Genomic DNA, 975,175 nt, shown 5'->3' on the forward strand with positions numbered 1-975,175 from the left:
TTCACATTTTTACTATGGTAAACTTAAAATTCAATTCATAGCTTTGTTTGCTCATGTTTCATAAAGTAGCCTGCAACAATTTTAAGTTAAATATAGTGTATCCACTTGCTAAATTTGGAATAGAAAAGGATGGGAAAGTTCCCAAAAAAGCCACATTAAAAATACAAATAGAATTTGTAATTTTTCTATTCATCGCCCAAGAATTTACAATAATATTATTCTTCCATGAAAAAATATATATTACACTGCCAAAAAGCAGTGCATCTTGCTTAACTATAGGAAATTAAAACTAAAAAACAAAGAATATTTCCTGTGGGAAAAATATTCAACACTATTCATATAATCATGAATCTATGTCATTTCTATGTGTATTAAGAAATAGATAATAACATCATGTCACTTACAGCATTGTCTGGAAAATTTTTTGTGACATCTGTGTGTCCAGAAATCTGCTTGGCATTTGAGAATCATTAACACACAATAAAGAAGTCTGACAAATTGAATCTTGCTTCCCTTACAGCCTGAAGGTATGAGTTCAACCCAGAGAACAACTGAGTTCATACTAAGCCATCATGCTGGAAGAAGGCATGCTAAATCATCTCACTTCCAAGGGGATATTCCTCTGCAGGTAAAATTCAAAGTAGTCCTTAAAATTCACTAGGCCCTTGTTTTTCTCTAAATCAAGAATTTCATGATGCAATTCTTCCCATAACCTATCCTGAGATAAGCCATAGAATATAAAGTTTAAGACATGACAAGTCTTTTGATCACAGTTTGAGCCTTACTCCCAACAGTCATCTGCGGAAGGAGGAAAGTCCTACATTAAAACTACTGACCAAGAGGATTTTAACATTCCTCTCAGCTTGATTAAACTTTAGACCTCAATTTTCCTGACTATAGGCTCCTGACTTCCCTTTTTTGGAATATTCACTTCAGAACATTTGCCATTATAAATTCATTCTCTGCCGCTTTTACATGTAAATCTTCTACAATCCAGAAATATCTCTCTCAAGGTCCTTGAAGACATCTCTTTGAAATGGGATCATAAAGGAGAGACCCAGTTTCTGTGGCAGGGTAGGAGCCTAACTTCAAGAAGCAAAAGTTAGTAAATACAGATGGCCTAAGCATACACATTAGCCCACTCTGAACATCCTCCAGGACTTTTCCATTAGCTTGGCTCAGAATGTAAAAATCCTCCTGCTATCTGTTTCAGCACTGTTGAGTCCATTCCCTCTCCCCTACTGCAATAGTTTGTCTCCTAAACTGAAACATTCTTGAACAAAATCTTCTCTGACTGTGAAACTCATCTGATGCAATTTTTCTTTCATAGTGCTTTTTTTTTCTCTCAACAAGACAGATGCTCAACCTAAATTATTAGCAACTAGTCTTTACTGCATGAATGGAAAAAAAAAAAGAAACCTTTACAAAATGAAAAAGTTCTGGCTATTACTGAAATTCCTTTTGTGGGAGATGAATTTATAAAGATTGTAGCTTACGTACGTTCTAATGGCTTTAATATGAGTAAGTCAGCTCAGTACTGTTCCAACCTCTTTAACTAGAACACATCCACTTGAAATAGTCCTATTTCTTCCTGACATACTGGATCTGAGTCTACTTGCTCCCAAGTTTTTTGGTTTTTTTGTTTGTTTCTTTTACCTCCTCCTCCCCTCTTCACTCCCAGGACACTATTCTATCCTCAGCTCTTAATAACTAATTCTGATTGATGCTTACTGAGGATGAGCACACCAGTGAGAAAGAAGTCTGAATAAAGATATGAGAAATAATTTCTCCATTATCTCTTTAATGATTCCCTAGTGGTGCCAATTCCCTCCAGTCCTGTAAAACCAGGCAACAAAGATAAAAGTATATTCCTGCTGATGAGTCTACTGTGATATGAAGAATGAATCTCATTGTGGCTGACGGCAAAAGGTTAACAAGGAAATGATTAACTTGCATACAGAGGCTCCTTCCTCTTCCTGTGCTTTCAAAGTGTTCAATAGAGAAGGAAAAGACCGTGCCAGGGAAGAAGACACTATTTATGACTTTCTGGCAGAAATTCCAATATTTTTCTTTAATTTACTAATGCCGAGTTCTTTTTCATTTTTATGAACTTGTAAAGTCAACTATATTAGGAGCAAAAATGTATAACTAAGGTAATTGCTTCTATAAATCAAGGGAATGAAAAGTAGCAGTAATAAATTAAAATAAATATACTCTAAAAGTACTTTCCTATTAAACATGATATGTAAAAAATTTGAAGTTTATACTAGTCTCATTCCCTATGAACTCAAGATCTCAGGAAACTTGCACTTGAATAATGAATGAAGTGTATATCACACGCATCCCTCAAATATTTTATATCATGTTGTGTGTGTGGATATACACATGGTGTCAGTGAAGCCATGAGATGAATGAGTCAATGCCATGAAATATTATCTAGTGTCAAGAGAAGAGCTAGTATTGACGGAAATTTATTTGTATGGCACAAGAGAAATTCCACATGAGTCAAATACTTCAGTATTAAAGAAAAATATACTAAATAACGTGCACAAAAATAATGATTTATGTTCCTTTCAGGAACAATAAAATAAATATGTATATTATTTATTTAATTTTAAAGCAGAATTATTTCATTGTAAAAACATTGTCTCAATCAGATGTGTTAGCAACTGAAGAGACAAAAATCTCTAATAATATAAGAGGATGGTACAAATGTAACATAAATGGGTGAAGCTATATATGTCAGTAAGAAGCAGGATTGAGTAAGGAGTAGTATTCCAGTTGTAAGCTAGAAAGAATGCACACGACCCATCTCAGAGCATTAAAAGTCATTTTAAAAACTATCTCCTGACCCTCACAGGAGGGTCTGTCTGCCGCCTAGATATGTTCCCCAAATTTCTAAGTATACAATCCCTTAAGTTTTGGGTGAACCTGTTAGAGGGGTCTGAAATGTATATTTGCATAACTTAAGCATACCTAGGATATAAAAGTCCATTCTAGTTGTAATAGTCATAAGTCAGGTCAATGAGTTGTATTTGAAGTGGTAGGTGGTTTGCAAAAAGAAGCATAAACAGAGAGAACATAAACTATTTTGATTATCCTCTCTTTGCCCCCCTCTCTCTCTCATTCTTGATGCACAGACCTGGTTATACTAACTAATGCCAATATACTTATTTTCCCCTATTGCTTCTGCATTTTTTCACTTGGATGTATTTTCTAGGGTGTAATTATCACACACTCTCTTAATGAATACATGATGGATATTTTAGAAATATATTTTATTTCTAGGTCCTGTCACTTGAAATGTTTGATATTAGATGATTAGTTTGATCTTTGGTATGTTTCAGAAACTTTCACCCAAGTTCAAATCATTATTTGCAAAAGTGCTCTAAGCACTAGGGCTGAGAAATGGAAAGGAAGCAAGCCTAATGAGTTCTTTTGGGGTTTCTAAAAGCAATCAAAAACTTGGAAGGACCAAGAGGCAGTAAACTGATTGATGGTCCCTGTGTACTGCGGCTTATAACAAACCCTTTTGGTGCTCACAAGTGTGCATTCTTTCAAATCTGTAGGAGGCTTTCAATGACAATTTAAGTTTTATCTCATGTGCTGTAGTAAACAGTCCAGGAAGAGTAATTAATAAACAGCAACAATTAAATGTAAACTGAGTTTGTAGAAAAGTAGATATCTTGCAGTGCTATGAAAATAAAGACTGATTTAGTTACTACTTAAATCTAATTATAGAACAGATTTTGTTCTCATTAAAACTAGCTTTTCTTCCTCTAGATAACATTTGATATATTTTGCCACACGCCAACCTGTATCTCCCAAAGCAGTTATGTCAGATCCTCCCCAAAGTCCTCCTAAACAAGAATTAAGTTAAAAATCTAAAAGTCCCAGGGTAGTATATATATCAGGGAACAGCAGCCACATTCCCAGTGAATAGACAGCTCAATGAAAAGCAGCTACTATTTTCACAATGTGTTTTGATCAATTTAAGACTTCAGGTCCTGGGAGCCCAGATTCATGCCCATCTGGCAGTGCTGAGAGACACACACTTAAATATCTGATGTGTAGCAGAGCTAACATTATAACATGGGAACCAGGCAGTCACTCACTCCTGATTTTCACTACTCACCAAGTGCAACATATTTCCCGATTCTGCTGTCCAAAATGCAGGAAGAGCAGCAAGGAAGAAAGAGACAAGATGGTAATGTAAGAAAGAGCTAATAAAAGAAACAAATGATTCACAAGCAATCTGGCAAGCAGTGATCAGGCCTATTGTGCCTCCAGTGCACTACGCTAAAGACAAAAAGGCCATTATCTTTCCCTAAACAGAAAATGCTCCAATTAGGTTTCTCCTCCTGAAAGCTTGCAGATATTACCATAAAATGCCCCTTACCTATCCTTGGAGGGTAATGGGAGGAAGTCGGTGTCTTCTTGTATGATCTCAACAGACTTTATTCATACAAATGTTCTGTATTCTTATACATACTTATAGAGATATATATAGATTTCTTTTAGACAATTAATTATACTAGTGGTCTCAGGTGCATAATTTTATTTTCAAATAATATTGAAATATTATTAAAATAATAGTTCCAATCCATAATTTATAATATGAAACATTCATATTTTGCATTTTATGGTAACACATGCTTAAGAAAAAATAGATATTGCTTTCATTTCCTTACTGTTTGTGGATATGACATTTGGTAGCAGCTCTCTAGCATTTACTTTAAGTGTAAGCAGTGTGGGTTGTTACCAGGGTGGGAAGAATGAAAATAAAAGCCCCTTTCCTTGCAATTCTTTAGTAAAAGTTTTGATAAAGTTTTAAAGTTCCTTATCTTTGAGTCCCCTATATAAGCATAAAAATACATACAGGGCAAAATCCAACAATTATTCAGTAAAGACGGACAGAACCAGTCACCACAAAATAACAAACTGAGATTGAAAATGAAATGTGGATTTAAATGTTTTATCACCTAAATTATATGCTTTTCTGAGATAAATCAAAATACTTTCCATTTTTCAGTTACTTATTTAAAAACAGGTAAATATTTCATACCCATCGAAAGTGTTTTCTTGATATATGCAATAAAGTTAATAGAAGGAGAAGAGGGCAACAGAGAATGAGGTGGTTGGGTGGCATCACTGATTCAATGGATATGAACTTGGCAAACTCCAGGAGACAGTGAAGGACAGGGAAGCCTGGCATGCTGCAGTCCATGGGGTAGCAAAGAGTCTAACACAACTTGGCAACTGAACAACAACACAATAAAGACAATAGAAGAAAACATTAAATCATAACTAATTCCTATAAATTTAAACCTCATCTGTACACTTTATTAAACACAAAGTATTTTCTTTCTTCTCTTTTTTTCTTTCAAAAATATTTACTAAGTTCCTATGAGTGATAGACATTATTCCAGGCACCGGAAAGACATCACTGAACAAAAAAATAATTCTTGCCCTTGTGAAGCTTACAATCTAGACAGTAAATATACATCTAATGAAGGAAGAAGTAAAGCTGTCATTATTTGCAGATGACTTTATATTATAACATAAAAAATCCCAAAGATGCCACCAGAACTACTCATTAATGAATTTGGTAAAGCTGTAGGATAAAAAAATTAATATACAGAAATCTATTATATTTCTATATTACTAACAACAATATATCAGAAAGAGAAATGAAACAAGCCCATTTTCTATCACATCAAAAAGAGTAAAATACCCAAAAATAAGCTTACTTAAAGGGTTTCCCTGGTCGCTCAGTAGTAAGAAGCTGTCTGCAATGCAGGAGACTTCGGTTCGATCCCTGAGACAGGAAGATTTCCTGGAGGAGGGCATGGCAACCCACTCCAGTATTCTTGCCTGGAGAATTCCATGGACAGAGGAGCCCAGTGGGCTACAGTCCATGGGGTGGCAAAGAGTCAGAAAGAACTGAGTGACTAAGCACACACACACACACAAGGAGACAAAAAATCTGTACTCTGAAATCTATAAGACTGATAAAGAAAACTAAAGAGGACACAAAGAGATGGAAAGATAAACTGTGTTTTGAATTGATTGTTGTTTCTATTCAGTTGCTAAGTCATGTCCGATTCTTTGGGACCTTATGGCTTACAGCATGCCAGTCTTCCCTGTCTTTCACTATTTCCCAGCGTTTGCTCAAATTCATGTCCATTGGGTCAGTGCAGCTATTAAACCATCTCATCCTCTGCCGCCCACTTCTCCTTTTGCTTTCAGTCTCTCCCCACATCAGGGTCTTTTCCAATGAGTTGGCTTTTCACATCAGGCGGCCAAAGTACTGGAGCTTCAGCTTCAGCATCAGTCCTTCCATTGAATTTTCCAATGAAAATTCAGGGTTGATCTCCTTTAAGATTGACTGGCTGGATCTCCTAGAAGTCCAAGGGATTCTCAACAGTCGTATTCAGCACCACAATTCAAAAGCATCAGTTCTCTAGTGCTCAGCCTTCTTTATGGTCCATCTCTCACATCTGTATATAACTGTTGGAAAAACAATAGTTTTGACTATACAGATGTTTGCCGGCAAAGTGATGTCTTTGCTTTTTAATATGCTGTCTAGGTTTGTCAGAGCTTTTCTTCCAAGGAGCAAGCCTCTTTTAATTTCATGGCTGAAGTCACTCTCCACAGTGATTTTACAGCCCAAGAAAAGAAAATCTGACTGCTTCCACTTTTTCCCTTCAATTTGCCATGAAGTGATGGGATTAGATGCCATGATCTTTGTTTTTTGAATGTTGAGTTTCAAGTCAGCTTTTTCACTCTCCTCTTTCACACTCATCAAGAGACTCCTTAGTTCCACTTCACTTTCTGCCATTAGAATAGTATCATCTACATATCTGAGGTAATTGACATTTCTCCCGGCATTTGATTCCAGCTTTTGATTCATCCAGCCCAGCATTTTGCATGACGAACTCTGCATATAAGTTAAATAAGCAAGGTAACAATATACAGCCTTGATATAAACTGCCCCATTTTGGACCAGTCATTTGTTCCATGCCTGGTTCTAACTATTGCTTCTTGACCCACATACAGGTTTTTCAGGAGACAGGTATGGTGGACTGGTATTCCCATCTCTTTAAGAATTTTCCACAGTTTGTTCTGATCCACATAGTCAAAGGCTTTAGCATAGTCAATGAAGCAGAAGTAGATGGTTTTCTGGAATTCCTTTGCTTTTTCTATGATCTAATGAATGTTCATAGTAGTCTTCTTAGATTGAAAGATTTAATATTGTTAAGATATTTCCCAAGCCAATCTACAGGTTTAATGAAATCTCTATCAAATTACCAATGGCATTTTTCAGAGAACTAGAACAAAAAATTTTAAAGTTTATAAGGAAATACAAAAGACCCTGAATAGCAAAAACAATCTTAAGAAAGAATAGAGCTAGAGGAATCACACTCCCTGACTTCAGACTATAATACAAAGCTATAGGAATCAAAACAGTATGGCATTTGCACAAAAATAGACACATAGATCCATAGAATAAAGAGTCTAGAAATAAACCGACACACTTATGGCCAAATAATCTATGACAAAAAAAGCAAGAATATATGGTGTAGAAAAGATATTCTCTTCAATAAGCAGTGCTAGAAAAACTGAACAGCTACACATAAAAGAATAAAATTAAAATATTCTCTAATATGATATACAAAAATAAACTCAAAATGGATTAAAGACCTAAATTTAAGAATGGATACTCCAAAACTCCTCAATGAAAATATAGGTAGGACACTCTGACAGAAATCACACCTATATTTTTTTGGATCTGTCTCCTCACGTATAAGAAGTAAATGTAAACACAAACTAACTGAACCTAATTAAACTTGAAACTAAATTAAACTTAAACTTCCTTTGCATAGCAAAGGAAACCATAGACAAAACAAAAAGACAACCTATTGAATGGGAGAAAATATCTGCAAATGATATGATTGATAATAAATTAACATGCAATGTATATAAATAGTTCATACAACTCAACATCAAAAAAACAAACAACTTGATTTGAAAATGTGCATTAGTACTGAATTTTCAAAAGAGGAAATGCAGATGATCAACAGGCATATAAAAAGATGCTCAAAATCACTAATCATCAGAAAAATGCAAATCAAAACCACAATGAGATTTCACTTCATGCCTGTCAGAATGGCTATTATCAAAAAGAACATAAACAACAAATGTTGGTGAAAATGTGGAGAAAAGGGAAACCTTGAACTCTGTTGATTGGAATGTAAATTGGTGAAGTCACTGTGGAAAACAGAACAGAAGTTTCTCTAAAACTAGAAATATAAGTACTATAAGACCCAGCAATTCGACTCCTGGGTATATATCCAAAAAAAGCAAAAGTACTAATTCAAAAAGATACATGTACCCCAATGTTCCTAGAAGCACTATTTACAATTACCAGGGTATGGTAGCAACCTGAATGCCCATCAGTAGATGAATGGATAATGAAGATGTGGTATATATTAATGGAACACTACTGAGACAAAAAAAAGAATGAAATTTTGCCATTTGTAGCAACATGGATGGAATTGGAGGGCATTATTATAAGTGAAATAAGTCAGACAGAGAAAGACAAATACTGTATAATATCAAGTATATGTGAATATAAAAAATACAGCAAACTCATGAATATAACAAAAAAGAAGCAGATTCACAGTCACATAAAAGTAAAATTGCCTTATCATAGGAAGGCATATTCACTTGGGTGTGCCCTGGGTAATGACTGCCTCTATTGGAAAACATAGCTACTTTGGTTTTGCTCCTGTCCTATCTCTAACTGATACTCAGATGTGGTCCAGAGCATAGGATTTGGGTAGTCAGTTTTGAGAAATGTTCGTGGGAAAAAAAATTTAAGAAGAAAATATTTTTGATCTACATTCTCCTGTCACTGTAGCAGAATATGAGTAAATATTGATAGATTCACAAGTAAATAGGCTTTAAAAGTATTTAATAGGAAACAAAATATATTTAAGCTTTTACTAAGATTTTTCTGTGCACAAATATCAAAGTATAAAATAGAAAATTGCATATTTTCAAACTTCTACTCTTGAGAAACAAAATAGTTTTGCTATAATCCAAAAATTTTTGTAGTACAAGATCAAAATCTACCAGTTCATGAGAAACAGTTTGAAACTGGCTATTTCAAAGTGTATTGAATTTCCTAATGGAAATGTGTTTTTTAAAGTATAATGGGTTATTTTAAGAAAATTTTTATAATGTAAACCGTCCATTCATCAATAATAGAAAATCTTTATTTGAGCTATGTAATGATTGAATCAACCTAGGAAAAGATATTTCATTAACTCAGTCCTTAGTTTTGTACTCTTCAACATTTTTAACATGAAGATACAATTTTCTTAAAGTAAGCTTATAAAATCTGTGAAAGAGTAGGCAATTTTGGAAAGAACATAGTTTGTTTGATAGAATGAAGATCCAAATAGATATTGACAGATGTGAGTAAGAGGCCACATCTAAGAGGATGAAATGAAATAATAGTTGCTCATCTGATCTCTTTAGTTGGGCTAAAAGCCTAATCTTTACACTCATATAGCACCTTGTGCATATCTGAGTCCCAGACATCACATTAAAATAATATATTATGTGATAAAATCCCACAGTATTTTGCAATTATATGTTTACCTGCTATTTCCCTAGAACAATATATGCCTATTCATCTCTACACTTTATCTAGCAGAGTGCCTAGTACATTGATAATTTTTTACAGGGCTGAACAGAAATATAACTTAATATACTACTACAACAATAACAAATAACAAAACAAACAGATGGCATGAGAATCAGGGTGTAAATGGACATGTGGAAGAGATATGAACTGCCTTCAAATATTAGAGATAGTGTCATAGAGAAGCACGCAGAGAACCATTGTTTGTGATTACAAGGTAGTAGAATTAGCAAATATGTAGTATTTACAAGGACACATATAAGCACCTTACATCAAGAGAAATTTTTAAAATCTTTAAAATGGAAATTATGGTCATGCATTATTTTCAGTTTTCTAGCCATGATGTTTTAAAATATATATTGGTGACCACTTCTGGTATTAATAGAAGAAAATCAGATATCCACTTAGTCAATTATGTTCTATATGTTCTGGGTAGAGGTCTGTGCTCTAAGGACACAGAATCCACAGTTCTGTACGCAAGAAATGTATGATTTAATGGAAGATACAAACAAGTAAATAGCCAATAATGATCATTCAGTGACAAATACTAGAAAGTGCAACAATGAGAACACAGAGAAAAGACAACCTCCTCTTGGAAGATCAGGGAAAAATTCCTTTCTCTGGCTCTACAATTTGGAAAGTTGAGGGAGGTGATCTTCAATTTCTTTGAAATCCTGATTAGATATAGTTTCCCACCTCCCACCCCTTAGAGTATATATATTGAAAAAGTTAGACTATTTACCTTGAAAGTCAGTGGGAAGTCTGAAGATGCTTCTGGTCTGAATGATAGCCCTTCATGACACATAAGTGTCACTCCTCCCTCTGTTGTGACAGCATTACAATTTCTATTATACAGACACACATACAAGAAATTTGGCTATTTCTATTGTCTTTAATTGTATTGATTGGCATGAGACAGACAATATTCTGAGGATATAGTAACTTTTTGCTTTCATTTTCTATCACTGCTATCTCCTAAAATAGCAATAATTAGAATCTCACAATTATGTTAAAATAAATCAATACTTAGAATTATACAAGTAAATAACCCAACCCAATCTAATGATAATTCTTGCATGAGACAGTGACAAAAACATCATATATATACCCTATTTTTTATTCTTGAATGTTTTTTTATTGGTGATCTAAAGATTAGGCTTTTAGCCCAGATAAAGAGATCAGATGAGCAACTATTATTTCATTTCATCCTCTTAGATGTGGCCTCTTATTCACATCTGTCAAGATGTATTTGGATCTTCATTCTATCAAACAAAATAAAAAATATTCCTTATTCTGATTTTTATTTCTAAAGTACTGAAATAGAAAACAATGTGTCTTAGAACTTTTATTTAAAAAAATGAGAAGCGCTAAGAAATATCTTCTGTGTCCGTCATATAATTCTAAACTACAAAATATTCTAAAAATTAAAATTTTTAAAGCTAAGGCTTTCTTTGATATTTAACAAAAAAGTAAATGGATAAATGAACATATAGAGACTGTTGAGGTGAAATTGAAATTGTCTAAATTTAGAAGAACTTCAAAAAAGGCTGCACAATCTACTGAATCAACATATACTGAAGATATATTTCTCTTTAAATTTGGTTAAATAAAATAATTAAAATATTGTACCTTCTGTATTCTGAAGTTGATTTTTATACAAGCTCAGACAATTATTCCTATATTAGTTTTTAAGGCTGCATAGATTTTTATAACACAAAAACTAGCTCCTTGAGATTTGTCACGTTGAAAATTGCATCAAAAATTTTAGGACACTGGATCTGAAGCACAGATACTCTGAAGGAGTAATTAACAGTACTTTCAGATATGTTTGACACACTTCTCCAAAAATACTGCAGCATGAGAAATCTGGCAGTTCTTTAAAACATCCAGAATAATCTTGAGAACAAGATGTGAATACTTTAAGGTGTGCTAAATAATTCATTTGCATTTACCTGTTGTTAATTGAGGTTTAACTTTCCTCAGAAACATGGAAATTGCTGTCGTAAACTCTCCTCCTCATGGTGCATATGAATTTTTAACACCTGTCATTTTATTTTTTTCAGATCTGTATTCTGACTCCGAGCATTTTCCTGCTTTTTATAAGCAATTACTATGTGTCTGGGGGCAATGTGGCCACTGCCTCAGGAAAGGGAGAAAAAAAAAAAATCCACAAAACATCACTAAAATCCAGCAAAAAGTTAGGAGACTTAAGCATAAAAAACATCAAACATATTCAATACTACACTGCAAGATACATTTTAAAAGAAAAGAAAAAGAAAGACTTTTAAAAATTAAAACTGCAGTTTTAAAGAATGTAGGAATAAGAGTAAGGTAGAAGATGAGATTAGAAATGAGAAAACTGAAAAAACAGAGACTCTGAATACGTTAAATTGAAGATGAATAATTAAAAGTACTAGTAGGACAAAGTATATTTCATGATAAATAATCAGAATTTAAAAATTAATAATTATATGTAAGCTTTACAATTAGACATATTACATAATTCTAGCTCTGTAGTCCTATGCTTTTGTTAATGCCTAATTATCATGTAAAAATAAATTAATAATAGAGTATTGAATACCCAGGAAGATGTACATGTAAGTAATAAACGGAGATATATATGTTAACCATGTTGAGTTACCATCTAATGAATCCTCTAGAGTATCCAAGTAATTAAGAAAAAGCAAAATTTACTTGCATAAATTAGCAATGCCTCTAAGATATTATGTGACGAAAACAGTAAAACCAGCTTTCTTTCAGCATCACTCATAGTGATAAAGGAAGGAGAATTATAGGGTCACATAAATACTGAACACCAAAGTTAAACTCCAATATGGATGTATTAGTAAAGTAATGTCACTCTGCAAAATGCTTTAGGATATATACATTGAGTCTATTCAGCAAAAACTTGGGAATTTTCAATTATCTAATTAAATTGGGCCATAAAGTTTGACAGATAAGAAATAATGATCTTAAAATATATTTGTTCAGTCACTCAGTCATGTCCAACTCTGCAACCCCATGGACTGCAGCATGCCAGGCTTCCCTGTCCAACACCAACTCCCAGTGTTTACTCAAACTCATGTCGATTAAGCGGGTGATGCCATCCAGTCATCTCATCCTCTGTTATCCCCTTCTCCTCCTGCCTTCAATCTTTCCCAGCATCAGGGTCTTTTACAATGAGAAACAGACACGACTGAGAGACTTCACTTTCACTTTTCACTTTCATGCATTGGAGAAGGAAATGGCAACCCACTCCAATGTTCTTGCCTGGAGAACCCCAGGGACGGGGGAGCCTGGTGGGCTGCCGTTTATGTGGTTGCACAGAGTCGGCCACGACTGAAACGACTTAGCAGCAGCAGCAGCAGCAGTTCTTCGCATCAAGTGGCCAAAGTATTGGAGCTTAAGCTTCAGCATCGGTCCCTCCAATGAATATTCAGGATTGATTTCCTTTTGGACTGACTGGTTTGAGCTCCTTGCAGTCAAGGGACTCTCCAAGAGTCTTCTCCAACTGCTGCTGCTGCTGCTAAGTCGCTTCAGTCGTGTCTGACTCTGTGCGACCCCATAGACGGCAGCCCACCAGGCTCCGCCATCCCTGGGATTCTCCAGGCAAGAATACTGGAGTGGGTTGCCATTTCCTTCTCCAGTGCATGAAAGAGAAAAGTGAAAGTGAAGTCGCTCAGTCGTGTCCGACTCTTAGCGACCCCACAGACTGTGGCCTACCAGGCTCCTCCATCCATGGGATTTTCCAGGCAAGAGTACTGGGGTGGGGTGCCATTGCCTTCTCCAGTCTTCTCCAATACCACAGTTCAAAAGCATCAATTCTTCAGTGCTCAGCCTTCTTTGCTGGAGCAGATGTGAAGAGAAACCCAAGTAATACGGTAGGCGTGGAAAGAGGGTATCTGAGGGCAGACAGACTGAAATCACAATCACAGAAAACTAGCCAATCTGATCACATGGACCACAGCCTTGTCTAACTCAATGAAACTAAGCCATGCCGTGTGGGGCAACCTAAGATGGATGGGACATGGTGGAAAGTTCTGATAAAATGTGGTCCACTGGAGAAGGGAATGGCAAACCACTTCAGTCTTCTTGCCTTGAGAACCCCATGAACAGTATGAAAAGGCAAAAAGATAGGATACTGAAAGATGAACTCCCGAGGTCGGTAGGTGCCCAATATGCTACTGGAGATTAGTGGAGAAATAACTCTAGAAAGAATGAAGGGATGGAGCCAAAGCTAAAACAAAACCCACTTGTGGATGTGACTGGTGATAGAAGCAAGGTCAGATGCTTTAAAGAGCAATATTGCATAGGAACCTGGAATGTAAGGTCCATCAGTTCAGTTCAGTTCAGTCGTTCAGTCATGTCCAACTCTTGGCGACCCCATGAACCTCAGCATGCCAAGCCTCTCTGTCCATCACCAACACCTGGAGTCTACCCAAACCCATGTCCATCGAGTCAGTGATGACATCCAACCATCTCATCCTCTGTCATCCCCTTCTCCTCCTGCCCCCAATCCTACTCAGCATTAGGGTCTTTTCCAATGAGTCAACTCTTTGCATGAGGTGGCCAAAGTATTGGAGTTTCAGCTTCAACATCATTCCTTCCAATGAATACCCAGGATTGATCTCTTTTAGGATGGATTGATTGGATCTCCTTGCAGTCCAAGGGACTCTCAAGAGTCTTCTCCAACACCACATTTCAAAAGCATCAATTCTGCAGTGCTCAGCTTTCTTCACCGTCCAACTCTCACATCCATACATGACCACTGGAAAAACCATAGCCTTGACTAGACGGACTTTTGTCGGCAAAGTAATGTCTCTGCTTTTAACTATGCTATCTAGGTTGGCCATAACCTTCCTTCCAAGGAGTAAGCGTCTTTTAATTTCATGGCTGCAATCACCATCAGCAGTGATTTTGGAGCCCCAAAAAATAAAGTCTGACACTGTTTCCACTGTTTCCCCATCTATTTCCCATGAAGTGATGGGACCAGAGCCATGATCTTAGTTTTCTGAACGTTGAGCTTTAAACCAACTTTTTCACTCTCCTCTTTCACTTTCATCAAGAGGCTCTTTAGTAAGGTCCATGAATCAAGGCAAATAGGAAGTGGTCAAACAGGAGATAGCAAGAGTGAACATTCTAGGAATGCTGAAGTAGACATTCTAGGAATCAGCGAACTAAAATGGACTGAAATGGGTGAATTTAACTCAGATGATCATTATATCCACTACTGTGGGCAGGAATCCCTTAGAAGAAATGGAGCAGGCCATAATAGTCAACAAAAGAGTCCGAAATGCAGTACTTGGATGCAATCTCAAAAACGACAGAATGATCTCTGTTCATTTCCAAGGCAAACCATTCAATATCACAGTAATCCAAGTCTATGCCCCGACCAGCAATGCTGAAGAAGCTGAAGTTGAACAGTTCTATGAAGACCTTTTAGAACTAACAACCAAAGAAGATGTCTTTTTCATTATAGGGGGCTGCAATGCAAAAGTAGGAAGAAAAGAAACACCTGGAGTAACAGGCAAATTTGGCATTGGAGTACAGAATGAAGAAGGGCAAAGGCTAACAGAGTTTTGACAAGAGAACACACTGGTCATAGCAAACACCCTCTTTCAACAAAACAAGAGAAGACTCGACACATGGACATAACCAGATGGTCAACATCGAAATCAGATTGATTATATTCTTTGCAGCCAAAGATGGAGAAGCTCTATATAGTCAGCAAAAACAAGACCGGGAGCAGACTGTGGCTCAGATCATGAACTCCTTATTGCCAAATTCAGACTTAAATTGAAGAAAGTGGGGAAAACCACCAGACCATTCAGGTATGACCTAAATCAAATCCCTTATGATTATAGATTAGAAGTAAGAAACAGATTTAAGGGACTAGATCTGATAGACAGAGTGCCTGATGAACTATGGATGGAGGTTCATGACATTATTCAGGAGACAGGGATTAAGACCATACCCAGGAAAAAGAAATGCAAAAAAGCAAAATGGCTGTCTGAGGAGGCCTTACAAATAGCTGTGAAAAGAAGAGAAGCAAAAGGCAAAGGAGAAAAGAAAAGATATATCCATTAGAATGCAGAGTTCCAAAGAATAGCAAGGAGAGATAAGAAAGCCTTCCTCAGTGATCAATGCAAAGAAATACAGGAAAATAATAGAATGGGAAAGACTAGAGATCTCTTCAAGAAAATTAGAGATACCAAAGGAACATTTCATGCAAAGATGAGCTCAATAAAGGCCAGAAATTGTATGGCCCTAAGGGAAGCAGAAAATATTAAGAAGAGGTGACAAGAATACACAGAAGAACTGTACAAAAAAGATCTTCATGACCCAGATAATCACGATGGTGTGATCACTCACCTAGAGCCAGACATCCTGGAATGTGAAGTCAAGTGGGCCTTAGGAAGCATCACTAGGAACAAAGCTAGTGGAGGTGATGGAATTCCAGTTGAGCTATTTCAAATCCTCAAAGATGATGCCTTGAAAGAGCTGGGAAATATGGCAGCAAATTTGGAAAACTCAGCAGTGGCCACAGGACTGGAAAAGGTCAGTACTCATTTGAATCCTTAAGAAAGGCAATGCCAAAGAATGCTCAAACTACGACACAATTGCACTCATCTCACACGCTAGTAAAGCAATGCTCAAATTTCTCCAAACTAGGCTTCAACAATATGTGAACCATGAACTTCCAGATGTTCAAGTTGATTTTAGAAAAGGCAGAGGAACCAGAGATCAAATTGCCAACATCTGCTGGATCATAAAAAAGCAAGAGAGTTCCAGAAAAACATCTATTTCTGCTTTATTGACTATGTCAAAGCCTTTGACTGTGTGGATCACAATAAACTGTGGAAAATTCTGAAAGAGATGGGAATACCAGACCACCTGACCTGCCTCTTGAGAAACCTGTGTGCAGGTCAGGAAGCAATAGTTAGAACTGGACATGGAACAACAGACTGGTTCTAAATCGGGAAAGGAGTACATCAAGGCTGTATATTGCCACCCTGTTTTTTTAATTTATATGCAGACTATATCATGAGAGACCCCATGATCTAGATATAGATCAATAGATCAACACCTATGGATCAATATAACATCAATAATTACTAGTTTCTTGTCTGTACTAGCCTTGTTCTTGTTGAGCTTATGGTCTATTGGAGGAGTCAATCTAATTATTCCATCAAATATTCAATTATGCTAATGATAACTGTTATGAAGGGAAAATCCAGGCTATAGTAAGTACAGCTACAAAGGGACCTAGTCATGACTCTAAGGAAGGTTTCCTATGTAAATAATTTTAGAGCTGATTAACAAAGGGTAGGGATTATGCTGATAATGGGAAATGCTGCAGAGAAAACAGCTTGTGCTGACACCCTGAGATGGGAAGAGCATGACACGATGACTTGATAGAACAGAGAGCAATTGAAATAATCGTGCTGAGAGTGGTGAGAAGACAGTACAATTAACGCAAGGCTTTGTAGGCCTTAATTCTAATGTCAGTACGATGTCAGGAAGTTTTAAGCAGTAAAAGTTGCCTGTTAGATTTGGATGCTACAAACATCACATTTGGGGTCAAGGAGATCTCTCAAGAATATTACTAGTTTAGACACATTGTAGTTTCTTGAGTGTGATCAACATCAAAGAAGGGAATGGCACAGAGCTGATACAAAGAAGACAAAATGTAAAAAACAGTTATTGTTTTGGAAGAGAGAAATATCTAAATAACCCTAAATTTTCATGTTTGTGTAATATGAATAATGGTGGTACTACTCACTGGAGGTTTAAAAATATTGTTAAGAAATAAGGACTGGGGAGTGAGATGAACCAAACATCTATATGAGAACATGTTGAGACTGCTTGCTGTTGTGATCTCCAAGATTTGGAGTGAAACAAAGCTGAAGTTAGAGAAAAAGTTTGGGATGGAAATATAAATGTGGGAACCATCAGGATATAGATTGTATAAAACCCTGCTTGTTCATCTGTGGGGAGAATGTAAAGCACCAATACCTAAAAACCAGTCACAAGATGAGCCAGCAAAGCAAACTCAGAAGGCACTATTAACAGAGGTTAAAAGAAATACGGAAGAGTATTTTAGCATTGCAAACCAAGGCAAGAAATTGTTTTGGAATAAGGAAATTCTCAGCATCTATTATGTAATGCCAAATAGGTAATTGGAATCATCTCTTTATATTCAGCACACATTTTGCCAAAGAAGGAAAAAAAAAAAAATCACAGACGATTCACACAAGAGGAATACAAATAGAAGCAGAGTGTACAAAAGAATGCTCAACTACACCAACTGTATCTATACAATATTTTTAAAATTCTATTAAATGCTATTTTGTAACTATAATAACAAAAAGCTAAAGCTGGCAATGTTGCAGGAAAACTAGTAAATTTATTAACAGTTGTTAAAATAAGTAATACAATAATTTAAAAAGACAATTTAGTAATAAATATGAAAAGCCTGGAAATGTGTTGATGCTCATTGGCACAACACTCCCACTGCTGCATGGAAATAATTTAGAAATCCCCAAATAGCAATAACTATAAATAATTTTGTTGGAGATTAATTCACATAATGCTAACAACAAAGTAGTAATGTACAGAGTGCTAATATCCTCATTTTTAGATGAGTAAACTGAGGCACAGAAAGGTTAAGCAACTTCTTTAAGTTTGCATGTTAGTGAATGATAGGGGAAGGATTAGAAAGCAGGCATTTGAACTAAGAGGCTGTTCTCTACTTGATTCTGCCCTGTCTTTATCAACACTTTTCCCTCTGTGCCTTGCACTTACAAGGGAGTTGTACACCTTCTACTTGCCTCTGTAAGTCCTATATCAGATTTATTTTTCTGCCACAGTGCCTGGAACATATAAGTGTTGGACAATTATTTTAGAATAAGTAAACAAATGGAGTTGCAAATCTTAAAAAAAAAAAAAATAGTAATAATGAACAACAAAGAACCTGATAGATTATAATATGAGCGTCACATGAAAGTGAGAGTGTGAGTCATTCAGTCGTGTCTGACCCTTTGTGACACTATGGACTGTAGCCCACCAGGCTCCTCTGTCCATGTAATTCTCCAGGCAAGAATACTAAAATGGGTAGCTATTCCCTTCTCCAGGGGATCTTCCTAATTCAAAGATTGAACCTGGGACTCCTGCATTGCAGGCAAATTCTTAACCATCTGAGCCACCAGGGAAGTCATATATTTACTGCTAAATTTCCTCCTACACAGTCACTACTAATACATCACATCTTCCAAAAGCCCACCAAGTAGTTTTCTTTTTCACTGTTCAGTTCTCTAAAAACCTCGTACTCAGTTGACTCTGAATATTTGTTGGTATTTTTTATATATGAGACATTGTGCTAGGTCCAATGGAAATAAAAATTAATTTCATATGATCCTGTAGTCAGAGAGCTCATAGTCGTTAGAGAAAGCCAAACATGTAAGTACATAGTGTGTGTATGTTAAGTAATATTATCTATAATTTTGTAATAGAGTCAGCATCATGATAAAGTCATGCACAGAATACATAAGAACCAAAAACAGCCCACTATGGGGGCCTGGAAAAGTGGAGGTGATACCTAAGCTGAGTCTTGGAGCATCATTATACATTATCCAAATGAAGTTCTGAAGAGGCAGAAATATTCCAGGACAGGGAAGACAGCATTTATATGGAAATGGTATATGTGTGTGTTTATCTTGAGGGTTGAAAAGGGACCAATGGAGGGGAGATGTTCTTCTAAGAATTACTTTGAAAAGAGCCCTCCATTTTCCTATGATACTGAATGTACAGTCCTAGTTGTGGGTGGGTGTGCTCAGTCACTCAGTCATGTCTGACTCTTTGAGACCATATGGACTATAGCCCACCAGGCTCTTCTATCCATGAGATTTTCCATGCAAGAATACTGGAGTGGGTTGCTATTTCCTTCTCCAGGAGATTTTCCCAACTCGGGGACTGACTGAACTCAGGTCTCCTGCATTTCAGGTGGATTCTTTACTGACTGAGCTATCAGGGAAGCCTTATTTTTATTTCTTAGTAGGAAAAATTTTATCCCAGTCACCCTCCACTTAAAAATAGGACCAATGATTTTGATATTGGAGCAAGCTAAATGTGTAGATATATATCTGAGAGTCCTTTTATACTTCACATTATACCGAATAGGTGCCCTTCTATTCTCACTATGCTAATTGAACCTATGTTCACTCCCATTTTCAAAAAACATAACATACTTTTGACTGCATCAGTGGCCCTATTAGTTTTGTTTAAGGACTAAAGTCATGGGAGTATTTTTGCAAGACTTCTCCTCTTAAATCACTTTGTCCTTGTCTTTCACTAACAGTGATTGAAAGAAAATTTTGACAGGTAGACAGAACCCTGTGAGGCAAAACCATGAAAAATGTCAGAGTGGGCACTAGTCAGTCAACAAGAAAAGAGTGTGAGGCATGTGGCCCACTGGCAATAAGTGGGCACTGCAAGATGCCTAGAGAGAACCTCTCACTGCCTCTTTCTCCCTTAGGCAACTCTAGCAAGTATGGTTGCATTTAAGATAGCTTCTTCTCATTACTCACCTATGCCCAAAATCAAACTCATTACCCCTGGCCCTCTGTCCTCGCAGCCTTTTCTTCCTTCTTCTTTGTTTCAGTTAATTACATTATCATTGTCAACCGAAGCTAGAAAACTGAGCCATTGTGGCACATTACTTTCCCCTACTTTCTTCTGCTAAATCTTCCTAAGTAAGTGTTTCTCAATTCCTTTCCATACTTGTGATCCCGGATCAGGACCTCAACATTCCCACTGGGTTTACTGTAACAACCTAAAACCAGCTGCCTGAGTCATGGTCTCCTACCCCCTCCACCTCTATCTTGTCACTCCAACTACCTTTGACAACACAGATCTTTTCATGCACCTTCTCCTTAAAAGATTTTGATGGCTCTCCAGTATGGATATGATATACCTAGGACTTCCTAAAAGTTTACTTTGTTTTGTTTTTATGAACTGTCCCCAATCACCTCTCTAAAAATGGACTTGTCTGTATCAGATGCACATACCTCCATGCTGGAGAAAAGTTTTCTGACCTAGGCATGAGTCTGTGAGAGCTTCACTTAAAAAGAAGCAGAAGACTACCTATATACTGATATTTTCCTTTTAATTTATCTCTCCTTCTTGACAAAAGTTAGCCCAGCTTAAGCTGTTGTTAAGAAATAGAGCTATTTAGGGATAGTAATAGATACAGCCAGATTGGTCTTCCGTTTAGCAAATGAGTTGGCTTGTTTAACTGTAAAGCAAAATTAAATATGTTTCTTGTTTCACTTTCAGAAACTTTCATATATTAACTTGCGTTTTGAAATTCCAAGGGAAGGATTTAAAATGCCTATACCCAGGGCATTTGGTGGTATGGAACACCATGTTCCCCAAACACTGCTTCCTTAACATCACTCAACCCATGACCAAGATTGACAAATGCTGATATATATTCTATTCATGTTAAGAATCAAATTATGCTTCAGAAAATAGGATTGGATGGGGGAAATAAACAGAAGTGGTAACGCAGAAAACACAAAAATCTGGAATCTTGAGGCATGTGTGTTGAGGGGTGGGGTACAGCAGGTTAGGAAGTGTCTGGGGCACCTGACTCCAAGTGCAGGAAATAAGAAGCAGACTCAGGCACCTAAATTCAAATTTCATCCGCTTCTAGCATACTCCTTTCCTTAAATTAATCCAAAATATGCTAAATACTGATGAAACATTATTTAGAATAGATAAATATCATGTATGTAAGTAAAAGTCAAGGATTGACTTTTCCTCATAAATTGGGTAACAGTCTTTTGATGCTATCACAAAAATACATTAAGTATGGATACAAGAACTATAGTCCTAAAATATTTTATGGTCTATAAAGATCACAGCAGCTCTTATAAAAATGACACATTAATAGTTAAAGGTATATATACACTTATTATGTAAACTATCAAACTTCTCTGTATGGGTTACTGTGAACATTTTGCTTATTAATATCAATATTATTTACAATAATAAATATGCCTAGCATTTTCAAAATAAGCAGGTCTGAGAAATTAGGTTAGACATTTCAGCACTACAGAAACCAACATCATTCTAACTTCTAGCATTTGTAAGTTAACTCCAGGGAGAAAGCTTACACATTATGCACTTGATTTCTTAAAAACAGACAAAAAATAAAAACTAAAACAAAACTTGGAGCACACAATTTAATTTAGGAGTCAGTGGGAACAGGTGTGGATCTAATGGGAAAGCAGAGTAAATTAAAGGACAGAGGATCATCATTGTTAGGGAACAGTTCAACAGAAAATGCTCTCAACTCTCTACCTTCAAGAAACTTGAGTAAATTCTGGCAATTTCAGGTTTTACATTTCAGAAATATCTCAGCCTTCATTATTTTCTACTTCACTGCATCTAAGCAGGAAGAATTTAGGTCAGAGTTGAGACTGAGTTAGTTGTGGTAAACTGTCAACAAATAAATCTCTGCCCCATATTTCATCCTTCATGAAAAATAAATGCGCGTGGGGCAAGAAAATTGACAATCTTATGGAGACAAGAATCTGTCAGCACCTGTATTTGCATTTTAAAATTACTTTTGAAGAAACGATAATGGACTCTCTACATTCTTCCCAAGACACTAAAGACAGCATTACAGGGTGGCCCATATTTACTTTGCTATGTCCAAAATAACTACAACTATATGTGCATTTTCTTCTTGACTCTGATGTAGGTGAAACCACCCCTTAGGATAGCAAACAAACTCTAATAGAAAATAATTCCAATTAAGCAGCACTCTGAAAATGACCCTGTAATTTTGCATTGTCTTCTGCTGTCAAAAAAATGTGTTTAAAACAGCCTTAAATTACTGTAACAACAAGGATTTTTATGTTTACATCACTCCTGGCATTACAGTCAAAGTAAGCATCTGAAATAATGCTTCATTTTCTGCTCCTACTGGTTTTCTTTTTCTTTGCAAGGCTTATGAAAATTTTCCTAATTTGGTTAAAGCCACATTTACTTGCATCAGAAAAAGAAATCTATGGAAGATTTTTTAAAATGTTCTGTGAAAATCTCAGGACACAAATACAGAAGCTTCCTCTTAGGCAGCACCTTGAACTTCAGGGCATAAATAATGTTGAATTTGTCTTAGGTTCAGTGTAAGTCTCTACCTCTTGGTGGGAAAGAATATGACTCAGAGCTCACACGATTCTATCATGAGACGTTTGAAAATGGTTTTTTGCAGCCCTGTTCATTGTTCCCTTTATGCTTCGGCTAGGCTCCCCTCTTTTCTCCTCTAACTGCCCATAAAAGATTGTTGGTCACATTCAGATGGTTGCTGTCCCTGGTGCCTTCCATAGACACAAAGCTTGAGGAGGACCATGCCCTCAGCAGGCATTCTGAGTTTCCCTGGGGCCAGTGAATTATATATCACTTTCAAAGTAGATTCCTTAGGTTTCTAGGGATGAACCTATGATGTGATGAGACCTTCCAAATTATTTCTCTACTATGTCGGATCCCAATTCTGCATCCCTTTTTTCTATGTGTAGAGTGGGAGGTCATAAAAGAAAGTTGCCAGTGGGCTTGTTTTTTGGCATCAAGAGAGAGATTCCATTTATGAAATGATGGCGTCACTCTCAAGTGGTGATTGGTGTATTGGTCACAATTTTTTCCACTGAAAGTTTCTTTTTTTTAACTTTTTATTTTGTATTGGGGTATAGCCAATTAACAAAGTTGTGATAGTTTCAGGGGAACAGAGAAGGGACTCAGCCATATACACACATGTATCCATTCTCCCCCTAAACCTCCTCCCATCCAGGCTGGCACATAACATTAAGTAGACTTTCATGTGCTGTATAGTGAGTCCTTGCTGGTTATCCATTTTAAATACTGCAATGTATATATGTCCATCCCCAAATCCCTAACTATCCCAACCCCTCACCTTTCCCCCAGCAACAGTAAGCTCCTTCTCTAAGTCTGTGGATCTCTTTCTGTTTTGTAAGTAAGTTCATTTGTATCATTTCCTTTTAGATTCCACATATAAGGGATGTCATATGATACTTCTCCTTCTCTATCTGACTTACTTCATTTGGTATGAGAATCTCTAGGTCCATCCATGTTGCTTCAGATGGCATTATTTCATTCTCTTTAATGGCTAAGTAATATTCTATTGTATATATGTGTCATATCTTCTTTATCCACTCCACTGTAGATGAACATTTAGGTTGCTTCCATGCCTTGGCTATTGTAAACAGTGCTACAAGAACACTGGGGTGCACGTATCCTTTCAGATCCTGTTTTTCTCCAGATACATGCCCAAGAGTAGGACTGCAGGATCATATGACAGCTCTATTTCAAGTTTTTTAAGGAACCTACATACTATGTTCCATGGTGGCTGTGCCAATTACATTCCCACCAACGGTTTAGGAGGGTGCCTCTCTCTCCACATCCTTTCCAGTATTTATTATTTGCGGATTTTTTGATGAAAGCCATTCTGACTGATGTGAGGTGATATCTCATTGTAGTTTTGATTCTCTAATAATTAACAATGTTGAACAACTTTCCATGTGCCTCTTGGCCATTTGTATGTCTTCTTCTGAGAAATGTCTATTTAGGTCTTCTGCCCATTGTTAACTCAAAATCAAATGAGCAATTTATTGGCTAGAATACCAAGGAGAAAAAAAGATGCTGGAAGCAGATTTTAAAGATAAGAATAATGAACTCATTGTCAACAAGGCTCTTCCTCTCTTTCCACCCTCATAGCCCATCTCACCTTGCCTGTTTCCCTTTACATGGTATTTGCATCCTCTGCTTTTATTCAGGTGGTGGTAACATGCCTCCCAGGAGTCCCTGTGTGGCCACAACAGCAGTTCATGTATCTTTTTCCCAACATACAAATATATTCAAAAGAGATGTACTGAGTTCCTGGTATGGGTCAAACATTGCCTTACTTGTTAGTGATACAGAGTCAAAATTTAAAACAATCTCTCTGTGTTCATGAAACTTCCATCTAGTGGAGGGAAGAAATTTATTTAAAAAATAAAAATACAATGTCATACAGATGGCTAATAAACACATGAAAAGATGCTCAATATCGCTCATTATTAAAGAAATGGAAATCAAAACTACAATGAGATGTCACCTCACACCAGTCAGAATGGCCATCATCAAAAAGTCTACAGACAATAAATGCTGGAGAGGGTGTGGAGAAAAGGGAATCCCCTTATACTGTTGGTGGGAATGTACATTGATACAGCTTCTATAGAAAACAGTATGGAGATTCCTGAAAATACTAGGAATAAAACCACCATATAACCCAGCAATCCCACTCCTAGGCATATACCTTGAGGAAAACAAAACTGAAAAAAACACATGTCCCCAGTGTTCATTCAGCACTATTTACAATAGCTAGGACATGGAAGCAACCTAGATGTGCATTGACAGATGAATGGATAAAGAAGCTGTGGCACATATATACAATAGAATATTACTCAGCCATAAAAAGAAATGCATTTGAGTGAGTTCTAATGAGGTAGAGGAATCTAGAGGCTATTATACAGAGTGAGGTAAGTCAGAAAGGAAAAAATAAATACTGTTTACTTACACATATAGATGATACTGATGAAATTAATTGCAGGACAGCAATGGAGATGCAGACATAGAGAACAGACTTATGGACATGGTTGGGGGGAGGTGAGGAAGGAGAGGGTGGGATATACAGAGGGAGTAACATGAAAACATACATTTCTATAGCTAGCCAATGGGAATGTGCTATAGGACTCAGGGAACTCAACCTCGGGCTCTGTAACAACCTAGAGGGGGTGGGATGGGGAGGGAGGTGGGAGGGAAGTTCAAGAGGGAGGGGACATATATATACCTATGACTCATGCTGATGTTTGGCAGAAACGAACACAATACTGTAAAGCAACTATCCTTCAATTAAAAATAAATAAATAACAACAAACAAACAAAAATACAACATGTCAGATGGTGATGAGAACTGTGGAGAGAAAAAGGAACCTAAGTGATCTTATTTTGGAAATAAGGTCTTTGTAGATGTAACTAGTTAACGTAAGATCATAGTAGGTTAGAATGTGCCTTAAATCCACTGACTGGTGTCCTTAAAAGAAAGCTATGTAAAGACATAGAGACATACAGGGGAGAAGTCTATGTGACAATGAAAGGAAAGATTGGCGTGATGCATCTACAAGCCAAGGAATGTCAAGGCTTGCTGGCAACCACCAGAGACTAAGGAAGAGACAAGGAAGCCAATTCAAAGGGAGCACAGCCCGCTGATATCTTAATTTCAGACTTCCAGCCCATAGGAATCTGAGAGAATATATTTCTGTTGCTTAAATCACCCAATTTGTGATACTCTCTTATAGCATATAGAGGGCTTCTTACTTCACAAAAGATACTAAGATATGCACATTCCAGGTTTCCACTTCATGCTATTTAGCAGATAATGCCAGTCAACCACCAGAGTCACCTCTCCAAATGTCCTGCCACTTCAGCAGAGAGTACTGCTGAGACAGCACTGGCCTCAGTTCAAGGGCACCCAGGGCTGCATCTAACCTGCACTATATCCTACTGTGCACCTCGGTCTGGGCTTTCTGACCACAGATTCATCCAGTGCTGTCACTGAGTAATCACTGCAGTGCTGGCTGGACATGCCAAACTGGTGGCCCTTTTCCTTAAAGGAGCAGGGCTCAGCCACCACGTCACCAAGAAAGTTGCCCAGCCTTCCATTAGGTGGTTGATCAGAGATAAGATGTTTTCACATTCTCAAGAAGCACCCATATGTTCAATGTTCCTCAGCCCCGAGATGGTCAGCAGGAAAGCCTTCATTCTCCACTCTCCAAATGCTGGGACAGTTTTGCCCTCAGGTGTACTTTGTTTGCACAATCTTCACACTAAATCTTCCCCTACTCCAGCACTTCAGTTGTGTTGTCCAATTCATCACCTTCTATGGGGAGAGGTCGTGAGAATGCTTTAGTTTCCACGAGCTGATGCTCCATCCTCCGAAAAGGAGGGCCGCTGCCTACGGGGAGCCATTCTCCCCTCAGTGTGGAGGTCTGCTCCATCAGACCATCTGTGGAGAGATTTTTTTATGGGAGGAAAACCCAAAGTTTGTTTTCACCAAGTCCATTTTTAACAGGAGACAGAGGTAGCAATCCCAGCTCTGCTGCTTATGTGAAGAGCTTGAGAAAGATTCTATCATCAATCTCTCCATGAAGACTGTCATCTCCAAAATATCATCCTCCACAATGTGATGAAAGTACCCCAATCTCTGTTTCCCAAAGTCCCAAAGGAAGTCAAGACAGAGCATAGCCAGGATGAGCAGGCTATGAGGGGAGAGAAGCATCAACGGATTCAGACAAGGGATTCCAGCAAATTGGGACAAGGGATTCTAGCAGCTCAAGACCCTGATTTACTGAAGGAATTTCACTACTGGGAACTCAAACTTCCTCATCTGAGCCCAAAAGAAAGTGAAAGTGTTAGTCACTCAGTCATGTCTGACTCTTTGTGACCCTATGGACTGTAGCCGCCTCTATTCACAAAATTCTCCAGGCAAGAATACTGCAGTGGGCTGCCATGCCCTCCTCCAGGGGATCTTCCTGACCCAGGGATTGAATCCAGGTCTCCTGAATTGCAGGCAGATTCTTTACTGTCTGAGCCACAAGAGAAGCCCCCAAGGCCAAAAGAACTTCTAAAGACTAAGAGCTGTAGCCTACAGTTCAAGTGTACTTCACACCTGGCTGTGGCTATAGTTAGGCTAGGGGCCTTTAGCTCATGATGGACATCAGGAGGAAAGGGAAGTAAAGATGTAGACTCTGAAACTAAAATGAATTAGTCACATTTGGGCCTATGCTAAGTGTCAATCCCATGCAGAAAATCATGGCACAGCATCAAGGAAAATCTAAATTAACATTCTAACACTCACATGGGTCACTCAGACATGACAAAGTCAATTTTTTGGTAGCTTCCAGATTTTCTAGGGAGTTCAGTCACTCAGTTGTGTCCGACTCTTTGTGACCCCATGAACCACAGCACGCTAGGCCTCCCTGTCCATTACCAACTGCCAGAGTCTACCCAAACCCATGTCCAATGAGTCAGTGATACCATCCAACCATCTCATCCTCTGTCGTCCCTTTCTCCTCCTACCCTCAATCTTTCCCAGCATCAGGGTCTTCTCAAATGAGTCAGCTCTTCTCATCAGGTGGCCAAAGTATTGGAGTTTCAGCTTCATCAACCCTTCCAATGAACACCCAGGACTGATCTCCTTTAGGATGGATTGGCTGGATCTCCTTGCAGTCAAAGGGACTCTCAAGAGTCTTCTCCAACACTACAGTCCAAAAGCATCAATTCTTCGGCACTCTTAATAGTCTGGTTTTGGCTATTAATAGTTCAACCCTCACATCCATACATGACTAATGGAAAAACCATAGCCTTGACTAGACGGACCTTTGTTGGCAAAGTAATATCTCTGCTTTTTAATATGTTGTCTAAGTTGGTCATAACTTTCCTTCCAAGGAGTAAATGTCTTTTAATTTCATGGCTGCAGTCACCATCTGCAGTGATTTTGGAGCCCAAAAAAGTAAAGTCTGACACTGTTTTCACTGTTTCCCCCACTATTTGCCATGAAGTGATGGGACCAGATGCCATGATCTTAGTTTTCTGAATGTTGACCTTTAAGCCAACTTTTTCACTCTGCTCTTTCACTTTCATCAAGAGGCTCTTTAGTTCTTCTTCACTTTCTGCCATAAGGGTGGTGTCATCCGCATATATGAGGTTATTGATATTTCTCCCGGCAATCTTGATTCCAGCTTGTGCTTCTTCCAGCCCAGCGTTTTTCAAGATGTACTCTGCATAGAAGTTAAATAAGCAGGGTGACAATATATAGCCTTGACGTGCTCCTTTCCTGATTTGGAACCAGTCTGTTGTTCCATGTCCAGTTCTAACTGTTGCTTCCTGATCTGCATACAGGTTTCTCAAGAGGCAGGTCAGGTGGTCTGGTATTCCCATCTCTTTCAGAAGTTTCCACAGTTTATTGTGATCCAAACAAAGGCTTTGGCATAGTCAATAAAGCAGAAATAGATGTTTTTCCGGAACTCTCTTGCTTTTTAGATAATCCAGTAGGTCTTGGCAATTTGATCTCTTGTTCCTCTGCCTTTTCTAAAACCAGCTTGAACATCTAAGTTCACGGTTCACGTATTGCTGAAGCCTGGCTTGGAGAATTTTGAGTATTACTTTACTAGCGTGTCAGATGAGTGCAATTGTGCAGTAGTTTGAGCATTCTTCTAGGGAGAGAAAAACTGAAACATCATTTCAACTTTGTTTAGTTATAACCAGAAAAGGAAGGTGATCTCTCAAATATACATAGCAGAGCAGATGGATCACATTTTGTCTCCAGAGTTACTCAAGTGTAACAGGTAAAATATTTTTGAAATACCTATGCCCCAACTGCCATTATTGAATCCAGGAAAAGGGAGATGCCACCCTAGGAAGTATGACTTAAAGAGATTTTTCTGAACAGATAGAAAGAGGGAGGGGAAACCCTGATCTTTCTTTCACTAGTGACTATGGAATGAAGATAAGAAAGGAAAGGAGAAATATATAAAAAGGCAAGTCATCCCCAATCACCCTTCTCTGCAGTGAAGTCATGGAGAGGACGGTCTGTTGGAGTGTTAGATGGGTAAAGAAAAAAGCCATTGAATACAGGGGTTTTGTGCTGTTTTCCACTTGGAATTACAAGGATATTACCAAAGCAACCCAGGGGACCCCCAGGGTTAGGGAGGTGAAGTCCAGACCTATCCTCACCTGGTCATCCTAGAATCCCTTTGCACAGAAAAATATAGACAGGTTCCCATAGGAAGAGATCACTTCTGAGACAGACAATTGACTATTTAAAGTCCACAGAGGATACCTAAGGTTAAGGAACAAAGAGAAGGTACAACTAGACCTCAGAGGGGGCTGATGTGAAGCCAAATCAGTAGCAAAGACCTCGCAACCAACGTGAGAAAAAACTACACAGAAGGTCCTGCTACAGTCAGACCACCAGGTAAGGCCGTCACTGCAAAGATCTGAGAAGCAGAAAACCAAGCAAAGTCATATAGACATAAACATTGAGATGTGTACTGTCTTCCTTGCTGCCAGATTACATAGCTCCCCAGGACACACATATCACCTTGGAAAGAAGCAGGGAAGAGAAGAAAATCTACAATACTTTATTATTCAAAAAGACAAATACCTGAAGAGACTGAATTTATGAGACTGAATTTTCAGATGGATCAAATTTAGTTTCATGAGTTTCTTTGATCTTTTCCCCTTGCTGCACTGCAAGATCACATCAGAGGGAGAAAACAAAGCATCCACATTGAGACTGCACATGAGAGCGCACTTCAAGTTAGTTGAGATCTAAGTACACGATAATCCAAGAGCAAATCACCAGCATTTCTTACGTTACTACAGGAGCTCTTGAGTTTTTCAAGAAAACACTGTCACCATGACCATTTGCAGATTTAATTCCATGCTTTCAGGAAACTAACAAACCAAAAATAAAGGTGAGACAAAGAAGTTTTTGGAGGCATAAATTCAATTTTCAATCGACAGAAGGATAGAGCAGAAGAAAGACAAGGAATTATCTCCAGATTTCTCTCTAAATGTTACTCTTAATTGCTGCATGATTAAAACTATATTAAACACATTTTACATAAAAGTAGCTGTTCACAATGAGGAGCTGTCAGTTAGGACTCAAATAGACAGGTCAGTTTTCTAAGGTCTCACCTTCCAGAGGGTAAACAGTTGCTAAATACAATGCCAGCTTTAAACAGTTGGTCTGATCTAAGAAAAGAGATCCTCTGAGCTTGAAAGGAGCATGAGGTAACCTATTTGGAAGATTCAGCAATACATTCTAAAGAAATATTTTCACAAATGTCAACTGGTAGAAGTAAAAAGTGATCAGTTGAACCTTAGGTGGAGTGGATGTGTCTCCTATATGTAAAATTTTTATGACTTTAATCAAATGATTTCTGTAAAAAAAAATTGCTCTAATATAAACTTCACAAGGACACTAAAGCACATGATAATCTGCAATTTCAATCAGCTTTTTATTCTGTAACTAGAATGTGATGGAAAATAAAACAGCCTAATTTAGTGTGAGCTGCTAGTAATTTTCTCTAGAGGTACTTTACTACTCCATCTCTTTCCCCTTAAGGCAATACAAATCATTGTGCTAAAAAATTATAAATTTCAAATTAAATGTCAATATTTAAAAATAGCATAGAAATATGAAATACAAGTGGAATAACTTTTACGGAAGAGAAATATGCTTCTTGAATATGTCTAGGAATGTAAGCCACTCTAGACTTCTAGACATTATTTTTACAAACTAAATTAGAAACAGTTGACATTACTATTAAGACTTTTAATGAACTGAATAGTGTCTTGTTCTTGTTGGGAACTCAAAATATAGCATCAAATTTCACCCTGATTAAATGCAAAACAAATACATGCTGACATAATTCTATTTGTCTTGAAGGAAAATACTTCCTCTTTATCAAATGTATATGTGTACATATATTTCAAAATTAGAAACTCTTTCCCAAAACTAAATGTTTAAGTTGGAGTTATTTAATCGGGAGTCTATTTTCACTCCAGTTTATTTTCCCTCAGTAGATAAATAATAGATCATTTTGGGAGAATTCTAAAAATATCCTCATTGTAAGTCATACTTAGGATTTACAAGAGGTTAGGGGAATGGCTTTTTAATCTGGTAACTGTTTTTATGTATATTCACTGCCTGTAACCCCAGGAGCTTAGTGAAATGCTACTTGTTCCCTGGGTAAATTATCTGATCTCTATTACTGATAAGATACCACATATATCCAGTTTTTATCTATTTAACATTAATTCCAGAGAAACACAAGAACAAAGCTCATGAGCTTTCTTTAAAACTTGGCTTTATTGCCAGTTTCCTTGGTTAGCAGAGGACCTGAGAGATGGCCTTCTCTAGTCCTGCCTCTACCTTGTGTAGTATCTGAACAATTAAAAAATGAAGACTTCTAGCTTTCCAAAATCTCTATTAACTTTTTTGGCTTATTCAAACAAGATGAATAGGACGTTCTTAGAAGTAAAGATTTTTCAGTGTAGACCCTAATTGCACTATCAGCTGGATTTCACAAATTAATAAATAACAAAAATTAAACTACATTAAAACAGATTGCAGAGGTTTTATTTATAAAGCATCCTTGCCCTTTGGAATTTTCACTTTTTAAACATGAGTTATTCACAGGCACGGCTCTGTGTCTGTACTGAGCTAATTTCAGGAACAATCAGCTACTTGTAGCCCCTCCATGTGCTTACAAATATCTGCAGGTGTGAAAATGTCATAAACAAAACAAAAAGTTCCTATATTAAGCCCATACCTTACTGTGAAATGAATTAGATCAGAAGATGAAAATCAAAATTTCCATTAAGTATTTTCAGCAGCCAGGTTATTGAAGCATTTATTGTTTCTGAAGCAAAGAATTTCAGATAAACAAAAGAGGCCCTATTTCTGTTGTCAGTTCTGTTTTTGTTTGGAACAACAAAAGCCCACCAGCCTGCTTCTTCACTAACTGAGAAGTGGGAGAAAGAAAGAAAAGGGAAAATTCACACTTTAGAAAGGAACTCCCTTCCCCCATTACACTGAAAATTAAAATAACTGACAGCAGAAAATCAGTATATGCTTATTTTTCTCCTCAGCTTTGCCCTTATCACACCCACTGATGCTGAGGATTATGGTAACTTCAGTTACTTATCCTCAGCAAGGAAATTCTCAGGACCAAGGAAATCTAGGATATTCTTCTCTGACTTGCTAATTTATCTTTATATGAAAATTATTAGAAAAAAAATCATTCCAGTCATTTGATAACAGAAAGTGAAACTGAAGATTTATATCCTGTAATACATAAACTGAGCATTACTATGAAAAATGAAGAGAGGGAAACAACCAAGCAAGGAGACTATTTACAATTAAACAAAAAAGATCACCTTAAGAAATGAGTCTTGACCAGGGAATTTGGAGAACTCAGTTTCAAGTTATCAGCAAGAAAAAGAAAGCAAAATTTCTTGAAACTTCTAGAAGAACAAAATTTTAATGCTTTTCAGGTTGCCTCCCATTAAGTTGCTGAATGTCAATGTACAAAAAGGAACTGTGGTACAAGAGAGACTGACAGTCACCTTGGCATCTGCTACGCTAGTCTCTGTAGTAAATGCTTATGGATTATATTTTTGAAGAAACTCAAAATCTAGAGAGTATTGGGGAAAATGTATATGCACTTGGTAGAATGATGCAATTCTACCACATTGTCTCTGCTTGCTCCAAATATTAAATAATTTAATTAATTTGAAAAAATTCAATCTGAGGTTTATATAAATTCTATCCTTCATGGGAAATGAAAATAAAAATAATATTTGTTAGTAAAGTATGTCCTCCGAAGGAGAGAGATGACAACTTCCTAGTCAAAAAACTTGTTATAAACTTGGATATTGATATTCACAAACCTCAATTCAAGTACAGCTTCCTACATTCATAGCTGTAAAATGGGGAAGGTTACCAAAGTGTTCTAAATTGGAGTTAATGTTTATGATTTTTTAAAATAGCACTTTCCTCTTAGAGTTGTGTTATGGACTAAAAGTTTGTATCCCCCTCTAATTCACATGTTGAAATCCTATCAATGTGATAATATAAAGAGGTAGGACTTTTGAGAGGTAAATAGGACATGAGGGTAGGACCCTCATAAATGGCATTAGTGCCCTTTAAGAGACTGCAGAGAGCTCTCTCTCATCCTTTCCACCCTAGGGGAGACACAGCAAGAAGACAGTCATCTGTGAACCATAAAGTGGGCTCTCACTAGACATTGAATCTGCTAACTCCTTAATCTGGAACTTCCCAGACTCCAGAACTATAAGAAATAAATCTCTGTTGTTTGTAAACTACCTAGTCTACAGTATTCTGTTGCAGCAGTCTTACCAGAATTAGAAAAGTTGTTACGAGCATGATATTAATTTGCTTATGTAAAATGTGTTGCACATAATATGTGTGCCTTTATTTCTGGTATTGAGATAAACATAATTTCCAAAAGAATAACTTAGGTCACAATCACTATCTTGTGAAAATGGCTTCCATCAAAGGTTACTATGAATTTTTAAAAAATATATCTGTCATATGTTTCTGTTATAATTCTCTTAGGACATGGTAACAACAATAGCATCAATCATTATATAAGACTGTAGCCCATTTTAGCTTTTCATAGAATCAGGAGAGCCCAAAACTTATATACTAAAAATCCTATCTAAAATAATTCTTGGTATGCCATTTCTCAGGTGAAATCTATCTCCTTGCTTTTCCCATTTAGTCAAATGCTTATTCAATGAAAATAAATATAAAAACTTACAAATCTGAGAACACAACTATATAGGAAATAGAATGCCAGAATATTCAGTTTTTAAGATATATACAGCATAGTTATTATCTGTTCCTCCCTTTCTCCTTTTGTCCTTATTTCTGACTCCTGCTTTATCTTGTGAGACCATTCTGTTATGTGTAAGGGAAGATTAATAGACAATTTTTACCACTTTCAGGCCAATGGAGGAAATTTTAGGTGTTAAAAAAAAAATTAGACTGCCTGTTAAAGTAATGTAGAAATTTCTTAGAAAATAATTTGAACTCACTCTGTGAATCATGTTCTTTAAAACTTTCTGAAACTCCTTTGCAGCTCATGAGTTAATATTTCATCACAAACTTTTAATACAATTTCAAGGCAATGTCACACAATAGTTAAAAACCACTGAGTTTAGACTGGACAGAATAAATGAGATTCCTAGTTCTAATGTATCTTAGCTTGCTAATTTGGGCAACTTATTTAATCATCTGTAAAATGGGAGATTTTTATGTTAAAAATCTAACATAAAAGGACTACTATGTGGATGAAATGAAATGATATATTATGAAAATAGTACAATATAAGCCATATATAAATTCTGAACAACTATAAGTTGCTGGTGGTACTAACTTCTATAGTCTTTTGACTATATATTTTAAAAATGCTATTAAGCTATAAGCAAATGTGCTTTATTTTCTTTAAAATCTATATGCAACAGGTAGAAAAGTATTTCATTTATACTGGTTACCCTGCTTTACATTTTCTCCATTCTTTGTCAAAAAATCAGAAATTCATTTTTCTTCTAAAGCTACTACTACAGAATTTTTGTTTGCTTGAGGCTATTAATGACGGTCATCGGCAAAGAGCTTTTTTTCTCAAAGGACCTCATGCTGAAAGTAGGAGATGAAAAAAATGTCTATTCATAAGTATATGATTACCATATTGGGCAGTGTATATTTTCATTCCTGTGAATTTATGTTGCACAGCTTTTTTGAAATTAATGTCTCTTTTATTTTCCATTGTTCTCAATATATAGAAAGATTCTATTGTTTTATAATCTATTGTTTATTCAACTTCCAGAAAATAGGTAGCTGATATACATTTGTTTTGAAAAAATTACATAGCTATATTTAGTACCACTACCTACATGATCTGAGTTTAGATCAATACAGGAGTCCACATGTTAAAGCAGTACATCTCAGAAATCATGCATAAATCTGAACATTAAATTTCACAATGGAGTTCTAGGTATTTTTTTTTACTTTATTTTATCTTTTCTTATTTTACCTATTCCATCTAACTTTAGATCGGTCACTAGAGTTCTCTCCACATCTTATTATACCACTGACTTGACAGTATAATAGATGTACCAAGAATACTAAAATAAATTAAATAGGCTACCCATATAAATAATAAACAACTGAAGAAGTATTACAAAGTGACATATCCAAGAATATAAATGAACAAAGTATTAGTTATACATCTGACTAAATCTGGCCACAGAAATGATCAAAAGAGACCAATCAGAAAAGCTTCCGGAAAAAAATGCATTTTTGAAGTTGGAAAGGTAAGTACAAGAAAAGGCCTGGAGGCAGAAACAACAACATGAAACTCAGAATGATGAGCATGAATAGGGAAGAAGATTCTACCAGAGATTAACCAGATGAAAACTTGATGAACAAATGTAGATAAAAATGAACCCCTGGGATGCATTTTTAACAAGTAGTTTCCATGGAAAGATCAGAAAATTAGCCTTTACCTCAGCTAGTGTTAATTGCAAATGCCAAGGTCTTTCATGAGCTGTTGCAGGTTTCTGAACCATGTGTATTTTTGTTATTTTTTTTTTTCTGAGTGGTGGTTATAGTATTGCAAAAGACACATGGCATTAGATCACTGGAGATATCCAGTTAAAAAGCAATCAGCAAACCATGTAGCTGCAGCGGTTTCTTGCACCTCACCCCTAAGAGAAGCCATTTCTGAATACTATCTGTTACCTGAATGATTTTACAATGTTGATGAAATTGTTTTGTCAATGCTTGCAAACTTTATGCCATCAACTAGGTTTTCAGCTGAAAAGGAACTGGTTATATGTTCTTTTGGGCTTCCCAGGTGGCTCAGTGGTACAGAATCCATCTAGAACACAAGAGATGCAGGGGACGCAGGTTATATCCCTCCATAGGGTTGCACAGAGTTGAACACAAATGAAGCGACTTAGCATGCACATATGCATATGTTCTTTTATGTGCTAAAGCATCAGGCACCCTGCTTTAGCACATAAAATAAAGCTTCATTGATTAAAAAAAAAAATGTAATCATCCTGTAACTTTCAGAAGTTAAGCATGCACTGTTGCCTACATTAGGAGAGCAAATGAAGAGACAAACATTATTTTCATTACATTTTTGACCTGCAGTGGTAAAATATATCATAACTTACCTCAAAAACAACAAAACATTCTCAGATCAGTCATAAAACTTGTACTCCTCAGCTTCCTCAGGTAGAGTTTCGATTTGCCCAGGAGAGAAATTTCTCTCAGCTAGGTGAGCTGACAGATATGAATCAAATGACTCCAATTTGGGGGTCTTGGGAGAAATAAAGGCTTCAGGATGAGAAGTCAGACTGGCACTTACGATTTTTATCAGAGATATCCTTTTGTGCCAATATAATGTGTAATTTCATTCAGAAAGATATCTGTGTGGTGATAGTAAGACAGATTATTCAAGAATTACAATACCTGAAGGAGGTGTTTTTACCTTAGAATTTAGGAGGACAGCAAAAGGATTTGCTGAGAGTGACTAAATCACAGGTCTAGATAAGAATTATAAATAACTGATTATAAAACACTGCATAGAAGTGTATGAAGCAACAATGGATCTACATTGGCCTGTGATGTATGTGTGCATGTTTATGTGTGTGTACGCACATACTTCTAGTTTCTCTTCAATAAAGAACCAATAGAGACTTTTGGCAAGTATTTTTATTCATCCTATTCTTCTCCTTTTACATTTTTAGATCCATTGCTCTTCCTATAACACACAATTTACTGTAAGAGTAGTTATTTCCCTACTTTAGGATGCTTCCTTTCTATTTGCAGAAGTCTTCAGTCATTCTATTTGCAAAAGCTCATTTCCCATACAGACTCCATCAATGTATTGCATAAAAGCTTTCCTTATCTCCAATGTACTTTACAAAATGTGAACTGCCTCCTTTCTTAATGAAGCATTGGACCCTTCAGATCCTTATAATTCTGAGCACATGATGCTACATGGCTTCTCTGTCACAAGCATAATTCTCTCTAGATATCTCACTGCTAGAATAATTATATCCAACCCAACTATGGCAGGAATAAACCTGACTGCGGTCCACACTAAAAACAAATCTTTCCTTCCTCATTGTTGTCAATATCATCAATCACCTTAGTCAATATTAAAGAAACTCAGTGACTTTCAAATTTAATGACTTCAAACATGTCAAGATATGGGCTAACAGGATAATTCCAATTTTTTAAATATTTAGAATTTCAATCTTAAGAATAAAATATTTAGGAGGAAATATAACTTATAGGGCTTCCTTGGTACCTCAGCTGGTAAAGAATCCACTTGCAATCAGGAGACCTTGGTTCAGTTCCTGGGCTGGGAAGATCCTCTGGAGAAGGGATAGGCTACCCAGTCCAGTATTCTTGGGCTTCCCTGATGGATCAGATGGTAAAGAATCTGCCTGCAATGCAAGAAATCTGGGTTCTATCCCTGAGTTGGGAAGATCCCCTGGAGGAGGGCATGGCTAGCCACCCCAGTATTCTTGCCTGGAGAATCCCCATGGACAGAGGAGCCTGGCGGGCTACAGTCTATGGGGTCACAAAGAGTTGGATGCAACTAAGCACAGCACATATAACTTAAAACTTAATATTTTGTCCACAGAAGTGTCATCTTATAATGGAAGAAGATAAAGATGAGGAAAAATAATATATCAAACACATTAGTACAAGACCTCAGAAGAACACCTACAGGTTCATTATAGAATTATGGGCTCCTTTTCTTAATATCCCATCATAAATTAGATATATTTGTCATATACTATAAAAGAGAGTTGAAAGAAAGGGTTACATATAAGATTATATCAACATACTATAAAAACCAGTCAAAATGGCTGATTCTAGAAAATACATTATCAGAGTTGAATGAAAGCTGAACTGTAACTGCCTACAAGGTATGCAGGAAGGGACAATGGAAAATAAGCAAATTTTCATCATAAAATGTGTCAGGTACAGAATGTAAGATGGAGTTAACAGAAGCATTCTTTCAAAGCCTGCTGAATGCGCAGCTGTACACCCAAGAGTGCTCTCCTCCCCAACCCACTGTCCCCTAACATAGCAGAAGGTGAAAGGTTTTCTTCCTGCACTTGAAGGAGAGATGGTATGATTTGAAGCTTTGAGGCTGATTGGATAACATTCTGAAACCAGGCACATTAGGTAATAGTTTTCACATTAAATATTGATACCTCTTCCAAGTCTCTGTACATTTCCCAGAATACTGGTGGGGGATGGTTTACAGCATCATGGGCAGAAGAAAGAGAAAATGTCCTACAGAAAGACTTATGTGCTGTGCTGAGTCACATAGTACTGTCTGACTGTTTGTGAGCCCATGGACTATAGCCTGCCAAGCTCCTCTGTCCATGGAATTTTCCAGGAAAGAATACTGGAGCGGGTTGCCATGCCCTCCTCCAGGGGATCTTTCCAACCAAAGGCTCGAACCCAGGTCTCCCACATTGCAGGCAGATTCTTTACCAGCTGAGCTACGAGGAAAGTCCATAAAAGACTTATACTGTTATTTCAGGATTCCCCATCAAAAAGACCAGGTCCTCTATAGATGACCTTACTGTGACCTATACCAACTGAAAAGCTACTTTTTAGAACAGAAAATTTCCAGTTTTTCAGCCATATTATTTACATTTTCAAAAAATCAGTTCAGTTCAGTTGCTCAGTCGTGTCTGACTCTTTGCGACCCCATGAATTGCAGCACGCCAGGCCTCTCTGTCCATCACCAACTCCTGGAGTCTACCCAAACCCATGTCCATCGAGTCGGTGATGCCATCCAACCATCTCATCCTCTGTCGTCCCCTTCTCCTCCCGCCCCCAATCCTACCCAGCATTAGGGTCTTTTCCAATGAGTCAGCTCTTCGCATGAGGTGGCCAAAGTATTGGAGTTTCAGCTTCAACATCAGTCCTTCCAATGAACACCCAGGATTGATCTCTCTTCGGATGGATTGATTGGATCTCCTTGCAGTCCAAGGGACTCTCAAGAGTCTTCTCCAACACCACAGTTCAAAAGCATCAATTCTGCGGCGCTCAGCTTTCTTCACCGTCCAACTCTCACATCCATACATGACCACTGGAAAAACCATAGCCTTGACTAGACGGACTTTTGTTGGCAAAGTAATGTCTGCTTTTAAATATGCTATCTAGGTTGGCCATAAACTTCCTTCCAAGGAGTAAGCGTCTTTTAATTTCATGGCTGCAGTCACCATCAGCAGTGATTCTGGAGCCCCAGAAAATAAAGTCTGACACTGTTTCCACTGTTTCCCCATATATCTCCCATGAAGTGATGGGACCAGATGCCATGATCTTAGTTTTCTGAATGTTGACCTTTAAGCCAACTTTTTCACTCTCCTCTTTCACCTTCATCAAGAGGCTCTTTAGTTCTTCTTCACTTTCTGCCATAAGGATGGTATCATCCACATATCTGAGGTTACTGATATTTCTCCCAGCAATCTTCATTCCAGCTTGTGTTTCTTCCAGCCCAGCGTTTCTCATGATGTACTCTGCATATAAGTTAAATAAGCAGGGTGACAATATAAAGCCTTGACGTACTCCTTGTCCTATTTGGAACCAGTCTGTTGTTCCATGTCCAGTTCTAACTGTTGCTTCCTGACCTGCATACAGGTTTCTCAAGAGACAGGTCAGGTGGTCTGGTATGCCCATCTCTTTCAGAATTTTCCACAGTTTATTGTGATACACACAGTCAAAGGCTTTGGCATAGTCAATAAAGCAGAAATAGATGTTTTTCTGGAACTCTCTTGCTTTTTTGATGATCCAGCGGATATTGGCAATTTGATCTCTGGTTCCTCTGCCTTTTCTAAAACCAGCTTGAACATCTGGAAGTTCACGGTTCACGTATTGCTGAAGCCTGGCTTGAAGAATTTTGAGCATTACTTTACTAGCATGTGAGATGAGTGCAATTGTGCGATAGTTTGAGCATTCTTTGGCATTGCCTTTCTTTGGGATTGGAATGAAAACTGACCTTTTCCAGTCCTGTGGCCACTGCTGAGTTTTCCAAAGTTGCTGCCATATTGAGTGCAGCACTCTCACAGCATCGTCTTTGAGGATTTGAAGTAGCTCAACTGGAATTCCATCACCTCCACTAGCTTTGTTCGTAGTGATGCTTTCTAAGGCCCACTTGACTTCACATTCCAGGATGTCTGGCTCTAGGTGAGTGATCACACCATCATGATTATCTGGGTCATGAAGATCTTTTTTGTACAGTTCTTCTGTGTATTCTTGCCACCTCTATACTATGATACAATATTATGTTATAATTATTGTAACAATTTAATGAGACTTAAGTTGTCAAGACATTTAGGAACTGTTATTGTTTAAATTGTTTAGGAGAACTTAGTTTTGTGATGGATCCTTAACATATTCAAGAGAATTCAACTTAAAGCTATTTGTGGTTTATTAGTCACATAAATAGTATTCAAATGCTTGAGAAAGTGTTTAAAATAAGTTGTTTTAAAAATTCGGCATTGCATATAAACCATAGCTGTATTCTTCACAAATGTAAAGCAAGGCCTCTTGAACAACACCAACCCAAGCAACAATTAACAAAACATCAACAAAAGCGTATGAGACAGACTGAGTTCTCAAGTAGCTGGGAATCAACTGCTTCTGAGATCAATGCATATAGAACATACAGGGAGAAATTTCCAGTGGTTAGCTGAACATACAGATAATTGGCATCTGGAGTTTATATGTGATGTTAAGGTTGAAGTATCAGTGCCAAGACAGTGGTCATAGTCAAAAGAGTTGCTGAGATAAATGTTCTGGAAAGGGGGCATTTGAAAGCCCCAGGATTTTAGTTCAATCTTAAGTTTTTCTGAAACTACCTTCATGGCACTGTCCTCAAACCTGGTACCACACAGAATGAACTATTTCAAAAATTCTAAAAAAATTAAGATGAACTCAGGCAATTTAAGATATACTTACTAGTAATAAACTTGCTCTATGATTTTGAACAGGTATTTTCCATCTATTAGATTCAGTCACATTATGCTAATTAAATAATTAGGTTTGAGTAGGCAGTTTCTCCCTTGGACAGCAAGGAGATCAAACCAGTCAATCTTAAGGAAGATCAACGCTGAATACTCACTGGAAGGACTGATGCTGAAGCTGAAGCTCCAGTATTTTGGTCATCTGACGTGAACAGACAATTCACGGGAAAAGTCCCTGATGCTGGGAAAGATTGAGAGCAGAAAGAGAAGAGGAGATTGAAAGCAGAAGCAGAAGATGAGATGGCTGGACGGCATCACTGATGTGATGGACATGAACTTTGGCAAACTCCAGGAGATTATGATGGGCAGGGTAGCCTGGTGTGCTGCAGTCCATGGGGTCACAAAGAGTCAGACACGACTAGGACTGAAGAACAACAACAAGGTAGTTTCTAGGCTTTGCAAGTAGTGGTAGTGGTAAAGAACTCCACCTGCTAATTCAGGGGACTTAAGAGAAGCAAGTTCAGTCCCTTGGTTTGGAAGATCCCTTGCAGGAGGGTGTGGCAACTCACTCCAGTATTTTTGCCTGGAAAATCCCATGGCAAGAGGCACCTGGTGGGCCACTGTCCACAGGGTCGCAAAGAGTTGGACACAACTGAAGCAATGAATTGATGCTTTTGAACTGTGGTGTTGGATAAGACTCTTGAGAGTCCCTTGGACTGCAAGGAGATCCAACCAGTCCATCCTAAAGGAGATCAGTCCTGGGTGTTTGTTGGAAGGACTGATGTTGAAGCTGAAACTCTGATACTTTGGCCACCTGATGCGAAGAGCTGACTCATTTGAAAAGACCCTGATGCCGGGAAAGAGTGAGGGCAGGAGGAGAAGGGAACGACGGAGGATGAGATGGTTGGATGGCATCATCGACTCAATGGACATGGGTTTGGGTAGATTCCGGGAGTTGGTGATGGACAGGGAGGCCTGGCGTGCTGCGGTTTACCGGCTCGCAAAGAGTCAGACACGACTGAGCGACTGAACTGAACTGAAGTGACTTAGCATGCACGCAGGTAGTTTCTAAGAGAACTCTTCTGTTCAATGATTCTATGAAGTCCTATGACATAAACAGCATAGAATATCTAGGTTGAAAGTGAAATTCACTCATTGTGTGCGACTCTTTGCCTGCCAGGCTCCTCTGTCCATGGAATTCTCCAGGCCAGAATACTAGAATGGGTAGCCATTCTCCTTTTCAGAGGATCTTCCCAACCCAGTGATCGAATCCAGGTCTCCTGTATTGCAGGCAGATTCTTTACTATCTGAGCCACCAGGGAAGCCCAGGAATACTGGAGTGGGTAGCCTATCCCTTCACCAGCGATCTTCCCAACCCAGGAATCAAATCGGGTCTCCTACATTGCAGGCAGATTCTTTACCAGCTGAGCTACCAGTTAGCCGATCACAATTCAGAAATTAACTGTCACAGGTTTCATATTTCCATATCAAAATATGTTTTAAAACTGAGTTGGGCTTCTTGGTATTGAAATAATGCTGATGCATGATTTTAGTGGATCTTATTTTAGTGATACTATTATTAGTAACCTATATTAACAAAATCTTTTCTCTACAAAATTTAATGTGTTTTCACTTGGAAAAATCTTTATATAATATTAAAAAGGTTAAGAACTCTTGATTAGAGATACAACTATTTCATCTCTATTCATAATTTCTACAACCTATAGTCATATATACAGTTTCTGACAGAGTCATTATCTAATAAACCAACCTCTCTTAGAAAATATTCAGGTTTAATTTATTACTACTAAATTCAAACCACAAAGATAATCATGTAGCTTCAGTTTTAAATATTTTTTTTTAATTTTTGGTTATTGTAATGCTTAAACCTTTGGAATACCAGAGCCAAAATCCTTAGTTTTAGTTATTCATTATTTTATGGCCAAAAATAAGAAAATTAATATATGCTATCAGATCATAAAAATTATAGACTTGTATCTATTATTTAGATTATATTTTTGTTCATCTGAATGTAAAAGACCTTAAGCAACAAGATTTTTCTATTTGATTAACTCCCTAGAGAACATGCAAGCCTGAAAATCTTTTTCTGCACTACTGTAGAAAGCTGGGTGTTTAAAATGAAGAGCATGATTTGGTATAAAAGATTTCTGAAATTACTCATTAAAAGAATAAGATAAGGTATATTTTAAAATGTCTTTCTTCAGTTGAAAATTTTCACCTAATTTATTCAGCTATATTTCTGAAGACCAAATATTATTGTATTCCTCCATCCTTTATTTAAATAAACAAGTGCATTAATGTCTATTATTCATAATCATCCTTCTAGTTTTGAAAACATATGCAATGCATACTGACAAATTGAATGATGTATTAATTAGCTTGACAGTGGTAATCATTTCACAGTATATGTGTATATCAAAACATCATGCTGTTCATTGTCACCAAGTGTCCCCTAGGATTTTGAGGTAATGCTTAAGGATGTCTTTCAACATAACAACATTAGGTGTTACACTTCTTTTGTGACCATCTTCATTCTCTAATTCATTTGACATATTAACAGATTACTTTTAAGGGGTTATACATGGTTTTTAATATATCTAAAGCACTTGGACTATACTATTTTTTATCTCAGTTGATTTGAATTGATTAAAAACTGAATGTCTATAAAAGGATGGAGATAGTCTTACTGCCATCTATGCAATGTGAGGTAACCTCAAATTCAATTTGAGTAATGAAAACTGAACTTAAGAACCCAAGAAATATAAATTTGCCAAACTGCAAAACAAGTATAAATTGGTTCCATTGCCATAACTGTTCTGGAAATATAAGAACATGAAGTTTCAGTAGACAGTTTGCTTAAAGGTCCTGCTCAACAGTCTCCAGATTGTTAAAAGTGACTTCAGTCTGCCCATGTTATCCAATCTCTATGCATTCCTTGCTTTAGAAACTCCACCTCAAAAATTATACAGGTACCAGTTCCAATTCTATAAAACTTTCTTTGTTGCTTTCCTTTTCAAGACTTTATTTATTTGTGGGCAAGATTATTAATGAAGTCAACTTGTTTTTTAATAATTGTTTACCTGGTGATTTGGGGGATTTCACAGTTTCATGAGGCTCCACTGTGATCTATCTATCTTAATGGCTTAAGACTTTTGATTTAGGACTCCCTTGCACTTCCAGCACCCACCTGACCTACTTTTACCAGGAGCATATCCTAGGCTACTGTGGTAAATAAATTTCTAACAATAAGTATGATTCTGATATTTATGAAAAAAGTCCTCTGCTCCATCCTGAAGTTGGTCCTTCAGTAATATTTGAAGACCTAATAATAATTAAAATGAATACTTAATTTCCTTGGTGAAAACTGCCTAATTTGTCAGGTCTAAAGAATATCACTTTCTGTTGTGCATTTACATAAGGAAACTCATAAAAGGATAGAAGACAGACATACTCCCTACTAAGTTTGCTCTCCAGACCTTCCCTGAAGACTAACATGCAAAAGTTCTGGTTGGCTGTAATATCTCCTAGAAAAATCAATGGCTTGAGACACTGTCAAAACTATTAAAACCCACCTCCATGTTGACTCCTGTCGAGGAACTTCTTTTGGAGAGATTTGTTGACGTTGTTGTTCAGTCGCTAGGTCATGTCCAATTCTTTGTGACCTTATGGACTGTAGCACGCCAAGCTCCTGTGTCCTCCATTACCTCCTGGAGTTGCTCAAATCCATGTCCATTAAGTTGGTGATACTATATAACCATCTCATCTTCTGCCGCCCTCTTCTCCTTTCTCCTTCAATCTTTTCCAGCATCAGGAAGAGTCAGCTCTTGGCCTCAGGTGGTTAAAGTATTGTAGCGTCAGCTTCAGCATCAGTCCTTCCAATACATATTCAGGGTTGATTTTCTTTATGATTGACTGCTTTGCTCTCCTTGCTGTCCAAAGGACTCTCGAGAGTGTTTTCCAGCACTACAATTCAAAAACATCAGGACTTTGGCGCTCAGCTTTCTTTATAGTCCAACTCTCACATCCATACATGACTACTGGAAAAACCATAGCTTTGACTAGACAGACCTTTGTTGGCAAAGTGATGTCTCTGCTTTTTAATATACTGTCGAGGTTTGTCACCCTTTCCAAGGAGTAAATATCTTAATTTCATGGCTTCAGTAACCATCCGTAGTCATTTTGGAGCCAAAGAAAATAAAACTGGTCACTGTTTTCACTTTTTCCACTTCAATTTGCTATGAAGTGATTGGACTGGATGCCATTACCTTCATTTTTTGAATGTTGAATTTTAAGCCAGGTTTTTCACTCTCCTCTTTCACCCTCATCAAGAGGTTCTTTAGTTCCTCTTCACTTTCTGCCATTAGAGTGGTATCATCTGCACATGTGAGGTTGTTGATATTTCTCCTGGCAATCTTGATTCCAGCTGTGATTCATCTAGATTATTTCCCCATAAATTCTTCCTATTAGAGGTCACTAATTGGTTGGTGTCTAGAGATGTCCTGATCATCAGGATGGGGTGGGGGAGACTCAGGACATGGAATGATTATAAGCAGAAACTTTTAACTAACTGTATTTGTTAGTTAGTATAGTATATTATACTACTATAGTATATATACTAGTATAATATAGTGTATTTGTTAGTATGTATAACAGTAAATATAAACTATTTCCTAAAATCATCTGCTGGCTCTTATAAGTGTTCATATCCCAATCTCACTTCATGCACATATCCTTCCAAAGGGCATAATTTTTTATCAAGGACAATTTAGAATTACACTAGCCATTCTGGATGGAACATTTGACATATATAATATTGTATGTCTTTGAGGTGGACAATAAGGGAAAGTATTAAGTCTCTAAGCATCCAATAATCATTTTCACAACTTTATTAAGGATTTAATAACAAATATAATTGTATAAGTTTAAAGTGTGATGATTTGATATATGTATGCATTGTGGAATGATTATCAAGATCAAGATAATTAACCCATCCATAACCTCATATAGGTAACTCTTTGCATGTTTGCGTATGTGATGAGAATGCTTAAGATCTACACTCAATAACTTTCAAGTATACAATACTATATTATTAACTACCAATAACCATTTTTCAGTTGGTATGCAACAATCTTCAAAAGAAAAACAGAGCTCAAATTGGCACCTTCAAAGCTCTATTTGGCAAAGATTAAAGAGAAAGTCATTTCAGTCTTGGATATACTTCTTTCCACAGGCCTCTCTCTTTCTCTTTAGGACTACCTTCTCCTTATCTTTCTACCACTCCTTCAGCCTCTGCAAGAATGATCCTCTACAAAAGGAGCCTTTATTAGAATGTTCTTTTCCTCAGAAAGTTCCTTGGAAGAAAACTTTCTAATTTCCCTTCAGGTTTAATAATTCTGAAACCGGAATTATTATGCAGGTAGAAATATAATATTTGCAGATGGAACTTCAATATTTGTTCAGACTGAACTTCATGTCATTATCAAAGAATTTTGTAAACTGAAAGAGAAAACTAAATATCACACGTCAGTTTTACCATGAGATACTTATTGTACAATAAGATGGACTTTCAAAGGCTCTTTTTAGAAGCCCCAGAAAACGTGTCTATCTATTTACAATTTATTGCTGAGCTGATAATCTTTGTATCTGTACCATGTGAGACTCAAAGCAAAATGGAATACTTGGCTTTGGGCAAAACTACATATGGACTAAAAACAACAGATAATCCATAAAATGTTCATATTGATATACACAAACTTAGCCTAAATTACTGATTTCCTTAAGGTAGGAGCCAAAGAAGGCAATGAGAAGAATAAAAAGCATATTTATTAGAAACAAGAGGCAAAACATTTAATTTTATAATTATATAATCATTTATGTAGAATATTTAATGCCATCTACCAAAAATGCTACTAGAACTAATAAGCAAGTTTAGCAGTGTTGTAGAATAAAAGGGCAATACAAAAATAAGTGGACAAAAATAAGTGTACTTCAATACCTCAAGAATCATTGAGAACTGAAATAAAACCCGTATTATTTTAAAGTAGCATTAAAAACATAAAATATCCTGGGATAATTTAATAATATATGTGCTAGACCTATATAATAAAAACTATAAAATAATATAGAGAGAAATTTAAAAAAACAAAAAAATGAATAACTTTATGATGTTCATGATTGGAAGATTAAATATGACTATACTGGAATTTCTCTCAAATTTGATCTAAGGATGCAACTCAAATTCCATCAAAATACAAGGTTTTAAATAAACTGGCCAATTTCTTTCTTGATAGAATTCAAAGAACCTATAAAAGCCAAAATAATTTTCAAAAGTGAGTAAAACTGGAGGACACTGCTACTTTAAGACTTACTGTAAACCTACAGCAATCACATTAGTGTGATACTGGTGTAAGGGATAGACATAAAAAATCAATGGAAGTAAACAAAAACTCAAGAAATAAACAACATATAATATGCTTAATTGATCTTCATGACCAAATTTACTAAGACAATTCAGTGGAAAAATAATAGTCTTTTCAATGAGTATCCTTTGACTAGAATAATTGGATATCTATGGAGAAAATAGACTTGGATTTTTCTTCACATTTTATATGAAAATTAACTCAAAATTAGTCATAGACATAAAAAGTGGAAACTCTAAGATGTCCAAAATTAAATGTAGTATAAATTCTTCTGCCATCATAGCATAGACAAAGATGTCTTAAATAGGACAAAGCAGCCCAAATACTAAAGAAAAATAATTGATAATTTGTACTTTATCAAATATAAGACTTCTGTTCTTTGAAAAACACTGTTAAGGAAATGAAAAGGCAAAACAAAGGCTAGTATTAAATCACAGCAGGATCCTCCATGACCCACCTCCCAGAATATTGGAAATAAAAGCAAAAATAAACAAATGGGACCTAATTAAAATTAAAAGCTTTTGCACAACAAAGGAAACTGTAAAGAAGGTGAAAAGACAGCCTTCAGAATGGGAGAAAATAATAGCAAATGAAGCAACAGACAAACAATTAATCTCAAAAATATACAAGCAACTTCTGCAGCTGAATTCCCGAAAAATAAACGACCCAATCAAAAAATGGGCCAAAGAACTAAACAGACATTTCTCCAAAGAAGACATACAGATGGCTAACAAACACATGAAAAGATGCTCAACATCACTCATTATTAGAGAAATGCAAATCAAAACCACAATGAGGTATCATTTCACACCAGTCAGAATGGCTGCTATCCAAAAGTCTACAAGCAATAAATGCTGGAGAGGGTGTGGAGAAAAGGGAACCCCCTTACACTGTTGGTGGGAATGCAAACTAGTACAGCCACTATGGAGAACAGTGTGGAGATTCCTTAAAAAACTGGGAATAGAACTGCCATATGACCCAGCAATCCCACTGCTGGGCATATACACCGAGGAAACCAGAATTGAAAGAGACGCGTGTACCCCAATGTTCATCGCAGCACTGTTTACAATAGCCAGGACATGGAAGCAACCTAGATGTCCATCCGCAGACGAATGGATAAGGAAGCTGTGGTACATATACACAATGGAATATTACTCAGCCATTAAAAAAAATACATTTGAATCGGTTCTACTGAGATGGATGAAACTGGAGCCCATTATACAGAGTGAAGTAAGCCAGAAAGAAAAACAACAATACAGTATACTAATGCATATATAAGGAATTTGAAAGATGGTAACGATAACCCTATATGCGAGACAGAATAAGAGACACAGATGCATGGAACAATTTTATGGACTCTGAGGGAGAAGGTGAGGGTGGGACGTTCTGGGAGAATAGCACTGAAACATGTATATTATCATATGTGAAACAGAACACCATTCCATGTTCGATGCATGTGACAAGGGCTCAGGGCCGGGGCAATGGGATGATCCAGAAGGATGGGATGGGGAGGGAGGTGGGTGGGGGTTCCAGGAAGGGGAACACATGTAAACCCATGGCTGATTCATGTCAATGTATGGCAAAAACTATTACAATATTGTAAAGTAATTAGCCCCCAACTAAAATAAATAAATTTATAAAAAAAAAAAAAAAGATTTGTAAAACATTTATCTGATAAAGGACTGATAAAAGAATACATATTTTTGAAAGTTGAATTCAATAATAAGATGACAACCAACCCAATAAAAATGAGCATAAGAGTTAAACAGTCACTTCATGAAAGAAGATATAAGCGTGACAGTTAAGCACATGTAAAGATGTGAACCTAGGTCTTTAGGGAAATGCACATTAAACCTACAGTAAGGTACCACCACGTATCCATTAGAATAACAGTTTTAAAGATTGAAAATGTCAAAATTTTGGCAAGCAACTGGAGCAACTGGCATTCTTCTGTGTGTGCGTGCATGTATGTGTGCGTGCGTGTGTGTGTGTGTGTGTGTGTGTGTGTGTGTGTGTGTGAGAGAGAGTCATTCAGTAGTGCCTGACTCTCCAATCCCGCAGACTGTAGCCTGCAAGGCTTCTCTGTCCATGGAATTCTCCAGGCAAGAATACTGGAGTGGGTAGCCATGTCCTCCTTCAGAGGATCTTCATAACCCAGGGGTCGAACCCAGGTATCCTGCATTGTAGGCAGATTCTTTACCATCTGAGCCACCAAGGAAGCCAGCACTACCCTATATTGCCACTGAAAATGTGTAACAGTGTAGCCATATGGGGAAAGACTTTGTTAATTTCTTATAAAGATAAACACACATCTGCCGAATGACCAAGCAATCTCACTCTACATATTTTTTTCATAAGATATGGAAACTCACTTACCTCAAAGATTTGTACACAACTATTCACAGACTTGATTCCTGACTTAGTTTTATAGACAGCATTTACTTAAAGATTGAACAAAGAAAATACCAGGTTAAGTATAAGTAACCATCTTTGTTTAACCTTTACAATTCAATCCTTTACCAGAGGAGTAGCAAAAATTCCAAGAGGAAGCTTTAGCTTTGTCTAGAAATTGCCAAACTGCCAAAGAAAACAGCCAGTATCCATATTGATAGAAGATATGGGTCATACATGACTTTGGCTTGCTGTGGAAAAGGGAAAATTCCTTATATCTGATGCCCTCAATTCAAACATACAGGGGAGCCTGATGGATTGCTGTCTATGGGGTCGCACAGAGTCGGACACGACTGAAGCGCCTTAGCAGCAGCAGCAGCAATTCAAACATGCAGTAAACACTAGAATTATTAGAATCTCTTCAATTGTTGAAATAAATAAAGTGAAAGTGAAGTCGCTCAGTTGTGTCCGACTCTTTGCGACCCTGTGGACTGTAGCCTACCAGGCTCCTCCGTCCATGGAATTCTCCAGGCAAGAATACTGGAGTGGGTTGCCATTTCCTTCTTCAGGGGATCCTCCTGACCCAGGGATCGAACCCAGGTCTCCTGCATCGCAGGCAGACGCTTTAACCTCTGAGCCACCAGGTAAGCCCCTGAAATGAATAGGTATCATTTAAATAGAAGTCACAATGTAAACTACAAACTCTGGAAATATGGCTGTTCAGTAAAATATAATCAAGCCACAAATATTAGTCAAATTCATATTTTTTAATTTTATAGATTCTTCCTTCATGGCTCAGTTGGTAATGAATCCACCTGCAATGCCTAAGACCACCTGCAATGCAGGAGACCCAGCTTTGATCTCTAGGTAGAGAAGACCCCCTGGAGAAGGAGATGGCAACCCACTCCAGTATTCTTGCCTGGGAAATCCCATGCACAGAGGAGCCTGGCAGGCTACAGTCCATGGCGTTGCAAAACAGTCAGACATGACTTAGTGACTAAACCACCACCACTTCCAAAAAATTAAAAACAAATGTGTAGTTAATTTGAATACTATATGTTAAACAAATGTGACCAAAATATTGTTTTAATATGTAACCAATACAATAATATTAATTCTATATTTTATGTGTTTTATTTTTATTAAGCATTGAAAGCCCAATGTGTATTTCATACTTATAGAACATCTCCCTCCAGACTATCCAAAATTCAAGTGTTTATAGTTACATATGGTTAATATCTACTGTATTAGCCAGTCAAGCTCTAGACACTGATATTAGATATGCCCTGGCTCATCACCATTCCAAATAAGCTCCTTTAACATAGATTGGCATAAAACAACCATTCAATAATTGACAGGTAAATCTATGAATTCTTTCAAAGAATCCATTACAAAAGCGAACCTTAGATTCTGAGAAAAAACACTGCGAATGATCTGGTTGAACAATGTCTAAAGTTAAATTTTGTGAAATCAAAACAGCTGAGTGTTGGCATCTGATAGCCTCAAATGGATATTCAAGAGAATTATTCATAAAAATCCCCATTATAAAAGACAAAAGCTGCTTGCTATGAAGAACTAATATTGGTGAGTAATGATGTGGCTGGCTCACAACTCATAATCAGCATAATGCTGGGAAAAAAATATGAGTCACTTGGAGATAACGTCACCTATTTGGCCTTGAATCTTCTTTAAGCTGAGTTAGTTAAATATTATAAGGGGTTAATTTAGTATATTGTCCAAATTGTCTTATTATCAAGAAATTAAAGCTGCCTTTTCACAACATCTCTCTTCTTCACCATTATACAACCTTCAACCTGAATGTTTGTTATTTGTAAAAAGTTAACAAAGAAAGGCTACACTTGAACCTGTTGGAAAGAATCTTATCAAGTACTATTGATTAAACACAGTAATCAAACTTCAGTGAATACTGAAGTGATTACACACACAACATGTGTGTCCATGTTTCCACAATATAACAGTGCCAATTCCATTTGGCAATCCAAACTCCTGGCTGACCTCAAGACAAGGCATCCAGAAAGTCCCTAAACATAGATGAAATCATAAAGCAGACAATTTCGACCATGATTTTGGATCAGGTACCTGACTTTAATGTTAACACTTTATGTTCAAAAGCCATTTGCCATAATCCAGATGACCAGAAACACAAATAATCATGTTTTATCTGCACAATCATGTTCTTTATTTTCCTAGATATTTTATTTTCTCTCTGTTGGCTTAAGGTTCTGCTGCTGCTGCTGCTGCTGCTAAGTTGCTTCAGTCATGTCTGACTCTGTGTGACCACATAGACGGCAGCCCACCAGGCTCCCCCATTCCTGGGATTCTCCAGGCAAGAATACTGGAGTGGGTTGCCATTTCCTTCTCCAATACATGAGAGTGAAAAGTGAAAGTGAAGTCGCTCAGTCGTGTCCGACTCCCAACGACCCCATGGACTGCAGCCTACCGGGTTCCTCCGTCCGTGGGATTTTCCAGGCAAGACTACTGGAGTGGGTTGCCATTGCCCTCTCCTAACACTTGTAGCTCCTTCACTATAGCTCCCTAAATGTCCTTGTTCTTATTACTGTTCTTATCATCCTTCATCCAATGGCTGGCTATGATTTACTCATGATTTGGCTAAAAGATACAATCAAATCAAAAGTCAAGTTGTTCCCAATTTTCTTTGGGTGCCATCCAGCTTCCTTTAGTACCAGTCCCCTCGAGACAATCAATTGGTTTCACAAGTATTTTCTTTCAACCACTAGATGGCAAACACAACACTGAATCAGACAGGCAAAAGCCTAAAGCTCCTTCAGTTCAGTTCAGTTCAGTCGTTCAGTTGGGGCTGACTCTGTGACCCCGTGGACTGCAGCACGCCAGGCTTGCCTATCCTTCACCAACTCCCAGAGCCTACTCAAACTCATGTCCATAGCGTCAGTGATGCTATACAACCATCTCATCCTCGGTCGTCCCTTTCTCCTCCCGCCTTCAATCTTTCCCAGCATCAGGGTCTTTACAAATGAGTCAGCTCTTCGCATTAGGGGGCCAAAGTATTGGAGTTTCAGCTTCAGCATCAGTTCTTCCAAAATATATTTGGGATTGATTTCCTTTAGGAGTAACTGGTTTGACTTCCTTGCAGTCCAAAGGAATTCTCAAGAGTCTTCTCCAGCACCACAGTTCAAAAGCATCAATTCTTCAGTGCTCAGCTTTCTTTATAGTCCAACTCTCACACCCATATATGACTACTGGAAAAACCATAGCTTTGACTAGACAGACCTTTGTTTGCCAAGTAATGTCTCTGCTTTTTAATATGCTTTCTAGTTTTGTCATAGCTTTTCTTCCAAGGAGTAAGCGTCTTTTAATTTCATGGTTGCAGTCACCATCTGCAGTGATTTTGGAGCCTAAGAAAAATAAAGTCTCTCACTGTTTCCATTGTTTCCCCATCTATTTGCCATTAAGTGATGGGACTGGATGCCATGACCTTAGGTTTCCGAATGCTGAGTTTTAAGCCAACTTTTTCACTCTCCTCTTTCACGTTCATCAAGAGGCTCTTTAGTTCTTGGCTTTCTTCCATAAAGGTGGTGTCTTCTGCAAATCTGAGGTTATTGATATTTCTCCCAGCAATCTTGATTCCAGCTTATGCTTCATCCAGCCCAGCATTTCGCATGATGTACTCTGCATATAAGTTAAATAAGCAGGGTGACAATATACAGCCTTGACGTACTCTTTTCCCAATTTGGAACCAGTCCATTGTTCCATATATAGTTCTAACTGTTGCTTCTTGACCTGCATACAGATTTCTCAGGAGGCACATCAGGTGGTCTGGTATTCCCATCTCTTTAAGAACTACATTATGTCCTAAAACTTCTTAGGAAATAATATCTAGCATTGGCAGTTTCCATCTCCATCAAAACAAACCTGAAGCTTTTCACAGGAAGTGAACTTTGTAACTGAACATTCAAGAAGTAGAACTTGGTGAAGAACTAAGAAATGAGCTATACGTATACACATGCCTCCCTGTTTTAGTTATTATTGAAATTGGTCTTAAAAGCTTTTTCCATTGCTAGAAAAGTCATTAATAAATCCAGCTTATTTTTTGATGTAGCTTTGATGATGATCTTTATGGAAAATTAGGCAAAGTATTCTTTTGATTTTAGTTTATTTATCTGATTGTGCCTGTTATTGGCAGTTTTTAGATAGAAGAGTAGCTTTTAGAGGAAAAAAATAAATTTACTGGTGTTGATTGTCCTTTGACCCAAGCTACATATAATACCATGGTCTCATTTGTTATACACACACACACACATACACACACTTATAAACACACACACGCACATACACTTATAAACACACACACATAATATATGGATACACATGCAGTATTTTCCAAATTAGCAAATCATTCATCTGAATAGTTAACCTAATTGTCACTAAAAATAATAATCATAAGGAAAAGAAACATTAAGAACTCTCAATAGTAAAAACCCTTCTGAAAACACAGAAATTGAGTAAATAGAATCCTTAAAGACACAAAAACACAAGAAAACAGTAAAGATGGGAGAAGTGATGTTCAAGAAATGTGTGTATATCTGACTTTTTTGTTAGAGAAGTCCTCCTAGCTCTTCTGAGGCTATGCAGTTTATGAAATCTGCCACCATTTATAAATAAATCAAACAGAAGCTCCAATAAAAAGCCAAATTATCCATCATGACTTTAGAGGCTTACTCTATCTAAAAACAAATATCATTTAATTTCAGTTTACTGTAGCAGAAAGTAGAAATAACATAGTCTTTATAAGTCTGGCACTGCCTCCTGACACAGAGATCTGGTGCCAAGTTGCTGAGTGATTTCAGTATTAGGGTTGACTAACCATTTTCATCATTCATTTTAAATGAACAGTGACATATCATTAATTAATATTAATCAGGAAATTACCACATAAGCACAAAAAGAATGGTGGTACACACATGGCTCATTAGACTTATGTAGCTGAAGACATAAACTGGAGTTTTAGACTCACTGTTTATAGAATTTTATGGAAACAACTCACTTCAAATATTTCTAACATAATATGAAAGATAAAATGTACATTTTAAGAAAATAGTAAAGAAATGAAATGCTACTTTTGGCCCATAACTTTGACTAAAGGAGAAAGAAAAATACTTTTCACAGCAAAAGAAGTGCTACAGATCAAAGAATAAATGTCACATGTAAAGAAGAAATCCTATCAATGAATGAATGTCTCTACATGTTATTTTATAAATTATACTTTCCGTATTTATAGGAGAAGGCAGAGCAGGATAATATGTAATAAATAGTTAATTCAAACTGCAATTGAACCATTAATTTGATCCTTTTTGCTGATTTTAAAAAGATATATCAGGACTTTGCTGGCGGTCCAGTAATTAAGAATCAGCCTTACACTGCAGGGGACATGGGTTCAATCACTGATTGGGGAACTAAGATCCCACATGCTGCAGACCAACTAAGGCCTCATACCACAACTACTGAACCTGCATGCCACAACTAGACAACCCACGTGCCACAATGAAAGATCTCACTCTCACATGACACAATGAAGATGCTGTGAGCCACAACTAAGAACAAATGCAGCCAAATAAATAATTTTTTTTAAAAAAAAGACATGTTACCAAGTAAAATAAGAAAATCACTCTTACTTTTGTATTTCCTGTACATCTGAGGCCTTTGGCAGACATTTTCTTGAAGATTAGTGAAATAAGCTTGTCACTTGAAAGAAAACAGCTGATATTTGTTGCAAAAATTTCAGCATGATGCATGGCAATAATCATGTGTAGGTAAAAGATCCATTTAAAAAACAAGAAAGGTCAGTGGATTTTAATGTCACAGAGTACACAAAGTTTGATGTCTGATGTGGTTTCTGGTTGCACACAGCAACTAATCTCTAAGAAATTAACAGTTCTAAGTGGGTGGTTGCAGTATTAAGAAAAAGTGTTGAAAAAAATCCCATCTTTTTCAACTGTGAGACCAAATTTTCCTCAAACATTTCAGTTAAAACAACATATTGCCAACAAATTATTGAGACTCAAGGTGTCTTATATTTCACCAACTATTAAATAAACTGTAAAACAATGGTATTCTCCTTGCAGTAGGCCAAATTCTCAGATGGCTTCCAAGATTCTTTTCCACTGGGGTACACATCAATATAATCACCTCTCCTTGAGTGTGGGTAGGACCTGTGAGTAAAATGGCATAGTCATGCCCTTGATTATGTTACATTATACAACAAAGGTGATGTCCTTTCTCTAAATTTCAACGAAGACTGAAAATAGATTTTCTGTTGGCTTTGTAAAAGTAAGCTGTCATGGGGCTTCCCTGGTAAAGAACACAGTGGTAAAGAATCTGCCTGCCAATGTAGGGGACAGTTTCGATCCCTGGTCTGGGAAGATAACACATGACATGGGGCAACTAAGCCTGTGCACTACAGCTACTGAGCTAGTACTCTACAGTCCAGGAGTTGCAGCTACTAAAGCTTACAGCCCACACTCCACAGCAAGAGAGATCACAGCAATGAGAAGCCCATGCACTGCCGCTAAAGAGTAGACCCCACTCGCTGCAACTAGAGAAAGCCTGCATGCAGCAAGGAAGACCAAGCATAGCCATAAATAAATAAATCTTAAAAAAATAAGCTGATATGTTGTGAGAGAGCATACATACAGTATACTTTCATTTCCATAAGCTCCAAAATAGGTGAAACCAATCAATGGTGCTGGAAATCACAATAAAAAAAATGGTTACCCTTGCAGGGGGAATGGAAAATAGTGACTGAAAGGGGACACAGAAAGAAAATCTGGGGTGCTAATAATGTTCTAGTCTTCTACCGGATGCTGGTTACAGCAGTTTGTTTCATTTATAAAACTTCAAGTAGCTGTACTATTATGATTAGTGCCATTTGATGTATGTATGTTATACATCGATAAGCAGTTCCAACTTAGTCCTTATACTGAACAAGCATATTATACCACCCTCTTCTATAACCAACAATACATGAGACAAAGTATATTGGGGTTCAATTACTGTGTAACAAATCACCACACATTTAGCACTTGAAAATAACAGGCATTTTCACTTCACAGTTTCAATGGGTCAGGAGTCTGGACACAGCTTAGCTGGGTCCCCTGTTCAAGGCTGTCATCAAAATGTCAGGAAGTGTAGGATTTTCACGGAGCTCACAGTCGTCTTCCAAACTCAAGAGGTTGTTTGTAGAACTCACTTTCCCTGTGGATGTATGCCCAGTGTTCTTCACTCCTAGAGGCTACTCTCAGTTCCCTGCTCTGCAGCCTTCACCATAGGCAGCTCACATCACAGTAGTGACTTTCTTCAAGACCATCAAAAGACTCTCTCCTTCTAAGACTACATCTTACATACTGTAAGCAAATCAAGGGAATGCCACCCCATTCAACTTTGTCATATTCAATTGTTAGAAACAAATCACAGTTCCATCTGTTCCCAGTTCAGTTCAGTCACTCAGCTGTGTCCAACTCTTTGTGACCCCATGAACCGCAGGATACCAGGCCTCCCTGTCCATCACCAACACCCAGAGTTTACCCAAACTCATGTCCATTGAGTCGGTGATGCCATCCAGTCATCTCATCCTGTCATCCCCTTCTCTTCCTGCCCCCAATCCTTCCCAGCATCAGGGTCTTTTCAAATGAGTCAACTCTTCACATGAGGTGGCCAAAGTATTGGAGTTTCAGCTTCAACATCAGTCCTTCCAATGAACACCCAGGACTGATCTCCTTTGGGATGGACTGGTTGGATCTCCTTGCAGTCCAAGGGACTCTCGAGTTTTCTCCAACACCACAGTTCAAAAGCATCAATTCTTCAGTGCTCAGCTTTCACAGTCCAACTCTCACATCCATCTGTACTCAAGAGGAGGAGATTATACAAAGGAAGAGAAAGGAATTATTGGAATTTACTCTAGCATTTATCCACTGGGCAGAGTATCAGTGACTGCTATTTTTTAGAAAATGACCATTCTTTAGGTAGCATTTCTTCAAGCTCAGAAAATATCACTTTGGAGATTTCCAAAATTAGTTTCTCTCTTGAGAAGCTTTAGGAAGCCCTTTAGAAAATGTCATTATAGCTGAGCATGCAGCAAATGATGACTAGTTTTTGGAATAAAAATTATTAAAATCAGCATGCCCTGCTGTGTTAATCAGAGACTTCAGGGTTGTTAAATTAGTATAAATTATGACTAAGTATTTTCCCAGTCTTTCCAATTCTCAACTTCAGAAATCTGTAATGTTTTCTTTAGTATAATGTTTACTTGTGCTATAAGGTAGAGTATGAGTAATGCTTCTGCATGTGATATCACAGATAATAAAATATACCAATGAGACCATTAACTAAAGGATTTCTTATAAGTTTCTATTAAGTGTTAGAAAAGTAATTTAATAATAAATTATTTTTCAATGTCTGATTCAGTTAACTGAATGATGAAATCAGTTCAATTTCAATGTTAAATATATTTAAATGAATCACATCCAGACTTAATTTCAAAGAAGCACTTGCCTTGCAAAATATAAAGCACAGATATGTAAGGCAATCATTCTGCACAATAATATGATATTTCCTGGGAATATATAGGCCTCAAGATTAAAAAAAATAAAAGAAGGGTAAAAATGTATGACAGTAAGTAATTAATGGAAGAGAAAATTCAGTTATTGAACAGAAAGATATAAAAAGTTTATTTTTTTTTTTATCATTACCCCTCTCTGTTCTTATATCTCACTTTCTCCGTCACTGCCTCATTAGTTTTACAATATACTGTTTATTGTCATATCTTTGAAGCCTAGAATAGTCAGTGTTTATATATATTAGGCACTCAAAATTATTTGTTGAATTAATGAACACATGAATAGATATATCCTATTTCTAGTACCTTTTACTGCCTACTTTTTTTCCAATATTTTATTTTTTGTGCCCTTGCATGAGCTATATCATTTCAAAAATCTGAAGAATAACTATGAAAAATGAAAAGAACTTGCTATTGATTTAATTTAGAAGGTGAAGAATTAAGATATTGATGTAGACAGAAAGATCTCCTGGTTCAGGTTACAGGAAAAGCAGGCCCTGCATAAAGAATAAAGACCCCAAAGCATCAGGGAGAAATGAAATTCAATCCTATTTTAGGTGGAATAGAAGGTTTGAAAGAGCCTCTGCTCTTACTCTGTGCTACTGATTCGGTTGCCCCCACTAATGCCGCCTGGCAGGTGTGCGAGCCCCACTTTCAAGTCTGATATTTCACGAGATCAACTGGTATTTAAGCTCCTCAGGCTCTCCTCAGGAGTCATTCAATTAATACACCAAAGAGCTTTTGGTTTGCTATGATTCCTCAAAGGTCAAGTCGTAAACATTTAAGAGCTATGTGATGATTAAAAGGACTATTCACTATAGATGGTTTAGCTTAAAAAACTTTTCTAATTTTGACTACAAATTCTTAAGAACAAAACAAGATAATGCCTCAACAATCTGCCCAGACAATATTATTTTGGAGTTTTGTGATAATCAGTTCAGTTCACAGGTCTTTATTTTAAATGCCTCTGGTAATATGACACAACAGCTGCTTTTGTATAAATTAAATATATTTGTCAAAGTCCATATTTTCACCATTATATTTTGAGTATATGAAGGGCTTTTTATAGACTTATTTTTATAATGGTTTAGTTTTTGTATCAGCACTTTCATTAGTAAATATTTTCTGAGATATTTTACTTTAACCACCTGATCTAATAAGTTTGAAGGTTTATTGAGTTCAGGAGGATTCTTAGAAGGAAAAGGTCCTCTGCTTATTAGAGACTAAGTACTGGTTAAAGGTTGATGTCAACAGTAAAGGGATAAAAAGACATGACAGTGTTGGAGTTCTCAGGCAAAAACGTCACTCATACTAAGGATTCAACAATTAGGAGAGTTTAGCCCCAGAGCAAAGGCGCTAATGGTCACTGGCAGGCAGGGCCTGTCAACAATGTCTGAGATGAGTGTCAGCTATTTAGAAAGCATCATCTCGGTTGTCCTAGATGAGCCCAGATGAAAATAAAGGCTGCTGAATCACATGTAAAGTTAGGAAACAGCTTCTGCTGTTGACTTTTGTTTTCAGTCCTAAGCAATTTTGAGAAAAAGGAGCTTTGACAGGATGATTGTTTCTTGGCTAGATCATTAGCACTCATTCATTCAACATTTATTCACCACAACTGCATACCAGGAACTGAGAAAAAAATTGAAGAAACTATTTCAGAACTCCCAAAGAGCTGTACATAAAAGAAAAGAATCAGTATTAGAAGGAAAAGTGTGTATGCTGCTGCTGCTGCTAAGTTGCTTCAGTCACGTCCAACTCTGTGAGACCCCATCAATGGCAGCCCATCAGGCTCCTCTATCTCTGGGATTCTGCAGACAAGAATACTGGAGTGGGTTGCCATTTCTATACTAAAATCACACAAAAATAAAATTAAATGAGAAGATATCAAAGAATAGAGAATAAGGAACTTTAAGTAAGAGGACTGAACAAGGGAAAACAAAACAGAAAGTATGTCTGAACAGGAAAGTATTCAGAAATGCTAAGTCACTTCAGTCATGTCTGACTCTTTACGACCCTATGGACTGTAGCCCGCCAGGCTCCACTGTCCATGGGATTCTCCAGGCAAGAATACTGGAGTGGGTGGCCATTTCCTCCCCCAGAGGATCTTCCTGACCCAGGGATCCAACATGTGTCTTTTACCTCTCCTGCGTTGGCAGGCAGGTTTTTTACCACCACACCACCTGGGAGTTCTTACAAAAAGAGGAAAGCCTGTAAAAAGAAGAAATAAAATCCCTGAATAATACATCATCTGACCACCTTCCCTATCTCCGAAGAAACCTATATGTAGGTCAAGAAGCAACAGCTAGAACCATACATGGAACAACTGACTGGTTCATTTAAGGAGTACAACAAAGCTGTATATTGTCACCCTGTTTATTTAACTCAAATGCACAGTACATCATGAGAAATGCCAGGCTGGATGACTCACAAGCTGAAATCAAGATTTCTGGGACAACCTCAGATATGAAGATGATACCACTTCTAATGGCAGAAAGCAAAGAGGAACTAAAGAGCCTCTTGATGAAGGTGAAAGAGAAGAGTGAAAAAGCTGGTTTAAAATTCAACATTCAAAAAACGAAGATCGTGGCATACGGTTCCATCAGTTCATGGTAAATAGAAGTGGAAAAAGTGGAAGCAGTGATAGATTTTATTTTCTTGGGCTCCAAAATCACTGCAGATGGTGACTGCAGCCATGAAATTAAAAGACACTTGCTCCTTGGAAGGAAAGCTATGACAAACTTAGACAGTATATTAAAAAGCAAAGACATCAGTTTGCCAACAAAAGTCTGTACAGTCAAAGTTATGGTTTTTCCAGTAGTCATGTATGAATGTGAGAGTTGGACTGTAAGAAGGCAAAGCACAAAGAATCAACACTTTCTATTTGTGGTGCTGGAGAATACTCTTGAGAATCCCTTGAATAGCAAGGAGATCAAACCAGTCAATCCTAAAGGAAATCAACCCTGAATATTCATAGGAAGGACTGATGCTGAAGCTGAGGCTCCAACACTTCGGCCATCTGATGGGAAGAGCCAACTCACTGGAAAGACCCTGATGCTGGCAAAGATTGAGGGCAAGAGGAGAAGAGGGTGGCAGAGGATGAGATGGTTTGATAGCATCACTGACTCTATGGATTCAATGACTTAATCTGAGAAAACTCTGGGAGATAGTGAAGGATAGGGAAGTCTGGCATGCTGCAGTCCCTGTGGTCACAAAGAGTCGGACACAACTTGGTAACTGAACAACAACTCTAGTATAGAAATATTAGATTATCCAACTAAATAGTTCAACTGCACAGGTATAACATGGAAAAGAGTATAGAAATATTAAATTATCCAAGTAAACATTTCAACTTTACACGTATACCATGGAAAAGAGTAATAAATGATAATTTGAGAATATGACCCTTCTTAGCTATTTAAGACTACCTCACATTTTGACAGTATATTCAGTCCAGTAGATAACTAGCTACATTAAATAACTAACTTTATTAGTTTCAACAACTGTTTTTCAAAGAGTTAGTGGATTAGGCCATATTAAACCAGCCATAGGAAAAATTGCATCATCTTTATATAACAGAGATTTATTTTATAGTAAGTATGTTTATATATAATCAGAATATCTAAACAATTATAAAACATAAATTATTTGTCACTCTTTGAATAAAAATAAGCAAGTTAGAATTAAAAATATTAAGTTAGAATTAAAAATATACAATTAAGTTAGAATTTAAAATATACATATATAAAATATGTTTATTGGTGTGCCTTGTAGGTTTAAGTTTAAGAAAAAAAGTATGTATTGATTCTTTCTATGTAAAAAACAAAACAAAACAAAACAACATCTCAGTAGCAACACCAATATCCATTTTCATGTTCCATTTTCATGTTCATGCGAATTCATGTGCATGTTCATGCAAATTCATGTTCATGTTCATGCGAATTCAAGTCACCTGCAGTTCCAGTGATCTAGGTTGGTCTCAGCTGGAGCAGGCTGGACTCTAGGCAGCTTGATGGGTTGCAGTCTACTCTACATGTTTCACATCCTGAGTCCCAGACTGATGATACAGCAGCTGCCTGGAGCATGAAATGTTTATGGCAATCACAGAAAAGAAATGGATTAATAGAAAGAAGTAATGCCTCTAATGATCTCAACTAAAATCCAACACTGTGTTGCTGCTACGCACATTCCATTGGCCAGGCAAACTGCATGGCCAAGAAAACACAGGGCCAGTAGTGCAAGGAACTATACTCTGTCCCTAGTTGAAGTCACTGCAGACCACATGAGAAAGGACATACATAATTTTATTAAGGGATGAAGTAAGAGGCTAGGAAACTCTAAGCCAACCTATTATAAGGTGAATCTGTCAACTTCATTTGCTTGTCATTCTTTTGCTTCTTTATTGGACTTGTAGGAAAATAAGATTTGAGATGGTTACACTTGGACCAATCTTAGAACAAGAAGCATTCATGATCAAGACTGTTAGGTGAATTTCAAGAATATAAGCCCTTTGGGACATAGAAACACTCTGGCATTTATATCATTCAAGAATACTGAGTAGAATCACTCCTTTATCCTCCAAATACATTTACTGGTACAGAAATTAGCTCAAATATCATGTCAGTTTCTCTCTATATAATAGGAAATGAATTATTCCAACTACTGATGGGGCTAAGTTTTGCTAAAAAAGGTATGAATAAAAACACATATACTGTTCTGGATTACGTTATGACCTATAAATTTTGCTGTGGTGTTTAGTCCCTAAGTTGTGTCTGCCTCTTTGTGACGAGTCCATCAGACTCTATCAGTCCATCAGACTCATCTGTCCATGGGATTTCCCAAGCAAGCATACTGGAGAAAGTTGCCATTTCCTTCTCCAGGGGATCTTCCCAACCCAGGAATCAAGTCTGTGTCTTCTGCACTGGCAGGCAGATTCTTTACCACTGAGGCACCAGGGAAGCCCCATAAATTTCTTACTGGCTGCTCATAAGTGTGAAATATAAATTTATAACTAATCTTAGTCCACCTTCAAATGACACTGTATTGCTTCACGTCTAATGCACTACTTGATAACAGACCAGTCCCAGTCCTTCTCTCATGCCCCTTGCAACATTGCTATCATTCATTTCACTTATTCACATGTCATAATCTCTCAAAACATTGTTACTATTATTGCTTAAACAGTTACTTTTTAGATCAATTAAGAATAAGAAAAATACAGGATTTCACTTTGCCTTTATTCCTTCTCCAAATTCTAACTTTCTTTATGTAGATCTGAGTTTCTAACCTATATTATGTTCTTTTCCAAAAATAACTTTTTAAAAGTCCTTTTGGATAGGTCTGCTGGTGATGAATTCCCTCAGTTTTGGTTTTTCTGAGAAACTTTTTTATTTTTCTTTTACTTCTGAAGTATAATTTTCTAGATATAGAATTCTAATTTTTTTCCTTTCAATATTTTATTTCATTCCACTCTCTTATTGCTTGCATGCTTCTGATGATAAGCCTGCTATAATCATTCCCTTGTTCTACAGATAAGGTGATTTGTTTGGGGATTTTTTTCCCCCTCCTCTGGCTGCTTTCAAAATTTCTTCTTTGTCTTTGATTTTCCACAATTTGAATATGACATGCCTCTGAGCCGATGTTTTGTCTTTTATCCTACCTGAGCTTCTTAGAACTGTGATGTGGTATTTGGACCTAATTTTAGAAAATTCTCAGTCACATTTTTGGCCATGCTGTGTGGCATGTGGGATCTTAGTTCCCCAACAAGAGATCGAACCCATGCCCACTGAATTGGGAGCATAGAGTCTTAACCACTGGACAGCCAGGGAAGCTCCTCAAAGTCATCATTATTTCAACTATTTTTTCCACTCTGTTTTCTCTTTCTTCTCTTACTGGTATTCCAATTATTTATATGTTGCACTTCTTGAAACTGTCCTAGAATTCTTAGATGTTCTAGACTTTGTCTTGTTTTTAATTCTGATTTATCCTTGCATTTAGTTTGAGAACTCTATTGACCTGTCTTCAAGTTCACTGGTTTTTCTTCTGGCCACATCCAATTCACAGATTAGCTCATTAAAAGCATTCTTCATTCTGTACTTTTTTTTAATTCTGAATTTTTAAATTTCTAGCCATTCCTTTTGATTCTTTCTTAGAGTTTTCTTCTTTCTGCTTATAGTTCACACTTGTTCTTATATTTGTTTACTTTCTCCATTTGAGCCTTTAACATAGCAATCATGGCTACTTTATATTCCCTCTTTGTTAATTTCAAAAGTTATGTTATACCCTGAGTCTTCTCTGGTGTATACACTGCCTCTTCAGAATGTAAGTTTTTTTTCCTTATCTTTTCACATGCCTTGTAATTACTGGTTGAAAGCCAAATATGATGTATAAGGTCATAGGAACTGAGGTTTTATGTTTATCCCCCTAGGAGGACTGTTTAATGTTGGCTTTAGCTATAGGTGTCAGAGACTTCAAATTACAGCTGACCTTGAGCAACATGTGTTTGAACTTCATGAGACAACTTATACATGAATTTTTTCAATAAATATACACTACAATACTTCACTATCTGTTGTTGGTTTAATCCATAGCTGGGAAACCACAGTTGTAAATGGTCAACTATGAAGTTACACGGGGATTTTCAACCACACAGTCAGCATCCCTAACTCTCATATTGCTCAAGGGTCATCTGGACCCTAGGGTCCTTGTTTTGTCACTCTTGTTTTCTTTGGGCTTTTATAAGAATTCCTCTACTGTTAAGAGTTTGTATTTTACAGCTCTCTCAGCTGTAATCCACGATATTTATACTACAACCCTATTGATGTGGTAGTAAAGTGTGGGAAAGGCAAGCATTTTATAATCCTATGATTAAATCTCAGGCTTTTAGTTATTCTGTGTCCCTCAGCTGTGACCTTAAATATGTTTCTTAGCTGCCTCTCATCCTTCCCTTTGGTGAGACAGAAGGCTAGAGGGAGTTAGAATCTATAAAATACCCTTCTCTCAGGAGGAATAAGGTTCTGGTAAGGTCACTTCCTTGGAATAACAGGCTTTTGTTACAGAGAAATCTTTGTGTTTCACAAGGTTTCTGTCTCCTCTCCCCCTGTGAGATCTCCCCCAAGGAGACATTTCTTGACTCTCCACTAGGAGAAACTGGCAGGGCTCCCAGAGGGACAATCCACAAAAGCATGGGCTCCCACACTAAAGACCGTGGCCCCCAGAAGTTTCTCATCCTCAACCTAGTCAATACTCAACCTAAAGAAATTTATCAAAATCACCATTTAAACATTCCTAAGAACCTATGGCTCCAGCATCTTCTGCTCCAGGTAAGCAAACCTCAGATGTCACTGTTGAGATTTGCCTGTCTCTCCAGATTTCAGGATGGTAGTTTGCCCTGTGACATCAGTTCTTTGATGGACCCAAGAAAAGTTGTTGGTTTTCAGTTTGTTCAGCTTGTCTCTCATAAGGTTGGCAATGATGGATTCCAAACTCTTTACGTAACAGAGCTGAAACTGGATGGATTCATAACCTTAAAATATGTAAATATTTCTTTAAATAGAAGCTTATTACTCAAATTCTCCCTTAATGAAAATCAGTTCTGAGTATAAAAAAAAAAGCAGAAACAAAAATCTCTGTTATTTTTATAAATCTGTGGGATCTGCTTTAGCTAAGCAAAATCCAAGAGAAATTCATTTCAGTATAGATATAGTTTGCTCCTATTCTGTGATGTCATCTCATTTCCTTTAAGTGTCTGAACCTGATGCTAATGAGATCTATAATAGACGTATGCAGTACCTTATTCATGACTCAGATAATCACGATGGTGTGATCACTGACCTAGAGCCAGACATCCTAGAATGTGAAGTCAAGTGGGCCTTAGAAAGCATCACTACGAATAAAGCTAGTGGAGGTGATGAATTCCAGTTGAGCTATTTCAAACCCTAAAAGATGATGCTGTGAAAGTGCTGCACTCAGTATGCCAGCAAATTTGGAAAACTCAGCAGTGGCCACAGGACTGGAAAACGTCAGCTTTCATTCCAATCTCTAAGGCAGGCAATGCCAAAGAATGCTCAAACTCCACACAATTGCACTCATCTCACATGCTATCAAAGTAATGCTCAAAATTCTCCAATCCAGGCTTCAACAATATGTGAACTGTGAACTCCCAGATGTTCAAGCTGGTTTTAGAAAAGACAGAGGTCAAATTGCCAACATCCGCTGGATCATCGAAAAAGCAAGAGAGTTCCAGAAAAACATCTATTTCTGCTTTATTGACTATGCCAAAGCCTTTGACTGTGTGTATCACAATAAATTGTGGAAAATTCTGAAAGAGATGGACATACCAGACCACCTGACCTGTTTCTTAAGAAACCTGTATGCAGGTCAGGAAGCAACAGTTAGAAGTGGACATGGAAAAACAGACTGGTCCAAAATCGGGAAAGGAGTACATCAAGGCTGGATATTGTCACCCTGCTTATTTAACTTATATGAAGAGTATATCATGAGAAATCCTGGGCTGGATGAAGCACAAGCTGGAATGAAGATTGCTGGGAGAAATATCAATAACCACAGATATGCAGATTACACCTCCCTTAAGCAGAAAGCGAAGAACTAAAGAGCCTCTTGATGAAAGTGAAAGAGGAGAGTGAAAAAGTTGACTTAAAGCTCAACATTCCGAAAACAAAGATCATGGCATCCAGTTCCATCAGTTCAGTTCAGTTCAGTCGCTCAGTCGTGTCCGACTCTTTGCGACCCCATGAATAGCAGCATGCCAGGCCTCCCTGTCCATCACCAATTCCCGGAGTTCACCCAAACTCATGTCCATCAAGTCGGTGATGCCATCCATCACTTCATGGCAAATAGATGAAAACAGTGGAAACAGTGGCTGACTTTATTTTTGGGGGGCTCCAAAATCACTGCAGATGGTGATTGTAGCCATGAAATAAAAAGACGCTTACTCCTTGGAAGAAAAATTTGATCAACCTAGACAGCATATTATAAAGTACAGACATTACTTTGCTGACAAAGGTCCATCTAGTCAAGGCTATGGTTTTCCAGTAGTTATGTATGGATGTGACAGTTGGACTATAAAGAAAGCTGAGCACTGAAGTACTGTTGCTTTTGAACCGTGGTGTTGGAGGACTCTTGAGAGTCTCTTGCACTGCAAGGAGATCCAACCAATCCATCCTAAAGGAAATCAGTTCTGGCTGTTCATTGCAAGGACTGATGTTGAAGCTGAAACTCCAATACTTTGGCCACCTGATGAGAAGAACTGACTCATTTGAAAAGACCCTGATGCTGGGAAAGATTGAAGGCAGGAGGAAAAAGTGATGACAGAGGATGAGATGGTTGGATGGCATCATCAACTCAATGGGACATGAGTTTGAGCAAGCTCCAGGCGTTGGTGACGGACAGGGAAGCCTGGTGTGCTGCAGTCCGTGGGGTTGCCAAGAGTCAGATACGACTGAGCGACTGAACTGATATGGAACTTCATATATTTTAAGTAGTTAGATGTCATTTCTAATACTTTTTTCCATATAAGGCTATTTATACCTTATAGCCCTTTATAGTATTATATAATGGGGGACTTCCCCAGTGCATCAGTGGTAAAGAATCCTCTTGCAATGCAGGAGACTCGGGTTTGATCCCTGGGTTGGGAAGATCCCCTGGAGGAGGGCACAGCAACCCACTCCAGTATTCTTGCCTGGAGAATCCCCTGGACAGAGGAGCCTGGTGGGCTACAGGCCATAGGACTGCAAAGAGTCAGACACAACTAAAGCAACTGAGCACACAACCACTATATAATGGAGAAATAGAATGTAGTGTTTCATCCAGTAAGTTGTCCATATATTTAGTTTATTGTGAGGAGCGAATGTCTTAAAGCTCTTTTTGCAGTTATATTCCCTCTAAATGTTACTTGCTACTCTACTGAAAAGGTCATAGTATAGTTAAATCTTATTCGCTAGCATCTGGGAGTAGTGTTTCTCAAATAGGAAAAGTGTGCATGGGAAGAAAAAAAGTTAAAGAAATCAAACTTTATCCTCCATATGAAGGGGAAAAAAAACATTTTATAAGCTCAAAAATTTTCTACAGAGTCCCTAAAATGACTTCCAAAGAAACACAAGTCCTTTTTCATAAGTTAGTTTGAAGCTAAGACAGATTTCTCTGAAGTTGTGAAAAATTAACCACTACCTACAGGAGCTATTTCACCCTGAATAAAATTGTCCAAATCTCAGCTAGTTTATGTGTAAAATCTCTGTCAATGGCTTGTGATTAGTTGTGTAGCCTACAACAAGGCTTTTAGCAAGCACAACTGAACAAGAAGTAGAAATGTTAAAAAATGAAATGCAGAAGTTCTTTATATTAGAACCAAAGGGGAAAAGAAAGCTTCTAGGGAAAAGAAAAAAAGACACAGTTGTAGAAAATATGAATGGCAACAAATAAATTGTCTTAAAAGTGTTCAAAACAGATTTTCTACCTTCACATTGACACTAAATTCTAAAACACTTCCTAGTTCTTAAGGAAAATGCCATCAAGCCTCACTCAATTTTCTGTACAGAATAAGAGATAAGGAGAGAAAAGACTGAGGTGAAGTTCAATTGAATAAGCAGCTTTATACAGTTTTGTTTTTCATTTACCATGTTATATATACTGTTCTTTGGGAATTTACATTTTCACACTACATTATGTTTAATACAAGTACGTTTCTCCCTGGGTTTTCTGGATTGATGTGCTTGAAGAAAGCAATGAGAACCCAATTGTGTTAAATAAATACGTTTCATGTATGTTTATGGATCTAAGTAGGGAAACAAAGTGACTCAGCTAGCACAAAAGAGATAACATTTAGTCACTAGTCTGTAGCTCAACATGTCCAGTTAAAGGGATTATCATTCAAGCAAAGCAGCTAGCATTTTGTTTAACCAGCGTTAAGGGAGCTCCTGTTCCACAGGATGTTCTGGAACATTGTGTCCCTCAGAGGAAAACAACCACGAATTTCACAGCCATAGCTGCCTTTTGTGGAGAAGGAAATGGCAACCCACTCCAGTATTCTTGCCTAGAGAATCCTGTGGACAGAGGAGCCTGGTGGGCTGCTGTCCATAGGATCGCATAGAGTCGAACACGACTGAAGCGACTTAGCATGCATGCATGTGTTGGAGAAGGAAATGGCCACCCACTCCAGTATTCTTGCCTGGAGAATCCCAGGGACAGAGGAGTCTGGTGGGCTGCCGTCTATGGGGTCGCACAGAGTCGGACACGACTAAAGCAACTTAGCAGCAGCAGCAGCAGCAGCTGCTGCCTTTTGAATTTTACAGTTAACAAGCTAATGCATGTCCCATCTCTTGGAGGTTATTCTAGAAGTTACCCACTTTATCTTCCCTACATTTTAAAAAAATTCGTGCAGAGTATTTTCCAGTACCCAGTTGCCTAACTAGGCTGTGTTTCATTCATATAGTTTAGCATGGGATTCAGTTGGTGTTAGTTAGTTCTAAAAATATAAAATACCAAAAATTGCCAAACTATATATAGTGATAGTGATAATGAGTGATAGTTGCTCAATCCTGTCCATCTCTTTGCAAATCCACGGACTGTAGCCTGCCAGGCTGCTCTGTCCATGGGATTCTTCAGGCCAGAATACTGCAGTAGGTAGCCATTCCCTTCTCCAGGGGATCTTCCTGACCCAGGGATAAAACCCGGGTCTCCTGCATTTCAGGCAGATTCTTCACTGTTTGAGCCATCTATAATTTTGGTTAAATAGCAATTTTAAGGAAAAAAAGTGACAAAATGAAGAAACCATAAATATGCATTGAATTACATATTCTGCCTTTCATATATTTCAACTTTTATCTATCATTACTTAATTTAGATCAGATAATCTCCTAATAAGGTGCAAAATGAAAATTTACCCCAAATCTTTAACTAGGCTTCAACAATTCTGTGCTCCAGTCTTTCACCTCAACACCTCACCTGTCTAGGTAGAAAAGCTGAAAACCTAAACATTCCAGTTTAATTATTTGCTCTCCTGAACTGACCTGCTGATGAAGCCTTATGTAAAATAAGGCATTTATCTGTGACCTTATCATTTCCATTTAGCTGTAAAGTGGTTAAGGTTTCCTTATCTTTTTAATGAAGGGTTGTTGCTTCTCCTTTACAAAGTTCCTGCTACTACCAACAGAAGAAGGCAAGAGATACTTACAAGTTACCTGTAATTTAGGAGAGATTTATTCCCTTAGCCATCTTCTAGTCATTCACACCTCCCTCATTTGGAGCTCATTGCTCACAGCCTTTACTAATTACTTTGTACAAAACTGCTAAAGGGAATACCTTAATGAACCCAGCCACTCTTAGCTGCTTAAAAGGAGCTTTGCCTTTATCTTTTTACACATATCTGAACACAATAGTTCAGAAGAATTTACATAAAATGATAAAGTATGTTACCTTGCCAATTTGTCAAATTAAAAATCTACTTTGAGTATTTAAATTGTGTAAAACTAATTTATCTTTTCATAATTATTTATAGGCCATAGGAAATACTTAATGCATTTTTTAATTGCCTGCCTGAAATTCAATCTCTCAAGTAGCCTCTCTCTGGCCCTAAATATTATTAACCCATTCTCCCGTATCTATCAAATCTTCTGACTCTCCAACTCTTATTCTGACTCACTGTGGCACCACCTGTAGCAGTGTATGTTGACTGTCAGATGAAGTCAGTACAAGAATTTCTACTGGGGAGTTCCACTTCTTGCCAGTAAACTGCATAGCATTCTAACAGTCCTTTATTGCAAAAAGGTTCCAAAAGATCTATCTAGGTGCCTTTTCTGTTTTCAAGGTTGGACCCTGCTTTCACTCAGGTGGCAGATTACACTCATATTCTGCATGTAATAACTCCCACTAGACTAAGGACACTAGTTCTTACCTTCCAAAGAGAGTGTCTGCCATCCAGAATTAGAAAAAACTTTCACCAGTAAACACAGTCTCTTAAGTAGTAGATGAAAGGAATATCCTATCATCTCCCTGAAGATACCTTCTTAGTTTGATTCATTTATATGTCTCTCATAGTATCTAATGTAATACTTTATATGCAGAAGACACTCAAATATATGCTGAGGATATAGACAAGAATTAAAGAGTCACAGCAAACATTTTAACACTCAGAGTCCGCAATGGTGATACTTTCCATGATTTTTTTTTTAAAGTATGGTAAATAAAGATTGTCAACAGGTTCATGAAAATCATCAGGGAAACACAAATACAATGAAGTATTGCCTCGTATCTGTCAGAACGATTATCATCAAAAAAAAAAAACACAAATAACAATTATTGGTGAGGATGTAAACAATAGGGAACACTTGTACACTGTTAGTAGGAATGTAAATTGGTGCACTCACTGTGGAACAGTATGAAGGTCTCTCAAAAAATGGAAACTAGAACTACTGTATCACCTAGCAATTCTACTCTTGGATATCTATTTGAAAACAAACAAAAGCACTAGTTACTTAAGATAAATGCAGCCCAATGTTTATAGCAGCATTATTGACAACTGGCAAGATATGGAAGCAACCAAAGTGTCCATCAATACAGTTCAGTTACTCAGTCGTGTCTGACTCTTTATGACCCCATGGACTGAAGCATGCCAGGCTTCCCTGTCAATCACCAACTCCGGGAGCTTACTCAGACTCAAGTCCATTGAGTTGGTGATGCAACCCAAACATCTCATCCACTGTCGTCCTCTTCTCCTGCCTTCAATCTTTCCCGGCATCAGGGTCTTTTCCAATGAGTTGGTTCTTCCCATCAGGTGGCCAAAGTATTGGAGTTTCAGTTTCAGTATCAGTCCTTCCAATGAATATGAAGGACTGATTTCCTTTAGGATGGACTGGTTTATCTCCTTGCAGCCCAAGGGACTTTCAACAGTCTTCTCCAACACCACAGTTCAAAAGCATCAATTCTTCAGCATTCAGATTTCTTTATAGTCCAAGTCTCACATCCATACATGAATACTGGAAAGGCCATAACTTTGACTAGATGGACATTTGTTGGCAAAGTAATGCCTCTGCTTTTTAATATGCTGTCTAGATTGGTCATAGCTTTTCTTCCAAGGAGCAAGCATCTTTTAATTTCATGGCTGTAGTCATCTTCTGCAGTGATTTTGGAGCCCCCCAAAATAAAGTGTCTTACTGTTTTCATTGTTTCCCCATCTATTTGCCATGAAGTGATAGGACCAGATGCCATGATCTTAGTTTTTGGAAAGTTGAGTTTTAAGTCAGCTTCCTCACTCTCCTCTTTCACTTTGATTAAAAGGCTCCTTAGTTCTTCTTCACTTTCTGCCACGAGGGTGGTGTCATCTGCATATCTGAGGTTATTGATATTTCTCCCAGCAATCTTGATTCCAGCTTGTGCTTCATCCAATCCGGCATTCCACATGATGTACTCTGCATATAAGTTAAATAAGCAGGGTGATTATATACAGTCATGACATACTCTTTTCCCTATTTGGAACCAGTCTGCGGTTTCATGTCCAGTTCTCATTGTTGCGTCTTGACGTGCATACAGATCTCTCAGGAGGCAGGTCAGGTGGTCTGGTATTCTCATCTCTTGAGGAATTTTCCACAGTTTGTTGTGATCCACACAATCAAAGAGTTTGCCGTAGCTGATAAAGCAGAAATAGATGTTTTTCTGAACTCTCTTGCTTTTTCGATAACCCAGTGAATGTTGGCAATTTGATCTCTGGTTCCTCTGCCTTTTCTAAATCTAGCCTGAACATCTGGAAGTTCACGGTTCATGTACTGTTGAAGCCTGGCTTGCAGAATTTTGAGCATTAGTTTGCTAGTGTGTGAGATGAGTGCAATTGTGCAGTACTTTGAACATTCTTTGGGATTGGAATGAAAACTGACCTTTTCCAGTTCTGTGGCCACTGCTGAGTTTTCAAAATTTGCTGGCATATTGAGTGCAGCACTTTTCCAACATTATTTTTGAGGATTTGAAATAGCGCAAAAGGAATTCCATCACCTCCACTAGTTTGTTCGTAGTGATGCTTTCTAAGGCCCACTGGACTTCACATTCCAGAATGTCTGGCTCTAGGTGAGTGATCACACCACTGTGGTTATCTGGATCATGAAGATGGTTTTTGTGTAGTTCTTCTGTGTATTCTTGCCACCTCTCCTTAATACCTTCTGCTTCTGTTAGGTTCATACAATTTCTGTCCTTTATTGTGCCCATCTTTGCATGTAATGTTCCCTTGGTATCTCTAAGTTTCTTGAAGAGATCTTTCACATTCTATTTTTTTCCGCTATTTCTTTGCACTGATCACTGAGGAAGGCTTTCTTATCTCTCCTTGTTATTGTTTGGAAGTCTGCGTTCGAATGGATATATCTTGCCTTTTTCCTTTGCCTTTCATGTCTATTCTTTTCTCAGCTATTTGTAAGGACTCCTCAGACAATCATTTTGCCTTTTTGCATGTCTTTTTCTTGGGGATGGTCTTGATTACTGCCTCCTGTACAATGTCACGAACCTCCATCCATAGTTCTTCAGGCACTCTGTCTATCAGATCTAATCCCTTGAATCTATTTGTCACTTCCACTGTATAATCAAAAGGGATTTGATTTAGGTCATACCTGAATGATCTAGTGGTTTTCCCTAGTTTCTTCAATTTAAGTCTGAATTTGGCAATAAAGAGTTCATGATCTGAGCCACAGTCAACTCCCAGTCTTGTTTTTGCTGACTGTATAGAGCTTCTCCATCTTCGGCTGCAAAGAATATAATCAATCTGATTTCAGTATTGGCCATCTGTTGATTATGGTATTGACCATCTGGTGAGAACCTCATGAACACTATGAAAAGGCAAAATGATAGGACACTGAAAGATGAACTCCTCAGCTCAGTAGGTGCCCAATATGCTACCAGAGAAGAGTGGAGAAATAACTCCAGAAAGAATGAAGAGACGAAGCCAAAGCAAAAACAACACCCAGCTGTGGATGTGACTGGTGATGGTAGTAAAATTCAATGCTGTAAAGAACAATATTGAATAGAAATCTGTAATGTTAGGTCCATGAATCAAGGTAAACTGGAAGTGGTCAAACAGGAGATGGCAAGAGTGAACATTGACATTTTAGGAATTAGTGAACTAAAATGGACTGGAATGGGTCAATTTAACTCAGATGACCATTATATCTACTACTGTGGGCAAGAATCTCTTAGAATAAATGGAGTAGCCATAATAGTCAACAAAAGAGTCCAAAATGCAGTACTTGGATGCAATCTCAAAAACAACAGAATGATCTCTGTTCGTTTCCAAGGAAACCATTCAATATCACAGTAATCCAAGTGTATGTCCCAACCAGTAATGCTGAAGAAGCTGAAGTTGAATGGTTCTATGAAGACCTACAAGACCCTTTAGAACTAACTCCCCCAAAATATGTCCTTTTCATTATAGGGGACTGGAATGCAAAAGTAGGAAGTCAAGAGATACCTGGAGTAACAGGCAAGTTTGGCCTTGGAGTACAAAATGAAGCAGGGAAAAGGCTAACAGAATTTTGCCAAGAGAATGCACTGGTCATAGGAAACACCTTCTTCCAACAACACAAGAGAAGACTCCACTCATGGACATCAGCAGATGATCCATCAATAGATGAATGGGTAAAAAAAGATGTGCAATATATGTATGCTCAGTTGTTAAGTCATGTCAGACTTTTTCTGACCCATGGGCTATAGCCTGCCAGGCTCCTCTATCCATGGGATTTTCCAGGCAACAATACTGAAATGCATTGCTATTTCCCTCTCCAGGGTATCTTCTTACCCAGGGACGGAATTGGCAACTCCTGCATTAGCAGGTGGATTCTTTCCACTGAGCACCTGGAAAGCCCATATATGTATGTGTGTATAGCCATACACCATACACACACACACACACACACACACACACACACCTACCTATATAAATATAATGGGATACTACTCAGTCATTAAAAAGAATGAAAATTTGCCATTTGCAGTTAACATGTATGAATCTGGCAGGAATTATGCTAAGTGAAGTAAGTTAGATAGAGAAAGACATATTGCATAATATAGCTTATATATATGTAGAATTTAAAAAATACAACAAACTAGTGAACATAACAAAAAACAAAGCAGACTCCCAGATATAGAGGACAAACTAGTTGTTACCAGTTGTGGGACGTGGGGGGATCAAAATAATGGTGGGTGAGGGGGTGGTACAAATTATTGGGTATAAGATAGGCTCAAGGTTGTATTGTACAATGCAAGGGATGTAACCAATATTTTGTGATAACTGTAAATTGAAAGTAATCTATAAAAATTGCCTAAAATTTTGTTTTAATTTTTAAAACATATGATAAAAAAGTAAAAGAGAAAAATTCAATAGGTGAAAAAACTATAATTATTTTGATGAAAAAAGTGTGAAAGTGAAATCTTATATTTATTGAATTATTTTATAAAGTTTCTTGTTATTTTCAAAACATATGCACATGTAGAACAAGTATCCTTCAGGGAAAAAAAGTTTTATGCACTACTTCTATTGACCTGTGTGTCCTGCTTGTTCTTGAAAACACACACACACACACACACACACACACACACATTCATGCATGCTCATAAGTTAAAGCCCATAGATCACAAATGCCATTGAGGTCACCATAGATTAAAGATGCAGCCAGAATTTCTGGCTCCTTTGCTGCCTTATCATGAAGAAAAATAGTGTTTTTAAATTTTCTTAATGAAGTTACATTTATCATTTTTCTGGTCCCTTTCTTTCTGTTCTCAATACAATCCTGTCATCTTTAGAGTTGATGTCAATGAACTTGAATTTTTCTTAAGTCAGACTCCCAACTAAGTGAGATGAATGAAATCAATATTCTTTCCTTTACAGGTGAAATGAGTTTAGTAACATATGTAGTGCTGTACCTTCCTCTCCTTTTTTCCCCTTTGTACGGTAATCCATCAACCTATCGCTCTTGGCACCTAAATGAACACATCTTAACATGAGATTTCAAGCAACAATTCTTTCAAAATGTAATGAAATATCTCAGTCTTTGTTCTTAAAAATCCACCCTTAGATCTGTGTTCTTTGCTCCTTCACAAGAATTTATTTCTATTATTTTTACAGGATTCTCAGTATTCACAAGCAATTAGACAGGTCCTTGAGTTCCTGAAATATCTGATCTCTACACACAAAAGCCTACGTGCTGTTCAATTCCAAGGGCTGACTGAAAACCCAGAAGCACTTTCAGAAAGGAAATTTCATATTCAAGGCCACTATGAAGCATGGTTTCATTCTGTTTCATGAAGCATCTGTTTGCCATTATTCATGAGGCTTCTGTTAATTCAAGAATTCCCTTTGCAGTAGTCCTTCTTATAAGAAAAAAAGTAACTTTATCAAATTGCTTGATGATACATTTGTAAATTATAAAATACTGTGTGATTTTTAAAATTTTCAGTTCTTTAAATCATTATTATTGACCTATTCTAATTCTGCATCCTAATTACATCATGTTTCATCAAATAATGATTTAAGCAGGTGATAAAAGAAGAAATAAGTAAAGAAAATATTAATTCATGCTGATTAAGGAATAAAAATCTTTTTTTCATGTATTTATATTTTTCACAGTTTTGAATACTAATAAGAAAGTTAAGTTATATTATTTAGCATTTGTCATAAAGATAATATGAAAACAATTATAAGCTAGAAATTAATTACACACTAAATAGATATATTTGGACTAAGGAATAAAAAGATGTATTTGAACTAAAGAGTGGGAATGTTTTGGATCTTAGTAAATTTGCAAAGACATTAAGGACATCAAACTAGACAAGGAGACAGCAACTACAAAGTCTCTAAATTACTGTTACCATATAGATGGGATGGGGCAGGAACACAAGTGACTTTCAGTCAAATAGAGGGGAGGTCCTGGCTGAGACAGAACTTAACTGGCACCATTACCAGTTACAATTCACTCCCCTAACCCCATGCCTACCCTGCTTCTAATAATCATATTATATGTAAAAAGCAACAAGCAAAGGAAGTAAACAGTAAATGGCAAGTATCTAGTGAAGTTCTTACTAGCTTAGAGAGAAGTGTGGGGAATGACTTCAGCAGAGGTTATACAGTGAACAAAGATGCAACTGAAATGGGGCAGATGTGTGAATGCTAAAGAATTTATGAAGCCCATAATTTAGGGAATTCTTGAGTATCTCAGGCCTTTGGTATCTCTCAATGTAGTCAATGAAGACAAATCTTTGTCACTTCATGTTGCTTCATCAGTTATCTACTACTGAGTGGGAGGGAAAAAAAAAAGAACTGCGAGATGGCTAGCTCATTTTCCAGGTTTGGTGGTTCCTGTAAACTGACCCAGCTGAGTGGATTACACGCATACCATGGAGATATTGTAGGTTTAGTCCAGAGCCCCACAATCAAGTGACTATCACAATAAAGCAGGTAACACTTTTTTGGGTTTTAGCTCATATTAAAGATATGTTTATACTGCACTGCAGTCTGTTAGGTGTACAATAACATTATGCTTAAAAAAAAAAAACTCACATGCCTTAATAAAATCTGTTATATTGCTAAAAATTTCTAACCATCATCTGTGCCTTTAGCAGATCATAGTAGTAACACCAAAGATGACTCATAACAGATCATCATAACAAATACAATTGTAATGAAAAGGTTAGAAATACTGTGAGAATTTCCAAAATGTGATGCAGAGACATGAGAGGAGCAAATGCTATTGGAAAAAGTGGCACCAATAGACTTGCTCAATACAGGGTTGTTACAAATCTTCTATTTGTAAAAGACACAGCATGTGTGAAGCACAATAAAGTGAAAAGAGATAAAATGAGGTTTGCCTATTTGTTCCCTGGCACTCACACCACCCATAAAGATTGAAGGCACCTAGGGGACAGAGTGGCACAGCAGAAGGACCGTATTGAGATTCAAAGACCTTCTCTCGAAAACGTAGTGAAAGGAAGCAAAAATAATCAACGGTAATAAAACCAACAGTAAAGCAAGCAAAGAACCCATCACTACTTCTGGTAAGAAAAGGGCACAGTTTTTTACTTGGAAAATCATAATCCTGAGATGAGAGAAGACTCAAGGAATTAATTCTATGCAAACAAATGTTAAAACCTGATAGAAACAGGTTAAGAAATTACAAGCTTTGTCAACTGTTTATAAATATCAGTGTTTCTAGACGTTGTTTGCTGGCTGCAACAGCAGTAGGAAGTTGGCGTCTTCCTCTCTTTTGCCTTCTAAACCTCTCACAGGTGTATCTGTTTTCCAGAGAATAACTGAAATCCAAAGTCCAAACTACAAGGGAATCTACAACAAATTTTTTAAATTGAGCATTTTCAGTCTCTTTATCTGAAAGAGAAAGTGGAGGCCAAGCAACGTGACTGAAGTCCCTCCAATGCTTTGGGGCTGCTATTCACATTTAAAGAAAGCAAATATTTTTACTTTTCACCTTTAGCCACATACACATGATATCAATTATCTACATCAAAAATGAGATACTTTACAAACTTTAATTTTCAAATGTATGAAATACAGGGAACAATATACACAAAAATATAATTAATATTTATTCATTTTCTTGAGTATATTAATAGTGGAAATAGGCATGAAGTAAATATTTTAGGTGATTAATTATCTGACATCATTTCATGGTTTCTTTGGGGAGAAATGAGCTCAGATACCTAAAGTCTGGAGCTACAGAGAGATGCTACTGGGAAACAACATCTTCACTCTATCATGCAGTAAACAGAATTTTTTCAATCATTTCCTGTATCTTGTAAGGTCATAGATGCAGGACTAGATCTCCGCAACAGTCAAGTGGCTCAGGTTGCATCACAGAGTTCTAGAGAATGGTATAGACTCCTGAGCACATGCACTGTTATCTTCTCACCAACTGTTCCCATGTGGAACTTGGAGATACCTGAGAACTCATAGCTCCATGAAAAGTTATCTCTCACTTCTCATTTTATTTAAACAACTTCTTAAAGTTTTATATCATACACCCCCCCCGAAAAAAAAAAGCCACCATAGTCTCTTACTATGATTATTGGTATCTTCTTGTTATACATCTAAATGTATAACATTTGGGACAATGATGCAATTAGCAAATTAAGAATTGAGATCTTCTCAGACTGTGAATCCTGCAATGCAGGATCCCTGGGTTGGGAAGATCCCCTGGAGGAGGAAATGGCAACCCACTCCAGTAATCTTGCCTGGGGAATTCCATGGACAGAGAAGCCTGGCAGGCTACAGTCCGTGGGGTTGCAAACAGTCAGGCATGCCCGAGCAACTATCAGACTGTGAAAAGCCTTATATTAAATCCAGAATACAACTGGATTGACTTTATTATAATAGAGTTTGGAGGGGTGTTAAACACAATACTTTTGAACTAATGACATTTTCATGAAGAAAATTCTACTTTTATTAAAATAGTAGAGATAAAAACCAATGAATTAAATTTACATTCCATTCTAGCAATCTGAAATATTCTACAATATTTATTTGTCACTTTCCCCAGTCTAATAGAATCCTCCTTACCTTTAGCTCAGCTTTCTACCAGATATAATTAGATTCTAATTCTTGCTCATTTTTTCTATAGACCAGATATAATAAAGACCAGTGTGGGTTAGATCTTATTAATGATTTCACAGCAATTGTTAAACGAAGTCTATCTTTTTGGGGGGATTTAATAATTCAACAATTATTTCTCTAAATTATCAACCTGAGGGTACCAACAAATTGTGCAGGACAGAAACAAGAATCTATATTAGTTCTCTGAATTAAGCCTTCCAGCTACTCCAGGATCAAAATGGAAGAAAGAGAACCTGAATTTTTCCCACTACTGACTTCATCCTGCTGCCTTGTTACATTAATATCTCTGCTTGGCTCATCCAAAGAATTCTTGCAACAGTTGGACAACTTGTTCACTCTTTCTGCTATCAACCAATTACAACTGCACCCACTCATGCTTACTCAACCTAAAGACCTCCTACAACCTGTGGCAGGAAGCAGGGTACCAATGAAAGCTATGAATATCAGATAAATCCTCAGGGCAGGTATAAAATAGGAAGCACAACAGAAGCACTTTCTGTTGGTCTACTGTTTACCCAAATGAAAAGAGAACAGATCAGAAAATGAGGACCTCTCTAGATGCTAGAAAATTACTTACATGAATAAAGGAAGCACTCCATCCATCCTTATATAGTTTTGATTCTTCTCCAAAATGAGGTATATATAGGAAGAGATTTTTAGCCTTTTAGGGAGAAAAAATGAACTTTGTTATAAGTTATTTATTATGTAGCATCCATTAACCTTAATTTTATGAGCTATTTATGAAGAATATAGAATGGCTATTTTTTTTATCAGCATCCATGTCCCTTGACTCTTATTTTCTCTCTTCTCTAGCTATTTCACCTCAGTCCCCATCATGATATCTTTGTCTGCTACCTGAATTCTAAATCCCAGATTGCATCTATGACTATTTTCTCATAATATACTCTTTCCCTAGGTAACCTCATCTACTCCTTTCTTAAAGTTTTATTACCTTCTAAAATACCATAACCAATTAATAAATATCCCCTACTCTGAATCTTGTCTAAACTCCCAACTCACATATCCACCTGTCTACTTAGCATCTTTGTTTGGCTGTCTCAAAGATTTAGCAAAAATTTAGCAGAAGAATGGTTATTTGGGAGTATCTCCCTCAGCCTACCTCAGAGGTGAACTGTCTATAGAGACACTGTATATGTCGACAACTTCCTGCATCTCTGTGCCTAAGGAATTGTTTTTCTTTTCTTACAAAGGGTTTAACCACCAACTTTTAACTATTTTCTCCAAACTATCAAGATAAATATTTCTGGATCATTCTTTTGATCCTTTCTTTCAATCTAGACACCAAGTTTAAAAACTGGTTTCTGTTTTGATCTGTACGTTTGACTTTGACACATGCCTCCTATCTATCTGCTCATTCCTTAAAACAACTCTGGCTTTCATGTATATCCTCCCCTGAAGAGAAAAGTTCTTAACCACATGGTAATATTCACTAAAAAACCTATCAAAATTTTGAGAGCTCAAGTCTAATGGTAGTGTTTAAAGTTCAATCAGATACACTAAGACTGTAAAGAATACTATGGTATAAAAATTGCCAAATATTTTGACCATGACTATCAGAAGTTTGTTCTTACCAATATTACCACATATTTATATATTTATATTTATTTATTGGTAACATACCCAAAGAAATAGAGGAAAACAATAGAATGGGAAAGACTAGAGATCTCTTCGGAGAAGGCAATGGCACCCCACTCCAGTACTCTTGCCTGGAAAATCCCATGGACGGAGGAGCCTGGTGGGCTGTAGTTCATGGGGTCGTGAAGAGTCAGACACGACTGAGCAACTTAACTTTCACTTTTCACTTTCAAGCATTGGAGAAGGAAATGGCAACCCACTCCAGTGTTCTTGCCTGGAGAATCCCAGTGATGGAGGAGCCTGGTAGGCTGCCATCTATGGGGTCGCACAGAGTCGGACACGACTGAAGCGACTTAGCAGCAGCAGCAACAGAGATCTCTTCAAGAAAAAGACAGGCACCAAGGGAAAATTTCATGCAAAGATGGGCTCAATAAAGGATAGAAATGATATGGACCTAACAGAAGCAGAAGATATTAAGAAAAGGTGGCAAGAATACACAGAAAAACTATACAAAAAAGATCTTCATGACCCAGATAAACATGATGGTGTGATCACTCACCTAGAGCCAGACATTCTGGAATGTGAAGTCAAGTGGGCCTTAGGAAGAATCACTACAAACAAAGCTAGTGGAGGTGATGGAATTCCAGTTGAGCTATTTCAAATCCTAAAGATGATGCTGTGAAAGTGCTACACTCAATATGCCAGCAAATTTTGAAAACTCAGCAGTGGCCAAAGAACTGGAAAAGGTCAGTTTTCATTCCAGTCCCAAAGAAAGGCAGTGTCAAAGAATGTTCAAATTACTGCACAATTGCACTCATCTCACACACTAGCAAAGTAATGCTCAAAATTCTGCAAGCCAGGCTTCAACAGTACATGAACTGTGAACTTCCAGATGTTCAAGCTAGATTTAGAAAAGGCAGAGGAACCAGAAATCAAATTGCCAACATCCATTGGGTTATCAAAAAAGCAAGAGAGTTCCAGAAAAACATCTACTTCTGCTTTATCAGCTACGGCAAACTCTTTGATTGTGTGGATCACAACAAACTGTGGAAAATTCCTCAAGAGATGAGAATACCAGACCACCTGACCTTCCTCTTGAGATATCTGTATGCAGGTCAAGAAGCAACAGTTAGAACTGGACATAGAACAACAGACTGGTTCCAAATTGGGAAAGGAGTATGTCACCCTGTATATTGTCACCCTGTATATTGTCACCCTGCTTATTTAACTTATATGCAGAGTACATAATGCAAAATGCAGGGCTGAATGAAGCACAAGCTGGAATCAAGATTGCCAGGAGAAATATCAATAGCCTCAGACAAGCGGATGACACCACCCTTATGGCAGAAAGTGAAGAAGAACTAAGGAGCTTCTTAATCAAAGTGAAAGAGGAGAGTGAAAAAGTTGGCTTAAAACTCAACATTCAAAAAACTAAGATCACGGCATCCAGTCCCATCACTTAATGGCAAATAGATAAGGAAACAATGGAAACAGTGGTGGACTATTTTGGGGGGCTCCAAAATCACTGCAGATGATGACTGCAACCATGAAATTAAAAGACACTTGCTCCTAGGAAGAAAAGCTATGAACCTAGACAGCATATTAAAAAGCAGAGACATTACTTTGCCAACACAGGTCCATCTAGTCAAAGCTATGGTTTTTCCAGTAGTCATGTATGGATGTGAGTTGGGCTATAAAGAAAGCTGAGTGCCGAAGAATTGATGCTTTTGAACTGTGGTGTTGGAGAAGACTCTTGAGAGTCCCTTGGACTGCAAGGAGATCCAACCAGTCTAAAGGAAAGCAGTCTTCAATATTCATTGGAAGGACTTATGCTGAAGCTGAAACTCCAATATTTTGGCCACCTGATGGGAAGAACCGACTGATTGGAAAAGACCCTGATGCTGGGAAGATTGAAGCCGGGAGGAGAAGGGGACAACAGAGGATGAGATGGTTGGATGGCATCACTGCCACGAAAGACATGAGTTTGAGTAAGCTCCAGGAGTTGGTGATGGACTTGGAAGCCTGGCATGCTACAGTTCATCAGGTCACAAGAGTCAGACACGACTGAGCAACTGAACTGAATATATCCATGCATTAACATATTTTATTCAGGAGATAAAAGCAAAAAATAAACATTTAAAGATAATTAAGAATAAATAACAATATTTTCAAATAATTTTGTGTTTTTTAAGTTTCTTTACAATATAAAAGAACTTTGCTCTCAGTAGAATTTTATCTTTGAGAATTTTCACTGATGCAATGCTATTGACTCTCTGCTTAATTATTTTTGAAAATTTAACATTTAATGACAGAGTGATATGAATAACTGTTTCTATGCTCACATTATTTTCATAACTGATTTTAACAGCTTCCATAGATGATAAATATATCTTACAAATATACATAACATCAAATGGGAGAAGCTCTTCACATGCTTAGTTTATTGAATTATGGCATTTATTTTTCAAATGCATTTACAAATAATGCAATAGGGTTTTTTGTCTAGTATTTATTCTATATTAACAAAAAACAAAACCCTGAAACAAAACATCAGTTCCCACTGAGAGAAGAAAGAAAACAAAGCAATATCACCTATCTCATTTAACATTATATTAGGGATCATAATCAGTACAATAATATGAGAACAGCAACAACAGCAAATAGATGATGATTGGAAAGGAAAAAACACAATTGTCACTATTCCTAAGTGATGTGATACTTACACAGAAAATTTAAGGTTATATCTTCAGTTTCCATCCTCCTAACTACCATGCTATCTATGTGGTGGTGGTTTAGCCACTAAATTGGGTCCAACTCCATAGGGTCATGGACCCCATGGACTGTAGGCTCCTCTGTCCATGGGATTTTACAAGCAAGAATACTGGAGTGGGTTACCATTTCCTTCTCCAGGGTATCTTCCCAACCCACATATCAAACCCACATCTTCTATATTGGCAGGTGGATTCTTTATGGCTGAGCCACCAGGGAAGCCCCCATCAGTCTATGTTGTTTAATTGCTAAGTCACGTGGGACTCTTTACAACCCCTGGAATGTAACATGCCAGGCTTCCCTGTCCATGGATCTATATGTGTGTGTGTGCTAAGTCACTTCAGTTATATCTGACTCTTTGCAACCCCATGGACTTCAGCCTGCCAGTCTCCTCTGTCTGTGGGTTTCTCCAGGCAAGAATACTGGTGTGGGTTTCTGTGCCCTCCTCCAGGGGATGTTCCCAACCCAGGGATCAAACCCATGTCTCTATATTTCCTGAATTGGCAGGTGGGCTCTTTACCACTGGTGCCACCTGGGAAGCCTGTCCATGGATCTATCCTCCCTTCCTAATCATGAGGGAAGGGAAAAGGAAACCTAATATACCATTCAGCATTCTCCAGAGAAACTGAACCAACTGAAACCAATGGTTCAGAGACTACGGGGGTTGAGTAAGTTTCAATCTATGAGACAGAAGATTCTGCTGGGAACTCAGGCAAGTGTTCGGAGTTTGCTGCAATTTTGAGACAGAATTCCTTCCTTCTCAGGAAACCTCAGATTTTGTTCTTTAATTGGTTAGATGAGGTGTCCCCTATTATTATTAATAGTAATCGCCTTTACTGAGAATTAACTGATAGTCAATGTTGATGGCACCTACAAAATATTTTTATAGTAAGATCTAAAGTAGTATTTGTCAAACAACTGGGTAGCACAGCCTACTCAAGTTGACAAACACGATTAACCATCAGACTCACCATTGCTTTCCAACACAGTCAACTTGACATTGACACCAAAATCTGACCGAGGTATCACAATAAAAACAAGACCATGAGTTTAAATATTATGCAAAGGTTTTAAATAGGCTTTGAGCAAACTGAATCCACAAATCCATCAGAAGAACACATGACCAGAAGTGATGTTAACTCTAAAATATATGGATGTTTAGAGCACGTAGAAATGTAATAAATAATAGTAACTGCTACACCATTACAACCTAACACTGCTCTAAGCTGTCCAATGCAACTAGATAATAGAATAAATAAATAAAAATTGAAAGATAGAAGCAGCCACTAGCAGTAGATGATATACATGTATTGGTAAATACCAAGAGAATCAAATCTTATAAGGTATTAGAAACAATAAAAGCTCTACTGTAGCCAATTACAAAAATCAAATATAATGAAAGAAAAGTTACCATTTACAGAGCAACAAAAAGAAAATTCTCAGAAATTTACAAAACTAATAAAAACAGACAAAATCTACATAAAATTTAAATTCTACAGAGGGACATAAAACAAGTCTGAGTAAATGAAGCAAAAATGTTACATTTGTTTTTATTTAAAATGACTTTCTAGGTACTTCCCCGGCAGTCCAGAGCTTAAGACTTTGCTTTCCAAAGCAGGGGTTGTGGGCTGGATCCCTGGTTGGGGAGCAAAGATCCCAGATGACTCTCAGCCAAAAAACCAAAACATAAAACCGAAGCAATATTGTAACAAATTCAATAAAACTTTAGAAAAAAAAAGTAAAAGTAAAATGCCGTTCTTCCTTCAATACCTAACATTATCTGAAATTAATTCTGTATTCATAGGTAAGAACTGGAAGTGGGAACACCATGTTGTTCTGATAGAGCAAGGTACGTACATGGTAGTCCATATAAACACATTATATCACCAGAAAGATTTGAGCTTCACAGTTTATAGGTAGTTTTCTTAACAAAAATACTAAATTTTGTCACAATTAAAATCCAAATTATTTCTTTAACCTTTTAAATTCAAACATATTATCACAACCCATGATTCAAAAGCGTTGGGATTGCTTTTTTAAATATTATTTTAAACTTAACATTACATACTTTAAAATAAACCTGGAAATACGGTTGCTTGTTATTTCTAGAAAAATCAAAGAATATAGGGAAAAGATGAATAGCAGTTGAAAAGTTCTAGATGTAACAAGTATAACCACTATAAGAAAGGTCAGTCAGTTCAGTTCAGTCGCTCAGTAGTGTCCGACTCTTTGTGACCCCATGAATCACAGCACACCAAGCCTCCCTGTCCATCACCAAATCCTGGAGTTTACCCAAACTGATGTCCATCAAGTCGGTGATGCCATCCAACCATCACATCCTCTGTCACCCTCTTCTCCTCCTGCCCCCAATCCTTCCCAGCATCACGGTATTTTCCAATGAGTCAACTCTTCGCATAAAGTGGCCAAAGTATTGGAGTTTCAGCTTCAACATCAGTCCTTTCAATGAACACCCAGGACTGATCTCCTTTAGGATGGACTGGTTGGATCTCCTTGCAGTCCAAGAGACTCTCAAGAGTCTTCTCCAACACCACAGTTCAAAAGCATCAATTCTTCGGCACTCAGCTTTCTTCATAGTCCAACTCTCACATCCATACATGACTACTGGAAAAACCATAGCCTTGACTAGACGGATTTTTGTTGGCAAAGCAATGTCTCTGCTTTTTAATATGCAGTCTAGGTTGGTCATAACTTTCCTTCCAAGGAGTAAACATCTTTTCATTTCATGGCTGCAATCACCATCTGCAGTGATTTTGGAGCCCAAAAAAATAAAGTCTGACACTGTTTCCCCATCTATTTCCCATGAAGTGATGGGACCAAATGCCATGATCTTAGTTTACTGAATGTTGAGTTTAAGCCAACTTTTTCACTCTCCTCTTTCACTTTCATCAAGAGGCTCTTTAGTTCCTCTTCACTTTCTACCATAAGGGTGGTGTCATCTGCATAGCTGAGGTTATTGATATTTCTCCTGGCAATCTTGATTCCACCTTGTGCTTCTTCCAGCCCAGCGTTTTTCATGATGTACTGTACATATAAGTTAAATAAGCAGGGTGACAATATACAGCCTTGACGTACTCCTTGTCCTATTTGGAACCAGTCTGTTGTTCCATGTCCAGTTCTAACTGTTGCTTCCTGACCTGCATACAGGTTTCTCAAGAGACAGGTCAGGTGGTCTGATATGTCCATCTCTTTCAGAATTTTCCACAGTTTATTGTGATCCGCACAGTCAAAGGCTTTGGCATAGTCAATAAAGCAGAGGTAGATGTTTTTCTGGAACTCTCTTGCTTTTCTGATGATCCAGTGAATGTTGGCAATTTGATCTCTGGTTCCTCTGCCTTTTCTAAAACCAGCTTGAACATCTGCAAGTTCACGGTTCATGTATTGCTGAAGCCTGGCTGGAGAATTTTGAGCATTACTTTGCTAGCGTGTGAGATGAATACAATTGTGTGGTAGTTTGAGCATTCTTTGGCATTGCCTTTCTTTGGGATTGGAATAAAAACTGACCTTTTCCAGTCCTGTGGCCACTGCTGAGTTTTCCAGATTTGCTGGCATATCGAGTGCAGCACTTTCACAGCATCATCTTTCACAATTTGAAATAGCTCAACTGGAATTCCATCACCTCCAGAAAGGTCAAGGGGTCATGAAAAATATAGCCTATGGGTGTTCAATGACAAACTTTGGAGAAATTAGAGATTATATTTCCTACCAATTCAAGAAAGGAGAAAGAAATTCAGTTGAGGAAAATGAGATACATGACTCTCCTTCATGACTATAAGTATAATGGAAATCTATTCTTATTATATGATAAAAATATACAAGTGGAAATATTCGAACAGCCCTTTATTCAGTCTGTGGAAGACGAACCCGTGGATTGAGAGGAGCAACAGCAAGGGACTTGAACCCACAGACCTTGTCATCCACAGAGAGGTTCCTGGGACTAATCCCCAGAGGATACTTAGGAACAGTGTGTATGAAAGATTACAGAAGAAAATTATAGGTTTTCTTTATAGAAATTAAGATTATAGAAAAGAATAGCTAATTAGGTGGTAAGATTACAGGAAATATTTTTTTCTCTTTGAGCTTTTCATTTAAATGTTCTATCTTAAGTAAAGTATCTCTTTGAAATTTAATCAATATATCATTTAATGCACAACATTTTTAACGAACTGTCCCTGATAGCTCAGTTGGTAAAGAATCTGCCTACAATCCAGGAGACCCCAGTTCAATTCCTGGGTCAGGAAGATCCACTGGAGAAGGGATAGGCTAGCCACTCCAGTAGTCTTGGGCTTCCCTTGTGGCTCAGCTGGTAAAGAATCCGCCTGCAATGTGGGAGACCTGGGTTCGATCCCTGGGTTAGGAAGATCCCCTAGAGAAGGTAAAGGCTACCCACTCCAGTGTTCTGGCCTGGAGAATTCCATGGACTATATAGTCTATGGGGTCACAAAGATCGGACACGACTAAGCCACTTTCACTTCACTTCAAGTAACTGATTACAGAGATTATTGTATAGCCCATGCTGTTGCAAAGAGTCAGACACAACTGAATGACTTTTACTTCACTTCACTTCACTTGATATATAATATTATATAAATTTCAGGTGTATAATAATAGTGATTCACGGTTTTTAAAGGTTCCACTCTATTTACAGTTATTATAAAACATTTTGTTATATTCCACATGTTGTACTATATATCCTTGTAGCTTATTTTATACCTAGTAGTTTTTATTTCTAAATCCCCCACCTCTGTCTTCCCCCCCTTTCCCTCTCCCCACTAGTAATCATGAGTCTGTTCTCTGTGTCTGTGAGTCTGCTGCTTTTTTGTGTGTTACATTCACTAGTTTGTTGTATTTTTAGATTCTACATATAAGTGATATCATACAGTATTTATCCTTCTCTGTCTGATTTTATTGTACTTAGCAGAATTTTAAGCAGCAATTCTGAAATTCATGTTAAAGCTCAATGTAAAGTTCCTAGCAACCAGATTGTATTTTCATTGTACCTGCCCTCCAACTTAATATGTCAACAATGTTAAGATTTATTCAATTACAACTAATGAGATAAATTTCAATGGTAAAGTTCACACATGTTTACTTCTTTGAGAAGAGATTATTAAGCCACAGCATTCAGTTTTAGCCTGAATAGATGGGGCTAAGTTACATGGGAAATTTTTCCTAAATACTCAACCTAAATTATGTGGGACAATTTGTGTCATTTTCTTGAGAATATTTTTAACTGGCAAGAGAAACTATATTGAAGGACAATTCCACCAGTGCAATGACTGTGACAAACATAATTCTGGAAAAGTATGATTTGTGGTTTTTCTTTGATAAAGATTAATCTTTTGAGAATTGTTTTTCCTCCTTTGTTTCGAATGACTTCACATAATCTCCTACATTAGCTTTCGTAGTTATAACTAACCTCCTGATAGCAAAATATGTAATGTACAATCAAACTCACTCAACAGTTAACAAAATATATTAATGTGAGTGTAGTGGGGATCTCAATTATTCTCTTGTTAAATATTAAAATGAAAAAATTTTGTAAAAGTATTCAAAGGCTTATTGAAGTTCTGTAAATATCAGAAGACTGTCTTACAACAAGCTACATTATTAAATTCATCACAATTCAGCAGTGTTTTATAAATTATTCTTAATAAATGTTCACAGTACATAAATTTGAGAATAGTAAAAGTGAATGCATTTTTAAAAGTTCAGAAAAATCTCAGTGAATGTTAAAAGCATTCATCTCTGAAGCATTTATTATGGTAAACTGTGAGCCAAGATGAATTGGGAAAGTTTAATTTCATCTTCCAGTGAAATGACAATCCCAGATTTTCTGAGACCTAACTATTTACTTTATCTACAGCAACTGGACTCATAAAAAACACTGAATTCACATATGATCCAGATCCTCTTGAGAGTACAGTAAGAAAGTTCTCAGAAGGCCAGGCCATTAATAAAGCCTACTTTAAAAAAAAAAATTATGAGCATGGAAACAGGTTTGGGTTGATAAGAAAACTTACATTCTGAAACGGAAGATTGACAGCAGTATTACAGAGATAAAGATATGCAATTAGAGGAGAAACTTGCAATATTACAGATGAGAGATGGAAGGAGCAGAAAATTCAAAGGAGAGAAGAACTAGTTTCTGAAGATCTGGGGGCAACAATAATGGCAGGATTTTAGAATAGATGAGACTGAGTAAGATGCTTTCTTTATAAGCTGCTAAAATGTTATAAAGAAAGCTGAGTGCCAAAGAATTGATGCTTTTGAACTGTGGTGGTGGAGAAGACTGTTGAGAGTCCCTTGGACTGCAAGGAGATCCAACCAGTCCATCCTAAAGGAGATCAGCCCTGGGTGTTCATTGGAAGGACTGATGTTGAAGCTGAAACTCCAATACTTTGGCCACTTGATGTGAAGAGCTGACTCATCTGAAAAGACCCTGATGCTGGGACAGATAAGGGCAGGAGGAGAAGGGGATGACAGAGGATGAGATGGCTGCATGGCATTACCGACTCAATGGACATGGGTTTGGGTGGACTCCGAGAGTTGGTGATGGACAGGGAGGCCTGGCGTGCTGCAGTTCATGGAGTCACAAAGAGTCGGACACGACTGAGCAACTGAACTGAACTGAACTGAAAACATTAGTGTCCACCAGACAGTGAAGTTTGAGGAAGGAGGATGATAAAAACTATGTATTTATTTCATTGATAAACATTGTCTCTGATTGCCAGCATGGCAAATAAGCATTTATTAAAGGTATATTGGGCTTCCCAGGTGGTGCAGATGGTAAATAACCTGCCTGCCAATGCAGAAGATTTAAGAGACTTGGGTTCGATCCCTGGGTCAGAAAGATCCCCTGGAGGAGGGCATGGCAACACACTCCAGTATTCTTGCCTAGAGAATCCCAAGGACAGAAGAGCCTAGGTGGTTACAGTCCATGGGGTCACAAAGAGACGGGCAGGACTGAAGCAGTTTAACACACACACACACAAAAGTATATTACATGTTTCCAGGAAGGCCACATGAAAATGTCATCAACAATATTAAACCTTATAGTTCACATAAAGAAACAAAAGCACTTCATTTGGTTTAGTCTGATATGACTCAGGATTATCATTAATTCATTCTAAACCATGTAAATAATAAACATCCTTTAGTCACTTTGCTAGGAACTAGGGACACAATGAGGAATAAGATCGTTCCAACCACATACAAGGTGTTGAAGAGAATGGTAAGTAAACAGGCAGTTACACTAAAGTGAAATGAGTGTCAATCGTAATTAAGCACAGTGTTCCCTAAGACACAAAACAAGGTACCAAACCCACGGAGGAGATGTTAGGAAAGTCAGACTTAAAAACCACTGAGACATAATGAAAACAAAGAGGGATAAAGATGTGTTCCAAGCAGAGGAATAGGATGTACAAAGACCAAAGGGGAAAAGAGACAGTTTGGCTAGCATGATTAAAGTAAATGGTCTGCTTGAAGGAGATGAAGACTTGATAGAAATGAAGACAGAGATTTACGTTGGGGACAGATCCTAAAGAACCTTTAAATGCCCTCCTAGAGAAGTTTGGGTTTCATTTGAACTAGTTAATAAAACCAGGGAGGAAAATGATGCCAGTGCTGAGAAAGAGAAAGCAGCAAAGGACATTGGGAGATGGTGGAAGCAAAGTCAAGAGAGTCGAGAATCATGGAATCCAAAGCAAGACAAATTTTTTAGATGAGAGAAGGATATTTTAAAATGCTTCCATTTTGGGGTAGTGACTGATATTTGGGTTTCTCTGGTGGCTCAGTGGTAAAGAATCTGCCTGCAGAGCGGGAGATGCAGGTTTTATCCCTCGGTTGTGAAGATCCCCTGGAAGAGGGTATGGCAACCCACTCCCATATCCTGCCTGGAGAATCCCATGAACAGAGGAGCCTAGTGGACTACAGTCCATAGGGTCACAAAGGGTCAAACACTACTGATGCGAGTTAGCACATACGCATGCAAGCCTGATATCTGGGATAGGTATTTGAGGCAAAAAGTCTGACCCCTATGAACTTTCCCCAAAAAAAGTCAGTCTCAACTTCTTCATCGAGGAAGAAATCATATTCATCAAAATTAAACTTCCAAGAAAATCCAGTGAATGTCAGCAAGCACACACTAGAATTTGTCCCTAGGGCTCCTATGGTTTTGGCATCCATAATCATCCTGGCTGGATCAGAACTGACTTAAGATTATAGAAAAGCTTCTTTCAAAATTTTCTTACTAATGCCAAGCACATGAAAAGTTGCTTTTTCAAAAATTTTACAGGTCTAATACAAGACATTTGGAATTATATTTGACCTATAAAAACAATAATCTTTAGAGGAAAATAAGATTATATCTGAATATTAGTGTTCTATCTGGTCACATCTAAAAGCCGCACATTTATGACCTTAAAAACTAGTAATTTATTTCTTACAGTTTTGAATCAACTTTGCATAATATCAAGGTCAGTAAATTATGTATATCTGTAGTGAAAGGACAAAAAATGCTTTTAATATTCTACTAAATAATATAATCCTAAAACTAATATCACCATGATATATTTAATGAAATGAATGTATATTTTTAGCTCTACTTACCTAATGTATTTAACTCACACCTTCAAATAAAATCAATATATATCATCAAAGATGTTTTAACTAACTCTCCAGCTCCCTGGAGGGACAAAAAGATCATCTACATATTATTTCAGACGTAACATAGCGGATATCAATTTAAATTAAGAATAATATGCATTTATTTACTTTAAAAGTATAAAAAATACTGATGAAAACTAATTGCATTCTAAATACATCTGAAGTAATCCTCTCTTTTTAACTTGAAACAAAAATACAAAATATTCATTTTATGTTCTAATGAGCACAGTTTTACACCCAGCTATTTGATGTTCAGTTCAGTTCAGTTCAGTCGCTCCATCGTGTCTGACTCTTTGCGACCCCATGAATTGGAGCACGCCAGGCCTCCCTGTCCATCACCAACTCCCGGAGTTTACCCAAACCCATGTCCATCGAGTCTGTGATGCCATCCAACCATCTCATCCTCTGTCGTCCCCTTCTCTTCCTGCCCACAATCCTTCCCAGCATTAGGGTCTTTTCCAATGAGTCAACTCTTCGCATGAAGTGGCCAGAGTATTGGAGTTTGAGCTTCAACATCAGTCCTTCCAATGAACACCCAGAGCTGATCTCCTTTAGGATGGACTGGTTGGATCTCCTTGCAGTCCAAGGGACTCTCAAGAGTCTTTTCCAACACCACAGTTCAAAAGCATCAATTCTTCGGTGCTCAGCTTTCTTCACCATCCAACTCTCACATCCATACATGACCACTGGAAAAACCATAGCCTTAACTAGACGGACCTTTATTGGCAAAGTAGTGTCTCTGCTTTTAAATATGCTATCTAGGTTGGTCATAACTTTCCTTCCAAGGAGTAAGCATCTTTTAATTTCATGGCTGCAGTCACCATCTGCAGTGATTTTGGAGCCCAGAAAAATAAAGCCAGCCACTGTTTCCCCATATATCTGCCATGAAGTGATTGGACAGGATGCCATGATCTTAGTTTTCTGAATGTTGAGCTTTAAGCCAACTTTTTCACTCTCCTCTTTCACTTTCATCAAGAGGCTCTTTAGTTCTTCTTCGCTTTCTGCCATAAGGGTAGTGTCATCTGCATATCTGAGGTTATTGATATTTCTCCCAGCAATCTTGATTCCAGCTTGTGCTTCTTCCAGCCCAGCGTTTCTCATGATGTACTCTGCATATAAGTTAAGTAAGCAGGCTGACGTACTCCTTTTTCTATTTGGAACCAGTCTGTTGTTCCATGTCCAGTTCTAACTGTTGCTTCCTGACCTGCATACAGGTTTCTCAAGAGACAGGTCAGATGGTCTGGTATTCCCACCTCTTTATCCCAAACAAGTAGATTTTCTGTGGTCCTACTTCAAAGAAAGAAAAATAAATGCTCTTCTCCCACCTTTAGAAAAGAATAAAACAGAGACCCCCTACCATAATCAAGTCTCCAACTTGGTGTTAACTGACAGATTTCAGGCCACCGTGGCAGACAAAACAGTTGTACATTCTATTCTTTCACCTCATCTTAGGTAAACAGAAACCTAGAATGAAGGTTGTGATTTTCAGTTATGTGTGGCTGATTAGGTAGGGCTAGGTAAAGAATCCACCTGCCAATGCAGGAGATGTAAGAGATGCAGGTTCAGTCTCTGGGTCTGGAAGATGCCCTGGAGAAGGACATGGCAACCTACTCCAGTACTCTTCCCTGGAGAATCCCATGGACAGAGGAGTCCCACAGTCTACAGTCCATAGGATCGCAAAGAGGCAGACACGACTGAAGTGACTTAACACACAGGGTGAAAAGGCCTCGCCCCTCCCTTGCCTGTTCGGCGAACTGAAAGGTGCTCTCAGAACTATATTTCGCCCTCTCCAGTAATATCACGAAACAAAAACATCTCGTGGGTGGGCTGTACATCCCTCTTCCACTGTAGGATGTATTGTGATGACAAATATTTTTCACTGACCTCCCTGGGGTATTATTACATTACCACACCGTGTAAGTCAGGACTGGCCATATTATTTGCTTAGGAAAACAAAATGTGACCAGAGTGGTGGGTAATATTTCTGAGCAGAAGCTGTAAGAGCCAATGTACTTTATTCTTTTTCTCTATGCCATGAGAATTAGCAAAGTTCCAGGTAGTGTCTGCTTCCTTCATTCTTGAGTCCAGAGTTAAGGCAAGGTGGAACAGAGTGAGAACCAATTTGCAATGATCACACAGCGCAAAAATAAGTAAATAAATACTTATACCATATGCCCCTGGTGGCTCCATGGGAAAGAATCCACCTGCCAATGCAGGAAATGCAGGTTTGATCCCTGGGTCAGAAGATCCCCTGAAGAAGGAAATGGCAACCAAGTCCAGTATTCTTGCCTGGGAAATCCCATGGACAGAGGAGCCTGGAGGGCTACAGTCCACAGGGTCACAAAAGAGTCAGGCACAGCTTAGCAACTAAACAACAACAGGAAGCCCGTGAAATCTTAGAGTAGCTTATTACTACAGCAAAACTTATCTGATGATTGGAGATTTTAGAGAGAAAGGCTCAAACTTAGATTGAAAAATCAATAAATCAATCAAAGACACCACACAAAACCAAAGGAAAAGATTTAACCTTCACCTTGTGTCACAAGGAAAACCCCAACCTGTCCCAGCAGTGTTCCTGACTTTGTACCAAGTTAGCACTGCAGATTTAAAATATATCAAAGTCACTAAAGGTAGGCGATTAGAACTCTAATATCTTTCTCTTTCTCTCCTTCTCTCTCAGGAAGCATTATTTGATAATGCTTCTTCATCAGGGTTTCCAGTACCATCTGTTTCAAACTAAAAGACATATAAAATCTCGTTAATACAAAACACATTATGGATTGCAACAGAAGATAAATGCTTCAATGTTCCACCTGTGTTTTCAAGGCAACAAATTATGACCATGCTATTTATGGTCATAATCAGAGTAATCATGTAAATAATATTAATAATACTTCATCAAATTTTTTAAAAAGAACAAAGAAAACATGTAGTTTTCCCATACACCCCTTGCGATTTCTCTCACACATACAGATAAACATATATATATATATATACATGCACATACATATATATGTAAAAGAGTACACATATATATGGGACTTCTCAGGTAGTTCAGTGATAAAAAAAAAAATCTGCCTGTCAAGCAGGCGATCTGGGTTCAATTTCTAGGTGGGGAAGATCCCTTGGGGAAGGAAATGGCAACCCACTCCAGTATCCTTGCCTGGGAAATCCCATGGACAGAGGAGAGAGGTGGGCTACAGTTCATGGGATCGCAAAAGAATTGGACATGTATGTAAGTCTACAAAACTTAACTCTAATTTTGCATGTCAGAAATGGAGAAATAGATATTACTAGATAAACAGATATAGTTATAAAATACCATCGGTTGTGGATAGACACTACATATTTTTCTCAGGCCTGGAATGTCAAGCTTTTCCTTGTATAGTTCACATGAAGAAGTTGAGATGGGGATTGAAAAACTGAGAGACAGTAAAGAGGAGAATATACTAAGAATACTAAAAGACATACAGATATGTCAAAAGTAGATCCTTATAAGGGAAACTGCAAAGGGGGTTGTCAAGCAGGTAAATTCATTTCATGAGAACTTTTTCTTTTTTAAACCAAAATAACTGGAAATGATTGGCATTAAACATCAGTCAAGATTATAGTGGACATCAGTTATAACTGATAGCTGCCAGAAATCAACATAATCATCCATACCATAAAAAGCTCTCTTTCCTCAGTTGAAATTTATTCATTTATACCAAAATAGCAACAGTGACTTTAAGTTGTTTTTATAATTTCTTTACTCTTACCTTATGGTTCTTGCTTAAATCTCTATTTTACATTTCTTCAAAATGGGAAAAGAATTATGAAAGTAACCAGCGAACTTTAAGATAATCTATATTCCTGCAATGTGGCTTCCTAGGTGGCACTAGTGGTAAAGAACCCTGGTAAAGAAAGAGACATAAGAGACACAGATTCGATTCCTGTGTCCAGAAGGTCCCCTAAAGGAGAGCATGGCAACCCACTCCAGAATGCTTGCCTAGAGAATCCCCACGGGCAGAGAAGCCTGGCAGGCTATAGTCCATAAGGTCACAAAGAGTTGGACACAACTGTAGTGACTTAGCACTACACACATACATGCATATTCCTACAATACACATCAGTGTCATTTTTCACAGCATGAAGTAATGGGTGAATTCTGCATTATTCCTCTTTTCACCACAAGTTTTGTAATTGTTTCTTCTGCAAACAATAGCATAACTCATATATTGACACAACTGCTATAAATATACGGAATGACTAAAATAAATGTTTTGGTAAAAAATAAAGTTGTGGCATCCATGTATTCAACCAATATGTAAACAGTGTGGGGGACAAAGGTTTGTGTGGATCAGTTCAGTTCGGTTCGGTTCAGTTGCTCAGTCATCTCCAACTATTTGCGACTCCATGGACTGCACCACGCCAGGCCTCCCTGTCCATCACCAACTCCCAGAGTTTACTCAAACTCATGTCATTTAGTCAGTGATGCCATCCAACCATCTCATTCTCTGTCGTCCCATTCTCCTCCTGCCTTCAATCTTTCCTAGTAGCCGGGTCTTTTCAAATGAGTCAGTTCTTCGCAACAGGTGGCCAAAAGTTTGGAGTTTCAGCTTTAGCATCAGTCCTTCCAATGAATATTCAGGACTGATTTCCTTTAGGGTTGACTGGTTGGATCTTCTTGCAGTCCAAGGGACTCTCAAGAGTCTTCTCCAACACCACAGTTCAAAAGCATCAATTCTTCAGTGCTCAGCTTTCTTTATAGTCCAACTCTCACATCTATACATGACTAATGGAAAAACTATAGCCTTAACTAGATGGACCTTTGCTGGCAAAGTAATGTCTCTGCTTTTTAATATGCCGTCTAGGTTGGTCATAACTTTTCTTCCAAGTAGTAAGTGTCTTTTAATTTCATGGCTGCATGTGTGGATAAACACTTCTATATGCTGTACATGTCTGATCCAATGTTTCTGACAAGCAGAACTCTTAATGAACTGTGAGTCCCAGGGGAGCAGAATGAGTTGTTAAAACTGGGTGCTTAAACTTAAGTGATGTATTTATAACCATATAAATTGTTTTTATAAGGAACAGCTCCAACGGGGCTTACTCAAAGTAATCATATTTCATACAAGAAAATATCGAGTGTTGGAAAGGAGTTTGGAATGAAAGCTGAGCCAAAGAAAGTCTTTTTGAATTGTCCATAGGAAAAGCAGAAGAATAGGAAAATACAGAAGTAAATAGGGATAAAAATTAAACAAAAATGAAAACGAAAAGGAGAAAAGGTCTTATATCCAACAGGAATGAAATAGGTATAGGGTTAATTAACAAGTTGATAATTTAGGAGGAAAGCAAGAAAGAAAGAAAAAAACTCCCTCACTATTTAGGTGGAATCATAATAATACTCCTCTACTGACAGGATTCTTCTTATCTACCCTGTGCACAAATCTTTAATCATATTTTGAGTGAGGGTGCAAATATTAAGCATTTTTCTTTTGACCTCCCATCATAGTCCATACCTGATTCTGGAACACCAGAGACAAGGATATAAAATATTTCCATTACCTTAAGTCTCATTTTTCCCTTAGGTGCATTTTCCTCACCCTGTGGTAACCATCACACAGTATGTACTATTTGTGCCTATCTTCTCCTCTCTCAGTATCAAGTTTTTGAGGATCATCCATGTAACAGTATCTTTTAAATAGGCTACTGCTGGGCTACTTGCCATAGGGTAAGGCTGCTATTGATAATAACTGCTCTGTTACTCTAGAGAATTGCATTGACTGATGGTACCATCTCACACACTAGCAAAGTAGTGCTCAAAATTCTTGAAGCCAGGCTTCAACAGAACATGAATCAAGAACTTCCAGATGTTCAAGCTGGTTAGAAAAGACAAAGGAACCAGAGATCAAACTGCCAACATCCACTGGATCATAGAAAAAGCAAGAGAATTCCAGAAAAACATCTACTTCTGCTTTATTGACTATGCTAAAGCCTTTGACTGTGTGGATCACAACAAACTGTGGAAAATTCTGAGAGATGGGAATATCAGACCACCTTACCTGCCTCCTGAGAAATCTGTATGCAGATTAAGAAGCAACAGTTAGAACCAGACATGGAACATTTAGAACCAGACATGGAACAATGGGCTGGTTCCAAATTGGGAAAGGGGTATGTCAAGGCTGTATATAGTCATGCTGCTTACTTAACTTAGTGAAAGTGAAGTCGCTCAGTCGTGTCCAACTCCTTGCAACCACAAGGACTGTAGCCTACAGGCTCTTCCATCCATGGGATTTTCCAGGCAAGAATACTGGAGTGAGTTGCCATTTCCTTCTCCATATATGCAGAGTACATCATGCGAAATGCTGGGCTAGATGAATCACAAGCTGGTCAAGATGGCAGGGAGAAATATCAAAAGCAGAGTAAAGTAAAGCAAAGTTAGCCACTTAACCGTGTCCAACTCTTTGTGATCCCATGGACTGTAGCCCACCAGGCTCGTCCATGGAATTCTCCAGGCAAGAATACTGGAGTGAGTTGCCATTTCCTTCTCCATATATGCAGAGTACATCATGTGAAATGCCGGGCTATATGAATCACAAGCTGGTCAAAATTGCAGGGAGAAATATCAATAACCTCAGATATGCAGATGACACTACCCTTATAGCAGAAAGTGAAGAGGAATGAAAGCGCCTCTTGATGAAAGTGAAAGAGGAGACTAAAAAAGCTGGCTTAAAACTCAACATTCAAAAGAAACAAAGATTATGGCATCTGGTCCCATCACTTCATGGCAAATAGATATGGAAACAGTGAGAGACTTTATTTTCTTGGGCTCCAAAATCACTGCAGATGGTGACTGCAGCCATGGAATTAAAAGATGCTTGCTCCTTGGAAGAAAAGCTATGACCAACCTAGACAGCATATTAAAAAGCAGAGACATTACTTTGCAACGAAGTTCTGTCTTATCAAAGCTATGGTTTTTTCAGTGGTCATGTGGATGTGACAGTTGGACCACAAAGAAAGGTGAGCATTGAAAAATTGATGCTTTTGAACGGTGGTGTTGGAGAAGACTGTTGAGAGTCCCTTGGACTGCAAGGAGATCCAACCAGTCAATCCTAAAGGAAATCAATCCTGAATATTCATTGGAAGGACTGATGCTGAAACTGAAGCTCCAATACTTTGGCCACCTGATGCGAAGAGTTGACTCATTAGAAAAGAACCTGATGCTGGGAAAGATTGAGGGCAGGAGAAGAAGGGGAGGACAGAGGATGAGATGTTTGGATGGCATCACCAACTCAATGGATATGGGTTTGAGCACTGGGAGATGGTGAAGGACAGGGAAGCTAGGCGTGCTGCAGTCCATGGGATTGCAGAGTCAGACACGACTGAGTGACTGAACAACAACAACAGACTTTATCCAAGCTCAGTCTTTTCCCCTTTGCAATTTTGCTTTTCTCACTTCCCATTCATACTGTTTAAAAAATAAAACACTCTCTCAGAAAATCATGTACAACTGAATCTGTCTCATATCCTGTTTTTAAGGTTGAGTAGAAAATTGGTAGTGAGATTATCCTAAACAGCTTACTCTATGGGATTCTAAGTTGGATTACCCACCAGTCAGCTGGTAATGGATCCAGAATCACCAGTGATGAACATAAGATGGATAATCTCTGACATGCTGTAGGGATGTAACTGTTTGTACTTTTAGCTGGAGTGAATGGAACAGGACACATTTGAAGGGTATGTACTGTCTTGTACAGTATCTCTGGCATTTGAAAAGTGTGAGGAAGATAGTAGTTGTAAGGACTCTGGAATGGAACAGCTGCTTCTGAGTACCAGTGATTCTTTGAAGAAAGAAAATAACTTATTTAGACACTCAATCAACCACTGAAAGTAAAGTACTGAAATCCAGAAACTTCTTTGTCAGATTTTAAAGAATTACTCAGTTTCTCTAACTGGAGAGCTGACTAAGAACCACTCTCAGGACCTAATCTTCAGAGCAGCAGAACTTCATGAAAGGTTGAACTCTCAGCCCTGGTGAGACATCAATGCTATAATTTCAAAAAGGTTGTAGGTCGTGGAAACTTTAGCTGGGATGATGTAAGTAGATGTACTAAAGAATCTTGAATCTACAGGGGCTACAGCAGGGTGCCCTCTCCATATGAGAGTAGAGCTGATCATATTTTAAAGGGAAGGATTCTATAAAATGGTAGAATTCGAAGTTACAGAAGAGAAACAAGATAATTAGTAGATATGCCCATAAAGTGATAAGACTAGATTTTCAATAGTCACAGTTAAGAAAGGAAGATTGCAACTAGGCGTGCCTGGAGCTGAAGAGAATGTAGATGAAGTTGAAGACCATGAATTTATAGGAGGAATCATCTTTTCACCTCTGCCTTCAGCATGAGATTAAGAACAAATGGACATGGATTTACCAAGTTCAGGGATTTTGTTAGGTTGGCAAAATAGAAAGAAGGACAGTGAGAAAATGTTGTGAACCTATTCATAGATATCATGAACCATGGGATCTAAACAACTTAGGGAAGGAAGAAGATAGGGTAAGAAGAAAGCTAGGAAGCTGTGATCCAAAGCAAACATCTGAATTTATCAGATTAGCAATAATGAAGTTTTGCAAAAATGAAGAACTAGGGCATAGCCCATCAGAGTAGTGGCTGATGCTCTATCCTGTCAGTGGACAAAGTCATTAAAGCCTGGATAAGCAGACAAGTCAAGGGATACAGAAATCATTATTTCTAGAAATTTTGAGACCATTAGGTTGTACATTCCTAGTCTTATTGGAATTACACAAAAGAAACAAGTAACAGAAGTCCTCACTGATATGTACCCCTCATTTGCTAAAAAATTTAAACACCTGGTTCACAGATTTCTCTTCAGCACAAATCTTTCTAGCAATGTCCTTGGATATTTAGTAACAAGCAAGATTTCTGGAAATTATTCTCAAGTACTTCAGAGTAAAACAAAGGTAATGGGACTTCCTTGGTGGTCCAGTGGTTAATCCATGCTGTCACTGCAGGGGGCACAGGTTTGATCCCTGATCAGGGAACTAAGATTCCTGCATACCCCATGATGTGGACACACAATAAAAAGGTACAAAATTTTAAGAAATAGTGAATCTGGCTAAAGGTATATGAAAGTTTTTTTATGGTAGCCTTATAACTTCTCTGCAAGTTTGAAATTAAAATAGTTCAAAAATAAATCTCATAGAATTGAAATAAAAGAGGTCTTACAGATAATTCTATGATATATACTAATCAAAATTTAAAGACCAATTTAATCTGATAAAACAAACAACAATAGTCATAGCCTTATTTTAGTCAGCATCTATGCATTATGAAAATGCAATTAATCAATTTTTGGAAGCATTTTAGTACAAAAAAGCAATTTTTTTCATCTGATGCTGCTGTGATTTTTGTGTGATTATAATATGCACTTTTATCTTTGAATTGGATATTTGGTATCTCTCTTTCATATGACATACTCTCAGAAAATCTTTCAAACTCTACCAGAAACCTCAGTTAAGAAACTGTCTCCAGATGCTCATTCAAATTTCTACAGGCAGTAAAATAATGTAATAGGACATTGAATTCAATCTAAACAGATCTGGATTTCAATTTTGGGCCTGCCACATGAAAGTTGTGTGACTTTGAGAAAGTTATATAGTAATATGAGCTTCCATTGCCTCATCTAAAACTTGAGGATCATAACAAATCTTTCATCATTATAACTGAGATTAGAACTATTTTATACAAAGCATTTTCCTAAGTTATTTTTCAATAAATGACAAATCCTTTACCATTGTAAAGAAAATGGGGAAGAATGGTTGAAAATACAATTCAGTAATTTGAAATGACTGAGAAATGGGGCATATGAGTAATCAAATATTTTGACTTATGAAGCATTATCACATATATATTACATGCCTTCCAGTTTTCAAAGAATGACAATGATAAACATTGAAAACTCAAAACCTACCGAAGTAAATTTTATACTACTACCACTTTAGTAGGAAAACTTCACATCAGTTCCCCTGTGATTCAGTGCAGATTACACATACCAGCTGTCACATAAAAAGAGGAGTCATGAATTTTCCTACTCATGAATGGAGTTAGTATGTGTCACTGCTAGAAATGGATAAGAATGCAAGTAAATCAGTTTTTACTATCACTATGGAAACAAAGACTCTGAATAATTTTAAAAACAAATATATTTTGGTGAATAAAATAAACTTTGAAAGAAAACAATTTAGGGGAAAAAACTTGTCAGAGTCCAGCAAACATGTACTGATCTTATAAACTCCTCCAGAACAGGTACTGCTTTAAACCATACTTGATATACAGTAGGTACTTGATAAATACTTATTGGACAAATGATTAATGGAATGAGTGTACTAATGTCTTAGCATATATTCATACCTTTGTCTCATCATACACAAGAGTAAACTTTGCTAAAAATATATCTCTTCTAGTCCTGGTTGGTGTACTTGCTTCTAGCATGTTTTGTATTTATGTATGTTTACATAAGCTACAATACTTGTTATCTCAAATTAGCTATTGTTTCACAGTCTGTAACAGTATGAAATAGAAGATGATCTCTTTTATAAATTTCTGGATGTGTTCCAAGAAAATGCTTAGAAAATTACAGCAGACAAATTAACAAGCTCATAATAGGAGGTAATTCTGATCATCTTCATGACATCCCTCTTTATCACAACAGAATGAAAATGAAATACCTACAATCCTGAAAACAGACAGCTTTGGGAGATTGCCATCTTGAGTTAATTAGAAAAATCTACTTCAACATCCCACGTTCACAAGAAGCAGTCAGGTCTTGCTTTTGAATCCTAAGTCTACAGAGCAATGTTTTTGAGGATCAAAATGTAGCTCAATTAGAAAACAATTTGTCAGATTCTTCACCCAAAAGGCTTAGGTATGGACTATATAATTTCAATAATGTAATCTTTCATAAAAAAAGTCACAACTCCAAAAGATATGTATTCTTATCCCCATTTTCAGAATAAAGAAACTGAGTCTGAGAAAGATAAAATAAATCGCCTAAGACCATACAGATAGCAAGTGTAGATCTAGAAGCCAAAATAGGCCTGCTGCATCTGAAGCCCACACACCTAACCAAATACAATTCTGCTTCCTATTTCAGAATTCAATAAAATACGATTTGCATTTCCATATTCTGATTGTGTGTTCCAACCCATCCTAAGTGCTTTCTATGAGCATTTCCATAAAGCAGCAGTAATTCCCACTCCTTGCTACTGCTAAGTCGCTTCAGTCGTGTCCGACTCTGTGCGACCCCATAGACGGCAGCCCGCCAGGCTCCCTCGTCCCTGGGATTCTCCAGGCAAGAATACTGGAGTGGGTTGCCATTTCCTTCTCCAGTGCATGAAAGGGAAAAGTGAAAGTGAAGTCACTCAGTCGTGTCCGACTCTTAGCGACCCCATGGACTGTAGCCTACCAGGCTCCTCCATCCATGGGATTTTCCAGGCAAGAGTACTGGAGTGGGGTGCCTTTGCCTTCTCCATCCCACTCCTTAGGAAAGTGCTATCCATCCCATTATAGATGGAGAAGCTCTATATAGTCAGCAAAAACAAGACTGGGAGCAGACTGTGGCTCAGATCATGAACTGCTTATTGTCAAATTCAGACTTAAATTGAAGAAAGTAGGGAAAACCACTAGTCCATTCAGGTATGACCTAGATCAAATCCCTTATGAGTATACAGTAGAAGTGACAAATAGATTTAAGGGACTAGATCTGATAGACAGAGTGCCTGATGAACTATGGATAGAGGTTCATGACATTGTACAGGAGACAGGGATCAAAACCATCCCCATGGAAAAGAAATGCAAAAAAGCAAAATGGCTGTCTGAGGAGGCCTTACAGATAGCTGGGAAGAGGAGAGAAGCAAAAAGCAAAGGAAAAAAGGAAAGATATTCCCATCTGAATGCAGAGTTCCAAAGAATAGCAAGGAGAGATAAGAAAACCTTCCTCAGCAATCAATGAAAAGAAATATAGGAAAACAACAGATTGGAAAAGACTAGAGATCTCTACAAGAAAATTAGAGATACCAAAGGAATATTTCATGCAAAGATAGGCTCAAATAAAGGACAGAAATGGTATGGACCTAACAGAAGCAGAAGATATTAAGAAGAGGTGGCAAGAATACACAGAAGAACTGTACAAAAAAGATCTTCATGACCCAGATAATCACGATGGTGTGATCACTCACCTAGAGCTAGACATCCTGGAATGTGAAGTCAAGTGGGCCTTAGAAAGCATGACTATGAACAAAGATAGTGGAGGTGATGGAATTCTAGTTGAGCTATTTCAAATCCTGAAAGATGATGCTGTGAAAGTGCTGCACTCGATATGCCAGCAAATCTGGAAAACTCAGCAGTGACCACAGGACTGGAAAAGGTCAGTTTTTGTTCCAACCCCAAAGAAAGGCAATGCCAAAGAATGCTCAAACTACCACACAATTGCACTCATCTCACATGCTAGTAAAGTAATGCTCAAAATTCTCCAAGCCAGGCTTCAGCAATACATGAACCGTGAACTTCCAGATGTCCAAGCTGGTTTTAGAAAAGGCAGAGGAACCAGAGATCAAATTGCCAATATCCGCTGGATCATCGAAAAAGCAAGAGAGTTCCAGAAAAACATCTATTTCTGCTTTATTGACTATGCCAAAGCCTTTGACTGTGTGGATCACAATAAACTGTGGAAAATTCTGAAAGAGATGGGAATACCAGACCATCTGACCTGTCTCTTGAGAAACCTGTATGCAGGTCAGGAAGCAATAGTCAGAACTGGACATGGAACAACAGACTGGTTCCAAATAGGAAAAGGAGTACGTCAAGGCTGTATATTGTCACCCTGCTTATTTAACTTATATGCAGAGTACATCATGAGAAACGCTGGGCTGAAAGAAACACAAGCTGGAATCAAGATTGCCGGGAGAAATATCAATAACCTCAGATATGCAGATGACACCACCCTTATAGAAGAAAGTGAAGAAGAACTAAAGAGCCTCTTGATGAAAGTGCAATAGGAGAGTGAAAAAGTTGGCTTAAAGCTCAACTTTCAGAAAACTAAGATCATGGCATCTGGTCCCATCACTTCATGGGAAATAGATGGGGAAACAGTGGAAACAGTGTCAGACTTTATTTTTGGGGGCTCCAAAATCACTGCTGATGGCGATTGCAGCCATGAAATTAAAAGATGCTTACTCCTTGGAAGGAAAGTTATGACCAACCTAGATAGCATATTTAAAAGCAGAGACATTACTTTGCCAACAAAAGTCCATCTAGTCAAGTCTATGGTTTTTCCAGTGGTCATGTATGGATGTGAGAGTTGGACGGTGAAGAAAGCTGAGCGCCGAAGAATTGATTCTTTTGAGTTGTGGTGTTGGAGAAGACTCTTGAGAGCCCCTTGGACTGCAAGGAGATCCAATCAATCCATCCTAAAGGAGATCAATTCTGGGTGTTCATTGGAAGGACTGATGTTGAAGCTGAAACTCCAATACTTTGGCCACCTCATGCGAAGAGTTGACTCATTGGAAAAGACCCTGATGCTGGGTAGGATTGGGGGCAGGAGGAGAAGAGGATGAGATGGTTGGATGGCATCACTGACTCGATGGACATGGGTTTGGGTAGATTCCGGGAGTCGGTGATGGACAGAGAAGCATGGCGTGCTGCAATTCATGGGGTCGCAAAGATTCGGACATGACTGAGCGACTGAACTGAACTGAACTGATGGACGAAAATACTACCTCTGTGTGGGGTCTTAAGTGATTAGGGATTGGGTAAGTCCTTAATGAAGAACTCTGAATACCCAGTTGCTATTTGTGTGGTTAGGATAGGCTGAAGTGTCAGAGACAGGATAATGAGCCTGAAGGATGTAGGGACACTAACAATATAAATACGTACCTTCCACAATTCTTTCTGAGATGGACCTTAGTAATAAGACTGTGAAATCTAAACCTACACATTCTACTTAACTCACTATATCCTAGCTCTTATAGGATAAATCTCAACTGGAAATCCTTAAAAGATACAAATAATAGTTTAAAGAGAAATAATTGTTTTAATCTATATTGAATAAGCCTATTTTAATTGAGTTTAAATTTTTAGGTAATTATTACATCTTGTCTTGAACAAGAAAGGTAACATCTGCTCAGCTAACCGCATCAGCTGAATAAGCCCTGGCCCACAACAGGATAGCAAATATTTCCTTTAGTTTAAGATGTCAAACTAAGAAAAAGAAAACACGCTGCACCCATAGGTTTCTCTGGTGGCTCAGTGGGTAAACAATCCACCCGCAATGCATGAGACCTGCCTGAGTGCAGGAGACCTGGATTTGATCCCTGTGGGTAAGATCCCTAGAGAAATAAATGGCAACCCACTCCAGCATTCTTGCATGGGAAACTCCATGGACAGAGGAGCCTGGTGGACTACAGTCCATGGGGTTGCAAGAGTCAGATATGACTTAGGGACTAAACCAACACTATAGACACATTACACTCTTTTCCCCAAACCAGGGCAAAGAGCTCAGGCCCAGGCTATAGAATTTGTTCCTCTTCCAAATGTACATGGCATACAGAGGAGGATGACACTCTCAGAAGAAGTGAAGCAGCTCACACAGCCACAAAACCTGAGACGTTCACAGTATTTACCATTATGAAATAAGGACAATATGTAGAAAAACTGCACCAAAGGAAATAGAACTAATGAAACAGAAAGAACCAGAATTTAAAACAGAATTATTATTCTCTGAGAGAATTTAGAGAATCTTGTAAATATGAAGCAAGGGCATATGTTTTTAATAAAAAATCATTTGATGATATTAGATATGAATAATGTATTAAATGAAATACAGAATCATTGGATGGGTTGACCAGCAGAATGAAAACAGATATAACAACCATTACATTGAAATCCCTCTTGGATATCCCACCATTATCTGAAATGCAATCTGAAGTTATTTCATGGCTTGAATTATATCGAACACTCTTTGGGGAACATATTCATTTTACTTCTTTTGCAGCTCTCTACTCTCCAGCAGTATATACTATGTCCTGCATCAATACTTTTACAATTAACCATAATTGTATCTCATATTGAGGTATATTAAACAAAAGCTCAGATTTGGAATATCTTTTAGAACCAGGAAGCAATTAAAAAAAATAACAAATTTGCCAATAGTATCAATATGTCAATTATTCATCCTCTTAAACTTGTTTGGAATTAAAATGATACCCAAACCAAATTTCACTACAAAGCAGTGTTTGTTATTAGAGAAACTACTTTGCAAACTTTGACTTAGAGAAACTACTTTGCAAACTTTGATATACATTTACCCTACTGTCCAATGCTAATACTGATACTGCAATTCAGCATGATGGTAAAGAATGAACTAGACTTTGACAGTGAGTTATCACTGCATATTCTAAATACTCACTTCTTAATGCTCAAATTTTCCTCACCCATGAAAATGTGATTTGGGGAGTATTATTTCATTTCCTTTGTATCCTAAATGTTAGTGTCAGCTCAAAATGTATAAAAGAGAGCCCACAGAGAATAAATCCATCCATTATAATTACTGAAATAGAACTGCAGCTGTTTTGCACCTGTTGCTAAAATCTTTTTAGACATTCTCAGTTGAGATGCTAATAGTTCTGCGGTTATACAGTTCTGGACCCCTGTGTGAACAGAACCATATAAATATTATACACAGTTGCAAATAAACAGCTTTATAAGTTTTTTTTTTAATAAAAGCTTACATTGAAGTCCTTATATTGAAATCAAACACTTTACCTTTCTTCAATGGACTATATGGCTAATAACAGAAACATTTGGAATTGAGAGTTAGATAATTAGCCTATTATATCTCCTGCCATGATGGATGAGGAAATGTCATCCATGATTTTCATAACAATAACAAATATTTACTAAATAGTTGAGCATATAGTTATCTGGTCTCATTTCACAAATACATAAACTGAGGCTTTAAGAAAGTCAAGTAACTTGACTAAGACCATGGAGCTGGAAAGTGGCTGACCCTAAATCTAATTTTTTAGTCATTATGGAGATTTCCTTCATTTTGTGATAACCTGCAATTCATCACCACCCTATTTTATACAAGAGGCACATATGTAAAGGCTCCTCTAAGACGTAAAGCATAAACTTATGTAAAGCTATTACAGCTTTCAGAAGAATAGCCCATAATTCAGAAAATTACAAAGGATATTGTTCTATTTCAGGGAAAACAATGTATATTAATATAATATAGACTTTAGATTACTTCTGTGTATTGCCTAGCACTTTTCAATCAAGTAACTTATTAGTTAATAAGTATACCACCTTCAAAAGAGACTTTTAAGTGCATACAACAAAAAAGGCTTAATGGAACTCCATCTGGGACCAAATACAAAGAGACATAACTTCAGGATGTTGTGTTTTCTAGTCTCTATTAAGTCCTGACAGAAATACCTGTTGATCATATTAGAAAAAATTGCTTAAGGGAAATACTTTAGTGTTTCCTTAGAATATTATGCTATGAGTGATCTATTGAATACTATAGCTATATCTCAGACCACCACAATAAAACAAATATCACAACAAAGTAAGTCACATGAAATGTTTTGGTTTCCCAGTGCATATAAAAGTTATGTTTACACAATTCTATAGTCTACTAATAGTCTGTGCAATAGTGTTATGTCTAAAAAACAATGCACTTACATTAATCAAAAAATACTTTATTGCTAAAAATGTTAACCACCATCTGAGCTTCAGCATGTTGTAGCAATAATATCAAAGATCACTGGTTACAGATCACAATAACGAACATAATGATAATGAAAACAGTTTGAAACATTGAGAGAATTACCAAAATATGACACAAAAACACAAAGTGAGCAAACATTGCTGTAAAAATGGAGCCACTATAAGTGTTCAATGCAGGGTTGCCACAAACCTTCAACTTGTAAAAAAAAAAAAAAATGCAATATATACAAAGTGAAATGAAGCCAAACAAAATAAAATGAAGTACACTTGAACAGACATGAGCCAGTAACTTCACCAGTTAGATCTCCTAGATTAGATCTAGGGACAGAAACTTGATTTAGGGATAGAAACACACTTGAAGGCATGGGGTCATATTTTAGAAATAGTTTAGGTCAAATCTTTTATTTTTAGCCCACAAAACTGAAAACACATTAACATTAATAAACTGTTCCTTAGTAACAAATATTTCATGTAGAATAGCCTATTTCCTCTTCATCAGATACTGACACACTGTTCAAGCATTCCTAAATGATCTAATGTACTCAATCCCTGTAATTTGGATTTAAAATATAGTGCAGCTAGTAAACACTGACTCAGAAAACTAATAACCTCAGCTAGATTGTTAATAAATAATAAAACACTTGTATGTGTGCATGCTTCAGTCATGTCCAACTCTTTGAGACCCAAGCACTGCAGCCTGCCAGGCTCCTCTGTCCATGGCATTTCCCAGGCAAGAATACTAGAGTGGGTTGCCATTTCCTCCTCCAGGGGATCTTCCCAATGCAGTGATCAAACCCACTTCTTATGCACTGGCAGGAAGATTCATTACCACTGAGCCACCTGGGAAGAAGATAAACTTACCTAAAATAAATGCTATTTTCCTTACATATAGGGGGCTTCCCAGGTGGCTCAGTGGTAAAGAATCTGCCTGCCAGTGGATGAGAAGCAGGTTTGATCCCTGGGCTGGGAAGATCTCCTGGAGGAAAAAATGGCAACCCACTCTAGTATTCTTGCCTGGGAAATCCCACGGACAGAGGAGCCTGGCAAACTACAATCCATGGGGTGGCAAAAGAGTCGGACACAACTTAGCGACTAAACACCAACAAACAAATATAACCCATAATTAATAACAAATACTATAGAGTACCAACTATAGGTCAAGTAATGTTCTATGTCCTTAACAAATAAAATAATTGCAATCCTATCAGATAGGATTGTATCATAATACATCATAAGGGGCAGATTAGTCTAACTGCAAGGTTCACACTCCTATCCACTACTCCTCTACAATAAATGTGAAAAACAAATTTTTTTCTTAAGTATGTTCTTTGAAAACATAGTATCTTACAATGTTGATTACATTATTATGTTGCTTAGTCAAAACTAATTCTTTATGAAGTCCACCCTGTGCCACTTGTAATTAGCCAACTGTAAATTACTATAGTCTGAATAGATTCATCTCTGTTGATCATTTTTAAGCAAGAAGAGAACACTGAAAACAAATTTCATCAATTGAATTTGGATCGTGCAGTGAATATTTCATACCAAATAATCATTAGCTATAATTCAAACTATACATTAGTTCCAAAATTTGCTTAATAAGGTATAATTGGGAGAATTGAATCTTGTCTATTTTTTCATTCTCATATGAAAAGAGAAGTTAAAATATTAAATTTCTTTGGGAAGTTCCTAAAAAATAAAAGCTAATTTTAATTCAATGAGATTTAGAATAAAATAAACCTTTGGGCTTCCCAGGTGGCCCTAGCAGTAAAGAACCTACCTGTCAATGCAGGAGACATAAGAGACGCAGGTTTGATTCCTAGGTCGAGAAGATCCTCTGGAGGAAGAAATGGCAACCCACTCCAGTATTCTTGCCTAGAGAATCCCATGGCCAGAAAAGCCTGGCAGGCCACAGTACATGGCTCACAAGGAGTCGATATGACTGAAACGACTTAGCATGCAAACCTTTGGTTACACCCTTGATTTTTCATTTCTCAATCCTAAGAAGGGGTTCACACTTAACTAGCTCATCTTTAACATTCTTTCAATAATCTCAAAAGTAAATTTAGAAATTAGAAGGTAGCAGGTGAGAATAGATCTAAATTACACCAGAATAAATTATTTCTGAACGTAAGGCTTATGAAAAAAGAAAAACAGTTATTTTGAAAGTCTGTATAATTTGATTTGATGTTAAGGTTTTTGCCAAAGCATGCCTACAATATTTCTGTACTGTTGTGCTTTGCTTTGAGTGAGGTACAGATCTAAATGAACTCATTTCCTTTACAAGGTATAAGTTCATAAATCTATAACTCTGTGTTAGGATATACATGATGGAAGAGTTACACAATTTTGCCTCTGAGATTCATTTTATATTTCTCAGTTCCCTAGTCAATACCCATTTGAGAATATCTAATATGAATGGTAAAATTAAGAAATATTCTTATATAACAGTAAGAGTAAACAAAATTTGGAGAAAGGTCTGTAAACATTTGACTATAATGAGTGAAAATAAATCTCAAAGTTTCTAGAAACAAGTGATTTCTATGCAAATGCTTGATCTCTAGAGACAATTAAAATTGTTTTAATTTGGGTCAAACCAATTAAAGTATTAATGTTTGTTTGTTGAGTTCAAAGAATATAAAAATAATTTGTGGCCCATTGACACTTCTGAAATAAAGTAAATTAGCCCTCTGAAACTGTCAACACTTTAGTAGAGTTTTTAAATTTTTCAAGGAAGCAAAAATTCAGCATCACATTACAAAATTAATTTGACTGGCAAAATGCTAAGATTAGTAATATTAATTACTTAGAAGGGTATGTGATATAACATTTTTGTACACTTGTGAAAAGAAAATTATTGTTTCTTTTTGAGTCAGAGACTCCCATCATATAAAAATGCTTAACCCTTTCATTTAATTCAGAAAATATAATGTATTTGATGCCACGTTACATAGGGTTAATCCATTCTCCACAGTGAAGTGCACAAATTTTAGCAATAACATATTCCGTTCCACTGTCATCCATATAAAATATTGTTTACACTCCAGAACTATTGCTTCAGGAAATTATTGATGAGAGCAGCTGCTCCTTCAGAGGAGAAGTAGAAAAGTCCTTTCTGTCCAACCAGGGGCACTTTCAGTCCCTTGCTTTATCTCTATGGCACAGAAGCAAGCAAGATTGGATTTCAGACTTTGAATGTAAAAAAAATAATAATGATAATGAAATGAAATAAAAATCTTTAGAAAGAAACTCTTTAAAAACTTCACTTGGGAACTTTTGTCAAGCTCTGAGCCATCTCCGTTTACTCAGAATCCTTTGTTAAAAATGAAATGAAAAGCAGAGCTTAAGCTATACAGAATGATCGGCATCCAACTTCAAATGCAACTCACTGCTACTGAACTGAACATTGTAATTGCAATTATAACTCTACACTGGTTCATGTATAAATTATTCAAATTCTGGCAATAGATTATTCAAACATTATCTCCAAGAAATGCTTCTGAAAGCTCACTAACAATTTTACCACAACCCTTTACTAACAAATGCCCTGAAACTAAAAGTTTAATGTATTTTTTAGACCCTGAAGTGGTCAATAAAATTGTTTTAACACAAATCTATTGTTAGCTGTAATACACTACTAAAAACTTCTTTCTTGTCCAATCTCAAAATATTCAACACTCTGAAAAGAAAAGGTTGAGAGTTTATCTACATTGTTCAAATTGAGTATATGTACTTCAAAAGACTAACATCTTTTGTAAAAATATGAAAAAAACAAGATTCTCGATTACTGTTAAAATGTCAGTACAATGCCAATTTCATGTAACCTAACTGGCTTTCCCATCATGAGGCATAAAACCATATTTTCATAAAAATAGTTGAATCAACCACTAGAATAAGTTGCAGCTGAGTTCTAAAATTAATCATTTAGACCTGGCTTTTGTGCAGGTCATAAAATTCATAAATCCTGACATATGTTGTTGTTCATGCTATTGACTATATGAATTGCCTAAGGACTATTTAATCTATAATTTACACAAACATACCTAGGATCCCTGATTGCTTTCCCTGAGCATTGCATCAAGTCAGTAGCATAGAATTCTTTCTCAACTATTGTTGTCTGATCCATCATGAGTGTCACTTACAGTAATCTTAAATTAGTGCATTCTTTAAAAATAAAGAGGAGACTTAATAAATGTTTACTGCTTAACCTCTGAACAAAGAACTGATTACTTATCTTCTGAAAAGTTCCGAAAGAACTGATTACTTATCTTCTGAAAAGTTCCGAGTCTAATCTTATTTCTCCCATGACTGGGTCTTTTAAACTGACTGCTTCTCATTGATCTGAGTGAGTCTTAGCCCTGTTGCTGAGCCAAGCACTGGGGCAGCTGAAACATCTAGATTGGCTTCGCCTATGCCATATGATCAGGGAATATTTATGTAAGAGTTAAAAATCACGATATGATCTCTTCTTATTATGTGTGCATGTGTGCTAAGTCGCTTCAGTTGTGTGCAACTTTTTGAGACCCTATGGACTGCAACCCACCAGGCTCCTCTGTCCATGAAAGTCTCCAGGCAACAATATTAGTGTGGGTTGCCAGGCCCTCCTCCAGGGGAACTTCCCAACTCTGGGGTCAAACCCAAGTCTGCATTGGCAGGCAGGTTTGTTTGTTTGTTTTTTAACTACTAGCACTACCTGGGAAACGCCTTTCCATAACTGAATAATATATGCCTATCCTCTCTGGGTGAAAAGCAGAGGATTGTGCTTTGTCTTACAATGTCTTCCTATTGAAGAGAAGAATATACCTGATGGTCCTACTAGCTGTCATTCTGCCAGCACAGCAGAGATGCACAGTACATACAACATAAATTTCTGTCTATATGTCTGTATTTATACTACACATCATAGATTCCAGTATGGTTTACAGGAAAATATGCTTTACTCTAAGATGAAATAAAATGTATTTTGACATTATATCTAAATAAAAACAAGAGTATTAAGAGAGCAGGAATACAATTTCAAAAAAGAATAATCATAATAACTACCATTAATTTGTGTATAATTTAAGGTTCAGACCGAGAAGAACAAGGTGAACATGATCAGCTTCCTTAAAGACTCAATAATTTCTATAAGACTTAAAAACACACAAAGAGACATTGCTTTACCTAGTTAAAACCATGACCAATATCTGATTTTTCTTTCCCAGTGAAAGGAGCCAAGAACACAAAAAGGTAGCACTGGCCAGAAGGTAACCTTGAAGAAAGTGCCTTGAGATGGTAGTTATGATTCTACAGTAATAAGGAGAAGCTTGCAGCCTTATTTTTATCCTGTTTATGAAGCCCTGTGGCAGGGAAGGAGGGGAGATGCAGATTAAGGATATGCCATAAACTAGTCAATGCACAAGTGTGAAATGGATATGAAACTATTAGCAGAATTTTTGCTGCCAGCAAAAAGAAATTCATGTGTATAGGAAAAGCAGTTTATTAGTTAGGACTCTATGAGAAATAAAAGAAACCCGTAAAATCCTGTCTTCATCATTCTTTTGTTATTCAAGAAATTAAATTGCCACGGAGACCTTGCATATCAAAATCATATTTATCATTATTCAAACACATTAAGAGCAAAAGAACTAGAAAGCATATTTCAAAGAAATAAATAGCATTAATTTTCTCCTTTCAACTTTGCTGGAGAATAAAGTGATTAGATTTTGGATTTGCATTAATGAATAATTTAGGAGTTATGAAGAAGACACTAATTGTTGATGGAGCAACCTTTGCTGAAGAACACTATTTAAATAAGCCAGAGTGCCTCAGGGTATTTTTGTCAGTCTAAAGAGAGCCGTTTTATTTCACTCTAGGAACTTCTACAGTTCAGTGTTGCATTAACTGAAAGAAATACTTTTAGGCAGCACAGTTGCTTGTGCATATCAATGGAAAATCTCAATAGAAATATTATTTTTGATTTTTACATTAAAAATAAGAGGATAACAGGCCACATGGGACAGTTATAAACAAAAATAGAGGAAAACCATAAATAATTTTACAAAAAAGCCATTGCCCCAACAGTATTACATACTCAGCTAATCTGTATAACATAGTCTGTAGTTACATCAATTGATAATAAACTCATTGTCTGTAAAAAACAACAGTCACTTTACCTATAATCCAACAAGGAGATGCCCTCAGTCCTCATAGTTATTGAGGGCCTACTGTATATGAGATGCTTTTCTAGACACAGAAGACAAAGAAGCCTCTAGATTTTTACAAATCAAAACACTTCACCAATACTGAATGTACTTCAAGAAATGAGCACCAAACTGGAAAGGAACATTGTTTTGAATCTTTGTTTTTCTAGGATTTAGGTTTTGCAATCCTGCAATTTTTAATAAAGAAAAATAAATGTGTTTTTAGACAACAAAATAGAAAATAACTATAATATTATCATTTCTATGAAAGATTTATTTACATGGAAGAACATGGAATGAGAGATGAGGAAAATGGAGATTGGTAAAGGACCAGTTTCCTATGAAGGAAAACTAACTCCTTGTATTATATGGGTAGTAGAAAAATAAAATTTTGAAGAGTTTTGTCTAGATTCAACTCTGATCAAGCATACTTCTGTACTGAAAGCCATTAAGAAATACAGCAAATAGCTGTATCATGAAATTATGGTTATTTGCATCTTATACCTGTCTTCATGCTCCAGTTTTTCTAAAATAAATACCAGTTACTTTCAAAACCAGAAAAAAATATCAATGAAGTATATTTTTAAATTAAGTACAATATAATGTTAAAACTAATAAAAAATAAACCTAGATTTCCTTTTATACTTTCAAACTACATCTAAATGGTATTTCATATTTATGTAAATAAATATACACTCGAATACTTGTGTGTGTATATACATATATATATCATATATTACACTGTCAGCACAGAGTTACTGGTTTCCACTTCATTGTGAAGTCAAGGTTCCATTAGCATAGGAACATACTGTGAAAACTATCAACTATTAAGAATGATGAAGATATCAATTTTCACATCTCCAGTCAATATTGTAGAATGCTTAAAATAATCATGTATTTCCAAATGTAATACTAAAATGTACATTCAAATCTTTCATTAACTCTGACGTTTTTGGTATTTTTAATATACAACTATGGGGACAGGCTAACATGCCTTCCTCAGTTGTTAAATACTAACCAAAAATTTCTGTTAATTTGCTATATATTATTTTAATTAATTGATTTATTTACAATATTGTAGTGATTTTTGCCATACATGGACATGAATCAGCCATGGGTGCACATGTGTACCCCATAGAGATACCCCCTCCCACCTGCCTCCCCATCCCATCCCCCAGGGTAATCCCAGTGCACCAACCCTGAGCACCCTGTCTCATACATCAAACCTGGACAGGCGATCTGCTTCACATATGATAATATACACGTTTCACCGCTACCATCTCAAACCATCCAACCCTCACCTTCTCCCACAGAGTCCAAAAGACTGTTATTCACATCTGTGTCTCTTTTGCTGTCTCGCATATAGGGTCATCATTAACATCTTTCTAAATTCTATATTTATGTGTTATTATACTGTATTGGTGTTTTTCCTTCTGACTTATTTCACTCTGTATAATAGGAACCAGTTTCATCCACCTCATTAGAAATGATTCAAATGCATTCTTTTTAACGGTTGAGTAACATTCCATTGTGTATGTGTACCACAGCATTCTTAACCATTTGTCTGCTGATGGGCATCTAGGTTGCTTCCATGTCTTGACTAGTATAAACAGTGCTGTGATGAACATTGGGGTACACATGTCTCTTTCAATTCTGGTTTCCTCAGTGTGTATGCTCAGCAGTGGGATTGTTGGGTTGTATGGCATTCTCTTTCCAGTTTTTTAAGGAATCTCCACACTGTTTTCCATAGTGACTGTACTAGTTTGCATTTCCACCAACAGTGTAAGAGGGTTCCCTTTTCTTCACACCTTCTCCAGCATTTATTGTTTGCACACTTTTTGATAGCGGTCATTCTGAGTGGCATGAGATGGTACCTCATTGTGGTTTTGAATTGCATTTTTCTGATAATGAGTGAGGTTGAGCATCTTTTCATGTGTTTGTTAGCCATTTGTGTGTGTCTTCCTTGGAGAAATGTCTGTTGAGTTCTTTGGCCCATTATTTGATAGGGTCATTTATTTTTCTGGAATTGAGCTGCAGGAGTCGCTTGTATATATATATTTTTTAATTCAAATTTTACTTTATTTTTTTTAACACATTTATTTATTTTAGTTGGGGGCTAATTACTTTACAAATTGTAGTGGTTTTGCCATACATTGACATGAATCAGCCATGGGTTTACATGTGTTCCCCATCCTGAACCCCGCTCCCACCTCCCTCCCCATCCCATCCCTCTGGGTCATCCCACCGTCCCAGCCCTGAGCGTTTGTCTCATGCATCGAACATGGAATGGTGTTCTGTTTCACATATGATAATATACATGTTTCAATGCTATCCTCTCAGAACGTCCCACCCTCACCTTCTCCCTCAGAGTCCATAAGACTGTTCTATGCATCTGTGTCTCTTATTTTGTTTTGCATATAGGGTTATCGTTACCATCTTTCAAATTCCATATATATGCATTAGTATACTGTATTGGTGCTTTTCTTTCTGGCTTACTTCACTCTGTATAATGGGCTCCAGTTTCATCCATCTCAATAGAACTGATCCAAATGTATTCTTTTTAATGGATGAGTAATATTCCATTGTGTATATGTACCACAGCTTCCTTATCCATTCGTCTGCTGAGGGACATCTAGGTTGCCTCCATGTCCTGGCTATTGTAAACAGTGCTGCGATGAACATTGGGGTACATGTGTCTCTTTCAATTCTGGTTTCCTCGGTGTGTATGCCCATCAGTGGGACTGCTGGGTCATATGGCAGTTCTATCCCCCGTTTTTTAAGGAATCTCCACACTGTTATCCATAGTGGCTGTACTAGTTTGCATTCCCACCAACAGTGTAAGAGAGTTCCCTTTTCTCCACCCCCTCTCCAGCATTTATTGCTTGTAGACTTTTGGATAGCAGCCATTCTGACGGGCGTGAAATGGAACCTCATTGTGGTTTTGATTTGCGTTTCTCTGATAATGAGTGATGCTGAGCATCTTTTCATGTGTTTGTTAGCCATCTGTATGTCTTCTTTGGAGAAATGTCTGTTTAGTTCTTTGGCCCATTTTTTGATTGGGTCGTTTATTTTTCTGGAATTCAGCTGGAGTTGCTTGTATATTTTTGAGATTAATTGTTTGTTGCTTCGTTTGCTATTATTTTCTCCCATTCTGAAGGCTGTCTTTTCACCTTGCTTATAGTTTCCTTTGTTGTGCAAAAGCTTTTAATTTTAATTAGGTCCCATTTGTTTATTTTTGCTTTTATTTCCAATATTCTGGGAGGTGGGTCATGGAGTATCCTGCTGTGATTTACGTCGGAGAGTGTTTTGTCTATGTTTTCCTCTAGGAGTTTTATAGCTTCTGGTCTTACGTTTAGATCTTTAATCCACTTTGAGTTTATTTTTGTGTATGGTGTTAGGAAGTGTTCTAGTTTCATTCTTTTACAAGTGGTTGACCAGTTTTCCCAGCACCACTTGTTAAAGAGATTGTCTTTTCTCCATTGTATATTCTTGCCGACTTTGTCGAAGATAAGGTATCCATAGGTGCGTGGATTTATCTCTGGGCTTTCTATTTTGTTCCATTGATCTATATTTCTATCTTTGTGCCAGTACCATACTGTCTTGATGACTGTGGCTTTGTAGTGGAGCCTGAAGTCAGGCAGGTTGATTCCTCTGGTTCCATTCTTCTTTCTCAAGATTGCTTTGGCTATTCGAGGTTTCTGATATTTCCATACAAATTGTGAAATGATTTGTTCTAGTTCTGTGAAAAATACCATTGGTAGCTTGATAGGGATTGCATTGAATCTATAGATTGCTTTGGGTAGTATACTCATTTTGACTATATTAATTCTTCCAATCCATGAACACGGTATATTTCTCCATCCGTTTGTGTCCTCTTTGATTTCTTTCATCAGTGTTTTATACTTTTCTATATATAAATCTTTTGTTTCTTTAGGTAGATATATTCCTAAGTATTTTATTCTTTTTGTTGCAATGGTGAATGGTATTGTTTCCTTAATTTCTCTTTCTGTTTTCTCATTATTGGTGTATAGGAATGCAAGGGATTTCTGTGTGTTAATTTTATATCCTGCAAATTTGCTATATTCATTGATTAGCTCTAGTAATTTTCTGGTAGAATCTTTAGGGTTTTCTATGTAGAGGATCATGTCATCTGCAAACAGTGAGTTTTACTTCTTCTTTTCCAGCTCTGATTGCTGTGTCCTGCTTGTATATTTTTGAGATTAATTCTTTGTCAGTTGCTCCGTTTGCTATTATTTTCTCCCATTCTGAAGGCTGTCTTTTCACCTTGCTTATAATTTCCTTTGTTGTGCAAAACTTTTAAGTTTAATTAGGTTCCATTTGTTTATTTTTATTTTATTTCCATTACTCTGGGAGGTGGGTCATAGAGGATCCTACTGTGATTTATGTCAGAGAGTGTTTTGCCTATGTTTTCCTCTAGGTGTTTTATAGTTTCTGGTCTCATGTGTAGATCTTTAATCCATTTTGAGTTTATTTTTGTGTATGGTGTTAGAAAGTGTTCTAGTTTCCTTCTTTTACAAGTGGTTGACCAATTTCCCCAGCACCACTTGTTAAAGAGATTGTCTTTTCTCCATTGTATATTTTTATCCCCTTTGTCAAAGATAAGGTGTCCATAGGTGTGTGGATTTATCTCTGAGCTTTCTAGTTTGTTCCATTGATCTATATTTCTGTCTTTGTGCCAGTACCATACTGTCTTGATGACTGTAGCTTTGTAGTCTAGTCTGAAGTCAGGCAGGTTGATTCCTCTGGTTCCCTTCTTCTTTCTCAAGATTGCTTTGGTTATTCGAGGTTTTTTGTATTTCCATACAAATTGTGAAATTATTTGTTCTAGTTCTCTGAAAAATACCATTGGTAGCTTGATAGGGATTGCATTGAATCTATAGATTTCTTTGGGTAGTGTATTCATTTTCACTATATTGATTCTTCCAAACCATGAACACGATATATTTCCCCATCTATTTGTGTCCTCTTTGATTTCTTTGATCAGTGTGTTATAGTTTTCTATCTATAGGTCTTTTGTTTCTTTAGGTAGCTTTATTCCTAATTATTTTATTCTTTTCATTGAAATGGTGAATGGAGTTGTTTCCTTAATTTCTCTTTCTTTTTTCTCATTGTTAGTGTATAGGAATGCAAGGGATTTCTGTGTGTTAATTTTATATCCTGCAAATTTGCTATATTCATTGATTAGCTCTAGTAATTTTCTGGTAGAATCTTTAGGGTTTTCTATGTAGAGGATCATGTCATCTGCAAATAGTGAAAGTTTTATTTCTTCTTTTCCAATATGGATTCTTTTCATTTCTTTTTCTGCTCTGATTGCTGTGGCCAAAACTATGTTGAATAGTAGTGGTGAGAGTGGGCACCCTTGTCTTGTTCCTGATTTTAGGGGAAATGCTTTCAGTTTTTCACCACTGAGGATAATATTTGCTGTGGGTTTATCATATATGGCTTTTATTATGTTGAGGTATGTTCCTCTATGCCTGCTTTCTGGAATGTTTTTATCATAAATGGATGTTGAATTTTGTCAAAAGCTTTCTCTGCATCTATTGAGATAATTATATGGTTTTTATCTTTCAATTTGTTAATGTGGTGTATCACATTGACTGATTTGCAGATATTAAAGAATCCTTGCATCCCTGGGATAAAGCCCACTAAAGCCCACTTGATCATGATGCATGATCTTTTTAATATGTTGTTGGATTCTGTTTGCAAGAATTTTGTTAAGGATTTTTGCATCTATGTTCATTAGTGATATTGGTCTGTAGTTTTCTTTTTTTTGTGGCATCTTTGTCTGGTTTTGGAATTAGGGTGATGGTGGCCTCATAGAATGAGTTTGGAAGTTTACCCTCCTCTGCAGTTTTCTGGAAGAGTTTGAGTAGGATAGGTGTTCAGTTCAGTTCAGTCGCTCATTCCTGTCCAACTCTTTGCCACCCCATGAATCGCAGCACGCCAGGCCTCCCTCTCCATCATCAACTCCCGGAGTTTACCGAAATCCACATCCATCGAGTCAGTGATGCCATCCAGCCATCTCATCCTCTGTCGTCCCCTTCTCCTCCTGCCCACAATCTTTCCCAGCATCACGGTCTTTTCCAATGAGTCAACTCTTCGCATGAGGTGGCCAAAGTATTGGAGTTTCAGCTTCAACATCAGTCCTTCCAATGAACACCCAGGACTGATCTCCTTTAGGATGGACTATTTGGATCTCCTTGCAGTCCAAGGGACTCTCAAAAGTCTTCTCCAACACCACAGCTCAAAAGCATCAATTCTTCAGCACTCAACTTTCTTCACCGTCCAACTCTCACATCCATACATGACCACTGGAAAAACCATAGCCTTGACTAGACGGACCTTTGATGGGAAAGTAATGTCTCTGCTTTTAAATATGCTATCTAGGTTGGTCATAACCTTCCTTCCAAGGAGTAAGCGTCTTTTAATTTCATTGCTGCAATCGCCATCAGCAGTGATTTTGGAGCCCCAAAAAATAAAGTCTGACACTGTTTCCAATTTTTCCCCATCTACTTCCCAGGAAGTGATGGGACCAGTTGCCATGATCTTAGTTTTCTGAACGTTGAGCTTTAAGTCAACTTCTTCACTCTCCTCTTTCACTTTCATCAAGAGGCTCTTTAGTTCTTCTTCACTTTCTGCCATAAGGGTGGTGTCATCTGCATATCTGAGGTTATTGATATTTCTCCTGGCAATCTTGATTCCAGCTTGTGTTTCTTCCAGCCCAGCGTTTCTCATGATGTACTCTGCATATAAGTTAAATAAGCAGGGTGACAATATACAGCCTTGATGTACTCCTTTTCCTATTTGGAACCAGTCTGTTGTTCCATGTCCACTTCTAACTGTTGCTTCCTGACCTGCATACAGGTTTCTCAAGAGACAGGTCAGATGATCTGGTATTCCCATCTCTTTCAGAATTTTCCACAGTAAGGATTGGTGTTAGCTCTTCTCTAAATTTTTGGTAGAATTCAGCTGTGAAGCCGTCTGGTCCTGGGCTTTTGTTTGCTGGAAAATTTCTGATTACAGTTCCAATTTCCGTGCTTGTGATGGGTCTGTTAAGATTTTCTATTTCTTCCTGGTTCATTTTTGGAAAGGTATACTTTTTAAGAATTTGTCCATTTCTTCCAAGTTGTCCATTTTATTGGCATATAGTTGCTGATAGTAGTCTCTTACGATCCTTTGTATTTCTGTGTTGTTTGTTGTGATTTCTCCATTTTCATTTCCAATTTTGTTGACTTGATTCTTCTCGCTGTTTTCTTGATGAGTCTAGCTAATGGTTTGTCTATTTTATTTATCTCCTCAAAGAACCAGCTTTTAGCTTTGTTGATTTTTGCTGTGGTCTCCTTTGTTTCTTTTCCATTAATTTCTGCCCAATTTTTATGATTTCTTTCCTTCTACTAACCCTGGGGCTCTTCATTTCTTCTTTTTCTAGCTGCTCTAGTTGTAAAGTTAGGTTATTTATTTGACTTTTCTCTTGTTTCTTCAGGTAGGCTTGTATTGCTATGAATCTTCCCCTTAGCACTGCTTTTACTGAGTCCTATATGTTTTGGGTTGTTGTGTTTTCATTGTCATCCATTTCTATGCATTTTTTTTATTTCTTCTGTAATTTAGTGGTTATTCAGAAGCATGTATTTAGCCTCCATATGTTTGTATTTTTAATAGTTTTTTTTCCTGTAGTTGACTTCTAATCTTACCACATTGTGATCAGAAAAGATGCTTGGAATGATTTCAATTTTTTTGAATTTACCAGCGCTAGATTTATGGCCCAGGATGTGATCTATCCTGGAGAAGCTTCCATGTGCACTTGAGTAAAAGGTGAAAATCATTGTTTTGGGGTGAAATGTCCTATAGATATCAATTAGGTCTAACTGATCCATTGTATCATTTAAGTTTGTTGTTTCCTTGCTAATTTTCTGTTTAGTTGATCTACCCATAGGTCTGAGTAGGGTATTAAAGTCTTCCAATATTATTCTGTTACTGTTAATTTCACCTTTCATATTTGTTAGCATTTGCCTTACATATTGTGGTGCTCCTATGTTGGGTGCATATATAAGTGTTATATCTTCTTGGATTGATCCTTTGATCCTTATATAGTGTCCTTGTCTCTTTTCACAGTCTTTATTTCAAAGTGTATTTTATCTGATATGAGTATTGCTATTCCTACTTTCTTTTGGTCTCCATTTGCATGAAATATCTTTTTCCAGCCCTTCACTTTCAGTCTGTATGTGTCCCTTATTTTGAGGTGGGTTTCTTGTAGACAGCATATATAGAGGTCTTGTTTTTGTAGCCATTCAGCTAGTCTTTGTCTTTTGGTTGGGGCATTCAACCCACTTACATTTAAGGTAATTATTGATAAGTATGATCCCGATGCCATTTACTTTGTTGTTTTGGGTTCTAGTCTATACACCCTTTCTTTGTTTCCTGTCTAGAGAAGATCCTTTAGCATTTGTTGTAGAGCTGGTTTGGTGGTGCTGAATTCTCTCAGCTTTTGCTTGTCTGTAAAGCTTTTGATTTCTCCTTCATATTTGAATGAGATCCTTGCTGGGTACAGTAATCTGGGTTGTAGGTTTTTCTCTTTCATCACTTTAAGTATGTCTTGCCATTCCCTTCTGGCCTGAACAGTTTCTATTGAAAGATCAGCTGTTATCCTTATGGGAATCCCCTTGTGTGTTATTTGTTGTATTTGGGTTTTGTTGCCCTCTAAGATTCCAAAACTCCCCAGAGACCTGCTGGTGAGAGGGTTTCCTGGTGCTTGGAAACTTCTCTTTCACGACTCCCTCCCTGGGACGGGTCTCTGTCCCTAACTCTTTTGTCTCTCTTTTTATCTTTTATATTTTGTCCTACCTCCTTTCGAAGACAATGGGCTGCCTTTCTGGGTGCCTGGTGTCCTCTGCCAGTGTTCAGAAGTTGATTTGTGGAATTTGCTCAGCATTCAAATGATCTTTTGATGAATTTGTGGGGGAGAAAGTGGTCTCCCCATCCTATTCCTCTGCCACCTTAGGACCACCCCCTGTTAATTTGCTATATTTAAGAAATCTCTATTTTTGTACCTTGAATAAACTCCAAATAACTGTAGTGTTTGAAGTCAGCAGGATTTTCAAGGGGAATTATGCCAAAAAATATAGGCCTGAAGGAAGAATGTAAGTTTAGGAAAGACATAAAGCAGAATAAAAAAGATCTACACTCCCAGTTAAATTTAGGGATTTTATAATTTTCCACTATTTTTAGGAAATATGGTTGTCTAAAGGGAATGTCAGAGAATACATGATCTCATCCAATTCAATCAATAATTCTATTTAATTGACAAGTATTTATTGAGAACTTATTACCTACCCCAAAGAAGGTGCCAGAACTTATAATCAGTCAGCTATATTTACAGGGAGTAAATACTAGTTAACCTTTGTTTTTCCATTATAACCATCCTTATATTTTGAACATGTTCCCATTCTTACAGATATATAATTTGGTCTCACATCTTTCCACCTCTTACATCATACACACACACACACACACACACACACACAATTTGTTGGATTTACACACAAGTTGAAGAAAATGTGTGCAACCAAGGTGTAAGAGATAGGGAACTCCCATCTGGTCCCTGATCATCACCTATCATTGAAGAGCTCACACCTCATGTCTTGTGGTAATTGATCATCAGTACATTCCTGTCACTCATGCCTTTTAACAAGTCAGAACTCCCTCCCAGGCTCTGGATTCTCATAGCTAATTCCTTGCCACTCTGAGAATATAAAAATGTATTCTCTTACTTCAAACCAAGCATAAATGAAATGAAACTAACTATGACCCTTATCTACCTAGACATACCATATAGTTATTTATTCTTTGTAGTCCTCCCTGGAAGATATTTTCCAAGGAAGTAAGTCCCAGGTAACTTCTATTCTCATACTCCAGAAACCTATTTACTGTATACTGTGCTCAGTCGCTTCAGTCAGTCTGACTCTGTGACCCTATGGACTGTAGCCTGCCAGGCTCCTCTGTCCACAGGATTCTCCAGGTAAGAATACTGGAGTGGGTTGCCCTGCCCTTCTCCAGGGGATCTTCCCCCTTAGGGAACAAACCCATGCCACTTGTGTCTCCTCCACTGCAGGTGGATTCTTTACCCATTGAGCCACCTGGGAAGCCCATTTACTGTATATTAGCACTATGGAAAAGAAACTTGGCTCAAGAAAATGGCACAAAGCCCCTTCCACAGGATAATTTAATGGAACTCTTTTTACTTGCCCTCCTAATTTTGACTTTTTTACAGCCCAAATAACCTTTCCGTGTCTTGAGAAAATTTCCTTTTATAGTATACATTCTTATAGTTTGCGTCTGTGCTTTTGTAAGGTGTGTGATCCCATCTTCCATATCTCATGTTTCCAATAGCTTCCATAATATCCTAATGCTCAAGTTATTACTCACTGATACCCAGTACCTTCTTGTTGCCTCTTAAAATAAATCCATCTTTGGGACTTCTCTGGTAATCCATTGGTTAAAAGTCTACCTTTCAATGCAGGGACAAGAGTTTGATCCCTGGTCAGGAAGCAAAGATCTCACCTGCCTCATGGGCAACTATGCCCATGCCACAACTAGAGAAGCCCATGCACCACAACAAAAGATCCCATGCTGCAACTTAGACCTGACACAACCAAAGAAATGAATAAATAAATTTTAAAAATATTTTTTAAAAAAAGAAATCCATCATCTATATTTTGCTACACAGATCTTCTGAGAAATCTGAATTCATCATAACTTTTATCTCCCTATAGCCCTCCAAGATCTATCACTCTAGTGAGATTACTCTCATCATATACACTGTCCCAGCTTCAGTCTTGTTAATGGAGCTCACCAAGCTTCACACACATTTGATTTCCATCCAAATCTGTAAACTTGCAAGATTCAACCCTCGACATTTGTCCTCCATAAAATTATCCATCTTCATCATTCTTTGGTCAAGCAAGTCTTAACTATGCGTACATCATCTTTAGTTTTTGTAGTACTTTCTATTCTTACTATACTCTAGTTTAAATGCTCATATATTACTGCATTAGAAGATTGTGACAGATAAACTCATGGTAGGCAGTTTTCAGCTGGATAAAATGCTATAAATAAATACTTAGCAAAATGAATTAAACATGTTTGTGGAGTTCTAAAGAGAGAATGAGAGTATGACTGTTTCAGAAATTTGTCTCTCTATCTTGACATGATAGATCCAAGTAAATTCAAATTTACCAATAAGCAAATATTAAATTTCTTTCTTTCTGCCATGTAGGCATTATAGAGAATTTTAATACTTCAAAAACTCAGTATGTTAATATAAAACATATGTTCTGCCAACATCACTTGATTTTTAATACTCTCATAATTCTTGACCCAACTGCCTTCTTTGGTGCAATGCTCTAATCCAGTCTCTTGATAAGATGTATTTATTCCACAGTCTTTTATAAATAATTTCAGTTTGCTCTGGTTGTTTCTTCATAGGTGCTTTCTATTTTAATGCATTATTTAAAGTAAAAACATGTGTATCAGCCTATTTCTATTGGTAATGTTATGTTCATTTGTTTGCAAACAGAGAAAAACAAGGATACAAACATCACTTTTGTATATTTAAATAATCCACATTGTCAGAGGTCCCTTATGCTTACTAAAAAGGGTGTCTTTCAATCATCTGTTAGAGAGTATATTAAACAATGGATCACTAGATACAATTTTCTTCAATTATATATACTACACTTCCCTTTCTGATATTTGATATTTAAAGCATTCATGACCATGAAACTTCAGTGGTACATTATTTTATTGGGAAGTTTTTATTTCCCCTGGGGTAATATCCTTTCTGGAAGCACATTCAATATTATTTCTAAGGGTTGTTTTCATTCTTCCCTGGGGAGATCTCAACTAGGAAGTAAGCTCTAGAGGCATTTTCTCTTCAACTGCAGCTGAATCTATAGCACCTGGAAGAGTCCCTAGAATTCAATAAATATTTGTTAAAGAAATGAATGGCTACATTAAAAAAGAAAAAGATTATTTTCTCTTTGTACTTTCTCTTTTCCTTCTTGGGCCTTTCTTAAAAGTACCTAAACTTCTCCCTTTTCACTCCCTGACTGCACATCCCATTGATATCTTTAGGAATTAACTGACAGAAACAGTTTTAAACTGAACTTAGCGATGGTAGAATACTAGTTGATGTAGACTGAGCAAGTATTTATAGATATCAAGGAAATATTTATAAGTATTATGTAAACTTACTTCCCCTCCCCCTAACAACATAGCTTTTCTCTAGGTTTAGCAAGTTTGCAAAAACATAATAAAAATTAAGTTTTGAAAGCTATTTTCCTTTAAGAACCTAGGAGGAAAACAAATGCCCTCTCTTCTTAGTCTATGTCTATAGAACATTTAATGGTAGAAGAAGAAGAAATGAAAAAGAGAGGAAGAAAAGAAAGAAAGAAGGGAGGAAAAGGAGGAAGGAAGGAAAGGAGAAGGAAGGAAGAATGGGAAAAAGGTGAGAAGAAAGGAAGGAGGGAGGAAAGGAGAAGGGAGGAAGAAATAAAGCCTAATATCCACTGTATCAAATTATGCTATTTATTTTTTAAAAAATCAGTTCTGTTTTAAATCATATTGATTTAAACAGCTAATGAGCTTATAGATATAAATATTTCAATTTAAACAGACTTTCACTCTCCATATAAACACTTGTTCAGAAGGACTGTCATCACATAAAGATGACAGCCTCTGAGTAACTCTCCAAGAAAATCTCAAACTCTTAGAGCTCTGACTTTTTTAATTACACTGTACATTACTAAACCTCTTCTTCCATATGATTGGATTATTAACATTTAAGAAGCAAAGCCAATTCATATTTAACTTTCGTCACAGGAGCTCACCATGTAGTAGTAATTCCTTTATAAGGACAAGGAAACTATGCACTTCCAGCTGTGATAGAAATGGGATTGGAGGAGAGTCCCTCCCTCTGCTCACTTTTCCATCATCCCCTCATCTTTTACTATAATAAATCATTTTAAAAGGCATGTTTTACACTATCACTTCTTATTTTACTTGATCTTCAATTTTGGATACATGTTAGTATTTTGAGATATAGTTTGCATTTTTACAGAAAGCTTTATTCAAAGTTAAATTTGTTTTTTAATGTTGAATCACATAACTTAAATTCTATCTCAAAGTACTAAAACTGTTCATGTTTTGAATCTTGGGACATGAAGGCATAAAATAGTAATATGAATGGTTTTGGAATTTTTGCTATTTAATTAATATTCTAAAGGCCAGGGCTCTTTAGGCTTTGTATTTACTGGTTTTTCTGTTTGTTTTTTTGGAGGGGAACTGTGCTGTGCAGCATGTCAGATCTTAGTTCCCTAACCAGGGATTGAACCCATGCCCTGGCATTGGCGGTGTAAAGTCTTAACCACTGGACCAACAGAGAAATTCCTGTGTTTACTTTTTAAGATCACTTATGCAGAAGAATGGGCTTCCCTTGTGGCTCAGCTGGTAAAGAATCCGCCTGCAATGCAGGAGACCCCGGCTCGATTCCTGGGTTGGGAAGATCCCTTGGAGAATGGAAAGACTACCCACTCCAGTGTTCTGGCCTGGAGAATTCCATGGGCTGTAATCCATGGGGTCGCAAAGAGTAAGATACAACTGAGCGACTTTTACTCACTCACTCATACAGAAGAATATGGACACTAGGCACATTAAAAATTATTGTATATTTTCAGATAAAATAACTGGATTTTGTATCCACATGGAGAGAAACCATTATACTTGAATATACAAGAAGAAAACAATGTTTTATAGTAAAGAAAGATTTTAAATAATTTTTCATACAATATGTAAGATATATAAAATATAACATATAATAGGTGCATATAACCAGACACAAATTTTGCTCTTGTTTTCATAATAATTGAGATCATACCCATAACCTTTCTGACCTTATTTTTCTCACTCCAAAATGCATCATGAAACTCTCTGCAGTTAACTAGGAGAAAGCTAAATAATATTTTTAATGGCAGGATAATGTTCCATGGTGTGGATCCTCCTAGTTTATAAAACCATTCCCCTATTGATAGGCATTATCTTTGTTTCCACTATATTTCTTTCCTTTTCTATTATTCAAGATATTTTCACATACTTCATTAAGCAGTGATGCTTTTATTTATCTATATAACATATTCCTGTGAATAAAATCAACAAAGGTATGTGTATGTTTATTTTAATACTGACAAATTATCTCTCAAGCAGCAGCATTAACACTCACTATTCCTAGTGTGCAAAAGAATTAATTCTTCTTCACATCACTCACCAGTGATGAAAAATACAGGATTTTTTTGGACAGGCATATGAATATAACATAATATCTTGTTTTCTGTGTTTGGTTGTGTGTGTGTGTATATGAGTATTTCTTACCACATTTGAACCTTTTTTCCTCACATCTGTTGATCATTCGGGTCAAGATCTTTGCTACTTTTTTAAAGACATTATCTTTCTCATCAGTATAAAAGTAAGGTATGTAACATGATGCACTACATAATAATAAAAGAAAAATATATGATATCACTAAATGGTTAAATTGTGCTAAGTCACTTCAGTCATGTCTGACTCTTTACAGCCCTATGGACTGCAGCCCACTAGGCTCCTGTGTCCTTGGGATTCTCCAGACATGAGACCTCAAGTGGGCTGCCATGACCTTCTCCAGAGGATCTTCTCCACCTAGGGATCGAATCTGCATCTTTCATGTCTCCTGCTTTGGCAGGCAGGTTCTTTCCCACTAGCACCACTGAGGAAGCCCCAAATGATTAAATGATACTTGACAAAATTCAGCAATCATTTCCAATAAAACCTAAATAAAATTTTAACAGAAACAAAATTTGTAATTACAATAAAGACTATCTTACCACTTCCCAATAGGACCCATTATAATAAACAAATAAACTCTAAAATCTTTCCAGTTAGACAGGGATGAATGCCATCATAATAGTAAATGCTGCCTTGAAAGCTTTAACAAAAACAAATATCCAATAGAATTAAATAACTAGCATAAGCACCAGAAGAGACATTATCTTGTTTGGGTAGTAGAAAATTCAAGATATGAAATGTTCAAACAAAATTAATAAAATACTTTGCTAAGGTAAAAAGATACAAAATAAACATGCAAAACCAAACAGCTTTCTCTATTTTAGCAATAAATACCAATAAATGAAAACACAGGGAAAATCTCTTTTTGATAACAAAATCAAAAAAAAATATTTAATAACAAACATGTCAAGGAAGAACAATATAAGGAAAACTATAAAATGTTATTAAAAGAAATAAAAGAAGATCTGAACAAATGGAAACTCATACCATATTCCTGGTGAGAAAGAGAAAAGCAGTCCTGTGACACCTGGGAGCTGACCTAGCCTTCACATGTACTCTTGTCAAAGATGCCCACTTTCAAAGAGTAACACCATCAAACAAGGCTACTTTATCACCAGAATGAATACAAAAATAAGAGTACTACCTAATCATGTCTGAACACAGACAAAAATGTGAATATTATCCAAATAACAAAACTAATTCCACACCCTATATCCTGGTTAAAATGAGTGCCTACTTCTTCTTCACCAATTACAGCTCTAGCCTCACGACATTCTTCCTGCCTTCTGGATGATATTATTACCTCCCCTCCTCCCCCCACCAACTTCAGAGTCACCTCTGCTTTCTTACAGGATCCAACCCAGAACAAAGCCCAAGAGACTCCCTTGAATCCTCTCCAAAATCATTTAACAAAACCTAAACCCTATCTTCCCTCGTGGCTCAGATGGTAAAGGGTCTGCCTACAATGCAGGAGACTTGGGTTCAATCCCTGGGTCAGGAGGATCCTCTGGAGAAGGAAATGGCCACCCACTTCAGTACTCTTGCCTGGAAAATTCTATGGATGGAGGAGCATGGTAGGCTACAGTCCATGGGGTCACAAAGAGTCGGACACGACTGAGCGACTTCACTTCATTAAACCCTATCTTGGCTTCCCAAGTGGCACTAGTGGTAAAGAACCCACCTGTTAAGGCAGAAGAAGTAAGAGACATGGGTTCAATCCCTGGGTCAGGAAGATTCCCTGGAGAAGAGCATGGCAACCCACTCCAATATTCCTGCCTGGAGAATCCCATGGACAGAGGAGCCTGGTGGGTTGCAGTCCATAGGGTTACTGTCAGACATGACTGAAGCGACTTAAGACACAAACTCCATAATAGGTCCTTTTTAATACTCTGAGACACCCTATGGTTCCCCATGATGTGTGTTCTCCTTCATCTCAAAAAACAATAAAGCCAACCGGCTCAACAACAGGCTGTTTGTTTCCAGTGGCCCTGGGCTGGGTGGGCATTGACATTGAATGGAATGATTCAGAGCTGCTGCTGCTGCTGCTAAGTGGCTTCAGTCGTGTCCGACTCTGTACAACCCCATAGACGGCAGCCCACCAGGCTCTGCCGTCCCTGGGATTCTCCAGGCAAGAACACTGGAGTGGATTGCCAGTTTCTTCTCCAATGCACGAAAGTGAAAAGTGAAAGTGAAGTCGCTCAGTCGTGTTTGACTCCCAGCAACCCCATGGACTGCAGCCTACCAGGCTCCTCTATCCATGGGATTTTCCAGGCAAGTGTACTGGAGTGGGTTGCCATTGCCTTCTCCGATGATTCAGAGCACAACCTATCAATTCTCTTAAAATTAATGCTTATTTTAATGTTTAAATCAATTACAATCAGTCCCGACTTTGTGTGTGTTGTGGGTTGGGATTTGCTCAAAATGATCTCCAACTTCATATAGATATATTAATGACAGAATAATACTGGGGTGGTTTGCCATGCCCTCTTCCAGGGGATCTTCCCAACCCAGGGATCAAACCCAGGTCTCCTGCATTGCAGGTGGATTCTTTACCAGCTGAGCCACCAGGGAAGCCCATCAGAATGCATAGTTTACTCTAAAATTATTTCATACCAATAGGTATTGGTATGAAAATAGATTAGTCAATGGACTAAAGTGTAAAATCAAGAAATACACTCATTATTATTCATAAATATTGATTTCCAGAGATTATTGTTTACATCAGAGAAAATTACTTTAAACTTCTGGAAAGCAATATATAGCACTTTGTAAGTTGTTATCATCTTATATATTTTAATGAAGTTATTTGATATATTAAATGTTTCACTCAATGTAAATACTGTTGCTCTATCAAAATGATGCAAATTCTATTTTTTCAGTTGCATATTACATATAAATCATGCTTTATGCATGGAAAATTACAATCCTGGTGTATTCACTAGAAGTGCTAGCAATGTTTTTAGTTAAACACTGGAAAATAGTGTCCAGCATGAAAATACACACTCACTGTTATCGTACAAGCAAAGCAGAATCTTTTGATCCAGGTAACACACAAACTTCCCAAGAAAGATTTCATCTATGAAATTTTCTCTGTAAGGCCAAAGTGTCATGCTTTTAAACTCCATTACAGATTTCCAGATAAATCTAATACCTAATGTCTCTTTCTTAAGCCTGCCTTATCTCTGGGAAGTAAGTTTCTTGCCCCTGTTCTGTTATAATTTATCTTGAATTCTTTAATTCTTTTTCAGCTGGTCTCCTTAATCCTCTTAATTACAGCTTTTTAAAAACTCATCCTTATGTACTCTACTTGCACTATTATCAGATCATTTCATTATCAATTATCTGTAAAATTCGTTCTTAAATTATTCTTGGTTTTTAATAACTTATTGTTCTCACCCATCAACCTTTCTAATTCTAAGGTAGTATTTTTAGAAACGTTTTTTATTCTCTTTCTCAGAGCCATTAATCAAAGACCACACTGATTTTCTTTTCTTACAAATAATGTGAAATGCCCTGCCTCTTCTCAGAGTGCAAGACCAAAAACAGTGTTTCTCAAAGTTAGTGGGCCTGGGAATCACCTGAGATGTTTGTCATAGATGTAAATTTCCACTTCTGTTTCTATAAATTCTAACTGGAAAGCCTATGGTGGGACTCAAGAATTGTAAATTTTTATTCTGAAACCTATGTTTTTTTCTTAACTTTTTCCTAGTTTCACTGAGATATAACTACATATAACAAGAAATTTATATTTTAAATAAGGATTTACTTGATTCTGATATGGGACATATATAGAAAATTCTTAAGAAATCCAAAAGGAAAGGAAGATGGTTTCCATTGAGGAGTCCTTAAGTCCACATTCTGACAGACTCTACAATATTATCCCTGGAAGCATTTCAGTGTTTCAGTCAATAGTTGAAAAAATCTAGAGCTGCTTTTAAGCAAGACATTGACCTAGTACAGTTAGTGATAAGCAGACATGGAGGTCACATGAGCTCAAACAATTGTTTTCATATCACTAAGCCTCAGTTTCTTCCTCTGTAATATGAAGATATTATCTATCCCATAGGGAAATTGTGAGGATTAAATGAGATGACATATAAAATGTTTATCTCAGAGTCTAATACAGCACAAGTGTAGAGTAAATATTAGCTCATATTTTTCTACTGGGAACTTTTCACACTTTTCTTGGATGTTTTCATTCTTAATAACTGTTTACATTTCTAAAAGAGCATGTCTTGAGTGGAATATCTTGCATAGTGTTGGAATTCTGCAGGTGCTTAAATGATTATTAGATCAGAATCTTAACAACAACAACAAAAAAACCTTTGTTTTCCTCATGTGTTTCATTTTTCCTTTGTTTGAGGTGATGAAAATTCTCAGAGAGCTGAGAGGAAAATATTAAAAGCACAGTGTCCGTTGAGAAAGAAGACATCTCTCTCAGGTCACTATATTACACTGACCCTTCCCTATTTCCTAATATGGTACCCCAAAGTCCCAGAGAAGAACATTTTCTTCTGTTGGAAACATAATAGCGTCACAAGAAATAGCCATGGATCTGTTTGTTCTGAGTAACATAAATATGTCACATTTCCCATAAAGTTTGAAAAGGGAACCAAAAAAAGAGCTGCAAAATGTTATCTCATTGAAAGTCTTATTAGAGAAGATTGCCTTGGTACCCTCAACAAGGTCCCTGAAAAAAATCACTGGTTGATTGTAGCCCTAAAAAAGAGAGCAAGGACAATCTCTTAATTTCAATTAGCATCCCACCAAAGGAATTTTACAATTCACTTTCTAACTAGGGAGCAAAGAATTAAATACTCATGTTTAAAGAGACCAGTTGTTGGTGTTCAGTCACTAAGTCATGTCTAACTCTTTGCAACCCCAAGGACTGCAGCATGCCAGGCTCCTCTGTCCTCCACTACCTCCTAGAGTTTGTTCAAATTCATGTCGATTAGTCAGCCATGCTATTTAACCATCTCATCCTCTGTCACCCTCTTCTCCTTCTGCCTTCAATCTTTCCCAACCTAGGGTCTTTTCCAATGAGTCAGCTCTTCACATCAGGTGGCCAAAGTATTGGAGCTTAACTTACAGAGGAAGCTCCACTGGCAGTGGGAAGGGCTGAGGGAAGAATATCTATTCTAATCTTAGTTGTAAAGAAAATCCAATATGGCTGGTTTCCATTCTAAAAAAAAAAAAAAAAATCTATTTATTAAAGGACATTAGGTAGCGCATAGAATCTCTGAGCTGGTGAACATATCTCTGAAATTATCCCCACACGTGTGACACACAATGGCCATACCAATGTACAACATCTTACCTAAAACATCCCTGCCTCAGTCAGAAATCCTCACATCTAAACTCCAAAACATTTGCTACTGCCACCCAGGGAACTGTGTACCTTCACCATTATGCTTGTCAGAACACTATCACCCTAGGTTAATCCATGTCTCTATAAATTACCCAATTTTGTTTTTTTTTACAGTTGAATAATATTCCATATAAGTCAATAAGAGAAAAATCAATTCATATACTAACACATACATGTGGAATCTAGAAAAATGGTATAGATGATCTTATTTGCAAAACAGAAACAGAGATCCAGACATAGAGAACAAATGTATAGACTTCAAGGGGAAGAAGGGGTGGGATGAACTAGGAGATTGGGATTGACGGTTGGCCTCAGTGGCTTTCCTGTGGCTCAGAAGGTAAAGAATCTGCCTGTAATGCAGGTGACCTGGGTTTGATCCTGGGGTCAGGAAGATCCCCTGGAGAAGGAATGGCAACCCACTCCAGTATCCTTGCCTGAGAAGTTCATTGACAGAGAAGCCTGGCAGACTATAGTTCATGGAGTTGCAAAGAGTTGGACACAACTGAGTGACTAACACTATATACCCTACTATGTACCAAATAGATAACTAATGAGAACCTGCTGTATAGCTCAAAGAACTCTACTCAGTGTTCTGTGATGACCTAAATGGGAAGGAAATCCAAAAAAGAGGAGATACATATATATGTAATGGCTGATTTGATTTGCTGTACAGCAGAAACTAACACAACATTGTAAAGCAACTGTACTCCAATAAAAATTAACTTAAAAAAAAAAAAACACACTATCTCCCCCTGCGAGGCTACCTTGCAATGTTGCTAATCTGAGTCCACATCTGATTGTAAAACAACTGTCAGCTACCTACACCCGAGCCACAAGGGCATCTAAGAATGTGCATTTTCAGAAGATAGGTGTCACATGCGAGAGTAACAAGATAAAGAAGAATGTTCAATGATGGTGACTGGTTGTAAACAACCATCCACTATAGGAGGATTAATTGTATTTTCCTCTTCGTATAGCAGGGAGTCTGTGTAGTCTTTCTGGGCTATATAGAGTTCCATAGCAATTGAAATAGAAAATTAATAGTCAATCTCCCTTTCTTAACCAAACGTTTACTGCTTTTATTCCTCTACCTGCCCACAGAAAGTAGTATCAGATGAATTATGTATATTTATCATGTTTTGAAAGCATTTTGCTAGTCCTCTTAACTTGTTCATCCATTTTTAATGGTTTCAATTAATCCTTATATTTTGAATTAATGGTAGATTGTATCTTGTACAACATCATGAATCAAAAGCAATTATTAAACAAAATCTCCTATTTGGAAAGTAACTATTCAAATGGTTTCCAAAAAGAATTGTAGAATTGTGGTATACATTTCCATATTTTACTCATAATCACAATATAATTCTGTACTTCCTAAGATCAGGTCCATGCTGTGTTATTTCATTTTTACATATAATTTTATTTATTTATGGCTGCACTAGGTCTTTGTTGATGTGCAGGTTTTTCTCTGGTTGCAGTGAGCGAGGGCTACTCTGTAGTTGTGGTGCTTGGGCTTCTCATTGTGATGGCTTCTCCTGCTGCAGAGCATGGGCTCTAGAGCTTCAGCAGTTGCGGCATGTGGGCTCAGTAGTTGCAGTTCCCAGGCTCTAGAGCCCAGGCTCGGTAGTTGTGGCACACAGGCTTAGCTGCTCTGCAGAATGTGGAATTTTCCTGGATCAGGGATTGAATGCATGTCTCTTGCATTGGCAGGTGGACTCTTTACCACTGAGCCACCAAAGAAGCTCCATTCTGTGTTATTTCTGATTTAAATCAAACTACCTTAGTTGCAAAGAACATTTACCATAATTATTATTAGTCAGTTTATAATAAACCAATCTCTGCTGTCATTTTACAAGTTATAATTTAGTCTCATATACTTATTACTCTTCTAAACTGACTAGTTAAAAATCTTCAAATTCTAATATTCCCTCAATATAACTCTGGTTTTGTCAAATGTAGGGGTGATTTGCAAAACTATGGTCTCAGGTACAGGATCATAATGAGGGTTAGTATTTCATCTCATCAAGTCAGCTTGCTTTTCGGGGCCTTTTGCCTTTTAACTGTCCTGGGTTAATCACTGTTTTGTCAAAAAATTTCCACACATTCACACACACATTTAATTTAAAAGGACTTTGAGGGAATATTTTATGGAACTGTTGGCTGAGTTAAAAGCTGTCATACATTAGGTTTGCATCAATGCTTAGCACCTGTTTACCATTTGATCTTTTGGGGGTCCAACTCAAAACCAAGATTACATATGTTTAGGGCTTCCCTGGTGGCTCAGTGTTAAGGAATCTACCTGCCAATACAGGACACACAGGTTCAATCCCTAATCTGGGAAGACCCCACACGCCACAGAGCAACTAAGCCCGTGTGCCACAACTATTGAGCCTGTCCTCTAGAGCCCAGAAGCTACAACTACTGAAGCCTGTGCACCCTACAGCCCCTGCTCCACAAGAGAAGCCACTGCAATGAGAAGCGTTTGTGCACCAATAAGAGTAGCCCCTGCTCTCTGCAACTAGAGAAAAGCTTGCGCAGCAATGAAGACCCAGCACAGCCAAAAATAAATAAATACAATTATTTTTAAAAATTATATGTTTAGCATTAATAGTATTTATACTGAGAATAGAAAGAAAAACAAGCCGATTTCATGAGTTTCCAAAATCCTACTTATAAAAAAATTTTAATGTGTAGGGCATTTGCCTAAAGAGGTGAGATAAAATCTTTGTAGCTGTCTTCTGAGCCTGAACTTTTCCTTAGATGTGAAATACTGATGTGTTTGTTAGGACTCAAAGGGATTAAATGTAATTTGCATCCGATAACTTTGTTTCTCATGGTAATTACGTATCTAGAAAAATGAAAGAATGCAGTTTCTGACAAGCTAGGCATTGGCTTCAAAAAAGAAAGAATCATTTTTTAATTAATAAGTGATGTTAAAAGGAAAACAATATTTGACTATTGAACTGCTTATATAAAGAAAAATCAACAAATAGTTTAATTGGAAAAGTCACTCCAACCAGTTTGGGGACCTGGGTTGGGGAACAAAAATAAAAAGACATGATTGACATTTTAGCTCTTAGTTACTTGTTTTGGCACAGTATTCACACACCATGGCTCCATTGTTTTTCTGGCACTGGTCAAGAGCAATTCTTTACCACCACATTACCCAGGTGAAAAACAATGCAAAATAAACAAAGAAATAATGAAAAGTCTTTTCATATCATTATAATAAATTTGTAAGTATACTTGATGTCAGGTTTGTTTATATGCCAATTTCCTCTAACAGTTCTGAGCAATTGGAAATTGAAACCAAACAGATAAATTGAAAACCTCAAAGCTTAGTGGAAATGGAGCTGGACAGAAGCAAGATCAGATGACAACAAAGATTAAATACAAAGCAAAGACCTGCCGTGTTTAATATGTAAGAAGAAAAGTGTTAGTCCCTCAGTTGTATGTGACTCTTTGCGACCCCATGGACTGTAGTCTCCCAGGATCCTCTGTCCATGGAATTCTCCAGGCAAGAAAACTGGAGTGGATAGCTATCCCCTTCTCCAGAGGATCTTCCCAACCCACGATGGAACTCCAGTCTCCTCCATTGCAGGCAGATTCTTTCCCTGGCCTGAGCCACCAGAGCAGCTCCATAGGAAGAAGGATTGATAGCTAATCCTTTATTTGAAATAAGATACAGGAAGATTTTGGCAAAAAAAAAAAAAAAATCATAATTGTTAGTAAACAATAGGACATAAGTTGGTCAGACAAGGGGCTTGAATCCTGTCTCTACCACTTCCCAGCTAGGAGACTCTGAGAAAACTGCATTAACTTAGCTTCCATTTCTTCATCAGTAAAATGAGGTAAATCCTAACATCGACTTCACAGATAGGTGTTAGGATTAAATCTCCTTCAGTAGAAAATGTCCGATTTTTTTTTTTCTGAGATAAGCATAATTCATCCTAATACTGAATTCATGTGAAAGAAAAGAAAAATGAAGATAAAGAGTCAAAGAATAGTACTGACCAATTAATTGAACTTGAAGGTGCACATAATGCATGGAGCACTCCCTAACAGAAATAGCATATTTAAAAGATATTTCTATAGGGACCCTAACTTCTCTGATTTTATCTACTCTAATGTAACCATTGAACCATATTCCCCAAATCCAAGTATCCATATGCTATGAGACCTAACTGATTTCCAATTCTGATTTTTAGAGAACAAAGATTTTTGTTTTTACTTTCTTAAGAATAAAATGATAATAATGTAGTTGTTTAGTTGCTAAGTCATGTCCAACTCTTTTGTGACCCATGGACTAGAGCCCAGCAGGCTCCTCTGTGCATGGGATTTTCCCAAATCCCATCTCTTTCCGAGAATACCGGAGTGGGTAGCCATTTCCTTCTCCAGGGAATCATCCCCACCCAGGGATCAAACCTGCATCTCCTGCATTAGCAGGCCGATTTTTTACCACTGAGCCACCAGGGAAGCCCCAATAATGTAGTAAACATATACCTTTTATTGTATAGTGATAAAAAATATATTTTATTTAAAGTATTAGAGATACTAAGAGTTCTAATGACTATGTTTAGCTTCTAATGATGTCCAGTAATCTTGGGTTAAGGTGTAGTTTAACAATAAGCCCATGTGAAGTCATATCCAAACAGGTCTATTTTCCATTTATCTCACATGCAGCCAGCCACCTTCCTGGTAATCGTTTGGAAACAGCCTAGCAATTAATCCTGCTATTTTATGTTAAGGACTCAGATTTTAGAAACTACATTCCAGGCAAAGGTCCTGGGACCGGGAATGGCAAAACACAAGATGGGTGATTACCTAAAACATCATTTCACCTAAGAAAGGATCTTAAAGAGTTCCCTGTGAGCTCTACTTTGAGTGAGCACCCAGATAATTTAGTTTGGTAAATCATGGCATTTACGACTATATCAATACATAGTAAATCCTTCCCTTTCATATCCTCTTAAAAATGGTAGCTGTTATCTTTGTCACCTTGTTTGTATTCTGCTGAGCTCTGTCCAATTCGATTCTTATCTGTATGCTCTCCCACACAATAGAATGATCGGAATGGAGATATTCAGCTCCCTTTGTCTGAAAGAATCTCTATCAGTTTGGAACAGGAGCAAAAAAACAGATTTACAATTGGACCGAAGTATTTTTGGCATAATGTTTCATGGTAACACTATAAAATATCAGCTTCTGTGACAACACTCACAGATATTCCTGTTTCAATCCCAATAGAGAGAAGACTTTACAAACACACTGAGATGTCAGTGTTTTCATAGGAAAATATTGATATTCTGCACTTCTACACAAAATATTCCGCACTTTCCCCAAAAAACAATGCATGCTCCTATTCTCAATAACACTGTTTATATTCCTGCTAGGTGGTTATTCATAATAACAAACAATTATAATTATTTAGAGATCTGTGGGGAAAAACATATGTACTAGACATCAAATTTAAGTTGTGATTTTTAGACTTGAGAGTCTTAAAATTTTCCAATTTAGCATAATATCTATGTGTAATAGAATGGCTCCTACTATAACCTCTATATGGATAACTACCTGTACATGTATGTATGTATATACACTTGTATCTCTATGTCCAGCCTTGATGGATACAGAGTATCCATAGGTATCCCAATTTCTTAACTGAACTTCTCCAGCAACACCCCAAAGTTAAGTCCAAAACTACTATTAGTTCTTTCTCCTCTGCTCCTTATCCTTCTGATTGGAATGATTATTAATTTACCTTCCTTTTTCAAAGCTGCAATTCATTATTTCACAAATACTTCTCTCTCTATGCTGAATGGATAGCAAAGCTCCATAGATTTTTTTCCTCAATGTCTCCTATATTTTTCCTTTTTTTTTTCATTCTTCAACATACTTTTTTATCATCTCACACATAAACAATAGCACAGTCCTTTAAAAAGCCCTTGCTTTCTAATCTATCTGGAACACAATGCTTCATCCATCTTCCCACTGATGATGTCATGTCAGTCACTCTACTCAAAAGCTTTTCATAGCTTCCTATTGCCAATTAGATAAAGTTCAAACACCTTGATTAACCAGTTAATCATAGTCCTCTATGATCAAATCATAATCTATCTTTCTAATCTTTTCAATTTATGCACACTTCATGCCAACCTATCAAAATTGTTTACCAAACTCATTTTCACTGCTTTAGCTGTTTAAACATTGTTGAGGACATTGTTTAAGTCTTTTCTAAATGACTTTATTTAAATTTTGTTTTACACTTTGTGTTAAAGTATTGCCTCCCTTTCTAGGTTTCTTTTGTTCTAACTGAAGAATTACACAAATGATCATATTCTTCTTAATTATTATTATGACTGTTATGTTGCTTAGACAAACTTTGTAGATCAATTATATCAATACAAGTTTTCCCCGTGCTCTAAATATTTCCTTTTTTCTATTCATTTAAAAAATTCTACTTTCTATCGGGATCTTCATTATCTGTAACTTACTATTTGTTTACTCTATACAATTCCCCCGAAAAGATATTTCCAGAATGAGGTAGGGCAACAAACTTCTTCTCTCATAAGCCCTCTATAATGTTTTATCCAAGCTAAACTTTTATTTTCTTGGCCCCATAGAAAAGCACATGCTATGTTTTTGGTTATACAGTTTATGCCTGTCCTGCCTCGGCACCTTGAAACAGAGCTGACACGTTAACATGTCCCCAGGAGATCTCCCAGTTCTTAATCTCTTGTTTATGCTTCTCTACTTCCTTTTCCCAGCTAATATCTTTCAGGTGGTTTCATAGGGAACCTGGACCCTGATGTCACTCTCAGAGGCTTTGCTCTGAGGCTTCTCTAGCTTATCCTCACAACACTTCCCCTTAGCCTTGGAACTGATAGTTTTCCTCTACCCAGTTGGCTCTGCTGAAGGAGGAAACAGACAGAACAGGCTCCATCTTGGGCCAGACTGTGGACTTTGAGCTATATGCCCAGTATCTATGGAAACGACATACCAACTGGAAAACCAGACTCCCCGGATGGAAGAGCCCCAGGGCTCATACCTAGACTCTCTGTAGCCTAAAAGAATACCCTAATTATCTGTGTAACTGAATAGAATCATAAATTCTATTATGCTTATTGGGGTATGACCACAGGTCTATTGATGATTCTCCACTGTTAATTACCTACGCTTAAGGCATATGAATCACGGGTTAACTTTTATTGTATCTTTCTTTTCCTTTGTTCAGACTAGTTTCAGGGAATTTGGGGAGGTGGGTTTGGGCGCGTACACTTAAGGTATAAAAGGTTTTCACAAAAACGGGTCGGGGTCCTTGGCTAAGAGGAGACTCTGCCTTGGGCCCGCTGGTATAATAAACTGCACTCCACTATCTGCATTGTCCTTCTGAGTGAGTTTGTTTCCCAGAACATGTGGCTACTACACTGCCACAGCTAAAAACACTAGGAACCTGAGTCATCCACTCTAGACACATCAACTTCTCCCAGAATGAAAGCATGGTCAGCTGTATTCATCATCATTTACTTTAATTTACATATTTCTAAATTCTAACTAATCTTCAGTTCCTTGCATCTACCTCCCCCATGTAGTCGTGAATAAGCCTCATTCCTCGTGTAACCAAACAGCCTTCTTATGAAATATGTAGAACTTAACTGCCTTTCAAATAAAGTCCTATCTCGTTCTATTTGTAAACTACAAATGAAAAATAAGAGGCTTAATTCCTTCTGTTGAAAATAAGGGAAGCAGATTTTCCTCCCCTCCTTTTTCTTTGAGCATTTATTTACTTATACTTTCAAGTACTTTTTTCCTTTTTTTTATCCTTTTGAAGACAAAATCGGTCTTTTGTCAGCTTTAAGACCCAGTAATATCTTTCTCAAGGGCCTGGGAGCCATCTTTTTGAAATGTAAATGTCAGGAGAGATAGCACTCCTATCTCCCCTTTCTGTGAGAGGGTAGGAGTTTAACTTCTGTAGACATCTTGCTCCGAGTTGCAAAATTCTTTCCTGTCATAAGAAATATGTTTGCTTTGCCTCAACAAAGCCAATTAGCTAACACCCCGGTTAATCACCAGGTAAAGTTGGAAAGAACTATATGTGACAAACGATGCCATGAACACTTCTTCCTTGAAGACTGGTTATTGCTTATCTTGAGATGTGTGTAATGGGTTATATCTACTTAACTACAGAAGAGGGTGAGATTCTTTCCTGTCTTTGCCAATTGCCTGTGATACACATCACCTTCTGGTTTAACTGCTTATTCAATAATAAAAGTGTTTTCTTTCCCTACTATCTATGTGGAAGAGATTTCTGGGTTAGAAGATTTTGTTTTAATTACATTTCTTTATCTCTATATACTGTATACATTTTGGGTGTTTCATTCCCCTTATAAACTGCTATAATAGGTTTTAATCACTCTATCACACTAGATGCTCAAGTAATGTCATATTTCAAACTAATAATTATATACTGTTACCACAATTAGTAAGTTCTTTTGATAGAAATCAGTATAGTCTCCAATAGTCTAAGGTGGTTGAGGGCACATATGCATGCACATGCACACACACATATAAACACACACACACACACACAAGCACACACAGACACACACTCCTTGCTACTATGTCACACATAATAACAAAAGTCAGTATCTGACAAAAGATAGTATCTAACTATATTCTGCCACCTACACAAATATTTCTTATCAAGCATACACAAAATGTTAAACTGAATAACTTGATGCAGTCTCAATTCTCTGTCCTTTTAAGCACTCTACAAAGTACCTATCTGAAAATTTGGTCAAGGCAGGTGCAATAATTCTAGCAGCAAGTTTCAACAAAACTACTGGTCAGAAAACAGAATCCTCCAGAAATCTCTGAACACAGTTCAGATGGAAATCTTAAGTCCAGGGTACATCCCTAAAGGATGGAGGCTATTGGACTCATTAGATTATTTTATCTGATTCATAAAGAGCGGGATTGTTTGTAAACTTCTAGTGAATCCACATATCTTGAATCCACTCATTCCACTAACAAAACTTCAGTAATGGTAAAATTCTATTCTCCATTAGTTACCTGGCACACCCTGTGGGATTGATGGAAAATTCAGATAGCTGAATTATTTTGTAGAACAAAGTTTCCATAAGTCTTTCAAATTCCTGATCACTGCAGTCCAAAAGTAACTAACCATCCTTGAGTGATGATCAAAACTAAATAACTGAGGCATACTTTACCATGGTTGTGCCAACATGTCAAAATAGATTATAGATAATATAACATTATGCTTTCCAATTTAATTCAATTGGCCTTGAGACCTCAAAGAATGTCACTAGTATAACTGTCCCCCCCTTGGACAATGAAAGAATATTGTACCCTAACATTGTAGCATCTGAGAATTTAGGTCTGGATGGTTTTTATTTGTAATTTAGACTCCCTTCACTGGTGAGTTCATCAAAACTGAATGTCATCTGTAAGTCAGCACTTCTAAACTTTTGTTCTAAGCCTGGAACTTTCACATGATCTGTGGGCTTGTTGATCTAACTGCCCACTCAACATCTTCCATCTACACTTGCATGTTTAAAGAATAACTTAAAACTTATTATGCCAACAGTTGGGCCACATGCTGTCTTTTTTTATTCCAGTAATGTTCAGTTTGGTGTCTAACATACAGTAAATAGTCATTTAACATTTTTCACTGATGGAACGTGTAAATTTCTAACTTCTCATAAAACCAAATATTCCCAAAAAGTTAAGTTCATCCCAACTACCTTTAGTATCACAGACTACTGTGTACACACTCTGGGAGTATAAGTGCTATTGTTAATAATTTCACCGAAATATTTAGCTTAAGCTCACTCAATTGCTGACAAAAGAAATATGAAGCCAGCATACAAAGATAACTGGCATTAATTTTGCTAACAATACACTGCCACAGGTCACGGGAAACTGTCAACAACATCAAAATCATCATTATATGATTACAAACCATGTAATTATCTCTAGTCAAAGGAAAATACTGTGGAATTTGTCAGGCATATTTCTAAAATAGATTTAACAAAGTTTAAAAAAGCTGTTTAATTCAACAGATATATGCTGAATACCTACAATGCACCAGGTGTTGCTGTTGGCCCTGCAGCAAGCACAGTGACCCTGTTTTCTTTCTCTTTTGTGTCCCTTAAGAAGAATGAAAAGAAAGGTGATATGACCATCAGCTACAGAGACAGATAGCAGGTCACTCTGATGAATCTGGGTGTTTTCTTGCTGGCTTCTCTAAGGTTGTACTGTTTGTGAAGGTAAGCCAAGGGGAAGTCAATAAGCAACACATCCCAACAATAACAAACCTAGAGAAGGCAATGGCAACCCAATCCAGTACTCTTGCCTGAAAACTCCCATGGACCGAGGAGCCTGGTAGGCTGCAGTCCATGGGGTCGCTAAGAGTCAGACACGACTGAGCGACTTCACTTTCACTTTTCACTTTCATGCATTGGAGAAGGAAATGGCAACCCACTCCAGTGTTCTTGCCTGGAGAATCCCAGGAATGGGGGAGCCTGGTGGGCTGCTGTCTATGGGATCGCACAGAGTCGGACACGACTGAAGCGACTTAGCAGCAGCAGTGTGGAAAAAAAATGGTATATTCAATCAAGTGTGACCAAAACTAAGAAAAACTGGAAAAACTGAAAAAAATGAAGATATGAACAAATATACATAATATACAGATAACTTCTCCTAAGTAGGTCTCTTGAAAGAACACAGCATCTAGAACCATGAGTGAGGCAATGAGAAACTGAATAAGAATAACCATCTTACATAATGGTTTTGTACATGATAGACACTGTTCAAAGTTCAATATACTTAAATACTAATAAACATTATAATAGATCTAAGATCAATACTACTATCATTCAATTTCACAGACAAATAAATTAAGTCAGAGAGAGTTAAGCAATTTGCCCAAAGTAAGAATTCTTTGTATTTATATGCAATACATGCATATTATATCTGCATAACTCCCATTTTCAGAAATATCAACAGCAACCTTTATAAACAGACAAAAAAGCAGATACAGACAAGGTCTACTCATCTAAATAATAAAGTCACCATAGAAAAGAAATAAGTCACCATAGCAAAGTTACCAAAATTTGAGAAATCAGCAAACATTTTTAGGAAAGGCACGGATACAAGCATTTGTGCCCTGAAATGTTCACAAGTAAGCATACAGCCTAGAAGGATACGTGTGAGTGAGTGAATGAGTGTTGTATCTGAGTCTAGAACAACTGGATATTGCATTTCAAGACAGTCCTTTTTTATACCTACTATTCCTGCATAATCGTTACCAGTGACTCCCTTGTCTCTCAAAAATATCCTGCTTGAACAATGTATTACATGATCACTCTAAAAATGAGTTTTCTGAAAACTTAACTGTTCCTCTGAGTACGCATAATGAGACCAAATGCATGTGCTATCTGAACCCTGCTCATCTAGGCCAGGTGATCCTCATTAATCTCGAGGATCCAGTATACTACAGGATACTGGAGAACAAAGAATACATAAGACTAGGAAATAAGCACATTCCTCCACTAGATTTTCTTTGCTGACAAAGGATCTTTCTGCATTTAACAATGAGACTAGAAAGCAAAGTTCACTTTCCTAGACATCTCTGAGAGTCAGGCTGAGACTCCTTGGTCAGTTAAAGGAATATTATAAAATATCGCTTGTTTGGTTGATTGCCTTCTTAATATGACTTTATACCAAGTACTGTTTAAAAAATGGCCTTTGCCCTAAACTATTATAACATTGTTCATTGGCTACACTCCAATATAAAAAAAAAAAGTTTAAAAAATTTTAAATAAATAAAAATGGCCCTTGGAGGAAAAGTCAAAATAAAAAGCAAAATACAAATGCATACATACACATACATGCACACACATACACTAGCATATTAATATTGCTGAAAGGAACATGCACCAAAGAAATAGTCTTTAAAATTCATAATCGATCTTTTGTTGTTGTTCTTTAGTCGCTAAGTCATGTCCGACTCTCTGCAACTCCATGGACTGTAGCCCACAGGCTCCTCTGTCCATGGGGATTTTCCAGGCAAGAATACAGAGGAGTGGGTTGTCATTTCCTTCTCCAGGGGATCTTCCTGACCCAGGGATCAAACCTGTGTCTCCTGAATTGCAGGCGTATTCTCTTACCACTTAGCCACCAGGGAAGCCCCATCATTAAGCCATTATGGGGCAGTGAAATGTAGGAAAGAAGCTATTACGTCTGCTAGATCCTTTATTGCCTGATTGAAGCTCAGAAACTCAGACAAGTAACACATCAGTTTATCAAGTTCTTATTAGAGTGAAATACTATAGAAATAAATGTTAAAATATGCAAATAAAACATTGTATTTAAATAAACAGATACATGCATGCTTCAGGAAGTGAATAATGGAAACATGGTAGCAGTTACATGTTATGATAAACCATAGCTCAACTACGCCTGCTTCTTATATTTACAGATTTCAAGGAAAATTCATTTCACTGAGCCAATAACTAAGCTGTGGACAATCCTCAGACACCAAAAGAAATAGACAATTTACAATGTGTTCCTGAAGCCTGTATATTTAATGTATTATTTTGATGGTGTCAGATTCAATTATAAACATCTTAATTAGAAATTTTTTTTCATATTTCACTTTTCTCTTGGAAAATTAAACACGGTCTACAGTTACAAGTAAATGCATTGCTTTGAGAAGAGACAAAGACAAAGGTTTTGAAAGGGGGAAAAAATGAAGATTGCATGAACCCATGCTTTTGTCTTTCAAATCTCTTACCATGTGTGCAAGACTCCTCCAATGTGCTTGTCTTCCTGGCCCTACCTTACGTTTCAACCATCACCACCATCTTAGGGGCTTAAGCTTTTCTGGAACTTTGACCCTATCCCCCAAAGTACCTTACCAAAAATAAACCGTTACAGAAAACACAACTTGCAAGCAATCTGAAGACAGAGAATATGCTTCCACATCTCTATCCTCAGCACAGAGCATATTACAGAGCACACAGCAGTTGTTTAATGAATATTTGTAGCAAGACTAACTGAAAAGTTATGCTCAGTGTTTTCATTTAAAATGCAGTATTTAGTCATCTTAATATAGTCAGATAAGTTTGAGAGATTTTTTTAAACCTCCGGTCTGAATTGCTAACACCATGTTTTGCACATAACAACAGCAGTACTGTGCTTCAAAAAAAAAAAAAAAGAATTACTTTTTTTAACTATTAAGTAATTCAAAAGAATCAAAAAACTCCAGACACAATCTCATAATCTCTTTTTAATAGAGGCCATTCCTTATTTTTCAAAACTATCCTTTGAATCTTTTAATGCAGAAGCAGGCAGGAGCATGTGCGGGCGTGCATGCACAAACACGCACACACACACACACACAGAGTCACACTTACATTCTCCTTTTTCCCCTTCATTCTCCCCCCTATAGAGTAAGATGTGGCTATTAGTCAGTCAATCAGTCAACCTGTGAAATGCAAATAGCAGCTCACAGTGATTTTTCTTCCAGGCTTCCTTAATCCAGGCAGTGAAAATAAAATATATTTCTCAGAGAAAATCAAATGAACCTCATGTGAATGAATTGTTTTCTTTACCATTTTCATTTTTTAGAAAAAGCAGAAATGCTTTTACCTGGAAAGTACTTTCTTTGACTAAGTTAGTATCATGCCGACTGACCTTTACTTTATTGTTCCACCAGCTCTCTGGCATTTTAATGTTTTGGTCTGTAATAATAGTCTTGAAGAATGGAATAGGCTTTTTGAAGCAATTTTCTCCCTAAGGATTTAAAAATCAGTCTTTATTTTTCACATGCTCAAAACAAAGCACTTAAAAAAATAAAATGGGAATGCAGCTAGTGCAGAAGTACACTCATTTATGCTTTAATATTTTTAAATGTTGGACAGAAGAGAATACTGCATGTAGATATTTTAAAATGTCTTTTTAAGCTTGAATAACTTCTGGGTTCAGGATCAAATGCAATATATTGTAAGACAATGATCCCTGATTCACAGAGCTTCCTGGGATGAAGAATCTTAGGACAGCCGAATGACAGATCAGAATTCTCCATGTGTGTACACAGCTTGCTCTTTTGGAAACATCCTTGTGCCTCGGTCCAACCTGGTTCAGTTTCTACTCGGTCTTTAAAAACTTGACTTTCTCTGGTTCCACAATTTCTGCAAGTACAGGCTTTCAGCAGTTTCCCAAATAAAAAAAAAAACAAATAAAAAGAAAATCAAAGGCTTTTTCAAGTTGCAAAACAACCTTCGCCTGCTGAGCTAACAGATTTCTCTCCCTTTTGTCTCAGAGAGGAAACAGAATATACTCTTAAAGTTTCCCTCCATCCCCCAACATCTGCAGCTGTTTCCTTCTCAAAGACTCATGACTATCACAGACAAAAAATTCTCATCAACATTTTAATAGAAATTCAAACAAAAGCTATGAATGTAAAATGTAAGACTTCTGTCAATTATCTTAATTCAAAATAGGTACCAATTAGTATATATTTAATTCACAATAGGTACCAATGAATCAATTACCTGAGAAAGATTTAGTTTAATTAGTATAATGATAAAAGTGATATAAATTTGTTTAACAAAGAAGTCAGTGCTCCTAGGTAAATGCTACTGCTGCTGCTAAGTCGCTTCAGTCGTGTCCAACTCTGTGCGACCCTATAGACGGCAGCCCACCAGGCTCTGCCGTCCCTAGGATTCTCCAGGCAAGAATACTGGAGTGGGTTGCCATTTCCTCCTCCAGTGCATGAAAGGGAAAAGTGAAAGTGAAGTTGCTCAGTCGTGTCCGACTCTTAGCGACCCCATGGACTATAGCCTATCAGGCTCCTCCATCCATGCGATTTTCCAGGCAAGAGTACTGGAGTGGGGTGCCATTGCCTTCTCCGCCTAGGTAAATAGTTTGTCATAAATATATTTTCTAAATAATCAAGAATATACTCAGTTCAGTTCAGTTGCTCAGTCGTGTCCGACTCTTTGCGACTCTTTGCAACTTCATGAAATGCAGCACGCCAGGCCTTCCTGTCCATCACCAACTCCTAGAGCTTACTCAACTCATGTCCATTTAATCGGTGATGCCATCCATCCATCTCATCCTCTGTCTTGCCCTTCTCCTTCTGTCTTCAATTTTCCCAGCATCAGGGTATTTTCAAATGAGTCAGTTCTTCGCATCAAGTGGCCAAAGTATTGGAGTTTCAGCTTCAGCATCAGTCCTTCCAATTAATATTCAGGACTGATTTCCTTTACAATAGACTGGATGGATCTCCTTGCTGTCCAAGGGACTCTCAAGAGTCTCCTCCAACATAATTCAAAAGCATCAATTCTTCAGCGCTCAGCTTTCTTAATAGTCCAACTCTCACATCCATACACGACTACAGGAAAAACCATAGCTTTGACTAGACAGACCTTTGTTAGCAAAGTAATATCTCTACTTTTTAATATGCTGTCTAGGTTGGTCATAACTTTTCTCCCAAGGAGCAAGTGTCTTTTAATTTCATGGCTGCAGTCACCATCTGCAGTGGTTTTGGAGCCCCAAAATATAAAGTCTCTCACTGTTTCCATTATTTCCCCATATATTTGCCATGAAGTGATGGGACCATATGCCATGATCTTAGTTTTCTGAATGTTGAGTTTTAAGCCAACTTTTTCAGTCTCCTCTTTCACTTTCATCAAGAGGCTCTTTAGTTCCTCTTCACTTTCTGCTATAAGTATGGTGTCATCTGCAAATCTGAGGTTATTGATATTTATCCCAGCAATCTTGATTCCAGCTTGTGCTTCCTCCAGCCCAGCATTTCTCATGATGTACTCTGCATATAAGTTAAATAAGCAGGGTGACAATATACAGCCTTGACGTACTCCTTTTCCTATTTGGAACCAGTCTGTTGTTCCATGTCCAGTTCTAACTGTTGCTTCCTGACCTGCATACAGATTTCTCAGGAGGCATGTCAGGTGATCTGGTATTCCCACCACTTTCAGAATTTTCCACATGTGTTATGAACCACACAGTCAAAGGCTTTGGCATAGTCAATAAAGCAGAAATAGATGTTTTTCTGGAACTCTCTTGCTTTTTCGATGATCCAATGGATGATGGCAATTTGATCTTTGCTTCCTCTGCCTTTTCCAAATCCAGCTTGAACATCTGGAAATTCACGGTTCACGTACTGTTGAAGCCTGGCTTGGAGAATTTTGAGCATTACTTTTCTAGCATGTGAGATGAGTGCAACTGTGCAGTAGTTTGATCGTTCTTTGGCATTGCCTTTCTTTGGGATTGGAATGTAAACCCTGTGGTCACTGCTCAGTTTTCCAAATTTCCTGGCATATTGAGTGCTGCATCACTCTCACAGCATCATCTTTGAAGATTTGAAGTAGCTCAACTGGAATTCCATCATCTCCATTAGCTTTGTTCATAGTGATGCTTCCTAAGGCCCACTTGACTTCGCATTCCAGGATGTCTAGCAGTAGGTGAGTGATCACACCATCGTGATTAACTGGGTCAGGAAGATCTTTTTTGTATAGTTCTTCTGCATATTCTTGCCAACTCTTCTTAATATCTTCTGCTTCTGGTAAGTCCATATCATTTCTGCCCTTTATTGTGCCCATCTTTGCATGAAATGTTCCCCTGGCAACTCTAAGTTTCTTGAAGAGATCTCTAGTCTTTCCCATTCTATTGTTTTCCTCTATTTCTTTGCACTGATCACTAAGGTAGAGAGTTTTGACAAAACGTGGTCCACTGGAGAAGGGAATGGCAAACCACTTCAGTATTCTTGCCTTGAGAACCCCATGAACAGTATGAAAAGGCAAAATGATAGGACACCGAAAGACAAACTCCCCAGGTCAGTAGGTGCCCGATATGCTACTGGAGATCAGAGGAGAAATAACTCTGGAAAGAATGGAGAGACAGAGCCAAAGTAAAAACAACACCCAGTTGTGGATGTGCCTGGTGATGGAAGTAAAGTCTGAAGCTGCAAAGAGCAATATTGCATAGGAACCTGGAATGTTAGGTCCACGAATCAAGGCAAATTGGAAGTGGTCAAGCAGGAGGTGGCAAGTGTGAACATCAACATTTTAGGAATCAGCAAACTAAAATGGACTGGAATGGGTGAATTTAACTCAGATGACCATTATATCTACCACTGTGGGCAAGAATCTCTTAGAAGAAATGGAGTAGCCATCATAGTCAACAAAAGGGTCCAAAATGCAGTACTTGGATGCAATCTCAAAAACGACGGAATGATCTCTGTTCGTTTCCAAGGCAAACTATTCAATATCGTAGTAATCCAAGTCTATGTCCTGACTAGTAATCCTGAAGAAGCTGAAATTGAATGGTTCTTTGAAGACCTACAAGACCTTCTAGAACTAACACCCAAAAAAGATGTCCTTTTCATTATAGGGGACTGGAATGCAAAAGTAGGAAGTCAGAAATACCTGGAGTAACAGGCAAATTTGGCCTTGGAGTACAAAATCAAGAAGGGCAAAGAGTAATAGAGTTTTGCCAAGAGAACGCACTGGCCATAGCAAACACCATCTTCCAACAACACAAAAGAAGACTCTATACATGGACATCACCAGATGGTCAATACTGAAATCAGATTGATTATATTCTTTGCAGCCAAAAATGGAGAAGCTCTACACAGTCAGGAAAAACAAGACCAGGAGCTGACTGTGGCTCAGATCATGAACTCCTTATTGCCAAATTCAGACTTAAATTGAAGAAAGTGGGGAAAACCACTAGACCATTCTGGTATGACCTAAATCAAATCCCTTACGATTATACAGTGGAAGTGACACATAGATTCAAGGGATTAGATCTGATAGACAGAGTGCCTGAAGAACTATGGATGGAGGTTTGTGACATTGTACAGGAGGCAGGGATCAAGACCATCCCCAAGAAAAAGAAATGCAAAAAGGCAAAATTCTTGTCTGAGGAGTCCTTACAAATAGCTGTGAAAAAAAGAGAAACGATAGGCAAAGGAGAAAAGGAAAGATATACCCATTTGAATGCAGAGTTCCAAAGAATAGCAAGGAGAGAAAAGAAAGCCTTTGTCACTGATCAACACAAAGAATATATTACTCAAAGATAAGCTTTTGTGTTGCATAAGCTATTTAAGAATATGAACAAGTCATATTCTTTAATGAATTAGTCAACAGTTATTTAAAGAAAAACAGTGATCAAGATACTGTCCTAGGCATATACTTAAGAGTTAAGAAAGTCATAATATACATATTTTCCACCCAAATAAATGACTACAATCTATTTTAAGATTAAATAATAAGCATACATGAAATAAACTGCAAATGAGAGAATACTGTTTACAGCTTTTAACCAGGCTATGTAAGACATCTACATAAAAGAACTGTATAACAATAAATGTAGGTAAAAAAGGAATTAAGAATGGAGAGACAGTTGTGAATTGGTTACAAGTAAGATGGTTCATCATCCCTCAACTTTTGTCAAATTATTCCCTTCCACCTGTGTTTTTGTCAAACAAAACATTTGGATCGTAGTTGCTCAATTTTTCTCATCGTTGTTTCTCTTATCACCCAAGACTAATATTTCATGGTATTGCCAAAGCCTTCACGTTCCAATCATTCAGTACACAAACACATAATCTCACAATTTTTCAGTATTTCAAGCTGAAATCTCCATCAAATCACTTGATGGTCTAGAATTTACCATCACCCAGAATTGCTTCCTGATAAACACATAAACCTATAACACCCATCTCTAGTACCAGTTTTCTATGTCAACACATCACTGGCACACACTCTTTGACCAGATCCAGACCGATTCCTCACTCTCCTTCTCACAAAACCTGCTTTCTTCAATTTTTTCAGTGCCCCCTGTTCTCCCCTCCTTCCCTAGCCAGCCTGAACCCCAGGGCTGATAAGGTTAACTGTCTTTCCATCAGCAGCTTCAACTCCCCACAGCCTCTTTCTTTTTCATGCCTCCTCTACAAACTGTCATCTCTCTGTTTACCAGTCCAACATTTAGATACCAAAGTGCTATTACAGAAACCCCCAAATTCTTAGGTATTCTTGAAATTAAAAATGTTGTTTAATGAAACAAGTTAGGCTACTAAGAAAAGGAGAGTAAGCCTTACTCAAGTAAGGCTGCTTGAGTAGCCTTGTTTACTACTCAAGGCCTTGGGTAGAGTGTCATGAGAATGATGTGCTGGTAAAGTCACAGACCATAATTCAGTCATGACTTCCAACAGAACATATTTGGTGGAGTAACTGTTGCCAAATCAGGACAGATGTGGGGATGAATCTGAGGTGACAAATGGGAAACAATGAACATAACTTTTCAAGAAGATTGGCAGTAGAGGAAATGAAAGATAAAATGATAGCTAAAGAAAGAGAAGGGATCTGCAAAATCTTTTTTAATATGGATGATATTTAAACACAGTTATTGCCTTGTGGCTCAACTGGTAAAAGAATCTGCCTGCAAGGCAGGAGACCTGGGTTCAGTCCCTGGGTTGGGAAGATCCCCTGGAGAAGGGAAAGGCTACCCACTCCAGTATGCTGGCCTGGAGAATTCCATGGACTGTATAGACCATGGGGTCGCAAAGAGTCAGACATGACTGAGTGACTTTCACTTCACTTCACTTCATAGGCTAGAAAGAAGCTAATAGGAAGGGAAATATTGATGATAATAAAGGAGAGGAAAAGTCATCAATTTGTTGATCAAAATATCAGAAAAAGAGGTAATAAATGACATCAGAGGTGCTTATGAAGGAAAGAACAGAATAGAGAATAGAGGAGAAAAATAAAAGAAAAGATTTAGGGAAGGGGAGGGAGGTCCATGAGGGAGGGAATATATATATATAATTACGACTGATTTGTGTTGTTGTATGGCAAAAACCAACACAACATTGTAAAGCAGTTTACCTATAATTAAAACAAATTTTTAAAAAAGAAAAGATTTAGATGAGCTTTGAGGTAAAAGAGACAGAGTTGAATAAATCCTAAGTTGAGAGTCTGCTTTGTTTCACATCACTTCAACCTGCTTACATTCTCTGTTCCCTATTTTCTATTTCTGCTTTGTTTCCCAAGAGAAGATTCACAATGTCCCCTCTTATCTAATGCTTTATAGTACTTCTATAATCACGACTGCTGGCTTCATTCATGTGTGTCCTTCTATTCAATCTTGTTAAACCAACATTTATACCAATTCCTTGAATCATATGTGACAACAGCTCACCAGATGATCTATAACCCCATGGACAGGAAACATGAATAAGAAAAACTCTCTAGACTTTATTTGGCTTGATTCTTTATAGCATTTGATGCTCTAATACATTCTATCTCCAGGTTTCATTCATCTGTCTAAAGCATCACCCTAATGCTGGTGAGTCCCAAGAATTCATCATCATTACTAGAGACCTAGACAGAGGAAACCAGATAGGTATTCTTGGAAGTCACCATCCAAGATTGTTTCTGAAAAGTATGATTTGTCTCCCTTCAGTAATAAACCAACAAAACATTAGTAAAATTAAGGAAACTCAGAAAGGAAACTGATCTGGGAATGAGAATGAATTCGGTTTTAGACTTTAGGCTGACATTCTCCATCTGTGCCTCCAGACCTACTCTCTGCTCTTCTCTGTTCTACTCTGTACTTCCAGGAGGAGACTGATCTCTATCAGTAAGTTCAATTCAGTTGCTCAGTCGTGTCTGACTTCTTGTTATCCCATGGACTGCAGAACACCAGGCCTCCCTGTCCATCACCAACTACCAGAGTTTACTCAAACTCATGTCCATTGAATCGGTGATGCTATCCAACCATCTCATTCTCTGTTGTCCCCTTGTCCTCCTGCCTTCAATCTTTCCCAGCAAAAGGGTCTTTTCCAATGAGTTAGTTCTTCGCATCAGGTGGCCAAAGTATTGGAGTTTCAGCTTCAACATCAGTCCTCCCAAAGAATATTGAGGACTGATCTCCCTTAGGATGGACTGGTTGGATCTCCTTGCAGTCCAAGGGACTCTCAAGTGTCTTCTCTAACACCACAGTTCAAAAGTATCAATTCTTCGGCGCTCAACTTTCTTCACAGTCCAACTCTCACATCCATACGTGACTACTGGAAAAACCATAGCCTTGACTAGACAGACCTTTGTTGGCAAAGTAATGTTTCTGCTTCTTAATATGCTGTCTAGTTTGGTCATAACTTTCCTCCCAAGGAGCAAGTATCTTTTATTTCATGGCTGCATTCACCATCTGCAGTGATTTTGGAACCCAAAAAATAAAGTCTTTCACTGTTTCCATTATTTCCCCATATATTTGCCATGAAGTCATGGGACCAGATGCCATGATCTTAGTTTTTTGAATGTTGAGCTTTAAGCCAACTTTTTCACTCTCCTCTTTCACTTTCATCAAGAGGCTCTTTAGTTCTTCTTCACTTTCTGCCATAAGGGTGGTGTCATCTGCATATCTGAGGTTATTGATATTTCTCCCAGCAATCTTGATTCCAGCTTGTGCTTCCTCCAGCCCAGCGTTTCTCATGATGTACTCTGCATATAAGTTAAATAAGCAGGCTGACGTACTCCTTTTTCTATTTGGAACCAGTCTGTTGTTCCATGTCCAGTTCTAACTGTTGCTTCCTGACCTGCATACAGATTTCTCAGGAGGCAGGTCAGATGGTCTGGTATTCCCATCTCTTTAAGGATCTTCCACAGTTTGTTGTGCCTCCAGACCTACTCTCTTCTCTTCTCTGGTCCACTCTGTACTCCCATGAGGAGACTGATTGGCATTGTGTGCATCATTTATGTTTCCTCATCCTCTGGATTCCTTTTAGGTTAGCCCAATGAGAAATCCAGGAAATAGGAGGTTGGGAGGAAAAAGAGGTCAGGTATTTTCTCTCCATGATTCTTCCAAATCGGATTATAGTTGTAACATGGACTGCATTCCTCTACCCATGGTCACAGCTTTTCTCAGGAAGATTTCTTTCATAGCATCAGTTCTCTCTGGGTTCTAGTCACTACTCTCTTACCTAGATATTCCCAGTTTCTTAATACTGCTAGTCCTTGGATGTATTATCATCCTTAGCTGATTCTCTTATTCTAAGTACATTCTCTGTAAACAGTTTACACTTAAATCTCTCCCATTAACCCTTTGAATAAACACTCTGTTTCCTTTCTGGACCCTTACTGACACTGAAATGTTTCGTTTGAAATGACAGAACATGCAAGCAGTGAGGTGTCAGCACTTAACTGGAGAAACGAATGAATTCAGAACTAAAAATGTATGTTTGGAAAAATACCTGCACAAATGTAACAATGGGATCCACAGCAGAGGATGGAATCTCTAAAGAATGGCATGGGCAGGAAGTAGAAAGTAACAGCTAAATACAAACCATGGGATGTATCCACATTTAGAACAAATAGAAAAGAATGAAAGGAAGAGCAAAAGTAGAAAATTAAATATCAAACAGATCTTATGGTTTGCTGGACCTCAGATTCACTTAACATTTTTATTGTGCAATAACATCATAAATTTTAGGAAACTTGGCAACTCTGGCCTCCCAAAACTATTAAATCTTGTTGTTCTATCACCTAAGTGTAGAGTGTTCATATTTAGGTATGTATTGGGTATGTATGTGACTATCTTTTCTAAAAATACTTTAACAAGTTGTTTATAGACTCAACTATCTTTGTAAGTATTAATACAGCTTTACATTGTATAATTTAGCATGTTCTTTACTATAAAAATATAATAGCCCTATATAACTTGCCGAAGCATGGAGAGGTATGAATTACCCATGATCAACTCTGGGTTTTTTGGTTTATGTGTGTGTGTGTGTGGTTGCTTTTTTTTACAATTTTCCTTTTGTTCTGAACAGAAGCAGTCCTTGACATTACAAACCCTTTGCCAGCTCAAAGAAACTGCAGGGATGTGGGAGGTGCTTAAGGCATTTCTTTGTCTTCTTCTATTTTAAGCAACGGACTAGAACTAAAGGTGGGGAAGATACCTGCATGTAGGAATAGAGACTAAATTTGCAAACTAAATTCATTACAATAATTGATATCTATTATCAAAATCTGTCTTTCCCATGCAACAGAAATTGTTCAGTCAGTGCATTTGATGATGCAGTTCAGATAAAGCCAGTTTTGGCATGTGAGAAGAACTCTGAATTCTCAGCTATGCCCACGTGGTACCTTCTTCAGTAGCACTCACTACCAGGCCTGGGTTGTTTCTTCAGATCCATTCCTTGCCCTTCTCCTGCTCTCCTAGTGTCCTAATGGGGGTTGATCCTTGCACCCTGGCAACCATACAAAAGATGCTCAGCTGGTGTTGACCAGCTTAAAGCACTGGTGAGAGACTGGGGCTCAGGAAGAAGACAGAAGTCAAATGCTCGCCCACTCCTCTGATGCTACAGGTGTCTCTGACAGATGCTGTGTCCTTTCTGCCATTTTAGCACTAGCCAGACAAGCTCTCCATGATTCCATTTTGCACTCAGTGACCCAAGGACCTGAATCCCTGGGCTCCAGCAACACTGCCTCTTACTTCTGCCTCTGTAGCCCAGAACTGGTAGCATCTTTTGTCCTTGCAGATCTCCAGGATGCTTCACTGTTATCTGGTTTACTTCTTACTCTCCTCTATCAACCAGATAACCAGTTCCCTGCATGAAATTCTCTCCATCATAGATACACGGAGTGTTTTCTATTTTCCTCGTCCATCCCTGACTGATGAATACCCTGTATTCTGTTCTGTGTTATGCTGATTTACATATTCATTTCATTCTCTCCATTACTCTTTGAAATCATTGCCTGTAATACCTGGCACAGTGCCCAGAACAAAGTAAGTGTTTCACGAATATGTGGAATTGCATTTCTAAAGGGAGTTTTGTGAGATTTAATATTTAATAGAAAATTAAAACACAATCAGGGACCTTAATTAGGGACACAGTCATTCACAGTAAACTTAAAAGCAGCTATTAAAACTATCCACTAATAACTTATTTCATTGTGACACTGACTGAGGAGAAGACCACAGTGCTCCTGACCTCCTCCCACAACAAACCACTGCAAATCCTCTTAGAATTAATAGCAGTCATAACCCTTTTCATAGGTGAAAATGCAGCACTCTTACCAGAACAATAATGTAACAACTGTAATGGCCTGTAATTTATACCACAATTTGTAAAACGCAGGCATTCTGTGATGGTTTCCATGGCTACATGCATAGAAAGAAGAGTGAGATTACAGATGAAAATAAGCTATGACTGAACTGTGAGAAGTATAAAGACTAACTCAGAATGAGGGGGGAAATTTTTTTTAAAAAAAGAAGTGTTATGATTGAAACCACATAATAAAATATGTGGTTGTTATTATAACCTGACAGTGATGTGATTCAGTGAGAAATACTATCAAGGTGAAAAGAAATGGGTTACTTTAATGCAGATAAAAGATAACTCGACATTACACAGAAAGCCACCAGAACTGATATTCACCAGCACTCCCAGGTGGAAAGGCAAGCTTCCCTGCTCTCAAGACCCCACAAAAGCCTTCAGATACTAATGATACTGTCCTCTCAACCATCCTGGAGTCTTGACTCAGCAAGTCACAACCCAGTAAATTCTACATGATTGCTGTAAGGTGGAAGAACTAAAGGTTCATTTCACTGGGTCAGTTTTCTAGGATTTATTTCTACCAACTTCCTCCCAACAGCCTAGATTGCAGGGCTGCCTGACGTCTCATACTGCATAAATAAAGGACAAATTGGAAGATATAGTCATTATATAAATTAAATCATACTTCATTATTTAGAGTTTGCTTGCTTTAGTACATTAGTACTAAAACAAGTTTAGCAATAGATAACAATAACCACAGTAAATGAGCATCTATAAAAAAATTAGAATACAAACAGGAAATAGATGAGATAACTCTCATTTATTGTTTGGTTATTAGTACAAAGCTATTTAAAATTCAGCTCTTCATCACTAAACTCTAATCTCTATTTTTCAATAGATTTTGCCTTATAAAAACAGCTGAGGTGGTAACAAGAGAATCTAAATCTATTACAAATATGTGAAATGATCTCACTGAAGGAAGAGGGTAAATGTCACTGACCAAAGTAATTTAGGAAATGAGTGAAGTCTGCTAAGAGAAAAGTAAAAGGAGCTATATATAAGCACTGAAATTTAGTTAATAAAGCTCCTTTTCATGAGAGTACACATTAATAATCTAAATACAATTATACATGTACACTGGAACTGAATAGTATATATATATATGAATGGTGAAACCCATTATTAAAGCAGGAAATAACAGATAAACAAGAGGAGGAGCCTAGAATGACCCACTTGGTTGTTGAGGAGGAAGAAATTTGCCTCTACTCTTCTAAGCTCTTCTGACTGGTCTAAGAATTATAGTGACAAGAGACAGATTAACAGGAAAAAATGGAGAAGCAAATGGCAACCCAGTCCAGTATTCTTGCCTGGAGAATCCCGTGGACAGAGGAGCCTGGTGGGGTGCTGTCCATGGGGTCACACAGAGTCGGGCACAACTGAAGTGACTTCGAATGCATGCATGCATTGGAAAAGGAAATGGCAACACACTCCAGTATTCCTGCCTGGAGAATCCCAGGAACAGAGGAGCCTGGTGGGCTGCCATCTATGGGATCGCACACAGTTGGACACAACTGAAGTGACTTAGCAGCAGCAGCAACAGGAGAAAAGATCAAACAAAAGTTTAATGACATGTATACATGGGAAAGACCCAGATAAACTGAGTAACTTGCCAAAAGGGCCAAAACCCTTACTTTAAATACCATCTTCACCTAGAGACAAAAGAAGATATTGGGATAGTGGCCTGGGAACTCAAAATAGAAGAAGTCAGTTCATATGGAGATGGAAATGACATGTTTGGTACAAAAATGTTTGCTGGGCCATGCAGAATGGACTCTGGTCTCTAGGCCTTGTCCACATTCTTTGCAGATATCTCCAGTGATAGCTTTCTCAGAAATAGGCCCTTTATCTAAATTCAACAATAACTTTCTGCAACTTCTATTTCTTAAAAAATAAGAGCCTAAATTAACCCTTATGCCCAAAAGACACATTTTGATATGGCAAATTTTGCTCCCCTAAACGATACTGCATTAGAATTGGAAACATCAGTATGAACTTCTGTTTAACTTAATAAGATGATTTTATATATATATACATATATGCATATAATATATATTATGCACATACATATATGTAAATAAATACAAGATAAATATTATATATTCATATTCATAATATAAATATATCTCATTTGTATTAAATAATATATATTATTTATGTATACAAATGAGATAGATATTATATAAATGATAATATAAAATATATATTATATATTTATATAAGACAGTACATATGCATTTATTTCCTAGCTCTGTCAACTGAGATGGCCTAAATGGAATAATACCCCAGTAGAAACAAGCACACTCAGCACCTGAATCTTGGTTTCGTCTACAATTCTCCAACAAAAGGAGCCAGTGTTTCTTGGAGAAATAGCTGATTTTAGGACTGACCTAGGAAATATACAAGATAAGTGTGGAGCTAACTGTAGTGCCAGAAAGTAAGAAAGTGCTCAACACAAAACAAAAACAAAAACAATGAAAAAAAACCCCACATTGATGAGAATATATCAAAGAAACACACACAAATAAATAAATTAGCATTGATTTATATAGGGCCTAAATGATAAAACAAATATCCATGAGCCTATATTGATATAAATAAAATACTGAATAAACAAATAAATGAGAAGAAAGGACAAACTTCCTGTGCAGAATTTCAAGTAGTGTATATTGATGCTCCATTCTCAAGAAGAGGGAGCATAATTCCCCACTCTGTAAGTATAGACTGTGCATAGTGACCTTCATCCAAAGAGTACTGTGGGGAAAGGGTATAAGGAGTGGAAAGGGGGAAAGAAACTTGGAGAAGCCTGGCAAACTCTGCTTATCCAGGTAATCCAGGTCAACCACAGCAGGATAAAGTCATGATGGTATTACCACTAGGTACCCTTAATATATGCCGATGAAAATGGTACTTTACTTTGTGATCTTCTACCCTCAAACCCTAACCCATAATCACGAGGGGAAAAAAAATCATACAAATTCCAGTCAAGAGGAATCCTACAATCCTGACTAATATTCTTCAAAACTGTCAAGGCCATCCAAAACAAGGCAAGTCTGAAAAACTGTCACAGCCAAGAGGAGCCTAAAAAGATATAATAACTAAATGTAGGATAGAAAACTGGATGGGATCCTCAAATAGAAAAAAAATACATTAGGTTAAAAACTAGTAAAATCTGTATATAAACTATTGTTGTGGTTTAGTCGCTAAGTCGTCTAACTCTTTTGTGACCCCATGGACTGTAGCCCATCAGGCTCCTCCATCCATGGGATTTCCTAGGCAAGAATACTGGAGTGGGTTGCCATTTCCTTCCCAAAGGCATCTTCCTGACCCAGGGATCAAACCCACATCTCCTGTATTGGCAGGTGGATTCTTTACCACTGAGCCATTAGGGGAGTCATATGTGAACTTCAGTTAATAAGAACATATCAGTACTGGGCTTCCCTGGTGGCTCAGACAGTAAAGAATCTGCCTGCAATGAGGGAGACCTGGGCTCAATTTCTGGGATGGGAAGATCCCCTGGATTCCTCCATGGAATGGCATGGCAACCCAATCCGGTATTCTTGCCTGGAGAATCCCATGGACAGAGGAGCCTGGGGGGCAATAGTCCATGGGGTTGCAAAGAGTTGGACACAACTGAGAGACTAAGCACAACACATCAATATTGGTTCACTAATCAGAATAAACATGCCATACTAAAGTATTGATACAACATTAATAACAGGGAAAACAGTATACAACTGTACATGGGAACTTTCTATATTAACACCCCAATTCTTGTAAATATCTGAAATTGTTCTAAAAAGTAAAGTCTACATAAAAAGTGGTAACTACAAATATATAAAACATGCTTAGAGTTAAGAAGTATTCCACAGTAGATTTTTTTTAATTCTAAAAAAAGCATTCAAATATCTTAATCCATTACACTGAAAATAACAGCGTCTTCTAATGCTACAAGTTGAAGTGAAATCTTCAATATTACAATCAATTCCTTAATTCCATCAAGAAGAAAACTAAAAACCATGTAATGACCTTAGAATGACAGTCCATCTGGACTTACTTACAGCCATGGCTTTCCTTCAAAATTATCATCAAAATCAATTCATGTATTGTCATGGTCATACTATTGAGTTTAAGAGTGAGGCTATGAAAACACCCTAGATTTGAATTCTGAGTGTATTACTTACTAAACAAATGACGTTGGCCAAATTACTTAACTCTTATATACTTGATATTTCTTCCACATACGGTTGCATGGGACTGATGTGATGCTTACATGAGTTAACATATGAAGATCACTTAAAAGAGTGCCTTTCATGTAGTAAATGTTCAATAAATGTTAGTAGTTTACCTTTTTACCAAACCTCCCACATAGTAAGATTTAAGTTCCATGAAGTCAGAGATTTTTGTCTGTTAGAGACACATGCCCAGAACAATGCCTATCCCATGGCACATCCTCAACAAGCAACTTTTGAATTATCATCATCATCATAGATCCAAATCAATGGAACCAATTACTCAACTGCATAAATAACCTAGGCTGACCAGTGTATCCATAATATTTCTGAAAAGAAATATTCTGGTGTAGTGGGCATAGAAACAGTCAAGAAGTTAAAACAAAGCCTCAGTCATGCCAAACTTTCCCTCAGAAACTCTGCTAGTCATTGATAAGTGGCTACCCTTAAATTTCTGTAGAACAAACTTCCAAATAAAGAATATGAAGTAACGTCTTTTTACTCTATTTCCTTGAAACTCAAAAAACTCACACTTAAAAAAAAAAACTCACAAAAATTATATTTAAAAAAAAAACAAAACAGAAATATCATCATTATCAACACAACAAGCAAATGGCTCTTAACTCTAAACAAAGATCTAGTGATGGTGTGAAGAAGTGAGTTGATAAAGGTAGAATTTAGCCACTTTTCTCCTTTTTCACCAACAACCCATAATTCACACAACATAAAATTCATTCGCATCTAAATATAACCCTTTCAATAAAATGAAGCTTCAGGGAGTTTCCTACCTCACTTCCCTCCCCATTTTCTAAGTAATTTGACATGAAACTTTAGTATAATAATTCTGGGGCTTTTGTTGCCTTAAAACGCAAAGCATATCTGTCAAATGTCATTGCAAATGATATTAAATTTGATGTTTCACCTGAGGAACCAAGATTTATTCATAATGACATTCCAAGGTGAGGTACCTGACCAACTCTTTAGAATCTGTTAAATGATTTTTAAATTCTTCATCTACTTCCAGGTTGTGGCAGATCGGGAAAAAAAAATTGTGAAAGAAACTCTAACCTACAAGCTAATGGAGGGTAAATGGAATCATAGAAAATATTAGATTAATCCAAAAACAACAAAAAGAAAAGAATAAAAAAGAATACACGAAATGAAGAGAAAATGAACATGACTAATGAAAATTCAAATATAAGCAGCTTACAAAAGAATCATCTCAAATGTAACAACATAGAAAGACTGAAAATAAGAGAAGGGAAAAAGGTATACCATACAAACATTAAGTAAATGATAGCTAGTATTCACATGTTAATTTGTCAAGGGGCTTCCCTGGTGGCTCAGTGGTAAAGAATCTGCCTGCCAATGCAGGAGACACAGGTTCGATCCCTGATCCGGGAAGATCCCACATGCCTCAGAGCAAATTAAGTCCTGTGTACCACAACTACTAAACCAGTGCTCTAGAGCCCGGGAGCCGCAACAACTGAGCCCACACGCTGCAACTATTGAAGCCCATGTGCCCTAGGGCCAGTGTTCCACAACAAGAGGCCACTGCAATGAGAAGTTCATGCAATGCAACTAGAGAATCACAACTAAAAACTAGTTGCAACTAGAGAAAAACCTATGCAGCAATGAAGACCCAGCACAGCCAAAAGTAAATAAATATTTTTTAATGTCAAACAAAATAGACAGGAGGCATGGTTAGAGATTTAGAAAGGACATGTCATAATGATAAAGCTGTCAGCTTACAAGTAATTAAACAATTTTGAATCTGAATATACCTTATAATATTATCTCAAAATATATGAAGTCTATAGGTGGTGCTAGTGGTAAAGAACTTGCTTGACAATGCAGGAAACATAAGAGAAACAGGTTCAATCCCTGGGTCAGGAAGATCCCCTGGAGGAGGGTACGGCAATCAACTCCAGTATTCTTGCCTGGAGAATCCCATGGACAGAGGAGCCTGGTGGGCTGTGGTCTATGGGGTCACACAGAGTCAGACATCACTAAAGCAACTTAGCACACACATATTGACAAAATACAAGGAGAAATGTAAAAAACAATCATGTTAGAAGACCTCAACTCATTTCTCTCAGTAACTGATAGAACCAGCAAACAAAATATCAGAAGAAACATCAGTTCAGTTCAGTCGCTCAGTTGTGTCCGATTCTTTCTGACCCCATGAATTGCAGCACGCCAGGCCTCTCTGTCCGTCACCAACTCCCGGAGTCTACCCAAACCCATGTCCATTGAGTCAGTGATGCCATCCAACCATCTCATCCTCTGTCATCCCCTTCTCCTCCTGCCCCCAATGCTACCCAGCATTAGGGTCTTTTCCAATGAGTCAGCTCTTTGCATGAGGTGGCCAAAGTATTGGAGTTTCAGCTTCAGCATCAGTCCTTCCAATGAACACCCAGGATTGATCTCCTTTAGGATGGATTGATTGGATCTCCTTGCAGTCCAAGGGACTCTCAAGGGTCTTCTCCAACACCACAGTGCAAAAGCATAGATGATTTTAATAACTTCTGAAAAATTGACTAAAGAGCACTAAAATAACATTGCAGAATATATATTCCTTTCAGATGCTCATGGAAGATTTAGAAAACTGGACATTATGCTAGGCCATAAAGGCAGTCTCAACAAATTTCATGAATTGAAAACACACTCTGTGTGCTGACACGAAAACCTAACAAGGACATTAAAAGAAAGGAAAATTATAAGATAATCTCATTATGATCTCAAATCTGTTTAACACTGTCTTCAAATGCTTTGAAGGACAGGCTGGGATATTCCCTTCAGCAGGGCTTGAGAGGTCTGAACAGTACTGAGATTGAAGAGATCTCTTGTTGCATTACATTTAAGCACTAACTTCCAAATTAGGATATCTTCTTTATCAGCTATCACCCCACTTTTTGGGTCAGTATTTTTCTGTTTGCTCTACGTTCCCATCCTTGGTTTTCTGCATTTTGAATGAGTGCTCTCTCTGGTCTGCTGTCCTACTCCTAGCTTTGGGAATGTGGATGTCTTACATTCAGTGAACATTCAGACCTCCTCAAGGGGATTCTCTCACTTCTCCTTCCTCAATTTCAGTCTTTTTTGTAGCTGAAATTCTAGAGCACTTCGCATGGATTTCTCTTACCTCTCTTGCTTTCAGTCCAAGAGTCCAGAGTTCCTTTGATAAGTTTCTCTCAAGATTCCTATTACACCCCTACTTTCAGAGGGAAGCTACTTTGAACTTCAGAGAATCTGTGAGATGAGAGTGGGTATCCCATCTCTCCTGCTTTGCACCCAGTCTTTGGCATATTACTCCCAAGTCTTTGGGAGAGTTTATGGTAAACAGTTGGAAGATGGGTGCAGGTTTGATCTTTGGCTGGATCTCCCCATAACTGTAATCTATCCCAAAGCCTACATGCGGCCTTTAAAAAGTCTTTTAAAATTTGGCTGGTTTCCGTTTAACCCTGTTGATGATAGATTTTCTCCATGTATCATTTTCACCTGGAATGAGAACAGTGTGGATTTCTTCTCCCTAATGTAGTTCCATTCTTACTGTTTTCTGGAATTCTATTCAGTTAAGTTTCTCTGTGTTTTCAACTCATGTATTTTTAAAATAACTTTATTGTTCATCTGACTTGTTCAGTTCTTAAGCTTAAGAGTAACAGAATCTTGATACTTTTGAAAACTCAACCAGAATTGGAAGTGAGTGATATTTTTTTTCATCTTTCAATTTAAACTATTTTCAAATTTCTTTTTATTTCTTCTTTGATAAATTTGATATTTAGAAGTATATAACTTAACTTCCAAAATTGAGTAGATTATCTAGTATGAAAACATACAGAATACATATGCATATAGAATATATACATTTCAGAAAGTGCCAAGGAAGTTGAAGGAGAGAAATAATGAAGACAAAAGCAGAAATTATAACGTGAGAGACAAATACAATAAAAGAATAAAAAGACAAAACTTGGTTCTTTGAAGACTAATAGACTATCCAGTGAAACCACAAAAAGAGAAAAAAGCAGGGATATAAGGGATGAGGAAGAAAATCATTATAAAGCCAAGAAACAGTAAAAAGGTCATAATAAAACATTTGAAGGACCTGCACCAAAAATTAGAAAATACAGATGAACTGGACAAGTTTTGGAAAACCAAAACTGACACAAGAAAAAAAAAAAATCTGAATAGTTTTCTATCTATTCAGGAAATCATATATAAAATTATTCCACAAAACCATCACATATGGTTTCAGTGATTGTTTTTAAATGACTGAAGGAAAAATATCAATTTAATATAAATATTCCAAAGAATAAAAAATAAAAACAAATATCGTAAGTCGTTAGATGAATCTAGAATAACTTCAACATCCAAACTTGAAAAGAGCATTAAAAGAAAGAAAAATTATAGGACAATATCTCTCACAAATGTAAAGAAAAAACTCCTAACTTAGCAAATAAATAATAGACCCCAAGATCATGGTATCAGAATGTTGTCAGCCAGACATACACATCTATCTTCATTTACTCTGAGGCTAGAGAGGACAGGATTCTTCTTTGAAAAAGCACAAACCACAATATGCCAAGAACCTAATCTTCCCACACAAAAAGGCTGATTCCATCACATAATCATACAGTGAAACCCACTAGCAGATACACACAAAACTTCCAGGAAGTCTTTTATATGTCACTTTTAAATTTAAACACACAACAAAGAAATCACTAGGTAGAACGGGAAAGCCACTGTAAACAGAGACAAAACACAAATAAATAGAAATAAAACGAAACAGAGAAAATGCAGGGAGCAGGATAAAACCAAATGAGGAAATACACCTAATATTCTTGAGGAAATGAGAACTGTGTTTATAAAATAAGAACATTTTTAATATGCAAAAGGAAAAAAGAGGAACAATAAAGAATTTGGAAACTGAAAATATGACAATTGAAATTTTAACATCAATTACAATTTTGGAAGAGTCAGGAAAGTCTCCAAAAAATAAAACAAAATGATAAAAATATTGAGAAAAAAATGATAAAGTTAAAGTGTCCATACAAAAATCTAATTAACAAGACTTTTAAGTCAACTTACCAATAATTCAGTAGTCATTAATAAGACAAGGTAGAAAGCAAGAAATTATGTAAGAAAACAATAGGAAAAAGAAAAACATCTCCTAGACCAATCTTCAAGCATAATAAATATTTTTTTAACCAAGAGCAACACTTATAATCATGGAAATGTAGAGCAAAAGGATAAAGAGAAAATATTCAAGGGTTAGAAAAAAAAATAGCTCCCTTTGCTCATTCTTAGGAAATTCACTGAAGGATATGCTCCAACGAAATGAATATGTAAACAATTAAACAGGAGACATGGGATTCTGAAAATATAAATGATGATGAAGAAAAGACTCAGAATGATAAATATGCAACAGGCCTAGACAGCATAGAGTTGGTGTAAGCAATAAGGTATTCTGGGGAGGAAAAGATAAATCATATGGCAGTTGGCCTTGTAAAAAATAATAGTGAGTGATTACAAATCTCTGGATTTACTTGAGAAGAATTAGAAAAATTAAAAGATTAGGCAATTATTAACTCAGACAAAGTTCTATAAGAAAAAAGTTAGAATACACCACTTGACTAAACTGTAAGCACCATTTTCTTAGTTAAAATATGTACTCTTAGATTTAATTCAGAGTTCTGGTATAGCAGTTTGGGAGAGGAAAAGAAATTATAAAAATGGGGCAAGCAGATTCTGTGGTACAAGAGTTAAATGTTTCTGAATCACAGTTGAAAGTCAATATATAATATCTAGAACATTGTTATTGTATTGTTTAGTTACTAAGTCATGTCCAACTCTTTTGCGACACTATAGAATGTAGCCCCCAAGGCTCCTCTGTATATGGGATTTCCCAGGCAAGAAGACTGAAGGAAGTTACCATTTCCTTCTCTAGGAGATCTTCCCCATCCAGGGATCAAACCCTCTTCTCCAGCAGCAGCAAGCAGATTCTTTACCATTGAGCCCACCACAGTAGCCCCAGTAGAAGTAAATAAACACCAATAATGTAAGTTGAGTTCCCTGGGAAGACAACTTTGAGATGTAAATTAGCTTACAGCTTATTAAGGAGTGCTCTTGGGCTCAGTGTCTTGGGAGGAAAGGAAAGACAGTAGGAATAGACAAAGGTGAAAAATTAAGCAGCATTGCACTTTCAATGAATCTTCAGCCAACCCTGCTCTGAAGATAGGATGATCATTTAGAGCAGTCTGGAGTAAAGTGACTTTTTGGAAAAGTCTTGAAGTATGTGTGTGGAAACAGTGAGGCTGGCAAATGACTTTATACCCATTCATCCATCATTCCTGTTATGCCCTGTATCAGGGAGGACACAGATTAACCAAGGAAAGGGCAAGATTTTAGGGGAGGTAGCTGTCTTAACTAAGATGATTCCTGGAAGAGGTTGGTAACTGGAGGCTATCTGCCAGTGTCTTGTCCAGCATCTGAGTAGTAATTCCTTTATTCATGAAGAGGAGTCTGCACAGCACATCACAGCCTCTATCACACAGTATAAGTGTATTATTTGAAAACATTAAGGTAAGTATCTGAAGAAACAGTTAAAAGAACTGAAAGTTGTCTCTGAGAAGCTGGTCTTATGATATGGGGAATTGTTAATGAGGAACACCATATCTCATTTTAAGTCCACTGGTATTATCTGATTGCTTTTATTCTGTGCTCATTAGTTGACAAAGATAAAAATGACAATTTTTAAGAGCAGGACACACACAAAAAACATGTAAGTATATACATTTAAGGAATGATAAGAGGAAATACTTCAAATTTCATTGTTAAGGTGGTGGGAACAGTTAGATAGATATATTTACATGTAGGAATATAGGTACAATATAGAAAGATTCCCAATGTCCAAGATTTCTATAAAGCTGTTTATTATATTTTTAATTTAAAAAGATAATGAATAAGCTTATATAAATCAACACATTTTTGAAATTTTCTATTTAAGGGAAATATTTAATTATTTAATTCTTCATTAAAGGAGGTCCATCTACATTTGTTGTATCATCTTGGAGTTTCAGATATGACTTTAAAAAATATACAATAAAGTCTATCTATACACAGACTCCCAATTATGAGAGATTAAGTGGGATGTATATGTATTGTATATGTCTATCTGTCTACCTCTCTACAGTTTATCACAATGAATTAGAAATCAGATAACCCAAGAAGACAGGAAATCTATTTTCCCTTTACCAACATCAAGCTGTAAAAGATTTCTCTGAATAAAGTCATTATCAAAAGTTCTCCCTTCACTGCTTAGCAAATTCCTATTCACCTATCAAGGTCAAACATAAAAACCATTTCCCTTCCAAAGTATTCATATATATTCCTCCCGCCTCCACCCAGATGTGATCTTTTTGTCCTTCATAACAATAGAAGGTAGCAAATGTATTTGGCTGATAATCCAAGATTATAAAATTTGATTTGAAACAAACATACATAAAAGCTTTCAGAGGTGCTTACTAAAGATAGATTCTCCACCTTCTGCCCTAGAGTGTCTGATTTAGTACCTGTGGTATTTGGGCTATGAAGCTGTACTTTAAGAAATACCCCAGCTGATTTATTATGATCAGGCTAGTTTTATAAACACTGCTAATAGTATAAAAGGCAAGTGCTTTGGAAAATAAGACATTTGCATTCTAATCAGAGTTAGAATCACTAGCTGTGTGACACCCAACTGACTCAGCTTCTCGGTTTTCTCATCTATACAATGGAGATAAGCTCAACCTCATTAATTAAATAACATATATCAAGACCTAGCACAGTGACCAAACACTGTGACTAAATAGTATATAGCAAATATTTTTGTCCTTCTTTTTAATCTCCTCCTCCACATACTCCCCCATTAAAACACTTACCACCTTATTTTATACTCAATTATTTATATCTGGGTCAATTGCTAGATAATGAAATCCACAAGGACAGAACCACGTTTTTGAGTCCTTAGTACCTATCATTGTACTTAGCATATGACTGATGCCCAAAAACTATGTATGGAATGAAATGACTGGGAAAATATCCCAATCACCAGTTCCAGTTCTTTGGCCAGATTTACCATTTTGACAAATCTTCTTCTCTTCCTCTCACTCCCAACAGATTGCATATAATAGTGTGTTCCCTATGATGAAAAGAGAAAAATAACCGAGAAACCAATAGTCTTGACACATAAAAATTAATTGGTTAGAATTATAGGAAAATTAGAATAAAATTCAAAGGGATGAAAAGAGTTAGAAATAGTTCTCCATAATTGTTTCTTTGTGCCACGCAAATGTGTGGATTTCGTTGTTTTAATCTGCCATATTTCTGGGTAACAAGTAGGCATTTAGACTTTTCCTAGAATAGAAATGATCATTAGTGTGAGCCTAATTTAGTTCCCTGCTGAAGGTGATAAAGACAGCTCATTAATCTTTACTAGTATAGAGTCCCTTTACTCTTTCAAAGTCTTCTCATGATCTGGAAGGTACAGTGATATGATGGGATTCAAATGATAACATCAAGACAGGTAAAATATAATAAAAACTATTTTTCAAATAACATGTAATCCATTCTTTGGGAGAAAAATTTTTTTTTTTAGTGAAGTAAAAATGAACTGGTTCATTACTTGTTAGTAGCCAACGGATGTAGGAGGATTACTTGACAATTTGATTCTTTCTATCTGAAGATGAAAACTTAGTGTGGTGCTAATAATGTTGTGCTCACAAATATATTTCATTTCTTCCTATTCAAGGTACTGTTATTTCTGGAAGCTCTTAAAGGAAAATCAGGAAGGCCAAGAGTGCAGCTTCACACTCAGAAACACTATGCAAATGTTCCTGTCATTTGCTAACTCATTTTACCTATTGCCTTCTTGCCAATCTTCGCTGAGGACTCATCTTTCCTGGTACTTTTCTCAGATTTGGAAGTTGCATAGCACAGAACTTAAGTTCTAGATCTCTAAGAATACATAAATTTGAAGCCCAATCTGTCTATTTAAGCTTAATGAGTTTGGATAAGTGTATAGTATCTCTCCAATTCTCAGTTTTTTACTTGTGGAAGAAAGATACAATACTGTCATAGGACTCATTTAAGAAGTTAGATAATGAATTTAAATCCCCTCCATTGCCCTCTTTATTATTATTAATTATGTTCAGTTAAAAGTTACAGGAAGTTAGCAGATCAAACTTAATTTTTTTGATATGCATTTCCAGTTGTCTAAATTTCCATGTGCAAACTCTTGTGTGCTGCTTACTACTTTCCAAGCACTGAATTAAATCTCTGTGTTTAGTTTTCATGACAGATCATGAGATAGATAATCACCATCATATAAGTGAGAAACCTGAAGCACAGAGAAGTATCCTGTCCAGCAGCAGCAGCTAGCAGGTGGCAAGCTGTGATTCCAATGCAGATATTCTGTTCCAGAGGGTTTTCCCTAAACCGTAGCTTCCACTGTACCCTACCTGGTACAACCTGACTGAAAGTGAGTAGAGCACCAATATAAACTAAATTTATCTCAAGTTAGAATTCGAGGGAAAAAAGTCATACTGAGATGAAATAACTTCCAAACGGCTTCAAAGAAATGCTGCATCAAACACTTGGTTAAACCCTGATGTATCAGCTCCTTGAGCATCTTGCACTTCCTTGGAAAGCTTGCCCTTGATTTGTAACTAAGAAATATGAACTGACTTCTCTGAAAACCCAAATCACAAGGAGCTAGCTGAATTTCCAGAGACTTTTCCTTCTTTTGTTTTTGCTTTTCCTGAAAACAAATTCCAATAGCAATAATTTGCTAAATATTTTTTAAACATAGACTTTCAGTTTCACAGCAGAATGCTGTTGTGACGGAAGATTTTGCCTCAAAAATTTTAAGTCTAATTATGAGTGTAAGTTGAACATTATCCCATGACTCAGAAATTTGTGTCTTATTTGACCTCTTCATGAGTTGTTGTTGTTGTTGTTTTTGTTGTTGTTGTTGTTTAGTCACTAAGTCATGATCAGCCATCTTGTCTTCTGTCTCCCCCTTCTACTTTTGCCCTCAATCTTTCCCAGCATCAGGGTCTTTTCCAGTGAGTTAGCTCATCGCATCAGGTAGCCAAAGTATCAGAGCTTCACCTTCAGCATCAGTCCTTCCAATAAATATTCAGAGTTGATTTCCTTTAGGATTGACTGGTTTGATCTCCTTGCTGTCCAAGGGACTCTCAAGAATAGCTGTGATAAACCTAGACAGCATATTAAAAACCAGAGACATCACTTTGCCAACAAAGGTCCATATAGTCAAAGCTATGATGTTTCCAGTAGTCATGTATGGATCTGAGAGTTGGACCATAAAGAAGGCTGAGCACCAAATAATTGAGGCTTTGGAACTGTGGTGCTGGAGAAGACTCTTGAGAGTCCCTTGGACAGCAAGGAGATCAAACCAGTCAATCCTAAAGGAAATCAACTCTGAATATTCATGAATTACAGGCATTTTTATTACTGCCTCACAGATAACAAAAGCAATCCAGCAAGGTATTGATGAAATATTCATTTAATATTACCAGCCCTGACATTTCTGCACCCCCAAAAAAGATGACAACAATAGTCCCTGTGCCTTGGTTTTAGACCCTCAGGTATCTCAAAGAGCACTTGGGAATGTCTGCTTAATCTACCTTCATTCTGATATTAAAATCTATCTTCTGGAATTAACCACTAGTAATAGTGTTACAAGTAGTCTGAGTCCAAATATATCCTCAAGAGTAAATGCCTTTTTATTAGATTTAATGAAATATAGTGTCCTCAGTCATATACTTTTACAACCAAAAGATGTATATCACACTGATATATATTGGATAATATATTTCCCCAAAACTCAAAAACATGTCATAAAATATTCACTCAAGACAAATTTTACTCCATAATCATAAAAAATGAATCAATAAACCTTGAGTTTTAATAATATCTCAGTGTGACTTTAACAAAAATATTATTAAATGCATTTAGAATTGGTACACAGTAAATGTAATTGTATGGTAAGCATTATCTTTGCTTATGATATTTTAGCCAACAATAAAACATAGATTTTTTTTTAATTAACTGATCAGAAAAGCATCATCAAACAAATAAACAAGAAAAATCATTCACATTACTAGCACATTTAAAACCGTACTTAAATGCTGAGAGGAATATTTCAGTAACCACAAAAGCAATAGAAAACTAAGAATGGACTATTGCCCAGAAAGAACTCTGAGGCTAACCTAAGACGTCCACTGCTAGACACAACAAACATAAGCCTCAAAAACAACAGCGTTAAAAGGTACTACAGAAGCCAGTCTTTTAGTGCTCAGATTTACCTGCTGTTCTCTAAAATAGGCTTCAGGTTTAATTCCTCCTCTTCAGTTGGTTCAACCCCACAGTCAATCCATCTTATAGATTCTCTCTCTTAAAAAGTATGTATCTTCCTTTTTTTTTTTTTTCCTTTCAGTTGTTAACAACCTAAGTTAAGATCTTTCACCTGATTCCTGAATCTTAGAATACTCTCCCAGCTGGTTTCATTTCCATTTCCTCCCTGCAAAATCACAGTGCTGCTTTCCCAACATTTCACTGATTTGCTCAAAAATGCCTCACTGATTGTTAGTTCGAAAACTCTGGGGTAAGCCTTGGGTGAAATACCAAACTGGTCCCCCAAACACAGAGGGCAAGGAGAACCGAAAGAACACTGCCCGCAGCTCCAGACTGGTAGATGCCGGGTTGCACAAGCAAGGGGGCTTACCTGCCAGGCCGTCTCCAGCCGGCGGCTGAAAGAGTAGGTCTCCGCAGGCGCTGGAAGAATCTGAAACGTTTATATAGAGGTCTTCCCTGGGTTCAGCCGTGCATTTGGTACAGACGGTCTCAGAAACACCTTACTCTCTCAAGTTTATGTGCTTGAAAACAGCTTCTAGCGTGGAGAGGTGGTAGAAACGTACATTACAAGGACAGAGGAACCTATGGGAAGCCGCCAATTTCCTGCAACCAGCTCCGGGTCAAACGGCGGTCACATCCTCTGTATGACCCCCTCCAACGCTGATCGACAGAGTGTTTTTTTCCCTGAAGTCAACATCCTTCACAAGTATCTCCAACCTACACTTTGTCTTCTGCTACTTAAATGCTTGTACTTTATACTTCAAAATAATGGATTACTACTTATTTCCCAAATATTCTATTCTCATTCTCGTTCATACAAACACCCTCTGTTGGCTTGCCTATTAAAATCTGCCAACTTTCACATTTTGTACCGTCATTTTATGTTACTCTTCAGTTCAGTCGCTTAGTCGTGTCCGACTCTTTGTGACCCCATGAATCGCAGTACCCAGGCCTCCCTGTCCATCACCAACTCCTGGAGTTTACCCATACCCGTGTCCATCGAGTCGGTGATGCCATCCAGCCGTCTCATCCTCTGTCATCCCCTTCTCCTCCTGCCCTCAATCCTTCCCAGCATCAGGGTCTTTTCCAATGAGTCAACTCTTCGCATGAGGTGGCCAAAGTATTGGAGTTTCAGCTTCAACATCAGTCCTTCCAATGAACACCAAGGACTGATCTCCTTGCAGTCCAAGGGACTCTCAACAGTCTTCTCCAACACCACACTTCAAAAGCATCAATTCTTCGGTGCTCAGCTTTCTTCACTGTCCAACTCTCACATCCATACATGACCACTGGAAAAACCATAGCCTTGACTAGACAGACCTTTGTTGGCAAAGTAATGTCTCTGCTTTTTAATGTGTTATCTAGGTTGGTCATAACACTCCTTCCAAGGAGTAAGCATCTTTTAATTTCATGGCTGCAATCACCATCTGCAGTGATTTTGGAGCCCGAAAAAATAAAGTCAGCCACTGTTTCCACTGTTTCCCCATCTATTTCCCATGAAGTGATGGGACCAGTTGCCATGATCTTAGTTTTCTGAATGTTGAGCTTTAAGCCAACTTTTTCACTCTCCTCTCTCACTTTCATCAAGAGGCTTTTTAGTTCTTATTCACTTTCTCCCATAAGGGTGGTGTCTTCTGCATATCTGAGGTTATTGATATTACTCCCAGCAATCTTGATTCCAGCTTGTGCTTCTTCCAGCCCAGAGTTTCTCATGATGTACTCTGCATAGAAGTTAAACAAGCAGGGTGACAGTATACAGCCTTGACGTACTCCTTTTCCTATTTGGAACCAGTCTGTTGTTCCATGTCCAGTTCTAACTGTTGCTTCCTGACCTGAGTAATAAAAATATAAGTATGTTTTCGACTATTTCAAGCACCATCTTAGAAATATGGGATTTTAGTGCCTAGGTTTGCATTTTTGACTAAGATTTCTTTGGTCTCAGGTAGCAAAAATGTTATTGTCAAGGATTACAAAAGATGATACAAAGCAGGTTTATTCTGTGGAAAATGCATTCTATATCAGCTTGAGGCCAGATGATGTCAAGACACAGTCGTAAGAGGAAAGTTTTAACACTCGTTGCAAGAGAGAAGAGGGGAGACCAAATTCAGCTATCACTAAAATCTCAGGGGTAAAATGTGGAAGTGAAAACCCAGTGCCTTACTCACATTGCTGACTGCATTGAGTTCCTCCAAAGTAATATCAACATCCATCCCATCAAATCAAGGTAGATTATTTGGGCTTCACTGGTTTTGAAGTTTTGTTAGCACTTAATTCACAAAATTAATTTTGTAGTCTGTAAGGATAATAAGCATAAATTGATATTAATTTTACTTTATATATTTGCTGTTGTTCAGTTCTAAGTCATGTCTGACTCTTTGCAACCCCATGGACTGCAGCACGCCAGGCTTCCCTGTCTTTAACTATCCCCAGAGTCTGCTCAAACTCACGTCGATTGAGTTGATGATGCCATCCAACCATCTCATCCTCTGTCGCCCCCTTCTCCTCTTACCCTCAATCTTTCCCAGCAACAGGGTCATATAGATTTAAATTAACATTATATTAAAAAAATTTATTCATCAAGGAGAGAAGGAGGTTGGGCAAAATTACTAACAATTTTGAACTTTGGGTTATTATGCATAGGAGCTTCCAACTACATCAAGCACCCTGAAATGGAGAAACAAAAGATGAGTTTAAAATGCAACAGTCAGAAGACAAGGAAGTGTCACAGTAATAAGGGGGACACGGACTCTGAGACTGTTAATGATGACTGTGATTCTCTGGAGACAGTAGGGAATGGACAAGGCCAAGAGTTACTAATGCAGGCTGACAATACAACATATGGGAAAATACTTTGCCTGTTGGATTTCTGAAATAAAATGAGTGCTTCCTGGGTTGTTTCTTTACCTCCCTTCAACTTCTTCATCCACTTCACTTTATGAGCCCTAGCATCCTAAAATTCGTATCATAACTTCCTTTACTACTTCCTAATCCTTGAAAGCTATATATTATTTTCTTTAATTTCAAATTGTTTCAAAAAATAGAAATTTTATAGAGATGGATGCAGATACCCTTTCATCCAATATTGGGAATTCAGTTCAGTTCAGTCACTCAGTCGTGTCCAACTCTTTGCGACCCCATGACCCACAGTACACCAGGCCTCCCTGTCCATCACCAACTCCTGGAGTCCACCCAAACCCATGTCCGTTGAGTCAGTGATGCCATCCAACCATCTCATCCTCTGTCGTCCCCTTCTCCTCCTGCCCCCAATCTTCCCAGCATCAGGGTCTTTTCCAGTGAGTCAGCTCTTCACATCAGGTGGCCAAAGTACTGGAGTTTCAGCTTCAGCATCAGTCCTTCCAATGAACACCCAGGACTGATCTCCTTTAGGATGGACTGGTTGGATATCCTTGCAGTCCAAGGAGTATACTGCTACTGCTAAGTCACCTCAGTCTTGTCCGACTCTGTGCGACCCCATAGATGGCAGCCCAGCAGGCTCCGCCGTCCCTGGGATTCTCCAGGCAAGAACACTGGAATGGGTTGCCATTTCCTTCTCCAATGCATGATGTATGTTGGAGTAATATTGGGAGTGAATGTTACTTAATCCTATTTGAGTTGTGTAGTTTTATCTCTCACAGAGTTTTTCAAGAAATTCTATTTCCTAAAAATACTTATGGGAGCCTTGAAGAAGGCTTTAAATACCAAACTATGCTAATAATAAATTTTTAATGTGTCAGATGTTTTACATTTTATAAACTTACCTAAAATTTGCAGCAGATATTTTTATGTTACCTTTAGCCAAACAAAAAGTCATAATAATTGAAATCTCTTACTAAATTTCCAAATGACATAAGGCAAAGGCCTTTGTCATCATGGACTTAACATAATTAAAGTGCTTATATTTCTCCTATGAAACAAAATCTAAACATCATAAACATGCGAGACAGATTAAGAGACACAGATGCATAGAACAATTTTATGGACTCTGAGGGAGAAGGTGAGGGTGGGACGTTCTGGGAGAATAGCATTGAAACATGTATATTATCATATGTGAAACAGAACACCATTCCATGTTCGATGCATGAGACAAGGGCTCAGGGCCGGGGCAATGGGATGACCCAGAGGGATGGGATGGGGAGGGAGGTGGGTGGAGGGTCCAGGAAGGGGAACACATGTAAACCCATGGCTGATTCATGTCAATGTATGGCAAAAACTATTACAATATTGTAAAGTAATTAGCCCCCAACTAAAATAAATAAATTTATAAAAAAACAAACAAAAAAAACAAACAAAAAATAAACATCATAAAATATACAACTTCAGGAGTATATGAAACTTATCTCCCCTCAACCTTGTGCTTTTAGAACAATATTGCTCCTTGAAAAAACAAAATACTTAAATATCTCTAGGATGGCCAGATCCACTATTGTTTATTTCATTAACTTTCTTTAAAAGCTTCCATAAGAATGTTTGAATTTGAATTTGATTTTCAGTTGAAGCCAAACGTATATGACTTGAAATATTTGTCTGCTCAGTATGCATTGTCATATTTACTTTTTAAAAATTTATGTATAATTGCAATGTAACATTAGTTTTGGGTGTACAACAGAAAAATTATATTTGCATATATTTCAAAGTGATTGCTAGAATTAGTCTAGCTATTATCCATCATCATACATAGCTACAATTTTTTTCTTGTGATGAAATGTCATACCTACTCTTTAACTTATAAAAACTGTGCTTCAATGAATAAAATTGGATAAAAAAAATAACAATTTCAGTCAACTTGAATGGGGTTGTCAGTTAGAATGTTTTCCTATGCCATCTAATTTGATAATGTGAAAAAAATTTAAAGAACAATTTTGACTGAGGAAAAATTTTTATTTTACAGATTATATGAAAATAATAAGTAAAAAGGTGATGCACACTAAATACTTATAAAGATATGTCACAAGAAAGGAGCTGCATGATATTTTTGAGAAATTTTGCAAAATTGTTTTATTACGTTGAGAATTGTTTTACTGCTTAAATATTATCAGGATATGAATGCAGGGAGTGTATTTTCTGAAAGGCAAAGTATTTTTAAACTAGATCACTTGGAAAAACTAACAAACTTGCACACTAGCACTTGAGATGATTTTGGTGAAATTTATTTACATGTACAATGTAAATTTTAGTAAGAAAATACCTTTGTTTTCAACTATTCTAAATGAATTTTAATTACCTTATTCTTTTAAATTTTATTTATAAAATATATTAAGAAAAATGTCATTTAAACCAGATGACAAAGGTGCTATCTTTTTAAAGCCACAACTGATGAATACAGTACTTATTTTAGGCATATCTTGTGGAAAACAAAGATAGAAATATTATCATGACAGCTTATCTACCTGCAAAATATTTGTTGACACTATTCTTCATGCTAACATAATAACCCTTCCTGCCATTATATTTATGTAAAATATATGCTATGTATGTAATACAACATTATATTTTCTTCTCTTTCATTTTGTAGAATGCATAGCTAATGGCTGTTGTTGGGATATTTCTAACTTTATTATTTTATTATTCTGATTATTTTATAATATCAAGGCACATAATGCCTTTTCATGTTAGCTATATCTCACACGATATTAGTAAGTTGAGATAATAGTATTATTCAGGTGGACTTTCTCATATATGTCACACATAAACATATTTTAAATGAAGCAGTGTCTTTCTTTTCCAAATGTAACACTGTTTACCCATTTTGATGTGTTTTAAACTGCTTCCCAGAAATGCAGCCAATAACAGGTTGCTGCATTGAAAGTATTTCATTAGATTCTAATTTTGATTAAGGGGTATATTTGCAGCTCACCTTATGGGCATAGTTTAAAGATGTAAAGTAGCCCAAAAGGGACCTCATTAGCACGGTGATTACAAGTTAATCAGTAATACCTAAAACAGGGAAATAATGAAACAAAAAGAAAAAAAAATTTTAATGCATTCATTATTAGATTTTCTTGGCTTTTAAAAGTTTAAAAACTATCAGGCTAATGTTTGGTGCTTTCATTCTTCTAAATTGTGCTATCCTAAGGGAATAATTTTGTGCTTTCAGGTGAAACTACTGAGAGACAGTCATCATTGGGCCATTTATTTTCTCGAGTTTTTTTTTTTCAACTAAAAAACGTTTAGAAGATGACTACTAAAAAACAAGGCACACTACTAAGCACTATGATGAATACAAATGCAAGCAAGAATGAGCCTTACAAATAAAACATATGAAACCAACCAAAGAAGAAGTTTCATATGGAGAGAGAGAGGTTTGATCAGATCAGAGAAGAATATGAAAATACTGGAATTAATCTAATTCTGTTCCTGAGGAACAGAATACTAAAAGGTAGACACCGTAAACTGGCACTCAAGGAAGAAGAAACACAATGGAGAGGTAAAAATTGTTTAGCTGTGTTTAAAAAACATAGAGTAGAACAAAATTTTTTAGAGAGCAAGTTTCATATAGAAGAATGAGAGGAGATAATTCATAAAGAAAAACTGGGCCCAGATTTTAGAACACCCAAATATTGAGAAGTTTGAACTTTCTAGGTAGCAAGGTTCCATTGGAGGGTGTTGTTTTTAAATAAACCAGTTTTATTATATATCAATATTTTTTAAAACAAGAGTATTCTCATTTTCAAGAATGTATAATGAGAAGGATATATAAATCATCTTAACTACCACACAATTGCACTCATCTCTCATGCTAGTAAAGTAATGCTCAAAATTCTCCAAGAAAGGCTTCAACAATATATGAACCATGAACTTCCAGATGTTCAACCTGGATTTAGGAAAGGCAGAGGAACCAGAGATCAAATTGCCAACAACCGTTGGATCATCAAAAAAGCAAGAGAGTTCCAGAAAAACTTCTATTTCTGCTTTATTGACTATGCCAAAGCCTTTGACTGTGTGGATCACAATAAACTGTGGAAAATTGTGAGAGATGGGAATACCAAACCACCTGACCTGCCTCCTGAGAAATCTGTATGCAGGTCAAGAAGCAAAACTTAAAACTGAACATGGAACAACAGATTAGTTCCAAATAGGAAAAGGAGTACATCAAGGCTGTATATTGTCACCCTGCTTATTTAACTTATATGCAGAGTACATCATGAGAAATGCTGGGCTGAATGAAGCACAAGCTGGAATCAAGATTGCCAGGAGAAATATCAATAACCTCAGATATGCAGATGACACCACACTTATGGCAGAAAGCAAAGAAGAACTAAAGAGCCTCTTGATGAAAGTGAAAGAGGAGAGTGAAAAAGTTGGCTTAAAACTCAACATTCAGAAAACTAAGATCTTGGCATCTGGTCCCATCACTTCATGGCAAATAGATGGGGAAGCAATGGAAACAGTGAGAGACTTTATTTTGGTGGGCTCCAAAATCACTGCAGATGGTGACTGCAGCCATGAAATTAAAAGGTGCTTGCTCCTTGGAAGAAAAGCTATGACCAACCTAGACAACAACATTAAAAAGCAGAGACATTGCTTTGCCGACAAAGGTCCCGTCTAGTCAAAGCTATGGTTTTTCCAGTAGTCATGTATGGACGTGAGAGTTGGACTATAAAGAAAGCTGAGCACGGAAGAATTGATGTTTTTAAACTGTGGTGTTGGAGAAGACTGTTGAGAGTCCCTTGGACTGCAAGGAGATATAACCAGTCCATCCTAAAGGAAATCAGTCCTGAATATTCATTGGAAGGACTGATGTTGAAGCTGAAACTCCAATACTTTGGCCACCTAATGCGAAGAACTGACTCATTGTACAAGACCCTGATGCTGGGAAAGATTGAAGGCGGGAGGCAAAGGGGACGACAGAGGATGAGATGGTTGGATGGCATCTCCGACTCAACAGACATGAGTTTGAGTAAACTCCAGGAGTTGGTGATGGACAGGGAGGCCTGCCATGCTGCAGTCCATGAGGTCACAAAGAGTCGGACACAACTGAGCAACTGAACTGAACTGTTCCCTGAAGAGGAAGTCTATAGTTATTCAAGTGTGCCAGTGATTAGATGAGTAAGTTTGACTCAGAGGTGATATATTGGTAAACACAGCTGGTTGTAGATCTAAAGTCATGTCCTCCAACTAAGGTTCTTAGTAATACTACTGATATCTTTATTTCCTTCTGTCTGATTACTTCTATTTCATTTGGATCTACATTCAGTATAGGAAGAGAACCATTATGTAATGACCATGTAAACATTGTGTCTCATAGCATTACTAAGAGCCATAGAGAACAGACAGTAGTGTTATTATTCTTCCCAGTGACAAAACAGATGCTTAAAAGAATTTACCCATGGTAACACAGCTCATTGGTGGCAGAGCAGAACCATGACTGAATCTCTGTGCTTGACCACATTCCAGACCATAATACAAGGTAAACGAATGCCTTGAGAAAGGCACATCACATTGTTATGTGTTTGATTTCATAAACAAAAAGAATAGCTTGTTTTCCATTAGTAGGAAGTCTCCAAGAGCAAAATACCTTTTGAAAACAATGGCATTCATTATAAGCAACTTTTAAAAACATGGAGAAAAAATCATCTGATCTTACTTATGATTCAGATATCATAATTTACCCAATTCTGTTCTACGACTCTTAGCTCCCATTCCACTTTCTGCATGTGTGTGTGTGTGCTATGTCGCTTCAGTCATGTCTGACTCTTTGTGACCCTGTGGACTGTAGCCTGCCAGGATCCTCTATCTATGGGATTCTCCAGGCAAGAATAATAGAGTGGGTTTTCATGACCTAAAACATTGCAAACTTGGTACTGATATCAATAAACAGAGAAACAAAATCCAGGGGATCTTCCCAACCCAGGGATCGAACCCACATCTCTTTACATGTGCTTGTATCTCCTGCATTGGCAGGCAGGTTCTTTACTACTAGAGCCTCCTGGGAAGTTCTGTTCCACTTCCTAGATGTCTCTATAATAAATTTCAGTTAAGAAAATAAAAGGACATAGTTTCGCATGGGGTATCACCAATACCTAAATTGTACTCCAACAAGAACATGGTTTTTCAACTCATTCCAGGATTCAGCCCAGTCAGATTCAGGGGTGTCTGTACTTTTTGTTTGTTTGTTTGAGTCTGATTATACTTAGAGATTCACCCTGTGAGAATGAGTTTGGTACAATATAGCACCATGCAGAGGGGGTATGCTGTGGATTCTTTATATCATATTGTAAAGGAGAAATCCTGTAAGTTAATCATAGTATAGCTAACACAAACATATAGAAGATGGGCTGGAGATCCTACTCTGTGAATTGGCTTCTGTGCCAGAGGCTCTGTATGACTACCAACCACAGCCAGATTCAATAACTTACTAGCAGGACTCACAGGACTAGCATAGAGTTGTACTCAGGGTTATGATTTATTACATCAAAAAACAAATGTAAAACAAAATCAGCAAAGGAAAAAGGCAGATGGAGTGAAGTCTAGGTGAAACCAGGCATAAGTTTGCGAGGGTCTTCACCTAGTGGAGTAACACCAGCAGCCCTTCATTCCTAAGAAATGGGTTGTAACAATGTGTATGAAATTTGTCTAACCAAGGAAGCTCAGAGAGTGCCCAGAGTTTTTACTGGGGTTGTCAAGTAGGCAGCCTCTGCCTGGTACATACCAAAATTCCAGACACTCAAAAAGGAAGTAGAAGCTCAGCGTTAAACCATATTGTATATAAAAACAGTTTGGTCAGAGTAAACCCTCTTATCAGTTAATGGTGGAAAATCAAAATTTCCAGATGTCAGCCAAGGGCCAACTTGTACACAGGCCTTGTAGGATAAGCCATCTCAGCAGTCACAGATCTGCTATGTTAACACTTATACATGGCTTCCAATGGAAAAAAAAATGCATAAAAATAGAGCTCAGTGGTGCTTCATTGGGAATCATAAATAGAATACCATTCAGTTCAGTTCAGTCACTCAGTCGTGTCCAACTCTTTGCGAACCCATGGACTGCAGCAGGCCAGGCCTCCCTGTCCATCACCAACTCCCGGAGTTTACCCAAACTCTTGTCCACTGAGTCAGTGATGCCATCTAGCCATCTCATCCCCTGTCGTTCTCTTCTCCTCCCACCTTCAATCTTTTGCAGCATCAGGGTCTTTTCAAATGAGTCAGTTCTTCCTATCAGGTGGCGAAAGTATTGAAGCTTCACCTTCAGCATCAGTCCTTCCAATGAATATTCAGGACTTATTTCCTTTAGGATTGACTGGTTTGATTTCCTTGCAGTCCAAGGGACTCTCAAGAGTCTTCTCCAACACCACAGTTCAAAGGCATCAATTCTTTGGTGCTCAGCTTTCTTTATAGTCCGACTCTCACATCTACACATGACCACTGGAAAAACCATAGCCTTGACTAGACGGACTTTTGTTGGCAAAGTAATATCTCTGCTTTTTAATATGCTGTCTAGGTTGGTCATTACTTTCCTTCCAAAGAGTAAGTGTCTTTTAATTTCATGGCTGCAGTCACCATCTGCAGTGATTTTGGAGCCCAGAAAAATAAAGTATCTCACTCTTTCCATTGCTTCCCCATCTATTTGCCATGAAGTGATGGGACCGGATGCCATGAACTTAATTTTCTGAATGTTGAGAATACCATTAAGCCTTTTAAAATTTTAATGAAAATAAGTTTAAAAGATTCATTTACTTTTGGATTCTATTTACAGTATAAGATATCATGTCATCAAGGAATTATACACATTAATTTTTATATTGTTATGAGTTAAAATTCTTCACCTATGATTTGGCTAGTGCTCAAAAACAAAACTGATTTCAAAAGTCTGTTTTCTACTTCTTATATCAACCGCTTTTTCTCTAGTAAAAGAATTTAGTCATAAGAATTTAATTGAATTGAAAAAAAGGAAAAGAATCACCAGCATATTTCTATCATGATATCTTATTTTAATACTTCTGTGTGTATATTTCAGTTTTTTGTATGCATATGTAAACTTGTTTTTTCCTTTTCAAATAGAAATCATGCTTTTTTGATTTCATAATGCATCTCATTATTAAACATTTTTCTATATTACTGTACATTCCTTTGTACAGATGTACTGCAGTATATTTAGTCAAGCATCATTTCTACCTGCTAGACGGTAAAGCATCTGCCTACAATTCGGGAGGCTTGGGTTCAAATGGAGAAGGAAATGGCAACCCACTCCAATATTCTTGCCTGGAAAATCCCATGGACAGAGAAGCCTGGTGGGTTACAGTCCATGGGGTCGCAAAGAGTCGGACACGACTGAGCGACTTCACTTTCTTTCACTTTCTTTCAGACTGTTAAATGGGCAGAGAGTAATCTCTTCTCAAGGATTTAGCATTCTAGTGGGAAGAGAATTTTAACAAACAAACAAACAACAACAACAACAAAAACACAAAGAAAGGAAGTAGCAAGTACTACAAAAAAAATTCACCATGTGCTAGGGAAGGAAGGAAAAACTGTTTCAGCTCAGGTGGCAAGTGAATATCTCTTGAGGAAGAAACATGTGGTTTGAGATCTGAATAATGAGAATTAATCAAGGGAAGATCTGCAGGAACAGTTCTAAGAAGATGAAAAGTCAATGCGAAAGACCTGAGCCAAGAATAATACTGGGTATGGGCAGGGGATTATTTTCTTACATGCAAGGAAAAACCTCTGGAGATTTCTAAATGAGAGAATGATGAGTCAGGCTTTTAAACAGTCACTCTGGGCTCAAAGGGGTATCAACTGTCAGAAGAGAAGAGTGCGGTCAGAAGTCTGTTGTAAGAATTCAAGAAAGAGGGAATGATGCTTGACCTGAGCTACAATAGTAGAGATGAAACAAACTAGTCCTAGTACAGGAGTACTTTGGAGATAGTGATATTCTTGTTGATGGGTTGGATATGAAGTGTTAGGATGAGATATGAAGTTGGATCCCTGATTTTTAGCTTGACCATTCATTTGAAAAAACATTTTTATAAATTTGGAATTATAGTCTTTTGTCATATCTAATGAAAACTTTCCCCTCTCTTTTAGTTTGTCCTATAATTTTCTTTGTGTTATTTTTGAAACAGAGCTATTTAACTTGAAGGTGTTAAATAAATCAATCTTTTCCTTTATCATTGTCATGCTAATAAGCTTATAAAGTAATTCTCTAGTTTCAGATTTAGCTAAATATTCAGCTTATTTTCTTTTGAATCTAGGGTTCCGTTTTCACCTGTCTACGGTCCCATATTACTTGTCTGTAATATGTCTGAAATTTGTAAAGAAGATACAAATAATGGATATTCCCTCCCTTTTGCACAGTGGCTGCCTAGTTATTAGATAATCCATCCTTTATGTACTGACTGAGATGCCGCTTTTATAAAATAGTCTTATTTAACTTGGGCCTATTTCTGGAATTTTCATTTTGCTCCTTTTATTTGCCTGAACTTGATCCAGTACCAAATTATTCTCTCAATTATTGAACTTTTGTTATATATTTTAATATCTAATAAGAAGAATCTATCCACATTAGTCATATTTTTTCAAAGTAATCCAAGATACCCTTTCACATGCCTTCTTTCAAATAAGTGGAAAATCATGTTGTCTTTCAAGGAAAAAAAATTTAATACTTGATAAATCACCAAGATTTTAGCTGTATACATGATTGAAGTTAATGTTTTTGGAATATAGTATATTGAATCAAAGTGACATATATGCATAATGAAGAAGAGAAATTATCATTTTTGCCTTTATGGTAAGTTCAGTTTCCTGTCTTAAAAAAAAAGATACTTCAGATATCTGATGTGTTTGTAGAAGAAATGATATTGCAATAGTTTCTTAAATTATAAAAATTTACATTTTACAGTGCCAAATGGTTTGTGATAAAGGACCTTTATATAATTAGCCCAAACTAATTATTTGGGAGTATTTTTAAACTCCCAAAATACATTTCTATTTTCTTCAATGGAAGGAAATAATTTAGAGTTGTTTCCTTTATCCAAGGACTTCCCTGGTGGCTCAGAGGTTAAAGCGTCTGCCTCCAATGCAGGAGACCTGGGTTCGATCCCTGGGTGGGGAAGATCCCCTGGAGAAGGAAATGGCAAACCACTCCAGTATTCTTGCCTGGAGAATCCCATGGACGAAGGAGCCTGGTAGGCTACAGTCCACGGGGTCGCAAAGAGTCGGACACGACTGAGCGATTTCCCTTTCCCTTTCCTTTATCCTGTATTTTAAGCCTGATACAGAACTCAACATGTAAATACTTTTTCATTGTCAGGTATTCATATATGCTTCTTGAGTTTTCCATGCAAGATCCTTTCTGAAAATTCAATTTTATGACTTCATGTTTTCATAACTTAATCTTATATTAAGTTCATATCTTAATCTTATAATCTTATATTCTTACAAATCACATCCCCTCTTCTTTCCAAGAAAACTCTGAATGTCTTAGTACTTCTTACATTTGACCGATATGACTTAGGAAACAAAGAATGAATTTCAAAAGTCTTGCTTAGATCCATTGGAGGAAATTGTAGTATCATATTCAAATGCATAATTCTGGTTGTGTAAGAGCACTTAAACCAGCCTGAAGGAGAGAGAAGTCCAAATGGCAATGCCAAAGGATGCATGAAAATCTTAGGTTAAGTTCAGATGTAATAATATCCAAGGAGTTGAAATGGACTAGTGAAACTTACAATCAGGTATTATCATCATAGGGCTCGCCCTCCTTTATGCTATGTTTTTATATAAGTCTACTGGTTTGACACATCCACAGATCCTGTACTTACCCATTAAAGCAAGTCAAAGGTGTGAAATTGTATTTAGATAAATTGTCCGAGATTCCTCCTGCTTTCCCCGCTTTAGCCCATGATTGTCTTCTATGAGACTCAATTGCATCTCTATAATTTATTTTAAAATTCAGCTCCTCCTTTTGGGAATGTTTCAGCGTTAAGTTCCCCCAACTTCTCATTTTTGTCTTCCAATTTCTCGCTCACTTCAGGTAACCTCAGGATTCTCTGTCTTTATTGGTGCCTCAGAACTCCCAGAGCAATTACTAGCCCCAATCACTCACCCAGTGGTTATTATGAAGATTAAATAATACAATAATAAATATGAAGCATTTATCACCATTTAAAGCACATCACAAATGCTCAGTTAATGACAACTCTTACTAGCAGCTTTCTGCAACAACCAGTTGTATCATACAAACAAACCAAATCAAATGATTGCTTTGTCTACTGATAGCTAAAAATTAGTGTGGCTAATTTTTATCTTTGTTTAATTGGCTAAATATTTAGTGTCACAAATAGCCTCGATGTAGGAGTATGTCAGCTAGTTGTTGTTAACGTTCATCATGTTTTGATATAGGAACAACATTTGCACTTGCACACAGAAAAGAAGGAGCCAGTAGAGAGAAAAGCTGAAGATAAGTGGGGTGAACATATGTCCTGGTTTGCTGGTGACAGTGCCCAGTTTATACCTGCTATCCATTGTTATTAATAGTTCCCAACTTCACTCTCCACCATGGTTATTGTTCAATCACAAAGTCGTGTCTGGCTTTTTGTGACCCCAGGGACTGAAGAATGCCAGGCTTCCCCGTCCTTCACCATCCTTCACTGTCCACCATGGCACTGTTCAGTTGAACTTTCAGTGCTGATGGAAATGTTCTATATCCACACTATTCAACGTGGTATTATAGTTACCAGCCAATGGGGCTATTGAGCACTCGAATGTGACTTGTGTGATTCAATAATTTCATTTAACTTAAATTTCATGTGGCTAGTGGCTAGTATATTGAATAGTGCAGCTCTAAAGTGCTGTATTTAGGGTGATACATTATGTTCACTCTAATGATAAGGTTTATCTGGTAGACTGAAATCCTTAGGGTGATCACAGGAGAAACAATTCAGGTGGAAGATTAGTCCTAGAAAAGTAAAGTGACCTTCCCCCTTCACTAGCAGGAAGAATTAGGATAGGTGACCATACATGGAACTTTTCCAGGTGGATGACTGGATAGTTTAGAAAGCTCAGGTCGAATGATCTTATTAAAGCAATAAAAAGATACATCTGAAATTGAACAAGAGGTGATTTGGAACCACAAACTGCCACACATCCTAGGAAAGAATTAAGGTTTCAAGTAGTAGCTAAACTTTCCGAGCTGTGATAATAGGCTCTCATGTTCTTCCCATGTTTCTCACTTCATCTATATTTTTTATCATTTATTATCTACCACAGTTCAAATATTCTATCACCTCACAAGTTGTTCCTAATTAGCATACAACTGGTAAAGAAAGAAAGTGACCTTTTCTTGACTAATTTTCCTTCTTCAATTCAACAAGTGCCTGTGAAGTACTATGTAATTAATAAGCATGTAGAGAGAAGTAAAGGTCTTATTTTACGATCTTAAAAAAGGATTGATTTCACAAAGAGCAAACTAGTTATAATTCCAATAGTAGTTAAAATGCATCCTTTAGCACCCAATTGAGTCATTTTCTGTATTTAGGAGAATAAAAGAGCAAATAACTGTTTATTTTCTTTTTTGAATTATGTTTGAATGTAATGATTCATCAAATTATAATGAGGAGTGACATACCGAACAGACTTTATTACCATAGCACTTACTGGCACTCAAGTTTGACTTGTTTACGTTTTTTATTTAAGAGCAAATGGAATTATTTGCTCTGAAATAATTTTAGATATGAAAGATGAAAGTTATTTTTAAAGACTTCAACTTACTGAGGTTGTTCTATTTTAACTTAAATTGACTTTCCTTAAATATGCTAACCTAAATATTCATAGAATTTTAGTATGATTCACAGACATATTAATATAGCTTTATTTTCTGTTTATATGGCATTCCCATGAGAATCAGTGATATATATTTTACTATTGTCTCTAGAAAATATTATTTTGCAGCAGAAGGGGAAAAATGCTTTTGGTTTGTTTGTTTTTTCACTTTTGTAAATCTCTAGACAAGCTGGAAAAAATGACATTGCTTTCTGTGTCATAAAAAAAAAAAAAGAAAACAACACTGGACCTAAAAACCACACAGCTGGTCTTTTCAATTTTCTTAACTACTGAATTGGATTAACTGCATGATCCGAGTCAATTGATTGTGCAGAAATCAATGGCTGAGAAGGCCAGATCTTCTCTCCTGGTTGGCCTCTTTCTTAAGCCTCTGAGTATGTGACGTTCATTCAGTGCACCATCAAATTTTAAAATAAATTACTTTTTAAATGCTCAAGTTATAAACTTCAATGGATGATATTTGTCTAAAAAATATCCAGTAAATGAGTAGCAAAATATAATTTAGAGGCTTGCAGTAAAAAAGTAATAGCATTTATTAGACTTTTTGTATTTGTATTTACTACAGAAAATCTAAATACCAGAAATATAGAGAACAAAATACCACAACACAGCCACCTACTATTAATGATATGATATGTATCTTTAGAATTTCTGTGTGTGTGAGTGTGTGTGTGTGTGTATGTGCATGGTGGGGAAAATAATGACCCCCAAAGATTTCCACATCCTAAGCCCTGGAATTTGTAAATCTAACAGGTAGCATGGCAAAGGGGAATTGGGTAGCAGATGGAACTAAGGTTGCTAGCCAGCTGCCCTTAAAATAGGGAGAGTATCCTGGATTGTTCAGGCTTCCCAGGTGGCTCAGTGGTAAAGAATCCATCTGTCTTGACTAGATTAAGCCCACATTCACCTCCAAGAACACCTCACAAAGCAGCCAGCCTACAGGTGGAAACTGCCACAGGACAAACTGCACATGAAGTTGAGGGGATGTTGATAATGCAAGTTGGATCAAAAGAGGAAGGCTTTCCTGAGGAACATTCAGCTTGAACTGGCAAAAGACAGAAGAAAATGGACAAGTGTTTGAGGAAAGGCTCTGGAGGAGAAGGAAGAGAGAGCATGCCCTGCTCTCATGCTTCCATGGATTTATACCCTCCCCTGATTAGCTTGGGTGGCATCACCAGGTCATGAGTAAACTATGTTAAATTGTATTGGAGGAAAAAAAAAAAAGAATCCACCTGCCAATGCAGAAGACGCGGGAGATGGGGGTTCAATCCCTGGGTCAGGAAGATCCCCTGGAGTAGTGGCAACCCACTCCAGTATTCCTGCCATGGGAAACCCCATGGACAGTAGAGCTTGGTGGGTTACAGTTCATGGGCTTGCAAAGAGTCAGATACAACTGAGCAATTGAGCATGCAAGCATGCATTCTGGACTGTTTAGGTGGGGCCAGTGTAAGGGCAAGAGTCCTTAAAAGTAGAAGGTGGAGGCAGAAAAGGAGGGAAGAGTGATATGATATGAGAAGGATTCAACACATTTTTCAGCTTTGAACATGGATGAAAGGGGCCAAAAACCAACCAGTACAGGTGGCCCCTCAAAGTTAGAAAATGCAAGGAAACAGATTCTTCCTTAGGACTTCCAGAAAGCAACACAGGCTAACTAACACTTTGGACTTTTAACTTACAGAACTGTAAGATAATAAATGTATGTTATTTCAAGTCATCAAGATTGTGGTAATTTGTTACAGCAGAAATGGAAAGCTGATACTGTATGTGTATATGTGTGCATGTATAAGTATAGGGGTGTGTATGTGTGTATATGCACATATAATTATATCTATCTACATACATGTACATATGGGGCTTCTGTGGTGGCTCAGTGGTAAAGACTCTGCCTGCAATGCAGGAGACACAGGAGACATGGGTTTGAGCTCTGGGCTGGGAAGATCCCCTTGAGAAGAAAATGGCAACCCACTCCAGTATTCTTGCCTGGAAAATTCCATATACAGAGGAACTGACAACCTACAGTCCACAGGGTCACAAAGAGTCAGGCATGACTTAGCGACTAAACAACAACAATGTGTGCATATATGCACATATATGCTGAAGTAGGAAAATCATCTATATGTCATTTATCTTGCTTTTATTTTTAAACTATCATTTGCATTTTTGTATTATCAAATATTCTGTAGTTCAGTTATTGTGGCAGCATACTATTTCATTGTGTTGATGTGACTAATTTTTTACTCTTCCCAAATAGAGAATGAGATTCTTTTATTTTTTCTATAATTATGAATGATATTGCCCTAAATAATGTGAACCAATATCTTATAGTTTTCTAAGATGCATTGAAACTTTTTAAAACTGTTTAATAATATATATAAAATTGTATCTTATACATTATATATAATTATATTTTATTTTTTATTATATTTTAAGTATCTTTACAATTAACAATTTGATTATTTTAGATTTATTACACAAAAATGGAAGAAACTTTGTCATCTAATTAAAATTAGTTTTTTGAACTGTAAGGTCTTAAATGTAACACTAAGATCCAATTCTACATGTTGACATGGCATAGTTTTTGCTTGAGACTCAATGTAGGCAAGAGGGATTTTTATATTCCCTTGTCATCATGCTTCCATAAAGGACTTTCATGTTAAATGCCAGAATAAAACTATTTTCAAGTAACAAAACTATCCTCTTTCCACTCCATTCATTTTCTTTACTGCTTGGGAGAAGTGACTGACCTGACTGAGACTGCTGGGAAACAAACATCGTCCAATAAACCATATGGCTGAAGGCACAACTTCTACAGAAAAATTTTGTCAAATAATCTTATCTTTTGTTGGCTCTTCTGAGACTCCTTCTGTCATGCAGTAAGCACACTTGGTTATGTACTTTCTTATGTGTTGGAAAAGGGCTCTTGTGCTTTTAGCTATTGATACAATCTGGTTAGCTGCTAGAAGAAAGGGGGTTCTGGCTAGCAGAGTCCAGTGTATTCAGTAAAATAGCCATTCCTTCATTTTTAAGAGTATTAAAATGTACTACTTATGCTGGGACATTTGGAGAAGGTCTAGGATGAAACTATTCCTTTCTCTTCTTATTCTTATAGTTAGCAGTTCTTGAACATAGCTGCAAATTAAAATGATTGTGGAGCTTTAAAAAAATAGTGAAGCAACCTGGAGATTATGATTTCATGGATCTCAGGTGAACCCTAATTATTTTCTTTAAAGCACTTACAAGAGACTCCAAGATGGGCCCAATATGATACCATATCAAGCAGCTGGCTGATATAGCTTAATGTCAAAAGCAGAAAGGAAGGAAATCATATGATTTGTCCTTACTAATAGGTTTGGTAATATTTTAAATTCTTCACAAAGCAGTATCAATCTTGCATGGTAGTGGAATTTGGCAGCATTGTTTCCAACATACATAGTTTTCGTAGCATAGCATTATCATAAGTAATCCTAAAGATTCGAGTCCTTACATTAGAGCCCATTGAATTAGGAAGAGGATTTGCTTTTGTTTTTGCTTTCCCTTTCCTATATCATCCTTGCTTAGAGGATGTAGTAGGCAATGGCTATCTCTACTTCTGTTCTGAAATTGACTTTACTTCTATTTCCTTGTTCCTGAGTCCTTCTTTTCACCTTGCTTCAAAATCTCAACAAAAGTAAATTGAATGAAAAAAGTAAGGATAGGAAGGAGCTAGAAGAAAAAACCTATAATGGAAAAAAGGCAACAAAGTGGTGGAGAGAAAAGACAGAGTGGGGAGAAAATGGTGGCACTATGCTATAATCTAGGTTTACCCTGGCTTCAAGTGTGTTAAAATGTCCAAAGTAATTTACTTTCCCCATGTGTATTACTCCAATAGGAATGAGAAGTGATAGAATGGGTTCGACAGTATAGAACTGCATGAAACCAAAAACTAGTTTATTATTTCTTATCTGTTAAATCACAATGAATAGTCAGGATGAGCTATGTTAAAAATCTAGCTGCTGATTAAAAGAAGTGTTGCCTTCATCTATATGTAACTCCCATCGCCTATAAAAACACCTCTATACATTTCCCTCTTCATGCGTGTCTATAGAGAAAATGGGTGGTGGTGGTTTAGTCACTAAGTTATGTCCTAGTCTTGCAACCTCATGGACTGTAGCCCACCAGGCTCCTCTCTCCATGGGATTTTCCAGGCAAGAATACTGGAATGGGTTACCTTTGCCTTCTCCGGGGTATCTTCCCAGACCCAGGGGTTGAACCCGGGTCTCCTGCACTGCAGTCTGATTCTTTATTGACTGAGAGGAAATGGGAGTTACATACAAATGAAAGGAACACTCTTTTTCTCCCTATGCATTTTTAATATAGCTGTAGATCAACCAATGGATAGACAAATGGATAGATAGATAGATAGAGGCTCCATCTTACTGGTGTATACCTGATAGACTTTATATTAGATTCTTTTAAAAAATATTTTCATTTATTTGGTTGTGCCAAGTCTGAGCTGCCACACATGGAATCTTTGAGCTTCATAGTGGCATGTGGCATCTAGTTCCCTGATCAGGAATTGAACCTTGGCCCCCTACATTGGGAACTGTAGAGTCTTAGGCATTGGACCACCAGGAAAGTCCCCATATTAGATTCCTAAATGCCTATTCTCTACTGGAAACCCTAATATAATCAAAGAATGTTTACACTATGCAAATTTCACTGATGGCTAGGCTAATCTTGTTTTACACATAATTAAAGTCAGGAACTTTACCTGATATCAGGCTTCCCTGATAGCTCAGTTAGTAAAGAACCCACCTGCAATTCAGGAGACCCCAGTTCAATTCCTGGGTCAGGAAGATCCACTGCAGAAGGGATAGGCTACCTACTCCAGTATTCTTGGGCTTCCATTGTGGCTCAGCTGATAAAGAATTGCCTGCAATGTGGGCGACCTGGGTTTGATACCTGGGTTTGGAAGATCCCCTAGAGAAGAGAAAGGCTACCCACTCCAGTATTTTGGCCTGGAGAATTCCATGGACTGTATAGTGCCTGGGGTCGCAAAGAGTTGGAAATGACTGAGTGATTTTAACTTTCAAAGTCAGGAACACAAAGTTTCCAAAGCCAAATCACTATTTAGTGTGATCTGTAACAATGATCAATTGATCAGTCAATCCTAAAGGAAATCAGTCCTGAATATTCATTGAAAAGACTGATGCTGAAGCTGAAGCTCCAATACTTTGGCCACCTGATGAGAAGAACTGACTCATTGGAAAAGACCTTGATGCTGGGAAAGATTGAAAGCAGGAAGAGAAGGGGACAATAGAGGATGAGATGGATGGATGGCATCACTGACTCGACGGCCATCAGTTTGAGTAAACTCCTGGCATGCTGCAGTCCATGGGGTTGCAAAGAGTCAGACATGACTGAGTGACTAAACTGAACTGTTAACAATGATTTTGATGAGTAACAAATCTCTTTCTTCACAATATGCTATTGAAGAACAAAATGGAGAAATGTGAGGTAATTGCTCTGAAATATTTATATGAGAAAATCCTAATTTTAGCAATCCTGAGACATGAAAACTGTGAGAAATACAATATGGTTATTTTATCTCATATATAGATGGAGTAAGTAGCTACTTGCCTAAGTATTGTGATCTGAAAAGTCTAGGAGTCACTTCTCCATTCCTACCCTCATTCAGCCCTTGTGACCAGAGAGGGGCTTGAAACACTGCCAGAAATCCATACCCTGCAAAAGCAATTATTCAATTAGAATCAATTATTTATGTCTTTATGTTTCTGTAACTAAATCTGTTTGTTTATAATAAATATTCTGTCTTCATTTGGCCATTAGTAGGTAGAGACATATTTGTAAAGTTTAGATGTTCTTAAAATTCATGAAAATTCAATTTCAGAGTCTGAGTAAAACTTGGTCAACATATTCTTGTGTAAACATAAAATTCAAGGCCATAAAACTTAGACGTAATAAAACAAATAGCATCATTGGCAACTGTAAAATGAGTAATTATTGCTAAACTATAGCATACCAGTGCAAGCTTGTGTTGTTTAAGCACAATCAAAAAATGCTCAAAATTTTTCAGACTTTTTTTCAACATTGGAAAGCTAGTCAAACAAAGTAGGTTTGTCTGGTCGCTCGGCAGTAAAGAATCTACCTGCCAGTACAAGAGATGTGAGCTCAATCCCTGGGTTGGGAAGATCCCCTAGAAAAGGAAGTGCCAACCCAGTCCAGTATTTTTCTGTGGGAAATCCCGTGAACAGAGCAGTCTTGTGGACTACAGTCCATGGTATTGCAAAGACTTCAGACATGACTTAGCAAGTAAACAACAACAGTCAAACAAATTTTTAAGACTATGTTGATATATAGTCGTAGGAACAGTATATTTTTTCATGCACAATGTAGACCATCTATATGAAATATATATTATATGAGCCCTTAAGTATATCAGTGAATATATATACATATATATATATATATGCATTTCACGTCAAAACAATGGATGTGTAAAAAATAGCTATTGAGTATAGCTATTTATACTCAATATACATGAGTATTTGATGATTAAAATACATTCCATTTAATAAAACTCAAATGAGATTTATTCTACTGTAGCTAATATGCCATTCCTGCCAACTACCTCAGACTCATATCTCAAAAACTTAATGGCTAAACCTTTAGAGATTTAATATGCCAACATGTCTTGAGAAATGAGCAAGACATGCTTGATTAGTTTAAAAATAAAGTGTGCATTTCTATGAGACTATTTAGCAGGCTATGGCTTATGTGTGTAAAATGTCAGGATTTTAAGTTTGATCTGAAGTCAGCGTCTTGAGATCAATTAACCTAAATTTTTTAAGAAAAGAAGAAATCTATCATTTGGCATATTTTGAAACATACAAAAAATATTCAGTGAGGAAGACAACACATTCAATATGCACCATCAGAGAGACTGTCAAATGACTCCAAAATCCTTGATGCTTCATAGTTAGTATACATGTCTTTGCCAGCTTTCAATATCACTTCTTTTACCATATTGTGACAATCCAGCACTTGTGTTCTGATTGCCTTGAAGTTTAATGTACTTCTATTTTGAGGCATTTACTGAATTGTATTAAGAACCATAGTGCTTGGGTTATAGAAGCAGTATCATTTTTCTTTATTCCATTAAAAAGGTCTCTCATCTTTTTTCTATATATTTTCCCTAGCTAGAAAAGAAAATATTGCTGTCAGTTTCAGTGGGATTTGTCTTTCATCTCACAGTGGCATTTCAGGTCTCTAAGTGGTATCCAATTTATTTGTATTCCAATGCCACTTCAGTGAAGCGTGCCTCTCTGTCAGCCGAATGCAAGCTTCAGGTGCTCAGTACTTGGAAGCCATGCCATGAACAAATTGACAATATCAACTGTAGCCAGTCATCTTGCAGATAATTTCTGCATGCCTGCTGGAGAAGAGTTCTCAGAATTATTCAGCAGCACTATCAATAATATTTTTAAAGTAATCTAAGATTTCTTTCCTTGACTTTCTCAAGCTATGATATTTTATTGTCAGTTCTCTGTCATCATATTGGAGATGCACTTTAGCATAACTTTTATTTTCAACAAAATAGTTTTTATTTAATGTTATATTTTTTAATATTTTCAAATCTTTCCATTTACTATTAAGAATCAAACTTTAATGAATCCCTATAATTTGTAATTTAAAGTTTTATATATATCTGAAATCTGAGGGGAACCTAGAATTACAACATACATAGCATAATATAACAGCAGCATATTATTCCTATCATATTTTGTCTTATTATTTTTACTCATTCACTTCTAAAAGATTCAATAATTACAGAATATTATGTGATTAATATGTCATATTTTAAAAGAGCCCTTTGGTTTATTACAATTGACTGTAAAAATGCCCAAATTTTCCATTCTTTTTCAGTAATGTTGCTGTGCAGCTCTCCTCACATCAAGGCTCAGAATCTGCCCCACTACCGCTTTGAATGTAGGCTGGCTTTGAGACTTCCCTTTGTCCAAAAAGAATGGAATGGAAGCAACAGAGTGCCAGTTTCAAATTTAGACTATAAGAGCTTTTGTGTACCTCCACATTTTCTTGGGACCTCTGTCTCTACCAAGGGATCAAGCTCAGATCAGCCTCCTGGAAGATGAGATACACCTTGAAGCAGAATCAATTCATTCATTAGAATCACCTACATCAACATATCCACACCCAATCCCAAGTGAACACAAATAATGATTAAGCCCTGCCAAAATCATCTAAGCCTAGTCCAGGCAACCCATAGACTTATGATAAATAATATATTATTTATATAACATAAATATGTGCCTAGATAAAATGCAAAATAAAACCCTTACATTTGGGTAAGACACAGCAGAGGCAGGTCAAAGAGAAAGCATGACTTTTTAAAAAAATTCCTTGTTGCAAAATGCAATGTGGAGAAACTGGTATTTGGGCTAGGTTTTGAGGAGGAAATAATTTGTAACATGGAGAAGAAATGAAGTCACTTTAATGACAGTCAACAATGTGAGCAAAGATGAATAAATTAGCTTAGCTGAAATAAAGTTGCATACACAGGCTAGTGGATGATGAGACTAAAAATTCTAAATTTTTAGTTGGGACTAAATTGTAGAAAGTTTTCTTAGGCAAGGCAAGAAATTTGAATCTACTTCTGGGAGCATTAAGAAGATTAAAGATAAATTTTGATAGAGAAATGACAATAATTCAGGAGGTAGGGTGAGATCAGATGTAGGGAAACCACACAAAGTGGCTTTTCCAAAGGTAGGAACAAAACAATGAAGTCTTCAAAGACAGTACTAGAAAGGATGAGAAGAACTAAAGTCAATAAATTTTCAAAGTTAGAATTCAATAACTTTTCAGTTAGAACTGATTAAAGTAGGTTAACAAAGAGACAAAATGAAGGGAAAAAACAAAAGCCTAGCATTTCCCCCCGATTCCAGATTAAAATATGGCATGGATTGTGATCTTTTCATTAAAGTGGAAAAGATTAGAACAGAAACCTGCTATAGGAAGATAAATAAAACTTCATTTTAACATATTAATTTTGAAGTCACTTCAAGAAATATAGGTTAACAAACATGGCAATTGAAAATACCAAGTATATCCAGAGATAATGTTAGAGTGAGGAAATTTAGAGTAAAAAAGAGAATCAAAGAATTGAACTCTGGGGAATACAAAAATATAAAGGAAAAGCAAAGGAGGAGATAACTATTAAAGGACCATGAAAAGTAATTTTCAGATGTGGATACAAATTTTAAGAAAAGATATCCTAGAAAATAATGGTACAAATTCAAGGAGAGAGTGATCAACAACAGCAAGGGCAAAAGATGAGTAAGATGAGGTTCAGAAGAGCAGCTCTACTGGCAATTAAGAGGTGACTATAGGAAAAACAGCTTCTTCAGGCACTCAGTTCAGTTCAGTTCAGTCGCTCAGTCATGTCCGACTCTTTGCGACCCCATGAATTGCAGCACGCCAGGCCTCCCTGTCCATCACCAACTCCCGGAGTCTATCCAAACCCATGTCCACTGAGTCGGTGATGCCATCCAACCATCTCATCCTCTGTCGTCCCCTTCTCCTCCTGCCCCCAATCCTACCCAGCATCAGGGTCTTTTCCAATGAGTCAACTCTTCGCATCAGGTGGCCAGAGTATTGGAGTTTCAGCTTCAACGTCAGTTCTTCCAATGAGCACCCAGGATTGATCTCCTTTAGGATGGATTGATTGGATCTCCTCGCAGTCCAAGGGACTCTCAAGAGTCTTTTCTAACACCACAGTTCAAAAGCATCAATTCTGCGGCGCTCAGCTTCCACACGATCGGTAGGTTCAATCCCTGGATCAGAAAGGTTACCTGGAGGAAGACATGGCAACCCACTCCAGTATTCTTGCCTGGAGAATCATACAGACAGAGGAGCCTGGCAGGCTGCGGTCCACAGGGTCTCAAAGAGTCAAACATGACTGAAGCAACTTAGCATGCATGCATGTAGGCTTAGGAGAAGTGATCCCTGAAAAGACTATCTAGGCTTCAATGACCTAGCAGAAGATTGTCCCTAAGGCACAGGTGGAGCAGCTACCTTTGTAGATAAGAGAAAGCACCTCAGCATCCCAGTCGGAAGAGAAGGATGAACCTCACAATAGGAGTATTTAGAAGAGGGAATACAAAGTCATAGGATATTTCACCTGGTAATCTTGGCTTTCTCTGTGAATTAAGGATCTATTGAGTGTGATGGTATTGAAAGTACGTTAGGATTCAGAATAAAGATTTTTGTATAGATATGAAAATTCAAATGGGAGTTGGAGAGGGAAAAGAAAAATGATTCCAAATGGTTCCGAAGGCTCAGTTGAGGTTGCAAAACTCTAAGTTTATGGTCGGAAAGATGTGTATTGATCTGTGTAAAGTCCAGGGGTAGCAGTAGAGGAAGTAGATAGCTGCTTTCATTTGAGTGAGAACAGAAAAAATAGACTGGTAAAAGCATTGAAAGTCATAATGACTCCATTTTGAAGACAGACTGTAGTCAAGATAGGAGCCTGGAGTGAAGCCAGAGTACAGCTTATATATAAAAGGAGGATTGAAAATGCAAGGCAAATGCTCTCCAATTCCATTCTACTATAGTGCAAAATAGCCTTTACCATGGCTTTTTCATATGTAAAATGTTATTTTTTAACTGATATATGTCTGTTCTACTTAAATACTAAGTCCAGTTTTTTTCTGGTTTGAATATTTTATTATTATAGCTCTTTTAGTGAGCATTCACAGTTACAACCTACATAAAACATGATTTCCTCTATTAATAAGGGACTGTTTTATTTACCTTTCCCAACCTAAGCTAAATGTCAGGCATAGTTCAACAAAATAAATCTATAATTCTCAATGACACAAATGCTTATTTTATTAATGCCAAATCTGACTCCAAACTAAAATCATATGAGATTGACATTGTGTTCGTATTTCACATAAACTAATTTTGTTTTTTAATATCAAATTCATAAGGAGAGTAATTAAAGAATTTGTTGCCCTTTTCTCCTGGTTTTATATGCATGGACTTAGAAGATAATAATTAAAAAGACTTTGCTTAACTCAAACACAGACAACATAAAAATATGAAAGTAGATAGACAGATGGGAAATAGATGGATAAACAGATGGCCATATCACTTTAGAAAAATAAAGTGAAAACTTGCTTGTCATTTTAATTAACATTGAACATCATTCTTTAAACTTGCACCTTGGATCAAAGATAACAGTATAAGCACAAACCATAATACTACAATTTAAGATCCTTAAACCCTGAACAAGAGCAAGATTTTCACTCCAGATCTTGAACAATTCCAAAGACTGTTGATATGAGTAACTTATATATGTATTGCAGGAAACATAACACTTCATAATACGCTGGTAAACCAAAGAAATCTAGAAATTATTTCAGTTTCCCCATTCAAGACTGAGGTTGAGGGAAGAATACTGTTTGTAAAGGGACTGAAAAAATCAGGTAGAACTGAAAAGTAGAGTTTGAAGTTCATATACCGGGGACCAGACAGTATATGAAAGTAAAGGGAGTAAGGTTGGCGTTTACTCAAAAAAAAAAAAAATTTTAGGCTTATTCTTGTGTTGGATTAGCCTCAGAAAAGAGTCAGAGAAAGAACCACTGGAGTCTAACAGTTAGGGTCAATAGATCCCACATTTGATGGGTTATTTCAAGACAGAAAGCAAAGGTCATTAACATACTTCCTCCTAAAATCTGTCAAGATTGGTTCAGAAACTAGACATGATTGAGATGCAGATAAAGAAAGAGGAGGCACTGTAACGAGGGAAAAGCTTGAGGCAAAATAAATGAATCTAGTTATATGTAAAAAAAAAAACATTAAGATACATTAGCAGATACAAACTACTACATATAAAATAGATAAACAACAAGGTCCAATTTATAGCCAGGGAACTATGTTCAATATTCTGCAATAAACCATAACAGAAGAGAATATGAATCACTTTGCTGTACACTGGAAACTAACACATTATAAATCAACTATAGTGCAATAAAAAAATAAAATAATGACATTAATGCATGTTTGACTTTATACTGGATCTATACATAAGTCTCAAAATATGGTTCAACAGAGCATATGAGGCCAATATAGAAAACACTGTGGTTAATATAGAAGTGTCCTTACTTCTGTGGTCCACCATTGAGTAATAGAACCCACTAAAAAAGTTTGGCAATGACTGTCAATGAAGTCACAATTTGGCCACATGTAGATTTTCCAAGCTTATTTTTTAAAACCATATTTAATATATCCAGGAATATATTACTTGCAGAAACCATACCAAACTTTACAAGAACAAAGATTGTGTCTAACGATATTTGTTTTCTTATCAGCATTATGCGATATCTAGGACACAATAAATGATCAAAAGAATGAGCTGAGAAATATAGCTTGCTTATGTTTTCATTTTATTTAAATATAATTTTATTTTATATTTAAAATATAAAATAATTAACAAAGTTTGCTGTTTATGAGGTATGAAATAACACACCTGTGAAATTTGTTGATAGTCAGTGAGACTATAATGACAGAAAAAGATACTTTAATTCAAAGAAATTAAATATAAAGCACTGAAAACATGAATAGATAAATGTTAATAGTTTTTCAAAGTTACAAGTATTAAAATATAATTAGTTATGTATAAAGCCAATATAACTGCCAGAGTGATTAGAGATAGGTTCTGCAATCAAAAAGACCTGGATCTGAATCCCATGTGCCCACCTTACTGACTCTGATTATCGGATCTGGGATTTTATTTCACTCTGCTTATAAGTTAGCTGTAACTATTTGATGGGTACTAGCAGAAGACATGAGATTTCTGGGTCAGAGACAATGGTCTTTACTACTCACAGCACAAAAAGGAATATAAGTGTCAGCACGCTTGCATGGGCTCTTTTTGGCCCAGTTTCCACAGGGCAACATGATAAACCTACATGGATGCTACGTGAGCAACAGGTTTGCATCACAGCTGAAGAACACTGAGTTTGGGGAATCCATGGTTTTTCCAACAAATCAGTAAACATGTTTGTTCTCTGTCTAAGCCAGGGCAGAGCCATTATCTCATTTCTCAACCTTGAGAAACAAACCTAAAAAATAGTATAGCAGTCAGGGACTTGCAATCTGGCATGTCCAGCAAGATTTATAAGAGTGCAACAGACCCAAAGAGCACTGTCTTTCCATACACAAATGTTATTCAGATCACTTCCATTCATTTGCTTTCTTTCCTTTTTAATCTGTTATTGTGACACTTTCATCAGCATTTTTGCCTATCTCTCCCACAAGAATAAAAACTCTAAGAAAGCAGATTTTTAAAAAATTATTGCAGTACAGTTGATTTACAGCATGTGTTAGTTGCTGCGGTACATCAGAGTGAATCAGTTATAATATACATATATCCAACCTTTTTAAGACTCTTTTCCCATATACGTCATTACAGAGTATTGAGTAGAGTTCCCTGTGCTATACAGTAGGCCCCTATTAGTTGTTTATTTTATCACTATATACAGTTGTGTGTATATGTCAATCCGAATCTCCCAATTTATCCCCTTCTTAGTCCCTGGTAACCATAAGTTCGTTTTCTATATCTGTAACTCTACTTCTGTTTTGTAGATAAGTTCATGTGTACCCTTTTTTAGATTCCATATATAAGTGATATTATATATATTTTACTTTATTCATTATTACATCTCTAGTAGTATGTCTTATTATATTTGGTTTTAAATATATTTATGATTTAAATTAAATTTTTGTCAATTTACTAAAAGCTGGCAGTTTTTCTAGATACCAGGGGATAGCAATGAAAAAGATGGTGAAGGTCCCTACTCTAACTCTCAAATTCTCAAAATCTTTATTAGTAAAAAACAGACTGTAACAGTGCCTGCTTCATGTAGTTTTGAGAGGATTTAATAAATAATACAAGTAAAATATTTAGGAAAATTCCAGTCATATAGTAGACATTTATAAATTTTAGCAATTTTTATTGAAATATAATGCTCCTACTATGAATACTTCTTGCATTATAAACTTTATAGTTTGAAAACTACTAAAATATGTAAGTTTTTTATTTTTAAAGTGAAATGCTCAAACACATAGACTTGTACAGAAGATAACGTAAAGCAAGATTGTGTGCGTAGTCATTCAGTCATGTCTGATCCTTTGCGACCCATGGACTGTAGCCTGCCAGGCATCTCTGTCCATGGGGATTCTCTAGGCAAGACTGCTGGAGTGGGTTGCCATTTCCTCCTCCAGGGGATCTTCCCAACAACTGATGCAGTTATCTTACTACATTTTATCAGACTATATTAAATAAAGAAAAAAGGTACAACTAATGAAGCATCCCATCTCTTTCTCTCTTCTCCCTCTCCAGAGTTAAGGATATCAAATTCACTCATATCCTTGAACAATCTGGATTTTTTTTTTTTACATAATATCATCATGCTGGATGTAGTGTTTTACAACTTACAAAAACTAAAATTCAAAAGCCTTTCCTTTAAGATACCAGTCAGATCTGTCTGTTTGCTCAGTCCCTCATCGTGTCTGGTTCTTTTGGACCCCATATACTGTAGCCTCCCAGACTCCTCTGTGCATGGACTTGTCTAAGCAAGAATACTGGAGTGGGTTGCCATTTCCTACTCCAGAGGATCCTCCCGACTCAGGGATCCAGCCCACGTCTCTGTGTCTCCTGCATTGACAGGTAGATTCTTTACCACTGCACCACCTGTGAAGCCCTAGATCTTTTTGATCCTTCCAAATGATCTCAGTGGCATAGTTATAATGAATAAAAGTGTGAAATTGTACCTGAATTTGTTTTAAGCAAATTGCTTCACCAAATTCTGTACTCTGTGCTTTTAATGTATTTTACTTGCACATATAAAGATTTTCACCAAAATATTCATCTTGCATTCAGTAATGATCATGAATACTATGACTTTAAGACCTTGACCTTTAGATAAAATTTTATTTGGAACATTTTTCTTCTTATTGCTAGTTCACACTTCAGGGACTTATTAAAATGTTCTTGCTAATTTTACTTGCAAACTATATTGCTATTATTGGTATTTACTGCACTTAACCTTCACCTTTCCAAAAGTAACATTAAGTGTTATTTGCATAAGTTAAAATCATATTTGAATGTGTCCGTGGATATTTTTTTTTAAATCACTTTTCTGTAAATTACATTAGAATAACATTATTGAAGAAATGTCATTTTGAAAGGCTATTGAAATGTGTTTTTTTTCCCCACAAAATTAACTGTTCCTCATTTTTACTTTAGAGCTGAATCTGGCACCTAAGTAAATTGCTCTCACTTATTGGAGTGCTTTACTTCTTATCAACTACTGTGGCTAGCTGTCTACTTTGACAAAAGAATGTTGAGTCTCAAAAAACTAATTCTTAACGAGAATGGGAAAATAAATACTTAATAAAAATATTTCTTTTACCATTTCAAAATTTTGTCTTGATAGTTTATGAAATATAAAATACAATCCTCTTCCTATTTTTAAAGAATTCAAGAAAAAAACTTTACCATACACTTATTTTGAACTACAGCTTTCACTCTATGCTTATACATTTTCACATTAACTTACTACAAAGTACTACAAAACAGAACATTTCTAATGGAATTAGATAAAAAGCTGATCAACACCATTTTCTGCATGGTTTTTGACACTTTATTTATTACAGTTCCAAAAGAAACACTAAACATATTATCACCCATTTTAATATTAAAAAATAACTCATCTAAATATTTTTTCTTGGTAAGTTTTTTAAATGTTATTGGATATAGTTTATTTATAATATTGTGTTAGTTTCAGGTGTACAGCAAAGTGAGTTTGTTATACATATGTGTGCTTAGTCGCTCAGTCATGTCCGACTTTTTGTGTCCCCATGGACTGTAGCCTACCAGGCTCCTCTATCCTTGAGGATTCTCCAAGCAAGAATACTGGACTGGGTACCAAATACACATATCCAGTCCTTTTAAGGTTCTTTGCCCATATAGGTAACATTCTTGCAGAAAACTACAACTAGAGTCTTTGCAGCTGAGAACTAGACAATGTTTGGGCTGCCTGTTCCTCAACTTTGGGTAACTACAATATACAACCTAGAAAGTGGACACTCCCTGGAGCTGGATTTCTTTCAGTATCTGCAGTGAGTTTGTCAAACTTAAGGTTAAAGACACAGCCCTCAATTCAGATATCAACCACAAGTTCAAGAGTCTCCTGAGTCACCCTCATAGCTGATCAGTTGGCTAAAATTTGGGGGTTCCCATGACCAAACTCAGGTTCAATAATTTATTAGGATGACTCATAGAACTATTAAAAGCAACTTTGTATGCCTTGCGGGGCCTTAGCTTCTCAACCAGGGATTGAACTGAGGTCCCCTGTGGTGGAACTGTTGAGTTTAAACCACTGGACACTAGGGAATTCCGACCCCTACCTTTCTTACCTACAGTCTCTCCCATTATCAACATCTTCTACCATAGTGGTATACTTGTTACAACTGATGAACCTACAATGAGATACCATAATCACCCCAAGTCCATAGTTTACATAACAATTTATTCTTGGTGCTATACATTCTATCAGTTCAGTTCAGTCACTCAGTCCTATCTGACTCTTTGCGACTCCATGAATTACAGCATGCCAGGCCTTCCTGTCCATCACCAACTCCCAGAGTTTACACAAACTCATGTCCACTGAGTCAGTGATGCCATCCAACCATCTCATCCTCTGTCGTCCCCTTCTCCTCCTGCCCTCAATCTTTGCCAGCATCAGGGTCTTTTCAAATGAGTCAGCTCTTTGCATCAAGTGGCCAAACTATTGAAGTTTCAACTTCAACATCAGTCCTTCCAATGAACACCCAGGACTGATCTCCTTTAGGATGGACTGGTTGGATTTCCTTGCAGTCCAAGGGACTGTCAATAGTCTTCTCCAACAACACAGTTCAAAAGCATCAATTCTTCGGCGCTCAGCTTTCTTTATAGTCCAACTCTCATATCCATATATGACCATTGGAAAAACCATAGCCTTGACTAGACAGACCTTTGTTGACAAAGTAATGTCTCTGCTTTTTAATATGCTGTCTAGGTTGGTCATAACTTTCCTTCCAAGGAACAAGTGTCTTTTAATTTCATGGCTGCAGTCACCATCTGCAGTGATCTTGGCCCCCCAAAATAAAGTCAGCCACTGTTTCCACTGTTTCTCCATCTATTTCCCATGAAGTGATGGGACCGGATGCCATGCTCTTAGTTTTCTGAATTTTGAGCTTTTTTTTTTAATTAGTTTATTTTATTTTCTATTTTTTAACTTTACAATATTGTACGTGTTTTGAGTTTTAAGACAACTTTTTCACTTTCCTCTTTCACTTTCATCCAGAGGCTCTTTAGTTCTTCTTCACTTTTTGCCATAAGGGTGGTGTCATCTGCATATCTGAGATTATTGATATTTCTCCCGGCAATCTTGATTCCAGCTTGTGTTTCTTCCAGCCCAGCGTTTCTCATGATGTACTCTGCATAGAAGTTAAATAAGCAGGGTGACAATATACAACCTTGATGGACTCCTTTTCCTATTTGGAACCAGTCTGTTGTTCCATGTCCAGTTCTAAGTGTTGCTTCCTGACCTGCATACAGGTTTCTCAAGAGGCAGGTCAGGTGATCTGGGAATCTCATCTCTTTCAGAATTTTCCACAGTTTATTGTGATCCACACAGTCAAAGGCTTTGGCACAGTTAATAAAACAGAAATAGATGTTTTTCTGGAACTCTATTGCTTTTTTGATGACCCAGGGAATGTTAGCAATTTGATCTCTGGTTCCTCTCCCTTTTCTAAAACCCATACATTCTATGGGTTTAAACAAATGTATGACAGGTATCTTCATAATAGTATCATACAGAGTAGTTTCACTGCCCTAAAAGTCTTCTGTCTTCTGGCTATTCATCCCTCTCTCCCCCAGTGGCAGGTAATTAATGGCAACCACTGAGTTTTTTCCTGTCCCTGTAGTTTTGTCTTTTCCACATGATTTTGTCATGTAGCTAAAATTATACAGTATGTAGCCTTTTCAGATTGGCTTCTTTCACTTAGAAATATGCGTTTCAGGGTTTTTTTTGTCTTTTCATGACTTCACAGCTCATTTCTTTCTGGAGTGGAATAATATTCCATTGTCTGAATTTACCACAATTTATTTATCTATTCACCTACTGAAGGACATCTAGGTTGTTTCCAAGTTTTGGAAATTACAGATAAAGCTGCTGTAAATATCCATGTGCAGATTTTTGTATGGATATAAGCTTTCAACTTCTTTAGGCAAATACCAAGAAGGACAATTGCTGCTTCATATGGTTATGTGTATGTTAAGTATTGTAAGAACCCTACCAAATTTCCTTCCCAAGTGTCTGTACCATTTTGCATTCCCACTAGCAATGAATGAGAATGAAGTCCAGTTATTGGTTCTTTATTTCATGGATCATGCCTTTGGTGTTGTATGTAAAAAGGTATCACCAAATCCAAAGTTATCTAGATTTTTTTCCTATGATATTGCCCAGAATATTTATGGTTTGCATTTTGCATCTAGGTTTGTGATCCATTTTGAGTTGATTTTTGTAAAGTCTGTGTCTAGATTCAGTTTTTTTTTTGCATGTAGATAGTCTTCTTAACCTTTAATATACATTTTACTGAGAACAGTGAGTATTAATAATAATAGCTAACATTTGTTGATGCTTGCTAATGCTATAGGTACAGGCAGGGTTCTAAGAACTTTCATGTATTAAACTCATTTAATAGTCATGATAATCTCTGTGAGATAGGTAATATTATTTACATTTTTACAGAAGAGAAAACTGATTTTCAGGAAACTAAATAGCTTACTCAAGGATACTGCTGCTGCTGCTGCTGCTAAGTTGCTTCAGTTGTGTCCGACTCTGTGCGACCCCATAGATGGCAGCCCACCAGGCCCCCCCATCCCTGGGATTCTCCAGGAAAGAAGATTGGAGTGGGTTGTCATTTCCTTCTTCAATGCATGAAAGTGAAAAGTGAAAGTGAAGTCTCTCAGTCGTGTCCAACTCTTCACGACCCCATGGACTGCAGCCCACCAGGCTCCTCCGTCCATGGGATTCTCCAGGCAAAAGTATTGGAGTGGGTTGCTATTGCCTTCGCCGGCTCAAGGATACAGAAGCAGGCAATTGAAGAACCAGGTTCTAAAGCCAGGCAGCCTGGTTCCAGAGCACACCTCCTACTCATATACCCATACTTGTAATATGTTATATGTATACTTAAGTTATTACAATATTAGATAATAAACACCTTGCTTTAAGATTATAGATCTAAGTTATAACTGGAAAAGGTAAAGACAAGTAATTACTCTTGCCCAGAGAAAAAGACAACGTTCTTAAGATAGAGAATGTTTCATAACTATGTGTGTTACAATCAATTCAGTTCAGTCACTCAGTCGAGTCCAACTCTTTGTGACCTCATGGACTGCAGCACGCCAGGCCTCCCTGTCCATCACCAACTCCCAGAGTTTACTCAAACTCATGGCCATCGAGTCAGTGATGCCATCCAACCAGCTTATCCTCTGTTGTCCCCTTTTCTTGCTGCCTTCAATTTTTCCCAGCATCAGGGTCTTTTCCAATGAGTCAGTTCTTTGCATTAGGTGGCCAAAGTATTGGAGTTTCAGCTTTGGCATCAGTCCTACATTAATGAAATATTTGGATTCTTACTTTTTTGAATCAACATGTATTATATATGCCTTAAATCAGAAGAAGTATATTTCCCTAGATATCAAATGACAAGCAATAAGTGGATATACATCTGATGGAAACATCTGTCCTCATACTTTGTGGACTTATATTTTAAATTGCATGTTAGGATGAATTAATGAACTCATCAAAATTAATTGGAAAGAGTTTGCTTGTATAAAGCAATTGATTAAATATTACAGACTTGGAAAATCTATGATAGATCTTTATTTACAATAACCAGACATTGGTGACATTTAGGAATGTAATATGCATAGCCTACAATTGCTTCTTAGTGTTTAATAGAGACTTCAGTCTCTCCACACAGACAATAGAGACTTGAACCTCTACACACAGTATGCCTTCACACTGAGGTACAAACTCAGTTTGGATGCTTTAGCTCAGTCACTTTACATTGCTTTGTCTAACTCAGATGTCTACATAACCAGAAAGAATCTACTAATACAAATTTGGTCTTCCAGATAAAATAGTGTAACAATAACCACATGAATTACACCAGCCACACCAGATGGTATAAACCTGTGATCACATCATTTGTGCACAGAGACCATTGTAACACACAGCGTTGACAATCTTCATCTATATCCTCTAGAGCAGAGGTTTTCATTGTGCTGACAAAATGTTCAATCTATCATTAAGTTCTGACACATTTTCTTTTATGACATTTCTTTTATTAACAACTAATAATCTCTTTCAATTTTCTGTCATTTGAGTCACTGCCACCTGATCTTCATGATCTGTCCCCCAAACAGCCCCTAACTTTATCATTTAACTTCTTCTTCAACCAAAAGCTATTTCCTAGTATGTCCTACAATCACACAACACTTTAAAGGTGTAAGACAACTTTTAAACCTCATATTTCCCCCATCATAAATATTGCTGTTGGATTGCATTAATCCAAAGAGTGTTTCTAGTATTGCTGGTTCCAGACTGGAGAGTTTTCTGGGCTGTTCTTGGCAGAAATGGTGATACCAGATGCTAAAAGGTTAGTGTTCAGAAGCTGGACATTTGATGCTATAAGAAAAGTGTGCTGTGTATCAGACTCAGAGTGTGAATATCTCGTCATGTGCCACAACATACAAATAGGGGAAAAAATAAATAAGACTCAATAATCATCTTGGAAGCAAAGGTACACTTTAAATAAAATTAAATGTAGATTCACAAATAGAAAAACTGTTGTTAAGACTTTTTTTCAAGCAGTATATATATATAAAGCAGAAATTTACAAAGCTAAATTTTAGGTTGAACTATAAGAAACTGCTTTTTTAGTAAGTAAAAAATGATCAAATATTGGCAATTTTATATGATTCTGCTTAATACTCAGGTTGTAAAATATAATAACCCTAATTTTTACTGAGAATAGTAAGAAACATTGTTATACAAACAGATGACAAAAATAGCAAGACAGTATTTAATGTCTCATCATCTATCTCATTTGTCTGAATAAAATATCATGCATTACCTTAATTTTCATCCACTGCTTACATCTCACACTCTCCAGAAGATTGTCACACAGCAGATTTAAAAGTGGCAATATAAATCACAACCTTTCTCTCTAATACCATGGTTTTCAAACACTATGCTGACAAATGATGAGAGTATTATGAACTCTTCAGTTCAATAATCCAATATTCCACCAGTAATTAGCAAAAGCAGTAGGAAATAGAACACATTCTGAAATAAACGCCAAGGTTAAAAATATTGCTTAAAAATCTATAAACTTATTACATGCTATTACAAAGTGCCAACAGTTTTCTGTTCCTGGTACTTTTATTTTACTTTAAATCGATTGGAATTACTACACTAAATCTATATCTTTGAGAACTCAGCATAGGAAAAAGAAGTCAGATTAAACACTATATGGTCAGCAACCTCATACAGTATAATTATTTTTCTTCTTATCATTTTAAGCTCTTTATTCAAATCCACATGTACTTAAGGAACACACTATTTTCAAAGCACTGCATGCATGCTATGAATAAACAAAAATTAGAAGATTTCTTCCCTCAAAGAGTTTACATTTTAATTTTACAGATAGGATATGAACACATATGTGGTGTTTTAAAATAAACTCACTTTCAATGACATGTTAAGATAGCAAAAGAAAAGAGGTGTCACAAGGCAGTATATAATTGTCAGATGTGTGTAGTATGCTCAGTCACTAAGTCGTGTCCAACTCTTTATGACCCCATGAACTCTAGCCCACCAGGCTCCTCCATCCATGGGGTTTCCTAGGCAAGAATATTGGAGTGGGTTGCCATTTCCTTCTCCAAGGGATCTTCCTGACCCAGGGATCTAACCTGTGTCTCCTGCAGCTCCTACATTGCAAGTTGATTCTTCACCACTAGAGCCACCGAATTGTAATTAACATTAGAATTCAAAAGAAGGAATGATCTTTTCAGATGCTGTCCAGAAAAGATTTGTGGCTAAAGTGGGATTTGTTCTTCCATTATGGGATCACTAATGTTTAGGAGACAGAAAGTGGAGAGAGATTACTTTCATTCTGGATGCCATGGGCTTGAACTGGGCAGATACCAGAAATGAAAGTACACAGAAATATTTATTCCAAACTGGTTTCTAATTACACATCATCACTACTTTTAAGTTCACTAATGCATCTTGTCACATTTTATCCACTCTGAAACTTCATTACTCACTTTTGTCATCAACTTGTTTATTAAAAATTCTTTGACATATTCTCAGAATTCCAATTGGTAACATTTATTTTAGGTTCCCCAGAAAAAAGCACACTCTAGTAAATTGATAGCAGCTGCCTGGCATGGCTAGAAAATTAAGTCCCACATATTTGGGGACAAGAAAGTTCTGTTATTCACTCCAATATTTCAAAATTTAGAATTCTCTCTAAATTTGAAAGAGCTTACATTTCCAGTTCTATCAAAAATTATTATAAGTTTTATCCACTCTGAATTCATAAAGAAATATGAGCAAAAGTTGAATGAAAGAAACTAAGACATTGGCTTCCCATTTTTTGTATCTTTATTTGTTGCCCTCAACCACAAATACTGACACAACATTCAGGGGCCAATTCTGACAAAAGACAGAATGGCTATGAACTGACTTCTTCCGTGGATTTTGGAATGATGTTGAAGGCTTCACTGCCTTGCATTCAGAATTCTAGGTCAATTTACCAGAAATCAATATCAGTGCAGGGCAGTTCAGTTCAGTTGCTCAGTCGTGTCCGACTCCTTGCTGCCCCATAAATCGCAGGCCTCCCTGTCCATCACCAACTCCTGAAGTTTACTCAAACTCATGTCCATCGAGTCGGTAATGCCATCCAGCCATCTGATCTTCTGTTGTCCCCTTCACCTCCTGCCCGCAATCCTTCGCAGCATCAGGGTCTTTTCCAATGAGTCAACTCTTCACATGAGGTGGCCAAAGTATCGGAGTTTCAGCTTCAACATCAGTCTTTCCAATGACCACGCAGGACTGATCTCCTTAAGGATGGACTGGCTGGATCTCCTTGAAGCCCAAGGAATTCTCAAGAGTCTCCTCCAACATCACAGTTCAAAGGCAGCAATTCTTTGGCACTCAGCTTTCTTTATAGTCCAACTCTAACATCCATACATGACCACTGGAAAAACCATAGCCTTGACTAGACAGACCTTTGTTGGCAAAGTAATGTCTCTGCTTTTTAATATGCTGTCTAGGTTGGTCATAACTTTCCTTTCAAGGAACAAGCGTCTTTTAATTTCACGGCTGCAATCACCATCTGTAGTGATTTTGGAGCACAGAAAAATAAAGTCTGACACTGTTTCCACTGTTTCTCCATCTATTTGCCATGAAGTGATGGGACCAGATGCCATGATCTTAGTTTTCTGAATGTTGAGCTTTAAGCCAACTTTTTGACTCTCCTCTTTCACTTTCATCCAGAGGCTCTTTAGTTCTTCTTCACTTTCTGTCATAAGGGTGGTGTCATCTGCATATCTGAGGTTATTGATATTTCTCCCAGCAATCTTCATTCCAGCTTGTGCTTCCTCCAGTGCAGCGTTTCTCATGATGTACTCTGCATACAAGTTAAATAAGCAGAGTGACAATATACAACCTTGATATACTCCGTTTCCTATTTGGAACCAGTCTGTTGTTCCATGTCCAGTTCTAACTGTCGCTTCCTGACCTGCATACAGATTTCTCAAGAAGCAGGTCAGATGGTCTGGTAGTCCCGTCTCTTTCAGAATTTTACACAGATTATTGTGATCCACACAGCCAAGGGCTTTGGCATAGTCAATAAAGCAGAAATAGATGTTTTTCTGGAACTCTCTTGCTTTTTTGATGATCCAGAGGATGTTGGCAATTTGATCTCTGGTTCCTCTGCCTTTTCTAAAACCAGCTTGAACATCTGGAAGTTCACGGTTCACGTATTGCTGAAGCCTGACTTGGAGAATTTTAGGTACTACTTTACTAGGGTGTGAGATATGTGCAACTGTGTGGTAGTTTGAGCATTCCTTGGCATTGCCTTTCTTTGGGATTGGAACGAAAACTGACCTTTTCCAGTCCTGTGGCCCTGCTGAGCTTTCCAAATTTGCTGACGTATTGAGTGCAGCATCACTTTCACAGCATCATCTTTGAGGATTTGAAGTAGCTCAACTGGAGTTCCATCACCTCCACTAGGTTTGTTCCTAGTGATGCTTCCTAAGGCCCACTTGACTTCACATTCCAGGATGTCTGGCTCTAGGTGAGTGATCACACCATTGTGATTATCTGGGTCTTGAAGATCTTTTTTGTACAGTTCTTCTGTGTATTTTTGCCACCTCTTCTTAATATCTTCTGCTTCTGTTAGGTCCATACCATTTCTGTCCTTTATTGAGCCCATCTTTGCATAAAATGTTCCCTTGGTATCTCTAATTTCTTGAAGAGATCTCTAGTCTTTCCCATTCTATTGTTTTCCTCTATTTCTTTGCACTGATCGCTGAGGAAGACTTTCTTATCTCTCCTTGCTATTCTTTGGAACTCTGCATTCAAATGGGTATATCTTTCCTTTTCTCCTTTGCTTTTTGCTTCTCTGCTTTTCAGAGCTATTTGTAAGGCCTCCTCAGACAGCCATTTTTCTTTTTAGCATTTCTTTTCCATGGGGATGGTCTTGATCCCTGTCTCCTGTACAATGTCACAAACCTCCGTCCATAGTTCATCAGGCACTCTATCAGATCTAGTTCCTTAAATCTATTTCTCACTTCCACTGTATAGTCATAAGAGATTTGATTTAGGTCCTACCTACTTTCTTCAGTTTAAGTCTGAATTTGGCAATAAGGAGTTTATGATCTGAGCCACAGTCAGCCCCCGGTCTCCTTTTTGTTGACTGTATAGAGCTTCTCCATCTTTGGCTGCAAAGAATATAATCTATCTGATTTCAGTGTTGGCCATCTGGTTATGTCCATGTGTAGAGTCTTCTCTTGTGTTGTTTGAAGAGGGTGTTTGCTATGACCAGTGCATTCTCTTGGCAAAACTCTATTAGCCTTTTCCCTTCTTCATTTTGTACTCCAAGGCCAAATTTGCCTGTTATTCCAGGCATTTCTTGACTTCCTGCTTTTGCGTTCCAGTCCCTTATAATGAGAAGGACATCTTTTTTGGGTGTTAGTTCTAAAAGGTCTTGTAGGTCTTCACAGATCCATTCAACTTCAGCTTCTTCAGCATTACTAGTCAGGGCATAGAGTTGGAATCCCGTGATATTGAATGGTTTGCCTTTGAAACGAACAGAGATAATTCTGTTGTTTTTGAGATTGCATCCAAGTACTGCATTTTGAACTCTCTTGTTGACTATGATGGCTACTCCACTTCTTCTAAGGGATTCCTGCCCACAGTAGTAGACATAATGGTTATCTGAGTTAAATTCACCCATTCCAGTCCATTTTAGTTCTCTGATTCCTAGAGTGTCGACAGTCACTCTTGCCATCTCCTGTTTGACCACTTCCAATTCGCCTTGATTCATGGACCTAACATTCCAGGTTCCTATGCAGTATTGCTCTTTACAACATCGGACTTTAGTACCATCACCAGTCACATCCACAGCTGGGTGTTGTTTTTGCTTTGGCTCCGTCTCTTCATTCTTTCTGGAGTTATTTCTCCACTGATCTCCAGTAGCATATTGGGCACCTACCGACCTGGGGAATTCATCTTTCAGTGTTCTATCTTTTTGCCTTTTCATGCTGTTCATGGGGTTCTCAAGGCAAGAATACTGAAGTGATTTGCCATTACCTTTTCCAGTGGACCACATTCTGTCATTTTTAACTTATGAGAAGATGGTAACATCTAAGAATTGTTTAATTGACCTTTGCCCTGGTTTTCTGCTTGCTGCTTCTGCTGCTGTTGCTCCTGCAGCTTAAAAAACTGAATAGAAAGAGGAAGCACTTTGTTGAGAAAAGGAAGAAAACACAATGAGCACAAAGAGTGCCTGGGATACTGCATTATCTCAGAAAAGAGGCAGGAGCCAGCAGATTGGAGGGTGAGACAGTGGAAGGAGAAGACCAGGACACAGGGACCAAGACAAATATTGGGAGGGAGAGCAGAAAGAAGAGGTATCAATTCACATTGTTATATGGCAGGAACCAACACAACATTGTAAAGCAATTATGCTCCAATAACTAAAAAGAAAAAGAAAGAGACGTCAACAGGGGAAATGGGACAAGGAACAAGGAGAGGAGAGGAACAGGAGGAACAAGGAGTTTAAGGAACAAGGAGAGAAAAGCAATAGAGAAAAGAAAGGAGTATAAAGAAACTTAGAAGCAAAGAGAGCGAAGATTGAGAGAGGGAGAGAAGTTAATAGGCAGAGAGAAGAGATGACAAGGTTTTGTAGCAAGGAGAGAGTAGATTGAAAGGCAGAGAGAACACAGACTAAGAGAAAGGTGAAAATTTGGTGAAAATTTTGTGTCCAAGTTGCCCAAAACAACCTAGGTTGTAACAGACCATCATATAAATGGCTGTAAACATTATGAATATTTAGAAGAAGAAAAGTTTTCATAAGTTAACTTTGGTAAATTACTCATGATGGTTATTCAGCAAAACATAGTAATTGATCAATGGACCAAAATAATTGCTTTCATGATAACATTCTTGGGAATTTACTTCAGAAATGAATATATTTCATTACAAACTTGAAATATCATTGTTTGAATATCATGTACTTTAAATACCAATGTGAGCTTCTATTCATCATCATTTCCACTGTCATAAAGGGTGTGTTCTCTGTGCAAAGTTTTATCCCACTATGGCCTAACTGTTTCTCAAGACATGGCGATAAGGAATAAGTTGTTGTTGTTAGTCGCTAAGTCATGTCTTACTCTTTGCGATCTCATGGACTGTAGCCCACCAGACTCCTCTGTCCATGGGATTTCCCAGGCAAGAATACTGGAAGTGGGTTGCCCTTTCCTTCTCCAGGGTATCTTCCTGACCCAGGGATCAAATTCTGCATTGCCAGGTGGATTCTTTACCACTGAGCCACCAGGGAAGCACATAAGGAATAATACTGTATATTAAAAAGACTGTAATAGACTCTAGTTGGCTACTACAGAAATCCTCACAGTAACTACTATGGTATTTTTTTAACAGTACTGGCAACTTTCTACTTAAAATAAAAGTGTTAACATCTAAAAGTTTTCAAAGCAATAAGTGTTAGGTGAGCAGGACATTGTCTTTTTTCTTTTATTGAATTCTGATGAGGAACTTGGTGTTCAAGGTCATAAAGTAAGACTTCCACAATCTGGAATATTAAGCCAAGTTTTCTTGTGGAAAATCTAACATTTTTTTCATAACATCCCAATGTACTATTCCCAACCACTTTTAGAAATCAACAATTCCCATAACAGATCTTTGAAAATAGGATCATTTTTAACTGGGAAAAGACAATAGCTAGAATATATGTGATGATTTGAATCAATAAGATTGACTCAAATGATACTCCTCCTACATTCTCTTTCCTTAACTCCTCCAACATTCTCTTTCCCCTTTTCATTGCTCTTTTAAATCTAGTAACTAGATTTTCAGTTCAGAATATTCAAGTTTAAAGAATGCTAGTAGAACAAATGAGATTCCTAGGTGAGAGACAAAGGATAGTTTTTACTCACACTGATAGTGGTAGCCACAGCACCAGTATTTTTGTGCTGGTTCCCCAAGCCCCAATTACTACAGGGTGACATGAAGAGGTCCAGATGACAAAGCACACACTATGGGCTGTGTTTCAAGAAAGGAACCCTGAGACAACCAGGATCTTTTGTAATGGGCAGTAATTATGCTTGCCCTGGGCTCCAGAAAGAGACATTTCTTTTATATACTGCAATTTTATTTCAATCGCACAAATGAAGTTAGCATGTAGGAAATTTAAATGAAACAGTATGGTAAAAATAGCAGACAACCAAAAACTTTTAAAAGGAAATGCACTAAGGCATGAGAATTCAACATTCATTAATGCGTCATCTTCGGTTTTGATTGACACTTGATGCTTACAAATTTTGAAACAAACTTTGAGATCACGGTGACTATTCTGAAGAGATTTCAGCACTGGCACTAAGATTTGTACATTCAGTTTGTTTGCAATTGACTTATCAGCCATTTACACAGTGTATTGTATAGATTTGTCACAGGTCAGATCACTGTTGAAGGAAAGACGTACCTTCCCATAATTAGAAAGAGAAGTGCATTCAGCTTAAGACATCCACTGTATAAAAGCACGAAAATTCATAACAATGTGGCTCCAAGGAACATAATTTTGATAAGGAAAATAATCAAAGCTTCTACCCATTTAAATTATGAAATCAGTACAAAACTGTTAACATATGACAGAACTGTACACAGTAATTCAATCAAACTACTCGGAAAGAACACATTAACAATCTGGGATACTGCAGAATGACAGGCACTAAAACATGACTCATCACTGATTCTTTTTGTCATTTTACACAGACATCATGTTAGATCAAGGAACAATCACTTTTACTAAAACTACTTTTATCTGCTTTCTAGATTTCTTCAATCTAAGTTCATAAGACAGAACTGTTGATAAGCACAGTTTTTAAATGTTGCAGGTTTGCAGCCATTACTGCTCAAAGAGGTTTGAATGAGGGATTTTTTTCTCTTTGTTAAAATAGTTCCTGTTTCTGTAGAAACTTCATTTTTTAGATTAATCTGTGATGGATGAGCTATCATAATTCAAGTATAGAGTTCTTTTCTTCTGTCATTGTCATCTGATAGTAAAGACACTAAAGATACAGCAAGCTTATAATGTACTACTTTCTAAAAGAAATAGGAGGCATTTTCATCTCTATTATTGTACTTTTTATGCAAACACTTTGATGGTAATAAATGTTTATATCCTCCATAAATCTGATCAGAAACCACTTTTGATTTAATTGATTAAGTTAAAAAGTCTATAGTAGGATCAAGTACTAGGTACAAGTGCTCCAAAGTAAGATTAAAGACTACAATAAAATGCAAGATCTTAAAAAAAATGGGTTTATGAGACATTTTTACTGTAATAGACAGTAAGCATGGCTGCACTTTTCTCTGAGAGACACTAGTTCTGTCTTCCAAGGTATTATACACACATCCTTAAAATGATAGTCCAGAACAAAGAGCTGTCAGAATCTCACTGACAAAATGTGCAGAAACACTAGAGACCCATGAGGATTATTGCTCAACAGGTGGATTCACATCTGCTTCAAACTGTCTCTTAGATTATTGTGAAACTTGCTTTTTGAGTTGAGATATTTAATTAATAATCTAACTGTCTCATATGTTCCTTATTTGCAAATCATTTTACTTGGAATATAGTTTCTGTTATCACCTCTTTGTGATTTCATGGAAGAGAAAAGTCAAAATGCCATAATAAATATTAACTGATTCTATTTGTTATAACTACTTTCCCTCATAATTTGAAACACAGATTCACTTGTAAAGGTTCAAACCTAACTGAGACTCTACAGCCAAATCTGTCCCATTTCAGATCTTAAGTAATTCTGCATCAATTCAACCTTGATACAAGCCTTCCTGTTCCCTGGGATATCCACTTTGAAATCTGTTCTCTCTCTCACCAGCAGATCTATTCTCTTAGGCTGGGATCTTATTCTGTTCCCCCAGATCTTTTAAGAACCTAAGTCTTGGACCATGTCCCAACCCAGCATCTGGCCCCTGCATCAGCTATAGACCCTTGTCCCTGACTATTTGCCACTATTGTCATCACACTTCTGCTGCTGCCATCCACCCTGGTCCTGTGCTCCACCCTTTTATTTGGGTACTAACCCTTTTTTTGCATGAATTTATTGGTATTAATTATCTATCTTAATATCTACCTTACTATTATCATCTACCCCCATTCATTTACTCAACAAATAGTTCCTGAAGACTACTAAGTTTCTGGATCTGGACCAAGGTGTGAGTTTGTGATGAAATCCCCAAATACTATATATGGACTTGATTACCTGACTACTGTCTGTTGGTAATCAGACATTAACTGTTGGCAGTCAGGTGTCAGGGCTTCCCTGATAATTCAGTTGGTAAAGAATTCTCCTGCAATGCAGGATACCCTGGTTGGATTCCTGGGTCAGGAAGATCCTCCTGGAGAAGGGATAAGCTACCCACTCCAGTATTCTTGGGCTTCCATTGTGGCTCAGCTGGTAAAGAATCAGCTTGCAATTTGAGAGACCTGGGTTCAATCCCTGGGTTGATAAGATCCCCTGGAAAAGGGAAAGGCTACCTGCTCCAGTATTCTGGCCTGGAGAATTCCATGGACTGTATAGTCCATGGGGTCACAAAGAGTCAGACACGACTGAGTGACTTTGACTTTCATTTTCACTGTTTGTTGGGGGCTTCCCAGCTGGTGCTAGTGGTAAAGAATCTGCCTGCAATGCAGGAGACACAGAAGACACGGGTTCCATCTCTGGGTCTCTTTTTTTGCCCCCTAGTTTTAAATATGAGATTTAGTAATACTCAAGGTTTTCAATTCAAGTGATAAAAACATCTCTGAAAAATTTAAGCAAAAAGGATTTTACTAAAGAATACCATATAGCTCAATGTATCTAAAGAAGGGCTTGATTCACATACCACTGAACTGCTTTCATGAAAACACTACTGCTAATGTAACCCTCAAGATATCAATACTGTCTTTGAAAACTGAATCTAGCTTCTGTCCCTATTGCTCCCATCACTGGGATAAATTCTGCATGTCACTATATATTGTTTGAGAATCTGGGGCAATTACACTTTGGAAGCAAAATTTCCAGCATGTTACCTTTCAAAATGATCTATTCTCTTTAGATGTATTCTGAAAAATGGGAATTTCAGATATTCATTTACAACATGTCATAAGCAGGAGGCCACCTTTAGCTTGAAACAGAGGAAGAGTTATCTATAGAATTGTTTCACTCTTACGGAAATCTGTAAATATAGTTAAGAGATAATATCATTCTTTTACCCAATCACAAGTTACCAATGTAAATTTAGCCTTTTTTTCCTGTTATCCATTTTTAGGCTTTCTTTCAACAATCATTTCCTCTTACTACCATTTATCACTAATTTTTAACAAGATGCTCTTCCTTGGGTAGGATTATCACGTTCAGAAGAGGATTTCCTTACAGTTGGCCAGCACTATGAATCTAGTCAGTGTTTTCCACTTCATCCATTCCCTGTCATATGGAGTGGTGTTGGATAAGTTAAAACTTATAGGACCATCTTGTCCACTAGGTAGAAAAAATGTAGTAATTGTTAATCTCAGCTTAGACATGAGAGGAAAAAAACAACTCATACCGTCAGTCCTTTAGGAATTCAGACAATATTTAGAGATACTGTAACCATGTGATGTTTAGTAATTAATCCTTACTTTGGAACTCAGAAACGTTATTTAGGTCTCAGCACTACAAGTGCCAGATGGCACAGTGGTAAGGAATCCACCTGCCAATAAAGAAGGTGCAGAAGACACAGGTTTGATCCCTGAATTGGGAAGATCCCCTGGAGTAGGAAATGACAACACAATCAGTGTTCCTGAGGCTGGGCATGCACACAATCACTAGTTTCATAGACTTATTAGCTATTGACTGATAGTTTATACAAGTTTCCTCAGGAAACACGTGCTTGGCTTTCCTAGGACAAGGATATCTCACACATATCTTGGTGAGTCATAGTCCAAAGACAAAGCACACGCTGCAAAACTGAGAAAGCACCATAGGGACTGTGCCTAAAAGTCTCATACCTCTTGATGTTTACCTGTGCTTTCATTTTCCTGCTATACTTTAGGCTTCACCTTCATCAAAGTCACATGTTAATATATCCTGTGAAGTCCTTTCAGTTCTCCAACATTCTGTAATTGATGCAACGGTACATTGAGTAGAGTATAGAAGTGATCCTTGACTGTATAATTTAATTGATGGCTAAGACTTTTGGCAAAATAAAGATGAAGAAAGAGAGCTGTGACAATAAAAATGTGACAAAAAAATGTTTCTTTTGATCATATTGTGTCTCAGTCTAAAAAAGACTATACAGTTTGCAAAGGGAGAAAACAAAAGACAAGCAAAATGCATTCAGTTATTTGAGGAGTGATACAGACAGCTTTCTAGGAAGCTTATTCTAAAGTGAATTTTATGTATTCAGATTCAAAGAGCTTTCCCTTGTATTAGGTATTGCTGGCTGGAAGAGTATGTTTAGATTTAGGATCCTCAATTAGTTGCCACTTTTCCAGAAACGTGGTTAGAGGGTCAAACTCCAAATCTATAGAGCTGGAAAAGGTAAGGTACATAACGTACACCTATAGAGCGGATATTAGATACTAAATGAAATACTCACAAATATCAAATGAAATAATTCTTCTAAAGCTTCTGAAATGTTGAAAGTATCAGTAATTTTGAATTGATTATATGATGATGCTAAAGTTTCCCATAATTGTACACCTTTAACTCAAGCAGTGATTGATGTCATGATTAAAAGACTTCCAAATACTTAATTCCCTTATGTCCTTATACTAACAGATGAGTTGGATTATCTAAGAGAAGCTGCCATTGACATCTTGATTCATTTCTTATAAATAGAGCTGAATGATGATAAAGATTAGAATTATAAAGAAGAAAGGAAAAATATGAATAAAATGGGTAAAAAACTCAAGACATTTAACCTGAGTAGAAGTGTTCATAGTGTATGGAAAAAGAGAGATGAAGTAACTATGAAAATTTTAATGGATTACTTACAGGAGATTATGTGATCTGGCTGCTTGACCAACTCCTCAATTTATCCTAGCCTTAATGAATTTTATAAATCTAATAATGGCATAAAAGGAGAATCTGCAGTCTCTTTCAAAGTAGTTCAGTTTAAAATATGAGAGTTTAAAAAGATTATTCTGAATGACAAGATGGCCAGAGACTGGTAGTGCAGTGTCCTAGCAATGAAAGGTCACTTTTATTGGTATGCAAGAAAACTAACAAGGGCAGTAAAGAAATTTTATTGAAATTTCTAGACACTGGTGCACAGTATACAACCTGCTAATGAAAGGGTAAGGGGAAATGTGATTAAGTAGTGGGATAAGAGGAGAAGGCACTGGCGACCCACTCCTGTACTCTTGCCTGGAAAATCCCATGGACAGAGGAGCCTAGTAGCCTGCAGTCCATGGGGTCACGAAGAGTCGGACACGACTGAGCGACTTCACTTTCACTTTTCACTTTCATGCATTGGAGAAGGAAATGGCAACGCACTCCAGTGTTCTTGCCTGGAGAATCCCAGGAACAGGGGAGCCCGGTGGGCTGCCATTTATGGGGTCGCACAGAGTCGGACATGACTGACGTGACTTAGCAGCAGCAGCAGCAGTGGGATAAGGTAAAATATTCAGAAATAAAAGTGTGGTTCAATGTAGGAATTTATGAATAAAATCTATGTAAGATTGTTGCATCACCCATACCAGAATGTATTACCAGAATGGGTATAATGTATGAATGAGGAACTCTTGCCTTATCCAAGCCTTTGGAAATAAGGAGATCATACAGATCTACTCTTCATTATCTTTTAATTGGGCATGTTAGATGGGAGGGACCTATACCCATTCAAAGGCTTAACATAAAACAATAAAATACCTAGGAATAGGAATACCTAGGAAAGGTAGGAAGAGGTAGGGGGAGAGAAAGGAGCATCAAGAACTTTTAGTTTTGATTAAAGATATGGTAAATGCAAGTGAATTAGTATCTTCAAATTCCTTTTTGATAGTCCAGTATAGCATGTGAAGAAAGCTAATGAATTCTGGAGGATAACTTTAGACTCCAGAGAATTGAATAAAGAGGCACCTTCAATAGCATCAGCCATTCCTGTTAAAGTGTTAACAATTCAAGATCTGCCACAGACTAAGGGTAGTTGGTATTCTGTGATCAATCTGAATAGTGCTTCCTTTTAGATTCCTATTTTGAAAGAAAATCAAAATCAAATTTGTATTCATGTGAAACAGACTCCAGTACACATTTACTGTGCACCTATGGGGATATTTAAATTATCCTGCTTGTAACCACAACTTGGTGAGAAAAGATGTTGATTTAATTCAGTCGAGAAGTACTGTTATTCATTACATCAATAATATAATGTTGATATCTAAATCTAAAAATCAAGCTAGGCATGAATTCCAAATGCTGGTTAATTATATAACCACCAGGGAATAGCTAATTAACTGAACTAAAATACAGGGTCCAACATAACTGATAAAATTCTGAGTAATTACACGGGCCAGACCCACTAGCAGCATTCCTCAACCAATCACAATGAGTTATTGTCTCTCCAGCTCCAAAACTGAAACAAGAGCCATAAAGATTGCCTGGTTTCTGAAGAAATCACATACCACATCTATCAATTTTATTGGTGCCTATTCATACAATAACAACAGAAAAAGCTTAATTTGAATAATGCTTTAAACAGCATCAGGCTCTCTCTTGAAGCTTTAAATGGCCGTTGATCTGTACAGCCCCACTCTAACTTGATGCTCAAATGACAGTAGAAATATAAACCACTAGAAAACTCAAGCTGGTTAAAGCCTTTGGCAAAAACCCATGACTACCATTCAGCAGTCCTGGAATTTGGACTAGAATGCTATCTAAGGCTGCCTCATAAGTAGCATAGTTCACAGACTGTAGCTCAAGGGCAGAGAGCGAAAACTCAGGCTGCAAGTCAGCGGCATTACAACTAGTTGATCTTTTCATTTTGACTGAAGAAGACAAATACAACTCCATTCAATAGGCAGAATTAAGAGAGTTATTCCTTGGGGAACTATCAATAAAAGTAACATAGTATTGGATTCATACTAGTTTTTAGATTGGCAATATGGTCCATAGAAACAGAAAACAAAATGGTGGTTGCCAGGGTTTGAGAGAAGGGGTAAATGAGAAATTGCTGTTCAATGGGTATAACGTTTCAATTACGCAGGATTAAAACATTTTAGAGATCTGCTGTACAACATTGTGGTCATAGTTAAAAATACCATACTGCACACTTAGAATTTTGTTAAGAGAACAGAGCTCCTGTTGTATGTGTATGTGTGTGTATGCTTATGTGTGTTTGGTGGTTCAATGGCTAAGTCGTGTCTGACTCTTGCAATCCTGTGGACTGTAGCCTGCCAGGCTCTTCTGTTTGTGGAATTCTCCCGGCAAGAATACTGGAGTCAGTTGCCATTTCCTTCCCCAAGGGATTTTCCCATCCAGGGATCGAACACAGGTTGCCTGCACTCAGGTGGGTCTCTTGCAGGTGGATTCTTTACTAACTGAGCAACCAGGGAAGCCTTTAGTGTTAGTCACTCAGTCATGTTCGAATCTTTGCGACCTCATGGACTGAAGCACACCAGGCTCCTCTGTCCATGGAATTCTCCAGGCAAGAATACTGGAGTGGGTAGCCATTCCATTCTCCAAGGGATCTTCCTGGTCCAAGGATCAAATGGGGGTCTCGTGCATTGCAGGCAGATTCTTTACCATGTGAGCCACCAGGGAAGCCCCTATGTGTGTTTACCATAACTGAAAAAAAAGGCATGTGCTCATTTGCATATTTAATTGGGGAGGGGTAAGATAGTGAAGAAATGACTTATGGGATCAAGTGAATGTTTATTTACTATGCATGGAAATGGAGTCAATACTGGATAGATTGTTGAAATATTATCACTATTGATAAATAAGGAAGAGGAAATAGAGGCTTTAGAACTTAAACATCTTATTTATTTCTAAAATTCTTTTTCTTTGCTTGATCTTATAGTGCTTCTGCTCAGTAGTGTCCAACTCTTTGCGACCCCTTGGACTATAGGCTGCTGGGTTGCTCTGTCATCGGGACTGTCCTGGCAAGAATATTGGAATGGGTTGGCATTTCCTTCTCAAGGGATCTTCCCAACCCAGGGATCAAACCTGCATCTCCTGTGTATCCTGTGTTGTAGGAAGATTCTTCACTGCTAAGCCACTGGGGAAGTCCTTTGTAACTGGTTAAATCAGGTACAAACCATCACTCTACATTTTCAATGAACAATATAGACAACTTGTTATTGAGTGCCTCTAAGGAAGTTCCAAAGAATAGCAAGGAGAGATAAGAAAGCCTTCCTCAGCAATCAGTGCAAAGAAATAGAGAAAAACAACAGATTGGGAAAGACTAGAGATCTCTTCAAGAAAATTAGAGATATCAAAGGAACATTTCATGCAAAGATAGGCTCGATAAAGGACAGGAATGGTATGGACCTAACAGAAGCAGAAGATATTAAGGAGAGGTGGCAAGAATACACAGAAGAACTGTACAAAAAAGATCTTCACGACCCAGATAATCACGATGGTGTGATCACTCACCTAGAGCCAGACATCCTGGAATGTGAAGTCAAGTGGGCCTTAGAAAGCATCAGTAGGAACAAAGCTAGTGGAGGTGATGGAATTCCAGTTGAGCTATTTCAAATCCTCAAAGGTGATACTGTGAAAGTGCTGCACTCAATATGCCAGCAACTTTGGAAAACTCAGCAGTGGCCACAGGACTGGAAAATGTCAGTCTTCGTTCCAACCCCAAAGAAAGGCAATGCCAAAGAATGCTCAAACGACCGCACAATTGCACTCATCTCACATGCTAGTAAAGTAATGCTCAAAATTCTCCAAGCCAGGCTTCAGCAATACGTGAACCGTGAACCTCCAGATGTTCAAGCTGGTTTTAGAAAAGGCAGAGGAACCAGAGATCAAATTGCCAATATCCGCTGGATCATCGAAAAAGCAAGAGAGTTCCAGAAAAACATCTATTTCTGCTTTATTGACTATGCCAAAGCCTTTGACTGTGTGGATCACAATAAACTGTGGAAAATTCTGAAAGAGATGGGAATACCAGACCATCTGACCTGTCTCTTGAGAAACTTGCATGCAGGTCAGGAAGCAACAATTAGAACTGGACATGGAACAACAGACTGGTTCCAAATAGAAAAAGGAGTACGTCAAGGCTGTATATTGCCACCCTGCTTATTTAACTTCTATGCAGAGTACATCATGAGAAACACTGGGCTGGAAGAAACACAAGCTGGAATCAAGATTGTCAGGAGAAATATCAATAACCTCAGATATGTGGATGACACCACCCTTATGGCAGAAAGTGAAGAAAAACTAAAAAGCCTCTTGATGAAAGTGAAAGAGGAGAGTGAAAAAGTTGGCTTAAAGCTCAACGTTCAGAAAACTAAGATCATGGCATCTGGTCCCATCACTTCATGGGAAATAGATGGGGAAACAGTGGAAACAGTGTCAGACTTTATTTTTTTGGGCTCCAGAATCACTGCTGATGGTGATTGCAGCCACGAAATTAAAAGACGCTTACTCCTTGGAAGGAAGGTTATGGCCAACCTAGATAGCATGTTTAAAAGCAGAGACATTACTTTGCCAACAAAAGTCTGTCTAGTCAAGGCTATGGTTTTTCCAGTGGTCATGTATGGATGTGAGAGTTGTACGGTGAAGAAAGCTGAGCGCCGAAGAATTGATGCTTTTGATTTGTGGTGTTGGATAAGACTCTTGAGAATCCCTTGAATTGCAAGGAGATCCAATCAATCCATCCTAAAAGATATCAATCCTGGGTGTTCATTGGAAGGACTGATGTTGAAGCTGAAACTCCAATACTTTGGGCACTTCATGAAAAGAGTTGACTCATTGGAAAAGACCCTAATGCTGGGAAGGATTGGGGGCAGGAGGAGAAGGGGATGACAGAGGATGAGATGGTTGGATGGCATCACCGACTCGATGAACATGGGTTTGGGTAGACTCCCGGAGTTGGTGATGGACAGAGAGGCGTGGCGTGCTGCAATTCATGGGGTCACAAAGAGTCGGACACGACTGAGCAACTGAACTGAGCTGAACCGAAGGAAGTTTTGTAATTCAAACTGCACATTATAAATCCATAGGTAGTACATTTTATTCCAGTCCTGGCCAAGAGTCAGTATTATGACTCCAGATATCCCTGGAGACAAACACAGAGCTGCAGTTGCTCAGATCTGCTCCAAGTTCATTCCATTTGTATACAGTATTCATTTCTTATATAAATTTTAGTTTTCCATGGAGTTGATATTTGATTCTTTTTTAGTTTGTTTGGTTTTCTATTACATCATTGCTTTAGTTTTTTTCTGATCAGATCATAACTTATTTTCCTCTCTTTCCCTTTTGAAGGCAAAGGTATTCTTTTTTATAAGTTTAATGTATTCATGATTATTTTCTATTCTTTCCTCTATTTCTCTCTCATTTATTCAGCAATGAAGTATTGAGTTTCAACAATGTGCTAGACACTGTGTTTGCCCACAACAAGCTCTACGTCTGTTAAGAAGGATAATCATGAGAATGTATCAGTTCAGTTCAGTTTAGTTGCTCAGTCATGTCTGACTCTTTGAGACCTCAGGTCAGCTTTCTTTCTAGTCCAACTCTCACATCCATACATGACCACTGGAAAAGCCATAGCCTTGACTAGAAGGACCTTTGTTGACAAAGTAATGTCTCAGCTTTTTAATATGCTGTCTAGGTTGGTCATAACTTTCCATCCAAGGAGTAAGCGTCTTTTAATTTCATGGCTGCAATCACCATTTTCATTGATCTTGGTCCCCAAAAATAAAGTCAGCCACTGTTTCCACTGTTTCCCCATCTATTTACCATGAAGTGAGGGGACCGGATGCCATGATCTTAGTTTTCTGAATGTTGAGCTTTAAGCCAGCTTTTTCACTCTTTTCTTTCACTTTCATCAAGAGGCTCTTTAGCTCTTCTTCACTTTTGCCGTAAGGGTGGTGTCATCCACATATCTGAGGTTATTGATATTTCTCCCAGCAATCTTGATTCCAGCTTGTGCTTCTTCCAGCCCAGACTTTCTCATGATGTACTCTGCATATAAGTAAAATAAACAGGGTGACAATATACAGCCTTAATGGACTCCTTTTCCTATTTGGAACCAGTCTGTTGTTCCATGTCCAGTTCTAACTGTTGCTTCCTGACCTGCATACAGGTTTCTCAAGAGGCAATTCAGGTGGTCTTGTATGCCCATCTCTTTAAGAATTTTCCACAGTTTATTGTGATCCACAGTCAAAGGCTTTGGCATAGTCAATAAAGCAGAAATAGATGGTTTTCTGGAACTCTCCTGCTTTTTCAATGATCCAGCAGATGTTGGCAATTTGATCTCTGGTTCCTCTGCCTTTTCTAAAACAAGCTTGAACATCTGGAAGTTCACGGTTCACATATTACTGAAGCCTGGCTTGGCGAATTTTGAACATTACTTTACTAGAGTGTGAGATGAGTGCAATTGTGCGGTAGTTTGAGCATTCTTTGGCATTGTCTTTCTTTGGGATTGGAATGAAAACTGACCTTTTCCAGTCCTGTGGCCACTGCTGAGTTTTCCAAAGTTGCTGGCATATTGAGTGCAGCACTTTCACAGCATCACCTTTGAGGATTTGAAATAGCTCAACTGGAATTCCATCACCTCCACTAGCTTTGTTCCTACTGATGCTTCCTAAGGCCCACTTGACTTCACATTCCAGGATGTCTGGCTCTAGGTGAGTGATCACACCATCAGAATTATCTGAGTAATAAACCATAGTGGAAAAGAATATATATATATAATTGAATCACTGTGCTATACACCAGAAACTATTAATAGCTCAACATTGTAAATCAAGTATACTTTAATAATAAAGAAAACAAAAGGTGTGGGAAGGAGGCAGGGGTTCTTCATCCTCACAACTTCAGTAAAAGCAATTCCTCTGCCCTTAACTTCAGGGTATCTTGGGCTGTGTTAGAGCTAGTTGACTGAACACTGCCTACAGCTTTTTAAATTCTTAGATCTGTAGATTTTTTGTTCCATAATGGGAAAACCAAAGAAAACCACTAAGTGGAAAATTAATTTTCTGGAATATAGCAGCAGTGACTCTCAAAGCCAGATAAAATGAAGCTTGCAGTCTCAGTTCAAAGCATCTTAATTCTCCATAGGTTCTTAAACTCTCCATAATGGCCAATGAGGAAAAGTGATTTCTATGAGAGTCTAGAGACCCCGTGTGATTGAATCTAGATATACTTACAAAAAAGTTATTTAGCATTTTCTATATCTTTCTCTTTTGTCACTTTCATTTTGTCAGTTGTCTTTACTTCACTTTCCTATCCTGAGTCTCTTCAGACCCCAGCTGTGAATACCTTTGCTTAGACTCATGGCTATAGTATTAACAGAATTTTGAGAGATCATGACTTTAGTTTTCAAGCTTCTGGCTCTTCTCTAAGAAGGATATCATGTTATGGCTTCTTCTCCCTACTTTCACTGTATCTCTGTACTGAGAAAAAAAACTTTTTTAATTTGGTTGTGTGTGTGCTAAATCACTTCAGCCATGTTCAACTCTTTGTGACACCATGGACTGGTAGCCTGCCAGGCTCCTCTGTCCATGGAATTCTCCAGGCAAGAACACTGGAGTGGGTTGCCATGGCCTTTTCCAGGGTATCTTCCCGACCCAGGGATTGAACCCATGTTTCTTAGGTCTCCTGCATTTGTAGGCGGATTCTTTACCACTAGTGCCACCTGGGAAGCCCCTTTAATTTGGCAGATGGATAATTAGTTTCTATTATGTAATTGCTTTTTCTCCCTCCTTTCACTTTATCTCTGTATTGAGAAAAAAAATTTTTTTTAATTTGGTAGAGTTGGATAATTACCTATGCCATCTATTTGTTCAAACTTACAATTTTTGTTTAGTAAAACAGTTTGTAGAAACATTCATATTTGTGTAAAAGTTCATAGCTCTGCAACTAAGCTTATTTAACCATGAATGATAATTGGTGACATAAGAAATTTGGAGAAAAGATACTAGACCTTGATTAGAATGAAATGGTTAACACAGCAAGTCTGTAATCCATTCACTTGGTGATTTGGACTGAGAAAATGTGTCTGTGTCACTCTTATAAAGAAAGAAGGCAGGTGATCTGGACTAGGCAAACACACGGTATTTGTTAGCTGGGAGACCTTATCTCTGGAGTCCTTATCTCAGGATGTACGTAATTGTCTAAGCTTGTTTATAATAAACAGACCTACTGACTTATAGATTTGTTGTTGCTGTTCAGTTGCCCAGTCATGTCCAACTCTTTGTGACTCCATGGACTGCAGCATGCCAGGCCTCCCTGTCCCTCAACATCTCCTGAAGTTTGCCCAAGTTCATGTCCATTGCATCCGTGATGCCATCCAGCCATTTCATCCTCTGATACTTTGTTCTCCTTCTGCCCTCAATCTTCCCTAGTGTCAGGGACTTTTCCAATGAGTCAGCTGTTTGCATCAGATGACCAAAATACTGGAGCTTCAGCTTCAGCATCAGTCCCTCCAATTAGTATTCAGGGTTGATTTCCCTTAAGATCAATTGCTTTGATCTCCTTGCTGTCCAAGGAACTCTCAGGAATCTTCTCCAACACCACAGTTCAAAGGCATCAATTCTTTGGTACTGTGCCTTCTTTATGTCCAGTTCTCACAACCGTACATGACCACTGGGAAGACCGCAGCCTTGACTGTACGGACATTTGTTGGCAAAATGATGTCTCTGTTTTTCAACACAGTCTAAGTTTGTCATATCTTTCCTGCCAAGAAGCAGTCTTCTGATTTCATGACTGCAGTTACCATCCTCAGGGATTTTAGAGCCCAAGAGGAAATCTGTCACTACTTTCTCCTCCCCCACCCCCATTTGCCATGAAATAATGGGGCCAGATACCATGATCTTAGCTTTTTTAATATTTAGTTTTAAGCTGGCTCTTTCACTCCCCTCCTTCACCCTCATCAAAAGGCTTTTTAGTTCCTCTTCACTTTCTGCTGTTAGAATGGCATCATCCGCTTCTGAGGTGGTTGATGTTTCTCCCATCTATCTTAATTCCAGCTTGTAACTCACCCAGCCTGGCATTTCTCTTGATGTTCTCAGCATACAGATTAAACAAGAAGGGTGACAGAAGACAGCCCTGTCATACTCCTTTCTCAATCCTGAACCAATCAGTTTTTCCATACAGGGTTCCAACGGTTGCTTCTCAACCTGCATACAGGTTTCTCAGGAGACAGGTAAGATGGTCTGGTATTCCTGTCTCTCTAAGAGCTTTCCACAGTTCATTATGATCTACACAGTCATTGGAGTAGTCAGTGAAACAGAGGTATATGTTTTTCTGGGATTCCCTAGCTTTCTCTATAGTTCAGCAAATGTTGGCAGTTTGATCTCTCGTTCCTCTTCCTTTTTTAAATCCAGCTTGGACATCTGGAAGTTCTTGGTTTGCATAATGCTGAAGCCTAGCATTTATGGATGGTTCTCTGCAGTTGTGGCTTCCAGGTGGCATTAGTGGTAAAGAACCCTGTGCAGGAGATGTAACAGACACAGGTTTGATCCCTGGGTCTGGAAGATCTTCTGAAGGAGGGCATGGGGTGCACTAGTGGTAAAGAACCAACCTGCCAAATGCAGGAGACATAACAGACTCAGATTCAATCCCTGGGTTGGGAAGATCCCTTGGAGAAGGAAATGGCAACCCACTCCAGTATTGTTGCCTGGAGAATCCCATGGACAGAGGAACCTGGCACACTACAGTTCATAGGGTTACATAGAGTCAGACACGACTGAAGTGAGTTAGCACGCATGCATACACTCTGCAATTGTGATGTAAAGCTGTAGCTATATGTTTTCATCTGCTATGTATAAGCCTCTTCACTTCTTGGGTTCTTGAAATTCAATAAAAATTGATACTGTGGAAGATTTCTAATTGTGTGTATTTTGTTTAACAGTTGGATTGTGTTAGCTCAGCTTCATTATATATAACAAATAATACTGGCTTTAGAAAAGACAGGTCTGTGAATCCTGGTCTTTAGATTTGTGTTACTTTTACAACCCCAAATTTTTCTGATGTTTACAGATTTGTTCTAAGAGTTTTCACTACTATTAAATGACAGACTTGTTCAAATCACCTGCCACAGTAGTTAACATATATCCATTGCAACTATATGGCAAATTTATGAAATTCTAGGACTCTGACATATACTCTGTATCCTACATTCCTACTACTGCACCAGTATGTAGTAGTTGCTCAATAAGTTATTTGTAGAAAGAATGAATATTTTAGGTGACAAAACAAGATGGTGAGTGGCAAATTTTTTTAAATAAAAAATTTGATGATACATGATATTTTAAGCATAATCAAATTCAATGTAAGTCAACTTTATGGGAGAAACTGCTAAATATGCACTGTGGGTGGGGTTCAGAACAGGCTTCCATGTGCCACTTCGGTATGTGAATTATTTTGGGCTAAAGGCAGCAGAGACACTGTGGGTTGAAAAGAAACCACTACCCATCCCTAAACTATCTATATGAATTTAAATTGGGGATTTTTCCCAGAAAAGGTGTTATTACCGGGGATAAAAAAATCTAAATGGCCCCATTTATATGGTAGGGCAAACATCTGATTAAACATCTAATTACCAAACATATACTCTTCTTACCATCTTGTGAATGACCCTCCTCTCCTTGGAAGCCCCAGGACCCAATCTCATTTCTTAGTTCAGGATGGCATATATACTTGCCTTTCTGTCTTTGAGCCACTTATGCTTGTGGCGTATTTATGTGGTGTTACTCAGGAAGGAGATAGATGGGTCCCAGGCTGAGCAGAAGGAGAGAGGAGAAGCTGAGCCCTGCCCAGACAAAAGATAAAAGACCACATATTCCTCATTCTCAAAGTCCAGGAGACCTTACAGACTACACAAGTGCAGAAAGACTCCTTGAAGGTCTAAAAGGGAGGGGTCGTCACCTCATAGTAAGTGATGCAACTACCCATAGATCTCTTTGCTAGAATCCAGCTTGTCTAAGAGATATGTAGGCACATATGGGAGGACTCTGAGATATACCAAATATGGACTCAGAACCAGGCAAAGCAACATAATTGGTCAAAGGAAGTCAGAAGAAATGCCCCATAAAAGCAATTCAAACTAATACAGGTATGACTCTCTCTCTGAGCCTGCCTGTCTGTCTACCCACACTTACTGTTTTTCCTCCTAATAAACACTTATATAACTACTTTTCATCTCTATGCAGAGATTCATTTCTACACAGGAGATGGGCCAAGGCCTTGCTCCCTGGTGGCCTAGTGGCTATGATTCAGAGCTCTCACTGATACAGCCTGACTTCAGTCTCTGGCTGGGAACCAAAGTCTTGCTTCAAGCCACTGCAGGCCAAGACCATCCAAGATCATTCCCATACATACAAAACTAAATTTGATTTTCTTTTGTTAATCTAGCTTATGCCATTTTAATTACTCAACTAGCCAAAAGGACCAGGAAGAAAGGGGGAGAAAGGAAAATTTCCCCCTTCCTGACAGCACCACAATCTGCTTTCCCTTTCTTTGGTAGGAAATAAAGTTATAGTGAGCCAAGTGCCCACCAGCTGAAGACTATACTTCTCAGCCCAGCATTCCTAGAATGTCCTTATATGACCATGTTCTTGCCAATGGAACGGGAGCAGGAGCGACCTGCGCTAGTTCTGAGTATAGGCCTTGGATCACTGCAAGTACAAAACCGTATTTGACTTCTTGTAAGCTAAATATGGCGGAGAAGGCAATGGCACCCCACTCCAGTACTCTTGCCTGCAGAATCCCATGGACGGAGAGGCCTGGTGGGCTGCAGTCCAGGGGGTCGCTAAGAGTCGGACATGACTGAGCGACTTCACTTTCACTTTTCACTTTCATGCATTGGAGAAGGAAATGGCAACACACTCCAGTGTTCTTGCCTGGAGATCCCAGGGATGGGGGAGCCTGGTGGGCTGCCGTCTATGGGGTCGCACAGAGTCAGACACGACTGAAGCGACTTAGCAGCAGCAGCAGCAGCAGCAAGCTAAATATGGATGTACCTAAAGCCCAGTAAAAGGTAGCAAGATTTGGCACCCTCAAATATGACTCTGGCATAAGGTTTATCTTGAGTCAGTTATTTTTAAGTAACTGCAGATACACAAAAATCTCAAAAAACTGGTAGAAGTTACCCTTTTATAAGAGAAATTATATTTATAAGGTAAATCTCCATTTAGAAGATTGTCTCCCTATCTGTACCTGCAAGAGGAGGATGAACTAAGTAAGTCTCTAGAAACTTACTAATGGAGAAAGCATGGACTTAAATCTGCTTTACAGCCATACCCTTGTTTACTGTGCTTTACAAGATAAAAGACATGTGTATGATTTATTTCTTTAGTCTCCTTTTAAAGTTACTTAAAGTATCATATTTTAGACATTGTTCCACATTTAACTGTAATTAACAATCAAATATCAAAGAGATATAAATTTTAAAATCTGCTCATGAAATTTAAGATACTTTCATCTTTTAAAATGACATTATATTTCTATTAGTGAATTTATAAGTACTTGATAGATTTTAAATTCCCCAGAGTTTAAAAAGAGTAATTTTTACTGTATGAGATTTTTCTCCTACTTTATCTACCTTTTTTAACATTTGAATGTCTTCTCTTTCATATACATGAATTCTGTTGCTTTTGCTTTTGAAAGTTCACTGCATTATCATTTCAATGGAAATTTTTCTCTTTAGAGAGTGTTCACCTTTACATGTGAATATATTTGGTGAAACCTTGGAATAATTCAGTTTCCCTTCCCAAGTTCTTCATGCTATAACTGCACTTAAGTTGTTTCTAAAATGCAACACAGACCTTATCATTTCAAAGATGGTTGCTATCAGAAACAAATATGTTTAAAATGTCCTTAGGTTTTAGCTTCAAACAAAAAATAGCTTTCGATCAAATAAAAAATATTTCCAGGTCAAATATCATTATTATAAATCTTCATAGGATTATATATCACACGTTGAACCACTAGTCAAAAATACAATTTTACCTTTCATTTCTTTGATAGTATTTTTCCTTCCTCTAATTTTGCTCATAAAGACAGTGTACCTGTTTTTATTAATTCTCGACCTCCATTTTATAGCACTGCTGCTGCTGCTGCTGCTGCTGCTGCTAAGTCGCTTCAGTCGTGTCCGACTCTGTGGGACCCCATAGACGGCAGCCGACCAGACTCCCCCGTCCCTGGGATTCTCCAAGCAAGAAGACTAGAGTGGGTTGCCATTTCCTTCTCCAGTGCATGAAAGGAAAAGTGAAAGTGAAGTTACTCAGTCGTGTCCGACTCTTAGCGACCCCATGGATTGCAGCCTAGGAGGCTCCTCCGTCCATGGGATTCTCCAGGCGAGAGTACTGGAGTGGGTTACCATTGCCTTCTCCGTTTATAGCACTAGGTCTGACATTTTATAAGTGTAGAGTAAATATTCAAAAGTTAAAGAGGCACAGGAAATTAATTAAAGATATATTTTTTATTCATTCCCGATATAAATAATTGATGCTATGCTTTTCTCACACCCAGAACCTCTTTTTCCTTTCTTTTTTGTTTATTTTAAAATATGTAAACCATAGTTAAACACAATAGAAACAATTACCTCTATAATGTGAATAATTTTTTTTTTTAATAACTGAGTAACTTTATGTGTCTTCTAAAAAACAGCATAATGTGTTATCATAGATTTAACTGGGACTTCCCATGTGGCTCTAGTGGTAAAGAACCCACCTGCCAGTGCAGGAGACATAAGAGGCAGGGGTTTGATCCCTGAGTCAGGAAGATTCCCTGGAGGAGGGCGTGGCAACCCCCTCTAATATTCTTGCCTGGAGAATCCCGTGGACAGAGGAAACTGGCAGGCTGCATAGGGTCACAAAGAGTTACACACAGCTGAAGAGACTTAGCATGCACACACACAAAGTCATAGTTAGAATGTTAACTGGAGTGTTAACTAGATTTACAGGGCCTATAAGGACCTGAGATTTGCACAGCTGTTTTCCCTTTGAATGATTTTTTTTTTTTTCTATTGGAGGTCACCAAACTTGCCTAGGTGATGTTTAAGTATTTATCTTTTTTCAACTATATTCCCAGATAAAGCAATTTAAACTTAAATTTAGCTCAACACTAGAAATAAACAGATCATTAAAAAATAAGTCTTCTTCCTGTGACAAAGGCAAAAAATAATTGCCCTTCATAAAAAAGCCTTCTTCTTTTCTCAAACTTGAAACTACTGTAACTTTTGGTTTCACAGTGTTGACATGTTCAGTTTTTTTCTAACTTAAAATGGCTTTCCTTTATTTTTCACCTATAAAAGGTACCATTTAATTTTTTAGAATGAATTTCATTTTTAACTTTCCATTTATAGGAAAAGTTGTTAATATATGGCATTAACATATGCTTTGGAACTAGAAGGCTCCCAGTGTGCCTTGTAACCTCAAAAATACTAGAAAAACCTGCACTCACCGGAAAATACAATAGGGTCCTAAACAGAGTATATTATAGTTATTCAGTCTGTAACACAGAATAATAATCACTCATGTGATTTGTGAAAGAGCAAAGCTCTGCATCCTCTTAAACCATTTCCTTTCTTCCTCCACCAATTTCTCTTCTGGAGTCAATTAGTACTTTTGCTTGACAAGGGATTAATGAGGGAAATTTCTAAAAGTCTTCTGCAGGACTGGCCACTAGCATAGCAGTCTGCTTTTTTATTAACTTATTTTTAAAAATTAATGGTGTGTTCACTATGCAGTCTGATGTAGGATTTTGATCAGCTGAGTATTACTGAAAATGAAGAGCTTTGTTAAAGCAAAGTTTCGGACAGTTAGCCCAATTTTATCTTTATTGTATTTATAATTTCCTGTATATTCTAACTTTTCTTTTAGAGTAATCATGTTAACTGTCTTCATTACAGAGGCATTATTAAACCCATTACAAAAAGTTCAAACTTACAGAAAAAAATCTCAAATTTTGCCACCCAGAAATAATGATTGAGTTAACATTAACTAATTATAATTTCATAATATTTGCGTGCATTATAATGAAAGATGAGTAGACAGATTATAGCTTTATAAAAATGACATAATGGGAAATGTGCTATTTAACAATAAAAATTCATTAATTTTACTTTTAATTGAATTTAACAGAAAAAATAAAATTGGTAAGCTAAAGAAATTGCTAAGCTTGTTTTTCATAACACAAATTATTTCCTAAAAGATTTCTTTTAAATTGAAAAGATTATTAGAGACACTGTTTGGTTATCATATTGTCATTTTATGTCATTTTTGCACTTTTGAAATGTAAATTGCTCTCTTGTTTAGCTTCAGTTGTATGATCATGTACATTTGGTGCTATATTTTCTGAATTCTGTCATGTTTGGTAATGCCTGTATTCTAGAATAACAACTTCAGTTCAGTTCAGTTCAGTCGCTCAGTCGTGTCCGACTCTCTGCGACCCCATGAATTGCAGCACGCCAGGCCTCTCTGTCCATCACCAACTCCCGGAGTCTACCCAAACCCATGTTCATCGAGTCGGTGATGCCATCCAACCATCTCATCCTCTGTCGTCCCCTTCTCCTCCCACCCCCAATCCTACCCAGCATTAGGGTCTTTTCCAATGAGTCAACCCTTCGCATGAGGTGGCCAAAGTATTGAAGCTTCAGCTTCAACATGAGACCTTCCAATGAACACCCAGGATTGATCTCTTTTAGGATGGATTGATTGGATCTCCTTGCAGTCCAAGGGACTCTCAAGAGTCTTCTCCAACACCACAGTTCAAAAGCATCAATTCTGCAGTGCTCAGCTTTCTTCACCGTCCAACTCTCACATCCATACATGACCACTGGAAAAACCATAGCCTTGACTAGACAGACTTTTGTTGGCAAAGTAATGTCTCTGCTTTTAAACATGCTATCTAGGATGGCCATAAACTTCCTTCCAAGGAGTAAGCGTCTTTTAATTCCATGGCTGCAGTCACCATCAGCAGTGATTCTGGAGCCCAAAAAAGTAAAGTCTGACACTGTTTCCACTGTTTCCCCATCTATTTCCCATGAAGTGATGGGACCAGATGCCATGATCTTAGTTTTCTGAACGTTGAGCTTTAAGCCAACTTTTTCACTCTCCTCCTTCACCTTCATCAAGAGGCTCTTTAGTTCTTCTTCACTCTCTGCCATAAGGGTGGTGTCATCCGCATATCTGAGGTTATTGATATTTCTCCCGGCAATCTTGATTCCAGCTTGTGTTTCTTCCAGCCCAGCGTTTCTCATGAAGTACTCTGCATATAATTTAAATAAGCAGGGTGACAATATACAGCCTTGACGTACTCCTTTTCCTATTTGGAACCAGTCTGTTGTTCCATGTCCAGTTCTAACTGTTGCTTCCTGATCTGCATACAGGTTTCTCAAGAGACAGGTCAGATGGTCTGGTATTCCCATCTCTTTCAGAATTTTCCACAGTTTATTGTGATCCACACAGTCAAAGGCTTTGGCATAGTCAATAAAGCAGAAATAGATTTTTTTCTGGAACTCTCTTGCTTTTTCGATGATCCAGCAGATATTGGCAATTTGATCTCTGGTTCCTCTGCCTTTTCTAAAACCAGCTTGAACATCTGGAAGTTCACGGTTCACGTATTGCTGAAGCCTGGCTTGGAGAATTTTGAGCATTACTTTACTAGCATGTGAGATGAGTGCAATTGTGCGGTAGTTTGAGCATTCTTTGGCATTGCCTTTCTTTGGGATTGGAATGAAAACTGACATTTTCCAGTCCTGTGGCCACTGCTGAGTTTTCCAAAGTTGCTGGCATATCGAGTGCAGCACTTTCACAGCATCACCTTTGAGGATTTGAAATAGCTCAACTGGAATTCCATCACCTCCACTAGCTTTGTTTGTAGTGATGCTTTCTAAGGCCCACTTGACTTCACATTCCAGGATGTCTGGCTCTAGGTGAGTGATCACACCATCGTGATTATCTGGGTCGTGAAGATCTTTTTTGTACAGTTCTTCTGTGTATTCTTGCCACCTCTCCTTAATATCTTCTGCTTCTGTTAGGTCCATATCATTTCTGTCCTTTATCGAGCCTATCTTTGCATGAAATGTTCCTTTTGTATCTCTAATTTTCTTGAAGAGATCTCTAGTCTTTCCCAATCTGTTGTTTTCCTCTATTTCTTTGCACTGATCGCTGAGGAAGGCTTTCTTATCTCTCCTTGCTATTCTTTGGAACTCTGCATTCAGATGAGAATATCTTTCCTTTCCTCCTTTGCTTTTCGCTTCTCTTCTCTTCCCAGTTATCTGTAAGGCCTCCTCAGACAGCCATTTTGCTTTTTTGTATTTCTTTTCCATGGGGATTTTCTTGATCCCTGTCTCCTGTACAATGTCACGAACCTCTGTCCATAGTTCATCAGGCACTCTGTCTATCAGGTCTAGTCCCTTAAATCTATTTGTCACTTCCACTGTATACTCATAAGGGATTTGCTCTAGGTCATACCTGAATGGTCTAGTGGTTTTCCCTACTTTCTTCAATTTAAGTCTGATTTTGGCAATAAGGAGTTCATGATCTGAGCCACAGTCTGCTCCTGGTCTTGTTTTTGCTGACTGTGTAGAGCTTCTCCATCTTTGGCTGCAAAGAATATAATCAATCTGATTTCGGTGTTGACCATACTTAGCTGGTTCTAAATTTCTAGTTTACATTTTATGTACCTCAGAAATTTGTAAACATTGTTATTCTATTTTTTTTGCCATTGCACAGAAGTATTCTGAGGCTAGCTTAATTTTTTACTCATTTAAATAACACATTTTTTCTTTTTTTTTCCGTATCTCAGTGTCTCAGGAAATATTTCTTGTCTTGAAAACTCGGTATAATTAAGACTTTTAAAAAAAGACTACTACTAATTTAGCCTATATTAATATTTGCCTGTAATATGTTTTGCTTACTACTTGCAGATTCAGGTTTTCCTTTATTTACTGAAACAAAATTTTATTATGTATGTAATTATTCTGTATGAGTTCATTGCTTAAGGTTAAATAACTTTTGTTGAATAATCATTGTCTGTTCCTTATGCTGCTCTCCTTTCCCCCACCCCATCCAAGTCAATAATCTTTGCTTTAATTGCATTTATCTTTCTGCCATTTTCTTCTTTTTTATTTTTTTCTGACATTAATCTCAGTCTTATGTCACTTTAGCTGACTTGTGTCATCAAGTAATCTGTCCAATCATCTGATGCTCTTTCATCTGTAAAACAGAACAAGCATGACCTGTGGTGGTCACCTGTGGCCCATGTATTCTGTTTTCACTAACTCAGTTGTGTGCTTGTCAAGACTAAGCTGTGCTTTTTCCCAAACATGTTTTACATGTTGTAGAAGTTATGATTACATTATTTGATTAAGCATTTTTTAAAATTCAGTTAACATGTAAAAGCAAGGGAGATGTTTCCATAAAACATAATTTTATGCTTTTGCAAAATTTGATGAAGGTAAATTCCTGTAAAAAATATTGCTATGAAATCTGACGTGACTGGCATCAATATAATGTAAACAACTTAGTAGATTCCTTGAAGGATTCTGCCCTCTGTTTGTTTCACAGTTGTTTTGAAGTTTTTGTTTCTCAATGGCAATTGATAATAATGAAAAAACTGAAGAGGAACTAATCTGTAGACCTCTACTGGGAAAAAAAGAATCCATATAGCAAATATAGGCAAATAAACATACATTTTTATGTTTGAAAGTAAAATATTTAAATGTTTGTAGATAATAACTGAGCTTCCCTGATAGCTCAGTTGGTAAAGAATCCACCTACAATGCAGGAGACCCCGGTTTCATTCCTGGGTCCGAAAGATCCACTGGAGAAGGGATAGGCTGCACCCACTCCAGTATTCTCAGGTTTCCCTTGTGGCTCAGCTGGTAAAGAATCTGCCTTCAATCCCGGAGACCTGGGTTCAATCCCTGGGTTGGGAAGGTCCCCTGGAGAAAGGAAAGACTACCCAATCCAGTGTTCTGGCTTGGAGAATTCCATGAACTATATAGTCTATGGGGTTGCAAAGAGTTGGACATGACTGAGTGACTTTCACTTTCACTTTTCAGATGATAAATAATTTCTGTACTCCTGGAAACATGAAATTAAATTTATGTGCTCTTAATGAATTTTTTCTTTGGCTCAGTATTATATTCGGGAGATTTCTTTATGTTGTTGGATGTAGTTGGAGTTTTCATTGTTTTATAGAATTCCATTGACTCACTGTTTATCAGTTAGCTTTCTGTTCCCTCTCAAGTTTGTTTTCTCTATTCCTTTCAGTTTCTTTAAGTCACAGTCTATTGGTGCTAGTGTGATCATGGCCATTTTTCCTCCTTATTTGCTTTTCTGGAGAATATCAAAGGGAGATATCAAAATGGAAATCTCTAGTTGTTTATTTTGCTCTTGAGAAGAACACCCACATTTGAGGATGGCTTTTCTCAACTTTTTCCCAGAGTGAAACCTCCTCCTCTCTTATCTGCCTTCCTTCCCTCCCCTTCCCATCCCAACAATGGAAATTAGGAAAAAGCATGGAGATTGTGTTAATAAGAATTCTGAGGATTTTGTTTACCCTCTTTTTTTTCCCTAGTGAAGACTTTGGATTGGTGTGATGGGAACAATGTTGTAGACTGAGTTAATCAGAATCAAAGTCTGTGTCATGAACTTTGTCTTGTTTGCTGTTTTGTTGCTGGCGGTGCCTTATGTTTATTGAGTCCATTCTTTTTAAATGAATATTGAACTTTGTTAAATTTTGAGGAGTTTCTCAATCCAGTTTTATTTTGCTATCCTCAGTAGGATATTTTCCCTTAAGTATTTCCTATTATCTGACATCCCTGATTATCTTTGTTGTTCTATATTTCTTAAGTCCATATCTGCTATTTAAATGATGAAAACTTTAATATTAAATTGTCAGAGTGTTGCTGTGAATCTTCTCTTTTTAGCCATAACTCATAACCTTCTCTTATATGCCATTATCAGAAATAATCTTTTAATTAAGAAAATATCTTTAAAAATTCCAAGGAACAGTTTTGAGTTTATCTTTTAATCTTCATTTGGGATCCATGTCCATATAAATGTTTTATAATAGAACTCATTATAATAATGATCTGTTGCTTGCTATGGGCCTGGGAATATATATATATTTTTTAATATATTATATGCCTCATTTTATTTAATTCCCTTGTAAACTCCAAGAGACAGGCCCTAAAGTAAAGCTTGGGAAACTGAAGCTTAGAGAGAAGAGAGAAATTAGTGTCACAGGGTCATACATGTCTTTAAATCTGGGTTTGGCCGCTTAGACTGAACTCCTAGTGACTGTACTTCTTTCAGCTTTCATTTCAGTGGCCCTCCAACTTTTTAAATACATTAAACCTTTCAAAACCCTGGGCAAAGAGCAAATAAATTTGATTCTTAAAGAAGTCAAGTAGTAAGATGGAAGTGTTTTAGGGTTAAGAAATTTCATCATTACTTTGGATTTTTTTCATGGGATGTTGAGTAGTAAATGGCCAAGATCTTGCTGGCCTTGGTACATGTACAGTAGTTTGCTATGATGTTGAGTCACTTTCCTTGGCTGGAGAGGCCACACTGTTAATCTGATGTTGGTTTTACACTGTTTCCTTGTCTAGCAGAGATGGTGTAAGAGTCCTCTAAGGTTTTTCTTCTGCTGTGTGTCCTCTTTATTTCTGCTTCAATTATCTGACTCAGCTATTCTGTCAATTTTTAGTCTCTTAGACAATTCACTGTGTAGACCAAGGCAGATATTTTTTCTCTTAGCAAAGTTCCTTCTCTTTCTACCTCTAGAGTAGTGACCCTTGGACTGGCTTTTTCTTGTGCCGTACTTATTTTGCTAAAAACTGTATGAAGTAACAAATATGCCCTAACATCCCAGTTTTTCCTACTACTTTTCATATTTTTATTGCATTTTTGGTACCTACATCTTAAGGTACAGGAAATAGTTGAGTCCAGTGTTTCATGGTTGCACAGTATGAGTCACCAGTGTCCTTGACGGGATGGTAAGGTGTCTACCTAATGCTTCCCTACATATAGTATTTATCCGGTTCCACATTTTAGGTCCATTATTAGGCAGCCCTCTACTTTTTGATTTTGTTTTCTTTATTTTGTTTTTGTTGTTGTTGTTGTTGTTCTCACTGAGTGACATGTGGGAACTTAGTTAACTGACCAGGGATCAAAACTACATCCCTTGCACTGCAAGCACAGAGTCTAAACCACAGGAGAAGATCCCCTGGAAGAGGACATGGCAACCCACTCTAGTATTCTTGCCTGGAGGATCCCCATGGACAGAAGAGCCTGGCAGGCTATAGTCCATGGGGTTGCAAAGAGTTGGACATGACTAAAGCAAATTAGCACACACACTCTGTCTGTTGGCTACTCCTGGGAAGATTTCAAACTTTTGCTCTGAAAAGTGTGTAAGTTCCAGGCTTCAAAAATCCATTCTGAGAACCATCTTTGTATGTACCAGATCTTCCCTTAAATTCCTTGCATCTGTCATAATTTTCTGTTTGAAAGATTTTAACAGTATTATATGTAACTCTCAGTATAATTGTCTTCTCATAAAATGCCAAATTGGAGAGATATTGTGATATCATCTGCCATAGTCTGTTCAGTTCATAGTAATTTTAAGGTGTTGTCACCTATAAACTATAGTATTTTTAACCTATACAATCCAACATTTTCTTTCAGATATTAAAGTCTTCAAATATTTTGAAGTTTTGTCAATGATAAACTGTCAGTGAGGCATCATTCATACTTAGAAGGTTTCTACAAATGGAACTTTACATATTCCCAGCACCATGGTCACTTCTTGTCTACAAAACTGTACAGTTATCTAACTTAAGAGATTTATTGAAAGGTCTTTGAAATAGCTTCCTTTCTTAGGTTATATATGTATATACTTAAGTATGTATCTGTGTGTGTGTGTCCCTTCTGATGTGGATTATGGTTTGCTGCTAAAGAAAAGCTTGCTAATTTCTAATCATCTTTAAAGAAAAAATGAATGGTTTTCTCTAAAAGAATCACAGTTTGGAAAATTTTTGAGCCTAAAATATAACAAAATGCTAAAGGATTATAAACACAATAGTTTACAATAAATAGCATAATATGCACTAACATAGTCAATATATACCTAACTTGCTGTGGATAATATATACTCTCATTTAATAGGGTATCTGACCCATATAGGTTAATGATTATGGAGCTAAAATCCTTGGCACATGAACCACAAATCAAAACAATTCACTTAGCTAGATCTAGAAACTGGCAAAGGTCACAGTAATCTCATGTTATCAATTCAATTCCGCCAGAAAAGCACAAAGCTAAATAATCGGGAAACATGATTCTAATGTCAATTAGTCCTTTTTTCTGCCAAATAGAATCATCTCTCAATCTTAAATTCTAACCAGTTTAAAAGGTACTGTCCAAAATTTATTTCTAAGAAGCTACAAATCCTTTTGATGGATGGCCATGCAAAGGAAACAGAGTTTGTCCTGATTTATGCCGTTTCACATCCACAGGAAACCCTTTCCTGATTTTCTGTTATCCTTGGACTATTCCAACAGAAATAACAATTTATACATTAAAAAGAAAATTTCTGATCCTTTCAATTCTTTTTTTCCTCTTTCAGGAATTTTAGCTATCTCAAATCTTTTGAAAAATATTGAAATATGAATAGATGAAAAGGTGACCAGATGCTGAGAATAGGTGGATAAAAGGATAGATGGGTACATACATAATACACACACACATACATACATACATACAAACATACATATATACATACACAAGTGAACCAGAACTATATTGAAAAATTCATCCTTATTTATCTGTCTGGCTACTTATATCATATATCAAGGATCCGTAGGTGTGGGTTTTTTTTGGGGGCTCTCTATGACACTCCATTGGCCTATTTGTCTACCTCTGTCTTAATTACTGCAATTTATTCTTAAAAAATGACATCTTGTGGAGAAAATATTTTCACTAGTTACTTCTTTATATATGACTTCTCCTTTCTTGGCCCTTTGTTGTTACATGTGCATTGCAGAACCTATATTCCAAGTTCTACTGAAAACAAAACAGGATAAAACACCCTACTGAGATCTTTCACTGGAATTATATTCAAGCTGTAAATTACCATTGTTTTGAAATCCAAGTTCATGGTACATATCTCTACACAGATCTTTCTAATGTCTCTCAGTTATGTATTACAGTTCATACATTGTTGGCCCTGCATAGCTTTTTATATATTTGTTTTAGATATGTGATAGTTTTTACAGTATTAGAATGACATTTAAAAATTTTTTATTTTTTATTTCTTATTGGTATGTAGAAATCAAATTGATTTCTTAATAATTCACTTTAAATCAAAAAATCTGTTAAACTCATTAATTATCATAACTTGTTTGTGGATCCTCTGGTTTTCTATTTAAATAATCTTCACCACAAATAATGTCAGTTTTGTGTTTTCTTTACTAATCCTTTTCTTTCTTTCTCTATTTAACTGGCTACCACTTCAAATATAATGTTGTCTAGATGTGGCAAGGGATAAACCAGTCTAAGGAGAGAGTTCAACACTGTCAACAGTAAGTACATTATTTAAGTTCATTGTAGTTACCAAATACTTTTTCTAGTTTGCTTACTATTCCTTTTAGAAAGGATATAAAATTTTATCAAATGCCTTTTCTGCATCTATTGATAAGACTGTAATCCAATAATGTTGGGAATTTAATTATTAATAATTGTCTAAAGTTAAACTAAGATTAAAACCTTGGGAGAAACCCAACTCTGTCATAATATATTACTCTCTTTTAAAAAAAAATAGAGATTCTTTTTGCTACTATTTTCTTTATAAATTTTTCATCTGTGTTCACAAATGAGATTGGCCTTAATACTGTCCTTACAGGTTTGGGTAACAAGTTATACTAGTCTTGTTATACAAGTTAAGGAGTATTCCCAATTGTTTTTGGTCATCTTAAAATGACAGAACTCACTGGCAAAATCAATTAGGCTGGGACTTGCCTGGTGATTCAGTGGTTAAAGAATTCAACTATCAATGCAGGGGACACAGGTTCAATCCCTGGTCCAGGAAGATCTCATATGCTGCAGAACAACTAAGCCTGTGAGCCACAGCTACTAAGCCATTACAAGGAGAGACCCAGGCACCCCAGTGAAGAGTAGCCCCCATTCGCGGCAACTAGAGAAAGCCCTCATGCAGCAACGAAGACCCAGTGCAACCAAAAATAAAATCAGTTAATTAAAAAAAAAAACAATTAAGCTTAGAACTCGCAAGATATGCCAATTTTGTGAGAAATTTTTGACCACTCGCTCTATCTCTTAATTGCTTTGAACTGTACAGATTTCTCATTCTTCTTGAATAATTTTTGATAAATTATATTTTTCTAAGGATTCTTAAATTTTATATAATCTTCAAATTTATTGATATGAGTTACCAAAAATATCCACTTTTACCTGATTAATTTTTTCAATACTTCTAATGCTGTACTTTTCTCACAAATGTTGCAGACAATTTGTTTCTTGTCTTTAATCCCTGCTGATTCACACTAGCAGTTTGTCCATTTTATTGGTGTTATAAGAAGACTTTTGATGTTGCTCATTCTCTCTGTAACATCTGCCTCACGTTAATATGTTTGCCTTTCCACTATTTGAGAACCGGGATCAGCTATATCTAAAATTGTCATTATTTCTTTTTTTTTAATCTAAATCGGTTTACGGCAGGTTTCTATCCCTTGACTGAATAGGTCACGATATAATTAGTAAATATGATGCTGTTCATAATGGTAAATGTAAAGGCAGCATTAAAATATAGCATTGACATAGTGGTTTACAGTTTAAAAAATGCTTTGACATACATTTAATTTCAAGTAATCCTCACACAAATTTAATAAAGTAATTCTTATAATCCATTTTAGAATTATAATAATTGAAGCCTGAGAATTTTCCAAGGCCTCATTACTGGTAAGTGACAATAGAAACTTGAATTCCTGGCTTTAAAGGTATACTATTTCCAAAATAATATAGACCCTTAGACTATTAAGCATATTTTCACTTTATATTTTATTGAATTACTTGTTAGTATTGTTTCTCATAATATTATTAACTGTCTTCAATGAACTATTGTGAGCTTATTTTGGCAAAAATCCTTCAGCAACATAGGACCCAGTACTTTCTAACTGTTCTGATTGTTTCGATAAATCTAGTTCACATAGTCTCCTTCCATGAACTGTAAACATTCATTTGATTGCAATCAAATTACTATAACATTCCTTTAGGAACCTCCCAAATATTAACTCCAATTCTAATATTTCTTCAAACAGTTCAGCTCAGTTCAGTCACTCAGTTCTGTCCAACTCTTTCTGACCCATGGACTGAGGCATGGCAGGCTTCCCAGTCCATCACCAACTCCTGAAGCTTGCTCAAATTCATATCCACCGAGTTGTTGATGCAATCAAACCATCTCATCCTCTGTTGTCCCCTTCTCCTCCTGCCTCTTTCCCAGCATCAGGGTCTTTCCAATGAGTTAGTTCCTTGTATCAGGTGGCCAAAGTATTGGAGTTTCAGCTTCAACATCAGTCCTTCCAATGAACACTCAGGACTGATTTCCTTTAGGATGGACTGGCTGGATCTCCTTGCAGTCCAAGAAATCTCAAGAGTCTTCTCCAACACCATAGTTCAAGAGCATCAATTCTTTGGCGCTCAGCTTTCTATATAGTCCAACTCTTATATCCATACATGACTACTGGAAAAACCACAGCTTTCACTAAAACAGACCTTTGTTGGCAAAGTAATGTCTCTGCTTTTTAATATGCTGTTTGAGTTGGTCATAGCTTTTCTTCCAAGGAGCAAGCGTATTTTGATTTCATGGCTGCAGTCACTATCTGCAGTGATTTTGGCGACTCCCCAAAAATAAAGTCTGCCACTGTTTCCATTGTTTCCCCATTTATTTGCCATCAAGTAATGGGACCAGATGCCATGATCTTAGTTTTTAGAATGTTGAGTTTTAAGCCAGCGTTTTCGCTCTCCTTTTTCACTTTCATCAAGAGACTCTTTAGTTCTTCTTCCCTTTCTGCCATAAGGGTGGTGTCATCTGCATATCTGAGGTTGTTGATATTTCTCCCGGAAATCTTGATTCCAGCTTGTGCTGCATCCAGCCTGATATTTCGCATGATGTACTCTGCATTAAGTTAAATAAGCAGGGTGACAATATACAGCCTCGGCATACTCCTTTCCCTGTTTGGAACAAGTCTGTTTTTCCATGTCCAGTTCTAACTATTGCTTCTTGACCTGGATACAGATTTCTCAGGAGGCAGATCAGGTGGTCTGTTATTTCCATCTCTTGAGGAATTTTCCAGTTTGTTGTGATCCACACAGTCAGAGGCCTTGGCATAGTCAGTAAAGCAGAAGTAGATATTTTTCTGGAACTTTCTTGCTTTTTTGATGATCCAACAGATGTTGGCAATTTGATCTCTGGTTCCTCTGCCCTTTCTAAATCCAGCTTGAACATCTGGAATTTCACAGTTCACATGCTGTTGAAGCCTGGCTTAGAGAATTTTGAGCATTACTTTGCTAGCATGTGAGATGAGTGCAATTGTGCAGTAGTCTGAACATTCTTTGGAGTTGCCTTTCTTTGGGACCAGAATGAAAGCTGACCTTTTCCAGTCCTGTGGCCACTGCTGAGTTTTCCAAATTCGCTGGCGTATTGAGTGAAGCACTTTCACAGCATCATCGTTTAGGATATGAAATAGCTCAACTGGAATTACATCACCTCCACTAGCTTTGTCTGTAGTGATGTTTCCTAAGGCCCAATTGACTTAGCATTCCACGATGTCTGGCTCTAGGTGAGTGATCACACCATTGTGGTTATCTGGGTCATGAAGATTTTTTTGTATAGTCCTTCTGTGTATTCTTGCCACCTCTTCTTAATATCCTCTGCTTCTGTTAGATCCACACCATTTCTGTCCTTTATTGTGCCCATCTTTGCATGAAATGTTCCCTTCAGTTCAGTTCAGTCACTCAGTCATGTCCCCATGGACTGCAGCACGCCAGGTTTCCCAGTCCATCACCAACACCCAGAGCCTACTCAAACTCATGTCCATCGTGTTAGTGATGTCATCCAACCATCTCATCCTCTGTCATCCCCTTCTTCTCCTGCCCTCAATCTTAGCTAGCATCAGGGTCTTTTCCAATGAGTCGGTTCTTCTCGTCAGGTGGCCAAAGCATTGGAACTTCAGCTTCAGCATTAGTCCTTCCAATGAATATTCAGGACTGATTTCCTTTAGGATGGACTGGATGGATCTCCTTGCAGTCCAAGCGACCCTCAAGAGTCTTCTCCAACACCATAGTTCAAAAGCATCAATTCTTCGGCACTCAGCTTTCTTTAGAGTCCAATTCTCACACCCATACATGACTACTGGAAAAACTATAGCCTTGACTAGTCCCGCCTTTGTTGGTAAAGTAATGTCTCTGCTTTTTAATATGCTAGGTTGGTCATACCTTTTCTTCCAATGAGCAAGTGTCTTTTAATTTCATGGCTGCAATCACCATCTGCAGTGATTTTGGAGCCCAAGAAAATAAAGTCTCTCACCATTTCCACTGTTTTCCCATCTATATGCCATGAAGTGATGGGACAGGATGCCATTATCTTAGTTTTCTGAATGTTGAGTTTTAATCCAGCTTTTTGACTATACTCTTTCACTTTCATCAAGAGGCTCTTTAATTCTTCTTCACTTTCTGCCATAAGGGTGGTGTCATCTGCATATCTGAGGTTATTGATGTTTCTCCCAGCAATCTTGATTCCAGCTTGTGTTATCTCTAATTTTCTTGAAGAGATCTCTAGTCTTTCCATTGTATTGTTTTCCTCTATTTCTTTGCAGGGGAAGGCTTTCTTATCTCTTTGTGCTATTCTTTGGAACTCTGAATTCAAATGGGTATATTCAAGCAGTAGAACCCCTTAAGTATGGCTAGATTTTAGTGTTCAAGGGACATAATTTTATGTGTTTTCTGTAGAGCTGTTTTTACAACACTTTTGAATATGCAGTTAATGTCTGAATGCACATTACCATTATTTCTAGTACTCTATCTTCCCTTGTCAATGCACATAAATGCATGTATTGTCTGAGAAGCTATCATCATCACACCATCATTTATTTTAAAGAGAAAAACTGAGAATTTTTCTTTTGATGTGCACAATTTTCAAAGCCTTAAACAGATGATGGATGTTGAATACTTCCCAGCAGAGTGAATATAGCTTAATAACACCAAGGAACTCATGAGAAGTTCCACTTTTGGTTTTACCCAGCAAGTTGTTCTCAGTTCCCTTTATGAAAGGATGGGTAATGCTACTTTCAAATTTACCAACATATTATAAATGTTTTTTCAATGACCTCTTTCATTTGTTTCACTGGTTCTTTGCTCACCCTTGCTAAACAAAATGCTTGGATCCCAGCAGAGGGGGTCTTTGAGACCTACTTAACCATTGCCCCAGATGTTAAGGAAAGGAACCAAAGAAGAGTAAGCTGTTTGGCATCTACACAAGAGTCAAGTAGTCTACTGGCATCATTAAGAGGTTTTAGAGATTAATAGAGCAGAGGACCAGAATGGGAAGCTAATATTCTGTCTCTGCCTTCATCAGGTCCTCACAGTGTGGCTTCGTTATTTCAAAATTAAGTAGAAAAGCTGTTCTTATTAAAAATAGGTGAAGTATATCATTGGAGAATTATATATGGGGAGAAAAAGATTGTGAAGTGTGATAAAGGAGGAGTACTGAGAGATCAGGCCTTCTATATCAGAAGAATGTGTCTTGGAGCATCACTTGGGTGTAGTTTGCAATAGTAGGCATAAAACCAAGGAAACAACACTAGATGGGTCAATTAGAGGAGACTTTACAGTAAAGAGTAAGTACAGCACTTCAGGAGAGTTACAGACTGGCTAGAACTTCACATTCCTGCCACCATTGATTCCCCTGCTCCCACCAAGAAATGCATCCCAAAACCCACACATGCAATTTCCAGGTTTGTTTAACTAAGAATACTGAAATCTATGGACATGCAGAAACACATCTCAGTACTGTTTGCATAACCTCTTCAAGTGCACTGATACTAAAACTGAGAAAACAGACACATTTTGGGCATGTTCCTTGTTTATGCACTTACCTTCCAGAAAGAAACTATATTTATAGCCATTGCACCTCTGTTTAAAAGAATATTTTCAACATCAGGCTCTCCTGGATCTGAACCAAATTCAGCAATGAGAAGACCATATCATCATGGAATGGAGAAAGCAGAGGAATGCTTGATCATTATTTCTGCCTTCAACTCTCCAAACTCTCCAGATACAGAGAAGATGCTTTTCTCCAGTAAATGGTGTCCTGTTGGTTGGAGGAAGGCAATTTCAAAAGAGAGAGAAGAACAAAAATTATCAAATGTATCAGAGAGGATGAATACCGAAAAGAAATCATTGAGTTTATAGCAGACACAGGTGACTTTACTGGTGCAGTTTAATGATTGAGAGTGAGTACAGAGTATATCAAAGACCCAGCAGTAGAGGCCTGGACTATAACAGACTTCCTGCTTCTGGTCTTGCCTAACTTCAATCCATTAATGATCTTGTTAGATCTGATTACTTTATTTTCAAACTGAAATCTTTCAGTGGCTTCCTATTTATCACAGCATAGTGTACCTTTTTATAGTGTAGCTATTCATCCTTCACTCCAACTTACCCCTCAAGGATAAATTTCTATTTGAAACTTTCCTTGAATCAGCAGGTAGAATTGAAAATCCTATTTTTTGTGCTCCACTGTACCCAGGACACACTTCTCTTCTATCATTGACAATATTTGATCCCAGTTTTATAGCTGACTACGGCTCAGATAATGAACTCCTTATTGCCAAATTCAGACTTAAATTGAGAAAGTGGAGAAAACCACTAGGCCATTCATATGTGACCTAAATCAAATTCCTTATGATTATACAGTGGAAGTGACAAATAGATTTAAGGGACTAGATCTAATAGACAGAGTGCCTGATGAACTATGGACGGAGGTTCGTGATTTGTACAGGAGACAGGGATCAAGACCATCCCCAAGAAAAACAAAGGCAAAAAAGCAAAATGGCTGTCTGAGGAAGCCTTACAAATAGCTCTGAAAAGCAGAGAAGCAAAAAGCAAAGGAGAAAAGGAAAGATATACCCATTTGAATGGACAATGCCAAAGAATAGCAAGGAGAGATAAGAAAGCCTTCAGTGAGCAGTGCAAAGAAATAGAGGAAAACAATAGAATGGGAAAGACTAGAGAGCTCTTCAAGAAATTAGAGATACCAAGGGAACATTTTATGCAAAGTTGGGCTAAATAAAGGACAGAAATGGTATGAACCTATCAGAAGCAGAAGATATTAAGAAGAGGTGGCAAGAATACACAGAAGAACTGTACAAAAAAGATCTTCACGACCCAGATAATCACAATGGAAGATCACTGGCTTAGAGCTCAACATTCAAATAACTAAGATCATGGATTCGGTCCCATCACTTCATGGCAAATAGATGGGTAAACAGTGGAAACAGTGGCAGACTTTATTTTCTTGGGCTCCAAAATCACTGCAGATGGTAATTGCAGCTATGAAATTAAAAGACGCTTTCTCCTTGGAAGGAAAGTTATGACCAACCTAGACAGCATATTAAAAAGCAGAGACATTACTTTATAAACAAAGGTCCATCTCATCAAGGCTGTGGTTTTTCCAGTGGTCATGTATGGATGTGAGAGTTGGACTCTAAAGAAAGCTGAGTGCCGAAAAACTGATGCTTTTGAACTATGGTGTTGCAGAAGACTCTTGAGAGTCCCTTGGACTGCAAGGAGATCCAACCAGTCCATCCTAAAGGAAACCAGTCCTGAGTGTTCATTGGAAGGACTGATGTTGAAGCTGAAACTCCAATACTTTGACCACCTGATACAAAGAACTGACTCATTTGAAAAGACTCTGATGCTGGGAAAGATTGAAGGCAGGAAGAGAAGGGGATGACAGAGGATGAGATGGTTGGATGGCATCACTGACTCAATGGACATGAGTTTGAGTAGACTCTGGGAGTTAGTGATGGACAGGGAGGTCTGGCATGCTGTGGTCCATGGGGTTGTGAAGAGTCGGACATGACTGAGCGACTGAACTGAACTGAACTGAATATAATAGTTCCCTGAGCTATTCAGTAGGGCCTTGTTTTTTTTTTTTTTTTTTTATCTATTTTACACTTAGTAGTTTGTATCTGATAATCACAAGCTCCTAATTTATCCCTTCCAATCCCTTTTTCCCTTTGGCAACCATAAGTTTTTTTTTTTCTATATCTATGAGCCTTTTTCTGTTTTGTAAATAAGTTCACTTGCATTGTATTTTAGATTCCACATATCAGTGATATCATATGGTATTTATCTTTCAATATTACTCTATCTTATGTGTGTATGTTAGTCACTCAGTCATATCTGACTCTTTGCGACCCCATGGACTGTAGCCTACCAGGCTCCTCTGTCCATGGAATTCTCCAGGTAAGAATACTGGAGTGGGTTGCCATTTCTTTCTCCAGGGCATCATTCTGACCCAGGGATTGAACCAGATTCTGCTGCACTGCAGGCAGATTCTTTACCATCTGAGCCATCCAGGAAGCCCATTACTCTATCTTAATGCTGATTAACATAGCTTAATGTTAATTAATACACATGTGTGTTCCATATCACCTATATTCATTCATCTATTGATGGACACTTAAATTGCTTCCATATCTTGGCTATTGTAAATAATGTTGCAATGATCAAGGAAATGCATGTATCCTTTTGAATTAGTCTTTTTCTTTCCTCTTAAAATCCCCACAAATCCAATTGCTGGATCATATGACAGTTCTATTGTTAACTTTATGAGGAATTTCCATATTATTTTCCATAGTGTGTGTACCATTTACATTCCCATCAACAGTGCTTAAGAGTTCCCTTTTCTCTACATCCTTTTAACACTTGTCTTTTTGATGATAGCCATTCTGATATATGTGAGGTGGTATTTCCTTGTGGGTTTGGTGTGCATTTCCCTAATGATTAGTGATGTTGAGTATCTTTTCATGTGCCTCTTGGTCATCTACATGTGTTCTTTGGAAACATGTCTATTCAGGTCCTCTGCCCATTTTTTAATCAGATTGTTTTACAATGCTGAGTTGAGTGAATTCTTTGTGTATTTTGGATATTAACCCCTTATTGAATATATAGTTTGCAAATATCTTCTCTCATTCATTAGCCTGCCTTTTAATTTTGCTGATAGCTTCCCTTGTTGTGCAAAAGCTTTTTAGTTTGCTATATTTTTTCTTTTGTTTCTCTTGCCTGAAAAGACATAATACAAAAATAAAAAGTGTTGCTAAGACTGATGTCAAAGATTGCACTGCCTATATTTCCTTCCAGGATTTTTATGATTTCAGAACTTATATTTAAGTCTTTAATTCATTTTGAGGTTATTTTTCTATAGGGTCTGAGAAAGTAGTTCAGTTCAATTCTTTTCCATGTAGCTATCCAGTTTTGCCAAAACCATGTATTAAAGAAGCTATCTTTTCCCCACTGTATATTTCTTGCCTCCTTTGTCTTAGATTAATTGACTATGTGAGTTTATTTCTGGGCTGTCTATTTTATGTCATTGATATATGTATCTTTTTTGGTGCCAGTACCATACTATTTTGATGACTGTAATTTTGTAGTATAGTTTGAAATCAGGACGCATAATACCTTCAGCTTTACTGTTCCTTCTTAAGATTGTTTTGGCTACTTGGAGCTGTTTACATTTCCACATAAATTTTAGAATAATTTGTTCTAGTTTTGGGGAAAATGCCAATGGTATTTTGATAGGGATTGGATTGAATCTTTAGATTGCCGTGGGTAGTATGGAGATTGGATGATTAGGTTTAGTGTTATGTTTGAATTTCTCTCTTTTTATTTTTTTGGTGTCTTTATATCCTTATAAGTTTTTAATTTGTGGTTGCCACGATTTTAATATGTAACTGTACATATATATATGATTATTTTAAGTTGATGATCTATGTTCAAGTGCATTCTAACAGCTCTGCATTTTTACTCCCTCTCTTCACATGAAATTTTTTACATCTTTCTATTTTGCATATCCCTTAACTACTTATTGTGGCTATCCACAAAAGATGCTACTTTTGTCTTTTAACCTTCCTACTAGGTTTATAAGTAGTTGATCTACTACCTTTGCTGTCTATTTGCCTTTACCAATCAGATTTTTTCTTTTATAATTTTTATATTCCTAGCTGTGGTCTTTTCTGCATAGAGAAAGAAGTCCTTTACTATTTCTTGTAAGGCCAGTTTAGTGGTATTGAACTCTCAGCTTTTGCTTTTCTGTGAAACTCTTTATCTCTCATTTAAATCTGAATGATAGACTTGCAGCTAGAGTATTCCTGGTTTTAGGTTTTTTCTTTCAATCACTTTCAATATATTGTGCCACTCCCTTCTAGTCTGCAATGTTTCTGCTGATGGTCTTATGGGGGTTGACTTTTACATAACTAGTTGCTTTCTTTTCTCTTGCTTGTTTTAAAATTCTCCCTTTAATTTTTGCCATTTAATTATAACATGTCTTGGTGCAGATCTCTTTGGGTTCATCTTTTTGGGGATTCTCTGTGCTTCATGGACCTGAATGGCAATTTCCTTTTCCTAGTTTAAGTTTTCAGGTATTATTTCTTTCAAATAAGTTTCCTGCCTCTTTCTCTCTCCCCTCCTTCTGGAACCCCTAGAGTGAGGATGTTAGTACACTTGACGTTATCCCAAAAGTCTCTTAATCTGCCTTTATTCTTTAAAGTGAATAAAAACCCATTCTTATGAGTTGTGTGGGCACTTCTGTTGTGGTGGGACTGTCTATTGTGGGACACTGGTAGAAAGGGCTGCTTTCTGGCCTGGTTGGTTGTTAGGCCATGCCTCAGGTGATGGCTGCCCCCTGACTGGTTGGCAGTGCAAGGTCTTGGCATGCTTGGCTTTGGGATCAAGAGGATCTGGAGATGATGTTGGCTTGCTGGTAAAAGGGGGTATGGTCTGGAGTTGATTGGTTGTTGGGCCCAGGGAGGTCCAGGGCTGGTCCCAGCCTGCTGCTTGGTGAGGCCTGATATTGGATGGCTGGTTGCAGGGCTAGGGGAAGTTGTTCTTAGAGAATTTTTATGTTCTCACATTTGACTTCAGGGAATTGAGGTCCTTTTGTATATTAATCTATGTGTATGTATATACATAATTATATGCAAAACAAATATATTTTTATATATACATATATATATACACATATGTATATATGTGGTTTCCCTGATGGCTGAGCAAGTTAAAAATCTGTCTTCAATGCAGGAGTCACCAGAGACATGGGTTTGATCACTGGGTCAGGAAGATTCCCTGGAGAAAGAAATGGCAACCCACTCCAGTATTCTTGTCTGGAAAATTCCATGAATAGAGGAGCCTGGTGGGCTACAGTACATGGGGTTGCAAAGAGTCAGACATGACTGAGCATGTGGCACACATGTATATATGCATATATTTAGATGTATATTTTCATATATACAAATATTTATACATATGTACATTTATTTATATATTATACTTCACAAAAAATATTTCCTTGGCCAAGTGAGAATAAAAAGTTTAAATTTTTTCTTGAGTTTCATATTCCATGAGCTGATTACAAATAATGAATTATACTAGTTGAAGACATACACATGATTTCTATATTAGCAATATGATAGTCCAAATATTCTTCCTGACACATATCTTTAGAAGCCTTGTATTAAGATGGTGATGTCACAAGATAGAAGGAACCTGTATTGTAAGCGATCAGATATAGAAGAGCCCTCACAGGACCCACAGTGGATTTGACATGAGCAATAAATAAACATTTGTTGCACTCAGTCAATGAGATATCAAGGTGTGTTACCACAGCAGAGTCTAGCCTAATCCAACTAAATAAAAATGGATGTAGCTCTGGATATGTAAAAAAGGAAGCACCTACCCTGAAAATTCTCAACATTAGATGTCTTTACAAGGGCTTGAGGTTGAAATCTATGTTACCAATATTCAGAAAACAATGCTCAGAAATTACCATAAAGTTGTCCCTAGTTGATGGCACTCTATGGGGACATCATTAAAATATGCCTAACAAGGTAAGTACTGAAAAACACCCCAAACATGTGCCCCATGTCAAAATTATACAACTAAAACATATGAGGAAACAAGCCACTATTTTTAAAAAGCCATCAGATTAAAAAAGCAAATTACATTCCCAGTGTCTTCAAACATCAGAATCATAAGATCTAGAATATAATATAAATATGTTTTATATTTTTGAAAGAATAAAACGTTGAATCTAAAAATTCAGAAAGTAATATACTGTCTGAAGTAAGCAGACAAATTTTAAAGTGAAACAAATAATATAAAAATTGAAATAAAAATACTTTGAATATGTAGAAATAGCAAGTTAAAGACATCTGAAAAGATTACTCTTAATGAGAAAAATAAGTGTAAATAAATTAGGAAGACAGAGGAAGAAAAAGAAAGAATAGAGGTTAACAAGCACGGAGGATAGAGTAAGTTTGAACGTATTTTAATTAGAGTTGCAAAAGATAATGAACAGGTCCAAAAAAAAGGAAATCTGAAAGACATTATCATTGAAAATTTTCGTGAATTGATGAAAAGCATAAATCCTCAAATTCAGGAGATGTGATGACTCCCAAACAGGATAAACAAAATAAAACCACATATGGGAAAATCACAGTGAAAATACAGAATACCCAAGACAACAAGAAGATTGTAAAGCAACCAGAGAGAAGAGACATGTTCTCTGCAAAGAAATAGCAATTAGACTGACTTTGTTCATTTAAGTATTGTTCAGTCACCCAGTCATGTCCAACTATTTGTGACCCCATGGACCGCAGCACATCAGGCCTCCCTGTCCCTCAACATGTCACAAAGTTTGCCCAAGTTCATGTCCGTTGCATTGGTGATTCCATCCAGCCATCTCATCCTCTGACACTCTCTTCTCCTTCTGCCCTCAATCTTTCCCAGCATCAGGGACTTTTGCAATGAATCGGCTGTTCACATCAGATGACCAAAATACTGGAGCTTCAGCTTCAGTCCTTCCAATGGGTATTCAGGGTTGGTTTCCCTTAAGATTGATTGGTTTGATCTCCCTGCTATCCAAGAAATTTTCAGGAGTCTTCTCCAGCGCCACAGTTCAAAGGCATCAATTCTTTGGCACCCCGCCCGCCTTCTTTACGTCCAGCTCTCTCAACTATACATGACCACTGGGAAGACCGCAGCCTTGACTATATGGACCTTTTTTGGCAGAATGATGTCTCTGCTTTTCAACACACTATCCGGGTTTGTCTTACTTTTCCTGTAAGAAGCAATCATCTTCTGATTTCAGGCTGCAGGCACCATCCACAGGGATTTTAGAGCCCAAGAAGAGGAAATCTGTCACTACTTCCTCCCCCGCCCCCCCCAATTTGCCATGAAATAATGGGGCCAGGTACCATGATCTTAGCTTTTTTAATATTTAGTCTTAAGCTGGCTCTTTCACTCCCCTCCTTGGCCCTCATCAAGAGACTTTTTAGTTCCTCTTCACTTTCTGCCATTAGAATGGCATCATCCGCTTGTCTGAGGTGGTTGATGTTTCTCCTTAATTCCAGCTTGTAACTCATCCAGCCTGGCATTTCTCATGATGATCTCAGCATACAGATTAAACAAGAAGGGTGACAGCAGACAGCCCTGTCATACTCCTTTCTCAATCCTGAACCAGTCAGTTTTTCCATACAGGGTTTCAACAGTTGCTTCTTGACCTGCATACAGGAGACAGGTCAGGAGACAGGTAAGATGGTCTGGTATTCCTGTCTCTCTAAGAGCTTTCCACAGTTTGTTATGATCCACACTGTCAGGTGGCACTAGTTGTAAAGATCCCGCCTGCCATTGCAGGAGACATAAGAGACACTGGTTCAATCCCTGAGTCAAGAAAATCCCCTGGAGAAGGTAATGCAAACCCACTCCAGTATTCTTGCCTGGAGAATTCCATGAACAGAAAAGCCTGGCAGGTTACAGTCCACAGAGTCACACAGAGTCGGCCACAACTGCAGTGACTTAGCACACACACAGTGAAAGGCTTTAGAATAGTCCATGAAACAGAGGTATATGTTTTTTCTGGAATCCCTTTGCTTTCTCTATGATCCAGCGAATTTTGGAAATTTGATTTATGGTTCCTCTGCCCTGTCTAAGCCCAGTTTAGATGTCTGGAAGTTCTTGGTTAGAGTAATGTTGAAGCCTAGCACGCAGGATTTTAAGCATGACCTTACTAGTGTGGGAGGTGAGTGCAATTGTCTGATGATTTGGACATTCTTTACTACTACTCTTCTTGGGAATTGGCATAAGGTTTGACCTTTACCAGTCCTGTGGCCACTGCTAGGTCTTCCAGATTTGCTGACATAGTGAGTGTAACACTTTGATAGCATCATCCTTTAGGGTTTTGAATAGCTCTACTGTAATTCCATTGCATCCACTAGCTTTACTGACAGCAGTGATCCCTAAGGCCTACTTGACTTCACACTGCAGAATGTCTGGCTCTGAGTGACTGATCACACCTTTGTAGTTATCCAGTTCATTAAGATCTTTTTGTACAATTCTGTGTATTCTTTCCATCTCTTCTTGATCTCTTCTGCATCTGCTAGGTCTCTCCAGTTTCTGTCCTTTATTGTGCTCTTCTTTGGGCAAAATATTCCCTTGATATTTCCAATTTTCCTGAAGAGATCACTAGTCTTTACCTTTCTGTTGTTTCCCTCTATTTTTATGCACTGTTCATTTAAGAAGGCCTTCTTGTCTCTCCTTACTATTCTTTGGAACTCACAGATCACTGCCTTGTTGTGGTGAAGGGGGCTGTGTAATTCAATGAAGCTATGAGCCATGCTATGTAGGGCCACCCAAGATGGACAGATCATGGTGGAAAGCTCTGACAAAATATGATCCACTGAAGGAGGAAATGGCAAATCATCCCAGAATACTTGCTGTGAGAACCTCAGTTAAGTATAGATGATAATATTTTGCTGTTCTTTTGTGAATAATGACTTATAAACATAGATAAAATGCAATATGGTTTAACACTAGAAAATGTAATTTAATTTACTACATTAACAGACAAAAAAACTGGTGGCTCATCTTAACAGTTCAGTCGCTCAGTCGTGTCCTACTCTTTGCAATCCCATGAACCACAGCACGCCAGACCTCCCTGTCGATCACCAACTCCTGGAGTTCACCCAAACCTATGTCCATTGAGTCGGTGATGCCATCCAATCATCTCATCCTCTGTTGTCCCCTTCTCCTCCTGCCCTCAAGCTTTCCCAGCATCAGGGTCTTTTCAAATGAGTCAACTCTTCGCATGAGGTGGCCAAAGGATTGGAGTTTCAGCTTCAACATCAGTCCTTCCAATGAACACCCAGGACTGATCTCCTTTAGGATGGACTGGTTGGATCTCCTTGCAGTCCAAGGGACTCTCAAGAGTCTTCTCCAACACCATAGTTCAAAAGCATCAATTCTTGGCACTCAGCTTTCTTAAGAGTCCAACTCTCACATCCATACATGACCACTGAAAAAAACGATAGCCTTGACTGGATGGACCTTTGTTGACAAAGTAATGTCTCTGCTTTTTAACATTCTGTCTAGGTTGGTCATAACTTTCCTTCCAAGGAGTAAGCGTCTTTTAATTTCATGGCTGCAATCAGCATCTGCAGTGATTTTGGAGCCCCCAAAAATAAACTTTGTCACTGTTTCCATTGTTTCTCCATCTATTTGATCATCTTATAAGTGTATGCTAGAATGGAACTTTTTATGAAACCACAAAGAACAGAAACAGTAAGTCTCATAAAACTGCATATTTTAACAAGAATCTAGTCCAACTAGTTCAGAATTTGCAGAAGAAATTGTATAAAACTAGTTTGATGCTTAGTTCATCACCTAATATGAGGTTATACAAGTGGTAATTAAAGTGTTGATCAGCTGGTTGAGAATAGTCTTTTGCAGAGATCTGTTGAATACTGTGTATTTCTTCCTGGCAAATTTCAAGTAAAGTGGGAAGAGAATTCTTCAAGCTAATAGAGATGAAATACAAGGCAACTGCTTGATATGTATGTCCCTGCAGTTTGGAACTTACAAAGGATTAGTTTCTTAAACATGCCTGAAAAAATAAAGGTAAGAGATTGTAGCTATGGACCCAGGGCAGCAGAAAGGTTAGATGGAATCACAGGCTGGTGAAACTTCCGGTGGCATAGTTTTTTTCAAAGATGCAACAAATATGAAATCATCATAAATAGGACTTTGTCCAAAAAGAACTTCCTGTAGAGGGGAACAAGCAAATCAAAGAACTACTGAAAGCATAGAAACTGAGAGTCAGAGTCATAAATGCCAAACTGAAGATGATATAGCCTGTAAGACAGGAATTGAGGTTGAAAGTTGCCAGGAGGAAAGCCCCTGGATATACCAGGAATGCTCTCCAGAAAGAAAAAGGCAGCTTTGAATGTCAGCTAAGTCCAGAAGTTTCCAACAGCAAAGCAGGAGGATACCAGTTATTTAAGCCTGTTCTTTTTTTCCCCCTGAATCTCCTTTTTCTAGATGTGACTCTGGAGGGCCCACAACAGCTACTGAGTGAGCAGTAGAGTAGAAGACAAGAGTTTGGAGAAAAGAAGCTGACCATGCTCCTTTCCTACTTTAATCTTCCAGGCCTGATATAAAACCAAGATGGTAAATGGGAAAAGGCTTTAGATAGAAAGTTCAAACTTCAGATTACCCCCACATCGATAATTTAGCTACTGAAATGAGATTATTTCTGAGCTTAGAAATAACTGAAGACCAGAAGTGGCAGGAAATACCACAGGATCTACATTATATTTCATTCAAGGTCAGAGAAAGAACTAGGGCATAAAACACGTATGACACAAAGGAGAAGAGATGAGAATAAGGCTGTTTTCTGCTCACATTCTATTGAGTCCTGCTCCTGGTTCAAGGGTTATAATCTCATTAGATGTAGACAAAGCTTCCTATAAAATTAAACACCCATTCATGCTAAGTAAATAAATAAACAGCAAACTACGACTAATCTGAAAAAATTATTCAATCTGATACCAATCTAAAAAAAGGTATCCATCAATTACACAAAGGGAAACACGCCCTGAATGATAAAGTTTAAAGATATTCTCCTTGAAATCAGGCAAAAGGAAAAACTAGGGTGTTTTCTGTCATTAATTGTTTAGTATTGTATAGGAGGTGGTCCTAATCCACCTAATAAAGTAACTTAAATGTATACTAGTTAGAAATAAAAACCAAAACTGTCATTATTTGAAGGTAACAATGGCTTTTATAGGAAATGTTAAAAAGATATAAATTGTTAAAATAAGAGTTCACAAGCTTTCATATATAAAATAAATATGTAGAAGTTAATCATATCCCTTTTACAGCAACAAACAGAAAATACAAATAAAAAAATAACATTTATAATAGCAACAAAAAAGTATGGGGTTCCTAGGAAAAAGTATTTTTTAAAGGGTTCATGGTGTTTAAGGAGAAAATTATTAAAATGAATTAAAAGATAATAAAGAAGACCTAAGCAAAAAGAGATATATACCACATCCATGAAGAATAAGAATAGATATTAAAGATGCCAAAAATTCCAATTAATCTAGAGGCATCATGAAAACCCAATAAAAATTCCAAGATGATTTTTAGTGGAAATTAATAAACACTGAACTTTTTATATGAATGATAAAGGCTCAGAAACACCAAGATAATTTTGAAGGAGTAGAAGAAATTGATGGTAGTAGTGGGGGCACAGGAAAGATTTTCATTCTTAAAAAAAAAAAAATCAAGTATTTTTATGAAGTTGTAACAACTAAAATCTGTCATGGTGGTAGACAAATAGATCAATAGACCCCAGAAACAGTCTAAACTAATATATGGGAATTTAATAAATATCAGAGGTGGTATTATAGATTACTATAAAAGGATAAATCACTCAATAAGTGATAGATTATCTACATGCAAAAAAATTGAAAGTCTATGCAAAAATATCAGGTAGATTAAAGGCCAAAAGATAATAAACAAATATTTAAATGTTTATTAGAAAATATAGGTGAATAACTTTATTGTTTCAAGGAATTTTTAACAAAGCACCAAAACCCACAAATTATAAATATTAAGATTCATAAATTTGAGTACATTCAAAATAAAAATGTCAGTTCATCAAAAGATACCATTAAAGAGGAAGAGACACCACAGAATGGGAGAAAATACTTGAAAACCATTTTAAATGGCATAAAATTAGATTCTATCATATGTATAAAACATTACTAAATCAACAGAAGACCAAGAGCCATGAAAAGAATGGACAAAACATGTAAACAAATAATTAAAGAAAGAAATAAAAATGACCAATGAACATAGAGGAAAATGTACAACCTTAGAAAAATGCAAATTAAAATCACAGTAAAATATCATTCATATTAAGAATTATGGAATTTTTAAAAATCTAACAATATCTAGAAGAACAATGAGAATTTTTACACAATTCTTTTTGGGAGTATAAATTGATACAACTACATTGGAAAACAACTTGCCTATATTTTATAAAGTTAAAAATGCACAAATTCTATGGACCAATGAATTCATTTCCTGGTAACTTCTCTGAGAATCTCTAGTACACATGTAAAATGTTTAGATGAGCATTTGCACCAAGTCCATACAGAAATATTTAGAGCAGCACTTTTTTAAACAACACTTTCCAAGAAGAATGAATAAATTGTGACATATCTACAAGATAAAACACATCAGTGAAAACTATTTCACTAAACTTACTTCTTGGTAAAGAATACACCTGCAATGTAGGAGATCCCGGTTCCATTCCTGGCTCAGGAAGATCCACTGAAGAAGGGATAGGATACCCACTTCAGTATTCTTGGGCTTCCCTTGTGGCTCAGCAGGTAAAGAATCTGCCTGCAATGTGGAGACCTGGGTTCAATCCCTGGGTTGGGAAGAGCCCCTGGAGAAGGGAAAAACTACCCACTCCAGTATTCTTGCATGAAGAATTCCATGAACTGTATAGTCCATGGGGTCGCAAAGAGTCGGACATGACTGAGCTACTTTCAGACTTACACAAATACCATCAATGGACCTCAGAAACAAAATTCTGGCTGAAAATTGTACATTCAAGAATACTACCTATGTTGATGGTTCTATTTAAATTAGAATCAGAAAACATAGAGAATTTAACAAAATGAATTGTTAACAACAACCACCTTATCTCTAGTTAATGAAGTTATTTAAAAAGCAAAAAGGGGACTCATGGAATAGAGTAGTAAGAATAGGAAGCAGCTAGATTCCCTGGGGCTGTGGAAACAAAACTGAAACTCAAACCTTGGAGGAAGTGGCCTAATTAATTTATGCATTGTTTGCAAATCAAGAAGGACCCCATAAGGGAGGGATCCAAACCTTTAATGTGACAGGCATCTAAGGCTGGTGCCTAGCGTCTGAGGCGGCAGCAACAAGGCTCTTTCTGGGAGGGTCAAAACTGCAAACTGGATTTAGCTGCTGCTTATGGAAGGAACTGATGCTGTACCATGAAAGCAGTCATCAATCTAAGTGTCACAGGGATGGGAAGCAAACAACAAGAAGCAAATCCCTATTTTCTCCAAACTGCCAGTCTTGCTCTAGTACCTCTAATGGCACAGCCCAACAGGGAACCAGCTGGTGAAGCAGAAATGTGGTCTGTACAGTCCCTGCCCCAGCGTCATACAGCAGAGTGTTAAAAGGTTTGGCAAGAGTTGAGAGATAACTGTTGAATAACTGATACAGTATTTAATGTTTAAAACCTACCAAACAAAGGACATGAGATTGAGTAAACTCTGAGAGATAGTGAAGGACAGGGAAGACTGGCATGCTGCATTCCATTGGGTCACAAAGAGTCAGATACAACTTAGCGACTGAACTACAACAACAAACAATATTTTGGGCTTCCCATGTGGCACTAGTGGTAAATAACCTGCTTGCCAACTTGGATCCAATCCCTGAGTTGGGAAGATCCCTTGGAGAAGGGTATATGGCAATCCACTCCAGTATTGTTGCCTGGAGAAACCCACAGACAGAGGAGCCTGGCAGGCTACAGTCCATGGTGTCGCAAAGAGTCAGACCCAACTGAAGGGACTTAGAACACACACAAACAATATTTTATATTTAATATATATGCTGCTGCTGCTGCTAAGTCGCTTCAGTCGTGTCCGACTCTGTGCGACCCCATAGACAACAGCCCACCAGGCTCCGCCATCCCTGGGATTCTCCAGGCAAGAATACTGGAGTGGGTTGCCATTTCCTTCTCCATAATATATACACAGTAAATGTATAAAGAAATGCATGAGAACAGAATACTCAAAATTTAAAATAGAGACTACCTCTGACAGCCATAGAGAGAAATGTGATCTGAAAGGGTACATAGAGTTCTTTTGTCCTTTTCAAGCTGGATGGTGCATTTCTAAGTATCTTATTCTCTAGCATATAGGATACCTGAAATATTTTATTTAAAGACCAACCATGGGATGCAGTCCTTTTGTAGAAAGGAAGAAAATGAAAGACATAAACACATCTAAATCTAAAACTGTAAGGCTACCATCTTGTCTCATGGTTAGTGTTTTGTTTACATGGTAAACTTAAGATAAAAGTTTCTACGTTGTGGTAACCATTGGAACATAAATTCAGATTAAGTGAGTGTTTTGACCTGGTACTAAAAGGCAGGTTTTCAAATCTCCTCTATAATGACACTTGCTCCTGGGAAGAAGGGCAAATCGTCCATGAAGTCCCCATCTGCTTGTCTGAGGAACATCTGTGGTGATGCTAACTCTCCTATTTTAGGTGGCAGTAATGCACCTACTAGTGAAATTATCCCTCCTCAGTAATAACATCTACTGGCAAGAGAAAGATTTGAAACAACATTTGTTTCAATGGAACCTTAAAAACACATTTAAGTTTTTTATTCAATGTTTGTAACTTTTATCTGACATTATACAGATTTATTCTGACAACCTATTTAGTTGTTGACAAGTCTGTTTTGCTTTCTTGTTAGTATATTTTAAAGGTTTATGTTGAACATATTTTGTATAAATTTCATAATGATGCAAAAACAAACATCAGGAAAACTGAATGCATCTTCAAAATATGTTTATTTTCATAAGGCTGCTTGGAACATGAACACTAATAAAATTTTTTAAAATGCTTTTATTAGAAACCAATTCAGACTTGTAGAACAAAAATTGCTTGTGTGATTATATTCAATACATTCATGGAAAAGAGATGCCTCCCAACATCCATCAATTACCAAAAACGGATAATTGTACTTCACAAATATCTCAATTCCATCCACTTTTCTTCATTCTCACTGACATTAACTTAATAAAATCTCTCCATTTTCTCTATCTTTGACTACCACCTCAGCCTCACCACTGACAGTGTCTGGTACATAATGGATTCTTTCTGGAACAAAAACATCTGATCAGTATCTGTGTAAATGTTAGCAAATGACATTTGTGTCTGCAACATTTATTAAATATCTGCTATTTGATTGATGTGATATTACATAAAAATAAAGCCAAAAATAAAGTAATAAGATAAATAAGAATAAAATATCAGAAGAAATTTCCCTTAAGAGCTTTGGTTTGGTAACCTGATTAGGTAAACTGAAAAGTTTCCTTACTCTATCAGTAACTATATATAACAGCAAAGCATGGAAAATGTGAAAGCACTCATATTGAGAAGTATTACTGTTGCAGGAAAAAGAGTGGGGTACAACAGGATGGTCACATCCCAGGTCACATCTGAGTCCCTTGGACTGCTGCCAAGTCTGGGTTCTTGGCTTCGCATAGGAAAGAATTCAAGTGAGAGCTTTAGTAAAGTAAAAGAAGTTTATTCAGGGAGAAATACATTTCATAGATAGAATGTGGGCCATCTTGGAAGGCTAGAGGCACCAGGATATAGGGTTGTCAGTTTTTATAGGGGTGGGTAATTTCATAGGCTAATGAGTGGGAGCAGTATTTCACATATTTAGGGGAAAGGGTGGGGATTTCCAGGAACTGGGTCACTGCCCACTTTTTGACCTTTATGGTTGACATTGGAACTGTCATGGCCGCTTTAAGTGTGTTGCTTAGCTTGCTGTTGTGTTACAATAAGAGTATACTGAGGCTCAAGATCCAGTGGAAGTTGACTAGTCTGCCATCCTGGACCTATTTGGTTCTAATCAGTTTATGCCATGTCCTCAGGCTATGTCAATCCTTTAAAGTTGGTGCCCTGCCTCCCTTCCTGTCTCAGTATGTGATATTACTACTCCTCACTATGGTCAATTCAGTTCAGTCGCTCAGTCGTGTCTGTCTGCAACACCACAGACTGTGGTACACTAGGCTTCCCTGTCCATCACAGGAGAGGAGTTCAGGGATGAACTCACTATCATCCCCTCTTCTCACAGGAGTGAGTCTCTAACATATCTATTGGTGGTGCTAAGTCATTTAAGTCATGTCCAACTCTGCAATCCCATGGACTATAGCCCAGCAAGCTCCTCTCTCCATGGAATTCTCCAGACAAGAATATCTTGGAGTGGGTTGCTATGCCCTTTTCCAGGGGACCTTCCAGACCCCGGGACTGAACTCTTGTCTCCCTGAGGCTCCTGCATTGCAAGCAGATTCTCTACCACTGAGCCACCAGGGAAGCCCTCATGTAACACTTCTACTATGAGACCTCATTTATAGTTTGAGATAATTGACCAGGGATGGTCACCAGACCCTAAGCTAACCAATCAAATTCTCTCTCTCAGGAATTTGTAGTTTTTACCAACAGTCACAGAAACTAGGTGTCAATGGAGCAAGACCCTATTAATACCAGTGTAGTAAAGGGAAGACCCACAAATGCTGCTTCAGAGAGCCCTAGTTCCTCCCTGGTTGATCAAATCTTCTTAGGGCTCTGTGAGATAAGTCAGCACCCACCTAATAAATTGCCCTTTATGCTAAAGCTAAGGGAGCTTCCAAAAGAATGATTCTTTAAATATAGTAAGTAAAATATCGTCTGACTGAGTTACATGATGTAATCTGTTACCTACACTGAGCTAAGTTCAGTTGGCAACCCTGGAGAGAACCAAAACTCCATGGAGAAGGGGTCACTGAGGTAAGATTTTTGTTTGGACCATTGATAACACTGAAGAGATAAAGGAATTAAAACCTACGAGGGATGAAGAAGGAAAAAACTGGTTTCTATGTTATTACATAGACTAAAAAAGAAAATTTTATATTTTTAGGGGAAATTTCTCATTTTTAATGAAGAAAGTAGGCTTACAAAAACAGGTAGAAAAAAAAAAAACAGGTAGAAATGTAAATAAGGATTTAAAAACACATTTCTTTAATTCAGGACCTTCAGTCTATAAACAGTTCTTGGACATCTAACATGTGGTCAAGGAAGTAGACTATTAAAACTTCAAACTTCCTCCCAATTTATGTTTATAAAGTTATATAAATTTTTCTCTCATGAGACTTTTAAACAGAGAATAGTCTAAACCCAAAAGCATTCTAACTAGTAGTTCAGAATAATGACAATTCCTTGTTTTAATTATTTAAAGACTTTATAATCAAGAAATCATACGCTAAAAACCAGAGAAACACACATGGCAGGCAAGCCATATTTATTCATCACCAAATGATTTACATGGATTAATCCCATAATAGAAGTCAGGAAATTGTAAATCTTAGCTAAATTTAAGCACAGTCCTCCAGAGGTATTCATTGCTAGAGGGAGAAACAACATTATTAAACAGTTTGGAAAACAAGGTTAGTAGCTAATATCATTAATATTCTAAAGCAGTCCTCTAAGACACAGCATAGACAAATCATTGATTTTTACATTTATCTTTCTTGGGACTTCTGTAGTCACTTCAAGGTGTCTTCATGTAATCCACTCATACCAGAGAATGTTTTCAAGGATATTGTAAATAATTAACCTTCTCACAGTGGAGTTCAAGTGTCTCTCTGTGATAAAGCACTTGAACACCTCAAAAGCATAATTATAGGCATACCCTTGAGAGTTGGGATATATCAAGTTCTCAAAATGAGGGTGGCTATTAAAACTGATATAGCAGCAATTAGTTATGAATTTTCTCTATTACCCAGCCTGCTGGATTGTGTCAGTGAAATATAATTCTGCTTAAAGGAGTTCACATCATTTCTGATTGCCACTTTCAATCCTCAATCTTGAATTTATTATAGGTTTTGAAAAGCAAAGCCATCAAAATTGATTTACCTTCCCTTTTTCTTTTCTCCCACTGTTGAATCAGTTAGATGCTAACATAAAGTCACATCTAAAGTAAACTTCTTATAGATAAATTATTTTTGGAGAGGAAATAATGCATTAATTAATATTATAATAAAAAAGAACCCTTGCAGAATAAGGAATCATTTAATTAGGTGACTAAAAATGTATGTAGATTTAATGTCTTAAAAATTATGGTTTTAAATGTATGAAATAAACAGTTGAGAATTTTGTCAAATATCCAAAAGGTCCATAAAGATGCCCTTTATTAAAAACAAAAATTCTGACTTTGATCTAACATGTACTTTCACCACCAATAACTTAATATGGAATTTTAAAATGCAAAATAAATATTTTTATATTCTTATCAATAAATAAATTCATCTAGTACTCAGGATATTTTTAAATCCTGCATAGTCTAGACCTCCACCATCACTTCGACCCCATCTACCTTGTGACACCAATTATCTCTATTCAGCTCCTTTCTCCCAATTCTGACTTCCATATTGTGTTTCAGAGACCTTGCTCATTTTATCCCCTCTTCTTGGTGTGCTTTTGACCATAGTCACATGGCTTACTCTCTTAGGTCCTTTAAATGCCTATTTCAAGTTCATTATTTTCTAAAAGTACCATTTTACATGCACACCCATGCACACACTTCTCTGATCAATTTTCCTTAGCCTACCTTTGTTGTTTGTTTTTTATAGCATTCATCACTCCTCTGCCATGTTTGTATCTCTATTTCATGTCTTCTATCTATAGAAAGTATACTTTATTAGAGAGAAACTTATTTTATTAATTGTTGTATTCCCAAGCCTAATGTACTGCCTGGAATTCAGTAGTTGTTAAACAATAATTTTGGGGTAAATAAATGAATGAATGATAGAAATTGATTTTTTAAATCAAATACAAGTGTTGTTTTTCATGCTTGGTGTTTCAGCATTAAAATTCTGATTATTTTGTCATAAGTCTTCAACCCACCTATAAGTATTTCTCTTCTATAGTAATTTTTTATTCTTATAACTTTAATTAGGTCATAAATAAATACTAAATGCTGGAAAACACCATACCCATAGCTATCCATAGTAAACTAAAGTCAAGTATCAATGCATTGGTCAAAACAATAAGAAACAAAATCTAAAACCATTTAACAGAACATAACTGCTTCTCCCAGTAACCACTACCTTCCAAAACCACAACAGAGAGGAAGGAAAAAAGGAAAAAGGAAGAAAGGAAGGGAAGGGAGGGAAGGAGGAAGGGAAGAAAATTAGATGAACTTTTTAAACTAGGCATGGTGCTTTAAGGTTGACATTTTTCTGATCCCTTGTTGTATCTATTGTCTCTAGTCTGCATCATGTAATCTTAGATTCTTCATGTATTGGGTTGCCCAGAAAGTTCATTCATAAGAAAAACCCTGAACAAACTTTCTGGCCAATGCAACAGAAACATTCAAAAGGCAATTCACTGAATATGCAGTCTTTCAGTATGTGATCATTATAAAGGCAGTAATGAACAGTGATGGGAAATCCAACAACTCTGCAACAGTTGAACACAATAATCAATTCCTTCCCTGGAGTATAATCTTGTATAAAAATATTACTCTTGAACATGTATAAAAAATAGCTTAATTTCTAATAGTTTTCTAAGTCATTTGATTTTTACTCATCTGTTCAGTATTTCCAATGGATAGCATGTGTCACTCACGTGTGATAAGATGAAATCCAATTGAGACCCATTCTCTAATCACACCCTTTGTAAATTGAACTTTACTTATAGTCTGTTGAATAACAAAGCTTTAGCACCTGATTTTATATAACAAGGTTTCAACACCTTAGTTTATCTTTCAATGGATATCTGAGAGTCTGTAGTAGCAGGTAGAATAGGGAGGCATTAATGCAGGATGGCATAACCAAAACTGATCATTAAAAAATAGACCTACTGTGTGGTATCTAGATGACTAATAAGGCAAGAGTGCATATTAAGAGGAAAACATTATGTGTGATTGGACCCAAATCACTAAATATCTCAATATAGGTTATTATTTCCAGAAAATAATGTACATGATTTAATAGAGTAGTAATTGGACAACTGTTATTTGTGATAAGGGCTATGAAAAGAAGTTGCTGAGAAAATAAGTAATGTGAGAATGGAAGTTAAGGACTGATTTCAGACAGAGTGGTCAGGAATGGTCTCTGTGAAAAGGTGGCATGCAGAGTGAGACCAGAATGATTGAATGAAGTTGGTCATGAGATGCAGGGCAAAGAGTGTTCAGGCAGAGAAAAATAGGGGCAAAATCCCTAAGCCTGGGAAGAACTTGGCATATCTAAAGAAGTAAAAGCAACACAGGATACAAGGAATACAGCAGGCAGGAGGGAGAGAGGGCAAGCCAGCTAAAGATTTGTCATATAGAGCAATTCTATATCCAATAGAACACCCTGAGCTGTTATAAGTAGCCGAAGGCCACGAACAAATTTATAGTTTTAATCGTGTCTCTCTGGCTGCTGTATGGAGAACAGAATGGAGAGGACCAAGAGTAGCTGCAGGGAGGCTTCTACAGTAGTTCCATGGAGAAGAGGTGTTGGTCTAAATGAATGGATGTTACCAAATTTTAAGAAAGATGACTACATTGGAGATACATCTGGGAGGAAGAACTGATTAGGCTGGATTGGAAGATTGGATGTGAGGTATGAGGGAAAGAGAGAAATCAAGAATGCAATTTGTATTTCAGCCTTGAGCAACTAAGGGAATGATGGGGATATCCTACTAAAAGGAGAAAAAGTTTTGAGATGGGAATGTGAAGGAGATAAGAATATAGTTAAGTGGGGAAAAAAAAATTAAGTCTTCAAAAATGTTATGTCTGAGAATTGGTGAGAGTTCCACCCAAACTTGGGAGACAGTGTGATATGAAAATCAGCAGTTCAGAGAGAGGCAAGGGCTGGGAGTCAAAACCTGTTTGATCCCATCTCCAGACACATGTCGAACATATCTGCAAAAGGGTAGGGAGGCTGTGTATTAGCACCTGTGGGTAATATTTTCTGCAAAAGATGTGATATAGAACTAAGGCAGTAAATATGAAGCCCATGTGAACTGACAAAAACTTGAAACTGTACCAATCTCTCTCTCTCTTCCAGTTTTCCTCTTCCTCACCTCCATCCATTTGATTTCTTTCTATATATTGTTTAGAAGTAAAATCTGAAACTTGGTTTTGGGTAAATGTGCAAGTGAGTGGGCTTTACCCACCTACAGCTTTTTTGATATGAAGCTATGAAACCTGACTTGTTGAAGAAAAACTGTGGCCACGGATCAGCTTAGTAGAGAGTTCTCTGTATTATGGGTGAGGATCCAAGCCCAGCCAACAATAATTTGGTACGTTCCACCTGTATGCCATTTTTCCCGTGATGCATCCCTGTAAGGAAGGATGACTGTGGCCTAGGGTAAATTTGAGATACCTAAATGCCACAATGTCATCATTATTTCTGAGAAAGCTCAATTTCTTCATTTAGTCTCAGGCTGTACCTGTTAGATGGTGGCCTCCTTTGCTAATTGACTTGGAGAATTCAATAAATAACACACTCACTGTATATCATTTATGTTCTTTTAGACCATACTCTTAGTGAATATGAATACTCTGCTGATTCCATTCAACTTGTAACAGATCCAGGCACCTGCTTCTGGGCTGCAGCACAACTCAGCTGCAGAGTTTTTTAAACGCTTTGGCAATTGAAGTGCATCTTCACTGTTGAATGGCATCCCTCATCTGTAAAGCCATTTACAAACTTTACTGATCAAGCTGTACATTTCTGAGTTGGATTTTAATCTTCAGAGCCTTCTGCAAAATGAGCTGAATCCTTTACTAATCATGGGCAATGGCAGAATTTATTTGGTTTGCAGCAATTTGCATTATTTGCTTATTATACTCCTTGGTTCCTGCTGCAGACTGCTGTGCAGAGTTACTGGAGCTGGGAAATCACTCTCCACATCATCCGACTCCCCAAGTGACAGCACTTTGGTTGTGGATGAAATGTCTTCGTAATGTGAGGATCTCAACATTCACATATGCACATATCCTCCCTCTGTGCCCACATGATGCCACACAGTGAGTGCTGACTGGACATCTCTTTATAAACCTCTATGAAGTTATGATGTTCCAAAACATTAAACCAAAAGCAATATTACTCCGTTTGGTCACAGATGCTATATGACCCCCTTTAGCCTAACACAGAAAACACAGTTTTTGTTCCTTGTAAACCCCTATTGCAATTAAAATTATTCCTGAGATACAGCCCACCACTCTTACTCTGGAAACAGTGCAGTAGATTAAACAGTATGATAATGTAGAATTATTTTAACCAACCCTAGATATAATTTTATGATTTCTCCTCCAAAAAATAGTTTTATTCCAATTAAAATATAGTAAATCGATGACTCAAAATACCATAAAGAAGTTCAAACACAGATTTTATTTCTGGTTAACAAACCTAGATAGACTGTACAGATAACTATAATATAGACACAGCACTGTTTTAAGAAATAAACTGCTCCTCAGTACTCTGACAAACACATTGTTTCATAGGGAGAAACAATTAACACTTCTAGAAAATGATTGCATCCACATCCATTTGTATCTGAACCAACATCTAGACTTGTCAGGTAAGATCAGGATACTTGTTTCATGCTTGCATTACAGAATAGCAAGAGGGTTTTTGACTGGGTAAGATAATACCTAGAGTTTAATTCTGGTGTATCAGAAGATAAAGCACTAAACTGTCCAAAAGATTACAAAATTTATGTTTTAGCAGCACGTAGACATTAACCATATAGACATTAGACCAGATAAAAGAATATGTACAATCTTGAGAACAAAAATATAAAACTGAGTCACTCATTTATGCTTGTTGAAGATTTTTCTCAAGAGAGCACATAAAAATGACTAAGGTTGCCTACAGTATGCAGACAAAAAGATATATAGCCCAGTAATAAAGTCAGGAAATATGTTCTATATTAACAGATTCACTCCTCAATTCATAAATTTTATGCAAGAAAGATTAAATAATCTTTATTTAATGACACGACAGAATTTATTAAAAATAAAATACTTACAAATCTTCACCATTTTTCCTTAAAACATATCTCCACATTTTCTTAGGCGAGATTAGTACCAGCAATAATTGCCCCTTTGATGGCTCTTTCATATATGTTCTAAGCTTGCCACCTGAGAAATAAATGTTCTAAACATCAAGTTAAATTATAAGAACTATAGAATATCACACTTGGATTCTTTAACATTTTGAAGCCTGCATCTAACAGACTATAGGCATTTTTACAGTCTATAGCTATTTTTAAAAAGTAGCTTTTGAAGGTTTTGTTAAATATATCTTTCCTTTTGCCCTAATTCCACTTCTATCCTGGGCAGATTTCTCTGGGTTCAGGACTCCCTATTGATTTTGAAAGCTGCTTCTTGGGGAGTCGCACTGGAAGTATTCCAAGGATCTACTAGATGTCAATAAGAAAGGTTTAATTTCAAGAATGTGTTTAAAACTATTTATATTTAATCCTTTTATAAAATATATTGTGGGGAATGAGATATTTCAGAATATTTTATATAATAATATTAGAAAAGATGTAGCAGTGCCTTTTATTTAGTTGTTTTCTAGATAATTTGTACAGCGTATACCGTAGTGGAGACATGCTCACAAAGTCTTATATCCTACTATCAGATTTTTGCCAAATACAATAGGGCAGAAGACAACTCAAATGGAACTGGACAAACAAAAAAGCAAAACCCTAAACAGAACTATTCCAAGTTTAAAGATGGAACTTTACAGTTGACCAGTAACTTGCTTGTTTGCTTGAAATAATGCAACTTTTCCTTAAGTGAGTAATATGCTCCTCTCCGGTCCATGTAAGGGTCCTACATGGAATGAAGTGTGAATAGAACTACACCTAGATTTGGAAAGGTAAGCGCTTACCCATAATTCTTTGCGGCTACCAAAGATGATATATAGTACTGAACTTCTCACCTGGGGCTTCCTTCCTGGCTCTGGGCCTCAAGGGGGAACCCAGCATTGCCCACGCAGGTGCCCAAGTTCACCCAACAAAGTCTGAGGGGCTGCAAGCTGCGACCACCATACTGAGGCACCCTGCAGGCCACTAATTGTGCCACTGCTGCCATCCTGAAATCCATCTTCTGTGCCATTGCCCGAAGGCCCGAGAAAGAAAACGGAGAAAGAAGGCCACTGCTAAAGAAAGGCCGCCCGCAAGATGGCGGCGACGGTGGTACGCTGGCGGGCCCTGAGGCGACAATGAGGCGGGCGTCGGTGAGGCCCCACAGTCCCTGAAGAGAGTGTCGCGTGAGCAGAAGAGGCCGAGGTGGCCCGACTGCAGACTGTCCGCTGCTCTCCCTCTTCACCCGCGTTCTCCCCTCAGCAGCCCAGCTGCTCCGCTGGGTCCTGAGCCTGGGCCGCTGCCTAAATTAAGGAGGAAAAAAAAGGAGAAAGGGGAAGAAAAGGGAGCTGGATAATACAACCTAAAAGGGCTGCTGAGTGAAGAGCCGACTGTGTAATTGACCCATGAGAGAGAGGAGAGGAGGAGCTCTAAAGGATAAGAAGCTGAATTCTTGTTTTCTACTCTCCCGCCACTGGAGACTATTCCGGGATGCAGTCGTTTCAGAGTGGCTCTGGGAAGATTGTCCTGGGAAATCCAGCAACAGGTGAAACTGGCTGCGAACTGTTAGCGGAGCAGTTTGGGCACCGTTTCTCCCATGGGCCTTTGGGCTTGGTAAGGATAAAAAGAAGAATCTAAGGTTTTTACCCCTTGCAGGAAAGTTTATTAATAAGGAAAGAAAGAACAGGTCAGAAAGAGCTGGACAGGACTGAGCACACACAAAGAAAGAACAGAGAGAACACCTCAAGAGACAGCTGGGCCACGCCAAGGGAGGCAGTGTTCCTGGAGCGCTGGGATACAGTTTTTAAGGCAAGGCCCTTTTGCATAATCCAGGGGGGTTGTTGATTGACAGCTGTAGGTTATATAACAAGATGCTCTACTGCGCATGTCCTTTGCATAATTCACAGTCTGTTAGAATTGTATGTATGTATTCATGGAGTACTTAGGAGCAGTTAATGTGTGTGTTCTAAGTTGCTTCAGTCCTGTCCATCTCTTTGCAACCCTATGGACTGTAGCCCGCCAGGCTCCTCTGTCCAGGCAAGAGTACTGGAGTAGGTTGCCATGCCCTCTTCCAGGGGATCTTCCTGATCCGGGGACTGACCCTGCTCTTGGCAGGTGGGTTCTTTTACCACTAGCTCCACGCGGGAAGCCCTGAGTCCCGAGGCTGCCAAAAGTTACTTAATTACAGGATAGTGTGAGATATGTCATGTGCTAGAGTAGGGAAAGTCCCATCAGTCGCCCGGTGGGGAGCATTTTGGATCGCGGGTTGGGGGACTGACTATTTTGTTGTTCTGTTGGCTGATGGGAGCATATTAGGGGCTGCTGCTGCTGCTAAGTCGCTTCAGTCGTGTCTGACTCTGTGCGACCCCATAGATGGCAGCCCACCAGGCTTCTCCGTCCCTGGGGCTCTCCAGGCAAGAACACTGGAGTGGGTTGCTATTTCCTTCTCCAGTGCATGAAAGTGAAAAGTGAAAGTGAAGTCGCTTAGTCATGTCCGACTCTTAGCGACCCCATGGACTGTAGCCTGCCAGGCTCCTCCGTCCATGGGATTTTTCCAGGCAACAGTACTGGAGCAGGGTGCCGTTTCCTTCTCCACATGTTAGGGGAGGGGCTGGTAAATTGCTTGGTGGGATTAGGCGGTGATTGGATGTTTAGCTGAACGCGCTGCCTCTCATTGCTCTCAGCTAAATTCTGCCTAACACGTCTGAGGCAAGACCTGCCTTATTGGTCACTCGAGATCTCCTGGGATCAAACCTTGCAGTAGATGGGGTGCTAGCTGGTAGCTTTGCCTCAGGCTCTCTTTTCTAGGAAATGTGGTTAAATACTGGACTTCAGTGAGGTTTGTACCTGTTGAGTTGGAGATTCTGTAGGACATCCAAGTGAAAATAGCCAGCAAATAAATAGGTACAGGAATCTAAAGAGCTATCTGGACTGAGGATAAGGCATTTTACAGGGGGAAGTAGTGGAGTATGCATGATTTGATTCCTTTGATGCATTATTTTATATTCAAAATTGACAAATGTATTATTTTTCTCATCAAGTGTCTGCTATTTGCTAGCATGAATCCTGCAAATAATGGTCTTATAGTATGAAGCCATTGAGAAAATGTCATATTGTATGAAGATTTTTCGTCTGGAATCTATGAACTTGGATTAAAAAAGAAAAACTGACCTCCTTATTTTCACTAAACCATAATTGATGTTTCAATTATGGATAGAGAAAATAAACCACAGTAGTATTAACAGTACTTGTTATGTTGTCAGCAACAGAAATCACCGATATTTTCCTATCACGTTGTAGTTGTCAAGGGTAACTTGACTCACTATTGTTAAATTATGGCCTGTTAAATTATTAGACCTACTGGGAAACGTGGTGTGTAGTCAGTACATAGTCATATGTTAATTGTTCTGTCACAAAATGTTTCTAGTATTTTCATAACTGTTTTTTAACTCTAGGTATTTTTATAAGTTTAAAAACATTATTCTGAGCGTGGAGTCCATAGTATATTATTAGATTGCTTGGGCTGCCAGAAAAAGTACTTCAAACTGAGTGGTTTAAACATCAGAAATTTATTGCTCTGGAGGCTAGAAATCTAAGATCAGGATCTCAGTTAGATTGGTTTCACCTGAGGGCTGTGAAGAAAAATCTTTTCCATGCCTCTTCCCTGCCTTCTTGTGGTTTGCTGTCCATCTTTGATATTCTTTGACTTTGTGGAAGCATCACCCCAATCTCTGCCTTCATCTTCACATGGCATTCTCCCTCTATCTGTCACCAAATTTCCCCTTCTTATAAGGACACCAGAGTCATATTGGATTATGCTTCACTATAATGACATCATTTTGATTTATCTCCAGAAAGACCCTATCTCCAACAAAGTCACATTCTGAGTTACTGAGGGTTGGAACTTACACATATCTATTGCTGTGGAGGGGAAAGGGGGACACAGATCAGTCCATAATAATAGGCATTACAGCCAGAGCAGCCCCAGTAATAAGAGAGGATAAGAATGCTATTATGGAAGAATATTCAACATTAAATATACTTTATTATAGTCAGATAAGAAAAAATAAGATGAAAAATGGTGGTTATTTTATAATATTGCTTTTATTATGCAATTTTTTCATATAGATAGATAGATGGGGAAAGAAGTGGCAAAACCCACTCCAGTATTCTTGCCTGGAAAATCCCATGGATAGAGGAGCCTGGCAGGCTATATAGCCCATAGGGTGGCAAAGAGATGGACTTAGCAACTAAAGAACAGCAATGTTTTTTTATATGTCGGTGAATATATATATAAAGGTTATAAGACCTTTTACCATGCATAAAAAAAATCAGTGGTTTTATTTCAGTGTTTAAATTGAGGGGATTTGGGTAGGTTTACTTTCTCCTTGGTACTTTTTGAAATTTTCAAATGTTCATTATGTTAACATTTCAAGTGATCTGTATCTCTAAAATAAAATGTTACATAATATTCAAGATTATAAAGATAGAAGTATCTCCACTCTTTTGAGCCATAATTAAACCCTAAAATTTTGCTTTTAATTGTCTCAATTCTAAATGCACCTACCCTAAGTATTTAATAACTTTTCTCCTCTTAGTTTCATAGTTTTCCAAAAGGTAGATTTTGTTACATACACACACACACACACACACCAATGTGGCTTTATTTACCAATGAGCCCTTATAAGTAAAGCAGTACATGTATATGATTTTCAGTAGGAATATGTAAGTATTTATTTTGCATACATGTATTTAGAAATAAATTTCAAGTAAGGTCAGTGAAGAAAATTCTATACAGTAAAAAAAAAAAAAGTGAAAGAAATGAGAAAACAGTAGTGATCAATGATGCAAGTGCCTTCAGGACATTTGAAGAAAAGCAGGAGGAAAGCAATTGGCTGGGTTGCATGAACAGTTACCCAAGTCACCAATTCATTGGTGTTTCTTCAGAGACCTAACTACCGTATATACAAAGTAAAAGTCAAAAACCAGTCCATTTCAACCAGAAATAAATAGAACATAAAATTTTAACAGTTACTTGAATAATAGATCTAATCCTTCTTGGCATTTTCCCCTTGAAAAACTTTAGAGCATTGTCACAATTCTCTACTTCTCTTATCCAATAACAATGTACAAGGAAGGACGGTAAGTAGCATATAAGATGTTACATTGTGCCAGAAAATATTTTATTTATTTTTGTCTTTGGAGATTCCCCAAACTCTGTTTTGCCCAAGCAGTCAGAATAACAAATATGATTAGAAAATAGTTGTTTTAAGGTGAGGAATACCAGAAATTAAAATAGAAAAGGACAGAAATGTGGAGATTATATAGAGAGTATGATAGTCTGTAAGAGTGACTCTAGCATGGATTGTCTGTGATGCACCATTTGGCAAAGCCCTGGTCTTGGCAAACTGGGCTGGAATTAACCTTTAGGATGTTTAAAACAATGAGACATTCTGCTCTCCTTCTAGTTCTTTAGGCATTGGGATTAAAACTAAACTCTGACCTGAAGAACCTGCTTGGTTCTTAATTGGTTAAATTATTTATGCTCCTTGTGCCTCAGTTTCCTCCTCTGTAAAACTGTCACAACAATAACTATCATTTGGAATTATTGTGCAGATTAAATTAGGAAACACATGCAAAACAGTTTTTTAAGTCTCTGGAAAATAATAAGCTTCTAAACAATATTAACTACTATGAGTATTATTGCCATTGTTTTTTAAACTCTCATCACATCCACAAAGAAATTATTTTCACAGGGATTTTCACAATAGTTCAAGTTAGCTTAGATTCATCAAGAAACCACTAGGAAGACAAAATGAGAATGTCATGTATCTACCATTACTCGTGGATTTTATCCAATTCCTTTTGCCGCTCTGCACTTGGTTAGTACAAAGACACTCATTAACACTTCTGAAGCATGTTGGTTTTGTATGGTGATCTCTGTCTGTCTTTTGCTGACTCAGATCCCTCACTTGTCCTTTCTTGCCTTTTGTTCTGTTTTTCTCTCAAAGATTTCAAGGCAAAAAAAGGAATCTGGTCTCTGGTTCGGTCTTCACCTTCTGAAAGCTTGATTTGTGGTAGGAATAGAAGCAGCATTTTAACCTCTGGTAACACTTCATTTCAGAAAGCTGCTTGAAAGGATCTCAAGGGATCAATATCAGAAGTAGTTGCAGGTATTGCTATGTTATTGGTCAGACAGCAGAAGCTACCTGTTTATAGCAAGAAAGCTGAAACAATTAGTTGGTTAAAATCATAGATCATCAAAGTAAACTCTATGGAAAGAAATTTTAACATAAATATGCTGTACTTTACCAAATCTGTATTTTGACTTATGGATTTTTAAGGCATTATAATACAGAAAGGAAATGTGAAAATACCATCTGTACAACCACTATTTTGGGAAATTCAATAATGCAATGTAGAAAAAATTGACACACTGGCACATAAGCAAAAGTAAATCAATCTAGATTTAAAGAAGTAAAATAAGCCAGATTCAAATCCATTTAAAATGGTTTTTTCCCCTGAAAGGAGGAAAAATCAAACACGAAATATATACTCCTAGTGTCATTGGAATAGAACTAGTTATGAGACTTACAATACTATTTCTCCTGTCATTCTGCTGTTTTCCCATAACTTCTCAGTCCCAAGCACAATGGTGCATTTAAGATATTTGCATGAGATCACAACTCTTATTGAATTCTAAGGTAACAATAAAAATTCAGTAAGATCATACTGTACATGAAACCTCTTTATGAGGATAAAATTAATATCATAATATTGACCTATGTTCAGTATGCAGGTGGAATTTTTTAATTGCATTGTGTATGTATTCTACCTTAGATGGACTTATTCTAAAAGTTCTGAGAAAAACTACATATACAAATTCAGAAGACAATAAAGTTACCATGTTTGGGCTTACCATGTAAGAGCTCTTGTAACTCTGTGAACTTAATCTAGTCTTGCATGCTACAGATATTAGTTGGTCTTTTTGTCTCCTAAGCTAAGGGGTAAAATTCTCCATTTTTTGTACATTTATGAGCTTCTTTTGTAGGAGCTCATAAGAGTTCAAATTAAATAGTAACTATCTAATTTTGTATCTTCATGTGTACAGATTATTGCTGGAACTGGCAGTAAAATTTTGCTGAGAGCAGTGTTATGCATCATGTTCTAAGCTGGCTTGCTGGCATAGTATCACATGTAATATTGTAAAACAGTTTGTTCAAGTCAACCTCAACTGAAGCTACTTGACAACATTTTGCAGATGATGAGACTTAATTGCATGGAAATGTCATTTCTCAAAGATCCTAGAAACAAGGGACAAAATCTAGATTCAGTAAGAAACTTCACATTTAACAAGGTTACCAGGAATCAGCCTTGGGTCAGGAAATAAGATCTGAGACATCCTGTATTTGATTTGATGAAATTACAAATATAATTTTAAATTCTTAAAAGATAAAGCAGACAATTCTCTTAACTGATTAATCTTCTAATAAGCAATTTTATTTTTAAAATATGTATTAAATGTTTATTAAAATAATAAAAACCTAACTATAGATATGCACAAGTTACACAAGTTTTCAACAAAGTAGATAGGAAGTTTTGCAGCATATTGACCCACAAAAAGAAAATGACAATATAAGATTGCAAGAGTGAAATTTATTTTTAGTGGTCCGGCTTCTAATATGTAAGATATAACCTGTTCTACAGTGACATACCAGTTGTGCTTCATCAAACTGATTATATACCATTTCATAAGGATGTGATCCACTGGGATTTAAGTAGTCCAATGTAATCAGTTATAGTAAGATGGATCAGTACAAGTTGTAAAAATACCAAATCCTCCAAGCAATATATCAAGACAGATAAAATTTTGCATTTTGACAATCTTTGGGTCCTGGTAAATAGTCTATAACAATAGGGCTTTTATGATTTAGTGGCAACCAATTTTTCTATAAAAAAGTCAGCACAGTAAATGTTTTCTTTAAGCCCTATCCATGAAACAGTCATTATCTTTAGTAAAAAAGCAGTCAAATGTTTTTTCTCTTTTCAGAATTCTTCTCACTTGCTAAATCACGAGTCAATGGTTTCTCTGTTTTCTGGCACAGTCTTACAACTTTTCTGAAAACCATTTAGCATAAACCCTCCACACCACCACCTCATACACATACCCCATACACCAAAAACAAGCAAATGCACAACCTTGGAGTGAAGTCCTATCCATCCTATCCTTGGATGGATAGGGCTGGGTAACAGTGGATAGGAAAAAGGTTGCATACATGAAACTTCTCTTCACAAGGATTAGAAGTGAAAGAGAACCATTCACTTCTCTTTCCATTCCCCTTTACAACAAATCTGGTAATTCAAGCGTGAAAAAAGGGAAATAAGCTCAGGCCTGGGGAGAGACAGCTATCCTGCCCACAGTCTCACTCTTATCTCTCCCCCTTTCCATTTTAGTTGTATACAATCCACATGAAAACTTCACCTTGAGAAAAAGAAAATGTGGATGGAGTAAATTATTTTTAAACAGTTTACAATTAAACTAACTTTTGAAAATTGGAGGTAATGAAAGCTTACAGCCTCTCTCTCCCATCTCATACTTACCTGCACCCTACACCTCCTTCTCTCTGCATCCAGAGCACCCCTTCCTCCCTCCCTCCTCCTCTTCTCTTCCTTCTTCTCTTCCTGCTCCTCATTCTCCTATTCTTGCTCTCCTCTCTTCTCTTTTGTTTTCTCTCCCTGTTTCCCTCCCTCTCTCTTTCTCCTTCCATCCTTCTCTTCCCTTTCTAGTATAGCTTTATTCTCAGGCCTTCTCCTTCTCTCAGTAGCATAATCTCTACCAATTAAATGATGGAACAACAGAATGTCAAGGGAATTCATATTCTATAGACTAATAATAACTAACATTTATCGAGTGTTGCATATGCGTAAGCACTTAGCAAGAATATACATTCTTCATATTGTTTACTTTAATCCTCAAAATAATCTACAGAGGTGGATTCTATTATTTTCCCCATTTTTTAGATTAGCAAAACAAGGATAAGAAATAAGCAACTTGTCAAAAGTCACATTCTGTTTAAGTGAAAATCAGATTTCAATATTTTTGTCCACTTTGTAAATATAGCTCAGAGAAATATCACCAAATTGGGAAAATGCTTAGAATAGTCAGACTTAAAATGTAGGCACTGTATCATATATAAAAATCACTTTGGAAGATCTCAGAGAAACCCTTCAAAATGGCAGGCTGAAATCTTCCAGAGAGAGTCTATCTGAGGCTCAATTGCCATTCAAAAGGGACTGGCAAACAGTGATTGAAAATGTGACCCACAAATCTGATCTCTCTCTCTGTCAGACACACACACACACACACACACACACACACACACACACACACACACACACACAGCATCATATATAGATTTTCAAGCATTGATCTGTGACAAAGCTGATTCTTATGGGGAAACTTCAAAGAGTGTGCTCTGGTATAAAAATTACATATTTAATGATGGTTAATAAGTCTCCAGATGGCAGCCTAGGATATATGATATACAAATAACCCACCCAAACAATTATTCCATCAATTATTTGGGCTGCAGAATTTTGGCTGGAGGGGGTTCCACAAACTCAAGGTGTATACTTTGGGAGTACTTTGCCAAAGGTTGGACAACCCACTGAGCAATGCCAAAATTGTTCACTAGCAAAAATGCCATCATAATCAAACATGCTAACTCAATCATGAAAGAATGTTGTAGGTGGCTAAGAATTTAGAGTTGGGAAAAAAATCCAAAAAGTCAAAGAGGTTATCAGATACAGACTGCAGCCTCCAAAGTTTATTCAGTACCAACAACAGCAGAAATATGGCTGATCAATTATTACCAAGTGTGTTTGGAAAAATGTAGCCTGTTTTTGTTGTTCAGTTGCTCAGTCATGTCCGATTCTTTGCAACCATGGACTGCAGCATTCCATGCTTCCCTGTCTTTCACTATCTCCCAGAGCTTACTCAAATTCATGTCCATTGAACAGGTTATGCCATCCAGCCATCTCATCCTCTGTTGTCCCCTTCTCCTCCAATCTTTCCCAGTAGCAGGGCCTTTTCCAGTCAGTTGGCTCTTTTTATCAGGTGGCCAAAGTATTGGAGCTTCAGCTTCAGCATCAGTCCTTCCAATGAATATTCAGAGGTGATTTCCTTTAGGATTGACTGGTTTGATCTTACAGTCCAAAAGACTCTCAAGAGTCTTCTCCAGCACCACAGTTCAAAAGCATCAATGCTTTGGTGCTCAGTCATTTATGGTCCTACTCTCACATATGTACATGACTAGTGGAAAAACCATAGCTTTGACTAAGAATGTAGTCTTTGCAATTACACAGATGTCAGTTCAGATAGCAGCTCTGCCAGCAGTCACTTAGCCTCTCCCTCACCACCTCCTGCCAGTCTTAGTTTTCTTTTTTTTAGTTTTTAACTTATTTTAATTTTTTAAATAATAATAGCTCTTGGTATGTTTTTTATAAGGATTTGATATTACATTCATAAATGATCTATCTGGGATATATAGATGTTTGATAAGTAAAAACTGTTAGTAGTATTATCTTTTTAAATTGACTAGCACCTGCTTATGTGTTAAATGGAATGTTTTCATATTAACATAGCATCATTGATTTATATTCAAATTACAATCCTATGGACCGTAGCCTGCCCAGGCTCCTCTGTCCATGGGATTCTCCAGGCAAGAATACTGGATCCATGCCCTCCTCCAGAGGATCTTCCTCACCCAGGGATCAAACCCTTGTCTCTGGCATCTCCTTCATTGGCAGGTGGGTTCTTTAACCCTAGTGCCACCTGGGAAGCCCAGAGCACTTGGCAATTCAGTATAAAATGTCTTTTGAGCACTATAGTGGAAGGTCAGAGATGATAATGTGGGCCTGCGAACCTTGGAAACCATCTGAATTCAGCCAGGATGAAAAAGTAGATGCCTGGGCAGTTTTATGTTATAAACACTAGGAAGATTTTTAGACAATAGATCCTAGATTGCCAAGCTCCTGAAGATGGTTATTTGATTTCTAGAACATAATTGGTCTGCTGGCATTACACCCACATTATTCAAAGAGATGAAAATAAAATTAAAAACTGCTGTGTACAGCCTGAAGTGGCCACCTTTAAGTTTAATCTTTCCCTTAATGTTGTACAGTTCATAAAATATGCATTAATTCCAGTTTTTAAATAGCTTTTATCAATCCATCTTTCTTCTTAAAATGGTAGACAGTGCCTAATAGAAGAGATTCTTCACACTGCACTTCCAGACATTATATATCATGTAATTTCACAGGTTTTTTTTGTTTGTTTTTTTAGTTCCTTAAGCAACATTTATTAAGTAAAGCACTCAGAGCAATAAACAGCTTCTCCAATGTTGAAACCAAAAGAAAAACTGGGATCGTTTTGATAAGCCAGTTCATTTATTATAAGCAGATTAGACTTTCACTGACAAAATATTACTATTGTGATTTTTTTTTAAGATAAACTTATGAAAATTTTCGTTTTTGAAACAATTGCTGCTAATTTTTATTGGGAAAAATGAAATACGAATCCTTCACATCATATTTCTTTAACTCAGGGTAAAACAGTATAATTTTTAAGATCTATATTTAGAAATATAAAACACCCAGAAATTTTGATGATACTATATTTGTCAAACTTCCCATTTGCCACTACTTATCAAGATACTGAATTTTACAATAGCAATTACAATTAACAAAAAATAAATGTAATAGAGGCAAATATAACCTCCTAAAAATTGGAATCAAACTAAATTCCTTCAAAATAGATGACAGGTTGAATAAACTATGCAGAAAAGAAATTTAATTAAGTAATACTCATAGGTGTGAGTGTTCAGTCGTGTCTGACTCTTTGCAACCCCATGGACTGTAGCTTGCCAGGCTCCTCTGTCCATAGAATTTTCCAGGCAAGAGTACTGGAGTGGGTTGCCATTTCCTATTCTAGGGGATCTTCCTGACCCAGGAATTGAACCCATGTCTCTTGAATCTCTTGCACTGGCAGGCAGATTCTTTACCACTGTGGTAGAGAATACATGGGCTAATGTATACAAAGTTGTATAATTTTAACTTTACTAAAAGTTTGTTTATGTATAACATATCTAGAAAGAATAGAACAAAGTAAGTGCACTTTTTTTCTATCTATGATAGGATTCTGGGTGACACATTTTCTATCATATAACTTTCAATATTTTTCAAACTTTTTTCATTGAATTTGTACTACATGCATGAATCAGAAAAAAATTAATGAAGAAAGCTTTGTCAGGAAGTTATCAATTGACAATAGTGTCATAATAAAATCTGTATTAACTGCCAATGATGATAATAATTTATTTATTCTAAACTAAGTATCAAAGTGAAAATTTTACTATATTTAACAAAGAAATAAATTGTCTAATAAGTATATATTGAACAGCTACTCAATACACAACTGTTACATAATATGACATGGCATATAAAAGAAATAGAACTGATGATCAAGGAAGTCAGGATGTAGGCCATCTGAAATACAGGATCCAAATTTAAGTACAGTCAGAGGAAGTATTAGATAAATGGACTAAGGATGGAAAAGTTGTGGAGGAACTATCATGGTAGGCTTGAAAACACAAACTTGATGTTAGTCTTCGGTGCAGGGCTGGTTTATGTATTGGATGCAGTTGGCATCATGCTAAGGCCCACAGTGTTTTAATTCTTTTCAGATGCAAAGAAGATATTAACTTCTAGGTTGGAAAGCTATGCCAATACAGTTGTAAACTATAATTTAAAATATTTTTGTGAAGGGAGGAGCCCACAAAAGCAAAAGCACCTTGGCCCATGAATGTCATATTGCTGTCCTGGTTCAATGCTAAAGAATAGTATTTAAGAAAACAATTCCAACATCTAGGAAACAGAGATGAGAAAGTACCTGAACACAACAAATATTGCAGCAAACTATAAATAAATGAGGGACTAGAGATAGAGAAAAACTGTAAATGATGAGAGCAGTATAAGAAGTAGAGAATCTTGACAGAGACAAGAGATCTGACACTCTTTGTAACACACAGGCAATGCAGCTATGTGGATTCGTGGTTGATCAACCTACAGAGTGAGTTCTCTGCATGGTTGTGCCACAGGCACTGTACTTCAAGTGTCCCTGTTTCATATGGATGAAGATATGCCTTTCTAATTTTGACATTGCACAAAGCTGGGACAAATTACTATGCTGATTGAAAGAATTAAGTGAATTTTTTTTCAAAGAGTGAAAGACTGGAAACAGTGAAAAACAATTATGAAAGTAACATTCAGTAAATGAATTGCAAAGGTACACAATGAGGAAATGTGGATTCAAGAGTTCATATGAAGGAGAGAAAGGGTAAGTGGTTGACTTGAAGACCAAAATGAATGTGCTACTAAAACCAACAAGCTAGTGCAATCTCAGATTTGGACTTTGGCTGAAACATAATCTTCAGTTTAAGGAAGATTACTGTGTTCAATTTGCATGCATTATTTTTAGAAAGAGGCTAATGTAGTGTGATAAAGGCATAAGAGTAACCAGGTGGATAAATAGTCCATAAACCACAATGTCACATGAACTATTTGAGGATGTTTGGCCTGAAAAGGGGAAATGTGTGTATCCACATGTGTATGGTTGGGGGAATGGGGGAGAGTTGCAGAGTGAAATAACAGCTGACTCTAAATGCTTGATGAATAATGTATGAAAACAAGACCAAAGGCTAAACACTGCAGAGGAAATAATTTTCACTAAAATGTGAGTGAAAGAATTTCTAACAGAGTTATCCAGTAATAAAATTAGATTCCTAAAAAAACAGTGAGTTATTTGGTACTAGAAATTGTCAAGTGCAAATTGAAAGATCATCTATCAATAATGCTATAGAAGTGATTCTTGTAATGGATATGTGGTTGAGCAGGATGACCTCTAATATTGCCTCAAAGTAAAATTTTTATTGAAGAGAAACAAGTGCAAAAGACCCAGTGAAGAAGAAAATGGCAAGGGTATGTGAGTGATTAGATGTGAGAAGGTAATGTAGAAAAAGAAGAATCACCCATGTATGCTACATGCCACACATTGTAGGCTAAAACAAAAGGAATTCTAACCTGTGCTGGCCCCTCACACATTGTGTCTGTCTTTAGTCATTGCAGTCTATACAGCTCAACCCTTTGTAGAGCTAGGCCCAATGCAATCCCACCAAGGAGTCAACATAGGCTCTCTGTTAATGAGTTCATTCCTCTGCCTTCACCTCTCCTTACCCTTTTCTTTCAGGGACTGTCAGAAGCATCAAGAGCACATCTAGAGTACCATTAACAGATAAACTTCATAAGCAATTAACTTTTTAAAGTCAAGTCTCTCAGTCCAACAAGGAAGAGCAGAATATACCAAAAAAAAAAAAAAATCTGTGACAAACACTATTGTGAATGATGATGAGTATTATTAAGTAATTCCCTTTATGATTGTCAAACTAAATGCATATTGTCCAGAAAAAAACAAATGTAATATAGAAACAACTGGAGAAAGCCAGGGTTTTTATTTATATCTCATCTAGAAAAATGTGGGTTAAGTATAAATGATGGTAGAAAGAAGTCAAAAGACAATAAAACAAAATGAAAAGCAGCTTGTGACTTTTCAACCATAAAGTGCAAGCCTGAATGATCAAGTTTTATTTGTTTCTATGCATTCATATTAGACTTTTATTATGCAAAGCTATAAATTTGATTTTTACAGTGAAAATAAAATTGGTCTTTAAACATATTTCCCTTCTTGTAAAATAAGAGGTTTGAACAGCAATATTTCTATAGCCCATTTCAGTTCTAAAATTCAACAATTAATAGATGATATTGACAATTTACTATAACCTTGAAAGTGGCTATATTTTTGAGAGATCTTGTTCACATTACTCTCAAAACATTTTAGACACTCATTAGCCAGCAAAAGTTGAAATAATGAAAGCTATTCCCTAGTACCGTCAGTAGGCAAACCTTAAAGAAAAATGATAGAAGCAAACAGTCTCAATTATTAGCAGCATGGTTTTCATATCAATAAGTTGTGGGTACAAAACAGAATGTTGATGAACCTAGAAAAGCTTTCTCATCCACTTACATCACATAATGGTCCTCATGAAATTAATTTCTTGTAGGAACCGAATGGAGCTTTTAAGTCTAATTTGTGTGATTTCCTGGCTGCCTTTCTGGGGAACCAGAAGCATTATTATGGACTCTCATGGGGGTTAAGAAGGTAAAGTGATCATTCTTCTTGTTGTTTCACATTGCAATAGAATATCCTCCTAAAAATATAGAATTAAAAAATAAGACTTAAAATCAGATACTGTTATTCACAATTATGTCCCTTTTGACTATTTTAGCTTGTTTAGCATATAAAGTATGCCTTTTCAGTTGTGTAAACTTTCTATACTAGCTGAAGAAATATTATAGTGGAAAACCTAAAGGTGAAGTACATGACTAGACTTGTGGCTCAAGGCCATAGTTTATTATAATGAGCTTAAAGAATGAAAGATAAGAGCACAACCTGTGGAAGTATCTAAAAATACCCCATATGATACAAGATTTCAAAATAGAAAAAGACAGTTAAGGATGGTTGCAGAGATTCTCAGCAGTCTTCAGAGTGCATCTCAACAGTATTAACTCAAATGTGTCTGAGAGAACCTGATTAACTGAGCAAAACAGCCCCATCACTATCTTAACAGGCTTCAATGATGTATTGGCATCATTTTGTAATAAATGAATAAGAGATTAAAGAACAATTTTAGATTAACTGGGATGTTAAAATATAAAGAACCTGTTGCAGAGTAGATGAGCAACAAATGTTAGTTTCTGAGGAAAAATACCATCCCTAAGAATTATTCTTGAATATTTATATGTGAGACAAGTAGTATTTGTAGAAATGATGCATTTCTGAAAAAACAATCATTCAAGCAAGATACTCCTCTGTGGTTTAAGTTCTAAGCTTATCTGGTTCTGAGATATTTGATGTATTCTAAATTTCTAACTCCCGATCCCTGCTTCCAAAGAACCCTAGAGTAATTGAAAGTAAAATCCTTCCCACTGTTTAGATGAACAGTGGCAAACACCAAAAAAAGAAATTATGTTTGGCATGTTTAAATAGTCACAAGAGTCATCTCTTGCCAAATGGTGATTCTCAAACTTTAATAAGCATTAGGATCACTCAGAAAGCTTGTTTAGAATAGTGATATCTTATGCTAACCCCCATTCCTTCAAGAGGCTGTGGAAACATGTGTTTTAGCCATTATCTGGAATTTGGAAACATATTTTTTCTCAGCTACACTTGGAGGAACAGTGTCCTAAAATGTGTGGCTGCTTCTCAATGAACTTCATCTGTTAAAATGGGGGGACAGAGTATCTTAGTGTCAATGAGTTTGTCTAAATGGATTTCGAATGCAGTGGCATGCTAGTTCTTCATTGGACAGATTCTCATAATTGAGCAGCTTGGGTGGGGAGTTAATATAACTATTCTGAATGTGATTGATGCCCCAGCTGATAAAGCTGAACTCTACTCACTAATGTGCTACGCTCTGGGAGGTTCTTTATGCTGGAGGCTGGGACTGTTGCCCAGACACGGTGACTATGATGAAGATAGGCATGGGTCTTTCATAATGTCCACTCCCTACCCCAAATGTTGAAAAATAGCTAGCATTGACTATTTTTATACATAGCAGAAGTAAGACAGAGTCAGAAATTTCTATTCCTATGTATCTCAGTGACAATATTCTAATATAATTTCTTGTCTAATGTTCTATTAAAGTGATTGATTTCAAATTAAACCTTTGGAGTAGTAGCTGATTATATGAAAGTGTGACAGTTGGTAAGGATGCCATTTTTTAACAGTTTGCATTCTGACTGACTTAGCTACAGTCCCATTCCATTCAGTATTATGTGTGTATCTTTACCCCAATTTGCATACCTAAAAAATGTTCTTTAATGAATAAACTGGCTCATGACAGTTGTTGCTTGATTGCCTTTTTCTAAATCTTACTTGTAAATAAGGCTCAGCTATGCAGTAACCAAAAAGTTGTTATCCATTACCTTGCTGAATTTTGACTGATTCAAGTTATTTCTTCTTAAAAGAAGAATTTTTTTTTGGAAAATCACTTATTATGTCTATTCACTGTGTATATATTGGTCAGGCTTTTAAAACCACGTCCTCCAGAAAGGAGACAAAAGAAAATCAAAGAGGTAAATCTAATATGCTAAATTTTGCAGGGGAAAAACATCATTATATGCATACCTGATGCATTTCATAACCTGAGTGACATTCTTTAGACTTACCAACACACTGGCAAGCTCCAGAAACCAGCTGATCCAAGCTATCAGAATACCAAAACACCTGAATGCGGTGTCTAAAATTAGACTATTGAAATTCTCCCTGGATGTCACTTTCCTTTATTACAAGCACATTTTTTTTTCTTATCAAAGCTGCTTTAAACGAGTAAAGAGTGCCACCAAGCGGCAGCATATCATATTCCTGTCTAGTCTGTTTTGTTTTTGAAAGATATGCTTTACCTTTGTTAATTGTGCTCACACTCTTAAGAGAAGTAGGCTTATATGCATGATTTAAAGCATGTGATTCAAGTGTCCGGGGCTTCCCTCGTAGCTTAGTTGGTAAAGAATCTGTCTGCAGTGCAGGAGACCCAGGTTCAATTCATGGAGAAAGAAATGGCAACCCATTCCAGTATTCTTGCCTGGAGAATCCCATTGACAGAGGAGCCTGGCAGACCACAGTCCATGGGGTTGCAAGAGTCACGACTTAGTGACTAAATCACTACCACAAGTGTCCAAGTCATACTATAGGAGAAAAGCATATTTTTTTAATTGATGAGCAAATTTGCTATGATAAATTTTTTAAACATGAAAATTCTATCTGCAGTTGTTGGTATTTGTAAAAAAAGAAAGTATTAAAAACAAGAATCCAGATTCCAAACCTTGTTGGCTATATAGTGACTACTGGTATGAAAATTTGCATAGTTTCCTAAAGAAAATTGGCTTGTTATACAGAAATGTTATCATTTCTGTTCAGAAATTTCGAGTATATTAGACTGAGGATAAAAGGGCAAGAATTTTTGAAGTAACACATAATCCTTAACAATATTGACCTCCCACCTTGCTCCACATTCCTTTTCAATGGATTATGCAGTAATATGAGAAAAAAATTGATGGATAGCCCCTAAATCTACTGTAGGTATTTGTTCTGCCTCTGTATTCATTTAAATCTTTATTAAATAATGATCCTGAATGTATACCATGTGAAGAACAGTTGTCGCTGTTGTTATTTGGTCACTAAATCATGTCCAACACTTTTGCGTCCCCATGGACTATAGCCCGCCAGGCTCCCCTGTTCATGGGATTTCCCAGGCAAGAATACTGGAGTGGATTGCCATTTCCTTCTCCAGGGGATCTTCCCTGCCCAGGGATCTAACCCACTTCTCCTGCATTGGCAGGCAGATTCTTTACCACTGAGCCATCAGGGAAGCCCGGAAAGAGTAGTACCTAGAAGAAAATGAGTGGACAGTCTCTGTCCTGATGATGTTCATAGCAAGCTGGGGCTCCTAGTTCTGACTGGAACTCTATTGAAAACTTCAAGCTCACTTAGCACCATTTTATTTACAAAGATGCACTTTATATATTGTGAGGATTTTCTAAACCTTTTAGAATGATTTTTCATTTATAATTTCATTTAAAATCATAGTGACTTTGTGTACAGTAGCTATGAGAACTGTTAATTATTATTCGTACATATGGCTCAGGATGTGCGGTTAGGTGATTTACCTAAGATGTCATTGGAAGGTTGTGGCAGAATTAAAATTAAAATCTCCTGACTTCCCAAACTGTGCCCTTTCTAGGAGGCCACCACTCTTTATAATGAATACATTAAAATTAGCATGATATTTCAAGAAGGTCATCATCATAGGAGGTTCTACAATAATTACAGTGATGCTGATACTGCTTAAAATATTTCGGGAACTCTTGTTTTGAATTTCCCTGCGGTGAACACAAGAAAATCAGTCTCATCAACTCAGAATAGGTTTATTCAGTATCTGTCACTTGCCAGACACTACACTGAATGATATAGAATTACAGAAATGTTACCATTTAAAAGGCACAATGAGAAATGTAGTACTGGTACTTTTTTTTCTTAATACTAATAGACTAACATGGTTAATGTATAGACATAACACATGCTGTACTTTATCGAATCTAAAATGTTGTTAAACACATTATTTTATGTCCCAGTAAGAAAGAAAACACTACACTGACAATTGACAAGTTTCTTTTTTTATTTTACATTTAGAAAAAGATCTTTTTGAGCTTTATTTTGACGTTTATTTTCTTTACTATATCACTCTATTGGCATACTTAAACAGGAAAATATAAGCAAAATAAATCAGTTAGGGCAACCACCTGATGGTCAATAATTATCAAATTTCAGTGACTATTACATACATTCCAAATTAAGAGATGTGTTAAAATATGTGTGTATTGCAATAGGTGCATTTTAGAATCACTCAGGTGATATTTCCTGCTCAGTTTCTAAACTAGTCATTGTATAATGAAGCTGGGTTAAATCATGGTACAATGGTTCAACTTATTTTCTTTTGTCTTTGGGTGTTATCAGTAATTACCACAGTGGCTAAGAGAATGTGTCATAGAGGCAGAGTCCTGAGATCAATTATTGGCTCTACTTCTTATAAGCTATGTGACCTTTAGGCAGGTTAGTAAATCCTTCAGTGTTTCAGAACCCCCATCTGTAAAAATCAGTAATAAGAGTAACTACTACTAGGTAATATTAAATGAAATAATATACTTAACATACTTAGCATATAGCCAACAATACTATTATATTCGAATACAGCTAAACTCTGGGAATTCTTCCAAATAAAATAATAATATTATACTGTTAAGCCCCAGAATAGCTTTAAAAAACTGTTTTCTCCACTCTCCAATGATGCACTATGTAGCATCACCCTTTCAGCTAACCCTATTAAAGGCCTTGGGTCCAATCTTGACCAAGGCAGAAGAAGAATTAAGTGCTCTAACTTAAAGCCGTTCTAGATTAGCTGCCATTTTTCCAAGTAGAAAAAATAAACCTGAAAGAGAAATTTGGTTTCTGAATTCATCCCTTTTCTTCAGATATTCAACTATTAAGAAGACTATATGAAAGGAATTTTATTCATAATATATTCATACACTCATAATCACAGTATTTCAAAATGAGCTGAACTTAAATACTATCAAATTTAACTACCACAGCCAGGAGAGGTACAAGCTGAAAACAAAAAATAAAAAGATCTGAAAGCCTGCCTTTTCAGATAGAGTGGCTGCCAGAATCATGACTCTCAATAATAATGAATGCAGCTCAAGAAACAAAGTGAGAAAAGGGATTCCAAATCAGCTGGTTACGGCAAGCCTTTGGGTAACTAACTGATGGCTTAGCTGCTGCCTTGGCTTCCCCAGGTTACCTCTGTGACAGGTGGAACCAAGCCAAACCCATAAATCAGACATAGTCTCCAGGTTGAGACTTGTTCATAGAACATAAAGACAAAACTTCAGGGACAACGTGTATCTTGTGACCCTCCCTGAGGCTGATGAGTCCAAATAGCCTAGTTTCTAGGTCACTTTCTGAATAGGAAAGGAAGTTTTAATTTGGGAATATTCCCCCATTATAGATGCCTGGCCACCATCATTACCATAGATTTTTCATTTTTAATTAATAATATATATTATTGCAAACAGTAATGCTTACAAATGGAATAAAAACCTTAGTGTTTCTGAAAATAAGTTTCAGAATACATGGTTAAGAGATGTGGACCACTGCCTAGTCATTTTCATTTAAAAAGAGAGGAGAAGAGGAGGAAACTTAATTCTATGGGTGAGTGAGTAAAATGGACAAATAAATATTTGGAAAGGTATACAGTATATATTTCCATTTCACCAGAGGGAGTGGATTTGTCTGTTTCATTATTCATAAGCCACAACTTTATTTTAGTTATCTTGCTTGCTAAATATCAAGAATATTCTAAACCCTCAGGTAATAGACTTCAATAAATGATGGCTGAATTTCATTCACTGCATTATGGAAAAATAAAAATTTTAAATTATAAAACATAAGAATAGCAGTGTTCAGTTTCTCTTTCCTGAGAAACATTGTAACTGCTACTTTGAGGTCAAGAACTTGTCAGTCTGTTTATTATGAATGCTCATGTGGCATATTAATACTACATGAATTTCACATTAATAAAAAGTTTATGTTGGTGTGTCCAAAGATGAAAATTACTCAATTGTTGCTTTACTGTAAACCTAGATTTTGTAATAAGGTCAAACATCATAAGGAAGCCATTTTTAAGTTACTTGTGTTCATAGCACAAAGATTATAGCTCTTTAAAATATAAAATACAAAACCAGGTGTAAAAATAATTGTTTCTTAGTCTTTTCCCTCAAGAAGTATATTTTAAGCACCTTCTTAAACTTAGTCATAATGAAGACTGTTATATGGTCAAGTTAAACAGATTAAGTTCTTGGCCTATTCACCATTTTAAATAGAAGAGTTTCATCTAAATTGTAAGTGAAAAATTGAAAACTCGTTGTTAAGACCACCAATCATTAATGTATGTCATCCTAATCAGGTGTACAAAAGAAAAATTCCATACATGAAATACTGCATTCCAGCCCTGTTGTGGTCCTTTAATGGACCGGAACTTGGGGGTACAGAGTCGACCGATAAGAAAAGAAGGAAGAAAAGAGGCTGGTATTCCCTGGTTTACACAGTATGCCAATATAACTCTAGGACAAAGAGCTAGCACTGTCTACGTAGGCTTAGGGCGCCCTCTCAAAGAGGTCTTGAAAGCCTGGGGAAATAAGTAGACATGGTGGACACCTGTGCTCCGTGGAAACAGCCTGAAACGGAGAGAGGGAGAGAGCAAGAGGGAGGGAGAGAGAGAGAGAGAGAATGAGGAAAATGAGGAAAGACACGGTGACCATTGCTCTGGTGGAACAAAGGCATTTATTCAACATATTGTGGGCATATATATACTCTCTTACCAGATAGCCCTTTTTAGCAGAGATAGGGATCAAAAGTCTAACAAGTCATCTAGAAAGCCAGAGGTTAGAATTATTCTCTACAGAGGGGGTTGTAACAGTTACTTTACATATCAGAAAGGAGGAGACTTGTAAATGGCTGCTGTTCACCATATGGAATTTCCATATGAACGAGATACATGAATTTCTATTATCCCCAAAAGCCGGCTTGCCAGCTCTCTGGCACCTGTATTCAGGTGCTGTTAAGGAAGATAGAATTCATGCAAGACTGAAAACAGCACACAGGAAGCCTCCTGTTAAATGTATCCTGACACAGCCCTGCAGAAGATTTTGCCATCATCATTGGCATAACATAAAAGCATCAAAATAGGGGAATATTCCCCCATGGGATGCTACCCCTAATCATGATATGCAGAATGTGCTAATGTCCTAATCATGGTATGCAGAATGTTTTGAAGCCTCCAAGGTGATGAAAGAAGGAAGGCAGTGGTAAGAGAAAGTTACCTGTGAAATATATAGAAGTCAATGAGGGTAAAGCCTGTCAGGTACACTTTGGGCTGTTCCCTGGGCATTTTTTCCCTCTCTATTGTTCACTTGAAGATGATGTAATCTATTTAGCTCTAATAGAAGAAATCTCATCTAAACATGTTTTTCTCATGGGCTCTGATGGAGGCCTGAAATTCACAAAATGCTAATTCCTTTAGATCAAAATATACACTATTTTATTATATCAGCCTTTAGCACTTTGGTTTAATGTTGTTGATTAGATTTACAAGTAACTTGATAGGACTCTAACATACTAGGATAAAGGTGAACAAAACTTTGATGACAAAGAAGTCTGGAAGGATACCAAGAACTTTCAAAAATACTGCTGAAAAAATACCAGTGTCAGTGGAAGAGTGGAAGTGGGGGCATGGCTTTGATAAAGCTAAGAGTGTACTGAGCACCTAGAAAATGTGCTAAGAGAAGGAAAAGTGAAAGTGAAGTCGCTCAGTCATGTCCAACTCTTCAACCCCATGGACTGTAGCCTACCAGGCTTCTCTGTCCATAGGATTTTCCAGGCAAGAGTACCTGAGTGGGTTGCCTTTTCCTTCTCCAGGGGAATCTTCTTGACCCAGGGATCGAACCCAGGTCTCCTGCATTGCAGGCAGACACTTTACCCTCTGAGCCACCAGGGAAGCCCATAAGAGAAGGAAAAGGATGACTCAAAATCAAAACTGGATGGAGAAGATCAAAGATCCTATCAAAGATCAATCAAAGATCAATTATACCTACTTCCCAGAGTTCCCTAAGATTGATCTTAACTATTAATAGAATAAATGCTAATTAATTTTGATTATTCTCAATTAATTCTTAAAAACAAAAGCAACTATATATTAGGGGTCTGGGTGGATAGTATATATTAGGATATTAGTTTAAAAAAAACTCATTAGAGCATCTCTAAATTTTTACACTTAACATTTGTTTGTTGTTTGTTTTAGTATTAAAAGCTGGCTAAAGGAACAGGGAGGCTAAGGCTTTAAATCACAAAGTAACCACAAGTGGAACTCTGATTAGTTCAAGTAGACAAGGTAACCAGACAAATAATTGACCACTGTCAATCATCTAGTGAAGACTAGAAAATGAGTTGATTTTGACCATTTCTTTAGTCCTTCCTTTCACCTCTCCCTTAGGAAGCAACAGAACTGTCCACCAAAAAACTAATACAACATTGTAAAGTTAAAAAATAGAAAATAAACTAATTTAAAAAAAAAAAGATTTTCCAAGTCAAAGAACTAAGTTAAAAAGTTTTTACACTGAGCATTTGAGAAGAGGTTGAGATATGTTAGGAACAAGAGGGAGGAAGAGGGTGAAGAGTTCTTGGTGTTACACATGGAGAAATAAGAGCAAAAAACTCCTGTGTGATGCAGTACTTTTTAATTGCTTTCTAATGGCTGGACATTCATCTTCTTTGATCTGTGCTGAAACCTGATGTAAAATAAAACTTGCCTACATTAATTTTATCACCTTTAATCCCTAGTTGTCACTTAACTATGGGAAGCTGTAACTACCAAAAAAAAAAGGAACAGAGAAATCAGAAGATACATGGTTTTATTGTTTTGCATTTTATGTAATGTGTGCTAAAATGCTTCCCTGTTGACTGAGACGATAAAGAATCTGCCAGCAATGCAGGAGATCTGGGTTTGATCCGTGGGTTTGAGAGATTCCCTGAAGAAGGGAATGGCTACCCACTCCAGTATTCTTGCCTGGAGAATTTCATGGGCAGAGGAGCCTGGCAGGCTACAGTCCATGGGGTTGCAAAAGAGTCAGACATGACTGAGCAACTAACACTTATGTCAGAAATGAAAAAAAACAAAAATCAAAAACACTAAAGCCACTCTGTTTGTAACACTAGGCTGAGCGGACTGATTATAAATAATTTTAATGTGTTTATTCAAATACAAGTTCTTATTCAAATACAACTGAAATTGAGATCCTTTCCAGTATGAATCCCTCTCCTCACTTTCAGAGAAGAGATTCTGCATTCACTGAGGGAACTGGAGTTTCTTAAATTCCCCACAACTATATTGCCTTTTAGCATAAGGCTGGTTTTCAGAAGAGATTACTATATTAAAATGGATTTGCTGGAGCTTCTTAACTTCTACCCCTGCTGCTGCTGCTGCTGCTAAGTCGCTTCAGTCATGTCTGACTCGGTGTGACCCTGTAGACTGCAGAACTTCTACCCCTGATGAACACTTTTTTAGTATGGAGCTGCAGGCTTCATCTGACTTATATAAATGAAGTATCAATGTGAATTTACTTACTCCTCAGTGAATTTGAAGAACTTGACTACTATATCCACATTCTGAAATTTTAGGAGATGAAGTAAAAATAACAACTGATGGCCCTAGATGGAGCTCAGAAATGACTTTCCACACAGTTCTCACTACCTCATGCAATCCACAAAATAAATTTAGTGTTGAGTGAAAGCAGTGTAATTGTTAATGCCAAATACTGGGATTATCCTGTGAGGAAATCATTATGTTATGTGGGTAGCATAGTAAGATATGCCCTTTTCTTGAACAACATCATCTGAATTCTTCACTAGAGATTTTTTAAAGAGGCTTTTTTCTCTCATTTTTTGTGAATGAATAACTTCTAAATGGAAAGATATCCATCTATTTTTGTGCTGGTCATTTTTATCTTTGAATACTAGAAATAAAATGAGAGCCCAATTAAGGCAAAAAGCATGTAAAGTTGTGGAAAGTTATGAGATTTTCCCAATTTTTTATTTAAAGACAAAAAACCAATATAAAAACTCCTAATCTACTTCAGCCCTTTTTTCCTACGGTGGTCAAAACACATTGTGAAAGAATGTTCACTGGTTCTGCATGTGCTTGTTTTTTAAAAGGAAACCTCATAAAAAACAATTCCTTGTTATCTAAATCTTGGGTGCTTCAGGCCATCAGACCTATTTTTCTTCCCTTCCCCCCAAGTCCAACTACCTTCACCACTGTCTGCCATTTCTCTCTTCAACTTTATGGACAGTTTAGTGAAGACTCTTCCAAAATTTCCCAGATCTTTCCTGAGAAAACCCCTTCAGAAAAAATATTGAACCTTTCACCTAATGAGACCCTCAAGATAAGGTTCAACACATTTCAAATGATAAGAATCATATAATTTGTGTTTTTTTAATAATCATGCATTTATAATAGAAATGCATTTGTGATAGAAATGCATCATTATTATCAAGCCCAGTTTCAAAGATGCTTCTGAGACAGGCTGGAACCTGGGACCTGGGACCTTTTGCTGCAGTGATTACACCTGAACAAACATCTCTTCAAGCAGCAAAATACAAAGAAACTAAGGGGGGAAAAATAGCAGCATGCTTGCATAGTTGGGGCAAATTATGGACAACAAGCTACAAAAAGACCAAAAACCCAATGGCCATCTCTGAAGAACCAGGAGCAAAAACAAGGTACCAGGAGCAAAAGCAGGGTACATCACACGCCCCAGGGTACATCACATGCCCCGTGCACCTGACACCACTAAAGGGGTGGGAGAACCACCTAAATTATTCCCCTGGCCTCATCTCTGGACCCACCCCTACCCTTACCCTATATAAGGAACTAGGTTACTCCCACTTGGGGAGCTGAGCAAAGGAACTTGTTAACTTCTTTCATTCCCTCCTGCTGCAGCAGGAGCCCCAGTAAAGCCTTGTGTAAATTTCTTGTCTGGCATCTTATCAATTTCTATTGATTAGGGAAGGTCAAGAACCCTGGTCAGTAACTCTTCCAAGAAAGTAACACACATCCTTTGAGTTAAAGCAGTTTCAAGTGCTGCTCCTGCTTCTCTGAACTTCACTTTTCCTGGGGTTTTGGTTCAGAAACTTCTCCTTCACGTATTTGATGCTTTTAAGTAAAAATTTTAAGTATTTTATTCAGCATTTTCTTGAGAGGCAAGGTTGGTCAAAATTACCAAGCCAGCTGTTAACTAGAAGTAAATGTCCAAGAACATTAACTTTTCTACCAAACATTTAAAAAACATTCAGCCTCATTTCTTGAGTAATTATAAAAGAAGTGTATGACTTTAAGATGCCTAGTCTTCTTCAATTTCATAATTCTAGAGGGTTGTCAATCATGATACTTGGTCCTTCTTGACCACAGGACTGGCAACAGGAGCCAACCTAGTCATGCAAAGTATGACATCCCCTCCCCACACAAACCAGTTGAAGCCAATCACAGTCCCTCCATGAGATCAGATGTTATCAACTCTGAAACAGAAACGGGCTCTGTTTCCATGGGATCACAGACCATAAATAAACCCATGTACCTGTGGTCATCTAATCTATGACAAATTGAGGCAAGAATATACAATGGAAAAAAGGCAGTCTCTTCAATAAGTGGTGCTGAAAGAACTGGACAGCTATATGTAAAAGAATGAAATTAGAACACACTGTAACACCATACACAAAAATAAATTCAACTTTGATTAAAAAACCTAAATGGAAGGCCAGATAGTTATAAAAGTCCTAGAGGAAAATGTCAGCGGAACACTCTCTGTTATAAATCACAGGAAGATCTTTTTCAGTATACCTCCTAGAGTAATGAAAATAAAAACAAAAATAAGCAAATAGGACCTAATTAAACTTAAAAGCTTTTGCACACCAAAGGAAACCATAAATAAAGTGAAAAGACAACCCTGAGAGTGGGAGAAAATTTGCAAAGGAAGCAACCAACAAGGGATTAATCTCCAAAATATACAAATAGCTCATGCAGCTCAATATCAGAAAAACAAACAACCCAATCAAAAAATGGGTAGAAGATCTAAAAAGACATTTGTCCAAAGAAGACATACAGATGGTTAAAAAGAACATGAAAATATGCTCAACATCACTAATTGTAAAAGAAATGTAAATCAAGACTACAATGAGGTATGACCTCACACCAGTCAGAATGGCCATCATGAAAAAAATCAACAAACAATAAATGCTGGAGAGCTGTGGAATAAAGGGAACCCTCCTACACTATTGGTAGGAATGTAAATTGGTACAGCCACTAGGGAGATAGTAAGGAGGCTCCTTAAAAAACTAAAAATAGAGCTGCCAGATGATCGAGCAATCCCGCTCCTGGGCATATATTCACAGAAAACCATAATTCCAAAAGATACATACACCTCAATGTTCATTGCAGTACTATTTACAATAGCCAGGACATGGAAGCAAGCTAAAGGTCCATCAACAGAGGAATGGCTAAAGAAGATGTGGTTCATATATGGGCTTCCCTGGTGGCTCAGATGGTAAAGAATCCGCCTAATCCGTGGGAGACCTGGGCTCGATCCCTTACTTGGGAAGAGCCCTTGGAGAATGAAATGGCTAACCACTCCAGTATTCTTGCCTGGAGAATTCCATGGACAGAGGAGCCCTGGCAGGCTACAGTCCAGTGGAATATTATTCATCCATTAAAAAAAAATGAAATAATGATATTTGCAGCAACACGGGTACACCTAGAGATTGTCATACTGAGTAAAAGAAGTCAGAGAAGGACAAATATCATATGATATGGCTTATATATGGAATCTTTTTTTAAAAAAAGGATACAAATGAACTTATCTACAAAACAGAAATAGAGCTACAAATTTAGAAAATAAACTTATGGCTACCAGAGGTAAAGTAAGGGGAGGAATAAATCTGAAGACTGGGATTGACACATACTCACTGCTATGTGTAAAATAGATAACTAAAAAGGACTTACTGTATAGCACAAGAAACTCAGTAATCTGTAATGGCATATATGAGAAAAGAATCTTAAAAAGAACAGATATATGCAGATATTTGTATAACAGCTTCACTTTGCTATGCACCTGAAACTAACACAACATTGTAAATAAACTATCAGTTCAGTTCAGTTCAGTTCAGTCGCTCAGTCATGTCCGACTCTTTGCGACCCCATGAATTGCAGCACGCCAGGCCTCTCTGTCCATCACCAACTCCCGGAGTCTACCCAAACCCATGTCCATCGAGTCAGTGATGCCAGCCAACCATCTCATCCTCCGTCGTCCCATTTTTCCTCCTGCCCCCAATCCTACCCAGCATTAGGGTCTTTTCCAATGAATCAACCCTTCGCATGAGGTGACCAAAGTATTGGGAGTTTCAGCTTCAGCATCAGTCCTTCCAATAAACATCCAGGATTGATCTCCTTTAGGTTGGATTGATTGGATCTCCTTGCAGTCCAAGGGACTCTCAAGAGTCTTCTCCAACACCACAGTTCAAAAGCGTCAATTCTTTGGCACTCAGCTTTCTTCACCGTAAAAAGAAAGAAAGAAATCCCCATGATGTCTATCACTTCCTAGAATAGACTAATTTCAGTGTCATTCCCTAGAAGTCTTTGTTTTTGTTTGTTTAGTTGGTTTTTCCCAAGCACTCTATAATTTAAGTAAGCTTCTTCTACAGAAAAGAAGCAAGATTCTAATTTAGGTTTTCACTATAAGATAATTGTAGTTACGTAGGTTTACCTACCTGGAATGTAAATTGCATGCTTTCTCTCCAATTTTCATTCAGTTATAATAATGTCTTCATAAAAATAAAGCAATTTCAAGCTGATTATAAATAATTTCTTAGTATTCAGATAACATTATACTTAAAAGAATGATGCACAAATAGTGTTTTAGTTAGGTTCCCAACAGGAAACAGAAGGAACACTCAAGATAATTCAGGGAGAGTTTAATTACAAAGTGACTATTGGTAATGGTGTTGACAGGGTAAGAGGAACCACAAAGGATGGGTCTGTATCCTAGGTTTATTAACTTCAAAGGGACAGGAGAGGGAGCAGTAACTTTAGAAGAGGAGAGACTTGTGTAGGGGAGGTGGCCTTAAAAAAATCGGTTACCTTCAGTTTGACTAATGAAAACAGCCAAAGGCATCCTTGCGTGGAAAAAGCCAGGGAAGTAAATACCTTGACCTCATTCATATACCTCTCATCCTTTGCCAAGTCTCCCTTTTGGTTAAACCCAACCAGGAGCCAGAGGACAAGAAAGTCTGTTTTTATAATCCATATAGACTGTCTCTTAGAGACAGTGAATAGGATGGAGAAGGGAGTAAAGAGATGATAACATAAATGTGCATAACTTAAAGTCTTTCTTTTTAATCCTCCTCATCAAAACTATTTAACATCTAAATTTTAATTTAAACTCTAATTTTTTTTTCTTGGTTTGAAATATTTGTCTACAAAGTATTTAAGTTAGATAACAGATAAGCTTCTGTATTAAAAGAAACTCCTTTTACAATGGTTTTAAAAAGTAAGTATTTTTCTGTTACACTTTTTCCAAGGTGAATGGTCAGTTTGGTAGGGTGGTTGCATTCCATTCAGTTATAAAGGGTCTGTGGTTTTTTTGGACTTCCCTAGTGGCTCAGTCCGTAAAGCGTCTGCCTACAATGTGGGAGACCCGGGTTCAATCCTTGGGTTGGGAAGATCTCCTGGAGAAGGAAATGGCAACCTACTCCAGTATTCTTGCCTGGAAAATCCCATTGACTGAGGCACCTGGTAGGCTACAGTCCATGGGGTCGTCAAGAGTCAGACATAACTGAACGACTTCGCTTCTTCACTTCATGTTCTTTTTTACCTTGCGATTCTACCATGCCCTTGGGCAGAGTCCTCATCCTGGGGTCAAGCGAGGTCTTGAGCATGTCCACATTCCTGCTCACAAGACATGAAAATGGGATAAACTCAGAGCAAGTAAATGAGGGCAAAGTGAGGGCAAAGTTGTACACATCACTTTCCCTCACATTCTCTGGCAAGGAAATGTGTCATGGCTTTTACAGCAAAGGAGATGGGGTAAGGTTGTATGTGACTATGTGCCCACAAAGAAGAGAAAAATAGATTTTGTAAGAAGGATAACTAGCAGTATTCCTGAAGATATTAAAGTCTTTGAAGCTTTTTCTAGTTAAAACAGTTTATGTAATAATGGGTCTTGTAATAGATTCTCAAAACTCTTCATCTTTTTCTAGCTAAAATCTTCTTTTGTTAGCATAAGATTATTTTTCAATGTTAGAAAATGATTTCTCAGTCTGAGTCTCTCACCCAAATCATTAATTTTTCAAACACGATATAGGGCCCCTTACAATTGTATCCTTAAAACTTTCTAATCACATACAAATCCAGAATGTCCTATTCCAAACTACTGCCACATCCTCTCAATTTGCTACTTGTACTGAAAAAATGATGAGAGCTATGGTGGGAACTGGAGAAGAAAATGGCAACCCACACTAGTATTCTTGCCTGGAAAATTCCATGAACAGAAGAGCCTGGTGAGCCCCAGTCCATGGGGTCACAAGGAGTCGGACATGACTGAGTGACTAAGCACAAGTGGTGGGAATATGTAGGTCTCCCCAAGGTACTAAATGAAGCCCTGTTGTATAAGTAAAGTAAAACACAAGCTACATACAATCATATTGGGACCCAAGGAATGATAGAGATGCAAACTCAGTAAACAGGCAGAAGACTGTCAGGAAGGGAAAGCCGAAGTAATATAATTCCCACAGAACATGAACTTCAGTCACATAAGATTTGTGATTTCTACCTGCAACTCACCAATACTGCCAGAATTGTGAAACTCTTATTTTTTTTTAACCTATGTGTAATACCTGAAAGTTTTCTCAAACTAATTTCTATTCTTCAGAAAGATAATAGTTTATTGTACATGCCATGGCTGACAGATTCCCGAATCACTTTTATTTTTAAAACAAAGCTAAGAACAAGGGGAAACAACCCTTTCCTGGGGTTTACCCCAGGAAAATCCTTAACAATGTCACCTACCCTACATATGTCTAGGGAGGCTTTGCTTTCCTTTGTATGTCTAAGAAAGAATGATCTAATGTGAAGATTAATTCACATTGTCTAAATTATTATCAGATACCAGCATTTGACAGTCTCTGTAGCATAATTTTAACATTCTTTCAAAATTTGTTAATTAAAATGTGTTAATCAAATCATGAAAACATTGTTGGTATAAATTAAATTGATTTTTTCCATTTGTGCAAATTGAATTTTAAATATCAATACAATCAAGAAGTGAATAAAACATCCATCTTCTAACTTGAAAGGCACACAGATATCTTAGTGAAAATTAGTGTGGTTATCGGTACTTTCACCTACTGTGTAAAGTCTCTTTTTTAGTTATAAGTCTTTAACATTTAACAATTTCTATCATGATTCAAAATTTCACATTTTTAATATTTTGCACTTACTTTTGAGATGATTATTTTCATGCTGGTGCCATATGTAAGTTTAGCAGATTTACAATACTTTGATGTTTATATAGATGTCTGAAGTAACCCTGAGGTCACTTTGAATCGCATCTTCCTTCTTCATCTATTGTCATTTATTTCTATTTCAGTTACTCTCTAACTATATCATATCTTTTAAATAACCTTCTTGTATAATTCAGTCACTGGGTTTATTTTATTTCATTTACCATTGTCTACCATAAAGCTTTTCTTTCCACTCAAAGGCAAAGATAATGGGCATTAAAGTCATTGTCATTGATACTATCTAACACAAATACTTTCACATGAAAAAAATAATATTCATTCCAAATTCAAACTCAATCTTAGAAATATAAAACATACCTGAATAAATAACAACTTTATCTAGGGCAAACCCAGAAATACATTTTAGTAAACCATGTTCACGCTTTTCAAAATTCATAGATCTGCCCTCCTACATTCTAGAAGTGGCTGAACTTTCATTTTGAAGTTAATTTTAAATATACTCCCCCAGTAAATTATAATATTATCCTGTATTAAAAATTTAGGAAAGCAAGAAGCCATTGCAGTTCTTTTTTTAGGTTAATAATGAATTTTTAGGGATAAGAATGTTTGAGAGGTCATTTAACCACCATGAATACCCATCTCTGCTACCTTCAGAGACAGACAACTGCATCAAACATACTCTAAACAGATGGAAGAAACTCATTCCACAATTCACTACTCACCATCAAAAATTTCCTTTTCTATTTAAACTACAAAACTCAGTCTACAGATTAAGTCTGTTTGCTCCAGTTCTATTTCTGGTGAAGGACAAAAACAGATGGACACAATCCGTCATGTAGTTGAAAACAATAATTAGGTCACTTCTCTTTCTCTAGCCTAAAAACAGAAAAAAAGAATTCTTTTGGTCTTTAACATATATTTTATTTCCTGGTAATATTCAAGAGTACAAGCTATTTTAATAATAAGTAGGGGCTTTCTATGCAAAACCAAGTGGTAGGTATAGTTATTTGGCTTTTAAATGTCTTATCTTCCAGCTATCAATGACCTCATATATCCTCCCACTCTGTCTGAAATACCTTGGGACCAATGCAGGTGAATATGAGATAGGGCTGATAATGAGAGGGACAAGGACTTGGTCAGATCCAGCTGAGCCCAGAGCCTAAGGCATCTGCATTTTGGCCTGGGAGTTTACAGCATCTGCAGTGAAGCTATGGACAAGCAGCATGTTGAGATAACAAGTGAAGGAGTTGTGCATCCCTATTAAGGAATCTAAGCGAATAATGGGAGGAATCTGAGCAACAAAGAATGCAAATGCAATAAGGAGAACTGCAGGCAGGCTCTCAGCATCTGCCTGAAGCAAGATGTTTTTCACATTAGGAAAGCTGTAAGACTAGACTGATCACTAGAAAACAAACTTGAATTGGGACTAGAGGGCCAGCCTTAGATCTGAGCCACATGGAGAAAGTATTAGTAAAGCAGGAGAACATGCTCGCTACATCCTGGGTCAGTAAAAGGAAGGTGACAGAGGACACAAGAGAGCAGAGGTCAGTGGCAGAGAGCTCACGTTTGTTTGGTCCACAGATATTCACTGCCTTGATAAAGTTGAACTTATCAAAACTCGTTCTGCAGGATATAAAACACATTTATGCAAAACTTAACAGACCTATAAACCTTAACCTATATAAACCTTAAAAAGATTTTTATTCACTTACTTAGAGGTTTTTGAGAATCTGCTATAAGCATCTACCATGTGATTTGGTGCTGGAAAATACCTGAGCGAAACAGGAAAAGAATTCCTGCCCTATGATGGGATAAAGAATAAAGAAGATAATAAGTAGAACATATAATATGGTAATAAGTGCTATGATGAAAAAATGGAAAAGATTGGCATTTTAAATAGTTTACAAACACTTATTTTACTTAAGTCACAAGGATAAAGTTCCTTTGAATTCATATGGTCATGAATGATGAAGAGAATCCTGGGGCTGCCTTTCCAAAGCTCCTAAAATCCCAGCACGTAGCAGGCACTTACCACTCCCCTTTTGCCTGTTGTTACTGAATCTGACTTCTCTGTCTACCTGTTAGATAGCAATGATTACTGGAGTAGATCACAATGGTTTTGAAGCCATAAATACTATTTTAATAGCTGGACCATTATTCATTTAGGTGGAGCATCATTAACTAAAATTTCTCTGATAGTATACTATAGAATTATATCTTTACCCCTTTCCTAGTAAATATTTCTTATCAACAGCCTGGATGAAACCATGAAAAGTATGGTTATCAAATTTGAAAATAACACTAAGTTGAAAGGCAGAGCTGACCTGTTGGATGACAGAATTAAGATTCAAAATGCTCTTGACCAGGCCGAACACTAAGATGAAATGCATACAATAAAATTAATAGACATGCTATGAATAAAAAAGCAGACTAATGAACAAACAAACACCCTGCATGTGTACAAGATTGGTGAGATCAGACTTGATAGCATTTTTATTAATGGGGAAAAAAAAAACCTAGAAGCTTTAGTTGAACATTAGTCAACATTTTGATACAACTGCAAAAAAAAAGTCTTAGGCTGTGTAATACAGTTATAGTAAAATCAGGATAGATAATATCTGTGTAGAGAAATATTCACACCTGGGTGTCACACTTAAGAGCAATATTAAATTTTCTAAGTATTCATGAAAGGGTGACAAATAAGAAATGCACTCTTTATATCATATAAGAATAGCTGAGAAATTGCTTGCTGTGGAAAGGGAACTTACAGTAAATTAATATATATTTTCAAATATTTTAGAGGGCTACTACTCATAAGAATACTTCATCATTTTAAAACATATTAACTGTATGATCTCAGAAAAGGTCTTGGCCCTCTGTGCCTCAGTTTTTTAATATCTAGGAATATCAATTCTGTAGAATTATTACAAGAAGTAGCAAGGATTCATGTAAAGTATGTGGTACATTACCTGGAATTCTGCCTGCACCCTATAAACGGTGAATATTTTTTTTCTCTACTGCTGTAAAGGTAGACTAGAGTGAATAGATGAAGCCAGCAGAGCCATGCCACACACACACACACACACACACACACACACACACACACACGGCCGTTAAAAAGTTAGCTCCTTGAGATGATCTTTCACCATCCAATCACATACTGCTGTCTGGTGCGTATGTGACAGGTGGCAAGGCTCTTCCATCTACTGCCTGCTTGGTGCTCCATTAGTGATGGAGGAAGGAAGAAAATGGAGTGTGGGGTGGGAGGGGAGGTTGCATTAGGGTGCCTGTGGAAAAGCAGGTTTTTGACCCTTGGCCTTTGGGTGGGGCTGTTGGGAGTTCAGGGAGGAAGGGTGGTGGGGGTGTACTTATTCTTATAATTTATTGTGTATGGAATTGTAGGACTCCCTGTGGTGACATTCATTCATTTCCCTTTCACTCTTCTTTCAATCAATGAAGCAGTAGTTTATTCAGTAGGAGGAAGAAGAGAGGCAAGCAATCAATTAATCAGCTTAGAAGTGGAGAGGGCTTCTGTGACTCTATCTGACATGAGAAGTAGGGGACTGCCAGAGGGGGCTTCTTAAGTTATAGATTATAGGTCCCCACAAACATGGGCCAGTGAGAGACGCCTCCTTCTTGCCTTTTTAATGGTGGCCAGGCTCTTTCTCCTAGCAACACCAGCTTGCAGATAGTACCACCTTGTGATTATGAAATAATTTTTAGTCAAGTGATTGGTGAAACTCTAATTGGGCCCTGTGATTTGGGGAGATCGATGCATGATGTAATAAAGTATGAGATTTTTGAAATTTGACTGTAAAAAAAAAAAAAAAAAAAGTTAGCTCCTTGCCATGAATTTTCCATGTAGATGTTAAATGACTATAGGAGAATTTGAGAAAAGGTTCCGACATTAGGTGAAAGTTGTATTAGTTTCTAAATTCCTTTCACTGAATAGTTTTTAAGGTCCCTTCCAATGCTAAGATTTTGTAATTCTCTGTGATTTCTCTCCATTGCCTAAAGGATATGTTTCTGACTGATAAAACTAAAAATACAAAGAAAAAGTTAAAACAAATAAAATTAATTGTGTTTTAATTTGTGCCCCACACTAAGAAGCAGCTACATTTATTATTCTCTTTTCACAAATGAAGAAGCTGAGTCAGAGTACAGTAACGTAGTTCAATAGTTCATAGAGCTCATCAGTGGCAGAGCAATGAGTGGAACTCAAGATATCTAGAGAGTCACTTTGGCTAATTTTGACTCAAGCGCCAGACTTTCTATAGCCATTACATCATGTGGACCCTAGTAGGTTTTGTGATGCCTTGGGATTTCTTCAATCATCTCTGAATTGTTGCACAAACATTTTTAATTTTAAAAGTAAAGTAAATTAAAAATGACAAGATACTGCTGGTGATTCAAGTGAAAAGTTTGCTCTGTATTATTAGAAAATTACATATTCCACAAAGATGTATTTTGTAAATTAATAAATCCCACTTCTTAAGTGCTCAAATTTTTTCCAGCATTTTGGATGGCACTCTTCCAGGGATAAACTGTTGTAATTTATTCTAATTTGCAGAACACAAGTTAACTTGTACTTATTGCTCAAAATCATATATTAATATTGGTTATTGTTTTATGACATCAGTCATTAATGTTCTCAGAATATATTGATAAATGGGCTATGCAAAAAAAAAAAAAAAAAAAACTTAGCAAGGGCCTGAAGCAATTCTTTGAATTACAGACAGAGTCTGGTGTTTGTGACTTTGTCCCAGGCTGTTCAGAAACAGCTCTTGTTTTCTTCCTTGTTCCAGGTTGTTTCAAAGGGGTGTAGTTGCAAGATAAAAGACTCCTAATTATGTAAGATGGTGGTGCTTACTCAAAGCAAATTTCAGTGCCTATCAGATAATAAAAAGACAAAGTGTGGGAATTGGTGCATGGTGAGAGGGCAGGAAAAATTAACTGAACAATGTGGTTTTTCAAGCCACAGGATATTTTGTCTACAGAGGGGTGCATTGCCGAGAGGAAGTATAGGGAATTGAGAGGAACAAATGAAAAAGTTTAAAAGTTCGAGGAAGTAAAATTCTTTAACACCTTAAAACTTAAATCGTATTTTCTGTTTACTTGGATAAATTTTGCTTCCTGGTTATCATAATCGGTTTAAGTTTCTAGTTCCCATGTCTCTGTGTGTTTAAGCTTTCAATGCAGGTGTGTTTAAGCTTTCTAATGTTTACAGCTTTTCCTAGCATCCTCTTTCCTGAAATTTAAATAGTTTCATACTCAGTCTTATGTGTGTTTTTTTAACATTTCCAAGGAAAGATATAACCTGAGACTTAGAAATTTACTTTTGAAACTAAGGATAATGATCTACAAATATTTCTCTGGTAAATGTGGCTTTCATCTCAGTAAATAGAGTTTATGTGCTGAGCTAGAATTTGATTGAAACTTGATGGGTATTTGTTCTGTTGGTTAATCATTCTGCTTATCTTACAAAATATTTGGCTAGAAGCCTAACTACTGAACTGAACCTAAAGAACATAAATAATAAACTTCATAGAGAAATAGGGTATATTTTGTAACTCTTAATTTATCAATATGCAAGATCCCCCCCAAATGTTATTAATTCAATAAGTATTTATTGACATCAATTCCAATTAAGCACTCTGCTCAGCACTGGGCATACAAAGGAATTTCCTGGGGAGAGAGTTTACATCCTAAACTGTAGTAAGTGTCTTGGTGATAGGAACCCAAAGGAGAAAGAGCTAAACCAGACAGAGAGTAAGGGAGGGCTTAATGATAGGAATTAACCACAAAAATGGAGTGGAATTAGGATGGGAAGGACAGCCAGTCAAGGAAGGTAATGAGCTAAAACAGAGGTAGGAAAGTATGGCATATGTGGGGTGGTATATATGCACTCTCTCCAGTTGTTCTCTCTTTCTCTTTTGAATCCCTTCTAAATAGCCTTCCATTTCTCATTTCCCCAAAATAGCTTTTATCAATATCACCAATGACCTCCATATCACTAAATCTAATTGTAATAGTTTTCTATTGCTGCAATAATGAATTACCACAAACTTAGTGGCTTAAAATAACACAAATTTATTATCTGATTGCTCTGTGGGTTTGAAGTCAGGCATGGGTCTCACGGGCTAAAATCATGATGTTGTTAGGCTTTTGAGAATTTTATACCAGCAGAAGCTGTGTTCAGTTCAGTCGCTCAGTCGTGTCTGACTCTTTGCGACCCCATGAATTGCAGCACGCCAGGCCTCTCTGTCCATCGCCAACTCCCGGAGTCTACCCAAACCCATGTTCATCGAGTCGGTGATGCCATCCAACCATCTCATCCTCTGTCGTCCCCTTCTCCTCCCGCCCCCAATCCTACCCAGCATTAGGGTCTTTTCCAATGAGTCAACCCTTCGCATGAGGTGGCCAAAGTATTGGAGTTTCAGCTTCAACATCAGACCTTCCAATGAACACCCAGGACTGATCTCTTTTAGGATGCATTGATTGGATCTCCTTGCAGTCCAAGGGACTCTCAAGAGTCTTCTCCAACACCACAGCTCAAAAGCATCAATTCTGCGGTGCTCAGCTTTCTTCACCGTCCAACTCTCACATCCATACATGACCACTGGAAAAACCATAGCCTTGACTGGATGGACTTTTGTTGGCAAAGTAATGTCTCTGCTTTTAAATATGCTATCTAGGTTGGCCATAACCTTCCTTCCAGGAGTAAGCGTCTTTTAATTTCATGGCTGCAGTCACCATCAGCAGTGATTCTGGAGACCCAAAAAATAAAGTCTGACACTGTTTCCACTGTTTCCCCATCTATTTCCCATGGAGTGATGGGACCAGATGCCATGATCTTAGTTTTCTGAACGTTGAGCTTTAAGCCAACTTTTTCACTCTCCTCCTTCACCTTCATCAAGAGGCTCTTTAGTTCTTCTTCACTCTCTGCCATAAGGGTGGTGTCATCCGCATATCTGAGGTTATTGATATTTCTCCCGGCAATCTTGATTCCAGCTTGTGTTTCTTCCAGCCCAGCATTTCTCATGATGTACTCTGCATATAAGTTAAATAAGCAGGGTGACAATATACAGCTTTGACGTACGCCTTTCCCTATTTGGAACCAGTCTGTTGTTCCATGTCCAGTTCTAACTGTTGCTTCCTGACCTGCATACAGGTTTCTCAAGAGACAGGTCAGATGGTCTGGTATTCCCATCTCTTTCAGAATTTTCCACAGTTTATTGTGATCCACACAGTCAAAGGCTTTGGCATAGTCAATAAAGCAGAAATAGATGTTTTTCTGGAACTCTCTTGCTTTTTCGATGATCCAGTGGATATTGGCAATTTGATCTCTGGTTCCTCTGCCTTTTCTAAAACCAGCTTGAGCATCTGGAAGTTCACGGTTCACGTATTGCTGAAGCCTGGCTTGGAGAATTTTGAGCATTACTTTACTAGCATGTGAGATGAGTGCAATTGTGCGGTCGTTTGAGCATTCTTTGGCATTGCCTTTCTTTGGGATTGGAACGAAAACTGACCTTTTCCAATCCTGTGGCCACTGCTGAGTTTTCCAGATTTGCTGGCATATCGAGTGCAGCACTTTCACAGCATCACCTTTGAGGATTTGAAATAGCTCAACTGGAATTCCATCACCTCCACTAGCTTTGTTCGTAGTGATGCTTTCCAAGGCCCACTTGACTTCACATTCCAGGATGTCTGGCTCTAGGTGAGTGATCACACCATCGTGATTATCTGGGTCATGAAGATCTTTTTTGTACAGTTCTTCTGTGTATTCTTGCCATCTCTTCTTAATATCTTCTGCTTCTGTTAGGTCCATACCATTTCTGTCCTTTATCGAGCCTATCTTTGCATGAAATGTTCCTTTGGTATCTCTAATTTTCTTGAAGAGATCTCTAGTCTTTCCCAATCTGTTGTTTTCCTCTATTTCTTTGCACTGATCGCTGAGAAGGCTTTTTTATCTCTCCTTGCTATTCTTTGGAACTCTGCATTGAGATGGGAATATCTTTCCTTTTCTCCTTTGCTTTTTGCTTCTCTTCTCTTCCAAGCTATCTGTAAGGCCTCCTCAGACAGCCATTTTGCTTTCTTGCATTTCTTTTCCATGGGGATTTTCTTGATCCCTGTCTCCTGTACAATGTCACGAACCTCTGTCCATAGTTCGTCAGGCACTCTGTCTATCAGGTCTAGTCCCTTAAATCTATTTGTCACTTCCACTGTATACTCATAAGGGATTTGATCTAGGTCATACCTGAATGGTCTAGTGGTTTTCCCTACTTTCTTCAATTTAAGTCTGAATTTGGCAATAAGCAGTTCATGATCTGAGCCACAGTCTGCTCCTGGTCTTGTTTTTGCTGACTGTATAGAGCTTCTCCATCTTTGGCTGCAAAGAATATAATCAATCTGATTTCGGTGTTGACCATCTGGTGATGTCCACGTGTAGAGTCTTCTCTTGTGTTGTTGGAATAGAAGCTGTGTAAGTTGGACTAAAAGAGAAAGTACAAAATTGAAGAATCTTGTCAGATCCCCAAAATTCTACAGGCGAAAAAAAAAAAGCCAGACTGATAAAGCTACCCAGCTATAAACATGAACTAGCTTTTATGAAAAAGGCAGGATGACTCCAGGAGTACAGTGTTAAACCCAGAGGGCAGAATGGAGGGCCAGGAGGGATTTTTAAATTGCTTGGGACCCATATGTTTTGTATTCTTTTATAAGATGATCAGTCAAGTGTGACCACAAGAGGAGACAGAGGAGAGATTCAGGAGAAAAAAAACAAAGTTTATTATACTCTTAGGTCCCAGAGACACACTTGCTATACTCCAGGAGGGGGTGACACAGCAGGGAGTGTCAGAGACCAAGTTCACAAGCAAGTGGGGAGCAGAGAGAGAGAGTGAGGCCCTGTGGGCAAGTGCCTTTACTGGGGCTCAGAATGGAGTAGGCATGAGGGGATTTCATGAGTGCATTTGAATGTCATGAGATCACAGTCAGGGGAAGACAAGAAGGGGCACTTGTGGCAGGGGCCAGCCTCACCAGGCTGGTACAGATGGTCACCTGGGCAGAACGTGCAGAGCCTGATTGTGGGCATATTGAGGCAACAGGAAAATATGAATCTTTAAAGATTCATTTTAACACTCGACAACTCCTTTTTTTCCCCCTTCCATTTTCTTCTCTTTTGAACCAAACATCTATAGCTGGTATTCTGTGCCTATCCCACTACTGTATTTTGGAAGTAAATAATTTGTTTCTTGAGTTTCATGTTCACAGATAGAAATCATGGCCCAGATGAATTCTACACAGACCCCTAACTGATTTCGATCATGAGACTAGGGGCTTTTGAGCGATGATATTTTGGACTTGATCCTTTGCAGACCTTTAGATAAATATATTTTAGATGTAGAACAGATAAGAGTCTTTGGGAACCAGAAGGTAGGTTGTAGTAGGCAGAATAATTGTCCACCAAATTGTAATGAGTTTGGGTGGACTCTGGGAGTTAGTGATGGACAGGGAGGCCTGGTGTACTGCGGTTCATGGGGTCGCAAAGAGTCTGACACTACTGAGCGACTGAACTGAACTGAACTGAAATTGTAATGGTCCACAATTGCTCATTGTCTCAATGAGCAATTAAGTTTGTGGGTAAAATTTGGGTTAGCAATCAGCTGACTTTAAGAAGATTATCCTGGATTATCATGGTGATTCCAATATAATCACATGGATCTTTAAATGGGAAAGAGGGAAACAGAAGGATCAACACAGAGGGATGGAATTGTGACAAAGGCTTGACTAGACATTGCCAGCTTTGAAGATGAAAGGGGATTGTGAGCAATGTGAGCAGCCTTTGGAAGCTAGAAAGGGCAAGAAAATGGATTCTCCCCTAGAGTCTGAGAAAGGAATGTGGCCCTGTGGACACCTGAATTTTATCCCAGTGAAACTTTACCCCACTTTCTGACTTCTGACCTCCAGAACTGTAGGATAATACATTTGCATTGTTTTAAGCTTAAAGGAAGTCAACCCTGAATATTCATTGGAAGGACTGATGCAGAAGCTGAAGGTACAATACTTTGACCACCTGATATGAAGAGCTGATTCACTGGGACTCATGCTGGGAAAGATTGAAGGAAGGAGGAGAAGGGGACGACAGAGGACGAGATGGTTGGATGGCATCACCAACTCGATGGACATGGGTTTGAGCAAGCTCCAGGAGATAGTGAAGAACAGGGAAGCCTAGTGTGCTGCAGTCCATGGGGTCGCAAAGAGTCAGACATGACTGAGTGGCTGAACAACAACAAAGCCACTAAATTTGTGGGGTTTTGTTCCAGCAGCAGTGGGAAACTAATGCACAAGGAAAGACTGAGAAACTATCACAGACCAGAGAAGACTTAAGTGTAATCTAATGTCCTGGATCAAATCATGGAACTGAAAAAGGACATTAATAGAAAGTTGAAATTCAAATAAAATCTAGAGTTTAGTTAACAGCATCATACCAGTGTGAATTCCTTGGTTTTGACAAATATACCATGGTTATGTAAGATGTTAAAATTAGGGGAAGCTGAGTGAAGAGTATTTGGAACTCTGTACTATCTTTACAACCTTTTTCTGAATCTAAATTTATTCTAGAATAAAGAGTTTATTTTTAAAGAAAAGTTTAGCTAAGAATGAAAAGAGTGAGTTTGGATTGTTAACTCAAGCAGATGCTAGACTCAAGAATAATTTTTTTTATCATTGCATGTTCTTTTCAAAAGGTTTAATATTGAAAACAAGTTTTCTCAAGTAGTTTATTTGCTATTTTTCTTGAGAATTTTTAAAGAAATCATAGAAAAATCAAGCAAAATATTTTTTCATACATGGTTGGCAGTAAAATTATTAACTCAGAAACTTATGTAACAGGTCTTGCTTCTCTCCTTTCTACCTTCTTTTCCCACTTTCTCCATGGCTCTGTTTTATTCATTCTTTTCCCAAGTGGTTTCATGCAGTCCTTTCCAGTTGAAGAAAGAAACAGGACTGATAAAACACATTTGCACCAAGGTAGTAGTGAATTAAAGTATTCAGTATTCTTCAAAAATTTGCACTTCAAAAGAAGCAGGCAGTAAGGAATATTAGAACTCTCAACAGCATAATTCTAAATATGCAAATCAATTTCTCCTACAAATTGCTTTTACTATCACTGTTTAAAAATATTATATAAATAACTAAGTTCTATATTGTATTTTATCCTTGTAACTTGGAAAAGATGGGACAGGCTTTTTAAATAACAAAATAAGTAGTTATCCTTTTGAATTTATTAAGCCATCAAACTACTGACCACCACTAGTCTCAATCAAATTATTTTATAGCAAAATATGAGGTGCTAAAATTTACTAAAAATAACAGTAACTTTCCACTATAAGAATATTTACTTTGTGGTACCCTGCCAATGTAATTTCACTTCATAGCAACAGTATATGGTAGGTATTATTATTCAAATTTAAAAGTAAGGAACAGAGGCTTAGAGAATTTAATCAGTTTGCCCAGGGTCAAGCAGGTAGTTCAGGATGCATATGTTATTGAAGTGAAGTCCTTTAGCTCTAGAACACAGTCCAGGCTTTACCATCTCTTATGCCTTCACCCCCGCCCCCCTAATTTCCTATCCTACACACATTTGATCTAGATAACTTCAATAGAATTCATTACCTTCCCTGCATATCCGTTATTATTCTAACACAGAGACAGAAAAATATAAGCTGTACGTGATAAGCAATAATTATATCAAAACATGTTGTTTTAACAATGAATTTTATGGCATTTCTGCTTTTTCAAAATCCCCTGGTAGAAGTGGCTTTTCTTTTTTAATATATATGTGTAATGTTCCTTCATTCTGCTCATAAGCAAACTACTGACATTGTGATCTGGCTCGTTCATGTTAAGTAAAGCACATGCTACACAGTGAAGGACACAATTACCTTAGATTAAATTTCAGTTTCCCTTTGACTTTGATTTCTAAAACTGAAAGCAGCCTTTTCAGAACAGGGGTTTCCCATTTTAGTTCCGTGAAGCCTTTGTGTTTGACAGGAAATGCACATACATACAGATTATTGTTTCTCATAAGAATGAAAGTGTTGTGTGCAAGTGCACATCTAAAATCTTATTTTACCTCCAAAAATGTAACTTTAGCTATATTATTGTGGGACTAGGATAGAATATCTTGAGTAGTTCTGTTCAAATTGTGTCAAAAATCTTATTTGATAAGTGAAATGTGTAAAGAACAAGCCTTGAGGACATGATTAGGGAGAAGGAAGTCTAGTGGAAGGACAAAGGAGGGGCAGGAGCCTGGCTTCATGAAAAAGCAGTAGTCTCATGAGCTGGGACTCAGAATCCTGGCTCTACCTGCGATACTCTGGCAAATGTCAACCAAAGAAAAAATAGAAAAGATTTCTTTCAACTGAAATTACATTTACACATTGTCTTAGAGTAAACTGAAATTTTACTGAATTGTTGAAAATCAGTAATTACTATACTTGAAAGTGAAAGTCACTCAGTCATGTCTGGCTCTGTGATCCTGTGGACTATAGAGTCCATGGAATTCTACAGGCCAGAATACTAGAGTGGGTAGCTGTTCTCTCCTCCAGGGGATCTTCCCAACCCAGGGATCCAACCCAAGTCTCCCGAATTGCAGGCAGATTCTTTACCAGCTGAGCTACCAGGGAAGACTGTATTTGGGAGGGGGGTGTCTGAAAACAATTTAAGGTTCAGCTACAATTAAGAACCTATTCCTAAGCATTTGTAAAAGAGGAATAAAAGATCTAACCCTTCAAATCAACTTAAGCTCCAATTTTCCTCCCAAACAGCCAGAATGAAAGGAAGGGATTAGATGAGGGAGGGAGGACTCTAACATTAACTTGGACTAATTTGGAGCTCATTCTTATAGTAGGCACTTAGCAATTTTATTCAATCCTCATAGCAATATTGTACAGGGCAGGTTTTAGAAGATATACATTATATACAGAAAAACAGAGACTCTAAAAGCATAATTTAGCCAAAATCACTCAGGGAAGCTTGAACCAGGTGTCTTATCACTGAGTCTACAGCTCTCTCCACTGCAACACAATGCAAGTAGCAGTTATGGTGGTGTGATCTGGAATACACAAGGAAACTATCCAAAGAATTATCACCTAGAAAAAGTGACATGACTTTCCTCAAAATCATTCTTTGTCAATCTTTAAATCTTCCTAAATAGTTTTGTCTATAATTTTATATTTTAAATGTGAGTAGTTCAGTAATATGCCCACCATACATTGCTAAGTGAGAAAAATTAAGTTCCTAAGAAATACAAAATGGATCTAAAGAAATTATACTGAAAAAAAGTAAAAATGGAAATGCCCCCTAAATATAAGTGTAATTAAATAAATTATAGAGGGATCCAGTCATTAGAATAATGACATATACTAACAAAGGACTAGGTTAAGCTCTAATGTGAAGTAGAAAAGAGCAAGATGCAAAGTACCATATAGAGAGTACATCTGTATCAAAATGTGAGGAAAATAGAAAGCTCTAAGAAGTATTAAAGTGATACAGTAAAGTGAAAGAATTATGAGTAATTATTCTCTTGTATTTGTTATTACTCATATTTTCTCTAATGCACTTCAGTTCGTTTTTATAATTTCTTAATGAGAAATCAGTGAGCTTGTAGAAGCAAAAGATACTGTCATATAACCTTGAGCCATACTATAGTCTCTTCCTTGAAAATCAGAAGCTTTTGTTTTCCAATTTATTTCCCAGAGTCCACAGTTCCTTATACCAGGTAGATGCTCAATACATTTTTTTAATCAAATATATTTTTTTAAGGAGTAGACAAGACCAAAAAAGATCCCCCTGCTTAGAAAGTATTTCCTACATAGGTTCACTAATTAATGATTTATTTGTGTTAATGAGTTCCTCTTTTAAAATGCAAATACATCAAATAGCTAAATGAGGAAAAAACATGAACAGAGAACACTCAAGAGGAAACACAATGGATAATAAACATTAAATGAAAAGTTCAACCTCATTAATAATCAAAGATAGGAACATTAAAATGATATCAGTTTTCCTCATGAAACTTGCAAAACTTTTCATGTAATTCTCAATGCCAAGTGGGATATAAATATTAGGTTGGAGCAAAAGTGATTGCGGTTTTTGCATGGTTGAAGTTTGACATTTGATATTGGAATACATCCTTAAATAACTGTGGTTATGTTATACATCATTTTAATGCACATTTCTAGCTTTATGTCTTTGGCTAATAACATTGTGTGCATGCTAAGTTGCTTCAGTCGCATCTGACTCTTTGCGACCCTATGGACAGTAGCCCACTAGGCTCCTCTATCCATGGGATTCTCCAGGCAAGAATACTGGAATGGGTTGCCATTTCCTACCCCAGGGAAATCTTCCTAACCCAGGGATCAAACCCGCATCTCTTATATCGCCTGCATTGGTAGCAATTTCTTTACCACTAGCACCACCTAGGAGGCCCCAGTGATTATTGCTTTATGTTTATTTTATATTTATTTTAGATTATGGAAATGATGTTAGACAAAAAAGCAAACTTGAGCAATTTTCTTATCTGAGTACAAAATGGGCCATAAAACAGCAGAGACAAATCACAATGTCAGCAACATATGCAATGGTGGTTCAAGAAGTTTTGCAAAGGAGGCAAGAGTCTTGAAGATGAGAAGCACAGTGACTGGCAATTGGAAGTTGACAATGACCAGATGAGAGGCATCATCAAAGCTGATCCTCTTACAACTATGCCAGAAGTTGCTGAAGAACTCAATTTCAACCTTTCTATGGTCGTTCTGCATTTGAAGCAAATTGGAAAGATGAAAAAACTCAATAAGTGGGTGCTTCGTGAGATGACCGAAAATTAAAAAAAAATCGTTTTGAAGTGTCATCTTCTCTCATTGTGCACAAAAAATCATTCTGTATCTGATTGTGATGTGCAATGAAAAGTGGATTTTATACAACCAGCAACAGCCAGCTCAGTAGTTGGACCCAGAAGAACTCCAAAACACTTGCCAAAACCAAACTTGCAACCAAAAAAGGTCATGATCCCTGTTTGGTGGTCTGCTACCAGTCTGATCCACAACAGCTTTCTGAATTCCAGTGAAACCATTACATCTGAGAAGTATTTTCAGCAAATCAGTGAGATGCCCCAAAAACGACAGTGCCTGCAGCCATCATTTATCAACAGAAATGCCCAATTCTTCCCCACAACAATACCAGACCATAAGTTGCACAACCAACACTTCAAACGTTGAACAAATTGGGCTATAAAATTTTGCCTCATCTGCTGTATTCACCTCTCACTAGCTGACCACCACTTCTTCAAGCATCTTGGCAACTTTTTGCAGGGAAAATGCTTCCACAACCAACAGGAGGCAGAAAATGCTTTCCAAGAGTTCTTCAAATCCTTAAGCACAGATTTTTACACTACAGGAATAAACAAATTTATTTCTTGTTGGCAGAAGTGTGTTGATTGTAATGGTTCCTATTTTGTTACTAAAGATGCATTTGAGCCTAGTTATAATGATTTAACTTCACTTTCCAAAACCACAATTACGTTTGCACCAACCTAGTAAGAATAAAAATGCATGTCTCTCATAAACTGCAGGTAGGATTGAAAATTTGGTACTAACTTCCTTGAAAGGAAGGTAGCAAAATACTCCTAACTTTTGATGCAAGAATTTCATTTCTATGAATCCAGTTTAAAAAATAAATCAGAGATATATGTGAAAAAGTTTTATTCATGGATGTTCAGTGGAGTATCATAATCCCTAAGCAATTTAACCCTTCATGGTAAAGAAAAAGAAAACTGAAGTTTTATAAATCAATTCATTAACATACTATCTAGTCTTTAAAACAAAGTAAAAAAAAAAAACTTGAATATAGAAAAAAATTCTCATTATACTAATTGGGGAGAGGGAGAAGGCAATGGCACCCCACTCCAGTACTCTTGCTTGGAAAATCCCATGGACGGAGGAGCCTGGTAGGCTACAGTCCATGGGGTCGCTAAGAGTCAGACACGACTGAGCAACTTCACTTTCACTTTCCCTTTCATGCACTGGAGAAGGAAATGGCAACCCACTCCAGTATTCTTGCCTGGAGAATCCCAGGGATGGCGGAGCCTGGTGGGCTGCCGTCTATGGGGTCGCACAGGGTCGGACACGACTGAAGCGACTTAGCAGCAGCAGTATACAAATCTTACTATACATTGTGATCTCACTTTTAAAATATTTAAGCATAGGCAAAATATTGGAAGAAAATAGTTGTAATGAACTTCTCTGGTTGATGATATATAACATGATTTTTGTTGTCTTCTTAATTTTCTTATATCACATCTCTAAGAGGAAATTTTTATATATAATCAGCATTTAAAAAATGTGTTATATCTATTCCAGTTGTAATTTATAAAAATCCATCCTAAGAAAATAATCCTAAACGAATAAAAGTTTTCTACACAAAGATGTTTATGCACTGTTTTATTTAACACACTGGGTATAGCAAACACCCTGTTCCGGCAACACAAGAGACAACTCTACACATAGACATCACCTGATGGTCAATATCAACATCAGATTGATTATATTCTTTGCAGCCAAAGATGGAGAAGCTCTGTACAGTCAGCAAAAACAAGACTGGGAGCTACAGTGGCTCAGATCATGAACTTCTTGTTGCAAAATTCAGACTTAAACTGAAGAAAGTAGGGAAAGCTGCTAGGGCATTCAGATATGACCTAAATCAAATCCCTTATGATTATACAGTGGAAGTAACAAATAGATTCAAGGGATTAGATCTGATAGATAGGGTGCTTGAAGATCTATGGATGAAGGTTTGTAACACTGTACAGGAGGTAGTGATCAAAACCATCCCCAAGAAAAAGAAATGCAAAAAGACAAAATGGTTGTCTGAGGAGGCCTTACAAATTGCTGAGAAAAGAGAAGCGAAAGGCAAAGGAGAAAAGGAAAGACCATCTGAAAGCACAGCTCCAAAGAATAGCAAGGAGAGATTAAGAAAGCTTTATTTAAAACAGTAAAATTGGAGGAATAAAGAACTAGTTGATGATAGTCTATAGAATAGGCCACATTGTCTTTTAATATTATGTTTAATTCCTTTTACTTTGTGCAAAACATGTTATTTCAGTGTTCAGCCATGAGAGATACTAGCACAGATAAGAGGGGACACAGACACCACACACAAACACACCCTTTCTCTACTACCTTCTCCCTAAAGGGCTAAGTTCAGGATTAGAGAATCAAGTGTCCTGCTCTCTGAGTACCAGGCAGCAAGATGAGTAAGGCTGTTCTCTTCTCTGTGAGTTTAGGCTTTACTTCCTAAACACCTCAATCGTAAACAGATATAAATAACAGAAACTTTTTAATAATATAGAAAAATACTTTGACACCACAGTTAAATGCTGAAAATCAAAACAATATTGTGAAATCAGTGGTATAACCTCAGCTGTCTTTAATGCACATAAGACTGGTCCATTGAATAGCCCTTGAGTTCAGTGAGATACAAAGATGGTGTGGTTTTTTTTTTTCTCCTTTCACTACCTTCAAACATGCTCTGTTGAATTTCCTTTTTCCCACCCTTTAATGATGTCTCAGTTCAGTTCAGTCACTCAGTCATGTCCGACTCTTTGCGATCCCATGAGGCACAGCATGCCAGGCCTCCCTGTCCATCACCAACTCCCAGAGTTCACCCAAACTCATGTCCATTGAGTCGGTGATGCCATCCAACCATCTCATCCTCTCTCATCCCCTTCTCCTCCTGCCCTTAATCTTTCCCAACATCAGGGGCTTTTCAAATGAGTCAGCTCTTCACATCAGGTGGCCAAAGTACTGGAGTTTCAGCTTCAACATCAGTCCTTCCAATGAACACCCAGGACTGATCTCCTTTAGGATGGACTGGTTGGATCTCCTTGCAGTCCAAGAGACTCTCAACAGTCTTCTCCAACACCACAGTTCAAAAGCATCAATTCTTCAGCGCTCAGCTTTCTTTACAATGCAACTCTCACATCAATCCATGACTACTGGAAAAACCATAGCCTTGACTAGACGGATCTTTGTGGACAAAGTAATGTCTTTGCTTTTTAATATACTGTCTAGGTTGGTTAGAACTTTCCTTCCAAGGAGTAAGCGTCTTTTCATTTCATGGCTGCAATCACAAACTGCAGTGATTTTGGAGCCCCCAAAAATAAAGTCTGACACTGTTTCCACTGTTTCCCCATATGTTTACCATGAAATGATGGGACCGGATGCCATGATCTTAGTTTTCTGAATGTTCAGCTTTAAGCCAACTTTTTCACTCTCCTCTTTCACTTTCATCAAGAGGCTCTTTAGTTCTTCTTCACTTTCTGTAATAAGGGTGGTGTCATCTGCATATCTGAAGTTATTGATATTTCTCCTGGCAATCTTGATTCCAGCTTGTGTTTCTTCCAGCCTAGCATTTCTCATGATGTACTCTGCATATAAGTTAAATAAGCAGGGTGACAATATACAGCCTTGACATACTCCTTTTCTTATTTGGAACCAGTCTGTTGTTCCATGTCCAATTCTAACTGTTGCTTCCTGACCTGAATATAGATTTCTCAAGAGGCAGGTCAGGTGGTCTGATATTCTCATCTCTTGAAGAATTTTCCACAGTTTATTGTGATCCGCACAGTCAAAGGCTTTGGCATAGTCAATAAAGCAGAAATAGATGTTTTTCTGGAACTCTCTTGCTTTTTTGATGATCCAGCGGATGTTGGCAATTTGATCTCTGGTTCCTCTGCCTTTTCTAAAACCAGCTTGAATATTGGAAGTTCACGATTCACGTATTGCTGAAGCCTGGCTTGGAGAATTTTGAGTATTACTTTACTAGTGTGTGTGATGAGTGCAATTGTGCGGTAGTTTGAGCATTCCTTGGCATTGCCTTTCTTTGGGATTGGAATGAAAACTGACCTTTTCCAGTCCTGTGGCCACTGCTGAGTTTTCCAAATTTTCTGACTTATTGAGTGCAGAACTTTCACAGCATCATCTTTTGGGATTTGAAATAGCTCAACTGGAATTCCATCACCTCCACTAGCTTTGTTCCTAGTGATGCTTCCTAAGGCCCACTTGACTTCACGTTCCAGGATGTCTGGCTGTAGGTGAGTGATCACATCACTCACGATTATTTGGGTCATGAAGATCTTTTTTGTACAGTTCTTCTGTGTATTCTTGCCACCTCTTCTTAATATTGTCTGCTTTTGTTCGGTCCATACCATTTCTGTCCTTTATTGAACCCATCTTTGCATGAAATATTCCCTTGGTATCTCTAATATTCTTGAAGCAATCTCTAGTCTTTCCCATTCTATTTTTTCCTCTATTTCTTTGCACTGATCACTGAGGAAGGCTTTCTTATCTCTCCTTCCTATTTGGCACTGTCCATTCAAATGGGTATATCTTTCCTTTTCTCCTTTGCTTTTCACTTCTCTTCTTGTCACAGCTCTTTGTAAGACCTCCTCAGTCAGCCATTTTGCTTTTTTGCATTTCTTCTTCTTGGGGATGGTCTTGATCCTTGCCTCCTGTACAATGTCATGAAACTCCATCCAAAGTTCATCAGGCCCTCTGTCTATCAGATCTAGTCCCTTAAATCTATTTCTCACTTCCACTGTATAGTCATAAGGGATTTGATTTAGGTCATACCTGAATGGTCTAGTGGTTTTCCCCACTTTCTTCAATTTAAGTCTGAATTTGGCAGTACGGAGTTCATGATCTGAGCCACAGTCAGGTTCTGGTCTTGTTTTTGCTGATATAGAGCTTCTCCATCTTTGACTGCAAAGAATATAATCAATCTGATTTCATTGTTGGCCATCTGGTGATGTCCATGTGTAGAGTCTTTTCTTGTGTTGTTGGAAGAGGGTGTTTGCTATGACCAGTGCATTGTCTTTGCAAAACTCTATTAGCCTTTGCCCCGCTTCATTTTGTACTCCCATGATGTCTCAGACAGATCCTATAGCTTCCAGCCATTCTCAAGTGTTAAAAATTTCAGTCTTGTCTAACAGGGTTTAAAATCTCAATCTTGCCTTCAGTTCTGTGTTCATCATGGCCAATCCCCCTGTAGATGGGACCTTGGAATGGAAACAAGGGCACTTCTTCACTCTTCCCCTCTCCTTTGCTGATTTTCTTCTAGCGCTCCCAAAAATGGGTAGGAAGTGAGATTACAGAAATAGATTAGAGGTGTACTCAATGCAGCTGCTGTTGTCTCTCGTGGCTATAAATGTTCCCAATGGCTTCTAGTAGAAGTACCTGCAGACCCTGAGGGAGACCTCTTCCCTGAGCTGTCTGCTGACATGGGGAATTCACTTCAGTTTAGCTGCTTCTTAACTCCATTTCCACTCCACATCCAGCTCTAGCATTCCCATACAATCCATCATCTGGTATCCTTTTTGCATAGGCCAGTTCTCCCAGGTGGGCCAGGAACCATACTACTGATGCCCAGGTGCCTTCCTTGATGTTCCTTGGACCCACTAGAAAAGGATACATCTTCATCCCAATAAAAAATTACAGTGAAAGACAGTTTTACTTGTCTATCTTCCTCCCTCAACCACTCTTGAATTATTTTCCTTATTCCCACTTCAAAAAGGCACAGAAGACAGATCATTAAATCTGATATATAAGTGCCCAACTGAGAAATAAGATACCTATCACTCTTTTACTGGCCACATCTCCCCCCATGTTTACAAGTGTTGTGTTGGAACCCTGTTGCACATGTCATACTTCTGCTGAAGCCAACAGCTCACATCTCTAAAAGGTCATAAGATCCCTTAAGTCCAGTACTCATATACACTAGGGAAATGGGGAGGGATGAACAGGGTGGGTGGTTTTGCCACCTTAATAATCTTATGGAAATATAACTGATGCCATTTTGAAAGCTGTCTTGTAGAGTGTGGATGTACCTGCTACCTATGCAATTGGTTACTTGTTTGTTATTAGTTTGAATGTTTGGTTGGTTGTTTTGGGGATTCTAAAAGCAATTCCAAGATAACAATGATGTAAATTCAATATTGTCACAGGTAGGAAAAAACTAGAAGGAAAGATATTATTAATATACTACAGTGTTACAAGTGCTTATTACTAGATGTGTGTGTATGTGCATTCTCAGTCATGTCTGATTCGTTGTGACCCCATGGACTATAGCTCACCAGGCTCCAATGTCTATGGGGATTCTCCAGGTAAGAATAGTGGAGTGGGTTGCCATGCCCTCCTCCAGGGGATCTTCCCAACCCAGGAATCAAACCCAGGTCTCCCACACTGCAGGCAGATTCTTTACTGTCTGAGCCACCAGGGAAGCCTTGTTACTAGATGGCAATACTATAGTATTACCTATGGTATAGGTGTGTCACCTGCCAATCAGGAGACACAGGAGACCTGGGTTCAATCCTTTGGTTAGGAAGATCCCCTGGAGGGGAAAATGGCAATCCATCCCAGTATTCTTGTCTGGAAAAATCCCATGGACAGAGGAGCCTGGCTGGCTACAGTCCATGGGTCACAAAGATTCAGACACAACTGAATACACACGCATATAGGTATTCAGTTCAGTTCAGTCGCTCAGTCGTGTCCAACTCTTTGCGACCCCATGAATTGCATCACGCCAGGCCTCTCTGTCCATCACCAACTCCCAGAGTCTACCCAAACCCATGTCCATCGAGTCAGTGATGCCATCCAACCATCTTATCCTCTGTCGTCCCCTTCTCCTATTGCCCCCAATCCTACCCAGCATTAGGGTCTTTTCCAATGAGTCAACTCCTCGCATGAGGTGGCCAAAGTATTGGAGTTACAGCTTCAACATCAGTCCTTTCAATGAACATCCAGGATTGATCTCCTTTAGGATGGACTGATTGGATCTCCTTGCAGTCCAAGGGACTCTCAAGAGTCTTCTCCAACACCACAGTTCAAAAAAATCAATTCTGCGGCGCTCAGCTTTCTTCATCGTCCAATTCTCACATCCATACATGACCGCTGGAAAAACCATAGCCTTGACTATACAGACCTTTGTTGACAAAGTAATGTCTCTGCTTTTAAATATGCTATCTAGGATGGCCATAACTTTCCTTCCAAGGAGTAAGCATCTTTTAATTTCATGGCTGCAATCACCATCAGCAGTGATTTTGGAGCCCCCCAAAATAAAGTCTGACACTGTTTCCACTGTTTCCCCATCTATTTCCCATGAAGTGATGGGACCAGATGCCATGATCTTAGTTTTCTGAATGTTGAGCTTTAAGCTAACTTTTTTTTTTTTAATAAATTTATTTATTTTAGTTGGGGGCTAATTACTTTACAAATTGTAGTGGTTTTACCATACACTGACATGAATCAGCCATGGGTTTACATGTGTTCCCCTTCCTGGACCCCCCTCCCACCTCCCTCCCTATCCCATCCCTCTGGGTAATCCCATTGCCCCAGCCCTGAGCATTTGTCTCATGCATCGAACATGGAATGGTGTTCTGTTTCACATATGATAATATACATGTTTCAATGCTATTCTCCCAGAACGTCCCACCCTCACCTTCTCCCTCAGAGTCCATAAGACTGTTCTATGCATCTGTGTCTCTTATTCTGTCTCACATATAGGGTTATCGTTACCATTTTTCAAATTCCATATATATGCATTAGTATACTGTATTGGTGTTTTTCTTTCTGGCTTACTTCACTCTGTATTATGGGCTCCAGTTTCATCCATCTCAATAGAACCGATTCAAATGTATTTTTTTTTAATGGCTGAGTAATATTCCATTGTGTATATGTACCACAGCTTCCTTATCCATTCGTCTGCTGATGGACATCTAGGTTGCTTCCATGTCCTGGCTATTGTAAACAGTGCTGCGATGAACATTGGGGTACACGTGTCTCTTTCAATTCTGGTTTCCTCGGTGTGTATGCCCAGCAGTGGGATTGCTGGGTCATATGGCAGTTCTATTCCCAGTTTTTTAAGGAATCTCCATACTGTTCTCCATAGTGACTGTACTAGTTTGTGTTCCCACCAACAGTGTAAGAGGGTTCCCTTTTCTCCACACCCTCTCCAGCATTTATTGCTTGTAGACTTTTGGATAGCAGCCATTCTGACTGGTGTGAAGTGGTACCTCTTTCACTTTCATCAAGAGGCTCTTTAGTTCTTCTTCACTTTCTGCCATAAGGGTGGTGTCATCTACATATCTGAGGTTATTGATATTTCTCCCAGCAATCTTGATTCCAGCTTGTGTTTCTTCTAGCCCAGCGTTTCTCATGATGTACTCTGCATAGAAGTTAAATAAGCAGGGTGACAATATACAGCCTTGACGTACTCCTTTTCCTATTTGGAACCAGTCTGTTGTTCCATGTCCAGTTCTAACTGTTGCTTCCTGACCTGCATACAGGTTTCTCAAGAGACAGGTCAGATGATCTGGTATTCCCATCTCTTTCAGAATTTTCCACAGTTTATTGTGATCCACACAGTCAAAGGCTTTGGCATAGTCAATAAAGCAGAAATAGATGTTTTTCTGGAACTCTCTTGCTTTTTCGATGATCCAGCGGATATTGGCAATTTGATCTCTGGTTCCTCTGCCTTTTCTAAAACGAGCTTGAACATCTGGCAGTTCAGGGTTCACATATTGCTGAAGCTTGGCTTGGAGAATTACATTACAGTATTATTTCCTCCTTTGTGTAATTTTCTGTTTAAAGGGAAAACTCTTGAAAAATTAAGAGGGTATTTTAAGTGATATTAAAATATAATGCATATATTTCATATAAAAGTGATTGAAGGGGGTACTTTTTTATTTTTTCAGCTTTATTGGAGCATAATTTAAAAATAAAATTGTACATATTTAAAGTAAACCATGTGGTGAGTTTGATATACATATACTTTGTGAAATGATTATCACAACCAGGTTAATTTGCACATTTTTCACATCCCATGGTTCTCTTATTTTTGTTTGTGGTAAAAAGAGTTAAGGTCTACCCTCAACAAATTTAGAGTCACAATGCAATTATTGACTATAGTCACTGCTATTATTGACTATAGTCACTGCTATACATTGTATCCTCAGAGCGTATTCATCTTATAACTGAAGACTTGTACCTTTCGACTAGCATCTCTCCATCTTTCCCACCACTCTACCCCAGATCCTACAAACCACCATTTGACTCTATATTTCTGAGTTCAGTTTTTTAAGATTCTATGTATCAGTGCGATCATACAGTTTTTGTCTTTGTCTGGCTAATTTCACTTAAGATATTGTCCTCTACATTATTTCTGTTCTTGCAAATGGTGAGATTTCCTTCTTTCTTGTGGCTTAATGATTTTCCATTTTGTGTGTGTGTGGGTGTTTGTGTATGTGTATCACATCTTCTTTATTCGAATAATCTGTCAATGGACACAGGTTGTTTCTGTACCTTGGCTGTTGTGAATAATAGAGCAATGAACACAGAAATGAAGATGTATCTGATACACAGATTTCAATTGTTTTAGATAAATACCTAGAAGTGAGATTGCTGAATCATATTTCTATTTTTAACTTTTTGAGGAAACTCTGTTCTGTTTTCCATAGTGGCTATATCAATTTACATTCCTCCCAGAGGCGTAACAAGAGTTCCCTTTTCTCCAAATCCTTGCCAGCACTCATTATCTGCTGTCTTTCTACTAAAAGACATCCTAACAGGTGTGCAGTGGTATCTCACAGAGGTTTTGATTTGTGTTTATTGTGTTTATCATTCATAATGTTGAGCACCTTTACTTGTGCCTATTGGCCATTTGTATGTCTTCTTTGAAAAAAATGTTTTTTCAGGTATTTTGCCTATTTTTAAATCAAATTATTTGGTTTTTAGCTATTGAGTTGAAAGTGATTAAATAAGCATGCGTATCTACCATTATAAAAAAGATTACTTGATTGTAGATATATAGAAAGTGAGGGTTTTCCTGATGGCCCAATGGTAAAGAATCTTCCTGCAATGTGCAAGACCCAGGTTCAATCCCTGGACTGAGAAGTTCCTGTGGAGAAGGGAATGGCAACCCACTCCATGGAATTCTTGCCTGGAAATTCCATGGACAGAGGAGCCTGGTGGGCTACAGTCCATGGGGTCACAAAGAATCGGGCATGACTGAAGCACCTGAGCACATATGCATGCATACACAAAGTGCCCAGGCACTGGAAGCTTTTTTACTACTCAGGCAAATCAAGAAATTATTCTTTTCTGGAAAAATGTATTTAATCTACATAGCAAAGCATATACACACACATTGGCTCATATATAGAGAGTTGTCATTATTCAGTTTTCATAGTGTCAAAGGGAAAGACATTTAAGTAACCCCCCTTAAAACCAGGACAAAATTTTACATATATAGTAAAAAATGTACAAATGAGACTTTATATTGAAACATAAAATTTAAAAATTAAAAAATAAGTTTATCTTCTAGTGAATGAAATAGAGGTTATATTTACAAACATAAGACAATTCTTAGAATTTATACCAAAAAATAAGTCTATTGTATCTGTTAAAAAAATTTAATTATTCACACAAAATTATATGGTGTTTTTACCTCAAGCTTGACAGCAGGATCATATAAGAGGGTTGTTTTCTTGCAGTGTTACTCAGGGGTTCATTTATTTTCCCAAAGGACCTTTCCTAATCCTTTGAAATTCAAATTTTCTTTTGAAGAACTTATCTAATCATCATGCTTGTCATTTTTCACTTTAACTATTAACTTGTCAAACTCTGCCAGATCCTCATTTATCAGTGGTTTTCCATGTGATGGACTTCCCTGGTGGCTTAGATGGTAAAGAATCTGCCTGGAATGTGGGAGACCCTGATTTGATCCCCGGGGTCAGGAAGATCCCCTGGAGAAGGGATTGGCTACGCACTCCAGTATTCTTGCCTGGAGAATTCCATGGACAGAGGAGCCTGGCAGACTATAGTCCATGGGGTCACAAAGCGTCGGACATGACTGACAGACTAGCACTTGCATGTGATTATAGCAGTTCTCCAACAGTGTTTTTCATGGGCTTCAGAGATGCTTGCAAATTTTGCAATAACACCTCAAAATTCATTAGAATTTTATTTGCAAAAATTGAACGTTTACAGCTTTCTATGTGTGCATGCATGCTAAGTCACTTCAGTTGTGTTCAACTGTGTGCAACCTTATGGACTATAACCTGCCAACCTCCTCTTGCCTGGGGTTCTCCAAGCAAGAATACTGGAGTAGGTTGCCATGCCCTCCTCCATTTCCTCCTCCAGGGGATCTTCCCAACTGAGGGATCGAACCCCTGTTTCTAGCGTCCCCTGCCTTCGCAGGTGGGTTCTTTACCACTAGCGCCACCTGGGAACCCACAGCTTTCTATAATCACCTGTAAAACAAACTAAAGCAGTACATTTGGTGGAGAGAGATAAATATATTTATGTGATGAATACTTTTTATTTCTCTAACAACATAAAAATATCAGATTATATAGTTATTATGACAGCTAGGGGCTCTGTGCATATGAATGTGGGTGTTCATTAAATCACTAGGCCATGATAAACCTACCTAGTAGTTGGAAAACTTTTTGGTGCCAAAATTGAATGAAGCTAGATAAGTATCCTCTCCCATTTTCAGCCCCCAAATATGCAAAGACACTGGGAAACCTAAACCAAATCCCATTGTGTATAATAGTCAGAATATCATCCTACTGATATTCAACTACACTGCAGTATTTCAACTCGAGTGAGAAAAGAGAATAAAAATTTAGGTTGGGACTATGAGACATTTTAGAAGGGGAAAATGCACTTTTAGAGATGCTTTGCTTCTCATGCTAGTAAGGTTATGCTCAAAATCTTTCAAGCTAGGCTTCAGCAGTACTTAACATCAAGAACTTCCAGATGTACAAGCTGGGATTAGAAAAGGCAGAGGAATGAGAGATCAAATTGCCAACATTTGCTGAATCATAGAGAAAGCAAGGGAATTCCAGAAAATCATCTACTGTTTCATTGACTACACTAAACCCTTTGGCTGTGTGGATCATAACAAACTGTGGAAAACTTTTAAAGAGATGGAAATATCAGACCATCTTACCTGTCTCCTGAGAAATGTGTATGCAGTTCATGAAGCAACAGTTAGAACCTTATATGGAACAACTGACTGGTTCAAAATTGAGAAAGGAGTATGATAAAGCTGTATATTGTCACCCTGTTTATTTAACTTATATGCAGAGTACATCATGCAAAATACCAGGCTGGTTGAGGTACAAGCTGGAATCAAGATTGCTGGGAGAAATATCAACAGCCTCAGATATGCAGATGATACCACTTTAATGGCAGAAAGCAAAGAGGAACTGAAGAGTGTTCATCACCCTCTTGATGAGAGTATAAAGAGGAGAGTGAAAAAGCCAGCTTAAAACTCAACATTAAAAAAACTAAGATCATGGCATCTGATCCCGTCACTTCATGACAAGTAGAAGGGGAAAAGGTAGAAGCAGTGACGGATTTCCTCTTCTTGGGCTCTAAAATCACTGTGGATGGTGATTGCAGCCATGAAATTAGAAGGCAATTGCTTCTTGGAAGGAAAGCTGTGACAAACCTAGACAGCGTATTAAAAAGCAAAGATATCACTTTGTTGACAAAGGTCCGTATATTATCTTTCTAGTAGTCATGTACAGATGTGAGATTTGGACTATAAAGAAGGCAGAGTGCCAAAGAATGATGCTTTTGAACTGTGGTGCTGGAGAAGACTCTTGAGAGTCCCTTGGACAGCAAGGAGATCAAACCAGTTAATCCTAAAGGAGGTCAACCCTGAATACTCATTAGAAGGACTGATGCTAAAGCTGAAGCTATAATACTTTGGCCACCTTATGCAAAGAGCTGACTCATTGGAAAAGACTCTGATGCTGGGAAAGATTGAAGGCAGAAGAAGAAGGTGACAGAGGATGAGATGGTCGGATGGCATCACTGATTCAATGGACATGGACTTGGGCAAACTCTGGGAGGTGATGAGGGACAGGGAGGCCTGGTGTGCTGTAGTCCATGGGGTCACGAAGAGTTGGACACGACTTTGTGACTAAGCAACAACAAAAATTAGGTATGTGTATTTGGAGGATTTATGTTTTGAACAGGTAAAAGGCAATATAAAATTCTTAATTAGGGAAGGGGAGAAAGAAATAGTGAGAGAAGTGCAAAGTACAGAAAACAAAATTTGATCACTCAAAAACAAGATAGACCTGACCGACATATGCAGAACCTTCTACCCAACAACAGGAGAGTATACATTCTTTTCAATTGCACATGGAACCGTCTTTAGGATACAACATATGTGGAGTCAGAAAGAAGTCTTAACAAGCTCAAGAAGACTGAAATCATACCAAGTATATTTTTCAACCACAATTGAATGAAGCTAGAAGTAAATAGCAAAAGAAAAACTGGAAATTTTGCAAATGTGTGGAAATTAAACAGCACACTCCTGAACAACCAATTTGTCAAAGAAGAAATCAAAAGAGAAAATTAAAAATACCTTCAAGCAAACAAACATGAAAGTACAACATACTAAAACCTATGAGATTCAGGAAAAGCAGTACTAAGAGGGAAGTTTATAACAACAATTATCTATATTAAAAAAGAAGAAATATCTCAACAAACAAGCCCAAAGTTAGCAGAAGGAAGGAAATAACAAAGATTAGAGAATAAAATTTAACAAAAAGGCATTAGAGATTATTTTGAAAAATTATACACCACCAGACTCGATAATCTAAAGTAAGTCGACAAATTCCTGGAAATACACAGCCTGCTAAGAATGAAACATAAAGAAATAGAACGTCTGAAGAAGCCTATAACTAGTTAAGTGATTGAATCAGTAATCAAAAATCTCCTAGCAAAGAAAAGCCCCAAAGCAGATGGCTTCATGAGTGAATTCCCACCAAACATTTAAAGAGGAATTGATGCCAGTTCTTCTCAAAATCTCCAAAAAAATGAAAAGAGGGAAATATTTACAAACTCATTTTATGAGGCCAGAATTACTGTTACACTAAAGCCAGATAAGGACAGTATAAGAAAAGAAAATTATAGGCCAATATTCCTGATGAACATGGATGCCAAAATCATCAACAAAATACTAGCAAATTGAATTCAACAATACATTAAAAAGATACATACCATGACCAAGTGGGATTTATTCCTTGGATACGAGAGTGATTCAGCATATGAAAATCAATTAATGTGATATGACACATTAACAGATTGAAGGATAAAAATCATATGGTTATCCCAATAGATGCATAAAATGCATTTGACAAAATGCAACACCATTTCATGATAAAAGCTCTCAACAAATTAGGAATAGAAGGAAATAACCTCAACATTATAAAGATCATAAATGAAAAGCTCACAGCAAATTTTATACTTAATGGTGTAAAACCAAAAGCTTCTCTTCCAAGTTCAGGAATAAGACAAGAGTGCCCACTTTCACCACTCCTATTCACCATAATACTGGAGGTTCTAGCCAGGGCAATTGGGCAAGAAATAGAAATAAAAGGCATCCAAATCATGAAGGAAGAAGTAAAATTATGTTTGCAAATGACATAATCTTATATAAAGAAAACCCTAAAGAGTCACTCAAAAAAACTAGAACTCAACAAATTCAGTGAAATTGAAGGATACAAAATCAACTTTCAATAATTAGTTGCATTTCTATTCACTAAACAAAAAACTGTCTGAAAAGGAAATTAAGAAAATAATCTCATTTAGAATTATCCAAAACAGATAAAATACTTAAGCATAAACTTAATCAACAAGGCTAAAGACTTGTACACTAAAAATCATAAATCAATGATGGAAGAAATTAAAGAAGATACACACAATTTGAAAGGCAAACCATATTCCTGGAATGAAAGACTTCACACATTATTGACCAGGGGATTTTTGCAGAAACTAACACCTATGGTGTTAATATGTCTCCAGTCAGTAATACGTTAATATTGTTAAAATGTCCATACTACCCAAAGTGATCTACAAATTCACTACAAACCCTATTAAAGTCCCAATGGCATTTCTCACAGAAATAGGAAAAGCAATCCTAAAATTTATATGGAACCACAAAGAACCCTAAATAGACAAATCAATCTTGAAAAAGAATAAAACTGGAGGCCTCATACTTCCTGATTTTAAAATATATTATAGAGCTTAATAATCAAAACAGTATAGTACTGGCAGAAAAACAGACATTTAGACCAATGCAACAGAATAGAAAACTCAGAAAAAAAACTCTTCCAAATACAGCCAACTGATCTTTGGTAAGGGTCCCAAGAATATACAATGGGGAAAGGATATATCTTCCATAAATAATGTTGAGAAAACTGGATATCCGCATGTAAAAGAATAACCTTGGATCCTTATTTTACACTATACATAAAAATTAGCTCAAAAATAGATTGACTTAAAACTCCTAGAAGAAAACATAGAAGAAAAGGTTAATGATATTAGTTTTGGTAATGATTTCTTGGATATAACACCAAAAGCAAAGGCAACAAAATCCAAAGTAAACAAGTAGGAATGCAATAAAACTGAAGAGCTTCGGCACAGCAAAGGAAACAGTTAAAAGAGTGAAAAAATAATCTAGGGAATGGGAAAAAATATTTACAAACAATGTATCTGATAAGGGACTAATATCAAAAATATATAAGAAACTCTTAAAGCTTAATTGTTAAAAAAAAAAGAGAGAGAGGAAAAAAAAACATATAATCTGATTTTAAAAATGGGCAAAATACCTGAGTAGACATCTTCACAAAGAAGACATACAAATGACCAATAGGCACATGAAAAGGTGCTCAACATTACTGGTCAATTGGGGAAATGCAAACCAAACTATAATGAAAAACCACCTCACACCTGCTGGATAGCAATTTCAGGAAACCAAAGATAACAAATGTTAGAAAGGATGTGGAAAAATTAAAACGCTTGTTCACTGTTGGTGGGAAGGTAAAATGGTACAGCTATTATGGAAAGCAACATGGAGGTTCCTCAAAAAATTAAAAATGCAATTACCATATAATCCAGCAATTCTATTCCTGAGTATTTATCCAAAAATTTTTTTAACTCAGGATCTTGAAGAGATTTGAACTCCCATAAGCCAGGATGTAGAAATAACCTAAATGTCCATCAAAGGATGAATGGATTTTTTAACGTGATATATACATACAATGAAATATTATTTGAGCTTTTGAAAAGAAAGAAATCTTGCAATATGTGACAGCATGGATGAACTTGGAGACACTATGCTAAGTGAAATAAGACAGTCATAAAGGAAAAATACTGCATGCTTCTGCTTACATGAGGTATCTAAATAGCCAAACTCATAGAGGAAAAGAATAGAATACTGATTTCCAGGGACTTGGGAAAGAGAAAATAGGGAGTTTCTATTCATTGTGTATGTTAGTCACTCAGTTGTGTCTGACTCTTTGCAATCCCATGGACTGTAGCCCACCAGGCTCCTCTGTCGATGAGATTTCCCAGGCAAGAAGCCATTCCCCTCTCCAGGCGATCTTCTTGACCCAAGGATCAAATCCAGGGTCTCCTGCATTGCAAGCACATATTTTACCGTTTGAGCTACCAGGGAAGCCCTATTCATTGGGTATAAAGTTTCAGTTATATAAGAAAGGTTCTAGAGTTCTGCTGTACAACAACATCATGCCTATAGTTAATAATACTGCATTGTACACCTAAAAATTTATTAAAAGGTAGATCTCAAGTTAAGTGTTATTACTAATTTATCATTTTGAAATGTTGTGTATAGTCCTCAGAGTTCACACACACACACACCCCATCACCACCACCACCGCTACCCACCACCACCTTTATTTTCATACAGTGAAAGTGTGCGACTCTTCATGGACTGTCGTTCGCCAGGCTCCTCTATCCGTGGAACTCTCCATGTAAGAATACTGCAGTGGGTAGCCATTTCCTTCTCCAGGGGATATTTTCAACCCAGGGATCAAACCCAGGTCTCCTGCACTGGCAGGGACTCTCTACTGTCTGACCACCCAGGAAGCCTTTTTATACAGTACCTCATTTTAATGTTAATTTATGCAGTAATTATTTGTTAAACTCTACATTGCCCTAGCCTATTTTAGACAATGAAGTACAACTTAATAAACCAGATTTAATTTTAAATTCTTCCTGTATAGAAATCGAGTTTCACTATTTCTAGCCTTACTTTATATCTTAGTAAATCTAATCTCTTCTGAACATTTCCAGACTCCTTATTAAGTTACTTCTGACTTATACAACTTACCGGAAAATTCATTAAAGCGTTCATTAATTTTTCACCAATTTATAAACCTTATCACTGCAGTTTTTATTAGCTAAGATATAATTAACTAAGTTTGACTTTTTAATTTTAGGGACAAGTCATTTACCTACACTATCAACAGTTTTGTAGTAATTACTTTTTTATTCCATCAGATTTCTTTCCCCATCAAGTCCATTAATTAGAATTCTACACTTAATATTTTATAGTCATGGTGACATTTATTTCTGTCTTTTTAACTCTCAGTCATTAATACTAAGTAGTTTGTGATATTACTATTTTAAAGAAATCAATAGCAATAATGTGTACAAAATTGAGTACTAAATATGTTACATGCTTGCAGGCTAAGTAGCTTTCAGTTGTGTCTGACTCTGCGACCCTATGGACTAGCCCACCAAGATCCTCTGTCCAGGGGATTCTCCATGCAAGGGTACCGGAATGTGTTGCCATGTCTTTCTCCAGGACATCTTCCCTTCCTGGGAATCAAACCCTCATCACTTATGTCTCCTTTATTGGCAGACAGGTTCTTTACTAGCCCATTAATGGAAAAATTAGGTCCTTATTTCCTGACATTTATATCATATATAGCCATTGACAATCAAATCCCTCAATGTCAGTGCAGTTCAATCGCTCAGTCGTGTCCAACTCTGCGACCCCATGAATTGCAGCACGCCAGGCCTCTCTGTCCATCACCAACTCCCAGAGTCTACCCAAACCCATGTCCATCGAGTCAGTGATGCCATCCAACCATCTCATCCTCTGTCGTTCCCTTCTCCTCCTGCCCCCAATCCTACCCAGCATTAGGGTCTTTTCCAATGAGTCAACTCTTCGCATCAGGTGGCCAAAGTATTGGAGTTTCAGCTTCAACATCAGTCCTTCCAATGAACACCCAGGACTGATCTCCTTTAGGATGGATTGATTGGATCTCCTTGCAGTCCAAGGGACTCTCAAGAGTCTTCTCCAACACCACAGTTCAAAAGCATCAATTTCGCGGCGCTCAGCTTTCTTCACCGTCCAACTCTCACATCCATACATGACCACTGGAAAAACCATAGCCTTGACTAGATGGACTTTTGTTGGCAAAATAATGTCTCTGCTTTTAAATATGCTATCTAGGTTGGCCATAACCTTCCTTCCAGGAGTAAGCGTCTTTTAATTTCATGGCTGCAATCACCATCAGCAGTGATTTTGTATTCAATGTTAGTGATTCTTGACAGAACAAAATGGAAACAATGTTGTTTTATCAATATGAATTCACTGAGTAGTGCTAATGTTAATCTTGTGAGCAGCTTCATGCATTCTCTCATGCATTCTTTAAGAGATCAGATCTCTTAACAATAACCAGTATGGTCTCTTAAATAAAATTCTGGAATCTCCATAAACTGCTGCTCCTGCTGCTGCTAAGTTGCTTCAGTCGTGTCTGACTCTGTGTGACCCCATAGACAGACAGCCCACCAGGCTCCCCCGTTCCTGGGATTCTCCAGGCAAGATGACTGGATTGGGTTGCCATTTCTTTCTCCATAAACTATTTGCCTACAAAAATACAAGTTTTAAAAATAAATAAATAAGATGGAGTTATAAGAGTTTTGCTCAACCTAAGAATCCAGTTAGCTAAATAATTCCATCATTTATCTTAATCTATTATCTCAAGTATTTCCCTTTCTGAGATTTAAAAATTCTGAAACTGAGTTTAAATGGCACTTATCCACATTGTTTTAATTCTTCTTCTTTTGCTCGCAGCACTTTAATAAGTATTTGCACACAGCATCTTTATATAAAACATCCAGTGTAATTTTAATGATGATTAGTTCTTATCAAAATAAAAATCTTTAAATAAAATGTGCATAATTAAATTGAGAAAAACTTATGTGAAGTCAAGATTTCTAGAGAGTTAGATGCTATGTGAAAATTAGGAAATAAAGTTTATGTTCATTGAAAAAGACATGGGAAGCTTTAAAAAATAGGTCAGGAAAGTCTTCTTTTTACAATGCTCTGTAGCATGAATTTGATTATTTAATGTGCTATGTGTCTATTAGTGCCAATAGAAACACTGTTATATGTATTTCATTCAAATTTTTCAGTTTTCCAATTTTGAATATACCTATAATATTACTATATTCAAAAATTATAAGATATGGAAGAAAATCAGAATTAAGCATGTGATTAGCATGTAACAACAACAAAATATTATTCAGAGAACTATTTTTCTACCAGAGACACTGAAATTCAGAGTTAGGAAGAAAAATAAATAAAAGTTAACATAAATTATCTGATCTAAGAAATAAATATTTAAGTATGTCGCATAATGGATATGAACAAAAATAGATCTTTAAAAAAGATTCTTGACATTTTCAACCCTTCAAGTTTAGACAAGATATTTTCCAACATGTTGTTTTTAATTTTCTAGAGCATCCTCTAGACTTTTAAAGTAATCTTGGAAGTGGAGATTTTTTAAAAATTAAATGATGTATGTTAGAAAGTGAATGTGAAAATTAGCATGTGAATGGCTCATATCTGAATACATTATGTCAATTAGAAAACATGAATTCAGTACTAACAAAAGATAAGCTATAAAAACATACAAGACACATTTACAAGAGCTTATAATTCCTTGATAAAATGTACATATCTATGCTTATATGCACATATTTATATACATACGTGTATAGTAACTCTAAACACATAAAATGAATGTGTTACAAACTGAATATTTGTGCCCCTTCCAAATTCAAATGTTAAAGCCCTGACACCCAGGCTATATTTGGAGATAGGGCCTTTAAAGAAGTGAGTTTTTAAGAACTTAAGAATGTAAGAAGTAATTAAGTTTAAATGAAATAGTAGAGGTGGGGCCCTGATCTGATAGCATTAGCATTCTTAGGAGAATTCAGAGAGCTCACTCTCTTTCACTCCATGTGTGCACAGAGGAAAGACCTTGTGAGGATGCCATAAGAAGTGCAGCCATCTGCAGGCCAGGAAGAATGTTCTCGCTCTGGTTTAGCAGGAACCAAACCCTGGTAAACCTTGATCTGGGAGTTTGAATCTTCAGAATTCTAAGAAAATGAATTTCTGTTATTTAAGCCATGCAATGCAATCTTGTCTTTTTTTTATGAAAGCTCAAATGGGCTTCCCTGGTGGCTTAGCTGGTAAAGAATCAGCCTGCAAAACGGGAGACCTGGGTTGAGTCCCTGGGTTGGAAAGATCCCCTGGAGAAGGGAAAGGCTACCCACTCCAGTATTCTGGCCTGGAGAATTCCATGGACTGTATAGTCCATGGGGTCGCAAAGAGTTGGAGATGACTGAGCAACTTTCACTTCACTTCAATGAAACTAGTACAGATCAGATGCCAAAAGAGTAGCATAGACAACTTGTGCTGTGCAAGAATATGTGGAATGAAGGTTATCACAAGCATGAGGAGGAGGGGAAGATCTAAGGGAGAGGAAACCTATCTGTGAAATGACCTGTTTGTGGAAGACAGTGTTAGTGGTAAAATGAGTGCAAATTATAAAAGTGAAAACTGAATCACAAGTACTGATCAGCCCTGAGCAAAGACTGTGTTCATGTACAGTGAGAGATAAATGCAGCAGATTATGTAAGCAAACCCTCCCTTTTCCAGCTTATCACATTCTCCATGAAAGAATTTAATCAACTTGGGAGATATTCCATCGGTAACAAAAAGAATATTCACTTAAAAGTGTATGTTCTAATAAACTATAATGAAAAATAATCTGAAATATATATATATGTTGTTGTTGTTCAGTTGCTAAGTCATGTCTGACTCTTTGTGACCCCGTGGACAGTAGCATGCCAGGCTTCCCTCTCCTTCACTATCTCCTGGAGTTTGCTCAAATTCATGTTCCTTGAGTAGACTATCTCATCCTCTGCTGCCCTGTTCTCCTTTTGTGTTCAATCTTTCCTAGTATCAAGACCTTTTCCATTAAGTTTCCTCTTCTCATTAGGTGGGCAAAGTATTGGAGCTTCAGCTTCATCATCAGTCCTTCCAATGAATATTCAGGGTTGATTTTGAGAGAGTCAATTCCTAGGCAGATTGATAAGAAGTCTGGGGTTCCCGAGGAGAGAAGGGTCTGGGATTCTCAAGGAGGAGATAGGGTTCTGGAATTCTCAAGGAAGAGGAAAGGACAAACATTTTTTTTCCCCCTCTACATTCCTTAGTCTTAGTCTCATAAGACGTTTAACTGATGATTACACAACAAACAACTCAGTTTAAACTATATACTAGGGATTATATAACAACAATGTATTCTGCTTGAGGACAGTTTCTCCTTCCTGAAAACCTTCTGACTAGTCCTGATATCTTAGAATGTATATTATGGGAGTGGGTCTGGTTGGATCTTTCTATTGTTAAGTTCTAATCCTGTTATCCTAAAATGTAAATTGTGGGAATGGGTCTGGTAAAATTTCTACAATTTTGATTTTTACAAATTTTTACAACATTTACAAAATTTTTACAACATTCTTTTAATTTATTGTAATAACTAAATTTAAAAAGTACATAGCTCCCTTGCTAAAGACTAGCGAGTGGGGCACTCTCCGCCCCCTTCTGCTGTCTATGTCAGAAACTTTCTCTGTCCCTTTTCACTGTAATCAAACTTCTGTCACACAAGAGCCCTGTGTGGTCAAGCCTGGTCTCTGGTCCCAAAGCTAAATCTTCTTCTTTGGAGATCACACATCTGACATCATTCACCGTAAGCTATCAATTTCCTTTAGGATTGACTGGTTTGATTTCCTTGCTGTCAAAGAGATGCTCAAGAATCTTCTCCAGCACCACAGTTCGAAAGCATCAGTCCTTCAGTGCTCAGCCTTCTTTACAGTGCAACTCTCACATCCTGACATGACCACTGGGAAAAACATACCTTTGACTATATGGGCCTTTGTCAGCAAAGTGACGTCTTTGCTTTATAATATGCTGTCTAGGTTGTCATAGCTTTCCTTCCAAGGAGTAAGCATCATTTAATTTTGTGGCTGCAGTCACCATCCCCAGTGATTTTGGAGCCTAAGAAAATAAAATCTGTCACTGCTTCTACTTTTTCTGCTCTTATTTTCTATGAATTGGTGGGACTGGATGCCATGATCCTAGTTTTACAAATATTGAATATATAGAGGAAATATATATGTGCGTATATATATATATATATATATATATGTATATCTGAATCACTTTGCTGTACAACCAAAATTAACATAATGTTGTAAATCAACTATATATTTGTTTAAACTGTGTGCTTATGGAATGTCACTGCATCTTAGAGCTGGAATGGGCCCCAAGTTTCTTAGCCCAATCAAGTGGCCCCATTATCCCTAAAAAACAAGGACGAGGAAGACCCTGGAAATAGAGAAAAACAAATCCCCCCTCGCTAATGGACAGGCTACACTGTCCAAAAACCAATCAAACAAACATCTAGATTTCTCTGAAAGATATGTGATTATTTAACTAGATCATCAAGCAAGGACGATAGAAGAGCCATGGGAGGAGTGGCCAGGGATTGGAGAATTCACTTCCACTTTTTCTCATAAAGCAGTCAATGATCTACAGCCTGTGAGACAGCACAGCGGTAACCATGAACTCTCGTCCAGCTGAAGTCCAGGGTCTCACTTAAACCTGGGAAAACCACATGCACTCTTGTGGAAAGACAGAAAGGTTCTCAAGAGAAAGACTTATGCAAAATCACCTGAATGGCTAGTGTAAAAGTAACATCTAGGTGAGGTAGAACTTCAACTCTGTTGTCATTTCCTCCTGAGAATACCCTGTAAAATCTTGCATTTATAAAAATGTAGACTATTAGTGTGTTGAAGGGGCAAGATGCTCAGGGGGAAACAGTTGTTCCATTGCATTTATTTTGGGCTCCAGTATGCAAAATGCTGGGCTGGATCAATCACAAGCTGGAATCAAGATTGCTGGGAGAAATATCAACAACCTCAGACATGCAGATGATGCCACCCTTATGGCAGAAAGCAAAGAGAATTAAAGAGCTTCTTGATGAAGGTGAAAGAGGAGAGTGAAAAAGCTGGCTTAAAACTCAACATTCAAAAAACTAAGATCATGGCATCTGGTCCCATCACTTCATGGCATATAAATGGAGAAACAATGGAAACTGTTACAGACTTTATTTTCTTGGGCTCCAAAGAAGCCATGAAATTAAAAGACTGCAGCTATGGAATTAAAGGATGCTTGCTCCTTGGAAGAAAAGCTACAACAGACGTAGACTGTGTATTTAAAAGCAGAGACATTACTTTGCCGACAAAGGTTCATCTAGTCAAAGCTATGGTTTTTCCAGTAGTCATGTATGGACATGAGAGTTGAACCATAAAGAAAGCTGAGCACCAAAAAATTGATGCTTTTGAACTGTGGTGCTGGTGAAGACTCTTGAGAGTCCCTTGGCAGGAGTAGCAATACTCATATCAGATAAAATAGACTTTAAAATAAAGGCTGTGAAAAGAGACAAAGAAGGACACTACATAATGATCAAAGGATCAATCCAAGAAGAAGATATAAGAATTATAAATATACATGCACCCAACAAAGGAGCACCACAACATGTAAGGCAAATGCTAACAAGTATGAAAGGGGAAATTAACAATAACGCAATAATAGTGGGAGACTTTCACTCACACCTATGGATAGAGCAACTAAATAGAAAATTAACAAGGAAACACCAACTTTAAATGATGCAATGGACCATTAGACCTAATTGATATCTTTAGGACATTTCACCCCCAAACAATGAATTTCACCTTTTTCGCAAGTGCACACAGAACCTTCTCCAGGTTAGATCATATCCTGGGCCATAAATCTAGCCTTGGTAAATTCAAAAAAATTGAAATCATTCCAAACATCTTTTCTGACCACAATGCAGTAAGAGTAGATGTCAATTACAGGAAAAATACTTAAAAATTCCAACATATGGAGGCTAAACAACACGCTCCTGAATAACCAACAAATCACAAAAGAAATCAAAGTATGCACAGAAATGAATGAAAATGAAAACACAACAACCCAAAACCTGTGGGACACTGTAAAAGTGTGCTAAGGGGAAGGTTCATAGCAATACAGGCTTAACTCAAGAAACAAGAAAAAAGTCAAATAAATAACCTAACTCCACACCTAAAGCAATTAGAAAATGAAGAAATGAAGAACCCCAGGGTTAGTAGAAGGAAAGAAATCTTAAAAATCAGAGCAGAAATAAATGCAAAAGAAACAAAAGAGACCATAGCAAAAATCAGCAAAGCTAAAAGCTGGTTCTTTGAGAAGATAAATAAAATTAACAAACCATTAGCCAGACTCATCAAGAAACAAAGGGAGAAGAATCAAATCAACAAAATTAGAAATGAAAATGGAGAGATCACAACAGACAACACAGAAATACAAAGGATCATAAGAGACTACTATTAGCAACTATATGCCAATAAAATGGACAACTTGGAAGAAATGGACAAATTCTTAGAAAAGTATAACTTTCCAAAACTGAACCAGGAAGAAATAGAAGATCTTAACAGACCCATCACAAGCATGGAAATTGAAACTGTTATTAGAAGTATTCCAGGAAACAAAAGCCCAGGACCAGACAGCTTCACAGCTGAATTCTACCAAAAGTTTAAAGAGCTAACACCTATCTTACTCAAACTCTTCCAGAAAATTGCATAGGAAGGTAAACTTCCAAACTTATTCTATAAGGTCACCATCACCCTAATACCAAAACCAGACAAAGATGCCACAAAAAAAGAAAACTACAGGCCAATATCACTGATGAACATAGATGCAAAAATCCTTAACAAAATTCTAGCAAACAGAATCCAACAACATATTAAAAAGATCATACATCATGACCAAGTGGGCTTTATTCCAGGGATGCAAGGATTCTTTAATATCTGCAAATCAATCAATGTAATACACCACATTAACAAACTGAAAGATAAAAACCATGTGATTATCTGAATAGATGCAGAGAAAGCCTTTGACAAAATTCAATGTCCGTTTATGATTAAAAAAAAACAAAAAAAACCCTCCAGAAAGCAGGAATAGAAGGAACATAGCTCAACATAACAAAAGCTATATATGACAAACCCACAACAAACATTATCTTCAATGGTGAATAATTGAAAGCATTTCCCCTAAAGTCAGAAACAAGACAAGGGTGCCCACTCTCACCACTACTATTCAGCATAGTTTTGGAAGTTTTGGCCACAGCAATCAGAGCAGAAAAAGAAATAAAAGGAATCCAGATTGGAAAAGAAGAAGTAAAACGCTCACTGTTTGCAGATGACATGATTCTCTACATAGAAAACCCTAAAGACTCTACTAGAAAATTACTAGAGTTGATCAATGAATATAGTAAAGTTGCAGGATATACAGTTAACACACAGAAATCCCTTGCATTCATATACACTAACAATGAGAAAACAGAAAGAGAAATTAAGGAAACAATTCCATTCACCATTGCAATGAAAAGAATAAAAATACTTAGGAATATATCTACCTAAAGAAACAAAAGACCTATATATAGAAAACTATAACACACTGATGAAAGAAATCAAAGTGGACACAAATAGATGGAGAAATATACAATGTTCATGGATTGGAAGAATCAATATAGTGAAAATGAGTATACTACCCAAAGCAATCTATAGATTCAATGCAATCCCTATCAAGCTACCAACAGTATTTTTCACAGAACTAGAACAAATAATTTCACAATTTATATGGAAATACAAAAACCTTGAATAGCCCAAGCAATCTTGAGAAAGAAGAATGGAACAGGAGGAATCAACCTGCCTGACTTCAGACTATACTACAAAGCTACAGTCATCAGGACAGTATGGTACTTGCACAAAGACAGAAACATAGATCAATGGAACCAAATAGAAAGCCCAGAGATAAATCCATGCACCTATGGACACCTTATCTTTGACAAAGGAGGCAAGAGTACTCAATGGAGAAAAGACAATCTCTTTAACAAGTGGCGCTGGGAAAACTGGTCAACCACTTGTAAAAGAATGAAACTAGAACACTTTCTAACACCATACACAAAAGTAAACTCAAAATGGATTAAAGATCTAAACATAAGACCAGAAACTATAAAACTCCTAAAGGAAAACATAGGCAAAACATTCTCCGACATATATCACAGCAGGATCTTCTATGATCCACCTCACTGAGTAATGGGAATAAAAGCAAAAATAAACAAATGGGACCTAATTAAACTTAAAGCTTTTGCACAACGAAGGAAATTATAAGCAAGGTGAAAAGACAGCCTTCAGAATGGGAGAAAATAATAGCAAATGAAGCAACTGACAAAGAATTAATCTCAAAAATATACAAGCAACTCCTGCAGCTGAATTCCAGAAAAATAAACGACCCAATCAAAAAATGGGCCAAAGAACTAAACAGACATTTCTCTAAAGAAGACATACAGATGACTAACAAATGTATGAAAAGATGCTCAACATCACTCATTATCAGAGAAATGCAAATCAAAACCACAATGAGGTACCATCTCACACCAGTCAGAGTAGCTGCTATCCAAAAATCTACAAACAATAAATGCTGGAGAGGGTGTGAAGAAAAGGGAACCCTCTTACACTGTTGGTGGGAATGCAGACTAGTACAGCCACTATGGAGAACAGTGTGGAGATTCCTTAAAAAACTGGAAATAGAACTGCCATATGACCCAACAATCCCACTGCCGGGCATACACACCAAGGAAACCAGAATTGAAAGAGACACGTGTACCCCAATGTTCATCGCAGCGCTGTGTGTAATAGCCAGGACATGGAAGCAACCTAGATGTCCATCAGCATACAAATGGATAAGAAAGCCATGGTACATATACACAATGGAATATTATGCTAAGTCACTTCAATCGTGTCCAACTCTGTGCGACCCCATAGACGGCAGCCCACCAGGCTCCCCTGTCCCTGGGATTCTCCAGGCAAGAGTGCTGGAGTGGGTTGCCATGTCCTTCTCCAGTGCATGAAAGGGAAAAGTGAAAGTGAAGTCGCTCAGTCATGTCCGACTCCCAGCGACCCCATGGACTGCAGCCTACCAGGCTCCTCCGTCCATGGGATTTTCCAGGCAGGAGTACTGGAGTGGGGTGCCATTGCCTTCTCCGCAATGGAATATTACTCAGCCATTAAAAAGAATATATTTGAATCAGTTCTAATGAGATGGATAAACTGGAGCCTATTATACAGAGTGAAGTAAGTCAGAAAGAAAAACATCAATACAGTATACTAACACATATATATGGAATTTAGAAAGATGGTACCATTAACCCTATATGCAAGACAGTAAAAGAGACACAGATGTATAGAGCAGTATTTTGGACTCTGTGGGAGAAGGTGAGGGTGGGATGATCTGAGAGAATAGCATTGAAACATGTATATTATCATACGTGAAACAGATCACCAGTTCAGGTTCGATGCATGAGACAGGGTGCTCAGTGCTGGTGCACTGGGATGACCCAGAGGAATGGGATGGGGAGAGAGGTGGGAGGGGGGTTCAGGATGGGGAACACATGTACACCCATGGCTGATTCATGTCAATGTATGGCAAAAACCACTACAATATTGAATAGTAATTAGCCTCCAATTAAAATAAATTAAAAAATAAATAAATAAGGTATTTACAGTAAAAAAAAAAAAAAAAAGAGAGAGAGAGCGCCCCTTGGACTGCAAGGAGATCAAACAGAGGAATAAGTTTGGAAAGGAAATCAGTCCTGAATATTAAAGGAAATCAGTCCTGAATATTCATTGGAAGGACTGAAGCTGAAGCTGAAACTCTAATACTTTGGCCACTTGATGTGAAGAACTGACTCATGTGAAAAGACCCTGATGCTGGGAAAGATTGAAGGCGGGAAGAGAAGGGGAGGACAGAGGACAAAATGGTTGGATGGTATCACCAACTCAATGGACATGAGTTTGAGCAAGCTCCGAGAGATGGTGAAGGACAAGGAAGCATGGTATACTGCAGTCCAAGGGGATACAAAGAGTCAGACATGACTGAACAACTGAACAACAACAACAACCAGCAGAGAAGAGGGGCTTTGGCACCTCTGTTCACTACTGGCTATAATGATGCGCTATGCTTAGTCACTTCAGTCATGTCTGACTCTTTGCAATCCTGTGGACTGTACCCTGTCAGGCCCCTCTGTCCATGGAATTCTCCAGGCAAGACTACTGGAATGAGCTGCCATTTCCTTCTCCAAGGAATCTTCCTGACCCAGGCATCGAACCCAGATCTCCCGCATTGCAGGCAGACTTTTTACCATCTGAGCCACCAGGGAAGCCTATAATGATAGATTCAGTGAAAGAGAAACTTGTAAGAAGGAAGCCAGAAGAACAAACTTTTAATTGCTGCCAACATTTATAAAAGGCTGTCATTTGAGGGAAAGGGTTAGGAGTCAGAGGAGTAGCAACATCTCTGTTCCAGTAAGTTAAACAGGCAATTTGGAAATGAACGTTACAGCTTTTAAGCAATTCACAGATAAACATTGCATTGAACTAAAATACTCTGATAATAAATTCTCACAATTCTACAAGTTAACTTAGAGATCAGTCAAAGCAGCACTTCTTTTTCTTAAATTCCCCTTTGTACCAGTTCTTTGTCCAAATATATATTAGCTAACCTGAAGAGTGTCAGCTCTAATTGGATGATGGTTTAGAGGCTTCAAATCACCCAGAGGTCAAGTAATGTAGCATAGATCCTGTGTTATTCAAAGGGAATGTTTTAATACACTGGGAGAAATGCAGCGACACAGCAGCAGTGTGAACTCTGGCAGACATACTGCCCTGAAGAAGCCCTATATTGTCTCTAATACCGTAGGCTTAGCAGTTTTAATTCCCACCTCTGTGAGATGTTTGACACTTCATTCATTTAGAGAGCTTCAGGGATACACAGGTGACTCAAGTTCAGATAGCTATTTTAAGGATATGTCGCTTCTGTTTACTTTATAATGCTAGGGAGAACACACTGAGTGAATCAAAGGAAGACCTTTGCACACAAAAGGAACTGTCCTTTCAAAAAGGAGAATGTTTTGACATTTAGGGACTCAGCACTTCTTTGGGGGATAGACTTCCTTAAGGCTAAAACATTGATTGGTAGCAAAGCTAAATGAAGCCCCACCACGTAGCACCCTCTCAGAGTGCTGGGTTTTAAAATACTCAAGGTTGTAAAACAGAGATCGGGCTAACTATGTACACCTTTCTGTATATACCTCTTCATCCAAATTGTGAAGGGTGTTTATGAACTTCATTTTGCATTGAATTAGAAAAATTACCAAAAAATGAAGACACCAGAATTAACAGAGGAAACTGTTCTATTCACACCAAAGGAAAACATAGAGGAAACAGGTCTCTAAACACTACCCTCAGTACTTTACCATGTTATGTGGTTATTGGTCAACTGTCAGGGATTATGTGTGTATAGGTCCATCCCCAAGAAAAAGAAATGCAAAAAGGCAACATGGTTTTCTGAGGAGGCCTTACAAATAGCTGAGAAAAGAAGAGAAGTGAAAGGCAAAGGAGAAAAAGAAAGATATGCCCATCTGAATGCAGAGTTCCAAAGAATAGCAAGGAGAGATAGGAAGAAAGCCTTCCTCAGCGATCAATGCAAAAAAATAGAGGAAAACAATAGAATGGGAAAGACTAGAGATCTCTTCAAGAGAATTAGAGATATCAAGGGAAAATTTCATGCAAATATGGGCACAATAAAGGACAGAAATGGTATGGACCTAAATGAAGCAGAAGATATTAAGAAGAGGTGGCAAATATACACAGAAGAACTATACAAAAAAGATCTTAACAACCCAGATAACCACAATGATGTGATCACTCACCTAGAGCCAGACATCCTGGAATGTGAGTGAAGTCAAGTGGGCCTTAGGAAGCATCACTAGGAACAAAGCTAGGGGAGGTGATGGAATTCCAGTTGAGCTACTTCTAATCCTATAAGATGATGCTGTTAAAGTGCTTCATTCAGTATTCCAGAAAATTTGGAAAACTGAGCAGTGGCCACAGGACTGGAAAATGTCATTTTTCATTCCAATTCCAAAGAAGGGCAATGCCAAGGAATGCTCAAACTACTGCACAATTGCACCCATCTCACATGCTGGCAAAGTAATGCTTAAGTCTCCAAGTGAGGCTTCAACAATACGTGAACCAAGAACTTCCAGATCTTGAAGTTGGATTTAGAAAAGGCAGAGGAACTAGAGATCAAAATGCCAACATCTGTTGGATCACTGAAATAGCAAGAGAGTTTCAGAAAAATATCAATTTCTGCTTTATTGACTATGCCAAAGCCTTTGACTGTGTGGATCACAACAAACTGTAGAAAATTCTTCAAGAGATGGGAATACCAGACCACCTTACTTGTCTCCTGAGAAATCTGTATGCAGGTCAAGAAGCAACAGTTATAATCAGACGTGGAACAACAAACTGGTTCCAAATAGGGAAAGGAGTACACCAAGGCTGTATATTGTCACCCTGCTTATTTAACTTATATGCAGGGTACATCATGAGAAATGACAGGCTGGATGTAGCACAAGCTGGAATCAAGATTGCCAGGAGAAATAGCAATAACCTCAGATATGCAGATGACACCACCCTTATGACAGAAAGTGAAGAAGTACTAAAGAGCCTCTTGATGGAAGTGAAAGAGGGAGTGAAAAAGTTGGCTTAAAACCCAACATTCAAAAAATGAAGATTACAGCATCCGGTCTCATCACTTCATGGCAAATAGATGGGGAAACAGTAAGGGACTTTATTTTCTTGGTCTTCAAAATCACTCAGATGGTGACTGCAGCCATGAAATTAAAAGACTCTTGCTCCTTGGGAGAAAAGCTATGATCAACCTAGACAGCATGTTAAAAAGCAGAGGCACTACTTTGCCAACAAAGGTCTGTCTAGTCAAAACTATGGTTTTTCCAGAAGTGATGTACAGATGTGAGAGTCGACTATAAAGAAAGCTGAGTACCAAAGAATTGATGCTTTTGAATTGTGGTGTTGGAGAAGACTCTTGAGAGTCCCTTGGACTGCAAGGAGATCCAACCAGTCTATCCTAAAGGAAATCAGTCCTGGATGTTCATTGGGAGGACTGATGTTGAAGCTGAAACTTCTAATATTTTGGCCACCTGGTGCGAAGAACTGACCCATTTGAAAAGACCCTGATGCTGGGAAAGATTGAAGGTGGGATGAGAAGGGCATGACAGAGGATGAGATGGTTGGGTGGCATCACCAACCGAATGGACATGAGTTTGAGTAAACCCCTGAGTTGGTAATGGGCAGGGAGGTCTGACGTGCTACAGTCCATCGGGTCACAAAGAGTGAGAGATGACTGAGTGACTGAACTGACTGACTCAGGGCTAGATTATTGTGATAAACAGAAGGATAAGAGTGTGAGTCAGGTCACAGAAGGATAAGAGTGTGCGTCAGGTCATATGTGGATGGAGGGAGAGAAACCTGAAAGAACTGACATCAAAAGTAGCAATGGTAGCAGTTGAGGTCTCAGAGCAAACCATCGTATATCCAGCAGCTTAAGAAAAAGATGTCTATCAAAAGTAGTTCATAGGATTTTTTTAAAGTTAATATAACATATCTATTTTTAAAAAAAACTGGTGTACTTACTAATGTAGAAAGAACATTACCAAGAATAAGTTAGCAGCCCTTAAAATATTGTTCTCCATGCTCCAAACTAACATTTTCATATTCAATGGCAAATGATCCGTTTTGTCACATTAAATCACATGTGAAAGTTGCTCAGTTATGTCCGACTCTTTGGACCCCACGGACTATACAGTCCATGGAATTCTCCAGGCCATAATACTGGAGTGGGTAGCCTTTCCCTTCTCCAGGAGATCTTCCCAACCCAGGGATCGAACCCAGGTCTTCTGCAATGCAGGCAGATTCTTTACCAGCTGAGCCACAAGGGAAGTCCAAGAATACTGGAGTGGGTAGCCTATCCCTTCTCCAGGGGACCTTCCCCACTCAGGAGTTTAATGGGGTCTCCTGCATTGCAGGCTGATGCTTTACCAACTGAGCTATCAGGGAAGCCCACTTAAATCACATAATTCAAAGCAAAAATTCTGTATAGAAAATATATTGAGTTTCCTATACATGAAGATGAACCAGGTTTTATTGAAATACAAAAATATCAATTGCTTCACAGAATCAATTCCTTTCTTTACTTTTAAAAACTCTATAAACAATTCATTGCTCAGATGCAAAAGGCTATTTTTTAAATAAGGCGCTCAAGACAGTTTTTCTTTCTCTCACATTCTTATATCCCATTTTCTTGTACCATTATTCCCCTCAAAGTCTCTTTTTTAAAATATCTCTCTATTTATTTCATGGTGTCGGGTCTTAGTTTTGGCACATGGGTCTTTGTTGTGCCATGTGAGCTCTTTCCTTGTGGCACGTGAACTCCCTAGTTGTGGCGAAATGGTTGCAGGGGGCATGGGCTCAGGAGTTGACAACCAGCCTTAGTTGCTCCATAGGATGTGAGATCTTCATTCCCCCAACAGGGATTGAACTCATATCTGCCGCATTGCAAGGTGGATTCTTAACCACTAGACCTCCAGGAATTCCCCTTAAACTCTTAACTTAAATCTTCATTAGCATTCACTTCAGTTCAGTTCAGTCACTCAGTCATGTTCAACTCTTCGTGACCCCATGGACTGAAGCATGCCAGACTTCTCTGTCCTTCACTGTCTCCTGGAGTTTGCTCAAACTCATGTCCATTCAGTCGGTGATGCCATCCAACCATCTCGTCCCTTGTCATCCCCTTCTCTACCTGCCTTCAATCTTTCCCAGCATCAAAGTCTGTTCAAATGAGCCAGTTCTTCGCATCTGGTGGCCAAAGTATTGGAGTTTCAGCTTTAGCATCGGTCCTTCCAATGAATCTTCAGGACTGATTTCCTTTAGAATGGACTGGTTGGACCTCCTTGCAGTCCAAGGGAGTCTCAAGAGTCTTCTCCAACACCACAGTTCAAAAGCATCGATTCTTCGGCACTCAGCTTTCTTTATAGTCTAACTCTCACATCCATACATCACTACTTTGGACCATCTAGTCAATTTTGACTAGAGGGACCTTTGTTGGCAAAGTAATGTCTCTGCTTTTTAATATGCTGTGTAGGTTCGTCATACCTTTTCTTCCAAGGAGCAAGAGTCTTAATTTCATGGCTGCAGTCACCATCTGCAGTGACTTTGGAGACCAAGAAAATAAAGTCTCTCACTGTTTCCATTGTTTCCCCATGTCATTAAGTAATGGGACTGGATGCCATGATCTTAGTTTTCTGAATGTTGAGTTTTAAGCCAACTTTTACACTCTCCTCTCTCACTATCATCAAGAGGCTCTCTTATTTCTTCTTTGCTTTCTGCCGTATGGGTGGTGTCATCTGCATATCTGAGGTTATTGATATTTCTCCTAGCAATCTTGATACCAGCTTGTGCTTCATCCAGCCTGGCATTTCTCATGATATAGTCTGCATATAAGTTAAGTAAGCAGAGTGACAATATACAGCCTTGATGTACTCCTTTTCCAATTTGGAACCAGTCTGTTGTTCCATGTCCAGTTCTAACTGTTGCTTCTTGACCTGCATGCACATTTCTCAGGAGGCAGGTGAGGTGATCTGTTATTTCCACCTCTTGAAGAATTTTCCACAGTTTGTTGTGATTCACACAGTCAAAGGCTTTGGTGTAATCAATAAAGCAGATGTAGATGTTTTTCTGGAATTCTCTTGCTTTTTCAGTGACCCAACGGATGTTGGCAATTTGATCTCTGGTTCCTCTGCCTTTTCTGAATCCAGCTTGAACATCTGGAATTTCACTATTCATGTACTATTGAAGCCTGACTTGGAGAATTTTGAGCACTACTTTGCTAGCGTATGAGATGAGTGCAATTGTGCAGTTGTTTGAACATTCTTTAACATTGCCTTTCTTTGTTACTATATCCAAATGAAAATATCTTTTTCCTAAACCAAGTTTCTTTGTCCTGTGCTTTAATTTCTCTTCCCACAACCTAGCCCAAGCCTTTTCAGAATTCGTAGCATTCCCCGTTATTCCATTGGTTCACCCTTGGAAGATGGAAGGTTGTGGGAGAAATGTTTCTAATTCTCCAGGGAAGTCTGCCTGTGTTCTGTATCTACTCCCTCCAACCTCATTCTCTTGAGAATCACAGATTTTATCAATGTTTCCCGCATGCATCCCTATTAATCATCTTTCTCAAGTGTCATTTTGACTTTATCATGCCCATATTTTAGAGGCTTGCAATCATTTTTATTTGTCATTTGAGTCAAATTAAAATGGATAATCATTTAGATTTTTAAAGAGTAATTTCTCAAATGCACAATATCTAGTTATTTCAGGACAAGCCTTATTGGCACTTTTTTTTCTGAAGATATTTTTATTTTCCCTGGCAAATCACATGCTATGTCACTGAAGTCTTAAAACTTAATTAAAACATAAATGTTAGATGTTTTCTTTTTTTTAACCCAAGATGTTATAATGGAACTGTTCACTTTATGGAAGACATTCACAGGAAACTGGAGATTTCCTTGAATGAGTAATTCAGTTTTTAAAATATTTAGTGTTGCATTGAATTATAAGTCACTTTGTTCTGACATTTCTACAAATTGTATTTCTGGAAAAAACTTGTGTCTAGGGACAGCATTTTATCATTGTCCTTTTAAAGTATTGGAAAAAATTCTGCCTAAGATAGTTTTTGTTTTTTCATCAATGAAACACGTTCAGTGGTATTCAGAGGCAAGAAAAATACTTTTTAATAGTAAGTAGTCATTTTACATTGTAAGCATAAATTGTTGCTAATATTTTTTCTTATTTTGAAACTAACATTCATCAAAGATGAAAATATGTTACATTCATATGATGAATTTCTCCCTTGGTAAGAGTATAGAAAGAAATGAAACCAGGCTCATGAGAAAAGTCTTCAACTATCTTCATCAAAGTAATATTTCTGTAACACAGACTGTGCTTGTTTCTGTTTGTGATTTGTTCCAGTTATCTTTTGCTGAGTAACAAACCACTCCAAATTTAGTAACTTAAAACATCATTGTTTTGTTCACAACTAGAAATATAAGCATAAGTCAGTGGCAATGCCTCAAGCACCATCAGCTGGAGGAGCAGTGCTGTCACCACCATCCAAGAAACTGAGGATGTCTTAGCTGAGAATGGAACCATCTGAAGGCTCACACACTCACACAGCTGGTGGTTATGATGGCTGTGGGATGGATAGGACTTTAGCTGCTGCAAGACCACTTAAATGCGGTCCTTCATATGGTTGCTTGACTTCTTAATAGCGTGGTGGTTGACATCTGAGAATGAATGTCGCAAGAGGACAATGTGAACATGCATGCCATTTTTATGACTTCACCTCTGAAGTCATATAGTATCACTCAGCTACATCTATTAGTTAAGACAGTTACAAGGTCCTCCCAGTTTTAAGGGGAAGGGAACAGGCCCTATCAATGGATGGGAGACTTATCAGCTCACAGTGTGGAAATTGAATGTGAAATGGCGTAAATTGTGGAGACCATCTTTGGAAAATACAATCTTCCATATTACTATACAAATATGGATGATTTCAGAAGATGAAGCTCCCTTATAATATGTGTTTTACAAAATACTCCTGCTATAGCTGTTCTTGCCAAATACTTTCCCAATGCCACAGGGGGAGTTTTTATTTGAGGTGTACAATAGGAATAGATTCTAGGCTGAATTATTCCAAAAGCTTTTCTTCTGATGAGAAGCATGCTTATCAAACTATCATTGTTTCACCCAGTCAAGAGACTAGAGTTAGGCCACTTTATTGTCACTCTGTGGAATATAAAACTACTTTGATTCATCCAAAAGAAGTTCATTGTGTACCTATAATAAGTAATAAACTATCCTTGGCTGGCCTAACCCTGTACCATTAAATCAGTAAGCTCCTTTGTCTCAACATCCAATAATTTTGATCCCTAGCACCTTTCCTTTGCTCTCAGTCTCAATCACTAATGTTCCCTCATCTCACATCTTGTTTCATGAACCTAATCCTCAGCCCAAGACCTGTTGCTTCAACTTCTTTACTAGAGTGTCACACTTGATACCTTTAAATCTGATGATATATAGGACAAGTTCATAAGTCATTTTCTTGCACAAGATTCTCACTTTTCCTTGGGCTACACCTTCTTCCACTACTCCATACAACAGGCCTCTGCCACTGCTGGTACCCAGCAGCCCAACATCTGCAGCCCTGCCTGAGTCCCAGCCATTTCTGGCAGCCTGGGAAAGCTGAAAGAATAATGCCCAACTATGAAGAATACATGCACTAATTAAGCAGATGCTCACCTTCAATTTGTTTGGCATCGCCTTGAAGAAACAGAAATGTTTATGTAAACAGCTAAACAGAGTACAAAAAAGGATAAAATGAACACTATAACAGAAATACAAAGCACTTAGCAGTATTATTTGAGAGTGCAGATAAACAACTGCTTTTTTTTCCTAGAAAAATATTTGATACTGACGATTATCGATAATAAGCTTAGCTCAACATGTTCCTAGTTTGATCCAGTTAGTTGCCTATCCCAAAGGAAGATAGAAGCACCTGTTGGTGAGCACCATAAAAATACAGCGTCTTAGGGCTGAACATGTCTTAACAAGGAATAACAAACTCCCACTCTCCCCAGCCCACAGTGCAGAGTCACTTAAATTTCTACCCTAGGGAATAGACCCCAAATAGTTCAACAAACTAAAGCTCATGACTGATAGCTCTGTTGGAACAGAAGAAGCAAGTGTTGCAGGTGCTGGAAGTTATGCTACATACCCATGGGAATGTTTCTGATCTCATTTACACATGAATATTTGCTCATACACAGCTCTGCCAGTGTTTGGTAGTTACTGCCTATGCTGTTGTGCCCTATATAAAAATATCCACTTGTTTATCTTAGGTATTATTTAAAATTCCCCTATGTGTTTCTTACCAAAATTCTAAACATTGTCTTTGATCTTTTCTTTTTATTCAACTAGTTTGACTCCCTAAAATTCTGAGATATACTTTGGCACAAGACAAAAAGAACTGAATAGATTAAATATTTTTCTGATTCCCTTTTAAACTTTGGAGTAAACACAAGTTAAAAGCTATTGTCAATACCATGTGACTGAATGAAAGGTGCTGAATGTGTTTTTATGTGCACTTCAGAAGAATATTTGCTACTAATATCCTTTAGATAACATAGCTGAACCTCTTAGCATATTTTTTCTTTTGTCAAAATTGTTAGGCGAAGATCATTTTTATGTTTTATCTTTAATTGCTGGGAAAAGCCTTGAGCATTTCAAGAAGGTAAGATTAGAAAAAAAAGAAAAAGAAAGGAAAAAAAAAGTGAACTTCTCTTTGTGTAAGCTAACCCTTTGAATGTGGATGACTAATGTTTAGGGAATGAATAAGCACTGCATAAAATTGTAGGTGGTAGTTTCTTCACAGTCTGTGGACTATTTTGTAATCAAAGTATAATTTTATTTCTGTATCTTATATAACCCAATGTAAGTTATTTGAAATATTGGAAAAGTAGGTAAAATTTTAATAATAACAAACAACCGAAAAACTAGTACAGGAAAGAATTCTGAATAATGAAGTCTTTCCTGGGTCCTTAAAGCAGTCTATACTAACAGTGTTTTGTTGATCTGATTGCTGCCTATCAGCCATTATTTACTTTGTCTCCTGTCCCTGTTACAGTCAGTCTCTTGTGAGAAAGTATTTATGTGGACTTTGCAGTTTGGTCTGAGAATGGGAAGTAGATACCCTTTTCTTGTCATTCTTTTCCCCTGTCTCAGGAGGTATAATGGTTGCCTTCTATCAGTAGACTGGGTTCCTGCCTGAGCTGGACCAGGGTTCTGAAGCCCTGGTCCCACTCCACAGTGGGAGCAATTAGTGGGGTCTCCATATATCCAACCTTGATGGAAAGACTACTAATCTCCCTTCTGAGCATTCCAACTCCCTTTTGGAACTTCAATAGTCACTTATTAAATTTTATCTTGATGCATGAGGCCCTTGGAATGCTCCCCTTCCACAGATCTAAGAATTATCCAAAGGAAATACTCTTTTAAAATAAGACATTCTTCAGTTATAGGCTCTCCCATGAAGTGGTTACTGGCTACTATATATGTCTTATATCTATCTAGATATAAAATAGGCAGCTACAACTTGATTATATATAGCAAGGTACATTCAGATGTCAATGCTATGTTTGACATCTAAGTGTATATTTAGTTTTAAACCTGATATATTTTTTAATGATGGTTTTCTTTTTTTGAGCAGCCTGGACTCTGAAAAACTTCCACTGTCATTATACAGCTCAAATCTTCAACTGTGGTTACCCACATGGCCTGGCACCTAAATACCTGGTCACTCACAAGAGTCAGGATTATACCTGGCCAGGCCTGTGAAACAACCGTGCACTCACCTGGTTAGTTTTCCTCTAACCAAACAAGTTTATACTAGGATTTCTGAGGATATATAGGTTATCAGAAATTTCTCACTTTCCCCTGCTCATCATCAGGATGTACCAAACATTGCCTGGAATGTCAAAACTAATTCCCTTTTGGCTCAAGCTAACCGTCGATGCTTTTGAACTGTGGTGTTGGAGAAGACTCTTGAGAGTCCCTTGGACTGCAAGGAGATCCATCCAGTCCATCCTAAAGGAAATCAGTCCTGAGTATTCATTGGAAGGACTGTTGCTGAAGCTGAAATTCCAATACTTTGGCCACCAGAAGCAAAGAAATGACTCATTTGAAAAGACCCTGATGCTAGGAAAGATTGAAGGCGGGAGGAGAAGGGGGTGACAGAGGATGAGATGGTTGGATGGCATCACCAACTCGATGGACATGAGTTTGAGTAAGCTCCGAGAGTTGGTGATGGACAGGGAAGCCTGGTGTGCTGCAAGGGTCTTTGTGACCTTGGGGTCACAGAGTCGGACACAACTGAGCAACTGAACTGAACTCTCTTTCTTACATATTATTTTTATGCTATTAATATGTCTGTGTCTTGATGTAAAGAAGCACTCAGCTAGAGGAAAAAAAACCTGCTTCAAGCTGCACATCTAGAGCCAGAATGTATCCCTATTCTGACAAGACTAGTATGCAGTTTCTACCAAGCAGTGATGAAGTGGATGGCAATATATACAAGAGTCTCACCTTTATACAGTTGACAATCTAAGAGCCTAAGACTGACGACGGATGAACAAGTAACTACAAAGGAAAGAAGGAAGGAGAGAGGGAAGGAAGGGAGAAGTTAAGTAGTGTAATAGACCTGAAGAGCAGCAGGCCTGTGGTACCGCTGGTAAACAACACAAGCTGCGATCATGTACTGAAATATAAGAAGTGCCAAATGAAGCCCCACTGATGCCCAGTGCTCATCCCTCCCTTGCCACAGTGACAGAAAATGCCTAATTAATCATTTTGCTTAACCAGTCAAATTGCCCAGCATATGGTTAGAATTCAATAAGTAATTAATGAATGAAACTTTACCATATTGGGCTTCAGGGACCCAAGCTATGGAATTTGGGAATTTGTTCTAGAACACCACACAAGCACCAGAGTCCCAGAGGAATAAGCTAGGTGCATCCTTACAAGTTTGCTCACAGCCAACTCTGCTAAAGACAATAATTTATTCTCATTTCCTAAGCTAGAATTTGAATATTCAGTGTGAATGACTAACCATCTTCTAACACATCTATTTCCATAAAAGGAAAGCTAACAGTTACACCATAAAAACCTATAATATCAAACTCTGGTAACCACATTCAGTGCTGACCTACTTACACCACTGGCCTTGTTAAATGAGAAAAATAAAAACAGATGTGCCTTGATAATTCATTCTTTTTCAACAAAATAGATTTCAGCAACTGAATTTCAACTACAGTGCCAAGGAAGATGTATTATAGACTTTAGCTTAAAGTCTCTAGAAAACATATCCAGACTTTAGTTTAAATTTTCCTCTACTAGTTTTAGAGCTAGTTAGAGATTAATTTTGTGGAGGAAAAGTGTTTTTAAAAAAAGCCGAGGTTGAGAGTTTTGAGCCGTCTTCGGCGTGTTCACATCACTTCTTGAACTGTATACATTGTTCTTACCAGTTCTTAGTTATAAAGGGAATCATTCATTCATTTCCTGATAGCTCAGTTGGTATAGAATTTGCCTGCAATGCAGGAGGCCCCTGTTCGATTCCTGGATTGGGAAGATCCACTGAAGAAGGGATAGGCTACCCACTCCAGTATTCTTGGACTTCCCTTGTGGCTCAGCTGGTAAAGAATCTGTCTGCAATCCGGGAGACCTGGATTCGATCCCTGAGTTGGAAAGATCCCCTGGAGAAGGGAAAGGCTACCCTCTCCAGTATTCTGGCCTGGAGAATTCCATGGACTGTATAGTCCATGGGGTCACAAAGAGTCAGACACAACTGAGTGACTTTCACTTTCATTCATTCATTCATTGAATTAATATTTAAAGTTCTGAATATTTGAGACAGAATTGATGGCTGACCCAAGAAACAGTCATTCCTTGCAAATCCTAAATCAGGGTCATTTGATTTCATGAAACATTAATTTCATACCTATGCCGTTAAGCAGACTGACAAACCATTACCTGTAACATATGATAAGCCTTATAATATAGATATGCAAATTGTGCTCCCTAAATGTGAAGGAAGAAGTAAACAACTGCTTCATGATGACAGGAGTAAATTTGTTGTTGTTTATTTTCCTGTGTGTTTGTGTGCATGTTTAATCTTGTTTTTTAGCTTTTATTAAATTCTAGGCACTATACGAAGTACTTTTAAGGAATTCTAATCTGATACAGCCATAGGAAGTGAGCAGTTATTTTCCCCACTTCTACCTTGTATATGTGAAAGGAGGATTAGGGGTAGGGAAGGCGGGGATGGCATATTAAATCTGGCCAGGTAAGAAAGACAATGGTCTTATAGCATTTGAGGGCAACAGGGAACTACTGAAGAATTTCATATAGGATAGTAACATGGATTCTTTTCCTATTACAAAAAACACTCTACCTTTTCTTTAGCGTGGTGGAGTTATGCCCTCAGGAGCTTTCTGCAGAGAAGCTTTGCTGGGTCACAAACATTAGGCAGGGATAGCATCATCCACAGCTGTTGTACAATAGAATAAATCACACAAGGAAGCAGTGGGAGCCTGATTAAGATAACTTTACCAAAGCAAGATAGTGTGCCCAGGCATTATGTCAATAGCTCTGGAAGCATTGTTTCAAGTATTGGCTCATTTGTTCAGTGGTATTGTTTTTCTGCTGGTGGTATGTTATAGGGATGTGAAAAGAAAGATTATCTCTAAGATATGTTGCCAGTTTCTTTCTGATGAATATGATGATGTTCTTAGAGAACAAAGCAGAGTTGTATCCAGGTTGAGCATTAAGTGAAAGAAGAACAAACACTCAACACCACCCACCCCCGAACACACACACGAGCACACGCACACACACACATACACAGAGCTCTTCTTGATGTATAGACATGTTATTTATTGTTATGATTAGAATGTACTAATCTGAGCTTCCCTGTACACACTGAGTAAAGTGCTCATGGGTAGAGTGTAATGGTTCTTCATCCTAGCTTCAGATCAGAATCTCTGATAAACTTTTAAAAAATAGTCACTTTGAGGCCTCATCTGAAACCAGTCCACTTAGACTCACTCTGGGCAGGGCCCAGGCATTTGTATTTTTAAAAAGGTTCCCAGGTGATTGTTATTCATAGCCAATGTTGAGGACTGAAATTCAGGAGTGCATCAGGCTACATAAGCTGCTGACTATGGTGTGGTGGATCTCAGTTCTTGCCATGATAAAGTTCTCTTTAGGCTTTCAGGGTTTTGAATACAATCCATCTCCCTCTACCCTAAACAGTTACTTATTTGCTTGTCTCAGCATACCTGTCCAGACATCTGCAAAGGTGAAAACTAAACTAATGCAGAAACTGTCAAGACATGTTATTGAATCTCAGGTACTATTGCTGGCCCACTTTATCCATTTTAAAGAACGGAGTTTTAAGCTCTCCTCAAAGAATTACTCATTTGCTCATATATTTTTGCTATAGTTAGTATGTTACTTCCAAAAGAGCAACGAAGACTGAATTATTTATAAAATAGTATGCTTCTAAGAAAACTATTGAGACAAACTAGATCCTTTCTCCTATAGTGATTCTTTCATAAATCAAAGTAGACCCTTTGTTAACACAGCTAAATATAAGAATAATAATGATAGTTCTAAAAGTCATTATTTAAAAAGAATCTAGATATTATCTAATGCCTATCTCATTTATCTGAGCTGTTCCAGTCAACATCTACTACACTTCTATTTTTTTTTTTTAAGGATTTAAATGTTTTTTGTTGTTTCCAACTCATCCTTAATCTTTTAAGGTGGAGCTAAACTTTCCTAAGGCATACTCTTCTCTGTGAAGCTTTCAGGACAACATGATTCAACAGCCTAGAGCTTATCAGCAGCTGAGAAATGAGAATCTTCTCTAGGACTGCTTTTCTGGAAATGGAAGCAGTCTGTAGTGCTCTTCTATCCCCTGTCAGGTGGATAAATTCCCTTCCCCATACCAAAAAGAACCCAGACAGATGTTGTAGTAGATGAGATATAACACTGTTTGCCTGGGAGAAATTATAAGATAAAGCTCTTACCCAAAGAATGAAAGGTAAAGAAATAATTTTCCAATGTCCATCTTAATAAGGAGTAAAAGCTTCCCCACTTTCAAAGGCCACAAGCAGCTAATTCACTCTTTTAGAAGCCATCTCTTAAGTAAATCTTTTTCAGATTATGGTTCAGACATAAAATATATTAAATGGTAATTTTTTTAAATGAGACCATGTATTCCAGAATACACAATTTTGAAACATTTAAGAATCCTTAAAATATATTTTAATAAAAATTCCAATTAAATTAATTATTTCACTGTCTTCAATGTGGATCAACTGAATCATGATATAAAGCCTAAAAACTAAGGGTTTTCCAAAAGAGTTAATCCCTAAACATATGAAGAATGTTTAAATTTCAAAAGATGCTCAAAATACCTATAAGAAATATGAGATATCTTTTTCCATTTATCCCACCCCCATCGAACAACCATCAAGTTATACATTTCTGCCTAATTCCTGTGGCTTAACACAGCTGATTGATACAAACCTACCAGTTTTTAGTGGTGATATTATGAAGCATGGGTAACTGGCAACAGCAGAGTTTTTCAAATTTTTATTCTCAGTATACAAAAGTAGACCACTCAAGATCACTGAAGATCTAATGAAGGCTTTCTTTGAGTTGTTATTATAGTGTTGTTAAGTCATTAGGAGTTCTGTCTCCAAAATAATGTATACATATTAATTATAGGAAAGGGTTTCCATAAATGTTAAGAAAATGCAGCAGGCTTTCAGTAAGGGAAAATTTGTTTATTTCTTTATCTTGAAGATATTTATAAGATCAGTAAGGCAAACATCTCTGCCCTCCAAGAGGTTAGTCATGTGGGGTGATAAGATACATACACATAATGGAAATTTTAGACAACATGTTATAGATTCTATACCGCAAATAACACTGCAACAAACAAACAAGTAGTAAAACTTATTTTTAAGCAAAGAAAGTAAACTATAAATTGATATTTAAGCATATTGTGTTTACAAATGAATTTAGATTGGGTGAAGTTGAAAGAAGACTAAGCCATCATTTTTCATACCAGTAAGTATTCAAGGGGAGAAGGCAATGGCACCCCACTCCAGTACTCTTGCCTGGAAAATCCCATGGACGGAAGAGCCTGGTAGGCTACAGTCCATGGGGTCGCACAGAGTCGGACATGACTGAAGCGACTTAGCAGCAGCAAGTATTCAAGGGATAGAAGCAGAGAACCAAAAATAATATCATTTTACTATCTTCCCTGGTGGCTTAGACAGTAAAGTGTTTGCCTGCAATGCAAGAGACCTGAGTTTGATCCCAGGGTTGGAAAGATCCCCTGAAGAAGGAAATGGCAACCCACTCCAGTACTCTTGCCTGGAAAATCCCATGGACAGAGGAGCCTGGTAGGCTACAGTCCATGGGGTCACAGAGAGTTGGACACGACTGAGCGACTTCACTTTCATGTTACTATCTAGGTCCATCTAGTAAAGGCTATGGTTTTTCCAGTGGTCATGTATGGATGTGAGAGTTGGGCTATAAGAAAGCTGAGCATCGAAGAATTGATGCTTTTGAACTGTGGTGTTGGAGAAGACTCTTGAGAGTCCCTTGAACTGCAAGGAGATCCAACCAGTCCATCCTAAAGGAGATCAGTCCTGTGTGTTCATTGGTAGGACTGATTTTGAAGCTGAAACTCCAATACTTTGGCTACCTGATGCAAAGAGCTGATTCATTTGAAAAGACCCTGATGCTGGAAAGGATTGAGGGCAGGAGGAGAAGGGGACGACAGAGGATGAGATGGTTGGATGGCATCACCGACTCAGTGGACATGGGTTTGGGTGTACTCCGAGAGTTGGTGATGGACAGGGAGGCCTGGCATGCTGCAGTTCATGGGGTCACAAAGAGTCGGCCACGACTGAGCGACTGAACTAACTGGACTGAACTGAACTGAACTGAACTGAAGGGCATCTACTAGAGAACATGAAGCATTTGAGTTTTTCAGTAATGGATTTAATGTTGGATATTTTTCCAACTGAAAGTATTAAAACTGAGTTTCCTAAGTTTGTGCACTACCTCGTACCACAGATTATTGGCCAAAAAGAAAAAGCAGTTTGGAAAGTTCCTTGGTTAGGCCATCTGGAAGCAACTGATTCTGTTCTCTGGGAAATTTTCCTTCTTTCTCCACTGTCCTTTTGGCCTCTGACTTTATTGGCTGAGAGGTGCTTTTCTACTCATTTTCTTCCTAGACCACATCTGAGTTGTGCATCTAGAACATGTCTACTTGGGGAGCTGCACAGTCATTGTAGCCTGTTTCTTGCTGGTTTAGATGGTGGAGGAGGGAGTAGGGGGAGGTTGCTCAGGCTCCTCACAAGGGGTTAAATGATTCTCATAAAACAGACTCCTTGTTTCTTTGACAAAAGAAAAAAAAAGTCCGTCATATTTTTAGTAGAATTTTTATCTATTTGCTTACATCAATTTCCTATGCATATAACCCATGCCAAAAATCTCATCTCAAATGTATGTCTGAAATTCTGATCTTATATTCACTGGCTTCATATAATAACTCTCCTTCTTTCTGCCTTAAAGACAGATCCCTTAAAGCCAATGGAAATAATTGGCTTAAGTGGGAAGAAAATATCTAAATTGATCTCTGCTGCAATACTGAATCTCATTTTCTGTCACAAAGCTCTTGTTAAAAGGTGCTTGAATAGGGCTGGGAAACACAGCCTCTCTTGGAAGAGTTGTGTTTCAACTGCACTTGAAGGCCACACACTCTAACCTGAGTTTATCACATTTTTAGCACTATGCAACAAGAAACAACCAATGTATACCAGAATTCTGAATTTACCTTAATACTTTTCTCAATGCCATTGCCTCAGTCAGCCCAAAGATTACCTTCCATGGAATTATTGGTGAAATTTAATAAAAATATTTTGCCGTGATGTGATAAAGATCACTAGATTTCCTAGCTTTAATATCTGAGTCCCTGACGTCCTCAAGCAGATTAAACCAATGTCCCATTTTAGATTTTTTTCGTATGCAAGACCTACTTTTCTTTTCTTTTTTTTTTCTTTTAGTAATTTCTGTATTAGTGATAATTGAGTTTAGCTATAGGTGACCCACATACAAAATAAGAATGACTTAAACAAAAGGCAAGCTAATTTCTCTCCAAATACTAGGGTGTCCATGACTGATACAACTGGGAGGCACGAGTATTTCTGCCTTGCTCTTCTGTCATCCACAATATATGACAGCACTTCCTAGCCCAAGAAGACTACTCCAACTCAAGCCATCATGTCCGAACTTTCTCACAGAAAAAAAAGGCTAGGAGGAAAGGCCCTTACACTTTCCATGAAGGTGGATCATATGGATTATAATTATATCCAATTGAAAAGATTTTTTTTCATATCACTATGTGTAAGTTCAGTTCAGTTGTTCAGTCATGTCTGACCCTTTGTGACCCCATGGACTGCAGCACATCAGGCATCCCTGTCCATCACCAACTCCCGGAGCCTGCTCAAACTCACGCCCATCGAGTCGGTGATGCCATCCAACCATCTCATTCTCTGCCGTCCCCTTCTCCTCCTGCCTTCAATCTTTCCCAGCATCAGGGTCTTTTCCAAGGAGTCAGTTCTTCGTATCAGGTGGCCAAAGTATTGGAGTTTCAGCTTCAACATCAGTCCTTCCAATGAACAACCAGGACTGACCTCCTTTAGGATGGACTGGTTGGATCTCCTTGCAGTCCAAGGGACCCTCAAGAGTCTTCTCCAACACCACAGTTCAAAAGCATCAATTCTTCAACACTCAGCTTTCTTTGTAGTTCAACTCTCACATCCATACATCGCTACTGGAAAAACCATAGCTCTGACTAGACAGACTTTTGTCAGCAAAGTAATGTCTTGCTTTTTAATATGCTGTCTAGGTTGGTCATAGCTTTTCTTCCAAGGAGCAAGTATCTTAGGAAGCCTAGAAACGAAGTTTTTTTTCCTTACTGAAGTATAGTTGATTCACAATTTTGTTAGTTTCAGGTGCAGGTCTCCCTAGAGACTGAGTGGTAAAAAATCTACCTACCATTGCAGGAGATGTGGGTTCAATCCCTGGGCCAGGAAGATTCCATGGAGAAGGAAATGGCAACCCACTCCAGTATTCTTGTCTGGGAAATCCCATGAGCAGAGGAACCTGGTGGGCTACAGTCCATGTGATCACAAAAGAGTCAGACACAACTTAGCAACTAAGCAACAACAGCAAGTTTCAAGCATACAGCAAAGTTATGTAGTTATATATTATTTTTCAAATTCTTTTCTATTATAGGTTATTATAAAATATTGACTATAGTTCTTGTGCTATACAATAAGTCCTTGTTGTTTATTTTATATATGGTAGTATGTATCTGTTAATCCCAAACACCTTATTTGTCCCTTTTCCCTTTCCCCTTTGGTAATGAAAAATTTGCTTTTTACATCTGTGCATCTGTTTCTGTTTGTTAAATAAGTTCATTTGTATCATTTTTTTTTAGATTCCCAGTATAAGTAATATCATATATTTGTCTTCTCTGTCTGTCTTACTTCACTTAATAAGATAATCTATAGGTCCATTCATGTCACTGCAAATGGCATTATTTCATTCTTTTTTATGAGTGAGTAATATTCCATCACATATTTATATTATTCCATCATATATACAATACTCCATCAAATATATATTATATACCACATCTTTATGCATTTATCTTCTTTATGCGTTCATCTGTTGATGGACATTTAGATTGCTTTCATGTCTTGACTATTGTATATAGTGCTGCTATGAACATTGGGGTTATGATCATCTCAAATTATAGTTTTCTCCAGATATAGACATTTCTCAAAAAAAGACACAGAGATGGCCAAAAGGCACATGAGAAAATGCTCAGCATTGCTATCATTAGAGAAATGCAAATCAAAACTATAAGGAGATATCACCTCACTTCAGTCAGAATGGCCATCATCAAAAAGTCTATAAATAATAAATGTTGGAAAGGGTGTGGAGAAAAGGAAACTCTCCTACACTGTTGGTGGGAATGTAAACTGTTGCAGCTACTAGGGAAAACAGTATTAAGTTTCCTTAAAAAACTAAAACCAGAGTCACCATATAATTCTGCAATCCCACTTCTGGACATGTATCTGGAGAAAACTATACATTTAGAATTTGAATGTACACTACCACATGACCTAAGAGTCCCTGATTTAAGAAATTAACTCTGAAGTTAATCCATCTAGGCTGGATGCCTTACACAAACAAAAGCAAACCTACACCAAAAAAAAGGAAAAAAATACTTTGGATCCATCACTATCCTTTTGGCAAAGGGGATGCTCACAAAATTATGGAAATAAAGGAATATCTAAGGGATAAAAAGTAACCCAGGGCTGGTAGTGGAAGAACTTTTATTACCCATAACAAGAAAGGATCAGGGAATAGAGTACATGTGGGAATCCAGAAGAGAATTGGATCAAGAAGGTCATCCTGAGTGGGGCAATGGCCTGCACTCGAGAACACTTGAGGACATGCACTTTATAAAATATTTCTCATAGGATATAGGAATATTTTATAATGAAAAATCAACTCTCCTAATGGCTGATTTAGCTCATTAGCCTTCAAAAGTGATGCCTCACTGAACTAAATTAAAAATAAAGTCATGTGAAATTACAATAAATCCAACTCTGATGAAAGATTTCTTTATTTTACTATGGTGGGGTTTTCAAATACTTTAAAGTACAAGATTCGATTCATAGGCAAAATTATATGTGTTCCTCTTTAAAGAATTCTAACAATTTATAGCATTAGAACATTCAGGGGGATACAGAAGGAAGTGTCTACATTACTCTGTAGGGAAAAAGAGGCTCTAAAGAAAAATTATACAGTTATAGGCAAAGGGAAAAATCTTTGTGTTGGATGGATTTACCTTTATCAGAATGACAATATCTCATTGAAATTATTAGGCTTTTAATTCTGTTTTCTTATTGATGTATATATACTTGACCTTGTTCCAGATGTCTATACTTGACCTCATTCCAAAGTTACTGAGGAAATTAACTGAATATGCGTATAAACACCTTCTCTTTTCCTTATATAAGTATATGAGGACAAGAGAAAGCGATTGGCTAAATTGAAATGAAAAGGATCCATTTTGAAATGATAAAAGTAAAAATATTAATACGTGATAGGGACAAAATATTAAAGTAACTAATAACATGCCTGTCTTTGCCCTTCTTCCCATCTGAGCAGAAGAGATCACTTGCTGTTTGAGCAAATCCTCAGCTTGGGCCTTTGCCACACCGGCAAGCCAGGCTGCAGAATGGCTGATTTATGTGATTACAATGTATTATGTGAGTTCACCAAATTGAGGAAATCAAAGAAATCCCTAGTAATATTCCAGGCTGGGGAGTCTATCTGCATAAACATCCAATTTCTTATCTAGAATCCTTTCTGAAAAAAAGAGGACTGTGACAGAGAAGATTGGAGGGGTGCAGAGCTCTTGCTCTATTTCTCTGGCAAAAAATGGGTCCCCTGGTGGCCAAGTTGCTGCCAGAGCCCACCTGGATCCTTGGGGAAAGACTGCTTGCTTCCAGGAATAACTGTGTTAGACTCAGAAACACGGATCTGACATACATTCTAGTCTTGGACCCAGGAATACATTTGCTTTTCTTTCTTTCTTACTGCCTATCTCTCACCTATAATACATAATATCCCTGAGAGCCAGGGTATTTTTCTGATATCTTTTAGAATTCAGTAAGTATTTGTTGAGTGAATAAATGTGAATGAACAACTGACACATGCCACCAGAACAGTACAAAGATGGCAGCCCTTATCACTGAAAAATTCCCGAGTCTGAGTAAAAGTTGAAAGATCTAAAATTAGGAATTTTGTCTGGACCCACAGACACAAAGACTCCTGTTTTTTGTATCAACTGTCTAGCTGTCCAGAAAGAGTATACTCCAAGGTGGAGAATTGTTAGAATTCATGCATAGGAGGGATGAAAATGTACATTTAACTATTAAATGTGAAAAGGAAATATAGCTCTGTTATCTTTCAGAACTGATTTCACTTTTTTATAAGCTCCTATTGAATAGTGGAGAAGTTGACAGAGTACAGGTTGTAGGGAACATTGTGTCAGTATACACTATTTCAGGTTCTTGTAGATTTTAAATTATTTGGAATAATTCATCTTTTAGATAAATACTTTGTCTTTTGGAGATTCTCTTTTTTTCCCTTACTTCTACCATCATGGCATGTGGCTTTGTGGTAGGGCTTACTTGACTTCATGGTGACACAGGAGGAGTCCTCGAGATGTAAACATGTCTAATCCATCCTCAAGTCCACCATCGGTCTCTGCTGCAGAGTTGCTGGCCAAGGCCTGCTTTCCTGAAGTGTGGCTAATCTGTCTGTTCCAGACTGAATTTTATAGATGCAGCCCTCTACCTTTGTTCATAAAATTATCATACCCTTACATCCACTCCTGTCTTCACTAGCCCCACAAATTCTTTCAGCACCTCCACGTTACAGCTCTTTGTCCATTGTCCTCAGGATACAGAGATTCAGGATCCCAGCCTCCACACTCAGACCATGGGAGATAGGAGCTCTGATTCAGGCTTAACTAACTACCCACCTCCCACCAAGTCTGCACTAGCTCCCCGAGACAGAGCTTCAAGTCTACTCTGGAGTTGCTCTCAGGTGCTCACTAGCCACACTCCTGGACAAGGAAATGGCACCCCACTCCAGTACTCTTGCCTGGAAAATCCCGTGGTCAGAGGAGCCTGGTAGGCTACAGTCCATGGGGTCACGAAGAGTCGGACATGACTGAGCGACTTCACTTTCACTTTTCACTTTCATGCATTGGAGAAGAAAGGCAACCCACTCCAGTGTTCTTGCCTGGAGAATCCCAGGGACTGTGGAGCCTGATGGGCTGCCATCTATGGGGTCGCACAGAGTTGGACACGACTGAAGGGACTTAGCAGCAGCAGCAGCAGCCACACTCCACCGCCCTCCAAATCTAACTTCTCAGTTTGTCTCTCTCAAGGGAACATTTCATGCAAATATGGGCACAAGAAAGGACAGAAATGGTATGGACCTAAATGAAGCAGAAGATATTAAGAAGAGGTGGCTAGAATACACAGAAGAACTATACAAAAAAGATTTTCATCACCCAGGTAACCACAATGGTTTGATCACTCATTTAGAGCCAGACATCCTGGAATGTGATGCCAAGTGGGCCTTAGGAAGCATCACTAGGAACAAAGCTAGTGGAGGTGATAGAATTCCAGCTGAGCTATTTCAAAACTTCAAAGATGATGCTGTGAAAGTGCTGCAGTCCCAGCAAATTTGGAAAACTCAGCAGTGGCCACAAGACTGGAAAAGGTCAGTTTTCATTCCAGTCCCAAAGAAGGGCAATGTCAAAGAATGTTCAAACTACCACACAATTGCACTCATCTCACATGCTAGTAAAGTAATGCTCAAAATTCTCCAAGCCAGGCTTCAACTGTACATGAACCATGAAATCCCAGACGTTCAAGCTGGATTTGGAAAAGGCAGAAGAACCAGAGATCAAATTGCCAACATCCGTTGGGTCATAGAAAAAGCAACAGAATTCCATAAAAACATCTACTTCTACTTTATTAATTATGCCAAAGCCTTTGACTGTGTAAATTACAACAAACTGGAGAAAATTTTTCAAGAGATGGGAATACCAGACCACCTTACCGGCCCCCTGAGAAATCTGTATGCAGGTCAAGAAGCAACAATTAGAACTGGATAAGGAACAACACACTGGTTCCAAATAGGAAAAGGAGTACGTCAAGGCTGTATATTGTCACCTTGCTTATTTAAGTTATATGCAGACTACATCATGAGAAATGCCAGGCTGGATGAAGCACAAGCTGGAATCAAGATTGCCGGGAGAAACATTAATAACCTCAGATATTCAGATGGCACCACCCTTATGGCACAAAGTAAAGAGGAACTGAAGAGCTTCTTGATGAAAGTGAAAGAGGAGAATGTTTTTAGAAGCTGGCTTAAAATTCAGCCTTCAAAAAACAAAGACCATGGCATCTGGTCCCATCACTCCATGGCAAATAGAAGGGGAAATAATAGAAACAGTGAGAGACTTGATTTTCTTGGGCTCCAAAATCACTGCAGATGATGACTGCAGCCATGAAATTAAAAGACGCTTTCTCCTTGGGAGAAAAGCTATGACCAACCTAGACAGCATATTAAAAAACAGAGACATTACTTTGCTGACAAAGGTCTGAGTAGTCAAAGCTATGGTTTTTCCAGCAGTCATCTATGAATGTGAGAGTTGGAATATAAAGAAAGCTGAGTGCCGAAGAATTGATGCTTTTAAACTGTGGTGTTGGAGAAGACTCTTGAGAGTCCTTTGGACTGCAAAGAGAGCCAACTAGTCCATCAGAAAGGAAATCAATCCTGAATAAATTCATTGGAAGGACTGATACTGAAGCTGAAATTCCAATACTTTGTCCACCTGATGCAAAGAACTGACTCCTTGGAAAAGATGCTAATGCTGGGAAAGATTGAAGGCAGCAGGAGAAGGGGATGCCAAAGGATGAGATGGTTGACATCACCAGTCAGCATCACCAACTCAATGGACAGAAGTTTGAGCAAACTCTGAGAGTTCGTGATGGACAGGGATGCCTGGCATGCTGCAGTTCCTGGGGTAACAAAGAGTCAGGCACTACTGAGCAACTGAACTGACTGACTGACTGACTGATCTTCCCTCCCTTCACTCTATCAAGTTTATAAAGGGAAGACTATCCTCCCTTCCTGCATAGCAGAAAATTTTCTTTGCTTCTGGCTTATAGAATCGTTGATAGTCAAGCTCACCAGACCTACATCTTAATATATTAATGAAAGTTTAAAGAATTTAGATAATTCTGCAAAGTCTAACTTTGGGGGACTATAGTTTTAGTGCATATTCAAAAATCCAAGATGTTAAAAACTTAACACTCTTTTGCTTATATGCTGTATCAGTGCTAATCTCCTCAGAGAGAAACAAATTGTGCCACTTCCTAATAAGGAGGTCAGAATATGAATCAACAAGGTCAATTGTGCAGCACAATTTGGATAACCAGAAGCAGCTGAGCTAGATCAGTGTCAAAGGAATGGACAGTCCAGATTTACCGCAGACTTGAATTGTCATGGATACTACAGCCAATTAGAAAGAGAAAGTGGCCACCATGGCAATCCTCAGTGTGTGTGTGTGTGTGTGTGTGTGTGTGTGTGTGTGTGTGTGACTGTATGCATATGTGCGGGGGTGTGTTTTAAACACAATTGCATGCTGCTGCCAGCACCAAGATGGCTCAGCTTATTCACATTACATATTGGGTTGGCCAAAAAGTTTGAGTTTTTCCATACGATGTTACCAATAAACCTGAACTTTGGCCATTTCAGTATATTAAAGGTATATGTTTAGTAAACTTTACTATCTTATTTTTTTCCATTTTTACCCTATCCATGTTTAGTAGTCATTATTTTTATTAATTTATAAAATCATAGAAATTTAGAACTAGAAAACTTCATAAAATGTATCTAGTCCTGTACCATTATTTACTGTAAAGAAGCTAAAAGATAGCAAAGTTAACAAGTTCCCAATATAACACAGCTAGTTGAGTGAGGCAGTGAGAACCAAGGTAGGCCAAGAATCCAGTTTCTTGGTTCCTACTGTCTTGAACTTCATATGGAAGCCAATCTTTTCCTCCTTTGGGGAAGAAGTGAACAGTTCTGGCAGAATGCGTAAGCAAATTTCTGATGCAGCTTAATGTAATGTTATGGGACACCATTTCCTTCCCACACAGCTGTCAGTCGAGTGACCTTTAACCAGACTTTTTTTTCATTTATACCTAATTCAGTGGTTCTTAAATTTTATTGTGCACTAGAATCACCTGATACAGTTTTTAAATTCCCAGGATCCAGCATACCAATTAAATTGGGAAATATATTCCCAACATACCAATGAAATTAGAATGTCTGGGGTCGGAAACCAAGCATCAATATCCAATATCTTTTAAAGATCTTTCCTTAGGTGAGCCCAGTGTGCAGCAGACCAGTGATGGAGCTTAACAATGATGAACTCTCTCCCTCTCATTCTCTCTGTCTCTTTGCATGGATTGTCTGTTTTTCTATAGTTTATCCCTATTTGAATTATCTTCCAAAATTAAATGTTATGCTTGGATACTTTTAAAATAGCTTCTATAATCATTCCTTAAAATCTTTTCATTTACGTTAGGAAAATCTAAGAGAATCTGATTACTCTGGGTATATAAAATCACAGCTAACAATTTATGGTCAGAAAATAGTCTTTGATTAACATCAAAAAACTGTTTAACTAAGCACCTTACATTTCTTCCATGATTGTGGAAGCACTTGCTTTCTCTTCATTATGCAATTATTGGACTGCTAATGCCTTTATGAGCTCTAATCACTTTTTTTGGCCTCCTCCCATCTATGGCTGTAGCTCTAATTGAGTTTACTAAGTAAGTAAATTATGCAATTGTCCATAATAAGATTGACAGGCCAATTTTCCTACTTCCTAAATAGCTAGTCACAGAACCATAGTACCTGGCAGAAAATACTAGAAATCTGAAAAATCTCCTTTACTGAGAATCTTACTTTACTGCCAGGTTGTCTAAACCTTGTTCCCTGTGCTTTTGATACCTTGCAATATTAAATTATATGCTTACAGCTGCCAAAACTAACATTATTGATAGAGCAGAAAGAGATACTTATTGAACTTCCAAGTGCCAGGCTCTAATTGAACACTTTATACACATTGCCTTATTTAATCTCCACAAAAATTCTAAGACACATCTTTATTTTACAGTGAGATAAATGAGTCCCTGTAAAGTTAAGTAACATGTCCAAGGCAGTTTGGTTGGGAGATAACAGATTCTGAATTAAAACTGTCAAAAAATTGTAAAAGACCACTAGGTTGTTGTTGTTGTTAGTCCAAATCTATTAACTTGGCAGGCAATAAAACATAGGTCAGTAATGCAATTCAGAGTAGTTGATGAGAGAGAAAAGTCGGAGATTTAATTATTAAAAGGAAGGAAGGAGTTCACAGTGTTTATTCTAGTTAAGCATTGAAAATTAACCCTCTGGATAAAAATCAAATAAATACATATTGTCATTACATAGTTTCTTAAAGCAAATTCCAATTTCCCCAAAGTACTTGTATCCAGAATTTATATTTTTCTAAAAAGTCTCAAAACTCATTAATAGCAATCCAGTTTTTTAAAATTAGGCAAAATATTTGAGCTAACACTTTCAGTTCAGTTCAGTTCAGTTGCTCGGTCATGTCCAACTTTTTGTGACCCCATGGACTGCAGTACACCAGGCTTCCCTGTCCATTGCCGACTCTCAGAGCTTGCTCAAATTCATGTCCATCAAGTTAGTGATGTCATCCAACTGTCTCATCCTCTGTCGTCCCCTTCTCCTCCTGCCTTCAATCTTTCCCAGCATCAAGGTCTTTCCCAATGAGTTAGTTCTTCACATCAGATGGCCAAAGTATTGGAGTTTCAGCTTCAAGATCAGTCCTACCAATGAATATTCAGGACTAATTTCCTTCAGAATTGACTGGTTGGATCTCCTTGCAGTCCATGGGACTCTCAAGAGTCTTCTCCAATATCACAGTTCTAAAGCATCAGTTCTTCAGTGCTCAGCTTTCTTTATGGTCCAATTCTCACATCCATACATGACCACTGGAAAAACCATAGCTTTGACTAGATGGACTTTTACCAAAGAAAACATACAGATGGCTAGCCTTTGTGGAAGTGCAAATTAAAACCGTAATGAGTTATCTCTGCAAACATATTAGAGATAATTTTTAAAAAATTAGCAGTGCAAACTGCTGGTGAGTATGCAGAGAAACCAGAACTCAAAACATTGTTGATAGGAATGTAAAATAGTACAGGTATTTTGGAAAACAGTTTGGCAGTTTCTTAAATAATTAAACATATGTCTTTTATCTACCCAACATTCCTACTCCTAGATATTTATCCTAGGGAAATTAAAACTTCTTTCTTACAAAAATATGTACATAAATAGTTAAAATGGCTTTATTTATAATCTCCAAAAACTGGAGAGAAAAAAAACAAGTATCCTTCAATAGGTGAATGGACAATAAATTGTGTTATACTCACACAATGGGCTACAGTTCATCAATTAAGAAAACAAATTATGACAAGTATAACAACATGGATCTTAAAGGATTGTGCCAAGTGAAGGAAGTTAGTTCCAAAGGCCCCATACACTGTGATTACATATAGATGATCATATATATGATATCCTATAAAAGGCAAAATTATGAAACAGAGAACATGTCAGTACCAAGGATTGGGGTGAAAGAATATTTGACTACAAAAAGGCAGTAGGAGAAGAATTTAGGGTGTGATGGAATTGTTTTGTGTCCAATATTTGACCACCTGATGTGAAGAGCTGACTCATTAGAAAAGACCTTGATGCTGGAAAAGATTGAAGGCAGGAGGAGAAGGGGATGACAGAGGATGAGAAGGTTGGGTGGCATCACTGCCTCAATGGACATGAGTTTGAGCAAGCTCCAGGAGATGGTGAAGGACAGGAAAGCCTGGCGTGCTGTAGTCCATGGGGTCACAAAACATGGCTGAATGACTGAACAACAATTGGTTATGGTGGTGACAGCACAAATCTGCGCAAGGGTTAAAACTCATGGGCCTACACACATACACACACAAACACACACACATACACAAAGACTTTTGACATGATCATATTTTTTAATGAAATCCTCAGTCAGAGGAGGAAAAAAATTCCATTACTCATTCGTCAAGAGTCTTCATTTAGATCTAATAGAGGTCTGGTTTACTGAAGGCCCTCAAAGTTCATGGTCATTTATCAGCTTTAGTTGATTGGAATAAACTTTGATGAAGCCTGGCATTCAGCTTTCATATATCCTGAGAAAGTTCTGTTGTAAGATTAAAAAAAGGAAAAAAATATCTTTTTCTAGTCTCTCTTCTATTCCTTTACCCTGAGGCAAAAAGATGAGCACACAAAGGATAAATAAATTCTCAGATTTTAGGGTCTACATAACCATATTGGTTTTGAGCATCATTTTCACAAAATTTCATCATATTTACTCAGATTATTCAAGTTTTTTTATGTAAAGTTATCTGGTATATGAATCTACAGGTTGATGGCTGCTCAAAAGAATTTAAGGTCCTCTTAACAAAGAGCACTAAAGAATTGATGCTTTCCTGAAGGAAATCAGTCCTGAATATTCATTGGAAGGACTGATGTTGAAGCTGCAACTCCAATACTTTGACCACCTGATGCAAACATCTAACTCCTTGGAAAACACTCTGATACTGGAAAAGATTGAAGGCATGAGGAGAAGGGGACGACAGAGGATGAGATGGTTTGCTGGCATCACCGACTCGATGGACGTAAGTTTGAACAAGCTCCGGGAGTTGGTAATGAACAGGGAAGCCTGGCATGCTGCAGTCCATGGGGTGGAAAGAGTCGGACACGACTGAGCAACTGAACTGAATTGACAGTAGCAACAAGTAAAAATGACATAACAAATGTTTATAAAGCATCTGTTAAACAATTTTCTATTTTGACGAGTCCTAAACAGAAGCAATATCCATCGGATTGGTTTTTCCCATGTTGGGCAGTCCAACTGGATTACTACTGAATTTTACTTAAGTATCCAAATGCAATAGGAGTTATTAAGCAGCACACAAATGTTACCTTTTCAGTGACTAAAATACCTAAAGTGATTCTGTGGCCTAGCACCTCTAGACAAGGAAGTCTGAAGCTTTTTTGTTGTGTTTGTATAGCACACACAATCTACACAGTATCATTTGCCATTATTGCAATTGTAAAACTAGTTTCAAATATAGCATTTAAGCACCTAAAGCCATGCTCAGAGCAACGGAAACTAGTATCTCTATTTTCCACTGGTAGATTTGCATGTCAATAGTTAGGTGAAAGAACAATTTATTTTAGATACTACCAATATAGAAATATCACAAATAAATCCTTCCCAGATGGCATCCTCCTACCTCTCTTCAAGTTCCCAGTGTGAGTTGATATTGTGTGTGTGCTCAGTCCCTCAGTTGTGTCTGACTCTTTGCAGCTCCATGTACGGTAGCCCACTAGACTCCTCTTTTCCTGGAGTTTTTCAGGCAAGAATACTGGAGTGGGTTGCCATTCCTACTCCAGGGGATCTTCCTGATCAGGGATCAAACCTGTGTGTCTTGCATCTCCTACAATGGCAGGTGGATTCTTTACCACTGTGCCACCTGGGAACCCCATAAATTGATATTACCACCATATAAATATACCAAGGCACATGCACACAGCCTCAAATTTTGGTAAGTTTTTGTCAATATGCATCTTGAGTGTCTTAGGTTACAATAGAAAAAGTTTAATTAACCCAAGTAATGCAAAAAAATTTTTCCTTGATTGATTTGTCCAGTAAAAAAGTCTTATTAGTTATTTCTTGTGATATGGTGCCATCAGGAATGTTTTGTATTCTGTGAATTACAGAAAAGCTATTATCCTTTATAGGGGGTATTTGTGTCATATTTATAAGGATTAAAATAACACTAGGAAAAAAAATTTTACGATTATAACTAGTTTTGCTTTTTTTCCCCACAAAACTAGTAGCCGAATATTATCAACCTGCATATTATAATTTTTACAGATAAGGTTATTAATTGTGGGATAATCAGAAATTAATTTCCATGGGTGAACCTTATCATAATTGCTGATGGTATTATTTTTAGAGGAGTATTCTAATAGACAGAAAGCTCCTTGGTATTTCAGAAGGGTGACAAAACTCAAATTAATTAACTTTCTTGATACAGTGGTGGCCCTGCTGAATTCAGCAAATAGTTGCCTTTATAAAGAGTTTGTCCTAAAATTCAGATGGTCAGAGAAATAAGAAATAGCAGTTTCATGATCTAAAATAATTAGCAAGCTAAAATGTAAATAAGTAGTCCTGTTAATAGGCATTGATCTGAATATCTGGTTATCTGATTTAGATAATTCAGACTAAAATATAAGTGAATTACACCTTGTCCCTAAGGTAGGAGTCTCTGAAATATTGAATACATTTTCTTGGAGGGAAAAATAAAACAAATATAACAAGTGAAAATGATGAAAACCAAAGGTTGGCAGTCAACAACACTGCTCAATACAGAACTCGAAAGGACCAAAACTGAGGCTCAGGCAGAAAGGATTCTTAAACATTCTTAAATGGAACTTTGAGAGAGGAATTGCCAAGAAAGTTTTCTAAGATGAAAACAAAGGAATCATATCACTATTTCTGGCTACATATTGATGCAAGAGACATAGCCATATTTAGAACTACTGAGACCCAAAAGTCACGGGTGGATGTAGGGGAGGAAAGAATGGGAAATAAGCAAAATACCCCAGGTTAGGCGTGGAGTTGGTAGAAGCCACTTAAGTGCTTAGTACAAGTGGTCCAGAATGAATCTCAATATGTATTTCTGGCTACAATATCCCTTACACACTGCTGCTGCTGCTAAGTCGCTTCAGTCGTGTCCGACTCTGTGCGACCCCATAGACGGCAGCCCACCAGGCTCTCCCGTCCCTGGGATTCTCCAGGCAAGAACACTGGAGTGGGTTGCCATTTCCTTCTCCAATGCATGAAAGTGAAAAGTGAAAGTGAAGTCCCTCAGTCATGTCCGACTCTTCGCGACCCCATGGACTGCAGCCTACCAGGCTCTTCTGTCCATGGAATTTTCCAGGCAAGAGTACTGGAGTGGGGTGCCATTGCCTTCTCCACCCTTACACACAGAGTGACCATAATCCCAGGTGGAACTTCTCAAAGTGAAATAGGGGCTAAAAATAATTTAAATTATATGATTTTTTGAAATATTATTGACCAACAAATTATTTATAATCTATTATTAGATTGTTTACTACTTTAAATTATTGTTGCTGTTCAGCCACTCAGTCATGTCTGACTCTTTATGACCCCATGGACTGCAGCACACCAGGCATCCCTGTCCATCACCAACTCTTGGAGCTTGCTCAAACTCATGTCCATCCAGTCAGTGATGCCATCCAACCAGCTCATCCCCTGTCATGCCCTTCTCCTCCTGCCTTCAATCTTTCCCAGCATCAGGGTCTTTTCAAATGAGTCAGCTCTTCGCATCAGGTGGCCAAAGTATTGGAGTTTCAGCTTCAGCATCAGTGCTTCCAATAAATATTCATGATTGATTTCCTTTAGGAGTAACTGATGTGACCTCCTTGCAGTCCAAAGGGATTCTAAAGAGTCTTCTCCAACACTACAGTTCAAAAGCACCAATTCTTTGGTGCTCAGCTTTCTTTATGATCCAACTCTCACATCCATATATGACTACTGGTAAAACCATAGCTTTGACTAGACAGAACTTTGTTAGCTAAGTAATGTCTCTGCTTTTTAATGTGCTGTCTAGGTTGGTCATAGCTTTTCTTCCAAGGAGAAAGCTTCTTTTAATTTCATGGCTGCAGTCACCATCTGCAGTGATTTTGGAGCCCAAGAAAATCAAGTCTCTCACTATTTCCATTGTTTCCCTATCTATTTGCCATGAAGTGATGAGACCAGATGCCATGATCTTAGTTTTCTGAATGTTGAGTTTTAAGCCAACTTTTTCACTCTCCTCTCTCACTTTCATCAAGAGGCTCTTTAGTTCTTCTTTGCTTTCAACCATAAGGGTGATGTCATCTGCATATCTGGAGAAGGCAATGGCAACCCACTCCAGTACTCTTGCCTGGAAAATCCCATGGACAGAGGAGCCTGGTAAGCTGCTGTCCATGGGGTCGCTAAGAGTCCGACATTCCTTTGCGACTTCACTTCCACTTTTCATTTTCATGCATTGGAGAAGGAAATGGCAACCCACCCCAGTGTTCTTGCCTGGAGAATCCCAGGGACGGGGGAGCCTGGTGGGCTGCTGTCTATGGGGTCGCACAGAGTCGGACACAACTGAAGCGACTTAGAAGCAGCAGCAGCAGCATCTGCATATCTGAGGTTGTTGATATTTCTCCCGGCAATCTTGATTCCAGCTTGTGCTTCATCCAGTCCAGCATTTCTCACGATGTACTCTGCATACAAGTTAAATAAGCAGGGTGACAATATACAGCCTTGATGTACTGCTTTCCTAATTTGGAACCAGTCCATTGTTTCATGCCGGGTTCTAACTGTTGCTTCTTGACCTGCATACAGGTTTCTCAGAAGGCAGGTAAGGTGGTCTGGTATTCCCATCACTTTCAGAATTTTCCACAGTTTGTTGTGATCCATACAGTCAAAGACTTTGGCGCATTCAGTAAAGCAGAAGTAGATGTTTTTCTGGAACTCTTTTTCTATGACCCAACGGATGTTGGTGATTTTATCTCTGGTTACTCTGCCTTTTCTAAATCCAGCTTGAACATCTGGAAGTTCCCAGTTCATGTATTGTTGAAACCTAGATTGGAGAATTTTGAGCATTACTTTACTAGTATGTGAGATGAGTGCAATTGTGCGGTAGTTTGAACATTCTTTGGCACTGCCTTTGTTTGGGATTGGAATGAAAACTGATCTTTTCCTGTACTTTAAATAGATACTATCCGAATACTATTTTTGAAAGTAAAATTTTTCCAAAAACTAAAAATAACATGTATAGAGCATTAAACGAAATCTTAAAAACCTGTGTTGAGAATATGAACATTAACAAATAATAAAAGCAAAAAATTATTCTCATTTTAATCAGTTTTAAAATCATATTTTGCTCTAATGCTATATCCTAGTAGTTTTCTGAAGAGTTGGTTTTTCTGTATAATCTTATTCCCTTTCATAAAACTGCCTGCAGTTTTCTTCAACATTCTGAAATTATTGACTTCCTCAATTGATACTCCTTATAGATAAGAACACTTTAATATAAGATCTCTCTGTATGGGTGCTTAGATGCTTGGTAAACTTCTAGCAATATCTGTTAAAAAGGAATTTATCAATAATAATTTTAAACTGAAATGTGTCAATTTCAACCCAAATATTTTCACAAGTATAGCTTTTTTGCTTCCATTCAAAATGTTATCGTTAAAAAATATTTTTGCAAGACTCAACTCATCAAATAAATCATTTCTTTTTATGGTTCTTTTTATTGCTTTGCCAGACTTAGATGCTGCAAAATCACAGTCCTTCTCAGTTTCATTTCGTTCTGGCAGGGAATATAAATTTATCTAATTAAAAATAGAAGCTTCATCAAAAGAGTCTCCTTGCAAGTCAAGATACTTCAATATGCAGTTAAAGAATTTCAAATTTAAATCTTATACACCATTTGAAATCATAAGGTCAGTTTTGTTATTGGAAAAAGCTCTATGTCATAAGTTTTTGCAATGACTGAGGCTTACAGAGAGTTTTAAATGCTGACATTGTGGGAACTATGTTCATTAACTACACTGATTAAAATATTCCATTTATTTTTATAAAAATGCATTTTTATTTTGACAAAGATGAAATAAAAACTTAGAAGTTGTTTAGTTAAAATTTGTGTATCATTACAGCTAAACTGAAGTTGATTTACAAAGAAATTAATCAAAGGTTTAAGCGTTCTTAAAATCCATTTGATAATGGAAAGCAAAAAGGAAAAACACATGCCACCAGGTTACAGTATTTATTTAACATTTAACTTTAACTCTGTCACAAAAAATTTTGTAGTTCCCTATTTATATATTAAGATATTTGTAAGTTTGTGTAACAAGTTACACAAATTTGTAGAATTTCAGCTTTTATTATACAGAATGCTGTACTGCAAGCAATGCTATAGTAAAATTTTAATTTAATGAGAACATTATTTTTGCCCTATCCTTTTGTTCCACCAAAATTCATATTACTTGAAAAACAAATGATTTTACCAATAATGTTAAATTTTTCAACTGAATTTCTGGTAATATTCAGAATAATGTCACTTGTTTCAGCTCTGATAGAATAAATTTCCAAAATTTTACTTTAGCTTCTATGAATTGCATAAAAATATAAAACAAAAAAATATTTTATTTGAAGTATCTGATGACAGAATATAAAACTGACATTATTTAACTGATTCCACATGTCTACTAGTAAAACTGACACATAAACAGAATTGTGTCATTAGTGTACAATAAAATTCAATTGAAAAGGGACAAAACTAATTTACAAGAGTAGTAATTTGATAAAAATTAAATGCCATACTTCCCAGAGTGATATTTAAAGGCACATTCTACAGATTCACATGTTAAATTGTGGTCTTTAAGCATAATGTCCCTAAATGAACTATTAATATTTGAAGTAGATGGTTCAGTTTTATACCTTCAGGTTTTCAGGGTCAGTTATGTTGCTCTGCATGTGCCTTGCATGTTCGTTGCTAAATGTCCACAAACATTCTGTATGAGTTATACTTAAGCATCAGAAGTTTACTACTTAGTTCGTCATATTTAATGCCCTTTTGACTTTTGAGAGCTATTAAACATTAAAAATGTTACCAATTGCCAAAATGTATAAGTAGGTTTAGATTTATAACTAAACGGTAAATGGCAATTCCACTGTAATTAGATCTCTGTACCTTATAGAGCAGGAAAGCTCAGCCTCTATTTCTCCATATAGATTTTTTATATTCACTTAATCTAAAATCCTCATTCCCTTCTGACCCCAATGACTGATAATAACTTCATGAATTTCACAAGCCATAGCATGGACCACAGCATAATTGGCTTGTTCCTCAAGAAGTTACCTCCCACCTCTACCTGACATCAGAAGATTTAGCTATTCTCATTTTGTGTCATAGTGCAATTTTATCAACAAAGACCCTGCTGTGTTGGAATGGGCCAGTAGTAACACCCTTAATTCCTAACTTTATAAGAGCTTATGGAAAATTTTCAACTCACATTATAGATACAGATAAGGATTCCATCAACACAACTGACCAATGTATATCTGTAACCAAGTTGCTTTAAACTGAAAGAATAATGTTCCAAGATGCATGAGTTTATTCAGTAGTAATATGATGAACTCCCATCACATACAAGACCTATTCTAAGGGCTTTAGGTATACTCCAATGAATAAGATATGATTTTATCCATGAAAAGTTTATAATCACCTTAAGAATTTATAGCATCACTTTAAATCAGCCAGGACTCTACTATCACACAAGTTTTTCTGGTAGGCATAAAAATAAATGAGATCTGTTGAGCTCTAAATATGAGCAGTGAACAATCTAAAAGTAAAATTAAGACTACAATCCATTCATAACAGTACCCCAAAAATAAAAAGTTTAGGAATAAATTTAACAAAAGTACAATCAAGTGGTAAAGAATCTGCCTGCCAATGCAGGAGGTGCAAGAGACACGAGTTTGATCCCTGGATCAGAAAGATCCCCTGGAATGGGAAATGGCAACCCACTCCAGTATTCTTGCCTGGGAAATCCCATGGACAGAGGAGTCCGGCAGGCTACAGTCCATGGGTCACAAAGATCCTGGCATGATTAAGCACACACACGTATGTTTTTTACATTACAATACTGGTATAAAGAAAGTTACAAAACTTTGCTGAGGGAAAATAAATGGAGACACTTCACATTTGTGGATTAGAAGACTCCTTATTATTAAAACTGCAATTCTCCCTACACTGTTCTATAGATTCAATATAACCTTATGAAAATTCTACAGGTATTTTTGTAGCATTTGGTAAACAGATCCTTAAATTTATATGGTAATGGAAAACTAGACTATTCAAAAGAATTTTGAAAAAGAATAAAGTTGGAGGTCTTTTACTTTCTAATTTTGAAACTAACTGTAAAGTCATGAAGAAGGTGTGATACAAATATAAGAATAAACATATGTAGGCCAACAAAGCAGAATTAAGTCCATAAATAAACTCATATTTATCATTAATTGATCTCTGAAAAAGTGTCAAGTAAACTCACTGGGGAGAGCATTGTCTGTTCAATCAGGTTATTCCATTCCTACAAAGACTTCCACATGAATGTTTATAGTAATACTATTCATAACAGCCAAAAACTGGAGATAACCAAATGGCCGTCAGCTGAGGAAAGGATGGACAAAATATGGAGATCCATACAGTGGGATATTCTTCAAAAATATAAAAGAACAAACTAACTGGCATTTGCTGTATCAGACATGAACCTCAAAAACATTGTACAAAGTGAAAAATTCAGACATGAAAAGATACGCATTGAATGGTTCTATTTACATGAAATGTCAAAAAAAGGGCAAATTTATAAAGACAAAAAGTCAAGCAGTGATTGCTTGAGGCTAAGTGTTGGGAAAGGAGACATGTAAATAGACATGAGGGATCTTATCAGGGAGATTAAAATGTTCTAAAATTGATTTATGGTGATAGTTGTACCGCTCAGTAAAAATTTATGAAGATCATTGAATTATATGCCTGAAATGGATAAATTTTATGATATGCCACATATATGTCAATACAGTTGTTTTTAAAAGTGAAGAAAGGGAAATACATCTTTAACTGACAAGGAAGTAGGTAGGATAGTAGTTAAAAACATCTGACAATGTATTTTACATTGAACTCCATAATATATTCAAACCAATCTGAAATGTAGACAAGCTCCTTCCAACTGCAAAAAATACTGGACAGTGACCTGATCACTATTATAGCTACACAAGAGATTCTGTATGTGATTTCCACTCCAATAAAATGACAGTAACAATGGAAACACTAAGTAACAAGTAGAAGACTGAATTTACCCTGCAGCTCACCCAGAAACAGTCAAGGCTGTGCAAGAAGAAAAATGAAGGAGACATACTCAAACAGCGAGTGTTAGATGAGACTGGCTTGAGAAGAAAAACATTCTCAGGTGTTTTGTTTTCTGCACCACAGAGCTAGCAAGATCTTAGTTCCCTGACTAGGGATCAAACTCAGGCCCACAGCAGTAAAAGTATAGACTCCTAAGCACTGAACTGGCAAGGAAGTTTCCCAGGTGTTTTAAAAGTGTTCGTTACTTTGCCAGGCTCTGTTTCTCTTACAAATTGAATACAGAGCCTTCCATTCAACTGTTTCCCCTACTTTAAACTTACAGAACCCAAAATATTATGACTCCTCAAAATGCTATTAGAATGTTAGACTGATCTCAAACTTAAGAATAGTTCAGTAAATTCAGAAATGATTTGTGCTTAGAAACTGGATCACAGTAAAACATTTTAAGTCTTTATAAGCATGTGCAATAGAAGCTTTTTTGACATATCTGTTTAGCTACTTGCAAAAACAAAACAAAACCGTCCAGTCACTTCCTAAAGCACACTGATCTGCCCATGGTGTGCTGAGTGTTCAAAGTCTGTAGTTCTCTCATATAATCCTGGGCACCTCTATTCCCACCAATTGAGTCACAACTTTGCCCAAAGTCTGCTATTTACTCTCAAATCATTACTGTAATTATGTTATTTAATTAAATATTAACAATGGTGGAGTAAGAACCTCTGAAAATCCTCTTCTCCATCAAGGCAAATGAGAATGCTGAAGAAAATTTGTTGGAATAAACTTTTCCAGAACTCTGAAAATTAAATGCTTGTCTCAATTTAAGGAGTCTTTTTTTAAATTTAATTTTAGTAAGAACAAGTTTTGTGGCATTTGAACTTGCTGTATTCTCCTCTCCCTTCCCCAGCTATTCAGTAAGCCTTCAAAACCAACAGCTCGCAATAATCATGGAAAGGAAAAAAATCCAGCCACCTAAAAGTTGATGGGGCAGAATGGGTTGACTCTTTTACTATGTAAAGCCCCATTCCCAGAGAACAGCATTATCTGACCTATTCAGTGGTTCCCTCACTCAGAGCTTACCTTGTACAGTCTTTTCCCTGGGAGCATTCGTGAAAAATAATCAGAGGAAATTGTTTAACATCACAGTTGCCTGAGGTGGCGAATTAGAGTTGAGGCAAGCAAACTAACCAAAAACTTGAAAAGGAAAAGCTAGGGAAAGAGACACCCACAGGGTGCTTTGAAAACTCTGATGTATTCCTGGGAATTTAGAAGTCCATGTGCATGTGTAGGTCGTACCTCTGCTCTGAACTTCTGCTGTAATTATTATCAAAACTGTAAGGTAGCATTTAACAGAAGGCTTCCAGTATGCTGCTTTCGGTCTTGCATAAATCGTTTGTTCCTCATAGCACCTGAAAGCAGGCGCTGGAGGAACCGCATGGGGTTCCTGGAATAATAGGAATTTATGCATCTCGTTTGTATGGAAAATAGCTTCTCCATGCAGTGAATAGCAGCCATTTACTACTCTTTTCCCTTCTGATATGGAAAGTAACCTTTACAATCCCCTCCCTTGAAAATGATTCTAGCCTCCAGTTTTCTGAATAACTTGTAAGATTTTTTATCCCTGTCTCTGCTAAAAAGGGCTATCTTGTAAGAGAATATATATATGCCCACAATATGTTAAATATACGCCTTTGTTCCACCAGAACTCTGGTCCCTGTGTCTTTCTTCATCTCTTTCTCTCTCTCTCTCTGTCCCCTTCAGGCTGCTCAGCCTCTTTTCTTCCTTCTTTCACTTTCTTATCAGTCGACTCTGTACCCCCAAGTTCTGGTCCGTTAAAGGACCATAACACAAAACCACATCTCTTAACATTTAATTATAGGGTACCACATGTGACTTATAATTTTAGGCTACTTTCTTCTCCCCAACATTATATTAACAGCTAAGTTCTATATAATACTGACTGTGTACCAGGCACTGTTCTAAGTGCTTTAGATTTGTTGGCTCATTCAATCCTCATAATAAGTTAAATATTATCATTATCTCCATTTTACAGAGGAGAAAACAGACTTAGAGTTCTTAAAATCCCAAGGTCAAATAACTGGAACTGGGATTTGAATTCCAGTTTTGTTAAACCAAGTAATGTCACTCCTGCTTGACCTCTAGCTTATTGAAAAGGGCAGAGACTTTTGAGTCAAAGACTTGAGGATATGCAACTTTCCACTTTCAATTCATCTCTATGAGTCTCAGTTTTCTCTTTAAAATAAATCTGATAATATTATTTCATTAAAATTATTATGAATATTAAACAGTAGTGTATATAGAAATATACTTTGTATCTTGAAAAGTACTAATAGAAATATTTGCTCATTAGATACTCACTTCAGGGAGAAGTCAAGAAGAAAGGCATGATTGATAAAGCAGAGTCAATAAGACCTGGACTTGATTCTGACTTGAATGTTTGCTACCTCTGAGACCTTGGGCAAGTCATTTAACCTTCTTGGGTTTTAGTATTGACATCTATAAGGATAATACACTCCCACCCCCCAATTTTCTGGGTTCTGAGAATTAACAAATAAATAAATAAACAAAACACCTAATGAATATTGTGTATTCAATGAACATCATTTTCCTTCTTCATATATGTATATACTTTTCAGATTCTTTTCCATTATAGTTGATTATAAGATGTTGAATATAGTTCCCTGTGGGTAGGACTTTGTGGTACATTTTACATATAATAGTTTGTATCAGCTAATCCCAAACTAATACACAGAAGAACTATACAAAAAAGATCTTCATAACCCAGATAACCACGATGGTATGATCACTCACCTAGAGCCAGATATCCTGAAATGTGAAGTCAAGTGGGCATTAGGAAGCATCACTATGAACAAAGCTAGTGGACGTGATGGAATTCTAGTTGAGCTATTTCAAATCCTAAAAGATGATGCTGTGAAAGTGCTGCCCTCACTATGCCAGCAAATCTGGAAAACTCAGCAGAAGCCACAGGACTGGAAAAGGTCAGTTTTCATTCCAATCCCAAAAAAGGCAATGCCAAAGAATGCTCAAACTACCACACAATTGCACTCATCTCACATGCTAGTAAAGTAATGCTCAAAATTCTCTGAGCCAGGCTTCAACAGTAGGTGAACTGTGAACTTCCAGATGTTCAAGCTGGATTTAGAAAAGGCAGAGGAACCAGAGATCAAATTGCCAACATCTGCTGGATCACCGAAAAAGCAACAGAGTTCCAGAAAAATATCTACTTCTGCTTTATAGACTACACCAAATTCTTTGACTATGTGGATCACAACAAACTGTAGAAAATTCTTCAAGAGGTGGAACTACCAGACCACCTTACCTTCCTTCTGAGAAACCTGTATGCAGGTCAAGAAGCAACAGTTAGAATCGGACATGGAAAAATGGACTGCTTCTAAACTGGGAAAAGAGTACATCAAGGCTGTATATTGTCACCCTGCTTATTTAACTTATATGCAGGGTACATCATGAGAAATCCTGGGCTGGATGAAGCACAAGCTGGAATCAAGATTGCTGGGAGAAATATCAATAACCTCAGATATGCAGATGGATGACACCACCCTTATGGCAGAAAGTGAAGAAGAACTAAAGAGCCTCTTGATGAAAGTGAAAGAGGAGAGTGAAAAATTTGGCTTAAAACTCAATATTCAAAAAACTAAGGTCATGGCATCTGGTCCTATCACTTCATGGCAAATAGATGGGGAAACAGTGGAAACAGTGGCAGACTTTATTTTGAAGGGCCCCAAAATCACTGCAGATGGTGACTGCAGCCATGAAATTAAAAGACACTTGCTCCTTGAAAGAAAAGCTATGACCAACCTAGACAGCAGAGACATTACTTTATCAACAAAGGTCTGTCTAGTCAAAGCTATGGTTTTTCCAGTGGTCATGTATGGATGTTAGAGTTGGACTATAAAGAAAGCTGAGTGCCAAAGAATTGATGCTTTTGAACTGTGGTGTTGGAGAAGGCTCTTGAGAGTCCCTTGGACTGCAAGGAGATCCAACCAGTCCATCCTAAAAGAAATCAGTCCTGAATATTCATTGGAAGGACTGATGCTGAAGCTGAAACTCCAATACTTTGGCCACCTGATGCGAAGAACTGACTCATTTGAAAAGACTCTGATGCTGGGAAAGATTGAAGAGGGGAAGAGAAGGGGACAAGAGAGGATAAGATTGTTGGATGGCATCACCGACTCGATGGACATGAGTTTGAGTAGGCTTCTGGAGTTGGTGATGGGCAGGGAGGCCTGGTGCACTGCAGTCCATGGGGTCGCAAAGAGTCAGACATGACTGAGTGACTGAACTGAACTGAACCAAATCCAAAACTCTTAATTTATCCCTTCACCCCTTCCCTTTTGGTAACCATAAGTTTTTCTATGTCTGTGAGTCTGTTTCTGTTTTGTAAATAAGTTCATCTCATTTTTTTTAGATTCCACATATAAATGGTATATGTCTTTCTCTGTCTGTTTTACTTCCCTTAAACATGATAATCTCTAGGTCTATCCATGTTGCTGCAAATGGCAGTATTTTATCCCTTTTTATGACTAATATTCCATTGTGTGTATACATACTGTATCTTCTTTATCTATTCATCTGTTAGTGGACATTTAGGTTGCATCCATGTCTTGACTATTGTAAATAGTCTGCCATAGCTTCTAAGGTGTTCGGAGCTGCTTGGAACTCACTAGATCATCGTCTCTAAATACAGTTGTGGCTGTGCCTCCACTCCATGTATCTTCTGTGTTCAAAATTTGAAAATACAATCTCAAAGCAGGTTATAGATTTACTTAGTTACTAAACCAGAATTTCCATATCTCCTTAATTGTGGTAAGCCTACTTCCCAGAAACCTTCTACATGGATTGAAATCCAAGTTCTATATGTGCTCAATAATAATAAGAATATTAAAAGCAGTGAGTATTGAGTGTTTGTTATCTGCTAAGCATTTTTTAAAGTATTAACTGATTTAATTTTCCTATGAACCCTTTGAGGGATTACAGAGTAGAAAACTGAAAAACTGAGAGAAATTATATACCAGACTCAACGTCACACCTGATAGGTGGTGGAGTTAAATTCTGGCCACAGAGTCTACACATTTAGTCACGGTGCCCTTCTGCCTTTCATAAATGGTAGCCAAAGCAGGAATGTGGCCAGAGGCAGGTGATGGAGTAGATGCTTAGTCACACCTGTAGGACATCTGGCTGCAACGTAGAAAAGTCACTGAAGTAGATGGTAAGCTTTTTATTAGGACACGTGTAAGAGAAACCAGGATCTTTTTAAGGAAATGGGACTTAGAGCAATAAATATTCTCTTCAGCCACCTACAAGATAAAGAGAAAAAATCTTTTTATTCATATGAAAGAAACATTAACTTTGAACAATAATACTGTGATAAAGATCAAGACTTTGTCCCCACAATAATGCATGCACATTTATGGTATTCTCACAGCCTAAATAGACTTTGTTTCAGTTGCTATTACTTAAATCAAGCAGCATATCCTACCCTCACTTGGAAGCCCACAAAACCACCATCTTCAGCAACTTGCCTCACTACTCCTAGAGGCAGCTGGTACTTAAACTAGGAGGGAGCCTTAGGAAATGTTATAGCAGCCTTTAATCTGTATAATGACAGCACTTAGACTGTAATTATCCAGGCAAATAATTCACACTACAACAGTGGGAGCAAAGGCCACTTTTTTTTTTTTTCTTTCCAGTGTTTTCCTCAAACTAAACTCAAAGAGAAGATCAGGGCAATTATCAAGGGTGGACTTGCCGTGAGATAGAAAAATGCTTCTCTGGGGAAGTCAAGACTACCTTAAGGATATATGTTCACAGAATGGGAACAATTCTCTAAGTCCTCAAATTTAATCAAGCCTTGCTAACAACTAAATAGTCACCTGCTTGCTATTAAAGCTCCGACTGTTAAAATCTAGCCTTCTAAAAACACAGAGCATTTTAATCTTAATATGTTATTTTAAAACATAGAGCCATAGTTTTCATAGGAGACTGGGCCAGCCTAAAGACAAGAAAAGAAACACACAAGCTGTCATACCATACAGGTACAGACCAAGAGGAAAAAAAAAAGAAAGGAAAATATCCCGGTAGTCTAGTATATATGTGAAAGATTCCATTTTAACGTTTTTAATCCCCATTTCACAGATAAGTAAAGTGAGATTATGCAATTTGTTCAGGGTCACATAACTCAAAAGTAAGAATTCAAACCCAAGTGTTCTGGCATGAGAATCTAGACTCCATTATACTGAGCTGTCTCTCCTGAGAATGGTAGGATTTGAACTGGCCCTTAAACAAGTATAGAATTTATCAAATTTAAGAGAATGTAGAGCATTCCAAAAGAGAAAATAAACTAAGATACAGAGTAAACTGGAATGTCTTGGAAGGATATAATAAAGAGGATGGGGAGACAAGTGGAGAATTTTGCAAGAAATCAGTTAGAAAATATGAGAGCAGAAAGAGAGCCTCAAGAGAACAAAATGAGGAAAGTGGTAGGGAAACTGATCTGATAACTATATGTTTTAAAATAATGCTACTTACCAAAAAACTTCTGTATTCCATGTAAACATTTCATTCAACTTTCAAGTCTTTGGAAATTTAAGCATTATTATTGTTATCATCATTGTTTCTCCTGCTCTGACAGCAAAGCTTCTCTGGATGTGGAAATTCCATAGTAATTCTCTAAATCTAGGTACAAAGCTGTAAGCTAAATGACACCACCCATATAATGGGAACCAGTAGAAAACATGACGGTGATATTCAGAAAGAAAGTGTAGACAAAAATTGTTATATTTTTAAATAGAGCGTAAAATGTCAAATTACCATCTTAAAGAACTATCATTCACAAATCTTGATGTATCCAGGATGCAATCTCAAAACTGTATGTGAATAAATTGATTTCATAAATAGAAAATGATTAAATAGTGTAATTAACTTTGAATGAATATGTACTTAATGAAGTATCTTATTCTAAACATACTCTTTGAGGAGAAAAATAATTATTGTGGTGACAGTTGAACCAAATTTTGTTCACATTAGGTTTACATTTATTTGATTCAATAACTCCTTAGAACTACTGTGCTAAGCATTCTCCAGAGACTTTGGAAGAATCAGTCCCTCCACCAGGCTCTGTGGCACTCATTGTCATGTTTTCTGTCTCTTTGCTCCCACCCTTTTGTCTCTCCTTACTGAGGTCTTTAGATCAGGGTATACACCTGGCTCAAGAGTTGCCAATCTTTAGTCTACCCAGGAACCCACAACAAATTATGGCCTGGATATAAAATAGGAGCTTAAAGAATCCTCCCTTGGAAATTTGAACTAAGAAACTATGGAGAAAATTGCTAGATAGTGATAAAAGCCAAAAGATGAAGTCATGTACAGTCCATGCTAGAACAGTGTGGGCATTGTGCCATCAGATTTAGAGGAAGCTGATCTGACAGGGAGAACATGAGACAGAAATGAGAGAGGCCATGCATCCCCTGAGGGATAGAGAAAGACAAAATGCTTAGTTTCTAATGTTTTCCCAGTTCCATTTCCCAAGAGTCTTATACATACTCTGGTGCCTGTATTTAGATGTCTGTGTGATTTCACCAGTTGTCCTTACAATAACCTTCTTGTTGAGTGCTTTTCAAGGCTTTTCTGTTCCCTGCCAGAAAGATATTCTTGCTTAAGTGGCATGCTATGATTCCAGCTCTGACTATCATTCCAAGGGTTCAAAGATGACTTAAGGAGAGTCTTGTTCTTAAAAGTCTTGCAACCAGGTAGAAAACAAATATAGGCACACATGACATATAGTATGACAGATTGTATAAAAAAGTACAAAGTACAATCACAGTACTGTGGAAAGAATGTCTGGTTCAAATTAGTTGTATTTAAGAAGGCTTCTTGAAGAAAGTGAACTTTTCACTGGATCTTAAATAATGTTAGAATTTCAAAAGTAAGGAAAGGTGGAGAACTATCAGAACAGGGCAGTTCTTTGATGAGCAGCTGTTCCGAAATGAGTTTACTGTATCGTGCACATAGAATGGGAGAATTTAAGAGGAGATAAAATAAGCATGGTACATGCCATAGAATGTGTCCGTTATTGTCTATCCCATGGAGACTTTTAATGGAGAAATTAGTTTATTAATATGTTTCTAATAAGCTTGTAATTGAATGTTTAGTATTTACTAGGACCAGAGGAAGGCAAGATGAGATACCAGTTATTAGGCTAACTGATTCTTGTAGGTTTGATCCTAGAAGGCCAAGAAGTGGCTTTCCTGAGTTTAATGTATAAGCAAGATTCAAGGAAATTTGTTTAGAAAGCAGAGTTCCACAGGTCACAGTGGAAAGGGTTGAGAAAGAAATCAGTAGCAAGAGGGTAGGCCAAGAGGAGAGGATGAACAAGGCAATGCAAAACTTAAAATATGTGAGAAAATCGAAGAAGAAAATGGCAACCGACTCCAGTCTTCTTGCCTGGAGAATCCCATGGACAGAAGAGCCTGGCAGGCTACAGTCCATGGGGTCACAAGAGTTGGACATAACTTAGTGACTAAATCACCACCATGTGAGAAAATAGATATTTTGTAAATTGTAGCCAAGGATGGCAGTTGAGAAACAGTGAAATTAGCACCAGGGTTCCAAAGGAATTCGTTTGCAATTGTAGTAGTTTGCATTTATCAGTGTATCATGGTGACTCAGCAAGTTAGTGAGTAATCAGACCATGACAACCAAAACACTAAACTAGATATTTAGAACTCAGCTATATTTCTAGATACTAGGAAAATTCCTTCATAACCTAATTCCTGTGAAGGGTATTAAAATCTTCCTAATCCAAGTTAAAATAAATATCAGATATTTATATTTCTAAAAAGGTATTAATCCCCTCAAAGTGAAAAATTTTATTCTTTTGCCCTTAATAGGCCATTGTAAATTTTATAAATGAATTGCAAATAGTCTAAAATTTAAAATATCAATCTAGGTACAATATTATTTATGAAGTAGTCACTAGAAAACACTTGACCTCTTTCTTCCTTTCCAAGTGACTTGAACAAGGATTTGGTGAATGTTAATGCTTAACTCACTCAGAAATTATTCAATGAACTATATCAATATGCTGTAGACTATGGGGGAATCAGATGCTGATAAGGGAGACAGTCATTATTAGAGACATTCTTCTGGTCCTACCTAGCTCATTATTTTGTTCTCATTAGAGAAAACAGTAGTTATTTTCTGCAAAATAACCCTAAGTATGAGCTGAATGGGCTTCCCTTGTAGCTCAGCTGGTAAAGAATATGCCTGCAATGCAGAAGACCCCTGTTCAATTCCAGGGTCAGGAAGATCCCCTGGAGAAGGTATAGGCTACCCACTCCAGTATTCTTGGACTTCCCTGGTGGCTCAGATGGTAAAGAATCTGTCTGCAATGCGGGAGACATGGGTTTGATCCCTGGGTTGGGAAGATCCCATGGAGAAGGACATGGCAACTCATTCCAGTATTCTCTCCTGGAGAATCTCCATGGACAGAGGAGCTTGGTAGCCTATAGTCCATGGGGTCGCAAGAAGTCAGACATGACTGTGACTAAGCACAGCACAGCACAAGAGCTGAACATTAACATCCCCATTGTGTTTTTTCTGTGATGGAGGATGAGAAAAATATAGTCAATGTATTACTCTTTATATTTTATATTATTTGAAATACTATGTTCAGGATACCCAAGAAAAGCTAAAATAGTATGTGATACACATTATTAAGAACTTGATGAACCAGGAGAATGATGAGCAAGTACTTGAATAATTCTGTGTGTTCAAAATCAAAATAAAGAAACTCCCTCTAGGATAAAATTGAGTAATGGTGAAAACTCATACTATTGTCTATGAAAAATATCTCCCTAGTCAAGTCAAATATCTCCAATTGAGTACAAACTTCCCAAAATATCTTATAGGAGGGGTCTCTGGAGGATCCATCTAGCAGTATTTCATTTAGGAAACTGAAATGAGGAAGAGGGCCTGTCAATATTGGCCATTGGAAAGTAGAAAACAGTGTCAATGTTCATGTAAGGAAATTGATAGAGCTGAGGAGATAGTTTTGGAATCACAGCCAAGATTAGACTTCCTTTTTGTTAGGAAGTAATATTAGTAATATTAGGCTGAGTAATATTCCATTGTACTAGAAAATTAATGCTCAAAATTCTTCAAGCCAGGCTTCAACAGTATGTGAACCGTGAACTTCCAGCTGTTCAAGCTGGATTTAGAAAAAGCAAAGGAACCAGAGATCAAATTGTGAACATCCACTGGATCATAGAAAAAGCAAGAGAGTTCCAGAAAAACGTGTACATATGCTTTATTGACTATGCCAAAGACTTTGACTGTGTGGATCACGACAAACTGGAAAATTCTTCAAGAGATGAGAACACCAGACCACCTGATCTGCCTCCTGAAAAATCTGTATGCAGGTCAAGAAGCAATAGTTAGAACTGGACATGGAACAGCAGACTGGTTCCAAATTGGAAAAGGAGTACATCAAGGCTGTATATTGTCACTCTGCTTACTTAACTTATATGCAGACTACATCATGAGTCTGGCTGGACTCATGCCAAGCTGGATGAAGCACAGTTCAGTTCAGTCGCTCAGTTGTGTCCGACTCTGTGCAACCCCATGAATTGCAGCACGCCAGGCCTCTCTGTCCATCACCAACTCCCGGAGTCCACCCAAACCCATGTCCATCGACTCGGTGATGCCATCCAACCATCTCATCCTCTGTCGTCCCCTTCTCCTTCCGCCCCCAATCCTACCCAGCATTAGGATCTTTTCCAATGAGTCAACCCTTCGCATGAGGTGGCCAAAGTATTGGAGTTTCAGCTTCAACATCAGACCTACCAATGAACACCCAGGATTGATCTCTTTTAGGATGGATTGATTGGATCTCCTTGCAGTCCAAGGGACTCTCAAGAGTCTTCTCCAACACCACAGTTCAAAAGCATCAATTCTTTGGCGCTCAGCTTTCTTCACCGTCCAACTCTCACATCCATACATGACCACTGGAAAACCATAGCCTTGACTAGATGGACTTTTGTTGGCAAAGTAATGTCTCTGCTTTTAAATATGCTATCTAGGTTGGCCATAACCTTCCTCCCAAGGAATGAAGCACAAGCTGGTATCAAGATTGCCAGGAGAAATATCAATAACCTCAGATATGCAGATGACACCACCCTTATGGCAGAAAGTGAAGAAGAACTAAAGAGCCTCTTGATGAAAGTGAAAGAATAGAGTGAAAAAGTTGGCTTAAAACTCAACATTCAAAAAATGAAGGTCATGGCATTGGGTCCCATCACTTCATGGCAAATAGATGGGGAAACAGTGGAAACAGTGGCTGATTTTATTTTGGGGGGCTCCAAAATCACTGCTGATGGTGATTGCAGCCATGAAATTAAAAGATGCTTACTCCTTGGAAGGAAAGTTATGACCAACCTAGACAGCATATTGAAAAGCAGAGATATTACTTTGCCAACAAAGGTCCATCTAGTCAAACTATGGTTTTTCCAGTAGTCATGTGTGGATGCGAGATTTGGACCATAAAGACAGCTGAGTGCCGAAGAATTGATGCTTTTGAACTGTGGTGTTGGAGAAGACTCTTGAGAGTCTCTTGGCCTGCAAGGAGATCCAACCAGTCAATCAAAAGGAAATCAGTCCTGAATATTCATTGGAAGGACTGATGCTGAAGCTGAAACTCCAGTACTTTGGCCAATAAGACCCTGATGCTGGGAAAGATTGAAGGCAGGAGGAGAAGGGGATGACAGAGGATGAGATGGTTTGATGGCATCACCGACTCGATAGACATGAGTTTGAGTAAGCTCCAGGAGTTGGTGATGGACAGTGAAGCCTGGCGTGCTATAGTCTGTGGTGTTGCAAAAAGTCAGATACAACTGAACCACTGAACTGAAATAGTCCATTGTGTCTATGTACCACGAATTCTTTATCCATTCATCTGTCGATGGACATCTAGGTTGCTTTCATGTTCTAGCTATTGTAAATAGTGCTGCAATGAACAATGGGATATATGTGTATTTTTCAATTTTGGTATCCTCTGTGTAAGTGCCTAGGAGTGGGATTGCTGAGTCATATGGTGGTTTTATCCCTAGTTTTTAAGGAATCTCCAAACTGTCTTCCATAGTGGCTGTGTCAATTTACATTCCCACAAACAGTGCAAGAGTGTTCCTTTTCTCCACACACTCTCCAGCATTTATTGTTTGTAGACTTTTTGATGATGGCCATTCTGACTGGTGTGAGGTGATATCTCATTGTGGTTTTGATTTGCATTTCTCTATTTATGAGCGATGTTGAGCATCTTTTCATGTGTTTATTAGCCATCTGTATGTCTTCTTTGGAGAAATGTCTGTTTAGGTCTTTTTCCCACTTTTTGATTGGGTTGTTTGTTTTCCTGGCATTGAGTTGTATGAGCTGCTTGTATATTTTGGAAGTTAATCCTGTCAGTTGTTTGATTTGCTTTTATTTTCTCCCGATCTAAGGGCTGTCTCTTCACTTTGCTTCTAGTTTCCTTTTCTGTGCAAAAGCTTTTAAGTTTAGTCAGGTCCCACTTGTTTACTTTTGTTTTTATTTCTGTTACTCTAGGAGATGAGTCATAAAGGATCTTGCTTTGATTTATGTCATCGAGTGTTCTGCCTATGTTCTCCTCGAAGAGTTTTATAGTTTCTGGTCTTACATTTAGGCCTTTAATCAATTTTGAGTTTATCTTTCTGTATGGTGTTAGGAAGTGTTCTGATTTCATTCTTTTACATCTAGGTGTCCAGTTTTCCCAGCACCATTTATTGAAAAGGCTGTCTTTGCCCCATTGTATATTCTTGCCTCCTTTGTCAAAATAAGGTACCCATAGGTGCATGGGTTTATGTCTGGGCTGTCTATTTTGTTCCATTGGTCTATATTTCTCTTTTTGTGCCAGTACCATACTGCCTTGATGACTGTAGCTTTGTAGTATAATCTGAAGTCAGGAAGGTTGATTCCTTCAGCTCCATTCTTCTTTCTCAAGACTGCTTTGGCTATTCAGGGTCTTTTGTGTTTCCATATGAATTGTAAAATTTTTTGTTCTACCTCTGTGAAAAATGTCATTGGTAATTTGATAGAGATCGCATGAATCTCTAGATTGCATTTGGTAGTATAGTCATTTTCACAATATTGATTTTTCTTACCTGGGAACATGGAATATCTCTCCATCAGTTTACGTTCTCTGATTTCTTTCATGAGTGTCTCATAATTTTCTGTATATAGTTTGTTTGTCTCCTTAGGTAAGTTTATAAATACATATTTAATTCTTTTTTGTTGCAGTGGTGAATGGGATTAATTCCTTCATTTCTCTTTATGATTTTTCATTGTTAGTATATAGAAATGCAAGTGATTTCTGTGTATTGATTTTGTATCCTGCAACTTTGCTAAATTCACTAATTAGCTCTAGCAGTTTTCTGATACTATATTTAGGGTTTTCTATGTACAGTGTCATGTCATCTGCAAACAGTGAAAGCGTTACTTCTTCTTTTCTGATATGCCTTCCTTTTATTCATTTTTCTTCTCTGAATGCTGTATCTAGAATTTCCAGAACTATGTTGAATAATAGTGGTGAAAGTGGACACCCTTGTCTTGTTCCTGATCATAGTCGGAATGCTTTCAGGTTTTCACCATTGGGAATAATGTTTGCTGTAGGCTTGTCATATATGGCCTTTACTATATTGAGGTAGGTTCCTTTTATGCCAGTTTTTGGAAGAGTTTTAATCATAAATGGCTGCTGAATTTTGTCAAAGGCTTTTTCTGCATATGTTGAGATGATCATGTGCTTTTTATCTTTCAATTTGTTAACATGGTGTATCACATTGATTTATTTGCATATATTGAAGAATCCTTGCACTCCTGGAATAAACCCAACTTGATCATGGTGTATGAGCTTTTCGATGTGTTGCTGAATTCTGTTTGCTAAAATTTTGTTGAAGATTTTTGCATCTATGTTCATCAGTGATATTGGCATGTAGTTTTCTTCTTTTGCGTGTTGTCTTTGTCTGGTTTTGGCATCAGGGTGATGGTGGCCTCATAGACTGAGTTTGGAAGTGTTCCTTCCTCTGCAATTTTTTGAAAGAGTTTCAGAAGTATAGGCATTAACTCTTCTCTAAATGTTTGATAGAATTCTCCTGTGAAGCCATCTGGTCCTGGGCTTTTGTTTTTTGGGAGATTTTCGATCACAGCTTCAATTTCAGTGCTTGTAATTGGGTTGTTCATAATTTCTACTTCTTCCTGGTTCAGTGTCGGAAGATTGAGCTTTTCTAGGAATCTGTCCAATTCTTCCCGGTTATCCACTTTATTGCTATATAGTTGTTCATAATAGTCTCTTATAATCCTTTGTATTTCTGCATTGTCTGTTATAACCTCTCATGTTCCATTTCTAACTTTGTTGATTTGATTCTTCTCTCTTTTCTTCTTGGCGAGTCTGCCTAAAAGTTTCTCAGTTTTGTTTATCTTCTCAAAGAACCAGCTTTTAGTTTTATTAATCTTTACTATTGTTTCTTTCATTTCTTTTTCATTTATTCCTGCTCAGATCTTTTTGATTTCTTTCCTTCTACTAATTATGGGGAGGGGGGGGTTGTTTCTCTTTTTCTTGTTGTTTTAAGTGTAAAGTTAGGTTGTCTATTCAATGTTTTTCTTGTTTCTTGAGGTAGGATTATATTGCTATAAACTTCCCTCTTAGAACTGCTTTTGCTGCATCCCATAGGTTTGAGTTGTTGTGTTTTCATTGTCATTTGTTTCTAGAAATGTTTTGATTTCCATTTTGATTTCTTCAGTAAGCTGTTGGTTATTTGGAAATGTATTGTTTAATTTCCATGTGTTTGTGTTTCTTACACTTGTTTTCTTGTAATTGATGTCTAGTCTCATAGCATTGTGGTCAGAGAAGATGCTTGATATGATTTCAATTTTCTTAACTTTACTGAGGTTTGATTTGTGACCTAAGATGTGGTCTGTCCTGGAGAATATTCCATGAGCACTTAAGAAGTTGTATTCTTCTGCATTTGGATGGAATGTCCTGAAAATGTCAATGAGATCTATCACATCTATTGTATCATTTAAGACTTGTGTTTGCTTATTACTTTTATGTTTTGATGATCTGTCCTTTGGTGTGAATGGAGTGTTTAAGTCTCCTATTATTATTGTGTTCTTGTCAATTTCTCCTTTCATGTCTGTTAGTGTTTGTCTTATGTATTGAGGTGCTTCTATGTTGGGTACACAGATGTTTACAACTGTTATGTCTTCCTCTTGGATTGATCCCTTGATCATTATGTAGTGTCTTTCCTTATCTCTTGTAATCTTCTTTACTTTAACGTCTATTTTGTCTGATATGAGTATTGCTACTCCAGCTTTCTTTTGCTTCCCATTTTCATGGAATACATGTTTCTATCCTCTCACTTCAGTCTATATGTGTCTTTACGTCTGAAATGGGTTTCTGTAGACAGCATATATGTGGGTCTTGTGTTTGTATCCATTCAGCCAGTCTGTGTCATTTGGTTGGGACATTTAATCCATTTACACTTCAAGTAATTATTGATATATATGTTCCTATTTCCATTTTCATAGTTGTTTTGGGTTGATTTTGTAGATCTTTTTTCTTCTGTTGTATTTCTTGACTATATAAGTCCCTTTAACATTTATTGCAAAGCTGGTTTGGTGGTACTGAATTCTCTTAACTTTTGCTTGTCTGAAAAGCTTTTTATTTCTCTATCAATTTTGAATGAAATCCTTGATGGTTACAGTAATCTTGGTTGTAGATTTTTCCCTTTCAGTACTTTAAATATATCCTGCCATTCCCTTTTGACCTGCAGAGTTTCTGCTGTGAGATCAGCTGTTAAGCATATGGGGTTTTCCTTGTATGTTACTTGTTTCTTCTCCCTTGCTTCTTTTAATACTCTTTCTTTGTGTTTAGTCTTTGTTAGTTTGATTAGTATGTGTCTTGGCATCTTTCTCCTTGGATTTATCCTGTATGGGACTCTTCGTGCCTCCTGGACTTGATTGACTATTTCCTTTTCATTGTTGGGGAAATTTTCAACTATGATCTCTTCAAAAATTTTCTCATACACTTTCTGTTTTTCTTCTTCTTCTGGGATGCCTATAATTTGAATGTTAGTACATTTGATATTGTCTCAGAGGTCTTTGAGACTATTCTCAGTTCTTTTCATTCTTTTTACTTTATTCTGCTCTTCGGAAGTGATTACTTTGGCCACCAGATGCGAAGAGCTGACTCATTTGAAAAGACCTTGATGCTGGGAAAGATTGAGGGCAGGAGGAGAAGGGGACGACAGAGGATGAGCTGGTTGGATGGCATCACCAATTCAATGGACATGGGTTTGGGTAGACTCCAGAAGTTGGTGATGGACAGGGAGGCTGCGGTTCATGGGGGTCGCAAAGAGTCAGACACGACTGAGCAACTGAACTGATCTCAGAAGTAATGGGGGTTTAATCACTAAGTCGTGTCCGACTCTTGCGACCCCATGGACTGTAGCCTGCCAGACTCCTCTGTCCATGGGATTCTCCAGACAAGAATACCGAAGCATGTTGCCATCTCCCTTTCCAAAGTTATAACTTCTCAGAAGTTATATCCACCACTTTATCTTCCAGCTCACTGATTCGTTCTTCTGCTTCAGATATTGTGCTATTGATTCCTTCTAGAGTGCTTTTAATTTCAGTAATGGTTTCATTTGTCTCTGTGTGTTTATTCTTTAGTTCTTCTAGGTCTTTGTTAATTGATTCCTGCATTTTCTCCATTTTGTTTTCGAGGTTTTTGATCATCTTTACTATCATTATTCTGAATTCTTTTTCAGGTAGTTTGCCTATTTATTCTTCATGTATTTGGACTTCTGTGTTTCTGATTTGTTCCTTCATTTGTGTAGTATTTTTCTGCCCTTTCATTATTTTTTTTTTAACTTACTATGTTTGAGGTCTCTTTTGCCCAGGCTTCATGTTTGAATTCTTTCTTCTTTTTGGTTTCTACCCTCCTAAGGTTGGTCCAGTGGTTTGTGTAAGCTTTGTATAGGGTGAGTTTTATGCTGAGTTTTTGTTTGTTTGTTTTTTCCTATGAGGGTAAGGCTGAGTGAAGTGGTAATCCTGTCTGCTGAGGATTGGATTTGTATTTTTGTTTTGTTTGTTGTTTAGATGATGCATCAAGCACAGGGTGCTGCTGATGGTTAGGTGATGCTGGGTCTTGTATTCAACTGGATTCCTTTGTGTGAGTTCTTACTATTTGACACTACTTAGGGTTAGTTCTCTGGTAGTCTAGGGTCTTAGAGTCAGTGCTCCCACTCTGAAGGCTCAGGGCTTGATCTTTGGTCAGGAACGTAGATTCCACAAATGGTTTGTTTTGGCATTAAGTGAGATTAAAATAAATATCCAAAAACGAGAAACCAAAGATGAATCTCAGACAAATGGCAGTTACAAAATCAGGCAAATAATAGTTAAAATAATGGAATATACACATACACCCATGAGCAAAGTCAAAACAGTCCAACAAAAATAAGGTACAATAGATTGATCTGGTGAACAAAGGAAATCAAAAATTATATTTACCAGTTAAGAACAAAATTAACAAAAGCACAAACTGGAAAACAAAACTAAAGCAAGGTGCCAAGTGGAGAATAAAGCAATGAAAACAAAACTAGCAAATACATTGAGAAGAAAGGAAAGAAAGAAAAGAAAGAACAGATATGAAAAGTTAAATAGAGATCGATAAAGAAGATGTATATATATATCAAAGATTGACTGCAGGGGGCAAAGAACAGTAGGAAAAGCAAACAAAGGGATATTGGAGAAAAAAATAATAATAGGTTTAAAATATTAAAAATTAAAATTGAAAAAAGAGAAAAGAAAAAAAAAAAGGAAAACACAGAACTGCAAAAGCCCAACATAGCAGTAGAGATTTATAACAACAATAAAAAATGTGACTGAGAAAAAAAAGAAAAAAAAAGCTCATAAGCTTAATTAGATCTTATAGTGCCAATAAAATTGACAACTACAACAGAGGACAGGGGAGAAAGGAAAGAAAAAGAAAAAATCCATCTTTGGGCACCCGGCTGGGGGGGCGCTGGGTGTGGGGAGGATCTGGCGCCGGGGATGGCGGCGGCCACTGTTGCTGTGGCTCCAGGACCAGTGGGAGGAGCCCTGGGAGTGCCCTGAGATGGGCCGGCTCCCAACAGTGGGCAGGACACTGTTTCTTATTACAGCTTCTTAGAAGAACCACTGGAAACTCAGATGTGGGCACCCCAGCCAACAGCACAGAAGGGTGTTGGGGAGCCACAAAGAAGCCCCTTCTGATACCCCAAGAAGCAAGCCAACCCCTTCCAGTCTCCAGGAACACCACAAAGCAATATGGAACCTGTTCATGAGAGGAGTCATGAATGCCTTCCACCAAAGAAACGAGACCACCCTGTGACCAGCGAGGATATGGGGAGAACCACCAGCTGCTCAACTAACCCCACAAACTCCAGTGATGCCTCTGAATGGTCCCAAGGGGTTGTGGCGGCCAGGCAGAGCCAGGCAGGAGCCAGAGTCAGCCTGGGGGGGTGACGAAGCCGAGGCCTTCACTGGTCTGACGGTGGACCAGTATGGCATGCTGTATAAGGTGGCTGTGTCACCTGCCACCTTCTCCTCAACTGGCCTCCCATCTGTAGTGAACATGAGCCCCTTGCCCCCTACAAAGAAAAAAGAAAAAGAAAAAAATCCAAAAGAATCTACGGAACAAGTCAAAACATCAGAATAATAAATGTTTTACTTGAGTCACTGCTGTCAGAGTCCTTTCTCTTGCTGGGAGTCACAGTCCACCTCACCTCCTTAGGATGCGCTCCAACACTGAGCTGATCTGTGGGCCTGCTATAGGGGCTGCTCAGAGTCTAATCTGGTCCTCCTCCTGTGTGTTCTTCCTAAAATGTCCACAGCTATCAGAACTAATGTGTTTTCTTTTGTGGGAGCTCTCAGTGACCTTTTATATATTCCACAGACACAGTCTGCCTAGTTGATCGTGTGGATTTAATCCGCAGCTTGTACAGCTGGTGGGAAGGTTTTGGGTATTCTTCCTTAGCCACACTGCCCCTGGGTTTCAACTGTGGTTTTAATTCCACCTCTGCTTGTGGGTCATCCACTGGGGTTTGCTCCTGAGGCTGCCCTGAAGGAGTTGGGTACGCCCCTGTGAGGGCCAGGTATGGAGATGGTACAGCTGCTTGGGTTGCAGAGATTCTGGCAGCACCAGGTACTCAGGAGAGTTGGCGGCTAGGGCAGCAGGAAATATAGTGCTCTAGAAGAATATGGCAATCAGTATTGGCCAATATGCTCCAGTATTCTTGACTGGAGAATCCCCCTCCCTGGCAGAGACGCCTGGCAAGCAACAGTCTACCGGGTTGCAAAGAGTCAGACACTACCGATGCGACCCTGTGCGCATAGACACAAGACTTTTTTACCTGCAGCAGCTCTGCCCCAGTGAGAGTTGAGTGTGAAGGTGGTGCAGCTGCTTGGCTTGCGGGGACCCTGGTGGTGCCAATTTTGCAGAGACTCGGACTGCCTCTGCTGCAGGAGTCATGACCCTATCAGTCTTTTTTTGAGCCTCTTGTAGCTGGCGATCAGAAGACCTCTTTGGCCAGTCTTCTGGGGCTCTGCCCATTCAGACACTTAGAGGGCGCCCTTGCCCGGGGTCCTTCTCTGTTGGGCGCGTCAGGCACATAGAGGGGCCTCCCTGGTGGGGTCCTACTCTGTAGTTCAGTGCATCGGGCGTTTGATGGGCCAGTCTCTGTATTGTTCAGCTGCCAATGCTGGCGTGTGGGGAGAGAGAGGCTATGGTAATGGCCACACCCACTACGCATGACTCAGCAGTATCACCTTGCTTCCATGGCTCTCCGGCTTTTCTCCACAGGCATTTCCCCCCACAATTTCCTACATCTCCTCGATCCATCTCTCTCCAGTCAACATCAGCCCTCGCTCTGGGATTGCTCCACAATCCCTAAACTCCAGCTCCCAGCTGCTGCGCCTTCCAGCGGATCTGCATCCCCTTCCGGGTTATGTATGGCTGCTGCAAGAACTGTCTGATTCTCATTCCATTTAGGCTGTCACAGATCAGCTGTTTCACTCTCAGCCTTAAATGTTTCTCCTCTGACTCAGACAATTGCCCCGATGTGGGGCTCAGACCCCTGCTTCAGTTCCCCCACCCGCCGAGGGCAGGTCAAGTCCTACTAACACTCCTATTTTTCCCCCTTGTTGCTTTGTCCTACCAAGTTTTGTGTGGTTCTATATATTCTTTTCCACTGGTCAGGTACTCATGTCTACTCTCAGCTGGTGTTCTGCATGCACTTCTGTGTCTGAAGGTGTATTCCTTTTGTATCTGTGGAGAGAGATGTACTCCATGTCCACCTACTCCTCTGCCATCTTGTTTTCCCCCTTCATTTATTTTTGAGGTGGTTAATTTTAAAGAGATATAATTTTCAGCACACTCCCCAAAATCAAAGTACTTGAAAGTACTTTATTATGCATAAAACATTCTGGAGACAATTATAAGTTATATACTTTGTCACTGCATTTTGTAAACAATCACAACAATTCTAAGTTGCAACTCAACTAAGCATTTATAAAGCAGATGTACGACAGAACTGGAATTAGAGATAAAATAGTCTTGCCTCTAAAGTCTTACTTTGCCTATTATCAGGCTGCATGTCCCCAAAGTTGACGTATTTTTATGTCAATTAAACTGACTATTTTTTTTCAATAAACTGAAGTCATCATCCTTCCACAAAGCATGATTTTGGAAGAATCAAGAAGTCTTGTCTTACAACAAAATTATCGTTTCCTCAATATAAGCTGTTATGGTTTCTTGGTGTTTTTGTTTCATTCTTTGGAAGTTTTTAAGTTCTATAATTGTATTATGTTACATAAGTTCGTGACTTCAAATGATCAATACATGAGTCCATATGAACATTTGATTTAGATTAGAATAAGGCTCAATCATAGTAAGTCCAAAGTGGTTGCTTTGAATTCTATTATTTCCAATTAGTTTAATTCTTTCCCAACGACAATAAACTGTATGCATGGATCTCATTAGCATTTTATATATATGAAGAAAAAAAAACACTGAGATGAAAGGGCAGTACAAGTATGTTTATGGAGTGCTCAATCCAACTCGTTTTCTTCTTGTTGTTAGTAAAATAAGTGAATGATAATAATTCATCAATTAAATTATTTTAGTTTTTTGATTGAAAAAAATTTTTGCTATGAGTAAGGGTCAAAATAGTCAGTTCAGTTCAGTTCAGTCACTCAGTCGTGTCCGACTATTTGCAACCCCATGGACTGCAGCACACCAGGCCTCCCTGTCCATCACCAACTCCCAGAGTTTACTCAAACTCATGTCCATTGAGTCAATGATGCCATCCAGCCATCTCATCCTCTGTCATCCCCTTCTCCTCCTGCCTTCAATCTTTCCCAGGATCAGGGTCTTTTCAGATGAGTCAGTACTTCGCATCTGGTGGCCAAAGTATTGGAGCTTCAGCTTCAGCATTAGTCTTTCCTTCAGGACTGATTTCCTTTAGGATGGACTGGTTGGATCTCCTTGCAGTCCAAGGGACTCTCAAGAGTCTTCTCCACTCATTGTGATATTGACAACAGCCCATCCATTATCAAGTTCCCATCAACCTTTCACTTAATGCTTCCAGTAGCCATTTATGATTGTTGTCCTGATCCATTATTTTATTAGGTCTTACAAAATGGTAATATTTAGCATTTTCCATGCATCTAATAGCAATGATTTTTCCATAAATAAGAGATTCTCTCTCATAAACTATTAGGTATTCTGAAATATGTCTGTACAGAAAAGACAGAAGAAATAATTGAATTCTCCCTTTTATTAGGAGAAGGCAATAGCACCCCACTCCAGTACTCTTGCCTGGAAAATCCCATGGACGAAGGAGCCTGGTAGGCTGCAGACCATGGGGTCGCTAAGAGTCGGACACGACTGAGCGACTTCACTTTCCCTTTTCACTTTCATACATTGGAGAAGGAAATGGCAACCCACTCCAGTGTTCTTGCCTGGAGCATCCCAGGGACGGGAGAGCCTGGTGGGCTGCTGTCTATGGGGTCACACAGAGTCGGACACGACTGAAGCAATTTAGCATTAGCCCTTTTATTAATTGTCCAAAAAAAATGAGTTGATGCCCTAGCTACTTCCAAAAGTGTTCAAAAGGTTTGTGTTTTTGCTTTTATGCTTTTTTGACTTTACTTTGAGTATCACTAAGTGGCTCATGGTATTGTGGTCATTATTCTTTTGTCCCATCCTTGAGCAGTGGGAGCCCTGCGGGTTTGCTGCTCTGTAATTTTGACATGATCATAATATGCTTGGATAGCTTTCTTTTATCTGCCTGACAAGATGTCCCAGGCTCATCTTGTACAATTCCTGCCCTGACTTCCAATCAGTCATTTCTTTAAAGAGCCTTGGTTTCTTTTAGTGGAAAATGGGACTTAGAAGCTTCTGTCTGAGTTCTAGAATAGTCATTGTGTCTATGTGGTTACTGCCACTAGTGTTTTTCAGTGTACAAAGCCAGAAAATATATTTTTTCAGATAGAGAAAAAGAAATAAGTATATGGATCTCCAATTCAAGTTAACACAGGATTTTTACTTAACTTTTTTATTTGATATTTTATCTTTTTTTTCTCTTACTCTGAATATCCTAGTTCCTAACATTAACATAATTACTTATTTGCTTTTCAGCATCTATGTATCTATTAATAATAGTTTTAAATTAACAATGCCAGTATCACCAGCAGTAGTACCACTGAATGAAGTTTAATATTTCTTTGTGTTTCCTTTGTCTTTGCAGTATATCCCACTAGTCTTGTAAAGTCAAAATACTGTGTTCAAAAAGCACTGAAAATCATTCTTTGCATAGTTTTCTGTGACATACAATTAAGTTCTTTAACTTCTGTTTGCTTTCTAGTTTACAGATTGATTTTAAAATTAATTTTATTTTAAAATTAATTCTGTTTTTAACTACATGAAATACTTACATGATTCCCAAGCCAAAACTATGCAACAAAGCAACTTAGTAGAGGTCTAGCTTCCATCCCTGTCTCTTTCCCACTTTTCTCCACATTCCTGTAAGTAATCATTTTATTACTTTTGGGCTCTGTTTCTTTTTGAAAACATTAGCCGTACACACACAAAAACACATACATATTCACCACACAAGCCAATACTTCTTACTTGAGAAGAAACTGACAGTACACATTCTTCTGCTCATTGTATTTTTAATTAATGATATATTTTGAAGATTACTCCAAACATTTTTAGACAGCTCTCTTTTATAGATGTACCATCATTCTACACTGGAAGGCTATTTTTTAATAATTAAAAAATAATATTCAAATAATTTTATAAGTAGTTTATTATTCCTAAAGAGATTTTAAAATTTTTAGCCTGTGACACTTTATTTCTCGTTGAAATAAAATTAACTCTGTACTTTTCTAGGAACATTCCTCTTTCAAGCACAAAATGGCTGACTCTCATGTGAAAATATATATGTCCACAATGTAAAATATGAATTACACTTTTGTTTAAAAAAGTGAAGTTTGTGGTTAATGTTTCTCCTTTGACATGAATTGAAATATAGATTTTACTCTGTTGGTTATAGAACACAAGAAAATAAGCAATAAATTATAGGTTTAAGGTCATAAACACTACCATCACTTGTAAATTTTGATGGTGATAAGAACTTTCTAAAATATATGACAAATTTGAAAAATAAAAGTGTTTAGTCAAACAAGTTCACATTTTTCATAGCACATCTCCATTGCCACTGCCAACATAGAAATGGCATAAATTTTGAATTCATGTATGCAAAATTACTGAATACATAAACACATCACAAGAATATATCAAGTGAACTTGTCAACAAGCAGGAGTCATCAAGGATATTCCATCAAACAATTCGACAATCATATATTGGGTCAAGCACTCCACTAGCTGCTGGGAATACAAAGCTGAATTGGTTTCCTTAGTCTACCTTTTCTACTAACCTGTGAATTTTTAAAGGGTTGACAAAAGACAGGATTAATTTACAAATTCTGGAAGAGTATGCTAAAGACAATAATTATTTACAAGCTACAGTAGAGGTAGCACAGTGGTGACTTTGGGTGATTAATTCATGGGAGAGCTTCCCAGCAGAATGACAGCTGGACTGGGCTGTGAAAGATAAATAACTCTGGGTAGAAGATGGGCAAATGAATCCCTGGCAAAGGGGAAAGCAAAGAATACTATATTATCCATCAGGAAACTCTCCAAAAGTTCTTTCCCAGAACTCAGTATTTCTAGGGGCTTTAAAAATATTCAGCCTGGGTGAACCCCACCCCTACAAACAAATATTCAGATCAATAACCCTCAGGTGAACCTGAGTATAAAATTTTTTTTAATTTCTCCAGGTAATCAGTGTGACTCCAAGGCTGACAAGGATTGCAATAATTAATGTCTGGAACTATCCAAAAAGATTTGAACCCTGTGTGCATAGATCTTTTTAGCTCTAAAATAGAAGGATATCCTTTTTGCTTATAGAAATCCTATAACTGCTATCTGACACTACAGCCTGGCTACAATGTTCTTAACATTTCCCTCTATCACTTTCATATCAAGAAATGGTCACTTTTTCCATGCATATTAAAATCGGCATTCTAAAATTACGTCATTGTTTTACTTGTTTCTATAAACATAAAGGAGAAGTGATGCTGTTAGCATTTAGTAAAAAATTGACTTCACCTTAAGCCACAATTTAGTGCAAGTGAAAAATTACCCATCTTTTTTGGCCATTAATGCTTAATTATACATTTCATTAAGTAAAGTTTTTACTTTAAAAGGTTCATTAGTAATAATTAGTCTTCTCCATTTTCTAATTTATATGCACCTGTTTCTAATTACAGTGCCACCATGTCAGCCTTAGAAAATGCATCTTAAACTCTCTAAGACAACCTGCATATTTCTGCCTACCCAAGGATATTCACCATTCTGTTTAAAAAATAACTCTACCTTTTTTCATCTTAAATACATTTTCTGTACTTTTCTGGTATAACATGTTTGTGGTTCTCCAGTATTTAAAAGGTAAACATGAGCATTAAGACTTTCATCTTTGAACAAGTAGGTAGTGAGCATGTCTGAAAGAAAAGGAAATAAGAAATCACCCCTGCTTCAAATCATTAGATTTGTAATCATTAATTTGCATTCATTAGATTTTTTAAATTTGTATTACCTTCTATGACTGAATGTTTGTGTCCTCTTACCGCCCCCCCACCCCCGCAGATTCATATGTTGAAGCCCTAATCCCCAATGGGATGGCGCTAGGGGCTTTAGGGGAGTAACTAGATTTAGACGGGGTCATGAGAGTGGGGCCCTTCTGATGGTATTGCTGTTCAGTCGCTCAGTTGTGTCCTGCTCTTTGTGACTCCATGGGCTGCAGCACGCCAGGCTTCCCTGTCCTTCACAATTTCCTGGAGTTTGCTCAAACTCATGTTCCTTGAATCAGTGATGCCATCCAACCATCTCATCCTCTGTCATCCTCTTCTCTTCCTGCCTTCAGTCTTTCCCAGCATCAGGGTCTCTTACAATGAGTCGACTCTTCACATCAAGAGGCCAAAAGATTGTAACTTCAGCTTCAAAATTAGTGCTTCCAATGAATATTCAGGGTTGCTTGACTGGTTTGATCTCTTTGCAGTCCACGGGACTCTCAAGTGTCTTTGCCAACACCACAGTTCAAAAGCCTCAGTTCTTCAGCACTCATTTATGGTCTAACTCTAACATCCATACATGACTCCTAATACTGATGGTATTAGTGCCTCATAAAAAGAGGATGAGGCTAGAACCCCTCTTTCTCCATCATGTGGAGAGAATTTCAATACAAATAGTCCAACAAGATTTTTTCTTAAAAAGAATGATATTTAAACAAATCATTTAATTATTTTTAAGTTTTGATGATATAACATATATATAAACTGGAGCCATGAATGCTACTTTAGAAAAAATAATCAAAATTAATTCCCTATGAATATAGCAAAAGAAATTCTCTTACCAGAGCAAAGCATGAGGTAAATCTGTTTTTTACATTTCACTCTTCACCTAGGGCATTTTCTTATTTATCTCTCCTTGACTGTCAAATTCCATATGCTATCTATGACATTTTACCCCAAGCTTCTCTAGTCCCAACAACAAAACTTGGCTATCCTTTTTACCATATCCTCTAATCTCAGTTTTCTGGCAAGGACTTGAACAAATTCTTATATATATATTTGTGAATGATGATAAAGTTCATTTCAAGTACACTTATGAATCTTCTTAATTGTCATCTAGAGCTTCTATATTAACATGAGTAAATTATCCTGATGCTGTGAATTGAAGTAATATTATGGGGGGAAAGTGTACTAAATAATATACTAAAAGATCTAGTTTCACAACTCACTTAACCTTTCTGATCCTCAATTTTAACAACTGACACATTTATATAATATCCACCTTTTTTGTTGTGAGGATTATATGGAAGTTAAAAGTACTTTAAAGCTTTTAATATTTATGGGATTATTGCATTTATATGTATATATGCGAATAAATATGCACACACATAAATAAGATAGTATTTACTCAATATGGTGGAATCCATGGACCTTTTAGTTCTACCTCTTACAATTTTCAAACAGATAAATGACCAGTTAAATTATTAGATGAAAAAGGAAAGAGAAATGACCTTTCAACAGAAAAGGATTGCTATATACCTTGGAGACTACCACTGAGATGGCTAGAGAAATGGCTTTTAGAAAAATAGTCACCATTTCATACCTTTAGCTTTCCAAGTCCAATATAGCTGAATTTGACACAGTGGGAGAATATAGAATAAAAATGACCCTGCAGGTAATTTTATCCTATTATGTTTATATGAAAGGAAGACTGTGAACTCCATGCATTTTTTTTTTTTCAGTTTTCTTTCTTACAGTTTTAGTGCACTGATCAGAACCAACGGAAAGCTATGTGCTGAGGACTATAATTTCATAGGAAGTAGCACAGTAAAAAATCTGATGCATGTGTACCCGTAAGAAGATAACCTAGGGAAGGCATCAGAAGCAAAATAAGATTGTCTTAAGTAAATCCATTTAGGACTTGCCTATCACATAGACTCCACCACTATCAAATTATGGATTGGTCAGGAGCAGCCAAAAAGCTTGTAAAATATGCTGAGGAAACAAGTCCAGGCTAGTGTATAATCTTAAGGCTGCTGAGGCAGGAAAATCACTAATTGCATTTTCTGAGTGACATTTTTGATCATCCTATCTTCTCATGAAAGAGGATTTTCTGAAAACTGAAAGGGTGTTAGAATGTTGAGAAATAAGCTACATGGTGATGTGTTTGCCCAGAATATAATTTTCTGTTTTTGTGGAGATTAGCCGCAAGAATTGGGGGCTTTTTTGCTTGTTTTTTTTTTTTAATTTTACTTTAAAAAAATTATTATTGGAATATAATTGCTTTACAATATTGTGTTAGTTTCTGCTGTACAATAAGTGTATAAGAGTTGGTTTTGTTGTTGTTTTTTCCAGAAATCATACTGTGTCCAAGCAGTTATTTACGAAGGACCTTATACACAATAGTCCTGACATGACTACTAAAGTGGATAGAAATTCATGCCAACAGCACATAAATGTCATTGGCTCCCTTTCCCTGTAATTTTTCAGAAGAATCTTATATAAATGTACTGATGGGAACAGCCAGTAATGGGAATCCTCAGTGAGGAAAAGGAAGTACAATATAATGAATGATGAGCTTCCGGGCAAGAACAACATCAGCAGGAGAAAAAGAGAAGTTGAGCTGTGTTCAGACTGAAAAATTATTAGGGAAGCAACAGATTAATCTCTGCTAATATGTTAGTGGCTGTATGAATATAGCAGCTGTATCACTCATGTTGTCATAACTATTATGTTCTGTCTGAAGAAAGAATCTAAATACTCAGGCCCTGGTGCTGCTGAATAGATGGAATTCCAGCACTTTAATAGAATCATTTAAGGGAAGGCACTGGGCTTTTGTAAACAGAGCACTTCTCATATCTGAAAAACCATGAAATCACCTGGGGAAACTGATGAACTAACCAACAATCAAGTAAGTGGACTGAGCAAGGAAGAGGACAGAAGGGCACAGCTAACCTAGCTCAGTTGGTAAAGCATCAGCCTGCAATGCAGGAGACCACGGTCCAATACCTGGGTTGGGAAGATCTGCTGGAGAAGGGATAGCTACCCATTCCAGTATTCTTGGGCTTCCCTTGTGGCTCAGCTGGTAAAGAATCTGCCTACAATGTGGGAGACCTGGGTTCGATCCCTGGGTTGGGAAGATCCTCTGGAGGAGTGCATGGCATCTCACTCCAGTATTCTTGCCTAGAGAATCCCGATGGAAAGAGGAGCCTGGCAGGCTATAGTCCATGGGGTTGCAGAGTCGGACACAACTGAGCAACTAAGTATACAGCACTACCTGCTTAAGACAGAAAAGATTATCACCTTCTCAGCTCATTCAGGGTCATCTTTTCTGCTCACAGACCCAGAAATGCTTAACTTGACTGTTTAAAAATATATGACACAGTGGAAGAATACAGAATAAAAATAGCCGTACAGATAATTTCATCTTACATATGTTTATGTAATACCCAAATTGTAAAAATTGCATTAAAAGTACAAATTAATAAGTTAGGTTTTCAAAAATAATGATTAGATAGACACGAGATGAGTAACTTATCGTATGCATCAAAATTAGTGTGCACAGCAATGTAAAATGTTGGCAACAATTATTTTACTGTTTGGATTTTCTTCCTTCTTGCATTTTTAAAGTAACAAAGTAAATGGAGAAAGGTGGGGGGGCGGAAAAAACCTCTGGTGTTATTTTGTTGGTTAGTAATAAGTCCTAAAAGAATTATCATTCTAATTCAAAATGGATGTGCATTGTCATATTCTCAGGCTTACAAAGGTTGCCAATAAAAGATCAGTATAGGAAATACTAAGGCCAAAGTAAAGGGGTCATTTGGGCACATCTAGGAAAGAAGATTTTCCCCTGTAGATCAGGTAAGCAAGATGAACCCCAAGCAGAAACAGTGCTAGCCTTATAGTGAACTTCAGGTAAGCTGGAACCAATGTAGGGAAACTGATGATCCAGGTCAGGACAAGCCTGTTCATGGTGAAACGCCACAGAATCAGAGTTGAGGATCCAGGAGATGCACTTATGGTCCTGCCAACCCCTACTGAAAATCTGGTGCAAAATATCACTCATGGTCTTGTAACAGGGCCTGCGTTATAGCTGTGTTATAGCCTGTGTTATAGCCTATAGTTATAGGCATGTGTTATAGCTGAACACTGAAGAACTGATGCTTCTGAACTGTGGTGTTGGAGAAGACTCTTGTGAGTCCCTTGGACTGCAAGGAGATCCAGCCAGTCTATCCTGAAGGAAATCAGTCCTGAATATTCATTGGAAGGACTGATGCTGAAGCTGAAACTCCAATACTTTGGCCACTTGATGCGAAGAACTGACTCACTACAAAAGACCCTGATGCTGGGAAAGATTGAAGGTGGGAGGAGAAGGGGATGACAGAGGATGAGATGGTTGGATGGCATCACTGATTCGATGGACATGAGTTTGAATAAACTCTGGGAGTTAGTGATGGACAGGGAAGCCTGGCATGCTGCAGTCCACGGGTCGCAAGAGTCAGACATGACTTAGTGAATGAACTTATAACAGGGCGAGGAAAAAGTGCTTTTGTTCACTGCTTCTTCCTCTGAACTACTGTTTACTCTATTTGCCCCTGAGCTTATACGTCTTTATATTGCTATGTGCTAAGTCGCTTCACATTTTGTCATACTGAAGAGTTCTGACAAAACTGGAATGGGTTAATTCAATTCAGATGACCACTATATCTGTGGCAAAAATCCCTTAGAAGAAATGGACTAGCCCTCATAGGCAACAAAAGAGCCTGAAATGCAGAACTTGGGTGCAATCTCAAACATGACAGAATCATCTCTGTTCATTTCCAAGGCAAATCATGCAATATCACAATAAGCCAAGTCTATACCCCAACCACTAATGCCAAAGAAGCTGACGTTGAATGGCTTTATGAAGACTTACAAGACCTTCTAGAACTAACACCCAAAAAAAGATGTCCTTTTCATCACAGGGGACTGGAATGCAAAAATAGGAAGTCAAGAGATACCTGAAATAACAGGCAAGTTTGGCCTTGGAGTACAAAATGAAGCAGGGCAAGGCTAACAGAGTTTTGCCAAGAGAATGCACTGGTCATAGTAATCACCTTCTTCCAAAAACACAAGAGACGACTCTACACATGGACATCACCAGATGATCAATACCGAAATCAGATTGATTATATTCTTTGCAGCCAAAGGTGGAGAAGCTCTATACAGTCAGCAAAAACAAGACCAGAAGCTGACTGTGGCTCAGGTCATGAACTCCTTATTGCAAAATTCAGACTTAAATTGAAGAAAGTAGGGAAAACCACTAGACCATTCAGGTATGAAATACATGAAACCCCTTACAATTATACAGTGGAAGTGACAAATAGATTCAAGGCATTAGATCTGATAGAGTGCCTGAAGAACTATGGACGGAGGTTCATGACATTGTACACGAGGCTGCAACAAGACCATCCCCAAGAAAAAGATGTGGAAAAGGCAAAATGGTTGCCTGAGGAGGCTTTACAAACAGCTGTGAAAAGAAGTGAAAGATGAAGGAAAAAGGAAAGATATACCCATTTGAATGCAGAGCTCCAAAGAATAGCAAGGAGAGATAAGAAAGCCTTCCTCAGTGATCAATGCAAAGAAATAGAGGAAAACAGTAGAATGGAAAAGACTAAAGTTCTCTTCAAGAAAATTAGAGATACCAAGGGAACATTTCATGAAAAGATGGGCACAGGAAAGGACAGAAATGGTATGGACCTAACAGAAGCAGAAGATATTAAGAAGAGGTGACAAGAATACACAGAAGAACTGAACAAAAAAGATCTCAAAGACCCAGATAACCACAATGGAGTGATCACTCACCTAGAGCCAGACATTCTGGAATGAGAAGTCAAGTGGGCCTTAGGAAGCATCACTATGAACAAAGCTAGTGGAGGTGATGGAATTCCAGTTGAGCTATTTCAAGTCCTAAAAGACAAAGCTTTGAAAGTGCTGCACTCAGTACGCCAGCAGATTTGGAAAACTCAGCAGTGGCCACGGGACTGGAAAAGGTCCATTTTCATACCAATCCCAAAGAAAGGCAATGCAAAAAAATATTTCAACTACTGCACAATTGCACTCATCTCACACGCTAGTAAAGTAATTCTCAACATTCTCCAAGTGAGGCTTCAACAGTACATGAACCATGAACTTCCAGACACTCAAGCTAGAGTTAGAAAAGGCAGAGGAACCAGAGATCAAATTGCCAACATCCATTGGATCATAGGAAAAGCAAGAGAGTTCCAGAAAGACTAGTGCTTCTGCTTTATTGACTACACCAAAGTCTTTGACTGTGGATCACAACAAACTGTGGAAAATTCTGAAAGAGATGGGAATACCAGACCACCCTACCTGCCACCTGAGAAATCTGGATGCAGGTCAAGAAGCAACAGTTAGAACTGGATATAGAAGAGGGGACTGGTTCCAAATTGGGAAGGTAGTACATCAAGGCTGTGTATTGTCACAATTAAATATTGCTTATTTAACTTACATGCTGAGTACATCATGTGAAATGCCCCAGCTGGATAAAGCACAAGCTGGAATCAAGATTGCTGGGAGAAATATCAGTAACCTCAGATACTCAGATAACACCACCCTTATCGCAGAAAGCAAAGAGGAATTAAAGAGCCTCTTGATGAAAGTGAAAGAGTAGAGTGAAAAAGCTGATTTAAAACGCAACATTCAAAAAACTAAGATCGTGGCATCTGGTCCCACCTCTTCATGGCAAATAAATGGGGAAACAATGGAAACCATGACAGACTTTATTTTCTTGGGCTCCAAAATCACTGACGATGGTGACTGCAGCCATGAAATTAAAAGATACTTGCTCCTTGAAAGAAGAGCTATGACCAACCTAGATAGCATATTAAAAAGCAGAGACATTACTTTGCTAACAAAGGTCCGTTCAGTCAAAGCCATGGTTTTTCCAGTAGTCATGTATGGATGTGAGAGTTGGACCATAAAGAAAGCTGAGCACTGAAGAATTGATGCTTTTGAACTGTGCTGTTGGAGAAGACTCTTGAGAGTCCATTGGACTGCAAGGAGATCCAGCCAGTCAATCCTAAAGGAAATCAGTCCTGAATATTCATTGGAAGGACTGATGCTGAAACTGAAGTTCCAATGCTTTGGCCACCAGATGTGAAGAGGTGACTCATTTGAAAAGCCCCTGATGCTGGGGAAGATTGAAGGCAGGAGGAGAAGGGGACAACAGAGGATGAGATGGTTGAATGGCATCACTGCCTCAATGGACATGAGTTTGAGCAAACTCCAAGAGTTGGTGATGGACAGGGAAGCCTGACACGCTGCAGTCCATGGGTTGCAAAGAGTCAGACAAGACTGAGAGACTGAACTGAAGTTGCTTCAGTCGTGTCTGACTCTTTTGGGACACTATGGACTGCAGCCCACCAGTCTTCTCTGTCCATGGGATTCTCCAGGCAAGAATACTGGAGTGGATTGCTGTTCCCTTCTCCAGGGGATCTTTCCCAACTGGGGATCAAACATATGTCTCTTTATATCTCCTTCATTGGGAGGAGAGTTCTTTACCACTAATGCCTCCTGGGAAGCCCTCATATTGCTATTGGGTTGGCCAAAATGTTCCTTCAGATTTTTCTGTAAGATGTTACAGGAAATCTGAATGAACTTTTTGACGAATCCAGTGTTTATCATCTTGCAGTACTTCCCCAACTGTTCTATAAAACTCTCTCAAATCTTCCAAAACCCAGTGCATGATTGTTGTGTAACAGAAAAATGTATTTTTAAACAGATTAGAGTGTTTTCTTTTGCTAACGTCCTTGTGTGTGATCTTTCTCTCTTTTAACCCATTGCCCAAGGGAGAATTAAAAATTTTATAGCAGAAATACAGAATCTGTACCTTCTGCTTTTGACACCCAAAATAAATATGTAAAGCCCAATTTTCTCTTAGTCTAACTTTATTAAGAAAGTAAAAGATTTTCAAAACTAGTCCATTATATAACAAGATAAGCCTGGCTAACTCAGATCAAAGAGCTGTGCTATTGAGATAAGGGAAAACATAGTGTGTGTAGGAAGCTTCTAACGGGAAGAGAAAATAGGAAATCTTTTAAAATAGTAAGAATAAGAGTCATTTAAAGAGGATGGTATAAAATAAGGGTTATTCAGGAGCTAGGGAAAGATCTATTCCCTCTATATTCCAGGGTCTTAACCAAAGGGAGGGCTTTCCATGTGGCACTAGTGGTAAAGAACCCATCTGCCAATGCAGGAGACATAAAAGATGCTGGTTCAATCCCTGGGCCACGAAGATCCTCTGAAGGAGGACATGGCAACCCTCTCCAGTATTTTTGCCTGGAGGAGAATCCCAGGGACAGAGAAACCTGGCAGGCTACAGACCATATGGTTGCAAACAGTTGGACACAACTGAAGCAACTTAGTACACACAACCAAAGAGAACAGATGTATGAGAGTATAAAAATGCCAATATAACCCCAGATAGGTTTCTGAAAGAATATGTATCTAACTTGGGTTATAGCTACCCACTTTACCCAGCATGTCAAGGCAGGTATGACAGTAATGACTGATAGAAGTATCTAATCTAGAAGGATATGACAGTTAATATTATATGTGAACCTGGATAGGCCATGTTGCCCAGTTCTTTGATCAAACATCAGTTCGGTGTTGCTGTGAAGGTATTTTTCAAATATGATTAACGTTTAAATGAGCAAACTTTAAGTAAAGCACCCAAATATTGGGGAGGGGGTGCTCCTATCAGTGGAAAGAATTAAAAGACTGAAGTCTCCTGAAGGCAAAGTAATTCTGCATTCCTACTGTCTTTGGACTTGAGACTACAGCATCAACTCTTCCCTGGGTCTCTAGCCTGCTGGCCTGCCTTGCTGATTTTGGACTTGCCAGCCCCTAAAATTGTGTGAGCCAGTTCCGTGAAATAAATTTCTCTCTCTCTTGCTCTCTCTCTCTCTCAGTATATATATTCAAAAAAATATACTCATACACACACTCATGCTTACATACATCCTACTGGATGTTATATATATATATACACGTGAAAGTGAAGTCGCTCAGTCGTGTCCGGCTGTTTGCGACCCCTGGATTGTAGCCTACTAGGTTCCTCCATCCTTGGGATTTTCCAGGCAAGAATACTAGATCGGGCTGCCATTTCCTTCTCCAGGAGATCTTCCCGACCAGAGATTGATCCCAGGTCTCCCGCATGATAGGCAAACGCTTTACTGTCTGAGCCACCAGGGAAGTCCATGTTATATATATATATATATATACATATATATAGTGTACTATACATCTTACTGATTCTATTTCTCTACAGAACTCTAACTAATATAGTAGATAAGCCTAACCTAACCTCACTCATTCTCTATAAAATCTTCTTATAAAAAAGAAGGAAAATTAGAACTGATATTTTGCTCAGGGAGAAGACTGGACAACATTGTACCTGAGAATACTAATAATGCACACTGTCCTCCTAGTCTGAACATTTGCCACTTTACTTGCATTGTCCTAATTTCACCTCTAAAACATTTTCAGGACACAATGGCTATTGCCATCCCATTCTGCACGGTTAATCTGAATGTCTGGGCTATTTTTGAATTGTCACTTTAGTTCTACAAGCTGAGCTATCCCTTGTTTTTGAATGCCCTTGTATTTAATTCTCATAAGTTTTATGACAAAGTAAAACAGGGATCAAATTTACTGTGCAAGCTCTGATTCATGAAATTGAACAATATTGCATTGGCCTGTAAAGACTATTACTTTCTAATAACTAATACATTTTCAAATAGGTAACAAGTCAAGGATATTTATTTTCTGAAAATGTATTATATCAAAAGACAATAATGTACCATTAGAAGTAGTCATAAGTACCTTATTAAACCATGTTTTGGCATGAGTATGGTTTAGAATATGAAAATGGTTGTTAATAAGTCTCAAGCAGTTTAAAATAGATTTATAGTCATGGCTACTAGGGGCACTAAAAGTACCGTATCATAAAAAAAAAAGAAGCTAAAGAAGGTTAAGAGACATAAATATGAGATGTGGTCAAAATATCCTTAATTATCAATGATTCAAATAAAAATTAGACCTTACCTTGTAGTGCATTTTCATTTATTGGACCAAATATGAAAGATAATGATACAGATAAAAGTCCTATGTTCTTTTAACATTTTAATTTTAATGGTCATTATGTATGTACAGGGCTTCTCTCATAACTCAGTTGGTAAAGAATCCACCTGCAATGCAGGAGACCCCATTTTGATTCCTGGGTTGGAAAGATCCACTGGAGAAGAAATAGGCTGCCCACTCCAATATTCTTGGGCTTCCCTAGTGGCTCAGCTGGTAAAGAATCCGCCTGCAATGTGGGAGACCTGGGTTCGATCCCTGGTTTGGGAAGATCCCCTGGAGAAGAGAAAGGCTACCCACTCAGTATTCTGGCCTGGAGAATTCCATGAACTGTATAGTCCATGGGGTGGCAAAGAGTCAGACATGACTGAGCGACTTTCACTATTCGGCTAGGAAAAGTAAGAGAAATAATTGATACAAGAAACTTGTTTCAGTCATCCATATGCAGGTGTGTGTGAAGTGGATATTCATTTATATACAATAATGTGCCTTCCAAGATAAAAATACAATTCTTACTAAGTGTAATGGTAAAAAAAAATTTGAACATAAATTTCTTAGAATATCAAGATTATTTCCTTGGTCAATTTTTAATTCCTTCTATAGTTGAAGAGTATTTTCAGAATATATGTTTCCCTTCTTGTGACTCATAAAATTTTTGTTGCTTACACAATCTTGCTTTGGAAAAACTCATAAAATATTTTCTTACACATGTTTGTTTTACTGAATTATATAAACCTAGAATTATGACTCTTGGGAAATGAGGCTAATTTTTAAAGTTTAATGTATGATTTTTGGCATGAATGCTATTTAGTCTTCATGTCAATGAGTAGCTCACAATGCATGTGTATCAGCCAACTTAAATTGTTATTAGAATTGATGATATAGTGAAGTGAGTGTTTTTTTCTGTGTGTAGTGCTATTGAAGCATCACTTCTGTTACAACAAATACCATTCATTTGTCATATAAAATACATGGAGACATTTAAGAAAGTATTTTTCCACACTTCTTTGTCACAATTTCTCTTTACTAGAAACAAAACTTGGATTAATTTCAAGATAATGTAAATCTTTCCTACAGGAAAAATGAGATATTGCACCTAACTGAGTAATATAACATAGGACTTGGGAATGGCATTACATTGAGACCTTCACATGTTTCTTTTATACCATTATGGAAAAAAAATCTCTGTTTTCCCAAAGCAAAATAGATTCACTAGCATTTTGATGCTATAATTTTTAGGTATATTAATCTAAGATCTTCTTTGAAAGTCTAGAAATGGCATCAAACAAACCTTAGCTATTTAAAAATTTGATGCCATCAATGACACAATGCCATTGATTTTCAGATTTGTTTTTCTGTTCAAAATTTTTCATAGAATTTTATATCCCCCAAACAACTGATTCTCACATGATTATACAGGAAACCACCTTATACTTAACTATTAATAGTAAGTCTCATCAATTCTGTGTCCTCTCTTTTTGACTTTGGTGAAGAGAAAATATCTGGTTGCCATTCTCTATATAATTACATCATATATTTGAAGTTTGTGATTAAGTTTCCCCTGAAGATTTAATAACTATGATTCTTGAAACTCCCTTTCTAAACTTCTAAACCTTTAATCAGTTACTTCATTATGCAACAGCAAAAAGACCCAGTGCAACCAAAAATAAATATTTCAAGTACTCCTTATTTTTTTATGAGTCTTAAAATTGTTGAGATACAAATTGGACATATCCCATAACTTCTTATTAAAGGATCTCTATCATCATACCACTCCATCTTGTGAGCACTGGTCTGGGAGTCAGGAGATTTAGCATCTATTTCTGCCTTTCCTGCTTCCCAGGTGATGCTAATGGTAAAGAATCTGCCTGCCAATGCAGCAGATGCAAAAGACTCGGGTTCTATCCCTGGGTTGGGAAGATCCCCTGGAGTAGAAAATGGCTACCTACTCCAGTATTCTTGCCTAGAAAATTCCATGGACAGAGGGGCCTGGTGGGTTACAGTCCATGGGGCCACAGAGTTGGACGCAACTGAGCACAAAAACAAAAACACAGTCCTCTTTTGTGCTTATTAGCTATTCTGAGTTGTGTTAAGTCATCCAACTTATCTGCATATATAGATGTAGGAACTTATATATAGATGGTAGGAACTGGACTAGAAGATCTTTATTGCCTCACGATTTTATGATTTTCTCCAGTGAAACAATTTTAATGGATATCTTTGTGTGACTAATGTTTTGCATTCTCTTCTGCAGGTTTTTTTTTTCACAAATAAAATTATCTTCCATTTATCCCCTGGGAGCTTCATTTAATTTATTTCTTCAGCTTGTCAAAGTCATTCAGAATTCTAGTTTTCTACAAGGCAAAGGATTCACCTAAATTATCAGTGTTTCAATGCCACTATGCAGTATCTAGGAAGAAAGAACTCAGAATATTCTTTTGTATAGTGAATCCGTTTCAGGAATTTATATAAGATAAACAAATATGTTTATACCTAGTCTCATGAAAGTAAAGTTTAACAGGATTAAGAATAGGTCAAAAGGTGAAATTAGGGAATTCTCTGGCAGTCAGTGTTTAGGACTTTGTGCTTTCACTGCCAAGGGCCCAGGTTAACTCCTTGGATGAGGAACTAAGATCCTGCAAGCCTCATAGCATGGCCAATAAAAGGGGGAGGTGGGACTAGCCAATCTTTACTGTTCCTCCTCCATTTTTTCCTCTTCCACTAATATTTATTTAATACTCCCATTTACTGTGCTCAGTGCTATGCCAAGAAAGCATAACAGATGTATTTCTTGTCCTTGCAGAACTTACATCCTAAAATAGGTATCATTGAAGTGAGAAAAAGGGTAAAAAAAAATAGACTTAAAATATGCAGAGAATAAATGACTATTTCAAAGTATATGTACTTTTACCAATATGTGCTTGTTGGAATCTGGTAGTAAAAGGTTCATCTTAATCAAGTCTAAACTTATGACTTAGGCAATGGCTTCTACCTTGTTCACCTTCATATGACTTTTAAGAGGAATCTTGTCTGGAAACAGATAGTGTCTTTATTCTTGTACCAGTTATGTTTATTTATACCTACTCCTCCTCCGTCCTTCCCTTCTCCTCTCCCCTCTCTATCCTGTCCCCTATGTGCACAAACACACACACACACACACACACACACACACACACACACACACACACACACACACAGTATTTCCTCCAATTTAGGTAGTTCATGTAGTGTGAGTCCCACAATCTCCTTGGAACCAGGTTTCCCAAAATTAGTCTCAACTTTTTCTTAAAATTACTCTCAAATCTTTCTTCTTGAGAAATAATAATAATGGTAAATCAAGCGTAGCTTTTTCCCACCAAGGCTTTGAATCTCTAGTATAGGGACTATAAGTAATTTTTGCTGGAGTAAGGTGTGCATATTCTTAAACTTCATAGTTGGAAGGGTCATAAGAACTATAAGGGAAGAGTTGAAATTTTTCTTGGAGAACTTAAATGGGAAGAGATAACTTGTAGAAATATTCTAACAGTATTTGAGAACATGTGGGGTGTTCTAAGAGGTAGATATAACAGAGGAAAGAGCTAGTGGAATAAGCAGTCTGGACATATCCTTATATTCTGATTTGTAACTGTAGAAGAAGGATTAGACATTAAAGAAGAGAGACAGCAAAAGAAGAATTTTAATGAACGGTTTGATAGTTGAAGTAATGGATCACTAACACTACTCCTGACAAAACACATAAACACCCACAACTTTCCTTTCTTTGTAAAATGTGGCTAAATGTACTCCCCTACTGAGGGAATGTCAAAAATAACAAACAATAAAAATCATTGAAAAGTTACCATAAAAAATCCCTTAAATAAAAGCAGCTTTTCTCCAGAATTTTTTTCTAAGCATTATTCAACTTTTCTATAAATTTATTTTAATATGACATTTTTTATTCTCGTAGAACATGTTTAAAAGCAGAGACATTACTTTGCCAACAAAGGTCCGTCTAGTCAAGGCTATGATTTTTCCAGTGGTCATGTATGGATGTGAGAGTTGGACAGTGAAGAAAGCTGAGTGCAGAAGAATTGATGCTTTTGAACTGTGGTGTTGGAGAAGACTCTTGAGAGTCCCTTGGACTGCAAGGAGATCCAACCAGTCCATCCTAAAGGAGATCAGTCCTGGGTGTTCATTGGAAGGACTGATGTTGAAGCTGAAACTCCAATACTTCGGCCACCTCATGTGAAGAGTTGACTCATTGGAAAAGACCCTAATGCTGGGAAGGATTGGGGGCAGGAGGAGAAGGGGACGACAGAGGATGAGATGGTTGGATGGCATCACCGACTCGATGGACATGGGTTTGGGTAAACTCCGGGAGTTGGTGATGGACAGGGATGCCTGGCGTGCTGCAGTTCATGGGGTCACAAAGAGTCAGACACGACTGAGCGACTGAACTGAACTGAGAATACATCTTTCCCGTTGGGGGAGCTAAAAGAATTTTTTTCCTTTGTCAACTGAAACATGTAAGTTTTAATAGTGTTCATTGTAAAGTAGCATAAGATTTGTACTTTTTTCTTTAAAAAAATCATATACTAGAGCAAGACTGGTGATGAGAATGACAGTAAATAAAAACATGATGGGGAGATGCTAAATCACATGAGCCACAATATTTAATATAAACCAAATCTTTTAAAATTCCTTTTACATTACAATACCCAAGACATGGAAGCAATCTAAAAGTCCATCAACAGAGGAATGGATAGAGAAGATGTGGTACATATATACAATGGAATATTACTCAGCCATAAAAAGGAACAAAAGTGTGCCATTTGCAGAGGGATTGATGGACCTAGAGACTTTTTCATGCAGAGTGAAATAAGTCAGAAAGATAAAAAAAGCAAATATATTGTCACTTATATGTGGAATCTAGAAATATGGTGCAGATGAACTTATTTACAAAGTAGAAATAGAGTCACAGATGTAGAGAACAAATTTATGGATACCAAAGGGGGAAGGAAGGTATGGGATGCATTGGGAGATTGGGATCAACATATATACACTACTATATATAAAATAGATAACTAATGAGAACCTATTGTATAGCACAGGGAAATCTACTCAATGCTCTGTGGTGACCTAAATGGGAAGGAAATACAAAAATAGGGAACATATGTATCAATTCAGTTCAGTTCAGTCACTCAGTCATGTCTGACTCTTTGCGACCACATGGACTGCATCATGACAGGCCTCCCTGTCCATCACCAACTCCTGGAGTTTACTCAAACTCATGTCCGTTGAGTCGGTGATGCCATCCTACCATCTCTTCTGTCGTCCCCTTTTCCTTTTGCCTTCAATCTTTCCCAGCATCAGAGTCTTTTCCAAGGAGTCAGTTCTTAATATCAAGTGGTCAAAGTATTGGAGTTTCAGCTTCAGCATCAGTCCTTCCAAGGAATATACAGGACTGATTTCCTTTAGGATGGACTGGTTGAATCTCCTTACAGTCTAAAGGACTCTCAAGAGTCTTCTCCAACACCACAGTTCAAAAGCATCAATTCTTCAGCACCCAGTCTTCTTTATAGTCCACCTCTCACTCCATACATGACGACTGGAAAAGCCATAGCTTTGACTAAACAGACATTTGTTGACAAAGTAATGTCTCTACTTTTTAATATGCTGTCTAGATTCATCACAGCTTTTCTTCCAAGGAGCAAGTGTCTTAATTTCATGGCTGCAGTCACCATCTGCACTGATTTTGAAGCCCCCCAAAATAAAGTCTATCATGGTTTCCATTGTTTCCCCATCTATTTGCCATGAAGTGATGGGACCAGATACCATGATCTTAGTTTTCTGAATGTTGAGTTTTAAGTCAGCTTTTTAAAACACTCTCCTCTTTCACTTTCATCAAGAGGCTCTTTAGTCCTTCTTCACTTTCTGCCATAAGGGTGGTGTCATCTGCATATCTGAGGTTATTGATATTTCTCCCAGTAATCTTGATTCCAGCTTGTGCTTCATCCAGCCCGGCATTTTGCAAGATTTACTCTGCATGTAAGTTAAATAAGCAGGGTGACAATATACAGCCTTGATGTACTCCTTTCCCTATTTGGAACCTGTCTGTTGTTCCATGTCCACTTCTAACTATTGCTTCCTGACCTGCACAGATTTCTCAAGAGACAGGTAAGGTGGTCTGGTATTCCCATTTCTTTCAGAATTTTCCACAGTTTGTTGTGATCCACACAGTCAAAGTCTTTGGCCTAGTCAATAAAGCAGATGTACATGTTTTTCTGGAACTCTCTTGCTTTTTCAATGATCCAATGGATGCTGGCAATTTGATCTCTGGTTCCTCTGCCTTTTCTAAACCCAGCTTGAACGTCTGGAAGTTCATGGTTCACGTATTGCTGAAGCCTGGCTTGGAGAATTTTGAGCATTACTTTACTAGCATGTGAGATGAGTGCAATTGTGCAGTAGTTTGAGCATTCTTTGGCATTTTCTTTCTTTGGGATTGGAATGAAAACTGACCTTTTCCAGTCCTGTGGCCACTGCTGAGTTTTCCAAATTTGCTGGCATATTGAGTGCACTTTCAAAGCTTTGTCTTTTAAGATTTGAAATAGCTCAACTAGAATTACATCACCTCCATTAAATGATTCACTTTGCTGTACAGCAAAAACTAATATAACATTATAAAGCAGCTATACTCCAATAAAAATTAATTGAAAATAAAATAAAATTCCTTTTACAGAAGCAGATGCATTTAAATCCCTATTTAGGTACCCCTACACTTTACTTTTTATAAGATATGTTGTAAATCCACTGCTCACTTAGTTATGACTCAGTTGGTATATGTGTTAATGAACAAGGTAGATAGAGTTTGAGCCCTTTAAGACATACTAGTATTTTCAAACAAGTTAAAAGAGTCTTCCCCTCAGCAGGGGCCCATGTAGAAAAACACTGATTTTATATTGCTTCTGGTGAGTGTTAGAGTCTATAAAATTCAGATCTAAATGCTTAATGGGATTTATATATTCAGTAAAAATAAAACTTAGTGCCATTGTGTTCACAGCCTTTTTGGTTTTTGCTTGGGGTTTAAAAAATGCTTCTTGAAGGGATGAATGTTTTATTGATTAGCCAACCCAACAATTTTTTACTATGTATAAACAATTGCTAGGTGTTTCAGCAAATTCAAGTTGTAAAAGTGACTGGAGTCAACATTATTTGGTAAATTACTACCAATCCTTACTAAACATTTTTCATATTCCAATTAACTTTTTTCCTCCACTAAGTACTCAACAATAAAGTAACTGTGCAGTTAGATACCATTTTATCATGCCTGAACATTACTATTTTACAAAGAGTAATAATTTTTGGATGCAGAAGCTGTCAGTTAAATAATTTCATTTACTTTTAGATGATATGTAAGCCTCTTTAAGAGCATCATTAACAAACCTCCTTTAATGATTAGCCAGAAAATGTCTTCATATAATTAGAAACTTTCTTACACCAAGCAGAACACTTTTGTCCTAGAGGAGAAGAGGGTGGGAGAGCTTTGAGGAGGACCTCCAAAAGACAAATCTAGGCCAGATAGTCCCAATGGTCACAGAGGATAAATATCTGGAACCATTTAACAAAGCCCCAGTGGAGAGTCAGTATCATCATCATTTTGTAAACGATGGGAGGTGGATTTCAAACATTCTTCTTTCCTGTGTGTAAATGTGGAACATCTGTGGAAGCAAATGCCTGTGCAGGCTGTGCAAACAAAAATAGAAAGATTTCCATTTTGAAATCTCTTTCCAGATTATGGTTGGAGTTAAGAAAGAGAAGACCAGATTCTTGTTATGGCATTTAAAATTGGTGTTTACAAAGGATAATCGGGTTTACCCATTGTTTCAGGATGGTGGTCTTAATTCATAATTTTCTTAATGTTCCCAAGCATAAGATTCACCCATGTAGATAGAGACAGGTTGATGTAATGCTTTTGGCAAAGAGGTAGATTATGTAACTCTGCTCATTTCAAAGTCTCCATGATGGTCACAGATCAGAAAGTAATTTGAAAAGGATGAATCTATTTCCCCCTTGCTTTCTGCTAAAGTAGTTAAGATTGCTATTCCAGATTAGTTTTTATTGATAAAACTCACATGTTGACTTTTTCCAAGTAGTAATTAAAATATTTTAGTTAGATTTGGCTCATAACAATCTTTTTTGGCTATCACAATCTTAGACTAACTTCCCTAATTATACCAAGTTAATTTATACTATCTGACTGAAAACAATGGAGGGAAGTAGCAGCTATAGCATTTTAAGTCATTTTGGTTTTTTCCACCTCGCAGATGTTTATCGTATTTTTCAATGGACCAGTGAACACATCACACTTTGAGGCCAGATATTGTATACATAAGAATCGGAATTAAGCAAATAGACTATTTGTGTTTGTGGTTGAAGAGAGACATATTTTAAAATTATACTTAAAGCATATTTATAAATATATATTTATACACATATTTATAAATTATATTTTAAATTACTCTGTAATTGCCAGTTTTGATTGTCTTATAAGAAAGTCCACTCTGATTCTATGATTCTGCTCACTGTATGGGCTTCTCTGGTGGCTCAGATGGTAAAGAATTTGCCTGCAATGTGGGAGACCTGTGTTTGATCCCTGGGTTGGAAAGATCCCCTGGAGAAGGGAATGGCTACTCACTCCAGTATCCTTGCCTGGAGAATTCCATGGACAGAGGAGCCTGGAGGGCTACAGTCCATGGATTTCCTAATTTGGGGCATTTATCAGATAATTATCAGGGCCTTCTTTTGCCCCTGTCAGAGAAGTTATTTTAAAAAACACTTTAGGAGAAATGTGCCATATATTGAAAAGTGCGTGTTGTGAATCTTATTTAATATGTTCTGTTTAGGGAAAAAAAAGTGAAAGCCCTAGAGCTCTAACCAGGGTCTCCTGCATTACAGGCAGATTCTTTACCATCTGAGCCACCAGGGAAGCCTTCTATATGGGAAATGTCATGCCAATCATGTATTTATAAACACATCTCAAAGAAAAGAGGTATATTGTTTCCCAGTTTAGTTTAAATGTTACTTAGTATAAAGCAGTAGTATTTTAATCCATTGAAGAAAACCCTTATGGTTGTTGGCAGGGCAGGGGAAAAATGTTTGAGATTAGGCACCAATTTTTTAAGCTGTGAAAGAATGACACACCACTATTGATATGTTAATGAAAAGGTGATACCATACAAAGTAAAAAGCCTGAGATATTTTGAAAATTTTACTAAGTCTGTTCAACTGGAAAGCTGCCGATAATAGATTATAAAAATTCTTCTAGAACTTCTCAGCAAATGAGATTAGTATTGTCTCACCCCAAACTATCCTGTCAATTCCATATTTAAAAAGTAATTAGCCATATGATATATGTAAAATGCAAAATGGTATTCACTACATTCATTGAAAAGGGTTGAGTATTTTTGCTGAATGGAGAGAGGATTGTAAAACTCTTGGGTGATATTTTTCTGCATGTTTTTATTGTTCTTAATTTTATAATATTTCCCTTCATCTCTGCATTCTGCAATTTGAGAATGTGAGAAATTGTTGCTATAAAGTTTATACATTTCATTGTGGTTTATATGTGGTACAGAGTCTAACTCATCAAAAGTGTATTATGTGGGTCTGATTAGCTCCCTTGCAAACATCTTTTGGAATACATACCATATATTCTGCATGCAACGAAGAGTAAGAACAAGGATGAATATAGGGAAAACTGAGGTGGTACCCTTGATTATGCTTACAGAATTCCAGAATTGAAATGGAAACATGTTTTCATAATTACCATTTATTTTAGCTTCATGTCAGCCTCTAACTGAATCCTTTTTTACAAAAAAAAAAACAAAAACCAATCATACAGATAAAAAAAACTTTAAAAATACAGTTAGATGTTATGAAGGATGTGAAACAAAGTAAGCTGGGATTTCTGTTCGTAAGAGTCTAATGATTTAACATGGGAGATAAGATATGTAAATAACCATAAAACAGAGAGATGATAGGTGAAATGAAAGGAATCACTTGGATAATTTAGTGAAGAGGAAAATGACTTCAGAGAAGGCCTGGTGAGGAATACAGCAGATGAATTTGGGGAATGAGTCTGGTAGAAATAATCAGTAGATGAGAAAAGCAGGGAAGTTCATAGTGCATAAAATTACTAATAATGAGAGAGTGATCATAACATTAAATTATTGGGATTGGGGAGCTGCAGCTGCTGCTGGAATAGAACAGGGGAGACCTGGGGGCTGTGATTCTGTACATTTTCAGCTCTTCCACGTTCGCCTTTTCATATTTCAATAGCCAACTCTGTGAATGTTGTGAATATTGAGGGCGGCTAAGGGACTCCTTGCAATTTATTTTCTCCTTTTGCTATTCCATTTTTAATAAACAGGCTAACACATAGGGGAAGTTCATTTTCTAACAATGTTCGTTTCACACATAGAACCAAATTTCAAGGCAATATTTGAAGCTGAATCCTCAATTTAGAGCACTGGAGGGCTGTGCAGATGATGACAGAAAAGTGATTTTTCAGAAGAGGCACAGTGGGGCCAAGCTGACACCAGAAGAATTTTGGGTCATTAGAGATCCACATGCCATTTTCTGCTGAAGGAATAATGTCAACCTCAAGTACTGGGTAGATGCCAACAAGGATAATTGCTCGTGGAAAAATTAACTTGCATAAGTTGAAAACTACTCTTTGCCCAAATATTAAACAATCTCGAAGCTCTCATTTTTTCATCCAATTTTTTATTGTTATTGTTTCTAGGCAGCCTGATTACAGCTCAAGGCTGTATTTTTCATATTCACTTGCTGGACATGAGATAAATAGAAAAAGTTTAGACAAGTGAGTTAAATTGTGGGTAGACTATTTCAAAGATGTAAGTATTGGGGTGAACTGCATTCCTGATCCTTTTAAGGCAGTCATTATGAAGCGCATTGTGGCCACCACAGGTGAACTTTATCTCATTAATTTTAATTGGAGAAAGTCATCTTTACTTCCTTTTCCTAAAGCCCACACTTCACTTTATGGTTTAATTATGTTATTAGTGCACCTCAGCAAAAGAAGCAGTTCATCTCTTCTTGATCTCATAATAAGCGTCTTGCAACAGTTCATCTGAAACTTCCCCACTGTTTCCGAGACCTCATTTCTCCACACTCCCTCATTCTCAACAAATGAGCTCACTCATATTTTACAGAGGAGCTAAAGGTCACTTAGCATAGACTCCCTTACCTGTTCTCTTCTCGGGCTTGATTTCTACACCTATCATGTCACTGTCCTTAATCAATTCTCAGAGAAAGAGATCTTCCTTTCCTTTCACTGAGTCTGGGCCCCTTGCTTCTCTAAGTGTGTCCTGAAGAGCAGAAGCATCAGCATCACCTGAGAGCTTGTTAAAAATGCAGACTCTTGGGACCCATGTTGGACCAAAGAATCAAATCTGGAGGCCTAGGTAATTTGCACACATTCACATTTGATTTTAGATCCTTGTCAGTCCTCCATTCCCCATGACTATTTTCCTTCATTTACTTCTATTGTAAAATGTCATTTTAATATATCTCCCTTTTTCTTCACTTTTTAAGTGCTTAGGGCTTCTCTTTTTCCTATCTTGTCAAGTCCTTCTCTTTCCACCACTTCTCACTCAAATTACACTTTGTGAAATTCTAGCTCATTCTTACCCATTGTCTTGGTTCTTACCCAATGTTCCAGCATCCTTTCAAAACAACTCCTGACATTTCACTTGCAAACATACCCTTGAAAATGACCACTGATCTCCAGTTCCCTAATCCAACAATCTAGACTTAGTCTTCATACCTTTAAATTTTTATAGAATTTGGCATTGTTTGGTGGCTTCTTGAAATTTTCTCCTCTTGCTCTCATGACACTAGGCTTTCTCCCAAGTTTTAGGGCATGGTGTTGTCTTGTTTTTCTTTCCTGTTGTTAACTGTGGTCAAGGGACTGGCATGGAAGGATACTTGGCTATAAAAGCGATCTATTTTAGAATTAGGGTGCCATTATTGCAGCATTCAAGGGTAAATAAAAGTGAAATCCAGAACTTGAAAACATATTTGTTCAAAACAAAAGGGAAGAAGGAGACTTATGGGAAAATCCTGGGACTATAAGTGCTACAGTCCCTGTTAGATTTTTCCAGATGCCATCTTCTAAGGGAGGCGAAAAATGAGCTGAACAGCTTTTAGACTTTTTTCTAGTGATTTGGGGATTTTGGTATTTTAGTTATTCTTTTGGTGGAAAGTTTTTGGCTGAGTTCTCTCTCCTCCCCCAACTTGGTGGAATAAATTTAGGAGTCAGAAAAAATTTCACTAAAACAGAAATTTAGAAAGAAAAAAATGGTCCATATTTTATCCCCCAGAGATAACTACAGTTAATGCTTTGAGATTCATCTTTCTAGATTTTAATTCATTCATAGAGATAGATAATGTGTGTGCATGTGCATATATGCAAATACATATATGTATAAACTTCAACATTGTTTTTACCATTTTGTCTACCAAAAAAATGAAAGCTTTTACTTATATAGTATAGCTCAAGTGTCTATGTAAAAGCATCTATGTCTACATCTTTTTAATTGCTCAGTATTATTCTGGTGAGTGGCTATGGCATAAATTATTTAAATAATTTTTTATCATTCTTTGCAATGTTTTGCTCTTTTAAACAATGTTTAAATGAGCATTAATGTGCTTATTAGTGTGCCCCATGGACTGTAGCCCACCAGGCTTCTCCGTCCATGGAATTCTCAAGGCAAGAGTAGTGGAGTGGATTGCCATTCCCTTCTCCAGAGGAACTTCCCAACCCGGGATTGACCCCAGGTCTCCTGCCTGGTCTGCATCACAGGCAGATTTCTTTACCCTTTGATCTACAGGGAAGTCCTAGCCAAAACGTGAAAGTTCCTCAATTGTGTCCGACTCTTTGCGACCCCATGGACTATACAGTTCATGGAATTCTCCGGGCCAGAATACTGTAGTGAGTAGCCTTTCCCTTCTCCAGGGGATCTTCCCAACCCAGGGATCGAACTCAGGTCTCCCACATTGCAGGTGGATTCTTTACCAACTGAGCCACAAGAGAAGCCCAAGAATATTGGAGTGGGTAGCCTATCCCTTCTCCAGGGGACTTCCCCACCCAGGAATCAAATCTGGGTCTCCTGCATTGCAGGCGGATTCTTTACCAACTGAGCTATCAGGGAAGCCCAATGTGTTGATACCTTTATTCATTTATCATATTGTTTTATTATAAATTCCCAAAAGTGGAATTTTTATGTCAAGGGCTATGTATTTTTCAACTGTGGATATATATATTGCCAAATTGCCACTAACTTAAAGGTCATTCACAATGTACATGAGTGTTATTTCTCCTGATAGTCACCATTATTTTCAGGGCCAGAATTAAGGTCATACATATGCAGGGTTGGATCTTGTCTTTATTTAAAATTTTGATATTTTCCTCATCATGGATTTTTTGGATTAATTTTCACCAAAATATTATTTATTTTTATTATTAGGTTCTGACATTAAAAGAAAAAATTCCAGTATGATTGCTTTTAAATAATTGTTAGTTGTTACTTTATTTTACTTTTTTAAAATTTCTAGTAAGTGTAAGCAATTTTACATATTTACTGAAAATTTGTGTTTCTTCCTCTAGATTGTGTTCTTTGTTCTTTGAAAACTTTTATATGAGACACTGTCTTTTGCATCTTAATTTGTAAAAGCTCTTTCTCTGTTTACTATGTACATTGGAATAATTTCCCCAGTTTTTTTTTTTTCTTTCAATACTTTGGGGCATGATTTTTTTCTACACAGACATTTGAAAAAAAAAACAAACTGTAGTTATGATGTGATGAATGTTTTAAAATGCACCCTTAAAATCCATTATAGCAGAAAAAGAGGGAGAGGAGAAGGTGGGAAAGGAGACACAGAGTGGAGACTGGCATTAGAGTGGGGTTTTCCCACCACTGGAAAGAACTCGTTAAAAGAGAAAGGACTTCCGGCCTCAGAGCTGCTCCTGGCAGGGCTCTTGGAGGTGGTGAAATCCCAGAGAAGGTTGTATCACACTTCCAGGAAGAGGTGGCTGATTCCGTAAGTTACCATGTGACACAGAAACTATAGAGAGCTACCTGACCAAGGACCAACCATGGACTTGGACGTTGAGAATGACAGCATGAGAAATTCCCTGGAAATTAAAAGCACTGGCATTTGTATCCTGTTATCCCTTCCCACTCCACCCTCAACCGGCCTGCTTTTCTCCCTACCACATAAGCCTGTCTGATTTCATGCAACTTGAGGGAGAGAAGAAGGCATCAACTAGATTAAGGTTGGAGTTCACTGACAACCTGTTAGAAGACTGAAATTAGAGAAAACAAAGTCTTAACTGCATACTAAAATTGGGGTCTGAATTTCATACTTGCTAAATGATTAGATTTTAAAATATTTTCTTAAATATATTTTTGATTTTGAGATAGTGCTAAGAATATGTTTACCATCCAAGAATGTTTTTTATTGGCCTGTAAATTTTTCTAATACATCAATTGTTTTATTTTTAAATCTTTAATTCATTTCCAGTTCATTTTGTTGTTCTGTGTATAGTATGAATTTAATTTTAAAACAATTTCCAAAATGATTAGCCAGTTTAATTGTTATGTCAAACGTATATAAAATTCCCAACGGCATAAACTGAACATCTTGGGAATACAAAGCCAGAGGTTTTTCCTTTTTTCCATTCCTTATAATCTGTTGGCCACTCTCTTTCCCTAATTTCTTTTGGCTTTATTTCTTTCACTTTATCCCACCCTGCAGCAAAAAGGAGCTTCCTAAAACGAATCTACCCAAGCCATAACAGTTGCTGACAAATATTTGAAAGGCTATGTTATGTAAGAGGAATCTTCTCTGTCAAGCAGAACCAGGACTCCTGGCAGGAAAATTTGGCACAAATTTAAATTGTCAAACTCTGAAGTGTCTTGCAGTATAAGGAAGTGGGCTTCTTGTTTGGGTTCTCTGTGAAAATATTTCAACCTGGAGCACTCATCAGACATGCCATGGAAGAGATTCCTTCACAGGCAGAAAATTGGAATCTTGATTTCAAGATTCTACAATAGTGCTAAGTGTGTGGAGTTCCAAAGAACCAGAGCTTAAAATGCAACAAACTAAGGGGAAAATCACAATTGCTAAGCCATCTCCTGTTTAAACATGTATACATTTTCTATTAAGTGTTACTCGTTCTATTAAATGCTGTTTTTATTAATGGTTTTATAATGATGAAATTTAAATTTCTAATGTATTTTTATAACTATAATTTTCCATTACTATTGGTATTTTATTGCAAAATAATATTCTTATGAAATGTTAATGTATATTCTTATGTCTCTGTTTTAGATATCTAATTAATTACAATGGCTTAAGTATGTGGAAACATATGAGCCAGGATTTTATCTTAACATAACTCATTAAAATTATTTCTTTCTTTTAATGTGGGGTAACATTATTGAACTGTAGTTTGGTAAAAAAAAAAAAAAAAAAAAAAGTGGGGAAAAGAAATTTCTTTTACTTTTTACAATATCCATTAGCTCAACACTGATTATCATATGAAATGGGAGCAAAGAGAGTATCCAAACTTCATAGTTCAATGATTTGGTCTCTGAACCACAATCTAGTTAAGAGAAGAGCCGCAGGGTTACTACTATATTAGGACTAAGGTCACAGAAGGGAATCAAGTGCCTTATGCCTTGACTTGATTATTATTAAATGTTTCCCTTCAGGAACATCACATTAATTTTTCATTTCAGGAAGAAAATTACTTTTGCAGTTACAATAGGGCACTAACTAGGTTCCTCCAAAATCTGGACATTTGCCAATTGCTTTGAGATAACTTGATAGATAATTTCCTCCCCTGTCCTCCAAACATGTGCTATGTTCTACTTGTCTAGTAGGTGGGAATATAATTTGGTGCTAAATAAATTTCCACAGATACCATTTGGAATACCTATAGGATCTAACTGCTCATTCACATGGGACCAATTACCTGGATAAAGACTTCAAATACATGGTGCCTTTGTATTTCTTCGTATTTGCCTTATGTATGTTTTTAGTTCAGTTCAGTCACTCAGTCATATCCAACTCCTTGCAACCCCATGAACCGCAGTACGCCAGGCCTCCCTGTCTGTCATCAACTCCTGGAGTTTACCCAAACTCATGTCCATTGAGTTAGTGATGACATCCAACGAACTCATCCTCTATCATCCCCTTCTCCTCCTGCCCTCAATCTTTTCCAGCATCACCGTCTTTTCAAATGAGTCAGCTCTTCGCATGAAGTGGCCAAAGTATTGGAGTTTCAGCTTCAACATCAGTCCTTCCAATGAACACCCAGTACTGATCTCCTTTAGATGGATTGATTGGATCTCCTTGCAGTCCAAGGGACTCTCAAGAGTCTTCTCCAACACCACAGTTCAAAAGCATCAATTCTGCAGTGCTCAGCTTTCTTCACCATCCAACTCTCACATCCATACATGACCACTGGAAAAACCATAGCCTTGACTAGACAGACATTTGCTGACAAAGTAATGTCTCTGCTTCTTAAAAGCTGTCCAGGTTGGTCATAACTTTCTTTCCAAGGAGTAAGCATCTTTCAATTTCATGGCTGCAGGCACCATCTGCAGTGATTTTGGAACCCAAAAAAATAAAGTCTGACACTGTTTCCACTGTTTCCCCATCTATTTCCCATGAAGGGATGGGACCAGATGCCATGATCTTAATTTTCTGAATATTGAGCTTTAAGCCAACTTTTTCACTCTCCTCTTTCACTCTCATCAAGAGGCTCTTTAGTTCTTCACTTTCTGCCATAACGGTGGTGTCATCTGCATAGCTCAGGTTATTGATATTTCTCCCGGCAATCTTGATTCCAGCTTGTGTTTCTTCCAGCCCAGCGTTTCTCATGATGTACTCTGCATATAAGATAAATAAGCAGGGTGACAATATATAGCCTTGACGTACTCCTTTTCCTATTTGGAACCAGTCTGTTGTTCCATGTCCAGTTCTAACTGTTGCTTCCTGACCTGCATACAGGTTTCTCAAGAGACAGGTCAGATGATCTGGTATTCCCATCTCTTTCAGAATTTTCCACAGTTTATTGTGATCCACACAGTCAAATGTTTTGGCATAGTCAATAAAGCAGAAGTAGATGTTTTTCTGGAACTCTCTTGCATTTTCGATGATCCAGCGGATGTTGGCAATTTGATCTCTGGTTCCTCTGCCTTTCCTAAATCCAGCTTGAACATCTGGAAGTTCACGGTTCACGTATTGCTGAAGCCTGGCTTGGAGAATGTTGAGCATTACTTTACTAGTGTGTGAGATGAGTGCAATTGTGAAGCAGTTTGAGCATTCTTTGGCATTGCCTTTCTTTGGGATAGGAATGAAAACTGACCTTTTCTAGTCCTGTGGCCACTGCTCAGTTTTCCATATTTGCTGACATATTGAGTGCAGCAGTTTCACAGCATCATCTTTTAGGACTTGAAATAGCTCAGGAGGAATTCCATCACCTCCACTATCTTTGTTCTTAGTGATGCTTCCTAAGGCCCACATGACTTCACTCATATTCCAGGATGTCTGGCTCTAGGTGAGTGATCACACCATCGTGATTATCTGGGTCGTGAAGATCTTTTATGTATAGTTCTTCTGTGTATTCTTGCCACCTCTTCTTATTATCTTCTGCTTCTGTTAGGTCCATACCATTTCTGTCCTTTATTGAGCCCATCTTTGCATGAAATGTTCCTTTGGTATCTCTAATTTTCTTGAAGAGATCTCTAGTCTTTCCCATTCTGTTGTTTTCCTCTATTTCTTTGCACTGATTGCTGAGGAAGGCTTTCTTATCTCTCCTTGCTATTCTTTGGAACTCTGCATTCAAATAGGAATGTATTTCCTTTTCTCCTTTGCTTTTTACTTCTCTTCTTTTCACAGCTATTTGTAAGGCCTCCTCAGACAGCCATTTTGCTTTTTTGCATTTATTTTTCCTGGGTGTGTTCTCGATCCCTATCTCCTGTACAATATCATGAACCTCCGTCCATAGTTCATCAGGCACTCTGTCTATCACATCTATTCCCTTCAATCTGTTTCTCACTTCCACTGTATAATCATAAAGGGTTTGATTTAGGGCATACCTGAATGGTGTAGTAGTTTTCCCCACTTTCTTCAGTTTAAGTCTGAATTTGGCAATAAGGAGTTCATGATCTGAGCCACAGTCAGCCCCCGGTCTTCTTTTTGTTGACTGTATAGAGCTTCTCCATGTTTGGCTGCAAAGAATATAATCAATCTGATTTTGGTGTTGGCCATCTGGTGATGTCCATGTGTAGAGTCTTCTCTTGTGTTGTTGGAAGAAGGTGTTTTCTATGACCAGTGCGTTCTCTTTGCAAAACTCTATTAGCCTTTGCCCTGCTTCATTCTGTACTCCAAGGCCAAATTCTCCTGTTACTCCAGATGTTTCTTGACTTCCTACTTTTGGATTCCAGTCCCCTTTTACAAAAAGGACATCTTTTTTGGGTGTTAGTTCTAGAAGGTCTTGTAGGTCTTCATAGAACCATTCAACTTCAGCTTATTCAGCATTGCTGGTCAGGGCATAGACATGGATTACTGCGATATTGAATGGTTTGCATTGGAAATGAACAGAGATCATTCTGTCGTTTTTGAGATTGCGTCCAAGTACTGCATTTCGGACTCTTTTGTTGACCATGATGGCTACTCCATTTCTTCTAAGGGATTCCTGCCTACAGTAGTAGATAAAATGGTCATCTGAGTTAAATTCAACCGTTCCAGTCCATTTTAGTTTGTTGATTCCTAGAATGTCGACGTTCACTCTTGCCATCTCCTGTTTGACCACTTCCAATTTGCCTTGATTCATGGACCTAACATTCCAGGGTCCTATGCAATATTGCTCTTTACAGCATCAGACCTTGCTTCTATCACCAGTCACATCCGCAACTGGGTGTTGTTTTTGCTTTGGCTCCATCCCATCATTCTTTCTGGAGTTATTTCTCCACTGATCTCCACTAGCATATTGGGTACCTACCGACTTGGGGAGTTCATCTTTCAGTGTCCTATCTTTTTGCCTTTTCATACTGTTCATGGGGTTCTCAAGGCAAGAATACTGAAGTGGTTTGCCATTCCCTTCTCCAGTGGACCACATTCTGTCAGAGCTCTCCACCATGACCTGTCTGTCTTGGGTGGCCCCACACAGCATGGCTTAGATTCATTGCCTTAGACAAGGCTGTGGTCCATGTGACCAGACTGGCTAGTTGTCTGTGATTGTGGTTTCAGTCTGTCTGCCCTCTGATGCCCTCTCTCAGCACCTACCATCTTACTTGGGTTTCTCTTACCTGGGACGTGGGTATCTCTTCATGTCTGCTCCAGCAAAGTGCAGCCGCTGCTCCTTACATTGGATGTGGGATATCTCCTCTCAGCCGCTCCTGTGCAGTGCAGCAGCAGTAATGTTTTTAGTACCATTATTCTATTTTTGATGTATAAGATTAAAAATGTGATAGTGCTTAGCAAATAGAGGAAGGGCATGTAAAAAACTAGCTCATCCACTCAGCAGATGTTTGAGTGTCTACACATTGCTGTTATTCAGTCGATAAGTCATGTAGTGTCCAACTTTTTGCAACCCCATTAACTGCAGCATTCCACGCTTCCCTATCCTTCACTGTCTTCCAGAGTTTGCTCAAACTCATGTCCATTTAGTCAGTGATGCCATCCAACCATCTCATCTTCTGTTGTCCCTTTCACTTTCTGCCTTCATCAGGGTCTTCCTATGAGTCAGCTCTTCATATAAGGTGGCCAAAGTATTGGAGCTTCAGCTTCAGCAACCATCCTTCCAATGAATATTTAGGGTTGATTTCCTTTAGGACTGACTAGTTTGAGCTTCTTGCAGTCCAAGAGACTCTCAAGAGTCTTCTCCAGCACCACAATTTGAAAGCACAGTCTAAAACATAAAGATATTGAAACTTTGTAATAAGTTTTTAAGATGCTTAGAACTGTTACACAGGGCTGGACATAGAGTAACATCTCAAAAATAATTTGAGTTGCATTTTGATGAATTAAATGGAATGAAATATCTGTTTGTTAGTTTGTTGGTTTGTTTGTTGAGAGCAGTGCAGTATTATATACTGGAAGAGAAGGAGCCTGGAAGTTCTTCTTTGAAGAAGTCACAGGTTCAAATCCTTACCCCCTTACATAATGTATAACCTTGGGAAAAATCATAAAAAAGAGATAATATACTATATCTAGGCTGTTGTGATGATAAATAAGTAGGTAAATCATCTAATATGTTAGAAAGCATCAATTCTTCAGTATTCAGTCTTCTTTATGGTCCAAGTCTCACATCTATACATGACTACTGGAAAAACCACAGCTTTGACTATAAGAATCTTTGTTGGCAAAGTGATTTCTCTGCTTTTTAATATGCTGTCTAGTTTTGTCATAGCTTTTCTTCCAAGGAGCAAGTGTTTTTTAATTTCATGGCTGCAGTCACCATCCACAGTGATTTTGGAGCTCAAGAAAAGAAAATCTGTCACTGTTTCCACTTTTTCCCCATCTATTTGCCATGAACTGATGGAATCAAATGCCATGATCTTAGTTTTTTTAATGTTGAGTTTTAAGTCAGCTTTTTCAATCTCCTCTTTAACCCTCATTAAGAGACTCTTTAGTTCCTCTTCACTTTCTACCATTAGAGTGGTATCATCTGCATATCTGAGATTGTTGATATTTCTCCCTACAGTTTTGATTCCAGTTTGTGATTCATCCAGCCTGGCATTTCACATGGTGTACTCTGCATACAAGTTAACAAGCAGAATGACAATATACAGCCTTGATGTGCTCCTTTCCCAATTTTGAACCAGTCTATTGTTCCATGTCCAAGTCTAACTGTTGCTTCTTGACTCATATACAGGTTTCTCAAGAGGCAGGTAAGGTGGTCTGGTATTCCCATCTCCTTAAGAATTTTCCACAGTTTGTTGTGATCCACACATTCAAAAGCTTTAGTGTAATCAATGAAGCAGAAGTAGGTGTTTTTCTGAAATTCCTTTGCCCTTTCTATGATCCAACATATGTTGGCAATTTGATCTCTAGCTCCTCTGCCTTTTCCAAATCCAGCTTGTACATCTGAAAGTCTAGGTTCACGTACTGCTAAAGCCTAATTTGAAGGATTTTGAGCATTACCTTGCTAGCATGAGTGTTCAAACTATCATACTATACACATAATTCCCTCAAAACTTTCATCTCTTAAGGATAACATATTTATTTGTCTTGTGTGAAAATTGCATTTATATTGTGCAAGGGAGGATTAAAATTTATCAGAACATTACAGGCTTTGAAATTTTTACTTTACTTGCCAACTAGATGCATACATTTTTTGTTTTGATATTATTTGGGGCTGTTTCCAAAAATACTGTAATTTTTGCAGCACTATATATGGTCCAAGTTGTTAATTCCTTCACTCTTTCAACTTCCCAAATGCCACTTTTTTGTGAGATTAAAATCCAGCTCCTCAGAATTAATCTGGATAGGACCTAAAATTTAAAAATTGTATTTTTTCCTCTAATAGTTGTGTCATAGATAATTCAGACAACACTGGTCAGGAGATGGGATTGTGTTTCCATTCAGTCTCTGCTTTTTGAAAGTAGCAAATGTTTTAAAATTCATCTTGCTCAACCCCAATCCAATAAATGAAGCACTTATTGAGTGTATTTCAGTTATAATGTGCCAACTACTGCTTTGTGACAAATCACTGAAAAAGTCTATGACTTCAAACAACCATCACTGATTATTTATCATGATTCTGTGACTTGACTGGGAGAGTCTTCTTCTGCAGTTCTCAGATGCGGTGACTGAATCTCTCTTCATCCTATAGGAAATAGAACCCTGGGCTGCTTCATAGGTTTGTCTTCTTCATGTGGCAGCTGATTTCAGAAGGTGAAATTAGAAGAAGCAAGGCCTGTGGATGCCTTGGCTTGGCATTCACACAGTGTCACTTTTGCTACATTCTATTAGCCAAAGAAAGTCACAAGGCCAGCTTAAAAACAAGGAAATAAAGAAGTAGACACCCTTTTTTGATTGGATAAGTGATGATGTCACTTCTTAGGATGAAGGAAATTTGGGACCTAGTTTGCAGTCTACCATCTCTAGGAAGTAGGAAGGGACTATGGCTGCAATCTAATCAATTGCCAGAATTAAGTCAAAATTTCAGTAAACTACAAAATATACGTAGCTCAAAACTCAGTTCAGTCACTCAGTTGTGTCTGACTCTTTGTGACCCATGGACTGCAGCATGCCAGGCCTCCCTGTCGATCACCAACTCCTGGAGTTTGCTCAAACTCATGTCCATTGAGTCAGTGATGCCATCCAATCGTCTCATCCTCTCTTGTCCCCTTCTCCTCCTGCCTTCAATCTTTCCCAGCATCAGGGTCTTTCAAATGAGTCAGTTCTTCACATCAGGTGGCCAAAGTATTGGAGCTTCAGCTTCAGCATCAGTCTTTCCAATGAACACCCAGGACTGATTTCCTTTAGGATGGATTGATTGGATCTCCTTGCAGTCCAGTGGACTATCAAGAGTCTTCTCCAACACCACAGTTCAAAAGCATCAGTTCTTCGGTGCTCAGCTTTCTTTATAGTCCAGCTATACATCCTTACATGACTACAGGAAAAACCATAACTTTGATAAGACAGGCCTTTGTTGGCAAAGTAATGTCTCTACTTTTTAATATGCTGTCTAGGTTGGTCATAGTATTTCTTTCAAGGAACAAGCATCTTTTAATTTCATGGCTGCAGTCACCACCTGCAGTAATTTTGGAGCTCAAGAAAATAAAATCTGTCATGGTTTCCACTGTTTCCCCATCTATTTGCCATGAAGTGGTGGGACCCAATGCCATGATTTTAGTTTTTCGAGTGTTGAGTTTTAAGTCAGTGTTTTCACTTTCCTCTTTCACTTTCATCAAAAGGCTCTTTAGTTCCTCTTCACTTTCTGCCATAAGGGTTGTGTCATCTGCATAGCTCAGGTTATTGATATTTCTCCCGGCAATCTTGATTCCAGCTGTGTTTCATCCAACCTGGCATTTCACATAATGTACTCTGTATATAAGTTAAATAAGCAGAGTGACAATATACAGCCTTGACATACTCCTATCCTGATTTGAAACCAGTCTGTTGTTCCATGTCCGGTTCTAACAACTGCCTCTTAACCTGCATACACATTTCTCAGGAGGCCGGTAAGGTGGTCTGGTGTTCCCATCTCTTGAAGAATTTTCCACAGTTCAGTGTAACGTACACTGTCAAAGGCTTTGGCATAGTCAATAAAGCAGAAGTAGATGTTTTTCTGGAACTCTCTTGCTTTTTCGATGATCCAAGGGATGTTGGCAATTTGATCTCTTGTTCCTCTGCCTTTTCTAAATCCAGCTTGAACATCTGGAAGTTCATGGTTCATGTACTGTTGAAGACTGGCTTGGAGAATTTTTAGCATTACTTTACTAGCGTGTGAGATGAATGCAATTGTGAGGTAGTTTGCATATTCTTTGGCATTGCCCTTCTTTGGGATTGGAATGAAAACTGACCTTTTCCAGTCCTGTGGCCACTGCTGAGTTTTCCAAAGTTGCTAGCATACTGAGGGCAGCACTTTCATAGCATCATCTTTTAGGATTTGAACTAGCTCAGGAGAAATTCCATCACCTCCACTAGCTTTGCTCCTAGTGATGCTTCCTAAGGCCCACTTGACTTCACATTCCAGAAAGTCTGGCTCTAGGTAAGTGATCACACCATCGTAGTTATCTGGGTCATGAAGATCTTTTTTGTATAGATCTTCTGTGCATTTTTGCCACCTCTTCTTAATATCTTCTGCTTCTGTTAGGTCCATACCATTTCTGTCCTGTCTTGTGCCCATCTTTGCATGAAGTGTTCCCTTGGTAGCTCTAATTTTCTTGAAGAGATCTCTATTCTTTCCCATTCTATTGTTTTCCTCTATTTCTTTGCATTGGTTACTGAGGAAGGCTTTCTTATCTCTCCTTGCTCTTCTTTGGAACTCTGCATTCAAATGGGTATATCTTTCCTTTTCTCCTTTGCCTTTCACTTCTCTTCTTCTCTCAGCTATGTGTAAGGCCTCCTCAGACAACCATTTTGCCTTTTTGCCTTTCTTTTTCTTGGGGATGGTTTTGATCCATTCCTCCTGTACAATGTCATGAACCTCCATCCATAGTTCCTCAGATATTTTGTCTATGAGATCTAATGCCTTGAATCTATGTCACTTCCACTGTATAATCATAAGGGATTTGATTTAGGTCATACCTGAATGGTCTGAGCCACAGTCTGCTCATGAACTCCTTATTGCCAAATTCAGACTTAAATTGAAGAAAGCAGGGGAAACCACTAGACCATTCAGGTATGACCTAAATCAAATCCCTTATGATTATACAGTGGAAGTGACAAATAGATTTAAGGGACTAGATCTGATAGACAGAGTGCCTGATGAACTATGGACGGAGGTTCATGACATTGTACAGGAGACAGGGATCAAGACCATCCCCATGGAAAAGAAATGCAAAAAAGCAAAATGGCTGTCTGAGGAGGCCTTACAAATAGCTGGGAAAAGAAAAGGAGAAAAGGAAAGATATTCCCATCTGAATGCAGAGTTCCAAAGAATAGCAAGGAGAGATAAGAAAGCCTTCCTCCGCGATAAATACAAAGAAATAGAGAAAAACAACAGATTGGGAAAGACTAGAGATCTCTTCAAGAAAATTAGAGATACCAAAGGAACATTTCATGAAAAGATGGGCTCGATAAAGGACAAAAATGGTATGGACCTAACAGAAGCAGAAGATATTAAGAAGAGGTGGCAAGAATACACAGAAGAACTGTACAAAAAAGAACTTCACCTCCCAGATAATCACAATGGTGTGATCACTCACCTAGAGCCAGACATCCTGGAATGTGAAGTCAAGTGGGCCATAGGAAGCATGACTAAGAACAAAGCTAGTGGAGGTGAATTCCTCCTGAGCTATTTCAAGTCCTCAAAGATGATGCTGTGAAAGTGCTGCACTCGATATGCCAGCAAATCTGGAAAACTCAGCAGTGGCCACAGGACTAGAAAAGGTAAGTTTTCATTCCAATCCCAAAGAAAGGCAATGCCAAAGAATGCTCAAACTACCGCACGATTGCACTCATCTCACACGCTAGTAAAGTAATCCTCAACATTCTCCAAGCCAGGCTTCAGCAATACGTGAACCGTGAACCGCCAGATGTTCAAGCTGGTTTTAGAAAAGGCAGAGGAACCAGAGATCAAATCGCCAACATCCGCTGGATCATCGAAAAAGCAAGACAGTTCCAGAAAAACATCTATTTCTGCTTTATTGACTATGCCAAAGCCTTTGACTGTGTGGATCACAATACACTGTGGAAAATTCTGAAAGAGATGGGAATACCAGATCATCTGACCTGTCTCTTGAGAAACCTGTATGCAGGTCAGGAAGCAACAGTTAGAACTGAACATGGAACAACAGACTGGTTCCAAATAGGAAAAGGAGTATGTCAAGGCTGTATATTGTCACCCTGCTTATTTATCTTATATGCAGAGTACATCATGAGAAACGCTGGGCTGGAAGAAGTACATGCTGGAATCAAGTTTGCCGGGAGAAATATCAATAACCTGAGCTATGCAGATGACACCACCGTTATGGCAGAAAGTGAAGAACTAAAGAGCCTCTTGATGAGAGTGAAAGAGGAGAGTGGAAAAGTTGACTTAAAGCTCAACATCCAGAAAATTAAGATCATGGCATCTGGTCCCATCCCTTCATGGCAAATAGATGGGGAAACAGTGGAAACAGTGTCAGACTTTATTTTTTTGGGCTCCAAAATCACTGCTGATGGTGATTGCAGCCATGAAACTAAAAGATGCTTACTCCTTGGAAGGAAAGTTATGACCAACCTAGATAGCATATTTAAAAGCAGAGACATTACTTTGCCAACAAAGGTCCGTCTAGTCAAGGCTATGGTTTTTCCAGTGGTTATGCATGGATTTGAGCGTTGTACGGTGAAGAAAGCTGAGCGCTAAAGAATTGATGCTTTTGAACTGTGGTGTTGGAGAAGACTCTTGAGAGTCCCTTGGACTGCAAGGAGATCCAATCAATCCATCCTAAAGGAGATCAGTCCTAGGTATTCATTGGAAGGACTGATGTTGAAGCTGAAACTCCAATACTTTGGCCACCTCATGCGAAGAGTTGACTCACTGGAAAAGACCCTAATGCTGGGAAGGATTGGGGGCAGGAGGAGAAGGGGACGACAGAGGATGAGATGGTTGGATGGCATCACTGACTCGATGGGTATGGGTTTGGGTAAACTCCGGGAGTTGATGATGGACAGGGAGGACTGGCGTGCTGCAATTCATGGGGTCACAAAGAGTCAGACACGACTGAGCGACTGAACTGAACTGAACTGAATGGTCTAGTGGTTTCCCTACTTTCTTCAATTTAAGTCTGAATTTTGCAATAAGGAGTTCATGATCTGAGTCATAGTTAGCTTCTGGTCTTGTTTTTGCTGACTGTATAGAGTTCCTTCTTTGGCTGAAAAGAATGTAATCAATCTGATTTCGATATTGACCTTCTGGTAATGGCCATCTCTTCTGCTGTTGGATGAGGGTGTTTGCTATGACCAGTGTGTTCTTCTTGCAAAATTGCATATACACTGCTGACTATATATGAAGCTCCTACAATCCATTTAAACAAACAAACAAACAAAATTTAATTGGCAAAATTTGAATGGACATTTCACAAAATAGACCTATAAACGGTCAATAGGACAAGCAAAGATGCTCAACATCATTAATAATCAGGAAAATGCAAAACACCAGAATGAGATAACATACAAAACACACTTAACTCATTGTTTCATTCGTTTAGTCAACTAACATGTATTATTTTCTCAGTGCCATGCATTGAAATAAGTAATAGTTTTATAAAGATGCATCATGTTTCTTGACACTTTTAATAAAGATGAACAAGTTGATGGCAAAACAGAGTAATGACTATTATAATAAAGAGTACACAAAATTTATGTAGGACAAAGGAAGCGGTGACCAAACTTTGGGAGACTGGAGGAGAAGGCAGAGTGATTTCTAGGTCGTGTTGAAGAAAGGGTGAGAGTTTACATGAAATAATAGGAAAAAGAGATATCCTAAGAAAAAAAGCCTATACCAAAGCACATACGCATGGAGAGCATGGCTGATTTGGAAAAATATAAGGAGGTTTAACCTTCAAGGGAAAGGAGTGAGGCTAGTTGTGACTGATGTGTGAATGAGAGGCATGCTTGATCATGAGAAGCTCATGATATCTTTCCTGCCCTACCTATGTTTCATTCTTGGAGGATGAGCACAAAAAGACAACTCCTCCATAGAGTTCTTCAAATTCTCCCTCCTGTCTTCCTCTCCCCCTAGCAGGAAAAAAAAAAATCCTACCTTCCCTTGAGCTTCAGTAATAATTTATTTAAATTCTTAGCACATTTTGCCTCATATTTAGATTCTTTTTCTTCATGTCTAATTCTCCCTATTAGACTGACAGCTGTTATTATGGTGGAACCTAAGTCATTGCTTTATTTACTTATTTGGGCTTCCCTGGAGACTCGGTGGTGAAGAATCCAACTGCCAATGCAGAAGATGTGGGTTCAATCCCTGGGTTGGGAAGATCCACTGGACTAGGAAATGGCAACCCGTTCCAATATTCTTGCCTGGGAAATCCCATGGACAGAGGAGCCTGTGGCTACAGTCCATGGGGTCGCAAAAAGTCAGACACGACTGAGTGACTGAGCACACACACACAGTGACATATTAAAATAAGAAGACCAAATACAGACAGGATGACTGCAATTGCCTCATAAGTTGTAGGTGAAAATAAACTCAAAATTGTCAAACTTAATCTTCTACATCATAGGCTTTCTCTAAAACCAAGTGATTTTACATTTTTAAAAAGTTTTTGTTTCTTGTTATATATATTTTAAATTTTGAAATATTTATCATTTAAAATATAGATTCCTTTATGCTGTATTTGAACTGTTTATCATCTAAAATATAGATTTCTTTATGCTGTGTTTCATTCTAGTCTTACACACTATGATTTGCTCTTAGTACTAGCTCTTTTTCCTGGAATCACTTTCTGATAGTAATTAATGAAAGATATATCAAATACATTGGCACTTGGAGATACAAAATGCTTTTATATGTGGACTAATGATAAGCTCAAAACAGACTCTGGCGATTCTCAGAGTGTGGATTTGGGAATAATAGGGAATCTTTTTTTTTTTTTTAAGCATTTCAAAGAATGGAATGTGGATAGTTTGAAATTTTAGATTTGCTTAAACTATTATGTATTAATCATTTTCAGACGAAAATTGCACAGAACAAGGCTTGGCTGGTATATGTGAAGACCAAGTGGAAAAAAAAGTACAAAAAGGTAAGAAAATCACATTGTAATAATACATAGTGTGTATTGGACTTACATGTAATAAGTGAGAACTATCTCGAAGAGTCGGACACGACTGAGCGACTTCACTTTCACTTTTCACTTTCATGTATTGGAGGAGGAAATGGCAACCCACTCCAGTGTTCTTGCCTGGAGAATCCCAGGGATGGGGGAGCCTGGTGGGCTGCCGTCTTTGGGGTAGCACAGAGTCAGACACGACTGAAGCGACTTAGCAGCAGCAGCAGCATCTGGACATTTAAGAAAGAAAAAAAGAGGTGTTTTTTTTGATTCACAAAATTAGCAAAGTTCATTAAGCATCTGTTTTGTGTGGGATACATTAGGGCTTTCATTATTTAGCTATATTCAGATGAAAACTTTTACCTTCTACTTTATATTACATGTCTAGACAGAGCCCTAGTTTCTACTCAAAATTAAAGGACACTTAAATAATTTATTCCTAGGTGCAAGGATTTATCCTATAACTCCTGTCAATCTTTCTCCATCAATCAGGCCAGTCCCTAACTAAATAGATGGGATTTTCACCAAGCTCTGACGGCCAACAGGCATTGTTAAGCCAAGAATGAAAATTAATTCCGCAGACAATGACCTTCTTCTGAAAATGCTTACATAGTCGAGGTTTGCATTCAATCACTCAAGGAAGATGTATTCTACTTGATTTAAGAGAGGCTTTTCCTTCTATTACTATATTGTTTGCTATTGAACAAGAACTCGTAGGGAAAGTGTTTGTCAAAAGACAGGTTTCTCTACCTCTTTCTAAATGATGAGATTCAGGTCATTTAAAATATAGCTTTTCCATTTGTAAAAGATAGTAATGGTCACCTCCTCTCCAACTGCAATGATAATATTCAGTGCATAAAGAACCACAATAATTGGCAATGTATTTGAGTGTCATGATGCAAATATCGTTAGCATTTTTACAGACAATTTATTATTAATAACTTTATTTCAGTGGATCCTATGAGGAAGTATCATTATTCCCATTTTATAAGCAAAGAGACTGAGACTTAGTGATGTTAAGTGATTTGGCCAAGGTAGCATTTCAAGTTAGTGCTGGAAATAAGATTTAGAACAGTAGATTTTAACTTCAAGTCCACAACTCTCTTAATTCTTCCACCTTTCTCTTTCTCTCCTTTTCTCTCTTTTTCTTGCCTCTTCTTTTGTTTTTTCCAGTTTTATTGAGATATAATTGACAGCACTGTATAAGCTTAAGATATATAGCATAATAATTTGACTTACATGCATTACAAAATGACTACCACAATAGATTTAGTGAACATCTGTCATGTCATATAGATACAAAATTAAATAGAAAAAAGTGTTTTTTGTTTGTGATGAGAACTATTAGGATTTATTCTCCTAACAACTGCTGTATATAACTTACAGCAGTTAATTATATTTATCATGCTGTACTTAAATTAATAACTGGAAGTTTGTACTTTTTGACTGCTTTCATACAGTTCCTTCCCCACTTCCATTTCAGTGGGCCATGTGCAGTAGGTGCTGCACCTGGCACTTCAATCAGCACAGTTGTGCCAGACCCATAAGGTGCCCCCTGCCCTCCCAAGCGAGCAGCCCTGCCCACAGTCTACCGGGGGGCATGTACACCAGAGTTCATACCTCTTCACTCTCTGATCCTTTATTTCTGAATCAAACTGGGGTTCCTTCTATTGACCCCAGACAAAACAGAGCTGAAGGACCATTGTTGGGGACTGGCTTGGGGAGGGCTGTTAACAGAACCTCTTAATACCCCTCACCTATTTCTTTCCCGTGCTCACTTACCTTTTCCTCTCAGAGAAATGCTATGCTTGCAGGAGTTTCTCTGGTGTATGGTGAAGTAACCCTCCAATGTAAATTTTATAAACTTCAAACCTGACTTTTCCCCTCTATCTCCAGTGATGAAGATCTCATAGCATACCACCCCCAAGGAAATTTGTCATTGCCTCGAAAACAGACTGCTTTACTAACAAAATTAGTCCTTCATAGTTCCATCTGTGACTAAAGTGTCTAAAGCAATCCTTATCCCAAAACATTTAGAATCAGCCATTAGACCATACTACTCTGCCTTTTAAACATATTTTTAATCAAAATAAAAGCCTAAATGGTATTAATACAGCTTCGAAAAAAAAGTTCCTAACTTTAGATGAATTCAACAATGAAGTTAGGATCTTTTCTCATCTTACGGAAGTAATTAATTCACCACCTGGCTCAGTGCCTCCAAAGGATTAAATATAAAACATGAAAATTGCTTTCAGTTAAGGGGCAGTGAGATGAAATCACATAAGAACTTAGTAAAAGACTCACGAGATCAAAGACGGCACATTGGCAGCAGGTCAGGGGTATCTGTTTAAGCACAGCTACTCTCATGGTTCAAACAACTGGCATTTATGTGGCACTATAAATAAGCAGGCTTCATCAAAAAAGGTGGGCAGTTTCTGCTTTTTAGAAACCTCTGACAAGAGGTGCATTTATCCTGGATTTTTGTGCTTATTGGCTACCAACAGGTTTTTTGGAACCAAGTATCATTGGGAAAAAGGGAGAGACATCCATGGATTTTCATAACAACAAAATAACTGGAGAAGAGAGATTCATCTGTTTAGTAGTTCATAATTCTCAATATCCCTTTTTAGACCTTAGAGGAAGGGTTCAGATCATATTCATATTTGTCCCCCTTCTTTTTAGCACATATCTTGGCACATAATAGGCTTTCCAAAAAATATTTGATGTCAGGACAGAGTTGTAAGTCAGGGACATCCACAGAGTTAGAGTCAGTGATTATACTCTGGAGTCAGACTGTCTAGGATTAAATATTCATCCCATCACTTACTAGCTTTATGATCTGGTTCATTATTAAAAAAAAGAGAAAGAAGTGGCATAAATACACGAAATTAAATGTGGTATGTAATAAATTCAGCACAGTACCCGGAAGATAGTAAGTACTCAGTAAATGCTAGCATTTTTTGTTATTATTATTAGTATAGATCTCAGTATTTACCAACTTCAATCTTCATATCCTTGTGGATTACAGAAAAAAAATTTAGGATGAATGATGGTTCTACCAGGTGAATAACAACTGGATAAAAGATTGTATAAAAGAGTGTTGATAAATGACTAGAGGGAGATTGTAGGAGCTATACTTCAGGGCTCTATCTTTGGCGTGTTCTAATCAATATTTTTATCAGTGACTTGGTTGGACACTTTTCACATTAAAGTGTGAAAAGTGGTTCACACTTTTCCCCAGGGAACCTCTATCTCCCACCCTCCTCCTTCTCTTCTCAACCCAATTCTGTGAATCTCTGAGGGTGTTCTGGGTACCGGAGAACACTTCAGGAAGAGGATACTGCCCAGATCTCTCTCTCCCCTCTTGATTCCTCCCTTTCTACTCATGCTCACCTCTATTAGCTTCCTCCCCCCTCTCTATGTATCTCTGTGAACCACTCTGAGGGTTCCAAACTGTGGAAAGCACAGAGGGAAGTGCTTACTGGCTAGATTGCTCTCTCCACATTTGAATTCCCCTCTTCCCCTCCTGGTCACCTCAACCCACCCCCCCCAACCTCATCTCTCCATGTAACTCAGTGAACCTTTCCGGGTATCCCTCACTGTGGAGAATCTTTTCACCATTAACCTAAAAGTTTTATTATTGATGCTGTATGGAAGGAGAAGTCTTGAGGCTACTGCAAGAATAAGACTGAAAGCCAGGGGAAACATTAATTAATAAGAGACCATCCAATAGCCTCCACATATACACTGAAACCAAGCTCCACCCAAGAGCCAATAAGTTCCAGAGCAAGACATACCACGCAAATTCTCCAGCAACGCAGGAACATAGCCCTGAGCATCAATATATAGGCTGCCCAGAGGCACACCAAATCCATAGACATCTCAAAAATTAATACTGGTCACTCCATTGCACTCTAGAGAGCAGAAATCCAGCTCCACCCACCAGAACACCGACACAAGCTCCCCCAACCAGGAAGCCTTGACAAGCCACCTGTCCAACCCCACCCACAGTGAGGAACCTCCACAATAAAGAGGAACTTCATACTACCAGAATACAGAAGGGCCACGCCTAACACAGCAATCTAAACAAGATGAAAGGCAGAGAAATACTCAGCAAGTAAAGGAAAATGAGAAATGCCCACCAAACCAAACAAAAGAGGAGGAGATAGGGAATCTATCTGAAAAAGAATTTAGAATAATGATAATAAAAATGATCCAAAATCTTGAAAGCAAAATGGAGTTACAGATAAATAGCCTGGAGACAAGGATTGAGAATATGCAAGAAATGTTTATCAAGGACTTAGAAGAAATAAAAAGGAGTCAATATAGAATGAATAATGAAATAAAGGAGATAAAAGACACTCTGGAGGGAACCAACAGTAGAATAACGGAGGCAGAAGATAGGATAAATGAGGTAGAAGATAGAATGATGGAAATAAACGAAGCAGAGAGGAAAAAAGAAAAAAGAATCAAAAGAAGTGAGGAAAACCTCAGGGACCTCTGGGACAATATGAAACGCCCCAACATTCGAATCATAGGAGTCCCAGAAGAAGAAGATAAAAGGAAAGGCCATGAAAAAATACTCGAGGAGATAATAGTTGAAAATTTCCCTAAAATGAGGAAAGAAATAGTCACAGAAGTCCAAGAAACCCAGAGAGTTCCAAACAGGATAAACCCAAGGTGAAACACCCCAAGACACATATTAATCAAATTAACAAAGATCAAATACAAAGAACAAATATTAAAAGCAGCAAGGGAAAAACAACAAATAACACACAAGGGGATCCCCATAAGGATAACAGCTGATTTTTCAATAGAAACCCTTCAGTCTAGAAGGGAATGGCAGGACATACTTAAAGTAATGAAAGAGAATAATCTACAACCCAGATTACTGTACCCAGCAAGGATCTCATTCAGATATGAAGGAGAATTCAAAAGCTTTACAGACAAGCAAGAGCTGAGGGAATTCAGCACCACCAAACCAGCTCTCCAACAAATGCTAAAGGATCTTCTCTAAACAGGAAACACAGAAAGGATGTTTCAACACGAACTCAAAACAACAAAGTAAATGGCAACGGGATCATACTTATCAATAATTACCTTAAATGTAAATGGGTTGAATGCCCCAACCAAAAGACAAAGGCTTGCTGAATGGATACAAAAACAAGACCCCTATATATGCTGTCTACAAGAGACCCACCTCAAAACTAGGGACACACACAGGCTGAAAGTGAAGGGATGGAAAAATATATTTCATGCAAACGGAGACCAAAAGAAAGCAGGAGTCGCAATACTCATTTCAGATAAAATAGACTTTAAAATAAAGGATGTGAAAAGGGACAAAGAAGGACACTACATAAAGATCAAAGGATCAATCCAAGAAGAAGACGTAACAATCATAAATATATATGCACCCAACATAGGAGCTCCACAATATATAAGGCAAATACTAACAAGTATGAAAGGGGAAATTAACAATAACACAATAATAGTGGGAGACTTTAATACTCCACTCACGCATATGGATAGATCAACTAAACAGAAAATTAACAAGGAAACACAAACTTTAAATGATACAATAGACAAATTAGATTTAATTGATATTTACAGGACTTTCCACCCCAAAACAATCAATTTTACCTTTTTCTCAAGTGCACATGGAACTTTCTCCAGGATAGATCACATCCTGGGCCATAAATCTAGCCTTGGTAAATTCAAAAAAATTGAAATCATCCCAGCCATCTTCTCTGACCACAATGCAGTAAGATTAGACCTCAATTACAGGAAAAAAACTATTAAAAATTCCAACATATGGAGGCTAAACAACACGCTTCTGAATAACCAACAAATCACAGAAGAAATCAAAAAAGAAATCAAATTATGCATAGAAACGAATGAAAATGAAAACACAACAACCCAAAACCTATGGGACACTGTAAAAGCAATACTAAGGGGAAGGTTCATAGCAATACAGGCGTACCTCAAGAAACAAGAAAAAAATCAAATAAATCAACTAACTCTACACCTAAAGCAACTAGAGAAGGAAGAAATGAAGAACCCCAGGGTCAGTAGAAGGAAAGAAATCTTAAAAATTAGGGCAGAAATAAATGCAAAAGAAACAAAAGAGACCATAGCAAAAATCAACAAAACTAAAAGCTGGTTTTTCGAGAAGATAAACAAAATTGACAAGCCATTAGCCAGACTCATCAAGAAACAAAGGGAGAAGAATCAGATCAACAAAATTAGAAATGAAAATGGAGAGATCACAACAGACTCCACAGAAATACAAAGGATCATAAGAGACTACTACCAACAGCTATATGCCAATAAAATGGACAACTTGGAAGAAATGGACAAATTCTTAGAAAAGTATAACTTTCCAAAACTGAACCAGGAAGAAATAGAAGATCTTAACAGACCCATCACAAGCACAGAAATCGAAACTGTAATCAGAAATCTTCCAGCAAACAAAAGCCCAGGACCAGACGGCTTCACAGCGGAATTCTACCAAAAAATTAGAGAAGAGCTAACACCTATCCTACTCAAACTCTTCCAGAAAATTGCAGAAGATGGTAAACTTCCAAACTCATTCTATGAGGCCACCATAACCCTAATTCCAAAACCAGACAAAGATGTCACAAAAAAGGAAAACTACAGGCCAATATCACTGATGAACATAGATGCAAAAATCCTTAATAAAATTCTAGCAAACAGAATCCAACATCATATTAAAAAGATCATACATCATGACCAAGTGGGCTTTATCCCAGGAATGCAAGGTTTTTTTAACATCCGCAAATCAATCAATGCAATACACCACGTTAACAAATTGAAAGAAAAAAACCATATGGTTATCTCAATAGATGCAGAAAAAGCCTTTGACAAAATTCATCATCCATTTATGATAAAAACCCTCCAGAAAGCAGGAATAGAAGGAACATTCCTCAACATAATAAAAGCTATATATGACAAACCTACAGCAAACATTATCCTCAATGGTGAAAAATTGAAAGCATTTCCCCTAAAGTCAGGAACAAGACAAGGATGCCCACTTTCACCACTACTATTCAACATAGTTTTGGAAGTTTTGGCCACAGCAATCAGAGCTGAAAAAGAAATGAAAGGAATACAGATAGGAAAAGAAGAAGTAAAACTCTCACTGTTTGCAGATGACATGATCCTCTACATAGAAAACCCTAAGACTCTACTAGAAAATTACTAGAGTTAATCAATGAATATAGTAAAGTTGCAGGATATAAAATTAACACACAGAAATCCCTTGCATTCCTATACTCCAAGAATGAGAAAACAGAAAAGAAATTAAGGAAACAATACCATTCACCATTGCAACAAAAAGAATAAAATACTTAGGAATATATTTACCTAAAGAAACAAAAGACTTATATATAGAAAACTATAAAACACTGATGAAAGAAATCAAAGAGGACACAAACAGATGGAGAAATATACCGTGTTCATGGATTGGAAGAATTAATATAATGAAAATGAGTATACTACCCAAAGCAATCTATAGATTCAATGCAATCCCTATCAAGCTACCAATGGCATTTTTCACAGAACTAGAACAAATCATCTCACAATTTGTATGGAAATATAAGAAACCTCGAATAGCCAAAGCAATCTTGAGGAAGAAGAATGGAACTGGAGGAATCAACCTGCCTGACTTCAGGCTCTACTACAAAGCTACAGTCATCAAGACAGTATGGTACTGGCACAAAGATAGAAATATAGATCAATGGAACAAAATAGAAAGCCCAGAGATAAACCCACGCACATATGGACACCTTATCTTCGACAAAGGAGGCAAGAATATACAATGGAGAAAAGAGAAAAGACAATAAATAAAGAGAAAAGACAATCTCTTTAACAAGTGGTGCTGGGAAAACTGGTCAACCACTTGTAAAAGAATGAAACTAGAACACTTCCTAACACCATACACAAAAATAAACTCAAAATGGATTAAAGATCTAAACGTAAGACCAGAAACTATAAAACTCCTAGAGGAAAACATAGGCAAAACACTCTCCAACATAAATCACAGCAGGATCCTCCATGACCCACCTCCCAGAATACTGGAAATAAAAGCAAAAATAAACAAATGGGACCTAATTAAAATTAAAAGCTTTTGCACAACAAAGGAAACTATAAGCAAGGTGAAAAGACAGCCTTCAGAATGGGAGAAAATAATAGCAAACGAAGCAACAGACAAACAATTAATCTCAAAAATATACAAGCAACTCCTGCAGCTGAATTCCAGAAAAATAAACGACCCAATCAAAAAATGGGCCAAAGAACTAAACAGACATTTCTCCAAAGAAGACATACAGATGGCTAACAAACACATGAAAAGATGCTCAACATCACTCATTATTAGAGAAATGCAAATCAAAACCACAATGAGGTATCATTTCACACCAGTCAGAATGGCTGCTATCCAAAAGTCTACAAGCAATAAATGCTGGAGAGGGTGTGGAGAAAAGGGAACCCTCTTACACTGTTGGTGGGAATGCAAACTAGTACAGCCACTATGGAGAACAGTGTGGAGATTCCTTAAAAAACTGGGAATAGAACTGCCGTATGACCCAGCAATCCCACTGCTGGGCATACACACCGAGGAAACCAGAATTGAAAGAGACGCGTGTACCCCAATGTTCATCGCAGCACTGTTTACAATAGCCAAGACATGGAAGCAACCTAGATGTCCATCAGCAGACGAATGGATAAGGAAGCTGTGGTACATATACACAATGGAATATTACTCAACCATTAAAAAAAATACATTTGAATCGGTTCTACTGAGATGGATGAAACTGGAGCCCATTATACAGAGTGAAGTAAGCCAGAAAGAAAAACAACAATACAGTATACTAATGCATATATATGGAATTTGAAAGATGGTAACGATAACCCTATATGCGAGACAGAATAAGAGACACAGATGCATAGAACAATTTTATGGACTCTGAGGGAGAAGGTGAGGGTGGGACGTTCTGGGAGAATAGCATTGAAACATGTATATTATCATATGTGAAACAGAACACCATTCCATGTTCGATGCATGAGACAAGGGCTCAGGGCCGGGGCAATGGGATGACCCAGAGGGATGGGATGGGGAGGGAGGTGGGTGGGGGGTCCAGGAAGGGGAACACATGTAAACCCATGGCTGATTCATGTCAATGTATGGCAAAAACTATTACAATATTGTAAAGTAATTAGCCCCAAACTAAAGTAAATAAATTTATATAAAAAAAAAAGACCCCACGCAGCCAAAAATAATAAATAAATAAAATACTTTTTAAAGATAAAAAAAAAAAAAAAGACTATCTGACATACCTGGTAGAAAATGACGTCTAAGATTCCCTGATTCAGGCTTTCTCAGCTTCTCACTAAAATATCTGTTAAAAAAAACAAAACAGCAAATTATCAAAATGGTGAAAACTGAAACTGATGATCCATGGATTGTGGGAATCCAAGAGGCATCTTCACTATCAGTATGACTTAAAAAGCTTTCATATTAATTTATCATAACCAAAACTTTCCTGAAATTTATTCATTTTACCCAACTAATGTTTATTGATTGCCCACAATGTGTTCAGCACTGTTCTAGGAAGTTGGGATTTATCAGTAAGCAAAGATCCCTGTTCTCATGGAACACTGGGATAAGCACACAGTAATCATAATTAGTAAATTAAATTAAATACATTGTGTTAGATGATTTTAAATGCTATGAAATAAAATGGGGGTGGGGTGGTGGATATGGGCAGAAGATGGGGGGTTGCAGTGTTAAACAAAGTGGTTAGGGAAGGAAGGCCTCGTTGAGAAGATAGAATAGGAGCCAGAGCTTAAGGAAAACATGAAGGAATTAAGGAAGTTGGCTATGGGGACAATTGAAGGAGGAACATTCCAAGTAGAGAGAAGAACTGGAGGAAATGCTATCAAGTGGAAGGAAAAAAGAAAACAAGATAAACTGTCTCTTTCCATACTTGTCCCTAACTGGACAAAACTTAAAGTGAGCCAAAAGAGTCTGTTTTATTAACAGAAAAGAGGAATAATATGTACATTGAATAACAGAGTCAGAATCACAATTGAAGAAGGCCAAACTGAATAAAATGAAATATAATAGGGATAAATATACACTATTGCAATTGAGTTTTAAAAAAAAGAAGTACTTAGCTATAGTCCCTTGGACGGCAAGGAGATCAAACCAGTCAGTCCTAAAGGAAATCAACCCTAAATATTCATTGGAAGGACTGATGCTTAAGCTGAAGCTCCAATACTTTGGCCACCTGATGCGAAGAACTGACTCATTGGAAAAGACCCTGATGCTGGGAAAGATTGAAGGCAGGAGAAGGGGTGAGAGAGGATGAGATGATTGGATGGTGTCACCCACTCAGTGAACGTGAGTTTGAGCAAGCTCTGGGAGATGGTGAAGGACAGGGAAACCTGGCGTGCTGCAGTCCATGGGGTCGCAAAGAGTTGGACATAACTGAGCTACTGAACAGCTACAGTTTATTAACGACATAGCTAAATGGCATGATGTATCAAAGCCCTTGGAAATTGTAGTTGATTTTTTTCCAATCCAGTTCGAGTTCACACTGGGAGTGGCTGTCAAAATAGCTCTGATATTAAAATGCCTCACTACATTTAGTGTCTAAAACCAAGAAACTGATATTTTGACCCACTCTCTGTGGTTGGTCAAGTCTGGAGTATATTAATAAATTTTGTGGTCCACACTTAAAAGTATACTCAGAAGAGTGCAAAGTGAAAGTTGCTCAGTCATGTCCGACTCTTTGCGACCCCATGGACTATACAGTCCATGGAATTCCCCGGGCATGGAGTGGGTAGCCTTTCCCTTCTCCAGCGGATCTTCCCAGGGATCTAACCCAGATCTCCCGCATTGCAGGCAGATTCTTTACCAGCTGAGCCACAAGGGAGTGCAACCAGAAGACTAACTATGGCATCTGATAAACAGTTTATGGCAATGAAACTGAAAAGGAAAGGCATGAGAAAAATATAAAAACATGTTTGGTGGTGGTTTAGTCACTAAGTCATGTCCGACTCTTGCAACCCCATGGACTTAACCCCATGTTGCCTGCCAGGCACCTCCGTCCATGGGATTCTCCAGGCAAGAATACTGGAGTGGGTTGCCATTTCCGGCTCCAAAAACATGTTTAAATTGTTGTAAATAATAACTGCATACATGGAGTACTTTGTTTTTCTTGTTAAATCTTCATAATATCCAGAGAGATAATTGCTGTTATTACCACTTTTATTGCCACCTCATTTTTTAAACAATGAATGACTCAGAGAGATTGAGGAGAGGCCAGGTTTGACTTGCTCTATGGGGCCTGGCTCCAAACTAAGTGCACTCACTCAGCTTCAACACTGCCTCACAAAGGGTCTCCATTTAAAGCAGTTCTCTACCTGCTTGCTCCTAGATAGACAGACTGAGTCCCATTGTTCCTGGTTGCCAAATGACTGGCAATTAACTGAAGTCAATCTTATTTCTTCCCCATTTACTTTTTTGTCTTCTCCTTTTAGCTCTCATTCCCCACAACTTCCAGCAAATTTCATTCTTCTCATAATTATATTATGAGTATCTATTAAGTACAGCAAGAGAGTTCCAGAAAAACATCTATTTCTGCTTTATTGACTATGCCAAAGCCTTTGACTATGTGGATCATAATAAACTGTGGAAAATTCTGAAACAGATGGGAATACCAGTTGACCTGACCTCCCTCTTGAGAAACCTGTATGCAGGTCAGGAAGCAACAGTTAGAACTGGACATGGAACAACAGACTGGTTCCAAATAGGAAAAGGAGTACATCAAGGCTGTATATTGTCACCCTGCTTATTTAACTTATGGGTTTGAGTAGACTCCAGGAGTTGGTGATGGACAGAGAGGCCTGGCATGCTGCAATTCATGGGTTCGCAAGGAATCGGACACAACTGAGTGACTGAACTGAACTGAACTGAACTTATTTAACTTATATGCAGAGTACATCATGAGAAACGCTGGGCTGGAAGAAGAACAAGCTAAAATCAAGACTGCCAGGAGAAATATCAGTAACCTCAGATATGCAGATGACACCACCCTTATGGCAGAAAGCGAAAAAGAACTAAAGAGCCTCTTGATGAAAGTGAAAGAGGAGAGTGAAAAAGTTGGCTTAAAACTCAACATTCAGAAAACTAATATCATGGCATCCAGCCCCATCACTTCATGGCAAATAGATGGGGAAGCAGTGGAAACCCTGACAGACTTCATTTTTGGGGGCTCCAAAATCACTGCAGATGGTGACTGCAGTCATGAAATTAAAGACGCTTACTCCTTGGAAGAAAAGTTATGACCAACCTAGACAGCATATTAAAAAGCAGAGACATTACTGTGCCAACAAAGGTCCATCTAGTCAAGGCTATAGTTTTTCCAGTAGTGATGTATGGATGTGAGAGTTGGTCTATAAAGAAAGCTGAATACCAAATAATTGATGCTTTTGAACTGTGGTGTTGGAGAAGACTCTTGAGAGTCCCTTGGACTGCAAGGTGATCTAACCAGTCCATCCTAGAGGAAATCAGTCCTGAATATTCACTGGAAGGAATGATATTGACACTGAAACGCCAATACTTTGGCCACCTGATGTGAAGAACTGACTCATTTGAAAAGCCCCCGATGCTGGGAGATTGAAGGTGGGAGGAGAAGGGGACAAGAGAAGATGAGATGGTTGGATGGCATCACCAACTCAATGGACATGAGTTTGAGCAAACTCTGGGAGTTGGTGATGGGCAGGGAGGCCTGGCATGTGCAGTCCATTGGGTTGCAAAGAGTCGGACACAACTGAGCGACTGAACTGACTCACTAATGGGAGTGGGAGGTGTGAATAGAAATAAACATGAATAAACTATCATATCTAATATCTTAGAAATATATATATATCATTGGGCTTCCCAGGTGGCACTAATGTAAGAGACATAAGACATGCAGGTTCAATCCCTGAGTCAGGAAGTTCTCCTAGAGGAGGGCATGGCAACCCACTCCAGTATTCTTACCTGGAGAATCCCATGGACAGAGGAGCCTGACAGGCTATAGTCCATGGGGTCACAAAGAGTCAGACACTACTGAAAAGACTTAGCACACATGAACACACTCTGCAAGTTAAATGAACAGGTTGACAATATACAGCCTTGTCCTACTCCTTCCCCAATTTGGAACCAGTCAGTTTTTCCATGTAAGGTTGTAGCTAGTGCTTCTTGACTTGTATACAAGCTTCTCAGGAAGCAGATGAGGTGGTATGGTATTCCTATCTCTCAAGAATTTTCCAGTTTGTTGCAATCAACAAAGTCAAAGGCTTTAGTGTAGTCAATGAACCAGAAGTAGATGTTTTTCTGGAATTCCCATGATTTTTCTATGATCCAGTGGATGTTGGCAATTAGATCTGTGTTTTCTTTCCTAAACCCAGCATGTACATCTGGAAGTTCTCGGCTCACTACTGAAGCCTAGATTGAAGGATTTTGAGCATAACCTTACTAGCATGCAAAATGAGTGCACTGGTATGGTACTTTGAACATTCTTTGAGACTGTAAAGAAATTGAGTTTTCCAGTCCTGTGGCCACTGTTGAGTTTTCCAATTTTGTTGACATATTGAGTGCAGCACTTTAACAGCATCATCTTTTCAGATTTTAAATAGCTCAGCTGGAATTTCAGCTGAGCTTGTTTGTAGTAATACTTCCAAAAGACCCACTTGACTTCAGACTCGAGGATGTTTGGCTCCAGGTGCGTGACCACACCATCATGGAAAGTCATAAGACATTTTTGTATAGTTCTTCCATGTATTCTTGCCACCTCTTCTTAGTCTCTTCTGCCTCTGTTAGGTCCTTATCATTTCTGTCCTTTATTGTGCCTGAACCTGCATAAGATGTTCCCTATGTATCTCCAGTTTTCTTGAAGAGACCTCTAGTCTTTCCCATTCTACTGTTTTTCTCTACTTCTTTGCACTCTTCATTGAAGAAGGCTTTCTTATCTCTCCTTGCTATTTTCTGGAACTCTGAATTCAAGTGGGTATATCTTTCCCTTTCTCCCTTGCTTTTCACTTCTCTTCTTTTCTCAGCTATTTAAAAGACCTCCTCAGATAACCACTTTGCCTTCTTGCATTTCTTTTTCTTTGGAATGGTTTTGGTCACTGCCTCCTGGACAATGTTATGAACCTCTGTCCATATTTCTACAGGCACTCTATCTACCAGATCTAATCCCTTGAATCCATTCATCACCTCCACTGTATAATCATAACAGATTTTATTTAGGTCATCCCTGAAAGGCCTAGTGGTTTTCCCTACTTTCTTCAATTTAAGTCTGAATTTGGCAATAAGGATTTTATGATCGGAGCTGCAGTCAGCTCCAGGTCTTGTTTCTGCTGACTGTTTAGAACATCATCTTTGGCTGCAAAGAATATAATCAGTCTTATTTCAGTATTGACTCTCTGGTGATATCTATGTGTACAGTCATCTCTTATGTTGTTGGAAGAGGGTGTTTGTTATGACCAGTGTTTTCTCTCGGCAAAACTCTGTTAGCCTTTGCCCTGCTTCATTTTGTACTCCAAGACCAAACTTGCCTGTTATATCAGGTATCTCTTGACTTCCTACTTTTGCATTCTAGTCCCCTGTGATGAAAAGGACACCTTTTTTGTGTGTTACTTCTAGGTCTTGTAGGTCTTCATAGAACTGTTCAACTTCATCTTCTTCAGCATCAGTGATTAGGGCATAGACTTGGATTATTGCGATGTTGAATGGTTTGCCTTTGAAACAAACTGAGATCATCCTCTCGTTTTTGAGATTGCACCCAAGTGCTGCATTTCAGACTCTTTTGTTGACTATGAGGGCTACTCCATTTCTTCTAAGGGATTCTTGGCCACAGTAGTAGATATAATGGTCATTTGAACTAAATTCACCCATAGCTCGGTTGTTAAAAAATCTGCCTGCAATGCAGGAGACTGGGTTCAATCCCTAGGTTGGGAAGATCCCCTGGAGAAGGGAAAAGCTACCCACTCCAGTATTCTAACCTGGAGAATTCCATGGACTGTGTAGTCCTTGGGGTCACAAAGAGTCGGACACGACTGAGCGACTTTCACTTTCACTTTCACCCATTTCCATCCAGTTTAGTTCACTGATTCCTAAGATGTTGATATTTACTCTTGCCATCTCCTGCTTGACCGGGTCCAATTTACCTTGATTCATGGACCTAACATTCCAGGTTCCTATGCAATATTGTTCTTTACAGCATTGGACTTTACTATATATATCTATGTATATGTATATATATATGTGTGTGTGTGTGTGTGTGTGTGTGTCTACTTGCTTCTTTTCTTTTGAGTTGTCTTTCTCCTTATCATTTTACTTCTTTCTCTGTTCAGATGTATCTATCTAGTCTTTTACCCAACAGAGATGAGTTCTTGTCCTGGAAGGAGTAAATAGAAGACCCAGCTGGGAATACTTTCATCTGGATCTTAAACTTTATTTTTCTCAGGCCTCTTACCTTTGTATCCTTGCCTAGAATGCCCACCCCCATTGTATGATATAAAATTCTTACCATCCTTCAATATTCAAGTTAAACCAGTCTCTTCTAAAACACTTTCCAATTATCCTGAATTAAAATTAAATTCTCCTTTCTCTCACTTTCTTAGCACCTTTCTCAATCACTCTTTTAGCATGCCTTCTGAAATTATTCATATATGTCTATTTTCCTACTAAACTGATTTCCTCTAGAGACCATGGCTTTTATTTTACATTATCTCTGAATTCCTCAGCACCTAACACAGGTAGCAGACTATAGGAGGTGCTCAACAAATGCTCTTTTAATTCTGAAACTTGATTCTCTGAAAGCTGTTTGATTTCTAAACACCACATTGCCTGGAGCCAATGTCTTTTTTCCATTCTCCTAACACTAGTTTTATGATCTGTAACTAGACCTATCTACACTCTGAATAGCTTGTCCCCCTCTCTTTCTTGGCACGTGTCTCCTGGCTTGAAATATCCATCAGCTCATTCCTGTCATAGCCCTCAGCACACTGTTTCATCCTCTGTGTGCAACATGTATGTGTTTCTACTTTCATACCAATTCTACTTATTTTTAATTTTGAGAACTGTAAGCTAGGAGTCAACATGATGGAACTGAATTAGATAATTTTTCAGGGTTATTTCTATGTTAATCTCAACATTCTCCACATATATAGCCTTGGCAGACAATATCAGCAAAAATTGATGAACAAGCTTCTTTTAAATGGATCTCCCAATTAATGGCAAGACTAGAAAGTTAATCAGGTTGGAAGAGGATTTACTTGAGGCTCTATGAGTCTTCTGAAAGTCATTCTGAATTAGCAGATAATGGGGAGCTTCTTTCTGTGATAGCAAATTTGTAATTTAATTCAGCTGAATAGTAACCCCAAAAGAAATGCACTTGTGTAGCATAATTCTGATCTTTTATAAACAGATAGGTTCTTAGGACCAGAATAAGCAGTCCAAATTTTACTTTCTCTCTCTCTCCTTTTTCTTTCTGATCCCATCTTTCTGGGTTTACTTCTGTCCTTACTGAATCAATCCTTTACTAGTTCTTTCCAAAAAATCTGTGACTGACAAAATAACACGTTCGTTTTTCTAAAAAGTGACTTCTTTTACCTTGAAGTTTAAATGATGCTTTGATCTCTTTTGTCTTGACATCTATTACTAACTGAAGTCTAGTGTCTGTTTGATTACCATGCCTTTGGAAGTAACCTGTCTTTTTGCTCCATGTAGGTTTCAATATTTTCCACTTGTAAGTTATTTTCCCTTTTACTTTATGTTTCTAAGTATAATTTTTTAACTTATCCTATTCATTGCAAATCATTCAAATTTTTTTTTTAAAAATTCTTCTAGATAACTATGAGGCATAAATTAGAGCTTATCAGTCAGATCTCCCTTGCTCTTAGCTATACTTTCTTTTTTAAATCTTTTAATTTTATATTGGAGTATAGCTGATTAACAATGTTTTCATAGTTTCAGGTGGACAGCAAAGGGACTCAGCCATACATATACATGTATCCATTCTCTCCCAAAGCTCTTAGATATATTTTCATACCTTCAAGTCTTTTTTTCTCTATGGTGTTCTGGGTAAATTCATCAGTACAATATTCCAATTTATTAATCCTCTGTTCAAGTTGTGTTCAATTTAGAGTCTTGATGTGTTCTGCAATTTTGGTTTGCTGGCTCATTTTTAGAGATAAGCAGTCTTCCTCTCTCAAATTTACTTATAGCTTCCAAACCTAGCAGTTTTGGGAATTCATCTGCACGATCATCCAGGGAAACCAGCTCAGAAACTTTCATCAAAAGCTTAGAGCTCCTGCCCTGGGGTGAAAATAAATGCACAGCTTGCTCAGATCATTCCTTACAGTTAATCTGTCTCCTCCTGCCTTCCTAGCCAAGCATCTGGTTTAGCCTAGCCCTGTAGCAACTGTCATTAGCAACTCTTTATAGCCTCCTTCATGAGAGAGAATCATCAGGCCTCTAGTTTCAGTTGATTCTCCTGGACCTAGTAGTCTACCTTATGCGTGGTTTCATTCTTCCTGTATCCAAAAAACACAAACCCTGGCTGGCCCCAGCTTTAGCATCTCTCAATATTTTCATTCTGTTGTTGTCCTGCTCTTGGACATGTCTTATCTTGACCATGGTTATGTCATTTTTGTTTTGTTTTTACACATTTTCATCTCCAAGTGTGTAGCTGGAGTTAGGGGAAAGGCTAACTGAAGTCTGTCCCCCACTATCACCTTCACTCTAGCTCTTCTTTTCGCGATGCCACTTTTCTTACCTAAAACTTCCCTTCCTCTACCAGTTTAAGTTGTGGGTATTAGCTTATGAGATTTGAGTTCCTGCAAAGGAGCCCAAGATCATGATATTGTTCCTTAGATGGAAACAATCACTCTTGTTTGTGTCCATAAACTCTTTATTCACAGTTAAATATTTGATAAAGGTGTGGACATTGTTCTCTACTGATAATAGGGCAGTAGTATCATTTCACACAATCAGTCAGCAGTTCACATCTATTTAAATCTGATGAGTTAACAAGACGGGGGGTATATGACTCCCATGTTAAGAGAATTTCACACTGCACAAGATCTGAGAAGCACAAATTATCTAGAGCCTGACACTGAATTAGTTAGAGTAGACAGTTGAAAGAGCTGCATTTTCTCCTTTATGTTTTCACTTGGGGATATATCCTCTTAGTGGAAACTGCAAATTTTCAATAGATGGTAGATAGATACATTGGAGAAGGCAATGGCACCCCACTCCAGTTCTCTTGCCTGGAAAATCCCATTGACAGAGGAGCCTGGTAGGCTGCAGTCCAGGGGGTCGCAAAGAGTCGGACACGACTGAGAGACTTCACTTTCACTTTTCACTTTCATGCATTGGAGAAGGAAACGGCAACCCACTCCAGTGTTCTTGCCTGGAGAATCCCAGGGATGGGGAAGCCTGGTGGCCTGCCGTCTATAGGGTCGCACAGAGTCAGACACGACTGAAGCGACTTAGCAGCAGCAGCAGCAGAGATACATAGATACACATGCACAAGGCTTCTTGAAAGGGGAAAAAGGGGACTCGTTTCCAAGTTGTATCTGTATTACAAAAATACTGTTTCTACATAGATTATATGTTTAAACTGGTAGAGTTTTAAGAAGCCTGGTGAATATGTCAGTAATTGGCTGGTTACAAAATAAACTGGTAACCCATAGCAACAATCACCACTCTCAAACAGCACTTTCAAAAATAATCAAGAATTTAACCACCACTTTTTAAATATTATCTAATTAATACTATGTCTTCAAATACTTGCATAGATTTATTTGTATGGGAGAGATGAGAAAGAGAAACAAGTATTAATGGAGAATGGAATTAGTTTAAAGCTCTGGTCCAGAATCTCCTACTTTAGACTTTCAGTATCACTTCAAGTGCATCACATAATTTCTCTGCCTACAAAGCAGAAATGCTAATATTTGCCAAATCATCAGCCGATAAACACTCTTTGAACAACTAGGATAAAGACTCAATGTAAACACAGCAGAGTGCTATTTTTACTAACATTTTTCAAAGCTTCTAAAATTTGTAATCCACTTGGAAATAATTGTTTAATTACATGAAAAAACATGAGCACCTGACCAAACTAAGATTTCACACCCTGTGGGAGAATTCACATAGAGTTGTCCCATGAATTTACAGAAGGAGTAAGTTGGGCCTATAAACTTGGAGCCTCAGATCAGGTTTACTCCAGTCTAAAACTTTTTTCCAACTGTAAGGAAAATTCAGCCTTGTTTTATGAGATGAAAAAGTCATAAAACATACTGCTGTTACACAACTGAGTGACTCAAAGAGCTATTTTCTCTCAGCAATTATCATATGAGCTGCTAGAATCAAATGAACTCAGGGAATGCTGTAGGCCACTGTAAGATGCCTGTGTTGGTGTTTAAATGAAATAGTTAAACACTGTCAAATGAAGAGCTGTGTTATAAACAGTGCTAGCATTTAAAATGGAACCATGCCTACTTATTCATCACCCACGTCTGTGTGTGTTGGAAGGGGAGAAGAGTGAGTTTAGACTGGCCCACATTTGCTTTCTTCATTTTTTACCACATGTTTATTTTTTAAACAGCTCTTCAAATGTCACTAATGATTGATGACTACAAACTTGCCAAAAATCGGGATTCTTTCCTTGAATCTGCAGCATAAATGGCTCCCTTTTCTAAAACATCTTATACATGTGTTGAGACAGAACACAGTACTTCTCAGATTCCTCTAATAACCTTGGATGACTCTTTCTCCGTCTTTACATACTATAAAGCTTCTTTATTCACTCTTCTCTACTTTGTTTCTACTGTCATCTATATTGAAAACTCCCCAAAATAAACATTTAGCCCAACCCCTCTCCCAATCTCTAAATTCACATTTCTAAAGTTTTTACTGATTTGGCCCAGAAATCCATCAATTCAACATTGTCCCTGAGTACCCTATTATAGGAGCCATCCAATAACTATTTAATATCACTCTGTGTTAAGTCTTTGTCTAGTGCTTATCACAATCAAATCTTTCCCACTGGTTCTGTGATTGTTCTTGCTGTTGTTCATTGTTGTCTCTACTAACATGAGACCAAAGACATTGTCCATTGTACTTATCACTCAATTCTGAATCTGTAGAATGGTGTCTGGCACATGGTAGGAGCAAAATAAATATTTAATTAATACTTGGCTTCCCTGGTGTCTCAGATGGTAAAGAATCTGCCTGCAATGCAGGAGACCCAGGTTTGATCCCTGGGTTGGGAAGATTGCCTGGAGAAGAAAACGCAACCCACTCCAATATTCTTGCCTGGAGAATTCCATGGACAGAGGAGCCTGGTAGGCTACAGTCCATGGGGTCCCAAAGAGTCAAACATGATTGAGTGACTAATACTTTCACTCTCTAATGAATAAATTAATAACCTTTTGTTAAAATTATTAATTCTTCTTTCCTAATGGCATTGTTATTTTTCTAGTCACCCATGTATGGAATATAGTTAATTTGCCTCATCTTTCTCATTCTCTTAGTCACTGTGTCACTTAGAATTGCATTCAACTACAAGAATCAGAGACCAAAACAATACTTCTTTTCACCCCCACAAACAATGATTTTAACCAGTAATTTTAAAAATTATATTTACCTAAGTAAATACCTGAAAGTGCACTCACTTTACTGTGTGAAATATGTACTTACATATACCTGAACTGATATATCATCAAGGAGCCAGGATTTCCCCCAGTCTTTCTGCTAAGTTATCCTTGCATATGGCTTTTGTCTTGACCATAGTCTAAAATGGCTAGTTGAACCCCAAATACATATTCTGGGCAGAAAAGATGGGTAGGGATAGTAAATGACAACTATGAATGTCCACTATATTACCACCTTTTTGAAAAGTTTTCCTGAAACACCACTCAAATTTTCTGGACACCACTATCTACAAGGAAGGTAAGGAAATATCAATTTTTAAATAAAAATACTGAAACCATTCCTCCCACAGTTGAAGCCTGTTACAAGGAAGTTAATGGAAATGGGTATTGTGTAGGCAACTAGTCACTGTCTGGAGTTGTATCAATTCTATATCTGCAATCTCCCCCTCTCAACCATTCCATTCTAATTGCACTTCAAAAACCTTAATTCAAATTCCTCGTTATTTCCCACATAAACTACTTCAGTAATCTCCTAACTGATCCTAATGGCTTCTCTTTGCAAGCCCGAGAAGTTCAAAATCTTAGGGATACGGGTCTGCCTTCCTGTTCTAGACTTGTTTATCACACCTCCTCCATACACACTCAACACTCCTATCAAACCAGATGTGATGGTTAATTTTATGTGTTAACTCAACTGGGCTAAGGGATGCCTAGATAGCTGGTAAAAATGCTATTTCTTGGTGTGTCTTTAAGTGTTTCTTGAAGAGAGCAGCATTTGACCCAGAAGAATACCCTCACCAATACAGGTAGATGTCATTCAATCCATTGACAGCTCAAATAGAACAAAAAGGCAAAACAAAAATAAACTTGTTCTTCACTTGAGCTGACACTTCCACTTCTCCTGCCCTCAGACATCTATACTCCTCTTTCTCAGACTTTCAGCCTTGGACCAGGGCTTACACCATTGGTTTTTATGGTTCTTGGGGCTACACCACTGGCTGGTTTTTCCAGCCCTTTAACTTTCAGGCAACAGATCATGAGATGACCCATTTCCCCATTTATCTCTTTTTTCTTGGGCCTCCCTGTTCCCTAAGACACAACAGTAGTGAAATCATGACAATTTAATGGCCTGTTAGTGTTCACATGAAAGAAAGAGTCACATGTCTCTCACTTTAAATCGAAAGCTAGAAATAACTAAACTTAGTGAGGAAGGCATTTCAAAAGCTGAAATAGGTCAAAAGACAGACTTCTTGGACCAAACAGCTAGCTAAGTTGTGAATGCAAAGGAAAGTTCTTGAAGGAAATTTAAAATGCTACTCCAGTGAACACACAAATGGTTAGAAAGCAAAACAGCCTTATTACTGATGTAGAGAAAGCCTTAGTGATTTGGACAGGAGATCAAACCAGCCACAACATTCCCTTAAGCCATAGCATAATACAGAGAAAGGCTCTTACTCTCTTTACTTCTGTAAAGTCTGGGAGAGATGAGGAAGCTGAAGAAGAAAAGCTTGAATCAGCAGAGGTTGGTTGATACATTTAAGGAAAGAAGCCTTCTCCATAACATAAAAGTGCGAGGTGAAGAAGCAAGTGCTGATGTAGAAGCTACAGCAAATTATCCAGAAGATCTAGCTCAGATAATTAACAAAGGAGGCCCCACTAAACAAGAGATTTTTCAATGTAGATGAAACAACTTTCTATTGGAAGAAAATTTAGAACTCTTATAGCCAGACAGGAGAAGTCAATGTCTGACTTCAAAGATTCAGAAGACAGGCTCACTCTCTTGTTAAGCACTAATGCAGCTGGTGACTTTAAGTTGAAGCTGATCCTCATTTACCATTCTGAAAATCCTAGGGCCATGAAGAATTATGCTAAATCTACTCTGCCTATACTCTATAAATGGAGCAACAAAGCCTAGATGACAGCACACCTGTTTACAGCATGATTTACTGAATATTTTAAGACCACTTTTGAGACCTACTGCTCAAGAAAAAAAGATCGTTTCAAAATATTACTGCACATTGAAAGCAAACTTCAAGTTACCAAAGGAAAAAGGGGGGCCATGGGAGGGATAAATTAGGAGGCTGGAATTAACATATACACATGACTGTATAAAATAGATAACCAACAAGGATCTATTCTATAGCATATGCTTAATATTATGTAATAAACTATGAGGGAAAAGAATCTAGAAAAGCATATATATACATATATATATATATATGTATATAACTGAACTGCTATGCCACATACTTGAAACTTATATGATATTATAAATCAACTATACCTCAATAAAAAATTTTTAAAATCAGTTCTTAATCAAAAATAGTGAAAAATAACTGGTAAATGAATAAATAAAATATGATAAATTCATGAAGATACATTGCTCATATATAATGCACCTGGTCACCCAAGAACTCTGATGGAGATGTACTGAAGACTAATGTTGTCTTAATGCCTGCTTGTGCAACATCCATTCTGCTGCCCATGAATCAAGGAGTACTTTTGATTTCCAAGTCTTCTTCTTTATGAAACACATTTCATAAGGCTATAGCTCAAATAGATAGTGATTCTTCTGATGGATCCAAGCAAAACAAATTGGACATCTTCTGGAAATGATTCACCATTCTGCCAATAGATGCTATAAAGAACATTTGTGTTTCAAGGGAATAGGTCAAGATATCACAATTAACAGGAGTTTGGGAAAAGTGAATCAACTTTAGATTAGAATCACAACCCTCATGGATGACTTTGAGGTGTTCAAGACTTCAGTGGCAGGACTTCTCTGGTGGTACAGTGTATAAGAATCTGTCTGCCAATTCAGACAACATGGGTTTGATCCCTTGTTTGGGAATATTCCACATGCTGTGGAGCGGCCAAGCCGGTGTGCCACAACTACTGAGCCCGTGCTCTAGTTCCCAGGAACCATGACTACTGAGCTCACATGCTTCGACTACTGAAGCCTACAGGCCCTTGAGCCTATGCTCCACAACAGGACGCCACCACAGCAGGAAGCCTGTGCACGTCAACAAAGAGTAGCCCCCGTTTGCCACAACTAGAGAAATTTCTCACTCAGAAGCAAAGATCCAGTGCAACCAATTAATTAATTAATTGATCTTTTAAGACTTCAGTGGTGGAGGGAACTGAACATGTGGCAGAAAATAGCAAAAGAACTAGAATTAGAAGTAGAGACTGAAGATGAAACTGAATTGCTGAAATCTAATGATCAAACTTGAGTATATGAGGAGTTGCTTCTATGGATGAGCAGAGAGTAGTTTCTTGAGATGAAATCTACTCCCAGTTGAAGAAGCTGTGAAAATTGTTGAATAGCAACAGAAGGTTTAGAATATTACAAAAACTTATTTAATAAAACAGTGACAGGGTTCAGTTCAGTCCAGTCGCTCAATAGTATCTGACTCTTTGCAACCCCTTGGACTAGAACACATCAGGCTTCCTGTCCATCACCAACTCCTGGAGCCTGCTCAAACTCATGTCCATCAAGTTGGTGATAACATCCAACCATCTCATCCTCTGTCACCCCCTTCTCCTCCTGCCGTCAATCTTTCCCAGCATCAGGGTCTTTTCTAGTGAGTCAGTTCTTCGCATCAGGTGGCCAAAGTATTGGAGCTTCAGCTTCAGCATGAGTCCTTCCAATGAATATTCAGGACTGATTTCCTTTAGGATTGACTGGCTGGATCTCCTTGCAGTCTAAGGAACTCTCAAGAGTCTTCTCCAACACCACAGTTCAAAAGCAACAATTCTTCAGTGCTCATCTTTCTTTATGTTCCACTTCTCACATCCATATATGACTACTGGTAAAACCATGGCTTTAACTAGATGGACCTTTGTTAGCAAAATAATGTCTCTGCTTTTTAATATGCTGTCTAGGTTGGCCATAGCTTTTCTTCCAAAGAGCAAGAGTCTTCTAATTTTATGGCTGCAGTCACCATCTGCAGTGATTTTGGAGCCCAAGAAAATAAGAGCTGTCACTGTTTCCATTGTTCGCCCATCTATTTGCCATGAAGTGATGGGACCGGATGCCATGATCTTTTTTTTTTTTTGAATGTTGAGTTTTAAGCCAACCTTTTTACTTTCCTCTTTCATTTTCATCAAGAGGCTCCTCAGTGCCTAGATTAACTCCAATTTTGAAAGAAGCTCTACTGTAGGTAAAATGCTATCAAACAGCAGTGAATGCTACAGAGTAACCATTCATGAAAGAAAGAGTTAATCAGTGTGGCAAACTTCATTGTGGTCTTATTTTAAGAAATTGCCACAGCCAACTGAATTTTCAGCAACCGCCAAATGAATCTATCAGCAGCAAGCAATATCAAGGCAAGAATCTCCACCAGCAAAAGGATTATGGCTTGCTGAAAGCTCAGATGATGGTTAGCATTTTTAAGCAATAAAGAATTTCTTTTAAATATATATTTGTTTATTTATGGCACACAGGATCTTTAGTAGAAGTAGGTGGGATCTAATTCTCTGACTAGGGATTGAACCCAGGGCACCTGCATTGGAAGCATGGAGTCTTCGCTGCCAGAACACTAAGGAGGTCCCAGCAATAAAAATTTTTTTTCAGTTCAGTTGTTCAATCGTGTATGATGTTTTGCAATCCCATGGACTGCAGCACACCAGGCCTCCCTGTCCATCACCAACTCCCGGAGTTTTCTCAAACTCATGTCCACTGAGTTGGTGATGCCATCCAACCATCTCATTCTCTGTCATCCCCTTCTCCTCCTGCCTTCAATCTTCCCCAGCATCAGGGGCTTTGCAAATGAGTCACCTCTTCACATCAGGTGGCCAAAGTATTGGAGTTTCAGCTTCAGCATCACTCCTTCCAATGAATATTTAGGACTAATTTCCTTTAGGATGGACTGGTTGGATCTCCTTGCAGTCCAAGGGACTCTCAAGAGTCTTCTCCAACACCACAGTTCAAAAGCATCAATTCTTTGGCGCTCAGCTTTCTTTATACTCCAACTCTCACATCCATACATGACTACTGGAAAAACCATAGCTTTGACTAGACAGACCTTTGTTGGCAAAGTAATGTCTGCTTTTTAATATGCTGTCTAGGTTGGTCATAACTTTCCTTCCAAGCAGTAAGGGTCTTTTAATTTCACGGCTCCTATCACCATCTGTACTGACTTTGGAGCCCAAAATAATAAAGTCTGTCACTGTTTCTACTGTTTCCCCATCTATTTACCATGAAGTTATGGGACCGAATGCCATGATCTTAGTTTTCTGAATGTTGAGCTTTAAGCCAACTTTTTCACTCTCCTCTTTCACTTTCATCAAGAGGCTCTTTAGTTCTTCTTCGCTTTCTGTCATAAGGGTGGTGTCATCTGCATATCTGAGGTTATTGATATTCTCCCAGCAATCTTGATTCCAACTTGTACTTCTTCCAGTCCAGCATTTCTCATGATGTACTCTGCATATAAGTTAAATAAGCAGGGTGACAATATGCAGCAGTGATGTACTCCTTTCCCAATTTGGAACTAGTCTGTTGTTCCATGTCCAATTCTAACTGTTGCTTCCTGACCTGCATCCAGATTTCTCAAGAGGCAGGTCAGGTGGCCTGGTATTCCCATCTCTTGAAGAATTTTCCACAGTTTATTGTGATCCACACAGTCAAAGGATTTGGCATAGTCAACAAAGAAGAAGTAGATGTTTTTCTGGAACTCTCTTGCTTTTTCTATGATCCAATAGATGTTGGCAATTTGATCTCTGGTTTCTCTGCCTTTTCTAAATCCAGCTTGAACATCTGGAAGTTCACAGTTCAAGTACTATTGAAGCCTGGGTTGGAGAATTTTCAGGAATACTTTACTAGCATGTGAGATGAGTGCAATTGTGCAGTAGTCTGAGCATTCTTTGGCATTGCCTTTCTTTGGGATTGGAATGAAAACTGACCTTTCCCAGTCCTGTGGCCACTGCTGAGTTTTCCAGGTGCTGGTATATTGAGGGCAACACTTTCATAGCATCACTTTTAGGATTTGAAATAGCTCCACTGGATTTCCATCACCTCCACTAGCTTTGTTCATAATGATGCTTCCTAAGGCCCACTTGACTTCACATTCCACAACGTCTGGCTCTAGGTGAGTGATCATACCATTGTGATTATCTGGGTCATAATGATCTTTTTTATATAGTTCTTCTGTGTTTCTTGCCACTTCTTAATATCTTCTGCTTCTGTTAGGTCCGTATCATTTCTTTCCTTTCTTGTGCCCATCTTTGCATGAAATATTCCCTTGATATCTCTAATTTTCTTGAAGAGATCTCTAGTCTTTCCCATTCTGTTGTTTTCCTCTATTTCTTTGCACTGATCACTGAGGAAGGCTTTCTTATCTCTCCTTGCTATTCTTTGGAACTCTGCATTCAAATGGGCATATCTTTCCTTTTCTCCTTTGCCTTTCACTTCTCTTCTTTTCTCAGCTATTTGTAACGCCTCCTCAGAGAACCATTTTGCCTTTTTGCCTTTCTTTTCCATGGGGATGGTGTTGATCCCTGCCTCCTATACAATGTCATGAACCTCTGTCCATAGTTTTTCAGGCATTCTGTCTATCAGATCTAATCCCTTGAAACTATTTGTTACTTCCATTATATAATCATAAGGGATTTTATTTAGGTCATACCTAACTGGTCTAGTGTATGCGTATTTGTTTTTAGTTATGCAATAGGTAGACATAATGTTATTGTACACTTAAGATACTACAGTATTGAGTAAACATAACATTTATGTGTCCTGAGAAACCAAAAAAAAAAATTGTGTGACTTGCTTTATTGAGACATTTATTTTATCCCTGTGGTATGGAACGGGACCCACAATATCTCTAAATGTACTTCATAATGTTGATGTACCATAGTTTATTCAATAACTCTCCTATATGTGGGTATTTAAGTTGCTCTCAAGGTCTGCAATTATAAACAATGCTGCAGTGAATAGCCTTGCACATATATATTTTCTTATTGTTGGTGGTATATCTTCAGAATAAATTCCTGAAAGCAGGATTGTTTGTCAAAAGGTAGACCCATATATCTTGCCAAATTTTCCCTCAGAAGGATTGTACCAGTCTGTATTCCCAGCAGCAGTGTATGAAAATATGTGATTCCCCACAGTCTTGCCAATATAATGTATTCTCAAACTTTTAATTTATTTTATTTTTTTATCTATTTATTTTTGGCTGTACCACGTGGCTTGTAGGATCTTAGGTCCCAACCAGGGATAGAACCCTGGATCCCAACAGTGAAAGCTCAGAGTTCTAAGCACTGTACCACCAGAGAATTCCTATTCTCAAATTTTTTAAAAGTTTCCAATATTCTAAGCTAAATGTGTTATATCCATGCTATTTTGATGACCATTTCTCTAATTTTAATAAGTTCAAAATTTTTAAACATTGTGTAAGTAACCTGTTGATTTGTTTCATTTGTATATTACCATATGTTTATTACTATAGTGTTAGCTAACACATCTATCACATCACATAATTATTTCTTTTTTTGTGGTGGGAACAATAAAGATCTATTCTCTTAGCAACTTTAAAGTTTATAATACACTATTGTTGACTATAATCACTATACTGTGCATTAGATAATTTTTATATCTTGTTTTTGTGTATATGAATTATGTGTTCATGTCTGTTTCTCTTTTTTTCTGTCAGGCCTTTTGGTCTTTTGTTTCTCAGTTCTCTCTCTATAGGAGTATTAACCCTTTATGGTACATGTTGTAAACATTTCCTCCAGTTTGTCAGTTGGCTTTGTCTTTTGCTTACAGTATTTTTTGCCATGCCGAGAAATGTTTATGTAATCAAAATTACCGCTCTTTTCTTTTATTGCCTCTGAGTTTGAGTCAGTTAGATAGCTTTCCTTGCTTTGAGGCAAGAGAGAAATTCATCCATCTCCTCATTCTTCTAATACTTTGTTCTGTCCTTTAGTTACTTGTTTTGAACTCCACTACCACCACCAGTAATTTCTCCTTTCCTCTTTAAACTTCAAACTCGTTGAAGGAAACCTCATATTTATTTTATGATCCCTCAAGTAATTAACCTGTCTCACCTTCTTTATATTGATCTTTAATAAAATAAAAAAGTTTAGTGAATTAAATTGAATTGAATCTACATGAAGATATCAGCGATACTCAAATAAACACCATATTTCAAAAGTTAGGGGAGGTTTAAACAAATCAGTTACCAGTTTCTCCCCCCAGTCTTATAGTCAGGTGATAAAGGATGGACTCATTGGTCTATGAAGTCCAATCAAATTCTTAGTCTAGTAAACTTCCCATCCTACTCTCCCAAACTTTCCCAACTTTTCTTTCTAATTAAGTAAATCTGGTTTTCAGTGTTTCACTAATATAGACTAGACATAAAGTTGATAAGGAGTGAAAGATTTTTCTAAAAGTTTAAAAGAAGCTGCCAGCCTTTGAAATGCCTAGGTGTGGTTAGGTTGCACTTTGAAAAAACACCATGGATTTTTATTCCAACAAGAACTTTCTTCCAAATACACTCTTACTAGAAAGGCAACTGCATTGTGTGTGAAAGACAGGATTTCCTGTTGATTAATAAGGAACCAAGTGCTCAAACACAGCTCAATAAATATATCCTGCAGAGGTTTCAAACTAGAGGCCACAGGCCAAATACAGCTAATAGACCTATTTTCCTTGAAGTACTCTTATCCAATACTGAGCAATGTTATTTTTACATTAAGAAATTACTTATAAAAATACCCGTGTTCACTGTTTCCTAAAAAATTAGAGGAACTGGCAGCTTTGAGCTCACATTTCTGCAGGATATAAATGGGCCAGAATTGAAAAGTGACTGATTCTTTTGGACATATTATGAGCTCTTTAATTTACCACCATCTCTACCACTTCCCAACACAACCCACTTCATTCATTTCTCTTCTGCCTAGACCCTGCAGGCAATGGAGTTTGCAATCATTGATCGGGAGTTTAGTTTGGATGCTAATAGATAATTAACTCAGTTTTGATTGACATTATTTAAATAGTAGGTACCATTTATTAATCATTTTAGGTGCCAGGAATTTTTAAGTACTTTTTATACAAAACATAATTTAAATCTTACAGAAAAGTTCTGTGAGGGAGGTGAAATCCTCCTATTCCACAAAAAAGAAAACTGAGGCTCCAAGAACTTAACTTAATTAAGAGTATGCTGCTACAAAGTGACACTTTGCACAGGGATCCAAAGAACTTAGAGACAGCAGATGGTGAAAACAGACGGAGTGAAAATATAGAGGAGATTCAAGAAGTTTGTGCAAGAGAAGGTCGTGGAAAAACTAGAAAACATAGTAGAAAACTTACAGAAAAGTAAAATAGTATAGCAAAGAAAGAGAACAGAATATGAAAGTAAAGGTATAAGAACACTCAGCAAGAGTAAAGCCAGAGCAGTAAAGTATTCAGATACAGCAGGAAGGTGAGATAGAAAAGATGCTGAGGAGACAGCGAGATTCATGGCAAGAAGGGTAGAGTGGTACATCTGTCTTAGTGGAGGGGACCACAGGCACATTTGGCCCATTGTATAGAGAGCAAAGTAATTCTCTGTCTTCCTTCACATTGAGTTAATCATTCATGATCTGCTTAGCAAATCTGTTTCTAACTTCATCCACAGCCGTTGTGGATTTTCTGGAGTACTTTAGAGAGCAGGCAAACATCAATTGGTCCTGTTTGCTGTGCTATCTGCCTAAGCCAAATGCCAGCATTTGAAATGCCTAGGTGCGGATAGGTTGCCCTTTGAAAAAACACCATGGATTTTTATTCCAACAAGAACTTTCTTCCAAATAGACTTATACTAGAAAGGCAGCTACATTGTGTGTGAAAGATAGTCACAATCTCAGTGCTAACCCACACTCATTCCTCAGTCATTTCCTGAAACCTATTCCCTTTCTGTTCCCAACCTTCTCAAGTCCAGTTTGCAGTTACCTTTTTCTTTTGTCATTTTTATTCTTCCTTTGTTTTCATTGATATGCTGCTAAATATTTAACAGAAAGCTCTTCAAGAAACAAGGAGCAAGAGAGGATGGAGGAAGGCAGGGAGGTGGGAAAGGAAAAAAGAAAGGAAAGGAAGAAGGAAAGAAGAAAAGGAAGAAAAATAGAAATAAAATTCCTGGTTTGTAGTGTTTGCCTGCTCCCATATTTCAGCTGTAACTGTTTCAGCTGTGGCCAATTTCAAGCTCCCTATGTGATGTCACTGAAAACCAAGTTAGCGAAAGATGTGAAACTGGGCCTCCCTGGTGGCTCAGCGGTAAAGAATCCACCTGCAATGCAAGGAGTCATAGGAGATGCACATTCGATCCCTGGGTCAGGAGGATCTCCTGGAGGAGGGCATGGCAACCTACTCCAGTATTCTTGCCTGGAGAGTCCCAAGGACAGAGGAGCCTGGCAGGCGACAGTCCATAGGGTCACAGAGTCAACACAACCGGAGTGACTTAGCATGCATGCACATAACACCTTTTATAGTATTCCCATCACACTATACACATAGATATATCAGGAGTATAAGTAGTAGTAAAATGTAATTGTAAATTGATATCATTTAATATTTCATAATGGCTGTGCTTAACGACCATCTAACAAAATACCTGAAAATGTAACCGTTGGCTGTCGAGCTAGCACACACCACTGCTTGTGTGTCAAACTTCTAGAGGACATGAGACACTTAGGTGAGCTAGAGATCATATTTTAGTATTTTTTATAATTAACTTTAATTTTTGACCTTGAGACCCTCTGAAAGAAAAGCACACTTCTGCATGCCTCCTCTACTCTCAGTTCTCTACAATCACAAGTCCAGGTTGGTATCTATGGTTCTTCCCAACTGACTATAAACTGGCTGTTCCCAGGACCTCCTTCTTCAGGTTGAATTAATTTCCTAGAGCAGCTTGCTGAACTCAGGAGAACAGTTTACTTACTAGATGCTGGTTTATTGTAAGAGAATGCAACTCACAAACAGCCCTTTGGAAGACATGGGGGAAAAGTATGGTGGAAGATATGAAGCACTCCAATGCACAGCACCCTCCAAGCACCCCTATGTGTTCACCAACCCAGAAGCTCTCCAAACCCTGTCCTTTTGGGTTCTTATGGAGGTTTCACTACATAGGCATGACTGATCAAATCTTTGGCTGATTCAACCTCCAAACTCTCTCTCCTCTCCAGAGAAGATAGAGGGGTGGGACTAAAAGCTCCAGCCCTCTAATCACATGGTTGGTTCCACTGGCAAATAGCTCCCATCTTTGTGGACTTTACAGAAGTTACCTTATTAACATAAACTCAAGTGCGGTTGAAAGGGGCTTATTATAAAAGTAAGACACTCTTTTCCTCTTTATGTCTCTGGAGCTATTTCAGGAATGGAGGACAAAGAACCAAGTATTATAATAAAGGTGTCTCATTGCTCTCATCACTAATTCCAAGCATTTTAGGAATTCTATGCCAAAATTGGAGATGAAGACCAAACATACATTTCTTCTTGTAAATCACAGTATCACAGACCCCCAGTCTGTCAGAATACAATAAGAAAGAGCAAATTTAATCTCAGTCTTTTCTTTGTACCACTTCTCCTATAAATTGTGTCACCCAGTTCTGAGCTCTTTCCAAGTATTTACAGGGAGCCAACTGACCCATAAGACACCTGGCTCCAACCGTTCTCTGCTGCTCTGTGCCTTGACTGGAAAGCTAAGGGCCAGAGGTTTTTCAGTGACTTACCCAAGGCCACACCACTCCCCAGGAAAAGAGTCTAGGCAGTGACTCAGGTCTTCCAGCTCTGAACCAACAAAGCACATGAAGCTCTTTTTTATCTAATTCCTGCCCACATGCTTCTTTCTGTGGTATTCCCCAGCTCTCAGCCTTGCTGGGTTTTTTGCTTATGCTGTTTTCACCACATGAAAGCCTTTCCCTCATTAACTTGCTCCCATTCTAAACAAGAGCTGATAAATTCCAAGGTATTCCCCAGCTCTCAGCCTTGCTGGGTTTTTTGCTTATGCTGTTTTCACCACATGAAAGCCTTTCCCTCATTAACTTGCTCCCATTCTAAACAAGAGCTGATAAATTCCAACTGATCTTCCAACTCGTCATTTACTGAGGAGTCTGTCTGCTCCTTTGGACTTCAGTGCATGCTCTTATAGTCCTTATCACATTTTATTGTCATTGTCTGTGTTTTGTCTCACCTGTTGAACAGTGAATTCCTTGAAAGGCAGAGTCAGTGTTTTGCTCATCATGAGCACAATGCCTAGCAGAAATATTTATTTTATTAAAATGACCTTAAAAATGGGTGAGTCTCATTTAGTAACTTTTAAAAAGGATCATTCATTGTATGAGTAATCTATTGACTACAAATGTAATCAATGGTCTAGTTAAGGAAGATATTAGCTGGATTCCAGCAGGTCACATATACCCCTGAAATAAAACTTGAGGAATCACCGCAGTGCAGATCATCTGAAACTACCTGCCATGAAGCAGGGGAGTGGGGCATTCTCTGTATCCTCCTTCCCAGCAGCCTTTGCAGTGAATCCACTTACCCTTGGGTTTTAATCCAAGCTACTATTCACTCACTGTTTACCTTATCAACAAAAATACACAAGTACCACCCAGAAACAGAAGAAAGTTTTCTATTTTAATTATTAGGGAAATCACATTTTTACAATTCTTAAGACAGTTACAAGGAAGAACAAAGCCCAGCCAGAACACTTGACTAAATCAAGTCAAAAAAGGCTAATTATGATATGAGATGAACCAAAAGGACAAAGGTCAGTAGACGAGAACTCTCTGAAGGTGCAGACTATTTAAATGTACAGTACTTTGCCTGACTTCCAGTGTAATAATTGTTTCTTGCTGAAGACTTGGGTTAAAGGAAAAGAAATTAACATGATCTATTTCCCATTTCTATTCTATCAGTACACACAGGCAAAGTCATGTCCAACTCTTTGTGACCCCATGGACTGTAACCCACCAGGCTCTGCTGTCCATGGAATTCTCCAGGCAAGAATACTGGAATGGGTTGCCCTTCCCTTCTCCAGCGGATCTTCCTGAACCAGGGATCGAACCCAGGTCTCCTACATTTCAGGCGGATTCTTTACCATCTGAGCCACTGGGGAAACCCTTTCAAACACAAGCAAAGGAGCCACAGTGGACTGCTAAAACCTTTAAAATCATTTTCCTGCTCCTTTAATGCACGATATAAAGAAGTTTCCTATCTTACATCTCTTTTCTGTTGAAAGAAATCTGATAGATTTTTTACCAGTTGAGCCATCAGGGTAGCCCCTTCTATTCTATGATCATTGCCAATTAATACAAAAATAGTGATAAATTTTTCATAGTGTCTAAATAAAGAGATGAAATGCATTTCTAATTTTTAATACAAGCAGAGTCAAAAGGCCACAAGAAAAAAATTCAGCAGGAAGCCCTTTATTGACTAGATTCACAAAAAATTGCTTGTGGAAAAATCCTTTCTTTCTCCCTGCCCTGGTCAAAAACACATGTGTAATCTTCCCTTTAATTATCCCTTTGCTTCTTGTCATGGGTTGAATTTTATACCTCTAAAATTCAGACACTCAAGTTTTAACTCCTAGTACCACAGACTGTGATCTTATTTGAAGGTGGAATCTTTACACAGATAATCGGGTTAAAGTGAGGTCAGTAGGGTGGGCCCTAATCCAATATGGTATGCCTTCATGTAAAGGGAAATTCAGATACAGAAAAATACACTAGGAGAGTGCCGTGTGAAGACACGGGGAGAAGATAGCCACGTACCAGCTAAGGAGAGAAGCCTGAAGAATATGATTCCATTAAGGCCCTCAGAAGGAGCCAACCTTTTTAATACCTTGGTTTCAGACTCATAGCCTCCAGAACCATGAGTCACTATGTCGGTTCCAGGAAATGAATACACTCCTCCAGACATTTTTCTCCAAATATCCTTCATCCCTGTTCTTCCAACATCTCCCAGTATAGAAAAAAATGACTTCACATATGTATATTATACATCTTACATTTTCATTTGCCTTCTTTGAACATCAGTGTATAATTTTGCCTCACAAAGTTAGATGTCATATGGGGAAAACCTCTACAATTTTCAAACTCATAATAATCAAGTTCTATAATCACCTAAAAAGAAGTGTACAAAAGAAAACCAATGCTGAGGACTCCCATAAAGCAAATACAAAGGCAGAAGACAAAATTGGCTGTGCACTATCATTAACTAGAGCTATCACAGTCCCTTTGTCATCCTAAGCAGCTATTCCATGATCTTTTCACTTGCAATGATGAACTGAGCTTTTGACAAAAGAAAATATTTGATCTCCTTTTAGCCAAAAATCTCCCCTTTACAAGTTCATTTAATATTCTAGAAGGGTTTTCTTTTCCATTGAAGAAGTAGAAGTTTGACATTCTAAAGGCATTTGTATTTTAAAGCCTACAAAAAGATTTTGGAGAGTACCTGCTAAAGTACTGACTGGCCTCTGTGGCTCCAAAGTTCAATTATTATAGACATATCACTCAGAATAGCATTTCTACCTTTTAACCTTCATCTGAATAATGTTCATTTCTCTTTCACTGTGATAGAGTTCAAGCCCTTAGAACACACTGTTAAAGTTATAGGAGATATACAATTGCACTTCTTTTCTTTGTTCCTGGATTTTAAATGTCTGCCTATACCCCCAAATAAAATAAAACTTCATGTATTCTGCAGATACAAGTTTCCCAAAAAGAAATCAGTACAGATTGATTGCAGTTCTTTCAGAGTATGAGAATGCATCATGCAAACATATCTTTTCTATTGTGTTTCTCATATGAAATACAGGAAATAGATTTCTTAGTTTTGTAAAGCTGATTCCTCTAAAAGCATTTCTAAACTGTGAGAAAATTGTCTCAGCAAAGAGGAGTGAGACTCCTTTTCCCACTTTATTTACATGATTTGCAAAGAGATGGCTCAAACACATCTTAAGAGGCAGCTTATATTTGTTGTAGGTGGAAAGGCCTACAGAAAAAGGGTTGAACATGACAAGACTCAGCTTTAAAAAACTGAATTTATTTGGCAACTAATAAAAAGAATTGTGCCTACTTGATTCATGGCATTTTTCCCATATGAGAAGCAGTAAAATTCAAATGAAGTAAAATGAAGAAAGTTGACTAAGATGTAATTTGAAAATGTGGCTGAAAACAAATCAACAGTGGAATGACCTTGACTACTATATTGGTCAGGGTTCTTTGTTGGTAAGCAGCAAAAAATGACTCTGCCTAACTTAAGCAGAAAGAAACTTACAGGAAGAACATGGAGGAGCTCAAAAGAATAAGCCTGAAAGACAGGATCCAGAGTATCTCCAATGTGGGTAGCAAGACCTAATGGGCAGTTTGGCCTGGGCACTACCCCGGGATGAATCAGATCCAATTGCTTTTCCACTAGATAAAGTCTGGGGAGATTCATTTTTTTCAAACTTTTTATTTTGTATTGGGGTATAGTCGATTAAATGGGCTTCCTTGATGGCTCAGATGAAAAAGAATCTGCCTGCAATGCAGGAGACCTGGATTCAATCCCTGGGTTGGGAAGATCCCCTGGAGAGGGGAATGGCAACCCACTCCAGTATTCTTGCCTGGAGAATTCCATGAACAGGGGAGCCTGGCGGGCTATAGTCCATGGGGTCACAAAGAGTCAGACCCGAATGAGTGACTAACACACACACACATAGTCAATGAACAATGTTGTGATAGTTTCAGGTAAACAGCAAAGGGACTCAGCCATACATATACAGGTATCCATTCTCCCTCCTCAACCTCCCTCCCATCCAGGCTGCCACATAACATTGAGCAGAGTTCCATGTGCTATTCAATAGATCCTTGTTAGTTATCCATTTTAAGTATAGCGGTTTGGACATGACTTTCCCAAACTGAAGTCTGGGAAGATTCTGATTAGCCTACCTTGGTTACCCACCTAGAAGAATTAAGAGTCCTTGGACCAACATTGCTCTCAGTGTAGGAGAGGTAATTTCTCCAAAGAAAGCTGTAAAATGTTTAAGAGAAGGAGAAATGGATGCTAGACTGAATGAGTAAATAAATGAATAAATAAACACCTTCCACAAGTAAGCTCATATAATATCAACTATATACTCTATGTATTTTGAGAGAGAAAAAATTGTCAAAATTCACCTTTGACCCAGTAATGACTTCATATGAAAGGTCTAGTGAAGTTTTTAAAATGTTTATTAATTAAATCTGCAATTCTCCTGAATAATTTTAAACCTTTGACACACTCAAAAACCAATTACTTTCAGGTTCTTATTTGTTTATAAGTTAGCATATACATATATATATTAAACAGCTCCTGAGTGTACTTTTGAAGGTTTGTCACATAGAGAGACCTTTGTTTGTATACTGAAGAATGATGCTTCAACTATGCAAACAGTCCTCATAAAAATGCAGTCTCAGTCCTGCCTGTTTTTATCTAAAGTTTTACAAATAGTGCCTGATCAGAAAGCCTACATCTAATTTTATGATGTTTAAGTCTGTTATTAGGTAGCATGAATCATGAAAATAAATTTATTTTATGACTCATTCTGAGATTAACTCAAGACACCAGATAAAGATCTTTCAGTTAGCTACTGAAACATCTAATATTTCTGAACACACACACAAAATGTATGGAAATGTAGCATTGATCTTAGATGGTTAAAAACATACTAAATGAACAATTCAAACTGAAGAGACATTTCACATCAATTCTCCACCAAATTTTGTGACTGCAAAGATAAATAAGGCATAGACCCTCCCCTCAAGTCATTCAAAATCAAGAAACCTGTTCATAAATAATTACAATGTTATCTGGAGAAGCAATAAATGAATTATGTGCAAGAGGCTAGAAGAATATAAAGAAGGGGAGACTTCAGAAGAGATGGTCTTTGATCTGGAATTTGAAGGATGACAAGACAATCAGAGTGGAAAAAAACTTGCTAACAAAGATGAAAAATATAAAGTCTTGAAATATTAATGAACATGAAAAGATGCAGAGAGGCAATAAATTTGTCATTGCTAGACCATAACTTTGACATGACTACAGAACTAGTAGTTGGAAGTCAGGCACCATATTATAAAAGCTTTCCATACAGTAAGAAATAGAAACTTGAAGTGGTCCATTTTCAAGACAAAGTTGAAGCCTGGACTCTTTAGATAAAGTTGAGACCTGGACTCTTCAGATAAAGTTAGGGTTAAGGGAGGGAGATCAGATGCATCCTAAAGAGCTAGGACTCCACCCATTGCCTGTGCCCTGGCTCTAAACTTGTCTAATGACTTGTGGACATGACATAGTTCATACACCTGGAGGGTCCCTAAGCAAACAGGATGTTGAGGGATGGGATAAACTAGCAAGAAAGTCTGTTGAAAAATGTGAATGTAAGTTGGGAAAGGAGAAAGAAGGATACCCTATAAGGAAATAATGAAACTTAGGCAACGTCCAGGAAGATTGTACACCCCACAGTACTCAGCCAATGAGGAATCCGGGGGAGGGACCTGCTTATTGTAACTGCCTTGGATGTGCCTACCCACTAGACACCTGATCTTGCAAGACCATCATTAAAAGTCTCACTTTTGCTGAGCTTCGTGTCTCTGAGTCCATCCCTTGATTTTGGGCTGGTGAGCATATTTCTCACACATACCATAATAAGGAATATGAACTTAATCTTACAGATTGGCATTTCATAACCTCCTAAGAACAAAGAGCCTCTAGTCAAATAAGCTTCAGAAACTCTGCATATTAAAAACCTGTGCAGTGGTCATTACAGGCAGCTAGTTCAGTTCAATTGCTCAGTCCTGTCTGATTCTTTGCTACCCCATGGACTGCAGCAAGCAAGGCTTCCCTGTCCATCACCAATTCCCAGAGCCTGCTTAAACAGGTAACTAACCATTTATTTCAACACTCTTTCATTAAAAGTTTTAATGCAGTTTGAGGAACTGATTCCATCTTCAAAAGATAGCTTCAGTTAACCTAAGCAGTTACAATATCCTTCTCCCTTACCCAAGACTGGTTAAGGAATTCTGGTCTAAGCTAATCAACATATGGCATTCCTCCTGGTGAGTTACCAGTCTGAAATTGAAAGTGAAAGTGTTAGTCACTTAGTCGTGCCCAACTCTTTGCGACCCCATGGACTGTAGCCCACCAGGCTCCTCTGTCCATGGGATTTTCCAGGCAAGAATAGAGGAGTGGGTTGCCGTTTCTTCCTACAGAGGATCTTCCTGACCCAGGAATTAAACTCGGGTCTCCTGTATTGCAGAAAGATCCTTTACCATCTGAACCACCATGGAAGCCCTGGAATTGGACCTAAACAATTGCGTTAGACATAAGTACTGTTGTTCCTTGATTGGGGAAAAGTGCTCTCTCTCTCTCCTCTCCCTCGTATTCTCCCCATCCCTAATACTTAGGCCACCTCATGCGAAGAGTTGACTCATTGGAAAAGACCCTAGTGCTGGGAAGGATTGGGGGCAGGAGGATAAGGGGACGACAGAGGATGAGATGGCTGGATGGCATCACTGACTCCATGGACATGGGTTTGGGTAAACTCCGGGAGTTGGTGATGGACAAGGAGGCCTGGCGTGCTGCGATTCATGGGGTCGCAAAGAGTCGGACACGACTGAGCAACTGAACTGAACTGAACCCAGGACTTATGTGAGAATAAAAGCAGCTGTCTTACAGCTATAGGAAAGGCACAGTGATCCTAATGGCTACAAGAATAACCAACTTTAGAATAAACTCAGCAAGGTGAATGGCAAAGCAAAAGAGGAAAAGCAGACCTTGATCATATCATTGAATTGCTGGATCAGGGCTGAAGATGGGAATAAAATCTGGTTCACAATGTCAAGAATTTATTACTCTCAGGAAAGAAGGAACATATACAGTTATTTTGATACATTTTAAAAGTATTATTGTAGAAATCAGTACAGGCATGAAGCAATAAAGAGGAGACTGACTCTGCTAGGTAAAGACAGAGAAAGTTTCCATGCTCTTCACCTGAGTCTCCAGTGATGTTCAGAAATCCACAGTTAGTCCACAAATCCATTTTGTTTTAATACATTGATATACTTAGCATTTCATATTATACCCAAAAAAGCCATATAATTACAAAAAGTAAAATCATTTTCAAAATGAATGTGCTGACAAGTAGTTGACAAGTAGCATATGATTTATAAACAAACTAAACATAGTTTATGATTCTCATTAAACATAAAAGAATTAAAAGGGAGTTATTTTATATTTCAGTAGTTGAGGAAGACTTACTACTTCCAAAATAAAATAAATGATTTTTAAATATCTATGCATTTATTTTTCTGCATTTTAAAAAACATGCTACAATTGTAAAGTCATAAATGATTCTATCCCCTATTTTCTCAGTTGTCCACTTGTATTATGGTTTACATATACCAATCTATTCAGCGGGATTTCACTACTGCAAGAGTTTAATGCTATTTCCCAAATACAAATGGCCAGTCTATGATGCAGTTTAAATTGTTTGTTAAGTGTTGTGTGATAAGCTATATGAAAAGTCAGGACTGGGCTCCTTTGAAAATGTAGCCAAATTTTTAGTTCTCATAAATACAATAAGCTTATCATTACTGTTCAAGAAACTACATTTTTAATGTGGAAGTATCTACCCATCAGTAAATTTCACTGTGCCATAAATACCATTCAGGTTGGGGTTTGCTTTTCTTAAAAGAGATGTATAAAAATTATCACTGATGATATAGTGTATTGCCTGAAAACACCACACCTAGCAAGCTTTGTTTCTCTACATAATAATTTGTTAATTATGCTCTTACCTAGAAACACCCTGATGAGCTTCTCATCACACAATAAAGTATTACATTATCCTCATGGCTTGTTAAGACCAAAGAATTGGAAAGAGACAGCTTGAGAAAGAAAGCATATCAAAGTGGTTTTATTTCCAAGAATAAGATTCAGTCATTTAAATTTTTAAAAGCCCTTCAAATTTAAGTTTAATTGGACTTTTTTAAAACCTGAGTTGCTGAAGATGGAAACATTCTCGATCATTTTATCTTAGCAAAATGAAGATGAATGCAAACATGTTATGTTATGTGCATTCTTTATTCAGAATGAAGACTCTTCTCTGTAAAGGATTTAGGCACAAAGTTCTTCATCTAATAGCAATATTTTGACTGTCTTTATGCTGGAATCTTCATTTTGACAGTCAAGCAGCTGTGGAAGTTTGCAGCTTCCCGAGCTAAACTCAAGAGGCTCTGAGTCCATGCCAGCTGTCTTTCAATTTCACATCAACTCTCTTGATACTTTGTCAGTTTAAAGCTTTTGCAAAGTTTGCAAGGCCTGAATTCATTAGATAAGGGAAATGGGTCATCTAAATCTTAGCCAATCTCAACTGCCATAGAGATTCACTATTGTAAATTTCCTTCAAGAGTGAATTAGAAAATAGACCCCATGGGTTTTTGTCGGGTTTAGTATTTGATGATACTTTTGTAACCGCAGCAGCTGAAGCTCTGTGTGCCTCAGTGAAAATTTCTGGATTAAATTCCCTTTTCTTTATATTTTCTATATAAAATTGGATACTGACAGCTGCAATAATAAGGACAAAAAGGTCATTTAAAGTTCAGTTTGCTAGGCACATGAGAGGCAACAAATGCATTACAAAGTCACTTTTTAAAAATTATGGTGGTTATTAGAAGAAGAAAAAACCCATCTTGTTTCTAAAGAATTCTGCAGCATCCTCAAAGAGCTAAAAAACAGATTGTCAGGGATTGTTAAGGAAGTTGGAACAAAAGCTTCAGCCAACAAAAGGATTTGCTGATGCCTCTGAGAGTGAAGAACAGCCTTACTATCATAGGCAATCATACGGTATCTATATTTTGGCACAGTATGCATCTTAGATCCGCACAGACCCAGGCTTTGCCACATCTTGTTGCTATAAAGAACTATTTAAGTTCATAGTCTGTATTTTAAACTGAAGGGGAAAAAAGCTAAATAGTATTTGGAAAGGAAAAGATATTGGTAAAAATTCTGTAGCACTGTAAATGAATGAATGCTTCATCCCACAAAAACTAAAATCTGTCTAAATTTTGCATTCTGGAAGTAATTCCCAAGACAGTGAGGAAAGAAGAAAGAAAGCATCAGGCAGGAGATTTTATAGAGAAGTAGAAATTGCCTTCAACAGAATTTCAGATTATGTGAAGCTACTACTTTTTTATAGCTCTCCTGTTATACCTCAGTGTGACCTAAAGCATGGTCTTCAGAACTAAAAAAGATTCACATTCAGATATGGCTCAGCCACTTATATGATCTTGTATGTCATTCATCCTTTCTTAGCCTCAGTTGCCTTGTGTGCAAAACAGGAATAATATTAATAATATCTAACACATAGTGCTGTTGTGAGGATTAAAGGAGATAAAAGTGCATTATAGTACCTGGCATCGTACATATAGTACACAAACAATAAGTGTTAACTACTATTTGTTAATGGATGCCATTGTGCAGAGAATGTAATTCTATTGTGCTATCTTAATTTGTAATCCAGAGAAACTATTGCACCTATTCTTTGTAAAATTTGGGAAAATTAGAATGCCTATTGAAGCTCTCTCTATATATATATTACTCTTTGCCCTCTTAGGAGGGGGAAGGAAGGAAAGCATATATAGTGAAGAGTTTAAGGCACTTGACAAGTCAACTGGATACCTACTAGAGAGGTCAAGCTCTGCAGCACTGCTATCCAGTAGCACTGTCTGGGATGATGGAAATGTTCTATGTCAGCACTATCAACCATGGTAATCACTAGATACATGTGGCTAGTGCAACTGAGTAATTGAATGTAACTTAATTTTAATTAATTCAAAATTAAATAGCCGCATGTGGCTAACGCTACCATATTGGATAACATGGTTATAACAAGCTTTATACTGAAAAGTACTTTCCATTAGACTTTCTTGAAAACGTAAGAGAAAGTTAAGTCTCAGTGAATAAAAGTTTAACATAAGTATCAAGGCCTGCTTCCTTAATTCAATCTCTGAATCTCTAGAGCAATTTTATTTACTAAGCTATGATATGCACTAAAACTTTAAGAAAATCAAGAGAGTCTTTGTTAAGTGGTATGAGAAAAGTGATGAGCTATCCAGATATCATAGTATGGCAAAGTTCATTGTCAGCTGCTTGATAAGATGGAAAACAGTAGGACCCTACAAGAGCTGCCACTTTCATAAGCTTCCCAAGGAAGTATCCATGAGGGAAGCCAATGCCAAGAGGAACTGCTACCAGCAGAATCAGTGCTGGAAAACCAACAAGGAATAGTTTTTAGGGTTGGTTTATGAAGATGTGATTTCTTGGAAATCCTCATTTCCTCTACTTTTTATGGGATGTTACCCTTGTAGAAGAATAAACTTTAATTTCCCTTTGCCATGTAGCCTAACATATTCACAGGTTCTGGAGATTAGAACATCTTTGAGGGGCCATTATTCTGACCATTATGTACACATATACTCCTGACAAAGTAGCTATGATGATGCTTTGGGTCCTCAGGTATCAATGTCAATTTGGACCCTATGTCCAACAATGTTAGCAAAACATTCCTGTACCCCTCTTTCCAAAGTATATCCTAATAAATAATCACAGGTGCCTTTCAGTAATGACTGGTGAAATCATTACTCTTTTTATATGCTGTTAGTGTTTCAGGGTCCTTTGTTCATGGAAACTTGGCTTTCCCTTTAGTAAATGAATTCTAAATCTGAGAACTGGCTCAGGTCTGTGAGCTGAGCAAGGGATTATGATATTTTGTTGGCATGCCTTTTCCTAGCTTCCTGATCATCAATACTTGATTTATTTTGGTTATATAGATTGTAAAATCCCATTGTTGACTTCCAATCTATTGATATTTGACCCCTAGGAATGCCTTTCTCTCTCTCCACAGCTCTCTGTGGTTTAGGCACACCGTGCTTTCACTCTAAACTTAGATCTTGACAGCAAGTACATCCACCTTTCTTCTGATAGCTGTTAATAAGTATACCACTTGACCTCTGTTATTTCAGGATTCTTTCATCCTTTTTGCTATCAGTTGATCCAAGATCTATAATAACATCTTCTTCTGCCAGTCCTGCCTACGGAGGAGAGCTGCTATTGAATTCAGCAATACTGGTGCCTCTCTTATGAATGCAATCCCTGTGGAAACAGAGTAGGATGTTCCCAGGGATAAGCCCCTGGTGTCCCCCGACTCTTGTTTGTAGAAAAACTTTAGCCTCCTAGGTCTTCCGCAAGTTCCAAAGAGCAAATGTAGTCAGAGAAATGAGAAAATACTAACACAAAGAAAAACAGTCAAGCAAGACAATAATAATTTGGCTAAATACTCAAGGAATTCCAGTTCCTCCTCAGGGGCTATAGATATTAATAACATCCTGAGCATATCCTTGAGTTTTTTGCAGATACTAAAACCCTCAAAAGGTGAAGGAAGTTAGCTGCTGACCACTAGCACATAGACCCCAGACAGATTAGAACTAGAAGGTTGATAACTGAGATTCCTGAAATATCATCCTGTTACTTCACCATCAACCAGTCAGAGAACTGTGCATGAGCTAATCACACACCCTGGGACCCTCTCCCTCACCCTGTCTTTAAAAACCCTTGCCTGAAAGCCATCGGGAAGTTTGGGTCTTTTGAGCATGAGCTGCCCATACTCCTCATTTTAATCCTCAGACTATTCTAACAGAAAATTAGTTTAGGCTTCCAAAGAGATCTTCTGGCTTCCACCCTTCACTTTATAATTGTAATTAATTGCCCTTAACCTGTATTGTCGGAGAAGGCAATGGCAACCCACTCCAGTACTCTTGCCTGGAAAATCCCATGGACCGAGGAGCCTGGTAGGCTGCTGTCCATGGGGTTGCGAAGAGTCAGACAAGATTGAGCAACTTCACTTTCACTTTTCACTTTCATGCATTGGAGAAGGAAATGGCAACCCACTCCAGTGTTCTTGCCTGGAGAATCCCAGGGACAGGGGAGCCTGGTGGGCTGCCGTCTATGGAGTCGCACAGAGTCAGATACGACTGAAGTGACTTAACAGCAGCAGCAGCAGCAGCAGCCTTTATTGTCCTTCTCTAATGCATCAATCAACCCCAGCAACAGTCATGCAATTCAATAATCTTTAGAAACAGTACTTCACCTGAACTTCTCAGATGCTTGACCTATCACACCTACCAGTGTATTTCCTTTCACCAGAGAAAGTTTTAACAATTACATTGCAAACTCGTGCCAGGTTCTATCAATGCTCCATCTCCCAACTCTGAAGCCCCATCTTAGAATATACTTCCTAAGACCAATTCACTTCTAGTATCAACTGCAGTCAATTTTTCCCCTGGAAAATAGTCTCTAAGACTCTGATATTTACATACAGAAAGTTTATTGATGATAGTCTTGGGAACAACTACAGATAGTGAGGGAAGAAGGACTGGGTAGAAGAAGGACTCGACCTGTGAAGAATTTACAACAGCAGCCACAGACAGTGTCTCAGAGATGTCTGGAAATAAGACGGTTCTGCAGACTTGTTTCAGTTAAAGCAAGAGGCCTGAGCATTTGTTGTTGTTGTTGTTTAGTCTCTCGGTCATGTCTGACTCTTTTTCAACCCCGTGGACTGTAGCCCCTGGCTCCTCTATCCATGAGATTTCCCAGGCAAGAATACTAGAGTGAGTTGCCATTTCCTTCTCCAGGTGATCTTCCCAACCCAGGGATTGAACCTGCATTTCCTGCATTGACGAGGGGTTCTTTACTACTGCACCACCTGGGAAGCCCTGAGCATTTGTACCCTGCAAAAACCAGTCATTAGATAGAGATAGCTATGAAGGTGAAAGTGAAACCAAGGTAAATAAGCTTCTTGCACTTGAGGAAAGTTCCTAGAAAGGGACTCCATTGTAAGCCATCAACAAATTCTTTCATCAGCTGCAGGAATGAGTACTTTGATCCTGAGGGGGGGATCTGGGCAACACACACAGCACCCACTTCAAAGGGGTTCGTACTCATTGGTAGGTGATAAATGGAAATAAGACTTTCCATTTATCTTGCAACATTGGATATAAGACTTTTCCTTGGTATCTAATGGAGAAGGGAACAGCAATCCACTCCAGTATTCTTGCCTGGAGAATTCCATGGACAGGGGAGCCTGGCAAGCTACAGTTTATGGGATCACAAACAGTCGGACACGACTGAGCGACTAATACTTTTGATATCTCATGTGAACTAAGGACTCTAAAGTTCACAGAATTTTTTAAGCCTGATCAGCAAGATTCATGGCACTCTCTTTCTCGTTTTTTATATCCTAAGCTTAAGTATGATGATGTTTCTGGGAATTTTGTGTGAATGTACCAATCTCATCTCAGCAATAAATGAAGAAGTAAGGGAAGTTCTGCTATAAACACCTAAAGTTTTGGAGGGGGAATCACAAACTTCCAACACCATGAATCAGAACAGTGGTAGCAGTAGAAAGCCAAGAGAAACCACAAAGGAAGATTAAGTCTATGAACTGAGATAGGTTCACCAGGGGATACTTCCTTCAATAACAACTGAAGGATATGGGTTTCATTTTCATCAACTAGGATTTCTTTATGGTATTATAATACTCTAGCCTATAACTCTATTAAAGATTTTTTTTTCTTTGTGTGTATATTTCTAGGGGCTCAAATAGAAATTTGTTATGAAATCCAACTATTATTAGATTTTACTCACTTTAGTATAATGGAATATAAAAAATAAAATTAGCAGAAATAGTCCTTTATACATAATATAGTTCTACATTTAAACTTCTCTTAAATAAAGTAGCTAATTATCAGGACCAAGACAACAACAAATTATCTAAAGTTTAATGTGAAAAATGTAAATATTGCTGGTATTCACATAACAACAAAAAACAAGAACAAAATTGTTACTTATTTTCACAACAAAATCTGAATGCAATGTTATTTTATTCCTTACTATTTATTATATGTTATAAACAGAAATCTCAGTGCTAACTTCAGCAGCACATACAATAAACAGAATTCTCTGAAGTTTGGACATTCTGAGATTCCAAATTATCTCATTGCTAAAAATATGTAATTTATTAAATACCTACTAAGGACAAGAGATAATGGTAAATGTTTCACGTCCATCAACTCTTTGATTTTTGTAAGAATGCTATACAGTTGTTCTTATAATTTTAGCTGAGGCTTAGCGACTTCAAGTAATTCATCCAAATTCACACTGTTGTTGAGTAACAGATGAGTGTTTTAGGCTGATCTGTCCTCAAAGTTCACGCCCAATGACCCAGGGCCTCTTCAGATTAAAAGAAATGACATGATTCTAAGCTCAAAATTTTCTCTGAAACAATTGTGCTTCTGTAATCTAAAATCTTCCTATCCTGAAGACATAGTATTACTTCCACTGAAGCCTTCACCTTGACTTCTTCCTGTGTGTGCATGTATCCAGAATGGATGCCAAGGTGTACTAAAACATCACCCAGACACAGGATGCATTCCATTTTTAAAAAATAAACTCTTAATATATCTAATAGAACTAGGAAACAAGGCTGGATGGATTAGGGGTACCATCCAGAAAAATCTGTAGCACCAGCTGTTTAAAAACCACAAATGAGAAAGGAAAAGGACCACACAAACAGCTAGCATAGGTTTACTTTATCTCCATCTAAGCATCTCAGGAAAAAGTGACCTGGAATGGGACTGCTATCTCCCTCCCTGTTTCAAAATGCCCACACTGTGGAGCCAATGATTTTATTTCAATTGGTGTGGTGAACATGACAGTCTCCCTTTCTGGTCAATCTACTAACACCTGGTTCTGTCTCGTCCTTACAGAAACAGCAAATAAGCAGAAATGATAGATTGCCTGAACAGATCAAAACTTCTTCCCTTATAAATGTCCTTCTGGGAAATTAAGAAAAATAGTTACTTATGTATGGAAATACTGTTTCTGTCCTCTCTCAATGTCAAAGTCTTTCAGACTTGATACCAGTATTTTTCTTCTAACTTTAGGCTATTTCAGCCCACCCTCATGGGATCTATATTTTTTTTTTAATTTTTCTATTGAAGGATAATTGCTTTACAGAATTTTATTGTTTTCTGTCAAACCTCAACATGAATCAGCCATAGGTATACATATGTCACCTCCCTTTTGAAACTCCCTCCCATCTCCCTCCCCATCCCACCCCTCTAGGTTGATACAGAGCCCCTGTTTGAGTTTCCTGAGCCATACAGCAAATTCCTGTTGGCTATCTATTTTACATATGGTAATGTAAGGTTCCATGTTACTCTTTCCATACAGCTTACCCTCTCCTCCCCTCTTCCCATGTCCATAAGTCTATTCTCTATGTCTGTTTCTCTCTTGCTGCCCTGTGAAGAAATTCTGGAGAGTGAAGTTGCTCGGTCATGTCTGACTTTTTGCAATCCCATGAACTGTAGCCTACCAGGCTCCTCCATCCATGGAATTTCCCAGGCAAGAGTACTGGAGTGGGTTGCCATTACCTTCTCCAGGGGACCTTCCTTACCCATGGATCAAACCCAGGTATCCCACATTGCAGGAACACGCTTTACCCTCTGAGCCACCAGGGCACTGTAGCAGCGGCTGCGTGGCACTGGAGCAACTTTGAGGAGATACCCCACATCCAAGGGCAAAGGAGAAGCCCCAGCAAGATGGTAGGAGGGGCAAAATCATGTTTAGAATCAAACCCTGTACCCGCCAGAGACTCTCCGAGGGCTCAAACATACCTTGTGCACACCAGGACCCGAGACCCCACACAGACTGAGACAGAACTGTGTTTGAGTGTCTCCTGAGGAGGTATGGGTCAACGGTAGCCTGCTGCAGAGGCAAGGGCTCTGGATGCAGTAGACCTGGGTATGGCATAAGCCCTCTTGGAGAAGGTCTCCATTAACCCCACCATAGAGCTGCCAGAACTTACATAGGACTAGGAAAACAGACTCTTGGAGGGCAAAAACAAAACCTTCTGCATACCAGGGCCCAGGAGAAAGGATCAGTGACCCCAAAAGACTGACCCAGACTTGCCCGTGAGTGTCCAGGAGTCTCCGGCAGAGGTGTGGGTCAGCAGTGGACTGCTGCAGGTTTAGGGGCACTGAGTGTAGCAGTGTTTGCATGGGAACTTTTGAAGGAGGTCACCATTATCTTCATTACCTCCAACATAGTTTTACCTCAAACAACAGGGAGGGAACACTATACCATCCATCAACAGAAAATTAGATTAAAGATTTACTGAGCATGGCCCCACCCATCAGAACAAGACCCAGTTTCCCCTACACTCAGTCTTTCCCATCAAGAACCATCCATAAGCCTCTTACCCTTCTCCATCAGAGGGCAGACAGACTGAAAACCACAATCACAGAAAACTAACCAATCTGATCCCATGGACCACAGCCTTGTCTAACTCAATGAAACTATGAGCCATGCCATGTAGGGCCACACAAGACAGACGGGTCATGGTGGAGAGTTCTGACAAAACATAGTCCACTGGAGAAGGGACTGGCAAACCACTTTAGCATTCTTGCCTTGAGAACCCCATGAATGGCATGAAAAGGCAAAAAGATCAGACACTGAAAGATGAACTCCCTAGGTCGGTAGGTGCCCAATAAGCTACTGCAGATCAGTGAAGAAATAACTCCAGAAAGAAGGAAGAGACAGAGCCAAAGTAAAAACAATGCCCAGCTGTGGATGTAACTGGTGATGGAAGTAAAGCCCGATTTTTTTATTGCTGTAAAGAGCAATATTGCATAGGAAGCTGGAATGTTAGGTCCATGAATCAAGGCAAATTGGAAGTGGTCAAACAGGAAACAGCAAGAGTGAACATTGACATTTTAGGAATGGGCAAACTAAAATGGACTGAAATGGGTGAATTTAACTCAGATGACCATTATATCTACTACTGTGGACAAGAATCCCTTAGAAGAAATGGAGTAGCCCTCATAGTCAACAAAAGAGTCCGAAATGCAGTACTTAGATGCAATCTCAAAACCGACAGCATGATCTCTGTTCAAGGCAAACGATTCAATATCACAGTAATCCAAGTCTCTGCACTGACGAGTAATGCTGAAGAAGCTGACGTTGAATGGTTCTATGAAGACCTACAAGACTTTTTAGAACTAACAACCAAAGAAAATGTCCTTTTCATTATAGGTGACTGGAATGCAAAAGTAGGAAGTCAAGAAACATCTGGAGTAACAGGCAAATTTGACCTTGGAGTACAGAATGAAGAAGGCCAAAGGCTAATAGAGATTTGCCAAGAGAATACACTGGTGATAGCAAACACCCTCTTCCAACAACACAAGAGAAGACTCTACACATAGACATCAGATTGATTATATTTTTGCAGCCAAAGATGGAGACGCTCTATACAGTAAGCAAAAATAAGACCAGAAGCTGACTGTGACTCAGATCATGAACTCGTTATTGCAAAATTCAGACTTAAATTGAAAAAAGTAGGGAAAACCACTAGACCATTCAGGAATGAATACATCAAATCCCTTACAATTATACAGTGGAAGTGTGAAATAAATACAAAGGATTAGATCTGACAGAGTGCCTGAAGAACTATGGACGGAGGTTTGTGACATTGTACAAGAGACAGTGATCAAGACCATCCCCAAGAAAAAGAAAGGCAGAAAGGCAAAATGGTTGTCTGAGGAGGCCTTATAAATAGCTGAGAAAAGAAGAAAAGTGAAAGGCAAAGGAGAAAAGGAAAGATATACACATTTGAATGCAGTGTTCCAAAGAATAGCAAGGAGAGATAAGAAAGCCTTCCTCAGTGATCAAGCAAAGAAATAGAGAAAAACAATAGAATGGGAAAGACTAGAGTTCTCTTCAAGAAAATTAGAGCTACCAAGGGAACATTTCATGCAAAGATGGGCACAATAAAGGACAAAAATGATATGGACCTAACAGAAGAAGAAGATATTAAGAAGAGGTGGCAAGAATACACAGAACTGTACAAAAAAGATATTCACAAACCAGATAATCACGACATTGTGACCACTCACCTAGAGCCAGACATCCTGGAATGTGAAGTCAAGTGGGCCTTAGAAAGCATCACTACGAACAAAGCTAGTGGAGGTGATGGAATTCCAGCTGAGCTATTTCAGGTCCTTAAAGATGATGCTGTGAAAGTGCATCAATATGTCAGCAAATTTGGAAAACTCATCAGCGGCCACGGGACTGGAAAAGATCAGTTTTCATTCTAATCCCAAAGAAAGGCAATGCCAAAGAATGCTCAAACTACTTCACAATTGCACTCATCTCACACCCTAGCAAAGTAATGCTCAAAATTCTGCAAGTCAGTCTTCAACAATACATGAACCGTGAACTTCCGATGTTCAAGCTGGATTTAGAAAAGGCAGAAAAACCAAAGATCTAATTGCCAACGTCTGTTGGATCATTGAAAAAGCGAGAGAGTTCCAGAAAAACATCTACTTCTCCTTTATTGACTATGACAAAGCTTTTGACTGTGTGGATCTCAACAAATGGTGGAAAATTCTTAAAGAGATCAGGTTTCCAGACCACCAGACCTGCCTCCTGAGAAATCTGTATGTAGGTCAAAAGCAACAGTTAGAACTCGCCATGGAACAAACGACTGGTTCCAAATCAGGAAAGGAGTATTGTCACCCTGTTTATTTAACTTATATGCAGACTACATCATGAGAAATGCTGGACTGGATGAAGCACAAGCTGAAATCAAGATTGCCGGGATAAATATCAATAACCTCAGATATGCAGATGACACCACCCTTATGGCAGAAAGCGAAGAAGAACTAAAGAGCCTCTTGATGAAAGTGAAAGAGGAGAGTGAAAAAGCTGGCTTAAAACTCAACATTCAGAAAGCTAAGATCATGGCATCTGGTCCCATCACTTCATGGCAAATAGATGGGGAAACAGTGGAAACAGTGACAGACTTTATTTTGGGGGGCTCCAAAATCACTGCAGATGGTGACTGCAGCCATCATATTAAAAGACCCATGCTGCTTGGAAGAAAAGTTATGACCAACCTAGACAGCATATTAAAAAGCAGAGACGCTACTTTGCCAACAAAATTCCATATAGTCAAAGCTATGGTTTTCCCTGTAGTCACATATGGATGTGTGAGTTGGACTATAAAGAAAGCTGAATGTCAAAGAATTGATGCTTTTGAACTGTGGTGTTGGAGAAGACTCTTGAGAGTCCCTTGGACTGCAAGAAGATCCATCCAGTCAATCCTAAAGGAAATCAGCCCCTAATATTCATTGGAAGGACTGATGCTGAAGCTGAAACTCCAATACTTTGGCCACCTCATGCGAAGAGTTGACTCATTGGAAAAGACCCTGATGCTGGGAAGGATTGGGGGCAGTAGGAGAAGGGGACAACAGAGGATGAGATGGTTGGATGGCATCACCGACTCAATGGATATGAATTTGAGTAAATTCCAGGAGTTGGTGATAGACAGAGAAGCTTGTTTGCTGCAGTCCATCAGGTCATAAAGAGTCGGACAGGACTGAGTGACTGAACTGAACTGAACTGAACTGAAATAAATTCTTCGCTACCATTTTTTAGATTCTGTATGTATGTGTTAGAATACAATATTTACTTTTCTCTTTCTGACTTACTTCACTCTGTATAATAGGTTCTAGGTTCATCCACCTCATTAGAACTGACTGAAAGGCGTTCCTTTCTATGGCTGAGTAATATTCCCTTGTGTATATGTACCACAAATTCTTTATCCATTCATCTGTCAATGAATATCTAGGTTGCTTGCATATTCTAACTATTGTAAATACTGCTGCAATGAACAATGGGATACATGTGTCTTTTCCAATTTTGGTTTCCTCGGTGTATATGCCTAGGAGTGGAATTGCTGGGTCATATCATATGGTGACTTTATTCCTAGTGTTTTAAGGAATCTCCATACCGTCTTCCACAGTGTTTGAATCAATTTACCTTCCCACCAACAGTGCAAGAGCGTTCCCTTTTCTCCAGATCCTCTCCAGCATTGTTTGTAGACTTTTTGATGATGGCCATTCTGACTGGTATGAGGTGATATTTCATTGTAGTTTTGATTTGCATTTCTCTAATAATTAGTGATGTTTAGCATCTTTTCATATGTTGGTTAGCCATCTGTATGTCTTCTTCGGAGAAATGTCTGTTTAGGTCTTTTCCCTGCTTTTTGATTGGGCTGTTTGTTTTTCTGGTATTGAGTTGTATCAGCTGCTCGTACATTTTGGAAATTACTCCTTTGTCTGTTGTTTCGTTTGCTATTATTTTCTCCCATACTGAGGGTTGTCTGTTCACCTGGCTTATAGTTCCTTTTGCTGTCCAAAAGCTTTTAAGCTTAAGCTTAAAACTTGTTTGCTTTGTTTTTATTTCCATTACTCTAGGAGCTGGGTCATAGAGTATCTTGCTTTGATTTAAGTCATTGAGTGTTCCGCCTGTTTTCCTCAAAGAGTTTTTTACTTTCTAGTATGACATTTAGGTCTTTAATCCATTTTGAGTTTATCCTTGTGTATGGTGTTAGGAAGTGTTCTAATTTCTTTCTTTTACATGTAGCTGTCCAGTTTTTCCAGCACCATTTATTAAAGAGGCTGTCTTTACCCCATTGTATATTCTTGCCTCCTTTGTCAAAAAAAGGTACCCATAGGTTCATGGGTTTATGTCTAGGCTGTCTATCTTGTTCCATTAGTCTATATTTCTTTTTTTGTGCCAGTACCTTACTGTCTTGATGACTGTAGCTTTGTAGTATAATCTGAAGTCAGGAAGGCTGATTCCTCCAGCTCCACTCTTCTTTCTCAAGACTACTTTGGCTATTTGGGGTCTTTTGTGTTTCCATATGAATTGTGAAATTTTTTGTTCTACCTCTGTGAAAAATGTCATTGGTAATTTGATAGGGATCACACTGAATCTGTAGATTGCATTTGGTAGTATAGTCATTTTCAAAATATTGATTCTTCCTACCCAGGACATGGAATATCTCTCCATCTGTTTATGTTGTCTTTGATTTCTTTCATTAGTGTCTTATAATTTTCTGTGTACAGTTTTTATGTCTCCTTATGTAAGTTTATTCCTAGATATTTAATTCTTTTTGTTGCAGTGGTGAGTGGGATTGATTCCTTCATTTCTCTTTCTGATTTTTCATTGTTAGTATATAGAAATGCAAGTGATTTCTGTGTACTGATTTTGTATCCTGCAACTTTGTTACATTCACGGATTAGCTCTAGTGGTTTTCTGATACTATCTTTAGGTACAGTGTCATGTCATCTGCAAACAGTGAGAGCTTTACTTCTTCTATTCTGATCTGGCTTCCTTTTATTCCTTTTTCTTCTCTGATTGCTATATCTAGGACTTCCAGAATTATGTTGAATAATAGTGGTGAAAGTGGACACCCTTGCCTTGTTCCTGATCATAGGCAGAATGCTTTCAGGTTTTCACCATTGAGAATGTTTGCTGTAGGCTTGTCATATATGGCCTTTACTATGTTAAGGTAGGTTCCTTCTATGCCAATGTTTTGAAGAGTTTTAATCATAAATCCATCTAGTCAAGGCTATGGTTTTTCCAGTGGTCATGTATGGATGTGAGAGTTGGACGGTGAAGAAAGCTGAGTGCCGAAGAATTGATGCTTTTGAACTGTGGTGTTGGAGAAGACTCTTGAGAGTCCCTTGGACTGCAAGGGGATCCAATCAATCCATCCTAAAGGAGATCAATCCTGGGTGTTCATTGGAGGGTCTGATGTTGAAGCTGAAGCTCCAATACTTTGGCCACCTCATGCGAAGGGTTGACTCATTGGAAAAGACCCTAATGCTGGGTAGGATTGGCGGCGGGAGGAGAAGGGGACGACAGAGGATGAGATGGTTGGATGGCATCACCGACTCGATGGACATGGGTTTGGGTAGACTCCAGGAGTTGGTGATGGACAGAGAGGCCTGGCGTGCTGCAATTCATGAGGTCGCAAAGAGTCAGACACGACTGAGCGACTGAACTGAACTGAATCATAAATGGGTGCTAAATTTTGTCAAAGGCTTTTTCTGCATCTACTGAGATGATCATATGGTTTTTATCTTTCAATTTGTTAATATGGTGTATCACATTGATTGATTTACATATATTGAAGAATCCTTGCATTCCTGGCATAAACCCAACTTGATCATTGTGTATGACCTTTTTGATGTGTTGCTGAATTCTGTTTGCTACAATTTTGTTGAGGATTTTTGCATCTATGTTCATCAGTGATATTGGCATGTAGTTTTCTTTTTTGTGTGTTGTCTTTGTCTGGTTTTGGTATCAGGGTGATGGTGGCCTCATAGACTGAGTTTGGAAGTGTTCCTTCCTCTGCAATTTTTTGAAAGAGTTTTAGAAATATAGGCATTAACTCTTCTCTAAATGTTTGATAGAATTCTCCTGTGAAGCCATCTGGTCCTGGGCTTTTGTTTTTTGGGAGATTTTCGATCACAGCTTCAATTTCAGTGCTTGTAATTGGGTTGTTCATAATTTCTACTTCTTCCTGGTTCAGTGTCGGAAGGTTGAGCTTTTCTAGGAATCTGTCCAATTCTTCCCGGTTATCCACTTTATTGCTATATAGTTGTTCATAATAGTCTCTTATAATCCTTTGTATTTCTGCATTGTCTGTTATAACCTCTCCTGTTTCATTTCTAACCTTGTTGATTTGATTCTTCTCTCTTTTTTTCGTGATGAGTCTGGCTAAATGTTTGTCAATTTTGTTTATCTTCTCAAAGAATCAGCTTTCAGTTTTATTAATCTTTACTATTGTTTCTTTCATTTCTTTTTCATTTATTTCTGCTCAGATCTTTATGATTTCTTTCCTTCTACTGATTTTGGTGTTTTTGTTCTTTTTCCTGTTGTTTTAGGTGTAAAGTTAGGTTGTCTATTCAATGTTTTTCTTGTTTCTTGAGGTAGGATTATATTGCTATAAACGTCCCTCTTAGAACTGCTTTTGCTGCATCCCATAGGTTTTGAGTTGTTATGTTTTCATTGTCATGTGTTTCTAGAAACTTTTTCATTTCCCTTTTGATTTCTTCAGTAAGCTGATTGTTATTTAGAAACATGTTGTTTAATCTCCATGTGTTTGTGTTTCTTACAGTTTTTTTCTTATAATTAATATCTAGTCTCATAGTGTTGTGGTTGGAAAAGATGCTTGACACGATTTCAATTTTCTTAAATTTACTGAGGTTTGATTTGTGACCAAGGATGTGGTCTATTCTGGAGAATGTTCCGTGTGCACTTGAGAAGAAGGTGAATTCTTCTGCATTTGGATAGAATGTCCTGACAATATCAATGAGATCCATCTCATCTAAAGTATCATCTAAGATTTGTGTTTGCTTATTAATTTTCTGTTTTGATGATCTGTCCATTGGTGTGAATGGGGTGTTAAAGGCTCCTACTATTATTGTGTTACTGTCAATTTCTCCTTTCATGTCTGTTAGTGTTTGTCTTATGTATTGATGTACTCCTATGTTGGATGCATAGGTATTACAATTACAATTTTCAATTGTTATGTCTTCCTCTTGGATTGATCCCTTGATCATTATGTAGTGTCCTTCCTTATCTGTTGTAATCTTCTTTATTTTAAGGTCTGTTTTGTCTGACATGAGGATTGCTACTCCAGCTTTCTTTTGCTTCCCATTTGCATGGAGTATATTTTTTCCATCCTCTCACTTTTAGTCTTTATGTTTCTTTAGGTCTGAGGTGGGTTTCTTGTACACAGCGTATATATGGGTCTTGTTTTTGTATCCATTCAGCCAGTCTGTGTCTTTTGTTTGGAGCATTTAATCCATTTACGTTTAAAGTAATTACTGATATATATGTTCCTATTGCCATTTTTCTGAATTGCTTGGGGTTGGTTTTGTACATGTTTTTTCTTCTCTTTTATTTCTTGACTATAAATTCCCTTTAACATTTGTTGTAAAGCTAGTTTTGTGGTACTGAATTCTCTTAACTTTTGCTTATCTGAAAAGCTTTTTATTTCTCCATCTATTTTGAATGAGATCCTTGGTGTGTACGATAATCTTTGTTGTAGATTTTTCCCTTTCAGTACTTTAAATATATCCTGCCATTCCCTTTTGGCCTGCAGAGTTTCTGCTGAAAGATCAGCTGTTAAACGTATGGGGTTTCCCTTGTATGTTACTTGTTGCTTCTCCCTTGCTGCTTTTAATATTCTTTCTTTGTGTTTAATCTTTGTTAGTTTGATTAGAATGTGTCTTGGCATGTTTCTCTATGAGTTTATCCTGTATGGGACTCTTTATGCCTCTTAGACCACTTGACTATTTCCTTTTCCATGTTGGGGTAATTTTCAACTGTAATTTCTTCAAAAATTTTCTCATACCCTTTCTTTTTCTCTTCTTCTTCTGGGACCCCTATGATTTGAATACTGGTGCATTTAATATTGTCCCAGAGGTCTCTGAGAGTATACTCAGTTCTTTTCTTTCATCTTTCTTTAGTCTGCTCTTCCGAAGTTATTTCCACCATTTTATCTTCCAGCTCACTGATTCGTTTTCTGCTTCAGGTATTCTGCTATTGATTTCTTCTAGAGTATTTTTAATTTCACTAATTGTGTTGTTTGTCTCTGTATGTTTATTCTTTAATTCTCCTAGGTCTGTTAATTGATTCTTGCATTTTCTCCATTTTGTTTTCAAGGTTTTTGATCATCTTTACTATCATTATTCTGAATTCTTTTTCAGGTAGTTTGCCTATTTCCTCTTCATTTATTTGGACTTCTGTGTTTCTAGTTTATTCCTTTATTTGTGTACTATTTCTCTCCCTTTTCATTATTTTTTTTTAACTTATTGTGTTTGTGGTCTCCTATTCCCAGGCTTCAAGGTCGAATTCTTTCTTTCTTTTGGTTTCTTCCCTCCTAAGTTCCATCCAGTGGTTTGTGTAAGCTTCCTATGGAGTGAGTGTGTGCTGAGGTTTTGTTTGTTTTTCCTCTGATGGATAAGGCTGAGTGAGGCAGTAATCCTGTCTGCTGATGATTTGGTTTCTATTTTTGTTGTGTTTGTTGTTTAGATGAGGCTACCAGGGAAGCCTGGAGCACTGCCAAATGAAAGTCAAAGTCACTCAGTCCTGTCTGACATTTTGCGACCCCATGGACTAGTTCTCAAGGCCAGATTTCTGGAGTGGGTAGCTTTTCCATTTCTCCAGGGCTTCCCTGGTGGCTCAGAGGGAAAACATTTGCCTGCAATGTGGGAGACCTGGGGTTTGATCCCTGGGTCAGCAAGATCCCCTGGAGAAGGAAATGGCAACCCACTCCAGTACTCTTGCGTGAGAAATTCCATGGACGGAGGAGCCTGGTAGGTTACAGTCCATGGGATCGCAAAAAGTCAGAAATGACTGAGCAACTTCACTCTCCAGCGTAAATTTTGATGATTTGATAAGGCATCCTGCACAGGGTGCTACTGGTGGTTAGGTTATGTTGGGTCTTATATTCAACTGGTTTCCTTTGTGTGAGTTCTCATTATTTGATGTTCCCTAGGATTAGTTCTCTGGTAGTCTAGGGTGTTAGAATCAGTTCTCCCACTCCAAAGGCTCAGAGCTTGATCTCTGATCTGGAACGAAGATGCCACAAGTGGTTTGTTATGGCATTAAGTGAGGTTAAAGCAAATATCCAAATGAGAAACCAAAGATGAATCACAGACAAATGGCAGTTACAAAATCAGGCAAAAAGTAATTAAAATAATGGAATATACACATAACATATACACCCATGAGCAAAGTCAAAACAGTCCAACAAAAATAAAGTACAGTAGACTGACCTGGTGAACAAAGGAAATCAAAAATTATATTTACCAGTTAAGAACAAAACTAACTAAAGCACAAACTGAAAAACAAAACTAAAGCAAGGTGCCAAGTGGGGAATAAAGCAATGAAAATGAAACTAACAGATTTATATATATGAAAGATTAACTGCAAAGGGAAAAGAACAGTAGGAAAGGCGAACAAAGGAATAAATGTAGAAAAAATAATAATAGGTTTAAAAAATTAAAATTAAAAAAACAGGAAAAAAAAAAAAAAAAAGGAAAACTCCACAGAACTGCTAAAGCCCAATGTAGAGGTAGAGATTTATAACAACAACAAAAAATGTGACTGAGAAAAAAAAAAGAAAAAGAAAAGCTCAAAAGCTTAATTAGATTTCATAGTGCCAATAAAATCAACAACTTCAACAGAGGGGGAAAACGGGGGGAGGGGGGAATCCAAAAGAATCTGCAGAACAAGTCAAAACATCAGAATAATAAATGTTTTTCTTGAGTCACTGCTGTCAGAGTCCTTTCCCTTGCTGGAAGTCACAGTCCACCTCACCTCCCTAGGATGCCCTCCCACACTGTGCTGATCTCTGACCTGCTGTGGGGACAACTCAGATTCTAATCCAGTCCTACTCTTGTGTGTTCTTGCTTCCAATGTCCATAGTTATCAGAACTAGTGTGTTTTCTTTTGTGGGAGCTCTCAATGACCTTTTATATGTTCCATAGACACAGAGTCTGCCTAGTTGATCATGTGGATTTAATCTACAGCTTGTACAGCTGGTGGGAAGGTTTTGGGTCTTCTTCCTTAGCCACACTGCCCCTGGATTTCAAGTGTGGTTTTATTTCCACCTCTGCATGTGGGTCATGCACTGGGGTTTGCTCCTGAGGCTGCCCTGGAAGACTTGGGTTTGCCCCTGTGAGGGCCAGGTGTGGAAATGGTACAGCTGTTTGGGTTGCAGGGGTTCTGGCAGCGCCAGGTACTCAGGGGAGTTGGTGGCTAGGGCAGCAGGAGATATAGCGCTCTAGAAGGGTACGGCAACCAGTATTGGCCAATACACACCAGTATTCTTGCCTAGAGAACCCCCCTTTCCTCCCTGACGGAGAAGCCTGGCAAGCCACAGTCTACAGGGTCACAAAGAGTCAGACACTACCAATGCAACCCTGCATGCATAGGCACAAGAGTTTTTTGCCTGTGGCAGCTCTGCCCCAGTGAGAGTTGAGCGTGAAGGTGGTGCAGCTGCTTGGCTTGCAGGGACCCTGGCAGTGCCAAGTGTTCAGGGACATGGACTGCCTCCACCCCAGAGGTTATGGCCCTATTAGAGTCTTTTTTTGAGCCTCTTGCAGCTAGCAATCAGAAAGTGTCTTTGGCCAGTCTTTATCCCTAGCTCTGCCCGTTCAGGCACTTAGAGGGCTCCCTTACCTGGCGTCCTTCTCTGTTGTTCTGCAGGTCAGGCACTTAAAGGGGCACCCTGGGTGGGGTCCTACTCTGTAGTTCAGTGTGTCAGGTATTTGATGGGCCAGTCTCTCTATTGTTCAGCTGCCAATGCTGGCATGTGGGGAGAGAGAAGCTATGGTGATGGCTCCACCTGCTGTGCATGACTCAGCACTATTACCTTTCTTCCATGGCTGCCCGGCTTTCCTCCATAGGCATTTCCCCCCATAGCCTCCCCCCTCACATCCCCTCAATCTGTCTCTCCACAGTCAACATCAGCCCTCGCCCTGGAATTGCTCCCTAAACTCCAGCTCCCACCTGTTGCACCTTCCAGGGGACCTGTGTCCCTTTCTGGGATATGTATGGCTGCGGCACGGACTGTCTGATTTTCATTCCATTTAGACTGCCACAGATCAGCTGATTCACTTTCAGCCTTAAATGTTTCTCCTCTGGCTCAGACAATTGACCCAATGTGGGGCTCAGACCCCTGCTTCAGTTCCCTCACCCCCCGAGGGCAGGTCCAGTCCTACTAACACTCCTGTTTTTCCCCCTAGTTCCTTCATCCTACTGAGTTTTGCATGGTTCTATATATTCTTTCCCACTGGTCAGGTACTCCTGTCCACTCTCAGATGGTGTTCTGCATGCACTTCTGTGTCTGAAGGTGTATTTCTGATGTATCCATGGAGAGAGATGTACTCCATGTCCACCTACTCCACCATCTTGTTCTCTCCCATATTTTTTTAATTAATGAAATTCTACTGTTAAGAACCGGTGCTTCCCTGATGGCTCAGTGGTAAAGAATCTGCTTTCCAATGCAGGAGGCACAAGAAACACAGGTTCAATTCCTGGGTCAGGAAGATCCCCTGGAGAAAGGAATGGCAACCCATTCCAGTATTCTTGCCTGGGAAATCCCATGGACAGAGGAGCCTGCGTGGCTATAGTCCATAGAGTTGCAAAAGATTCAGGCATGACTTAGTGACTAAACAATAACAACTAAAAGCCACTGAGCCATTATTTCTTAACAGAGAAAGAGGCACTGCAGAGGGGAGGTTGACTTATGTACTTTTAGACACAGATATTTGCCCTCCTGGCTGAGAGGTTAGAATTCTGTTCATCTGTTTTCCCTTCATCAGTCATTTCTCCTTTCAAATAATCAAGTAACTAAACATTTCATTCAGTTCCAGTTTAACTCAAATATTCATGTATTAAAAAAGATGGATCTAGATTTTGAAGTCTCCCTCACTGGTTTTGAAAAAGTCAACAGGATATCCCTAGGAAATTTAGCAGTCAGCTATACTTTTTATAGCTGAGGTGAGGGACTGGGTAGTGATAAAATCTGTTTGGTATTATCCAAATAAAGACCATAGGGCTAAGTGTCCTACAAGATTTAATTAAAAGCATAGTATGTTCCTCTAGATATTTTTACATCACAGTGATAAGCCTTATAAAATGCAGGAGATTTTGTAGTTTTTATTCAATTCCTCATCATAGTCTTATTAACGATTCTGAAAGATTTGGTCCAGACAACAGTGATAATGAAGGCATTCCATTTGTAATTTAACAAGAGGAAAGAAATAATAACCACTTAATTGTTGTCTGAAACAAAGCACATATAACTACTAGTCATTATTATCTTCATTATTACATGTATAGTACTGCAAAACATAACTGACATCTGAGAGACTATTTAGAATTCCTAAAATTGTTTGAACATTGGAGAACTTCTACTCACCCCGTACATATTCCATATAGACTGATGTTCAATTGTGAACAAGTGTAGTATCAAACAATATCCATTTACCCATACTAGTTTAAGGCAGTAGAGGAACAGAGGTAGCACAAAAGAGATTAACCAAAGCCTTTACACTAAATTATAAGGTTGTGGTGGTGGTGGTTTAGTTGCTAAGTTGTGTCCAACTCTTTCGACCCCATGGACTGTGGCCCACCAGGCTCCTCTGTCCATGGGATTATATAGGCAAGAATACTGGAGTGGGTTGCCATTTCCTTCTCCAGGGGATCCTTCCCACCCAGGAATCAAACCCAAGTCTCCTGCATTGCAGGCAAACTCTTTACCAACTGAGCTACAAGAGAATCCCACATTATAAAGTTAATATAAGAATTTTGCCCTTAGATTTACCTTCCCTGAAACACTTCATTGACTGAGGAGAGGGTTAATTTCAGACATAGGTTTGATTTCACCTGAGTTTTTGAGTCATTCTTAAAGCTCTCTATCTAAAACAGAATGCTTAATTAACATTTTTATGTCCATGTTGTTTACTGTATTATTAATCCTTAATGTAATATTAGATTTCTGTAGGAAAATGTTCCATCTCTGGTTTAGTGGAAAATAGCCAGTCTCCAATATACAATTTAACTCTTAGTATATACAAAATTCCACCTACCAATGCAGGACCCATAAAAGATGCAGGTTCAATCCCTGAGTCGGGAAGATCCTCTGGAGAAGGAAATGGCAACCCACTCCAGTATTCTTGCCTGGAGAATCCCATGGACAGAGAAGCCTGGTGGGCTATAGTCCATACCATCGGCAAAGAGTCGGATAGGACTGAGGTGACTTAACACACACACACACACACACACACACACACATATACAAAACATCTTTAGGTCAGTTGATTCAAACTTGGAAATAACATCCCTGAGAAACAATCTTTTAAGTAGTGGTTATGTCCCAGAACAGTTTATACAACTCACAATGTATTAAAGTTTACCTCAGCACCCTTTCACCATGCATGGTGCTGTTTTTAATAGTGTTAAGTAAATTTTAAAAGGAAACCATTAGGCTGAGGCAGCTTTCATGTCTTAGTGCCTGTGTAAGCAAACGGAAACCCAAGTCTGTGATGCCTCTAGGTTAAGATCAAAACGAAAGGACAACCAGTCACAAACAGCCAACCAGACTGTCCCAAATAAGGTAATTGCTTTTCTTCCACCTGTTCTCCATAAGCATCTGTTCCCAGCTCCTGGCAATGGAGCAGTCCTAACCACTTATAGTTTGGCACTACCCGATTACAAGTTTAATATGTCTCAGTTTTATCTTAACAAGTGTAAATCACATCCCCCATCCAGGTAGAAGATAAAGAATAGCTGTCTCAGCCCCACTGTGAGAGCAGGAAATCTGCTTGGTTTTTGTCTCAGTAGCTCAGAATAGGAATCAAAGGTTGTTCAGGAGGTAGAAGCACTGCTGCTCCCCTGGGAGCTGCCCCATCCAGGAGACACAGTCTTACAAGGGCTTCCACTGAGGCTTCCCCTCTGCTCTCCTTAAGGCTGGCTCTCCAAGCAGCAGCCCAGGAGACCCTTTTACCATGCAAACTAGATCTTGCTGCTTCCCTTCTCACAACTTTCCAAGGTTTCCCATTATACTTTGAAAAGATTCTAAGTCCTTATTCTGACCTGCATGATCTGGCCTCCTGCTGCTTCTCTGATCTCATTTCCTGCACTCTTCCCCTTCTCACTCTAGTCCAGCCGCTTGAGCCTCCTGACAATTCTTCAAATGCCTCAGGCATGTTCCCACTTCAAGGCCTCTGCATTTGTTCGTCTGTCTACCTGAAATGTCCCTCCCCTAGAAGAGGCATGACTTGCTTCCCCATTTAACTTCTGTCTCTGCTCTACTGTCATCTGCTCAGAGAGGTCTTCTCTGATGACCATAAAACAGCACTACAGTCACTCTTAACCAATTGCCCTCCTTCATTTTTCTTTTTCATAGCAGTTAACACTCTCTAAGCTACATTACAAATTTGTTTATCTTTCTTGGTACAGTGTAAGCCCCATTAGAGCAGGAAATTAGTCTTGTTCAGCATTGTATTACTAAAACAGTGAATGGCACATAGTACACATTCCATACATATTCGTTAAATGAATGAATGAGAGGTATGACTCTGAGAAAATTATTCACAAATCATGGCCTGCCCAAATTTGAAGTTGGTTTCTATCATCTCAGAAAATACAAGATAAGTTAACTAAATAGGAATAGTCAGCTATACAATAACTACAAGATGCCTCTGAACAAAATACCTTCTGTAAAATTAAAAACCAAAAATGTTTCTAAGTCAACATATAGACTATTTCATCTAATCACCTTGTGCCCCGATTATAACCAAAAGCTCTAAAGCTATCTACAACTGCACTCTCTACTCCTGTATATTTTCCAAACTGTGTATATGTATATACTCTTCCAAGGATCTGGCTCAAATGTAAAATACCTAAGGCTACTGGCATTCACAGAGGCAACATCATCCTCAAGTTTCTTCAGCACTTAAAGCTTAATGAGACAATATACTCAGCGAGAGTGATGACTACTGATCATGGAATGGTAGATTGTTAGAGCTGAGACAGCTAAGAAATGATTTTATCCACCCTCTAAATTTCTATTTGAGTAAATAAAAGCCGAGAGAGAAGTTGCTGAAAGACACCAGAATATGCCACTCCCAAAACAGTCTTTTTGGCAGATGTATTATTTTGAGCTAAAGACCTTTGAGAACCAGCAGAAACAGGAAAAAGCTCTAAAACAGGGCACAGGTTTTCCTTTCGTAAAAGAATTTACATTTATAAAGAAAATTTTATTTGTAAAGATGTCCTTCCTCTCCCCATACTAGGAGGAGAAGGAGTCTTAACTAGTCCCTCGGACTGCAAGGACATCCAACCAGTTAATCCTAAAGGAAATCAACATTGAATATTCATTGGAAGGACTGGTGCTGAAGCTGAAGTTCCAATACTTTGGCCACCTGATGCAAAGAGCCTACTCATTAAAAAAGACCCTGATGCTGGGGAAGATTGAAGGTAGGAGGAGAACAACAGAGGATAAGATGGTTGGATGACATCACCGACTCAATGGACAAGAGTTTGAGCAAGCTCTGGGGGATGGTGAAGGAAAGGGAAGCCTGGGGTGCAGCAGTCCATGGGGTCACAAAGAGTCAGATACAACTGAGCGACTAAACAACAACAACAGCAAGGGAGTAGAGACCACTTTAGTCTGCATAATAAACCATAATAACCATTTACCATTCATAACCATTTACCATTCTTCTCCTGGTCACCTCCCCATAACTTGCCTCCGTCACCCAGCAGTCCCAAACTCCTTTTCCTTGATTTAGCTTCAGACTGTATATAAGCTCAAGTTTTAAGTACCCCTTTGGGTTTCTCACTGAGTGCTCCTGAAACAGTTGGATGTCATTTTAGGGACTCTGAAGAGCTCTGGTACCACAGTTCTTTATGTCTCAGAGCAGAACAGAATTCAGTGAGAGGCAAAGTGATAGATAAGAAGTGATTTATTAGAATAGGATGGTTGTGAGGTTTACAAGTGGGCAGGTGAGAAATGCTGCACCCCAAGAACTTACTGGGCTATAGTTTTATAACCGAAGGAAAAATGAGGAGGGGGAGAAGAACTTTTTTGTCTTTCTTGAGGACATCATGCTTCTACCATCAGCTCCTCCTCCAGGTTGAGTAAGGGAGTCTTCTTGTCCCTACATGGCCAGGATAGATCCACAAATTATTGTTTTTTTATGTATGTAGAGAGCATGTTCTAGAGATCATTAACCTACTGAACACACTGGGCAGGATGTGGGTCTCAAGCCACCATTGTTTTATTGTTCAGGGGCATGTCTCATGCTTTTGCTGCATGGTTTTGTTGCTGAGCAAGCCTGCATGGTTTTGTGGTTAAGCAAACCTACTTTTTTGAGTAATCATTAACTTACAGGGGACAGAGGTCTCCCATATTTTTAATTTACAATCCCCTAGTGGGTGGTGGTGGTGTAGTCACTAAGTGTGTCCAACTCTTTGTGACCTCATGGACTGTAGCCCAGCAGGCCCCTCTGTCTGTGAGGAATAACTATTTAATCAACTACATTGTCCCTTCACCACGTCCCTATCACTCCCATGTGTATGTATGATACACCTGTTAATAAACTTGTTTCTTTTTCTCATGTTAGTCTGTTTTACCAGTGTAATTTACAAAGTCCCAGTTGGAGAAGCCAAAGTGGATAGAGGGAAAAGTTTTTTACCCTCTCTACAATGCTGATGAACCTATATCATTTTATTAAACACCTTCATGAAAGGTTTTGTTTCAAAGGCATTATTTATCATTTTCCCCATTCTTCTTAATTTAGGAGCATAAATTTGTGTTATATTACCCAGTTTTTTCTTTAACGTTCAACTCTTCAGAATCTGGTGTAGTGGACAGTGGTTGGCTTTTGCCTGCCAAGTAACCCTCCATCCCTCCCAATATACACACTTCTGAATTACTTACTCTTTCCTCATGCTTGTTTGGAATGGAAACCCTTCTGTGACTACAGAAGTCAGCCTCTGACCCAAGCCTAGTTAACTGCAGCCTAGACTATCCCTGTCCACAGTAATTGGTTCATTAATGGACACATGACCCAGTTAGATCTATTACAGCAGTCTGAAATCTTAGTTACAAGGGTAAAGAGGAGAGGAAAATTCACAAATATCTGCCTTGATCCACAGTCAGCCACAGAGGGAAAACCTTCCTGAAAAGTGAGCCAACACAGTTGAAAGCAGAGACAACAGACGGAAAGAAACTGAGACCAGACGATATTGTTAGGACCTTTAGATCCAGTTCGGTCTACAAGTTAGTTTTCCAGTTACTCAGGTCAGTGCCTTGAGCTCAACTGTCTGTCATATGCCACCAAAAGTATACTAACTAACAAATAACTGTAGAAATTGTTGTGTGAATTTGCAGAGAGAATGCAAATAGCAGGATATTTAATACAGAGTGATTTGAACACACAAGAATAAAGCATTTCACTTTCATTTACTGTCAATAAAAGAGGCTAAAGCTAGGAGCAATACAAATATATAGTTAACAAGTTTCTTGGCTCTAATTTAAAGCAAGGACCCTATTGCCTGAGTTTTTAAACATTTAATCCACTTTCTTCCATCCCAATCTCTAGCAGAAATAACTACCATAAATTGTTCAAAAGAAAACATCTTGTGAACCAGATTTCTATTTCTACTGGTTGATGAAAAAAATTTTGATATAAAAACATATTGTAATAAAAAAAAACTATAACACAATATATTAAGATCAATTTAAAGGTTTGTTTCTATTCTTAAAGCAGAAAAATTGATGACTGTAACACCAACTGCATGCATACTTATCCACAGTTCTTGTGATCCCCAAATGTAGTTACAAAAAAAGTCATGCATGACAATTTTCAGCTAGGAGGAATAATAATACCAGCCCAAGGAGTTCAGTTTCCCCTCTCTCTGTGTGGGGTCACTCACTTAATATAACTGGCAAAACAAAATGGAAAAGCTACATTGAGGTAGAGTTCAACACTATTTAATGGAGGGAGTATGGTAAAAAAAAATCCTTTTTTAGCAACACATTTTTCTATCCTGAGGAGCTTAGAAAGGTTTCATGTGCTCCCAGTCCTCTCTGGAGGGCTACAATCCATGAGTCATTTGGCTAAGTAATCTGCTTTCACCCAAAAACTCATACATTTAATTGTATTTTGAATAAGAGTCATAGTTCCTTTGATTATTCATGCCTTTGTCAATACAGAAATAAAACTGTGCACGTAAACATTAATATAGAAAATTAAATCAAACCAAAGAGTTCATGAGAAAAAAATGGCACACTCACCTAATGATGAGTAAATTGATACCAATGTGCTTTTATCATGAATTAGATGAAAGTTTTCTCAATTCTTTACTTACCCAGCAGAAACTGAATTAAATGTTCTATTGATTCAAAAGTAGCTTGATATAGTAAAGATGTCCATACGCCCCAAATTCATCTATAGTTGTAATTCCTAACAAATTCCCAACAGAGTTGTTGTAGATATGTACAAGCTTAACCTAAAATATATACAGAAAGGGACAGGAGTCAGAACAGCTAAGGCAATTTTGCAAAAGAAGAGTAAAGTGGGAGAAATCACTCTACCCCATGATAATTTAACTACATAGCAATGGTGATCCAGACAGTATGGTGTTAGTGGAGGGACAGAGGCAAAAATTAAGGTAACAGAACAGAGAATGAATAAATAGACCCAAATGAATGTGTCTGATTTTTGTCAAATGTTCAAAGCAATTGATAGAGGAAAGATATATCCTTTTCAACTAATGGTGCTAAAGATATTAGACAACCATAGGCTAAGAAAAAAAAAAAAACTCCCTAAACCTTACATCTTATACAAGAATTAACTCAAAAGGATCATAGACATAATTATAAAAAAAATTTTAATATAAAACTTTTAAACAAAGACATGGGAGGAAATCTTCAGAACCAATAACTAGGTTTGACACTGAAAAACACAATCTGTAAAAAGGAAAAGGGCGATAAACTGGACCCCATCAAAATTTAAAACATTTGATTGGCAGAAGAACCCGTGCAGAATATGAAAAGAAAAGCAGCAGAGAATTTCCAGACCATATATCTGGCAAAGGACTTTCATGTAGAATATATAGAGAACCTCAAAACTCAACAATACTACATTCCATTCACAGAATTATGGCTTGGGAGGCTCTGCAGACCTACTCCCCAGAGAAACTATCATAACTTGTAAAATTACTCCTAAGAAAATTCTCTGGAAGAAACATTTATTCAGGAAAATCTACTAAATTCAGTAAGAACAGCAAGAGTTTGTGAAATGAACCATTTCCCACTTCCTAGTTGCTTCTCTCAACTCAGCCTGACAGAATTCCCACTCTAGGTGGGTGCAACCAAGAACACAACAATTCCTGGAGAGGGTATGGAGAAAAAGGAACCCTCCTACTGTTGTGGGAATGTAAGGTGAGATAGCCACTGTGGAAAATAGTATAGGTTCCTTAGAAAACTAAAAATAGGGTTACCACATGATCCAGCAATCCCACTGTTGGGCATATACCCAGATAAAACTATAATTCAAAAAGATACATGTACCACCTATGTTCATAGCAGCACTATTCACGGTAGCCAAGACATAGAAACAACCTAAATGTCCATCAAGAGATGAATGGATAAAGAAGATGTGGTACATATATAAAATGGAATAATACTCAGCCATAAAAAACAATGAAATAACGCCATTTGTAGCAATTTGGAAGCAACTAGAGATTATCATACTAAGTGAAGTAAGTCAGAAATAGAAAGACAAATACTATATATCACTTATAAGCAGAATCTAAAATATGGCACAAATGAACCTATCTATGAAGCAGAAACAAATCAGGGACATATAGAACAGGCTTATGGTTGCCAAGGGGGAAGGGATTAGGGGAAGGATGGAGTAGGAGGTTAGGGTTAGCATATGTAAACTTTTTTATGTACAATGGATAAACAACAAGTTCCTACTGTATGGCACAGAGAACTATATTCAATATCCTATGATAAACCACAATGAAAAAGAATATTTAAACAAAGACTATATATAAATGTATACCTGAATCACTTTGCTGTACAGCAATAATTAACACAACATTGAGAATCAACTATCATCCCTCAATTAAGAAAAATAAATACATATGTAAACAAACAAACAAACAAAAAACCATTCCTCACCCTCCAGCTCACATTTCAGGGCCATGGTATCTCTCCCAGGGAGGGGCAAGCCATGCAGTCTGAAGGTCAATGTGCTCGTTTCCACTCAGACCTCTTTGTGGAGTAGAGGCTCCTCTGCAGGCAGTGCACCCAATGTTGTGAGAACACTGAGCAACTGGATCACTCATATGTTGCTAGTGAGAATGAAAAATTATGTAGTCACTTTGAAGAAGAGTGTAGTGGTTTCTCACATAATTAAACGTGTTTTGTCATACAACCTGGCAATTGTACTCTTGGGCATTTATCACAAGAAAGTAAAAGTTTATGTTCACACAAAAACTTGTACACGAATGTTTGTAACAGCTTTCCTTATAATAGACAAAGCTGGAAACAACCCAAATGTCTTTCCATAAGTGAGTATTAAACAAATTGTGGTATATCATAAAATGGAATACTACTCAGCAATGAAAAGGAATTGACTAAACTTAGATGGATCTCAAGAAAATTATACTGAGTAGGGGAAAAATCCATGTCAAAAGATTACATACTATATGATTCCACTTATCTAACATTTGACCTAAACTGAAAGAGATGAAGAACAGATTAGTGATTGTCAGGGATTAGAGGTGAGTTGTTATGGCTTTAAAAAGGTAGCACAAAGGATCCTGATGATGTAATTGTTCTGTGTACAACTGTGGTTATAGTCACATGAGAGTACTCATGTGATATAATTGCATAGAACAAAGTACATATACACACAAATGAGTGTTTGTAAACTGGTAAAATCTGAATAAAACTTATGGATTGCACCAATGTCAATTTTGTGGTATTATACTACAGTGTAGGGGAGGAGAATTTGCCACCTCAAAATATGTATCTTTGGCATATTAATTATTTTAAGCTTGTCATTTTCTAAGAAACAGTAGCCATGAGAAAACTAAAAAAGAAGGAGGAGTTACCCCTTTTAAGAAACATTTGCTTTTATTAGGGAAATCTCCACTTTTAAGGGTGTCTCCCTGAATGTAGCAGGAAGAAGAGGATTTCCAAATCTATAGAAACTGTTACCAATAGAAAAGGCATAGACTTCAGTCTACATAACAACCTTATCCTTGTTTACTATGCTTTATCTGTTCTTTTGTACATTGTTCTGTTGCTAACTTGTGTGCAACTCTGCAACCCCAAGGACTGCAGCATGCCAGGCTTCCCTGTCCTTCACTATCCCACGAAGTTTGCTCAAACTCCTCTCCAATGAGTCAATCGGTGATGCCATCCAACCATCTCATCCCCTGTCACCCCCGTCTCCTCCTGCCCTCAATCTTTCCTAGCATTAGGGTCTTTTCCAGTGAGTTGGCTCTTCCATTAGGTGGCCAAAGTATTGGATCTTCAGCTTCAACATCAGTCCTTCCAGTGAATATTCAGGGTTGATTTCCTTTAGGACTGACAGGTTTGATCTCCTTGCTGTCCAAGGGACTCTCAAGAGTCTTCTCCAGCACCACAATTCAAAACCATCAGTTCTTTGGCACTCAGCCTTCCCATAACTGACTCTCCCCACTGTCAACATCCTGTTTTGTCTTTAGCAGAGGATGAAATTTAAGATGAGATATCTGGCCATTTTGGTGAATTAGTCAGTTTTCCTGGGTCTTTCCAGCATTTGTTGTTGTTGTTGTTGTTGTTGTTGTTGTTGTTCAGATGGTAAGTAGTGCCTGTCTTGCATCGGCAGGCAGATTCTTTATCACTGAGCCACCAGGGAAGCCCTCTCCAGCATATACATGTTTTTAAGCTTTGGTTTGATTTTTCTCCTGTGAATCTCTCTCATGTCAATTATATACTTAAATCAGCCAGAAGAACCTAGAAGGCAGAGGAAAATGTCTTCCTCCCCAAGAGCAGTAATTCAGGAGTTAACTATAAGAGAAACTAGGGAAAGGGCATCTGGGATTTCTCTGTATTATTTCTGAGAGCTACATGGGAATCTACACTTATCTGAAAGTAAAATGTTTTTTGATAAAGGTGAATTGAATGTCACAAAAAGTTGAATGGTTTTTGAATAAGCTGAGCTGAGATAGTCACGTTGTCACCACTCCTAAACACCTGAACCTGATAATTTTATTTCACCATATTTTGGCTCTTTATGACAAAAAAAAACCAAAAAATGCAGTGTGTGAGAGCCTCTTTGTCCTGCTATGATCCCCCTGGTTGCTAACAGATTAAGAAATTTATTCTGGTTAGTCACAGGTTGTGCTGCAAAAATGGTTTAACACTGTGCAAAATACATGTCGTGGTTTCCTGGGCATGGGATCAAATCCTGTCTTTGTCTCCTGCAAAATCTGTGACCTTGAATATATTATTTACTCTCTCAAAGTCAGGGATATACAATGGTGTAAGAATAATTTTTGTGAAAATTAAATGTGATACAATATGTCAATAAATGGCTTTATTAAAGGATCAAACAATCATTGCTATTAAGTAGAAATAAAGCCATAATGATATTCCTCAGCTCACCTAATCAAGTTCCTGAATTATATGAAAGAGAAATCTGAGGCCAGGAAAAGTGACTGTTGGAGACTAGACAGAAAGTAGCCTATTGGGTGAGGAGCAGGACACTGTCTTTGGAAGGCCAGTCCCGTTTTTACAAGAGAAAGATTTTAAGTATATGAAGGAAATCACCTCTTATTCTACTACTTTTTAATCTCCCACTGCACCCAGGTGATACTATACACAGTATACTTGTTTCATAAATGAGGACAGATTCAATTACCAAAGAAAATTGCTTAGGCAACTTCTAACAATATGCATTTATTTCACATACGGTTTTTTGTCATACTGTTAGTTTCAGATTAAAAACCAGCACCACTTTCTTCCGTCTGTCTCAATAGCAATACAGCAAACTTCAGTACTTGTAGACATTTTTTTCTAAATTTTCTTAAGCAGTGAAACAGTCAAGCCCCTCAGCCAATTTTTGTTTCATTAAAATCCAAATTGTGTCAGTATAGTCATTGTCTTTACTGGTGGAAAATGAGCTTTCTAGTTGTTATCCTTAACGGAAATTGACCTGATGTTAAAACTAGCAGACTTTCCCAGAAATATCTGGACATTTTACTTTCTCATTCTATTTCTGTAAAGTCATTCTAAATAAAAGTTTTAGTACACCTAAAACTAATACAAAGTTCTATGTCAGTTATATCTCAACCAGAAAAAAAAAAAAAAAATCACCACAGGTGTAAGCTATGTTTGATGACTGATCTGCAGACATTCTTTAGTCTTAGGAACCAAAAGGAGAAAAGAGTGTCCAAAGAGTGCTTCATGTCAGAGCCACAGATCTTTAGAAAAATGATGGTGGTGAAGCCAAAGGGGAGGCTAGTGAAAGGCAGATCAGAGAGGGACGGGCTTACATGGTGTAGAAGACATGCCCTCAATCTATGGCCAGAAAATACTTTGTGGGAGGGAGGATGAGGAGAAGGTATACAGTTCTCATAAGAAACCTGAAACCATAAATGCACCTAACATTGTGTATGTTTCACACATACATACTGTTTCCAACTGCACAAAATTCTGTTGAAATTAATAAAGAGAAGAACACTTTTAAAAAAAATCAACATAGGGATCAAAGATTCATCTATTTAAAAAAATTAGAATTTCTTTTTGTAGGAGTTTTAGTCCTCCAAGTCTGCACTAATTTATAGACCTGAATTTTCATATTCTTACCTGAACCAGTAATAAGAAATATATGTAAAAGAATGCCTTTTTCTGATCTCCTGTACTAGGAATATATTAATCTTTACTTACGCATGTTCTAATAACCTAATATAACTATGTAGTCTTATTCTTTCACAAGTTTCATAAAGTGGACCTGCTGTAACAACAACTTTCAACTCCTCAAGGTGTTACCCTGCTATGATATCAGCTTTCTTGGACCTGATTTTGTCACCAGAGTTCCCCAGGGCTTTGTAATAATAAAAACTTCTATACCCCCAGCACTTCAAATTTCTCAAGCGTGTTACCCCATATAACTTTATCCTGTGACTCTTTATAGAGGGTTTTGTCTTTGGGGGGTTATTTATTTATTGATTTTTTCTATTTGAAAGTGAGGATGAATACAGAAAAAGAGACTGCCTATGTTTTCAGAGGTGGAGCTTGGACCTAAATGCAGGAGTCCTTCCGATCTGACTCAGCTCCTTCCCTAACTGGTAATCAGCACACACAACCCTGAAAGCCCTGAGCTTTCCAGAAGGCTGCATCAGCCACTTCAGGACAGATTCCACCTGGACAGTCTTCCAGGGTGACATGTCACATCTCAGGAGACCATGTGCTCACTGCTTCATGTTCAAACATAAGCTGAATGACCAATTGAAGTGGATTCAGTCAAATAGGGGCTTAGACAAAAAGACTATGAAGTTCATTTCTAGAGGAAATTCTGTAATTATAACAAAATCAGTCTAAAGTTCAATTGTATTTTAGTAGATTACTTTCTCCTCTTTCTTCTTCCTGAAAAATTATGATTTTTTAAAATATGTTGTGTAAAAAAGTATTATAGAGGGACTTCCCTGGTGGTCCAGTAGTTAAGACTCCGAGCTTCCATGCCAGGGGTCATTAGTTCAATCCCTGGTTGGGGAACTAAGATCCAGCATGCCACGTGGCACAGCCAGAAAAAAACAAAAAGTATTACGGAATATAAATTTTTACCTCATTTTTTGAGTCAGTATCCTACTACATTAATAAATTCTTAGTTGTTTTTCTTGCTACCAGTTTTTCATCTCTACAGTTCATCCTTTATATACATAATTGTCAATTAGAAGGTCCTGCATTATGGAAATGTGCCTTATCTATGCTGTCCAGTACAGTAGCCACATGTAGCTATTAAGCTATTATGTGACTACAGTAATCAAGTGACTCAAATATTACTATTATTAATTTTAAGTAATTTTTAAGTAGCCACATGTGGCTAGTGGCTACAATATTTTACAACACAGCCTATATGACTATCAAAGTAATAATTCTAAAAACAACTCTGCTCCCTTGCTTAAATATCCATAAATTTGCCCAAGTCCATAGAATGTACAACACAAAGAGTGAATCTTAATGTAAATTATGGACTCTGAGTGATAATACTGCATCAGTGTAGTTTCATCAACTATAACAAATATACCATTCTGGTAGGGGATGTTGATAATGGAAACAGCTATGCATGTGTAGGGCAGGGATCTATGGAAACTGTACTTTTTGCTAAATTTTGCTGTTTCAAAAAGTAAAGTCAATTTTTTAGAATTTCTCCTGGATCCCATTTATACACATCAATATTTCTGAAGTTTCTCCTGGAAACAGTGACAGACTTTATTTTTGGGGGCTCCAAAATCACTGCAGATGGTGACTGCAGCCATTAAATTAAAACAGGCTTGCTCCTTGGAAGAAAAGTTATGACCAACCTAGGCAGCATATTAAAAAGCAGAGACATTACTTTGCTAACAAAGGTCCATCTAGTCAAAGCTATGGTTTTTCCAGTAGTCATGTATGGATGTGAGAGATGGACTATAAAGTTGAGCGCCGAAGAATTGATGCTTTTGAACTGTGGTGTTGGAGAAGACTCTTGAGAGTCCCTTGGACTGCAAGGAGATCCATCCAGTCAATCCTAAAGGAAATCAGTCCTTAATATTCATTTGAAGCGCTGATGCTGAAGCTGAAACTCCAATACTTTGGCCACCTGATGTGAAGAAATGACTCATTTGAAAAGACCCTGATGCAGGGAAAGATTGAAGGCATGAGGAGAAGGGGGTGACAGAGGATGAGATGGTTGGATGGCATCACCGACTCAGTGGACATGAGTTTGAGTAAACTCTGGGAGTTGGTGATGGACAGGGAGGCCTGGCGTGCTGCAGTCCGTGGTGTCGCAAAGAGTCGGACACGACTGAGCGACTGAACTGAACTGTACTGTAGAGGCTGTAGAGCTATTCCTAAGGAGTTTGGGGGTTTAAGTTAAGATGACAGGTTGAAAATTAATTTAAAGTGTCCTTATCTTTAAAATATGTGTGGTTTTTGCCATCCTTTATGTGATGAGGTCAAATTTCTGTTAATATATAACGGTTTAAAATTTCTTGCCATGTTGGGCCAAAGACAGTCTCTTCAATAAGTGGTTCTGGGAAAATGGACAGCTACGTGTAAAGAATGAAATTAGAACACTTCCTAACACCATATACAAACATAAACTCAAAATAGATTAAGACCTAAATGTAAGACCAGAAACTATAAAACTCTCAGAGGAAGACATAGGCAGAACACTCTGTGACATAAATCACAGCAAGATCGTCTATGACTCACCTCCTAAAGTAATGGAAATAAAAACAAATATAAGCAAATGGGACCTAATTAAACTTAAAAGCTTTAGCACAGCAAAGAAACTATAAACAAGGTGAAAAGACAGCCCTCAAAATGGGAGAAAATAATAGCAAATGAAACAACTGGCAAAGGATTAATTTCCAAAAAATACAAGCAGCTCATGCAACTCAATAACAGAAAAAAGGACAACTCAATCAAAATGTGAGAAGACCTAAACAGACATTTCTCCAAAGAAGACATACAGATGGCTAATAAACACATGAAATGATGCTCAACATCACTCATTATTAGAGCAATGCACATCAAAACTACAATGAAATATCACTTCACACCAGTTAGAATGGCCATCATCAAAAAGTCTACAAACAATAAATGCTGGAGAGGATGTGGAGAAAAGGGAACCCTCTTGCTTTGTTGGTGGGAATGTAAATTGTTATAACCACTATGGAAGACAGTATGGAGATTTCTTAAAAAACTAGGAATAAAATACCAGATGACCCAATCTCACTACTGGGCATATACCCTGAGAAAACTATAATTGAAAAAGACCCAAATTTTCATTGCAGCACTATTTACAGTAGCTAAGACATGGAAGAAACCTAGATGTCACTTGACAGATGAATGGATAAAGAAGTTGTGGTAAATATATACAATAGAATATTACTCAGCCATAAAAAGGAATGCATTTGAATCAGTGCTAATGAGATAGATGAACCTAGAGCCTAGTCTACAGAGTAAAGTAAGTCAGAAAGAGAAACACAAATATTGTATATTAACTCATATATATGGAATGTAGAAAGATGGTACTGATGAGCCCCATTTGCAGAGCAGCAGTGGAGACGCAGACATTGAGAATGGCTTACAAATATGGGGGTAAGAAGGAGAGGGTGGGACAAATGGAGAGAATAATATGAAAACAAATATAAAGTAGATAGCCAGGGAGATATTGCTATATGACTCAGGGAACTCAAGCCAGAGCTCTGTGACAACCTAGAGGGATGGGATGGGATAGAAGGTAGGAGGGAGGCTCCCCGTTAATCCATGTTGATGTATGGCAGAAACTAACACAATATTGTAATTATCCTTCAATAAAAAATAATTTTAAAAAATTCTTGCCATCAGCTAAAACAATAAAATCTTCCTACCTCCTTCATTGATTAATGGATGAAAAGTTAGTGCATTAATGAAGTCACTAATGAAATTAACTACTAACAATATGAGAAAATCTGGCTGAATGAAAGATTACAACCTCTGCTGCTGCTGGTGCACACTTCAGATTTGACACCCAATCAGTTTCTCTTTTGGGTATGAACGTCATAATATTTTGAGAACTAGGATTCACATAAGTATGTGGATACAAATGACAACAGTTTTTTAAAATTACTTTATGAGCTACGACAGAATAATTGTTGCCAGAATGTTGCCAAAAATGTGTTGGATGAAAAATAATTTTAGGTACTTGTTGGTGGATATTTTTATAACTGTGCCAGTTGCTGATAAGTAGAATCTCTGGCGTCATATGGTCAATGATACAATGTCTTTGACTTTCAAAGGAAAGACACATTAAATCACTTTTTCAGTGTATAAAGATAGTGGATGCTGTTCTTTACTTCATTATAAATATTGTCATTTTATCATGTAAATAAAATATAAACTAAATATTTAAACTCATTTGGATAATTACTCTTTTTCAATAAAATAAATAATACATTTGTCACCTGAAAAATTAACATTACACACAGAAGAGTAAGTAATCAGGTAGTGTTCTTAATTTCTATAATTGAATTAAACCATCTTGTGAGACCCTATCTCACTGATGGTGGGGAGGGAAATTACATTTAAATTTTCCAATTAAAGGCAATTCACATATTCCTGCTTCAGACTCATTTAAGTGAACATTGAGTCAATTCAAGATATACATCTCTATAAAAGCATCTCTCCCTCCTCCTTTTACCTACAATGGCTCTGCTTTCAAGGGAGGACTTTCAAAGCTTCATAGCAATGAAGCCAGATCTTAGTTTATCTGACCGTAAAAGGACTATCAAGCAAGCCTCCATTTGATTGGGGTTTATACTTTTCATTACATAACCTCTAGCTATGATGTCTCTATTTAGTTGAAAGATATCTTGTGATTTTTCGTTCAAAATGTGTACTTTAAAAAATACATATATAGCATTGCAATGGTAATGGCTACAAGAAATACTGTGTTTTGGACTCATTTGCATCTCCTCAATGACAGGCTTCACATTTTTAATAAACTTCTAAGTAGATCTTTCTCTTTTACTGTCTCTTTTCATTTGATTTCTCCATGCATTTTTCTCACTGTGGTGGGAGCAGCATTGCTGATAACAGTGCAAAATGTCTCAGAGACAAAACACACCTCCCTGGTCTTAGGTTGTTCTAAACTTTCATCATTAACATGAACACTGTCACTGATTTCAAGCATCTTATTTTTATCTACTGATCCATCTTCTTAGTTGTATTTATAATTTTAAATTGTTACATACTTAAACTATAAATTGACTGACAGAAAAAATTGTCCAAAACTTCCTACAATTTCAATATTTCTTAGTTATCAAAGAACATACTGTAGGAAATGGAACTAATATTTCTTCAACTCCCATCATAGATGAACTTTGATCACATTAGTGAACCAGTTATGTTTGCGTATATGCGCAACAGAACTTTAAGAAAAATAATAACATTGATTCAAATATTGTTATTTAAACAAGTTCCTCAAAATAACCTAACTCTGGCTGAGTCTCATGGGACTTAAGAAGGAAGTTCATGTTGTCCTGCTAGCCTGTCTTGCAGACCAAAACCAGGTACATAACCTGTGACATTCACATCCATGGAGGACACTCTCAGGCTCCCCTCAGAGTGCCCCCTGCAGGGGCTTTTGGCCCCAGTTGCTGAGCGTGCTGTCAGCAGGCGGTGTTCAGCTGTCACCTCCTTCAGGGTCAGCTTCCACTACAGGGAGCTACATCCTTCCCAGAGAGAACCCATAAGCTTCATCCATGTAGTTCTGGTCGTTCCAATTCGACACAAGACAACGCTGACAACATTTTAGCTCCAGGTCTCTCTCTGAGGTCTGCAGAGGTCATCGTGGGGCTGCTTTGTAGCTTGATTTCTCACTCAGCTCTATCCTGCCTCCTTTCCTTTCTTTCACAGTAAACATTCAACCTGTCTCAACACCTGCTTCCTTGAGAACTCAGCCTGCAGTAACATAATCTTATCTTTCTGAAATACACGAGTCCTGTTTCTTACAGTGCTGATGCTGCCATCACACAGAATTGTTCAATTTTCCAGTCACTTACAATACATAAAATGTTATAACATCTGACCCAGTGGTTCTCAATGGCTTGGAGAATATTTTTTCTTTTTTTGTTATGCTAGTATGCAGACCAATTAACTCTGGGGATGGACCCTAAGAATCAGTATTTTTTCAGAGTTTCTCCATGGGATTCTAAACTGCAATCAGGATTGAGAACATTCTAGGCTTTCAGGAAAAACACAATTGCAACCCAGGTGGCACAGTGGGAAACAATCTGCTTGTCAAGGCAGGAGATGCAAGAGACACGGGTTAGATCCCTGAGTCAGGAATAATTCCCTGGAGAAGGAAATGGCAATCCACTCCAGTGTTCTTGCCAGGAAAATCCCATGGACAGAGGAGCCTGGAAGGCTATAGTCCATAGGGTTGCATAGAGTCAGACTTGACTGAGTGACTGAGAACACACAATTAACCAAGGTGGAATAAAAGGATTCTGCTGCATATTCTTGTGCTGACACACCTTTCCACCAGCTGCCAGCCATTCTACACACACACACGTATCACCTCTGTTTTTGCTCATGTTCTAGTTACTATCTCATTTCCTTGCTTCTCTTCCCGAAAAACATCTTCTAAGAGTCTATTTTTTGTGCTTTCTTCAATTCAACACCTTCCGTTCTCTCCTCAGCCTACTTTAATCACTCCAACCAAAACTGCTCTTAACAAGATTACAGTGACGTCCACATTACCAGGTTCAGGGCTTAATTCTGTCATCATATTACATATCAGGAGCCTTTGACTCAGCCCCTCACTTCCTCCTCATTACACTGTCTTCTTTTTTAGCCTTTTTTTGTTTGTTTTTGCTGCACTGCAGCATAAAGGATCTTAGTTCCCTAGCCAAGGATCAGACCCATGCCCCCTGCTGTGGAAACATGGAGTCTCAGTCACTGAACCACGAGGGAGGTCCCTCTCATGACACTGTCTTCACTTGGAGTTCTGGAGAGCACCATCTTTAGATTTCCTTCTTCCCATAATGTTCCCTCCATCTCAGTCTTCTTTGCTGATTCTCTTCATCTTCCAGCCTCTACACATTACTTTACTGAAGAGTTCATTGCTTCACTTTGCTGTCTATAATTGCTGGTTAGGGAGTTATCCCAGTTTTACAGTTTTAAATATCATATTTATGCTTGAAATTCCTAAATATATATACTCAATGTCAATTCTTCCCTGAATTCCAAGCTTATTTATCCCAACTACCTAGTCTGACTGTCATGTCACACTTATCACGTGACAAAACCAAAGACATTTCCTCCCCAAACCTACGTTTTCAGCTTTCTCGATCTCAGTAAACAGCAACTCTAACCTCGATGTTTTTACTAAAATCTTTGAACTCATTCTTAACTGCTCTCTTTTTATTCAATTCCATAAATTGTTAGCTCTACTTTTAAAATATTTCCAGGTAAGATCACTTCCCATTACCACTATGTTGCCACCCTAACTAAACAACTGTGATCTCTTAAAATAAATCCCAGTGTCTTAGGGGTTTCCTAAGGCACTCTCCTTGTCCCAGGCCACTGACAGGCATCCTCCAGCTCTCCTCCATGAATAGATATGACATAGAATGCAGAGCACCACCGTGCTTGGTAATGCCAGTCTCTCCCACCAGACTGTGAGCTGTTCTTAGTTGTTTCTCTATCCCCATTCAGAGTGCAGTGGCTGAGCACAAATTTAAAGTTACAATAAATGGTCAGTGCAAGAATAATGGATGAATGATCCAAAAATGTTACAATACTGACTGTAATGAATAAAGGGGTATATTGATCAGCATGACAGAAAATTCAAGAAGTTATTAGCAATATTCACTGTGTGTGCCAACTGGAAAGAATTTCACATTTGCTTTGATGCCTTCCTTCTTCTCTTTGTCACAGTTGGCAGAATTGAATTGTCTTTCATTTTTTCAGAGACTGATTAAACAAAAGGACACATATAGTGACCTCACAGCATGCTAAGTTAGTTGACTCCAGTAATCCAGTATGTACAAAGAAAGCCTGTTGAAACAAGACAAGAGGTAACTAAGTCAACAAAAGCAGTCCTAAAAGTTTTAAAGATCCCTAATAATCTATACATTTTTAATTATCTCAAAATTGTTTATTAAGAGATTATGTTACATATTCCTGGATCAGTCAGGTTAGCAGAATATAACCTTTTAAAAGTTTTGACCAGTTTTATTTTTAATTTAGATCTACTAAGTTCAGAGAGGCTTACACCTGTCCAAAATTAAAATTAATGTGAATTTCCCTAATGAGGCTGCCTTCATAATTTGCATTCCCATTAATTCTTGACAGGCTTGCCTAAAATTGTTTTGAATTGGAGTTTCATAATTAGGATTTAACATTTAAATCATATTCGGGAGACTGTGCATATGGTTAAACAGACTGCCAGAATAAATTATGAACTAACAAAATAGTCATCTATTACTTTAAGACATTTGGTAAGTTGTACTGTAGTTATCTTTTTACATCTTCTTACAAAAATATTCTCTTAGGTTTCTGAGCCACAGTTCACTCCCCGCTTTTGGCCTGAGCCAATTTCTCACAGTGATGTCACCTTCACCGTTGCCTCCCCAGGGCTTCAAACCTTAGTGGTGTCCTATAGGCCAGTGACATGAGGGACAAATTATCTTTGCTTATTTTCTTACCTATTTGAGTCTGCTCTCTACTCCACAAGTATAGCTTACCTTCCAATAAAGCTTTCTTCAACTTAGAATATCACCTTCCCAACTTTCTGTTTAGAAACTGGTGGGGAAAAAAAAAATCCACATAAGTGTGTACACATTAGTTTTTGAAATTTGAGCATCATTTTATTGGTTACCTTGTCGTCTAAATTTTCCATCTTCTATTCCTTTCCAATTTTATTATATGCTAGCTAGATCACTGTGCCTCTGGTGCAAAGTTTCAAAACCTCAACACTGTTGACATTTAGGACAGAAGACTCCCTGTTAGGGGAGGCTGGACTGTGCCCTATAGTATATTTAACAGGACTTCTGGCCTCTCTACTTATCACAGGTAGGAAGCAAGTCCTCCTCCCACCCTGTTTATAACAATCAAAAATGTTTTCAGACATTATTAAATGTCTTCTAACAAGGTAGGATGAGGGACAAATTGCCCCTAGTTGGGAACCACTGCTCTATAATTACTGAAACTAAATATCTTTCCAAATGACATAGCTGCTAAGGATCGTGCACACATGTGTGTGTGCTCAGTCATATACAATTCTTTGCAACCCCATGGACTGTAGCCCACCAGACTCCTCTGTCCATGGAATTTTCCAGGCAAGAATACTGGAGTAGGTTGCCATTTCCTACTCCAGGAGATTTTCCCAACCCAGAGATTGAACTCATGTCTCCTTTTTCTCCTACATTGGCAGGTGGATTCTTTACCACTAGTGCCACCTGGAAAGCCGTAGCCACTAAGGATCACTGGGATTCAAATCCATATCATTTTAAGTTACAGTGCATTCTTCCCCCTAAAATGAGAAAGCTTGCCCTAGTGGGGCATAGAGAGACCCCAATTTAGACATAATGTGTTCTGGAAGATCATGAGTATTATGATATGTGATGGTTAATATTGTGTGTCAACTTGCAGGGTATTTTCCCATGAGATCAACATTTAAATCAGTGAACTCTGATCAAATCAGATTGCTTGCCCTAATGTGGGCCAATCAATTAAATGCCTAAATAGAACAAAAGGTCAGTCTCCCCAGATAAGGGGAGCAGCAATGTAGAAGACTGGATGGCTGGCAGTCCAGCAGACTGCCTTGGAACTGGCAGCTCTCCTGGATCACAAGACTGCTGGCCCACACTGCAGATTTTGGACATGCCAGTCTCCATAACCATGTGAGCCGATTCTTTATCATTAATAAATAATTAATTCCCCCAGAGACTTAATACATGACGTAACTGAAATACTGTTTCTGCTTTTCTTCCCCTTCACACACACTCTTCCTCCAAGTCAGCAGAGATGTCCAAACTTCCACAGGCTTCAAGAAGGATAAGCAAAGTTTATTTTTGACTTCTGAATGTTGCCAATGAATCAAAAGAGAAAGTTTAAAGAAGTAAGACCCAGAGCTTCTACAATAATAGAAAAATTATAAAGAAAGTAGAGGAAGTGAGAAGGGTGGGGCAAAACTTCATAGGGCACATTGAGAGGAGCAGAGCTAACACTCAAAGTCTAAAGAATTCTATGGCGGAGTGGCCTGAGCTTGGGAAACAACCCATGGCCAGAAGAGACCATCTGACGGAGCAGCTCACATCACGTGGATAGAGAACCACATTAACTTCGTCTCATGACTAAAATGTGTCCATGTATGTGTCCACAATAACTGCTCATATGTTGCCTGTGGACTATTAGACTTTTCAGAAATCATTCAAACTGCCCAAAGTAAAAACAACCTCTCTTTTTCAATGGTCCAGAGCACATATAAACCTCTTTGCAAAACAAAGGGTTGGGTTCCTAGGTATTCAGAGATAAGGAAGGGAAAGTGGCTGAACTGGTGAAATTATGAATGTTCATATTGTGCTTGCTCATGCTGAGAGCAAAGATCACAAGATGAGAAGTATGGTCTTTATTGAGTAAAACAGAAGATGCTGCAAAGCAAAACAAAATAGAGAGAGAAGTAAAACTGCCTTCCCTATGCCCTTCTAAGTTTTGAAAAACATCAAACTTTCCTGTATCTACCTTGTTTTAAATCACAGAGAGTTCTGAATCAGTACTTGTTTTTTTTTAAAAATAGAGCTCTTCTTACATACAGAGAACATACCTATGTTATGTTACCTGTGGTATATTTGTAAAAATAGAAGTGTTTCTATTAGTAATATATCACATGAAAATGGCTAGACATACTTTATCAATTTTGAAGCATGGATCATAGGGTAAATCAACCTATATTTTAATTCAGGTTATCCAGTCTGTGTTTAGGATGTGCTAAGTTGCTTCAATCGTGTCTGACTCTTTGCGACCCCATGGACTGTAGCCCGCCAGGCTCCTCTGTCCTTAGGATTCGCCAGGCAAGAATACTGAGTTGCCATTTCCTTCTCCAGTATTTAGGCTAACCTGACTTAAAATATAGATTGATTTACCCTATGACCCAGAAACTCCACTTATATTTATGTATCCAAGAAGAATGAATACATGCATCCACTGCAAGGAGATCAAACCAGTCAATCCTAAAGGAGATCTGTCCTGAATATTCATTGGAAGGAGTGATGCTGAAGCTGAAGCTCCAATACTTTGGCCACCTGATACGAAGAACTGACTCCTTGGAAGAGACCCTGATGCTGGGAAAGATTGAAGGCAAGAGAAGGGGACAACAGAGGATGAGATGGTTGGATGTCATCACCAACTCAATGGACATGTGTTTGAGCAAGCTCTGGGAGTCGGTAGTGGACAGGGAAGCCTGGTGTGCTGCAGTCCATGGCATCTTAAAGAGTCAGACACAACTGAGTGACTGATCTGATTGACCCACCAAAAAGACATGTACAAGAAGATTTATGGCAAATTTATTACAATAGCTCCAAACTGGAAACAACCCACCTAGCCATCATGGGAGACTGAACAAACATATGCATACAGTAGAAAACTCTACAGGACTAAAAAGAATGAACTATATGTTGATACTACAACAACAATTACAATGAATGAATCTCAGAAACATGCTGATCAAAAGAAGCCAGACATAAAAGTGCATACTCTGTGATTCCATTTATGTGAATTTCAGCAGGGGTAACTAATAGATGATTAGAGTCAGAATAGTGGAGGACTCTGAGTGGGAAAAGGACTGACTAGAAAAGGCCTGTGGGATGCAGTGAAGTGATGGAAGCATTCTACATCTTGATCCTGGGTAGTGGCTCTCAAGTGTTTTTATATGAAAACTGCATCAAGCTATACATTTAATAATAGTACATTTTACTGAAAGTATGTATGTATAACCCAATTTTTAAAAGTTCTGTATATAGAGAAAGAGCTGTGTACAGAATTCACCATGAGGGGCCTCAGTGGGGGCAGTAACTAAAAGATGAAAGATGCTGTACTCTGGTATAGAGCATCTGAAACTGAGGTATTTGCTGGTTTAAAGAATCATATACCGCATGTTCATATGCTGCAATGAGAAAAAAATAATGATTCAAACATGAAGACCAAATGGAAAATCGTAGGGTGGATATTTGAAACAGCAGACATTGATTTGCTCTCCAGTTGCCTCTCACATAGTGTTTTAATTTTCTATTCTCACTGAAACTAGTTACCGAAACCTTAGTGGTTTTTCCCTCAGTTTCTATAGGTTAGAATACAAGTTTGGCTCAGCTGGCTTCTCTGCTCCCAGCTTCACAAGACCAAAACCAAGGTGTCAGCAGCCAGCTGGACTTATCTGGAGGATCTGGGAAGACTTTGTTTCCCAGCTAGTTCAGGTTATTGGCAGAATTCAGTCCCTTGTGCTTGTAGGTCCCTGTTTCCTTGTTGGCTGTCAGCTAGGGACCACCGTGAGCTCTTAAAGAGCCGTATCTGTTCCCTGCTGATGGTCCCTTGCATCTCAGAGGCAGAAATGACATGTCAAATCCTTCTCACACTTATAATCTAAGTTCTCTTTCCACATATCTCTTCCGCCTCCAGTTGGAGGGACTTCTCTGCTTTTAAGGGCTCATGTGATTAGATTTGGCCCACATGGGTGATGCAAGATAACTCTCTGTCCTAATTCAATTTGCAAAGTCCCTTTTTCCATATGGCATAGCACCATCACAGGTTCTAGAAATTAAGATGTGAACTCATTATGGTCCATTTTTCTGCCTACTACACATGGACAGCTCTGGTGCACATGGCTGTATGGTAGCAGGCATTTATTCATTTATCAGTGCTTATTGGCCTTCTCGAACAAGAAAGATAACAACTAACACATTTGCAGCTTGATAATTTTTTAATTTTATTTTACTTTCTTGGCCATGCTGTGCAGCATGCAGGATCTTATTATTATTGTGGCCTGAGAACTCTTAGTTATGTGGGATCTACTTCCCTGATCAGGAATCAAACCTATGCCCCCTGACTTGGGAGCACAGAATCTTAACCACTGGACCACCAAAGAAGTCCTGTAGTTTGATCATGTTTAAATGATGGCTTCTTCGTTTGAAGATATTAGGGCATTCTTTGAAATATAATATCACTCCAATTTGCTACATTACAGCTACCAATTTTAGTCTTAGACTTATCTTGAAGAAGATTGTTCCTGAAGAATTAATGCTTCCCACAAACCTAAATAATTCTCTTCTATTAAAGACTCAGGTCCTGGGCAAAGATAAACCTTTAAGGTGGAAGACGAATTGTGCTCCAGGAGCTATCCTCCCTCATCTTGCCAGCATGGACTGGTCCGGAGAAGGGAAGCAAAGAGGAAAGAAAAGTGGCTTACTTTGACTCAATGAAACACAGAAGGCAACGTATGCATCCTGACCATCTTATTTGTCAGAATTCTGAAAGTGAAAGTGTTAGCTACTCAGCTATGTCCAACTCTTTGTGACTCCATGGACTGTAGCCCACCAGACTTCTCTGTCCACGGAATTCTCTAGGCAAGAATACTGGAGTGGGTTGCCATTCCCTTCTCCAGGGGATCTTCCCGACTTAGGGATCGAACCCAGGTCTCCTGCATTGCAGGCAGATTCTTTACTGTCTGAGCCACCAGGGAAGCCCTGAGTGTTCTCACACTCAGAATTCCGAGTATGATTATAAAGTGGTACCAGGATCCACCTTTGTTGTGACATGGGTAGACTTTGCCTTGGCCACATTTATTTTCTGCTTTGGTTTTTACTTTACACAGAATGTCATGGTTTGCGAATCTTTTGTCACATATATACTCTGATTTGAGGCTCCAAATAATCCTGCTAGTAAACTAAGCAAGCGTGATCATTCTATATTTCAGATGTCATAGCTGAGGCTCAGGAGAATGAAGTGACTCCAAATTCGTAGAGCTAAAGAGTGGCAGACCCAACTATGCATTCAGCAGTCTTTCTACCATGGCAATAACAGCAGCACCAGTTGCCAGAGTTCTCTTCCTTTAATCTCTACCACTGATCAAAACCCAGCTCCTAACAAAGGATCTGAACAGACATTTTTCCAAAGACATACAGATGGTCAACAAACACATGAAAAGATGCTCAACATCACTAATAATCAGGGAAATGCAAATCAAAACCACAGTGAGCTACCACCTGTCAGAATAGCTATTGTACAAAAGACAACAAATAACAAGTGTTGACAGAGATGTGGAGAAAAGGGAACCCTTGTGCACTGTTGGTGGGAATGTAAATTAATAGAGCCTCTATGGGAAACACTATAGAGATTCTTTAAAAAAAATAGAACTACCATACAATCCAGCAATTCCATTCCCAGGTATTTATTCAAAGAAAAGATAAAACACTAATCAGAAAAGATATATACAACCCTATGTTCATTGCAGCATTGTTTACAATAGCCAAGACATGGAAGCAACCTACATGTCCATCAACAGATGACTGGATCAAGAAGCTGTATATATTACATATATACAACTGAATAAAAAAGAATGAAATCTTGCCATTTGTGACAACATGGATGGAATATTACAACTAAGTGAAATAAGTCAGATAGAAAAAGACAAATGCTGTATGATTTCACTTATATGTGGAATCTAAAGAGCAAGACAAATGAACAAACAACAGAAACAGAGTCATAGATACAGAGAACTAGCAGATGGTTACCAGAAGAAAGGGGGATGGGAGGAGTAGATAAATGGGTGAGAGAGGCTGAGGTATAGACTTCCAGTTGCAAAATAAATGAGTTATGGGTATAAAATGCACAGAGTGGGGAATGTAGTCAATAATGAAGTAACATCTTTATATGGTGACAGATGGTAAACAGACTTAGCTGTGGTGATCATTTTGAAATGTATAGAAATTGCCAGTCACTGTTATATAACAGGAACCAACATGGTGTTTGTTGGAGTCAATTATACTTCAAAAACAAACTCACAGAAAAAGAGATTATGTTTGTGATTACCAGAGTAGGGGTGACTGGGTGAAGGTGGTCGAAAGGTTAAAAGGTACAAAGTCACTTCTAGGTACAAGATAAATAAGTACTAGAAATGTAATATACAACATTATAAATATAATTAACACTGTTGTGTGTTATATATGAAAGCTGTTGAGAGAATATATCCTAAGGTTCTCATCATAAGGAAAAAATTTTTTCCAAAGTAAAATTATTATGTTGTGCACCTTTGCTATATGTCAGTTATATCTCTATGAAACTGAAAGTCTTATTCATAATAAAATGTGAGTGATTGGTTCTTCCCAGGAGTGTCTGCACTTTAGTATCAAAGGAAGAAAATTCATCAGATAAACTTTCAGATATTAGCAATCAGGTCAGGGAGAAATGAGTTGGGATTGAGAAGGCATAGGAGGAATAAGGTCCTTCTAATATTCTATAATGACACCCAGAAATATCTAAACATTAAATTCAGTGCCAGACTCTTAATGAAGTTAAAAGATCAAATTATAGCTGCTTCAGACAAATCTCATTTTATTCCAAAAATGAAGTCAACATATAAATAAGGGAAGGTGGGAAATTTAAAAAGAATTAAAGCATTGAAGTTATGAAGAGAGGATGTCAGGACAATTATAACAATATCTAAAATTTTCAAGTTGTTACTGTTAAATAAGAAGTATAATATTCAATCAAGAAATGAACAAATTGAAACTATGGCCTTCTCTCCCAAATGATTAACAGCTATTTTTACGCTTTTTTCTTTTTTGTTCATCAGAATAAATTGTCTTGAATTGAACTCAGAAGGACCTCTGAAGCCCCTATTAGAGAAAGGAAAGATGGCATGTACTAATCTTTGGAACGACATTATACACTGAAAATAATATGTAAATTCCTACCTATCTCTTTCTTTTCACTACTAGATTCGGAGAAGGCAATGGCACTCCACTCCAGTACTCTTGCCTGGAAAATCCCATGGACCGAGGAGCCTGGTGGGCTGCAGTCCATGGGGTCTCTAAGAGTCGGACACAACTGAGCGACTTCACTGTCACTTTTCATTTTCACGCATTGAAGAAGGAAATGGCAACCCACTCCAGTGTTCTTGCCTGGAGAATCCCGGGGACGGGGGAGCCTGGTGCACTGCAGTCTATGGGGTCACACAGAGTTGGACACGACTGAAGTGACTTAGCAGCAGCAGCAGCAGCAGCCTTCCCATTTACTTTTTGTCCTGTTGTTATCTCTTGATCTGTTTTATATTACAAGTTCTCACATGTCTTTTAATAACATATAGAAGATTATCCACTTACTGTTTCCCTTTGTGAAACCTCAGGCTACCAAAAAACATTTAAGTAACTGAGTCTCATAAAATTAGACGTAAACCTTCTTTGAGGCCGTGCTGGGATTTTGCTTTTTTCTTGTTTAAAATCAGAAAGTAACAACATTTTTTATGTTATTATAAAGGTAAAAAGGATCTTGACAAGTTATCTAGTTACATGAATCTAGGAGAGACAACATAAAAACCATCAAACAACATTACATACCCTTGTCTTACTTTTTTTCAATCTTTTGTGAAAATAACTACATACAATGAAGTTATCTTCATGAAAAAATAATTATGATCATGGTTATGATGTATGAGTGGGTATCTAGATATAAAATATGGTTTTTTTCCTCTTTCATTATATACAGATGTCCTGTTTCATGTGTTAAGCACATTTACCCATAAATTATGACTATGAATTGCTGTGTTTGTTTAAGAAGAAGTAATAGATGTAAAGAACCAAGATTAACCCTCTCTTTAAAAAAAATAGGCAGGAATTATACCAAGCACAGAAAGAACAGATCAGAATTTATAGTCATACCCAATAACTACATAGAACGATGGTTCAAGATACTGTAGTGGGTTTAATTAGAATTCTCTAGAGAAGAGCTTCCTGTGTAGTCTCACTCCTCTCTCTAAGGAGATGAAACCTCTGAATGACCCAATTAAATGGTGCCGGGATGAAAATAAGCCTGAGGGAAGTAAAATAGGACACTAAGGTGAGATCTCCTTCCACCAAACTTTACTGGCCTGGGAGAGAGATAAGGATGTGTTCGAGAACAGGAAGGGGATGAAGAAGCCCAGGAAACAAAGCAGGAATTTTATGTCTTTATTTTATGTAAACCAGACTCCCTGTTTTGTCCTTGGTCTCAGCCAGTCTCTCAAGCTGGAGCTCTCAAGCAGGAATAAAGTGAAAGTGGGGTGTTGTCTCCTACTAGTTACCAAAGATGACAGCTGATTACATGGGGAATATTTGATAGAGTTAGATTTGGAGCCAGCGATATGACACTTCATAGAGGTGTATCTCTTGGGCTTAAGATTGATGGCAGGGCTCAAGTAGCAGTACCACCTTATCACAAAACACTTTTGAAAATTATTATTCTCCTCTCCCTTGCAATGAGAGAACCTGAATATTTCAAGTTCTTTTCATTTATAATTGGAGTATGCTAGTTTAGAAAAGAAAGTAGTTTAAAAATTATTGACACAATCTTACTTCGATTATCTGATTATGCTTTTTAAATCCTTAAATAATTATATGCTAGACATTTTCAAATAATAGGCAGGCAACTAATGACTGTAGTTTAAAATGAAATTAATATTCCAACTCCAAGATTCCTCTGCTCCTTGTATTAATAGTATCAATTGCTAGTCTTTGTTCATGAAATCTCAGCCGTGATGACAGAAAAGAGAGTACTTTATAATTTACTAAGAATCACATGAAAAATATATTAATGATTTTATTATTAACAAAATGAACAGTGGCCTATAATGAGTCTGTGAGCTCTGCTCTAGCATCCTCCTTTCAACTTTCTTTCATCTGGTGGGAAGAAATAACTTCATTCCCTGACATAGAGGGACAGGGATTATATTTGATAATAAACAAAGTTCCAAATTAGTTTTAGATTTAGACATGGTCAGAATCACTCTCATTTTTTTTTCCTCTTGAGCAAAAGGAAGACAGTGAAATAAAAGGGTGATCATTACAAACAAAAAGAAAAATATTCCAAATTTGTATACATGGTAAAACCAAAATTTATCTTAAATTAATTTTAAATTTGGTTATGACTGAAGAAAGCTAAGTACTATTTCTGAGTCATCATCTCTCTTCTATGATAATTATGCCTTCTGTCCCCTTGTAACTTTTTCAAATATATTTTATGATTTTGACAACACAAAGGTTGACATTCTGTTAGCTAATAAAACAGTATGAGAGCAGGAGAATCTGTGGGGTTTTTGCTTTTGTTTTTTTTACAATAAATGGAAACACATCCCAGGAATCTGCCAATTACTGTTGAGCGGAACCAAGTTTTCATCTTACTTGAGAGGCTGTCTCAACTGGATCTGTTAGAAAGAAGATTTTTTGTTTAGGTCCATGGGCTTACAGACTCTATTTGCACTTTTTTTTTAATCATCAAAGAGAAGCAATTAACAGCATAATGCTTGAATCAACAAAGAGTACTTTTAGGTCTCATTTGCCTCACAATTTTTCTTCCATTAAAGCTGATTTCCTTTTTAAAGCAAGATTTCCATATCTAACTTACCTTTATTCTTCAAAGAAGGGATTTATATTATTCTGCTTCCACAACTCTATAATTCATATTGTTTTAAGCTACACTTTCTAAGCCATATTTCTAGGCTCACAATAGAGAATCTAAAGGGTTATCACACATACTGATCTTCTATCACCCTTTTCTATCTTCTGATTCCCCTTCTGGCCTATGAGAAACATGCATCCTCGCACAGATACACATTCTCACATATGCTTATGATGGTAAACACAAATGTAGTTGATAACCAAAAAACAAAGCAGAATTTCCAACATACGAATTCATCAATTGTCTATTTTGTTCATATTTCTATCAAGAGAATTGCTAGTTTACTTAAATAATTCCTGCTGTTAGTTCACTACATATGATTTGCTTACCCAAAAAGAGAATTTATCAAAAATATCTGTGATAGTTCTCATAATTGATGGCCCCGCTGAACAATCAGATCCAAGGGAGCTTCAGGAGTACCAGAACATCCTCTCTGGAAATAAATTTGTTTAAACCAACTTCAGTCTTCTCTGCAGCTGAAGTTTCACACTTAGTGAAGAAATCTGGTAAGTATAACTAGAATCATATATACGCTCCTCTGATTTTTCAAAACAGGAGGCTATTACTGAAAAAACAAAAAGGAGTTGACAGTGATGGGACCATAATGGAACTCGGATGACACAAAGGCACCTTTTGGGATAATAGAAAAGTGCTATGTCACCAGAAACTATAAAACTCCTAGAGGAAAACATAGGCAAAACACTCTCCGACAAAAATAACAGCAGGATCCTCCATGACCCACCTCCCACAATACTGGAAATAAAAGCAAAAATAAACAAATGGGACCTAATTAAAATTAAAAGCTTTTGCACAACAAAGGAAACTATAAGCAAGGTGAAAAGACAGCCTTCAGAATGGGAGAAAATAATAGCAAACGAAGCAACAGACAAACAATTAATCTCAAAAATATACAAGCAACTCCTGCAGCTGAATTCCAGAAAAATAAACGACCCAATCAAAAAATGGGCCAAAGAACTAAACAGACATTTCTCCAAAGAAGACATACAGATGGCTAACAAACACATGAAAAGATGCTCAACATCACTCATTATTAGAGAAATGCAAATCAAAATCACAATGAGGTACCATTTCACACCAGTAAGAATGGCTGCTATCCAAAAGTCTACAAGCAATAAATGCTGGAGAGGGTGTGGAGAAAAGGGAACCCTCTTACACTGTTGGTGGGAATGCAAACTAATACAGCCACTATGGAGAACAGTGTGGAGAGTCCTTAAAAAACTGGGAATAGAACTGCTATATGACCCAGCAATCCCACTGCTGGGCATACACACCGAGGAAACCAGAATTGAAAGATACACGTGTACCCTAATGTTCATTGCAGTACTGTTTAATAGCCAGGACACGGAAGCAACCTAGATGTCCATCAGCAGATAAATGGATAAGGAAGCTGTGGTACATATATACAATGGAATATTACTCAGCCATTAAAAAGAATACATTTGAATCAGTTCTATTGAGATGGATGAAACTGGAGCCCATTATACAGAGTGAAGTAAGCCAGAAAGAAAAACACCAATACAGTATACTAATGCATATATATGGAATTTGAAAGACGGTAACGATAACCCTATATGCAAGACAGAATAAGAGACACAGATGCATAGAACAGTCTTATGGACTCTGAGGGAGAAGGTGAGGGTGGGACGTTCTGAGAGAATAGCATTGAAACATGTATATTATCATATGTGAAACAGAACACCATTCCAGGTTCGATGCATGAGACAAATGCTCAGGGCTGGGGCAATGGGATGACCCAGAGGGATGGGATGGGGAGGGAGGTGGGAGGGGGGTTCAAGATGGGGAACACATGTAAACCCATGGCTGATTCATGTCAATGTATGACAAAAACCACTACAATATTGTAAAGTAATTAGCCCCCAACTAAAATAAATAAATTTATTTTAAAAAATTAAAAAATAAAATAAGAAAGTTAAAAAAAAAAAAAGAAAAGTGCTATGTCTTGATTGCGGTGGTGGTTATATGAGTGTACAAATTTGTCAAAACTCAACAAACTGTACACCTAAAGTTGTAGTTTATTGTAGAATGAATATTTCAATATACATTACTTTTTAGAAAGACAACAAAAAATAAAAATAAAGTATTGTTAGCTAAAAGATTCTAAAACCCTAATTTTAAAACCAATAAAAACAAAAGGAGACTGTAAAAGAAAGTCATCAAGCCCAATGGAGTATAAAGGTTAACTATAGAAACTGGTTTTAGAAGGTTCCAACAAATATATCTACACACCATTAATAAAGGGAAAGCAAAGTGACATCACTGTTTGTTCAGGGCACAATATGATCATTTTAAGGTTAAAACCATGTACACAGATGTAACATCTTCCGAGATGATTCTGATCAGTAGTTTGCTTTGTACCTGTTGAGCTAACTGTCTATGTTCTTCCAGGGGAATGATATCATAACAAATTTCATTGTTCTGAATATCCATATCAATTAGATAAAAGCTGCTGCAATCAGTATTGCATTTTCATTCAAGAATGGATATTTTTAACACTATCAGCACATATCATACCTTAATTGTTATGCCTTACACAGACATCTGAAAAATGAGCTGATAATGAAACAATATGAAAAAGATTTATTTTCTAGATACATTCTTAAATAACTAACATGTTGGGAAAATGAGCAAGAGTAAGTGTTTTTATGAATATTGAAGTAACACATGCCCAAATTTATTTTATCACCACCAAATGTAATTATTTCCAAGGCAGAGTATCAGTACCTTGGTCCTACAGTTTAAACAGAATTGTGTCATCCAAGAAACATAAATAATGTGATGATTTACTTGAATCTGAGTGTAGTAACTTGTGCTTATGTAAACACTACCAGGTTGTCTCTTAAGACCTATAACTCTAAACAGATGAAAAACATCAAGAATGCTACATGTGTGTTTCCGTGCGTGTGTGTTCACGCGCACTGTGAAGTAAAAGGAATTTTGCTGAGCCTATTCTATTTTCAAGCTCTCTTATCTTTCTAAATAACTTGCTTTGTATAGGGGTAGCAAGGATTATGAAAAGTTTTTCTTCAAGGGGAACCAGGAGACAAAGATGGGTGAAATGAAGAGGATTACTTCCTCTGCTACTCAGCGCAGTCCCTAGACCTAAGCTATTCTGAGGATCCCTGAAGGTGGAAGTCTACAGAGGAAGCTCTAGCAAACCCTTTGATTCCAGGATACCCTACAGAAACAAGCAAGACTCCAACAGGCATGCAGTGCCCACAGCACCTCTGGAAAGCAAATTTGTTTGAGTCATGTGACACACTGTTGAGGTCTTCCAAATTTCAAGTCGAAAGGAATTTTTTAAGGGATTAAAGGGCCAGACCCGTGAGTGGGCATACTGAGCTAGCAAAAACTAAGCACTAAATGTCAACTGCACCTCGTTTTTTCATGATAAATGGTGAAATCTGATGAAATTTGGATCCCTTAAGCCAGTTCCGATCTCTTTACTGCCTATGTCATGACAACCCTATACAATTTTTTAAAAAAAATTTTAATAGATAATTAACAGTAAACACTCCTATGCCTCTTTGCCAACAACTAAATATATGAAGAAATAAAATAATTTCCCAGATCCTTGCCAGTCTTTTTGTCCTAACCATTGCTGAAAGAAATGATACGGAATACCAATAACAACGTGTATTGAGTCAGCATGGTGTTAGCTGATTTAATGCTTTCTCTCCTTTCATTCAAAATAGATATTTGAACTACTCTTATTATTCCTATACCACAGATGAGGAAATTAAGTTTCTGAGGAATTAAATAGCTTACCCAGGGTCACATGGCAAGTAAGCACTGGAGCCAAAACATGAAGAGAATGGCAAAGAGCTTCCCCTAACCCACTCCTGTATCAACTGCTTGTGTCAAAACAGATTTCTTGCCAAGAATTTTGAGCCCCTTAGAGGCCCACCTGACGTGAAGAACCAAATCATTGGAAAAGACCCTGATGCTGGGAAAGATTGAGAGCAAGAGGAAAAGGGGGCAAAAGAGGATGAGATGGTTAGATGGCATCACTAACACAAGGACATGAGTTTGAGCAAACTTAGATAATGAAGGACAGGAAAGCCTGGTGTGCTGCAGTTCATGGGGTCACAAAGAGTCAGACACTACTTGGCTACTGAACAACAGCAACAAGCCCAAGTTACCTCAAGAAAAAAGATGTACAGCTATAGCCCTTTGTTTCCTTTTTCACCCATGAAATTCATAAAAGCTACTCAAGTAGCAACAATAACCAATTCCACACATTATTCTAATTCCTGCCAATTGTCCAGTGTATGGATCACAGAGGCTACCTTATCTGTTGGCTTATCCTCTTCAAGGAAAACTGACAGTCTTATGCCCCATGCCTGCTTATGCTAAAAATCTTACATTAAAAAACAAATTCAAAAGAGTTTAAGACAAAAAAGAGGAGGAGGGTAGAAGTACTCTTCTCCACCGAACACTGTTGGAAACTTGAGAAGTCCCACTTAGGACATAGAGGAAATGGCAGCCATGTTTTCAGGAGATGATGCCCTACCCATGTATTACCCAGCAGGGGGAGCCTCAGTAGAAGGAAAAAAATGTCATGACAGGGTAGCCCAACAGACTTTCTCTTTCACACACACACACACACATTTCCTGTAATTTTGCGTGCCATAGTATATATTCAGTATAACATAGAATAAAACTTAGAAAACTAAAAGTGCTAGTGTTGGCCCTGTCCTGTTACTCCAGTTCAGTTCAGTTCAGTCACTCAGTCGTGTCCGACTCTTTGCGACCCCATGGACTGCAGCACACCAAGCCTCCCTGTCCATACCAGCTCCTGGAGTTTACTCAAACTCACGTCCGTTGAGTCAGTGATGCCATCCAACCATCTCATCCTCTGTCGTTCCATTCTCCCACCTTCAATCATTCCCAGCATCAGGGTCTTTTCCAATGAGTCAGTTCTTCGCATCCGGTGGCCAAAGTGTTGGAGTTTCAGCTTCAGCATCAGTCCTTCCAATGAATATTCACAACTGATTTCCTTTAAGATGAACTGGTTGGATCTCCTTGCAGCCCTGTTACTCCAAGTAACTTAATTAACATTTTCTGGGTCTCAGCTTCCTACTCTTAAAAGAGGCAATTGGACCAGATAATACTTTAAAACCTTCACAGCTTTAACTACCTACACAGTTCAAAAGGCTACCCAGAACATTCTTTGCCAAGGGAATTATAACATTTCTCTTAAAAGAACTTTGAATCTAACCTTAAAAAAAGTCAGAAGCATATTTAAGCCTGTGAATATTCTAAACTAATGTTTAATATATTCTGTTTTTTGTTTTTTTTTTTAAGAAAGTGCTTCTTGTCCTTCAAGCAAAATAGACTCCTTGTCCTCATCTGTTGGCTGGCCCTCTTCAAAGCACAATGTGTCCCTAACTTCTAACCTTGGTGTGGAACATTTTTCCCTTTTCCTGTTGTAAGAGCTCCCTAAAGTCTTGTTTGCAGAATAATGAAGAAAACATTACTGTCTGCACGACTGCTTGTCACCTCTGAATATACTCCATCAACATGCTGCCACTTCATCTTCTTTAGACTCATCGACTGCTTTGTAGAAGGACACCAGTGTCCACATCTATCTCCCTGAGACAGGCAGAGAAATGAATTCTTTTTCCTGTCTCAAAAAGAGCTGACAAGCTCTTAGTAGTGTTTATCTTCACTGAAGGGTGATAACCTTGAAAATGAAAGTTAAAAGAGACTGATACAATTAGGTACATAGTCTTCTCCATTCTATATAACAGTTGGTTTTCTTTTATAGTTTAACATGTCAATGTTTTCTATTGTCCATTTTGATTTTTAAATTTAGAGTTAATTTTTATTTACAGAATGCAAGTGCATCATGCTGTGACTCTTTTGCAAAAGTGTAATCCCTCTGTTAAGCCTAAAATGGGTTAAAAATCCAGTTCCTTTAGTATTCTTCATCTTATCAACTCCTCTTCCCATATTACCTGATATTTTTTCTTTTCCTTTGCATTTTTCACCCCATATTATGTTATATTCAGAGTCAAGAGATTTCTTTAAAATAATTTTCCCTAATTATAGGCAGAATCTTAGAATTCTGATTATTTACACTGTGCTGACTCAAGAGCAGTAACAGTGGACTTGACGCTTTCATTAATAACTTGCTACTATAGACTAAATGTTTGTGCCCCCCCCCTCAAATTCATATGTTGAAATTCTAACACCTAGTGTGATGGTATTAGAAGGGGGATCTTTGGGAAATGCTTAAGTCATGAGGGTGGAGCCCTCATAAATAAGGTTAGTGCCCTGATAAAACGGACCCTAGAGAGTTCCTTTGCCCCTTCCCTCCATGTGAGAATACTGAGAGAAGATAGCCCATCTACAAACCAGAAATGGGCTCTCCCAGAATCTGCCTGTGCCTTGAATTTGGACTTTCCACCCTCCAGAACTCTGAGAAATACATGTCAGTTGTTTATGAGGCACCCAGTCTATGGTTTTCTGTTATATCAGCCCACATGGATGCATACACATGTGCATGAAATGTCCCCTTGTGATCTGGATTGTGCCCACTGCTGGGGCTCACACAGACATGGATATGGCTGGCAGGCTGGTAGCTGGGTCTTCCAGAAACCTGTTTGCATGAGGCACTCAGAGTCCCTTAGCAAAGGGCTCATCCCTAACAGAACAGGAAGGCAGGTACAGAGCTTTGGCCAACAGAGAAAAGCAGCATTTCTGAGTCCAGTATTGTGTCTGTTGCTCTGCTTTGTCTCAGGGCTGACCCCCAAGGTGTCCTTTCTAAGGCCCATGGTGAGAAGAGTCCATGAGCAAACACAAAGTGTAACTCAAAACTGAAGAATAACATTTTTCCCAGTATGCAGCAAAGCAAGGTGCAGCTGTGGCCTCTGCAGGCTCCTGATTCAGTTACAATGGAGCTGGTGGTTCCTAGTGAATGACTGGCAGAAGGCAGGCACACACTGTCCAAGCACAATGAATCCCACCCTGGGGACTCACAGACACACTGAAGGGTCATTCTAGGAGAACTGAAGTTCTGCAAAAGCAGGGCAGACGTGCTCTACAGCAGCTCTGCTACTTTCCCCTCTCTTCCACTGCCACCAGCCATTCTCACGTGCCTGTCTCCATGGGCGAGCTTGCCAGTCTAGGATCTGTGGTAGGCAAGACTGAATCATCAAGTCCTGGAGGATACTAGTCAAAGGGCTTGGGAGGCCAGGTTCACACTGGCCTGTCCCGTCTCCCTGCAGCTGGTTGGCACAGGCAGAGCTCTGAGTCAGTGAGTCAGCATCCACCCACAGCTGAATGCTGTTGCTTTTTCTCAGTGGGAGTGAGTGCGGGCTAAACATCTTTGTGGGCTTAATCTGGCCTGCAGGCTGTATTTAGCCACCCCTGCTCCAGCCCTAAATTACTTCATAGTGATACAAGGATGTCTAAAAGTACAGTATCTGCTTTTGGCTCAGAACTTGATATTATACCCTTAGTGTGTTATCCTAATAAAATACATGCCATCTCATGCTCTTTTTCATAACCTCTACAAAGAGCCAATGATCTTGTACATGGAGGTCTTTCTTTGGCATGAATTGGTTTTTTAATCTATCTATCTTCCACCTCCACAAAATAATTATTAAGCCTAATAGACATCCCAGGCATAGCTTTGAACAACCTAAATTACTGCTTTCCCTCAAGTGCTGTTGTTGTTCAGTTGCTAAGGCCTGTCCAACCCTTTCAACATCATGAATTGTAGCATGCCAGACTTCCCTGTCCATCATCTCCCTGGGTTTGCTCAAACTCATGTCCACTGAGTCAGTGATGCCATCCAACCATCTCATACTCTGCTGCCCTTTTCTCCTCCTGCCCTCAACCTTTCCCAGCTTCAGGATCTTTTCCAGTGAGTCAGCTCTTTGCATCAGGTGGCCAAAGTATTGGAGCTTCACCTTCAGCATCAGTCCTTCCAATGAATATTCAGGGTTGATTTCCTTTAAGTTGATTGGTTTGATCTCCTTGCAGTCCAAGGGACTCTCCCTCTGTCCATGGAGTTCTCCAGGCAAGATTACTGAAGTGGGTAGCCGTTCCCTTCTCCAGGGGATATTCCTGACCTAGGGATCAAACCCAGGTCTCCTGCATTGCAGGCAGCCACCAAGGAAGCCCTTGAAGTCTTCTCCAGCACCACAATTCAAAAGCACAATCTAAAACATAATGATACTTAAACTCCATAACAAGATTTTAAGATTCTTAGAATTATAGCACAGGGCTGGACATAGAGTAACATCTCAACAAATAATTTCTGAGTTGCATTTTGATGAAGTAAATGGAATGAAATATCTGTTTGTTTGTTAATTTGTTGGTTTGTTTGTTAAGAGCAAGGCAGTGTCATATACTTGAAGAGAAGGAGCCTGGAAGTTGCTTCTTTGAAGAAGTCACAGGTTCAAATCCTAACCCCCTTACACGATGTATAACCATGGTAAAAAATCATAAAACAGAGATAATATACTATATCTCTCTAGGCTGTTGTGATGATAAATAAGTATGTAAATCACCTAACATATTTAGCTCCATGGACATTAACTACTTTTTCCTTTTTAGTATTAAAGAATTGATTTATGGCTATAGCCAATGATGATCAAAAGGTCAGCATCTGTCATTTCTCAGCTCTTTTCTAGGAGGAGATGATTGCTACTCTCAGGGATCTCTGTAAAAGGTCTCTCCTATTTGGAAGCAATGTCATCTGTCATGTAAACACCAAGTTCTTGATTTCCTTGATGGTGCCTGAGCCTTGGATTCTATAGAAACTGGCAGACATGTTCCATTTTACTACTAAAGAAAAGTGTAGTCAGTCCCTTGTTTAAATATGGCACATACCATTTGACCTGAAATACCTGAGAGAAAGGCAGCAGAAAGACTACCCTGTATTCCAAGGTTAACTTTGACCTACTGAACAAGTCATAACATTTATCCACCTTTTGGCAGCTCATTATGGGGACATATGGGGACACTACTGGCCTGACAGGAATCTAAAAACGAGATGTGAGATGTAGCACTGGTTTACCCCATCCTAGCTATGTGGCCTGAGACAAGCTACTACTTAAGTTCACTGAAATTCAGTTTCCTCATCTGAGAAACAAAATAACAATTCCTGTTCTTCCTATACTATCAAGTTATTGATTGTTATCATCTTCTGTTCTACCTTGGCTCCACCTATACTGTTTGGGATTAGTGAATGTCTCCTCAGCCCTGTGTCAGGTACTGACTTGTTTTATTTCATGTAATCTTTAGGCTAACCTAATGAGGTAACTGTGATTCCCATTTTACAGATGAGAAAACTGAAACCCTGAGAGGTTAATCAACATACACACTTAATTAGTGGCAGAGCAGGAATCCAGCTTCCAAGACCACATGCTGAGCCTTCATTCTAAGCTGCCTCTCAGAAACTAAGGTGGGTTTGGGGTGTCTGGCACTCATTCAACAGGCATATATTAAGGACTAGTTCCGGCCTCCAGGAGTTTATATCCAGAAGTGTATTTCAGAGATATGCAGGGTCAAATGGCCATTTACATCCATCCCAGAAGAGTTAAGTGAACCTTGGGTCTACAGCCAGTGGGGTAATTTCCTGGCGGATGTCAGAGCAAAAGAGACACACCTACAACCCAAGTCACCCACACACAGATGGGGCTACAGATAGTCAATCTGTTTCTCCAGAAGGTGCAACTTCTTCTCTAGTTTATAGGCACCTCCCCTTCTATTTCTATCGAAGTAATATTAAAAGAAAGAGACACATATTTACTTTACCTCCTTTAATCAAAAGTAAGATCACATCTTAGTTGGTCTTAGACTAATTCAATGCTACATTGCAAAAAAAAACCCTTTCTTAAGTTATAAAAATGATGTTAAATTTTTACTGGTATTCCTGATAGGCATAGCACTAAACAGTATTTAATTGTTTCCACAGTTGTTAAAACCTAGAATTTTAAAACTTCAAAGTAATTGTTTAATGTAATTTTACATAAAAGGACTGAATTGAAAGCTAGGTCTCCTCACTCCCAGTCCTATGCCCTTTCCACTGTGAGAATGTCCTTCTTTAACTCTGCTGGATTTAATTCCCTGCCTGAAGGAGAAGAATCCTGTCCTTCTTTCTTTCTTTCTGCCAAATTCCTATTGATTGGTTGGTGATGAGCTAGTAAAAGCTTGATGAGAATGCCATCTAGGCCTTCAGTGTCAAGATCAAGGGAAGCTTATAAAGAGATGCCTTTCATCTTTTCCTCAAGTTGGTGCCTTAGGTAATCACTTCTTGTCCAGAGGCAATGAGTCCCCCAGATGAGGTGCCGTGACTCAGGGAACTCTGGCCCCAGCTTTGTCAGCTCATTAAAGATACGTTCTACCACAAAGTGACTTTTGAACACACTAAGTAGGAAGAATCAAATGGTTTCTGCAGTGACAGGGTCAGCTAGATCAGAGCCTGAGCCTTGAAATAAATCAGATATTGAAGAAGTAAACAACAAAAGAAGCTGAAGACAGATTGGATACAGACATGGTGCTTTTATCTGTCAGCCAGCAATCTGCCAACTTTCTTTTTTGCAAACAGAAATAGTGTTTCTGTGGTGCCATCTTATCATATTGTGGGTAACTTGACCACCTCAGTTGCTGTTCTATGAGCTCTTAGAGAGCAAGGACTCTGCCATGCATATTTTTATTCCATAGTTTGCGGTACATTGCCTTTTATATAGTGGATGTTTGATGTATAAAGAAATAAAGGAAGAAAGGAGCAAGAACACTTTGTCCCATATCCTGAAGAAATTTATAACGAAACCATCTGCTCTTCTTCCAGACTATTTAAAACCACAATAGAAAATAATGAACAATTATTTTATAGAAAAAAATAGAGAGAATGAGGAATAAGAGCGGTGAATAAAAAAATGGAATAAACGTTTGCTTAGGGGCTACCTTATGCCAAACACTGTAGCAGATAATTTGCATATATCATCTCTTCTAATCTTTACAATAGAACCATGAGTCAAATAGTTAAATTTCTATTTTATCATGTTGCTATTCAGTTGCTCAGTCATGTCCGACTCTTTGCGACCCCATGGGCTGTAGCACGTCTGGCTTCTCTGTCCTTCACAGTCTCCTGGAGTTTGTTCAAACTCATGTCCATTGAATCGGTGATGCCATCCAACCATCTCATCTTCTGTCATTGCCTTCTCCTCCCCTTTTTCATAGCTAAAGAAACCAGGACTCAGAAGGACTAAGTATCTTGTTCAAAGTCATGCAACTGGTAAGTGACTGAATTGGAATTCAAATCACTAACTGCAAAGCCATATTCCTTTTATTTTATCGGACTGGTTACTATCAGCACAAATACCATTCCATAGCCATAACTAACAGAATTCTAGCAATAAGCATTTCTGCTATTCTAACATTGCCAGCACTATCACCTCCTCTTCTTCCCTTGACATGCTTTTTTTTTAAGGCACTAATTTGGAACTTCTGCTTCCAGCAGAGGTGGAAGCACAGGGAATGAATTTATACTCCTGGCTGTAACAACCAAAAAAAAAAAAAACCCACAAAACACATATAACATATTAATTAACAGTTTCAAAGCATTGAGCATTAGGCAATGAAGAAGAGTGATTCCTGAGATATAGGAAATAAGTGATGTGAGCGCTACAAGTGCTATGGCTTACTACAGAGAGAAAATTTCCAAGACATATCACAAACACAGTGTATCCTGGCACAGGCCAGTGAATGACCTGAGTTGAGGAGATAATGCTGACAGTCCAGAAGACTCAAGGCAGGTAGATCTTGCAAGGCCAGAGAGGGGAGAGTTGCACAAAACAAGAACTCCAGAGATTTTCAGTGTCCCGCGAGAGTATTTAAGAGTGTTGATCAGTGTAAACATGTGAAGAAATTACTCCTGGCCAGGAAGGAACCACTAGAGGATTAAAGAGAAGCATGTCCTATACTTAAACAAGACCAGGACTAGTCTATACTTTCAACCATAATGGATATACCTTGTGACTTGTGGAGTTTGGGGTATATTACTCATTGAGTAGTGTTATTGTCATTTTTCAGTTGCCAAGTCATGTCTGACTCTTTGCAACCCCATGGACTGCAGCACGCCAGGCCTCCCTGTTCCTCACTATCTCCCAGAGTTTGCCCAAGTTCACGTCCATTGAATTGGTGATGCCATCCAACCGTCTCATCCTCTCTTGCCCTCATCTCCTCTTGCCCTCAATCTTTCCAAGCATCGGGGTCTTTTCCAGTGAGTCAGTTCTTCACATCAGGTGGCCAGAGTATTGGAGATTCAGCTTCAGCTTCAGCATCAGTCCTTTCAATGAGTATTCAGGGTTGATTTCCTTTAGGATTGACTGGTTTGATTTCCTTGCTGTCCAAGGGACTCTCAGGAGTCTTCTCCAGTACCACAGTTCAAAAGCATCAATTCTTGGGTGCTCAGCTTTCTTTATGGTCCAACTCTCACATTTGTGCATGTCTACTGGACAGACCATAGCCTTGACTATTCAGACCTTTGTCAGCAAAGTGATGTCTTTGCTTTTTAATACACTGTCTAGGTTTGTTAGAACTTTCCTTCCAAGAAGCAATTGTCTTCTAATTTCATGGCTGCAGTCACCATCCACCATCATGGTTATCCGGGTCATTAAGATCTTTTTTGTACAGTTCTTCTATGTATTCTTGCCATCTCTCCTTGATCTCTTCTGCTTCTATTGTATCTTTACTGTTTCTGTCCTTTAGTGTGCCCATCTTTGCATAAAATGTTCCTTTGCTATCTCCAATTTTCTTGAAGATAGCTCTAGTCTTTCCCCTTTGTTGTTTTTCTCTATTTCTTTGCATTGTTTATTGAAGAAGGCCTTCTTGTCTCTCCTTGCTGTTCTCTGGAATTCTGCATTAAATTGGGTATACCTTTCCGTTTCCCACTGAGTAGTAGTCTTACCTCAGTAATGGGGAATAATTAGACCTAAATTAAATACTGTACTGATTCTACCAACAGATATTAAAAACAAGATCCAATGGGAACAAATTGTTTTCAAGTAATTTAAGTGTATTCTAAAACAAATTTCAATAGTATTTACAGAAATATGAAGATATTCAGTACCAACATGGTATAATTCACAATGTCCACCAACCAACCAGTCATCCACAGAAATAGGCAAACAAAACATAAGAAAGCAAAATTCATAATAAGTAGAAAATTAATTAATGCCAACGCAGAATTGACACATATTAATTTGTAAAACAAAACAAAACAAAAAACTCCCCACAAACAAAAGTCCAGGACCAGATGACTTTATAGGGGAACTCCACCAAACATAAATAAAAGCAAACACCTAAATTTCTTAAAATATTCCAAAAAATTAAAGAAGAAGGAACACTCACAAATTCACTCCATGCCTACTAAGTATAAAATAAATAAGCAACAAGGATATACTATACAACCAGGGAAATGTCATCATTTTTTATAATAACTTCAAATGGAGTATAATCTATAAAAACATTGAATATCTATGTTGTACATCAGAAACTAAATAATAATAAAGAAAACTACATTTCAAACAAAAAAAAATGGTTGAAATGGGAATTCCGTGCTGGTTCAGTGGTTAGGAGTATTTTCTCTCACTGGTGAAGGCCCAGGTTCAATCCCTGGGTGGGGAACTAATATCCCACAAGTCACGCAACGTGCCCCCTACCCCCACAAATGGTTAAAATGGTAATATTTATGTTATATTTTGCCACAATAAAAAAAATGGTATCACAAAAATTCAATTAAAAGGCAGTCACTTAGATACTATAGAATCTACGTTACTTGTGGTTTTAATCTTCCTCAGTTATGCTTTGAAAACTCTTTTTGTTTCCACTGACAAAGATTTTTCCCTCTAGCATCATGTTCTGTGATGATTCTTACTTGTCTACCTCACAGCAAGGTACACTGTGCTTATTTGATGGTCTTCCATGCTGAACTTAGTCAAGAAATAGAACTCTTAGATTAAAAACAAGAAGCTTGGAGCTCAGCCCTTTCACATCAGATGTTCCTGCTGTCCCCCCAAGGTCTCGGTTTTTCAAGAACATTACACTATTCCTTGAAGATCAAGAATCACAATCCACTGTCCCTACCCAAGGATCCACCCATCAGGCATAGTCAGGCAGATGCTCTTTTACCAGCTTTCAAATGATCTGTATCTAATGCTGCCTCTTTATCCAAATATGGCATCACCTACCCTCTTCCTCATTCCCAAGTGTGGCTAACCTCAGCATTGCCAGAGAATCTGTTGCCCACACCTCACAAGAGAGCTGATTCAGTGATTGAAAAGTCAGTTGCCTTCTTATGGGAGGCTTAAGTAATGTTCTAACACTCTTGACAGAGAAGAGAAGAAAACACACATATGCACACATGTACCAAGTCTAATGCAGAGGAGGACAACTTGCTATGCTTGAAAATTATTTCTTCTTTTCTTAATCATGAAAAGAAGAGTTATGCAAACACATAATGCATTCTACAACTGGATAATGCCTTAAGACTAAAACCAAACCAATAATTTCAGCTAATATGAACTGAATGCTTAATGTGTTCTTCGTCTGTTACAATGCACTGTTTACCAAAACCAAACCAAAATTACTAATGAGAAGAACAAAGGTAGATAACATAAACTGAATATTTACTATATTCTGGACACCATGCAAAATCCTTTCCATACGTTGTCTCATTTACTCCTCATCATAATTCTATTATTGACTATTATTATGACCATTTTCCATGGAAAACTGAAGTCCAGAAGGTACACAGCTGAAAATGATAGGACTGAACCCCTGAGTGATAAGCAACTATCACTGCTGATGGTGATTGCAGCCATGAAATTAAAAGACGCTTACTCCTTGGAAGGAAGGTTATGGCCAACCTAGATAGCATATTTAAAAGCAGAGACATTACTTTGCCAACAAAAGTACGTCTAGTCAAGGCTATGGTTTTTCCAGTGGTCATGTATGGATGTGAGAGTTGGACGGTGAAGAAAGCTGAATGCCGAAGAATTGATGCTTTTGAACTGTGGTGTTGGAGAAGACTCTTGAGAGTACCTTGGACTGCAAGGAGATCCAATCAATCCATCCTAAAAGAGATCAATCCTGGGTGTTCATTGGAAGGTCTGATGTTGAAGCTGAAACTCCAATACTTTGGGCACCTCATGCGAAGTGTTGACTCATTGGAAAAGACCCTAATGCTGGGTAGGATTGGGGGCGGGAGGAGAAGGGGATGACAGAGGATGAGATGGTTGGATGGCATCACCGACTCGATGGACATGGGTTTGGGTAGACTCCGGGAGTTGGTGATGGACAGAGAGGCCTGGCGTGCTGCAATTCATGGGGTCGCAAAGAGTTGGACACGACTGAGCGACTGAACTGAACTGAACTGATGTCAGAATGTACTTACAACAATTCAATGTAGCACCTAATTAATGTATTTAATTCTAAAAACAAAAAAGTAGCAGATGTTTACCCTCCTTCTGTCACTGGTGAAAATAGGCCCAATCAATTTATTTTGACAAATACTTATGGAGAGCCTACTATGTGCCAGGCACTGTTCAAGGCACCAGGAATACAAATGAAGAGTTAATCTTGGCCCTGCCAAGGAACTCACAATCTGATGGGAGATGGATTTTTCTTTAAAGGTAAAAAATGGCAGTAAGGTCAATAAGTATATTACAGGAATAGAGAGTAGTACAGAGAAGGAAATGAATCATATTCTGAAAGGCTTTGAGAATGTCGACATTAAGTTATACATTAGCTGGAAGAACAACAGAATGAGAATAAATGCAGTAATACTATGAGTAGAAATGAGCATGAGGAAGAAAGTACATAAACTGAATCTTGAAGTTTTTATATTTTTTCTGGTTTTTTATATTGGTTTCCAAATTTGACTGAAGCATGAAAAGAGTGGTAATAAATAAATAGGTAAAGGGCTACTTTTATTTAATTTTTCTAAATAATTTTCAAAATTACTTATGCACTTTATTTCACCTACCTCTTATCTCTACACCCAGGAAAGTCTAACTATCAAGCCAGCGTAATCATACATGAACTACTGGACCCTTAGCAACTTCCCAAATTCCAAGTAGAGTAAAGTAGAATTTTCAATGTCTATCAATGATGGTACCAGTCCGTGCATTAAAATTGCTATAAGTTTTAGGTGGAAATTTTTAAATGCATTTTTATTTTCCAGTGCAGCTGGTTTTCCTTCTCAGAGTGAACAGTGTATAAATCAATAACATATAGTAACTATTCCCCTTAATTCACTGGGTGAATCATTATGATTCAGATAACAGTACAAATTTTTTAGTTCTGCATTAAGGAAATTCTGGAACACCTAGAGTATCAAAAAATTTGGTTAAGTAAAGCAATCCCCATTTAGCATAATTGATACCTATTAAAAAGTAATTAATAGTTAGTTATCATCTACTACCAGGTATTTTTATGAACAAAATTGTTTTTGTTTATTCATTTAGTCAATCATTCTTTGTTCTATGCATTCATTTTCCAGTGCATTTTTATTGAGGGCCACTGTGTGTCAATCATTCTAAATGCTAAGGTTATGGCATGGAATAAACTGATGGTTTTGCCCATTGAACTTATATTCTACTGACAGTGATAGATAATAGCCAATTTTAAAAGTAAATGTGTAATAAGTCAGGTGGTGATAAACTCTAAAGAAAAAAGTTAAGTAGAATAAAGAGCATAGAGAGAGTTGGAAGTTCATGGACATAGTGCAACTTGAGTAAAAACCTGAAGAAAGTAAAGGAGCCATTCACGTACATATCCTAGGAGGAGGAACAGCCAGTGCAAAAGCCCTGAGGTAGGAACATACCTGGCCTGTGCGTAAAAAAACAGAGAAGCCAAAATGGCAGGAATGAAGGAAATGACAGAATGAGTTTTAAAACAAAATTTGTAAGACAGAAAAGAGACTGGAAGAAAAACAGTGCCTTATGGGCCACTGTAAAGACCTTGGCTTTTGCTGTGAGTGAGATGAAATCATTGAAGAGTTTTGAAGGAAAAACCAGTAAGATAATAGAAGAACCAAGATAGTGGTTTATTTCAGAAGCCAAGTGAAGAAGGTAAGATGCTTCAAGAAAGAGAGAGAGATTGACTGTAGTAAATCATCAAATAAGTTGAAGACTGAGTAAAAACATTTAATTTTACAAAAAGAGGGTCAGCAGTGACCCTGACATGAACCACTTCAATGGCGCAATGAGGGCAAAAACTTGACTGGAATAAATTTCAGCATGAAAGGGAAGAATATGAATTGAAGACATTTTCAGAGAAGTTTGTTATAAAAGGAAGCAAAGAAATGAAGCAGTAGCCAAAGGAAGATATAAGTCAAAGAGATTCGTTTTTGTTTTTTTAATCTAGGGGAAATTACAACTTGTTTGGATATTTCATAATTCAAAAACAAAACATTTCAAGGGCTTCAGATGAATTTGCCTATGTTCTCTTAGAATTTTCTTGATGTACAAAGTGACTCATTGATCTCTTGGTATATTATTTGCTTATACAGTTTTCTAATGAACTACTTTACAGTAGTTCATATAATGAGAAACATATTCTAGTGACTTGTTAGTCCATTCTATAATGCTGCCTACTCTGGAATCATCAATTTAGTTCAGTCACTCAGTCATGTCTGACTCTTTGCGACTCCATGGACTGTACCACACCAGGCTTCCCTGTGCATTGCCAACTCCCAGAGTTTACTCAACTCATGTCCATCGAGTTGGTGATGCCATCCAACCATCTCATCCTCTGTCAGCCCCTTCTCCTGCCTTCAATCTTCCCCAGTGATAAGGGTCTTTTCAAATGAGTTAGTTCTTCACATCAGGTGGCCAAGTATTGGAGTTTCAGCTTCAGCATCAGTCCTTCCAATGAATATTCAGGACTGATTTCCTTGAAGATTGACTGGTTTGATCCTCTAGCAGTCCAAGAGACTCTCAAGAGTCTTCTCCAACACCACAGTTCAAAAGCAACAATTCTTTGCCACTCAGCTTTCTTTATAGTCTAACTCTCACATCCATACATGACTACTGGAAAAACTATGACTTTGACTAGACAGACCTTTGTTGGCTAAGTAATGTCTCTGCTTTTTAATATGCTGTCTAAGTTGGTCATAGCTTTTCTTCAAAGGAGCAAGTGTCTTTTAATTTCATGGCTGCAGTCACCATCTGCAGTGATTTTGGAGCCCCCAAAAATCAAGTGTCTCACTGTTTCCATTGCTTCCCCATCTATTTGCCATGAAGTGATGGGACCGGATGCCATGATCTTAGTTTTCTGAATGTTGAGTTTTAAACCAACTTTTTCATTCTTCTCTTTCACTTCCATCAAGAGGCACTTTAGTTCTTCACTTTCTGCCATAAGGGTGGTGTCATCTGCATATCTGAGGTTATTGATATTTCTCCCAGCAATCTTGATTCAATTTGTGCTTCATCCAGCCCAGCATTTCACATGATATACTTTGCATATAAGTTAAATAATCAGGGTGACAATATACAGTGTTGATGTACTCCTTTCCCAATTTGGCACCAGTCTGTTGTTTCATGTACAGTTCTAACTGTTGCTACAGATTTCTCAGGAGGCAGGTCAGGTGATCTGGTATTTCCATCTCTTTAAGAATTTTCCACAGTTTGTCGTGATCCATACAGTCAAAGGCTTTGGCATAGTCAATAAAGCAGAAGTAGATGTTTTTCTGGAACTCTCTTGCTTTTTTGATGATGAAGATGGATTCTGCATTTGTGTGTGTGTGTGTGAAAGAGAGAGAGATTTGGAAAGCAAACAGCATTTTACTTAAAGTTTGATGTTTGTCACCCATTCTGACCAAAAGAATTCACCCAGAAAATTAGATTAAGGTTTTCTTTTGTATGCAGTAATTTATCCCTCTTAATCCCTTGATCTTTCCAAATTAACACCTCCAAAATTAAATCTACTTTAGCCATGTATGATTTCTAGGATTCAATCCTGGTTACTTCCTGTGCAGATTTTTGAAAGATATCAATAAAATTTGTGAGTATGAATCAATTTTATGACCAAACCCTCCTCAAGGCCTAATAAGTTTTCAGACAAACAGAATTCATTTATGTTTGGAGAAATATATTGAGCAGTATGAGCCCTAAATGTATCCTTTATATATAAAATAAAAACAGTGCCTGTATACATTTTGGTTATTTTGGTGTTTGGGATATTTTTGTTTGGTTTGAGACATTGGATCTGTACACTGCTTTTCTGAGGCTATGGTTTAAAAAAAATCATTGTAGGTTTTGTTTTTGTTGATTTATATGCAGTCTTTACCCATTGGTATCCTTAAACTTATTTGTATTTTTATTAAATAAAAAGTGTTAGGATGAATAATTGGAAGAAAACTGTTTTAATTCATTATTTTAAGGTACACAAGGATTTTTAAAAGTTCTATCATCATTCTCTAGCAAGAGTTGGAGAAACATTTGAGACTCTTTGTTTTGCTTCCCTTTCATCTATCACTATAAACATCATAGACTTTTTTTAAGTCACAAAATGTTCCTCATTATTACTCATGCAGATAATTGAGAAAAAAGATAGTGCAGAAGTTAACTTTAAATAAAAAATTATTCCTTCCCTTCCTCTTACTCCCCTTATACTCTACAAAATGTTTTCTCTGGCCTGGTGGGTTGCCGTCTATGGGGTCGCACAGAATCGGACACGACTGAAGTGAATTAGCAGCAGCATCAGGCTTTAAAAAGGTCAGGGCATATTAGTTTGATATGTATTACTGTCTACAATTTAAAAAGCTAATTTTTAAACACTATAGACTTCTAAATGCATGTGGGTGCTTAACTATGTTTAGATGATAATAGTGATTATGGTAGAAGTAAATATACCACTGGACTTTCTATTTCATAATTGGCTTAAGGATGGTATTTTCCCACAACAATATATTCTGTGCACCAAATTCTGGAACTTTGTCAAATGTCAGAAGGTAACTATCAGACATTCTGTATAGCTCAGAAAGCTATTTACAGGCCACTCTTCCCTAGTGTAAACCTAGGAGGAGAGTAAAACATCAAGAGGAAAGTTCAGTTAATCTTCTTCCTCTACCACCAAACAGCTGAACAAGTTGGGAAATATAAATGTTTTTTAATTTTGAACTCATTCATCTCTCTGAGGTTTTCTCTTCTTGAAGATCACTAGAATAAAATAATCACTTAAAAGATCTTACCAGATGAATCCCAACATTATTAATTGTTAATACTGTATTCATATTGATATTATAGTAGGTAAATAGATAAATTATTTCTAGAAATAGGATATTATTTGTATATATAAACTATTATTTATATAGAGGTTTTTATTCATAAATATGGCTAAAATGGGAAAAAAGAACATCTGATTTTAAAAATTAGGAATCAAAGTTTTTGGATTCAGTTTCAACCCTGCCACATACTGTGACCTTGAGCAAATTAGTTAACCTCCTGGTGGCTTAATTTATACATCTACAGAAGAGCAAATTACTACCTACGTTATTTACAGAGAGGATGAGGATTTACTTAACATCATAATTAGTAGGACTCTATCATTTTCGCAAAATTCTAGCTCAGTTGGAAATCTACACAGATTTATGCTGAAATAACTACTAATGTATTTAAAAAAAAAAAAAAAAAGAACTACCCAACTGTAAAATTGGCAAAATATTTCCCTTAGGCTAGACAAATGAGTTTACCATGTTGTAACAAATCAGCTAACTGGATCAGAGGACCAGACTACAGAGCTCAAGGTCATAGGAGTAATTCCCATATTGCTCAAATACTTTCACACACGGAAAAACTGTTTGAGCCATGACTTCCATTGCATTCCTTACTATATCTCAATCTACTGATTTGGAGGCTATGGGTCTCCAAGGAATGTGGCCTAAGAACAGGGTTGTTTCAGTAATACATGGATCACCACTGAAACAAACAATGCAAGACCTGAATCTTGCATAAATCAATAAAATCACTTTTGTTTCATTACAATAAAGGCCTCAAGAACATAGAGGTTTTTGTATGTTTTGTTCGTTATCATATTTCTGGCTCCTAAAATAATGCCTGGTATACAATGAACAATACGTATCTATTGAATTAATTGATGGATTGATTACTCTCAATCAGGAATTTGGACCTCTCTTTCCTACCATTTTTAAAGGAACTATAGGACTATCTGGAAAACAATTATGGAAAAGAAAACCTTTTTCTTGGATTTTGTTGTTGTTGTTGTGTGCTATAGTCAAATTGACATATGCCTTAAAAATATTTAGAAAGCATAAATATAGTATCAATATAAGAACAACCCAGAAGCATCTCTATTCATCATATACCTGCTAATGGATTGCCACTTATAACAGTTTACCCTAAGACATTCCAATTTACATTTGTCAACCTAACAATTACTAATAACACCTTTTATTCCCAAGAAGTTCTACTTGGGACAACAAAATGTATGCTTAACTCTACCTTCTGAACTAAATACAACATGAATTACAGAAGCTAGATAGACTTTGCAACTTGACTTCCTCTAAGTAAAGCTAAAATAAAACTCTGAAATAATCCATTAAAATGTCTAACAATGAAGATCAAAATGAACTGTGATATATTGGAAAGAATATTAAACTGGAAGCTAAAAAAAAACTTGAGAGATAGTCTAAATTGTGCCCACTAACTAGCTGGGTGACTTTTAGAACAAAATGTTTAAATGGGCTTCATTTCACCCACTGACGAGAAAGCCATGGACCTAAACTAGAAAATCTTTAAAGAGTACTTACAGCTCTCCTATTTCATAATTCTTCAGTGTATCTGTTGCCTTTTCTCTTTTATTTTTATTATTTGTTGAAATATAAATTTTGACATGTTGATTTTTCTAATGGTCAAATGATTTGACAGATCCATTTCATCCAACTTTAAAAATGTAATTGGATTTTAAAAGTCTAGGTCTGCTATAATTTGCACTAGGAAGTAGAAATTATAACTAGATGTGATGGGAAGCAAATGGCTAGACAATAATTTATAAGTATAGTGGACTTTATGAGGAGGAGGATTTGTCTGGGTAGAACACTGCAGTAGGACAGCTAGAAAATTCTTTAGGTTATTTGGGATGCAGTAGTAATGAGAAAAGAAGTCAGAAATCAATAAAAGGAAAATAAAGGGAAATTTTCAGAATGTGTTTAGATGTAGCTTACCATATCTTCTTCCCTAGAGGCTAAGTCAGTTGTTAATTAATGACTTATAATACAGTTTAGTTCCCTCTTCATTTTTGTATGATGTCTTGCTCATTGATGGTTATGGTGATTTTAAAATATGTCCACAGATTCTATGATACTCCTTCTTTAAAGTAGTGAGACTTAATTCTTCCTCTTTTGAGTGTAGGCTGGACTAAGTAACTAAATAGAATCAACAGATAGTGAATAAACAGATTGTGGTAGAAGTGATAGTGTCTGAGGAGCAAGACTAGGTCATAAAAGGCACTATGGTTTCCTCCTTGCTCTCTCTCGAATAACTCACTGTGAAGGAAGTCACCCACCATTTTGTGAGGATATTCAAGCAGCCCTCTGAAAAATTTCATGTGGCCTTCTGCCAACAGCTAAAGGAACTAAGGCCTTCTACCTATAGCCATGTGATGAGCCATCCTGGAAATAGATCCTCCAGCTCCAGTAAAACCTTCAGATGAATGCAGCTCCCACTGACATCTTGACTTCAACCTTAAGAGAAACTCTCAGCCAGAATCACCTAGTTAAAATTAAGCTCATGAGTTCCTGACCCACAGAAACTTCAGATGATAAATATTTGTTGTTTTAAGTTACTAAGTGTGGGGGGTAGTTGGTTACAAAACAATACATAACTAAAACAGTGATCCATTTAAGTAAAAAAGTAAACAGCCTCAGAGAAGTGGTGTCAGGTCAGGGGAATGGTTGACATCAGGTGCTAAAGTATGAAAAAATTGTCTAATTAAACTGGTCTACATGGGAGAATCTTATTCTAGGAGTAAGATTTTATTGGGCACAAGGGCCTTCTTTTACATAAGCCCATTAACATTCTTTGTGAGAGATACCTTCTGAAGTTCTTTGTAAGTGAAATGATAGGATGTCTAGATTTTGCTTAAAAGTATTCTAGGAGAAAAAAAAAATCCAGAATAGGAAATAGGTGAAGCAAGATACCAAAATACTGATAATGGGTAAGCCGGATGATGGGTACATGAGGGTTCATTATTCAATTTTCTCAACTTCTGTGTATGTTCAAAAATTTCTATAATAAAATGACTTTTTTTTTAATGTTCGACCATGCCTCCTGGCTTGCAGGATCTTAGTTCCCCAATGAGGAATTGAACCTGAGTCCTTCTCAATGAAAGCACAGAATCTTAACCACTAGACTACCAGGGAATTCCCAATGAGATGACTTAAAAAATCTAAAATATATCATTAAACTCTTGACTCTAGTGCTTCATAGCAAACATATGTTTTAGAATTATTTTAATTAAACTCAAATACATGTTTATTTCAAATATGATTTCAGAACTTTAAAAAGTAGAAGTAAATAATGCATCTTATCCTTATCCCCCTAGGTGGGTGAAGTGGGGGGAGAGAGTCTATGAAGCAGAACCCCAGTATTCCCAGGCCATCCTCAGCTTGTCACCACCCTTCATGCCTCCACCCACAAAGCAGTGGAATGGCCTATATGCGAGACTGGAGTGGTGTAACTACAAGTCAAGGATTGCCAAGGGTTGTCAGCAGCCACCAGAAGATAAGAGAGAGACAGTTTCTCCCTCAGGGCCTCTAGAAGGAACAGACCCTTCCGACACCTTGATCTCAGTTCCTGCCTCCAGAACTGTAGGAGCATGATACTCAGTTTGTTAAGTCATCGGGTGTGTGGTATCTTGGAACACCAACCCTAAGAAACTGAAACCAGGGGCATCTCTTTCTTGATTTCTTGTGTCTCCTTCCCACAAATGAGCCAAGAAATGTCTGACTTGGCTATGTGAAAATACAGGGAATTTGTCATGTTTTTGAACAGCTCACTGCTGATAAACCCTCACAGGACTAGATCCACATCGACACCCTGGGCTCCTTCACATCTGCCTTTCAAATGCCATCATTCGCTGTCTTCATTGGTTCCACTGAGAGTAGGATGTGGTTTACCCCTATTTCCCCACTTCTTGGAACCAGCGTATAATACAGTCTTGTTTTTAAGGGCTTTACCGCTGCTATGGCAGGAAAAACAGGGCTTTAAAATGATTAAAAAGTATTATAAAATTACAGAAATCTCTAAAACAAGAAGTAGTGGATATGTAGTTTTCTGTGCGATGGATGTCTTTGAAGTTTGACTTGCCTTGTCAGATGGTAATTGTTCAGTAAGGATGACTATTATTATTTCCAGAATTACTTCTTGAGCCACTTCTGAATGTGCATCCTGTATCAGGCCACTGAGAATAGGAAGATAAGAAGATTAGTCTTCTTCAGAGATTACACTTCAAGGGAGACCAACATATCTAAGTAAATAAAAGCAATAGGTGTTAAGATTAAAAAATATTGATATATGTGTCATATTGAAGTGGCATAAGTTAGTTGTCATAAATAATTTCCATGTATTGATCCTGTTTTGAGACTTGAAAATGCAAAATGGGAAAGGGCATTCCATCATGAAGGTAGACAGATGGTTAGATAGATAGTTTGGCTCTTTGAGTCAAGAGGCAGATCTCAGTGCAACAAAGCCACAGAAACAGTGAAAGCAGGTCGGAAGTCAGAGCACAGCCCTCCTCTGCAGCCTTGTGCTGGTTTAGGCTCCCTATATAGGTTCATAATGACTATAAATAATTGTCCTAAATGGGAAGGTGTAGCATGAAGAATTAGCATTTTCTTTCATTTTAGTCAACTTCCAGTTGTTCACAGGCTGGGAGAAGCATTTCAAGTAGATAATATACATTTCACAAAATGTATTATTGTATCACCTTCCCCTGTCATTCAACATCACCTGCCCTTTTCCAAAGATAGATACAGCAAAATATTTTGTAGTACTTGATCCAACACTGTAGGAATACCTACAACAGATGTTGTTCTCTAGCTTTAGGGCTTGTTAAATACACATCGTTAGGCCTCACACTCAGGGTTTCTGACTCAGTAGGTCTGGGGCAAGGTCCAAGAACCAGTAGTTCTAACAAGCTCCCAGATGATTTAATTCTGCTGATGCAGCAACCACACATTGAGTAGTTGAGAACTACTGCTCTTCAGCCTCATAAAATGATAATAGTTTGCTAAATCTGCCAGGAACATGAAGAAAATCAAGCTCTTTATATGTATTTTTAAAAGCATAAAAAGTGAAGTCACGGTGGTAAGTGTTATACAACATTATTTGCTAAGGAAGAGAATGATTCCACACATCAACTGCACCACGAGGTCTCACAGCCATTCCACATGGATCAAGGTAAAAACGAGCAACATTTTGTTCCTTCAGTTACATCACAGTAGTTTTGCACACACATCCCCAAAATGCCCTGGGAAACCATATATGAAATATGCAAGGGCATTGGGTTCAGCCCTTGTCAAGGGACCAGTTTCAATTAAAGCATACTTCAAGGGAGAAATAGTTTGAGGATATTTTCTCCTCGCTAACTCTGGGATGTTGTGTAAGAACCTAAAATAAAGATTAAGATAATGATAAAGACTAACTGACTATGCTCATAAATGACTTATTTTCTAACCATGAGTCATACTTACATACTTGCCTAATGGGTGTCCAATATGTCTATTCTGTGTTTTTTTTTTAGCAACTAGCTTAAGATTCCTTTACAATGAGAAACCTGAAATAGTTTTTGTATGATGCGTTTACTGTAACACACAGAAGTGTAAGATTCCTTCATAATTGTATATTTTTATAATTGTGTAGTTGTACATGTGTACACAATTGAATATTTGTAAGTACTTTTTTCAGATGTGTGTTATATGCTGACTTTCATATAAGAAAGGCTATCATGGGAAATAATACATGTAAGGTTTTCATATTTTTGTTGGAAGCATGTTACTTTAAATGTACAGGCTCAAGACTATTAACTACAAAAATAACAGGGGTTTTATGAATGAGGGAGAGGCTGTAAATATTTACTGTAAATATTTACAGTTTTTAAAACATTTATAGCAATGAGAAATGAAGATTGTGACTATCAGTTACATAGCCACTGGTATGTCTGAGGTGAATTTGAGACAAATAGATTTTTTAAACAAAATCACAGGTGATGAAATTGGAAAATAAATACCATTATATCTCTACACCCTCACCCTGGCTTAGAGAATGAGGTTTGGCCTCACAGGTATTTTCCATGTAGGCCAGGTGATTCTGATAAAGCCACTCAGGTAACAGTGAGGTCTCTATAGCAAGGGGTACCCCACCACCCCAGGAGCTAATGCCTACTGCTCTGAGGTGGAGCTGATATATTAATAGAAATAAAGTGCACAATAAATGTAATGCACTTGAATCATCCTGAAACTGTCCCCCTGCTCTGGTTCATGGAAAAATTGTCTTCCACTAAACTGGTCCCAGGTGCCAAAAAGGTTGGAGACTGCTGCAGACAGTGTAGGTGCCCGGGGCGCTTCTACCAAGGAGATAAATGCCACACTGTGACCTGCCTAGTAGCACTCGCTCCTCAAGTTGCCTTCTTCCAGGCTGCAGGAGAATGCAAAGAGGATCTCTTCTTCCTTTAAAAGCAATCTATTTTTAAAATTATGTATATATGGTTTTAAAAAGTATGAAATAAGGAGATGGTTTCCTCCTCTCAGCACTCCGTTTCTCTTCCCAAAATTAACCACAGTTAATAGTTGTGTTGTGTATATACATATAAAAATATTTTATGTATATCCCAACTTACATACATTTCCTTTTTCTTATTTACAGAACTGCAGTCATACCACACATATTGCTCTACATCTTGTTGAAAAGCATATCTTGGACATCCTTCCCTATCTGCAGATACAAATCTTCCTCATTTTTTTTTCTTAATTGCATAATATATCATAGAATGTGTGTATGATAGGTTATGTGGTCATCCTCTTATTAACAAATATTTGGGTGGTTTCTAATTTTTGCTCTTATAAACAATAGTATAATGCAAGTATATCCATAGGGTAAAATCCTAGTTGTAGAACTGCTGGGTCAAAGGGGGTATGAATTTGTGATTTCAATAGGTATTGTCAAATTGCCCTCTTAAAGAGTTATGCCAAGTTTTACTCCCACTAACAGTGAATAAAAGAGCTCCAACAGCACTGATTCTCTGCTTAGTCATTGCTCCCAGCAACAGTAAGGAAAGGGGATCTATACCAAACACTAGCAAGAAACTACCTCTTCTCTGTAGAATTCTCCAGTTAGTGCACCAGGGAACTCACAGAACTCTGGTGACTGTGCTCAAACGCATCTCTAATTCCACTAGTCAGTTTGTCAAATAAATAGGTATTTAGCATATTTATCAAAGGATACCCACCATATGCTAGTTTCCCTAGAGCTTGTTAATAATCTGGAATTTTTACATCTTTCCTACATTTTATTTTGTCCTCGGGAAATATATAGTCCCAGCATCTGGATAATAATAATAAATAATAACAGCTCCCTTATATGGGACTTTTGCTTCAGGAACTAAGAACACATTATGCACATTTTCTCCTTTATCATAATAACATCCCTTTAAGGAAGGCATTTTCATCTGTATTTCAGAATTACATGGTGCTTGAGCCACAGAGTGTTAAGGTTTTCTTTACATGTCTTCATGACCCAATGAGTTTTATATATTCTGGTTTTCTGATTTGAGTTCAGCAAAGTTCATGAGAGAGCTCTGAGTTATCTTTATTAAGGAAAGTCTCAATACTTTCATAAAACTATAACAAGCAGAATAGAACAAAGGTATCCAGATGAGACAGAGAAGGTTGTGAACTACTTTTCTCGAAGGATTTTACCTTCTTCCATTAAACAATTACACAGGGAATAGAAGTCAGGCCACAGGTAGAGAAGATGCCACATTGTAGATTAGAGTTTACAGTAGGGAGCAGAAGTTTCTCGTGGTGGTGAACTAAATGAGACAACTGAATCGATGTTTTATGAGCACCCTCAAGCTATAGCTAAATTGGAATAGAGGAAGATAAACTAAAAGTTCTGCTACATTTGACAGATAAGAATGAGCGATTGGAAGAAAATCTATTAGACTGGCCAGTTAGCATCTCCAGGTGAGGCCTTATACCAACATCGGCAGATTCATGTCTGACAATAACACAAGTGGTTTATTCAGTGCCTTCCACTCAGCACTGCCCTTGTGAATCTAGTGCCCAGATTTCCTAGTTTGACTTGGGACAGTTGTCTATAGAAGTCGCTTGTGGACAAAGAGAAACAGAGGCATGACTCTGGCATTTCCTCCAGGCTTATTGGATTGCCAGCTATAAGTATGCAACAGATTTTTCCCCTAGCACATTTCTCTTCTTCTCTTATAAAAATTAAGACTGAGTATAATGTCTTACACAACAGGGCAGAAATACCTTTTAAGCCAGGAGCCTATGCAGGGATCTTTTCCTATAGCTCTGCTGCTGCTGCTGAGTCGCGTCAGTCGTCGCCGACTCTGTGCGACCCCATAGACGGCAGCCCACCAGGCTCCTCCGTCCCTGGGATTCCCCAGGCAAGAATACTGGAGTGGGTTGCCATTTCCTCCTCCAGTGCATTAAAGTGAAAAATGAAAGTGAAGTCGCTCAGCCGTGTCCCACTCTTCGCGACCCCATGGGCTGCAGCCTACCAGGCTCCTCCGTCCATGGGGTTTCCCAGGCAAGAGTACTGGAGTGGGGTGCCATTGCCTTCTCCGTCCTATAGCTCTGAGGTCTTAGCAAAGGCTGTTAATGTCTTTGCTTGTAATTTGCAGCAGAATTCTGAAGGCTCACAAAGGGAAAGGCGATATGATGAATAGAAAAATAATAATACAAAAGTCCATAAATAGCCTCCCCCCTTTATCATTATAACTTAGCCATTAGTGACTTGTGAACCAGTAACAGAGATCAAAAGACAACACACAGACTTCTCCAGAAAGAGTGCTGGGGCAGAATTTTTTAGCATTTCAAATACTAAAATGGAATTCAGAAAAATAATGTGCAAAATACTGTGGGCTTTAGTTAGCAGAACTGATTTGCCTCCTATAACAACAAAATTACATGTGACTGTCTTCAATGCTAAGAAGAGTGGAACTTAGCCGTGTGGCCCATATTTATGTTAATTTCAGAGCATTAAAAGGTTTTCAGTGTTTCAGGCGGTTCAAAAATATGAATGCTCAAGTATGTGTACTGAAAAGTTGTGCCAAGACCGAATAGCTTCTTATAACATTCAGTTGGGATCTCTGACCCTTGAAATTTTATAAACGTGAAGCATATGAAACTGTCTTTGGTAAAAAGAGACAAGGTCAGCTCCAAATGTTCCTGTCTCCTGCAGGGTTGCCATTAGAGAATGAATGCAAATTGCCAGTGCCTGTATTCATGAATCCTCTTTATCCTCCTCTGTTTTGGTTGTGGGACCAATCCTAGCAATTTTACAAGGTGCCTGCTGTGTTCCTGAGAAAATAAAATGTGCAAAACACGCTTGCCTTCAGCTTGTCCTCACCCACGGGAGATATCCGGGGTGATTAATAGCCAGATTCCTAACTGCTGCTCAAGCCACTCCTTAGATAGTTTAGTGTTAATCACAGCAAAGTTATCCTTCCAAGTGAAAATGCTGGCAGGTCCCTTTGGGCTTTATTGTACGCTCCAGATATTTGCCCTAATCTGAATCTTAAGGTTAACTTCTAAAATTTAATTTATCTGATTTTTGGAAAAAAAGTAATTAATACTGCCAAAAATATAAGTAACCTTTTAAAGATCCCTTTAAGCAATTTCAGTGGTTTAGAGAACATTCAGGATAGGAATCTGTCTGTTCTCTAAACTGGGAGAAGATACATGGAACTACACAATAATATAATTTTAGAGCTGGAGAGAATCTACAACTTGTCTGAAACAAGCCTACCATTGTATCAGACAAAAAATTCTCATGATGTGATTTTTTTCCAAATCTATTACTTTTTTAGATAAAGTAATATAAGCATATGGCTCAAATGTCAAAAGGCACAAAACATTAGGCAGTGGAAAAGAAACATTTCTCACTCCCAGTCACGCAGTTTGTGCCCTTGGAGGGGAAACTAGTGTTACCATCTTTTTATGATTTTTCCAGAGATAATTTACACTTAAGATGACGCCATATCAGCAAGAAAACCAGATCTGGCAAGGCCAGAGAAGCCATCAGTTAATCACAATTTAATAATTAACATAAAGCAATAGTGTAACTTTTCATTCCAATCTCAATTCTGTCACTTACTCTCTTGGGTGAGTTAATCTCTCTTCTTCACTTCCCCACCCATATCATGGAATGAATGATCCCTACCTGGCAGGATTGTCAGGATTAAGTAAGTCATGTTCCAAAAATCCAGATACACTCCTTGATTTTAATTAGGAAAAAAATATAATCTTTTCTTTCTATCTACTTGCATTTCAAATGCAGAGAATGAAATCTTATTATGGTAGGAATGAAGATGTCTATAGAATACATATAAAAAGGAAGCATGTGTTATGGTGTCTGTTTTCATAGCACTATCACTCTACTTTTCCTAGTCTTGGTGAAGTTGACTGGGTTCTTCCTTAATCATCCTCATTTCATTATTAGTTTCATCATTAGTTTTGTTTTCTTTTGTCTTCTCCAAGACCACTTCACATTAATACAACCTGAAAGTCAGATGCCTTTTCCAAGTGTACTACTTTCAAAGACTGTATGCAGAAAATATTATTGAGAGAGGAAGAGAGGGAGAGATTTTTTGTTTAATAATATTGATGACGCAACTAAAATATGCCAGGCACCTTGCTAGATAATGCAGAACCAGGCAAATGAGGCAAAGATGGAGAAAATAGTGTTAAGAATTGCTCATCTGTGGGGCTGGTAAAATTCAAGGTACTGCTTGGTTTTCTGAGACCTAAAAAATTATTCAGTTCAGTTCAGTTCAGTCGCTCAGTCATGTCCGACTCTTTGCGACCCCATGAATTGCAGCACGCCAGGCCTCCCTGTCCATCACCAACTCCTGGAGTCCACGCAAACTCATGTCCATCGAGTCAGTGATGCCATCCAACCATCTCATCCTCTGTCGTTCCCTTCTCCTCTTGCCCCCAATCCTTCCCAGCATCAGGGTCTTTTCAAATGAGTCAACTCTTCGCATGAGGTTCCCAAAGTATTGGAGTTTCAGCTTCAACATCAGACCTTCCATTGAACACCCAGGATTGATCTCTTTTAGGATGGATTGATTGGATCTCCTTGCAGTCCAAGGGACTCGCAAGAGTCTTCTCCAACACCACAGTTCAAAAGCATCAATTCTTCGGCGCTCAGCTTTCTTCACCGTCGAACTCTCACATCCATACATGACCACTGGAAAAACCATAGCCTTGACTAGACGTACTTTTGTTGGCAAAGTAATGTCTCTGCTTTTAAATATGCTATCTAGGTTGGCCATAACCTTCCTTCCAAGGAGTAAGCGTCTTTTAATTTCATGGCTGCAGTCACCATCAGCAGTGATTCTAGAGCCCCCAAAAATAAAGTCTGACACTGTTTCCACTGTTTCCCCATCTATTTCCCATGGAGTGATGGGACCAGATGCCATGATCTTAGTTTTCTGAACGTTGAGCTTTAAGTCAACTTTTTCACTCTCCTCCTTCACCTTCATCAAGAGGCTCTTTAGTTCTTCTTCACTCTCTGCCATAAGGGTGGTGTCATCCGCATATCTGAAGTTATTGATATTTCTCCTGGCAATCTTGATTCCAGCTTGTGTTTCTTCCAGCCCAGCATTTCTCATGATGTACTCTGCATAGAAGTTAAATAAGCAGGGTGGCTATTGTACAGCCTTGACATACTCCTTTTCCTATTTGGAACCAGTCTGTTTTTCCATGTCCAGTTCTAACTGTTGCTTCCTGACCTGCATACAGGTTTCTCAAGAGACAGGTCAGATGGTCTGGTATTGCCATCTCTTTCAGAATTTTCCACAGTTTATTGTGATCCACACAGTCAAAGGGTTTGGCATAGTCAATAAAGCAGAAATAGATGTTTTTCTGGAACTCTCTTGCTTTTTTGATGAGCCAGCGGACATTGGCAATTTGATCTCTGGTTCCTCTGCCTTTTCTAAAACCAGCTTGAACATCTGGAAGTTCACAGTTCACGTATTGCTGAAGCCTAGCTTGGAGAATTTTGAGCATTACTTTACTAGCACGTGATATGAGTGCAATTGTGTGGTAGTTTGAGCATTCTTTGGCATTGCCTTTCTTTGGGATTGGAACGAAAATTGACCTTTTCCAGTCCTGTGGCCACTGCTGAGTTTTCCAAATTTGCTGGCATAATGAGTGCAGCACTTTCACAGCATCACCTTTGAGGATTTGAAAGAGCTCAACTGGAATTCCATCACCTCCACTAGCTTTGTTCGTAGTGATGCTTTCTAAGGCCCACTTGACTTCACATTCCAGAATGTCTGGCTCTAGGTGAGTGATCACACCATCGTGATTATCTGGGTCGTGAAGAGCGCAGAAGCGAGGCGGCTGCGACGGCTCGGCGCAGAAGCGTGGCCGAGAAGAGCTAGGCTGGGCCGGGTGCCGGGAGCCAGGGGCGGCAGCCAAGAGGGACTAGGCTGGGATGGGGGCCGGGGGCAGCGGCCGTGAGGGGCTAGGCCGGGCCGGGGCCGGGGGCGGTGGCTGAGAGGGGCGAGGCCGGGCCGGGGGCTGGGGGCCGGGGGCGGCGGCCGAGAGGGGTAGGCAGGGCTGGGGGCCGGGGGCGACGGCCAAGAGGGGCTAGGCCGGGCTAGGGGCTGGGGGCCGGCGGCGGCGGCGAGAGGAATTATCCAAGGCCCAAGGTAAGAGAAACCCAAGTAAGACGGTGAGTGTTGCGAGAGGACATCAGAGGGCAGACACACTGAAACTAAAACTACAGAAAACTAGCTAATCTGATCACATGGACCACAGCCTTGTCTATCTCAATGAAACTAAGCCATGCCGTGTGGGGCCACCCAAGACGTATGGGTCATGGTGGAGAGGTCTGACAGAATGTGGTCCCCTGGACAAGGGCATGGCAAACCACTTCAGTATACTTGCCTTGAGAACCCCATGAACAGTATGAAAAGGCAAAAAGATAGGACACTGAAAGATGAACTCCCCAGATCAGTAGGTGCCCAATATGCTAATGGAGATCAGTGGAGAAATAACTCCAGAAAGAATGATGGGATGGAGCCAAAGCAAAAATGATACCCAACTGTGTATGTGACTGGTGATAGATGCAAAGTCCGATGCTGTAAAGAGCAATATTGCATAGGAACCTGGAATGTTAGGTCCATGAATCAAGGCAAATTGGAAGTGGTCAAACAGGAGATGGCAAGAGTGAACGTCGACATTCTAGGAATCAACAAACTAAAATGGACTGGAACGGGTGAATTTAACTCAGATGACCATTATATCTACTACTGTGGGCAAGAATCCCTTAGAAGAAATGGAGTAGCCATCATGGTCAACAAAAGAGTCCAAAATGCAGTACTTGGATGCAATCTCAAAAACGATAGAATGATCTCTGTTCGTTTCCAAGGCAAACCATTCAATATCACGGTAATCCAAGTCTATGCCCCGACGAGTAACACCGAAGAAGCTGAAGTTGAACGGTTCTATGAAGACCTACAAGACCTTCTAGAACTAACACCCAAAAAAGATGTCCTTTTCATTATAGGGGACTGGAATGCAAAAGTAGGAAGTCAAGAAACACCTGGCGTAACAGGCAAGTTTGGCCTTGGAGTACAGAATGAAGCAGGGCAAAGACTAATAGAGTTTTGCCACGAGAACGCACTGGTGATAGCAAACACCCTCTTCCAACAACACAAGAGAAGACTCTACACATGGACATAACCAGATGGTCAACACCGAAATCAGATTGATTATATTCTTTGCAGCCAAAGATGGAGAAGCTCTATACAGTCAGCAAAAACAAGACCAGGAGCAGACTGTGGCTCAGATCATGAACTGCTTATTGCCAAATTCAGACTTAAATTGAAGAAAGTAGGGAAAACCACTAGACCATTCAGGTATGACCTAGATCAAATCCCTTATGAGTATACAGTGGAAGTGACAAATAGATTTAAGGGACTAGACCTAATGGACAGAGTGCCTGATGAACTATGGACAGAGGTTCGTGACATTGTACAGGAGACAGGGATCAAGAAAATCCCCATGGAAAAGAAATGCAAAAAAGCAAAATGGCTGTCTGAGGAGGCCTTACAGATAGCTTGGAAGAGAAGAGAAGCGAAAAGCAAAGGAGAAAAGGAAAGATATTCCCATCTCAATGCAGAGTTCCAAAGAATAGCAAGGAGAGATAAGAAAGCCTTCCTCAACGATCAGTGCAAAGAAATAGAGGAAAACAACAGATTGGGAAAGACTAGAGATCTCTTCAAGAAAATTAGAGATACCAAAGGAACATTTCATGCAAAGATATGCTCGACAAAGGACAGAAATTGTATGGACCTAACAGAAGCAGAAGATATTAAGAAGAGGTGGCAAGAATACACAGAAGAACTGTACAAAAAAAAAAAGAAAATTATTAGTCTCACTCAAATTTAAGATCCAAATATTGATCGTTTAAACAAAGGATTTTATTGAGCAGGCTTTAAAAAACAACTGGTTCCATAATGTCAACAAAGACATACTTTCTAGTACTGTGCACTTTCTTCTACAATGTGCTTTTCTGCTAAAACTGTCTCTTCTCATGGCTTTAAAAAGGTCATCAGAAAAAGCTATTTGCTGTTTGCTTCTTAGTTCATATTTGCCAAGACAGAAAGTACTTTTTCAAAAAATTTTTTATTTTTTTAATTTTAATTGGAATATTACTCAGCTATTAAAAAGAATGCGTTTGAATCAGTTCTAATGAGGTGGATAAAACTGGAGCCTATTATACAGAGCGAAGTAAGTCAGAAAGAAAAACACTAATACAGTATATTAACACATACATATGGAATTTAGAAAGATGGTAACAATGACCCTATATGCAAGACAGCAAAATAGACACAGATGTAAAGAACAGACTGTTGGACTCTGTGGGAGAAGGCGAGGGTGGGATGATATGAGAGAATAGCATTGAAACATGTATATTATCATATGTGAAACAGAAAGTATTTTTGAGGCAACTCCCATGGATTAGAGAGAAGAAACTTCCCCCCCAAACGGCCTGCAACTGTCTTCTTGACCTCATTTGTCTCTAATTCGTTCACCTGCCTACTCTGAACCAATCACCTGGACAGGAGTATGTTATATTGCTCATTGGCTTAAAACAGTCAGAAATTAACCCTGCAGCTGGGCAAATCCACCTCAAACTATGCTGGAAAACTGTTTATTTAGAAAGTAGAATGAGGCCTGGCTGACAAGGAGGGATCTTACAAATGTCAAATACAGCTCTTGTTAGCACCTTCTCTCTGCATATCTATTCTATGTCACTCTCTTAGTCTGGCTCTATATACAAGGTTTTTTAAATTTGGAATCCCTCATAAATTTGGTTTACACATGGGTGAGGCTTGTTCTGGAACAACTCCCAAACCAAATACCTGTGATTTTGCAGATCCAATTTACATCACCCATGTATAACTTTTTCAACATAGTTTAAAATTCTCAAATGATAGCATCCAATTGGCTTAGTCTAAGGCATCAATGGCCGCTCATCATAGGCCTCCACACACTGGTCCTCAACTCTTACAGCCCAAGGAATAGGGTCATCTGATGTAATCATGGGTGACTTGGCCCATCTGTTCAGCAGGGTCTGTGGGCGGGGACAGTTTCTTTTAGAAGGGGTTGTGGGCAGAAAGGAAATTATATACATCTCTAACCAGAAAAATCCCAGGGGTGAAAATGTTAGGAAGAAAATGGCACCAAATTTAAAGATAAAAGAGAAACTGCCACCATGATTCAAAGTTCAACTGGGTGACTGATCACAGACTTCTGTTTTAATCACTATTTTAGCCTTTTAATCTTGGAAATTTGCTTTGAAGAACACTGAAACACTCTTCAAGCAGAAACTTTATAGAAGAAAACAAACTTTGATCAAAAATCCAGAACCTAAAAAAATATTTATGCTTGGTATATCTCAGGTACTGAAAAGTGTGAATGCACAGCTGCATTTTATGCCCTTCTTGCAGACAAACTTCCTCAAAATGAGTTTGCACATTGAAAGGGATAACAAAACACCCTAGTAGAATTTCTCCCAACATAACGGCATTTCACTTCTAAGTAAATTACCATTTTCATCTCCTGATTTCTAAAAGGATGTTAGAGATTCCCACCCATTCCCAGACTAACTCAGATGTGTTCGCTGCCAAAGAGGAAATTTCTAAGCTCTCATAGGTGGTTGTGGGTGGCTCTGAGGCAAGAAAATGAGAATGATAGTCATTCAGTCATGTCCGACTCTTTGTGACCCCGTGAACTGTAGCCTGCAAGGCTCCTCTGTCCATGGAATTCTACAGGCAAGAATACTGGAGTGGGTTGTCATTCCCTTCTTCAGGGGATCTTTCCGACCCAAGGATTGAACCTTAGTGTCCTGCATTGGCAGACAGATTCTTTACAGTCTGAGCCACCAGGAAGCCAATTTTAGGTCATGTAGCAATATCAATTCTTGTTTTAATCACATAAATGTCTATTTTATTTTTCTCACTCTAAATAACCAAAGAATTTTTTTTTAATTCATTTGGGATAACTCCTTTTTTTAAAAGAAAAAAAAATTGTTTTACATCATTGAAATAATAGCTAGACCTTTTTATTTTTTTCCAAGTGTTTTGTTGATATTCTTAATTGCTCTTATTAGCATCTGTAGTAAGATGCTCTTATTAGCATCTGAGGCAAGAAGCATGTGGCTATCAGAGTAGTACAACCAAACCTCTCTGCTGGAGCCAAAGAGGAATGATGGAAACTGGAGAGAGAAGTTGTTCTTCCCTTTTTTATAATGCATTCAGGCTCATTTAGACCCAAATAACAATCTGACTGGTTACTGTTTTAACTGTGAACGAGTTAGAGAAAGGACTCTCCCTAGCCCCCATAAACCTGGAATGGACTGGGCTGAGAGTATCCACACTTCTCTCTGAGACTTGGAGTTTCCACCGAATGTCTTCTCAACAGTTCTAGTATTCAAATTAAGAAGCCATGGCCTAGACTAGTCCAAGATATCAAAAATAATAAAAGAAACTTGAACTCAAGCAAAATATAACAAATTCACAGAAAACATTTTTTAAAAACTGTTATTTCACCCATGGTTAATTCTGATTTTAGTTTAAAAGGAAAATGAAGCCCAGGGATAGTTACAACTAAACAATAGTTGAAAAGAAGACTTTAGACATAAAGGCTGAATTTTTTTTCATCAACATTTTATGCAGCGGCTCCTGCACAGCCTTCCCATTTCTCAAGAGCTTTGATTTGTGGAAATAATGGTTATGCAATTTCCACACATTGTGCTCCAATCACAGCATGTAGGCAATGATGAAATGAATACAACTAAACACACTTGAAGCTGGAGATTTTGATAAGCTTTTTTTTACCAAGATTTTTTAACTTGATATTTTTCCAAGGCACCCAAAATATTCCTATTGAGCTTTAATCGGATATATGCGAACACAGCAACGTGTCTTGTTTTCTTATATCTATGGCAGCAGCACTGGTTAATCTAGCTGTAAAAAATTAACCAAAAAGAAACTATTGGACTGTGAGAATCCCATAGTTGACAGATCATTGGTCTTTCTCTTTAAAATAAAAGTCTATGCCATATGTTTACAAAAGATGAGAAATGTTGGAGAAAATTAATTTCCTTAGGGCATAATGCTGCATACAGCCCTTCAGAGAGAGAGGTCTCTGGCATTTTCTGTAAGGACTTAGTACAAGAAACAGTGTAGTATTGGATCTACACAGTCTTTGGCTGAGAAAAACAAAGATGATTTCCTCTGGTCCCTATTTTAGTTTTACCCTTTGAACTTTCAACAGTTTATTTATTATTGTTGTTATTATTTTTAATTGGGCACAGATTGTTTCAGGAATCATCTTGGTTCCCTTTTTTGAAGCACTTTTTTTACAAACAAAACAAAGCAAAACATTTGTTGAGACTGCTTTCTAAAGGGCTCCACCTCCACCACCTGTCACTGTACTGGGGGCTGCAACGTGGACAGCACCCCTCACTTCTAAGTTCAACTGCAGATTGGATGGTGAAGGGCAGAAGCTGAGGACGTGGAAGTGCAGATTTGGAGGTAGGTGACAATATAGTATTTCAACATAAAAATTCCCACGTTCCAGATCAGTGATAAATTTTGATACACCTGGAGAAACAAAACTAATCTACCAAATGTAATTCTTTCAGAAGGTTTTTTTCCCCCTTTACATCTAAAATCCTGGGAATTTCACCTCATTGGCCCATCATTTCTAAGTGATTAATCATATGTTGATTATTTGTCACTAGATGGCATCATGCAGTGTTTCTTGACAGCAGTAATTAAGTTGGCAAAGTTGAAGCTTGGGCCATTTTTTGTTATTTTCTTTTTGGTATGAATCTAAGAATCTCAATCAGATCCTGGGTATTTCATCTTTACTGGTTGTGTAGATTTGGCTTTGTAAAATTTGTATATTGTTTGAGATTCTTTTTCCTTGGTGTATCTGCGTGATACGTGCAGCCAGTAACTAATCTTATATAAATAATAAATTAGTTCTTCCTCTAAATTCTCTTCCAAGTCATATACACAAATATTTAGCTAAAGAGACTGCACTAAAATAAATGTCCACACATCTAGGATCTTGATCTAGACATGCAGGTAGGAAAAGCTATGAGAGAAACTTTTTTATCTTAGCCTGGTCAGTTGAAATCTAGTCATGGATAAGCCATACTGATGGAAAAATATGATAATGATCAGTTGATACTTTAAAACTGTGAAACGTATAAAGAAAATATGAGTGATTAAATAAGAAAAATGGTTGTAAATATGAGTTAATGATCACAATCTTTTATTCTCCCACATGTGATAGGTAAGTATGACCATTTTTATTTGTTGTATTCCAATGAACTTTATATTACTAAAGAATGAATTCTGACTTCCATGTTGTAAACAAAACGGGACCAATTTTTCTAAATTATAATTATGACTTAGTAACCTGAAAATTTATAAATAATAACATATAATAAATTGTATTGTCTTGAATAAGACTAACAAAATAGATGACAGATAAAAAGATAATGCCTAATACAGTACTTATTATTCTGAATAGTTGTCTAAAATCTATAATATTGCTTTTATTTTCATTTTCTTATTTACTACTTGAAAAGGCATTTCTGTTTCAATTGTCTTACTTTATTTCGTTCATTCATTAAACAAGCATTCAGCTGAGTACTTATGTTGGGTTAGATACTAGAGATGCAAAATATACACTAAATTTGCCTTCAAAAAGCTTTTAATTTTTTATGTTGTTAAGCATCCATAAAGTAAGTTTCAGAATCAATCAGCGGAGGTTGGGAGGACAGAATGGGAAAGAGAAAGAGAAAGAGAGGGAGAGAGAGAAAGGCAAGTGAGAGAGGAAGAGAGAATACAGAGTCTTAGACTAGGAAACAAGATGTGTGGTCACAGCTCTGCCAGTAACTCATGCTATAATCCTAATCTTCCCTTATTGAGCATCCAAATAAAATAATTTTTCTTGAAGTGCCTTGTAAAATATTTTAAATTTAAAGATTTTTAAGATTTTTAATTTCTCCCTATAAGAATTCCACAATTTTTAAATATCAACTTAAAAATCAGTCTTTTATCCTGCATTTGAGTATTTTCTCCCTTTTCAATTCCTATCTATTCAAAATTCCTACTGCATTAAGAAATTTAAAAAAGCATTAAATGTCCAACTCACCTTGTAAAACAAAAAGTGAACAAACAGAAGCACCATGACCTTGGAAAGAGAAAAAGTGAGGGGCTAAGCTAAATAGCCCTGTGACCACATCAGACTCTGAAACATGGAGACTCTGGGATTACCCCCTTACCCTCTTTTAATGCAATCATTCTTGCTGCTTCTCCTGTTTTTTACATATTAAAAAATGTAATTTTAAGCGAATTCTGTTACAATAACACATGTGAAATAAAGAGAGCTCTTGAGAGTTTCATTCAGATCCTACAACTTCACCCCTTCCACCTTTTGATGGTAGAAAAAAACTAAAGAAGGTTCTAATTGATTACTGGATTATGAAATTTGGTACAACATCCCCTGTTCTTAGACTAATTCAGTAGTTTTGCAAAATGCTCCTTATTTTTCATTAAGGCAGGAAGTATCATATTCTATGCTGGGTAGATCAGAAAACTTTTTTCTACAGGTTGTATGAGAAATAAATACATAAGGAACTCTGTAACTCAATGTATTTAAGACCAGAAAGAAAGATACATAAAATGATCAAGTTCCTAACTGGATCTGAGTTTGCATAGTGACAAGTTTTATCTTAGCTTCCTGGTCCATTATCTGGGGATTTTGTCTTCTATTCTGTACTGTATTTAACTTTTTAATTTTTTAAAATTTATTTTTAATTGGAGGGTAATTGCTTTACAATGTTGTGTTGGTTTCTGCTGTACAATAATGTGAATCAGCTATAAGTATACATATTCTGTAGTGTATTAAGCAGTATTTTTAGTTCAATGATGACTTACCAGTAAAGCAAACTTCTAATTAAGCATCTGAGCTGAAAATGTTCCCTCAATCTGTTATGTAATATTTGTTTGAAAGAGTCTTATTTAGTTAGGAAAACAGAAAAAGTGGCTTGGATTCATTTACCTGTAAAAAATGTATGCCTATCCTTATTTTGAATGATTCGATTTGTTTTAGAGTATTTGTTTACCGTCAGACATGGTCTAGGAGAAAATTTGAAAGGTTGGAAATGAAAGTTTAGAAATTAAAACATCCACTTACCACATTATTTCTTTCTTGGCTTTACCTTTATTTTTTAGGTTTATGACATTTTCAACTTTGTTTAAACTATTATTTCAAGCCAACAAGTGTTGTAAGAATGACAATATTTGTGCACAAGGAACCTAGGAAATGGAATTCTACTTCACTAGTTATAGAGTCTGTAGCTCTTAAGGCTTTTACCATCAGTATATTTAGGTAAAATGATGGTCTTTATCATGAAAGTATATGCACCCACATTTAGCCATAGACAAAACTTCCTGGAAGGAAGCAAAGATTTTTTTTTTTTTTTAAGAAATTATTTTGGGAAAGTGTGCTGAAGCTATTCTCTAAAAATAAAATGGTATTTCATCAGTACTGGTCATTTTTTAGCCACATATGACAAATGATCACAGATGCTCATAAAACTCTAAAAGAAACTGAATGTTGTTCTCCTCTGAAATGGCAAATATCTTTCTTTAACTGCATTTTAAAACAAAAACAAACTTTACCACACTGATTGAAGTTAATGCAGGAAATCATATGTTCCCACCCAAAGTTCCTGCATTCACAATGTCCTCATGGGGAAGAAGGTTCAAGATGTTTTTAAGAACAGAACTTTCATGTTTCTCCCTGTTAACAATGGCACTTCCTGTTTTGATCTCTAACCGTAGTAGGATATCAAACAAGTAGGATAATGGACTTCTCCTTTTTACACAGTGAAGAGCATTTACTCCCTCTCACAATGTGCGTCGTTCAAAGTGAACATTAGGACTACCCAATTCTCCTGATGTTCTAGACACTGATTTAGTCTCCCAACAAGGGTTGTGATTTTCAATAATTTATAGTTATCCAGTCATGAGACTGGTATTGAAGTCAACAAAATGGGTGATATTCCTCCTCTCAAAAATATATAAAGCTACATATTGCTTCTAAATGACTCCAGTGTCTTACTGAAAGCTACTAAAACCCTTTAACAGGTTCAGGACTCAGTGATTGCCTTCTTTTAAACCACCTTCTTTCAAAAAAAAGAGAGAAAGAAAGTGGAGAGAAAAGGAAAGAAAGAAAGGAAAGAGGGAAGAGAGGAAGGAAGGAAAGGAAGAAGGAAGGAAGGAAAGTTTGAGGAAAGAAAAAAGAAAAGAAGGAAGGGAGAAAGGGAAGGAAGGAGGAAAGAAGGAAGAAAAGAAAAAAATTAGAGTGAAAAGATCATCTCCTCAAAGTGAAAAAGAAACTATACTTGCAAGATTCAGTACTCTGAGTACCTGTTGCTTCCCCTCCTCCCCAAAAAATTTTAAAGCAAATTAAATTCCACTTAGTATAAAAAATGTCATGTTACTTTTTTTGAAGTAGATACAGATGACAGAAATGCTAAAGATGTAAGTGTATAAAAATAGAGTTGCCATATAATCCTGCAATTCTAATCCTGGGCATATATCTGGACAAAACTATACTTTGAAAAGATACATGCCCACCTATGTTCACAGCAGCACTATTTACAATAAACAAGACATGGAAAAAAACCTAAGTGTCCATCAACAGATGAATGGATAAAGAAGATATGGTATATGTATATACAGTGGAATATTACTCAACCATAAAAAGAATGAAATAATGCCATTTGCAACTATATGGATACACAGAGATTATCATACTAAGAAAAGTAAGTCAGAAAGAGAAAGATAGGACTTCTCTAGTGGTGCAGTGATAAGACTCTGTGCTTCCAGTGCAGGGAGCACGAATTTGATCCTTGGTCCGAGAACTAAGATCCTATATGCTGTGTGGAGTGGCCAAAAAAAAAGTAAGAAAGAGAAAAACAAATATTGTATGAGATCACTTATATGTGGAACCTAAAATATGACACAAATGAACTTAACTACGAAACAGATTCATAGACATAAAGAACAGACTTGTGGTAGTCAGAGGGGGAGAGAGTAGGGGAGGATTGGATTGGGAGTTTGGGATTAGCAAATGCAAACTCTTATATTCAGAAAGGAAAAACAACAAGGGCCTACTGTATAGCACAGGGAACTATAGTCAATGTCCTCTAATAAACTAAAATGGAAAAGGATATGAAAAAATGATGTCAGGCATCAAATAACAAAAGCATTTTAGAAGGTAATATTCTGTCTTTTTAAATAGTGCTATATATTGAAAGAGGAAACTATTTTAAGTGGAAAAGCTCAGCAACTATCCTATTTTCTGTGTTATTGTGAGGATGACAGTTTATTAGAAGTGAGAAGATATTTTCTTGAAAAAAAACAAAACTTATCTCAGAATTAGTCCTTTAATTCTTGAGGGAAGTTATATATTTTTATGCCACAGAAAAGTGATTTGTTGACTTTCCCACCAAATCTTTCCCAAATTCTTTAAGACCTTCTCTGAATATAAATACATATACTACTAAATATATGTATACAATTTAAATGATATATGCATGGGTATAAATGTTTTAGAAAGGCTTATATGACTGCTTTCTTTACAATATTCCAGTAATTGGGATAAATGCAGTAAAATTAAATTCCTTCAGGCATTTATTATTATCATTAATTATTTTTTATGGTTTTTAAAAAATAAGAAACTCATATGTTTCAGATGCAAATTCCAGATTGTTTTGCATACCAAATGATACTAAAACAGTAAAGCATTTGCTAAAGCAGAAGATAAGCAAAGCACCCTTAAAAGATGCTATTGGTACAGCTAATAGCAAAGTTGTTAAGACTGCTAATCCCATTTGGAAATCTATGCAACTTGATGAGCAGATGTGCAGAGATATTAGTGGGAGATCTGAGAAAACCAACAATAATTAGAGAAGTCATTTTTTTAGCAGAATGCATTATAGAGCAAAAATAAGTTTTAGATGCAGAAGACTGTCTGACACAATAAATTGATTAGATTTTCTTGACTAATATTCCTGTAAATGTATAAAACTGAAACAGAAATGGTAACTGTCAAAAACCAAAGTTTTACCCCTCTTCCATATAACAATAAATACTTGGTAAAAATAACTTTTCTGTGAAAATGATCACCAGTACAAACTTTCCTTATAACATATTTTCCATTAAGTAAGCAAATGATAAATTATCTGATACTCTTGATTCATTATCAGTATCAATCAGGTCAGGGAATTAGAAAATAGATAATTTTGTGTTGCTTGTGCTACTGTTTTTATTTATTTATTTAATGAAATACAACTGACATACAACATTATGTTAGTTTCAGGTGTGCAACATAGTGATCCAACAATCAAATACATTACTAAATGATCACAACAAAAAAGTCCAGTAACTACCTGTCACAGTACAAAATTACTACAGTATTATTGACTCTATTCCCTGTACTTACCTTATACTTGCGACTTATTTGTTTTATAGCTGAAAGTCTGTATCTCTTAATCCCCTTCAGCTATTTCACCCACCCTCCCCAACTCCTCCTCCCACCCTGGAATCACCAGTTTGCTCTCAGTATCTATGTCTGTTTCTGTTTTGTTTGTTTATTTATTTTTCAGATTCCACATATAAGTGAGATCATACAGTACTTGTCTTTGTCTAACTTATTTCCCTTAGCATAGGGCCCTCTAGGTCCATCTATGTTGTCACAAATGGCACAATTCATTATTTAGGGCTGAGTAATAGATACTTTTTTAAAACATTAATAAATAAGATATACACTGTGGCCATGGTAATCCTTCCAATTCAAGGAGACACTGGACATCTAGGATTGCTTTTGTCTCTAAAAATTAATTGCTCAGCAGGCACAGTTTTAGATAGTGAGTGCTTCAGAGCAGGAACTAAGGAGTCAGTCTGTATTTTAATTATGATATGGTACTACAAACTTACTCCCAGAGCAAACTGTAGTTTTCTCCTTCTTAAACTTAGATGGTAACAGCCCCCACTTGGTAGGGTTGTTCAGAGAATTAGCTGAGATAATTCATGGTTAGTGCAAAGCCTGGGCCACAGTAGACATGTTATTATCAGTTCCAATAGCATTGTTGCTGATTATGATGATGATGACATATATTCTACAAAGATTCTGAACTTCTTCCTGAGGTTTTCGTTTTACCTGAGACTAAAAAATAAATCTCCCCCTGCCTCACCCCTTCATGTCCTTAAGAACTTAATACCTACACAGAAGTAAAAAGTAAGGATTCCATTCTCCGGTTCCTGGCACCTTCACACATCAGTAGTGTGTACTTAAGGAGTATCCAGACACGAAGAAAGAAAAGACCATTCCTGAACATGTGGGAACCACACTTGAAGGGTGGAACCCACAGAACCAGCACTGTCTTCTTAGATTTGTTCACTTTGCAGTGAAAACAGCATGCCAAAGTCTTGAGACTGGTCACTTCAAAGGTGTAAATATTGAGGTGGGATATATCACAAATACAAAGACAAAGTCCTGTAGAGTTTCATAAAATTATAAAGTGGAGTTTGGAAGTATCTGTGCTGAGGAAAACAAAGAGAATTAACTAGCTATAAAAATCACAAAAGCTTGAATATGCAGTGGAGTAGGATTGATGGGGAGCTATTGTTATACTATTTAGGAACCTCAAACTCCTCCCAAAAGACCTTCTCAGGAAAACTTTAGACTGAGGCAGGCTGAGACAGTTTTGACCAACCTAAAAGAGAAAGAAGAAAATTTATTTAAGGTAGAGCAAAATTGCCTCCTTTCTTTTTGCACCTAGAACATCTTGAAAAGCTGTTGCCAGGGTAAGTTTTGTGTTCAACCCACTCCACGTTTAAGACATTACCAAGGACTTCCCTGGTGGCTCAGATGGTAAGGAATCTGCCCGCAATGTGGAAGACCCAGGTTCGATCCCTGGGTCAAAAAGACCCCCTGGAGGAGGAAATGGCAACCCACTCCAGTATTCTTTGCTGGAGAATCCCATGAACAGGGGCGCCTAGCAGGCTACAGTCCAAGGGGTTGCAGAGTTGGACTCGACTGAGCAACTGACCTAAGGCCTTGAAAGGATAATAACCCTCTGTAACCTGCTTGCGTATTTCCTTACTATTTAAAACTTTAAATTTGATGTCGTGGGGTATGGTGCTCAACCAAGATTCGGCGATGGCAGAGTACTTCCAGGGTATTAGTAAAATATTTTGTTGAAGATATAAATCTGAATTTCTACTTATTAGAAACTGACTATCCAAGGAGAAATTTTGCCACCTTTTATTTTGAGATTCTTATACTTTGTTCCTTTTCTCTTCCAATCTTCTTTCTCATGTTCTTAACAGAGTAGCAAATCCAGGAAATATTAACTATAGTGAATGTTACCAAGTCCAAGCTCTCTCTGCTGGTCACTTGAGAGGCCAATAAATCCCATGGATGAGGTGTTGAAGTAAGGGATATGACTTTATCTGGAAAGCCAACTGACTGAAAAGATGGCAGACTAATGTCTCAAAGTAACCATCTTGTTGAAGCCTGGGTGCCAGGTTCTTTCATGGATTGGACATAGGGAGAGGCAAGGAAACAAAGTAAAAAGACCATATAATTCTTGCAAATATGTCCTAGAAGGGCAAGTCTCAGTCAGGGGTATGTGTTAGTTTTCTCCCCTTATAGTCATTCACAGGTGGGCAGAGTCAGATTATCTTCCTGTGAGCTAAACAAAGCACTTTAGTTTAAGATCAGGCAGAGGGGACAGGATTCTCTGAGGCAGGCCATTGTGTATGATTGTAATAACAAAAATGGCAAAAACAGGGCTAAAGCCTTAGCCTGGAGTCAAAATTAACTCTTCCCAGTTACATGAAATTTAGCACATAGAAAGTTAAATTATTGATGTTTGTTGTATACACAGGGAATTATTTCATTTGAAGCTTTAAACTGTTTGATTTGTGTTTTTTAAAGGAGGTTATAAGGAATAATAAAACTCAAGTGACTAGTTCTTTGCATCTTTCTAAACAGTTTAAGTGTTCATCTAGGTATTAATGAATCAATAATATAGTCCTACTGTAATTATAATTTTGAAGAACCAAATAACACTAAGATTACAAATTTGATTTTGAAACTGGTCTCATGTTGGGTCTTGAACCTAGATAGAATTGGAACCCAGCCAAAATTCAGACTGAAACTTGAACCACTGACTTTCAGTTGAAATTGTACACCTGGTCTCAGGACTTAATGAAGCTCAGGTTCTTTGTCTCAGTGCAGAAAGAATTCAGAGAGGAAAAGCGCTAGGTAAGAAGTAGGTTTTTTGAGAGAGATACACACTCCATAGACAGAATGTGGATCATCCTCTCAGAAGGCAAGAAGCCTTGGAAGATACACATTCCATAAACAGGGGCCCTGAAATATGAGGTGGTTAGTTTTTTGTTGTTGTTGTTGTTCAGTTGCTAAGTTGTGTCTGACTCTTTGAGATCCCATGGACTACAGCACGCCAGGCTTCCCTGTCCTCCTCTATCTCCTGGAGTTTTCCTCAAGTTCATGTCCATTGAGTCAGTGATGCTAGTTCATTTTTATGAGCTGAGTAATTTCATAGGCTAATGAGTGAGAGGATTATTCCAACTATTTGGGGAGAAGGGGTGGGGATTTCCAGGAATTGACCACTGCCCAATTTTTGGCCTTTTATGGTTGGCCTTGGAGCTCTCACGGACAAAGAAGCCTGGACTGGTGCAATTCATGGGATCGCAACAAGTTGGACGTGACTGAGTGACTGAACTGAACTGAACTTGGAGCTATCATAGTGCCTGTGGGTGTGTCATTTAGCATATGCTAGTGTTCTACAGTGAAAGTATAATAATAATCAAGGTCTATTGGAAGTCAAACCTTCTGTCATCTTGGGTCTAATCGATTTCATCCTCAAACAGTTATATTATTCTTTCAAAGATTGTGCCCTGCCCCCTTCCCTCCTGTCTCTCAAGATTTCCTTCAATTCTGAGATTCTAGGATGATGTAGAAGATTGGATGTATAACACAGTTATCAGGCAATATCATATAATGTATTGTGCAAAAGTGCAGAAGAATTCATGTGTGTGTGTGTGTGTACTTTGCTTCATCTGAGAGGAAAATTTCTTCTTTTATCTACTTAGTTATGTGGCTGGCCTAAGAATTAAACTGACATAAGACAGATTAATAGAAGAAAAACATACACATTTATTTAATTTTTTTTTTTTTACATTTATAGGAGTCTTCAGATGGAAAATAAAGACCTGAAAAAGCTATCAGGCCCCAAAGCTTATATGCCTTTTTACACAAAAAAACAACAAATTGTGGGGCTTGGTCTAGGGCAGTAAGTTGTGGAACAGTGACTAGAAATTAAATGAAATTAGTGGAAGATAAAGGTTATTAGGAAGCATGTACAGGTCCAACTCAGCCATAACTCCCAGTCCAGTGATAAAAATGTTCTATTCCTGATAAAGGGAAGGCTCCTTTCTCATTGGAAATTTTGCAAACTGCTTTTAGGTAGAAAGGGGGAGGTCCAACAGTCTTCATACATCTGCTGTTTCTCAAGTACTTTCAGCTCAAAATAATCAATATGCCAAAGTGGCATATTTGGGGCTGGATATTCTGAATCCCTTCACCTGATAAACTTTTCAAATCAAGAAAAAGGAAACAACAACAAAATCTTTTAAATTCTTACTATGAAATAATTTTGAATCCACAGATAGTGGTGCATATGTATGCTGATTGTTCGTAACATCATGGTAATTTGCACAGCAAACACACCACAATCCTTCAGTTAATAGCCAGATAAATAGACTGAGGCTTGTGTGTAATTTAGTCAGCAAATAAGCAATTTGATCAGCAAAGATTTTCAGGCTGATCAGAAAATTGTTAAATCAGTGAGATATGTAAAATTGTAATGAAAAAGGTGTACTGCTGGCATGACTTATCTCTTTGAATTGATCATTAATCCCAAAATACTTAAATGATGTGATGAGAGAATATAGTCAGAAAAATCAAGGGACAAATCTAAACAGTAAAAAATTTTCCTGTTCTAAGCCAATCAATTAGAAGGTGTGATTTGATTTGCCAAACACTTACGAACTAATGAAATGGAATAGTAAATGAACATCAAGTTTGGAAAGAACAGACAATGGAAAAAAATGCAGATAAATTTCCGTATAATGTAAAATATACTCATTAAAATATTTTCAAAGCATGTGCAATTTTTATGATGCGGACATTAAAAGTGGAATAATCAAAAATAATACAAATATGAATTGTATAATACAAAGACTACGATAAGGTTATTACACAGTTTATGTGTTTCCTGGGAACTAATATTGAATTCAGAAGATGTGTAACAGTTTTTCAATTCCTGCCTTATATAAATATTTTTTGCTAGAATTGCTTTGTGCTCTTCAGATAATTTTTTGTATGTTGCACCTTCAGATTAGCTGTGCCAAGAGTACAATTTTAAAAATAAAAGAAAATTACTTACAGGCCCAGACAGATCTGTGGGTGTTTTGGGTCAATGCCAGCTGCAAAGTGTATGGAGGTGTCTGCTCCCTGGGATGGAAGCTCAGACTCCAGGCTCCTGGAAAGGTCAAAATGTGAATTAACTCATGTGGATGCAAACCCTTTGTCAACTTGAAACATCCTCAGCTCCCAAATGTAGGAGGCCAATCCCAAGTTTAGATTTTTGAAAACCTCTCTTAGAAAATACGTGATTTAGAAGGTTAAAACCTTGGGACTTCCCTAGTGGTCCGGTGGCTAGGACTCTGTATTCCCAGTGCAGGGGGTCTGGGTTTGATCCCTGGTCAGGAAACTGGATCCTTCATGCCACAACTAAGACCTGGTGCAGACAAGTAAATAAATTAAATAAACAAAAATAAAATATATTTTAAAAAGAAGATTAAAATATTGAGAAATAGTGTCCAGAAATAGAGGTCAGGAAGAGCCTTACAGAAGCACTGAGGGTTATTATACCATCCATAGAAACAAAGCAATGACATGAGCAGACTAAATAAACCTAATATCTGTGCCACATCAATAATGATGGATATTTATAGAGTTTCAAAGTCTCAGTTCTACCGAAATTCAATGAGGTTGCCATGTTCCAGATAATGTGAAACTTGAGTTTTGTTTTCTTCTATTGGCATGAGTGGTGGTGGCTTGTCTTAGCATCTCTGGTCCCTGATCCCAATCCTCAAGTTGCTTTGTCATAAAATAATTTTAAGAATTAAAAAATTTTAGGTTTTAGATTGTTCTTAGTTAACCTACTCAATACAGCCAAGTAGGCTATTTCTTCAGTCAGTCAGTTTAGTCGCTCCGTTTGGTCCAACTCTTTGAGACCCCATGGACTGTAGCACACCAGGCCTCCCTGTCCATCACCAGCTCCCAGAGCTTGCTCAAACTCACGTCCAATGAATCGGTGATACCATTAAGCCATCTCATCCTCTGTCGTCCCCTTCTTCTCCCACATTCAATCTTTCCCAGCATCAGGTTCTTTTCTAATCAGTCAGTTCTTCACAACAGGTGGCCAATCAGCATCAGTGCTTCCAATTAATATTCAGGACTGATTTCCTTTAGGATGGACTGGTTTGATCCCCTTACAGTCCAAGGGACTCTCAAGAGTTTTCTCCAACACCACAGTTCAAAGCCACCAATTCATTGGCACTCAGCTTTATCTATGGTCCAACTCTCACATCCTTACATGACTACTGGAAAAACCATACCTTTGACTAGATGGAGCTTTGTTGGCAAAGTAATGTCTCTGCTTTTTAGTATGCTGTCTAGGTTGGTCATAGCCTTTCTTCAAAGGAGCAAGGGTTTTGTAATTTCAAGGCTGTAGTCACCATCTGCAGATATTTTGGAGCCCAAAAAACAAAAAGTCTCTCACTGTTTCCATTGTTTCCCCATCTATTTGCCATTAAGTGATGGGACCAGATGCCATGATCTTCCTTTTTTGAATGTTGAGGTTTAAGCTAGCTTTTTCACTCTCCTCTTTCACTTTAATCAAGAAGCTCTTCAGTTCCTCTTTGCTTTCTGCCATGAGGGTGGTGTCATCTGCATATCTGAGGTTATTGATATTTCTCCCAGCAATCTTGATTCCAGCTTGTGCTTCATCCAGCCCAACATTTCACATGATGTACTCTACATATAAGTTAAATAAGCAAGGTGACAATATACAGCCTTGATGTACTCCTTTCCCAATTTGGAACCAGTCTGTTGTTCCATGTCCTATTCTAACTGTTGCTTCTTGACCTCCCTACAGATTTCTCAGGAGGCAGGTGAGGTATCTGGTATTCCCATCTCTTTAAGAATTTTCCACAGTTTGTTGTGATCAACACAAAGGCTTTGACATAGTCAATAAAGCAGAAGTTTTTCTGCAACTCTTGCTTTTTCTATGATCCAATGGATATTGGCAATTTGATCTCTGGTTCCTCTGCTTTTTTAAAATCCAGCTTGAACATCTGGAAGTTCTCGGTTCACATACTGTTGAAGCCTCACTTGGAGAATTTTGAGCATTACTTTGCTAGTGTGTGAGATGAGTGCAATTGTGCTGTAGTTTGAACATTCTTTGGCATTGCCTTTCTTTGGGATTGGAATGAAAACTGACCATTTCCAGTCCTGTGGCCACTGCTGAGTTTTCCAAATTTCCTGGCATATTGAGTGCAGCACTTTAACAGCATCATCTTTTAGGACATGAAATAGCTCAGCTGGAATTTCATTACCTCCACTAACTTTGTTTGTAGTGATGCTTCCTAAGGCCATCTTGACTTTGGACTCCAAGACGTCTGTCTCTAGGTGAGTGATCACTCCATCATGGTTATCTGGTCATTAAGATCTTTTTTGTATAGTTCTTCTGTGTATTCTTGCCACCTCCTCTTAATATCTTCTGCTTCTTTTAGGTCCATACCTTTTCTGTCTTTTCTTGTGTCCATCTTTTCATGAAATGGTCCCTTGGTGGGCAAGGGAACTCTAGTCTTTCCTATTCTATTGTTTTCCTCTATTTCTTTGCTCTGATCACTGAGGAAGGCTTTCTTATCTGTCCTTGCTCTTCTTTGGAACTCTGCATTCAAATGGGTATATCTTTCCTTTTCTCCTTTGCCTTTAGCTTCTCTTCTTTTCTCAGCTATTTGTAAGGCCTCCTGAGACAACCATTTTGCATTTTTGCCTTTCTTTTTCTTGAGGATGGTCTTGGTCACTGCCTCCTGTACAATGTCATGAACATACATCCATAGTTCTTCAGGCACTCCATCTATCTAACCTAATACCTTGAATCTGTTTGTCACTTTCACTGTATAATCACTGTAAGGGATTTGATTTAGTTCATACCTGAACAGTTTAGTGGCTTTCCCTGCTTTCTTCAATTTAAGTCTGAATTTGGCAATAAGGAGTTCTTAATCTGAGTGCCACATTTAGCTCCCGGTCTTGTTTTTGATGAGTGTATAGAGTTTCTCCATCTTCGGCTACAAAGTATATAATCAATCTGATTTTGGTATTGACCATCTGGTGATGTCCATGTGTACAGTTGTCTCTTGTGTTGTTGAAAGAGGGTGTTTGCTATGACCAGTGCATTCTCTTGGCAAAACTCTGTTAGCCTTTGCTTTGCTTCATTTTGTACTCCAATGCCAAACTTGCCTGTTACTCCAAGTATCTCTTGACTTCCTACTTTTGCATTCCTGTCCCCTATGATGAAAAGTACATGTTTTTTTGGTATTAGTTCTAGAAGGTCTTGTAGCTCATCATAGAACCATTCGACTTCAGCTTTTTCAGCTTTACTGGTTGGAGCATAGACTCGGATTACTGTGATATTGAAAGGTTTGTCTTAGAGATGAACAGAGATCATTCTGTTATTTTTGAGATTGCACCCAAGTACTGCATTTCAAACTCTTTTGTTGACTATGAGGGCTACTCCATTTCTTCTAAAGGACTCTTGCCCAAAGTAGTAGATATAATGCTCATCTGAATTAAATTTGCCTATTCCAATCCGTTTTAACTCACTGATTCCTAAAATGTCGATGTTCACTCTTGCCGTCTCCTGTTTGACCACATCCGATTTACCTTAATTCATTGACGTAACATTCCAAGTTCCTGTGCAATATTGTTCTTTACAGCATTGGACTTTACTTCCATCACAGGTCACATCCACAATTGGGGACTGTTTTCACTTTGACTCTGTCTCTTCATTCTTTCTGGAGTGAGTTTTCCACTCTTCTCCGGTAGCATCCTGGGCATCTACCAACCTAGGGAGTTCATTTTTCAGTGTCCTATATTTTTGCCTTTTCATACGATTAATGGAGTTCTCAAGGCAAGAATACTGAAGTGGTTTGCCATTCCCTTCTCCAGTGGACCATGTTTTGTCAGAACTCTCCACCATGACCTACGCGTCTTGGGTGGACCTACATGGCATGGTTCATAATATCATTGAGTTAGACAAGGCTGTGGTACATGTGATCAGTTTGGTTAGTTTTCTGTGATTGTGGTTTTCATTCTGTCTGCCTGCCGATGAATAAGAATAAGAGGCTTATGGAAGTTTCCTGATGGCTGAGACTGACTGTGGGGGAAACTGGGTCTTGCTCTGATGGGCGGGGCCATGCTCAGTAAATCTTTAATCCAATTTTCTGTTGATGGGCAGGGCTGTGTTCCCTCCCTGTTGTTTGGCCTGAGGCCAAGACTCCTGGACACTCATAGGCAAGTCAGTCAAACCTCCAAAGTCAAAATCCCTGGGGTTTCTCAGTCCCTGTGCCAGATCCTCAGGTTGGAAAATCTGTTGTGGGTCCTAGAACTTTCTATTTCTTAATCCTCTCTAAACCTTATGGTGATTTAGTCTTAAACTCTCCTATTATAGCTTCACACTGATTATTTCACTCCAGTCTCAGTTTTTTCTCTCAGGACACCGTCCAAATACTGCCCAGAGGCCTGGGATTTCTTCTACCTCTTAAGTTTCCTTTCTTTCTACTAACATGCATTCTCTTCAACTCAGTTTTCAATTCTCAAACCCTTTTCCCTCTTTTAAAATTACCGTAAACAGGAGTACTTTTCAGTTTGCAATGGCTAATACTAAAATATTCAGGTTTCAGGAAATAGAGTTGAGAAATAAAGCTGTACATCGTGGAAGTTCCCATAGAATGTCTCAGGTAGGAGAAGCTGTACCCATCAATAAGAAAACAGCCCATGTTTACTGTGAAACACAAACAATTGCGGTTTCAAGGACTGCAGGGCAGATGTGTAAGAAGTGTGCCACAGACACAGCACTCACTGAATGCAGAGCCTGAAGGATGACATGGAGGGAAATGTTAGGGCCACTTGTCAGCAGGTCCCTGGTTGCTGCAATACTTCAGCGGACCAAGATGCATTAAATCCCTAAATTCACTGTTTAGGAATTCACTGTTTGAATCCCTAATTTTCAACACCTGTCTAGAGCTCTAAAATGAAATGTGTGCAGGCTGCCCAGGGTTTCCTAGGTGGTGCTAGTGGTAAAGGAATCCGCCTGCCAATGCAGGAGACAGGAGAGACGCAGGTTTGATCCCTGGCTTGGGAAGATCCCCTGGAGTAGTTCCAGTATTCTTGCTTGGAAAATTCCACGGACAGAGGAGCCTGGTGGGCTACCAGGTCCCATGGACCACAAAGATTTGGACATGACTGAGCACAAGACTTACAGTATTTAGTACTTCATTCTAAAGGCCTTCTAAAAGAGCCAAGGTTAGCATTTCATTCTTGTTTTTTTTTTTTTAATAATAAATTAAACATGAACACTGGCCTAAAAATGAACTGTTTCTGGCTTATCATCTTATTGGCCAAATGCTTTGACTTCTTAGTTACCAGACATTTCTAGATGTGCTAACTGAAGCTTTGAAGTCCAAGCGGACAGGAGAAGGGCAATGTATTGTTTTTGACTGAAAATCTGACTTGTACTCTTCTTTTCTTTTTTGGAGAGGACAACCAATTGTTAAAACATCATCCCCAAGATGAAACCTAATACTATTATATGTTGTGTTGTTTAGTCACTCAGTCATATCTGACTCTTTGCCACCCCATGGACTGTAGCCCTCCTATCTCCTCTGGCCATGGGATTTCCCAGGCAAGAGTACTGGAGTGGGTTGCCATTTCCTTCTCCAGGGTGACAATCTGGTTCGTATACAAATAAAACCAAAACTTGGAGCTGCTGTAATGAGTCAGCTTCCAGACTCTTCTCAAGGTAAAATAGCAACCTTCCAAAGTGGGTCCTTGGTGGGTTTTGTAAAGCTGTGAGGTGGGGTGTGCTCCATTTTATAAAACATAACTCTAGGTTTGTAACCATACTCATCACATTAAAAAGAGGAAAAAGTTAAACAAACAGACAAACAAAAAACCTGAAAAGCCAAGTCAAAACTACCTTCCAAAGCAAATTGCTGATGCCAGGATTTTGGCAGGGCTTCTTTACTTGGCTGCAATCATTCAAGGAAAGTATAGCCTCTTCCCCCATTCTCGTCTCTTCAAAGAAGCCAATTGAAGTAGAAGAATTAGCACCGATCTTCTCCTTATAGGACCCAAAGGACAGGATGGAGCTGTGTAATACAGTGATGGAAATAGGGTGGAACTCTTGTTTCTGTTTTTCAGAAGCTAATCTGAGGGTTGTCATGGTAACTCACCAGGATATAAGACTATTGTCAGCTTCAGGGTACAATTTTGGGCTATATTCTTAAAAGAGGATATGAAGTGCTTACATTAAAAGAGTCAGAAAAAAGTCTTTTAGAAGTGGAACAAAACTGATTTCAGATTTTAGTTTGGACTTTTAAGACAGTAAAAGAAAACAACATAAATATGTTTGGGAGAAAACAACATAAATATGTCAATTGATAAATCTTGCTAAATCTTTGGTGGGGTGGGAGGAAGGTAGCAGAGGGGAAGAGAAGATTCACACGAGGGTAGTAGGACATAAAAGAAAGAATATGAAAGTCAAAAACTTCTGGAGGCACTTGGGAATTTAAATATGCATGTTCTCATAAGAATTGAAGATATAAAGAGGAATTGTGTTCTGCTTTTACCTTCTCTGTTGTCATCCTGGTGTCACATGTGTGGGTGTGTGTTCAGTTGCTAAGTCGTATCTGACTCTTTGTGACCCCATGGACTGCAGCATGCCAGGCTTCCCTGTCCTTCACTATCTCCAGGAATTTGCTCAGATTTATGTTCATTGAGTCAGTGATGCTATCGAACCATCTCATCCTCTGCTGTCCCCCTCTCCTCCTGCCCTCAATCTTTCCCAGCATCAGCGTCTTTTCCAAGAAGTCGGCTCTTTGCATCAGGTGGCTAAAGTATTGGAGCTTCAGCTTCAGCAGCAGTCCTTCCAATGAACATTCAGGGTGGATTTCCACTAGGATTAACTGGTTTGATCTCCTTGCAGCCCAAGGGATTCTCAAGAGTCTTCTCCAGCACCACAATTTGAAAGTATTACTGTGATGTTGAATGGTTTGCCTTGGAAATGAACCGAGATTGTTTGGTTGTTTTTGAGATTGCACCTAACACTGCAGGTGCCTTTTGGACTCTTTTGTTGTCATGTGAGGGCTACTCCATTTCTTCTAAGGGATTCTTGACCACAGTAGAAGATATAATGATCATCTGAATTAAATTCCCCCATTCCTTTCCATTTTAGATCACTGATTCCTAAAATGTCGATATTCACTCTTGCCATCTCCTATTTGACCACATCCAATTTACCTTGATTCACAGACCTAACATTCCAAGTTCCTATGCAATATTGTTCTTTACAGCATTGGACTTTACTTTCACCAGCAGACACATCCACACTTGAGCATCGTTTCTGCTTTGGCCCAGCCACTTCATTCTTTCTCGAGCTATTAGTAATCACCCTCTGCTCTTCCCCAGTAGTATGTTGGACACCTTCCAACCTAGAAAGCTCATCTTCCAGTGTCATATCTTTTTGCCTTTTCCTACTGTTCATGTTCATAAGATTCTTGAGCTAAGAATACTGGAGTAATTTGCCATTCCCTCCTCCAGTGGACCATGTTTTGTCAGAACTCTCTACTATGATTTGTCCCTCTTGGATGGCCCTGCAGGGAATGGCTCATAGCTTCATTGAGTTAGTAAGTTCCTTCACCACAACAAGGCTGTAGTCCATGAAGGGGGTTGTCACTTATGGAAGACTCCATTTCAGTAGATTTGATATTGTTATTTTCCTATATTCTTTTCATTCTGAAACATTGCTTTTATGTATTACTAACTTTATTCAGCTTTTCCCCTTTCCACAGAAAATCATAAATGAAACAAGTTCATATTGCAGCAGTGTACTTTTATAATAATTATTCCTAGTGAAACTATTTAACTATATGGAATTCAGCGACCAATTTTTTTTTTAGTCTCAGTTCGGTTCAGTCGCTCAGTCGTGTCCGACTCTTTGCGACCCCATGGACTGCAGGACGCCAGGCTTCCTTGTCCATCATCAACTCCCAGAGCCTACTCAAACTTGTGTCCATTGTGTTGGTGATGCCATCCAACCACCTCATCCTCTGTCATCCCCTTCTCCTCTTGCCTTCAATCTTTCACAGCATCAGGGTCTTTTCAAATGAGTCGGTTCTTCACAACAGGTGGCCAAAGTATTGGCATTTCAGCTTCAGCATCAATCCTTCCAATGAATATTCAGGACTGATTTCCTTGAGGATTGACTGGCTGGATCTCCTTGCAGTCTCAAAAGTCTTCTCCAACACCACAGTTCTAAAACATCAATTCTTCGGCACTCAGCTTTCTTCATAGTCCAACTCTCACATCCATACATGACTACTGGAAAAACCATAGCTTTGACTAGACAGACCTTTGTTGGTAAAGTAATGTCTCTGCTTTTTAATATGCTGTCTAGGTTGGTCATAGCGTTTCTTCCAAGGAGCAAGTGTCTTTTAATTTCATGGCTGCAGTCACCATCTGCAGTGATTTTGGAGCCCCCCAAAAATAAATTCTCTCACTGTTTCCATTGTTTCCGCATCTATTTGCCATGAAATAATGGGACTTTTTTTTAGTATGGTAGTGCTAAAACCTGCCTCTTTGGTTTCTCAGATTCAACTACCATATCCTTGGAAGAACAGGGCTTTGTATAAACAGACATTGTCTGTTAGCTTTACTGGAGCATTAGCTTTACTTTTAGAAAATTGAGGGGAAAACAGATTATGAATAGAATGCCAAATTCACAACATTTAAGACAAAAGACAGAACTAGAAAAAAATTTCCTATTTGAGTCTGGATAGCTTCACACAACCTGTACCTCCCAGACCTCTCCTGTGATTCTCACTATTAGTACTTTTGGGAAAACTTTGACAACCACATTCAAACAGTCAGTCTTTTGAGGATTCCTGAGGACAAATCTAAGTAGTGCAATGTGCCAGTAGCCCCAAATTACTATTTAATTATTTACATCTGGTTTGGGGCCTTCTGGTTTGTCTTTTTATAGCAGTTCCAAGGCAGAGTGTGGTTTGGTGTGACTTTTAAGCCAGAGGTCAACAAGCTACTCCCCAAATGCTGAATCAGGTCCACCACCTGTTTTTCTACAGTCTACAGGCTCAGAATGATTTTTACATTTTTCCATGGTTAAAAAAATTAAAACAATATTTTATGACATGTGAACATTATGTGAAATTCAAATTTCAGGCTTACAGTTTTTTTGGAACACAGCCACATTCCTTCATTTATGCATTGTCTAGGGCTGCTTTCTTGCCATAAAAGCAAAGTTGAATAGGTGCCACAGAGACCATATGGCCTCAAAGCCTACAATATTCACTATGGATCCTTTCAGAAAATCTTAGCCAACCTCTAATCCAAGTCATGATCTTTACCACTGCCAAGTTGCAACCTGGCTGATTTAAACATAAAACATCAAGCAAATTATATTAATACACTCCACTAATGAAAGTTGTTTTGATAAGAGTTGCTTATCCTGCTATTGAAGCCTAAAAGTACAGAAACCAAATTTCTCAATGGTAGTCAAGAAGAAAAGCTACACAAAGAGAAAACAAGAGATATTGTGACACTTCTAAGTGATCTCTTCCAAAGGAAATGAAAAACTTTTCAATGCTATTTGCTGAGCTTTCCTTTTTCATTTCATGTCAGAAACCAAAATGCCCTAGTTTCAACCCCATGGAAACTGTAGAGACACTCCCACTTAATCAGCAATTTTCTTTCTGAGGAATTAATGATCAGTGTGCACAAGTTCAAACTCTGACCTTATTTGTCAAACTATCTGAGACTGAATGTGCCAAGAAAATGAAAAAAGGAAGGAAGCATTTAGATATATGTCTTCTGAGACTGCATCTTTGATTAGCTGAAGAAGCCATAAGAAAAGCTTTCTGGGCAGATAACCAGCTTGAAGAAAGGTATTTTTTTGAATTAAAAATCTAGTTTTGATTCCATTTTAGCCAAGTCTCTTGTCTAACTCTGAAGTCTGGAGACTGTAGTACTTTTTCATGGGTCCTAGCCAATCTTAAAAAAAAATGAAGAATTGAATACATAATAGTATCATTTGCCTTATTGGAGTGCTTCTCAATTTTCCTGCCAATGCACATATTGGCTGATGTTCATGTGGGGTGTGCTCAAGGTGATACATAATCCCAGGATCTAACACACGCAGACCCTCTTTTTACATTCAGGCTTGTAGAATACAAGAAAATATATGGAAAGTTGTCAATCCACTCATGTATATTTTAAATAAATCTCAGAACATTTACTGCAATTTTAGGACTTGTGAACAACAAATTAGTTGAGACACATCTCACACAAATCAGTCATAACACCTCAGTGGAATTGAAACCATTTGGCATCACTTCAGGGGCTCCAAAGAGCTCCAGTATCATAGTCCTCTATGTCTCAGCACAATACTTTGCCTACAAAGGTCCATCTAGTCAAAGTTATGGTTTTTCCAGTAGTCATGTATGGATGTGAGAGTTGGACCATAAAGAAGGCTGAGCACCAAAGAACTGATGCTTTAGAACTATGGCATTGGAGAAGACTCTTGAGAGTCCCTTGGACTGCAAGGAGATGAAGCCAGTTAATCCTAAAGGAAATGAATCCTGAATATTCATTGAAAGACTGATGCTGAAGCTGAAGCTCCAATACTTTGGCTACCTGATACGAAGAACCAGCTCATTAGAAAAGACCATGATGCTTGGAAAGATTGAAGGCAGGAGGAGAAGGGGATGACAGAGGACAAGATGGTTGGATGGCATCACCAACTCAATGAAGATAAGTCTGAGCAAGCTCTGGGAGTTGGTGAAGGACAGGGAAGCCTGGCATGCTGCAGTCCACAGGGTCGCAAAGTGTCAGACATGACTGAGCAACAATAGTAACAATGTCTCAGCACAGAAAAGAATTCAGTGAAAGGCAAAGTGATAAGAAGTGATTTATTAGAATAGGACACTTTTGAGCCTTACAAGCCAGCAGGTGAGGGGGTGCCGTACCCCAAGAACTTAGTGGGCTACAGTTTTACAATCAAAGGAAAAGTGGGGAGGGGGGAGAAGAACTTCTTTGACTTTCTTGAATAGACATCATGTTTCATCATTAGCTCCTCTTCCAGGTTGGGCAGGGGAGTTTTCTTGTCCCTACATGGTCAAGCTAGATCCACAAATTATGTTTCTTCTGTGTGCAGGGAGCATGTCTTAGGGATCATTAACTTACTGAGCTCACTGGGCAGGATGTGAGGCTCATGCCACCATTTGTTTGACTGTTTGGGGTCATGTCTCATGCTTCTGTTGCATGGTTTTGTTGTTAAACAAGGCTGCTTATTTTTGTAGTTAAGCAAGCTTGCTTTCTTGAGTAATCATTGACTTACAGGGGTCTCCCATACTCTTTCTATTTATAATTGGGATTAACTATATTAACTATTTATAAGTGGGATTCACTATCTAATTACCTACTTTATCTCTTTGCTCTGTCCCTATCAGAATGAGAACTATGTTTAGGCAGTATACCCAAAACATTGGATGGCTTGGACCTTTAGCCTCGGAGTGCATTCTCAGGGCAGCAGTGGAGCTGGGCTCAGTATCGGTGTCATGGCACTTGTGTGAGATGAGGCTCCAGGAAGTCGAGTTTGAACTTCGACTAGTTGAGTCCACACTTAATTTCACTGCTGGCACACTTTACCTCTCAAACTCATTGCCCATCAGTGCAGTGGGCTATTCAGTCCCATTGTACTCAGAATAAATGAGGGATCAACCTTCATCTCCATGCCATCTCCCACAAGCTGTCAAAGGTTCTCAAAATCCTCACAAACTGTTGGAAAAAAGGTTTGGTGACATCAGAATTATTTATTTCTGTGCCTGCTGTGCAGTATTTCAAGCATGTGTTTATTTTCATTAGACATAAAGGACGCTGTTCAAGGTCATAGTGTCTCAGAATCGTTTGCCCTGAAGTATTTAGGACAGCAGGAACATCAGGAATGAGCCGCCCCCAAAATGACTGGATGTGAAAAAAAAATCATTTGGCACATAGTCCCTTCCTTTAAAGAGTTTAAGAAATAGAGAGGAAAGTTCTGCTTTAGTGGATTTAGGCTAAAAGGATTCCTACTTTTAAGGAGAAAACGAAATATCTTCAATCAATACACTGGCTTTAGATGTCCTCTGTTTTGGGCTTCATCAGATTTGAGTAGCAGGACGGATCCGGCAGATCAGCGAGGGAGTGCCAGGCAGCAGTAATATGGCAGGATGCGTTAGGATAATTGTGAATTTGCGGGGAATTTTCACTCCTTAAAGAGTTGCAAGTCTAATTGCCAAAACCAAGGACACAACACTGGTCCTGAAGTAGAAGAAACAAATATTTTGAATATGAATATAGTGGCTGCAGTGTGTTCTGCAGAAACATGATGTCTGCTCTGAATATAAGGTTTATTGTATTAAAGCCCAAGATTTAGTTAATATCAGATCTCTAGATAATGTATTCATACAATGTATGTACAACCTGATTTCTGGAAATGGCCTACACTACTTGGCAGCCACAAACTCAACCCTAAGGCTGTCCACAGAGTCCTGTCCATCTGGTTAGACTTTTCTACTTATGCCCCCTTTCTAGAAACACACAGTCCTTACTTTCTGACTTTGAACAATATCCTTTCTCTTTATTTTTTCTTTTAACTGTCTTAAATATTTTCTATCAAAGTCATTTTTCTCATTTTTTCATTTTTTGTTTGCTTTCCCCATATTACTCAGTAATTATATTACTTCAATTTAACAAGATGAATATGCTGATGCTTTTAAATATCCTCTTTCAAAAGAAGAGAGAGATTTGATAGATTTTCCTAGTGTAAAAATCGATTTAGCAACATGTTGGAAAAAAAAAAAAGCACGTACCATTGATTATACTGGATTTTTTAAGTCATAGTTTCTTTTCTTTTTTTTTTTGCAACTTTATTGAAGTACAAACTACATACAATAAAGTCCAACAATTTTAAGTGTATGTTTAGAGGAGTTTCGATTAATGTATGAAGCCTTGTAACCACTACAGCAATCAACATACAGAACACTTTCATCACTCCCAAAGACTTTCTTCCTGGCCCTCTGAAGTAAACTTCTGAGATTTCTGGATTGGAATTGTAACTGCTTTGTAATTACAAAACCTATAAACTAGACTCATAATTGTATAGTCTACAAAAGTGGTAGGAGAGTTATATTTCTCTTAATTAATGAATCTAAATTAATCTACATAAAATTTGTGCATTATTAATGTCCAGCTCTGCTTTCTGTCACTTCAGTTCTCTAAGAAACTAATACCTTTTTCTTGTTTTTTTATTTTAACTCCCTCCAAGGAAACCTTGATAGAAAATCAGGTCTGGCCAGTTTTGTTAGTTCTTGTCTTAAGTATAACTGCTATCTTTAAAATCATAGAGTCCTGCTTGCTAGTCTGAGGTACTGCTAATTAGGCCAAAACATGTCTTAGCCTGAGAATTTATCTGCATAATTTTAAGTTTTAATATGTAAGAAAGCTAGCCAAGAGAATACTCTGTGTAGATTTTTTTCCCCCTTTGGTTATACCTCTTCAAAGTAATTTAACACAGTTCTTTATAAAAACTTTCTTCTACCTCCCTGAAATATTTCACTTAGACACTGCTATAAGTGTACAAACATTAACCTAACATTCTCTTGTCTTTAGCTCATGGTCTCCTACAATTTTCCCCTCACTGCTGCTGCTGCTACTGCTAAGTCGCTTCACTCACGTCCGACTCTGTGCGACCCCATAGACGGCAGCCCACCAGGCTCCTCTGTCCACAGGATTCTCCAGGCAAGAATACTGGAGTGGGTTGCCATTTCCTTCTCCATTCCCTCACTATTTCTTCTTTATTACTTCCACAGATTACTACAACTCAGGTGGGATTCTTTGTGGCTTGTTTTACAGATAATCAGGAAGAGTGATTCTGCTTTGCAGTGAAGGAAAATTATTCCAAATCCAAAAGCAACTGCTCTGTTTTGAGAGCCTGAGAGGGATGCCACCTGTCACAGCTCTGGGGACTGGCACTGACCCACTGAGGCTGGTTGTGGGGACAGTTTCTGGAAGAAGCAACAGGGGCCCCAGCTAACATTCCCCAGGCTGCTACAGCACCCAGGGCTCCACTCAACTAGGAAACCAGTGAGGACCCTGATCCCTTTGATGTCAAGAGGAAGAAATACACTTTTCCCCTAATAAGTGGGTTATAAATCATGGTGCAAGTCTACAGTCATATGGGCCCCCTATGTCACCTATACTTAGAAATTCAACTGGGGTATTCTGGGATCGTACCTTGAGTCCCTAGTGCCAGCCTGCTTTTGAAGAACCTTTCACTTTTGAGTTGCTTTCATTTTGAGGCTGCACGGGACCACTAACATGTTCTACCTCGAAGCTGAAAAGTCATCCCTTCCTAAAAGGCAGGTGAATGCAATCTGTGCAGGGCACGCTGCTGGACTAGCGTCCTCAGGTGGTAACAGCCTTTGCAAATGTGTATGTGGCTGCTCTGTAGCTACATCTGTGACCACAACCCTAGGGTCATTTTTGGCAAGAAATAATCTGTCCTGGATGTCTCTTGAGATCACCTCTGAATTATGATAGCAGATAAAGGGAAGTTATAGGATGGATAAGTCTGGCAATTATCACAAGCACCATAGAAAAAGGCCATAAACTGTGGAAACCATGTCTGCCCTTTCTTTGGCCTGTTAGCTTAAATTTCCCTTCCTTAGAGAGGTCTTCCTTTGTCAACACATCTAAAGTAGAGTCCCATTTCTTTTCTTCTTACAAGTGACAATGACTGGATTTGTGTGTTTGTCTTAAGAATGTTTTCAACTATCTCTGTGAGGTGTTCACAATCTCCAAAAACAAAGCCATTACTTGATACAGAGTTGGCATTTAATAAATACTACTTGAGTGAATGAATGTCTTTGGCAGCCTCTGCCAGTGGCAAGGATGGGAAGCATGAAGGTGATCTAAAATAACAAGAGGACAGAGAGTGAATAACAGCTGAATTGTATCAGAGGTATGAATCCGTTTGATATCCTGGACTTCAGGGCTTTCCTTGACTCTCTCACCTTTTTATAGACATGAGATGCTGAGCAGTTGATGTTCCATTGTTTGTTTTTAGCTGACATCCCCTGAGAATGCCAGGCATTTAAGTGCTTTATTTACATGTATTTTGTCATCTGACCTGCACAACAAGTACCCAACAAGTATGTAGAAGGTATAATTATTATTTCATTTTACATATAAAGAAACTGAGACTTGAATGTTGGGAAGGAGGTGGTGGCCACATAACTAACATAATAAATGACATAATAAATGACCTGAGTCAAACTCAGGTCTTTGTCGTTTAGTCACTAAGTCGTGTCTGACTCTTTTGTGACCCCCGTGGTCTATAGCCCACCAGGTTCCTCCGTCTATGGGATTTTCCAGGCAAGAATACTGGAGTGGATTTCCATTTCTTTCTCTAAGGGATATTCCTCACCCAGGGATCAAACCCATTTCTCTTGTGTTGGCAGGTGGATTCTTTACCACTGAGTCATCAGGGAAGTCTGGACCCAGGTCTATCTGACTCCAGTTATCACACTCTTAAACATTATTAATTGTGCCTTTATCTTGAACACAGTGAGATGGAGCAAGAGATGCAAAATGCAGGCTTCTATTACAAACTCACTTAGTCTGCGTCTAATGACCCAGTCAACATTTGGTCTTTCCGGACAGTGAAGGATTTCTGGTTCTGCCTATGTCCTAATCTAGAAAAATCACTGCCTCCCTGGACATTATCTTATTTTGCTTCCTTGTTGGTAATTACTCTTCACACTATGGGAAGAGCTATCTACCACATGGCATCCACACCCTGGGGCCAAATCAAGCTTTTGTCACCCTCAGCAAGGCACAAGGGGTATGGTTATACAGTTTAACAACAAACAATCTTCAGTGTCTGGTGAGATGTTTTTTCCTAAAATTTTAATGATCCCTTAAAATTACCACCTTCTTTGCCTTTCAGTTTTGAAACTACTGTTATGGTTGCCTGGAAATGTCAGCCACTTCCGTAGTGACATATGCAACTCCTCTTTGAACCTATTATCAGAGACGTTTACTAAATTTTCTCATTAAAAATTATCAAGAAGTTTTTCATAACCAATTTCGTACATATCTGTGCTTCATATTTACTTGCTAGGTAGAACATTATGATAATTAAGATATATATAAATTTTCAATATATGCAAATGACACTGTAACCTTTAAAATTCATTATTTAAACATGTGTGAAGGCCTAGGTGACAGGGAAGAAATAAAGGTAAACCAGTCAACTCCAAGAGGTTAAAATCTAATTGTGATTATTCGTGACAAGACCCAGATACAAGGGAATATTTTGACTTTCTGTTTCAAATCCTAATACCCTGCATCCCTTCATAAGCCAGTCAGACACAGGGACCTCCTACCCACAGGACGTTTGATTTATTCTTCTGTGTCCTTGTGATGGTTTGGTAGCTTAGCCTGAACACGAGAGAACACAGGCACAAAGCAGGGGACAGAGGAGCACTGCAGAGTAGTCCATTCCCCTTCTCTGTCTCTGTCTTTCTGGATCCAGCAAATGAGGAAATTCAGGCCACTCAGTCTGACTTTTACAGATCTGAATGTGGGGTAACTTGGAAACATACAATCCAACGATTCACCAAATTTTTTATGATTATGTCTACTACAAAGATATGGCTAAAGATGAACTCAAGTTTAAGCTTCATTTTATTTAGTAAACTTTTTGTGACATTGTACTTAATATTTTTTGTGGGTTTTTTTTGTTGTTTTTTGTTTGTTTTGGGCCTCATTGTGTGATTTTTGGGATTAGTTCGCAGCCTGCAGAAGTGAAAACACAAGAGTTCTAACCATTGGACTGCCAGGTAATTCCTGTGCTTCATATATTTAAATCCTCTTGGTTATTATCCATGCTAGGCAGAAAGTAGTTGAAATCACAAAAACACTTCTATCTGCACCTTGAGGCCTACATCACCAAACATTAAGAGTGGCTCATTTTTTAGGAAAAAATAGAAAAAAAAAAGTTTTTTTCAGAAAAAAAATACTAAAATTTCTTACACTGCAATTTGAAATCAACCATGCTTCTCTTCTTTAGGTTGTTTTTGGTCACTATACAGTCACTGTGTAGAGTCAAGATGAAGATGTCACCTGAGATAACTGTTTTCTATGTGATCCTAAGCAAGGCCAAGCCATTTGTTTCAGTTCAGCAAAAATTTATCATAAGCCTAGGACCAGGCTAGGTGCTATAGGCAGAGAAGTACAAAGCGTAGTAGACATTTAATGGGGGAGCTGAGACAATATAGAAATGACTATATTATAGAGTAGATCAATTATTTAAATGAGAGAGGAAGACTTCCCTGTTGGTCCAGCGGTTAAGAATCCACCCACCAAGATCAGGAGGATCTCACATGCCACAGAGCAACTAAGCCCGTGTGCCACAACTTCTCAGCCTGTGCTCTAGAGCCCAAGAACCCTAACGACTGAGGCCACTCCAGGACTACTGAAGTCTGTGGACGTAGAGCCCATGCTCCGTAACAAGAGAAGCCACTACAATGAGAAGCCTGCGTGCTGCACTGCAACTAGAGAGTAGGCCCCTCTCAGTGAAACTAGAGAAAGCTCTCACACAGCAACGAAGACCCAGTGCAGCTAAAAATTTAAATAAACAAATAATGAATAAATAGATAAATAAATGAGAGAGGATATTGCAGTTGATGATGGGGCAGTGAAAGGAGAGTATGATGGAGTTGGTGATAGAAGGCAGTTATGATACCATTTCAATTAAGAATTCCTCCAGGGGACTTCCCTGGTGGTCTAAGTGGCTAAGACTCTGAGCTCCCAATGCAGGGGGCCCCAGTTTGATCTCTAGTTGGGGAACGAGATCCCACATGCTGCAACTAAGACTCGATGCAGCCAAATAAATAAGTAAATAGAATTCCTTGAAGGCAGCACACAGGACTGTATCAAGAGCACTGTTTTTTGTTTAGGGCATTGCTTCTCTCCTGCTCATGCTTTCTCCTTTCAGGTCCTGCTTCCCTCACCAAAAGATTAACGAAAGGGAAAATTCTTTCTCTTCAAATGCAAAATGTATTATTTGGCTAAGGGCCAGTAAGGTAGACAAACTATTCACAAAATACAGTTGAGGTAAGGGCATAGTTCATGTTATGAGAAAGGATACAAATCTTTTGAGATTTCAAAGGATCACTCACAGGAATAGAAAAGGAAGGGGAGCAAGTAAAGCAGAAAAGCTAGCACATGTGTGTTGCCAGTTTAGTTTAGTCATGGTGTTACAAAAGGATCCATCCAAAAGACCTTGTTTTATTTATTTAATCAAGTAATCACACTCTTTCCGAAACCTTTGGAAGCAAGCACAGAAATAAAGGTATTCATGAAGTCAGACTTGTATTTGCCAGAAAATAGTAAGGAATGCCAATTTAATCTCTGCTACCTGAGTGAGTCCTAAGGGGAAGATGAGCTCACGAATGCATATACAGATCATTACAAAGCTGAATTAAAATATATTAAATATGGAAGTTGGATATGAACCCCTAGGGGCTATACAACGTAAAAAGGATAGTTGAAGAACAACCTGAAGCTTTAAAAGTTGGGAACCTAGATCCTCGCTGGCTGGGAAAACAGTTACTACTCACTCTTTAAGGAAACACGTATAAAGCTTTGGATTTGAAAGCGCTAGCACTCCAACTGATCTAAATGAATGTAAATTTAGGGGGAGGGCCTTCCCTTATCCTTCCTTTTGTGGTCTCCACAGCCTCTGGACCCGACAGGACCCTATAACTCTTTTCTGAATTGGATGGAGCTAAAATAAAGACGTAAACATCCTAAGTCATCCCTTGAAATCTTCTTAAAAGGGTAAGTTTCATTTATTTTCCAATTTTTTAAAAATTATATACTTACTTAGCAAAGTATATGCATAAGCTAAAATGTTGAATATTTATTTTAGTATTTTATTTTTGGGCGACACCATCTTGAGCATGCCCACTCTGCCACCCCACATGCACCAGAAGTGTCACATTCAGGGAGTGTGCTATGCTAGAAAACTTTGACGTATTAATGAATTGCCATCACTAGGGGACTCAGTGGGAACCAAAAGTTTAAAGACTTGAAAATAGAATGAAGTGGCCGCCAATCAAAGTGAAGAAATATATAAATTCATACAAAAGAATAGGAAAAAATGTGAATTAAAGTTAAGACAATGCTGAGACTATGGAAAGCATTAAAAATTTAGGAATAGAAAGGAGACTTATGTGCCAAGACAGATTAAAGAACCATAATGTGGAAAAGGGTTTTTTATGTTTTAATTTTTTATGCAGGAGATAGTTGAAGATTCTCAAAAATAATCCAAAATGATTGGGACCCCCCAGAAAATGAACTAACATTCATTAGTTCAACTAATATAAATAATGGACTAATATAGACTTTTTTTAAAAGTATGTTTGATTTACAATGTTGGTTGATTTCTGCTGTACAGCAGAGTGACTCGGTTGTACACATATATATATATATACACATTCTTTTTTCATATTCTTTTCCATTATGGTTTATCACAGGCTGTTGAATACAGTTTCCTGTGCTATACAGTAGGACCTGTTGTTTATCCATTCTCTAACCCTAAAGTTCCACTCCACCCCCACCCCCCCGCCCCCCCTCCCTCTTGGCAGCCACAAGTTTGTTTTCTATAGATATCATTTTTGACAGGTAATGACTATTCTAAAAGTTGTGGAGAACCACAGAAGTAAACACTGAGAGTAAACATTTTGGAATAATGAAGAAAACATCTACACTGCATAGACATACATTATTAAAATGTCAGGAATATCTGCTTACTGTTTCAACTAACATGAACAAATCAGGAAAACAAAATCTGGAAAGAAAGAAATACTGATTTGTTTCTTATACTCTCAGAAATGGACCTAACCAGACATGTTTTTAGTTAATGGAGATTAAATGATTATTTAAGAGTGGGTTTAGGGTCACAAGCAAATTTATCCTAGAGAATTCTGAAGCAAAAACTCAGCAATCACAAATCTGAAAGAAAACCTGGATGATTCTACCTGAAAGACAAATGAGCCTCCAATGTTGAAGGAAGTCCTTTTATTCTATGATATAATTTCAAATTCTTATTTACTCTACATTCAGCAAACCGAGAATCCTACCAGTAAAAATTAAATGACAAAGAACATCACCTTGGAATTCTGCATGTCTTTAACTGAAAAGAATCACTAGCAATACTGCAACTAAAGACGCAGGTACAATTCTTTCAGTAACAAATTCTGACTTAATTTGAAAGTAAATAAACTAATTTCAGACTGTAAGTTTCAGAAGGGGTAAGGCACTAAGAATTTCAATCTTGTTCAGTGCTTTTCTTCCACAGAGACAAATTAAAATGAAATTGAGGAGAAAAGTCCTGGAAAGAAAAAGCATTTAGTACATTTTTGAGTTCTTTGGTGTAAAGAACTGATCATCAGAGTGGAATTTTACTCATCATTGGATTCTAGTCCACTCGTTTAGGTTCCATCTTGTATAAGCAGAACATCCCATATTTGTATGTTTTTTTCTTTGAAGTGATTCCACGTTTAGGGTCAGTTATTCTTCGAAAGGCTTTGTGCTTGCTTGTTATTCCTGGTAGAACAGAAATGTTAGCCAATGTACCTTTAAAGCTTAAAAGACCAGCAAATATAATTCAATATGTGAGTTTTAAAGTTCTTTTTGTTATCTTACTTGGCATTTAACCATCCTTTTTACTAGCTTCATTTTTTACTTAAATGAGTAAATTTTATTTTTTCTGCAGGTATTTGAATCCATAATAACAATTTTGTAGATGCTTACACACACACGTGTGTGTGTGTGTGTGTGTGTAACAGGGAAAATCAACATCTATCTCATGTGTACCTATTTAGAAGTATTCACCTAACACACTGAGGTATTATTCTATGTCACAGTAAAGATGAGTCATCAGCCTTTGCCCTCAAGGAGATTACCATCTATTTTAGCTGATTTAATTTACAATTTATACTCTTTTCATAGGATGAAAGATTAATTAAGTTCTGCATGTATTGAGTAAGGCATCTCTCCTGAGAGGTTAGGAGATAAAAGGATTTTGAAGTCCGTTGGACCTGGGCTTGAACCTCAGCTATGCACACTTAGGACTTTTGTTTATTGAAGGCTGAGATTTCCACTTATAAAATGGGGATGCTAAATTTTAGCTTACAGAGGTGTCAAGAATGTTGTGTAATAATAATGCATATAAAACGCCTATCACCATAGATGTGCTTAGTCACTAAGTCATGTGCAACTCTTTGTGACCCCATGAACCACCAGGCTCCTCTGTTCACAGGATTCCTCAGGCAAGAATACTGGAGTGAGTTGCCATTTTACCCTCCAGGGGATCTTCCCCATCCAGGAATCTAACCCACATCTCCTTCCTGCCTTGGCAGGTGGATTCTTTACCACTGAGCCACCTGGGAGTCCCATCACCATAGATAAGCCCTACATTTTTAGCCTCCCCCACCCCCATACATGTTATTTAAATGCTCAGTTTGATCATTATCCGTAATTTCCTCCATTAATTTTGGTCCAGGATTTTTGAATAATTTCATAAATGCAGCCAGGTTGTAACTGGCTGTACTTTGGGTAGTGAATGAGGCAGCAATCCAGTTGTTTCAAATTCAAAGACCATATTGGAATGCAAGAGCCTGAAGCTCAAGAGCCCCACCACAACCCTCACACATCATCACCCCAGTCACAGTGTCAAATGGTCTGCCAGGGTTGGGAGTGCCCCCAGGGAGAAGAACAGAAGAAAAGGATTCTTTGTGTTTCTAAAAATCCTGGAGAAATGTGGCTAAGGAGATATGGATTTGTTTTCCCAGCGTTCTATTTAGAAAAAAAGGGGGGCCTGGGGGACACATAAATTATATCAATAGACTTTGACTAGAAATAAATATTGGAGCTTCTCAGCCTTCTGGTCGCAACATACCAGATCCATTGTGTAGCTTTTCACAGAGAACACAGAGAAGTCTTTTCATTCCTGGACAGCTCGTCTGCCCACAGCTCTCCCTCCTTTCCCATTTTATTGAGTTTTATTGAACCATAAGGGAAGTAAACTTAAGGCCAAACTTTAATTGCATATCTGAAACCCACATAGTCGACTTCTTTTTTTGTCCTCCTGGTCACTCTTTGTGATGGTCTCCCTCAAAAGAGAATCAGGATACTTGCTATAATGATTGAGAAGACAGAAAGGTGTCCCTAATCAAGAAATCCTGAAACTTAACCAAAGTCCTCAAACCCTACTAGTCTAGGGGGAAGACACTGTCATTCTTTAATTCTCCTCTTTCTACATCCGCCTGCAATGTGGGAGACCTGGGTTCGATCCATGAGTTGGGAAGGAGAGCTTGGCAACCCACTCCAGTATTCTTGCCTGGAGAATCCCCATGCACGGAGGAGCCTGGTGGGCTACAGTCCATGGGGTTGCAAAGAGTCAGACATGACTGAGAGACTAAGCACAGCACACAGCAAGAAAGAACTATGAAGTCCTGGGGTAGTGAGGGGTAGCTGTAGAAGGATGCAGTGAGAATCACTGTGGTTGTTAAGTCGAGACACTTTTGGGCTTCCCTGGTGGCTCAGATGGTAAAGAATCTGCCTGCAATGCAGGAGATTTAGGTCCAGTCCCTGGGTGGGGAAGATCCCCTGAAGAAGGAAATGGAAACCCAAGAATACTCAGTATTCTTGCCTGGAAAATCCCATGGACAGAGGAGCTTGATGGGCTATAGTGCATGGGGTGGCAAAGAGTCGTATACCACGGAGCCACTGACACACACACACAATGATTTAGGGAATGTTAAAAAAGAAAATTCCGTGGATGGAGGAGCCTTGAAGGCTACAGTGCATGGGGTCACAAAGAGTCACATGACTGAGTGACTTAAGTTTCAGTTTCAAGAAAGAAAACCCTAGGTGAAAGGAAATTTTTATATATTTTTCAAAATGAGACTATCTCTCACTTTTGTTGAACCTGTTGGTATTTTGGTGGGGGCTTTTGAGCTTGTTTTTCCTTTCTGCATTGTGAATTTTCTTTAAATTTCATTTAAGAAAATTTAAATGCAAAATAACCTACATAAAGTGTACAAATCTGAAGTGTATAACTCAGTGAATTTTTATACATTGCTATATCTGTATACTTCAAGCAGAACAGGACCTTAGGATGTTTTTATCACTCATGGAACGCTCCTTGAGTCACTTCCCAATCAATAACCCCTCCATGATAAACATTCTTTGAACTTATAAATTTGCCTGATTTTGAATTTCCTAGGAATTTGAAACCAAAACTGTACTTTGTTGGCATATGGTTTATTTTGAGCAAAATTAAGTCAATGAAATTCATACATATTGTTTTATATATCAATAATTTGTTCTTTTGCTTTATAGTATTCCATTGTGTGAATATACAATTTATCCTTCCCTGTTGTTGAATATTTGTGTTGTTTCCATTATTTGGCTGTTTTTAGTAAAGTTGCCTTGAACATCTCCACTGTGGATTCTTTATTTTCTCCAGGCCCCTTCTCTGTAGGATAGTGCTGAGTAGAATTGTGGCGAGGATTTACAGACACCAGTTACTCTTATTCCAGGTTCATTCTTCAGGTTACTTTGGTATCAGAATTCAAATTAAAAGGAAAAAAAGAAATAGGGAGGAAGAAAGAAAGAAAAGGAGGAAGGAAGGAAATGTGTAGGCATGTTAGTATAAAACTTAAACTCATAATTCCCACTTTATAGAGGTATTTGATCATCTTAATTTGCAGTGGCTAAATGAGTAATGATTACAGACATCTTTACCTCATTCTTGGAAATAATCCATGCCCTCTGGAAATTATTTAAAGAGCTTTGACATATCCCTTTAAGATGTGATAAGGTCATAGTGTCAAGTGCAATTTCCAGAGCCAGGTTCACTAGGAAGTTTAGTTGACTTTGAGTATTTTTCCTAAAAGGTTTTTGTTTTTTTTTTAAATTCATGAAGAGTCCAAACATTTAAACAAACAAAATCCCAGGGAGACTGTGAAAAACAGTGAAATGTAGTTAGTCACTGTTTTATGAAGCTTTATTGCTGACTTTTTATCTTTTGATTCCTTATTCCACTTTCCCCCAGATTTTTCCACTTTTGTTGTTGCTTAATCTTGCTTCCTCAAATGTGAAAAGTCATCAGATGTTCAACTTGGTTCCTTTGAGCCCTAGAATCTACTATATTAATAAGTTATCTAAACTATTACCTAAACACCATCCCTTTTTAAATTTTATATATAGATCATCTTAGAAACTGGTCAGTTAAAATAATCAGTGCATGGTAATTAGCAAATTAATTTTCAACATTTTTTTCTTATTACAGAGATTTTCCTATCATTAAGGATAGTTCTTAATTGTGTCTCCATTTGGGGAATGTTGGCTTATTTTTAATCGTATTCTTGTTTAGTTATGAGGAAATATACATATTCTATGTAACATCAGCCCTCAGTGTTTGAAATCAGATTATAGTCATTTTCAATGAAGTTCATGCCAAATGAAGCTTGAGAGTTTTCATGAGAAATCAAATTATATTAAGCCATAGAACCTCGTAAGAGAGCCACTTGGTACTGTAGAATAAATTGAAAATGATATGAAAACAGTGACAAATGGCTGTGCAAACATGGCAAGCCAAATTTTGGACACCAACTCTTTAATCAAAAAGAGTTAATCTAAAAAAAAAAAGACAAAAGCAAAACAACAACAAGAAAAACTTGTTAATCTCAGGGTTTAGCACTCATGGGTAAAAGTTTAAAATGTGCTTAGAATTTGGCTATGACATTGGTCACCAGCATGTAGGGCTGGATGAGGGAAACTTTGAGTGTTTTGCCTAACCTTTGAAAACAGTTTTATTTAAAGACAGAGTGGAAAGTATACAGGCCAAAGTTAAGAGAAAAATATTTGGGTGAGAGGCGAAGGACATACAACTGCATTGGATAAGTATGTAAGAAGCTTGACAATTTTTGCGTTGCTTCGAAGGACATTTTTGAGTCTCCTGTGTCTTCTTTAAAACCCACATTAGCAGAACTCTTTCCATCTGAGAAAGAGTTATCTGTCCTAACTGACACAGCAAGGCCAGCTTTCAGGCTTCCCTTTGTATTAAGCTGTCAGGAAATAGTCCTTTGTTAGTTCTGTAGTTCTGGATCCAAAAAGGTTGAAGTGATACAAATAAAAACTGTGATTCTATTAAAAAAAAAAACAACGCTTTGGCGAGAGAGCTGGTTTTAAATTCCTGTGATAATGTTCAGCTTGTTCAAGGTTCCCATTCAACATTTACAATTGACTCAGTGTTAAGAAGGAAAAACCTGTTGATACAGCTCCTTTAAGAGCTATGGGTTTCAAAACCACCATGCAGATAGTACACATTCCTGTGGTGGGAGGCCGAAGGCAAGACGGAAGCCTTCCCGGTTCATTCAAAGAAGGAGAAAGAAACTGAACTTACCTCCCAACAGGTGAAGTTAAGCATGCCCTGTAAGTGGATTGATTTATTCTTTACAGTGAAGTTCTGTTCACAGGGGCTTTGAGGAGTACGCTTTGTCGCCCAGTACCCTTCTATTCTGCTACTGCGCTCGACAGCCCCCAGCTCACTGCTGGGAAGATATTTATTCCTTCTTCAGAGATGCCTTTCTTCTGCCTTAATGATAGTACTTTTTTGTCTTTCTATTTAGCTCAGAAGGAGAATTTTTTTCCCCCTTTTCCTTCTGTTTCTAGTGGCTTGTCTGATACATTGTATTGTTTCTCTCTCTTTTTTTTTTTTTTTTGCTTTTATGTTACTACGCTTAGTGCACATCTTAAAAATAAATGAGTTCAGTATAAAAATAATACAAAATAAATGCATGCTCTAAAATAATAATGTGTTCGATCCCTGAGTTGGAAAGATCCCCTGCAGAAGGGCATGGCTACCCACTCCAGTATTCTTGCCTGAAGAATTCCATGGACAGAGGAGCCTGCTTACTGTCCATGGGGCTGTAAAGAGATGGACATGACTGAGCGGCTAACACTTAAAATAATAAAGGGATAATATAACTGTTGTCAGTGATTATATTCTTTGAGCATTTAAAGTTTTGAAAGTGCTGAGAAATTTCTTAAAAAAAAAACTGAAAAACTTCTAACAGAAACTCATTTTGTGAAGCTTTTCATTTTTGTTCATATGATTTGTTTACAAAATTACCTACTGTTTCAGAAATATGCATGTTTTAGCATAGTGGAGGGTTTGACTGATTTTTCATTTGCAATTACTCTATACATTTATCTATGGAGTAACTTTCATTATTTCAGCAGAGGTAGATAAAAATGTTACACAATGCAACAACTTAAAAAAAAATAAATAAAAGAATAATATAAGAGTTGTTGAGGGACTTGCCTGATAATCCAGTGGTTAAGATTCAGTGCTCCCAATGCAGGGGATGCAGGTTCGATCTCTGGTCAAGGAACTAAGAAAGGAAGAAATAGTGCTCAGTCTTGTCTGACTCTGCAACTCCATGAACTCTAGCCTGTCAGGCTTCTGTGTCCTTGGGATTTCCCAGGCAAGAATACTGGAGTGGGTTGCCAGTTCCTACTCCAGAGGATCTTCCCAACACAGGGATTGAACCATTGTCTCTCTTGTGTCTTCTGCACCGGCAGACAGATTCTTTACCACTGAGTCACCTGGGAAACCCCAGGGAACTAAAATCCCACATAAGAAAAACAAATAAATGAAAGAGTTGCTGATATTATTCTTTGAAAGTCTCGTCCTAGTATTGCTATTTAAAATTTTAAAACTGTTGTGAAACTCCGTAGCAAAGTTGAGACCTGAGGTGTGTCGTAACCAGTTCTGAATTGCTCCCCCTCCCTGTGTTTGCTCCCCAGTCTCAGTGGTTCTTGATATTCAAAGACATGCTCCTGAGCCGCTCACAGTGTCCAGCTGGAGCCACAGGCTGATCTGACTCATCCACACTTTTATCTTCTGAGATCATTCATTTTAGGAACAGTGACATCAGTTTTCCAGGAGGCTGACTGACTAGGATTACCACCAAAGGAATGAAATTAAAGGACTTGGAATAGCACTTGATTCATAGTAGGAGCTTGATAAGCATTTGTTGAATAAAAGTTTTCAACTTTCTTTTCTTTTTTTTTTTCTTTTATGCCAGTTATATTCCTAACCAGATCATGAGGGAATGAGTTTTCTTTTTTGTTTGTATTGCAGTTATAAGCCTCGTTTAAAAAATATGGTGACTTGACATTGTTCAAATTAAGTAAATAAGTTTTACTCTAGCATTCCAAGCCCTCCAAACCTTCCTTGCTTTATTTTCATCTTATCCTTAAAATTTTGCTTCAGGGAGATAGGGAAGGAAAATTGCTGAGCTGGTGGTACTCCAAAATCCTGCCCACCTAAATGAGAGCAGAGTTTCATATTGAACTTTGTCGCACACACAATGTTGTTGACTGAGATGGTTTAACTGCTCCGAAAAATATTAAGTAACTACCAAAAATCGACATTAAAAAACTTCTGCCTTAGAACAAGACAAACCCTGCTAATTCACTATCCTCTCTCTAGCAACTTGGTAGGATCCAGTCACCTTTTAATGGCTTCCCCCTGATCTCAGTTATTTGCGTTGTTACCAGCAGTAGCGATATAACTGGCAGAATTAGAACATTGACAACTAGAACATGCATACCCTCTGGGAAATGCTGGTACTACTTAATCAATGGTCACTCCCTTGGAAAAGGACAAAGTTGTTTAGAGCAGAGCTTCTTAAACTTGCCAGAGTGTACCAGAAGCACTGGAGGTATCTTCACAATTCGGATTCTTATTCTATAAATCCAGGATAGGGCTGGAATTCTGCATTTTTAACAAGTCACTGGTATTGAGACCTGTCCTGGTCCACATTATTGTTACCTGGGTAGTTTCTTAAAACTGCAGATGACTGGGCTCCTCCTCCATTTTTATCCTCCTATCCCCTTCCTTACCCCTGGTGAATTGACCTGCGTTATGGTCTTAGTATAAGAATTTTTTTTTTTTTAAATCTCCCACGTGGTGCTAGTATCCAGCCAAGCTAGTATACCTCTAGATCTTGTTTTTAATCAGTTTCCACTTGACAATCCATTCACTGACATGCCTCAGCTGCCTGACCCCTGTACGTATTTGATTTTCTGCATTAAATAGCCTGCCTTTTCTTGAAGAAATCACATGGGTTTTTCAAAACACTTTTGCAAATATTACTGCATTTTTCAGATATATAACACGTTAAAAAAAATTCTTCTTGCAGTCACCTTGCTCTAAGTCTCATAGAACTAAATTTGTAACTCCTAAAGCAATGACCGCTTTCTGCCTTATAATTATACGGGTGTTTATCTTAACCTCCCTAGTTGATAAGCTACCTAAAGGCAGACATTGTCTCACCGCTTTTATCTTTCCCTGTAGTTTCCCAATCAGGACCCCTCCACCCTCATCCCCCCACAGGGCCCTGAGCACACATGTCTTCACTCAACAAACATTCATGAACTGATGTGCCAAGCAGCTCAGGCTTTGGTGAGACAAGCAGAAGCTGATGTATTCCTCCCTGCTTCTAGAGCTTCACAGTCAGATGAGGAAGACAGATATCCGCAAGTCATTTACAAAAACTAACATAAGAGTTCAACGGAGACTTGAGGGAATCTGAACTTTTCCGGATTAGAAAGAACGTCTTTTGGAGGAAGTGATTAAGGCCTGACACATGTCCAGGTGGAGGTGGGGAACGAGAGTAAATAACATTTTAGAGAAAACTAGCATTTGTATGATTTTTTAAAATAGATTACATTTTTTTCCACTGAAAAATCTTACTCCCCCATCCTCCGCCCACTCAAGTCCCCAGAGAGGTGTCAACTATTATTAGTGTCCAGTGAATCTTTTCAGAGTCTCCTCCTTAAGCATATTCAGACAAATGTACATTAAGCACCGTGTTTTCACCTCTGAACCATGCTTTTTCCCCCTTAACAATTTTTTTCTGTATTTCTTCTCATTTCGGTACAGAGAGAGCTTCTTTAGTTTTCGTAGGAAAACACTTGTCTTTAAACTGAACGTTATTATATTGTGTGCATGTGTTAAGTATATCCCCAATAGCTGTGTTGCTTGCAATATTTTATTATTGCAAACAATGCCACAATGAATAACCTCGTAATCTAGATAGTTTTCACACAGGAAAGTTTTAGCTATAAGATCATTGATCCAAAGAGAGATTGTTGATTCATGAGCATATGCATGTGTGATTTTGAGAGATATTTGTTAGATTGCATTCCATAAGTATTGTATCATTGTACATTCTTACCAGAAATATATAAGACCTCTTTTCCGTACCACTTCTCATTAGCATGTTATCAAACTTTTCAATGTTTTTCATATCTAACAGGTAAAAGTGATATCTTAATAGTTTTAATTTAAATTTCTCTCATGAGTGAAGTTGAACAGCTTATGTTTAAGAGACATTTATATATATTTTTCTGTAAACTTGTTTTCTTATTGCTTATCGTTTTTATATTCAGTTTAGTAATTTTCTTACTGATTTTTAAGGGCTCTTTATATTTTCACTTTTTGAATGTGAATACTAATATCTATTAGTCTTTGCATTTGTTTATAGTGTTGTGCATTTTTGTTAGTTGTTTGCTTGTTTGTTTTTACCTTGTTGGATTTGATTTGGGAGAAATAGAGGAGGAAGAGAGGTGGCAAAAGAGGGGGCTGAAAAGGCAGGAGATACATATTAAACAACGGAGACAATGTGATTTTTTAAGGAAAAAAATGACTTGATAAATGTTTTGATAAAGGAGGGAACGACAGATTGAAAGAGAGAAGTCAAAAACTATCGTAGTCTAATCTAGAGATGTTGAATAGCTGAACTTGGGTAGTAGAGTGAAATAGAAAGGAAGTGTCATATTTAAGAGATAAACTCAGCAGAACTTGGAAATCAATTAGTTGTACATAATGAAAGAGAGATGGAAAAAAAATCTATTGATCTCTCAACCTTGGGCAACCTTGTAGAGACCTAGTCAGAGAACTTAAGAGGAGGAACATACTTGGGGAGGAAAAGACAATAAAAAGAATGAGTTTGACTTTAAGCTTTTAGATATCAAAATGAGTTTGGTTTTAAGCTTTTAGATATCAGTACTATATTTGAGGGGCTTCCCTGGTGGCTCAGTGGTAAAGAATCTGCCTGCCAATGCAGGAGACATGGGTTCCATTCCTTGGTTGGGAAGAGCCCCTGGAGGAGGAAATAACAACCCACTACAGTATTCTTGCCTGGGAAATTCCATGGACAGAAGTAACCCGGTGGGCTGCAGTCCATGGGGTCACGAGAGTCGGACACGACTTAGTGACTAAACACTATATTTGAACTCTTTGCATTTACCTGCCACTGGGCAAAGACTATGATATATTTAGGAATAAATATAAAATTTAATGTTGATTCATACAAGGTAATTACTTGAGGAAAGAAATTACATATAGAGATGCTAGAGAATGACCAATTAGGTCTATGAATTGCCAGTATAAAAGATGACTGCCTCTGAAATTGTGGGAAAAGATAGACTTGCAAATAGAGCATGTAATAATAATAAAAGCTGATACAAGTCTACATAAACTATAACAGGAAGCATGAGGCAATCTTAACAATAATAATTTAGCCTTAGTTCCACTTGCCAGTCCCAGCATATTATATCTGAGCTTAGGCTCCAGGACTTCAGGCACTAAAATCCTGGTGAACATTCAAAGAGCAAGAAAGATAATTAAAAGGTTAGAAATAATAGCTGAGACATGAAATGTACTTGAGTTGGCTTGGAAAAGAGAACAAATGGTGACTCTATTCACAACAGATGAAGCCACTGAAGAAATAAGTATTTGCCCAGAGTTCAGAAAAGGAGTAAATTGTAAATTGATATGCATGAGATAATGGGGCAAAACTTTTTGAGATGAAGGTTAAGTATTAGATGACAGTTACATTTAGTAACACAAGTTATCTGGAGGTTGTGAAATCTTCTGTCTATGAGTCTTTAAAGCATGGAGAGCTACGTGGGAAATCCTCTATTTAGCAAATAACTCTGTACTTAAGAATCCAGTTCCTGATCCTGTCAGCAAAAGTCCAGCACAAATCTTGTGCAAGTTGCTGCCATAAGATCCCTATTCTAGAAGGTCATCTCCACCATCAGGGCCCCTTCAAGAGCCATTTATTCATCCTGTGATTTTTTAAATGATACATGTGAGACATTATTTTTCATGCTAAGAATGGGCAGAGAGCGAACAAAAGAGAAGAAAGAATGCATCCAAAGTTGATAAAGTATGGCCCTGTATCAGGTACTGAGCAACTAACTGCTCACCTCTAAAACCCACTTTCTTGAAAAGCTATCTCTTGTCATAGTTCCCACTTCCTAGATCCTTGCTCTGATTCCTCCCAAATTTCTGCCTGAGTCTGGTATCTCAGTGGTCAGTGCAGGGCACTTGGGGGTCCACTGCTCCAAAAATAAGTAGAAAATTCAAGAGTTTGGATTTAATATTTTTCAAATAGAACACAGACTCTGTAGTTTTAATTTGTCTCAGAATCTTCAAGACATAATTTATTCACTGGGCTTCCTTATTTCCTTTTGACTATCTGCTGTCTGACTGTCACCAGTGAATGTGACAACATCATGCTGAATAATGGTGGTTTTTGAAGATTTATTTTCATAAAGAGAGTAAATTTTAATTGCTCAGATAGGCAAAATCAGAATATACATCGTGTAGTTACTCTGTTTATGTAATACATATAGATATGTATTTTTAGATGCTTGGTAATGCAAAACACTTGGAAGGAAAGCTGCTACCAGAATACATGTTTAGAAATTAGCTGAATGTTTTTTAAAGGCATATTTAGAATTGGAAATTGATTGCCATATGGATTGTGAGTTCTTTGATTCCTTTGAAGATAGTATTTGACGGAGTTAGCTTCCTTGGTACTGAGCACAGGACTGAGCACAGGTAGGAGCACAGGATTGTTTCCATCTTTGCAGAATTCAGCCATGCTGATTTAGAAGTTACCTGTAGGATAGAAAGACATATCCCCCCCATAATTTTTATTTACAGATGCTTTGAAGCATCCCTATATCACTTGATCCAATTCTCCAGATAGAGCGCCTGGCAGTAGCAGAAGGTAGGATTAAGGAAAAAGTTGTAGGGTCAGTGAGATCAAAAAGATCATTTTACTGGTAAACTCTCCAGCATTCAGAGACGTACAAACTAACCAGAATAAATTTGTAGCAGAAAGTAGGAAGCGACCTGGCACTGGAACCGAGTTTGGCTTGGTTAATAGATATTAACAGGTGGATTTTTTAACTGTGCATAAATAGGCAGACTTTGATGACTCTTCGAGAACATAAGATATAAGGTGTGGGGGGAGGGATCCAGAAGTCCCCAAATTGTGTTTTTATAGAACAATTATTTATGACCATAATAAATCCAATGATCAATTTCCCAAGCATAGTAAAATATGCTAGGTGCTTAATAAACATTATCCTGTTAAATCTTCATAGACATTTTGCAATGTAAGGAATACTTTACAGAAGAAAAACCTGAGGCCCAGATAATAGTTTTCCCTACTTAGAAAATGGTAGTGCTGGCATTCAAACTCAAATTTATCTGGTTCCAAAACTGTACTTACATATATCACATTGGTTCTATTAGTGCACTTTTTTAGAAAACAAGTGAATTAGACTTTTCGTCTTAAGTTCAAGCATTCCAAACATTCCCAGAACTGTTTTGGGTTAAGCAGACCTACTAAATTAAAATGAGCTTTTCCAGTTTGAAGCAGTTATAATGACATCACCAAAATGGTTACTAGTCAGCATGCCTCCCAGACACAGATCAAGGGGATATTTTAAGGACAGAGGGTTTAAAGAGAACTCAAGTGTTTGAAAGACAAGTTGTGGTGAATGTGACAAAGTAACTTGTAAATAAAAGCTAAAAAGCAGTTTGGATGTCATTGATGACACCTGAGTGTGAGAAATGAGCAAGAAGGACAATGAAAGTGGTGAAAGTGAAGTCCCTCAGTCGTGTCCGACTCTCTGCGACCCCATGGGCTGTAGCCTACCAGACTCCCCCGTCCACGGGATTTTCCAGGCAAGAGTACTGGAGTGGGTTGTCATTTCCTTCTCCAGGGGATCTTTCCAACCCTGGGATCGAGCCCAGGTCTCCTGCATTGCGGGCAGACGCTTTACCGTGGAAGCCACCAGCGAGGCCCAGAAGGACAATAGCAGAGATTAATTATGAAGGCTAAATCAGCGGAGCCCAGAAGGCATAATGGAAAGAGATACAAGGAAATTAAAGGTGAAAGTTTGTGTGTTAATAAATGATGTCACTTTCAGGTAGAGTTTGAAATCCACTTAATAAAAAAGTATTGTATTCAGGGCTGTTCTGCCAGATTATACAAGGACATGTGTTTTCTTGACATGATTGAATTTGAGTGTTCTGTTCCATCACTAATCAGACTTTTCTCCGAAGTGTAAGTTGTAATATTTAAATGTTAATATTTCTGTTTAACGTTTGTTTAGAATTGCCTTGATGACCTTAGGAGTTTTTATAAGAATACAGTTTCCTTGCTTTCCCCTCACCTCCCACCACTCCAACCTTGCCCAGTATTATATAATTTATCTAAATAGATTACTTCTTTTTTTAATAATTTTATTTATTTATTTTTGGCTATGCTGGGTCTTTGTTGCTACGTGGGTTTTTCTCTAGTTGTGGACAGAGGGGGGCCACTCTCTAGTTGCAGTATGCAGGCTTCTTCTTATGCTGGCTTCTCTTGCTGTGGAGCACTGGCTTTAGGGTGCATGGGCTTCGGTAGTTGTGGCATGTGGACTCAGTGGTTGCAGTTCCCAGCTCTAGAGCACAGACTCAATACTTATGGCCCATGGGCTTAGTTGCTCCTTGGCATATGGAATCTTCCCAGACCAGGGATCGAACTGACATCTCCTTCATTGGCAGGTGGATTCTTTCCCACTGAGCCATCAGGGAAGCCCTAGATTGCTTCTTAATGATGCATCTTTGTACTTTGTAGTGTGTCCTTTTCGGCTCAGTATACATTTCTTTAAACAAAAGAGGCCATATTAAAGCAAGCATTTACTGTGGAACCGGTACTCTACACGTACAGAGTCTTAAGGAATTATTTTTATTTTGGCTCTACATCACTAAAATTTGAAGCAGCCATTATTGGCATGCTTTAGCTCTCAAAATGAAGTTTGGCCCTGAAAAGAAAACATTTGGCTTTATAAAATAACTTATTATCAAATTTTAAATGGGGCAAAATGAACACACTATATTATTTACCTTTATTTATACCGTGTTTTTTTTCTCAGAAACTCCCTTTGGAAAGGAAAGAATCTGAAAACATTGTGAATGTACTTTGTAACATTGCAAAAGTATTTTATCAAAGTAAAGATGTCTTAGTCATTCATTCAAAAAATCCAAACTCAAGCAAACAAACAAAAACCGCCACACATGCACATGTATACACCCTCATAGGTATATAGATTGGGAAAAATTAGACCAAAGATTTAAAATGTAAAATAAAGGCTTTATCATTTCCTGAAAATATGTGCCCAGGGAGAAAATAAAGGAGTGATCACCTACTAGGGAGATCATTCACTTGCCAAAATTTGGTGACTCTTTCAGTTGTATCCAGATGTGAAAGAAGGCCTGTTGTGTCCACGCACTAAAGATACAAAATGTGGTGACTGCCTACCCAGAAGGAGGGAAGGTTAGATGCTATACTCATAAATTAGCAATTTATGTGATGGTTGGAGAATAATCAACGTCTTTGTCCAATAAGGCATTAGCAATTTAAAATTTTGTTAACAACTCCAGTCAGCCAGTGCTCCATCTGCCCTCTTCATCCCCACTTCCAAGCCATTTATGAGGCGCCTCTTGTGCACAAGGCTCTTCCAGGAGAGAGGAACACAGAAAATGCATGCCTAAGATAAGATCTTCTGCCCATCCTGGACCTGTTGCTTAATGGACACCAGCAAAGCAGGGATGTGAAAAACTGAAGAAAGCTCAACAGAGATAAAGTATCCGAATTTCTACATACAAAAAAATAACTGGAGAGAAACTCTGAATTTACATGCCATGTAAATCTTGTATTTTGCATTTTACAGTTTGGTGTTGACTTTATTTGAACAACACGTGAAGAATCACAATCTTTTCAGAGTTCCAGACCTCAAAAATTCTAAATGAGACCCTGCTCTTACCTCCCTTATCTTGAGAGGAAAAGCCTCTGATATTTTCTTTTGTTACACACTCTTCTTTTTTTTTCCCAAGAGACAGTAGCTGTACGATCAGAAACCCTAAGATTCCCTTAGGGATACGAAGGCCTCAGTCAGATTCAAGTAGTGGGAACCTGAGCAATAAATCGCGTTCCGTCCTGATGGTCTGACTGTTTAGAGGGCTTCTTTGCTATTTACCATTTCCTTCTTGATGGCTTTGTTCCTGAAACTCTGAGACGAGAAAGTAATGAACAACATTTTAATCTGACATATGAAAAAGAAAATAACACAAGTATTGATTTTCATGGCCACAAAATATACATTACTAATATATGTATAATTTCTTAAATTCTTTAAAAACCAGCAACAACAAGCCGTCTGTAATTCTGTGGAAATGAAAGTAAAAGAGCTTCTTTTTAAAAATGAAACCACTTCTCGATTTTAGGGAGGATTTAGATCTATTGCAGGGCATAGATGGTAATTAGAGAGGGTCGGTTGGAGAGTAACTGTGCAAAGTGCAGATAAGGGTGAAGAGGACGTCAGGGAAAATATCATCAATGGGTAGTAATTTCCCTGAGTGCATTTTCCCCATAGAGAAGAGTTCTCCATACAGAGTTACTCATCTGTATCACAGGCTCACAAACTGGCTGGCAAGTTTTAATGGCAGGAAAATTGATAAATAGTTTTAGTCTGGAGATACAATTCCTCTCCTTACACATAAATGTCTTCCCATGTCCCCTGGCTGTTTTTATCTTCAAGCATTAATCTATGTTTCTTGGCAGAAATAAATTCATGATGATGCATCAGTAAATTCTCAACACCTCTAAGATTGCCTTAAAATTATATTTTAAAATGTTACTGCATTACTGCATTAAATGAAGGGTTAAATATTGCCTAAGAAATATAAAATATAAAAAATTGGGAGTTTTAAACCAAGGATATATGTTAATTCTAATTTTCTATGACTCTGGATAATTTATTCTAATTGTTCTCTCAAAACATTTGAAACAGTAGGTTTAGAAATCTGCATTAAAACCAAACCAAACCATCCTCTATGACTCATAACTGCCATTGTGATTCATTTAAACAGAATAGCTACAACTTCAATAATTGTCCATCCTTCTATTTTAAAATGGAGTAAACAATGAAGACACTCATTTAAATAAGTGGCCAGTTGACGTCATTCTGTGTAGAGAGGACTTCTGATGTGATTTGAGCAGCACCAGCTTCCCACCATTAGCAACACACCCTAAAGGTAATTATATTACCCAAATTAACAAACCCCAGAAAATAAACTAATTACATCAATAGCTGAAAAGTGAGGGAGACTAAAGACTTGCCAATTCTAACATTCTATAATTATCAGAATAATTTTTGTTTCACAACAAAGTAAAAACACAACCGGACATTTCTTGCATAACAGGAAATAAGACCAGGAAAGAATTGGAAACAGGACAGATAGTAAATCTGAAGGAAGGAAAATGTACATCTGCACATAGTATACCAAATAAGTGGATGTTGCATTGAGAATCTGAGGGATAGCCAAAAGCCACTGGTTATGGTAGAGGGAATTAGTAATGCCACAGATAGGAACAGATGGTTGTCAATATCAAATTTTGCAGACTTCACACTTCTGGTGGTTGTCTGCTCTATGTACAGCCTATTGTGTCTTGTGGAAGAAATCGCTCAGACTTATTAAAATAAACTTTGGAAGTAAACTTCTGGTATAAGGAATGTTTATAAAGATGTAAATATTGAGCAAGATAAGCAAAGCATGAGGAAAATCAGTGTCATGTCCCCTTTATTATAAAGTTATAATTGAAACATATAAGTAAACGTTTCAGTGTAACAATTAAAGCATACATTGGAACAATAAACATACATTGGCCATTCATTATACATAAGAGAACCTTGAAGGAGAAGAGATTAAGATGAATAACACAGAATCCAAACTCTGGGAGTTTATGATAGAACACTTGTACAGTTGATGAATTGTTTGTACTCTGAGCATACAAAGTTCTCCATAAACATTTACATATAAGACCCTCAATAGACACCCTCAGTAAAGAATGAAATTATAAAGTAAAATGCTTAGACTCTTTGCTATTTTATTTTTTTCCTTAGAAAAGTTCAAGATAAATGATAATACCTCAAGTTGTTTTATATATGGTTTGTATTTTAACAATTGCTAAATTTTTATCACCTCAACAGACTCATCTTACATTCACTCATTATTCACATCCACTTTCTTTCATTACTCAATGCTTAGTACTTATATGTGCCAGACATTGGGAATACAAATTAAAGCAAACGGCCTCTGCCCTGAAGCATACATTCATGAAATATACATTCTAGTGTAGAGACAAATACAAAATAAATAATCACAAATAATTCATTGCAAACTGTGGTAAGAACTTTAATGAAAACATATTGGGCAAGGCAGGTGGTGTTGTCTAATGGAGATTAAGTAGTGCAAAGAAGTCTTTTGAAAAAAGTAAAAACTAGGCAGAGACCTAAATATGAAAGAAGTTAGGTAAAAATAGGGTAGGACAATTTCTCAAGTTGTCCAGGCAGAGGTCCTGGGCCTTCTTTACATTCTACTCAGTTATTCTTGAGCAACCTTATCCAGTCCTGTGGTTTCATCTAAACACTGACAACTTTGAAATTAATTACCTGCCTCACACTTCCCTTGTGGCTCAGCTGGTAAGGGATCCACCTGCAATGTGGAAGACCTGGTTCAATCCTTGGGTTGGGAAGATCCCCTGGAGAAGGGAAAGGCTACCCACTCCAGTATTCTGGCCTAGAGAATTCCATGGACAGTCCATGGGATCGCAAAGGGTCAGACACGACTGAGCAACTTTCACTCACACTTCTTGGAGCTTGACCTGGATATTGCATTACCCCCTTGAGATCTCCACTGAGATGTCCTTTATATTTCTCAAACTTAAAATATCTCCAACTATTAAGCCTTCATCCTCCTCCCCAGCCTCTACACCTGTCCCTCCTCCAGTCTTCTCACTCTTGGTAGAAGATTTCTATACAGTTATTCATACCAGAAACCCAAAAGTTATCCTTGATCACCTTCCCAACCCTACACACATTATTATCTGGGGTATAGCCAAGTCTTATCAATTCTACCTCCCAGATATATCTCAAATCTGATTCTACTCTTAACTTTACTTCTATACCAGTATGTTTCCCTTGGATTACTGTGATGACACCAGAGAGTTTATATTTAACACCTATGCCTGGATACAACCACAGTTGTGGAGCCACAGACTGAGCATGTCAGTCTCAGATTGGTAGAGGAGACTCTTTCACTTAATATTTTCCAGAGTATCTTATGACAAAGGCTTTGCCCTTATACAAATGATCTACAATTTTTTTCAGATGCTAGTAAGGCTACCAATAATTTCCCCTGTAGCACCTGATTAAAAGGGACAATTTGAAGAAAGATATTTCCATACTGTTGCTGAAGTTATTGAATAAGTTATCTCACTTGACATCTATTTTTAAAGTGACAAATTGAATCCCCGATTAGAACATTCAATCTCTAATTAAAACACCAAACATATCTTAGCCCCAAGCTCTGCATATGCTTTAAAAAAATTAAAGATGTTTTCTCAAAACACAACATTACTTCAAAGTTTAAAGAAACTTATTTTTAAAATTTATTTTTATGTTTTTAGCTGCTCCATGCAGCATGCAGGATCTTAGCTGCCCAATCAACAATCAGGGATTGAACCCATCCCTCCTGCAATGGAAGTGTAGAGTCTTAATGAGAGCAAGTTTTTAGATGAACTTTTCACAACTCATTTAACCGTTAAAAAGTGGAGACATTACTTTCCTAACAGAGGTCTGTATAGTCAAAGCTATGGTTTTTCCAGTAGTCATGTATGGATGTGAGCGTTGGACCATAAAGAAGGCTGAGCACTGAAGAATTGATGCTTTCGGACTGTGGAGGTGGAGAAGACTCTTGAGAGTTCCTTGGACTGCAAGGAGATCAAACCAGTCCATCCTAAAGGAAATCAGCCCTGAATATTCATTGGAAGGACTGATGCTGAAACTGAAGCTCCAATACTTTGGCCACCTGATGAGAAGAGCCGACTCATTAGAAAAGACCGTCATGCTGGGAAAGATTTAAGGCAGGAGAAGAAGGGGATGACAGAGGATGAGATGGTTGGATGGCATCACCAACTCAATGGACATGAGTTTGAACAAACTCTGGGAGATGGTAAAGGACAGGGAAGCCTGGTGTGCCACAGTCCATGGGGTCACAAAGAGTCAGACATGACTGGGTGACTGAACATCAAGAACATTTAGCCATAATTTACTTAAAAGTTGCTAATACCTTGTCTTCTGTTAGTGCTTCAGGGTGGTTCAAAAACATGTTACTGAATGAAAACAGGCTAATCCTTGCTGGGTCTTTGATTTGGAGTTACCTCTGAAAAATAATCTTTGAAAAAATCTCAATTAATGATTAAGAATATTTACCAGTATAGGAATTTCCAGGTGGTCCAGTGGTTAGGATTCATCACAGGGGGCTTGAGTTCAATTCCTGGAAGGGGAGCTAAGATTTCCCTATGCCCTGTGGTGCAGCCAGAAAAAAAAAAAAAAGAGTATTTACCAATGTATAATATCTATGTCATTTGCAATAGGAATGTGGGGAAATACTGATATCGTCACAAGATGAATTTTACTACATTTTGTTTTTCTTTTGGCCATTGCTGCATGGCACGTGGGATCTTACTTCCAGACCAGAGGTCAAACCTGTGTTTCCTGCCTTGGAAGCTCTTAACCAGCAGAGTGGGCCACAAGGGAAGTCCCAATTTTACTACATTCCAAGGTAACAAGCAATACAAAATTTTATGGATATGACGATCAATGTTTATAAGCTATAAAAGACAAAACAACTAGATTATATTTACGACACAGAATGGAAAACTTCAGTAAATGTGGAATGCTGCTATATATATAAGACCACTAATTATGCTTATAAAGCAGAGTTACTGCAGCTACTTTATCATCCAAAGGCTGTTACTTCATTTGGTGATAAAAAGATTACACTTCTCTGTTTTGAAACTTCTAAAATAATAGATCTTGATGTGGTAACATCTACTCATTCCAGAGCTAGTTTAAACTAAAATACATAAGTAAATCAATGGCACTTAATGGTGAGTTTAAACATATCTTTCTGTCATTTAGTTATAGAATTGTTATATAAATACATTAGAGGAATTGAATGTTGACTTTTACAGAGGGAGATAATTATTTCCCTAAAGCCATTCTTTATATGGTAGACTTTATTTTCCTTGCAGAGGCAGGAATTCTGATCTTGCAAGGCACAAATAGCTGTAGGCCATTTCTACTTTTCCACTGACACGCAGAGGGGAGGTAGATAGGAGAAATAAATGAAAGTGATAATAATTTTTCCTATCTAGAAGACAGTTTGTTTCTTTTTTATTTCTGTGATGTATTTCCCCTTCTGAATCTCACACTGTGAAATTCAAACGTTAAAGAATTTGAATTAGAAATCTTCAAACTCATCTATAGGTATCAAAAGATGGGCCTGTTTTATTTGGAAAAGAACTCTTTACTGTAACCTGACAATTCAAAAATGTATTGTTACATCTCTTACTCATGAATACATCTTCAGTTTTGGTGGTATACGTTTGTTGTGTTAACACAGAATAATGAATACTTCCTTATTCGTCCACTACACAATTTGAAATTTGATTTTTTTTGCCACTTTACTCATTTTTTAATGAAAGGATAATCGCTTTACAGAATTTTGTTGTTTTCTGTCAAACATCAACAAGCGTCAACCATAGGTACATCCATATCCCCTCCCTCCTGAACCTCCCTCCCATCTCCCTCCCCATTCCACCCTTCTAGATTGTCACAGGGCCCCTGTTTGAGTTCCCTGGTTCATACAGTAAATTCCATTTGCTATCTATTTTACATATGGTATTGTAAGTTTCCATGTTACTTTCTCCATACGTCTTACCCTCTCCCTCCTCTCTTCCCCCACCCCGTGACCATAGATCTATTCTCTATGTCTGTTTCTCCATTGCTGCCCTGGAGATAAATAAACTCATCAGTGCCATCTTTCTAGATTCCATATATATGCATCAATATATGATATTTATATTTCTCTTTCTGACTTACTTCACTCTGTATGATAGGCTCTAGGTTCATCTACCTCATTTGAACTGACTCAAATGCATTCCTTTTTATGGCTGGGTAATATTCCATTGTATGTATGTACCACAGCTTCTTTATTCATTCATCTGTCAGTGAACATCTAGATTGCTTCCATGTTCTATCTGTTGTAAATAGTGCTGCAATTTTCCTTTTAATTTTTATTTTATAGTGGAACATAGTTGATTAACACTGTTGTATTAGCAAAGTGATTCAGTTATACATATATATGTATCTGTTCTTTTTCAAGTTCTTTTCCCATTTAGGTTATCACAGAGTATGGAGCAGCATTCCCTATATTATACAGTAGGTCCTTATTGGTCATCTCTTTTAAATATAGCACTGTGTACGTGTCAATCCCAAACTCCCAATCTATTCCTCCCTCCCCCATTACCCCTCCCATAACCATAAGTTTGTTCTGTAAGTCTGTGAGACTGTTTCTGCTTTGCAAATAAGTTTATTTGTATCTTTTTTTTAAGATGCTACATGTAAGTGATATCATATGACATTTGTCTTTCACTGTCTGACTTACTTCACTTAGTATGATAATCTCCCGGTGCCATTTGAGTTCTTGATACTTGGATAGATTCCAAGTGTTTTGACTTTGAATGCCTGGTTGCTTTCTGATCCTGATTACTCTGTTATTCAGAAGTAGTGTTTTTTAAGTCCCTCAGAGTTTGGTGTTATATTCTAATCCTTTTAATGGTTCTCTTGTTTTTATTAAAATTCATTGTCTTGTATTTGATCTGCCTCCATATAAGTGAGCTATTTAAATTGTTCAACTTGGTATGCCTCTTTCAGCTATTGTTAAATGGCTTGTAATAATTTTGTTTTGCTGCTCATTTCAGGGAGTTTGGAATGTATTAAGCTGTAGTGACCAGACTTTTGGGGTCTTTTGAATAGTGATGGGTTGACAGGAAGTGTAAGATTATGTATGAATAAAGATGCTTTCATCTTTAAGGAACATAAAACCAGTCAAAAGGCATTTAAACAATAAGGGAAATTATGACTTCACGTAAGAATTCTAGAGATAGGACAAAAGTTGAATATAGTAAAAGGTTCAACAAAGTTGAATAATTCATTGATTTAACAATAACATCATTTTGCCCAGATGTTTTCCATCTTTCCATTTTCCAAATTCAGTGTGTTGTTTTTCCTTGTGAGCAGATTATTGCTAGATTTCCCATGTAGATAAAAAGTGCTAAGACAGAAAGAGGAAGTTTCTACTTCCACATGTCTTACTGGAAGGAAAAACCTATCTCAGAGGCCCCTTTGGCTTATTGACCAGAATTATGTCGCATACGTATTCCAGAACGTATTGGTAAATGAAATGGAATATCACATTGACTTAAGTCAGCAGTGTTTTATGAAAGCTGAGGGCCCTGTGATTCTTTCAGGAAGTTCACAAGGTTAAAATTGGTTTCCCTAATAAATGCGAAGATGTTTTCTACCTTTTTCACTCCACTGATAGTGAAAAACAGCAATGGTGGGTAATACTCCCAGTTGCTTAGCACAAATCAGTGCTTGTGATATCAAAACGTACTAGTCATTGTATTCTTTACTGCCAGGCTCTCACATAAAGTTTGTTGTTTTCTGGGCCATACTGAAGTGCTTTTGTTATTTTAGTCTCATATTGTATGATTTAAGTTGTGAGCTAAAATGGCTGTTTTTTTCATGGAACACTTTAAAAAAAAAAAACCTGACTGACAAACAAAGTATGGTTATTCAGACATGGGTGTTTTGTTGACTTTTTTCTTGAAAATGAACAAAGTGAGCCTGTCACTTCAAGGAAAACAACTAACTGACAACATTTGTTGCAAATGATAAAATTTAAGCTTTCAGGTGAAAATTAGGACACTGGATAACTCATATTCACCACTGTGGAGTTGACAGTTTCCCAGTACTTAAATATATTTTCTAATGATATTGGTGGTGGTATTAACAGAAATGATTTTTTGATATGGTGTTATGAAATATGTCAGTGTTTGAAAGATCTTCATAACTCAGTAAATCAGTATTTTCCCAATGATCAATGCATGTTATAAAATCACTCATGGGTGATTCAAAGACCAAAACAGACTAAAAGATTTAAGGGTAACTGAGCATAAAATTTTATTGATCTGTTTCATATTCTGTGTTGTAACTAACTTTTGAGGAATAACCACTTTTTGAGTTTGGGTGTGGTATCAAAGAATATCCAAAATTATCTGAAGAGGCTATTAAAATACTTTTTTCAACTATTTATTTGTATGAAGCTGGGTTTTCTTAATGCACTTCAACCAAACAACAGAGTGAATGCAGAAGCAGATATGAGAATCTACTTTTCCTATAAACCAGATTTCTCAATTTTTTATCTTGAAAAATAATATTTTCCCAAAAATATCAGTTATATTAATATATAACAGGTTTATTATTTTTATTTTATAATTAATGTCTTTAAGGTTTTTGACTTTTAGTTTCTAAACTGGTAAAAATTGATAGATATGACTCATGTAAACAAATGTATGTTGTAATCTTCAGTACTTTAAGAGGATAAAAAGTTACTGAAACCCCAAAATTTGAAAGCCACCTGGTTTAGTCCAGGGTTTTACCATTTGGGCCCTGGTAGATGATTTCATGTTGTCTCAATAAAATCTGGATTCTATTGACAGGATGGTTAATGGCTTCATTAGAGATCAGTGAGCTGGCTACACTTGAAGCTGAAGGAGAATTTTTCCAGTGCCATCTGCAAATATGACTTCTCTTTGGGAAATGTTGGCAAAAGGTTCTCAGGTCTCAGGGACAGGGACCTCATACTGCAGTGCTCCTGGACTGCCAGATTCTAGGGGAACTCTTTCTTCAAAAGCTGCACATAGAAAATAGAGATGGTTAGTTGCCTTTCATGTCCATTGGGTATCAACCTGAGTCTCTGGTCTGGCTCTCAAAAGCAATGGTGTTCTTTGGTTCCAAGCTGGGAATGTTTCTTTCTTTCCCAGGGAACACAAAACAATAATATCTCACATCACTGTCTCATAACAGGACTGGTGGTCTCAGCTGTCCATGGACTCACCTCTAGGTGAGTCAGCAAGTCAGCCAAGGCTATTTTGATTGCTAAATTGGTAATTATCCAGGAAGATCAATGCAGTAGAAATAGAAAGAAAGTGAAAGTGAAGTCACTCAGTAGTGTCCGACTCTGCGACTTCATGGACTGTACCTGCCAGGCTCCTCCATCCATGGGATTTTCCAGGCAAGATTACTGGAGTGGGTTGCCATTTCCTTCTCCAAGGGATGGTCCCAACCCAGGGATCAAACCCAGGTCTCCCGCATTACAGGCAGACTCTTTACCATCTGAGCCACAAGGCAGCTTATTATACAGGAGGATCAATTTAGTAGAAACAGAACTAAACAATAGTCATATGAAATTGAAGAGGAAATTATGATAAAGAAAACAGTCACAGATAAATGCAAGGATCCTATTACATGACTTGTTTATTGTTTAGTTGCTCAGTCATGTCAGACAGTTACCTGCCAGGTTCCTCTGTCCATGGTATTTTCCAGGCAAAAATACTGAAATGGGTTGCCCTTTCCTTCTCCATATTACATGACTGGACAGTTATAATTCTCTTAATTGTGATTGAGAACAAAATAAGAGTCACAGAATTAAGGTTTAAAACAAGGGCTTCTTCTTTGAACATACTTATTTTGATATCCCTGAAAGTCAGTAGGTAGATATGTCTGTTAGGTAGGTGAAGTATGGTTTGGCTTTTTAACAATTTATTTATTTATTTTTATTTTATTTTTGGTTGCTCTGGATCTTTCACTGTTGCGTGCTGGCTTTCTCTAGTTGCAGACAGCTGGGGCTACTGTCTAGTTGTGGTGCATGGGTTTCTCATTGGCTGGCTTCTCTTGTCTCAGAGCACAGGCTCTAGGTGCATGGGGCTTCAGTAGTTGCAACATGTGGGCTCAGTAGTTGTGGCACACAAGCTTAGTTGCTCTGTGGTATGTGGGATCTTACCAGACCAGGGACTGAACCTGTGTCCCCTGCATTGATAGATGGATTCTTCTCCACTGTGCCACCAGGGAAGTCCTGGTCTAACTTGTAAAAGAGAGATTAGGCTTGGAATACAGATCTTAGAATGTTCATCATGAAAGTCATAGTTGAAGTTGTGGAAACTGGTAAGATTTCTTTCCCCGTGAGAGCTAAAGTGATAAGACAAGGCAGTCAAAGGTAGAAATGTAGGAAATGTCAGGGAATGGGAAGAATAATCCAGTATTAAAGACTGGAAAAGAGTGCTATTCAGGAAGAGAATAAAGAGACGTATTAGTGAAGAAGCTAAAGAAGGGAGAGTTTACACAAGGTGATTATCCTACAGTACAGGATGATTATGAAAAGGCAATATTTGGCAAGTAACAAATAGATGATGACATTTAAAACATCTGTTTTTAAATACTTTTAGATACATAGAAAAGTAGTGGATACTACAGGGAGTTCTTACATAGCCAACATCTAGCTTTTTCTATTAACACCTTACTTTGGTATGATGATCTATTTGCTGCAACTGATGAACCAGAATTGATGCACTATTATTAACTAAAGTCCATAGTTTATTCAGATGTCCTTAGTTTTTACCCAATGTCTTTTTTGTTGTTGTTTCAGAATCCCATCCAGGTTGTCACATTATAGTCATCGTATCTTCTTAGGTTCCTCTTGGTTTTGACAGTTTCTCAAATTTTCCATGTTTTTGATGATAACAACAGTTTTGAGGAATATTGGCTAGGTATTTTGTAGAATGGTCCTATGTTTTTCTCATGATTTTGGCTGGGGTTATGGGGTTTTTTAGGAAGGGAGATCACAGAGGGAATGTGCTATTTTATTTATTTATTTATTGGTTGCCCTGTGTGGCATGTGAGATCTTAGTTCTCTAGCCCAGGAATTGAACCCCCACCCCCTGCCTTGAAGTCTTAACCCCTGGACTGTTCGGAAAGTCCCAGGAAAGTGCCATTTTAATCACATTCTTTCAAAGGTACATACTATCAGCATGATTTATCAGCGTTGGTGCTTTTGATCACCTGGCTGTGTTAGTGTTTGTTAGATGTCCCCCCTATAAAGTTACTCTTCCAGCTTCTCTTCATACTGTCCTCCTTAAAAGGAAGTCATTATGCATAACCCACACCTAAGATGAGGAGCCCCCCTTCTTGAAAACAGAGGATCATATAAATAATTTGCAATTATTTTACATGAGATATTTGTTTATTCTCCCTCATTTTAAAATTTATTTAATTATCTATTTGTATCCATATGGATTCCTGGATATTTATTTCATATTTTTACATGTAATCCAAAACTGTATTTATTTTGTTGTTCAAATTGTTCCAACCTTGGCCATTAGGATTTATTTCAGTGACTCCTGTGTCTCTTTTACATAGTCCAGTTCAGTGATGACTTGAGTTAGCCATTTCGTCAGCATGGTGAACACAGGCATGAAAAATCTCAAAGCTTTAAATAAAATAAAACAAAACCCAGAGTGATCTAATTGGATGAACACTGAGGAGTCACTTAAAATTTATCAGACTGAGAAAATAGTTATGGTCTGTTCTTACTACTTTTATATTTAGAGCCTTTCCTTGTGACTCAGCTGGTAAAGACCCCACCTGCAACGTGGGAGACCTGGGTTCGATCTCTGGGTTGGGAAGATCCCCTGGAGAAGGAAAAGGCTACCCACTCCAGTATTCTGGCCTAGAGAATTCCATGGACTATATAGCTTTTATGCTTGCTGTCTGCTAACTTTTCCTTTTAACAGAGAGTAATGTGGTAAATGTTAATTATAATGTGAGTATGCCAGAATTTTTGATATATTGAAAACTTCTCTGTGAATGCCAGCAGTGTGAGATTACAGAGAAAAATGATTTGATTTTAGGGTCTTATTTAAATTCCTGCAAAGACTTGATCTTCAGAAATGGTATAAAAATGTTTTCCAATGAATAGGTAATTTTTCTCACAATGAACATCTAGCAGTAAAGCAGTTTAAAAATATTTAGAAGACAAAAGTTGTATTCATTTTGTTCTCTGATCATTTGAATTAACTGATGACATTTAAAAATTTTACTAGGGTCAAGAGAGGCTTGGGGATGCTGTTTGATAGGGTGTGTGGAGAAATTAAGGATGAAGATAGAGTATTAACCTATTACTCCTCCCCCACAAACTATTAGCCATGTTTCATGGAAGTCATTTTCTATAGCCATTCCACTAGTATTTACTCCATATCTACTTTGAACCAAGCAATGTGCTAGAAACTGAGGATACCACATTGAACAAGCCACCATCCTGCTAACAAGCAATTGGAGCACATAGGAGACAAAGACTGGGGTAGACAAGTAAACCACAAGTGCCGTACATTGCAAGCTATGTGCTGTTTGTGCAAGCGTGTAGGAAGTACAGCTAACTCAGAATTGGTTTGGGAAGGAAAAGGGGCAGGGAATTTCGTGTGTGTGTACATTGCTGAAGGACAAGTAGGAGGTAATCAGATGAAGGAAGGGAAAGGGTGCAGAGGAGAGGGGACACTTTAAGCAGGGAAAAGTATAACTTTTAAGGGAGTAACAAGTCTTTCAGTTTGGCTGGATTATAGAGTTTGAGAAGTATAATGTGAAGCACTTATGTGATTTAAACATTTTTAGAAGTCACATTAAGAAAATAAAAGGAATCAGGTAAAAAATTTTAATAATATTTTATTTAGCCTGATATTTTAAAAATCGTATCATCTCAGCAATGTAACCAATATGGAAAATTTTCAATGACACATTTTTACTTTATTTTGGTACAACGTTTGAGAAATCTAATGGGTGAATTACACTTAAAGCACATTTCAATTTGGACTAACCACATTTCAAGTGCTCAATAGTCACATGTGGCTAGGGGATACTATGTTGGACAGTGTAGTTTTAGAGTGAATAGATAAATCTTCAGAGATAATGTGAAAGGGTGGTGTGAGGCTGTGAAAAGTTTTTGCATGGGATTGATCTGATTGAGTTAGTGATGATGCCCATTTTCACTGTGGGGGATGGATCAGAGGTGGGCTTGAAAAGATGCCAACTAGTTTTAGGCTACTAGTCTAGTTCTAGGGGAGTGACTTGGGTGTACTGAGAAGTAGGAGTCAAGAGTCATAAGGAGGATTTCTCCGGTGGTCCAGTGATTAAGACCCCACCTTCCAACGCAGGCAGCGTGGGTGCTATCCCTGGCTGGGGGACTAAGATCCCACATGCCTCGTGATGAGGCCAAGAAAAAATGTCAGAAGGAGAGAGTGAATTGAGAGAGGAGGCAAGAATTACTATTTCACTGCTACTTTTTTTCCCCCCTTCTGGGAGCGAAGTAGAACCATTTTGAAAACTGCAGGGAAACAAGAGAAGAATGGCAGAATTGGGAGACCGTGTGTTTAATTTGGGACATCTTAAATTAGAGTTGCCTGAGACATATCAAGTGGAATCTTTATATCTGAAAACAAGGAGACAGATGTCATCAACATATAGATAGTAACTGAAGCCATGGGATTGGATAAAATAATCCAAGTTGAGTGGGTAAAACAGTAATTCTCAATCCTGATTTTTCAGTAAGAATTACCTGAGAGGTGATTTAAAATTCAGATTTTGAGTTTCGTCCCCAAGATGCTGGTTCACTAGGGTAAGGGTGGTAAATTGCACTTTTCATAAGAATCCTTATGTCTCTGATGCTGATACAAGTCATCCTTAGAACTCTCCTTCACAAACACTGATGTAGAATGATAAAAAAGAGGACCCAGAGGAAACTGCCTACCTGTGTGGGAGTTTAGAGAACAAAAGATCATGAAGAAGATAGGAAAGGAGTCACTAGTGAGCTGATAAACTATCAGAAGGGTGCTGTCTTCAGGTAACACGAATGGGGAGGATTCTTACCTGAAGGGGAACAAAGCTGGTGGTGGGACAACTAGACAGGTTTCTGACTTGTTGGGCAGTCAGTCTGGCAGAAAGGTACCACCCTTCTGGTTATTTTTCATGCTCTGTGTCCTGGGCAGGTCTTCTTCACCTATCATCACATCCATCAAATTTCCTGAGTATTTGAAGAAGGAAGGGTTTAAACTGGCTGAAAATGAGCAGAGAAATGAAACAATACAGTTAAAAGTGAGCACTAGAGTTAGTAACTAAGGTGGTATTTGGGTAACCTGGTAGTGGTGAAAGCTCAGTTTCAGTAGATGAGTTGAGAAAGTGGGCTGAATGAGTTTGTTTGAAAAAAAAAAAACTTTTTAAGAATCTTGGCTATGAAAGGAAGGAAAGAGAAGTCAGAATGTATAACATCCATTGTTTACTCAGAAAATAATAAGAAATACATGCCCTTCTTCTGAAATACATGCCTTTGTTTCATTTCTGTTGTGTGGATTGATTTGATACTATAAAATCTCCATTCATCCTTCATAGAGGATAGTTATTAAATAATATTATTTTGCTTATACATTAAAGACAGTGAAATGATATTTGGTCATTCTATCACCTCTTATACAAATTGTTGGAATGGATAAATCATTTTGCAGAATAATTATTAATAGTTTGAAAGAAGTACCAACTTATCGTAGGTTGGGGTTTGATGAAGGAGACAAGAAAGAAGAAACCAGAAACTTGAACCTAGATTTCTCAGTCTCCTTCTGACCTGTCCTCTACAGGTCAGTCGTGTTTCACTGGCCAAACTTGCCTCATCAGCCCCAAACTGGTAAGATTCTGTCATTCTTAATCATGGTTAGTCCACAAGTCACTTGTGGACTTGTCACTTGTTCACTTGTCACCGATAAAGGCAAGCTCACCAGAAGAACTTCATTGTTATAGTATTTTGGGGTTAGCTGTTACACGGCCTCCCTAACTCTTAACACCATTCCCACTACCAGTTTAATCTAGAACTGACTGATTATAATCACCAAACTTTTCCACTAACAATACTGTTAAATTGTTATTTAAATTTAACAGTTTAAATATTGCACAAATGTAGTTGAAATGCTATATGTTGAATACTTCTTTGGTTATAACTTCAACAGTCTCTGCAAAACAAAAATGTCACATGATCCATACTTTCTAAGGGGTTATCTTCTCAGTAACTTGCCATATCATGTAAAGAGTTTATAAAATCTATAAAGATTTTGATTAATTTATTGACTATCTTTTTATAAATAAATTTATTCTCAAAGATTTTTTTTTTGTCTTTGGGAACAATTTTTTTTTAAAAATAATTTACTAAAGTATTAATGGCCAGTCAGGGCTGGCTTCATCATGGCCATGCAACCTGTACAAGCACATGGGACCCCACGCTCAGAAGGGTCTGTGCTTGGTATATTGCTCTCTTGTTGCCATCTTGAAATTCTTGATACCTTTGATCAAAGGGTCCCACATTTTTATTTTTCACTGGGCCCTAGAAAGCTTTATAGCTGGTCCTGCTGGCAGTATAAAGGCTAGAAAACACATGTTGTTGTTGTTTAGTTGCTAAGTTGTGTCTGACTCTTTCGCACATGGACTGTAGCCCACCAGGTTCCTCTGTCCATGGGATTTCCCAGGCAAGAACACTGGAGTGGGTTGTCATTTCCTTCTCCAGGGGATCTTCTGGACCCAGGGATCAAACCCATGTCTCCTGCCTTGGCCGGCAGGTTCTTTACCGCTGAGCCACCAGGGAAGCCCAAAAAACCCATGATTCCCAGCTAATGTCTCAAATGAGTTAATAATTATTAGTCTACCTGAATCTCCTACTATATCTATAAAAAGAATATTAAAATATAACTAGGCTTCAAATTACTGACCAAAGCAACCTTTGACCAAGCCAGTCTTTTTTTGAAGTCTTTTTTTTTTCACCCATGCAAAACATGAGACTAGGTTTAAGAATACTTTTTCCCATATTTATTATTTGTTTGTTGACAATCAATAATGTAACTTCGGAACATTAGTGTCAGCACACAGTAAACACTATACCTTAACTGCTTGTATGATTAATAATTATTATCATTCAGTATTGCATTACTTAGTATCTTGGCTCAGCGTAGCTTCTAGATAAGAAGATTTGAAATGCTTCAAAGACAGTCTTTGACAGATACTAAATTAGGAACATTATTGCAAAGAGATTATTTTCTAAGTGATGGTTGGGTGCATGCATGCTAAGTCACTTTAGTTGTGTCTGACTCTTTGCAACCCTATGGACTATAGCCTGCCAGGCTCCTCTGCCCATGGGAATTCTCCAGGCAAGAATACTGGAGTGGGTTGCTATGCCCTCCTCCAGGGGATCTTTCCCACTCAAGAATCAAACTTGTGTTTCATGCGGCTCCTGCATTGCAGGGGGATCCTTTACTGCTGAGCCACCAGGGAAGCCCAAGTGATGGTATAGTTTCCCAATTTGGGCCTCATTTCACAAGCACAAATACCATCTGGCCTGACACAGGCAATCAAGCTCTCTGAACCAACTTAATATCACACACAGGGATTTCCAAACTTAGACTTTCTAACCTTTTCTTTCAACCTTTATTAAAAGTTCTAGTGGACACAGTTACCTGTTGGATCTAGTACCTAATTTGGAGGAGCCACTCTCTAGGATGCAGGGTTTCATCTAGTCTTTGAATGGACTGGCTAGTTCTCCAGGGGTTTCACAGAGCAAAGCATGTTGGAAATATTTATGATTCTGTTGATACCTAATTTCTATTTCCTACTCCCTTATGCCTATACAATTATAAAAAGGAAAATTAGGCTATGGAAGACAATACAGGTGATTTATAACATTTCTCTTTGATGATAGCAAAGGTGCAAATATTTCCCAAATGTGCTTCCTATAATAATAAATAATGAAACACCTTAATAAAAAGGTGTAGAGGAAAAATCCCAAATATCTCTGCTGCAGAACTTGGTTATTTTGCAATCAGTGTCACCTGGAATGGTCAGATACCTTCTACTTATATTTCTAACATTGCTCACAAATCAGGTATCTTAAAAAATGTAAAGAACTGGGAAACATACAGGAAGAGGCTCATGTTAAAATCATACTCAAAAGTAGTCACTGTTTGATGTAAATTCTAGAAAGTTCAAGTAAAGACTAATGCACACACATGATTCTCTGTAAAGATATGTATAATGTTTGTTGTGGACTCTCTCCACCCTCAGAACATAAAAGGCTTTCCTCAAAGCACACATTCCTGGTCTCTCCGGACACACCCCACACATAAGGTAGAACAGGAGACACGTGATTTTGGTATTCTTCATGCAGAATCCTCAGTTTACTTGTGCCTCCAATGAGGTAAAGTGAGTGTGAGTGAAGGGGATTTGGTCTGGGACCTGTATAAAGCTGGGAGTGCCATTAGCATTTTTGCAGCCATAGCAACCCATATTATCGCGAACACAGCCCTTATCACTCTGTACCATAATTGTCTTTTCAGTTACCTCCCTGACTGGGCTGTAAGCAACTTTAGGAAAAGAACCACATTTTCTTTGCCCTCATTTTCCAGCTATGTAGTGGCCTGCACATCAAAGGAGCACAAACTTTTACCTATAAATATTTTCATCCCTTAAAATTTGCCTTTTTTTCCCAAGGTAGACTTGCAGAGGAGGTAGATTCATCTAAATCCAAGGACTGAAATGAACCTTTAATCCCCTAACTGAATTTTAGTTTAAATCTGCTGAGATACATTTGCCTGCACTCGACCAATTCTTCATTGATTACCACATTAATAGCTCATATTTATGTGACTATGATCAAAGTCATTAACATACGCCTGATTCTGCCTAATTTTTAATGACTTAACTAGCATAAATAAATATTTGAACAATTAGATCAAGTCACCATAAAGACAGGAAAGCTTTCATCTAAATGTATAACCAAATTGGCTAATTAACATTTTAATTTAAGAGACTGGAATAATCTCCCTTGGAATTGATTCAAGCTAGTCAAGCTCAAAGATAAATCAAATGTTCACATTATCAGTATCTTTAAATGTTTTTATTCTCTATTCCACTTACAATTTTCATTGACCTGTTACATTTACAGCCTGGAAAGCTACCACTTTATGTTTCACTATTTTTTTTTTTTAATTACCAAATTTTGCAGAGAAAGTATGGAGATATTCTCAGAAAAATTGGGACCTGCACATAGTATCTAGATAAGAATAAAGTAATGTAAGGATTAAGAACATAACCTCCAGAGCCAGACTGTCTGGATTGGGCTTGTGGCTCCAACTCCTTGCTAACTACCTCAGTTTTCTTTATCTATGAAATGGGCATAATAATATCTACCTTGCAGGGCTGTCATAGGAATAAAATTAGTTACCATATTCACAGTACGTAAAACGGCACCTGGCACATTTTAAACCATAACACCTTCATGTGTTTAGGGTGGGAAGAAAAACTGAAATCTAACTGCTTAGAGAAAGCAACCATCATTGTAACTGGAATGAAATTTAAGTGTGATGAAATCATTAGAGGCTATAAGTGAGATTTACAAGGAAAATGTTAAGCATAGTAGGTTGCTAACTACTGAGTATTGCCAGAATCATTCCTCACAAAGTATTAGGAAGTTTCAAAAACTTGTAAAGGTGTATGCTAGTAAGAAGAGGTGATTTATGGGATTCTATGAAGAATGCAAAAGAGGCTTATTCTAATAAAAATAAAATATGATTTGAGCTTTACTTAGAAACAGTGCAAGAAAAATTCAGAAATCCCTACAAGCTTCTTCTATTTTGACAGTTCATTTACTGACTTCCTGAATATTTAGAATTTTGCTGCTTTCTTGTTGTCAGATTCTTAATAAATAAAGGTAAGCAATATTAGTTAAGATAAACCAAGCGTATCTTGGCTTTAAAAGGTGTATTTGATTATTTTCATTAACGTCATTAGTGAAATGAATCCCGTTATTAATTATCTTGGAAGCCCTAGGCAAGATTTGAAATTTGCTCTCATGTGATGACATTTTTAAACGAATTTTAAAATGACTTTATTAGTTTAACTTGTTACATGAATGAACTTGCTTTTAAAAATATTTACATGGTAACTTACTGTTAATTCATTTCCATGTTGATAATTTTTATTAAATTGAATCATAACCATCCACAAATATTCTTTAAATCTGTAATATTCATGTGGCTATTTATGTTACATGATAAATACATATTCCTTTGGAATAAGAGTTAAGGTTTGGAAAATTGATTTCCACTGTGCTCCTGAAATTTCAAGATGGCTGTCTGTTGGCCTCTAGGGCCCCTTGGTTGGTACAAGGGGCTGCTTACCAAGCCTTCTGTTTTTCTCCTTTTTAGTATTCTGTGAGTGAGCAAGGTAGCTAGCAACAAGATTGAGAAGTTGGCAGTATGTCTGTTTTTCCTCCTGTCCTTTTTATACCACACTGCCCTTAAGAATCTGGATAATCAAATTTCATTCCTTGTTAAAAACTTTCTCTTCAGTAAAGACCTTAAAAAGTATGTTCTCACAGCAATATAGATAAGTAATAAAATGGTACTAAACTTCCCTCAAAGTCTGTTTGGTTTCAAGGTCCAGGAACGAAGTTCTAAATGTGGAATTCCAGGGTTGGTGAGGACGATAGAGTAGGTTTGCCGGAGAAGCTTTTCCATCACCGTCACATGGTCAAATCTGTTATTGGCCTGTTAACCTCGCTCTAGCATTGAGCTTCTTGCTTTTGTTTATTCTTCTGAGTGGGTCTTCCCTTTTCTCTAGGCTAGGTCTCATTCCTATTTTGAAAGGATTTGCCATGGCAAATCAGAGGCTGAAATCAGAGGTTCTAAGCTTCTACATTATTGTCTTTCTCCCAATAGGGGTATCTAATGTCAAGGGTCTTTTGTTTGTATCACAGTGAATTAAAACTAAGGATCTGGCAAGTAAGTCTATTGTTAGCATTATCTAGGCAAAGCATATAAAAGAAAAAAAATTTTTTAAGCTAATTTTCCACCCTGGCTGGGTGAGTTGCTTGACTTGTCATTTTGTTTCATTTCTCTAATCTATTTTTATTTCTGCAGAGAACTTGAAACTGATTTTATTGAATTAGCCTACCAGCTTAAAATGATCTCACTTGCCAGGCATGTCAATCAAATGTGTTTCTCACTAGGGTGAGATTGGTGCCTTTCTCCCTGCCTTTGTGTACCCTTTCAAAGTGGTGGGCTCTCTGGAAGAGGATGGCCTTCTCTATTTCATGAGTCCTGCTTTTTAGAAAGAGACACAAGGGTTTCTGTGCTTCTCTCTGAGAATTTCCATATAAGTTCTGAGGGCCTGTTTATCTTCAATTTCGGAATGGCAAGGCTTTAGATGAGATAGAGCCATAATTCCTGAAGGGATCAGAAAAAGATGACCCCACAGGCCTCAATTCCCATCCTGACCATAGGGTTGACATGTTTAATGTCACATAGTGTTACAGGCCTAAAAGAACAAGGAGGGAAATATACCTTTTATAGTTCTCTGGCTTTAGAGCTAAAGCTGAAGCCTTAATTTCCAGGCTAAAATGTGGGGTCTCTAAAACTGAATAAGCAGTTGTTAATTTTGAGTCTACATTTAGAACATATTCCTGAGATCTTCTTTTCCCAATTCTTTAACACCTATTACTGGTACTTACTACTCTCCATATCAGGGCTATATACCAATATAATTTAGTCTTCCTTCTCAGGTATAAACTTGTCTGAACCAAACATTTTTGGCCATGTAAAAATCAGTTTAAACTGAATATGGATTTAAGGAGTTTATGTTATCTTTGATTATTACTAATTTTGATTCATGGAAAGAATTGTTGAGTTTGAAAGGCTTGATTTTTCAGAAGCACTCATGTTTTTAATAAATTTAATTAAAGGATCTTAATTTTGTTGTGTATGATGTCAATTTTCTCCTCTACTAGAGGGGAAAAAATGTTTATGACACAGGTTTTCTTTATTCACAGCTAAAGACTGAGGTATGAAGCATGGTTCTTATTTCCTTTATTTATTGTAGCTGGTTCTTTTCTAACCCTCTGAGGTGCAAAAAAAAGCCATTGAATTTATTATATCTTGCTTCACAAAGATAGATTGGTCATGCTTGAAATTTTAGATGTGAAATAAAATTGTGACTGAAGCAAAGCAAATGAGGGTCAACCATTTACACATAATTCAATACTTTCTCTTCCCCCCACATGTTGCAAATCATCTAAACTGTTTTTATAGTTCAGATGAGCTTCTTTATGAATCAAATGAGATGACTGCAAGAAAAAAAGTCTGACCTTTCAGAAATTTCCATGATTCTAACATATTAGAAATTCCTTTCCCTAAAACTGATATGAATATAAAACTGATAAAAATAAAGCATTATAGTGATATTTTTGCTGCACTTCTCATTGTTTACCTTAGCAGGTGATTTTGAGTAAGCCTACACATCACTGTCTGAGATTCCTTTTCCCAATAGGGAAAGCAATATACTGGTTTGCAACTCAGTCATTTATCCTATGTAGTAATTTTCCTTTAAGTCCTGCCCTAATCAATATGCTGATACTTGAGCTTATATGAATGTCTGAGTGAGTATATAAAAGTGGTAGAAGACATAGTCTATTTTTTTAGATTACCCTATAGTTTTATGCAGAGATGATATTTAAAATATATAAAATGAATAGAGCATAAAGACTTATCAATTAAAATAGAGGTCTTTCTTAGCCAGGCATTAACTCTTTAGTTCCTAAAATGTGGGAGGTCTAGGGAATCCTGAGAGAAAAGGCTGGAACAGGGATGAGTATCATGGTGGAATTCAATTCAGCTATAGCTGTTGAGTAACTTGTATATTTGGTCAATGGTCCTCTGTACCTGTGTGTACTAGTTGGACATTATTAGCCTTGTAAATACATAATTGGCAACATCCATTGGATCATCGAAAAAGCAAGAGAGTTCCAGAAAAACATCTACTTCTGCTTTATTGACTATCCAAAGCCTTTGACTGTGTGGATCACAACAAAGTGTGAAAAATGCTGAAAGAGATGGGAATACTAGACCACCTGACCTGCCTCCTAAGAAATCTGTATGCAGGTCAAGAAATAACAGTTAGAACTGGACATGGAACAACAGACTGGTTCCAAATAGGGAAAGGAGTAGCTTAAGGCTATATATTATAACTCTGCTTATTTAACTTCTATGTAGAGTTCAGTTCAGCTCAGTCCAGTCCAATTGCTCAGTCATGTCTGACTCTTTGAGACCCCACGAACCGCAGCACACCAGGCCTCCCTGTCCATCACCAACTGTTGGAGTCTACCCAAACCCATGTCTATTGAGTCGGTGATGCCATCCAACCATCTCATCCTCTGTCGTCCCCTTCTCCTCCTGCCCTCAATCTTTCCCAGCATCAGGGTCTTTTCAAATGAGTCAGCTCTTCACATCAGGTGGCCAAAGTATTGGAGTTTCAGCTTCAACATCAGTCCTTCCAATGAACACCCAGGACTGATCTCCTTTAGGATGGACTGGTTGGATTTCCCTGCAGTCCAAGGGACTCTCAAGAGTCTTCTCCAACACCACAGTTCAAAAGCATCAATTCTTCGGCGCTCAGCTTTCTTTATAGTCCAACTCTCACATCCATACATGACCACTGGAAAAACCATAGCCTTGACTAGATGGACCTTTGTTGACAAAGTAATGTCTCTGCTTTTTAATATGCTATCTAGGTTGGTCATAACTTTCCTTCCAAGGAGTAAGCGTCTTTTAATTTCATGACTGCAATCACCATCTGCAGTGATTTTGGAGCCTCCCAAAATAAAGTCAGCCACTGTTTCCACTGTTTCCTCATCTATTACCCATAAAGTGATGGGACCGGACGCCATGATCTTAGTTTTCTGAATGTTGAGCTTTAAGCCAACTTTTTCACTCTCCTCTTTCACTTTCATCAAGAGGCTCTTTAGTTCTTCTTCACTTTCTTCCATATGGGTGGTGTCATCTGCATATCTGAGGTTATTGATATTTCTCCCGGCAATCTTGATTCCAGCTTGTGTTTCTTCCAGCCCAGCATTTCTCACAATGTACTCTGCATATAAGTTAAATAAGCAGGGTGACAATATACAGCCTTGACGTACTCCTTTTCCTATTTGGAACCAGTGTGTTGGTCCATGTCCAGTTCTAACTGTTGCTTCCTGACCTGCATACAGGTTTCTCAAGAGGCAGGTCAGGTGGTCTGGTATTCCCATCTCTTGAAGAATTTTCCACAGTTTATTGTGATCCACACAGTCAAAGGCTTTGGCATAGTCAATAAGGCAAAAATAGATGTTTTTCTGGAACTCTCTTGCTTTTTTGATGATCCAGCAGATGTTGGCAATTTGAGCTCTGGTTCCTCTGCCTTAGAAAGCAGTGAAGGTTGTAAGTACCCTAAAATATTAGTATCAGGAATGTAAGTGCTCTACCTTATTGAAATTTAGGAGAAAGATATTGCATATATTTTAAAGTTGCTGAAATAATACGTTCAATAAGATAATTATAATCTTAAAATATCAGGATAGATAATTTGGAAGCTTTTTATGCTCTGAACCCAAAAGAAGTACTATGTATTGATTTTATGAAACCTAAAGACTTTGGTTCTTATTTTATGAACTCTAAAGACTTCGGAATAAATTTAGACCAATTCCTTTAATTTATCCATGAATCTGAGGACCATGGCCATTGTCTCCCACAGTTAGTGACAATGGTGAGACCTGAAGCTAGTACTCAGACTTGATCTCTTTAAACCTCAGAACTTCTCCTTTTCCCTAATAGCAGCAGTGGAAACCTGCAGGAGTGAGGTCAATGGGTTGACTTTTTCAAAGAAACAAAGGGATAAAGGAAGCTGCCTATCGTGGCAGTCAGTAGGCCTTTACTGAGCACCTAAAAGACATTCTTTGTAGGGATACAAAACAAAAACAAAACAACCTTCCTTCATTAAATATGCAGAATACCAGACTATGTAGTCCTAATTGGGTTTGGATCTCAACTCTCCTCCCTACCTGTTCAGTGGTCTTAGGCAAGTTACTTGTGTCTCAGTTTCCTGGGGCAGGATAATAACTACTTCTTTGTGTTATGAGAATGAAACTAATACACATGTAGAGCAAACAGGAAGTATTTGCCACAGAGTAAATCTTGCTATTACTATTGATCATGGTTTTATGCACTCTGGTAGATATCAATAAGACATTCCCGTAACTCTCTGGCTGGATACAGAATCAGACACACCAGACAGAATAGATAAGTCTCACCATGGAGATCAAATAAGTGACAAAAAGCAGGGTAATGGAGTAAAGGCAGCCACCTTTTAAGAAAGTACCGGCTGTGAATTGCTCCTGAAGAGGGGAGAAAACAATTCACATGTCAAGTATGGTGTGAGCAAAGGAATGGGAGCAAGAATGAGCACGACATGATCAGGAGTCCTTGGAATTGCTTGGCTGAATCCAGAGGTTTTGCTACTGGGTGTTAAGAAATAATCGATTAAGCAGTAGAAGGTAGTGGAAGAGGTTGGAAAGTTGTCAGAAGCCTCGAGAATTCCTCTACGTGCGTGACAAGCTCTCTGGATTCAACTTTTTCTTTTAGGCTTGGAAGGCCCACAGGAAGTGCTCTTTAGAATAAATGGGAGGTGGGGGTGGGAGAACTATGCAAAATACCTCGCATTTAGCACTAAATAAGCATTAGTTCCTTTTTCCCCTCGGAGATTGAAAGGTTACTTTAATAAAGGGGAGGGGTTAAATTAACGTAGATGTTTAACTCCTGTACAGATAAACATTTTAATTTATCAATCTGAAACCTGGCTGAAGCGTTTTCGTTTAGAGCTTCCCTTACTCGTCCGCCTGCCGCGGGCGGCAGCAACCGACATGTAAAGCTCGGGGAAAAGGCGAGGGGTAAATGGTAGCTCCACGCATGCGTGAGTAAACCTTCTCAACTCCCCCGCGGCGTCTTTTCTTGGAACAAAACTAGCGCGGAGCAGCGGAGCTCCGCAGTTTGCGTAGACTCGAATTTCCTATTGCTCTCACGGTCCGTGTGGAATCCTCGAGTGGGGCAGTTCCCCTACGCTAGTTGCGTTATTCGAAGTGAATGGCTGGGTGGTGCGTGTACGCCCAGAGCGTAGCGCCCATAGGCGGACGGGGTGCGGCTGCGCAAGGACTTGAGTGGGCCGTGTACGCCGCTAGCGTAGCGTGGTGTCTGACGCGCGGGTCTCCGCGACGCAGTTGGCGCAGCCGGCTTTGGTGAATACACGATTTGGTGCAGCCGGGGTTTGGTACCGAGCGGAGAGGAGATGCACACGGCACTCGAGTGTGAGGTAACTATAAAACCCCGATTTGTTTACATTCCCTCCCCCAGAACCGGCCCCGTGCGCGGCGGAGACTGCGAGTCCCGGGACGGCGTGGGGGGTTAGAAAGGGAGACAGGAACCGGGGAGTCGGGGCTGAGTCCCTCGGGGATCGGGGCGCTGGGCTTCCCGCAGCTGCTGCAGTCGGCGGCGGCGGCGAGCCGGGCAGAGCGCGCGGTGGGCAGCGCGTGGGGCGCCGCCGCTCCTCGTGTGCGCTCTGGGCTGCTGCCGGGTTAGCGACCGGGCAGCCTCAGCCCCGCGTGCGGGACCCGCGCCCGAGTCAGCCTCCTGCCGAGGCTGGGGAGCAGTCGTGCGGGGAGTGGGGGAGTCGCCGCTGAGCAGGCGGCGGCGGTTGGGGGGCTGCGCGCGGCCAGCTAGGGGCCGAGGGTGGCGTTGCCGGTGGAGGCGGGGACGCGTTGGCCCGAGGATGGGAGGGTCCGCAGTCCGTTCTCGGAGGGGCTTGGAGACAGGCGGCGGCGAACGCCCCCGATTCTTCCTCTCGCGTGCTCCCCTCCTGTGTGTCACGGGGATCCCGGGGATGGAGCCTGGGCGCCGCTGTTCCGGCCCGGCAGGCTAACGGACGGTGGCGCCTCTGCTCCTACCGCGGGAGGCCTCGTGGGGGCTTGCTTTCTCCCCGACCAACCGAAAAGCCGAGGCGGGGCGCAGGGGAGTTGATATTGAAGCCAGCTGGAGACCCTGGAGCTGAGGGCTCGAGTGGGGCTGGGTAGGTGGGCGAGGCCGGGTGAGCGGGGAGGTGGCGCGGCTGCCCGGGCTTTGTTCGTGAAAGCCCTTTGGCGGAGAACCTTAGGGGGCCCACCAGGCTTCAGTACGTCGGGGAACCTTCGCAGCCCCGTCTCCAGGTCCAGGGATCTGCTCAACTCCTTGTTTCTCCCTTGGGATCCCCGAGTGCCCAGGCCTGGTGAAGGCGCAGGCGACGTGTGGCTTCCTGTGGCTTCTCTAAAGAACTGTTCACGTGGGAGGGAGCCTGTCCACATGGGCTGTCTTTATGAGCCGGGCACAAGGAAGAGAGATCTCCGCAGTATCCGCAGCCCTCAGTTGGAAGTGCCCTTCGCTCAGATCCCTGTTTTAAGTAATAAAGTGACATTAAAGCACATAATTTTAAAAGATGGTAGGTTATACTGTGGACTCTTTTAAAGTCTTTTACGCCGTTCAGTCCTCTAGTTTCACCTAGGAACTGAGTCATTCTTGATGTAGCAAAACGAGCAAGTGGCAAGTTTACGTTCCATTTGTGTGTGTGGTTTTTTTGTTTTTGGACGGGTATCTAAATTTACCTGATTAAGAACTAGCAAGTAGTATATTGGAAAAACTGGAGATTTAAAATGTACTTGATTGTAGTAATTCAATTGAAAGCCTGAAGACTCTTGTGTACTGTTTTTTGTTAGGACTTAATTCTACAGATGTTAAGTCATCTTGAATCAGTCTCGTGTTCTAGACCTTGGGTCCATACCAGTTATCTCACATCCCTACCTGCACTAAATGCTCGAGAGAGGATTATCAGTGTATTATCAATGATGAGTGATTAGAAGAAGAAAAGAAAAGAATGATGTACTGGAGGAGCTTTTTTTGTATGGTGAAGTTCAGAATGATGATTTTAAGTGTATGGAATACATAAGTTTACGGAGAATCCAGTTGTACTGAAATATAACCAAAATTTTAAATATTAATGGTGAATCCATGCTTTAGTAAAGCATTAAATATCAAGAGTAATGGCAGGTCATAATGCCTAATTTCAAACTAGTGAGGACTGTAAATATAGGATTTAATTTGAATGATTTTTATTAGTGTCAGGTTCTGCATGTTAACTGATTTTTTTTTTTTTTTTTGCCTACATTTATAACTGAAGGGATAACTAGGGTTAATTTAAGATATATCCTTCTGTATCCAGATTCTCAAACCTGAATTCTATATACATCTCCCTGGTTAATAACCCCTGTGTAATTTGTGCTACTTTAGAAGAAGTGGTTAGTTATGAGGTGACATCAATGTATCACGTGATAACTTTTACTTGGGGCTTCCCAGGTAGCTCAGTGATAAAATCGCCTGCCAATGCAGGAGACACGGGTTTGACCCCTCGGTCAGGAAGATCCCCTGGAGAAGGAAATGGCAACCCACTCCAGTATTTTTGCCTGGAAAATCCCTTGGACAGAGGAGTCTGACAGGCTACAGTCCATAGGGTCACAGAGAGTGGGACACAACTTATCCATTAAACAACAACCTTTACTTATTCTTCGTGTTAATTTGTATTCCACTAACAGCTTAAAAGTCAACACACTTCCTCCACTTTTTTGAGCACTTGATTTGAAGCCCTTTTTAGGAGGCTTCCAGTTTGGTATGCAGATACTTCAATAAGTGGTGTTTTCTTTTTGTTTTCAAACAGATTTATGAAGAATATAGGGTATAGATGTTATAACAAGGGTAATTATTCAACAACAGGAATGATTATTTACTTTTAATTAAAAGAGAATTATGTTGTTAACCATTCTATTACCTCACTTCCTCGACCCTTATTTTGGCCACTGTTGGAGAGAATGTAGGGCTTGGAGTGAGACTTAAGATTCAAAACTGATCCATTATTAACTAGTTTGGTTACCCTGAGCAAGTTTCTTTATCTTAATCTTTTATCTGTGAACTTGGAAGTACCAGAAAAATCTATCTCATGGTTTACTGTGACCTTTAAATGACATAATGAATCAAAGGGCTACAGATGATTCATTTTACCTTCTTTTCTACATGCAAACCTTCCAGTTCATTAGTGGTTGAAGGACTATCCAGAATGAGGTTTAATGGTCTCTACTGGGCCACTGAAGAGGATAGTTATTGTTATTCTGTTGTTCATATGTAATAAGCCATAAAATTTCTTCTTATTTTGCATTTTCTAATTTGTAATTACATACATACGTCTTTTTTTCTGCAAAACTAAATTCCTTGAGGGGCACATACTCCATAGCTTTTTGTCAAATAATGCTTGTGGACACCTTATCCAGTGTATGTACAGAACTCTTTAATCAAATTAAAAATGTTAATTGAGTGATACAAAATTTAAATTCAGTATTAACCAAAGGAAATACTTTGGATTTTTATATGTCAGCCCTTATCTGCATAGTGGCTACCTCAAGAATGGAAATACTTTTGTATGTATATATCAAAAGGACTATCACTAGTGTATTTTAAACTTATTCACAAGTTGCAAAAGAGTATGCAGTATGAAATGGAAAAGAGGTATAGGTAATCAAAACAGCTAGTATTTTTGCTTTATAACAGGTTTATAACCTATAAGGTCATCTTTCATTACAAGTAATTCTCATTAAAAATATACTAACTTTAGCTGTTAAGAAGAGTTCCCGTTTGTCCCAACAGTTTGATGCTGCCCCCTAGTGTTTGATTCACCTTGAAGTTTTCATTCCCCTTCATCTTTACCTTTCCCTAAAACAACACTATTTTAAGTTCCAATTAGAAGCTTTAGTGCTACTTATGTAGTTTGAGATTTCCTCCAGTTGGTTAATGTTGCTATGAGTCATTTTGAACTGTTAAAAAGCTATTGCTTTTCACCCTAATTTTTCAAATAGAGGGTGAGTTTGGATGGAGATTGAACAGTATAAGTCCTTGTTTTCTTGCAAATTATGTTGGAGGAATTTTTCAGACAGAAAGAGGGCTGTATGTTAAATATGTATCTTTGAGATTAACTTTGTATATGAATAGTATCAGTTACTTCAGTCTGGGTTTCTTCTAGTTTAACTTAGCCCCATATAACTGTATTGCCTCCACTGTACTGAAAATGTTAAACTCACATAGCCTTTTGTTTTTGGTTCAAGTTTTTTGGAAGTTTGACTTTTATAGAATGAAATTTGAAAAATAGTCTCAAGGACCTTTAATAACCATAAGATTTCATATACTCATTTATGTAAACTCTTATTAAAATGTCAAATTATAGCAGTTATCAGTATTCCAGACTACTTTTTTCATTTTCATTTTCTGTAAGTTCTGTGAATAGACCACACACAAAACAGGTTTTTCCAAAATAAGCAAAATATATAAGCAGATATTCTTGACAAATATTTACTATTATCAGAATATTCAAAAGTGTATCAGTAGATATGAGGTAATTTTTAACTGAAATTGTAAAGTTTAACAATAGCATTATTGAAATTATTTTCAGCTGTTTAAGAGACCATGTTTAATATTCAGAACACAATAATTTATTGTCAGCACATCATAGAACATACAGTGTCAAACTCTAATACATTTTTAGTATTAGATTTTTCATGTGAAAAGATATTGAATGGGATGATGGTTTCAAATTTGTTCAGTTGCTCAGTCGTGTCTGACTCTGCAACCCCATGGACTGTAGCATGCCAGGCTTCCCTGTCCATCACCAACTCCTGGAACTTGCTCAAACTCATGTCCATCAAGTTGGTGATGCCATCCAACCATCTCATCCTCTGTTGCCCCCTTCTCCTCCTGCCTTCAGTCTTTCCCAGCATCAGGATCTTTTCAAGTGAGTCAGTTCTTTGCATCAGGTGGCCAAAATATTGGAGTTTCAGCTTCAACATAAGTCCTTCCAGTGAACACCCAAGACTGATCTTTAGGATGGACTGGTTTGATCTGTTTGCAGTCCAAGGAACTCTCAAGAGTCTTCTCCAGCACCACAGTTCAAAAGCATCAATTTTTCGGCGCTCAGCTTTCTTTATAGTCCAACTCTCACATCCATATGTGACTACTGGAAAAGCCATAGCTTTGACTAGATGGACCTTTGTTGTCAGTATCTCTGCTTTTTAATATGCTATCTGGGTTAGTCATAGCTTTTCTTCCAAGAAGCAAGTGTCTTAATTTCATGACTGCAGTCACCATCTGCAGTGATTTTGGAGCCCAGGAAAATAAAGTCTCTCACTGTTTCCATTGTTCCCCATCTATTTGCTGTGAAGTGATGGGACTGGATGCCATGATCTTAGTTTTTTGAATGTTTCAGATTTGTAAGTATACAGATAAAACCTAAAATTTTTTTCAAGTACAGTTTCAATTATTTTCATTAAGAATTAGTGGTATATGATTTTGTGATTTTATATTTATAGGCTTTCCTGGTGGCTCAGTGGTAAAGAATCTGCCTGCCAATGCAGGAGAAGGGAGTTCAATCTCTGGATTGGGAAGATCTCCTGGAGAGGGAAACAGTAACCCATTCCAGTATTCTTGCCTGGGAAATCCCATAGACCGAGGAGCCTGACAGGCTATAGTCCATGGAGTTCCAGAGTCAGACATGACTTAGCGACTAAACAACAATTATGGTTTATATTTACCTTTTATAATATATGTTTTATTGCCAAAAGAGAAGGTATCAGTTGTTTTTGCGTTAACATTTCATATAGCCATGTTTACACTTATTTTGGGAGACCATCCTTCCCATTCATAGCAGTGGTTTTTGGAAATTAGTGAATGAGAATGTTGGAGATACCTTTTATCATTATAAGATTATATACTTTCATGGGACCCAGAGCATTGTTATTAGAATTACTAATTACTGTGAACTGCTGTATGAAAGTTATTTTTAATGCTCTAGTAATTATCAAAGACTTGTCAGTCAGTGATCACTTTAGTTTTTAGATTTATTTTCACTCACATAGAAGTAGAAAATTGCTTTCAGTTTTAGTAACAAGGTCACAAATACATATATCCCACTGCCCTGTTACTTTGTTTGTAAAAAAAAAAAAAAAAGACATTTCAGATGTGCTTCATACCTTTAAACTTTTTTTCTGACTTCACTTTACATGTTCTGTGAAGTTTTGAGTTTTACAGTAGTGGTTTCCTCTATTGTTGTCTGTTTAATTGGTAAATTTTTAAAAAATGTGTAGATTAAGTCAAGGGTCAGCAAGTTATGGCCATGGACCAAATCAGTTTGCTTTTCTAAATTAAATATTAATGGATACATGAATATATTGTGTATTGCTGCTTTGTGCCATAATGACAGAATTGAGTAGGTGCCATAGAGACTGAGTTCAGTTCAGTTCAGTCGCTCAGTCGTGTCCGACTCTTGGCGACCCCATGAATTGCAGCACGCCAGGCCTCCCTGTCCATCACCAACTCCCGGAGTTTACCCAAACACATGTCCATCGAGTCAGTGATGCCATCCAACCATCTCATCCTCTGTCGTCCCCTTCTCCTCCTGCTCCCAATCCCTCCCAGCATTAGGGTCTTTTCCAATGAGTCAGCTCTTCACATGAGGTGGCCAAAGTATTGGAGTTTCAGCTTCAACATCAGTCCTTCCAATGAACACCCAGGATTGATCTCTTTTAGGATGGATTGATTGGATCTCCTTGCAGTCCAAGGGACTCTCAAGAGTCTTCTCCAACACCACAGTTCAAAAGCATCAATTCTTTGGCGCTCAGCTTTCTTCACCGTCCAACTCTCACATCCATACATGACCACTGGAAAAACTATAGCCTTGACTAGACGGACCTTTGCTGGCAAAGTAATGTCTCTGCTTTTCAATATGCTATCTAGGTTGGTCATAACCTTCCTTCCAAGGAGTAAGCGTCTTTTAATTTCGTGGCTGCAATCACCATCAGCAGTGATTTTGGAGCCCCCCAAAAATAAAGTCTGATGCTGTTTCCACTGTTTCCCCATCTGTTTCCCATGAAGTGATGGGACCAGATGCCATGATCTTAGTTTTCTGAACGTTGAGCTTTAAGCCAACTTTTTCACCCTCCTCTTTCACTTTCATCAAGAGGCTCTTTAGTTCTTCACTCTCTGCCATAAGGGTCGTGTCATAGAGACTATACTGCCTGCAAATCCTAAAATGTTAACTATCTGACCCTTTAAGTCAGCCAACTCCTGGATCTAGCTAGCTCTTCATATTCTATCATTATTTGACATGTTGCTGTTTTTAAAATATTTACATTTTCCTAGTTCCTATATGAGTAAAATACTTTAGCAGAGAAGCATTCAAATATGAATGAATGGGTAATAATATGAGTTCTCAGGTATCCTTGACATAAATAGTATAAGAAGCTTTTTGTCTCTTCCCTGTCAGAGGAATAGCACCCTTATTTATGACGCTTAGAGTTGTAATGTGCCTTTCGACCTGGAGCTACTACCTATCTCGATCCGTGTTTCTACTACTGCTTATGCAGTGTCTCTCAGTTTACCTTCTTGCGTTTAAAAGGTGACTGTGTCTTACTTGTACCTCCTCACAGCAGAAAGTGTTTCATGTTTATTTTTAGACCTTCTCCCTGCCCCTTCCTCTTCCCTTTCCTCCTTTCTCCTTTGTTCCCGCTTCCCTTAGGAAGCAGTTAGTGACTGCATGTTTACAGAACTGTGAACAGGTGTTTTGGTGTAATACTGCTCAGTGCACCTTTGCTGAAGTTGAATCATTATTTTATTCTGTTTACATGTGAATAAGTATACTTTGTGCTTTGTTGTAAAAGAACATAGCCTCATGATGAAGGAAAGATTGATTTATACAGCGTATCAAGATATATAGAGTAAGAAATGATTTGTTATTACTTTGCAAATCAGTGAGGTCAGTAAGTGTAATATTTGAAAAACATTTTATGTAATTATAATGTAATAGTTAATTATTATGCATAATTACAACAACATTGAGAACAGATACCATGTATTCTATATAATGTATGTTGCAAAGCAACAGAATTATGTTTTCTATTTCCATGAACCTTGTTTAATGTAGAATTTCAACTGACTTCATACTTGTTAATGTTTAGAATATATATGTTAAGATTTTTGTTTTAAATTAGCATACTCTTGTTTCTTCAAGTAAGGTGAATTATCTGATATATATAGCAACAACAACAACCGGTGTAAGGAAGTTTATTTTCAAGAAAATAATCATTAATTTAAAAAAAGAACTGAAGAAGGCAATCAACTACAATCAAATCACTGAAAGAGATTTTAAAAAACAGTGTTTAAGCACACTGTAAATGTAATATTATCTAAAATATAATTTACAATTTGATTTCTGCTTAAACACACGCACTTGGAAGTTTTATTAAGGCTAAAATGTAAGCTTTCTTAGTGAACAGATAAAAGACTATTGTTTGTTAGTTCAGTGGTTGTTTTATTTTCCCTAAAAAAGAAATGGATGTTATGGATCATGTTAATTTTAATTACAGCTTTTTTTTTTTTAAGAAAACAATACATATTAAATATAGGGAGGAAATAAAACTTCTTAAATTTAGAAGTCATGAAGAAATTACAAAAATAAATTATGACTTCAGTGCATGTACATGGAAACACATCTATCCATGAAAGGGAAAACATTGTAATCAAAGTAAAAAGGCACTGGACAGAATTGAAGATGTTTTCTGCAGAAAATATGACTAAGCCATGTTATATAAAAAGTTGATGTATGTTTATAAAAATATTGAGACACCAGGAATAATTTGAAAATGTAAATAAGAATAAGGTAATTTTGTATTGTGTGTGTGTTCAGCCCTTTACAACCCCATGGACTGTAGTGTGCTAGACTCTGTCCATGGGATTTTCCAGGCAAGAATATTGGAGTGCGTTGCTGTTTCCTTCTCCAGGGGTTCTTCCTGACCCAGAGATCCAACGTGCTTCCTTCTCGTGCATCTCCTGCATCGGCAGACTAATTCTTTACCCCTCTGCCACCTGGGAATTTTACCTGTTCCAAAATTAATAGTAGCAACTACTGATGAGAATACTAAGATCATACAGCTGGTGGCAGTATAACCAAATTTAATTTGTCTAGAAAACAATTTGAGAGTAGGTAACAAGACCTGTTTGAAAGTATTCAGACTTTTGTGGTCTTTCCCCATATCTTGAACTTATGCAACCAAGCAGGTAACTAAAAGCAATAGCACAAATTGAAGTTAAAATGATTATATAATGTGATTAAAACTCTATAAACAAATGCTTGTGAAATCTTGAAACTGTAATTCACTTTCCTCCACATGTGACACAATGTGACTTTGTTCAACAGAAACTAACGTTTATAATTGCTGTATTGTAGTTTTTTCAGTCAGAAATATACATGAATATAGTTCAAAGAATTAAATAGTTCTATGAAATTAAGGTTGGGGAAAAGAAAAAAAAAATCAGTCCTCTGTCTTTCACATTCTGCCTAGAGATATAAGGAACTCTTTCGGTTTCTTAGTTGTTTTTCTGTTCACTGCCATGTCTCCAATATATTCATAACTTGTTGATTTTCAATTTTAGTCATTGTCTCCTTCAGATTTAGCACTCTTCCCATCTCTCCATGAACCCTCTCATTTCCTATATCTCAATTTTTCAGTACAGTTATGTTGTAATTCTGGTTTAGAACAGTAGTGTTATATTTTTATGACTATAAAAGGTTATTTGCAGCTGTAAACTGGTACTTACCCTGCACAACTATTTTTCCCCCTGGCATTAATAATTTTCTTATTTTTTCTTTTTCTAAATGTCTATATATCACAAAATCTACCCCAGTCTGTGTATCTGAATGTGATTCTGTAATACAGAGAATGTGCCCTAAAACACTCTATGTTTATTTAAGAATTTTATGTAGTTTTCTTTATATTGGAGAAGGTTGAACTTGATCATAAAGATGGATTGATAATTGATTAACGAAATTGGTGTTTGCTAGTAGAAATTAAGTAGTTTTGACATTTGAATTATAATTTTGTAAGATTCCGCTAAATAGCAGAACAGAACCATTTAACTTTGTTCAAACAACTGTAAGGACAGCTAAAATTTATCAGATAGAAAGTTTCCCTGGTGGAGAAGAAGTAGCCTGTGTTGTCAGCAGCATCAAAAAATGATAATGTTATAAAAATGTTGTCTTGGAGATTCTGTTTTTTTTCCCCTAATCTTATGGAAAGGAAGGATCATTTTACCTGGCAGTGCTTATGAATGGTAAGTTGGTACAAAATCAGAGATGTGTAACAGTGACAAGATGCTGAAAAAGGAAAATAGGAAGAGTGACGATGAATGGAATAATAAAGATTTGAGGCAGTGGCAGTAACTATTCTTTGAAGGCAACGGTCAGGGATGAAGAATGGAAAGAAAACACAGCTCTGCAAGTTGAAAGGAAAAGGCATGTGTTTCTCATCCAGGTCCTAAGGTTAGCTCTCTGTCTTTAAGTCCTCTTTATGACTACATGTTGTGTAGATGTATATGCATTTGTAGTGGAAAGAGGTTGAAGCTTATTAAATTGAAAGGCTAACTAAAATTATAAACATTTTAGTAGCTTCAAAAGGCATCACAATATTTTGTGATTGATAGAGGTCAGCCAGCTCATACATTTACAAATCTTGGATGTTCTTTGTATTCACAAGCAGCAAAACAAACACAGGAATGTCAAAGGTGGCTTTCTACAATATGGTTCCAGATTCCCTGTAATGAATGCTTGAAAAGCAGAGACTTCAGATAGTTTGAAAATTTAATGAGAAAATGTAGGTTTGTACATGAATGTTTAGAATACAATAATAGATTTGGTGTGTGATTGCTTGATCTGGTACATTTGATCAATGCTCATGTTTATATTCTGTCTCTTGAAAAATGAAAGTGAAACAGGAGGAGCCCTGAATTTTGCCTGAGCTCCATTAGCATGCCTCTGCTATTTTCATATGAATGAGTTGCAGGGTAAATATTAGAGATTGTGCTTATTTTGGTAATAGCTACATTGACATTCCAAACTGAGGTAAAGTGGGGAAATGAAAAAGGAAACCTTGAAGCTCTAAGAGGATTTAAGGGTTCTTGATAAGGACTCATTACTGAAGTAATTTTATGCCTTGAAGTTTTATAAAGTCGGTGAAACTGGTATGTCATGGTAATTCTTCGCAACTTTTTCTCAGTTTATGCCTCCTGTAATCTAAGAGTTGTTCTTGGATGTACTAACACTGCATATGCCCTCAGAATATTTTTGGTAGCATTCTTTGGAAGGAGTCAAAGTGAAGGGACATTTTTCCCATTCTGGTTCTGTACTTTTCAGAAGTTAAGTGAAAGACGTGTAGTACCACATCAAATAGTGGTAATACTTCAGGTTAATAAACTTTACAAAGTACACATTTCATATACATTAATTCAGTTGGTGGATATACGTAGGGACTATTTCCCCTGTTCTTCAGAGAGGAAACAGTGACAATGCTAGGATGAACTAGAGACGAAGGTTTCTGACTCCTGATTCTATTCTATGTACATTGCATTGGGTGGTTATATCAGAAATGGAATTTAAAATGGATCCAAGTTCAGTTCAGTCGCTCAGTCATGTCCGACTCTTTGCGATCCCATGGACTGTAACATGCCAGGCCTCCCTGTCCATCCCCAACTCCTGGAGTTTACCAAGTAAACTTGGATCCTGGAGGATCCAAGTTATATTACTATTAATAACTTGCACTTAAATAGCATTTAAACATTTACAATAAAATGGAAAAACATTTAAAACTTTTATCATTACAAAAAAGGATACACATTATTTTATTTGGTTTTCATAATTACTGTGAAATAGAACAGGAATTAAAACCCCCACTTTATACGTGGAGTAAGACTTATAGAGGCTAAGTAATTTGCCCAGCATCTTACAGCTAGTAAGTGGTAAGACCAGGTTTCTGAGATCTTTGCCTTTTAGACTAGTATTTCTTCAGTAAACAACTAGTGTCATTGCTTCTCATGCATTTTGTGTGTACTGCTGTTGAATCGTAGGGGGAAACTAAATTGGTGTCTGACTACATGGATAAATTTTGCTGAAGTCATTTAGTAATATACCAGTTGTATTATATTTATGTGATCCAGGATATAAATAAAACAAATTTCTGCCGTGATAGTGAAACCTTTCCCCAAAAATGAAGTCGTCTTTGAAATTAGGGTGCCATGTATATTATTGAATAGATTTTCATGTTAAGTTTACTTAATACATGATATATTTCTATAATCCAGATTGAGGGTTTTAGTGATTTCTCTCTTGGTTTCCACCACATCGACCTTTAAGATATCAATCTGGAACTTTGAAATAGCTAGTTTTAAAACATTGCTAAGTGATTTATAATATTTTTTCTCTGATTGTTAGTTTGTATATATATGTATTTGTATGTGTGAGAGTCAAGAACCCGAGACAGACATTAACTTCTGGTTCTTTCATTTGACCTACATTTTCCTTTTAAAAAAAAAATCCCTTTGAGTAAAAGTTGTTTGCTTTGTTCTTAATCAAATGAATAGATATACTTAGTTGGCCTCTCTAGTAACAGGAACCACGTATTGGGAATAGAATTATTTCAGTGCTTATTATTTTTCTTACATCAGTCAATCATTTTCTTAAGTAATATAGTGATATTAGGGATTCCTTAGTGTCTCAGCGGTAAAGAATCCTCCTGTAAAGGAGATGTGGATTCAATCCCTGGGTCGGGAAGATCCCCTGGAGGAGGAAATGGCAACCCACTCTAGTATTCTTGCCTGGAGAGTCCCGTGGACAGAGGAGCCTGGCAGGCTACAGTCCACGGGGTCGCAGGGTCAGACACTTAGCGCACATTCTCATAGTGATATAAACTTTTTTTTTTTAAACTGACTGTAAGTATTAGAGGCCATTTCTTTTCCCTTTAAAATATTTTGGTAGTATATTTTAGATGGATTGCATTAGTAGTTATCCCACAGTGTTCTGGTTTTTAAGATACACAGATATGCTGGTGTAGCAGAAAGAGCCCCTGACTTTCAAGTCAGGGCACTGCCACGAACTTGAAATATCACTTAATCATATGTATACCTCTGGGTCTTAGATATCCATGTATTTTTTAAAAAAGTGTTTAGTTGATTATACTTAAAAATCTTTTCATCTTAAACTTTCTACAACATTATTTTCATTTGTATGAAATAAAGATCATTATCTTTCTTCAGGCAAAATACCTATAGACAGATTAGTGTACTTTAGGTATGTTCTTGATAAAATGTTTTATTTACTTAAAAATTGAAAAATTTATTTGTCATTTTATGTAGGAAAACTACAATTGAAAGCCTGTAATTAAAAGTTCTTGTAAATCTTTATAGAAGAATTTACTGTGGAGATTATCAATCCTGATAAGGTTTTAGTTAACCTTTTTCTTAGGTATAATCATATATTTTGTTAAGCAAGATTCTTTGGATACAAATGACTTTTTTTCTCTGGTTAAAAAATGGATTTTCCATTACGGTATTTTTAAGAATGCATGCAAAAACTGGTGAAATTAGAATAAGATCTCTAATTTAGTTAACAGTATTATATCAATGTCAGTTTCCTGGTTTTGAAAATGTACTGTGCTTATGTAAAATGTTTTCATTGGGGAAAATTGGGTAAAAAGTACATGGGTAAACCCTGAACTATTTTCACAAGTTCAAGTTCTTGTGAGTCTTAAATTATTTTAGAAAACTTAAATTCATCTTTGGGTATGGTTAAGTATGGGTCTGTTTCTAGAAACTGCATATTACTGATTTTACTAATTGAAAGTTGAAATATGTATTCTTAGTGGATTAAAAATTATGTTTTGCCTGAAATGCAGAACACCTCTAGAAAAGCACTCAGATCTTAACAGTGAAAGTGAAAGTCGCTCAGTCGTGTCTGACTCTTTGTGACCCCGTGGACTATACAGTCCATGGAATTCTCCAGGCCAGGATACTGGAGTGGGGAGCCATTAAGTGTAAACCTTGACAAGTTTATGAAGTGAACACACCTGGGTAACCAGCACCCACGGGTAAAGATAGAACACAAACTGCAGCGCAGAACTCCTGCCTGGTTCCTCTCATCACTTTTCACACCAAAGAATAGCCACTAGCCTCACTGAATTTTTAGGTCTGATGTTAGTGTTAAAATGCTAGTGAATTCTATAGAAAAATGTGGATTTCATTTTTTCTTTGCCTCAAATGTAATGTATTTACATCAGAAATAGTGTACACAGCACAATGATTAAAGTACTTAATTGTGAATTAACCTGACCCTTCATGTAGAAATTACACAATGAGAGAATACTTAAACCTTTCACTGTGATAGTATATTGGAAATCAGTAACAAAAGATGAAATTAAATGTGTAGTGGCAACTGTGAGTTATTTTCCAGAAACCATTCTTTTCTTGTGCAGTAGGATTATGCGTAGCTGTCTATAGTACCCAGAAGTCTTGAGTGAATAAGTTAATGTATGTTTGCTGAATTGAAAACCAAATCAGTTATAAAACTAATATTCTCAATTCCCAAAACTTAGAAAAACTGTGAAACATAAGTGACAGCAGAAGATTTTATCTAGAGCAAAACTGAGTCCTGTAAAGTCCAGTATTTAGGATTGAGTGGTAAATGGACTTGGGCAACATTTCCACCATTCCTGCTTCCACCCTGAAGATCTTTTTGCTATGGATAGAAAAGGATCCTTAAGAAAAGGATTCCATAGAATGCTTGGGAACTGTAAGTTGTAGGTGAGACTGTATTTTCCAATCTCCTTATTTATTTGATTGATTGAGCCAATGTGGCTATGTTCTTGCCAATGAAGTCTGAGAAGTGATGAAAGCAATATCTACTTTATTTGATGCTTCAGAAATTTCTGAACCTAGATTTCCATTGTTTGCTTTACCACTGACAAGAATAGCACTCATGTAAGATTGATGTGTCTCTGACTGACTGGGGCTCACAAACCTGGAGCAGTCATCTTGGACGGGTATTAAGAGGAATAAACCTGCTTGTTTCTTAAGCCACTACCCTTTGAGAGAGGTTTCTTTGCAATAGCTGCTTAGTCTGTGCTGACAAATGCATACTTCATCCAAGTGATTCTTAGGCACATATCTGCTATAGCTGTTCTAAAGTTGCAAAGTTGATGTATGATTTACTTTTAAGAATACTTAACACAGATTTAAATATTACCTGTATAATGTCACTCAGGTATTTATTTGCCTTCCTGTGATGCTCTCTTGAATGTAAATGATTATGATTAGAGGACTCAAGATGTCAGAATCTTTTCAGTAAACAAATTGAGTACGTTTAAAAAGTGTTTAAAAATGAAAATTTAAAGCTCATATAGATCACTGACATTTTTTGTGTTGCATGGAGTCATTCATTTGATGTTGCCTGATCTATATGTATGTATGTTTTATTTTCACCACTGGTACTTATTCATTTGACAGTGGGATAATATGCACTGAAGAAACGGCAAGACATTTACATGTCAGATGAACAGAGCAACATTCATTCAGAATATCGCCTTTCACTAGCATCTTCTAGTGGAAAACCAAGGTAATTGTAGGGTGTGTAATGTCCTCTTTCTGCTATTAATAGCAATTGTCTTAATTATCTATGCTCTTTCATCTTCATTAGTCTATAAGTAAAAATAATATGTTTTAAATGATGACTTTATCCTGTGTGTGTGTGTGTGTGTGTGTGTGTGTTAGTCGCTCAGTCATGTCCAACTCTTTGCGACCCCATGGACTGTAGCCCACCAGGCTCCTTTGTCCATGGGATTGTCCAGGCAAGAATAATGGAGTGGGTTGCCGTTTCCTTCTCGACTTTATCCTTGAGACTATTATATAAGAAACTGAAGTGTTTGGATTAAAGAAACAAAATCTCCAACTTAATGTAGCTTTGGGATTAAATATATTTTATAGACTATTTTCCTAAATTCTTAACTCACATAAGCCACATATGATCATTAAACCTAATTTATTCATGTAATACTCAATTTAATTGAGTATCATTTGACATAAATGGGAGTGTTTGATAATTTACTTGTATTAGGTAGTGTCTCAAACTTTAGCTAGCAACAGACTTAACTAGGAAGACTGGTTAACACTGCTAAGCCCTAACCCCAGAGGTCCAGATTTAGTAGGTCTGGGTGGGGTGAAAGAATTTACATTTCTAAGAAATTCTCAGGTAATCATGATATGGCTTCTGCTGCTCCTCCAATATATGTTGATTAATCACTGATGGTGGTTAGGTATCAAACTTTAAAAAAGCACATACAGTACAGATGACCTCTGACTTAGGGTATTTTGAGTTTACAGTGGTGAAAAAGCAGTATGCATTCAATATTTGAATTTTGAATTTTTATCTCTGCCCAAGCTAGTGATACGCAGTACAGTACACTCATGATGCTGGGCAGTGGCAGTGAGCTGCAGCCCACAGTCAGTTGTGCAATCACAGGGGTAAACAGGCATCCTGTATTGATTCATACAGCCTTTTTTTTTTTTCCATACAACCTTCTGTTTTTCACTTTCAGTACACTATTCAATAAAGTTCATGAGATTATTATGAAACAGGCTTTGTGTTAGATGATTTTGCCCAACGGTAGGCTAATTAATAGTAAGTGGTCTGAGCATGTTTAAAGTGCTAGCTGTGATGTTCAATAGAAATGTATATTAAATGTATTTTCAGCTTACAATATTTTTCAAGTTAGGATGGATTGAGGCATAGTCCCACCATTAAGTTGAGGAAGATCTGTGTAACAAAGACCTGAAACCCATTATGCTGGTTTAACAAATACTAAATATTTTGTCACATTGCCTCAGCTTCCCTTCACTTTTTAAGAAATAAAACACTGCAGATGCTGCTAAATATGCATACTATCTCTACCATCTGACTCCCTTTCTTCTCTTGTGAAAAGATAACTACTCTCTAGAATGTAATCACCCCCATATTAAGCTCTTTCAACATGTATATGTACTCCCAAATTAAGGTATTTTGCATGTTTTTAATTGTGTTTAAATGAAATGACATATCTTTTTGAACTTTACTATTTATGTTTCTAAGATTTGTGCTTGTTCTGTATTGTTTCATAGCCACACATTTGTAACTTCAGCATAGTTTTTAATTACATAAGTATCCATATTTTTTTTCACTCTGTTCTTCTGATGTGTATTTAGGTTTGTGTCGGGCACTAATGGTTATATAATAAATTGCCATTCCTCATTTACCTCCTTTTTCCTTGTTGTGAGTATGCCTCCCATATGTATAGGAAAGATGGCTTATTTCCAATCACAAGAGAATGAATGTTGATTTGTCTTAGCTAATGTTGGAATTTTATCCTTTATCAGTTTTATTATGGGTATGTAGTACAGTCCCAATGAAAGACAGGTAAAGCGAAATCTGAGAGGAGCTTCTAGGAAGTTTTTGTCCCTGAATAAAAAGAAGAAGATGAACCTTCCAGCTTTGGATATGGTTGTGCAAGGATGGAGTAGTTACAGCAAGATCAGTTTTTTGAAGTTCTGAGGAGACAGATCTGAGGATGAGAGAGTTTGGGTTATTGCTTTTGTAATTGTCCTTAAACCATTTTCCCCCAAGTTTTTAATGTGAAAATTTCTTTTGTTTTAACCACTTTTAGTTGAGTGTTTGTTATTTGCAACTGAAGCATCCTGTTACAAGATAGTTAACATTAAAAAACAAATTCATCATTACTGCAGTCAAGATTCTCAAATTTATCTCCTGGGCATAAGTGTAAGAGTTTCTCTAGGCAGGTAGGTATAGATAGATAGATAGAAGCAGAATTTTGGAGCTATGAAAATGTGTTCATATTCAGCTTCCCCAAATGGTTGCACCAGTTTATACTCCCGTCAGCAGTGTAAGGTAGTTTCTGTTTCTTTATATCAGATTTTTGATTAACATCTGGTATTTTCAGGTATTAATTTTTGCTTCTTAATGTCTTATGTTCTTCTTTACATCATACACAAAATCATTGTTACTGATTCTTTTTCTGGACTCTGTTCTTCTTTGGTCTATCTGTATTATTTTTCTTATTGTAACTTTCTAAAAAGAAGTCTTTATCATCTTGCTAATTTTCTGAACTTTGTTGATTGCCCTTCGTTTTTGCTCTTCCATATGAATTTTTGGATGAGCTTATGCAGTCTCACAAAAAGTTGACAGCTGCAGGATTTTGATTGACATTGAATTAGATTTGTATGCACTTGGAAGACTATATATCTTAAGTTGTTTATTCCATTAATGTAGGTGGTCTTTGTACAGTTTTTGCAATTTTTCTTTACTGTCCTTCAGTAGTATCTTATACACTTCTCCTTTTAATGGTCTTACTCTGTTTCAGGAACCTAGTAATTTTTGTTTATCATTATGTTTTCTAATTGGTTTTCACTGGGTAAAATTTGATTTTTAAAAACTTTTATTGAAGTACTATATGTGTACAGAAAAATAAACAGTATGATAAGTACAGTGAATTATCACAAAGTAAACATTACCATTACTCAAGAAAGAGAACATTATTACAATTTCCAATCCCAATTATCACCCCCTACAGGAAATGGCAACCCACTCCAGTATTCTTGCCTGGAGAATCCCAGGGCCGCACAGAGTCAGACACGACTGAAGCGACCTAGCACCTCCCCTTCAGAAAATAACCATTAAGGCATCTTGGTTTAGTTTTGCCCATTTTAAATTATATATAAATAGACTTTTGCCCAATGTTTTATTTAGTGTTTGTTATCTTTTTTTGCTGTTGTTCAGTCATTAAGATGTGTCCATCTCTTTGCAACCCCATGGACTGTGGCACACCATGCTACCCTGTCCTTCAGTATCTCCTGGAGTTTGCTCAAACTCATGTTCCTTGAGTTGATGATGCCATCTAACCATCTCATTCTCTATCATCGTCCCCTTCTCCTCCTGCCCCCAATCTTTTCCAGCATCAGGGTCCTTTCCAGTGAGTTGGCTCTTTGCATCAGGTGGCCAAACTATTGGGGCTTCAGCAACAGTCCTTCCAATGAATACTCACAGTTGAATTCCTTTAGGATTGACTGGTTTGATCTCCTTGCAGTCTTAAGGGACTCTCAGGAGTCTACTGCAACACCACCATTCTAAAGTATCAGTTCTTCGGTGCTCAGCAGTCTCTATGGTCCAACTCTCATATCTGTTCATGACTACTGGAAACACCATAACTTTGACTATATGGACCTTTGTCAGCAAAGTGATGTTCAGACTAGCCACATTTTAAGTGCTCAGCAACCACATGTGGCTACTGGCTACTGTGCTGAAAAGTATAGATCTAAAATATTTATTTGGGAGACTTAGCTTTAAGACCTTCAATATAGGATATAATATGCATTATAAAGGAAAGACTGATAAAATATAGTTACCTTTTTCTCAGTCTCATTTTGTGAGATTCATTTATGTTAGTGTGTGAAGCTTTATTTTCACTCCTGTGTAGTATTCCATTGTAAAATTGTTCTGTTTTTATTTATTTATTTATCTGTTTATTAACATTCTACTATTGATGGACATTTGGCCTTTTGCTTGTTTTGAGCTATGATGAATAATGATTGTGTGAATTTTTATGTTCATTCATTTCTTTTGGTGTCCCTGTACATGCGTTTCTGCATACATCCAAAAGAAGTATTGCCATGTGAGAGGATATGCTTATGTTCATCTTCTGGTAGATCCTGCCAAACAGCTTTCCAAAGGTTACCAATCTACAGTCCTACCAGTAGTGTGTGCAAGTTCTAGTTGACTCCATATTCTTGCCTACATCTTTTATGTTTTATTCATTCTGGTGGGTATGTAGTGGTATCTACTTGTGATTTTAATTTATAACTCGCTATGAAGGTTGAGAATCTTTTCATATGCTTCTTAGTAATTTGGCTAACCTCTTATAAAATGCCTGCTCAAAACTTACCTATTTTTCCATTGAGTTGTCTCATAATTATCATATTGATTTGTAGAAATTCCTTATATATTCTTGACTATTAACATTGCCATACTTTTCTACCAATCTGTTGTTGCCTTTTTTTCCTCTTTTGATGAATATCAATTTCTCTATTTTAATGTAGTATATTTTATCAGTCTTAACTTTATAATGCATGTTATGTCCTGTCTTGAAAGTCATGAAATTAGTTTCCCAAAAAAATCTTCTAGATCTATACTTTCCAGTATAGTATTTAGTAGCCACATGTGGCTGCTGAGCATTTGAAATGTGACTAGTCTGAATTAAGATGTTGTTGGACACAAATCAAATCTCAGTAAATTTAAGAAAATTGAAATCATATCGAGCATCTTTTCTGACAACTACACTAAGAGACTAGATATCAGTTACAGGGGAATCAGTTCAGTTCAGTTCAGTCGCTCAGTCATGTCTGACTCTTTGCGACCCCATGAATCGCAGCACGCCAGGCCTCCCTGTCCATCACCAACTCCCAGAGTTTGCCCAAACTCATGTCCATCGAGTCGGTGATGCCATCCAACCATCTCATCCTCTGTCGTCCCCTTCTCCTACTGCCCCCAATCCTTCCCAGCATCAGGGTCTTTTCCAATGAGTCAACTCTTCGCATGAGGTGGCCAAAGTATTGGAGTTTCAGCTTCAACATCAGTCCTTCCAATGAACACCCAGGGCTGATCTCCTTTAGAATGGACTGGTTGGATCTCCTTGCAGTCCAAGGGAATCTTAAGAGTCTTCTCCAACACCACAGTTCAAAAGCATCAATTCTTTGGCGCTCAGCTTTCTTCACCGTCCAACTCTCACATCCATACATGACCACTGGAAAAGCCATAGCGTTGACTAGACAGACCTTTGTTGGCAAAGTAATGCTCTGCTTTTTAATATGCTATCTAGGTTGGTCATAACTTTCCTTCCAAGGAGTAAGCGTCTTTTAATTTCATGGCTGCAATCACCATCTGCAGTGATTTTGGAGCCCAAAAAGTAAAGTCTGACACTGTTTCCACTGTTTTTCCATCTATTTCCCATGAAGTGATGGGACCAGATACTATGATCTTAGTTTTCTGAATGTTGAGCTTTAAGCCAACTTTTTCACTCTCCTCTTTCACTTTCATCAAGAGGCTTTTTAGTTCTTCTTCACTTTCTGCAATAAGGGTGATGTCATCTGCATATCTGAGGTTATTGATATTTCTCCCGGCAGTCTTGATTCCAGCTTGTGCTACTTCCAGTCCAGCATTTCTCATGATGTACTCTGCATATAAGTTGAAAAAGCAGGGTGACAATATACAGCCTTGACGTACTCCTTTTTCTGTTTGGAACCAGTCTGTTGTTCCATGTCCAGTTCTAACTGTTGCTTCCTGACCTGCATACAGGTTTCTCAAGAGGCAGGTCAGGTGGTCTGGTATTCCCATCTCTTGAAGAATTTTCCACAGTTTATTGTGATCCACACAGTCAAAGGTTTTGGTATAGTCAATAAGGCAGAAATAGATGTTTTTCTGGAACTCTCTTGCTTTTTCAATGATCCAGTGGATGTTGGCAATTTGATCTCTGGTTCCTCTGCCTTTTCTAAAACCAGCTTGAACATCTGGAAGTTCACGGTTCATGTATTACTGAAGCCTGGCTTGGAGAATTTTGAGCATTACTTTACTAGCATGTGAGATGAGTGCAATTGTGCAGTAGTTTGAGTGTTCTTTGGCATTGCCTTTCTTTGGGATTGGGATGATAACTGACCTTTTCCAGTCCTGTGGCCACTGCTGAGTGTTCCAAATTTGTTGGCATATTGAATGCAGCACTTTTACAGCATCATCTTTGAGGATTTGAAATAGCTCAACTGGAATTCCATCACCTCTGCTAGCTTTGTTTGTAGTGATGCTTCCTAAGGCCCTCTTGACTTCACATTCCAGAATGTCTGGCTCTAGGTGAGTGATCACACCATCGTGATTATCTGGGTCATGAGGTATAAACTGTAAAAAAATAACAAATAAAAAACAAAAAAACACACACATGAAGATTTAATGATATGTTTCTAAATAACGAACACATTACTGAAGAAATGAAAAGGGAAATAAAAAAATTCCTAGAAACAAATGACAATGAAAACATGACCCCAAATCTATGGGATGCCACAAAAGCAATTCTAAGAGGTAAGTTGATAGCAATGCAATTCTACCTCCAGAAACAGCAAACACATTGAATAGAGAACCTAACTTTATACCTAAAACAGCCTAAAAAAGACCAGAAAAACTCCAAAGTTAGTAGAAAGAAAGAAAGAAAGAAAGAAAGATCAGAGCCAAAATAAAAAAGAAATTAAGGAAACAGTAATAAAGATTAATAAAACTAAAAGCTGGTTCTTTGAGAAGATAAAATTGACAAACCACTAGCCGGACTCATCAAGCAAAAGGGGGAGAAAAATCAAATCAACAAAATTAGAAATGAAAAAAGTGAGAGTTTACAATAGACAACACAGAAATACAAAGGATCCTAAGCGACCATTATGAGCAACTATATGCCAATCAAATGGACAAACTGGAAGAAATGGACAGATCCTTGGAAAAGTTCAACCTTCCAAACTGAACGAAGGAGAAATAGAAATTAGAAATAACCTCATCACAAGCACTGAAATCTAAACTGTGATCAAAAATCTCCCAAAAAACAAAAGTCAGATTGCTTCACAGGTGAATGCTGTCAGACATGTAGAGAAGAACTAATGCTTATACTTCTGAAGATTTCAGAAAATCACAGAAGAAGAAACACTTCCAAACTCATTCTACAAGGCCACCCTGATACCCAAAACAGATAAAGCTATCACAAAAAAAGAAAATTTCAGGCCAGTATCACTGGTGAACGTAGATGCAAAAGTCTTCAACAAAATTCTAGCAAACAGAATTCAGCAACACATTAATAAAATCATATACCGTGATCAAGTTGGGTTTATACCAGGGATGCAAAGATTCTCCAATATATGCAAATCAATCAGTGTGATACACCATATTAACAAATTGAAAGATAAAAACCATATGATATCTCAATAGATGTCAAAAGCTTTTGACAAAATTCAGCACCCATTTATGATTAAAAAAAAAGCCCTCAAAAAGTGGGCATAGGAGGAACCTACCTCAACATAATAAAGGCTATATATGAGAAAACCCACAGCAAACATTATTCTCAGTGGTGAAAATCTGCAAGCATTCCCTCTAAGATCAGGAACAAGACAAGAGTGCCCACTCTTGCCAGTATTATTCAGCATATTTTTGGAAGTCCTAGCTATGGCAGAATAGAAAAAGAAAGAAAAGGAATCCAGATAGGAAAAGAAGTAAAATTCTCACTGCAGATGACGTGATACTATACAAAGAAAACTCTAAAGATACTATATCCGAAAATTAACTAGAGCTAATCAGTGAATTTAGTAAAATAACAGGATACAAAATCAATACATAGAAATCACTTGCATTCCTATATGCTAACAATGAAAAATCAGAGGTTAAGACATCAATCCCATTTACCATTGCAATAAGAAGAATAAAATATCTAGGAATAAACCTACCTAAGGAGACAAAACAGCTGTATACAGAAAACTATGACACTGATGCAAGAAATCAAAGATGATATAAACAGAGAGATATTCCATGTTCCTGGGTTAGAAGAATCAATATTGTGAAAATGACTCTACTGGTAAATGCAATCTACAGATTCAGTACAATCCCTATCAAATTACCAATGGCATTTTTCACAGAACTAGAACAGAAAATTTCACAATTTGTATGGAAACACAAAAGACCATGAATGGCCAAGCCAATCTTGAGAAAGAAGAATGGAGCTGAAAGAATCAACCGTCCTGACTTCAGACTATACTATAAAGCTAGTCATCAAGACAGTATGGTACTGGAATAAAAACAGAACTATAGACCAATGGAACAAGATAGCCCAGAGATAGGGGGCCCGTAGGTGTGTGGATTTGTCTTTGACAAAGGAGGCAAGAATATACAATGGAGAAAAGATAGTCTCTTCAGTAAGTGGTGCTGGGAAAACTGGACAGCTATATGTAAAAGAATGAAATTAGAACACTTCCTAACACCATACACAAAGATAAACTCAAAATGGATTGAAGAACTAAATGTAAGACTAGAAACTACAAAGCTCTTAGAGGAAAACATAGGCAGAACACTCTATGACATAAATCACAGCAAGATCCTCTATGACTAATCCTAGAGTCAGCTCCTAGAGTAATGGGAATAACAAAATAAAACTAAACAAATGGAACTTAATTAAACTTAAAAGCTTTTGCCCAGCAAAAGAAACTATAAACAAGGTGAAGAAACAACCCTCAGACTGGGAAAAAAACAAAACAATTGACAAATGGTTGATTTCTAAAATATGTAGGAAGTTCATGCAACTCAATACCAGAAAAACAAATCAATCCAAAAGTGGACAGAAGACCTAAACAAACATTTCTCCAAAGAAGACATAGAGATGGCTAATATACACATGAAAAGATGCTCAACATCACTCATTATTAAAGAAATGCAAATCAAAACTACAATGAGAGATCACCTCTCCTGGGTCAGAATTGCCATCATCAAAAAATCTACAAACAACAAATGCTGAAGAGGGTGTGGAGAAAAGGGAACCCTCTTGCACTGTTGGTGAGAATATAAATTGATAACAGCCACTATGGAAGACAGTATGGCGATTCCTTAAACTAGAAAGAAAACTACCATGTGACCCAACAATTCCAATATTAGGTGTATACCCTGAGAAAAGTGTAACCGAAAAAGACACATGTACCCCAGTGTTCATTGCGGCACTGTTCACAATAGCTAGGACATGGAAGCAACTTAGAGGTCCATTGGCAGATGAATGGATAAAGAAGCTGAAGTTCATATACACAATGGAATATTACTCAGTGATAGAAAGGAATGCATTTGAGTCAGTTCTAATGAAGCGGATAAACCTAGAGCCTATTATGCAGAGTGAAGTTAGAGAAAAACAAATACCGTATATTAATGCATATATATGGAATCTAGAAAAATGGTACAAATGACCCTATTTGCAGGGCAGTAGTGAAGATGCAGACATAGAGAACAGACTTGTAGACACCAAGCTGGGAAGAAGAGGGTGGGACAAATGGAGAGAGTAGCATGGAAACCTATACCTTACCATATGGAAATTTGCTGTGTGACGCAGGGAACTCAGACCAGGGCTCTGTGACAACCTAGAGCAATGGGAAGTGGGAGGGAGGTTCAAGAGGAAAAGGACATATATATACTTATGGCTTATGCGTGTTGCTGTATGGCCAAAATCAACACAATATTGTAAAACAATTATCCTTAATTAAAAATAAATACACTTTTTTTTTTTCAAATGGGTATATCCTTCCTTTTCTCCTTTGCTTCTTGCTTCTCTTCTTTTCACAGGCATTTGTAAGTCCTCCTCAGACAGCCATTTTGCTTTTTTGCATTTCTTTTTTTTTTTTTTTTTATAAATTTATTTATTTTAGTTGGGGGCTAATTACTTTACAATATTGTAATAGTTTTTGCCATACATTGACATGAATCAGCCATGGGTTTACATGTGTTCCCCTTCCTGGACCCCCCACCCACCTCCCTCCCCATCCCATCCCTCTGGGTCATCCCATTGCCCCGGCCCTGAGCCCTTGTCTCATGCATCGAACATGGAATGGTGTTCTGTTTCACATATGATAATATACATGTTTCAATGCTATTCTCCCAGAACGTCCCACCCTCACCTTCTCCCTCAGAGTCCATAAAATTGTTCTATGCATCTGTGTCTCTTATTCTGTCTCGCATATAGGGTTATCGTTACCATCTTTCAAATTCCATATATATGCATTAGTATACTGTATTGTTTTTCTTTCTGGCTTACTTCACTCTGTATAATGGGCTCCAGTTTCATCCATCTCAGTAGAACCGATTCAAATGTATTTTTTTAATGGTTGAGTAATATTCCATTGTGTATATGTACCACAGCTTCCTTATCCATTCATCTGCTGATGGACATCTAGGTTGCTTCCATGTCATGGCTATTGTAAACAGTGCTGCGATGAGCATTGGGGTACACGCGTCTCTTTCAATTCTGGTTTCCTCGGTGTATATGCCCAGCAGTGGGATTGCTGGGTCATATGGCAGTTCTATTCCCAGTTTTTTAAGGAATCTCCGCACTCTTCTCCATAGTGGCTGTACTAGTTTGCATTCCCACCAACAGTGTAAGAGGGTTCCCTTTTCTCCACACCCTCTCCAGCATTTATTGCTTGTAGACTTTTGGATAGCAGCCATTCTGACTGGTGTGAAATGATACCTCATTGTGGTTTTGATTTGCATTTCTCTAATAATGAGTGATGTTGAGCATCTTTTCATGTGTTTGTTAGCCATCTGTGTGTCTTCTTTGGAGAAATGTCTGTTTAGTTCTTTGGCCCATTTTTTGATTGGGTCGTTTATTTTTCTGGAATTCAGCTGCAGAAGTTGCTTGTATATTTTTGAGATTGTTTGTCTGTTGCTTCGTTTGCTATTATTTTCTCCCATTCTGAAGGCTGTCTTTTCACTTTGCTTATAGTTTCCTTTGTTGTGCAAAAGCTTTTAATTTTAATTAGGTCCCATTTGTTTATTTTTGCTTTTATTTCTAATATTCTGGGAGGTGGGTCATGGAGGATCCTGCTGTGATTTATCTCGGAGAGTGTTTTGCCTATGTTTTCCTCTAGGAGTTTTATAGTTTCTGGTCTTACGTTTAGATCTTTAATCCATTTTGAGTTTATTTTTGTGTACGGTGTTAGGAAGTGTTCTAGTTTCATTCTTTTACAAGTGGTTGACCAGTTTTCCCAGCACCACTTGTTAAAGAGATTGTCTTTTCTCCATTGTATATTCTTGCCTCCTTTGTCGAAGATAAGGTGTCCATATGTGCGTGGGTTTATCTCTGGGCTTTCTATTATGTTCCATTGATCTATCTTTCTATCTTTGTGCCAGTACCATACTGTCTTGATGACTGTGGCTTTGTAGTAGAGCCTGATGTCAGGCAGGTTGATTCCTCCAGTTCCATTCTTCTTCCTCAAGATTGCTTTGGCTATTCGAGGTTTCTTATATTTCCATACAAATTGTGAGATGATTTGTTCTAGTTCTGTGAAAAATACCATTGGTAGCTTGATAGGGATTGCATTGAATCTATAGATTGCTTTGGGTAGTATACTCATTTTCACTATATTAATTCTTCCAATCCATGAACACGGCATATTTCTCCATCTGTTTGTGTCCTCTTGATTTCTTTCATCAGTGTTTTATAGTTTTCTGTATATAAGTCAAAAGTTCTGTAAGTATAAGATGAACTCCCCAGGTTGGTAGGTGTCCAATTGCTACTGGAGATCAGTGGAGAAATAACTCCGGAAAGAATGAAGAGACAGAGCCGAAGCAAAAACAACACCCAGTTGTAGATGTGACTGGTGATGGAAGTAAAGTCTGATGCTGTGAAGAGCAATATTGCATAGGAACCTGGAATGTTAGGTCCATGAATCAAGGCAAATCGGAAGTGGTCAAACGGGATGGCAAGTGTCAACATTGAGATTTTAGGAATCAGCGAACTAAAATGGACTGGATTGGGTGAATTTAACTCAGATGACCATTATATTTACCACTGTTGGCAAGAATCCCTTAGAAGAAATGGAGTAGCCATAATAGTCAACAAAAGATTCTGAAATGCAGTTCCTGGGTGCAATCTCAAAACCGACAGAGGGATCTCTTTGTTTCCAAGGCAAACCATTCAGTATCACGGTAATAAGTCTATGCCCTGACCAGTAATGCTAAAGAAGCTGAACGGTCCTATGAAGACCTACAAGACCTTCAAGAGCTAACACACAAAAAAGATGTCTTTTTCATTATAGGGGACTGGAATGCAAAAGTAAGAAGGAAGTCAAAAGATGACTGGAGTAACAGGCAGATTTCGCCTTGGAGTTCAAAATGAAGCAGGGCAAAGGCTAACAGAGTTTTGCCAAGAGAATGCACTGGTCATAGAAAACACCCTCTGCCAACAACACAAGAGACAACTGTACACATGGACATCACCAGATGGTGAATACCAAAATCAGATTGATTCTCTTCTTTGCAGCCAAAGATGTAGACGTTCTATACAGTCAGCAGAAACAAGACCAGGAGCTGACTGTGGCTCAGATCATGAACTCCTTATTGTCAAATTCAGACTTAAATTGCAGAAAATAGAGAAAACCACTAGACCATTCAGGTATGAGCTAAATCAGATCCCTTACGATTATACAGTGGAAGTGACAAATAGATTCAAGGGGTTGTTAGGTCTGATAGAGTGTGTGAAGAACTATGGGTGTATTCGTGACATTGTACAGGAGGCAGTGATCAAGACCATCCCCAAGAAAAAGAAATGGAAAATGGCAAAATGGTTGTCCAAGGAGGCCTTATAAATAGCTGTGAAAAGAAGAGAACTAAAAGGCAAAGGAGAAAAGGAAAGATATACCCATCTGAATGCAGAGTTCCAAAGAATAGCAAGGAGAGATAAGAAAGCCTCCCTCAGTTATCAATGCAGAGAAATAGAGGAAAACAATAGAATGGGAAAGACTAGAGATCTCTTCAAGAAAATTAGAGCTACCAAGGGAACATTTCATGCAAAGATGGGCACGAGAAAGGACAGAAAAGGTATGGACCTAACAGAAGCAGAAGATATTAAGCAGAGGTGGCAAGAATACACAGAAGAACTACAGAAAATAAATCTTCATGACCCAGATAACACGGCAGTGTGATCACTCACCTAGAGCCAGATATCCTGGAATGTGAGGTCACGTGGTGGAGAAGGCAGTGGCAACCCACTCCAGTACTCTTGCTTGGACAATCCCATGGATGGAGGAGCCTGGTAGACTGCGGTCCATGGGGTCTCTAAGAGTCAGACGTGACTGAGCGTCTTCACTTTCACTTTTTACTTTCATGCATTGGAGAAGGAAATGGCAACCCACTCCAGTGTTCTTGCCTGGAAAATCCCAGGGACGGGAGCCTGGTGGGCTGCTGTCTATGGGGTCACACAGAGTCAGACACGACTGAAGCGACTTAGCAGCAGCAGCAGAGATCAAGTGGGCCTTAGGAAGCATCATCATGAGCAAAGCTAATGGAGGTGATGGAATTCCAGTTGAGCTATTTCAAATTCTAAACGATGGTGGTGTGAAAGTGCTGCAGTCAATATGCCAGCAAATTTGGAAAACTTAGCAGTGGCCACAGGACTGGAAAAGGTCTGTTTTCATTCCAGTCCCAAAGAAAGGCAGTGCCAAAGAATGTGCAAACTACTGCACAATTGCACTCATCTCACATGCTAGCACAGAAATGCTCAAAATTCTCCAGGCAGGCTTCAACAGTACATGAACTGTGAACTTCCAGATGTTCCAGCTGGATTTAGAAAAGGTAGAGGAACCAGAGATCAAATGGCCAACATCCGCTGGATCATCGAAAAAGCAAGAGAGTTCCAGTAAAACATCTGCTTCTGCTTTATTGATTATGCCAAAGCCTTTGACTCTGTGGATCACAACAAACTGTGGAAAATTCTTCAAGAGATGGAAATACCAGACCACCTTACCTTCCTCCTGAGAAATCTGTAGGGAGATCAAGAAGCAACAGTTAGAATGGGACATGGAATAACAGATTGGATCCAAATCTGGAAAGGAGTATGTCAAGGATGTATATTGTCACCCTGCTTATTTAACTTACATGCAGAGTACATCATGTGAAAGGCTGGGCTGGATGAAACACAACCTGGAATCAAGATTGCAGGGAGAAATATCGGTAACCTCAGATATGCAGATGACACCACCGTTATGGCAGAAAGTGAAGAAGAACTAAAGAACCTCTTGATGAAAGTGAAAGGGGAGTGAAGAAGTTGGCTTAAAACTCAACATTCAGAAAACTTTGATCGTCGCATCAGGTCCCATCACTTCATAGCAAATAGATGGGGAAACAATGGAAACAGTGAGAGGCTTTATTTTCTTGGGCTCCAAAATCACTGCAGATGGTGACTGCAGCCATGAAATTAAGACACTTGCTCCTTGGAAGAAAAGCTATGACCAACCTAGACAGCATATTAAAAAGCAGAGACATTACTTTGCTGACAAAGGTCTATCTAGTTAAAACTATGGTTTTTCCATTAGTCGTGTATGGATGTGAAAGTTGGATTGTAAAATAAGCTGAGTGCTGAGAAATTGATGGTTTTGGACTGTGTGTTGGGGAAGACTCTTGAGAGTCTCTTGGACTGCAAGGTGATCAAACCAGTCAATCCTCAAGGAAATCAGTCCTGAATATTCATTGGAAGAACTGATGCTTAAGCTGAAACTCCAATATTCTGGCCACCTAATGGGAAGAGCTGACTCATTAGAAAAGACCCTGATGCTGGGAAATATTGAAGGCAGGAAGAGAAGCGGATGACAGAGGATTTGATAACCATCACTGCCTCGATGGACATGAATTTGAGCAAGCTCCAGGAGTTGGTGATGGCTACCCAGGGAAGCCTGGTGTGCTGCAGTCCGTGGGGTCTCAAAGAGTTGGACATAACTGAGCAACTGATCTGAAGTATAAAATAAATGCCAGGTTTCAAAGGCATGGTATTAAAAACTTATAAATTTCATTAGTAAATTTTGTATTGGTTTCATGTTGAAATGATAATATTTTAGATTTGGTGGGTTAAATAAAATATGGGATGAAAATGACTGACCTGTTTATTGTAGAAAAGTTTAAAATTGCTTGAATGACTCACTTCCATATTCTGGAAATATGCTCTCTAGGAGAACTTTCTGTGATGATGGACATGATTTGTGTTTTTATCCTGTTTAGTGTGAGAGCCATGAGCCATGTATGAGTGTTGAATATTTAAAATGTACCTGCATGACTGAGAAGCAGATTTTATTTTATTTTTTGGGGGGCTGCGCCATGTAATTTATGGGTTCTTAATTTTCCAATCAAGGATTGAACATTGGCCACTGCAGCAAATGCACCACGTTGTAACCACTGGACTGCCAGGGATCTCCCAAGAAGCTGTTTATTTTAAGTTAATTAATTTTTATTTTTGGTTGCACTAAATCTTAATTGCTGTGCTTGGACTTTTCTGTAGTTGCAGAGAGCAGGGGTTACTCTCTAGTTGCAGTACACAGGATTCTCATTGTCTTGGGTTCTCTTGTGGAGCACAGGCTCTAGAAGCATAGGCTTCAGTAGTTCCAGCATGTGGGCTCAGTAGTTGTGACTCATGGGTTCTAGATCACACGGGCTGAGTAGTTGGTGGCGCACGGGCTTAGTTTCTCCTCAGCATGTGGAATTCTCTTGGACCAGAGATTGAACCCATTGGCAGATGGATTCTTATCCAATGTACCACCAAGGAAGTCCTGTAGTTAACTTGTTAGTTTAAATTTAAGTAGCTGCATGTGGCTACCTCCAAAAATAATGAAGTGAAGTGAAGTGAAGTGAAGTCGCTCAGTCGTGTCCGACTCTTTGCGACCCCGTGGACCGTAGCCTACCTGGCTCCTCCACCCATGGGATTTTCCAGGCAAGAGTACTGGAGTGGGTTGCCATTTCCTTCTCCAGGGGATCTTCCCTACCTAGGGATCGAACCTGGGTCTCCCGCGTTGCAGGCAGACGCTTTACCCTCTGAGCCACCAGGGAAGCCCCCCAAAATAATGAATAGCACTCAATTCAATGACAGTCTGCTAAAGTTTTGGACTATGTGAAATTAACTTGCCACTTACGGGTCTTGTTGTAAGGTATGTAATATGATTACATGATAACCCAATTTAAAGTATTTATGGATATTTGTAAAAAGCTACATTGTGTTAACTAATGATATCACTATATAAAACTAATTTTAAAATACTAGTTTTGTCTGCTTAAGGGCAAACTAAGCCTGAGGCCAAGGTGCTTCTTGTAATTCTTTTAACATACCATATTGGGCAGTACAGTTTTGGACCCTTTATTACTCTAAAATTTACTGTTTTAGATTTACATTTACAATCCATCTATAATTGATGTTTACATATGGTGTGAGGTAGGAGTCAAATTTTCTTCTTCTGTGTGGACATCTAGTTGACTAAACTCCAAGGAAAAGAGAATTTTTCTGTTTTCATACTACATTATTTATTTGTTCTTACACCAAATACCCACACTGTCTTTAGTAACTGGTGGACAGTGTCTTGTTCTTTGGCCCCTTCTGTTTCCATATAAACATTAAAGATACCTCATCAGTGGGCTTCCCTGGTGTCTCAGTAGTAAAGAATCTGCCTGCCAATGCAGGAAGCATGGGTTCGATACCCGTCCAGGAAGATCCCACATGCCACAGAGCAGCTAAGCGGATGCATCACAACTATTGAGCCTCTGCTCTGCAACAGAAGAAGCCACTGCCGTGAGAAGCATGCACACCACAGCTAGAGAAAGCTCATGCACAGCTATGAAGATCTAGGGCAACCAAAAATAAATAAATAAATAAAAATGAAAAAAATACCTCATCAGTTTTCATAAAATAACTTGGAATTTTAGTTGGGCATTACATTGGATCTCTATAACATCCAATTTTGAACATGATAAAGCCATCCATATATTTAGGTCCTTCACTTCTCTCAGTAATAGTTATCCCTTTTTTATGAAAAAGTCTTACACATCTTTTGTTAGATTTATTTCTAGCTATTTGCTGCTATAAATTATAAACTTTCTAATTTCATATTCTAATTATTGCTGGTGTGAAGAAATACAGTTAATTGTCCTTAGATCTAGCAATTGTACTAAATTAACTTATTAATTCTTACAGTTTCTTTTGGACTTTCTGCATATCCAGTCCTGCCATTTGTGAATAATGACAGTTTCATTTCCAATTGTTATACATTTTTTATTGTATTTCATCTTACTGCATTATTGTACTGGTCAGGATCTCAAGAACAGAAACCAATAAACTTTTTTGTAAAGGACCAGATAGGATGGAAGCCAACATTTCCTGTATAAACATACATAGACTATAAAGTATTGTGCTTAAAAGGGAGTCAGTAATCTTGCAAGTAAGTTTTAAGCAAACTTGTATTAATTTGAAGGGCTATACAATACTCTGATAAATTAAAAGGGGCTATTTTTATAGGGAATTGAAGAAGGAAAGGACAATTCATAATCATGAAAGAAATGAGGTAAAACATTTGACTAGTAAATTGGCAACTGCTGAAAAGTTTTGTTTATTTTTAATCTGCATAAGTACAAACTAATGCTTGTTTTTCTTTACCTTTAGGAAAAATAGAAATGAAGGTACATATGCACACAAAATTTTGCCTCATTTGTTTGCTGACATTTATTTTCCATCATTGCAACCATTGCCATGAAGAACATGACCATGGTTCTGAAGAGCATCACAGACACCATCGTGGAATGACAGAATCAGAGTCAAGCGAATTTTCAGTGCTGGATGCTGAAAATGAAAAAAAATATTACATTGAAAAACTTTTTGACCGTTATGGTGAAAATGGAAGATTATCCTTTTTTGGTCTGGAGAAACTTTTAACAAACTTGGGCCTTGGAGAGATAAAAGTAGTTGAGATTAATCACGAGGATCTTGGCCACGATCATGTTTCTCACTTAGATATTTTGGCAGTTCAAGAGGGAAAGCATTTTCACTCACATAACCACCAGCATTCCCATAATCACTTAAATTTAGAAAATCAAACTGTGACCAGTGTATCAGCAAAAAGAAACCGTAAGTGTGATCCAGAGAAAGAGACAATTGAAGTGTCTGTCAAATCTGATGATAAACATATGCATGACCACAGTCATCGCTTATGTCATCACCACTGTTTGCGTCATCATCTTGATCATAACACTACTCGCCATTTTCCTAATGATTCCATTACTCACAGTGAGCATGGGGAGCCTAGCCATGAACCTTCAACAGAGACCAATAAAACACAGGAGCAATCTGAAAGTAAGCTACCAAAAGGAAAGAGGAAGAGAAAAGAGAAGAAAAGTAATGAAAATTCTGGGGTTATTACACCAGGTTTTCCCTCTAACCATGATCAGGGTGAACAGTATGAACATAATCGGGTCCACAAACCTGATCGTGTACATAACCCAGGTCATTCTCATGTACGTCTTCCAGAACATAATGGTCATGATCCTGGTCATGGACACCAAGATCTTGATCCTGATCTTGAAGGTGAACTTCGACATACTAGAAAGCGAGAAGCACCACATGTTAAAAAAAGTGCAATTTATTCAGCTGCTAGTCACAAAGATCATAATGAAGATGATCGTCAACATGAGGTAAGCAGAATAAGGTAGTTGCTCTGTAATTCTCAGATGATTCTGAAGTACTCTTAGGGAAAAAGAAAAGTAACAGAGGAATAGATAACCATATTCAAACTTGTTTCCAGTAATAAAATACATTAAGGGATAAAAGTCAGATTAAAGATTTTTATCTGCATTTTTACTTGGCATTGTTCTCAAATTTGGGTTCCTTCAATTCTAAATGTTTAAAGCTTGTCAGAAAATATATTTCTTTTATTCCTTGTTTTACTCTCTTGCTTAAGACTTGCTTTGACTCTCCAAGTTAGCTTATGTGTTGTTACTGTTAACTGGTTTCTAGGTGCTTGAAAATTGAAGTCCTTTTTTGTTTAGACAGTTTCGTTTTCATAATAATTAACTTATTGAATTAACTACAGAGTTACTCCCAGTCACTGATCTAGCTTCAAAGTCAGGTATTTTGCACATGTGGTAGGTTTGTTTTCTCTGTCACTTTATCACAGGACCTGCATGCTCATGTTAGTCTTTTCTCCTGCTTTTGACAGATGAACAGTGAATGCAAAAAGATATAATGAGAAATGCCAATAGCAATAGGATGGTTCTGTTTTTCTAAATTTTTGTTCTCCTTTGAATACTTCCACATTCAGTTTGTTACTTCTTGATTTTTAAACAGCTATTCACCTTAAAAACATTTTTGTTTCATTGAAAGTGTATCAATACCCTTATTCTTATATTTAGCTCTCATTAAAGTTAAGGAAAAGCTGTTGAATTTATTATTGTTCAGATATATAAAAAGCAGCAGCATCTATTGTGGAAAATAACCTCAACCTTTGCTTTGGTCTCTTATTACTGAAATGTGTTTTACATCTAAGTAAATATCTTTGTTTCTTTACTAGACAAATCACTAGATATTTGGTTTTCAGCAAATTTTAAAATCTTAGTGTACTGTTAAAGAACTTGTTAATTTATTACTATGGGTAATATCCTAGAGTCTCTTGTTGATAATAACTAGACATTATCATAACTAAACATTAGTGTTTACTCCTTGGATTCTACTTGTGGGATCTGGATCATCAGTCTTATTATTTTGTATCCTCATAGGCCTGATGCATAATGGGGATTTTTTTCAAGATTTCTGGAAATGGTCTATGCATTAGATAGGGTAGTAGTATCTCCTGTAAAGACTTGACCTGAGAAAAATCATTTCTTTGTATGTTTTGATTTTGTGTTTTTGCATTATAGATACAATAAGCAAGCATGCAACCAGAGTGCATATATGTGGAAAAGAGATACTCTGTTGCCTTAGTTTTAGATATTTGTATAGTGATGGGTCCAGGTTTTTTTTGTTATTTGTTTTCTTCTTAGTTTTGTTATACTTTGTACTTAAAAAGTTCTAGTGGATAAAGCTGCGTTTTTTAATCTTCCAGTTTTAGCACTGGGATAGGATTTCACTATACAATATTATTCTGGGGTACCTTAGGTAGTAAAAATGTCTGTATCCTTTTATATTTTAATATAAAGTTATTAAAGTACTCTTAAGTCTATTTAACAGTTTCACCAAATAAGAATCTTGAGCAACTGATGATTGCAGTTTGACTAGGAAAGTGATTTTTTTTCTTGACTTCTTCAGGATCTTGGGAATATAGTTCTAAATCATTCTTATTAATGGCAGTAAGTCATTATCTTTTATATGTTACAGTGGAAAATGGTTAAAATCCATAAAAAGTTTTGGGTAATCACGTTCAATTCTTTCCTATCATAAATTCCTATTAAAAATCATTCTTTGTAGTAGATATTTATATATTGCAGATTATTTTAAAATTAGAATATATTTTACTATATAGTACTTTTTCTGCCTGATCTTCTTAAAGTACTCTTAATTTGTTTTATCAATTTTCTTGCAGTGTTTGAACGTCACTCAGTTGTTAAAATACCATGGTCATCGTGCCAACTCTCCAATCTCATCTGATCTATTTACATACCTTTGCCCTGCTTTGTTATATCAGATTGACAGCCGACTTTGTATTGAGCATTTTGACAAACTTTTAGTTGAAGATTTAAATAAGGATAAAAATCAGGTTCCTGAAGATAAGGCAAATATAGGGGCATCAGGTAAGAAAGATTTAAGTTCTTTCTCCTCAAAAGAGTCTCTGTACTTTTTTTTTTTAAATATAGTTGGAATCAGATAGCAATTCCAAATGACTGCCTTATTTTTGTGTCTTTCAGTATATTTTAATCATGTTTAAGTATGTGTGTTTAGAAAAGATTGGAGGAAGACAGGCATAACATAGTTTACTCATCTCTTCTGGCATTATATAGGAACATTTTGTTGTGGACAGAGAACTAATAGATTGGAAAGGAAATGCAGGTTTTTCATAAATAGATTCTTCTTTATGGGCAGATGTTAATAAGAGGACTGTTATGATATAATTAATATTTAGCAAGATGAGGTACTCTAGTGAAAAGCCAAGATTACAAAATTTTCAAGGACATGAAAAGGGAAGCTAGTGTGGTTAAACTCTGGGAATGTCTCAGAATACCAGTGATTGGCACATGAACTTCATCATGGGCACTTAAAACCAAATGGGTAAAATCAAAACTATTTTTAAACTTCTCTCTTTGTACTTTTTCATCATATCCAGTTGATTAGATTGCTCCACCTTGATGTTTACAGGTGCCTCCTTCTGAAACTTATATTCCATAGGAAATTTTTACCTCTTATTGAATCCCAAATGTCATTCCAATTTATTCTTTTTCTGAAAATCTTTGATGTTTTTCCTCTATCTATGGTTTCTTTTTTCATCTCCTATTTTCCCTTACATAATCAGTTGTCAAGTCCAGTTGAGTCTTAAGTATTTTCCAGTTCTCTCCACTCAGTCATAACTTTAGTTCATATCCTCCTTGGTTCTTTACTGAATTGTTGAAATAACTCCATAACTTTCCCTACCTGTGTTTCTGTTCCCCTCATAGATCATGCTTAGCAATTAAGCTAGATTTATTTGGACACTGTGACATAGATTTTTCTTTTCAATGATAGCCAATATTTATTTAATACATGGACTTTTATTTATTTACAAACATGTATTGTAGGCACTGTTCTATACTCAGTTCATTTCCTCGTAACAGTCCTATGAAGCAGAGAATGTTACCCTAAAAAATTTTCCAGGTCTCAAAACTAGTGAGTAATAGTGGTAGAATTCAGTTCTGGGAAGCTTAATCATTTTGGTATTCATATGTGCAAAGTGTTTTACATACTTTTCTTCACTAAATTTTAATACTAATTGAATTATTTGAGGAAGCTATTATATGATTCTTGTTTTTATGGGTAATAAGTAAGGTATAGAAAAGTTAGTAACTTGCCCACAGTTCCCAGACCTAATAAATGATAAAACCCACCAAGTCTGAAGTTAATCACTGTGCTATTTTCCAAATTTAGGTAATTCTGATATCCCCTTTGTGAGTTTTGCCATATATTGTTAATGCTACTTAACATTTTTCATTAGATCTCTAGTATTTTTCTTTACACTTTTTGATATTGTAAGTAGTAGTAGCTATGAGGACATGGATTTGATGCGATGTGCCAGGTATATTTTTCCTCATTTATTTTAGAATACTGCATTATGCTATGTTGTTCAAAGTTTCTTTGTTTGTTTTTACCCCCCAATCATGCTTTTCAGAATATGATCCATGTCTACCTACAGTCACATCTCTATTTTCCACCATTCATTTCTTCCCTCTTACCTCTAATTTTTTAACAAACCTATGATAATAGATTATGCTGGTTTTCCTTGATTCTTCTCTGCCTTTTTACTTTGTAAGCCTCTCTATTTGGCTGACCACTGTGATTCCTCAATGATTGGTCTCCCTGGAATAACTTAACTGATTACACTAGGTTTAATTAAGTCCCCTAGCTTGACACCCTCCAGATATTGCCATCATGGTACAGAGTTCAGGGATCTTAATAATTGGATTAGTTATCTTTTTGTTTGCCTTTAGTTACTTAAAGGGAGTGACTGGGTCTTTCATCTGAGCATCACTAGTGCCTAAGATAAAAGATACTTTGGACAAAAAGTAAACACTCATATATTGATTGAATGAATAAATTGCTTAATATTAGTCTATAAGCTTTTGTTTCTAACCTAGAAAGAACACTTGTAAGTCAGCCTAGTGTACGTTGATAATACAGTGTTCTAAGAATGAGTAGTATTTCATGAACTTCATATGTGCAAAATCATGTTGAATGCACTTCTGGTTGAAATGCCTAAGATATAGTGGTATTGAAATGAAAGTCACTCAGTCATGTCCGAGTCTTTGCAACCCAATGGACTATATAGTCCATGGAATTCTCCAGGCCAGAATACTGGAGTGGGTAGCCTTTCCCTTCTCCAGGGGATCTTCCCAACCTTGGATCAAACTGAGGTCTCCCACATTGCAGGCAGATTCTTTACCAGCTGAGGCAGCAGGGAAGCCCAGGAATACTGGAGTGGGGAGCCTATCCCTTCTGCAGCAGATCTTCCTGACCTAGGAATTGAACTGGGGTCTTCTGCATCATAGGCAGACTCTGTACCAATTGAATAGTAATTAAAGTGACTAAATTTATGTGTATGAATATGAGCTGAAAAAACAGAATTTTTATAAAATAGATAAAAGATTGAAAGGGCAGCATTAAAAAAGTTTCCATAGTGTAGAGCAGTAGAGCAGTAAGGTAGACATGTTTATGAGTATCGCATTCTAGTATAAGAGTTCTGTTTGAGATAGAGACATTCCTTAATGCTTAAAAGAGTTACACATAAAAGAAATGCTCTCAATACATAACTAAGTCTCTTAGGTTCCTACCTATTCTTGGTTAATTTCTTTGCAATAGGCAAATAACAACCTCAGAATGGATAAATTAATCATAATAGCCTATATTTATTGGAACCTTATTACCTTGTGCTATTTTAAACACCACTTTTACAAGAGTTTACTTTGTTATTCCCATGAGCTAGACATTTTTCTTTACTTCTCTTTACTGAGGAAAGGAGGTTTGAGAAGTTAAGTAACAGGCCCAAATCACATAAACAGAGCTGTGATAGGAACTAGAGTATTCTCCATCTAAAGCCTGTGATGTAACCACTGTGCACTTTCCCTGTGCTATGCTGCTTCCTGCTGAAAAGGCTCTTAAGTGTGCTTTGCTGCAATGTAAGTGACAGGGAGATAAGGAGAGTTTAGTGTTTTGACAGATAAAGCAGATGTAGATGGGAAAGTGGTACAGGTAAATATTGATGTAAGTAATAATCTAAGTATAGATTAGTCATTAAAAAAAAAAATCTAAGAATAATCTTCTAGTAGACAAGCTGGGTTCAGTCTGATAAGATCTGAAAGGGCAGAGAAAGTGAATCCATCCACACACTAGACTTAAATAATGATCTTTGGATAGACAAAATATATCCCCTTTTTGGCTTCATGCTCATTGATCTTTGTAGATAACTAAACACCTTGAGAGCCAGTGTCTCTCTCAGGCACTTATAAATTCTCACTGGCAGGAGTAAAAGTGTGTGCTAGATCTAAGATTATTTATCTTTATTAAAAATAAAATGCATCTGTTCTTTATCTTAATTAAAAATAAAATGCATTTGTTCTTTACAGAGGCTGAAAAGATTGAGGCATCTAGAGTTAAAACTTTTCTATTTCTACAGTTTCTTTAAAACCTCTAGTTATTTATTTTCACAATAGCTGTGGGTTATGACTTAGAGTTGTCTATGTCATAGTATTGATGCAATCTATATATTTTAACAAAACTGTTGACAGATGGTTGAGTACAGTAATATTGAAAATTGCACTTTATTCAATCTAAAAAGCCTTAGAGAAAAGTGTGCTTGCTTTGAAAACATGTACATTACTAATAGTGAATATTGATTAGTTGTTTGCATGTGGTTATTAGCATTGTCAGAAATGAAACTTGAATTAATTATGTCCTTATAGATGTTAATAATTGTTAGAATGCCCTGCTAGTAATTATTTTTAATGACTGCTGCACCATTTAAGAAGGTTAACTTGTTCTGTATAAATCTCCCATAGTGACACAGCTACTACCTCATTAACTGTTCAAAGACTGCTGTAAACCAAATATGCTATATACTGTGTATGTTAGAAATCATTTGTTTCTCAAGATTGGCTCATTTAGTCATAGAGTTGACCCTAGCTTAATTACCAAAGGGGGGTTGTGAACAGGCTGCTAAGCATTTTCCACCAATTAAAATGCTGAAACAGTGTAGAAGACTGCCATCTTGCACATGCTTTGAACCAAGTTAATTAGAAAGTTTCCACAGATGAGCGCTTCTTTTTAAAAGAATGCATTTTCTCTCTCGATAATGAGAAAGGGAGTTGGTGAATAACTAAGCTTGAAGACCTTTAACATTTTAAGCAACCTAATTTGCAGAATAAGTGAAGCTTGTTTCAGACATTTAGTGTTTTTTATTGCATATGGTATCCTGGGTACAAATAAAGAAAACATTTGCTAGTTGTACTTAATAGTTTGCATAGTGTTAGGTTGGTATAAATTTTATAAGATTCCTTTCATTGTTTGTCATTTATTGTTATTTTGGGTTTCTTTTGCTGTATACCAAACAAATTATGATTTTTAAATAATTTGGTTGGAAATCAAAACAATTTTATTGGCTTTTTTTACACCTGGGAAATTATGATATTTGAGCTTTAAATGTATATGTTATTAATTCTGAAAATAAGTATGTACTTCAATAGCGTGGGAAAGTATTTCAAGGACAGTAAATTCGGAACAACTTTATTACTCATAGGTCAAAGAAATAGTAATTTTCCTTGAAGAATGTTTATAACTTGTTAGGAGAATGACTACCTCTTAAAGTTTTAGTGCTAGGGAGCTAAAATTATTATTTGAAATTAATAAGAAATCAGCATAAGAAAACACATATGATAACATAAACTTATGGGATAATAGGGCTATTTTGCTAATGAAACAGTTGTGGTGGAATAGTTGTAATCTATAGAAAATAACTAAAAAAATTCTGATTTATCTGAAATAGGAAATTTGGCTCTAACTTTTATCTCTTGGCACTGGCAAAAATAAGTAATACTTTGTGTTAGATGGATTACAGATATGTGAAATTAATTAGCTTTACGCTTACATGTATTTTCAATGGCATATATTCTTAAAATCTTGTGTAGCTACAAGTTTGGTAGTAATCTTTTGTCCCTCTTCCTCTGTCCTAATTAGCTCAAATTTTGAAAGAATGATTGCCATTTGGATTAATAAAGTATTTCTTCTTATTTTCATATTTAATTATACTTATTTTTCTTGTAAATCCTTTTATATGAAGCTGTCTCCCCTTTTATATGTCTCCGGGAGAGACAAAAGTGATAAATAAGTCACTTGGCCAAGAATTCTCTGAAAATGCTATGATTTACTGGAAATAGCAATGGATTAAGAGGGGACTTTGGGTTTAGTTTTGACTTTGCCATTTTAGCTAACTATTTAACTATTTTGTATTATGCTAAAATATATATAACATCAGATTTGCTGTCTTAACCATTGTGCATTTATTACATTCACAATGTTGTGCAACCATCATACTATTTTTACAACTTTTTGTTTTAACCACCACCCCAGATAGAAGCTGGGCTTCCCTGGTGGCTCAGCTGGTAAAGAATATGCCTGCAATGCGGGAGACCTGGGTTCGATCCCTAGGTTGGGAAGATCCCTTGGGGAAGAGAATGGCTACCCACTCGAGTATTCTGGCCTGGAGAATTCCATGAACTGTATAGTCCATGGGGTTGGAAAGAGTTGGACATGACTGAGCAACTTTCACTTTCAGACAGAAGCTATGTAATCAATAAGCAATAATTCATTTCCCCCTTAACCTCAGCCCCCGGTAACGTCTAATCTTCTTTTGTCTCTGAATTTGACTGTTCTAGATAGTTCATTTAAGTGGAATCATACAGTGTTTGTCTTTTTGTCTGCTTTATTGTGAAATACTCAACATAATGTTTTTTTTTCCTAATGTAGAAAATTGTTTAGTTTTATTTTAGTTTTTATAAATTTATTTATTTATTTTGGCTTTGCTGGATCTTCACTGCTGTTTGAGCTTTTCTTAGCTGTGGTGAGTGGGAGCTACTCTCTAGTTGCGGTGCACAGGCTTCTCATTGCAGTGGCTTCTCTTGCTGTGGAGCACGGACTCTAGGGCACTCGGGCTTCAGTAGCTGTGGCACTTGGACTCAGTAGTTTTGGCTTCTGGTCTCTGGAGCACAGGCTCAATAGTTGTGGTGCACAGGCTTAGTTGTTCTGTGGCATGTGGGATCCTCCTGGATCCAGGATCTACCCCGCATCTCTTGCATTGGCAGGCAGACTCTTAACCATTGAGCCACCAGAGAAACCCTAAGCATAACGTTTTTAAGGTTCATCTATGTTATAGCATGTATCAGAACTTCATTCCTTTTTATGGTTGAGTAATATTCCATGGCATATATACACTACATTTTGTTAATCCATTCATTCATCAATGTATGCTTGCCTATTGTGAATAATGCTCTAATGAATACAGGCATGCATGTATCTGAGTTTCTTCTTGGAAGTTGGGCAATGCTGTGACCTGGGATTGATTCATGTAAGGCTTTTGCTTTTGTGGGATTATGTTTTTTTTGTATTCTCTGAGTTTGAGATGTCAGCACAAATACCAGTGATTTTCTGATCATTAAATGAGCTGCTCTCTTTCAGACATTTATTTTAGTTTACAGATTTGCTTTCTAAGGTGGATGAGAAAGAGATATACTTAGCAGCACTGATAAGTGAGAAATTGTACCTGGGATTGTGTAATATGTGACATATACCCATTTGTGTACATATGAACTTGTATTCCCTTTAACACAGAGACTCTCCTTTAATTACATGTGTAAACACTTGTCTAATTTATATGTGTATCAATCTGCTAGTGATTGGTCTTCAGTTTTAATGTATTTGGTCTTCCCTGGTGGTTCAGACGGTAAAGAATCTGCCTGTAGGGCAAGAGACCTGGGTTGATCCCTGTCCCCTGGAGAAAGAAATGGCAACCCACTCCAGTATTCTTGTCTGGAGAGTTCCATTGACAGAGGAGCATCGCAGGCTACAGTTCATGGGGTCTCAGAGTCAGATGCAACTAAGCGACTTACACTACAATGTATTTAGCTCACCTGTTAGCATACTGGCAATTGATTTTCACTGAATTCGATTTTGATTTATTTGGTAACTTGAGTTTTGACTAATTGACCAAAAGACATTTGAGATTGTAAATTATCACAGAACATTTTAAAATATTTATGGCTTCATAGACTCTTTATTCTGTGCTCTTTTTCTTTATAATTTCTTGATTAAAGTATCTTTTAGATTGGCTCTTTTTGAGATATATTGCCTCTAGATTGGATTATTGACAAACTAAGGAAAAATATATTTGGGAAGAGAGAGTTGTATATTAATATGTAAGACATTTTATCTTCAAGTTTAATGTTTTTATTATTAGCCTTGGTGTTTCCCTTTTAGTTATTGTATCTTTTGTTCTCTCCCTTTTTAATTATTTTCCCCTCAGTAGTTTGATTGGAGCTAGAGAGTTGCAGTAGTTTTGACAAACCTTTTTTGGTTTAGTTGACCAGTAACTGTATTCCTTCCTTGACTTCATGTATACTTACGGTCTCTTTTCTCAAACCAGGCTCACCCACTCATTGACTTTATTGTTCCAATCTTTACATGGGACACACACAAATAAAGTAACTTAACTTGGTCATCATTATGAAGACAGTCTTTAAACCTTGTTTGACTTTATATTTTTCTTTATACGACAGGTTATTTTTTGTTTGTTTGTTTTAAACCCCAGTTCCCTGTGCCTGGTAGTCCCAACCATAGTTGGGAGAAATCTCCTTATTTTTTGGATCCACTAACCAAGATGTTGGCTTTATAATGAATCTTTCCCTGACCTTGATTCTTTGAGAATTGAATTTCTGTTCCTTTATTGCCCCCAAATCCTTAAAAGGGATGGAAGCCAGTGTATTCAGTCTCTGGCTGTGTCAATCTTTTTTCACCCTTTAGCTTCCCTTTAGCTTCCCAGTATTTATATCATAGTAATTATCTGTTACATATAGGGTAAATCACAGTGCTTCCATTAATAACAGATGACCTATTGTTTTATTCAGAACTAATTTAGCTAACGAGAATTAGCTGTAGTGTTAAGGTTATTGGATAGTGTGACTAAAATATCCAATGAATAAACACAGTTTTACTGATAGTTTAGCATTTAGCAGGTCAGTTAAAGTGTTTTTTTAAATCTATCTTTATTTCTGTTTGTCTTTGAAACTTTTAAGTTTTCTTGATAAAGAAATGCATTTTTCCTTTATTCATTTATCATAAGACTTGACATAAAATCTTTCAGCAGATCTATAGTCCTGTTAGATTTGATTAGGAAAATACCATTTTAGATTAAACCTTTCAAAAGTATCACTCTTCAGTGAAATTTTCTGTAAGTATTAAACAAAGTTTAAAACATTTCTATTTTATTTTAGGCCATTAAAAAAGGTAATCTCTCATTTTAAATGAAAATGCCTCACTCCCCTAACCACTGGCATTAATTTGTGATACCTGCTTATGAATAACCTAGAAAAAGAAATGTGCACAAAATTCCACCTGTTTTTTACAAGTCATATGAAAACATTTCTCCTGTGATCTGATCCACTTAAAACTATATAGTGAAGTTTTAAAAGTAGTAAATTGTACAGAAAACTAAATTGGGGGAAAGGGAATTTGCAACTGGGTATGGAAGAAAGATGATACCAAGGAAAATAGGACTGAATTATCCTTTGTAAAAATAAGAAATGAAATACAATAAAGCAACCAGTAATAAGGCTTTTTTTTTTTGGTCTCATCTGAGTATATTTCTTTTTGGAGCTGATATTTAAAAGTTTCTTAGACTTTGTATTAGAAAGATTTCCATAGATTATAGTGTGTTGGATACTTAGATTCTTTAATGCTCACAGGAGAGTTTTATAATTATAGTCTCTAAGCAAACAGTTTTATTGCTGTGATTGTGCCTTTAGACGTTAACAAAATTTTATTTAAATCTAAATAGTGTAAGTGAACCACAGCCTTAAATCATTTTAAGCTTCTGTTTCTAATAAGGTGGACCACTGAAAATACTATTTCTAACTTGATCTGAGTTTAATTCTTTTTTTAAAAGTATTCAAGGTAACCACCTTGAATATAGTTGTTTTGTTTTTAAACACAGTAGTGCCAAAATACAAAGTTTCTTAAAAAACATGGTCTGGGTAGGATAATCAGTCTTCCATGACTCATTTATCTTATGTTTATTCTTTGAAGCTTTTTTGTTGATAATGGCATACTAATATTGATCATTACTTTCTTCCTACAGCGTGGATTTGTGGTATAATTTCTATCACTGTCATTAGCCTGCTTTCCTTGCTAGGCGTGATCTTGGTTCCCATCATTAACCAAGGATGCTTCAAATTCCTTCTTACATTCCTTGTTGCACTAGCTGTAGGAACAATGAGTGGAGACGCCCTTCTTCATCTACTGCCCCATGTAAGAAACCTTTTAAATCTTTTTAAGAAGTAAAAGTATTTCAGCTAAAAGGGTCCTTTATTAGCAAGCTGTAGCATACTAATCTAATATTTCTGTTGTTTTATTGCTTATAGGATGAAGTATTTTTTCATTTGTACAGTTTTAAATTAAGTAGTATTTTTAAAATTGAATTTATTAGATTTTAAAATAACAAAAACTGATAATGTCAGTTTTATCTTCACTTGTCACAACATATGCATATCGGATCATCACAGTGCACATTTTAACTCTCTTACAATTACATATGTCACTTATACCTCAGTGAAGCTGAAATTTAAAAAATGCTCTATTAGAAGTTCTGAAAGTGAATATTTTGTAATCAGTGAGTGTTTTATCTTTGTGGTTTCTCAAGAAAGCCATTAGAAGAAATGTATATGGTATTTTATGATTGTGCACATAGCCAGTGCTCCACAGGCATATTTGAGCAGGAATAGGCAGACATCTTCAGTTAATGATTTTAGGTGTTTAAGCTCTTTACACATGGGGCCATTTATCTTTTCACCTAGTGTACCACTTGTGTTCTTCCATTTGGGAACACTTCTAATGATATGATCGTAAGTCCACACTCCTGGGTTTCTCAGCTGGTGCAGTGGTAAAGAATCCACCTGCCATGCAGAAGACGCAAGAGGCACGGGTTCCATCCCTGGGTAGGGAAGATCCCCTGGAGGAGGAAATGGCAACTCCCTCCAGTATTCTTGCCTGAAAAATCCCATGGACAGAGGAGCCTGGTGGGCTAGGAGTCAGACATGACTGAGCGACTGAGCACTTGCACAGGCACATGAACCACACTCCTATTTCCTTGCTTATCAACCTTTTAAAAGGCTTATCACCAGTTAAGAGTGTTTGAACCAGTATTACTATCTATTGAAAACAACAGAGCTTTTTTCTTTTCTGAATGTAAAATTATAGATTTGAATATTTATGTTCTCATCTCTTCCCTTCTGGAGTATTTGGGAGACAGTATTGTATTTGTGTGTTGTGTACACCTCTTCTTCCCTTCTGTACTCCTGGTTGAGAATTCCCGATCTAGTGTCTAGAACAATGTATGGCATTTGCCTTTTAAAAAAATTAACACTGTGAATATGCATTTTTTTGCTGTTGATTTGTTATATATAACTTATTTTCCCATTTATTTTAACCCCTTGCCTGCCCTTTCTCCCCAGCCACCAAGCATAGCAACAGTCTGCTTCAGAACTGGGCCAACAGTTGAAGTGCAAACAATGTTTAAGTGCTATTTAACTTATTTATTTTCTTAAGAAGTGTTAATTAAATGAAGCTATTACCTTTTGTAATGGTCTTATCTTCTTTAAGAGGTTTAGAAACCTCTTCTGTTGACCACTTGCAAATAAGAAAAGAATGTAAATAAATGTTACAAGGAGGGAAAATACTGAGGACTAGTTCTCTTTTACATTCTCTAAGATTAATATGATAGAACTTACACGTTTTGCAGTTTTAAAAGAGCTTTGTTTCTGTACACACATTTATTTTTGCTAAAGATTTAAAATGTAGAAAATTAAACACATGTTTAAGTATATACTTTTGCTCATGTTCAACAGTATATGCAGACATAACATCTCATCACTTCTTTGAAATAATTTATAAAAGAAAAATATTATAAAAATTAGCTTCAATGAACAATGGGATACATGTCTCTATCTACAGCACTATTTACAATAGCTAGAACATGGAAGCAGCCTAGATGTTCATTAACAGATGAATGGCTGAAGAAGTAGTGGTATATATACATAATGGAATATTACTCAGCCATGAAAAGGAACACATTTGAGTCAGTTCTGATGAGGTGGATGAACCTAGAGCCTATTATACAGAGTGAAGTGAGTCAGAAACAGAAAGATAAATACCATATTCTAACACATATATACGGAATCTAGAAAAATGGTACTGAAGAATTTATTTACAGGGCAACAGTGGAGAAACAGGCATAGAAAATAGACTTATGGACATCGGGAGAGGGGAGAAGGTGAGATGTATGAAAAGAGTAACATGAAAACTTATATTACCATATGTAAAATAGATAGTCAACGGGAATTTGCTGTATGTCTCAGCAAACTCAAACAGGGGCTCTGTATCAACCTAGAGGGGTGGAATGGGGAGGGAGATGCGAGGGATTTTCAAAAGGGGGAGGTATATGTATACCTATGGCTGATTCATGTTGAGGTTTGACAGAAAACAGCAGAATTCTGTAAAGCAATTATCCTTCAATAAAAAATAAATTAATTTAAAAAAATTAGCTTAAGAGAAAGTTAGATTATAGGGAGTTAGAAATGGTTACCTGATGGTGAATTAGTCTATTTTAGTTTTACAGATAATAAGTCTTATATCTGGGTCATGTTTACTTCAGTTTACAAAGGACCCATTATTCCCTCTATTCTTACTCCTGGATTGACTCTGTCACTATAGGATGTATTCATATCTTAACCCCGATACCTGTTTGAAATTTTTGGTCTTTGTTTTAGAGTTACCATGAAGTGTAGTACTTTCCAGGCCACTGAGTATAACAAAATTAAATGGAACACTACTTACATTCAAGTGATGTAACGGGATTTTTTTTTTTCTGGAGATTATATTTACAAAGTAGCATTTTAATTACTGGTTTAGAAGCTTTTCTTATTCTCATTAATAGTCTCAGGGTGGACATGATCACAGTCATCAACATGCACATGGGCATGGACATTCTCATGGTCACGAATCTAAGAAGTTTCTGGAAGAATATGATGCTGTATTGAAAGGACTTGTTGCTCTAGGAGGCATTTACTTACTATTTATCATTGAACATTGCATTAGAATGTTTAAGCACTACAAACAGCAAAGGGTAAGTATTTTTTAATTATTTGTTTTCTGAAAGGTAGAACTCAAAAACCTTTATTTTTGGGAAAGCCTTGTGTTTTTTCTTAATCATGGTGTTGGTGTGTATTAAATATCATTGAATAGATTGTCTTCAGAGGAAGAACTGATCTTTGCCATTTTTTTTTTTGTCATTACATTTGTTTTAGCATTTATAATCAAGATATAGGAGTCAAGTTTCAGTTGATTTTGTGTTGCTTCTTATCTAGTTAATTTAAATAGTCTGGAAAAATATTGGCCAATTTATGCTTACTAAAAATGCAAAAATGTATAAATAGAAGCAAGTCTAATTAGTCTCCATAGGTAATATTTTCAAGTATTAGAGGCTTTTATTGACATATCTTTTAATGAAAATGTTTTCACACAACTTATTTCTTTATCAGAAATGCCTTGCCAGTGGTGTAAGTAAGTACTAGAGGTAAGAATTTAGATTCAGAGGGCTTTGTAGGAAGAAAATATTAATGAAATGAAGGATTTGGTGGTTCATTTAAAGTAACAAAATACTTTGGAGATGGTACTTGGACTGTTTGTCCTGCATAGTCTTTCAGACTTCCCCTGTATGTCATGAACTGTCTTTCGGGTTACATTTATTAGAATAAGACAAATATCTAAAAGAATTTTTCCCACAAGAAAATAAGATACTGTCATTCACTATGATTTACATACTTCCTGTTCACATCTGTCTCTAAGGCTCTTCTTGAATACATCTCATTAACATGATTGTGATATTGATGCTGATTGTTTTCAGTATATTCTGTTTAAGTAAATCCTAGAGGACATTTTTAGAAAGCTTCACAAAATAACAAGTTGGAAAATTTTTACAGTTTCTTAGTTAGCTACAAATATTAAAAAAAAATCTTCAAGAACAGTGGATAATCATTGTCATCATAATATATACAGTCCACTCTTATAATAGAACTTTAATGCTGTTTTTTTACAGATATATTCTTGTTTGTGTATGTATGTGTTTTGTGTATATCCTCTTGGGACATATGGCTTAGAAAAGAACTCTGAACTGGGATTCAGGAAGAGTGATTCTATTTCTTGCCTAGCCACAAACTAGCTGTGAAACTGTGACTCATCCATCATGATTTCCAGTTGTTATCTAAATGCATGGGGAAATAAATCCTACTTCTCATCTGCATTTTCATATCATATTCCAAGTAGTGTATTTAATTTTAATGGCCATATTTTAGTCAGGGCATTCTATTTAATTGCTTCCAGAGGAGGTTTGATCAAGATGGTTCATTCAGTGAAGTGTTATCTCAGGAATGGTCAAAGGACCTGGGAAGAATCAACTTAGAGAGAAGTGAAAAAGATCTAATAGCATTTGGCTTGTGAAGGGCCATGTGAAAGGTCATGTGGATAGGTGAAGAATTGACAGTGGTGGGAGGGGTGCCAAGGTAAGATTGACTAGAAGGAAATGAATCAGAGATTACTGCAGGATATTTAGAGGAGAGGTGAAGAGGTCTTGAGTCATGGCATGGGGAAGAGAATGTGATTAAGATAATTATTTAAATGAGAGAATCAAGAAATTGATTAGGTAAACAATTTAAAGCCCGTCTCTGTAAATAACAAATTAAGAACATATATCAAATTGCAAAGTTATAAAAAAGTTTTGGAATTACTGCAAAGCTCTAATTTTCTTCAATTGTGTATACTAACACTGATGCAAAGAAACAGGAAAACAATAGAATGGGAAAGACTAGAGATCTCTTCAAGAAAATTAGAGACACCAAGGGAACATTTCATGCAAAGATGAGCACAATAAAGGACAGAGATGGTATGGACCTAACGGAAGCAGAAGATATTAAGAACAGGTGGCAAGAATATACAGAAGAACTATACAAAAGAGATCTTAATGACGCAGATAACTACGATGGTGCAATCACTCACCTAGAGCCAGGATCCTGGAATGTGAAGTCAAGTGGGCCTTAGGAAGCATCACTAGGAACAAAGCTAGTGCGGGTGATGGAGTTCCAGCTGAGCTATTTCAAATCCTAAAAGATGATGCTGTGAAAGTGCTGCACTCAATATGCCAACAAATTTGGAAAACGAAGCAGTGGCCACAGGACTGGAAAAGGTCAATTTTCATTCCAATTCCAAAGAAAGGCAATGTCAAAGAATGTTCAGACTACTGCACAACTGCACTCATCTCACATACTGGCAAAGTAATGCTCAAAATTCTCCAACCTAGGCTTCAACAGTACATGAACCGTGAGCTTTCAGATGTTCAAGCTGGATTTAGAAAAGGCAGAGAAACCAGAGATCAAATTGCCAACATCCATTGGATCACAGAAAAAGCAAGAGAATTCCAGAAAAACATCTGCTTCATTGACTACGCTAAAACCTTTGACCCTGTGGATCACAACAAACTGGAAAATTCTGAAAGAGATGGGAATACCATACCACCTTACCTGCCTCCTGAGAAATCTGTCTGAGGTCAAGAAGCAACAGTTAGAACTGGACATGGAACAATGGACTGGTTCCAGATTGGGAAAGGAGTACATCATGGCTGTATTGTCACCCTGCTTATTTAACTTATATGCAGAGTACATCATATGAAATGCTGGGCTGGATGAAGCACAAGCTGGAATCAAGATTGCTGGGAGAACTAACAAATAACCTCATATATGCAGATGATATCACTCTTATGGCAGAAAGCAAAGAGAAACTAAAGAGCCTCTTGATGAAAGTGAAAGAGGTGAGTGAAAAAGCTGGCTTAAAACTCAACATTCAAAAAATCAAGATTGTTGCATTCAGTCCCATGACTTCATGGCAAGTAGATGGGGAAACAATGGAAACAATGACAGACTTTATTTTCTTGGGCTCCAAAATCACTGCAGATGGTGACTGCAGCCATGAAATTAAAAGATGCTTGTTCCTTGGAAGAAAATCTATGACCAACCTAGACAGCATATTACAAAGCAGGGACATTACTTTGCCAACAGCGGTACATCTAGTCAAAGCTATTTTTTTTTCAGTAGTCATGTATGGATGTGAGAGTTGGATTATAAAGGAAGCTAAGCACCGAAGAAGTGATGGTTTTGACCTGTGGCGTTGGAGAAGACTCTCGAGAGTCCCTTGGACTGCAAGGAGATCCAACCAGTCAATCCTCAAGGAAATCAGCCCTGAATATTCATTGGAAGGACTGAAGCTGAAGCTGACACTTCAGTACTTTGGCCACCTGATCTGAAGAGCCAAATCATTTGAAAAGACCCTGATGCTGGGAAAGATTGAAGGCAGGCGGACAAGACAATGACAGAGGATGAGATGGTTGGATGGCACCATGGATTCAACGGACATGAGTTTGAGCAAGCTCCAGGAGATGATGGACAGAGAAGTCTGGTGTGCTGCAGTCCATGGGGTCGCAAAGAGTCAGACTCAACTGAGCGACTGAACAACAACAACAACAACAACGCCGAAGCAGCAAATATATTTGATGTGTACTAAATATTAGAGACTGTATAATTTACAGATAAATATAAAATGTAGCCCTTTAAGAGATAGTTCAAAGTAAATAAATTTTTTATAATTCAATCTTGACCTCATTTTGAACCGAGACTTACTGACAAAATTAAACACGTTTTTTAAAGCATACTGATACATGAGAATAGAATTGTCAAAACATGGGAATTTTTTGTAAATTTGAAATTGTGGAAGGTAAAAATCTGAAAAGTGTACCATTCTCTATGTGGCATTCTAAATGTAATAGTAAGGAATTCTTCAAGTTTACCAAAGAAAAGAGTCTAGGTAGATAAGTCAGTTTACCTCCTTTATGATAAATAGGACAGTAAGTAACCTAAGATGAAAAAGTATATAGTGTTTTTTGAAGAAAAGTAATTAGTGGTGCTTGAGTAGAACAGACATTTGTTGTTCTGTGTAGACAAATCAACTATTGGAAGGAAGCTTTCAGAAAACAAGTTAAGTAACATAACAGATGCTGACTGGTTTCAGCAAGTTGGGGCTTTGAGGGTAGTCACTTGGCAAGTTTTTAGGAAAATCGACAGTCAGAAACAAGCAGTTAAACAAACTCCCAGCTGGTGTTTTACTTTCTATATCTGTCTCATTGACTTTTGTACTGTTGTTGTCTCCTCCTCTCTTTTTTTTTTCTTCATCTCATGTTAAAACTGCTGTTTCTTTTCTTCTCTTTAGGATGTCTCCATATTACTTTCTTTTGAACATTTTCTGTTTCCTCAGTTTCTATTATCTGTTGCTATGAAGCAGAACAACCCCAAGCCCCCCAAATAGGAAGGATTCAGTAGGACAGTTCTTTTGCTCCACATGGTGTCAGCTTGAGTGACTCACTCAAACTTCCCTGGTCTGGCTTGACTAGGGCAGTTCAGGGCTGGAAAGGTCTCAGAATGCCTCAGTCTGTTTCTGCATTTTGGTACTTCTCCACATGGCCTCTCTTCAGAGTCTAGACTGAGCTTCTTCATAGCATAGTGGGCAAATTCCCTGAGGAAAAAGCAAAAGGTGCCAGGCTTATCTCAGACTAGGCCAGAACCGGCACAGAATCACTTCTGTTGGATTCTGTTTGGTCAGAGCAAGTCAAAAGACCTGCAAAAATTTAGGGACAAGGAATTTAGTTCAGTTCGTCACTCAGTCATGTCCGACTCTTTGCGACCCCGTGAACCAGAGCATGCCAGGCCTCCCTTTTCATCACCAACTCCCAGAGCTTACCCAAACTCATGTCCATCAAGTCGGTGATGCCATCCAACCATCTCATCCTCTGTCATGCCCTTCTCCTCCTGCCCTAAATCTTTCCCAGCATCAGGGTCTTTTCAAATGAGTCAGCTCTTCACATCAGGTGGCCAAAGTATTGGAGTTTCAGCTTCAACATCAGTCCTTCCAATGAACACCCAGGACTGATCTCCTTTAGGATGGACTGGTTGGATCTCCTTGCAGTCCAAGAGACTCTCAAGAGTCTTCTCCAACACCACAGTTCAAAAGCATCAATTCTTTGGTGCTCAGCTTCTTTATAGTCCAACTCTCCCATCGATACATGACCACTGGAAAAGCCATAGTCTTGACTAGACGGACCTTTGTTGACAAAGTAATGTCTCTGCTTTTTAATGTGCTGTCTAGGTTGGTGGTAACTTTCCTTCCAAGGAGTGAGCGTCTTTTAATTTCATGGCTGCAATCACCATCTACAGTGATTTTGGAGCCCTAAAAATAAAGTCAGCCACTGTTTCCCCATCTATTTGCCATGAAGGGACGGGACCGGATGCCATGATCTTAGTTTTCTGAATAGATTCCACCTTGAGATTCCTTATGGATAGAAAGGAATACTTATACAGGGAGAAAAGAAATTGATGGTGACCATCTTTGGAGACTCTACTGCATGTTCAACTAGCCATAACAAATCTACTTATGCAACAGTTAGAAGACTTAAACATCTGAAAACGTAGTTCAGTCTATAAGCAAAACCAACAAGGATTTACTTTCATTCTGTTCTAAAATACTTATTTGCTGTTTTAAAAGTGAACATTGATTAGAAGTATAAATTTAAGTCAGACGAGTTGTTAGTGATAGACTGATGAGAAGAAGCCAGACTATTAGAGATAATGTAGGAAAATTCAAAACTAAACAATGAAATATAATAGACTTTATTAGTAGAGAACAGATTAAATGAGAAAGGAAAGTTGTCTTTATTGCAAAGCTATTAACTCAGTAATTAATTGGTCATTTTTATATATCACTTCATTTAATCCTTGTAAGAATCTCATTTTCATTTTATCGATGAATATTTTTAGGGTTAATAAACTAAACTTGTCCAAGCGTTATAAAGGTAAACTGTAGATTTAGGATTTTAATTCAAGTTTGTCTCTATTATTGTCACATATAGGGGAAAGTGACATTGTGATAAATACAGAAAGAAATTCAAAGGAATAAGCTTTCATTTTTTAAAATTTCCCATTCCTACACAGTATTAAATGAGAGCAATATTACATATATTTCACACATTTTGTTTGGGTTGCATATAATAATACAGTACTCTTTACCCTATTGTTATCTTGGAAGTATATGAATTGGACCATTTAGTTGAATATTTGAAAAAAAAATGCAAATTTAGGTGGAGTTTTCATCTGGTTAGACCTTTTGATTAATTTCTAAAAGTTTTTTCTCCTTTTCTAAATATTTTATAAAATTACCACCATTTATTCCCATAGATGTTAACAGTGAATACTGTTGCTAATTGTGCCTGCAGATTTAATGCTAATACCCGATTTTTCTTTTTTTTTTCAGGGAAAACAGAAATGGTTTATGAAGCAGAACACAGAAGAATCGGCTATTGGAAGGAAGCTTTCAGATCATAAGTTAAATAATACACCAGATGCTGACTGGCTTCAGCTCAAGCCTCTTGCCGGTAGACAACAGTTCTGACTAAAGAGAAACCTTTAAAATATAAAAATTGAAATTTTGCGTCTAAACTGTACCTGTGTTGTTTGAAATTTCTTGTCTTTGTGGCTTCTCTAATACTAGTTTCTTTTATTTGCTTATGCGTCTCAACTGATTTTGTTCATGTTTGATTATTTTCAGCCTTATTTATTATACTAGCATATAGGGCCAATTCATTATATTACCAGGCAAGGAAGATATTGCACTTTTTACTTTACAGAAAAAAAAAAATGAAACAAAACACCTTTAATGTTTTATTTCTTGGTAATGCAAAAATCTCTGTGCCCTCCATATATGATTGTTTTCATGTGAGAAAAGGAGAGTGTTCTTGTACATAAAAATCTCTGCTCATCCATTCATCTATTGTGTTTTGTGAATGATGTAATGAGGTAGCTTAAAATTTTCAGGAAAACCTAATATTTAACTATAATTTTCCCCCTTTGTGAACTTATGTTTTCCCCTGAATATTACTAATGATTTTCTGTAGAAGAGGCAGCCTAGATATTGACTGTAGACTCTGCCCAAAAATACGTTTTGTGAAGCAAATCTTTGTCACATAATAGCTTTTGTAAACTAGGTGAGAGGCCAACTTTCATTTTAAAAAAAAGTGACAGATGTTATCACTTACAGGTTTTGAAACTTCATTTTCATAATGATCTAGAAATGATCTTGTTCAGATATGTAGAGCACCTAGAGGATGCAAGCGATTTAAATTTTCTTTGTTTTCTTAAATGATAAGAGAAAGTTAGAGTGGGTAAACGTTAAGGTTCCTTTGTTCTCTGAAAAATTATGGGTTTATTTTGTTACCATGGGAATTCTACAGTAACTTTCCACTCTTTTATTTTCAACTGTTGGTAATGTGCTCCTTAAGCTTCACAGTGTCTTGATGAGTGCCAGTTTCTCTCCTCGCTTTGCCTGCTATTGATTTCAGTTCCCTTCATTTACTTCATCTGGTTCATCTTTTAGACTCTCAAAACCCCAGTTTATGTGTATGCATATGTATATTTACTTAAGTGTTTTTTTAATATCTATTTAGGAATTGTAAAAGACATTCACCTAGGAAATGTTCATTACACTGCTATTTTGTCTGGGTTTAAATTAAGCAAATATGCATTCATGTACTTGTTGATAAAGCATATCCTTTGCCATTATAAATATAGGAACTGATGACTCGGTTGTTTCTGAAGATCGACTTAATGAAACTGAACTGACTGACTTAGAAGGCCAGCAAGAATCCCCTCCTAAAAATTACCTTCGTATAGAAGAGGAGAAAATCATGGACCATTCTCACAGTGATGGAATGCATGCCATTCATGAGCATGACCTCCATGCTGCTGCACATAACCACCATGACGAGAGTAAAACTGTGCTGAGGAAGCATAATCATCAGTGGCACCACAAACATTCTCATCATTCACATGGTCCCTGTCATTCTGGATCAGATCTGAAAGAAACAGGAATAGCTAATATCGCTTGGATGGTAATCATGGGAGATGGCATCCACAATTTCAGTGATGGGTTAGCAATTGGTAAGTAGGCTTAAAACTTGGGTTATAATTTGTTATTCCTTAAGACCATTTTCTGTTTTCCACTGTTTTAGTACTAATCTTGGAGCTTAACAAGTATACTATTATATATTAGTCCTGTCATTTGGCTTTTACAAAGGTGATGTTAGTGTTTTTGATAAGTTTACTTGGGGGCATAAAGGTATCATTTCAGTGGGTTTTTCTTTGAACATGTGTACAAATGTCTCCAGTATACTTCTTTAGTAACTTGATTTCTTATTGAAGGGATAGGTACCATATTGAAAAAGCTACCTTAATATATTTTCAAATACATTTATACATTTCTGAATGAGAACAGATGAATTTGAATCTTGGGTTTAAAAATTTTTTTATACTTAAAAAAGTGAAGAAAAATTTTACAATGGTAAAAATCCATTATATCAAATTCAAACATATTTTAAAATCTTGTTAATATAAACTGATGTTACCAGTTTAGGAGAATGTTAAATGTGATCAATACATAATTTTCTTTTGAGATCCAGACTATTAAATAATTATTCAAAAGTAGGCTTTTGTTTCTTTCAGGAGAGACCATATTTTTGAAGCTACAGTGGCTATCATTGTTAAAGAGTAAAGAATTTTACACGTAGTCTCAAACGCATTTATACCTCTGATTTCAGTATTCAGGACCATGAGACAAATAATAATTTATGCCATTCATGCTCTAGACCTAGAAAAGTTGGATATGGATACTTTTAAATATTTAAATATCTATAAATATTAGTTTGCAAGAACAAGTGCAGTTACAGACTTACATGACATAAAATTGAGGTCAGAGACTGAAACACTAAAACTGTCACTACTCTGAAGCTGTAAGTGAATTAGAAGATTACACAAATAGAGAATTTAATTCAATAGGGAATATTTATTTCATTGATTAGCTTTCTCTGGTTGTCACATACCTGTTGTACTTCACTCTGTGTGTTCAAAAACTATAGTGTATGAGATTAATGAATCACTCATACATTATGAAATTAGGTAAAAGAGAATGTACCTGCCGTTATGAATGAAAATAGAAAAAGATCAGTAAACGTCACTTGGATTTTTTCCACCCCCCCCACCCCTCACCCCTCGACCTTAGGAGCAGCTTTCAGTGCTGGATTGACGGGAGGAATCAGTACTTCTATAGCTGTCTTCTGTCATGAACTGCCACATGAATTAGGTAACATGATTAAAATTTATCAGATTTCATCAAATGTAAGAGTTAATATAAATGCATCTAAATTTTAGAGATGTTAAAACATAAAAAATGGCTGATGGCAAGTATTCACTGTCATCATTCTCTTATTTACTGAAATTTTTGTTAATGTGCTTCCAAAAGTGTGGAGTGTTTTTTATGTATTTTTATTTTGCGTAAACAATATTAAGTTATAGCCCACTCTGTTTCTTAACTTATTTACTAATCAATATACTTTTAACTCCATGAATTAATTTAATATGTTGTTTCTGCCTAGTATTTGAAGGTGCGTATTTACCATATTTTTACATGCTTAGCACCCAGTAATTGGACTTACCATGTATCCTTTAAATTCCTGCCACCACAGATAATGGTGCATTGAACATCTGTAGACTTGATGCTGAGAGACCCTTGTGAGAACATCTTATGGCGTATATACCTGGAAACAGAACTGATGGATCCTAAGATATGCATGCCTGAGAGTATCATATCACTATTGAGAATGACCAAACTAATGTGGAAACAAAGGAATTCTCAGTTATTAGCAGTAATAACTGAGAATTCCTTTGTTTCCACATCCCTGGTAACACTTAGCATTAACTCTCTAATTTTTGCCAATTTATAAGGTGTACAGTGATATTTCTTTATTGTATTAATAGGCATTTATTGATCTAGCAATCGTTTTTTTAGTTTCTCTTCTTGTGTTTTGGTTTCCTCCTGTAAGTGCAAAAATGGAAGAAAAAATATGAACATACATTCACATAGAAAATATCTGAGGGATGTGAACGTGACATAAATTTGAAAGAAAAAACTGCATCTCTTGAGTATCCAAGGAATTTCTTCACGTGCCCTTTCTTCTGACTGAAATGTCTATCATTTTAATTGTTTATCTTGATTGGTAGTACACTTATTGGCTCACTTTGAGTAGAATTAACTTATATAATTTTCTTAGTTACTAACTGCTCACATAAAGTAAAAAAATCTCTTACTGCTTACTTGATGCTGATTCTTTAGGACTTGATTCCTTATAGTTTTATTTACCTTGTCAACCTTGGGCATATAATCATATATCTTGTTATGCCCCATAATTCTTTATCAAGACCCTTCATTGTCTTCTACTTGGGCAGTTTCCATAGGGAGTATTTATAGTTCTGGTTTCATTCTGTTCCAGTATATCTTATATATCTATTGTCAGATGTATCTTCTTGCCATATGCCCATTGTTACTATGTGACTAGATGTGACTTGCTTATTTAATCAAAATCTTTCAGTCATTAATGTTCCTTTCAGTGACCTTCACATCTGGCTTCTACCTACCTTTTCAGCCTCACTCACTGAATTACTGTTACTTGTTTTCAACTTCACCCAAACACAGTTCACCAGACATGCGCTCTGGGTGCCTGACCTGTTTCTTTGCTTATTCCCTCCTAATTGGCTTGTCCTGCTAGCTCTGTCCCTAGTGTAGCATGTTAAGTCTGTTTTCCTCTAACTGCGGTACTGCCCTCCAGTACACCATGCTTCAGGCTTATCTTTCCTCTAAACTTTATCACTTACTTTCTCTAGGCCCTTCTTTTAATGCTTAGTATATTTCCCTTTTAGACATCCTATTTTGCTTAGTGTATTTCCCTTTTAGACATCCTATTTTCTTGTAATGTAGGTTTTTTTGTGTGTAGATATTATATCTCACAGTTATATTTAACTGCTTTCCTATGCTAATAAGAGAATGATGTACCAAATAACTTCCTTGCATTTCAGTAGCAACACAAATCAAGACTGTCAGTTTTTATATATAAGAAACATTGCCTACTAGTTTTAACCCTTTTTTTTTTAAGTTTGCTTAGTAATAAACATGGATAGTCACACACACATCCATAATGTGCCAGGAAAGCCTTCAGCTTCCTTCCTACCCACCCACTACCCCCTAAAAGGCACATGTCAGGCCACTTTATGATTAAGTATGGATATACTGAATTCTCCTTAACCCACTTACCATGCTCCATTTCAGCACAAAATTGACAGCAGAGACTTTGGAAATGAGGGATGGTTGCCTTCCTGTCACTTACTCCTTTTTCCCCCCTGTACTTTCTTATTGAAGGAGTGACACACAATGATAACTACACATAAAACAAATGTAGTACATATCTTATTGGCTAGGTAAGCCCTTGCTTGATACCCAGTGCAGAGTTCTGATGAAAGCCTGAACCAAGACACCTCAGTGAAATATTGAGACTCCAAATCTCTATCTGTTCTACCGCACAAACCAGAGATTAAGATGTTACTATCTGGGGCTTTCCTGGTGGCTCAGACAGTAAAGAATCTGCTTGCAATGCAGGGGGCCCAGGTTTGATCCCTCAGTCAGGAAGATCTCCTGGAGAAGGGAATGGCTACCCACTGGTATTCTTGCCTGGGAAATCCCATGGACAGAGGAGCCTGGTTGGCTACAGTCCATGGGGTCACAAAAAGTTGGACACGACTGAGCGACTAACACTATTGCTGTGAGAGAAAACTCCAATCAGAGTGTACATCTACTCTGCCAGAAGGAGAGGAGTGAGACATGGAAATGTATGTTTTCCCCCAGTGCCTTGTGCTAAGTTGACAGACTGCCCCATGCTAGTTGGCTAAGCTCCTGGAAAAGTGAAGTTGCTTAGTCGTGTCCCACTCTTTGTGACCCCATAGACTGTAGCCTACCAGGTTCCCCCATCCATGGGATTTTCCAGGCAAGAATACTGGAGTGGGTTGCCATTTCCTTCTCCAGGAGATATTCCTTACCCAGGGATTGAACCCAGGTCTCCCGCATTGTAGACAGACGCTTTACCGTCTGAGCCACCAGGGAAGCTCTCAAGCTCCTGGAAAAGGAAGATCATAAAGAAATGACCAGCTTCCTCCTCTGGAGGTGGCCTGAAGGGCTTTGGCTTTTTTATCCATCTACAATGTGAAGGTGGTCTAAAGGAAGTTTTACGTAATGTTCATGGAGCCTACTTTTTACCTTTAAGACACAGTAATGAGCACTTTGGTAAAACCGGGCCAGATATATGCCTCTACTATGATTAGATTATCCATACTTATTTAGAGGAGAACAGAATGTAGAGAGAGGCATAGAAGCTTCTTAGTCAGAATTCCTAGGCAAGGAGAAAAACCAGTCCCTTTGAGGGTGAGACAGATGCTAGGCAGGTAGATAGGGACAAGTCCTCTTTCCACTTAGCAGCTTGAGATGTTGGCAAAGCAGCGTAATATGTCACATTCTAGGATACTTTGATATAAAACCTGTTTTTCCCTAGCTAAATTTTTGATTATGAATTCTTAAAACTACTCTGAGATTTTTATACTAAAGTGATACCCTAAGGGGGAAAACATGTACAGTTGACCCTTGAACAACATGGGTTTGAACTGTGCTGGTCGATGTACATGCATAATTTTTTTTTTTCTATAGTATATGAAACTGAAGTGAAAGTTAATTTCTCATTCATGTCCAACTCTTTGGGATCCCCTGGACTGTAGCCTGCCCAGCTCCTCTGTCCATAGGATTCTCTAGACAAGAGTACTGGAGTGGTTTGCCATTTCCTTTTCCAGGGGATCTTTCCTACCCAGGGATCAATCCCAGGTCTCCTGCATTGCAGGCAGATTCTTTACCAACTGAGCCACTGAGGAAGCCCAATTTATACAACATACAACTGCCAAGCATCTGTCTCAGCCTCCGAGGGACTGGTTTTTCTCCTTGCCTAGGAATTCTGACTCAGAAGCTTCTATGCCTCTCTCCACTTTCTGTTCTTCTCCAAATGAGTATGAGTGGATAATCTGATCAGTAAAGGCCCTGTTTTACCAAAGTGCCCATTACTGTGTCGTAAAGGTCTATGGTATATACCACAGTATTATACAATTTGCAGTTGATTGAATCTGCACATGTGGAATAGAGTATATGGAAGACTGACTATAAGCTATACACAGATTTTCGACTGGGCCCCTGCGTCCTTCAAGGGTCACTTGCATTCTAGTACCTTGGAGACTGATCCTCAGTCCACTCAGTAATTCCAAATTTTGATATTCCTCTTCTGAACAGATTTCTGTTTCTCTAATTGTGTTCCAGGTAGAGTTTTTATGCGTTTGTGAATGTGATATGAAAAAAATGTACTTTTAAACCTTAGAATAATATAGGGAGGACCCCTGTAAGAGGTGTGCAGAAATTGAAGCCATCAGAGGAAACAGAAAATCCAGACTTCTCATTTCATGTTTGCTGTGGTGTGTGGTAATGAATATGAGATTACCTGATTTATTACTCTTTCTTCTGTTTTTGCCAAACTTGTGTAGCTGAATTTAAGTAAGTTGCAATATTATTCTTTTGCATTCTTTCTACTTTTTTCTATCTTTCAATAAGGAGCTATATTTGAAACATTTGAAAAATAATTTATAAGAAAACCTATATAAGAATGTGTAAAGGGAAAGTGAGGTTGAGGATAATCCAAAAAGGTAGATGATCCAAACTCTTTTCTTGACATTGAGTAATGTTTTAACTTAAGGAAATAACATTTTGATAAATAAATGTAGCTGTGTTACTAACACATTGTTGACCGAAGATGTATTAATGCCACAGGCATTCGTTTTTGAAAAAAATCCCCTGGTCAATAATGTGTTAAAACTCAGCTTAGAGAGGCTATCTGTAATGCTGTCCATTTTTTCCTTCCCTCTCATGAATATTAAAAATTAAATAAATTCAAAATAAGATACTCATAATGTGCTAAATTGTCCAGGGAAAATTGAACATTCACTGTTTAAATTTATACATGTGTATACATGCATTAGTTACGACAAAAAGAACCTTACAGTATATACTTTAAAAAAAAAAACTCAAAGATTTCATATTAGCAGATATTAACATAATTATAACATTGGATCACATGAATATAACAGCTTTGGTAGGCACACCTCATTCTTTGTGCTAATATCCATTGTCAGCAGAAAGGAAAGAATATTGATTTGTCAAAAGATGAATAGATTTGCTTATTCAGTGTAAATCCCAGCTGAGGATTTCTTTGATTTATTTTTCAAATGTTTATATAGGTTTCTTACTGAGAAGAGAAGGGTAGAAAAATATGCAGATAACTTTGAGGAAATTATAACCTGAGATAAGAGTAGGACAAAGGTAGATTCTTAAATGATTCATCAGGATATAAGAACATCATATAAAAGTCATTTATACTGCTATATACTAGCATTGAACAATTAGAAATTGAAATTTTTAAAAAGTAATGTTCACAGTAACACCAAAAAATACAAAATACTTTGGTTAAATCTAAACAAAATATACAATAGAATCTGTATGCTGAAAACTATAATTTGCCAACAAAAGAGATCAGAGGAAACTTAAATGAAGATCTATTGTAAGTTTATGGACCAAAAGACTTAGCATTTCTAAGATACTAATTCTCCCTATAGATTCAGTACATTCCCAATTGAAATCTCAATAGACTATTTTGGAGATAAATGATTTTTTTCCAAAGGCTTTTATGTAAAGGGAAAGGAATGACCAGAAGAATTTTAAAAAGTAAACCAAAGTTAAATTTAAGACTTATTGTAAATCCATAATAATCAAAACAATTTATATTGGTTAAAAAATAGGTACATAAATCAGTGGAACAAGGTATAGAATACGCACACATATAGCAACTTATTAGCAACAAAAGTGCAAAGGAAATCCCATGTAGAATGAATAGTTTGTTCAACAAATGTTTCTGCAATAATTGGATATCTACTTGCAAAAAAAAGTCCTCCTACCATAGACAAAAATTAAAAATGGATCATTGATCTAAATGAAAAAAATTTTAAGTATAAAAGAATTTTAGAAAAAAACACAGAAAATCTTGTGTATTTTGGATTAAGCAAGTTGTTCTTATATACAACACCAAAAGCATGCTCCACTAAGGAAAAAAGTAATAAAGTGGACTTCCTAAAAAGTAAAAACTCTACACAAAAGACACTTAAAGAGAATGAAGAGACAAGCCAAAGACTAGGAATAAGTATTCGGAAAATATATATCTGACCAAAATCTTTTGGGATGTTTAAAGACCTCTCAACTCAGTAATAAGAAAACCAACAATTCAACAGTTTTTTAAAAATGGTAAAATACTTGAACAGGCATTTCACTACAGAAGTTATGTAGATAACAGATAAACACATGAGAATTCAGTACTGGATTTGTCATTGTGGGCTGGAAAGGATCAGGAGCAACCAGAACTCCCATAAATTAATTGCTGCCAGAAATCCCACTCCTAGGTATCTACATACAGGAGACAAAAATTTTTGTTGATACAAAAATCTATTTATGAATGTGTATAGTGGCTTTATTCATAATTACCAAAAATTGGAAACAACCTAAATGACCTTAAGCTGCTGAAGGGATAAATAAGCTATTGTTCATCTATGCAATATCACTTAGTGGTAAAAAGCCATGATTTTCTGATATAAATTGTAACATGGATAAATCTTACATCATGCTAAGTGAAAAAAAAAAAATCCAGACTCAAAGGACTATATAATTTCTGTGATGTTCTGGGGAAGGCAAAACTGTAGGGACAGAAAGCAGATCACTAGAAGTGAGGGGCCTAAGGAAATTTTGGGGTTTGGGCAGGTAAAGAAACAAAGTCTGATAGCTATGTTTACATAGTATATATACTTTTTTTTAATATATACTTTTGCCAAAACTCAACATCAAAAAAGGGGAGGATTGTGTATGTAAGTTTTACCTTAATTTTAAAAAGTATTAACTAAATATCTCATCTTGAATCTTGTCTAGTTAATTCATGCTGTTTGGTGGTTATTCAGGGATGAAAGTAATTCCACCTAGTAATACCAGGAAAGCATCAGAATTGATGTTTGTACTTAACGATACTTTGGTTCAATGAGTATTCAATAATGCTCCTTTAAAAATTCTATTTGAAATTATAAAAAGAAACACTGTATTTTATAACCTAAAAGTCACTTTTGTAGTCTCATTTTATATTATCTAAACCCTGCTAAATGAAATTGTCCTTTTAACACAATAGATGGGTGAATTATTGAAAGTATGGTGAGGAACTTTGTAGAGGAAGAGTTAGGGAACTCTTTCCTTAGAGGAAGCTGAGGAAGAAAGGCCAGAGGAACCTAAAACTCTAGAGAAGAAATGAAAACTGACATTGAATCCAAGTCTCAGCAGGAGGATTAAGTAGGATGAGAGAGAAGATACAGGATGTATAGTAATATTAGGTGGAGACTGGAGAATGGCAGTTTAGAAGCCATTGGTAGGTAATCTCCTCGATTGTATTATCTTTCCCAATAATGTTGCAGGATGTAGTTTATAGCATTTCATTAGAACATGGAAAATAATGCCTTGCGCTAATTTCTTTGTTGTTAACTTCTACTTATCTATTATAAGTGAGAATCATGCAATCATAACTTAAAAACACACACACACACACACCTAGATCGTGCTTTTAGTCATGTAAGACACCTTCTCATGGGAAAGAAACAGCCCTCAGTATTCTGTATAGTAACTTGCATCTACTAAACATTCAGTGATGGACTGGATGTTTGTACCTTTAGTATCTAAAGCAAAAAAAAGTTACAATTAGGGAAACTATCACTTTTGACCCTTTTATTAGTTCTAGCACATTTTGCCCTTCTAGTAATGTCTCTCTAATCAACATTTAATCCTTTATTTACCAGCTTTAGACAGATGAGTGAGAAAAGTCTCTTTGTTCTTTTTACATTTTTAGGATTTTCAGAATTAAGATTTAACTTTTCTTTTGGAATAAAGAAAACATAAATGTAAACTTCATACAATATACTTAGAGTTTGTTACCTTTGTTCTTACTTAGCCCATTTCCCTTAGAAAGGGCAGAGATCAGAGTAGAGAGCTTTATTTTGTTGCTCACAAAAAGTGCTGTGGTGAAGTTCTTTTTTCTTATGTCTTTTTGGTGTTCTGTAAAATTTTCATTTTAGTTATCAAGTAACATTGACCTTGCTTTTTGATGTATAGTTCTTTGAATTTTAACATGTATATAGATTTGTGTCACCACTACCACCATCAAGGATAACAGTTCCATCATCTCAACAAACCCCTTCATGCTGTCCCTGTGTAGTCACATCCCTTTTCTATCCTTGCCCCTTGGTGACCCCAAGTGCTTTTCATCACTATCATTTTATCTTTTTGAGAATATCATATAATGGAATCATATATATAACCTTCCAGCCTATTTTTCAGCATGATGCCTTTGAGATTCACCCAAGGTTTTGCATGTATTAAGGTTTAACAAGTAAAATACAATTTCATTATAAAATTTCAGTTATAAAGGTATATCTTTTTATGTCATTCTTAATTTTGTTTTTTTGTTTGGTGTTTTCCTGAATTTGTAAGTAAAATCCTGTGGTTTTAAAACTTACATTATGTCTTAATTGCAGGTGATTTTGCAGTTCTTCTTAAAGCAGGCATGACTGTAAAGCAAGCAATTGTATACAACCTCCTCTCTGCCATGATGGCTTACATAGGCATGCTCATAGGCACAGCTGTTGGTCAATATGCCAATAACATCACACTTTGGATCTTTGCAATCACTGCAGGCATGTTCCTCTACGTAGCCTTGGTGGATATGGTAAGACGGCTTATTTTATATTTTTGTTCTTATACTAAACCTATAAATAGAATTAACTTCCAAAAATGGAAGAACTCTTTGGATGTAGTTTGAAAGACTAATAAACATAACCCATCTTAAAGACATGTGATATCTTAAATAATCTATTAAGAAAAGACATTTAGGAGGATTCCTTCTTTGGCAACCAGTTATCTTGAAAATTTTTGATCAAATAATATTACTACTCAAAGTAACCATCAATAATATTTAAAGGTATAATTAAAAAATTACTATACTACTTTGAAGGTTTTGTAATATTGGGGTGGAAGTGTTTTTTTATGGTTAACAAAATAATTCTTTGAGCTTGCTTAATAGCAAATAGGAAGGAAGTACTATATCTCTCCAGCCTTCTGCAGAAAATGGTTTATATTCCAAGGGGTTTATGTAATTGCCCTTATTTCTAACTTCAGTTTAAAGTTAATAAATCTGTAACACTAATTAGTTTAATTTTAATTTTACTTTTATATCCTAAATATGTTAGGCAGTGTGTTTGCAGAACTAACAATTTGGTTACTTTCTGTTTTTAACTAGATAACTGTGTTCACTTTTCTTCCTAGTAGACTGTATTAGATAGTCTCATTTCAGTTATATAACCTAAATTTTTAATTACAGAGTATTTATTATAGCAAGTTTGGACAGTAAGAAAAAATAATTTTTATTTTATATCCAGAAGCAGCCATTTACCTCCTCTCTCCTTAAGCCTCTAACACCTCACTTACTGTCCTCATGGTTAGCTGATGACCTTACCTCCTATTTCATGGAGAACACTGAAGCCACTGAGACAACTTCCCACTAGTTCCCGTCACCATTTCTGCTCATTTCCCTGTGTCGATGCCTGTTTACCTTTGTCCCTGTTACTATGAAAAAGCATCTGTGTTCCTAGCTAGATCCAGCTCCTTCAAACTGTTCTCTAGATCTTATCTATCCCCTCTCTCACCCAACTCCCTTAAATTTCTCCCTTTTTCCTGCGTCATTTATTTTTCCCTCCTGCTGGATCATTCCTATCAAGTGTATAAACCTCATGTCACTTTTCCTATCTTAAAAAGGTAGGGTGGAAGAGGATCTTTTTAAGTTCCAGTTTCAGTTTTAGCTACTGCTCTATTTATTATTCTCTTCCCAGTTATAGCAATTACCCATTCTTGTTTTTTTAATTCTCTTCTCTCATGAGTCTAGCTCATTAGGTTTTCTCCCTGACTGCTCAGCCAGGTTACTTTGTCATATCTACCATTCACCACAACATTGCTAAATCCACTGGTCACTTACCCTGTTCGTCTTCATTTCACTTGTCCTAAGAGCAGCATTTGGCTGTTGATCATTCTCTTCTCTTTGGAAGATTTCCTTGGCCATTGGCTTCTGTACCACCACCATTTCCTGAACTCCCACGTTTCTGGCCTTTTCTTAGTCTTTTGCTGGATTTTCTTCTCTTCCCTTATCTCTGAATGTTGATGAAAGTCCTCTCAGTAATCTTACCTGGTCTTATGGCTAAAGTCTCATGGCTTTAAGTATTTATTGGCTGATAATTCCTAACTTTGCAACCCTCTCCAATATTCTTGCCTGGAAAACCCTGTGGACCAAGGAGCCTGATAGGCTACAGCCCATGAGGTTGCAAAGAGTCAGGCACAACTGAGCGACTGAGCACACACACACACAAATGAGGGTGTATCACATGACATTTTTTGTGCTTCTCTGGTGGCCCAGACAGTCAAGAATTGGCCTGCAATGCAGGAGACCCAGGTTTGATCCCTGAGTTGGGAAGATCCCCACTCCAGTATTCTTGCCTGGAGAATTCCATGGACAGAGAAGTCTGGTGGGCTACAGTTCATGGGATCACAAAGAGCTGGACATGACTGAGTGACTAACACTTTCACTTTGTTTACATCTTTAGCCTAGGCCATTTCCTTAACTCCAGATTAGCGTTATCTACCAGCTTACCTGAATATCTAAAAGGTGTTATAAACTTAATATATTCAGAAACCAGCTCTTGATATTTGCCAACCCTACTCCTTACACCAGCACTTCCTTTAGAATCCTCCGTCTATTTTGTTTTTTAAATCCTCCATCTATTAACGATAACTTTATTCTTCTTTATTCTTTCTCAGATCAAAACCTTGAGTCTCACTCTCTGACTCTCCTCTTTCTGTCCCTCCCACATCTACTGGGGCACCATCTCCTCATCACCTATACTCCACTCTCATTTCAGGCACCATCATCTCTTTTTAACTTATCTCTCTGCTTTTTTGCTCTTGTCCTAGCAACCACACTCTATATCTATCACCACACCTTGGGTGATTTTTTTTTTTTTTTCAAGTGATCCTTGTAAGATTAGATTAGATCATATCACTTGTGAGCTTTGAACCCTTCAGTGGTTTTCCATCTCATTAAAGCAGAAGCACAGAGTTCTTGTTTTGATCTTCAAGGCTTTTTATCCTCCTGTTTCTTCTCCCTTTCCATCCCTAATTTTCCTAACCTTACCTCACTTCTGCTCCCCCAGGGGGCACACTTTGCCTTAGGGTCCTGGCTGTCACTGATCATGCCTGTGGAATATTTTCCTCAGACATTCTCCCAGCCAGTTCCCTTACTTCTTGAGGCGCTCTATCTAAAATTTCAGTCTCCACACCAACATTTCACATCCTCTATTCCTACTTTACTTTTTCTCGTTTGCACTTGTATCTAAATTTACTAATAACACATAAACATTTTATTTATTTATTGAGTTCATTTTGTGCCCCATTAGGCAATCAGTTCTTGGAAGGCAGGCATTTTTATAATATTTCAATTACTGCTGGAGATGTAGTTCATAATTAATTGAATGAAGAGTGAATGAGCTAATTCTTATACTAGAGAGCTAGACTTGTAAAAAGAACAAGAGTGTCATTATAGTAAGGAATTAATAGTCTAATGAAGAAGTATGAATTTTCAGTTCAGTTCAGTCGCTCAGTCGTGTCCGACTCTTTGCAACCCCATGAATTGCAGCACACCAGGCCTCCCTGTCCATCGCTAACTCCCTAAGTCCACCCAAACCCATGTCCATCGAGTTGGTGATGCCATCCAGCCATCTTATCCTCTGTTGGCCCCTTCTCCTCCTTCCCTCAATCTTTCCCAGCATCAGGGTCTTTTCCAGTGAGTCAGCTCTTTGCATCAGGTGGCCAGAGTATTGGAGTTTCAGCTTCAACATCAGTCCTTCCAATGAACACCCAGAACTTATCTCCTTTAGGATGAACTGGTTGGATCTCCTTGCAGTTCAAGGGACTCTCAAGAGTCTTCTCCGACCATTAAAAGGTTTAAGCAACAATGACAGACATTATCTCATTTATGTTTTATAAAGACAACTTTAGCTAAAATGAGGAAGTTTATATTGATTTATATAGTCATTAAGTAAGACAGCATCAGTACCAGCATAGATACCAAGTTGGAAGTTTCTGGTTTTTTGGAAGCTTTGGATAGCACCTGTTTATCAACAAGCACTGTTGCATGTTAACACCTGTGGTCATACAGGTAGGTACTGGCTGGCTCTTAACTGTGGTTATGACTGACAATATTGGTGTTAGCATTCAGGACAGAATTGAGTGTGAGGAAGGCACTATGGTGCCTCTTCTTGTTGGTATGTGCATATGTCTAGAGGGAATATTTCTGTGAAATGTACATTGTTCATGCTTAAATACTAAGGAAAGTTAAAAGTTTTTGTAACCATAAAATCTTGGGAAAAAAGTTTTTGTAACAATAAAAGTAGTCTTCTTTCTAAAATCATAGGTAGGAACCTGCCAGTTTTAGTCTTAATCCAGGGGTTGGCAAACTTTCTGTAAAAGAAACAATAATAAATATTTAAACTTTGTGGACCATATAGTCTCTGTCACAGTTTATTCACCTTTGACATTTATAATGGTCTCTACTACTTAATTCTGCTGGATAAGAACAGTAACCTCCATTAGCATACACTACTGCACAGACTTCTATAAACAGAATAGATGACCAGCATGAAGTAGTTCTTAAATAGGACTCTCAGGAGATTGTTAAATATACTGTAGCACTGTCAGAGCATGGTAATTGGGTTAATTGTACTCATTATTTAATAATGAATAATGATATTTCTTCCTTGTAGACATTATGTACTTAACACTGCATTTCTCCTCCCTAAACCCCAAAGTACCAAGATACTGTTTGGAGTAAAAGCTTAGTGTCAAATAGAGTAGCATATCAGTGTCCTGTAGGTATTCACTGCAAACTTGAAATACAAATAACAAACAGAAAAATGAATATGAAAATTGGAAATAGTTCTTTTTTTAATTTTGATTATGTTTGAGTGGGAAGAATGTATGCTTATAATAATGCACATACATTCATTCTTCAGCAAATCCTTTTACTTAGACACATTAAAGATTTTAGTTTGTACTTTTCTATGGATTATTTTTAAATGCAGTATATGCTTGTGCTTTAGAAGCTGAACTATACTTTTCAGTGCACTGTGCTTTTAAAGATATTGGCAACTTCCAAATTTTAAAAACGTTATCACTGTTAAGAGAATAGAATACATTGTGAAGATAGCATGCATAACTTGGTAGTAGTACTGCTGCACAGCCTTGATAGACTATTTCTATTATTGGAAGGAAAATAATGGCTTTTAAGAGCATAGAGGTATCAATTTTGGAATTGTCTTGTTACTGTGTATCCTTGATGAAATGTGCAGTTGGAAATGAGAATTTAGATGGAAAAGGGTGAATAAATGATAGTTTTGAATGAAATATCCCTCAAAGGAATCTTACTTTCTCAGTAAGCTTAAGATATATCAGTAGGTGTGGGAACTGTGGTGTTCTTTTCTGAGTTTCATTGGCAAAACTGCTAAAGTTTTATACTTTAGCAGAAATGTTGGTAGACAGTAAAACTTTAAAAAAGTAACTAATACATATATGATGTGTTCTGTTGGGAGGTGAGGAGGGCACAGATTTAGTGTTTATTTAGTACATAGCTAAAGCATCAAATTTCTAAGTGTTTGACTGAAATATGGTTAGCACCATGTTCAAAATTATTAGTAGTTGTGCTTTAGTCACTAAGTTTCTTAGGAAAATGTTTAAAAAATGAGCAGATTATACAAAATTGTTTTAAAATATTTAAAAAATATTTTTTAGCTTCCAGAAATGTTGCATGGTGATGGTGACAATGAAGAACACGGCTTCTGTCCAGTGGGGCAGTTCATTCTTCAGAATTTAGGATTGCTGTTTGGATTTGCCATTATGCTGGTAATTGCCCTCTATGAAGACAAAATTGTGTTTGACCTCCAGTTTTGACCATTCCCAGCAATCACTGCTGATGATGAGAATGTTACCATGCAGCTTTGCATCTGTTCCTTGTACTGTAAGCACGTTGCTCAAAGAAAAGTCAGTGGCTTGCACTACTTACAAGTTCATAGATTTGAGCCTAACCACAAAGACCAGTGCTCAGTACTGTTTTCCCTGCATGAAGGGGTCTTTTAAAAATATAAAACCTGTGATAAAGAAAGGAGAAAATGGGACTCCATGATATAGGTTTGATTAAGACTTTTTATAAAGAAATAATCATATAAAAAAACACTAAAGTAGTCTCTATTAGTAGAAACTTCTGTGGCTATGCAGAAATAGAAATTGAACCAAAAAGAAAAAATCACTTCAACTTTAAAAATATTTTAAATGGACTTCGGGCAGACTTTTCTTTGTGCTAAAAGTGAATTGTAGTGTCCTTTAATTCAGCTACATATGGTAATAGGGATCAACATGACACAGCTTTGAAGCTGCATAAAGTAGGACTGTAGCACCTAGAGGAAAGCTCAGGCTGCATTAGCGTATGGATTTAGCATTGGGAAAAGGCCCTTATTCTTTGAATCTAGAGTTACTATTTTTGTATATATTTGCATAGGGTTTAAACTTGCAGCCTAAACTACTGAAATTTGTGACTGTACATTTGTGTGAGCTTCAGTTTAATGAAAGATTCATAATGGTTCTTTGTATTAATATTATACTTGGTGTTTGGGCTTTTTTTTTTAACTTTTATTTTTGTTTCAGGTTTTTTGGTGAGGGTAGGGGTTTGGAGCATGTGGTAAAATGTTTTTTTTTTTTTCCTTAAAATTGTAACCCTTTAGAAAATATCAGCAAAAAGAAGAACCCAAATATGGTCTAAATATTCAGATTCCCTACTTTAACAGAAATAATTATTTGGGAAATTTAAGTTTAAAATGTACACAGTGCTCTACCAGTTTGGCACAGGAACCTAGAGCACATGCTGTGGCTGGCAGTAAGGCTGTAAGGCAGCAAGTGTACCATGCCCATAATCTGTACGTTGAGTGTAAGAATGGTTCTGAGGGTGATCTCCATTGATGCCCTGGCTGTCATGGTACCAGGTGACTTGGAAGATGCAGTTAAAATAACTCGGCTGAAATCACTTATCATTTTGTGCCAACATGTGCTTTTCGTGCCTGGTAGGGATTAGTCTCTTTTTTAGGTGCCCTGTTCTCCTGCCATAAATGGTGAATGATTTGTGAGAAGTGCAAGCCACATTTATCCTGAATTTTGACCTAATAATTTGTAGTACTAATCATATGCATGTAGCTTTTCTGTTTACATCTTGTGCCACATGGTCTTCATTTATGCCAGGTAAACTGTATTTGAACTACCTGCGGGCAGCTTTGTTTTGATCTGCTTGGCTACCTGTGTAGCGGCTTTAAAAATCTTATTGTTCAGATATTTAAGAGCCAAACTTGTTCCATTCCATTTAAAATGTTTTCAGTTAGTCCTCCTCCTTTCCCCAGTTCCTTTTCTCTTACTCCATGAACTTTAAAACAAAACTGAGAGCAGCACATGCATCCAGGTATTAAGAGTATTGCCAGTGTTTCTCCTGAATGGTGTAAGCAAGGGGTTCATTAGGTGTTAGTTCCTTCGTTTATGCTTGAATTTGAAAAATTATTTCTTGCTTTCTTCATGGCTTCCTATAACAAGTAGGAGTTTTTTATACATAGATTACTTTCAGCATTGGGCACTGAATTAGGACAGTCCTCATCTCATTGCTTGACCCTTCAAGCAACCTAGCTAAAAGGTGCTGATATTTTATTTAGTACTGCCAACTTCAAGTGATTCAGATATCTTGCTTTCTGAACCAAGGTATATTTATAGTTCATTTTGGGGTCTTTATGCCCAAGGAGGATTCTGCATTCCAGCATTAAATCTGCTTAATTTTAAAATTTTTATGAAAAGCAACAGCTGGAATATACTCCCAGTCTTAAAAATAAATGCCTGATTTAAAGCAAATAGGTTATGCTGAAGTATATAAAGTTTTATATTCTCTCAAAAATGGTAGTATCTTTATTTGCTAGATTTTTTTCAAACTTTTAAGAGGGCTGTAACAGTTGCTGCTAGTATTTTTCTTGGGGTTCCACCAGTATTTAGTTTTTACATCATCCTAATGTATAATTTCAAGTCTTACTAGACAATCTGAATTCCACTACATTTCTGTTTGGCTCCAACATTCCATTTAGCTTGACTAGTCTAATTTAACATGTGTTTGTTGGAGGTCATTAATGTTACTTGTACAATGCTGTCACTGTGTGACATTCATATGAATTTTGGTGTATATCACATTGCATTCAATCAGCTGTGATTATGCTTAGAAATACTATAGTAACTAGATGCAGTGTGAATTTTTTCCATTAACAGTAAGTCAGTGGCTTAAATGTGATTATGGTCCTGCAAGGTGATACTTGCTAAAATATCTAAACTTTTTTTTTGTTGTTGTAACTGAATCATTTTTTAAAATTTACAAAGCTGGAAATGATCAAATGCTGTTTTTTCATTGTCAACAGTGGTGTGTCATTTTATGTATGTTCCTAATGCTTATGGAACGCTCCCAAAATAAAGTTATTCAAAAAGAGCAAATATACCAGTGTGTCTTATTTAGTCTTTGTTAGAATAGTTCCTAACTTTGAAGTATGAGTCATTTTAAATATTAAGTAACTTTAGTCAAATTGATTTAAACCAAATAACTTCTTTAAAAAGTAAAATATATTTTCTACTCAATCATCTAACAAAGAATACGAAAACAGGGAAATGACACCTTCTAATTATGAATTAAGTTGACACAGCAGTGCTACACCCCGTCCAATCCAGTGCTCCTTGGGTTGGTCAGAGGGAAGAATCATGGCAATCACAAAATTCGTAGAATGGCCAGTGGTTGACAGTGTTCCTCTCCGCTCATTTGTCTTATACAACGGGGCAGTGTAACTTGGTCGTTCTGCTATATCTGTTCTCTTACAGGGCTTTAGCCACATCTAGAAGGAAGTAGACAAAAGTTAAGTCAAGGCTGTTTGTTATATTTACATATATTTGAACCTAATGTGGGATTATTGGCATAAGGTTAGTTATGTCTGCAAATTTCTATGGGCTAAATTGATTTTATTTTTGTCAGCAGTGCTGCCATTGCTCAAAACATTTAGAGCTCTCAGAATTATCTTCAGAACCAGTTTAGAAGCTAAATGAGAAAAAATAGTCATCTACTCTGAAAAAGCATACTACCCATCTATTCATCATCTCCCTACCATACCTACCTGAGGATGACTTTTGGTGCTTACACTAACAATAAAATCAGATAGATATACTTTTCAAAGGTGAGAACTGCTACCACTGATACTCAAAATTATGTTGCTTTATTAAAGGCCAATCCCAAAATATTCTGAAAGGATTTTTATCAGTGTTGAACTAGATCACCTCCCCCATGTTAGCTGACTATTTTAAAAGGGCTATTATTTTGTGCTGTTTAAAACATAGTTGCCTTTATAACTGCAATACAACTCTAAGATTATTCTTAGAGAGTCATTAGTCAAGTTCCTAGAATGTTAAGCATAGCTGAACCTCACCAATCTCAATAAAATTTTAGAGCAAGTTAATCTCTGAATATAAGAGTAAAGAAAAAACTATGATCAGAAAGGGGAAATAGTGTTTCATTTTTAGAACTTGAATACCTTTACCTTTGTCCAGTAGTAATAGCAATTCTTGACATCCCCACTGTTTGGAATTCCTTTTTTTTTTGTTTCTCAGGTTTAAGCACAAACTGTATGAAGGAGCTAATAAGGCTGCTAGCATCTCTCCCACATAATTGTGGAGATCTATAAAGCTGTTCTTCAGATACTGTTAAAACAAGGACTTAACACTCAAGTTGGACATGGTTTGTTTCCACTAAGTGGATTTTTTTAATGGGAGTTTTTCTTACTAGTGACTTCTTTTTCAGAAGATTATCTACTTATAAAATCCTATTCACCACAAACTTGAGTTTCTATATGAAAGAAAAAAATTGATCCAGATTGACTCCTGAAATTGCAGACATTTTGCCCTTGTGACTTTCAGTTTGGGTCTCATATTTGAAACTTTATCTGCCCACAGTATCTTGGTATATGTGGCAGGTTTCTTGCAATCGGCTGTCAGCTGGTCCCTCTCTGTACCTGTTAGAACTGCTCTGAAGGATTATTGCCTATCTTTGAGTGGCTCTCAGTGTCCCACAAACAGAATTCTTGTAAGTTCATGTAAAATTCAGCCTATATTTTATCACTATCCCAGACTGACCCTTCAAATTCTGTGAAAAATCTCTCTAGCCATCTTCTCATAATGAGTAACAGCTAGAAACTTAGTATTTATATAGCTTAGTATGCCCATGCTGAAGACTGGTGCCTAAAAAACAACTTTTTTTAATGGATGGTTTTCATATAATTATCTTTTAATCTGCAAGTTTCACATTTTTAGGTCAATGTATATGTAAGAGAAATCATAAACGTGTGTGGATGTGGATACATGTATACAGTCAGTCCTCATTATTCCTGGATTCCATATTTGCAAATTTGCCTATCACTAAGGTTTAGTTCTAATCCTAATATCGATATTCTGTGCTTTCGTGTTCCTTCACAAGCATGCCAGAACAGCAAAACCGAAGTCACCACCAAGCATGTTCCCAACTGCAGTTGAACCTGGTGACATTCTGCCGCTTTGTTTCAACTCTCACAACTCTAATATAAACAGGTATCCTTTTGATGCTAGGCTTTTTGCATTTTGTTTTTCGGTTGGTGATTTTTCTGTTTAAAAAGGCCCCTAAGTGTGGGGCTGAGGTGCTATATAGTGTTCCTCATACAAGAAGGTTGCGATATGCTTTACAAATACTGTTTAGGAATGAGTTAGAGTCCATGAGTTCAATGTTAATGAATCAACAGTATAAGGTATCTTTAAACAGAAGCACAAATAAAATAAAGTTATATATTGATCAGTTAACAAAAATGTGGCCACCTGATTACAGAAACTTAACCTTATATTTTGCCTAGGAGTTCGGTATTCACTAATGTTGGTAGCAAGTTTATAAAACATAACTACTGTAAATAATAAGAGTTGACTGCATATGTGTATGTACATGTATAAAATAGCCCCCCACATATATATCATAGGAAAATACTAACCACAGGCACTGTATCATAAAGAATTTTGGGATGTGATTCTGCAAGTTTCTTGATCTTTCTATTCCAGGAAGCTCCATCCAGAAATAGTCCATGAATGAAAACACCTAAATATAAAAGAAGCAGGTTAATACAACACTTTGCATATGCATACAGATTGAGATTGAGTTGTGAAGCTGAAATTCCTACAGGTGAATACTGTGCAAGTGATACTAGGTCAGCAAACGAAGGTCTGCTCTAAAATAAAGTCAATGTTCTGAGTTTGTGTTAATACTCTTAGTTTAAGAATAGCTGTACTTTGCCTAGTAAAACTTGATGTGGGAGACAAAAAGAGGAAAGGAATTTAAAATTAGTTTACATGAAGTTCTCTGTTTGGGCAAACGTTAGTTTATATTTTAATTGACCAATGACTATAATGTCAAGAGTCCACAAAATCTGCAGAAGTTCTTAATGTCATTGTAGGGACCCAGTGGCTTCTAGGCAGCATGGGAACAAAACACCCTTCTGCTGATGTCTTAGGTCCTGAGAGTTAAATTTCTCCTCCCCTTTTAGAATCTTCTCACTCCAAGGCTGCACCTCAGTCTGTATGAGAATCCAGAAGGCAATCTCATACACGATCAACTAAAGAACACAAATTAAGGAATCCATGAAACCTGGATCACATCCCTGGCTATCCACTTGTGTGAAGCTTCATGAATTGAATATGGGTATCTGCACACAAAAATATTCATTGTAATTTGTTACACAGATAAGGGAGGCAATGAGGAACTTAGGAAGACTTAGGTGAAGAGTTCCTAATGTGCAGTGTGATCTTGAACAATTCATTTAACTCTATATCTGTTTTTTTATCCAGAGAACAATTGGAAGATATTTGTAAAACAATAATGCCTGGTGTTCTGCAGTCTTTGGGGTCGCGAAGTCAGAGACGACTGAGCGACTGAACTGAACTGAACTGAATGCCTGTTTTTGTCTACCTTGTACAGTCAGAATCAAATCAGCTATACTGATGAAGCAGTTTGTGAAAATAGGATATGAAAATCCACTTGGGCAGTGCTGTCCAATAGGACTTTCTCCAGTGATAGAAATATTTTTTACCTGTGTTTTCCAATATGATTGGCTATTAAACATCTAAAACATGGCTAGTGGGACCAAGAGATTTAAATTAAATTTTAGTTATAAATTTAAAAGGCCACGAGACCAAGAGATTTAAATTTAATTTTAGTTATAAATTTAAAAGGCCACATGTGGATAGCCCAGTGATGGATGTTGAGGGGAAGACTTACCCTCTGTTCTCTCCAGGTTTTAACTGACAAAGAATAGCTGGAATAAAAGGTCAATTTTATTTGCTGGCAAAGCACTCGTCCAATAACTTCCCAAGAATAACTCTAGTAAAGCTGAATTGCAAAACGCATCTTGAGCCTGGAGCCAGGTCAGGGGTGGACCTGCCTGAAGGGGGCAGAGAGGTCTGTAAGCACATCCTACATGCCCACATCTCCAGCCAGATCTAAGTCTGCAGGCCAGTCACAATAATAGATGGGAACAGAGAAAGTAGAGGAGACTGCAGTCAGGTCCCAGACAGCTTTTAATACTCTGACCTTGCTGACTGGTAAGCAAGACCAGTAAATGTCTGGCTTTAACTAATGGGTGATCTATTCCTTACTTGGAAAAGAAAGATTATGTCAGAGGGAGTAAAGAGAAGAATTCATCTTAATCCCTTAAGGACAGCGGCAATGGGGATAAAAGTTCCCTCCAACCTAACAACAATTTTATGACATGTGATGGGAACAAATAAATTTTTGTCTCTCTTAGGCCATCTGGAAAATAGAAAACAAAATGACAGGAGATACTAACTGGGTCCTGTTTTAACAGCCCTTCCTGGTCTGTGGGGCTTCCCTGATAGCTCTGTTGGTAAAGAATCCTCCTGCAATGCAGGAGACCCTGGTTCGACTTCTGGGTTGGGAAGATCTGCTGGAGAAGGGATAGGCTACTACTCCAGTTTTCTTGGGCTTCCCTTGTGGCTCAGTTGGTAAAGAATCCACCTACAATGCAGGGGACCTCGGTTTGATCCCTGGGTTGGGAAGATCCCCTGGAGAAGGGAAAGGCTACCCACTCCAGTATTCTGGCCTGGAGAATTCCACGGACTATATAGTCCATGGGGTTACAAAGAGTTGGATACGACTGAGTAACTTTCACTTTCATGGTCTGTGAGTCACTTTGCTTCTGTGAGCTGTGGTCAGCAGAGTGGAGGTGACAGCATCCCCAGCCCTTGTTCACTCCTTCCTGCCCCCTTCTTGCTTTGTAGTGCTTTTCCCATTGATATTTGAACTACTGGGTGCTAGAGGTGATTGAGTTAAGACAAATCTTAGGCAAATACATCTAGAATATATGATACTAAATCTAGGTAGATTTACAATCGCATTGTGGCCACTTTAAAGTCACTTTAAGAGTGAGTAGCTTTTTTCATGGCCCCAAAAATACACAAGACCCCGCAAAAGACCCTGAATAGCCAGAGCAATCTTGAGAAAGAAAAATGGAGCTGGAGCAATCAGGCTCCCTGACTTAAGACTGTATTACAATGCTATAATCAGCAAAACAGTATGGTACTGGCACAAAAACAAATACAGATCAGTGGAACAGGATAGAATGCCCAGAAATAAACCCATGCACCTATGGTCAATCAATCTACAACAAAGGAGGCAAGACTATACAGTGGAGAAAAGACAGTCTCTTCAATAAATAGTGTTGGGAAAACTGGACTGCTACATGTTAAAAAAAAAAAAAAGAATTAGAACACTAACACCACACATAAAAGTAAACTAGAAATGGATTACAGACATAAATGTAATAATGAATACTAAAATACTCTTAGAAGAAAGCATAGGTAGAATGTAGAAAACAGGTAGAAAACATAGGTACTCTGACATAAATTGCAGCAACATCTTTTTTGATTCATCTCTCAGAGTAATGAAAACTAAAAATAGAGCTACGATATGATCCACAATCCCACTCCTGGGCATACATCTGGAGAAGAACATGGTTTAAAAGGATACATGCACCCCAGTGTCCACTTCAGTACTGTTTACAATAGCCAAGACATGGAAGCAACCTGAACGTTCATCCATACATCAGTGAATAAAGAAGACATGGTACCTATACACAATGGAATATTACTCAGCCACTAAAAATGAAATAATGCCATTTACAACAACATGATGGACCTGGAGTTGTCATACTAAGTGAAGTCAGAAAGACAAATACCACATGATCTCACTTACATGTGGAATCTAAAAATATGACACTAATGAACCTATCTATGAAACAAAGACTCATAGAGAACAGACTTGTGATTGCCAAGGGTGGAATGGGAGTTTGGGGTTAGCAGATGTAAGCTATTATATATGGAAAGTATAAACAACAAACTCCTACTGCACAGCACAGAAAACTATATTCAGTATCCTATGATAAATCATAATGGAAAAGAATATAAAAGGATGTGTGTGTGTGTGTATTTATAAAACATATGTATGTATTATATATACATATAATATGTATAACTGAATCATTTTTCTGTACAGCAGAAATAGAACATGGGAAATCAACTGTACATCAATTAAAACAACAAGCTATAAAAAGAAGATTATGGCTGATTACCCCATGTATTGTTAATTTGATGATTACTTTCTAGCAAACATATTTTTCTAGAAATAACTTCAGAATTACAAAGTTGTGTAAAACTAAAACAATGCAAGGGATATATACTCTTTATTCAGATTCATTTCATCCCCATTTTTTCTTATTCTTGCTCTCTTTTGCTCATTCTGCCTTTGTAACAGCTGAGAAAATTGAGCAAGAAGATGATGGTTTTTTTCAGTGTCAAGATATAAGCCAACTCATTCCACTGCTGCCACTTACCATCTTCTGGAGCATGCTTGTATTCTTTGTCTTCCATCACTTCATAGTCAAACCCAAGAAGATCAATGGGGATGGTGTGTTTCCTGGCATAGTTTTGCTGGGCACCAGTCAGGAAGGCTTGTGTGAAGAAGAAGCCAGAAAGCCAGAAGACTGGAGGAGGGCCAACCTCGTACCATTGCTGTGGTGTCAAAGCACAAGTGTCCATACACTAGAGCCTTTCAACTTTCAATGCAACATTGCTTAATAAAATCTGCCCCAAACACTCCCCCTATTATTTTCTAGTAAACTAATAAGCTAACACTTAGAGGAATAAAAAGCCATACTCTTAAAGTTTGAAAAACAGCCAGCGTATTCAGCATGTGTTCTGGCGTCAATCTTGTATCCATTGCACCAGCTTGTGCAGTGATGTGAATGCAGATACAAATGACTGTTTTATACATGCCCAGTGATTGTTTTGGGCTTCCCAGGCAGTACCGGTGGTAAAGAATCCACCTACCAATGCAGGAGATGCAGGAGACACAGGTTCAATTCCTGGGTCCAGAAGATCCCCTGGAGGAGGAAATGGCAACCCACTCCAGTATTCTTGCTGGGAGAATCCCATGGACAGAGGAGCCTGATAGGCTACAGTCCATGGGGTCACAGAGAGTCAGACATGACTGAGTGAGCACAGCACAGTGATTCTTTCAGAAAAGTTCCCTACAGTAGTGAGTTTCTAATATATATTGTTGCATGCTAGATCATGTTTAGTTGAATAAAGGAAGATCTTCCTACAAGGTCTGTTTAGATGATGATGTTTTTTCACTTTTTTCTTCTCTGGTTATTAGTACCCGGTAGAATATTCCTTTAGAAGTTTTCCCTTCTACTTCACCAAAAGACAATGAATCCAACGTATGAAGACATTATATTGTACAACAAACTCCCAGAAGATACAGGGTAGTGAGAGCTTAAGATCTTTGTAAGTATCAAGATACCTGGGTAATTCTGTTCATATCATATAACAAGTAGTTGAGTACTGACTGACTAAGTGGTAAATTATAAAAGTCAGTCTGAAGAAGTCAATTTGAAGAAGTTTCCCCTACAAGCATCCAAGGTAGAGCCTTCATTTTTCAAGAACAGTCTTAATTCTTTAGTACCAAGTCTAGTACTACAGAAGGCCTATATTATGGAAGGGGAGTTTAGTCAGTCCATCCCTGGAGAAATTTCCTCACAGGCAATTTTTGACGCATTATATATAGTACCTAGGAAATTAGTACTTCTAACAAATAGAATTGTTAATAAGAACATAGTTAAGAACCAATATTGCCAGGTAATTAGGAGGCAGGCTTCTGCTCACTCTACATTTCCAAGACAATTAGCCCATTACTGACTTGGGCTGAAACAGCAATCTAGTGATTTCATGTCCTGGAAGAGTACTGCACAAGGAAGAAATAATTCTTACTAGTAGCTTGTCTGGCCTTGTAGGCTGGTCCGTTGTAGGGATCTCTTAAAGCTAAATATTCAATAGAAATATCAACACAGCGAGTCCCTTTTTCTCTTCAAATGTCATTGATCTGAATTTCTAACTTCATTGAATATGAACACCTCTCCTAAAGAAGCTTCCAGAGATTCTACTTCCAATATTAGTATTTTGACAATTTAGTGCAACAGTTACATAAACTATATGAAATATTGAGTAGTGGTCATTTATGCTTGGGATGCACAGAAAAACTAGACAATAATGCTCATTGTGGGCTTCCCTGGTGGTTCAGATGGTAAAGAATCCACCTTCAATGCAGGAGACCCAGGATTGATCCCTGGGTCGGGAAGATCCCCTGGAAACAGGAATGGCTACCCACTCCAGCATTCTTGCCTGGAGAATCCCATGCACAGAGGACCCTGGCAGGCTACTGTACATGGGGTCGCAAATCCTAGTGAAGAAAATTAAATCAAAAGAAACCTAATATATGAGCATTTGGATGAACTCACCTGCAGAAACTTTAGTCTTGCAAGGAAGTCATTCACATAGCTCCCAAGTGGTTTAAGGCTTGGGTATGATTTTCCCATCCACATTCCTGGGATCTTGACATTCAGAATGCTGCTAACCACTTCCTCAAGATCTGTAGACATCACTACAAGCCCCTGAAACACATTTAACCATTGTTTGACATGACAGTATTCTAGCATTTGAATAATTTTATAATTAAACTTGTTTACAGTTATGATTAGTTAAGTATAGCAAAAAAAAAAGGGGGAGGGAGAAAGAAAAGGTATTTTCTTTGGCTCACAAGACGTGGAATCTTTGAATTATTTCTTGGAAAAATATTAACAATTTTAATCTGATCAAATTTTAATAGAAAGTTTCTTTTATTGAAATATAAAGAATACTAACATACACTATTAGTTTTAGATGTATAACATAATGATTCAATATTTGTGTATATTGTGAAGTGATCACTACAATAAGCCTAGTTAACATTCATCACCATACACAGTTACATTTTTTTGTGTGATGAGAACTTTTAAGATCTACTCTCTTAACAACTTTCAAATATGCAATACAGTATTATTGACTGTAGTCACCAAGCTGTACATTGTAACTCCAGGACTTATTTTGTAACTGGAAGTTTGTACATTTTGACTACCTTTATCCATTCTGCCCAGCTTGGAAGATCTTAATCAACACTTGGCTTCTCACTGTCTATTAAGTCACAGCCTAACTTTGACTTAGTTTATTTATTTGTTAAATAGACAACTAATATACTTCTGTCCTGGCCTTCTTAAAAGGACAGTGATAAATATAAAATGAGCAAAATGATACAGAGTGCCTTGAAAGGTTGAATATCCTGGATTGCAACTGTGAAGTCTAATTGATTTTATCCCATTTTGAAATGAAAATAGATCATTTTATTTCATTGCATAATGAAGACTTTCCTTTACTTTTACACTTTAGAATAAAATTGAAGATCCTAACAGATGGTAAAACTTTGAGGCCCTTGAAAATTCCTATGTGATCTTGCAACTGGGCCAGTTGCCATCATTTCTGTTTTCTCCATACTAACAATATCATTCCAACTAACATACAGATAAAATTTTACAGTAAATTTAATGGATTAAACACCCACATTTCATTTTCCTCATTCTCTAAACCCTGAAACAACAGTAAAGGAATTTATTTCTTAAAAGCACAAGCCTAGGAACTTTCCTGGTGGTCCAGTGGTTAAGACTCCATGCTTCCACTGCAAGGCGCACAGGTTTGATCTCTGGTGGGAAACTAAGATCCTATATGCTGTGTGGTATGGCCAAATCCACCCCCCCCCAAACAAACAATACTACACCTCCAAAAAACCTCCATAAGCCTACAGGTGCAGGAAGAAGCAAAACAATACTGGGAGCTAGAAAGCATGGGACTGTTGGTAGCTGACTTAGTTGTCAGGAGAAACTCGATCCTAAACTGGCAGAGGGCAAAGCTGAGAATCAACTAAGATATTCAAAATATTTGGAACTGATAGCCTTTGCTAGGGAGGAGAAGAAGGTGGTGCTAAAATGAAGATTGTTGAGATCTGCCTTAAAAAACAGACTCCTGGGTCTTTCCCCACAAAGCTGCACATCACCTACTTTGAATGAAACCTGGAAAGGAAAATGAAGAAACCCTTAGAGGGGAAGAGTGCCAGGCTTAGCTAGTGTCAGAATTCCCATACCAAAATCTGGATTTAAGTGAATCCACGGGTATCGGCTGCCGAGCTCCCTCAGGCCTCTTTCCCCTTTTATCTCCTAGAATGTGGAAAGCCAGGCCTTCATTTTCCAGGAAGGATACAGGGAGAACCAGATTAAGGAGAAACACAAGATACCGAATACTTAGCCAAACAGCCCTACCAGATGATACCACAGCCGGCCAGATAGACTCCTCTTTCAACAATAACTCATATCCAACCACTCTCCTCCACCTCCACTGCTACTACAAGAAACCAACTCAGCTGGAAGACCTCCATCTTGTAACTGGCTTCTGCCTGTGTTCTGGCTTCCCTACAATCCGTTCTGCAGAGGTCAGAGAAATCTTTAAAAGTACAAAACAGGTCATTTCACTTTATTGCTTCAATTCCTCTGAAGGCCTCCCTTTGCCTTTACACTTTAGAATAGAATTGAAGATCCCAACCTTGGCTGACAAGGCCATCGCGAGCCTGTGCCCTCCTCTCTCTGTTCTACCATCTCCCTTGTGCTCACTCTGCTCAAGCCAAGCCAGTCTTTCCTATGGTACCCCCCTCGACCGTGCCAGGCTGCTGTTCTCCGGGCCTTCCTGCTGGCTCAACCTGCTGCCCAAACATTCCATGGCCTGCCCCTCCCATCGGGCCTCTCTTCAGAATGGCCTGACTCCAAACGACTGCGTTTCCCACCTCTCACCCTCCACATCCTTATCCCATTCTATTTTTTTCTGTAGAATTTACCATTGACTGATAAGTTTATTTGTTAATTGCTTGTCTCCCTCACTAAGGTAAGCTCAGAGAGGGCAGAAGCTTTGTTTTTCTTACCTCTTAATGCTTTCTGCCTTTTTAGCATATATCTCATCCAGCAAATGACTGCTTTATGTACCATACTCTATATTCACTTATCCGCTTATTAACTGCCAGCCTCAGAATTCCATACACATTTTAAGGGCAGGGATTTTCTTTCTATCCCAGAACCAAGAAAAATGCTTTCACAGAATCTGTGCCCAATACATGTTGGCTGAGTAAATGAACGATTTATTTCGATGATTTTTCCTTGCTGTACTTGCCCTTACCTTGATTGCTTTCTGGATGTTAATGCATGAATCTCTTATGGTTTGCAGCAACTTATTGAACCGTCCCATTTCTTGAACAAGCACTGTGTTCATGCTCTGAGTGTATGTGGTTGGGTATCTCCTCATTGCAGACTCAACGTCAAAGTTGTTTGGAAGTTTACCCAAGATGTCACCAGCAACCTCATTTACCACTTCATCTGATGATTTTGCACCAGCATCTGCTGAACGAGACTGGGAAGAATTCAAACTATGAATCAGAAATGCTCACAAAGGTCTAAGAATTGCTGGAAAATTCCTAAAGTAAATTTTGTAAGAATGAGTACTACTTTGCTATTTTATCTATGATTCTTCTCCACATAAGATTTACTGAAGTGATGGTAACAGGCATGGGAATGGAGCTTCAGGAGAAAAACAACTGTTAGAAGGTTATGTACAATGTTCAACGGCAAAAGGAGGTCTGTGCTCTCTGGGAATTGAGGGAAGGACAGATGCTGTGGACAGAGGGAATAAAAGCACTCACCATGGTGGGGTGGTCAAGTGATGATGGGCATCAAAGCCCAGAAGAAGGAAATCTGGTTTTGCTATGAGAAAGCTTGCCAAAAATATACTTGCTAATAATAACTCTGTTGCCTACTGGTTGCCAAAAACAGAGATATAGCTTTCCCCTTGAACCCAAGGGGACAAAGAAAATAAGCTCTAATCTTCTAAGCAGTTGGAAGAGTTATAGAGATAGGGCAGACTTTGGTAATTCACACTGGAAGCAAGGAAGGGGAATTTCATTTCAATTTTTATTTCTTATGTTTATAGTGGCATCATATAAATGAATCTGTATTTTCTGAGAAAACCTTTAATTCCTCAAAATAAGTGTGTGTGTGTGTGTGTGTGTGTGTGTGCGTGCATGTAGAGAGATAAGCACTATTAGAATATAAATGAATACATCTCATATTTTTTCAGCCCCAGGAAATTGTGTTTAGTCTTATTTCAGATTTTATATTTTCTAGTTTCTATATTGGATCTATTCCATACATATTGACAGTAACTTCTACTTAAGTTTCTAGTAAGATTTTTAATGGTACCCTAACACCTTCCTATAAAAATGTGCAATAAAAAATTAAATGTTAGTATTAATTACAATTCTCCAAGCCAGGCTTCAGCAATACGTGAACCGTGAACTTCCAGATGTTCAAGCTGGTTTTAGAAAAGGCAGAGGAACCAGAGATCAAATTGCCAACATCCGCTGGATCAGAGAAAAAACAAGAGAGTTCCAGAAAAACTTCTATTTCTGCTTTATTGACTATGCCAAAGCCTTTGACTGTGTGGATCACAATAAACTGTGGAAAATTCTTCAAGAGATGGGAATACCAGATCATCTGACCTGTCTCTTGAGAAACCTGTATGCAGGTCAGGAAGCAACAGTTAGAACTGGACATGGAACAACAGACTGGTTCCAAATAGGAAAAGGAGTACATCAAGGCTGTATATTGTCACCCTGCTTATTTAACTTACATGCAGAGTACATCATGAGAAACGCTGGGCTGGAAGAAACACAAGCTGGAATGAAGGTTGCCGGGAGAAATATCAATAACCTCAGATATGCGGATGACACCACCCTTATGGCAGAAAGTGAAGAAGAACTAAAGAGCCTCTTGATGAAAGTGAAAGAGGAGAGTGAAAAAGTTGGCTTAAAGCTCAACGTTCAGAAAACTAAGATCATGGCATCTGGTCCCATCACTTCATGGCAAATAGATGGGGAAACAGTGGAAACAGTGTCAGACTTTATTTTTGGGGGCTCCAAAATCACTGCAGATGGTGATTGCAGCCATGAAATTAAAAGACGCTTACTCCTTGGAAGGAAGGTTATGGCCAGCCTAGATAGCATATTGAAAAGCAGAGACATTACTTTGCCAACAAAGGTCCGTCTAGTCAAGGCTATGGTTTTTCCAGTGGTCATGTATGGATGTGAGAGTTGGACAGTGAAGAAAGCTGAATGCTGAAGAATTGATGCTTTTGAACTGTGGTGTTGGAGAAGACTCTTGAGAGTCCCTTGGACTGCAAGGAGATCCAACCAGTCCATCCTAAAGGAGATCAGTCCTGGGTGTTCATTGGAAGGACTGATGTTGAAGCTGAAACTCCAATACTTTGGCCACCTCATGTGAAGAGTTGACTCATTGGAAAAGACCCTGATGCTGGGAAGGATTGGGGGTAGGAGGAGAAGGGGACGACAGAGGATGAGATGGTTGGATGGTATCACCGACTCGATGGACATGGGTTTGGGTAAACTCCGGGCGTTGGTGATGGACAGGGAGGCCTGGCATGCTGCGATTCATGGGTTCGCAAAGAGTCGGACACAACTGAGTGACTGAACTGAACTGATTAATTACAAGCTAGGAAAAAAAGGGGCTATGCCAATATAGTAATCCTTGCCCTGGGTGTTCATTGGAAGGACTGATGTTGAAGCTGAATCTCCAATACTTTGGCCACCTCATGTGAAGAGTTGACTCATTGGAAAATACCCTGATGCTGGGAAGGATTGGGGGCAGGAGGAGAAGGGGACGACAGAGGATGAGATGACTGGATGGCATCACCAACTCGATGGACATGAGTTTGGGTAAACTCTGGGAGTTGGTGATGGCTAGGGAGGCCTGGCTTGCTGCGATTCATGGGGTCGCAAAGAGCCAGACATGACTTAGCAACTGAACTAACTGACTGACCACAATCCCAAAGTACTAGGTTTACAACCAAATATATAAAACAAATTACAGATAACAAAGAAGGTAATGAATATTTGGTCAAAACTAGTGGAATATCTATTTCGGTTGCATTTGAAGAATGATATGCTGATTTCTATTTGTATTTTGATATGCATACAATGTACTATAAACTCATTAAAAACATTCCTGTTTTCTAACAAGAGCTACACCTCCACCAAACCCCCTAACCACCCCCCCCAAAATAAATCCTAGGCCTATAACCCTTCAAAAATGTAAGAAAAATATTTTAGTAACACAAACATTCCTATACCTATTTCTCACACACCAAAATCATACAGTTGGAGAAGATATGTTTTAAAAGTAATACCCAACTGATATTGAGAATTAAGAGCAAAAGGGTATTATTTATTTGTAATTATTTAACTTGGGTTCTTTTTAAACCGTCTTTTCTTAAGAGTTTTCACAAATACCATTTGAAATCTTCTAACAGTTGTTTTCTTTTTATTAAACAAATAAAGATAAGTGGGATCCATTTTCAAGGAGACATCATGGAATTCAACCTTACCATTTCTAGTTTAACAATATTTTAGGTCGAAACAATTTTCTTCTTCAAAAGCAAGTCTGGCAATTCAGCATAGGTAAGACAGCTCTGCAGAAGTAACATTCTCAACCCCACTAGCTCCTCTCACTTCAAAAGATATTTTATTTCAATACACAATGTGAAGGTCCTGTCCCCATGACCTTGCTCTCTAAACCGCTGTTCTGGTCTATCTCGTTGCCTGTGAATTGTGGTAAACTCAACATAGAATCACTGAACTCCTGCCTACACATTACATTAATTGTATTTGCCAATCTGAGTTCAAGAATATTGAAAGAGATTGTTTAATCACATACTGAGAAGATACCTCAAGTGTATTTAAACTTGTTTGTTTGATTCTGAGTCATTTTCTGTTGGAATAAGACCACTGCTTTATGTATACTGTAATATGGCACAGTCTATCAAGTTTAAAAAAAGCTGAAGACTATAAATATCCTGTTGTCAGACTATAGCATACTACATGCACTAATGTTGCTAAAGATCTACGTATTCATGTCTGTATATGTGTATGATTTCATGCTCGGGCAATAATTGATCTTAGTGGTATTAACATATAAAATGGACATTAAACTATGGTCTTTGTCCTTTCTGCCTTATTAGCAGATGCCATTTTACAACAGATCAGAGCCAGAAGTTCCATGAACTCTTTCATCAGTGATAGCACACTAGTTCATCCTCCTAATCTGGTTCTTTACCATTTGAGCCACCAGAGAAGTCTGGTTCTTGGCCTTACCTGGTATCTCAGATGGTAAAAAGTCTGCTTGCAGTGCAGGAGACCCAGGTTCGATACCTGGGTCAGGAAGATCCCCTGGAGAAGGAAATGGCAACCCACTCCAGTACTGTTGCTGGAAAATCCCATGGATGGAGGAACCTGGCAGGCTACAGTCCATGGAGTGGCAAAGAGTCAGACACGACTGAGCGACTTCATTTTCTTTCTTTCTTTTAATCCGGTTCTTTCACTTTCTTTCTTTCTTTCATTCCAGTTCTTAGTTCCCCTAGCATCTCTGGTTATCTGCTTTCTAGGTCTATTCCATTTTTAGAATCTAGAAAGAGTATCGCACAGCTTAGAACACAGATTCTGGAGCCAAACTAGTAGGAGTCCGACTACTTGGCCCAGAGTCCTGGCTTTAAATAGTACTAGCTGACCGTGAGTTAACTACTTAATCTTTCTGTGTCTAAGTCTTTTAGCTGTAAAATGGGAATAATTAGCACCTTACCTCACAGGACTGTCGTAAGCATTACATTGTTATACATAAACCATTTAGAACAGTGCTCCCATACAAGAAGCACTATAAAATAATAATAATTATAATTATTAATTTGAGATTCCATAAAAATAAAAAAAGATCAGCTTGAAATCAGTTAGGGGGATAACTTGCTTGATGAATAATCATCCTTAATTTACTAAAATTTCATGCAATCACTAAGGGAACTCACCATTTGGACTAATTTGCTTTCAGAACTAAAACAAACAAGCATATCTTCTAACAGAAAACAATACAGGAGAAGATCTCTTAATAGACAAGTAAGATTAAACATCTTTCATTCAAATGAACTAACCTGTGCCATGGCATGCTGAATCCTGGTGCCTTAAGGGGTCATTCTCTGATGTGCCCTTACATTTATGCTCTCACCAGTAGAGTTGCATGTCTTAGAGGCAATAGTTCTCCTAAATCTTTTAATTCATTTCATACTTACTATTATATTTTAACTATTATATAATCTGATAAAATACTGATGTGAAAATAAACTGCCAACTAGGTTAAATGTTCTGGAACATTTGATAAAGATAAGTCATTAAAAATGTTGCATTAGTAAGAGACTAGAAAATTAAATAGGGAAAATTCTAGATGAATTCTGGCATCAAACTGCTTCTAGGCACCTTTGAAACTCTTCTTCCACTTTAAGAAATTTATAAAGGACATAATATATGTTCTGGTGCATGATTCAAGCCAAGAGAGGCAAAATGGAATTCCTAGCAGCAGAATGATATCAAAGACGACTCAGAGATACTCAAAGAATGCTACTCAAAGAACTGCTCGCAGCAGAATGATACTCAAAGATGCTTTCCAAATCAAAAGCCTGATGAAAACAAAACTCACACATTCATTTACTCTATGTTTAAACTTATTTTTAAGGTACTTTTTTTTTTTCTTTTCCTAAAAATGGTTCTGCACTTGAACAGATGGAATTCTGTGCCCGGGCCTCTCCTGTGTAGACTCATGCTGCTTGGGGACCATCCTTTCCAGCCTCAGAATCCAGCTGCTGCACAGATCACATACCTGTGTGAGAAGAATGTTATCAAACAGCAGTTGAGTTTCTGACTGATCTTTAGTGATATCGGCATTGGCATTCATCCCAAAGATTTCTGGAGCTGGGGTCAGAGGCAGTGTCTTTGTGTATTCAATGTAGCTGTTGTGCTGCAAAGATAAATAACAAGGAGCCAGGAGGTTAGAAATCAATTATCCTGTAGAACTTGCTCACTGAAAAGAGGTAATTTTCAGTACTCAGGTTACTGAGTGGATGAAACTGTGAGAATGGACACTGAATGCTTTCATTTTCTTTCATCCAGGGCCAACGCATTAAAAAAGGGGGGGGGGAGATATGGACACATTTAGAAAGTGAAAAAAAATGTCCCACTCAGTTGAAATAAATTTTTAAACGGAGAGAGGAATATCCTGGCTACTTCATTTAGAAATTTCTTCCACAGAAATCTTTCTGTGCTGTATTTGCTGATGACTGTTCTTAATTTACCACAGTAGTTTTTATCCTGCTTTACTCTGATTTTTCTGTTTACTCTTACTGTGATAAATCCACTTAATTCAGAAAAGTAAAAATTACCTGAGATTTTATAATCTTGAGATAACCAACATTAATATAAACCTTTTATATTCATGCACACATTTTTATATTTACATAAACTTCTCTCAAGATTCCATGAGTGTTGAAAGTGTTAGTTGCTCAGTCATGTCTGACTCTTTGCGACCCTATGGACTGTAGCCTGCCATGCTCCTCTGTCCATGGATTTCTGTAGGCCAGAATACTGGAGTGGGTAGCCATTTCCTTCTCCAGGGAATCTTCCCAACCTAGGGATCCATACTTTTCTTTAGAGCACAGGGAACTCTGCTCAATGCTATGTGGTACCCTGGAGGGGAGGGGAGTTTGGGGGAGAATGGATACACATACATATGTGACTGAGTCTCTTTATTGTCCACCTGAAACTATCACAACATTGTCAATCAGCAATACTTCAATATAAAATAAAAAGTTTAATAAAAAAATTAAAAAAAAAGATTCCATACTTTTCTTAATGCTCATATGTGCTTAGTTGCTCAGTCATGTCTAACTCTTTGCAACCCCATGGACTGTAGCCTGCCAGGCTCCTCTGTCCAAGGGGATTCTCTATGCAAGAATACTGGAGTGGGTTGCCACGCCCTCCTCCAGGGGATCTTCCCAACCCAGGGATCGAACTCAGGTCTCTGCCATTGCAGGCAGATTCTTTACCATCTCAGCCACCAGGGAAGATATGTATAATCAGGGATGGATATGTATAATTATACACATTCATATATGTATATATATACATACACATACACATATACATACAGTGAGGTGGGGAGATTGGTCATTGATGATTTTTCAATATGGGTCACATTACACAACCTGACTTTATCTTGCCATCTTCTTACTTTCCAATTCATCACTGGAAATCCTGTTACCATGACTCCCTGTGTTGACTTGCCCCACCCAGTCTGTGACCTGGACTCTGGAACTGGTGTTTCTCTTCCTCTCTCTCAGTGTCTGCCCTCAGCTAGAACTCATCCAAGTGGATGTGGGGTCAAGGTATGCGCCTCTGTTGCCTGTGGCTGTGTGTTTAACTTTCAATATGTGCCCTTTTGACTTCTGGGAATAAAATTAGAACCAATTTAATTGTACTGTCAGTCCCTTAGAAGTCTACTGTGTGATAATCTAAAGGCAAATACATCTGTTAGAAAGGACTGGAGCTGACAACCTTGGTCTTGTGAAGCAGGTGTGATGCTCTGCCCCTTTCTACCTTCGGGATCTCGGGCAAGTCCTTTAAGTTTAGCGAACTTACTTTCTTACTTGTAAAAGAGAAGGAATAATAGCATCAATGTTAATCCGATGCTCTAATGAGATAATTACAGGTAACTGCTTTGTAAATAATTAAGCATGGGCTACATATTAACTATTACTGTTAATACTATTTTGTAACTCCCTTCTCATGTGTATTTCCATTTTAATTGGGGCCAATGTCTTTTGACCCAAAGGACTGAATTCACAGAGAATTTCAGGTCACTGAGGAAGACATTCCCGAGTGATGAACATTTCTGACAGTCCTCACATTACAGCAAACAGGAAACCACTAACTCCATCTTCGCATAGGGTTTGCTCTGCCGCTGTAAGACTGAAGAGTAACACAACGGTTAACCAAAAAAAAAAAAAAAAAAGCCTCTTGGGGGGTAAAAATCACCATTTTCTGTATCAGAGCAATTTCATGCTTGACTGCGTTCAGTTTTCTTTTTTTTTTAATAAATTTATTTATTTTAGTTGGGGGCTAATTACTTTACAATATTGTAATAGTTTTTGCCATACATTGACATGAATCAGCCATGGGTTTACATGTGTTCCCCTTCCTGGACCCCCCACCCACCTCCCTCCCCATTTTCTTGAAGAGCATATGTACTTACATCACCAGCAGGAGGCGCAAAATAGATGCCACTGGAGTCGAATTTATAGTGCGGATTCTGAACTAATTCCGGGTTGAAGAATTTGTTGAGAATGCTGCGCAGCGTGCGCCGATCCCAGTCGTCAGTCACGCGGCCGCCGTAATTGCACTCGCCAGTCATGTAGCGTAGGGCGTCGTAGGGCAGTTCCTACAGGAGAGCTCAAGTTGCTCAACTAGTCAAGACTTAGCAGTCCCACATTATACAGAACCGTGTTTCTTGTTTGCTCATGTTATTAAACAGTTTACAAAACATTTGCATCACCACAGTTTCCCTTTATATGTTCACTTGCCAGCTAATTTGTTGCAATTTTCCCCAGGGTCTGTCTCTTTTTGTGGTCTGCCATTTTCAACCCGTCAGTGCAAAGAAAAGAAATCCTCTATAACTTGTGAACTCACCTACTATTCGACCGACCAGCATTAGTGGATCACCTACTATGTGCCTGATGCAAAATAAATCAGAACATAATCCCATCCTTGAAAGTCCAGCACTGCTAAGTGACGTCCAAAACCAATCAAATCAGAGATAATCAGTTTTAATTTCCCACCACCTTTTTATACCTGTATATATTGATATTTTGGCAATTGGAATCATACTGTATGTACAATTTTGCATATAATTTTTCACCAAATCTCATATTATATATTTTACTGTTTCTTAAAATAGTACATGAAAATACTATTTTAATAATCATATTCTAATATTGAAGACTTTAGTGGCTCCTAATTTTCTACTTTGTTAACTTATGTTTCACTAAATATACACTTCTTAAATTTTCTAACGATTCTTTAGTTTAGATTCCTAAAAAGGAAATTACAACGTCATTGGAAAGGAATTTATAAAAAGCAATTGATTAATGTTATCAAACTACTTTCCTGAAAGACTGTAGCAACTGTAGTTGCTAAAACAGTTTTAAAATCTTTGGTAATTTGATTTCCCAAAGATAATTAATATTATGTTCATTTGCATTTTCTAGAATACTAATAAAATTTACAATCTTTTAATTTTTAAAAAAATGTATTTATTTTAATTGGAGGCTAATTACTTTACAATACTGTAGTGGTTTTGCCATACATTGACGTGAATCAGCCATGGTTGTACATGTGTTCCCCATCCTGAGCCCCACTCCCACCTCCCTCCCCATCCCATCCCTCTGGGTCATCCCAGTGCACCAGCCCTGAGCACCCTGTCTCATGCATCAAACCTGGACTGGTGATCTTTTTCACATATGATAATATACATGTCTCAATGCTATTCTCTCAAATCATCCCACCCTTGCCTTCCCCCACAGAGTCCAAAAGACTCTTCTATACATCTATGTCTCTTTTGCTGTCTTGCATATAGGGTTATCATTACCATCTTTCTAAATTCCATATATTTACATTAGTATACTGTATTGGAACTCTGCATTCAAATGGGAATATCTTTCCTTTTCTCCTTTGCTTTTCACCTCTCTTCTTTTCACAGCTATTTGTAAGGCCTCTTCAGACAGCCATTTTACTTTTTTTGCATTTCTTTTCCATGGGGATGATCTTGATCCTTGTCTTCTGTACAATGTCACGAACCTCCGTCCATAGTTCATCAGGCACTCTATCAGATCTAGTCCCTTAAATTATTTCTCACTTCTACTGTATAGTCATAAGGGATTTGATTTAGGTCATATCTGAATGGTCTAGTGGTTTTCCCTACTTTCTTCAATTTAAGTCTGAATTTGGCAATAAGGAGTTCATGATCTGCGCCACAGTCAGCTCCCGGTCTTGTTTTTGCTGACTGTATAGAGCTTCTCCATCTTTGGCTACAAAGAATATAATCAATCTGGTTTCGGTGTTGACCATCTGGTGATGTCCATGTGTAGAGTCTTCTCTTTTGTTGTTGGAAGAGGGTGTTTGCTATGACCAGTGCGTTCTCTTGGCAAAACTCTACTAGCCTTTGCCCTGCTTCATTCTGTACTCCAAGGCCAAATTTGTCTGTTACCCCAGGTGTTTCTTGACTTCCTATGTTTCCATTCCAGTCCCCTATAATGAAAAGGACATCTTTTATAGGTGTGATGGTGATTGCAGCCATGAAATTAAAAGACACTTACTCCTTGGAAGGAAAGTTATGACCAACCTAGATAGCATACTAAAAATCAGAGACATTACTTTGCCAACAAAGGTTCGTCTAGTCAAGGCTATGGTTTTTCCAGTAGTCATGTATGGCTGTGAGAGTTGGACTGTGAAGAAAGCTGAGCGCCAAAGAATTGATGCTTTTGATCTATGGTGTTGGAGAAGACTCTTGAGAGCCCCTTGGACTGGAAGGAGATCCAACCAGTCCATCCTAAAGGAGATCAGTCCCGGTTGTTCATTGGAAGGACTGATGTTGAAGCTGAAACTCCAATACTTTGGCCACCTCATGCGAAGAGCTGACTCACTGGAAAAGACCCTAATGCTGGGAAGGATTGGGGGCAGGAGGAAAAGGGGACGACAGAGGATGAGATGGCTGGATGGCATCATCGACTTGATGGACATGAGTTTGGGTAAACTCTGGGAGTTGGTGATGGACAGGGAGGTCTGGCGTGCTGCGATTCATGGAGTTGCAAAGAGTCAGACACGACTGAGTGACTGAACTGAATTGATACTGTATTGGTGTTTTGCTTTCTGGCTTACTTCACTCTGTATAATAGGCTCCAGTTTCATCCACCTCATTAGAACTGATTCAAATGTATTCTTTTCAAAGGCTGAGTAATATTCCATTGGGTATATGTGCCACAGCTTTCTTATCCATTCGTCTGCTGATGGACATCTAGGTTGCTTCCAAGTCCTGGCTATTATAAACAGTGCTGCGATGAACATTGGGGTACACGTGTCTCTTTCAATTCTGGTTTCCTCAGTGTGTATGCCCAGTGGTGGGATTGCTGGGTCATATGGCAGTTCTATTTCCAGTTTTCTAAGGAATCTCCACACTGTTCTCCATAGTGGCTGTACTAGTTTGCATTCCCAACAATAGTGTAAGAGGGTTCCCTTTTCTCCACACCCTCTCCAGCATTTAGTGTTTGTAGACTTTTGGATAGCAGCCATTCTGACCAGCGTGAAATGGTACCTCATTGTGGTTTTGATTTGCATTTCTCTGATAATGAGTGATTTTGAGCATCTTTTCATGTGTTTGTTAGCCATCTGTATGTCTTCTTTGGAGAAATGTCTATTTAGTTCTTTGGCCCATTTTTTGATTGGGTCGTTAATTTTTCTGGAACTGTAGTTGCTAAAGCAGTTTTAAAATCTTTGCTAATTTGATTGCCCAAAGATAATATTATGTTCATTTGCATTTTCTAGAATACTAATAAAATTTATGATCTTCTAATTTTTAATAACATTTGTTTTTCTATGAAGTAGCCTCCTACCCATTTTTTCAATTAAAGTTTTAATAGTTTTATTTTATTTACATTAATTCTTCTATAAATTGACCTCTATCAAATTTGTAGAGATATTTTTCCCTGTTACTTTGCTTTCTTATTGTATTCACTAGTATATACAATTTCTAAATGTCTATGAATGCAAATGAACTGATTTTTCATATTGCAATTTTATTTAGCTTAACCATAAATACTTACATGTGTTGTGCTTAGTTGCTCAGTCATGTCCAACTCTTTGCGCCCCCAGGCTTCTCTGCCCATGGGGATTTCCAGGCAAGAATACTGGAGTGGGTTGCCATGCCCTCCTCCGGGGGATCTTCCTGACCAAGGTCTCCTGCATTGCAGGCAGATTCTTTACCAGATGAGCTAACAGGGAAGCCTAAATACTTACATACCCACCAGTAATATAAAGAATTGTCTCTCACTGCTCACAACAAAACTGAGTGTTATCATTTAGATAAAATGATAATTAAGCAATAAAATTGTTTTTAATTTTTAAATTAAATTTTGAGATATAATTGACATATAACATATTTGTTTCAGGTATGCCACATAATGATTTGGTATTTGTAAGTACTGTGAAATGATAACAACAAGCTCATTTAACATTCATCATCACAGTTACAAAAATTTTTTTGGGTTGAGAACTTTTAAGATCTGTTTTCTTTAGCCACTTTCACATATGCAGGTATAGTATTAACAATAGTCACCATACTGTACGCTACATATCTTAATTTTATTTTCAATACTGACATTTGAAAAATATTTATTCACCACTTGTATTTCTTATTGTTAAATAATCCACTTTTTTCTTTTAAGTGTTTTCCTCACATAAATGAGTATCTTTTTTCTTACTATTAAAAGCTCTATAAAGATACGGAATCATTTGTCATACAAATTTTAGATATTTTTCCAAGTCGTCTTGTCTTTTATTTTTATGATGTTTAATTGTTTATGGCTTTTTATTATAGCAATGTTTTAAAATGTTTGCTACTAAAATATAGACATTTTTTACTTTAGGATATATTCCTATCATTTTTTTTGTTCTACACATCTTCCTGCAGTTATCTGCTAAAGGTTTAAATGTATACATTGTACAACCCAGTGATCCCACTTTGAGGAATCCCTTTGAAAAAAATAGCTCTTGGGAAGAATAGGTGGTACTAACTACAAAGGAAGAATTTACTGAATTCAGGGTTGGGAATTTTGAGACTAATTCTCTGGTAGGACTGGAAGGGAAGGCAGTGAATTTAGGAGAACACCTCAGGACCAAGATCTGGTCGAGAAACAAGCAGAACCAGAAGGGAGTTTGCAGACGCAGGCACTGCTGGGGTTTGCCTTGCTGATAGGTCATAAAACTGTGGTAAAAAAAAAAAACTCCTGCACAAATTAAATAGTTAGGATATGAGGAAGAGTTGGCCCCTGGGAGTGCTTTCTGAGGCAGACATAAAATGACATCTGGAGAGGGAAGAATTTGATTTATGTATAAAGGGTTAACTCTGCCAACATTCCCCTGAGAACTGATGGGTAAACTGGTGTTTACCTCAGCTGCTTCATCACAAGGGCCAATCAAACCCAGGAATGTGTTCTCCTAGAGGCCCAGGTCCATCGTCGGGGTTGTACAAACAGCAACTGTATGCTGGGACTGCTTCCCTGCTCCATTGTAACAAGAGGGTTGAGACCATGGACTGGGAGAGAGTGTAGAACCAGGCAACGAGTATGCAAGGTTATATTAATATATGAAGTTATTCATTTTAACACTGCTTATTATTGAATAGTGGAGGGCTTCCCTCGTAGCTCAGTTGGCAAAGAATCTTTCTGCAATACAGGACACCCAGGTTCAATTCCTGGGTTGGGAAGATCCCCTGGAGAAGGAAATGGCAACCCACTCCAATATTCTCGCCTGGAGAATCCCATGGACAGAGGAGCCTGGAAGGCTACTGCTCATGGGGTCACAAGAGTCAGACACGATAGTGACTAAGCCATCACCACCATTATTGAATAGTAAGAAATAAAAAGGAAATAAAATCCTGATAGTCAAAAGGGAGAAGCTGTGTATGCAGCCATTGAGACAAAGATCTATACTATGATTGTCCACAACATATGTGAGTAAGAACAGCAAGCTGAAAATGATATGAAAATACAGTTATGTTTTTGAGGAAAATTTGAACATATACTATACATATATATATATATGTTAACTATTTATGCACAAGAAGAAGTGTGGACAGGCCCTACTGTGAAAGTGGTTGCTTTGGGGTGAAGTTAGGGTGACAGTGAGGGGTGGGACTTTTATTGACACACAGTCACACACACACAATAACATACACACACCTCTGGGAATTACCCATCAGCCAAGTACATTATATATACTTACTTGCGTTTTCTTCTTTTATAATTTATTTTTCCTATTCACTTAAAAAAATTAATATATATATATATATAAAGAATTCATACAGCTCAATAACAAAACCCAAATTATCTGATTAAAAGTTGGGCAGAGGATCTGAATAGATATTTTTCCAAAGAAGACATACAGGTGGCCAACAGGCACATGGAAAGATACTCAGCATCACTAATCACCAGGAAAATGCAAATCAAAACCACAATGAGATGTTCTTTCAGATCTGTCAGAATGGCTGTTATCAAAAGACAAGAAATAATACATATGTTGGTGGGAATGTAAATTGGTGCAGCCATTATGGAAAACAGTATGGAGGTTCCTCAAAAAATGTTTTGAAATAGAACTACTATATGACTCAGCAATTCCACTTCTGGGTATTTATTCAAAGAAAATGAAAATACTAATCTGAAAGGCTATATACACCCCTATGTCTATTGCAGAATTATTTAAATAGCTAAGACATGGAAGCAATGTAAGTGTTCATTGATGGATGAATGGATAAAGGAGATGTGGACTAGATGTGGAATACACAATGGAATACTACTCAGCCATAAAAAGAATGCAGTCTCGCCATTTGTGACAACATGAATGGATCTTGAGGGTATTAAGTGATATAAGTGAGACAGATACTGTATGATTTCACTTAAATGTAGAATCTTAAAAAAAATGAACAAAACAAAACTTACAGATACAGAGAATAGATGGATGACTACCATGGGGCAAGGAGTTGTGGGGAAGGCAAAATGGGTGAAAGAGACTAAGACACACATTCCAGTTATAATTCTGGGGATCTAAGTACAGCATCGTGACATTAGTAATACTGTATTGCAAATTTGATAGTTACTAAGAAAGTACATCTTAAAAGTTTTCATCACAAGAAAAAAATTTTTTTAGTTCTATGGAGACAGATAACTAGAAGTACTGTGGTAATCATTTTGCAATATATGCAAATATTGAATCATGTTGTATACCTGAAACTAATAGAATGTTGCAGGTAAATTGCACTTCAATACAAAGAACAAAATTTTGATTGCTGAAGACGAATTACATTAGATTCAATATCAAAAGGAACTGTGAATCACATTCCTCAAAAAAAAAATCTCTCTGTATTTCTTGATGGGTTACATGAGATGAGTGAGTAGCAGTTTTGTCTGGTTGGTTGTATGATCGCTCTGTTGGAGGAATGGGAAGTCCTGCTCAATTGTCATTTAATAGTAGGGATCCGGTCAGTCAGTCCTATGTCAGTGAGAGATTCCCTGTAGTATTTGCTAGGATAGATAATTCCTGATATTCCTTATTTACTCAGTGTACTCTCTCCCCTTTTCTTCTGGCTGCTCCATCTGCACTTTCCATTTCTCTTGTCCTCTTTCCTACTACTGATATTGGATGCTCACCAGCAGTCAGGCTTTAGTTCATTTTTCCTCTACAAGGCCTTTCTTTTAAATTTCAGGTGTTCTCAGGCTTCTCCTTACACATGAACAACTTACAGCTTTCTATTCATGCTTTCTTTTCCTAGGCTTTATATCTATATGCCAAAAGCCTATCAAATATCATGGTTATCAACCTAGACATCTCAGACGTATAAAATGTACAAGACTAAATTATTTATCCACTCAACCATCCCCATTTCACTAGCCCATCTACTATACACCTATTAATTCCTGGTACTATTTCCTGTCTGGATTAATAAGTGGATGGACCACCAATTGAGACCTAAAATCTAACATTAAGAGACTTCTTCCTATCCCTTTACCATTTAATATCTAGGTCATTTCAATTCTTGTTCCTACATTTCTATTATATCTCTTCCACATTTCCCATCCTAGTCCAAATGATTTGGTTTAAACTCTCAGCATCTCTTGCATGGCTTATTGTGATGGTCTTCTGTATTAGTTCCCTAGGCCTGCCAATAGATGGCTTAAAACAAGGGAAATTCATTGTCTGATAGTGCTGGAGGCTAAAAGTTTGAAATCAAGGTGTTGGCAGGGCCACACTCCCTCCAAAACTTCTAAGAGGATCCTTTCTTGCCTCTTTCAGCTTCTGTAGCCCCTTAGTTTGTCACTGCATAACTCTAATCTCTGCCTCTGGCTATCTTTTCTGTGTACCCAAATGTCCCGCTATGAATGATACACACACACACACACATACATAATACACACACACAGTATTTTAAAATTCCATATTACTAATCATCTTTCATGCCCATGTTCACTGTCAAAGTGTTAACAGTTTTTTGACAATAGTTTGTTTGGTCACCCTAGCTTTTTAAACTTTTGAACACAAACAAGGAGGTAAGAACTCACTGGATGTGATCAGGGAAGGTTTATTTACGATATCAGTCATATTCTATTAAGGATCCACCATACTCCAGTATGATCTCATCTTAGCTTAATTGATAACATCTGCAACAACTCCATTCCCAAATAAGTTCACATTCTGAGGTACCATGGATTGCAACTTCAACATATCTTTTGGCGTGGGGGACACAATTCAACTCATATCACCTAAAACTAGCCTGTCATCTAAGTTCACTCTGTTGCTACAGTGGTCCTTCTAAAATGCAAACGCTCTAAAAGGAGACCGATAACAATATAATAATTCCCAATCAGTTAGCATGGCATACAAGGATCCTTCAAATCACTTATCCTTCACCAAACCTTTTCACCTATTTGTACCTTTTCAAACGTTTTTATTGCTGCTTCTTTATATCATCTACCTGAAAACCTTCTATTCATTGAGTCCCAAGCAACTCCTCCTCTCTGTTACCTTCCCTGATCACATCCATTGAGTTGTTTACCTCCTTGTTTGTTTTCAGATACTTAGAAAGCTAGGGTGACCAAATAAACTATTGTCAAAAAACTTTAACACTTTGAGAATGAACATGGGCACTAAAGATGATTAGTAATATGGAATTTAAAAGTAGTGTGTGTGTGTGTGTGTGTGTGTGTGAGTAAATCTATTTTCATACTGGCAGACCTGTAAGTGGTTCTATTCAAACACTGCTTTTAAAATAATAAAGAAACTGAAGACAACCATTATAAAATTTCTGCTTCATATGGCCTCATAGATTTTTAATTTTTAAAGTAAAACTGTCTATAATGTTTTTCAAAGTTTCATTTTATGGTTACTTAATTTTAAATTGTTGACACTTTTAATTGTCTCCACTACAGGTTTATAATATTTTAAATTAGAAAATACTCTACAGGTTTTTGAACAAACTGCTATCAAAGGAGCTCCTCTTTCTTTTTGTTTGCACTGAAAACTATTTTACCTCAGATACTTCCACATGCACTGTATCATTATACTTTTTGCCTCCGTTCTTAGTATAATTTTAAAATAAATATTATTATAAGAAAGAAGTTCATCAAACCTATGCTTCTTTGGAATGCTCCACCAAATTTTAATGCTGCAAAATCAAAGGCCTTCTCAACTTATTTCATTTTAGTGCAGAATACAAATTTGTCCAAAGAAACACAGAAGACCAGACAAAATGTTCATTTTAGTTTAGATATGTTATTTGAATTCTTGTTATTTATCTTGCTTGGTTTTTCCTTTGCTTTCTAGAGAAAGAATTCAGTGACTTTCTGTTCATAAACCTTTTTTTAAAAAAAATCACAATTCACTAAAAGTTTCAAAAACTAAAGTGTTTTTTTTTTGATACGCCTTTGATTGATTTAGTTAAAGATTTCCAACTAATTCTGAACAAAATTCATGTAGGACACTTAGACTGACTTACCCCAATTTTTTTTTTTTTTTAAGTTCAAACATTAAAATCCAACTGATAAGTAGCAAAGAGAGAAAGAGCGTGTGTGCACATGCCTGTGACAGAGAGAGAACAAGAGAGACAGACAGACAGAAGAGAGACGGAGACAGAGCAGGGAGGGCAAGGGGGCAAATATGGTTGATATGACAGCATGACACTGTGCGGCTGCTTCCCAGGATCTGCAACACGTTAACACCACTGGCTTAAGTAGTTTGTCTGATCTGGGACAAATGGCCCACACTCGAGAAAAAAAGTATTATGACATTTCCCTCAAAATAAAGCCATGAACAGAGAGAAATCAGTCTGTTGGTTTTTTTTTTTCCATTTTGGAGACTGACTGATGTATGGTCTTCCCAAACCCTTTACAAAATAAGTATAGTATGATCACTTTTCAAATTGCCATAAGTGTTTATGTATCAAAATAAATGATAAAATACAGATTGTTAATAGATAAACTGACACCCTAACTACCTACTAGGGCATTTATAATATCCTATAACAACAAAATCCTATTTAAAAAACTTTGGGGAACTATCCTGCTATTCATAATTTTCCCCCTCATGGAAAAATCCTCTTGTTTATTTGTTTAAACAAAAATAAACTGCACAGGAACAATTTTAAAGTCCAAAGAGACAACAACTTTCTTTTAAGACTGCAGTAGCTGATACAGCTTCTCATTGCTACCTAGGTCCCACCTCCTCTGTGGACCACTGCGATGCAGTCAGAAGCCTGTCAGCTAACGCATATCCTACTATTCATTCTATAAAAGGAGAAATTAATCAGACGTCCTTGCTCACTGTACAAACACTCTGTGATAAAGTGCTCAACAGGTGATGTCCTTGTTGTGACTGTTGTAGTACCTCATATTGACTCAGAAACATGTGCAGCTGCTGCGCGCTGATTCTGAGATCAGTCTCGTTGAACTCATAAGGAATGTTCCACCCAAGGGGGCCAAACTTCCGTCTCTCTTGTACCAAGGCATGAAAGAAACAGAGGCCATATAGTAGTTTCTTGAATTCCTCCTGTAATGAGAAGAAATGTTATAGCATCATTCTTTCTTCTCCAACATTGCAGTATGCTTATCATAATGTAAAATCAAAGTAATTCCTTTTGCTTATAAATATATCCATGTCAAAGTGAAACTAAAACAGAATTAACTTTTTCACCAGCTATTTAGGCAAAAATATGCTCATTTGTATGTATGTTCAGTTGACACACAGAGCTTCTATGTACACCAGGTTTTCAGAAAGTATAGTGAGCTTGTCTAATTCAATGTTACCTTATATATATACACACACACACACACACACACACACACACATATATATATATACACACACACGTATATATATATATGTGTGTGTGTGTGTATATATATATATATATAGGATTTTGGAGGATTTCAACTTAAGCACCGCGAGGCAAAAACTATGAATTCCAATGTTTGTTCCCAGATCACCATGGGGAAATTTCAAAGGAGATAGTTCAAATCAATTAAGAAACTCTACAAGCACTTTTGGATTGAAGTTTGGGGCAGCCTCACAGTGTTTATTTTACTACAGAAGTCCTATGTGCATGCGTGTATGCATGCTCAGTTGCTTCAGTCACGTCCAACCCTATGGACTATAGCCCTCCAGGCTCCTCTGTCCATGGGATTCTCCAGGTAAGAATATTGGAGTGGGTTGCCATGCCCTCCTCCAGGCGATCTTCCCAACCCAGGGACTGAACCCGCATCTCCTGTGTCATCTGCTTTGGCAGGTGGATTCTTTACCCCCAAGCCACCGGAGAAACACATAAAAGTCCTAGAGTCACTGTCAAACACAAATCCAGTGTTGATTCAGAAATCAGAACGTACAATGCAATATGTTAATTATTAATAATAATTAATTATTTGTACCCTCCACAAGGATATAAAAATGGTCAAACTAGAGCCTGAGAAAGGATTTGTGAAGAGATTTCCTTGGAAAGTGCAGCTGCTGTGTTGGGAGTCCCCTTGTCCTTATATCCAGGAAGCGGAGAGGGGTACGTGGGGTCCAAGCTACCAGGAAGGAATTCATGGGGACACTCAGAGAGTTGATACATGTGCTCTGCATCTGGGATAGAGTGGAAAAATGCAAAATTCATGCCTAGCAGTGTAGAGCAGCCTATGGCCTCAGGCTGTGGACTTTAGTGCAGAAATCAGTAGCTCTCCTTCACATCGTGGGCCAATCTGGAGTCCATCCCAAGGAGTGGACAGGGAGCTGGACTAGGAATGTCAGCCAGTGGTCATTTCAGTGATTTTCTTCTCAAGGGGACTTGCGTCATGGGGCAAGGAAATCCCAACAGTAAGAGCCAGTATGAGGCGAAGGCTGGAGAACCAAAGGCTGAGAGGAAACAGCCAGATGAAGGGGAAGTGCTGCTGAGGGTGATGGAGTCACAGAGACGTCAAGCAGCAAGGAAGGCAAAGAAGAATCCCTGAGAGAACTCACAAGGCAAAAACAGTCAGCTTCAAATCCCAGCCAAGTCGAAAGAGCTCCAGGCACATGAAAAGATGTTCAACATTGCTAATTATTAGAGAAATGTAAATCAAAACCACAATGCAGTATTACCACCTCACGGCAGTCAGAATGGCTATCATCAAGAAGACATTAAGTAACAAATGCTGGAGAAGGTGTGGAGAAAAGGGAACCCTTGTACACTGTTGGTAGGAATGTAAATTGTTAGAGCCACTATGGAAAACAGTACGGAGGTTCCTTCAAAAACTAAAAATAGAACTACCATACGATCCAGCAATTTCATTTATGGGTATATATCTGAAAGAAAAAGAAAATTCTAATTCAAAAAGATATAATACATGCACTCTATTTACAATAGGGTTCATAGCAGCCCTATTTACAATAGCCAAGACATGGAAACAACCCAGGCTTCCATCAACATATAATTGGCTTAAGAAGATATGATATATGCATATACACAATGGAGTATCACTCAGCCACGAAAAGAATGAAATATTGCCATTTGCAGCAACATGGATGAAATTAGAAAATATTTTACTTAGTGAAATAAGTCAGAGAAAAACAAATACAGTATGATATCACTTATATACGGAATCTAAAAAATAAAACAAATGAATCTATCTACAAAACAGAAACGGACTCACAGACACAGAACACAAACTAATGGTTACCAAAGAAAAGAGGAAGGAGTATGGGATCAACAGATACAAACTATTAAACACAAAATAAACATAAATCTCCCTGGTGGCTCAGATAATAAAGAATCTGGTTACAATCCAGAAGATCCAGGCTTGATCCCTGGGGGAAGATCCCCTGGAGAAGGAAATGGTAACCCACTTCAGTATTCTTGCCTGGAATTCCATGGATAGAAGAGCCTGGTGAGCCACAGTTCATGTGTCACAAAGAGTTGGATACGGCTGAGTGACTAACACTTTCACTTTCAAACACGAAATAAACAAGGATTTACTATATAGCACTTAGGAATTATATTCATTGTCTTATAATAACCTACAATGGAATATAACCTGAAAAAAACTTACTTATTTTGCTGTATACCTGAAACTAGCACAGTATTATAAATAAACTATACTTCAACTAAAAAAGAAAGATGCAAACTCTATACTTTTTCCCCTATGGTATGAAGCCTCACTAGGCCCAAGGTGAGATACTAGAGAGTAGAAACCTGTTTTCAATAAAAGTTGAAATATCAATTAATATATCATGTTGCACTTTCTGATTTCTGATTCAAAGACTGGCTCTACAGTTTAAAATGACTCTAGGTCATTTAATTACCTGACACTAATCAGGAAAGCCAGGAGACTGCCCGAAGTTTAACCAACGGCAGGGGGAAGGTTCCCCCCACGGAATAAAATCAAAAGGGAGAGTGTGAGACGAGAGGAAAGGAGCATAAGTTTAACCACAGAGGGGGGAGAAGCAAAGTTAAACATGCTGTGCTGATTCTGCAACTCTTCTGAATATATTAGATAACTGAGCAAATTAATAAATGTGTTGAGGTGGGAGCCAGGCTTCTCACCATTGAGGAAGGGACATATGAATACGGAATGAGGAAAAGCTGGAAAGAACCCAGGGTAGAGAAACGGAAATTGGAGGTATTAGTAAGAACTTGTTACTTTTAAAACATGTATATGAATGTCTGTGTGTGCACGGGGTTGTCTGTATGCACTATATGTGTGTATGCAGATTTGCATATACATATTGTGAGTACAGGTATATGTTTCCAAGTTCTCTCTAAAAGGATCAGAACTACAGACAACAAATGCTACATGTCTAGCAACCAAATCTTGGTCTCTAATACCATTCCCCATGAAACAGGAACCAGCGCTCTTCAGAAAAATGGCTGGTTTCAAGACTATGGTCCAGATAAGCCTGGAGCAGCTTATGATAGAAAGAGAAATAATAAACAATGGGATCTATAATAAGTACAAAAGCAGCTCCTACTGACCAATTCTGGACAAAATTTGAGCAAAAACCTTAAGAATAGTAATGAATTACTAACCACTGGAAAAGATGTAAAGAATTCATGAGTTCACACCTATAAAAGATAAATAAATGAGGGAGAAGGCAGGGCTGCTGCTGACAACAGCATGTCAAGTGTGAAATGTGGAGGGAGTTCTGGAGTTGGAATCACCAGAGGAAATAAGTGGGTCAAGCAAAAATCCTCACTGGCTACTAAATCCGGGTCCCAGATTTAGATGAGGAAGAGGATATCTGCATGGTCCAAAGTGTCTTCTCACAGATTATTCATTGCAAGGGACAAAGCAGTTATTATAGAGTGAAGAAATCAGACCACACTTCGTCTGGGGGATCAAAATTAGTATCATCAGTGAGAGATAAATGGGCATCGCATGCCTCCCAGTACAAGCCTCTGAGGACATGACTTCACCCAAGTCGCACTGTGGCTCAGAACTTGTAACCTAAAACTAATCTCAAGGAGTGAGACATGTTCTATTAAAAACAATGCAGGGAGATGAATTCTTCAGAAATGTCTGGGCCATAAAAGACAAAGGAAGGCTGAGGTAATGGTCCAGATTAAAGGAGACAAAAAGACATGGCAACTAACTGTGATCCTAAACCTGAACGAATGCCCCAGTTAATCAGGGGAAATGTTCTAAAGGACATTACTTAATCAACTGACAAATTTGGGACACAAACACAAATTTGGGTAGATTATATACAATAGTGTATCCCTGCTAAAATAAAACTACAATAATAACTGTAATTGGATTAGATAATATCTCTATTCTTAAGACATGGAACAAAGACTGGTTCCAAATAGGAAAAGGAGTACATCAAGGCTGTATATTGTCACCCTGCTTATTTAACTTATATGCAGAGTACATCATGAGAAACGCTGGGCTGGAGGAAACACAAGCTGGAATTAAGATTGCCAGGAGAAATACCAATAACCTCAGATATGCAGATGACACCACCCTTATGGCAGAAAGTGAAGAAGAACTAAAGAGCCTCTTGATGAAAGTGAAAGAGGAGAGTGAAAAAGTTGGCTTAAAGCTCAACGTTCAGAAAACTAAGATCATGGCATCTGGTCCCATCACTTCATGGGAAATAGATGGGGAAACAGTGGAAACAGTGTCAGACTTTATTTTTTGGGGCTCCAAAATCACTGCTGATGGTGATTGCAGCCATGAAATTGAAAGACACTTACTCCTTGGAAGGAAGGTTATGGCCAGCCTAGATAGCATATTGAAAAGCAGAGACATTACTTTGCCAACAAAAGTCCATCTAGTCAAGGCTATGGTTTTTCCAGTGGTCATGTATGGATGTGAGAGTTGGATGGTGAATAAAGCTGAGTGCCGCAGAATTGATGCTTTTGAACTGTGGTGTTAGAGAAGACTCTTGCGAGTCCCTTGGACTGCAAGGAGATCCAACCAGTCCATCCTAAAGGAGATCAATCCTGGGTGTTCACTGGAAGGACTGATGTTGAAGCTGAAACTCCAATACTTTGGCCACCTCATACGAAGAGTTGACTCATTGGAAAAGACCCTAATGCTGGGTAGGATCGGGGTCAGGAGGAGAAGGGGACGACAGAGGATGAGATGGTGGGATGGCATCACTGACTCGATGGACATGGGTTTGGGTAGACTCCGGGAGTTGGTGATGGACAGAGAGGCCTGGCGTGCTGCAATTCATGGGGTCACAAAGAGTCGGACACGCCTGAGCAACTGAACTGAACTGAACTATTCTGAAGAAATAAGAATATTAAAGTATTTATCTAGGAATAAAGGGCAGAGACATATCTAACTTTCCTGCAGATGGTACATGTTAACAGGAAGCAAATATAAGTAAAGGGCGTAGGGCTGTTCTTTATATTACTTTTATATTTGCCAACTTTTCTGTGAGTTTAAAATTATTTCCAAATGAAAAGCTAAAATAGATGAATTATGGTGTGCTGCTTTGGCATTTGAGATTTTTGGTTTGAATTTCAATTCATAAATGCCTGGACTTCCCATAGTTGTGACAACTATTGGAGAGACCTATGGATCTAAAAGAAAGGGAGTGACATTTTGCAAAAGGGCTTCTGCCTAGCTATCATGTGCAGAAATGCCCTCATCACCTACCTGGGAGTAACCTGCTCTCTCTGGGCCAAATCAATGAAAAAGTTTGTCATACAGCAGGTTTGGACTATTAAGGTCTGACTTAATTTTAAATACATGCTCCCCCTTTTTTTAATTACCACAGACTTTTGTTTAAGTTTATTCTTAATGCTTTCTTTTGATGTGTATTTAAAACATATTCCAACATCAAGAGTGTGGGCTTTTTAATGGCAAAAACTTACCAAGGTTCATAACCCCTCTTAAAAAGAAGTTCTTCCATTTTTAATTATGGTAAAACACTGAGAAACAATTTTAGGTCACAGACATTCACAGATAGAATTCTAATCATGAAAGCAGTGGGTGGCTTTCCTGCCTGCCTGGTGACGCTAAAATAAAAAAGACCCTTATGAGTCCCATCAATCAGGGAGTAAAATCATTTTGGCTCCATTATAGTTATATGGAGGAAATATTTTTATGTTTTAATTTAAAGATATGGCTTCAAATAGCAAAGGGCTCAGCTAATATCCTGAAACAGGATTCTCCAACCTTGCAGATTTGTATGGGGAATGGCTTGCAGCTGCCTTTCTAAATAGAAGGCTGCATAATTAATGATACCCCACTAGATCTCAGCTGAGCAGGAATGAGCCTAGTGGTAAGATTAAAATAAAATATTAATAAAATTGACTTCAGTACAGTCAATAATCAGTAATCAAAACCAACTGCACCACAGTGCATGAGGCCTATTTAATTTGCAGTTTTACTCAGCACACACATCCAGGACCACCGGGGGCCACTTGAGTTGCTTCACGGAGCTGAGGTAACAAGACTTAGCCATTACTAACAGGTTTTTTGCAGCTGCCAAAGAACTCAGGGTCAGAGATCGGGTCCATGAGGTAGGAGCGAATGATATTAGCCCGTAAACCTTTCGGTGCTTCATTGGTCATTTTCACTCCATTCTGCAGCACAGACACAGGGAAATTTGGAGATGGGTAACTTGTCAGCCAAATTCGGAAATCTGGATGAGTTGTTTCTAGGCTTAACTCCTGCAACAACAACAAAAAATCAGATACATAAGATACATAAAATGGAAGGAAAATCTGTGGATCATGTGGGCCAGAAGTGGGAGGAAACAGTTGTACAAAATAGGGCTTACTGCCACAATTTAAGGCAAAAGCCTTAAAATCTGATACTGCCACTGAACGGACATGTTTCACCGGGAAGGCCCAGCGGGTTGCCACTCTCCCTGATACAATTAAAACACATGACCGTAAAGTTTACAAAGGCATTACATAATTCAGAGTTGGCCACAACAAAGACTACATTCCCCAAAATCTTGTGTCTTCACTGCTGTTGCTGAAATATTTATAGAAATACTTCTCTGCCCCAGAGCCATATTAAGAATGACGTCTTCTTGCTGTGGCCAAGCTGTGAGAATAAGCCACACCCTCAGATAAATCAATATTAAGCCAAGTAGGGATGAACAAAAAAGGGGGAGACAGGCAGGAAGAACTGATGTATCCTGAAGCACTAAATCATATTATTAGCGACACTTGTTTACGGGGACAGTAAGGCCTGCTAGGAGGATGAAGGATGACAGAGAACTCATGACTGTTGCGAAGGCAGTATCAGGCCTTGGAATAATATCACGGGGCTTTCCCTCTCTCCTGTTCCACTAACTTCTCCCAGCTGTCCATGTTAGTCATATCTGTGCTTTTTAAATTGCAAATTTTTATCAGTAAAAAAAAAAAATTTGAGCACTCATGTGGTAAAGGGGTGGGTGGGGGGATTGGAAGGATGCTTAGGGACATATATTTTTAATGAACAGTGAAGGTACCATCCTTTCCTTCTACTGGCTGGCCTGTGCCTGGTGACTTAGGTAGCATGACTCATGGGACTTTGGGTCAATCTCACTATTCATTGGAGGCAGGTCTTGTCTCTTGGATTGACTCTCTAATGGGTATATGATATGATTCGACAGGTCAAGAGAACAGCCTAGAGACAGAGGAACTGTGAGGAAACAGGCACAAATATAAAGCCTCTAATATAAGGCCCAAAGCATGAGAAGATGTTAGTAAGGCAAAAAATACTAAAGAACAGTTTTTCAGATAGAAATAAGATTCATTATGGAGGCCTACATTCTTGAGAAAGCATGTTCTCCCAATGAAAGCGAAAGAAGGCCAAGTGGCTGGAGCACAGAAGTCAAGACAGAAATGCCTAAGAATCAGGCAATGCTCAGATGAATAAACCATGATGGGGGCATGAACACTGTCTTCACACAGTGGAAAGCGATGGAAAGGCTCTAAGCAGTGAAGTATTATTCATTCACAAGTTCAGTAATTATTCACTGATTATGTCCCATGAGCCAGGCATCAATTCAAAGTGTTAGAGGTAAACTAGGGAACAAAACAGTGCATACTTACATTCTAGTGAAAGATAGACAATGCAAAATGGTGACAAGTGGCATAAAGAACACCACAGTCTGCTCTTCAGTGTCAGGTGGATGTCTGGATAATGCAGGTTCTATCAGTTTAGTAGCCTGAGGGACTGTAGGTGAGGAGAGGGCTAGATTCATGGGTAATTATTTGGACACATTTTTCTCTGTTGAAACCAAGCTCCAGGTTTTCTGTTTACTCAGCTGAGCTACATGGGGTTTTCTTCCTGGAATCTCTGCTCACAAAGATAGGGAAGTACCATGAGCCACCACAAAAGGGTGGGAGGAGTGCTCTTCTGGTTTCAGATTCAGCCTTTGTGGCAGAGTGACAGGCTGTGTGGGTGAGAAGTGAGTTACAGAAAAGTTACATCCTGAAGCCTTTTGGTTTAGAGGGGCCACACGAATTTCCCCCTGAAAAGCCTTTTTCATTGTTTTTGGTCCACTGCTGTAAAAAGTAAATTGCTTTCTGTTTACCCTGTGGTTTATTCTTATCTTTGAAGCTGTGCCTCTGGACGAAGGATATTTCTGACCCATGGGATGAGAACTCGCCCTTAGTAGGAGGGATTAGGCAAGGCCTAGCCATGGGTTGTCCTCTAGTTCCCAATGTGAGCCCACCTCCCCTAAAATCCAGCCAGACCACTAAACCTGCAACCCGCAAATCGCAGGACAGGAGTGGAGTTACTTAGATGGTATGTGCATCACTAATTACACTGGGGGACCACCATCTCATCCAAGTAAGCTTGCATTTTTACCTCGCAAACTTTCTCGAGGGTTGGCATCCAAGAGGTGGCAAGGTGACAATTCTGAAGAACAACCCATGTGCCTTCTTTGACAGCTTTTTCTAACATCTTCATGGCTATGGGCCCTTGGCCTTGACCAAGAGATAAAGAGCTAAGTTTTGTTCCTCCATATCCCTGTATGAGAATAGTGAAGATGTCATTTAAAATCAAATTTTGAAGAAGAATCAATATTATCATCACAGGAAATGTTCATATTAAATACATTAAAATTTAATCATGCTGCATCCCTCAAAGCTCCCAAGCACACACAGCTCTAGAAACCTCTTCCTGATTAAGAAGCCAATAAACATACAACACAAGCCAGTTCATGAAGGAAAGAGTCATGGTAATAAATGAAACATCCTGTAGGGTCTTTGTTAGGAAAAAGTTAAACAGACTTTTAATATGAGGAGATGAACAAGCCCTGCTATCATGCAGCAACTCCTAAAATTCAAAGCTGAAAACTATGAATAAAGCGATGAACTTATTATCCCAGTCTCCTCCAGATCTTTGAATAATTATATCTTAACTAATTTGGCTACTGCATAAAGTTCAGGTAAAAATACCTATTAGCCTCTAATTTCCATTCAAGTTCATTTAAGGAAATCTGTGGGAATGTTTGCCTGGAATTCATTTCTCCTATATCCTGATTCATCTACATTTTTGGGAGATAGTGTCTGTGACGCCCAGTCTATTTCTAGAGCAATTACCATCTGAATGCCACAGTGGCAGAGTCCTTGAGTTATGGGAGCAGTAGAGGAGAATGCCCTGTCTGAATATCCACAGTTTATTGACACAAGCAGATAGAAGCAGCCGCAAACAATAGAGTTTTAAGGTACCTGATCATCAGCAAATTTTAGAAGGGCAGCCATGGGATCTGCTCCAGGAGAGAGTATGAATATCAGGGGTGCGCAGCAGTTACTATCTGCAAATGCCTTGGATAGATCAAATGGAGGTGGTTCAATGAATGCACGTCCCAATCTGTTGGTTATAAATTCTTGCAGCATTGGAATAACCTAGAAAGGGACAAGAATAGATTTGAAGGAATATTCAAAATCTGCCTAAAACCTTAAAAACTTCACATTCAAAGGTATTTTATAACAAAGAACTCTCCATGTGTATTTGTAAACATTTATGTATTTGTAAACATTGATCAAGAGTCAAAGGCACAGTTGTCTTTTAGATGGAAAGTATACATTATTTAAACAATAAAAGGTGGGTGGGGACACCAGAATTCAAAGGCATTTTTCTTCCTTTTAGTAAGTATTCAACATACCCTGGATGAAGAATATAAAAAACCTTAATTCTTTACTTATTTTTTAAGTAAAACTTGACTATGTTTCAAAGTCCACAACTCAAAAGTAGATTCTAGTGTGATTTATACAATCCTATGCCAAGAAAGATTGATGTAGCTGAAAAAAAACAAAGAAAAGGAAAAGCGCTGTGAAAGAGAAGGCATACTTTCAAAAAAGAGGCAAAACTATGTTGTATAAACTTTCTGATAACATGCTTGTGCATTTCCTGGGAACATGCTTAAGAAAGAAAAGAACTTTGGGGCTTGCGTGTCCCTTTCAGGCAGTGATGTGGAAGTAGACTTGTAGCAAGCAGTATGGCTGATGTACAGCTTTAGGTATGTCATTCCTTCTTTCTGATGAAGAGTCCACACCTGACATCTGTGGGCCAATGGCTCAGGTGTGAGCCAAGCAAGTAATAAGTATAAGTTTAATAAACCAGTATCCGTGTATCTAGCTTAACAAATTATGTAAAGATATCCAAGGAGAAGACTCTTGAGAGTCCCTTGGACTGCAAGGAGATCCAACCAGTCCATCCTAAAGGAAATCAGTCCTGAATATTCACAGGAATATTCAGGAAATCAGTCCTGTTAATGTTAGGAAGGACTGATGCTGAAGCTGAAGCTCCACTCCAAATACTTTGGCCTCCTGATGCAAAGAACTGACTCATTGGAAAAGACCTGATACTGGGAAACATTGAAGGCAGGAGGAGAAGGGGACGACAGAGGGTGAGATGGTTGGATGGCATCACCGACTAGATGGACATGAGTTTGAGCAAGCTCTGGAAGTTGGTGATGGACAGGGAAACCTGGCGTGCTACAGTCCATGGGGTCACAAAGAGTTGGACATAACTGAATGACTGAACTGAACTGATCTCACGAAGAGAAGTAATGAAGTGACAAGAACAAGGAGGATTTCTTTAAAGCTTCAGAATCACTCCAACTGGACACCTGCTCATATTCAAGGATAGAATTGCGTGTATACGCAATTCTATTCTAAACACCGATTCCACCATCCTGTAACTTTTCTGAACTTAAAGGGAATTTCAGGAGCAATTCACAGATACCAAGAACCTCAAAAATGTGGTCTTCTCTAAAGAAAGTTACAGATACCTCCAAACTTTAATAGTGAATTCTCAGAACATCTATTCACACAAGATTTGTAAGTAAAACATTAACAAGTCACAATACTTTAAAAACAGTGTTGGTCCTGATGTGAATATATCTGCAGGTATATGTGTGTATTGAGAAAGAGGGAGAGAGGGAAAGAGAGACTGAGTGTGTGAGAGTTGGGAGCCAAGAAACAGTGAAGGAATATCTTTACTTAAATGTTTTTAATGTCTCCACAATAGATTCATTCAAACATGGGGAGGTATGAATAACCAAGACATGGAACCAACCTAAATGTCCCTTGACAGATGAATGGATAAAGAAGATGTGGTACATGTCCACCTGAAACTATCACAACATTGTTAATCAGCTATGTTGTTGTTGTTGTTCAGTTGCTAAGTTGTGTCTGACTCTTTGCAACCCCATGAACTGTAGCACATCAGGCTTCTCTGTCCTTCACTATCTCCCTGAGTTTGCTCAAACTCATGTCCATTGAGTCAGTGATATCATCCAATCATCTTATCCTCTGTTGCCCTCTTCTCCTCTTGTCCTCAATTTCCCCAGCATCAGGGTCTTTTCCAATGAGTCAGCTCTTTGCATCAGGAGACCAAAGTATTGGAGCTTCAGCTTCAGCATCAGTCCTTCCAATGAATATTCAGGACTCATTTCCTTTATGATGGACTGGTTTGATCTTCTTGCAGTCCAATGGACTCTCAAGAGTCTTCTCCAACACCACAGTTTGAAAGCATCAATTCTTTGGCTCTCAGCTTCTTCATGGTCAAACTCTCACATTCATACATTACTGGAAAAACCATAGCTTTGACTATATGGACCTTTATCAGCAAAGTGATGCCTCTGCTTTTTAAACACTGTCTAGGTTTGACATAGCTATTCTTCCAAGGAGCAAGTGTCTTTTAATTTTATGGCTGCAGTCACCATCTGCATTGATTTTGGAGCCTGCCAAAATGAAATCTGATACTGTTTCCAAATTTCGCCCATCTGTTTGTCATGAAGTAGTAGGACCAGATGTGTTCCAACACAAAATTAAAACTTTTCAAAAAGATGTGGTACATATGCACAGTGGAATATTATTCAGCTATAAAAAAGAATGGAGTAATGCCATCTGCAGCAACATGGATGGAGCCAGAGATTATCACATTAAGTGAAGTCGGAGAAAGGCAAATATCATATGCTATCACTTACACGTGGATTCTAAAATACGATACAAATACACTTATTTACAAAACAGAAACAGACTCACAAACATACAAAACAATGTTATGGTTATCAAAGAGGAAAGGAAGTGAGGGAGGGATAAATTAGTTCTGGATTAGCTGATACACACTACAGTATATAAAATAGATAAACAACAAAATCCTACTCTATACCACAGGGAACTATACTCAATATCCTACAATAAACCATAATGAAAAAGATTCTGAAAATGAACATATATATATGTATAACTGAATCACTTTGGTGTACACCAAAAATTAATGCAATACTCTAAGTCAACTGTACATTGATAAAAAATTAAAAACTACGGAAAGGTATAGAAGAGTAATAACTAATGTGTAAATGTCACAGTGGCATGGATATACCTAAGGAGATTACTCATATATTGTTCCTGTACAGTAAATATCTACTGAGTGAATAAATAAATTAGGATTGTTCTCTTTTAGGAAGGTGGGACTCTAATTATAGAAATTCTAAATAAATATTACTGAACAATAAATTCACCTATGCATAAAGTTTTATTTCCAGGGAAATTAAGTTTCAGATATTTTGAATGGGAACAGATATCAAGCTGATGGTAGAAAACTGAAAATATCCTCACTGCTTGTCTCAGATCTTGTCCTTGGCCTTTCCCTATCATTCTTTTCCTATGGTTGTCTTTTCTCCCTAGGTTAAGAACAATAACAATTAACAAAGAAAAACAAAACAGTTTTTAATAACCACTCTTCTCTCAAGGCTAACCTTTTCACTAAATTATAATTTTACAAACAAATTGAAAGCACATGGCTTTTAAGTATATGGTTTCACTTTAGGAAGTTTGAGCTCTGAGTGGTTCAGGCCAGGGTCATTCATTGCATTTGTGCAAACACAGCAGATGGGAAGTGAGTCTTCTGGTAGTACAGGAGGACCCAGTTAGGGGTGCTCACATGATAATTTTCATTGTTTCATTTTTAATATTAAAACTGAATAAGATCATAGAAACTGTGAACTTGTGGACACAGTGGGGGAAGGAAAGGGTGGGACGAATCGAGAGAGTAGCATTGACATATATACACTGCTGCTGCTGCTGCTGCTGCTGCTGCTGCTAAGTCGCTTCAGTCGTGTCCGACTCTGTGTGACCCCATAGACAGCAGCCCACCAGGCTTCCCCGTCCCCGGGATTCTCCAGGCAAGAACACTGGAGTGGGTTGCCATTTCCTTCTCCAATGCATGAAAGTACTACCATGTGTAAAACAGATAGCTAGTGGGGAGCTGCTGTATAACACAGAGAATTCAGATTGGTGTTCTGTGATGACCTAGAGGGGTGGGACAGCGGGCAGAGAGGCTCAAGATAGGGGGAATATATTATACTAATGGCTGACTCATGCTGTTGTACAGCAGAAACCAACACAACATTGTAAAGCAGTTGTGTGTGTGTGTGTGTGTGTGTACGTGTGTGAGTCGTTCAATCGTGTTCAGCTCTTTGTGATCCCATGAACTGTAGCCTGCCAGGCTCTTCTGTCCATGGAATTTTCTCCTCCAATTAAAAAAATTAAAACACAGTAGTCAACACAAAAATTAAAAAAAAAAAACAACTGAACTGAGACCAGCTTATTCCCAAGACCAAACAGTAACTTCTGAGGTAAATGAAACTGCAAGCTATTCAGTTTGGAAGGTGATGGAATTGGGTTTGCTTCTGCAATCTGATTATGCAAGCATAAGAACTATAAAATGAAATCTGTCAGGAACAAGAATTATAGACTAATTTAGGCCTCCATCATCCCAAAGGCAGAAAAGAAGTTTGTGGTCTTCTATGTATGTTTTTCTGTGTCTTGCAAGTTCCTACAGGATTTATCTGAGATTAGAGAAACATATTAGCTTATATTTGACAAGTTTCTTATTGAAAGCTGTTTAATTTGCTTTTTGTTTACAGTCCAGAAGGAGAAAACTGTGGCCAGAAGCTCTTCATTTCGTAAATGGGCTCAAAACTTTCCATACCTCAGTATTTATACATCTGATATGCTTTTGTCAATAAAACACTATAAACTATTGAAATCCAAGGAAAGTGCAAACATTTCATTTTTCCTACTGGTGGCTTAGTGAACATCTTTTACATTTTTCCAAACTACAGCATGAGAGAACCTAGCATTTGTGGCTTCTTACTGTGGGATGGAGTCAGTTTTGAAAGGAGAGCAGTGGAAAGGAGACAGAAAAAAACTGTGGTGACAAATAATATATACTGTATATTAGAGATCAAACAATCACTGACTTTCCTAGTGGAGATATATATCTCATGGCTTAGAGACAGCAAAGAAATAAAATCTATTTATGTAGTACTAGCCTAATTGTTAGCCTTATATAGCACTGTTCCTTTCTCTGGCATGCTAATACCATTTTGCTTTGGAAAATTATTCTTTTCAAGGCATAATACTGTAGTCATATATCATTTTTTAATACACAGGTTCCAAAATCAACAATTTATGACTAGGAATTAAAGTACCTGGTAACAACAAGGTTGAAGGGTGTGAGGTTGCAAGTAATAAAAGAGCATACTAATAATTATTTCTATATTAAGGATTACAGGTGTGATGGTATAGATAATGGTAACTAGTTTCTTCACCATCTGACCCATGAAAGATGTCCAAAAAGTGCTAGTCACTCAGTCATGTCTGACTCTTTGTGACCCCATGAACAGTAGCCCTCTATGCACCTCTGTCCATGGGATTTCCCAGGCAAGAATACTGCAGTGGGTAGCCATTCCCTTCTCCAGGAGATCTTCCCAACCCAGGGATCGAACCCAGGTCTCTTGCATTGCAGGTGGGTTCTTTATCACCTGAGCCACCAGGGAAATCTGATAATTATTTATATATTAAGGATTACAGGTGTGATAGTATAGATAATGGTAACTAATTAATTACTTAGGATAAATTAAACTATACTATAGTAGCAAACAACTTCAAGATTTCAGTTGTTTAACACAACAAAAGTTTACTGTCCCAGAAAAGTCATCTGAGTGTCCAAGCAACAAACTCTCCCTGCTCTGACACTAGCCTGTTTATGGCACTTAAATATCAACATGTGATTCCACAATTTTGATGGCAAGAGGAATACTCTAGAGAATCTCACAATGATAGCTAAATGCTTCCACCTTTACACTTTTGCTCACATTTTACTGGTCAAAACAAGGTTAATGGCCACAATGTCCCCACCTCGAGTATACACAGGAGAGAACCAGGAACACTGGTGAGAAGTATTAATGTCTACACTCTTCCACATATGCAAAGAAAACTCTAGAGGAGATATGGAAACATATAAGAAAAAGTTATAACACACAGTGCTAAAGCATTCTGCAGAGGAGCTAAGAGAAGTAGGACTGTAAGTTTAACCTCAAATGATTGAAAAAATGAACAAAAGTCCTTCAGCTTGAATATCTAAATTTCCCAGCTCCCTCATACTCACTTGAAAAAGAGAGTGACTATGGAAAATAATATTTGATCTATTTGGTAGCTCAATGTATTTTCAGATTAAAATGTCAAATTTTAAAAAAACAAACTGGGGAAAAGATATTTATAGATGAAACTGCTGCAGTTAGGAAACAGCTCATTAATCACTTTTAACTAAACAATATAGAACATGATCAGAAACTTCTCTGTCAAATATTATGGGGAGAAGGTTAACGGTACACACAGAGCCATTTAGTGTAGCAGTTTTTTATCTTAGAAAACAAAGTAAAAAAATATTTGAAAATTAAAAAAAAATGTTTCAAAGGAAGATGCCATATTAGAACAAGAGTTTGAACTATTTCATATTCTTTCATATCTAATATTTGCAGTGAAAACTTCTGAGGCTTAACGCTAATAGTTTCAGTGGAGATTCACTTTTAAAAGGGCCCCCAAGCTGCAGTTTAATAATTATCTTCAACAATGGGAACTATTTCCAGCATCTAAGAGCTGGGCAGCACTATGACATTCAGGGACTCTCGGCACATTGTGGACCCCTTCTTCCATCAATAAATAGAAAAAAATGTATTTTTCAACTGTTTTTGTTTAATTAAACTATAACAGACTGGTTTATTTTCTCATTTTAAAAGAAATTAAAGCACTTTCATGAACCTCTAAGAGTATCATGGACCTGAGGCCTTACGCTTAATGGATACTTTGGCCCTGGCTAAGGCCATACTGCCAATCCAAGCAAAAACGACATGTGTTCATTTAACAGATCCTGACTTACAGAGGAAAGAATGCCTCTATCTTGTATTATCACTGATGTGTAGAAAATTAAAAAAAAAAATAAACACTGTCTTCTTCATTACAAGTGATGCTTTTTCTATTGCTGTTAGAATGGAAGTATTATCTTATATCCTTAGTAATTCAAATTGTGAATAGAGTAAATTTTAAAGTAATTATGTATACTTTTACTCGAGTAGTAACACTGGACAATTAGAATATATTTTCAGTTTTTCTTCCAACATTCCCAATGTCTACAGTTCCTCAGAGTTATGTGGCTATCTCTGTGGATATGCATCTTTACACTTAAGTGAATAGTTTGTTTTTTAAATAGAATTTAATAATACAAATGAGGATATAAATGAGTACTCTCATTTGTTGATATGACAGGTCAGCTGATTCACTGGTTACATAATTTATTACTTAAAGAAATGAAAATTAATAGTGTTGACATTTTCCTTTGTGGTGAGCGATGATGAACATCTTAAAAACAATATTCTACTAGCTTTCCAAAAGTCAATACAGAACTATGTACAGGGTAGCATTCAAGAAACCAGAAGGTGTAGTGAATCAGCTTCATGCAAACAACATTGACCAATTTCATCAAAACAGTAAGAATAAAAATGTAAACGAAGTAGATTGTTCATTCCCTTCTCCAGGGATAAAAGGAAGAGCTGTAACATAAATAAACTATTACATATAATCTGGTAAGATACTAATTTAGTGCAGTTTTAATAAATATACACTTTTTGAAAAATGGCTTCATTAGAGGGAATTGGGGTTATTTACTGCAGGCTCCTTTACCTCCCCACCCCCAATGGTTACATAAGGAAACACGTTTGGCTGGCATGAGGAGCTAGGAGGGACTGGAATTCACTGAACTGCTTTCAAAGACAGCATTTACCTTGTCCGGCCTCAGGCAACGAATGATAAGCATCCTTTGAAACTCACTCGTTTTATCTTGCCAATCATCAGGAAAAACCTCATGATGTGGTTCCTAAAGAGATAGTGGATATAATTCAATATTATTTGGAAGACTTAAAAAAAAGACCCCAAAACCCAGTATTTTGACTTTTAAATCGAGTTTAAAGAAAACATATAATGATTAAATGAAATTAAGAATGCTAATGAAAATTTTATTAGGTTGAGGCAAAGCTATGAAATAAGAAATAAAAATTTAACTGTCACATAAAATCAAAACTAAGACATGAATAAGTAGGTTAGTATCAATATGAACGTTAATCAATAGCACAAATGTTTCCTGTCACTACAATAAATGTGCATTAGGAGATTTTTTCCCATTATTTCTCCAAAGGCATTTCAAAAACCTGCCAACTAACTACTCTCATTATCTACTTAGAATAATAAACATTTATTGCAAACAAAGAAAGCTATATATTACTTCTTATTTTGATAAATTTTTGATATCTTTTTAAGAAAGGAATATTTGAGAATGTGTATAGTAAAGAACGGGCTTCCCAGGTGGCACAGTGGTACAGAATCTGCCTGCCATTACAAGAGACTCAAGAGACTAGGGTTGGCTCCCTGGGTTAGGAAGATTGCTTTGAGTAGGAAATGGCAACTTGTTCCAGTATGAACCTGGCAGGCTACAGTCCACGAGGTCGGAGAGCTGGATGCGACTGAGCGCATGCGCATTCCTCCCCCTTCGCCCCTACACACACTATGTCAAAAAAAAGCCAAAGAATGTTATTAAAAATATGCAAGAAGAGACGTGTCAAGATCCCAGGAGGAGGAATAAACATGGGAAAAGAAGACACTTGCATCTTTGAAACAGCTGGGAAGGCTTTGGGTATCTCAGGTCAGAAATCTCCATGCTTCAGCATAGGGAATTTTCTATTTAAACTAGACTCAACTACATACTGGAGAAGGCAATGGCACCCCACTCCAGTACTCTTGCCTGGAAAATCCCATGGACGGAGGAGCCTGGTGGGCTGCAGTCCATGGGGTCGTTAAGAGTCGGACACGACTGAGTGACTTCACTTTCGCTTTTCACTTTCATGCACTGGAGAAGGAAATGGCAACCCACTCCAGTGTTCTTGCCTGGAGAATCCCAGGGACTGGGGAGCCTGGTGGGCTGCCGTCTATGGGGTCGCACAGAGTTGGACACGACTGAAGCGACTTAGCAGCAGCAGCAGCAGCAACTACATACAAAAACATATTTGCCTCTGGAAAAAGTATTTTTATTACTAACAAGGGTCAATCCAAAAGAGATCCAAACCAAAATATTTAAATTCATGTGCAGACACACTCTATATGTATAGTACAATGAACAGGTCACCAAAGTGTTCTCCAGGCATCCTGCTTTTTCTTCCTTCCAACCCCTACCCCAAACAGTGCTGTTGCATATTAAGCCCAAGGAAAGCAAAATGTCAAAAAAGTAGAAACACTAGAAAAAATTAACTGGGAATCACAATATTAGCCCTTGTGCTAAGGAAAAAGTGAAGGAAGGCAACAATTTGTATATATTCTAGAAGGGAAACTGAGTATCACAGTATATGTTAGCTACAGTAATCTCCAACTAGCAAGATCAGGTCTCATGAAAATTATTTGAGAAGTATTAGCTTTTCCCTCACGTCAAATGACAAAAATATTTATTAGTTTGTGCCCGTGTTCAGAAAATCTAAACAAAACCTGTTCTATAAAATTTTAAGTCATCTGCCATTATGACTGACAAAGTCTAAGTTGATAATAAAAACCTGGCATGGAAATCCAAAAAGAGTACTTTTAAAGACCATGCAACCTTTTTGCATCTTCACTGATTTCAGGGAATTTGAAGAGAAGTGCAAACAGAACCAATCAGAAAGTGGGGATAGCATAATCGAAACATTAATATTTGACCAGCTGTTTAATGCTTACTTACAGACAAGAATAAATTATTTGACATTATTTTCTCCATTTAAAAACTTTGAAATAAGCAAGAGAGTTAAAAACATACCAAACTGTCATATACTTTTTTCCATCCATCCTTTAAGCGCATAAACTCCCTTCGAATGTTTTTGAAGGCAGGCAAATCGTCCAGTCGACATATTTCATCCCAAGATTTTTGAGGAAGCCATGTACAAGGGTTGGTATGAGGATTATCCAGGCCAATGCCACCAGTTAGCAGAAATCTCCACTCAGCTTTATTAATCTTTGGAAAACAAAGTAGCATGAAGAGTCAGAAATGAGTTCATCATATACATAGGTAACTTACAACCATTTAAAAAAACTGACTGATTTTCAAGTCTCAAATATCCCCCCATAAAATTCTAGTTATTGGTATAGGTCAGTATTGATTCATAAGAAATCACTGTATTCATTACAACCAGTTTCCAAAATAGTTTCATTTTAAAGAGCTACTTGTTGATAATTTTTCTCCAGAATTTCTGATCTAAACATGGAAATCTGAATTTTATTCTTTTTTAATATATGCCTTCCAAAATGACTGCTAAGAGTTTTATTGGCTGTAAAAGTTGTAGGAAGACAGAAAGCCATGTATCTGCCATGTTTTCAACTATTTTCTATAAAATATAATGAGTTACTGCTATGAAATTTTTGCAAGAAATACTAAAATAAATTTGTTTCCTCAGAATTCAACTAATATATCACCATATGAAATTAATAAAGCTTAAACACATAAGTGTATAAAATGATGAATTTACACACCTCTTTTCCATTCTTAAAGTGCTTCCCATATTTTAAGTAAATAGATTGGATCATATCTAAAATTAATGAATGGTGTTGTTAAGCCCAATGGTTAGATTCGACAAACTTACAAAAGTTCCTAAAAACATTACCATTTATACTATTACTTGGGGTATATATATCAATACATTTAGTAAGTTTATATGCATCCTTATATATGAGATTCTGATAGAAACTTTTTTAAGCTAAAACATACAAAAATTTAAGTAGTAATAGTTACACAATGAACTCTGCTTAATTTATTTTTCACCTCTGTGAAATTCAGTCTAGTTGTGATATCTTGCCTTCACTATAATAATTGCTAACTATTAACAATCCTTTTATATATATTCCCACACAAATTCATAAATTAATGAATTCACATTAATATTTTCTCCCCATAAATTAAAACAGTACTGACCAATCGTTCATGTATCAGCAGATTTACAGTTAGACAAAAGGAAAAAAGTAGTTTATCCTTTTCAAAAAGGGATCGGCAGATGTTAACATAAAGGGAATAAGTGAAGTGATCCTTGAGAATTTGAAGCCTAAGGGTCAACAGAAAGAAAAGTAAATAAATAAAAATGCATTATCCTCTCAAAGAATGCTCTTGGGAAGACCTATTATAAACCATTTAGATGTGTGTTCTCCTAATAAACTTTCTGGTCAATTACTCCCAAAACAAATCAAGGATTCTCATTAACTGGGGGCACCAATTTGAGAGTTACACAATGTAGGAACACTTCAGTAGAACTGCATTTTTACCATCAACTGACTTTTTTTTTACAAAACTTAATCTTCCTTTTCGAAAAAAGGTCAATGCATGGTATATTAATCTATTACATTTAACAGTTTCTGGACTATTTAAAACTATAAAACATTTCTTGGGGTAAAACTGGATTTCCTTATTTCATAAACTTTTACATATGTTCTATATATTATTATAAATGAACAGACTAAAGTTAATATAAATTAAGTTTAGAAGTGGGCTACTCTGTTTATAAATCCATAAAAGCTGGACTAATCACAAAACTTGATAAACTACATTTTTATTTACCACATAGACAAGTCACAGAAATATGAATAATCACAATATTTGCAACTAACAACTTCCTAGTAAATGTTAACATGTGTGATTGGTATTCATAGTAAACCTTAACATGAGAAAAATTATTATTTTCAATGCTGATGTGTTGCAAGGTATTCATGCTCCCTCTGATGAATTTATTCATTTGAATAACCTTACAGAAAAGGAATTTATATCAGGAGTCTGAAAGAAGTGAACACATTTGTCCTAATTTTGGATTTAGCCAAAGGAAATAATCAATGATGGTGACATTTATATTTACTGCAGTGTTATTAATAATACAAAAGCTGGAGACTACTTGCAAATCTTACAATAAGAAAATTATTAAGAAAATTATGGTGCATTCATTAAAAGTATATTGTACAGCTGCTAAAAATTATATTTCAAAAGTATTTAATAACATGGGAAAATTATCTTGACAGAAGTAGAAGGGAAAGAAAAAATTCTGTCTGCACACAGGCATGTGTGATCTTGCATGTACTTTTGAGAGCAAGAGAGAGAGAGAGATTGATTTCAGTATGGTTCCTGTAACAAAGCTATATTCTAGTTAGATTTTTGTTTCTGTATTTTTTTGCTACAGTTATTTATTTTGCCATAATAAATTCTAATGCATTAAAATTTTATAAAGACAGATGATTCCAATTATTATGGTTATTTCATAGTATATACATAGTATTTATATATTTAATTATAACATGTTTGGTATTATTAAATAATAATTATTATGAATAGTAACTATCAGAAGACAAAAAAATAGATATTTTTATCTCTCATGAAAGAAAATTAGAAATAATTTTAGACCAATATTAAGATTCTCCAACAATTTAGTAGTCTACTGTTAATAGTCATATCCTTTCTATGCTTTTGTTATAGCTATAAACTAATCAGTGCCCAGAGACCACAGGTTAGCTAATTTTTTTTTCTCCAGCTTTATTGAGGTATGATTGACAAGTAAAAATTGTACATATTTAACCGATTATCTGATGTTTATCAATGATTGACAAATAAAAAAATGATTTCTATGAGAATTCTAATTTCTGAATGAGATCTTGCTTCCTCTTGCTTTTTACTTAAAAAAAAAGGAAGATTAAACAAGATGACTAGTAGAGTCTCCCTTGTGGTAGCCATTTTGGAACTCTATTTGGCAATATTTATTAAAATGGAACATATACACACTCTGTTATGATCAATTCCACTCCTGGATATGTACTTACCAGATAAATGTACATACAAAAGCCACATACAAGAGTGTACAAGACAGCAAAAATTCATAACAGCTCCAAACTGGAAGCTACCCAAATGTCCTCAGCAGTAGAATGAATGAAAAATTTGTGGTATATGACATAGTATAGTGATATAGTGGTATAGAAAGGACAAATAAAAACAAGAGGCCCAATCTTTTTACACTGAAAATGTTAAGAAGGATTTCCCTCTCCTCTTTTTCCTTACAGCATTTACTTTTGAAAGTTTAAAATTATAAGTACCTTCTCTTTGAAATATAGGTAGGCTTTTTGTCAACTTTACGACCCAGGAATGTCCCTTCTGAAGATCTGAGAGCCATTTTCACGGGCTAACTTCATGGGCACCTGACTCTGAGCTGCCAAACTACATTCTCTCATAAAGATAAGACATTCGTTTTTTGTCTGGATGAAGCCAGCTTGCTAAAGTCAGGAAAGTTAGATTTCTGTCTTTGTACTCTCTTAGCGGACTGCTGTTGGTGCTGCAGATCACATTCTAATTTAATATTTATTCAATAAAAACTGTTTTCTTTCCCAACTACTTTGTGGAGGAATTTTCTGGGTTGGGAGAAGATTTGCTTTTACACTTCCCCAACAATGCAGGAGCATAGGGAATGTGCCCATATTTAACAATGAAAGTGAATAAACCACTTCTTTGCACTGTGCAAAACAATATAAATTTCACAAACACAATGTTAAGTGCAAGATGTCAGATAAAAAAGAGCACAGACCATGTAATTCCATTTAAATAGCGTTCTAAATTAGGCAACACTCATCCCTAGCATTGAAAGTCAGGACAGTGATTACCTTGGAGGATGTTGGTTATAGTGACAAGAAGGGGACACGGAGTGGTTTCTAGGCCATTAGTAATGTCCTATGTCTTGACCTGGGTGTTAGTTACACAGGTGTGCTCACATAAAATTTTATTTTGCAAATGCTTCTGATTTCTGCATGTTTCTGTAGGTACAGTAATAACTTCAAAGTTTTCAAATGTATTTTTTAAATATTTACTCTTTGGTTCCAGAATTATATTTTTAAGATCATTGTAGTCATAAGTATGATTTTCATTGTTTCTAAATGAAAGGATTTTAACTAAAAAGAAAAAGGCACATTTTGTTTCCTGGACTTTATTCAAATCTTACATCTGGGTAAAAGAATTTGATTTTCTATAAATTGTAAGGGGCTATATTATAGTTATGAAGAAGAGATATCATATCTGTGAGTAAACCCTAATTTCATATAATGAGACAGTAAGGGAACCAGCAACTATTTTTAAAGTCTAAAATTGTCCAAATTTATAAAACTTATATACAAAATAGGTCTTTAAGAGAGTTTTTTCTCTAGACTCCAGCAGATTTTAAATTAATTAAAATGATAACACTCTGGTAGTCTTGTTTTAATCAAGATAGAAATTAAGAACTGCAATGAAATGCAGAACGTCATTTACTGTGTCACTCTATGTGATTAGCTCTGTGATAAGTTCTAGATTCTAGGAATATTAAAAAAAATAATTGCCTCAGGGAACTCAGAATCTAATGTGAAAACCAGACATGCTTGTTCAAGTAAGTAACATAATGCAAATGGCTGGGAACTTCAATAAGAAAGGTCACTTAAATTTCTATTACCTGTATTTCAGTAATCCTTGCTCACCTTGAAAATGTCAGATACTGAAAGAAATATTTTCAAATTTCACAATATAAAGAGAAACTTTTAAACTTTACCATCGTGCATTCCTTCCCTAAAGATATCCTCTTCCTCTCTTTCTTCTCTTTCTCGTGGGCAGGTATTTGAAAAGTTGTTTGCTAAGCCAAGTGTCAGTGTTATACCTTCACTAGTCTCATATACAGGCTTGTAAAATAATGAATGATACTAACCAAAGATTACTCAGTCTAAGAATATTTAAAATTTAGCAAAATTCTACCATGATAAATGAAAGAATTCACTTTAGATTTAGGAGATGAGCATTTTGGACTTCTAAAAGGTAATTCTTAAGTGTGAATGATATTAGTAAATTGAGTTTCATTTGTGAGTATGAACAGTTAGAAAACTGAAGTATCTAGCTCTGTGTTGATCAATAAAGTTATAAAGGGCAAAGATTGTAATTATTATATTTGTTCAAGAAATAACGTAATGTTAGACTCTATTAAAAACATGTTTTAATACCGAGCTAAAATTTATCTCACTGACAACAAAAAAAATGAAATTTTTATTCCCTCATAGACTATTCCATTACTTATTGCAATAGCCAACAGAAAAAATAAGATATTTATAAAAACAAATAACACAATCACAGCAGACTGGTTTTTTTTAAAAACTTTGTCACCTGTCAAATTTTATATATGAGTATATTAAAATGTGAATTTGTAACTTTTGGAATGCAAGCTCACAGAAAGTAAGAATTGTATCTTTTAGGGATACTACTTCCTCTTTCCATACCTCCAATCATAAATACATTCTGCAAATGATGAATAACGGTTCCTTTTCAGTATTACATTATAATCCCGTATTTCTGTAAACAATTTCCTGGAAGACTGAATTTGGACACATCTGTTCAATGTCTAACCCTCAAATTTATTTCTGTTACAATGATTAATCAAGTTCATTCTAGCTATATGGCTGTAAGGTGAACACCATGCTGAAACAACAGTGAAGGCCACCAATTACTATATTTCATGCGTTAGTTATTATTTGTATTAATTAGTATTGCTTTTACGTACCTTTTTGACAAAATTTCTGACTTCTCTGAGTTTTCAATAGACAGGATGAAAAGGTTAATAAACCAGGTCAGTGAGTATTGGTACATGGGCTCGATGTTTGCTAAATCAGCAATAGAAAAGAACAGAATGGTGGAATGAATGGCAATAGGTCGATAGCCCATGCGGGTGCTATCAATCTTCTTCTCTGTCTCTTCGGCTACTTCCTGCTTTTGAGAAATCTCATTAGCCAAAGCCTTGGAGGAAGATAAGATCTTAATGGCAGTTTCATCTTCTAATATATTGCCTTCCGAAGATGAAAGAACTTCTAAAATCTTGTCTTCTATTTCTTTTAACTGCCTGGAATAAAAAAAAAAAATTCTCAGAAGAAGAAGAAATCATTAAAAATCACTTCATGTATATATTCCTTTATAAGTAACAGAGAGCATGTAATCTAAAGAAATACATCACATTGTGACAAATATCCGGAACGGTGATGCCATATAATTAATTTCTTATCTTGCAAAATGTCAAAAAGACAGGCCTTTCTGCTCCACTTCTCTTTCTAATGATCATTTATGTGGTAACTAGAGAGAGATAGTAAACCCATCTACTCTGCCATCAAGTAGCTCAGCTCCCAATTGAATAGAAAGTATCACTCCATTTATTTTCTGAAAATTTTCATGACTTATAGGGCATTACCCTTTCTACCTATGATATAGATATTACAAGCAGAAAGTGATATGCAACATATTCATTCAGGCTATGCTCCAGTGAAAACAGGTAACCTCAGCTACATAATGAATACTAAAACTTTTGTGCTAAAACTTGGTGGAATAGTTGAAAATACATTGCCTTGACTGTGGCAGGCCTTCTAATCCTTTCCGTGCCTAAGAACTTGTATGTAAAAAATATACTCTGCAATGCAATTTTCCAAATTAACATACAGACTGTAATACCATTTATTTTTCACTCAAGTCTTTCCATTCAATGCACCTATTAAACCTAATAACGTAGAACTTTAATATGTACTTTAATTGATTCTAAGTGATCTTGAAACAAGTTAAGAATAATTCTGTATTTTATAATGTATTAAACCTTTTGTTTTCAGCTCCTTGTAATATCAAGGCTTGCTTTTCTTCTTCAAGATCTGGCCTTTCTCGTGCTACCACAATTCCCAAAAGCTGATCCTGCATCCCTTCAGAAGTGATCATGAAGTTTAACAGTGTCACCTGTAAATGAGAGTACACAACAACTGCATCAATATTTCTATTGAGAAAGCCTCTGCTTATATGCTCCAAATTCTAAAAGTTGACTCTAATATCACAGTAGTATACGTAAAGGAGCTTCCCTGATGGTTCAGCACTAAAGAATTCGGCTGCAATGTAGGAGATGTGGGTTTAATTCCTGGGTTGGGAAGATCCCCTGGGAAGAGGAAATGGCAATCTGCTACAGCATGCTTGCCTGAAAAATCCCATGGACAGAGGAGCCTGGTGAGCTACAGTCCATAGGGTTGCACAGAGTCAGACACAACTGAGTGACTGAGCACAGTGTATATGAAAAGTAAAATTTGTGGAGACTGTGATTAAGGGTATAGGCAAACTGGATTGTTGAATTAAAAACCTGCAAAAGTTTCTCATGGTCATAAATGTAATACTTCAGAGAGTTGTGTTTGGTGATCAATTAATTCTTATTTCAAATTCGTCCAACTTCTGACAACCCATTAATACTAAAATCAATTAGAATCAGGCTGCAAGCCAACCTACAAATTGGCTGAACTGGCTGATTTATGTTTTAAGGAGCCTAGTGATAGATAGATAGTGAAGTCGCTCAGTCGTGTCCGACTCTTTGCGACCCCGTGGACTGTAGGCCACCAGGCTCCTCCGTCCATGAGATTTTCCAGGCAAGAGTACTGGAGTGGGTTGCCATTGCCTTCTCCAGGAGATCTTCCTGACCCAGGGATCGAACCTGGGTCTCCAGCATTGTAGGCAGACGCTTTACCCTCTGAGCCACCAGGGAAGCCTTAAGGAGCCTAGTGGTGTCCAAAAGCAGAGGAGATAAGAGAAATAAACAGAGACATAAGAGAAAAAAGAACACAGTGATGACTTGTCATGAGTATATATTAGGTTTGCCAAAAAGTTCGTTCGGATTTTTCCTTACAATGTTTCAGAAAAACCTAGGGGCTTCCCAGGTGCCTCACAGGAAAAGAATCACCCATCAAGCAGGAGACCAGGGTTCAATCCATGGGTCTGGAAGATCCCCTGAAGAAAGAAATGGCAACCCACACCAGTATTCTTGCCTGCGAAATCCCATGGATGGAGGAGTCTGGTGGGCTACAGTCCATGGGATCACAAAGAGTTGGACACAACTTAGTGACTAAACAACAACAGCAACCACAACATGCTATAATATAATCATATCATAATATAGCACATTATATTGTGTTATGCTACATTACAATGTGATACTCATCCACTATTATGAATAAAGGAATACACAGTTCACCAGTGTCCATCAAGATGCAATCCGCTAACCCTGCTTCATCTCAGCATTTAATGGCTCTTACACACAGGTCTCTGCTGCCTGAGTCTTAAAGTTACCCCTCTCCTGAGTCTTTCCCATAAGTGGGAAAGTAATCATGCTTAGGTCTCTCTTTTTAAAAAGTAAAAAACAAATCATCCACACAATCTCTTTCAGCTCTTGAAGGATCTCTCTTTGTGCCTTCGTAACTATTAAATGCATAACTGAAAATGTTGTTTGTATATTCTTTTGTCTCTGCCTCACTTCATTCCTTAGCCCTCTACAATCTGCTCTCATTCCTGCCTCTACATACCATCAATACTCACAGCAATAAATCATAGCAACTTTCTAGCTCTGGTCACCAATGGATCCATAAGCCAGTAAACACCTGATCTTGGCTTAATTTGACCTCCCTGGTTCCCCTGTTTTTTTAAGCATCTATTGTGCAGTCTTCTGCCTTCACATCTTGAATTAAGGTGTGCACCTGTGTCCTGAGCATCACTTCCCACTTCTCCCTTTCACATGCCTTTCAATGTACCTACCGTGAACTGACTGTGAAATTTCAGATACACACGCTATAAACTATCTGCATATGCTTCAGCCCTGACTGCTGAGTTGGGAGAACTTGTGTTTTCCCAGCTTCCTTATAAGAGAATTATTTCCTCTTTGGAGACAGAGTAATTCTGTTTTTGTGAGAAATTTCCTACCTGAGAGCAGGAAGTGTAAAACAGCTCCTTGTTGTACCCCTGTGAAGGTGACGCCCTCCTCCACCCACAACCAGGCACCTTCTCCATGGTACTGTCCTCCGATTAAACCTCTCCCCCAGCTTGCCCCATGGCAGGCCTTGGATGCCACTAAGTGTGATTACATAGGCATAATCACACATTTATATGGAATAATAAGCAACAATTCTTTAAATTGAGCGATTAAAAATGATTAAATGTTGTCATGCAATTCTCTACTGCTTCATAATTTAGTCATGGAAAAATTATCATTAGCGTTTCTAAGAGATTTTTCCCTGTTGGGCTGAGAAACCAAGTACACAGATTACATTCGCTTCAGTCCCCAAACCAGTGTCACAGTGCTCAGAGAAATGTCTGTTTGACAACTTTTATGTCAGACACAAGGAGGTATTCATTCATATTCCATTAATGTTAGATCTTTTGACATCAAGATTTTGCAAATCTAGCCATTTTGCTCACAAACATTTAAAACTATACAAATATGGTCTCAAATTTTATTTTCATTTAGATTCAAATGAATTATACCAGCATAGTATCATCCCCTGGGTACTTTTGGAAGCAAAAGGTACATGAAAGATCCTAAAAATGAGATCAAGAGGAAGTATTTTAATTTGTAAATGAAAGCAAGTTACTCCCTCACTATGTTTTCTAATCCCTCTTTAATCAATCCCAGCAATTAAAAATAATGAAGCAATAAGACACTCTAGGGATCTCAAGGATTTCAATAATTAATCATAAAATAGTTCCCTATCCACAGTGGTTTATGACTTCAACTATAACTAGTTATTACTGTACATAAATTGTTATTTATGTTATCTGTGATATTTTCATAAATTTTACTGAAAAGTAAAAAAGATGTTCCATGTGATTTATTTAAAAAGCTTTTTGGTAATATAGTTTAGGGATTTTATTTTCTTTCATGAGTCATTCTTTTCCAGTTAAATTTGAAAGTTAAATAATAATTCTAAAAGTTAACAATTATAATACTATTGCTGGGTCTTATTATAAGCATTTTACATAGATTATTTAGTCTTCATATCTTTCTATGAACTAGACATTTATTATTCCCATTTTATAGATGAGGAAACTGAGGCACAGAGAGGTTAAACAACATGGCCAAAGTCACACAACTGGTAGGTGACAGGGTCGAGATTTGAACCAAGGAAGTCCAACTCCAGAATCCATGCTCTTCACTACTAGGACATATTGCCTCTCCTAGTAGTACTTAACACAATTTTTAGGTGTTTAGATAACATATTTATTTTAATAATTAAAAACAGTGGCTAAGAATTTTCATATTTTAACACTGTGTTTTTAAAACTAAGCTCAAGGGTCACTCCACCTTCTCCCAGTCTTCCTGGCTTCCTTGAATGTCCAGTCTAAAGTGTGTCCCCAACTCTGAATCCCTCTATGCCTTTCTAGTCATAAATAATGTCACTTGACATATACATTATTTACAGTGTAAGCCTCTTGAGAGCTTTTCACCTTTCATGTATTTTAACCTTTGAGGGCATGAATTATTTCATCTTAGTGTTTTCTCTGGCTCTATAGAGAGATGCCTATGCTAATTTAAATATTTCTAATAATGAACAGCATTTGAATTCTCTGGATAAATCTTGTCTCTATACATGTTTCCTTCAAAACCTGAATATTTCTTAATGTCCTCTCCTCTGAGCTTCTATAAATGAAATCTATCCTTCCCTCCCCCATTCATTCATTCTACAAAAGTTTGTCAAAACATTAAATGCCGACCAGGGCTAGGAACTGGGAATAATGAATGGAATAAGCTCCTGAAGCTTGGTTACAGTTCAACATCTCAAGTCATTTTAGTCACTGACTATAACTTTAACTTTACTTTTTAAAGGAATGTTTAGTATTTTAAAAGAACAAGTGATCAAAAACAGTTCCTTTAAGTAATTACATAAAATCAGATAGCAGCAACCTTATTCTGAGAAAGAATGGAGCTCTGTTCCTGAAACCCCATTCTAAGAATTAGCATATTATCATTTATGGCAAAGAAAGAATGTACATGTGTGTCATTTATTTTTAACAAAGAAAATCTAAGAATAATATTGATTGCAGAAATTAAATTATCATGGTCTTTTTTTCACTGCATACTGAAGGCTCCTTTATGACTGACATGCACACACAAAAGCAACATTTGGAAATTATTATAGCAATTTCAGGAAATGCCAAACAAGGACAAAATCCATTTTACTTAGAAAGACCTGTTTTTCTTATGGCTCAGGAGGAAAATACAGACTTGCAAAAGCTGGTAAAGAAACATTTATTTTAGATACTGGCCTTTACTGAAGTTTCAGGAAGATAATGAGGATTTCTTAGCTTGGTAGTAATATAAAAGCGGAAGTCTGGTGAATATTCAATGGTAGAGTCGCCAAGTCGTATGCATGTACTTCCACCCTGCTTAAAGGTCTGTTTTAGTAGGAGAGGTTCCAGGATCGGATCCAGTTCTTCTCCCACATTTTCTAGCAACACTGGAATAAAATCAGAAAAAGATTCCATGTTATTTTAAACAGTGACTATAAACTTCCAACTCTCAAAATTCTTTCAGCCTTCTAAATTGCTGCTGTTTCTGGTTGCCCATAAAACTATTTTTGTCTTCTGAGTATAAAGAAGTGCCTCATACCGTCATTAAAAAGTCCATAAATAACAAATCCTGGAGAGAGTGTGGAGAAAGGGAACTCTCCTTTGCTGTTTGTGGGAATGTAAATTTGTGCAGCTACTATGGCAATTAAGGAGGTTCCTAAAGCAATTAAAAATAGAAGTTGCCATATGATCCTGCAATCTCAATTGAATCTGAAAAGATATATCCACCTCAATGTTTGTTGCAGCTCTTCTATTTTTAAACCTGTTTCATTCAATATCACTATACTCACAAATACTAGGCATCATGTTGGCCTTTTCTCATCATCCTCACAACTTTGAAAAGCATCAAATATTATTATCCTAGTTTTACAGATGAGGAAACTGAAGCAAGGTGACTATAATAAAGTTTTCATCTAGTGAATGATAAAAACAGGAACTTGAACCAAGCAATCTGTCTCCTTACACAGCTCTCTTAACCAGTATGTGATACTGCAAGCATTAAAAACTATATTCATGACTTCTATAATTTGATAGGTAAAAATACTATCAAAATTTGTATTTTGGTCTTGATGCTTTAGGTGCTCTTTGCCTAACTATACTTTTTCTTCTAGAAACTGTATGCTAAAATATTTGCCTATTTTGCTGTCGTGGGGCATGTTTTCACCATTAGGTTCAGCTGCAAGTGATTAAAAAACTCCAAGTAATAGTGACACAAACAAGAAGGAATTTATTTCCCATGTAAAGGGGAGCCTGAAGTAATCTGTCCTGGACTGAAAGGACAATGTGTTTAAACTGTCAGAGATCCAAGTTCCTGCTATCTTGCTGCTTCACCATTTTTGGCATATGGCTTTATCATTTGGGTCAAATTAGTCTTTCAAAGAAAATGCATATTGCAGCCATCAGAAAAAAAAAAAAAGAAGAAGAAACAGGAAAGAAAGAAGTATCCTTTAAGGGTATTTTCTGGGAATCACAAATGCCACTTCTACTTACATTCACAGAAGTTAAGAAATTTATTCCTTTACTTTGAATGGAATGTGCCCAGGTAAACACAGGAGATGCTAACAGTAAGGAAGCAAGAACGATTATCAGGGAACAGTGGGTACCAAGTATCACAATGTGCTAGCTTTTTAAACTTTATTTGTATTTTTTAATATTGTTTGTAGCAAACATTGCCCCCAGTTTTCTGCTTGCTTTTAAATGTTTATATTTCTTTTTAAAATTCAACTTCTTGCTGTAGAAATTCTCAAACTTTTTTCAGAGGTAAAAGGATGGTATATTCTTGCCAATTTCACCCAATCTTGTTTCATCTATTCCTTATCTCACGCTGGATTATTTACAAACAAATCCCAGTCATCATAAAACTTCATCTGCAAATATTTCAGTAGGTAGCTCTGAAAGTTAAAGACTCTTATTTAAAAATTAATACATCTTAAAAATTATCAGTAATTCACAATTTCATCAATTCAAGTCAGGGGATATGTTTACCCATTGTTTTAAAATACTTTGATTAGTTTTGGATTGCTAAATTGGGATACAAATAAATTCCATAAATTGTGATTGATATTTTCTAAGTTTTTTTTATATAATGTTTCTTGGCTTAAATTATAAATTTGTAGAGTCAAATCTATTATTTTTTACCTTAAAATTTTTTTTTCCACTACATATTTTCTTAGAAGTTTCTTTTCCAAAGACACCTTAGTTATTCCCTCGTGTTTTATTTTAGCATTTAGGTCTTCTCTTTTTGTCTTTCATATTTAACTCTTTAGTTCATTTGAAGCACATTTTGGTACAAGGTGAGACTATGATTTGATCAGTGAAAAAAGAATGCCTTACTCAAGTCTTTTGTTGTTTTTTTTGTGTGAAACTTTGTTATTTCTTTACTCTGCACTGTTAAAGTCATCCTAGGTTTTTGTTTCATATGTGCTGTGTGCTAAGTCGCTCAGTTGTGACCCCATGGACTGTAGCCCGCCAGGCTCCTCTGTCCATGGGGATTCTCCAGGCAACAATACTGGAATGGACTGCTATTTCCTTCTCCTGGGGAAAGTCCCAACTCAGAGATCAAACTCAAGTCTACTGCATTGTAGGCGGATTCTTTACCACTGAGCCACTGTAACTGACATCAGTTTGTTTTGTTTTTTTAATTGAATTATCTACATTACAGTACTCCCTGGTGGCTCAGATGGTAAAGAATCTGCCTGCAATGCGGGAGACCTGGGTTCAATCCTGGGTCAGGATAGATCCCCTGGAGGAGGGAATGGCAACCCACTCCAGTCTTCTTGCCTGGAGAATCCCATGGACAGAGGAGCCTGGCGAGCTACAGTCCATGGGATTGCAAAGAATTGGATATGACTAAGCTACTAACACTACACTACTATCTACATTATTCTATGTGAGACTTCAAATTACTAGGAAAAAATTTGCATAGTGTGTTCAGCTGTGTAGCATATTACATTCAAAGTTGATTAATCAATTACTGGGCACTTACTGACTACCCTCAAAGAGCTGGTATTGAGAAACAGTTATATACACAACACTAAGGTCATTTGTAGAAATCTGTAAAAGTTTTAGTCTTGGCACTTGATTGAACAGCTTGAGAGAGATGTCACAGAAAGAGGTGTTTGAGCTGCATATCAAATTTGAAGGAATTCACCAAAATGATGGAAGAGTACAGATGAAAGCTAAGAGATGTGAAACTATGTCATTTTGTTACATGTACTGCCGGCTGCTGTGTATTCCCATCTAACCCTCATCCCATGCATAATCTCTGTCTCTCTCTTTAAATCAATAAGCTCAAAGACAGCAGAGGCCAAGTCTGTATTTTCATGCTGTGTTTTCAGTGGCACATGCCAGCTGCAAAATAAATATTTGTAAGATGAATGACTGAACAAAGAAATGAGCAAATGAAAGAAACACTGAACCAGAAGTAGTTCTGCCCAAGGAAGGCTCAGATAATGATAAGTTTAGCTCTAAATGCAAAGAATTTTTTTCATAGAGTTAATGCAAAGCCATTAAAAGCTCCTCTATACAAACTGATTTCTTTTTAAAAAATTAAAAAAGTATTCTTTTATTTTTCCAGCTTTACTGAAGTGTGAACTGGTTAACTGATCAGAATATTAACATGAATAACATTCTACACACACCTTGACCACTGGTGTAGCTAATACAGATGTACCTTTATTTTCTAGAACATTGGCTTTCAAACTTTTTCTTTAAGCAGCAGGATACTTTTTTCAAAGAGGAGTCTATCTTCAAGCTCAATATAAACAATAAAAAAGGGAGGTCTGCCGAGGCAGGTGGGTGAAAGCAAAACCTCTGCTTTCTCCACCCAGGCCACCTGGCAGGGGTCAGAAGTCACTGTCCTGGAACAGGTCAAAACTTAAAGAGAACTTCTTAAATGGAAGAATCTTTAGTTGCTTATGTTTTAAAATTGTAATAGTAACTGATTCTTTTACTTGAAGGCTAAAAATAAAAACAGTTATAAAATCTGCCATCTGTTTCTCTTTTTATAATAGATTTAAAACTTTTCATTTCTCTCTGATGATTAATGTTAGAAGGCATTGTGAATAGTCATTATCCATTTTTAAAGTATTTCATTCCAAAAAGTAGGTTAAAGCAACTGTGAGTGACACAGAAAGCACTGGACAAAGGCAGAAGATTTGGGGACTAGTTTTAACACTTCCCTGACCTGAAGACACAGTCTGAGTTAAACCACATAACTAACATCCCCTGTCATCTTACTTACCTTGTTAATAAAATGTAGTGGTTATTAGAATTACTATTAAGTTTTAGAGTTTTATGGCCACAACTCCAAGTAAGAAACACATTTTAAATCTTGATCTACTACATACATGTGCATATAAAACTTTTAAAATTTCATGAAATAATGCTTACTTTACTCCATGCTATATAGCTTAATATGTTTTACTCCTCTACATTTCATTTACAGATGCTGGTCATGACCCACTAAGTTGGTTCTCTCTCCTACAGTTGTGACCCATAGTTTAAAAAACACTGGACAGATTGTCTGTATGGCCTTTCTTATTATACAAACTATATTATATATAACTATGTATGATTCTAATGTAATTAAGAGATAATATATGAAAAAGTTGGCTTAAAACTCAACATTCAAAAAACTAAGATCATGGCATCTGGTCCCATCATTTCATGGCAAATAGATGGAGAAACAATGGAAACAACGACAAACTTCATTTTCTTGGGCTCCAAAATCAGTGCAGCTGGTGACTGCAGCCATGAGATTAAAAGACGCCTGCTCCTTGCACTGGAGAAAGAAATGGCAACCCACTCCAGTATTCTTGCCTGGAGAACCCTAGGGATGGCAGAGCCTGGTGAGCTGCCGTCTATGGGGTCGCACAGAGTCGGACACGACTGAAGCAACTTAGCATAGCATAGCATAGCATAGCTCCTTGGAAGAAAAGCTATGACAAACCTATTAAAAGGCAGAGATGTTATTTTGCCAACAAGGGTCCATCTAGTCAAAGCTATAGTGTTTTCAGTAGTCATGTATGAATGTGAGAGTTGGACCATAAAGAAGGCTGAGCACCAAAAAATTGATGCTTTTGAACTGTGGTGTTGGAGTCTCTTGGACTGCAAGGAGATCCAACCAGTCAATCCTATAGGAAATCAGTTCTGACTATTCACTGGAAGGACTGATGCTGAAGCTGAAGCTCCACTCCAATACTTTGGCCACCTGATACAAAGAACTGACTCAGTGGAAAAGACCCTGATGCTGGGAAACATTGAAGGCAGTAGGAAGAGGAGACGACAGAGAATGAAATGGTTGGATAGTATCATGGACTCAATGGACATGAGTTTGAGCAAGCTCCAGAAGTTGGTGATGGACAGGGAAGCCTGGTGTGCTGCAGTCCATGGGGTCGCATAGAGTTGGACACGACTGAGAGACTGAACTGAACTATTACATAAACCACATACTAAATCCCCAAACAAAAAACTAATATAAGTTGATTTTATCAGACACTGTCGTAAGTACCCAAATTACAGTAACTCATTTCTTCCTTGCACAAAATATAAATGGGGAAATTGAGTCTCAGAAAGGTGACTGAACCAAGTACTGAGTAAAAGAGGCAGGTACTCTGATTCCAGAGCCAGTGCACAGTGGTCCTAACAAGGGTTAGTGAAGTATGTCCACTTTCTACTTTTATAACAGATATATTGTCTGATCCTGCCCATTAAACAAGCAAAATATCTGATACAGAGATCAGGTTGTCTCTTTTTTGGTAACTCCATATCATTATACTATAAGAACACCAGTCGGATAAATGAAATTCCACTCGTGTGTTTGTGTGTCCATATATATAAACACAACATTTTATAGGTAGACTTAGATTTTTTCACCTCATTCATATCCAAACCAAGCCTAAAATTGCAATTAATATATTAATATGCAAAAATAAACTGTCAGTAAGTCTATTTGGTATATCTGTTTTTATTCTTTCCATGTGTCACTGGTTCTATTAGCAACTGGGATTTGCTTAACTTGTCCTGGGGCTAAACATGTTGTCCTTTCCTAATGTTGATAATTTACTTGGTCAAGTAAATAGTCAAAATTTGATAGATAATATGGATTCAAAATGTGACTAATAACCCCAACGTACTCAAATCATAAGTACTTTGGTTTACGTTGACAAGTGTGGCCTGTGTATAGAGCTTCATTGAAAAATTCTTGGCGTGTTTTTAATTTCTCCATTATAAATGGCAAGCAACAGTCAGACACATAAAATGCATACCTACTTCTCTGCCACTTTTGTAGGATAAGTAGAGAGAATAAAGAAATAGTTGGACTAATGTGTTAAAATATTTTTGGCATATCAAGTGGTCCTTTTAATTGTAGAAGTAGAGCTATCATGAGAACTAAGGAAGGGCAAACAACAGACAAAAATTAAAACAGCTAAATTAGCTATACTAGAAATCAGCTAATTTAAATTAGAAGATGTATCCCAAATGAATATTGACACAAAGAAAGCATCCTAACCTTTTAGAGCTATAACCTCTAAAGTTCTCACTTGATTCATTATCAATAAATAATGAAAGATATTAACAAAGTAATCATTTAAGATGAGCCTGACTCAAATACCTTTAAAAAAAACCCTACATCATTTTGGGTTTAACTGTGCCTTTTCCAGGTATTTCTGTAATGCATGCTTATTGTTCAACTACATACCAGGGGTACCAAACTGGATGCAATTTTCCAAAGTTCTGACATAGTCAGGGTCACTTAATTTAATTAGGTGAAGACTATTGGCTTTTTCCATGTTCTTGATCCATTTATTAGCCTGACCTTGAGGATCTATCATCAGAGGCCACCTTCTTGCATTCCTGAAAGGAAAAGGAAGACAATGCTGGTCAAGTCACAATTTGTCTCTATTTAAGGATGCATGCATCACTTTCTTACAGTTTATACTTTATAATGTTATTTTATTTTGTAACTTGTTTTGAGAAACTGTGGTTCTTGAAGCAGAGACATTTAAATTGAACAGGCTACTAGAATGACAACTATAAAAGCCATCTGGCAAACTTAACACAAGTTCTTTTACTCCTTTTGGAAAATTACAGTTCCTTAAATGTTAAAGGATATTTTTGAAAATGTTTGCTGTTCTTGCTACTTAAATCACAATGATAACCGTCAAGAGTACCAGAAATCAGGAAACTCCAACTCTTCACTAGGCCCTGCTGTTTATCACTCTCGTGACCTTGGGCAAGCCACTTCATTTCTTCATCTTCTGTCTGCTATCATTTGTACAAGAGGGAAAGAGAAAGGATGGAGACATCATATCTCTTTGAAATTTAGACCATTAAAGATACAATGGTCTAAAAAAAAAAAAGATGTGAAGCAAAATTTTGTATCATCTAACCTTCATAATGACAATCACCCCTTAAGTGTTAACACAATTGTTGACCCAGTAACTTCAAGCACTTGTAAACTTAATGTCACATTTGTATTGGGTTGGTCAAAAATTCATTCGAGTTTTTCATAAGATCTTATGGAAAAACCCAAGTGATCTTTTTTTTTTGCCAATCCAATAGTTCACTACATACTTGCCCAGAGATTGTGAGCTTCTTATGGACAGATATATATTCTATGAAAGTCAGGGTTTGCCCCATGAGAGAGCTCATACTTATTGCTTTATTCTCACTCATATCTCCTTCTTTAGACTAAGAACAAGGGCAGTGAACCACCACAAGGCACCCAGTTTACAGTTAGGGTGTTGTTGGGTCACAAAGAGTTAACCAGTTTCGGCCATCTGGACATAGTATCCAACCACATAGCCTTCTACTTTCTGTGAAATGTAAACAGCATTAAGATTACCACTCTTTTTCTTTTTCTTAGAAGTTTCAATAAACACAAGTTGTTGCTTTGGTCAGTTTCCCTAAAGATACTCTTATACTCTTCCATAAGCGAGCACAGCAAATTCATGCAGAGCATCAGAAGAGCGGGAAGAGGAAATAAAAGGTGACTGGGACAACAACAACAAAAAAAGCTGGGGGTGAATCAGGATAATATATTCATTTCCACCTCATTATAATACAAACTTAGAATTTCATTGGACAATTTGTCCTAAATGGAAGTAACCACAGTTCTCCAATATTAGCATTATATAATGTATTAACCAACTTGGGCAGCCATAACAAACTACCACAGACTGTCTTAACAGAAATTTATTTTCTAACTTCTCTGGAGGCTGGAAGTTCAGAATCAAGGTGCTGGCAGAGGTCTCTGTCCTTGGCTTGCAGAAAACACAGACCTGTTGCTGTGTCCTCAGGTGGCCTTTGCTCTGCACGTATGTCCATGGTATCTCTCCCTCTTCTTAGGAAGACACCATTCTCATTGGATGAGGGTTCTACCCTCATGACCTTATTTAACCTTAACAATCACCTTGAAGGCCCTGTCTCTAGATATAATAACATAGTGGGTTATATCTTCAACACATAATTTTGTAGTGGGTGAGGGGACAGAATTCATGTTATAATATTAATTATATTGAGGGAGAAATGAGACCAGAAGAATGGTGCAATATCTTAGATGCAACAAACTAATAAAAAGGGGATCCTATCCATAAGAAACTAAAGGAAGTGAGAGGGAAATTAGAAACAAAACTTATATTTAAAATTTCATTCTGTTACACACTTTAGAAATATACTTAAGGTTGGAGGATTATGTGAGCGTTAGACAGCATTTATGCTTCCCTAAAGAAACTAAAATGACTCACTCTTCCTTCTGTTGCTTCCACATTTTTTTAGGTACAATACCATGCTCACGCTGTTTCTTTGTCCAAAATGCACCTCTTCCCATCCTCTCATGTTCAAGTACTACCTGCATTTCACGGAAAACTCAAATGCTAACAGTCTACAAAGCCTGTCTTGATACCTTTTCTCATGGAACTTCTTTAGTCATTTATCCATATTACATTTATGTACTTTCATATAATGATAATATTTTATTATGGTAATTCTATAATTTATTAGCTGCATCACTCAACTAAATTATATATCCTGAGGGAGGAACCATGCTGACTCTTCTTTATCCTCTTTTCCTAAATCAAATAAAGTTTGCATGTGATAATCCACTGAAGTGGCAACAGCAAAAAAAAAAAAAATCTGACAAAGACCATACAAGTTAACTCACTGTAAAAATGAACAGTTTATAAGAGATTACCCCTGAATGAAGAATACTGGTCCAAAGAACAGCATCTCAAAATCAGAAGAAAGGACTTCTGGTGTTGACCAAACTTGGCAAAGTTCATTAGAGCCTATCTCTGTCACTGATTACAGTGAAGACAGTACGATAAAATACAAAAATCAACAATTTGCAGATTCTAAAAGGTAAGTAATAAGAAGTGAATGGAAGAAAAGTTAAAGCTTGAGGAATGACCAACAAGGGAGTGGCGACTTTCTTGTACGTGTGTGTGTGCATGTGTGTGCTTTCTCTATCTTCTGGTTTTGATCTGAGAATAGGCCTAACGCAGGGAACTGTGCAGCAGGCACAGGAAGCAAAAACTCAAAATAGAAGACTGAGAAAACAATCACGTGTGAGCCAGAGAGCACTGAGGGGACCTCTCTGTTCTCTCTCCCCTACCCGCAGGTCAACCCTGCCACACTGCAGTATTACCACAGCAGAGCAGTGGTGACGCAGTCACCTAAGACACTGAGTGAAAATCTAGCTCTCTGGATAGAAGAGCTGGGGCCTCTGTTGTGCATAGAGTCTGAGGGGTGTCATAACCTGTTCAGGCTGCTATAACAGGATTCAATCCAAAATTACTCAATATACAAAGAACCAGAATGTGACTAATTCTCAAAGAAACGGATGCTAGAATTATCAGGAAAAAGCCCTTTAAAGCAGTTATTATAACACTTCATTTGGTAAAGGTGAGTACTTTTGAAAACAAATGGAAAGAGGTATTCTAGCAGATAAACAGAAAGTATGACAAGAACTAAATGAAATGTTTAGAACTGAAAAGGATAATATCTGAAATAAAAATTTCACTGTAAGAACTCAATAGTAGACAATCAGTGAACTTGATGACCTATGACTAAAAATTATCCAATTTGAATAATAAAAAGGATGGTAAAAAAAAGAAACAGAGTCTCAAAGACTTGTGAGAATATATTAAAAGGTTTAATGTTCATGTCATTTGGGCCAGAAAGAAGAAAGAGATTGGTGTGGAAAACATATTTGTTTGAAAAAACTGTTGAAACTTTCCTAAGTTCAGTGAAACATGTAAATTCACAGCTTCACAAAACTCAATTCTGAAAAGGAGAAACCAAAAAACCAAAAACCCCCCACCCACACCAGCCTCATTATAATCAAACTGCCGAGAACCAAAGATTTGAAAAAATCTATTTTTTAAAGCATCAGAGAGTAATAATATATTACATTTAGAAGACAATTATTCAAAAGACTACAGATTTTATATCAGAAATCACGGAACCAGAACACAGTAGAACATATTTAAAGTGTTGAAAGAAAAGAACTGTCAATCCAGCATTCCATGTCCACCGAAACTATCCTTCAAGAATAAAGGCAAAATGAAGATGTTCTCAAAATTACGCGCCAGCAGATCTGCTCTAAACACATGCTAATGCTAAAGTTGTTCACCCTTAGGGGAAATGATGCTACGGTGAATTTTAGAAATAAAGGAGGAGCAAAAATGATAAATAGAACAGGCTATTTCCCCCTCTTAAGTTCTTTCAAATATATATGAATACTGAGGCAAAACACTGTGTGTGGAGGGGCAGAGTTTCAATGCATGTAATACATATGACTACAATAGCATAATCAGGGGAGGGTGGAGGGGACTTGTACAGTTACAAGGCTTCTATGTTTTAACTGAAGTGGTAAAACATCTCTAGATAGATTGTGAAAATTTGTACTGAAAAATATGCAAAATAATTTTGTTAAAATATAAATCAAAATGGGATACTAAAAATGGCAGATCATTCAAATATTCTAAAAGAACAAGAAACAGGGGAAAGGGCAACAAAAATTAGATACAAAAACAGAAAAATAGTAATTTGTTAGATCTAATGTCAATGATATCAACCACACCATGTTTGGATGGCATCATCAATTAATGGACATGAGTTTGAGAAAACTCTGAGAGATAGTAAAGGACAGGGAAGCCTGGCATGCTGCAGTCCGTGGGGTCACAAAGAGTCAGACACGACTCAGTGACTGAACAACATGATGATATATGCAGTCTGCGTGGAAGGAAGGAATTTAGATATATAGCAATGGTACATTTCAAAAGATTTTGCTATTTTCCTCTTTACACACACATACACATACAAACACAAAATTAGATCAAAACAGACAAATTAAGGTGGGTGTTGCCCTCAGTTACGATTGCTGCTGAAATAAACCCAATTTATCTGACTTCTGTAGAAATGAAAACTTAAAGACAGTTTTTAGAAGCAGAGTTATATTAGATATAGCTCTGACCTACCTACCAAGTTGTTAAATAATCCCAATACTTACCCTGTGAAACACTCAGATATTATCCAATTACATTCAATGTTATTACTAGTCCTTGAAATTCTGATTAGCCAAGGACCTTCAAGTGTCAGTAGCTCTAAAAGTTAAGTATGTTCTAACTTGTCCAAATTTTATATATTCTTCCAGTTTCCTAAATTATCAACTCCTCGCTCAACTGGGATAGTATGTGAAAAGCATCTAACTCAAAATCAGGTCTTTGGCAAGTGCTCTGCATTAGATATTATTATCAAGTAAGTGTCTCTGGGGAAGGAAGAAGACACTGGCAAGGAAGACTTATCTGATACTTCAAAACGATCCAGCGTGCATGCTCACTCCCTCAGTCGTGTCCGAATCTTTGCAACCCTTTATGGGCTGTAGCCTGCCAGGCTCTTCTGTCCAAGGAATTTTCCAGGCAAGAATACTGGAGCCCATTGTCATTTCCTACTACAGGAAATCCTCCCGATTCAGGGATAAAATCTGTGTCTCCTACACTGGCAAAAGGATTCTTTACCACTGAGTCACCTGGGAGGCCCTCAAAATGATCACCTTAACCTATTTACTGAAACTTCTTAGTAAAAGATTACCAAAATCATTGATAAAAAAATCAAGAATGAAAAACATTACTATTTCTTTCTTAGTAAGGTTTCTATCATTACTTCTTGCTAATACTACAACACTTTTACAAACAAATAGCAAACACGAAGGGGTTATGGCTCATTAAAACCATTTTCTACTTCCTGAAATGGGAATTCATCTTGAAAAATAATCACTGAAAGATTTGGAATCTTAAAAGCGGAAATATTCATCAACAGTTCCAGTATTATTGAAACATGACTAGACCTAAAAGAAAGGGTATTTATTTGCTAGAAACTAACAAGTATATTATTCTCCACTGAATAGATAAGAGTTATAGGAATAGGTTTAGATGTCCTACTAGGTAGAACAAATGTATATAAATAGCAAATCAAAATAATAAATGCATAACTACTACTACATGGGACATGATCAATTATTTTCACAACTGTTTGGGAAGAGCAAAGCTTTTTTCTGAGCAGGAAACAGCAGCAGCAGCAACAACAACAACTGGACTATTATTTAGGCTGAAGATAATCAGTCCAGCTGGACAAAGTAAAAGGGAGATTTCTTTCTTTTTCTACTGAAATTTTTAAAATAAAATTTTATTATCATTGTTATTTGTACAGTATTACATTTTGACTTCTGTAGCATGCTCACCACCCAAGGATTAGTTTCCATTCATTACCAAACTTTTGATTCCCTTTACCTATCTCACCTTTCCCTCACACCCTTTCCTCTCTGGTAAACACTTTGCTCTCTGTATCCATGTGTTTGCTTGTTTGCTTTATTATTTATCTACTTATTTATTTAATATTTCACATAGGAGTGAAAACATACAGTATTTGTCTTTTTCCATCTGACTTATTTCACTTAGCATAATACCCTCAAGGTCCATCCATGTTGTTACAAGTGGCAAGATTTCATCTTTCTTATGGCTGAGTAGTATTTTCTGAGAAAGTTTAGTCTTTTTACAGTAGTCCAGTAAATAAATGCTACAAAAATCCATATGTCAGGATCATTTGCTGAACAGTTAGTAGAATAATTTTCATAAATATTACTCATAAGGACTTAATAATAACTGTTTTTTACCCATAGTAGCTAATTCTATTTTAAAAATTTACATGCCTCAACCATTTTTACTTTAAGTACTATCATATCAAGTATTTTTTTAGTAGTAAACTGACAACTAATCAAAACATGTAACACAAAACTGAGTGTTTCCTACTGACGGTTTACCTGTGCTATTCCTAACATGCTAAAACCTCCAAGAAGACTGGCCCAGTGATAGAAGACCCTTCATAATGTGACCCTGAAAATAAGACAATTAATAATTGTCCTCACAGCAGGGCAGAGTGAAGTCCTTGGCTTCTGAAAGGCAAGAACCCGAGAAAAGGTAAGGTTGGATGAGCCTCTAGTATCCTCCCAACCTCATCTCCATGGGTTTTATCTACTAACCAGGAGATTCTAGGAATAGCGCAACTTTTTGAAAAGCCCCAGTCAGTCCAGGACCTCGAAATGTATCCATATCACTTTAACGTGGTCCCACACCCAGCAGGGACTAAGACATCATAACCACAAACTTACTCCTGCATGTTTCATAATGTACAATAACAAAACCCTGTGTTCTATGGGAATAAAAATTAGGGACTTCACCTACTTATGGCAGGGTTTTGCTCTATTTGCTAAAAATTGATTAAAAATTAAGCAAAAGTCATCTGAGGTTTTTAGTTTGATTACTACTGTCTCCAATAGTCAACTGCTCCAACATTAATTGGAGAAGGATATGCTCATCCATATTTAATTTAACTAATTAATTAAGCAAGTTTTTTCAGTACTATAAAAGTTTACTAGCTGCATTGAAAAAGGGATACAGATAAATAAATCTACTGCTTGGCAGGGAACATTTGTGAGAAAAACATTTTCCTTACATTATGATGATCCCGTTATCAATAGAAAATGAGTCAGAAGGTAATCCAGCGATATTCCAGGCTCGAATTGTCACAGCTTCTCCCAGGATATTCATAAGAGAATAATCATCAGAGCAGGGGATATCTCTTCCTTTGCACAAATTTGTCCACTCCTTGATTTGGTTCTTTGAGACAGGCACAGAAAGACATAAAAATGAGGCTGGAGGTTACCAAACAAATATTTTGTAAAATCCTCAATTATACTTTGAACCAACAAACCATGGTTGAAACTATCTTAAAATTGATTTGTGTTCATCATATTTTGAAGTAAAATTATAACTCAGAAGCTCTACTATGTATTCAAATGAAAATTATATCTACTGTTGAGATAAAATTTAGATAGATCACTTACTAGTGAATTCAGAACTTCGTATATGGAAAAAATAATTGCCAATTATGATTCTAAAGCTTCATTTGACAAAGTAGATGGAGGTTACCCTGTTTTTCTATATATTTTCTTTAAGTTATGAGTATCAATATTACTATAATACTGTGGTATAAAAGTAAATCCAATTTGAACCAGGAGGGGACACAGAAAACCTCTGTGTCAGACTCTCACTTATTCTGGGGAAGGGACTATAGCAGGGCTTTTAGGCACCAATAAGAATCAGAGCACACACTGGAGTTCTGGATATCCCACCTGGGGCACAGTGTGCTAGGATGCTCAGGAATACATAATGGTGCATCAAGCTTAGGTTCATACTCAGAAAATCAGAAATCAAGGTCCAATATGAGGTTATAGATCAAAGGGTTCAGAAACAGTGAAAGACATGACTGCAGAGAAAATAGGTTAGGAAGGGGCATATATATGTGGTATTAATACCAGTCCACAGGCAAATGAGGATGCTGTGTGTGCCAAGGGTGTGCCTAGCCGAGAGGGCATGGTGGGCACTACCTTCTCCCTCAGGTTCCTGCTGAGTAGATTGGACCAATATTACTGTGGCACATGAAAAGGCTATGATGGTTTGGGGACAATTGATGCCTTTCATGACCCTGATTACCCGGTTATTCCCTAGAATGGCCCACAACTGTGTCTGTGTGATGTTCTCCCAAGAGTCAATTCAGATTATGCACCTTTGGCAGGAATATCGACAAAATGATACTGTGTTCTTCTCACTGCAGCCCATCCATGGCACAGAATTTCACACTGTCCATTTATAGATGATATTTTTATTTTGATTAAAGTGTTTCCTGCCAGGCTTTTGTGTCATAATTATATGATCTTAGGTATGATTAAAGTTTTCTTGGATGGTGGGACACAACATAAAGTCACTCATTAAATGAGAGGCAGAACTCCATTACTCAAAGCTCAAAATTCCTACGGGCATGTTTTGATTTTTTTGTTGGTCTGAAGACTTTGGGGGAGGTCTGAAGGTTTTCCAAGATAGAGCTTGATGCTGGTGTAGGCTTAATAGCCAATGATACAAGAAAGAATAGGGAAAACAAAAGCAATAGTTGCTGTGGAATGCTCTCTCTAGTTAACAGGTACAGTATGTCTTCACAGATGAACTCTGGTTAGAAATTTAAGTGGCTCAATTCAACATCTGTAAGAATGTAGCAGCAGAGAATAAGTGAAATGAACATGAGGGCCTCTGAACAAGCACCTAAAAATACAAGCCAAGGACTCTGGCTAATAATCAGGTGGCAAAACAGATGGTAGAAATGGAAAACTGACCATTAAGGGTGACATCTCGTTTGGAAGAAAAGCTATCACAAATCTAGATGGCATATTAAAAAGCAAACATTACCTTCATGACAAAGGTGCATATAGTCAAAGCTATGGTTTTTCCAATAGTCATGTATGGATGTGAGAGTTGGACCATAAAGAAGGCTGAGCACCGAAGAATTGATGCTTTTGAACTGTGGTGTTGGGGAAGACTCTTGAGAGTCTCTTGTACAGCAAGGAAATCAAACCAGTCAATCCTAAAGGAAATCAACCCTGAATATTCATTGGAAGGACTGATGCTGAAACTGAAGTTCCAATATTTTGGCCATCTAATGTGAAGAGCCAACTCCTTAGAAAAGCCCCTGATGCTGGGAAAGATTGAAGACAGGAGGAGAAGGGGACAACAGAGGATGAGATGGTTGAATGGCAGCACCGACTCGATGGACATGAATTTGAGCTCCGGGAGATGGTGAAGGACAGGGAAACTGGTGTGCTGCAGTCCATGGGGTCACAAAGAGTCACATGTGACAGAGCGACTGTACAACAACTTGGTGAAAGTATGTACCACCAACAGAGCAGTTTTGACTTTGATTATCGGTAGGGAAAAGATCTCTTTACAAGTTCAAATTAATTCAACTCCAGGGCCTGTATGTCCTTACAGCATTGTAGAATTTTGTCTTTGAGACTGGCATGCGCATTACAATCAAACATGTGGCCCCAGTTATCCCAGGAGAATTGGAATTTTCTACATTTTATCATGAGTAGTACTAGAAAATCTAAAAGGGTGGATGAATAATTGACAACTACTCAGGCTCGAGCCTGGAGAGAGGGGCAGTAGCTACTTACTATGGGCTCCTGGTATCCATAACCTTTGATGTTAAAGTGAAAAAAAAACCCACAAAAACCAAGATTGTTTTAAATCCTTTTGCCTCACTTGGGTTTGCTAGTAGCAGAGTCTGACATGAAGATTTATGTGAAGTGATTTATTAAGGAAGAAATATTAAGAGAGGCAGTATAAGGACAGGGAAAAAGCCAATAAAAGGTGGAGGATCGGCCAAAGTTCTGCACAGGTCGTTTCAGCTTGATCCTACAGTGGGTGTAAGTTATTCCTTGGATTTGTGTCAACCAGAAGGAAGGGAGACAGACCTTCAGGCTCTCATATCTGTCTTTCATTAAGGCCCACATCAGAGGGAAGTCAATTCTCAGGCAATTTTAGCTCTCTAAGCACTGGGCAAAGTGGGTTCTAAGAACCCAACGGAAGTCAGCCAAAAAAACCCACAGGTACTGGTTGTTGGATGTGAAAACACAGGAAGCCAGGTGGGGATCTGGGTAGAGAAGTGAAGTTGCTACTGTTACCCTTGTGTTTAGAATCAAATGGGAAACTTTTGATGGGGCATAAACTGCCAGCCGCCCTGACCCAGGAGAAAGAGATAAATGATTACAGAGTAGGATGTGGAGAATAAATTCAAAAGAAGGAACAATGACATTAGAGACTAGTTAAGTAAAAGCCTAGATTGCTACAGTAAAACAAGGAAGAGATAAAATTGCCTTCAAGTCTTCTTAGGTGGGATGGGATGATGTGTCTACTCGAATCAGAGGTGGAGACAGCGGATGTGAGTTCATGGAAAGAGCTATGAGATTAGATCTTGTGTCTAGCTGAAGTGTTGCTTTGCTTCTGTCAGTAAATTTCAAGGTCTCAGTTCTGGTCTCAATGCTTTTTGGAAGCATTTGTGTGGGTGGTCTAACTGGTAGCCCTCATTCTAGTGGAAGCAGGTGATTAGGGAGTGAGCACAAGATGCTGTGTTCTGGAAGGAGTCATTGGAGAGGGCTGGGTTTGGAGAGGTGCCCCAGGATGGTAACTTTCAGCATGGCACTGGAGCCAGTGCAGACACCCAGGGTATGTTGGGGACCAACAGAGAAGTGTAGGAGGCTCTGCAGCTACTTCTTCCATCATTCCAAGTTGATGTAGAAGAGTAGAAAGAGGGCTCAATGAGGATTCAGGTGATGACAAGTCTCATTTATGCTCTGTCATTAACCAGCTGTGTGGTTATGAACAATTTTCTTAATCTTTATAAGCCTCAGGCTCTGAAACTGTCAAGCAAACAAGTCTAAGACTAGGTAAATAGTGTCATATTAAATGTTAATTATCTGAACTACAAGATGTCAATGCTATCAGCTCAGTTCAGTTGTTCAGTCGTGTCTGACTCTTTGCGACCCCATGGACTGCAGCACAACAGGCCTCCTTGTCCATCACCAACTCCCGGAGCTTACTCAAATTCATGTCCATCGCGTCGATGATGCCATCCAACTGTCTCATCCTCTGTTGTCCCCTTCTCCTCCTGTCTTCAATCTTTCCCAGGATCAGGGTCTTTTCAAATGAGTCGGTTCTTCTCATCAGGTGGCCAAAGTATTGAAGTTTCAGCTTCAGCATCAGTCCTTCCAATGAATATTCAGGACTGATTTCCTTTAGGATGGACTGGTTGGATCTCCTTGCAGTCCAAGGGACTCTCAAGAGTCTTCTCCAACACCACAGTTCGAAAGCATCAGTTTTTCAGTGCTCAGCTTTCTTTATGGTTCAAATCTCACATCCATACATGACTACTGGAAAAACCATAGCTTTGACTAGATGGACATTTGTTGGTAAAGTAATGTCGCTGCTTTTTAATATGCTGTCTAGGTTGGTCATAGCTTTTCTTCCAAGAAGCAAGCGTCTTTTAATTTCATGGCTGCAGTCACCATCTGCACTGATTTTGGAGCCCCCAAAAATAAAGTCTGTCACTGTTTCTATTGTTTCCCCATCTATTTGCCATGAAGTGATGGGACCAGATGCCATGATTTTAGTTTTCTGAATGATGAGTTTTAAGCCAATTTCTTTACTCTCCTCTTTCACTCTCATGTAGAGGCTATAATCATAGATAGTTGCTCAGACACAAATGAAGACAGAAAGCTAAGAAGAATATGAAACTCATGTGCCAGGACAAGGGCTGCCAGAACCCAGAAGCCTGAAGACAAAAGCATGATCAGTATGAATATTTTAAACCAGTTTGGTTAAAAGCAAGCAAACAATTCAAAATAGGGGCCTCCAAGAATCAACTCTACTTAAGAAAAACCTTGAAATCAAGTGAATCTCAACTGAGACCATGAACAAAACAAATGCTTTGTAAAGTGACAAAGCCCCACTTTAGAAGTGGGTTTTCATTTACTCTTTCTCTCCTCCCTTGATACCAGAAGCTATTGCCAAATGCTTCAAATTTCTCTTTATTCTCATTGCCTTCTTCTGCTTTGGCAGGGCCATGTCCTGGGTTGTATTCCTAAAGAGAGCTGAAGAATATGCTGGGTCTCATTGAGAAAGAAACTGAAAAGTGGAAGAAAAAAGCTGGGAGAAAAAGAAGGATTAGGAGTGGGGTCAAGGATAAGATTGAGGCAGAATTTATCAGAGGGGTGGGAATTTGAAGCAGGGAACTTGGTATTTATTTTCTTAGGAAAGATGCCCCTGATCAATTGTTTTTAGGCAGGCTTATCTTTTCCTAAACTAAAACTAAAGGTTTAGGAAGCTTTAGCTGCTGAAGTCATTTGGAAATGATTTACTATTGAGACTCATTGAGAGTAGGTGATTAAAAACATCAAAAAAAAAAAAAAATCCTGATACCTTTATACTTGTTTATAAGAACTAAAATTTTATTACTAGGGCCTACCATTTCACAGGATGTCCTAAAGTAGATCCTTTTGTTTCAAAAACAATTCTAAAACAATTAAAAGAGTATTGAATATAGCATTTGTTTTGGTTACCAAGCTAACTTACTGAATAATTAAAATACACAACTAAAAATCGCTTGCAAGCATTTTTCTCCCTTATACTTAGTAAGAAATTTGGACAACAACAACAAAAAATCCAAGATGAATGTTGGTTGTACAGGGAGGATCAAGAGGAGACCCTAGAGGTGGACAAGTATTCCCTACCTGTCGATAGTTAGATGTGAAGGCTCCAAGGTAAGCCACGACCCCTGACGAAACGAGGATGTCCCCCGTCAGGTTGACGTACAGCTGCCCCAGCTCCAGAGCCATCTGGCTCCATCGTGTTTTCTCACCCCCAAGGCCTCCAATCAACTGTTCAGCTCGTTCTAGCTTTTTGCTACACAGGTCAACCTTAAAAACAGAAGCAAACTTTTATCAACACCTACGAGTAGAGTCAGTTAAAAATTCTGCCAGGTTTTAACCCCACGGTTAAATTTTTAAATTACAAAGTTATACCTGGAATTTTCTTTTTTTTAACTCTCTATGGAAGAAGAACGTGCAGTAGTTCACTATGAAGACTGGAGAGTCCATGATCTTTTAGAATTTTTTCATAGTAAAGAGAGTATTTTAATCTAATTTGTGAAACTCATAACAGGTATTTATCATATAACACAAACAACTGCTCTATTTAAGGAAATGAGCTACAGTATGAGACACTGAAAGTTTTACCCTCTATTTTAATAATCAAAGTGCATTTTATTTTAAATATTCTGTGAACGTTTCCCCCTCATTTAACTTACGGTTGATTTAATGATAATTTTAAAGGTTAAATGTTTAAAAGTTTTAATAATTTATGCTTACTTACAAAGCACAATTTTCAAGCTGCTAAATTGTGTCAGCCTACTCAGCCACTTGCAATTAACCTTAAATTAGGACATCAGTCAATAGCTGAGAGCCTACTTTGTGCATAAGACTGTCAACCAAGTTTGATTATACATAATTAAGCAATGTTATTTTCAAAAAAGAGGAAGGATAATTACAAATGTGGAAAACTTGGGCAAAAGCCATTTTAAACCATGCAATAGCAATGTTCCAGCGGAATATCTGAATTATTTTGATTAATTTTAAGTGACTTATCATTATTTTTAGAGGATGACAAGATTAAGTAAAGGTTATCTTAAAGTTCAAAATGAAATAATTTACATGAAAAGAAGTAAATAATTGATAAAAACAGAGACATTTAGATTATTTTGGAATGAGAATTTGGCTTGTACTTTTTCCTATGCTATTAATATTTATATTAATAATAATAAATGCCTTTAGAGTTAAACATATAAAATACCATATAAGTTTATATAAAGAAGGTATATAAAAAAGCAGAAGGTATGTAATTAGTAAGGTTTTTGATACTTCTTTAAAAACCTTTCCCTGTTAATTTTCCCTCTTTTTATTACCTTTTGCATCCTGGTTTCTTTCTTCACACATTTTTCTCTCAACTAAAATGTTAAATCAGGTCTTGGACCATAATAAAGTTGTCATCAGAAACTACTAAGTAAAAATATTTTAACCAAAATTTCTCTTCCAAAAGCAAGCTTTTAGTACACATATTCATTTTATATTACCATAATTTTCTAACATTTTATTATGAAAAACAAATAATTTCAAACATACAGCACAGTTAAAAAATGTTTACAGTGAGCAACCACATATCTATCTATTAGTTATATTATTTAAACTAAAATTGATCACTTGACGACCATGCCAAATAATAGGACACATTTTTAAGATTAGCACAATATCACAGATTGTACAAATATAGAATTTGTGCACATATTGTACAGAAAGAAGAAGCCTAGTAGGATGAGAAAGAGAAAAGTATTAGGGTCAGTTTGCCTGGACTTGGATCTAAATTTAGAAACTGGGTTGACCATGAGCAAGTTGCTTAACTTTTTTGTGCTTTAGTTTCTAGAAAATAATCTAAAAAGATTAACTCCCTCAGAAAGCTTTGTGAGAATCAGTGACATAATATATATTGCTCTCAGAACAACAGTGTCTTGCACATGATAAGCACTGAATAAATATTCACTGTATATCAAAATACTTTGACTTTTCTGGGGAACATAATCAGATCCTAGCAATTACTTTTTACAAAAGGTATCATTAAGTTGGAGTAATGATTTTAGTCTTAAAGAACATTTCCAGTGGACACAGTATGGTTCTGGGTATTGAGTTCTAATCTCAGCTCTGCTATTAACTTTTATATAACTGTTACCAGTTTGGCTTTCCATTTTCTCACTCATAATGAAGAATGATTTAAATAATTCAGCTCAATATTCTAGTAATCTATAGTAGAGATGGTTGGCAATTTTATTTCTTTTTGTGGGGTAAAGAACCAGAAGATAAATATTATAGCCTTCGTGGACCAAGAGGCAAAACTGAGGATATTGTATAGAAACTTGTATAATCATTTAATACGTAATCATTTAAAAATGTCAAAGTCATTAGTAGCTTGTGAGCCATACAAAGGTGGGTTTATCCTGTGGTCCACTGTTTGCCAACTCCTGACCAGGAAGAAAACAGTTACTGTTTTTGTACCAGCGTGAACAGTATTCTTATTTAGAATAATTGAAGATTTGCCTATGTCTGTCTGTATTATACTCTACCTGGTTTTCTAAGTCAGCTTTCTTTTGTTTATTTAGTTCAAGTGTGTCCTGAAGCTTGGCCAGCTTGTCCTGAACTTCCCGAAGTGCTGCCTGCTTCTTTCTGAGACCATCCATAGCAATTTTAAGCTCCCCTTCAGCTGTAGCCAGTTTTATCTTTTTGGGAGCTACAATTTTTGCCACTCTGCCAAAAGTAAAATTGGAAAATTAAATACATGTTTAATATTCTAGTGTACTTTCCATCACTGAATTTACTTTTTAATTTTTTTAAATTATGAAAGAAGACCTGGAGACCTGGAAAATACAGAACAAGATTATGTATAGCTCTACTATCTATTACAATTATTTTCAGTAGATAAATCAAGATTTTTAGGTGGAGTTTCAATATCAAACTCCCCAAATTAGTAGAACATACAAAAGGATAGAAGGATATAGTAGACCTGAAAAGCACTGTGAACCAATTCAACATAATTAAGATATATACAATTTTCACACAATAGTAGAATACAGGAATTACTTTTCTAAAATCCTTATTATAACTCAAAACACATCTTCACATAAAACCTATACTGATTTCTATATCTTATATTTAATAAAGTTAATACCAGCAATAAAATATGATTCTCAAAATAGATATCAAATATATATAATATTTTCAAATAAGTGATTGCATATGTGTGTTACTTGCTCAGTCACGTCTGACTCTTTGCGACCCCATGGACTGTAGCCCGCTAGGCTCCTCTGTCCATGGAATTCTCCAGGCAGGGTATCTTCCTGACCCAGAGATTGAACCCTGGTCTCCTGCATTGCAGGCAGATTCTTTACTGTCTGAGCCACCAGGGAAGCCCCTAAACAAGTGATTTTTTTAAACCACAGATAAAATATTAAATTGTTGCCAGTGTCAATTTTGGTGATTTTGGAAAAGGAGAATAAGCACATACATGTAAAATATTACAGTGTTTATGGAAACTAGCCTAACTCATTAAAGCTTAATAACAATGAAGAAAGGAAGCGTATTTTATTTATGTCATTTTATTATTTCATTTTAATTTTTATTATTTTGTGAATTAATCTTACTGTTTTATTTTCATCTCAAAATAGTTAAAATGATTTTGTATCTACCCACTTCTTAAGTTCCCCAACTCTTCTGTTTTTTCTCTTCCAGGCTTATTATATACATCTACTAATGATGCTCCTGTCTTTATATTTTACTTTTTTTCAAATTTCAGAATATACCCTTAACTAAAACCAGCTATCCTATAAATATGTATGTCAGTAATAAAAGGGACTATGTAGGGAAAATGACAGATCTGAATTCTCTTCTGTAAAATGGAATCAGTGGTGTTACCATTCTAAATAAATGTATGTGTGCATGTGTGCTCAGTTGCTCAACTGTGTCTGACTCTTTGTGACCCTTTGGACTACAGCCCACCAGGCTCCTCTGTCCGTGGGATTTTTCAGGCAAGAATACTGAAGTGAGTTGCCATTTCCTCTTCCAGGGTATCTTACCAACCGAAGGATCTAACCTGTGTCTCCTGCATCTCCTGCATTGCAGGCAGATTCTTTACAGCTGAGCCATCAGGGAAACCCAAATAAATCATAAAACATTAAATTAAAATTCATCATTAACAGAATGCATCATTGTCCAAAACATATATAGCATGTAATATAGATGTACACATCTCATATACAAATAGAATTGTATGTGAGATTTAAAGATATCCTAAAATAGTTGCTTTTCAAAGGAATAAGCAACAATTTTTACTGTTTTGGATATGATATAAATGTTTCTCATACAATCATCCATAAAGGCTGTTTCTTTAATCAAAGACTATATGTTAAGCGTTGTTTTCAAAATGTGGTCCAAGACATGTCCCCTCCCCCTCAGGGACTCCAATGAGGCCCGCCCTGTCAACTAAACATCTGTGTGAGGCTGTATTTTCTTTATATACTTTAGTCAAAACAATAGCCCACAACAGACTGAATGAAGAAACAGATCTGAGAATCCAGCTGTCTTCTCTTAAAGCACATAGTAAAGAGATTTGCAAAAATATAAAGTGCCACCACTTTTCTTCCAAAATTTTTTGAAAATGTGGACTTAAAAAAAAGTATTTATGTAAAGTATTTGTTGCTTTTTAGAAACGAATCTTGGTCATAGCAAACATCTTCTTCCAACAACACAAGAGAAGACTCTACACATGGACATCACCAGATGGTCGACACCGAAATCACATTGATTATATTCTTTGCAGCCAAAGATGGAGAAGCTCTATACAGTCAGCAAAAACAAGACCAGGAGCTGACTGTGGCTCAGATCATGAACTCCTTATTGCCAAATTCAGACTTAAATTGAAGAAAGTAGGGAAAACCACTAGACCATTAAGGAATGACCTAAATCAAATCCCTTATGATAATACAGTGGAAGTGAGAAATAGATTTAAGGGACTAGATCTGATAGAGAGAGTGCCTGATGAACTGTGGACGGAGGTTCATGATGTTGTACAGGAGACAGGGATCAAGACCATCCCCAAGAAAAAGAAATGCAAAAAAGCAAAATGGCTGTCTGAGTAGGCCTTACAAATAGCTAGGAAAAGAAGGGAAGCGAAAAGCAAAGGAGAAAAGGAAAGATATAACCAATTGAATGCAGAGTTCCAAAGAAGAGCATGGAGAGATAAGAAAGCCTTCCTCAATGATCAATGCAAAGAAATAGAGGAAAACAATAGAATGGGAAAGACTAGAGACCTCTTAAAGAAAATTAGAGATACCAAGGGACTATTTCATGCAAAGATGGGCTCAATAAAGGACAGAAATGGTATGGACCTAACAGAAGCAGAAGATATTAAGAAGAGGTGGCAAGAATACACAAAAGAACTATACAAAAAAGATCTTCATGACCCAGATAATCACGATGGTGTGATCACTCACCTAGAGCCAGACATCCTGGAATGTGAAGTCAAGTGGGCCTTAGAAAGCATCACTACGAACAAAGCTAGTGGAGGTGATGGAATTCCAGTTGAGCTATTTCAAATCCTCAAAGATGATGCTGTTGAAAGTGTCACACTCAATATGTCAGCAAATTTGGAAAACTCAGCGATGGCCACAGGACTGGAAAAGGTCAGTTTTCGTTACAATCCCAAAGAAAGGCAATGCCAAAGAACGCTCAAACTACTTCACAATTGCACTCATCTCACATGCTAGTAAAGTAATGCTCAAAATTCTCCAAGCCAGCATTCAACAATACGTGAACCGTGAACTTCCAGATGTTCAAGCGGGTTTTAGAAAAGGCACACGAACGGGAGATCAAATTGCCAACATCCTCTGTATCATCGAAAAAGCAAGAGAGTTCCAGAAAAACATCTATTTCTGCTTTATTGACTATGCAATTTTGGAAGTATAGCCTTTGACTGTGTGGATCACAGTAAACTGTGGAAAATTCTGAAAGAGATGAGAATACCAGACCACCTGACCTGCCTCTTGAGAAACCTGTATGCAGGTCAGGAAGCAACAGTTAGAATTGGACATGGAACAACAGACTGGTTCCAAGTAGGAAAAGGAGCACATCAAGGTTGTATATTGTCACCCTGCTTAACTTACATGCAGAGTACATCATGAGAAATGCTGGGCTGGAGGAAGCACAAGCTGGAATCAAGATTGCCGGGAGAAATGTCAATAACCTCAGACATGCAGATGACACCACCTTTATGGCAGAAAGTGAAGAACTAAAGAGCCTCTTGATGAAAGTGAAAGAGGACAGTGGAAAAGTTGGTTTAAAACTCAACATTCAGAAAACTAAGATCATGGCATCCGGTCCCATCACTTCATGGCAAATAGATGGGGAAACAGTGGATGACTTTATTTTGGGGGGCTCCATAATCACTGCAGATGGTTATTGCAGCCACGAAATTAAAAGACGCTTACTCCTTGGAAGGAAAGTTATGACCAACTTAGACAGCATATTAAAAAACAGAGAAAACTTTGTTACTTAGTCAACAAAGGTCCATCTAGTCAAGACTATGGTTTTTCCAGTAGTCATGTATGGATGTGAGAGTTGCACTATAAAGAAAGCTGAATGCCGAAAAATTGATGCTTTTGAACTGTGGTGTTGGAGAAGACTCTTGAGAGTCCCTTGGACTGCAAGGAGATCCAGCAAGTCCATCCTTATGGAAATCAGTCCTGGGTGTTCATTGGAAGGACTGATGTTGAAGCTGAAACTCCAATATTTTGGCCACCTGATGCGAAGAACTGACTCATTTGAAAAGACCCTGATGCTGGGAAAGATTGAAGGCAGGAAGAGAAGGGGATGGCAGAGGATTAGATGGTTGGATGGCATCACTGACTCAATGGACATGACTTTGAGTAGACTCTGGGAGTTGGTGATGGACAGGGAGGCCTGGCATGCTGTGGTTCATGGGTTCACAAAGAGTCAGACACGACTGAGTGAATGAACTGAACTGAGAAATGAATCAGTAAATATTTTTTTTTAAATTCTCAGTTTAATTTCTAATATTTTGATAAAAAGCATAGGGAGTCTATAATTTTTTAGAGTGTAAAATGTTGAGATGGTCGAATGGCATCACCACCGAATCAATAGACATGAGTTTGAGCAAACCCTGGGAGATAATGAAAGACAGGGAAGCCTGGTGTTCTTCAGCCCATGGAGTCGCAAAGATTTGGACACTATTTAGCCACTGAACAACAACAACAAAATGTTCCTGAGTCCAAAAAGTTTAAATATCATTGTGTTATACTATAGTTGATGTAGTCTTGCCTCCAGTAAACATGTCAAAGCAGGCATTAGACCTGACTTTCTGAGGAGCCTCTCACCTATGTAGCTCATAGGTTTTTTTTTTTTTATATTACCTGAAGAACCAACCTGAAAAAAAAAAGTTTGTTTTCTTTTTTGTCACTACTTACTTATCATATGAATCCATTGCTATGACCCATTTGCACAGACCTTCGGCTGCTGTGGAAGCATTTCTTATCTTTTCTGGAACAAAATCTGGATTTGGAATATAATTTTTTCTTATGATATTCATGTAAGCTGGAGGAATATTGTCCTTGTCATATTCATGAAGTGACTGCAGAAATCGAATGTCACCAAGAAGTCTTTTGGCAGGACCCCAGAAATCTTCAATCTTTTTCCCTGTACCTGTTGGGTCAGGGATTTTGTCAGCTTTGATGCCTTTCAAGATGCATATAGCTTCCATAACAAGCTTGACACCAGCGGGAGGACTCTTCATGGATTTTACCACTGTGATGTCCTTGAAATAACAACATGCAAGAATTGTTTACATATGACTTGGATTTGGTCCCTATTTTCAAACTAAGCCATAAGATAGAAACTTGCTATTCACTGACAGTGACAGTGTCAGACACTGGTGACAGTGATAGAATTGTATCATGAAGTGTTGAGAAGTTTATCTCAAAGGAAAAGTTAAAAATAAAAAAGAGTAATGGGAAAATACCCTGAGATCACTTATGACATGAAATCCACTTCAAGAACATATGAAAGAGCATTTTTTGACTGCCCCAAAGTAAGAGCTTTGCTGCTTCTTAAAAACTATAAAAGTTATAGACGCAAACAGAAAAATAGAGAGAAACTGTACATATGTCTCCTGTAAAATCAATCATATATAGTTAACTCCTGTAAACATCTTACTTTACATTTCTCTACATCTTTTTCATGTGTATATGTTATAAACCAGTGTATTTTGCCCTATTTCAATCAGTGGAATCATAGTATAGCTAATATACATGCTGTTTTAAACTGTTCTATTTTAATAATATATAATAAACATACTCTCGTGCTAGTAAACATTTACATCACTTTTAATGCTGCATAGCTTTCTGATGTATAGATATGAACCATAATTCTAACACTCTATGCCTTTTTCTTTTTTACTATTACAATAAAAGTCTTAACGTCTTTTTTTCTTTTTAAAGCTTTGGACAAATACTGACAAACTGCCCCGCAGAAAATATATAAGGGTGCCTGTTTTATTACATATACCCTTAACAACAGGGGTAAGCATTCTATCAGGCAAAAGAAATTTTATTTTGATTTGTATTTCTTTTGGGGCTTCCCTGGTAGATCAGCTGGTGAAGAATCCGCCTGCAATTCAGGAGACCACGGTTCAATTCCTGGGTTGGGAAGACTCGAGGGAGAAGGGACAGGCTACCTACTCTAGTATTCCTTGGGCTTCCCTGGTAGTTCAACTGGTGAAACCACCTGCAATGTGGGAGACCTGGGTTCAATCCCTGGGTTGGGAAGATCCCCTGGAGAAGAGAATGGCTACCCGCTCCAGGATTCTGGCCTGGAAAATTCCATGAACTGTATAGACTTTAAATACACAGACTTTAAATACAAGTGAGGTATGATATATTTTCATATCCTTATTAACTATTTGTGTTTTCTCCTTTTGGAATTAGTACTTCTTTATATCATTTACTATATTATGTTAGAGTTACTTTTTTCTCTTAGTGATTTGTAAGAGCTTTACGTGCAGAATTATCTTAATATTTTGTTTGCCATGCAGTTGAAAGATTTTTTTCCTTAGTGTTTCTGAACTTCTATCCTTGGTATTTATACGAAATAAAATGTGTTGATTTTTAGGTACTAAAATTCATTACTTTTTTAGGTACAAAAATGTACCATTACATTTTTAGGTACAAAAATTCTCTTATTTATGAAAAATACAAGAGTATCCAGAGCATATATATTACAAATAATATTGCTTAGTGTTTTCTTCTCTGATTTCTCTTATACCAGAGAAATCTTCAGTCCTAGTTTATATTCCACAATTATTAACATCTGACCTACATTTTCTACTATTTTATAATATAATATAACTATTTATACTTAAATTTTAATCTGAAACCTATTTTGGAGGAAGGTGTGAGGAAAGGATCTAACACATCGTCTCCTGTGTGTGTGTGTGAAAGTCATTCAGTCATGTCCAACTCTTTGCCACCCCATGGACTGTATAGTCCAGAATTCTCCAGGCCAGAATACTGGAGTGGGTAGGCTTTTCTGTTCCCCAGGGAATCTTCCCAACCCAGGGATTGAATTGCAGGTGGATTCTTTACCAGCTGAGCCACAAGGGAAGTCCCATTCTCTACTAATTCACCCAAAAGTTTAGCTGAGATTGCCAACACTATTTTTCAAAATTCATCTTAATCTTTCTTAACTGCAATGTTCCCTTTCATGTTTTAATTTTTAATACTGTCAAAGCTATGTTATTATAAAATAAAATATCATTTTGTTTTATTTTATAACAGTTATTATAAATTTTTATACTAACAATTATTATAAATTATTAAAACTCATAAATAACTTGTCACATGTATCACACACACAAAAAACCCACTGACAAACACTGACACACACCTTACCATATATACTGTAAGGCATATCCAGCTACAAGTTTCTAAATAAGAAAAAGTGTACATAGAATAAAAGTGTATATTTATGCTCCTGTCAATTAAAGTTGTTCTGCAAAGTTCCTGAAATAATGATTGTTGTATGGTTGTTTAGAACATTTGGAAACTTTCTTCTCAAAACTGTCTTAGTCGTGCGTGTCCATTTCGTTTTTCCAGGTCAATTAGGGAATCTTTTGGCCAATTTGGAAATGATTTCAATCGCATTCAACGTGGAGACTTTGGAAAGACAGACAAAACTGCAGCACACAATGGTAAGCACTTCCTTAAGTTATGCTAACAGGTCTCCCAGCAAGCCCGTGGCTTATGCTCTTACCTGTGCAGTGAGGGTGTCAAGTGCAGCCAGTGCCGACTCTAATATGGGCAAAGCCCCCGCCAGGTCAGCATCACATTCATCTTTGATGGCTTTGGCAGCCATAGCTTGTTCGTTTGCTATTGTTTCATCAGCTTTCACGATTTTTTCAGTTTTGGCAACTTCTACAGATTCCCTCTCAATGATCAACATCATTTCATCAACCTCTTTGCTAGCAACTTTTAACTGAGGATGTAGCGCCTCTAACTCGAATTGCATTGTGGCTACTTGAGATGCAGCAGAATCCAATTTATCCAAACCCACTTCATACCTCTTTTTCATTTTCATGACTTCACTGAAAGCAAAGAGATAAAACAAGGTTAGCTGTCAGGCTCTAGGCTTCTTCTTCAAGGAAAAAAATAAGTGTTCTTTAGCTTTTCAGATTTTTTCAAGGCATAACTAAAGAAGTGGACCTACTGTATAGCACAGGGAACTATAATCAATATCCTGTAATAAATTATAATGGAAAAGAATCTGAAAAATCACTCACACATACACACACACACATATATAACTTAATCCCTGAAACTGCACAACATTGTAAGTCAGGCATACTTCAACTTTAAAAAAGTGGTTTGAAAGATTTTTGCATATATTAACAGTTGGTAAAAAATATGAACTCTAGAATTTTAGATTGTGTGCAATTAAAAGCAGACAATATGTCTTGTGATTTTTTTGTACTGCCAGTATCTATCATAGTATCTAGGCTTATAACATATTCAAAAGAAAAATATACCAAGTATAAAGCAAGGAACCTCCTCCATCAAGATGAATGATATGCCTCTGTAATTAGTCATTTTGAGAAGTTTATTCCAATAACAATATTTTCCTTAAGCTCTTTTTGTAATCAATTATTTTAAATAGACTTCAGTACCCAAAATATATTGTTTGAACATTGGCAAATGTGGCACATAATTTTAATATGTGTTAAGTATCTTGAAGTAGGAATTTTTCATTTAAAATACAAGGGGCCAGAGAATAAAGCTCAATACTTTTTTGGTATAAAATTATTATAAAGTAATAATAATTGATTTCAAAATAATGTAATATTTTAATACACTTTAAATTTTTGATTTGCATTCATATATGTTCCAGAGATAATTACACATCATGAGTAGAGAAAATGCTTCTTTATAATTTCTTTCATTTTAAATATCTGAGATGCCATAATGTCTCAAAGTAAAAAGCGACACATTTTAGAAATTCTCTTCAAAAAGTAGGTTGGCGTTGGTAACTAACCAACCCGATAATTGTCTAAAGATGGAAGCACACTCTTCAACTGAGTGCTTAACTGGTTTGCGCCAGAAAACTGAAAAGGCTATTACTGAAAAAAAAAAGAAAACACTGCAAGTCAGGACATGTCACACTTCTGTGATAAGTTGATTCCCTCTGAGCAAAATATGTTACAGCATGTGAACTGAGGTGACTGGAGAGAGGATACCATATTATCTGTGAGTTTGGTTTCAGAGGGACCCTTGTGCAGCAAGCACAGGAAAGGTCTGGCGCCCCCGGCCAGCATGAAGTAGTTTCAATGTGGTGGCTCATCCCACGTGACCTTTTGTTGGCTGACACACTGGTTTCCCGGCAGGGAATCTGAGAACTTGCTTCTAGGTTACAATACTACCTGGCTATAAAGAGATCTGAAGACTTCAGCTATTAAGGGAAGAGCAACTACAGGGTTACCGTAGTTGGAAAAGGTCAGTTTTCACTCCAATCCCAAAGAAAGGCAATGCCAAGAACGCTCAAACTACCACACAATTGCACTCATCTCACACGCTAGTAAAGTAATGCTCAAAATTCTTCAAGCCAGGCTTGAACAATATGTGAACTGTGAACTTTCAGATGTTTAAGCTGGATTTAAAAAAGTCAGAGGAACCAAGATCAAATTGCCAACATCTGCTGGATGATCGAAAAAGCAAGTGAGTTCCAGAAAAACATCTACTTCTGCTTTACTGATTATGCCAAAGCCTCTGACTGTGTGGATCACAACAAACTATGAAAAATTCTTCAAGAGATGGGAATACCAGACCACCTGACCTGCCTCCTGGGAAATCTGTATGCAGGTCAGGAAGCAACAGTTAGAACTGGACATGGAACAACAGACTGGTTCCAAATCGGGAAAGGAGTACATCAAGGCTGTATATTGTCACCCTGCTTATTTAACTTATATGCAGAGTACATCAAGAGATGGGCTGGAGGAAGCACAAGCTGGAATCAAGATTGCCAGGAGAAATATCAATAACCTCAGATATGAAGATGACACCACCCTTATGGCTGAAAGCGAAGAAGAACTAAAGAACCTCTTGATGAAAGTGAAAGAGGAGAGTGAAAAAGTTGGCTTAAAACTCAACATTCAGAAAACTAAGATCATGGCATCTGGTCCCATCACTTCATGGCAAATCGAGGGGGAAACAATAGAATCAGTGACAAACTTTATTTTGGGGAGCTCCAAAATCACTTCAGATGGTGACTACAGCCATGAAATTAAAAGAGACTTGCTCCTTGGAAGATAAGTTATGACCAACCTAGATAGCATATTAAAAAGCAGAGACATTATTTTGTCAAAAAAGGTCCATCTAGTCAAGGCTATGCTTTTTCCAGTAGTCATATATGGATGTGAGAGTTGGAATATAAAGAAAGCTGAGCATTGAAGAATTGATGCTTTTGAACTGTGGTGTCGGAGAAGACTCTTGAGCGTCCCTTAGACTGTAAGGAGATTCAACCAGTCCATCCTAAAGGAAGTCAGTCCTGAATATTCATTGGAAGGACTGATGCTGAAGCTGAAACTCCAATACTTTGGCCACCTGATGCAAAGATATGACTCATTTGAAAAGACCCTGATGCTGGGAAAGATTGAAGGCAGGAGGAGAAGGGGACGACAGAGGATGAGATGGTTGGATGGCATTACCTACTCAATGGACATGAGTTTGAATAAACTCTGGGAGTTGGTGATGGACAGGGAGGCCTGGCATGCTGCAGTCCATGGGCTTGCAAAGAGTTGGACACGACTGAGTGACTGAACTGAACTGTACTACAGGGTGGGAATTCTAGTAGAGGTAAAGGAGAAAATTTTTAAAAAGAGGGAAGTTGCAATGTCATCAAGAATATATAAAAATGCCTAGAAAATTATTATTTTCAACTTTTCTCTCAGTTTGTATCTCATTTTTACAATCTTTCTTCCAGTTAGGATGGCCTTAAATATTATGAGCATATAGTCAAAGAGAGATATAAGTGATGCCTCCCAATTAATCAGACTCTCCAAGAAGTTTTGATCCTCCTGGATAGGAAAATACAGGAAGAGAAAAGCAAGATTCTGTTAGGTTCAAATCCTAAGATCTAAATGGAAAAATAATATCTTGACAGTCAAAGAAATAATAAAATTCAGCCAAGTTATGTAGTAGCCTTGGGTGGGACTTGCAGATTTCACTAGTAAACGGAAAAAAAATGCTATTGGTATCATTCAATAGGGGGTGTGGACCATGATGAATAGGAAGCTATGACACCTCTGCTGTAGAAGGCATTACCAAAGTCACTGCAAATATGGCTGAGAAGTTTCCCACCAGTCTAGGTAGCATCTTAGATAATACAAGAAAAAGTACTTCAAAATGCCTGAGATAATGAGATAGCCAAAGGAAAATTTAGAAAGATCTACAGTTAATATGCAAAAAGTAACTTATTTTTTTTTTGTCAAGGACTCTGTGCACATTTGGTGTTTCAAGTATATTTAATATTTAAAGGAATCTAGTCTATTAGATTAACAGATCAGCCTTGTACTCCAATATGTATGTGTGTGTGTTGCTCAGTTGTGTTTAACTCTTTGCAACCCCATGGACTGTAGCCCTCCAGGCTCCTCTGTCTATGGAGTTCTCCAGGCAAGAATACTCAAGTGGATAGCCATTCCTTTCTCCAGGGGACTTTTCCTGATGAGTATCCTGCACTGCAGGCAGATATTTTACTGTTTGAGCCATGAGGGAAGCCCTAGTAAGTTGCATAATTGAGCAACAGAGTTAATTTGTGTTTTTAAGTTAAAAAAAAATCCCATTAAGTCTATAGGTAATAGTCAAACACTTAAAAAAACTTAAGGCTTACCATATGTGTAAGTTTAACTTTTCAGATTTTATATAAATTAAGTACCTGGGAAAATTTAGTTTGTTAAATCAGGGAAATAATAATATTAAAATTTATAAATGTAATATATAAATTGCTTAAATAGAGTTCATTAGTAAAAGACCTCCTTAAAGGTGATTAGTAAAATCTCTAAATATCTAACTTCATAGGTAATTTATTTTTACATCTTATAATATATATATGCGTGTCTTTATTTTTACATTTTATAATGTATATGTGTGTCTGTGTGGAAAGTGTGTCAAGTGCTCAGTCATGTCTGACTCTGTGACCCCATGGATTGTACCCCCCAGGCTCCTTTGTCCATGGAATTTTCCAGGCAAGAATACCTGAGTGGGTTGCCATTTCCTCCTCCAGGGGATCTTCCTGACCCAAGGAGACTGATAATATTTAGAATCAAAGAAACTATTGAATCAACTTTTCTGCATGTATAAGTTAACCTCAACAACATCAAAAAAGCTCACATCGACACATTCTATAGTATATAAGTTTACTGACATTTGTATTGATGTTCTCAAATAAGAGCTTACTTAAAGAAGGAAAGCTAGCTATGTATATTGAGTGGCTGTCTCTAGGTTCCAGTTGTTCAATACATGAAGAGAAAGTTTATTTATTATCTAATTACTTATGAAGAAAAATTACTCACTAGTGATGTTTACCCAATAGCACTGTCAAAGTACCCTGGGGCCTTACTGAAGCTCTGAGTGGCACATCTTCATCCTTAAATATGATTATACATTTATGATGTGCTAGGCAATCATGTGCACAAAAGAATAAGCCCTGCTCCCTACCCTAAAAATGTTTGTGGAGTAAATCATTAAACGATTCAACAAAACGCACAGTATACACATATATGAAATAAAAATCTTCCACATCTTTGCTATGCCATTTTTGTCCACACAAATGTTTTAAAACCACCATAGCTTACTTAGGAATAAGAAATTTCATTTTTACCTCCTTTTCTTTTCCAACAACAATTTGAAGGTAGAGATTAATTCAAGATAAGAGGTAGGTGTCACATAATTGTATCTTTGAAGTTCAACATAGAAGGATGTCGATAAATCTATAGTAGAAGTGTGGAAGCTTTTACACATCTCAATACAGCCATTGCGTATTTCCTCTGACATTTCAATGTCTTCCAGGAAGCGGGAGGCAACTGCCTGTAGTGCATCTTCAGGCCAGGACTGAATGTAAGATAAATGCTTTAGCATACCATCGAAGTTACTGACAGGAGTCTGTTACTACTGAGGTCCTTCACAGATAGCGGAAATGCAGGGGAAAGCATGAGGAATGGGGAAGGACAGAAACTCAGGAGGAACTTCACCCCAGGTACTTGACTGCTTAGGACAGGGAGCCAGTAGCTAATGCATGTAATGTTAACTCTTTCTGGTTTGTTCAGGAGTTAGAGAAATTGTGCATGAATATTACAGGAGCAAGGAAGAAAACTGGAACCAAATTTATAGAATGTGTATCTTTTTGCACATTCTACTATTATTATCTCATTTCATTCTCCCCAAATTTCTGAGGTAAATGTTACTATCCTTTACCCTAAACTCCAGAATTAGATGAATAACTACCTCCTTGATTTCTTTCATAATCGCCTCAAACTCAACAAGTCTGAATCATGATCCACATCTCCCCCCAAACAGTTGCAATCTTCCCAACTTAGTAAACACCTCAATTCTATATCCATCTCGAAATCCAGTTCTATGGTCACCATCCCTAAAATACCTTCCAACTCTTTTCCTTCTACACGTATAATCGCCATCGCAGTTCAACTCTGTTATTTTCCTGGAATATTCCAACAGTGTCCTAACTGTCCACCCTGCTTGTGTGCTCTATGCAGTTGCCAGAGTGATCTCATCAAATGCCGATTATTAATAGCTTATTTCACACTCTCAATTTACAATTGTTTGAAGAATATCCAACATATTCAAAACAAAATCCAAAGCTAATCTGTAAATCTCTACTTGATCTGGCCCTTTCCACCTTTCCAATCCAACTCTATGACTTTCCCCTCAGGTACGACACCCTTGTCACCCTGAGTTTCTCTCACCATATTCATTCTTCCTATGAAGCTCCTTGTCTTCACTAATTTATTGTCTCTGACCAGATCCTCTCAGTACTGGCACTTTTTGTCCTTTATGTTTCCTCCTAAATGTCACTGATTTGGAAAACCTTTTACTCCATTTATACTACCCTGCATGACGGAATTATTTTTCACTAATTTGCAAGTATGTAAGTAAACTCAAGAAAAGCAGAAGCCTAGTCTATTTCATTTTCTGACTCATCTCCAGCTTTAGAATAAGATCTGCTTAAAGCAAGGGTTCAATAAATATGTTTTTTCATGAAATCTTAGCAGAAATTGGAGGGACAAAGGGGCTATGTAAATTCCCCAAGGTAAAAAATTCCTATGTGTTAGATCTCACTCACAGGATCTCTGTCACAGCTCACAAACTTCCCACCCCACGCCCTTTTATGTTCTGTACTTCTGATACTGAAACTTACTAGAAAAAGTGGTCACTAGGATTTTCTTCCTTTTGACTCTCTGTCAGGTTTTCTAATGGAAAGAGACAGGAGGGTGGGAGAAAAGAGGGGTAGAGGCATTTCTATCCCTCTTGCTTTCTAGCAGAAGCTGAACTCTAGGTTTGGGGTTCCTGATCCTGTCAGACTTTCCTACTTCCAGAGCTTCAAGCTCCGGTAACACGTTTTCCTCCCTATGCCCCTTGAAACCCAGCTGTAGTAACATCTTCTTGCTATGCTCTACCATTTCCTGCCTCACCATCCCTCTCAAGTTCCTTTAACCCTGCCTACACCTTCATGAACAGTTCCTTCATTCAGCTTTCCTCAGTGAGGCCTTCCCACGTGTTCTCTCTTCCCTGTCAGGAACCCGAGAGACATACAACTTTATCCTAAAACTTTCTACAATAAGTTGATGTCAATGACTGTATACACTAGTAATAAAAGGTTTTTCTGTTATAATGATTTTTTAATTTCATAAAATATATTATTATTGATCAGAAAATTCTGCTGAGCCACAATTGCGGGGGGTGGGGGTGGATGCTAAAATAAGTCATGCTGATGATGCAGAATCAGTATTTCTAGAAGTCTATCTAAAATTTACATGACAATACCTGAAACCAGTCAATGGTACAGCAGTTTACTAGAGCAGGGAACTTTCTAAGACGAATCCGAAATGCATCTCCAATGGGACTCATGGCAAGGACAACGTGCAATTGGTTGCGGCAGCGGTCAACAAACATGTTGAAAAGAGCTATGGGGCTTCCGTCTGTTTGTTTGGTTTTATCCCGTTGGCGATCTAACTGACGCATCTTATCACATATCTCCTGTTTCTCATCCAATGCAAAGAGGTTTGGAACCTCCCCAGCATTTAGCAGATTGTTGACATCTTCTAGAAATGACTCCTTTTTAATCTGAGTATCTGTAAACAGAAAAACACCCTGCATCTCCCCTTCAGCACATTTTCTTAAGATCACTTTTAAATCTTCATGCCACTCAGAGTTACCATAGCCCTTGGCAATTTCCACCTGGAAAACTGAAGAATCAGCCATGTGGGCAGCTAATCTGGTGACAGACTGCCTTCCACTCCCTCCAACACCAACCAGAAGAGCGTGGCTGCGAGGCTGTTTCAGGATTCTGGAAATTCTGCTGATGTGCTCGATGGCAAATCGGAACAAGACAAGGTTCATTGTTTTTTTGCTCATATTGTTGTATTCTTCTAGGTGAGCTTCTGCTATCACCCGGAGAGCATCCACATTTGCAACTTCTCTGTAGTTGGTATCCTCTCTTTTGGGATCATGGAAATCACAGAACATTAAGCTGCGTAAGTCATCTTCTTCCACTATCCCATCTTTATCAAAATCCAAACTTTGAAAAAGCTCATGAAAATTTTCTTCCATATATATTTTTAAGATTTCTTGAATGTAGCTGATAAGCCAACTTCTGTCTGCATTATCCAGAAGGCGATCATAATACACTCTAAGGACCTGTACAACAATTAAAAAGCAGCTTTAAGAATCGATTCTCCCATTTTAAAGTGCTATTTCTGTGCTAATCTGAAGTAATACAAAAAGTACTCTCAAGAAATTTCCATGGGTTTTATTAAAAGCACATCTAAACAAGGAATGGCATAATATTTATCTTAAATATTAAATTTGATCATATATTTGGAATAAAACATAGTTACATTGTTACCAATAAATGAAGGTAAATTAGGGAGACTGCAGCAGATTATAGAGGAGTTAAGCGCACTAAGGACTAGAGAAGGGGAAAAAAGACTAAAGAAGATAGGTGACTGCCTTCGCTGGTCATACAGATATCGGTAACAGAACTGGGCCCCAGTGTCTAGGGTTTTGCAACTCCCTTGCAGTGATTGCTTCCTTTTCCCAGCCAGATAATATTTTGAATTTATTGGCAAATCTATAGATATTACTGTCCTTATAAAAGCAGATTTTATAGAAAACAAGAATGTCTTAGATGGAGGGAACTTTGCTTTGGACATGTTAATTATTTTTGTTGTAAGGAACTGCAGATACAATGTAGTAAAATAGATCTCCACTTACACGCACAGGTGGAGAGACTGCAAAAATAGTTAATCAAGTTTGCTACGTAACTATTAATATTTCCTCAAAGTGGTATGAATATCTCTACAGCTCAGGCAGTAAAGAATCCATCTGCAATGCAAGAGACCTGGGTTCAATTCCTTGGTCAGGAAGATCCCCCGGAGAAGGGAAAGGCTACCCACTCCAGTATTCTTGGGCTTCCCTTGGGGCTCAGTTGGTAAAGAATCCCCCTGCAATGTGGGATACCTGGGTTCGATCCCTGGGTTGGGAAGATCCCCTGGAGAAGGGAAAGGCTGCCCACTCGAGTATTCTGGCCTGGAGAATTCCACGGACTATATAGTCCATAGGGTTGCAAACAGTAGACACAAATGAGCAAATTTTACTTTCACTTTCCAGTCTGTTTTGGACAGAATTGTTTCCCCTGTGCCCACATCCCTACATTGAAGCCTTATCCCTTAATGTGACTGTATTTGGAGAGAGGTCCATTAAGAAGGTAATTAAGTTTAAAAAGGTCATGTGGGTGGGGCCCTAATCCTACAGGATTGGTGTTCTTGTAGGAAAAGGAAGGGACACCAGAGCACTCATTCTCTCATGGCAGGAACACAAAAGAAAGACCTTGTGAGGACACTGTGAGAAGGAAACCCTCTGTGAGCCGGGAAGAGAGCCTTCACCAGAAATCCACACAGACAGAACCTTCATTTTGTACTTTTGGCCTCCAGAGGTATGAGAAAATAAAATTCTGTTGTTTAAGATACTCAGTCTGTGGTATTTTTACTATGATAACACTAGCAGACTAATACTCATACGATACAAGCAAAGCATATTTCTGTCAGCAAAATTTCTAACATTAATCCTGTCTGCATCAGCGTCTTCACCTTGTAAAACAGAAGTGGTAATACTTGCCTTACAAATCTCATAGATGCATGGCAAAAATGAAATGATAACAGGTATGAAAACACTACAGAACTGAGAAATAATTATTACAAACTGCCTTGGAATCAGCCTAATTATGTTTAAGAATAATGATTTTAGTATTTTCACTGCTGTCAAGTTGACATACTAGTGTCATCCCTTTTCATAACAGCAGTGGCTACATAAATGGCATGATTGAAGCTTCCCACTTACTCTGACCAAACAGTCCAAAAGCTATTTCTCTCCTGGACGACTGGGTTTCCCAAAATATGACAACAGTCACTTCCTCAGATTGAGACACTGAAGCCCTCTTTCTTTTAATGAGAAAAGGAAATTAAATTAAGCCAACCACCTATATTGGGCATCAGTGTTTAAGCATGAATCAAGTATAATATTATCTAACTGCAATTAAGCAAGAACCCAAGACAGTGTTTCTCAAAGACTGTCAACACACCTGCATCTAGGGCCCCATTCTGTGCCCGTTGACTTACAAATTTTGAGGATGATGACTAGGAAGATTCTTTTTCTTTTTTAAAATTTCCTTACCATAAGGTACAAAAATCTTCAGTGTATACCTCCAGGAATGTTCACACATTTATACACCCACATAACTACCATCAAGATCAAGATATAGAACATTCTCAATACCTTAGCAGACTCTCTCACTCTCACTTCCGTGGATACCTGCCCTCCTCCCTCCCCCACAGGAAACTTTTATTCTATTGCCATCTCTTATGTTTTTAAAAGTTTCCATTATAAATCTAAACATTTTCAGGGAAGAATTTATCCTGTATTTGTGCTTTGAACTTATTTATCTTAAAGTCTTGATTACAAATTCTTTTAATTAGGTATAATTTACATATCATAAAATTCACTTTTAAAGCATATAATTCAACAGCTTTTAGAATATTCACAATGTTGTGTAACCATTACCACCATCTAATTCTAGATCTTCTTCAACACCCCCCAAAGAAACCCTATACCCATTAGCAGTCACTCCTTACTACTCCTACTCCATGTCCCCACAGCCTCTGGCAACCGTTAATCTACTTTCTATCCCTATGCATTTGCTTATTCCAGACATTTCATATAAATGGAAAAATATTATATTGTATGTGGCCTTTTGTGTCTTGCTTCTTTCACTTGTGTAATGTTTTCTGGGTTTGTTCATGTTGTAACACATATCAGTATTTCTTTTTAGGGCTGAAAAGAGCTCCATTGCGTGTATGTATACACACACACACACACACACACACACACACACACACACAGAGCCCACATTCGTATGTCTGTTCATCAGCCAACGTATATTTGAATTGTTTCCACTTTTTGGCTATTATGAATAAGTCTTCTAACACTCATGAACCAACAAAAAACAAAAGTAGTTTCATCTCAAAATTATTTGAAGTCAAATTGAAAGGATTAAAGTCACTTAAAGGAGACTTAAAATGATAGCTCTTTTGAAACACTCTATAAATCAATAGAAATTCCTGAAAATCAGAGATAAAGCATCTTAAGTGTCATAGAATATGTTAAGGTGAAGTATTTTTAAAAATTATCCTGACCATTGGCCTTCATAATGCCAAACAGTGGAATGCATTTCAACAATTGCTGGATATTTCTTTACCCAGTTTTTGACATGGTAAAATCTTTGTCTCTTGCATAATCATGTTTTAGTAAGCACAGAGATTTACCTCATGAACCCAAAGACGTTTAATCACTTCTTTGGTCTCTGCTGTTTCTGGTCTTGACAGACATACACCCTGAATGACACGGGAGAAATCTCGGAGGTTGAACAGGTAGTGAGATTTAGCTGGAGTAGGCAAGAGATTCTTCATTGCTTCTTTATACAGAGTCATTGTACCATTTACAATTTGTGTTGTCAAATCTAGAAAGTCATCTGGAAATTTATAACTTAAAATTTTTTTAAGTGAAAAGAAAGAAAATGTTAGCAAATATAGAATTATGATACATAAGTGATATTTAGTACAACTAATGTGAATTTTTCTTATATTAAATCAATTGATTTCGTTTACAAAATTACCATTTCTTGTTATAATAATAATAATAATAATAATAGAATTTTTACTTCTTTTAAAGCTACATTCCATTCATTATTTTCTGTTCAAAGGAACTCCATGAGTAAGCAGGACCAGTTTAATGAGCTTAAAACTGCTTAAATAAATGGACAGAAGAGCCAGCCAAGGAACCCATATTATGTAACTCAAACCGAGGATCCACTAGATGATGCTTCCTAACCTCTTTCACTATCTGGCATTCTTAGCTGCATATAGATAGGATCCTTGAAGAACACTGGTGAAATGGGTATTTTCAGAGAAAGGGAAGGGAGGAAAAAAAAGTAGAAAAAAGTAAGGAAAGGGGAAAAAGAAAAAAGAGAGTTAAAACAAAGTGAAACAGTGAACCAGGATTTCTTTTAAAGGGCAAAGGAATGATTAAGGTAGAAAGAACATGGGGAGAGAATATCCATTTGAAAAAATTGGCTTTATTTCACTTCTGGCTTGATGAGCAGTCAGCTTTCCCCTCCATTACCATTGCATAAGACAAGGAATGACAATTTCCTGAGAATGGTGTCCATATCAGGGAGGCAAGACTTGTACTGCTCAGGGCCACTTGGCTCCCTACCTCCAAGAATCTTGTGGAGAAGTGCTGAGTGTCCAGATCTAGGGAGCAACATTTTCCCAGGGCACAGGCTCCAAGGCTACATTCAAACCTGGACATGGACACCCCTGGGGAACTCAAGAGTTTTACTAGAGGATGTCAAAGTCACAGGTTAAACCTGGCAATCTTTCCAGCATTAACTGAACTACATGGCAAAAATTCAAAATATTGATCATTCCAACATGGACATATTATACAATGGGATGCAAAATGTGTATGAATTTTTAGGTTAAACTCCAAGACTTCAGACAAATAAAGGAAAAAGAGAAAGATCCTGCAGGCTTTTTGTGTTCTGTTTCCATTCCTGGAGATGGAGCAAAGGAGGGAAGCAACTGCTGCCTGTTACCTTCTTCCTTCTCTAGAGGTGCTTTTGGAAGTTTGAGAAGCACTACTTATACTGACAATGTTCCCCAAAGATTTTATACCCACTAATGAAAAAACAAACTCACTTTCAATTACTTACCAGGTTTTTAAATGCCAGGTTAAGATTCTAGAAAATATTGTAAACATAGATTTATCACTAAACTCATTGATTGTTATAATATTGAAATGCCGCATGTATCGAGGAGTTACTGGATTTCGACCACCACCTAAATATCAAAAAGGACAATCCTTAACAATGCTACTCATACATGACAGAGTATTGTCTCTACACTTTACAGCATAAAACAACGTGAAAGATGGACAAATTTATGGCACACAGAGAGAAGTAATCAATTATTTGGATAACCTTGATCTGAAAACAGTTTTTTCCTCAACCTCTAAGTGTTGTTTTCTAGTTGAAAATGATCAGTATAAGTTCAATCAATTAGATATAATCTTGGTCAGGTCTATTTACCAAAGGAAATTCAACCAGACAGAAAGACCCAGTGTCCACCTTCGCCATGACTCATACACAGCCCAAAGCAGTAAACTGTCAAACATTCTCATTACAATACAATATTAGGACAGTACTATAAAATATTAATATAATATTGTATGCAATGTTAATATAATCCTGATGGTTCTGATTGACCACACTTTAAGGTCCTTTTCACATGGCTGAAATTCAGCATGACCTTGACATACAGTCTCATTCTTCCCTCACATCTTGAAATAAATTTCCCTAAGACTAGTCAACGTGGTTCACAGGGCCACTTCACTGGCTGCTTTCGATTTTAAAAATTGGAGGAATATCTCATTTTCACAAAATAATTATTGTAATTTCAAATATGAAATTTTAAAAACAGATTTAGAATGTAGCACCATTTTATAAAATTGGTTTATGTTATCATCCTTACATGTATCAATAAAATGCACTGTCTCTTTAAAGTGATTCTATCATGAAATCTCCAGTAAGGAGTGGTTTTAAAAATGCGTAATATCTTTAATATATATTTTGCTTAAAAACCTATAGGTTCAGGCTTTATGTTTGTTTTAAACTAAGTAAAGCTGTACTTTGCTTTTACCACTGCATTATACTGTGCTGATTCTAAAAACATAAACAATGTGTGAAAGCATATAACTAATAGTCTATACAGTTATAGATCAAAACAGTTAGGTATCGCTATGTATTTAGAAGCTCATAATAAACACTGATTTACCTGGGCAAGTTTAAGGAAATGGAGAAAGGGCTACAGAAGGAAAGATGTAAGATCATATACCCAGCTGTGTCTTCAACCTTTCCTCCCAGAGAACACTCCGAAATGGCAGTCTCTTTTTAGAAAATGAGGTCCAAGAGGAAAAGATACCTCATGGATTCAGTCTGCTCCCCTGTCCAGTCCCCGAAAAGGCAGGGAAAGTAGACACTACAAATGACTGCTGGGGGATGGGGAAAGGCAAAGCAGATGAAGTCTGGGATCCAGGAGTAATAGAATTAGAAAAAAAAAGGGGGGGGGGAATAGCATTCAAAGTGGCCCAGAGAGGGTGCTGAGAGCAATTACTGACTCAGAGCAAACTGTCTGCATTACAGGACAGATCAAGGTCATGAGTTCAGAAGCAAATAGTGGGGAAATTCCCTAAGACATGGCACATTGAAAAAGGGAGTTATTAAAAATATAGAACACCAGCTTGAGTTTAGGAAAAGAACAGTTAAAGCTGTCTGGTTAGTTAAATCAAGCTATTTCAGATATTCTAGTATAAAAGAAAATTTTTTCCTACATAGAGATCTCTGACTTTATGAACTTCCCTTGAAAAGTATAAAGAATATCTAAGAGTTCATTCTTTTCATCATTTCCTACTTAAATTCCCTCAAAAGTCTGTCTAAATCCAGAGACTCACTAAAATGGGAAGTGATTGGAGTAGGGGAAAGCAGTGATGTTTCATACAGTTGAAACTTTAAGGAATAAACAGAGGAAAATGAGCTTCTGAAGGGGAATCTGGGTTCTCAGGGAATCTGAGACCTCAGTATGCAGGAAGAGGAAATGGGGAGCAAACATGGAAGAGAAGATGGAAGAAAAAGGATTTGGGAGAGCTGTATGATTTGGGGAGAATCACCCCAAACAGGGCTTCTCCAATGGCTCAGCAGGTAAAGAATCTGCCCACATGCAGGAGACATGAGTTCGATCCTTGGGTCATGAAGATCCCCTGGAGAAGGAAAGGGCAACCCACTTCAGTATTCTTCCCTGAATAACTCAATGGACACAGGAGCCTGGCGGGTTACTGTCCAGTGGATTGCAAAGAGTCGGACACAACTGAGCGACTAAACACAGCACAGACCACAAAGAAGGCAACCCACTGTGCAGTGTTGATCACTGTGGTCACTCTGTTAGGTCACAACAAACAGACATAGAAAATATATACACAAAACACTGTAACTCAGGTTGTCTGACAGGATTTCTCTTTCTACTGCTCTTTATATATAGTCAGAATGATCACAAACTCAGAAAACATACCCGGAGGTCCCATAGCACATATAATTTGAATGTCCACTAGTTTAATCATAGAACAGTCTTTTAGGTCATACCAATTCCAGTGATCTAACCACTGTCTAAGTAACTCGATGGGAGGCTGGGCCCCATACACCTCTCGAGCAGGCATATTGACATCATCTACAAAGACAACCTGAGAATGAAAGGAGAAAAGGTATTAGAAAACATTAGCATCTTAATAGAGTGTCCTATGGTGCAAACAATGTTCAGGCAGTGAATAAGATTACCTTTTTGTGAAGTACTTAAGTGAGAAGTGATGATTTCTTTGCACATCAGGAATATCTCTTAGCATCCATGTTACCAAGGAACAGGGAGATGGTCTTATTACTCACCTTTATAGCTTAAGAGTTTAGAGCTCACTAATCCTCTCATACAACTTGTTTCTCATTATGCCTTCTCTTTTTTCCTTGTACAACTTCAATACATTAAACTAAATAAGAAAGGTGTGATCTTTAAATGATTATAAACTCTGAGTGATAAGAGTGAGGCTGAGAATGGTATTCTTGGCAGAGGAACACAGAAAAGTCAATTGATAGCTCGGTTATTTAAATGCCTAGAGAGCAAGCAGCAAAGACTCTGCTGAGTAAAAATGTTAATGAGAGAATTAGGAAGGTAGATAATTTCCCAGGTGAATATTCTACTTTGAATTCAGAAGGCAACTGCTTGTTTATAATGTCAAGTTGCCAAATGCACATACAATATAAAAACACTTTTAAGAAGACTTCTTAACCAACATTTGTGATACATTAATAAAAACTGTACTACAAAAAGATGTCAAGTCCTAGTATATCTGGTTTCCTTGTTCTGAAGGTAATAAGGCCCAGGAATAGCAACAGTGCTGTATTATATGTATAGAAACAGAGAGTAATTTTACCATTTTCTTGCCCAAAGGAGGACCAAAAACTCCCTTTCTTCTTTTGTCCAGTTTTGACATGATAATATTCTGAGTTTGAGCTGCTGTAGTTTGTGCTGAGAAGTTAATCAGCAGAGGCTTGTAGATATCTTTATTGAGTTGATTTAAAAGAAAATTCTGTGTAATAGCAAGAAATAATAAGATGAGCCATAGTTGCCATTATGTTTTGACACTTGAAAATAACCACTAAGCATCACTGTTGACGTACTCAAATTTAATCTTCAAGCGTCATAATGTGAAAAGAGATGGAATCAATAGACGTAACAGTTACCAAGTCAATGGAATGTCTCTATCTGTCCAGGCCCTGGGCATGGCTTCTCTGATTTCTAAAAACACCATTCAGAGTATACACTCCTACTCACCATAAAATCATGAGGACTCAGAGGTTAAGAAACTTGGCTTAAGGCCTCAGAAATGAGACAAGAATTTAGACTGCCACTTGTCTCTCTGCAGATCAATGTTCTCTGTAATACAGCTTATTATCTTTCTACAAGTTATCTGACTATAAGTTAGGAAACTTACATAGTATAATTTGTACTTTCAAAATGGAATTTACTGGAAAGCAGGTATAATTACAATGATTCTTAACCAAGATGTTGTGTTCTACAAATCATCTTGTAGAAGAATAATGGAACAGGAAAGTATTTACAGTACATTAAGAAGAAAAAAAGCAGATTACAAAATAATATGCGAAGTATGTTTCCAATGTTGTGAAAAGTAATTTTTTTTTTGGCCTGGGCAGTTTATTAGCTGGATTGCCATTTGCTGGGAGTACAAATGACAAAAGGCTTTATTTTTCCCCACCCACCTCCTTGAATTATGTCTTCATTTCCTAACACTTGATAGTATCTTAGATAAATCCTTTAGCTTTCTGTACACTTATTTTTTTTAAATTCAGTCCAACTCAACACCTTGATTTAAAATATCAGTCTAAACTTCTTCCCTCCCCACTCTTGGATGTTCCCTGATACATACAGCATTTAGTACAATAAGAGCAACATTTCCATCTGTTGGGGAAGAAATTATTCAACAAATAATACCAGAACAATTATTTGACATATAACCCAAAGGGGGACTGTATTAAACAAAGAATCAATAAAGAACTATAAACAAGTATTACCACAATTGGGGAAATGAGAATTGACTGGGAACCTGCAGTGGGGGAGGGGCCACTAACAGGTCCCCCCCTCCTCCACCCGCCTCCTCTACCTTCTTCCTCTCCCACAGCCGGGTAGTGAGCGCAGCTGGAGGGAGAAGGCAAAAGTCCTATTCACTGGGGTCACTGTGATTCCTCCTGATTAAGGCTGTCTTGCCTGCTCCCATGGCAGCTTCCAAATGTTTGCTCTCTGAGAAGAGCATATGGGAAGGTTCCTTAACTACTGCAAAGGAACATTCTCGTTGCACAGCTCGCTGACCTGAGAGTAGTGGCATTCCCTCCCTGCTGTGGGCAGTTACAGGGAACGGAGTCCCAGGGATGACCAGGTTCACTTATCTTTCACATTGTCCAACTGACCAGGAGAAACGTGCACGCGCTTACCGTGCCAAAGGCTGGAGGTGCTATTCACTCTTAGTTCCAGCCAGTTTCAGAAATCTGAAACTAGAGGCAAGAACTGGTCTTTGATTAGTATGACCCCTTAAACACAAGAGAACTCAGGTTTCATAAAGCTACTGAGATTTGGGGCATATCTTATACAACAGCTAACATTTTCTTAACACACAGTAGGTATGATCCCAGAAATTATTAAAGAAAATCAGTATTACCACATAGTAATATTCACATATTCAATAATTTAGAAAATTAAATATCAACCAAAACACCGTTTTTTTATGGCAGATAAAATTCTTTGTCCTATATAAGCTATTTTCATTAAAATACCTTTTAAAATGGACAATAATTTAGTGATATAAAGTAGCATGTCTTTCATCAATTTCCAAAGATAAATTCTCTTTGGAAAGAGAATTTATCTTGTGTTTTGGTAATTTTGATAATTTGATAATTACTCAAAAATTTTCTATGGTTCCAACATAGAAATATAGAAATACATAAGCATTTTAAAAACACTGCCTACCAGTTCAGGTCATTTAAGAAATAATATTCTTTGGACTATTATGCACATTTTAATATGTATATTTCTACAATACTTACAATAATGTAAACACTCTTTCCCGTTCCTGTTGGTCCTACAAATATTGAAGGCTTTTGATGGGTGGTCAACAATTCCATTAGTGCAGAGTATCGAATTGTGTCCAGAGTTGGCACAATGATTTCATTAAACATCACATCCTTAGGAATTGGAGGAGCTTCGGCTAACTTCTTTACCCATGGTTCCCATTTTCCTATTCCCTGTTTACAACAAATAACCAAATAGTGAATGTCATGTTGTTAAATATGTTCAGAAGCTCTGTACTTCTGTACCACAGAAAAGATGAAAGATCAAGACCAACAATCCTTGGTATGTATACATTTGTTTTTATCTTTTAAAACTCTTCACTCTAATTTTTTAAATTTTGTGTTAAATTAAGGAGAAAGTGGGCTTTTGTATGGATAAAAATGAAATGGCAATACTGTAATAATTTGATGTCCTGGAACCACTGATTATATCAACCAAAAGATCAGTCACTTTTGCCAAATATTAGATTCTTTAATAGCATTGAGAAACTGATCTAATCAATGTGTTAAAGAATAACGAATTTTATTCAATAAATGTTAACCAATATAGAACATTTTTCTACACAGACCATCAGCTACATTTGTTTGACTTTTATAATGGTACTTGCAACATCATGTTATTATTTCAAGCAAGATTTCTTTCTCTTTTAAAATAGTTTTATTGGAGTATAGATGATTTACACTGTTGTGTATCTGGTGTACAGCAAAGTGAATCAGTTATACATATACACATATCCACTCTTTTTTAATTCTTTTCCCATACACATCATTAGAGTACTGAGTAAAGTTCCCTGTGCTTAATAATAGGTCCTTATTAGTTATCTATTTTATTTATAGTAGTATGTCTCTTTTTTTAATTGTAGTAAAGAAAAAAACACCTAAAATTTACCTTCAACCATTTTTAAGTGTATGGCTCAATATTATTAGCTAAATTCATGTCGATGTATAAGAGATACCCAGAACAGACAAGATTTCTTAATATAAGATTATTATTATTATGAAGTAACATTACACTGTATCTTCGCATCTAATTAGCTTTGTGAACTAAAGTTTTCATTTGCTAAGGCAATGGCTATAACAAAAATTTCAAAAATATGTTAACTCTCCTTAGAAAAACACCACTGCCCTCTCCATTCTTACAAAATCCAGTTTAAGCTCATGGCATTCAAAGTATATTAAAATTCAGACCCATCTTCTTTCACATCTTCAAGTGTCCCACAACCTAGCCTCACTGATGAGTCTACTGTTTCCAAAAATGCCCCAGGTCCCTGGACCTTGACATATGGAACTCTTTTGTCCTAGTGTATACATGACATTCTCCTGAAAAGTTCAGGAACTCACAAAGGACAGCACTGCCTTTATCCATTTTTGTATCATTTGGAAGTGTTGCACACATAGAAATTTTGAGGAGGCTAAATTTGCATTACTCTAAAAATAGTATTTCAAAGAAATTACAAGAACTTTCTAAAACTGATGAAGAAACAATGCTCCTTTGATATTCTTGATATTGTTTCTAACATGGATCTTTTGCCACCTTATGGGGAAGGAAAAATTAAGAAGCAGAAAACCTGGAACAGATAGTCATTTAGAGATTGTGCAATCCTGGGAAAACTCAATTCCCTCAATGGTAACATCTGGAAAATAATCCTATCTTTCCCATTTCACTGAGATGCTGGGAAATAAAAGTGATTGTGGGAAAACTTAATAAACTGAAAAGTGCTCTGATAATTAAGGATATCATAAAATCAGCAAAGATAAAAAGGTATCTTGCAGTTGGCAGGGTAAAGAGTCTCTTCTGAGGTGAGTTCAGCAATATGATTCTCAAGAATCATAAAAATTTTTTAATTGATACACTAATTCCCGTTTGATGAACCTATCTTAAACAAACAATCAGATATGTAAACAATGACTTGTATACAAGAGTACTCACCAAAGCGCTAAAACTAAAACAACAAAAACACTTTAATGTTCAAGATTCGGAAACTGAATCAATCATGGTCCACTGAAATGGTAGAATATAGGGAGTTTTAGAAAAATCAGCTTTATTAAAGAAGTATCAGTGAGATAGAGTTGTTCTCTTTATTAAGGGAAGAAGAAGGATATGAAACTGCCCATTGAGGATACAGCGTGATCCCAATTTCACTAAAATCTGCATATATTTAAATAATGCATGCATGCTAAGTCACTTCAGTCATGTCTGACTCTTTGCAACCTTATGAACTGTAGCCCAGCAGGCTCCTCTGTCCATGAATTTCTCCAGAAAAGAATACTGGAGTGGCCTACCATCCCCTCCTACAGGGGGTCTTCCCAACCCAGGAGGGATCAAATTCCCATTGGTAGGCCACCTGGGAAGCCCATATTTAAATAACATGTATGCCTGAACTTTGCCCTCAATTACTGTACTTATGGGAGCTGTTACATAATACAAACAGGTGAACAAACACCACCCAGGGTATATTGTCCATTCTGTTTGGGAAGTGCTGAATTCCTAACAACCCATCTGCAGTCCTGCAGGAACTCAGCCCATGATATACTAACCTGCACCAGGAACCTCCCAGAGGTGTGTCCTTAAGCAGTACTCACCTGCTGCTGGACTGGATGTCCTAATGTGTGATTTTATGTAATGGTACAACTGGCCCAATCAGTATTATTATTTATCCCATTTTATCAATGAGAAAAACAAGATTTGGGGAGATTAAAAACCAGTCCAAGGATATACAGAAAGAAACGAGACCCAGATGTGCCTGACTTCACATCCAGCACACCATCTCCACTCCATGCTGTCTCTTAGGTAGTCAGTGGTGACAAGGTGGCCACAGAGCCATTCTGTGCCATGTGTCTCCCAGGGAAACCCTGTGTGATTGACAGCTGCAGATCTTGCTTCAAAACTCTTACCTCGGTGATAAACTGATAATCATAAATTGTTCCTTTTTCAGGGAATGGAACAGTTAGTTGTTTTGAAGATGTTTGTTCAGTACCACTCAGTAATTTAAATCTATTTCGAGTTTTTTCTGAAATCGGGCCTCCCATTAGTTCTCGAAGAATCTTACTAAATTTCAACCGATCATCATCTGTACAAGAAGCACCGACAGACCAGATCAAAGAAAACAGAAACATGCCCTGATTTGGAGAGATAAGAAGATAGAATGCATTAAAGAATAACTTTAATCCATCCTTGAAGCTTAAATCAAATCAGCCAGATTAATATCTTTGAATGGAAATGAATAAACTGATATATGGTAGTAGGTTATCTCGGGATTTTGTAATAATTAGTTTTTTCTATTAAGTTACATGTCATAAAATCTTACTATCAGAGTAGACAATATAATTCAAAGCATAAATTCTAGGCATAGTAAAAACTTAGAATGATTGGTCTGGTAAATCAGGTGCTAATTCAAGTATACAGCTGAACTTTGATATTAAAAAGCATATTGAGATAACTTTTTATTAAAGTAAAAAAGCATATTTTAATAAACAATAATCAACTCACAATATATGTTTATTAAATTTTGATACAGTGTTTTGCAAAGTAAAACAAATTCATATACCTTTATTTACCTGTTGTAATAATTACCCAAGCATTGACTGTATCATTGGAACCACCGTCCTGCAAGCTTTCTTATCAGACTCAGGCAGAGGGAACAGAACAAGACACCACTCAAATGAGAAGGTCTCTTTGCTTGTTTTAAAATCAAATCTCCTTTTCCATGCCAAAGCTACAACAGTTCTGACTATACTCATAAAAGTTGTGAACTCTAGCTTGACACTATTCATCTATGCCTAGATTATTCAGACTGTCTCTTTTTGAAAACTATTTTAAATGAAATTTAAAATGCATTTCATAAAAAAATAAGCTGAAAAGTAACACTGACTACATTAGAAGTGCTACCATTAGCAATATGTAATTTTTTCTTAAAGAAGATTCAAGGTCTGTTGATAATTTTATTCCTATATTTAAAACATTTATAGATTATATATCTTCTTGCGTTCTTCATTCTAAATATTTTATATACACATATATTTTAAATATTTAAATCTCATGAAAAAGGAGAAAAATTAAGGAAGAAAAAACAATAAATTATAATTTGGAGGTTGAAGGGGGAAGTGAATCTTGCTATCAAATGGTCATTGACATTCTGGGGACTGATCATCTTTGCTGTGTGCTGTGCTTACTTGCTCAGTCTTGTCCAACTCTTTGTGACCCGATGGACTGCAACCCACCAGGCTTCTCTGTCCACGGGCATTCTCCAGGCAGGAATACTGGAGTGGGTTGCCATTCCCTTCTCCAAGGGATATTCCCAACCCAGGGATCGAATCCAGGTCTCCCGCATTGCAGGCAGATTCTTTACCAACAGAGCTGCCATCATCTTTGAGAATGGGCCAAAGGATTCAAGGTATCAGTAGCAGATCTGTGGGGGTCATTGGGCTCCACCCAAATTTCATGATTCAACACACCAGGCAAGGGGTTTTCCTACCAGTACCTGGTATTTGGGACCTGATCCTTCTTCTCTGTTCAGCTTCCACCCATTATCCAGCCTCCAGTTCCAGGAAAAATGAGGTTAATTAATTAGGAAAATTTGAAAGAATGATGGGATGGAGCCAAAGCAAAAATGATAACCAGCTGTGGATGTGACTGGTGATAGACACAAAGTCTGATGCTGTAAAGAGCAATATCGCATAGGAACCTGGAATGTTAGGTCCATGAATCAAGGCAAATTGGAAGTGATCAAACAGGAGATGGCAAGAGTGAATGTTGACATTCTAGGAATCAGCGAACTAAGATGGACTGGAATGGGTGAATTTAACTCAGATGACCATTATATCTACTACTGTGGGCAAGAATCCCTTAGAAGAAATGGAGTAGCCATCATGGTAAACAAAAGAGTCTGAAAGGCAGTACTTGGATGCAATTTCAAAACCGATAGAATGATCTCTGTTCGTTTCCAAGGCAAACCATTCAATATCACGGTAATCCAAGTCTATGCCCCGACCAGTAATGCTGAAGAAGCTGACCTTGAACGGTTCTATGAACACCTACATGACCTTCTGGAACTAACACCCAAAAAAGATGTCCTTTTCATTATAGGGGACTGGAATGCAAAAGTAGGAAGTCAGGAAACACCTGGCGTAACAGGCAAATTTGGCCTTGGGGTACAGAATGAAGTAGGGCAAAGGATAACAGAGTTTTGCCAAGAGAACGCACTGGTAATAGCAAACACCCTATTCCAACAACACAAGAGAAGACTCTACACGTGGACATCACCAGATGGTCAACATTGAAATCAGATTGATTATATTCTTTGCAGCCAAAGATGGAGAAGCTCTATACAGTCAGCAAAAACAAGACCGGGAGCTGACTGTGGCGCAGATCATGAACTCCTTATTGCCAAATTCAGACTTAAATTGAAGAAAGTAGGGAAAACCAATAGTCCATTCAGGTATGACCTAGATCAAATCCCTTATGAGTATACAGTGGAAGTGACAAATAGATTTAAGGGACTAGATCTGATAGACAGAGTGCCTGATGAACTATGGACAGAGGTTCGTGACATTGTACAGGAGACAGGGATCAAGAAAATCCCCATGGAAAAGAAATGCAAAAAAGCAAAATGGCTGTCTGAGGAGGCCTTACAGATAGCTGGGAAGAGAAGAGAAGTGAAAAGCAAAGGAGAAAAGGAAAGATGTTCCCATCTGAATGCAGAGTTCCAAAGAATAGCAAGGAGAGATAAGAAAGCCTTCCTCAGCGATCAGTGCAAAGAAATAGAGGAAAACAACAGATTGGGAAAGACTAGAGATCTCTTCAAGAAAATCAGAGATACCAAAGGAACATTTCATGCAAAGATAGGCTTGATAAAGGACAGAAATGGTATGAACCTAACAGAAGCAGAAGATATTAAGAAGAGGTGGCAAGAATACACAGAAGAACTGTACGAAAAAGATCTTCACGATCCAGATAATCACGATGGTGTGATCACTCACCTAGAGCCAGACATCCTGGAATGTGAAGTCAAGTGGGTCTTAGAAAGCATCACTACAAACAAAGCTAGTGGAGGTAATGGAATTCCAGTTGAGCTCTTTCAAATCCTCAAAGGTGATGCTGTGAAAGTGCTGCACTCGATATGCCAGCAAATTTGGAAAACTCAGCAGTGGCCACAGGACTGGAAAAGGTCAGTTTTCACTCCAATCCCAAAGAAAGGCAATGCCAAAGAATGCTCAAACTACTTCACAATTGCACTCATCTCACACGCTAGTAAAGTAATGCTCAAAATTCTCCAAGCCAGGCGTCAGCAATACGTGAACCATGAACTTCCAGATGTTCAAGCTGGTTTTAGAAAAGGCAGAGGAACCCGAGATCAAATTGTCAATATTCACTGGATCATCGAAAAAGCAAGAGAGTTCCAGAAAAACATCTATTTCTGCTTTATTGACTATGCCAAAGCCTTTGACTGTGTGGATCACAATAAACTGTGGAAAATTCTGAAAGAGATGGGAATACCAGACCATCTGACCTGCCTCTTGAGAAACCTGTATGCAGGTCCCGAAGCAACAGTTAGAACTGGACATGGAACAACAGATTGGTTCCAAATAGGAAAAGGAGTACGTCAAGGCTGTATATTGTCACCCTGCTTATTTAACTTATATGCAGAGTACATCATGAGAAACGCTGGGCTGGAAGAAACACAAGCTGGAATCAAGATTGCCGGGAGAAATATCAATAACCTCAGATATGCGAATGACACCACCCTTATGGCAGAAAGTGAAGAAGAACTAAAGAGCCTCTTGATGAAAGTGAAAGAGGAGAGTGAAAAAGTTGGCTTAAAGCTCAACGTTCAGAAAACTAAGATCATGGCATGTGGTCCCATCACTTCATGGGAAATAGATGGGGAAACAGTGCAAACAGTATCAGACTTTATTTTTTTGGGGTCCAAAATCACTGCTGATGGTGATTGCAGCCATGAAATTAAAAGACGCTTACTCCTTGGAAGGAAGGTTATGGCCAACCTAGATAGCATATTTAAAAGCAGAGACATTACTTTGTCAACAAAAGTCTGTCTAGTCAAGGCTATGGTTTTTCCAGTGGTCATGTATGGATGTGAGAGTTGGACGGTGAAGAAAGCTGAGCGCCACAGAATTGATGCTTTTGAACTGTGGTGTTGGAGAAGACTCTTGCGAGTCCCTTGGACTGCAAGGAGATCCAATCAATCCATCCTAAAGGAGATCAATCCTGGGTGTTCATTGGAAGGACTGATGTTGAAGCTGAAACTCCAATACTTTGGCCAACTCATGCGAAGAGTTGACTCATTGGAAAAGACCCTAATGCTGTGTACGATTAGGGGCGGGAGGAGAAGGGGACGACAGAGGATGAGGTGGTTGGATGGCATCACCGACTCGATGGACATGGGTTTGGGTAGACTCCGGGAATTGGTGATGGACAGAGAGGCCTGGCATGCTGCAATTCATGGGGTCGCAAAGAGTCGGACACGACTGAGTGACTGAACTGAACTGAATTAGGAAAATTTACTGGAGAAAGCAATAAATCCTTTTCTATTGTAAGATTCAAAGACTTACCTCATGTAAAGAGTACATGGACTTACCTCAAGTAAAGAGTAAGTTTCTCGATCATTTCTCTCTCTTACTTTGACTTCATCAGCGAAGTCATCCATAAAACAGTCTATCAGATTCATTAGGGATCGGACTAAGTTTGTATCTGAAGTAGGAGATAATTCCTGAAAAATCAGAGAAAAATGTCTATGAAACAGTTTAAATGAGGCACTAATTGAAACAATATCAACTAATTTTTATTGAACTCATTTAGTTATAACAACCATAACATCTACGAAAAGGTGTTAGTATTATAATTCTAGTTTTATAAGAGGGAAACTATTTATTAAAATAATAGTTCATCAGAAATGAGAGATCACCTGTTAGAACATTTTCACCTAGATGTGATTAGGTGGGACAGCAAGTTTGTTTTTTTAACAAAGAAAAAAGATTAGCAAACAATGAAAAGATTAGCATCTGTACATTTTCTCAAACCATAAGATGCTTCGTTTAAAATACTTTTTTGGAGAACTATATTAATTAAAAATTTTAAACTTTAATAAGAGTTTTTAATCACACTGATTAAGACAATATTTTAATATCTGGTAGTCGACAATAAAGTAGACATTAAAATGTATATATATAGCTAATTTGGATTTTCCGTTTATTTTGTAAACCTTAAAATTTTCATCCCTCTTACCTTTGTATGCTTTCTAATAAATTCAACAGAAACAGGAACCATCCTGTCAAATAAGCCTACTATAAATTCCTTCTGAATAACAGTGATTGCAGCAGGTAAAAGATTTACCCAAGACAACATCAGCGGTCTCCAGCCTAGCATATGAGGCTCCATGTATATCATCCCACATCTGGAAACCTGGAAAAACGATCACTGTTTACCACCAAGGTACTGCTTATAAAAGAAGGATGACTCAGTACATCTATTTCTTACAGTTTTCAGAAAACTTGTCGGCGGGGGGAAGCATACTTTTATATAATTTCCTCATCTAAATTTTCATGTATGACTTTACCAAATGGTCCTAGACAAAGAGGGAACTATCCCTGACTCTTATCATTGTCAAGGTATGTCAACAGATATGTCTGCTCTTGAAGAATCACAGATGGCTGTTAAAACGAATTCTATAAATACTTTTTTTCATCTAGAGTCAAAATTACTAAGCAATAAACACATTTATAACATTTCAAATTTATTAGCAGATGTGAAAATTGAGAACTTACAGTGGCAGGAGAAGCAACTTCTAAATCCATCGGCTCAAAAATAAGATTCATTTGTGGTGACATTTGGATAATCTCCCCGCTCATCAGACATAGCTTTTTGTTGTCATCCAGTACAGTGTTCATATTCTCAATCCATACTGCATCTACTGGCCCATCAAAAATTAACCATTTCCTATCTGGTGTCTGGTTCATTCAGATGGTGAATAAAGGGCAAAAATGGTTATGGAAGGAAACAGTTCATTCATGTTATTTTACAATTTTAAAATGTATCTCTTAAAACTAATTTCACCATCAAAATGTAAAGGTACCTTTGGAATAGAGTGTGTGTGCGTGTGAATATACATATTCACTAAAGAAGCCTATATGCACCATGGACGAGACAAATTTTAACATCTTAAGATTTTACCTTTTCCAACGTCTCTGAAATCATATACAACATATTTTAGAAAGTATAAGTAAAAAAAGTGCAACTGCCAGCGAAAACAATTTTCATTCAGACTGTCTGACTCTATAGACATTCTATTTAGTATTCATACAGATCAATTATTCTTCTGTATCAAGTCAAATTTTCTGTTCCCTCCACTGAATGAATTCACCCACATACACATCATTCATGGGCTGAACTGTCTTGTGGTCATATAATATCTGGCATTAATATCAATATAATGTTCACAGTCCCACAATGAGAAAAACTGATTCTCTTTTCCAGACCCTTATGAAGAAGCCTTCCTGTGGACACAGATGATGCCTCGGGTTCACCTTCAGCAAATGCAAACTTGAGTTGAAGTAGTGAGGGATTTGAATCCACCTTAACACCTTCTCCATCCTGTGATCAAAAGCATTAATCCACGAGACAGTGGGCCTGTCTGGACTCAAGTCACCCATACCCACACTCAGAAGCTAGCTCTGGCCATGCTCAGGAAGCATGGAAGAGTGCGTTGTCTTGGAGATAAAACCTTCAGATCAACTTTTCCTCCTGCTGTTGGGTTCTTAAGCCTGCTAGGCTCCACTCTGAGAAACACTCCCCTGATGGTGAGCAGCTGGGCCCTGCAACAACTGAGAGACCTCACTTTTAACCTGGCTTTACTATTTCCCAGCTGTGTGACTTGGGGACAGCTACTTAACCTTCCTGAGACTAATATTTATGGGATGTACCTTCCTGGAAAATATAACACATACTCTGCAGCTAAGTATAAAATGACAGGTATCTCATGATTATTTCTGTATAAATGATTATTTTATCTAGAGACTTCACACATTAATCTGGGCCAGGGCACATTTACTGTGACAAGAAAGGATCTGAGAAGTTTCATCAGTGGTCCCAGATCTCTGTGTGTCCCACCTGTGCCTCCTGACACTGCGCAAGATCTCTGCCCCATGAGAGCCAAGCCTCATGTTATTCATGGCTCAAGGTCCTTCAGGAAAATAAAAGTACAGCTGTGATTTAATGTTTTTCTGTTATTACACTGACTCATGACTGTCTCGTCCTGAAATGAGTAGAGAGCACCAAATTTAGGATGTATGGCAGTCAGAATAAAGGTTAACATTTAAATATATATATATAAGATTTAACAAAACAATTAAATGTCTCTAGCCTAAGCCCCTTTTCCTGTAAGACTAGCCTTAACAAGCTGTCTCTATCTGATCATAGTCCATGGAGAGATTGCTAACACAACAACCAAGTTAATATTTATTGGTCTGTGGCCTCTCCTTTCTTAGAGTGGGCAGCAGCCCTTCAGCAGGGTACGCCAGGAAGGGGTAAGTTCCCACTCCCCTTCCCAGAGGTCAGCAGCTGGCACATCCCTTATTTTTTCTTTCCACAGACAGCTCATGATCTCCCAGCACACTAGAGGGAAGCACTGGAATTGGTCTGCAATTTCCTCTTTCAGCACTGGAGTCTATCTAACAATTAGTAGGTATGACAGTGACAGCCAGCTGAGCAACAAGGCAAAGAATGTTACTGATAGATCAAAAGGATCCTGTTATTCAGATGCTCTCCTTGCTGGGTCACCTAGCCTGGAAAATAAGCACCAGAAATGCTCTCCTCAGTCTCCTTTCCTCATGCCCTTTCCTCTGTGTACACTGAGGAGGATATGCCTGCCCCCATGGTCTCTGGCCGTCTTTGTAGAGACTCACAAGGGCTCTTCATAGAAACCCTGCCAGACTATTCAGTAATGCACTTTAAATATGTACCTTGAGCTATAAATGCAAATGTTTACTTGAAACTGAAAAAATCAGAACTCTCATAGCCTTTCCAAATAGACATGCAAAGTGTTAGCACTTACCGATGAAGCAGCAAATGCTCTGAAACTGACAGCAAGGATCCCGTCGGACCACTCATGGGACACTAAATCAAACTGTCCATACAGCTGACCCATGGTGACGGACTTAGGATTTAAAACAGTAATCTGAACCTTGTTTTCTTCCATTAACCCCTTAATAGAAAACAATTGTTTATTTATTTAAAAGAAGACTGTCTTTATTCAGGCAAAACATGTTTGTGTATGTAGATTATCCTAAAGACTCTAAAAGAAACTATCAGAAGTAAAGAGTTCATTTAACAAGGTTCCAGAGTACAAGATCATTATCTAAACATTGATTGTATTTTCTAAATAATACCAATGAAAAACTTGACAATAAAATTTAGAAGTACCATTTAAAATAGGATTTAAAAACTCATAAGATACTTAGGAATAAATTAGTAAATATTGGTCGATATCTATAAATAGTAGGTCGAGATCTATAAATAGTAGGTATTATAAGCTTTACAGGTTAAATATTTTTTTCTGTTTTTCCTTACAAACCTTAAAGATGTTAACACCATTCTAAGCTCACTGGCATTACAAAAACAGGTCTGGGGCTGAATTTGCTCCTTGGGCTGAAATTGGATGATTCTTGCTACAAAACATTCTTTGAGTGAAAATTAATAATTAAATATATAGAAATATGTACCATTTTCATGTTGTGAAAAAGTTCATATTGGTAAGTTGATCATTTCCACAAAAACCTTGAAAATTGTTTTATGGAATTAATAAGAGATATTAATACACCTGGGGCATAAGTTCTTTTAAGTTTTTAACTAATAGATTTTTTTTAGAGTAGCTTTAGGTTTACAGAAAAATTGAACAGAAAGTAATGTATAGATATTCACATATATCCCCTCCACCTCCCAGCCTACACAGTTTCCCCTATTATTAAAGCCTAGCATTGGTGTGGTGCATTGTTATGAGTGATGAACTGATTGGATACATTGTTATTGACTAAATCCCATGGCTTACTAAGGTTTTCCCTTTGTATTGGACAGTTCTATGGATTTTGCCATATACATCATATCATGTATCCACCATTACAACATACACAGCATAGTTTCACTATGCTCTATTTATTCACAATCATTTTTTTCAGTTCAGTTCAGTCACTCAGTTGGGCCTGACTCTTTGTGACCCCATGGACTGCAGCACACCAGGCCTCTCTGCCCATCACCAACTTACAAAGCTTACTCAAACTCATGCCCATAGAGTCGGTGATGCCATCCAACCATCTCATCGTCTGTTGTCCCCTTCTCCTCCTGCCTTCAATCTTTCCCAGCATCAGGGTCTTTTCAAATGAATCAGTTCTTCACATCGTGTGGCCAAAGTATTGGAGTTTCAGCTTTAGCATCAGTCCTTCCAGTGAATATTCATGACTGATTTCCTTTAGGATGGACTGGCTGGATCTTCTTGCAGTCCAAGGAACCCTCAAGAGTCTTCTCCAACACCACAGTTCAAAATCATCAATTCTTTGGCATTCAGCTTTCTTTATAGTCCAACTCTCACATCCATACATGGCTACTGGAAAAATCATAGCTTTGACTAGATGGACCTTTGTTGACAAAATAATGTGTCCGCTTTTTAATATGCTGTCTAGGTTGGTCATAGCTTTTCTTCCAAGGAGCAAGTGTCTTTTAATTTCATGGCTGCAATCACCATCTGCAGTGATTTGGAAGCCCCCCAAAATAAAGTCTGTAACTGTTTCTATTGTTTCCCCATCTATTTGCTGTGAAGTGATGGGACCAGATGCCATGATCTTAATTTTCTGAATGTTGAGTTTTAAGCCAAATTTTCACTCTCCTCTTTCACTTTCATCAAGAGGCTCTTTAGTTCTTCTTTGCTTTCTGCCATAAGGGTGGTGCCATCTGCATATCTGAGGTTATTGATATTTTTGCCAGCAACGTCGATTCTAGCTTGTGCTTCATCCAGCCCAGCATTTCACATGATGTACTCTGCATGTAAGTTAAATAAGCAGGGTTACAATATACAGCCTTGACTTATTCCATTCCCAATTTGGAACCAGTCTGTTATTCCACGTCCAGTTCTAACTGTTGCTTCCTGACCTACATACAGATTTCTCAGGAGGCAGGTCAGGTGGTCTGGTATTCCCATCTCTTTCAGAATTTTCCACAGTTTGTTGTTATCCACACAGTCAACGGCTTTGGCGTAGTCGATAAAGCAGAAGTAGATATTTTTCTGGAACTCTTGCTTTTTCAATGATGCAACAGATGTTGGCAATTGGATCTCTGGTTCCTCTGCCTTTTCTAAATCCAGCTTGAACATCTGGAAGTTCACAGTTCACACACTGTTGAAGCCTGGCTTGGAGAATTTTGAACATTAACTTACTAGTGTGTGAGATGAGTGCAATTGTGCGGTAGTTTGAACATTCTTTAGCATTGCCTTTCTTTGGGATTGGAATGAAAACTGACCTTTTCCAGTCCTGTGGCCACTGCTGGGTTTTCCAAATTTGCTGGCCTATTGAGTGCAGCACTTTTACAGCATCATCTTTGAGGATTTGAAATAGCTCAACTGGAATTCCATCACCTCCACTAGCTTTGTTCGTAGTGATGCTTCCTAAGGCCCACTTGACTCGCATTCCAGTATGTCTGGCTCTAGGTGAGTGATCACACCATCATGGTTATCTGGGTCATGAAGATCCTTTTTGTATAGTTCTTCTGTGTATTTTTGCCACCTCTTAATATCTTCTGCTTCTGTTATGTCCATACCATTTCTGTCCTTTATTATGCCCATCTTTGTAAGGAATGTTCCCTTGGTATATCTAATTTTCTTGAAAAGATCTCTAGTCTTTCCCATTCTATTATTTTCCTCTATTTCTTTGCATTGATCACTGAGGAAGGCTTTCTTACCTCTCCTTTCTATTCTTTAGAACTCTGCATTCAAATGGGTATATCTTTCCTTTTCTCCTTTGCCTTTAGCTTCTCTTCTTTTCTCAGCTATTTTTAAGGCCTCCTCAGACAACCATTTTGCCTTTTTGCATTTCTTTTTCTTGGAGATGCTCTTGATCACTGCCTCCTGTTCAATGTCATAAACCTCCATCCATAGTTCTTCAGGCACTCTATCAGATCTAATCCCTTGAATCTATTTGTCACTTCCACTGTATAATCATAAGAGAATCGATTTAGGTCATACCTGAATATAGCAACATACTAAGTTCAACTCTCCCACACTGCTTTCTGCCCACCACCACTGGAGCTTGGGGCATGAAATACCAAACTGAAGAAAAGATATGGGAATAATAATACAAAGCAGTAAAATAAACCCAAGGTCTTTGTTTTCTTCTTTGTTCCCAGGAAGGGAATAACAATATGTCATCCCTAATTCAGAAGCATGGGAGAGCTCTATTAGAATATCTCAGTCAGAACAAAGTTGCTGCCATCAAAGAAAGATTTTTGTCCCAAATGAAGCAGAGCTAGTGTGAAGTGCAGGTTGTAGGCAGTGACTATGAAGCCCCACTTCCCTTACCACAATGTCACTCTGAGAATTTCCTGGTAATGAATCACTTTGAGGATTTATATTTTACCAGAATACATGGCCATAACCTTCACCTTTTAAAATCTTTTAGTGGCACCACATTTGGCTTTTAGAGATTTATTTTTTTATAGCAAAAAAAATAGTTCATATAACAATAAAATAACAAAAGAGGAAGAATGCAAACAAAAACTCAGAAAAAGAAGGAAGAAGGATGAAGGGAAAGGAAGGGAGGCAAAGAAAGGAAAGCACAGGGAAGGATAAAAGCATAAAGGGACAGATGACACACATCAGTTTGATTTTAATACAAATGACTCTAAATTCCCCAGTGAGAAGATAAAGGCCATCAAGTGGAGAAAATAAAAGTCAAAGTATTTACTCTCCATAAAAAAGTAAATCACAGTGACAGTCAGAGTCACAATTACAAACATGGGCAAATATGTACGCAAGGAAAATGCAGGGGTTGCAACACTGAAATTAGTCACAGGGGATCCAAGGCAAATAACACAAGTACATAATATTATACTGGCTGAAGGGGAGGCTCCACAATGAAGGTATAATGATCACAAATCCCATTTGGCTACAAACATTGAAATATATGTGGCAAAAACTATTTGAAATACAAGGATAAGTAGACACAAATGCAGTATCAGTTGGAGAATTTAAAACAGTCTCACTCCTTTAGCATATCAAAGTAGATCAAACTGAGTCAACTAGGACAGTAATTTTAAATAATATAATTATCATTATTTACTATGCTTATATACATATTATATAATGCATACACATACACAACACACACACACACACTTCAATATCACTAACAGACAGCACTAAAAGAAGTTTGCTTTATGAATCTAAACACAAAGAAAATAAAATACACTCTCCTATGACTTTATAAAGTATAAGGTTTTCTCACATTTTCAGACTTTTTAATACAATGAACATGTTACCTTTATAAAAAAAAGAAACTAAACGCTTTGAGGCAAATCTGTGGCATATTCTTTATACGCTGAACCTTCTACTTGATTCATATTACTTTTCTATTTTCTCTACATTTTCATAATTTTAAGTTGCTGCATTAAAGTATCCCTTTAAGTGACTATACATTCTATCTTACACAAAGCTGATTATTGGTAAATTAATGGATTGATACCACACTTACCTTTTCACATAGGTCATTTAATGCTCCAGCTAAGACACGATATGCACTGGTTTTTCCTCCAAATGGTTCTCCAACAATCATAAAGCCATGACGCACAATCATCATTTCATATATCTGAAGAATCTTCTCAGAAAAGAATCTGGTCATTTGCAAATTCATGGAGTCACAGTTGTCTTTGATAGCTCCCAGCAAATCGTTGTAATCTGGTTTTGGTAATTTCACACCAGGAAACAAATCTGAAGTAATTCCCTGATGATAGATGATTTGGATGTTTATATTAACATTATATAGCTATAAATTCTCATATTATCTCTCTCTATATATATTTGTATGTATATGTATACATCTATATACACATGTATATGTTTATAAACTTGATAAAATTTCTCACATCCTCACATCAGTTTAATACTGATGAAAACAGAGCCATTAAATAATAGCTCAGTATTTTTAACAGCTTCATAGAGGTATGACTGACATACAATCAACTGGTTATATTTAAAGGGCATAATTTGATAAGTGAAACCACCAACTCAATGAAGATAATCAACATATCAACCATTGCCACAAGTTTCCTTATGATCTTTTGTAATCCTCCTCTCTCCTCTCCTTGACACCTCCTACCTCCATCCCCAGACAACCAACACACACACTAATCTGCTTTCTGTTTCTATTTTTATTTTCATTGCCTAGACTTTAATATGGATGAAATTACACATTATATGTACTACTTTTTTTAATCTGGCTTCTTTCACTCGGCATAAAGATTTGAAAACTCAAACACGCCACCGCATATATCAACAGTTCATTGCATTGAAGTAGTCCACCATACTGAGGTACCAGTTTTTAAGGCCATTTTCCTGCTGATGGACATTTTCATTGTTTTTAGTTTTAGAAATAAATAAAGATGCCATAAACATGTGCACACAAGTCTTTGTATGGACAAATGCGTTCATTTCTCTCAAGTGAATACTGAGGAGTGGAATACTTGGATACCGCACTCAGATGGTAAAGAACCTGCCTGCAATGCAGGAGAACCAGGTTTGATCCTTGGGTCAAGAAGATCCCCTGGAGAAGGGAATGGGAACCCACTACAGTATTCTTGCCTGGAGAATTCCATGGACGGAGGAGCCTGGTAGGCTATAGTCCATGGTGTTGCAAAGAGTCGGACACGACTGAATGACTAACACAACACAACAATGGCAAGCACGTGCCTAACATTTGAAGAAACTGTCTGCTTTCCAAAATGGTTGTATTATTTTACATTCCCCTCAGCAGTGTATGAGAGTTTCAATATTTGGTATAATCAGTATTTTTAATAAGCGTGTAACAGTATCTTGCTATGGCTTCAATTTGCATTTGCTAAAGAGTAACACTTTTGGGTTACTTTTGTGCCATCTGTATATTTTCTTTAGTGAAATGTTTGTTCAAATCTTTTGTTGTTGTTGTTCTTCAGTCACCAAGTCATTTCCAACTCTTCATGACCCCAAGGACTGCAGCACACCAGGCATGCCTGTCCACCATCTCCCGGAGTTTGCTCAATCCCAAATCTTTTGCCTATTTTAATTGGTTTATTTTCTTCATGGTAAGTTTTGACCATTTGTTAAGCATTCTACTTACAAGTGCTTCACCATACATCTAATATGCAAATACTTTTATAGCTCTAACTTGTCTTTCATTCTCCTACAGTGTATTTCAAAGAGCAAACTTTTAAATTCTGATGAGCCTATTTTATCAATTTATTGTTTCATGCATTGTGCTTTTGGTGGTATATTCAAGAAATTTTTGCCAAACCCAAATTCATAAGGGATTTCTCCTGTTTTCTTCTTCAGATGTTGTAGTTTTACATATTTTTCAGTTAAAAAGTTAAAAGATGAACATTATCTGATTTCAAGGCTTATTATAAAAACAGTATCATACTAGTATAAAAATAGACAAAATATAGCAATGGACCAGAAAAGGGAGACCAGATAAAGATCCAGACACATATGAAAATTCATTCTCAAACAAAGGCAATCCAGTAAAGATTTTAAAAAATAGTCTTTGAACAAAGTATGCTAGGATACCTGGATTTATCAAAATAATGATCTTGAATCCATGCCTCATATCACACATAAAAATTAGTTTAACAGTATTTTAATCAGTGTAGTGGGTAGTATGTTAATCCTTTTAGTGTTCCTCAAAAATTTGTCAGAATGTCACCTTATCTGGAAATAAGATCTTTGCAGATGTAATTAGATCAGATGAGATCCTACTGGACCTTAACTCCAGTGACTAGTTTCTCTACAACAGAAAAAAGAGGAAGATGCAGACTCAAAGACATCTGGGAAAACAGGCCATTCTAGTGATGGGGACAGAAGCCTAAGCCACTAGGGAACCACCAATGACAAGCCAAGGAACATCAAACATCATCAGTAGCCACCAGAAGCTAAGAAGCAAGGAAGGGTTCTTCCCTAAAGAATCTTTACCTTCTTTCAGAGGTAACCAACAGCTTATTTCAGACTTTTATCCTCCAGAACCGTGAGAAAATAAATTTCTGTTGTTTTAAGCCACCAAGTTTGTGGTACTCTGTTACGGCAGCTTTAGAAAAATAATATAATCACATAATATAGGATTGGAAAGAATTATAATTCCACATATAGTTTATATGAATATATAAAGTCACTTTCAAGGTCTAAGAAACATTCCTTTATAAACCACTAAGGCTATTTCATAAGCATTATAGAAACTTAGGGCTTCCCTGGTAGCTCAGTTGGTAAAGAATTCGCCTGCAATGTGAGAGACCTGGGTTCGATTCCTGGGTTGGGAAGATCCCCTGGAGAAGGGAATGGCTACCCATTCCAGTATTATGGCCTGGAAAATTCACATCTGGAGAATTCATGTCTGGCCTGGAGACCCCAGTCCATGGGGTCACAAAGAGTCACACACAACTGAGCGACATTCATTTCACTTCGTAGCAACCTATGTGATAAATACAACTATTCTTTTCACTCTGAAGGTGAAAGTGAAAATTCAGAAGAGCTTAACATGAAAGCATGCATTTGAGTTATACCTTAGAATTGACAAACTTTCAGTTTAATCACCCTTAAATTTAATTCTTTAAATGCTGTTAACAGAGAAACTGACTCCAGTTCAGAGCAGTAAGTTTCCTTTGGGCAAAAGAGAGACAAAAATGCAGTAGGATATACCCTGGCTGAGTGGCTGCAATTCCCTTTCTTTCATATACTGCCCAAGACAACAAATAACTGATCAACTCTGTACTTCAGTTACACCATCTGTAAAATGGAGATAATGACAGCTCATGTCCTACTGGGTGCTTGTTAGTCGCTTAGTAGTGTCCAACTCTTTGCAACCCTATGGACTGTATCTCGCCAGGCTCCTCTGTCCAGGGGATTCTCCAGGCAAGAATACTGGAGTGGGTAGCCATGTCCCCCTCCAGGGGATCTTACTGACCAAGGAATTGAACCCAGGTCTCCTACATCACAGGCAGATTCTTTATCATCTGAGCCACCAGTGCTTAGGAGTAACTATTCATAAAACTCTTACAACAGGGTCTAGTCTATTGTAAATGCATAGTGTTTGCTAAGTAAACAAAAGTATCTTCTCAGATTGTTCAAATTATGTATGGTTAACCTTGAAAGAAGCAGATAAGTCCAGATCATATCTAGTAGTCAGTGGTTCCCAACCAAGACCAGTTCCTCTCACTCTCCTGCAGGTAGAGAGCTGAGAGTACATGGAGTTGTCCTTCCGGTTGTATCACTGTGAAAGTCCAGAGACACTGGGGGGATCAGGGATGCCAAGAGTGTGTAGCATGTGGGACAGTCTCTTACAACGGGGAACTGTCCTATTTGAAAGTAACAGTTATGCTCCATTTGTGAAATATTGCTCAAGAAATATTTGCTGAATGAAATACACAGCTATAGGAGAATACATCTAAATGAGATATATCTCTACTTTATAAAAATAAAGCTTTATTTATATTTATAGCTTTACTTATATTTACTTATATTACTTATAAAAATATAGCTTTACTTATATTTATTCCTGGAAAATCTGTACAGTGTACTAGTACCAAAGAAACGGAGAGAAATTTTTAAGAAGAAATTTTGAACCGATTCCCTGAAGACTTGATCTATAAAATATTAGCACTGTCAACTCCAAATACTAACGGGAGCTTCCATCCGAATGATGAAACATTGTTCCCATGGATAGCTAAGGGCGCTGGAGCACACCCCCACGGCAGTGACACTTCTCCCCTCCCCATGAGAGTCTTCTGATCTCAGTCTCTACACACTGGAAGCTAACTGTCCACACTCAAGGCGGTGCAAGACAGAGTAACTCTACCACGTGTCAGCAGCCCACCACCCACCACCCCCACTCACTTCTACTGAGGATGGGAAAAGAAAAACAGTGACATCACATGACAATACAGGAACTTTAACCATCACTCTAATAATTCTTTACAATTACTTATAATCTAATTTTTAAAATGCAATGATATTATTAAACCTAATTCTTATCTTAAATTATCCTGAAAAAAGCCAATTTCATAAAAGCCACTGCACTCTTTTGAAGAAATTAAGCTTATTTTTTACTTCTTCGATCAGTAATTTTGACAAACATTTGCAAAGTACCCCTCTGTGTAAGGGATTCAGTGGTGTGTTTGACCAATTACTTTCCTCCATGGAGTCTATATCCTAGTGAAATTTATGAGCAAATATTCTGTGACTTTTGTGTGCTTATTATATTCTGCAGTAGAAAAAAAAGTACTACTTAAAAAAATCCCAAGTTGTTAAAAGTTACTTGTAACAACAAGCTAGCTAAACATATTTCAAATAAAACATGGAGTGACCTGTGTTTCTCTGTTTTCTACAGTGGAAGTTTCTTAATGGGACTTGAAAACTTGGACACTTGATAAATATATTATTAGAAGTGTTTTGATACATTAGAGTAAAAAATGTTCTTACCTCAAAGAGTGGTAAATCATGGGATAAAAATTTTGGCAGATTTACATCAATAATAGATCTAAGCAGCAGAATTTCTTCATTTTCATTTGGATATTTCAGCTGAAAGAAAATATACTCATGAAGACATCTGCATCTGTTAACTGCACCCCAGGCCTGTTCATACACACTAGCACCCAGGCCCCAGAGGCCATTCAAACCCATGCAAAGATGTTATTTATTTTAATTTCACTGGGCTGTTATTAATTTTAGAAACTGACAATTACACTTGTTGAATTTTATACTAGTTTATAATGAAATCCTAAGTTGAACTAACTGCCTTTTCACAGATCCTCTGAGTAAAAATCTATTGTTCATGATTTTTGTATAGTTTGGGAGTTGCCATTGCCTCTATACTGGGTAAGACCTTGCTTGTCCTATGCGTTCAAGACCAGCAATCAGTTGATAAAGTGTAAATAATCATTAAAAGTGAAGACTCATTAAAAGATTTAAAGTTAAAACATATAAATATTCACTCATTTGCCCATATTTTGGTGCCAAGGCTTTTTCTATGAGGGTGGAGTTCTGCACAATATTTCTTGCACAAACCAAAACCAAAACAATCAATAATGAATCATCTGCTTGCTCTATCTTTTTTGTGTTTTGTTGTTTCTGTTTTTTAAAGATAATCATTCTCTTCAAAGATACTTCAGAGACAATCTAAATGTAGCATCCTTAAGAAGTGTTCTTTTTCAGTCTTACTTTTCTTGTCCACACCTAATTCCAAGTCAATTTTTCAGCATTTCATTTTCACTCAGTCTTTCTTAAACAAGGAACTCAGTTTTCATAAAAACAAACCTCTTCTTTTCATGCTCATATACCATCAGTTTCATTGACAATTAATTAAAGGACATAACAACAATAACATATCCAACTGGCTTCAGAAAGTTTTGGGAACAAGCCACCGACCACAAGTGTGAGGGCAGGGTGGCATGCCACCTTCTGACTGCACACTTGGTACCAGCAGGCTTGAGTGTGTTCCGAGGCGGAGTGGACAGGGCTGGTTAACGCACTGTCACTTGCGTAGAGGGTGCTTCAGAAAATAAATATTAAATTCCAAAACACCTATGGTAACCAAGGGTTTCCTAAAAACCTGGCTGAACTCAATTTGTTGCTCATGCCCATAAGATGGTTCATGTAACTCACACAAAAAAATCTGAACTCAGAAATGTTTCTCTCAACGTCTATACTTTACTCAACATTTCACACCAAAGATATTCCCACCATCATCAGTTTAGGTTTCCAGAACGTTCATCCTGCTGTCTGGAATCTTCCTAGTAAACTCCAAGCTCCTACTTAACCGACTTTAACTTTACAAAGTCATTGATGCCTGGCAGTTAAGTCCTGCTGTCTCTGAATTACCAGAGCTCCCAAACCTAAATCTAGCTCTGCTAATATGGACTTTGTCTTTGCATCAACTTAACCACACATCAGTTATGAAGTGTCAGAAGTCTGATTTGTTGAAAGGCTATCATCTTAAAACAAACATTTATATTGTTTCCTGATAAAATAGAAACAAACGTCAAACTATTCAAGCCAACACATTCAACAATTCTAAATTAGCTTTTGACAAAGAATGATAGGATTCATTTGCAGAATTCATTTGCTGCATAACTTTAATAGTTCAGTTCCACAGTCAAGATGTCAGTGATGACATAGAGTAGGACAAAGCATTATCTTTCCCATTATCTGACCACAATGCAATCATGACACGCCAGGTTAATACAAATTGTTGCTTCTAGTTGCATTTGTTTATTACAAAAAATAATGACTTGAAGTCATGTTAGACAAATGTGAAATAGAGTATCACCACTATATATCAGAAGTCTTGGTAACATCATTATAGAAGTCAAAAATGCATGCCATTATTTTTAATCACACAGGATATATTTTAAAATCTCCCACAGTCATCAACATGAAAATTTTTATAAGCTACAAGGTCACAGTTTGCATTTTGCTGTTAATTAATCCCATGGACAGAGGAGCCTGGCAGGCTACAGTCCATAGGGTTGCAAAGAGCTGGACATGACTGAAGTGACTAAGTGCGCGCGCGCGCACACACACACACACACACACACACACACACACACACGAACTTTCTTGCTTAATTTCATAAAGAAAAAAGAACAGCTATACTTTACGTTTCTACAAAATACTTCCAATGAAAAGGTACCAAATCTTAAAAAAATTTGGCCTTTTTATCAATACAGTTATGATTCATACCATCTTAAATTGCACACATTATACTGCAAATCCATTATTGGTGGTATGTGTGTGTGCATGCTCAGCCATGTATGACCTTTGCAACCCCCTGGACTGTAGCCCACCAGGCTCCTCTGTCCATGGAATTTTCCAGGAAAGAATTCGGAAGTACGTTGCCATTTCCTACTCCAGGGGATCTTTCCGATCCAGAGATAGAACATGAGTCTCTTGTGTCTCCTGCCTTGGCAGGTGGATTTTTTACCATTGCACCTTGCAAATCCATTACTGCTAGTCCACAGTTGGCTGCAACTGTATAATTATATTAAATAACAATGTCTAGGGATTTTGTACATATATATTAAATGTACATATGTCATTTCCTTTAAAGTTACATATGTTCACACAGACTAAATGCTTTCAAAGTATTGCTCAGCAGCAAGGAATTTTATTTCTTAGTACTCAGTTTCATATAATTAAAACTGTGGGATGGTACTCAAATCACTAATCACACGGCTAAGGTTTTACAAATCATAAAATGTCCTTTTCCATGTGTGCAAATGATCAATTATTTGAGTACAATAGGGAACTTTTTTTTCAGTTGATGGAATAAATCAGTTATTGGAGCTCTGTAAAGACACATAGTCCTAAGATTTACAAACAGGAAATGAATGAGTAAGAAGTTACTTGAGTTCTCTACCTTTAGGTTCCCGGCAGCAGTAAGCACTGACTTCACAGCTCTCATTCCATAGTCATAGTGATGTTGTGATGACAACTGCTCTGAACACAGGCGATATGTAGCCACAATCTTCACTGACAGTGGCCGAGCTGTGACAAAGCCACAGGAGTACAGGACGATTTCAGCAATCATAGCATAGTCAGGCACCATCATTGCTACTGTCCGAAAGAGCGCCTGTGGGAGTGGAGAAAAGGTGCTTTTTTTTTATAAACAGGCCATCATGAAGATAGCTCAACTCTTTATAGCATGTTACAATGTTATAGCTTTTTTGCAATAATATTGTTATAATAGCCATATCCTACAGATGAAACATTTTAAAATGTGACTTCTTGTTATTGTTATATAATGAAAAAATCATTAACTTTTTATCTAAATATTTTTTCTTAAATTATGCTTTGAGAACACTTCAAATTTCTGTCATTCCTAGGGATCTGGTGAATTATTAACTTACTTAAGTATTAAGTATCCATTATGTTCTATTCCTTTGTAGAAAGTGACATGTTACAGGGAAAAAGCATCAGACTCTGCTGAGATGTTGGGTTTCTGATCGGGGCTGTTAGAAAGTGGCTGGTGTGAGAGACTGTGCTTCAAGTGAAGATCTCTAGGTATCTAACTGATTAAGGTAACTCCTAAGAACAAGGGTATGTTACATAAGTGATGTATTTTGAGATATTTTTTAACCTTTCTGAGTCTTCAGTCACCATGTGAGTTCAAGCATAATAAAGGGAAACAAGTTGAAAACAAGTTCAGGGCAGTTATTACAAGAGATAAATCCATTTTCCTAATTCTAAGATAATTTTTCCTCATGGTATTTTAAATGTTGTGGGACAAATGTTGTGTGATGGAAGGCAAATAGAAAACTGAATATATTTGGAAAGAACAAGACAATTTAACTTTAAAAGGTGAGTTTCTATCAGGACTTATTTCAATAGCTCAAGCAGAAAACATGGCTTTCTTATACTAAAGCAGGAGAACAACAGTGTTACATAAAATGACAATTGTATTCAGATAGTGAATAACAATTGTACTGAATGACAGTCGCATTCAGACAGGTTATAAATACCTTTTGGGAATTAGCTGTTACTGAAAACACAAAGGAGGTAGAGAATAAGGACATTTTGCCTTAGTGATCTGTTATGACACTTAGTTGAGAATAAAAGGCTTGCATCAAGCAAGATCCTTCCAATGCATTACATTAATTACTAGCTAGAGGTCTTAGCACTGCTATTTTATCAATAAGTTTATCATTCAAGAAAGGAAAGAATAAAATGTTAAAAGTATAGAGTATGAACAAATAATTTGTAACAGAGATGCTTAAGCAAGTGCTTAAAACCACTACATACCTGAGGGGGTGGAAAATGCAAGAGAATTACTATACAGATTGTACCTGTTTTAAAGGGTAAGTTCTCAACAACTTTTTTTTCTTAATCAATAAAATAGAGAATGAATGAATGAATGATTTAGCTGATCAATGCCTAGGTTAGGGTGATACAAACTTTCTTTTGTTGTTGTTCAGTCACTAAGTCGTGTCCAACTCTTTGTGATTCCATGGACTGTAGCATGCCAGGCTTCTCTGTCCTCCACTATCTCCCAGACTTTGCTCAAATTCATGTCCACTGAGTCAGTGATGCTATCTAACCATCTCATCTTCTGCCTCCCCCTTCTCCTTTTGCCTTCAGTCTTTCTCAGCAACAGGGTCTTTTCCAGTGAGTCAGCTTTTTGAATGAGGTAGTCAAAGGATTGGAGCTTCAGCAAGAGTCCTTCCAATGAATATTCTGGGTTGATTTCAATTGGAATTGACTGGTTTGATCTCCTTGCTGTCCAAGGGACTCTCAAGAGTTTTCTCCAGCACCATATTTAAAAGGATCAATTCTTCGGCACTCTGTCTTCTTAATGGTCCAACTCTCACATCCGTACATAACTACTGGAAAAACCATAGCTTTGACTATAGGGAGCCTTTGCCAGCAAGGTGATGTCTGCTTTTTAATAAGCTGTCTAGGTTTGTCATGCCAAGGAGCAAGTGTCTTTTAATTTCATGGCTGCAGTCACCATCTGCTGTGATCTTGGAGCCCAAAAAAATAAAGTCTGTCACTGTTTCCACTATTTCCCCATCTATTTGCCATGAAGTGATGGGGCCAGACGCCATGATCTTGGTTTTCTGAATGTTGAGTTTTAATCCAACTTTCTCACTCTCCTAGACAGCATATTAAAAAGCAGAGACATTACTTTGCCAACAAAGGTCCTTCTAGTCAAAGCTATGGTTTTTCCAGTAGTCATGTATGGATGTAAGAGTTGGACTATAAAGAAAGCTGAGCGCCGAATAACTGATGCTTTTGAATTGTGGTGTTGGAGAAGACTCTTGAGAGTCCCTTGGACTTCAAGGAGATCCAACCAGTCCATCCTAAAGGAAATTATCCCTGAATATTCATTGGAAGGACTGATGCTGAAACTGAAACTCCAATACTTTGGCCACCTGATGCGAAGAACTGACTCATTTGAAAAGACCCTGATGCTGGGAAAGATTGAAGGCAGGAGGAGAAGGGAACAACAGAGGATGAGATGGTTGGATGGCATCACCGACTCAATGGACATGCGTTTGAGTGAACTCCGGGAGTTGATGGACAGGGAGGCCTGGTGTGTTGCAGTCCATGGGGTCACAAAGAGTCAGACAGGACTGAGCAACTAAACTGAACTGAGGTTTGTCATAACTTTCTTTCCAAGAAGTAAGTGTCTTTTAATTTCACGGCACAGTCACCATCCACAGTCATTTTGGAGCCCAAGAAAATAAAACTTGACATTGCTTCCACCTTTTCCTTCTATTTGCCATGAAGTGATGGGACAGGATGCCATGATCTTAGTTTTTTGAATGTTGAGTTTTAAGTCAGTTTTTTCACTCTCCTCTTTCACCCTCATGAAGACACTGTTTAGTTTCTCTTCATTTTCTGCCATTAGAGTGATATCAGTTGCATATCTGAGGTTGTTGGTATTTCTCCCGGCAATCTTGATTCCAGCTTGTGCTTCATCCAGCCCAGTATTTCACATGATGTGCTCTACATATAAGTTAAAAAAGCAGGGTGACAACATACAATCTTCTTGTACTCCTTTCCCAATTTTGAACCAGTCCATTGTGCCATGTCCAGTTCTAACTGTTGCTTCTTGACCTGCATACAGGTTTCTCAAGAGACATGTAAGGAGGTCTGGTATTCCCATCTCTTTAAGAATTTTCCAGTTTGTTGTGATCTATACAGTCAAAGGCTTTAGCATAGCCAATGAAACAGAAGTAGATGTTTTTCTGGAATTCCCTCGCTTTCTCCATGACTCAACAAATGTTGGCAATTTAATCTCTGGTTCTGCCTTTTCTAAACCCAGGCTGTACATCTGGAAGTTCTCAGTTCACATATTGCTGAAGTCCACCTTGAAGGATTTTGAGCATTACCTTGCTAGCATGTGAAATGAACACAATTGTATGGTAGTTTGAGCATTCTGTGGCATTGCCCTTCTTTGGTCCTGGAATGATAACTCACCTTTGTCAGTCCTGTGGCCAGTGCTGAGTTTTTCAAATTTGCTGACATATTGAGTGCAGCATTTTAACAGTATCATCTTTTAGGATTTGAAATAGCTCAGCTGGAATTCCATCACCTCCACTAGCTTTGTTCATAATAACGCTTCCTAAAGTCCACTTGACCTCACACTCCAGGATGTCCGGCTCTAAGTAAGTGACCACACCATCGTGGTTATCTGGGTCATTAAGATCTTTTTTGTATAGTTCTTCTGTGTATTCTTGCCACCTCTTCTTAATCTTGTCTGCTTCTGTTAGGTCCTTGCCATTTGTGTCCCTTATCATGAGCATCCTTGCATGAAATGAAAGGGTAATTTAGTGCTTTAAAAATTAACTTAGATTCTGGCTTACCCCATGGCATACGTTCTTGAGTGCAAAAAAAAGAATGGGAAAGTATAGATCCAGGTAAACTGCCAAAGCTTGAATAAATTCCAGTACATGTAACCAATGTGAGCATTACCCTTCATGTTTACCTCAGCAGAAATAAATGATTGAGAATAATTATTCTAATACCTCTGCCCCATAGGGTGGAAGAAGAAGGGCAATACATAAGGAATTATAAATACTTCCTAGAGGAGGCTTTCAAAGAACTGCATTTTGGAAGAATAATAACAACAAAATCTCAAGCAGTAACTTCTTACCATTTCTTCCTTTAGAGATTAGAAATAGATTTCATAATGTTGTGACTTGTTCAGAAATGAGCTAGGTTTTACTTGAGTGAAATGGAGGATTCAAGATCTATTTCACTTTTTTACTCTGTACTAATGGAGTGTTTCACACTACTGACTCTGAGGAAAGCTATGTATCAAAGTGTATTAGCATTTGCAAATCCTCCTGACTGTAGCACCAAACCCTCAATGAACACCTGACTTCTCGTTCACCTGGAACACCAGACTCCCTCAAATCTCCCCAGATGTTCACATGTCCTTCAGCTCCCTACTTCTGTCTTCCACCATGCAGAGCAGCCTTGTGTCACAGAGGCCAGGCTCTGTCACTGGAATTGAGCCCAGTTCCACTCACATTTTCTTCTTGTTGTGACTTTAGAGTTGGACACCACAATGTATCATGTTATTGACTTTGTGACATCAGAAGATACAGAATATGCCTATTTTCCATACTACCCAAAGCAATCTATGAATTTAATGTGATCCCTATCAAATTACTCATAACATTTTCCACAGAACTAAATCCTAAAATTTATATCACAAAGAGTGTGACATGACTTAGTGACTGAACATAGAAGACTCAGAACTGCCAAAACAATCCTGAGGAAAAAGAACAAAGCTAGAGGCATACCCACCCAGACTTCAGACAATACTACAAAGCTCCATTAATCAAAATAGTGGGGTACTGACACAAAAACAGACATATCAATGGAACAGAATAGAGAGCTCAGAAGTAAACCCACACACCTACAGTCATCTTTGACCAAAAAAAAAAAAGCAAGAATATACAATGGAGAAAAGATAGTCTCTTTAGCAAGTGGTATTGGAAAAGTTAGACAGCCACTTGTAAATTAAAGAAGTCATAACACTCCCTCCCATTTTACACACACCAATAGAAAAAAAAAGTCAAAATGGCTTAAAGACTTAAATATAAGACAGGATACCATAGAACTTCTAGAAGAAAACACAAGCAAAACATCCTCTGACATAAATTGTACCAATATTTTCTTAAGTCGGTCTCCCAGGGCGATGGAAATAAAGGCAAAAATGAACAAATGGGAATAATCAAACTTAAAAACTTTTGCACAGCAAAGGAAATCTTAAACAAAATAAAAAGACAACCAACAGACTGGGAGAAAATATTTGCAGATGATGCAACCAACGGGGGCTTAATTTCCTAAATACACAAACATCTCATATAACTCAACAGCAAAAAAGCAAACAACCCAATCAAAAAAAATGAGCAGAAGACCTAAATAAACATTTCTCCAAAGAAGACATACATATGGCCAATAGGCATCTGAAAAGATGCTCAACTTCTCTAATTAGTAGAGAAATACAAATCAAAACTACAGTGAGGTACCCCCTCACACTGGTCAAAATGATCATTATTTAAAGGTCTACAAATAATAAAAGCTAGAGAGGGTATGGAGAAAAGGGAACCCTCCTACATGGTTGGTGGGAATGTAAATTTGTGCAGCCACCACGGAAAACAGTCTAGAGGTACTCCATAAACTAAAATAGACTTGCCATGTGCTCCAGCAATCCAACTCCTGGGCATACAGCTGGAGGAAAAAATGAAAATTCTAATTAGAACCCAATTCTAATTTGCACCCCAATGTTCACAGCAGCACTATTTCCAACAGCCGACACATGGAAACAACCCAAGTGCCCATAAGCAGATGACTGGTATAAGAATATGTTATATATATACACATAAGTTTAAGAATATGGGAGACCTATATATGTCATATATAGAGAGAGAAAGAGCTATCACAATGATGATAGGTGAACCATTGCAGTAAGACATGTAAGAGAATACTGACGAGGGGCGGGAGCAAGGCATGGCCGTAGCACTGGCTAGGAACAGCAGGAGTCACAAGACTGGTTTTGGTAACTGGCTGAAATCACTGGGTGAAGAAGACGGAAGCTTCAAGGATGATCCTGAAGACATGATAACACTTTCTGGGTCTCAGCAGGCTTTAAATAGATAGTTTTCAGACATTTGATCATGTCTGACTCTCTGCAGCCCCATGGACTGTAGCCTGCCAGGCTCCTCAACCCATGGAATTTTCTAGGCAAGAATACTGGAGTGGGGTGCCATTTCCTACTCCAGGAGATCTTCCCAACCCAGGGATCGAACCCATGTCTCTTGCTTCTCTTGCATTGGCAGATGGATTCTTTATCAATAGTGCCATCTGGGAAGCCCGTATAGATATGTATGTATCTTTCATTTCAGGCTAAGACATTTTTCAAAATTGTTAGGCACTTCCATATGTACTTGAAAAGAGATGTTTTATAGCAGCTCTGACCAAGAAGACTGCACAAAAGGAACAATGAAAACAACAAAAAGCTATTAGAATTTGAGAACAGCTTTTGACCTAAAATAGAAAGAAAACACTCCAAGCACCACTGTTTCAACATGCACAATAAGTAAAACTTGGAAAAGTCCACACAGGGCATTAACAGACTCAACCCATAATGGTCCTCATTTTTTTATGATTAGCTGCTCACAAATATTTTGCCTTTATGAATACTTATGTATTCAGATCGATCCTAACGAATAAAAGAAAAACATGAGTGAATAAAAAAATTGAGACCAAAAGAGCTTTCCAAATGTATATTGGAATAAAAAGTCGCAAAATGCTTCTTAGATGAAAGAGGATTTACCAATTTCCATTTTTAAATCATACCTTCCTTCACAAAAGCAAAGTACTAAAACATCAGATCTAACAAAAAAAAGTTCAAGGAACAGAAATACCACAAAAATACTTGGCAGCAGTTGGTCCAATCAAAAGTGTTTTTGGTGGAAAAGAAAAATACCTCATCTAATCTGAGAAGTTGTCATTCTAAAAATGTGAATAATGGAAGGAATGTAGGATTTGGAGTCAGGAAACTTGGTTTTGGATCTGCAATTACCAGTGTATTATTATTAAATATTTTTTCTCCATGCACTAGCCATAAACTTGCAGTTCACCAGAAAAGGATATAAAAGGTCTAACAAAGATATGGGGGGAATGTCATATTTCACTAATAATCAAAGTTTTTTTTTTTTAATGAAGATTCTAGTCTAGTCAATTAGCTATTTTGTTCTTATAAGAAAACAAACAGTGCTAGGTATTAAGGAGAAATGAGAATTGATATGGGATGTAAATTGTTTCAACCTCTGTTAGAAGCCAGATCAGCAACACTGCTCTTGGTACTATGAATCTCCTAATGAAATACCTTAAAATAGAGAAAAGCCTTAAGTAAAAATTTCCCATTGCAGTATTATCTATAAAGAAGGAAAAGTAAATGCAATCTAAATGTCAAACTGTAAACACAGTTCAATAAACTTATTTACAGTTTGAATCACGTTCACAAAGATAGAAATATGCCCATATTATAATATTAACATGAACAGACCTTCCCCCAGTATTCACAATTGTCTGATTTCAACATTTAATATTGAGGAATACAATATAGTAAACAGTTGAATGGGTACCTTTTTCAATACTTCCTATGTTTTCTAATTTTTATACCTATCATCAGTTTTAAAATAGAAGCTCTGGAAATTGCATATTTTTTAAAGGTAATCAAAGCTTTCAAATTTTTCTAAAACAGTTGCCTAAAATATAACATCTAAAAGGAAATGTTTTATGTAAAATTCAAGAAGAGCATGTTCTTTTTATATATTAACTTTGTAAATCACAGAAAGGAAATAGATGATATAATTGCCTTTTCTGTACCTTTAGATTATCGGGCAGTTCTGATCGTCCAGCATATCCAGGGTTCATTGTTATAAAGACAGCACATGTGGGGTCAAGTTTTAATTCAGTTCCTTCAAACACTAGTAAATCAGCACCTGCATTAATACCTGTGGGTAATCAAGAATGAAATGACTTAGCAATTCCACATATAAATGTGACTCATGCCATTCATTGTGTCATATATTTCTACTGTTTTCACACAATGCAGAGACAAACTAGTCCATTACCTCTTTGGATAGTAAGAATTTGTTGAGCAACCACAGACAGCACTTCCAAATCAATTCTGTTAAACTCATCAAAGCAAGCCCAGGCTCCACAAGATAACAGTCCCTGGGAGAAAAGAGTAATGAAATTTTTCAATTTTATCTGATTGAATATTACAGTGAAATGTTGTATGTTCACCTCATCTCTTCACGGATTTAATATCCTATCAAGGAAATTGCTTATTCACCTTTATCTTTAAAGACAGCTTACTCTTTTATTACCAATTCATTATTCTGCATGAACAAAGAGTTTGATCAATTGAAAAATTTTCCAATTGATTTTTTTTTTACTTTGTCTTTGTATTTTTCAGCATTTAGATGTATATCTATAATTTCAAAGCCTTTCTTATTTTTTAGTTACAAGTTGATTTTATTCGCTTTGTCCTTATGGACTCCATAGAATGGATTGTAATAATCCTTTAAATAAGGTGACTCCCGTTGTCAATGAGACTACTCTGTAACCTGAGTACCTTAATGACCAACTAACACCATCTGAAGCCCCAGCTTGTAATTCTAACTTACAGCTACCTCAAAAGTAACTATGTGCCATTTAGTCATAGGAAAAACTGGAAAGTCAAACTTGAGTAGCTGAGTCCAAATTCAGATGAAATTTAAAAAATGCAAAAATGATTATTGAATGTACATCCTCTAGATTGTATATGTATATATGTATATTTCACTGAGTACTTAGTATATGCAAGACATGATGCACGGCACTTTGTATATATCTTTTATACAAGGAAACTAAGGCTATGTCACATAAGATGTTAAGTGTCTAGTACAATGCCACACATCTAATAGTGGCTAACCTTGGTTCATGCATTGGAGAAGGAAATGGCAACCCACTCCAGTGTTCTTGCCTGGAGAATCCCAGGGACGGGGCAGCCTGCTGGGCTGCCGTCTATGGGGTCGCACAGAGTAGGACACGACTGAAGCAGCAGCAGCAGCCATCTATTCAAATACACTGGATTAAACATGAACACTATGTATGTCAAAGAATAGTACATTTTCATTTTTTAGTGAAGACTCTAAGACTTAGAAATCTAACACATGATATAATAAAAGGATTAGAAATCACAGAGAACAAAATGCTTATGAATTCACATGTTCAAAAAGTTATACAGATTGTGAGGTTCTAGTAAGATCTCTGCCTTTTTAATTTTGCACCCCCATTATTCAGCATGATCCTAATACAAATTGTCCATATAATCAATACTTATCAATAACAAAACAATATTTTAATATATGAATCTGTATCAAAGAATTAAGAATATTATTATATAGATTTGAAAACTTAGCGCATACCAGAATTTTATTGAAACATTTAGGAATATAATGGCTATTTAAACTACACAAAGAATCTTTTAGATTTGCTGTTTATTTCTTAAATAATCATTACAGTGAGGTTGTATATCATTATAGAGGATGATTGAAATAGCCACTGATCATTCAAATGTTTTCTTCATATTTTACTTATTATAATATTTTCCTTTCTTTTACTATTATTCTAATTGTTTCAGTATCACAAATACAGGAACTTCTTTTTTTTTTTTTTTTTTTTGCCTTTGCAATGGCTATGAGAACCATTCTTTTTTTTTTTTTTTTTTATTTTAGTTGGGGGCTAATTACTTTACAATATTGTAATAGTTTTTGCCATACATTGACATGAATCAGCCATGGGTTTACATGTGTTCCCCTTCCCGGACCCCCCACCCACCTCCCTCCCCATCCCATCCTTCTGGATCATCCCATTGCCCCGGCCCTGAGCCCTTGTCACATGCATCGAACATGGAATGGTGCTCTGTTTCACATATGACAATACACATGTCTCAATGCCATTCTCCCAGAACGTCCCACCCTCACCTTCTCCCTCAGAGTCCATAAAATTGTTCCATGCATCTGTGTCTCTTATTCTGTCTCGCATATAGGGTTATCGTTACCATCTTTCAAATTCCGTATATATGCATTAGTATACTGTATTGTTGTTTTTCTTTCTGGCTTACTTCACTCTGTATAATGGGCTCCAGTTTCATCCATCTCAGTAGAACCGATTCAAATGTATTTTTTTTAATGGCTGAGTAATATTCCATTGTGTATATGTACCACAGCTTCCTTATCCATTCATCTGCTGATGGACATCTAGGTTGCTTCCATGTCCTGGCTATTGTAAACAGTGCTGCGATGAACATTGGGGTACACGCGTCTCTTTCAATTCTGGTTTCCTCGGTGTATATGCCCAGCAGTGGGATTGCTGGGTCATATGGCAGTTCTATTCCCAGTTTTTTAAGGAATCTCCACACTGTTCTCCATAGTGGCTGTACTAGTTTGCATTCCCACCAACAGTGTAAGAGGGTTCCCTTTTCTCCACACCCTCTCCAGCATTTATTGCTTGTAGACTTTTGGATAGCAGCCATTCTGACTGGTGTGAAATGATACCTCATTGTGGTTTTGATTTGCATTTCTCTAATAATGAGTGATGTTGAGCATCTTTTCATGTGTTTGTTAGCCATCTGTATGTCTTCTTTGGAGAAATGTCTGTTTAGTTCTTTGGCCCATTTTTTGATTGGGTCGTTTATTTTTCGGGAATTCAGCTGCAGAAGTTGCTTGTATATTTTTGAGATTAATTGTTTGTCTGTTGCTTCATTTGCTATTATTTTCTCCCATTCTGAAGGCTGTCTTTTCACCTTGTTTATAGTTTCCTTTGTTGTGCAAAAGCTTTTAAGTTTAATTAGGTCCCATTTGTTTATTTTTGCTTTTATTTCCAATATTCTGGGAGGTGGGTCATGGAGGATCCTGCTGTGATTTATGTCGGAGAGTGTTTTGCCTATGTTTTCCTCTAGGAGTTTTATAGTTTCTGGTCTTACGTTTAGATCTTTAATCCATTTTGAGTTTATTTTTGTGTACGGTGTTAGGAAGTGTTCTAGTTTCATTCTTTTACAAGTGGTTGACCAGTTTTCCCAGCACCACTTGTTAAAGAGATTGTCTTTTCTCCATTGTATATTCTTGCCTCCTTTGTCGAAGATAAGGTGTCCATATGTGCGTGGGTTTATCTCTGGGCTTTCTATTTTGTTCCATTGATCTATATTTCTATCTTTGTGCCAGTACCATACTGTCTTGATGACTGTGGCTTTGTAGTAGAGCCTGAAGTCAGGCAGGTTGATTCCTCCAGTTCCATTCTTCTTCCTCAAGATTGCTTTGGTATTCGAGGTTTCTTATATTTCCATACAAATTGTGAGATGATTTGTTCTAGTTCTGTGAAAAATACCATTGGTAGCTTGATAGGGATTGCATTGAATCTGTAGATTGCTTTGGGTAGAATACTCATTTTCACTATATTAATTCTTCCAATCCATGAACACGGTATATTTCTCCATCTGTTTGTGTCCTCTTTGATTTCTTTCATCAGTGTTTTATAGTTTTCTATATATAAGTCTTTTGTTTCTTTAGGTAGATATATTCCTAAGTATTTTATTCTTTTTGATGCAATGGTGAATGGTATTGTTTCCTTAATTTCTCTTTCTGTTTTCTCATTATTGGAGTATAGGAATGCAAGGGATTTCTGTGTGTTAATTTTATATCCTGCAACTTTACTATATTCATTGATCAACTCTAGTATTTTTCTAGTAGAGTCTTTAGGGTTTTCTATGTAGAGGATCATGTCATCTGCAAACAGTGAGAGTTTTACTTCTTCTTTTCCTATCTGTATTCCTTTTATTTCTTTTTCAGCTCTGATTGCTGTGGCCAAAACTTCCAAAACTATGTTGAATAGTAGTGGTGAAAGTGGGCATCCTTGCCTTGTTCCTGACTTTAGGGGAAATGCTTTCAGTTTTTCACCATTGAGGATAATGTTTGCTGTGGGTTTGTCATATATAGCTTTTATTATGTTGAGATATGTTCCTTCTATTCCTGCTTTCTGGAGGGTTTTAATCATAAATGGATGCTGAATTTTGTCAAAGGCTTTTTCTGCATCTATTGAGATAACCATATGGTTTTTTTCTTTCAATTTGTTAATGTGGTGTATTACATTGATTGATTTGCGGATGTTAAAAAAACCTTGCATTCCTGGGATAAAGCCCACTTGGTCATGATGTATGATCTTTTTAATATGATGTTGGATTCTGTTTGCTAGAATTTTATTAAGGATTTTTGCATCTATGTTCATCAGTGATATTGGCCTGTAGTTTTCCTTTTTTGTGACATCTTTGTCTGGTTTTGGAATTAGGGTGATGGTGGCCTCATAGAATGAGTTTATACAGGAACTTCTTATGTTCCAAATCTTTTATAAATTGACTAGGCTATATTTCAGCCAGGAATAGTTTACTGTATAGGGTAGGGTTGTTATGTTTTGTTAGTGAGTGTATTTTTTTAATCCTAAAATACATTTATTTGTACTTTATTTATAATGTTTTTATACTCTGGGATAGCCTAGTAATTTTTTTAATTTATTTATTTTTAATTGAAGGATAATTGCTTTACAATATTGCACTGGTTTCTGCCAGACATCAACACGAATCAGTCATAGATACACAAATGATTTAAGTATTTTTTAACGTTAACTTTTTCTGGCAATATCTTTGAAAATTAGGGGTTAAAGAATCATTAAATTGTAATTTGCAAAGTATACAAAAATAGAAATTAAAAAAACAAGTAAGTGGAACTCATAATCCCACATGGATAATTTTGTGTTCAACCGTGCCACCTAATATTTTAAGGAACAACAAACTATAGCCACAAAGCATCAAAATGACCAGATGTTCTAAGGTTACACCAATGAACTTAGCCAGGGACTTTATATCTTTCACTCCCCTTTTTGCAATCTTACCAACTCGTAAGAGTGGGAATCTGACTCAGAATAAGAAAAAACAAAAGGATTTCAAGTTCACCAAAAATATTAAATAGAATGTGTCTATAAAAGTAATTATTGAATCATAACTCATTAATTATGAAGTCTTTAGAGAACTCAGTTTTTACATGATGCAATATAGCTCAGTTGGTAAAGAATCTGCCTACAATGCAGGAGACCCCGGTTCGATTCCCGGGTCGGGAACATCCACTGGAGAATGGATAGGCTACCCACTCCAGTATTCTTGGGCTTCCCTTGTGGCTCAGCTGGTAAAGAATCTGCCTGCAATGCGGGATACCTGGGATCGACTCCTGCTTTGGGAAGATCCTCGGAGAAGGGAAAGGCTACCCACTCCAGTGTTCTGGCCTGGAGAATTCCATGGACTATACTTATGGGGTTACAAAGAGTTAGACACAACTGAGCGACTTTCACTTCACTTAATGGTTCTCAAACTTCTAGTTGTCCAGTGTATTGAAGGGACACCACTCATTCATTCCTATCAGGAATACTGATCCATTCTAAGTAAGGACTGAAGAGGGAGGTAGAAAGTGTGAAAGTGTTAGTCAGCTCAGTCATGTCCCACTCTGCAACCTGAAGGACTGCAGCCCACCAGGCTCCTCTGTCCATGGAATTCTACAGGCAAGAACACTGGAGTGGGTTGCCATTCCCTTCTCCAGGGGAACTTCCTGACCTAGGTAGGCACTGAACCTTGGTCTCCTATGTTGCATGTGGATTCTTTACTACCTGAGAGGGAGGTAGAACTCCTTCTCAAATAAGCTTTTGATGTAACTCTAATTTTCTTGAGAATTCTTGAGATAATATTTTAATTTTAACTTTGTTTACACTACAGCAAGTCTTTTATTTGCATCAAATTATGTTTCATTATAAAAAGCCTTTCTGAGAAGTTATCATATCATAAATGAGGAGTTAACTCAAACCTTAAAGAATTTTCCTAGAGCCAGATAGTCCAACCCATCAGAGCAGTTGAAAACAACACATTGCTTGGCTACAGCTTTGGCTAAATCTTTAGTAGTTTCAGTCTTTCCAGTGCCAGCTGGCCCCTCAGGTGCTCCTCCAAGGTGCAGATGAAGGGCTCCAAATAAGGTTCTGAAATATAAGAAATACACAATCTTTGTGGAATAATGTGATTTTATATACATTCAGAAAAAAATTGAAATCAAGAGCCAAATTTTCTACTTCTTCAGCAAAAATTCCTTCCTTCCTACTAACCTATGAAAATCTTTGTCTGTTTTATACTTTACTCCTGAATAGCTGTATATGTGACAAAATCAGAACAAACTCACCTTTGAAATTCAGTGCTGACTTCTGGAGAATTCAGTTGATCCTGAACCATCCAATTACCCTACTGCAAGCATATGGAAATGCTATATAAAAAATGATAACTTTTGAAATATAGAGCCATTTTTGAGAGAATGAAAAGCAAATTATCAAAGAAGAGGCAATGCATAGCTGGAAAAGTAATTAGGTGCTAAAGCTGTAGAGGTGCACATTGGTTTGGAATTCGTAAATAAACACAAGTGCATTTATACCCACACAGAAACAAAAGTTCTTAGAACTGAGCAAGCTGAGGAGCTGGAATGGATTCACTATTTAAACCCAGAACACTTGAAAGGTTGTCTTCAGTGTAAATGGGAACTAAAATTACTTCAGCAACCTACTCAGGAGACAAAGAAGAGTCAATGAAGGAACAGACAGGAAGCTTATACTTCATGTAGCGCCCAGTGAGAAATCGACATCACTCATAGAGGGTGGCATCAAATTTCCATTCCCTGGTAGCTCAGCTGGTAAAGAATCCATCTGCAATGTAGAAGACCCTAGTTTGATCCCTGGGTCAGAAAGATCCCCTGGAGAAGGGAAGGGCTACTAATGGGCACATGAACCCAAACTGAGAAATTAACATTAAAATTTTGTTCTGGACCAGAGAAAACCCTAGAGCCCTCCACAGAGATAAGTGTAAAACTGTTCCACATGGACACCTCCACAATTGAGAAATGGAAGACTACCTGGGGAAACAATCCTACTAAAATGAGCTCACAGTTAAAACCAGAAAGAGAGACCAAAATTAAGAATCAGACTTGCAGTGACAAAGGCAGTTGGGCAGTTGGACAATAGTCTGAGAGGGCTACTGCATATATGGCACTCTGCCTTCTTTGGTATCCTGGTGGTTTAGGAAGATTTTAAATAAAAAGCAATAGACATCAGACAATTGTGAGGAAAAAGGAAGTCAATCTCATAAAAGAGGAAACTTGAAATCTAGCAATGAAAAATATAATCTCTAAACTTTTGAAAATTCAGTGAACAGAATAAATAGCAGAGAAAACATACAGAAACAGAATTATGCACTAGAAGATAGGTAGGAGGAAATCGCCCAGGGAGAGAAGTCAACGATAAGAAAAGTTAAAGACATAGAAGATTCTTGAAGGAAGAGAATGGGGAAAAGGCAAAATTCTAAAAACAATGGCTGAAAATTTGCTAGAATTGAAGAAAGACATTAACTGGAAAAAGTCCCAAGTAGGATAAATAAAAACTCATCCACATCTAATAACATGCAGTGAACATCAACAATAAAGAGAAAACCTTAAAAACTACAATGGAGAAAGTTAACTATAAAGGAATAATATTAATAATTAGAATAACAGACTAGTCAGCAGTAGCAATAAATGCCAGTAGAATAATATCTTTGGAGAGCTGCGGGGAAATTACTGTTCATCTACAGTTTTATACCTAGCTAATCTATTGGAAAAGACCCTGATGCTGAGAAAGATTGAGGGCAGGAGGAAAAGAGGGTGACAGAGGATGAGACGGTTGGAAGGCATCATCGACTCAATGGATATGAGTTTGAGCAAACTCTGGGAGACGATGAAGGACAGGGAAGTTTGGCGTGCTGCAGTCCATGGGGTCACAAAGAGTTGGACAAGACTGAGAGACTGAACAACAACAATCTAGTGAAGACCAAGAAAAAAAGAAGAGCAAGAGGCATTTTAACTTATATGCAGAGTACATCATCTGAAATGCAGGGCTGGATGAGGCACAAGCTGGAAATCAAGATTGCCAGGAGAAATATCAATAACCTCAGATATGCAGATGACACCACCCTTAGGGCAGAAAGTGAAGAGGAACTAAAGAGCCTCTTGATGAAGGTGAAAGAGGAGAGTGAAAAAGCTGGCTTAAAACTGAACATTCAAAAAACGAAGATCGCAGCATCCGGTCCCATCACTTCATGGCAAAGAGATGGGGAAACAATAGAAACAGAGACAGACTATTTTCTTGGGCTCCAAAATCACTGCAGATGGTGACTGCAGCCATGAAATTAAAAGATGCTTGCTCTTTGGAAGAAAAGCTATGACAAACCTAGACAGTGTATTAAAAGCTACAATAAACCTATTAAAAAGCAGAGACATTGATTTGCCAACAAAGGTCCATATAGTCAAAGCTATGGTGTTTCCAGTAGTCATGTATTTATGTGTGAGTTGGACCATAAAGAAGGCTGAGCGCCAAAGAATTGATGCTTTTGAACCGTGGTGTTGGAGAAGACTCTTGAGAGTCCCTTGGACTGCAAAGAGATCCAACCAGTCCATCCTAAAGGAAGTCAGTCCTGAATATTCACTGGAAGGACTGATGCTGAAGTTGAAGCTCCAATACTTTGGCCACCTGATATGAAGAGCCGACTCATTAGAAAAGCACTTGATGCTGGGAAAGATTGAAGACAGGAGGAGAAGGGGACAACAGAGGATAAGATGGTTGGATGGTATCACCGACTCAATGGACATGAGTTTGAGCAAGCTCCGGGAGATGGTGAAGGACAGGGAAGCCTGGTTTGCTGCAGTCCGTGGGGTCACAAAGAGTCGGACACGACTGAATGACTAAACAACAACAAAGAGGCATTTTTAGATAATTACTGGTAATCTGCCTGCAATGCAGGAGACCTGGGTTCGATCCCTGGGTTGGGAAGATCCCCTGGAAAAGGGAAAGGCTACCCACTCCAGTATTCTGGCCTGAAGAATTCCATGGACTGTATAGTCCATAGGGTCGCAAAGAGTCGGACACGACTAAGCTACTTTCACTTTCACTGGTATAGCTCACTATTTGCAGAGCCTCACTTGAACAATGACTAAAAGTTATTGCTTCAGAAGGAGAAAAATTATACCAAAAATTAGACAAAGGAAAAAGCAATGGTGAGTAAAGACGATGATAAAATTTTTTGGCAAAGCTACCTACATATTAGTTGTAAAAATGTGTAACAGTATATAAATAGAGATCAGCTTGTGTTAGAATTTTGACTAAACCCCCAAGCTGAGAGCTTTAAAACATTTAGTCAAGAGGATGCCTGCAGTTTCTCCTGATGGGGAGTAGGAGAAAACAGGGACAGTAAAAAAGATGCACTCTTACTGATGGCAAAACACATGTGTGTGTATCATCTGACAAGATCTAGATCCCACTGATAGGGAGCCAGTCTTGAGTCAAGCCGAACGGGCCCCAGTGCAGGAGACCCACGGAGAATCAGAGAAGACCCCAGGAAGAGCGTCTGTGTGTAGTGGACCTCAGCAGAGGCTGAAGCAAAAGTCACCAGCAGCCAGCCAGAGAAAGCATTTTCCACAGGTAGGAGGATCAGGTGATTGGGGGCTTCCCAAAATCCACATAAACATCCCTTGGGACATCTGGTACCTCTGAACTTGTGCTATCACGGAGGGCACTAAATAGCAAGAGATAGTTGTTACCCAAGACACCTGTCACCTGTAAACCTACCTCTTCCTTTCCTTCACCTCTCCTCTATAACTTCCAACGCTGGAGAAGCCAAAAGGAAGGGCTATCGAGGCGAGGATGCAATGAATAGGGATACAAATGACAAAAGATTGACCACATTTATCAATACCTTCCCAAATGCAGGCCACGAGCTTGAGTCAAACTAGACTGGGAGGAAGGGACAGTTTAAATTGGATGAAAAATAGTCACTGATTATACACCTAAATGGACTTTTAACATCTGAAAAGAATAACTCTATTCATTAATATATTAGAGTCACCAGAAAGAGTAGGGAATATCCAAGAAAGAGTAGAGTACCTTAGATTTTATCCATAAATGGGGATAATATTTGATAGAGCAAGTTTAAAAGAATAGTGATAAGAAAGGATAAAACTGCTTTCTGCTTGCATCTTGAAACTAGTTTAGTCAATAAGCTAGTTACAGGTGGAAGAAAATGAAAAAATGAAGTTTAATTTAGTATTTAACAAATCTGGAATATGGTGGATGGAAACTGGAAGTTAAAAATAAAAGTCTTTTATTATTCACAAAGACAATAGAAAATAATGTACATGTAAATGCCTATGAGATATATAATGGAGACATCCAACCAGTATGTGTGTGGTGAAACCTTAAAGGAGAGAGACCTTGGCTGGAGGCACTGGTTTGGGGATCTTCAGGATGTAGGCTGTTAAAGCCTAAGAGTAGGGACTTCCCTGGTGGTCTGTTGGCTAAGACCCCAAGCTCTCAATACAGATGGTCACAGGTTCAATTCCTGGTCAGGGAACTAGATCCCCCACGCCACAACTATGAGTTCTCACATCGTAACAAAGATCAAACCTCCTACATGCCATAACTAAGACCCTGTGCAGCCAAATATATAAATAAATAAAATTTTTTAAAAGTCTAAGAGTAGATGAGAACATTCAGGAAACCATGAAGCATGAGACAAAGCACTATATGAAAATACAATTCAAGGGATGAAACAGGATACCTCAAATGATTCAAAGGAACAGTCAAAAAGTTTCAAGAAGGAAGGAGAAACTAACAATGTAAAAAAGTAATAGCACTGCCCAACAATACTTAGAGCTGAGAGGTCTAGAGTCGAGAGGAAGAAGTCAGCAGAGAAAGAAATTGAAGGCCAAGTTGAGAAAAGAATAGTCTAGGAAAGAAAACAGAGGATATATTTTGGTACTTAGAAAAAACTGAGTGATCTAGAGATGAGTGAAAGCTTTTTCCAATTAGATCTTTAAATTAATGAGTTTACCTGTAACATCTGTCAGTGAGTGGAGTAATAACCAGTCTAGGGGAATTGCCCAGATATTCATATCCGTATCGTAAACCAGCATTGATCATCTTTGTTTCTAAATTATTTTCCTAATATAAATCAGATAAAATGAAGTTAGCTTAAACCACAAAATTTAAATAATACGAAATCTCAAGCTCTTTAATAAATAATAGCCATACTATAAACAACATCTTTAAAATTCACTTTTCAGACATCATTTAATTCAGTAGAAGAATTCAGTATCTAATTTCCTTGGATAAGATTTGAAGTCACTGGCTTCAATTTTTCCCATAGAACTTTGGAAAACATAATTGTTCTTTCTCATATTTTCTTTTCTTTAAGTTTGCTAACACTATTGTATTAAGGTATAACTGACATACAATATTATATTAGTTTCAGGTATATAGCATAATGATTCCATACTTACATTTATTGCAAAATGATCATAATAAATCAACATTCATCATCATACATAGTAACAAAATTTTTTTTCTGTGACAACTTTTAAGATCTACTCTGAGCAACTTTCAAGCATGCAAAATAGTATTATTAACTACTGTTGTCATGCTGTATATTATATCCCGATGACTTACATGTTTTGTACGTGGAAGTTTGAACCTTTTGACTCCCTTCACCCTTTTCTCTCACCTCTCAACCCCCACCCCCAGCCTTTGGGAACCCCCAGTCTGTTTTCTTTATCTATCAGCTTGTTTTGTGTTGTTCTTTGTTCTATTTTCTTTTGTTTTTTAGATTCCACATATAAGTGAGATCACATGGTATGTGTTCTTTATTTTGGATTTAACCTTTTATCAGATATATAATTTGCAAATATTTTCTCCTACTCAGTAGGTTGCCTTCTCATTCTGTTGATGGTCTTCCTTGATGTACAGAAGGCCTTTAGTTTGATGTAGTCCCCCCCTTTTTTTTTTTTGCTTTTGTTGCCTTTGATTTGGGTGTCAAATTTTAAAAAATCCCTATTACCAAAGTCAAGGAGCTTACCATCAAGGTTTTCCCCTAAGAGTTTTATGGTTTCACGTCTTACACTTAATTCTTTAATCCGTTTTGAGTTAATTTTGGGGTATGATGTAAGATAAAGGTCCTATTTCATTCTTTTGCATGTGGTTTTCCAGTTTTCCCAACACTATTTATTAAAAAGATTGTCCTTTCCACATTTTATAATCTTGGTTCCTTTGTAATAAATTACCATATACATGTAGATTTATTTCTGGACTCTGTTCTGTTCCAATGATCTATGTGTCTGTTTTTACGGCAATACCATACTGGTTTTATTACTTTAGCTATGTAATATAACTTGAAATCAGGTAGTGTGATGCTTCCAGCTTTGTTCTTTTTCAAGATTGCTTTTCTATTTGGGGTTTTTTCTGTTTCCATAAAAATATTAAGATTGTTTGTTCTATTTTTTGTGAAATATGCCATTGGAATTTTGATGGAAATTGCATTAAATCTGTAGATTGCTTGGGGAAGTATGGATATTTTAACAATGTTAATCCTTCCAATCCATGAACACAGATCTTTCCCTTTATTTGTGCCTTCAATTTCTTTCATCAGTGTCTTATAGTTTTCAGTTTATAGGGCCTTCACCTTTTTGGTTAAGTTTATTCCTAGGTATTTTATTTTTTTGAGCAATTATAAATGGGATTGCTTTCTTATTCTTTTAGATAGTTCATTATTCTTCTATATTTTCAATCATTTGTTCCACGAGTTTTCACTGTAGAGTATTATCATCATCACCATTTTATATGTAAGGAAGCTGGTGCCTGGAGAGAGCAACTTAACTTGCCAATGTCACACAACTGGTAAGGGGAAGATATAGCATTAGAAACTATGATTCCATAGTCTGAGCTCCTAACCACTAGGCACAGCCTCATATAGTGTTCCAGGGTTCTGGTTCTTTTATCTCTTCTCCTTCCACTCCATACATCCCCCCAAAACCTTTCACAAAAGTGACTATGATAAGAACTTTTGAGTCTGTATCTCCAATCATCAGCTCTCTCTTCCCACTCTCAACAGGCCCAACCTTGTTCACTGTACTGTTCCTGCTCCTCCTGCTTCCCTGATGGTGACTGCCATCACCAGCCACCCAGATCTGCTGATCAAAGCCTTCCTCCAGATCATACTTCAGGTTCCTTCAACTGATCACTAAGAGAAAAGTTTAATGACTAAATCAGACTAAGACATTCTGATCTGAACATTCTTTGGATGTATCAGGAATCAAAAATATTTTTTAAAATGATTGGTTTCAACATTTTGCAGATTCAGCAAGCATAATGACTAATTTCAACTGAGTAAGTTTTCATAATTCCTCATAGTTTGTATGCGTCTATATGTGTATATGTATCTCTATGTAACTATGTATTTGGATATAGATATACACATAGTTTTTGTACACATGACATACAGTTTGTGGCTGCCTTAATCTTCAAGCTGGTGAAGGGTTGTTTGGGTATAGTTAGCCATCAGCAAGAAAAATCCTGTATTACCAATACTATCACCTATGTGAGCTAGCAAGCACAAATTAAATAGTTATGATCTGAAATTGCTATGTAATAACATTCAATGATATTACTTACTTGCCAATAGTACCTAAGCTGACTTAGCCACTCAAAGTCAGAGTCATCATTAACTTTCTTTTTAACAAGTGTTGTGAGAACATCTCTAGCATGGACATCCAGCACCACAAGGGCTCCCAGAGTAACACGATTTTGCTTGGACAATTTGCCACGAACCAAGGTGACAATATCATCAATTTGCTTGTTACATTTTTCCAAATATTCCTCAAGGGCCTGAAAAAAAATAAGATATAATTACTCAATGTGGTCAGAATCCCTTTTAACAAAAAGTTTTTGACCTAGCACATATACAGAGTAGAGTAGTATCTACATTTTTATCATAACTTGGCGATACTACATAACAAAAATAATCAATTTCTTTTTACTACAAAGGTATTAGGTTTTCAATGCCAATGATCTTTCAACTGAAAAATCTTTCAGTGGGAAAGGTTGAAGGCAAAAGGAGAAAGAGGCAGCAGAGGATAAGATGGTTAGATAACATCACTGACTCAATGAACATGAATCTGAGCAAACTCCAGGAGAGAGTGGAGGATAGAGGAGCCTGGCATGCTACAGTCTATGAGGTCGCAGAGTCGAAGATGACTTAGCAACTGAACAACAACAACAAATTAGGTGAACAATCTCAATAACGCCAGACAAAGTAAACATACATGGTTTGTGCCTATCCAACACCCTTCCCTTTCTGCTTTCCACTCCTGTATGTTCTGTGGTTGTGGTGAGCTGCCAATCATATTGTCCCATCTCCAAAGCAACATGAAGGAGGTTATGTGTGACTAACCAGAGCGAATCACAGTTCTTTCCAAGGACTATTGTACTGATAGGAAGAAAAGTGTTTTTCACAAGACTTGGAAGACTCTGAGTATACCAATCTGAAGTTACTGAAAGTCTTTACCTTCATTGCAGAATAAAGCCCATAGAGACCAGCAGAGATGAAACACAGACAACAAAAGAGAAACTGCAACAGTGATGAACAGAGATCCTGACCAAATGCTCTATCTTAGATCCCACGAGTCCTTCTAGCACTCAAAGGGAGCTGTGAGTGCCAAAAGCTTCTGAGTAGGATTTGATGCTGGGAAAGATTGAGGGCAGGAGGAGAAGGCGGCGACAGAGGATAAGATGGCTGGATGGCATCACTGACTCAATGGACATGAGTTTGAGCAAACTCCGGGAGATAGTGAAGGACAGGGAAGACTGGTGTGTTGCAGTCCATTACGTCACAGACATGACTTAGAGACTAAACAACAATAACAAGAATTTACTATTTACATTAGCAGAATATATTTTTACTGTACTAGAAAAACCAGACTTAGAACTAAAATTTAGCTTCAAACTGTGATAAATTAAGTTCTTTAGGAGCTATATTATATGAATCAATGAGAATTTAGATCAGCTAAATTGAAAAAATCACGACACCTAATTGTTTTTGTTATATTTTCTTCACTGTAAACTTCTGTACAGTAAACTAATGAATCTAAAGATAACTACTATTATATAATCTGCCAAAATAAACCTGGTCTGGAATGAAATATTTTTATCATACCTCAGTTCAGTTCAGTTACTCAGTCGTGTCCGACTCTTTCCAATCCCATGGACTGTAGCACACCAGGCTTCCCTATCACCAGCTCCCGGAGCTTGCTCAAACTCATGTCCATTGAATTGGTGATATGCACAATAATACATTTACTCAAAATCATACAAATATTTTCAATAACCCAAGTTTTGATTACTTCATTCATTTTTAGCCCCTGTAATGCCTCATACTGACTAGTTCCACAGTCAATATTCTTTGAATAAATAAATGGAAATGGATCCTGAGGGGAACAGGTCCTCTGGGAGCAGGACATACACCAAGGTGCTATTATAGCATCAAGCTCTAGGCAACTTGGGGTGTCTGCAGTGAGTGGAAACATCTAGTCTTCTCTGAGGCTGCCAAGAAGTCTCCAGCTACTCAAGTAAAGTCATCAGTTTCAGATGTGAACCACACATTGATTAAGGAAAAAGTTATCAACACATAAAATACCAACACATATGCTATCCTCCTAAGATAGAACCACATATTAAATTTTCTTAAATCATCAGTGCTTTAGAATACTACAACATGTGCCCCTCCTGATGCTGCTATAGAACTTAAATAAACCAAATATGCATGAGATGTGGACAGGGACAAGGGACACAAGGCAGCAGATGAAGGGCATACTGATGCAGAGTATTCACAAGCAGAGGAAAAAGAAAATAATTTTTAAGGACACATACAAAGCTTAATTTTATTCCATGAAATTTAGCTATGTAAACCACCGCAAAATAGAACAGAAGAGAACAATCTAGCAAGTAACAGGAAAGACTTTCTAAATCCCACTAAATTATAGCTTTAGAGGACCTACATCTATGAAGCTGAGTTCTTCTGGAATAACAGTCACTAAAGGTATGGATTCTCCTTTTGTCTTTCTGTGTGAATGGTTCTATATGTGTACCATACTAAGTGACAGAAAAAAATGGAGTAAACTAATGAGCGAATAAATAACCTCATCTCAGTATCAATGGATACTGATGTAAACCAAGAAAAAAAACCTATTTGTATCTTTATACAATATGGTAAGAATTGCAGGCAGAAAGTTTTGAGCAGAGGACACATTGAAATGGAATGACCTGACTTGTGTGTCTCTTGAGATTCAAATTATGCTTGGGACATAAATAGAAACAAGAAAGGTTTACACTTAAATCCTTTACCTCAACTCCTATCTATTCCTACCAGAGAAAAATACGGTTTTGGTGGATGGGTGGAGTTTAATGCACACCACATTTAAACTGAAGAAACATGGAAGATGTCTGTGAATTTGTCCAGTTTGCTCACACTTGTTTCTTTGTCCCCTCTATTTCCCACAACAATGAATGAGAAAGCTGTCCTAGTGGTTTGGGGCCAGTGGTTTTAGGCCAGGAGTAAGCAAGAAGCAAGATCCAGAAGGCTACATATATCCCCAGTAACCCACACTGGCAATGGAGGAATCCTTTAGTGTGAGGAGGTGGCTGAATGGTAGCTTCACAGTGAACAGACAAAATGAAGTTTCTGGACCCACTGGGGAAAAAAGAAAAATGCACATGGAGACAGAGAGCCAAGAGTCCAGGAGTATCCAAGGGCTTACCGCAGTAAGGGAAACCCTCACTCCCCGTGCTGTGATTTCCATGGAGAAAGACTTTTTTCCCTAAAACCCCTGACTTCCTGCCCTACATCTTTATTCTTCCTGAGAGGAGAAATAAGTGACTTGTTGCTAAGTTGGAATGAACTAAGCATGGGTTACTCAGCTCCTTCCTCTATGACATCTGCTTACAAGGAATACAAGACTCTCTCAAACCCAACACTCAGTGTTCACAAATACCTTACAGACAATAATGCCAAACTCCATGTAAAAAATACGTTTAAAACTCATGATTTTAAACAACATCTGAAATTGCTTATTTCTAATTGGCCCATCAGTCAAGTGAAAGTTGATCTGCCTGAAATCCTACTTTAAGGATAAGAATGTTGCACTGAATGTAGTTTCTGTTTTAACTAATAATAGCAATTCAATTAATAATAGTAAATTCATATATCTTCTAGAATAATTAAAATTAAGCATTACTCAAAATATTAACTAAAAATTAATACAAAAAAACCCCAAAAAGAGTCAAAATAAGTCAATTAATATCTTGTCTTTATAGGGCTTCCCAGGTAGCACTAGATGGTAAAGAACCCTCCTGCCAATGCAGGAGACAAAAGAGACGGGAGTTAGATCCCTGGGTCTGGAAGATCCCCTGGAGTAGGAAAGGCAACTCACTCCAGTATTCTTGCCTGGAGAATCCCATGGACAGAGGAGCCTGGCGGGCTACTGTCCATAGGGTCACAAAGAGTCAGAAACTACTGAAGCAACTTAGCACAGCATACTTCATAGTGTAGTTTTATTGAGGGCATACAAGAGAATTATATTATGTAATTCCTCTTAATCCCTCTAAGTTTAGGAAGTTTCTTTGTCCTACTATCACTATTTTTGAAAGCATAAAAATGTATATAATAACAAGATTGAGGCTCCAGTATCCTTGGCTTTTTGGTGGATGGTCTTAATTTTTTAGAATGATTGTATTTTGGCAATAATCACTATTAAAGAAATGCTGAAAAACCTTAGGGTAATAAAAACTTACCTCTTGTCCTTTTGCAATAGCTGTTTGTACTTCTAATGTCCAAAAGGTTTGGGATACACAGAGAACTGTTTGTCCAGGCCACTCTCTTACCCAGTTAATTCGTTCATTTTGTGTATAGGCAAGAATTGCATCTTTAATTACCTAATTGAAAAAGAAAATGCTGAAAGGTAAACAGTTTCACACTTTACTTGAACAAGCTAAACAATGAAGAGCTAACTCCTAAACGGATTAACTTGTACTGCTCTACTTCTTACATTTTAGCCAATTATGAATATTCAAATCATGTGAGTAGACTATTTAAAGTTTTTTCATATACCTGTGAGCAAAAAAATATATTATATTATATAGCATTTTATTTTGCTGATATATAATCTGTTTGTGTGAACCACATTATATGAAATATTTCTTTGACCAGCCAAAGATGTCCTAGATACTTTTGGACTGAACAAACAAAAGCAATTTTATTACAAAACGTAAGTTCAAGTAATTCCAAAATGAGATCCTTCAAATTCAGATAATTACTTACTTTGAACTTAATCAGCCACGTGCACATTAGGCAAACTACATAATTTCTCTAAAGTTTTTCCTATGTTTCCAGATCTTGCTCCCTCTCAATCCTGGAGTTTGATGCCAAAGGCTATGCTGACAGGGTGGATATAGAATTCATTCACAGAGAGTTGAGAGTTGTAAATTCAGGAAGTGTAAGTCATGTGCTTTGCTACATATGTTTTCAGTGGATCCATAGATCCAGTTTTTCAATCAGTCTAATTTATTATATCAACCAAAAATAGTAATGTCTATGAGGTGATAGCCATGTTAATGTTTGAATTTCTCAAAAGGCTGTTAAAATTACATTTTTATGAGAAATATATAAGGATAGGTGAACCTTTCTGGACTTCTATAGTTTAGCCAGGATATTTACAGAGCGGAATTGAAATGAAGGACAATGCTGACTATTGACAATAAAGAAAATGTATGAACAAAAGGCCAGAAGTAGCTGCAGAAAAGGCAGGTGAAAAGGGAGAGATGGGAGAAACACTGGAAAGACTAGAAGGAACAGTAGAGAAATGCCAAGGATGGACTATATATGTGTTCTAGAAGGATTCTGTGGAGAGAACGAGAGAGAAGCATATAATCTAATTCACAGACTTCTATATAGTTGGACGAGGACAAACATGATTACAGAAAGTTCTGTGATATCATACATAAAATACATTACTAAACTATGTCTACCATATATGAAAAATTACATATACTTTGGTGGTAGCAATCTACATTAAATCCATGATAACACAATAAGATAAGGGGCAAAGGTACCAAGAACATGATTTTTTATCATTTACAAGTGACACAAAATTCACTTATTTTAGGCACGCAGTAGCCTTTCAAGCATGCAAATAACATATAGCACAACACAGTAACACATGTCTCCTATCTGTAGTATTTTATATTGCATTTACTTGCATTTTTCCACCAACACTAACTTACACATGAACATTTGGAAAAGATATTTCCTACACCATTCCTTGCTGCCTCAACTTAATGGTCTGAAATGGTAACCAAAATATTTTATCTGAATACACTCGCAAAATTAAAAGAATAGTTGATATAGTATTAGATATGTCTAAAATAATGAGTTATCACTGCACGCATCAATTAACAAAACATATAATCAATTCAAGTAGTGGTCAAAGTAGAATTCATTTAATTGTTAATAGCTACATAAATGAAAACATTGTTTGTCAATACTTATCAAGACCTATGGAAGCTCATTCTCTTTTGTCCAATGATCCTATATATATATATAACGTATCATGAGAAAATAAGTAATTCAAAGAAGCCATCTCTATTATAAGGATGTTCATTACAATTTAGTCCATAATAGGGAGAAATAGAAACTGTCCAAAAGATTTTACATCTATTGAAAAAATATAATTCAAGTAGATACTAAAATTACATTTGAGAGAAAGGAGCATTAAGGTACATGATGTTCATTAAATACCTGGATTCTAATGAATTTTTCAATAATGTATGACAGAATTTGAAAACTTAGTGAAAACTTAGTGAAAACTGTGTTGACTAGGACCTGATGCCATGTTTCCTTCTAGTTCTTGCTCTCAAGCATCCCTGATGAATCCTGATTTTTATTCCTGGTAAGGAACTTGCATGATAAGTTCACACTATGGTAAAAAATGAATTTAACCGCTCAACTAATATCTATTTGCTTCCATGACTTAAAATTCTCTAGTAACAGAAAGAAAAAAAAACATTACAAATGATTGAGATGATAATGTGTTAATGTGAGATGTGAAGTAACTGTTAATGATTTTCTAACATTTTGGTACATATGCTACATATGCACAGAACAAAAGAAAGCACCATAGAAACTGATGTGAAACTGTAGAGAGGTGCTTCCTAGACAAGATTAAAGATAGACCATGTAGATGAAAGTGTATCTAATATTGAAAGCACAAGAAATGAGACAGACTCAAGACTAAAACCCAAGTTTTTTATAATATGCCTTGCTTTTCAAGTGAGTCATTACAAAAATAGTACTACAGACCATATCTTTGCCTTCAATCTATTATAATTGAATTGATAATTTATGACTCAGTTTGTCTAAATAACAGTACATTTATCAGTAACACATTAACATTCTCTCATCTTTACCAGAAATAATAATAAATATAGCCAGCTACCTTGTGGATGGATTTAATCATAACTCTCTCTAACTCAACCAACCACTTCTCCACTTGTCCTCTGGCTTTAGCTGTTGAAATGGTGTCCACGAGTTCCACCACCTCTCCCTCACTACTCTTCATGTGAGTAATGTCCAAATTTTCTGTAAATTCCACCTTTGCAATTCCTTCAAAACATTTCTTTAAGTGAGGTTGCACCCTGTCAGGAAAAGAATGTTTAAAAGAATTAACCAAATAAAAGAATTCCCTAAATATCAGTGTTCTGTGTATTCCCAACTTTATTCAAAATTCATAAACGTGCATTATGTGTGAGGCCCCTGCCAGATGCTGCTGATGAAGTGTTGAAGGGAAAAAAAAAAAAAAAATCTTGCCTGCATGGATGTATGGAATATACATACATGAGTCAAGTAGGAAATCATCATTAATTGAATAATCACAAAAGACCTATAAAATTACAACTATTATAAGAGCTACATGAGGCTTTGTTTCCAGCATAATGAATTGAAAGACATTAAAAGTAATATAAGGACCAAACCAATCTTGGACAACAGATAAAACACTAATCTAAAGAATCTTCAAATGCACCAAAGTAGATATTTCAACTGGGATCTTCAGAGACTGCTTGCAAATTATAGAACAGGATTAGAACTTTAAATAAATCAAATACTTGGAAGGTGCCCAACTTTGGTCTCACACTGTGATATAGATGGAACTGACTCAATTCCTCATTTTTGGCATGTTCTGGATTACTTACCTCCCACTCTGAAAGCACAAGACACAAAACTAAGGATTGTAACAAATATCTAATCACTGATATATACTAGATACCCTTCTAAGGAATCTGAATCAGCTGTAGGGGGAAAAAGGTAAAAAACCTCAGTCATTATGGAGCTTATGTTCTGCTGGAAGAAATCAAACAGTAAGCAAATAAGCACATTATAGAGTAAGTCAGATGACAAAAAAAAAAAGCGTGCTGAAAAAAAAAAACACAAGGCAGAGAAGACAATCAGGAAAGGTGAGTAGGGGGTGCTGGAAGGGGTTGCAATCCAGTAAACAGGGAAGGCCTTCCTGAGTGGCAGGTGTCTGAGTAGGTTTTGCAGAGTACATTGTGTGAAATGCCAGACTAGATGAAACACAGGCTGAAATCAAGAATGCTGGGAGAAATATCAATAACCTCAGATACGCAGATGATATCATTCTAAAGGCAGAAAGTGAAGAGGAACTAAAGAGCCTCTTGATGAAGGTGAAAGGAGAGAGTGAAAAAGCTAGCTTAAAAGTCAACAGTCAAAAAACTAAGATCATGGCATCCAGTCCCATCACTTCATGGCAAATAGATGGGGAGGATAATGGAAACAGGGGCAGATTTTATTTTCTTGGTTTCCAAAATAACAGCGGATGATGACTGAGTCATGAAAGTAAAAGATGCTTGCTCCTTGGAAGAAAAGCCATGACAAACCAAGACAGTGTATTAAAAAGCAGAGACATCATTTTGCTGACAAAGGTCTGTAGATTCAAAGCTATGGTTTTTCCAGTAGTCATGTACGGATGTGAGAGTTGGACCAGACCATAAAGAAGGCTGAACACTGAAGAATTGATGCTTTCAAACTGTGGTACTGGAGAAGACTCTTGAGAGTCCCTTGGACAGCAAGGAGATCCAACCAGTCAAGCCTAAAGGAAATCGATCCAGAATATTCATTGAAAGGACTATGGCTGAAGCTGAAGCTCCAAAACTTTGGTCACCTGAGGCAAAGAGCCAACTCATTGGAAAAGACCCTGATGCTGGGAAAGATTGAAGGTAGGAGGAGAAGAGGATGATAGAGGATGAGATGGTTGGATGGCATCACCGACTCAATGGACATGAGTTTGAGCAAGCTCCGGAAGATAGTGAAGGACAGGGAGGCCTGGCATGCTGCAGTCCATGGGGTCACAAAGAGTTGGACATGACTTAGCGACTGAACAACAGCAACAGAAGTCTTGTGACTATTTGGGTGAGGAGGATCCTAGGCCAAGAGAACAATATGCTGAGGGAGGAGGCTGACTCTTTTATGGGAGAATTGCAAGGACTATAGCAGAATAAACAAGAAGAAAACTAGTGGGGGATGAATAGGAAGGATCAGGGTGTAGTACCTGGTGAGTGAACTGCAAGGCACTGAGAGGGCACTGACTTTTATTCTGCATGGGATGCAGAATAGTGATGTGTTCTGAAAAATCTGTAAGACAATATGTGATAAAAAGAGAAACCCATCCCATGTTTAGAAAAATATCATTCAATGGTATTTATGTTTTAATAATCAAATAAGTTGATTACAGGAATGATTTATAATAGTCTTAAGTTATTATATAAACATAATCATATATAACTGGAGAAGGAAATGGCAACCCACTCCAGTATTCTTGCCTGGAGAATCCCATGGACAGAGGAGCTTGGAGGCTTACAGTCCATGGGGTTGCAAAGAGTCGGACACGACTGAGCAACTAACACAACAACAACAATCACATATAAGTTCTGCATTATTCTGAAAACCAAATTTAAGCAGATCAACTTAGCCACGTATGATGTATGCATTGTGATATATATAGTATTATTGATATACCTTACTTACCTAGTGGGATCTTTAGTCTCAGATAGGATCTCAAGAAGTTCATCATTAGACAAGAAAAAGAATCTGGGGAAGAAGAGACGTTTCTTTTCCAAATATTCATTAAGTCCTTTAAGAATGAGTTCTAAAAGCTCATTAGATTTTTTCAGCCTCTCCAGCATCTTCTCAATAGTTACAACTGACAGAACATGTTTATCCTAAAAATAAAAGAAAATTAATAACTCAAAAATACTAGATACTGACTTCATATTATATTTGAGATTGCATGGTTTTAATATAACAAAGGTTATACAAATTTTAAAGTGAATCCTTTTTTTTTAAAGTGTTCTTGCATGGTCTAGACCTAACCAGCCTCTTTAATTACATAAAAGTCACGTTAACTGGATCCTCAGTGATGTTGGCCACAATTTCTCATTCTGAGTTGGAACTATGAGAGACAGACAATGAGAGAGAAGAGTAGGGGAAGAAAATATTATCTGAACTCGCAAGAAGGACAGGAGGAAACAAATTAGTATGAGATATGTTTACCTTTTGTTCTTTAAGGGAAAGTACTCTAAAAATATGTCATTATTATTATTTTGAATATTGTTACCAACAATAAAATAATACCTACCCTGTTTTATAAGTGTAGTAAAAATAAGCATTTGGGAGTGGGGAAGAAGGAGCTTTCAATAAAGATCTTACATTGCAAAGAACTACTTTGGCCCTGCATTATAACACTTTGCTTGCTGAAAAACAAGTTCAAGGTACATTCTTCCTGAACTCTCTGGAGATTAAAATTATTCTACTTTCAAGGCATGGATTTCTGAACATTCTATCACTTTAAAGTGTCACTGTTTGCTTTAAAGTGACTCAAACACAGTCAAATATTTTATAAACCTTTCTTTAAAGCTGTGGGATTCAAAACAAGAATTATAACCAAAAGTTGGTCTTAAGAACTGATATTTTAAGAAAGTAGTTTATTTATTTCTTAAAATACCCACAACCAGTAACCACCAGTCTTATAGAAAATCTTTAGAAATACATATTAAAGCACAGTCTAGATAGAGTTAAAATAAAATTCTTTTTTCTTTTTCCTTAACACACAATTTATATCATCCAGGTCTAGTCCTGGTTTTATAATCCCAAACTCAGTGTCCACCATTGATACCAATGACAAAATAAGAATTCTTTACTAAATAGGCTTGAAGGTGTGAGAATCAAAACGTATTACAGATTTTCATCACCAGACTAAATAAACCTCATGAGAATATACTGGTACATTTAGAAAATTTACATGAAATTAAATCAAGGGAATATTGTTAAAAGTTAAACAGACTTTCAAGATTAACTAACTAATTTTTGGTACTTAGCCAAAGTGAGTTTGGTATTCAATGAAAGATCAATCAAAAATTTCAACTGTAAATTGTTTCATACAGAAATTTTACTCCACTGCAGGAAAATGTTTTTGTTAATAGACTTTCAATGTGACTGGAAAGAAAGATAATTTTCTGCTTTGTTTTGAAATATAACAATATAATTGGAACACAGCAATTTAATCAAAGAACAAAATAATTATCATCAATACTTGTTTTTCCAGTAGAACAGGTTCATATGAAATATGCAACACATACTATTCACTTATCTTTAAAGTGGCATAATTTTCTAAAGGCATTTTATTATATTTCCTAAGAGTTTTATACTTCAAATAAACATTTTAAAATGTACACAAAAGTCAGCATGACAGAGACTCAGGTCATAATTTAATGTGCAGTTCATTTAAAAAAGTATGGAGTAGTACTCTAGTACTCCTAGATTAAAAAACTAAAATGATGTTCTTAGAGTGCCACCTTCTGGAGAAGTATGTTTTTCTTTGTTGGGAAAAAAAAGAGTTGCTAATAAATGCCAAAAATTCCTTTCACAAATTAACAGTGTTTTATTTTCAGCCAAAGAATACACCACAATTTGCTATTTTAGATCTGAGATTTGAAAGTTTAAAAATTCAGTTATTTAAAACAACAGTTCATATTTCTTTCCCTAAATATTTAATTACAAAAGAAATACTTCTGGAAACACTTAGCATTTGAGCAAGAAAAAAACTTTATTGAATTCCTGAGGTCAAACCTATTCATCTAGATCAGCGTAATGACTCTGAACCAAATATGCCAGTTCTGAATGAATACATGTGACAATCTATGTACCTTAGTATATTGTCTTAAGAAAAAAATATAGACAAGTAATCTTTGTCCTGACTAGGGACTCTCTTTCCATGAGAAGGTAAACAGAATAGAAACTGCATCAGATGAAGGAAAGCACAGCCTTGTTCCTAACCCACATGCTTCTTATTACCTGTGTGACCTTGGATCATTTAACTGGAGCCTCTGTCTCTTTATCTTTAAAATGGGGATAAAAGCCATCTCTCAAAGTTGTAATGAGGATCAAATTAGACAAAATACTGGAAGCACCTACCTAGTATGGTGCCTAGAACACACATAAACCTGAAATTACCCTTTCCATTTCACCTTCTATAAATGTCTCTTGAAGAGAAGCAGACAAACAGACACTGCCTTGGGGGAATGGATGGAGTAAGTCACTTACATCACGCTATCGATTTAATGGAGCTAAAATGAACATTTTATAAACTGCCTTCCTTTTGGTAAGATATTTATCATAGTAAAATAAAACTGGCTTTAAGTTCCACACTGGCATTGCCACAAAATTCTGGTACAGAGTAAGCATTCCATAAGTATCTGTTGACTGAGTGAATGAAGATGAGTTCAGCTCACAAAAACACAAAGAAACCCAAGGAAGATTTTTTGTACTAACAAAAGAAAGTTTTGAAGTTTTCCTATTGTACCAACTCATTAGCTAATGCTCTCAAGATAGAACAGTAAGATATTAAAACAGGAAGCTACCAGAAATTTGAAACTAAGTGCAATTCCTTTGACACTTTAATTACTTTTTATCTTCTGGAGAGGAAAAGAAATTATTAACTACCATATTTTTTGGTTAAAGGATAATCTTACAAATTGTAGGTGTCTTCTTTTGCTTCCCAAGTATCACTACTCTCATCAGCTCAAATGACAAGCTACTGGCTAATTTACATTTCTAAACCAAATGCTGGTGATATCAGGGCCTGAAACTTTAATTGGGGGTGTACAGAGGGCATTATAATTACTGCTGCCATGAGAAGCTGCACAGAAAGTACACTTAATGGAATTAAGCTCAAGCCAGTTCACTAAACTTCCAGAAGCATAAACTTCCTAATCAGAAACCCCTAGACTACAGAAAACTGGTCAGATCTCACTAAACCTGTTAAGTATTAGAAAGGAAACGTGGATTCACCAAGTATACCTTTATGCTCCCTTACAACTTTCAGATCCTTCGACCTCACCAAAAATAGAAATCCTTTCAAGATGCAGGATGTTTCTAGGAATACTCCAGCTCTTAGGACTCAGGAGTTACTTAACACGGAAATTTTAGAGGTTTTTCAGAATGAACTCAGTATTCTTAGAACTAGCAATAATTCAAGGATCAATCTCAATTTAATTATTCATTCACTCTGGACAAATATTTTTGGAGAGCCTGCTACATGTCCGACACTGTTTTCAGTGCTTGGGCCACAACTGTGAACAAAGCAAAGACCCCAGCCTCCAAGAGGAGACAGGTGATAAATAACAAAATAATTCATATATCATATAGTAAGTTAGAAGGTGATGAATGCTGCAAACAAGAAAAGGGGGCATCAGGATGGCCAGAAAAGGCAGAGGCAGGTTTCAATTTAAACACATTGCTGTGTGAGCCTCTTTATAAAGGGAATAGTTGAGAAAAGACTCCAGGAAGCAAAGACACTGATGAGCTCTGCAGATATTTGGAAGAACAGGGTCCAGTAGGTGCAAAGGTTCTAGGGCGGAGTGTGTTTGGCATGTGTGATTCAAAAAAGGAAGCTAGCGTGGCTGGAATAGAGTAAGTAAGGTGGAAAGTTGTAAGGACAGAGAGGCAAAGGGTAAAGTGAGTAAATCAAGAAATTCCTGCTCAATGAAACTACTGCAATGTCCCATACAGAAGCATTTCTCCCCTGGATACTAAGATATTTCAACTAGCAAGACCAAAAGTTGTGAGGCAGAACTGTTGTGAGTCGTTTATTGGGTGAACTAGTATGGAAAGTCAACATTCTCACTCCTTAATTCCCAGACCCATGAACTGTGCCTCTGGGAGAAACTATTTGAAGCTGGTTGAGAATATGGGCTATGTATCCTCTAGAACTGCATGCCAAACTCACAAACTATTTTCTTCCTGCTCATATAGCAACTGAGCCTTCAACATGAGACATTTCACTTTTTATAAGGTCAATGTTCACATTAGGATCTGTAAATCTTAAAGAGTATCAGTCAATTGCCTCATTTCCTTTGTAATGTGAATTCCATAGTAGAAGCAGTGTTGTATGGAAACTGTGACAATAAGTCGTTCAGTAAGTCAATGAATGACTGTGTTGGCAGAAACTTGGAAAAGAAAGGAAAGCCCTCTGGTGCAGACAAATCACTGATCTCTTCTATTCTGAAACAGGTGCACTGTATTTAATCCCTTCTAAATGGCTGCCTGGTCCCTTCAGGTGTGATCCTGCATCAGAAGCATTTTATTCATTTCTGATGCTGGCAGCATGGACGCTCTGCAGTGTTGGGTAAGGGACAGTCCATGATGACAAATCCTTCCATAATTCCCATCTCTGCCATTATGACTTCTTTGTTTGTAGCCTGGTGCCATTATGACTTCTTTGTTTGTAGCCTGGGTGACCACATATTCCCAGTTTGATGAGGAGAGTTCTCTGGCTTATGCTTACTTTCCTGGCTTATTTATTAATTGCTATAACTTTCAGAAGTTTTGCATTTTGGGCAATATATTATGTGATTTTTCCATTTCACAACTCACTCTGCATACAATGGCATATACTGGTTGACATTCACAAATAGATCAACTGGTCAACTATATTAAGTGCCTCCTTTTGCAGCACTACCTTTTATTAAACATTTACATGGAGCACAAATATACTTATATTCTAGTCTATTCTGTAATTCCTGATAGATCTCCTTATTACCAATCTTTCAATCTTGTTTCTTCTAAGTCCTTGATTATATAGCCAAACTGCTTACTATTGACTATGATCAATGTAGATCCACACTTCTGGCCATCTCTATAGGCAAGGTCAAAAAAAAAAACTAATATTAATTGAAGTTGTACCCTCTAGAAGGATTCCCTTCCTACTACGCTTTGATTCAATCCCCTAAGGTGGGAGGGAGGTTGTAATTTCTGCTTCTGAACAATGCAAGCATATTTTGCAGAAATCTATAAACCAGTCTTTGTTTAAATCATACTAAGGCAGGTTTTGGCAGAAATAAGTAAGTAAACAGAATGACTCACATCTCTGTGACTAGCTCATTGAAACACAAATGTCTGGTAAGTGCAGTCACATCAATCCATCAGACCGCATCTAACTTTGGTTCTCCCCAGACAAGCACTATTACAATACAATACCTCCCACATTCCTTAGAATTCTGGAAAGGCTTCTGGCAAGGGAGGCTCTCAGTGTGAGAGTCAGGGCAACCAAAGTTCATCAAATTCCCTCAAATATCCCCAATTCTCAGTTCTCACCATCCCACTCTTTCTCAATAAGGAAGTTATCATTCACAGAACATATCTAGCAAGACTGTGAATTAAATTACATTGTAATTTGGCAACCTGCTGGATCAGACTGTCATTTTTGGCTATGTCAGAATTGTAGCTATGAGAATTAAGAAGCTCTCTGAGGGCAATCACAGAAGCATCTTAATCTTCTGACCATGTCTTGAGCAGAGAATTTAAGCCTTTAATTAGACCATTTCTTTAGTTTTCCCAGTGTTTTAGAAAAAATTCAGCCCATCTCACATCCCTTGTATTTCAAATTTGTACCGTATTGACCTGTTCCAGCAGCCACTTGGTCCACCAAAGCCTATAAAACAGACTCTTCACTTCATGAGACCAGTAGCATAATTTGAGTAAGTGAATTTTGCACTGCTAATAGGTATCACCAGTGTTCCATTTTCAGATGGTAACTAGATTTTAACTACCCCAAAGCCCAAGTGGGTCAGGTAGACAATCCTAGATTCCAACTTTGAGGTTTTGATACCTGTATTCAGAATTCAGTGCAGGATCTTTCTAGGTAATTAAGCAAAAAAGAAATTTAACATAGGGAATTAAGTGATTACAAAATCACTAGAAGGTCTAGGGGAGTACACTCCAGTCTGGGTTTCCAGGAAAACTCCGAGAACCCTGTGGAACTGATCTTCCGGGAGGGTTGTTATCTCTGCCCCACTAAGAACAAAAGGACACCACCAGTGCAACGACTCCATTCAAAAACACACCATTGTGGCTGTGATTCTAGGATCAGAGAGTGGAGGGTCATGAAGCCACCATCATCATCATCTTTAAGTACCCATCAAATTGGTGACCAGACATTGAGGGAAAGAAAAAAAAAGTGACTTTTTTTGACAGCAGAAATAGCTAAAATGGCAAGAAGATGGCTGCTGTATGCCTTCCAAATCCCTGATGAGAGTACCTAACCATCAAAATTGAATTCATTTCCAGAAACTTAGCTGTTAAGGAGTCTGGGAGACATAATTTTTAGCTTTCCAGCTCCCTAGAAACTGGTGAGATACTCGGTGCCAAGTGATATTTATGATAGTAAAAGGAAACAGAAAAATAATGACTCTTATGCTTTTGGCCTGAAAAACAGGAAGAGTACTGTTCATATTTATTGAGATGGGGTTAGACTATAAAAAGAAAAAGTTTGGGGAGAAATTCAAGTGTGTCTTTTCCTGCCTTATATGAAAGGGGCCACAAAAAGTCAGACACAATGGAGCAACTGAACTGAACTCAGGAAATACAAAAGATTCATGTGGATCAAAAGTCAAATTTGGATAAATGCAAAAGATCATCTACTTCTTTCAACTCCAAATGATAGGCAATTCATCGTTCCCATAGTAGTTCCCACATTCTCTCTTCTCAGAGAGTCCCTAGAAAAGTTTTCAAGTGCATGTAAAGACAGAAGGCTGATGTCTTCGTCCTGAAGTCTATGCCATTACCAGTCTGCTGACCTGCTGCAGTGTTATCAGAACAAAAGAAGGCTCGGGAGAAGGTGGTGTGGTGGGGTGACCAGAGTGGCAAGGGCCATGTGCTCAAGGTTACTAAGAGGCAGAGAAGATGGATCCCAGGTGCTGCACACCCCAGGTGAAATTAAGGGCTACAGATCTGTGAAATACTGCTGTAGCATGGGGCGAAATACACATATGAGAAGAACATGGCAAAAGCCATCATCGGTCCATTAGTGTGAAGATGAAGCCAAGGATGACAAAACCTAGGGGAGATGCTCATGGTAGAGTCTCTTGGCAACCAGAACTTGTCGGGGTCTTCACCTGTGCACAGCAAGTTAATCTGTGGACTTCACCTGTCCATAGTTGGTCAAAAAACTTACTAGTTGTGATGACCAAAAGTAAAGGCACAGTGCATGGGCATCAAAGACAAGAGGTCATCCAAATTCTGACCACCAACAAAAAGAGCAGACAGCTCTAAATATAACATGTGACTGAGGTTCTCAAATAGGTATAGCTCAGTCTTCATACGCAAAATTATCCTAACCAAAAGGGGCTGGAAAATTCTGGAATTACACTGAACTTTCAGTAGGAGAGCCTTTCCCAGTGAGAAACAGCCTTTGGCTAAGCGTATTTGGGAGAAGATACCAAAACATAAAATTATTTCATGTTTATGCCTTAAGGAATCAAAACAACCTCAATCAAGCCATTTATATTAACAATATCATTTACATTCTGTTTTTAACCTCTGAGTCTTTTCTCTTAGCATAGTTCTAAAAGAACATTTAGAAACCCCTAAGGCTGAAAGTGACAACTTTTTGTACCAAGCACTTAATCCAGTGACCTCTCTTGTACAGATCATCCTCATTAGCCTTCCTGAGAGAATATGGACTTAGGTTTATTTTTAAGGCTTTGGAGAGTATAAACAAAAGCTGTCCTGATGCTAACATACTGAAAAAAAGAAAATGTAAAGCCAGTTGAGGAAGATAATCAAATCTTATAGCAAAAACAAATGAAGTGTCATCCAAAGAAAACTGCTTATTTGGGAATGAGAGTAAGTAATGCTTTTTTGTTAATATGTTTTTATTTCAGCAGTTTTATAAAATTAAAAGTCTGTCTCCATTATTACTAGTCTCAGTATAGCTGCTCTTTCAAGGCATTGAATTATTAAATTTTCTTAACAATATGAATTTTGAAGAGCATTTTGATGAAATGCCTGATTCGGATTCCCTGGTGGCTCAGCCAGTAAAGCGTCTGCCTGCAATGCGGGAGACCTGGGTTCGATCCCTGGGTCAGGAAGATCCCCTGGAGAAGGAAATGGCAACCCACTCCAGTACTCTTGCCTGGAAAATACCATGGACAGAGGAGCCTGGGCGGCTACAGTCCATGGGGTTGCAAAGAGTCTGACACGACTTCTCCTGATCAAATGCCAAAAAAAAAATTTTTTTTTAACTTTTAATATTATATTAACTAGGAGAATACAAGCATCTGCTTTATTCTTTTGGGGGGCAACAAAAGTGGGGGGCAACATCATCCTCTTCCAAACAAAAACATATACATGTTACAAGGATTTTTCCATGTTGTAAGGAAACAATATATAAAAGGAGAAGCTAAATTTACAAAGCAAATTAATTAGAAATGAATAAAAAAAAGAGAAAAATGTGATTCATCAGTAGGTTCTTTAAATATGGAATCCCAATGTGATTAATTCTACAAAAGTTTGGTTTATACAATGTTTTGTTTCAAGTATTATTACATAAAGTGAAGTAAACTTATTAAATAAACAGACCCATGTCCATCTTATGGGATATTTTCCTATCAAATCATATAGTTGTCACTGATACAATATTATCAACATTTAGGATTATAGTCATAATTTTCAAAGTTTAAATAATAAAAATAAACACATTTCCATTTTAGGGTAGAAAAAAATTTAAGATAATCCTCTCCCTACTTATAATAAACTTGTATCAATATCTGATCAAAACACCAATAGAGAAGTTCACATTCATTTAATGATATAATAACTAATATTTATTCTATTTTAATCTTAACATCCACTAACAAACTATGCTTTGCAGGCATGTCTTTTGAACTGAACAAAAACCATACTTTCCTGAGTGTTCATGGTTTTTATTAAATTCCCTCAAAGTATATGTTCTCCACTGTATCTGTGCGATTGCATTTTGTTTGTATTTATTGGGCTCTTTAGAGAGAGAGAGAGAGAGAGAGATATCTTTGCAGCTCTTTCTTTTAGGTCCCTACAGAGAAGCTTCTTGATTGAGCGGCTGGCATGCTGCTTTTTTCTCACCACAGAGCACTTCAGAGGTGGTACAGCCATAACATGGGAGTCAGAGAACAGACAGGACATCACGTGATGGGTACGCGCTGCTATCTTTCCACCAGAGCATCCGGTAAGAACCACTGCTAGAACCACTGTCATTAAATAATGCAAGTTCAACCTGGACCTCAAGAAGTAATCAGGACAAAACACCTACTTTCCTTTTGATGTTTCTTGCTCCTGGGATTCTAAAATAATATCTCATATGGGATATTAGATATGTGGGGAAAAGACAATGGCTTACTTGGATTGTTTTGAAAACAATGTTACTTAAACAAAATAATCATGTTCTCAAAGATTTTTACCTACTTGTAGGACACTTTTCATTATATCTCTCCATGTTTTATCCACAGTGGTAAATCGCCTCCCTTCCTCAGGCATTTGAGACATAATGTCTGGAGAACTAAAAATGGGCTCCAAATACAGCCATGTGGCTTGGACCTTGAGCCATTCATCCAGAATCTCCTGAAGCAGCAGGAGCTTGCCCTCCCACTCCCTGAGAAGCAAAACACAGTGGTGCTTATCAATAGCAAATCAAGAAATGTTTCACATGATAAAACTCAAAACCAGACTGTTAACAGTACATGCAATGTTGTTATGCCAATTTCCATTCATCTACCTACAATCAAAGATAAATCACTAGATTGGTTCTATAAAATCTGTACCTAAATAATAGCATCAACATTTATGCTGATACAGATGCACCTATCTACAAACAGGTTGGTTTCTATATATGTCATCTCAATAAACCTTTCTGCAATCCAATTCCATGCCAAAGTGTATGAGTTGAGAATGAGATTTTGGAGATAGTAATGGTATTCTCAATCAAAGGCACTCTGAACTTCTTCTTAGTAAAAGTAATTACATCCAAGATTCATTTAACATTCTGTTTTTTCATTTTTTTAAAAATTTGGACCCATAAGGGCTATCTTCCCAAGAGAAAATATTCCAATTGATAAGATATAACAGGCATTTAAAGAAAAACCTACACAATCATAAGTATATTCTGCTCTGTTCAGTTGCTAAGTCATGTCTGACTCTTTCTGACCCCATATATTAGTGTGGCATTTTTGAATTAAAATGAATTATTGGTTCATTTATAAACACAGAGGAAAAAAATGACTAAATTTCCTTAAGAATAAATATTATAATTACAGCAAAAACTAACAATTTTACAATCACAGTTCTAAGGTCTTTGTGTGTATTTGCTCTATCCTCACAACAACCCTCAGAGTCAGCGTCCAGAATGTATATCTATTTACCAGTACGGATATTAAGGTACATAGAGGTGAGCATCAAGCTCACTTAACTAATGAACAAAAGAGCCAGATTGGAACCTAGACAGTTGTAATCATTATGCTATGAGATAACATAGCCATAAAGAAGAATGATTGGTTAAAGGTAACAAAACTTAGATATGGGATGGCTTTATGTGTGGATTAATATATTACTCATCATTTATAAGTAGTGATCTGTAATTTTAGATTGCAAACACCAAGAAATGTATATAGGAGTTCACAAAGTCACCAGGCATTTTTAAATGTCTTTTAAAAATGCCTTTCCTTTCCATGTTCATCAATAAATTTGTCTTTCACACAAGGCAATGAATGCCTCTGCTTCCTTCTGGTACTCTTCCCTCTCTCTCTATCTAATCCCTGCTAATGCAGAAATTTTCTCACTAGCTAATGAGCTCATGCATAATTCTTAAAAATAGAATCTAGATGTGCCACTTTCAGAGAAGTTCAAAAATTACTCTTGATGAGCACGTTGGAGCAAGTTGGGCAGGAGGCAGAGCAATCAGAGACTGAGCCAACACCAATAGCTGGGCAAGCTCAAGTTTAGGATAATGTATCCATAACCAGAGGCTGATATACCCAAGCAGATAGCTTTCCCTTGCCATGTAAGTTCACATTGAAGATGGCATTCTGATTTGGATTTACTCTTTTTTAAGGTAAAATATAAACTGCTTAATACAGATTACAAAAAAATTGACAGGATAAGGGTCATCTACAACAAACTAATTAGTCTATTTGGAAAAGTACATAATATCTTCAATTTATTGTTTATATGTTCTATAAACTATGTTTATAGGCACAAGATTATTTTTGAGCATCAAATATATGAGATCGGACTGTGGGCAATAAAAAAGAATATCTGGACACTGTCTACTACCTTTGTTCTGAATATAGTGATAGCAAAAGTATCAAGACTCTTCTAAAAGAAATAAAGGTTAATATTCCTTCCAATGTACTATTTAAAATATTAAGTATAAAGCGCAGACTCAATTTTCAAAAAGAACTGTATATTATATATGAGTGATAATTTTGACAATATACTATAAACACTGTCATAGAAATATCACGTTACCTCATTTGCTTTTCATAAGGCTTAATGAAGGGAGATCCTCGCATAGTTTGTGTCTTAATAATGTGGTCATCCAACAACATCTGAATTTCATCAACTGATGACAAAATAGATGTCCCAGTCTCTCTATAAGGAAGAATGACAAATTCCATTGCATCCCATTCATTAATCATCTTCTCCATGGCCTTTTCGAGAGAATATTCTTTGCTAGCTGCTTCACTAATACCCTCAAACCTATCTAAATATGACTCCAGATTCATATCTAAGAAAGAGAAGACAGTGGAATCATCTGCTGGCTGCAGCGGGTAACCAACGATGCTGGACATGGCCTCCCAGTGCCTGGGGCGCAAACCAGGATTACAAATCACTTGAATGAGAGGAATGTGCTGCTTGAAATCTTCCACCTTTGCTCTTACTTTTTTGGTCATTGCCAGTGCATTGGGAGAATCGTGAAAGGTTTTCTCCAGCTTATAGAGTCCTCTCCAGTAATTTCCAACGTCTGTTTCTAATTGGTCTGGATTCACCTTGTTATATGGTCCTTCTGTCCATGCTCTATATTTGGTGCTAAATTCTACAGCAGTTTCATAGAGACGGAGATAAGGGTTCAAACCATCTTGGATTTTTTTACGCTGAGGATATATTGATGGTAGCCAACCAAATGCCTCCTCTTCAGCATTAAACTGCTCAATCTGGAAGGACAAGTATTAAACACACTATTCTGAAAGGGAATGATATTCAAAATTAAGTTTTAAAAAAATAAAATAAAATAAAAATAAAAATAAAAATAAAAAATAAAAATATACCGAATGTGGCCCCCCCAAAATCTCTCATCAAATGCTGAAGGTAAACTTAAATTAGGCCATACCTGGAAAACAATAATCTCTTTTTCCTATGTATTTTGTTTGTTCATTTTTGCTGTTCCTATTTCTTTTTTATTACAGTTTTCAGAGAACAATGACTTCTTAAGTTAGTTAAAATAGTACATTTATATATATAAAGAAGTCTCTGACCATCCAGATATACTGAGTATATAGCTTCTTTTATTAATTAATAAGAACTTAAATACTTACAAACACACAGCATTGTGTTAGGTACTGTAGAAAATAGAAAAAAAAGTATATTGCAAAGTACCAATTCCCAGGAGTTAGTAATCCAGTTGAGGAGTTAAATACCAGTTACTTATTAAATAAGCAACAGAAGAAATGCCTTAGAACAGTAGCCATTTAATATAAATTGAATAGTATATTTTTTAAAATGCTATCACTCAAAGACAAGAGAGCCTTCTGAAATAGCACAATCATAGATGCTCCTGTAGAGAAGCTACAACTGGAGTTGGGTCTTAAAGGTAAATAGGATAAGAGATGCAAAGAAAGCATTAATTTCCTCTTAGTGAAGTAGTGAAGTTGTAAGGATGTCGGGGGTATACAGGAGTAATCTACTGAATTGAAAAGAGTGAGCTAGATATGCAAATTATGCAGGTTACATAAAATTTCAGTGACATCAATTTAAAAAAACTACAATTTCTCTTTTCTCAACATATATTTACACATCTGAGATTATTATAAACTCTATAATTACCTGAAATAAAATATCAAAATCTTGCAATATATTAGAAATGTTAGAGAATCATAATATGGTCTGTTTTCATATTTTGTTGTTGTTGTTTAGTCGCTAAGTTGTGTCTGACTCTTTTGCAACCCCATGGGCTGTAACTCACCAGGCCTCTCTGCCCATGGGATTTCCCAGGAAAAAAATACTGGAGTGGCTTGCCATTTCCTGCTCCAGGGGATCTTCCAAACCCAGGGATTGAACCCGCATTCCTGCATTGGCAGGCAGGTTCTTTATCACTAAACCACCACAGAAGCCCATTTTTCTATTTCCCCTTTTTATAAAAAAAATAATTAAAAATTTCAAACATCTTACATGGCTAAGAGTATGGCTTTTCCCCACCCAGCTCCTAATGAGAACACTGGTTTCTGAGATAGTGGTATTGGAAACAAAGTGGCTTGATGGGAGAAAACAATGGACCATTAAAACAGAGCCAAGAAATTTAAGCCGGCTTCCATGAAGGTGGGAAATCTAAACAGTAACCAGGTGCTATCACATAATGTAAATGATCAAGTGACACAAAATAAAACTTAAAAAGCAGATGGAGATACAACTCTATCTTTAAAATAAAAGATGAAGGCCCCTAAAATGTTATCACTGCCAATAGAAAACAGCAATGCTGCTCCTCCCTGAAACACCTCTATAAAATCTATTTGTGCCATATATGTTAATCTCTAATTAAATGTTGCTAAACTCTTTGAATCCATTTCTTAAAGGTGAATACTCAATACAAAGTCAAATGCTCTTTCTGTTGAACTAATTCATTCTACTAAGAAGTTTTAAATTATACCTTGTCTGCTGCTAAATCCAACTTTCCATTCAGTGTCTGAGCCTTTTTCAGGTACCGTTGTACATCCTGAAGATCTCCAAATGAGTAAAATTCTTCTGACTGTTTAGCATAACTTTCCAATTCCTCCACAAACCGTTCACACCGTAACTAATAAAAAATAATTTTTGTTACTATTTTTAAGAGTAACAACCCGTAAGCATCAAGAGAAAGTTTTGAAATTTATAAGGGTTATCAGAATTATTACATTTCATCACTGGCAAAATATAAAGAAAGGGGCGATCTTGAAGATGACTGGGATCCAAAACATGTAGAATTTTTAAGAGTCTGGATTTAAAACTAATGAGTTAAGTTTCCTATAATCCATAAATCAGAGAACGTTTACCCCTCTATCATCAACGTAAGAAATTCGAACTAATAAAATATATAAGAATGTGATAAACAATGGTATTCTTTAGTATGCTAATGAAATATATATTCACTTGAAAAAAATCTCATGATAATCAAGTACAGGACTAAGAGAACTCCAATTTTTTAAAGACCTATAAAGGTAACTGTGCAGCATTTTTACTAACCGGAAAAAAATGAATTTCTTTATTTGCATTCTAATATTCAGATATCTCTTCAATTAGTAATGCTAAAACAAAGCATTCTGAGTTTATTTTTCTTGTCCCATGAGTTCACTTCACAAGAAATAAAGAAAAATATATACAGATTTAAAAGACTAAAAATTAAATCCTTCCAGTATAAAACAAACGTGTGTTTTTTAATGAGAAGTTTCTTACAAAATTGTCATTGGAAAGACATTCCAAATTAAATGGTTCTTAAACAGCTCTTAATAAAACACTCAAATCTAGGTTATTAAAAATAATTTTTTATAGATTATCTAGGTTGATTTCTGTCCTCTTTAGTTTCCTGGGCAATTTATTGCTCTGGCCCAGTGAGAGAAGGAAAATGAGAACAAAAATTCATGAATATGAAGTATAGTTTGTAGAATGGTATACATTACCATGAAGTAGAGATAATTCTGGGTCACCCAGTGATTTCCTAAGAATCTATTATATTGTAGCATAAGCATCTAATATTCATGATGTTTTCTACAAGTTTTAAAAAATTCTGAAATGGCCTAAATGTAAAACAGAAATAAATACTTAAATAGACACTTACAGTTTAAAATGAAGGATTAAGAAATTTTTAAGTCTATAATTTATGCTCCAAACATATTCTGCCAATTAATTGTATTTGCTATAGTGTGGCAGACAAAGGCTAGGCTTGCTATCAAAGAACAGCTCTACTGGCTGACTTGAAACAAGTCGGTTCACCTTCACCTGGGAACCTTAAGTCTCTTCATCTGCAAAATGAGACTGACAATACGGTGTCATTTATTCAGATCATAGCTATGAAGTGCTCATGGCATTTCTGTGTGTCAGACACTGTGCTAGTCAGTAGGGTTAAAAAATAGAGAAAAAGTAAAAATAAAAGTCCTGCTATCAAAGAGGTGACCAGCTAGTGGGGAGAAAAACCTGAAGATAATAATATAATTAGCCCAATGGAGACGTGTTAAAACTATCATGGGAGCAGAGGAGAAGAAGCACCGAGGTCTGACTGAAAGGGATTCTCCGGAAGTCAATGACTTTGCAGGATAGACAGGCATGTGTGGGGGACAGAGGGGCACTCCAGATGAAATGGAGAGTGTGGGGCTTCCCCGGTGACTCGGTGGATAAGAATCTGCCTGCCAGTGCAGGAAACACAGGTTCGATCCCTGGCTGGGAAGCTCCCACATGCTACAGAGCAACTCAGCCCATGTGCCACAACTCCTGAGCTTTGCTCTAGAGCCTGTGTGCACAACTGCCAAAGCCAGTGCATCCTGGAGTCTGTGCATTGCAACAAGAGGCCACCACAGTGAGAAGCTTGTGGTGCAAGTAGAGAAAAGCCTGCAACTTCTCACTGCAACTAGAGAAAATCCTGCATAGCAATAAGGACCCAGCGCAAGCAAGTGAGTAACAAACATCAAAAAGAAGAAGAAGAAGAAGAAGAAATGGAGAGTGTGGGCAAGAGATGAGAGGTGTAGGAGAGTGGGTACCAGAAGTTGCTCAGGGTTACTGAAGAGACAAGAGCAAGGAGTGGGAAGAGGTAGGAGATGAGGCTGGACAGATAGGGCAAATCACAAACCATCTTATTTGTAGGACACACATAATAGGTTCAAATTACTGAACATTAGAATCAGTGGAGTACTTAGGCAAGTTGGCAATTACACAGTGTGAAGGCATACCTCACCAAGGTGGCTTTGGCCTTAACAAAAGTAAACTCAAGAGAGCACTATAAACTGTATAAGATAACATTTTTATTAATGGTTATTTGTGGGCAATGTATTAAAAAGTTTTCTCCCTTGAAAAATCAAGAAATGATGCCACATTCATCCAATATGTGTACTATCTTCTTCTAAGATTAATGGAAAGAGAGAGCTAAGATATGTGAACTGTGAAATAGAGAAGCTGACAGTGCTATGTAGGAAGCTAAATATTTCCAGAAAATGAAAATATTTAAAATATCCACGATGCCTACCTTAAGACCTTCTTGATATTGTTCTGTTTTCTCCTTAATGATTTTCCTATGTTCATCAAAAATTTCTTCCATTCTTCCATACCACTGGAAGACATTATTATTTAGCCTAATGTCAGCTGGGGAAAAGTTGGTACACTCAATGAGGAAGGTGAGGCAGTTTTTAGAATCCACCAGTCTTTGTCCCAGTTCAACCATATCAACTGTCTCTACTTTCTGAATATAAGCCTGAGGGGAAAAAAAATACAGATGGCATTTTAAGGAACAGCTCATGTCAAAAAATAGCCTGTGGAAATACATTGCATAAATATGTACAGATTTGTTAGAAGGATAGACTTTTGGTTTAAATAGGGGACTGAAGCATAGTCTGCTTATCCCTCCTGTAAACCTTTACTGACAGAGCAGGGTGGGAAAACAGAAATACTAAGCAACAGACAAAAAGCACTGGAAAACCCAGGAATGCTATGGTTCTCTGGAACATAAGAAGCAGATGCTGAGTGATACCATTAATTCTTTCAGAATAGCATTTTGTGGCACATACTGTGTGCCTGATACTGTGCCAAGTGCTGGCAATTCAGTGTGCCAAAAACCAACATGGATTTTGCCCTCAGAGAACTTAAAGTTTAGTGGAGGAGACAGTCAAATAACAATCATGCTGCTGCTGCTGCTAAGTTGCTTCAGTCGTGTCTGACACTGTGCGACTCCATAGACAGCACCCCACCAGGCTCCGCTGTCCCTGGGATTCTCCAGGCAAGAATACTGGAGTGGGTTGCCATTTCCTTCTCCAATGCATGCATGCATGCTAAGTTGCTTCAGTCGTGTCCGACTCTGTGCGACCCCATGGACAGCAGCCCACCAGGCTCCTCTGTCCATGGAATTCTCCAGGCAAGAGTACTAGAGTGGGTTGCCATTTCCTTCTCCAAATAACCATCATAACAAATGTAAAATTGCAAATTTGCAATGGACACAAGTGCTGCAAGACTTTAGTTATAAAAACTAAAATATGGGCTTTCCTGGTGACTCAGACAGTAAAGAGTCCGCCTGCAATGCAGGAGACCTGGGTTTGATCCCTGGGTTGGGAAGATCCTGTGGAGGAGGGCATGGCAACCCACTCCAGTATTCTTGCCTGGAGATTTCCATGAACAGGGGAGCCTGGTGGGCTACATTCCATGGGGTCACAAAGAGTCAGGCAAAACCGAGCAAAAAACCAAAATATAACTATAGACAAGTTTAACAAGGAACGTGTTAAACCTATGAGGAAGACTACAGTATGTTATGGAAGGGCATTTTTAAAGTATCAAATAAACATAGAAATATATATTAAGACATAATATCATAAAGAAGTAAATGGTGGCTTAGACAGTAAAGAATCCGCCTGCAATGCAGGAGACCTGAGTTTGATCTCTAGGTCAGAAAGATCCTCTGGAGAAAGTGAAAGTTGCCTAGTTGTGTCTGACTCTTTGTGACCTCATAGGTATAGTCCATGGAATTCTCTAGGCCAGAATACTGGAGTCAGTAGCCTTTCCCTTCTCCAGGGATCTTCCCAACCCAGGGATCAAACCTAGGTCTCTTGCATTGCAGGCAGATTCTTTACCAACTGAACCACAAGGGAAGTCCACTGGTGACTGTAAGGAGAATTGGCCTGCAATGCTAGAGACCTAGGTTTGATCCCTGGGTTGGGAAGATCCCTAGAGAAGGGAAAGGCTACCCACTCCAGTATTCTGGCCTGGAGAATTCCATGCACTATATAGTCCATAGGGTCTCAAAGAGTCAGACACAACTGAGTGACTTTCACTTTCACTTTCACAGTCCCTAGGATCACATCTGTAAGAATCTTCATCTCTAGAACATAAAAATATCTCAAGAAAGCATGGTACAAGATAGAATATATAAGCAACAGTTTGGCAGAATTCTAGTTTATATCCCCCCTAAAAAACAACAGATTTTAAAATTCAAAAATAACAATTAGTTTTATTTAACCTGTTACTTTACTATTTAATATTCTTTACCAGTTGAGCCACAAGGGAACCCCAAGAACACTGGAGTGAGTAGCCCATCCCTTCTCCAGGGGATCTTCCCAACCCAGGAACTGAACAGGGGTCTTCTGCATTGCAGGTGGATTCTTTACCAGCTGAGCTATGAATGAAGTCATTCCTCAGAAGGAAATAACAACCCACTCCAGTATTCTTGCCTGGAGAATTCCATGGACAGACAGAGGAGCCTGGCGAGCTACAGTCCATGGGGTCTCAAAGAGTCAGACACAACTGAGCGACTAACAGTTTCTCCTCCAGTCTAGAAAGTCAATGCAATTTCAATTAAAATTGCAAGGGTATTAAAAGAAACTAAATTTGATATGATTCTAAGTCTCTGAAAGTATTCAAGATAAATATTTGAGAAAGAAAGAAAGTGAAGTCGCTCAGTTGTGTCCGACTCTTTGCAACCACGTGGACTATGGCCTACCAGGCTCCTCCGTCCATGCAATTCTCCAGGTAAGAATACTGGAGTGGTTGCCATTTCCTTCTCCAGGGGAACTTCCTGACCCAGGGATTGAATGGGTCTTCCACATTGCAGGCAGACACTTTACCCTCAGAGCCACCAGGGAAGCTCAAATACTTGAGAAGGCAAAGATAATCATGAAAAAGGGAAATGATAGAGACTAGCTCTGCTAAATCAGAGAAGGCAATGGCACCCCACTCCAGTACTCTTGCCTGGAAAATCCCATGGATGGAGGAGCCTGGTAGGCTGCAGTCCATGGGGTCGCGAAGAGTCTGACACGACTGAGCGACTTCACTTTCACTTTTCACTTTCATGCATTGGAGAAGGAAATGGCAAACCACTCCAGTATTCTTGCCTAGTGAATCCCAGGGACAGGGAAGCCTAGTGGGCTGCTGTCTATTGGGTCGCAGAGTTGGACACGACTGAAGTGACTTAGCAGCAGCAGCAGCTCTGCTAAACAGCAAAATGCACTATATAGATGCAGTAATTTAAATAGATCTTGTTCTGGCTTCAGGAGTAGAGAATGGACAAGAACAGAGCTCAGAAATAGATCCAAGTATGTATGGAAATTTACTGTTGAAAAAGAGGCATTTCAAATCAGGAGTAAAATGACAAATCATTTAATATATTATACTGAAGTAATTGGCTATTGATTTTGGAAGAAACTAAGAGGCCTATTTACTTAGTAGAAGTACAGAGAAGGTACATTATTAAGTGAATAAAATAATTTGTAAGAGTAATGATTCTATTTTTGCAAAGGCAGATCTCTTTTTGTGTGAGTGGGTGAATATATAGGTGTGTGTGTGTGCGTGCATGTGCATGCACGTGGAGGTGCCCATGTGTATGTACATATATACATGTGGTTCTCTCAAAGTTCTTTTGAAACATTAATTTATGCATATATCTTAAAAATATAAATGGTGAAGGAAACCTGTTACCCTACAGAAAAACGAGAAAACTGCAATTACTCATCCCAACCTGTGTTTATTTTCCCTGTGTTATATCCCATATCTTCCTGTCCAGGAAGTAAGTACTTCTTTTTTTAATGCTTTTGAAGTTCTTTTAAATTTCTTATAACCATCTCTCTATTGCTCTCCGTTTTCATTGCTCTCTGCTATCTGTCTATCTATCTATACACACACACACACAATTGGAGAGAACCATTAACCTCAAAGAAAGAAATTATGGAAAAGAGGAACTTTTACTTCATACAATTCCATATTATTTTTCACTTTTATAAATAAGGAGGAAAAAAAGAGAGTAACATGGAAACATACATTACCATATGTAAAATAGATAGCCAATGGTAATTTGCTGTATGACTCAGGGAACTCAAACTGGGGTTCCATAACAACCTAGAGGGGTGGGCTGGGGAGGGAGGCGGGAGGGGACATGGGTAAACCTGTGGCTGATTCATGTGGATACTTGGTAGAAATCAGCACAATACTGTAAAGCAATTATCCTTCAGTTAAAAAACAAAGACATTTTCTTGAAATCTTTCATATGTCATTCTAATTAGGCTTTTTTTTGTTGCAAATCCAAATAAAGGTCTAATTGAAAATACATTTTTGTAAATTGGTTAATTAGCTTTCTAAGCAGTCAAACAACTGTATTTTTATTTCCTCTTACTGATAAAAAAAAGACTGACTTCTGTACTGAGTAAAATGAGATGTTTATGACCTTACAGAAATAAACTTATTCAAGATACAGAACTATAACATCAAGTAGTGAGTCCTATTTGCTAATTTTGTTTAATGTTGCTATAAACAGAAACTCACACAAAATAACTCCAAGTTCCTATATAATTCCAGTGATGGCTAAGCGGGTAAATAAATAACACTCTTCATACTCAATATTCATTATTTTTCAAAGGAATTTCCAGCTATGGAACTATCTAGCTACCTTTAAAATCATCCATATTAAAATATCACTTTTACAACAACTAACATAAAATATAAAAGATTCTAAAAAAAAATACCATAGGTATGTTTGTATTTGATACACACACATACATTCAGGTGCCAAGAGCCCCAATTTCAAGTATAAATACTTGAAAAGGAATTAGAGGAAATATATATAAAGGCTGATATATAAAAGTTGGTTCTAATGATTTTAACAAAATTTTCTTTAAGTGATTAATTTAATGTACATAATCATTTGAACTCCTTTTGTAATTTCCTACCTATAAAAACTTTTGAATGATTTTACATGTTTTGCTGGGTTTGCTTAAATATTTTAAAATCTAGAAACACAAGGTTCATTTTGGATTTTGTGATTGCTAGAAAAGGAAAAAAAGCTCCTATAAAAGCTTAATGTTATAAAAATGGAAAAGGAACAAAGTAAAAAGATGATTAGCCAGGTGTTCTATATTATTTTATTCACCATCAGGCAGACCTCAAGCACAGAAGACTTATCTAATATTTTCAGTACCATAAGTCCTATGCTCAAAATATTTTTCAGCAAACTACCACAGAAATGTTTAATATATGATAGAATAAAAGATAACCTATAGAAAACAAAGCAAAACATTACTTAAGGATTAAACATTCATTGATTTAAAAAATGAAGGATGACCACATATCTCAGGTTTCCCAAGACAGCCCTGGTTTATGCTTGTTAGCACAGTAATGATTACTAATAGCACTCTCAAAAAGATCCTTGTAGACAGGCGACTGCATTAATAACTCCAATATTTCACCTGTCCACTATCTAATTTTAGAGTGTCCTCTCACAGACTCTGTGGCCATGTGACTTGCTTTGGTCAATAGGCTACTTGCTATTCTAACACAAGTAGAAACTTAAAAACCGTATGTGCAATTGGACTTGCTTTTCTGTCTCTGCCATACCATGAAAACACGCGCAAGTGAGACTGCTGAAGTTTGAGAGGAAAGTCGAGCAGAAGAAAGTTACTGAAGATAATTATACTAGTCAGTCCAACTGAGAACTAGTTGATCTGACTGAATCAGAACTATCTAGGAGTATCCAGCCTGCATCACCAAGCTTCAGAGAGAGACAGAGAGAGTGTGTGTGTATGTAATTTACAATTTTAAGCCTCTGTTTTAACTTTTGGAGTGATTTTTTACTATATTATCATGTCAGTAATTATTAAAAAACTGGGAAAAATAAGGAAAATAATTTATTCACATACATATAACTATACAGAGCTTATAAACAATACCTTCATTTCCATTAGTTCTGCTGTATTTGGAGGTGTGCTAAGAGCTTTTTCAGATATCTTCTCAAATTCCTCACATAATCTGAAAATCCAGACAAAAGCCATTTATATAATTAACTTTTATTCCTAAATATATTCATGTGTACTATTTTAATATTCCAGTACATGAAAAATACAGATTATCTTATGTATATGACATCACATTAATTAAAAGCAAATCTGTGATCACTTACTTATCCATTCAATATACACTTAATGATCATCCATCATGTTCCTAACTACAGTATTAAGTGACAGAGATACAGAAATATGGAAGATGTAGTAATGGTTCTCAGACAGTCCACATTCCAGTATGGAAGACAAGACTATGAACAATCACTTCCAACCTAGAGTTTCAAGGATACTACTACAGATTTAGTTGAGATGGCACAAAAAGGTGGTCTACTTGGAAAGCATGGTTAAAATGGGCTGGTGTACTCAGAAACTTCTGGTAATATGCAAATATTTCCTACTGACTTGGGTTGTGGGCAATACAAATAATGAACTTATCATGAAATTAAAAAAAAAAAAACCTGGAGTTGTGAGAGGTAGGGAAATTGAGATAACGTGTAGAAATTTATTCAAGAAGATTGGCTATGAGGTGAAAGAGAGGGAATAGGTGGTGATGATGTTGAGTTGAAGTGGAGGATGGAGAATAGAATGGGGTTTTGAACATATTTGCAAATGTCAGAGGCAGAATCAACAGTGAAGGAGAGATTTAAGATGAGACACAGAGGGGACAACTCAAAAACACAGGTCCAGAGAGATGGGAGGCAATGAGGCTGAGCTTATAGGTGGAGACAAGAACATCGAATGGTTCCCAAACTCTTGCCCTCTGAGAATGTGGGGCGTCAGACAGGAAGGGGTTCGTGCAGAGGTGAGTTGAGACACATGAGAGCAAGGAGTTGAGGGTATTTGTATCTAACAGTTCCTGTAATAGCCCGGGTGTGTCCTCTGTACATACTGTGAGTCTGCAGAGAGGCATACTTAGGAGAAAAAGGGAAAAAGTAGAACTGGCATGAGCTCTAGGGGCAGCTAAGAGGCAAGGAAATAGCTATGAAATTAAATATTTCACTCAGCATGAACTGTTATAAGTAAAAGACATATTCACTATTCTACACTTTCAGAGGAAAAGGTACTTTAAGACGAATATATGGTTCTGGGTCTTAGAAAAGCCACCCAAATCCTAGCCCTTTTTCACGTGGTGCCACCGTCTTCAGCCTCCCCCTAACCCCACCTGTCTCATCCCTCACAGTATCTGTGAAAGCAACACAACCCACTCCTCGTTCCTGGAGCACATCATGCCATTTCCTACCTCACTTCCTTCTACATACTATACCCTCTAACTGGAATTCTTTCGCCCACATTGTTCACCTGGTGGACTCCTACTCAACCTTCAAAATGAATTCATGAATCACTGCCACTGTTTAGACTTCCCTGATTTTGCCCTCTCTTCCAACCTTCACTGTGAAAGGAAATTGATCATTTCCTTCTCTACTGTTCTTTTTCTGTGGTTCAATACATCCTGTTGTAATTTACTGGATTGGATGTCCACTTCTGCAACGTAACTTCAGCAGTTTTGTTCATGTTCTAAGTCCCTAATGCTGTGCCTGACCTTCCTCCAGGCTTCTACATAGGCTAAAAGAAATATTCTTTTTAATAACCTTTCCTCTAACACTATAACTATAAAAATTCTGATTATTTTGGGGGTTTATTCCATGTAACTGATACCAGGAAAGAGGCTCCTGGAGGCACATTATCACCAGTGTTAGAAAACTCCACTAATTACACTTCTTGTCTTAAATAGGTATTCTGCTTTACACATTAGCATTTTTGAGTTTACTTAACAAGAGTTAGTTTTCCTTAAAATCTCCAGGTTGGACAACAAATGATGCTGCTGCTGCTGCTAAGTCGCTTCAGTCGTGTCTGACTCTTGTGCAACCCCATAGACAGCAGCCCAGCAGGCTCCCCTGTCCCTGGGATTCTCCAGGCAAGGACACTGGAGTGGGTTGCCATTTCCTTCTCCAATGCATGAAAGTGAAAGTGAAGTCGCTCAGTCATGTCTGACTCTTCGCGACCCCATGGACTGCAGCCGACCAGGCTCCTCCAGCCATGGGATTTTCCAGGCAAGAGTACTGGAATGGGCTGTCATTGCCCTCTCCAGACAACAAATGAGTCTGTAGTTAAGGTAACATGTTCCCATGGACATGAAGGGTAATTACAGTAAAATGATGTTCCAAATTTGGGATCCTTGACAAATATTCTGAACAGCCACTTTGAAAACTCATTCTGTGTACTGATTACACAAACTTAAAAATGTGAAGTTAGATAATGTCCACATGAATTGTACAAAAGAAATGCAAACGCATTTTAATACCACCTTAATTCAGACAACTGAGGAGACATATTCATGGTGGAAAAAATATACTAAATAGATTCAAGTAGAAATAAGTTTGGCTTTATCTTTTCTTTTAGGTCATTTATGACACTGCTTTATCCATTACTTTAGTTGACAGCTGATTCTATTTAAACTGCACCCCCCGCCAAATAACAGTATTACACACAATACCTTGTATTTAATTCCTGATGATCTCTGAACATTTTAGCAATAAGTTTTCCACAAATGACTTCTGCTCGCTTCACCAAAGCTCTGATTAATTCCTCACAGCGCACTTCAAACATTCCTAAACGAACAGTCTGCAGTGTTGGGTATTAAAAGTTTAATAAACATGAAATGACATAAATGATTCCCACAATTTTGCCTTTTCCACAATACTGATTTTGTGTGTATGATCCAAAACAATTGAGGTTTTTTTTTTAATATGATGTAGGCTGGGTTTTTTTAAATACTCTACCACTATCTTCTCAGTAAATCTTCTTGAATAGTATATCTTAAGCCAATTCTATTTCAGGACAATAACGGATATAAAAACTTTGGAGAACTGAGTTATTGCTACACTGACAGTGTGGGATTTAAATGTTATATTTGCTCTGTACAAAAAGTAATGAATGTTCACGGTAGTAATTTTGGAAAATACTAAAAAAAGGACAAAAGAAGAAAATGTTTCATTACCAGTCTTCTACTAAACAGAAGTAACCACATTTGTTATAATTACCATTATTTTCCAAAGTATTTATAAACACCAAAGCAATAAAAAAAAATTAGTTCTTGATATTTTTGAAGGGTCAGATTAAAGGAAGTACTTAAAAGTCAGGCTTGCAGGGTAGACTTTTAGCTCTCTGAGCAGAAGAACCTTGTGTTTTGCCTATTTCCATATAGCCAGGGCTTACCACAATGCTTAGCATATAGAAAAGTCCAGTAAATAGATGTCTGTTGATAATAATGATCTAATTCTTTCACTGTACAGTGTAGAAATACATCCTAATAAATCAGGGAAAAGATCACTGGGTACAAAGAACAGTTTTACAAGATGGGCGATTTACCTTTCTAGATGTGTACTGTATATCCTCTATGAGTTTTTGATATTTGCGAATTTCTTGTATTATTTTCTCATAATGATGATTTTCTGCAAGGAAAGCATCAGCATCTTGCTCAGCTTTTCTGGTAATTAAAAAATCATACTTGTCATAAAATCTGACGTGCTCATTGGGTGCCACACTCTCACGCAAAACCACCTCCTTAATCTTTTCTTTGTGAGCTTCGACAATTTCATTCAGAATTATTGGCTTCAAAATTGTTGGTTTAGACTTACTTTCCTAAACAAAGGGATAAAAACTATATGAGTCATTTAAAATACCTTAAATTAAGGTAACCATATCATTTGTGTTGTGCTGTTTAGTTGCTTAAGTCATGTCCAGCTCTTTTGCAAGACCATGGACTGTAGCCCGCCAGGCTCCTCTGTCCATGGGATTTCCCAGGCAAGAATACTGGAGTGAGTAGCCATTCCCTTCTCCAGGAGATCTCTCTGGCACAGAGATCAAAGACATGTCTCCTGCATTGCAGGCGAATTCTTGACTGCTGAACCGCCAAGTAAGAACACCATATCATTTAGCTAAGTAAAAATGCCCATCTTAGCATATTGTCTTTTTACTTTCAAGGTACTCTGATTTTTCTAATCTATGTCTACAGAAGGAAATTCAGTCTAATCACAGCATATTTTAAATATCTAGGTTTCATATAATGTTTTGTTTTTCTTAGAGGCTATCCAGGTATGCTTTGTTTTTCTGTATGGATGAAAGAGCAGTCACTTGAGAACATGCACAAAATAAGAATTAGAATATCAAAACAGCAAAATCCAACTGTATATGCTAGCATAAAAGGTAGTGCTTGCATTGTACATTATTTTTTTTAAAAAAAATAAGTCAGCTCAATGTCATTTGATTATAGTCTTTGATCACAATACTTCCTCACCTTGAGGGGTAATCTATCTGGAACAAAGAAAGACTGTTTACTCATTGACTGGACCCTGAGTTTTGATTCTGTGAACAGCAACTAGAACAGACTAAAATCCCTAGTTGCAAAATTTGCATTCTGCTACCACCGTTAGAAAAACATGGGCAAGAATGTTATCAGACAACAATTTTAAATAAGCAAACAAATCTCAACAGCTTGTCTCCTCTTTTTAAAGAAGAGGACAAGTAAATGTGCAAATATGGTTTATTATCTTGAACCAAGATACACTTTAAATACACATACACACACACTCTCTCTCTGCCTGTTATCCAGAGAAGGGATTTTCAACTATCACAAACAAAAATCATTGCCAGTAGTGAATATACTACAGTGTTTAAACTGATAATATCAAAGGATTCCTCAGTGAACTGGGTAATTCGTTCAGGTATCCAGGGTGCATTTGCCCACTATGTCCCCTGGTGGGCATTTCAGGAAATCACACTTTTTAAGAACTAGATGCTTCATGAGAACATTAGTGAATCCCACTGCCATTACCATCATCTCAACCCTACTCTTGGGGCACAGTAGATGCTTGGTGTCGTCCTTTCTGAAAAAGAACTTTAAGATAAATAAACACATATTGTGAAATGTACGCAATGTGAAATTGTTGGGTCTAATGTGAAGCTTGTCCATTTTAGTTTACTGATTCCATTAGATTTACTACTGTGGACAAGAGTCTTTTATAAGAAATGGAGGAGCCCTCACACTCAAAAAAAGAATCCAAAATGCAGTACTTTGGTGCAATCTCAAAAACTACATAATAATCTTGATCAGTTTCCAAGGCAAACCATTCAACATCACAGAAATCAAAATCTATGTCTCAACCACTAATGTTGAAGAAGCTGAACTTAAATGGTTCTATGAAGACCTACAAGTCCTTCTAGAACTAAGACCAAAAAAGATATCATTTTCATCATAGGGAATTGAATGCAAAAGGAGGAAATCAACAGATTTCTGGAGTAACAGGCAAGTTTGGCCATGGAGTACAAAATGAAGCAGGGCAAAGGCTAAGGGAGTTTTGTCAAGAGAACACACTGTCATATCAAACACCCTTTTTCAACAACACAAGAGACTACTACTCTACACATGGACATCACCAGATGATCAACAATGAAATCGACTGCAAAGAATATAATCAATCTGAAGATGGAGAAGCTCTATACAGTCAGCAACAACAACAACAAAAAGACCAGGAGCTGACTGTGGCTCAGATCATGAGCTCCTTATTACAAAATTCAGGATTAAATTGAAGAAAGTAGGGAAAACCATTAGCCCATTCAGGTATGATCTAAATCAAATCCTGATTATACAGTGGAAGTGATGAATAGATTCAAGGAATTAGATCTGGTAGACAGAGTGCCTGAAGAACTGTGGGTCAAGGTTCATAACACTGTACAGGAGGTGGTGACCAAAACCAGCCTGAAGAAAAAGAAATGCAAGAAGGCAAAGTGGTAGTCTGAGGAGGCCTTACATATAGCTGAGGAAAGAAGAGATACAAAAGGTAAAAGAGAAAGGGAAAGATACACTCAACTGAATGCAGAATTCCAGAGAATAGCAAGACGAGATAAAACCTTCTTAAGTGAAAAATGCAAAAAAAGAGGAAAACAATAGAATAGGAAAGACTTAGAGATCTCTCCAAGAAAACTGGAGATAGCAAGAGAACATTTCATGCAAAGATGGGCACAATAAAGACAGGAATGACAAGGACCTAACAGAAGCAGAAGAGATTAAGAAGAGGTGGCAAGAATACAAATACATAAAAGAAATACACAAAAAAGGTCTTAACAATCCAGATAACCATAATGGTGTGTTTACTTACCTAGAGCCAGACATCCTGGAATGTGAAGTCAAATGGGCCTTAGGAAGCATTACTAAAAACAAAGCTAGTGGAGGTGATGGAATTCCAGCTGAGCTATTTCAAATCCTAAAAGATGATGCTGTTAAAATGCTACACACAATATGCCAGCAAATTTGGAAAACGCAGCAGTGGCCACAGGACTGGAAAAGGTCAGTTTTCATTCCAATCCCAAAGAAAGGCAATGCCAAAGAATGTTCAAACTACCGTACAATTGCACTCATTTCACAGGCTAGCAAGGTAATACTCAAAATCCTTCAAGCTATGCTTCCATAGTACATGAACCAAGAACTTTCAGATAAACAAGCTGGATTTAAAAAAGACAGAGGAACCAGAGCTCAAGTAGCCAACATTCATTGGATCTCAGAGAAACCAAGGCAATTCCAGAAAAACATCTACTTCTGCTTCATTGACTACATGAAAGCCTTTGACTATATGGATCACAACAAACTGTGGAAAATTCTTCAAGAGATGAGAATACCAGACCACCTTACCTGTCTCCTGAGAAACCTGTATGCAGGTCAAGAAGGAACAGTTAGAACCAGACATGGAACAATGGACTGGTTCAAAATTGGGAAAGGAGTACAATAAGGCTATATATTGTCACCTTGCTTATTTAACTTATATGCATAGTATATCATTCAAAATGCCAGGCTGGATGAACCACAAGCTGGAATCAAGATTGCCCAGGAGAAATATCAACAACCTTAAGTATGCATATGATACCACTCTAATGGCAGAAAGTGAAGAGGAACTAAAAACCCTCTTGATGAAGGTGAAAAAGGAGAGTGAAAAAGCTGGCTTAAAACTCAATATTCAGAAAACGAAGATCACGGCACCTGGTACCACCACTTCATGGCAAGTAGATGGGGAAAAAAGTGGAAATGATGACAGATTTTATTTTCTTGGGCTCCAAAACCACTGTGGACAGTGACTGTAGCCATGAAATTAAAAGACGCTTGCTCCAGAGAAGAAAAGCTATGATAAACCTAGAGAGCACATAAAAAGCACAGACTTTACCGACAAGGGTCTCTATAGCCAAAGCTATCGTTTTTCCAGTAGTCATGTATGGATGTGAGAGCTGGACAATAAAGAAGGCTGAGTGCCAGAGAATTGATGCTTTCGAACTGTGCTAAAGAAGACTCTTGAGAGCCCCTTGTATTGCAAAGGAGATCAAATCAAAAGATCAAATCCTTTGATCTGAGGATTTCTGATCTGATTTCCTAAAGGAAATCAGTCCTGAATATTCACTGGAAGAACTGATGCTGAAGCTGAAGCTCCAGTACTATGGCCACTTGATGCAAAGAGCTGGCTCACTGGAAAAGACCCTGATGCTGGGAAAGATTGAGGGCAGGAGAAGAAGGTGGCAACAGAGGATGCGTTCATTGGATAGCATCACTGACTCAATGGACATGAGTTTGAGCAATTCCAGTAGATAGTGAAGGACAGGGAAGCCTGGTGTGCTGCAGTCCATGGGGTCACAAAGAATTGGACATGACTTAGTGACTGAACAACAATGTGAAACTTATTAATATTCATCATAAAATAAGTAAAGTGGGAAGTCATAACTGGTATCCCCACAGAAAGCCAGGAACATTGAGAGGTGACACAACTTCAAAATGAGGGTTCTCAGGACATAAAATTTCAGAATGCTGCAAGCTGAGGCGGCAAGAAAGAGAAAAGGTCTTATCTGGGCCTTGTTTGTCAGTGGAGAAGAAACAGGGTGGTAGTCTTAAGAATTTGTAACCACAAACCTGTTCTCATACAGATTTGGGTAAACGTTCACACTATCAGTATTGTCCACAAAATCCTCAGGCAAAAATTTTGTCTGAAAGGTTACTGGGTTTGCAGGAGCCTCCAGAGCACGTATCAATACGCAAATTCCAGAGGAACCAATTCAAATCAAGGCCTCAAAGATGTCCTGCATAAAGTTCTCACTTGTACAAGCCCATAGTAATAAAGGAAAAGCACTTACAGAAATAAACCACAAGGAGCAGGACTCGGATCGGCAAACAGAGAAGAGTAATGAATATATAACTAAGTACAAGAGACTATCAAAAATGATCAGGCCTAGTTGAAAAAAAAAAAAGTCAATGGACCCTGAGAAAGTAAAAATAAAAATGGAGATGATAATATTCTCAAAATGAATAATGTCACAATCACAATGTTAAGTAAAATAAAACAAGTCATGGACTATTTATAAGATGACTCCATCTACACAACAATATGAAAAAACTAAAAAGAAATTTTTAAAAATATGCAGCCATGTATTGATAGTAAGTTTATCTTTAAAAATTCAGAATAATAACCACAAAATGCAAGATAGTGAGTCCTTTGCTAGAAGGTAGAAGAACAGAACTATGAACAGAGAAGGGCAACTGAGGGGCAGAGCTTAAAGGTCACAGTCATTGTATAAGTTAGATTGAAGGCATGCAGGTGTTAACTTTACTACTATTTAAAACTTTAAACATTAGCCTTAAAGCTTTAAACAGTGCTGTACTCTTTTTATGCATGAGATACTCATAAACTATTTAAAAAATAAAAAAGGAAAAAGAAAGCTAATGGTTGGACTTAGGAAACTTGAAAGGCTCTTAAGTAAATGAATTTTCAGACATGCTCATTTCATATACTACATTGCAATAACTACTGTTGAAATATTGTAGTTCAGCAGAATGTTGCTAGATATTTGGCCAAAGAGAGAAGGGAAGTAGGATCTATGATTTGGAAGTAAGGCAACATGACTATTCCTGGATAAAGGTGTATGAGGAAGGTAATCATTAGAAGCAGTGTTTTGCAAAGCTGGAAAAGCATTTACTAGTGGTCAACAGCATGTAGAAGTGTGACAGCAAATGCTCATCAATAGCTTCAGACCTGATCACAACTTTAATTCTTCTCCCTCAGAAAGTTTTCAGCTGAGTTCAATGACAGATTGGTCTAAGAAACTGGTATTAAAGAGAAGATAATGGGAAAATAGTATGTTTTCAAGCAAAACTGCCTTATAAGCCAATGTGATTAAGTCATTTATATTCTGTTAAGTGGAGGATACCAGTCTACACCTTCTAGAACTTATTTGAAGGAAATACTGTCATGCAAATTCAAGCAATCAGAATATCGTTGCTACTTACCCATTTGGAATACAATTTTGTCTCAACTCTTGGCACAAAATTGACAGCCTTAATCATGACATCATAAACATTTAGAAGGATGTCTACATAATCATTGAAATCAGGTTCAAACTTAATGGTGTCATTATCCAGAATCAGCCTCATGACAAAACCTGGATGTTCAAAGGCTCTAACAGAATCCTGCAACAAAGAAATTATATAAAATATATATATTAAAAGTAACTATAAATATGCATATCAGTTGTGAGAGACCAAGGAGTGCACTGGTCCCAGTTAGAATACACCCTTCCTCTCATGACCTAGACAGTTAACCCAAAGAAGAGCTGTACCAACAAGGGTAACAGCCATTCCCAGCTAGACTTGTTGGTATATACTATAGGGTCAAGATGCCAGAAAAAGGAAGATGTGTATAGCAGTGGGGCTCTAGAACCATGCAAGAAGGAGCCTAAGAGGAGAATATTCAAATTCCCAGACTACTCACCCTGTATCAGGACCTTCTTCCAGAAAGAAAAGCGTTATTTGAAGAAATCTTCCCCAGTCATCATGACCCAAATTTCCCAATGATGGGAATTTTCACTTATTCCCACTAACCTCACTAATATAATAATAATAATAATATATTCTACACATGTAGGTTGACACTAAGTTTTTTTTAAAACAGATAAGTGTAATAGGTCTAAAGATATACTTTCTGATCTCTCACTGGTCAAAGTTATAATTATACACTCTGAAAGAACTGAAAATAAATTGGTAAGTGAATATTGGTGTGACTGAATCTTACTTACTGGGGGTTGTGCAATTAAGTCTGTGAAATCCTGCATGGAAACCAAAGCAAGTTCCTGCAGCTGTAAAGTCATAAGTGTAGAAGCGCAGTTGAAAAAAGATTCCAATTTGGCACTGCTGTCACCAGTTGGCAATAGTCTTTTTTTATTACCTTGGTAATAAATATTCTGCACCTCTGGAAACCACCTTCAAAGAACAAAAGACTTTTAAAAGTTAATACTTCCAGTGAATTACTCCTCTTACATTAACAGTAACTTCTGAACATCCAAAGGTCTTCATAGGTATATTGCCAAATGACATTATCCACTTTCTGAAATGTAAGTGCTAGCATATTTCATCCCTCCTAAGAAATTTTAATCATAGACAATGGAAAATAGCTCAATGACATGATGCTGTGATAAAAACGTAACTTGACTCCATGTATGACACTCTTTGGATATTATAAAAATTAACTTTAGTGGATACTACAGGTATGCCTCCCATGGATTTGTCAATTTAAAGCTAAAATGTGAACATTAAATCAAGGGAGGCCATTTTTGGTTCAACCCACTGGGTATTTTATGCTATTCTATTTCACAATGATAGTTGAAAACAAGATACAAAACAACAAAATCAAGTATGTTCTTTTCTTATCCTCCTTAATGAGAAATTCTAAAAGAGTGACTGATTTAATACAAGTTTCAAATGTATATGCATCCTTATAATAAAAGGAAAACAATGAATTTCATATTCACAGACACGTTATAAGCCAAGTTTTCAGATTACAAAACCACTGTCCAACACTAAAATTAAGGAATATTTGTACCTTTTTTATAAGATAGAATTTTTAAGCAGTCAATATAAGCTCAGGAGTTGCCTGAATGCTCCAAGAGAGATCAAAGTTTTAAATGCATGTATCTGTCCCTTTAACAAATACATGTTTTGTGCCTCTGTGCTAGGGACAGTGCCTGGGGAGATATGAAAAATATGACATAACCCTTTATCTTTTAGAATAAGGAAGGCAACGTGTCATAGCAGAAAAACAGCTACATTTGAAATGAAAGGATAGAGACATATTTGAGAAGAGTTTTATAGCGAAGAGGGCAATTTCACTAAAGAATAGATTAAAATGAAGCGAAGAAGACCCTGAGAAAAGGATCTGAAGTAGAAGATATGAAAAATAGGTGGGAGAGGTAGGGCTAATATATCTAATCATTTTGCTGTCCATAACAGAGCTAACAGACTAGAAAATAGGAATAAGTAAGTGGGGAAAGTATGCAGGACTTTGCAGAACTTGGGAGTTAAACACAAGAACCTGGGACAGGCTCATGCTCTTGGGAGCTAAATACAAGAACTTGGGACAAGCTTATGCTCTATGAATACACGGCATATCCTTCTGCAATGGGGCACGACTGCTAAAGCAACAGGTAAAGAGGATAGGTAGCTAATACTAAGGGGAGAGAGCGAAGCCAGATGCAGCAAATACTAAGGGGATTGAGAAGTTTCCAGTAGCTCAGGCAAGAGATGAAGAGAAGTGAAATGTATCTCAACAAAAAAAGAATAGAGATACACTGAATATGGCTGGAGGCAGGCTGGGGATGGTGAGGATGTAGATGATGAGTAAAAGAGATAGAAAAAGTCAAAAACTTTTCAACTTGACCTGGGAATGGTCCAGAAGAAGAAGAAGGCAGGTCTGGAATAAAGAGTCAATACTGTGATGGAAATGTTGAGAATCAGGTGCTGACATTTAATTCAACTGGAGATATACAGTAGAAATTTTATAAGAGGGACACAGAGCTCAGAAAACATAAGCTCTTAAGACAGCTAAGAGAGAAGAAATCATGAAACTGTTGAGAACATAGAGAAGAAAAATGAAAGCAAATACCTGCACAGCCTCTACTCTTAGAGAAGATAGTAAGATTAAGAAGAGACAGAAAAAGAGATCAAAAAAGAAATAGACACAGGGACACAGAACAGAGACTCACAGAAGGCGATAGTGATAAACTACAGCAACTGCTGAGTAGAAGTGGAGGATGAGGACTAAGAGGAGATGTTAGGGTTTGGCACAGGTGTCATAATTAATCATTTACTAACTGTTTCTCCACTGTGGTGAGCTGATGTTCTGCCTTTCAGCCATGATAAAACACATTCTGCCTCCCTATTTAAAGTATGGTCGGAGCATTCTTCCCTCAGAATCAATTAAGCAGCATCAAGAGATACAGTTAATCAATCTTTCAGCAAAATAATTCAATAAAGGCTTATCTCTACTCTTTTCTTTGACATCCAGTCTACTAAAATTTGCAGTGGAAATGTATTCCTGGAGTAGAACCCTAAAGTTATAGAATAAGTTATATTTATTCTTATTCTGTGCTTATGAGGTCATATTCTTCTCTGCAATTAATTATGAAGTTTCATTCTGTGCTTCTCCTCTATTTTTTATAAGAAATAAATACTAATACTATATAAAAGTCTGAAGTTCTTTCAAGTAATATCAAACAAAGAATTTGCTTCTAATGCAAGTAGTGAAGAAAAAACATAAAGCAAAGATTTAGCCATAAGCTGTTAAAAGATACCTTTCTAAGTACTTTTCAGAAATCATAAAGCCAAGCTGGAGTTTCATGTCCTCTGTTATCTTAAATGTGATCCAATTTTAATATCATATTTGTAATGACTTAATGACCTCTAACAGACAATTTTCCTGTATTGTTTCAGAACATATTATCTGGCACCAGTATCAATAATTATCATATGTGGCTATTCCATTTTGAAGGGCCAAATAAAAATGATGTTTAATTCTCATTTGATAGGTCTAACCTCCCAATACAACTGTAAACTCCTTTAAAGAATATTTTCCCCTATAATGATCTTTAAACTCTTCTGTATCCTCCACCCAAAATCAAGATGTAATAGGCACATTACCTTGCACATATTCATAGCAGACTCAAATAAGTATCTGGAGAACGATTAGTTGATGATCATACCACCCCCAACCCCGTGTTATCCAACCCTACCCTCAGAGGAGAGGGTAGAAACAAGACATTGAAAAAAAACATCAATTATAACCATCTTAGTTTCTATACTATCTATGCTGCATAGAACATCTGGATAGACGTCACAGAGCAAGGCAGTTAAAGACATCATATTTAACTCTCAATCAGAAATGATCACAAACTTGTTAAAATGAGATTTTCTGAAAGCAGTTAAACTATAGTAGCTCAATCATCACATTTTAAAATGTATGTTTTTTGTACATGAAATTTCAAAACTTTACATTTTAAGTAGAGTTTCTTTGGCAGATTCCATGTGTTTCATGACAATTGTCTGAAAAGTTGACAGCTCCAATGCATCCTGACGATTGTGAAATTCTTCTATATCAACTAACCGTAACTTTCTGCAAGAGATGTCAATGAACAGTGATTTATGTATGAGTGGCTTTCTTTTGTATTTAATATTTTGCTATCTGGTTGTTCCTTTCTCAAAAACAATATTCCTAGGTTTTGTCACTAAAGTTTGTGTTTCATAAAAATATTCTAGAAGATAAAATATTTTAATTTTAAAATAATATAATTAAATTCAACAGGAACACAGTTTGATATTATAAAAGAGTGCTATACACTAGAAGGATGTAATAACTGAAATTTTATGGATAGTTAGACTGACTTTTTCTTCAAACTAGAATAATTATAACAGGAAAAGAGGTAGGGCTCAAAGCTTACAAGGTCCACTCCTCCTAAAACAAAAATTGTAGCCATTCTGAACGGAGCAATCCTGGATATTGGGAAGCCATGAGTGAGGGAGTTCTCACACCTAATTACGACCCAGTGTATAAAAAAATCTTTTGAACTTGTGTGATTTTTATTTTTTTCAGAAAACTGTGTTTACTTCAGCCAATAGTTTTCAGTTCTGACTACAACACTATGATCCTTGTGACAAACATGCTTCACTCAAGAATTTTCTCTAGCACATTAAAGAGCAATAGTACCTATTAGTGTCATTGTTATTCACCTCAATTTAACTACGGATTACTTTCCTAAAGAAATTGCTTTTCAGTTTCCACATGATCAAATGTTTTCTATGCTATCTGAAAGGTAGTAAACACTATTAAAACATCACATTTAATTTTTGCTTAAAGACCAATATAAAATGCTGGTTAGTAAATAAAACACGTTTCACATTTATTTAGATTCCTTTCACAAGCGGAAGTCCATCTCCTAGGTTATAATGAGTTCAGTACATGACATCAAATGATATATTATGCACAAAGTCGGTATAGCCATTGCTGAAGAATCATTGGTAATGCGTTATTCTGGACAACTGAGCAGTGCAAAGCAAAGTTTTACATAAAATATTTCTCAAATGTAGCATCACGGCACATACTAAACATAATATGCTCTCTTTAGGCTTCTAGCTCAACATGTTCAATGTGACTTTCTGCTTTAAAGCTGTAGCTATAAATCAGGGTGCAGGTGCCTGCCATGTGAAGCAGCCCTGAATAAGGGCAGTTGCTAGGGCAGGAGCCCTGGAATCCACTGTGCCATTGAGCAACCAGACCAATTTTCCCTGTACTTCCTTGGTGTTTGATTTAGAGACAATTCTAAGCACAGGGCACCCATCTTTCCTGTTTTGAGACTGACAGGCTTTTACAAAAGTTTTATACAAGTTTCCCCATGAAATCCCTGATCACGCCCCCTATTTGGTCAAAAGGCTGAATTGTTAAGAAGATGGGAAAAATACTACCGGACACTGGTCCTACTTTCTCAAGCCAATTCCTACAACAGTCTAGGAGTAGAACAATAGTTTTAATCACTGGTTTAAGACTACAGAAAGGGTCAGGAAAAAAAGATACTCAACAAATAACAGTCCCAAATCACCCAGACTGAATGTCAGGTTCTTCTCTGAACTCCTCCTATCCTTTACCTGCTGCAAGCAAGCAGATGTCAATTTCTGGAGACTCAGCAGTCAGTCATGGATCCCTCCCATCCTCACACCTGCCACTTGATGCTCATCACAGTCTGAAACCTACCTTGATCCTTGGATCCATCACTGATTCAGGCAGAAGGGTCTTCAGCAGTCTTGGCCCAACACTCTGGACTTAAGATCAAGTCAGTCTCTGACTTTGATTTCTGGTTCTCAAAGCTAATCTCACTTCTTACTGGGCCCAAGTTGCCTCTTCAATCACACTCCAAGTGCTTACGTTTCTTGATTGCTCCATGAATTTAGAAACAGGTTCTGTTCTTGCCAGTTCTCCTCCTTTGTTGCATCCGAAGTAACACATTCTAGGCAGTGCTCTGCACTTGCTTTCTTTACTTACTAAAACATCCTGGAGACCTTTCCATAGCAGCACATTGATACTGTTCTCATCTGTGTTTCATAGCTGTATTCCATTGTGTGACTGTACCATCATTTACTGAACCAGTCTACTATCAATAGTTACTTGACTGTTTTCAGGCTTATCCTCTTAACACCTGGCACAATAAATAACCTTGAATCTCTATCACTTGCTATATTTTCAGGTTTTATCTGTAAGCTAATTTCCAAGAAATGAGATTGCTGGATTCAAGTATAAATGAATTTATAATTTTGATAGATATGACCCGATTCCCCTCAAAAGGGTGCCCATTTCTCCAAGCTTCACTAACAATGCATGATGTTAATATATTGGAATTTTGTCAATCCCAATGGAAAATAGAATGATATCTCAATGTAGTTTTTATTTCAATCTCTTTGCATTTCTCTTATTATGAGTTAGTTTAAGCACCTTTTTAAGCACCCTTAATTTAAAGGGTGATCAAGTTGTATCCTCTCTGAGTACTGTAAAATAAATTAATCCATGATGTTCTAGTAATATTTTATTGGACTCACCTTGGTCAAACCATGAATTTAAAAAATCCACTTTATCTTTTCTTTGACATCCTCTGATTTCTACTGTAATTTCTATGATAATTTCTACACTAATATATACACTGTATATATATATGTGTGTGTGTGTGTGTGTGTGTGTGTGTGTGTGTCCCCCTATATACACCATTTTTCAAGCAAAAATACCTGGGTGCTCATAGGTTTTTGACTACAATATAAATACCATTTTTGACATTAAGTGGGTTCTATAAGCATAAATATTGAATGACATGAATTTGCACATTTTCATCTAGAGAGCATCCCTTTAGGGTTTCACATTCATGCATTTTAGAGTCATTCCGATGATTTTCTGCATTACCATTCCCAACTCACCCCTAACTCATTGTTACACAGAGCGTGTATGCTTAGTCACGCGGTTCTCCCACAGAGTGGGTAGCCATTCCAACCCAGGGATCGAACCCAGGTCTCCTGCATTACAGGCAGATTCTTTACCGTCTGAACCACCAGACGGGTCACACAGAGATGGTCTATGTTTTCAAGACCTGCTGAGATTCAGGGCAGACTCAGAGTAAGGATGCCCTGTGTGTTCAATGCTGGCTTCTACTCATAGGAGCAGCACTCTGACAGCCCAGCCCACTCTTAATATTCACAAAGAGTGAAAATGACTTACACCAACAAAGGCAACATAGGAGTTGGTAGGGCTCTCTTCCCACCCACAGACCACAAAGCTCCTTTCACACTTGTCCTTGCTTTAGCTGCTACAACTAACATCTCTGCCACTATAACCCTGAACACTAATTTTGGACACATATACTATTTACTGTTGTCTTATCTCAGCTTTGTTGTTTTTACTTCTTTCCCTTCCTCCTTTGATTTTGTCTCTTGCCTCCTGACACTGTGTAACAGACAAAGTCTAGCCCTTTATGGACAATATTAGGCAATGGTGCTCATTCTCCAGTGTCCAGCCCAGTGTATTCTGGCAGCTCCATCTGTGAACTGGTATTTTAAAACAAAACAAAAACCACACTGTGGTAGTGTTTTGAAAATGTACTACTGCATATAAACACCCTTTGTGAAAGCAATGCACTATATTGTATGATCTTATCACTGCAAACAAAATTAGATCACAGGCCTTGTCCAGAGATATCTGAGTACCAGTACCCAAAAGAAAGGAATGATAAAAGCACAGGGCAGGGAGATGGCCTCTTCCTATTCCTATAAGACAAATTCAAAAAGACAAATAAATCCACATTACACAATGGAAAGCTGAAAAGATGTTATTTCTAGCAGTTAAATAGTCTCACTGACAAAGGTCAGTTTTATGCTATGAATGTATATACATGTGTGTGGCCATACATATACATTTGGCTACATGAGCCCAGAGCGAAAAATGAGAAGATGCTCCACTAATGGTTATCACGTCTTTCGCTGGATTGGTGGAAAGAAGGGAAGGCATGATGAAAAGAAAGTCCAGGTTGGTGAAGTCAGGTAAAGTAAAGAAAAAGAGCATTGCACTTAAAAAGCGTATATCACATTTGTGTGATCATATATAATTACATATGTATCTGTACAAAGAAATTAAATTAAAATTTGTTAAACAAAGGAAGAAGGGGAGAGAGGAACAGAGGGAGGGTGAGGAGGGGCCTTAGACACCGCAAACCCACATTCATCTCACAGGTGGGAACTGGAGAGGCTCTGTTGAGAGAGTGGCAGAGCTGGGGTGATTCTGGGTGGCTTGGCTTCCTGGTTAGGGTTAGGTGCTCCTGTGTGCTAAGGATCCCAACTTCGGAAGGAATTCAGAGAAGTTGGTCAGTGAGGCCTGCCCAGTGTATGTCCAGGGGGCTTCCTAGAACAGAAACAACAGCTACACTTCTGTAGCACACAGAGCTCTTAGCTTTCCCTTCGCTGGTCTGCAGGAGGCGAGAAAATGTGCTCATTATTGTGTCCTCATAACAATACCTGCTATTAAGAACCAAGAGATCCTGGAGAGCAGATTGCCAAGTAAACTGTGGTGGCTTTGGCTGGGAGGGTGAGAAAAGGTTCCCAGACCACCATGGAGACCTGGGTGCCATGTCTTCTAGACAGAGATCCACCAAGGTTTTGAGAGGTCTTCTTTGAGAAAAATAATATAAAACTATATTACTTCTGCATATTTTATAAATACATACGTCCATGTGCGCCTATTGCTAGGATGCCCCCCAGTGCCTCAGAAGGGATGGGACAAGGGAAGCATACGAAGCTTGAGCTTCTAAACTGTGAGGTAAACTGTCCTCAGCCCTAGGGCCAAAATCTTTAGCACCACAGTGCCCACCAGTATTCACACCATGACATTACCCACACGGAGATGTATAATCTCCAACAGCTGCCCAGAAACTTCACCTCATGCCAGTCACATGGGCAGTATTTCCTAGGTCTCTGAATAATACAGATTATTGTAGCAGCTAATGTTCCATGGGATTTAAAACACGGCATGGCAATTCAGTCCTTTAACTACGACTACCCCTTAAAATAAATGTGGTAATTGGGTGGGGGATGGGGAAGGGGGAATTGGATTAGAAATGATGGTGATGCTCACTTATTACTCTATATAATTCTATGTTATTTACAACCATGTTTAAAAACTTAGGTTAAATTTGCAAGAATTTTAAAATTTATAGTTAAAATAATAAATGAAATAATTAATATAGAATAGCTTTCATCTCTCTTAAAAAACAAACAACCAAAAAAATACCTCAGTAAAGCCAGAAATACTTACTTAAAAGTAGTGTGCCACAAATCTAGCACTGACAACATTGTAGGGTTCGTTGCATTCAAGTGATCCCGAATATAACTGCTTGCAGCTAAAAATGATTTCCTCCAAGGCTTTGGAAGAATTTCCATCCTGAAAACAGAGAAAATATTTATTATTTTTGAGTATCAAAGTATTTTGCATAATACTTTTTTGAGTTTAATTTAAATTATCCCTCATGGTAATAATAAAACATGTCATGTAATTATGCTTTAAAGTATATAAAAGTCATACTCATTGTGGTTTAGTATACTTTCTAATGCATATAAAATTAGATTTGAATTTTTATCATATAAGGACATTTTTTTCCCTAAATGCTTGATCTGATGGAGTCCACAAATAACTAACAGTAATTAAGCAGAAAAGAATAACCAGTTATGTTTTATGTACATCTTCAAAGATTTTTTTAAAAGGAAACATTTAAACATTTTATACCCCTATGGTTTTTAAAACATTTTAAGAATATAGTCCAGCCTGGAAATCTCCTTAAATTTCACCTCTGACTTAAAGGTTACTACAAAATCAGGAACTAACATTCTATTTAAAGATATGTATTCTGTAACTGATGGCTAGATGGTAAAGAATCTGCCTGAAATGCAGGAGACCAGGATTCAACCCCTGGGTCGGGAAGATCCCTTGGAGAAGGAAATGACAACCCACTCTAGTATTCTTGCTTAGACAATTCTATAGACAGAGGAGCTTGACAGGCTATAGTTCATGGAGTCGTAAAGAGTCAGACACAAATGACAGAAGGTTTAATAATAATATTCTGTAACTCCTCCAACTTGAATAATCATCTTTTATATATTAAAGACGGGCCATCTTCATCTTTCAGAGTGTATTTAAACATTTATATTTTATGCCTGTAATTTTTTTTTACTCATTAATTTTAAACATTTATTCTTGTTGTAATATATAGTAAGTTTAATTCAGTTTGTCATTTGTGGCCATACCACCTTTACAATTACAAAGGCTAATTTCTGTCTATACCTGGGAGAAAAATATTCTCTGTAGAAAATAGATTGACTCTTGTTTTAGTTGTTAAGATAAATGATCGGGGGAACTTTTAAATGATATAAAAGAAACAAAGCAAAATTGAAGTGGTTCCTTAATCACATAATCTCTATTCAAACTATTTAAGACATGTATTCCTGAATGTTAATTATTTTAGGGAAAATATATAGCAAGTGAATTTTCATATTATGCATTCTATATTTTAATCCATGTAATAAAATGAAATATGTTCTATATTTGCATATTTTCTGTAACATTCCCAATGTGTTTTGAGGCATTCAAATTGCCATCAAGCTTTCATGTCTGCATCATATCTGAAGCCCATGCTTGGGGCTGTGGAGATACAAAGATCTGTATCAAGTTATTTCACCAGCATACTTATGTTTGAACCACATAGGCATTCATCTGTCAGTATGTCTGCTTGTCTATCCATCTAACCATCAATTTGTAAACATAATGTGTTGTGTTGTGTTTAGTCATCTCTGACTCTTTACAACCCCATGAACTATGGCCCGCCAGGCTCCTCTGTCCATAGGATTTTTCAGGCAAGAATGCTGGAGTGGGTGGCCATTTCCCCCTTCACGGGATCTTCATGATCCAGGGATTGGAACCCCTGTCTCCTGCATTGGTAGGCAGATTCTTTACCACTGAGCCACCTGGGAAGCCCAAACATAGCAAATTAGGGCTTAAATACATAAAGATAGTACAATCACTTGTATAAATGAAGTACACAAATTATAAACATACATATGAGAAAATATAACCAGTGTATAAAGATATCCACAGAGATACACAGAGATGATCGCAAAATCAATATTCTTAAAGAAAATTGATTGCTTACTCAGCACGATGCGGTGGAAGTTCTTCTAACTTTTTGTCATCTTCCTTTTCTCTAGGATCTTTCAAAACAAAATCAACTAAAAGAAAATTGAAAAGTTCCAATCAACAATCTTATAGTAATTTCAGTATTTCCCAAACAACTGCAAAACTAACTCCTTTAAAATAGTTTACATTAAGCTTTTTAAAATAATGAGCAATTTGTGTATTTATAAATCCAAGAAATTTTTAAATTTTTTATGAGAAAATCTATGATGCCTGTGTCTTTGAGAATGTATGTACTCTTTCTTAATGATGTCTCATTCTTTCATTCTGAAAATCATTGCTTTTAATATTACATTTAATATTACATTTTGAGCAATGTACCACTGAAAGTAGTCTTATTGAATTGAAAGTCAACAATACAGAGCAGTAGTTTCCCTTCACTGAGGAAAGATAAATATTGCTCTGTTGTTCTCTTTTAAATTGCTTAAGAGCATAGAACTCTCTTGTTAAGAAATCAATAAAGTGAGCTCCCTCTGCTTCTGTGGTCCTTAATTCAGTTAATTCTATTCTTCCTACTTTTCTTTGAAGATGCTCTTTCTAACATGCAAATATGTTATTACCCCTCTGCTTAAAATCTTTCAGTGACTCTCCTTTACCCTCAAATGCTTTTAAGAAGTTGCCTTTTGTAGGGCCCTTAATATTCTGTCCTATTCCTGAAATGCACCCTTTTCTTGGGCCATCAGAAGGGCTTGCAAGCCCGGAAGAGCCTTTCACTTTTGTCTACTATCATTTCCATGATTTTCTAGGCCATGCATGTTCCCTAGTACATGTTGATCCTTCACGACTCAGTTCAGGTGCCCCAGAGTCCTTCCTAACAAGTCAGACATGACCTCTTCTCCCTTACAGCATGTTCTAGATTTCTCTCCTCACTGTACTTGCTACTTTGCTTTATCATTTAGTAATCTGTCCATCTCTCTTATTAATTTATGAACTCTTCAGGGGCAAGAATTTGGCTCTTTACATGACCAAGACACTCAACAGCAGTCTTAAATGCAATAAATGGTCTCCTCCCTGAAGGGTTCCCAGACCATTTCAAAGCAATATGATTTCTCCCACTCTGACACAGAGTCATGTTATCAGGCTTACTACCACAAACAACTGGAGAAGCTTTTTTTAAAAAAGCATAGCTATGAAAGACCTGCCTCCAGAGGTTTTAACTCAGATGGGTCCAGAAATGAGCATTTTTTAAATGATACTGATTATTAGTCAGTTTTAGAGTCTATTGGTTTATATCACGAGTCAGCAAACTTTTATATAAAGGGTTAGATTGCTAGTATTTTCAACTTGTGAGTCACAAGATCTCTATCACAACTCTCAGCCTCTTAAGGTGCAAAAGCAGCTATAGACAATATGCAAATTAATGTGTATAGCTGTGTTTCAGCAAAATTTTATTTACAAAAACAGGCAGTGGGCCAAATTGGGCCTGTGAGCTGTAGTTTGCTAACCTCTAATCCATCGCAATAATTTTGTAATTGATCACACTCTACTTTATGATATCAGTAATATTAATGCTAATTAACATTAAAATTTTCAGTTATATTCTTTGTTGAGGGGATATACCCCTACAAATAAAAACACTGTTTTGAAATTTTTTTGCTACATGTTATTAATTAAATTTGCCTGAGACCTGAAGCAATATAACAGCAAAACAATAAACAGCATAATAAATATAATAAACAGCTTCAAGTATAGGTGTCAACTTTAAACTTTTAAAAATTTATCTTTACCATGACACATTCAAATCATAAAGCAGAGAAACACTGATTTACCTATGGATTTTTTTACACTAAGAAGATAATCTTCTCTCATTTCATCAGACAATGAAAGTATGCTGTTAGTATGAACTTTCAGATGCTGGGGGACTAAATCCAATACATGCTCCAGCCAAGAATCTTCCATTGGTGCTACATGGTCTGTATCAATTCCATGGTGGATATAATAGTAATATCTCTATAGAAAAGAGAGTGAGAAATGGAGATAGGTTTAGTACTATAATGGGTTTCCCTAGTGGCTCAGATGGTAAAGAATCTGCCAGCAATGCAGGAGACCTGAAATCGTTCCCTGGGTTAGGAAGATCCCCTGGAGAAGGGAATGGCCACCCACTCTTGCTGGAGAACTCCATGGACAGAGGAGTCTGGTGGGCTACAGTCCCCACCAGGGACTGTAGGGTTGCGAAGAGTCAGACATGACTGAGCAACTAGCACTTTCACTTTAGTACTATAATAAGAGAAGTATTTATTAAAAATAAAACTACTGAGCAAAATTAAAGTTTTAGAACAAAGAATTTTACAAATTATAAAAAATGATCTTCTGCAATTCATATTGCCATTATTGTGTGTGCTGTGTTTAGTCATTCAGTCGAATCCGACTCTTTATGATCCCATGGACTGTAACCTGCCAGGCTTCTGTGTTCATGGGATTCTCCAGGTAAGAATACTGGAACAAGTTGCCATTTTCTACTTCCACGGATCTTCCCAACCCAGGGATCCAACCCACTTCCCTTGCGTCCCCTTCATGGCAGGCAGGTTTTTCACCACTGTGCCACCTGGGAAGCCCTGGTATTATTTGATCTCTCCTATATTAAAAAGATGATTTTAACTTCATGAAAATCAAAGCTCTAATCTTAATTCATAACTATGTTATAAAACATGAAGTTAGATTACCAAGTATGTAATGTACTAAACAGAACCCATGTGGAAATAGAATTGTGTGAAAATGGCTTTAGGAACCTTGTATTATTGACAATCAGAAGTAGATATTAAAAGCTGTAACTGAATCAATATCCCCTATTCATTAATCTCAGAAATATTATACCATAGGATTTATGAAATTTCCAACTGGCTTATTAGTAGTCCATACCATGATTTTACAAATGTTGTTAAATGTGTGCATGAGAAATTCATTTTAAGACGTGACAGTATTTCTCTAATAATGAACATTTAACTTCAATGTATTTTCACAAGCTTTTATAAGTCACTTAGAAAAGAATTCAAATATCAAAATACTTCCAAATTAGCAATGTTAAAGTCTTTGATATTTACGTTTAAAAATTGTATATTTGAAATCCTTGAAGAATCACTTTTTCTAAAGTCAGATCATATGGTTTGTGAAATGTACATTACATAACTAAGATAATTTCTCATAGAAAAAAGACATGGAAAAGCTACACATGACTGAGGCTAGCTTTAACATAGGAGCAAGGAGACTTGAGATTCTCTGTGGTCTTAGCAGACAAGGGAGAGTACAATTTCCTCCAGTCATCCAACAGAGCAATTTTATAGAACTTCATATTTACTCCTACATTCATATAGTTCCATAAGGAAGAAGTGCAGAATAATCTCAAAAGCATAAAAGCACTGTCAAGGGCTTCCTTTACTTTTAATTATACTGACAAAGAAATATCTTGTTACCAAGATGTCTTTCTCTATTGCAGAAGTGGTTAGTTTGGGAAGTGTGCTTTCATCAGGAGTAGCTGAGTCTAAGGCAGCATCTTGTTGCCTAAGAAAATGACAAACACACTATTCAAATGTATATAAAGGTCAGTTAGAACATAAATCAATAGATTTATCAGACTGCCATCTATAAAAATAAGAAAAATACATTATTGAACATTTTTAAAATAGTAAAATATTTACTTGGTACCATATTCCTCCCAGATTACTTTCTCTTTATTCATAGACACACACCCAGGTATATTGGAAGTGATCTGAAAGATCTAAATCAGAGGCCACATCCTTTTTGATAAGCTTTATTCATTTTTCTCACTGCTCCAAAATCATCTCTCTCCTGAAATGTTATAGACATGATCTTGCATTATTCCTGAAACATGTATGACTATTTATAAATGAGGTTTAGAAAAGCACGGATGGGAAAGATTTTGAGGATAGTTTTGCCAAAGACACAAATATATTCTTCCAAAGACCATTTCTCAGATTTCTAGTGCCACATTAAAAGTGAGCAACAAGTGACATAGAAGTTCATATGCTCCTATGTATTTATTATTGACTAATTGTTCATATAATACTGCAATGTTTCTAGGTATAATTCACTTCAAAATCTGTACCAGATATGATCCACATTTTGTGACTTCCTCCGGGGCTCCTATGTTCACATCTTCAAAGAAATAAATTGTTCTCAAACAGCTTTACTCTATTTATCATTGATTGTATCATGCTCCAGATCCCAACTTCATCTGGGATGGATACAGGTTAGTGACAGTATAATAAAATACTTTTTCCCACTAACTGTCCGGTGAGTGCAGACCAGAGGTTTATTGAATATCTGTCTTAAATATCATACCAAAGTAGGTACCCAGAATGGATCTTCTGACTTATTTTGTCTTTTGAAAATCTAGGAACCCACTATTCTGTGAGCTTTACACTTACTCTTCTCAATTTAATGAACCAGAGGAAAGAGTCAAGGCAATGTCTCAAGCAGTGTCTCAGGTAATGCCTCAGTTTAATTCAGTATGTAGTAGATTTAGGAATGAAATCTGCCTAGGAGACTCCTGAAAAAGGTCTAGACTTGCAGTCAACAGGTACCAAGGAAGGAAATAAGTACAAAGGCTAAGAACAAGGAAGTTATCCGAACAGCTTTAAACCAGCAAATTAGACAATTTAAATAAAAAGAACATAAATCCTAAAAGACAAAGTAATAAATGTTTATCAAATGAGGGAATAAGAGTATGAAAGGAATGGTGAGAGAGCGTCAAGATATTCTGTGGTTGGAAAGAGAAGGGTTATTTTAACTGCAAAAGAAATCACCTTATTATTTTGGCACTTGTATAGTAAAAAGATACTACTGACCGTCATGTTCTTCAGGAACCGGGACATCTGGGCTCAGATTCTGCCACTATAAAGTATATGACCTTAATGATTGGGTTGTTTTTCTTTTTAATGGCAGAAATGCTTATCTTATCTAATTTGTTGAATCCTGGCACTCAAACTTCATCCTCTGTGAGAGTAACATGGACCTAAAAGGATTCAGCAAGGTTGGGAAAGAGGAGGAGATAGGAGGCTGGGGGCAACATGAGAGGCTGCAGAAATTCTTGCCATCAGAATGAAGATCCTTTCAGCTCTAACACTCTATGACACTATTTTTCTGTGGCCACAGGCAAAGAGTCTGCTTACTGGGAACAGTAATAGAAGCTCTTTATTGATCACCTAGTCAGGCCCTAAATAGTTCCACATATATTATCTCTAAATCATACACCTACTGTTACAGGACACAGTGACGTTATTATTCCCACTATACAGATGAAGAAACAATGTCAAAGAGATTAAATAACTTCCCCTTTACATGTCATTAATTAAATATAAAAATAAGGATTTGATTATCCATAGGTGCTTCTACACTGCCATACTCTTTCCATCAAAGCAACATCCCTTTCAGAAGTAAATCAATCAATACTAGAAACACTTTACCTGGTTAAAGGGAAAATATGATGTATTTTATTTTTCAAAAATGAAAGAACTAAATTGATATTTTTTCTCTTTATCAATAGAGATTTTTGGTTCAAGATAGTAACACAAACATCTCTTTTTTCAAGTTTTTCTGTGAAAATGGTAGTAATTGTTAGACCATGATTGTGAAGCAACTAGAGGGTCATCAGTTGAGGAATTATTTCAACAAATTTTTGGAACATGAAAAGAAGACAGAGAAGAGATGAAACAATTTAAAACACCATGGACAATAACTCATGCAGGAAAGATTGAAATCTGCCTAAGAGACTCCTGGAAAAGGCCTGGACTTGCAGTCAACAGTTACCAAGGGAGGAAATGAGCACAAAGGCTGAGAACAAGGAAGTTTTCTAAACAGCTTTATGACAGCAAATCAGACAATTTAAATAAAAGGAAAATATTCATAAAAGGCAAAAAAGTACTAAACATGATTCAAGAAGAAATAGAAAATATGATTAGATCTATAACAAGTGAACAAATTGAATTAGTTAAGTAATAATCTTTTTACAAAGGAAAGTGTAGGTCCAGATGGCCTCACTAATAAGTTCTATCAAACAGGTAAGGAATAACTGATACCAATTCTACACAAATTCATTTGGAAAATAGAGTAGTTGGAAACACTTCCTAACTCATTTTAGGAAGCCAGTAGTGCTCTGATACCAAAGCCAAAGACATCACAAGATAAGTACAATCTCATATTATTCATTAACGTAGACTTGAAAATCCTTAAAATTTTAATAAATGTATAAAAGGGGTTGCATAAAAATAAATAATGATGAATTTAAAAGAAATGCAAGATTTCTTTAACATATACAAAGCAATTAATGTAAAGGAAACAGTGACACACTTTATTTTTCTGGGCTCCAAAATCACTGCAGATAGTGATTGCAGCCATGAAATTAAAGCTTGCTCCTTGGAAGAAAAGCTATGACAAACCTAGACAGCATATTAAAAAGCAGAGACATTACTTTACTAACAAAGGCCCATTTAGTCAAAGGTATGGTTTTTCCAGTAGTTATGTATGGATGTGAGAGCTGGACCACAAAGAAGGCTGAGCACCGAAGAATTGATGCTTTTGAACCATGGTGTTGGAGAAGACTCTTGAGAGTCCCTTGGACTGCAAGGAGATCCAACCAGTCGGTCATAAAGGAAATCAGTCCTAAATATTCATCGGAAGGACTGATGCTAAAGCTGAAACTCCCATACTTTGGCCACCTGATGTGAAGAACTGACTCATTGGAAAAAGCCCTGATGCTGGGAAAGACTGAAGGCAGAAGGAGAAGGGGATGACAGAGAATGAGATGGTTGGATGACATCACCAACTCAATGGACATGAGTTTGAGCAAACTCTGAGAGAGAGTGAAGGACAGGGAAGCCTGGCGTGCTGCAGTCCGTGGGGTCACAGAGTCACTGAACTGAACTGCCATATTTAAAAAATAATAAAAATCAAATGATCATCACAATGGGCATCAAAAAAGCATTTGACAAAAATCCAGCACCCACTCATGACAAAACCTCACAACAAACTACCTTGATCTAATAAAGAGTATCTTAAAAACCTACATGTAACATGCTACATAAATGTGAATGACTTAATGCTTTCCCAATAAGATTTGAAATTTCACTGTCACATGTTTTATTGAACAATGTACTGAAAGATCTACCAAGAGCAAAATGGAAAGAGAAAGAAAAGAAAAACATCTAAACTGAAAATGAAGAAATAAATCTATTTTTGTAGAGAACATGATTGATATGTAGGAAACTCTAAGAAACCTTCTAAAAAGCTTCAGAACTAGTAACTAGTAAGGTTTCATGATACAAAATTAACAAGCAAAAGTCAATTTTTCTATATACTGACAAAGAACAACCAGAATATGAAATTAAATAACTTCATTCACATCAAAAAGAGAAGTACTTAAGAATAAGTTTTTTAAAGTCTAAGACTTGTACATTAAAAATACAAGACACTATTGAGAGCAATTAAATAAAATCTAAATTAATAGAGGGAAATAACATGTTCTTAGATTGGGAGGCTCAATATTATTGAAATGGCAATTCTCTCAAAATTGATTTATAGGTTCAATACATTGTCTAGTATATCTAAGTAAGCTTTTCTTTTTTTATGTAGAAGGTGACAAGCTGATATTAAAGTGTACATACATGGAAATGCAAAAGACCTAGAACAGCCAAAACAATTTTTGAAAGAGAATTTTGTGTAATTAAACTACCTGATTTCAAAACTTAATATAAAGCCATAGAGGTCAAGACAACATGCTGCTGCTAAGCCGCTTCCGTCGTGTCCGACCCTGTGCGACCCCATAGACGGCAGCCCACCAGGCTCCCCCGTCCCTGGGATTCTCCAGGCAAGAACACTGGAGTGGGTTGCCATTTCCTTCTCCAGTGCATGAAAGGGAAAAGTGAAAGTGAAGTTGCTCAGTCATGTCCGACTCTTAGCGACCCCATGGACTGTAGCCTACCAGGCTCTCCCGTCCCTGGGATTCTCCAGGCAAGAGTACTGGAGTGGGGTGCCATTGCCTTCTCCCAAGACAACATGATAGCAGTGTAAATACAGACAGTTGAAGGGAAATAGAAACCTATATATAGTCAAATGATTTTTGACAAAGGTGCCAAGGTAATTTAATGAAAACTGTCTTTTCAACCAATGGGGCTAAAACATTTGGATATCAATATGCAAAAAAAAACACAACAAATGAACCTTAACCCTTACCTCACACATAGACACTGAAATAAAGCATACATATAAATGTGAGAGCCAAAACTAAAGTTAAGCTAAAACTTCTAAGAAAACATAATATTTACAACCTTGTGATAGGAAAAGTTTCTTAGATATGACTGACTCAATGGACATGAGTTTTATGGTTAAAAAGAGACTTTTGTTTCTTAAAACTCAGCAGAAAAGATAGTCTGAAAAATCTCCCCGTACAATTCTATAAATACTGAATGATATGTCACAAAGTTACTTTTGATGCATAGCCAAGTTCTCAAGGAAAAAGGAAATACTCAGGAGGAAAAAGATGGAATGATAAGGCAGAGAACAGCCAAGCCCTGAGGTTATGGCTGCCCTTGCTGGGGACAGCCTTGGACTTTTATGTTCATGTGGGTCAGGAGATGATTATGTAGGCTAGAGTTAGATGGAAAATTCAAGCCCACACCCCTGTATAAAGCTGAAACCCAAAATGGGCTCTATCCTCAACCGGGGGAGGACCGAAAATGACAGGCATAGGAAGGTAGTGTCAAAAAGACCATCTGTTTTGACCGGGACACTGGGACGTGAAAGAGTTGCTTCTAAGACTTTGTAACCAGAGGCATACTCACCCATGGCTTGAAGTGTTGATTTTACCGTTTGTGTGATCTGAGAGAGCTTAACTGAAAAAAAAGTGGTATAAGTGGGCCAAGCTGGTAATGTGCAGTGGTGCCTGGCAAAAGCCAATTCCTAGCCACTCCACAGAGGCTCCTGCCTGGGTTCTAACTGCACAGGGGCCTACAAAACTGCCTTCCCTTTGTAGTACATAGTGACCACTGCCCTCCCCTCAAGATGCCTATCCAGCCAGTAAGATGTCACATGGGGACAGTAAAATGGGGCTCTCCTGTGAGTGACTTAATGTCATGTGTCACTAAACTCTGTTCACAAATAGCAATGTGTGCACCTTGAAAGTCATACTGAAAGAAAGGGGCTACTGAACAACTAGCACCAAGCAATCAAAAAAAAAAAAGGCAAAGAGGAACTGGCAACTTGCATCTGCACTGCACTCCGTAAACAGATCTGCACTTTAGACTGGGCGAGCCCTGCCCTGACCATGCTGCTGATCATTTTACCCCAGTTCCTTCCTTTTATGCACAAAAAGATCTACAACTACAGGGAACTCACATCATCTGAATAGACAAGATGGGGAAAAAAACTGCCCTAAATCTTCCACCAACCACCACACCTACAATCAGAAAGCCCATTCTCTCAACCAATGTCAAGTATTAATATTGACACCTGATGGAAGAAATTTTCATATATTGAGGTTCAGGGAAGTCATTCTGGCTTATACACAATTTGGCTTGAACTTCATGCTAACTCAAACAGCATGTCTTATGACCTATCAAACATGCCTTGTACATCTGTTTTAACCATTCAAGAGAAGACTGAATTTCATTAAAAAGAAGACTGACTTTAAAAATCTAAATGGAGTAACTGTGTTTCAGGCATTTAAAACTGAGCCAGGTGGATGTGGTTTCAGACATATTCCCATATAACTGAGGACCAGTATTTTCTGAATTGTTATCAACCTCAAGGATACCACCAGTTATGCTCAAAATAATATCTGCTAGCAGCTGTCAGCTACAATTCCTTGTAACTATGCAACTATTCTGTACCCCAACCAATCCTTACTGAACAAGCATCCTTCCTTTTTGCCAGTTCCAAATATAAGTCTTGTTTGCCTTTTTAAGCCTCCCCCATTTTGTAGTCTAGAGGACTACAAATTCAAATGCATATTGAACCTGTATCTCCCAGACTATAGTCTTAATTTTGGCTTGAGTAAAACTCTTTTCTATCCCTATTACAGAATTTTACTGAACATTCTCAACAGCATACCTTTTCAGCTCATGATATTTAAAAATGGGATGCCTTAATAGACTTAAGCTCAATCTTTCATTATTTATACCCTAACCTCATTCCAACAAGGCTTTCAGGAATCCTTAGAGATGCACACAATTCTTATAATTTTAGATTAAAGAGTTTCCAAGAACTCTAATTAGGGTAACACACACTGGTTAGCTCATGGAACTTACATGATGACATTAACAAGAGTGCTTCTGAAGTTCTCTCGTTCTTTATGTGGAGATTTGCTCTTTCCTCTGGAAGTAGATGGTCCAGCATGACTATCATCAATCTGGTCAAGTAACTTGACCTTTTTCCCAAAGCGTTCCTTGTATTCATCTTGAATTTTTAAAAAAAAAAAAAGGTATAAATTAGTCATCTTTAAAAGTAAGCTAAAGTATTTAAGTGGTTAAAACAAAACACTGAAGCATCTTTTAATGAAAAAACTATATTCTTTAAGTTCTTAAGTAACTACATTTCCTTTCTTGAAGTTAAACTAATCTCATTTGATATCATCACATAGAAACCTTTATTTCAAGAATATTCAATTAATTTTATATTTTGATAAATGCAAATAAACTCAAATTTTCAACTATTTTGCACAGTACTTTCTTAAAATTAAAATTATTATAAACACAGAATGTAAAACTACTTCAGCAAATTAAAAGAATTATGAGGAAAAAATGTTAACATTTAATCTCATCAATTTAATAAGTCAAAATTAAAATATTAATATGAATAATTTAGAAGTAATGTTTACAACCTATTATAATCCCCCTTAGAAAAAACATAGTCTTTGATACAGAGGCAAATTCTGAAAACAGTTAACCAAAGTTTTATTATAAGCATTGCAATTCCTAAAATATCAGCTTTTATAGCATTTGCAACAGTCTGAAACAACTAAGACGTGAAATCAAGTATTTTCTGAGGAAACATTTTTGGGGTAAATTTTTCCACTTGATTTAAATATAAGTTTACAGTTTCATTGCTTTAAACTACATGTCGTGATTTTTTTTTTCCCCTCCAGGAAATTTCCTTAAATCTAAGACAGAATATTAGAGTTCTTACCATATGACTGTTCATTTTTAACACTAAACTGCTCTGGAATGTCTTCATCCTGCTTTACATTCAAATGGAATGATGGAGCCGCCCGCTGCCACTGGGGCTTTGTACTCACCTGAAATATGAGATTTTAGGTAGCATCAGCAAAACAGATCAGAAAAAAGGCTTTTTTTTTTTTTCCATGAAAAGCATGAGAATGTATAAACACAGACATTTTCTCAAACAAATTAGATCATCTTATATTCTTTGCAGCCAAAGTTAGAGAAGCTCTATACAATCAACAAAAACAAGACCAGGAGCTGACTGTGGCTCAGATCATGAACTCCTTATTGCCAAATTCAGGCTTAAATTGAAGAAAGTAGGGAAAACCACCAGACCCTTCAGGTATGACCTAAATCAAATTCCTTACAACTATACAGTGGAAGCGGAGAAGGCAATGGCACCCCACTCCAGTACTCTTGCCTGGAAGATCCCATGGACGGAGGAGCCTGGTAGGCTACAGTCCATGGGGTCGCTAAGAGTCGGACACGACTGAGCGACTTCACTTTCACTTTTCTCATTCATGCACTGGAGAGGGAAATGGCAACCCACTCCAGTATTCTTGCCTGGAGAATCCCAGGGATGGTGGAGCCTGGTGGGCTGCCGTCTACGGGGTCGCACAGAGTTGGACACGACTGAAGCGACTTAGCAGCAGCAGCAGCATACAGTGGAAGTGACAAATAGATTGAAGGGATTAGAACTGATAGAGTGCTTGAAGAACTATGGATGGAGGTTCGTGAGATTGCATAGGAGGCAGGGATGAACCAAGCCTAAGAAAAAGAAAGGCAAAAAGGCAAAATGGTTGTCTGAGGAAGACTTACCAATAGCTGTGAAAAGAAGAGAAGTGAAAGGCAAAGGAGAAAAGGAAAGATATAAGCACCTAAATGTGGAGTTCCAAAGAATAGCAAGGAGAGATAAGAAAGCCTTCCTCAGCGATAAATGCAAAGAAATAGAGGAAAACAATAGAATGGGGAAGACTAGAGATCTTTTCAAGAAAATTAGAGATACCAAGGGAACATTTCATGCAAAGATGGGCACAATAAAGGACAGAAATGGTATGGGCCTAACAGAAGCAGAAGATATTAAGAACAGGTGGCAAGAATACACAAAAGAACTATGCAAAAAAAATCTTCATGACCCAGATAATCACGAGGGTATGATCACTCACCTAGAGCCAGACATCATGGAAGGTGAAGTCTAGTGGGCCTTAGGAAGCATCACTACGAACAAAGCTAGTGGAGGTGATGGAATTCCAGTTGAGCTATTTCAAATCCTAAAAGATGATGCTGTGAAAGTGTTGCACTCAAGATGCCAGCAAACTGGGAAAACTCAGCAGTGGCCACAGGACTGGAAAACGTCAGTTTTCATTCCAATCCCAAAGAAACGCAAGGCCAAAGAATGCTCAAACTACTGCACAATTGCACTTATCTCACTTACTAGCAAAGTAATGCTCAAAATTATCTAACCCAGGCTTCGACAGTATGTGAACCGTGAACTTCCAGATGTTCAAGCTGGTTTTACAAAAGGCAGAGGAACTAGAGAGCAAATTGCCAACATCCACTGGATCATCAAAAAAGCAAGAGAGTTCCAGAAAAACATCTGCTTCTGCTTTATTGACTATGCCAAAGCCTCTGACTGTGTGGATCACAACAAACTATGGAAAATTCTTAGAGATGGACATACCAGACCACCCGACCTGCCTCCTGAGAAATCTGTATGCAGGTCAGGAAGCAACAGTTAGAACTAGATGTGGAACAATAGACTGATTCCCAATAGGGAAAGAAGTACATCAAGGCTGTACACTATCACTCTGCTTATTAAACTTATATGCAGAGTACATTATGAGAAACGCTGGCCTGGATGAAGCACAAGCTGGAATCAAGATTGCCGGGAGAGATATCAATAACCTTAGATATGCAGATGACACTAGTCTTATGACAGAAAGTGAAGAAGAACTAAAGAGCCTCTTGATGAAAGTGAAAGAGGAGAGTGAAAATTTGGCTTAAAACTCAACATTCAGAAAACTAAGATCATGGCATCTGGTCCCATCACTTCATGTCAAATAGATGGGGAAACAATGGAAACAGTGACAGACTTTATTTTTGGGGGTTCCAAAATCACTGCAGATGGTGACTGCAGCCATGAAATTAAAAGACGCTTGCTCCTGGAAGGAAAAGTTATGACCAACCTAGGCAGCATATTAGAAAGCTGAGACATTACTTTGCCAACAAAGGTCTGACTAGTCGAGGCTATGGTTTTTCCAGTAGTCATGTATGGATGTGAGACTTGGACTATAAAGAAAGCTGAGCGTCGAAGCACTGATGCCTTTGAACTGTGGTGTTGGAGAAGACTCTTGAGAGTCCCTTGGACTGCAAGGAGATCCAACCAGTTCATCCTAAAGGAAATCAGTCCTGAATATTCATTGGAAGGACTGATGCTGAAGCTGAAACTCCCATACTTTGGCCACCTGATGTGAAGAACTGACTCATTTGAAAAGACCCTGATGCTGGGAAAGATTGAAGGTGGGAGGAGAAGGGAACGACAGAGGATGAGATGGTTGGATGGCATCACCGACTCAATGGACAAGAGTTTGAGTAAACTCCGGGAGCTGGAGATGGACAGGCAGGCCTAGCATGCTGCAGTCCATGGGGTTGCAAAATGTCGGACACAACTGTGTGACTGAACTGAAAGAAGGCATAAACACCCAACAGCAAATTACATTAAAGCCTGTGAATGGCATGGTGTGTGACATTTGGAATACATTAGCAAGTGCTCTGCTCTTGGTTTGATGTGGGTGCCTGTTGACTAACTCGGGTGTTCATTCTGCGGAGTTTACTCAGCCCCAGACATTGGCAAGTGATTTTTCTGCCTTCCATCTTGTTGGACCCCAATGCTAGTGAGTCCCTCTACATTCCAGCTGCAGAGGATCTTCCTATCCTCTTGATTTTAGCAGCTCCAGATTACCCTGGCAACTCACACATTCATTCTATTATTTAAGGCAGGGGTCATAAATTCTTATACCTACACAATTCTGGCAAGTATCATAAAAGAGGGAGTAAAGCTAGTGATGATAGCAAATCGGTACCCAGCTTCAGTGCTAGGAAACGTTACAGGGCCTTGGGGACTGTGGCCTAGGAAGAAAACCTCTGTCTTCAAAACATGCAACAGTTAATTAGCTCGAGCCAGCTACTACAATGGCAGAATACAGACCCACTATTGCTAGAACCTACAGCTCGTCAAGAAACCCAGATGGGCAGCCTTTAAAGTAAAATGTACGTATTTTTAAGCATTGACAATTGAATCTGTGTCTTCCTTTCATATCCAGAACTTGATAGACCATGCTTGCACTGGCTTTTAGTTTTAGTCTTCCCAATCCTTTATTGCTACTTTTAAATAAACTACCTGCACACAAATCCTTTTTTCAAGCTCTTCTTTCACAGGAAAGTAAGCTAAGACAGTAAGTCAATGCTTTTCCATCCTTTCATCTGCCTTGCCAATCTTCCACTGTGATCTTGCTCCATAAAGGATTTCAGGTGAGTGAGATGTTCACAAAGGTTTAGAATCAGGTCCCCAGCTCAAAGAGGATCGGAGCCCCCAGCACTGGGTTACCCTTTATTTCAACAATAAGGATCACCACCAGAAACAAAGGCCTGTAATGAAAATCACTCTATGTTTTAACTACTGCTGGAAAATGTTATCCAAGAACAAATTTTAATATTCAAATAAAAGTTGCTTTGTCTTTTGTCAGTGGATTTTTTAAAATCTCTTAAAAATACAATCTCCCCTAAGACACATGAAACTCAAAGAATGCTGGAAAAAGTAAGATATGGCCAAATAGGAACATAAAACCAGGTTTAAATTAGCCAACAAAAGCAGTTTAGACTAGTATATGCCAATGACAAGAAAGGATTAGTATTCAACTCAGCCACTGACTAGTAAGTCAGAAAATTTTAATTGAGTTTACATCTCTAAACCTGTATACTAACAAGACACAACAAGCTGAGAGTAATTTTGTTTTAAAATTTTTCAAATTTTAAACATGTGTCTATTCCATTTCAAGTCCTGTCTTTTAAGCTACAAAATTTAAGATAGATTTTGTAGAACCACAGAATAGATACATCTCAATTCTACGGAACTCGGCAGCATAATCTGGCATTATTTAAAATTTTTTCATTTAAAATATATATTTTGAAATGTTCATTTACTTTATCTAACACTAGTAAGTCAAGTTTTCTAAGTGAAAAATGTCCTTCATCTTAAATTATCAGGAATCTTTCTGTATAAAGCAACACAAATTCAATTTTATTGTTTGTTCTCAGCTTTTAAAATATCTTTCAAAAAATAATCCTTTGGATGAAACTTGAGAGTATTATACTAAGTGAAACATGCCAGATAGCAAAAGATAAATACTGTATGATTCCACTTACACGAGGTACCTAAAATAGGAAAATACATAGAGACAGAAGGAATGATGGTTGCTGTGGACTGAGGAGAGGGCGAGAGAGTTAGTGTCTAATGGGTATAGAGTTGCAGTTTGGCAACATAAAAAGAGTTCTGAAGATGGATGGTGGTGATGGCTGTACAACAATATGAATGTGCTTAATATTAATGAACTATAGATTAAAAACAGTTTAAATGATCAATTGTATGTTATGTATATTTTATCACAATTAAAAAAAAAAAAAAAACATTATTTGCACTGAACCTCCATTTAAGCTCAACTTCCAGGAGTTACAAGAGCACACTAAATGTCATTAAATTCAATATAACTACTAAGTGGAAAAATTTATTACAGTCAAGTATATCTTTCCCAGTACTTGTCAACTGAAAATGTTTGTTAACTGCCTCTTCCACAGAACAATGATAATTTATAGTCATAATGATAAATTTTAAAAAGATGGCAAGTTTCAGTGTTGGAAGATGCATCTCAAAAATCATTAACCCTTCTTACTTTCAAACTCAGAAACTGAGGCTCAGAAATGTAAGTGACTCCCTTAGATGGCAGAGGCATTAGTGACAAGATGTAACCCCCAGCTTCACTCCCTAATTCCAACACTGAAATATTTTCTGCTAGACCATCTTGGAATATTCTACCCAGAATATTCAAATATTCAGTAGAGAATAGTAGGAAATTATAGTTTACATTTATTAAGATAGTTATTTTTCCTTTTATGTGTACCTCAGAATTTCTCAATCAGAAAATAATCAAATTGAGCACAAAATTCAAAATCATAAGTTCAGTTACTTATTTACAAGTTCGAAAACTAATAAACATTTTTAAAAGGGTTAAAACCCAATGGGAGTGTACACGTAAATTACCGTAGCCAATTGTGGTAAAATTCTTCCTGGTGTCTTTGGTTTTTCTTTGCTGGCTGATTTATCCTACATGCAAAAAAAAAAAAAAGTTTACTCTGTTAGAGCTAAAACTTATTCACACAATCAAATTTTAGAGTAAAGCACTTAGTATCCAAAATATTCATTCAAACGCGTACTCTACTATTTTTTTTTTTAATTCTCAATGTTTGTCTTGGAATTTTTTTATGGCAAGGCAAGAAAGTAAAGTGGTATCTAACAATACCTATCAGAAAGCCTCAAAAATGTGCAAAACCTTTTGTCCATTACATCATCTCCTTGGAATTTATCTGAATCTAGTTAGTGTCCAGGTCTTACTTTGCTCCATCTCCCTTCTCTATCACTAAAATACCATTTTTGCCCTCTGATAACCAGAATGCTCCACTTACTAAGCTCTCAGTGTATTCAGGTTAACACATCCTCAAGTTACGGGAAGTAACATGTACTTTTTAGCAGCAACTTTCAGGGAAAAGTGCCGATGCTTTGAGTAGAGTGTGATTCCATGGTAGGAATTTCACTTAGGTAAGAGAAGGCACTGTTGAGAATCATACTTCCATCTGTAAAGCAGGTAATATAAGTTGTGCTAATTCACGTTGATGTATGGCAGAAACCAACACAATATTGTAAACCAATTATCCTTCAAATAAAAATAAATATTAAGTTATGCTTTTTGCCAGTGGTCATCTTATTGCCTCTCAGCTCCAAATCTACTTTTTGCCCTCCTTTGTGATTCTTGAACAGGACTCTAAATATCTGTCTTTTGCCAACCAGAACTAATAAAGAGTATCAAAACAATTCTGTGAGAGGAGGGGACTCTCTTTCTGGTTCCAGGGTTTTTCTCATTGTTTCCATGGTATGGCTGCCAGTTAGCATCCTTGCCCATGGGCACCTTCCCACCCTGTGGTGTGTGGCTGACCCAGTGGCAGACCCCCTCCAGCAGGGTGGCAGGTTTTCATGCGCATCCCTAAGGGTAGCTTTCTAGAAAGTTTTCCTTACATCATAGAGGGAGAATTCCTTTCAAATTCTTCCACATGCAAGCACATGATTTTCCTACCTCCCAGCCTAAGCCTGCAAAACTTCAGCAAATGCCTTTGCCACCCAGGTGGGCCACAGCTGTTTCCTCTCCAAGAGATCTTAATGTAGGTTTCAGAGAAGGAATGTATCTTCCAAGTCTCTTTCCTGAGCCACTCTCACATAGTCCCAAAAGGAATGGCTTTATGTCTGATATTTCTGTATTTTCAGCTACATTATCCAAAACAGCATTCATTAGCCATCTGGAGCCATTGACCACTTGAAATGTGGCTCATATGAAGTGAGATGTGTTTAACAGTAAAATACATAGATTTTGAAGACACAGTACAAAGTACAAAATAAAATTTAAATTCTCTGTCAATCTTTATATTGATGAGAGTATATTTTATATTGATCACACCATGTGCTATGAATTAAGAAGTTTACAAAAATCACCTCATTCAGTTCTCTTTACAGCTCTGTGAGGTAAGTAGTGCACCACTTTTGTGAGTATTTTAGACGAGGACTTTTTAACAGAATATTTATTTTTCTGCATCAGGTATTTGTTGCAGCATATGGGATCTTTCATTGTGGGGCATGGATTCTCTAGTCACGGCACAGTAGCTTAGTTGCTCTGTGGGATGCGGGGTCTTAATTCCTGACCAGGGATTGAACCCACATCCCCTGCATTGCAAGGCAGATTCTTAACCACTGGACTACCAGGGAAGACTCCATGAGGACTTTTTCAATGAGGTAGTCTCTGCCTCCACAAAGGACACAGTTCAGTCAGTATTAAAAATTATATGCTTTCATGCAGGATAGGAGATGGTGTGGAACACAGTATTCAAAGAAACTTCCAAAATGAGAAAGGATGGAAACTTAGCCTTGAGTCTCAACTGCATCTCCCAGAGTAGCAGCAACAGGCTTACTAAAGACAGAGGGAGTAGCACAAATAATGACTTGGGAGGGGATATTGGGGTTGATGGTGAAGTAGAAGGTATGACAATTCTCTTATTAGACAATGATTTACTGAATTCCTACCATGTGTCAAGCTCTCTCTAAGGCACTGGATACATACCCAGGGACAAAACAAAGTCCCTCCCCTGGTGGAGCTTACATTCTAGTGGGGACAGAGATAGCTACTTCAGAATAAATATAACATAACTTCAGGAAGCGGTAAGTGCAAAGGAAACAATAAAACTGGGTAAAGGGATTGAGTGAGGAAAGACAGAGAAGCACTTGGTTAGATTAGGGTAGTGAGGCCTCTTTTCAGAGGTTTTGTTTGAGCAGAGATGTAAATCAAGGGCAAGAAAGGGCTGGACAGGGGGTGCTGCTATATTATAGAAGACATGGGCTTGGAGGCTTGATTGACCTGGCGGGCAGCAGAGAACCATCACTGTCTCCTCTTGGAGTAATCGCTAGTCCCAGTTTGCTGGAGACAGTTCCAGTTCACACTTCTTACTTAAGCATTAGCAGTAGCACTTTCACCCTCAATGGCATCGCAGTTTGCATGATAAATTACACCATCATGGTATTTATCATGCAATGACACACAAAGGTGCATTAACCATGCAGGTAGCAATAAATAAGATCAGTGAGAAGGAAACTAGAGTCATTACTGAGGATAATTCAACAGCTTTTAATAAACCAGGCAATAGGAGATAATGGCTTTTGATTTACAGAAAATGCTAGTAACTGAAGGTCACATGACCTTGTTAAGACACAGCTCTGAACCTCTGCTCCCCTGGTCAGAAAGATCAAAAGGCCCTGTATTAAAGTAAACACAAGTCTACATCTTGGTTTTCAAAGCCTCCTCAACATGCCATAAACTTTTTACTTCCAAGCATCTGTTATAGTTACTTCATAGCCTTATAACTCTAGTCAGCCAATGAAAAGTGAGCACCACAGGACAGGTAGTTTAAGAAGAGGTGTGCCTCATTCATAGCTCTCTCATTCCTGCCACAGCCAGTGAGGAGCCAAGTGTTTCTGCCAGTGTTGCTATAAGGTGAAGCAGGGCTAACTGACTCTCATCTGACTTCACATGATCAAGGGGTAATCTCTGTTAGGTTAAGTCTCTAAGATTTGAGGGTCTGTCTGTTATTTCAGCTAGTATTAAGTACCCTAACAGAGTCACCAATGTGTCCCTCAATATCCCTGTTAAAATCAACACTTTCTTCAAGACCAGTAGTAAATTTAGATTAAAAAAAAACCCTCCAATTGCAGGTGAGCAATTTTTTAATATGTATAGCACTCTTGGTAATTCTCTTATTGTTTAAATTCTGTCTGAAATATAATTTGTGTATGTATTTATCCTGCTCTCCTATCCTATTAATCTGCTCCATCTCAGCCTACTAATAATTCAGTCTTACAGAGTTGGATAAACCGACCTTAAAATAACTGACTTTATCATAAGAAAAATTACAAATTGGTTAACCAAGCCTTTAAAAAGTAAAGAGAAAGGAATTAGGGCCAAGACGTCAGAGCAGGAAAACCCTGAGATCACCTCCCCCCATGGACACACCCAAATCACAAATAGTTACAGAACTCTCAATGAGAATGACCTGAAGACTTATAGAAACATATTCTGCAACTAAAGATATAAAGAAGAAACCACAATAAGACACAATAAGATATGTACGAGGGATAGAGATGTTACATAGTCAAGACTCATACCCCTGGGCAAGTGACCCACAAAAAGGAGAATAATCTCAATTGCAGAGATTCTCCTGAAGGAATCTCTTTGAGCTCTGTATGAGGCTTTCCAGCCCAGGGGTCCTGCACCAGGGATACAAGCCCCCAGAATGTTTGGCTTTAAAGGCCAGCGTATTTGCTTTTAGGAGAGCCAGAAGGCTCTAGGAAACCAGATTTTACTCTTAAAGGATGCATGCAAAATCTCACACTCTCCAAGGCCCAGGGCAGAAGCAATAATTTGAAAGGAGCCTAAGTCAGACCCACTTGCTGATACCAGACAGCCTTCCAAAGAGGAAGGAGGCAACTGGGACTCAACTTAGAGACACAGATGCTGGTGACAGCCATTTTGGGGAGCTCATTCTACCACAAGGACATTGGTGCTAGCAAGTGCTGTTGTAGAACCCTCCCTCTAGCTTACTAGCACTGGTACACAGCCTCACTCACCAGCAGACTAGATGCCATCAACCCTTTCCAGCTCCCAGCCACCTAGAAATTTGGCCCTACCCATCAGAGGGGCCCAGGATCTGGACCACTCACAATCAGGCAGACACCAGCTCCCAGATCCTGGACCTTGCAAACAGACACACCAAGAACTGGCTTTACCCACCAAGGAGCCAGCATTAGCACTGGGACCTGGCCTCACCCACCAGTGGGGCCACCAGCAACTCTGGGACACCCAAAGCCAGAGATCCTGAGATATAACTCCAACCACCAATAGACCAGCACTAGCAACATTACACTGCCTCACTCAACAGCAAGTGAACACCAGTCCCAGGAGCACTCTCAGTCCTGGCACCTTGCCCACAAGTAGGCTGATATTAGCTCCGGGACCCCAAGACTTGTAGCCAGCCCCCCTCAAGACCCAACTCCACCTACCACTGGGCTGGCACTAGCTCCAGGGCTGCCTGGAGCTGTGCAACCAGCCTTCTCATGACCCAGCCCTGTCTAACAGTTGCTGGCAGCCTCCATACTTGGAAGGGCCTGGCAACCAATCAGTCTGGAGTGGAGGTAGTCAGTAGTCAGCCTGCCACGGCAGAAGGGCCCACACAGCCCACACAGAGGGCACCCTAGAGCACTGAGCTCTGGTGACCAGAGAGGAGTATGCTGCTGGGCCCCATAGGGCATCTTCTACATAAGGCCACTTCTCCAAGATTGGGAAAAGTATTCAACTTACCAATTATATAGAAATAAAAATATAGAATTGGGCAAAATTAGGAGCCAGATGATATAGAGGAATAGATCAACACTAGATGACAGAGTAATGCAAATCACTCAAGCTGAAAAGCAAAAAAGTTTTCAATAAGAAGTTTAAGAGTTTAAACTTTAACATTAAATTTACCAACACTTACATTATAGGGGTCCCAGAATAAAAGAGAAGGAAGAGAACACATTTGAAGACATGATAACCAAAAACTTTCTTAATCTGGGAAAGGAAATAGACATCCAGGTCCAGGAAGCACAGAGAGTCTCAAACAAGATCAACCCAAAGAGAGGGCCTCAACATTACACACTGTAAATTAAAGTAGAAAAATATTAAAGATAGACAGAATATTAAAAGCATCAAGGGAAAGGCAACTAGTTACAGACAAGGGAACTCTCATAAGGCTATCAACTGACTTTTCAGCAGAAACTCTGCAGGCCAGAAGAGGGGTGGCATGATACATTTAAATGGATGAAAGGGGGAAAAAGCCTACAACCAAGAATATTCTATGTGGCAGAGTCATCATTCAGATTTGAATGAGAAGTCAGATTTACATACAAGCAGAAACCAAAAAGAGTTCAGCATCACAAAACTGACTTTATAAGAAATGTTAAAGGGAATTCTCTAAGTGAAATATGAAAATTATGAAAGGAAAAAAATCTCAATGGTAAAGGCAATACACAGTAAAGAAAGATCAACTACTTACAAAACTAGAAGGAAGACTAAAAGGTAAAATAGTGAAATTGAAAGTAATGATCGGTTCAGTTCAGTCGCTCAGTCGTGTCCGACTCTTTGCGACCCCATGAACTGCAGCACGCCAGGCCTCTCTGTCCATCACCAACTCCCGGAGTCCTCCCAAACCCATGTCCATCGAGTCGGTGATGTCATCCAACCATCTCATCCTCTGTCGTCCCCTTCTCCTCCCGCCCCCAATCCTACCCAGCATTAGGGTCTGTTCCAATGAGTCAACCCTTCGCATGAGGTGGCCAAAGTATTGGAGTTTCGGCTTCAACATCAGACCTTCCAATGAACACCCAGGATTGATCTCTTTTAGGATGGACTGATTGGATCTCCTTGCAGTCCAAGGGACTCTCAAGAGTCTTCTCCAACACCACAACTCAAAAGTATCAATTCTGCGGCGCTCAGCTTTCTTCACCGTCCAACTCTCACATCCATACATGACCACTGGAAAAACCATAGCCTTGACTAGACGGACTTCTGTTGGCAAAGTAATGTCTCTGCTTTTAAATATGCTATCTAGGTTGGCCATAACCTTCCTTCCAAGGAGTAAGCGTCTTTTAATTTCATGGCTGCAATCACCATCAGCAGTGATTTTGGAGCCCCCAAAAAATAAAGTCTGACACTGTTTGCACTGTTTCTCCATCTATTTCCCATGAAGTGATGGGACCAGATGCCATGATCTTAGTTTTCTGAACGTTGAGCTTTAAGCCAACTTTTTCACTCTCCTCTTTCACCTTCATCAAGAGGCTCTTTAGTTCTTCTTCACTTTCTGCCATAAGAGTGGTGTCATCTGCATATCTGAGGTTATTGATATTTCTCCCAGCAATCTTGATTCCAGCTTGTGTTTCTTCCAGCCCAGCGTTTCTCATGATGTACTCTGCATATAAGTTAAATAAGCAGGGTGACAATATACAGCTTTGACATACTCCTTTTCCTATTTGGAACCAGTCTGTTGTTCCATGTCCAGTTCTAACTGTTGCTTCCTGACCTGCATACAGGTTTCTCAAGAGACAGGTCAGATGGTCTTTTATTCCAATCTCTTTCAGAATTTTCCACAGTTTATTGTGATCCACACAGTCAAAGGCTTTGGCATAGTCTATAAAGCAGAAATAAATGTTTTTCTGGAACTCTCTTGCTTTTTCGATGATCCAGTGGATATTGGCAATTTGATCTCTGGTTCCTCTGCCTTTTCTAAAACCAGCTTGAACATCTGGAAGTTCACGGTTCACGTATTGCTGAAGCCTGGCTTGGAGAATTTTGAGCATTACTTTACTAGCGTGTGAGATGAGTGCAATTGTGCGGTAGTTTGAGCATTCTTTGGCATTGCCTTTCTTTGGGATTGGAACAAAAACTGACCTTTTCCAGTCCTGTGGCCACTGCTGAGTTTTCCAAATTTGCTGGCATATCGAGTGCAGCACTTTCACAGCATCACCTTTGAGGATTTGAAAGAGCTCAACTGGAATTCCATCACCTCCGCTAGCTTTGTTCGTAGTGATGCTTTCTAAGGCTCACTTGACTTCACATTCCAGGATGTCTGGCTCTAGGTGAGTGATCACACCATCGTGATTATCTGGGTCGTGAAGATCTTTTTTTGTACAGTTTTTCTGTGTATTCTTGCCACCTGTTCTTAATATCTTCTGCTTCTGTTAGGTCCATACCATTTCTGTCCTTTATCCAGCCTATCTTTGTGTGAAATGTTCCTTTGGTATCTCTAATTTTCTTGAAGAGATCTCTAGTCTTTCCCAATCTGTTGTTTTCCTCTATTTCTTTGCACTGATCACTGAGGAAGGCTTTCTTATCTCTCCTTGCTATTCTTTGGAACTCTGCATTCAGATGGGAATATCTTTGGGAACTTTAAGACCCGACTTAATCAATGGACAGATCATCCAGACAGAAAAAGTAATAAGGAGACACTGGCCTTAAACAATATATTAGACCTGATGGACTTAATAGATCATATATATAGAACACTCCAACCAAAAGCAGCAGAATACACATTCTTTACAAGTGCATATGCAACATTTGCCAGTATAGATCACATGCTAGGCCACAAACAAGTTTATGAAATCATATCAAGCATTTTTCTGATCATAACTGTAGGAGTCTAGACATCAACTATAAGGAAAAAAAACTGAAAGAAAACCCCACAAACACATGGAAGCTAAACAATATGCTACTAAACAACCAATGAGCCACTAAAGAAATCAAAGAGGAAATAAAAAGTACCTGGAGACTAATGAAAAGGAAAACACAATCCAAAATCTGTGAAAAACAGAAAAAACAATTCTAAGAGGGAAGTTTATAGCAATACAAGCCTACTTCAGGAAATAAGAAAACCTCAACCAACAACCTCACCTTATACTTAAAGAATAGAAAAAGAATAAACCCAAAATTAATAGAAGGAAAAACAACGCAATGATCAGAGCAGAAATATACAAAATAGTTCAGCTGCTCAGTCATGTCCGACTCTTTTCGACCCCATGGACTGCAGCACATCAGGCTTCCCTGTCCATCACCAACTCCTGAAGCCTACTCAAACTCATGTCCATTGCGTTGGTGATGCCATCCAACCATCTCATCCTCTGTCCCGTTCTCCTCCTGCCTCCAGTCTTTCCCAGCATCAGCGTCTTTTACAATGAGTTGGTTCTTTGCATCAGGTGGCCAAAGTATTGGAGTTTCAGCTTCAGCATCAGTCCTTCCAAAGAATATTCAGGATTGATTTCCTTTAGGATGGATTGGTTGGATCTCCTTGCAGTCCAAGGGACTTTCAAGAGTCTTCTCCAACACCACAGTTCAAAAGCATCAAATCTTTGGCATTCAAATTTCTTTATAGTCTGACTCTGACATCCATACATGACTACTGGAAAAACCATAGCTTTTACTAGATGGACCTTTACAAAACAGAGACTTAAAAAAAAAAAAAAAAGAAAGGATCAATGAAACTAAGAAATTTTATCTTTGAAAAAATAAAATTGATCAACCTTTAGCCAAATTCATCAAGAAATATATAAATAAAGGCCCAAATAAAATCAGAAATGAAAAATAAGTTATAACTTTTACCACAGAAATACAAGGATCACAAGAGATTACTATGAACTGTTCCATGCCAATAAAATGGACAAATTCCTAGAAATTTACAGTCTCCCAAGACTGAATCAGGAAGAAATAGAACATTTAAACAGACCAATTACCAGTAATGAAACTGAATCAACGATAAAACAAAAATTCTTCCAAACAAAACCCTGGACCTGGTAGCTTCACAAGCCAATTCTACCAAACATTTAAAGAAGAATCAGCACCCATTTTCTCAAACTATTTCAAAAAATTGCAGAAGGAACACTTTCAAACTCATTCGAATGAAGCCAGTATCACCCTGATAATCAATCCAGCCAAAGACACTACAAAAAAGAAAATTTCAGGTCAATATCACTGATGAACATAAATGTAAAAATCCTCATCAAAATTTTAGCAAACCAAATTCAACAATACAGCAAAAGAGTCACATACCATTAACAAGTGGGGCTTATCTCTGGGATGCAAGGATTGTTCAATATTTGCAAAATCAATCAACATTATACACGTTAGCAAACTGAATAAAAACCATATGATCATTTCAACAGGTGCAGAAAAATGTCTTGGACAAAATTCAACATCCATTTATGTTAAAAAAAAAACTCTCAAAGTGGGTGCAGAATGAATATAAGTGAAAGTGTTAGTCACTCAGCGATGTTCGACTCTTTGTGACCCTGTGAACTGTAGTCTGCCAGGTTCCTCTGTCCATGGAATTCTCCAGGCAAGAATACTAGAGTGGGTAGCCATTCCCTTCTCCAGGGGATCTTCCCAATCCAGGGATCAAACCAAGGTCTCCTGTATTGCAAGTGGATTCTTTACCATCTGGGCCACCAGGGAATATGCCTCAACATAATAAAGGCCATGTCTGACAAGCGCACAGCTAACATCATACTCAACAGTAAAAAGCTGAAAGAACTTCCTCTAAGATTAGGAAAAAGACAAGGTTGCCCACCCTTTCCACTTTTATTCCACATAGTATTGGGAGTTCTAACCACAACAATCAGACAAGAAAAGAAATCCTAATTGGAAAGGAAGAATGGAAACTCACTGTTTGCAGACGAGATGATATTATGTATAGAAAATTGTAAAGATGCTACCAAAAAATTACTGAAACTCAATGAATTTGGTAAAGTTTGAGAATACAAAATTAATACAGAAATCTGTTTGTATACACTAAAAACCTATCAGAAAGAGAATTTAAGTAAACAATCCTTTTACAATGCGATGAAAGAACAAAATACACGACAATAAATATAAGGAGGCAGAAGACTTGTACTTAGAGACTGTAAGACACTGATAAGAAACTGAAGACAAAGAAATGGAAAGATACACCATGCTCATGAGTGTGACTGGACCAAACGAATTCTGTTTTGTCAACTCTATCTTAGGCCCCCCGTCCAACCTCCTCTCCTTTATACATGATTAAGCTTTAGCCTAATTCACAAGGAATATGCCCCCATTCAAGCCAGATGAATTCCCATTCAACTTTTACCTTTGTCTTCGTCTGATACCTGAAAACTGGAGATATGTTTTTGCTGACACAGATGTTTAATAGTCGTTAAGACATCCAGGTGGAGGAAAACTCCCCAGTTCCCATCTGTGTGGACGTGCGTCTCTCTAGTAGTCAGATTCTATCTTTAGCTTTGGTCCTTTTAAACTCCCCTGCACCCTTTCAGTGGTTCTAAGGGCACCTGTGAATGCCTCTAGATCATTTGTTCAATATTTCCTGCCTGTATGTAAGCTACCCACAATACACTTTCTAACTGCATTTTATGAATTGCCTGCCTCATTTTTCAACCTCAAAGTTTCTTCTCAGTTTGTAAGGTATTATTCAGTATCTCTGTCTCCCAATATCATGGATTGGAAGAATTATTTTATGTGGAAACACAAAAGACTCTGAAGAGCCAAAACAATCTAGAGAAAGAACAAAGCTAGAGGTATCACACTCCTTTATTTCAAATTGCACTGTGTGTCTGTTTTTGACTATTGTAGTTTTATAGTGCGTTCAACTGAAACAATGTTCAATTAATCTACAGCAAAGGAATCAAAAATATTTGCAATGGGGAAAGGCAGTCTCTTCAATAAACGATATTAGGAAACTGAACAGCTATATGCAAAAGAAGCAAACAGGACTACTTTCTCACACAATGTAAAACAAAAACTCAGAATGTATTTAAAGACATAAATATAAGATCTGAAACCATAAAACTTGTAGAAGAAAACATAGGTAGCATGCCTTTTGACATCAGTCTTAGTGAGAGAGAGAGAGAGATATATATATATATATATATATATTTTTTTTTTTTTTTTGCTATATCTCCTCAGGCAAGGGAAACAAAAGCAAAAATAAACAAGTGGAGCTACATCAAACTAAGATGCTTTCGCACAGCACAGGAAACTATCAACAAATGAAAGACCGCCCACTTCCAAAATCGGAGAATTTGCTTGTAAATGACATATCCAATAAGAAATTAATATCCAAAATATACAAGGAACTTAAAAAACTCAATGCTAAAAAACAAATAACCCAACTTTTAAAATGGGCAGAGGACCTGAACATTTGTCCAAAGAAGATATACAACAGCAAGATTCCCTATGACCCACCTCCTAGAGTAATGGAAATAAAAACAAAAATAAACAAGTGGGACCTAATTAAACTTAAAAGCTTTTGCACAGCAAAGAAAACTATAAACAAGGGGAAAGACAACCCTCAGAATGGGAAAAATAATAGCAAATGAAACAACTGTCAAAGGATTAATTTCAAAAACATACAAGCAGCTCATACAAATCAATACCAGAAAAACAAACAATCCAATCAAAAAGTGGGCAGAAGACCTAAACAGACATTTCTCCAAAGAAGATATACAGATGGCTAGTAAACAGATGAAAATATGTTCAACATCACTCATTATTAGAGAAATGCAAATCAAAACTACAATGAGCTATCACCTCACTCGGTCAGAACAGCCCTGATCAAAAAATCTACAAACAATGAATGCTGGAGAGGGTATGGAGAAAAGGGAACGCTCTTGCATTATTGGTGGGAATGTAAATTGATACAGCCACTATGAAGAACAGTATGGAGATTCCTTGAAAAACTAGGAATAAAACCACCATATGACTCAGCAATCCACTCTGAGGCATATACCCTGAGAAAACCAAAATTGAAAAAGACACATAATGCTCATTGCAGCTTTATTTACAATAGCTAGAACATGGAAGCAACCTAGATGTCCACTGACAATGAATGGATAAAGAAGCTGTGGTACATATATACAATGGAATATTACTCAGCCATAAAAAGGAATACATTTGAGTCAGTCCTAGAGATGGATGAACCTAGAGTCTCTTGTACAGAGTGAAGTAAGTCAGAAAGAGAAAAACAAATATGACATACTAACACATATAGCAACCCACTCCACTACTCTTGCCTGGAAAATCCCATGGACAGAGGAGCCTGGTAGGCTGCAGTCCATGGGGTTGCTAAGAGTTGGACACGACTGAGTGACTTCACTTTCACTTTTCACTTCTATGCATTGGAGAAGGAAATGGCAACCCACTCCAGTATTCTTGCCTGGAGAATCCCAGGGCCGGGGGAGCCTGGTGGGCTGCTGTCTATGGGGTCACACAGAGTTGGCACGACTGAAGTGACTTAGCAGCAGCAGCAGCAATGCATATATATGGAATCTAGAAAGATGGTACTGATGAACCTATTTGCAGAGCAGCAATGGACAGAGAACAGACATATGGACAAAGCTGCTGGGAAGGAAGAAGAGGGGGAGATACATGCAGTTGTATCTCAATAAAATGGGAAGTGAAGAAGAAGTGAAAAAAAAACTGCAATGAGCTTCAAACAATACTTCCCAAAGAACAAACACCAAATTAGGCAACTGTTTCATGCATATACCATGCTATACCACAAACAACTCTGTTTTCTTTAATCCTCAGTGGGCTACATGGCATAAAGGGAAACAAGAGCAAAACACATATGAGCTAAAAGTGCAACAGGTGTCCTCAGAGTGAAAGGCTTCCCTTTGGAGAGAATGAGGATGTGGCAAAAGCCTAAGAGTACAGCTGCAAATGATAGAAGGAAAGAAATATATAGTCCAAGTTCCCTAAAATTTTCATATTGGGATACAGGGGCAACTCAGATGAGGTCTATTGCATTAGAGCTACTACAAAAGTACAAAATGTCTTGCTTAACCCCAGCCTTGTACACCAATTCCCATACACCTGACTTAGGATCTCTACAGCATCCCTTTGCACACTGAGCTACCACCCTTCTCATCAGCACCCCAGGTGAAGGGTGGTGAGGGCCTTCATGTTTTTCTCTGCCCTGCATTGCAGCAAAAAATTATATATATATATTTTATAAATAGTGGCCCTCTGGCAAACCAAAAAGAGCAGCCACACATTAGCCAGAACACCATCTAGCTAAGTAATGGTGACCTTCAACAAAATCAGAGGGATGAATTTTAAGGAAATATCTACGTATGTTTAATGCTGATAAGCAACTCATGACATGACTTAGACATACGCCACTCCTTCCCTCTGCTTTGTAACTTTTGAGAGGCTGGACTAAGAATTCCATTGATTTTTCTATCAAAGACAACTCTTGTTACACTTCCTTTCACATCCTCTTGGCCTCCTCTTGATTTCAGATGTGGCTGCAGTGAACAGTTCTGTACTGCCTTCAATTCAGGTAGAAAGAGCAGAGCTTCTGCTCAGAAAAGTGTCTTCTGCTCTGTGCTGTGAGGCTTCTTTGATGCCATAACATGGGGGCTTCCCCAATAGCTCAAGTGGTAAAGAATCTGCTTCCAATGCAGGAGACATGGGTTTGATTCGTGGATTGGGAAGATTCCCTGGAGAAGGAAATGGCTACCCAACTCCAGTTTTCTTGCCTGGAGAATCCCATGGGCAGAGGAGCCTGGTGGGCTACGGACCATAGGGTCACAAAGAGTCAGACGCGACTGAGCATGCATGCACAAGACCCTCAGGGTAGCCCATTCTGCACTCACACATGAGCAGCCAGAAGTAGGTGGAAGTTAACATCCTCAAGAGGAACCTGCATCAACATAGGATGAGTTGATGGGTTAGATGCTACCATCCTCCACGCTAACCATCCTCAGATAGATGAAGTTCATGCAGGATCAGCCTGGCTGCCTCATATTGGTTTCTCCTAGTTTTACTCCTGCTTTCTGGGATCACCTCTCCAACTGCATACTGCACACATGTCCTATCTTCAGGCTGTTTCACAGGAAAACATCTAAGACATCAAAAGCAATGCTCTTCTATCCTTCCACCTCTCCCCACTCTTCCACTCTCTCCTTCCTTCATAAAGGATTCTGGATTTGTGGGAGGGCTCTCAGTGAAGTGTGCAGCAAGGGTAAGAGTCAGGTCCCCAGCTCTGAGAGGCTGGCAGCTACCAGTGCTGGGCACCCTTGATTTTAACAAGGATCATCTCTGAGAGCATGAAGGTCTATAATGGAAATCATTCGAGGTCTTTTAGATAGAAAGGCCTTATATGCTCACATACTCACTTGGGCTTAGATGCCTGGGGCTTATTTTTTCATCGAATTTATGGGATGCAAATCCATAACTTTTTAAATACCAGCAACTTCTGCCAGTCGTGAGAACTCCAAACTTTGGGTCATCACACAATATGCTTAAAAACTCTCTGGATGGGTGGAGCACACAATACTAGAAGCTGACTTTGGAAAAAAGTTGGTGCTCTACCAGAGACCACAGGGCAAGCGGTCTGTTTCTTTATGACCCAGGGTCATCTGAGCAGCGCTGACTACCCCAGCCCCACTCACAGCACCTTTCTTCCTTTAGTGAAAGAGTCTACTGTCATGGAAGCTATGAGGGTAGAATCGGCTAAAAGAAAAACTGCTGGTAACTTCAGTGTTTTCTGCAATCCCTCCCTACACCCACACCCACCACCACTCCCCCACCACCACCCCCAGCCCCAGCCAAAAAAAGAAAAGCTATGTATTGCTAAAATAGCTTGATGTTTCCAATTCTACCATTTGTTCTTCCAAACATTTACAATGTCTATTATTTAAGAACACATCGGTTTTTACCAAAAATTTAAATAAATGCAATCAGTACCCCCCCATCCAAATCTTTAATGTCAGAAAAGTTTGAGTGCAAACCTTAACATTTAAATGAAATTTTTTTAAATAAAGTAAATATTTAAAAAACAAATTTCAAATATTATTTCTTAAGAAGACATAAAACGCAAATGATACAAAAGAAAAACTGCAAGATACAGTCAAATATGAGCACAGTGTAAGGTTTAAATCAGCCAAATAAGCATTTTAAGCAATTATATGCTTCACAGGCTAGAAAGGATTATTAATCTCAGCCACTGAATATTTATTCAGTAAGTAAATTTAAATTTAGTTGATATTTCTAAATCTATGAACTAGTAATATCTTTTAAACTAGTTGCAATATTATTCCATTTTAAAATTTGTTAAATTTTTAAAGAGAAAAATGTCTATTCCATTTTACATATCTTTGTCTCAACATAGAATATTTTAGATATTTACAAAACTAAAAGAAGATGCTATGATTTTATACAACATGGTGTGATAATCTTAACATCATCAGTACAAATAGGTTCACAATTAAAACATGTACTTTGAAATGTTGAAGCACATTCACCTAAAATATTTCTTTGGAGTTTTTTTTAACCTGAAAGAATCCTTAATTTCAAAGTATTAGAAGTCTCTGTATGAAGCCACTCACATTCCATTTCATAGTTCATTCTGAGCTTTTAAAATATGTTCCAAAACAAATAATGCTTGCTTTGAACCTCCAGTTACACTCAACTTCCAGGAATCACCAGAATATATAACTCAATGATATTAAATTCAATATAATTATTTGACAGTAAATCTTACAGCAGTAAAATCTAATTTGTCCAGCACTTAATCAGCTGAAAATGTCTCTTAACTAACTTTTCCACAGGACAACGATAATTTAACATCAAAATCATGAAAAAGAATGCCAAGATCTAAAAAATCTCCTGTAGCTAAAAGTGCTAGAAGAGACATCTCTTCAGAAACCAAGTTAGCTATTCTCATTTCAAACTCAAACTGGGGCTCAGAGAGATAAGTGACTCTGCAACAGTCATAGAACTACTAGTGAAAAATTTGTAATCCAACTCCGTGTTTCTCAACTCTAGCACTACTTCTGCTAGCCCATCTTCACAATTCTTTTATTCAGAATACTCAAGTATTCTCCACATACCAGGTAATTACAGCTTGCTGCTGCTAAGTCACCTCAGTCGTGTCCGACTCTGTGCGACCCCATAGACGGCAGCCCACCAGGCAATTACAGCTTATAGCTCTTTTATTAAGACAGTTATGTTTCCTAAGATAAATACCTCCTAGATATTCTCCATCAGAAAAGAAATGGAGCACAGAAATTTTTAATCAGAAATTCAGTAACTTATTTGCAAGTGTGAAAACCAGTAAACAATATTATTACAAAAGCAATAAAATATGTACCATATATCATATACTAATGCATATATATGCATTAGTATCTAGAAAGATGGTACTGATGAAATTATTTGCAGGGCAGCAATGGAGACACAGATACAGAAAACAGATTTATGGACATGGGAGGTGGAAGGGAGGAGGAAGGAGAGGCTGGGATGTATGGAGAGAGTAACATGCAAACTTACATTACCATATGTAAAACAGATAGCCAATGGGAATTTGCTGTATGATTCAAGGAACTCAAACCAGGGCTCTGTAACAATCTAGAGGGGTGGTATGGAGAGGAAATTTGGAGGGAGGTTCAAGATGGAGGGGACATATGTATACCTATGGCTGATTCATGTTGATGTCTGGCACAAATCAGCACAATTCTATCAAGCAATTATCATTCGATTAAAAAATATACAAATTTAAAAATTTTTTAAATGATGAGAAATTGGTAAATTACCATAGACAACTGTGGTAAAAATCTGACTTGCGTCTTGGATTTTTCTTTGCTGGGCGGTTTATCCTGCATAAAAAAACACACACACAAACCAAACTGTTACTCTCTTAATGCTGAAATTGATTAATTCAAGCAAATGTTATCCAGTGTTTAATATAAAGTAAAAAACATTACCATCTAAAATATATTAAAACATACTTTACAGATAGCAGGATATTGTGTACAGAAAATCATAAGAAATCTACAAAAGATGATTATAGTTAATGAATGTTCAGCAAGATCACAGGATTCAATATTAATACACAAAAATTGTATTTCTAGATGCTATAATAACAGTGAACAAATAAAAACTGTATTTCCAGATGCTAACAATGAATAATCCAAAATTGAAATTAAGAAACTAATTTACAACAGTATTGAAAAAGATAAAATATTTAGGAATAAATTTAGCAGAAGTGCAAGACCTGGAATGGAGAAAACTTACTGTTATTAATCCTTAAGTGCCATCTTATCTCTGTTGGTTTCCTCCCTTAACCTTGCCCACACCTCTCCAAATGGTCTTTTTATAAGTTTTCTTCAATTTAACCCTCCTGAGCATGCCATCTCTTTCCTGGGTTGGGTTCCTAATATAATTTTACATTACCAGAATTAAAACTGCTTAAGAGTTAAGGTCTTCCTTAAGTAGTCTGGCTTGGCCCTTAGCTTTTATTTTGATTTTTAGATACTGGTCTATTGGAAAAGATATTTTAAGCCTGGTATAATCCAAATTTAACCATTCTGATGAAATGACCAGAATCTATGAATGTGCCTGGTTAAAATCAACAATAATGTTATGAAGTGGTCTGATTAAATCAACTACCACCTCTCAAAATTTAATAAGGTTGATTTAAATACAGTCATCATATGTTCTGAGTTATGGTTATTAAAATTATCTCCAAGCTGTTGGCTTCATATCCAACTGTTTTACTCTCATCTCCTTTTTAAGCAATAACATCAAGAAGATAGAATGAAGGAAAACAGAATGAGCATCATATAAATGCAAAACTACTTAATTTAACAACTAGAAAAACATTTGGGTAGAGATAGGCTGACAGTTTTTCCTTCTTCTTTGCCCACAATCTGTAGTGGATTTTTGGGGGGTGGGGGGCTTCGTGCTCTTTGGATATTTGTATTTTTAAACACTGGAAAGTTCTTCAACTGAAACTCAAAATGCCTTATGTTTTAAGTAATTTTAAAAATGAAATGAGCAGTTGCTAGAGATTTATATTTCTTGTAAATACCTAACTTAAGAGTTCAAATTGCTATTCCTGAAAAATGCCATATCACTCTAAACCTTCCACTAATGAGCTGAACATATTAAAATCTCCTTCAGCAAATATGAGTTTACCACCTGCTCACTTTTCAAACTAAATGAATACATAAGTAAATGTCACATAAAAATGGCATTTCCAAAACTTTAATCCATTCTGTTTGTTTCAGGTTAAAATATAAAAAACTTCCACCCTTTCAAAAGGAAAACTATACTCAAACTTAGCATAAGTGAAAGTATCAAGAGTTTTTAAATTACAGATCAACCAAAGCAGTGAGAGAGGGACCTCTGCTGTTTAAAAAAATATAATATATAGAAAATGTGAATAATTCTAGATGGGCTTATGCCTGCTCTTTCAAAAGCCCACTGCTTTTTCAATAATATAGGTTCTTGTGCAGGGAGGGAAGTGTAATTTCCAAACATCACTTTTATTAAGATAAAGCAAAACTTAACTTCCAAATGGTTTTTAGTGGAAGCTTTTTAGTTGTAAACTGGTCAATTCGGGCTTTGTGAAATAACAGCTATTGAGAAATACCACTGCAAATATCCTAAATGTGTATTTTAAACTTCTACACCATAGAATAAGATTCAAGATTAGCTCAAAGACTGATGCGAGCATCAAGAAAATATTGATTCATGTAATCTACAGCTCAATGTTACTTTTAACGTTTTCACAATAAATTCTAACACTACCACCACCACCCCAAATATTATAAAGCCTTGTAAAGGAAAGAATTATAGTTCAGTGTCAAACCAAGAAGCTAAGCAAAGTTTGCAGGCTTAAAAGCAACTGTTTTCCATTCAGTACCAGGAGGCTTAGAGGGCCTCTTCCATACAAGCCGAGAGTTAACCGTTGTTTTCTAGCTAGCCCAGGATAATGTCCACACTTAACATCTTCCCGTTCTCTTCTGACATTTAAAAGTTCGACCATTGTTCAGCATTTGTTTACAGCTACCCTTCAATTCAATAAACAGTTCTGAAAAGTAACTATTGCAACTATCTTACAGAGCAAGGTTCCTTGGCCACAGACAGAGCAAGTCAAAACAATGAGACTGGCAGGTTTGTGGCAAAAACAGGGCTTAACTCACAAGGCAGCCAAAGAGGAGACAGGACAGCAAATCTCAAAACTGGGGGCTGGGGTATTCGTGGAATAGCAGCAGGGCCTTCAGAGGAGGCCCAGAGAGCCTAGTGCCTAGGGAAAGGTGATTGGGAACTGGTGTGGTAGGCGTCGTAATCATGCTAAGTCGCTTCAGTTGTGTCCAACACTTTGCGACCCTATGGACTACATAGCCCACCAGGCTCCTCCTCTTGTCAGGATTCTCCAGGCAAGAATACTGGAATGGGTTGCCATTTCCTCCTCCAGGGGATCTTCCCGACCCAGGGATGGAACCTACGTCTCCTGTGACTCCTGCATTGCGGCCGGTTCTTCATCACTGAGCCACCGGGGAAGCCCAGTTAGTTCTGCGAGGTGTAACTAAGATACATGCGGTGAACAGGATCTGGGGCTTCCCCGGTGGCTCAGTGATAAAGAATCTGGCTGCAATGCAGGAGCCACAGGAGACGTAGGTTCCATCCCTGGGTCGGGAAGATCCCCTAGAGGAGGAAATGGCAACTCATTCCAGTATTCTTGCCTGGAGAATCCCATGGACAGAGGAACCTGGCAGGCTTCAGTCCATGGGATAGCAGAGTCAGACACGACAACATACCGACTCAACAAGAACAAACAGGGTCTAAGGGTGGAGTTGTCAGCCCTCTGACGTCAACAGGTCACCAAGCCAGATACTTGCACATGCCCAGCTGGAAGGTCAGCGAGCCTACCCAGTCTTAATTACCTCAGACCTAAATAGACACAGCTGATTCCAGCCTCCTGGAAAACAACTCTGAGCCTGCAAGTCTTTTGTGGCAAAAATTAAAAGGGAACTTGATGAGTGAAGGCCGGTGAAATGGATTTGACTAACAATGATTAGCCAAGGTTTTGATGCTTTTGAACTGTGGTGTTGGAGAAGACTCTTGAGAGTCCCTTGGACTGCAAGATCAAACCAGTCAATCCTAAAGGAAATCAATCCTGAATATTCATTGGAAGGACTGATGCTGAAGCTCCAATACTTTCGAAACCTGAATCGAAGAGCCGAATCCCTAGAAAAGACCCTATGCTGGGAAAGATTGAAGGCAGGAGAAGGGGATGACAGAGGACGAGGTGGTTGGATTACATCACTGACTGGATGGACATGAGTTTGAGCAATCTCCAAGAGATGGTGAAGGACAGGGAAGACTGGCGTGCTGCAGTCCGTGGAGTCACAAACAGTCGGACACGACTGTGTGACTGAACAACAACAAAGTTTTATATTCTGGAGAAGGGAATGGTAACCCACTCCAGTGTTCTTGCTTGGAGAATCCCATGGACAGAGGAGCCTGATAGGCTACAGTCCATGGGGTCTCCAAGAGTCAGACACGACTAAGCGACTAACGCAGTTTTATATGCATTTTTTGTTACATGCCATGGGAACCTTGTCCTAAGAAGAAAGTCCATTTGACAACGACCAAACCCTGTCATGTGTGGTATGGTATGGCATGGTATCTTATATTATTTGAATTTCATAATATCCTTAGAAGGAAGGGAAAGTTGTTCTGATTCTTCCCTTTTGCATAAAAGAGAGAGAAGACAGAAAGATCAAGTGATTTGCCCAAAACTGCACTGCTATGAAGAGGCTTGGATTCCAATCCTAGAGCCCAAGTCAAAGCCAATTCCCCACCGGGAGCTTTCCCCACCCAAACACACCCACCATTAGTACAATGGGGGCACTCTGGAACTGTAATTTAAACTGCTGACTCACTGCTCCACTGATGTGTTTGGTTGTTATGACAACACCAAGTACAAACGGTTGGGAAGAGTACATATTAAAGTTTTCACCGGAAAATCTCAGTATCCCAGAGCACAAGTGGGAGAAAGAAGCTGTAGCCCGCGGGGTCACACCTGGGACCAGAGCACAAGTGGGAGAAAGAAGCTGTAGCCCGCGGGGTCACACCTGGGAAGTCCGGAAGACCTAGGCTTCTATCACTTTTGAAATACTAGATCAGCTTCCCCGAGGGGACGAGCCTGGCCAGGAGCCAACCTCTCACCTGCTCGCTGCTCATGGCTGCGAGGACGCGCTGGCGGCGCCGGGTGGCTCCTGGATCGTTCCTGCCAGCGCCCCCACGGAACCCCTCGGAAGAGAGATGCGACCCCTGGCGACACGGCAGTCTCTGCTCCCTTCGCTCCGGGGGCCGTCTGGCGTCCCGGCAGCGTTCGTTGCTAAGCAACAGGCCCGCGCACGTTCCTTTTCCGGTCATCTGGTGCTCCTGGGACCGCAGGGTGGAAGTAGCACTGCGTTCCCGTCGGAGGCACTTTCCAAGGCGCTGGGTGGTGCCTGAGCCAAAGTGGTGCTTCCGCAGCGGGTGCATTGAACAACTAAAGGCGGTGGGTGCTCCTCCTTCTGCCTGGAGAAGTAAATACCCTTTGAAGACCATCACACTTTGGCAACCTCCTAGCTTAGCTGGGTGCTCCAGGTCCCTGCCTTAACTCCTATTTTCCTATTTAACTTTTGCCTAGAAGGTCTCAGAGGACTACTCGTGGAATGAAATGATTGCAAATTTCACTGCTGATCTAGGCCAAAGTAGGAGAATAAAGCACACAGAAAACTATCCCTTGGAAGAAATACCAAAAAAAAGAGCCATCAAGAATTCATTTCAACTAACATTCCTGGATAGTCTACTGCATGAAAGATGCTGTGCTTGGCACTAGGAATACAAAGTTACCAAGGCTAGGGGAGTACTGAAATAAGCAGTTAAAATGCAGCGCTGACAACATGGAAATGTGGTCCTCAGGGAGAACACAAAATACAAACTTCTTAATTTCCTCCTGGAAATGTGGAAGGGATGTGAAAAGTGCATGGCCAAAC

General features: G+C 37.5%; 3 protein-coding genes, 3 long non-coding RNA genes and 1 other non-coding gene across 18 annotated transcripts; 3 read left to right on the forward strand and 4 right to left on the reverse strand.

The window, feature by feature from the left end:
* Positions 1–54,838: 54,838 nt before the first annotated feature.
* On the reverse strand, positions 54,839–81,141 carry LOC145541520 (uncharacterized). The gene is made up of 4 exons (XR_014079083.1): positions 81,058–81,141; positions 70,373–70,605; positions 62,826–62,949; positions 54,839–58,160 (listed from the first exon to the last, which is right to left on the reverse strand). It is a non-coding gene; the product is annotated as an uncharacterized LOC145541520 (long non-coding RNA).
* A 107,908-nt stretch (positions 81,142–189,049) lies between these two features.
* On the forward strand, positions 189,050–189,121 carry TRNAW-CCA (transfer RNA tryptophan (anticodon CCA)). Its single transcript has one exon. It is a non-coding gene; the product is annotated as a tRNA-Trp (tRNA).
* An 89,566-nt stretch (positions 189,122–278,687) lies between these two features.
* On the forward strand, positions 278,688–420,912 carry LOC145542537 (uncharacterized). The gene is made up of 4 exons (XR_014079912.1): positions 278,688–279,046; positions 279,157–279,309; positions 292,677–292,774; positions 417,750–420,912. It is a non-coding gene; the product is annotated as an uncharacterized LOC145542537 (long non-coding RNA).
* A 22,629-nt stretch (positions 420,913–443,541) lies between these two features.
* On the reverse strand, positions 443,542–621,429 carry LOC145540482 (uncharacterized). Its single transcript, XM_081574985.1, has 6 exons — positions 621,419–621,429; positions 620,643–620,669; positions 595,143–595,238; positions 463,403–463,464; positions 454,068–454,278; positions 443,542–445,009 (listed from the first exon to the last, which is right to left on the reverse strand). Exons 1-5 carry the CDS (start codon positions 621,427–621,429, stop codon positions 454,136–454,138), a joined length of 339 nt encoding a protein of 112 aa, XP_081431111.1. The 3' UTR covers positions 443,542–445,009; positions 454,068–454,135.
* LOC145542536 (uncharacterized) lies at positions 534,832–551,143 on the reverse strand. The gene is made up of 3 exons (XR_014079911.1): positions 550,648–551,143; positions 535,773–535,830; positions 534,832–535,083 (listed from the first exon to the last, which is right to left on the reverse strand). It is a non-coding gene; the product is annotated as an uncharacterized LOC145542536 (long non-coding RNA).
* On the forward strand, positions 620,487–729,968 carry SLC39A10 (solute carrier family 39 member 10). Of its 12 annotated transcripts, none has more exons than XM_081581435.1 (14): positions 620,487–620,671; positions 628,337–628,505; positions 631,530–631,694; positions 635,196–635,285; positions 671,011–671,119; positions 688,788–689,812; positions 691,696–691,903; positions 701,197–701,366; positions 704,050–704,238; positions 710,520–710,640; positions 711,833–712,201; positions 713,319–713,399; positions 721,844–722,034; positions 727,197–729,968. In XM_081581435.1, exons 6-14 carry the CDS (start codon positions 688,799–688,801, stop codon positions 727,353–727,355), a joined length of 2,502 nt encoding a protein of 833 aa, XP_081437561.1. In that variant the 5' UTR covers positions 620,487–620,671; positions 628,337–628,505; positions 631,530–631,694; positions 635,196–635,285; positions 671,011–671,119; positions 688,788–688,798; the 3' UTR covers positions 727,356–729,968. The 12 variants fall into 12 exon arrangements, with proteins under 12 accessions (XP_081437561.1, XP_081437558.1, XP_081437567.1 ...); XM_081581440.1 differs by having other exon boundaries at positions 620,561–620,671; positions 634,327–635,285; XM_081581432.1 differs by lacking the exons at positions 628,337–628,505; positions 631,530–631,694.
* A 111-nt stretch (positions 729,969–730,079) lies between these two features.
* Positions 730,080–974,801, reverse strand: DNAH7 (dynein axonemal heavy chain 7). The gene is made up of 65 exons (XM_081581429.1): positions 974,358–974,801; positions 969,932–969,994; positions 953,225–953,287; positions 947,873–947,981; positions 946,996–947,143; positions 940,147–940,234; positions 938,506–938,686; positions 936,696–936,771; positions 934,808–934,933; positions 929,465–929,584; positions 926,217–926,400; positions 925,432–925,611; positions 919,482–919,754; positions 918,607–918,734; positions 916,002–916,080; positions 910,331–910,555; positions 907,769–907,915; positions 905,374–906,059; positions 903,316–903,502; positions 893,566–893,759; positions 890,963–891,161; positions 888,264–888,404; positions 884,091–884,303; positions 881,479–881,588; positions 876,389–876,557; positions 870,572–870,674; positions 870,324–870,451; positions 862,333–862,545; positions 859,398–859,496; positions 854,431–854,679; positions 849,753–849,902; positions 847,468–847,650; positions 846,929–847,105; positions 846,282–846,413; positions 841,582–841,806; positions 838,663–838,860; positions 836,478–836,633; positions 835,568–835,736; positions 833,158–833,284; positions 831,710–831,929; positions 827,655–828,527; positions 825,475–825,704; positions 820,360–820,690; positions 817,521–817,867; positions 812,610–812,790; positions 810,172–810,357; positions 804,507–804,670; positions 797,194–797,348; positions 790,689–790,879; positions 786,220–786,353; positions 785,146–785,481; positions 780,525–780,651; positions 779,376–779,570; positions 777,324–777,416; positions 769,418–769,594; positions 768,552–768,713; positions 766,211–766,411; positions 759,661–759,822; positions 749,210–749,395; positions 746,783–746,920; positions 741,192–741,422; positions 738,401–738,553; positions 736,436–736,613; positions 732,527–732,630; positions 730,080–730,360 (listed from the first exon to the last, which is right to left on the reverse strand). Exons 1-65 carry the CDS (start codon positions 974,742–974,744, stop codon positions 730,154–730,156), a joined length of 12,447 nt encoding a protein of 4,148 aa, XP_081437555.1. The 5' UTR covers positions 974,745–974,801; the 3' UTR covers positions 730,080–730,153.
* Between the last annotated feature and the right edge of the window lie 374 nt (positions 974,802–975,175).

Source organism: Giraffa tippelskirchi, chromosome 3 (assembly GCF_054371585.1).
Source record: "Giraffa tippelskirchi isolate mGirTip1 chromosome 3, T2T-mGirTip1v1.2.pri, whole genome shotgun sequence".
NCBI classification, from domain to species: domain Eukaryota; kingdom Metazoa; phylum Chordata; class Mammalia; order Artiodactyla; family Giraffidae; genus Giraffa; species Giraffa tippelskirchi.

What these genes read in the sequence shown, in the direction of transcription:
- LOC145540482 (XM_081574985.1), bottom strand. An exon ending in TTAACTTCACCTGTTGGGAG is followed by an intron (nt 595,239 to 620,642) that starts GTAAGTTCAGTT and finishes TGACCTTTCCAG; the next exon opens with GAGCCTGGAGTCTGAGCTTC. An exon ending in TAGACGTCATTTTCTACCAG is followed by an intron (nt 454,279 to 463,402) that starts GTATGTCAGATA and finishes TTAAATGTCCAG; the next exon opens with ATGCTGCTGCTGCTGCTAAG.
- SLC39A10 (XM_081581435.1), top strand. Translation starts at nt 688,799, where the DNA reads ATGAAGGTACATATGCACACAAAATTTTGCCTCATTTGTTTGCTGACA. An exon ending in GGCAAATATAGGGGCATCAG is followed by an intron (nt 691,904 to 701,196) that starts GTAAGAAAGATT and finishes TTCTTCCTACAG; the next exon opens with CGTGGATTTGTGGTATAATT. An exon ending in TCAGCTCAAGCCTCTTGCCG is followed by an intron (nt 710,641 to 711,832) that starts GTAGACAACAGT and finishes TTATAAATATAG; the next exon opens with GAACTGATGACTCGGTTGTT.
- DNAH7 (XM_081581429.1), bottom strand. Translation starts at nt 974,744, where the DNA reads ATGGTCTTCAAAGGGTATTTACTTCTCCAGGCAGAAGGAGGAGCACCC. An exon ending in CAGAACTAATGGAAATGAAG is followed by an intron (nt 910,556 to 916,001) that starts GTATTGTTTATA and finishes TTTTCCCCTCAG; the next exon opens with GCTTATATTCAGAAAGTAGA. An exon ending in CAAGACTAAAGTTTCTGCAG is followed by an intron (nt 736,614 to 738,400) that starts GTGAGTTCATCC and finishes TTGACACCACAG; the next exon opens with CAATGGTACGAGGTTGGCCC.